Source organism: Calliopsis andreniformis, unplaced genomic scaffold (assembly GCF_051401765.1).
Source record: "Calliopsis andreniformis isolate RMS-2024a unplaced genomic scaffold, iyCalAndr_principal scaffold0048, whole genome shotgun sequence".
NCBI classification, from domain to species: Eukaryota; Metazoa; Arthropoda; class Insecta; order Hymenoptera; family Andrenidae; genus Calliopsis; species Calliopsis andreniformis.
In genome coordinates this window covers 1,097,531-2,171,302 of record NW_027480457.1, presented here as the reverse complement: position 1 = coordinate 2,171,302, position 1,073,772 = coordinate 1,097,531, and the positions used below count along the sequence as shown (strand labels likewise).

General features: G+C 36.2%; 5 protein-coding genes and 1 long non-coding RNA gene across 6 annotated transcripts; 2 read left to right on the top strand and 4 right to left on the bottom strand.

The window, feature by feature from the left end:
* Window positions 1-122,799: 122,799 nt before the first annotated feature.
* Window positions 122,800-623,041, bottom strand: LOC143187506 (opioid-binding protein/cell adhesion molecule homolog). The gene is made up of 6 exons (XM_076391722.1): window positions 622,543-623,041; window positions 322,570-322,739; window positions 273,750-273,960; window positions 272,104-272,215; window positions 270,941-271,119; window positions 122,800-124,196 (listed from the first exon to the last, which is right to left on the bottom strand). The coding sequence occupies exons 1-6, from the start codon at window positions 622,634-622,636 to the stop codon at window positions 124,087-124,089; spliced, it is 876 nt and encodes a 291-aa protein (XP_076247837.1). The 5' UTR covers window positions 622,637-623,041; the 3' UTR covers window positions 122,800-124,086.
* Window positions 623,042-691,714: 68,673 nt separating this feature from the next.
* On the bottom strand, window positions 691,715-692,524 carry LOC143187481 (uncharacterized). The gene has a single exon (XM_076391694.1). It carries the CDS (start codon window positions 692,522-692,524, stop codon window positions 691,715-691,717), a length of 810 nt encoding a protein of 269 aa, XP_076247809.1.
* Window positions 692,525-694,156: 1,632 nt separating this feature from the next.
* LOC143187480 (uncharacterized) lies at window positions 694,157-695,152 on the bottom strand. The gene has a single exon (XM_076391693.1). The coding sequence runs from the start codon at window positions 695,150-695,152 to the stop codon at window positions 694,157-694,159; it is 996 nt and encodes a 331-aa protein (XP_076247808.1).
* Window positions 695,153-729,932: 34,780 nt separating this feature from the next.
* On the top strand, window positions 729,933-730,599 carry LOC143187479 (uncharacterized). The gene is made up of 2 exons (XM_076391692.1): window positions 729,933-730,307; window positions 730,426-730,599. The coding sequence occupies exons 1-2, from the start codon at window positions 729,933-729,935 to the stop codon at window positions 730,597-730,599; spliced, it is 549 nt and encodes a 182-aa protein (XP_076247807.1).
* A 187,399-nt stretch (window positions 730,600-917,998) lies between these two features.
* LOC143187546 (uncharacterized) lies at window positions 917,999-918,774 on the top strand. Its single transcript, XR_013003225.1, has 3 exons — window positions 917,999-918,063; window positions 918,254-918,449; window positions 918,541-918,774. It is a non-coding gene; the product is annotated as an uncharacterized LOC143187546 (long non-coding RNA).
* A 15,797-nt stretch (window positions 918,775-934,571) lies between these two features.
* On the bottom strand, window positions 934,572-939,737 carry LOC143187478 (uncharacterized). The gene has a single exon (XM_076391691.1). It carries the CDS (start codon window positions 939,735-939,737, stop codon window positions 934,572-934,574), a length of 5,166 nt encoding a protein of 1,721 aa, XP_076247806.1.
* Window positions 939,738-1,073,772: the final 134,035 nt, after the last annotated feature.

Sequence of the window (1,073,772 nt, the reverse complement as noted above, 5' to 3'; positions counted from 1 at the left end):
GCTATGATTTGCGAAAGGTATGTAAATTTGAAGATTGCTACAACAGTAAAGCCCTCTATACTCTTCACTTATTTCTCGCGCAGACTCGGAAGGCCCGATTAAAACTAAAACTGAGACCTCTTGTCTCTTTCCCGTCTTTCCCATAGGATCGTAAGGTCTTATGGGGTAAAGCGGATTGAGTGTGTGGACCTCAGCATACTACGACTTCTCGTCTTTGCTAATCCTCCACGCGAGGAAGATTAGAAGGATTAGCAATGTCCACGAATGATTATTTGTACATCTCAATTTATTCTTCTTCTTATTATTGACTATGTTTAATCTATTTCTTGCCATCACTCCACTACTGATACAGTTGTACTCAATTCAAATAAATATATAGATTCCTTTTCAAACATTTGTGAAATCCCATCCGAAAGCATAAAACATCCGAAATCTGCTCCAAGTGCTTAAGGTGCCTAATTATAAATAAGACACGCGAGTACTCACTATTTTAACTTATGGTAAGCTCTGTTACACCTATTCACAAGTTGATTAAATCTGACTATGTTAGTAGTTAAATATTCTAGAAAAAATTACAATTAATTTGCTGCTATCTAACAAAATTCATCATAATTGTACCAATACTTATTGCCTAAATGTTATTTATCCCATCATTGTAGGCTAAAATAGTGGGTACTTTCGTGTCTTATCTAGGATTTCATAAATTTAAATGGGGCAAAATTTTTGAAAAGTTCATTTCTTTCTATGACGGTCTTTGAAAGATTTAAAGGCGTCTTAAGTACTTGATACAAACTTTGAATTTTTAACGTTTTTGGATGGTTTAAGAATATTGTTCTTGAAGGATCTGGCCACGGAATGGGGAATGCTATGCCCTTTTAACAAGAGGACTGCGATGAATTAGCCTAGAATCATCGGTTGGGAACATATTCTCAAAGAATTTCTAACAGAGGGGTTTTAGTTTTGTTGATACTGTTGCGAACACTCGGTAAGCAGCCACGGCCAACTGATGATCGCGAGAAGACGGCAGAAGAGCAAAGAAGATCAACTGCGCTGACAGCTGTCAAGCTATCATAATCGTAATCGTGATCGTGATACATGTACGCGAAACGTACGAAAAAACTATTTTACACAGTTGTAAATAAAGTGTGTTTAAAAAGCGGTTATGTAACGGGCATTTGGCTCGTCCGCGAGATTCGTGATCTGTTGGCACACCTGACTGACCGAAGGTCGCCTTCGGTTGAAGATTCCTTTGCCCTAATAACAAATACGGTAAATTGTCGTACGATTCGTTTTTAATCGTTACAATTGAAGTTCAAACAAGGTGAGCATTGTCGAGCAACGGTTTTGAACTCCAGGCCCGATGTCGAGTGGGGACATCGGAGCCTGAAGGAGAGAGAAAGTGAATCGTATCACATTAGAAAGGTACAAAAGATAATTGGCGAGTGCCGCGTAGCGGCAATATTAGCGTGTTTCGCGTTTTGCGGAAACACACGCGACTTTCGGCAGTAGTCTTACGTCAGTCCTTTCGATAGGTCGTCAAGCATAATCAGCTTAGCCAATTTCACGATTTCAAGTAGTCTGGTCGCCAGACGCTTGAAATCCTACACTTGAAATCCTACAATCACTAGCTATAGCGTGCCCCTGCGATAAGATGCAAAAGCGAAGAGAAGAGGCCCTCTCTTCTCTATCCACTCGCCTATCGACAATTTCTGCCTAGCGACGAAACGTCGATAATATAGTCCATTGCATTACCTTGTGTTACGGCAAGGCATTGCTCTCCCCTCCACATAGGCTCGTGGTCGAAGCCTGGAGTCGGGAAGACAATGATAGAATTAATTTCAACAGGCGGCTCAGGGTCACTCAGCCCCTCACGCGCCTTTCTGGTGGGACAGTGGAGTGAGCTCACGGATATTCCACATACGTGGCAAGTGCGTCCGCGCGCACGGGAAACTTCCGCGGTGGGGGAACCCACCAGAAAGGTGCGTGATGGGCTGAGTGACCCTGAGCTGCCTGTTGAAATTAATTCTACCATAGGTATAGCGTGGTAGCCATACTCTCGCTTACCGGTGCGGTTCCACCGCTATTCTTTTTTTCCAGACGCCAGCTTCGCTGACCGGCCTCATACGGAGCAGAGGGCCACCACTCCACCGAAAGCAGCGAAGCCTGCCACGAGCCAGGGGGCCCCCGCCCTAGAATGTTCAAGGAAACAAATAAACGTCGTACATAAGTCCTTGTCAGGGTCGACTTAAATTTGATTAAGTGTTAAGTTAACTCGTTTCCTTTAAAAACCCTAACTCTCACCTTTTCCGGAACCTGGTTAGATCACTTATTCTAAGCGATTCTAACGAAGTGTATAATGCCGCTCAGTGAAGTGTGCAAGACTCAGGGGGTGGCGAGCCGGACGTCGGCGGCAGAGGCGCATCATTACTGTTTCATCAGTTTTGTGAAAATCCATGGTCTAGTCGGAAAACCGAAGTGTACGCATGCAAATTAAAACAGTGTATTCATGAATTCGTATTTTAGGAATTTTCTGACATTTCTATGAACGAGGACCAGATACCGTTGCTATAAGAGAACTTGGTGAGATAAAATTTAGTGCAGTGCGCAAGTCTTCTAACTGAAAGTGTTTTGTTGTAATGAATTTATTTAATTCTCTTAAGTGTAGTATAAGTCTATTGAAGCCGTCTGGTTTCTTCCTATGAAAAAAGGTCGATAAGAATTGATTCCTCTCGTCTTTGGAGGTTTCTATTGCTCCTTTCTTACGCAAACCTTCGGGACAATGTTTTTGGGTAACTGTACCATCAAACCTAATTTCATAACACCATACTACATCTAATTATGGGCTGCAAGTTCTTTTCAAATAGTCTTAGTCTATCAACGGTACCTACTTCTATTTGTTATTCGTCTTCGACTGTTCCTTGTATGATCTTGTTGTTTTGCTTTTTTACTAAGGCTGCCTGTTCCTAAACACTAAACGTTAACGGAACGGCTTGCCTGAGTTCGAGGGCCCTGTATAGCTGGAGAATGGCTTACATCCCAACGAGTTTCTGGAGTTTAAAGGTTCGTCTGAGTATGGTTTGAATTTGAGTTTTGATTTTTCATATTACGTGACAGATTTTATAGTCTTGGATTCTTTGATTTTTCCTTCAGATTCTCTCCAAGGAACCACTTATCAGTCTTCGGTTTGTTCAGTCTCCTCTTTGTTTTTTTGGGGCGCGTTGGGTACTATAAAAGTCTTCCACGATTCTGATTTGTTGCAGAAAATTTGCAGTATTAGTGAGGCGGCCTTCAGTCTTTGCACGAATTCAATCTTGCCAACTTCGTCTTCTGTTCTTATAATTGCTCATGCAACCGAACCGCTCGTTATTAGAGCGGAACCATCTACTTTCTGTCCATCCTTCACGTAACCATCTTGCTTTTTCATTGCTGTTAAGAGGGTTGTTTCAATTTGTAGGTTTAGGGTTGGAACCTCCAACTCTTCTGGTTTAGAGTATTCTTTCAAGAGTTTGTCTTTAGATTCTTCCCATTTCACCGCACGCCCAGTATTTCCATCTTTGAAGGAAAGTGCATGTACGATAACTACCAACTTACATTGTTCATGGCAATAGAACAATATAAAAAGATTACTTTAATGAAGAGTCTCAATCCAGTGACTTAGAGATTAAAAGCCACGCGTCCATTCAACTTTGCCACCGATGTTTCAAGGATATCGAGTCATATGTATACTGTATCAATGGGTATGTAACTTTCATTTTTTACATGTATAAAATTATCAAGTAACTATGCTTGATATTCTATACACGTCATTAGGGGCCTACAGTCTACCATGGTACAAAAGCTCTTTAAAATCGAAGTAGGACAATTAATAGCCTTTCCTTATCTGGGAAGTTAAAGTTCACAAGAAAGTAACAAAAATGAATAATATTAAATATATGAAATTAGCAACCTCCTGGGAGGAGCCTAAGTATCATGAAATATAAAAATGTTGTTTCAGTTACTACCGAACAGCCGATTTAATATAAAGAAAGGTGTTTAGAACACGCATAGACCTTTGGACCTGTTGTGTGCGCTTAGTATTTACGTGCGCGGCTTGGTCTTTGCTTGTACGCTATCTGATAAAAATTCATTCTTTTCGACCATTTCAAGTGTGTTTTGCAATACGTGTTGCAGATATTTAGATGTACCTTTAAGGATATAACCTTAACACCCCGTATTAGAATCAATGAAGGTGATCTAACGACAATCCAGATTAAGGAGAAAGATGGGTTCAGCCAAAGAAACGTACAAGAATGATTTGTCTGTCCTAAAAAGGACAGACGTTTACTCAATAATTTAGTCCAGAGGGGTGAAAAAGGGATGATCTTTCGTGGCCTCCTTAACGTGTGCGCTCCTTCTGTATTCAGCGTCGTGGACATGTATAACAGAAAATTGGTGGATCCGCACCGATCAAAGTACTCGCTGCGTATAACCCGACTCCAGGCTACTAAAGTGCCTATGTGGAGGGGGACACAGTATCTCGCTGTTTAGCATAACGTATAGCAGCGGACTGTATTATCAACGCCTTTTCGCTGTGAAGAAACCGTCGGCTGACGAGCGTACAGAGGCGAAATGGATTCTTCTCTGCACTGGATGCATTTTATGGCGGATTGTTTCGAACGAAGCACAGCGAGAGCTGTGGTCCGTGAGCAGAGAGTCTCACTAGTATTAGCAGAGCTAGACCCAGTGCCTGATAACTGCGAATTATTTCGCAGAGGCTCTACGCAGAGGTGGTAGAACTTAGACAACGGAGGAGTGTATTACTAGCTCACGTTGACGCTATCTGACGAACGCACCGCTAACCAGAGATCATCCAAGGAGTGATCTCCGGGTGGTTTCAAGACAAATAACAATCTCAGGGAATGAAGATCCCAAAAGTGCATTAATTCGCCAAACTGTCGCTTTTATTGCGACCTGCTTTGACTGCCACACGTACAATATGTGATACTCGAACAGATCGAATGAACTAGGTCGTGAGAGGCAGAGAACGCAACGAGTTAATAATCGGCTCGGAGTCTTCGAGCGATTTGGTGACCATAGAACGCTCAGTGAAGTGTACTGTCGAGCGGATATTTACTGACTGCAGAAAGACTAAGACTAATTAGTTGCTATGCAGCGCTCGCTGTCTTCTCATATTTCTTTCTCTATTTAGTTACATTCTTCTCTGTCTCTCTCTCTCATAATTTAATGTCACAACTCAACGTCGGACCTGAAATTCGAACAGCTGATATCGGTCGTACTTACCCGGTCGAATTTAACTGTATTAACCGAACGGAGTCATACGTCGTTTTTGCCGTGTCTGTTATTGACACAACGGAATCTCCTATTGAGAATGATTTCGGTAGGTCACGTATACTAACCGACAACGGTTTTCGCAGACAAGACAAAAGCCTGATATAGCTCCACTTTTGAATAATCTGTCTTAGCACTCGTGTAAGTGCGGTGATAGTCATCTTCGTATATTATCTTTGACGTTTGAAATTCAAAATTTTATAATTACCTTCACCCGTTCTCATCTTGTAATCGTCGTCAGGGGTCGACGCCGCGTGTGTATGTGTGTATGAGTGCGTGTATAAATGTTCGTGGGTGTATGTGTGTGCGCTCTTCTGAAGCCTCGGGAATGTAAACGCTAACATCTTTGTCGAAGCAAGATGTGTTGTATATCAACATTCAAAATTTGCAAGTTCTTATGTGTCAAAATCAATATAACTAGAGCATGTGCGATCTACACTTCTACCGCAGAATTGTATGCGTCATTACCTGTAATGCTTGCTAACACCTATTGCAAATTGTTCATGGAAACTAAGAGCATTCGTATTTCGTATCATTAGAGACAGCTATAACTGATTTCGGAAAGCGCCTGTAACGCGTTGACGTGTTATACAAGTCGAGATGAGAACCTTTCGGCGTTCAAATTTGGAGCTCGCGCAAAAATTGTAAACAGTGCGCGACACGACGACCGCGTGAGCGGCGATGCCTTATGGCGAGCATGATATCGAATGTTCTCGAAATTAGCGAAAACCTACATGGTTCATTATATTAATTGTAAGAACGATTAGCTGCTGAAAAGTCTAATAAATGCGAAATCCGTCGATAGCTGGATAATTGTAAAACCAAGGGCTAAGATACAGACATAGAACATACGCGACACATTAGGGAGACATTAACGAATAGTGCGACGGCTTTCATGGCGTTATTTCACGTGATTCGCTAGAGCCTCGCATCGATACGGCAAGTGATCTATGTATTGGTGATCCACGAAGGATCCTGCCTGTCCTAACTTCCGTTCTTAAGCAGTCTTCATCAACAAGTCGCGAAGCGCATGACTAGAGCTCGTGGGTTAAATTACTTTAATTCTTCTTTCCTTTTTTTCTTAATTCATTGTTTCATTAAATTCAATTATTTCGATTCACAGAAGTGAATGGACTTATTAACTCACATTAAACAATACAAAACCCATAGTCCAGTTTATAGTGTAATTTATTTAGTGATAGTTCTAATATCTCTGTATGTGTTCTTTTCTCTTTTCTAGCAGTACTACCAGTAATATTTTTCCAAACAAAGGTTTTATAAAGACGTGGCATTATTTGGATATCGATTTGGACCCGTTTAGCCCTTGAATTGGCTTTAGATATGTATTTTTTCTTATATTCATTTCTTCGATTGCATAAATTGCACATATTACTAAATTTGATTTTAATTTGATTTTATTTATGCAAGGATATTGATATTGATTTTGTTACATTAATATGTCCAATTTGTCGAACATGTGTTCGCCATTTGTGCTCGTGTGGCTGGAAGGGCAATAATGCCGCAAGGCATTTTGGATCTTCCTGAACATCCTTGTAGCCATAGCAGGGTAGGGTATAGAAGCACGCGAAACCAAACGTATTTTTATATACAGGGTGTAACAAAAATGTTATAGTTCCTTGAAAGAAGTGATTCAGGGAGTGATTTCAAACAACATTCTCCTTAGCGAAAATGTTACATAAGTCTTCGTTAACAAGTTATTAACAAAAAACAGCAGTTAATGAGAGCACGAGTTTGCCGCTTGAGCGACCGCGGTAGCTTTGGATACGCGCTAGGCGCTACGGTTGTACTCCGAACAAGAAAGTCGGCATGCATCGAAGGAAATAGCATTAGTATGAAAATATTCGTATAACGTATAAACGAAAAAACAATGCAACAAAAAAATGAACGGAGAATTGGAGAATTAACTTTGGAAGTAATCTGTGTTAGATTTAAAAAATAATAATCATTAATGAATTAAATACATTTCACGTGTAGTTTGTAAACCTGTGTCACTGGGTCACTGTACCGATCCAGATCATCGGCCGTCGAAATGGTTTATGCTAGGGTAGAATTTTTCCAAAGAAGCTCCTTGTACCCCGACGTAGTTTAAGTACCTCAGGTCAAAACAATAAAGCCATAAATTACGTATAGGCGTGCTCCGGATCTTTGGTAAGGTGTTTAGACTGGTCATAGCAGCGACAACTCGACACGTGTTGCTAAAAGTTTGTCTTTTAATTTTTTGATGCACGATGTGTCTGTTTTCTGTCTCGAAGCATTGGATACGTAGGCAGTAAAAGAGTGGAGTGAGCGGTTTTGTAAAACTGCTTGATGGTCCGTTCGTTGTGAACTTCTGCAAAGTACGTGTTTTCTTGGCGGATATTGATTTATTCTCTTTCAATCTTGTTGCCGTGGTGGGAGTTAACTCATAATAGCACGATGGGAAACTACGTGGGGGTAGAAGGAGCTTCTCTGGAAAAATTCTAACCTAGCATAAACCATTTCGACGGCCGATAATCAGGATTGGTACAGTGACCCAGTGACACGGGTTTACAAACTACACGTGAATGGTATTTAATTTATTAATGATTATTATTTTTTAAATCTAACGCAGATTACTTCCAACGTTTCTATCTTTAACGTTAATTCTCCAATTCTCCGTTCATTTTTTTGTTTCATTCTGTTTTCGTTTATACGTTATGCGAATAGAAAATTTACGTATTCTTTGTCCTCTCGCATCAAGTAATTATTATTCTTGATTCTTCTTAAACAAAAAAAACTGTATATTCGTGTTTTTACGTTGCACGTAGTTTTCCTCGATTTTAATTAATTATTCATTTCAAGTGATAAACAAAAAAATTGCCGACTTTCTTGTTCGGAGTACAACCATAGCGCTTAGTGTGTACCCAACGCTATCGGGGTCGCTCGAACGGCAAACTCGCGCTCTTATTGGCCGGTGTTTTTCGTTAATAACTCGTTAATGAAGCCTGATCTAACATTTTCGCTAAGGAAAAAGTTGTTTCAAATCAACCCCTGAATCGACCCTTTCAAGGAACTACAACATTTTTGTTACATCCTGTATATATCTTCTTTTTTTGTATTAGGCATTGTACCTTTTTTCTTTTTACTCATCTCTCTAATACTGCGTTTTCTTTATATTTTCTTTTGGTCTGTTAAATTAATTTCAGGATTTACTAAATTTTGAGAATATATATATTTTTGTTATTTACATAAGCACGCGTGCTGTTAATTTAACAAACAGTGCGCGGGTATATACAGGGTGTAACAAAAATGTCGCAGTTCCTTAAAAGGGGTGATTCAGGGGGTGATTTGAAACAACTTTTTCCTTAGCGAAAATGTAAGATGAGGCTTCGTTAACGAGTTATTAATGAAAAACACCGGCCAATGAGAGCGCGAGTTTGCCGTTCGAGCGACTGCGGTAGCGTTGGGTACGCGCTGGGCGCTACGGTTGTACTCCGAACAAGAAAGTCGACATGCGTCGAAGGAAATAGCATTAGTGTGAAAATATTTGCATAACGTATAAACGAAAAAGCAATGCAACAAAAGAAATGAACGGAGAATTGGAGAATTAACGTTGAAGATAGAAACGTTGAAAGTAGTCTGCGTTAGATTTAAAAAATAATAATCATTAATGAATTAAATGCAATTCATCTGTAGTTTGTAAATCTGTGTCACTGGGTCACTGTACCGATACTGGTCATCGACCTCTGGAGTGGTTTATGGCAGGGTAGAATTTTTCTACTAATACTATAATAATACTAATGCTATTTTCTTCGATGTATGACGACTTTCTTGTTCGGAGTACAACTGTAGCATCTAGCGCGCGTACCCAACGCTATCGCGGTCGCTCGGGCGGCAAACTCGCGCTCTCATTGGCCGGTGTTTTTCGTTAATAACTCGTTAACGAAGCCTCATCTTACATTTTCGCTAAGGAAAAAGTTGTTTCAAATCACCCCCTAAATCACCCCTTTTAAGGAACTGCGACATTTTTGTTACACCCTGTATATTGAATTCATTAATTTATTTTTGCAAGTATATTTCCTAACCCATGTACCATTGTTCATGCAGAATAATTAATTAATGAAAGTAATAGGTATACTCGTGTATCGTGTCTGAGCTTTTCCTCTATCTAGAACCGCTCTGCTATTGCGACGACACTACTATTCCACGTAATCTGATTATTAGTGATTAATAAAATAGAGTAGTTGCTCGACTAGTCACTTACACAGAGCGTGAGTACATTAATTTATAAAATACATCTCTGGTGGCTTAATTATCCCGTAAGAAAACTCTAAGTAACTAGCAGGGGAAGAACTCCGCTCATAACAATGGTACAATATCAGTATATTACGTATTGAATGTTTGGATGTTGAATTAAACAAGTGTAACTCGATTTTATTTATCAGTTTTTCATAATTTATTCTTTATTACTTGTTACATATGAAATACTTGATATTTGATTTATCTGCTTATATTACAAAATTTAATTGAAGCCACTTTTACCTCACAATGATAAAAATAAAGTATAACGTGGAATACCTTGCTTTCTGAACATGTAATCGTTAAGTTCATACAAAGTTAGGAAAGAATATTTGTATCAATTTAATAACTGTTTAATGTTGTCATCAATTTGAAATTGCAGTTCAACATTTTTTGAATGCTTACATTCCTAATATCATATTAAACCTTTAAGAAATAATTTCATAGAATAATTGCATCTGCTTCGGTCTACTTCCTTTTCATGTTCAATATACATATGTAAGTTATAATCTCGTGAAAAGTGGCTCGCAATTGAAGCAGTGAAACTATTCCTTAGTAAAGTATATCTATATTATTTTCGAAGTCTGTTGCTTATTATTAGGATTTGACATAAGGGCATGGCTTAACCAATATGCACTATATATGGCGACAAATAACACTGCGTTAACAGCGAAGTACACGTAATTGTTTTGAGTAACATGAAAATATTAATTGAATTCGTAGAAATTAATTGAATTCGAATAAAACTAATTGTAACTATCGAATTTTCTTCTCTAAATATAATTAACAAAGGTCAACGTGTATTCTTGTTTTATATCTTGATCTGTATACATTAAATAGAAAATATTATTCTGTAATTTGTTTTTATTCTTCCATTTTAATTATCTCCTTTTTTAAGCGAATATTTTCTGCATTACATTCATTAAAAATTCAATGTATTCCATAAATTCATTGTTTCAGTACAAAAAAATTTTGCATACATGTAAAGCCCAGAATGTGTAAGTGAAATGTGAATATATGAATAAATTGTGTGACTGAGAAGTGATATGAAAGGTGTTCTTATGGGTGTGAATAGGAGGTTTGAAAAAAAGGTGTAATAAGCAACAGTTGGTTAGTGAATACTTAATGAAAGTGAAACTGTGTAAAGAATTCAAATATATTATTAATTTTATATAACTAAGACAGTTCGCTTGTTCCTTGTCTACTTCTAAAATGCATATTGTACACTTGTTTCCAAAATGGCAACTTAAAGAATACAATGTTCAAATTATAGCCAGAAATCAGTTTAGTATAAAGTATATTTTAATAAATATATTTTTCTGAATTGTCACTTTTGTATGGGATATATAGAATATTAATGTCATTCTATATGTCATTCTGTTTTGTTTCTGTCTTTCAAATTCCTCCAAAATACATGAGAAAAGTTATCACCATTTGCACGATAATTATAAACGTCAAGCTGAAGCCGCCCAACACTTACAAAAAGACAGATTTCCTTCCCTTTAAACGAGTCTGATGATAATAGAAGTAGATGCTTTATCCTTTGAAGAACGTCTGCTGGGTTATTCCATACTCATCGTTCTTCCATTTCTTCGGTCTCATATATTACCTCTCGCAATACTACCTCTTTTAACAATTCTACGTTTTCCTGCCCAGCAGCGTTTTTGTGACATCCCGATTCTTTGCGTACCGCAGCTCTAGTACATTTTTTCTCTACCATTTCTAGTCTAAAATTGCGACTACGATTCAATGTAAAAAATAGCAAAATATTTCCTCGCAATGAGCCGCATAGGTTTCACAAACAGTCTATTATGGGGTGTTGGCATTACCAATGTATATGTAGAACTAATCAGTGAGGACTAACAATCAAAAGTCTTTCTAAAATACTATTTACGGAATTGTAAAAAATTGTCTAAAATGGCTAAAAAAATAATGACATAGATTCTCTAAAAATATTTATTTGCAAATTATCTATAAATCAATAGTATCGCTTATAAAACGCTTTCCTTGGGAAGCAAAAGGAATTTATTCGCGTTTCTAAAAACCGTATTAAAAGTGGAACTGTTGGATGATTAACCTTCTATTAGCTCTGCGTCAGGAATAATGTTTACTAACGTTGCGTTGGTCGACCAACCTGTTGATCCTGAATTAGTAGAAGGATCTTATCTAACCGATAGACGCAACTGGTGTTAGAGTACAAACTAAGTTACTCGTCAATTTTCACCATGAGCAGGTAGTCCAAGTGCATCAACTTTTACTCACTAAAGGGCTAATGATCATCTTCACCCGACCACAATCCGAGTATATAAAGCCCTCTGAAAATTGTGCAAGAGAGATTTCTGTTCCTACTAGTAGACTGTTGCGTCCCTTATGCACCGCAATTTAGGAGTCTATCGGGGTCGTAAGGCCCAATACGTGTGATCCTGGCGATGCACGGGATGCTGGATGACTCAATCGGTTTGATTGAGATCCTCATGGAAAGTGGCAGGTCGTGGATGAGAGAATCGGTTGGTTAACGAATAACAACGATTTAATTACACTTTTACAGATCACGTCGCGTGTTTGAGTATTCGTGTCACGAATGAAAGGTCAATGTCTGGTGTCTGATTGATGTCGGAATAGTGTCTCGCTAGTGTCTCAATAATGTCTCTTATATACTGAATTTTGTTGGCATCGGTCGACCAATCAGGAGCTTGACTAATTTCTATTGGTGCGGGGCTGCTTACATTTTCCGCAGCTAAAAATGGTGGTCAGGGAATTCGCGATCGGTGGAAAAACCCTGACCTAACGGTACGGAACGCGCGGTGTCCTGCGTTTATTGGGGGTGGTCATAAACGCGACGCAGAGTCGAAAGGTGTTCGTTTAGAAAATAATTGCTAAACTTCGATTCTAAGCCGAAACAGATGTGGTGTTTAACTAAAACATGGTCCGATGGTGCGGGTTTTACAATGCTCTTATACGTCTAGAAATCGGTGTACTTTCAACAAAGTCCTTAGGACTGAACATAGACTGTTTAGTTATACTTCCGACTAAGCCTTAGGAACAGGCATTGTGTTAGAAGCGTTACCGTAATAAATTATATTTGTAAAATGTAATCGGTCTTCCGACATAAATTTGGTGTCAGAAGTGGAATACCCGACACTTCACGAAATCACAGTTGCTAAAAAGAATTTTTCCTCACTGTACGTGGATGCCAACTTCAATCGGTTTTGAGTAAAGAAGAAGAAGACATCGTTGAAAATATCAAAGATCCATCGATTTGGGTGTATCAACTGGGACCAAAGGGAACTTCTGCTTTCTGCAGAAGTCCCAGCTCTGTAGAGGATCACAGTTGAAGACGGAAAGAACAAGACTCATTGTAAGTACGCGAGTTCCAATATTTATATATCCGACAAAGGTCCTATGTTCCAAATTCCTTTAAAATATCTCGACACAAGGGAATGCAACTCAAACTCAATTACAAACTCAACAACTGTCTTTGGAGTTATTAATAAAATTATTGCCAAAATCATTTGATAACAATTCCTGTAAACGTCGTTAATTCATGAAACAAGTTGATGCTACGTTTAAACTTGCTACTTCTATTCAAGAACAAATTTTGCTAACATTTGTCAAAAAAAAAAAAAAAAGAAAAAAGAAAGAAAGAATTCTTGGCAAGACAAGAGATCAAATAGATATCCAATGCAAGGTTTAAGTTCGATCAGGTAAAGAAGAAAAGAAAACGTTTCGCAATTCTACCATCACTTAAATAATTTATCATCATGCATTCTTGCAAATGTGTACACAAAGGAAGCAAATAATAATTCATGATAGGACGAACAGCTTTAATAAATGATTTTACTTTAAATATATATATTTTAATTAATTTAATTCTAACCCAGAAGGAAAGGTAGTATTAAGTAGTATTTGTTAAGGACTCATTTTCCTGGCTTGGGAGGTAAGGTAGCACTGGAACTTTTACATTGTGCCAACACATTGATTGTAATAGGACGAAATTTATTCAAATCCTTAAACGATACATTGTTGTGTCTGTATCAACTTGTACGCTGGTATTTTTGTTCTGATAAATTCTGATAATGCAGAAAGCTCTTATACTAAATTCGCGGAATAGGTGGAAGCATGGCGAGCAAATCAGAAGCCTTAAAATTGTGGGTGGTGATCTTGAGTTGTAACTGCTATCGCTCACTTTAACAAGAGAGGGATGGGATAGCTACGGAGGTACCTCAAGGGGGTGACAGACCCTAAAGGTAGCGCGTACAACTGACCGTACTCAACGGGTCTTGCGAAGTCCCCAGGTATATGATGCGTCAATCGCTACTGAGTCGGGATTCTAGAAATGCATGTGTTCGCAATAACCGTAAAACAATGAAGTGATTTCTAGGGTCCCTAATATTGACTTGAAACTAATTAGCATTCTGAAGTATGTGTCCTCAAAAATAGGGAGTTTCATTTGTCCGTATCATAAACCTTCTCATATATTTTCCCCGCGTCGAGCTGCTGTGCGATCGAGGCAGAGATACGTGAAACATCACTGTATCCGCCCTGCAGGTCGCTCGACAAAAGGAAATGTTGTCCGGATGGGTGCTAGGCACTTTCCGTGCCAATTAACGAAACGTTTGGAAAATCCACGGCAACTTGCAGCGCAGGTATGGCGTAAGGAACGGCTAGCTAGTTAGGGGGGACAGATCGTGGGGCGGAAATGCTCGGAGGAAGTTAGTCTTCACGACAAGGCAAGAACGACACGACGTGTGTCTTCCAGAGACGTTTATTGTAATATAATTCGGCCGTCCGGCACGACACGGCAACGGAAGACTCGCTACGAGTGCGCGGCAACACAATATTACGGGGCACGCGTCTGCAACAATCAGTGCGCATGGACTCGTCCGTTATAAGAATACGACGGAAGACGTCCCTGAAAGAAGACACTCCGTGTCCGAAAATCGAGACCAAGACAATGTGTGCAACTTACCGTAATTATCACGCAGATTGCTTCCGAAAAGATCGGCCGCTATTTGTTTCGCATATCGGCAACGAGTGACGGCGTCTGGCATGTGCGCATGCCTGCCCCTCCTTCGCCTATACAGGGTGTAACAAAAATGTTGCAGTTCCTTGAAAGGGGTGATTCAGGGAGTGATTTGAAACAACTTTTTCCTTAGCGAAAATGTAAGATGAGGCTCCGTTAACGAGTTATTAACGAACAACACCGGCCAATGAGAGCGCGAGTTTACCGCCCGAGCGACCGCGGTAGCGTTGAGTACGCGCGCTAGATGCTTCGGTTGTACTCCGACCAAGAAAGAAAATAGCATTACTATGAAAACTGATAGCGACATAATAAATAATACCGAGTCCTTTTTTTGTTTATCACTTGAAGTGAATAATTACTTAAAATCGAGGAAAACTACGTGCAACGTAAAAACACAATTACGTAAATTTCTTATTCGAATAACGTATAAACGAAAAAGCAATACAACAAAAGAATGAAGGGAGTGGAGAACAAACTTCACCTGTAGTTTGTAAACCTGTGTCACTGGGTCACTGTACAGACCTCGGTCATAGACCGTCGAAATGGTTTATACTAGGGTAGAATTTTTTCAAAGAAGCTCCTTCTACCCTCACATAGTTTCCCATCGTGCTATTATGAGTTAACTCCCACCACGGCAACAAGATTGAAAGAGAAAAAATCAATATCCGCCAAGAAAACACGTACTTTGCAGAAGTTCACAACGAACGGACCATCAAGCAGTTTTACAAAACCGCTCACTCCACTCTTTTACTGCCTACGTATCCAATGCTTCGAGACAGAAAACAGACACATCGTGCATCAAAAAATTAAAAGACAAACTTTTAGCAACACGTGTCGAGTTGTCGCTGCTATGACCAGTCTCAACACCTTACCAAAGATCCGGAGCACGCCTGTACGTAATTTATGGCTTTATTGTTTTGACCTGAGGTACTTAAACTACGTCGGGGTACAAGGAGCTTCTTTGGAAAAATTCTACCCTAGCATAAACCATTTCGACGGCCGATGATCAGGATCGGTACAGTGACCCAGTGACACAGGTTTACAAACTACACGTGAAATGTATTTAATTCATTAATGATTATTATTTTTTAAATCTAACGCAGACTACATTCAACGTTTCTATCTTCAACATTAATTCTCCAATTCTCCGTTCATTTTCTTGTTGCATTGCTTTTTCGTTTATACGTTATGTGAATGTTTTCATACTAATACTATTTCCTTCGACGCATGCCGACTTTTTTGTTCGGAGTACAACCGTAGCGTCTAGCGTGCGTACCCAACGCTACCGCGGTCGCTTGGGCGGCAAACTCGCGCTCTCATTGGCTGGTGTCTTTCGTTAATAATTCGTTAACGAAGCCTGATCTTACATTTTCGCTAAGGAAAACGTTGTTTCAAATCACCCCCTGAATCACCCCTTTCAAGGAACTGCAACATTTTTGTTACACCCTGTATTTGCGATACGTCCTACCCCTGCGCAAGCGCGGCAACTCCTTTGTGTACTGGCTATGGATCAGGCCCGTTTGAGAGAAACGGGGCCTCCGGGGCAGGCCGCTCCTCTCCGGTGACGATCCGTATTTTCTCGGTATTGCGGAGGCTTCTCCAGGACTTCCTGTGGTTCCTGTCGCCTGGGCAACAACCTCCGAGTCCACCTCGACCCTCCTCTTTTCCTTGAGCCTTTCAAGAAGGGCAGCGCTGCGGAATAATTCCTGGGCTCATATTCGGCAGATTTGCTGTGGCTCTTCTGGCTCTTTGCGGGAGCGGCATGTCTCTCAACTTCAAGAATGGAGGGGCCTTGTACTATCAGGTGCTGATACGGCGCTTGAATCTAGAAACTGTGCGTCCAGGCGACGAGGACAGCCTCGGGGTCCCTCAGGTCTTTTCCATTCTTCTAGAACGTCGTGTGCGCTCGATACGGAATCACCCGAAATTAGTGGCGATTTTGATTAGCGATATTTTCCTCCAGGAGGTATCTCTCGGCATGTGTTTCGCGAGGGAGTCGTGCGGTCCTTTGCATTAAAAAGTTCACTTAACCGAGGCCGACTATGCACAACATCACAACTCTTCCCCCTCTTCCCCCGACCGCACCCAGCTGCAACCCAGATTATCCTAGTCTCACTTGCCTCCAGGCGTGACTACTGGGTTCCTTTCTGCGGTATAAGATGACACAGTTGACGGCACAAAGTATGGATGAAAACAATTGATGGCATTTTACTTCCGGTTGGGGATCCGCACCTATTTGCAACGGTAGTGCTGGCTACGGCATGGCTACTTAATGTCCTTTTTCTTGCGGAAGTCCTGGCACCAATGTGAGTAATTGAAGGGAGGAGTCAGATTTAGAAATAACCGTGACTTTTTGCGAACGGCACTAAGGTTTATTAATTTTAAGTTCCCTGTGTTCACCTTTGGCTACATCGTATTTGACAAGAATGAAAAAAAAAGAAATGGGAACAACAAAATATTCAGAAAAGGGGAAAAGAACGAAAGGACTGATTTGTGGCTTCTTGGTACCCCTATTGTAATTGCTCCTCAAAGGGAGTCGCCACTATGCTCATCCGAGGCGGCGAGCGACTGCCTAGGCTTATTCTGATATTTCTTCCCCGGCTTCTGGTGCAAATGAAAGGCATGTTTCCGTTCGACCGGTCATCCGGCATTCGGGCAGCTCCAAACTGTTCCTCCAATTTTTCTGCAAATATAAGAAAATATGGTCATCGATTCCGAGCACTGGCGGAGCCCATGTCCACGGTTCCTACATCACTAGCAGATCCTGCGATCGGAGAGTCCTTTCACCTGGGGTTCCGTGCGTACGTTTGGTGGAGTCAGGGTGATTACTCGAGCTCTAGCCGGCGGGATGTTGATCAGGGGCAACAGCGACGGGGCCGGCGAGAACGGCTGGGCAACATCTGGCGGTAATGCCATTATATCTCGAGTCGACCTGCAATCCTCCTTTTTTAGGCGTTCCATCAGGGCGTAAGTAATGAGGGGTCTGGTCGGTGGGGTCGGTGGATCTTCGTGGAAATATCCCGGTAGCAGCGACCCCAGCCGTTTCGGCGAGTTGGCGGTCAGTGGCCCCGCGTGGACCTTTGCTTTTTTCCTTTGACGGATCGACGGGTGTATCATGGGGAGACAGGTACATCCCTCAATATTAATATGTGTCTCCATGGGCTGTGAAGGTGGTGCTACTGTTTTTTGATTTCCTTCTCATTCTACCAAAACGGCTTTAGGCCAGCAATGTGGAGTTTTCTGTCCATTCGTCCCTCCAACGTACTCAGCTTTACTACCACGTCTGAAACTCGCCAAGAAATCCTGTATAGGCCGGAGAATTTATGCGTTAATTTAGCAGCAATGTAATTTGCGACCCGATGACAAAACTCTATTTCTCTTAAGGATTAATTCTTGTACGGCAAATCGGCGCTCGCAACGTTGCAAGTTTCGGCGGCCCGCTCCAAATTCTCCTGTACGATTTCCTTAAATAACTCCAGGTGGATCATCCGTGTCTGCCAGTCACTTATTTTCGTTACGACGAGACCATCGGCTATGGCCTTATTCGTATGTGGTGGAAGCGGTGCCAACCGAAGTTTAAGAAAACAGGGGAGGCATTCAAGGTCGAATGAAAAGGGAAATTGTTGAGGTGTCACTCCCAGTAATCCTTTTCAACGTAGGCGACAACCATAGTTTTTAGAACCGGATTCATGCGTTCCGTGCGATTCGCTTGGGGGTGGTGAGGCAGCATCATCGTGTGGTACACCCCATACGCAGTGGCCAGGTCTTGTAAGGTCTTGTTAACAAACTCAGTACCGTTGTCTGTTAGAACTCTCGGGTTACCCCATCGTAGGAAAACTAGTTCTTCGAGTCTATCGGCAATCAGTTTCTCCGTGGCCCGGCGCACACTGGTACGAAAAGCCTGGAAAACTGGACTGCCTATTTCTGAAAAACTTAAATAGATGTAACATTGACAAATGAAAATTTTTTAAACAAATGAAAAAGTCCAGATAAATTGGCTTAACTCCATTTGAACAAAGACATTGTATTTTTTTGTAAATAATATATATTTTGTCTATTATTATATAACATCTGAAAATAGAAAGACCTTAAGGAGGTATGGTAGTCACGTGACTTTTCGAGATTGCCAGGTCGGTATCTGCTATTACAGTTTTCGTTACAGGAATAGTATTACCCACAGACACGTGGCTGCCTGATGAACGCAAGCACGATTAGTTTGGAAAATTTCCCCCTCTACTGCACACACTACTATACAATGTATGGTACGTGAACTCGACGCTTTGCGACTGACTTCGGATATTTACGGAAAGTAGAGAGAGTGCGAATAAGAGTCTTACTCTCTTACTCTTGAAACGCCATATTCAACTGTTCAAATCCCTGCAAGTGACACGAGCCGCGCACGACGTTTCCGATTGCTGATATATTTTCAGTGATTCATATAGAACCGAATCGTGTGAATGTAGAGGTATTGATCAAACGACACATGTTATTTGCATGTGTATAACTTTTACACATGTCACATTCTAAATACCACTACATTTATATTATTCATTGTTTGCTTACATCGTTGCGATCTATCACAACGATAATTACACAATACGTTTTTAAAATTTTGAAATAACTAAACAATACATGTCTTAACATTTTTTATTTAAAAAATAAAACTCTTCATATTCTAGTGCTGGCCTCTCCCACTTCTGTAACTGCTGCCACGATCCCGCTCAAGGTTCCTGTTGCCATTCTTCCACTTGTGTTGTATGAGCTCTTTCTCTATAATATTGAAAATAAACACAATTATTTATCTATAATATTGAAAATAAACATAATTATTACATTTTTTGTGACTTATAAGAGAAATGTAATTAGTTAGCGTAAAATCACCTATACATCTACGTACCATTTTTATATACTTCAATAACTCTTGTCGTGGCGATACGGCTCACCTGTATCTAGTATTGCCCTCCTTATTTCATATTTTGATCTGCTCGCAAGTCTTGAAGGACATTATTCCCACCAGCAACTAGGCTGAGTACACTGAAAGCTCTAAAGTAGTCAATAAAAACACAATTCATCTTTAATTTGTAAGCACTATATGTACTTGTATGTCATGACTTTCGTAGTATCATTATACACCTGCAGATCGATGGAGATTTGTTTGCAAAATAGATCGCAAAATTGATCTTGACCAGTTTTTCAAAAGTCAAATTTTTTTACTGCATTGTATTCTACTAATCGAGAAGGTAAAAAATGTCAAAGAAACTCAGCTGTCTTGTTGAAGAATGATATTGAAATTCCAATAAATTTTTAACTCAGTTTGAGTTTTCTGACACCCTGTACTTATAGAAGCCAGAAAATTACAGTTGGATGTTATAAAATCTGTAATAAAAATTTAAGCATAGCGAAAATGATTTCTAATGAATTTATCTTCATTAGACTTATGCACCTGTTGCAGAGATTTCGTAATACAATCTAAAAAAGTGCCACTTTCAACATTTTATTTTCAAGATTTTCTATTTCTAGCGCTGGATGTCACGGATACTCCCCACGTAAAGGCACAGGCGCAACCATACATTATGGGAGGGTTACCTAGCGCGGCAGATTACCAGTATTCGATGCTTGGGTCTCAAAAACTAAAATTTCACGAATGTTTGATCTACATTTCTTTAATATTGACTGCAAATGATCAACAACATCGTCAATAATTTCTTATGCTGATGATATTAATTATCCTGTGCGAGTCCCGGCATAGAATAAGAGTCATCCTCTTTCCTATTCCCTATTTATTTTTTAAGTGATTTTAGTCACTTTTTCATTGTATATTAGTCGTATACTGTTGATGTTTCAGCGTACCTATTACTTTAACACAAATCAATGCTTAATCTATTTTCACACGAAAAATCAATTTTAATCAATCAAAGTTATCAAAATCATTGACAAATACGTCCTTTCCAATTCTTCATTTCCCGTTCTTTCGACGACTAGCAGTATTGGATCCTTTTCTAACTCATGAATACTTCGTCGTTTCTGAACAGCATTGGATAAATTTAAAGGCTGATTTAAGAGACCAAAATAAAACGAAAATCAAGAATAACGATTTCGCGTTTGAGGCTTCGTTTGTTAGTCATAAGCCTCTAAAAATCTAGTGGAACGCACTAGAAATGAGCCCGCGCGGAAACTCCGAGCAGTAGTTGCCTGAAGAACAGCATCGCACTGACATAAGAGAGGGAGAAGGTTACTCGCTGTCGAACAGCTGATTAAAAATTTTACGACGTTTGACAAGGCTATAGAATTCAAATTCAGTTAAAATTGATAAATATCATTGAATAACAATAATCTTGTCTATTCGCTGTATAGGCCTCCTCAAAACACTCACTATAAGATAGAAAGGGTTAATATACTACCTTCATGTAAATTGTCTGTTCAGTTCACACATCCACACATCATAATTCTCTTAGCCGTGAATATTGAAAGACTAAACGAAGGCATCGTTGAGTAAAATTAAACCTGCCTATTCTTTACAATCCAGAAGGCAAGACAAAACACACCATGTGAAATTTCGAAATAGAATGTGTTAATGTATCCACTTTCCGATTAATCTTTTGGTCCAAATCCACACACGAAAAGCTGCACACACTACTAGAAGTCTTGATGTAAAATTTGAAGGAAAACCGGACACACAATGGGAATATCGCGAGAAAAGGACTAGATTTGTAGAAAAACTCGGCACGTATCACGAATATTCGCACAAAGGTTCGATGCGAAGGTCTGTCAGAAAACTAACTGCGGCTTCTTGAAAAACTCGTCGAGAATATAGAAAATAGGGTTAGAATAGAATAGAAGTGACAGATGAAGACAAAAAAAGACAGGAAGAGAAAGGAGTCAATAATAAAAGAAAGAAAAGGATAGAAAAGGATTGGAAAGAGCACATGAAGACAGAAAAGAATACAAAGAATAGGTGAAAATATAAGTAAGTATGAATAGAAAGAAATGGAAGTTGTTGGGGCGTTACAATACTGCATACAAAGTTAATAATCTGTAACAAACTTTATTTCAACAGTCTTGTTAATATGAAGTCCCGAGTAATTTCTGTAAGCTAAGTTTATGTGTATATAAATATGTACGTCTGAGGACGCTGTTTTAGGTAACCAGCATAAGATGATAAGTGCGGTAAGATGAATACAACTTTTTATTTTCATTATTGCTAATACATGTTAAATGCTGACTTTCGCTGTTGCCCCATCACAAGTTGTTAGCACAATTACGGTAGAGTAGAGAATTAGAACGAAATTATGATTTTCTATGTATAGTTTATAAACGTTTGACATCGCGAATCAGTGAATAGAAGCTTAGATAAAGGTAAGTCCTGCATGAGCAGTAAATTTTGACATTTATAAAAGTGAATACATATGAATACAAATGAATACATTCGTGTTTATAACACTGCTTTAAGACAAATTTAATGTCTGAATTTTATTTTGGTACATGGATTAAGATGATAGGAATAACATGATAAAATTATCAGCTTATGACATAATGATTCACACGCATTTTACAATTATCCACTACAATGCCATGAAATTAAGTTACATAAACGGACTGGTTTGGTTACAACATATTTTGTTATATGTATAGTAAAATAAAATGCTTTGGTGTGGATGCGATACTACTACGTCTTTAAAATATAATAAGTTGTATGCAGATGCTTCTTTGAAAAATTGGATACACAAAAACAAATTTCAAATTATAGCATTCAATACGATGCGGTGCATTAAAAAATACTTGTTTTATACGACCTATAAATTAATGAAGTAGTTCAACTCGGCGTGGCCAGGCAAGGTATTCTCAGATCATCAATACCATACCTTCTCTCGCAGGCTTTCAGATAATTTGTGAATTTAAAACTCTGACAATATGAGTAGATTTTCATTATGTTGCATTTTAAAATATTTCTAAGGTCATTTATCGACATCAATACCTTGCCTTTCACAGATGTGCAACTAACTCATCAATTTAATTGAAGTGTTAACACATTGCGTTCACTTTCATTAGTTTGCAATTTCTAAATAATTCTTATTCATCGACACCTTAACCTTCTCTGGCCACGCCAAGTTGAACACAGCATTTTAGCTGTGCAAAGTTGTGTCATCTTAAGTGTAGTTGGAAAGCACCGAATCTTACATTACGTTACATAGTGTCGGCTTGGCAGATTGCTGGAAAGCGCCTTTACGTACTTGCAGCTCATTTCGATTTCATATCTTCTTGTGACACAGTACCGACTTTTTCATGTACTTGGTGTAATTTTTTTACTATTTTGAAGTTTTTTGTTAGGATTACTATTACACTGTCTATTATCGATTGGAAATATCAAATTTTCGTGAATATTTCTGCTATGCACAGCAGTATTTTTATGCTGCGTTAACTGTGAGTTTCGCTCGAAATGAATCTGGAGAAAAGTATAATTACAGAACATGATGATTGATAAATACTTCATAAATGAAAGTCGCATTTATAATGTAAGATACTAATCCACATTTCTGTTACATACCTCTTTCTTTATTACACACGTCGTGTAATAAAGTTACTTTATTACATAACTTTATCACCATTGATAATAAAGTGCGTATCTGCATCTGGAGACATCCATTTCCTTATCTTAGCGTATTGTTTAACTGTTTTCGGCATCTTTCCGTCATTACAAATTTTTATCACAATCGTTAGGACGAAATTGCTTGTAGTATAAAGGACTATGCTATGATATTGAAATTTCAAATCAGTGTTTACATAACTCAAGGTCAATTGACCGCAAGTTTCGAGTCAGGCGATAATGATATGTTTTTCAAAGTTATAATATCTGTGGTCGAAGACAAAACGATGTAACTCACATGTTTTCATTCTCGAGATATTAACGTTTCAACTCTTAAACATCAATACTGTATTATAGACTTGCGTCTTATTCAAGTTTTCCTCTCAGAGTAGAAAATTCTTTTAATATGCCGTTCGTCTATTAAAAATACAATTTCTACTCTTCAGACATTAATTCAGTCATAAACGCAAATTTTTTCAAAATGTGAGTTATGTCGTTTCGGCTTACAGCTACAGATATAAGGTGTAGACTTATATATAAAATATGCCACAAGTATGCATTTTACAAAAAATATGCAATATGAAAAAAAATGTATATTTTCGACAAGTTGTCAAAATTTCATAACTTTATTTTCTCCCTAGAAAAGTATGAAATTGCACAAAGATCCGCAGTCTAGAGATTAGAAATGTGTCCCAGTACAGTACTGCCACATTACAAGCACATGTTTCGGTTTCCATGCAAACAAAATACCCATATACAATGGGTCTACATTTTTTATATGTTGTTGTTTTTATGATGCTAACCAGAAGTCTACATAGGCACGACTTCAGAAAATTGCTACTTTTTAAGTTGCAGAATTAGAGAGCGATAAAAGATTTGTGTATAATATTTCAGCGTTTGCCTATATGCGTGCGCGCACGTATATGCCCCTGAAAGCGCTTCGACAGCAACATAGAAAAATAAATCAATGTTAATACTTAAAGCAAATTGAATATTGAAGAAAAGGTACGGTAATTATTTACATTAAGGGCAACCTCACTTATCTTGATGTCGTTGAAATATGTTGTTAAAGACATTATTTTCAGTAATTTTTTCCTGTACATGATATCACTGCTCAGCCTTAATTTCCGAGATATTCGCAAAAACCTATTGCTACTTTTACATTGAAATCTGCCTATACGGAACTCCATGGCCGCTGCTTATCTACTACTTCTATGAACACTTCGCGGTGAATGTACTTCGCCTTAACTTTTTAAGAATCTTAAATTCTGTCCATACATGAGTCCTTATTTAAATAATTACCGAAATACAGAGAGTGTTCCAAAACTGAGAAAAACTTTTTTGATGTCGTGCATTGTTTTTAAGAAAATGGAGTTTGAATTATGGTCGGGTGCAAGCGTGCGGCAGTACAGCTTTGGGTGCTTGTAGGATACACGGGGTAAAGGGAATACTCTCGGTCTGACCATTGTCTCTACGGTATACTAGAAGTTTTCTCCTTTCCCCGTTTATTCTTTAAACGCCTAAAACTGTACTTCAATACAATTGTACTCGGTCAAAATGCAAAGTCAATTCTCTCGAAAACGAAACGCTATGTAAAAAACTTTTATTCCACATTTTTATCTTATGTTTTCACATGGAATATATAAATACCACCCAGTTCTGGGATACCCTGTACTAATAAATATTGTCTTCAGGGAAGTCTAAAACTTCAACGCGTGGGCAGCACCTCTACCTCGTAAAAGGGCCTAGACGAGATCAACCCTCATTAGTCTTCTTTTCCTAATTAAGAGAATATTGAAATACCGCTAATCCGTAAAACGTATGAAAACATCGTGGAACGTGTAAAATAAACATTTCGATAAAGTTCAAATTGTACAGTCTCAGTATGTATTTCAATATTCTTGTACCGGACCGCATCACCGTAGGGTTACAATGCTAGGCATTCCCACTACGGCATGGTACGACCGAATTTCGAATGGAGGGGTTTTACTCTCAGACACCATTTCTTAGGATTCTTATAGTACACTTTCACTGGTTATGGCCGATTTATTAAACGTTGAACAGAGACAGGAGTGACCCGATGGAACTCTAATTTTCATAGGTCATACCCGCGCTTAGTTATAAACGGTCGTCTTAACTCTTTCCCGCTTACGGTAAGATCAGCGAACAGTGGCTGCACCCATTTTATCCATTGGAACCTTTCCCAGTTGCTTGTCTTTCCTAGGGACCCTTGCCATCGGGTAGCTGGTTGCTGAGACGCGTTTGTTGGCACCATTTGCTCCTAACCGAGCATAAACGCGCCTCAGGAGAAGACCCTGAATGTCCTCCCAAGATATGAGCTCTTGCCATCGAGCGATTACACCGAGTCGTGTTACTTGGCACAAGGTTGCTCTGATCGGAGCATTAACACGACTCTGCTATGTTCAACCACTGTCCACGCCCGAAAAACGTCAGGAAGACACGAGCCCCGTTTCCCGACCGTTCCGTCAGTCACCCGTGCCTCTCTCAAAGTAAAAGCCCCTATTCTGACCCCGCGGTGCGCCTTATTCTACTTCCCCTACCCCAGGTCAGACTTCAATAATACTATACAATTATAGGGCTGAACATAACGCAACCATTGGCACAACGCAACGCAGTGTTAATAATAACGACAACAATGATTACATATATATCGTAACAATCTCAGAACTTAACACAAAATATAAACTAATCATAACGATACAGATAATTAACACAAACGAAACTTTTAATAATCACACAAAATATAAACTAATCATAACGATACAGCTAATTAACACAAACGAAACTTGTAATAATCACACAAAATAAAACTAGTCCTTAGACCTCTGTGTCGTCAACAATTCTTCTAATTGGAAAAGAAAGACGGAGCAGAGTTGGCCTGAGCTAGGCCTTTTCACAGGGTGACATAGAATTGAATTTTTTAAACGTTTTTCCAAATTGTTCACTAATCCATTCCATTACACCTAGAGCTTATGCACTTCCAAAGTCACACAAAGAAACACTTTCTTGGAGGTTAATTGTATCCTTTATAGATGGTCCCACTTACAAACTATCCAAATTCCTAACTCGTATCCTTTCTAACATTGTAGGAAAATCTCCATACCACACCATCAATAGTTGGCATTTTGAAATTGGGAACATAAAACTCTCAAATATTTCTTTACGTTTGATTTATTTGGATGTTGTCTCATTGACCACTAATGTCCCCACTGGACTAGCAATACAGGTATTAACCCAACGTTGGGATGAAATCAAACAACACACCACCATTCCACAAAATGAGTTTCAGGAAGCTGTACAGTTTGAACTCGAAGCGAATTTATTCTTATTTAATGGAACCTGTTGTAAGCAGGAATATGGAATAGCCATGGGATCCCCAATATCTTCTGTAACTGCCAACTTAGTAACGGAAGAGTTACTCAAAGTTACCTTTTCAACTCCCCTTTTATAAAAAGTATGTAGACGATGTTATTACTTGTGTAACGTCCCTAAACTGATGCTACGTTGTCCATGAAAGAGCGGCTTTCCAATGGACGAAAAGGTGGGGATTCATGTGGCGTGCGGTTAAGGAGTTAAAATCCAAGGCTTATATCTTTCTTAACAATAATTTATTCAATAATACATATTCTAATCCTAACGTTAATACAATATTGATAACTATTCTAATTTGGTTAAATAAAATCATAAGATAATATGAGGTTATATTATGTGTGATTATCTATATGTGAGGTTATATTGAACGTGATTATAATTATCTATCAATTATCTCGATAACGCAAGAGTTATGCAAATACGATATATATGTCGTTAAACGAGAGTTAGGTTATATGATTATTTATATTATTCGCGGTAGAGGATCCTCTATACAAGGCGAAGTATATTGTGTGTGTCTGCAATAGATCTTGTCTCGTATGCCCTGGTCGCTGCCGAAGTTATAGATGGCTATAACCTAAGAGCGGTCTCAAGGTTTCATGAAACATATAATCTTTGCTTGATTGCCTAAGCATCCGTAAGCCCTTCGTTATCTTTTCTACATCAGTCGCTACCTTAGAGAAAAGACTCTTCAGGAGCGGTCTTAGAAATGCGTCCGACTTAGAATGGCTTCTAGCGCTTGTTGGCAAGCGATTCGTCTGCCTACGGCAAGCACGAACTCTATATTAAAGGAGCATCAATTACTATTTGGTAGAACGGTCGCTACCCCTAAAGGAGCGGTCTCGATCTTTAGTATCTCAGCTACCTCCAAGATGTTGCCCGTACTGCACTTGCTTAGAATCGTCGTAGTGCACCTGTCATAAAGTTACTCAAGATTGAACCTGTAAAGGAGCATCGAATACTCTTGATCTCTGGAAAACGGTCGCTACCCCTAAAGGAGCGGTCTCGATCTCACTGGACGAGTATCTCAGCTGCCTCCCAGATCTTCGTCTATTCGCAACCTGATGCCAGAGAGAAGTGTCTTCCTTCTGCTTTCGCAGCTCCTTTTATACTCGCCAGTCGGAGTTCGCACATGCGCAGTTGTTCTAATTCTAATGGCGCTCTTATTCTAATAGTGGCTGTTTTAATATGAAAACGTACGAAATATGCTCTACTTATATGAGAATGTAATTAAAATCTATAATATATAATGTGTGTCGTAATACAAAAATGTTTATTAGTAATTGGATAACAGAATACGCGCTATTATACAGTTATAAGATAGAAATAGAAAGAGATAGATATGTTTACAATAAGATGGAGAGAGACAGCGATAGTAGAGAGAGATAGAGTGAAATAGGAAGAGACAGAGACAGAGACAGAGACAGAGTCAGAGTCGTGGGGCGTTACACCAGTATACACTTAAAACGAATCATTTCATGAACTGTACATGTACATCCTGCAAACAATTCAGAATAAAACATAATAGTATACTTATTGTCAGAATGTGAGTATGTTTCCTGTGTGTGTGCGTGCGTGCGTGCGTGCGTGCGTGCGTGCGTGCGTGCGTGCGTGCGTGCGTGCGTGCGTGCGTGCGTGCGTGCGTGCGTGCGTGCGTGCGTGCGTGCGTGCGTGCGTGCGTGCGTGCGTGCGTGCGTGCGTGCGTGCGTGCGTGCGTGCGTGCGTGTGTGTGTGTGTGTGTGTTGATGTATGCCAAATGACTGTGTAGGAAGGTCTAGCTATGTGCAAGTGTGAGAGAGAGCATGGAGGCGCAATTATACCAAAAACTATAACACTGTAACAATTGTATAACTCTTTTCTATTAAAACATTTATATTCATTGAAAGGTACAAGCGACTGAGTTATTCGAACACTTATTGGTGTTTATTATTTACAGTTATGTAACTGTGCCCTTGAGCGTTATTTTCTCAATAAGCAAGACTGTATCTAACAATCGTTATCATTTGGTATTCAATTTTTAAGAAATAATCTTTACTTGACTTTGATCGGCTCCCGGTAAGACAAATGTAATTCACCAATCAGGGGTGATGCACCCCTCTGTAAGGGTCGGAGGTAATAAAACCAGTAATTTCATTAGTAAGACCAGTACATCTTTAAAAAACAAGGCTTTTTAAATTAAGAAACAAGGTTTCTTAAATATTTTAAGATTTTTCTTGCAGGTTTCATGTCTTAAATGTGCATTTAAACGATTAGGGGTAGATCCTGACAACAAGGACATTATTCACCCATCCAGATATGCCACAAATTAAATTTATATCAAGTCTGGTAATAATTTTTTAACTAACTTAAGCTATTTCTCATATTTCATCTTATCAACTTCGAATGGTAATTTCACCCCATAAATATGAAAACGGGCAAATGTAAATGTGTGAGAAATATGTAATCAAGCGCGCGAAAGATTACGACTAACTCTATCGAGCTGATTTAGTAACCTGATGTAAGTGTTCTTTTTTTTGATGTTATGACACAAAAAGGAATAATATAAGAATAACAGTTGTCAGCGCGCGCCAGTCAGAGAGAGAGTCAGATGGAGTCAGAGAGAGAGTTAGTACAGTCGTGATTCAAGTACAAATTCGAGTCCGAGTAGAAGAAGTGACATGTTAAAATGAATCTCTGATTGCCATCCACGCGAGAGCTGTAACATTGTAGCAGCGAGGGCGTATAGTAACATTGAACCGAAAACCGCGTAAGAGTCGAAGGTGTGAGCGTACTGGACGAAATCCGAATCCGCCTTCTTAGACAGCGTTGAGTGAATTCGCGAAGTTCGCAATTGAAAAGTGCGTGCAACAAGGAAAACCGCATTGAGAAGTGATCAGAAGCGACCAGAAAGCCGATAACTCACAAGGTGGCAACGTTGAACTGTACTGACAGACCGGACGAGTTGGTATGTAATTCATAACCTTTCTAAATATATGAAATTGTTAAACCCCAAACAGAATCTACCAGCTCACTTTCCCCTCTGTCCTCCTACTACACATAAGATAAAGTTTAATCAAGGTGTGCTTTAGCACTTTAAAAGAGTAAGAACCTTAAAGGTCAATCTCCGTCGCCCGAAACGACCGCCTGTCGAGTTAGGACGTAATATAAGAAAGCACGAATCTCTTATTTTTTGGTCCTGTATAACATATTTGAGAATCAAAACAATCGGAGCCGGACACCTAAAAACCCTTCCTTGTTAGTATAATATTTCTGTATTCCTTCATCTATAATTTACGAGTACACAGAACATAAATAATTAAAATTTAAAGATCTGTTTTCTTTCTCTTTGTTTTGATGGTGATGTGTCCGAATGACAAACTGGAGTGCATACTAAAAAAATGAAGTGCGTACTGAACGTATTGGAACTGGAAATGAATGAATGGAAAGGTGACACGACTAAATCACGTAAGTATCTGTCTTACTATTTACCATTCCCTGAAAAAAGCTTTCAGGATAAAGGTGCACTGTTTCGAGGGGAACGTCTCACCGTGGAATTTTTTTCTCAAGATCACTTTTCTACGAAATTTTAAAGTTATCCATATTTTTTAAAATTTTATCCTATCTGTTCTACATATCCTTATAGAGTGAAGTACGAAATTCAGGATTGGAATCTTCAAAAGATTTATGCGGCACATCGTCTTACACTTACAGTTAGAATCGAAGACATTACTTATACATTCCATTGGCAATTTCCAAGGCTACAGATATTCAAAGTAGTAGCCGTTTGCTTCACAGCATAATTATAAATCCTTTAACTATTTGTTGGAAAAATTTCCTATTTAGTGCAATATTATTGATACACTTGCCTCCACAATTTTTCCTCTCGTACCTTCCACATTAATCTTCTCCATTAGGAAAAATTTAGTGGGGTGAAATCACGGGAACGACATAGCCACACCATAGTTCCGCATCGTCAAATACAAGGGACTGTATTTATAATTCCTAATACTGTTCTTACACACCTCGAGTAATGTACAGAACAGGCATTATTGTAGTACCACATACTTTGTATAAGATTTAATGGGAATTAAGATAAAAAGTGCTAATATTTATGCATGGTTACAAAAGTGTAACTCCATACAGATACAAATATCTGGATACAAAATGATCATAGCGGTATGATTAATAAAATTGTTCAATTTGTTTTTCATGTTGTTTAAAGATATGGAAAAAAATGTAGGATTCCGTTTTTAAAAAATATGGATAACCTTCGTAAAATATGATTTTGAAAGAAAATTCTTTACGCGATTACATGTGCTCTTTGAGAGAATGTAATTTTCTCCTGAGAAGCTTTTTCAACAATAAAGAATACAAACGTTTACATTTAGCTGGTTTATCCAATATAAATCTATTAAATGCGTTACGACGAGTTGCTCGTAGGTGATACATCGATTTATATTTATTATTAGTGCTTTACTCCACTTTTTATATACAAAACTTTAATAATAAGGTAAATTTACAAAGAACATCGTGATTCAAGGAATACATTAATTGAATAATTTTAACGTTTTAATTACAGTTTCTTGTTCTCTCTCAATGGCCTTCCTTTTCACAACGCAGTCTCTGCTGGTGTTATATATGCAAATACCTGGGTGAATTCAATATAATAGTCTTTCTCTTCTTTGGCTTCTCTTTCTTTTCCGAGAGTAGCGGGCTAATGTGAGCGCAGTTAGGCAGCGACGACCCCAATTTGCCTTGCACCCCCGCAAATTCATTAAGCAATCGTGATTTTACCCGTCACCACTTTTACGGCTAGTCCACTTTTACGCTTTTCTGTAAAGCATCTTCCTGATGGTTGTGTAACTACCGTTTTCATCAACCGTGCCACGTGGGTCATTACGATATCATCCTCGTTGAATTTAATTGCCGTCATTTTCTATCCTATCGTACAATGTTTTAAAACTGTTAAAGGCAACTCAGAATAATGCTCTTACTTGATGCGGTATCTTTTAAAGATTAATTAGCTATATTGTTTAATATAAATAATTAAAAGAACTGCAACGGTACAGTCATACTGTTCACTACCATAGTGATTTTCGGTAACCAATACTTTGAATTCCCCATGTTTTCTAGAAATATTCGTAAATAGTAAACTTCAACATTAAAGCAATTGTTAAATATTGGAATTTTACATAAGATGTTAAATGTATTATTGAATTATGAAACATTCTTGATTTTCATTATGGAACAACAACATAAAGTTCCTTGTTACTGTTTCGGAGGAGACATAACTTATGGATAATAGAAATGCAAGAACTTATCCTTTATAATAGAGCAAAAACAAAAGCTCAGCTCAGTTTTATATCGCAAAAATATTACCATGTTCAATATCAAATGTTCACAAATACCTTATGAACATCCGATAACAAATTAAGATAATAATTTTCAATAAAAATGTATTATTTGATTGCACATGTCTTTTAGTAACTAATATGCTTCAAGCATTTTGTAATGTTAATAATCATTTTTTGTTAATATACTGTTAATATGTAGGTTGTTTCTGAACAGCACGACATAACTTTAAGGGGTGATTTTATACACCAAAATAAGAAAGAAATCAAGAATAAGAATTACATGTTTAAAACTCCAATTGTTATAAGCGTTTAAAAATCTGGTGGAAAGCACCAAATCTGAGCCCACGTGATGATCTCGAGAAAATCTCTACCAGACTTTTAATCGGTTTAGAGTTTAGACGTTAAAAAGTGGCATTACATCGAGGTCACATCGCCGGCCGCGAATATGGTTGTCGGCACGTAACTTACGTGACCTACCGAAGTTCTGCTCTCCATATGAAAATCCATTGCATTAATAACAGACACGGCAAAAACGACTTTTGACACTTTTCTGTTATTATAGTTAAATTTGACCGAGTAAATCTGGACGGCAGTTATCAGCTGTTCGAAAGAAACGCTTCAAGTCATGTCGTGACGTCAGAGTACAAGAGAGGGAAATAACATGGTAGAAGAATAGGAAAATAAAAATGGGAAGACAGTGAGCGCTACATAGCAACTAATTAGTGATCCACGCTTTTGCAGAACCACACCTGACAGTTTATTGTCAGTCTTTTGAAGTCTGTCAAGGCTTAAGCATATGACACACAGTTAGCGCATCTTGCCCGTAGCAGATCGTATCACCGACCAGCTCTAGACGAGTTCGAAGTGTTGTAGGTTTGCTAACTGTCTTTCATTCTTTTCTCTCCCGATTTCATCCATTCGACTTAATCGAAATCCATGTAATATAAGTGATCGACAGATGAAGTAGCTCGCATTATCAGACGTTTCAGTTTGGCAATTTATGCATCTTGGAATCGGTAACCTCTCCTTGATTTTTTGAGATTGCTATTCGGTTTGAGAGAAGTCAGAGACCGCTCCTTGGTTGACCACTAGTTAGCGATATGCTCACTAGACATTCTCCCTCAACATGAGATAGTGATATACTCTTCCGTTGACAAGGCTCTGCAATCTCATCTAATAAACCAGCCGTGTGACAAATAGATACACGTTAGTGTGGTGTACGCAAAGTTGTAGAATGTCTTCGTTTGAGGCAATTTACAATAAAGTGCATTCAGTACAACTCGAATTCGTACAATCACTCACCGACAATTTCTTCGCAATGAAGAAATGTCGGTAATACGGTCCACTTCTCTCCCCCTGCGCATTGCAGTGAGACAGCGTTATTGTTGCTTCAAAGTTCTTAAGGCAAAGTATCACTATTTGAAGAGAAGTGTACAGTGATGGGAAAACAAATTTTCAAGATCATTTTTTACGAAATTTCTAGGTCATTAGTATTTTTTTAAACGAAATCTTATATTTTCCTTGGTATCCTTACAAAACATGAAGAAACTAATTCAACGACCGTATTAATCATATCATTTTATTTCTAAATATTTGCATTGGACGTTAGTTTCTTCAAGATTTACAACAGTACCCCACAAATAAAAATCTAATAGAATGAGATTAGATGAACGACATGGTCATTTCACGTTTCCTCATCTGTTGCGAATTCTTAAATGATTTTAATTTTCGGATGCAAAATATCTCATGATAAAATGATTAAAACGATATGGTTAATATTGGTCATTGTGTTTGTTTTCGTATGCTTTATGACGATGCAGGAAAAACATATAAGGTTCTACTTAAACATATACTAACGACTTTAAAATTTCGTAAAAAGAAGACCTTAAAGAATTTTGTTTCTCATCACTGTATGTATACAACTCTTCAAACAGTGGAACTTTGTCTTAAGAATGTTTGAAGTAACGATAAATAACGGAAGGATATTCTGAACATTTTTGGAGGATGGGTTCTACGTATCTAAACATTTAGAGGTCCTGTTTCTCGTAACTCATCCTGTATATTTACTGCTAGTAATAAAAGCATTATACAGTACTCCAGAGATATGGTTTCGTTGCTTGAAATCAATCGCGAGTGTTTATCCCCATTGGGGTTCTAAGAAGGGAAGGTAGACAACTCAGAATTTCAAAAAATTATTAAATTTGATATACAAGTAGTGTTCCCTATAACCCAAAGCTAGTTTTTTTCGTACCGAAAGTCATTTTAAGGAGGTGAAATCAAACCCTAAAATTGTGTTTTTTAGTTTTTGGAATATAACTTTGTAATGGTACCAGATAGAGCAAAACTTTAAGTGTACGAATTGTTCAGTTTTTGTATTTTATTACACTATTGCAAAACATTGTTTCTCATTGTACAATTTTTTTTAAATAAACAAACTTTATACTATTTTATACATAAATATTTAATGGTAGTAGATAAAAAGGACTGTTATATACGAAAACTTTTTAATGTTGAATGATCTAACAAAACATAAAAAAAGAGTTTCTTATTAGCGTATTTGTCATAAATAAAGAATTACCGTTGTACGCATACTACTAGTTTTTTCTATGATATTTCATTCGACATGCAATTCTCAACACAACGTAGCTGTTCTGTATTATGCTGAAAAAAAATTTCAAAAAAGTAAAAAAGTTACGCTAAGTATATAAAAAGGTCCAAAACAAAAAGTGTATCATAAAATAAATATTGCTTCTTCATATAATAACATCTAGAGATTTGCTTTGATGTCCGCCGCCTTGAACTTAAATGCTTGGCGTGGCCATGGTAAAAATTTGCAGTTGGTTATTTAAAAATACGAGTATCACGTCGTCATGAAATACGATACGATACTTTACTTTTCAAAATGTATCCACTTGTCAATTGATTTGAAATTCCATTTACTCAGATATCAAGAAAATATCGGTCAAAAAAGCAAATACTGTTAGCGATTAGTACAAGAGGCGTGAACGCTGAATGCGATATAACTCATGTAGTTAGTTTAATTTTGTTTATTGAAATCGTTAAAAAAAGGAATTTGAATGTGAAAAATTGAAGAACAGATGTATAGCAACAACAGGTTTTGTTGGAGGTCCTCGACAAGTTTTTCAAGAAGTTGCAGTCAGTTTTTCAACGGACCTTCGTTTGTGTCAATATTCATGATACGTGCTGAGTTTTCCTACGGATTCGAGTCTTTCCTCGTGATATTCCCTTTATGTGTGTGGTTTTCCTCCAAATTCTATGCCAAAACGTCTAGTTGTGTTTACAGTTTTTTCGTGTATGGATTTGGACTAGAAGATAAATAGGAGGATGGATACATTAACCCTTTCTACTCCGAAATTTCATAGGGCATATTTTTACTTACCCCCTGGATTGTAAATAGTAGGCAGGTATAATGTTATTCAACGATACCCTCGTATAGTGTTTCAATATTCACAGGTGAGAAAATCGAGATATGTGGATGTGTGAAGTAAACAGAGAGTTTATATGAAAATGGACATATTAACACTATGGATTGCAACGAATAGACAAGATTATTGTTATTCAATGATATTCATCAATTTTAACTGAATTTTGGATACTGCAGCATTGTCGAATGTTGTAACATTTCCGATCAGTGAGTGACCTTTCTTCTAGCTTATGTCACTGTAATACTGCTGTTTAGGCAACCACTGCTCGAGGCTTCTGCACAGGAACATTTCTGATTCTTTCCACTAAATTTTTAGACGTTTATAACTTATAAACGGTGTCTCAAACGCGAAATCGTTATTCTTGATTTTCGACCCTTTTTATCCCGTACTCTTCAGAAACAGCCTGTATAATAGCACTTCGCGTATAATTATATTTCTACATGCAGACAATGAATAATTGACCTTAAAATATTAAATGTTTCTATCTTTAAGGCATTACAATCAGCAAATTATTAATTCTTTTACAAAGCCTCAATAAATCGAAGTTTCGTATGCTCAACCTCTTTTACTTGAAAATTTCGATGAGTCCAAACCTCCATAATTCAAAGATTTTAGTTCTTCCCCTGAATTTCGATTTATCAAAGTTCGACTGTATTTGTTGAGACTACACTATTGCTAAAGTCTTTGTAAAGAGTTAATTAAACTATTGTGCTTGATATTTTCCAATAATTTCAATGCATTTACTTGCCTTAATATCTTAAATTGGTTTTTGTAGGTACTTAATGCACTTTTTATGTGAGTGTAAGATGTAATTGTTTTATTGTAGATTGAACGAGATGGATGTGAATGCGGCTTATTGAGTGCATGGTGTGAAGTTGGCGAGAAAAAATGAGGTGCAGTATGATAGAGACACGCTGTGAGTGAGGATTATATGTGACCGTTATATTACTACGTGTTTATTAAATATTAGTTTCTTAGTAGAACGATGAGATTTGTCTTCCTCCTACATTTCCCTTCCAACAGTATGGTAGCAGAAGTCCATAGTTGAAGTGTTAGGGGTGAGTAGAGCCAAAAAAGAAAAAAAGTGAAAACTGTGGCACGTGCACGTGGAAAATTGAGGTTATGGCGGACACGTGGAACTTGACCGGCGTCGAACCGCTGAATGATGGAAATTATTTTGTTTAGAAAGAAAAAATTGAGAGTATATTGAGGGCCAAAAAACTATGGAAAAAAGTGATTAGTGTGAAGCCATCTACAGAACCTGTGGAAGGTGAAGAAAGTTATGAAGAAAAATTCAAAGCATAGGAGACGTGGGATGACGATAATCATGTCGCTAGAACCATAATGTTAAACACAATGTCCAAAGGACAGGTATTAAAATATTGTCATGAAAAAAGTACGGACAAATTATGGAATCTTGTCAAATGTAACATGGTAGCCGAGACGGTACTGATAAGAGCAAGGGTGTTAAGCGAATTAACAAATTTGCTTATGTACAAAGAAGAGAGCGTGGATGAATTCCTGAATAGGGCAAAAGCCTTGGGAAATTAATGCATACAACTGGGAAAATCTATAGAAGAGTATGAATTAAAAATGTACATTCTGAAAGGGCTTAAAATAGAATTTGACACGAATGTGAGAATATTGGAAAATAAAAGAGATGCAACTATAAATGATAAACAGTATGTGTTAAAGCAGGAAGAAGATAGAAGAGTAAGAAGAAAGGGAAAGAGGGTATAAATAGATCAAGAGGCTGTCAGGAAAACAAAAAATAAAAAATAAAAAGTAAGGTAACCTGTTATAATTGTGGTAAAAGAGAGCATGTGTCCAGTGAATGCCACAAAAAACCGAAATGTTTCAACTGTCAAGGAGTTGGACACATATCAACGGATTGTAGAGAGCACAGAAATTATAGAACTTCACAAGGAAGAGGACGAGAAGGATTTTACCAAATAGGCAGTTCAAGGAGAGATGAATGAGGACATGGAAAAGGAGAAGTAATGATGAGGATGACTGATGAGGCAGTAATGACTGTGAGTGATAGAACATATAAATATAAACAAATAAAACAATAAATAACGAACATGAAGAAGTTAAAGGTATAAATGCAAAAAACATGGTGTGACTATTGGATTCAGGCTCAACGAGCCATATGACATGTGATACAGAAATATTTGACAGACTAGAGAATGACAAGAGGGAAATTACACTAGCAGACAAGGAAGGAAGAAAGCTAGTTTCCAGTGCTATTGGAGAAGTTGTCATGAAATAAGAAGCAATTGAAAACAGGGTGAGATTAAAAAATGTTCTGTGGGTTCCTGATTTGAATACTAACCTGTTATCAGTTGCAAAGCTTACAGATTATGGGTACTGTGTAAAGTTTGACAAACAGGGTGTTGAAATATGTAAAGAAAAAAGAAAGGTACAGGTGACAGCAGTGTGAAGAAGAAATGTGTATTATGTGGAATCAATAGCAAAGGAAAATGAAGTTGTGAAGGTAATAGCGGATGAAGATATTTGGCACCGAAGACTTGGACACATAAATATGAAGGTTATAGATGAAATGGAAAAAGAAGAATTAGTAGTTTGTGTGAAAGAACATAGTAAAATGAATGTGCAGTGTGAGTGTTGCGTTGAAGGAAAGATTGAAAAATACAAAAACAAGCAGAATTTTAGAACTATGACACATGGACTTAATTGGGCCCATTAATCTAAGTTCATAAGAAGGAAAGAGGTATGTGTTCATAATCATTGATGACTATTCTAGAATGTTTTTTGTTGTAATATTGAAGGGAAAAGGAAAAGCAGTTGAAGAATTGAAAAAGCTGATAACATTAGATGAAAATCAATCAGGAAGAAAACTGAAGTCTATATGTTCAGACAATGGAGGCGAATTCATTGAAGAGAATCACAGCAGCGTACATAAAAAATAGAGTAAAATCTGAAGTGCATGGAAAAACCCCATATGAATTGTGGTATAATAGAAAGCCAAACGTGAAGTATATGAAAAGGTTGTGTTGCTTATATATTAAACAAAGAAGGTTTGAAATACAAGTCAGATTCAAAAACACTTCAAGGTATTTTTCTAGGTTATGCAAGGAATAATACATACAGAGTGTACATCCCTGCAACTGGAAAAGTGCGGAATGATTGTGACGTAAATTTGACGAAAATAAGAATTGAGTGGAGCTATTAAATAATAATGGAAGAAAAAAAGATAAAAATAGCAATGATCTGGTAATAGTAGGGTTAGGTATAGAAAAAAAGAGTGAAGAGATTGGACTACACGAAGAGAATGTTGAAGAAACAACAGGAGAAGATGACAGTATCTACGAAGATGCTCATATGGAAAACTTAAACGAAGAAGGTGAAACACAGAATCAAATAGAACCAATAGAAGTTTGTGAACAGGAAACTCAAAATAGATACAGAGGACGACCAAAAGGCACAACCAGTGAGGTTATGAGAGCACGAAGACATCTTGAATGAGAACAAGAGGAACGAGCAGATGCAGGAGAAGTGAGAAGATCCTAGAGACCAAAAAATTGCAATTGTGCAATGTTAATAATAGATGAGGAAATACCAAAGAATGTACGTCAAGCAAAAGAATCAGGTAATTGGACAAAGTGGATGCAAGTAATGGATGAAGAAATTAGATCAATGAATAGACATCAAGTATGGGATGTTGTTGCACGTCCAGAAGGAAAAAGAGTTATAAGTAGCAAATGGTTATACAATATTAAAGAAAATCCTATCACCAAAGAAAAGAGATATAAACCTCGATTGGTAGCAAATGGCAGTGGAGAGCGTCCAGGTTATGACTACACAGAAACATTTTCACCTATAGTTCAAACAGGGACAGTGAGATTGTTACTCAGTATAAGTGCGGAAAACAACAGGAAAATAAAACTGTACCATGTGAGAACAGCGTTTCTGCATGAAGATTTAATCGAAGAGATCTATATGGAATTACCAAAAGGATACGAGACGAATAACGATGTATGCAGGTTGAAGAAAAGTGTGTTTGAACTGAAGTAAACTGGGAGGTGCTGCAATCAATTTCTAACAAAGGTTAGAACATTTTAGAAATGGAAATTGAACAGAGAGAAGGAAAAATTGCAGTGCGCCTGAAGGAATGTATAAGAAAACACTTGGAATTATATGGGATGAAGGATTGCAATACGGCTGTATCGCCAATTGATGTAAATGGAAAAATGGAAAATAACGAAACTAGTTAAGCGTCTGATATTCAAGAGTACCAAGTGCTGATGGGAAGACTAATGTATTTGAGTGTGTACGCGAGACCAGATATTTCGTATGCAGTAAGCTACTTAACCAGAATCCAAAAATGTTACACTTGACAGGATTAAAAAGGATATTTAGGTACTTGAATAAAACTATTGACTACTGTCTAGAAGTGTTAGAAACAAAAATTGTACTAAAGAAATAAAATGTGAAACGGAGATGCGTCGTGGTTTTTTTGCACAGATTCTTGCTTTCTCTAGCTTGCCAATGATTTAGTGAACAGCACACATATGAGTGTATTTTAATTTTACTACAAATAATAATGAGCAATCTGTCATCAGAAATGACAAAATATGTGTCATAGTAACAGGCAGTGATTCGAATTTTATATAATCGATTTTACATAAGCGATAAAGACAGTACGAATTATGACACGCCTGACAAGTTAAAAAGTGACACAAAATGTCTGCCAATGCATATTAAGTGTTACTGCCATACATTAAATTTAATAGCAACCGTACATTTAAAAAAGGCAGTTGAAGTTAGCAATTTTAACGTATCGTACACGCAATTAGTCAATAAGTATTTCCAATTATGGTAAAAATCCTCTTATCCCAAAAAATCAGAAATTAATCTGATAAGTTCGACAATAACAAGATGGAATTCAACATGTAATGCTTTACGAAAAATAAGGTCAGTCAAAAATAAAATTAATGAATTAATTAATGCATTACATATGAATATCCATTTTAATGAAATGGATTAGACAACTATACGTGATTATGTCAAATGTCTTCAGCTTCTTACCACATCACTTGATCGACTTCAAGAAGAAGAGACATATGTGCCCATAATTATGAAAGTGGTCTGAGTCAAAATTTAAAAAAAAAATGAGTTTATCAGTTATTTCACACCACATTATTTTAAACTAAATTTATTCAAGGTAATTTTTACGATATCGTCATAAATGAAGCATTAGATAGTGGTTGTAATTTCAACATTATATGGAATTCATTTAGTGTTAATTATGAAAGTGGTCTAAGTCAAAAATTTAAAGAAATTATATAAACATAACTTGAAAATGGCACGTGGTCATTTCAAAAATGTTTAAATCGCGTAAAATATAATGAAAGAAAATCTAATTTTGATAATTTCTGGAAACTAAAGGATTTTGAAACCCAGAAGCTATATCTGTGTACTACAGTTCATCAACGATTAATAAAACAAAGGCGGCCCAGAACTTTTGAAAGACCTATGAGAAAATGCAGCTACAAGTATTTTCTGTCAAGAAATAATAAGTCAGAAGTGTCGGTTTGCAGGAACTTCAATGGATGAGATTCTTGAAAAATAAACCTTATAAAATGTTCTATAAACCTTCTTTAGATGATTCTAAGTTCCACGTTTTGGATCTTTCGCCTAAAAGAGGAAGACCAAAAATATACGGAAATATTAAATTACTTTCATTATACACCACCACTAGACTAGTGACGGAAGAAAAACATAAAGATATTATGTGTTTACTACCATACATTTCTCCAGTTTTCAGGAACATTTTAAGAATCTTAAAAACTCGAAATGATAAAATGGATTACTTTTTAAAAATAATTAATAAATGTGCACGAATTATTTCATTAAAGTTATTGTTTCAAATAAAACTCATAGTTCTTTATTGCTTTAAGTCATTTATAAGACATTCAGTTCATTTTGAAAATGGTCTAAGTCAATGTAAACTTTAAAAACAACATTTTCGTGCGAAATTCACACAAAATTTCTATCAATCAAGACTATTAAGATTCTAAATAAAAAGGTCGCATAATGTAAAAATATATTTTAATTCATGCTAATGCAATTCATTAAATATCTCGAAACAAGAAATATATGACTTAGACCACTTTCATAATTATGGGCACATATTACGGTTGTCTTATTCCTACATTGTTGAAGCTAAAGCAGAGAATTGAAATATTAGTAGAAAAATATAGTAATTCTGAGAATAAGTTTCCCTTGGTTTTGCTTTACGCATAAAAGAGAAGTTGCATCTTCTCTGCGCTCTATGACCTGTTAGGCGGATTGTCTCGAACGAAGCTCAATGACAATTGTGCTTCGTGAGCCGGGAGAACCATGTTTACTAACTGGGCTAGTCTCAGTAGCTAATAACGGCGGCCTATCTCGCTTATGCCCTACAACACAGCGTCCAGTCCACACATCTATTCGTTACACGGGGGTTTTGTGTGAACGCGGGAGTAGAGCGGCACGGCGGAGGAGTAAAATCTAACTCACGGTAAGTGTACCTTGCGAGTGCGTCGCTAACCAGTGGTCCGTGATATTCCCACGCCGAATAGCAACCGCCAGGAATCAAAGTAACTTATTGATTCCGTTTGTTTTTTGGGGCTTGCTCTTTATAACGCGTTGTGTTTCCTTTGGGGCACGTGCAATATTCAATCTCTTTCTCTATGCGCGCATGCGCGGGGGAATGCGGCACAGGGGAGGCGGCAATTATCGCGCGAAACCTATGAACAATAAAGTTAAAATATCGTCTGAAGGAATTACTTTTCGACCTAAGTGCCTCAATATTTTTTGTACAGGATAAAGAGAGGCGTTCGATGGTGTATAAAAAGTGTAGAACTTCGTAGATGAAAAGTAGAGACGACCTTGAAATATTTGAAACGCTTCCGCTTTCGGAGTAAACACATACGTCGAAACACGCATCATCTAATATTGTTTAAGTTTGTCTGATGAAATTTGTTTCGACCTTTTACAATTTAAGAGCTATAGCCAGACCCAGTTACGTGAAACACATTATATACTAGCCCAGATAATGATGGTATAGATAGATAGTTAAATCCTATCGAGCACATCCAGAACATGTATCGTGTTAAAGATACAGTAATTTTGATAGCAGGTACTAACCAATTAAGAGAAAGAGCACAGGTTTCATTTAAGATCCAGTCAATTGCAGACGTTGATACTTAAATCCAGATGAAACGTAACCTGAAAGACTATTTTTCGCTTGGGCAGTTATTAGTGGCATCGCTGCTTAGAGTTTGTTCAAGAGTTTGGAACTTGTAGTGTAAAGTTCATTGAATATGCAGAAGACAAATTAAAATTGTTGGAGGGCCTCAATTTAACCGAGTTAGACAAAATTCATATGTTGGCATAAGGCACACAGGAACTTATTAACCGTAAATTACTGGTGGATAGTCGTTTTAGCAGATCGACAGATTTCCTTTCCCATGTGCAATTAATCATTGAAGGAGACAATTTTGGAAGAACGCGTCTAATAGTAGAAAACAAGAGTGTCTTAGGAAGGGGTACGATGACTGAAAGAAGAAGACATTGTTTGTTTTACTTGTAAAAAGGAGAGCCATCCAGCAAAGGAATGCAGGGGTGCTGTAAAGTTGAAATGTTTCTCCTGTGAACTACCAGGTCATAAAAGTAACCAGTATGCTGCGAGTAGAGCATCATCTTCAAGAGAGAGGTTTAGATCTTCAGATCTTATGTATATGGTGCCTGCAGTGTATCAGGGTTCAGCGAAAGTAGTGGATCTTGTTTAAATAGATATATATATATATATATTGTATGAAAAAAGAAAGCGCCTCAATTAGAACTATGATAGATTTGGATTTGCTAATCAATCTTATTAAACTTTCGGCATATGGGAAATACTTCGGTAATAGTGAACTTAGAAAGGAATTAAAGAATAAAGAATATTGTAGTGTATATAAGAAACTCTTAAATATTCTAGGTTGGTTTGAAGGTAAGTTAAAGGTCGAAGATGTTGGTAAAATTTTTAATATTAAATTTTATGTTGTTTCTGAAAATGCAATAGACAGCGAGGTACTTTTAGGTCGTTCATTTCTGTTTTACTCTAATCCTAGGTTCAGTTAATTTTAAAACAGTTAAGTTGCGGTATGCTGATTCAACTGAGGTGCGCTAAGGAAATTTTGTCTATTCATGCTGTAATGGAAAATGATAAGTTTGCTTCAGTGGAAGAGAAATTGGAAGTGGAACTACCATATGATGTTAGAGCCAGGGTATTACGGATCTTACACCAAATAGATGAAATGCCAGTAAAAACGATTGAGAATGAGCATCAGGTAAAGATTTACCTTAAAGATACATCTCGGTTTGCTTATCACAATAGAAGAATGTTTTTTACAGAGCAACAAGCTTTACAAAATATTGTCAAAGACTTCAAATCCCGTAATATTGGTAAGCGCAGTACATTTGAATATTGTTCCTCGGTAGTTTGGGTAGAAAAGAAAAATGGCCAGGTTCGTATGTGTCTCGATTTATGCGAATCCTGCGATTGAGGCTAAACCGTTGTATAGTCTGACATAGAAAAATATAAATTTCACTTTCAACGCGAAAAATATGAATTTCACTTTCAATACTCTTAAATCTGAGTTAATTTTACATCTGGTTTTGCGTATCTACAATTCAAAATATCAAACCGAATTACATTGCGGTGCTAGTTCAATGGATATTGGAGCCGCTTTGCTGCAACTGCAATCGGACACTCAGAAATGGCATCCAATAGCATACTTTAATAAGGCTGCAAGTGAGTCTGAAAGAAATTTGCATAGTTTTGTGTTAGAATTGTTGGCAATAGTCTACGTACTTGAAAGATTTCACGTTTATTTACACGGTTTGAAATTTAAAGTAATTATGAACTATAGTGCCCTTTTATAGGCTATGAATAGAATTAAGTTTAACCCAAAGATTGCACATTGGAGTTTCACTTTAGAAACTTATAAGTTAATAATAGAACACTGTTTTAATAAAAGTAATGCATCATGTAGATGTTTTAAGTAGACAGATTACGTTAGTTCCATGAAACTTGAAGGTGAATTAGCCTATAAATAAATGCGAGATTTATATATCTGGGATATGCGTCATTTAATCGAAACAAAAAGTCATAAGTGTTAGAAAAAAATACGTATGCTATAATGGAGACATTTTGATTCCCTTCCATAATTGTTCGTATCAGGGAATATATTGAAAACTGCTTGAATTGTCTCGTGCATTCACTTTCGCCAGATAAAGCGGAGAGTCAAACGCAATTGTCGGAGAAAGATTATTCTCTACTCAGTTCGATTCACTTAGATCACTTTGGTCCTTTAGAAAAGACCACGTACGGATACAAATATATTTTAGTAGCTATAAATGCCTTTACTCGCTTTACGTGGCTTCTTTTATGCAAATAAACTGTTACTAAAGAAACTCAAATATTTGAAATTAATTGTGAACGTGTTTGGTATTCTGAGGAGAGTGGTGACTGATCGTAGTACAGCGTTTGCCGTGGATGAATTTAAGAATTTTGTGTATGAGCCTTGATATTCTACATATAAAGATAACGGTAGCTGTCCCATGGATAAGTAGTATTGTAGAAAGAGTTAATCGTTTTTTGCGTTCAACTTTGGCAAAAAATGCAGCTAATCCGAGTGCCTAGTTCCAGGCATTAGAAAAGATGCAATATATAATTAATAATACATTTCATAAGACTATTCACTCAACTCCCAGTGTTTTGTTCTTAGAATATAAGCAGCGATACATTTCCGATAACGTGTTAGATAACTATTTTAGATTGTTAGAAGAAACGGACCAAAATATTTATAACGAGAAGGAAGAAGCTAAACTTACCGGGATAGACACAAACGAAAAACGCGTGCTTATAATAAGAAGATGTATGATAACCGACACAAAGTTCCTACTCAGTACAAAACGGGGGATCTCGTTATGACTACGTCTCATACCAATACGTCAGGAAAAAATCAAAAGCTGCTATTAAAGTTTAGGAAGCAGGTAATACACTTAAACAGTTACGTGATTACTGATGTATCTGGTTACCAATTTATGCAAAAAGCCTATATGGAAATACTCTCATCGGTTCGATTTAAATCGTGGATACAAATTAACGATGTTAATGAAGTAGATTTAAGCGATATTTTCATGTTTAATCTAGATTAATTTACTATTTTGTATTCGGTATTTTGTTCTCTATACTGAGTATTTTGTACTTGTGTCGTATTCGTGATTATGATAACTAATAATTGATGATTAAGGTCGATGGATGGCTACAGGATCGATCGATACTTCAGGGAGAGAGAGAGATGAACGGCGTCATATGCCGTGCGTGACATGCGATGTACCGAGATACACGTAGAAGAAATAAACTTACAAATATACTTGTTGAACGCTCTCAATCAGCGTGTTTTTATTAAAGCTTGGAAAAGCTTTCAGTATTCTATTTACTTCATTAAATATATGAATAGTCTATACTCTTTTGTACAGCAACTGCTGTTCCATTGAATTAATACAAAAAATATCAATAATCGAGAATAGAATGCGTCGAAAAGCAATTTTTGAATAACTTTTGAAAAGATACTTTGTCTTTATTCTAGCACTAATATTGATTTCTTAGTCCAGACATTATACCCATACTGTCTTCACCAATGTTTGAGATTAAGTCAAAGTTAGGCCAAGGTTTATGTACTAATTAATCAAAGCAAACGCTGCAGCAAGAAAAGGCATTACGCTTCAAAGGATGACATAATATTTAAACGGTCGGCGACTGCGAAATAATGTTGTACTCGGATGCTTTTTGGCACGGCTAATTAATATCTCCCAGAAACATATTTTTGCATTTAGCGATGAGTAATGAAACTAACTTATGTTTCCGACCAAATACAATGTACTAACTGATATTTAAGGTTGAACTTAATCACGTTCTAAGTAGCAAGAATAGAATCGAAATTAACGTGTGTTACGAAGGAGAAATTAACTATGAATTCAATGAAAAGAACATTACAATTTGGGTATGAACAAATCCGTATCAAACTTAGATTAAACATTACATCTGTACGTATGAAAGTCTCAAGTTAGATAATGGTCGATGTTAGTTCTAACTATCATATCATTAATTCATACAAGTTATTCAACTCTCGGACACTGGACCTAAATCACTGTATCATTCGAACTCGGGAGAACGTGAAAACGTTTTTAAAGTATTTGGAAAATTGAAATTGTGAAGAAGTCAGCAAAATCTCCGCATTTGAACACCATTAAAAGATAAAGGACACAGTTTGTCAGAGCTGCGTTTGCTAATGACTGAGAGTTTAAAAAGAAAAATGAGCTAAAATAATGTATTGACTAGGAGAGAACAGAAATATTGACAAAAAAACATAACAAACTACATAAAACTCTAACAAAACAAATAGTTAAAACAAATGGTAATAAAAAATAAAGAAGATTCCAATAGATACAAAAATTTAAATAAGACTGGTAAATTTTCTTAGACAAAGATGCTACCGCTTTCTTACACTAAACAAATGTCAACATTGAAATTTAATTTATTAAAACTTCATGTATATAATGAATTACATTGATGTTATCTACTAAATTAGAATCGAGGAATTGTTCGGAATGCGGGCCTTTCTTAAAATATGCTCTTTTTCTGACTGACACAGTTTTATAATCTACAAATGTATGTATGCATGTCTATAAATTGTCAAAGTTGTAATTGATTTAAAATTGAAAAATTGAATTAAAAAGTTCTGAATTATTGATACTAAAATTAAAAGGTTTCAAATTTAGAATACAACCATATGAAATGATTTCTTATAGATTTAAAAAAAGGACAGGATATGCAATGAATATTTTTCATATAATATAAAAACGGTAGGAATATTGTTCTTTATTCTTTAGAGAATTCTCATTAGAATCTGCTCCTCTAATTACGCTAAAAAGTGCTAAGTTTAAGGGTAAAATGCTTAATATCGTTTCTAGACAAAGATACTTCTACAAAATTACAAAAAAACTATTAAGAGTAAATTTTAACAAACACAAAATTGATTTCTAAATATTTTTTCGCGATTGAGATAACTTTTCATTAATTTAATATCTGTAATGCCATGGAAAAACTTAATATTTTAAAAAAGGCCCCCAAAAACATTTTTTTGACAGCCTATTATTTTTTTCTAAAAGCAAAATAATCGTTTTTTATGTTATTTTATTCTATATTAAAAATTAGAAGAGAAACATATATTATATTATAATCACGGCATTCAGCAAAAGTTCGTTAAATTACTACGCATGATGCTTGCGTGGCTAATAAGCCTAAACGCATTGTAATATGTATGTGTGAAAAACAGTATACTTGTTCTGCGGTTAAGCGGATGATGTAATGACGACCGTCATGTGTGATCAAACGATATTATTTTTCAATTCTTTTATGTATAGTTGTAATGTTCCCTCCGTTTATGTATTTTTGTGAAGCTACAAGTTTATAAACAATAAAAATGAAATTTATAGTATTGTAACAAACTATGCGGATCATTTTACGCGAAATCGGGCACGTTTTGGAGTAAGTTTTTGTAGATTGCTCAAATTTGAATATGTTGTAGTCTTTAACGATATTTAAACGTACCCCAAAGGATTTTTCAAAATTTTGAAAATTGTCGATTTTGCAGCTGTTTGAAGTTAAGTGCTAACTTTTTTTTTAAAAATTATAGCTATTGAAGTAGTAAGCGGATGGAGATGAGCTTTACGGTGCTTATAGAGAAGACATTGAAGTTTGTAAAACAAATTATTTCGATTAAACAAAATTTTTTAAAAATTATTCTTTTTTTTGCAATTACTTTAAACAAATGCAGGCTCTTAAGATAGTGCGCGATTTTAAAAATCTGAAAAAGAACTTTCAAAAGTATGGACATTTTAAAATTGGCTGTGTGAAAATTGTCGAAAGTTGACTCTGCGTCGAGTCGCACCGCCGCGCCACGGCAAGTGCGTCATCACTGGCAGCCTGAACGACTCCAGCGGGCGAACGTGCGTTATTATTTGCGATCAAGGCGGCTTCACCCGACATTATTCTACATTATCTCCGAGTATTTGCAAGGTTTAATACGATCAATAAATATTGGTAACTCAGTCTTTGTCAGCGGTACTTATTGTTAAAAACATACATATAATCATTTAAATCTTAGCTTTCATTTCGAAGATTTTGGTATTAATGCAAAATGGTACTTTTTTGCATCTTCACATGACAAAAATGCATGCGATGGTGTTAGCGGGTCTATGAAACGTCTTGCAACTTCAGCAAGTTTGTAAAGGCCATTAGAAGTCCAGATAATCACACCACAGAAATTGTGCAACTGGGCAACTGCTAATATGAAAAATATAAATTTTACATTCAGTACAGTAGATGAATATAACGAATATTTAGTAGTACAGTAATTTTGCGGACGAGAGCCGCTCTCGAGTCTAGTCGCGACTCTCGTCCGCGACTGGTAGTCGATTCGGCTTCCTTTGCTCTCGGTCGCCGAGATAATTGATACACGACCGGAGGAGCAAAAAAAAGGGTCTCGCTCGACCGTCGATGCGCGAGCTCGATGCCCGCAATCAATGACGTCAGAAAAGACAAGGATAGCATTAGGGATTTAATAGGAAAAATTGAAGTTCCTTATTTGCAAACAGATTTTAACGCAAGTAACGCCAATCGATTCCTTGTGCTCTCCCGATAAAAATGATATCAAATACGACATGATTCCTATTATTTATAATAAAGATATTTAAATAATAAAGGTTGGAACCCTGCGACGGTTACGGAGAATCGTCAAAGTTACTTTTCTATCGGTTCTTTACGAGCTAAAAATGACAGTAAATGAAGATTTGGCTAACAGAATTTATGTATATTATATTTAATCGATGTCGGAAAGAAGATATTGAAAATAAAAAAATAAAAATTTCTAAACATTTAAAACAGAACTTATATACTTTTTGTGTTACGCTTTCATTTTCTTAATAATTTCAGTCATTAAATAATTTAAACACAAAAATATGAGGGAATAATAGGGAGTTAGCCCTACGACGAGAGCCGCGCTCGTCGAATCGACTACCACTCACGGACGAGACTCGCGCTCGGGTCTAGTCGTGCCTTAGAATCGACTACCATTCACGGACGAGAGCGGCGCTCGGGACTGGTCGTGCTTAAAATCGACTACCACTCACGAATGAGAGTCGCACTCGGGTCTGTTTACATAACGCGATGAGCATGACCTTTCGTTCTACAAACCAAGTTTGATGTATCTTTGTTAAAAATAATCGGAATCATGTCATGTTTGACATCATTTTAATCGGGAGAGTAGAAGGAATCGATTGGTGTTACTTGCGTGAAAATCCGTTTGCGAATAAGAAACTTCAATTTTTCCTATTTAAATCCCTAATGCTATCGTTGTTTTTTATGACGTCCTTGTTCTCGAGCGTCGAGCTCGAACGCGATGGTTTCAAGAATTGGTTTCTCGGCGGCACGTATCAAACGAGGTAGTGGGGATAAACCACAGCTCTCGTCCGTGTAGACGAAACGGCTCTCGTCCGCAACATTACTGTATTTTACTATTTGTTTATGCGGGATGAGTTCTTTATTACAGGTGCCTGGGATCGTGGCTGAAATTTGGAACTTTTTCTGACCTGCTGTATACTTGAAGTTAAGTTTGTCTAACAGTTTTAGATTCCAGACCATGTAGTAGTTGTTTATTTTGTTAACCGCTGTATCGAGGTCATTTTGAGCCGTGTCTACTCGTCTCCCGGATACGTAGACCACCGCGTCATCAGCAAAGGCCAGCAATATAGCCGTACTTATACTCGGGACTTGCCTTCTTTTTTTGAATCCAGTGATTCCTCTCATGGGAACAGAATTTTGTGGCGCGCATGCGTGCTTGGGAACCGTTGCAGGATGTTTGCTGTTAATAGGTTTCAATGTTTGGAGCATGTATGTGGTAGCACTTGCGTAGGCGTCGAGGTATCGTCAGTGCATGCGAAGAAGCACGCCGTAGGATGCTATTTGGACGAGGTCCAGATGTTGTATGCATGCGTAGATTAAAGAGTCTTGATGCATATGCGTATACGAGTAGCGCGCTGCTGGCGCAATCGTTTGTATTAGGGAGTTGAGGTTAGGATAGGATTTGGTTAGAGTTTCTAACAATTCTGCCAATTTTATGCTTTGCATATTTTATTCTTAACACTATTAAACATCTTATTATTATTGAAAAAGATTAACAATACACGTAAACGGACAATACAGCGACATACTTGTGTAGCGAGATGTACTTCTACAGGTATTCCAAGCACGGTTTATCGACACCGACGTGAGAATAGATCGTAACATGACTCCTGGGATTAACAGAGATGCAAACGACTATACTATATCACATTAAGGGTACGTTCACCGAAAAAGAACGGTCATCCAGACATTGCTGTCCTAAAGGGGATTATGTAAGACTAGAATATACCAGTGCATTGGAATTGTTTACTGTTTTTTTATACGAATTGTATAGGTAGGTGTTGTGGTAGACATCGTATCTTCTATATCGACATATAACATCAGTCCTTTTTTTCACCTGGTAAAAGTCTCTGTTGTCTCTATTGTTCACTAGAGTCTTTATTCACTCTAGTGAAACGCACGGTGCGTGGTTAAACGCCTCTTGTTCGTAGCATGGGGCAGGAGCCGCTGCTCCTTGCACGCAGTCGAGGGGCGGGATCGCGCTCTCCGATTGATCGGTCGGCTGGGAGTCGCAGCTCCCCGGTTAGGCGGTCGGTTGGGAGTCGCAGCTCCGCTCGGTAGGTGGTGGGGGACGTATGTCCCTACGGCGGCGTCGGCGGATGGGACAGCCACTGCTCCACTCGGTTTTTACAGCTCGCAAGGGACTAGGATCATCGGAATCGGAATCGATTGGTGGTATTACAGGCTACGGCAGCTACGTCACCCGTTGACCTTGGCCGAGGGGCCCGTTGTTCGTGTCCACCGGGCTACACGAAGGTGGAAAACGAAGATCCAAGGTTGGTGACGCGGAGAGAGAACTCTGCCGTCGAGGATTACGGTTATTACCACAAGGAGCGGTTAGACACCACCTCCAAGGGTCCGTTGGATGATTGAGGATAGTCGGTTACAAAAGAGAGAACCAGCTTGTGCGCTATCACGGTGCTCGCTCGCTGTATACACCCTCGGTGGCTGGAACGCTCTGTCTACCGGTGCGGTTTGCCCGCTTTATATTTCTGCGGTGTCGCGGTTTCACTCGCGGGATCGCGAGATTCCGCGGTGGCCGCCTCGTGGCCGCGGTCTGAACTACGTCCACCTGAGGAAGTCTCGAGTGGGAAGTTCGCGGTCTTCCTCTTACTCGTTACATCTCCCCCTTCCTTCCGGGGCCGCGAGCTTCGGGGGATGTACTTAGACTGTCTGTTTTTTTGTTGTTTTTTCTTCTTTCTTTTATTAACATTATTTATTTTATCAAATGTTTATCTTAACTTATCTATTTACATTAACCTTATCTTACCTTATTTCTACTTAGTTTGCTAACTAATATTGATCTTAACCTATGTATTTGCATTGACCTTATTCTGTCTTATCTCTATTTAGCTTATTAATCTAATTCTCAGCAAACTGTTTCTTAGTCTCTTAATGAAGACTCTTGTGCCGGCGAGGGAGATCGTTTCTAGGTGGTTCTTTGCCAATTTGCCCAGATCCAGGCGTACCTCCCTCTCTCCGTGCGGTTGTGCCGCGCCTCGTTTGTTTCGGTGGTGCCCGGGTATTGTCTCCACGCTGGTCTGGGTCCCTGTGTCCATGGTGGCCTGTGCGTTTGTTTGGATGGCTGCGTTGCTGGTGGTGGTCCGTGGGGGTTGGGGTTGTTGGGTTGTCTCGGCGTGTCGGTTTTGTGCAGGGGGGAGGGGCTGGTGTGGTAGCAGTTGCTTGGTTTGTGGGTGGCTGGTCGGTGGCCGGTCGGTCAGTGGCTGGTCGGTCGGTGGCTGGCTGGTCTGCTTCCGGGTGGCGGGCGGCTGGGTCGTCGGCGGCTTTTTGTAGGGTGGCCGCTTGCCCGTTTGCTGCTTGCCCGGATTGTCCCGTGATTGGTGGGCCCTTGGGTTGCCCAGCGACTGCTAGACCGGCGATGGTGGAGGTGGACGACCTTACAGCTGCTGGCCTAGCGGTGGCGGTGGAGCCGTCGATGGGGTTGTCGGCGGTGCCGGCGGTTCTTGGGTCCACGGTTCTGCCGGGATCCCTAGATCCTATTCTTCCAGGAACCTGATCAGTTCCTCAAGGGACTCCTCGGTGCTCTTGTCGGCGGGGGCCACCGCGTCGGCCGCGTGGCTTGTCGGTCGCTGGTCCTGCCTCTTTTCTTGGTGGAGGCCTCATCCTCGGAGGTGGTCCTCCGCTTGTCGGTGTCTCCGATTGTCTCGGCTGGCTCTCCCGGGGTCGATGGCTTGTTGATCTCCCCAACGGGACTGCCTCTAACCTGGTTTCTCTTGTCCGCGTCATCTTGTCTCAGGTCAGCTGCTTGCTTGCTACTGATCCCCGATCCCCCCCCCCCCCCCCCCCCCCCCCCCCCATGAGTGAGTGTAATACAGTGCCTGTGGAAGAATATCCATTTAACCTGTATTTAACATGTGTTAAATAAAGATGCAGTCGTAGTATGTGTGAAGTTGAGATTTAAATTGGAGAGTGTGGTAGAACAGGGAAAGCTTCCAAAAAACCCTGGAAATCATGAAAGAAATATAACATGTACTAGTTATTGAATTAGCATTGAAGGTAGATTTTTCATCATTTTAAGTGGGATTTCTTGGATGTTGAGTTTTTCTATTCTGTTGATCAGAGGATTTTCATGCTGAGTGGAGCAGGATTTTCTAATAAAATCCAAGATGAAGCTGCTGATTTCCGGGATACCTGCCTCGGTATGGAGGTTATCAATGGGCGTGTCAAGTTCCTTATTTAGAATAATTCTGAGGAATTTGTTCTGAACGGATTGTGGTTTCTGCAAGTGTGAAGTGGCAGTAGTGCACCAGGCTTGATGACCGTAAATGATTATAGGTCTAATGCATGTTAAGTACAAAACAATTTTGATCTTTTTGTTAAGAGCGCTGTTGGAGCAAATTAACGGGTAAAGTCTTTTTAGTGCGGGGTACGCTAGTATGGCTCTTTTTGTGATTACAGGTCCCCAAGTGACCTTGCTGTCAAAGGTGATTCCAAGGTATTTAACTTGAGGTTTCCAATTGATGGGTTCTCCCGAAATTGTCACATTAACAGTAGGTTTTTGACGTTTTCTGGAGAAGCAGATGGCTTCTGTTTTTGAGACATTGATTTTTATTTTCCAGTTTTGATAAAATTGCATGAGTTTATCTATGTGTTGTTGCAGGTATTTGGTGGCTTGAGAAAATTTCCAGGAAGAAGCATAAATGACTATCGTCTGCATAGAGGGCGAGTTGAGTGTTATTGTCCACCGGAAGATCATATATATATACAGGGTGTTTCTAAATTCGTGGGAAAACTCGGAGATGTAGGTAGAAGACAAGAAAATAAACCGAAAACTTCATATGCAATATTCTCGGAAACGCTTAGTTTGTTAGTTGTACGCGATTTTATATTTCGTAAAATACCGATGTAACAGTGACCCATCCCCTTTAAGGTTAGTGTCCGGGCTTCGACGAGGCCTCGAGCTTTTAAAGATCTGGGCATTTCTGGGCTTAAGTGAGCTTCTGGCGACTCGCAACGCGTGTAAAGCTTTCTAATTGAAAATACTATTGATATTTATTTACGGGATTAAGGGGTTGCTTTGGCATTTTTAGAAAGTCGAAAATTTTGCTCTCTCATAAAGGGATAGCTTGAATCTTTTTAAATAACGTGGAAAAGATTTCATACTAAAATATTAAAAATGAAATTCGGTTTGAATGCACTGTCATTTCTCAAAATGTTTCAAAATGTATTTTTACATGTAAACTTTTAACGCCACTCCAACTAAAGTATTCGAAAAATGCTATGTGTGAATAATAAGGACTTACCATAGGTTTATAATTGATGTTCGAAATAGCCTCCACCCTCACGCAAACATATCTCTAGACATTTCCGAAAAGATTGCTGAATTTTCAGAAACATTTTGAGAAATGACAGTGCATTCAAACCGAATTTCATTTTTAATATTTTAGTATGAAATCTTTTCCACGTTATTTAGAAAGGTTCATGGTATCCCTTTATGAGAGAGCAAAATTTTCGACTTTCTAAAAATGCCAAAGCAACCCCTTAATCGTAGATAAATTTCAATAGTATTTTCAATTAGAAAGTATGCTTTCCCATTCGATGAAGTGTCTCTCTACACGCGTTGCGAGTCGCCAGAGGCTCACTTAAGCCCAGAAATGCCTAGATCTTTAAAAGCTCGGGGCCTCGTCGAAGCCCGGACACTAACTTTAAAGGGGATGGGTCACTGTTACATCGGTATTTTACGAAATATAAAATCGCGTATAACTAACAAACTAAGCGTTTCCGAGAATATTGCATATGAAATTTTCGGTTTATTTTCTTGTCTTCTACCTACATCTCCGAGTTTTCCCACGAATTTAGAAACACCCTGTATAGATAAATAAGACGGGTCCAAGTATCGAGCCTTGGGGGACGCCCGCAGAGATGGGAAGAGGTTGTAATTGTGTTCCGTTGATTGAGGTAAAGAAGTGCCTGTCGGAAAGATAGCTTGCAATGAGCTTGATGATAATTAGTGAAAATTTAAGGAGGTAGAGCTTGTGAATTAATCCAGCATGCCAGACAGAGTCAAAGGCTTTTTCTATGTCTAGTAAACGCATTTGGACAGATCTGTTTTTGTTTAACTCAAGAGTAATGTCTTCAGAAACTCTTAGTAGTTGATGAATGGTGGAGTGATGCTCCCTAAATCCAAATTGATGGTTTGGAAGGATGCTCCTTTCCTTGATGTGACGATTAAATAGTTTTAGTATTATTTTTTCAAAAACTTTGCCCAGGATATTTAAGAGGCTAATGAGACGATAGCTGCTGGGATCTCGTTTTGGTTTGCTAGGTTTCTTGATGGAAATTACTTTTCTGTTTTTCAGACATTGGGGAAGTAGCAGTTTTGGAATGCTTTTCTGATTATATAGAAGATTTGTACTTGAAGTTTCCGAGGAGTACTTTTTAGTTTTTGTGCAGTGATTTTGTCAGGACCAGGGGCCTTGTTGTTCGGGAGTTTTTTGATGATATTGTGGATATCCAATGGGGTAAGAGAGGGGGAGTGCGGAACTATTTGGGGATTTTTTATGTGTGAGTAATTATTGGAGACTTCAGAGTCAAGAAGGGATGGTAGACTGTGGGCTCTGTCGTGAACCTGTTTATAGTGTTGAGCGAGTAGTTCAGCTTTGTCCTTGTCAGAGTAAATTAGCTGGCTACTGCTGGATTGTAGGATGGGAATGGATTGTGATTTTAGTCCAGTGAGTTTGTAAACTTTCCAGAGGGTGTTGTCACATTTGTGTATGTTAGCTAGTTTGTTTTGCCAGGAGTTGTTCTTAATTTTGAGAATTAACTTTTGAATGTTTGAGGTGAGCAGGTTCTTCACTAGCTTGTAATAGGGGTTACCTGTTTTCTGGTATTTTCTCCTGGTCCTGTTTCTGTCCTTGATGAGCTGGGATAATTGATTGTCCTCAATACCTTTATGCAGATGGTTGGAAGTAGTGGTTGTGGCTTTTTTATAGGCAAAGTTTATCCTGTTCTGGAGTCTTGAGATTTCACTTTCAATTTCCTCATTGGTCCGAATGTCTGGGTTGAGGCTGTAATTGTTGCAGATGGATTTGTAAAGTTTCCAATCGGTGACTTCAGAGCGTCTTCTAATTGAATTTAGTGATGAAGTGAAGACTTCGAGGAGTACAGGAAGGTGATTTGATGAAAGGTCGTCAATAGTGCGGCAATTGTATCTGTATGGGATATTTGTGAGGTAGATGTCAATGTTAGACGGGGTTTTGCCTGGTTCTTTGTGAGTGTACGTGTTGCTATTGATGATGTAGTAAGTTTTGTTCTTCGCATGATTCTTGAGGCAAGATCCATTTCTGTTGCTTGAGGTATTGTTCCAGAGCTGATGCTTGGCGTTAAAGTCTCCACCAATTAGGAAATATTTGGCATTTGTGTGGGAGGTGATGACATCGAGGTCAGCTTGAATGAACTTTATTCTTGGAGGAGAATATCCTGCTCCAACTATAAGAGTGGGGTTTGACTTGACTTTGATAAAGACAGTTTCTATGTTTGGGGTTATCGGTTGATTAACATGTTCATAAGGGATAGAGTTGTAAATGCAGATTGCAACTCCACCTCGTCCTGCAGAGGGTGGGGGCCTGTCAACCCTGAAGAGGTTATAGTTTTTGATGCAACATGGTTCATGAGCTTGTAGCCAAGTTTCTGAGATGAGGGCAACGTCAATGTTGTTAGTTTCTAAGAAGAGCTGGAATTCGTCTATTTTTGGTTTGAGGCTGGTGGCGTTCCACAAAATGAAATTTGAACGGAATTTATTTATATTGAATGTCAAGCTGTTGAATGATTATTATTATGGATTTTACTCTTTCCAGATTGTTGGTACATTTTAGATAATGGGTTTGGATCAATTCCAGGATAGTTAGGAACATATTAAGGTCGGTGGACGAGTTTATGTTGTGAATATTTCCTAACATGTCATTAGGATTTCCTTGAGGTTGGTGGAGATTGTGATTTCTGGTGATAAGTTAGCAGCTGCAGCTTGAGCATAGGTTTGTGCATTTCTAATTTTGGATTCAGTGAACTTGTAAGTAGGGAAGATCTGTTGAGGTGCGGATGGAGGCAGGTTGTTTTTTTGGAAAGGCGTGTCTCTATTCCTTTTTGCTAGAAATGCAGTTAACGCAGAGAATTTACTGTAGTTTGCTGGGTGGGGACCCCTGCAATTTGCACAAGTGGCAGGAGTGTCTTTTGGTTTAGTGCAAGTTCTGGTGTCGTGTGCACCAGCACATTTAACACATTTGAATTGTTTGTTACAATTAGCTCAAGTGTGGCCGTGGGTCTGACATCTGAAGCATTGGATGAATGCTTTACGTGAATCATATTTTTCCCAGTAAACTCTTAGGTTTTCTAGGAATCTGATTTTATTAACTTGCACTAACGTAGTATCTGTCTTGAACGTAACTTTATAAATTGGATACTTGGTGTTTAGAGGGAGTTCTGTGCATTGCAACGGTCCTAAACCAGCTTCTTTTATAGAATTGAGAATTCTAGCTGTTGGGAATTTTAAAAGTCCCTTGACTACCGCTGTGAGAACTTTCTCTGAGCCCAGGAAATAAGTATGAAATTCAACGTTTTCATCTGTACATGTCTTTTTGAACGAGTTGAAATCTTGAGCATTTTGGAAATTTATCCTTAATTTAGAGTTACAGTTTTTGGCCGTGAAGTGTTTGCCGTATTTTTTTTCAAGAACGTCAATGAATTTTATGAAATTGATATTTCCGTGCACATAAATGGGCGGAGGCTTTTCAGCGGGTAGGCTTTGTTTATCAGCATTTGAATTGTGTACTTGAGAGCAACTTGTGGACGGTGCAACAGATGGATTTGAGACCGGTATGTCAAGCGGGGAATCATCAGAGTTGAAACAATCAGAAAAAATGCCAAATCTGTTGGCTATAGGAATATTGAATGAATCCATACCTGTGTTGAGTTTTATCGTATCTAGTGAGTTTGTTCACGAAAGTGACCTTTTATCCCTGGGTTCTATGATTGGGTAAGGGTCACCATCCTCCCTTGACTTTCTTTTATCTGGACCCCACGGTCCAAGCGACCCAGGCTTCGGGGGATCCAGGTTATGTTAAGGTTAGGTGGGGTTCAGGCAGTATTTATCACCAGCGACGAGTGAAATCTCGCCCAAAAGGCGGTCGGGACACTCGAAGTATTCACAGTGTAACGCCCCACGACTCTGTCTTTGTCTCTTCCTATTTCACTCTATCTCTCTCTACTATCGCTGTCTCTCTCCATCTTATTGTAAATATGTCTATCTCTTTCTATTTCTATCTTATTACTGTATATAAGCGCGTATTCTGTTCATCCATTTACTAATAGACATTTTTGTATTACGACACACATTATATATTATAGATTTTAATTACATTCTCATATAAGTATAACATATTTCGTACGTTTTCATATTAAAACAGTCACTATTAGAATAAGAGCGCCATTAGAATTAGAACAACTGCGCATGTGCGAACTCCGACTGGCGGGTATATAAGGAGCTGCGAAAGCAGCAGGAACACACTTCTCTCTGGCATCAGGTTCCGAATAGACGAAGATCTGGGAGGCAGCTGAGATACTCGTCCAGTGAGATCGAGACCGCTCCTTTAGGGGTAGCGACCGTTTTCCAGAGATCAAGAGTATTCGATGCTCCTTTACAGGTTCAATCTTGAGTAACTTTATGACAGGTGCACTACGACGATTCTAAGCAAGTGCAGTACGGGCGACATCTTGGAGGTAGCTGATATACTAAAGATCGAGACCGCTCCTTTAGGGGTAGCGACCGTTCTACCAAATGGTAATTGATGCTGCTTTAATATAGAGTTCGTGCTTGCCGTAAGCAGACGAATCGCTTGCCAACAAGCGCTAGAAGCCATTCCTAGTCGGACGCATTTCTAAGACCGCTCCTGAAGAGTCTTTTCTCCAAGGTAGCGACTGATTTAGAAAAGATAACGAAGGGCTTACGGATGCTTAGGCAATCAAGCAAAGATTATATGTTTCATGAAACCTTGAGACCGCTCTTAGGTTATAGCCACCTATAACTTCGGCAGCGACCAGGGCATACGAGACAAGATCTATTGCACACACACACACACTTACACTGCGTATCGTCTAAAATAGAGGATCCTCTACCGCAATTAATACGGATTAATAATTAATAACAGCATAATTACTCTTGTTCACGAATGTAAAAGCTTAGACACATAACCTAACTTCTATTCACGAATTTTAAGCATAGACACATAACCTAACTCTCGCGTTATCGAGATAAATGATAGAAGTATATCGCATAACGATTACGATCAACATAACCTCGTCTGTACATAATAATTAACCTTATTTGTTCTTATAAATATTTAACGAATTAGAATAGGCGTTAGTATTGTATTTACGTTAGAATTAGATTAGGGTTTTACTGAATAAATTATTGTCAAGAAAGATCTAAGCTTTGGATTTTAACTCCTTAACCGTACGCCACACGAACCCCACTTTTCGTCCATCGGAAAGCCGCTCTTCCATGGACAACGTAGCATCGCTTTAGGGACGTTAGAACAGTTTACACACTAAACTGAAATTCAGTTTAAAAACAAACAAATTACACTTGTAATAACCGACAAGCACACTGAGACGCGAACACGTGGCCCAATCCTCCTATTGGCTTAAGATCCTGTAGATGTGCCTGTATTTTCCCACGCGGACCGTGAGGAAGCGCCACGTTCGCTCCCAGGATTTCCTTGATTGTGTATGGTCGTATGTGGTGGCCATGGAATGGCAAAATGAACAATCGTGAACTATAATATTAGATGTAAAGATAATATATTTACTTACCTATTCGATGTTTAAACTTTAAATCTCCTATTGTTTTACCCTATTTTTTGGAACACGTTCCATTTAGCACAAATTTACTGATCACAATAGCACAAACACTGATAATCAAGCATTGAAACACTATTAATAAATAGCAATTGCTCTATTGTAGTAGACTAAAAAATAAAAACTTCAAATAAAGCATGAAGGAAATCAATGGTCACTTAGACATGCTTTCGATGCCGGTATTAAAACAATTCTGACCTTATTTCAGTTCTGTTAGGCCCATCGCAATATCTAAATCTTTGTAAACGCAGATGTCCAGTTAAAGTCAGTGTTACTTTCTCTATTGTTCTCTTCTTTTCTTGAGAATGTCTCCAGAAGGACACGTAGAATTGGTAACTGGTTACTGTCAACTCTGAGTTTGGAATTTTCAGAAAATTGTGCAAAGAGCTCCAAAAGGCCAGGGCCGTTTCAACAATGACATTGAAGGAATGTCTAAGTGATCTTTAATTTCCTTGTCGTCTTATTTAGAGTTTTTAGTCGTTTTTCTACTAAATTAGTTTATTTATAGATATAGGTATATCTATAGGTATTTATATTTATAGGTATATCTGTAGCACAATATGACAATATAACTATTACTAAGAGTGGTGTAGTGCTATCCGTTATTAGTGTTTCAACTCTTGATCGTTAATATTTAACTATCAGCGTTATTTAGAGGTTTTTCATAATTACTAAATTTGTAACTTTTGTGCTGAATGGAATATGCTCCTGTCACGTCCTGGATTGGTACGTGTTAGCAGGGCATTGATTTGAGGCAGGTCTCAGCGATGGACTGTTGAATAGCGTTATCGCGAAATAAGAATAAAGTTTTAGTGGTAGGCTCGTGCTCCTATGTGTAACTCTACAGAGTCAAATCAATGCTAAATCTTTAATAGTTTTTCGTGACTAAACAATCTGAAAACGATTACATAATAAAAAAAATTAATATTAATTTGTAATGTTATAATCAATTTTGCGGACAGATTTTTTTTGCAAATGTCCACCGATCCAGAGGAGTAGATTCACCCCTGAAATCGACGACCATTAATTTTTTTAGACCCTGTACATCATACATTTTACAGGTTAGCGGTACTTCATTATTCTCCTACTTATGAAAGAAAGATGGATCAGAGCTGATGTGTGCTAGGCCCTTTCACGGTGCAGGAGTAATGCTCACGCGTTGAAGTTTTGCACTTCCCCGAAGGTAATATGTACTAATGATTCGATAATTATTTAAATTTAGAGAATTTAAATTTGACGCTTTCTTAAAAAAATAATATAGACAGATTTCAACATAACAGTATACCGACAGTCTCTTACAAATACCTCAGAAAGTAAAGCTGAACGGCAGTAACAATTATCGGAAAAAGTTACTCAAAATGGTGTCTCGACGACGTATTTCAAGGTCATAAAAATCGATGAGGTAGCCCATATGTAAATAATTGCCGTAAACTGTTATTAATTGCGCGAAAGATCATAGCGGAGAGAATCATCTGGATTCTTATTATATTTATGAACAACCTGGTTAAATGAACACTTGTCTCCTGATAGGTTCGTATAAACGGAGTCATGCTGTATTAAACTTATTCGTATTACACCATTTAAGACGTAATGGAAAGGTAGGAAAAAATGTAATCATAAATTGTTTCTCACAAGTCATTGCTATGTTTTAATTAATCTACGAATTCTGGTACAATTGGGTCCAACGTAAATAATAAATTGATATTGATAATACGTGTATATACATTAAGAGTATCTCGTATCTCGTACTATAACATTCTCGATTAATGTAATTAAATGTACGTTTATTGTTGCTAACAATATCTCGTCACAGTATTGATTAACTTACATTCTTCCAGTCATTTAATCAGCTCGTGTTCGTGTAGGAAACTAGAATGGTCGTGTTTCAAAATGCACCAAGAATTAGCGCGGAAATTATCTCATAATTTACAATAAAAATCCTCAGTAATTCACGATGTATAAAAGACGAAAACAGTATGTGTTGCATAGGTACTATTAAATGGTGAAGTGTGCCTACGTTATAGCATATATGCCGTGTAAAGATCTATTCATACATAGCTATTCACACGTAGCATGACTGTGCCGTGGTCGTAATTTCACTGACGACCAGCCACAGACCGTATTCAGTATTTTCTAGTTAGTAGAATCCAAACAAATAATCAAAATTATACCATTTTTCGTACTATTTTTACTGGAAAAACAGCAGGAATAAATCAGTGACATTTCTGTGAAGATCTAATAAGAAACATAGAAATTAGAATTTTCATTACTATAAGACCTATTACTGTATTTCTCCTTAGGAGTGAAATATTTCGGGCACGGTGAAGTGTGAGGCCCCTCATTGTGCGGCGTTCGATCCGCATACTCGAATGGTCATGAGAGAAAAGGTCTCCTTCAGCTGATTTTAAGAGCCTCCAGTAAAAAAGCAAATATCGTTTGTCAAGAAAACCTAATTTTTATGGCACGGATAAGGTTCGAGCATAGTCGGAAAAGTACAAACTAGTATGAATCGTTCCATACGAAAAGAAGGGAACAATAATTTTACCACTGACACTGAATGCGATTCTACGGTACGAGCACGGATCGGGCACTGATAGAAAAGATACGGTTAAGTGTGAATTGTTCCATTCCAAAGTTAGAGAACGATACTTTTTAGGCTTATCACAAACGGCATTGTGTCGTCACGGTATGATTATATAAGAATTCTTCTTAATAGCGTTGAGGAGCCCACACACGAGTATTATTGACAACAAAATTGTTAATTGAGTCTGATAATAATTTTGTCAATCTACTTCAACCTAAAGGCGTGAATTGCAAGATATCAAAATTTCATCAATATTCGATCGCTATTATTTGAATATTTCTTCCGTGTTGACCGAACAAGGTCAATTATATTGTCAATATAATAAAGTATTCACAATATTATTAATCGTTTGCGGGTTCCTTCAGAAATATTGCATTTATTGATAACACAACGAATGAAGAACAAATGTTTTTTCTCAACACTGATATGATACCAGAAAAGACATTAAAATATTGTCAAAACGATTGCTTGAACTTCTGTTATAACACACCTGAAAAATGAGCGTGCAATTACTTTTCCGAATTTACATTCCTATCGCTTTCAATTTTGTTAAATGATTGTAAATACTTTGATCATAAATTCATTTACGGCAACTATTGGCTCCGTTTCATTAATCTAAATGTACTATATATTATATTTCAGAATCAGCAAAATTTGTGTTGTTCTCTCGAATAGCAAAATTACTAATTCATACTATGGCCGTTACTGTCTCCAGATCAATTATCTTGTTCGGTGGAACAGAATAACGAGTCAATTTTTTATTCTTTTTCCTACCCAAAGGGTAAAATATCATGTTAGTGAAAAAGAGAAAGAACAGGAGGAATTGATCATTTATCGTCTATTTCGAGTTTAAATCTCGTCGACCTCGATGTTTCCTGTAAAAAATATTTGTGACAAGTTTCCTAATTCTGAAACGCAGATGATACCTTTTCAAAACTTGTGACAATCATAAATCTTTTCCGGGTATTATTCAACAGAATTACTTATAACTTGTCATTACAAAATTTTCCATATGGGTGAAACAAAAATGTTGTAGTTTCTTGAAAGGTGTGATTCAGGGAGTAATTTGAAACAACATTTTCCTTAGCGAAAATGTAAGATGAGGCTTCGTTAACGAGTTATTAACGAAAAACACCGGCCAATGAGAGCACGAGTTTGCCGCCCGAGCGACCGCGGTAGCGTTGGGTACGCGCTGGGCGCTACGGTTGTACTCCGAACAAGAAAGTCGGCAGGCGTCGAAGGAAATAGCATTAATATGAAAATATTTGCATAACGTATAAACGAAAAAGCAATGCAACAAAGGAAATGAACGGAGAATTGGAGAATTAACGTTGAAGATAGAAACGTTGAAAGTAGTCTGCGTTAGATTTAAAAAATAATAATCATTAATGAATTAAATGCAATTCCCCTGTAGTTTGTAAACCTGTGTCACTGGGTCACTGTACCGATCTTGGTCATCGACTGTTGAAATTGTTCATGTAGGGTAGAATTTTCCCAAAGAAGCTCTTTGTACTCCCAGGTAGTTTAAGTACCACAGACCTTCTTTTTTCGGACACTCCGAGATCACATTTCTTTCTAAGCCAAAGCAATAAAGTCATAAATTACCTAGACGCGTGCCCCTGATCTCTGCTAAGGTGGTTAGGTTGGTTCTAGCAGCGACAACTCGACACGTGTTGCTAAAAATTCTTCTCTATATTCTTCGAGGACAGAAAAGACTTTCTCTTCTTCGCGGACCTTTTTGGACCGACGCAGGATGGAAAAATTCCACCCTAACATAAACTATTTCGACGGTCGATGACCAGGATCGGTACAGTGACCCAGTGACACAGGTTTACAAACTACAGGTGAAATTTGTTCTCTTCTGCGTTTATTTTTTTGTTGCATTGCTTTTTCGTTCATAAGTTATGCGAATATTTCATACTAATGCTATTTCCTTCGACGCATGCCAACTTTCTTGTTCAGAGTACAACCGTAGCGCCTAGCGCGTACCCAACGCTACTACGGTCGCTCGGGCGGCAAACTCGCGCTCTCATTGGCCGGTGTTTTTCATTAATAACTCTTTAACGATGCCTCATCTAACATTTTCGCTAAGGAAAAAGATATTTCAAATCACCCTCCGAATCACCCCTTTCAAGGAACTACTACATTTTTGTTACACCTTGTATAGAAACTTAAGGATAACCTATCTATGTACATTAATTCCTACTTGCAAACGTACAGGGAAATGTACACGTCTACCCGAACGCGTCTGCACTGGCTGCTATTGGGAATAGGTTGTTCTACCGTTCGTTCTGAGAAACACAAAGATATCCTAGATATGGGCTCATTCGATTCATTCATACTCTTAAAGAAATACGTAGGCTTAATTCTATCAATTGGCACTCTAACATCCTTATCTTTTAGTCTAATTACATGGATTTTAGTCTAATTAATGGAGCTTTTACCGCACCCACACGCAAAAATATATGAAACACGGTAGCTAAATCCTTGTAAATAAAAATTTTCTGATTACAGTGTATTGAACCCGCGATCGGTCGTATTTGTCAAAATTTATTGCAAAGTTGTTTAACAAATTCTACAGGCTTCGTGTTACTTTCAGCTGAATTGGTAAAGAATTCGCCAGGTAAACGAATGGTTTCTCCAAGAATTAACTCAGCGACCGACGCATTTAAATCTTCTCGAAATGCGCGCGTATTCCTAATAATACTATTGGTAGGACGTCGGACCAACTCTCGTCTGCATGGCACTTTATTGCAGCTTTCAATTGACGGTGAAACCGTTCAACTAACGCATTCGCTGCCGGATGATAGAATGTTATCCGCAGGTGCTTAGTGCCTAATAAAACGCTTATACGTTTAAAAAATTGCGATTCGAACTGCCGGCCTTGGTCTGTGGTAACACGTAGAGGGACGCCAAAACGTGTTACCTAACCAGAAATAAACATTCGAGAGACTGTCTCGGTCTCTATAATCTCTGGCGGAAAAACTTCTGGCCAGCGCGTAGAACGGTCTATACATGTTAAGCATTACTTATTCCATCGCGAAATAGGTAACAGCCCTACTAAGTCGATATGCACGTGCTCGAACCTAGTAGATGCCTACGTAAATTTACCGATTGGGCTAATCACATGCCTAACTAGTTTCCCCCGTTGACAGTCAATACACGAACGTGTCTCTGGATGTGCCAGACTATGTATTGACAAAATCGCTTGTCTACGAAAAGACTTTGTTATATACAGTCTAATCCTATCAGATGAGACATCGTAGAATAGTTCAGTCGAATTATCTATCCATTTAACGCGTTTTAATTGTAAACTTGAATCCGACGCTATTAATAACTCTTTCAACTCATCGTCCTTGCTCTGCGATCGAGCTAGTTCCTTATAATCGAGACCCTCAATCACAGATTCAACTCTTCCTCCGTCCAATCCACCGGAGCATTACCTTTAACTTTCTTTCCCGTAAGCAAATTATTCAGAGACCTTTGTACTACTGCAGCATTGAAAATAAAACGTCGATAGAAATTTACCATGTTACGTCCCGGGTACGCTACCGGGGACTATATACTGTATTTATAAGAGGTTTAGGCTATGTATGCCTTCCTCGGGATCGTCGGAATGTTCAGGAATCAGGAATTGGTCAGGCTGTTGTCACTTAACCCCTTACGTATAAGTGTACCAATAGTTTAATTTGTTATATCTCGTTTCGTAGATAAAATGAGATGTTATTACAAGTGTGATGTTATGATTTACAATAATTGATTCACCTTATAACTATGATGGTAGCGAGTAACGAAGACCTAATGGGTCGGCTTTAGGAGACTTACAAAGGTTTTCACTCGCGAGTTTACGTCGACTACGGACGGGCGAAATATTCCTTACTTGAATATTGGTAAAGGAATCGGCGTGAGACAAAGGTTATGGCAAGTTTTAAAGGAGTTGATTGGAATTTTGTTCGAATGGTGGGGCCGAATGACCTATCGCAATTGATGCTTACTCTGGCGAAATCTATTCTTAAAACGCGAATTATATACTAAGTCGGTCATCGACACACGTTTGACACCTGCTCGGTTAGTGTAACGCTGAGGTTGTCAAAATACCAGGTTAACACCATTCCTAACAATCTACATAACTGTTTTATTGTCTTCGGCTTCGGAAAATCTACTATTGATTTGACTTTATCCGGTAAAGGTTTTGTACCTTAAGCATTTACAATATAACCCAAAAATTCTGTCTGACTCGTTGCAAATACACATTTGTTTGAACTTACGATGATACCGTACTTGTTCAGACGCGAAAAGAGCTGTCATAGATGATCTAGATATTCATTCTCATCATTAGATGCGATTAAAATATCATCGAGATACGCATAGCAAAACTCTAAATCTATAAGCACTGTATCTATGAATTGTTGGAAAGTTTGAGCAGCGTTTCTGAGCCCGAACGGCATTACCGTGTACTGAAGCAATCCAAATGGTGTTGTAGTCATGGTTCTTTTCTTATCATCTTCATGAACAGGTATCTCACTATACGTTCGTACTAGGTCTATCGTCGAAAATATTCTCGAAAAATCTTCTGTGTGCGGAATTGGATAATGGTCGGGTATTGTTCGAGAGTTCAAAGCGCGGTAATCGCTGCACGGTCTCCACTCACCATTTTTTTTGGCTACTATATGTAGGGCTGAAGCCCACTGACTCCATGATGGCTGAATGTATCCCTGATTCATTAAACTCTCGAATTCTACCCTTGCTACTTTATACATTTCAGTAGACAACCTACGTGGTTTACAAAATACCGGTGAACCTGCAGTCGTGTTAATATGATGTACAATATCATGCCTTACCGCTCGCTTAACTTCTGGTGGCCTTTTAACTTCTGGAAATTTCTTTAGAAACTGATGAAATAGCGAATCTCCAACGATTGTTTTTACCGATTCCATCTAGTCTGTGGCCCTTCTTCCTGTTACAAACAGTGAAGTAGTCTATTCCAGAAGACGATGACGATGAAAATTCACCAGCAGTCCGAAGAAACTCAGGAAGTTCGCTCCAATTATGGGCTTGGAAACGTCCGTGATGACGAGCTTCCACGTAAATGTGTGGTGAAGACCCAAATTCAGCGACAGCGGCAGCGCCGCAAACATTTCGTATGTTGTTTTCACAAGTCGTCCTTTTATTCGTGTCTTTGGATTGCCACACAGGTACGACCCTGTATCAAGCAGAAACTGCTCTTTCGTTTCCTTATCCATAACGAATAGGTGGCTGGACTTGTGACCGTCACTGACAGCCGCATTCAGTGCCGATTCTTTTCGTTTCCCACTTCTTGTCCCCAGCTGCATGGAGAACGACACTTTGTTGATTTCGTGCCGAGAAGCTGGTGATACCAACATTGGTCCTTACGTGCTGGTGACTTGTTTCGTCCGTTGCTACGGCCACGCGATCGACTTTTCTGTTCACTTCCATACCGTCCACGCGAGCGAGATCTGGTCATCTCCGCAATTTTCAGCTCGAGACTTTCCAATCTCTTCAACAAAGCCTCCGTCATATCGTGTTGTGACACTGTCGCGACTTGCGTTCTTGCCGGATTTTGCAAGATCTGATCCACGATCTCTGCTAATTCTTTTAATAGCAGCGCTTTTAATGGTTGCGCTGTTACGATTGCGCGGGTCATCTCTGGTAGGCGCGACGCCATAGTGTATGCAGAAAATCTTCCGAGACCGTAGTTTCTGCCAAGCTCTTTATGTGACGCAGGAACTGAGGTGGCGTCCGATCCCCGATTTCTTCTTGTTTCAATAGTTGTCGGGTACGTTGACTCTGAGACGCGGAAAGTTTATGAATTAACTCGTGTTTTAGCGTGTCATATTTATTGCTATCCGGAGGATTGGAAAATATATCCTGCACTTCTAGGGCATACCGCGGCTCTAATTGTAACATCATATAATAAAACTTAGTCGTGTCCGCTGTCACGCCGTTCAGAACAAACTGCGCCCCTATCTGATTGAACCAAACCGTCGACTATTCAGGCCAAAACGCGAATTCCTACCCGGTTCACTTCTAAAATTGGTGGAACACTGTCACTAGGTTTCTCCGCGGACGAATTACCGGATGACGCCATGGTAAACCAAACCAAAGTTCACTGATTTCTCAGAAAGAAATAAACTCCCGAACTTACGTAAACGTCGGAGTTACCAATTGTAGATACTTGTGCTAACTGTTCATTTTCTTTTTTATCTGTATAGTGGAAGGTGCTCGAGTCATCTGCTGTTGGTCGTACCTCTTGTTTGCTCGAAAACTGTGCGCGGAAACCGTGTGACCCCTTTTGTTTATTTCGCACGCGAGTGCCGACCAATCAGCCGACTCGTCGACTTACATCCGCACCTTCTACTTTCTTACTCACTAAGCTAAATCTAAGAAAAAGCGCGGGACAACTTGAGGAAAGACACCCCCATGGATATCCCGATGACTCGTCGGAATTTCCTCTACGTCTTCGCTCAACGGCGCGGTTGACGTTGAGGTCCATCGCCGGTCACGCGCTCGCGGACCCAGCACCGTTTGGCTTTTCAGAAATTCAGGGGTTTATGATGCCTGTATTAGCTATTTAGGCCTAAAACGAAACTCGACGACAACATGCTTATAAAAGAGAAAGTATCGAAAATTACTTGCCATTCTTAAAAATAGCTTTCCATAGTTACTGGCGTCCTAAACCCTGTCACCATTTGCACGCCAAATGTTTCCATATGTGTGTGGTGCTGTGCGCTATAATTGTTTTCAAGTACGGTGTATTTCATTTTGTGCACCAAATTTGTACTAATAGTGAATGCAATTTATTATACTAACAGTATACGTAATTTCAGACAAAATAACTTTAGTTTTATACAAATTATGCATAGGTGTAGCACATACTAAAACAGTATGGTGCTATTATATAGGATGTTCCATAACATGTGGGACTCACTTCGGGAGTTAATTGAATGCTATCAGGTGTTTTATTTCCTTAGGAAGGTTATCCGCGAAATCTTCTTCCGTCGAGCTGCCGTGAGCTCGAGGCAAGACGACCTGACAACTTCGCCGCATCCGTCCCGCAAGTCGCTCCACTAAAGGACCGATTGTCCGGATGGGCGCCAGGCACTTTCGTGCCAATTATACGAAATCGAACGACACTATGCGACACTTGCAGAACAAGTACGGCGGCAATCCTCGGCTAGCTCGGCGGAAGAGGAAGGGTCGTGGTCCGGAAACGCAGGAGAATCGGGTCTTCGCGACAAAACAGAAACGAAACGCAGTTTGTCTTCCACAGGCACGGTGAAGGAAGACCACAGGTGGTCGGTGCTGAACAAACACGTGTCCTAACGCTTCGGCACACGCGGACTCGCCCGTTACAATGCTGTCTATCGTAATGACCGGAATAGCGATATAAATCAGAAATTAACTCTCTACAGCAATCTCAAAGACGCCCTGGGGGAAAACCCGAGTCGCGCCCCGCATTAACGGCACTCCGTGCCCGATGATTATGGAACCAAAGTATTTCAAACGGCTTACTCTAATTTCGCACAGCTTTTCCTTTGTCGTTTCGACAACGAGTGAAGACATTCGGCACGCGCGCATGCGACCCCCCTTGATTCGCGGCATGTCCCTCGTCCGCGCAAGCGCTACAGCCCCTCCGCGTACTCGCTCTGGCCCCGCCGCGTATGCGAGGAGCGAGGCCCCGCTCCTCTCCGGTGACGATCCGCATTTGTCCGCCAATGTGGAGACTTCCCCGGGACTTTCTATGGCTCCGGCCGCCTGGGCAACGATCTCCGGGCTTATCTCCACCCTCGCCATCCGTTTGAGCCTCTCGAGAAGCGTGGCGCCGCAGGACCATCTTTCTGGTGGTGGTTATCTTCCTCGGCTCCTTGGTCCACCGCGGAGGCGGCAAGTCCCTCAACTCCGAGGGTGGAGGAACCTTGTACCATCCGGTGTACCTACTGCGCTTGAATCCGGAACTGCACGGCCAGGGGACGGGGACGGCCTCAGGGTCCCTCAGGTCTCTTCTACGGCCCTGAAACGTCGTGCGCGCTCGACACGGAGGCGCTCGACACGGAGGCACCCGAAATTAGCGACGATTCTCAATACGCGATATTTCGCTCAGGAGACGTCTTTTGGCAGGTGTTCGCAAGGGGGCCGTACGGTCCTTCTTCTCGTTAATTGTTACCGACTACGATACCCGCGGACGGCGCTATGCGCAACGTCACAATGCTTAAAAACAATGAAAAGTCATATAAACATGTCCTATCTGTCTTCGTTTACGAGATATATTGAATTTTCTGTTTTAATTACGTTTACAGAAGATGCTCAAAATGACCACCTTATATTTGAACAGAAGCCTCTGGTCGTCTTGTCGTCTGTAACGACCCACGGTCTCATCTCTCACTGGATTCATTACCATCTCACTCTATCCATTACTATCTCTCTCTATCTATTACCATCTGTCTCTATCTCATTGTATTTGTATCCTTCTAATACCTTATTATTATATTACCGCGTATTCTGTCATCTTAATAGTAATTAATATTCTTGTACCTTATTTTTATATCATATATTACAGGTTTCAATTATATTTGAACATAAACACAACGTATGCCGTATGATTTTATTTACGATTAGAATAAGACTGCCCTTAGAAATAAAACATTACGTATGCGCGAACTCCGACTAGGGGGTATATAAGGAGCTGCGAAAGCAGCAAGAGCACACTTCTTCCTGGCATCCGGTTCCGAATAGACGAAGATCTTGAAGGTAGCTGATATACTTGTCCAGTGAGATCGAGACCGCTCCTTTAGAGGTAGCGACCGCTTTCCAGCGTTCAAGAGTATTTGATGCTCCTTTACAGGTTCAGTCTGAAGTAACCTTATGACAGGTGCACTACGACGATTCCTATGAAGTGCAGTACGGGCGACATGTAGGAGGAAGCTGATATACTAATATTTTCAAAGAAGCTCCTTCTACCCTCACATAGTTTCCCATCGTTCTATTATGAGTTAACTTTCACTACGACCACAAGATTGAGAGAGAAAAAAATCAGTATCTGTCAAGAAAACATGTGCTTTGCAGAAGTGCACAACGAGCACCAACAACCAGTTTTACAAAAGTACTCACTCGACTCTTTTACTGCCTACGTATCCAATGCTTCGAGACAGGAAACAGACACATCGTGCATCGGTCCAAAAGGGTCTGCGAAGAAGAGAAAGTCTTTTCTGTACCCGATGAATAAGAAAAAAATGTTTAGCACCATGTGTCGAGTTGTCGTTGCTGGGCCAGTCTAACCACCTTAGCAGAGATCAGGGGCACACGTTTAGGTAATTTATGGCTTTATTGCTTTGGTTCCGAAGGAGACGTGATCTCGGAGTGTCCGAACAAGATAGGTTTGAGTTGTTTAAACAACGTGGGTGTTCAAGGAGCTTCTTTGGAAAAATTCTACCCTACCATAAACCGTTTCGACGGTCGATGACCAGGATCGGTACAGTGACCCAGTGACAGATTTACAAACTACAGATAAATTGCATTTAATTCATTAGTGATTATTATTTTTTAAATCTAACGCAGACTACTTTCAATATTTCTATCTTCAATGTTAGTTCTCCAATTCTCCGTTCATTTTTTTTTGTTGCATTGCTTTTTCGTTTATACGTTATGCAAATATTTTGAAAGTAATGCTATTTCCTTCGACGCATGCCAACTTTCTTGTTCGGACTACAACTGTAACACCTAGGGCGTACCCAACGCTACCGCAGTCGCTCGAACGGCAAACTTGTGCTCTCATTGGCCGGTGTTTTTCTTTAATTACTCGTTAACGAAGCCTCATCTTACATTTTCGCTAAGGAAAAAGTTGTTTCAAATCACCCTTTTTAAGAATCTGCAACATTTTTGTTACATCCTGTATAATCACACCTAATATAACCTCAAATTATCTTATGATTTTATTAATATTTAACCAGATTAGAATAGATATTGTAACAAATCGTGTGTCGTACATAAAACGTTCACAGATAGAGCGGCTTATCTGTGAACAAGGGGTAGGATTCGTGTGGCGTGCGGTTAAGAAATAGGTTTCATAGACTATGATTTCTCTTTTGAAATAAAACAAGAAATCATTTATTGGGCTAAACGTTCTACAATACTAGGATTCTTAATTTTATTCTTATTGTAGTACTATCTTTAGTCCTCAGCGTGGTAGATTCTTATCACCTTACAATTAATACTTATCACTAAACTCTGTAGAGATAGAATATTAATTACTCTTAATTTGAGCAGATGGCAGTGACGATATGTGTCAAGAAAAGGCCAAGGAGCTAGTTGAAGGGCATAATGACTGACCTCGGTGTAGGGGTAGCGTCGTGTTGCGCTTGCGCGTGTAGGAGTCATCGCAGGATATGAGCTCTCTATTGGTTCCGGGTTTTCGGTGCATGCGTCTGGTAGTGTTTGCGCTGGCGTATAGAGAGCGTTGTTTGTTGATTGGCTCGTAGTGTCATCATCCGGTCGTCATCCTGTTGTCAGCGTGTGTTCTATCGCATGCCATAGGATGTCGCTCTGATGACGTACCGATCCTGCGCGCACGCGCGCCGCGTGTCGCTGGCGCGAGGGTTCGATTAAGTATTCGATTGAGGATTCGAGGTTAGGGTTTTCTCTCACTGCCACTGTTCGAATTTTAATTATCGCTTGTTATTTATTAATTATAAAGGGGAAATGTCCTGGGACACCGGACTTCCTCACAGATGAGGTCGCGGCTGCTTGTTACAATATCAATGTTATATTAACGTTAGGATTAGAATAAGTTTTATTGAATAAATTATTATTCAGAGAGATATAAGCCTTGGATTTCAACTCCTTAACCGCACGCCACACGAACCCCCACCTTTTCGTCCGTTGGAAAGCCGCTCTTCCATGGACAGCGTAGCATCGCTTCAGGGACGTTACACATCCATCAACCGGAGAATAACCTAATCTCTCTACCATTTCTGGTGTTTCTTGAATTTTTTGGAAATAGAACCTTGTTCTATTTCCAAAAAACTTCTCTTGTTCTATTCTATTCCGTAGTATTTCAGCAGTTTCAATCGATGTTGCACATACAATAAATTTTAAATGTCCCCACAAATGAAAATTTAATGGATTGAAATCCGGTCAACGAGTAGGCCATGCAATATAATCTCCACGATCAATCCATTTATTTGCAAAATAGCAATAAAATAAAACCACATACGAAGTCTAATATAAACTGGAACTTTCCCCAATATTTCGTGTAAACGCTTGCGCAAAAAAATCAACGTACTTTGATCCTGTTACTTTTCCATCAAGGAAGAGAGATCCAATTAAAAATCTTGCTTACGAACTATTGCGGTCTCCAAATAGAGAGGCCAAACAGAGAGTTTGCTCTGTTTATAAAATTCATTATATCTCATAAATGAAGACAGATAGGACATGCGTTTATGTGACTTCTTTTCAGTGTTTTTAAACATACAATCAATTCCCTAAGGGGGTCCTATATGTTATGAAACACCCTGTATGTATTGCTTATAAAACTTTTTCGGTGTAGGGAGATCCAAAAGTATTAAGGATGTTACCAAAAGCCAGTTTATTGTACTAAAAGAACCTTATACGCTGATCACAGTACAGACCTTCAGCAGATGGTGTTGACGACACAGAGGTCTAAGGACAGGTTTTATTTTGTGTGATTATTACAAGTTTCGTTTGTGTTAATTAGCTGTATCGTTATGATTAGTTTATATTTTGTGTTAAGTTCTGCGATTGTTACGATATATATGTAATCATTGTTGTCGTTATTATTAACACTGCGTTGCGTTGTGCCAATGGTTGCGTTATGTTCAGCCCTATAATTGTATAGTATTATTGAAGTCTGACCTGGGGTAGGGGAAGTAGAATAAGGCGCACCGCGGGGTCAGAATAGGGGCTTTTACTTTGAGAGAGGCACGGGTGACTGACGGAACGGTCGGGAAACGGGGGCTCGTGTCTTCTTGACGTTTTTCGGGCGTGGACAGTGGTTGAACATAGCAGAGTCGTGTTAATGCTCCGATCAGAGCAACCTTGTGCCAAGTAACACGACTCGGTGTAATCGCTCGATGGCAAGAGCTCATATCTTGGGAGGACATTCAGGGTCTTCTCCTGAGGCGCGTTTATGCTCGGTTAGGAGCAAATGGTGCCAACAAACGCGTCTCAGCAACCAGCTACCCGATGGCAAGGGTCCCTAGGAAAGACAAGCAACTGGGAAAGGTTCCAATGGATAAAATGGGTGCAGCCACTGTTCGCTGATCTTACCGTAAGCGGGAAAGAGTTAAGACGACCGTTTATAACTAAGCGCGGGTATGACCTATGAAAATTAGAGTTCCGTCGGGTCACTCCTGTCTCTGTTCAACGTTTAATAAATCGGTCATAACCAGTGAAAGTGTACTATAAGAATCCTAAGAAATGGTGTCTGAGAGTATAACCCCTCCATTCGAAATTCGGTCGTACCATGCCGTAGTGGGAATGCCTGGCATTGTAACCCTACGGTGATGCGGTCCGGTACAGATGGGTTAAGGACGTGCTGAGTCAAAATGAAATTGTACAAAAATTTTTTCGACATACTCGACTCGCCACGCTTCAACATAAAAAGCATTTGACAGAAGAGTTGTCTTTGCTCTTATGAGAAAGATAGCGGGTTAGTCAGAAGACTCCAAAGTGTTTGCGAGAGTCTATAGTAGGCCAATCACCAAAGATTTTGACCAATTTGGGAAAGTAGTTTTCTTTTCCCTTTTTGTTTTGTTTGCCTGTCATGATATAGTTTTTATCTTCGTTAAACGTTACCAGTTAACTACAAAACCAAAGTATAGAGTTAAAAGTGATTGTTTCTTATCAAATAATGAAATTGTTTATTTATCCAAGAGAAAGAAGATCTCAAAATTATCTTTCTTTAAATAATTACATTGTAATCTGGAGAACAAAACACGAAATATAATTTTGCAATCAAACGAACTCACTTAGAAGTGAAATTCGATCGTAATTATATGAAGTGCGTCGTTCGAAATGATTAACTCCTGCCTTTATAATGGTCATTTTTCTTAAGATAAAAAATTATTAACCCCATCCATGTGAAATAATTTTATGGTTAATACTTCAAAACATGAGGGAAAGGGCCGCAGAGGGGGCCACCTTTTGTTTTAGGTTGTTCTCGATGTGACATCTAGTATGCAAAAAGGGAATTACATTTTAATCATTTCGGACAAGATACTTCATATAACTACGATCAAAATTCACATCCAGATACAGGAAAAAGTTGCCCAGAATAATGATATTGACAATACATTTCATAATATTGAAATTAGTGAAAATGTAATCAATTTGTAGGTTGATCTTTAGGTTAAACCTGTCATTTTTTTGGGATTTCTTCTTGTATATTAGTATTTTCTAGTCATTCAGTTCTTTTAAACCATTCATATAGATATTTTTGTAGGTGACCTTAAGGAGAATCAATATCAATGTTAGATTAGTGTGAGTGAAAAAGATTCATTTATGTTAAATATAAAAATGCTCAGTTCCGTATTTGGTCCAACTAGTAAGAAAAAGAAAGATACACGTCTCTAAAGATCATATAAAATTTCCAATATTATTTAGATCGATTTTGATGTTAGTCCTTGTCAAACTTACTCACAAACCATAAAACTTACCAACAGGCGTCCTTATCAAACGAAAATATGATACTATAAAAAAATTTAATGAAGTTGACGTGCAGTATATACTTTGACGCCTTTTATTCTTCTTTTACGGCAAACAACAACTTCATACAGGGTAATTTGAACAGCACGGGAGCAATTTAAGGGCTCATTCTAGAGACAAAAATAATACGAAAAGCAAGAATACCATTTCGCGACTGATGCTTCGTTTATTAGTTATAAGCGTTTAAAAATCTGGTGGAGAGCACTAGAAATAAGCCAGCGCGAAGTCCTCGGGCAATAGTTGCTCGAACAGCAGCATCTAGAGACATGACAGGGTCTTGACGCCAAGTACATGAAAATCGAAAATAGATATATATACAGGGTGTCCCAGCGAACACTGCCAGTGCGTTAATTCCCAAACTATTAGAGATAAAAAAATGGTTCATATAGGATTGCATGGTCCGGAGGGGTCAATGTATTAGCGAAGGTGAATTTTTTATAAGATTATTATTAGATGAGATATGACGGTCAAGTTTGGTCTTTTAAATGGAACTGAGGTGGTTAATCAAGAGACACATAAATGTGGTTAACTAAAAACTGGTTTATTAGCACGATGAAGTGTAAACTACAGCAGTTTGACTCCGACTGTCCTCGCGCCCTCACATCATCCCTTCTTATACCTTACAAACTAGAGATAGTAACAGGAAGAGAGAAGGATGGAAAGAGGGCTGGAAAACGAAGAGGAAAGCGGACAGAACAGAGAGAAAAGTGAAGAAAGTAAAAAGGGGAAAATTGTCCTGAGCCTCGCGCGGATCTGGCCGCCAAATGTAACTGACGATGACCATACCCGTGCCAATCCTTAGGACAGGATGTAGAAAGAATAGGCAGGAAACTTTAAAGCATTAGAAGAAAAGGTTAAGAACAGCGAAAGTCGAAGAGAAAGTCAGAACAGAAAACGGAAATGGAAATTGAGAGAAAATGACAAGGGCGTGGTGGTAGTGCCGAACTGCCACAGAACTATGTATTTTTTTACAGATCAGTTGATAGTGTGTTTCAAAACGAATCCAGTACGTCTAATTTATGTATTTTTTTAAATTAATTTTCGAGATATTGTGCTTATAAGTTTAGTGATTTTCGTCGGAAGCGAACATATATATATGTACATGTCAACTGTCACTGCCGTGTATCTTTACTCGTAAACCGGCTATTCCAACCTAACCTGAAACTTATGTCATTAATATCTCATCGCGCCTCTAATATTTTCTAAATTTAAAGGCATTTTATTTATGTAAACCGCATATTAGCTTTCAATTAAGACCAAATTCAATAAAATCGGTCCACGTATGACAGAGATATCTTAATATAATGTCATGAGTTCTTCAGAAACGCTAGAGAAAATTTTTTTTCTTCATCAGTCCAAAATTTTCGTCAACATAATACGTACACGCGTTGCACGTACTCATTCAGCCAAAAGGAACTAACACATGATGTTTCGTTCGTCGACTCTCGGGCTCATTCGGCAGGGCTCGGCAGCCGTCATTGGAAAGAGAACCTGCCAGGTGTCGAATGACATTTCAGACGCACCGGCATGGAGGTTATCTGTAGTAGAAGGTTACGGAAAACGGAGAAGCATCTTCATTCGCACAAGTTTCTGAAGGTTTTTGTCATGCTTGTGCGAAATATATTGTAACAAAGTGTCACATATGTTACAACCAGAATTCTCAATTAAACATTGTCATTTGATCGTTTTAACTGCTTTCAGTTTGTAGTTAACTAGTTGATAAATTTATCTTCTGTGAATTTTTATTACGTTTGTTGGCATATAAAGCGAAATTCTACGAAAGATTTGTAACGAGTAAGAGGGAGACTGCGAACTCCCTACTCGAGACGGCCTCAGGCGACTTAGTTCACACCGCGGCCGCGAGGCGGCCACCGCGAAATCTCGCGATCCCGCGAGTGAAGTTACGACACCGCGGAAATATAACGCGGGTAAATCGCACCGAGGAACAGAGCGTTCTAGCCACCGAACGTGCACATAGCGAGCGATCGTGTGGAAGCGCGCAAGGTGATTCTCTCTCTTTTGTTCGTAACCGACTGTCCACAGTTCTCGAACGGACCTTGGAGGTGGTGTAACCGCTCCCTGAGGTAACAACCGTAATCCTAGACGGGAGAGTTCTCTCTCTGCGTCTCCAACCTCGGGTTTGTGTGTCCCACTCGTGGTGTAGCCCAGTGGACACAGACAACGGGGACCCCCCCCCCCCCCCACCCACCCCCACCCACCCACCCACCCCACACACACACCCGCCGACGCCGTCGTTGGGACATATGCCCTCCCCTCGTGCATCGAGCGCAGCAGTGGCTCCCAACCGATAGCGGCCGCGTAACCGGTGAGCTATCAAAACTTATTTCCTAGCTTATTCTATCTTACTTTCTATTCTATTTACACTGGTTTACTTAGTTTATTAATCTTATTCTTAAAAAATTATTTCTAAAGCGCTTCATGAATATTCTGGCGCCGGCGTGGGATACTGCCTCCAGCTGGTTCCTTGCCAGCTTATTTAGGTCCAGACGTATTTCCCTTTTGCCGTGCGGCTGGGGTTGGTGTGTTTGGTGTTGCGCCCACTTCTGTCTGGGTTCCCGTGTTGCTGGTATCCCGGGCGTCGGTTTATGTATCGCGGTTTCATTGGGTGCTTGTGTAGTGGGTCTGGATGTCTGCGTTTTTGGTGCTGGTTCCAGGGGGTTGGGGTTACCATGATTGTCCCAGCGTGTAAAGCTTTTTACATGTGTAAATTTACAGTACGTAAATTTAAAGTAATGCTTATTAATACATCTGTTATATCCGGCCTTCACCTGGTCCCCTTTTTCGTTGTCAATAAGCGAGAAATGCTGATGCATTTCACAACATTGATATGCGAGCGATTATAACCGACACGCCGAGCTAATGTAACAGAACAACACGTAAGCGTTTTCCTTTTGGGTATTACGAAGATTGACCCAAAAGGAATATTATAAAGAGCAGGCGAGTTAATCAGTCGAGAGTCTTTTGAGTCCTTCAATCAGGATCAGTCACCCCGGGATTAGTGCGAATCTCTGACCATCGCCGCGATGCGAGAACTATAACATCGTAACAGTGAGGGCGTATCGCGTAGCAACGGTAAATCGCGTAAAGAGTCGAAGGAAATAGCTAAGAATTCCGCGAAATTCGAATCCGCCTCCTTTTTACCGCGTAGAGTAATTACGCGAAGTACGAAGTAGGGAAGTGCGTGAAACAAAGGAACTTGCGACGCGAAGCAACCCCGAGCGACCAGCGACCGGCTACATAGGTGAGGTGACATCCGCGACTTTGTACTCACAATCATAGAAAAAGGAGTTAGTATGTAAACAACGAATTGTCAAATACATATACAATTGTTAAACCCGAACAAGATATACAGTTCACTTTCCTCCCTCTCCTTACATTATTTATAAGAGAAAGTTTACTCAAGGTGTGCTTTAGCACTTTAAAAGAGAAAGAACCCCTAAGGTTGATCTCTGCCGCTCGAGACGACCACCGTCTTGTTAGGACGTAACACATCACTGGCATGCACATTTCTGGAAAAAAACTCCTATTAAATGAATTAACGCATGTCTAAAAATGTTTTCCCAATATTTATTTTTATAATATTCATTCAAAATTATCTGGAGTCATTCCCTATGCAAATTATCTTTGTAAAAAGAAGTGAGATCCTAACAAAAAACTTCAAAAAAGTAAAAAAATTACGCTAAGCACATGAAAAAAGTACCATCAAATACACATAAAACAGGGATTATGAATCACAAAAAAATAAAAGACAATAAACAATATAAAAAAAGATGTGACATCGAAATAAGTTGCAAGTACATAAAGGTGTTTGCCAAGTTTCAAGTGATCTTTGAGACAATGTAAGATTCGGTGTTTTCCAACTACGCTTAAAAGGACACAACTCTACACAGCTAAAATGCTGTGTTCAACTTTACTGAAGGCTTGGGCATACTTTACTTTTTAAAACATATCCACATATTGAAATTGCGTTTATTTAAACATCAAGAAAATACCTCTAGCTCTATCAATTTTTGGTAACACTCACTCAGGAAAGCATAGACTGCTGGTAATTAGTGCAATAGAAGTAAAAGCCGAGTGCGATTAAAATCATGTAGTTAGTTCGATTTTGTTTACAGAAGTCATTAAAGCTAGAAAGTTGAATGTCAAACATTGAAAAACTTTCTTCGCGCATCAACTCGATTTTCGGAGAGCCTAAGCCTTCAGTAAAGCTAAGGGCCTTAGGCGGAAGACCCAGGTATCTAACAACACCAGGTGTTATAGGGAGTTCTCGACGAATTTTTCAAGAAACCGCAGTTCGTTTTTCGACGGACCTTCGCATCGAATGTTTGTGAAAATATTTGTGATACGTGCCGAGATTTCCTACAAATCTAGTCCTTTCTTCGCGATATTCCTGTTGACTTTTAGTAGTGTGTGCAGTTTTTTTGTATGTGGATTTAAACCAGAAGATTAGTTGGAGGGTGGACAAATTAACTCTTTCTACTCCGAAATTTCATACGGCCTGTTTCGACGTGCCCTCTGGATTTTAAGGAGTAGGCAGGTTTAGTGTTATTCAAGAATACCCTCGTATGGTCTTCCAATATTCGCGGATGAGGGAATCGTAATGTGTGGATATGTGTAATGAATAGACAATTTATATGAAGGTGAATACATTAACCATTTCCATCTCATAATTAGTGTTTGGGTTGTCTTATGGATTGCAACCAATAAACAAGATTATTGTTATTGAACGATATTCGTCAATTTGAAATGAATTGTAGATCCTGCAGCCTCGTCAAATGTCATAAAATTTCCGATCATCTGTTGGACGGTGATTGTCCTCTCCCATCTTTCATGTAAGTACGATACTGCTGTTCGGTTAATCATTACTCGAAGCTTCCGCGCGGACACATTTCTGGTACTTTCCACCAGATTTTTAGACGCTTGTAACTAACAAATGGAACCTCAAATGCGAAATGGTTATTTTTGATTTTCGTCTTATTTTGGTCTCTAGAATCGCCCCTTAAATTTATCCCGTGCTGTTCAGAAACACTCTGTATAGCCTTAGGAATATAAAGTTTACAATTTTAATTACTTTGTAACTCATCATATTTCTATTGTTATAATTATTATGGTATTAAGGGGGCAGACTCCTTCGGGGCCTACTTCGAATCGATCGAAGCGCTGTTGCGAAAAAACGGGCATTAGTGAAAACATATAATTTCTACATGCGACATTTGATAATGTGGCATCTAGTGTTATCCTGTTGAATTACAAATGAGAAGTGCGAAGGTATAATTGCCAAATCGCATCGTAGGAAAGTTCTGTCACACTGTTGCCACATCACTTACAATTTTATGCATCAGTAAATCTCTACTGAATACGCCTTGAGCCGATATTTTGCTTCATACGGAATATAGAAAAGGACGGTGCGAGCGAGAAAGAAAGAGTATCACGAATGAAACAATACATATGTGCCCAAAATTATGAAAGTGGTCTAAGAAACAACATTTTCGTATGAGATTCACACAAAATTTCACATTTATAATAAATGTTCATTAATCAAGACTAATTATAATGTTACGTAATATAAAAATATTTTCTAATTTATTTAAATGTAATCCTTTCAATATCCCAAAATAAGAAATATACAATTTAGACCACTTTCATAATTATGGGCATATATATATACTAATATGTGAAATCCTAAAACTTATATATATAGAATAAATAATTCATTAAATTCATGCTATTCATTCAATCATTCATTCATACTTTTTAAGAAATAAACAAACGAAATTATTTTAATTTTTTTTTATTTAAAAATAAAATGTTATGAGTGGTATAATTGTAATCTGTGAAAAGGTATACAAAAATTAGAATTATTTAAAATAAAAATTGAAAACAAAAAAAATTAAAAGCTACCACGAGATTTGAACCAGGCACCTACAGATTATGAGAGAATGCCTAATTCACACTCAACTAAAGTACTTTCTTGTAAAATTAGTGGATTAAACTATAACTTCTGGAACAATTCCAATTGTTTGTTTATAGTAAATAATAACTATTGAAGAATAATGATTTGTAAATCACCTTTACTTGCTACATTTTCATCGATGCAAGGGTCCCTCACACTGAACCTCTCGTACTGTTTGCAACGAGTGCAAGACGTTGCGAGTATTCATTAGTAATGTTATAATTTATACATTTAGTGAACAATAAACATGTATCATAATATAATGACAAAAACATTATAGGGGTATATATTTTTCGTAAAACCACTCGTTTCAGGGACCAATTTCGCACAAAATGCAGTTTAACTAGGAATGTTATTATTTTGTTTATAACGTAAAAATTCAAAATTCTATTTTAGCCGTGTTTTGTGTTTTGGTTCATAGTATTTGCATACAAATTTGCAAAACGATCGATCAGCATGTTGTCAGTGAAAACAACGACAATATACTATATTTTAATATATTTTTTAAATAAATTAATATTTTTAAAAACTATTTACATAGGTGGATTCGTCGTTTAAAAATACACAATCGCCCCATTTATATCATTTTGCTATACGCACTAGTTTTGGAGATATTAAACGAAATATGTTTTCCACCCCCAACTTTGGGGGTGGTTTTCACACCCTTTAGATGAATTAGAAGCAATAAAAAAAATACGTGTCGAATATTTTCGGCTATTCTACAATCCTACAAAGTTTCATCAAAATCGGAGACTTTCACCTCGCGATGTTCCCTTATTAGTAAGAATCAAAATCTCGGCTGGAGTTGGATTCGTTCAAGTTTTCCTGATGGGCAGAATTGTAATATGTACATACATATATGTGGCAACAGCGTGACGAAACTTTCAATACGTTTTGGCAACTAAACCTTTCTTGCGTCTGTATTCGTGTATTCGATGAATACGCCATTCAGCTGTCAAATTCTAGATTACATTTACCGACTGATCTGTATTTTTATCGATGCTGATGGTAATATGACCAAATTGATTGAGATATACCATTAACGCTTCTAACGGCAAATCGTTGAACTATTTTTGTGTCAAAACGGGTGCACAACGAAAATTACGCTTTACGCCTTCAAGAAGTGTTAAATTGAGGAAAATCGCATTTCCACGATATTGTGCTAATTCAAGGAAGGGTGCTCTGGTGTGCTATGAGTGAAAAAACCATTAAATCGTGAGATATTTGCGAAAATGTCACTTCGGCAGCCATCTTGCTAGTTTACAACAGCGTCTGTTTCATGCTTACAGTTTGTAATTTTACAGTTTTCTCAACGTATAGTGTTTATTGGAGTTTAAACGGACCAGAGCACCCTGTAGTGAAGTCTACTCGTGGGTTCTGTACCCGCGAAAAATTCATTTATGCAAGTATCGAGACGTAAAGCGTAATTTGCGAAACCGTTGGTCTCTCTCGCTCATCGCGTATACGTGTATGACTTTCTTTGCTTGTGTGAACGCACGCACACAGCTCAAAACACAAGGAGTCTGCCCCCTTAAGTTGGGTTTCGATGTTAAAAACAAAGCAATAGAAGAAAAGTGTATATGTCAATGTTTGTCCTTAATTTCTGAATGTTGAATATGTTAGTATGTATTATGATTATTGTATGAAAAATCAAAAATTTGTGTGGATAGGAGCAACACTTTCAACCTAGTTATATGCATTCAGAACCATATTAATGATACATGGAAAACTATATGTGAGTAAAGTATGCAGCGCGCTCATTCAGCCATGTAGAACTATAATATTATCTTAACACTTTAACGATCCGCTAGTTTTATGCGTAACTTCCACTGGAAGTCAGTTATTTCTAAGGGTATTTTTTGCCATAACAACTGACAATCAGTTGACGCCACAGTGGAGTCGTCGATCAAAAACTGCTAACAGGTATATAACGCCGCATTGGAGTCACCGGGCAATAGCAGTTGACCATCACATGACGCCGCAGTGGCCTCACCACTCATTAAAGTGTTAAGAAGGAATGTGTTACTTGAATGTCTATCCTTGGGGAGCCATTTTGTATCACTTTCAGAACGTAAATATAATAATTTCAAAGGTATACGTAAAGCAAAGAGTAGCTTTCTTGAAATTATTAACTTTTTCTTAAAAATGCAACCTTTACAATACATAGAACTCTTGACATGAGTCTCCACATCTATTGGCAGCTTAAATACATAATAATTTTATAGCATTGTTTAATGATGCTTTACCGATGTTTCTACTTTATGAAGACAGTATTTCGTTAAAAATCATATATTTACACTGATAACTCCGTAGAGTAATGCTTTTCCATGTCGAAATTACCAGAAATAATTTATATTGTTAATAAAAATACTAAAACCGAGCATCCCATCTTTTATATATTTAAGTACAGTTTATGTACAACATGTCACTTTGTTCCATATTAACAAGCATCGTTCACTTTTGGTAAAGCTTGGTTTTTCTATACAGGTGTCCGACACTGCAGTTAACTGCAGCATCAAACATACACGTTACAAAAACAATGAGAAAACAAAATGCAGTAGAGCATGTGTACATATATGTATATCGGAGAACGTCGTGTGTGGTTGGACGCTGTGGCTATCCTTAAGGTGGAATCTTCTATGTACAATCACCACATGCAACTACAGTCTGATGGTGTTTCTTAATTGAAATTAATATATTTTCATAATCCGAACCAGATATATTACGTACCTTAATTGACTAATGAACTCAAACCTCAGGAAGTGAAATAAATTTTTAAAGTGTATCGTAGTTTATTGTAACAGCTTTTACACAAAGACGCAGAAGATGACGAAGTTCTGTTAGCATTGTTGTAAAAAAACCAAAGAGAAGAAGTAAAAAATATCTAAGAAAGTACGTAGCGAGTGACATTTTCAATTACTATTCTATTGTCTTCTGCGGAAAATGAATTGTCAAGATTATTTTGTGTTTGTCACATGATTTTGCCGTGAAATTGCTACTAATTGCATCGATTTAAATTTGTTGTTCAACGAAGCATTGCGTATGAGATGTGTACTTTCTGAATCTGTCGACAAAATGTCACGTCAGAAATGCGTATTATAATAATATGATGCTCATGCTTTTATTGTCAATGGAGTGTATAACAAACTTCGCATGACTTCTATAATATCTTTCCTCGAATGTCAAGTAATGTATAGTTATATAATTATGAATACTTTGCCATTATTTGCATAAAAGATCTCGTTCCGTTTATTTTTATTTGTGTGATAAGTGTTATTCGCGTCAAAAAATATTTTAGGGATAGGTTGTAGACTTAAATTTTAATAACAATAACAATAGTAATGCATGGTAACAAAATAATAATAATAATAATAAGGACTTTTTCATTAAATTCTAAGAGTTCTTTCACACGACAATACGTGTCCATGTACTTATGCGATACACATTCGAGGATAAAATGTAGTAGACTACTTATGCACGTTACAACATCTACTTTAACCCTCGGACAGTGAACGCTAGGTCAAAAGTGACCTTGAGTTGAATGAAAGTAAAACAGTCCTCTATTCGAGGGTTAATATGTGGTTGAGCGCCAATAATTTATTTCTTTTCAACATGATATACTGGTTTGTTTTAATTGAATACGATTTTTCGACTCCCCATGAAATGCAGTGATTTAGTGCACTAGGTTTTCGAATTTGTCTTAACAAATATTGTCACATTATGAAAAAAAAAGAAGTAGCATTCGATTTAAAAGATTCTCCTAAGACGATCAATTTTCTCTCACTCTTCTACACATAGAAAAGAAATATATATGCCACATAATGTTCCTTTCATAATATTTTCTTTCATAATATCACTTACTTAAAAGATATTTCGTCGTATTTGATTAAAACACACACGCTGTATACGTTGTACTTTAATATACTGTAACACGTTTTTGTTGCTCAATACACATTTGTACAAGTTATAAACTATACAAATTCAATTATACTAGTGTACCAATATTTTCGTTACTCACTGTATGTGTTCCATCAGCCGTCTGAATACAAACAGAATCGGTGGTAGCTAACTAACTGAGAATACTGAAAATCAAAATCGCGATACGATATCTCACGAGATATATAGTATATCTCACGTCTATAAACACTCCTATTAAGTTCTATCTACTCTGATTTAGAATGTTTTGCGAGTGATTATTTGGAATGTGATCTGAAAAGCGTGTTATGAAATCAAAGAACAGATCATTCATTATTATTGATTTTGTTTAAACTAATCAACGATGTGTTTAAACAAGATTGTTTCATAGATAAGTCACCATTCAAAGAAAAAAATAATGAAATACAAACATATTTAAATATTTTCGTTGAAGATTTTATCGGCTCAAACATTCTGTGAATGAAGTTATGGTACGTATTTTCTTGCAAATCTAACAGGAGTCGACATTTGAAGGAAAATAAGTACAAGCTGCAATTGTATGCTACGCTTTGCGCCTGTATCGTATTCTGAGCATCATAACGAATTCAGATGCTGACAATAGCGCGTCGCTACTGACGACGCTTCATGGATGGGTGTCCACTACTTTACTTTCATTGCTCGCTGAACAAAAGCGTATAGCAAGAAACAGTGTTGACTATCTTGTGATAGATGTTTCCAGTAAATTCGAGTACAGAAACTACTAGAAAATCACTAAAACCTGGCGTTATATAAGAACAATTATTTAAACGTGTTTAACTATTTGATTTTAGATATTTCATAGATATTCTCAAATTAATTTATGAATTTGACAAATTCAAAAACAAAGATAATTCAAAATTTTCATACAGACATATAAAAGTACAGTTTTACCATCATCTAACAAAACGTAAACCTCATCCAGTCAGGTATCTTTATATTAAATAATATAAAATCTAGTGTTTAAAACGACAAAGTTTTGCCAAAATATGTTGTATATAAGAATATTTAATTCAGTTTCAGTAATCACACAAGATTCGTTGGCATTAATCTTCTATACTACCTTTATGGATATGAAAAATTATAGTAACGACCGTCGTTATATATCAGTTTAAGTCTTTCTAACAATATAGTATTCAGTGTATTAATGCTCATCTTAGTTAGTAATTTTATTTTAATTACTATCATTTCACTAAACGTTCTTTCCAATTCAGCATTTGAATGAGGCAACATTAACATAGTTAATGCACATTTTTCAAGATTTTCAAATGGATTATTGTTTAGTGTATATTTAAATATTTTTGCTTTTATCCACAGCAATTTAGTATTTGTGATCGTTTTCTGTTTATAATATACAACCGAATTCCACTGATTTTTTATTCTAACAGTTGTATCAAAATCTGGTGCAATAGGAGATTGTTGTGAAGTTCCTGTATGCGATACGGGACATTTTCACGTAACACAAGGGAGCGTGCGGTTCCTAGCTGAAGTGCGAGCGGGCTGTTGTTGGCGAGCGCCGTGCCGAGCGTCAGTTGTTATAGTCAGAAACGAAATAAACCTCGCTGCGTCCTTTCATCGTTGCGTCCAATAAATGTATCTTTATTTCCTTGATATCTTTCTAATTTGGCCACTTCCCCTCTGGATAAAACAAATAAACAACAAAATCATATTCCGTTAACAATATGAAAAGGAATAATCGGTTGTTTATTAATCTTCAATTTTTTAACTGATAATATATTGATTTTCTCTAAGATTTCAAAATTACTTGGTAGTTTCTTCTCTTCTCAATTGGTTAATACTACTAGTCGTAAAATTATATAGATTGAATTGAAATCAGAATGTTTAACAGTAATAATTATTTTACGTTAGGACACAATTGGCATTCCACTGAGCCAGTTTCTTAGAAACACTATTGTCAACTTATAAAAAAATGATGAAACTATTGGAAAACCGACACACTGACTGAACATTATTTATGTATCATTTTCAATATAAAGGATTTCTCTGAACGTATTGAAGTTTTAGTTAACGCATTTTTAAATGGCATATTACCACGTATTCGTCAAATTTGCAAACAAATCACTAAAAATATCATTCAACATTAAAATATTAAATCCATCGTAATAACGCATCGGAAACCACTAGAACTGGCGTAAAACTCACTACGAATAAGTTAACAACACTGGCAAATGATTCTCGTTTAAACTATAGAAATATGGGCTTCTAGCACCCCCACTTTTCCTACAAGGAATTGACGAGATCTCAGGGTGGTGCAAAATTTAAATACATCGCATTAACAACCGAATAAATGAATAACTAATGACAGTTATAAATAATATGAATAGATAATAAATGAATAAATAATAAAATAATGATAATAATAAGGTATCAAAGAACAAATACATACATAATATTTGTGATTCTCATGTACGTCATAATTTTTTATACGAATGTTCATAACTATGAACGAACATAATTGATATTAGTATTTTGAACGTATTTACTAATATGTATTGATATATAAATCTTTGTTGCAATTTGTTGTTAGTTCTGTAATAGGTGAGGTACGTACGACCGACAATAGATTTTGTCACGACATTCAGTTAGGACAAAGCGTAAGAAGCAGGTTCATTAAATTTTGTCGCTGTACGACGTCTAATTAATGCATAGAATAATAGACTTAATGAATTTGAATGGGAGTACGCACACAATCGACGAAACAGTCGGTCGAGAAGGAAAATTCATTGTGTCTATTAAGTCTGACAAAATTGTCATTCACTGATTGTTGGTCGTGTACACTTGACTACAAATTGATTATCTCGTCTCTAACGCGTAATATACATATGTATATACAGTAAGATGCATACAAATACATACATAGTTTTCGTTATTGAAACTTGGCATTTGACATTGCTGTAGTCTTGACAGGCAACGTGAAGTTAGCGCTAGCAGTCCATACTTCTATAGCCAATGATTTCTACATTTAATCACAAGATTTTCGTCGCATACGCGTTTCTGATGTAACAATTTATGGACGGAGGGTTTTACAAACAAAAATGGTGTATTGGAGAACAGCTTAGCATCTTCCTACACAGTATGTAGTGATCGCGTATACGAAATTTCATTTTTGTAATTAACGTGTTTTTATAATGATGTAACAACCGTTATACAACAATACATTATTATGTATTAAATTAACATCGTCCAACGATGAATACTCCTTAGAATCAAAATACGCTATTGATACGCTCACACTCAATTCTTGGAGCTTCTTCTAACACACGGTTGAATCGAAATTGGAGAGATACTCATAATGTGTACATGTATGTACATTTGAAAATAATGGAATATAATGAAATGATATTTGATCGAATCGAGAGCGGAGAGTGAGTGGACCGTAAACGTATCGATAGTGTAGTTCGACTCTTACTCGACTGTTTCTCCTTCAAATCATTCCTTTAATCCACTAATACCTACGTATGTCGCGTCGTGCGTAGTGTTTCAACTTTCTTAAAAATAAAGACGCTAATCTACCATAGCGACTTCTGTAACGCCGCGTGGTATCTGTCGATGGGAACAGGAGTGGGAGAACCCTAAAGGCTCACGAATCCTCATTTGGACAGCATTGCATTAGATACTTAGATTTAAATGGCGTATGATTACTGCCCTAAAGAGTTAAACAGTTACATAAAATATTCATTTGGAATTGTAAAATTTGTTTACAATTGGATTTTTTTGACATTATGAATCTTTTCCTTTTGTTCTGTCATTAAAACTCATCTATTTAGCCTTTGAACATTGCATAGGGATGAAGTTTGATGTTCATTGTCAAACAACTTTAAATGCTAGTACTATTCAATGGATACAACAGATTGGCTTACAATTTGTAATACTTACATAAATAAGGAGAATTAGAGAATTCGATTTTATGTGGTTGAAATTAATAATTAATAATATATAAATATATGTATGTATGAGTTGAATACTTCAATGAAATTTATCTTTTCATCTGTATTAATAAATTACTAATAATATTATACAATATTTCTACATAGTTAATAACAAGATGTACATGTATACCTTAAAAAATAAGAACTTAATTAATAGAGTGCTTGCGGTCCTTTCGCTAATGTGTATTCACTTATTAATGATGATTTATTCATTCGAACGTTTTGGTAACATAGGTTTCAACATAAACATATAGAGAGACACTGATGCGCGATATAAGTGGAAGTAAAGTTGCTCGATGATAAAATAAGTTATGCGGTGAATTCTAGTGATGGACAAACACTTTTTTGTTTCGTACATTTCCAGACTGTTGTACAACATAAATGTTCGAAATGCTTTGAATACTGCCCAAAATTAATAGTTTTTAAGGATATTTAATAACCTTGACAAATATACTATTATGTTTTTGAAGAGTCCAAATATCTCAAAAAAGGTCGTTTGAATTCTTCATATTCTTGAGAGCACCAGTTATACGCACGAAGCCTACTAGTGCTCGCTAAGAAAAATAAAAGGAAAGAATCGAGGAAAATCGATTTGAACAAGCTGTCTAATTATCAATAAATCAAACAAAAGTCGCTCACCTCCAACGAATTAGTTGAATTCATTGAAACCCGATGTGCGCAATCGTAATCACTGTAGACTGTAAATAGTATAAATAAAGTGTTCTTGTGTACAATGGGGTAGTTTAATGTGACGGGTCAGGAACCGCGGATGCGTAGGATTTGGGTGGACCGGAAACCGTGGATGCACGGGTTTCACGATGAGAAGCGGGTGCCACACTGCACTGGTTGCTCGCAATAATTCAGGGTTGGACAAAAATCAGGTGACAACTTTATATTAGTATAAATTGCTAATTACACTATATTTCAATAATTTTGTATCACACACAAGTTCAGAATAAAAAACGAAATTACTTGACAATATTTTTAACACAAAATTGTAAATAATAAAAAGTGAGTTTATTGGTTAAAGATCGAATTTTTTAATATAAATGTATTATATGTGTAACAAAAGTGTAACACAAACATTGAAAATGTGGTCAATCCCTAAAAAGTATAAAAAGAGCAACGAGATTAGATTTGTCAAAATTAATTTAGAAGTTTGAAACAAGCTTATCCATTTCAGATATTCACAAGGGAAATGTTACTCGAGAAAAATCAATTCGAACAAATGAAAATTTCGAGATACTTATAAATTATGGTACTTAGAGTATCATGAAAAATGATAAAATAATGAAGAAAAAAATTATTACAAAATTTTGAAAATTTGATAAACTGAATCCTTTTAAATAATTAAATCAAATTTATTTCATCTATTTACGTATTTTGTTTATTAAAAGTAATAATTACAAATTTTAATGCTCCTTAATCTTTGTCCACCCTGTATTACACACAGTACTATGTACTACGTCAGGGATTAGTAACTATGTGATACTTGATACCATTTTTTGTTTATCATACCAAGCAAATACAAAACGTTCTGATTTTCTTCATCAAGTTAGGAATGAAGATGTATAAAATATTGTAATCAAAATTTCAAAATTTTAAATGAATTCAAAGTATAAAGCAAAATTCCACTTCTACATCTTTTTATGAATGTGAAATAAAATTACAATAATTTCATATCCTTCTAGATGTTAAATTTTGTAGCACCAGTGCTTCTTGGGTCAAGCGCATACAACCGACAGTCGATGAACGACAATTTTATCAATTCTAGAAGACACATAAATTATTTTTCTAAATTTCTTATTATGCGTAGTTTCATTCAAATTCATTATGTTTATTGTAACCGAAAAAATTGTCTCTGACCGATTGTTGGTCGTGTACACCTAACCTAAGAGAGAAAGTAAAGTAAGTGAATATTTATTGTTTATGTTTGTCGTGATAAATTCACTATAAAACAACATCAATACAAAATTAACCCTTTCAGCCTTAACGTCAACTGTAGTCGGTATTCATGTCAAGGTTTTTGGGTTCGAACGCCAATATAGTCGGCGTCCATGTGAAGGTCTGTGAGTCCAGCCGCCAACTATAATCAGCATTCGCGTAATGAACCGTTGAATCTAAAAAAATGGACACTCGCGGTAGATTTCCTAGTACAGGCAAAGCACATTCGCACACTCTAACTCCGGAACGAAAGGGTTAAGAAAATATATTTTATTCCTGCGAGCATAACGATGTAACGTTTATTAAATAAAAACTATAAGGTCTTAAAAGCAGTTGTACAAGTTATTGCATAAAGTTGTACGATAAATACTGGGGACGTAGCAGAAGTCTTGATAATGTATTTCCGGTCTTAACCGTTTTACGCGATCCGCGGTCGATAGGTGCTGCCACCAATATCGTCTTCGACCAATTACCGAGATTACAAATCGCTACATCATCTGTTATTACTCTTGTTACCGTGTTGAGAATGACAACGTGCCCTGATCTTGTAACGTGCGTAATGAACGACAGTATTATTAAAAACTAGTGCCTCTTGTGTCCCGTTCAACATCCACAGCTCTCGTGCTCGCAAGAAGTTCCCATCATAAATTCATTTTAATGAATTAGTGGTTGTTTTCAGTTGTGAAAACATCCGATATAGAAAAAGTATCTTTAATATAATGCTTACATTGTAGAAATATCTTATAACAATAATTTTTTATTTTTCAAATAAAGTGGAATACGTATAAAAAGATAAATTGCTGCAACAAAACTTTTGGAAGTATTATAACGATTTTGTAAAACTTTTCATGAAGAATACACGTAATATTAAAAACACTCTACGTATATACTAAAAAATGTGAAAGAAAGCTGCTTTTAAAATTCTTGGTAGAGAATCTGTAGATTGCATTGCTAACATTCGTGATCCTCAAGGCTTGCGTTGTATGTGTAAGTACCTCTACCATCTTATACAGGGTGGGGCATTGAAAGTGGGAACACCTGAATATGTTCTTTATTTATGTCTATGAAAAACTCTTTAAACAAAGTTGCACTATTTGAAAAGGGCACATGTAGTGGTTGCACTTTTATTTTGTCAAGGTCACTTATTTACGAGAATTTAAGGCCATCGATGGTTATCGAGTGATGGAATATTTGCGAGATCCGCGGTCGATAGGTGCTGCCGCTATTAGCTGATTGTCGAAATTAGTCATTAGTCATGTCACATCAAAAGAAAGAGACTTGTGTGACCACGCGAGAAGACACACGTGCCCCAGAAAACGCGATGCGTATTACTAACCACCGTCTTATATTAACTTGTTCGACTGACACAGCTCTCCTGCTCACATTGGTTTCGTTTTTTTTTTTTTTTTCTATAAGAATATCGAGAAAATTATAAGGTGCGATTTAAAAAAATACTGATGACCTTAAATTCTCATAAAAAAATGACCTTTGAAAAATAGTAGTGCTGCCAATCACACATGTCTCTTCAAAGAGTGTAACTTAGTTCTGAAGAGTATTTTCATAGAAGTGTAAATAAGAAAGATATTCAGATCTTCTCATTTAAATGCCCCACTCTGTATATTTCTGATCCTTGAAAGTCCTTCATAGTTTCAAAGTCCTTCACTGTTGAACAGCATCTCAAAGAGTTTCCAACTGTCATCAAAGCAATTCGAGATATTTAAACTCCACCACTAGTTCACTCGTACATTTATTATATCTGAGGCAATCAACGATGCTGCGATGTCAATAATGAAATTAAAAATATTTACTGCGCGCTTACACCTTTTTTCGGGGGAAAATACGTTTGCTTCTGTTTAGATCTACTATGTTCTCGCAGAACTATAAATCGAAAAACACGTCGAAATCATGTGTCGTAGAATCACTTCGCTTTCCACGCTACACGATGTCTTTCTTAGTACTAATTATTTATTTGATCTACTATACACACACAGATATGTGATGGCTTCGTGAGTCGATCAAAAATCAACAACCTGTGTTCGCGAGCTCGTTTTCAAGCAACTCTTCGATTTCTGTAAATCTTGCTCTGCCTTTTGAGCTTTATGGGGTACTTCGCCTGATAATAAACGAAGTAAGATATTGAAATTGTGAAGTGGAAAGAAAAAGCTGTTTGCCCTAACTTGAGCACTTTCTAAAAGGTATGTGTACATACATTCATACATACAGACTGAATTATACGTTTCACTGGAATGTCGGGGAGATGAAATGCTGAAATGGAGCTTCGATTACTTGAACGATCCCTTATTGAAAGCAGTCTTCTCTTTAATACTTTCATCGAATCGCTGTATACTTAGTCAGTTGTATGCGTACCATATCTATGTTCTAATTTACAATTTGAAAAAAGTTGCTGCGACGTTTTATGTGTAAGATTATAACCTCTGCAAAAAATACAAAACGTTTGTGAGCTTTTGACGTCTTTCTTTGACTATGTATAGGACGATTCTCTCGCTTGAAGATTTAAAAACAGCGCGGCGCCGCCACTGAAATATCCCAGCAAGAAAACCGCGTTCGTATATATACAATCTGCTGATTTTCAGGTAATAAATGCAGTAAGAGCCGCCCCCCACCCCACTTTTCCTATAAGGGACTGGGAAGATCTATCTGGCAAGCATCTACTCATACCTTACCAATCACACTGATTAAAATAACACAAAAGAATATCACAAATACGAAATATTGAAATGGAATTTATATTCATTGAAATCGTAAAATTATTTCACAATAACAACCGAGTAAATGAATAAATAATAACAATGGTATTAATAGTAATATATTAAAGAATGAATAAAAGTAAACAAAAATATGCTTGTAATAAAAAAATTTTCCCACGTTTTAAAAAATTTTCTATTTTTAATTTAAAAAAGACTTATGTATTTAGTTTGTAAACCTCGGTAAAAAACAGAATAAATGATCGAGAATATAATTTATATATGGATTTATTATATTTATTGTATATAAAACAGGAAAGTTATATTCAGTCTTCTAAAAAGTGTTTATTTCATATTACGCTATGTTTTGGTATCGAAGTATATATCTGAAGGTGCGGACCATATAAATTCATTAAATTCAATATCGATTTAGCTTGTAGTATACTATTTTGGAGAAGACTATAAAGAAATCTCGCATTTATAATCTTTGCAATAATATTTGGTGGCAGAAAAATACGTATTAACATATAAATCACATTAACGTGAAGATGAAAAACTTTAATGTCAGTATTCGTGTACATTTTCTTATATATTCTTTTAATTTTGTATCTCGGTGCAGCCGTTAACAAAACAGTATTTATTCATACTTTATGAAGAAAAGAACATTATATTATGCACAATAAATACACGTACTATCTAATTTTCTAAGGAAGAGTCCTGAGATGTGCCAGGCAAACGGCACATGGTCCTACAGGGACCCAACGCTAGATGCGTATTTCGAACTAAGTTGTCAGATCGTGTAGCCTACCAGATCTCTCCTTTTACTCTTTCATTATGGTAGAATTAATTTCAACAGGCGGCTCAGGGTCACTCAGCCCCTCACGCGCCTTTCTGGTGGATTCCCCCACCGTGGCAGTTCCCCGTGCGCGCAGACGCACTTGCCCCGCGTGTGGAATATCCGTGAGCTCACTCCTCTGTCCCAGCAGAAAGGCGCGTGAGGGGCTGAGTGACCCTGAGCCGCCTGTTGAAATTAATTCTACCATAATTGTGTCCTTTCCACTAACTCGATAAACTAGAGTCGCTGATCTATAAATTACCCCATATGTGTCTCCTAGTTACCGCGGTTGTATGTTTTTCCTCCTTTTATACATTTGAAAATTGGATATTGTCTTTGTTGTCACAATGCACGGCAATTACGAGTTAGAGAAGCGACAACATTGTAAATTAGAGACTCCGACCATCGGTAGGGATGATATGAAACCTCTTGGTATCAATCCTAACGAAGATTTAAGGAGACTCGTATCGCACAAACTAGTAATCTTCAAAGGAGTGATTGGAAAAAGTGGAGGTGATTGCTTATCAGTTGAGAATTATTTGCGTCTAAAGCAGAAATAAACAGGAAATAAAAATGTAAAAGAAAACAGAGAAGAGTATAGCGTTTGTATAAATTTGAAGATTTTTGCTGTGTTCCCTGCATTTTGTTTTTATGTATACTTTAAGTCACCTATATATATTTCCGGTTTAATAGCAATATACCATTGTTGTCCGATCACTTGTTTGATGATCACTAACACAAATGAAATAGAGGACAATTCAGGTTCCTTCAACACAAATTTAAAACGGGATAAATAATGTCAAATTATTTCGCACCTGTGTGTAATTCTATGTAATATTGAGTCGTTATCAGAATTCTTTAGGTCGGTAATAAAAATACGGTAAACGTAATCAGTTTGACGTAGGGTGACCTGTAGACAAAGAAATTTGTTCTAACGAGTTAATAAGGGAGGCATAGCTGTATTAAAAGAGAGAGGCAGAGATCCGATGAGCTGCACAATCTGACAACACTGCTTAAAATATACATATAGCGTTAACAGAGTAACCAGATACTGAGACAAAATGACTATCAAATGACGTCATAGAGTAAAGGGCTGCATTGCCTACGATACCTCTTACACTTCCATTCTACGATGTCACTGACAACCATTTTGTCTCCGTATCGAGCTACCCTAAGCGTTAGGTATCCATCGCAAGTAATAAACTAGGTTTGAAATGGGTACCGGGACATAGGGGTGTTGTAGGTAAGGAGAGGGTAGATAAACTAGTCACTATCGAATCAGATAACAGACCGATTCAATCGGAGTCAAGAATAAATTAAAAATTTGGTTACAGAAGAAGAATGGCAAACGTTGGAATGTAGTAATAGACTGCACGATGGCTAGAAGCCTACTACGAATAGATACTGCTCTCGGCAGGTGGAAAAAATGACGAAAATAGACAGGCTCTCAGTAAAAAGAGTTGTGGGCGCCCTTGCCAGACACGAGTCGCTGAAGACATCTATGAAGAAAGTCGAATATAATGAGGACAAGCGACAGTTCTACATACATGAGCATCGAGAAAGGAGAGAAAACCACTGGTCTTCGAGTATCCGAATACCCGACACTGATGCATTTTGAATACTACATTTTGGGAAAGGGCTCATGCAAGTACAAGAGGTCAAGGAATATAGTGTCATGAAAATGATCAAATTCGTAAATAGGATTACCCTAAGAAATTACCTATTGGGGTAATCTGTACTAATAGAAAAGGGAGTCCATCGCTGAGCTCCACAGTATCCCTGAAAATCCTCGCGGGAGGTGAGGGTCCTTGAGCTCAGACACATTCACTTAGTAGACAATGACATACCCTAGTGTGGCCCAGTGGAGAGAAAGTTGGCAGAAGCTTCTTCCTCAAGGGAAGAATAGACAGAGGAAAAAGGAAGTAATTCTGCGCACACATGAAAAGATCAAAATGTGTGTGAGTGCATATAAAAAGTGATTTCAAAGTAGATATGCTTAACCTTACTGTAACCCGCTGAGAATCCATTCAGGTTATGAATCCAACCAAGGTGAGCCTTCGGCTAAACATGACGGTTATGGGACAATCCGTCATTCTGATAATCCTCGAATCCTAGGAACACAGAGGGCGCTACTTTTGAGCCCGTGCATCCGTAGAAAATCAGGAGGCAGGGGACTTAACTCACTATAGCTCAGGAGTAACTCACTATAGGCATACAGGGTATGCCTATAAGTTTGGAGCCTAAAGATTGTCGAATAAAAAAAAAACGCAAAGGGAAGTTACTTTTGAAGACGTGTTAAAAATGTGTTAACGTTTTCAAACGTTCCTTTTAAAAAATGTTATTCTTAATTTTCGAAATATTTTTTCGTGCAGAATTAACCTCTGTTAAGTAGTATTACCCTTTGCAGGACATCCTGTATAATTCGAAAGGCAAAAGGCTAAGATTATTATAGTTTGAAGAGTGGCGGTTTTGGGTTAGTCGGACGTAGAGGGGTAGTCTTATTAAGTTGTAAACAAATGTACAGCGATGAAGCGTCACAGTGTAGTAGGAAAAGAGAAAAAGAGCGCTCAAGAAGGGAAATCACCCAACGACAAACCCCAACTGTTGAGACATAGTCTATATGAGTTTTCCAGTTTCACTCAAAATAAATTGTAGGTGCAATGTTTATTGCATTCGCGACTATGCATGCCCTGATTGGTGTTTGTTGATGACAGTTCCAGTTGGATCTGATTTGTCGGGGTTGAAAAGGAGCAAAGCAGCTAGCACCAAATGCTTGAGTTTTAGTTTTTAGTTTTCTCTTCTTATATAGTACTGTCTTTTCCGTGCGTCTCTTTGTCTGGGCAGTTTTTCCCTTTCTTAGTTTTCTAACGAGGTTTGAGGGAAAAGCGATTTGCTGGTGTTGGATCGTTTAGTCAGATCGAAACCAACGTTTACACAAACACTTTGTATTTTCTATTTGGCGTATACATTTTCTTTTTTGTTTAGTTTATTTAAACGAATGGTTTCATTTACCATAATGCACTCGTATAACATTAAATTGATGTGTGAGGAATCATGCGACCAGTTTTTTAAAAATTTTAATAAACATCGCAGATACAACATTAACTATTAGACAAAACATAGGTGGGCTACGAATAGAACCATATAACGGCGTACCTCGGTGAGCAAGGCCGTGACTGAAAATGGGTCCTGCGACGATAAAAGAAGCAGCCACCACTTCTGAAAGCCGAGTAGAATGGAGTCGGTGGACGGTCGTCAGAGAAGTAAAACCAGTGTTCGATTGACAAAACGGATAAGGCGCACGGGAGCTTGCGAACTAGGTCGAGATTCCTGGACCACAAAGGATCCACAAGGCCTGCTGGGAGTGCCTGAGGCAGCCCTCAGCTATGACTTATAATAATATATAATAGATATCTGCCGTACCGTCAGACACATCTCAGGAATCTTTGGAAAATGGGAAACCATTTTAGATCAATTTAGATACTAACTTACCACGTTTGAACTGTTCACTTCGGAGTAATTTATAAAAGAATGACAGTTCGTTTATGTTCTCAATGTCCTAAATTGTTTACTGAGGGATAATAATCAAGTAATAAAATAATTCGATGAAAAATGAATTGCTTATTAAAAGAAACCAACTCATAATTATATAATCGTTTTCTAACTATTTAGGTAATGCCTAAACTTGATTATGAGTATCAACCTCACCATAAAATAAGATGGGCCAATTATTATTTATATCGCACATGTACTTCAAAAATACAATTCAAAACAATGTGTTTATCGGGAAAAACGAAAAACTATTTGTAAACTTATAAGGAAACATCTTGGAATGCCAATCGCCGATTTTGATGAAATTTGGATAGAAGGTAGTTCTCATGAAAATATTTGACACGTTTTTTTTTACTTCCATGATCCATGTTGAAGAGGTGACACACCTTCAAAGTTAGGGGTATGTAACATCTTTTACCGAATACCTCGAAAATTATTAGCAATAGAGAAACGGTTTACATGACAATTTTGTGTACCCTTTGGTAAGGGATCCAGCCATATAATTTGATTCCATAAAACTCCATTTGTTTAAATAATATATTAAAAAATAACAGTTTTTTTATTATTTCGGTTAAACGTTAATCTGTTTTCTTGCAAATCTATATATAAAAAGTACATACTCAAATATAACATACGGGTAACATGCAATTTTGATTTTTGTGTTCTAAAAAAAAGTTATCGACAGTCAAACATTTCTCGTATTTTCTGGAGGGTCGAGTTCTTGATCACGCATAACCAAATAGGTGATTCACCCTTATAACTTCTAGACAATCGTTGTACGTTCCGCTTAACTCGTTGAGTTCAAATTGATAAAAATGTGGCCGCAAATAGAACAATCCAAGCAGTGTGGTCCACCGCTTCTTAAGACAATTATTAAACCAGAATCCTGGAGGCTCTAAAAGCTGAAAATAATTAATTTAAATTATTCGATAACTTATTCGTGATCTGTCTAAAAAGGTTCTTAGTGTAAAAACCACTTCTGTATCTGTTACTTTTTCGAGGAGTATCGTTATTGTGTAAATTACATCAAATAATTTAAATTATTTTCAGCTTCCAGAAACTCCAGGGTTCGAGAATAAAAACAGCTGTTTTCAGAGCTACCATATCTCTCGAAACATGGAACACCTGGATTGAACTCTTCAGAGAATTAGAATAATTCTGGTTTAATAATTGTCTTAAGAAGCGGTGGACCACACTGCTCGGATTGTTTTATTTGCGACCTCATTTTTATCAATTTAGACTCAACGAGTTATGCGAAATGTACAACGATTATCTAGAAATCATAAGGGTGTATCATCTATTTGGGTATACGTGCTCAAGAATTCGGCTTTTCACAGAATACAAGAAATGTTTGACTGCTGATAACTTCTTTTTATAACACAAAAATCAAAATTCCATTTTGCCAGTATTTTGTATTTGAGTATGTACTTTTCACAGATAGATTTGCTAGAAAATATATTAACATTTAACTGAAATAGTAATAAAAAAATGTTATTTTTAATATATTAGTTAAGCAAATGGAGTTTTATGGAATCAGATTGCATGTCTGGATCTCTTATCAAAAAGTACACAAAATTGTTATTTAGACCATTTTTCTATCGTTAAAGGTCAATCTACACGAGTGATATTTTGACGTATGATTTCGTTGCGATCATATATTTTTCTTTGTTTTCCCAATTACAAATAATGAATGTAGATATGTGATCGTAACGAAATCGTGTGTTAAAATATCGCCCGTGTGTATCGGTCCTAATAGTTTCCAAGATATTCGATAAAACATGTTTCGTACTCCTGACTTTGAGGATAGTTATCAGCCCTTCAACACGGATCATGGCAACTAAAAAAAATATGTGTCAAATATTTTCATGAAAACTATCTTCTCTCCAAATTTCATCAAAATTGGCATTTCGGGATATTCCCTTGTTAGAAAAGATTTAGACAAAATAAATAAAATTAATAAAAAGAATAGAATGATCTGGCATATCTGATTGTATTTGCATATTTCCTGTGAAAATGTAACTTAATATTTGCAGTTAATGATTTTATTCACATTATTTGATATAATTTGTACTAGCTGATTAAAGGAATTCTTTGAACAGACACTCGGAGTTTGAAATTTAATTAATAAATTTTTCCAATAAATAGAGGAGCGTTTATATTGTATCATGGTTATAACTCAAAAATTTCCGTTTTTGAATTGTGGCACTTTTAATTAAATTTGCGATATATTGTCCTAGGTATTCTTTTAATTTAAATTAATACAATAGAAACCGCTGTTTTGGACGCTAAACTTGAAAGAAGAACAAAGAGAATAGTACTAAGCCGCCGGCACCTATTAATTTCACTGGCCCTTTCGTAGGTTGGTCGTTTGTCATTTTCAGACGATAACCACTACTAACTCAGTGCCTCTGTGTGTCGTTTGATCATGAAAATTATTACGGCTATATGTGGAATTGTCATGGAACAAGTAGGACTCATAAAAGACAGTTTTCATCGTGATAACGCTACGATACGTGTGAGTAGCCTTTAAAGTTAGAAACAGACTCATATTGGAGATCAAAAATGACTTTTTTCTGTCAAGGCGGTTGCATGATTTGAACGGTAGTAATAACAATATTGGTAACGCAGTTAATATTTAGGAATTCGTGGAAATGATAACTTACATAATGACTATACATGATGTTTGAGATCTCAAACGACAAACTTTGCCAACATGATTGGGGAATCATTCTGAGTAGAAAATGTTCCGTACAGTATGGGTCGATTCGTTTCCGTTTTCGAAATATAAACAGAAACATTGAGGTTGCTTTTACCATTAATAATGATCTTCTAAACAGTTAGCAGATGCAATCCATGGAAGTACACCTACTTGCCTACATAGAAACAAGAAGTGACTATTTTGAACAATTTATTAAAATCAGTCTAAGCTACAGTCCGACTTTCTAGAGTTGAACTCTGGTGGCCGGGTCCTCTAGCTTGCGGTGTTGTCGTTTCTCTAGCTTATGACTCATACTTCCTCACGCGACGCGCGCCCTGTGGGTGATTGGACTTGATATGGGTTATTGGGCCTTAACCAATTATCTATGAATACTTAGTGGTGGGTTAGTTAGTGGGTCACAGGTCCTTACTTATTTCCTATCTTGTGTCTGTGTTTGTTGTTTTTCCTTTTCAGCGAAGCAACCTAGCGTTATTTCAATGGCGATTGACAAGGGTGTTGAATCCTGTTAGTAATTTAGTTTCATTTAACTTAAACTCAAAATAGGTTAAACAATGTCTTAAACTACCTCGTAACTTCTTGTAGATTCGTACAATATTGAATCGGTATCAGAATTCCTTAGATTGATAAACAAATACGCAAGTAATCAATTTAGCATGGAATGTCTTGCAGATGAAGGAATCTGCTTCATCGAGTCAGTGAGAAAGGCGCACTTGCTCCTAAGGAAAGAGAGATCCGATCAGCTACATAATCTGGCAATGTTGTTTGAAATACGCGTTGAGTTCTTGCCGAGCTGTGTGCCGGTCACCTGCCACATCCAGGGCTCAACTTTGAAAAATCGCACTATAGTATAAATCAGTGTAAAAGATATTTCCAAATAAAGTATCATAATTAGAAATTAAGTTACTTGAATGCTACTATTGTTTATGCTACTTTCCTTTGCATATCTCGAAAACATAGACAAATCGACCCTGTATATCAGCTATTACGTTTCCATAATAATTTTATAGATCAACGTAAATAATAACTGAGTAGTTTAAATAGTAAATAGTAAAAATTTGTTGATTTTGGCACCAAAATAATATAGTAATAGATTTGTAGTGTATGTAGAAATTTGTGTTAAGGAATAACACATCATTGAACTAACTAATTATCCCTCAATTTCAAACTTCCCATTTTCTAACATAGAATTAACATAGCTTTCTTTAGTCTACCCGGCATCTACATGCCACGATAGACGAACAAACGAATGTGCAGTTACGGTAGGTAAATACACAGAACAAAAGAACCTCAACTATGCCACCATTAGGTGTGTTACACGACGCGCCATCTAATCATCACACTTTTCAACTTATTTCTTTAACCGTATAGTAATATTAGGCCAAGAAATTTAAATAAATTATTCTAATACTTATAATGATTATTATCGTATTCGGTAAGAAATGTCAATATCTTATACTGAAAATGTAATTTTTCACTTTTCTGGTACTTTTATCCCTTAAATATTTTCTGCTCTTGAAATTGATACAACTATCTTACTTTGTATTAAAGAATCTATGTTGAAATAAAAATTTAAATGATCATATATGTTCCTTATTATGTTAGTCTAAACATTCTATTGTTTTTGTTATGAAAGCAGTATGGAATATTTTTGTGAATTGTAGCAATTTATGAAAGTATTGCAGTACTGTAAATGATAGGGATCAACTATTTAGTTTTAATGAATAAGTAAAACTACATATGTACTACATATGTATAATGAAAAGGACTGACTTCTTCAAACGAAAATGTTTCTACTACTAAAAAATATGTTCAAGTTATTTGGAGACTATTTGCATTGTAAATTTGTATGCTAAGAGTATGGATAATGATAAGAGACAAAATTATGTTAACATGTATATTTTTTTCAATTTCCTCCTATTTCCGATGAAAGTATCTGCTTTTATAATGTAAATGCGATGTGGTTGGGTTTTTGACAAGCTTGTTTCAGAGGAAGCTAGTACGTCTGTGATGTAAGTTGCGTACAGAAAGAATGTCAAATTGATGGTTTGCGAACCAGTTATGGCCTCTACTTTCCTATTGCGTCCAGGCGAAGATCACTTCTGTACCTAGCCTAGTGGCCTACTATGCAAAACTGGAAACATGGCTCGCAAGAAAACAGAATGGCACCGTTCTTTCTATTTGTTCTTTGAGGAACAAAACTGTGAAAGGGGAAAGCCGGGAGAGTGTGTGAAATAGATCAATGCTAGACGTGAATGTTGGACCTAGAGGAAATCATAATTATAATTTAACAAAATGTAAATACACTGTATTATAGTTATAGGATTTATAAAAGAATAACATGTACAGCTACAGTAATAATTATTGCTGTTTGTACTAAAAGGTATTATGTTTTTGCTGCCATTAATGTATGTCTTACTAATAGTAATAAATAATACGTACACGAATGCGACTAATATGTATCTAGAAATAATGAACAACTTTGGAGTAAAAACTATAAATTAACGATGCACGTCTGCATGCGCGTGTGGGTGGAGTGGTAGGTTGTTCTCGGCATAGCATGCACACAAGCTTCTCTGTGCAAGAGTAGTCGTAAATATGCACTCTATATGACCACTGTTTTGGTCTTTTAAGTGGGCCTAAAGACCTTATGCGAATGCACATTGTACCGTTTATGTGGAAACGGGTTTGCGAACAGACTTGGCCGCGCACCCTGAGACTTCGTCAGCGTGGCGCGATTGCAGCAGTGAAATTCTGCGTCTAGAAAAACTCTTTAATAGATGAATAGAATGATGATATAATTTACTTCGAAGATGGTAAATACGTGTAATGGAATATGAGGTTTTCTTATGCTGTATTAATGTTTTGATAATAGGAGTTTGACTTTTTCATGTCGGAAAGTAGAGTCACTGCTGGATATTTTGGGAGGTAGTAAAAATATTATTACATTTGCATCGGCAAGAATAACATCTCCTCTATGAGTTTGTCCACAGAGAAGGAATCATCTCTGTTTTGCTGATCTATCTTGCAAATTGCTGATCAAGTGTAAGTGTTCTATACAGTTGCTCTGGTATAACATGTTTTTACGGAAATCGAACTAATCAGGCTGTAGTATTTTTACACTGATTGTTACTGGCCGTTGAAGTATAATTTTTTCTGAAACCTTTAGCCTCGTTCAAATTAGTTAAGTTACTTGAGTTTAAGCCACTTATATTCAAGTAGCTTGATGTCAACTTCTGTTCACACAAGTCAAGATACTTGAACTCAAGTGATTTGAAATCAAATATAACTTGAATTCAAACTGTTATACAAAAATAATAAAAATGGCGTCGGAAGAACTTGTGCATACTAATTATTTGGTTATGTATTGTCTAAACAAGACATGCACTTTTAGCAGCTTCTTCAACATTTGCGTGTTTATCGATTTGCTTGAAATTTGTGTACTGTATGATACAGTACACATCAATCAAGGTATATTTTAAGACAAAGAAAAGTTGAAAAGATAACAACTTCATTTGAAGCTTGAAAAGATATTTCATATAACACGTTCACAGAGGTCAAGTTACCCCAGATCACTTGCATTAAAACCTCTTGAATTCAAGTAACTTAACTAATCTGAACGAGACTTTAGATAATGTTGAAGGGAGGGAAATAAATTGATAAAGTCTGGCTCGACGTAGGTCTTCTTTAGGTTTTTGTAACATGATGATGTATGCGGCTTTTCATTGCTTTCAGAACTATTTTAGTCTAAAAACGTCATTGAATACAATTGTTAAGGATATAACTTTAGGAAGAAGGTCTCTGATAATTTTACTATTAATTCGGTAATAATCAGGACTTTTTCCACTATTATTTATCTTCTGTTTATTCCTTTGTTTATTATGAAATTCAGCACATCAGGTATTTTGTCACATGCTTGTGCTCAGTGAGTGGGTTCACTCTTATGAAATGTAGTTGAAGAAGGGTTTTCGTATACCTTGTTCTACAGTTTGATTTCTAGAGGTGTAGTATTTTTTGTTCCTCAGACGGCGTGCTTCGTTTCCAATCACGTATCGAATGAATTGAGAAAGGCCTTCTGTTATTTTATCATAATTTTATATTCTGTTCTTTTATGCTCCATTTTGAAGTTTGTTCAACATGCTTGTTAGTACGATTCATAACACAGTGTCAATTTGTTGCGATAGTTGCTTAATTACGTTTGTTTATTTTTTAAATATACATGTTAACATTTTTGTGGTCTTTGATAATTCAATAATTAATTGTTTGATTTCGTTTATGTCTAAATTGGTGGAGTTATTATTGAGATAGGATTTAACTTAGTATGGTGTTATTATGTAACAGTACCCATCTGTTTGAGCAGAGTTATGATTCCTGGTTACTTCTGCGAATGTCACCCTTTTTGCTTGCAAAAAGTCTGTTCATGAATGTAGAAAACATTTTTTGAACTGAATTTTTCGTTGAATTGAAATTTGCTTTGTTTTTCGAACGTTTTTCGTTTATTTCAAAGGCGGGCTCAAAAGAAGATTATGTTTGTTTCATTTTTTATCTGAAACAGGAAAGCTATATTCAAGAATTCTACCAAAATTGGCATCAAATCATATTACAATGTTATGAAGTGAATCTATTAATTTGTATAAAATTATCCTCTCAGTTATTTCTTAATTGCTAGTAAAAAATGTAACAATTTTTCAGAAACCCCGCAAAGCACTGAATTAAAGACAGACATTAGTCAGTTGAATATCCTGCTTTCGTATTGCAATTATTTATATCACCATTCAACTTTTTTCAATATATCTAAATAGTGTTAAGGGGCTAATATCAGATATTTCAGAGAGGCGACATTACCAACAAACTGATGGAAAAATATGAGTTCCTAGGAGCCAACTTTTCGTCCTTATATGTAAAGATTTTGAGGTAAAAAAGTGTTCATTCAAAAGAGTAAAGTTCAATGGAGCGGAATCTGATCATGATTCAATAAGATTCTAGATTACGAAGATATAAGTGGTAGAAACTGAAATTAAGAGGGAATAACAGTTTGAAAGTTTGAAACTGTTTCAAATTCCTCGTTTTTTTACTATAAAGATATAAAATTGATTAAAAAGGTATACAATTTTTCTTCGGAAATAATCGAAATTATTCTTTAGCGTACCATTACTTCCCTAGGTTTTAGAATGTTGAGAATCCCTGTGGGTACCAAATAGTTATTAATTAACATAACACGCACTGCGCTGAGCCGTCCTTACGCCACTTTCTATTTAAGCAGTTCGGTATTTTGAATAAAGGCCAATACGTTACCAAAACATTTTTTATTATATTAATGGTTAATATCCAATTAGCTTCTTTGTATAAAGTACTTACAGTATTGCCAGATGCTGAGACAGAATGTCTTCCAGTGACGTTGTTCCGATGCACTCAAATACCGTGTAGTATTCCAACTTTTCTACTCTATGACGGTATTAGAAGACATTTTGTTCCGGTATCTGGCAATACTGAATTGTTACCTCAGAGCGAACAAAACAATCAGTTTTGAGTTTTTAGATATGTTAAGGAAAAGATCCTAATTCAATCCATAATGCGCAAAACATGCAGCTTCCGAAAGGTCAACAAATGAAGGAGAAAGAGAAGACTCAAGACTGGCGGCAAAGATCAAAACCCTACCATAGGAGAGGCAAAATTAACAGTTCTATTGTTAATTATTGTTTAATAAATATTTATTTTCATATCTGTGAGATTGTTCTGATTGAAATGACACCAAACATAATACAATTTGAAGCATATATTCCTATTAAAATATAAGACTAAAAAAAACTTATTTGCTTTGTTCTAATCTGCATTTTTTATATTGCCCTTTTTCAATACTAATCATTATTTTTCGATCTTGAAATCCTTATAAAATATGTATTTGAAGTACGTTAAATAAATATGTTAGCGGCAGTACACGTAGCACGGAACATGTTAATACAGCACAATTTTATTTTGTCATTTTCAATATGATGTACAGGTGTCTTTAGGGTCACCATCCAGAAAAAGAAGCACCAGAAAAACTTATGTAACTTCTGAAAATACATTTTAACCCAAATTTTTATCGGAGTAGTTTCAGTTCTTCCAAATAATTAAAACGAAATAAGAAGGAGAGAAAATACCTCAAGCCGTTGAGCTGTAATAAGATAAAGAAAGTGCACGTAATCTACGGCAGTCCAGACGATTATCCTTCCTTAACTATTTCTGCGAATATTTGATATGCATATTAGTTTAAATCCTAAAATCTTTTTAAGAAATGAATTGTATAATTTATTTTGATAATCAATTTTCATAGGAAAACAATTTTTGCTTATACACATTTTTCGTATAATTATTTTGTAAAGACAACTAAGATAGTCATACTTTTTATGAAAAATCATCTTTTCGAATGATTTTTTCGATAAAGCATAGCCAGAAATAGCACTAAAAAACAGGGTATAGTAGTAATTGTAGTACGACCGGATAGGAGGTGGTTCTACGTATACAGATAAGAGATGTTGTAGGTACACAAGGTATAATGTTTTTATCCGATGTTTTGTTTTTGAAAAAGTCGATTTTGGAAATGTATTGGTATGTATTCACGTATATCATTCCATTACTGATATTACATTAATACTGATATGGTTGAAGTAATTAAAAGAGTTTTAGTGTATTATTCGTTCCTTATTTCTTATTATGCACATGTATAAGTACTGTAGAAAATGTTGCCCTCGTTGCTGCATACATAACTCTGCTTGACGAACTAAAAGTGTTTGTAATGGTTTTAACACCCTCTTTACATGTATACAAATAAATGCATGTCTACAAGTAAAGCTCAAGGGGTGTAAAATCTGGTGACCTTGGGAACTAGTATACTTACTTTATCCATAGAATTTGAACATTCATTAACTCGAACATGGACAATCGGTAACGGAATGACACAGTGAAAATACAATTAATATTTTAAGTTTACAGCAATATCCTAATAGTAGGGTTCCCGATTGAAGAACGATACAAAAAAGAGAAAGACGTCTTATAGAAAATGGTTCTTTTCAATCTCAACGGCTCGATTGTAATTAAACGGGTACAGCTATGTATACGACAGCGAGGCAATCAATTTCAGCAATTCTATAATTAGTAATAAATAATGAACGTAACAAAATCTATTTTTTAAACTTTCTTGAGTGCAGTAACTCGTAAATGTCCTCTAAATATTCTTTACAAATACGATAGTTACTATATGTCGGTTGGCGAATCGTATCTTAGCCGAAAGTGCGTATAACACAGAGCAAATGTTCAGGCTTGATTAACTCGAAAACTAAGCCAAATTCGAAAAAATTGTATACTTTTTATTTTTCTTATTTTTTCATAACGAATTACTCCCCGCCGCTTGTACATGTTATTCGGGAACACCCTGCATAATATATATTACTTTTTCTCTTTGAAAAATCATTATAATCAGAAAACCAATTTCTCTTGTTGTTACTAACGTTTTCAAATAAACAAAGCACTTTTTTGTTTTAAGCAAGCATTATCCTGTTTTGGAATATCTGAGTCACAAATAGAGATTTTATTGAAAAAGTAATTGCATCTATAGTCAAGGAGTCGAGACTGAAAGGATTACGGTTACGGTTACGGTCACGGGCAGATCAGAGAGTCGACCAAAGTAACACGACGGGTCACTGTTGGGGTTACGGGTTTCCTCTCAACCGTATGTCCTGACCAGAAGAAACGGTCAGGATTTCTGGTCAATCGGTATTCGTGAACGGTTATAACTGGTCAAAACTTCGGCTAGATCTCCGCTCAGGAACTCTGGTCTAAGTCGTCATTCGTGAGAGGAAGAAACGCTCAGGAGCGTCTTTTCAACGAGCATCGAGTTGATTCCATCAGCTTCGATTCGACATTCTTCAAAAATAGAAATACGGTCAACCAGAATTCACAACGGGAGTATAGCTGTATCTAATTATGTTATGATTACCTTTATGATCGATTATTGGAGTAACCATGATAATTGTAATCAATTATTGATTAACCATTAATAAAATAACTCTGTAATTACATATAATTCTTTTAATCTACAATCATCAATGAACAATTTATATTTTATTAAATACAGTAGATACATAATAAAATGTTTGAAATTAGAATTCAGTACATAAAAGTTAATGGTAGGTATGTAAACTATACTTCTATATCAAGATCATAGTTTTTGTCAGTTTTCACAACATAAAAAACTTATTTGTTCATTTAATTATCTAATAAATATGTATTTTCAAACAGATGTTTACAATATCATTATTGTTATTATATATTATAAAGGAACACCCCGAGTTGTGAATCTTCAATTTTTATGAAACTTGACAATTGCATATTTCTGAACGAAAATGCAACTATGAAAACAGTTTTTTAAAATACCTACTTGTTTGAAAGATATATTAAAAGTAGCATAAATTCGTTGTCTTTTCTTAATAAATGTTAATCGACCTTTTCTATAAGTTGCGAAGTAAACAAATAATGGGAACCTACGAACTCGAAAAGATAGGAAAGAATAGAGGGTTCTAAATTTTCCAATTTTGTACTAGTGTTCAACCATGGAAAATTTTTTTACTTTCTTATATTTATAAAAATCCACAATATTTTAATTCGTCATAGGAGTCGTATTAATGGTACGTAAACAGAGAAAGAAAATGATCATGTATCTTAAAGGGGGATTCACACATAGCTATAACGTGACGGCACGGTGCCGTCTGTAAAGCTAGTTCCACACACATCGCAAATATTCGCAAGTAATGATACTCGTGAGCAAGAATGCCGTCGAGGGTCCCTCGGTCTCCCTACTTTACAGCTGGACCTAATGGAGCATACCTTCGCTGTATCCCCTCTCTTCTTACCAATTCGGGTCTAAGGTCGAGTGGGGAAAATAACTTGTCTAAATAACTTGGTACATATTGTATCTTATATACTATTTCTGTACATAACTTTGTATATATTGTATTATAATACTCCAGTAAATAATTTTATTTATATATAGTATATTACTCCTGTGAATTGTATAATCATAAAATTTGATTTATAGTAGAAGAAATGATTAAGAGTACTATAATAACGTAAGTAAATAATTTTCTAACGCTTTGTCCTGTTTTTTTTATATTTATTTAACATTACAAAGGTGGGTAATTGTTAAGGATTACATCCTCCTCACCAATTTCTTTGAAACTTTGCTGTAGCATGTGGTTTGATACGTAGATTAAGAATCAGAAAGAAATAATTGTCGCTCTCTTTTTGTTTTTGAGATAACAATTTTTATATATTCAATGTTATATTCGAAGATTATTGGTCATACGGTATTGAGTATCTTGAAAGCTATACGCATGCACATCTTACGCATGATCACGGGATGCGGACATATATCATATTTTTGTACATGTTTTAAGCTATTATCTAGAAAAAGGAATCGAAAGAATGATCGGAATAGTTCTAGGTTAGATTTGAAATTGTGGTCGCCGAGATAGCGGCCGCGGTCACCATGTAAAACAACTTCAATCAGTTGCGAAGAGGGGGGTGTAGAGGTATAGCCCTACACGCACACCGGATGCAGAGCCCGATACTACATAGAAAGTGAGGGTTCAACTTTAAAAATAGTGTCTACGCTCGGTGGTCTGCCTTGAAAAAGAGGGATGTTATATTTTTTGCTCACGAAGCACGCTACGGAAAAGCAACTGATTTAAGTACATTGAATGTATTCCACGTCACTCGGTTCTTCGTAACGCGCTTCACGCGCAAAAAGTATGACATCCCCGTTTCCATGATAGACCACCCTGTGTAAACAGTATTTTCAAAGTTGAACTCTTATTTTCCAAGTAATGGGGGTGGGGAGAGGGGACTTGGACAATGCTTCCGATCCCCGGTGTGCGTGGGGGCTGGGCCTCCACACCACGCTTATAGTTTCTAAAGTAAAAATTTAAAAACTTTTTGTGTATGACTCAAAAGCTGAGACTTCCTACATTTGTGAAGCATGAAATAATAGTTTGTTCTTCGCGTCAAGTCATGCCACATTAATTACGCATGCGCGTCAGGTGATGGCGAATAAGCTATGCATGCGCGTCATGCGATGCGTATATGTATAATACCCATGTTACCAGTGCCGTACGTCTAATATCGAGGCGTCCGCAACCATCATTTTCGAACATATAAAAACTTTTATCCCAAGAACGAAAAGAGAGCGACAATTATTTCTTTCAGATTCTTTATCTACACACTAAACAACAGGATACAGCAATGTTTTAAAGAAATTAGTGAGGAGGAAGTAATCCTTAATAATTACCCAAAGGTGATTTCATTTTATTAAAACAACTTGTCATTCAAATTTCTGCACTGAACATCTGATAATCTACCTTTCCTAAACGAACCTAACTAACTGTGCTCCGCTCAAGGGATGATTCCCTGGACGGCACAAGGGCAAGAGGGGTCTCTTGGACTATATTGTGCATGTGGCTGCCGTGGCAAATCGTATGAGAGCCGAAAGTATTTGTCAAACGGTGCGTGTTCTCTTCCTGTTTCACCAATTAGACCTGCATATCTTTCAGGGATTATTTTTTCAACGGAGCACAGTATGTAAGAATACACTTCCCAGGGACTAGAAGGACACGTGTTAGTTTTTCCGACTCGATCTTGGGAAGTATCGATGGTAAGAGTGGGAAGTGAAGGGCTACCCGGCAAGCATAACATGAGAAGTAGGGCGTGGGAATACTTCGACGACAACCCTGCTCGCAAGCAATGTTGCACTGAACACGTGGAAATCTTTATTATTTGTACCCCGTACTCATACTCCTATCATTGGTGAATATTCACAATATGTGTGGAACTGGGAGCTCGGAGATCTTCGTTACTCGCACTCGCACTCGTCCTTCCTCCATTCATTGTAGGTGAATTGTCACAAGGCAAACAAAAATTTTGAAGATTCCACAGAACAACTTGAACTGTTCGCAACGACAGCAATTTATTCATGGTATCTTCTTCGCATCAATATCGATTTGCATGTTTGATTTTCAAACCGTCCCGAGTTTGCTGCGAATTCATTACCGCCAGAGAAAATGATATTGGTCAGTTGGAACCTTTACTTGTCATCATACCCATGAACACATTCCTAGACTGAGAGAGAGCGGCACTAGTTGTTACAAGGCTAAGTTGGAAATCCTTGCGTGTGTTCACGAGTAGTCAATTATCTACACGAAACAGAATGGTGACTCGGTAACTTTCAAGTGCATACGTAAATTACAGAAATAAAATAAGGCATGGAACTATCTAACAAGCAAGTTTCTAAATCTTTTAATTTACTAGAAAAAGACGTGATTTTGTGGAACCTAGAAACTCGTTAGAGCGTACAAGTACGAAGCTATCTGAGTCCACGTATAACTGACAAGGGAAGTTTGGGAAGTGTTAATCGTCGATTTTAATAAAACTTTGTATAATTATTCTATGGTCCTACCTAAGAATTTTGCCATACAAAGTAGCTGCCCATATGCACTTTTAAGGTAGAAACTACCCCTTTAATCCAAATCGCCCTTTTCCTTTCGGTGCTTATAGCTCGCAAAGTATAAGCGCTATAAAAAAATGTTTCATACAAAAGTTTTACTGTTTTTCGAGACCTATAAAATGACTTTAAAAAAGTTTGAAAAAACGCATTGTTTATAAAAATTCAATTTCCCCTCCCCCCTTTTTTCTACCAAAAAATTTTTTTATTTCAGATAAATAAAGAGCTTTTTGTTGTGAATTCAGCATTGTATAGCGATATACAATTATTCCATTTCTTGTATACAAAAACGCTGCATCATTTCTGCGTAGTGTAATATTCGCCGTTATTGGTACGGTAATTGGAAGTAAATATTCAATTATTATATTTTTTATTCTGATTTTCGGGTGTTGCCGTTATTGTTGTTCGTTACAATGCCCCGACAATAATAACAAACCTTATTTTCTGACCTTTGAATGTATTACGACAGTCCGAAACAATTAAATGGTGAAGTCGATAAGAAATTTCTTCTGTTTTTAACATTTTGATATGTTTCAAGCGTGATGTTATTTTTACAAAGCTTGAGCAGGCACTGAAGTATTTGTTTGGAGCTTCTGCACGTAAGCGCTACAAAAGCATGTGTAAATTTAGAAGCAAATGTAAATGTTATTTTCAATTATGTACTAAATAATGTGTACTATAAAGATATATAATAAATAAAAGTGATGTTCGTAACAGTATTATTGGTTAGATAGAGATAGTTATAGTTAGATAGCAATAACGTACCCAATTTTTCTGAATTCTCTTGATATCTGATTATTGAGTACATGACATCCAAGAATGCAGGAATTTGGTAAACACCTCCAATGCACAGCTATTTTCTCCAAATGCATAAATAACCATAGTATATAAGACGGCAACAGTAGCAACGGATTCATTCGCATACATTCGTCTCTACACGTAACTCTCGTGCTCGTCTGTAAAACAGTTCTTCCGGTTGTAATATTCTCGCGTTGTCGATAATAATTTTTTTATAAAAATTCGATTCCTGGAATTTCATTGTGAGTCGTGACAAATACAATATCGTAAGCAGTAGCTCGTCTTTGAGATTATGAGAATACGTGAAACTTCGTTACCCGAGTAACGTAACAAGAAAATCTATTTTTAATTCTTTGAGTTGTCAATTAAATTGAAAAAAACATTAAAACGAGAATTCTTGTAAGCCGGCCGAATGTTTGGCTTGCTATATAAGAGAATTCTCGTGACCCGTAGTCAATGGGTTAACTGATATTGCTATTTTTTCTCCCCTTTTAATTCTTTCTCGTTCATCCAGAGCTGCCAACTACAATGCAAGTTGTACCATTCCATACACAAGTCATATGTATACAAAAAATATATTGCATTACTGGTAGCATTCAAAGGTCAGAAAATCAGGTTTCTTATTATTGTCGGGGCATTGTAACGAACAACGATAACGGCAACACCCGAAAATCAGAATAAAAAATATAATAATTGAATATTTACTTCCAATTACCGTACCAATAACGGCGAATATTACACTACGCAGAAATGATGCAGCGTTTTTGTATACAAGAAATGGAATAATTGTATATCGCTATACAATGCTGAATTCACAACAAAAAGCTCTTTATTTATCTGAAATAAAAAAATTTTTTGGTAGAAAAAAGGGGGGAGGGGAAATTGAATTTTTATAAACAATGCGTTTTTTCAAACTTTTTTAAAGCCATTTTATAGGTCTTGAAAAACAGTAAAACTTTTGTATGAAACATTTTTTTATAGCGCTTATACTTTGCGAGCTATAAGCACCGAAAGGAAAAGGGCGATTTGGATTAAAGGGGTAGTTTCTACCTTAAAAGTGCATATGGGCAGCTACTTTGTATGGCAAAATTCTTAGGTAGGACCATAGAATAATTATACAAAGTTTTATTAAAATCGACGATTAACACTTCCCAAACTTCCCTTGTGAGTACTGTAGGAAACTCAACCCAATATCGATTATATTCGAGCATAATTGCATTCGGGAATACTAACGATGTGTGCGGAATCGGCTCAATAGTGCTAAAAAGCATCGTACTTTTTCCATCAGTACCCGATCCGGTCAGTAGTAAAAATATTGTTCGCTTGTTTTGCTATGGAACGGTTTATACTAGTCCGTATTTTTCCGGTCATGCCCGAACTGTATCTGGTCCGTGGAAGTTAGATTATTTTGGCAAACGATATTTACTTTTCCACTGGAGGCCATTAGAAATCGGTCTCAGGGGACCCCTTTCATCATAACTCTCCGTGTATGCGAGTCGAATATCGCGCGTCGCTCAGTGAGGGACTTCACACCCGAAACACTTCACGTCTAAAGATAAAGACAGCAATGTTGGGGAATAATCACTCTCTGCATTCTTGACGGCTGGCTATATGACGGCTGTATAACGGTTGTATAACGGCTGTATGACGGAGAGTGAGAGAAGAAAAAGCATGTGAGTAAGTTTACATGCATTGTTTTTCCTGTATTTGTATTACGGATGTTAACGAGTGCTACATTTACCTTTATATTTGAGAACACTCTAAATCATATAGCTATTTAGTTTGCTTTTTTCCTTGCTATTTTGTACAATAAACATAGCCTTTAACGGATTATGCACCAAGGCCACATGCTGAACAATAGTGACTATAGGCCTTAAACAATTAAAACAAAGCAGAATTGTTTAAAGTGTTAGTATTTTAAAGTCGAGTGTGCGTCAAGAAAGAGAAGATCCAAATTTTGTAGGAAAATTGCTGAATGCCAATGGATTCCACATCTGAAAATTCAAGGTCAGCTTCATAGCTTGAATAACGAAGTTGGATAACGAAGCAACCACAACAGAGGAGTAGAAGAGGAGGGACGCTCGTGTACAAAGGATAATCGTTTCTGCAATATCAGATCAGGTACTAGTGCACCTTGTTGATTGTTCTGGAAGTGTAGAGATGTGAACTACACTACATAAGATTTACGAGAGACGTAACGAGCAACAAAGCTGTTCACAGATATACACAAAGGTGATACCAACATTACTGCATACATACCTCATCTGTGTAGCATTGTTTATAGACTGAGAGTCTTAGACTGTGAAATAAGGGACATAATGCTCACAACACTTCTAGATAGGTACAAAGTCTTTACCTGTACGTAGGAGTCTACACCCGCTAGAGAAAGAATATTAGACAATTTTACTGCAAGATTGTTTACAGAAGAAAGCAAAAAACAAGAACAAAGCGACCCAATTGCATTCAGAGCAGTTAAAAGAAAATGTTTCCGCTCCAACTCAACGAGGTACTTAGCTGCTGTGTGCAGAGAAAATATACCAAGAGACCGAACGAATAATAAAACAATAAAATGCTTTGTATGTAATAGACCAGGACTCGTAATCAAGGACTGCAAGAACAAGGTGAAAAGGAAGTAACCTAAATATCCAAGTAAACGAATCATCCAGAAAAGGAATGCTATTTTGGAAGGAATAGTCAAGCTAAGGACAAATAGAAAAGTAAAAAAGTAAATTTCTGGGCAAGTACAGAGTCAGACACTGGGACATGAGTGGTTGGTTCGACGTCAACTAATCACATAATAAGCAGTAAAGAGTGTCTTGTAAATTAGACAGGGATTGAGATTAATATAGGTTCAGCAAAGAAAGGTGTTGCAATGGAAGCAAAGGAAGTGGGTGAGGTACATTTTGATAACTACGTACTTAAGAACGTATTCTTCGTTTCTGATCTGCGACAAAATTTGATCTCCGTTGATGCTATCGTACAAAAGGGAGGAAAAGTATGTTTTAAAGAAAGCCGGGTGGTAGTTTCCGTAGGTAATAAGCAAGTATTCGGAGGACGAAGAAGTAAAGAAGGCCTGTATAATGTGAACGATCCAAAAGTGATTAAGAAAATAGAAGCTCTATTGGCAGTGAAACCTCTTAAGGTGGAAGAATAGCATAGAAGGCTTGGGCACCAGAGTTATGGAAAGATGAAAGAACTGGTAGGAAAAGTGATTAGTCTGAATGTAACAAAGAAGGAAATAGACATGGTGAAGGTTTGCGCAATCTGTGCCGAAGCGAAGCAGACAAGGATATCACTCAAGTATTCAACACACCAGGCAAAGAGGGTTCTGGAGATAATCCATACTGGTATTTGTGAATCTATTATATGAATCCTACTGATATTGTGGGGCGAGTACATTGGCCTGAAATTCGAAAGATGGTGCAAGAAAAGATGAATAACTCCAGACTACACACCATCACATACACCCCAGCTTAATGGAAGAGCTAAATGTCTGAACCGAACTCTATTTCAAAAAGGCGAGAGCTATTTCTGCTGAAGAAAAAGTCGGAAAGAGAGTGTAGGGAGAGGCCATTTGTGTGGCTGCATATTTACATAATGGAAGTCTCACGAAACAGATGATCAGAACATCATATGAAATGTGGACTAAAGATAAACCCAATTTAAAAAATCTCATAGTTTTTGGTAGTTTTGGCGAAGATGATGAATCAACTTAAAAAACTTTACATAAAGAAAGGAGAAATATGATAGTGTCATGGAATATCTCATTTGAAAGGTTTAAAGCTGATGATATAGATAGATTAAGATGAAAAGTAGGTCATGAAGTTGAAGAATATGGTGAGAAAGCAGAAGAAAACGATATTAAGAAGAAACAAGAAGAAATCGAAAAAAGTCTAAAAGAAAGTCTGATACAAGCGGATGAAACATTCAGTGAAGAAACTGAAGACATGGTAACGGTTACACCTGGAAGGCAAATAAGGAATGGAAGACCACCCCAAAGATATATGAGTAAGGTGTTTCTATCGTACACTGAAGTCGCCACACGAGATGAAACGGCAAGGAGGCTTGAGGCTGTAGAAAAGAGAAGGAAGCACTGTAGAAGAACAATATCTGGAAGCTTCAAGACAGCAAAGGGGCAGAAGGAAAGAAAATTTTGAACAACTGGTAGGTGTCCAAGATCAAAGATGACGGTCGGTTTAGGGTCAGGTTCGTTGTACGAGGCTGTGAACAAGGAAAGGACGAATAGTTTCTGCTATGATGAAATATATAGCCCAGTTGTTAGTAGTGTTACACTTAGAATTATACTCGCATTGGCGACTGCGAAGAAATACCAAATAGTCAAGTTTAACGTGAAGTTAGATTGTCTACGCGGGGAACTACATGAAGATATCTTTTTGGCCATACCAGAAGGTTATAGATACAGATTACATGTAAACTCAATACATGTAACATACACGTTTGTAAAATTCAATAAAGCCCTGTATGGGCTTAAGCAGACATCTCAGCACTGGAATAAGAAATTCACTGAAATCCTTAGAGTGAAAAGGATGGAGCAATTAGCGTCGAAGAAGTGTGTATTCAAAAGGAGGAACAGCACGTTAATATATAATAGGTGACGATCAGGATGAAATAGATGCTCTGCTCACGGAACTTTATCAAGATTTCGGGATCAAGGTCGATAACGAACCAACTGTCCTTCTTGATATGAGCTGGACCGGGCAGGCAATAGAATGAAGCTCTCACAACAGGAATATGGGGAGCAAACGCTAAGTAAGCTTAGGATGAGCAACTCCAAGCGTGCACTTGCATCAAGAGTTATAAACAACGAGAATGTCATTACGGATGAAATAAGATTGATCGTCCCCGTGTCGTGAAGGGATGAGGAGTGTACTTTATTTAGTAAACAAAAGGAGACCGGATATAAATTATACGGTAAATCGTTGTAGTAGATTTGTTGAGAATCCATTGAATACAAATACTGTAAATGGAAAGGTATTTGAACCTGGACCTGGAGTGGAATATTTCAGAGAGGAACCGCTGAATAAGATGTCTGCATACTATGACGCAGACTATGTTAGTGACCCGAAAACAAGAAAAAGTACTTCTTGTACCGAAACCGAATTTATTGCAGTTGCAGATTGCTGCAAAGAGATTCTGTTTGCGAAGCAAATAATGAAAGAGCCTGAGACAGACTGAAATTTCAATTGAACTTTTCGTTGATAATCAGGATGCAATCTGTATAACCGAAAATAGAACGTTTGATAAAAGATCAAAGCACATTGATGTAAGGTATCATTTTGTACATGAAAAGGTTAAGGAGAATACTGTAAAATTGAAGTATTGCTAGTGTGCGGAACAGCATGCTGATTTATTTACCATGTCTGTAGCTCACAACAAATTTGTAAAGCATAGAGATGTATTAATTTCCTAATGTGTAATCTGAGTTCGATATTTATAAAGCATATATATACATGAATGTATGTGTATGATATAAGTCGCGATTAGGAAAGAGTATTGGGGAATAAACATTCCCTGTACTATCAGCGGTTGGCTGTACGACGGCTGGATAACAGCTATATGACGGAAAGTATGGATGCCAAAGAGTGCTACGTTTACCGTTATATTTAAGAACACTCTAAATCATATGGTTATTTAGTTTGTTTTTTTCTTTTATTATTTTGTACAATGAACATAGGCTTCAACAAGCAATAGGTCTTCTAGTAATGAAAATTCTAATTTCTGTTTTCTATTACATCTTCATAGAAATGTCATAGACCGATTCTTGCTGTTTTTCTGATGAAAATAGTACTAAACATGATATAATTCTGATTATTTTTTTAAATTCTACTAACTCGAAAACACTGAAGAATATGATCCGAATAGGTTTGATCGTCAGTGAAATTACGATCGTGGCATGGTAATGGCACCATCACGGCACGATCACGGCACAGTACGGTTATGGTACGGATATATGTGAATAAAGATACGACAATCGTGGGACCCAAAAATGTAGACGAAATGGGTGAAATGCGATTTCCACGGAACCCGCGAATAAAGAGTTAGTTGACCTTTATTTGGAAAACAACCTATAATTTTTAACCTGATGCTGTAGTTACTTGCAGCCACAAAACTCCACAAAATGTAAGGTTTATTCGTATATCTCATCAGTAAATGTTGATATTAGTAAGTCAATGAGCCATTTATTACTTTGCTCGAGGGTAATATGTAGTAACTAGTACATATGTTGCCGTGCTCGTTGGCAGTAGTAGCTGATTGTCCGTGATTTTGCTTCTGACGTAATGTTTGCTTTCCAACCGTTACCTTCTGAATCACTGATATTATCACTGATATCACTGTGTTGGGCACTCATGTCCTCATCAATTTCCATAGTTTGCTCAGGTGCACTCATGTGTTTTTTTGTATGAGATTTGGTAGTATATCTATTTGCACGTTTTAAGTCTTAACATGATGATTTCATCGGTTTTAACCGATAATTGTACTCTATTGACTTTGTCCAGGGCAAGCTTTTTAATTGTGAAGACACTCCGATGTGAAGTAATTGTCGTGTTACTGTGGCACTACGTGCTACATATGTTGTATTTACTGAGCACACAGATTTGATCACTCGTTAACTTTATACGTTGTTGTCGCGCATCTAAATAGATTGGTTGATTGGGCGAAATTGAATATAACTTTAAGGAAAGTCAATTTGATTTAACCAATGAATGTACATAATACGGAATTCAATTAAAATCTGGAATTCAATTAAAAAACTTCAATCAGGACATATTTAAATTCTGTATTCACTAAAAGTATTTAAGTTTGTAAATTAGCTTTTATTTTACTTGTGTAAAGCGTCAGCTAAATTTGGCTGATCATGCATACATGTATGTATGTATAATACATAACTATTATGCATAACTGTAAAAACAGAATCAATATCTTAGAAAATCAGAGAGTAATTGAAGCTTTTATGAAACAGATTTTAAAATCGTTTATGTATATAACATGCAGTGAAATATCTTATTTGTGTTACGTTTCAGCAATAATTCAAAATCACATCTGAAAATTTAATCTATCAACAAAATTAATTAGAATTGGAAAAATTTTAACTAACACGTCTACATTTGAAATGGTTTTATAAATATTTTGTGTTCCATAAATATATGTAAATACAAACTTTTTCATGTTTTTGCTATTTTCAGCGACGCATTGAGAGCATACGAACAATATACGAGGGTGAGTTGAGTATAAATCGAACTTTTTCTCCTAGGCTATACCAAGTTACTATTTTTCAAATGTATACATGAGTCATTTTTTTACATAGTGTCTACTACCATTTAAGCACTTTTGCGATTGGATGTTATGTTTCTTTATTCCACTGTCGTAAAAAGTAGTGGTACTAGGTCAAAACCAAATGCAGACGAAGTGTTTCGCCTCATTGTCATATTCAAACTATTTTTCTCCTTATGGGGAAACATTTTTGTATCGTATTCCCACCTGTCACGAGGCAAATGTGTGGCCCTACACCTGAGAGTCGAAGCAAGCTAATATGAAGCGACAAAGAGAAGATGAAAGATGTAGAGTGAAGAAAAAAACAAAGTTGTCTGCTGGTGAAGTTCTTGTCGCTGTGTTTTAGGATTACAAAGGGATCGTGTATGTTAATTACTACAAATAAAGTAGAATTACTGCTGCTTGTTTCTACGAACAATTAAATAAAGTCAAGGCAGCCTACCGGTCTAAAGAGTTAAGCGTGTTACTTCTGCATGACAATGCAAAGCTTCATACTACTGCTTTTGGTAAGAAAAAATAACACAAATACACTGGACAACTATTGAACATCCTCTTATAGCCCTCACTTGTCACCAAGTGATTATTATTCTTTCGGTCTACTTATGGAAGCGTTAGGAAGAAAACGGTTTGAAAATGACGACGAAGTGGAACACTTCGTGTGCTTTTGGTTTCGGACACGTTCTGCTACTTTTTACGTCATAGAAATAATGAAACTTGCAACCCGGTGGCAAAAGTGCTTAAATGATAGCGGAAACTACGTCGAAAAATGACTTAAGTCTACATTTGGAAAAGAGTAAGTTAATAAAGAGTATAAAAAATAGTTCGGCTTATATTTAACTTACCCTCGTATCTAAAAAAATTATTATTTTTCATGAGAACAGATCTAGCAATTCTTTTCAAGATTGTACACAATATTAAAATTCATTTCTTCGTTATTATATAATTTATTTAATGTAACCAAATTTTGACAATATTATTAAAATATTGTTTTTATGCAAATAATCAATTGGAACATTTATTATTTACTTTCGACATGTTTAATAGGCTATATCATATTAGAGTGTTGTAGTTATATACACTTAGTGATTAATAGTATTGAAAGTTAATATATTATTTTAATGGAAATTATAGGGTATTTTTCCTAAATTATACAGATGAAACAGTTTCTTTAAGCTAAACACGTGTTACATTGACGTAAATGTGATTGTAGTCAGAGTAATTGTATTTATAAGTGACAATAATTATTGATTCTTTTCATGAAAAATATGATTACCTTGCAACACATATTGTGATACAAATCAGGATGTGTCAAACATAAAATTTTCGAAATTTGATTTATACATTAATACGAGATTTCATACGTTATCCAATTTTAACAAGAAGGATGATATTTTAATGATAAGAATTCTTCATGTCATACATACATCGAAAACTTTTCATTCAAGTGAAAAGCTATCTCGCTGTACGAATTTATCGAAAAGCAAAAGAATAATTGGTACAAGAACAAGTTTCAAGATTGATTTTAAAAATGTCCTTTGGGTATCGTTCAAGTAAAGAGCTTCCTCCACTTGGTCCAGTTCACCGATAAAAAGCGACAGTCGTATTCCTTAAAGGATAGGAGACAGTTGTATTCCCTAAAGGACAGTGGACATTTCCCGTTAAAGTGGAATTTTCTAACGATCATGTCACATTTCTCTACTCTGAAAATCAGTAGCAGGGGACAATAAGAACACGATGTCATCTAAATCGAATGTTGCGATTAATTATGAGTCAAAATTATATAGATCTTTGATTATCACGAACCCTTGCGTTTCAGGGATCGCACAGTTACCAGCTGCATCATACTAAATACCCATTTACATATTTTCAGGTTTTTTCGTTCAACTCTCTGTCTTGTTTTTTCTACAAAATTAAAAAGAACTCACACTCACATATCTACGCACTCTATGTTTCGGTGCTCCATAGCTGCATCTTATCTCAAACGAAACACGCTGTTCGTTATTGCAGGACAGTTCCACTATGTCGTTCCGATCGACTCAGAGTATCTACAGATACAACAAAGAAACCGAGAACATTCATTGCTGTTAAACACACTGCAGATTTAGGTACTATTCCCGATTTAGAGACGTTCCACTAACTAGAATCATCGAGACATTCACGCGAAGCATAAGTAGTCAAGAGTTCAGTGATTACCAGCCTCGGAAGACTGAAATTTTTTTTACTAAAAAGAGTTCTTGGCGATCGCCGACTTTCTTGCTTTCTCTCTGATGATCAGTTAAAGGGAGATCAAACGTGATATATAGGGGCTCGACGTGGTTACTGTTAGTACAGGCGATGCTTTCTTCCTCTCCATCGCTTCGTTTCCTTGCGCCTGCACTGCCGTATGTAATTACGCAAAGGAGAAACGATCTTTGGTTACGTTCTTATTGGAAGGCCTCGCGATCAAGCAGTCACCTTGCGAACGAACCAGCATGTAGCAGCAATAGAAGTAACGCGAGCGTTCTTGTCGCTGCACCGCTATTGCTTGAGTTACCATGTTGCATCGCCGCTGGATGTTCCCCTGTAACACACAATAAGTCACTAATTACTTTGTGAACTGAACAGAAAATCGTACCTTTTAAACAAAACGCTAGACAGAGTTTTATATTTTGAAAAGTGGCAGTAATGGAAAGAGCGGTAGTTACAGACGAAAATATAGCATACCACATTAATATCGCAATTCTAATTGATCGGACGATATAAATAAAATTTACTGCATACATATTTATTCGGTCTGCCTTTGTTGATAAACTTCAACGTTTATATACATTGTACTTAAAAATAAACATTTTAAGAAGATTATTGGAACGAAAGATAGAACTATTGTTTGAAAAATGGAATATATGAAGTAATTACCTAGTTTCATTTGAATTTTAGTATCCGGTACCAAATCCTTTGTCTTTTTATAACATGGTAATTATGGGAGAGTTGCCTCATTGCTGATATTTAAGGGGTGAGGGTAAAGTATAACTCTACCGTCACTCGCATATATTTCATACTGTTTGTTTAGTTACGATAGTTGAGCCAAAACAAGTTTTTTTTTTATTATTTCCGAAGATTTTGCAATTTTTTGAGGTAAACTTGTCACGCGTTGCATTCATAACTATACTTCACGTGCATTTCTACTATCATAGTAATTAAAAGTTTATAGTTTTTCATACTTTAACTTTTGTAATACGTTAAGAGTATTTCGTGGAATATTTCTTTGCCGGAATAAGTTACCTTTTACAAAGCATATAGAAATAGGGAAATGTGGTATTTTAACCGGACGTTTGGAATAGATACTATATTTTTAGTCGAGATAAATTTGACACTTTCAACTAAAGTTAAGTCGTCTGAAATGATGCCTTTAATGTTTGAAACATAAAAACACCAGAAAGTATCTATCTGACGTTCAAAACACCTTCCATGAAATTTGTCGTTCTCTTGCTTAATTTTACAGGCAAAAAACAATTCACAAAAACATTAAAGTCTCCAGAAAATATTATTTTACAAAAAAGATAAATACAAGAAACAATTGCAATTACTATCTTTTTACCAGTTTTTCAAATAAGTAGTTTAAATTACCAAATTTCAATTCAAATTCAAAATTTTTTGAAAGATGCCTTCTATTTTGGAAGTGAGGTGTCTCTCTCACAAAAGACAATTTGTAATTTCATTTCTCTAAAAATGATACGTACTGCAACACTAACTTATTTCCATGAAAATAATAGCACAAGATATCCTACTAATTATACCCATCCTTGGTCAAATTCGTTACGAACTTTAGAAACAGCGTCAATTTTACGGCATCTTTCCTGTATTTAACCTAATTATCATGCATTTCGTTACAAATTTATGACATTTTTAACATTTTACTGTCGAAATTGTTGGCTTTCTCATATAATGCATTACTATGACTCATTCTCGTTTTGAAATTTTCAATCGTTAAGGTACGTGTCCATATGAGAGTTTCTCACCATAGTCGCTCTCAAGAGTAGTGTCAAGTTGTGTGTTCATTTTAGAGCAACTTCGAGGATTTTTACTGCTAGATAGCCGCTAGATTGCTCATTGGAAGCTGATTGTCTGGCAGAACTCTCAGAGCGGTGCCCGCATCAAGGGTAATCGCAGCCTAATATGTTTGCTACGTCCCGCTCCTCACAAGGGTCACAATTGACGCGAATCCACGTCAATTGTAGCGAAGGCGTTAAAATGTTAAGAAAAAATATTCGGAAGATATTGCACTCATTTTTAATAATATTTGTAAATATCTTAATTTTTGTAAGTGTTAGTTATGATAAATACTTAAAACCTAGCCCAGACCTAATACAATGTTGTTTTTAGTTATGCTAGAGTTAGGTTAGATTGCGACAGTTTAGTTTTTTACTAGAGGGTTCTTGATCTTCTAAAGGTTTGCTCATAGGGTGTAGTACAAAAGGAAAGCCATACTAAGAAAACGTATATACCAAAGTTATATCTTTAATAAATACTAAGCATAGTAGTTTTAAGGAAATAATATTAGAGAGTGAATTCTCTTTCCCTATCGGCAACTCGCTCCACGATAGCTTGAATTTGCAAGGATAGGTTAGGGTAAATCTGAACTAGGTCGTTTTCGGCGGAGTCCCTCTCCCGCCTATATATTTCACAAATATTTATCATAATTAACACTTCCTAAAATTAAAACACTATTTTGATAAATACGGACACCTGAAAAATGTTCTGTCTCCAATACTTAATAATTTTTTAATAAACCATGAGCAACGGTTAAAACCTTTTGAAAATTACTCAGAAGAGTGTTCCTAACAACATATGTATGTCAAGATCAAAGTAATCAAGATTGCAGTAAAAAAGTTTTAGTTTGACATTACTGTTTATTGAACACAAACTATGCGAATCTTAGTGAAACTAAATTATGACAACATAATTAATGATTTTTCACAACAAAGGCAAGAGAAATAACTTTCAGTTTTAAAATAATAAACATCCAAATTATTGTTTTTTAAATATTGCCAACATCTAAAAATTTCATAAATTTATTAAATACGATAAATTACCGTCAAGCCTAACTGCTGAGCCATGAACTACACAGAGGTAAGGTTATCTGCTTCTAAGTAGATGTTCTTAATATTGTCACCTCTCTGTCATGGTTAAGCAACTATTTATGTTTGTTCCGGAGCTCGCATTGTCTAAGAGCGACTCGGTTGTTGCAATGCATAAATTAAAGTCAGAATCAACGATGTAAGTCGGTGAAAACTACCTTCCCCTTTTATGCTTGACCTTCCTTCACGTTGCCCTGCATGAGCAACGACGCTATAATACATACGCATAATAAACGTACTTGTCATGCACGTTCATACGTATTGTCTGAGTATTTAGAAGAGCCGTAGTTTGACTTCCTTCTTTACGTAAGATTTTACCTACATAAATTTATTTTCTATCTTTTCTTGTAAGAAAATTGCACGATTGTATAACAGATGAAAATTCTAACGGTAAAATAGTAAGTGAAGAAGAAAGGAAGAAAACAAGAAAAGGAAAGTTACAAGTACAAAGCAATAAGAAAAACACCAACTAGCCTGGTATTACGCACCGAACTAAACTTTGGTACCGATATGTCTCGACAATGTCTCTAGTCGACATACATAAAAGCTAGTAATTCGGGTCGGCTAGTAATTCTTTCCTTAAAGTCATCGTTACCCAAACAACTCGATTAAATGCTATTTATTACTGATTGCATTTTAAATTTTAAATTCTTAACCAACAATCTGCTTAATCACACTAAATTATTAGTGTAAAATTATAATTTCCGCCCTAACCAAAAACTGTTTGTAAAACGACTTTTGATAGTCTGCGATGGAATGTGCTGTTCCAGAAACTCGTGTTCCAAATTGCAGACATAGTTTCAGCAAGTGCGTGACCTGTATGATTCGAATGTGCAAATCGTTTAAGTATGAAAAGAAATTATTGTATGAATTTTACATAATATTGTAAGGAAAAGATGTGTGAAAACCAGGTGAAGGTGGAGACGAAGATAGGATGGACACTCATACACGTACACATGTGTTTGACCGCGCGAATAGCAGAGCCCCAGAGGGCACGTCTCGCAATAAAGTCGATTCTAATTGCGTGCAACAAAAAAGAATGCAGAATAAACAATTTTAGAGCGGACCGCTTTTGAAAGCCTTCGAAAGCACGAAGCTGCGACACTCATTGACGAGAAGACTAGAGGCGCGTGTCGTGAATCCGCGAAATCAGTTAAGCAGAGTTTTCTTAAATATTTCAAGAAGTGGACTCCAATTTTTCGCGACAATTGGTAGTCATCATTATTCGTTTTTTTTTATACTTTATGTAACTTTCATCATAACAATTTGTGCAAATTCTAAATTCTTATAACTATTGTACTAGTTTTATTATCTTCAATTTTAATTTTTGTTATTCGTAGTAATTAACAATTAAGGTGTGCGAGTGTTTCTCTTTCCACAGGTATACCAGGTTGAAAGAGTATACAACTGAAAAATTTAAATTGTACATTACGTCACCGTATCACTGTGTCAGAATTCCGTTTAAAGTAATCTGTCACAGCCAATTTTCCATAGTTGCTATTGTCATTTCTAAATTGTTATTGTATCTCTCATTAATTCTTGTAATTCATTGTTCTAAATTATGATCAGTTTCATGTCAATATTTTGTTTGTCATAGCGTCCAAAATTTAAGTGCTCAGAATATATTAGCTACTTGTTTAAATCTAAACAGATGTCAACCTCTTTTTTATTTCCTTTTTTTAAGCTTCCATTATTAGTAACAATTCAGTTTCGATGAAAGGGCTCGTATGGGATTAGAACTCGACTATCTCAAAGTACCCTTTATCTCTAACAAGGTCTAAAATACTTTTTTACCGTTATTTTGTACCGTTACCCGTGCGCTGAAGAAAAACCGCTTTGACACTTTCACATGTATGGCACGTAATACTGGCAAGACTAAATTTCTATAAAGATAAGCACAAATAATATATTTAATTAATTTTTGAAACAAGAATCCAGATGAACGGCATACGTACAGTACGTGTGTGTTGTGTATGCGTCATAGCCCGCGTGCCTACGGGAGTCAACGTGGAGGGAGGATAAGCGCGAAAGGGAAAGGTGGCCTTCACCGGTCGCGTCGCTGATTCTGACTTTAAACTTTTAGTAAAATACAATTGCTGAATGCAAATAGCAGAAAAGTTTTCGTATAGTAAAGTACTATAAAGCCGACATGAGTATTAACTGGTGTGCACCACGAGGAAGTTGTCGGTCCGATTTTACACATTATGTGAGTATGGTGTGTATCTGTGCACGTATGCGCGCGATTATATGTGTATATATACGCGTGTGCTTATGCACACACTCTCGATGTCCTTAAGAAAGATGAAATACGGTGAGATTCATTGAGGAACTATTCCTCATATGAGAGTATGAGTAGTTTTTTCAAGGTCATCGCGATCCGATCGACTTTTTTTATAATTTTTCTCTCGTTTATACGTCATAATAATGTGATTAGAAAAGATTCCACCAAAATCCGTGAGGGATAGATCTTTCGACAACTTTACCATAGATATAGATTCTCGTTTTCTATATTATTTAAAAGTTAATGACAATACAAGTCAATCAGTTATATATTATCCGCCTTGAATACAAAATATTTGTGTTATTATTATTACTATTTCATTATTGTAATTATGTTTACTATTAACAATTTCATTATTATGGTTTGCTCCTTCATATATTTATAAATATTAATGTATTTGTGGTCATGTATTTAAATTCCGATTATTGCAATTTGCAGTTTCGTTACATAACTTTCTATACATAAATATGTGTATTATCTTTATTGCAATATTAATTATGTTAATTAATTATAATTAATTATATTATTAATTATATTATCTTTTTTAACATTCGTTTTTCATTTTTACTTACATGAAAAGTGCACGTTTGTACAACAGACGAAGATTCCAAATATAAAATAGTAAATGAAGAAAAAGGTAAGAAAATTATAAAAGAAAAGCAGTAAAACTGAATTTTTATAAAGGTAATCGCAACTATTGTATTCGTTTAATTTTTGAAACAGGAATTCAGATAAATAGCGAATAAGTATGGTCTTGATTGTTCATCGTCTCCTTTCATTCCTCCTATTTTATGTGTGTCTCTGAATTTATATACTGAGCGCTCCGGGCGACACCGCGGCATTTCTGTCACGCGTGCATTCTTGCCCGTTAAATACGCCAGGATGGTGCAGAATGCAGGGAAAATCGGCTACCAGGGATAAGCCGACTGAATTGTTCGTGGATGACAAATATAGGAGGTGGTAGCGGTACGGTGTAGCCTCCTGCATGTGCCCGTTATCAATTTGAGAGGGCGGTCGCGTTCCACTTTGCCTTGCCTTTGAACTTTTTGGAGAAATAGTTTGAGAAGCACGCCACTATCGAACAGACAAGGCGGAATTGAGCGTCAGTAAAACCGAGCTTCCGGAGACTTCGATTGAAAGTTATGCAAACGCGCATTTTCGAGGGAATTTTATACTGGAAATTACGAGACTACAGTTATTCGCATTACCATTTTGACATTAGATATTTCAATTTATATTACCGTCCTATGTACGAGATTTTTACGTTCTTAACACAATTTAAAGCAAACTTTGCGTTAAACGCATAAATGGCAGTGAAGTACTTCCAAATTTTCAGTTAACATACAATAGCTGCAGAAAAACTAATGTATAAAAACTACCTACATTCCAATACTATTAATACTATTCTTTTCGTTCTTTAGGAACACATTCTGGAAAAACTATTCAAGATAACACAATCAACGTTTTACTGTTATTGTTAGTAAATTACACCGATATCCTACAATCACGTACAATTCAGAAACTATAAGAAGTAATTCCCAAATTAACTTTTCTTCAAACATTGACCTACAAAACTTTCTTTTCCCTATTTTTATATTAATTGAATTAAAATTATAATAAATCTATCTTCTCGAAAAAAATATTCTTCAGATACCTTTCATGTAGTTACATAAACATACGAATTCTTCACTAACCATAGCAATATCTACTGCATATAATAATTATATAGAAAATATCATTCTAATAAATAATGTAGCTCTCAAGTATATCTGATAGCCGAAATGTAGTTTCACCGATAATAATATTATGTATGGCTATCACTGTAATAGAACTTTAGAATCATGTTAAATGTGATTGTATTATAACTTATAACTTCTAAGCAACAGTTGGAGAAAGAAGGTAACAGATTTTCCAGAAATATATATTATTTTAGAGATTTTACAGAAATATATATAATTGCCTAGTATAGTAGATATTATGAAAAATCTTTGCCGAGTATAAATGTTTGTTTAAAAAATCACTTAATGCTAAAGCGAAGTGCAATTTATTTATGGATATTTTTCATACGAAACGCAAGTTGCATTGATGTGAATAATATGACCCTACTGCTACTAACTGTGAAGTAACGACAAACTGTGAAATAGTATGTATGTATTGTTAAAACGTAACACATTCTCAGTCGCTAATAACTTTATAGTAAAAGTGATATTAATTTTTATAATGAAGAATATTTACAATGATTCAATTCCATAAGTATTAAAAATATTCGTAAATGTAAATTCTTAAGTTTCAAATTGATGCTGAAAATCTGAAAGAAATTCGCTCTAGTATCCATTAATTTTGCGTTAGTTTAGAAGAGTTATTAACGCTACTCTAAATCACAAGATACGTAATTAGTTTATGATTTTAATTATAATGTATAAATACGAAAATTTAATTTACCTGCCATCTCATGCATAAATCACCTGATTTATTAAGTTTGTTATTTCCATAGTAAATAGATGAACATTGTGCCAATGCCAATTCTCGTTCAACCATCAATATAATTTCATTAATTAGATACGTCTGTAATGTTCATGTAATGTTTTATTGCAATGAAATGCGTTCTATTTTGATTATGCATCAAGTTCCATTGTTTGTTTTATTCATGAATGCCCTCCATGTTATTTATACAGGGTGTAACAAATATAGCTTTCGATATTTTATACGGTGGTACGAGAACCAAATTGGAGCACAAAATGTCCTATGACATAGTGTCCAATTTGTCTTCGTTTTGTAATCATAAAGCATAAAAGTTAACACACCTATATACTAAACTATCCATTTAAAGATCCTGCAATTTTGCAAATACATTGAAGAACAGAAATGGGACAAAAAAGTCTTAATATATTTTGTTGTATCTCTTACGGTTTCATTTGTATAAAGTTTTAAAGACACGAAATGCTCGTGGAAAAGATTGTACATACGTACCACATACAGACGAAGTGTAGCCAACAAGACTGTCAGCAGTTAGCTGTTCAAGATGACCCAGTAACCAAGGAAGGAGGGACTGTTCACATTCACAGTGTAGAAGTCCCATTGACGAATTTGTGCTTATATTTGTGTATAACAACAAATCAATTATCAACTGAGAAAATAAATATATTTTACTTGTTACTACTCTGTCTTCCATTTATAAACTGTTAAACTATGCATACGCATTTCTGAGTAGTATTATTTCTAAGTTATATTATAAAATTTTTAAAAATGTCCTTCGAAATATTCGACTTTATCTGTTTTCAAACAATTTTAATTGATAACTAATTTACTAAGTGTTTAGATTAAGTATAAAAAAATTTATGAAATATTACGAAGTATAAGTACCCTGTATTTCTATAAATACTTTTTATGTTGATGCTGAAATAAGTTATTCAGTGTTTGCCAACGTATAATGAAGGAGAATGTTCTTCACTCGAATTATTGATTATTAGCATGTAGAGGAATCTAAAGCTGCATCCTCATTGAAACAACAACTATGAACTTTTTACGGTCTAAGATTTTAATAGTTGTATTATTGTGATTGAAACACTAACTACTTGTATTATTGCAATTCAACGTTTTCTTAGTTTATACTCCTGCTAAAAGTGATTCATAATAATAATGATATCTAATGACTTCTAATTTGAACGAATGCTATGCATTAGTGGCCCGCATTTTCACTTGTACTGTGTAATGGATTTTTCTCGTAAACATTTCTACGATTGAGGTAAATGCATTTCTCAGGAAGAATGCATTTTTCCTTTCCACCTTGTAACAGCTTGGTCTAATTTACGGTGTGTAATTTAACAAACGACCCAGCCGCACAAGAAATACTCATTTTTAGTGAAAACGACCATCAGCATCCTGGAAGAAAAAATAGTCAACTAAAGCTGCAGAATAAAAATGAGTTGCTACCGTTACAGATGGTAGTGATACCAGTAACAATCGTGCACGAATTCTCTTTGAATGCCAGTCAGACCTATTCCTAATTATCTATTAACTCCTTCTGTTTCTCTAATGCAAACAATCCTTCTTAAAGCAATATATCATATTTTTTCTTACTTTTATAACTACAAACTCATATTACAAGTAACTGTTTAGCCTCCCTAAAATATGACCTAAAATTCAGCCAAAATTGATGAATATCGTTGAATAACAATAAACTTGCCTATTCACTGCAATACACAGGGAAACTCAAAATGCATACTATGAGATATAAAGGGTTAATATGTCCACCTTCATGTAAATTGTCCATTCGGTTCACACATCCATACATCACGATACTCCCATCCACGAATATTAAAACACAACACGAGGGTGTCGTTGAATAACACTAAACCCGCCTACTCGTTATAATCCTGAAGTCACGTTAAAACACGCCCTATATAAGATTTTAGAGAAGAAAAAATCAATATGACCCTTCGATTAATCTTTTGGTCTGAGTCCACACTCGAAGATAGTGTTTACACCGTTAGAAGTCCTGGTCTAGAATTCAGGGAATCGAGACCGGCGTTGTGATCGGAATCCTTGGCCGGTTATAACTTTTCAGAAATCAGTAACTCTACTGAAAGATAACTGGAATCCTGACCGTAAAAACGATCAGTAGTTACGAGGTTGAGCGAAAATGCTAACCTATTGAGTTTTGATCAGGAGTCTGTAACCATTTGGCGAGAGACTGATTCTGAGAGGTTTTGAGAGGTAATAAGAGAAACCACCAAGACTTATGCCTCGAGTTGAGGTTTACAATCGATACAGCTGGGCTCTGCCCCTAATATTCGAGCTTGGTGCCTGAAAACAACGAGAAGTTATAGAAGGGAAAAGTGGGGAAGATGAAGTCGAAAAAATGAAGTTCCTTGTTTGCCATCAGATTTTTCCTCATGTAATACCAATCGAACTCTTGTGTTCTCTTGATGAAAATGGTACCGAATACGACATGATTTCGATTGTTATAATAAATATATTTAAAACTTGTTTTATAGAAAGATTTGAAGTAGGACGAGTAAATTCTTCACCTGCAGAAATAAAGTTTTATGTATCGCTGTTATAAATTATCGGAATCATGCCGTGTTTGGTACCATTTTCATCGAGAGAACATAAGGGATCGATTGATGTCACTTGCGTGAACATCTAATACTAAATAACAAATTCGCCTTTCTGCACTTCTCAATCCCTATTCTGATCCTAGTCTTAGCTTGTCTTGTATGGAACCATTGTTCTGGGGCGTAGAGTTCGTTTTCGCAGATTCCCATTATTTACTTACTCCACGGCATAAAAACATGAAGTGGTGGAGATAGTAACAGTCCATAATCGAATCATTATTTCATTTTGAACAAGAATTTTAAAAAAAATAGAAGAAAAGGAAGCAATTTGAACTCGGGACGTTCAGATTACGAGCCAACCACTATTAAGGAAAAGATAAATCTACATTTATTCGGAAAAAAGTAACAAAAATATGGTATTTTTAATATATCTTTTCAACAAACAGATGTTTTAAGCAAGATGTTTATATAATTACATTTGTCGTTCAAAAATATGCAATGGCCAAGGTTCATAAAAATTGAAGATTCGTACTTAAAAGTGCACCTGTGTAATATGTCATAATAATAATGTTATTGTGAATATTTGTTAGAAAATATATATTTACTAGGTAATAAAATGAGCAAATAATCTTTTTATGTAGTGAGAATTGATAAAAACTGATTTTGGTATAGTAGTTGTTACTCTCGCGGAGAGTAACATAAGTTTTCTTAAACAAAATTTTTCTAGTATCCTATCTTAATTTTGATTGCAAAGATTATTACAACTTACTCCTTATTCAAATATTACAACTAAATTACAATTTTATACAAAACAAGACACTAAACTTTAAAAAATCTATACTGTACTGAGCTCTTAGGAACTGAATCGTTACGCATTCTTATTTCGGTGTTTTATATAGCGGTTCCCCCTAATTTAGGCTTGACTCATCATGATATAAACATATTGACGCTAGTGTAATAACCGGCGTCGATTGCGCCGATAATATCGGCGGCATTAAATTCTAGAAATTAGTCATATCGACAATTGTCATTAATATCATTAATAGTATTAGGAATAAAATGGATTTGTACAATTGGCAGCAACCCTGACCTAAAACCATATCCTAACCTCAATTCCCTAATTCCAAAGATCGCGCCAGCGGTGCGCTACATGCTTGCATATAAGCAATAGGACTCTTCCATCCACGCATGCGTAAAACATCAGGACATTGTCCAAGCCACATCCTATGGCGTGCTTCTTCATACGCACTGACGACAGGATGACGATACAACGGACCTATCAGCCGACGAGCTTCTCTGCACGCCTGCGCAAGCGTTATCACACACATGCGCCAAACATCGTAGCATATTAGTAGCGAGTAGCTTACGACGATTCCAGAGCACGCATGCGTAATACAATACCTTTCCTTCGTTGAGGAGAATCGCTGGGTCCCAAGGAAGAAGGCAATCTCTGAATATAAATACTGCGTCGCCTACGGTAGCGACTCCACGTTCAACGTTGAACGATCAAGGTTTGAGGTTCTGATCAAACAGTCGCATTGATTCTAAACCATGCTGAGACAGCTTTAACCAGCTTCTTGATTAACCACGCCAAGGTAGCTTTAACCAACTCCTTGGACTTTCCTTGATCCCTATCGACCATAATCTATCACTGCCATCTGCTCAAATCAGAACTCATAACTGATCTCAAATCGAAAAGTCGATAAGTAAGCAGTTACTAATTACCAACTCAGTTTAGTGAAATACCGATCAGACTGTTGTTCGTTCTTTATACTGACTTAAGAGACTGAATTAATTATAAGTTAGAAATAATCGCGCATTGCTCAGATTTAGATATTAATTGTATAGAACCTAGTTTCAAACAATTTTGTTATATACTAATTTAAGAGAAATCCTAGTCTTTGAAATTCATTTCATAACTGCATGTCACACAAATGTTACTCCTTGTTCACGTACCTATTACGTACCTATTGCGTCTAATAAAATAGAAATTATTGATTTATGATTGTAGATTAAAAAAATTATATATTATTATTGATTTCTTTCAATAGCAGTCTAGACCAGTTTTGATCGGAGAATTGACAGAAGTTTTGACCAGAGTTCTGACCCTACAACACTTGATGTTGTGAGATACCTACCTGGGTCTTCCCTCAAAGGCCCTCACCTTCACTATAGCCTCCCCGGAATTGATAGACGCAGAAAATTTATAAATATTTGGTATCAAAATTCCTTGCTTTGATGAATTTTATAAATAAAATTGCACTAATTATATGAGTTTCAGGTATTTTTCTGATATCTGAATAAACAGAATTTAAAATCAATCAACACACGGATAAATTTTAATAAGTAAAATATCATATCGTATTTGAAGACGATACATTGCTTGCATTTTCAAATTACTACGTGAGAATGTTTACTTCAAAACGCCCTGCATTATAAACTATACGTATATATAAGTATGTATAAGTTTATATATCTCATAATTATGTAGGATATACCCGGAAAGGGAGTGAGTCTACATGAAAAGATAAAGTAAAAGTGTGAAATACAGTTTTTTGACGTACAGTTTTGATTGTTGACTGTCTTTCGGTACGTTAAAAGCATTCTCCTTCTCCCTTTTACCTCTCAAATGCTAAAAATTATACTTCGGTATATTCGTACTCGGTTGAAATTCAAAGTCACTTTCCTCAAAACGTAGTTCGATATCAGACAATTTTATTCTATATTTTGTATTTATTTTTCCATGTAAAGTCATTCCCCTTATGCTTGCACTACAAGTTGTGGTGTATCCTGTGAATCACTCAGGATTATCAAAACAATATTTTACTGCTCTAGATCGGTGGAAACCTGTTAAAGAATGTTTCCGTAAAATTGACTTTGATCTCGAAACTTGAATTGTTTGTACGTCTGGATTAAAATATGTACATACGTACTTGAACTTTGTATGTTTAATGCACGCTTCCAACAATAAATTGATGGCGGTGTTACATCTGGCCTTCACCTGAGCTCCTTTTTCAGTGCTAATCAGTGAGAAATACTGATGCATTTTGAAATAAAAAACTAAGTATGAGAATGATTGCAACTAACTCAATCGAGCTGATTCGATAAACCGATGTGTAAGCATTCTCCTTTTTGATGTTATAACCTAAAAAGAAACAATATAAGAACAACAAGCAACATCGCGCGTCAGAAGTGAAAAAGGAGGATTTGAATCCGGAATTACATAAAGTCAAGGATCAGAGTGAATCTTTGATCACACCCGCGCGAGAGCTGTAACATTGTAACGGCTAGGGCGTATTGTAACATTTAACTGAAAACCGCGTAAGAGTCGTAAGGTATCGCGAGCATACTCCGCGAAATCCGAATCCGCCTCCTTAAACCGCATCGAGTGAATCCGCGAAGTCCGAAATAGGAAAGTGCGTGCGACAAGGAAACCGTGTCGAGAAGCGACCAAAAACGACCAGCGATCCGTTAACTTACAAAGTGACAATGTCGAGATTGTACAGACAGCAAGGAAGAGTTGGTATGTATTCGTAACTTATTAAATATATGAAACTGGCAAATCTAAGCATAGTCTACCCCCCCCCCCCCCCCAGCCCCCAGCCCCTTTCCTTCCACTACACATTTCTAAGATAAGCTTAATCAAGGTATGCTTTACCACTTTAAAAGAGCAAAAACCCTTATGTCGATCTCCGTCGTTCGGGACGGCCGCCGGTCCGAGGCGTTCTACAACACCGTTTTGTTCTAAACAGTACGGTACTGATGTCTGATGATGAATCCCTTCTTTTCTGGAAGGTGAATCCGGTTCAGAATTAACATATTCTCTGCCGTTATTGCTCCTGTAACGCCCCACGACTCTGTCTCTGTCTCTGTCTCTTCCTATTTCACTCTATCTCTCTCTACTATCGCTGTCTCTCTCCATCTTATTGTAAACATATCTATCTCTTTCTATTTCTATCTTATAACTGTATAATAGCGCGTATTCTGTTATCCAATTACTAATAAACATTTTTGTATTACGACACACATTATATATTATAGATTTTAATTACATTCTCATATAAGTATAGCATATTTCGTACGTTTTCATATTAAAACAGCCACTATTAGAATAAGAGCGCCATTAGAATTAGAACAACTGCGCATGTGCGAACTCCGACTGGCGAGTATAAAAGGAGCTGCGAAAGCAGCAGGAAGACACTTCTCTCTGGCATCAGGTTGCGAATAGACGAAGATCTGGGAGGCAGCTGAGATACTCGTCCAGTGAGATCGAGACCGCTCCTTTAGGGGTAGCGACCGTTTTCCAGAGATCAAGAGTATTCGATGCTCCTTTACAGGTTCAATCTTGAGTAACTTTATGACAGGTGCACTACGACGATTCTAAGCAAGTGCAGTACGGGCAACATCTTGGAGGTAGCTGAGATACTAAAGATCGAGACCGCTCCTTTAGGGGTAGCGACCGTTCTACCAAATAGTAATTGATGCTCCTTTAATATAGAGTTCGTGCTTGCCGTAGGCAGACGAATCGCTTGCCAACAAGCGCTAGAAGCCATTCTAAGTCGGACGCATTTCTAAGACCGCTCCTGAAGAGTCTTTTCTCTAAGGTAGCGACTGATGTAGAAAAGATAACGAAGGGCTTACGGATGCTTAGGCAATCAAGCAAAGATTATATGTTTCATGAAACCTTGAGACCGCTCTTTGGTTATAGCCATCTATAACTTCGGCAGCGACCAGGGCATACGAGACAAGATCTATTGCACACACACACACACTTACACTGCGTATCGTCTAATACAGAGGATCCTCTACCGCAATTAATACGGATTAATTAATAACAGCATAATTACTCTTGTACACGAATGTAAAAGCTTAGACACATAACCTAATTTCTATTCACGAATTTTAATCATAGACACATAACCTAACTCTCGCGAAGTATATCGCATAACGATTACGATCAACATAACCTCGTCTGTACATAATAATTAACCTTATTTGTTCTTATAAATATTTAACGAATTAGAATAGGCATTAGTATTGTATTTACGTTAGAATTAGAATAGGGTTTTACTGAATAAATTAATGTCAAGAAAGATCTAAGCTTTGGATTTTAACTCCTTAACCGCACGCCACACGAACCCCACTTTTCGTCCATCGGAAAGCCGCTCTTCCATGGACAACGTAGCATCGCTTTAGGGACGTTACACTCCTAAAGGTTCATATTTTTGTTTCTCTTTCATTTTCAACGCACGTCTTGACCCCTTAGCGCGCTAACAGGCCAAACTGTGCACACTCGAGATAATTCGAGCGTTGTATTTTATGTTACTATAATTTTTCACACTCGAATATAATCGAGAATTGAAAATAACAATGTGAAAGCTAAGAAGAAAAATCGTTTTATTGATATTTATCATTTACATAGGATTGTAAGCTGTAACACTTATTTATTCAAGAATAATATATAACCTTTTTCCATGGAACTGGTACCGCGTTATATGGAAACCGCGCTATAGGAGGGTTGACTGTACTAGTATTATTATTATTTCTGTTGTAAAAGTATAAATAAATATTTTTACTGATAAAAATATGTTTTTTTCGAAATAGCAATTCGAAAAGAAAGATAAAAAGTCGATGTACGTGTAACATTGCAATATTCGGCTCTTTTCTGTAATGCGGATTAAAATCCAAAATTAAAATAAAAATTTTGATTAATTTTCTATTTTTAAAAATTTTTTTGCCAAGACAATGTTCTAAAGTGTGTTTTTTACATTAAAAAAAAATTGAATTTTCTGGCCGTTTTTTTTCAAAAAATCTATGCGTTAAGGGGTTAGAAGTCTTAAAGGCGTATACGTATAACGTCATTTTTGTTCTTTACGAAATAGTCAAAAGTCATATTTGAAAAATCGTCTATTAATATAAAGAAATATTTTACCCCTGAATAACTTTGAAGCTTCACGGGTCCACAAACATTAGCGTGAAGAAGTTTGAGAAAAGTAGTTGCTCGTTCCCGTCCAGTGCTGATAAATGGAGTTCTTATTTGCTTTCCTTTTAAACACTAGTGCAAGAAATTCTGTCTGAATAATCGAATTCAACTCGGTTTGCTAAGCCTTTACGTAGGAGATGCATGCATCTATCATTGAGATGGCCTAACCTTTTATGCCAGAGTTGATGACTACGAGAGGTATCATATATAACTAAAGCACTTTCTAATTTTACATCGAGTTTATGTTAACTATTTTCGACCGAGCTTGTGACTACAGCTTCGGCAGAAATTTTGCAATCATTCTTGTTATAGATTTTGCATTTTGTATTATCAAAGACATTTATAAATCCTTTTCTTGCCAATGTGCTTATAGAAAACAAACTGGTATTCAAATTCGGTACACGAAGGGTGTTAACAATTGTTTTGTTATCGTATTCACCGTTGAGTTTAATGTTTAAAAATTTTCATCGGATTTCTTACATTCCTTAAATAAATCCTTATTCGGTGACATGCTGAGTGGCACGTTAAACCATAAACCAACTTTTACTCCAATTGTTAAATTGTTGGTTCGATTGATTCTTAGAAAACTTGTTTGTGCCATTTGTTTTCTGACTGATTCTTTCTACACTGCGTAATTACATGACCAGATTTGTTGTAGCCAAAGCAACGAACTTGTTTTCTCTGAAAATATTTATTTGTATCTTTTTGATATGACTTTCACATAAATGCTAACTCGTTTGAATTATTGTTAATATAACATTTTATTTCTTCTTGGAGAAGTTCGTTTTTAATCAGGTCGTTGTTATTTGAACGCCCGGGTTATCTAAAGCCATTATCATCGACCTAAATTCGGGTGGAAAACCCACTAAAATTATAACTGTAAGGAGTTTGTCTTCAATTGAGTTTCCTGTATCAGAAAGCATCTCTGACAAACTCAGTGCTTCGGACACGTATTCATTCATACCTTCAAAAGTATTAAAATCTATTTTAAACAAAGTTCTCAATAAATTTAAATAAAGGGCTACTTTAGGTAGCCCTTTGTCTTCATACGCTGTACTTAATCTATTCCAAGCGTCACGAGCGATTAAACAATCTTTGAGATACACATGCCAATATGGCTTTACATTCAAACATATATAGGTTAAGGTCTTTTTTAAGTTGCGAAGTTTCCATAGCATTCACACAGTTCCACAAATTTAAACCCATAAGAGTCATTTTTATGGCAAGCTTCCAGGAGTTAATATTAGAAGACCCATCTAACTTCGGTTTAATATTGGGAATGTTCCTAATTATAAATGTGAAATCAGTTGCTCGTTTTGTCGCCATATTTGACTGTTACAGCGTAAGCAAGTAGAATTTAATCGAATTGATGTGAAAAAGAAAATTCGTATTAAAAACTTCTGTCAAAAAATAATGGGTTACAGAGGGAATTTCACTCAAATATGCTTCTCAATGGAGTATTTATAGAAGTGGTGTGAACTAACTGACTATGTTCAAGCACAGCCGACACCCTTTTCCTTTTTGAATTGAAGAATAACCGTTGTCATGTTTCTTCTTTCTACACAATATATTATGTCTTTATTGATTGCTTCAATTTGTGTGTGGCTGGGTCCATAACCTGATGGATATTAGCAAAGGATGGAAAGCCACTTGTTTTGATTAAAACAATTATATATTACACTCAGATATACAGGTCACGTAACATTTGCACTTCAAATATCTTTGTTGTTTTTAAAGATACGTCCAGTGTCTTAAGGACGAAGTTAAATGGTGCTCATACAATGCTAGAAAAATGCTTCTTCTTTATCATTTTTTTTTTAAAGATATCAAGGTCACCTCCATTTTTTTAAACGGAATCACTCCTTTTTAAACACCTACATTGATAGTCCGTTTCATTAGGAATCCAGTGACCAGTGTTTCATGAATGTTCGAGATGATGGCTGTTTACGTCGATACATTACTGCAAACGGGTCCTGAAGGAATGTTGAACTATGACAAGCATGTCCGAGGTAACATTTGCACATGCTGTGATGATACGCTGATGCTAATCTTCAACTGTTGTTGAAGCATACATCTACTCAGTCTCTTTAGCAGAACCCCACAAAAAGAAATCCGGTGGATTTAAATCAGGCGAACGTGCTGGCCATGAAACAGATTCACTTCGTCCAATCCATCGGTTTTGAAACCTAGAATGCAACATTTCTCCTGCTATTTGTGCATAATAACCAAGATAGCCGTCACGTTGGTACCACATATGACGGTTTTGTAGAGAGACATCTTTCAACAAAATTGGCAGATCTTCTTGCAAAAATTGAGAATATGTTTGTCCTACCATCGTTCCGGTAATAAAGTGTGGCCAGATTACTTTGTCGTTCAAAGTACCACACCATATAATTACACTCCATTATCTTTGGTGGTCAGTTTCTCGAAGCCAGTGCGGATTATCAACAGACCAATAATGGGTGTTCCGTAGATTAATTGAGCTAGAGGATATTTAAAAATATTCAATAACATTAATATGTTATGATATGTTATCTAACACCAAACATATTTGAGGTGCAAACCTTAAGTGACTCATCTTGTATATATATTGTGAATATATACAGGGTGTAACAAAAATGTTGCAGTTCCTTAAAAGGGGTGATTCAAGGGGTGATTTGAAACAACTTTTTCCTTCTTAGCAAAAATGTAAGATGAGGCTTCGTTAACGAGTTATTAACGAAAAACACCGGCCAATGAGAGCACGAGTTTGCCGCCCCAGCGACTGCGGTAACGTTGGGTACGCGCTGGACGCTACGGTTGTACTCCGAACAAGAAAGTCGGCATGCGTCGAAAGAAATAGCATTCGTATGAAAATATTTGCATAACATATAAACGAAAAAGCAATGCAACAAATGAAATGAACGGAGAATTGGAGAATTAACGTTGAAAATAGTCTGCGTTAGATTTAAAAAATAATAATCACTAATGAATTAATCACAATTCAGGTATAAGATGGTATAAGATGACAATTCACAATTCATCTGTTGTTTGTAAATCTGTGTCCGAACAAGGAAGGTCTGAGGTGCTTAAACTACGTGCGGGTACAAGGAGCTTCTTTGAAAAAATTCTACCCTAGCATAAACCATTTCGACGGTCGATGACCAGGATCGGTACAGTGACCCAGTGACACAGGTTTACAAACTACAGATGAAGTTTGTTCTCTTCTCCTTTTATTTTTTTGTTGTATTGCTTTTTCGTTTATACGTTATTCGAATAAGAAATTTACGTAATTGTGTTTTTACGTTGCACGTACTTTTCCTCGATTTTAAGTAATTACTCACTTCAAGTGATAAACAAAAAAAGGACTCGGTATTATTTATTATGTCGCTTTGAGTTTTCATACTAATGCTATTTTCTTCGATGTATGACGACTTTCTTGGTCAGAGTACAACCGTGGCGTCTAGCGCGCGTACCCAACGCTACCGCGGTCGCTCGGGCGGTAAACTCGCGCTCTCATTGGCCGGTGTTTTTCGTTAATAACTCGTTAACGAAGCCTCATCCTGAATTTTCGCTAAGGAAAAAGTTGTTTCATTTTTGTTACACCCTGTATACACGTATATATTCACAAATAAATTTGAACATACACAGCGGCTGTCGAAACGAGAAGGAGGTCCATAACGTAAACTAAACGAATCACGCATTAGAATTATAGTCACGTGATTACATACAACTTATAATACTATTAAAGCAAAAGAGATGTCGCGATCAGTCCAGTTGTGACAGTATGCAGAGGCGGAGGTTTCTAATATTAAAAGGTTAATGCTATGATAATTATAAGCATGGAAAGTAAGACAAAGCGACATTTCAATCCGTTCGTATTTTATAAATAAAATTGCACATCTTAATTATGCATACGCAAAGAAAATTATTCATTTATTTTGAGGACATTTCACATTTTTATATTTATTAACATGGAGTCGGTATCAACATACTTTTCCGATTCCAACTCTCATTCGAGTAATCAGAAATTCCTTCTAAGCTCCGATGCTAGCTCCAACTCTCTGACGCGAGTTTTCTCTCGCGCTTATTGACTGAATAACTCGGATGAAAACGGTAACCTACTATTTGTATCTCATGAGAAGTTTCCTGAAAACAATTGGAGGCAATGAATTTCAGAGGTTTTCTCCTGAGGCACAAATAATACTCACACCCCTACACAGGAACAGAAGGGTGCAAATTGAAGAGAGCCAGCACGGGGCGAAGCTCGAAGGGGTCCGGACCGCAGGCCATAGGTAGGACCAGGTAGAAGGTAGGAGCAATCTCGAGCTAGTGAGTTCAGTACGGGATGACAAGTTACTGACATCTTCTCTTGTCTTACGCAGCCTTGTTCGAAACGTGACCAACCAACGTACTCTTCAACATTCACGCACAAGCAGGTATATCTGCATGAACAGCCATCACGAACGAAGCGTGGACAGCTCGTGACAAAGAGTATGGAGCAACGATGAATAAATCCTTATAACAAAAAATTGAATTGCCTATTCTCTAACAGTAATTATTGAAAGATAAATAGGATGTAAATATGATATCCAAAGAAGGAATACTGGCAATAGTAGATCATAAGGCAGTTGAATATATTGAATTCAAGATTGTTTTGATGACATCATTCTTCCTAGTTTAAAAGATTAATCCATAGGAGAATAATACCATGTTTATTTACAATAGTGCAAAAGATTTTTCAGTCATTCGCATAAACGAGAAATTTGCTATTAGTAACAGCCTTATAGTTATCATTGAAAAAGATTGAACAGCAAAGGTCTAACATGTGATCCTTGAGACACAGCGGAACTAGCCTACACTTTTCTAACATCCTTATTATTAAATTTTATTATGTGGGATCTAGCCGTTACAAAACTTGAGATTTCACAAAGAGGGACCACTAAAGCTGATAGCAGACAGTTTAGAGACAGCATTCTTTGTTGAACTAGTGTGTCGACTTGATGTCTTGTCACAATGGTACGTATAATAGATAAATTGTAATTTATTAAACTGGTTACAATAGAGCAGCCAGCCACAGAATCGTGTTGTTCTTCAGTTTATATATTTTCTAATAGAAATAATAGTATCTTCGAAACTATGTTCTCCAATATCCTTGACGTAAAGTTTTAGGTACTTATCGACCTGCAACTAGAAACCAAATGTCTGTCTCCACTCTGAAGTACAAGAGTAATTAATTTCTATGCTTCAGAAAAGGTATCTGGAGTACGAGATTTGTTATATATAAGCCAAAATATACCAAAGACAATACATTTACAAGTTCCTTGACGTAAGAGGTTGACCAACTTATTCTTCTATCCTTCACAATTAAGGAGTATGGTGTTTCATCATCTCACTTTTATGCTAGTGGATCATTAAATTATCGTTTCATCATATTCCCATGTCCAAACAATTATTAATCACGCATATTAATCCTTGTGCATTGTTTAACTAATTATTATTATATTCATGTTCTTTGGATGGCATGAAGTGAAAAATTCATATTAAACCAAGCAAATAGTTTGCAGACATTTTAGAACTAAAAATTATTAGCAAAGAGTCGATTCGTTCGCATTTATTTAGATTACAGAATTGACAGTTCCATAGTAGGCTACAGCCAGCGTTTAAGAGATATCTAGAACGGGGACAAGACCTCTGTATTTCCACCTCTGGCTAATAGAGACAGCACTTTCGAGGGTTTCCAGTTAAATTGGACACTTTGTATTTCTCCCTACTTTCGGCCATTACGTCGGCCGGGATGTGTCACGACCACGTTACGACAATGCTTTGCCATTATGGATTTTCCTAACCTGGTATATTCTGGTGTCTGACGTAAAAAATTCTAAATAATAATTATTGTATTGTTGCAAGCACCGGGTACGTCAACAGTGCCTGCTACGTTCGCAACAAGAATAAGAAGAAGACGGTAGAAGAATCGATCGAGACAGAATTCTGACAGCTGTCAGAGAGTCCGAACATACGGCCAAAACCGAACTTGAATATAACGAACATTGTGGATAGAACGAAATACGCATAACTGTTGTAAATGAAACCACATGAGCGTAGTAGAGCAAACTATTAAACTAAATAAGCGCGTTAAGTGATGTCGCGGCGTTTGAGAGTCCGTGGTGTGTGCCGCCGGCGGCTCCCCGAAATCGTAACAGTATTACCCGCTCTCTCCTTAGAATCGTGTTGGAAGTCGATGTCGCGGATGCGTGTGTGTATAAATGCGGGTGCATGTGTGCGTGTGTGCGCGCGCGTTTGCGCATGCGTATGTGTGAGCATCATTCTGAAGCCTCGAGAATGTAAACGCTGACATCTTTGTTAAAGCGAGAGGCGTTATACATAACCATTCGAAATTTTCGAGTTCGTATGAGTTAAATGAAATGTAACTAAAACGTATGCGATATACATCTTTGGGCGAATTGTACAGGGTGTATAAAAATTATATGTCACGACCACCATAACGTGATTCTACACCTCATAATCAATGAAGATCTGTTAAAAAAACTTCCCGCAAAATTGTCCTTAACTGACTTTGTTAAGGTTTTAAAGGTCAAATTGTTTTTATGATTGCATCATTTTCTACTCATCGAGAGGATAAAAAGTGTCACAGGAACCATAGTTCGGAACTCAATCGTTCTCTCAAAAAACGATGTTAAATGTTCGATCATTCTTAAACTCACTTTATTCTAATGTTTTCAAAACTTATATGGATAACATGTTATAACGAAGCAATGGGGACCATTAACGTATGGGCAGGAATGACTGAATGAACTACGCCAAATTATACCATGACAGAGGCGTCACTCCATTTACTTCATATATGATATGTCCCTCTTCGAACTCGGCGAATAAGACGTAGACCTGCTCCACACTTTTGTAGCCTACTCGTTCACCAGCTTTGATGCCTCTGGACTTTTTTCCGTTGTTTTTAGTGTTATTGGTCGTCTACAAGTGAATTCAAATATAAGGTGAAAATGTGAAAAAAAAAATAATTTTGCGTAAAAGTAATTTTTTCTGTTCCTTTACCTCTACGATTTCTTTGTCTTCTGTTTCTTCGACGAACCCACAGGATAGCACCGTCTTGATTGATGGATCTTAAAAGTTGTGCTTGTGCGTTATCCTCGATATGGCCACCATTTTGGTCAATGTAATTTCTTATCCTCGCTCCAATATTATTCCTCCATTTTTGACGAATGTTTGGTATGGATCGGAGCTGTTGGAACGCCTGTTACATTCTACGTTTTAGTTCGTGCACATTGCGGATTTCTATGACTGAACGATAAACATGTTTTTTAACTGCTCTTCAAAGAAAAAGATCCAGTGGTGTCAAATCTGGCAAACGAGGAGGCCACAAGTGTGGAATTTCATCCAAAAATTGACGAACTGGTCGGCTGTAATAAGGAGGAGTACCATCATACATAAAGTAAATGGTGCGACACATGTGTCGTGATATAACTTGATATGGTTCATGCAAGAGGCGAGTTCGTAAAAATCGTAGATATGCGGCTCTTGTTAGACGTGGTAAATAAATAGGTCCAATAAAGTTTAATAATGTGTTTTGGGAGAACGATTGAGTTTCGACCTATGGTTCCTTTGACACTTTTTATCCTCTCGATGAGTAGAACATGATGCAATTGTAAGAAAATTTGACCTTTAAAACCTTAAGAAAGTCAGTCAAGGACAATTTTGCGGGAAGTTTGTTTTGGTGAAGATCTTCACCGATCATGAGGTCATAGAATCACGCTATGGTGGTCGTGACATATAATTTGTATACACCTTGTACAGGTCGTTGCCTGCAATGATTGTTAACATCTGTCACGAGTTGCTCATACAAAATAAATGCACCTGTATCTTGTACTAATTGCGACGGCTATGGCTAATTTCGGGAAGTGATTTGTAATGCGTCGACGTGTTATGAAAGTCGAGGAGAGAACCTTTTGACGATAGCGTGAATAGTAATGTCGCATGGTAACACTATTATCGAATGTTCCAGCAAATGGTGAGAACTTACATAGATTGTTACGTTAATTGTAAATTGTAAAATATTGGACGCGAATTGACGGATAATGCGATGGCTTTCGTGACGTTACTTAGTGCGATTCGGTAAGACCTCACATCGATATAGCAGGAAATTCGTGGATTGGTGATCCGCGAAGGATCCTGCCTGTCCTAGTTTCCGTGATTTAGGGCTTTTCGCCGATAAGTCGTGATGTAGACGACGAGAGCTCGTGGGTTCATTTAATCTAATTCAGTTTTCCTTCCTACTTCCTTTCTTTCTTGTTAACTTCATTAGTTTCACTTTTTCATTATTTCAAGCATAGATTCACGGGAGTGAATGGATTCAATAATCCACGTAAAACTACGTTAATCGCGCATATCGTGTAATAGTGTATATAAATCTAAAATCTGTGTGTGCTCTTTTAGCAGTTTTCACAGCATTCAATACCACTATACAGGGTGTTTGAGAAATCGTGATACAACCGGCAAGGTGATGATTCCTCACATAAAATCTAATCGAAAGTAGGGAATATAGTTTTTTCAGATGGGGCTTCTTTTTCGAGAAAATCGAGTTAGAAAATTCATTAGGTACGCGTGTACTTAGACAGAATATCGTTTAGGATATGGTATGGCTTTAATTAATAATTAGTCGTAAATTTCAATAATTGGTTTATTTTAGTAATTTACAAATGTTAAAAATGTCTGCCTTGCTGTTGTAGGCAAATTCTTGGTCGACGAATTAATGAAGCGTGAACCAAAATTAATGCCTTCGATCTTTCAACTTCTTCCAATGCCTGAATGATAGTACTTTTTAATAGGTCGCAATTTTGATTATTTTGGGTATAAATTATTTTTTTCATGTAACTTCATGAATAAAAATCTAAAGGAGTAAGATCTGGCGATCTCAGGCACCGCGCAACAGTTCCACCTCGGCCAATCCAACAGTTTTACCTCTGGCTTAATAAGTTCTTCACAACCCGGGTAAAATGTGGTGGTGCTCCGTCATGTTGAAAAATTAGGTTCTGTCGGGTGGACAGTGGTATATATTCTAACAAACCAGGTAAATCATCCAATAAAAACACACATACGAAACTCCTTTGTTACGAGCCGAAGGCTAGATGGTCTGACCGAGGGTCAGGGTTTTCGGAATATTGTTATTTTTTTGTGGACGAACCAACGGGTAACTTTGCACTCGTTGGGAGCCACCTCACGGATGTGGACGAACCAGTGCGCAACTGCCAACACCGGGAGCCACCTTAGGATTTGGGTAGGTTTTCGTGGACGAACCGACACTCAACTTGGCGAGTATCGGGAGCCACTAGGATGGAATAAAGACTGTGGACGAACCAGCGAGTAACTTTGCACTCGCCAGAAGCCACCGGGACGTGGATGAACTAGTGCGCAACTGCCAACACCGGGAGCCACTTGTAGGTTAGGAAAAGGACCTTCGCAAGGATTGCGAAGATGTTAATATAGCCTCGTAACTTTTAAAATTACAATATATATCTCGAGCGGTAAAGATATATTATTTGTGGGATCGTTTACGCGTTCGCTTCTTATTGGATTTAGGAAAGGTTTTGATTGAACTAAATCCAATTTAACAAACCTTATAAAACTGTATATAATTACACGTTTGAGTTGACTCGAAGGAATACAAGTGTTTATGATTTTACGTGTCGCGGAACTAAGTCCTCTCTCTCTCGATTACGCACAGAGGTATGCGGGGGACGCGTCGTTAAGACTACGTTACAGTGAGTTTTTACGTACTGTACTCAAAGATTTTTGCTTGAAGGAGAACTAATGCTCGATCTTGCTTTCCAGTCTAAGCCACGTACTAACTTCAAAATTGGATTACGAGTGAGCCCGCTAGACCCAGTTTCTTAGCCTTTTTATAGTCAAAAATCTATGGGAAAAATGGTGGGGACTCGGTTGCATCGCAGTTTCCAAGAAAATTGAAAGATATTAATTTTGAAGAAAATCTGTTAATTAGGTGCAACGGAAATGCCTATCGGCCCTTACATGGTGACTTCCAGGCAAAGTCAAAGGTCAACGGAAAGAGCTTTGAATCGAGCCCTTTCATAGTTACTTTACGTAACTCGTCTGGACTCGTAACACCTGTTATATTATCCGGGAGAAAATGCGGTCCGATGATCTGATTGCCGACTTTGTCTGCCCATACGTTGAGTCTCCATCGTTCTTGAAAGTGAATTTCTCTAATAACGTAAGAATGAATGCGTGTTACGTACGTCAAAAACTACATCTCTTGTAAATTTCGATTTATCGGACCACAAAATGTGCGATGTAAACTGTTGATCGGCATCCTTTTGTTGAAGCAACCAATGGCAGAAAGTCATTCGTGGAATGTAGTCACGTTGTTGAACGCGTGTAACGTGACATGAATGCAATCTCTTGTTATGTAAAATGCGGTGAACAATGTAGGAACTAATACTATGTTGAGAGCTAAGATTGCAGATGCTAATTGCAAGATTATCATATGTGTTCTGAAGAGTTCCTTCTTCAACTCTGTTGTATTGAAGCTGATCATGGCCATGATTTTCGTGATGAGATTCAAAGGAGCCGTACTTGATCAGTGTTCGTTCCGTTCTTTGAATTACTGTTGTTTGTAATCGACAACTACGTCAGAAGCATTGCCGTTGCAAGCTCCTAATGCACAGATCATATCCGTGTAGTCACGGTTGGTATACCTCGTCATTACGATAGTTTCAGAAAAATACTAGGAGTTCCGATCTTCAGCTAGTACTTGACCGAAATGACAGCAGGCAAGTTATCATAGGTGTAACGTCCCTAAAGCGATGCTACGTTGCCGGGCTACGTTGGCGGCTTTCCAATGGACGAAAGGTGGGGGTTCTTGTGGTGTGCGGTTAAGGAGTTGAAATCCAAAGCTTAAATCTTTCTTAACAAATTTAATATAAACCTATCCTAATCCTAGCTTTAATACAATAATTTATACCTACTCTAATTTAGTTGAATATTAATAAAAGTATAAGATGGTTATATATTATATGTAATTGTAGAAAAGTAAGGTTAGATTATTAAATATCTATAAAATATTTCAGTAGCGCAAGGGCATACGTCTACGCTTATTAAGTGAGGTTAGGTCAGATAATTAAGCTATCATTAATTATTAATATTTATATTTCGCCGTTGAGGATTTTCTATACGGAGCGCAGAGTAAGTGTATGTGTGTGTCTATATGTGCAAAGGGTCTCGTTTTGTACGCCCTAGTCGCTGCCAAAGTTATCGCTGGCTATAACCTCGGAGCGGTCTCAAGTCATCGGAAAACAATTAACCCTTGCTTGAATTGGCTAAACATCCGTAAGCCTTTCGTTATCCAGGTTATATCAGCTGCTACTCCGGAGAAAATACTTTTTAAAAGCGGTCTAGATATCCGTTAGACTGAGAATGGCTTCTAGCGCTTTTTGACAGGAGATTCGTCTACTTTATGGCAAGTGCGAACTATAACCTTAAAGGAGCATCAATTACTTTATTTGCTAGAATACGGTCGCTACCCCTAGGCGAGCGGTTTCGATCCAACAGGGCTTAGTACGTCAGCTTCCTCCAAGATGTCGCTCACACTGCACTAACTTAGAATCATCGTAGAGGTTACGCAAACCTAAGTTTATAAAGGAGCATCGAATAGTCTTGATCTCTGGGAAACGGTCACTACCTCTACAGGAGTGGTCTCGATCTCTGGATGAGTACCTCAGCTGCTTCTCAGATCCTCGTGTTCTCGCAACTTGATGTCAGAGAGCAGTGTATCTTCTGCTGCTTTGGCAGCTCCTTATATACCCGCCAGTGAAAGTTCGCGCATGCGTAGTGTCTTATTTCTAATGGCGCACTTATCGTAATCGTGAATGAAAACGTACGACAAACGTTATATTTATGTTAAAATAGAATTGAAACCTATAGTATATGACATAAAATAAAGTACAAAAATATGAATTTAGTATTTAACCTAATAGAATATGCGCTAATAATAGGACAATAATAATAGAAAGAGAGAAGAATAAATACGGGGGGGGGGGGGGGGGGGGGGGGGGGGGATAGTTAGTGAGATGAAGTGAGATAGAATGAGATCGTCGTGAGGCGTTGCACAGGTCAAAGAATCTCTACATTGTTTATAAACACAAGCGGCAATGGGAATTACGGGCTAGATCGGGCGAATAAAGTAGGCTTTATCTAAGGGCATGCGTACCTAACGAATTTTTAAACCGATTTTCTCGAAAATGAACCCCTGTATGAAAGGACTTTATTCTATATTTTCGACTCGATTCCATGTGAAGAATTATCCCCTTGTCGGTTGTGCCACAATGTCGCAAACACCTTGTATAGGCATTAAATATGCAACGACTAGGTATTGATTTGGGTACAGTTTTAGAATTTGGTTGGACACGATGTTTGAGATATGACTTAGCTCTCTTCTAGTATCGATTTTTCAATTGTGTTTGTTGCACAAATTACCTAACCTGATTCTGATTTTATTTATATATTGATGTTGATATTGATTTTGGTGTTATTTTGTATGATTTTATATCGATTTTGATATCTAAATTACATGTGGTATCGTCATTTATATGCTCCGCGTGGTTTGAAAACCATCGATATCACTGATCGATATCGTGGATATACCTTGGTATCCTTGCGACCATCTTGACATATAGAATCACGTGAAACGGCGTGATATAAAATTTGTTATCTTCTTTTTATTATTATTATATTTTTTCACACGCTTTTCTTCGTGTTTATATTATCTGTTTAATTTTTGCGCGTGACATTGTATTTAAATAATTTCGTCTGTGTATGAACCGTATTACCTTACAATTACTTGTTTATTTTAAATAATGCGTTTCCCTTGTTGCCCTAATATTATTATCATGTGTTTCTTATCGTTATTCTAGATCTCTGTTAACTCCAATTAGTTAACACATTGCGGACGGGTGACACAAACTTGCGTCGGAATGATGTAATCGTGTAAGTCGGTCGACGCAACTTTGCGTTTTTAACACGTGTTTTGTTTCCACGCGCTATACACTTACCAATTTTGTTACCGCGCTATACACATACCACGTATCAAATGTATGAATGTAGAAGGTAGGTTAAAAGGATATAAATCGTCGGGAGCAGACATTTGAATTATTTAAATACTCCGTTTGCAATGTGTTAATGTATAAATAATTTTTGTTCCAAAATTTTTATAAACCTTTCAGAATTATTTTTTTATTACAACTACATTAAGTCGATCCATTTATTTTTCCATTTTCAATACTATCGTATCGTGCCCCGACAATTTACTTCATTTAGAACAACGGAGTAAGCTCTTCCTGTAACAACTTAGAAACCACTTTGCTTTGGCGACCAGATTACTAGCTCGCGTAATATTGTGAATAGCAGTCGATAAAACATAGAGTAATTGCTCGCTAATCACATCTAAAATTAAAATAATGTTATAAAATACGTTTTGGCTGTGGTCTAGCCAGCCCGTAACAGAACTGCAAGTAACAAGCGGAGTAAACTCCGCTTGTAACACAGGACATGTTTATCAATATTCGATACTTTTCACTGATATTCACTTCAATAATCAAAATGATATTAACTAACTAAGCTATACATATATATAGAAGACATAAAAACAAAACAGGTTAATCTTTTCTTTTCCAATTAGTATTTTAACCAATTTGGACTAACGTCTAGCGTTGTTGTGAAGTTTCCATTTAATTTAGCACTCTTTATGCCCAGAGCCATTAAACGGCAGTGGTGCCTCTGTATTTTCGTGCACTAGTTCAGCACAAAGAATCTCATTAAATTTCAGACCCCCGTAATTTTGAAATCCCTGCTCAGTTAGAACTGAAATTTCTTTCTAGCGAATGAAAAACTTCACTGTTTCTACCAGAACACAACTCGGTCATCTCGAATAAATTTAAAAGATACACGTTGCATCGTTTCGACATACTCCGAGTGTGTCATAAAGAAATGCAATATATGCATCCGAACGTATACTAAAATTTTCTCTCCTTTTTTTCTAAATGTAAAAGAATTCTCACATCATTATGATTTAGAACAATGTAGAACGATGTTTAGCTTTTTGAAATGCACACGAAGTGTTAAAGAGGAGAAGACTGAAATATAAAACACCGATTTTATTGACTGAGTTAAGACATTTCAGAGTAATTGAAAACGTTACGAAATTTCATGTGAAATGTGCTGCATAAATGTACATGTTAAAGCAAGCGTGTAAATAGCAAAGTCACCTGCTGCAGCGTATAAGCAAACTTCTGAATTCTTATGTACCCACCCATTTTGTATGATGTCACAGTCTTCTCGCTAATTATACGTAGAAAGGTGCGAATACACCAAAATTCGCAAACTGTTCGCGAACAGCATAGAAATGAAATTTCCTAGAAATCGTCGTTTCACGTATCTGTTTGCATATTGTTCTTAGTGTTCACAGCAAGATCTAGTAAGGGTGATAAAAATTTTATGGACTATTCGCTAGTGTGGACTCAGCTTAACGTATAATCTGCGACCCACTGACTCTAGGTTTCCTTTCTCTTCTGCATTAATTCGAGACAACACAACAATAACAGCTGACCATACACTAGCATTTTTTGCATGAGGAAAGCATATCATGTTTCCCGTCAATAGCTAGCACATTGTCTGGTTATCACTATCCGCTTTTCGTCGTCTGGTTGAAGATGAATGCTGGTCGATATTACCGACGGGTACAATGCTCGTTATTTACGTCGCCGTGCCAATTTTGTTTTGATACGCGCAATCGGCACGGTACAGTACGAATAGTGCAGCGACGGTGTAGAGAACGAGCATTATACTAGTCGGTCATCAGCCAATACTTGACAACCTGACGATGAAAATTGGATGGTGAAAACTAGACAATGTGTAAAGGTTGATGCCTAGCTAATGTGATCTAGAAATGAGTGTTTCTCTATCTAAGTTTATTACAAATTCACAAATTCATTTTAAACTTCAATTTCGTTACAAAATGTGAATAAACAATTTTGTCATTAACTTACATAAATAATTGAATGTTTGATAATTGTTTAGAATAACGTCCTTCTCACCGACTTTTCTGCGCCTTTGCTATATTGTGTGTTTTAATGTGTAGATTAAGAATCCGCAAGAAAAAATTGTCGCTCCATCCTCGTTTGCGAGATAAAAATATTTAGTTGTATGGAAATAATGGTTGTAGGCACTGCCATATATTAGTAATATAGTACTAGCAGAATCGAAGTCATGAGTATGCACGTCTTGTATAGAACCACGGGATGCGCATGCGTATAATTAAAATTTTGATTTTCCTACATTGTTTCTATATTGGAATAAGAATACCGTAAACAATGGCCACCACGAAATTACCGTTCCGAGATTTTGAGGATATTTTTCAAAGTAAGACATTGACTGATTCTTTAATATGTTAGAAAAATAAAAAAAAAAAGATGTGACTCGTTACGAGGTTCTGAGGTAAGTGCCGTGGGGTTCATCACAGTCCTCTTACTAAAAGGCAAAGCCTTTCCCACTCTTTGCCAGGTCCTCCAGGTACAGAGTCCCTATTCTTTAGCAATATAGCATCGGATTGCTTGCCATCTCTAAATACAATTTCCAAGCATAAACAGTCAATGCAACGACACTTGATAGCTGGGAAACCCAACGTGGTCACCAGCCGTTGTCTGTAGCCAGGACTATTTAGTCCCCATTCTTTTCTAAAAGCCACGTATAGGCTAAGTCCTTATCATAATATATATCATAATATATAATAATAAATATAATATATAAAAAATGTGGTTAGGTGCTCATACGCAGAACATTGAATACTTATGACGAGATGTTCGCAGTAGTGTTCCGCGATATGAATCTCGCGACACACACAGGGTGGGATATTTAATGGAATTTATGTTCAAACGAATATTTCCGCACAGGGAAAGAATTTCGGCGTTTTTTATCCACTGACCATCAAAACAAAGAAAAACAGCGGTGAAAGCAGTGCGAGCATTAGCGCACACAATAGTACCTAAGGCTGTTAAAAAACCAATCAATATGTCACTGTGAAGAATGCTTGCAAAACGGCCCTTTTCAGAGCCATTATATCTAAACGTTTTTCTTTATCTCCTTTTTCAGACTGTAATTTGTTTTGAAGACATTTGATAGTTTTCTTTGACTATTTATATAGTATTGAAAGTATGTAGGTATTTTTCCAATAGTCTATACCGTTTCTTAACTCATTACATCGATAGGATGTTTCTTAATTAATCTCCTTAGAATAGGTATTTTATATAGATAGTTAGCTAGAATATTTGGGTGGTTAAATAGTCTCTGCCTGTACTTTTTGTATGGTTTACTATTACTTCCTCGACCGATTCTATTTTCTGGTCTTTTCTAAGTTCCTCGTTCCTAATATACCATGGAGCATTAACGATAGTTCGGAGTATAATAGATTGTAATGCTTCGACTTTCTTGATATGGCTGCTAACTGCCATGCCCCAGGGATCTATTCCATATATTTAAACTGGTTTTAAAATTGGTTTATTGATTAAGGGTTTATTTTTTATATTTAGTTTAGAATTTCATCCTGTCCGGTAGCTCATGTTTCTTCTTTTGGTTTTAATTTGTTCTATTTTCTTCCCAACGTGATGCTTCCATGCAAGTCTCCTATCAAGATGCATTCCTAAGTATTTGACAACTTCGGTTTATATTATAATTTTATTGTTCTACGATACAGCAAGGCCAGTCTCCTTTCTCAGAGTGAAGGTAATATGCTGGAATTTTTCCTCGTTCACCTTGATTTGCTACTTCTTGAACCACGATTCTAGTGTAGTTAATGTTTGTTGTAACAGTATGTCCGCAGTGTAGAGGGTATATCTGTGGTTGTAAAGCAAAACAAACTATGACATGTTTTCCAAAAATTCCAGTTAAGTCCTTAATTGTCATCTAGAATGTAGAATTTATATTTGTAGAAAGAAGGAAGCGCATTAAAAGAATTATTCCACTGAAATATTAATGAATCAAGTATACATAAGTCCACAAAACAGTATTGAAGTTAAAAACTTTTAACGCCAATGTCTTAAAGACAAAAATACGTGATTCAGGTCGTTTTGTTTTGCAATCACAGGTATAAGAGAGGTCCTAGTACACTTGCTTGTAGAATTCCGGCGTTTTACTGTACAGATTTTTGTGATCATTTTGTAATTTAACAAAAAATGTTCTATTAGTTAAGTGCAATTTTAGAGAAGGTAGTAGTACAATGTTAGGAAATACTTTGAGATTTTGTATAATAAGCGTGCATGCCAGATCTTATCGAACGCTTTTTCAACATCTAGAAACATCGTAGAGCAGTATAACTTATTTTCCAAGCATGTAAGGCTGTTATTGATCAGCCTATGTATTTGTTCTAAGCTAGCGTGCTGGTTTCTGAAGCTAAACTGATGATATGGTATGAATTTTTTCTGAATGATAATGTTTCTCATTCTATTATGTATTGTTCTTTCTAATATTTTTGATAATATCGGTAGTAGTGAAATAGGTCTATAGGAGGGCGCATTATGAGTATCTTTTCCAGATTTATGTAAGATGGTTAATTGTACTATTTTGCGCTGGTTTAAAAAGTAATTACTATTCAATATTGCGTTATAAATAATGGTTAGCATTCGTAGAGCTATTGGTGGTAGTTCCTTGATAATTTTCCTATGCCTGGTGATTTTTTTATCTGAACATTAGCTATAATCCTTTTTACTTCCTTGAGTGTTACTTTGGCAATTTTTTCCTCTTTTTCTTAAGTTGGTAGATAAGTAAAATTTTTTAATTCATCGCTGAAAATTGAACTATCGTCAGGTTAGAAAATTTTATGTAGGTATTCTACAATTACAGTTGCGTTTTTCAGATTTGTCTTAATCCAAGTTTTGTCATCTTTCCTGATCACTGGAATACAGTTTATGGGACGTTTCGTTCTTTTTGTAGCTTTCCATAACGAACAATCTGTATTTTTCAACGGTGACAGTTTGATAACGTAATTGTTGAATTTTTGATTGTTGTATTTCCTTAAAGTTTTTTTTAGCTTCCCACTAGCTGCATTTAGTACTTTTTTGTGAAGTAGTGTTTCTTATTTCTGCCAGGTCTTGTTCAGCTTTCCTTTGTTTTTCATCTTCTACATTATGATGTTAGCACAGTTTCCTAGCTATTGATGTATGTTTAGTGAAGGAGTAGCGTTAGCGAATGCGTGTTTAATAATATCGTAATAAGCGTTTATTGTTGTGTTTTAGCAGTATACTACAATTGAGTGTAATTTCTATTTCCATTTTAAACATATCCCAGTTAGTTCTACTGTTATATAGGGAATATGATGTGAGACTAGGTTTAAGTTTTTGCTTATAACTAATGATAAGTGGTGAATGGTTAGGACTTAAATCTAATGAAGATTCAGCCGAAAGTAGAAATTTATTAATTCTGTTGTTGATAGCAAAGTCTAGTAGATCTGGTGTTTTTTGTGTTGCAAGCCAATAGGTAGGCTTCTCAATTGAAATAACGTCTTAAGAGTGGTGACCTAATACTTATTACAAACACCTACCTCTCGGGTTAATAACTTTAGGTCCATAGTACGAACGTCTTGCATTATAGTCGCTACCAGCTATGAATGATGGCCCAAGAGCTCGAAAGAAGTTTGAATATTCCTGTTGAGTTATTTTAAATTTTGGGGGGACTGTATATTGCTTGGAAATTAATTATTTTATCACTTATTTTAACTATTACTATGGCTGCTTGGACGTAAATGAGACTATTTGTACTGTGTAAGTGGTGTTTGATATTATTTCTAATTATTATTGTTGTACCACCATGGGCTTTACCTGTTAGGTGTTTTGTGCCGTATATTGTGTAAAGAGGGATTTTAACTATGTGTTGATCAGCCAGGTGTGTTTCCAAGAGTAGCATTATATCTATATTGTGAATAGTAAGAAATGGCTTTAACTTTAACACTCCATTAGCATTCCAAATTGCAATTCTAGTTTCTTGACCCACTTTGAGAATTATTGAACATGAATTTTGAGAACATGATTAGCATCGTGCTAATCTCTTGCATTTGTTGTCTTAATAAAGTGGTTTGCTCATTGTAGATACTTATGAACATTTTTCGTAGATTAGATTAGTAGTTGTTTAATATCATCTTTATCTCTTAAGGTGTCATTAGATATGTGTTTATTATTATTCAAATATGTTGGTTTATTTACCTGTATTTGTGAGTTATCTCTAGTTACTTGAGTGTATGTAATTGTGTTGATGTATTGGTTGGTAGGTGTCGTTGCCGTTGGGTTATTCATGGTCAGCTGACTACTGTGAATTAGTATTGTCTTCTGTCTTAGTTTGGGGAATATTTTTGCTGCAATTGTTTCCTTACAATACATCCCTTATAAGTGGCCGGATGATTTTCTTAGCAGTTAAAACAGCTAACATTGTCTGTGTGCCCCTTTATTGGACATGCTGCAGTAAGATGATTTTTTGTACACTTTGCACATCCTGGGGTTTTGTTTCAGTAGTTCATGGTATGGCCGAACTCCTGGCATCTGATGCATTGGAAAATTTCTCTTTTTGCTCTTGGAGGTTCAAACGTGATAATAGCATCTAAAAGTCTGTTTATATTGTAAATATTTCTATTGTTTTCTGCCGGATCAAGGTCGATGAAAGAGTTACGTATGGAGAATATTTTCCGTTACTCTTCCAAATGTTCGAGTCCCTGCCTATTAAAAGAAAACGCCCTAGGACGTTCGTTTTTCGTTATTTCCTTATATGGAAATTTTTAACGAATCCCCACTCATTATTCGGCTTATATAAACCCCAAAATTTTAGACCTAATGGATTCAGAACAGTACTGTCATGTTGACAGTCAAATTCGTCAGAGTTGGTTGCTATTCAGTTAGATCCGGCTAAAGTTCCTTTTCGAGTCTACAGTTTAACCTCATAGAATCCGCAAGTCGGTATAAATTCTATCTGGCAATTTCTGTGACCACTCTGTAAGTCCCTGCAACGCCACTGCGTTAACACTGAGCATTAAAATCATACACTTTACGCGACAACACTACACCATACACCCGTACATAGAGACTGATTTTAGAATATACGAAAGTATTCATTGCAATTTGATTAGATTGCTTTCAAACCTATAATTATCATAAGCGATCCCATTCCAAGTTGACAGATCCCCCATGATACAGCTTAGTCGCTCAAGTTGTATCAATTAATAATTAACAAGTTACGAGGCTTACTAACATTTCCTGCAGCTCTCTGATTCCACAGCAGATTCGTCTGCGTGCCCTTATTTCCAGAGAAAACTGTATCCAACTTAATGGTTCCTCGATTTATTCAAGTTCGTCCATGAAAGTTAACCTATCTAGCAGCTATCTGATATTAGCTTTTATCCAGGTTCGTCTATATATTACCCAACCTCCTTACAGCACCCTGATTTTACATCAGGTTCATCTGTTTGAACTTGCTAACCTTCTTAACAGCACCTCAATTTATTTTGAGTTCGTCTGTGAAACTGATCCTAGTGACTCCCTGATTTCGCATCAGGTGCATTCACGAAACTCACATTCCTACGACTAACTGATCACAGATCAGTTTTGTCCGCAAGCACATCTATCCTCACTGGCCTTTCGCACTACTTGCGTCCCGTCTCACAATAAAAAATAATGGGAGGAATATTTTAGTGTCATGTTTGACGATATTATTTATGGAATATATGTTATGGTTAAGTAACTCCAAATTGTACTTAATTTCTTCCATATTTATTTTAGGATGCATACCTCTGGGTACTACTTTGGAACTTCTATCCTTTTTGAATTGGTATGTGGTAATCGGCATTCCTTTGCTTTATGGTTTGGACGAGATTTCTATAGGTTTCGTGGATATTAGTCTGGATCTTTATTTGATACTTTTGTATTTGCTTTGAAGTGTAATCACTATTGATAACCTGCTCGAGTAGTATTCTAAGGGTTCTATTACTTGAGCTTCTATAAAACTTGGTGGTGATTTTGGTTGTGAAGTTTGCAGTTCTTTATCTTTTACCGTTTCTTCCTTTTCCATCAAGGCTTCGTATGTGCTAGATATTGGGATATCGGTGAGCCATTTGTTTGCCTGTACGTTGATAGTAGTGGCCGATAGGATTTGATTCCCAACGGTCTTTTTCTGTATCGAAATTGCTGTTATCACCGGTTTCAGTGCTCCTGTTTTCGTCAATTAACATGTCCACATCTTGCTCATGTACTCTAATGACTCTTTAATCACTATTTTCACTGCCGTAGTTATCACCACCTTTTTAACTCATTTTTAAGAGAATATTTTTATTATTTTTAGTTGTCATTTTTGCTAATCTGGCCTTGCCTGAGACAGGTCTATTAACTAATAAAGAACCACTGTGTGGAGCAATTGTCACGTGTTAACACCAGGTGTTGAATATTATCTGAATTATTCAACTATTCGCGTTTTGGACTCGCTTTACTAACAATCTATTCGCACGTCTGTACCGCTCGGCTGTTCGGTAGGCAATGGTATTTGTATACAAAGCATAATTTTGAGGATAGCAATTTTGAAAACTGTTTCCTCGTATGTGTAGAAAGTGTATTAGCGTATGCACTGATAAAGCACACATGTACAATAATACTTATTTGAATAGTTCGCAGTATAGAAAATGCACATTAGTTTATGTTCTTGTAAAACAGATATTACACTTAAACTGTTGCTTCTTTCATATATTGGAAACATATAAAGCATGCATGAATGAAAATACTTGCTTTATCAGTGCATAAAGTAATAATGTTTTTATACGTAGCATACTTTTGAAGCTAGTGTTACTGAAACTGTTTGTTTTACGAATACATAAACTGATGACTTTTCTTCATGTTACGAACTAGCAAAGCAAATATCATTAAATATGCTTGCTTTATCAACTTCCATCACACAAAAGAGGCATTCCACTATGTACTCTTAAAGTAATAAGAAGGAATAAATATGCTGGAGTATGTAAACAAGACGAACCGCATACTTTTTGTCCCTACTATAATTGTGGCTCTGAATAGAGCTGACTACTAACAAATAGGTATTTTTAACAACTATTTATCTATATGTGTAGGTAGATTTCTCGATCAATTTCTTTGTGTGTAATTTAAAATTTAGACTACCTTTCCACATGCGATAGCTTTCGAAATAGATATAAAGATATATACGTGTTTTCCACCCTAAACGGTTTTATGTTCCTTTAATATGAATATGAAACGGTACAAGATGTATCAGAAAATGTGGAACATTTTTGTAGTATATGTTCTACATATAAAAAAAAGTTCATATACGATATTTTGTGTTGTGTAAAATAGTGGGCCATTTCTTCCCACAGCTATCCTCTCTAAAGTCTTACTAGGCCCAGAAGTATTCGGATCATTTAAATGATCGACACACAGTCGTAGATCACAGAGAAAATATCACATCGTACACGATACAAAATAGTGTATAACTAAGAAACTAATTGTAAACGTTTTTGAAAATATGAGCTCGTATCTAAAATCTAAGCTTCAAAAATGTTCCATATTTTCTGACACACTCTGTATAAATTGCTAAAGTTTCAAATCTTTTCTTTTAACAGTCTATATTTAGTAATATACCTAAGAAGTTAGGTGATCATACAGTACTATATAAAATACCTAAGAAGAGTAAAACTCTACATATTACTGTCAGAACGACACATACGACAAAGTGCATGAAGCTTCACTAGCATTAGAGCTGAATACTGAAGTACAAACTACTGTTTTAGAACCATTACTCAGGCTGGAAATCACAGGAAAATATTTAGGATTTGCAGAGTGTAGGTAAAGTAACGGAAATTTCGAAGTTTATGTAACGTTCTCTATGTATTGGTCACCGTAGCGTGTCGGCCAACAGTTTCTGCTTCGTTTTAATACAGCTGCATCGATGTACATAATCTTGGTTTCCTTTTGCTGCCAAGTTCGGGGCTCCTATGTATATTGCGGTCGTTGTGTATTCCATGTCGCTTGCGTTGCGGTGTTGTATATATGGTATATACGTCACCTTGCCAGACTCCTTACATGTTACTCACGTATATCGCTTCGAACTATTTATGTAGAGTGGAAGATTATATGTATATGCCAGAAGTTGGTGTTTCTAAATCTTACCAAGATATGAAAGCTCTTCTTGTAATAAATTTTTATGCAATAAAATACAGTAAATGCCCTTTTCAGATCAGTTCTTAACACTCTGCATCAGTGCTTCTCAACCTTTCGACCGTGTGACTCAATATATTTTGCAACGCTAATACAGCCCAAATATTTATAATATAAAATTTTTAAGGATCTGATAGACTGAAATCTCTACATATTATATAAATTAATAAAATTGTGCATATTTAATAGTAACAAAAAGGATAAGTCTAACAATTCCTTGATGAAATCTACGATGAGACCATTTTCAAATTCGTCTAAAATTACTTCATTGGTTCTTTGCTTTGGCAAGGTAGCGTCTATCATTTTGCAATTCATTAAAAAGTTTACATAACCCAATATTGGTTTGCGACCCATCAATTGAGTAATGCGGTTGTAAAGTCTACATAGTATTTAACTAGCTATATGTATTTTTTCATATATATTGTGGTGGCATGCTAAAGGATTTCTATGTGCAAGAAAGGAATACCCCTAAGGCGAAAATAGCACTAGGCCTAAATAATCGAAAGTATAAAATTCTAAGTTCTTTGTTTGATATTGATGCAAGTACTACCAATCGATACCTTATGTTTTTCCGATGAAAATGATACAAAATACAATCCAATTTGAATGATATATAAAGAATTTATATGGAGAAAAGATTTGCAAACTTTTAAGCTAACTTCGTTAAATATTATACGATTTACATACTTTTTGGTGTCATTTTAAGCGGGAGAACAAAAAAAATTCGTCTCTGTTACTCTTGTAACTATACAATGCATGATAACAAGGTTGATATTTTGTGACAAAGTCAAAATCTTCGCCTACGAGGCTCTAAACTCTGAACCCCCCTATTAGGTCTGGGCTCATTAGTGTAAACATTCACTACTACCTGTTGAAAATTGCTACTTTTTGTTAAATGTACAGTAATTATGCAAGAAAAAGACCTCCTCGCCGATTTCAATAACTTTCAAATATGTTTTAGAGGCATAATTTCGAGTAACGTTTTCCTAAGCATGTTACCGCCACTCAGCTTTATTTTCCGAAATATATACAAAGAATCTTAGTAATAAATGTAAGTAAGGTTTGTTGCTAATACTTGAGATTCAAAGGCCAAGCGGTGGCTACCGTGTAGGAAAGTTGTTTAGAATGTTGAGTTGAGTTTTAGAACATATTCCAATTTCATAAGATTCGGTAAAGTAGCCTATTTTCTGCATAATTAACGATAAGTATGATCGAACGAACCACTTATATTCATTCGACAAAAATGGTAGCAAACACGACAAAATTCGAATCATTTTTATTCATTCGTGCCATACCGACTGAATCGTATACTTTACGAAAAGCAAGGTCGAGTCTAGCTGTAGCGTGAAATCTCACGAAGCTCAATTCTTCTACCAAAACTTAAAGATTGCTTATTTTTTCGATCTCCGTCAAAGACAAGTCACACGTATTTACGAACACTACTTTAATGATTAGTTCTTCAACTGAGCGTTATTCACAAGCAGAGGACGTTAAGGTCAACTTCGAGTTTCTAAGTCGGTACTGCAGTTTGATTGTGGATACGAAACCCCATGAGATGTAAGGTCTACTTGTGTATTTCGCTAATAGTTATAGAAATAGTATTATCTACAAACGCGTGACTACCTAGTAAATGTGAGATGAAGCCACTCTATGATTCCCCCTCCACTACACGACTACTACGGAAGCCACATATACGTGAGCATGGATCCTCAGACTACTTCGGATAGTTTCAAGAGAGAAGGCAAATGGTAGCGTTATTCTTTCACTCTTGAAATTTTATTCAACTGTTCAAGTCACCCGCAAGCAGCACAAACCACGAGACACGCGACGTTCAGTATTGCCTAGATATGTTCACCTTCTGACTTACATGCATATTAGAAGGGAACTTTTCGGTAAAACTCCCAGAGATTTTTATAAAATTTTGTGGAATGAGTCTGAAGACCATACGATGACATTCTGTGGAATATCTTGTGTTAACGCGTATTTTTTATGAACAATTAAAACAAGTCTGTAGACATACATTTAAAAGATAATAGATTTCTCAAGCAAGGTGATTGAATAACCATGGATGATAGTTTTTTTCTAAACGACTGATTCTGGATTCGATACCCAAATATTTAAATTATTGCACGTTAAATTACTTAGATAAATACGTATCTAATAAATATATTTGAACTCTTCTCTAGAACGAGTATATATCCCGTGTATATGTATCTATATACATATATATACCTGTATATAAGGTTTCATACAGAATTAGAATTACATACAGGCATTTGAAATTATAATAAACAATTTAACAATGTAATAAGTAATATGAAAAACAACATTTTTGCAACAGTTATTAGAGTTTTAGTTTTGAAAATTGCTCATAAAAGTTCAAATATATTTTTTAGATATGGAAAATTTGTATAAAAGTATTATAGTATTATGCAATTTAAATATTTAAAAAAGAAGAGAAAAGTTCTTTCCGTATTGCATATCGAATCTAAGACTTGCCATTGTTAGAAAAATTATAATCTCCAGTTATCCAACCGCCTTTTTTGAGGATACTACAATCTTCTAACTATACAAAGCAGAATTGGGCAAATTTTATTTAACATAACGAATAAAAAATAACGAATAAATCCATAAAATTTATACACGAATAACGAATGTCAATACAAATTTATTCGTAACCAACAAATAATATTTTATCAAATAAAACTGTTATTCATAATTTGCGAATAAATTTTTGAGCCTTATTCGTTAATTGGAATAACTCCGCCGCGAATTTTTCGGATTACACAGTATTGGCACATGTAAATGTCATTACAAGATTTTTAATAATCCAGTTATTTGAAAGTTTTTTATGTGAATAAATTTTTATTCGAATATAAAATTATCCGTTATTTTTGAATAATTTCATTTTAATCGTTATTCTCATTGGAAGATCCTACGAATAAAAATTTATACGATATGTTATACAAATAAAATTTAGTTCGAATAATGTGTAACTCTGATACAAGGTGTGCGAAGACGCGTAGTCCATACAACCGGGAAAGGGTTGATTTTTTACATGACGTTTCGTGTTCAAGAAAACTGAATTTAATGTTTTGTCTAGTATATGTGCATTTGACTATCTTTTTATTAATAATTGTATTGTTTTACGTTTACATTACACAACGAATTGTTGAAAGTGTTACCGTATTTTGATACTTTAATTTCTTGAATGTCAAGCTATTTATAGTCATACGAAAGAAATGGTGTACACAGAAAGCGCTCTAAATCTTTTGCAGTTTAAAGAAATACTATGAACTTCGTAGAAATTAAAATCAAAACATTAGAGTACCGTAAGATCAGTACGTATTGTGTTGCGTCCCTTATGCACCCCAATTTAGGAGTCTATCGGGGTCGTAAGGCCCAATACGTTTGATCCTGGCGATGCACGGGTCGCTGGATGACTCAATCGGTTTGATTGAGATCCTCATGGAAAGTGGCAGGTCGTGGATGAAAGAATCGATTGGTTAACGAATAACAACGATTTAATTACACTTCTACAGATCACGTCGCGTGTTTGAGTATTCGTGTCACGAATGAATGGTGAATGTCTGATGTCTGATTGATGTCGGAATAGTGTCTCCCTAATGTCTCAATAATGTCTCTTATATACTGATTTTTGTTGGCATCGGTCGACCAATCAGGAGCTTGACTAATTTCTATTGGTGCGGGGCTGCTTACATTTTCCGCAGCTAAAAATGGTGGTCAGGGAATTCGCGATCGGTGGAAAACCCTGACCTAACGGTACGGAACGCGCGGTGTCCTGCGTTTATTGGGGGTGGTCATAAACGCGACGCAGAGTCGAAAGGTGCTCGTTTAGAAAATAATTGCTATGGCTAAACTTCGATTTTAAGCCGAAACAGATGTGGTGTTTAACTAAAAAATGGTCCGATGGTGCGGGTTTTACAATGCTCTTATACGTCTAGAAATCAGTGTACTTTCAACAAAGTCCTTAGGACTGAACATATTGTACGTATCAGTATTGTATACATCAACAAGGATGACACTTTGAATAATTCATTCTCCAATGTAAATGTAAAACAATAAAATTATTATTAATAAAACGATAGTCAAATACACACATATGAGAAAATAAAATTAGCAATGCTAGTGATAAACCGTTAATTGTTGCTAAGCATTAACAATTTCGCTTTATTAATATTAATAATAATAAATGAATGTACGAAATAAATTACCATTTGAATTTACATTAGTCGTTACATTTATTTATTTCAAATTACATAAGTTGTTACAGAAATAAACTCAGAATAACTTTATTAATAATGTAAAGAATGAACCATCTTACTTGATTAATATATAATTAATACAAAACATAAGAACTGAATCATTACATACAATAAATAATGAAAATATTCAGACACTGGAGTGTACGTAGATTTTCTTGTATCTCAATTGTTTATGCATAAAATCAGTTTATTCTTTTTCCATGTAATAAGTCATTTATTAAAGTTATAAAACATATAAATTGTTTTTAAACAATTTTATAAACATTATATACTCATTAATATTATATGAAAAGGTATGTCATTATTCGATTACAAAAATATTTGGACCCTTTCATATTTTTGTAAATTATTCTTTCTAAGTAGTCGTAAATCTGAAAAACGTGTTATGTTTACAAACATTACGAGTATATGATATTATTAAAAGGCGAAGTTGTTTATATTTTCTCAGTTTCAGCTTGTATTTTTATGAAAATGGTCGTCAAGCCAATATTTCATTTAACATTCGGCAACTTGTAATTTTTTATCGTGAAAAAGGCAAGTCATATTGTGAGATCGGAAAAGTATTAAATTTAAGCAAGAGCACAGTCGCTGAAATCATATGGAGATTGAATAATGAAGGTCGCACTGAGTCAATTCCACACTCTGGCCAACCAAAACTTCTAGACAGCAAAGAAAAAATACGAATTACACAAAAAGTTGCAGTAGATCCTTTTTTGAGTGCTCCAAAATTAGCTTTTGAGGTATCTCGGAAATGTAAAAAAATAGGCATCTTCGAGCTTTTCGACGATTGTTAAAAAGAAGCCCTTCATCAACGAAATAAATAGGAAGAAACGAATTCGATTTACTAAGGAATTTGTCTACAAGGAGCAAAAATGGTAGAATGACGTCATTTTTGCATATGAAAATAAATTTAATGTATCGCAATCAGATGGACGAGTAATGGTTTGGAGAAAAGCAAATATTGAATTAAAAGTAAAAAATTTATGAGCAACTTTCAAACACGGTGAAGGTAATGTTCTCGTTTGGAGTTATATTTCGAGTAGTGGCGTAGGCAAATTAGTTTTTATTGATGATATCATGGACAAACGTAAATATTTAAACATATTAAAAGATAATTTGATATCAAGTGCTACCAAAGTGCGCGTTCAAAACAGTTTTAAATTTTACAATAGTACAAAAATAGTACAAGAATTTTTGTTATATAACTGCTGAACAGTGATGCATCCACTTCCTCAGTCTCAGGATCTTAATGTGATAGAGAAATTGTGAAATGAATTAGATCGCAGAATTAGAATAGTACATATAAATTCCGAAAATACACTTTAAAAAAATTACAAGAAGAATGAGAACGTATAAGACCTGATTTTTTGACAAAAATAGTTTCCAATATGCCAAAATCTTTAAGACATTCCTTAAGAGCAAAAGGTCATGCTACAAAATATTAAATCTATTCATACTTTTATCTAGGACATTCAAATTGCCGTTTTTTTAAATGTGTCCAAATATTTTTGTAGCACAAAAATGACGTACCTTTTCAATTATTGTTAATTAAAAAACAGTGTTTATAAAATTGTGAAACAAAATGTATATATATTATAACAATAATAAATTGATTTCATGTATAAACAATTAAAATATAAAGAAATAAATCTATGTATACTCTAGTACCCGAATATTTTCGTTACTCACTATACACATATACATTATGCGCTAGCGCTCTCACAAGATTCAGTCCTGTATATATTGCTGGATTTTCTATGATTCTTTGTATTCTTTCTTCTATTATCGTATCTTTTTTCTTCTTTATTGCTGGTGACTGTTTTTATATGTCGTTTATTATTTCAAATAATTAAATATTATGGTAATCAACTATGCATTGCCAATGTCGGTGCCATGATTCAATAAAGGTTTGCGTTCGCTGAAAACCACTCGCTTCGTTGCCATATACTGACCACGTATCGGGTGGAAAAAGTGGTTGTTGAATTACTAGTCTCCCATTAGATCTTTGTTTAATAGTAGTGTTAATGTAATATTTATTGAACCAAGTAAGGATAGGGCCGACTGCATAGGAGTATAAAGTCTTCATATTGTACGTGTCCTGAATTTCTGCAGGTTATAGGCATGCAAGACACGAAATACTTCGTATTAATTCGCTAAATGATTCAACTGTTCCAGATTTATTTTCTAATACATTCTTTTGTATTTTTCCGTATACTTGTTTGACACAAGTAAAAGAAACATCCCTTTATTTTAGTGGATGGGAAAGTGTATATAAGAACATACAGAAGAACTATAACTAAAACTATAAGAATAGATTCTGGACATAAAGTTATGTCGAATGTAGCAGCTAAACATGAAATTTTTTTCAGTAACAATTTATAGATTTCCTATTTTTTAAATGGCAATAAAGCATAAATTAAATAGTTAAATAATTAAATAGTTTAAAAAAAGTAAAAACCATTTTAAAAAATCCATCCATGAACTATGTCTTCGTTTTGGTAAAGTTTTAATACTGTCGTCTGTAAAAAATAGTACATATTATCTTTCCTAAATCTTTTTTTGTTATCGTAACAGGCGGTTTTCCATTTAAGGTATTGCGTTGATCATCAAACAAATTAATTGTGTCTATGCTGTAAGGTTCTCGGAACTTATTAATCCTTCATTTCCGTAATATTTGTCGCATGATGGCATTGTTGGAAGGAAGATGCGACTGAATGGCTATCTGTGTTTCAGCAATTATATTCCTAATTATTTTACATGGTTTCTTATCCGTAAGTTCAGTTAACTGTTTTACTTTTTTACTAGCTTCTATTACAAAAGATCGAAATGCTTTAAATGCATGATTCTGTTTGGAAGTGTCGTCAGAACGATGATATGCTTTCCATCGATAAGCTTTGTATTCGCTGTTTCATTACAGTTACAGCTGACATCTTTCTTACCTTTTGTTTCGCACGCCTAACAATATAAATTGTCTCTGTTTCTGGATTTATCATGTACAAAGCCACTGATACAAATTTCTGTTTTCTCGCGAATAGAGGAAAGGATTTGAACTTCTTCTTCCACAACATTATGGTTCGATCGAGAATTTATATCGTTCAAAACGTACGCACACAGCACGTCTATACCGCAAAATGATAAAACGAATACTCTACTAAACAGAAATTGACGACTTGTATGTAAACATAGGCGAAACTCAAAAAAATGGAATGACTGTCAGTAAAATGACTGTCGGTAAAGTGATTGCTGAAGAAATGACTGTCTGTGAAATAATTGTCGGGGAATTGACTTTCGTTTCAAACTCCTTTCTGAAGCTGTCCAACACGGTCCTATGCGCCGAGCTCCCCTACTGCTCGTGTCACAACAATGTCTCTCGGAGCAACTTTTCACAGGACTTCTTGTGGCATATGAAGGGTACACGCGGCTCCTGCTGAAGTATTTGTAATGGAGGGGCACGTTAGATATTATAGATAATATATGTACATACAGGGTGTTTCTGAACAGCAAGAGATAAAAAAGGGTGATTCTGGAGACCAAAATAAGATGAAAATCAAGAGTAACGATTTTGTGTTTGAGACTTCGTTTGTTAGTTTTAAGCGTCTAAAAATTTAGTGGAAAGCACCAGAAATGAGCTCGTGTGGCAGCCTCGAACAGTAGTTGCCCGAACAACAGTATGACACCGGCGCAAGGGAGGGGTCAGTTGCTGTCGAACAGCTGATCGGAAATTGTACGACACTCGACAAGACTACTGGAACTAAAATTCAGTCAAAATTGATGAATATCATCGAATAACAATAATCTTGTATATTCGTTGTAATTCACAGGCCAACTCAAAACACTCACTGTGAGATAGAATGTGATTCTCTCATTTGCGAATATTGAAACACCATACGAGAGTATCGTTGAATAACACTGAACCTGCCTATTCTTTACAACCCAGATTACAAGTCAAAACACGAATATCGGTGGTACGTGCCGAGTTTTCCTACAAATCTAGTTCTTTTCTCACGATATTTCCGTCTTGTATGTCGTGAAATTTCCGATCAGCTGTACGACGGTGAATGACCTCTCCCCTCACTTGCGTCGGTGTCATACAGCTGTGCAGGCAACCATTGCTCGAGGCTTCCACACGGACTCATTTCTGGTATTTTCCACCATAGTTTTAGACGCTCATAACTAACAAACGAAGTCTCAAACGTGAAATCGTTATTCTTGATTTTCGTCTTATTTTAGTTTCTATAATCACTCCTTAAGTTTATCCCGTGAAGTTCAGGAGCACCTTGTATGCGCATGATGTATAATTACACGTAAGCAACATTTTGTACAAACGTACCTTCGAGTAGATAAAGAATAAAGTTGTTATTTATATGTATTTCATATATATTCGATATCAATCTGGTCTTTTTAATACGAACAACTCTGTCAGACAAAGATAATGCTTTAAAAATCCGAGGTGTTTGTTGGAAATGGTCAGCGAATATAAAAAATAAGGATGTATAGATTGAAATTTTTATTTCGATTTCCTAATAAAAAGCACAATGGAACATCTACATCTAGATTACTCGTCTGCGCGCGTGCAAAGCTGCTCGCAAGTCTGTCTGACCTCGCTCTTAAGCATTCTTCCCATAAGCGAGTACAGATTCGAACAGCACGAGCACCACGAACAGCACGAATGACCATTCATGCAAAATTAAAGAAGCTGTTTTGTACAGTAACTTTTGTAGGTTTATTTCAGTATTTGTTTCTGTAATTATATACTCGTTCGGTATGAGAGATAATTTAAATTTTTTGAGAGTGTAATTGGAAGGAAATGTTCCCGAATGTAATGAGTTGATTGTTAAATGTAATATATTATATTCTCTTACTGAAAGCTTCCATTTTAATCATAAAACTAATGTTTGTCAGAATAACAAGCCGTTGTTGTCAGAACTTTTTGGACTATCTTTAGTACATAGTATTTTCGCAGCAAAAGTTCAAATAGTCTTCAACAGATCTACTTTCTATTAAATCTGGAATTGTACGCTTTTTGGCCTTGTCAGAATACTTTGAGAAAGGTTTAACTGACCTTCCTGTTTTTAATTCTGTTTCTCTGCTTAGTCCATCCTAAATTATGTTGAGATAATCAGTGCCAAATATTCTTAATATAATTTTTTATGAAAGCCATTCTTAATATCATTGATAAATTCCATCGTATATTCTAGTATATTTTTCGAATGTATTTTTCATTTTAGAATGAATGAATTTAGACATTTCATTAATATCTTCTTTTCTGCTATAAGGATATTCAATTAAATTTAATTTCTCTTCAATAAAGTTTTTTATAGCAGTAATTTGTCTTGAACTGGAACTTCTCCATATTTCCAAGCATTGTCCATACGTAATCAAATGACTTTGGTCTTAGAAAAATTAATTTACTAAATAAAGCTAATCTGCTTTAGGAAAATCATATTATTTTAACATTTAACATACTTGTAATTTGTTAATTGATGACTCATGACGAACGAAAGTAAGAACTAACACAATACATGCAATTAATTATACAAACTAAATAATATATATGTACTATATGGTAATACTACATAAAAATACTGGGTAATAAATACTATACACTAACCATTTAATTGTAAAAGAATTATAAATATCGAATAAATACTATTGATAAAATTAACTCGGAAAAAAGGTACTCTGTTCTGTTTTACATGGAATGTTCTGTGTATGGAACTGAAGGCTTCAGCCGCAATAGAGAAGTTCCAATAATCATTGTACAAACAATGAATATCGAAGAACGAGAGTGCCTTTTGTATGACATAGTAGGCCTTTCGTTGCTCCGCGGAATGTACGAATGGGAACCTTACGCAGTCCGCAGAAGGACTTGACACAGAGCACCTTAATGATTTAGTCGATGATTTCGACTATTTTCTACGTTTTTGAGCAACTTTGATCAGTTAAATTTGATCTGAATGTGAAGTTCAATATACTTCCAATTAATGTACACAAGATCATGGAGGTACATTTTGGTACTTTTTTAAAAATTAAGGCAAGTTTTTAATATTGCAAAATAGTTATTCACTGTTTTGAAAGATTTTATGACACCAAACGCAACTTGTAAAAAACAAATGAATCGGACAAACATTCAGCAAATGGCATGTATTTAAAGAATGCTATCAAAATTAGAATAAATTTGGAACATCATGTTTGGCAATTACTTGAAGAACTCAGTAAAAATTATGAGTATTACTAATATTTATATCCATTTATTAATATTTTCAGATATAATGAGTTATGAATTATAGATTTTAGTTTTTGACTTTTGTTTATGCTTGACACACTATGCGATGTGTGAGAAAAATCAAAGGATGCAAGCTTTTTTTAGTTGTCGTGTTGGTTCGTCAAATATGCTTCTCGAGAGATTTGGCGATCCAACAATTAAGAGACAATAAGTCTAAGTCTAACACGGTCCAATTTGCTACCGTATCCTAATTTAGTCTTTTTCCTGTCGCATGTTTACCCTGGCAGTGCTGAACGAAATTTATGGTCGTCCCTATCCCTTTCTACGTCACGTCGGGCTGAAGATGAAAGGCAAGTCGAATAGAGTACCTACTCCACCGGAATTAAGCTGCGGTCGGTCCCGATGTCCAGTCTTATTTTAAAAAGTTACTGTACTAACATATTACAGTAAGACATCATTAATTGTTCTGTCTACAGAATCAATTTGGAACAGTAGGGTATGGCCATTAATTTCATATATAATCTCTGGACTGGTTCAGAGATTCTAAGTAGAGGTACAAGACGAGGAAAACAAACAGGTGGATAATATTAGCCTCTTATCAAAAGGATGTCTAATAACTAACAGAATATTAATGTAAAACTGGCAATTCAATGCTATTTGTAATTTGTATATGTTTTTTAATGCATTACTGATTTAGATGTATTCGAACATTTGAATACATAGTATCTTTTCAACAAGACCTTGATAACCTAGCTGCCTGGTGCCAAGGTAACAAACTTTATTTAAACATATCTAAATGTTCAATGATCCGTTTCTCACATTCAAAAAATTACTTAACACATAGCTACGTTATAAATGATTATTTGCTGAACTCTAAAACGGAAATACGTGATCTTGGTATCATTTTTTCTTCTGACTTATCTTTTGTTAGTCACATCTTAAATATATCCAGTGCTGCGTTCCATATCCTGGGTTTCATTAATAGAGTCTCTAAGCATTTTAAAAACGTAAATACCATCAAAATTTTGTATTGCTCTTTAGTTCTTTCACGATTAGAATACTGTTCAGCTGTTTATTCACCCCATCGCCGTTATCTTTGCGTTAAAATTGAAAGCGTTCAACCTCAATTTCTGCGTCTGGAATCCAGTAAACTAAATTGTAACATGTCCCGATATGACCATGATTATTCACCTCTACTATCTCGCCTAAATCTACTGTCTCTTGAGCATCGAAGAATACTCTTTGATTTACTTTTTGCTTTTAAAGTTTTAAATAGTGTTTTCACTAGTCCGGATATTTTATCCAAATTCTATCTAAGTATGTCATGGACATCACTGAAACACTATGTATTACTGCGACCTGAATTTCATAAAACAACTTACGTTCATTTTAATAGTCTTAACAGAATATTTATTAATGTCAGTAGATTTTGCAGATTTCTAAATTTTTTCGATTCTCTTGTTATGTTTAGAAACAATGTTATGCGATTGTTAGACTCCTACGACGATTCTGTATCAATTTTTGTCAGTATTGTTGTATATCAATGGGTTTTTTAACCCGTATAAATAAATAAATAAATCCCTAAAAGAGTACTAAACGATCACCCACACAATAAATTCATATCAGTTCATACCATAGACTATAGACGACTGAGGCAGTTTAATTTACCTACCTAAGCTAAGAGTTAATAAAATACATAGAATATAACATTCGGCCACTCAATTCTTTTGTAATGTAATACTTATAGTATACAGAGTAATACCTCTAACGCGACGTACGATTTTTCACTCACTTGTAGCCAGCTGACAACAAAATGTTTCGAACAAAAGTTGCAGGGTATGGAGTGTACAATAAATATCAGGAAAAAAATTTCGGAAACAGTTTGTTTTCATGGCGAAATCAAGGTCACTTTGGGATTTACAAATAGAAACACATATTTTTTTTACTTTTTTGAGAAATATGAGATAGTTAGTTGTTCGTCGTATTTGCAGTAATTAATAGTACTGAAGAATTGCAAGAGAGAATCATCTCAGCATGCAGAGCTGTGAATTTAGCAAGTCTAATTGCAGAATTTGCAACACATTAAAATTTCTGTAAAAGAACTGAATATTGCGTAACGGAAGGCGGAATGCATTTCAAATATATAGTTAAATATAGTGCATTTTTCGTATGTTCTAGTCGTATGTTTACATTTAGTAATCTTAGGTCAATTATGTTTACACTGTCTTAAAGTCAAATACGACTAAGAGCTAAATATTTCACATTTTCACTACTGTAAATCAAGTAATATGTTAGTAAAAATATCATGTAATGTGTGTTTTGAATTCGTCTCAATGTCCTCTAGATATTTGTAAAACCTTCTATTTGTAAACCCAAGGTGTCCTTAATTTCGCCATGAAAACAAATTGTTTTCAAAATTTTTTTACTAATATTTATTGTACACCCCATACCCTGCAACTTTTGTTTTAAAGATTTTTTTGTCAGCTGGCTACAAGTGGGTAAAGAATCGTGCGTCGCGTTAGAGGTAACATCTTGCATACTTTATAATATAACAGTATAGAAGAAAAAATAACGCACACTTCGAAGGTAGAACAGTTAGGTACTAGCTTTTGCAATAGATAAATGTGTGGAACCTAAAGGATTTCATCTAATAATGGCGTTTCGTAGTGCCTTGTATGTCATGAATGCAGACAATTTTCGAAATGTATTGTGATTACATGTGCAATTACACTAAATTACATTTGTCCTGAAACAGAATAGATTTATTTTGGAAACGAAAGATTTATAGATCTATGTAGAGTAGAACATTTGATTGTTTTATCAAGATTGTTGGAAATTATTTCACATACAGGTATCTAAACGAAAAATCTATTCTTGTTGGATACTAATAATCACAACAATGTATTCTCAACTACATCACCAATTTTCAGTCGAATTGCATGTAAATTTGCTTCTATATTATCACAGTAGCTTGGAGTTGGAAGGAGAAACCGTCAATAACAGGCTATAAGGGGTTAATTTAATACAGCAAACATAATGACAGACGCAGCTGTTCGTGGAATCTTATGTACATCGCAGTCAATCTAGCGTAGAATTATTAACACGTAATGTAAAATAAATGTTCAGGGATGATAAAGGTAATGTTTACAATTTTTATTAATATAATTTTCACTCGCGAGTTACTGTGGTCTAGCAAATTTTTGGAATGTGAATTACTTATAGGTACTTTCAGAAAATATTACCTAGGTTCTGAAATACAACCCGTTCACAAATAAAATTTTTAAAATATAGATCGTAAACATCAAAATAGTGAAAAAATTCGTAAATATTTTGGTCTACTATCGTTTAGTTTTATTGTAGCCTTATGTTCTTGGGTGACATCTAAAATGTTTTTCTTTTCCACTGCCATAGGTACACATACGTATACATAAATAAGAACTGACAATCTTGGCGAACATCGTTCATTATGTTTCACTAAGAAATGATACGTATGATTGCCAAGTCATGAAAATAACTAAAGTAAAAAATAGGAATATGAAAGTAAATATAGATTTCAATTTTACAATAGTATGGCCAATTATTTAACTCAATAAATAGATGAACTTTTATACCTTCACCTTTTTGCATTTGTATTCTATCACGAAGATGGGGGTTCTATTGCGATATATATTATATAATAAGAACAGTACTATGAATTAATAATCTCTTTTAGTTTCCCACATATGTGCACCAAACAAAAATGTAAATAATTCAATTTAGTACGCTAATTGTAAAAAAAAAGGTTATGGTACTGCAATTCCTTTTCCTGTAAGAATAACTATGTATAACTACTTTGGTTTGCCTGTACATGACTATTGCAGTTTAATCCTTTATTATTACGTTGGGTACGGAGCCGATTTCGGTATGCTTTCCGTACGGTCGGCAGAGAGAGCTCAGGGCAAGCTAGGGCATGCGGAGTATAGTGGCTCTGGGTTAGTTAGCCGGAGTTTCCCCGGGATAGTTGACCGTCATTATCCCCACCACTTCTTGAAAGTGATTTCACGTATCTTCAGCGTGACGAATTTAAAGTAAATAAGCGTAACCCCCGTAAACGAGACTCTTTAACCATTGTTCCGTCGAGGAACAAGAATACGGTCAATCGAAATGGTCCTTCCTCCGCTCGACGAAGCAATTGTTTGTTTTATTGTTGCCAGATGCGAAAGTCAGAGTCCGTTCGAAATTCTGTCTTTAGATTTCAATAGCTAAGGGTCACGCATCTGGCGACTAGTATAAAACAATTTCGAGCTTTCGTCGAGCGGCAGAAAACAAGCAATAAAACATCTGCGAGACACTCGTGCGGACTCGCCTTGCTAATCCGGAGTCCCGTTATTCATCCTCAACCATGGCTTTCGACCGGGCAGGAAGCAGCCTTCCTCCACCACCGTCAACGGGCCACGGGGCCTTCCGTCACCACCATCGCGGGACCAAGGAAGTGGGGGTGCTGTCCGCCCTTCCAAGGTGATTGAGGGGGATTCTACTGCCCAGATCGATAGCCAATCGATTCGACTGGTCAACGTCCGAAAACGAGTTGACACCCCTACACATGTATCTCGGAGGGGATGAAACCGGAGGAGGAAGCGGACTCCGGAAGCAAACACAGTCGTTGCCTCATAGTCGTTGTCTCATAGTCGTTGTCTCATAGTCGTTGTCTCATAGTCGTTGTTTGAAAGTCGTCGTCTAAAAATCATCGAAGAGAGTCGTCTCAAGTTCGTCTTAAGACAGGCGTCTAAAAATTTACTGTTGTCTGAAACTAATTACTCAAATTTAATTAGGCGAGTAATCTCTGGATCGCGAACACGGCTTACAACCGTGAAGATTTATATCAATTCGCGATGCGACAACCATTATATTAGATTATATTGTATATCGATATCTTACTCGCACTCACTCTTTATTATTCTACTTATTTACCCATTCTGAGACGGACGAGTCAGAAAAAGAACAGTAGACATGAAAGTGGACACACCGAAATAGTTGGTCAGATCTGGACACGAACGATGGCCAACTAACCCTGAGGCATTCTCTTATAACACTCTCAACGCAACCACTCTGCCATATTCTCTCTTATAAGTTTATTTTATAAGTTCGACACTGCTGATCCACAGGGATTAACATGTAAACGAAAAGAACAATGTTAGTCCTTAAGGACCGACGCTGATCAAACAACAAGGTCAATGTCGGTTCATAGGGACTTGTGATGTGGACTTCGCGCGTGTGTATGTGTGTTATATCGTGTGGTTTGGCCGAGTGAGCTGATTGCTTGGTGCAAATGACGAGTGCGAGTATGAAAGTTAAGAGCCTACAAAGAACGTAAGAAAGACTTTAGGAAAGCATGATGTGTATCTGCGTGCGTACGTGCATGGGTGTATATGTGTATGTGAGGCTTGACGAGATTGGTGACTGAGAGCAGAATATGTTGGAAAGCGTTGAAAAGCGCGTCGTGACAAGTTTTGTGATTCCTTGTGAGCATTCTTTAAAAAATATTTTAGTGTTATTATTATTTAAATGTTGTGTGCCTTCAATTCCTGGTAACACTCCGTCTAATATTCTGCAATAGGCTTGACTGCACGTCTCATAGACTGTACGTTTGAAATCTGAAATACTGAATGTGGTAACAATGTAAAACAATAGAAACGATGGTCTACTTAATTTAAAAGCACATAAGAATTATACTAAAGAAGGAAGAAAATGATAAAAATATGAAAGTAATCAAGCTATTAAAGTTAAGAATTCTAATATCGATAAACTGGTTTCCATAGTGAATGAAATAGGTATATGTATCTGTACTTTAAAAGATTGTGTAAATTTAATGTCAATTCCCTTTAAGACTTTCACTTAGAAGTTCATAGCTCTTTATTCTTAGTAGCTCTCTGTTTTAAGTTACAACTCAATTTACCTTTAAACGAGAAACATAAAGTCTACCTTTTTATGTAGTGCGAAAGAGCTCTTTTATTACACGTCTTAAAAAGAATCCAATTTTAAGTGAAATGAGTGTTCTCAATAATAATGAAGCCATTTCTGAATAGTTTATTGTTGGCATATAAATGACCAACAAAGTTCGTGTTGATTGTAGATAGGAAAAGTAAGTACCTATTAGGGAATTAATCCTACAACAGAGACGATTCTGAACTAGAATGTAAGTTAAAAATACAGATCAAAAAAATTTATAGTTACATATTTGAAAAAATAATTCAACATAATTTACTGGAACTATTAGAATAATTTAATGTTTGCATACTTTTAAAGTTTTCGACACACTGCTTTGTAAACTATAAGAATATGTTAAAAGTTCTTTTAGAATAGGTTTCCAATCGATGGTTCTGGGGTGAATGTTGTGAGATTCATCATATCATCATAGACCTCCTACCAAAAAGCCATAGCCTTCCCCACTTCATGGCTAGATCCTCCAGAAATAATAGTATCATTATCAGCAATACGACATTATGCCACTTGCCATCTCTAAACACTCTCTACTCCTCAGTCACCTATCCTGAGGGTCCTATCATAAATTCTTTAGAGGTGGAATAGCCTCGGCTAATTTGAACCTTTGAACATCTTTGGAGATGAGCTGTCACTAACAAATATATTTCACTGAATTATTGCAAAACCTTTATACGTAACACAGAGATTTACCGAATTGATGGTACAAGCCAAAGGGGGAGTGAATCTACATCAAAAAATAACTCTAGAACGTAGAACGAAATTTTTTCATGCGAATTTTTATTTTCGAATAAATCGATGTTAAAAATTTGTTGAGTACGCATACACTTGTATATCATTGTAGTTACGTCTACTAGAAGGACATCAATATGCTACCGACATTGCTGTTCTGATTTATTACATTAGATAATAAGTGATAAATATTTAAATAAAGTTATTATGTGATCAAGAATTTCTTAATTAGGAAGAGTTGTTTGTAATGAAGAGGTTACGGGTAGGGAACACCTCAAACAGATGCTTGCGCTAGAACGTTTGTAAAGAGATATCACCTTAAAAAATGTCTACAGAAGTGTACTACATAGGGTACAATTATGTTAACAAGAAAAATTGATCAATTTCCGGAGTTCGTCCAATTTTTTGATGATCTCATTTCATAGTGGTAGATTCGGAAAAAGGGAATATTGTGTAGTCCGAATGTCTAAAAAAGTGAAATTTCGTATATTTTACCCCCCCCCCCCCCCCCCCCCCCCCGCCCTCCCCCGCCTCCCTCCATCCTACCATTGCTAACAATCGAAATAATAAAGTTTTTATATTGATGATTCCTCCATCGAGTTCATACAATAACATTATATAGCAGATATGTGATACAAAAAACCCATAGGAGAGATAGTCAAGTAAATTCCAATTCCAATGGAATGAAGTAATTCAACGTGTTAGGGGGCAACAGATGATTTAATAATGTGTATCATTTCTAACAAGGAATGTGTAAAACTTGTAAATGTAAAAAACACGATATTAATTTTTCTATATTTGCATCTATAGAGCGTATTTTTGAGCGCACAACATAACCTTAAGGTGTGATTCTAGACACCAAAATAAGATGATGATCAGGAACAACGATTTCGCGTTTGAGGTTTTGTTTGTTAGTTGTAAGCGTTTAAATATCTGGTAGAAATCACTAAAAATGAATCCGCGCTGAGGCTTCGAGCAGTGGTTGTCCGCACGAGTGTGTTTTTAAAGTCAATTTCACTCCACATTTTGACATCAAAAAATTCTGAATGACTGTTCAAATGTTAATAAATATGTAGTAAAAATTCCAAGATACTGTGTTTTCATGGTTCGTCAAAAAAAAATTCCTAAAGAAAACAACAAAAACCAACCGTCACATAAGACGACTCCCTTAAGTTTTTAGTTATTTGTCTATCAAATTAGTTCAAATCTAGTTTATTAGTATTATATGTGTATGTGCAGTATATATGTAGCATAATATAGCATTATTATTTAAAGTGCTATTAAAAGTGGTGCAATGCTATTTGTTATTAGTATTTCAGTGCATGATCGTTAATGTTCTCAGTGTTATTTAGTGTTTCCATTGCTAGTGAATTTGTAATAATTCAGATTAAATTTGTGCTAAATGGAACGTGTTACGAAAAATAAGATAAAACAATAGAAGGTAGGTTTAAATATCAAATTGGTAAGTAAATACAGGGTGGTTGGAAAATCGTACTACAACCGTCCAGAGTGTAATTCTAGGTAAAAAATAAGAAAAAAATGTGGTATACAATTTTTTCATCCGAGGCTTCATTCTCGAGAAAATCGAATTTGAAGTTTGCTCAAGTACGTAATGCGATTTACTTATTGTGTATTCTATTGTAACAACCAGTCGCGACCTCATCTGTGAGGAAATCCAGTGTCGCAGGACATTTCCCCCTTTATAATTAATAAATGATAAGCGATAATTAAATTTGAACAGTGGCAGTGATAGAAAACCCTAACCTCGAATCCTTAATCGAACCCTCGCGTGAGCGACACACGACGCGCGTGCGCACAGGATCGGTACGTCATCACGGCGACATTCTATAGCATGCGATAGAACACACGTTGACGACACGATGACAACCGGATGATGACAGTACGAGCCAATCAACAAACAACGCTCTCTATACGCCGGCGCAAACATTATCAGACGCATGTGCCGAAAACCCGGAACCAATAGAGAGCGCATATCCTGCGATGACTCCTACACGCGCAGGCGCAACACGACGCTACCCCTACACCGAGGTCAGTCATTGGGCCCAAAAGAGGGAGGCAATTTCCCCGTATGAATAGGGCAGCGCCAGCACCAGAAGACAGTAGGAAAATAATAAGAATTAAAATATTAGTTCCCTCCAAAATTCCAAACCACACCAAGGCAGCTTTAACCAGCTCCTTGGCTCTCTCATTCAAGGCAGCTTTAACCAGCTCCTTGGCTCTCTCATTCAAGGCAGCTTTAAACAGCTCCTTAATCCCTTCGGTTTAGGTATCTTGAGCTAGCTCCTAGATCACTACAAACCAAGGCAGCTCTAACCAGCTCCTTGGATCCTCCGAATCGAGGCAGCTTCAATCAGCTCCTCGATTACCGACCAAGGCAACTTCAACCAGCTCCTTGGCCTTTCCTCGACACACATTGACTCCGATCGTCACTGCCATCTGCTCAAATTAAGAGTAATTAATGTTCTGTCTCTACAGACTTTCGTGATAAGTATCAATTCGTAAAATGATAGGAATATATCGCACCGAAGACTAAAGGTAGTACTACAATAAGAATAGAATTAAGAATCTTAGTATTGTACAACATTTAGACTAATAAATGGTTTCATGTATTATTTTAAAAGAGAAATCATAGTCTATGAAACTTATTTCTTAACTGCACGCCACACGAATCCTACTCCCTGTTCACAGGTAAGCCGCTCTATCTGTGGACGTTTTATGTTTTCTATTATCGGTCGTCTTTGCCCGTGCTAGTGTTTCTAAACATTCATAATGATACGATACTGTGGGAAATACCTAGATATTTCGATTTGGAGTTTTTACGTGACACGTTGTCTTCATTGCTGGAAGAAGTACCTCTAGATATCAGAACAATTACACCCCTAGAGTTTTAATTATGGGGACATGCCAAAGAAGAAATGTACACAGAAAATATTCACAACATTTCACAGCTGAAGCAAAAAATTCTTCAACTGTTTGAAGAACTAAAAAATGATAACACATTACAATCCGTTCAGTTATCTTTAATTCGTCGAGCACAGTTATGTATGCAGCAACGAGGAGGACATTTCCAACAGTACTTGTAAAGTAATAAACTAAAATGAAAGTAATTTGATTTTCTCGAAAAGAAAGTCTCGGATGAAAAAATTGAGTACCAAACTTTTTCCTTATCTTTTTCACGTAGAATTATTCCCTGGCCGAGTGTACTATGATTTTCTACCCATCCTGTACATTATCATTACATATAATATTGTAGTTCACGATTGTTAATTTTGCCTTATCATATTGGAAATACTGGTAAGAACGAAAAGTTACTCGGATTAGATTTATTAGATTAGTGCACATTGCTAATTTTCCTGTGTTAGGGTAAATTTGGGGTAGACGTTGTCGCGTAGCACAGTAGTGGTAAGCCCATGCTTCTATTGTTGACTCTACATCGTCAAACCAATCCTTAATCATTTTCCTGAACTATATGGTTTGTTCGGAACATATAGGTCCATTCAAACAATTTCTCTACTCTGCGAACTGAACACGTTCACGCAATAAAAAAATTTACATGAGTTTTTAATGTCATGAACAATTTTGTATAGGGATTTTCTGGGAAATGTCTATCGATCCAGAGGTGTAGATTCACTCTCTAAAGCCAAGAACATTAATATTCTTACACCCTATACAATGTACTCTAAACTAGCAGAGTAGGGTATAATCATCAATCGTTTATTATTGAATAGAATGCAGGTATGCATTTCCAACGTATTGGGGACTTCGTGTAGCATCCACTCTTGCCTTTAACACATTGGGGATGACGTTAGTCCTTATGGACTAACACTGACTTTTCTGTTCTGTCGGCATCCGTTCCCAGTGGCTGACGATATATATTTTAGCTCGTGCTAAGTTCTTTCTCACGGCTAAACGGGAAGTATACTAAAATCGGCTCCATATCGAACGTGTTAAACAAATTGCTTCATCCGTATCAATTGTCGTTGACGGAGGAAGCTACTACAATGTCTTTTAAATGATTCTTCATCCAGTTATACATACAAGTCCTTGGGTAATAATAGGACTCAGGGGGCTAAAATTTTACAGACATTCGTTTCTTAACTATATCTACTAATGTACCAAGTTTAAAAAAAATCAGTAACCATGGTGACACATGTGTGAAGTCTCATGTGAAATAGCTCGTACACAATACAACGACAATTCCAATTTGAAATAATGTACAAATGTTTTCGTTTCTTTCTTTATTTTCTATTCATTTTAGTTTTTACTTTTATTTATTTTCGTTCTTTATTCAAACAACATTTTTATTGTAATTATTAGGTTATCAAGATTATTTGAATTTATTTACATCAGTGAATACAAAATAACTGTTCTTCTGTAACTTAAATGAATATCACGTTTCGAAATTTTATAATGTACCTGAGGGATTGCTTTCAAGTTTCAAATAAACATGCTACAATTACGTATCGAATACTTTTGGCAGAAGAAAAGTTCTTCTGAAGTCACGTCTCAAATTATATTTGCCGTAACTTCAAAATTAGGTTTTTGGGCACATATCCGTGCACCGAATACAAAGTGCGCAATTTTCCTACGCTTCTGCAACCGAGTTAAATTCATGTAATCCAATCAAATCAACACATACAAGCATAGTTCTGTTGTTCCTTCAAAGACATGAGTTCACAAACTATAAAAGACATTCTAAATGAAGAAAATGCAAATGTCAGTGTGACTTACAAAGTCATCAGGAAATCTTAGATATGAATTAATTGAAGAAAACTTTCAAGGAAAAAAGTCATTCAATCACAGTTTTGTATTTTGAAGCATACGTAGCATTTACTTTTTCGAAATTAATAATATGTATAACTGCTTATAGGATAGAATATATTTCCTTTCGTATAATAAACGAAAGATTAGTACAAGCAAAATTATTTTATCACATAGTAATCTCATAGATAAATTTCAAAATGGATAAAATTAATATTTTAGACAAATTTTGCAAGAACTTTACTCTTGTAGCTATAAACCTTTTAATACAAAATAACCAAACACTAACATTGCTTTCTTTCAGCTTCTCTTACAGAAAAAATAGACTTAAAATTAGTGACATACACCTATATGGATGGCCACATACACACTGTGACGTTACGCATAGCGCAATCCTCGGATTTAGTGAATCTGACGACGAAAAGTACCGTACGACTCCCTTGCAAAACATGTGCCAAGAGACGCCTCCTGGAGGAAAATACCGCGATTTCGAATCGCTATTAATTTCGGATGACTTCGTGCCGAGTACGGATGCTTTAGGGCCGTAGTAGTCCCCGTCCCCTGGTCGTATAGTTTCCGGATTCAGGCACCGTATCAACATCGATTACTAAAGGGGCCCTCCACCCTCGGAGCTGACAGACATGCCGCTACCGCGGAGCATCAATGGAACCAGAAGAAATCTACCGAATATGAGCCCAGGAATGGATCCGCGGCGTTGCCCTTCTGGAGTGGCTCCAGAAGAAGGTGAAAGTGGAGGCGAGCCCAGTGGTCGTTACCCAAGCGACAGGAGCCACTAGAATTCCTGAGGAAGCTTCTACGATGTCAAGAAAATACGGATTGTCACCGGAGAGGAGCGACCTGCACCGGGGGGCTCGCTCCTAGCATACGCGCCTGGACCGTAGGCAGTTAGTGGACGTGGTCAGGGGCATGTTGGTATGCTGAGCGTCGCGGGCGCGTGCCTGAATCTGTTACCGAAAATTCACACCGATCTTCCGTTGCCATGTCGTAACGCGCGACCGATTCTCTTATCAGGAGTCTCGGTAGAGACTCGCGCCAAGTACATTCGTATTAGGAATGGTGGAGATGAACTGGCGAGAGGCTCTCGGCGAGACTATCCATACACGAGTGGAGAATAAAGAACGAGGAGATGTTGAAACTTAGAGTTTTTTTAAAAGTACCTTAGGAGATATTTTTCTCATGGAAATTGATTAATTATAACTATGAACCTTCATCTACGTACTGATGCAAGTATTGGAGAAATTAACGTATACATTATCGAAAAAAATAGCATATTAAGCGGCTCGTGTGCCGGCAGACGTCTAGTAAAGTCTAGTAAGATGTCTATGAGAACTGTATTACTAACTGTGTTAAAGGGAGAAAGATAGATTTATGTAATTTTGCGCCAACGAGGAAGAGGCCAAATGCCATTTTTTTTAGTTCTAAATCAATTTAAGATCTCTACTCAAGATCTCTACGTTATTGGCCAATTTCTCTTAAACTATTGGATGAAAAATTATGAAAAAAATCATGGACGCGTTAACTATCGCGACATAAATTATGGAATTTTGTCAGATTTTTTAATTTAGTACCTAAGTTATAGAAAATAAAAATAAGAGAAACAAATTGAAAAATGACGATTTTGTATTGTAGGAACACCAAAATAATAATCATATTAATTCAGCAAATAAATATCACTAATGTTATTGTTTCCAATTTTTTTCACATTCTTCAATTAAAAGCAACACAGTAAAAAAATAAAAAGTAATGTTTCCCTAGTTTCTACAAATTCTATACTACTATTATGCGTAGTAAAACATTAGAAATTGTATAAAAAGGTTTGTTTCCTAAGAAATGTAAAACTAACTCATAAATGCCATGTGTTGCAAAATGTAATCTGTAGAAACTACGTCACCAACGATTTTTATTTCTTTAACTATGGCACACTAAACCTAAAAATGGACAAAGAATTCTAGATAAGAAAGCAAGTAGACATGCAATTGTTATCATTGAAATTCACCCATTCGGAGAAAAATTCACCTGCTGCTTGAGCACTTGCTCCACTCGGTCACGTTGCCGATCCCGGTCGTTGAGAGATAAAGCAGTACTATCGTAGAACCTGTTAATCGCAGGTATACGGCGCCACAGAAATACACTTTACGTTTATAACACTCCGCGGTCAGCAATACTGATCACTTCATTAAAGGAGTACTTAACCTCCTAACCACTGACAACCGCCGAACGCACCGAATTAAAAACCCCACAGTCGTGAATTATTTTGAAACCAGATCGTTCCTACGTTTAAAAACAATGTTGCCTTCAAATGTGGCGGTCTGTTGGGGTACTTTCGACCGCAACTAATACGTCCAATTTTCAATTATGGTCAAATATTTCAGATGTAGAAAAGACCTACCGTAGAATCGTGGTGCCACATTATTAAACGAGATTATTTAAAATCGTTATTAACTACATGCGTACATGCCTCACCTCCCAGCAAACGAAGGTAGACCAGGCAGTTTCGGTAGACCTTATGGGACGTGAAGTATCGAAGAACCTTAAGCGGTAGTTGCTGCGGATATAATGAGGCCGTTCCCACCAAATAAGAATACTAGGGTACTTCCTAGTTATTCAGGACCTAATCACGAAATGGATTAAGTGCCGCCCCCTGCGAAAAGCGACAGGATATCAAGTCGCCGAGTCACTCGAAGAATTAGTGTCTTCAAGGTAGGGTTCTCTGGAAGCTTTAATCACCGATAACGACACAGAGTTCGTGAATAGAATCTTGAAAAACCTAACCAGCCAATACAGAATTTATCATTTAACCACGCCCTGATACCTTCCTCAGGCGAACCCAGTAGAACGCATAAACAGGGTACTAGAAACAATGATAGTATAATATCTCGGGCAGAATTACCGCGAATGCGACAAACACATTATGCAATTTCGATTCGCGTATAATATGACATGCAGCATTTCGATTGATATAGATGGAATGACGGAATGACACAGATGGATACGTTGCAGCTACAGGTTCGAAAAAATCTCGACGTAGCGGTATACCTACAGGTACGGCACTATAACGCATACCGCTGAGATAGGACATTTAAGAAGGGCGAGTTGGTACTTCGACACTAAAGAATTCTATCGTCAGCTGCACAAAACATCACAACAAAATTGGCGCCGAGGTACCACAACCCGGCTAAGGTACGCGACCGTGTAACGCGAACGGTGTACAAGGTTGAGACGTTGGAAGATAAATCGTTTGGTAAGACGCATGTAGTAGATTTAAAGTCATAGAATAATACCGATAACGAGCAAGAAGAAGATAGTTAAAATAGAAATGGATAGCCGAAAAAGTTATCAAGAGCTTAGGGTCTTCGCGTCGCAGTCCACTATGGTCTGGTACTGGGGCCTCATTCGATATACAGGGTGTTCTAGACCACCCGTCCACCTATATTAAAATTGAGGAGACTGATTTTTATTGAAAACTACAAAAATTTTAGTAACTAATTCGAGTACGCTCTACCGAATGGTGATAGTTGTAATTTCCGGTACTAACTGGAAATAGGATTTTCAGACCGGAAGTCGATTTTTTAAATGGGACCTGGTATTTTTTATTACATATTCAGATTGTATGCAAACGAATATAAAAGTTTTATCTCAGACGTTTTTTTCGAAAATGCCTTTATTGGACAGAAAATGAACTACAATGTATGAATTCACATTTTTTAAATCTGTCTGAGACAAAACTTTTATATTCTTTTGCATACAATCTGAATATGTAATAAAAAATACTAGGTCCCATTTAAAAAAACCGACTTCCGGTCTGAAAATTCTATTTCCGGTTAGTACCGGAAAATGCAACTACCACCATTCGATATAGCGTGTTCTCAAATTAGTTATTCAAATTTGTTTAGTTTTCAATAAAAATCACTCCCCTCCATTTTAATAGGAATGGACGGGTGGTTTAGGACACCCTGTATAATCTAAACTTACCAGGAGTTTCCCACAGAGCTCCAGGAGAAGAACTCGATAATATCGGTAGTCGAGTATACCATCAAATGGTAACGTCCTTAAGGCACAACTACGCTGTCAATAGAAAAGCGGCTTCCCATCGACTGAAAAGTGGGGGTTTGTGTGGCGTGCGGTTAAGGAGTTATTACATTCCGTAACGATTCATTTTTTTTTTTTTAATGTCTTTCCCATGAAGAATTGTCGCTGTTGTGACGGTCCGTCGCTACCGGATATCTGCTGTAAGCATAGTATAAGTCACGGGTGTCTCTTGAGTTCTGCAATGGGCTGCCGTTGCAGTCATTTGATATTAACATCAGGTTAAAACGTAAAATACCTGAAGTCCCATAGTGGCTCTTCAATTAATTCAAGTAAAATCCAAAAATAATAGAACTGCTGCTCGAAATAGGTGAATTAACAACGCATAGCGTTCTGGGGTATCCCTCATTGATCGCACCTGTGCCTGCCATTCTTCTAGTCTGCAAGTTCCGGAAAGGATAAATATCCACCGATCAATGGTTAAAAATTATAGCTGTACATTGTAACAAAGCTGAAATATTGCTTTATACTGCATGTATCATTGTATATTTATATATCGTATTAGTCCTGAATGTAAAAATTGTGTGAACGAATGAATGCATCCTAATTGTAATGTGTATGAGCTACATTCACGTGCTGGTTGAAAAGTGTAGAGAGAAGAAAACACACATATATGCACAAACGCTTAATTTCCAATGAACCAGACACACCTCGTGAGAACAACCGCGCCTTGTTGTCAAAATGCCGCAATAATGCAACATCAGATTTTTGGTAACTGGATCAGCCTAGATCGCTCTTGAGGGCTTCAAGCTGCGACACTTTTCGTCGTACAGTCGCGAGGTGCGTAACAAGGTAGTCTGTGGGACCCATATTCCCTTTCTATTTATAAAAATTCAGTTTCTAGCCAAAGTTTATTATGGTAGAATTAATTTCAACAGGCGGCTCAGGGTCACTCAGCCCCTCACGCGCCTATCTGGTGGGTTCCTCCACCGCGGCAGTTCCCCGTGCGCCCAGACGCACTTGCCGCGCGTGTGGAATATCTGTGAGCTCATTCCTCTGTCCCACCAGAAAGGCGAGTGAGGGGCTGAGTGACCCTGAGTCGCCTACTGAAATTAATTCTACCGTAATGCAAAGGACTCATAGTTTCCAAATACAAATTCTTTGTTGTCAAATAGCTTTCCTTTTCTTGATTATTATTATCATCATCAGTTTTCTTTACTTAATTTTTTTAATTTTTACTATTAAAATCCATTTTGGTACTAAATGATATGCCTTAGTTGTTCCACGTATACAAGGCATTATTAACTACAAAGCAAGGATCCATTGGAAATTTATTTATTTGATACTTATTTATCTATTGGAAAGTTATAGATTTATAATCTAAAATAAGAACCAATAGAATTGACAAGTCGCTCATATTATCAGCAATCACTCATTGGTAAATTTTATTTTTTCCCTTTTCTTGCATTTTTGTATTTTATGTTCGAATTGTGCGCATAAATTTGTAATTTTCTCATCAGTCCGTTTTGATCATAGAGCATCCTTGACATCTTAAAGCAAATTTCTGTATATACTAGAATATATTTACATACCTGTATATTGCAACAGCAATACAGTCTATTCACTAATTAACATATCATAAAAGCCTCTACTTTCCTCTGAACAAGCATCCATTATGGGGCCTGTATAGAGCTGGACGAGTACGAACCCAGAAAAATTAGTCTATCCTCAAGGGTGATGTAACTGTTCTGTTGCCTCATTTTTTATAATACTGTTATATTTTCGCCGACCAATCCGACCGCGCTGAGCACGTTACAGAATTGAAATCCAGAGCTTAAATTTTATATTTAAAAAGATTTATTAAATAATAATTTTATTCTAACTTATCTTTAATAATTATAAATTGAATGTTTAATATAATAATCATTAAATTTGAGGTTATGGTAAATAACATAGAAACGCTTGTTTAGATGAACGAGAGTGACGGTTAGGTTATCTACTTTTAATGTTATTCGTGACGAAAGAGAATCCTCGATAGAGACACAGTGTGATAGTGTGTGCGTATGCAGTGAACTTCGTCTCGAATACCTCAGTCGTTGCCAGAAATATAGATGGCCATAACCCTGGAGCGGTTTGAAGACTGCTTAGAACAAGAATCCATACAATAGCCAAAGCATCTACAATAGCATCTACCTCCTATATCGGTCGCTACCTCGAAAGAGCGGACTCAGTGTTATCAGATAGAAAATGGTTAACAGTGCTTGTATGGCAAGTCGTTGCCAAGTTGTTCGTTAGTTTATTGTATGCTATAACCCCTGTGGGAGCGTCGAATACTTTTAATCTTTGTAAAACGATCGCTGCCCGCTAGGGGAGCAGTGTCGATCTACTCCGATTTAGCACTTCAGCTACCACAGACATGTCGCTTGAACTGCCTTACCTAAAGTCGCCTTATAATCTGTCATATAGGTTACGTAAGAGCTTGGATCTAAAAGGAGGTCCAATAACCTTAATCACTGGGAACGGTCGCTGCCTCTAAGTTGCGGTCTCGATCCACTGGATAGGTCTATCAGTTATCTGTGAAGATTTGCACTATTGAAACCTCATGTCAGAGTGGAACGTAACTTCTGCTGTTTTCGCAGCTCCCTAATATACGCCCGATTTGTGGTTAGGGTTTACGCAGTAGTTCGCATTTAATATCGGATTTAGTCGATACGCACGCTTTTGGATTATCAACGTACGAATACCTTAGAATTTGTCTAATCTATAATTACAATAAATAATATTTAATAAAATAAGAAATGAGTGAATATTTACAGGGCTTACGATTATTATTAATATACAAGAAGATAAATAATTAAATAATGATAATAGAAAAAGATGAAAAACCATATGGCGGAAAGAATAGAAATAGAATGAAGTTAGAAAGAGAGAGAATAACAACAAAGGCGTAGAAACTGAGGGACACAAGAAAGGAGGCAGTAGTGTAGCCACAGGGATGTTACAGAAGTAAAAACACGACTTCTCATAAGCGGTACGACGCGAGACTGGAGTTCAAATAATAGGAGCTTTGTAGTACATTCGGTAAAGCGACTATGTGACATCATTAGTTCTGACAAGTGAAGTTCTACTGTATATCTAATGATAGTGTTTTTATAGTTTGCTCCAAGGTTTCACATTATGGTGAGTTTATTTTGTAACCTCATAGGGAGTGGTTGGCACTATAGTCCTCTCCAGCGATGTATTTACTTCCTAATGATTTCAAAAAAGACTGAATATTATTGTATGGTAATTTTGTGCTTTGTGGGAATAATGAACTGCGGCTAAGGTGATGTTGCTATGTGTTGTGCTTATATTTATGACAGTAGTTTGCATGTGTGCTTCTACTGACGTGCACTATAAGTTGTATTTTATATCTTGCTTGATTATAACTTTTGACCCACGGTGTGCTCTACCGATTCGATGCTTAGTATTATGCACATTGTAGAAGGGAATTTTTATTTGATTCTGATCCGTTAAGTGTGTTTCAAACATAAACATTATATCAACTTTATTGTCATGATTTTAGGATCTCCATTATTATTTATTGTTTTTCCATTTTATTTATTTTTTGGGATTATTGACTTAGGAGTTTAGATTGTTTAATGAGCATATTAGTTATTATTTCAGTACTTTTAATCGATATTACTGATAAATTTTTGATTTCTTGATTATCGGTCGTCATGTCAGCTACGGGTTCATTATTACACGTGGAGAGGTTCTATTTGTATACCCTACACAGACTAAAAACTTAAGCGTATGTCCACGTGTTAGTACTGTGTTATTGCTTCGTGAGGGTATTTTTATTTTCATTTACGATGACAGTTGGATTTTGACGGTTTGAATTTTCTATAGGAGTTTTATGTATAAGTCTAGGGAATAGTTTTTTTGGTCTAAGGTCTAAAATTTCAAATTTTGTACTGTTACCGGTGCACTAGAGAAATAAATCAAGTCCTATCGCTCGAACACTCCAACGCGCACGACACATGACACTTCAAATACTATTTATGTTTTAAGGATTGTTAAGTTACTCATTGATAGATTAATATGAGCGGATATGTAATTGTAAGTATTATAATAAACATATGTATTTTTTAATGAGTATTTGCAACCTACTAAGGAAAACTATTATTATCTTCAGTAATATTAAGGAAGTGTGTGTTTTCTATAATTATTATTACAAACTAAATTTATTACCTGAGCTAATATCATCATTACAATTACGCTTGATAAATGTGACGGGTTTATAATTAATTTTAGAACTGTCGAATTTTGATGTACAAATAATGCATGGCATGAAACAATTTATGCAACTTGTTTTAAGTGATTAATCCAATTTTGTCAAGCGGACGGTTATTTCATAGCGTTAATTTGCACACGTCTCCATATTGAAATAATTAATATACGATGCGTGAAATTAGTCGCGTAATTCTATAAATATTGATTTGAATGAAAACTGTTACACACTACAATATTAAAATATCGTATGGAATAAATGTAATCAATTGTTCAGAATTAATATATACATTGTATTCGGATGGAGAAGCGATTACGCTATGGATTATTGACAAGCAATAACTTTTGTATTGATTAACGTGAGTTAATACAAATTTTAAATCTAGCATATACATTTTATACATTCTAGCATATACATTTGATATTTGCGATGACAAAATATCCTGAAGTCCTTCGTATACAGTATAAATAGTATATACATACATATGTCAATTAATTACATAAGAAGAAAAAAAACGGTCACGTTGCATGAACAATTGACAAGTAATATTTGATAATGGTAATACCATTCTGTAATATTTAAGGGGAAACTCTTAAATTAGACCCCCTCGAGTTTTAATAAAGTTCTACAAAATGTCTTTGATGGTAACATGATGATATTCTTAGTATATTTTGCATTAATGCAAACTTTTTATAAAAAATTAAAACATACGGAATAGAAGGTCTAAGTTCAAATCATGTTCATAGAAGTTCCATATATTAATGAATTATTCCAGTACCTCAATATTAATGGGAATGAGCGTTGGTAGATACTGTACTATGTACGTGTGAATTAATTAACATGAGAAACAATATAATCATTATAGTATTGTATATATCAGGTGAAAGCAATTAATACACGTGAAATGAATCATTTTATGTACATTATAATGTCATACTGATACTTCTGCATGAAACGGCCACTTGATTCTAGATTAAAAATTAAATATCGTAAAAGTGCTACTTTTTTACGTGTAAAAATGCAAACTTGCTCGTTTTATTTTAACAGCAAGCAGTTAACATTTCTTTTAAAAGAACAGACTTCGTTTTTCAGAAATGAAAGAAAATTGTAAATGCACAAATATGGGTCTATTTTTTGTATGGGGACTGTAGAACACAGCAGAAAAAGAAAGATTGTCATGTTTTCCTTTGCTCCCTAGCCCTCCCGCCACAGTCGTGAGAAGTACTTTTAATGAAAAAGCTTTTCTACCGCCCGAGGCGGTTGTAAAAAGTTTTTGACGATTCGAGTTTTATCGAATTTGAACGAAAATCGATGATGGGGACACAGTAATTAACAAGTTTAAGATAAAGTTTATTGACGACATGCTTCAGGCTTCAATACCTATCAACTACGTATATTAGTTGAAATATGGAAAGGAGTAACAGACAATTTTCGATACTCGAATCGGTCTGATGTACCATCAAGCAAATAACGTTTCAAGCTTCTTATGCAAATAAAACTGTTGAGAGTATTACGGTGTTCGTTTTTCCTAGTGAAAGATGAAATTGAATCTGCAGGGCGAATAAAATATGCGAGATTTCTATAGAAACCTGACGGCTGGCGTTGTAAATGTTTAATTAAATTTTTCGATAGACGCAGTCCGAACATTTGCATTGTTCTCATGCTCCAACACACTATTTCGAGCTAATTTCGTTCTTTTCAGCCGTGACGTTGCTGAGCATATCTCTAGTATTATTCATATAAATGAATTCTTTGATATTACATGTACTGTGGAAAAATTACATAATAACATCAATATACTTTACAAAAATTAAATAATAAGATGTATCAATATTTTTTAGTTTTTAGTTTCTTAAATTTAATTTTAGTTTCTAATGTTTAGAAAATGTTTTCTCTAATGTTTCTTTAGAAAAATTAAATTTAAATAAAATTCATCAACTTTAAAGTCAGTATAGTCACTATTGTCTGGTGTGGATTGTTTGTTGGATGGATTCATGATTCTGTTTATGATACGGTTTATTTTGTATTTGGAGAATCCAGTTTGTTGTAGACTGGTTGTGATATGTTGTAATTCCTGGGGCAGGTGTTCCTTTTCACTAATGTTTCGACCCCCTGAAGAAGCCAGCTGCAATGCTAGCCAAACATAGGGAAATCTCTTCCTATAGGACAGGGCTTACACCCGAAAGTTTCAACAATGAGAATTGTATGATGGGCCGTGGAAGCCTCAAATTTCTGCATTGTATTGTATCTCTTACGATTTAATTTTTATAAATGTTTAAACACCGAAAATTCTTGCGGAAGAGAACGTCGATAACACACACAGATTTAACGTAAACCAGAAGACTGCCAAAAGTCAGCTGTTCAAGATTGACCCAGTGACCGGCAAGGGGTCTGTTTACAATAGGAGTCCCATTAAAAGACTTGTGTGTTTGAGGGTTTTAACTTGTGTTCATGGCTTTCCGAAAGAAACACGACCTACTCAAGCAACTAAATTCTGTAGATCAACGACTCTTTCAAAGTTTTTATCTCGCCGATATGCACGACTTACTCTTCATTTCAGAGCATAATGCTAACTTCAACGTATTATTACTGCAAAATGAAAGTAGATCGGACATTGTGTTATAGGACATTTTGTAATCCAATTGGAGTCCAATTGCTAGGATTAACACCTCTTAAAGTATTGAAACGTATACATATTATACCCTGTATAAAACTCTTAATACATAATTACCTTTATTATCCTAGAAATAATAGTACATAATGGACAGAGACTGACATCGTATTTAGCGTATGTGATTTATGTAAATATAATGCTTCGAATTATATATTTCGAAAGTGATAGAATTTTAAAAAATTTGTTTTCTAGTGAACATAAAAAGAAATTATAGATTAAGTTAATAAAATTGATGAAAAGAATGAAATTATCTAACAGAACTGATCCTACTCGTTTACTTCGTTTGAAGAAATTACTCGTTACTTGCAATTAACAATTTTGTTCACAGTATTCAAAGTATGTAATTTGTGGTTACTAATTTGAGGAATTGTTTGAACAGACTCTCAGTTTTTAAGGTTCAGTTAGCAAAATTTATCCAATAGGTAGAGGTAATGATCCTCAAGGGAGTGAACAGATATATAAGATAGTGATGATTGCTGATTAGTTGAAAATTATTTACACCTGAGACGGAAATAGACAAAGAAAAAAAATGTGAAAAAAGGAAAATATTGTGTTCTCAAGGGCCTTAAGTGTTCCGCTGTGCTCTATGTGTTTTCTTTTATACAGAGTGTTTCTAAACAGCATAGCATAACTTTAAAAGACGATTCTAGACACCAAAATCAAAAGAAAATCAAGAATAACATTTACCAAATTCATCCTGCATATACTTCACATACATCTTGCATATACTTTGCATATTTACTGCATATCGTACCTCGTAACGGTATAAACTTACGCAGTCTTCTAATAAAGACCTACCTATAATAACAAACTACCTGAACTCAGCCCCACACACTTGCTCACTATTTAAACACTTTTCGCCAGCAGACATCAAAGCAAAGATAAATCTTTTAAACAATAAGAAAGTTCCTGGCTATGATTTAAAAACTGCAAAACTTTTAAAAGAGCCTCTTAAAAAGGCTGTATTTGTTTTTACTTAAATGTACAATGTAGTTATCAGACTGCAGTGATAGAAAAGTTATAAACAATATAGATGAAGTAGAACGCATATGGGGCAAGGTATCGAGAATGTTCGAGATAAAATGAGCATAACTTTCAAACAAGTGCATGAAATACAAAAATTCAAACGTTCTTTGATAACTAATAGTGGATATTTATATCTTATATGTAAAACAAGTAACGTGACCACAACTACTATATGTCAAATAATACAAATACATATGTGTTCTATATTTTAAGTAAATATTTATATTTATGTCAACAAAAAGAAAATATATAACAAATACAAGACAAAATATAAATACGGCGCAAACCACTAATCTCCGAAAAGAATCGACGTGCAAGACTTCAGTTCCCGAAAGGTCATATCAACTAGACTGAAAAAGTGGTCGAAAGTTGTATTCACAGATGAGAGTAAATTTAATCGACTAGGATCTGACGGCAAAATTTATGTAGAATGTCGCATTGGTGAAGAATTTAATGCAAAATGTATTAAGTCGCCTATTAAAGGAGGTGGGGGATTCGTACTCATTTGGGATTGTATGACCATTAATGGCATTGTCCCGATCTATCGTATTCAAGAAACAATGGATCGATTTGTTTATTTAAACATTATTAAAAATATCTTGTTTCTATTTGCTGAAGGAAACTTACCATCAGATTAGATTTATCAGGCTGATAGTGATTCGAAACATACAGCGAAAATTGTCAAACAGCTTGTCCATGAAAAAAAAAGTTATTGTATTAAAACGATTGGCACAAAGTCCGGATTGAAATCTCGAATACTCAATATCTCACCCTATGTACAGTCTACTTCATCTACTTTGTTTATAACTTTTCCATCACTTGTCACACAAATAATTGTGTTTTTATAATGTTTTAGAACTTATAGAATTATACTTTATGAATACTTTTGGTGCCAAAGCGGTCCAAGCAAACCAATAATACCAAGCAAACCACCACAGGATATACTTCCAACAGACCAATACATGTACTGTCCATTTTTTTCATATTGCTAGAAAAGGTAATACTGAAAAGACTGCAGTCAATCATAAACAATGGCAAAAGCATCCCTGTTCATCAATATAGGTATAGGAAAAAGCACCTCACACAGGAGCAAATACAATACATAGAGTAGTTCACGCTATTGAAGAAAGCCTGGAAGACCGTAATGTGTGGTCTACAGCGTTTATCGACATTAATCAGGCTTTCAACGGGATATGACATTCAAATCTATTATATAAACTTAAAACTACCCTGCCACATAACTACTACAAACTTCTTGAATCGTGTCTATCTGAATGTTACTTCAGAATAAAACATAATGAAAGCTGCTCAAGCATAATAAAAATACAAGTTGACTTTTTAAGGCAGCGTCTTAGGGCCTGTTTCACATTAGATATATAGAAATGACTTCCCACAAGTGCAAAATGTTTAAATAGCTACAGATGTGGATGACACGGCCATTAATATATACATAAAAAATTAAGCAAAATCATAAAGTTCCTACAAGAAAACCTAAATGAAATAAACAAGTGGGCACACAAATAGAAAATAAAAATAAATACAAATAAATTAACATACGTAACCTGTGACATGCGAAAATATTCACCAACAAAAGGTTTACAAACCTCAATGGAATCACCTCTACTGCCTGCGCGCGTATCCACACATGAAAATTTGGTCACGCTATTTTATAAAGTCTGTTATTATACGTACCTTCTTTCAAATACTAAATTCAAAATTCACACACAGTTCTACAAGATTGTGTCCTTTTTGAAATACTGAATATTTTACTAGAACTTCTAATTTAATTGTAAAGTGTATGACTTTCTTTGCTTGTGTGAGCGCACGCACACAGCTCAAAACACAAGGAGTCTGCCCCCTTAAGGATAAAACTTAATGTACAAAAGTAATCTACATTGATTGCCAATTGATGGAAAAATTTGTGAGCCAGTAAATAGTATTCAAATGAATTAAGTGTGAATTTGACATATTAGGTTAGCACAATTAATAGTATAAAGAAATATAAAAATAAACTTCGCCTACAGAAAATTCGATAAGGAAACCGACAGTATGTTAGAAAAGAAAAATATGAGAACAGAACGCCCATGCATACAGCAACAATGAACAGCATGCTACTTCTGAAAAAGTGTATAATAACAATAAAATAAGAACAGTTCCGATAGCAACATTGGGAAAAAGGTTAAAGATACGATAAAGATAGAATTCTGGTGACAGCTTGTCTGCTTAGTCAATCTAGGTTCTGCGTAAGTGAGACAATACTGATCAAATTTTTTTATTTTTAATTTTTTAACAATGAAAATTTCACAAATTCGTTCGTGAGATTTTTCTGATTAAAATGATACCAAATACGATATAATTTCGATCATACTTACTTTTTAATAAATACGAATAATTTATTCTGTTTCGATATCACTTCTAATATAACATTGTGAAATTGTTTACAATCGTTTTCTATCCTTCATAGATCCTTCAATTATAGATACATACTAAAAGAAGAAATGATATATGTGCATACAGTATTTTGTCAGTATAAAATAATATGCAGGTACAAACTTGTCTGTCACTTCAGTACATACTCAACACTAATAATATGTTGATATCCTTATATGACATATAGTTATATTTATAATACATTATAGATCGGGTTCATAAACCGATTTTGTACACTTCGAACCGTTTTGGTTTTCGTTTTTGCTATCACTTCTTAGATTCTTCAGCTCAGATGTTACAGCATGTAGAAAGGAAACCAACCAAAGAATTATGAAGAGCGATATGTGTGTAATGAAAAGAATGTTAACATTCATTAAACCAGCAAATATAAATCAAATCATAACATGTTTGGTATCATTTTGATCGAAAAATTCTGCCTAGTGCGATAGTGAAATTTTCATTCACAAGAAGCCAAAAATTAAAAAGGTTATATTTTCTAATCGCGTTTCATTAGTGTTATCTCATTGATGAGCTGGCATTTAAATCTCTTCGGAACCTCGATCCTCTGCTCCTCTCTCCCTTCCAATTACTGTTCTTTTCTGCAAGAAAAGCAAGCCACTAACCTTCATTCCAATGTAACGTGACGCCAAAATTCGTGGTACAGTATTCTTGCGATAGTGGTACCAACTTTGGGACTGGTTCGATCTCACTATAGATCTGTAGAGTGTAGGCACTATGAATGTCGACGTGAGATTACTTCTGAATAAGGGTCGGCGGTTTGCTTTTCTTGCAGAAAATGACACTGATTGAAAGAGAAAGAAGGACTAAGGGTCGAAGTTCCGAAGAGGTTTAAACGCCTACGTATCGAAAGTATAAACTTTTCATTTTTGGTTTTTTGTAAATAAAAATTTCATCGTCATTGTTATGTTCCGAACAGAAAAATTTTTGGATTTCTCCTCTTTTGGCCACTATGTCGGCTAGAATGTGTCACGATTATGCTTTGAGTTTTGGAAATTCGTGATCGGATATATTCCGAGCCTTTCATGTCCAAAATTCAAAGTTTGATTATTGTCTTTATCCGCTCTCTCCTTGGAATCGTCGTCGGGGATTGACGCTGTGTGTGTATGTGTATGTAAGAACGTGTGTGGGTGTTCTGTGTGTGAATGTGTGTGCATTCTTCTGAAGCCTCGAGAATGTAACGCTTACACCTTTGTTAAAGCGAGAAATGGCGTTGTACATCGCCATTCGAAATTTTCGGCTTCTCATGAACCAGAATCAATGCAACTAGAGCGTGCGCGATCTACACCTTTATCGCAAAATGGTACGCGTCGTTGCCTGTAATGCTTGTTAATACCTATTGCAAATTATTCATGGAAACTAAGAGCATTTGTAATTCGCATCACTAAAGACAGCAATAGCTTGTAACGCGTCGACGTGTTATAGAAATGGAGACGAGAATCTTTCGGCGTTCAAATTTGGAGTTCGCGCAAAAACAAAACAGGGCGCGACACGACGATCGCGTGAGCGGTTATGCCTCATGGCGAGTATAATACCGAATGTTCTCGAAAATGGCAAAAATCTACATGGTTTATTATATTAATTGTAAGAGTTTAGCTGCTAAAAATTCTGATAAGTGCGAAATCCGTAGATAAATGGATAATTGTAATATCAGGAGCTAAGATACAGAGAGAGAATACACGCGACACGTTCGGTACAAATTATATATTTGTACCTTGTATTGATTTCTTCGACTGCGTAAGTTGCATATACTACTAAATTTGATTTTCATTTTACGTATGTATGGATATTGATTTTGATTTTGTATTTCTGGATGATTTTGTTATACTGGTATGTCCAATTTGTCGAACATGTGCTTGCCATTTGTGCTCGCGTGGCTGGAAGGGCATTGTTGTATTGGGTATTGTACATTACTTTCTTTTCACTCATCTTTCTGATACTGCGTTTTATTTATATCTTCATTTGGTCTATTAAATTGATTTAAAGGTTTACTAAATTTTGAGAACATATACTTTTGTCATTTTTGTTACTTACATATATGTATATATATAGGGTGTCTCAAATGAGTAGCAGGAGCCGTTAAGGGGGAATTCCTGGGGTGATTCTAACCAACTCTTTCCTTTGCAAAAATGCTTTCTGCATTTTTGTTAACGTAAACGAATTATTAACGAAAAACATCGATCAATTAGAGAGCGCGGATAGCAAGTGCTCGGCCGACCAGTGATGGTGGACAAATCACGCGTAGCGTTTGCTCTCGCCGGGCTCGAGCCTTGTACAAGAAATTTAAGATCTCTACGTTATTGCCCAATTTCTCTTAAACTATTGGATGAAAAATTATGAGGAAAAATCAGGGACAGGTTAGCTTTTGCGACACGAATTATTGTATGCAAGTTTCATACAGTTCAGAAGCAATTATATGATTATGATTATGCGTTATATGTGTTTTGGTAAAAAGTTCGAAGAGGAACAATACAGTCAAACAAAAATGCGGAAACATGCTTATACAATATTGAAAAATAAGTGTTTGTCCGATATCTGACGTTATAGTACAAAATTCATGACATCAAAAAGTACACAGTTCAAATTGTGAAATACATAAATTCTGTAACCCTTTAGAATTTACATTGCTCATATTTAGGTTTTTACTAAAACGTTATTAATTAATTTATTACCTATTCGTTACTATTTAAGTTGCAGGAAATAGATTTACGGACAAAATATTAAAGAATCTTTTTAAATATAATAGAGCGATTGATGGAACAGCTGAAAACAAAATAGTTATTGAAAGTTATTGGCACTGGAAACTAAGTATTTACTGAAATGTTATTTATTAAAATAATTATTAATTCTTTATGTTATGCAAAGCTGTTGGTGAACAAAATTGCAAACAAATTTTATCGAAAAAAAGTTACACGGAACTGATAAAAAAAATAAAGTTAGTCATGAAAATAAAATATCAAGGACACCAAAAACATCAAGAAGCCCATAACTAAAATCTGTGTGCGTGCGTGCGTGCGTGCGTGCGTGCTTGCTTTGTATCTCTTAGACTAGGTTACTGGAATTTCAAGAAAATTGACAAGGTAGCTTCTGTATACGGAGCACTGACAATACCTATGTTTGAAAAAATTTGGTCAAGGAAGAGGGACGATGTGGGGATGTGGCATATTATATTCAAACGTGGTTAAAGTTACAGAATATTTTATCCTATCACACCAGTCGTATATTATGAAAAATGTTATTGGTAAGAAAATTCTTCTCGAATAACCCTACACTCAACCACAAATAAAAAATGCAATCTGATAGTAAACTAACCGGTCAATGTCGGGTATGTAACGCAATCAAGTTGCCAATTTTTTAGTTTTATCTTCGACAATTTCCTTAGAAATTAGTTAAAAACTAATATATGATGCAGAATACCCATAAGAATTTAATAAAAAAGAAAACAGAACAGTTTATCATTTATTAGAAACGTTTTCAATTAAACTACGATTACTGCAAAAAGTTTAATTGCTTGCACATGGTAAATAATAACTGTATAGAGAAAACCAATTTATACACCATTTTTACTTATTATATTTTCATTTAAGCAAGGGCCACTAACACTTTGAACCTCCCAGACTGTTTGCAACGGATGCATGACGTTGTGAGTATTCACTAGTGTGACGACATCTTTTACGCCTGCGCCATTGCCCTAAGGTGATCCACCACTTCCTACGTCACGTAGTTGGGACAGGGTGTCCCACGTAACACTTTTCACGATTTTTCAAGTACTTGCGATAATCTGACAAAAAAAGTTTTAGACAAAAGTTGATTAGTTTTCGATTGTCTATACACTACAATAAAAAAAGGTTCGACAAATTTTTTTTTATTATTATTGTCGGGGGCACCTTCATTTTTTTAAATGGCACTTTGTAGTTTTGATTTAACAGTATTGTAACCTGTATCAAGACGAATTCAATGACCCAGGATATCATGACCTTCGGATGACCTTGAAGGCAAAGAAATGAAAATTTCGACAAAAAATGACAATCTACTTGAATGGGTGATAATAACTTGTGTTTATCATTAAGACTCGAAATTACATTCAAATCAGGAATCTTGACTAAATTAACACAAACGATTTCGTGAACGACTTCACAATACGATTTCATGCGAAGAACTTCGGTTCGACAGTATCGTAAGAGCAACCTTACGAGCAATGCAAACTTACTACATAGAGCAGAATTGTGCCTCCAAGAACATGGACTTCGATTCGAACATTACATGTGACTTTTTCACGAAATTGTTTGTGTTAATTTAGTCAAGATTTCTGATTTGAATGTAATTTCGAGTCTTAATAATAAACACAAGTTATTATCACCCATTCAAGCAGATTGTCATTTTTTTGTTGAAATTTTCATTTCTTTGCCTTCAAGGTCATCCGAAGATCATGATATACTAGGTCGTTGAATTCGTCTTGATACGGGCTACAATACTGTTAAATCAAAACTACAAAGTGTTATTTAAAAAAATAAAGGTGCCCCCGACAATAATAATAAAAAACTATTTTCGATCTTTTTTTTATGTATAGCCAATCGAAAACTAATCCACTTTTGTCTAAAATATTTTTTTGTCAGATTATCGCAAGTACTTGAAAAATCGTGAAAAGTGTTACGTGGGACACCCTGTATATGCTCCTTTCCTACGATAGCTACTCAACTCATGTGTAACCATCTTCATTGCGTTCGTAATATTTACTTAATTACAATTGCCTTCAACTATTAGTTTTATATACTTTTTTTTATACACGTACTGTAGAATTTTAAAATATACGTACTCAGTTTCACCTTTTAAAATATTTTATAATTACAATTAATTTAAGTTATTATTGTAAATATTAGAATAAGAAAGCAACTACTCCGACTTACTGCGCATGCGCGTACATCAATTTTCCAGTATATAAGGAGGTGCTCCAGCCGCATCTCGTACGATGGCAAGAATAACGCTTTGACTATCTCGGAAGCAGTTGATACACTCCCAGCGGTTATTAGAGACCGCTCCGCTTGTGATATGCTCCCGGTGGCTATAGCAACTTAGTGTCCAGAGGATGTAATGTATTTGATGCTCTTTTTGGGATTGATAGCGGGGACGTCCAAATATTTATAAAACTCGGAGTAATAAGTCCGACGAACGCATTCTACAATTGCAAGAGACCACAGACCGTTCCGTTCGAGACAAGGTCTTTGCGGTTATAGCGACTGGAGGCTCCGGCAAGCCAGAATGCGCCTCGAAGATGCTTAGCCGAGCATATATGTTATAACAAGCGTAGACAAGCAGCTTGACGTTGGCGAGAGTAGCACACTGCTCCGTTCGTGACAATGTCCCGACAGTTATAGCGACTAAACGCCATACAGTCCAAAAATCGCTTAGAGATGCTTAACGCACGTAGTCGATTATCTTTCTTATTGTGAAAGAATCAGGAGACCGCTCCTGGGTTATTCTCATAACTGAGGCAGCGACTCAAAATTTGGCAGATCAAGTTCGATATAATCTCTCCAAATCTCGCACCGCCTACGTTATTGACGCCGACGAACACGTCGCGCTAATCGCACTTTGTACATACTCGCGAATAGAATATGACCCGAAATACTACCGAAACAATAATTATTATAAATTCGCAGCATTAATTAATTGTTCTTATATGTTAACCATTAATTAATCATTCCGTAGTAAGGAAACATTCCACTAACGTTTAGGTTACGAATCGATCACAAATTATATCGATACTCGATGTTTAAGTTACGTTATGCACTGCCATGCTTAAATTGTTAGTTAATAATTATTGACTATACCATTTCCTTTTCTTTTAAGGTTCGATAATTTAATTAATGAGTTTGAATAAATTGTTAATGTTAACAGATCCAAGTTGTAGATTTTACTCTTTTGTCACACACGACATGAACTCCCACTATCCTAAATTCGTGAGGAAGCCGCTCTCCTCTCAGAACCTGTTCCTTCCTTTTTGACTAGTGCATTGGGACGTTACACTAGCAATGTTATTATTTATACATTTAGTGAACAATAAACAACATGTATCATAATATAATGATGAAAACATTATATAGACATATCGCCCATGTATTAGAAAAGTGACATAACTCAAGAAGGTATATTTTTCAGGGGAAGCAAAAAACTATTTATCAGTTTAGGAAAAAATTATTTATTAAATACATAATATTGATATAAAGATTAGTTTTACTTAGTGAAAGTTATCTAACTTGAAGAAGTAATCTAAAAATTAAATGATTTTCTTGCTATTACTTAAATAATTTGAAATTTACATACTTTACAAATTTACACTGTTACAACAAATTTTATAATTTGTATCTTTTATTAATAAACTTTTTATAATAAAAAGAGGTATAATGACCAAACTAATTTATAACTGTAATTAAAAAATCACATTTTCTGAGTTGTGTCTCTTTTGAAGTACATATGTGTTATGTTTTTCTCAAAACCACTCATTTCAAGGCTCAATTTCGCCCAAGATGTAATCTAACTGGGATTGTCATTACTTTGTTTATAACATAAAAATTCAAAATTCTATTCCATCTGCGACTAAATCTATCATACAGTACATCTGCCTAATATAAGTATTGAAATAAATTCCAACCACTCTAAAACGCTTTTATTGCTTACCCCGAGTCCAGTAATTATCTTTGAGTTGTATGCCCTCAGTTACGTAACATTAGCAAGTCACTTAAATTTCAGTTGCCAGCTATAAATAACATTCTTGACAATGATAAATTGACGACTGTTGTTCATGTAAACAAAAAGTGAGAGATGCGTTGGCAAAGAAATAATAAGCAGATATGACTTTAATTTCGAGAGTATCGAATATGACTTTCTATTCATAGTAAGTTTCACTAGCGCATAAAACACTTTGTATTCTCAGGAATGAGTTTTGGTTAGAACAATACAAATTCGAAACGGGTGACTGTAGATACCGAAAAAGAAATTCGAAAGGATGATAAAACATTTATCGTACATATGCAGGGCAAAGCAACAACCTTGCCTGTCTCAAATATTTCCGTTGTTTTTAGAGATACGGAACAATATCTGTTTGAAACAAGTATCAAAAACATACTGAAATAATGAATCATTTTAGCTACTACTTTATTATTCTTGTAAAGTAACTTTATTTTATGTAAAAATTTAATGAATAATTATTCTATTTGAATAAATTAACTTCTACAGTAAAACTCCGTTTATATAAACCTATCAGACACAAGCAAAGTTCATGTAATCAGGTCATTTGTACGCTCGCTGAAATATCCCAGAAGGGACTGCAAATATAAGAAATATGTTTGTATAAAAGTTGGTTGATACGAAGGGGAACATAATATGGTGCAACTGTTTTTCATATGAGTGAAGAAGTGGGGGAGATTTAAAAGTCAAATTCAGTTTTTTAAATGGAACCCTACATTTCTTCATTCATAAATGATAGCTCCTTTTACGACAAATTTAACGAAGCACTACTGCTATGTCCCGGTTAATTTCGATATGATCTGCAACATGCCATTCCGAGCGTTGCTCTGAATCCGAGTGACCCCGTAACATGGTATTTTCTCAGAGTCAACAGGTCATTCACCAGCAGATGTCAAATATATTGATAACTGACCTAATATACTTTCGTGTTAGTTAAAATAGATAACGTACATAGAGAAACGAGAGATGCATAACTGTGCTCTTGACGCAACGTTGGTACGTTATTCGAGTTACACCAAAACCATCCTTTTCTAATCAACAAAGTTATACATGTTATTAACCTCGCGACTACAGAACTCGCGATTCGTAGAAGTAGGCATCAATTACGACAGTTCATTCGGCATCTCCGTTCGACCAAATTCCATTCGACCTTTTAAAAGCTGTCGCAACTATCGTCTTTCGCTTTTTGGTAGTCTGAACTCCAGTGCGCGTAATTAGCTCGTCTAGTGCATAGTTTTATTACTCAGTGCTACACAGGACGATAAACGTGTGGTACGAAGGAAGAAGTCTTCTATGTAGGTCTCCTAACGCAGAGCCATCTGAGACCTCCTCCCCGTAGACTAATAGGTAATTAAATCTTGTAATTATATTCCATATCTCAAAAGAGATATAATTGTAATTGCGAACCAATATCTCCGGAACGAGATAATAAATTAAACTACCTGTATTCGTACATATATACTTTTGAATTCGACCAGTCCAACTCCTTCCTGGATCTTCCGACGAATACCGAGAAAGGCATAAAGTGCCTAAACCTCTATTTATACTGTAACTATCCGTGGCAGCGAGGCCGGGACGTAACAGCTGCACAATTATATTTCGTTTTACGAAACGTTGGAAAATTATGTGAAACCGAGAGCTGTGGCCAACACGAATCATTCGCTTCTGGCCAACTAACATTAGTTGGCCCTACCGCTGAAAAAATTAAAAATTATTTTAGTGGTGTAAGAACGTAATAGTGTAATTTTTAGGTGATTTTATTTATATAATGGCATGAAAAGTGACTTTGACTGTTGAGGAAAGAATAAAACTAGTTTTCATTCAAGGAAAGGAATATTTATCCTGTGCAAAAATTTCTGAAAAATTTCACGGTGAACATCCGAATAGGTCTAAACTGGTACCATCAATAATTAGGAAAACTATTCTATTCTGTAATCATACTGAAAGTGTTACAAGGCAAAGTCTTTTAGTGTACTCGACAATAATGAAATAAATGCATTGATTGCGATAACAAATAATCCCGAAACATCTATTTGTACATTGTCTACCAACAGTGGCATTTCAAATGGTACTGTTCATAATTTTTTTTAAAAAGGAATTAGTTTAACGCCTTCAATTCGGCTACAGTACATAAACTTCCTTTGTGAGATTTTAAACTCCGCATTGAATATGCCTTATGGGTTTCCGGGAAATTTGCCGGCAATTCACATTTCGCCCGACAAGTAATGGTGATTTACGAATATATCTTTCACATAAACGGACTAATTCGTTACCACATTTGAGAATGTGGGCTAAAACAATTTTAAAATAGACTGTAAAAGAAATGTTAAATACTGCCAGTCTTTAATAGTATGGTGTGGCATTCATGATAGGGAAATAATTGTACCCTCTTTTTTTTTGGGAAATCTATGAAGGCACAAGTTTCTCTGGAATGTTTGCAATCGAATCTATTCAACGTTTTACATAGCATGCCTTTTCATTTAATCATATGCTGCATTTCTATGGAATTGGTTAAATAGATAGTGCGATAATAAATGGAATCGACGCGCTAGTCACGTAGCATGGCCTTCAAAATCACCAGATTTATCATCGTATGATTTTTCTTAAATAAATGTTGAAAATATTCAGGTATTATTCGGTATTACGTGAATGAATGATAAGATTATGTGCGACAATCACACAGGAAATACTTCAAAATACTGAAGTAGAATTCGTAAGGAGGCCGCAACATGTACTCAGAAAAATAGAGGACACGTTGAAAGAGTACCAAGTACAAATTAATAAACGATTTTAAGTTAAATACATTAGCAAGTAACAGTTGCACCATATCATGTCCCCCTTCATACCAACTAATTTTTGTCGAAACATATTTTATGTATTTGCAAACCCTTCTGGAACATTACAGTGAATCCAGGTAAAATGGACAAACTGTAGAATAGGAATCCTTTTAATTCTTCCCACTACCTATGGTTTCTCATTCAGCTAGCAGGAGTTCCGTTGAAGCAAAATCAAAATCGATCTCACTAAATTCTCTTCCTGCTTATTAGTTGTCCTTAATATCTGCCTAGCGGTTTGGATGCCTGTCTTGTAACTTGTATGTACAGAGTGCTTCTGAATAGCACGACATAACCTTAAGCGATGATTTTAGACACCAAAATAATACGAAAATGAAAAATAACGATTTCTTGTTTGAGGTATTATTTATAAGCGGCTATAAATCAGGTAGAAATCGCCAGAAATGAGCCCACGCGGAGAACAGCTGTATAGTAATGACGCAAGATAGTGGAGAGATCATTCATCGTCAACCAGCTGATCGAAAATTTTGCGAAATTCTACAAGACTACAACAAAATTCAGTTAATATTAATGAATATCATTGAATAACAATAACCTTATTTATTCGTTGGAACCCCTAAGCCAACTCAAAATACTCGCAATGAGATAGAAAGGGTTACTACGTCCACCCTCACGTAAATTGTCTGTTTATTTCACATATCCACATATTACGATTCCCTCATCTGCGAATATTGAAATACCATACAAAGGTATCGTTGAATAACACTAAACCTGCCTACTCGTTACAATACAGAGGGTAAATCACAACACTACCTATAAAGTTTTGGAGTAGGAAGTGTTAATGAGTTCACCCTCTTGTGTATCTCCTGGTCCAAATACACACACAAGAAAACTGCGCACTCCACTAAACGTCTTAGCGTAGCATGTGGAGAAAAACCCCACACAGAACGGGAATATCGCGAGAAAGGAACTGGATTTGTAGGAAAACTCGGTACGAAGGTACACTGTCCGTTGTAATGATGTAAAGAACAACGATTGGGAGATCCGGTTGTTTGTTTATGTAAGACGAGATGTATCTATGTCTTTAACAACTTATACGTCCCTACCTTTGACACCAGCAAAAGTCTGACTTAAATCCCCCTTCATTTCATGTGGGCTATGTACATCATATTTCGATTCCATAAAAATCCCAAACATTGACCGGCAAGAATGGTCGATATGGGTTAAAGCGATTCATCTAGATATTTCTTAATCCCTTGTAGGCCTTGCATTTTCGTTGTCACTTGCATGGCAGAAATTTCTTCTATTGTTTGAAAACGTGACTTTCTGTTTGTTGCTTTCGGGAGAATAGACTTATTCTTTTATGATACATTGCAAACCATTTCGAGGAAGTTATGTTCGAAAATGAGAAATATGTATTGACCTTCCACCGTCCTCTTTACACGATTGTGCTCCCCTCAGGTCAAAAAATGAACAATAAGAAATGCAGAGCCGATAGTCAACCAATAGAATTTATGACAGAACTTCCTAAAAAGCCCTTTTATCACATTCCACGAAATTGCAATATGTCCTCCGACTCTATGCTAAAGAAAACAACGTACCAAAAAAAAAATGTGTTCATAACATACGTGCAATTGCAATTTAACGTTTCTGCATCGATACAACAGTACAATAAACAGTCTCCGAATCGAACACCGGTTGCGCGTAAAATTATGACACACGTGATATGGAACATGCGGGAACATGGACAATTTAATCTGGGCAACATAAACGCAGAGTGACCGCGAACTGCGCATGCTGACTATAAAGAACGAGTTCTATGACTCAAGACGAGTATAAGACACGTTGAACGCGTGCTCGGCATATCACACTCGACAACCTACCGAATTCTAAAGGAAACTGGCCAGCAACCGTTCCATATTTACAAAGTGCAAGCACTGTTGCTTCTCGATATGCCGAGAAGATTGATGTTTTGTCACTGGGTGCCGTGTGCACGGGAACAAGATCTACAAATTTTGAGAAATATTCTGTGAACAGATAAAAGTTGCTACATCAGAACCGGAGCATGCAACAAAAGAACCGAATACATGGGGAATCATGAAAATTCCCACACGCGAAGAAGCCTTTCATTCCAGCATCATTGAACAGTAAACGTATGGAATTTTAGGCACAATCTTTTTACTGCCAAAGCTAACATTTGAAAATTTGCAATTTTTACGGGATAATCTGCCCATTCTGCTAGAAGATATTCCATTGAAGAACCAGCAAACAATGCATTTCCAGCAAGATGAGACTCCAGCATATTTCGGTCAAAGTGTTAGAAGATTTTTAAGAACAACGTACGAAGATAGTTGGATAGGCCGATCGGGACCAATCGCGTGACCACTTCGATCTCCTGACCTCACGCCGTTGGAGTTTTTTTATGGGGTTAGATGCAACAAAAACTGTACGCTGTGGACATTGATAGCGAAGAAATGCTACGAAAGCGCATAGTTAATGGATTCAATGTCCGTCAGAGTAGAAACGGTGTGTGACCGCGTATACTACTTAATAATAAAAATGTGTATTCGGACTGAAAAGGGTGTTCTTGAACATTTATTGTAGTGGCAAGACTATTATTCGAATTAATGCACTCTACAGCAAGACGACGAGAACAAGTGTGTAATTACGAGCGCGAATCTCTGATCGAAAAGACGCATCGAGCTGACAGCAATGTTTTCGAACACTTATTTTAATATGAGTATTTAGTGCGTCATAAAGATTATGTCATTACTTCTGTTGTTAGGCAATAAAATGTAATATGTTTAATTTTCCAGTAAAAACAATTCACGTTCATTTGTGAAAAACTGTATCATATTATGTCTTGTCACTTTGTTTTCCCTCTTTTTGAATACATGAAACAGGGATGCCTTGTTTTACCAACTTCTGCATCTATCATCTAATCGTACAAGAAAGAGTACATATCTTACTTTTTACGAAATGTGGAATCCTCACACTTTGCAATCTACTCACACATTTAATTTAAACATTTTTCGACAGTTATTGCGCTTACGAATCTTTTTTTTTTAATTTACTGTGTTTTAGTGTTATTTTGATATGCATGGAATTTACCGAAGTTTATAGAAATCGTACATTACTACAACCTGCATTACAATCAACATGGTCGACAGCAGAGAGAGTGGGAACCTATACCTACGCATGGCTTTCGTTTGTCAATGCACATAGCTACGGCCGTAGGATCAGCTACCCTAGCATTTAAACTTCGCGCCCGGAAGTAATATTCACCTGCTAATACCTCGGAAATAGAGCTTAAAATTGCAAAATGGTAAAGGATTTTTCGAGTTTTGCATGTTTCGGGTTTTCCCATAATTTTGGAGTACCCTTTACAAATAAATACTAACCAATACATAATGTCGGATTTACTCGTCAGAGTTCGTTTCCGCTGTTTTTAAAACAAAAGATTGTTTACAACCTATAAGACGCATATATCTTTTAAAAGTTGAGATTTTAACGTGAAATTTAAAATAAAGTTCATTATATTCACTTAAATTCTGTTCGTGCTTATTTTCATGCAATTATGTTGTTTTACTTACGCAAAGATAAAAATGCGATAGAAACAGTAAAAAATATGTGACGTTTATCATGATAATACGAATAAATACAAAAATTTTAGCTTGGAGATTTTCGTCTTACCGGTGGCAAACGTTCGGGTAGACCTATCGAAATTGGTAACGACAAAATCTCTAGTCTAATTGAGAATAATTACACTATACTACGCATTATATACACATTGCACATTATACTACGCGAGAAGTTACTGAAACCTAAGAAATATCGAAATCAAGTGTTGGAAACCATTTGTATGAACTCGATATAATTTTGTTACGTATGTGTCACCTACGTAACCTTTTTTAAACCTTATTAAGAGTTGGAATGCACTGGGTGCATAGATAAAGACTCCTTGCGTGCACCTGCTTTATAGAATAGTTTTTCGAAGAATCCTAACGAAGACATTAGGTAACGCTTGTGTACCCACCGCTCTTAAAAACCAAATTTTGGGTATATAAAAGATATATAAAAAACCTGTAAAACTGTTTTAGTCTTTTAATTTTTTAGTCTTTTAGAGCTCTACTCTAAAACACTAATCCTCGGCAGTGCGGCCGAATTCCATTCGCCCTTGACTCGTAACAGTTTCGAAATATGATGTTTGGGTTCCACACAATTTAAACGAAAGAAATTTAATTGCTCGAATTTCGACTTGTGATTTCAGTTTTCAACCTATTTTGGTGCCTCGCGTGTTACGACAGTTCGCTGTATGGTCTGAGAGAACGTGTCTTCACATCCAAACTAACTGCGCGTCTGATCCTCAAAATGTGAGGGTGTAGGGGTGTGAAACTGAGAACGATGGAAAGATTATTAATAAGTTTTGGTTTTGGTTATTCAACACAATAGGTTTCATTTATATTAAATGGTTCTTCTACCTATTTCCATCGTATTCGCTTCAGCAACATCTCTTTTGTAACATGATAACAGATGTCTGTGGTTGGTTCTTCGACGCTTCTATTAAAATTGTACGATTGAGCAAGTCGAGGTCTGAAATGGTCAGTAGATTTGAGTAATTCGGCAGCAGAAAAAAAGATTAGAATACGTAGTCGTGAAACCATACAGAAGATTCGACCACATTTGAATAAATAGAACAGAAGAAAGATGAGTTCATGCTGCAAGTTTTCAGCGGCAGAGGGTACGATAAGTGGAAATTTCGGTTACTGTTAATTTTGGAATTGAAAGAGTGTGATTCTTAAAAGAAGAAAGGCCAGACGGAATTACCGAGAGCAACTGAAAAAAGGAAGAGATAAAAGCTGTTACAAGCCCAGAGGTACAACGGCGCATGACTAAAGATTCAGTTTTGTTAGAGAGTATTAGTCAGGACACGCTTGCTCCGAAAGTACAGAGTTACCGAATTATTTGGAAATCAGACTAACCCATGACAAAGTTGCACACGGTAGTTAAGGATGGAGTGAAGACGTGGACGCATCTGTACCAAGTGTCACAGGTTACCATTAGGAGGTTGGGAACGCGGACTAACCCTTGACAAAATTGTACGCGGGTACCGAGGGTGATTAGTAGGACTCATAACGTAAACAAAAATATTAGATATACCTCGAGCGGTGGAGCATACCTAATTTGTGGTTCTTTTCCTTGGACACTTATTAGAATTAACGTGTTATAAAGAAAATTAAAAAACACTTCCTCTAAAAGAATAACAAATTCCAAAATGAATATATTCTAATTTAACAAGATGCAAAGGACTTTACAACTGTTAATAGTGTAGCAGGTCGCAAAACTGTACGATCTGTTGTTGAAGGTTAAGAATTGATCTTTCTTGATTTTAATGCACTGAGAAATGCGGTAGTCTATTAAACGGTTACAAAGGCCGAACAGTATATAACGTATTATACGGTTTAGAAGTTGCTAAATTGGAACTTGGACCCAATCTCGCAGTTTAAAAGTGAAGTTTTGTCAAGCGTTTGCCTTGTTCGAGGAAATCGTTGTGCATTACCATATGTGACCTACTGAAGGTGTTCTCGGTAGGAGACTCCATTGCGCTAATAACATACACGGCAAAAACGACGTATGACTCTTTTCGTTTATTACAATTAAGGTCGATCGGGTGAATGATCGGTATCAGCTGTTCGAATTTCAGATCCGACGTCCAGTGATGATATCAGATCCGAAGCGGGAGGGGGGCGGGGGGTGAAAAGACAACGAGCGCCGCATAGCGGCTGATTAGTGTACCGCGCTTACGCGCTTACAGCGAATTTTCGCTCGAGAGCTACGCTACATTCAAGGCAATCCCCAATAAAGTGCGTCTAGTGCGGAGAAGAATTTGATTCGCCTTTATACACTCGCCAACCGACGGTTTCTTTACTGCGAAATATCGTTGGTAATACAGTCCACTGCTCTATCTTGCGCTAAACAGCGAGGTAGTGTTTCCCCCTTCACATAGATACGTTTAGTTGCGTGTTATTTATTCGTACTTTGATCGGTGCGGAGCCACCAATTTTCTGTTATAGACGTCCACGACGCTGAAGACAGTAAAGCAGCGCACACGTTCAAGAGGCCACAAAGACCATCCCTTTTTTCACCCGCCTGGATTAAAATTATTCAATAAATGTCTGTTCTGGTCATACTTGAGTATCATTGTTTACCTGGGAAATTATTGTCATACTTGGGAACCATTAGTTATCTCGCTAGAAAAATAAATGCACAGGTGAAGTCAAAATACATAGGACCGTTTCAGGTGTCTTGACGAGCAGGAGTCATCATTCCGTGCCTGGAAGCACTTTTTCTATGACTCGTCAACCCACGTTGAGGGATTAACAGTCTTGTTATTGTGCAGCCTACCAGAAAATTTCAAGAATTTCAGATGCGCTATAGAAACGCGCGATAAACTTCCGTTGGCTGAAGAAGAGAAAACAAAAAAGGTTGCAGAATACCATGCTAGGCGAAAAAAATCCATGGCGGACATATCAAACGCCATGGCCGCAGGCAAATTCGGTGGCTGAAACACGAAACAGAAACAGAAGGATGAATAAATGAACTCCAGAAATGTAGGTCATAAGGCCGCTAACTGTTTATCGAAGAACGATATTCTTTGCGTACAGCACAATTTTCGAATGAATACAACCTATACGTATCGTCCAAAAGGGAAGCACAAGCGGCTCTTAAAACACATCATGGCACGGAAAATATAAATTGGTGTTTCGACAGCAAATGCATCTCTCATATATTCAAGAATGAAGAGGTATTTCAAAACCTTACGAAATAAAACATAGGCGTGTTAAATTGAGCTAGCAGCGCATCTGCTGAAGTTACGGTGAAAGGCAACGTAAACATAATAGCTGCCGTAGATGGAGAAAATAAACATTTAAATTTGATCGAAATTTTACATGTACCCGATTTACAAACAAATTTGATATCAGTTGAAAAGGTTACAGATAAAAGATACCAAATCGTATTTAGAAAGGACTCTGCCCTGGTTGTCGATGAAATGTTCTCAATTCATGGAGAGACGAAATTAATGACTGATCGAGTCAGCGATTTCTACTAAATCCGAGAACGACCATCTATAGAATATAATAACGCATTGAGTCAAAGCCATCAAAATTGGAGGAGTAGCATCAAAGGTTCGGACATTTCAATTACAAGGACCTGCAAGAAATGATACGAAAATGCCCATGTGTAACATATAATCCTGGTAAACTCACTATAGCTCCTGTCCCCAAAATTATCAATAAGGCGTTGAGTGCAAAAACATCTTAATTTGAGTTAAGTTGTTGCGAATTTCATCATAATCTCGTATTTTTCGATTTCTTATGTGTAAATACATGGAGTTCTAGAATAGACTTTTAGGATTTTATTGTCAATTTTCAATTCTTGTCTAATGGCATTAAGTTAACATAATTAACAGTCGCAGTATTGAAGCGTGCTACTATACAAGCAGTATTCAAGCGTGCTACTATAACTGTATTGCCAGTTTGTTTTATTTGATACGTATGATACGTATGTTGTAACTGAAATGAATACACCAAGTAAAAGTACTACGAGTTAACCCAACAGTCTTAGCAAAGGGATAAAAAATGATCGATTAGAGCTGATAAATAGAAAAGAAATAAGAAAAAAAGAAATCGTACACAAGATAAGAGTGGCAAATAAAAATAAAGCAGTTTTTAAAAAAAAATTTAAGTACGTCAATGAATGTTGGGAAATTGCGAAAAAAATTTCCCAGGGACACTCAGAAAGATAAACTCCATAGTTTTTGCAATTAAAGTACTGAAGAAACACAAAACAGTTACTTAATGACTTGCATCGAAAGAGTAAGCATAACATCTTCTTCGGATTCCCCAAAATGAAAAAATCGAGAATTTTCTTGGAAGTATTTTATAAATGAATTACTGTGTTCATATCACATACATTTTTCTGTATGTACTAACCTTTTTTAATTTAAGAAATAAAAATTTTTCATAAAAAATTATATATAAAGTTCTTTGCTTATAATTTATACTATTTTTCAACAAAAATATTCGATAATCGCAAAAACAACTTAAATCTGTTTATATATGTTCTATTATTTAACGGATGCAACTATATCATACGACTGCAGTTTAATCATAATTTATTATCAAGTAATAGAAATACTTGATTTAGTTAGAAAACTTCGTTCATTTTACTTGAGTAACATAAAGTCAATGAATATACAGTTCATTTATCTTTTTCTCTTGCAAACCTAAACTATACTTCGTTCACTGGGAGAACGCAGTTGTCGGTTGACGAGTTTTCGTACCCTTTGCGCAGTTCACGCCTACGCTCATTAGTTATTGGCTCTGTCACTCCCGAGCACATCCCTACCCATGAACCCCTTGTTGGGCCCTTGGAGGTCCTACCATTTCTAAAGAAAGTCACTTCTTCAAGTGTTAGCGCATAAACGGTGTGAAAGAAATTTTGAGCAAGCAAACGATATTCTTTTAGATTTTAGTTTTCTCCGAAAGTATTAATGCGGCTCTGTTAGCAAATAAAAATCTTCTTGAATATCGTCTCTGTCGACCGAAAACGTACTGGTACTAGTGAGAATTCTTACTACGTTGCAATACCATAAACGACCCTACATTTCCCGTGTCATAAACTACCTGGTCGTATCGAACATTTTGTAGGAAACCCAGGAAACAGTTCTACCGTTGCCGTTTCTTTATAATCAAATATGCTGTGGATTCTTATACATTGATATCTCAATAAATATTGTTTCTTAATAGATAGAAACATTTGTTTCATTTGGACACTAGGTATACAGAGTAGAAAGAAGCAAGGCGTGTCCTTTTAGGCTCTTGAATCCTTCACCAATCTCAGTGGAAAAGTCAGTCGGGGCAATGGAAGCCATCTGCGTGAAACGACTGCGTTCTCTCAGTGAACGCAGTATAGGTTAAGTTGTTTTTGTACTCAACACTAGTAGAAAAACGGAATTACTCGAGATAATCCATACGAATCTATGCGGCCCAATGAAGGCCGGGTTAAATGGTGGAACTACATATTTCGTTATTTTTCTCGACGATTGCTCACGATGCGATGGCACAAAATGTGTTTCGTCCGACAAAAATCTGACGTATTCAAAGCATTTCAAGAATATAAACATCGGTTTCAGACGCAAACTGAACCGAAGATGAAGAGTCTTCAGTCAGACAATGGAAAAGAATTTTATAACGCTCACTCCGACCAATTCTTATAGAAAACGGCGACGATTCACGGTTACCAATACGCCAGAACAAAATGGCGTGACCGGACGTAAAAACAGAACTTTAATAAATATAGCAAGATGTGGGCTCTTGCAATCTAAACTTTCACCGTCATTTTGGACAGGAGCCGTTAACACGGCGAATTATATAAGAAATCGATGCCCGACAATGAATTTATACGTACAGACACACTATCAGAAATAGATGGAAAAGACGCCATTCGTAGGATATCTTAAAATATTTGGATGTCACATACTGAAAAAAATTCGATACTCGATCTGAAATGAGATACTTCGTCGGATATACAAAAGCATCAAAGGCCTATCGAGTATGAACGCCGTCAGTAAAAAAAAATTGAAACTATCCTTGATATTCGTTTTTTTCCCAGACGTTCAGCTTCGAACAAGTACCATGAGTTCTTCGATTATGAGACGTCAAGTGAGAGACGTAGAATTCAAGACTCAAGGCAGGTTGATGTTGTTCCAGGCTTTGATGATATTCAAGACGGTGCGATCCAGGTAAACACGCTACGAACCGTAGAATCCCGGTCAAATATGAAGAAGAAGAAACGATCGAGGACGACGACAATGATGATGATAGAGATTACAACGAGGATGACGATAATGAAAATCACAATGAAAGTCCTTCCTCGTTTAGAAGAGGGCCAGGACGTCGTAGGTTGGTACGCACCCGTACAAAGGCAAGACTAAAGAAGATATATGATATGATAAATGTCGAGTCCGTTAACGAAGCTCAAATAGTAAGTGAATACGTCAGTGTGGTTGAAATTTCGCTCGCGCAATCCATTTGCGAATCAGTTGCAGATAAGTAGAAGGAAGCCATCATGGAAGAAGTGAAGTCATTAATCCGCAATACTGATATATACTGGCTACCTGTTCACATTGTTCAATGGCGCAATCAACTGGGAGTTAGAGAATTAAAAGCTCGCTAAGGAAGCAGCGTACAGTAGCGCATTCGTCTATGGAGGCCGAATATATAGTCTTGGCTGACATTGGGAAAGAGGCTGTCTATTTGCGGAGAATAATGGAAGCATTTGGTCTGGAAGACATCGGTGACATTGTTCTGTCTAATGATATTATATCGAGCCTTCTCCTGGTCCTCGTTGTCAATAACCGAGAAATGCTGATGTATTTCGTAATGTACTATGCAAACGATTGCGAACAACTCCGCTGAGCTGATTTGGCAAAATAACATATCATGTAAGCGTCCTCCTTTTTGGGATTATGATTCAAAAAGGAGTACTATAAGAACGAGAACCATCAGCGTAGAAGGAAGAATGTGATTACTGAGTTATACCAAGCAGAGTCAGTCGAAAATCAGAGCGAATCTCTGATTATCACTCACGCGAGAGCTGTTACATCGTAACAACGAGAGCATATTGTAATGGTTAGCACTAAACTGGGTAAGAGTTAAAAGATATCGTGAGTGTACTTCGCAAAGTTCGAATCCGCCTCCTTAGACCGTATCAAAAAGAATACGCTAAGTCCAAAATAGGAAAGTGCCTGTGATAAGAGAATCCACATCGAGAAGTAAACACAGCAACCATAAGCGACTAGCGACGAGCTAAACCAACAAGGTGACGATATTATGACTGTACAGACAGCAAGAAGGAGTTGGTCTGTAACTTGTAACTTGTTAAATATACATGAAACTGTTAACTTACTAGCTCACTTCTCCTCTTTTCTTCTTCGCCTCTTATTCGCTCACTCCCAAGATAAGTTTAATCGATGTGTATTTTAGCACTTCAAAAGAGGAAGAACTCACAAGGTCGATCTCTGCCACTCAAGACGACTGCCCTTCTAATGAAGATGTAACGAAAATGTAATGACGACCAAGGAGCTTTGTAACTAATGGAAAATCCTGTGTTCGACGCAAGATAGAAGCATATCGATGTGAGGCGCCACTTTAATAGAAATCTCATTGAAAATGGAATCCTTAAAATAAGGTATCTTCCAACTGGAATGATAGTAGCGGACATCCTTATCAAGAAGCTAGCAGGTCCTAATCATATCCGCTGCAGCGAATTGCTTGGTATACAGAGGATTGTAAGTTAGTGTGTTGACTCATCAAGAGGAAGTGTTGGAAGATGCGATTCCTGGGTCTGCTACAGCAGCGCCAAATTTCATCCCCCGTCAAGATCTAGTGAATTGTACGTAGATATCACCTCGATCGACATTCCGGACGACTATCGATATCTTTAAGTGTTCCGATGGATGCACCACCTTGTCAAACACAATGCAACACCAGTTCGACTTACAGGCTTCTATATAATATATTAGACTGCTGGCTTCTATCTGTGAGACGCCCCAACTTTTATGTACGAATTTGGTATATATGTAGACTAAAGTTCATGTGCAGCGAAAAGGTGCAAAAGAAGTGCTAAAATTTGATTTATGTATGTATTTATGTTAAATGCCAATTTTTTATAACCTGGTAAAATATTGGACGAAAATAATACTTATTACAACAATATCATTTTTTATAGTAAGCGAAATAAAAGTGATTTTTATTGGAGTGCAAATAACAGTACATGTATATACAATACAATATAAATAATGCAAAACTTTACAGTTCATACAAATTATAATATTAACGAGAAACATTTTCGTCGTTCTGAAGTTCATTATTCAGATCACTGACTTCCTTGTGATGTTGAAGGTATTGTATCTGGCTTTAGTCCGAGCACCTCTGCCCCTGGAGTATTATAAAAATTGGTAGATTTAAAATGTTTTGCACAAATTATACTCCGCGCACTAGAAGTCAGTTTTTTTCGTTCACTGCTGCGATCCGTGCTGACAATAGCAGTGGTTCATTTAACGAAAATTTAAAAGTTTTTCAATGTAAAAAGTTAGGTTTTAAACAAAGTTTAATATAAAAGATATTTGTACAGTTTCAAAATAATATAATACTCACTGGAGGAAACAAATTCAGGAACCTTTAGTTTTTATGCTTCCGCAGTGATCAACTACACGTTTAGTACGGATACTTACACAAATAACTTTTACTACACGCTGATGAAAACTGATGTTGATCGACATTTCAATCAGCTTCAATGTGACCAAGATCAAAATAAGCGCCACGTAAAAAAGTATGCAACATATATTATGTACATATGTATAGGTACCCAGATACCTGTTGTGTATATGTTAGGTACTTATACATTTGCACCTTTTCATCGCGCATGTGCCAATTTATTACATACTTTTTCGGTATATTTGTCTGTAGCTGTATATGGGGAGTTCGCAGTTTAGTGTATTATATAGAAGTTTGTGGTACGATAATGACTGACATGTTTTCTAGCTTTTAGCAAGGTTAAAATATTATATGTATGTTTATTCTATTTTCATTTATAATAAATAATATGTCGTATATCTCGAAGCACATTCTAATAAAATTAAAATAAAATCATTAACAATATACAAATTTATACTATTGTTTTCAGATTCTATCTAATGATAATTAGATAATGAACTGACATTCATTTTTTATAAATTAGGTTACATTTTATTAGTAAACTACTATCTTTATACACGAACAATTATTTTAATGAATAATATTACTAATTGTGTTAAAAAATTGCTAGTATAGGTTATTTTACTAAAGAAAGTAAACCGCTCGATTTTTTAAAACTAGTTATGTATGGGTTAAAATACTAATGCAGAGAAGGATCTGTATTAAGTCGTTCGTGAACATTTTCGCTGGTCACTAAAAAATTGAAAAACAGTTTCAAAATATTTGATATTTTTATGGCGGAAATAACTTTTATTCGTTATAGCAGAACCAGAAACACCTGTTTTATCCGTGTAACTGAACACAGAAATCACTCTCCGTCTTGTTCGTACAGACTAAACAGCGAAAGTTAAATTCTGATGATTTTATTTTAAAGTTTATTTATTTGAATTCCCTTATACACAACAATATATAGTAACAAAAGTATAAAATATTCTAAATTACATAAACAAATGAAATTGCATTTTATAACAAAATAACATAGGCCTACAGTAGTTATAAAATTATGTAAATTAGGTGAATTGTAATAGTCATACTCTATTATCCAAATTTCGCAAGAAGGTGTGATAGGAGAAGAAGGAATTTAAACTATCCTAACTTAAAAATCAGGAGGAAATACAAATTCCATAGAAAATCAAAATTAAATATAGCAAACTTAATAAACCGAGCTAGTTGCTTGATGACGGAAGCAAGGATTGGCAAACGCTAATGGTCAGAGTGTGTGAATACGACTACATATCTGGGAAATTGCTCACCTCATAATACAATTCTGAGAAAAACTATTGCATTCAAACTTGCATTTGTATAGAAGTAAAGCATTTGGAAGAATTCTTGAAGCTTGTCGGAGTTCTAAATAAGTTAAATCCTAAATCTGTTAAAGGTGTCCTAATCAGATACATAGATGTCGGCTACAAAGTATTGTTGTAAGTATTAATAATAGTCAGCAGATACGTGCAGTTTATAGATAATGCAAGTGCAAAATGATGAACTGGCGAGAAACGAAGAAGCTCAAAAAACTGAAAAGAAACGGAGTAACGATACAATGGATAAACACAGTCCTACGAACAGTGAGTCCAATGTTGAAGTTTCAAATGTAGATACGAGAGAGGAGATACCAAGTTCAAACTATCCTTAACGAAAAACGAAAATATCCAAGAAATATAACAATTATGTTGTTTTTGTGAATTGTTCAAATGCTGTTTTAGTTTAAAAAATTGTTTCTAGTTCCTACCGAAAATTCCAATATTACTTTTTGGACAATCCAATACACAGGGTGAGTCACCTAACGCTTGCACCTGAAATATCTTTGTTATTTTTTAAAATATGTCAAATGTCTCAAGGAGAAAGTTGAATAGTTCAATGGAGTTCACACAATGCCAAAAGAATTTTTGTTTTTTTTTTGTCATTTTTTTAGTGTTATCAAGACTAACTCCATTTTTTTAAACAGAACCACACCTTTTTAAACACCTACAATGATAGTCCTTTTCATTAGAAATTCAGCGACTATAATTATTTAAGGTCATTCAAGGTTACAGACAGAGAAAACGTAGAAGGTTTAAAATATGAAAGCAAAATACGTTTACCACGAATGAGACTTGTAAATATATTAAGGTCATACTCAATGTTACTGAATATTTTCAAATATCCTCTAGTCGGTTACGCTGCAATTAATTTACGATCAGTAACAATATTAGTTTCCAAATGCGATTCCGCTCTGTCTTATTCACTGATTGAAAGGTGTGATATGATAACGGTTTACTGTGAATGTAGGCAAAATGCAGTGCAGGCCAGATTGTTTTATGAAGAGAAGTACTCTGACCAAAACACTCTTTATAGGCAGACTTTTATTAATATCTACAAATTATTTAGAAATATTGGAAGTGTAGATAGAAAAAAACGTAAATGCAAAAATCCCGAAACTAATAAAGACATGAAATAAATGTTTTAGCAGTTATAGTTCTCAATCCACATGTGAGTACGAGAAAAATTTCCCGCGAAGCAGACATGAGTCAAAGTAGTGTAATACGAATTCTGGCCTAACAAATTTCATCCATTTTACATATCGCTACATCAAGAACTATACGGAAGTGATTTTCAAAATCAAATCAATTTTCGTCAACGAGGATTGCAGCAAAATCGTTCATTTTTTTCTAATGTTTTGTTTTCGGACGAAGCGACAATTAGTAATCATGGCTCAATTAATCTACGGAATGCCCATTATTGGTCTGTTGATAATCCGCACTGGCTTCGAGAAACTGGCCGCTAAAGACGGTGGAGCGTAAATGGGTGGTGTGGTATTTTAAACGACGAAGTAATTGGGCCACACTTCATTACCGGAACGATGACAGGACAAAAATATTCTCAATTTTTGCAAGAAGATCTGCCAATTTTGTTGGAAGGATGACAAAACCGTCATGGTACGTGGTACTAACATGACAGCTATCCTGTTCATTATGCCCGCGTAGCAAGAGAAACGCTGGATTCTAGGTTTCTAAACCGATGGATTGGACGAGGTGGAACTGTTTCATGGCTAGCACGTTCGCCTTATTTAAATCCACTGGATTTCTTCTTGTGGGGTCTGCTAAAAGATGTAAGAAACACAGGTATTCTGTTTTCATGTTTTAAATCTATCAATTTTCTCCGTCCGGTTAATTCGAAGATATCAAAAAAGCACTGAGCTTCTGATCAGGAAGCTGCCATTCCAACGTTTGGTTTCTGAGATTGCTCAGGATTTCAAGACGGACCTTCGATTCCAGAGCTCTGCTGTTATGGCTTTACAAGAAGCCAGCGAAGCTTACCTGGTCGGTCTTTTTGAAGATACCAACCTCTGTGCAATTCACGCCAAACGTGTGACCATCATGCCTAAAGACATCCAGTTGGCTCGTCGTATTCGTGGAGAGAGGGCTTAAATATACAATCCCTCAACTTCAAACAAACAAAAAACTTCAAACCTTAAACGACCTTGAATAATAATAGTCACTGAATTCGTATTGAAAGAGAGTATCATTGTAGGTGTTTAAAAAAAGGTGGTTCCACTTAAAGAAATGGAGCTGACCTTGATGTCTTTAAAAAAAATGACAAAGAAAAACAAAAATATTTCTAGCATTGTGTGAACTCCATTGAACCATTCAACTTCGTCCTTAGGACACTTGACGTATGTTTAAAAACAACAAAAATAGTCGAGGTGCAAACGTTAGGTAATTCACCTTGTAGATATAGGTGAATCGTATTTTAGCTATGAGTACATATAATTTAATACGAAGCGATTTTTCGAACTTGATAATCTCGAAAACTAAACCGGAAATAAAAAATGTTATTCTTTATATTTTTCTTATTTTTTCATCGAGAATTCCTTTGTATCTTTTATGTAAATATAAAATTGTGATTATAAATGTATTACCTTCAAATGTATTTACCCCACGGGCATTCTTGTCATCAGGGTCTGGGTATGTGGGAATCCTTCTTGATTCGGCAAGTATACCTGACTTGCCGAGTAAAGGTCTAATCACACATACTCGTACTATGACGACACAGTACTGTCAATGCCAGTGCTGAAAAGTATCGTTCCCAATTTTATACTGAAACGGTTTACGGCTGGCCATACTTTATAGAAATATTACCGTTTAATTTCTGGTGTTTTTTATTTTTAAAAAATTTTTTTTATTATAATGAAAATGATACCAAGCATGATATAATTCTGATTTTTTTAAATTAGATATTATGAAAGGAGTATTCGAATTCTGCTCGGTATACAGGGTGTTTCACGTAACTAGATCAGGCTATACCTCTTAAATGATAAGACATAGAAAAAAATGTCATTAGAAGAACTTAAACAGTGTTGGATAATACGTGTTTTGGCGTACGTGCTTACTCCGAACGAGGAAGCATTTCAAAGATGTTAAGGTCGTCCCTATTTTTTTTCTACAAAACTATACATTTTTTTGTCCACCATCGTATGCCTCTCTTTATCCTCTACAAAAAAATATTAAGGCACTTAGATCAAAAATTAATTCGTTCAGACGATATTTTAACTTTATTTTTCTTAGTTCACGTTTGACAATTGCTGCCTTTGTCTCTCTTGCCATTTAAGAGCTATAGTATAGCCCAATTGCGTAAAACACCCTTTATATTCACTAAGGTGACAGGTAATGATGCATTTTTCATGTTAAGCAGTAAGTATCAAACGGAGATTATAAATGTATTACCTCCAGTTAGTTTAAAAGTTGACAATACAAGAAATATTTTTAATTTATTATGTCTGAACTTACCTCTAAAAAATGACCACTCATTTTAAAAACAGTTTTGTAACAACTTGTGTTATACCTACAGAGGAATACGTTTGCCGCTTAAAAAAATATATATTCCTGCAATAAGAGCCCTCTGTCTGGAACGGTAGGTCAGCAAATGGAGCAACAGAGACGTTTGAAAGCTGAAGAGTAGATAGCATCGACATGCCGCGGTGGTCAAAGCATTCGAATATTCAGTGTTTCTTTCATACTGCTTTCAAAAGTTATCAACATACATTGTCACTACTTATATCACAATTCAAAGAGATATTTAAATGTGTTTATTTTACTTGAACACCCTGTATGTTCGTTAATATTCTAATTAAATTTCCTGATGATGAGTATGGGAATGGGAAAAACCCCAAAGCGCTCGCGAGTCCTATAGCCCGATTTTCTAGAGTTGAGCCCTAGCGGTCGAGTCCCATAACTTGTAATGTTGTTGCTTCTCTAGCTCGTGAATAATGATTCTCCCACGCGACGCACGCCCTACTCATTGGGCCTTAACCAATTATCTACGAATACTTAGTCGTCAGTCCTCACAAGTCTTTGCTTATTTTCTATCTTTGTCTGGCGTTTGTCGTCTTTTTTTCTCAACGAGGCCACCTAGCGCTATTTCAATGGTGGTTAACAAGGATTGTCGAATCCCATTGGCGATTTAGGGAAGCTCGTGTCGCACAGACCAAAGAGGGTTAGATAGAGGCGAAAGTTCTGTAGTTCACTTTTGCAGCGCTATCTACTATTTGAGAAACCGAAGTAAGTATTCGAGTTTTATAAGTTGACTTCCCTTCTTGTATTTTTCTTATGCATGCCGACTGAAACCCACGCGTCCCCGCGCCACCCGTGTATGCCATTTGTGATCAAACTACTGTGAGCGGTTGATCATCGCGATATTTTTGGTCTTTTATCCTTAAAAGTATACAAAAGTGCCAAATATATGTATGTCTAGAACTTTACACAATAAAATTTGGCCTTAAACTTTATTGAGAAGCGAATCATCAGATGAGGTACTGAGGATAGGACTGTTTTCGGAGTGCGGAGCAAGGGGACGGATGAATAGTTCGGTTTCCAAAATGTTAGGAGCGCTGCGAAACGAGCCATACTTTTTAACATAGGGCTCTTATGGAACCTTCCGCACTATCTAATCCTCTTTGGCACAGACAAATCGGCTTGATTTAACTCAAATTGAAAACGGGTTAAACAGTGTCTTAAGTTACCTCGCAATTCCATGCAAGCCCGTATAATATTGAATTGTTATCAGAATCTCTTAAATTGATAAAGGAATACGCAAGAAGTAATTAATTTAACATGGGGTGTCTTGCAGATGAAGGAATCTGCTTTATCGAATCAGTGAGAAAGACATACTTGCTCTTAAGAATAAACAGAGAGATGAGACCGAATACACAATCTGACAACGTTCCTTGAAATATGCATCTAGCATTGGGTCCTTGCAGGGCTATGTACAGGACGCTTGGCACGCCCAGAGCTCAACTTTGGAAAATCTCACTGAAGTTGCGAAAGGTAATCGTCGGAAAGGTACAGCGCCAGTACGGTACGGGTAAATCTGAATGATGGTCAGTGAAATTACTAAAACGGAACGGAACGGACACTATGCCGTCATAGTATGACTACGTGGAAATTTTCGCGAGACATGCGAAATTCGAAACTCGACGAGCTAAGGAAAGGTACAGACTCGTAGAATCGAATGCATACAAACTTTCACGAGCCAAGGCAGGCTCGCCAGATCATGCGCTGTGGAAAGGTGCTCTAAAGTAAGAAAAAATATATAGGATGAACGAATAATCGTAATACAACCAGAGAAGGGTTGATTGTACGTAAAAGCGTAAGAAAAAAGTTTAATGCAACATTTTTTCATCGGAGATTTTCTTTTCGAGAGAAAACCAATTTTCAAAATTTGCTAGATATGCGAGCAACTGAGTACAACAAGGAAAGTACGTTGGTCTTCACGATCCCCAGATTTTACACCCATCGACTTTTACTTATTGGAGCATATGAAAGGACAAGTGTGTAAGAAAGGTATTCCAAACATTACACATTTGCGGTAAATTCTAAAAATGTTAAAAAATTATAAAGCGGTAAAACATTATATTTTGTTTAGTTATCTTTAAATCATCGAGTAAATTTATACATACATACAAGAGGAGAACATTTACAACAATACTTTTAAAATAATAGACAATATAAAAAACGAATAATTCTCAGTGCAACTCGGACGGAGACAACCGATAGCGAAATGACATGATAGCTAAGTCGTACTTAGTATCGACCAATTTTTAAAGCGAATCTTCTCAAAAACTGAGACTCAGACAAAAAAATGTTATACAAAATGATTTCACGTAAACTCAAACACTGTCAGGTTATGCTGCGATTTTTCATCTACCCTGTATATCTCTATGCATTTTCTACTAGAGAATGGTATTCAGTGTATGGCAAGGTGTTCAGAGACTTCTAGTTGCCTTCCCCAGGCAGTTTTATTTTGGCTTGGATTTTAAGGGAAGGACCTTGCATACATCATCTTTACAGAACCCAGCCCGACAAAGAAACATTGACTGAAGTGTATGGCTTACAGCTATCACGAGTTCTTCTCGCCGTGCCATAGACGCTGAACTATATACATGTATATCAGATTATAAAGGTAAGTCAGAAACCGTGGTCAGTCTCAAGCGCGATTTTCGTTAGAAGTACTATTGTATATAAATACGTTATGTGTAGTTTCAGTTTTCTTAAGAATAAAGACTAACTTATCATGATGTAATATCACACGTTTTCTTTGACAATGGGTACAGGAATGAGAAAACCTTAAATCAGCATTGGGTGTGTATCTGAGTTCACGTATGTAAGTCACTAAGAGAATCTGTATTTTCACTGCAGCTGACAATATTAACATATTATAATTAAAAATGATTTGAAAATAGCTATATTGAGAAAATTAAGTTTTAATATTTCAGGAGATTAATATTTTATTTTGTGAAACCAGATATAATGAATTAGATGTATTCGAAAATCTTGTGCAATTAGTAGTACAAAATTTATTTTATCTCTCAGGAATTTGTCGAATGAACTATTTTCTCGAAGAATAGCGTTAATATCATTTATTATATTTATATGGAAATTGATTGAACTGTGCATGAAATGAATTTCATCGGTAAACACGTTTTCATGTGCAGAGTCTAAGTAACGAGACATTTATAACAGTTGATAGAAAAAGAGAACCGATTATATGATTCTAATGAAGTTTCGTGTAAGATCTAATTGTAATTGATTAATCGCGGCAAAGCTGTAATGAACTTATCTGTGTTTCGTCGTATTAGTGATTTCATATGACTGCGTACTTGGTTACTAAAAGCCAATCTAGAATGTATGGAAGCAATTACCAAATCAGATATCGCTAATGTTTGTTCATGCCTAATGAAGACAAGTATGTTTCAGTAATCATATGCAAATTCTGTTCATAACTGAACTCAATATTTCTAGATACGCAAAATAGTTTCGTTAATTCGATAATCGGTCGAGTCCTATGTTCTGTTCATATTGGCAATTAATAAAAATTTCATTTGAATTATTAATCAGTCTTTTCAAAAGTAATCACTCCACGACACCGACCTCAAAACATTTTATTTAGTGCATTCTCGTTTTTCTTTTTTGAGTGATTGCTTTCCTAAAAGTCCTGATTATATAGTAGCAGGTCTCTGGTGTAGTGGCATCGTATAATTCCATGAAAGCGGTCTAACCTAAAGCGCGTCGTTCCAAACTGAATGAGAAATAGGCGTACACTGGCAGCGAGAGAGAATTATTCCAAGTTTTTTAAGAGACATCAGTAGGCGGAAGTCGGAGGCGCCCAATAGGTGGTTGCTAATACAATGTACCTAAAATACATTATGAATAAGGCAAAGTTAATGCAGTGACAAGTATTAAACTGAAAAAGGGAAAAAATGAATGTTCAGGAGAGAAGAAAATTCAGTTGAGATACCCAACCCAATTTATCCTCAAGAATGAAGACTGCTAACTAAACGTAGGTTGTGTTAGTAATATAGATGTCCATTAAACTCGGGCATTATTTAAATAAAATATTTAAAAAATGTGTAAACCTTTTTGGAGCTCGTGAATAGGAAAATCGTGTCGGGAAATTATCTGTTTTACACTTTTTCACAAGACAAACCATCTAATTAAACACGTTTATTCAACCTTTACAGCACTGCGAGCTAGCCACCCGAAATAACTTCGCGAGAGCGATCTTGTCACGATTATTCGTTCCCATTTAAAATTCACGATTGTCAGTCAAATCCCGAGTTGTCATTCACTATTTATTCGGTGCACTGCGTGTTTTCTGCAATATCTACTAAAACTCAACAACCTGGTCAATAAGTATGGCAACAAAATTTGTTTTGTGTCTCTTAAAAAAGATGTAAACGATAAACAAACGATCAACAAAAAACGAAATAGGTGAAAATACTTAGCTAAGCAATCAGAAATTATTAAGACGTACGGTTACGAACGAGAACCATTCACAAGCTAGGAAGTCAGCAACATCGGATGTTAAAAGCTACACATTCTAAAGGATTTCGTTCAAAAATTGGACAACATATTTTGTTCACCTACATAGCTGTTTCGTAACGAACAAATCTGCGTTATTATTCTACGTTGATGTCGTTAAACATAATTTACGATCCGCCTACGTTGCTCATGCGGGTGTATCACTGATTACGATTTTACGCCAATTTTTGTTTACCATCGGGACACTGCTGCAATTAATACTTGAGCTCTGTTGTACACGATGTAATTCATTTATGGGTGTGATCAAGTAACAGATAAACTTGTCAGGGAACTCTGCTCATACGCAGCATAAAGCTCTGTATATAGGGTGTAAATAATATACGTGATAATACTTTAAGTGATGGTAGGAGAATTCAAATGGAACATAAAAGGTCGTATGACACAATGTTCGATCTGCCTCCTTTTTACAATAACAATGCCTCAAGGTTAACATAAGTATGTGCTAAATTAATAACACTGTTCAACACGGGTCTGATTTTGTAATCGTGAATAAACATCTCTTATAGATTTCGACGTGCTGATTACGAATCTGTAAACCGTTTTTTTCCAGAACGTACAGTTTCTGAAAAAATCAATTTTGAAGAAAATGACAAATTTTCAACTTTGGGATTTTTTTCTGCTTTTACCGTAGTAGTTATTTAGTTGCTCTTTGCACGAAATGGTTCTGTGGACTCTCTCGAATAAAATAATATAAATAGTTATTAGATTATAAACATCGAAATAGGTTTAAATAACAATTAAAGTGAAAAGGACACCCAAAACGCACCCATTTTTGCTGATATTTTTCACTTTCTTTCAAAAAGTAAGGGTCTAGGAGAAAATTTGACTATACCACGCGATAGAGCAAACCTTTCTACTAAGGAAAGCATCAAGCGAATGTTCAAAATTATTTTTGTTTTCAATATAGAAATAAAATAGTTTGGCGAAACGCGCGGCGGAGACAGTGGTACTCAATGGCAACGGCGCGCGCGGAGGACGCTTCGCCTACCGCCTGCCGTTCAGCGGTCCCTATACGCATTGACGTCATTGAGTACCACTGTCGCCGCCGCGCGTTTCTAAAGTGTTTAAATGCTCTGCTGATAAAGCCTAGGGTTTCCAACCCGGTTGTGGTTATATTACAGATATAGCTGTTAAATGATAAGTCGGAGGAAAAACTGATTTTGGGATCTCGGATATCAGTCACCAAGGAGAGCGGAGTGCCCAACAATGAAAGGAGCTTCACGTAGTCGTCTAGTAAAATAGATGGCAAAGCATTTAGCTAGATTAAGAAATAATTTATTATTTTCACACCAACATTCAAGTCTCAGTAAATCGGATTGTATGAGCAATGAACAGTCAGAATTCACAATGGAGAGATAGTTTTAGATCATCAGCAAACAATAGGAATCTGCAGTGCCAAAAACATGAATATATGTCATGGCCCAAAGTGAGAGCCTTGGGGACACCAGATAGAATTACAAACGTATAAGAACAAGAGTTATTAAATTTGACAATCTAAGTTCTGTCAATTACAAAGTTGTACGGCCATGTTAAAATACTGCCTGATATACCAAGTACCTTTAATTTATGGGGCAGAATAGAATGACATACGGAGTCAAAAGCTTTACAGAAATCAGTGTAAATGGAATTCACTGGGAAACTCATTTCCACAGATTTTGAAAGGTAGAGATAGTAGACTATAAGATTAGTGCAAGTGGTACGACCTGCAAAGACACCATGTTGTTCTGGAATAATAATCTTTTTGCAGAGCAAGGTTATAGTTTTTTTGAAACAATAGAGTCAAGAATTTTTGCAAACACATTTTGTATGCTAAAAGGTCTATAGTTTCAAACATTTGAGACATCACCACACTTGTGAATGGGACATACAGTATTGATTTTCCACTTATCAGGAAACACCCCATTTGAAAGCGATTTATTGAAAATAATTAGTATTCTAGACATGATAAATATACATGATTTAAGAAGTAATGGATATATTCCGTCATTACTCAAGCTAGAATGAGGATTTAGCTCTTTAATACAATTGTAAATTTCACTAATCGTTATACTGGGTCCAATAATATAAAGATAGTAAAATGGTCCATAATACCCGAATCCTCAATATATACAGATATAAAGTAGGTAGCAAACGCATTTCCAATAGAATCGTCATCTTGGAAAATAGTGTCTTCGAAAAACATACATGACGAGCGATTTTCCGATTTTCTCATAGAGTTAGTAAACATCCAAAAGGATTTAGGATTACTAGAAATTTCACACTCGATTCGGTTTACATATTCATTCCAACATGTAGTTAACAAAATCTTACAATCAGAACGTAATTTACAAAGGGAAAGGTAATCAGAATAATTATTTGATCGTCTATATTTAATGTGAGATATTTTTTTAACTCTTATTAGCGAAATTAAGAATTTTGAAAATCATGGAGTGTATGATGAAATAATGATTGGGCCGGATGGAACATAGAAATTGATACAATAGTTCAAATTAAAATAGAGAATGTCAACAATATCATTTACTCACAGATGAGCTAAACAATTATCCCAACCAATGAAATAAACGTAATTGTTAATAGCGCCGAAATCAACCCTCCAAAAGCATTTCTTAGTTGTAACTACAGGAGTGAGAGACTTTTCAACAAATAATGGAATAAGAAATTGAAACGCGGAGTGGTACTTGTCAATGGGAACCAGGTGGACTAAGGCAGGAGAAACATCCAAATTGTTAAAAGATGAAAAAATGAAATCTAAGGTTCTACCTAAACAATTGCGTATGGTATTATTTTGATATAAATTAAACGTGTTAAAATATTTATGAACAATTCTGGCTTGACTGTGCATTGAATAAGGAGGTAAACATATATAGATAAAGTTACTCGCAGAGTTATTAGACCAATGTATATTTGAACGGTTATAATCGCCGGTTAAGAGAAGGTCAGTGCCCTGGGGAAACAACAATAACACCTCTTCAACCGATTCGCAGTAAGATTTAAATAAATACGGGTCACTGGTAGGAAGTAGGTAAACAGAGTCGACGATTAGGCTTTTAAGACGGCAACGGATTTCCATAAAAACTTGTTCAACACACAAAGAGGAAACAGAGATAAAGCGACTACAAGGAGAGTTCTAAACAGCCACAAGTACACCACCACCCATCGAGCATGAACTCGTGTTTCCGTCATGTCTATAAACTTTATAATTTGTTAATCCTCGTTTGGAATCACCAACACTATCACATAACTATGTCTCAACTAATATAATAATATAGAAATGTTCAACTACAAAGGGAACGATGTTGGTTTTCCTTGTTAACAAATTGGTGAAACCGATTTGATCGTACAAATTTAAGAACACCATTAAAGAAACGTGTCGTATGAGAGTTATCACCCGAATTCTGAAGATGGTTCAATTCAGATTTCTGGTTTTTCAAATGAACTTGTTGTTTTAAAGTTCGGTCATCACTAATACAGACTGGACCGTTGTAAATCCTCTTGTTTTTGAGAATGTGTCGAACATTAGCTTGCGAACTCAGGGTAACTTTAAGGGGACGACGATGACCACTCGGTTAGAGCCAACTCTTATTGCTCTTGAAATTTTAACCCCAGCAGGATATCTGTGTGAATATCCTATTGGCAGTGTTCGTGTCAGATTCTTTTGCAAAGTTTTCCGATAATCAGAAGATTCATAGATGAAGAGTTTAATGACGGCTCTTTCAGATTAAAAATCATCACATTAAGCGATTTTCATTCTCTCTCTGCAAGTTCAGCAATAATACCTTTTTTTACCATGGACGAAGCAGTTTCTGCATGCATAGCAGCAAGTTTTTCCTCCAACTCGGTAATACGATGCTCCAATTTAATTAAATTGGCGTCGAAATTCGATTTTATATCATTTATAATGATGGTTTTACTCTCTAAAGCATCTAGTCTAGAAGCAAAAGACTCCTCAAATTGCTGCTTAAATACAAGTTGAATGTAATCTGATAAAAGTGCATCACGTGCATCCAACGGCGACAAGTTTCCAGAAGATTGGGAAACTTGAGAAGGAATGGTTAAGGGAGGACTAAGAGATCGGCAGTCCAGAAATTTACCGTTGGCACTATGATGGCTAGTACGAGATATGCATCCTGCGTGGGCAGTAATATCGCACGAGCCACAGATCGTGTGACCTGTGCCACTAGTTTATCACATCCTTTACAAATAATATACATGGTATAGGTTCCACAAATCGAAAAATCCAAAGGAGAGACGGGTACAACGGAGGTTGACAAGCGGTCCGAAATGACAGTAAGCAGGACAAAACAAAAACAGGTGTGTCAGCTACGACGGCTAACAGTTAAATATATACGTGACGACCATTAGAGCGAGATTCTACACATTTGACTAAATGGAAATCTGTTGAAGGAAGTTACCACAATACCTTGGCTATGACCTTGACTTTGAAATTGAAGGTCCAATTTTTTGGTAATTAATGGAACCATAGATCGAAATTCAACTGTTCTTTTGAAAAATGATGTTAAAGCTTCACTTAAGTCTTAACAGCTAAATATATACGTGACGACCATTAGAGTGAGATTCTACACATTTGACTAAGTGGAAATCTGTTGAAGGAAGTTACCACAATACCTTGGCTATGACCTTGACTTTGAAATTCAAGGTCCAATTTTTTGATTGTTAATGGAACCATAGATCGAAATTCAACTGTTCTCTTGAAAAATGATGTTAAAGCTTCATTTAAGTCTTAAACTGATGCTACTTACAAAATGTTCACATTTGCAATCAGATATAAGGTAAATGGAATAGTACTATTATTTAAACGATAGGAAATTAACGTAGGAAATTAATCGCACGGTATTGTGTAATAATGGAAGATCGTTACGTCTAGCGATTATATCAACAGCTTAGGGATAAATACATAATACTTTGGAGATCAACAAGAATATTACAAGTAATATTATAATAATTTATGTCTGTCGAAGACTAGACTCGCCTTACATCCATTGGCCTAGAAATAAACAAATTCTTGAACTTACACGTGTTAATCCAATAATGGGCTTACGTAGAATAACTAGTCCAGTACGAATCACCCTATGACAGAATCATGAATAATTTGTGAATAAGACTTCTGACCTTACAAAATTTGTTTTGCGTTCAAATAGTTTAAACAAATGACCATGTCGCTCGATGAAGTTTTGCCGCTGAATGTTAAATAAATTGCAAAATGAGTCACGCTTTTGAAAGGTGTATTGATTATAGGCTAAAGGAGCCTATACTGTATTATCAAAATAGCAGGATTTAAGGTTACAGAAATCTTTATGTAATAATTAAAAAATTTAATCAAAGACGCTTCGCTACTGGCATACGAGTTATTCCGCGGCACAGTCGGCACTCCCCTTATGTCATGCACAATGATTTTCCGCCCCACTTTAGTTGATCAGTTTGCTAATTTTTGAATGAATTGCCTGGAACACAACGGATATGACACAGCCCTGCTCTATACTTGCAATCTCCCATTCACAAGATGCGGCAACACTAGACTTTTTTCTTCCGATAACCGTGGAACTGCCTGTAGGTATATAAGCACGTCTGCTTAGGAGTATACATATTTACTTTGTATCGCATTGTAGATGTAAACATTTTAATAATAAAATCGATCTAAGATTTCAATAAAAATTTAATATCATCTTTCAGGTTCGAGTTCCGAATTATTATTATTCGTACACGTACACAGGATGTTTGGCTGCAGGCGAGAGAAAATTTAAGAGGCCATTCTCGACATTAAATTATGACATAAATCAAGAATAATAAAATTGTGATTTCATTTTCGTTTGCTTAAGCCTAAGAAACTAATCACTCTTTAAATTTTATGCCACCTATAGTCGAACTCTGTGTATAAAACTTGAAACCTCGAAAAGTAAAAGAATCTTGAACGTATCGTAAATCCAGTCCTCATCATTAACCTAAATGGTATGTTCGCTAAAAGATGCAATAACTGTACTTTGGAGTTTATAGTACTCTGTTCGAAATGCAAGACACTCGTGCACGTATCTCCAGTCAGAAACCAGGATAGGCTATTCCATTAGAGACGAAGCTTGTACATTCGCGTTTGACCTGAGTTTCCCGTATCGTGCGAAAGGGAGTTGTTTTCTCAATAGTCGCGTAGCAGTTACACCGAAGAATTCTTGGAAGTCCGAATGCAATTAGTGCAATCTCTCACCGATCGTTGCACAGGAAATATCGTGCTTCCCACCGTGCCTATTCCCGTAATTTCGTTTCTTTTCGACTCGTTCTATTGCTTTGCCAACTCACTTAACAGTTACAGCGCCTTTATTCCATGAACTGATGTTAAAGGTGCTCGAAATGTACGTTTTAATGCTATGTTCTAATCGTCGAGAAACGAGGCAATTCCGCTGTCTATAACCAAACGGTTTCCAAGTTAGACAGTTTTAACTGCTAGATTATATAACGCATTAGAACAGATAGAGTGCAATTTATATAAAACGTGTAAAATTATAGCGAAACTGTTTAAGATGACGTTCCGATTAAGTAATTTGTTTTCTGAACATTGGAGGTCTAGCTAAGAAACATTGTGGACTGCTTGGGTGAGCAACTGTGTAAGATTTGCGAATTTTTGGCTCTCATTTTCAAAAGCAGCACAACAGTGACTAATTTGTTTTGGATCAGTTTCAACAATATCGCTTATCGCGTACCTTGTGTACCTTGCTAAGAGGGACTAGTTAAGCAACACAGTACTCTCGATGAATACCTAAAGTCTGGTAATTTATTAGATTTTATAAACATTCTAATATGTTGAATATAAGTTCGCTCATTCATCCACATTTCATATAAGTGCTAAGAAAGCAACGATTTGATTGTTGATGTTGTACAAATTAGTTTACACGGAGGACCACAGTGGTATCAGAAAATCACATTTTGATAATTATGTAAAACAGGGGCCACCTCACCAGCTTTAATGACCTTGAAATATGTTTTGATAGACACGATTGCGAGTAACTTTTTCCTATACGTATTACCACCACTGCTTTACTTTTCGAGGTATTAAAAAAAACTTACCTAAATGTAGATACAAAATCTTTAGTAAAAGGTGAAAAAACGACATGTAATTGAAGAACTCGTAGCAAAAACTTGTCAATTTAAACAAAAACTTATTTTTGTTCAATTGTTTAAGGTTCCTTTTAAAAAAAAATTCATCACAAGCATTCTGCGGTTACGAATTGCGATTATACGTATAGGAAAGAATTGTTCATGCTGTTGAGTTTTATAACATATTTCAGTTTCATCAAAAGCAGTGAGTTGACTTCTTTTCGGCATAATTATCTATATTTTCATTATTAATTGTAAGTAGATACATAAAAGATATGTTCAATGGAAATCAAAGTGCAATAATATTTAATGAAATGGAATTATAATTTTGAATTGCAAACTTGAATTTAAAAGTTATTTTGATTTGTGTGGTTTTATGGAATTGACTTCACCGTGCAGTTGTTCATCTTATTCGCGAATAGCACGTTTGCTTCTCTTCTACGTTGCAGGAGGTAATATTCGGTTATGAAAGTTAAGCTTTTCGATAGTCGGGGTACCATTCCTTCGGCAAAAAATGTGGAATTTACTGTGGCTGTATGCAAAAGAATAATTTCCACGCTAGAGGTCTGTCGTACTAGCACCAAGAACGGATGGATTAAAACTTTCTCATCGGCGTCGTGGATAATTGGTTTAGTTATTGGATCCTCCGGTTGAATCGTGAATTTGCTGACGTAGTATAGCATTGCTTTTCTCGTATTTCGCCATGATGTTTTCGATTTTCATTCGACCATCTCTACCATCTCCTATATCTTTCTCCTCTTTACTTCTTCGATTTGCCATGGAACATCATAGTTAACTCTCCGACTGCCCTTTTATGGAGATTGACGTCTTTATTAGTAGCAGGTAGATATGTTTCAGTCCCATAGCAAACCCTCTAATAACATTGGAGGCATATGAAAATAATCCAAAATATACATATTCGAATATGAATTTTCTTATACTTTTATAACTATTTTTTTAAACATTAATAACTTTTCTCTTTTGATATTAAAAGGATACAAGATTATATGTTTTAAAGAAACTGAAAAAATTTTTCTAATTCATTATGAAAATAGTACAAACGTATCTGGACGTACGAATTTAAATAAAGCGAATGTAAGCATGTTCGATTATTCAGCATATATTATTCTATAGAACTAAGACCATAGAATAAAGTTTCGAATTGATTACAATACATAAGCTTAAGTTGTGCAATCACACGCAAAATAAATTTCGTTTTGATTGAAAAAGGTAAATGGTTTGGCAGAATAAACACTGATAACATGTAACTAAGAATCCATGATTATTGTCAATACTGTATACATTTGGTCATGTTGGGGACATTCGTAGTCTCTGTCATGAATCTTTAGTAGTTATAAATAAATGTAAACGATTAATGTTGTTTAATTAGCAAGAAAGCTAAAAAAGCTATCAGAAACTGAAATATTAATTTACATCAAGACTAGAGTAATTTATCTTTGAAATGTCATTAATTGAATTTGAAAGAATTGATCTTTTTATAAAAGCAAAATAACTCTTTATATACTTTCTTATGACATTCATTTTTCATTTTTTGTTGACAAGCAGAGTTTATTCTGCATTCATTAATCAGTAAAACAAAAGTGAGTATGATGCTGCTTTTCCGTTTTGTTCCTTTGTAGCAAGCAGTTCATACAGAGTACAAGCCATAATTTATGGTAATAACAAAAAGTATAATATCTTGTATAAAATTTACAGAATGACAATGAATATTTTCATTCCTATTCCTGAATCATTGTACATTATGTATGGGGTGTAAAGATAAAAAGTTAACATACGCCAGAGTGCTAATTGTAAAGAACTGTAAAAGGTTTTTCGCTCTTGTTCTTTTCCGTTATACATATTTATACTATTTACAAGAGAAACGGTGGCAAGTAATTGTCTAAGCACCCTGCATAAATAATTATTATTAGTAGTATAATTCATTATAATAACATAAAAATGTTGTAGTGATTTCATCGTATTCTATATCTTTACATCGCATTCTCCTGCCAAAAGGATATTTTAAAATACACTTTAATCTTCGATGCACAAACCACGAGAGACGATCTATGCCGTCAGCACAGTAAATTTTTGTTTCACAAAATTACCTCCGCGGGCAAAGCCAACGCATTAATCTAATGCTTGGGGAATAATAACGTCAAACCAAGTGGAACGTCAGCACACACATACTCATAGACACATACAGATAGAGATAGAGATAGATAGGTAGGTAGACACAGAGAGTGGGAGAGAGAATGGGGGGGGGGATAGAGAGAGAGAGAGAGAGAGAGCACCGCAAATTCGAAATATTGACGACCTAGTAGCGTTATTGGCGTCAATGCCGAATGTAACATTAAACTGCAATTCCTAATGGCTATCACAAACCCATGTCTGTACACCACGTGTATTCGAAACGCCCCATTTAATTGTTTCTTGATCCATTTTAATTTCATGACCTGTGCGTTGAACAATTCCATAGCATTAAAAGATTATCGGTGTCATGCGTTCCTGCAAACTATTGTTTCAATGGACTCACTGGATCAAAACATAGCTTGCATTTTAGACTATCCACTATTAAACACTGTCTGGTTATTTCTGGTGCATGAGCTCTCACTTTCACTGTTGATAGCTATCCAGCGTTTTAGAGTGAACTTGTTTATTCTGCAATTGTGACTATGTGAACCAATTGCAACAATTTCCATTGTGGAATATTAGAAATAAGTAAAATGTGGGATGCACTGTGAACTGAATTTAATTAAACGAATTGTACAGGACGTAAAAATATTAATGGTCGTGGCTTTCAGGGTTGAATCTACACATCTGGATACATGAACATTTGGAAAAGAAACCCGTTAGCAAAATTTTTAAAACGTTGAAAATTAATGATAATTTTTTTATTACGTAATAGTATTCAGACCGTTTAGTAGAGAAAATGTTTGTAAGGAACCATATGCCGCAAACGAACCCTTTAATCAGGAAAAATTATTCAAGATTTGGCATCGGATTGACTGTGCAAAGTCACAAAGCAATCATTTCTTAACTGCTTACACAAGTGTACTATAAATGATGAATAGAATTTTCAACATTGTTTACATTAAGGGTAAAGGATATTTTTTTAAATATTTCTTTGTTTTAGATGGAAAAAGATATTTGTTATGATGCTTGCCGAATTCCTTTGGGATTCAGAGAAACTGAAAATCACTTTGAAATCGCTGGAAAGAAAGAGTTGACAAAGAATTCGCTATAATAATTTTGAAGTCTTTCTTAGAGTATGTTATATTAGCTAATGTACGTAATGTATACTATGAAAGTGGCCACTTAAACATTTTTTAATACAAATAGATTTTCTGATCTGACCTAACTATTTCCATATATAAAGCAGAATCTCTTAGGTAACCCTACTAACAGTTTCACTAATAAACCCAGAATAAAATGTATTCCCTATCTCTTTTCTCCTCTCTTTTGCGCCATCTTTGCTAGCTGTATTGTCATCATTCCTTCGTCCACCTTCACTTCCTCAAAAGCAATAATCCCATCGTAGAGATATTGTGTAGTAAGTCTAGAGATTACATACTTAGTACTTAAGTTCATCAAGCAACAAGTTCCCTTAACTCTGTTTGATGCGTGCTACGTTATTTGCTCTTAACATAATTTGTAGCTATTTACACGAATAATCAAGAGCGGGAATAATCTGTGCGTGAAAGTTTATTTACCATGATTCGATCCAGTATAAAATAACACGAAATTGTAATAAATAAATACATTCAAAGACTACTGATATTTGCAAATGCTTATAAATCAAGAACATCTTTCCTCTGCTAAAAAATGTACTTTTGTACGCCTTGTTGAAAACTAACAAGAAGAATGTTATAGATCAATTACACTTTAACTCGTTATAAGCAATCTGTCTCATTAACAAGCCAAATGAAATATCATATCATTCTTCGAAACAAAAGAAAACATGAGCTTACAATCCAGTTTAGTGACGACATTGGTCTGTTCATACATAAGTGAATTCGAATTTTGTAGAACTTTTCGTTATTTTGTGGACATTAAATAACAAAATAAACTTTTCGAACATTTTTTTCAGCAATGAAGGATTCTTTATTTTAGTAAATAACAAAGAAAAACAAATGTTGACAAGTTACATTACCATTTACGTGAGCGTCAGTTTCAGTTTTAAAACGAAAAACGCCGCGCCCATCATTACGACTTTGCAACATAACTATCGTTTTTATATAGTTTTTTGTACATTTATATAAGTTTACGCTATCGAATATTCATTTCTCTTCAAAAAACTTGCCCTTGGTATTTTATTGTATGGCTTACTACAAAATTCCTTTATACTGAGATCTCGAAATAATCATACATTTTATAGCCACCACAAACTTATTTGCATTTTTTTTTTTAAAGGACATAATATTAAGTACATAATTTTCCAACAATTTTTTCAATATTCTTTTCTTTTTTTCCATTGAAACAGATTACGAAATTAACAAATAATCGTATAATATATGTATTAGAAACTATGGTAAATATTTCAAAACTTTTTTCAAATGTTTTAGAAACCTGGAATAGTGAAAAAGTTAGGCATGGACATAAACGTTCGAGATTGTTTACTGGGCATGAAAAATTATGTTTGCCTATAATACATGTTGGTAACATCTTTACAAACAGCATCAATTACAAATAACTATAAACTTAATCGATCTGACAAAATAGAAATCGTCTAAATATGACCGGAGACTGAATACTTCACAATGAAAAATGCTGCCCTTAAGAATACTATCTTATGTTTTAGACAAGTTATTTTACTGGGAGAGGATGGCCAGATTTCTTAGATTAGTTATTAGTCAATAGAGAAATCATTCTAATTTTCTAAGAGTTTGTACTTCTTCATCTCCTTTAAAGCTTATTAAATCACATTAATATATCGGGGCTTACTTCTTGGATGACGCTCTCTGTAGGTAGTATATGTTAATAGAATCGATATTAGCAAAGGTGGCGCGTGTATCTGATACGAAATAGAGGAGAGGAAGCGGCCATTTTCTTTCTCCTCAGGGGCCCGCGTTGACAGCAGCCATTTGTCGCCAACGAAATACGAGGACCGATTCCGTATTATCGCGGCGTGTTAGCGTCATTCTGCGGCCTTAATTATGCAGCAGGCGTATCTCTCAGCAGACGCGGAAGTTGGCCATTTATTGCTTTCATCGTATTAGAAATGTCTTCTGTTCTTAGTGCTTTTCCTTCTTGCTACAGTGAACAGTTTAACCCCCGGAAGACGAACTCATGTGCATTGACGGCGAACGTCGGGTCAAAATGACCGAGAATTAAATAAGAGATAGTAATTGTTTTTTTCCATTCTCTAAGACGAACGTATCTATTAACCTTATTAACAATCGAAGTTTCGAAGTCATCGCAGCTCATTCTATACTATAATCACTTTTCCTTTCATTAATTTCTCTGCTTCTTATTTTGCGTTCTCCGTTCTTTTGAGTAACAGCTTCATTAATCTGTATTTTTATTTTATTTTGACTTTAGATCGTCTTAATATATTGGCTTTTGGAGCGGCCTTTTGCTTCCGTTAAATTACACTGTGCAAAACATTATGTCACTTCGTTACTATCTTTCACTACGTTCATCTGTCACCTAACTCGTTCTCGGGATCATTGTCTCTCACACAAACTGTCTCCATATAGCGAATCAAACAATAGCCAAACACGAGAGGGATGTGAGGACAGCACTCATGCTGAAAGTCGTGTAAATTGAATAGCTTATCGCTGCAAAGTATTCCCTGTATGAAAATATAAAATATGCTTCTTTCTCCTCTGCTTCTTTCTCCTGTTTTTGTCGAAAATACATGAAGGAATGCAGAAAGTACTGGACAAAAGAGGTGTGACCTTAAGTATTTGTGCAATCTAACTCAGAATCGACGCGCTGAATTTGGGGTTATTATCATCTAATAACGTTAGAACCTTTTCAAACATTTACAGAATGGTTCACATCGATTCTACCGCAATTTATCTTAAATGGAAATGATCTTTTTTAGCTTTTCATTTCAGTTTATTGTGTATGCACCTCGTATGCACCTTCCTATTTTATAAAATATGCCTATGTGTAACGACTACAACTTCCATCGTCATTTGTGGTTAATTGCCGAGAATTTTATAGGATCACACTTTAACCTCCTTTATGTTTAATCCATTTTGCATAAACTTTCAGTTTCCGACTAACCACACGCGCTTATTGACACTCAACAAGCCTATGCTAGGCCAAGCTTAAACCAGTGTTTATAATCGTGCTCTTCAGAGCGTTGAGCGTACACAGTATACATATAACGTGATGTTGCGTTGCTGAAAGTTAAATATTGAAATTGGTTTTACTTAAAAGGTATGGGAAACCGTTAATTTTTGACAGTGAATTTGTATTAGCTTTATTACAGTTTATCACGAATATTTTCTAATATTTATATAACTATAAGAGAATCACGTTTACCATACAATTTGGAATTTACGTTTCATTAGAATCTTATTATTAGTTCTTAAGTGGCACAGTGCCAGTATATGTATACGTATATTTTCTAGTATACATAAAATCGAAGTGTACCAGGCTTATATGAGAAATCTGAAAAACATGGATTCATGATTTATTGCAATAGATTGATGATCCTCGTGGCGTCGATTTGGCGACAGATAAAATTATCGCTTGGTTAGCAACACGGATCCAGCATAATGTACCATACTTTTATATTTTTGAAAATTTCTGTTCATTCATTGTTTTGCAATTTCAAATTAAACATTTAGTAAATTATTGATTTGTATCAACTAGTGATCTCAATACTTTGTACTTTAAATGTATTTCTAGGTATAAAACTGATAATTGATATCCACAGCAACCGAGGAACATGTGTAATTTATAGCAGTGTGCCTCCCGGTTCCTGCAAAAATTTGGCACTGTTTCAAATCGTTGTAAAGTTGACCGAGCCTGCACAGATGTATCGACATTTACTGGCTGGCTGCGATTTCGTTGATAAATTGCACGTATTATTTCTAAGTCGGTATATATGTTTGTTTGTACGATAATAAATATATCAGAGAATTCTACGGCTATAGAAAAGTTCATAGTAATCCCCAAAGGAGAGGATTACTTAAAATCCATTCCAGGGGCGGCTTCAAATTGTCGAAAAATATCGCATTTTATAATGCTTCCCCAAATACAGTCGTTACTGTTTGGGCTAGGTATGCACATAATACAGTGAGGTGATATACGTGGGAATAATCGACTCTGAATAAGGAATAAAATGATTTTTATTCATACGACGTTGTAATGCACGTACAACTCTGCAGGCCGTTCCTTGAGGACGCTTTGTAGCATTTTACCTCACTAATTTTTTGTCCCCAATATTGAGACCTCGAGTTTTTCGTGAAGGAGTGTAACACAGCGTTGGAGAAAAACCAGACGGCCTATACAATTTCTTGCATGGCCTGCTCAAGGGACTGTCAGTAGGGGTGATGTCTTAAGATATTTCTCGAATAGAACTAAGTCTAAGATAGTAATCAATACTATGTATGAATATTTTTAGAGCACATATTTAGGCTAATGGTAACATTAGCGTGAAACAGTACCGTTTTTGAGGAAGTCAATTTGATACGGATTGTGCATTTTCTTAAAGAACTTGATTTGGATAAAAAAGGACGGCAATTGATACATTATAGAACCATATGCCACACGATGGACTCTTATATGCTTCAAAGAAAGGATTCTTTGTGCAACGACTTACGTAAGAAAACAGTCCCATTTTCCTACTGAACAGTAGAATTATTGATTGAACTTGAAAATACACATAAGATGTCGGCTATATGTAAATGAAAATTTAAGGTATGATTATAGACCGCGGTTGTATAGACAGGTCCAGAAATTCTCAAGGTGGGGAGTGTTCACTTATCCATGGGTGCATTTTGGACGCACGTTTTCTATTTTAAAAAATAAAACACAATAACAATAAATACAATTATTGATACTGGGGAGGGAGTGATTCTACATGAAAAAAACAAATCGTAAATAAAGAATAAAATTTTTTCATCTGAGGCTTCGTTGTCAGGAAAATCGACTTTGAATATTCACCGAGTATGCGTGCATTTAACCATGGCTTAGATCAGGCTTCGGAATTAACTGCTCTTTTTGGCCGATTTTTGAAGGCGACGCGTGACGCATTGGGGCGACGACACTTATATCAATAGATTTCCACATCACCCATGAGGTACTGTTGTTGATGCGCTTTCTTTCTTTTTTTTTTTTTTTTTTCAGTGGTATCCCCTGACGCGCGATTCTTGTGGCACGCGCCTGAGGCCTTCCGAGCACTAGGACCGCCGCGGAGAGAAGTGACGTGCGAGTGAGAAAGGAGGCGTCGTCTTCGAAAATCGGCCAAAAAGAGTAGTTCATTCCAAAGCCTGGCTTATATGGATGGATCTCTATACAGACTTTTATTTATGTTTCTACTTCTGTATACTCGTGTTGACATAACCATCTGATTTGACACCCCTTGAATTGTATCTATGGAGTCATGTTAAAATTAAAGTGTATGAGGAGAATATTTTAAACTTTCCCCAATTAAAAGCGAAAATCATTTCGGCGTTTGAAGAATTAAAGATATAGAATACATTAGAATGCATTTATACAAATCTAATTCGGAGAGTACAATTGTCTATGCAGCACAATGGACAACATTTTCAACAATTTTTGTATTAATAAAGTAAAGTAAATTTTTCATTTAAATTCACTCTATATCCAAAAACAGAGATGTGTAACACAACCAATCATGTTGATACTGGTGGTATTTATAAGTGACGTATGACTTATATCGAGATTAATTCATCTAAGCTCTAGATAAATGCACACATACTCCGTGAATATTCAAATTTGATTTTCTCGACAAAAAAGCCTGAAATGAAAAAATTTTATTTTTTATTTTCGATTTGTCTTTTATGTAGAATCACTCCCTCCTCGGTCGTACCACCAAAGCTGGAATACCTTGTATAACCATAAGCTTATAAGTCTACAGATGATAAAACTCACTGTTGAGCACGTTAATCAACAATTAAGATAAGGATAGGTACTTGGTCTAAATTATAGTCTTTGTATGATAGGTAGGTGAATTAAAAAGGTCTACGATAAGGTCCGGTGCAGACAAGAGGTCTATTGCCACTGCAGCAAAATAGGGCGCATGACGTACGAGCGCATATTTCTTGTTTTTCCAATTGAGAATTGGTATTCTCCTTGTTGCAGCGAATTACCGCAGCGGCAAAAAACCACACGTTTGTAGCGGACCCACAAAGCGAGAAGAAAAGGTGGACCCCTCCCACCGTACACAAAACTGTTGTGACGATAAGTAGCAACTTGCATAAATGTGCAGTAGAGGTGCTAGTGAGACACGAGGCTTAATCCACGCCAACCGACATGTAAGTATATAACCACACGTAAATATATGAAAGTAAATATTTGTACAATTAAAAGAATGTATTAATGTGCCCTTCTTATACTCTTATCCTAAGTATAACGTTCTTATAAAATTAGCATTTTACTTAATAGTAAATACTTTCTACACTTTACTCAAACCCCACTTTTTCAACTAAATTTGTGTTAAAAAAACAGATTCGTAATTAAAAATTCACAAAGTCTTCTAGTGAAAACGGGAAAACAGACTTTAGCAATTCCTGTGTAAAATTGTATATTTTCGAAAACTTCAAGTAAATTTACGTATTACACAGGATGGTCCATATATTTCTGTAGATACTTTAGTAGCGTGTACTACAATAAAAATAAGACTAAAATGTTATGTAATAAAGAGTCCATAAATGAAGTTCTCTGATTGTTAGGGAGATTGTTAAAGAGTTATAACAAAAATTATTATTTCTCTGAGTCCAATACAGGGCAAGATGAGATATGTAATTTTAGTGTTTATGTTAAGTAATATAAACATGTAGAGTAGAATAAGTTTACTATTTTTGTAATGCAGGGCCCGTAAGACAATAAACTGTAGGTACCTATGCTCTACCACGAACTTAATTTCAATTTCGATTTACCTTGTATTGAACTGAAACAGTTAACATTACCATATTTTTCAAATTTCATATTTTTGTTACAAGCTCTTAATGAAGGATTTCTGAATTTTTTATTGCATGGCATTTTAGACTTATTTTTCCTTGTAAATAATACTGCCAAAGTATGTACGGAAAATTATGGGTCACCTTGTATAATAAAAATTTTGAAACAAATGTTTCAAAATGATATAAACAGACGCATTAGAGGTGAAAAATATTTATGTAAGTAAACTATTAATATAATTTAAAATTTAGCTGAAACTGCTAATTTCAGATTCCAGTCACTCATATACGTTATATGTACTATTGTGGTATTACATGGTGCCATACATACATATTAGAAACTCTCACTTACAGGACCATGTTTAACTAGAGCATCTAGTGGACTTTGACTGAACTTCCTACTTAAGATCACAGAAGTAGGGGTGAAGTTGGTCTGCCTCTCCTTCTTACACCATGACCGAGCTGAAGGGTAGAGCCGCCACCATCGAAAATGGAGAGTAACAAAAGTGTCCTCTAAAATCAGTTCTTCAATTTTCTCCCACTTCTTATCGAAAATTTTTTATACATGCATTTTATAAAATGTTATTACTATTACTATTTACACGCTTAACTCAAATATGTTATCGAGAATGTAAAATTCCAAAAAATATTAGGAAATACATAGGGCTACTTCACATCAATTCGATGACTTTTCTATCTTGATGAAATTGAAACCTATTGTAGACCAATAGTCGAGAGGGAAGGGGAGTCAAGTCATTATTTCGATAATTTCGATATTATTTAAGGTATACGGATTTTTTCGACAACTACCATCACGTTTGAATTTAAATTCCCAAAACTATTTGCTGAATATGCGTTTGAAATACGCGGGTAATCAACGCGTGGTATGAATGGCATGGAAAAAAGAGAACAAGCCGAGCGTACGCAGTGTGTGCAATTGAGTCTAGGGATGAATTTCCAACTCCAGAAGCCCTCAAAGTAAAGATTAGAGGAAAATGATGTACGTATGCGAACAAACAAAGATAGATTTTGAACAGCAGCTGTACTTCTCATTTTTAAACAAATGGTGGAATCACAAAATGGGAAGATAAACTTAGCGAGTTTTGCAACTATCCCGATCGAAGGAGAAGGTATCATTAGGATTACAACAGAGAATAAAAATGGTCACAGGTCACTTGATTTTCAAGATACTCTATTTGTTCCTGATCTGAGAAACAGTTTGGTCTCAGTGCCCAAAATTACTAATCAAGGCTATGAAGTAACATTTAAGTGAAGGTCAGCAACTGTTGCAGACCAGAAAGGAACGGTCAGATTGAAAACATGCAGAATAGGTGATTTATATTATGTTTAAGAAACAGAAGAACATGTTGCAAATTCTCAAAAATATTCTGACATACGATTATGGCACGATTGATTAGGTCATTTGAATGACAAGGACCTAATAAATGTCACGTTAAAGAGAGAAATGAAGAAGGGAATGATTGTAAGTTATTCTATAAGGACTTGTTGATCTGTGAAGCTTGTATCGAAGACAAGATGACAGCTACCCCGTTTACAAAAGGTAATACTCCATGCAACGAAGTATTTCGCGTGATACATTCTGATGTGGTAGGATCTGAGGGTAACTCCTCAAGAAGGTGCCAGATATATTGTAACGTTTATTGACGATTGCACTATATGGTGCGAGGTATACTTTCTAAAGCAAGAAAGTGGAGTGCTGGAAACGTTCAAAAATTACAGAAAGATGGTTTAAAATCATATTGGAAAACGTATCAGATAATGGTCAGATAACGGTCACAAATTTTGCAGTAATGAGTTTGATAACTTTCTTAAGGAAGGTGGCATAGAAAGAAGACTCATTATAGCACATACACCACAAGAAAGCAGGTTATCAATATCCTTTTGTGCAGAAACAGTAACTACTGCGTTTCATGTGCGGAACCGGTATTCTATTAGTAGTTTAAATTGAACAACACCATATGAGAAATGAACAAGTGAAGAACTAAAACTGAATTATCTTAGAGTATTTAGATCTAAGGTATTTCTTTTAGACAAAAATCCAATTAAAGATAAGTTTGCTGCAAGATAAACAAGAGGGATATTCGTCGGCTATAGGATCATAACTACTAAATTTATAGAAGGATACCATGTGAAAGATTGAACAAAATCTATATGTTGAATCCAGATGTCAAATAACGGATGATAAACATAGGGAAGACGAATCGCATCGTTTCATAAAAATTAGTCTAAATACTACTGATGAAGATTTTCTACCAGAAATACGGGAACAACCTGATTCTACCGCTGAGTTAGATCAGAATGTGCGAGCCAAGGATGTACCAGACAATGCTCGACGACGAGAAACTACGAACCTAAGGGCACCACCAAGTAGACCAAGAATAATAAGAACCGGATGCCGTGGACGTCCTAGAAAGGAGTATCGTGTTAGAATGGATGAAGATTTAATTAATAATGGAACAACGAATAATGAGGCAGATGAAATGGACGGAAATGAGGACGAGGTGTTTGTCAACTATATAGAAGTAGCGCAGATATCTATAAATGAAGCTATGCCATGGATGAGCAAAGCCATGAATGGGAAGAAGCTATGACTGCGGAAGTAACCAGTTTAATCAAACACAATTCGTTAACCATAATTAAAAAAGGAGAAGGTGATAGGTTGATTGGAAGTAGGGTAGTACTAACAAATAGGTATGGACCGAATGGAAAAATTGAACGAAGAAAGGTGAGGATAGTGGTAAAGGATTGTAGCCAGAAATATGGAACGGATTTTCACTATACTTATGCTCTTGTTGCAAGACGGGAGTCAGTCCGAGTTTTGTTAGCTATAGCTGCCCAGATGGGATTGAAGATCAGACAATTTGATGTCACGACAGTTTACTTGAACGGGAATCTGGAAGAACGCATAGTGATGGAAATTTCAACACTATTTAAAGAAACTCTTTCCAGAATTGTACAAAGAGTGGGAGGAGAAACTACTGTGGGAACCAGAGCGCAAAATATGTTGGAGAGCTTGTCAAGAGGGGGAACTGCATGCTTGTCGAATAAAACATTATACGGATTACGACAAGCTGGTCGCCAGTGGTACAAAAGATTGGACGAAAAACTAAGGAGCATGGGACTGGTCACAACGGGTAAAAAGCCATGCATGTATCACGCAAGGAGAGGCGATAACTTACTGCTTCTTGTAATACATGTGGATGACATATTAATTACTTCTCAAGATGATAAATGGGTGACAAAATTTTAAAAAAAACTTCAGGAGGATTTTGAATTAAAGGATATGCGATTGGCAAATTATTGTCTTGGCTTGGAAATTGTTCAACGAGAGGGAGCAATTGCATTATCGCAAAAAGGGATACATAACGGATATTCTCAAATGATCTCAAATGCAGCAATACGTATAATCCAGCCACTACTCTCTCCGTTACTGGAAAGACTTTAAGTCCAACGGAACATGAAGAGGAATAGCAAGATGTCAAAAAGTGGCTTTATCGAGAACTTATTGGTTCTTTAATGAATTTGTCTGGCATCAAGATACAAAAGTGATCAAGTTGGCGTGGAGTGGTCCATGTACTATTGTACAAGTAATATGTACACGAAAGAAATGGCTGCCGTGGTGACAGTATTGACAGGAATAAAGCACTTTAAAATAAAATTTCTCAGTTAAAATACATTTCTGCTTAAAAGAATACTGCGTTTCCATAATATACTCGTCAAAACAAATTAATTGGTCTATAATAAGTTGAATTTCGTGTCCCGTCACTCTGCTAGAAATATATCCAGACCTTTGATATCCAAAACTATACACTTAAGATCTCCATGTACATTTTCAGAGTAGGTCTTTACTTACAACCGATTCACTCACAATAAGTAATTTCTAATATAAGCATTTTCTTCCACTGGGTCCTCACACATGTTTCGCTCATACAAAATAAATTCTATCACTCACATAAGTACTTACGTTTCTGTTTAATGCGATTATTACTCTCTAGCACTGATATTTTTGCAGTTCTTTTGGGATACAGGCTCGCCAGGTCTCCTGGGATAAAGTCTCGTCGTTATCCCCACCACCGAGGGAATAGGGACTCCTCTAAATCAATGAAGCGTAAAATGTGATATAATTCGGCTTACGCGATGCACCTTTGTAAACACTCAAAGACTGGTATATAAAAGATTAAGGAGGTATTTAAAGACCAGGACTAAGAACGAAAAGTTAAAATTTTTAATTTTTGGTTTTATTTTTATGAAAATATTTGTATTATATTACTGTGATTCTTCTGATGAAAGTAAGACCAAACATAACATGATTCAAATAATTTTCTAGTGAGTATTTTAACAACTTCCATTTTTTTTCATTATCGATTCCAATAAAACACAAAACATAATTTTCTGATCATGTAAGTAACTAATATATCAATAAGCTGATGCTAAATGCACGCAGGCCGGGGTCCGAGCAAGGAGCTTATACCGTGAGAAAGAGTGAGAGGGAATAAGCAGGTACAAATGAACCGATACTAAATGCACACAGCCTCAATCCCTCTTACTCTTTCTCATGTTATAGGCTCGTCGTGCATACCTCGAACCATTCATTCTATCTCACTCATTCTCATCATTTCTCAAAATTATCCTTGTCTTCGATCATCGAGTGACGCCTCCGAGGGTCGACACTACCATCTAAACAAATAATCCACTCGAAGTCAAATGACGTGCGAATTTAGTACCCTATCTGGGATAAACGCTCGTGACTGGTACCGTACAACGAATTATTTATATCCCAGGAGTATTGTACTATTTCATGAACAGTGTAAAAATGAATTACTTTTTCCGATTTTTTATGTGTTCGCCAACTTTTCGCTATTTGCTGGTGAGTAATATATACAATTTTTTGAGTTTATGAGGTCGTTTTCTTCAATTCTTACTGTAAGCAACTTGAAAAAATTTATCAAAAACTGTTGACTACAGATATCCACGTGGGTGGTATTCTTAACATCGTGTACGAAAAGTGTAGTAGGTTGGTACTGATTGGCACTTTAATCGTAAATGCCTTAAAAAATCGCAAATTTCCCAATGAATTTCCAATTGGATATCATATTCGGTTTCAAGTGAAGGAACTTCATGAATAATATTAATATTACATTACGACTGATATATTATAATATCAGAGAGTAGAAAGTATTGCTATCGGACAAATTTTAACAACCCCCTACGACCTAGTGTTTTGAATTTCTCACTATCCTTGTGTTTGCGTGTGTATTGGCGTCTACTTTTCCTTATATCGTGGGATTAGACTATTGAAATTTCATGAAATTTCGTATAGCAGCTGCTGCATGTAGGGGACTGATGCTACCAATGTTGCAAAAAGTTTAGTCAAAGGAAAAGGAGAAATGTGGAGGTATGATGGTACCCACATATATAAAATTGTACTCTGCAAAGTTTTTAGCATATTATGGGAAAATACTATTGGTAAATAAGATGCTATTAAATTTTCAGCAAGAACAAAAAGCTTAAGCTTTCATGATAAACTACTGGTCGGTGTTAGGAACATATCACAACAGCGTTTATCATTTTTTTTCCTTGCGTTCTATTAAAATATAATTAAAATTCGAAATCTTAAGAAGAGAAATTTAATTCAGATATTTTGCAATATTTTAGATACGAATTTCTTAAAAATATACTTATTCCGGCACATTAAACATATTTGGAAATTGAAGACACGAAATTTAAGAAACACGAAATTTCGACAACTTTGAAGATTTATACAAGGTGGACCACAAAACGTGATCAGCTTGAAGAGGAACATGTCGAAGTTTAAATGTTCGAGTTTGATGAAACTTTTTTTTAGTCAGGGAAGCTACTAAATATAGCATAAACAATGATTTTTGTAAGTTAATTCCTTGTCATAAAAGTGAAGGTGCACTTCGTACGGTGAAACATGATTGACGTGTAGCATGTACACGTAGCGCCAAAAATGTTTTTAATGGGAGACACACTGTAGCGGCAGAAGTAAGATTAAACGTGATATTTGTTGGGACTATAATATTGGCAGCTTTGGTAGAAGATTAAATTATTGTGCTTAGCGTTTTCCAATTATTTCAATGAATTTGTTTACACTAATATCTTAAATTGAGTTTTTCAAATATTATTGTTAATCAAGCTGATTTTAGCCTACAGGAGAAATGTTACGCGCCTGTTTGAATTAAAGCAACTTATTTAATAATGTAAAGAATAGTTTGATTTAATTTACAAAGTTCCGTAATATATTCTTGAATTAGAAAAAGATCCAATATTGCTAATCATTAAAACAACAGGAATTGAAGAGTTACGAAGTATGCAGTTGTCAATAACTTATTAATTTCGTAAATGGTGGCAAAATGAGTACATGTTTCTTTTACCTTATATGTAAATGAATAAAGCATTAATTTGTGTTAAAGTAATACATATGCTAAAACATTCAAAGTGTACGACTGATTTACAATGGAAAAGTGATTCTTATTACCATGAAAGTAATACATAACTTGTTTAATATTATTATTGTCTTTAAACCTGTACGCAAATAGGAAGGATAATGACTCTTATTCTTTACCAAGGTCCGCACAGAATAATTAATTTTGTTAGATTTGACAATTATTGACGACATTATTGACCGTTTACAGTCGATATTAACACGTTTCGTGCCGCGTGAGGCATGTAACCTCCAAATCCAAGTAATCAAAAATCGGTTAGGCACAAAACGTGTTAAACAAATGTATATTAAATATTGATGAAAATTTGATTTTTAAGAGCGAAGCATTGAGTATTGGTAATCTGCTGAGCCAGGTAGCCCTCGCATAATGCATGGTTGTGCCTGCGTCTTTGAGCCATAGACATCCGGACATGCAGACGTGCGGACATCCAGTCTTAGAGGAGGAAAATCTTGAAAATCACGAGATCTCAGCAACCGATGCACCGATTTTTATGAGACTAGGCTTAATCGAAAAATCGTACCCACATTACATTGCAGTGATACCATTGGATTTTCGATGTGAGCTATGGATCCAATAATATACACGATTAAAGTTTTTCATACGTAAGACTCCAAACAATTTGCACGGTTGTATTATGATATATATTGTTTATTGTTCACTAAACGTATAAATAATAACACTGCTAGTGAATACTTGCAACATCTCTCGCTCGTTGCAAACAGTACAAGAGTTTCAGTATCGGTGACTTCACATGGATGAAAATGTAGCAAATGAAGTTGGTTTATAAATCATTTCTCATCAATAATTATTTATCATTTTTAAACAATTAGGGTTTCGCCCGTAAACATCGTTTCATTAAACATATTTACCAGAATGTCCAACAGCCGCATGTTAATAAGATAATGACTCATAAACTGCAGATCCGAAGTTCGATTGTTACAGTAACATTTTTTTTTTCAATTTTTATGTTAAATAATTCTAATTCTCATATAAAAAATAGGTGAACCTACATATTACTCCAAAGAGATTTGGAACAACTTTTTCTTATACATATTAGAGGCAGTGAGCTTTAGTTTTAAGGTTATAAGCAAAAATATATTTGATACATTAATCGCGAGCGTACTCCGCGAAGTCCGAATCCGCCTCCTTAGGCCACGTCGAGATAATCCGGGGAGTCCGAAATAGGAAAGTGCGTGCAACAAGGAAACCGCGCCGAGAAGCAATCAGTTAACTTAGAAGGTGACAACGTTGAGACTGTACAAACAGCAAGGAGGAGTTAGTATATAATTCGTAATTTATTAAATATATGAAACTGACAAATCTAAGCATCATCTACTAGCCCACTTCTCCTCTTTCCTTCCATTACACACTTCTAAGATAAGTTTAATCAAGGTGTGCTTTAGCACTTTAAAAGAGCAAGAACCCTTAAGGTCGATCTCCGCCGCTCGAGATAACCGCCCGCCTAGTTAAGACGTAACATATGTATAGGAAAAAGTTAGTCAAAATGGTGAACTTAACAATATATCCAAAGATCATCGAAATCGATGGTGGTGTGACTAATCTGCAGGTTCACCAAAACATATTTCCAGTTGTCTTAAATTTTGAAGAAAAAATCGAAAAATATCCTTCCATTCGTGACACCGAATGATTCTGTCTTCAGAATTCAGGGCAGCTCGAAACATTTTTTATATAAGATTGTTTCTCGAATAAAACAATTTCAATCTGTGAAAAGGTATATGAAAATTAGAATTATTTAACATAAAAATTGAGACAAAATAAAAAAATTATTCTCAGATTCGGACCTCGGACCTGCAGTTTATGAGTCAATATCTTATCTCACTCGGTTACTAAGCTGGAATTATTGACTGAAAATGATTTATAAATCAGTTGCTATATTTTCATCTATGCACAAGTTACACTGAAACCATCGAATATGTTCGGTGAACAGTAAACAATATATATCGTAATACAACGCATTATACACAAAGCATTATAAAGATACATGTTTTTCATAAAGCTACTCATTTCAAGGCACAATTTCTCACAAAATGTAGTCTAACTAGGATTGCTATTATTTTCTTTATAGTACAAGAATTCAAAATTCTATTTCATTCATATTTTGTATTTTGGTTCATAGGATCCACATACAAATTTGTAAAAAGGTCGGTCAACATTTGGTCAAGAGAAACAACAAAATTATATTAATTTATAATATATTTTTTAAAGAAATTGATATTTTCAAAAACTCTTTATGCAGGTAGATTCGTCGATAAAAAATATGCAATCGCCCTATGTATACCATTTTGCTAGATGTAATAGTTTTCGAAACATTAAGCCAAATATGTTATTCACCCCCAATTTGAGGGTGATTTTCAACCCTTTCGGACATTTACACTTCGATATGTTCAATTGTTACGTTGTTTTGTTGCTACCAATTCGATTGGAAATTTTGTTGGCTAATATAACATAGTTCAAAAAAAAATTTAAGTCAATTGTACCAAACTTTTCTTCAATCGTTTCTTTCCAAAGTTTTTAAGATCATCTTAAGTTTTTTTGTAGGTGAACCTATAATTTTTTTACACCCATCAGTGCGAACGTCATAGAAAAAACTAAGCAGTCAGTGGACACCATTTTGAATATCGTATCAATTAAAATAAACGATATTTATTAAATGTTTTTTTTTTATTTCGATAAAGAACAAATATTGGTTGTGATGCTTGCCGAATTGATCTCAGCATCTGTTAACAGGTGCATTTAAACAAAAATGATAGGTTTACCTGCAGAAAGCTAAAGGTGACCTCGAAAACTTTTGAAAAAAGGGTTACTTTATTAGTCAACAAAAATTTTCGATCTATACGCTAGCAGCACAATAATCTAAGCTAATCACGTTTTGTGGTCTACTCTATACACCAGTAAGTGATAATGAGCACTATGTTCTGAAATTTCAAGCAGCATTTATCATGAATATAAGAAATGTGCGACACTAGTAAAAAGCTGATGTTTATTTCGAAAATTGCATTATGGCCAATTTTTTACACAGAAATAGCTTTTAAAAAAGTCAAATGCAACAGACCTAACTTACAAGGCTCCTAGTACTTCTTTACAATTTTAAAAGAAACGTAATTTTATTCATTTTTTGAATTACTGTCCAGCCTCCTTCTTCATTGACGCAACGCCGTACCTTGCAACTCACAATGAATAACTTGTAAATGAAAAACATTCACTTCCAGATAAGGCTTCCAATGAATGAGAAATCCTACATTTTCGTATTCGCATTAATAGTCAAATTTCGAAAATATTATAAATCAAAACAGTCGTTATATCCGATGCTGATTTATTATATCGTTACACAAATTATTCGCAACAAATTGTGGTTTAATAGCAGAGGATATTCCGACAAAGATTATATTCAATTTTACTGCTTTCGCGAAAATACCGTTTACAATATACTAAACTACTTTATCAGCAGTTTTATCCTTCGCAGTGACCTCATTTTAAAATTACTTGCCTTTATCACTCTCAGTGGAAGACTGATATTTATCTTGCAACATGAAGTCACTAAGCGTAGATATCTTCTTGAGACGTGGTCTATGATCAATTGTATATTTTAAGAGACAATTATTTTGGAAGTAATCGATTGAAGATCTTATTAAGATTTCAGTAGAAGATTAAAATTGTCACCTCCAATGTACCAGTATCTGACACGCGAAATATTGTGCTTTCTTTCTCACACAAGAAAGCGGTACATTTTCCATGGAAACAATTTCCACCACGGCAGGTTATTTTACGCTGATATTGACGACGTGAAAATACAGTTTGCTCGTTTTGCACGTTGGATACGCACCGTTTGTACTGGAGTCCAATGTTTCGCATGCTGAATAAATCGCTGTTGTAACAATACTCTTTACCAGGCTGTGAAACGGTTAGCGATTTTTCTACATGAAAACTGTCTGAACGAAGTACGGGTGTAGGGTGCTTTTGATTTGTCACTGACCTAGTAAAACTGGTGAACTCGTGATATGATAATTCTTGTCCATAGAACGTTAAAAACAGTGGTACAGAAATAGAAACGTTTATTATCTAAATTACTTAGCACTACGTTCCACTCGCCAGTTTCCTCCTTCCTCTTTTTAAGGAAAACACTTACATAGATTGCTGATAGGATCAGCTCACCACACGAGAATATAGTTTTCAGTATCTTTTAGAAATTTGACTAACAGGAGAACCACCCGAAGTAACAATTTTCAATTTTGATGAAACTTGGCGATTTTGTAGGGTAGCCGAAAATATTCAACACGTATTCTTTTATATCGGCTTAAATTCACGTTAAGGTGGTGAACACCACAGAAATTATATTTCGCCTAATATCTGTGAAGCCATTGGATGTAGAAACATACTTTAAATTAGTCTTTGACTAATTACTTTAAATTAGTTTTTGAACGTCGAATCCATCTACGTAAACAGTTTTTAGAAATATCTATATGTTTAAAACATTCTTGAAATTATTAGTTCTAGAGCAAGCTAAGGATAAACTATGAACGCACTTATTTCCCTTAAAATGTAAAGACTCAAAATTCCAAGATATCCGTATTCTGTATTTTTGTCTATAGTCTTCATATATAAATATGTGAAAAACTTGATTAACATTTTACCCCAAAAATGGTAAACAATAGACCATTTTTCAAAATATTTTTTAAACAAATACATATTGTGAAAATTCGTTTACATGGATGGATTCGAGGTTTAAAAATACAAAATCAACTAATCTAAAATTCTTTCCTACATCCAATTGCTTCTGAGATATTAAGCAAAATATCATTTACGTCCCCAATTTAACGTGGATTGGAACCGACATAAAAAAATACCTATCGTATAAGTTTCATCAAAATTGGGAATTATCACTTTCAGTTGTTCCCTTGTAAGTTCTATTTGAAATAAAATAATCTAGACGTTTGATTTAAGTGAGATGCTTTTTATAATTTTGTGTATGTTCCTATTAAACTGGACACTTATGAACTACTTTTGCTTACTTCTACTGATTCACAATCTCAAATTTTCTCTATCATCGATTATGTTCGGAAATGTAAAAATGTGTACTAATCATTTCATGTGCTGAAACGTGTAACAAACGTCGTCTCGCTTCTTACGTAACTATTATAATTGATAACAAAATTAATAAATAGATTTAAAACCAAACATGTACATTTAGCAACCGTCTATTCACGCATCATTAAGAGCTTTCCCTATTGTAACTCTTTCAAAAGTAGTGAGAACTTCTGGAATTAATTCTACAAACTACAAACTACAAACACTTACTGAATTAGCCTGAATTACCTACAGGACCTAGCTGATAAATGTAGCTAACGTTCAAAATAAGTTATTAATTCTGTTTTCACTTTTCCATACAAACTCCGAATTTATTTAGAATTTTGTAACTGAGGATTTCGATTGTCTTCATTATACCATAATTTAAAAATATAAAATTCTTAGTTAATGTATGTAATTTATGTAAAACGCCTAGCTAACTTATGACTTATCGAATTGATTAGCCAAATAATGAATTATGACCACGTTTGCTCATAGAAGTATATTACCGTTCATAGAAATATTGTATATTAGATCATTTAAGTGTAATTGTCCTACGACATTTCTCACTCAGGTTTATATAATCATGACTAACACAACTTTATTGTGCGTCATGAATATTATAATTGAATCACTTCTTAACTGCAATAAGTACACTACTAACTTGGTCACTAGTTATACTATTTACTCATAAACAGACTGATATTCATCGTCAGCATGAACAACTCAGTATTCATTAGAATTCTAAGAGACACTCAATTGGATTAAACAAACATCTCACGTATGCAGAACGGCTGATTTCGATCTAGGTTACCAGTTAACGTTTTGATAGGGAAGCGATGAAATTGTACACATACCATATAAACCAATTACACATACCAGTACGTTATGAAACGTCAGGAAACTCGTAACTAGAATTCCAGTTCCCGAGTTACAGTGATCGTACGATCTGCATACTATCATGCGTTTTAATCCCTTCCCCGACATTATCCGTGGCATTATTCCGATAGGGAGACTTCCTGGGGAGACTCCAAGTTGAAATGCAAAGAGAGATATTACGTTCTTACATGGGCGCCATTATGTCAAACCATTTCTAACTCCACCTGGCAATGTATAGCCTACGTACAGGCTGAGTTTCCGGTAACTTGCACGATTTACCTCATGATTTACGAACGTTTTTCTCTGGAGTGTCTTCCCATTCTAGGTTTGAATCGATGAATTATTTAAGGTGACTGCAATATCCAGCTAGTCGAAACCGATCTAATTACGGCTACAGTCACGATACCTGTCTACGAAAGACAGAAATGTTATTTTCGCTCTTTAGAATCGAAATATACGAGATGTTTTTCTCTCAACATTATGGTTGAAAACAAAATTCACTCAAAAATTACTGTATGATTAGGGAAATGGCATTTTCTGTTACTGGAATTCATCATCTGTTACTTTACGGTAATTTTTTCAGATTTTGAAATCTGAAAATCTTGTAATCTTGAAAGCTTTCTTTCCGGCTGCACATCTTTAATTATGCGGAGTACAGCCTATATGAACTTTAGTACAAACTAAGTGTGTTGTGAAATCTAGAGAGAACCATAATTTACGATAAAAAAATAAGCAAGATCAAAGATACAGCTAAGGTCACAGAAGATAAATCTAAAAGAAGCATTTAGGCAGTATATAAATCAAGCAACAAAAATGTATTATGCCATTCTGTAGCAGAAGACATAAATGGATACCACAAATGAAAAAAGACGTTCAACTATTCCATATAGTTGAAGAAAAGAGTACACTTGTTTGCTATCCAAATATTGAAATACAATATAAAACAGATGTCATTAAACTTAAATAACGACATTTTTACAAAGATTTCAAATTTGGCTAAATGCTTCAGAATTTTTTATCAGCTTAACCAACAATGACCAATGTTAAATTGATACCTACACAATTGTGGAAAAATTTTCAATGCTTTATAAGAAGAAAATAAATAATTTTTATCTCTTGCAATTGTTCTTTGATAGTTCTTCCATTGAAAATTAATAGAAGACAAAATACAAATGGTTGAAAAATCAATAACTTTGTAGTTACTTCTTTAAATATTTTAGAAAATAGAAGTTTTACAAACAATTGCTTTAGGTAAGCTTTGTTCATATTTTTGCGTAGAATAAGACTTCGAAATAAAAAATATAAGTGGCCATCGAAAAAACTTTGACCTTGAAATCTCGCCCATTTGTTCATCTACAAAAAGGATATTTATAGCATATTTTTTCATATCTGTAGTCTTTACTAAAATATTCGACTGAGTTCAGATTAAACAGACACCCCGTATACAGTAAAACTCCATTTATCGCAACTAATGTTATTGCAGTGCCCGATTAGATAGATATCGAATATATCTAGTTCCTATTATCCAGACAGAAACCGCATGGTGTACTACCTGTACGAATTCGTAGTTCTGCCTCGTATATCTAAACGTTAAAGCAAAAACAAAAGCTAGTAGTAACAATCAAAGTCACTGTTAATCACTAATAACTGGATTAATAATAACTACAAGTAATGTCTTCTTATAATTCAGACCAGAAATGAAGAAAATAGTCTTTAGTATTCATTATCAAGTTGAAATTCTTAAGCATTTAACAATAAATGATTTAACCATAAATGATAATTCAGAAAAAATATTACAATATCAAGCGAGGGGTCTAGTGAAAATCCAACTTGCAGTATGATTAAGAAACTTATATCGTCGACAGAAAACAGTGATTTAGAACACGGAATATACAGGGTGAGTGGAAAATCGTAGTACAACAGGTCAGTGGGCAGTTTTACACAAAAGAATAAGGAAAAATTCCGGTACTCAATTTTTTTATCTGAAGCTTTCTTTTCGAGAAATTCGAATTTCAAGTTTCCTCAACTATCCCCTATCCGGATAGGGGAGTTATATAGAGAGTGGCGACTGGCTCATTTTTATCGAGTCATGAAACTCGTGGTCGTAGTCGACGACTGTACAGGAGCATTAAAGAAAGTGTCCTATCATCATCAACGTTTATAAACACTACCACGGACAGACACAACCGCTAATAGAATACACGATAAGTAAATCACATTGCATAGTTGAGCAAACTTCAAATTCGATTTTATCGAAAACGAAGCTTCGGATGAAAAAATTGTATACCACATTTTTTCCTTAGCTTTTATGTAGAATTACCCTCTGGCCAGTTGTACTACGATTTTCCACTCATCCTGTTTTTGTGGTTTTTGCAACGGCGTGTCATAGGTACATGTATTAGTAAACCGGTTTTATGCGAGAAACCTTTTCAATTAAATGCAAATTTAAAGGGGCACGCTAACTTTAGAAGCAGCAATAGATGTCGGAAATACTCAGAAAAGATATAGAATACGATTTTTAATACTAGAACTATCAAACAAGTCAAAATGACCCGTACAGCTATTTTTAATTGACGATTTATTCTAAGAAAACTTTAGGTTTATTCTCAACTAATACCAAATAAAATTGAAGAAATGTCTATATATTTGTACATGAATTCGACTTTCTCTAATTATGTATTATTTGTGCTCCTATGATTTTGAAACGAATGCATACATTTACTGTTAGCAGTTCTGATGTTAAACACTAAAGGCAAGAAACTTTCAGCAAATGCTAAAAGTGCAGAAAACTGTAAAAACAATACTCCTATACAAACTCCTACTTAAAGAAAATTATTCAGGCGATTGCATGTATAATGCCGATGAATGTGGATTGTATTGGAAATCTTTACTACGAAAAGTACTAGCTCCGCGTACAAAGATTGCTGTTCGAATGCTACTAGGTCGCATTAGCTTCCACCGCAGCAACTGAGATGTTTTAAAGTTTAAAGGTATAGCCAATCCTCTCCTAGTTTATAAACCATAAAAGAATGCATGGATGAATTCTGAACTATTTAAAGAATGGTATCTTATGAATGAAAGTTTGAAAATTATATTTTCTCTTCTAACGTAACCTCTGTACTTGAACGAATAGCTCAAGGTGAGATTAAAGAAATAAAAAGGTTTTACAGAAAAAATCCTTTAAACGTAAAATTTTCTGACTGGCATTGATATCAAAGACAATGAAAGTATTGTATTATTTATAAATAAAAATGACAGTTAAAGATTGTTGTTACATGATATGTATTTGAAATGTAAAGTTGCATTACCAGAAACAAATCGCATAAAGCTTGGAGGAAGCTTTTTCATGGTGAAGAGACAACGTAACCAATTCAACAACAGGTTACGAATAAACTGAAATTTTAGAATTAATGAAGTTATAAGATGCTAGAGCAATATGAATGACAGAGATTTCCATTAGACTAGTTAGATGAGTTAGATTGTAATATACCCGTCTCTGATTATTAATCTAAAATTTCTTGTTAACACAAATATGTATTAATTTCACCTTCTACAAATATGTAGTCATGCTTGTTTTCGGAGATCGAGTCACCATAGTCCAAAACAATGTATCTTCCGCGCCCTTTGAACTTAGCGTCATCAATAATTATCTTAGTTTCTCCTGTAAGTATATTTCCTACCCCTACCACTGTTCCTCCATAAAACCTTTAAATAGCCTAAGCATTTTGACTTCAAGTCAGATTCCGTTAGTAAACTGAACTTAATACACCGTTAAGCAATACTTTGTTAATAAAACCTCTTTTAAAACCCAAACTGGTATTCATTCTCTCTTGTGTCCCTTACAAGATAAAGATGACGAAATAAGTAACATAAAGAATACGAAGAAAGAATTTCTCTCTCTCTTTCTGAAGATGATGAAATACAAAAATTCAATACTCCAACATATACATATTTTATATTTAGGTCTATAGTACGCACATGCAATAGTTTCTAAAATATTAGGCAAGATATGTTTTCCACTCCTAAGTTTGGCGATGGTCTTCACCCCTTTAACATGGATATCAGCAGATAAAAAATATATGTATTGAATATTTTTTATTATTCTAAAAGCTTACTAAGTTTCGTCAAAATTGGACATTTACATTTCGGGTTTTTCTGTTGTAAGTAAAAACTGCTTTATATGCAACGCTGTACTGTAAAAGCCACCTCTACTAAATTATGAACTCTTGGTTAATACTAGATACTCTGTGACTGCTCTCTGAAGATACTTAACTCTCTCACAAAACTTGCTCGTTAGATTCTTAATGGTCTCTCACAACCAACTGACTTGTTTACGACTCTTCCAGTCTTTGATATTCAACTCTTGCATATAGAGTCATACAAGATGAAAAGATTATCCGAAAATAAGTGTAGTTGGCTTTCTGCGAAATAATGATATGTAAATTACTATACAAGCAAATATTTACTTACAAAATTCATAAAGTAAAGTACAGATAGAAAAAAATATGTGTAGCGATTTCCATATTTCACTATTTGTCTTCCATTATTTGAGGTAAGCACACTCTAATATCTCTTGTAAAAGATTAGATAAAGGTAATATTTCGAAAAATAAGGACACATGTTTACAGTTCCACAGAAATTTGTATTATTATATTGAAATTCGTATTTGTAACACAGTAGTTGTTACAATGCAGAACTAAAACTATGCATTTAAAAAAATTGATAAAATTATTTAATAACTTTCAGTTCAAAATAAAAAGGTGTCAATGAGAATATAACTTAATAAACATTTCTAGGTAACATAGATAAAACGGAGTTTGTTTATAGTGAATTAGAATACGGTAATAAGGCAAAATTTGTATTAAATTATACAACATATGTATAACAATATACACTGTTATAAAAATCAAAAGTTGATATTAAAAAGAATAAAATGATGACTGGACAGAAGGTAATCAGATTTTTAATATAAATATATAAGTAAATATCAGTGAAACCTGAGTTTTTAAACTGAATATTCTTTCTTTTTATCATCCTTGAACCTTATAAGTTTACACAGCTTCAGTAGAAGGTACAAATGTTTCAGAAAGAACACATTTAGAATGCATATGACTTCCTTATAATAAATGTAAAAATGAAACCATGATCTTTTCTTCATACATTACACTGAATCCCCATAAAGTTCATACCTACATGGTAAAAATTGTTGAAAGAGAAATAAGGCATAGAAGTTCAACTTATTGGATACCAAATAAGTTCTGTTTCCACACTACAGAAATATTTCTATTTACGCAACTCTTCTATAGGGGTGAAAAGGTAACCGTGCACTACGACCTTTCCCATTTTAGGCGACACACGGCAACGGTATCGAGTTTATTGCCTTTCATGCAGTATACGCCATGCCAGAAGCTGATGACACCAGCACGACGCGGCACGTCGTTTTATGACCTTCACCGTTTATTTTATCTGTGTCCTGACCTACTGTCGTTCCAAGGATTTCGCAAAGCTGGTGCTGCACACTTTTTCAGACTTCGTTTTGCAACTTCTTTTAAAATTACTTGGGTGTCAGCAGAATTGATAAAATTTTTGCTAAAAGCTCTAATGACTTAAAGTTTGAATATTTCAACGAACAGCTTTTGTAGACTTTTTATTAAGAAGCGAGCACAAGAAAAAGGAAAACGGATTTCGATTTTATCGCAGACTAGATCTCAATTTGATTATGCTACTACATTTCGGTTATAAAATGTAACTTGAGCATCGTTTGCTTATTCAAAAGTCCGCCGAATACGAGCTGGTAACTCGATAAAGCCTCATTCAAATTAAGCAAGTTACTTGAATCCAAGTGGTTTGAATTGGGGTCTAATGGACCCCGTTATAATTTTCGTGTCACTCTTGATGAGTTATTATGAGTTCACTTAGAAAATTTAGCTTTCTTCGCCAATATTTTAAACGTAACCTACTATGAACCTTAAGATTACTGTTAAAAAATACATCACATAATTTATTTTATTAATAAATTTCAATAAATAAATAACTGTTCACTTCGAGACATTTTTAACACAAGAATTATGTAAACACAACTGAGATAATTATATTTTTTATGAAAACATTAGTAAAAGTGAAAGAACGGTAAAAATAACATTTGCATTATTTGTACAAAAAAATTTGTTTAGTAATCGAAGAATGACAAGTATTTAAAAAATTTCCTTATACATACTTAATAGAGTTATCTTTTCATTTCATGATTGATATTAGCTTCTACCGCATAAAATTAATGAAATTGTTTGGAAGAACATTAAAAATTTTGTATCATCGTTTCAAATATTAAACGAAGCATATATTTGAATAATCCAAATAATTTTTACCGCATTCATCTGAGACAGAATCTCCTCATAATTTGATACACACAGTTTAACATGAAGAATGTAACATTGTGGTTAAACAAATGGAATTGGCCTTGAAGACTCTGAAGAGCTATTGCTATATTTGTCCTTATAACTAACTGTTTAGAACTGTCGGTGAGAGCTGTTTAAGGTTTGATTTGAGTTTTAAGTGACCTGAATTCAGGGTCATAAAGAAAGATCTACTTCGCCTGAATTCAGGAGAGCTTCTGTGAAGAAGCAAAATATCGTGATCAAGAAAGTTTAGCTTTCACTGTACGGATACAAATTGGACGTTGAAAGGTAGAAATGGACAACTGAGAACTACTTCGTTCCAAAATAAGGGAACCATACTTCTTAACACTGGCAAGAAAAACTTTTAACAGTAAAAATGATAGCAAACACGACATAATTCGGTTCATTTTTATTCATTCGTATCATCCCATCTGAGTGGAATACTTTACGAAAAGTAAAGTTGAGTCGAGCTGTAGCGCGAAACCTCACAAACCTCAATTCTTCAACCAAAATCTAACGAATGCCTATTTTGATCCCCGCCAGAAACAAGTCACACGTATTTACGGACACTATAGTTGTTTTGCCAGCTAACACTACTTCAATGATTAGTTCCTTAACTGACCGTTATGCATGAGCACCGAACGCTAAGAACACTTTCGAATTTCTTAGTTGGTGCAGTTTCACTGTGAACATGAAACCTGCAGACACGTGACTGCCTAATGAATGCGACATAGGACCACTCTATGTGAGCTCCTGTATGTGAGCTCAATGGCTCAGCCCACTTCACACAGCTTCGGAAAATCGAGAGAGAAGGCAAATGTGAGTTTTACTCACTCGCTCTGGAACGCTGTGTTCAACCCTTCATGTAGTTCACAAGCGGCACGAGGCATGCGATTTTTTCAGTAGCCTAGATATGTATTTTTACATTCTGACTTATGTTAGAAGAAGGCTTTTCGGTGAGACTACCAGACATTTTTATGAAATTCGGAGAAATGAGTTTGAAAATCGAATAGTAAGATTCTGTGGAATATTTCCTGCCAATACACATTCTTATGAACAAAAATAATATACAGTATTCTCGCGATAGTGGACCTCTGGAGCTACACGTTAGTGGTACTGGGCCTGTCCCCACTCCTAGCTGGGGGACCTCTTGAAACGGTTGGAATTTTGGTGACATCTTATCTGTGCTAATCTGCGTAAGTGAGACAATACTAATGTATTGATAATTTCGCAAAGAAAGAAAATTTCTGTAAAGAAAATTTCGCAAATTGATTGGTGAAATTTTTCTAATTAAAATGATACCAAATGCAATATAATTTCGATCATATTTACTGTTTAATAAATGCTAATCATTCCGTTTCAATATTACTTGTAATATAATGCACTATGAAGATTTTCACGCTCGTTTTCTATCCTTCATAGATCCTCGAATTACAAGTACATACTAGAAAAAGAAATGATATACCTACATACAGTACTTTATCAGTATAAAATAATATGCAGGTACAAACTTATCTGACACTTCAGTACATACTCAAGATTAATAATATGTTGATATCCTTATGTAACATATAGTTATATTTATAATACTTTATAGATCAGATTTCATAAACCGATTTTATATACTTTGAACCGTTTTGGTTTTAGTTTTCGTTATCACTTAGAGGTTCTTTAGCTCATATGTTACAGCAAGTAAAAATGAAACCAATCATGACATTATTTCGACCATTTGTAAATTATGAAGAACGACGTGTATATAATGCAAAAAATGTTAACATTCATTAAACCGATAAATATAAATCAAATCATAACATGTTTCGTATCGTTTTGATTGGAAAATTCTCTACAGTGTAATAATAAAATTTTGATTCACAAAAAACCAAAAACGACAAAATTTATATTTTTTAATGACGTTACGTTGCTTTTGTTTCACTAATATGTAGGCATTTAAACCTCTTTGGAACCTCGACTCTCTTTCCCTCTCTCTCTTTTAATCACTGTCCTTTTCTGTAAGAAAACCAAATCACCAACCTTCACTCCCATAAAATGTGACCCCAAAATTCGTAGTACCTACGTGATAGTGGGACCGGAGTCCCAAAGTTGGTATCACTATCGCGATAATACTGATCAGAGATTCGAGGCTTTCACGGCCCAGCATCATACAATTCTCATTGTTGAAGTTTTGGGGTGTAAGCCGTGTCCTGTAGAAAGAGATTTCGCGACGTTTTGCTAGCATTGCAGCTGGCTTCTTCAGGGGGTCGAAAGACACACTGAAACTGAAGTGTGTCTGGTACGGTGCACTACTTAAGTGTGGTTCATGCATCACTGAGCACCAATGATAAGGTGTTCCGGTTCATTGGGCACCAATGGTGCTGTTTTTAATTGTACAGTTATACAATTAAAAAAAGTACAAAATAAATCGCACCATAAATAGAATCATGAACCCATCCAACAAACGATTCAAACCAGACATTAGTGACAAACACAATGCCACCTTCGTCCCGCATATAGAGGGCACGACTGACCGCATAAGTAGAATCCTCAAAAAACACAACATAAAGACCATCTTCACTACACATACCAAGATTGGCCAAATGCTCACCTCCCCGAAAAATCCTCAACTACAGCTTTCATCGACTGGAGTATACAAAATACCTTGTTGTGGTAAAGTTTACATTGGCGAAACTGGAAGGAGCGTGAGCACAAGGTTCAAAGAACATGAGCGCTGCACTAGATTGGGATATATACAATCCGCTGTTGCAGAACATAAGAAGGCAACAAGACACAAGACACTCTTCAACAAAACGAAGGTCCTAGCCAAGACGAAAGGCTACTTTCCCCGAAAATACCGGGAAACGTTCGAGATCATGAAGCACCCCAATAACATCAACAGGGATACTGATTACCACCTGAATCCAAGGCCCTCCTCCCAGTTTTTTAATTGTCCAGCTGTACAATTAAAAACGACACCACTGGTGTCCAATGAACCGGAACACCTTATCATTGGTGCTCAGTGATGCATGAACCAGACTTAAATAGTGCACCGTACCAGACACACTTCAGTTTCAGTGTGTCTTTCGGCCCCCTGAAGAAGCCAGCTGCAATGCTAGCGAAACGTCGGGAAATCTCTTCCTATAGGAAACGGCTTACACTTGAAAGCTTCAACAATGAGAATTGTGCGATAATACTATATTCAAATGATAGTAGAAGTCTCAAGGAAGATATTTGGGTGACCTCGGATGGTAATTTCTTTCCAAGTGGTAGGTCTTGGGTTCTCGATACTCAGTGTGGAAAAGAACTTTTCTCCTTTTTCCTTGGCATATTTAAATAGTATTTATCATTATTTCAGAAGTACTGCATTATCATATACAACTTTTCGCTTATAAATATGTATTTAAGAAATATATTTAAACTTTTCTTTAGAATAAGTATAGTGCTCCACTGACTAGAGCCCCAACAGCAATACAGATCTATAGGTACCAAGTCTCGTCTTGAAAGCAGAACACAGTATGTATCACGTACGTGTATATATACATGTGTATAAAGGTTTTATGGAGACTTATATCATTTTAACAAGTGGTAGAAAATGTTTCTCTCATAGCCAAGACAGATTCCGTCGCGAAGGGGTTACATGAATGAAGTTCATTAAGTAAGTCAATGAATTTTGTGTTTGAATTAAAGTCTTATTTAAAAGCAAGACATGAAAGATTAAAAATAAGTTTTGAGTAAAATCGAGTGCAGTAGTACACAATAGTAACGAAAATTTATTTTCTAAAAATTGGAGCGAAACGGCACAAATTCAGCAAGATGTTCCTCTGGTAAAACTTTTCTTATTCTAACTCACCCACCATTGAGTACGTGGACTAGAACACTGGCTGACTCGGCTGTAGATGGGGCACATGTGTAATTTCCAGAATCAGCAGGTAACGCCCTGGAGATTAAAAGACGTGACCGTCGCGTCTGTTTCTCCGTAACGACACTGATGCCTCCTCTTTGACTGTAGTTTATAACGTGATCACCTTTGTACCTGAAACGTAAGTAATTTATGCTCATGGAAAATGTGCAAATTTCTTTTTCAACATTGTATTAAAAAATCACTACTATGCATTTGTACAAGCTTTCTCTTTTCCTTCGATTAAAGCTCTGAATTTCAGTTCAAGACAAAAACAATACTGTTATAGTATATTTTTTAATGAATACAGGGTGTTTCCAAACGTGAAAGACATTTTTGGTGAGTGCGTTCTGCGATTCGAAGACAATGGAAGAAGTTCATATGTACATATATCCGGAAACGTTTAGTTTTTAATTACACACTATTCTATATTACGTCAACCGTTGGCCCATTACTTACTTGCCGCCTTATATAAGTGCATTTACACCTAAGCGGAATAGGAAAGTAGGGAAGGAGTTACAATTGGCTCAGGAGTCACTAATTTCTGGTGGTATATAACGTCACGAAGTAAATTGTCCTTTGCATTGATTTTTGAAAGAAAAAACTTCAGAAGTACAGGTCAGGCACACGTGGCACGATGGATCTACATATTTCGTGCGACATTGTCAAGTAGTATTGTGTAGCAAATCAGTAGTCTCTGTCTATCGTTAAGTGCGACTCTTTCTCATTCGCTCGGTAAAACAGATTCAAGTAATTTTGTTACTAATTTTGAATTTCTTTAAATAAGGATAGAATTATCACTTTTACAAAGATATTTCTGTAAAATGTTAGGTCGTGATTTAGTGTACGAAATTCACGTGGAAGTTAGACTGATGATAGGACAAGTGAGCTAAATGATACGCCGTCTAGGCGAAAGTGCAGTTTAGGTTAGGAAACCATCTCCGATCACCATCTTGTTACGCGTCCATTTTAGTCTGTAATTGAAACCCATGGAGAGCCGTCTCAATGATTCATAGAGAACTTCATTGGTGAAGTTCGTTCGTGTCATGTAGTAAGCGTGCGAATTCGGCATTTATGTGATGGCGTAAATTGAATTCGAGAAAGTCCAATTAAACTCACCAGTAAATGAAGGACGGAGGCTCAGGCGTCTGCAGTACGACGCAGGTTAGATTGATGTCGCTTCCGCTTTTGATGTATAACTCCGAATTACCGTCGATCTTCGCCTTCGACACTGTGAACACAATGACCCCCATATTAGTTCTGTGCTGTTTGAGATGAACGCGAATATATGCAATATCTTACAACCAACATAAGCACTGAGTGGAGGAAATGTTCAGTAGTAACACATGGAAGAGTGTATATGTAAAAACAGTTTTTAATTGAGTAATGTGCTTCTTTTATCATTCCTGAGAGTACTTGGATTACTATGATAGAGGAGTAATACGACTCGATAAATGTTAAATATGATCTATTTTACTTTGTAAAAAGTTATTAAAAAATTATTTACTGTCATATACACGTTTAAATTTGATATTCAATAATTTCTGTTGAAACTTTTTTTTTCAGGATTAATATGTAGAAAGTGTGGATTTCAAACACCCTTTTTAGCCTTTCACTTGACAGCGCATATGGGAAAAAATAACAATGTCTTACATTGGCCGCAAAACATAATCGATTTGACATGGGGTAGTCTATGAATGAAGAAATCTGCTTTATCGAATAAGTGAGAGAGATTCACTCCCTCTTGTGGACCGGAAAAGAAATTCTATCTATTACACAATCTAACAACATTGTTCAGATGTTCTAAACATCGGATAATAATCAGATTCGGAATCAGAGAAGAGAGAATTAAAGTTCAGCAGTACAGTAAGTCAGAGTACATTTAGATTCCCTTCAAATTGTTTTTAGAACCATTTGTTAGAGAGCAAAAAAAAATTCAATAGTCCTATGGAAAAACTTAATAGATACAATATTCAGGGCTATGAGTTACAGAAATCTTTATGTCATTACTCTAATACAACTTGTAAGTGAAAATTGTAATATTCTTATGCTTAAGAGTTTCATTTAAAATAAATTTAAGAAAAGTATTAGTTTTTAACGTTGCTTCCGAGTACGTATATAGAGACTAAATATAGACTCAGTAATGGATATTATTCCATTACATTAGAAAGTAACTTATTTTAAGATCAATCATCTAACAAAACAGAAACTTCAGTATAAGGAAATATTCTATATTAACTTTATTGCCTCATATAAATATTACGCTAAATTCTCGGGTTTATGTTAAATTTGTATTTGGAGGCCAGTGATGTAACTAGAAGGTCAGTCGTGACTATTTTTCCTATTGATTAAAGTCTGCAAGAGCAGTGTTTCCCCACCGCGCTATCTATGACCTGCGCTTTCCTGACTATGTTGTCTCACGGAGTGGAAGCGATGGAAAACAATATTATCAAACAGTTCAGAAAGTGAAATTAACGATTGACTACATATGTTAAACTACAGCTAATATAAATAAACTACAGCGATACGTAAATCATTATTGAAACCTAAGAAGCAAGCCACAGGCAGAACATGTCTTTGGGAAAAACTAATTGTCTTGTTATTTCTTCATTAAATTAGAAATTTAATACACAGAATATCTGTGCAACGTTTACTCTCTCAACGTTGTATGTTTTCTTGAACATAGCAGACTACAGCAGATCCTATTGTAATATATTTTAAGTAATTTAGTCTAAATTATTAAGTCCTAATTATTTATTACTTACCGACAACACTCAAGTTAAAAGCTTGACTAATTTTTGGTTCAGTGGAGACCTGACATTCATATATTCCACTATCCCGAACCTGCGGTGAACTAATTTTTAATGTCCATTCGTCACTCCCGTCGCTATGCAACGATTGAAAACGCTGATCATTTGTATACGTTAAGATTCCCACTGTTAGAATGTGCAAATCCCGTTGTCTGATCCATGAAACCTGTAAGCAGATCAAGATAATTTTTTAAAAAAGTTAGTAGAAAATCAGTACCTATTTATACAACGACATAAACTATTATAATATATATGTATGTACATGCATATGTACATGATAATTAGTAAATGATTGTTGATGACTTAAAAGTATTAGCTGCTGCAATAAGTTTGAAAGTCGTTCATATCCATTGTTCGAATTTAGAAACATATAAGACCATTGTCTTGAAATAGTGACATTATTCGTTATTGATGTTACTTGCGCATCACTGTGCGACATACAGAAATCCGTCAGAATCCAATCAACGATTGTAATCGACGATAAATCAGATTTCTCTCCCCCTCATCTCCCTTGAGCTCCTGCCTGTGACGCGTACATGGTTCTCTATCTACAACAGCCCAGGCGTTTATATTCACGGTGCAAAATCAATGTGGCAACACACGGTGCACTATTATTGCGTATAACAGTTCCCAGTTACTCGTTGCTTTCATTATACTGTCTAAAAACTACATAGAAACTGAAGATGGAAAAAATAAGTTTCAAATGTCTGTTTCTGAAACACTTTTTACCATAGAACTGTCCTACGAGGAGAAAATAGTCTCTGAAATATGTATAAGGACAAATATCAATTTTAAAAATTTGCTCGGACAAACTTTAACTACAGACACAATTGATTTTAACGAATCAAATTTTCGCTGAGTTTTTTCCCGTCATCTGAAATTATTGAGAAATGAGTTAAAGTTAAAATGATATTTATAAGAGTAAATGTTTCATATGTATGTAAGGGGACTGGGAGAGGAGATCTCAATGCAAAAGTAACGTTTCATTGGCTTCGCCGTACAGGTCGAGACGCGACTGACTGCATCCTGGACGCTATCGCGACACGCGTTCTCAAAACATCGTCGATAACGACCGCATGCCCGCATACAATGCACTTACAGTTCGGCCAACAAATATTTGTAACATTGCTGTTTTCTAACGTTACATCGTAAAAAAATTAAAATTCTTTGTTTTCGTATTAGTTACAATATCTTATTAACTATCGTATGTCTATACGTTGAGAAGAAAGAAAACGAAAAAAAGAAAAGGCAAAAATGAAAGAGATTAGTAGTAAATGAGGACGAAGTTACTACAAAAATATTAATAATCTATACAAAGCGAGTCATCTAACGTTTGTACCTCAATTATATTTGTTCTATTTTAAAATATATCAAATGTCTCAAGGAAAAAATTGAATGGTTCAATGGAGTTCATACAATACCAAAAGAATTTTTGTTTTTTTGACATTTTTTTAGAAGCATTAAGGTCAGCTCCATTTTTTTACACGAAACCATCTCTTTTTAAACATCTACAATCGTAGTAACTTTCATTAGGATTTCAGTGACTACAATTATTTAAGGTCATTCAAGGTCACGAACAGAAGAAACATACAAGATTTAAGTCTTGTTTACGAATGAAGTGACATTTAATAATCATGGGTCAATTAATCTACGGAACGCCCATTATTGGTCTGTTGATAATTCAAACTGGCTTCGACCACCAAAGACAATGAAGTGTAAATGTGTGGTGTGGTATTTTGAACGATAAAGTAATCTGGCCACACTTCATTGCCGGAACGATGACAAGACAAAAATATTGTCTATTTTTGCAAGAAGATCTGCCAATTTTGTTGGAAGATGTCTCTTTACAAAGCCGTCATAATACGTGATATCAACGTGACGACTGTCCTGGCCATTATACGCCAATAACAGGAGAAATGTTGCATTCTAGGTTTCAAAACCGATAGATTGGACGAGGTGGAACTGTTTCATGGCTAGCACGTTCGCTTGATTTAAATCCACTGGATTTCTTTTTGTGGGGTCTGCTAAACGATACCGTGTACACGAATGCTCCAACAACAGTTGAAAATATGCATCAGCGTATCAGCACAACATGTGCAAATATCACCTCGGATATACTTGTACAGTTCAATATTCCTTCAGGGCCCGTTTACAGTAATGTATCGATATATACGGTCATCATTTCGAACATTTATGAAACACAGATATTCCGTTTTCATATTTTAAATCTTATACTCTTTCTCTGTCCGTAAGCTTGAATGAGCTTGAATAATTGTAGTCACTGAACTCCTAATGAAAGGAACTATCATTGTAAGTATTTAAAAAGAGGTGGTTCCGTTTGAAAAAATGGAGCTGACCTTGATATCTCTAAAAAAAGTGACAAAAAAGTAAAAATTTGTTTGGCATTGTGTAAGCTCCATTAAACCATTCAACTTTGTATTTGGGACATTTGACGTGTCTTTAAAAATAAAAAAGATATTTGAGGTGTAAATGGTAGGTGACTCACCCTGTACATGTATATAACATGGTCTAGTGATGAAATCATTGGCGAGTCCACAATTTCATTTGGTCAGGGCCCATCACCGTCGAGAGCGATGTGCGAATTATTTGAGATCCTTCTATATCCTGAATTATGTAACAATTATGATGTAAAGTTTCTGTTATTTTATACGAGCCTTTGAATTTGGGGACGATTTCTTTTATTAATCCCGGGAGTCTCGTCATGATTCCTTATCGACATTTAATCGTGTGTTGGATAAGTGGTGCTCGGTTTGCGTCATAGGTTGTAAGTTCGTTCATTTTTCTCTTGACTTACTTGAATGCTTTCGCACGTAATATCCCTAAGCTTATTTATGTTCGGATCATTCTCGGAATAGGTATCAAGATCGGGCCGCAATCGTTCATTATGCGACCTAGTTGATACATGCCGAACAATAACACACTTGGGGTGGTTACTATTAATTTACACATAATGTTGTTTAATTCATATTCTACTTGGTACAAAGCGTGATACCAAGTCTTTGGTTTTGTGGATAATTTAGCATAGGAGTTAGTAAACCATTGTATTATTCCACTTCGCCATTGACCCTGGGCGTTCCTACGGCTATTAATGTTTGCGAAACGTCTTCTTCGCCTAAGAATGTCTTAAACGCGTGAAAAATGACGCAGTTCCTCTATCACTAATAATCCGACGTGGTTTAGTATAGTTCCTGAAGTATTCGAGTAGTATCTACGTTTACTTCTTTCTAGTGGGCCGTAATGGTGTAGGTGCATTGTCTAGAAAGGGAGGTTTTCATTTGAGATACTATGTAAGTAACCTTCTTATCGTCCTTTGATGTTCGAAAATTCTATACATTTGAGACACTTGCGTATATAATTCTTAACTTTATTTCTAGTTTCCGAGAATATTCGGCAGTATACTCGGCAGATCGCCTCTACGACTTTTTCGGTGTCTACGTAGACCAGATCGTCGTGACACGTGTGATCTATCTTTTAACTTGAAAGATTTATCCTCTGAGGTTTATAGATTTTACTCGATTTCAGGCATTTTAGGGTCTTGATCTTGTTTAATTGCCAGCACTTATTCGAACGTTCTGAGTTCTAGTATTAATATACTATGACACCTACTTAACGCATCGATGTGATTTATTTTATTGTTAGGTCGGTGTTCTATTTCGTAATTGTAACTTTAAAAGAACAATACCAGTGGATAAATTTGTGGATTCAAAGACTGCTTAGCCAGTGTAAACTGGAAGCTGTCACAATCCGTAATTATTGTACATTTGACTCCACTTAAATACATGTGGAATCTCTTAATTGCACATACTACCACCAAGCACTCAAGTTCAAAACTGTGCTACTTTGCTTCTTGAATAGTCGACCTTTTGCTGAAATAGAACACGGGCCTTAGAGGACTGCAGGGTTGTTTTTATAATGGAATGACTACGAATTCACTGGTGCTTGCGTCGTAATGGAGTTCTGTTTTCAACTGAGGGTCGTAAACAACTAATATTGGATCTGTCGTTAACAGTTGTTTGAGTGTCTCGGACGCACGATTTTCTTCGAGGCCAAAATGAAAAGTTTCGTTCTTTCTCAGAAGATCATACAATGGCTTCGCTGTGAACGAAAAATTTTTTATGAACAGATGAAAGTAACTCGCTAACCCGACGGATCTTTGTACTTCGCATTTCGTAGGGTGGGATAGTCTAAAATCCACTTTGTGTTTTCTTTACTGGTGTTTTGAGTGCATTGTTAAATGGTGAACTGGTTCATTAACACACTCGATTTTAAAACAAATTTATTGTGCACAACAAAAAACTAAGTAACACGTATGTGAAAACTCAGAAACTGAGGTCGTACAATGACCGGGAGAAAGCCAAAAAAGAGAATAGTATACAAGTTTCTAGTTGATAGTTCGTCTTAATTCTACCTTTCTTCCTGTGCTCTCCCTTCCATGAAAATTCTGTTTTCCCTACTTCAAGACAAATTTTAGTGGAAGGGCGAACACAGGACCAATAGCGAAATTGTTGATTTCGCCCATCTTTCGATATGTAAAGTGGTAGGGAACACGAAACTAAATGCCTGACCTGGGCCTTACTCCAGGCCTCCAAAGTCAGCAAGTCTATCCTGTGCAACTACCCAGGGGTTTACGACACATCAGTTACTATTGAGTGCTAATTTCCAGGAGCGAAAACTAATTGAATCATTTCTTTATTTAATTTTCATCTCTGTATCGTCTGTAATTGTAACCAATTATTCGATGTAGTCTATTTGTAATATTTAGTTTTCGAAGTTTATATCCATGGTACTCTTTGAAAAAGCTTTTTCAATCACGAATTTATGGTCCAATGTGATCGTTACGGAAGGATACAATACGAAATCGCGACCCAGTATCGCGGGATACTAGAAATTTTGTTTTCATTACGATCCTCTCTACATCTATTTGTCTTTCGAAAATTGCTTGAAACGCTAACGGCAACCCATTTAACACGTTTGTGACGGGGCCTGAATTTAGTGTCCTGGCCGTGGGGCGGTGTTGTTTTTCGTACTTTCTCCCATCTGGCAGCGCTAATTCGAAATTATGTATGTATTTATTTTCTCCTTGGTGTTAAACTGAAGACCTCAGAGATGGCGTTTAAGAGGAGAACTATTGTTATTCATCCAAACACTATAGCAAAATAAATATTGTGCTATAATAATTTAGATAATATTTTTGTTCTAAGGTAGTGTTCTGTATATATCTCAATATTTAGTTGCATTTTTGAAGTAATACAACGTTTGTATATGTATTACTAGCAAAGTTACCTGTTCTGAGAATGGGATATGTTTGGTTAAATAATAATTCATTATTCTTGTTGCACGTTTGTTAGATGCGTCATTTTGAACTTGTTCATTATAGATATTATCTTATCTACTAACTTCTAAATTAGAAATCTGCTCAAAAACTCAATTAATTAACTATTTTGTATTTTTAAGCTCTACATGAATACTTACATATTTTCGTCATTTTTCTAAAAAGAAGGGTCTAAAAATCATTAAAATTCTTTTATATATATGATAACCTTAATTCCAAATTGAATTTCAGTCAAAATAATTTCCCATTAGAATATCAAGAAGAAAATTCGACGATTCATCGGATAAATCTGATATATGTTATCGGAGGAAAAAACTACGACTTATCTGTTACACTTCAGATAACAGTACATCTGAGGTAAAATATAGTATTGACAATTCATGCATTACACTTTCGAATTTACATTTGTCTACGAATATAACGTTTCAAGAAGGAGAATGGCAACCAGTTCAGAAAACAGAAACAGATAAAAGTGATAAAACATGAGTGTGGGCAAAATGCGGAGCTTCTAATACAAAATATTAATTGCGATGATCCTTTGGAAATATATAGACTATTTCTGACCGATAAGCATAATTCAACTTATGGTTTAACAAACAAATGAATATGCCATTCAAAGTGGCACTGGTAAAAGAAGCTAAAAGACATCAGAGCTGCTGAGTATCCGTTACAATAAGCGAAATGAAGGCTTTTATTGGTATATTATTAATTATACGGATCATACAAATGCCAGACATTAGGTTAGTTCGTCCGACAGTAACATGCACGGTAATGTCCCTATAAAGAGTGTCATGAAGCGCGATCGTTTCTTGGCCATTTAAAAGTATTTACATTTTTCCGATAATAAAAGATGCAGAATCGAGGAACCCTTAAACAAAATTGAAGACATTATGGAAGAGATTCTTAATACGTTCAAGAGTATAATAAAACCTGGAAAAACCGTAGTACCTGATGGGAGCATGATTTTATGGCGTGAACGCTTACGTTTGCATCAATACGTCAAAGGGAAACGCCATAAATATGGTATAAAATTATGTATATAAGTTGTGTTTACCAAATGGCTACACTTACGATTTAGATGTATATAGCGGAAAGAGTTCAACAACTTCAACAAATGGACATTCATACGATCTTGTGGAAAATCTGATGAATGGCTTATTGTTTGAACACGGAACTCTGTATGCATATAGCTATTATTCCAGTATTCTCTTAGTACAATCACTGTTACAAAAACAAATGTATTTTTGCAGCACAGTGCAGCAAAACCGAAAATTGTTGCCAATAGAAGCAAAGAAAAAACAAAAACGTAGGGAAATTATGGTCATTGAAAATAATTCAGGCATAAAATTTGTCAAGTAGACCGATAAAAGAACAGTTTCCATGTTAACAACACGCAAAAATTATAAGTGTCTACTAATCGAAGGAAAATCTGGAAAACAGGAACCTAATCTCGTTCTTGATTATAATAATGCAAAAAAGGCATTGATTTGTCAGATCAAATGTCATCTTATTAAAAATGGTATAAAACAGATTGTAGTACAGCTGCTTTGCGGTACAGCAGTGGTAAATGCATATTACATACACAAACAATGGTGCAGTCGCCAATTGAGTATTTTGAAATTTAGAGAAATAATTATTGATAAATTATTAGCAGCTGCGAAATGCCAATAAGGCAAGTAAAGCATAAGACTCATCATTTTCTAGACATATATCTGTGCTTTGCGAGAAATGTTCGTAAACGCTGCAAAGAATGCTATAGAAAATTATCTGAACAAGTGGGTGCCTCCACAGCCACAAAAAAAGCTAAGCGTGTTACTTCGTTTTGTCCTCTTTGCGACAGTCAGCCGGTTTTGTGCTTACAATGTTTTAAAGAAATTCACAACAAGTAACAGTTCTCTTATGTATATAAAGATGTAAATAAATTTGTTAATTACAGTAATCAGTTATTTAAATGCTATGACGCGACGATAGTTCATGTATCACCGGTGGCTCAGCCTGCCCGATGAGATAATTATGTATTTAACACCGGTGGCTCATCCCGTCACATGGGACAGACAAAAATGTACCACCGGTGGTACATCCCGTCGCGAACGTGTTAAACCTTTAAAAGAATATTTTTCCGCCGAGACAGGTGCATAATGTTCAGCTGGTACTAGGTTGGATTTGATAAGGCTCACTGGAAATCCCGAATCGATAATTACTAAAATGATATAGGAATTTGTTTGGCCACCGTTAGGCCCTGCCGAAAATTTGATGGGCACCATGAATGCTGCTTCTGGCGAAGTAGGCTGGATTAAGTTGACCCCTTCCTAACCACCGTCGATCCTCTTGTAGTTGCTGTCACTGTTTCCTTCCCAGTCGCCATTGACTTCTTCGCTGTTGCGTTCCGTGGGCAAGCGGCAACTCGATGCAAATGACTTCTACATTGGCAGCAGGATCCCCAATCTTGTTCCGGCTCCGGTCAATCCTTCTGAAAGTGTCCTGTGGTGTTGCAGTTGGAAAACCACAGTTCGGTGCGGCGTTGTATTCGGTTTTCTTGATGGAAAGGTCGTCTGATCTCTCACCTTTCCCGGTTATGCCTCATTCCTTGTATCTCATGCTTTGAGAAGGTCTTCAACATGTTATCGGGCGTTACAAAGCAATGCATTCGTGCTTGATTTCTCATCTCTGGGTCAAGTACACCACCGATAAGCAGATCAACCAATCTCTCTCTGCTCGTACATGCATCTTCGGCCACAGTCAACTTGTCATGAAAGTAATCAATGAAAGATTCATCCTTCTTCCAGGTTCTTGTCTCGAGTCGTTTTCTGCGAGTCAGTTTGCTAGGGCGGTCGTCGAATAAGCGACGCAATTCTTTGAAGATTTTGGAAATGTTGCCTGCCTTCGCCCGAAATCACTTTAGGGCCATTCCCTCTAGGCGCTAATGAATGATGAGTTTTATCGAATTTTGGTCCAAGCCGTATGTTTGGTCGAAGTAGTTCGGCTTGCGTTCGCCAATTGGAAAATTCTTCACCATCGCCTGCAAATTCATTCAATAAGTCCGCGACAGTCTTAATACTGGTGCCTCGAGAGGGAGAATCACTCGTGTCCAACCTCGATGTGAATGAGATTTCTCTTTCCCTGTACACTGACCCCAATTCTCTTTCTAGTAATTCCTTCTCGTGTTGCGATAATTCAAATTCTTTTTGACTGGCGGAGGTTCTTCTACTGTTGCAACTCAGTCATATTCACTCTAACTCGTGACTTCGTCTGGTGGATTTAGCTCGTCGAGCAAGCTGGTAACGTCATTTACGCTTTCCGGTTCAGCTTCTATCAACGGGCAATTAGCTCATTTTTATTTCTACTAGTCATAGTGTTCGTTTCTCTGAGCAAAGCATTCAGTTCTATAATAGTAAAATGGTTTAAAGCGTCTTTTTGTCCACCATGTATTTTGGCAAAAGTTTCCACTATCCACCTACAATTTTGTCTCGACATACTTTTTAATCTCACAGTCACCCTTTTTTAACGAAGCTTCACAAAAGGTACGCACACCAAATAGTATTTGAAAGCCAAAAGGAAACAAGTTTTCACGGATGTGGCACACAAACTTCGCTATCCGTGTTAGACAAAAAGAAATCGGATTTCCGAACATGAGGCACAAGGACATTCATCCCGCTTCTGATTCTATAAGGAGACTGGAAGGAGATTCTTAATGCAAAAATTAACGTTTTATTGGCTTTGCCGTACAAGTCGAAACATAAATGACTCTGTCCTGAATGCTCTGGTGACACGCGTGCTCAAAAAATCGACCATCACGACTGTCACACCGCAACGCAATTCAGTGGAGGCGATGAATTCGTCGGCTAGCACACACACGCACACATGCCTGCATACAATATACTTACACATAAAAACTTATGCCACCTATCTTTCTTCATTTGTAATTCATTCGTGTGCTGTCTAAGATACAAGTGAGAACGCATAAAACTATCGCCGTAATGATTGATAGAGCCACCAAGTCAACTATAGGGTGATTCGCGTAGCTATATCTTTACAGCTATTACAAATAGACAAAAATGGTACAGGACTAAACTACGTGGTATTACATTTTCTACAATTCTATGCCATAGTTACGTATTCTTATGCATTAATACATTCGCAAAGTACAACTGCACCCTTTTTTAGAAAGAGATAATTATTCTTGTATAAAGATAATGGTTCTTGTATTTTTCAGAAAGAGATAGTTGTTCTTGTATAAACCGATTCTTTTAATCATTTTGAGTATTAAAGTATTACGGTAATATAGTCGTGAACTAAATAGTTTCCGACACATTTCAACTGTCTTTGTAATACGTACTTTTAGAAAGCTTCTTATCTCGACGGCAATGTTCATTCTTCCACTCCGTTTCTAAATCAGTATAGCTGCTTGAAAGGTTGCTGACAACATTGAAAAATTTTAAACACTTCTTCGTTCGAAATGTTATATTCGTTAAATTATATATTTCATTTCCACGTATTTTAGTTGTTTCTGTAGCAAAGTGAACTTTCAGGTCTAGAACATTTCGATTTGGTCATGAATGAACTGCATCAAGTGGTACGGTGATGCCGCAATGCCAAGTATATACAGGACGTTGCTGGCACAACCATACATATTTACTGGAGCTTTGCATAAGCAAAGTTTTAATCGTGAATGTCATTGGATCCGCAACTTAGATCTAAAATTGAATGCTATTATCGCAATACAATGTTGGCACGATCATTCTATTAAGCCTAGTCTCATCCAAACGGGTGCATCTATACCTAAAATCTCATTATGATCCCAAAAAGTAGCACTTTTAATACTTCATTTTTAAGATTTTCGTTTCCTGTGTCCGGATGTTTAGATGTCCGTCGTGTAAATGCAAAAGTATGACCATACATTCCGGGAAACGTACCCGGTGCAGCAGATCACTTACGCATTCAGTCGGAATAAGTAAAGCGGTTGGATACTGTCACGACGTCAAGTAGGCATGGCGTAGTGGCCATTAAAGTTGCACCGCTTTACAAGTGCCACCGCTTTTAATTTAACTATCACACGAGAAGTAATCGTCTGTGTTGTTGATTATTGAAGACCGAATTCCCTTTTTTTTACTATAAGTATTAGTAACAATATAACTAACGTTCATGTTCGACAAACAATACTTTTAGCGTGTGCTGCGGTGTTATTGTCCGGAAGAATTGTGCCGATTTTAAAATAAAATAAGAAACCTTATACCTATTTTAATACACTGAATAGCCAACAGAATTACAACATTAACTAAAAATAAGATCTGTTCAATATAAAAGTAATCATAGTCATGATAACTAAATATATTTGAATTCTTATATACATAAAAATTTTAAATAAAACAGAGGAATTCGGTTTTTAAAAAAATTTATTGACCTTGATTTAAGTGTATTTTACCAGCAAATTATAATATAAAAGTGATTTTTTTAAGTCTTTGAAGCTTGATCGTTATTATAAATGTTTCAAACTAGAGTTCTTTCCGTGAAATGTTTTTCAACATTAATTAGTTCGCACCATATACAAGAAGTTGAGTATAATTCCACATCTTTCTGTCGTCACTTCGATTCTAGCTATTGTGTTATGTTTTATGTTTAATTGAAGTTATTATATTTAGAATCTGTAGGTTATTGATATTCATATTATCATTTTATAATTTGTTATTTCGTTTGTTAAATATGTTCAGTTCATATCTTTCTAAGAGATATAACATTATACATATTAGAATTAAAGTTGTCGGCAATCAACACGTGCATACTTCAATCAATTCTATCCGGTATCTTCCGATCCGAACCGGCACAACGCATAGAGTCAGGCTGTTTGGAAATGTTCAAGTCTGTTGGAACATCCGAATACATTGAGCTACCCGACTCTATCCGTCTACCAGATTGTTTCGGACCATCCGAGCATTCGTATGTTGCGGGCACCCAACCAATCTCGTCCGAATTCTTCCGACTCAATCCGATCAATCAGACGTTCGACACATATGACAGTCCGCGACCCCTAACAATAGGTGGATAGTGAGTGGAAGGTACAGCTAAGATGGGGATTATAGCACAAATTACCCACTCAACTTTTGGCTCCTCTCTCTCGTCTAGTAAATCTCTTTTATACGTTCGACAAACTATACAGAACGTAGGACCTGTACGATAAATGTGATTCTTCGGGACCAAATGTGTTATACCTTTGAGATAATACTGTATTACACTTTGAACACTCGAGGTAAGTTTAGTTTAGGTTTATTATAAGCTTATCTCGTTTTTCAATTACGTTCACGTTAAGAAGACAAGGAATTAATCAAGGACACATGAAAAAATGATATACTTGTGTTTATTTTTTAAAGGAAATGACAGATTTAAATCTTACGTACACCTGAGCCCTTATTCAAATAATTACCGAAATATACTTATACACTAATAAATATAGTAATATTTACTAACATATTTCCTTCGAAGAAGTTCAAAACTTCAACGTCTGTGCGAGGAAAATGTTCTGCACCCCACGCCATAAAAGGTCTAATGTAACTCTGATCCATTTTGCTTTCCTAATTAGGAGAATATTGAAATAGCCGGATCATACAATTCGAAATTTAACGAAATGTTCATTTCATACTTTGCAAGAAGCTTCCATACGTTTAATGAATTATCAGTATTTCAGTATTTTTCTAATTGGAAAAAAAGATAGGTCAGAATTGGTCTCTAATTGGCCCTTTTACGGTGAGGGCATACAGGGAGAGAAGCAGATCTCTCCTCACGCATTTCCGTAATTATTTAAATAAAGACTCAAGTATAGGCAGAATTTAAATTTGACATTTTCTTAAAAACATATGTAAAGGTACCTTCACTGCGATCTGTTTGTTAGAAATCGACGATATTTTTTGTTTCCAGACTCTGTGTTAAGTGTCGTGGAGTTCATTACAGTCATTTTCCCGAAAACCATAACCTTCTCCACTCCATAACCAAATCCTCCAGAAACAGAGTCCGTATTCTTTAGCAATACGACATCGGGTTGAGTCGCTTGCCATATCTAGACACACTTTTCAAACATAAACAATCAATGGATCGACACTCGATAGCTGGGAGACCCAACGTCATCATCAACTGTCACCTGCCGCCAGGACTGTTTAGCATCACTTTTTCTCAAACTCTCTTTAAAAATACGTGGTTACTAACATGTTTATAGAAAAAGTAGCTACCCAGTGGTCGTGAAATTACGTTTCGTTGTCAGAAATGAGTACTTATACTCAAATTTCAATGTATGTAACAGTATCAACAATCTTTTGCGAATATCTCGGAAACTAAGTCTTAATGTGGCGGTTCCTTTTTTGTACTGGGTGTAATAAGTATATACTAAAATATGCTGAGGGGTGGTAGGGAAGTCCAAATGGAACACAAGATATCTTATAACATAGTGTCCAATCTGCCTTCATTTTGCAATAATAATGTCTAGAAGTTAACAAACCTATATTTCGAAATAACAATGAAAAAATTCTGTGATTTTGCAGGTACTTTGCGGGGTAGAAATAGAGTAAAAAAGTCATGCAGTTTGCTGTAACTCTTACAGTTTAATTTTTATAAAGGTTTGAAAATCCGAGATATTTCTAGGAAATGGATTTTTATTATTATTGTACAATGGAAGCAGTGTGGACAGTGTGTCATAGGATATTTTATGTTCCATTTGAACTCCCCTACCGCCCCTTAGAATATTTCAACGTATACTTGTTACACCTTACATAATTAATTATCGATTATTTTGTCAAAGTTACAATTCACAATTACCTATATTTTTAATTCTGTTTATATTCAGTTGTAATTGAAAGCGGTAGCATCAAAATTAATTATTTAGATTTTCATTGTTTGTTGATGGTAGACTTCAGTTAGAAATACAATAAAATATACTTAAAAGTTCATAATAATTGATGATTCCGATGCTTTAAACGCGAACTGCAAAATAGGCGCTTTTCTCTATTTTTGTGTATTTATATGTGGTATTGGTCATAATAAAATTAAATGAAATTGTGTCCATTTCTGAACTAAAGATTATTTTTCGTAAGTGAACATTGCGATTAAGGGTGATTATTTGAGAGCAGCATCTAGTCAGAGAAAGGGATGATGTTGTTCCTTGTCCTGAAGTAGTTATAAAGTAATGTTACTATCGGAGAACTACTCTAAAATACAAACCACTTTCATGTTCTGAGCACAAAGATGTTATCATGAATAGAATGATCAAACGATCATTTTTTTTTTCAAAAAAATGAAAAAAAAACCATCAGTTTTTCAACCTAATTACTTTATATAAACAGCAAACACTATTGTGGAAGACAAATAACTTAGAATTATAAAATCGAGAGCAGAAGAACAAAGGAATAAAATGTTAACTGGAAATCAGTTACATTTCTACGGTTCAACAGAAGAAATACAATGTAGGTTTCCGTAACATACAGGCAAAATGTAATAAAATAAATTAAATTAAACAAACTCTATTACATAATAATCCACATTACAGATATCACCAGAACTGAAAAGAATAAGGAAAGAAAGAAACCGATGAAGTGGAGGTCTCAAACTGTCTCTTTGTTGGCCATTTGGAATTCTTTATTTCAGCTCTTATAATATTCTTTACACTAAATTTACAACTTTATCAGGCAACTTTGCTTCCGCCATTTCTTATTTTTCCAAACATAGTCTAAAGACTAAGAAGAACTTTAAGTTTAGCCACATTCAGTATCTCACTTCATTCTTGTTTCAAAAGAAACTGTGAATAATGAACACAGATGAATTTGAAGTAGATACAGTTCTGAGAGTTTTATCTGATAGTAAACTCTTGGTGAGTCTTTTATTGCCTATCTGAAAGTAGACTTACACAAAACGATAAGACAGAAAACATGTATGTCGAGCTATGAAAGTACCTTTTTCCACTATTACGAAAACGAATTTGTTGTACTCTAATAGAAAGCGATGATGAATAAAATGTCGAATTCTTTAAAAAAAATATATTACTTTTTTCATTTTCCTCAACTAATTAATTTTTTGTCTAGTTCTCTTAATTGCTTTTTGTATAGTTTAAGTTACTTTAGTATAAGTTTTATATTTTGTTATAAATCAATTTTTAAACGATTCTTTTTACACAATTTTTTTCATATATATATGAAAAATGTATGAATATATATATATATAAAGAGGTAAAGTTGCTTTGTTTTTTCAGAGTAAACTTTGAAACTACTGAACCGATTTGGAAAATTCTTTCACTGTTTAAAAAGTTATTTCTTTTCGAGTGACATAGGCTGTATCTTGTATATTCGGACCTAGCACCTATACACGTGTCTCGTGTCGCATAATAGATGATTGTCCATTGTGTATCTCAGGACTAACTAGGTATATGTTGCTTTATCTAGAGCTGGGAACACTAAAAATCAGTATATCTTGATACAGTAGGGCCACAAAACAGAAAATATAGTAAATGAGCGCTCATATTAGTCCGTAAATTAAGTGTTTGAATGCAACTCTACATTGGTGAAGATTTTAAACGCGTGTTTACTATGTTTGTGCTAATTTTAAAACATTAAAATATTAAGACATTAAACATTGAGTTTTACTCAATCCACGACATTCACACAAGAAAAGCTACGAACAATAGCTAGTTCTTTATAAATTTAATGTCATTTTTTTAAGTATTTCATTTTAGCATCATTTAACAATCCCTTGTTGGCACATTAGGATATAAACTACTATATTTAAGACTACTGAAAAGATACCATAGCTACATATTTTTCTTAAATTAATAATGTGGTGAATTTGTTCCATCATTTATTTCTTATACTACGTTCAAGGAGTTGCAGGAATAGTACCAGACGAAAACAAAATATTCACGTGTGAAAGCATATACTTTCACACTATACAGACCATTAAACGTTAATTAATTGTTAGTACTTATTAGCAACAGCTTATTTTCGAAAGGTCTTAAAGGCAAATAGCCGAGGCTATTGCACCTTTTGAGGGGTTTACGATAGGGACTCAGGGTGTGTCTCCAAGCAAGAGTGAAAGAAACTAAAAAGTCCTGTCAGCAAGTAATGGTTGGTGAGAACGTTGGACCCTTCTTTTCGATAATTATCGAGTGTCATAGGATTATTTAGAGGAAGAGAATATCTAGGAATGCTAAGTGGCCTGACGACGCAGTGGTTTAGTTCGTCAATCTAGTGGGACAAGATAAAACCTCAATTTTCTCACTTGCCCATTTTATGATATTGAAACTAACATATTGCGACTGGATGTTTGCCAGTCACGAAGTACAGGGTGTTCTAATATCGGTAGTATAATGGGGGCGGGGAGATTCTGTATGAAAAAACAAATGGAAAGTATGGAATAAATTTTTTTCATTTGATACTTCGTTATCGAGAAAATCGACTTTAAATATTCACCGAGTCGATATGTTTATCGATTTAGATTAGATGTTATGGATTTAGAGTGGATTTAAATGAAAATTAAGCATACGTTTTACTCTCTAAACTTACTTAATTAATGCAAAAATTGTTGAGAATGCTGCACATAGTGCTACATACATAACTACACTTTTCGAATTAGACATGTATGAACGTATTCTAATGCATTTTTCGCTTTTAATTGAGGAAGACTTATAATATTTTCTAAAATAAAACTCAAGGGGTGTCAAATCTGGGGACTTCGATGGCCAGTTTATTGGACCACTGTGACTAATTTAAACTTCGTGACTTTCATTTAAAAAATCTTTAACTTTAATAGCTAGAGATATGTTTTCTAATAAATTAGATAAGTCTTTACGTAAAATTTTAAGTATTCTATTTCATTTAAATCATTTGGAAAGAAATAAGGTCCTATGTTTAAAAAAGCGATGATATAACGAGCCTTTATCTCGTCCGCGAAAACCATTTTCTGTTGATATACGTGACCAACCGAAGGTCGCCTTCGGTAGGAGATTCCATTGCGCTAACAACAAACACGGTAAACTTGGAGTATGAATCGTTTTTAGCTATTACAGTTGAAGTCGAACAGGTGAACGACCTGTGTCAGCTGTTCAAATTTCAGGCCCGACGTCGAGTGGGGACGTCGACAGAGACAGAGAGGGAGAAACTGTCGAACATTGAACACAGACAAAATATGATAAGCGAGCGCCGCGTAGCGGCTAATTAGCGTGTTCTGCGTTTTCACGGACATACAGGCGAGTCTCGCAGTCAGTCTTGCACCAGTCCTTCGACAGGTAGCAGGAAATCAGCAGCTTCATAGTCATTTCGAGCCTACTTCGCTAAGAGCAGCTTGGTTTCTCAAAAATGCTCCAAATCCTCGAAACGCTAGAAATCTAGCTGTCTGGTCAGTCTCTTGCGGCCTAATATCTTCGTCTGTTCGACTATCACGTATTATACGTGCGACAGACGAATCAGATAGCAGTAGAGGGATTTTTTGGCGAATTAATGCACTCTTGGAATCGGTAATTGTCACGATTCTCTGAGTTTGCTAATCGTCGTAAAAGCATCGAGACCACTGCTTAGGTGCATTGGTTGACGGGTACATCCGGACAGGGCTAACGTAAATGGATATCACCTCTGCGTTACCCGCGCTCTACCACCTCGTGTAGAACCATCCCTGTGTGACGAATAGATGCACACGGTGAAGTGAACGGTGAGTTGTAGAGCTTCTGGCCGTCACCAGCCTCCGAATCTAGCACCAGCTAGGGACAGTGCGTCTCAAGGCTCGCGAATCCCTGCTTTTGCAGTAATTGGCACGAAGCAAGCCTTATTATAAGGTGCATAAGACGTAGAGAAGAGGTCTCCTCTTCTTTGTGCATTCGCCTATCGACGATTTCTTTAATTGCAAAGGAAAGCCGAACATACAGTCCACTGCACTACCTTCGCGTTACAGGCCAGGTATTGTTGTCAAAGCCTGGAGTTGGGAGTCTTCGGTACAGCGCGAATTTATACTCTCGCTTACCGGTGCGGTTCCACCGCTATCTTCTGTTTTGAGACTCTAGCGTCACTGACCGGCGTCGTCACCAAACGAGAGCCCCATACTCCCCCGACAGGATGAGCGCCCGCGAAGGACTCTGGAGCTCCAGCCACTTAAAGCCTCAAAGAGTTTAAGGAAAATTTTGATAAATAAACGTCGTAATTAAGTCCTTTTTAGGACCGACTTAAACTAAACCAACGTAATAGTTTCTTTACAAACCCTCTCTCTCACACCTTTCCCGAAACCTCGTTAGATCCATTAATATAAGTGATTCTAACATCCTATGATTTCATTCCTATTTATTTTAGCTCAGATATTCACGCTCTATCCTATTTAGAAATGTATTTCTGCGATAATATCTGCATTTTGAGTTGACTACTAAAGCGTATTGCGCACATTGAAAATTCTGTCACGAGTAAGTTTGGTTTCATCGATCCATAAAATAAACGATAAAAATTGTGTATTAGTACAGTAATGTTCAAAGAGCTGAAGGTGCTAGTGCTAACTGTTTATTTGTTTAAATACGTGTACAGTTGAAGGTGCTCGAGTTAACTGCTGTAGGCTGCACCTCGTGTCTCCTCGAAAATCGCACGCGGAAACCGTGCGCCCTCTTTCTCAGTTTCGCGCTCGAGTGCTGATCAATCAGCCAACTTGTCTCTTACATCCGCACCCTCTATTTTCTTACTCACTAAGCTAAACCTAAGAAAAAAGCGCGGAACAACTTGGGGGAAGGCACTCCCATGGAAACCCCGATGACTCATTTGAATTTTCTCTAGGCCCTCGCTTAACGGTGCGATGGACCTCGGGGTCCACCGACGGTTACGCGCTCGCGGACCCAGCACCGTTGGGCCTTTCAGAAATTCAGGGGTTTATGATGTCTGTATTAACTATTGGAGTCTAAAACGAAACTCGACGAAAACATGCTTTTACAAGAGAAAGTAATGAAAATTATTTGACTTTCTTAAAAATAGCTTTCCTTAATTACTCGCGTCCTAAACCCTGTCACCATATGCACGTCAAATGTTTCCATTTGTGCATGCCGATGTATACTAGAGAGCCAATGATAGAAAGATTTTCGTGTGATAAAATCCCGAGGCATTAATCATTGCATTTTCAATGTATAATAAAGATGCGTTATCTTGCAGAATACAGGGTGTAACAAAAATGTTGTAGCTCCTTGAAAGGGGTGATTCAGGAAGTGATTTGAAACAACTTTTTCCTTAGCGAAAATGTTAGATGAGGCTTCGTTAACGAGTTATTAACGAAAAACACCGGCCAATGAGAGCACGAGTTTGCCGCACGAGCGACCGCGATAGCGTTGGGTACGCGCTAGGCGTTACGGTTGTACTCCGAATAAGAAAGTTGGCATGCGTCGAAGGAAATAGCATCAGTACGAAAACATTTGTATAACGTATAAACGAAAAAGCAATGCAACAAAAAAATGAACGGAGAATTGGAGAATTAACGTTGAAGTTATAAACGTTGAAAGTAGTCTGCGTTAGATTTAATTAATAATAATCACTAATGAATTAAATGCAATTCATCTGTAGTTTATAAATCTGTGTCACTGGGCCACTGTACCGATCCTGGTCATGATCCGTCGAAATAGTTTATGGTAGGGTAGAATTTCTCCAACGAAGCTCCTTGTACCCCTACGTAGTTTAAGCACCTCAGACCTTCCTTGTTTAGACAATCCGAGATCACACCTCCTTCGATGCCAAAGCAATAAAGCCATAAATTACCTAAAGGCGTGCCCCTGATTTTTGCTAAAGTGGTTAGACTAGTCCTAGCAGCAACAATTCGACACATGGTTCTATAAATTTGTTTCTTATTTTTCGGGGACGGAAAAGACTTTCTCTTCTTCGCGAACCTTTTTGGACCGATGCACGATGTGTCTGTTTTCTGTCTTGAAGCATTGCATACGTAGGCAGTAAAAGAGTGGAGTGAGCGCTTTTGCAAAACTGCTTGCTGATCCGTTCGTAGCGCACTTCTGCAAAGCACGTGTTTTCTTGGCGAATACTGATTTTTTTCTCTCTCAATCTTGTTGTCGTAGTGGAAGTTAACTTATAATAGAACGATGGGTAACTATGTGAGGGTAGAAGGAGCTTCTTTGAAAAAATTCTACCCTAGCATAAACCATTTCGACGGTCGATGACCAGGATCGGTACAGTGACCCAGTGACACAGGTTTACAAACTACAGGTGAAGTTTGTTCTTTTATCCCTTTATCTTTTTGTTGTATTGCTTTTTCGTTTATACGTTATGCGAATAAGGAATTTACGTATTCCTTGTCCTCTCACATTAAGTAATTATTATTTTTGATTCTCCTTAAACAAAAAAACTGTATTCGTGTTTTTACGTTGCACGTAGTTTTCCTCGATTTTAAGTAATTATTCACTTCAAGTGATAAACCAGAAACGACTCGGTATTATTTATTATGTCGCTTTCAGTTTTCATACTAATGCTATTTCCTTCGATGTATGACGACTTTCTTGTTCGGAGTACAACCGTAGCATCTAGCGCGCGTACCCAACGCTACCGCGGTCGCTCAGGCGGTAAACTCGCGCTCTCATTGGCCGGTATTTTTCGTTAATAACTCGTTAACGAAGCCTCATCTTACATTTTCGCTAAGGAAAAAGTTATTTCAAATCACCCCCTGAATCACCCCTTTCAAGGAACTACAACATTTTTGTTACACCTTGTATAAATTTCGTATGTTTCTACGAAGATTACGAAGTACACTTTCTACGACTTCTTCTTCTGTTTCGTTGCGAATCCGTTGAAGACCACTCTTTCAATTATGCGTCTATCTGGATGATGTCGAATTGGATATCATTCTCTGTCTAGAAGAGCGGCAGAAGGTGCGTTACTGTTATAAACGTCCACTGCATGAATCATGTCCACGTATTCTCGATTCGTATATCTACTCATTGTGAAGAATTGATAGAAACTGTTAGTCAAAATGGAAGATAATAACATACTATGACAAGAATTGAAATTGTGGTAAGTAATTAAGACGTCATATCAACACGTACGTACAGAAGTGTAACGCCCCTCGGCCTACACCATCTCCATCTCACTCTATCATACTCTATCTCTTCCTAACTATCGCCATCTGTCTCTCCCGTTGTATTTATTTTCGTTTTCATTCTATTAATATTGTCTTATTATTTATTAGTTCATATTTTATTAGTTTAAATAGTTAATTCATATTTTTGTAATGTATTATATGTCATATATTATATTTCTTTATTATATTTTAATATAAATATAACGTATTTCCTACGTTTTCATATAAAACATTCACGGTTAGCATAAATGCGCTATTAGAAATAAGACGCTACGCATGCGCGAACTCTGACTGGCAGGTATATAAGGAGCTACGAAAGCAGCAGGAGACGCACTTCTCTCTGGCAATGGATTACGAGAACACGAGGATCTGAGAGGCAGTTGAGGTACTCATCCAGAAATTGAGATTGCTCCTTCAGAGGTAGCGACAGAGATCAAGAATATTCGATGCTCCATTACAGATTTAGGTTTGCGTAATCTCTATGATAAGTGTACTACAACGATTCTAAGCAAATACAGTGCGAGCGACATCTTGGAGGTAGCTGATGTACTAAGCTCTGTTGGATAGAGTCCGCTCTCCTAGGGGTAGCGATCGTTCTTTACTTTCAATTGGTTTTTTCATGTAGAATCATTGGCTCCTCGATTGTATCACCGATGCTGTGACTCTCTGTATATCAAATTACTGTTCTTATTGTGTACAAATCTTAGTAATAATGTCTTAAATTCAGATGGTTGCAACGACATAGTCGCACTAGTGAAATGCGTTCAAATATAGGAAACGTTTAATTACTTTTTCTAGGTGATACAGATTAAAACATACATTTTGGGCATGTGGATAATAACAACGAGAGCATCTAAATATAATATAAAACATTATTATATGTACTTCTACTTTAAATAGAAATATAATGGCTGTGGGTTACTTGGCATAAACTTCCTCGAGATAGTTCGCCATCCCTATCCCCACCACTTCTTGGAAATATTTTCGTCAAGTGTCAACTGACCAAAACTTTACTCATTGTGTTAGTTTGTGTCGGATATCGATATTTCACTCCCACTCGTTCTTTATTACTCTACTCTCTCTTTATTACACACTTTGAAACGTACGACTCGAAGAAAGAAAACACTCGAAAATACCTAGAAGTAGATTTCACGAGATAGTTGGACGGATTTGGTCTCGAATAGGAATGTCGTTCAGGATCCGTCGGTCTCCATACTCCTCAACTGTGTCTGGTGTAGCACGCCTTCGCTCTTCCTCCACTCCTCCCTCCGATACTGTCTGAGACCGCGTGGGGAAAATAACGGGTGTTGGAGCGTGCGACGACGTAACGCGGCAGAGGGCTTGGCTTTTGCTGCTTTTCAAACGCAGTTTAGAGACGTTTAATGTGGAGTACAGTAAAAGTAAAAGTATCAGAGAGTAATTTCTGATTTTTTATGTTACTGCGGGTTTTGTAAAAGTCAGAAATCATGTAAGGTACGTTTTGAATTCTGATTTATTAGCTTGAGTACAGAATATAAATTACTATGAACTATTTTTTAAATTATGCATTTACATACATCGTTGCAGAAGTCACAGTTATAACAAGAAACATCGCCATCGTATGAATGTGCTTGACATACAAGTATGTAGACACAGCTCACACAATTACGGTAGCGGTGTTAGTAATACTGATTAAGTTAAGAAAGTTAAAATCAGATATATATTTGATAGAGTATGTCACAGCAAAAGCTTTCACTCATATCAGCATTATATTCCAATGGTTCAGACGGCATATCCTGATTGTCATTGCAAGAGACTTACACACATGACTTTTAACAGAACAAAAATCGCGGCAATCATAAAGTATGTTCTTAATAAAACATTAATGAAGAAGGATTCAAAAATGTTAAAGAATAAATTCTTCTCCATATTACTGAATGAATAAACAGATCTAGCTGGTGTTAAAGCTCTATGCATCTTAACAAGATACGTGCACGCAGGCAAGATTTAAACTTCCTCGCTAGATTATGTTAGGATTAGGGATGCAACAGCAGAAAGTTTGTATAAATATTTTGAATATTCGCCATATAAACATTAATTGCCTGTTAAAAACGTTATTACAATTGCATCTGGTAATGCAAGCGTTACTTTAAGAAGGAAAATATCTTTTATTCCTTTGCTGTTACGATTTTTCCATATGTCTGCCGTAATATACATCTCCATGCCTCTAATGTGGGTCTTCATAAATAGAACCACACATACAAATTAGTGGGAAAACTGAGACCCGGTTAAATTTGACGATTTTTGGAGACATTGTACAGTACGATAGACTGAACAAAAATATGTGACACTTAGACTTATGGTGAATGGTTACTTAGATAGAGCCTGTTAAATGCAGCGCAACTCTACAGTGAGTGAAACTCATCATTCACTTTCTTACGAGACGAGAAACAAGCAGCATGAGGGGTCGGTGAAATCAGAGAGAAATCAGGGAGTCACTAAGATCAGTTTTACAGACAAACTCAAAATAAATTGAGATGCTGTTGAAAAGGTTGGCAAAATCAAACAGGTGAACCTGATGCAAAATCAGGGTGCTGTAAGGTGGTTGGATAACGTATAGACGAAACTGGTGTTAAAGGTAGCTGTAGGATGCAAACGAATCTGATATAAAATCAGATAGTTGCTGGGTAGTTTAACTTTCGTGGACGAACTCCAATAAATCGAGGAACCACTAGGTTGGATATAGTTGTCTTCGGAAGTAAGAGCATGCGGACTAATCTGATGTGAAATCAAAGAGCCGCAGGAAATGTTAGCAAGCCTCGTAATTTGTTAATTATTAATTCATACAACTTGAGCGACTAAGGTGTATTGTGGGGGATCTGCCAGGTTGGAATAGGATAGCTTATGGTAATTGTAGGTTTGAAAGCAATCTAGTCAAATTGCAATAAATATTTTAGTACATTCTAAAATTAGTCTTTACGTACAAGTGTATCGTGCAGTCTTGTCGCGTGAAGTGTATGATTTTAATTCTCGGTGTTAACGCAGTGGTGATGCGTGGACTTACAGTGTGGTCGTAGGAATTGCCAGATAGAATTTATACCGACTCGCGGATTCTATGATGTTAAACTGTAGACTCGAAAGGAAACTTTAGCTCGGTCCAGTTGAATAGCAACCAACTCTGACGAACTTGACTGTCAACGTGACGGTACTGTTCTGCACCCGTTAGGGCTAAATCTCTGGGTTTATGTAGGCTGAAAAATGGGTAGAGATTCGTTAATTTCCTTAAATGGAACTTTCTATATAAGAAAATTTCTCACGGTTACTACAGCACCGTGGTTGCTACCCAGCTGCTCGGAGTCGCGTTCCCATTAAGATAACGAAAAACGAAAGTACTAGGGCGTTTTCTTTTAACAGGCAGAGATTCGAATATTTGGAAGAGTAACGGAAAATATTTCCCGTACGTTACAACTTTAACCCTTTCGCTACGAGCAGTTTGTCCGCTGTGACACTCTCGTTGAACAAGACTTCACGCCAAAGGTGTATACATTGCGCCAGAGCAGTTGTCAATATCTAAATTTACATTTCATTAAACTGAAATTGTTTAAACAGCTCTTTTCAGAAAAAAATTTACTGGTATTATTCAATTGTATGTAAGAATCAAATAATATCAGAGAAAACATGTGGAACTACAAATTTAAAGACAGATACGGAACTATAGGGTTACAAGATGGTGGCTCACTATCTACAAACTGAAAGGGCCGGAGGAAAGATGAATCATCCACTCGCAGCGTGTAGAAATAATTACAACGCACCGATTTTGATGCATTGGCTAGAAGATTTCTACCATGTGCGCGGCTTCGCCAATATGCCAAAATGGGTGCATCGCAGCTTTCCCTTTCCCTTTAGCAACTTAACACTTCATCAGGAGCTTCACGGAACGGATTATGAAAATCGCGCCCGATTCTGCCAGTGATTCTTGCATCAAAGGTGCAATGATAATTTCTTTTTACAAAAAGTGTTATTCACCGATGAAGCAACGTTTACTAATCGCAGGCAGATTAATCTGAGAATCATGCATTATTGGACACCAGAAAATCCTTACTGGATGAGAGAAGTTGACCACCAACATCAATGGAGCCTTATTGTGTGGTATGGAATACAGGACAATGAATTGATTGGACCACATTTGATTAATGATCGACTATCGGGACGTAACTATGCTTCACTTTTTAAGTGAACTTTTACCATCTTTACAAGAAAATGTACCATTAAATGTCCGTACACAAATCTGATACCAACATAATGGTTGCGTGTTACGCATGCAATGTAAAGAAAGTACTCGATAGAAAATTTTCCAATCAATGGAATGGTCCTGGTGGACAATTTTTGTGGCCTCCACGCTCTCCAGACCTTACTCCTTTAGACTATTTTCTGTGAGGCAAACTAAAATGTATAGTGTATCGTAAACCACTCACAACACCTGAGAATATAAAACATCGTATTCGCGAAGCTTGCATTACACTCGGTGTGGATATGATTCAGATTAAGTTTCTTCAGTAGTTATAGATTGCGTCAATATACTTTGTCAATGGATATCACTTCGAACACTTACACGAGTTGCGCTAAGCAACTAGGTTATTCATGTTAAACATTGTCACGTAAACATATCGCTGTCCTGTGGAAGTGTGTGATAAGGTTGAACATCCAACTTGATATTACGCGAAGAAAATTTTCAAGAAATAAAGTTAAATTACTCGTTGGTTATTAGGTTTAAGACTAATAGAAGTCAATACTTTTTTACTCAGAATTCGAAATGCTTCCATATTTTTGTACAAAAAATATAGTATTCTATTAAAAAAAAAAAAAAAAAAAAATTGACCTTCAAAGCTCTGAAATGCTTACACCTGTGACGTAGTACCAGGGCACGTCACGAAGCCAAACCTTTCCTGACGCTGAAGCGGCTCTTAGTGCACAACATCAGCAGTATTGTACCAAACTAATATCTATTTTTTACTTGTGGAAGTCAAGTTTCAACGGATATCTCGGCGACAGCGATGAGGCCATTGGCAGGAAAGAGCTGGTTGCCCAGCAACGGAGTTAGCAGAGGATATCTCACGGCGGGTTCGTGCATTGAGGAGCAGCTGTGGTACCCGCCGCTCCAGGATCATTCCGCCCGGGGAGTGAGGCGATGCCTCGAGAATAAGAAAAAGGCTGTCGCTACCCGTAGAGCGTAATTAGGAGAGGACGTCGACGTGATGGTGCACCACGCTCACAGGCGACAAGCTGAAACTAGGTGTCCAGCTGACGTTACGTGGGGAAGACACCCTTGCTCCGCGTTTCGTGAGAGAAGTCTCCAAAAAGGAGGCGTAGTGCACAGTCATAGACGCCGCCTTGCTGGCAGAAGGCGACGGAGGAAACACGCAGACTTAGAGGCTCTGCATTTCGGGATCACAGCCGCGAGAAGAGCTCCGAAGGGTGCTACAGGGTGTCTCCTGCGAATCATCGATCAGTATCGATCTGTCGCCGTGATGGATTGATCGCGAAGTCATACGATACATGCGGACCAATCAGAGGAGTGGTAAGAAAGCGCCACGTAGTGGGATCCTGCCGCTAGCTGCGATCTCCTTTTTCTTACGAGGGACGTTACCGAGACAAGTGTTGTAAGAGCTTTTTTATTTCTTCCCTTGTGCATCCGGAATTAGGGATATGTTGTGCAAGAACTGTGTATCGTCGGACTCTTGATGGTCACCTAAGTTTGTGTGACAACAGAAAGGCGATATCGCGTGCGGATTACCTACAGACGGCGGACTACGATGCAAGACAGGTTAGTGGCCACGTGCGAGGTTAAATTATCGAAAAATCTACGCGCACAGGAACACTTTCAGTTTGTGGGATACTGTCAACCATACCCACGGCCACGCAAATGGTTAACTAAGCGCGCCAACAACGTGCATCTCAGCTTCGCTGCGTTTCGCAAAACATCTTGTTAACACGATAGATAAGAACTACTTTACCCGCGACTGTGTGGTCGCGGGACATCTGGCATATAATAAAAATGTAATTAACATCTGTACGTTACTCGCCAAAGTATACCATTTTACTCCACTGAAGAACTGAGTGCTGCCTGGCATTCTCGCCGCGAAAGTACACGAAATCACACAAGCCGTTCCTTACTTTCCGACTGGAAAAATCCGGACTCTCTCCGCAATTAGTAGCTAGTCTGAGCCGTGGTAGAATAACGGGAGGCACGTTTCCACGTTGACATTGAAGGATACCTGACGCCCTTAATAAATTCACAACGTGTGAAACGTGAAGGCCTACTTTGCACGGCCGTTCCGACTTGACCACGGTTCAACTAAACGAGCACGTCACAAAATGCACTACATCCTGTATCCCTTCAAACCATGCAACTTTTGTATACAGAAAATTTTCGTGCAACGCATACTTTGGAAGTTATAGAGGTGTACAGGTTGCGCGAACTACTCACTATAACATCTTCTTTATATAATATATTTAGAAGTTGCAAAAAGTAAACTCTGATCTTTACGAAATTGTTTGAAAAAGATATACATAAGTATACTTTGATTTTTTGTATTCGGTGATAAAATGTCTTATCTTATTACACACAAAGTTTCATCTGCATTATTTAGGAGTTATTTTCATTTTCACGTTGATACACGTTAACGCTGGTCTGCGTGCGACATGCTGCATATACATATATTATCTTAGAAGAATGTATATAACAAAATTAACAAATTGTCTAAAAATGTGCCATTTCACCTGAAAAAAGATCAGCTCTTAAATATAAAGGATCAAAGATCTTCTTCGCATAGCTCTGATAAGTCTTAAATTGTGTACAATCGGGCTCGGTGGTATTTGTACTTGGTACCGACTAAGTTAAGCTGTGGAGGCTCACTTCTTAAAAAGAAGACTATATTTAGATCACAAATTTATTTATACTTCCCGAATTCTGATGACTACTTGGTACATGGTACAGACGAAGCACATCGCGTTCGATAGAGATATATTCGTGGCAAGCCTGGAAAACCTATACGAATCATCAAGTTACTTTGATTCCTGATGATTGCTGTTCGACTTTGGAGCACCAGACACCACACCTTGGACCTTAAGTGGTTAACGGTGCACTTGCCAAGTACTATTAATGTAAGGCAACTTTATACTCGTCCGTGGTACGGGCTCTATTGCTGCGTCCACTATGAACCCCTGTGTGACGAATAGATGCACACGTGTGGGGTGGACACTGTGTTGTAGGGCATAAGCGAGATAGGCTGCCGTTATCAGCCACCGGGACTAGCACTGCTAGTAAGCGTGGTTTTTCCTGCTCGCGAAGCACAGTTTTCACTGCGCTTCGTTGGAGGCAATCCGCCAAACCGGGCATTAAGCGCAGAGAAGAGGCCACCTCCTCTCTGTACGCTGACCAGCCGATAGATTGTTCACTGCATAGAACTGTCGGTAATACAGTCTACTGATGTACCTTGCGTTACGGAGCGAGGTATTGCGTTCCCCTCACAAAAAGCACGACTGCTCGTAGCCTGGAGACGGGTCAGACGACTACAGTGCGAGTTATTCGTGCTTAGATGGTGGCGTCTAACGCCTCAACATTTTGTTCTAGGCGTCAGAGACGTAAGGACAGTTGCCAGACCATTCAACCAGGAGGGCAAGAATAAGCACTCTAACTCCCTTCAGCTTCGTGGAAGAACTTTGATTCAAATAAACGTCTTGAAACGTCTTTGATTCAAATAAACTTTGATTTAAATAAACGTCTAAAAGAATCTAACTAAACATCTAATCCAAGAGAGGCTGATGATATATTTAAAAAAATCCTGAGGTAGGATTAGGCATATGCCCTTGCGTGACACTGCCACAAAAAAAATGCGATGTACTTGTAAGCCTGTACATGTGCGTGCCCCGCCATATAAATGGAGGAAAATAGAGCGTATATATGCGCGCATAGGCATTTATGTGTTAATAGGGCGATCTGCACAAATTATTTTGATTTCGATACTTTCCGGGCATCGTGTAAAACACCTCGTATTGCATAATTCTTGTGACGTATCAACTGTGCGCGTGTCAAATCTCGCGGACGCGTGCATGCACGAACGACCACGTGCTGTCATTATCGATCACATACAATTATACCGAACATTCGGTTGTAAATCTTCCTTGCCGCGTGCTGCCCATACCCTGTAATGAACACCGTAAAAGATACGTGACTTATAGGTATGTCCTTGTCGTGAATGCGTTTTTCCGCCAAGCGAATTCATCTCACGATCTTTCCTCTTCGACGAAATACCAGATCACTGCTCCATACATGTGCTGCAAGCTGCCGTAGGGTATCGCATAATAGGTATCGAAGCAGTACAAATAGTGCGTGCCGCCTATCCGGACTGCAATCTTTTACCGTGCGACTAGCAGGATGTGTCTCGGCGAAGTTACATAAATCCGGCTTCGAATGCACGGCCATTCAACGCAGAAAATTACGTGGTAACATATGTATACCCTTTTTTTAGCAGCCTCGTAAATATCAGAGTTTACATTTTGCGACTTTTGAGTATAAGTCATATAAAGAAAATATTATATATTCTTATTTAAAGTTGCATGTTCTCTAATGATGCGAATTCTACACTCCTGCGTGGCGTGAGACCACCCAGTTAGAAACTGTCCAGCCGAAATGACATCATATGTATCATTTTTATCAGGAGAGCACAAGAATTCAAATGGTGTTCCTTACGTGAAAATCTGATAACAAATAAGAATTTCGACTTAATGCAATTCGTAATCCCTATTCCTATTCTTGTCTTCTATGGACCTATTGTTCTCAGGCGTAGAGTCGAATGTAAAGGTTCCCACTATGTGCTGATTTCGTGACAGAGTATAAAGGAAGTGGTGAGGATAGCAATAGCCCTCAATCGTGAGTCTCGAAACAGCTCTCAATCGAATCATTACTTTATGTGTAACCACCGCACGGCCTTAGTTCCTCAGGTATTAGCAACAAACCCTACTTATAAGTGTCAGTTACACTTACATACACTTGTAAGTGTCACTTATGCTTACTTACACTTGTAAATGTCACTTACACTTACTCACACTTATAAGTAAGGTTTCTTGCATATACAGGGTGTTTTTGAATAATATGTACAACCAGACAGAAAGTGATTCTTTATGAAAAACTAAGAAAAATATAAGAAATAAAACTTGTTCGTTTTCGCCTTACTTAGTTTTCGAGATAATCAAGATTGGAGATTCGCCCCAGATTCTACAAGAAACGTATAACGTCTACAATGTTTGTAAATAATGTCTACAGGATACCTAAAAGTTACTGTATTCCGTAATAAACAAAAGAAATGGATTTTGTTAACTGTTCTACTCTCTGCAGTAATGAAGTAGCAGACAAATTTCCGTTACAGATTCCCAAAGCTCGAATCATATTAACGCATTCCCAATTCGTGTAAGTCAGTATCATAGCAAATTAATGAAATCTACGTGTTTCAACCTAACCTAAGTGTTTACTATTGTAACATTCCATTGCGCTAGGCGAAATGGAAGGAACAGATTTTGAGAGGAGAGCGGCTTTCTTCTAAATTTAGAATAGTGGGAGTTCGTGTGACGTGCGGCAGAAGAGTGAAATCTAAGACTTGGATCTGTTTAACATCAACAGTTTATTGAAACTACGTTAATTAGTTAATTGAACATTCAGAGAAAAGGAAATGGTATAATAGATAATTTATTAACTAACTTGAGCATAGTAATGGTGACGTTTAACTTAACATCGAGTACCGATATGATTTTAACCTAACGTTTGTCGAACATTCCTGTTACGGAATGGCAAAATGAATGCAATAAAAGGATTAATGAACGCCGTGAAATGATAGCAATAATTAAATAATAAATACTAAGGTTATGATTCTACGCTCGAACATGCACAATGTGTGAGTAGCGCGACGTGTTCTATCGGATGTCGGTAATATAGAAGGCACGAGATTTGGAGAGGTTATGTCGAACATCGGTCTTGATCTGACAAATTATGAGTCGCTGTCTCAGTTATGAACATAAGACAGGAGCAGTTTCTCGATCCTTCCAGAGCAAGAAAGATTGTCGACTACATGCGTTAAGCATCTCTAAGTGACTTTTAGTCTGCATTGAGTTTAGTCGCTATTGTGATAGCATCTTGTAAGAGAACATATATAAGCAAACAATATATAGCAGCGAGCTCCATGGGAACTCTATCACGAGTCAGTCAGAATAAAGATCTGGTGCAAATAACTCGGGTGTTAAATTCTTTATTAACGTAACCGTTACATTTTGGCGATCCTGCCAGGATAAGCATTTTCAATGAAAGACTACATGTGCTACCAAGTTGAGTGCTTATCGCGAATCACTCCGAAAAGCTATTGTACCTATTGGGATTTTTCCAAGTCTTGTGCCTGCAGGTCCAACTGTAAGTACACACCTTGACAGTGGTTTAATGCTTCCAACACCGTTGGAGTAGGCGTTGCCTGAACTAACTGAGTGAGTTTAACTCCTGTTTCTCAAAATTACACTACATGTACTTATTGGGAACTTTGTTGGAAAAGAGGAGTAGTACAATTTATAACCAAGGAGGAGTACAGTCAACCAAAAGTGTAAAGCGTCGTAAATTCTGGAGACTGACGTGGAAAAATAATCACAGAAGTTGATTAACATAGTAAACCAACAAAACTATCAAGGTGAGCGAGCTAAATACTGTATGAGGAGAATCATTCTTCATAACCACTAATTCCTTCTCCTCCTCTGATACTGATACAGTCATGTCAAAAAAGAACGAAACTCTTGACGAGATCTCAACGAACTGTAAACTACTGACATTAGAAATAACGAAAGTTAAAGATCACATGTCTAAAAATTTTGAATATTTTATGACGGAAAGTACTAAACGATCCAACGAGATCAAAGAAAATGAGATAAAAAAAATTTATTTGAACTCAATGAGACGTTATTTACTGAGAATGACGTATCAGCAAGTACTGAATTTAGTATATTACGATTGAATCAATTAAGCAAACCATCTCCTGAAGATCTACTTGGTACATCTCAAGGACCGCGTGGACCGCGAAATTATGCGTGGATGAGATGATATATATAAGACAACACAGGACACGTGCGGAGTGGCGAACGCGAATTTGTTTATGGCGGTACCTGGAGCGGGTCCCGGGAGGCATCGGCCGATTCTGGAGGGACGATAACATTCATTCGTAACACGACAGTCGAACCGATAGTGCATTGTATCGCGCTGCCTTTGGTGGAATACAGAGTTTTTGTTTTGGCTAGCACGTTTCCGAGTACTTCTTTCGATTTGCCTTACTTTTCCTTACACATTGGAGTAGAAAACTTTGTAAAACAAATTCATGAGGCTAGGGCTAGGTGTTCTGGATTCCACTTGCTATTATACCTAATGTTAACGAAGAAAATCATCGAAAGAGCTAAACAAGCGATACGCTATTTGCAAATCGTGAGTTACTATTCACTGTTTTATGCATTAAGACAGAACATAAACCCTGAACTTTCCATTAATAATTGTCAAATTAAATTAAATAATATAAAACAACAATTCAATGAGTCAATACAAGTATTTAATATGAAATTCAGGCGATGTTTTAATGAAGTTTAATGCACGATACAGTACAGACACCCACGTGCTACCGCAAGAATATAGCCTTAGGAAACGAGGAAGGAAATGGTCTGCAAATTTATTTAACTAATAAATAAAAACATCTTCATTTAACTAAAAATAGAAACATCTTTGAAAGATAGGCAATCACCGATTCCTAGACCACCTACTAGTAAACCAATGCTCAAGAAACCTGGTCCACTTATTATTTCCAAACAATTACATAAAATATCAGTCCAACAAAAAATTCAGCTGAAATGTGAAAATTGTGGGAAAATAGGTCATATCAAAGAACGATATTTTAATCAAAATGTTTCGAATTCACAAACAGGATAGCTTCCACCTCCAAAAACTGAATGAAATAGAAGAGAATCAGCAGGCAGAAGAAGCGGAATACCAAGAATCAATACCGCCTATGGAAGATTATGACACATTCAAGCCAAGTTACTCGGAATGGCAAGACAAGGAAGACTCTTGGTCACCGGATCAGGAGTAAGCTTAATCAAAGAAGACATTTTAAGGTCAGACTGGGAAAGGATTGATAAAATACATAAATTCTCTATGAGTAATAAGAAAGATTGCAGGTGCTGCAACAAAATATAAGACTGAACCACATAGAGCCCAACTTGCGAGAACTTATAAAAAAAGTAATATTCAGTTACTCCGATATATTTTCATTGAAAGATGACCCCACACCTTCCAGGCGTTTGACTGAACATTGAATAACACTAACCGACGAAAACCCAATAAAAGTGAAATCATACAGACTCCCGGAGTGTCATAAAGACGAAGTAAATATGACAGATTCAAAACATGGTAAAGAAGAATATTATAGAACACAGCAATTCACTATTTAATGCAATATGGTAGACTCAAAGAAATTAGATGCCTCGGATAAGAGAAAATGCAGATTAGTAATTGATTTTAGAAAACTCAATGAAAAGACTGCACAAGACGCGTATCCGTTTCCTAATACAGATGACATTCTATATTACAAAATCCGAATTTGACCAAATCCCTATAGTAGAAAATTCAAAAAAATATACCGCTTCTTGGCCTTTGGAGGATATTTCCACTATTGTAGAATGCCATTTGGCTTGAAAAATTCACCCGCTACCTTTCAAAGAATGATGAACGAAGCATTGAAAAAATTAATCGATAAATATTGCTTCGTTTATATGGATGCCATAATAGTCTTTGACTGAACAACAGAGGAGCACAACAGAAATCTTAGTACAGTATTTCAAAGACAGGTTTAATGTTGCAACCAGCTGAATGTGAATATCTCAAACCAAAAATACCTAGGCTTTTAATAACCAAAAATAGAGCTAAATCTGATTCAGGTAAACTTAAAACTATCCAAATCGTCAAAATTCCCAAACATGTAACTGAAACAAAAGGATTCTTAGGACATTATAGAAAATTTATTAAAAACTACAGGAATCTCTAAACCACTAACCGAACTAAGAAGGAAAAATACACCGTTTCATTAGATGTATAAACAGCAGACAGCTATTGCCACCCGAAAGTAAAAAGTTCGTGAAGAGCCTGTGTTAAAATTTTCAGACGTTGATAAACCGTTTACGTTGGCAACAAACGCCTCCAACGAAAGAACAGGTGTGACACTCCAACAAGGACATCCCTGTTGTTACATATCACGGACATTCATTTCGGCAGAAAGAGCTTAAGCCACTACCGAAAAGGAATTTTGTTAGCCATAGTTTGGACAGTAAAACGACTTAGACAATACTTACGTGGACGAAAATTCGTGATACTGACAGATCACACTGCACTAACTTGGTTGTTTAGCGTAAAAAATACTTCATCACGATTGTTATAATGGTGTCTCCGGCTGGAAGAATACGATTATTCTACAAGATAGAATACGTCAAACACAATTCTGCAGCTGATACCTTTCTAGACGCATTTATCCTTTACAACCAATCCCTTTCACTTCCAACGCTGATGTAGACGAACTCATGCAAATATTAGGAAGGGTCTTTGGAACAAATAGACGAAGCTTCTGAGAACGATGATAGAAGAGAAATAAAAGATGAACTACCCCAGAGAATAGATGAAGATTCTCCGTACACTTTTTACGAAGGTAAGAAATCGAACGAGAACACTAAAGAAATATTAACCAAATCGATGGCACCCAGAATTCACATAGAAATTAATAGCGAGCTATTGCGGACATTTGACAAACGAAACTGATTCATTACAATACGTAATAATAATATAACAACACTCTACCAAATCATTAAAAATTAAATTAGCCGACGAAATGATTCCACTTTAAAAAAAAAAAGTAGTTGAAAACATCTTAACTTTTGTAAGTAACGAAACAAAAGTAGATATTCGTTTTTGTCCAAATCCATATGTGGAATTAACACGAGACAAAATAAATTAGATATTAGCCGAAAATTATAGTACTAATGCGGCCAACACTTAGAGAAAAACAAAACCATAGCCAGAATTACAGAAAAATGTTATTGGAAAAACATGGATGAGGAAATAACAGATTACGTGGAGAAATGCACGACATGTCAGTCTCAGAAATTGATTAGAATCAGACCGACAGAACTACCCACGATTACTGACACCCACTGAACCTGATAACAAAATCGTTATGGATATTTTTAGACCATTAAGAAAAATCAAAAAGAAAAATGTATATATTCTGTCAATACAAGATATGCTGACCAAATACTTAATATTAATACCATTACCAAATCCCAAGGCAGAAAGTGTAATATCTAAACTCGTGTAACGCTATATTTACATATTCTGATCAAATCTGTGAATTAGTGAGTAAATTTGAAAAAGCATTTCAGATTGAACACATTGAAACAACAGCCTTTCACCCTCAGTCGAACAGTAGCCTAAAATAAATGCATGTCATAATAAAATATTTAATAAAAACATAAATGGCAGATAAAAATAACAAATGAGATGAAAACCTTAATATAATTTGCATAGGATACAACACTTCCGTGCACGAAAGTATTAAATTTACACTGTTTGAATCAACATTTGGTCATAAGGCCAACTTACCATCAGCACTAGTTACGACTAGCTCATCGACTGAAGACGAATTCATAAACCTTCGAAAAATCAGATGTATAAAATATATGAATCAGGCTATAGAAAATTTAAAGACAGCTAAATAAAAATATTACACAATACAAATAAAACAATTAATTAGACTACAATCCCTATTAAACGTAGGAGATCAGGTATTATCATCAAGTGACCATACGACAGACAAGCTGACACCAAACTGGCTAAGCTACGCTAAAATCTTTAAAATCGATTCTCTTAATTATACCATTAAGTTCCCCAATACCCAGGAAATAATGGTCGTACACGGAAATAGATTAAAATTACTAAGAGAAGCATTACTTTGTTTCAGACGTTACAGATGATTTCCATTTTGCTCGTACTTATGGTAACCGCTATTTATGTAACACCCAGAAGCAAGTCCGCAATGAAACTTTAGAATCAGTATATATCTATCACAAAATGGAATTTATTATTCTTTATTGACATTATGAAACCAACTGATAATTTATATAATGCTTTTTATGACAAATGTTATTATATGAGTTTGTAACTCCGTTTGCGATGAAAACCTAAAAATCGTGTTGTCTAATAATAAGCTAATTTAAAAGATTTGTGCTGTATCTATATTCAAAATATCAGAAATCTCTTATATGTATATCATTATATAAAGCAGTAACTTTCATAGTAATACCTGAAAATTCCACTACTATAAAAACATTTTGCAATAATTATACCAGTATAGACATTTCTGAAACCTCAACCGTAAACTCAGAAGAAGAATGTATATTAACTACTAGTCAGACAGATACAAATCTATTGTGTTAAACTATACTATAGATGAATTCGACGCAATTTATACTGTGATGAACTACGTACCCACAAAATTGAATCTAAAAATATTAAGGGACTATGGACTTAATTTGGATCAAATAGACAATTTACTAGATAATATCCAAACAAGTAGGCGTAAGTAAATCATTGTAAAAACAACTATAAACATTGTAATGATACTGTTCTCTTGGATTGCCTAGCCTGTGGGGACTCAATAAAATCGGATTAGGCAATTATAACTGAATTCACAGAGTATATCAAAGCGAGAGAGTGTCTTGAACCAACGATTACTGACATGCTTAATGCTAGTACCTTACCAGAAACACCATTACCAATAGATAATCGTTTAATTTTTCCTTATATTAAACGTAACAGAAAACTGCAATTTTCGAGATTAAATCGAAAATAAGAAAAGGGGTTTGATGACACTTAATAAGGGAAGAAGATAGATAAGCGAGCGATATGTAGCAGCAAGCTCCGTGGAAACTCTGTGAGTTATCAACGTAACCGTCACACTATAACTGCGGGGACTTTATCTCGAACAGAGTGGTTTGGAACTCTTACCAACGTCAAATTGCTTGTCTGCGCTTGTTACGGTATGTATGCTCAATTAAACATCTCCGAAACACATTCTAACTTGCCAAAGTCTCCAGTCGCTATAGCTCCAGAAACCTCGTCTCAAACGGAGCGGTCTGTGATCTTTTGCAATTGTCGAATGACTTCCTGAGCCTTATTACTTCTAGTCTATGAATATTTGGACGTCCTCAGAATCAATCCCTAAAGGATCATCAAACCCCTTTAATTCTCTGGGCTTTGAGTCGCTATAGCTACCAGGACCATTTCAAAAGCCGAACGGTCTCTAATAACCATTGAGAGTGTATCAACTGCCTCCAAAATGGTCAAAGCATTATTCTTGACGTCCAAATTTGCTCTCCCTGAGATGCGCCTCGAGCACCACCTTACATACTCGAAAGATTAGAACATGTGCATGCGCAGTAAATCAGAGTAGTCACTATCCTATTCTGATATTTACAATGATAATTTAAATTAACTGTAATTATAAAATATTATAAAAAAATCCGAAGAACAGCATATGTATCTTAAAATTCTACAGTATGTGTAATGAAAAAAGTATATAAAATAATGGCTGAAGGTAATTGTAATTAACTATGTATTATGAATGCAATGAAGAAGGTTATATATGAGTGAAGTAACTAATGTAGAAAAGGAGCGCATTAGGCGAAAGAAAGAGACGCTTATATGCATCGCGTAGAGCGTGGTGGATCACCTTGGGGCAATGATTTAGACACAAGAGGAGTCGTTACACTATGAATCGACGATTCTAATAGCATATCGAAAGTCGTAAAACATTGTTTAAAATACGGTAGACATTATACATCGCTGGGTGAATCGTATCTTAGCCATAAGAGCGTATAATGCGGGGCGAATTTCCAAACTTGATTATCTCGATAACTAAACCAGAAACGAAAAAGTTTTATTTTCTATATTTTTCTTATTTCTTCATAAGGAAACACCTCCAGCTCGCTTGTACATGTTATTCAGGAACACCCTATATTTTAGAAAATAAAGCAAAACGACCATAATACGAATAAGAAAAAGTTACTCAAAATTGTGTCTCTGACAACATATTTCAAAGTTATTGAAATCGGCGAGGTGGTTTCTTTCTTTCACAATTACCGTACGTTTAACAAAAATTAGCGATTTTGAATCAATAGTGGTGAATGTTTATGCTAGTGATCTCAGGTCCAAAGATGTGTCGGGATTCCTCGCCCGTCGAGTAGCAGGCGGGTTTAGAGTTTAGGTCCACGAAGGCGAAGATTTATGACTTTGTCACAAAATATTAACTTTCTTATTATTACTTGTATCCTTATAAAAATAACTAAAATGAATTTCTTTTGCTCTCCTGCGTAAAGTGACACCAAACACTATACAAATTAGATCATTTTTGACGAACTTACCTTAAAATTTTGCAAATATTGTAATATAATTTCCATATAATTTCTTTATAAATCATTCAAATTATATCGTTTTCATCGGAAAAACGTAAGGAATCGATTTGTGGTATTGGCGTTAATATCGAACAAGGAATGTAGAATTTCATACTTTTGACTACTAAAGCCTTGTACTATTTTCGCCTTAGGAGTATTCATTTTTTTACACATAGAAACCATTAAGCAGGTCAAGGGACTGCATTCGAAATTAGTATCTATGCTCACCTAACTAAACCGAGCTGGTCGCCATTTGTATCCATACAGTGAAGGTTAGACTTTCTTGGCCACGATATTTTGCGTCTTTACGGAAGCTCTCCTAAATTCGGGAGAAGGGAATCTTTTTTTACAACTCTGCACTCATAAAGGAACATCTCGAGGTGTAAATATCCGATTTTGATGAACATGTTTGTATCCCGAAGTGTAGTTGTCCAATTTTTATTAAACTCGGTATGTTTGTAAATTAGCCAAAAATATTAGACACGTATTTTTTTGTATCTGCTGGTATCCATGTTAAACGGATGAAAATCACATCAATAGTTGTGGGTGAAAAACATATTTGACTCAATATCTCGAAAATTATTGCGTCTAGCAAAATACTGTACATGGGGCGGTTACATATTTTCCAACAACGAACCCATCCATGTAAACAGTTTTGTTTAAAATGTATATTAAAAAATAGGATATTTTTGTTGCTTTCCTTGACTAAATGGATCTTTTTACAAATTTGTACCTGAATACTATGGACGAAAACACAAAATACGGATAAAATCGAATTTTGAACTTTTATACTATAAATGAAACAATAGCAATCCTAGTTAGACTATAATTTGTGCGAAATTGAGCCTTGAAACGAGTGGCTTTATTAAAAACATATATTTTTATAATGCTTTCATCATTATATTATATTTTAATATATATTGTTTATTGTTCACTAAGCGTATAAATAATAACAACACTAGTGAGTACTCGCAACGTCTCGTGCACGTTGCAAACAGTTCGATGGATTCAGTGTCGTTGACTTTCGCATAGATGAAAACGTAATGAGCGAATATAGGTTATAAAACATTTCTCATCAATAATTATTTACCATAATCAACCACTTGGACTTTCATCTCTAAATATCATTTAATTGAATGAGTTTATAATAATATTCAGTAGCTGAATGCGATGACAATACTGGCTCATAAGCTACAGGTCCCGAGTTTAAGTCTGTCACAATAACTTTTTATTTTTTTGTTCACTTTTCGTGTCAAAGAATTCTAATTTTCATATACCTTTCACAGATTAGAATTATATTGTAATAGAAACACTCTTGTTTAGAAAATTATTTGAGCTGTCCTGGATTTTGAAGACAGAATCATCCGATGTCGTTATATCGATGGAAGGATATTTTTCGATTCTGTCGCCTCCTCAGTTACTACGTGTTCGCACACGGCTACTGAACTTTCTTGTAAATTCGTTTAATTAAACAATGTTTACTCGTGAAACCCTACTTGTTTGAATATGGTAAATAATTATTGATAAGAAATGATTTATAGAATATTTTCACTTGTTATATTTTTATTTATTTGAAAGTCACCGATACTGGACCCATCGATCTGTATGCAACGAGTGCGAGATGTTGCGAGTATTCACTACCGGTGTTATTATTTATACGTTTAGTGAACAATAAACAATACATATCATAATGTAATGAAGAAAGCATTATAAAGATATGTGTCTTTCATAAAACCACTAGGATTGCTATTGTTTTGTTTATAGCGTAAAAGTTCCAAATTTGTTTTTATCCGTATTTTGTGTTTTTATCCATAGTATTCAGTTACAAATTGATATTTTCAAAAACTGTTTTCATAGATGTACACTATTTCACTAAATGCAATAGTTTTCGACATATTACGCCAGATGTTTTTCACCCCAATTTTGAGGGTGGTTTTCACCCCTTGAACATGGATACCAGTAGATACAAAAAAATACGTATTTAATATTTTTTGCTAATCTACAAACATACCGAGTTTAATAAAAATTGGACAACTACACTTCGGGATATTCCCTTGTCAGGTCACTGGGAACTTGGATCAAAACTCTTAACGATTTGCCCATGTAAGTATTTAAAACCCTCGCCTGAGTAGCGACTTTGTTATAAAGTCAAAGATAGCAATAGGGCTTCAGAGTCTTAAAGCTCAATTGTATTTGTTCAATCATAATCTTGCATTTTTCATATTAATCTGGAAGTGTCAAGTTATGAGTAAATTCTGTTTCAGCTGTACACCTGAATTCTTCATGTTTCGTTTAATATTTGAAAGGATAATACAAAACGTTTTATTTGTTTACATTCAGTTTCATTAATTTAACCTGATAGAAGCTAAAGTTAATTACACTGTTCAACACGGGTCTGATTTTGTAAGCGTGAATAAACATTTCTTATAGATTTCGACGTGCTGATTACGAATCTGCAAACCGTTTTTCCCCAGAACGTACAGTTTTTGAAAAAATCAATTTTGAAAAAAATGACAAATTTTCAACTTTGGGATTTTTTTCTGTTTTTACCGTAGTAGTTATTTAGTTGTTCTTTGCACGAAATGATTCTGTGGACTCTCCCGAATAAAATAATATGAATAATTATTAGATTATAAACATCGAAATAGGTTTAAATAACAATTAAAGTGAAAAGGACACCCAAAACGCACCCATTTTTGCTGATATTTTTCACTTTACTTCAAAAAGTAAGGGTCTAAGAGAAAATTTGACTATACCATGCGATAGAGCAAATCTTTCTACTAAGGAAAGCATCAAGCGAATGTCCAAAATTATTTTTGTTTTCAATATAGAAATAAAATAGTTTGGCGAAACGCCCGCCGGAGACAGTGGTACTCAATGACGTCAATGCGTATAGGGACCGCTGAACGGCAGGCGGTAGGCGAGGCGTCCTCCGCGCGCGCCGCTGTCATTGAGTACCACTGTCGCCGCCGCGCGTTTCGCCAAACTCTTTTATTTCTATATTGAAAACAAAAATAATTTTGGACATTCGCCTGATGCCTTCCTTAGTAGAAAGGTTTGCTCTATCGCGTGGTATAGTCAAATTTTCTCCTAGACCCTTACTTTTTGAAATAAAGTGAAAAATATCAGCAAAAATGGGTGCGTTGTGGGTGTCCTTTTCACTTTAATTGTCATTTAAACCTATTTCGATGTTTATAATCTAATAAGTATTTATATTATTTTATTCGGGAGAGTCCACATTTCGTGCAAAGAGCAACTAAATAACTACTACGGTAAAAGCAGAAAAAAATCCCAAAGTTGAAAATCTGTTATTTTCTTCAAAATTGATTTTTTCAAAAACTGTATGTTCTGGGGAAAAACGGTTTGAAAATTCGTAATCAGCACGTCAAAATCTATAAGAAATGTTTATTCACGCTTACAAAATCGAAAAAAAGTCAAAATTTGTTGAACAGTGTTATTAAATAAGAAGATAACTCTGTTAAATATATATGAAGAAATTGTTTGAACACTTGTCATACTTAGAATTACTGTATAATTTCTTTTATACAAAAAATGCAAATGTTATTCCTACCATTTTTTTCATTCTTATTAATATTTTCATAAAAAGTATGATTACATTATGATTATATTATGATTGGAGTTATTTTTGCGTAATTTTTGTATTACAAATTTCTAATTATTTATTTATAGAAATTTATTAATAAAATAAGTTATGTTCGATTCTGCAACTGTTCGTAGCATAAATCGAGTGGGAGATCGATAGTTGCCCAGAATCATACGAGTTAGACGTAGAAGGTCGCAGAATCAGTATTAGGATGAAAGGATAGTCGTGCAGAGTATGAAGCAAAAGACTTAGAATTACTAAAGACACAGTAAATTTTATTCGTGCTTATAGCATATCTCCATTAGCGCGATTGGGGAGAGATCGGCACGGAAACGTTAGTCCAAAGAAATTCGTTCGTGAGAAGTATTGGAAATGCGCATTCGAAACTATTCGAATATAATCTATATTTTGAAAGTAATCCTAATATTCAAAATAGTTTACATTTAAAATGTTTGCGAAAAAGGACAATTTTCTGATTGAATCGATAACGCCAAAGTGACACGAAAATGATAACGATATAATAGAGCCTCGTTTACTTGAGACAGAAAAATACATTGGATCTTAGGTGTACTCCTATACTTCGTTAATGACTGAATTAAAGACTTAGTAGGTAACCATTACACTAATTTATCGACAGAACACTTTGAGGTTTCGAGGTCACTTATGAGTTCTGATTTAGAAAGATGGCAGTAATATTTTGAAAATAGAATTAGAGTTCATAAGGATCTAGAATTGACCAAGGTGTTGGTTAAAAGTGCCTCGGTGGGATAATCAAGGAGCTGGCTAAAACCGCCTCCATACAAAGAAACCAAGGAGGCGGCTAAAGCTGTCTCAATAAGAAATGACCCAGAAGCTGTTTAAAGATGCTTCGATATGAGGAATCCAGGAGCTAGTTAAAGCTGTCTCGGCAAGGTTAAGGCCAGTGAAGACAGGAAGTCACAGGAGTTGTTCGTGATCTTGATCTGGATTGTTATTTATCTGAATCTGAATCTCAACTAATTCATTGCTACTGTATTTGTACCTCGGAATTGACTCTTTCCAACAGACCCAGTGATTCCCCTTATCATAGGAGAAGTGTCATTTGTGTATGCGCGCTCAGGAGCCGTAGCAGGATATTTACTCCTGATAGACCTCAGATGTCTGGCGTAAGCGTTTAAGAAGCTCGTCTCTTAATAGACGAGCATCTGTCGTCGGCATATTCTTTGCATCTGCGAAGAAGCACGCCATAGGACGCAGCTTATTTAAGGTACTGCTGATATACGCATGCGAGTATGGAAGAGTCATGACGCTTATACACATATATGTGTACAGCATGTCGCTAGTACTTTATTGTTTGCATAGGATATTGAATGTCTGTGTACTATACAAATCTTGGTTATGCTTATTTTATTCTTACTGTTAATTAAAACATAATTAACTATAAGGCTTGGCATTTGAATTTAATGGCGTCGAAATAGCCATCAGTTGTTTCACTACGAAGCAATGGAAGAAAAGTCCCAATACAAGTTTTTATTATCAACAGCGTTGAGATAAAAAATGCTTCCAGAGAAGAATGTAAGTAACACACACAGTAGAAGTTTAGACTAAAAGACTTACCGGCAGTCAGCTGTTCAAGATGACCCAGAAACCGTAGAAGTAAGGATTGTTCTACAGTAGGTGTCCAACTAAAGGACTTATATCTATAATATGTTTGTCTCCCCGATATACGTGAGTTACTCTTCGTTTTGAAATATGGTGCTAACTTTAAGGCATTATTACAGCAAAATGAAAGCAGATCGGACACTAAGTATGTTATAGAACATTTGCGCTTCAATTGGGGGCCTTACCACTCCCTAAAATATTTTAACGTGGGTAGGAAATCGTAGTACAACTAGTGAGGGAGTAATTCTACGTAAAAAATAAGGAAAAATTGTGGTATACAATTTCCGAGGCTTCGTGTTTCCGAGAAAATCGAATTTGAAGTCTACTCAATTGCTACCTAACAGTTAATTTCGTTTCATTTGTTGCAAATTATTAAGTTATGGTAAGGTATTCTAATCGAGAGTACATTGACATGTTTGGTTTGGGAGCAGGTGGAGGAAACGCTTTTGCTGCAAGTAGATATTATGCAGAAATTTTCCTAATCGCTGACATCCGGATAGGTGAGCCATGCAAAGGGTGGAGTAAGTGGCAGCTGAAACTGGCTCACTTGTATCGTGTCATGAAAATAGTGGCTGTAGTTTACAATTGTAGAATGGATAAAAAAATTCAATACAAAATTTTTTCTTTATTATTTTATGTAGAATTTTACCCCCCCCCCCCCCCCCCCCCCCCCCCCGCTACCTTTTCTACCCACCCTGTACTTCTAGCGATATATATACAGACCATGGCTCAACTCTGTATTAGTAGTTTCAAATTTCATATCGTTTTGAAAGACGAGTTCGAACAGTATAAGGAATACAATATTTAATAGGAAAGAAATTCCAGAAGTCAAAATTGAACTAGAACTAACAACGCCATATGCGCCAGAGTAAACGGGGCACGCTGAAAGAGTTAAAAAAATGCTGGTGGAGGCTGCATAGATCATGCTCCACGGAAGGAACTTGCTTATTGGTCTATAGACTGAGTCTTTGAATACGGCCTGTTATATTCTGAATAGAACTCCCACAATGTGTCTTAAGAGAATTACGCCTTTTGAACTGTAGACAGCTTAGGAACTAAACCTTTCTCATGTCTCGAATTTTCGGGCCTGTTGTATTGCTCACGTACTCAAACAGTGAAGAGGAAAGTGGGATGAGAAGTTTAAAAAGCGGATTCTAGTAGACTATGGTAGGTACTCCAGACTACAGATCGTATGATCCTAATAGTGGCCTAATAATAATCTCAAGAAACGTTTCAGTTAATGAAAGTGAGCATTCAGCAGCATCTATTGAAAGACAAGCAATTATTTTAATTCTGAAAGATATCTCATTTCACTATTTCAATTCTAGAAGATAACTCATATTACTATTTCAATTTTGAAAGATCTCTCATTTTGCCGTTTCAATTCTAGAAGACGAAGCTTCATTCTAATACATAATATAGAAATAGTCATGGTCAAGCTGTGTAGGAAGTAGAGGCATATGATGCAGCTGAACCGATTGCAACCGAGAAGGATAATGACCCAACCGGTAATTATATAGATTAGGGGAACCACCTCCGATTTCAATGACCTTGGAATATGTTGTCAAGGTCATCATTCTAAACAACTTTTCCCTATACATATACCCGGCGATCTCTTTTAGTTTTCGAGATATTCGCAAAAATGTTTTCAACATTAAAAAGCGTGATCGGAGTTGATCTGGGTTAGGTTCATTAGCGGGCATGGTTTTGGGAAGTGGCGGCAGCCCCTCCCCAAAATAATAGACACGTTCCTACTTGTTTATTCCTTTATATCTTCAGTTATTTTATATGTATCTGCCATTACTTAAAAAAAGCATCCAGTCGTACGTCAAAATAGAATGTTATTTTAAATACAAATTCTGCCAGATAGTGGTTGAAATGATATTCTCTACGACCATACCTAGGAATATTGCCACGAATATCTCTCCATACTCTATTAATATTCTGGGTATGGGCACCTGTGATTGGATCAACGAAATTTTTTGAATGATACACTACAAAATGTTGATATATATCGTTATCAATTTGTTCATATCCTTTCCAACAATCAGTATGGATTAGTGTTTCAGGAGCAATCATTTTTAAAACAAGAGGTAGTAATACTTGTACTCTACGGGACGGAATTGATACTACAAATATCTTTTTTGTGTCACGGTCTATACCACCGAAAATCCATTGTCCCGTAACGAGTCTTCCACGATTATACTTTCGACGTCCAAATTTGGCTTCATCGATTTCTACAATAACTCCATTTCCAACAATTTGAGTTTTATTATTTATTAACCATTCATACATGAGCTAAACAATTATTAATTATTAATCGAATATGCCTTGAAAAAAAAATTGATCCAGTCAACTGCGGTATTTGGTGAAATATTAAGTTCTTTTTGAAGAAGCATCTGACGAGAGGCATTCATCATTAAAACGTAACAAATTATTCGACAAGCTACATCAATGTTTAGACGTGCTTTTGAAAACCAAGTTCCGTAGAGCGCACTAATTTTAAAATTGGACGTTAAACGTGTCCGTTTGCGCTTTCTTGTTTGTTTATAATAATGTGTTATTATAATTATGTGTTATTATAATGTGTATTATAATATAATTCGTGCAATGAAAAAATAATTCTTTTGTATCTAGGTGTTGAATATTTTCACATCGCGGACATTTTATTGTTTTACGAAGAACATTTTTCTCGCATAAACATTGTATTAGATTAGGTCATCATATCGCATCATTAATGCTTAATCACTCTTTTCAATATTAAAACTTTCTTTGCGAATATCTCGAAAACTAAAAGAGATCGCCGGATATATGTATAGGGAAAAGTTGTTCAGAATGATGACTTTGACAATATATTCCAAGGTCATTGAAATCGGAGGTGGCTCCCCTAATCTGTATACCATATCTTACTAGAAAACAAGAAGGTAATCAGGTAGAAATGGATTTTCAATGTAAAGCTGGATTTTAATGGGAAACCTCCCATATACAAAGCAAGCTTCTGTGCTAAAGCTTTCATACTGACCCACGGAATAGATTATGAAGAGGTTTTCGCACCAGTAGCCAGATCGGACACTTTGCAGATCTGTGACCTTAACTACAAAGAAGAACCTTAAATTGAAGTAGTTTCATATTATAGATAGATATTTTAATATTGAAGATCGCTTTTCTTCACACAAAAAAACTCCTTTACTTAAACAATTCAATAGGTCTGATTCAAATCCGATAAGTGTTTCTACAAATCCAAATTTAAGTTCATCCGCGGTGAAAAAGCAAGACCAAAAAGGTTTCTTAAAAGAGGAGATAGTCATATGTCCATTGCATTGGTCACACGACCCGCTATTGCTCAGCTTAGTCGTTAGAGCTTAAGTCGTTCCTGATCCAATTGTAATGAGGAACACTGGCGCTCAATTAAGAGAATTCTTAGGTGTCTAAGACGTATAGCGAACATTGGTATTTAATAGATAATTTGATCGGTTACAGCAACTCTAATTACGAAGGCGATATTAATACGAGACAATCTACCACAGAATATCTGTTCAAAATACCCAGTCAGCGAGTAACTTGGTCATCTAAAAGGCAAGAGCTGGTAATCCTGAGTACGACCGAGGCAGGGTATATCATTTAGGAATAAGACTAAAGTCGTCGTCTACTCTAGTAGTCCTCGACCACTTTTGAATGAGATTGAAAGTTATCGTTAATGCGCTAACCAAAATCAACATAGTCAACCAGAGTGCCTAAAATTAATAAAAAACTAAAGTTTCAAAAACGTAAAAAGCACGTTGACATTCGATTGTAATTTTGTAGAAAAAACAGAAGTAGAAGGAAGTGAAGTTGAATATGACACGAGCACAAAATAGTTAGATAATATTTTAACCAAACCGTTAGTACGTGGTAAATTTAGGGGTCTGTGTTCTAAGATAGGATTATGCACAGTTAAAAGCAAGATAACTCTATGTATAATTTAAGATAAGTATAAGATAAATCCATATACATAAGCACTGAAAAGAGTAGAGTGTTAGAATTATTCGTTTATATGTAGAGTTCTTTCTTCTAGAGGATATGTAACTAGTAAGTAATAGAAACGCCATCTTCATTGAGTATAATTTAAACATTTAATTTCTCCTTTTCTAAGTTGGCAGGTTCACTACATAACGCCTAACCGTTTATTGTTTTTTTGTTTTTATACGTGACACAATACTAGTTAGTCCGTAGCGAACAAAGAACTACGCGTTATCGCTATGTGTTTAATGGTTTTACAACGTTTTCTTTTCTCCCTTCTTTCTGTTTCTAATTAAGTGCCTTAGTACAGCCATGAAGAGTGTGTATGTGCCTGCAAAACCCTTTTATCCTATGGGAGGAAAAAAACTGTTAAAATTAACTGCTTTAATTGTATCCTATTTTGGTCATATACAAAATTGTGAGTGATAGTGCTCGAAGATCAAATTGTTTCACTTTAAACAATTTCAAACTACAGCAAACGTTACAACCGGGCTGTAATCTGGAAATACTGTGTTATATGCTCTTCTTTTGTTATACCAAGTCTGAAAAGAATGCAATAAGAGTCAACCATGGCTATGAGCTTATCATGAAGTCTTTTAATTTGAAGTCATTCGAAACTGCAAGAGTTATTTTTAATTTTTTGTTCATCTTTTTTGATTGATGAGATGAGTACAAGCTATGTTAACATTTTACTCCAGTCTATATGTTAATTAACTGGAGTTAATTAACTCTACTATTCTCTGATCCAATAAATCATATTTGTAATTGCAAATTTATCAGGCAATTCATTAGATTTCTTACAGGCTCTACTGTTTTAAAAAGGAACCTAAAAAACTTGTATATATAATCTTTATAATCTTTCAGCACGTTATGATCCTAAGATAATCACCTTACTTTTTCTTTAACATATTCACGCCGGCGTGTACCACCGGTGGCTCATACTTGAATATCCCATCGGGTGGCGCGTACCACTAGTGGCTCACACCGTCCGATGAAACAAAGCGCTCTTAAAGCAGCCATTCATTGGCAAAAAACTCGAATTACAGCACCAGCGTGAACGTGTTAAACTGTTTTCCTTTCCTCTATCTTCAAAGTAATGCGATTTTGTATCATTTAAATAAATAAATGAATAAATTTTCTATCGTTTTAAAGTAATAAATCTAGTAGTTCTTATGTTATATCTAATTTATTATAAAATCATCTAAATGAACGCATTTTTAAAAAGAATTTCGGAAATGATTGAAGATTCAGTTCACTTAGACGTGTGAATAATTAAGCGTCAAGTTATCTATTTTCACTTTGGCAAGAAAGAGAATCGCCCCCTCCCTCTCACGATCGGGAGCATTGGAATCACGTCTAGGAATCGTGGTGGCAATTGCTAGAAAATCTCCGATCGATGGAACGAAGGGAAAAGTCTAAGTGAAAAGTGTAGGAAATATACCTATCAGGTGGAGCAATCAGACCATTTCATCAGCCAGCTACTCATCCGTGAAACACGATTACCTCCAGCTCTTGCAGTCTTATTACATGGGGTCAAGGCAATAAGGAAACTCGAAACTTACAGCACGATCACCAAGATTGCGCACCCTGCAGTGCAGGTAAGCGGATTGGCCGACGGTCGTCGTGGTCTCCCTTTTCGTCGTGTTGTCGAAGTAAGGCTGGCTAAAGGGTTGTTCCCAGTAGGAAGACGGATGGTGCTCCACCACTGCTCCTCCGCCTTTAACCGCGCACTCTGCCAAAAGCAATAAATACTGTTAAAACGATTTTATCCCCGTGAAAGTAGATAGATGTCATGACTATTTCAATAGTATAATTCTGTCGGTTGGAGGAAACATAAAAATGCTGGAGTGGTCGTAAAACATTTTAAAAAAGACATTTAAATTCTCAAGAAAATGATTGTTATGACAACAGTCGTTCATAAAAAATGTATTATTATTGTTACTTTTACATGTTTATTACCGGGCTTAATTGCCATTTTACATCACGTTAAGTACATACATGAAAGTTTACAGTAACATTGAATGCTTTGTTATCGGATATTAAGTGTTTTTCGATTTGCGACACAAGCTCCTCTGCAGGAATTTATGGTGTTATTGAAAAAATTCAGACGATTGCTTAATAAATTAGCCGTCTTTTTTAAACTAATTACACAGTTTTGATCATCAAGTGAAGTTCGAATTTGATCAATGTGAAACAAGTGAATGTTACACAATGGTCTAGAAAGAACATTGAATTTGATAAGTTCAAGAACATTTCGACATACTATTGAATGATTTAAAATTTGGAGACAAATAACAAGTTCGACATAGTTTGTCTTTGTTTCAGAGTTAACAGCTTTAGCTCATTCATGAAATTGGTTTTTAGAGTCTGTACGCAACAAGTCTTAGGAATTTGTGTTGGACATTTTCCAACATAGCTATATAACATTGTTGTGACATATTCCATATTTGTGAGCCATATTCAAGGTACGGGAGAACAAGCGTTGAATACCATATTTTGAATGTGACGAGGTTTTTAAAATCTACAGAGTGTTGCATCATGAAACCCAGTGCTCTGGAGGTCGAATTCTTTATATGCAAAAAATGTTCCGCAACTGAAAGAGAGCTAGTGAAATAAAATTCAAGAGTGAGGGCGGATGTATGGTTGTCTAATTCAATTTTTATTATTTCACATTCAAAACTCTCATATACGGGTGGTTTAGAATTGATTTTTTCCGTGTAAAGTGTTTCGTATGACATTTCGAAGTATTTAATCTTATCATGTTTATATTACACCACTCTAGAAGTTTATTCAGATCCCTTGTATGCATTCTGTATCACTTAAGGAGGTTACTTTCCCAAAGATTTTCAGGTCATCTGCATATAATAGAAACTTGCAGGAACGGACAGATTTATATACATCGTTAATAAAGAGTATGAATAAAAGAAGATCAAGATGTGATCCCTACGGTACTCGTAAAGTGATCAAAGCTTATAAAAACTATTTAAAACCAAAGAAATGAGCAAATGCTATTAAACGTATACTGTGCAGAAAAGTATTTTCTTTCCCCTTTGGTAGTTTGAGTTTAAACAATTTGCTTTTAACTGGAATTGACTTCGATATTTTGTCTATAACTAATTTAGTTAGAATTTTATTACTCTCTAATTAATTTACTGCAGCGCAAGTACTCTCTAAATATTCTTTCTCGCTGATTCGATCAATGTGATAATGCTTCAATGCTTTCTAAATGACTATTGTGAGAAAACCGACCAACGCCAATGAGCAATGAATGACATCAGTGTAATAGTATTTAGGATGGGATACATGTAAATGTTATTTGCTTGTGTACTGTTGTGTTGTTCGGTTGGTCAGATTTATCACATGTATGAGATCCAGTCTGAACATAGGGTCAAAGGTTACCATTCCTTTTCGTCTTCGACTCATTGTTCCTGGTAAAGGAGATGACCCTTCACTATCCGATAATTAGAGGGTGTCCAATTTAATTGAAAACCCTCAAATCTGACCAGAAGTGGAAATACAGAAGTCTTGTCCCCGTTCTAGATACCTCTTAAACGTTGGTTATAGCCTATTATGGAACTGTCAATTCTGTAATTTAACCCCTTAACACACAGATTGTTTGAAAAAAAAACCGGCCAAAAAAGATCCATTTTTTAAATGTAAAAAGCACACTTTAAAACATTGTCATGGCACAAAAATAAAAAAAAAAAAAATACAAAATTAATCAAAATTTTTATTTTAATTTTGGATTTTGATCCACATTGCAGAAAAGAGCCGAGTATTGTATTTGCTACACGTATATCGACTTTTTTATCTTTCTTTTCGAATTGCTATTTCGAAAAAAACATATTTTTATCAGTAAAAATATTTATTTATACTTTTACAACAGAAATAATAATAATACTAGTACAGTCAACCCTCCTATAGCGCGGTTTCCATATAACGCGGTACCAGTTTCATGGAAGAAGGCTATATTTTATTCTTGCATAAATAAGTGTTATAGCTTACAATCCTATGTAAATGATAAATATCAATAAAACGATTTTTTTTCTTAGCTTTCACATTGTTATTTTCAATTCTCGATTATATTCGAGTGTGAAAAATTATAGTAGTATAAAATACAACGCCGGTCGAATTATCTCGAGTGTGGACAGTTTGGCCTGCTTAGCGCGCTCAAATTAACTCGTGCGTACAAATTAAGGGGTTAAATAAATGTGAACAAATCGAGTTGTAAAAATTGTAAAATGTTAGTAAACTATTTGCTTCGTTTAGTTTGAATTTTTCACTCCTTGTCATCTGTTATGTTAACAAAATTTACATAACAGATGTTATGTAAATTTTTGGTTTCTTTCTTCTTTTGACCACTACGTTAGCTAAGATGTGTCACAATAATGCCTTGCAATTTGAAAATTCCTGATCGGGCATATTCAGAGCCTTTGACGTCCAAAATTCAAAATTGTAATTAATGTCCTACCCACTTTTTGTTTGGAATTATTGTCGAAAGTCGACGCCATGTGTGTGTGTGCGCGCGCGCGCGTGTGTTCCTTCTTTACTTGTTTTCCTAGCATTTCAGAGCAGTTTTTTTTGGCATTGTATACGGCGACTGGCTTTGTTTTGTACTTTGTTTATGACCACGACTTTGGGATTTAATTTGGCGTTTTTGTATTGATTTCTTCAATTGCGTAAGTTGCATAAATTACCAAATTTAATTCTGATTTTATTTATGTATTGATATTGATTTTATATTTGTGAACGATTTTGTTGCTATTATATTTCCAATTTGTTGAATACATGTGGTCGCCTAGGACACTCGCGTGATTGGAAAGATATTCGCGAGGCATTTTGGATTTACCTGAATATTCTTGTCGACACCTTGGCGTATTGAAGCATGTGGAACCGTCTTATAATTTATTCTTCCTTACGCATTATATATTTTGATTCTTGTTCATTTATTAATATCCGAATTTGTTCGTATGATATGATATTTTTTGTTCATCTTGTTCATTTTTCATTTATCATGTATCTTTCTCCTTCTTACTATTTTTGTAATAACTTTTTCTTTCTTAATGTTACACTGTAATAACTAATGTGAATATTGTTGATAATTTCTTTACAATTCATAAATTCTGAGGGTATATTTATCTTTTTTTCCATTACATTAAGTCAACCCATTTATTTTCCAACAACAATATAATTGCAAGCATCCACCACTCGAGAAGTAATCACGTCTAGCAAGGTCCGTATGAGATTAGATGATTTCCTAACCCGTTTACCATTATCCTTTCGGGATAATTAATCAGTAAACGTAATATATATAATCGCGAATCGTGACGGACCTCTTCCTGTACTTAGAAATCGCTTTGTTATTGCGACCACAATAGCATACCGCATAATATTCTTAACAGCGATTGATAAAATAGAGTAACTACTAGATAGTCATACATAGAGGAGCGTGAGTATACTAATATATAAAATACACTCCAGCAATCACTTAGCCACCTCGCCATCAACTGTAAGTAAGACGAACTCCATTCGTAACACGAACTCCATTCATAACACATTCAAAAAATATGAATATAATAATTAGCCCCCGTTGTTCCCGTTCAAGATACCTCTTAAACGCTTGTTGTAGCCTATTGTGGATCTGTCAGTTCTGTAATCTAAGTAAGTGCGAAGAAACTGATTACTTCGTAGTAATTATTTGCATTGCTAGGGCACAAACATTTTGGTTGTAAAATGTTTGTATACTATTTGCTTTGTTCAGTTTGAATTTTTCACTGCATATCACCCAAAGAATACGAATATAATAATAAGTAGTCGAATAATGCAGATCGGTCAATGGGTGTGATTAGTAATCGTTTAGACATGACAATATGATGAAGTGATAATTTAGTGACCCACTAACATAGGAATGAGACGATAAAGCACCATACACCCTAATAGTGAAGGATAGAAGAATAGGTTACTCAACCTGTTACTTTGTCGGTTAAACTGTTCCATCAAGAAGCTTGTAAATTTATTGTATCTCGTATACTTTGGCTTTTTTATAACAAATCTCTCACGTCAGGTATCTTCCTTGAGGCATAGAAGTTGAGTGTTGTTACTCCTGTATTTAAGGATGAGGACAGATTTTTGGTTTCGAGTTATAGGTTCATAAGTAAACGAAACTTAATGTCAAAGATATTGAAGAACATAGTTTTTGATAAATTACCATTTGTATTAAAAAATTTGTTAATCGAAGAATAATACGGTCATATGACAAGTTTCTCTACTGTAATCAGTGTAATGAATTATAGCCATAACGTTACAAACGCTGTTGGGACGAGATATCAAGTCGATGTAGTAAACACTAATTTTCGACAGGTGTTTGTCTCTCACTTCGTATTACTAAAATAAACTATCTGCTGCCAGCTTTAACCCCCCCCCCCCCCCCTCCCCCCGTTGATTGGATTTCAAGTTTTGCAAGGTGTAGATCCCAAATAAAAACATTTAATAGCAAGTACATTAGAAGAATTGTAGTTAGTTCGCGTGTCCCTCAGGAATTACATGTTAGACTTTTACTGTCCAATCTTTTCTACTATCTCCTTGCGTCCCGACACATTCCTCGCCCTCATCAAGTAGATGGCTCGGGTGGAAGCGATAACGTACTATTCATGTCTCACGAGAAGTCCTCTAAAAACAATTAGGGGCAATGCTTTCTATGGGTTTTCTCCTGGGACACGAATAGTACTTACACCCGTCACAGAAAAAGGGGGGTCCAAACCGAAGAGAAAAAGGTCTAAGGGGTCCGGGCCTCGGGCCATAAGTAGGAGTAGGTAGGAGCAACCATAAGCTAGCGTGTCCAGCACACGATGATACGCTACTGTCATCTTCCTTTTCCGTCCGCTCCCTTGCCAAGTGACCCTGTCCGACCGTGGCTAGCACGATCGTTCTTCAACGTCCATGCACAAGCAGAAGTATCTGCACAAACAGCCACTACGAGCGAAATGTGGACTGCTTGTGGCAAAGGGTACGGAGATTGGCGAAGAAATGATGAATGCAAAATTGAATTACCTATTTTCTGATAGTGATTATTAAGAGATAGATACGGACTAAATATAATATTTAAATCAGGAATATTGGCAGAAGTGAATCATAATAAACTCGAATGTACTGAATTTGACATTATTTTCGTAACTACATATTCCCAAGTTTAAGAGAATTATCTGTAGCAGAATGGTGTTATGCTCATTTACAATAACGCAACAGATTTTTAAGTCATCGACGTAAAGATAAAACTTACTATTAATAACAATTCTATAGGTACAGTTGAAAAAGATTGAGCGGCAGAGGTCTAACATATAATCCCTGAGGAACATTCGAAGTAACTACAATTCTTCTAATGTACTTGCTACTAAATTTTATTATTTGGGATCTACCTCTTACAATACTTGAAATCCAATCAAACGGGGGACGCTTAAAGCTGGTAACAGATAGTTTAGATAGTAATACGAAATGAGAGACAAACACCTGTCCAAAATTAGTGTTTACTACATCGACTTGATATCTCGTCCCAACAGCGTTTGTAACGTTAAGACTATAATTCATTACACTGATTACAGTAGAGAAACTTGCCATATGACCGTGTTATTTTTCGATTAACAAATTTTTTAATACAAATGATAATTTATCAAAACCTATGTTCTCCAATATCTTTGACATTAAGTTTCGTTTAGTTATGAAACTATAATTCGAAACCAAAAGTCTGCCTTCATCCTTAAATACAGGAGTAACTACACTCAACTTCTATGCCTCAATGAAGATACCTGACGTGAGGGATTTGTTATAAAAAAGCCAAAGTATAAGAGATACAATAAATTTACAAGCTTCTTGATGGAACAGTTTAACCGACAAAGTAACAGGTTGAGTAACCTATTCTTCTATCCTTCACTATTAGGGAGTATGGTGCTTTATCGTCTCATTCCTATGTTAGTGGGTCACTAAATTATCACTTCTTGTCATGTCCAAACGATTACTAATCATACCCATTGACCGATCTGCATTATTCGACTACTTATTATTATATTCATATTCATTGGGTGATATGCAGTGAAAAATTCAAACCGAACCAAGCAAATAGTATAAAAACATTTTACAACCAAAATTTTTGTGCCCTGGCTATGCAACTAATTACTACAAAGTAATCAACTTCTTCGCACTTATTTAGATTACAGAATTGACAGATCCACAATAGGCTACAACGAGCGTTTAAGAGGTATCTAGAACAAGTACAGAACGTCTGGATTTTCACTTCAGGCCGGCAGGCACGTCAGATTCGAGGGTTTCCAGTTAAATTTTAAACCCTCTATTCTCTAGGTTACTCATCTGCGTACAGCATATCGATTTCTCAGACCATTGCACTCTGACCTGCCTTTTGGAAATTCCAAAGTTTACAACACGTCATTAATATCGAATACGAGCGTATTTCAGTACGGAATAACAAAAGATTATCTCTCTACGGTTTGCGCCTGCGTTCAACGCACACACTATGAAGACAATCGAAATACAAATGCAGTAGTAGATCATATGTATGTTAAAAACCCTCGCGTGTGTTTGAATGGAGACGTAAGCCGCAGCGTTACGTGATGATTCTAGACACTAAAATAAGGCGAAAACCAAGAACAACGATTTATCGTTTAAGGCTTCGTTTGCTAGTTGTAAGCATCTAAACGCCTAGTGGAAAGCACCAGAAATGAGTCCGCGTGGGAGCCTCGAGCAGTGGTTACCCGAACATCAGTATAACACCGACGCAAGGGATGGAAGAGGTCACTAACCGTCAAACAGCTTAATGGAAATTTTACGACACCCGACAAGGCTATAAAATCAATTAATTTTGGATTCAATTAAACTGATGAATTCAGTTGAAATTGTTGAATATCATTAAATAACAATAGTCTTGTCTATTCGTTGCAAACTATAGGCCAACTGAAAACACTTACTGTGAAATAGAAAGGTTAATATATCCAACTTCACGTAAAGTGTCTGTTTACTTCACGAATTTACACATCACAATTCTCTCATCCGCGAATATTGAAGCACCATTCGAGGGTATCATTGAATTGAATGCGAAATTACAATTCGATGAATTGTATTCGAAAAAGATATAAGAAATCCAAATTTGTCGAAAAGGTACGTGTAGGATCACTGCGGAATCGCAGCAGGTTTAGTAATTAATAGTATGACAATCGCTTATGAAGATTTAAAAAGAATTTCGAGGTCAACTCGTTTGAAGATAAACGTCAAATTCAATACAATATCGTAAACCGTTTGTGAACATTGTTCTATGCGAACAAAAAATAAATGTTTTCACCTTTGGGGAAGACCCAAGTATCAAATAACACTAGATGCTGTGGGGGCTCCTCTGCGAATATTCGTGATACGTGTCAAGTTTTCCTACAAATCCAGGCCTTCTCTCGCGACATTTTCCTTGTGTGTGCGGTTTACCTCTAAATTCCACATCAAAACTTCTAGTAGTGTGTGCAGTTTGTAGTAGTGAACCAAATAGCAAGTACGATGCGGGGATGCTGCGTTGCGTGAGGAAGAGGCGCTCCACAAGCGTGAGGGGGGAGGGCCTGGCTGCGTGCGTGCTGAACGCCGGCACTCGTCTCGGCAACAGGGACAATCGACAACGTGCGAATTGTACGGATTATTTTGATCTCGATTTTTCGGACACGGAGTACTGTAGTGCCGGGCGTGATTCAGGTTCCTCCAGGGTCGTCTTTCCGATTAAAACACCGTATATTGTATCGTAAATTAGACGAGTCAATCGCGCATGTTGAGTGTCGCGGACGCGTGCCTATACGATTACGTTATTGACCACTTGTAACATTATCAAACATCTGCAAACGCATCTTCCACTGCCGTGCCTTAGCGGTCTAAAATTATTGTAATAAATATCTGTGGAAAAAATGCACCGTTCAGTTATTGCCTTGCCATGAAGACTAACCTTTCCTAATGTTTCCGACCCACAACCTTTCCTTTCTCGCGAATTAGCCGACCATTCTGCCGTTTCTGCACTGTAAGTTAATCGCAGAATTTTCCGAAGTTATTGTTGGATTGGCACAGAAAGTGGCTGGCACCCATCTAGACGAGAGTCCCTTTGCTTGCAGGACTTGCAGGCCAAGTAGGTAAAGTTACACGTACGCCAGCTCGACGCAGGAACATACGTGACAGTACATATGTATGTGTTTGTAGGTTTATAGAGAATGAAAATAACGTGTCTAATGTTGCCCCCAGCCGCTGAGTCCAACACACACAGTCACAGACAATACGTGAGAAAAGTACAGTAGTTCACATACACACGAAAATATTATATTGTACGTGTTTCGATAAAACACAAAGACAAAAGTAGAAAATAGTAAAAAAAAGTTGAAATATATGTACGTGTTAAATACATATTTACGAATGAAAATTCGCATAATAAATTTACAATGTTTGTAAAATACTGTTATATGCAATTTAAATATTAGAGAAAAAGACAATGTTCTTTCCATACTGGATATCGGACATGGGACATTTCATTTAAAATGAAACTATCACCCGTAACTACCTAAATGCTTTCTTTAAGGATACTATTAACTTCAGAACATATAGAATGTGGCAGCACGTGTTGTACAACTGGAAAGAGGGTGATTGTATATATAAAAATAAACTGAATATAAACAATATAATTTTAATCATAAGATACACTGTTTTGAGAAAAACTGAATCCCAACAAAAACACAAACAAAAAAAGACAAATAAAAATGTGTGCCGAGGCATTTGCAGAAATTGTGATTATTCTGATCTTACATAGTAGCGAAATCGAATAAGGCCAAGTACATTAGCTTCATAGTTTATGTGAATAGTTCAGTGTACGCTCTAAAGTAGTTCAGTGTACGCCGAGGTGAACCCGTACAATATAAGATTGAAATTCAAACTACTTGTGATAAAACCAGTGAGTGAAAATAGATATATTCTGCTCTTCGGTGTAAAACTGGAGAAAATGGCTTCTGCTCACGGAAGCCATCCACCCACAGGCACTGCTTCTCCTCAAGTTTTTACAGTAAACAGTCCCAGTTAAAAAAGTATAGTTCAAGGCGACTGTTCCCCCCAAAAAGAACAAGCCACAGTTATCGAAGCCAAAGATGGGATCTCAATTAAAGACTACGCATTCGCCATTGGAAACGTTACACTTCCAAGAAACATACGATTCATCTCAAGAATTTCCAACGGTAGAATCTGCACCTTCCTAGCCACTAAATAAATAGCTGAAGAAATCACTAATAATTATACAACCATTGTAATAAACGTATTAAACCTAGAAGTTCGACCGCTGATAAGCAAATACAAAAGATTCATCTTATCAAACGTCTACCCAACGATCCCACACACATTACTAGAAAACATCATCGACGGATTAAAGATACATACAGACTCCTCTGTAGCGTTCCTAAGAGCAGGTATGGTAGAAGAAGGTTTGTGCCAGATACTCAGTTTTTGGAGATACGTTTACATTTACCCAGACGGCATTAACAAATTGCCCGAAGTTCTGAAAATAGAACACGAAAACACCACTTATTGGATATACCCATCCACAAAAACACTCAAATTCTTCCTGCGTAAACAAGGGGGGCATTTAGCAAAAAATTGTACAAAATTGTACGTGGAAAATGACAATACCAATTTATTAGACATATTTCCACAAGAAACAATGATTTCAATCACACCAAACCTTCAAAGACAACAACACACTATTGACTCCAACACCCAACTAATACAACACACCAAAAAAACAGACAACACACTTCTCACACCAAACATCACCGACAATAAACCGAAACATATGAAACAAGCAAATAAACGAAGATCCGACATAATCGAAGATTCAAATAGCTTCCTTAACACCGAAGACACAATTAATACAAAAGCAAATCCAGACATATCGAATAAAACTGACAAAATAAAACATCCCAAGAAGAATGTCACCATGAAACCAGAAAAGAACATATTATACACATACTCAACATTAAACTATAATCAATTCAAGAGCTTTCTAGAGAGAACACACATGTTAAGCAACACCAAAGAAATAGCACTTAACTACATAAACAATACTTCAGTTCTTTGCGAATTCATCCACGAGCTACGAACATACATCACAGACAGATGCCTTAAAAATAGACTAACTCGAATCACAAAGAAATTAACAAAAACAGATGACGACAACAGGGACATGGACACACCACTAAACTCTACCCACCCCTCCTCATCTGAGGAATAGTTTAAACATCAACAATCTCCATTCGCCCACCTACTCAATGAACAACAAAATCTTACAATGGAACATTAACGGTTTAAGCGCCCGATTCGAATTTCTCCAACAACTCATAAATAAACATCATCCTACCATCCTGTGCTTCTAAGAAACAAATTTCAGAGGAACTCAATTTATTAAAATGAAGAAGTTTGACATAGTACACAGAAATTGGATCAACACACAAAACGTGAGCGGAGGAGTAGTAATTTAAAAAGGACAGCGTTTAATAGTCATAGACAGTTATGGGGATGCAAAAACACAGATCCGAGAGGTAAACTATTAGAACGATTCTTGCGTGGTTCTGACCAAACACTCTTAACACTAGATTGCCTAAGCAAGTCATTTTGACTGCTTTTGAATTTCAATTAAGAAAATAATGATTTAAATAATGACACAGCTTCTTATAATTTTGTGACTTTTTCTACAACATATAAATGGGTTAATTAATCATTGTTGCCCCCCCCCCCCCCCCCCCCCCCCCCCCCCGTCCTTCACTTCCGGAATATATATGTGTTATACCTATATTGCCGAAAAGCAGTCATTTTGACTGCTTGGAAAAGACCAGTTCGATAACATACAAGTTCATGATAAATTGTCGATTTCGACATATTCTTGATAAGTTGCAGTTGTTCAATAACTAAAGTTATTGTTATTGTTATTGTTATTCGTATTTGTTATTCGAATCTTTATGCCAGGCCTGGCCACGCGCTTTGTTCCCTTTGAACGCGCTGTAACGTCATTCAGATGGGAAGGAGGATCTCTGAGTGTGAAATACATTTTTTTTATTGTTAATACTTATTAATAACTTGTTATATGACTGTAAGTGATATAAAATATATTAAAAATTACTGTTAAACAAATTTCTTTGCGCATTAGTTATTTTTTCACAATGCAGTCATTTTGACTGCTTTCAGGCAATATAGGTATATACTAAGCTCCCGTCTTTCTAGTGTTAAACTCCCTTGAACCTACTCATTTTAACGTCTCCAATGCATCATTTAGTTCCATTGATTTATCGTTCTGCAGTCCAATACTCTCTAACTATTTTGAATGGTCTGTAGATATGGAATTATACAACAGCGATTATTTCCCTATCTTTATTGACATACTAAACAATAAAATCGAAGAAAATATCTATAAACCAAGACGGAAGTTCAAAAAATCGAACTGGCCTGCCTTGAAAAAATCCATTGAACGTAAAAGTTTTGACATAACCAATTTTAAAAACATGGATCAAGTAAATGCCCTACAATATCTAAACAAGCTTGAAAACATAATTCTCGAATCTGCGAACGAAAGCATCCCCAAAACTACAAAGAAAATCAGTGCTAAAAATCTTCCCTGGTGGAACGACAAATGCGAAAAGGTAATCGAAGACAAGAAGCACGCATTCAACGTGTATAAAAGACAAAAAACTCTAGAAAATAAATGCACTTTCCAAAGATTGAGAGTAATAGCTATGAAAACTCTCAAAAATACAAGAAGAACGAGCTGGCTCGATTATGTATCATCCTTCCAAAAACAAACTCCTATTAGCCAAATTTGGAAAAAGATAAATGCAATAATAGGCCTAAATAAATTCACCCAAATCAGTTCAATATATCAATCAGATGGTTCTCTCACCCAAGATACACAAAAAATAGTCAACGAATTTGTCAAAACCTTTTCCTTAAACTCAAGCGATAGAAACTTTAACCCCAACTTCTCCAAGTACAAAGAAAATATCGACAGTTATACTCACAAACAAGTGCAGATTCAAAATCTCAAATTCTAAATAAACCAATCAGTTTATCAGAACTTATAATCACATTAAAGTCCCTTAAAAATTCTAGCCCCGGTCCAGATGAAATCCCAAATATATTGATCAAAAACTTACCAATAGCTGCAATTGAACATCTCCTAAATATTTATAACCCAATCTTTCATTCCAATATTTTTCCTGAAGAATGGAAAGAATCTATAGTCATACCGATACTCAAACCTGGCAAAGACAGATACAAACAGTTACAGACCACTACCTTTATCTTGTTGTCTATGCAAACTATTAGAAGAGATAGTTAACAAAAGACTACAGTGTTTCCTGGAAACAAACAGTTTAATTACCCCATATCAAAACGGATTCAGACAAACACGATCAACTACAAACAGCCTAGCAGATATTAAATCTACAGTGTGTAATACCTTTTCGAGAAACGAACATGCTCTTGCTGTGTGTTTAGATATCGAAAAGGCATTCGACATGGTTTGGAGAAATAGAATCATTAAGATGCCCTCAATTTCATAACAGTAGCAGCCACAAAATCCCACAGCATCACATATAAAACCATATCTCCTAGAAAAATAGACGAAACGTAGAAGACGAAACGATCCTATCCAAAACCCTTAAACATTAGAGTCCGAGAAGTCCTAAATCACCTCCAAATTAAAATGCCCCCACTTCTTCGAAACGAACACTACAAAATACCACCATGGATCCTGCAAGCACCAAATTTCATGTACTAATTTCAATCAACCCAAAATCAGAAAATAAGTCAATACCCATGACCCAACCAAATTCCCCAACTACCAAACTAATAAAATTTGACGATTACACTAAACAAGCATCGAAACAAGCGTCACCGCAGACATATCCATACCTACTCATCAAAGTCAGTTCGATCTTCCAAAACAATACTCCAAATAATCCTGCACTCTCTACGCAATCAGCGAAGCCTTGATCTTCATCAAACAAAATCCTCCGGGAAGATTTCTAATCATAATTTACACAAACTTAGAGTCCATCCTTCCAGAAAACATTATAAATAGAAAACAACATCCTTTAGCACAACGTATTATTAAGACCACCCACGACTTACAGCTAAAGTCTATTGAAGTTATAATAGCAACTTCACCAGACTATCTAAACACTCTCAATAGTCAACTCCCATACTTAAATACTCCAAAAATCAAATTCCAAAGAAACACCCAACAGGCACCTCTTTTCCACAAAGACTTTCAAGCCTTTTTCAAATTCAAACTACAAAACATAAAAAACGATTTTTGGAAAAACGCACCTGCATCCCACATCCACAAGGTACGCACAAGTATCTTCGACAAAAATCCCGCACTTCTTTTCGACAGAAGAGAACAGATCATTCTTACTAGGCTAAGAATCGGGCACACTAAACTAACTCACGCCCATCTCTTGACAAAAGGAAAATCAAACAAATGCCGTTTCTGCGATAACACACTAACCATAGACCATCTTCTCAATTGCAGTAGCATTTCCGATTACAAAACAAAACATAACCTACCCAATGATATTCAGACTTCCTTAAACCATGAAAAGCACTCTAAAAACCTCCTTCTCTTTCTCAAAGATACAAATGTATATCATAAATTATAGCATTGTAAACTACACCCAGCACTTGATATTTACTGTAACACATAATATCAATTCAAGTTACTATTCTATCAAACTTATGCATTCTGTCTGTACCTTAATGTGATATGCGAAACAAGTTCTCATCCTAAGTAAAACTGTATGTACCTCGTTTTGTTAATTCTGTAGTTGTATTACACGTATGTAAACTGCGGTCGCTAATGACTATAAATGGTTGGTGCGACCTTGAAGAAATAAATTTAAAAAAAAGAGAGAAAAAAGAAGTCAGGATTTTTGGTCAACTGAAATTCATAAGCGGTTATAACCGATCAAAACTCCGATCAGTACTCCCGTCAGGACTCCAGTCAGGACTCCGGCCGGGACTCTAGACCGCCTTTCATGAGAAGAAGAAACGGTCATACCAGGAATTTTCTCTCAACCAATATTGAGTTGATTTGGTCAGCTAACATTATTCAGAGATAGAAATTCACTCAAGCTGAATTCACGACCAGAGTTCGATTGTAGCTAATTACATATGTTATAATTACCCCTGTGATCGACTATTGAAGTAATCATGGTAATTGTAATCATTCGTCAATTAACCATTATTGAAATAAATCAGTAATTATAGGTAATTTTTTTAATCTACTATCATAAATGAATAATTTATATTTTATTAAATGCAGTAGGTACATAATAGAATGTTTGAAATGAGAGTTAGGTATATTAAAGTTAAAGGTAAATATGTAAATTACATTTCTATACCAAAATCATAGTTCTTATCAGTCCTTCCACACGAAAAATTATTTTTTCTTTTAATTATCTAATAAATATGTTTTTTCAAAGAAATGTTCATAACATAATTACTGTTATTACATATAATATAGGAACATTGCAAGGTGCGAATCTCCAATTTTTACAAATCTTGGCCATTACGTATTTTTAAACGACAAATGTAACTATATCAACAGTTTTTTTAAAACATCTATTTATTTAAACGATACATTAAGTATTGCACATTGTCGTTTTTTTCTAACTAACTTGCAGAAAAATCCGATAACAAATAAAGAACTTGATTTTTTCGACGTCATCTTTCCTCTGTTGTTTTCGGATATCGAGTTCGAATGTGAGCGGCCTAGCCCAGCCGTTTCGATTATGAGAGTCGACTCCAGGCCCAAGCCCTGACTGTGACTGCTTTTCTCATAACCTCTCAAAACTTCTCGGAATCGGTCTCTCAGCAAGCGCTCACAGACTCCTGATCAAAGCGCAGTCAGTTAGCTTTTTCGGTCAACCTTTTAACTGCTCACGCTTTTACGGTCTGAATTTCGGTCATTTCTCATTACGGTTACTGGTGGCTGAGAGGTTATATCTGGTCAAGAATTCCAGTCACAACTCCAGTCTCGACTCCCTATTTGGCGGGTCCTTTTATGAAAAAAATGTTTCTATCGGGCCTGAACTGCGGGGGGTGGGGCTAGAAGAGACGAGAGGAGCTATAAGGTCTAGCTTCACTGTCACAGGGGTCGCATATTGTTGAGATTTCAGCTATTCTCATTATCAGCTCCTTTGTTATCACTCTACTTATTTAACTGTAATGTGAAAATCGATACATTTTGCAAACTGTACGTAAATTAAATATGATACTGTTCAGAGCTGCTAAACTTGCACTTAGGACAGCACATGGACGAGGAGGGTCGTTCGCTTGCACCAATTGACTTCCCGTTTTCTTACTCATTGTCAGTACCTAGTTGTGACCGCTTCAAGGGATAATACGCTTTGCCTGAAAATACGTGCGACTGGTACCGATTAGATCCGTATACTTTTCAAATGCTAGTTTACCAGCTTTGGACAGTACAGAAATAATTTACTGATAAAAAAATACATTGAGAGTAACACAATTTTTATGTTTTATCGATCAGGATACAAATTTACAAAGTAAATAATATTTTATTAGTTTTGCAGTGTAATAAAAATATGTTTAAATTTTTGATAGAGTAAAACATGTGATCTGTACAGAAGGTAAAGTGATCCTTTGAAACTGTTATGTAAATGTTATATAATTTTTAAAATGGTGAATAATTCAAAAATTGAAATTTGATACAATGAATCAATTTAATTTCTTGTTTCGATAATATTACAATTTTCTGTCAAATACATGGAACACAACAATTCAAAACTAATTATCCACGAGTTAAGTGTTACTTGGATAAACCAAAGTCGTGACTAAAAGTTACGCATAAATACTAGTTAATAAATTATGCATTTTCATTAATAATTTGAAAACTACTTGCTAGTGTAAATGTAGATCCGTTTTTATGAGTAAGAGTTAAAACTTTAAATAATTTAGTTACTGTGTTATTACTGTAAAATTAAGGAATTAATGTTTACTTTCTTCCTTTTTTGTCCGGAACAGTAAACCATAAGAATGGAATTGTATCACCTTCAATATGTATTTTTCATCAGTCAATGCATGCCCGCTTTATATGTTCTATAATACACAATACTTTTGTACCAAATAAGTAGGGAACATCATATTTATTTAGAGAAAATTACTTAAAACTATTAAAAATCTGCTAGTTTTACAACAGTTTAGCTTACAGAATTAAAGTATTACCTAACTTGAAATATAATGTCGGTATGTCAGTTTATGTGTCAAATTAGCGACACTGTCAGCTGTGAATTTACATAGTAGCAGCGCTTGAGCAAGAATTCCGAAACTATGTTTTCAGTAGAGCTGGCACGAGCTTATTCGAAATTTCCTGTCTCCCCTAGATCTAGTTCTGACAGAATCAATGGGAATGTGTGTAAATGTATGATGAGTGTATATTTCGTTTCGTAACAATATAACTCATATAGGTATATTACTCAAATTTGTTCCAAAAACCTACTTATTCTTAATTAACCTATTATGGATTATGATTTCGATGAAAAAGGGCCTGTCAAATATATTTTAGGTTTAATTTTTCAATTTGTGTATAACTCCTAAAGTGATGCTTATCGCGCAGATTTTTTAGAGCACACACTGAACTATTCACATAAACTATAAAGCTAATGTACTTAGCCGTATTTAATTTCGATACTTTGTAAGATCAGAATTTTTGTTGAAATCGGAATAACCACGATTTCTGCGAATGTACTTCGCGCATATTTTTACACTGACAGTGTTTTAACTACTTTTTGCAAAGCTTACTCCCCCTTTTTTTAGTTAACACGAATGTGCTAACATATATATATATATATATATATATATATATATATATATATATATATATATATATATAAATTTGTATAGATATATATACATTTTTTCGAATGCAAAGAATTGCCTATCCGAAACTATTCATTATCTTTTCTCTTAGGTTTTATTTTTGCCACGTCATACAATTTTGCGAAATCATACAAACACATTGCTTCCAGTTTATCCGATCTATTAGGCTAGTAAGTATTCACTACAGACAGACAAAGAATATTCGTGGATTCCGGATGGAGTATTTCGATTTCGTTGACAGTTTTTAATCTGTTACTTCTAACTTTATTTACATTTACTCATTTAATAGTAGTAGACTGGTCTGTAACGTATAACGGTGTACACAATAACGTGTCCGCAGCTTCGAGAGCACCGCATTCTCTCATATTAAGACTTCACAATGCGATATTCCATAATCGAGTTATCAACAATTTCCTTGAATTAAGAATATCAAACGTATCGATTCCGTAGCTTGTTTCCCATTTAGTAGTATATTTAGTACAGTATCAATTCAATAACTTTGACCCTTTTCCGACAAATTGAATGTCCATGTTTCCTTTCCAAGTAGTAAATATCGTCGAATTATAATCGTTAACATTTTCTTCTTTTTGAGTACGAGGTACATTGTATAGTCTTGTTCTAACTCTCAATCATTATCTACCTGTGACCGAAGTTATAACATCTCGAAGAACGAAAAAATCTGTAACTGGATGAGGGAAATCCAATCTGCAGACTTTGATACTTCTTCCTTTGCTCGTTTCTTTACGCAAACAATAATTATTATGCGTGTGCATTTGTATCTTACAGGAAACATATTTAATGATAAACTTCATTACTTCCGCATTATTCGATTCCCCAAAAATCGGAATATCTTTGATCCAAAGTAACAAATTAACATATTCTTCTTGTGATATTTTTGTCGCCGAAAATAATGAGTAATTTCCCCGATAGGATTGTCGGACGAACAAATAAAACTGAGCATGGCATGAAATTTATTATCAATAAATCAAGAAGCTGACACTGGATCTACAGTAACAAGCTAACTAGTTGACGCAGTACGCATCGCAGATCCGTTTATGTTGCGAAGATAATCCCTTAAGTCAATCCATAATTGCTCAAGCGAACTGAAAATTAAGCAGCATGTAAATGGCCCATAATTAAAAGTCATACATTTTACATCGTACCTCAGTTTCTTCCAATGTTACTCACAATTTCGAAGTCACGAAAAAACTGTATTTAGATCGGATTTCAGTTGCTCCTTTGATGTCTGATCTAGATAATCTTCTGCACTATATCGTTCTCATGGATTAACAATGTTTAATTTGTGAAAAATTCTACTCTTAAGGTGACGGATATTCGCATCATTCAACAAATAAAAAAGACACTGTTGATTTAAACGAAATTGATAGTACTTAGACTAATGTTTGAGCTTTATAAATTCAAAGTTCCTCAGGGGTACACATCGATCCTCATTTCATTCATTAAGATCGTAAGGGTATAAATCTGGGGAGCACAAAATATCTAAGCATTTCAATTGATTGTCCATGCACACATCGTGAACTTTTAACATTTGATAACGAGCTAACGATACATAATTTTCTTCACATATCGGATACACGGTATATAGTTCGTAATAACTTTCCAGATCTGTAATTTGTGTCAATACAGCAGAATGTTCCTCGACAGATTTCCCTTTCGCCTCTTCATCCTGTAGAAATTCCGTATCAGAAAGCGGAATGTCTAACAGTGACGTTGAATTCCGTGATAACTTAATTTTCCTATAGAATGGATTCCTACATTTCAGCCAAGACAAAGCTACAAATATTTGTTCAATATCCAGTAAGTCTTGCCATACTATTTTCGACTTTGAAGGAATACCACAAACGAATATATGTAATTTATGATTTGCATTAATAGAATCTATGAGCAAGCATATTCTTTTTACAATCTCTTCCAAAGGTAGCGGCAAATGAAACGTCATATCTTTAACTTTAGAAATCTATTGTTCATGTGCTATATTTTCATTACCAACTGTTTCCATTTTCTGTACTATTTGAAACGCTTTCGCACAAGGTACTTTGTCTACCTTGAGCATATTTAAGATACACGTTGATGGTATTTTATACTCACGAAATTTTTTCAAACAACATTTACAAATGAAATTATTATTCGCATTATGCTCTTTTTTAACATAATTCATTAAGTCCGTCCGAACTTTATCAGCTAGTGAGTTTTTTAATTTTTCTACAGAATATATGTAACGAAGATAATCTTTTATAACATAACCTTCCGCACGATACACAGTCATAAGAAAGAGTATCCATTAATCGTTTAGTTAATCGACGAACTGAATGTTCTGCAATAATTTTATCCTCATTTAAATTAATATCATTGTTCGTACAAAAAAATGTAGCGACTGCTTTTTGCATAGACTCAAACGCGCTTTCCAAAATCGGTAAATCCGCAGTATTTACAGCTTTGTCTAATGTGCACAATTTTTTATTTGACATATACAATTCATAATAAAACTTTCTAGGAGTTCTAACTTTAGAAAAATACTGTGACAGAATGTGTAAGGGCAAAAGCGTCGAACTATGAAACGATGGATTTACATAGGAAATATGTGAATGTCCGAGTTCTTTATTCGAAAGTTCCACTGTAAATTTTCCCAACTTATGAATTGAGATGGGTACTTTCTTTTATATACACATAGAGAAAACCTGAAGAAAATGTTTGTATTTTGTGAATATATCATCATCATTTACTTTATATTCTTCCTCTTTTAACGAGGATTGTTCACTTACGATGGAAAAACATCGACTGCCTGTTCAGTTTCGTTTACTACCACATCTTCACTGAAGTTTATGCATCTGCATGCTGTTTCAAGTGTAACGTCCCTAAAACGATTCTATGCTGTCCATAGAAGAACATTCCAATGAATGCAAGGTGGGAGTTCGTGTGGCACACGTTTAAAGAAATAAAATCCAAGGCTTAGATCTTTCATAAACAGAAACTTGTTCAATAATAAATTCTATTCTAACCTATCATTAATACAATATTAATACCTATTCTAATCAGTCTGAATACTGAATGCGATCATAATAGACAATGAGGTTGTAATATTCGAGATTATTATCTAGATATGCAGAAAGGAGATTATACCGATCGTAATTATTATCTAATTATATAATAATAATAACAATATATAAATATATATTTTTTTTTAATTATATAAATATAGTTATATACATATTGCTTGTTGGCAGATCAGTCGCAGCTTATAGTGAACACAAATTATAACCTTCAAAGAAGCGTCATCTATTCAATCACTCCAGATCCGTCGTCACCCCTAAGTGAGCGATTTCAATCTAACCGGACGCAGTACATCAGCTGCCTCCAAGATGTTTCTCGTACTGCACTCGCTTGGAATCGTCGTAATGCACCTGTCATATAGGTTACGCAAACCTAAACCTGTAAAGTAGCATGAACTACTCTTGATCTGTGGAAACCAGTCGCTACCTCTAAAGGAACGGTCTCGATCCCATTAGATGAGTACCACAACTGTCTCTCAGATTTTCGTGCTGTCACAACCCGGTGCCAGCGAAAAATATCTCCTGCTGCTTTCGCAGTTCCTTATACACGGTGTAACATGTGTACGTTTCAATATTTTAAGGGGTGGTAGAATACTCTAATTGGATTACAAAATATATAATGCCTTAAAGTTAGCACTATGTTTTGAAATAACTCCTACTGTAAACGGTCCCTACTGTGTCCATCACTGGGTCAATCTTGAACAGCTGAATGCCGGCAGTCTTTTAGGTTACAATATATCTGTGTGTGTTACCTATATTCTTTTCTGTAAGCATTCTCTATCCTTAAAGCTTTATAAAAATTAAACCGTAAGAGATATAATACAATGTACATATTAAAAACTATTGTTTTCTGTTGCTCCTCCTTAATATACATACATGCAAAATTACAGAATCCTCCGACTCGTAATATACCATATACATATATATAGATTATGTTTTGAGATATTTTATAATCCCTTTGAGGTTTCTTACGACCCCTTAAAATATTGAAACGTATACATGTTACACCCTGTATACCGGCTAGTTGAGGCTCACGCATGCGCAGTGACTTATTACAAGTGACACATTTATTCTAACTGTGAATGTTTTGGATCAGGCTTGGGAATTAACTGCTCTTTTCGCGGCGACCGTAGTCCTCGGAAAGCCTCAGCCGCGTGCCACAGAATTTATGCGTGACGCATTCGGACGACGACACTTGTATCAATAGATTTCCATGTCACCCACGAAACACTATTGTTGATGCGTTTTTTGTTTATTTTTTTCCGCAATTTTCCAAACTATTAGCGAATGGGCCTACAGGGGATACCACTAACAAAAAAAGAACACATTAACAATTGTTCGATTCGCGGGTAATCGGTATACTCGCTACACTCGTTTTGCCACTCGCCAACTTAATCTTGAGTGGCTGTTTCAAAAGCCGGGTGGACCTCGTCAGTGAAATGTTACAGTGAGTCCGTACGGTGACTAGTTGCGGTGAAATTCAGACGGCTCTGACTTCTTGTCGAAGAATCGAATGTGTCTCTTTTTTTTCCCGGAGTCCGTTCTTCATCACCCTACATCCCCAAAAACGCGCGACCTTTGAGGGCGTCACCGAATTTGCACGACGAAACAAATCGGCACTGATTGGCCTTTGGCCCAAAGAAGTAAGATCTTCCTAGTCACCCTGACGGGGGCAAAGGAACCGCCCCCGATTTCCTCGCGATGAAGGTGGAGGAGACCTCGCCTTCATGTCGAAGGCCGCGAAGATTGGGGAGGAAGAACGAACCCCGGAATAGCGTGGCTCGAGCGGGCCCACGCGCGTATTTTCCGAATATTTTTATGGCCGTATTGTCCCGCTAGTCAGCTCCGATCCTACGAGTCCGAAAAGGATGAGCTGGCGAAGGCACCGATTGCGGGGCAATACGGCCTTCGATGGTTATTAGGGAGGAACACTCCGCTCGAAGAAAGCACGAAATTACTTTATTCGGCCAGATGTGGATTTTTAGAAATATGAATGAATACACAAGGTATTTACAAGAAACTCGGATTCCCACATCTGGCAGCAATAAACGCGATTGCCTCTTCGAACGGAACATGCTCCCCCCGTTGATCAATGAAGTTGATCAATAGGAATCGATATCCCTCATACAACGAAACGCGAATGCTTACATAAACGAATGCATTATGTAGACTTAACGCTAAACTTAAACAAAATAAAGTCTTTAGCTCTGCGGGGTTTGGGTTGCATCGTTCACTGGAAGAGGCGCCAATTGCTTCACGTTACGGCGGTAGACTCCGGTTGCCGTTTGGACCGTCACCGTGCGAATGATCTGATCCTTGCCTGGGTGTATCGCTACGATCCGTCCAAGATTCCACTGCAATGGTGGTAGCTTGTCATCCTTGAGGACGACCATGGTTCCCTCTTTGATCTCGTGCATGCCCTTAGACCATTTATGCCGGACGTTTAAATGGTTCACGTACTCCTTGTACCACCTCGACCAGAAGTCTTGCTTGACCTTCTGAATATGTTGGAAGCTCGATAGTCGATTCGATGGTGTCGAAGTGAGATCGACTTCAGGTAGACTCGTTAAAGAAGTACCAATCAGAAAATGGCCGGGAGAAAGGGCAGTGGGATCGTTAGGATCACAGGACAAAGGAGTTATTGGTCTCGAATTCAGAATTGCCTCGATTTCGGTAACGAATGTGCTGAATTGTTCGTACGTAAACAATTCTTCGCCGACAACGCGTTTCAGATGGTGTTTGAAAGATTTAACCGCTGCTTCCCACAATCCGCCAAAGTGAGGAGACAAGGCTGGCATGAAGTGCCACGAGATTTCTTTGTTGACGAGAAATCGGCGTACCTTTTCGTCTTCACGCAGAGTCTTGAAAAGCGCGCTTAGTTCGTTATTGGCACCCACGAAATTCGTACCGTTGTCTGAATAAATGTTTCGACACATTCCTCGGCGTGCGAAAAATCGCTTGAGCGCAGCGATGAAAGCCTCGGTAGTCATATCGCTAACTACTTCCAGGTGAACGGCCTTCGTTACGAAGCATATGAATACTGCGACGTAGATTTTAATTCGATTGCGATTTCGAAAACGCCTTTCCTTTATGTAGAACGGTCCGCAATAATCTATACCACAATTGTAAAATGGTCGAGTTTCGGTTACCCGAGCGGCAGGTAAATTACCCATAGTATAGTTTACGTTAGGCGGATTGACGCGAAAACACCTTACGCAACGCCGGACGATTTTGCGTGTGTTATTTTTTCCGTCAATGGGCCAATATTTTAATCGGACGTTATACAACGTAGAATTTATACCCGCATGACAATTATCGAGATGCGCCTGACGGATGATTAAATCGGTTACATGGTGATTTTTGGGTAGCAGTATCGGATGCTTCTGGTTGAAATTCAGTTTTGAGTTTTGAAGACGACCTCCAACTCGTAAGATGCCTTTTTCGTCAAGGAAAGGACTCAACGACAGAAGCTTGCTCTTCGCGTGTAGAGCAGTACCCGAACTTAAATTCCGAATGTCGGTTGCGAATGTAGATGCTTGAACCAGTTTAATTATGCAGTCATTTGCCTGGTTAATTTCTTCGACGGTAAGATCGACGTTATTTCGATTTTTGCGACGAAAACGGAAACAATACGCTACGATTCGGCGAAGTTTGTTTATACATGAGAATCGTTGTAAAATCTCTTCACTGTTGACGGTTGATGAAGTGAAACAGGTAATCTTACGCAATTCTGGGACTTCCGATGATGTTTCGAACCGTGACTTCGGCCAGTTAGTTTCGCTGTCGGTAAGCCGTGGTGGTCCGTGACACCACAGTGAATTGTGTGCCAACTGTGATGCTGCGATACCTCTTGATAGTAGATCGGCTGGATTATCGCAAGATCGAATATGTTGCCAAGCGTTGATGTCCGTCTTCGATTGTATGTCTGCGACACGGTTTGCCACAAACGTTTTAAGACTGCTGGGTGATTTTCGTAACCAGCATAAAACTATGGTTGAATCAGACCAAAAAAATACTCGATCGATAGAGTGATTCAACGCTGTACGAACGGAAGCGTACAAGTTGGCTAACAAGAGTGCACCGCAAAGTTCTAAACGCGCAAGGGTTACAGTCTTGAGTGGAGCAACGCGTGATTTTGCGCACAGAAGACGGCATACAACCTGGCCCCGTTCATTGATGGATCGCACGAAGAAGCATGCCCCGTATGCACGTTCGCTTGCGTCGCAAAATCCGTGTAGTTCGATTCTGCGAACTGCGCGTTGCGTTACGTGGCGCTCGAAAACTACATCATTCAGATGCTGCAGCTCCTTCTCGTAGGTGACCCACTCCGTGTAGAAATCCGTTGGAAGCGATTCATCCCAATCTAGCTTTAACTGCCAGAGCCGTTGCATCAAGATTTTTGCGGTAATGGTCACTGGCCCGAGCAAACCTAACGGATCAAAAATCTTTGATATCGCGGATAGAATGGTGCGCTTAGTTGGTCTATTTGTAGGCTGATGATTGACCACGTATCTAATGGAGTCATGACGTGCGTTCCACATGATTCCAAGTGTCTTGATAGCGCTTGAATCCCCCAAAAGTTTAGGGTGTATTTCGTCTTCCGTGAGACCGGATAGGAGGCGTGGTTCGTTTGAAACCCATTGGCGAATGTTTAATCCTCCTCGTTTTAATAATTTGATGATCTCGATCCGAAGCATCAACGCGTCGTCGTACGTATCTGCGCCCGTCAGAAGATCGTCCACGTACAAGTCCTTCCTCAGAATACCGGCTGCTGTCGGGAAGATGTCCTTTTCGTCGTCCGCTAGCTGATGAAGGCACCTGATGGCGAGAAATGGAGCTGATGACAACCCGAACGTCACTGTGTTTAGCTCGAATGTCGCTATTTCGTCACGTTCATCCCTCCATAGTATGCGTTGGTACCGCCGATCTTCTTGACGCACAAGAAACTGTCGATACATTTTCTCGATGTCACCGACTATTACGTATGCGTGCATACGAAATCGTGCCAACAGAGAAAAAACGTCGTCCTGGATCGTAGGGCCGATAAGCTGCGTATCGTTCAGTGATATCCCTGAGCTTGATTTTGCCGAACCATCAAAAACGACGCGAACTTTTGTGGTTGAGCTCGAGGGTTTGACGACTGCGTGGTGAGGCAGGTAAAAGCCGGGTGAGTCGGGCGCCACTACCAGACTCATATGACCGAGTGCACGATATTCCTCGATGACCTTTGAATACTCATGCAATAAATATGGATCGCGGCGAAATTTTTGCTCCAATGATAAGAACCGATTTAAAGCGCGAGAACGGGATTCTCCGAGGTTCTGTTTCTTATCATTGAACGGGAGTGCAACGATGTAGCGTCCGGATGATGCTCGTCGCACGTGATTCACAAAATGTGCCTCGCAATCCTCCTCTTCAGCCGAATGATGCGAAAGGAGTGGACCTTCTTCGATTTCCCAGAAATTTCGCAGATCGAAGTCAACGTTGGCGACGAAAGCCTTCCGTGACCGATGTTGCATCACTGGAACGCTCCCCCCGATGACCCATCCTAATTGCGTCTTCTGGAGGACGAGATCCGAATCACTACGGCGTGATAAGTTTAATTGCCCGATGCTTAAACAAGACAGTGTTGGACCTGTACTTATCAGCATGTCAATGGCGGCTGGCTTGTGGAATTGTGGATCCGCCAATGGTATGTTCGACGGTATCGGAAGTTTTGAACGATCGATTTGTGTATCTGGTAACATTCCCGAAATCCGTGGAATTACAAAAAAATCTAAATTCCGTCGATAGTTAGAAATTCTCGATTTTATTGTCGCGCGCACAAGTTTACTCGTCTTCGTGTTCAATTCGTTTAGCGCTTCGATAGCCACGGTTTGGTTGGTCGTCGGAAGTTGCAGTCTCGTCGCGAAATCTTCTGTTATGAAATTCGCGTTGGAACATGTGTCTAGTAACGTTCGACACTCGAGCGGTTGTTGGTCGCGATTTAAGACGTGGATAATCGCGGTCGTCATTAACCCGTTGGTCGGACCGTCAACGATTAATGCGGTGTTCCTCTGCGCGAGACTTCGCGGACTATCGAAGGCTCGATCAAGTCAAAAATTGTCCTGGCGCGATGACGTCTCCTGATGTAGGCGTGTATTATGAAGCTTATTGCAAACGCGACATTTGCCCGCTTTACATTCCTCGGTACCATGATCGTCTCGAAGGCAATTTAAGCACAAATTAGCCTTGCGCGCGGCTTCGATTCGTTTCTCTATTGTTAATTCTAAGAACGATTTACACTGATACGCTGCATGCTGACCGTTACCGCATATTTTACAAGTGGAAGATTGAGATTTCGCCGGTTGTGTCTTCGTCGGTTGCGTCTTCGTCGGTTGCGTTCTCCTCGATTGCGGATTTACGGTGGTTGCGTAAGTTTGTCGCCGTTTGAGACGCGGAGAGGACGGTGGGGAATTTCGATTCCGGTTCGGTTTCGCTAGCGGTCCGTGATTTTTATATGTCTCGGACTTACAATTCAATGATCGAGTTGCGTATGCTACCGAATCATAATCTTTGCATTGATGCGACGCGTTATGCAAATATTTAAAGATGTCCGAGATCTTCGGTACCTGTGTATCCGACAAGGTACGTTCCCACGTTTTACGGGTTTCTCGAGACATTCGCGAAATTACTATGCTCGCGAGAATGTCGTTTGCAATGTTCTCCCAAGACCGTCCCAATGCTTGTAATGAGCGCACGTGCAATTGCATATAGTTTGCTAAATCCCTGATTGACTCGGAAGAATCGTCTGGCATCATCGGAGTGTCACGTAATAAAGCGGCATGGCGTAAAACAAGGGCGCGCTTGTTATCATAAATATCAATGAGGTGGTTCCAGGCGGCTTCATAGTTGTCTTCACTTATGGTGAAGGCACCGATCGCGGTTTCGGCTCTTCCGGACAAAGACGATCTTAAATAATTGAACTTTTGTATGTTGTTCAGACCAGAATGTGAATGAATCATCGTCATGAACGCGTCCTTAAACGTAACCCAGGTTTCGATGCGCCCATCGAACATCGGTAGGGTTATTTTCGGTAAATTGACTGGAAGAGATGACGATACGGATGGCGCTGGCGAATCACGCGATTTTTCGAGTCCGCGCGTATTACCGAATGACTCTTGCAATTCTATCGCTGACGCAATTACATCATCGTAATGGTCTGTAACTTCTTCGCGTTCGCTCTCGACCTCATCGAAGTTGCCTAACAAACCGAGTTCATCAGTAAGTTCATTGAATTTTGTAAATTGCGTTCGCAGACGCTCGATACGCTCGCGCAATTTAATCCGTTCTTTCGTGGAATCTTGGTATTTCTCGAGGTAATTGCTCATATTCGTAATCTGAGCTTTAAAATATCGGCGTTTTTGCTTAAGACCGCGAATGTGTTGTTCCGTCTTTTCAGAGGCAGTCGACATGATTAGTTCGGAATTGAGACCAGGGAAAGGAAAGATTTATAAAAGGAATCGATTGGCACTACGAAACTGATGAGTCTACCTTTGATCGTTGTCTTGCCTGGTCGTCTTCGGTCTGAACGTTGCCGTTGACTTGGTCCACGCAGAAAACTTGACAGGAGACTGGCTTCCTTGTAGGTGCTCTGTTTATCCTCGGGTGATTGTTGGACAGAGTTCGCTCGTCCACGATGATAATCCACCTTCCTTTGGTCGAATTCCCGTGATACTGTCTGGCTGCTTTGATTGCCACAACACAATTACTGTTTTCCACCAGTTTCACAACACGTTCACTCCGAATAGATCACTGAATCCGGCTCGAAGGACCAAAAAAATGTTCGATTCGCGGGTAATCGGTATACTCGCTACACTCGTTTTGCCACTCGCCAACTTAATCTTGAGTGGCTGTTTCAAAAGCCGGGTGGACCTCGTCAGTGAAATGTTACAGTGAGTCCGTACGGTGACTAGTTGCGGTGAAATTCAGACGGCTCTGACTTCTTGTCGAAGAATCGAATGTGTCTCTTTTTTTTCCCGGAGTCCGTTCTTCATCACCCTACATCCCCAAAAACGCGCGACCTTTGAGGGCGTCACCGAATTTGCACGACGAAACAAATCGGCACTGATTGGCCTTTGGCCCAAAGAAGTAAGATCTTCCTAGTCACCCTGACGGGGGCAAAGGAACCGCCCCCGATTTCCTCGCGATGAAGGTGGAGGAGACCTCGCCTTCATGTCGAAGGCCGCGAAGATTGGGGAGGAAGAACGAACCCCGGAATAGCGTGGCTCGAGCGGGCCCACGCGCGTATTTTCCGAATATTTTTATGGCCGTATTGTCCCGCTAGTCAGCTCCGATCCTACGAGTCCGAAAAGGATGAGCTGGCGAAGGCACCGATTGCGGGGCAATACGGCCTTCGATGGTTATTAGGGAGGAACACTCCGCTCGAAGAAAGCACGAAATTACTTTATTCGGCCAGATGTGGATTTTTAGAAATATGAATGAATACACAAGGTATTTACAAGAAACTCGGATTCCCACATCTGGCAGCAATAAACGCGATTGCCTCTTCGAACGGAACAACAATAGTACCTTATGAGTGATATGGAAATCTATTGATACAAGTATCGTCACCCCAATGCACCATGCGTGATTCCGGGCCTTCCGAGCACTACGATCGCCGCGGAGAGATGTGACGTGCGGTGGAAGGAAGGATACGTCGCCTTTGAAAATCGGTTGAAAGGAGCAATTAATTTCCAAGCTTGTTTTGGATAAAAGATGCATAAAGTATACTATATTTGGGTTAAAATCTAATTGAAATCTATAATACATGCTACAAAGCTAAGTATAAAAATATTAACAGAGAAAGGGTGAGAGGGAGAGAGAGAGAGAGAGAGAGGGAGAGAGGGAGAGAGGGAGAGAGGGAGAGAGAGTGATAAGGGGGGAGATGGAGGGGGGGGGGGGGGGAGAGAGAGATACTTATTGGTATCTGTAATGGCAATCAAACTGTCCCATGTTGCACGACTTTCATTTCCTAAATATTCGTCTACATTTTGTACTCTTCATTCCCTGTGTATTTTCTTATCATCATTTCGAACTGGCATCAATACTTTCCACACTTCTGCAGGTCCATTAATAACACTCTTTACAAGAAAAGGTTGTAATACATGCGTGTCTAATATAGACAGTAAGTGCGATCTCATTCCAAATGTATCGTACCTCATAAAATGCGGATCGTGATCGTAAACCATTGATCGTAAGTCATTGGTATTCACTTGTTGCTGAACTCGAAAATACGTAATTCCCCAATTTTTTAAATCATAAAAGAGAAACAATTTTCTTGAAATCGTAGCATGACCTTTGTGCAATATTTTCAGATTTAATGAGTCATACGTGTAGTATTGTAGTTTTAAGAAACTAGACACAAGTCATAGCCGTAAGGACCCTGCCGAAAGAGAGTCATAAAACAGTCGACAAGGGCTAGGCCCAACGACCAGTTGGGAAACCGTTGGCGACCAGCGGCCCGCTGTGCTGTGTTGGCGTTGGCGAGGGACGAGTATGGTATGAGAGTGTGGTGGAAATGAGTGAAAGCGAAGAAAAGGCTTTTTCCCGATAAGCAAAAGGCAGGGACGGCAGAGATGATGGTGACCTCGTACAAGCCAATTCGATAATTTTATTGCTATTTAGTATTAATAAACTGATTTTAAATATTAATTTCACATATGTAAAAAGCTTTTTCGTATCGTAATAGCTACAAACCAAATAGTTGTATCTATTACCACCGCTATATACAGGATGTTTCTGAACAGAACGAGATAAATTTAAAGGGTGATTCTAGAGACCAAAGTAAGACAAAAATAAAAAATAACGATTTCGAATTTAAAACTTTGTTTGTTAGTTATAAGCGTCTAAAAATCTAATGGAAAGCACTAAAAATGAGCCCACGTGAAGGTCTTGAGCAATGGTTGCCCGAATAGTAGTATGTTACTGACATAAGGGAGAAGAGAGTTGACTCACTGTCGAACAGCTAATCGGAAATTTTACGATCCTCAACAAGGCTATAAGATCCAAAATTCAGTTAAAATTTATGAACATTATTGAATAATAATAGTCTTGCCTATTTGTTGCAATCCATGTTAAATTGTCTGTTCACTTCACACATCCACATGTTACGATACGGTCATCCGCAAATTTTGAAACACCATATGAGCTAAAAACAAGTGTAAAAAACGTCTCCATAGAAATACTTTCACAGACATATGAGGCATAAATTGTATTAGCTGTCTGCACGCCAGAAATTGTTTTGTGCGTATAGCTAGTCGCTACATGACCACCCTCTGATTAATCATCTGGTCCAAATCCATATACAAAAAAAGTGCACACACAACTAAAAGTCTTGGTGTAGAATTTGCAGGAAAACCGCATACACAACGGGAATATCGCGAGAAAAGGACTAGATTTGTAGGAAAACTTGATACGTATGACGAATATTCGCATAAACGTTCGATGCAAAGGTCCGTCGAAAAACTAACTGCAGCTTCTTGAAAAACTAGTTGAAGATCTCCCACAATACCTTTTATGTTAGATACCTGGGTCTTCCCCCAAAGTTCTTAAATGTTTGACATTCAAATTCCTGGTTTCAATGATTGCTGTAAACAAAATTAAACTAACTACATGAGTTAAATCGCGCTTGACATTTACGTCTATTGCACTAATTGCCAGCAGTTTCTGCTTTCTTGAGCAAGTGTTACTAAAAAATTGATACAGATAGAGGTATTTTCTTGATGTTTAAATAATAGAATTTCAAATCAATCAGCACGTGAATATATTTTAAAAAGTAAAGTATCATATCCTTTTTTATGGCGACATGATACTCGTATTTTTAAATCACCAACTGAGAACATTTACTTTCCATTCGCATAAAATAATACTCACAATTAGTTTATGACACTAACCTTCACTTTCAATTGTCTTTGGTAATGTGATAACCTTCGCTGTCGATCTGAAACGGCAGCGCATTTCAAGACTTTTGAAATAGTCCAAGGTATTAATAAATAAATAATAATATATAAATAATAAATAAATAATTTCAAAATAGTAAATTTACGATTTTGTAAAGATTGTTATATTTTCAGACCATCACAATAGCAAGACCTCTTAAGGTTACATTTTAAATTAACAAAATTAAAGAAGTTGTTATCGAACTACAATACATTAATGAAAACTGTTGTGCGCACATCTAAAGTATTATTCTAATTAATTTTTCACTGATTCATACACTGTTTTATGGTGGTAAGTTCCATTACAACAAAATCGACAGACATGAAAAAATGAGACAGTAATCAACGTTTACGTAAATTTACAAAGTTTATTTTTCAGATTCTGAAATGGAAGTGCAAATGGCAGAGATGGCTGCCATACTTTCTACCCCAACATCAGGATCGCAACATTCAGAAGCATTACTGCCATCTCCATCTTCTCATCCAACACCACCACCGACACCGTCAACGGCAGCTCTATTTTCACCACCGCGCCGCCGCCATTGCCGCTAGCTCAACTTTTACCACCGCCACCAACATCCCCACCTCTTCCATCGCCACAGGCACAATCGACGGAACAAGAGAATCGCAAGTATACATTTTAATAAAAAAATATGAGAACATAAAATAGATGAAAATAAATTTAATCCTTACTCTATAGATACGGGTCTTTTAGCTCCTAACATTTTTTAAAAAGCTACATATTTTCTAAGTAAATACGAGTATTGAACCTTTGAAATTGTTTATTTGGACCTCAATTTGGAATGTTTGATTGAAAATATTACATGACTTTTATTTACAGTTTGTTTTAACCCCTATTTACAGAGTGAAATAATTGAAAAGCGTATACAGAGTAAAAGTTAAAAAAACATTACTAATAAACTTGTTTCGAATTACAGAACCAAGCCGCCGCGGCCAAATGGAAGGTCCACGAGGAGTAGGTGGAGGGCGCTCTGTATGTATGTAAGTCGTGAATCTAGAATATAAAAAATAGGTGTGGAGGGAAAGAAAGTGCGCGCGCGGAAGGGATAAGAAATACAATTGGTTATTTCTATTTGTACATACAAATAAAATTTTTATTTTTATTAATAAAAGTCAATTAATAATTGAATGAGTTGTGAATTTTCTGAACAACTCTTTTTCTTATGAAAACAGTCAGTTTTTAAGTGAACAAAGGTAAATCATTCCCATTATCCAACATAGCTTCAACATCTTCTATCATCTTCTTCCCTTGTTCTTGATTCCTTAGTTTGTCTAATACTCAACCAATAAAAGTGAATTTATCTGATTGTGATTGCAACTTGAGAATTTAATTATATAATTTTGTTAAGTCTGTTATTGCACTTACCTGTTTTCAAATAGCAAATACAAAAGACAAATATAATTTTATGGCACAAGAACGCCTCTTTTCTGAAATTCCGGATATTTTACCAAAGCTTCTAGTTTGATTATTAATGAATGCTTTCTTCACAAAAGTATCTAATTTGACTCCCCATAAATGAAAAAACTGATGAGCGCATAAATAATGCTTCAATAAGTCAAACTATAAAATAGACTTAACAAATTAGACTAACAACATATGAAATGTTTTATTATGTTTGTCTAAAGTACATAATCAGAAACAAAACATCCTGATATAAAATCTCCATCTCTATAACCTGTCAAATGTCACGCATGGCAAACGAAAGTCACACTATATTTAGAGTGACCGTAGCAATTTCAGAAGAAACCGGCAATCTATACGCGAACTAAAAATAACATTAGTAGTTTATGAACATTTTTATTTACACAAGTCCAGTAAAATTACATTTATTAATCAGAAATTTCGTGGTATTATTCATACTTGGCGCGAATCTCTGCTAAAACTCTTTGATATGCTACCAATCTCTTCAATCGAACAATGCTGCCACACTCTCTAAGTAATTTAGAACTAAAACAGATCGCATTTGGCGTCTTCCTCGTCCGCGCAGATTTAGATAAATTTATCATTCTCCCTCTAACACAGCTAGCAATCTAGTCATAACAACATCTTCAACATCTAGATTGTACCAAACGCCTGTCAATGTACCAGCCGCTTCATGTGCTATTTTTTCGATAATGCATACACTAATTTCGCTAATGTATGTACATCAGTACATAGGTCAAGGTTCATAGATTTATAATTAATCAATTTCCATAAAGAGAACGTCTTCTAAGAAACGTTTAAAACGCTCAAAATTTCAACATCCTCGTTTTCGTTCCTTCATGTGTGGATAGTCTCGGCAAGAGCCTCTCGCCAGTTCATTCCCAGCATTCATGGTGCGAATATGTATACTTGGCGCGAGTCTCTACTGAGACTCTTGATTTACATCCGTCTGATATATATGTACTTGATTATCTCCGAGCTTCACGCGTATGGAAGAATAAACGGTGCTAATGTCATTATTTTATATACACTTTCCCAGTTGTACCACGCGTCAATGCCAGGTCAGTTTGCTTGTCGAAACATCACAAAAATTCTTATGTATGTATATTTTTCTATTATGCTGTGATATTCCGGGAAACAAGTTATTTCTTTGGGAAAAGTTAAAATCCTACAAAACGGAGACAAAAAGGACACAACAGAACCTTTTAACCTTCTTTAGTAGAAGCAAGAAAAATATTCAGGAAAAAAGTAGTCATGGTACCGAAAGTTGCCAAGTACTAGTGCTTTAAGTTTAGAAGAAACAATGAAAAGAAATATGTTGATATTTCGGAATGTACAGTACAAATGAAAAAGAAAAAATTAAACTTTGTTAGACATTGTAATAAGGAGTATTTAGAACTTGATTTCGCTGTAGCCTCTGGTAGTGAACTTTCTCCACGGCCTTTGTGTCTAGTATGCTCTGAAATTCTGTCAAATGACCCTATGAAACTTTTCAAACTGCCTCGTCATTTGCATTCGAAACATAGAGATTTTACTGATAAGTGACTAAACTTTTTTGAGAGATTACGTGACCAGATGAAAATTCAAAGAGAAAAGCTTCAATTGAAAGAGAAAAGCTGATCGAATTGTCTTTTGATGTCATTCTAATGTCCAGACAAAATACGATCATTCTCTCAATTTTGGATGTTACTCGAAAAAGAATATCCACCTCTGAGTTATAAAGCTATGAAATTGTTGATTATCTTTTCGTCTTTCTATTTCTGCCAAAAGACCTTTTCAGCGAGGTCAGTGATCAAAACCAAACAAAGAAATCGAAAGGATGTTAATGCAGCGCTTCGTTTCTGATAAACGACGCTACAACCACGTATATAATATATAATATAGTTTAACACAGAAACAGCAGCAAATGTCGCACTAATAAAAAATTATAATTTTATAACATTAGATTCAATAAGTAAAATACTGTCTACATTGATTTTTATTTCTTTTTTAGTTATCAGCCGGTCTGCGAAATATTTCTCCTATTATTGCCGATTCGCGAAATATTTTTCCTATTATCGCCGATCCGTAGGTGTATAGAGTTTGAAGAACGCTGCTCTGAATTACATAAAAATGGTTGGATTCCACGGCTGTGAATGATCGATTTTTCTGTATTTTATAACACTCGTATTACTGTATATCAGCCAAATCTTGTTAAAACGTGACTAGACTTCGCTTCATTAAGCTTTCTTCTTTCCAATGAACCCTTTCTCAGCTCAAAATCTTCTCATTTGAGGATAATAAGTGGGTCCCGTAAACCCACATTTTTCCTTAATCTCTTGGCATACTTTGATGAGTCTGGTTCGTACGTTTTTTATAATACCTTCGCTGCCGATTACGCGAAAATGCGTGATGAGGATTTTTCCCAAGTAACCGATCACGCTCCATCGCGTGAGACGTCTATGTTCGCTCAATGGGAGCTTTACGGTTGGCAGTTTAAGGTAGATACTCGTTTCAGATCGGCAGCAAAGGTGATAATATTACGAAAGGAAATTGTACGTGAAGGGGTTAATTCTGTTGGTAATGTCACCTCCCTGCCATATCGGATCGAACCCCGTTAAGAAAGATACTAATAATCGTAAACTAATGTCCCGTTACTGAAAAACAGCAGACGCTCTCTAACCGCGCCGTTAACTGAGCTAACGATTCATGTCATATTTGATTCAGGTAATGGGTTAAATACACGGGTTGGTAGTCTACATATGCGTAAAACCAATTTTATGCATGATTCTAGCATTTAGTAATTCGGACAGAAACCTTAAACCTAATTTCTCAGTCTTAATTTTAATCTGTTTGTAGTAGATACAATTAAATATCTTGGCTACAAGTCCTAATCTTTCCTACTAGTTCCTCTCAGAACTTTCAAATTGAGCAATCGAAACATATTCGACAATAATAAATAAAAAATTAATAATAAAGATACTCAGCCCATGAAATGATCTAAATAATAAGGACAGAGAAAAGAACGTAAAGACAATGGAAAACCCCGGTTATTCAGATTCATTTAAAACTCAAGTATTATTTCACGAAGCAAGAAATTATAATTTTATTTTATTCGAATATTAGTTTTAATAGTTAAATAAATGTTAATTTCACGATGATCTCATTTAGCAGTGAAGTACGTTCGAGCTGAGCGCATTAGCTCTTCATGGAGTAGGTTTCCAACGAAAATACGGAGGTTCAGGTTTCCGAGACGTCGTTAAATCGAAATCGGTCTCGACACTCGAAGCAAGTACCTCGCGTAAAGCGGAAACTTTTTCTGAAATTCAAGTAGCTTATGTCCTCGACCTCTCAACTTGTCTCCCGCTTCCTTGCGAAACACCCGCACAAAAGCTAAAGAAATACTGCTTAAGTATGAGAAGACACGGCTACTTACGTATTACGAGCACCCTTTCCAATCTTTTCCTTCGTCTTCCGTTCTTTTGCTCTACGCAATTCTACGTCTGCTGAATCAAGTTCAAAAGCATCTTTTAACATTTACAGTTAGTTACTCAACATGAGTTTAGTGACTTTTAGTAATATTTCACGTCAATAAGCACAGCAAGGACAAACTTTTAATTTTATAGTATAATGTTCGAAAGCTAAGCAATGAAGTCGTAACTGAATTACAATTTTAATCAAATACCATTGCATTAACTGTACCAATAATAGAAAGTACAACTAAAATAGAAATTATATTTTCTACATTTACTAATTTAGAACTGCTATTAACAAACAACAGTTTCTTTTATCACATTATATGAACACGGATCTTCTTATAACGTACCTATTCTTCAATTAATATCTAGTATAACGATTTCATTTTTATAGCTCATAGAGAATGAATAGTTAATTAGCATAATTTTCTAATCAGTCTTAGTAACACAGTAATGGAAAGTATATATATATATGAATAGTCAACGAATACAATGCTCGCAATAAGTAAGAATTTAATTTATGAGAACTATGCTTCACAGTTAATATGATTAAAGGACTTAAATTCAAAGGGAGGATAAGAACCTTCCGGTGTTTCTTGGGAAGATCATGAATTTTAAAGTAAAACAGTTATAAATATTCATACAGTGTATGCTTTTCATTAGCGTAATGAAATGATCTACAAGGAATTAAGGAAACAAACGAGACTTAGTACTTCATCCCCTGGTTGCACGCCGTACATTCAACAATAATAAGAGAGAGTAGGATTAATGTACAAAACAGAATACACATAATTTTTTTCAACAATGTATCAATAATGATTCAAAGCTAAATACTTCTGTGTACTGACAGATATAGGGTAATACTTTAGTGACACACATTAAGTAATATCACAATAAGTAGTTCTTAGCCAACTGTGCTAATCAAATGAGAGTTCCTTAATAAACGATGAATATAGAAGTGGTATGATACTATGTAAATTATAGTAATAATTTATAATATTATTTGGACTTACTCAGAAAAGCTAAATGTTAATTTAATGGGTCAAGTTTCGGATTAAATGTTGATTCGCACATATCCGTTCGAGCCTTTCCGTTTTCTTCTGAGGCCTGATGCAGATGGGTATCTTTCGTCGCAAAAATGTACGCCTGTCTTTGCTATTTTCTACTACGGCAAAATAAGGAAAAAAGTCGCATGTCTGCCTTAGATCTGAATCAGATGCGTACCGTAACCTGTAGTCTATCCTGACTACAATTTTTTAATATATATCAATTAAATAAGTTTAATGCAAGGGAATAAGATTACAGAATAAGGACACAATTTTTTCTTTCGAATTGATCAAATAATAGACTGAAATATTGTCCATTTTTAAATTACTGTTACCTTGTAAAAGAAAGTTTTAACTTTTTTGGTTAAAGGAAGAAATTAACCTTCCTGAAGTCATTTTCAAATGGTGAATCTTTTGTTTTCACATTTCTAAGTTATGTTTCCAGGCATACATTACGAAACTGATTATGAGAAGCATATAAGAAAGTTTCTGTAAAAAATTGTACTTTCTAAAAGCATTGGAATCGTTTGAATTTTTACAATTTATTGTACAAAATCTATCTTTCCTCTAGCATCTATTTCTTAGTATGGAAACATGTTTGTAAAAATTCAACTTAAGAATGTTAAGGTAAAGTATTCATCCTTCAAAATAACTCTAGAAAGGAATGTGTATGACTTCTTTTCAGGAACTGACAGTAATTAATAGATGGACAACATTTTGGTCTAGTATTTAATCAATTTGTGAGTATTACTAATTTTATTAATACAATAAGTGAGTATTTATTATACAATACGTGAGTTCTAATTTTATTTGTAATTCACGAAAAATTTATTCTCAAAACTCTTGGATTAATCTAAGAAACCTGGTTAATTACAAAAGAAGGCCAATGTCCGGTTTTTAATGGTTCTGGTGATAATTTATATGTGAATGCACTCTGTGTAGATATTAGTGAAAGCTAGAAAATTTTAATGACTAGTATTTCTTAAATGATTTTTAAAATCACCCATAGTAAAAAATAAGAGTAATCGAATTACCGTGAAGAGGTCCACAATTTTATTATGTAAAAGCATTTAGAATAGGTCGGATTGGTATCATACGAAATTGAAATACCTATGTACAGTACAATCCTCCAAAACAGCTACACATTAAGACTGTCCACGGCTGCTTTACGGGAATGGTATACAATCTTCTTTTGCCTCTGGAGGACTGGACATAAATTTTGTTCGGCACTGCCAAGCTACAAGTGCGACAGGAAAAGATAAAATTACGATGGTTTAGCAGGTTATGTCGCATCTGACCTACACGTGTCTCTTAAGTGTTGAATCGCTAAATGTGCTTTCCAAGACATTTAGCGATCCAACCTGTTTGTTAGAGTATCGCTTACATCCTCGAATTTTTCTTGGCTTGAAAAGTGTATAAAACCATTTTACTTTATCTTTGCCTTTCAATGCATCTGTAAAATTACAGAATTCTTTAATTGTTAGTTTAGCATATTGGTATGTTATTTTAAAGGATTACTATTGCAAAATTAAGGCAAACTGGGAACTGTATTATAGTACATTTTACGCTTCAATTTGAATCTGGTACACCTTGTATGAGTTACGTATAGATAACTACATAAACGTCGTACATGTGTGTATGTATATCATCCTTAATGTTAAAACAATTATTATTTATAACTACAATTAATGTTTTAGAATGAATAAAAGGTGCATGACAACGATTTAAATCAGAGCGTGATTTGTAAATGTACTTCTCCGCGCGGGCTGCATACATGCATAGGTATTCAAAGATCAAAGTGAGAAAAAATATCCGAATTCTATCTTTTTCCTGGCATACGATACTTCGGCAGCACCCAAAAAAATGTATGGCTCGTCACTGTAATGACCCTCTCAGTCGACTGACGAGAGGACCCCTATCGAATGGTGGGGATAGTCGCGAGCCTTTTCCGGGACCTAAATTGGACGATTTATGGGACAGTACTGTACCTACGTTTTTCATTACAATTATTAAAAATATTCCGAATTATGTCCTGTTTGGCATCATTTTCGTCAAGAAAACACAAAGAATCTAGTAGTGACACTTTTATAAAGATTTAATGTGAAACATACATAGGTATCTGCATGTTTATTAGAAGATAGCCCACTGCTTCTTTTTATGATCGTCCTCCGTGGCGCGTCATTCAAAGCATTCGGCTCGAGAAACCATTAGGGTCATAAAAGAGGGTCTGTTTCACCCGATTCCAAGTGGCCTTTCGTAGTTCTACGGCAAAAACTAGAAGTATCGTTGCGGACGGAGCAGACAAAGTGCGCACTGCTCCATTTAAAAACAAGGCAACGATATTTCTGCTTACCGGACAGCTGCAGATGGGACGGAAGACAATTGGTGCGCGAATGGAATTACATGTCCATTTTGCCGGACGAACACTGAGCGTCGAATGCGCACCGCGCATTCCATTTAAAAACAAGGGAACGATATGTTTTCCAACGGGACGGGACGGGACAGGCCGAGCGGCAATGGATATGTGCGAATCGACCTTAACTGGGTCCTCATCGATTTCAATGCTTTTGAAACATCTTATAAGGTATGATATTTTGAACAACTTTTTCTTCGGAATTAGTTGACAGTCGGTTTTAGTTTTGGAGGTTTTTATTTATAAAAAGCTTTTGGTGCTATTGATCGAACGAGCGATCGATTCCACCCGTTGCTTTTCCTGTAGGATTGCAGTAGAGGGAGGGAGTCAAAGTGCATTGTTTGTCACACACATTGAAGACCATAACTTTTAACTGAATCAATACATCAAGACGCGACTTGCGCCAAAAAATCAAGCTTTCTACTGATATATAATACATATCTTTTTATATATATTGTACGTGTTTTTCTGTTTTTTTTTCATATGTATAAAATTCATTGAAATCGCACTCTAGAAAAAAACTTTTAACCAAAAACTTAGTATTTGTAGCTTATTTTAGAGCCTTTTAGATGGTATGCGTCAAATCTTTGGGAGATTTTCTGATTTCGGAACATAACGCCAGAGATATATATGTAAAATTGTTTATGACACTGAAAATCGATATTTTCTTATTACGTAATCGGATTCAGATTGCATAGCAGAGAAAATATTTGAAAGGAACCATATGCCGCAAAGGAACCGTTTAGTCAGAGAGAATTGTTAAAGATTTACCATCGGTTTAACTGTGTTGAGTCACACATATGAGGATGAACCTACAACTACTCTGCTACACGGCAACACCTACTCTGAACGTGAAGCCCAGCATAGTGGTGTGCTTAGCCCAATTCAGTACCCGGAAACCTCAACAGTAAGAACTGCATGACTCCGGCCTGTGAAAGTCTTAAATCTCTGATTCGGAGTTGACAGTAACCAGTTATCAATTTTACGTATCCTTCCGGAGACATTAATTTATTTATTTACTTATTTATTTATATATTTACGGCTTTGAACTTCCTTGTATACAATAATACATAGAAACAAAAATATGATACATATTTGTATATAGCTTTTAAACTATATAAATCATAGAACACACGATATTATATTTCATAACAAAACAATAAAATAACAGGCGATTGCAACAGTTATAAAATTATATAAATTACGTGAGTTGTAATAGTCTTACTCTATTATCCAATTTCAGCAAAAAGTTGGGATAGGAGGAAAAGAAGTGTAGTTGTTCTGTATGTAGTTATTATGCGATTAATACACTTAAAGGAACCATATAACGTGCTATAAAACTCCTGGGGTATAATGCTATACTGTTTCCTAGCAGTTAATCTAGGTATAGTTAAATTTATAATATTCATATTATAGTATTCCGAGAGATATAATCATGCTATTAAGAACTTTGTAAGTGAAGACCAGATCTGCTTTAACGCGACGTTCTAGTACCATATGGTTAATTTAAATTGTATTAATGAATAATCAAATAGGAGTTCATAAGTGACGAGAAGTTAAGTGTAAAAATGTGTGTTGAGCTCTTTTCATTATGTGTAATTGGTATTTATAGTAAGGTAACCAAATCAGGGATGCGTACTCGAATTTGGAACGTACTAAAGCAAAATACAAGTAACGCATTGTACTAGTATTTCTGAAATATTTCGCAATTCTACTAATGAAACCAAGAGTTCTACTTGTTTGTACAACCTATTTCTCAAAAGAAATGTTCGTTGAGAAATATATTCCAAGATCGCGTACATTATACATAGACAATAGTAAAGAGTTACCAAGGTCAGTCATGTTTATGTGAAAAACGCATTATCGGGCAATTAAATAATTTAAAAATAACTTATACTGGTTGCATCTATCGTATAGACGATTTAGGTCTCCTTGTATATATGAATGACTATTACGATCAATAATAGTATGAAACAACTTCAAATCGTCAGCAAAAAGTAAAAGGATACAGTACTGAACGAAGATGTAAACGTCAAAAGATGTAAAAACGTAAAGAAGATGTAAACGTCATTTATAGAAAGATTAAAAACTAAGGGTCCAAGATGTGAACCTTGAGGAACACCAGATTTGACATTTATCTTATCCAAAAAATGATTATCGAATTTTACTATTTACGTTCTGTTGAATGAAAGGCTTTTCTAAAGTCGGTATGCATCGAACCAATCTGATAGTCTTTCTCAATATTAGTTACTAGATAATGCTGGTATAACATAAGATTGGTTACAGTCGACCGATTAGCAACTAAACGATATTGGTTAGTAATAATAATGTTTTTACAAATGAAGAATAAATTTTTCGCTATGATATTGTCAGACATCTTGGGAATTACCCTCTGTATGCTAACCGATCTATAATTTTCGGTCCTAGAATTGCAAATTGAATCGGTGTGAGATTTAGATTAGATTGTGTGGAAGATTCAGAAGCTGACGAAACAGTAATATTTTTGAAAGAGAAAAAAATGAGATCCAGGATCTTATCATAAGAATCTCTTATAAAGTATGCTAACAGAGGTCAAAAAAAATAAAGCATACGAGAACAATAGAGAATTACCTATACATCGCGCAAGCAGAAGTGCACGAATAATAAGATTATTTATATTATTATTAAACCACGATATATTTCAGAGGTTATAATAACCTACTAGTATTAGGTCTTGTGGTAGAGATGAATATCTATCCATGGCAGTACGACATTCTTACGAGAATTAGAGGACAATAGAGAAAGTAACCCTAACTTTAACGGGACATCTGCGTTTACAAAGATTGAGATGTTGGGATGGACCTTATAGAACTCAGCTTATGTTAGAATCGTTTTAACACCATTGTTGGAAACACGTGTAACGACCCACGGTCTTCCCTCTTACTCTATCCATTGCTATCTCTCTCTATCTATTACCATCTCTATCTATCTCATTGTATTTGTATCCTTCTAATACCTTATTATTATATTACCGCCTATTCTATTATCTTAATATTAATTAATATTCTTGTACCTTAGTTTTACATCATATATTATAGGTTTCAATTATATTTTAACATAAACACAACGTATGTCGTACGCTTTCATTTACGATTAGAATAAGACCGCCATTAGAAACAAGACATTACGCATGCGCGAACTCCGACTAGCGGGTATATAAAGAGCTGCGAAAGCAGCAAGAGCACACTTCTTCCTGGCATCGGGTTCCGAAAAAACGAAGATCTTGAAGATAGCTAATATACTTGTCCAGTGAGATCGAGACCGCTCCTTTAGAGGTAGCGACCGTTTTCCAGCGACCGTTTTCCAGCGACCAAAAGTATTTGATGCTCCTTTACAGGTTCAGTCTAGAGTAGCCTTATGACAGGTGCACTACGACGATTCCTGTTAAGTGCAGTACGGGCGACATCTTGGAGGAAGCTGATATACTAAAAGATGGAGACCGCTCCTTCAGAGGTAGCGACCGTTCTAGCAAATAGTAATTGATGCTCCTTTCATATAGAGTTCGTGCTCACCGGAAGCAGACGAATCGCCTGCCAACAAGCACTAGAAGCCATTCCTAATCGGACACATTTCTAAGACCGCTCGTGAAGATTCTTTTCTCCAGGGTAGTGACTGATGTAGAAAAGATAACAAAGGGCTTACGGATGCTTAGGCAATTAGGCAAAGATCATATGTTTCATGGAACCTTGTGACCGCTCTGAGGTTATAGCCACTTATAACTTTGGCAGCGTCCAGGGCATACAGAACAGGATCTATTGCAGACACATACACCACACACTGCGCATTGTATAGAGGATCCTCTACCGCGAATAATATCACATAACCTAACTCTCATTCAACAATGTTTAACCCTTGCGTTATCGAGATAACTGATAATTATAATTATGTTCAATATAACCTCACATTTATATAATCACACATAATATTATCTTATGATCTTATTAATATTTAACCAGATTCGAATAGATATCAGAGACTAGATATTGTATTAAGGTTAGGATTAGAATAAGTGATAAAGATTGAGCGACTTATGATGCGGGTTTATGATGTGGACGTGACTTATTCGCTATTTTTGACCATAAATATTTCTTGTCTCTGCACAATTATTGCAGCTGTTTAGTGTCTAACGTTGTAAACAGGAAAAACCCCAAATTCCGAATGGGACACGGAAGCCTTGGGTTTTTCCTGGCGCTCAATAGTAATTAACGTGTTGTAAACCCCTGGGTAGTTGCACAGGATGGACTTGGTGACTTTGGAGGCCTGAAGTAAGGCCCATGGTCAGGCATTTTAGTTTTGCGTTCTCTACCACTTTATTAGAAAAAGTGGGCGGAATCAACAATTTCGCTATTGGTTCTGTGTTCGCCCTTCCACTAAAATTTGTTTTGAAGAAGGGAAAACAGAAGTTTCATGGAAGGAAGAATTAAGACGAATCGTCAACGAGAAAACTTGTACACTCTTCTTTTTCAATTTTTTGGGACTTTTCCCGGTCATCGTACGACCTCCGTTTTCACAAACATGTTAATCAGTTTTTTTTCTGTTGTTCACAATAAATTTGATTTAAAATCGAGTGTGTTAATGAACCAGTTCACCATCTAACAATACACTCAAAACAATAAGTTTTATTGAATAAATTATTGTTAAGAGAGATATAAGCCTTGGATTTCAACTCCTTAACCACACGCCACACGAATCCCCACACCTTTTCGTCCGTTGAAAAGCCGCTCTTCCATGGACAGCGTAGCATCGCTTTAGGGACGTTACATAAGTCTAAGCAACTGTTGATTTCCTTCATGCTTTACTTGAAGTTTCTATTTTTTAGTCTGCCACAGTGGAACAGTGATATTTGTTATTAATGTTTCAGCGCTTGATCATTAATGTTTGTGCTATTGTGATTACTACATTAGTGCTGAATGGAACTTGTTCCGAAAAATAAAATGAAACAACAGGAAATAGAAAATTTAACCACCGAATTGGTAAGTAAATATTGTTATGGGTTGAGCTTCACTTTCAGGGTAGACGTTGCCACGTAACAGAGCTGTAAGCCTATGTTTCTATGTGTGACTCTACACAGTCAAATTTGATGGCAAGTATTTAATCATTTTTACTGATTAAACGGTTCGTGTGCCATATATGGTTCCTTTAAAATATTTTCTCTGCTAAGCAACAATCCGAATACGATTATGTAACAAAAAAATTAATATTAACTTTCAATGTCATAAACAATTTTGAGGACGCGTATTTTACAAATGTCCACCGATCCAGAGGTGTAGATTGACCTCCTAAAGCCGAAACCATTGATATTTGTACTTGCGACTATTTGGTATTTGGGAGTTGAACGTTAGATGGAACAATCTTCTGACGAAGTATAGGAATAGTAGGGTTCGTAAATAGAGATGACTTGTCCGTGATGGGGATCGAAGAAATAAGTAATCGTTAGGGTTTGAATTGGGTAGAAGAATTGAGCTTTATGAGATTTTATGCTACGGTTCGACTTGATCTTGGTTTTCATAAAATATTCAATTCAGACAGTATGATACAAATTATTAAACATGATCCGAATGGTGTCGTGACTGCTATCATTTTTAACGAGTGAATATAAGGATTTCGTTCATTCCTTCATACTTATCACTAATTATGTAGACAATGGGCTACTTCTCTGAATTTTATGAAATTGGAATATGTTCCAAAACTCAACTCAACATTTTCAACAACTTGTCTATACATGTAACCGTTGCTTGGCCTGAGTTCTTGTCTTGTCGATCTTATTGTCAATTCGCATAATTCTTGCATTAAAAGTTTCTCGAAGCAAGTAATTACTTATGTATTGAAATATATTAATAAAATAGGTTATATAATCTATTTTTTAAAAGTAATCATAAGATTCAAAGTAGTTTTAAATATTGGAACAAAAGAGCAAAATTTTCTGACTGAATCGATATCGTCGAGAATAACAAGGAGATGGTATCGGGAATTCAGGACCTCGTTCGCCTGAGACAGAAAAACACATTGGCTGTAAGGTCTACTCCTATACTTCGTCAATGTAGACGAGGTTGAAGAAGGCGAAGTTTAACATGAGTTATGTAAATATATATGCATATCGATTGTAATATAATAAAGAACATTTCACGTTTTCGAATAAGTAAAAGCCGCACAGTGTCGTAATTACGGCTAATTAGCCGGACAAAACTTATGACTTGATGTCGTCAAATCATAATACTTATATAATGTACTCTCTAGACAGTAGGAATACCGATATTTCTCTGTCGGTAATGTCCACAGACCTGTTTTAGCTACAGGGATTCAAATACACTATTAAATAGTGCAATTTACATAATTGGTGATACAAAAGGCTAAAAGTATTATTTAGAGTAAACAGCAGCAATTTACATAATTGGCGGTACAAAAAGCTAAGAGTATTATTTAGAATAAATAGCAACAAACATTAATAAAGTAAGTTATGCACCTACTTTGTGAGAGTCCAAATTAAAAACTTAGAATGGAAACGTATGGCGAAGGTATGTACATTTACCCAAATTAAAACTGTCAATTTTTTATAAAATTGAGGTTAGGATTTGCAATATAAATGAAACTGAAAGGATTCAATAAACACCATTAAACGTGAAAATTTGTCTTTTTAATATTAGGGCAGATTTCAAACTAAATTTTAATATAAATTTTTCTATGTGGAAGTTTGCGAAAGTTAGTAAAAATTATATATTAATATCTTTCAGTGACGCAGATTGCTATATCGCGATCACAGTTTTTCAAAGTTTGGACAAATTCACAAAAAGTCAATCATTTTAACGATTTATATAAATATATTTTGAACAAATCGTGTATAGCAGATTTTCGTGAAGAGGCGGAAAGATCAATTAGAATTAAAATTTCTAATATTTCTAAACGTGTATAAATGATAGATGGGAAAAACGTTGTCGTAAACTGGAAGATTTTCAAAACAAATTTGAAGTATAGCTTGAAGCGGAAGATTTTTTTATTTTTAGTGGTAATTTAAAAAGTGACGTAATGATTCCATCTACTTTGCACGAGACTGGGGCAAAACCTGAGAAATATTTTGAGGAAATTTGCCACAAATTTAAAAGAAAGAGTTCAAAATTTAACAACAAATAATAGTGTTGAAAAACTAACATTTGCTGCACAAGTTAACTATATTACATGAATTGTCAAATTCTCCTCAATGCATTGCGTTAGAAATAAAAGAATTATGACAACAGATAGAAAAATTTCATTCTCAACGTTCAATGAAGGCAGACGAAGCTTAAGCGTTTTACATTAATACAAAGCAAACACATTCTTCATATGATCGCTTACAGGGAAAAGCTATTAGTGTAGGGCACACATTTTGTTCGCCCTATAGTATAGGCTTATACTATAGTATAAGCAATTCTAAGAAGGCACGTTTACGTACACATTATAAAGTAACGGAAACTAGTGCAGAAATATATCTTCAGGAAGCTTTAGACTGTTGAACTTATACAATGTGACTAGCAAGTGAAGAAATTTTGAAAGATAAAAAAAAGTTAAATTTAATTTGCAAATGGGACTGTGATGGAAGTAGCGATCACAGTGTATATAAACAAAACTTTTCTTCAATTGATAATTCTAATTTTGTATTTCTTATATTGTTCATGCCGATAAAAATTGACAATGAAGTTAGTTTTGTATTGGGAAAACTCATCCTGTTCATCAACCCAGTACTGCCGACCAATTAAATGTTTACTTGCTAAGGAATCTACTGAGTTGATAAAAACGGAAGTTGAAGTTGTTAAAAATCAAATTGATCATTTAAGTACAAAACGTTTAGTGGTTCATGGACAAGAAGCAGAAATTAAATACACGTTACTATTAACGATAATTGGTGGAAAAATGTAACGCGATCATGGAAACTACTTCGGCTCTAGAATGTTATATTTGTGGAGCTGCTCTCAAAAAATTAAATGAAGAATCTATTGCAAATAATAATAATATTGATAATTATACTTTCAGTGTATCGGCTTCACATGCCTACATTAGAAGCTTTGAGTGTTTATTACACGTAAGCTACCGCTGGAATATCAGAAAATGGCAAGTGAGAGGCGGAAATCTGATATGAAATTAAGAAAAACTGTAATTCAACATGAATTTAAACAAAGATTGGGACCTATAATAAATATGCTAAAGCCAGGATATAGCTCTACAGATGACGGCAATTCAGTAAGAACATTTTTTAAAATTACGCTACAAGTTAAAAAATTACAAATATTGATAAAGAACTAATTGAAAATTTATATATCATTTTGCAAACGATGTCATTCGGCCATAAGATTAACATAGATAAATTCAGAACTTTCTGCTTAGAAAAGAAGAATGTTTATTTAAAACACTACTCTTGGTATTTTATGCCTGTGACATTGCACAAGCTGCTCCATCATAGCACTGATATAATTTTTAATTGCATCGTACCTGTTGGCAAGCTATTTGAAGAGTCCCAGGAAGCTAGCAATAAAGATTATCGTCAATTTCGAGAAAAGCATACAGAAAAAACATCGCGTATTGCAAAAAAGTGAGGAATTTAGTTTTTTGAATCATGAAGACTAATTTACGTCGTTACATTGTTTATATTTTGTCTTATGTCATTTCTTCAAAAGAGCTGCGAAACGCTCGCGCGGACTTACGGCGCCGCTAGTCCGGGCTCCCATTTCTTCCTGCACAATTTTTGCGACTATCGGCTTGAAAAGACGTTTCATCTACCGCCATCTCAGGGTTATTGGGGTCTTTCCACCACCATCATCGCGGATGGTGTGGGGGGGTCCTTCACCTTCGTCAAGGTGAATCAGAGGGCCCTCCTTCTTCAGGTTGATAACGAATCAATTTTCATTTCTCTTACCACGTCCGAAAATTGATACCTCCATGTTGCTGATGAAGTGAAGGAGGAAATAGACTCCGAAAAACCGTGTCAGACAGTTTTGACCATTTGGAAACGTCACATCGAGTAGAAAGTAACACATTTCGAAACGTCACGTCGAAAAGACATTTTTATTTTCTCTTTATTTTATGTGTAATATTTACAAAAATGCCATAAACACATGACACAATATTCCAAAATTTCGTAGAACGTGTTCTGACTTGCCCCCTGGATTGTAAAGAGTAGACAGAGTCAATATTATTCCACGATATCCTCGTATAGTCTGAATATTCGCGGATGGGAGAATCGTGATATGTGGATGTGTGAAATGAACAGACAATTTACGCGAAAGTGGACATATTTTAACCCTTTCTATCTCATAGTGAGTGTTTTCAGTTGGTCTATAGATTGCAATGAATAGACACGATTATTGTTATTCAATGATATTTAGTAATTTTAACTGAATTTTGGATCCTGTTCGATTAGCTATTCGACGGTGAGTGACCTCTCTCCTCCCTTGCATCAGTGCTCTATTGCTATTCGGGCAACCACTGCACAAGGCCTTCATGCGTGCTCATTTCTGGTGCTTTCCACCAGATTTTTAAACGCTTATAACTAAAAAACGAAAGCTCAAACACAACATCGTTATTCTTAGTTTTTGTCTTATTTTGGCGTCTAGGATCACCCCTTAAAGTTATGCCGAATTGCTATGAAACACCCTGTATAAAAAAATTTGTTGGCGCAAATCGCGTCTCAATATGTTGATCTAGTCAGAAGTTATGTTCCTCAATACATTTCACAAACCGCGCACTTGACTTCCTCCTACAGTCCAGGCAAATCTGTTTCCCATACTTTTGTAGGGTTTTTGAATATAGTTTTTTAATTTAAAGAAACAGTAACAAATATTCTGAACTATAACTATAAGCTATTAAAGCTGGATTACTTTTCACACGATACTGTTTACATAATTCTGTCCCACGGTACTCATTTTACAACTTCCTTCGTATTACGTAGTGTAAATATTGCGTATAACGCAACAATTTACTCGTGGAAACTTTTAGCTTAAATATCAGTAAAACTGAGATTAAAATGTATTTTAGAAATTGTTCCTTGTCTCGCTGTAACGATACCACTGCTTATTATTCCTCAATTTGAAGTTGCAGGGTATTACCCGCTTTGCAATCGCGGTTATAATACGATGTGTAAGGCAATTTCATTTGGAAATGAAAAATTACGGCGTAATTACATTCGCGGTTAATAACCAGATAGTACTTTCCTACTTTTAATCAAACTCTGAATACTTCTATCGTACATACATTTCAGGATTCACACGCATATTGTCATTAGAAAACAAAACTCATCGTACATAGGACATACTTAGAATGTCATTTATCCAAACACTTGCTTATTTAAATACAGTAATTAATGAAAATATTTTATATACTTGAATTTATTTCTTTATATCTCAATTATACGTGAATAAAATAATTTTATTTGATTTATTATCATATAAGACATTTGTATATGCTATCCCAGCTGAAGGATGCCACCTTAATTTCTCCCTAATTTCATTAAAAACATTTAATGAGATGATAAATGTTTATAACACAATTGCATTATTCAATGATTTCAGAAAGTAATACGATGGAAAAACATTTCTTTCGTCGGCACATTGTTTTTTAGTTCCTTTCAAGGTCATCAGTATTTGTTTTATTAAAGACGGGGATTTTTTTCAATTTCTTTTTATAGTGGATGAAGAAATAGATTTGAGTATGCATTAATCGTAACTTTCAGATTACCTTTGTTACGTTATGAACAAATTTGAACAAATTTGTTCGTCAAAATATGCAGCGATGTGATTCAACAATGCATTTGCATTGTGGAGTTTTCCTAGTTAAGCACATATGCAATAGATTTATCGAACGTACAGAAAGTTATTAGATACCAAACTATAAACCTCTTCTTCTTTGGAATTGTCGTCGCCGAGGTGATCCATAGCCTAAACTCTCGTCTTATTGTTCGTATGAGTACTATGTACCACGATAAAATCGTTTACGAATTCTTTTGGCGAATACGTGGCGCGAACCTTCTTGAGTAGAATGAAAAAATTGCGCCATTAAAATTATTATGTGTCAATCGGTTCAGTTTGTTAAACAATAGTAGGTTCATGTGAATAATCGATGTAATAACCAGTACAATTTCGGAATTGTTACGAATGTAATTATAAATTCAACGTAAAATACATATGTAAAGGAGGGACTCTCTTAACAAATGATTATAACATAAGCAGCTTGATAACATCTAAAGTTGTAGAAAATCTGTACCAAGTTCATGCATGTATTTGCGATAAAATGTTGATAGTGCTTTTCTTTCTTAGAATATTGAAAGGAAATGCAATGTTTTCGGCTTATCGATTCTAAATTATACATTCGATGATGCGTATAAAATCAGTATGAAATTGCGAATCATTCGTATTGACGGAAAATTATTAAAAATTAATTAGACAACGCATTGTTTCAACGAAAATGAAGTATATAAAATTATAATTAAAGGTATGAGAGTTTGACGAAATAGTATATGTGTTGAGCTAAAATCGAACATTTATGTACTGCATCGACATTCGTGATTTTTTTGAAATGTATGAATATTAGTTTTCTTTTTGAATAATAAAGTTCTAATTGGCATAAACGTATGAATGTGCACCGCGTGGGAATCTTGGTACCGGGCAGTGAGATGGACACGTAGGTGCACACACTTCTTTCCCTCAGATCTGATCTGACTTGGCCAATGACGGATCGTCAAGCGCCGAAATTTCATCCTCATTAGCTAATGAGAAAGAACAATGCAGCTACGCCTTAATCGGAACGGTCCGACTCAGGACGCTTTTGAACGAGCGAAGCTGTGACACTTTTCAACGAATAATCGCGAGGAATATGTCCATAGGTCCGTGAGTTGCATTAAGCAAGACAATCTTCCGATTATCTTCCACTATGGTTTTTCTTTATTGGTTGATGTTTAATGGCAATAGTAACTATCAGAAGTTATTATTAATCTTGGTTTACCTAACTGAGGATTCTATTCCTTTTAATTCATATTGTATTCGAGAATACTGTCATTGAATTTGAATTTTTTATAATACATGTATACTTACTACCATTGCTCAATCGCATTTCTTTACTTCAATATCGTGTCCTTGAATTCCAATAGGTAGCAAAACGAGTAAAAAATATTTGCTACATACTACAGGATGTAAAATGTATACGTTGAGATATTTTGAGGGATGATAGGCTACCCTAATTGGACCACAAATATCCTATGACATTGTGTCCGATTTGCTTTCATTTTGCAATAATAATGCTTTAAAGTTAACATGTCTATACGGTAAACTAATAGTCGGAAGATTTTATAATTTTGCATATAGATTGGAGGAGAGCAATAAAAGAAAACATTCTTAATAGATTTTGTTATATTTCTTACGGTGTAATTTCTATGAAGCTTCAAAAATCGGAAATGTAACACGCAGATGCAGTATAAACCAAACGACTGTCGCAGTCAGATCTTCAAGATGACCCAGTAACCAAGAAAGCAGGGACCGCTTACACTAGGAGTCCCATTGAAGAACTTATGTCTTTGAGAGACTTAGCACGTGTAAAGGGCCTTTAGAAACAAACACATCCTTCTCAAACAACCGAATGCTCTACGTCAACAGACTCTTTGAATGTGTTTGTCTCATCGATATGCACAAGCTACTCTTTGTATCAAAACATTGTGTTAACTTTAAAGCATTATTACTGCAAAACGAAAGCAGATCGAACAGTGCGCTATGGAACATTTTGTAATTCAATTAGAGTACCTTATTATCACTTAAAATATTTCAATGTATACTTATTACACCTTATACATCGTATCTTGAGTAGACACCCAAACTATCCAAAGTTCTACCCCAGAATAAATTCGGATTAGGTCTAGGCTAGGTTTTTCACGAGTTTGGTGCGAGGTTGTCTGCATTTCTCCCCCACCCACGCCATTTATCTTATACAATTCCATAAAAATAACAATAAGTATTTCTTACTCAATACATAACAATAAGTATTTGTAAGCAATGGTTTTTGTAAGTTAATTTCTTGTCACAAACATAAAGGTATATATCGCAGGGCCAAACATGAGTTTCATGGAACATGTACATAACTTTCATTAAATCTGTCAAAACTAGATCTAGAGGATGCAAGGAATTTCGAATAAGCTTATGCAGACTTGCTAGAAACTTAGTTCTGGAAACCTCGCTCAAGTGTCGTCAGTGTCTAAAACCTTCGGCTGACGGGGCCGCTTATTTGACGTATAAACTGACATAACGTCATTCTATTTCAATTTTGGATCTACTTTAATCCTGTAGCTTAACTGTTGTAAAATTAGCAGATTTCTAATATTTTTAACTAATTTTTTATGAATAAATATAATTTTCCTTACTTATTTGATACAAGTGTATGTAAGTATTTTCTCTTTAATATATTTAAGTTATAGAGTATGTAACGCAGACATGCAATGGTAAGTAGTTTACTGATAAAGAGTAAAAATACACTTTAAAAGCGATATAATTTCACTCTTATGGTTTACTGTTTCACATAGAAATGTAAAAAGTATAAACATTAGTTTCTTAATTTTACAGTAACAAAAGATGAATTCAATTATTTGTAGTTTTAACTATATTAACAAACACAGTAAAAAATACATCTTAACGTGATACAATTTCATTCTTACAGTTTATTCTTCCAGATAGAAATGTAAAAAGTAAATACTATTTTTATAAATTTTGCGATGATTCAAGTATTTTCATTAGCAGTTTAGTCCTGATTAAAATCTTCAAAAACGAAGATGAAACTATTTTATGTCAAAATGGGAAAACGTCTTCGACTACGTTTTATAGGCCAATGTCATTTGATCATGTAAAGGAAAATATTGAAATTGTAAGATTTTTCACATGTAAAATTAAATTTCAAATAAATTCATTCAAATCTTCTAATGAAGATATTATTTCCCCAAATTTTAAGTTGGTATTGAATATTTTAGAAATTATGTGCGAATTACAGTACACTAACTTCTAATTTATTAATCAGAAATATTAGAGTTAAAAATATGTTATTGTTAAAAAAAATATTAAAAAAGAGAATCCCACTCGAGGAAAATATCCAGAAAATATTCAGCTACTCTACACGAGGTAACACTACCGGAATACGGAGACTTTCTTAGTAAACAATCGATTTACATGTTCAATATTACATATGGAATAAAAATGATGTAAATACAAGGAAAAATCAGTAAATATATAAATAAATTCCTACAATAACTAAGTACAGTGTGATCAAGGCGGTGATATTACCGGCAAAGTTAGGCAAAAACAGGGCTTTACACCCTGATACATTTCGTCGTTAAATAGGAAGATTTTGAGCTGGGAAAGGGTCCCTTTTCAAAGAAAACGGTTCAATACAGCGCAGTCTAGTTATAATTTGGTGTAATTTGTTTCCTTTTTTAGTTTTTCTATTGGGATATGTATTTATGAATGAAAATTTGTACAAAACTGCAATATTTGTGAAATAATGTTATATACAATCTAAATATTTTAAGAAAACAAAAAAGTTCTTTCCATACTAGGTACCTAACACAGGATCTATCACTTATAAAAAAATCAGCAACAGCAGCTGCCCAATAGCCTTCATTGAGAATGCTATTATAAATTTCCAACGACATGTGTATAGACTTGTTTTAATTGTTCACAAAAAATACGCATAGAGATATTCCACAAAGTGTCATCAGTCACCCACCCCCAAAATTTCACAAAAATTTGTTCAAGTCTCATCAATAGCAAATTTACGAATAGGCAATCACCTCGGGATTCGTAAGACAGGGTCCCAAAACATGCACGTGTGCATTATTTCACCAGAAATTCCATACATACAACGGTGCAATTGAACAGAACAGTATTAGCAATAACTACCAAAAGTTTCAAGCAAATCGAATGAAAGCTTATTGCATTATTGTTAGCTACTAGCTTTTGATGTGTGGATTATATAACTACATTATTATTGAGATAACTGTGAAACAGATGTCTTTTCAAATACTTGATCAAAATTGTCTTAATTTTAGGCGTATTCAATTTTGCATAAAAATAGATTTCCAATAATTTGTGAGGTTTCGGGCCTTTTGAAAAGTAGATCCGTCATCACTACCCCCTCTTAACAAATCGAAAGATGAAAATATTTGAGCAATTGAACAGATCATGCATGGATCTAAAGGATGGAGCATTAAATGGACTGTCAGACGAGGGAGTTAATCCAACCTGTTACAGGAGGGGAGTAGCGTCCACCATATGCATGAGGGCAACACACAGTGCATACTGCAGCCGAATTTAAGTACTAATACCTGTCGCGTGATTTGATATTTGAAATCGCTTAGTACCGCGTGCCGCCATTATTGTATATTGGTCTCATAAAACGACATCGTGATATACACTGTTTTAGTCTTCATTTGTTTTTATATCGTTCAATTATTGTTTTGGGACACGTAATTGTAGTTTTAGAAATAAAGTAATATACAATGTGAAAAACGAGTGTTATCCGTATAAAAAACACAGTGCAGTATAATCCCTATTAATTTAATACCTCTATGCATTCAGTATCAGTTTTTCCTGGAAAGAGGATTTTTAAAGCTTGAATAATGAGAAATCAAATTTATGTATGTATGTAATTTTATTATTTTCTTTATTACACTTGGATTACAAGGGATCAACGTTCGAGTTTTTAACCTCGTCTCATTTGACCTGTCAAATCATTCTCAAATTTAAAATAACTCCATGATATACCACAGGCGGCACCACTTATCGCCCAGAGACAAATAGCGACGGCAATCACTCCACCCTTTCGTCTATGACTACCCCGCTCACCAGGAAGGCTCCTTTAGATCCATGATTCATACATTAATTATTTGAATTAAAAGGTTCAATTAATGTAGGTAAAGTTTAAAGCAATTTTCTCATAATACCGACACGGAATGAACTATTGTAGATCTCGTGTGGCTATTGTGGTAGTGTTACTTCTGACTGTCAGCGCTAGGCACAGCATTTTCAGGGTATGCAATTAAGCTGATCACCCTGTATATATTTTTTATTATTAGGTGCCGTGCATGTAAAAGTGTCCAAGCCATAGGATTTTTTTACTTTTGCCTTAGAGCACGGGTAACAGAATCCCAGTAAAAAACATATCCCATCAATAAAATTCCTCCCCTTGCATACTTTTATACATATTTAAGTTAACCTGTGAATACCAAATCTTAAACTTTAGTTTTCTAGCATGGATGGGTATTCTAGATAACATTACAATATAATATAGTAAAATTAGGTGTATATTGACACTTTGTAAACAATGTTTCTATATTTTTGTATGTTATTTGATTCAGAACTCGCCAAATCAGAATAAAGTTTTCCTTTTCAAATATATACATATACATACTACTGATTAAAACGTGCATGATTTGCCCCATTCTAAAATCCATACAATATTTATAATATCAGTATGAGTAAAATCAATATAATAGTGATAAGAACATTGTTTTAAAAATATGGTTTTCTAAAATCGCTAACTATTAAAAACAAGTAACATACGACATGTAAAAACACTGCTCACAAAAGGTCAATATCCACCTAATTTTTCTATATAATATTGTACTGTCATCTAGCATACCCATCGGTGCCGGAATCGAGTCTGAAGTGCTAGAAAAATAAAGTTTAAGACTCAATACTCACAGGTTAAGTTAAATACAAATAATAATATATAAAAGGAGCAATTTTATTGTTGGAATATGTTTTTTGTCGCGATTGGATGTGAATACCCCACTGAACGAGGCAATATTCTCAGTCGTGTGCTTACTTGAATATACGCTGTTGCACCGCAGCAACTCTTTAGCGCTGTAACATAGATCCAGCCTATTTTTTTTTAGATTACAGCTGAGCCTTTACTCTTAGCAATGAAAGTAGAAAAAAACTGGGTCGCACTGCATTCTTTTTAAAATAAAAAATGAAAGTAAATATATTTAATAAGCTGTAACTCAAAAAGGTCAATTAAATGAAAATTCACTTTCACACATTTTAACTATGAACGTAGCTTAGTTAATTCCACCAGTTGTCGTTCAATTTCAAAAAACGACGTAGCTGTAAATAATGATTTTAGTTTTCAATGATTTTGAGATTGACGAATTCAAACGCAAGCAGTCGCGTTATAAATTAAGGAAAGCTAAAAGAATTGATCTTAATTGATAGTTATTTATTTAATTACCCATATACATTTTTTAAATAATGGGACTATTTTTTCGAAATGACTTTTCCGTCTTTAGTCTGCGTTTACCCAACTGTGAGACGGTTAAACAGATATTTCGTCATTGAGCGGTGTACCACTTCAACTAGTCCTGTGGCGGAGAGTTGGATAACTACAGAGATAGAGAAGCCCAGCTTATAAGATTCGCGCGCTTTTCACTGGTTCGTATCCACTGTCACACTGTCCTCATTGGAGCTGTCGTCGCACCTTGTATACTTGCAAGAACACGAGTCTTGCTGTAGCCATCTCGCGGCAGCGACGCTGAAGTACACGTTGATCGCGGTGCAGGAGTAGAGATTTCGCGGACTCCCTAATGTATATATTACAGATGATTTCGAAAAGCGACTTGTACCGCGTTGACGTGTTATTAAAGTCGAGCTGAGAACCCTTCAACGCTCAAATGCGGAGCTCGCGCAAAAACTGCAAACAGCGCACGACATGATGACCGCATGAGCAGAAATGTTACATGACGAGAATATTATTGTTATGGATTGTTACGTTAATTATAAAAGCTAGTGACTGTTAAAAATTCTAATGAGCAATAGCATATGCGAAATCTGTAGACAAATGTATAATTTAAAGTTAGAGGCTAAAATCGAGACAGAGAATGCACGCGACATACTAGACGCGAATTGTCGAACGGCACGAAGACTCTGGTAACGTTACCTCGCGCAATTCAGTAGGACCTCACATCAATACGGCAAGTGATCCATCTATTGATAATCTGCGAAGAATTCTGCATGTCCTAGGTTTCGTAATCTAGCACTTTTCTTCGACAAGTCACGAGGTACATGACGAGAAGTAGTGGGTTCAATTATTCTATCTTTCTCTCCTTTGTCTTTTCTTATCCACTTAACAATTATTTCCAATAGTAGTAATTTTGAGCAGAGATTCACTCACAGAGTACGGTGAATCTGGAGTGAATGGACTCAATAATCCACGCTAAATCGCGTATATTGTCAGATAGTGTATTAAGATCTAAACTCTTCGCGTGTGTTCTTTTCTTTCTTTCAGCAGTTCTTTAGCATCTCAGAGTATTTTCTTCAGCTATAGTACACCACGACCAGCTTTATTTTGGATATTGACTTTCGGATTGCGTTTTGGCTTTGTTAAGGAAAGGAAAATACCGACGATCCAATTTTGATTTAGACTTTAATTTCAATTAGAACTTCTTGCTCTCTTCAATTGCGTAAGTTGCACTAATTATCTAATTTGATTCCGATTTTATTTATATATTAATATTGATATCGATTTTGTATTTTTCGAATCATTTTATTGTGATTATATTTCCAATTTATTGAATACATGTGCTCATCTAGGATGTTCACGTGGGTAGAAGGACATTAATGTCGAGAGGCATTTTAGATTTACCTGAATATCCTTGTTGCCATATTGGCGTATAGGAGCATGTGGAACCGTGATACAATATGTTCTTTTTTACGCATCATATATTTTGATCCTTGTCTGTTTATTAATGTCTGAATTTGTGCGTATGGTATGATATTTCTTTTTTTTTTGTATTTTATAAGCGCGAACACCTTACTTCTGTTTATGTTGCTCATTTTCTAGTTATAATGTACTTCTCTTTTTATTACTATTTTTGTAATAATATTTTTCTTTCTTAATGTTACACTGTAACAACAAATGGGAAGATCGTTGGTAATTTCTTTGCTATTCATCGATTCTGAGAATATATTTATCTCTTGTTTTTCCATTAGATTGAACCAACTCATCCATTTTCTAAGTACAGTATAATTGTAAGCGTACATCTCTCGAGAAGGAACCATATGTAGCGGTGTGCTGGTTGATTACCTATAGGGCTTGAAAACTGTTTAATATCGATTTTGATTCTTGAAACAGTTACGAAGAACTTTTATTCTGAGTAACAATAATGAAGAACCGAAATTTCGGACTATATCTGTTTCAGTTACGATTTTACATCAGCACTCATATCGGTTCTATAACTGTTATTTTTTTGATTTTATAACCCTTATTTTTTCGGTTCTATAATTCTTACTTTTTCGGTTCTACCTATATAGGTTCCAAAACAGTTATAGAATCGATTATTTAATTGATTACATTACGGTAAATCGACGGCCTGTGGCCTGCAACGAATAGACGAAACATTGTTATTCAATTATATTCATCAATTTTAACTGAATTTTGGGTTCGGTAGCCTTGTCGAGCGTTCTAAAATTTCCGTTTCGTTGTTCGATGGTGAGTGACCTCTCCGTTTCCTTGTGTCACTGATATACTGTTGTTCGGGCAACCACTGCTCGAGGTCCCCACACAGGTTCATTTCTGGTGATTTCGACCGAATTTTCAAACGTTCATAACTAACAAACTAAGCCTTAAACGTGAAATCGTTGTTCTTGATTTTGATCTCATTTTGGTGTCTAAAATCTCCCCTTAAAGTTACGCTGTGCTATTCAAAAATTCTCTGTATGCACTATTAGACTTTATAATTTCACTAGAGTTCCTTAATTTAATTGAAAAAATGTTAAACTTTCCCTACCTAAAAAAGAAGGAAAATTTAATTATTTTTACAGGGATTGTGATATAAGAAATCAATGCTGAAGAAAAGAAGAAACTTAGAGAAGAAGTCGTTGTTCCTTATATAAAGATCACTATGAATGTTACAAAACAATGGACAAAATACAGGAAAAGGCATTTTAGCCAAAAATGAGAGAAGATATGAAAAAATTTATAAAATATAAATATATATAATTCATAAAATATAAAATTTATAAAATTTACAGGGCTAGCTAAGTAGAAAAAGTAACATACAAAAAGCTAGATCGAAATAGTCACCACCGATACATTACGACAATCAAATAAAGAAACTTTCACTGACTATAGTAGGTCCATTACCACGAACTCAGCAGGGAAACCAGTGTGTTTTAACTATTCAAGATGTTTTCACAAAATTTATAACTGTAATTCCTCTACGTAGCACGGATTCTCGGACTATAAATGCTCTTCTGTTTGATTACACATATTTTTATCATGAAATTATATTAACAAATTCTGGTAGAATCCTCATTATAAGGTTGATAATAGATTTGGAATAAGCCCTTAAAAGGAAACATGTTACAAACTCTGATTTTCAACCCTAGTTTATTGGTAATCTACAACCAGATCACCATTTTATTAAAGAAATGTTAAAGTGTGACATTACCCAACGAATGGGATAGTGCTCCTAAAATAGTCTCATTTTGGACGTAAACCTATTTTACCCAGTTACCTCAGTTTAACAAAATTTAATACATGTCGAGATGCCGCTGAAAATCTTGAAGTTAACCAAGAAAGAATTTTACAATTACGCAGACAAACTTTGCTCCATGTTAAAGAAACACACAAGCGGGCCAAGATCCACACATTGTAAAGACTTATCCAATTTATAGCACAGGCAATCTGATCGTATTGCATAATGTACAAGCAAAAAGCTTGGATTCCCAATATACATGTACGACCTTCTCTAGTAATAAACATTTCTAATGATGTTTATGGAATTATTAATTAAAAATAGACGATATATAACTCGCATCAATCGCATTAAACTGTAATATTAATAATTCAAATCTTCTACATACTCATCTCACTTTTACAGAGAGTGCTTGGATTTTTGATATTTTTAATCGGAATAGTAATTGCACTAAATGAATAACGCGAAATTTTACAGACTATAAACCAAGGAAGCATTTACCTGCATAATCTGAGAGAAACGTTGCTGTATCACAACACGTGGACAACAGTCAATTATGTGCAGGCAGTCAAAACCGAAATAGAAACTGGAATACATTTCTTTTTACAGTCATTTTTCCAGTACCGTAATTCCGAAATACGCAAATTCTGCTTTAATATCTGTAGAGAAACGGTTGGTGACCCAAAGCAAGTGGCCGTTTTGTATTTCTCTCATGCGTCTGTGATCATCAATAAGAGTATCGAAATTCTGAACGTACTTTTCAAATCTCATCTTTTCCAAATCTTCAGATTCACATTTTTGATTGCACGTCTTTTGTTATGTGGAATACGGCCTATATGAATTTTAATACAAATTAAACACCTGTTTAATCATTCAAAGGAGAGAAGGGGCAGAGATGCTCTTCAATAATAAATAAAATTAAATCATAAAAAGAAATTATAATACAAGTACACATTTTGTGAAATGCAACAAGAACTGTAAACTTTCGATAATATAAAAATAATCAAGATTAATTTCATCAACCAGTTCAACAATAAAATCAATTCCGTTTTTTGATTACGCATTCTTTAATATGTATTTCCTATATCTTTAATGGAATATGTACAAGATTTTAACAAAAACTATCTTTGAACATTTATTTTATACATTTTTAAATGATACAAGTGAATCCTTGAAGCTATTTTCGTTTGCCTTGACCACGCTTCTTTGGCATATAATTATAATATATTTAATTTTAATTTATAATAAAAGTACAAATACAGAGATAAATACAGACTATTTAATCTGAATGAAATAATCTTAAATATCTTAATGTAAATAATAAGTTTGTCTTAAGAATGAGTATATAAATTAGGATTAATAAAAATATATATGTAAAGATAAAGTAACTTTTCTTGCTAAGAAAGATATTTTGTTACGACGCTAACTAGGCCACCCAAAATGTATTTTATAAATTAATGTACTTACGCACCTGTATATAAGATTATTGAGCAGTTACTCTACTTTATTAATCGCTGTTGACAATATTATGCAGAATGGTAGTGTGGTCGCAATACTAGAACAATCTTTAGATAGAGAAAGAGCTCGGTCATGATACCCGAGTATATCTATTATGTTTATTGGTTAATTATCCCGAAAGAATAATGGTAAATGGATTAGGAAATTATCTAGTCCTATACGGGCCCCGCTACGTGATTAGTTCTTGAGAGGCGGAAGCTTATAATTGTATTGCAACTGGAAAAATAAATGTCCAAAAGGAAAAAGCCAAATCAATGCTGAGTCGTTATGAGTGTAATTGCCAATGATACTGATGAAATGTACTGCTGAAATGAAAAAAGAAAACGCAAGCAAAGATTCTAGAATTATCACAAATTATGTTACACTATAAACGTGCTTAACATGTTTTACAGGCTTTACGTGAGTTATTGAGCCCATTCACTCCCGTGAATCTACGCTCGAAATAATACAACTAATGAAACTAATAAAGTAAGAAAGGAAGAAAGAAAGAAAAAACATTAAGTTAAAATAAGTTAAATTAACCCATGGGCTCTTGTCAAGCACGTAGCAACTTTTCGACACAGTGCCGAATGGCAGAAGCTAGAACAGGCAGGATCCTCCGCGGATCACCAACACATGGATCACCTGCCGCAAGATAATAATAAATCGCGCAAGATAACGTCACGAGCCTTTACACTATTCGTCAATTCGCGTCCAACATGTCGCGCGTGTTCTCTCTCTCTGTTTCGGCTTCTAATTTTCCAGTCATACTTCTACCTACGGATTTCGCATATGGTATTATACATTAGAATTTTCCATAGTTAATCGCTCTTACAATTACCCTAGCAATCCATATAATTTTCGCTATTTTCTGTAACATTTAATAATATTCTCGCCATGCGGCATGCGGTTATCACGCGGTCGTTGTGTCGCGCGTTTACAGTTTTTGTGCGAGCTACGAATTTGAGCGCCAGAAAGTTCTTATTTCTACTTATATAACAGATGGACGCGTTACAAGTAATTTTCCGAAATCAGCCACAACCGTTTCAATTAGCGCAAGGTACAGGTGCATTTATATTGTATAAGCAATTTGCGAAAGATGTTAACAATCATTGCAGGTAATGATCTGTACAATGCACCCAAAGATGTAGCTCGTATAAGTTCTGGTTACATTCAATTTAACTCATGAGAACCCGCAAATTTCGAATAACGATGTATAACGCCTCTCGCTCTAACCAAGATGTCAGCGTTTACATTCTCGAGACTTCAGAAGAACGCACACATGCCCTCACTCACAAACACTCACACACACTCTCACATACACGCGCATCCGCGATATCGACTTTCGAAGCCGATTTCAATGAGAGAGCGGATAATACAATAATTGTAATTTAGAATTTTGTACCTCAAAGGCCAGAATATGCTAGACTAGGAAAATCCATAATGACGAAGCATTGTCGTGACACATCCCAGCCGACTTAACGGCTGAAAGTAAGAGAATATCGAGAAATTTCTGTTCGGAATGTAACAACAAACGTGTATAAATACAATAATGTAACTGAAACTAATCATATTTAAGCCCATATTTTACTTAACAATGAGGCATACCGCGAGTTAAAGATATGAAACATTTTCCTCTTGTTACTATGGTCGTAATTTACGTAAAAATTACAGTAGAACAACATAACATACATATACTCTCATCACACCCGGATTAAGGGAAGGGTTGGGGAAGGCTATAGCCCCGAGCCTCGCCCTTTAAGGGTCTCCATTTTCTCATATATTAAAGTAAGTTCATGCAAATTCTCTATAAAAAAAATATTTTCGATTTATTAATGGCTTTTTTTTCTCCAAAAGTTACATCTACTGTGAGGCTTCGGTATTTAATTTGGCTCAAGGATTAAGAATAGTTATCCTTTATAAAATTCTCTCAAACGGTAGGAAATATTTTAGTATATAGTGTGGGGAGTTTCGCGTAACGGCGAAGGCCTAGGTAGACGCGGACGGTTTTATGACGGGGACACTTGGAACGCAGATGGTTCGCAGGCGTCCGGTGATGGCCTGCAGAACCGTGCCCCGTGTTACCAGAAGTGAGAAAGAAAGAGAGAAAGAAAAAGAGAGAGAGAAAGTGTGTGCATGGAGACAAGGGTGATTGGAGCCGGAAGAGAAGGCAGAGTAGAGACAAGCGTCGAGAAGAACGGTTCAGCGTAGTTTTGGTGTGGAATCGCGTAGTAGTTAGATTTAGAATACTTAGCTTAAGTTAGTCTAGTTTGTTTCGTGTTAATAAATACATTTACACTGACTTGTTTTCGCTAAACTTTAATTAATCCCACAATAGTAGTGATTCGATTGAGGGCTGAAACTTGAGTCTAACTCGTGTCTAAGCGCGAGTCTAGATCGTGATTGATAGTTTACTCGGCTACCAGAAAAAAGGTCTCGCTCGACTATCAATACTCGAGTTCGATACCCGAAAACAACAGGAAGGCATAAAAGATAAGATATTAGGGCTACGTTTCCCCGAATTGAGAGGGAAGGTAGCACTGGAACTCTTGCATGTATTGTGCCAACACGTTGATTGTATTACAACAATATTTATTTGATTCTTAACACGATACACTGAAACATACTTCTGTTCTGAAACATTCTGGTGGTGCAGGGGGTTTATACTTAAATTTGTAAAATAGGTGGTGGCATGACGGACAACTTAGAGGCCTTAAAATTGTGAATGGTGACCTTCGTTTGTCACTGCTGCCGCCCACCTTAACAGAAGTGGGGTTGAAGTCGCTACGGAGGACCCCAAAGGATTGACAGACCGCAAGGGTAGCGTGTACAGCTAACCGCATCTAACGGGTCTTGCGAATTTCATACGTGTATGATGTGTCTATCATTATTGAGTCGAGACCCTAGAAATACATGTGTTTGCAATAATTGTAAAGCAAGAAAGCGAGTTCTAGAGCCCCTAATATTGACGTGAATCTAATTAGCATTCCCGATTATGTGTTCTCAAAAACGGTAGGTTCCGCTTGTACGTATCGTAAACCTGGTTTTCCCAGGTGTCTTTACATAAGAAAAAAATGAAGTAGAAAAAATGAACTTCCTTATTTGTGTTCTGAATTTCCCGCAATTAACACCAATCGATTTCTTTCTAAAACATAGTTTGCATAAAGGTTTGGGGTTGGACGAATAAGACGTACATTTGTACTAATCAAATTTTATACGTATCGTAATGTGGCATCAGTCCATGTCACAAACCTGAACCTTTTTTGGGGTAGAAACGGCCTTCAGTGCGCACCATCAGGAGTATCATACTGTACTAACATCCATTTTCACATGCGTAAGGGAAGTGTAAATGAATATCTCGATAACAACAATGCAGCCATTGGCAAGAGCGAGTTTGCTGCTCAGTAGCGGAGCCAGCAGAAAATAACTCACGGTGAGTCTTTGGATTAGGAAGCGGCTCAGGTATCCGCCGTTCTAGAATCACTCAGCTTGGGGAGTGAAAACGATATCTCAAAGATAAGGAAGAGGCTATCGTCGAGCAAGTTCGATGGAGAACACCGACGTGCAAGCTGTACCATGGTTGCAGGGAACGCATCGGGTCACGGTGCTCAGTCGTCACCACAAGAGAAGGACCACCTCGCTCCGCATTCCGAAAGCTGTGCCCAAAGAGAAAACCTATGCGCAGCCACATGTGTCAGATCGCTGGCAGGTGGTAGCGGAGGAAACGCAAAGGTTTAGAGGCCTTACATCTCGGGATCGCAACCGTGAGTTGTGCCTGAGAGTGACTCTTGCAAATCATCGAGGCAAACCGATAAGTCGCCATGACCGACTGACCGCGAAATCACGTGGCATTTGCGTACGAATCAGAGAGGTCGTAAGAAAGCGCCGCATAGCGAGATCTTGCCGAGAGCAGCGGCCTCGGCCTTCTTGTTGTGAAGGACACCGGTAAGGCTACATTTGCGGTAAGAGCTTCCTTACTTCTACCGCGTAATCCTGGATTTTCAGATACCTTGTACGCTAATTGCACGTGGCTAGACTTATGGTGGTCGTTTAAGATCGTGTTGTAGAAAGCAAAGCGATTTCGCGTGCGGATTACCTACGGCTTGCGAAGTCGAGTCAGCAGCCACGTGGGATGTCAGGTTATCGGGAGTGTGAGCAAGAATCCCTTCGGCCTCCGGACCATGATAAGTCGTGGCTGTGGCCACATGAGAGGTTATTTCGGAAAGCCGAGAATGTACGTCTCAAGCTCGTCGTGATCCGCTAGCTTTTAACGCGAAACAATTGTTAGTGAGTTTCGAGTATGTCACCCGCGACCGCGTTCTCGCCGTAACAGAACCCAAAATCCCGTACTTACTCTCCGTTTGGAAAGACCTAGCCCTTCGCCACGCATAGTAGCTAGGCCGGACTGCGGCGAAACAACGGGAGGCACACTCTCACGCTACTATCGAAAGAGGCCCGATATCCTTAATAAATTCATGGTGTGAGTGGCGTGTAGGTCGACTGTGGACGATCGTTCACTCTTGACGACCGCTCCATCAAACGGCATTCGAGCATGCATTATCGAAATAACAGCGTATTAAGCGGTCCGTGCGTCGACAGATGTCTATACAGGGTGTTACCAAATAAAAATTGGTGATTTTCATAATTTTCTAATCAGATTATCTCGAAAACTAAGTATTTGTATATTTTTCTTATCTTTTCATAAAGAATCACCTTCAGCCTGTTCGTACATGTTATTCGAAAACACTCTGTACATGATGCATAGTGGAAAATAGCCAAAGAATTAGATATGCTAATGGCAGAAATAAGAAAGGAAAAGATTCGCTTTTGCATATGTATAGAAAACCAGCGAAAAAAGTTTACCCATTCAAAAAGACAAGAAGTGCAACTCAAGATGTTTTGTCACCAAACTGATTTGCTTATGAGGCTGTTGTGTACGGAGAATATTTTCAATTACTGTCACAAATATGCGAGTAAAGGAAAACGTACTAGTACTCTCATCTTTTCGTTATCTTAATGAGAGCGCGACTGTGAGCAGCTGGATAGCAACCATGACGCTGCACCAACCGTGAGAAATTTCCTTGTATGGAAATTCCTAACGAATCCCCTACTTACCTTTCAGCCTATACATACTCCGACGTTTTAGCTCCAATAGATTCAGAACAGTACTATCACGTTGGCAGCCAAGTTCGTCAGAGTTGCTTGCTATTCAATAAAATCGGGCTAAAGTTCTTCTTAGGATTGTATACGGTTTCATTATATTCCGTGTCAAACTGAATGCAACATCTATCACAATAATCTAGGGAAGTGGTATTTCTCTGTTACGTAAAGGTGTGTCTTCGAGCAGCATTAATAAATTTTGGTCTAATTTCTTGAATAAAGTTGAGTTGCAGAAAATTCTACTGTCGCTTATGTGTCCTTGATATACAATGTCGACGAAAATAATAAAAATAATTTGCAGCTACTAATGCAAATAAAAGAATGCTAAACGTTCCTTTATAATTTATAAATTCGGAATTACTGTTGATGGGAGATTGTATAAGGACCTATTTTCCATCCAATGCACCCACGCAGTTTGGAAAATTTCACATATTTTCAACAGTTGTTGCTTTTTCCAATCATTCCTTTTCTGAATAAGGCATCTAGAATAATGTGTTTTAGAGAATGGATGAGGAAACAGAAGAGACTACTAACAGGCCCGACATTAATATACACGTGATATACGTGACTAGCGATACTATAGTAAAAGAAAAAGAAGTTTTAAAAAGGAAATTGATCAGATAACAGCTCAAATGGTATGAAGCAATACCAATACAAATTATAAAAGATGTTTTTGAAGACTCTAACAAAAATGAGATAACCAAAAGGATGAGTGTCGATTATACACAGATCTAGTATGTCAAAGATTGAGAAATTTAGATGAATACTGTAGAGAAATTACAATGAATGAAATTGGTAAAATTATGTTCCGTTTACGAAAACAAACACACTTACGGATAAATTTTTATCAACAACCTTTTTTGCAAAGAAATCCTGAAATATATTACCAATCAGTACATTCAGAAACATCCTTCGCGTCTTTATATGTACACTTACTGTTAGTTCAGACGAATCTAGTCGCATCGTACTCTCAAGTATCAATCAAATGCATTATTGAATCTAAGTGTTTTCGTACCTTTTAATAACATATTCTAACAGAAAATGGCAATTCTAATCAACAAAACTGTAAATTTCCAGGAATTAGAAGATATATTAGCATCAATTAAAGTTAAGATTTCAGATATCCCTATGAATACAGTACCAATTAAACAATATTTAATAACTGAAATGCTCAAAGAGTCAGACATTACAATAGATAAACTTGAAGTCAGAATATCTAAATTAGAGTGGGAAATGCGAACGAAGCATGAGAAGAAACTATGTAAATGTAAAAGATAGTACATGATCAATACGATATTTTGCTACACGTATTGTTGTATGTAATTGTTATATTACGAAACTGTGACCTGTTTAAAGCGTTTAAATGTACTTGTTGGAATATGGAACAATTTTAAATAAAAAGAAATTTGATTTTTTAACTCAACGCACGGAAGAAGTCTGTACGATATCTGATCTCACATGAATATATTCAAAAGTAAATAAAAAACCATAGAAACAAGACAGAACACTTTCTGTATCCTTCGATACTTTCGATACTTGTTTTTGTTCCTTGATTATATAATCTAACAGTACTCCTAATATTTGCATTAGTATTAGTAGTAATGTAAATAATAGACAGCGATTAGAACATAATGTACAATCTCAAGTTACCACAAAAAATAGAAGTACAGATAACGAGAACAGACAACAAATATCAAGTTCTAACATTAGAGTCGTGACGTACGTCAAATTGACTCCTAACACTAGTGGTGATGTACGTCAAATTGACTCCGTATCACTACAATAGCAGTGACTTGACGTCAAATTGACTCTGCATAAGTACTGTGTATGTTTACGTTTTTCTCACTACTTCTTGCGTTTGGGCTTGTGGATAAACCAAAGATCAGTCAAGCCTTGTGTGTTTGCACGCAAAGTGCCAACAATGCATCGAAGGACCAGCTTTGCAGGGTTGGTGCTGTTACCATGATATGCACGTAATGTGTAATGTACGAAACGTACCGACGAAGAAAAATTGAATTAAGTATTGTTCCAATGAAAGTTTATATCTTTCTGCCGTTTGTACAAAATTTGTCGCTTTTTATACCTGCTGGCGAAGCTTCCGAGTACCTAATGGGAAAAAGGAAATTTTCGGTTGCCATCGATTTTCGCGCCTACAAAGTGCAATCGGTAAACCTGTGGCGAAAAAAATATCGGACCTAACCGCTATATTTCTACATCTAATAGAATCTTTTTCTTTCTATCTTTTTCTTATTCTTATTTCTTACCAAATGAAAGCGATTTCCGGCAATGACATCACTACGGCCAAGGTGTACAAGGAGGCCCGCCATAAACATTGGGTCCGGAACAGATAAACGAGGAAAAAGTGCGGCAAGGTCGTGGTGACATTGGAAAAGTCGGCAGGCAACAGACTTTTGTCGATCGTCAGATTGAGGAGGTGTTTCTTTGAAGAAGAAGACTTAATACTTTCCCTACACGTACCATAGTATATAAACGCAAATATGAAAGTGAAAAATATTACTACGACGAGTGAATGTGACATTGAGCCATCTGATATTGATGTAAGTAAAAATTGCTATACTGAAAGTAGTCACGATTCTGAAACAGAAATAGAGGACATATGTTATGACGACGCCTATTTAGAAGCAGAAAATTTCTTTCAATTTGAATCCAGTAAATTTTTTGTCGTTAAAAATAATTTCAAATGGTCTAAAAAGGAAGGAACCTAGTAGAAATATTCGGAATGTAACACATAATATTGTTACGTTCTCAGAAAATTTCGATATGATATGCAACATTCCATTCCGAACATTGTTCTGAACCCTAGTGACCCCGTAATTTGATATTTTGTCAGAGTCAGCAGATCATTCACCGATAGGTGTCGAATGTGTGTTGATGACTGATCTAGTATATATCTCGGGTTTAGAGAATAGTTAGAATTTGAGGAAGTAGGAAGACTAGACTGTGCCCTCACTGGTATTTTATTTGAGGACTATCGTTTTCTAAATTAACAAAAATTATAGATAATTGCTTCACAATTACAGAACATGCGCTGTAAATATCGCAGAGGTAAGCATCAATTACGACAGGTCATTCGGCCCCACCTTTCAGACGAATTCCAATCGAATCCTTTATAACCTGTTGTAACTTTTGCCATTGGTTTGTTCTCTTATGCGAACTCAAGTATCGAATACTAGGCCTCTCGAGTGACATCTTATAAATCTCCTAACGCTGAGCCATTAGGGTCCTTCTCTCTCATAAATTAGTTTTAAGTTAACCAAACACTGTCAACTTTTGTAAACTACATTTTGTATTTCCGAAAAGAAATATAATTGTAGATATTATCTACATTACCTCCGAAACGAGATATAATTAAATAAACTACCTGTACCCTTATACGCATGTATTTAAGTGACGACCAGTTCAACTAATTCCTAATCACGAATACTCTGACGATCCCGAGGAAGGCAGTAGTGGTCTAAACCTCATATATTATACTGTTATTTATCTTCGGCAGCGTGACCGGGATGTAACAATATCTTACGACTGGAGCCCCAACGTGATCTGAAGTATAGGTCAGAAGTCACTGCGAGGGATGCAATAATTTCAGAAGAAATTTTGAATATTACTATTCAGTGGACTAATAAACACTTACTTGCTTGTAGACACATGCGCAAGGAAAAAGATACACCAGAACTAAGCGATACAGATGGTACCGAGCTTCGGGCATTTATATGATGTTTGATATTTACCGCTACGTTCAAAATCAATCGCGAAAGCTATAAATCAATGTTTGCAACTGACGGAACAGGAAGTGAGATATTTAGAATGATAATGCCGCATAAACTAGTGTTACTTTCTGATTTACGATTTGATAATCCTGCTACGAGACAAGAAAAGAAAGCTCACAATCTAGCCGAAATCTTTTGTTTTCATCGAAAATTGTCAAAATATATATTCTATTTGGTCAAACACTCACATTGATGAAATGTTAGTCCCGTTTCGTGGGAGATGTAGATTTACAATATATATACTGAAAAAACCAACAAATATGAACCAAACTTAATGTACCTAACAGATGCAAAAATTAATTATTTGTATAATGTCTATATTTATTGTGGAAAGAATACTAATCTAAACCATCTCAGTCTGTAATACGACTGATCAAACCAATTCATGGTTCAAATCGTATCATCATGGGTGATAATTGGTTTCCCTCGATAGAAGTCGTTAAAGAATTGAAAAGTCAATTTTTGACATATGTTGGTACACTGAATAAACTGAAGCCAGAAATACCAGTGGAATTTCAACCAGCTAAAAAAAAAAAAAAAAAAAAAAAAAAAAGAAAAAAAGGAGAAATTTTATATGGTTTTATGAATTATGTGACAATTTCTCACGTTCCTAAGCGTAATAGAGTTGTGAGACTAGTTAGTTCCATGCATCATAGCAAAGATGATGACGAAGAAAAAAATATTTCAGAAATTATATGCTTTTATAACAAAACAGAATAATGTAGATGAATTAGACAAAATGTGCAACATTTATTCCAGTATTTGTCGTATAAGAAGATGGCCAGTGATTTTATTTTTTAGATTCATTGATATATGTCCAGTAAATTCATATATAGCATATAAATCGTGAAATAAATGATATCCTTATGAACGATATGATTATCTCAAAAAAGTCGCAATGGAGTTATTAACAAATCATGCAAAAAAGAGATATAATAGTTAAAAAATTCCTTAACATATTAGATCTTCTATAAAATGAGTATTTCAAATTTAGAAGCAATCAACAAAATCTAGATATTTCAATCAAAAGACTACAAAAACGAAAAACCTTCTCGATTTGCTCACTGAAGGTAAAGAAAAGAACGTTATATTTGTACAGAAAGTGTGGAGCAGCTGCGTGTTTGGATATTTAGTAAAAATCTACACAATGTGCTATATCAACGACTGAGTTCATTGCTATTCTCCTACTTATTAGATTCTATTGTTTTTTTTATGTACAAGATGTTAAATTAATTTATATTCTGCCAATTATTAATTACGTGTTAAAGTATATTGTTTCACTATTGTTAAGTATCTCAAAATAAAATTCATTATTGTAATTGTATTTACAAAAAATACATTTTGTTTATGAAATATTATAAATATAATAAAATTATCTAGAGAATAACAAATGATAACGTTTTAATATAAGTAGAATATACCTCCATCTAAGGATATGTCAAATTGACGTCATGTCACTACTAGCGATACGGAGTCAATTTGACGTACGTTACGACTATTGATAGTCAATTTGACATCAAGTCACCATTATTGATAGGGAGTCAATTTGACGTCAAGTCACCACTATTGTTAGGGAGTCAATTTGACGTCATGTTACCACCAGTGCTATGAAAATAGTGATCACCACTTGGAAGCTAATGCACATTGCTCACGCGAGAAGAAGGCTAGCGAGGGAGCACAGGGGTCAGGAGGGTCCGTCTAACCTCACCCCTGACCACCATTTGTCTCCGTTGTCGATCTTCGTCTTCTTTCAACCAATATTGATAATACGTGTGATGGTAGGTTGATCTAGTACTCCTAAACTGGAATGAGGATTTAAGCGCCAATTGGACCTGCATTCTTTTGCCTGGACTTCTCGCGTGAGCATTGTACATCGCAAATACATCACTTTCGGTAGGTCGAATAGGTTCTAGAGATGAAAACAAAGAAAAAAGATCTTATGCCCAGATCTACGGAAACGCATAGCTTTTTAGTTACATTCTAGTTTATACTGCGTATAACGGTGGCCCATTTCTTGTTTGCGCGGTATGTTATCCCCTTTAAGTTCTTACTAGGCCCACAGATACATATTCCGTCCCCTTAAATTAGGGATGTACGGTCATAAATTTTGAAGAAAGTGTCACACTATACGCAGTTTAAAATGGCGTATAACTAAAAGACGAAGCGTATTTTTCATAAATAATTACATTTTTATACAACCAGAATGTACGTCTATGTAATCTTTTGAGAATTCAATACAATAATATTCGAAAATACTACAAAAAATGATAATTTAAATACTATAAATACTGATATAAATAACTTGACTGTGAACTTGTATGCAATTTTATATTTTCACGAACACACTTAAAAGAATGGAACTAACATAAAAATCTGCTTTATTTTTCAAATACTGTAATTTGCACTATACTTCTCAGATTTTGCATGTTTTTTAATGGTATATGAACTTTGTAATTTCTTACAAATCTAAAATTTCCATAAATGAAATCATCAAATAGGAAATATAAATAAACATCAGACCGCTGAGTTGGACAACCCATGGTGTCAATCACCTAATGTCAAGACAAACAGTAATTAATATTTATCATCTGTTATTTTATATTATCTGTTATTTAATATTTATCAAGATAATGACCCAAATCATACTCTTCGAATTCTTGCGAAATATGCTTGCAGATTTTTACTTGCATACAATTGAAATCTAGTAAATATGAGTATAAATTTAGTTTTTCAACGTATGGGCTCTCAATGCAAATCGGAATGTCGCGTATATATGACGTTGATTGCTAACGCGTTAATCACAGTATATTGAATAAATTTTCTTAATAATTGTGTCTACAATACAGTACATAGACTGTAATGTGCAATAAGATATAATGCGTATAAAGAATACTGAACACAATCACACATTGTTTTAGGCAAACAGATTTGCAGTGTTAGAAATAAGATACAGGTATTTTAAATAATTGATACATTTTCTACCAGCTAATACTAATATCTTTTCTAGGTAATAATATGGTGATAACACTAAGATTTCTAGCTGACTTCTCTACATTATTATCATATTATTTTATCATCACTATTCTCTGTATCTTATTTAGTAGTATGACACGAATATGTGTATGAACTTAAAAGTGCTTTCTGGGGACTTTTTGTTATTGATGTTGTAACAGTAGTTATTTTACTTTTGTTTAAAACATAATAACAGAGTTCTAATCAGCTAATGCAAAAATAACTAAATAAATAAAAAAGAAGTTCTCTTCGAAATTTCTTTATTAAGTATTACTGGTATCTCCATTATTTTTTCAACTAATAATACCTATAGTTTGCGCTACTTTTTAATTTCTCCGTTGAATTATATGTATATCTGCATATTCAAATACTACTCATGGCCGTAGATTCCGACAGCAGTGTTCACTTCTCTGCAGGCTTCTCAAAGATGTACCCAGCAGCGGTGTTATAAAGCGATAAACTAGAGAAAAAGGGAAAAAAGGCAGGGAACGCTTTTTCTTCGTGGAAAATAAACCAGGTGTCCTAGATTCAATCTCTAAAGGATTAAAACGAATCCCCACGAGCTTGTAAATGCAGGACAGTAAAATTTCATGCGAGCAGAGCAATTGTTTCTAAAGGTTTCGAATTTCTTTTTAGGTAAGGCGACATTGCAAGCGTGATGCTTTCGACTGATGTCATCAAATTCTATAGATGAATGAATGCAATTATAATAAAGCTCTTTTTTCAATGTGAAATTGAAGTAAAAGAATTTTCCCTGCACTAAGCTATGAATGTTTTAAAAATAAGATTTATAGTAAGGGACATATTGATCATAAACTCTTGTTATGAATTAAAATCTTCGTAGCTCAAAAATAATAGACATTCTGCAATCGCACCATAAACTATGCCAATCATAAGGTTTTGTTGATTAGTTAATGTATCGTATCTTCAGTCAGCTACCTTATCACTTCATTTGTGATCAGTTAATCATGTCAGTAAGGTACTTATTTCATTATGATTGGCTTTCATTGTTCAATAATTTTAGTTTAATATTTCATGTTCTATATGAAAATTTTAAAAAATGATTTTCATTCAATACGAAGAGAAAAATAGTTCACGATAGATGAATATAAAAATTTTTTGTGTTTTTCAATATTGCAAGATTCAGTAGGTACAATTGATTTGTTTAAAATATTTATCTACTACTTTGTATTCTTACTAATGTACGAAGTCATGAGAAGATTGGAAAGGTAAAACGATAGTTACACAGACCATCATGGAAAGAACCAGGCGAAGTCGATTAGAAGCTTTAAATACAGTTATTGACGTGTGGAAAGAGAAACGAAGTAATTGGAAATGAAGAAACTCGATTACATTCGACGAACTGTTTTAACGAACTGCGAATCAGCGGCTAAAATGAAGAAAAAGGGCATTGAACGTAGACTACTATTTCAGGTACTTTTAGGCCTGTTTATCAGTAGAAAATGTAGCCATAGTAGCAATATACGTTGAGAATCTAGCTATTTTTACAAAGGATAACGATGTACTAAAAGAGATCGAGTTAATGAGTAATGAGCCTTTGTGAAAATGTAACGAGTTTTTTCTTCTTCCATGATTATTAAATGAAGATATTACTGAAAAGCTGAAGGGTATTTATTTCCAACAAGTCCTAATTGCATTTTTATTTCCATAAAAACGGAGCTTTCAACCCTACCACAATCAATTTACACGAAATTTTATTCATCGCGGGGAATGGCGGATATACGACTGTATTAGTAGTAAATAAGAGGGATGATTTTTCAAGTAATTGCCATCGACCTATGGAACACGTAAACTCCAGGTCTTAAGCGAATAGAGTCCTTCGTCAAACTTTTTCGATTTCTCACGCCAAAGGAAATACTCGATAAACACCAGCATTTTACCGTAATTAAAAGTCGGGTTGGAAAGAGGAGAAGTTTAAAAGAAATGCGCTTAGCAATGAAGAATGTCAGAGGATTTAATTACAAGAAGAAACGCAGACGTTCACAGTACGATAAAGGTGCGTGTAAAGTTTTAATTACACAATGGCCAGGGTTATCAAAGAATATAGAAAACAGTTAAACATAATTTTAAATCAGGCGGTAAATTTGTATTCATAAGTTAAAGACCGACATTTTCATCGTTTATTATAAAAACGTGGAAATGAAATATATATGCTTTGAACTCTTTTTAGCTTCAAACGGCATAAAGGTTTGTTTTTTTTTGAGCTTATTTAAACTCTTGTCTGGTACAGTGAGGTCACGAGACTTGTACTAACTTTAGTTTTCATATTTCCATTTACTAAAAATATAAATAGATTTCAATAAAATTAAAAAGTATATAAAATGTTAAGCACACTCTATTGCAGGATTTATGACAGTCATTTCTAGTAGCAATAATTCTCTACAGGAAACAATTTGGCAAATTAGTTTCGAATCAATCGTAATTATTTACATTTCCTCAAAACATTTTCTCGTTGCTTTTACCAAAATCTAAACATGTCATAAGTTTTATGTGTCATAAGGGATTTCCAAAGAGCAAGGTTACTCTTGACGTTGTGGATAGACTTGATCTGCAAGACAAAATTAAGACTTTGAGAAATTCCATAGGATCATCAGAAAATAGATATATTTTCACGGTCATCATGCATTTCTACTTTAAGGAAGTGCACTAAGGGTGAATTAGGAAAGATGTATCGGGAACCTTGATTTGCTATTTTCATGCAAAGAGATGGCCAATCTGAAGTTCATTGTTGAGAATTGTATCAAAAATAATAACAAATGTTCTTAGCATAAGAACAATGATGCGACATTAGTGACCCCAATTGAATGTTGTTTATCTGCCCAAAGAAGGTATTCAGACAAACGAAATTCTAGTAAAAACCGGCTTCAAAAATCTAAATAAATATTGTCAAATATCTTTGGGCATGCTGCAAATTCAGTTCAACATTATCGACCTTAGTAGCAAAACGTTTTAAAAGCGCTGTTCTATTTTCCTTGTCTGACCATGCACTGGCTTATTCGGCTCGCTACACCAACCATTGGCGTTCTCATTTTTCTCCTATAGCTAAAGGAGAGGCATTAAAGTCGGTTTACAACATGTCGGATCTCCACCTCATTTTGTTAACATAATGCTATAAATTAACGAGTAGTACGATAGCTGTTTCAGTATAATCTATTATAACTATATAATACTATATAATAAACTACATACTATAGTAAAATATACTGAAATAATACTACTATATGTATGATCTATTTTTTGATCTATGAAAGCGTGTCTTCTATTCAATAAATAATCATATCTTACTAGTGATTTACAGAAATAATGTAGAAGTAACAATGTAAATGTATGGTTTTCTAATTGTTTCATACAGACAATAATAAACAACCACATTTTTCCAAAGTAATTCACCTTTTATAAATCAAACCCCAACTTTTCATCGAATATTTTACCGTGGATAAAAAGAAACGATAGAGGTTCCAAGAACTCATGACGAGCACGATAGAAGCATTGTACCGAAAAAAATTAAGATACATATATTTATATTGATATGCATATCGATTGTCTCCTTCTTCTAATCGAAATATATATACTATTTTTTTTATTTACAATCTGAGCCTTCACAACGACATCGTCCACTCAATGGCTTGACATCTTTTTTGTACTAACAATAAATTTTTTAGGTATTTTTCATGCTAAGGTATAACTTATTTAAAAAAATTGATCTATTATGTTTTAAATTATCTCCATAAATAATGAGTTATATTGGACAGTCGAATTTAAAGCACGCTTTTATTTAAAACCATTTTTTGATATTTTTGCCCAAATTCGAAAATATTTTGCACTGCAATTTGTCACATAGATTATGGCAAAATTACGTTGTTCAATAATTCATAAAAGAATCCCCTGACGTTAAAAAATTCATCATAGTTTTAATAATAACTAGAGATTCGAGTTTGATATCGTTCCTCTATTATCAGGGATGTCCTTACTTTAAACAACATACACTTTCTAAAAAAAGATCCATCAAACTATAAATTTTGTGTTTGATCATTTATTGTATTTAACAGTGATTAAGTTGTAAATAGTACTATGTAGTTTCATTTTCTTTCGTTTACTCATTTTTTTACTCATGAAAAAATTCATTAGTCCGTGCAATGTTATAGCATTAATAAAAGAAATTTTCTAGTTAGATTTGTCCTTCTAGAAGGATTTCAATTCGGATTTGGATTTGAAGAATTTGGATTTGTTCTTCTAGAAGAAAAAAGGAAAACAAAAGATACAAAAGTAATTTTTCTCTATTACTTTAGAAACTCTAGTATGTGATATTTGGCACTTAAACGAATAAATGAATAGTTTTAGGTATTAATAATAGAAAATTTGAAGTTCAGGAAAGATAAAAAATATACTTTCAAAAGTGGAGATCAAAATGTGCTCTCATAAAAATCAAATAATTTCTGTTATAACAATACATAATAAAATTGTATGTCCAACACATTCATTCGACATTAAAATATCATTTAATTCACAGGAAATAAGTAAATCTAGAAAGAACTGTACACATTATTAATTTGTCATTTAATATACTCAAAATGTTTGTAATCAACACTTGATTACTACACTTATATTTACTATCGCTATCCTGCACAGATACACGTTTAGAAAATGGAGTACTGTCTCATTTGATTGTTTTAACGATTTCATGAAATGTCACCCTACAACGACTTTGATTATCGAACGTAATAAAATTTCAAGCCAGTCGTTAGCGAGCAATTCCAATATCCCGATAAATTGGTTCCTATGATTGCGTGTGAATTAATTCGCGTAACAAATAAATTCCAGAAACTGTTGCATGTACATACGGACATCAAACTATTAAAATATGTATTTGAACCTGTATATTTCACCCACTGACTAGGATGATAGTATCTGTAATAAAAATCAATAGTCATGTTATCATCCATTTTTGTTATCCAAAATGAACACGGATGCATGATTAGGTATACCTGTAATGACTAATGAGAGAAACAAGATACTTTCTTGAATCTAGAGGAATATACAGGGTGAGTCACGCAACTGTATCACTTGAATTTTCTTTAAACTATGTGTTGCATGAAAAAATAATTTAAACAAATCTTGTTTAGTATCGAGGGTATGCTCCTTTTTGATATGCTTCTCTAGATACCAAACAACTTTCGTTTGAAACATTTTCTCATGCAACAAATAGTTTACAAAAAAAACTTAGGTGATATAACAGCGAGATTCACTCTGTGTGTATTTACACGTCAATTTCCGATGTGACTTCATTCTGATATATGTTATTGAAACAAGACAGTACTTATCTGCTGTACGTATGATCGCTCTACGTTTTCATAAACTCTTGGCAGAAATGTCAATGTCAGGTAGCTTGGCTGAAACGTGACCTGAAAGTATTTTCTAATTTCCATCATATCGATTTAATGTTCGTGATCTTTAAAAGTAGAGCGGTATTTTACTCGCTTATTAAGTTGCTAGCGATTATAAAATATTAATTATCACGTACTAGCCAATTTCCCTCGTTGAATGGAGGTTGGTGAGAGGCAATCCATCAGATCGTAATAACGAGTCCGGTATTTCTAAACTATCTACTGATGACACTCAGGGCGGTCAAAGAGAGCGCTAGACCGATGGAAATGATGATACGAATCTATACCTTCCCGTGTACCTTTCAAGCGATGTAGCTCTGCCGTGCAGTATTGTGTAGGTAAAGAAATAGACAGATTAAGATTGGAAATGGGGGAACGCAAACGGAGGGTCGGACTGTGCTTCGGAGTCATCGATGGCCCAGTCTTCTGAATAGGTTCTGCCCGTAGTATAGGTCCTTTCTTTCAGGAAGTATCGTTTCAACCTTCTGCAGATAAAATCACGTTTACGTTCAATCGCTTCTTTTGGTAGAAGTTCAAGGGAACGAATGCCCGGAACCGTACTACCGGACTTTCACTGTGAAAAGTAAGTTACTGATATTGATTCAACTGATTTTTCTAAATCGTTGTTCGGTTTCAAAAATTAAAAGTTACCACGCTATATTTTCACTGTTTTCAAGTGCATGAAAAAGAAAGATAGACAGGGCAATAGTAGCAGCTGAATTATTAAGGTGTACTATGTAACAACTCGCTTTTAATGTAAGTATTACCAATATCAGCGAAAGATACTCGGAAAAATATTATGACAAAAATGTTATGATCACACATGAAATGCATTTTTTTAATGAATTAAGTGAACAATAAAATTTAAAAGTCAATTGGTGAACTAAAATCTTATTGCCTTTTTATAACAGTAGCAACTAGAAGTACTGTATATGGTTGGTAAGTTGGCAGTTGAGATGACACTTAACTACACTTTTGTCTCCGTTACAAACACCGATCAGTAGATATGACCGATTCGGCGAAATAATGAAAGTTTATGTAGTCTGACTCTATAATTCTGGCCGAACAGGCTAACTTATTTTTCTAAAATCAATTAGGTAAGCATTTCTTTCATTTGCCACCTTGCCAGCTGTATACAGCACAGACTTCTAGTCTACGAAACTTACACAAACGCGATTATCCTGCAAAAGAAGTTTCTACATATTAATGTCTTAGAGGTGATTACTTTTATTTACGATTCTATGTTAAATTGTCTGAACCAGCTAATTCATTTTCCAGCACAACTGCACTATCTGCGTCGTGATTCAGGATTACATAAGTTTAATCCAACTTATAATTGACTGGAAGTTTGCTTGTGGCAGCTCTAATATGTGTGTCTGCATTTGAGTTTTTAACCCCTTTTCTTAACTTTCTCAAACTTGCGTACCTTCTTTTCTCCTTTCACCGTTTTACTCTACAGATCTATACATGTAATTAGTTTCTCAAAATGGTCCAGTTTTTATTTAAACGAATTTTAATGCTGTTTCATTCTCTAACTTTTTATTTGTACATATAGGTAATTCATCTACCCTTTTTCTTAAAGATAACAGGATACCCACCACATTCAATGAACTTTCGGCTCGCAAAGTAATTTGCACTGAATACAAATATATTTGACATATATAAATCAGTATAAGTACCAGAAAAAAAATGTAAACGGTTTACGCAATTTTCCTCATAAAATTCGAAATGCGTCAAAATGACGCGTTTCGTAAACGGAATGTTAATTTAGATTCCACAAGAGAGGGAATGATGGTTTTTCTTTATTAGTTGTGTAAACGGTTGTGGGAGGTTCTTGACGCACATTATGGGTTCAGAGTGGAAGTCGGTGGTGCGATGGTTAGTTTATTTAGAACTAACGGAAAACTGTAATTTATGCGTAGAAGTCAGGCTACATTGAAGGTAGTCGCAAGTGGCGTGCAAATGGTCGGTCAACACGTTTGAGATCGTATGGCCCTTGGTTTAGTTCACTAGGACTGAACAGCCTGTACCCGTTAAAACAAAAATCACATTGTTTAAGTACTAGTTTTCATGAAAGTATTGTTTGTGCATTGGGAATACATAGCCTTCAGAACTATCTAGTTAGATTCGAATTTAATGGACTTCCACTTTCCCTTTTAACATCAAATGAACTTATTGAAAATATTGCTACTGTCACATACATTAACCAATTATTTAGTTATTGATAAATGAACTATAAAACGGAAAATGGGAAATTAATAATAATCCATCATGTAGAACATGAGCTATCGCCATTATTAATTCAGCAGGTAGGTACTGATATCTGCAATGCAATTAGTGCTACAGTAACGATACACATGATTCTAGGGGAAGTACGAGATTAAAACATGTCAAATACAAATTAGCAGTGCTTTAACGAAATAAAACGGAATTGACGGGACTGGCGGAACGTTCGACGAACATCAGCTCGTTAAAATCTTGACAAAATGCGCTTGTCCTGTAGTTTAAACTCAATTGCGTATGTTCAATTCCATTTGCAAAAATTTCCATGAGACTAGGGACAGGGAAAACAAGCCCAATGATTTTATCGTCACTCCATTCAACAGATAAATTTAAGTATTTGACATGAAATTCATTAAAGATGAATACAAAGGAAAGAAGTTAAAAAATACGTTAATACTTTTGTTTAGAATTCGTAGTAGCCGTGCTTATGAACCATTCACGTCTGGTACTGCTATTTTAAAAAAGAGTGAAAATACCAGTTCTTAGATATTAGTAAAGGATTATTTTAGAATAATCTTCTGAAAATTTCTAAATTTTCTCTGCACATAATCGCAATCTAAGCAAGAAATAATATTCATCAGATTGTGTACTCCATAAAACAATTTCATTTTTGTCTGAAACATTGTTTAGTACTATCAAGAATTTATTTTTGAGTAAGCGCGACTACCTAATCCTAGCCTTTTACCGCCCCTTCAACGTTAATGGTGCTTGTTAGAAGCAGTCTACTTAAGTACATTTCTTACTAGTTACTAGGCAGACTGAGTTAGTGGTACCTTTAGGATTTCCTATAAGGGAAAAATTAGGTTCCCTTACATCTAGTTCTTACAGAATTAGTGAAATTTACTGTACAGTACACTGCGTCATTGGCAGGGCGGTTAAATCTGCCATTAATGCAGTCGGCATGCAGTCTTTGTCAAATGTAACACGATTAATAAATACTAAAATTTCTTCTTTTTGTCAATGTCACTAACTATTGGCAACATTTCTGTCATTACCTATTACCATAAATTAAGGTTTACTACCCGAACTGTTTTAGGATCGTAATTCAAAAATCGTGTTTCCGAATTGTATCATTTTGGAATACATATGCGATATGTATAAACAATGAATAAGGAAAAGTGTCTCTTTCATAATTCGCATAGCATCAAAATCAATTATTACTTTATTATATTTTATTGTATTCCTAATTAAAGTCCGGTATTAGTAATTGACAAAAATTTAGTTAGTTAATGTTATTGCTACTGCTTTCGATTACAACTCAATCTGATTTTATTAGAAGATATAATTTTTATTCATAATTGTGATCAAATATCTATTTGTTGAACATGTTCACTGTTAGTAAGCCAATACAAGTGACGTAGCGGTTACTAGTATATTAATAGGGGATTAAATTCATTATGTGGTACAAGAACGAATTAGAACGAAACGCACTTTTCATAAACTGCTATTGTATTTTCAGTAACAAAAAGGGGGGCGTAACCAAAAAGCTGAAGTTCTAGAAACGCTGCCACCTCATCAAATTCGATGATTTTTAGATACGCTGTAGAAATCAACATTTTGAACCACTTATTCCTATACATCATGTATATGTGTCTGTCAGTTGACCTTAGTTTCCAAGAAGTATTAAAAAGTATTTCTAACATCATGTAAGGTAGGTGACCCAAATTTCACCAATACTCTCGAATTCGCCACCCATGAGAAATTCATTAACGCATAATTAAAATTGCAAGTTAACACTAATGTAAAATTTGTAGAGATAATGGACTTCGTTTTACAACATTTTAATCATAATTACAATATACTGGTGAATAATAAACATTTTTGTAAAACGCGACGTGATCGCAACTTATTTATAAAATAAATGACTGCACATTATGTTATACATTTTAGTAAAAGTCAGACCAATTTCCCATCATATCCTATTTGATCCGGATGGAAAAATACTCGTTTCTCGTGGTTTGTTATGATGTTGTTAACAATAAGTACCATTAACAAAGAGTGAGTTAAATATATCTATTAACCGTATCATAAATGGCAACGATTGTATACCGTTTACATTAATGATCGATAAGGTGAGTGTCTCAATACATGAATATTTAAGATGTTAAATGTCTCAGTAAGTGGATAATCTTTTTAGATATTTTTATACACGTTCCGGGACATGAATTATGCTTATGTATCTTAATATACTAAGGTAGGTAACCTCAATTTCGCCGTGCTAGCATTCAAAACGTTATAAAATACTTCTATATTGTATTATATATCTATGGATTATTTCTTTTATATATCTATATATCTATATATCTATATACTATTATGCATTCTATATTATTTCTACAATAAATTATTATCCATAAAAGGGACTTTTAATCATAATTTAAAATAAAATAGTAAAAGCCCACAACTGGTGAAATTGCTATACCTATTGTACGTAATTTTGGTACATAGTAACGGAAAGGGTTACTAACTTGGTTTAAGAGAATTTTCTTTCAGAGTTTACTAATCAAACTGAAAGGATTTTCTGCCCTAGTACTAAATTTGCATACAAAACAAGACGTTTTACTAAACAGAGGGCTTCCTATAAATCATCTTGAACCCCTTATGGCTTACGTGATCCTGTTGCGTTTTACGAAAATGATTATTATTCACCTAGTACATTATAATGTTATGTTACAATGTTCATAAACGAAGTCCATTCTCTTTACAAATCTTACACTAGTGTTAACACGTGATTTTAATTACAAGTTGATGAATTTCTCATGTGTGGTGAATTTGAGAGCACTAACGAAATTGGAGTGACCTACCTTATGTTCGCTAGAATGAAAGCATTAAAATTAAAAAGAAGTAGCATCAGTGTCCAGATACTGGGACATTTACATATCTTAAGGGGGTAAGATAGTCACGTGAGTTTTTTGAGATTGCTAGGTAGGTATTTGCTGTTACAATTTTCGTCACAGAAATAGTATCCCTAACAACCATGTGGCTGTCTAATGAATGTGAAACGGAGCCAAACTGTCATTTTTCCTCCACCAGCCATGCTACTACACAAGCTGCATGTACGTGAGCTCGGCCCCTCGGAGCACTTCGGATTTCTTCGGAAAGTCGAGAGAGATGACGAATGTTAGCCTTACTCGTTTACGCTTCAAACTTTCTATTCAACTGGTCACTTTGTTGTCAAGCGTCATCTTCACCATTATGCTTATATTTTCACTTTCCGACTTAGAAGAAGACTTTTCGCTGAAACTCCTGGAGATTTTTATGAGATTTTGAAGGATAAATCTGAAGATCAAGCGATACTATTCTCTGGCATATCTTGTACCAATATGCATTTTGTATGTACAATTAAAACAAATTTATATACACATGCTTAGGAGATAACAAATTTCTGAAGGAAGGCTATTGGATAGCCGCGGATAATAGTTTTTTTCTAACTGACAGGTACTGGGATCGATGTCTAGTATGGAAAATAAATTTTCTGTTCTTTTTTTAAATATTAAAATTATTTCATATATACTACAATGTTTCAACAAAAATTTTCATTTATAAATACAAATTTAATAGATATATTTGAACTCTTCTCTACAATAAACATAAATTGGATATTTAATATGTACATGTATATTATACATACATGTACATATTACATAGGTATTTATGATCGTAGGTTTTACGATGAATTAAAATTACATATAAGTGTTTGAAACGAACAATAAACAATTTAGCCTATAACAAGTAATACAAGTAACATCTTCACAACAGTTATTAGACTTTTACTTTTCAAAGTTGCTTGTAAAGGTTTAAATGTATTTGTTAAATATGGATTTATGTATAAAAATTTATGTAACAAAATTTAAGTATTTGTGGAATAATGCTATGTGTAATTTAAATATTTAAAAAAAAAGGGATAGGTTATTTTCATACCGTGTATCAAAACTAGGACCTGCGATTATTGAAACAAATCTATCATCCGCCTTTCTTGAGAATGCCATGAATTTTCAATTATACAAGGTAAAATTGGGCAAAGTTCATTTAGAATATAAAAAATAACGAATATATTCATAAATTTTATTCACGAATAACGGATGACAGTACAGTCTAAACCAATAATTTTTTATCGGACGAAACTGTTATTTATAATTCACGAATAAATTCTTGAACCTTATTCATTAATAATAACTCTGAGGCGAATAAATGTTCGAATTAAGCAGTATTGATAAATGTAAATATCACTACTAAAATTTTAATAATTACGTTATTTAAAAGTATTCTATCTGAATAAGTTTTTATTCGAATAAAACATTATCCATTATTTTAGAATAATTTCGTTTTATTCGTAATTCTGATTCAAAGATCCTACGAATAAAAATTTAATCAATATATCATTCAAATAAAATTTAATTCGAATAGTATCTAACTCTGGTACAAGATATGGAAAAACGTGTGGTACATACAACCAGAAAAGAGGTGATTCTACTATCTGTACAAATATGTAAACCGAAAATGAAGAATAACATTTTTTTATAAAATGCTTGGTTTTCGGGAAAATTGAATTTAAATCTTCGTCTAATATGCGTGCACTTGAATATGTAAATTACAGAATGAATTGTTGAAAGTGTCGTCCTTGTTGATGTATACAAATCCTGGTTCTTCGAAGCACAGAGTCATAAAATAATGTTACCGTATTATGATGCTTTAACTCCTCAAACGTTAAGCTATTTATCGTGTCATATAAAGGAAATAGTGTACGCAGAAGGTACTGTAAATCTTCTGCAGTTGAAACAAATAATACAGACTATAGAAATTAAAACGTTACTTTGTGCTTTACATTGTTACTTTGTATAAAATTGCATCTGGAAAATATGCAGGTCTAATTGGTCACAGTAGATAAGCCGTGTCTGATCTTACATGCACTTTCGGTCATAGCGTATTATTGGCCGAAGTGATCATAACTACTGATGAACCGTGAAGTCGATTGGTGCGAGCGAGGGACCCTCTGTCCCCTGTACTGTCGCGGGTGCAAGCTTATCAGATCTGAATCGCAGTTTCGACGACTCCCTATTGTGTTGCTGAAGTTGGCGTTGAAAACACTCGCAAATTTCGAGTAGTGCACATTTCGAAACACTCGAAAATTTTAGTTACTTTTGGCTACTCACACTCATCTCGGAGATACTTGGACGTTGCTACACTAGGAGGTTGTTGTGTTGTTCTTGTCGTCTACGTACACAGTCGACAAGGATGAACGATATTCATTGAATCTCTGCATGAAAATTGGCAGGTACAGTAATGATTCGATTGAGGGCTGTTGCTATCTTCACCGCCTCTGTTCTGTCCCGTGAAGTCAGCAAATAGTAGGAATCTTCAAACTCGAACTCTAAGCCCGAGGACGATCGGTCCATAAAAGATAAGGATAGGAATAGGGATTAAAAAGTGCAGGAAGTCGAATTTCTTATTTATTATCAGTTTTCACATAAAAATGATACCAAGCACTTGATTTGTAAAAAGGAAGGTCTTACTACTCCAAACCAAGCTTTAGATATCTTTGTTATAAATAACCGGTATCATGTCACGTTTCATACCATTTTCATCGAGCGAACATAAGAAATCGATTGATGTTACTTGCGGGAAAATCCTATAGCAAATAAAGAATTAAACTTTTTCCACTTCATCTTTCCCTTGTGTTTTAGGGTTCCCCGTTATTTTCAGACATCAAACTCGAGTGTTGACGGCCAAGTGAGATCTTTTTTTCTGTCTACACATACATTTCTGCGTTGAAAAGCAAAGGCAGTCGGACAAACTACCATTTACGATTTAAACTCACGTCCTGAACCGAGCTGCAGCCTTCAATTGAATCATTACTCTATATCGGCACTTGGAGTACGCATGCCAGTCCGCACTTGACTCTTCGATCCAAAAATAAGAATGAAACCCATGACAATACTACTTTGATCATAAATATTGACTATGCGAATACTTCATTTACAAGCTCTACTTTCAAAAAACATATATGTACACCGTAAGTCACAATGATTTTTTGACAATGAATTACATTGGCAGGGAATTAAGGAGCTAGCTAAAGCTGCCTCGATTTGGAAGAACCAAGGAGGTAGTTAAAGCTGCCTCGGCCAGGAATGACTCATGAGTTAGTTAAAACTGCCTCAGCAAGATACAGATATATAATTTTTTTTTTTTAACTTTTTGACACTTGAAGTGAGCTACACATTTGCAAGACCAAAATATATACATATATTTTCTTATTAAAAATATTTTTTTCCGGAATACGGAAAAAATTTATTCAGATATGTACATTCTTCAAGATTAATAGAAAAAAGTTTAATTACAGTTTTTGAGAGTTCACGAATTAAAAAATTGGAATCGGAAAGGGAAAGACCAAAAACAAAGAATACAATTTCTTCAAAATTTTTGATATTTGTAGCGTATTTCAAATTTGTAAAATAAAACTATTTTTATTTCTTTCGAATTGAACAAATTTTTTTCGAAATACGAAAACAAATTATTTAGATATGCATCCTCCGAAATTATCAAAATTATGATTAAACCCCCTCCCCCCCATAGCACATGGACTTCAGTATATTTCGATATTATCAGAATCCCTGACATGGAGATACAAAAATGACCGAGTTGACATGGAATAGCCAATATGCATGCGTGCATGGAAGAGTCGTTACGCTTATATGCATGTATGTAGCGCGCTGCATCAGCTTCAATTAATTATCATATAGCTAATTTTAAAGTATTCATAGTATAACTTTATTTTTTCAAATTTTTTAATTCTTACCCTAAAAGATACGCTTTTTTTTAGTACTCTTGTTTCTTTTCTGGAAGTATCTGAAAGTTCACTCTCGTGAATCTGTTAGTTCAAAAATTAGAATTTTTTGATAAAAATTTGGTACGGTACTTCGAGTAGGTGTAAAATGTACAATCTTCAAAATGTTGCAAAATTTTTTGAGATATATATAAGTATTGCTGAATATTACAGTATATTCAAACTCAACAAAATCCGAGATAATATTTCAAAAAATGCTCAATTTTTTATGGAATGATCCTATATTGTGGTTAAACAAATCTTGATACAGATCATTATTTCCTTTTGCATTTGTATGCTATTTTATTGATACTACTTCGAGTGCTCATGACATAATGTCATGACCTGTTTCGCTTACCTTTCAGTTTCAATTACATACTACTTTCTACAAATCTGTTATTATGATAAGATACACAATATTCGAGAATACGTGGACCTGCTTCGCGCATTAAAAGAATGTGCTGATAACTAGAGTGCGGAAGTTTATGCAAATGGATACTTTAGAGAAATGAATTAAACAAATGAGACTTTCAAAAATATGTTTTTTTCTTATTTTGCATATATTGCATATTACATGCATGTTATACATCCTACATATATTTTGCATATCCTGCATATACCTTGTATATGTTGCATGTACCTTGCATATCCTTCGTATACTTTGCATATCTCACATATTTTTCATATATTTTGCATACATAGATATTTATAAATTAATTTCAGTAATTGTCAAAACTTGCTCAATTTTGTCATAGTAAATTAACACGTTCACTGCCAATAACATAACTGTTGAGTTACGGCACACGCATTCTTACCACGAGTCGGTAGCTCAACTGTCAACACAAGAACATATATTCTTTTATATTATTGGCCTCTAGGTATAGTTCTAAAATTCTGATCAGCAGTTAACATGTTAAATAACTATGCCTTTGTAATGGCGACAAAGTTTCGCCGAGACATCAGGAATCAACGCCGCTCTTCTATAGTTGGTGGCTACCATTGCGACATCAAAGAGAAATAACAATCTTTTGTACGTAAGTTAATACATACGTAAGTTAATACATATGTGTACAGAACATTATACGAATTCTCTAGTCCCTAAGCAAGTGTGTATTTACCAAATTCATCCTGTATATACTTCGCATAGATTTTGCATATACTCTGTATATTTTCTGCATAAACTTCCGCAGTTTATTGATAACACATTTCCCGCAGCTCCTTTGTACAGTGAATGATATCCAAAGAGTCGCGATTAAAGGAGTAGGACGAACTATTGGTGTAACCCTTTTTGGTCATTGTACGATTATGAATTACATCGTAAGCGATTAATTCGTAAGGATATAAAAGAAGAGAACGTGAAAATTGTGTTGTTTAATCCTCAAATAAGTCCGGAGATTATTTTTTTACAGTGTCATGTTCGTAGATCGACAGTTCACCGTATACTACATAGTAATGACAGACATTCCTACACAGGATCGAATATGATCCTTATCACGTATTCAGAGTGCAGGGACTTATATATCGTGCTTTTATCCCACAAATGGCTTTCTACCACTAGTTTCTTGAACAATACTGTGATTCATATTTTCTAGGCCACAGTTTGTCGGCCGACGAAGCGAAATTTATCCGTGATAGAATTTTCAACGCACGCAATATTGGCAGTCATTCAAAAGTCAACACATTATTGTAGAATTTCAATTTCAAGAAAAACGGAGTACAAATATCTGATTAGAAATAACTGGAAATGAAATTATAGGCTCACTTTTTTAAAAATAATTTAAATGGAGCAATGTATCTAAAGTTCTTATGCGATAACGTACCCATCTAGGGACTGTATGTCTGACCAACAGAAGAAACTTAATTTTTCAGTATGACAAAGCCCCAGCGCATTCTGGGCAAATTACCAATTTGCTGAACGAGTAACACAAATATTGAATTGGGCGTAGCGGTACAGTAAGGCCCGCTGCAGGCAAGCGTTTCTTTGTCGTCGAGGCAATTCACCGCCGTGCGTTGTAGCAACAAGGATAATCCCCAGTTTTGAATCGTACAAAACAAGGAAAACATACGAACGCGGCAACCAAGCGGCACATTTGCGGCAAGTTGTACCGGCGAAACATAATTTGCGTTCTTTTGAAAATACGCAAACATGCCGCCAAGTTGCCGCATTCGGATGTTTTCTTTTATTATATTTTCCACAATTGAAAATTGGTAATTGACCTTGTCACAATTACACACTGCAAAAAGAAACGATGGTGAGAAAACGCTCATCTACACCGAGCCTAACTTGGCCATCATGATCGTCGGAGTTGTCACCTCATGATTTTTATTTATAGGGTTTTCTTAAAACAAAAATTTTTAATTAGGTAATTTTAATTAGAAACTTTCATAAATTAGTAAAGCGGATTGGTTTGGCATTTGAAGAATTAAAGATGCAAAAATTCATCGAAAAATCTGTATCATAACTTAATTCAAAAAGCACAATTATGTATGCAACATCATCTTCTTTATCGAGTAGTTGCATTTTTCGGCTTTGCCAGAAGAAGTAATTAATTTCACCGTTCTGTCAGAAAAAAATCACATTTAGATATTTACGAAGAAAACTGGTACATTACTATATCAGGAAAGACAATACATTTTGAATGTTGTGGCAAAAGACTTATTAATAAGTAGTTATTTAAAAAATCATTTACAATTATAGTGCGCAGTATTATTTTTATAACAAACGTCCGAAGTATGCCCTACGCCAACGTATTATTAGTTTTCTTTACAAAAGATGATAACACGCTTGATTTCGTATCAACTCATACGAATGTGTTTCTTTTTCTTGGAGGAAAACCAAAAGTGATATTTTGAATCACATCAAATACTAATACCGTATTTTTCTTCGTAAGACACATTTCAACGTTTTGTATTTCAACATTTCATCTTTTGTAATGCACATCGATAAAATAGATACGAAGACCATTTTTGGCATTGAAATTTTAGTTTGTGACTCTAGTTAAACACCTCTTACCTATCTGAACCACTGTCGAGTGTCAGTCCAGTTGTAGGTATAGACGAATGTCTAAACAAATTACAGCTATTATAAAATCCTTATGTGTATCCAACAATTCTTTTTATAATTAGTAAAGTATATATTTACAGTATTTAAAGTTTTTTACTTGAGCTTTAGGTGTTTAGACAGATGAAATAAATTTTGTAACGTAAGTTGTTTATTGTACTATCATCTATAACGTGTAGAATTAAGTTCAGATTAGTATTGTATATTTATTACAAAATACACAATAAATTAATCCATTGTGCCGTAGCAGTAGATATTCGCTATGTACTTTTATACGTATAAACGTGAACTCCTGTTAATGGCTCCTATTATTATACAAAAGGACTTAGTTGTATGAATCTAATTGTTCTCCAATAGATTCATACAAATGGAGTTTTACTGGACGTACACGTGTATTTAAGTTTTCATATTTCATTTCAGTCGATCACACCGTAAGTGACGAGGGAGCGATCAATGTGTAACGAATAAAATCTGATCAATGTATCTATAACCAGAATTTACTCTGTCATACTAAAAACAATGTTAAAGTTGAACTATTTATTTGAAACACTATTTTCTTTTATTTCATTGTAATACGTATTTTAAAATAGTATTTGCATGAGTTTTTATTATTATATAGTTACTATATAATTATTATATTAAATAGAATTTTATTTACAGTATGCTATTACTGCCGAAGAAATACAAATATTTATTCATAATTATCTATTTCAAATACCTATCTATCTTTCGCAGCTCTGGAAACATCTTGTCTCGAAAATTCACGTTGCAATGAACGTGATCCATCTTCAATCCTAAATCATTTTCTTGAAGAGATGTCGTCATTAACGAAATCTCACTTAGTCTCGGTGAAAACAGTTTAATAACATTATTTCACTTTAGAGAGAAGAGACACGTAGACGTAGGGTGCGCTTCAGTCATGCAGTAATTTAGCAAATCAGCCACGCGTTAACGAGGAACTCCGATGAAATCAAATTAGAAGCGAAATATCATATTTTGTCACTAATTGACCAAGTTTATGTTCGCACGTACGTTTCCTTAAAAGTTTCGTAATGCGACGTGAGCAACGACCAGCATGTTTCGAAGCGGCAGTTTCTTTAACGACTTGCTCCAACCTCCCTCACTCCTTCTGTGTGCGCGCTTGCGTATAGGGTTTAACTCGTTCAAAACTTTGTAATTAATTTTTATAAAAATTCCACGAGTTAACTTTCTACTTGCAATATCACTTTTCGGCGGAGTATCGATCGTTTACAGGATAATCACATTACGAGTTTTTCACCTAACTTTTATCCTCCTACTTGAATTGAGGAGAATCGTTTCACCGTTAATTGCTTCCCTCGTTCTAGATAAACGATTTTACACTGAAAAATCCATTAATGAAATTTTCATGATGTAAGATTGTACTTATTCGAATGATGGAGTTTCGATTAAACAGTGACAGGAATGAACTGGCTGAAATTGTTTTACTAGATATGCCGTGTTATGACTATTTTGTCGTTATTATGTTTCCATTGTTTCCAGTATTTACATAAAATGATTGGAAAATACTATAACGTGTGTTTTACTTTTAATGTTTTGTATATTTTTCTATATTCTCTACTTTTTTACATACTTGACTGAATTTTAATTAAATATATACAGATGCGAAACGTAATAATAAAAATAAAATCTATTTTATCTTTTGCAACCAATACATATCGTATTAAGTAATCCTTTGGCAAAAGAATTTACTTTTTACGTAACAGGAAAGTTTACGCATCCTTTTAACATTGCTTTGTTGATTTGGTAGTTCGTTTAAAATGCTGAATTCAGTTCAACAACCTTCCATCGAATTCTGAGGACGAAAAGATTTCACATCATCATATTACTCTTCTTTCTCATCAAACAAAAACTCCAAATGTTTTTAACGACTTATCTTAATATCGTCCAAATTCCTCGATTATGACTAAACTTTTTCATGAAACGGGCGTTACCCGGAGTGTAAGAAATGGAACTGAAGTCAAGTAATGTATCTTCGGCAGCTGCTGCATTAAGCAAAGAAAGTGTCACAAAGACGTGGCTGCACGTTATTCTGATACTTTTGCTTGAAAAATGTAGAAAAGTGTATTCAATTCAAGCGGGTATAAATATCAAAATATAAAACTTGAGAGTTCTTAAACTTTCATGACTCATAAAGAAATAAATCCAAGGCTCCAGAAAGTACGGGTATAGTGTTAATAAATTGCAGGCGTGGTTGTTACTTAATAAGAGACATTACATTAGGCGGACAAATTCTAATTGGATGAAAACTATAGTTTAAATGGAATTAAGATTTCAATAATAGTAAAATATTACCCTTTTTTCTCTTCACAAGTAAATCGACAATTTAATTTAATTCAAGTGTTCCACGTTCAAACGACACTTTTACGTTAAATGTCACTTTTACCTCCTCCGTATTTAACGACTTGCTGAAAGTCGAAAGTCATTTCCCTCGATCTATAGACTATAAACGAGTAAGTCTAAAATTAAGAATAGGATTTTTGGATTCTACTTGTCGAATATTATTACGGGACAAAAAAGGTTCAATAATTTCGGGTCTCCCGAAGGAAAGTTTACCCTAGATCTATTCAAAGCGAGATTAGAAAAAAATTCGAACAGGAAAATTTTGTGTTGTTTAATAAGCTCTAATATTCTACTATACGACTTACTTAGTGCAAAGTGCAATTGTACTTTTTGTTAAATTGAGATTCTACAATTCTCTTTGCATACGCTAGTTCTTCTTGTCAGTTTATATGTTAAGGATTGTTAGATAGGAAAGCCATTTATAGGCCTTTTTAAAAAAATATATTTCACGTAAGAAGAAGATTCATAAGTATATAATGTAAACGCAGGAGATATACAAACGAAGTTGATTGAGACATGTCCAAACTGGTTCTGACTGTCTTCGTTTCCGGGTCTTTATTATACTAATTGCCTTTCTTTAGCTGGCTGACGTGGTTATAAATTTGGTTGTTTAGCTTTCGGTTTGCCTTGACAAAGTATCATAAGGTAATATTGTTAAAACGTTAACAATTGAGTTGTGCAATGCGCATTGCACGTGTCTAAGCATGTATTTAGACTCCGTCCAAAAAGGTTCGTCGTGAATGCAAACAGAACTGAGAACATCCTAAGAGGATAGATGAATGAAGAAGATGTGCTGCAGAGTTAGAAGATTCCAGGGATCAGGCGAAGCTAACCGAAAATTCTCGAAAGAGTGCTTAGGCTGTATTCGTGGCGAACAGCTAGAGATAATTTGGACAGGTGCATGCAGTGCGCAGCACCTCGTCAGTATATAGAATCGCCTGCCGACTGTTAATTCCATTTATGTACCCTCTCTGAATGTTTTCAGTTTTGTTCGCATACGAGGCGAACCTATCTATCTTAAAGTATGATTAAACACGTACAATGCACATTACAAAACTAACTTGAAACGGCCGAAAAAGGTCAAATTTCATGAGGTGACACTATAAAAAGATTCCAAACATCTTTCTTTAGTTAGTTGAGCTGGCTGCTGGCTAGTAGTCGAAACAAGGTGTCCACATGTCATACTACTTACGCTATCCCTAGGAGGTTGCTAACATCATGTATCTTTATTCTTTCATTCATTCTATCGTTCTTATGAACTTGAATTTCTTTGAGCATTTTGTTTTGATGCACATATGAGGTGTGGCAATTAAATAACGAGACTGGTGCGAGAAATGTGATTTATTACAAATAAAGTTATATTTAACTTTTATCCCTTTCAACATACTCTCCTCCCCTATCTACAGCATAGCTACAGCATTGTTTTAAACAATGGAAGACACGTATGCAGCGGTGTATAGATAGCGGAGGAGAGTATATTGAAGGGGATAAAAGTTAAATGTAACTTTATTTGCAATAAATCACATTTCTCACACCAATCTCGTTATTTAATTGCCACACCTCCTACACCAGGCGAAAAAATGGTGCGTAATTTATGATATAGCAAACTTGGAAAACGATATTTATTATTGTCAACACGTCTTCAGGTAGAATTAACTGTATCTCATTAATTTAAAATATAGCACATCAGCCAATATATTTGATCTAAAAGTTGTGATGTTACATTATAGATAATTATAAACACGGTAAAATGGAAATAAAATATATTTCCGGAGTATTGAATAGCAAAAGTATTTCGAAGTGGTTGATAAGTAAATGCGTACACATGCAAGAATTGAACAAGAATTGCTGAAGACAAATTTATTTTCCAGCAAGATAAAACCGCGGTCCATACAGCGAAAGCTCCAAAGCATTATTTCTTTGCGAAAAAAATTCGTGTTTCAAATTGGTTAGCGACATCTCTTAATTTGAAAGTCTTGGGCGGAAATTCGAGTGGCGCATTGCATTAATGTAGACGGGACTTTGACTCGACACGGCTTTGCGCGTGTTCGTGCACGTGGTCATGCGCGGTGTTGCACGCGTTTAGTCTGTCTAGCTGGCAACCGAGCATTACTAAACCTATAAAGTAATCAGTGTCACTTACTTATTGATTTACATAACAACTGTTATATTGTACTGACAATAATTTGTACTGATTCGCGTTTTCGTTTTTTCTTTTCTTTATCATCTACGATATAAAGTAACGCACCATTCACTCAGTACTTTCGTCGTGATCATTTACCTAACACAGGTGAACTGCTGTAAAACATTTTGTTTACTAACAGAAATTCAAACTAAGTAGAATAAGTGGCGTTGTTTTAAACTGTTGGCTTTGCTAATTATTTTTCCGTACATTTAATGGCAAACTCTGGAAAATGACGCTTGCATCACACGAAAATCCATTGCAGAAACTCAATAAACTATCTAACGCAATTCGCTTGAAATTTCGCCCGAACAAGTTTCGGTAGAGCTGCTTATCGAAGCACAAATTCGTGATAACGGGATATTAACGATTAACATGCAAATTACTATGGATGTACGCAATTTCGAGAGAAATTAGAACAAAAGACATGTATTACGAGTGTGAAAAAAATGCGTATTCATATTTATGCTTGTATTTCCTTCGCTATAAAATGAAACTCTCATTAGTATACAACAAGATTTGAATAAAAAGCTAAAGAATCTTTTCTTTGAACTTGAACGCATTGAAAATGAATGAAATACCTAAACAGAATAGAATGCACAAACCGTTCGAAGATATGCTCTGCACTTCGGATATGAACAAGCAGTGGATAATACATTATCCAGAAGAACAAATAAATACGTTTTTAATTTATGGAGACCATAGAAACTGCTGGTCATAGAAATGGACCCTTCAATGTACTCAAGGATCATCTGCGCGTTACGCAGTTACACGCCACTGAGACTCTACCTTAAACAATCATGGCATAAGTTAATATTCCTCGTACAACTTTTATTAATGCCATACTCTTGGCGCAACGAAGTTGTATTTCTTAGGGTCTTAGAAGCTTATGATGTACTTAACAACTTCATTCCTAGAAAGTGTCACGTGTCTTTAGTATGCGTCTTGCAACACTCAGAACTTTCATTCAAGTATAAAAACAATTAATTAATAGTGTCTTACTAATCCCTTATAAGTAGCAGTAACAAGGTTTTACCCGCAGCATTTAATAAGGGCTTCCAAATATGCGTGAAAATAGATTTCTGAGGTTGTCTCTTATATCTCATATATGTAAATATTAATAAAATTCTTTATTTGCTGCCATTACATCTTGATGATATTTGCATACATTTCTACTATTCTTTGCAATATGGTAGCTCCATTTGGTCACAAATTACATTATTGTATCACTAAATGTCTAAGAAACGTAATAAGGTAAATTGGATCAAATAATTTATACATAAGAATCAATTGTGCGATATAATTAGATATCGAACGTTTACGCAAATTCATATTTTTATAAACATACTTATAGAAATGGAACTTAATTAAAACTTCGTTTCACCCTTCAAGATCATAAAATGTACATAACTCCTGATGTTTTGTATATTTTTGCATGTTATGTGAATTCTGTACATTTTTTTTTTCGTACTAAAATTTTTTATGAATACATAAATGCCCACAGTCTAATCAAAATATTTTACTGTTCATACTATACAGCTAGAACAATAACATTTAGTAAAATCATTGTAAATTTTATGTTTAGAACTTCTATTACACTCTGTCAAAAATAAGCATGTGTCTGGATATATTTGACCGGAAGTCCGTAGATACTCGTATAAAGATTTCTTCATACAATATATTGTTAATTAAATTTACTTACTAACTCACTTCAGGCGAATTCAATTTCTTTCACAATTAAAATAACTATGAATAGGGTAGCGGACATAAAAGAAATTCAACTGACAGTTCTGTGTTATTTCAGAACGTAAGTCTGTATGGTAGGGAAGAAGTGAAATGATATCGGACAGATCAACAGGACTTTCAAGCGAAGTCGGTGCGGTAGGAAAGAATCTAAAGAAAACTTGTACCGATAAGTAACGAAGTTTTATTCTTCACCGACATTAATTAGATTTCGTCTGACGTATAGAAACTAACAATAAGTCTGTTCTAGTGTCGTTTATCTGCTTTATATAGACACAGATTCCTTTTTCTTCAACTGAGTTCGTTGAACACTGATAGTGACAATGGCAGATTTAAATTAAGCTCCCTTTACTGAACTTCCTTTGAGCCACATTACTCATTAAGACATATTTCCAATTTATACATTAAGTATTAAGTTAACATTGTATTACAATCGAGAAGCTCGTAACAAAAATAACATTTCTCAAGTTTTATTTGTTTGCAGGAGAATAAAAAATATTGTATAATGTTTAACTGCTCCTGAATAAATTTAAGTTCTGCTAGCAAAATAGTCATAATATTACACATACTATGTAATTCTCTATTTTAATGGTACTTCTAATTCTAGTCACTAGAATGTATTCTTGCAGAAAAAAATCCATAAATAACTTTCTGAAGTAACTTTTAGTTCTCTACATGTTAAGCAATCATATAAAATAATTTTATACATAGTACGAGCTTTAAAATATTTCGTAATGTTTTATAATCTATTAATCTCACTACAGATGTTGTGAAGTGAAAGACAATTGCGCTTAATGCTTGGGACAATATGCCTATTACGAATTTTCAAATAGGTTCGATAAAATTTGTTCATTTGTAATAAGAACTACCAAGTAATGAATTTCAATTTTAAAACGCTGTGTTAATTGACAATTTCATTTCTCTAATTTGGCTCAAAGTTATTATCGAGTACTTCATAAGCGGTCACTTTTCTCATATTTTCTAATAAATAAGTAAATGTATATACCGCGATGTTTTCATACATAGTAATATCAATTTTTAAATAAATAAATTTTCTCTCGTTTATGTAATTGCTTTTAGCTTTCAGTACACACAGAATGAGACCGAAAGTTTTGGACAAGTGGGCAATCGATACTCGTTTATTGGGAACAAAAATCGCTAGTATCGACATGTGCTTTGAAGCTAAAGTAAAAGGTAATGAAAAATTTGCCCTACCCTCCGTGTTCCACCATATTATTGGGTCGTGTTTTTCATCAGTTAAATTACATTTCAAATACTCGTAAATTATATTTCTTTGTTTATTAAAAGTGTGAATGTAATATACACGTGTGGCTCCATTAATTCATGGTATATATATAAATACAAATTTAAATTTCTCAAAATTTATGACTTTTTAAATACTTACCGTCTTAATTCTGATTTTATTTTAGAATTCGGGCCAGAGGTGCCAAATAAACATGTAGATAGATAGAAGTGTGAAAGAAGAGTGGATTTCCATAATCGTTTAGAAGGAGGTTTTCGATTTGAATGTAATTTAGAGTATGTTTATTAGGATGTTGTTCTAATGTATTGCAAAGTGATGTGTGCTGATCATCCAGTTTAAGTTCGTCATATACAGATACATATACGTCATATATGTACATGTATAGTTAAAGGTCTAACACTTCTTGAGCAGATTCTTTAATAAGTTTTAAATCATTGGTGTTTTCACTGTAGTTGAACGGACATACTTAATTTAATTCCACACCGAAGAGGTTAATATTGATTTTAGTATAAGAACTTTCTCTTGGATGTTTATGGAGTTTTGAGGATGATGCAATTAATCGTGGTCATTTGACACTTAATATAGGCTGGATAGATACCAGAAAAGAAAGTGTACTTTCGTGGTTGGTTATCTGAATATTTACTTTCTTTACCGTATCATCTAGGTGTAACGAAAGAAGATTTCTGGCTTAGTCTTTAGCTAAATGCTCTTATTCTTGAAATATAAAAGAACTGACAAGTTGATCGCTAGAAAAAAATATCCAGTACAGTGTGTTCTCGTATTTCGTCTGTAATGACTGTGGTATTAGGTCAAATTCTTCTGGAACGACAAAAATTTGTCTCCTAAAGCTTAACATGTGCTCGTATTCTGGTTTTAAAAGATACTCTCTTAAACATATAATGTATGATACAGAATTGATTCCTCATTTCTTGAGTTCGCCTATAATTTCGTAAAGACTTGGAAATTGTACATTTGAAATTATTACGCTTTCGTACTTATCGATGAGCATTCTGATTGTATAGTCGAAGTTCTTGGCTCGTTGTTCATGTTGTTCAGTTCGTTCATTGCTGTTTGTCTGTCAGTGAAGTATATATAGACACACTGGTTAGATATTCGAGACGCGAAGGTGATTTTCTGTGGGTTTACATTCGTTTCCAATGCAAGTACGCCTATGTGTCATTTACAAAAGATATTTCTTCAGTCGTATCAATAACAACAGATTCGTCTTTTTCACGGAAAATTGACTTTTTAGGCTGCTTTGGTGTAACTTTTGTTCAACAACGTTGACGAAGTAGAAGACACATTATTTACAAATTCACTCTTAATTACAGGAGACTACATCATTACTGAAGCTCGCTATACAGGGTAAGTCACCTAACGTTTGCATCCCAAATATCTTTGTTGTTTTTTAAAATTCGTCAAAAGTCTTAAGGAGAAATTCATTGAATGGTTCAATGGAGCTCGTACAATATCAAAAAAATTTTTGTTTTTTGTCATTCTTTTTTTTAGAGATATCAAGGTCAGCTCCATTTTTTTAAATGGAATCACCCTTTTTTAAACACTTACAATGATAGTCCCTTTCATTATGAATTCAGTAACTATAATTATTCAAAGTCATTCAAAATCACGGACAGAGAAAATGTCACGATACGTGGTGCTAACATGATGGTTGTCCTGCTTATTATGCACGAGTAGCAAGCGAAACGTTGGATTCTAGGTTTCCAAACCGATGGATTGGACGAAGTGGAACTGTGGCTAGTACGTTCACCTGATTTAAATCCACTGGATTTCTTTTTGTGGGGTCTGTTAAAAGAGACCGTGTATATGAATGCTCCAACAACAGTTGAAGATATGCATCAGCGTATCATCACAGCATGTGCAAATATCACCTCGGATATACTTGTCACAGTTCAACATTCCTTCAGAGTCCGTTTACAGCAATGTATCGACGTAAACGGTCATCATTTCGAACATTTATAAAACACAGGTATTCCATTTTCATATGTTAAATCTTATACGTTTTCTTTATCCGTGACCTTGAATAATAATAGTCACTGAATTCCTAATGAAAGGGAATATCATGATAAGTGTTTAAAAAGAGGCGGTTCCGTTTAAAAAAATGGGAGTGACCTAAGTATCTCTAAAAAAATGACAAAGAAAAACAAAAATTATTTTGGCATTGTATGAGCTCCATTGATCCATTCAACTTCGTCCTTAAGACATTTGACGTATCATTAAAAACAACAAAGATATTTGAGGTGCAACGTTAGGTGAATCGCCCTGTACATTATGTAGTTATGGAAATTATTTAGATGAGAAACAGACGAGTAGGACTTTAGAATTTTACTTCACCAATTAACATTGAGATAACGATAATATTTGAAACACGCAGTACTAACCGTCTGCGTCGACATACTGTCAGAAGCGAACTCTGTTATGATATTCTTAAATGTTAGTATTCTCATAATATTATTTTACTAAAATATTAGTGTCTCATATTACGTACTATAAATTACTACCATATTATTTTCAAAAATTCATTTCAAAATTAAATACACCGTAAAATTTCACTGATATTTTGAATCTACAGTTAATATAGAATAAATTACATTTTCTTTATTTTTTACAAAATTAGAAAATAAATGGAGGCAAATTTCGTTTTAATATGTATGTACATATAAAAACTTTGTATTGTAACCTAAACGAAAAACGTTCATATAGCAAACGAACAATAGTATATAACAGCAGTTGTTATGGTAAAGTATTATTATCTCCCTCACAGTAAATTTCCAATAATTGTTAAAGATGTCAGAATTTACAAGTTACAAAATTGTTGGAAACGAATATCTTGGAAATATATATCACTGTGTCTGAATAATTTTTTGCATTGTGGAAATATCGCTAATTGAGAACAATATTTTATTAGTAACTACAGAGATCCGATACAATGTCTGATACAGTATCGATAAAACAGTCACCTATTTCAAGACCTCCTTGCATCAATTCAATCAAGGTTCTGAGAAAGTTGCACTACACTTCCACACATATACACTACTGAATAAATATCCTCTAACTCACAACGAACCACAGGCCTGAAAAACTAGCTTTACTATTCAAATTAAGATTAGACCTCATACCAAATACATCGAGTGTTTTTCTAGTATCTAGAAAAGCAATCCCCTAGTGTTAATTTAATAGAAGATATCGAAACAGTCTGTTCCAAGCAACCATTCAAATATAACACTATGTCCTATTTGTAGATATTAAAATTATTTAAATGTAGAGTCATTTCGAGGTCGGTTCCTCGTCTACAAAATCCATTGTCTATTGCCATACATGACCTACCGAAAGTGTAACTTCGACAGGTGGTCCTGATGCTAAGAACAGACAGGGCAAAAACGACTGTTTGAGTTTTTGTGATATTATGGTTAAATCTCGATCCAATAAACACGACTTGTATCAGCAATTCGAAAAGAAAACTTGAGATCAACGCTGTAACGTCGAAGTACAAAAGAGAGAAAACGTTGTTACAATAGAGAAAGAGATATGAGAAGACAGCTAGCGCCGCGTAGCGACTAATTAATCATCTGCGCTTTCACGGAGACACATCTGCTCATCTTTCGACAGTTTGCGAGCAGAAGTGATCAGTAGCACCTGGTTGGAGCAGATCGGTTACCAGCTTGCCTGAGACAAAATAGGACCGCTTTTCTGTCACTGTTTACACTTTTTTCTAATGCGATCTGGTCCTTCAACTTGTTCGAAAGCCACATACTTCACGCGTTCGTTAATCGCAGCAACTCGCAGAAACTGATATGCAAGTTGTGTGAATTTGTGCATCTCGAAATTGGTGATCCCATCTTAATTCTTTGAGATTGCTATTCGACTTGGAGCAATCAAAGACCAACTCCTTGGTTGACCACTTAGCTGTGCATTCACAAGACACGTTCAATGTGAGCTAGTGTTTCACTCCTCCGTTGACAAGGCACTGCATTCTCGTTTCGTAGGCCATCAGTGTGACAAGTAGATACACACTTGTGTGGTGAACGAAGAGTTGTAAGACGTTAGTGAGATAAGCCACTGTTATCAATCACCGGGACTAGCTTTGCTAGTAACTGTGGTTTTCGGCGCTCACGAATCACAGTTAACACTGTGCTTCGTTCGAGGCAATCCTCACTCGAGTGCATCCAGTGCAAAGACGATTCAAACTCGAATTTGTACGAATCGTCCGCCGACTGCTTCTTCGCTACGAAGAAGTGTTGGCAATACAGTTTGCTTCTCTACCCTGTGTATCAGAGTGAGGCAGTGTTCCCCCTCCACACAGGTACGGTGGCGTAGCCAGGTGTCAGTGTGTCAACACAAGACAACATACGAAACTTGTTCATAAAATAATCGGTGATGTTTCACCGACCTTCTGTTGCAGACAGGGATGCTATAGAATGTGCGATTTGAACCCCTCACATTTCATACACCCGTGACTCTCCACAAGTTCATGCTTCCCATTTCCCTGACACGGCAACGTAGGGGAAGTGAGAAAACTCTGACTTAGAAATTGGTGGGGACGTATTGTCGTGATAACTGCTGTTGCATTGGTACAGACTTATTTCAAACTGTGCACTATAACCTCAATAATTATTAATCAATGAATGTTTACAAGGTTTTAATAAATAATGAAGTATAAAGAGCATAAAATTGAACTCGAATACGTTTGATATTAATTTGTTTGAAATAGTTTTTGCTAAATATTGTAATGTTTAATTGAAGCGTATGGATATGAATCTATATCAGAAAGATGTGAAAAGATTTTTCTTCTTTAGTAACACAAATAAAAACGAAAGGCAGAAGTAGATTAAGAACTCAGATGGTCAGTGCATTAACTACAATCAAATTGCATTTAAAAAGTGTAGGTAAAAGTTATGCACGTTATAATCTACCTCCTGAAATGTTACAATTATTCAATTCTAAGATGTATGCTAAGAATCCCATACTCAAAGAGCTTAATGATGTTCTGATTCCAAATGAAATGGGTTCAAGTGATAGCGAATACAATGATACCGAACATGAACAAAATGGAAACTATTGTATAAGTTTTCATGTATAAATGTATATATTATGCTCATACTTTTTACGTATAAACGGAAATATTGTACCTATATTTGTTGTAATAAATGTAGTGTACTTATGTTGTTATTTAGTTTTTATTCACATGTGTTAGGTACATATATCTTGTAATCACTTTCATATTCATACACCTCAATTAAACGTTACAATAACTAGTAAAAACAGTTTGAAGTAAACCAATATCACGCGTATTTGCGTTCAAATTTATATTCTTTATATTTCACTATCTACTAGAAACACGTAAACATTAATTGGTTAGTAGTTGTCAAGGCTGGGTGATGTAGTACTGTAGCAGCAACCAACACGACAATACGTCCCCACCAATTTCCAAGTAGGAATTTTCTCATTTCCCCCTCTGCTGCCGTGCCAGGTAAGTGAGGAGGATGAGCTTGTCGAGAGTGATGATGGTATGAGGTATAAAGGTGGTCCAATTCGCACATTACATAGAAACCCTGGTTCTAGACGACCCAGACGCTAGCAGGACCTCGCCGCCAACTAGAGGGTATGCACGGTCGCCCGTCTGTTCCTTTTTTTGGGTTTTTTAAAAAATGAACGTCTGCCATTTTAAAGACAGGGAAATGCGTATCAGTTGTACGATTTTTGATTTATTAGTCCTTTCTCCCTAATCCAAGACGTCATTAGAACACCTTCAATGCTTCTAACAAAAATATTCTTTTCAATTTACAAATCGATCTACTTTTATATATCGTAAATCTAGATAGAACTGTTACAGATTGACCTTACTACGCTAATGTAGTTCACTACCATTAATCCTTGTTCTGAGTCTACATCGAGTTCTATATATTACAATTAGGAATGGTATTAATGATTTTGAATGGATTGCGTAGCATTAATCATTCAAAGTGAAAGTAAATGACTAAACGTCTGGCATGATAAAAAGATTCTTCCTGCAGATAAAGCATTGTTACACTTCAGTTCTATCATGAACGTCTCCGGCCTCCTTGCTTTGCGTTCCAATGAAATTAAATCACTGTTTTATCTTAACTCTCGATAAATTACACAATTAATTAGCCAAGCAATTAACCTGGAATCAGATGGTGTACGAATTTAGGAAGGTGTAAATCTTAGTCGTGCGTGAGCGGGAACCATAAGACGTGCTAGCTCGAAAAAAAGGCAATTACCTTTCCAAGAACGACGAAGGGGCTCCGCGCTTCGTGTAAGAACGGGTTTATGATCAAGAAGTACTTTATAGATAGGAGGGAGAGGGCTGTTCAACCCCTTTCAGCGAATATAGATGGGGCCAAGATTCGAGTATATCGACGAAGATTAACGATCAAAACCACTATTAGGACGACATAGAAGAATGATCCTAACTTTGGAAGTCGACTTTCGACTCTTACCTCTTTACTGAGATTGAAAGAGTAGACCTCAAACGTGATGAAAGTGATGAAGCAACAATTAGCAATAATGTTAAAATGATATCTAAAACCTATCTGAAATACTGAACTAATTCAACGCTTATGGGCTATTCTACACTAACTCGATCACGTTGATACTTCGATGTCGGAGCTTTTTATGACATTAAAGTATATTGTAGTCCATGTGCAATTAAAGGCGGGTTATATCATCATCTTGATAATTTCGAAATCATTTAAGAAATACAGGCTTCTAAAATTTACAGTTTTCGCCGATCTTTACGACAACTGCCTTCACGTTTGAATTTATATCTCCGAAACTATTAAACATACAAAATATAGCTTTTTTCCTACTAATCTTGAAGGATGTATATATCTAAATAAGAGGTATAATTAAAAACTATAATTAAAAAATTGAAATCGAAAGGAGAAAAACTAGAGAATGCGGACATATTTTCTTCAAATTTGTTAATACTTGAACCAGGGTTCAAATTTGCAAAACAAACATATTCTTTTCTATTGAAACAATTTTTTGAAGCGCGAAATAGCATGTAATTCAAAATACGATATTCGAAATACGATACTCGAAATACGATACTCGAAATACGATACTCGAAATACGATACTCGAAATACGATACTCGAAATAAAATAGCATGTACCGAAACAACTAGGCGTTTTCAGACATACGCACATTTAAACTGTTTTTCGTTATCATTGTATTTACAACATATCCTCCAAAAGTGTCTCACGCGTTGTTTATTTTTTACGGGATTTGAACCAGCGTTTTACGCAATACAAAGTAGTGTATAACTAAAAATCAAAGCGTTTCTGGACATACATATGTGCATATGGACCTTTTCATTGTCGTCGTGTCTAAAATATCCCTAAAAATGTCCCACATGTTTATAAACACTCTGTATAATTGATAATTATTGGGAGTAGACTCAGCATTCAATAACCTTGAACTATATTGTCGGGGGTAACATTTTGTACATATGATCACCGGTCGCCTTTCCTTTCCGAAGTATTTGAAAAAAATTGTTGGTACTATTACATTAAATTTTGCTCATACTACAAAACCGTTATACGCACAACTTGCTTTATATTGGATTTGCAATGACTAAGTTTTGCTAACGCTACCCATTGAGTCCTAAACATCCAATCTTAACGTAGGCCTGCCTGTTGGATGTTTATTGTACAGTATTACAAATTCAGTATAAACTAAACTTAATGGAGGTATTAATTTTTGACCGCCGACATTAAGATGTAAGGCATCATAAAATGGGATGGATAAAATCGGGGGGGGTAGATGTTTGGTGCATGGATAACATTGGGTGATGTGCGTGGTAACAGTGAATAGTCTTAATACATCTTATAATTTGGGCAGTTCGAGCAAAGTTTGAAGTAAGGAGGTTGTGAGACAGTTAATTTTGTCATTGTAATTTCAGTTTTACATTCCATTTTAATATTAAGGACTACATACCTAATAAGTGCTATATAATTTTGTATACTTCTTATTTCTTTCTACCAAATTTCTAGGCATTCTTCCTATTGTCATGTGTGTAAGAGCTTTAGACAAGTTGACAGAATAGTATCACCCAGTTGGCACTCATAAGTAACGGGATATATTTCTTGGGTAAACCTTATTAAACAACCCTTATAGTTGAGCAGCATTCTATTAGTTTTATACCATGGCTCAAAGTGAAAAAGATAAAGTTGGAATAAGCTGCAATCAATAATACATTTTAACACAAGAATAAAGAAAGTAGAAGATAGACGGCAATGATGTGAACTCATAAACACTAAAACTTGCAACAATAGAAACAAGATACGGAGCGGTTATTAGAGTATTAGCACAACTTGCTTCCAATGAAGAAACTAACGAGCCACGACAACGTTGGGTTACAAACTGTTAAGATCGATGATTTAGCTATTTAGATGTTACACGGCACCTTATCAAATGCCTTTTTGAAATTGGCATTACTAATTAAATGGTCGATTTTTGTAAGAAAATAATAATATACTGTGTTAGTGTCTTATAAATGTATTTTCATTGGACTTATGTAAATAAAAATGTTTATAAACTACTAATATTTCTTCTGAAGTTGCTGGGATCTTTCTAAACGTAGTGTGACTTTCGTTTGCCGCGCGTGACGTTTAACAAGTTATAGAGGTCGAGATTATGTATCTGGGTTTTCTATTTGTGACTCTGCATTTCGGACGAAAGTAATAAAATACTTTATATGTTTTTAGTCTAATGTACTAAGTTTAATCTATAGCTTGATTTATGTAGGTATTATTTATTGACTCATCAGTTTTTCCATTTACTGATAGTCAAAGTAGAAATTTTTATAAAGCAAGCATCACTGCATTAGAAGTTTCGGTAAAATATCTGGAATTTCAAAAAAGAGGCAGTGTTGTGTAATATAATTCAGTGTGAATTTTAAATTTGGTATTTGAAAATAGATAAGTGCAATAACAGACTATGTAACATAGTACAGCTACATTCTCATGTCGCAATCGCACTATTAAAGCTAATGTGTTTGTTTTTTAGTAAAATTCACTTTTATTGATCGCGTATAAGATAAACTAAATAATCAAGAGCAAAGGAAAAACACAAAAAATGTTGAAGCTATGTTGGATAATGGGAATTATGCTACTTACTATCGTTCACTTGAGAACTGGCTGTTTTCATAACAAAAGGACTTTACAATTTTGAAAAAAATAATTATTACTGCATTCAGTTTCGGAATTTTTAAAAGGGAACTTTTAATGTCGATTTACTTCAGGTTTTCAATTTGATAATGTGGATGGTGTAATGACTGTCTATGATATTTTATTTGTAAGCTGTTGACTGTGATGATTATAAAGAATATACATTGTATATTATCATTAGACTGCATATCGTTATACATTTATGGGAAATTTCTGTACGCAAAAAAGAACAGAATTTATAAAATACTGAAAAAATGTTGAAATTATCGAAAGATAAAAATATTTCATAATATTTGTAGGGTGAAACAAACCTTTAATTAGGTTTCATTTCTTTAATTTTCGTTTATTAGTCTGTATTTAAGAGTCAATCTAACACAACTTCTTTCTTGTTATTTTTTTGGTCAACAAAAAAACAAATGCAATTATCTGTTTCTGGACAGAGCATTTGAGGTAGTTTACAGTACTAAATCTCCTCTGGTTATAACATAATTTAAATGACTTGTAATAAGAGATAACATATTAAAAATTATTAAGTCAAAGTATGATATATGAAATACCTGTGTAAATAAATAATCACAACAAATTTATATATAAATATGTATTTATATTGAAAGTTGGGTATTCAGGGTTGGTGGAAAATCATAATATAACCGGCCAGGGAGCAATTTTACGTAATAAAAAGAGGAAAAAATTTGGTATTCAATTTTTTCATCCAATGCGTTGTGTTCGAGAAAATTAAATTTGAAGTTTATTACTTTTACTTTATTTTATTACTTTACAAGTACTGTTGGAAATGTCCTCTTCGTTGCTGCACACATGACTATGCTCGATGAATTAAAGATAACTCATCGGATTGTAACGTATTATAATTTTTGTAGTTTTTCAAACACTCGAAGAATTTTTCATTTTAGCTGTGCAATGTTGTGAATATTTTCTTTATACACTCCTGCTTTGACATGCCCCCATAAGTAAAATTCCAGGGGTGTGGGGTTCAAAGACCTTGGAGGCAATGTATCTTACCGTCACGACCTATCTATCACGTATACTTTTCATTTAAGAAATTTAAAATTAGTCTCGTGAAATGTGGCGGGGCAGCGTCATGATAAAAACTAATTCTAGTTTTGATATCGAGAGGTACTCCTAACAATGAAGAGGATGTATTATGTAAAAACTCTAAATCAAACTGTCTGGGTATTTCCTACAGTATCCTATTATGATTAATGCTTATAAGTAGTAGCACAGACAAAGACAATCGCTAATAGAATGCACGATAAGTAAATCTCATTGCGTAGTTGGGAAAACTTCAAACTTGCATTTCTGGAAAACGAAACCACAGATGGAAAAATTGTATACCACATTTTTTCCTTATTTTTTTATGTATAATTATCCCCTGGCTGGTTGTACTACGATTTTCCATTCACTCTGTATACGCGTATATTTTATTCGCGTTAATTAAAAAAAAAGGGTAAACGTTGCAAAAAGTAGTTAAATCACCTTGCAAAAAGCAGTTAAATAACAAGCTAGTTCGGAACAACTTTTTCAAATTATTTTTGTAAATATTGTTGCAAATCGAAATATGCTCCGATCACACACGTAACACATATAACAAACGCATTATTCCATAAGCATACGTGAAACGTATGGCTTCTTAGCATTATATGTATAACATAAGTAAATATAACCCAAATTATATCATGTTTGGTGTCATTTTAATCGAACAAATTTTACGAATATGTAAAACGTTTGCAGGTCCAGACAGTCCCGCGCTGTGCGCCTCAAATGCTGCCTACGCACTCCTTCAGGAATTTTCAAGTACTTTGAGGATAAAAATTTTAAAAATTAATAATAATAGTAATAATAATAACTGAAGAAGAAGGAAAAACTACATGACAGAAATAAAGTTTCTACGTAGAACCATGAGTCATTTCCACTGAGTGAACTTTAGCTTGAAAACTGACTACAAAAAATAAAGAAAAGGGTATAAGTCCCAAGGACTACCCCGTCATGTACCTTGCGATTATACGATAAGAGTGTCGTAGCTTCAAGCCCTCGAGAGCGCCCTAGGCTGAGTCAGTTACGAAAAAGCTTACACTGCATTATTGTAGCTCCTTGACACATACGCCTCATACACATTATAGTTTCTATCTTTGCATTCACGCACTTTTACATTAATTTACGTAATAGTGATTCCATCGTAGAAAAGCTCTTGTTCTTTTATATTAAAAAAAATTTTAATCGTTACGGTACGTAACAGTTTACTGATGATCATAATGTAAATGTTCAGCAACCTATTCACTTTTTGTTTACATGTGAAAAATATCTTCCAACCTTAGTTATATCTCTCAATACAATTTCTAATGTGGTACTTATTTTGATATTTGTAATTACTTAAATTCAATCAGCTAGGATGATGCTTTAAAAGATTTAGATCTTGACATAGCTATTCAGCTACTATGTTATCAAGCGGCACGGTAGTGCTGCGACGCCAAATACGACGTCTGCGACGTTTGGAGTTTTGCGTATGAAAAACTTTAATCGTGTATATCATTGGATCTGTAGCTCAGATCTAAAATTCAATGTTATTATCGCAATAGAATGTGGGTACGATTTTTCGATTAAGCTCAGTTTCGTTAAAATCGATGAATCTGCTGTTGAGATCTCGTACTGCGATCCAGAAAAGTATCATTTTCAACATTTTATTTTCAAGATTATCTTCTGTAAGATTGGAGGTCCGAACGTCCGCATGTCCGGATGCCCATCGCGTAAAGGCGCAGACGCAACCATACATTATCTGAAAGGTACCTAGTACGGCAGATAACCAGTACTCGATGCTTAGGTCTTACAAATTAAAATTTCATCAATTTTTAATCCACGTTTCTTTAACATCGACTGTAAACGATCAGTAATGTACTCAGTAATTTTTAATACTGATGATATTAATTATCCTGTGTGGGCCTCGGAAAAGAACAAGAGTCGTTCTCCTTTCTACTTTCGTACAAGCTTATAGAGAATGATAATATTAAACAAAATATGTATTACTTTCATGGCAATAAGAATCATTTTTCCATTGTAAATCAGTCATATACCTTCACTGTTTTAGCATATGTATTATTTTAACACAGATCAATTCTTAATCCATTTACACATAAGGAAAAACAAAAATGTACTTACTTTCCAGCTGTTTATAAAATTAAGAAGTCATTGACAACTGCAGACTTTACACTTCTTCAATTCCTCTTCTTGTAATGACTAGCAACATTAGATCCTTTTCTCATTCAAAAATATATCACGGAACTTCATAAATCAAATTAAACAATTCCTTATATTACTAAATAAGTTGCTTTAATTCAAAAAGTTGCGTAGCATTTCTTCTTTAGGCTAAAATCAGCTTGATTAATAATAATCAGAACTTCATTCAATGTCAGAAAAAGGCGTGAAATGAAGTTCCCCTCAAAATATCTCAAAAAAGTAACCAAAGGTACGCCAAGTATATGCGGTCCCTCGAAAAATCTACTCTGTAGAATCTAATCTCCCATAAAACATCAATCATTTGAAAAAACCAGTTTATTAGGGCAAACAAATCCATTGAAATCATTAGAGAATGTCAAGCGGAAGAATTTAATCTTTTACAAAAACATTACTAATATTGTAGTCCCAACAAATATCACTTTTAATCTTATTTTTACCGCCACTGTGTGTCTCCCTTGAAAAATATTTTTGACGCTACTTGTACATTTTACACCAACATTGTGTTCCGTCCTATGAAGTATGTCTTCATCAACTTATAAAAATTATTGCTTATGCTACAGTTAGTAGCTTCCTGGACTAAAAAATACTTCGTGGGCCTTTTCATAATGAAATTCAATTGTAATAAACACAGAAGAAGAAGACATTATTAATAATTTACACAAACCAATCTATTACAGATATAAGCAAACAGATATTTTACGTGGTTTTGTAGTCAACGTCTTTAAATTTATATTAACCGTTTATACATGCTCTATGTGTGCATCGAGGATGCACATGTCAATGCGATAGTTCACTTGATTTCACCTTGACTATTATCAGTGTTACAAGAAGACTGTGTTGTCATTATTATGACTGAACTTCTCTACAAAAGAGCCCACCAAGTATTTTTTAGTCAAGAAAGTTACTAACTGTAGCACAAGCAATGATTTTTTAAGTTCATTCTTTATCATAAAAATGAAGGGATACTTCATAGGGTGAAGGATGATTTTCGCGTAACATGTGCAAATAGCGCCAAAAATATTTTTAATGGGAAACACGCTGTAGCGGCAGAAATAAGATTAAAGGTGATATTTGTTGTGACTACAATATTGACAATGTTTTGGTAGAAGATTAAATTCTTCCGCTTGGCGTTCTCCAATGATTTCAATAGATATGTTTGTCCTAATATCTTAAATTGCTTTTTTCAAATGATTGATGTTTTATGGCAGATTGGATTCTCTGGGGTAGATTTTTCAAGGGACCACATATACTTGATGTGCCTTTGTTTACCTTTTTGAGACATTTTGGGGGGGATTTCACGTCTTTTTGTGACATTGAACAAAGTTCTATTACTAATCAAGCTGATTTTAGCCTAAAAGAGAAATGCTATGCAACTTTTTGAATTAAAGCAACTTGTTTAACAATTAGTGTTTCTAAATATCCAAGATTGTTTTCTTCGGAATTAATAAAATTAGTTCATAAAAACGAAAGAAGAAAAAGAAAATGGTTCTTTGAAACTATAAATGTCGTAATCCGTATGAGAACTCCCCGTATTTCGCTGAACTACGGTCTAAGTGCAAATCGTTATGGAAAAAATAATTTGGTAGTTTTGTTCAGTATACTGAGTGGCAAGTTTATGATAGTGGAAATATCAAATCCTTCTGGAACTTTATCAGCAATAGACGTCAAATGCACAGGTTGCCAAACAGTAAGCGCAATTATTTTTATAATTGGTTAGCTCTGTTCTTTTACTCTAGTGAATTGCCTACTTGAAAGTTTATTCACATATAGCCGTATCGTGGTCGTACTGTGCCATGACCGTGCTGCGACCGTGATTTTGCTGACGACCAGACATATCCGGAACGTATTCTTCAGTATTTTCTAATTGGTAAAATCCGGAAAAATAATCAGAATTATATCATGTTTGGTACCGTTTGCATAAGAAGAACAATAGGAATCGATCGGAGGAATTTCTGAAGAAGCAAAGGAATTAGAATTTTCATTACTAGAAGATCTATTATTGCCTTTATCCTTAGGAGTGAAGTGTTTCGTGTGTGAAGCTCCTCGTTGTGCGCCATTCGACCCGCATACTCGAAGGATTAAAAGGATTTCAAGAGGCCTTCAGGGAAAAAGCAAATATCGTTTGCCAAGACAACCGAACTTTCACGGTTCGGGCCCGGATCGGGCACTGACAGAAAAAGTACAGCCAAGTGTGAATAGCTTCATTCCATAGCTAGAGAACGATGTTCTTTTGCACTGTCACAGGCGGCACTGTGCCGTCACAGTACGGCTATGCGTGAATCCTCCCGTACTTGGCGTATCTTCGACGACCGTGGTACAGCCTTTCCATCAGATTTCTTTTATGTGTCTATTCGATGGGTAACGACAACTGTTTCCTTCCAAATTGTGGCACTGTTGTCACTCCCCGGGCTGAGTGATGTGAAGCGACGGGTAACCCCCCTCCCCACGAGCGGCCATGAGAACTCAAATTGTTAGCAGCGACGCTGGGGAGTCACATTGCTTGTCGCCAAAGGTCTCATCGCTGTCTCCGTGATTGCCGTTGAAGATACACCCACGCCTGTAACCTGACTCCATTAGATCGCACTGCTGCTCCCGGTAGTGTGCGATATAGGTCGTTGGTGTCCTAGCGTTAGTCCGTTGATGACTGACATTCCTGCCACGTCACAGTATGCATGTATGGGTTATTCCACGCCAAAGCGATCAAGTTGATCCGTCAATGACTGGGATTTTGTTTAAAATGATAAATGATGGTGTTCCTATGACAATAGAGGGAGTGTAAGTCATTATTTTGCTGAATTCAGATTTGCTTAAAAAACACAAGCTTTTAAATTTCATGATATTTGCCTATTTTCGTGAAAATGGACTGTATTTAAGACTTTTTGTCTCACAAGTTATTTATTGTATTTAGGTACTTTAATTTTTGGTTTAATTCTTTCGTAATTTTTGACGAGATATCTCGCGATCCGATACCGACAGTTTAACGCTTCTGACGGAATATCTCGTGACCGGATATCTACTGTATAAAGTGAGATTCGCACGTATTCGTTGCCGTCTGGTCCGTCCTATCCCGCTGATAAAAATATCGTTGCTTTGTTTTCTGCAGCAGGTCAGAATCATTCCGTTCTGTTCCGTAGCCATCTGGGAGAGCTAAAAGCCTATTCAGACCTACCCATTCGACACCATCCCACAAGTGGGGCAAAATTCGAATCTACCTAATAAAAATTCATAACTTTGGTCACTTCCTATCACTTCAGTTTTACTTTTTTTATGTTCATAAATTCCTATAGATCACTGAATAAAATGTCATTGACCGTTGAAAATTATTTACATAGGTTAAAATATACACTGAAGTTTGTAATCATTATCAATTTTCGTAATAGTACTGAATAGTTGAATTTTCTCCTTTTAATAAGTGATAATATTAGCATTGAATGATACTGCTTTTCATCGATTTTATGTAAGAGAATTCTGAAGACTCAAGCATACAATAATTTTCAGTAACGGGTATGATTAAAATGATATTTGTGTTTCCATTGCATAATTAACATCTAAAGTAACATAGAGCATTGTAAAGTCAAGCTTACTGTCAGCACATTTGATTAAAATAATTTACAAATATTAAACTATTAAAAAAAAATCGTGCAATGATCTTTTTGCTGTCATAAAGAGTCAACACAAGGTTTCCACTACCCTAAATTCAATTTCCTCAAAAATACTTTTATAATACCAGTTAAGTGGAAAAATGGTAATCTTTAAAAAATTAGTCATCAATTCTGCAGTGCTTTTAACTCACAAAAAGAGATTGCGATCTGAACGAGCGCTTTTTGAATGAAACATGAGTCCAAGTGTGGATACCAATGAACGCAAACAAACTGTAGATTATTAGCCATATTTGGCTAGCCATTAAAAAAAAAATGACTAAACTTGTAGATATGAACGCCAGAGGCTCGTAATCCAGATATCGCCAGTTCATCCTGGTCCGATCGAATCCTGGTTCATCCAGAAATATTTTGTTTACTGTTTTCAACTTTTTAATTTTTCCTCCACTTAAAATATAGATAGCTCTAAAAGGTTTTATTAAATTTTATATCCAGATTGCAAGTCCGTGATATTGATGTTTAAATGTTTGAAGTCATTTTTTATAAAAAACCAAAAGTAGTGCCATTATAAGTAAGAGTCGACATCTACAATTTTCGTACGATTATAAATGACATTATTTACGTAACTATGAAGCTAGTTTATTTGGTTTTTATGCTTCATATAAATACTATAGAACTGTAGAAATATAATCAGCTAATCGTTACAACTAAATAAATTTAATGAAAAGAGGAAAGACCACAGTATATAATTTTTAAAAGATGTTGAGACACCAACCGGTGATCGTTTTCAGAACAAGAATATCTTTATTATTTTTAATTTAAGAAACCTTTTTTGCAATTCGTGAACAATTTATTCTGAGAGATCTAATTTTCGTAATTACAACAAAAAGAAATGGCCGAAGTTCGGTTTTCGAATATTTACGAAGACAAAAATTCATTTATGAACGCATTTTCCCTATAGATCAATCAAAGTTGCAAACTTTGTGGGTTTGTATTTTTTAAATAATTTTAAAATTAAACAACTCATGCTTGAACCTCTCTCTCCTAACTACTTGTGAACAGCAACGTGTTTCAATATCATTAAAATATCTAACATTGAAAAGCAAAAGTGATTAAGTTGGCGTAGAAAAACCCATAATTATATTATGTTAAAGTGATCACAATTGATATATTTTTAAACAATATTAAGGATGCCATTCGTTCGAATATGTGTGAACTATAGTTTTTAATCATTTTCTTTAAATTACCAATATTAAAAAGTGAAAAAAGTATTGCATCTAAAAAATATTATTTGCAGTAAGTAGACAGTAAAAAAATTACTCATCACAGGAAAAGTTGAAAAAAGTAGTACATTTTCACAACATTCACAAAACAATACAGATATCGGCGATTGTTATGTTTTGAAGCTTTATAATCGGGTAATAACCGTACTTAGAAGGAAGTTCCCGAGCGTTACTATTTAATTTGAGTGTAGCAAATTCTGAGTTGCCTTAGTGTAAATTAACAATTCCTATTTGGGAATTAAAGACACTCAGGTCAACGAAGTTTATAACACTGAACCCTTGGTACTATATGCCACCAACACTGCACAAGATTTTGATTCACAGATCTTCTATTGCGAAAAAAAAAACAAATTTTATCGACCGGGTGTTACACAGAAAAGTCCTAGAAACCTGCCACAAACTTTGCAAGCTGTACAGAAGGGGTTTTAATCAGAAGATAACAAGGACAAAAACAAACGAGGATACCATCCAAAGATTGCTATTGTACTCCGATCCATATATTACACATTCCGACATTGATGACAATATAAGCTTGGACAGCAGAAATAGATCACTAAAGGGATAAACATATACGTGATAAAAATATGAAGTAATTAGCATCTTTTACATCAAAACACATTCATACTTCTTAATATTTTAATAAAGGGTCTGTGTTCCAAAAAATCACTTTTGGTTTCTGAAGAAGGTGTTTATTTTTTCTAGTTGTCACATAGGCGTCTACAAGTCAACTCTCTTCCAGTCTTTTTTTTTCTCTTCCACGAAAGCGCGCCGAACCTCTCCATTCATTCCCATTGGCCAATGCCTCACGCTCCTTGACCAATGGGAAAATTCCTTCTCGGTCGCGCCCTCTATTTCCACCGCCGTGACGGTGACCTCGTGTCACGACCTCGTGGAGAACGGGCTACTGGCCTAATTTGGCAACGCAGCGGAATTTCCTAGAGGCCCGAGTCGCTTGACCACATGGCCCGCACGTTGTCATTCTCGCAATGCTTAGGCCCCTCGGAAATTCAGGACTTTATGACACCCGCCGTAACTATTGAGGCCCAAAAATAAATGTCTTGAACAAAAGGAAACATGCATTGTTTGAAACAGCTAACGGAACTATCTTCTCAAAAATAGCTTTCTTTATGCACGTGTCTAAAAATCCTACCAACCATCTGCACGCCAAATGTTCTTATTTGTACGTACTACTGACCGCTATAATACATTTATTAGTATTTGCAATAACATACTTGAAATTCGCGATTTACTAAACATAATAATGCGACACTTTTCGCAGAAACAGTAAAAAAACGATAATTCGATAATAATAATTTTCAAAAATGTTTTAAAAGTAAAAGAACTACATTTATTCCTTTTTCTTTTTGAACATTTAATTGTATGCGAAAATAGAATATTATCAGTTTTCAGAAGAATAACTTAATTATAATGCTAATGGCTGTAATAATATATCTTTTATCTTTGAATTTTAAATTCTCTATAATATAACTGAATTATGTATCTCGAGACCCATAGGACTGTAACTTCTTGCTGAATTTCATATTTTATCGTGCATGCTTTCGCCATTTTGTTTTTTGTAACTTCGATTTTAGATTCGTAATTACTGATCTCGAAAATCTCTATTTGACAATTTTCATACCAATCAAATGACGCTTTGATATTTTGACCAGCTTTTTTGCGATTTTTACCACTGTGTGTCACCTAACCGAAAAGGTCAGTGTCGATCCACAGAACTGACGAAGCAGCCAACGTGTTGATACAATTTGCATCAATCCTACGAATGGTCTTATTCTGTAGAAAATGTTTCAAAAGATACAACACTTTTTTCGAATTTTTAAAAATACGATTTGAAGGCCACATTTATAAAACATAAATTTGTTTTTAATTGTCAACGTTGTGAAAACAATTTTTCATTAAGAAAAAATTTTAATGGGAAAAATCAATCTTTCTCAATCAAAGCAAAAATAAATAATTTTTGAGGTAAAAATTTTTAAGTACAACCCATTTTCACGAAAATCTTAAAATTTGAAACCTAGCATTTTTTAAACAAATTCGAAACCAGTGAAATGATGACTGCTTGTCATCAGCTACTATTACCTTCGTTCGTTTTTCTTGTAAAAGCTGAATTTTACATTTGTAGAATGTTGAGAATTTAGGTTCAAGGTGTGCATCCACACAATTTTTTATTTTGTCAAGTTTTCGAAATAATTGCTCCGTGAGACTGCGTTCTATCTATTAAAATTTATTCTAATTACGAGGTGTTGTATCTGGAGAATAGGTTGAATGAGGAAGAACTCCCCATTTTAACTTAAAAATCGGAAAGACACAAATTCTGTACTGATTCAAAATTTCACTTTCGATCAAAATGTGTGAAACCCGCTCTCCTTTCTTTTATACTTTTCCCAATTCTTTTAACCTATTTTACAGCGCAATTTCTTATTGAACAAAAACTTTTTTGGAAATTTTTACTATTTCAATTTATTACTATTTAAATACTGAATAAGTTTTGGTCGCACAAAAATCGTGACAGCCGTTGCAATGAAGATTCTATATAAATAGATACTTCTCTTTGTAATATTGTAGTTATATACACAAGTGATACAAAAGAGAATAGTAGTATGTACTTCAAATATAGAAAGAACGAAATGAATAGAACTACAAACATTTTTGATACCAGAACAGAAATGTTGAGACTCACAATTCGCGCCCTACGTGTTCCGACCTCCAGCAGTCCCCCGTTCGAGACGCTAGTGTCGCTCGCTTTTGTGTTTTGTTAGTTTTAACCTCAAAAAATTTTTTCCGTGGTCCTCGCCGTGTGTATTGTACACGACGCGATGCGAGACGTCGTTATATAGAACGTGTTCTTCTCGACACCAAATAATCCGCTCTAATAAGAAATAATGAAAATGTAATTATAATCATAAGTACATATTCGTTCGCTAATTATGTATATACAGGGTATCCCAGATAAAGTGCTACAAAGTGATATTTCCGAAACCACTGCTCATTTAGAATGCCCTGTATTGTGTACTATACATTGCAGAAACTAAAGACCAAGTTAATCTCTTCTTTAATACACTCAGATCTTTTTAATTTTTGGTATGTTTTATTTATTCTAGTTCTAGTATCATGACATGCATACACGTGATAAAATTCATTTCACTCGACCGTGTTTTTTGAACATGGATGGCCAATTATCCATCAAATAGGATTAGAAATTTTAACCGTAACTCATTAAGCTAACAAGTTTTCATTTTTTGAATCCTTTCATTCCTAGTTCTGTATGAGATGTAATATGACTTTCAAGAAACAGTGCGCCACATTTGCGAATTAATGAGGTACTTCAAAGCAGTGTCAGTTTACATCATTTTGCATTATTACTGCTCCCATATAAAAGTAAATATAGCCGCTGAGTTCTAGATTGAAAATCTTTCAGCATTTTCTACATTAAAATACGGAAATTATTTCCGTTTTCATATGAAAATGGATAATGTTTGTACGAAATGATTAAGACATTTCAGAAAAGCGACCCATAAGTCAAAATGGCGAATTGTGTAAATCGCGTCAAGTGTTTAATTTTTTCAATATATTGGTATTTTTGAATTGAAGGTTTCGGACAAAAGATCATAAGCCACATTGAATAGAAATCGGGAAAATCGATTCTAAAGATTTTCGTTAAATATAATAAATAATTGTGTTTAAGATTACAATAAAAAAATGGCTGCAGTTCACTTGTAATACAATTTTTTAACGAGTTTTGTGAAAAGACTGGTGTTTAAGACTTTTTTGAATCAATAAGATATGTATATTCTTCGGATGCAATAAGGTTGTATAATACAATACCACTTATTACTAGTAAAATATTTTAATTTTTTTTATTACAAATCATAAGTAATTAGCAATTAAAGTATAAGTAGTAGACTTCTCTTTTTCTCTTTGGTTATTACATTTTCTGATATTCTGAAATAAAAATAACATAATATTAATTGAAATAAAATAACATAATAATAACAATAAAGGTTACAATTCACAATATTCTTTACTCACCGATAATTTTGCCTTGATGAATAATTATTCATGATATTGTTGTTAGTACAAGTCTTTATCATGTGTAATTTAAGTGTAATTGATATCTTTTTCATAAATAAATTCGTAAATAACATTTTTTCTAGCCTTTGTTCCATGTGGGTGACAGTTTTTTTAAAATGTGGCTTACACAGGATATAACATGTATACGTTTCAATGTTTGAAGGGGTAGTAGGATACTCCAATTGGATCACAAAATATCCTATAACGTAGTGACCGATCTGCTCCGTTTTGCAGCAATAATGCCTTAAAATTTAGCACTATGTTCTGAAACGAAGAGTAGCTCGTGTATATCGGTGAGACAAACACATTGAAAAAGGCTGTTGATCTAAAGAGTTCGGTTGTTTGAAAAGGTTGTGTTTATTTCGAAAGGTTCTGAACATGTGTTAAGACCCTCATAGACACAAGTTCTTCAATGAGACTTCTATTGTAAACGGTCTCTACTCCGTCGATCACTGGGTCAATCTTCAATAGCTGACTGCCAGTAGGGTCATTCCACGCGAAATCGGGCACGTTTCGGAGCAAGTTCTTGTAATTTGCTCAAATTTGAATATGTTGTAGTCTTTAACGATATTTAAACGTACCCTAAAGGATTTTTCAAAATTTTGAAAATTGTCGATTTTACAGCTGTTTGAAGTTAAGCGTTACCTTTTTTTTAAAAAATTATAGCTATTGAACTAGTAAGCGGATGGAGATGAGCTTTACGGTGCTTATAGAGAAAACATTGAAGTTTGTAAAAGAAATTATTTCATTTAAAAAAACTTGTTTTTTAATCATCTTTTTTGCAATTATTTTAAACAAATGCAGGTTTTTAAGATGATGCGCGATTTTAAAAATCTGAAAAAAAAGGAGAATATAGTTTGATCCTTTCCCTTGATGGACAAACTTTCAAAAAGATGGACATTTTAAAATTGGCCCTGTGAAAATTGCCGAAAGTTGACGCTGCGTCGAGTCGCACTGCTGTGGCGGGCGTGTCATCGCTGGCAGCCTACTCGGCTCCAGCGGGCGAACGTGCGTTATTATTTAGAATCAAGTCGACTTCACCCAACATTACTCTACATTATCTCCGAGCATTTGCAAGGTTTAATGCAATCAATAAATATTGGTAACTCAATCTTCGTCTTATTTTTGAAAACATAAATATAATCTCTTAAATCCTAGCTTTCATTTCGAAGATTTTGGTATTAATGCAGAATGGCACTTTTTTGCAACTTCACATGGCAAAAATGAATGTGAACTTGTCAATAAGTATCATTGACAAAGAGTGAGTTACCAATATTTGCCGCCTTGGTCGCAAATAATAACGCGCGTTCGTTCGCTGGAGTCGAGTAGGCTGCCAGCGACGACGCGCCCGCCACAGCAGTGCGACTCGACGCAGCGTCAACTTTCGGCAATTTTCACAGGGCCAATTTTAAAATGTCCATCTTTTTGAAAGTTTGTCCATCAAGGGGAAGGATCAAACTATATTCTCCTTCTTTTTCAGATTTTCAAAATCGCGCATGATCTTAAAAACCTGCATTTGTTTAAAATAATTGCAGAAAAGATGATTAAAAAACAAGTTTTTTTAAATGAAATAATTTCTTTTACAAACTTCAATGTTTTCTCTATAAGCACCGTAAAGCTCATCTCCATCCGCTTACTAGTTCAATAGCTATAATTTTTTAAAAAAAAGGTAACGCTTAACTTCAAACAGCTGTAAAATCGACAATTTTCAAAATTTTGAAAAATCCTTTAGGGTACGTTTAAATATCGTTAAAGACTACAACATATTCAAATTTGAGCAAATTACAAGAACTTGCTCCGAAACGTGCCCGATTTCGCGTGGAATGACCCAGTAGTCTTTTGTGTTACACTACATGTGTGTGTGTTACCTACATTTTTTCTGCAAGCATTTTTTATCTTTAAAGCTAATACGTATGTACGATTATAAAATCCTCCGACTCGTAGTTTACCGTATAAACATGTTAACTTTAAAGGAATATTACTGCAAAACGGAAGCAAATCGGATACTATATTATGGGACACTTTGTACCCCATTAGAGGTCTCCTACCACCCTTTAAAATATTTCAACATATGATTGCTACACCTTGTGTAAAATAGTAATGTAGTACCTATTTTAATTTAAATAAACTGTGATTTCAAAAGAACTGACTTTCTTGAAAAAAGAAAATTACGCTAGATTAATTTGGCGTATAATAGCTTATATCAGTACAATATGTGCAGTATAGTGAAGTCAACTCCAATGACTTTGACCTTGACATGTATATGGTCTAAAGACCATCTTTTTAAATAACCTTCAAAAGGTTTGAGCAAAAAAAATGCTATCAATATTATGCAGTTTTCCGACATTATACATGGTGCTCTCGACTTCAGGTGCTAAAAATGTTAAGGCGTGATTCTACATATCAGAATAGGATGAAAATAAAGAATGGTCGAATTGCGTTTGAGGCTTCATCTCGAAGTTATTAGCTGTTCAAAGAAATGCACGTGACATATGTGTGACTAGACTTATGCTATTGTTTCATTCTTCTAACATTGTTGCACTTGAACTGGATAATACACGCCGGAAATAAAAACACGACTTCAAGAAAGAAACTCTTTAGGTGCATTTCAGATGCATATTCAACAATTAATAACTCAGAAATGAATGTTCGAACATTGTTTCCTTATTCTTAACTTTTTGCATAAATTAATCCTCGCCAAGCAAATACAGAGCCTGGCTAAATACGTATTTGTGAACAGTCAAACGTCGACTGTCGTCTTGATTTAAACACCTCACCCTTTACTCTTCTACTTCAACTATAGAACCATAAGACAAAGTCTGTTTATTAGAGAGAGAGAAAATGGCAGTTCGTGGTCAGTATCCATTTTAAACGATATATTTTACAATGACAAAATTTATATTTTCAAATTATATTTTATAGTGATAAATGTTCAAAGCATATCTGTAATGTCAACAGAATAGATGAAAGAGGTACTTCGTACGTGCATTATAGTGAAAACCAATAAATGTTGTGTTTATACTTCATAAATGCATAGTAATTATACAGCTTTGGGAATTCAACTCCGATGATCTTGACATTGACATATCTTATGACGGACACTTTCTTGAATAATCTTCAGGAAAGTTTTAGTTGTCGTTTCATGTTTACTAAAATGTTATGAATTATTAAACACAACACATTCCAAGCGACTATACTTACCAAAATAATGGTGTTGTAATTTTTGTAAGTCTTAATTATAGTAAATATTTATGAAATACGTTGCCGCATCACATGCATCCTCTTCTCGAAAAACAACTAGCCCAGACGTAACTTAACCTATCCTTGTGTGAAATTAAGCTCTCTTATCTTGAATTATCGTAAATTATTTATCTTATCTTATCTTAAATTATCTTATATTATCTTAACTCGAAGTAGGTCAGGATTAGGTCTGGACTAGGTTTTTCGGCAGTAGGGCAATGAGAAGATACGTGTATCATAGATATTTACTGCCTATACGTACACGTTAACCGATTTCATTGATTTCTTTACTTACTCTGGCCTAACGTAATCTTATCCGCCGATTAAACTTTTAAACAGTTTATAATTCAGTATTATATTAACTCAATAAAGACGATAACCAATATTTAATCCCGAAATAATTATACTTGCAATATATTCGGCATCACTAGCGCTGACCCTGGATCCAGCCTATCATATTATCACTATTATTCTCTGTCGGCTGCCCCACTATTGCTTTCGGTGGAAGTGGCGAGAGCCTCCAGGCCAAACCATAAGCTACGAATGAAGGAAGTAAGATAGAAACATGGTTACTGTTTACACCACGACTGTTTGATTTTACGTGTATCCGCAGCGATCGAACTGTTAGCAACCCAGTTAAACTTACGTGACTAATTCAAAATTACTTCCGATGGACTCTATATGTGTAAAGTGAGTTAGACTGAACATCATATTGGAAAACTAAAAACTTGACTTTTTTTATATCTATCGATAGTATTTAACGATTAGAATTCAAAAATATCAGTTGTAACTTTAGAAATTCATAATGTCACAAGTTATACGTCTTTATAGATGCGTATTATATGACTTATTTTAATGCCATGTTGGCTATGTTCGATGTTCATGGGTTCAGTCGGTAAGAAAATTTATAGTTTTACCGTTCATAACCTAGAATTGAAGTTTGCTCACGGTTAGGTGCGAGCCGGGTTTTTTTCGAAGCCCAGGTATTAAGGTTTTAAACACATAAAAAATTATAAAAATAATATAAAAATAAAGAATTATATGCAAAATATAAAAAATTATAATATTGATTGCTAGGAAAATGAAAAACGTTGTTTAGAAATAGAGTAATCGAGTTAGTCAAGCGTCAACTCTCGAGTCAATTAGTGAGCGGTACATTGTGTAACGAGTTATCTCATTTGTACCGAATGTGATTTAGATTACCTTTGTCCACTGGGTCAACTTAGACCCACTGGATCCTTATAGGGTGCTCGATCGACAGGGGTATGTTTTATCTGTTAGTAGGCATTTCACGAATCTTTTGTGCACAGCGGTTAACACTAACGTCATTGAAGTTTTATCCTCTTTACGGCTATTGAGGAACTAAAAAGTTTACCCGTTATATACACTGCTTGTTAACCACCGCAACGTATTTATAGAAACAGTAGATAAGCGACGATTATGGGCTTTTCCATACGCAGTATAAACAAAATACAGTTTCTGCACAATATCTCGAAATATAACGTCGACCGCGGATTTAATCTCCGGGAAATTTAGAAAAAATATCGTTCTTTATATCATATTTAAAAATCATCGAAATCAGCGAGGGTGTAATACTGCAACTAGTTCATTTGAATTTGGATTACAGGTGATAAAGGTACTTATACGCAGAAAATCGAATCAAGTTGGAGTCCGGCAAAGGATTGTATACGTGAAAGAGCTCGGTTCCACGATGAAGATTTTGCTGATCGGATTTGCGAATTTTTATGACGATATTCATTTAATACCATCCTAATAGATACAGTTAAACGGAATTATGTTCTTAGATAATAAAGAAAATTATGAACGCAATTTATACCTTAACCTACGCCATCATAGTAAAAACATAACTTTCTTTGCCAACTGAGTCCCGCGGATATCGATCAAAGCCAATATGAAGTAAATAAACCGTAGAATATGCATCTCTAGAGACATATAACTTTTGATGCTATGAATTTCTAAAGTTAAAATTGATATTTTTTAATTCTGTTCGTCAAATCCTATCAATAGGTATCAAAAACAAGTTTAATTGTTTGATTATCGAACGGAAGAATCAGGATCTTCCTGGTCACTTCGCATTGAAGGTGGAGGAAGTAGCCGGTCACCCTTTGCAGTGGTAGGGGAAGTCACTCTGTGACGGTGGTGGGAAACCTCTTCCTGTAATCGAAAATCCGCAGAAAATTCGGAAAGAAAGAAACGGTACTCTGGATTAGCACCTACAGTTTCCTGTGAATGTTTCACACATGTCCAGCTTCTGGCCATATTGCCTCGCAAGTCAATAAAAGAAGTCAGCTTTCAAACCAAGAGTTGTCTCGCGTACCATACTGACCAGGGGACTACTGCCTGGCCTCTTACTTGTTATGACAGGAAGAAGCAGTCCGCTCGACGAAAACACGAAAATTACTTTATATAGGAAATTGCCAGAGCTAGAATTTCTAAGTGACAACGATTTTAAGAGAAATATTCTTACATCTGATAGTAATAAAATAAACTGATTGCTTCGCTGAACATAACTGGTACTGGTCTATTGGTCATGCAGCTATCAATTAAAATAATGAATTTCAGTTAGCTTACGTTTATAGTTCAGTTCTGACGTAGATGACCTAATCCATACCTGACCTAGTATTATTAAAAGAATATTTGGGTAGCATATTCTATATTTTCGTTCTTTGAATTCGGTACTAGTGCAAATAGCTGCCTTGCTGCTACGGAAGCATTTTTATTTAACCTTAACCAATACATAGATACTCATTCACGAAAAGGAACAGAATCTACATTTTAGATCATCTTTCACTAAATTGGTTTTCATTGAGACTCAGAAAAATTGCGTTCGCCACATTGTAAGGCTTTCTGTGGTTATAACGCTGAATAAGAATAATAACTGACATCGTTTGCACCTAGGATGGGCCAGTCAAGAGGAAAATGGGACCGCCTAAATTAGAACACCTGTAAGTGATAAGCACAAAGCCATCAAAGATGTCATTAATGACACATGGCATCATGCAGTCGATTGCATCACAGGATTCGGCAGTCTTCGGCAGCTGTGAGACAATGGCCGACCTGTCCCTCTGCGTTTTGTGTTATGACCGTATTTGGTACACGATATATACAATTTCTTGCTCATTTAATAGCATTATTATATCACTGCTCTGGATTATATATATGATATTAATATATATATATTATATATATTACAGACTCTCGAAGTGAAGTAGATTTAATTGTAAGTATAATTTAAACATTGATTATTTTGTATGTATCTTGATGAGTTTCTTGTGTTGTGTTTGTTTTTAAAGTTGGACAAATCTAATTTTACCGGTCACATTTTTCGATAGTTGTCAATTATTGATACTTTATCAATAGCTTTACTTCTACACTCTCACCGATGTTCTACTATGTAGCGGATAATTCATCTGTGGAACGTAGAAAGATAAGTTGTCAAAAGTTAACAGCAATCGACAAAGGTGATCGGCTAAACCAGAGTTATCAAACTGTACATTAAGTGACACCACCGTGCAACGGTCATGCTTACAATAAATTTTGTACATAGCTAAGTAGAATCGGTGCTGCTTTCTAATGCTCCCAAACAAATATATTTATTACAGAAATATAAGATTCTACTCTGCACTACTGAAAAATAAATGAAAACTGATGGATCAAAAAGATAACACATTACTCTTGAAATAGCTCACAGTTATGGAAAAATATTTTCGATAAATCATTTCCATTTTTATTTTATGTAACTCGTATTAAATATTTTATTACAGCCTTATATATTGTTTTGGCTCCCTCTTTTATACACCTTTACGCTTTTTAAAAAATTATGTATTACTTTACAATAACAATTTACCAAATGTGTAATTTTAGAAACAGAACAATTTTTTTCTATAAATTTTGAATTGTTGATGTTTTATAAATGTTCAATCTTTTACCATAACACATTTACCAACAACAGTTTTAGGGTATACAGAAAAACACAATTTTTTATTTAAATCACGCGTTCCCGTTGTTTTGTTCCAATGATACAGCGTGATATACATGCTGCATCTGGTCCATTTCTCGCGTGTCAAAACTGTTTACGATTGACGCGTGCACCTCTCGTCGACACTTTTCCAATGGATCTATGATGGATGCACATTTCCGGCTTTTTTCCATCCTCCTGCCGCGGGATCGTCAAGTAAATTGAACAATGATCGATTACGCGATGTGAAAAATGAAGGATCGACGCGTCTAATTATCAATACGTGGAAGCAAACTTAGCGTCGATATCGTGTATTTCAGGGGAAAAAGCGATATCAACAGAGGGTGGGAAATAGGAAAATAATTGTTTACCTTCGAAGAAATTTTGTTGACATCCGCAAAATGCGTTAATGAATCTGTCAAGCAGCACGAAAAATTCATGTTCAGTAATTCCGTTAGAAAGTTATTTCAGTGCTTATGCTTTCCCACGAACTAGTGCTTCGCCTTTTGCTAAAATGACCAATTTGAACTAACTAAGTAGGACTTCCGATCTATGACCTACTTCTTATTTAATGTAACCATAACCAACAAAAGAGCTTGGATCTTTTTTCCTTCAGGGATGTGAACTTATATTTTTGTAAATCTTTCACTCGTAAAAAAAATGAAACTATTTTATCATTAAATATCAATATCAAAAAGCTTGTCAGTATTTTGAATTTGATTTTATTAATTAATAAAAGAGAAGAAGTCACTTTGAAACGTGAAGCTTGGGATTTGCGCACAGGAGGAACTTCACAAGTGCTATCCTTATTTTTTAGTGTGCATACTTTTATTACGTTTAAAGTACCTTGACGTCGCAAAGCCTATTCCTGCCTGCATAAATTGCTGCACTCAGGGAACATCTAGAGTATTCCATCAGACACAACTTTAGACTAATCATGATTAGTTTTTACACGTTCACGCGACGCGTCATTCTATGACATATCCGCGGGAACAGATAATGGGAAGGCCAATGCTGTACAATGGGAAGTCTGAAGTTAGCGAAGAGTCATTGGAGAAGCTCACGACGGAATTGTTACATTGGGCAACACCAATGGTGTCTGATCTGTTCAAGATTACTCTGCCGAGGAAGTAAAACCGAAGCCCCCGAGATTAAGGGAGGCTTTCACACTTGAAAAAGCCTATTCAGGAACGAGACAACCGATAAGTTTCTGTGGCTCCGCCATAGTAACTAGGAGACGAATCGAGAAGCGGCGAACCGGATGTCGCGCAAGGAGTCCTCATCTCTCTCGATTTCGCTTTCCGGGACATAGAATGTGCACAAAATACGCTTAACACTCCGTTTACGGGGCGCGTCATTTTGACGCATTTCAAATCTTATGAGGAAAACTGTGTAAACTGTTTACATTTTTTTCTGACACTTATACTGATTTTTATCCATTCAACGAGACAAATATATGTATATCCAAATTCATTTCTTTCAAAACCTTCTAATTTTGACATTCCCTGTGTAGTATACCTATTTCTACAGATATGTGTCAATTTGACGCAATAGTAAAATAAGCATTGATACTAGTAGATTGGCTTCACTCAGTAAAACACTACTGCAGTAATAAATCTAAATGTAATAAAACGGTTAATTCTTGAAGAAAGTAACTGTCAAAAGTAAAATAAACAGTAAGATGAGCGACGATATTTTGAGAACCCGATACCTCAAATCTAATAGGAGAGACCCGACAGCACTGTTTCCGTAAATATAATAAGTTTAAAATAAATAGTTCAATATTTCATTTCATGTTTTATTTATCAGTTTCGTGTTTAAGTTAATAGTATATAATTATGTTGTTTTTTGAAGAAAATGTATGCTTTTGTTTGTGCGTCAAGTTGACGCATATCCGTAGAGATGTGTATATGAGAAACGTCCATAAACGGAGCGTTCATTCCAGGCTTCGCGTCACAACGATGGCAGACGGCAGCAAGGAAGACCAGAATTTGCTGCAAACGTCGTTTCAAGATTACAGCAGTACGAACAACGCTCGATAGTGACAGAATGATAGCCGCCCAATTATCATCGAGAACTCAGCAACAATTACCACAAATTGACTGCAATTCGTCATCCCATGTGAGAACCAATTGGATGAATTGGAAGAAAGAGTATTCAGAGAATATGATTACAGGGCAAAATGACTTGAGTCACATGTTTTCGTTTTCGAGATACTGACGTTTAAAGTTTTCAGCTTCAGTACTGTCTCATGAACTTATGTCCTCCTCTATCCTTATTTTTAAGTGAAAAAATTCTTTAAAACTTTTTTCTTTTTTTTTTTTTAAAGATACAAATTTTATATTGTTGATCTAAATTACAGGCTTAACTCGAATTTCTTGAAAACGAGTCATAAATGATTTTGTAGAGGTGTGTGGGATTCCGACACTTCGAAATCGGAATAGAGCGGAGAACTTCGAGCGAGATCGAGCAGGGTACCGAAACAGTATGGGAGCTCGAGCCTTAGAATCCTGATTACCTTATATAAAGTATCTATCAGTACGTGCCATTTGAAATAACTGTTAAAAAAAGCGTAAAATATATATTTTATAGCTTTTTATGTAGAATAATATAAGACGACAAATTTTTTATTAAATTTTTCAAGGTTTTTTTGAAGGTTACTTTATTTTTCTTTATTGAATTGCTCTATATTCGTTTAGTTGCAATAAAAGAGCGTAAAAAACAAATTCAAATCACTACTTGTGAGTAACCTCGCCGTGACCTTGAAGTGATCTTCAAGTGACCTTCCAAGCTTTAAAAAAGAAGTTTTATTGCAGCGAACGAGGATGGGTATTTCTGTCCTTTTATTTACTTTGTCTACAGAATGTGTTCAAATTTTTTTCCTTCGGCTGCTAAACATTGACGTAGTCTTCTTGGAAATGATCTTTTCACAGTAAAAGCAATCATTTATTTTGGTACAGCTACACATTCAGCCCGAATTCGCATCTTCATGATTTCAAAAGTAGTCGATGTTGGACTGTAAACACTACTTTTTAAATGCCCCTATAAGAAATAGTCTAACGATGCAAAGACCGGTGATGTCGCAGGTCAATTTATGGGTCCACTATTATGGTCCAATTTAGATACATGTTATTTAGTAATTCAATTATTGAGCATTTTCATACTCGTACTATTCATTTGTAATAGGGCGATAGTATTTAGAGTAACATTATAGACTCTTACTTTGTGTAATTTATAAAATTATTTTATTATTTCATTTTTATGTATTTACATACAGGACGTATCCATTAGTGTACATAAGTTTAATATACAGTAGGGGTACAGTTTGATATAGAAAATTAACTCCCGAGCTCTCGAGGCGACTGGAGATCCCACGAGCGTCAGAATCTGGAGTAGTCGTACTTCTTCGGTATCCCACCCGATCTCGCCCGAAATTCTTTGTCTAGTCCCGAACGTCGGAATCTCGAAACATTGATCCCTATATCATTTTTTCTTAGAATTACAATCACAAATACTGGATTTCTCAACGAATCAGAAGCGTGGTAACTGTTTCCTTCTGACTTTTCTGACCTTTCTGACTTTTCTGATTTTTCTGACTTTTTCGACTTCTTCCTTTTACGTCCCGATATATCTAGCCCTTCTTTGTGGACACTTCTATGGAGTTCGGGGCGTGGAGAAGGCACAAGATACACTTTTCACGCTCATATCTTCAATATCTGGAGCTCAAGTTACAATAAACTAAATAAAGAGAAGCGTGACAATTAAATTACACGATCGTCTGAAACAAATATGTCTCGGACTTCGAGAGTATCGTCGCAACCTTTAATTAGAACAATGCCACGACAACTCATTGATAATAGATGAAAACGTCGAAAAGACTAATGAATACTAATACATGTACAGATTTAACTAATTGCTTAAGGTCATTAAGATAAAAATCCCAGCACGACGTTTTGATACTGTACTGTTTTAGCATTCCATTTTTTTTAGCGGTATTTGCTTTGTGTTCGCTCCTACCTCACTGTTTGTAAAGCTGAGTGCGCAAACAGTAGGAAAAAAAATAAAGATGACAGGCTAACGAAAGGAACATTTGTGGGAAAAACGTGAAAATGTAAACAGAGGAGTGACAGAGAGAAGTAAACAGGTTTGATTGGCTGTATAGAGAAAACTAGAGTATGCTTCGTGGTGACATATATATTTGGAAGTTTTGGTAGCTCTGTCTGCATGACATGCAGGAGTATGAAATAAAACTTCGTAAAAGACAGCTATTTCTACCGTCAATCATAATCATGGAAGTGGCCTTGAATAGTCATTTGATCACGAGTTTACAATAGTTACAAAAAAATTCTTATATTTGTATCCGTTTAATGTTTCCAACGCTTGTTCCTCAAGTTATTCAGAATTTTGGTTTTGAAAATGAACACTCATGTACGTGTTACGAGTCCAGACGAGTTACGTAAAGTAACTATGAAAGGGCTCGATTCAAAGCTCCCTCCGTTGACCTTTGACTTTGCCTGGAAGTCACCATGTAAGGGCCGATAGGCATTTCCGTTGCACCCAATTAACAGATTTTCTTCGAAATTAATATCTCTCAATTTTCTTGGAAACTCTGCGATGCAACCGACTCCCCACCATTTTTCCCTATAGATTTTTGACTATAAAAAGGCTAAGAAACTCGGTCTAGGGGGCTCACTCGTAATCCAGTTTTGAAGTTAGTACGTGGCTTAGACCGGAAAGCAAGATCGAGCATTAGTTCTCCTTCAAGCAAAAATCTTTGAGTACAGTATGTAAAAAACCTCACTGTAACGTAGTCTTAACGACGCGTCCCCCGCATACCTCTGTGCGTAATCGAGAGAGAGAGAGGACTTAGTTCCGCGACACGTAAAATCATAAACACTTGTATTCCTTCGAGTCAACTCAAACGTGTAATTATATACAGTTTTATAAGGTTTGTTAAATTGGATTTAGTTCAATCAAAACCTTTCCTAAATCCAATAAGAAGCGAACGCGTAAACGATCCCACAAATAATATATCTTTACCGCTCGAGATATATATTGTAAATTTAAAAGTTACGAGGCTATATTAACATCTTCGCAATCCTTGCGAAGGTCCTTTTCCTAACCTACAAGTGGCTCCCGGTGTTGGCAGTTGCGCACTGGTTCGTCCACGTCCCGGTGGCTCCTGGCAAGTGCAAAGTTACTCGCTGGTTCGTCCACAGTCTTTATTCCATCCTAGTGGCTCCCGATACTCGCCAAGTTGAGTGTCGGTTCGTCCACGAAAACCTACCCAAATCCTAACGTGGCTCCCGGTGTTGGCAGTTGCGCACTGGTTCGTCCACATCCGTGAGGTGGCTCCCAACGAGTGCAAAGTTACCCGTTGGTTCGTCCACGAAAAAATAACAATATTCCAAAAACCCTGACCCTCGGTCAGACCATCTAGCCCTCGGCTCGTAACATACGGAACAACTCAAATTATCTCATTCTCATTTCATCATCTTATCTAGGCACACTATCCTTCGTTGGTGTTCTAAATTAAGATTGTTCTAATGCTCTCAAAGATTGAGATTATTATGGTACATAACAAGGGCTCTCATTACGTACCGAACAGGAAAATTTTTAGTATTTATTTTTTTGGCCATTACGTCGACTGGAATATGTTACGACAATGCCTTGTATTTTGGAAATTCCTGATCAGCATGTTCCGGGCTTTTGGACGTCCAAGAAAAAATTAAGAAGCCTTGGGAATGTAAACGCAAACCATTTGTTAGAACAAGAAGCGTTGTACACTGACATTCAAAATTGCGGGTTCTCATGAACTGGAATCAATGTGATAGGAGCGTGTGGGATCTACACGTTTATCGCCAATGTGTGCGAATCGTTGCGTGCAATGCTTGTTAATACCGATAGGGAGTCGTCCGCGAACACCGAGTGCAATTGCATCTTGCATTATCTGGAACAGCTGTAGTCGATTTCGGGAAGCCTCTTGTAACGTGTGGACGTGTTATAAAAATCAAAATGAGAACCTTTCGGCGTTCAAATTTGGAGCTAGCGCAAAAACTATAAACATCCCGCGACACGACGACCGCGTGAGCGGCGAAGCCTCGTAGCGTACGTACTATCGAAACTTCTCGATAATGGCGGAAACCTGAAAGGTTTATTGCATTACTTATAAGAGCGATTAACAGCTGAAAAATTCTAATAAGAGCGAAATCCGTGGATGAATGAATAATTGTAAATCCGGCAGCCAAAATACAGAGAATGAACACATGCAATATATCGATGGCTCCCGTACGCTGCCTCACCTGATTCGTCAGGACCTTTCATGGATGCGGTAGAAGATCAATGTATTGGTGATCCACGAAGGATCCTGCCTATCCTAATTTCCGTGATCGATCACTCTTCGTCGACAAGTCGCGAGGAGCGTGACGGGAGCCCGCTGGTTAATTATATTCTCTTTCTTTCTTTCTTTCTTTCCTCAACTATTAATTGTTTCGAGTATAGATTCACGGGAGTGAATGGACTCAATCGACCACGTAAAACTCTGTAATTCGTTCGCGTAAAATCATAGTTCAATTTAAAATTTAAACCTCTAAACAAAATCCGCGTGTGTGTTCTCTTTCTTTTCAATACTAGCAGCATCATTCGATAACCCGGAGCATTTAATATATGACGACCTGGCACTGATTTGGCAAGTTCTTTTTTTGGACCCGATTTGGCTTCATTTGGATTTTTGTTTCTTAATATTCGACGATTGACCGCAGACTCGCTCTTACATTGATTTCTTCAATTGCATAAGTCGCACAGATTATTTTATTTGAGTTCGATTTTATTGATTTTTGTTATTGATTGCTTTGTATTCTGATTGTTTTCTGATTTATTAACATGTGCTCGCCTTGTGCGCTCAGGTGGCCAGAGGGGCATTAGTGTCGCAAGGCATTCTGGAGTATAGCATTTCGCGAGAGTGAGATATATCGGACTTTGTAAATTTTCTTTCATTCATTTTTTTTTTTATTATTTATATTAACGTTCCGAAGACTGTATTATTCTTGTTTTTGTTTCTTGCTCATCTATTTGATGCTACGAAACCATTATACAGTTCTATTTCTTTAAAAACTGAATTTTTATATTGGCTGAAATTTCAGAATATATCTTTTTGTTAATTTGTTACAAACATTTATATTGAGTTGTTTATTTTACTTTTCCAAATGCAATACTAGTAAAAGCCTCCACCTCTCTGGGAAAATTAGTCACGCGTAGCAGGGCCCGTATGGGACTAGATGATTTCCTAACCCATTTACCATTATCCTTCTTGGATAATTAATTAACGTAAATTTAGATATACTCGTGTATCGTAGCCGAGCTTCTCTTCCAAAACCGCTCTGTTGTCCCGACTGCACTACCATTTCGCGCTGTCTCAGCATAGTCAATTCATAGACGGAGGAGTGGCTCGGACCGAGCACTTATAGGAGTGTACTAATTTATAAAGAAAATCCATCCCGTAGTAGAAGCTAGTGGGCTGGCTGTGTATGTAACGAACGGGATTGCGGCTCTGTTCGTAACAGAACTGGTGGCATACGAACGAACAGGATTATGAGCTCCGTCCGTAACAGAACTGGTGGCAGCGTAGGGATAGGAGATTTTTCCGCCAAATTCATCGTGTCTAGCGTGATTCCTTTTCTATGGAGAGGCTAGTATTGTAATTGGAAATATTTTGGAAAATTTATATTTTTGTTTATTATTGCATTTGTTTGGTTGTTCAAATTACATCTGATTCTGTTTGAGCAATCAAGTAAGTGCTATTTTCTTCCAGCAATTACTTTTACTTTATTATATTATTTATGTTATTTACTTTGATACGTTTATTTTGCTGAATTTATGATTCTTATTATACATATTCATGTTATATTCATAGCGCTCAGGAATTTTCATTCGATTTTTTATTTGTACTTTATTATCTACATATTCCTATATTTCGATATATATTGTGTTATATTATTATTCGCATTACCATTGATTTGATTTGTATGACTTATTACTGATTTGATTTATTCACATTGTTTGTATTGTGTTAATATTTGATATTCTGTTCTATATTGCATTTCATCTGATTTTATATACGGTTCACAATGTCGCCTCCAAATCCAAACCCCATCGGTAACGTGGAAAATAATAATACTTTAAACGCGAGTAATGCTATGATGACTTCTATGGCTGAGTATTTCATTTTACAACATGGTATCTTGAATATTCCGTTCTTCGACGGGAAAAATATTCCTTTAAAAAACTTTTTACAAGATGTGCAAAATGGCTCAGTATTCGTTCCTCCTGCGTTAGAATCTTCATTTTTAAGAGCAGTACAGGGTAAATTACAAGGAGTTGCTACAAACAGTACCTGGGGTAAAACGTTTAACAGTGTAAATGAATTAATTAAACATTTAAAATTTAGATTCGCTTCAGATAAAACCTATCCGCATTGTCATCACGAGATAGAAAATATTAGGATGAAGAGCGGTGAAACAGTAAATGATTTTTAAGATCGATTGAATATATTATTAAATGGCGCAAAATCTGCACTAGAAGATAAATAGGGTGAGAATTCAGGACAAATGTTAGAACCCGTCAAGGAAGTAGCATTGGAAGCATTCATTCGAGGCTTGCCAGATGCAATTGCTAGAGTAATAGACATGCGTGATTCGAAAGATTTGAATGAGGCTTTAAAATTTGCAACTAGAACTGAGACTAGGATTATATTAGGAATAACACCATCGGGAGAAACTTCGCGTGTAACGTTTGCAGAAGATAATCAACCATCAACTTTTCAACTAATGTCTCCATTTTCTTCAAACTCTAATTATTGTAACATGTCGAGTCATTATCATAATTACCCGGTTACGAGACGCGAAGAGGATCGATCTCGATCACCCTCTCCTAGTTCCGCGAGAAACTCATAGCGAAGGCAGGATTCTCCTTCTAGTTACGTGAGCTCATCGCATAATCACCCAAATTATGCGAATCCTCCAAATTATCCAAATATCCCTAATATGAATCCGAATCACCATAGTCAGCCATACTACCCTCCATATCCTATGTATCCTCCTATGTTCTTTCCTCCAAATTATCCACCGATTGTACCAATGTACAATCCAGAAACATACAGCCGTCGATCATCAAACTCATCTACTCCTACATGTAGTAGACCATCATCACCGTATCCTAACAAACCTAATCAACCAATAGAATATTATTTTTTAAACTCCCTACCGACTCGTCGAACGTCGGTGACGACGAGTCACTTTCCAACGGAGCGTCGCACAACAGTAAAGAAATAGGAACAAATTCAATAGTTCTTCCAGAAAACATGAATCTCCTGCTGTTAAAATGTTCGCGGTAGAGTTGCAATCAGGTTTTGCACATTTCCTAGTGGATACAGGAGCGGACATTAACATAATTAAATTAGATGCATTACACGAGGATGTTAAAATAGCACTTGATGAATCAGCAATACTCACAGGCATTACCCCGGATAAATTAGAAACTTTGGGTATCACAATCATTACATTACAAAATAATCCAGTTAGGTTTCATGTAATAAAAACACCGTTTCCATTAAATGGTGATGATATATTAGGAAAAGAATTTTTAAGACAGGAGCGAGCAGAAATTTCTTTTGCCCATAACACCTTAGTTACTCAATCAGATTCCATTAGACTCATGCATTCAATTCATAGACAGAGGAGTGGCTCGGACCGAACACTTATAGGAATGTACTAATTTATAAAGAAAATCCATCCCGTAGTAGAAGCTAGGGGGGTGGTTGTGTATGTAACAAACGGGATTGCGGCTTTGTTCGTAACAGAACTGGTGGCATACAAACGAACAGGGTTACGAGTTCCGTCCGTAACATCCTGTAGGAAGAAATTTTATTTCATATTATTGAAAAATTTATACCTAAAGACTCAGCTTCTTCTCCTTTGTACTACTACTTCAAAAATGTACATTACAATCAATTTCAATTTTCGTTAAAAAATAGAACTATTTACTGAAAGATATTGTATTTTTCAAATATGTAACTTAAAAAAATGATTGTTGAGGTTACGTATCTGTGTATACGCCATGTTCGGACATAAAACTGTTTTTTTTGTTGAGAGGATCGGTAACCTCTTAAGGATATTATGTCTTCTTGAAAGACTCAAAGTGACTTGAGTACGATAAAGAAACATCAACACTATAAAAAAAGATGATTCATTAATTTGGAAATTTTGAGTCCATCTTGCATATCAATTTTTTAATACTGATTAATTAGAAAACATATTGTCTTCTTTTTCTCTAATAGCTGTTACTATAACTTATTGATATCATTCATAATCGTGTAAGTTAACGTTATTTACAATTTTGTAAAAATTGTTGAAAGACTATGCTCTCAGATATCGATTTGAGAATAAGCATGGCAACATGATATTTCAAAAATGTGTAAAACAAATTTTTATCGATGTGTAAACATTCAGAAAGTAGTAGAAATATTTCTTATATCACTGAACTATTTAATATACTTCGATTTATACTACACTTGATGTTAGCATTAGAAAAGTATTATTGAACTACATGTAGGTAAGAGTAACATTTTAATACTGTTAGCGAATGATGGCTACAGGCTTTAAGGGGAGACCCTATGGTCGAAAACTTTGAATAAATGTGTGATCATAACTTTATAATATTTGTTGAATCGTACCGGGTAGGGAGCATCACAAAGGACGTTCGTATTTATTAAAATATGAACTTTACGTTATTTGTTTTTATGGTTTAGCACTTTGTAAAAGTATCCAAAAAGAACAATCGATGAACATATGCATTACAAACAAACATTTTTTAATTTAACGACAGCTTACATGGAACGTAAAGAACACACATGGCCAGCAAAAGCAGAAGGAAAGAACGGAAGAATGCCGGTTGTGAAAAGCAAAACAAACTAGCTGAAAATAATAATTTCAAAAGAAACATTTACTTTTTAAAAATGATGTGCAATTCAACAAATACACACATAAAAAAAGATTAAACAATATTTTCGTTGTGATTTTTTATTTGTATATTGCATATTACTATAATATTGCATATTTTATTTGTATATTACTTGTAGGTCATTTTCATTTCACACCTTCTCTTATATGTGTATTGTTGGGTTGCACAAGATTTTGAAAAAAAGTGTTTCCTTTCTAATTATTAATTTGATCTTATCTTTTGTGATTCTTATAAGGAAGCAAGATTTATTGTACGGTACTTTTTTCATCTTGGACTTTTCCATGTACTTAATTTTCTTACCGTTTTGAGGTTTGAAGTTTTTTTTACATGAAGAATACCTTCAAATAATTCTTTACAATATAAATTACAAGGATTCACCATCATTACAATTTTCAATACGCATGTTATTATTCTTTTCTATAAATTAACCAATGTTGAAGAAGAGAAATATAAGAAGGGGAGAAGGGAAGGAACAGGATGAAAATAAAAAAAACTTGTAATCTTGTAAAATAAAAGAAACAAACTTATAATTTTGTAAAATGTAAATGAAAACAATTTATAACAAAGTTTATTTCTTGTTTCCAATATATGTATAGATGGTGAATAGTAGGGGTAGTGGTACGAATTGTGTTGTTCTTCCTACAACACGAAATATTTACAATGTAATACTGTAAAAACACAGGATATTTCAAATACTGACAACTTACCTTATTTGACAAGTGACAGGTTATCTTATAAGTACATTCTACAATGATGGGCAAGGAGCCTCACCGAATGATCCCGAGAGCCATTGAACGAAACAATATGTATTGGTTTCTCTTGCCTGAATGTGTGCGCGTAATGTGTATTCGTATTATATCGGACAAATTTTAAATGGAAATGAAGAAAACGAAGAAAATGAAAAATAAGAATCTTTACATTTTCGTGTGATTCATGAAACGATATTTCGATCGGTGTTATATGTAGACCAATTTGAGGGAAACTGGTCTCATTCGGAAACTTATATTCGGTTTGTATAGCGAAAGAGCCTTCAAATTTAGAATATTTGCAAGTATGTTGAAATATTGATGAAATAAGTTTCGAGTAAGGTTGAAATAGACGGATTTTGGGATAAAAGACGCGCAGCAGTGATCGACTCATGTATTTGGCATTGAGATGTTATTCTTGATAGTGCCTTAATGTCTTATGGATAACGTCTTATGCAGGCTATATTGACAATTATCTTACTTTTGTTCATAACCTACAAATGCGATCATTTGATCTTTTCTAGAATACAGTAATTGTCGGTTGCACAAATAAATTTCTTTGAAACAATTTTATTCTTTATAATAATTCAGGCGCTACTGTCGGGACCTCGACTGCTTTGGATCGATCTGCTAAAATGTTGAATCGTATTTTAGAACTTGTTACTTCAAATTACTGAGATTTCGATCACTTTCGCAATCAATCATTAAAGGAGAATCGACCACCTTTTATCCTTTGGGAATCTAGTCGCTTCCACCGAGACCTCATTCTCAGCGAAGCAGTCTATGATATCCACTGGGAGTGAATCAGCTGACGTAAAGGAACTAGTTTCCAATCAAGTACTAATTTTTAATCAATTCATGAAATAAACCGCGTTTTCAAGTTTATGCAAGTTATCCTGAAAATATATGTGTAAGTTAGTACACTTGTAGAAAGCCTTTGTTAGACGCTATCCCTTAGTGATCAAAAAGCTTTATCAGCAACGTTTTATATTTATTAGCCGTGTTCAGTTTTGCAACACTCAGGTGTATGGTATTCGTTCGCATCTGTTTTAGATTACCATTGTAACCTATGAATTTAGCTTAGGCCGCTTGTGGCGTGCCTAAAATGTTTACTAGAACAGAGGTACAGCAAGACAGAAGGACTTGAAGCTAATAAACTGAAAAAATTTTGAAAAAGGGAAGATTTGACCAAAAAAAGTAAAAAAAATGTAATATTTTTTATACGTATTATTCAAGGTATATTTAAAATATGGAATGTATTAAATATAAAGCAAGTATTATAGTATAAATTATAAAAATCTAATTGTCTTTTCGAAAATATTAAATAAATAACGTTTAACAAAGTGCATATTTCATGATTTTCATTAAATATTTGTATTAATATTCATACTAGTGTACACAATCAAACATTAGGTTTATAGGTAGTATACACAATCAAAAATGAACTTCCATGTAAGTGACCAGAAATTAGTTTTATATGTTCAAAATTTATTTCCCATCTATTTTAGATGATCAAAAACTACTTCTCTTACGTTACGGTAGCTTCGACCAAGTCAAAGCGTTATTTCTAACATTTGAATTTGATCTCTCCTCAGAAACTGCTTCTATACCTACCTGATTTACACCTACAATATGTACAAAATGAAAGAAATACGCACAACTATCAACAAGGAGTAATTATAATTCACTTATGTCATATGTATGCATGAAACGAAAAGAGGTAGATGTGCTTACACAGAAATGGTAGAGACGGTATGTTGCGAAAAACAGACATAGCAGAGGAACGGGCGACACAGAGTATGAGGGATCAACAAGGACACAGCAATGGGGGCGTTAAAGTATAAATTCTGCTGTGTCCACGTAGCTCTCTTGATTGAGAGCTAGTTGAATTAGCTTTGTGCGAGGTAGGTAGTAAAGTGAGTGTTTAACCGTCGGTTGTCACTCTGGGCCGAAACAACCCAATCAATAATAAAAAGAAAAAACTGCGGTACTGTTTCTGCCGATAAATTTTGTTGTGTACATAGTTACATCACTTTTTCGTTAAAAAATATCTCTTTTCCAATACATCTAATACATTTTTTTTATGTGTCCACTAAAAACCTATTTTCTATTCTTAAACTATACGACATTTTAATAGCATAATTCTCAATTTTTACCTACATCGATTAAAATTTGAAGAAGATACAATTTTTTCCACAAAATTGTTGTTGGATGACTAGCTTTAGGCCTAATTCAGAAAGGACAAATATGATAATATATTCCGTTCAAAATAGCTTAGGACATACTTTCCGAATCGGAGTCTGAATCACAGTTCATACAGAGAAATTGTAAGAAAAGGATTTTGTATTCGAAGCTTCTCTCAACTATACATCTTACTCGTCGTTATTTTAACTGTTGTAATACATTACCCATTGTAATACATTATTTAAAGTTCAGATAACTAGACATTACGTAATTTAAAACATAACTTGCGTATTTTAATACTTGCGGACTCCTAACATAATTTTGGTGTCAGAAGTGAGATAGTCCACCACTCACATTATCTAGTGATAAAACGGAACACTTTTTCCGTACTGAGTGTGAGAGATCAATTTTAATTAACGAGATTGGACCAACGACGAAGAAGAATAACCATGGCTTGGTTGGAATATTAGGCAAGGAAAACTATTAGCGGTCATGAAACTGTACGTACGAGAAAGTACATCGCGAGTACCATTCGAGTGAGTACCATACATTTCCTTTCAACAATATTGAAATCCAAATCCTTCAATCTCTACATTTCGTAAATCTTTAAAAAAAGAAAACAAAAAATAAGGAATATCGGAGACACAACAGTGCCTGAATCACAAACTCCTTTACTTAAATTTTTAATTAAGTTTATATCAGAAAATTTCGATGGCGATGTCAAGGAAACCACGCGACGCTATGTAGGCCGATATGATGTGATAGTGGCACTGTTTATAAGAAAGTTCAAATACTACGAGTGACGTATGTGTTGGCGAAACAATGGGATGATTAGAAGGGGAAGCAGACGAGTGAAGGTCCCCTACGGTGAACAGTGCTGACTTATGAGTAGACTAGCGATGATACACGATATCACTTTAAACAGATTCATGTATCGTCCACATCTGCAAATTCCACAAATGTTACCGTATGGAAATTTTCAAACCATTGGTGAAGTTTTCACAGCAGTTGTAGACGAAGAAAAAGCTTTATGTTTGAATTATAACATAATAGTAATTCTTTTAAGAAATGCAACATTTATTTTAAAACCAGTCATTCTACCAATTAGTGTCACAGTAAACTTTTAAAGTTCTAAACACATCCAAAACTCTTTAAATTATATTCCTAATCAAAGATTCAATCACAGTTAATCTCATTTTTAGAGTCCTAATTATAATTAACCTTCAACAAGTCAGAGATTAAGTGAAAATAACCATTTATGAAACAATGTAATTATTGCAAACGTCCTGGATATTTAATAAATGAATGCAGCAACCAAGGACTTTAACCAAAACTACTGCTTGTACCCATGAAATCAGAACAATTTGTCAACAACGTAATGTCAAAAGTTAAATATATCCAGAAATTCATAAACAAGTTGATAAGCAAATTGGGAAAATGTTACAACATGGTATAATTTATCCTCTGGCTGCGTATAGCGCCTATAAGCGCTCGTCGAGAGTCATCGCTGTGTGCGAATAACGCACATAGGCAATACGATATCATTCGAGACGCGTCACAATCAAAGGGTTAAACCTTCTAGAAGTCCTTAGTCAAGTACTCTTTGGATAGCTCCAACTCAACTATAAACAGTTTATGGCTATAGGTCATGTTTATCTGCTACTTAATACAGAAGGTATATTAGATCAACTGGGTCACGTGAATTATTTTACCGCATTAGATCTTGCAAACGGTTCCCATCAGATTTCAATGAATTTCAATGATACGCCAAAAATAGCATTTTCCATTCCACATAGGATTTTAAATTTACTAGAATGCTATTTGGCCTTAGAAATGCTTCAGCACAGTTTGAACGAATGATGAATAATGTTTTAATTGACTTAGATTATAAACAGTGTTTTATGTTTATAAATGACATCATGTTTATAAATAATATTATCTTATACGGATCGGATTTAGAAAATCATAATAGAAAATTAAAAAATGTTTCTTTCAGATTCAGTGAGAATAATTTAAAATTAGTCAGATAAATACGAGCTTCTTAAAAAATCTTGTGAATATTTAAGTTACATAATTTCTGATTCCAAAAAAGTGGAAGCTATTAATAGTATATATCAATATCATATCAATATTATATCAAATTTTTTAACAATCGCGAAACTCTTATCTTTCTTGTTGCAGAAAGATGCGTTGTTTTGGTTTCAAGAATAAGAGGAAGCTTTTAAGATGTTAAAACAACAACTAACAGAAGCACACTTTCAGTACTCAGATTTTTCAAGTCCTTTTGCATTAAGCTGTGACACATCAAATGTTGATGCTGTATTGTCTCAAATTAAAGATGGTAAAGATTTACCTGTTTCAACTACTTGCGAGCATCAGAGAAAATAAGCTTTTATCTACTATAAACTCAGTAGAGCATTTCAGATCGTGCTCGTTCGGACGGACGTTTAGTATCTATAATGAGCATAGACCTTTAGAATGGCTATTTAATTGCAAAAATTCTTCTTTGAAATTAGTTAGATGGCGATTACGTTCAAATGAGTGTCAATACAAAATTGAACATAAACCTTATAGAACAAACTCTAATGCAGATGGTCTTTCTCAACTTCTATTAAAGGAAAAACAATTAGTACATATCAAGATTTTATAAATTGTGAAAATAGTGAATTATGAAATGAAGTCGTAACGTATGAAAAACAAATGAACCCTTTAACAGAAATTAAAGATCCATTAGTATTACTTTAGTCACAAGATCTTGATGAAAGTAACCAATACTCTGATTTTGTAGTTTCAAATTTTGATGTGTTTAATGTTGAAGTTAGTATTAATGGTGTGTAAGAATTTGTAAATAAAGATATATATGTATATTTGCTTTTTTTAGAATAAAAAAAACTTTCTTAACAATCGAAAATCTAAAATCATTTATACGTAATGAATAACTTACTCTAGTTCTTCTACAAAAACTATTAATATCATAGTACCTTTATTTTGTAAAATGCTGACATTTATTTTTCTTCAAAATGAAATTAAACTTTTTACTAAGCTTAGAATTGCTCCTAAAACGCGGTAACATATTGATTAAATTTTAAAGGAAAACCATGATCGTAAAATGTCGGGACATTGTAGATTTCATAAGACTTATTTTAGAATTAAGGAATGCCATTCATATCAATTAAGTAAAACAAATTTCAGGCTAGCTAAACAGCCAATGTAAATCATAACCACTGCGGAGAAACCGTTCGATAGGTTAATTATTAATGTAGGAGGTCCATTACCATTGACAGAACAAGGAAATAGATTTATGTTGACAGTTTAAATCGATCTCACCAAGCAATTCCAAACCATATAGCCTTAACAGTATCAAAATTTTTAACGAAACTTCTTATGCATTTTAATATCCGTAAAACATTTCTATCTGATCAAAGTTCAGATTTCATATTCGAGTTAATAACAAATTTAAGCAATTTTTCTAAAACTAACCATATAACCACTATTTCTTATAATCTCCAGACAAATGGAGCGCTTGAAATATACTATTTGACACTTGAAACAGTACCTTAAACACTATGTTAAACCAAATCACTCTGGGATGAGTACATCCAGTTTGTGGCATTCAGTTATAATATATCAATTTATAAATAATCGACAAAGTATATTCATTATGAACTCGCTTTTGACAACAAACCTTACCATCATCAATCGCACAAGAACCAAAATGTCGTTATACATAGGATGACTACATTCGATCATTATAACATAAACTCAACACCTCTTTCGAAATAGCTACGAATAAAATTTTGGATTCAGAAACAAAAAGTAAAGTGTATTATGATAGAAAAAATAATCTCATTAGTTTTAAAGTAAATGATCTCGTTTGTATACATCAAGTCAAATCAAGACAAAAATCCTTATAAAATAACACGCATTTATCATTATCAAACTGTCCCGATGTTCGTTGCGTTAAAGCGCAGGCACGACTATACATTATGGGAGAAGTAGTCAATAAGACATGGATAGGACACTCGAGGATACTCGGCGCGATAAATCATTCGCTCATTCTGTCGGAGCAGGTTCAACGGTTCAATAGCGTCGCAATGCCAACAAGGTATACAGTAGTCATAGGTCACTAGAGTTGCACGACCTTACAATTGTCACAGTTTTTAATTTAATTTCCACGCAAGAAGCAGTTATCTGAGTTAAACTTCATTTTGTGAAAAAATTTTCGGCTTCTTTTTGTACCTATCAACAGTATTTAACTCTAGGAATGTATTGTATCAATAATTATACCTCCTTAAAAATGCATATCGCGTATTTAAATATCGCGTAAATTAAATTCATCATTTTCTTTATTACTTAAAAGCATAATGTCATTTAATTGCATCCATTAAGGATGACATTGAGTCAATGTTATTTTTTCAACAACAACATTGTCATAATCTTCTCTGTTTTCCACAACAATCATTCGGCAGTCTTTCGATACTGTATCCACTATGCCGAGTACAAAGTACTCTTCCACCCTGCTACCGCGGTTATATTTTCGTCTACAGAATTTCGTTTCGCATAAAATTTAATAATTATTAAGAATGTGAGTCACCTCACTGACTTCGACGTTTCTTAAGTATGTAGTAGAAATCACCATTTTCAACAGCGTTTTCCCTTCATACGATGGTATTATAAATACCATTAAAATGCGATGGTACTATCGTAATATAGGATTCGTACAATCCTTCGATTATGCTTAGTCTCATCGAAAACGGTACACCTGTTGCTGAGATCTCGTGATGCGATCTAGAAAAGTGCCACTTTCAACATTTTATTTTCAAGATTTTCGTTTTCTAGGCCTGGATGTCCGCACGTCTGCTTGTCCGGATTTCCATCGCGTAAAGGCGCAGGCGCAATCATAAAGTATGGGAGGGGTGTCTGGCGCAGATTACCAGTGCTGAATGCTTCGCTCTTAAAAATTAATATTTCATCAATATTTAATCCACATTTCTTTAATATCGACTGCAAATAATCAATAGTATCGTCAATAATTTTCAATACTGGTGATGTTAATTATCCATTCTCTTTCCTACTTGTATACAGGTATAAAGAGAATAATAATATTAAACAAATTATGTATTACTTTCATGGCAATAATGATCACTTTTTCATTGTAAACTAGTCGTATATTTTCCACATTTCTGCGTATGTATAACTTTAATACTAATCAATGCTTAATCCATTTACACATAAGGAAAAAGATAAATGCTGCAACCTTTTATGCAATTAATAAGTTATTGACAACTGTGGTCTTTGTAACTTTTTAATTCCCGTTCCTTTGATGACTAGCAACATTGGATCTTTTTCTCGTTCAAAAATATATTATGGAACTTTAGGAATCAAATTAAACATTTCATCGCATTATTAAATAAGTTGCTTTAATTAAAAAAAGTGCAACACATTCCTTCTTTAGCCTAAAATTGCTTAACAATCGACATAAGGCATTAAAAATATTTTTGGTGCTACCTGCATACGAAAGACGAAAATCATGTTTCAAAAGACGAACATCAAATCCAATTTAATATCATAAACCGATTGTGAACATTGTTTTATGCAAAGAGAAAGTAAAAATTCGCAGTTGATTATTCAAAGATACGAGTATTATGTCGTCATGAAATAGGATATTTTGCTTTTGAAAATATATCTACGTGTTGATTGACTTGAAATTCCGTTGATTTAAACACAAGAGAAATGTCTTTACCTCTATGAATTTTTGGTAAGACTCGCTAAGGAAAGGAGACTGCTGGTAATTAGTGCAAGAGGCGTCAACGCCGAGCGCAATTTAACTCGTGTAGTTAGTTTAATTATGTTTACAGAAATCATTAAAGCAAGGAATTTGAATGTCAAACATTGAAGAACTTTCTTCGCATATCGACTCGGTTTTCGGAGAGCCTACAAGTAAAGTTAAGTGTCTTTGGGGAACGAACCAGATATGTAACAATACCAGGTGTTGTGTGAAGGTCCTCGACGAAATTTTCAAGAAGCTACAGTTTGTTTTTCGACGGACCTCCGCATCGAATGTGTTTGAATATTCGTGATACGTGACGAGTTTTCCTACAAATCTAGTTCTTCTTCTAAATTCTACGCCAAGACTTCCAGTAGTCTATACAGTTTTTTCGTGTAAATTTGGACCAGAATATTAATCGGAGGGTGTGTGAAATAAACAGACAATTTACGAGTAGGTGAACATATTAACCCTTTTTATTTTATAGTGAGTGTTCTGAGTTGACCTATGAATTGTAACGAATAGACAAAATTATTGTTATTCATTAATATTCATCAATTTGAAGCCTTGTCGAACATCGTAAATTTCTAATCAGTTTGACGTTGAGAGACCTTTCTCCACCCTTCCGACAGTGCCATATTGCTGTTCGACCAATCACTGCTCAAGGCTTCCGGGCGAATTCATTTCTGGTGCTTTCCACCAGATTTTCAGACGTTCATAACTAACAGACAGAGCATCAAACGTGAAACCGTTATTCTTGATTTCCGTCTTATTTCGCTGTCTAAAATTACCTCTTAACGTTTTGCCAAGCTGTTCTGAAATACTCTGTATATTCAAAGTTATTTTATTTAAAATGTATAAAATTCCTTATAAACTGTATCGTCAACAGCGTTGTCAGAAAGTGATTCATCGACAACTGGTAATTCATCTGTACAAGGTGTTAACCGAGGTGTTGTCAAAATCATCGTGGACACATTAAATGAGTTTTCTGGTGAAAGGGAGGATTTTTCTAACCAGAAGTTACAAGCCGAATTATTAAAACAAACATATGGATTGGACAAAAATTCAATGAAATTGATTATCCTTTAACGTCTACGTGGAAAAGCATTAAATTGGTTCCGCGCAAAGTCCGGCAACATCGCCCTTTCGGTTGAAGAAATATTTGAAGAACTGCGTCGTTTATCCGATAATCGGCCGAATAAATTAGCTCGAAAGAGACATTTAGAGATGTGTACGTGGCAGAAATGTGAATCCTTTATGGATTATTACCATGAGAAATTGACGTTAGCAGAAAATGTGTGCGCAGCTCAAGAATTGGTCGACCTTATTATAGATGGTGTGTCCGATACAGAGTTAAGGAATCAAGCACGAATGCATTGTTTTGAAACACCAAGTCAAATTTTAAAAGCGTTCTCGAAGCTGAGCCTACTGAATTCAAAAGGACAGAGAGAATCTGTCAGGGTACGAGAGTGGGACAGTAGGAGACCATTTAGTCAGGTTCGTGATCACCCAGGAAACTCAGCTTTGTGCTGAAGCGAACCACGCTATTACAATTGCAACACACTAGGACATCAGATGAAGGATTGCCGGAACCAGAAAAGAGAATGGGGAGTCTGCTTCAAGTGTGGAAATCGATAGCATAAGAGCAACATTTGTCCGCAGAATAGGATGGTCCAAAGTTCAAAAGGAATCGAGGCGACAATCACCACGAGCCTGGTGCAGCTGACTTCTCCCGACACAGCTTTTATGGTACCGGTCAAGTTCTCTACAGCCGACATGGGCGGTACAGTGACGGAATATATTATTTCTGCGATTATTGACTCTAGTTCTCCCGTTAGTTCAGTTAAGTTTAGTTTATTACCGATCGAGCTTTGTGTGCGTACTTCTTCAAAACATAATAATTTTAAAGGGTTAAATGATTTTGGAAACTTTGTTATACAAGCAAATGTGGACGGTGTTAATGTTAAAATAGAATTTTGTAGTAGGTCCGGATAAAACAATGCCTTACGCAGCAATATTGGGTTGCGATTTTATTTTAAATCCAAACATAAAGGTTACGATGGGCCGTAAATTTCAAATTGAAAAAGTCTCAAAAGATTTAGTCAATATAAGTTTCGAGAAACAAATTTTACAGATAGAATATGTAGAATCTGATACTGTTAATGATAAATTAAGTATTAATCCAGACTTTCCAGAAATAGCACAACAAAACCAAAAATAAGTTGTAGAAGAATACATAACAAATAGTAATGTTTTAGAAATGCCCACTGAAATAGAAATGGAAATAAAACTTAAGACAGAAAATTCAAATAGTTTTCGCCCGCGAAGACTAGCGTTTAGTGATAAAGAGAAACTTAGGGTAATATTAGATGATTTATTAGAGAAGGGGATAATCTGTCCAAGTAACTCTCCTTTTGCAAGTCCGATTGTGTTAGTATGCAAAAAGATTGGAGAGATCAGGTTATTTGTAGATTTTCGAGTTAAATAAAATTACTTTTCAAGCGAATTTTCCTACATCTGTGATAGACGATCAGCTCGATGAGTTACGAAATAAAAAGTATTTTTCAAAATTAGACTTACGTAATGGATTTCATCATGTAAAAATGGGTGAAACTTCTATAAAATACACGTCTTTCGTAACACCATTAGGATAATTCGAATATACTAGGATACCATTTGGCCTAACAAGTTCACCCCGTATTTTTCAATGGTATATCAGCGATATTTTTAAAACTTTAATTAGAGAAAATAAACTTCTATTATATACAGATGATATTTTAGTGGCGATGTCCACTATAAAAGAACATTTACAGATTTTGCGTGAAGTTTTCCAGTTAGCAAGTTTATATTAGTTACAGTTTCGGTGGGATAAGTGTTCCTTTTTGTACACTCAAATTATATATTTAGGATACAGTAAAGGAAATATAGAATCGGTTTTGAATTATCCTACTCTACGAAATATAAAAGAAAGTACATCGTTTTGTCTCGACAGCTAGTTGCTTTCGTTGTTTTATAAAAAATTTCTCTATCATAGCAAAATCTTTGTATAACTTGGCGAAGAAAGATGTAGCATTTCGTTTTGGTCCTGAAGAGAATAAAGCATATGAAATTTTGAAAAAATGTTTAGCAGCTTAACCAGTGTTAGCAACTCTCGACCCTCGTCTCAAGACTGAGCTTCATTGTGATGCAAGTGCGAGCGGATTCGAAGCTACCTTGTTGCAAAAACAACCAAATGATTTATTGCGTCCTGTATTTTACTTTAGCAAAAAGACAACGGTCCAGGAATGAAAATACCATAGTTTCAAATTTGAAATTGTATCTGTCATTTATGTAATTAAAAGGTTTCATATTTATTTATTTGGAATTCATTTTAAAATAATTACAGATTATGCTAGTTTTCGTCTTACTTCTAGTAAACAAACAGTTAATCCACGAATTTACCGTTGGGCGTTATTTTTAGAAAATTATGATTACAAAATATAACATAGATCAAATAGCAAAATGAACTATGTTGCCGCGTTGTGTAGATGTCATAGTGTTTTAATATTAGAAGTTAATACTTTCGAACAGGTGTTATCCATTAAATAAAATCAGGATCCGAAAATTCGCGCGATTCGAAAAAAATTAGGAACATCCGATAACAAGTTTTTTGAACTAAGAGATGGTTTAGTCTATAAGAAAATAAAAACGAAGAAGCTATTGTTTTATGTACCAGACAGTTTAGAAATGAATGTTATTAAGTCATGTCATGATGATTTAGGTCACATTGGAACTGAACAAGTAGTAGAGTTAATCACCAGAATTTATTGGTTTCCAGAAATTAGAAGTAAAGTTAAGACGTATATCAAAAACTGTCTTAGATGTATTGAATTTTCGTCTATTGAAGGATAAGTTACCGTTCCAAACATTACACATTGATTATTACGATCCACTTGAAGGAAGCGGTCAAGGTTATAAGTTTATTCTATCGGTAATAGATGCATTTATGAAGCTCATTAAACTGTATCAATGTAAGTCAACAAAGTCGGAAGAAGTTATAAAACACCTTCGGGACTATTCTCATAATTATAGTAAGCCACGGCGAATTATTAGTGATCGAGAAACCTTATTTACATTGCATACATTTAAAGAGTTTTTAAAGGGAGAATTTATATCACATACAGTAGTAGCTGTAGGAACACCTAGAACTAATGGTCAGGTGGAAAGGTATAATCGGATGCTTACACCGATGCTGGCCAAATTGTGTGAAGCTTCAAAGAATTTGTGCCGTGTTTTAGAACAAGTAGAATACGCATTAAATAATACTATATGTAAATCTACGGCGATTAGCCCTAGTAAGTTACTTTTTGGAATAAACCAATTAGGTCATGTTAATGATAGATTACAGATTATTTTCGATTCCTATTCTGAGGAGGATCGAAATTTAGACAAAATTAGAGTGATAGCGTGCGAAATTAATAAACAAAGCCGGGCAAGAAAAGAGAAAATTTATAATCAACGACATAAAGCAAGTACTTCATACAAATTAGGCGATTATGTTATGATTCGGAATCATGATGTAACACCTGGCATTAATAAAAAACTTATTACCAAATTTAAGGGATCGTACGAGATAACCAAAGTATTAGATTACGATCGTTATGTAGTTCAAGATGTAGAAGGGTTTCAATTAACGCCTACACCGTTTTCAACGGTAATGGGTCCAGATCAGATGAAACCGTGGATTGGGACGCACAGAAATTGTGAACAATTATTCTTCATAAACACGTAAAGTTTTCACATTTTACATTTACTTATTATTTTATGTTAGTTATACTGTGTGGAAAATTATATAATTGTATGTTTATGTATGTGTATCCTGTATTTAAAACTTGTTTAATGTTTAGTTTTATATGGAAAATGAGTTCGATATGTTAGTGAAATTTGCATATTATTCTGCGTATTTGATTTCTGGTGTGATATAGGCTAATAATAAGTGTATTGTTCGTATGGGAAAGATATGGTATGTAAGAAACGAACATTCAAGTTAATTATTTATGACCGAGGACGGTCATGAAGTCAGGGCGGCCGAAACTGAAAGCGTAAGATGAGGAGTTAATAGATGATTGAGCGAGGCTCCGAGGAGTCTGGCTTTTGTATATTTTAGCTGGAGAGCGTGGCTAATTGGATGGACCGAATACGAGCACGCGTTGCATATGCTTTTTGGCGACACGTCGTCAAAGGTTCAGTCTTAGCCTGTCCACGTCTTAGAAAAGAACGAAATATATTGTTAAATAGTTAAATTGTGTTTTGTCACTGCAATCCAACCTACATCTTAAAATCTCAGATTTTGGGTCTCGGCTTTTGAGAATGGTGGGGGTCACTCAGTAAGAGATAAATCAGGCCCCTAACCGCTCACAGGCCCCTAATTCTTCAGGATTGCCTCAAATTATTGCAAATGTATTATAGAAGCAGCATTATGCCTTTGATAGAAAATCAATTATATTCATTACTTGAAACTTTTTCGTTTTATGGGAGAAGTTACAGGTACATTTTATATTCCGCGTAATTCATTTAAATTTTAATTAAAAATCTTTAACCATTCCGAACATTCATTGATTACATCAAGATCTTCACTATTTGCGTTTTTGGAAAACTGAAAATGATCTGAATGAATTTTACTGGTATAAAGTATTTTTCAATTTTATTGATGAAATGAAAGAAGCATAATGAGAAAATACTTTTGTAATTTAATCATACCTATCACCGTGAATATTCTTGTATATCATATTAGTCATAATGAGTCAATTAAAAATGGATATGGCAGATTCGGATATGGCAGGGAGGTGACATTACCGACAAAATTTGGGAAAAATATGGATTTACGAAAACTAACTTTTTCTCTCGAAATATATACATACATTATTTAATCAGAAATTTCGTACATGCAACTTAAAAGAATAGTATTAGCAACAATTGTCAACAATTTCAAGCAGATCGGACGAAACCTTATTGAGTTATAGTTAGATTTTAATAACTAAAGTGTGGATTTTATAGCTATATTATTATCGCAGTAAATGTGGAACAGATGTCCTTTCAAATACTTCATCCAAATATTCTTAATTATATATGGAATTTAATTTTGCATAAAAATAAAATGTATATTCTGCATAATTTATTTATTTTAATGGAGTTTCCAAAATTTGTGTTCTCTCGGGCCTCTTGAAGACTAGATTTACCACTGCCCGCTTTTAACAAATCACAAAATGAAAATATTTGAGCAATTGAAACGTACCGTTTGCAGGCAATTTGAACAGTTGAAGCTCAATATTTTAGGAACGACAGAGCATAGGGTCACATTTGCCTTCTCCCTTAACTTTTCGTAGCTATCGAAGCGTCGAGTTCACGTACACGTGACTCGTGTAGTAGTATGTGTAGTGGAAGGAGAAGTTTTCTAAGTCGCGTTGCCAATTTGGAATCATAGTATCTTCATCTCGCCTTTATTAGATCACTAGGTGTCTGTAGATAATACTATTCCTATAACGAAAACTGTAACTGTTAGAATATTCAAAGTGCCCACGTGTATTCTGTTGCTGACTGCGCGTGTGGCGCGCTCTCTGTTCTGTACTTTGTTTGTGCATGCTCTCGAGCATGCTTTCGTCAACCAAATTATATATTATGTCCACAAAAGTGTTGTTAACGTATTATTATTATACCGTGGTATTCTTATACCTGCCTTACCGGAATAAAATCCCCACAGTAACAGTGGATGCTGACATGTTGATCTCGATAAGTCACGTGACTACACTACGCCTTTAAGCAAAACTGTGCGCGAGACAAAGTCTCCTTTCCGCTACGAACAATCAACCAACTTTGGGCATGTAAAAGCTATGTAAAAAACATTTTCCGGCAAAAAGATGAAAACCACAGTGATGAGGAATGCAGAGGAGTAGGTGAGTGTAACGAGGAACAACTTGGCCCACAGGAAACTGAGCGTTGATGTATCAAAGATAATTGAATCTTAAGATCGCTACAATGGTAAAGTCCTCTTTACTCCTCTCCCGTAGGATTGAGAGACTCGGTTGATACTAAAACTGAGACTCTTTGTCCCTCGTCCGTCTCTCACACAAGATCGCAAGGTCAAATAACGAACTGAGTTCGTGGAACACACCATACTACTACTCCTTGTCTTTGAGACGCTACTCCTTTACGCGAGAAAGATCAGAAGAACTAGCGATATATAAGATTGCTTCATCGTAATTTGTTCTTATTGTTATTTTTGACCAACCTATTTAACCTATTTCTTGCCGTCACCGCATTACTAATACATTCTTCCTCAATTTAAATACACGTATAGATATCTTTACAAAAATTTGCCCCCCCCCCCCCCCCCCCCCCCCCGACAAATCAAAAATGCAAAATTTGCACCAAGTACATAAAGACCTAGGGTAGTCACGAGATTGCTTTTGCATTTTCTTTTGCACGTTTTTACTTTCCGAGATTACTTGATCGGTATCTGCTGTTACACTTTTCGTTACAGGAATAGTATTACCACGTGGTTGCCTAATGAATGCTAGACGGAGCCACGCAATGTTTCCCCTTCTATTACACATATTACTGTACGAGCCGCATGTACGTGAGCTTGTCGACAAAATTAAGAGAGAAAGCGAGTGTTAGCTTTACTCTCTCACACTTAAAATACTGTGTTCAACTGTTCAAGTCGTCGGTAAACGGCAAGAGTCATGAACCACACAATCGTCACGATTGCCCTGATGTTTTGACTTTTCGACTTATGTTAGAAGGGGACTTTTTGGTGAAGCTTAGTGGTTTTTATGACTTTTGGGGGATGAGTTTGAAGATCAAACGATGACATTGTATAAAATATTTTATACCAATACGCATTTTTGATAAACAATTAAAACAAATTTATAGATATATGTTTAGAAGATACTAGATTTCTCGAGGAAGACGGTTGAATAACAGCACATGATAATTTCTTTTTAAGTGGTAAATCCTGAATTCGATATCTAGTATGGAAAGTGAATTTTATCTGTTTGTTTTTAAATATGTAAATTATTGCACGTAAAGTTACTTCATAAATGCTATAATTTTTGTATACAAATTTTCATTGATATATACGTCTCTGATCAAAATATTTGAACTCTTCTCTACAATGAGTACATATCGTGAGTATATGTATATGCATATATGTATACGTGTATATGTATGTAGGTTTCACGGAAAATTAATGTTGTGATGAGGTTTTAAACAAGAGTAAAACTTGTGGTTTACAAGAATGTATATATTTACTTTAGGAACATTTGTTACAAACAAAGAAATAGTCAAAAGAGGCTTGCAATGAATCTGAATTGTGCAACACGCACAATCCACGAGCGTGTTTATGGGGCAAAGAGAAAAAACGGAGAAGAGAGTACCAACCTTACGTAATATAGGAATATAAAAAAAAAACGAATGAAAATTCTCCATCTTTCATAACATCCCCTCCTTTTTATGTTCATTAGAGATCTAAAGTACTCAAATCTATACCTTGGATGTGACTTTGCGTAGATATAAGCTAATTGTAATTTAGTTTATACGTATTTTAAAGAATTGTCCTTATTTGTTTTGCTCGTTTCTGAGCTGTTTCATCCTTTAGCATTTTTAAAGAACTTTGGTTGTCTACACAAAATACAATGGGTTCAACTATTAAATACAGTGGCTCCCTAACCCCTCCAGTAGCTTCCTCAAATGCATTATTTCTTTGACCGCTTCAGTAGCAGCAGCATCTCCAGCTTCTGTTCAATAGACAGAGTAACTATGGACTGTCTACGAGAGCGGCAACAGATTGGACTATTTCCTAAATACATTTCAAAACCTGAAGTAGACTTTCAACTTCTTGTATCACCTACAAAATCTAAGTCAGTATAACACATGATACATTTTTATTTTACCTTGGAGTTGAACCATAAACCCATTTGTTTCGTTCCTTTTAAGTATCTAAAAATACGCGCAACTCCCTCCCAATGAGAGCATCTTGGGTCTTGCATATATCTGCCAAGAGTGTGAGTAGCGAAGGCTATATCTATCCTTGTTACCATGGATAAAGATAATAAAGAGTCTACTGCTTCCTTATAGAGATCGTTAAACAAAGGGCTGTTCTCATCGTTCACATCAAACGTAGGTCCACGTGTACAAACTTCCTTGCAGTTTTTCATTTTCAATTTTTCTAAAATTCTAGTTATATATTTCCCTTGATTCACAAGTATTTCCCCTGTAGATTTTAATTTTATTTTCATTTCCGGGTACGTGGTCACTTTTTATTCTTTTACCTCAAACTTAATTTTTAGATGTTTAAGCAATTCTTGGATTTCAGATTCAGTTTCCGCTGCAATTAACCTATCGTCGACATATATTGTCACAAAGAAATTCTTGTCATTGTTTGTGAATATATATGGATTCGATTCCAGTTATTTTAGACCAAATTCTTCCAGTGCTGTGACTAATTTTTAATTTCAGTTTCTCGGTGCTTGTTTCAATCTATAAAATCATATTTTAAGTAGACACACGCTGTTTGTCCCATCTTCATATCCAGGCGGCTTCAGCATATAGATCTGTTCCTCCAAATGGTCACTCAAGAAGGTCTTTTTAATATCAAATTGACCCAATTTCAGTCCATTCGTTGCAGCAATACCTAACACCAGTCTAATTGATTTAAGATTTAAACCGTATCGTTGGAGTACGTTGGATATTATATAGAAGCCGAATTTATCGACTGATAGATCGATAAATTACTGTCCAAATCGCGACATTTTACAAAGGATTAAGTAAGAATGTATGTATGCTTCTTGTGTATTGTGGTGAGTCATGCGTGAGGAAACAGTTGCTACTCTGATTGTAACAACTCGTGTGTATAGACTTCTGTTAGTCGAATGCTTAGCAAAGTGTATCGCAGTAAACTCGAAATATATAGACAGTTAAAGTGACGTACATCCCTGCGTGATCAATTATCCAACAGACTAAATGTTTCCAAATGGTCTATTTCTTTCTTCTGACAGCATCCTTCAACTACCAATTTAGCTTCATATTGATTACTTGACTTCATTCTAAATACCCATCTGTATGCTAGTGCTATTTTATCCGATAGAAGTTATCATTTCCCAAGTTTCGCTTTTTAGCAACGCATTCACTTCATCGTCTATAGCTTGTTTTCAGCTATTGCTAAAAAGTGCCTCATCCATACTTACACCTTCTTCTGAAACAGAGAGACCTAAACAGTAGTTATCTCAGTCAACATTGCAGGAGGTTTAATAGCTGCTTTGTTTCTCAGCTGTCTCCCAAAGGTCCTTTATTCAGGAACCATTGCACTCAATTCCTCATCTGACTCTTCGCTTGCAGTAGCACCCTCTGGTAACTAATAAGTGTCACTCCACACTTCATTATATCACTTTCTTCTTGAACTGTGACTTCTTCATGGTAGTGTTCAACTATTGCTGCACCAACAAACCTGTTATTTTTCTTTGACTAAATTTGTATTTTCTCCTTCCATTTGAAAAATTACTTCTCTTAAGGTTTCCACTTTGTCTTCCTTTGGAAAATATACTTTGTAACCTTTGGCCCCTTTTGCGTATCCTACAAATATTCCTTCTTTACTCTTCATATTCCACTTTTTTCTTATTTGTTTCAGTATATGGGCATAAACTTTAGTGCCAAATATTTTAAAATAACTTATTTTTGATTCTTTTTTAAAATACAGTTCATATGAACTCTTCTTGTATACAGAACTTATTCCAGTTCTGTTCAAAACATAATTTACTGTACTTATAGCTTCCACTCAAAACTTCTTTTCTAATTGTTTTTCATATAACAACGCTCTTCCTTCTTCAATTGAAGTTCGCATATGGCCTTCTGCAGAACCATTTTGTTGAGGTGTATACGGTACTGAATACTGTGATTTTATTTCACATTTGCTTGGCACTTCTTTTACTTCACTATTTTTTAATTCAAGCCCACTGTTTAATCTTACTGCCTTTACCTTTTCTCCTGTTTTAAGTTTGAATCTTGGAATGTAATCTTTCAGACTTTCCGTTACTTCAGTCTTGTTTTTAAGAAAGTATAATGTTCTATAAATAATGTGTGTAGTCATCCTTTAGAAGGAGAAAGTATTTTGAACCTCCCAACGACAGAATTTCCATTCGGCCACACAAATCCATGTGTATTAGCTTTCTTGGCTTGAACATTCTGGTACCAGGTGGGTAGAAAGGTTGTCTATGATGTTTTATATAAATGCACGACTCACACTGAAACCTCTCATAGTTCTGAACTTTAATATTATGGTTGGATAATCCTTGCAATGTACTTGATTTTGATGAAATAACCTTTTATGCCAGTTTTTAAACTTACCACATTTTAATTGACTGTAATTTATATACACATTTGCTTTCCTTCTAGTAATTACTTTGGAAAAGCCTCCCATTATTAATAATCAAAACAGTCTCGTTCTCTTTCATTATTGCACATTTTTCTTTTGTCGTATCAATAATATATCCTTTTTCCGTGATTTTGCTTTCGGGCAGCAGATTACTTGTCAGCTGCGGTACGTATAAAACTTTTTCAAACGTGTTTCCAATCCATTCTCGATTCTCATTTGAAGTTTCCATTACTACATTACCTTTTCCTATTGTCTTTATTTTATGTCCATCTCCTAGAGTGATATACTGTGAACGAGGTAGTTCCTTATATGATTTGAACCACTCTTTCCCTCCAGTTATATGTTGCTTGGCCTCACTATCAATGAACCAGTCAAAGATATTCGTAATAATATGATTATTTTAATTATGTGAAACAAAGACATGGCGATAGGTTGGCAGGTGATATTGTCAACTTGCTTCGATTTGATGGGTTTTTCCTTTTTAAACCAACATTCTCGTTCTCAGTGACCTCTTCTTTTACACTGTCTACATAAATCCTTTCGTTCGCTGTCTAGAGTTTTCTCGAACTGCTTTGTTTATTGTGCTTCTACGCCATGACGGCCTCCGTTATGACTGCGACATTTACATCTCTGCCATGCAGTCTTTGCTCTTCTGTCAGTAGTCTACCAGTCAACGAGTTTAATGTTTTCTTAGCTGAACTGCCTCATGTAGAAGGAAAATGTTTAAATTTTTCGGGCAATGTAGATAGGATCTTATGACTCAGCATATTTTCACTGATTTCTTCTCCACATAGCTTTAGGTCGCTTCTAAGATGTTCTAAATCACTAATATGTTTTGCTATGCCCTCGTTCTTATAGCTGTAGGCGTAGAATTGCTGTTGCAAGGAGTGGCGGTTTGGAATAACTGTTTTTCCAAACACAGCTTCCAAGCGCGTCCAGATTTCACTAGATGTGCTATATGCTCACAAATACGTTATTGCCTTCTCGTTTATAGTAGTAATTATTGCTTTTTGAGCTGTGAGATCCTTTTGTTCCCAAATGAGTTTTTGTGCTAGCTCATTCGGTTTTATTTCTGATCCGTTTACTACACCATAAATGTCGGCTATTTTTAATAAAATAATATTTTGAAATTTCCATACCGGATAATTAGATCCGTCCGCATCCAGGCACACTGTTTTTCTTATTTCGGTCATTTCAGACATATTCGTAGCTCTTTAACTTGTATTTCCCTTCAATCGACAATTTTGTAATCACGTGCTTTGTGTTAAGATTAACTTCACTTTTTGCCTTTTCCTATATAGCAAGATTCTGGGCTCACAACCTGTTGTTATGAGGTTTTAAACAAAAGTAAAACTTGTGGTTTACAAGAATATATATATTGACTTTAGGAACATTTGTTACAAACAAGAAAATAGTCAAAAGAGGCTTAAAATGAATCTGAACTATACAACACGCACGACCCCACGAGCGTGTAAGTGGGACAAGGAGAAAAAACGGAGGAAAGAGTACTAATCTTACGCAGTATAGGAACATAAAAATAAAACGAATCAAAATTTGTCATCTTTCTTAACAATTAGAAATACGTATAGGTATATAAAATTAACAATAAACAATTTAGCTGTGTAACAAGTAATACAAGTAACAACATCTTCACACAGTTACTACAGTTCTATGTTTTGAAGTTCCTTGAAAAAGTTCAAATATATCAGTTACATGTGGATTTATAAATGGAAATTTTTATCAAAAAATTATGTTACTTGCGAAATAATGTTACATCCAATTAAAATATTTAAAAAGAAGTTCTTTCCATACTATATATCAAACCTAGGACCTGTTATTAGTAGAAAATAATTATTATACGTAGATATTCAACCGCCTTCCTTGAGGATATCATGAACTTCTAACTATAACAAAGCAATGTTGGGTATATTTTATTTAGAATAAGGGATACAAAACAATGAATAAATTCATAACATTTTTTTATACGACACTTAGTTTACGGAAAAATTTAATTTAAAGATTCGTCTAGTATGCATGCACTTAACTATCTTTTGTTTAATAATTGTGTAGTTTTATATTTACAATACAGAATGAACTGTTGGAAGTGCCATCCTAGTTGATGTATACAAATCCTTGTTCTTTGAATTACAGAGTCATAGAATGATGTTACCATACTATGACGCTTTAATTTTTCGAATGCTAAGCTATTTATCAAGTCATGCGAAAGAATGAATGTACACAAGAAGGACTCTAAATATTCTGCAGCCAGAAGAAATAATACAGGCTTTATAGAAATTAAAACATTAGAGCACCGTAATATCAGTACGAGGTTCTCTAATTCAAAGAGCAAGGAAATGTAATGTAATACAATTCTTACTAAATGTGTTATCACTGTGTTAAGCTTGACAAGAAGCTTGCGATTTTGTAGTGGAAGGAATTCTTACTTCATTATAAGCCAAGTTCTAATCATACAGATTACAATGTGTCTTCCGCGTTATACTTCGTTTACAAATCTGACAACCCTAAAGTACCGAGTCTTGTCACTCTGTCACTCTGTCTGCAACTGTGTCACTCAGTACAGGGTAACAGCCAGTCGGAATGCACCGCCTTTAACTCAAGCCACCTAGCGCAGATGCAACGCACGTGTTTGCTAGATATAAAAAACTCCGGAGCAATGGCAGCAGTAACCCTCTCAAATCGGTATGGGGTTTATGGTATGTCATTTAGCTATTGAAGCCAGAAAGAAACTCCAAATTCTCCCTTTCTTAAGAGATTTGGAGTTCTTATGGTAATAAACGAAATTACCGAAATCAAATACTAAACGCGAACAAAATCATATCCTCAAAAATAGCTACAGGTCACGCCCACATCGTAAACCCACGGCAAGAAATACTGAATTATTTTTAAGAAAGTGCCTATCGTAACGTTGGCACTGTTTATTTTTCTGTACGCATACCAGACGAATGTTTAAATTTAATTTTCTCAGAAATTAAGCAATTATAAAAAAATTGCATTTTTTATTATAAAAAATACGTATTGGCAGGAGATATTCTACAGGATATCATCATTTGATCTTTAGACTCATCTCATAACAATTCATATAAATTTTTGGGCATCTTATCCAAGATCTCATTCGACCCGGAAAGTGAAAATATATGTAATATTCAAAACCCTGCGTCTGGCTCGAGTCACTTGCCGTTGACTTGGACCTTGGATTTACAGTGAGTGTAAAACGTATTCGTATAGAAGTCAATTTGAACAAAAACTTTGCAGAACTTGTTTTATTACAAAAATATACATACATATTCTTAGAAATTTGTGGAATAATGGTCATTAATATTTATATTTAATACGAAGATATTAACAAATTTCCAAAAATTAGCGCAAAATTTACGTGTAATAAGTATTTGTATAGTCCTTGATTCGTAACATTCTACATAGAACAATTAGAAGGTAATCTATGATATGTAGACATACTAGCATGAGTATGTCTGGAGACGCTGTCGGTATAGGTACTATCTTAAATTCAAACATTATCAAGTGTAAAATGGGACGAAAACGCAAGCAAACCTCTGAAGAAGAAAGGAAAATTGTTATAAATTTGCATAATAAGTGTAAAATATTGAGTGAAATTTCTAAAGTTTCACATAGACCGAGGTCCACGATTCAAGGAATTATTGACAAATATGGCGATCGAAAAACTGTAAAAAGTAATCCAAGATACGTATGTAAACGAATAGCAAATGAGTACACCGGCCGATTGATAATTCGAAAAATAAAGCAAAATTCAAAAATAAGTGCGGTAAAGATCATAGCTGAACTTGAAAATGACCTGAACATACATTAATACAGTGTGTAATTTTTTACGGAATAGAGGATACCAGAGCAGAATAGCTCGTAAGAAATATTTCGTACATGAAATTAATAGAAAGAAACGATTGCAATTCGCGAAAGAGTACGTTAATGTTTTTGTGGAGTACTGGAACCGTATTATATTTACTGATAAGAGTAAATATAATATATTTGAGTCAGATGGACGATGTACCTTATGGCGGAAAAAAATATGGAGCATGAAAAGAAAAATTTGAAGCCGATCATACAGCAAGGAGGAGGATCGGTCACAGTTTGATGCTGCATGAGTGCGAGCGAAGTTGGATGCCTCCATTTTATCGATGGTCTCATGGATCACAGAATGTACATCGATATTCTAAAAGAGCATCTGCAGGTTAGTATAAATAAATTGGAGTTACAGGGCAATTCTATACGTAGTTTTGCAAGATAATGATCCGAAGCATAATGCTCATAATACATGCCACTCGATCCTATATAATGTGCCGCAGCAATTAAAAATCCCTTCACAGCCTTCAGATATAAATGTGCACTTATGGAGTCATCTTGAAGAAAAAATTGGAGACCATCACATTTCTTCGAAATAAGATTTCAAAAATGCACTTTTAAAACAATGAATTTTTAAAGAAAATTCATTTTCTTTCATAATTTTCTTTAAAAATTATGAACTTTTAAAGCAAAATTTCCAGTACTATAACTAAAAATTTAGTAAATTCGGTACTACTTAAAACGATTATACAATCTAAAGGGAATCCCAATAGATATTAAAATAGCAAATAGATTGATTTTTGTTATGTTTATATACAACAATTTATACTTTTTGTTGTAAAATTAGAAGCGTACGAATACGTACTTATTAGGCGTATATGTTACGCCAATTTCTGGAAATTCGTTAATATTTTCATAATAAATATAAATAAATAAGTTTTTATTAATGACATTTGTTTTAGAGATTTCTAAGAATATGTATGTGTGTTTTTGATAATACATTTTTGTGATAAACAAAGTTCCACAAAGTTTTTGTTCAAGTTGATTACTGTACGAATACTTTTTACACTCACTGTAAGTATTTCAAGTTTCTTTTTGAAACTGTCCAAAGCGGCCCGAAGCGCCAAGTTCATCTACTGTTCGAACCTCAACAATGTCATTCGAAATGACATTTCACAGAAATTCTTGTAGGACATGAACGATACACCAGGCTCATACGGTAGTGTATGTAGCGGAGGGGCAAATTTTCAATAACGCGCGTGTCAAATCTGGGCATCACGGGCCATCTGATTAGGCGCCGCCTAGTGTGCACCAATCGAATTTAGCTTGTCACTTTTTCATTCTGTTCTATTCCTAATCTGGCAAAAAGTACTGCCGAAACGCCACTACACTTTACGCGCTACAATTTCGCGCAAAACTTCCTCCAAACTACCTAAAAATGCTTTGATTTCATGGCCGTGAATTTGTTGATTTTTGCTTTACTATGAATACTCGTATTATTGAATATCAGTAGAATCTGATTAAATTACAACCAGAGCGCACTCAACTAAACCTTCTTCTATCGAATAAGTCGTTTCTCCGCTCAAAATCTTCTAATATAAGGACGAAAAGTGTAATGGCGTAAACATCTGTCTTTGCATAATTTTGTCAGTAATGTTGCCACATTGAAATGTCTGAACCTAGGCCCTTAAAATGTCTTTAAACCAGCGATGCTTAGGAAGAGTATCCGCGGGCGCCTAGTAATGCCCCGGATTGCTCGCTAACGGCCTAGCCCAAGCAGCTCCCCCACTCCTTGATGAACTGCCTTAAAGCAGCTTTGACGTGTGGGCGAAATTGTTTTGGTGATCAAGGAGTAAAGATGGACATTCTTAAATTATAAGCTGTTTCATATAAATTAAGAAAGGAGCAAATACGTGTTTATCGCTCAGCAGCTTATACAGGAATGCGGAACGTATACACAAGGATAAGCGTTACTGATCTCTTTTAAATATAGGTGTTACTTAGTTCACCTCCTTATTAGTTGCCGTCCCATTTAAATTACATGTTTGAAATTAATACGTAGTGCAATTATCCGTTGAATCTATGTTCAATGTTTCGCTTTTATACTTGAGGAAATATACGAAAATATATTGAACTCCTGACCAACTAGATTTATTAATTGGTCTATACAGGTCAACATGTAATAGTTTTAAGAAATCTTTTGCTCTTTCTCTCCCTTGGCCATTAAAAGGCTTTCTAGCCTGCTTCTCTTCTATACACGCGATACATAGCTATCTTTCTTCAACTGAATAATTTACTCCCATCGTTAAACTTTTTCGCAACAAAACCGTGCTTTTATCATTTAAATATCCTAGTCGTCTATGGCAAATTTCTTGACTCTGAGAATTATTTATTGCGAAATATCTAACCTCTACAAGTCATTCTTATTGGTTCCTGTGACGACTGGTTCACCTTTTATTTTTACTTCAGTTTTTGGATACATTTCGCATTTTTTATTATAGAAGACGGTTTTTAAAGACGGTTATATATCCGTTGTTTGTTAGAGAGCTCACAGATAATAAGTACTCAAATTTGGTACATTTGATATAGTTACCATTTGTGGCTAACCTTTCAGTTGCATGCAGACTTTTTCGGTTCCCGTTATTGAAAGCGTTGAATCGTTTGCTACGGTTCTGCTTCATCCGAAATCTTGCTCGTATTCCTGGATCCAATCTTGTTTTCGAGTCATATAAGTTGTTGTTCCAAAGTCGATATACCATTCCTCTTCTCTTGAATTCGACGTCAGTGTACAAAACATGCTCCAATTTTTATTTCTAAAATCTTTAGAAATTCTTAAATTTTTTGATTCACATTCTAGTTGTACCTTTCTACACTGAGCTAAAGTGTGGCCCAGTACATTACACCTAAAACATCTTATTTTCTTTTTGTATGATTTGTTACCATAGCGTGTATTCTCAAATCTTGTCGCATATGCAACTTCCCTCGATGTAGAATAAGGTGGCAGCCATTTTATTCCTCTTGAAGAAACTTGTTTTTCACCAGATCAGTGGTGAGTTCTGCACTGGAATTGACCAACGCCATTACCATTAACTGATATTCCGATGGAAAGCCTGACAAAATTATTACGGCCTAGAGCTTGTGTATGGGGTTCCCTATGTCCGCAGATTTCTGGGATAGAGACAAGGCTTCTGAAACATAATTATTCATATTGTTATGTTCATTGTAGTCCACTTTTTACGTGTGCTCTTATCAAGTTTAAGATTCGGGGATGGTCTTTATCTTCGTCAGTTTTGGCAAAGATTAACTACATTTCTTTGGCAGTATTTGCTTGCTTTAAGTACACGTAACAGTGTGATGTTACATTTAGACATATTACGCTGACGCCTTTTGGTCCTTCTTCCGACGTATTGTGGCAGAATATTTGACGGTCACATTTTCACCAAAGATCCATTCCAATTAACGTCATTTTTATAGCAAATTTCCATGAAGAACAGTTATTGGATCCATCTAGTTTAGGCTGAATCATAGGTATACTGCCTAACAAGTTAACGAGACGTAGAAACGTCTAGGAAAAGATTTACCGTTGGACAAATTTGTACAAGGTAAGAAAGAATATTAATGATTTGTTTCGTTTTATCTCAAGTAATTGGATTGGTGGTAATAATGAGTGTTACACTTACGATACCTTCGTTTCGCTGATATGTGTCTACACGTCAACTTCGACCGTTGATTCTTTGAAATTTGAATTGCGTCTCTTTTTCTTACAAACTTTTCACTCCAATACCTTCTGGACCTTTAACCCTTTGTTGCCGGAATTAGTTTGAGGATTAAGAAGTAAAGATGAACACTCTTAAATTATGAGCCGTTTAATATAAATTACAAAAAGAGTAAACACGTGTTTATTGCTCGACGGCTTATATAGGAATATTACAGTATCATGTAATATAATACTTCCTAAGAAAAGGCGTTATTATATGAGAGATATTGCTTTTCAATTCGGTATTCCGTTACTTCATTTCCTTTATGGAATATTTCCTGGCTTTACACCAATATAGAGCTTTAATTTGGATGAAGAACTCAAATGGGAAAATTGCAACCCAGATGGAGCGCTTTTCGGCGTGACCGCAGTTAAATTACAGGCGTTGGTGAGTATTAAAAATATGCAGAATATTAGGGGTCTCTCGTTAGCTGTTTTTATAAAAAATGGCTTTGAACATTTATTTATTAGTTAAAATATCAAAGAAACGAAGTTTCCGACATGAATCGATGTAGCTACAAGTATAAGGCTTGAATCTCGTAATTCTGTGATTGGAAGTTCAAAAGCTCATTTAGAGCGATTAAGTTTTATTTACTTTTTCAAGCCCATTTGTATACTTCTTCTTTCTCTTTATTCATCAGTGCATAAACAAATACATAAGATTTAAGAAATATAGACTAGGATTGAAAAAATAAATAAAAAAAAATCACTCTAGAGGTGGTGTAAGACTCAAGATCTCCGGATTATGAAATTTGGACTCAGCATGCCTAGTAAATTCCTTGTCTAGAGAGCAAGGCGAACATCCTGCAAGTTCCACACCTCCTTTGTAGCTAAAGGTAGCTTGCCCTTTCGGCAAGGAATTTACCGGACACACTGCTCGTACCTTTTACTCGCAATTACACCGATTCATGTTGGAACCTCCGTTTCCCTGATACTTCAACCAATGAGTAAATATTTAAAGCCATTTTTTATAAAAACAGTTGACAGAAACCCCCTAGTATTTTACATATTTTTAATATTCATCAACGTCTATAATTTGTCTGTGGCCCACCCATAAAGCACTCGTCCAGGTCGAAATTTTCCCTTATCAGACGTACTTAATGTCTAACACAATAATAGTTTCATTGGTGAATCATGTATTTAAAGACGAATATTAAACGCAAGTAATCCCAAAAACTGATGTAACAGTATCTCTCATAAAGTATTATTGAAGGTTAATCATAAAATATCAGGTTTACACATTACAACGAAATTTTACGACGAAACGAAACGAGTTCTCCTTCTTATTGTTAGTAATTCCACTTCTAATTTAATCAGTTGCATCAGTATGACAGTTGCAGTCACTTACAAATTACATACCTATCTCTTTGAATTTTCGGTCTGGAAAGAGTTGTCCTCCAACGCAATTGCGGAGGCAGAAATAAAAAGGAAAAAGAACGGAAAATCAACGAATGAGAGAAAGAGAAGCAGTCAATGAAAAGGGAGAAGATCAGAAGGAAGAGAATGAAAAGATTCAGGACCGTGCTACTCTCGCTAGATAATGTAGAAACGCTTTGACTAACGAACCACGAGTTTCGAAGGTACTCATACACAAAAGTGTTTCTGTACATGTACGTTCGTAACGTATTACGATGCTACTTGGAAATCCACGACGACCCGTTGAGCTTTTCTGCCCAATCTTTGCACAGAGAGTCAAAAGAACTTTAAAATTTCAGAAAGTGTTACCAAATTTAATCTTTTTTGATGTTTAGGATCTTATCATTAGACTGCGGAAGTTTACGCAAATGTATATTTCAGAGAAATGAATTAAAATGAGACTTTGGTAGAAACATGTTTTATGAACCGCGAATTTCAAAAATGTTTTTTTTTATATTGCATATCCTGCATATACTTTCTACATATTACACGTACCTAGAATATCCTGCACGTACTTTGCATATCTTGCATATACTTTGCATATCCTGCATATATCGTGCAAATTTTTCATATATCTTGCATACATAGATATTTATAAATTAACTCAAATGATTGTCAAAATTTACTCAAACCCGTCATAGTAATTTAACACATTCATTGCCGATAACACAAATGTTAACACAAAAATATGCATTCTTTGATGTTATTAGACTCTGGATATAGTTCTAAGATTCTCACCGGCAGTTAACGTGTTAAATAGCTATGCCTTTGTAGTGCCAATAAAGTTTCGCCGCGACGTCAGGAATTGGTGTCTGTGTGGTCGGCGGCTGCAATTGCCACATCAAAGAGAAATAGCAATCTTCTGAGAATGCACGTTAATAGATATGTATATATATTTTTATAATAGTTTATATGATGTATATGTAATGTTAAACACATTGACTAAACACAATTACACGAATTCTCTAGTCCCTAAGCAAGTGTGTATTTACCAAATTCATCTTGCATATGCTTCGCATACATCTTGCATATACTCTGCATAATTACTGCATATCGTAATGGCATATACTTCCGCAGTTTACTAATAACATCACATCAAAGTACGATATAATAATATAATATGAACTAATTTAATATTATAACAATTATATGGATCCTTCTTCCACAAATCAAGGAAATTGGAGTAATTGAATAATAAATATGCTAGAAATACGCAACACAGTGTATACCCTGTTCTATGAACATATTTAGTGTTCTTGTCTTTTATAGGAGACTATGGTTTTGAAAGAAAAACTCTTCAATTGAAAATTAATATTGAATTTGATGGTGCACTTTAATACAATCTACTTATTTAAATTTAAGTCTCCGGGCTGGCAATAATCAATTTTACGATGATAGTATTACTTACTACTATTACTGTGATAAAGTTTCTGATAGAGAATTTGCATTTGCGATTTACATTACAGCCACAATATTTCTATGCATTTCATTAACACTGAAGTGCATTCTGAATCGTACAATCGATCTTGATGGCTGTTAGCGCATTTCCAACGTATAGGACTCATAACAATGAATATATTATAGCAATTCAAAAGATATACTGTTGTATCTTATAAATGTTTCCTTCCATGATCGGTTAGTGAATGAAGTTTCCCAGTGTACGAATACTAACTTTTCCAACGACTCCATGTATTATTTATCGTGTCTTACTATTCAGAGACTTGGTTATGTAAATAAGAGTATCTTAAATTTTAAACGTCTGATCGTTGCCGTATTACTGATTCGATGAAGCTGAAAATATAAAAAGTAAAAGTAGATGAACAACCGTATTTACGGTGGAGGGAAATTTAAAAATGTTTGCACTAGGCATTTCAATACTGTTGGTATATATGTATGAATATTACAGGATGCTAATATTTCCAACCATTACATACATGCAGGATGATCAATTTAACTGAAAACCCTCCGAGTGTTGGCAACATTTATTATAAATGCTGTTAACATTGTAAGTACTGCCGACACTCATTAAGGAATTAGCAGTTAAACTGATCCCTCTATTACGTACGGGGAATATTCTCAGTTACTCTCCCAAGTATTCAAATCTCTGCCTGTTTAAAGAAACGCTCTAACACTCCCGTTTTTACGATTATCTTAATGGTAATGTGACTCCAAGCAGCTGGATAGCAACCACGACACTGTACTGACCGACAGAAATTTCCCTACATGAAAAGTTTTAACTAATTGCCACTCATTTTTCAGCCTATACAAATCCCGAGACTTTAGCTTTAACGGGTTCAGAACAGTACCGTCACGTTGACAGTCAAGTTCCTCAGAATTGGTTGCTATTCAGTTAGATCGGGCTAAAGTCCCTTTTCGAGTCTACAGTTTAACATCATAAAATCCGCGAGATGGCCTAAATTCTATTTGGCAATCTCTACGACCACTCTTTAAGTCCCCACATTGGCAGTGCGTCAACACCGAGCATTAAAATTATACGCTTCATGCGACAATGCTACACTATACATTTATAATGCAAAAACTGATTTTAGAATATACTAAAGTATTCGTTGCAATTTGATTAGATTATTTTCAAACTCACAATTACTTTAAGCGAACGCATTCAAATGTGACAAATCCTCCACGAAACAACTTAGCCGCTCAAGTTGTACTCATTAATAATTAACATGTTACGAAGTTTAACAACATTTTATATGGCTCTCTGATTCTACATCAAATTCGTCCGCATGCCCTTACTTCCAAAGGAAACTGTATCCAACCTAGTGGCTCCTCGATTTATTCGAATTCGTCCACGAAAGTTAACCTACCCAGCAGCTATTTGATTTTACTACAACTACCTGATTTCACCAGATTTGTCTGTACATTATACGACCTCTTTACGGCACTCTGATTTTGCATCAGGTTTATCTGATGAACTCGTCAACCTTCTCAACAGAACCTCAATTTATTTGGAATTCGTCTGTGAAACTCATCCTAGTGACTCCCTGATTTTATATCAGATGCGTTCACGAAACTTACCTTTGTGCGGCTAACTGATGGCAGGTCAGTTTCTTCCAACTAACATCTGAATTACTATAATCTTTGGAAATATATCTATCCTTCCCAGCCTCTCGCACTGCTCGCTTCCCGTCTCGTAACATCCCATTACAAGGTGTTCATTTGAAAAGTTTACATCAAAATATTATGAAAATAACATATTTCTGGAAAAAATGGAAAATACAAAAGTTTCATGATTTTAAGGGAGAAATACAGCTATCCTGTTTATTTTCTTTTTGTTAAACGCTTTTAATGTTATTTGAAGGTGAATCTTCTTGTTTTAGAAAGAAATGTATAGTTTTCTTTACATATAGTTATTTTATGGGGAAAAATGAGAAATTTTTCTATAAAACATTTTTCAACCCACTTCGTATTAAAAAAATAGTTAATAAAATAAAATATTTTGACGGTTTCCCTACTTCCACGTAGTAAAGGATGGAAAATTAACACATACAAACGAATCTTGTGTATTTTCCTGTTGACTAAATGATTAGTCAGATATAATTAGAGACTAAATAATCATGGACTAAATGAATGATAATTACATTTTTTACGCGACTCTTTAAAATAAACAAAGAATTGCACAAGTTGCTTACGTGTCCAAAATATAAAGAAAACATCGAAACAATAGTCTATTACTTACGATACAAAACAGATTACACGGTCATAATTTCGCATAATGTTCATAGGATGTTTTCAGAATGATTCTTTATGTATTAAAGAACGTTCGGCGTTCGTAAGAAAGTGTAATTGTTAATTTAATTTCACACAGGAACAGAAATATAAATAAGTTTTGTTTCTATGGCTTAATTTTATATCGTTTGCTTCGAAAGTATCGAAACCGAACAAATCTTTTATTTTAATGAATATTTTTTCAACATGAAGTCTGATAAAAAAATGTCCTATACGAGACTTTCGTTTTTTCCTCGTAGAATATGAACTGCAGAAAATATATTTCTATTTAAAACAATGAAGTTCACCGACAAATAAACTTGAAAAGTTCAATAAATAATAAATAAATGTGCCAGTTGTATTTCCTCCTTGAAGTCGAGGAACATTTGTATACCATTATTTCCGAAAGTGCATTGGTTTTGAGATATTTTAATGTAAACTTTTCAAATGAATATCCTGTATATCATTACTATACATATAGCAATAAATTTTTCCTGATTATATGAAGTTAATACCATTGATCAAAATCGTACGAAAAGGGTTAATTTACTCTTATGGTACAAAATTTTGATAAACACTATAGAAGTGTAATAAAGAAGCACAACTTTATTGAAGTCATACAGGGTGTCTCACGTAACACGTTTCACGACTGTAAAGACATCTGACAAGACCAAGTTTACGACATGGACAAAAGGAAGTTGCTACTTTTTGGGGCATATAATTAGTTTCACGTAAATATTAGGAGTCTTAGACATCGCTTCATTACTTTACGGTGAATGTGAACACTATATCGATAGACGCATCATAAACCTCAAGAATTAGCGAGACTCCTTAAGCGTGGTCAGTTCTACGCGCTCTACCCTTGGGGTCTCTCACCTCCTTGGGGTTCACCGTAGCGGCCTCAACTATACTCTTATTAAGATGGATGGAAGCAGTGACAATTCAAGATCACCACCTACAATTTCGAGGTCTCTGATTTGCCCATCATGTCTCTACCTATTTTGCAAATTTAAGTATAAGAACTCTCTGCACCGTCATAATATTTTAGAACAAAGTTGCAGTGCTACTTTACCTCCCAATCCGAGGAAACATGGCCTTAACAATGACTTTTGAAGTACTTCCGATAATTTGACAAAAAAATGTTTCAATTAAAAATTTATCAATCTTTGATTGGCTATACAGAATAACAGAAAAGTTTCAAAAAATTTTGTTTCGATAAAAGATCAAGGTCACCCTCATTTTTTTAAATGACGCTTAATATTTTTGAGTTAATAGTATTGTAGCTCGTGTTAAGACGAATTCAATGACCTGGTGTATCATGACCTTCGAATGACCTTGAAGGCAGAGAAATGGAAATTTCGATAAAAAATGATGGTTTGTTTGAATAAGTGATAAGGACTTATGTTTATTATTAAAATTCAAAGTTACATTCAATTCAGGAACCTTGAGTACATGAACGGACACAACTTCGTGAAAAATTCACAGCAAATTTTCGAATTGAAATACATTTTTTTGTAGGCACAATTCCACTCTACGTAGTAAGATTATGTTGGTTACTCTTACGATACTGTCGTGGCGAACTTCTTCGCATGTTGTACGGAAAGAAAAAATGCTAACATGTGATAGCTTAGTTATTACATCAATTCTCGTGTCTAGTCTTGACTTGTCACGAAAGCAAATCATAGTTTAATATTAGTTTATCGAAAATATATTCTAACAGTGAAACGATTGATATGTGGCTAATATGTGACGAATGTAAAAGAAATGCACGTGAAATAGCAAACCTATATACAGCCAGATATCTAGAGAGACACTATGCATCTGCACAAACATTTTGTAATATTCAAAAAACTTTTTAAATTATTATTGAAGAATTTATAAAGAAAAAAGAAATAAACGATCCAGAATTACAACCAAAGGCAATGCTGTCACTGTTTTAGCAACTTCCATTCGTGCAATTAGTGCTCACAGTGGTTTACTGAAAAGTTCCGTTTATAGGATTGGAAAAAAGAATAATTATTATCATCCGTACAAAATGAGCAAAGTACAATATTTACGCGAAACTGATTCACAGCGTCGCCTTCATTTTATAGCTTAGTTAGTGGTTCCATACGAAGATAATCCTAAGATATTAAACTACATTCTATGGATGGATGAACGCGAATTTTCTAATAATGGTATTGTTACATCCGGCCTTCACCTGGTCCCCTTTTCCGTTGTCAATAAGCGAGAAATGCTGATGCATTTCACAACATTGTTATGCGAGCGAGTATAACCGACACCGCCGAGCTGATATAAGAAAATAACAGATAAGCGTTTTCCTTTTGGGTATTACGAAGAATGACCCAAAAGGAATATTATAAAGAGCAGGCGAGCCAATCGATCGCGAGTCTTTTTTTTGCAGTCATTTAGAGTCGTTAGAGTCCTGTAAATCAGGCTCAGCCACCCCGAGATCAGAGCGAATCTCTGACCATCGCCGCGACGCGAGAATTGTAACATCGTAACAGTGAGGGCGTAACGCGTAGCAACGGTAAATAGCGTAAAGAGTCGAGGGGAATAGTTAAGAATTCCGCGCAGTTCGAATCCGCCATCTCTTGACCGCGTAGAGTGACTCAGCGAAGTACAAAGTAGAGAAGTGCGTGAGACGAAGGAACTAGCAACGCGAAGCAACCCCGAGCGACCAGCGACCGGCTACACAGGCGAGGTGGCGTCCGCGACTTTATACTCACAAACCTAAGAAGAAGGGGTTGGTATGTAAATAACGAACCACCAAATACATTTACAATTGTTAAACCCAAACAAGCGATACAGTTCACTTTCCATCCTCCCCTTCCCTTATTTATAAGAGAAAGTTTACTCAAGGTGTGCTTTAGCACTTTAAAAGAGCAAGAACCCCTAAGGTTGATCTCCGCCGCTCGAGATGACCGCCGTCTAGTTAGGACGTAACAGTATAATCAAGATAAATATCATTTCTGGTCTAAAAGCAATTATCACTGGTTCAGAGAACATAATTTTCAACAGAAAATTTTCGTGAATGTTTGGTGTGGAGTATTACACGGTCACGTAATTGGACCTTAGTTTTATAAACACAATTTAATATCTCAAACTTATTTAAATTTTCTTTCCACGCATCTTCAACCATTGACGCAAAGGTTTCCAGATAATATTCCGCAGCATATTTATTTCCAGCAAGACGGTTACCCACCTCATGATGTTCGAATCGTTCATAACTGTTTAACACATTTCGTGCCGAGAAAAAACAGACGCACCATCTCAAAATTACTAACCATGCAGTTCGTCGTTAACTGAATACAGATGTCTTACGCGATACCGCGTGAACAGCAATTTACAGAGTTTTAGGCGTGTACCAAAAACTGTACACGTGGCACGGAGCGTGTTAAATTTAAAGTTTAGAGAACATTGGTTGGACACTTATGGCTCTATTGCTTAGCCACCATGACCCCCTTAGTTGTTACCACTTAATTTTTTTCTGTGGGATCATCTACAGTCAATACTTTATGCTGTTTCAATACAAAATATGGAAAATTTAAAGCAGCGAATCCGTACAGCATGCGAAGAAGTTTGCCATGACAATATCGTAAGAGCAATCAATACAAACTTACTATGTAAGGTGAAATTATGCCTACAGAAAAATGGATTGGAATTCGAACATTTCAAAGCTATCCGAAAGTCATGGTATACCAGGTCCTTGAATTCGTTTTAATACGAGCTACAATACTATTAAGCCAAAAATATAAAGTACCATTTTATAAAATGAAGGTGATCTTGACTTTTTATTGAAAACAAATTTTTGAAGTTTCTTTTGTTGCAATTTGTAGCTAAATGAAAACTGATCAATTTTTGTTTAAAATATTTTCTATCAGATTATCAAAAGTACTTGGAAAATCGTGAACAGTGTTATGTGAGCAACTTGTATAAAAATGAAAATCGTTGAAGAGATGATCATCTGTTTCTTTAAAAGGTTCCTGGTGCCTGGGGTCTCTATTTTATGATATTGATGCTTCTCTGATTCGTAAATGTATTTCTCACACGGGACGCGCGCCCTATTCAATGGGTCTTACCCAATTACTGTAGTAACCCGTTAGATTGACACAAGTTAGGACTGACATGTGGCACAGTCAAACTATCAAACCCGTAGAGCCTACCCCCAGGGGTCTACTGTCAAGGATTGCTTGAATCCGAGTTAGCCTTACCACTAAATCATGAGCGACACAATAAACTTTTTTTGTGATGATGGGTTACTCACTTAAAATAATTCGACTGAGCTCGTGTTTGAACTATTTTCTATTAGCAACACCTTGCCAATATAATATAAATTTTCCTATTCACATAAAATGGAAACTATAAATATTTCATTTGCCATAAGTGGCTCAGCATTCGACTCATTATATTTCGAATATCAAAGATCTCAAATTTGGACCAATCCCAAAGAGTTACATTCCTGTAAATCTAACGAAACACCATTGTATCTACGAATTATATTATACATGTATATACAAATTATATATATATATATATATATAATTAATAATATATATATATATATATTATTATTAATTAAATAAATAAATAAATATAATTAATAATATATATATATATATATATTATTAATAATATATTATATTAATAATATATTAATAATATATTATATTAATAATATATATATATTAATATATATATATATATATATATATATATATATATATATATATATATTATTAATTATATTTATTAATATAAATAAAAAAAATATATATATTATTCATTATATTTATTAAAATAAATAAAAAATATATATATATTTTTTTTTGCTGGAGGTTAAACAAAATCTGACGCTCAAAGAAAATTCGTTTTGCGCACTTATACTGCGATTTTCTAAAGTTGAGAACTGGCAACCGTAGCTTCTAACTTGCGATGTTGTTGCTTCTCTTGTACGTAAATGGTACTTCTCCTACAGGATGGGCGCCCTTTAGACTTGATTAAGGGTCAAAGAGTTTTAACCAATTATCTAGCAATACTTAGTCGTGAGTATTTATTAGTGCTTAATTATTCCTTATCTTTGCCGCTATTTCCTAGCACTATATCTAGCGCTATTTCAATGAAAATTGACACGAATGACGAAATATATTGGCTATTTAGGGAGACTCGTGTCGTACAGAAAAAATAACAGATAACTCGGCTTTATTCAATTCAAACTTAAATCACACTAAGCAGTGTCAAACTATCTCACAACTTAGAATCCCTTAGATTGTTAAAGAAACACGAAAAAAGTAATCAATTTAGTATGAGGTGACCTACACATGAAGAAATCTGCTTTATCAGGGCAATGAAGAAGATGCACTTGCTCTTAATGATAGAAAGAGAGATCTAATGTGAGATGAGCTGGATATCTCTAACAAAAGAGGTTCGGACAGAAGAATATGAAGTGAGCGAAAGAGCTTCAACAGTGGCAAAGAACAAAATAGGATGGTTGATAAACATACAAAATACACTCCAGCTTATTATTTAACTTACTCTTTTCATAGCCTTTATTTATATACAGAGTCTAACATACATACATTTTAATATTTTAAGGGGCGGTAGGGTACTCTAATTGGATCTCAGAATGTCCCATAGTACAATGCTTGATTTGTTAATAATGCTTTAATTTAAGACCCTCGGAGGACCGATTCTGGGTCAGATTTAATCTGTGCATTTTGTGTATACACTGTACAAATGACAAATCAAAATAATCTATTTAAAACCAATGGATTAGACGAGGTGGAACTGTTTCATGACCAGCACGTTCGCCTGATTCAAATCCACTGGATTTCCTCCTGCAGGGTCTGTTAAAAGATCTAGAGACGCGGTAGCGTCTCAACACAAAGTACATGAAAGAAAAGTACATCATTACGACCAAAGACCCTCTACATCGATCGATATCTATACATATGTCAACTGTCGCTGCCGCGTATTTTTTACTCGTAAACCGACTATTCCAACCTTACCTGAAACTTATTTCTTTAATATCTCATCGCGCCTGTAATATTTTTTAAATTTCAAGGTATTTTTCTTATGCAAATCGCATATAAGCTTTCGATTAAGACCAAATTCAATAAAATCGGTTCACGTACGACCGAGATATCGTAATATCATGTCACGGGTCATTCCGAAATGATAAGATTTTTCTTTTGATTCTTTTTCAGTCCAAAATTTTCATCAACATAATACGTATACGCGTTACACGCACACATTTAGCCTAAACGAACTAACACATGATGTTTCATTCGTCGACTCTCGGGATCATTCTGCAGGGCTCGGCGGCCATTATTGGAAAGATAACCTACCAAGTCTCAAATGAAATTTCGGACGCACAGGCTTAGATGTTATCTGTAGTAGAAGATTATAGAACGGAGAATTGATTGTTTTAACTGCTTTTAGTTTGTAGTTAACTAACTGATAAAGTTTTCAGGAGATCGTTTTCCTTTTGACATCCTTACACTTCACATTTCAGTAACTATCGATTTATCGAAATTCTTCATTACGCTTGTTGTCATATAAAGCGAAATTATATGAAAGGTTTTTACACGTTTAAATTTACAGTACGTAAATTTAAAGTAATGCTTATTAATGCATCACTTGTATGCACACTTCTGGAAAAAACGCCTATTGAATGAATTACCGTATATCTAAACATATTTTTCCAAAATTTCATCTCAATATTTCAACAATTTAGGTAATTTATAATATTCATTCAAAATTATCTGAAGTCATTCCCTGTGCAAATTATCTTTGTAAGAAGAAGTGAGATTCTAACAAAAAATTTCAAAAAAGTAAAAAAATTACGCGAAGTACACGGAAAAGTCGAGGATGAAAAAAGTACCATCAAATACATATAAAAAAAAGATTATGAATTGTAAAAAAAATAGAAGAGAAATAAACAATATAAAAAGATGTGAAATCGAAATGAGCTGCAAGTACAAAACGGTGTTTGCCATGTTTCAAATGACATTTTAAATACAGTGTAAGATTCGGTGTTTTCCAACACCTTTATGTACTTCCAGCTCACTTCGGTTTCACATCTTTTTTTATATTGTTTACTATCTCCTATTTTTTTGTAATTCATAATCTTTTTTTTTATATGTATTTGATAGTATTTTTTTTCATCCTCGACTTTTTCATGTACTTCGCGTAATTTTTTTATTTTCTTGTAGTTTTTGAATACCGTGTACATGAATGTTCTAACAACAGTTGAAGATATGCATCAGTGTATCATCATAACATGTACACAATATCACCTCGGATATACTTGTCACACTCCAACATTCCTTCAGAGCTCATTTACAGCAATGTATCGAAGTAAACGGCCATCATTTCGAACATTTATGAAACATAGATATTCCGTTTTCACATTTTAAATCTTATACACTTTCCCTGTTCGTAACCTTGAATGACCTTGAACAATAGTTACTGCATTCCTAGTGAAAGGGACTATCATCGTAAGTGTTTAAAAAGAGGTAGTTCCATTAAAAAACCAACAAAGGTGATCTTGATATCTCTAAAAATAGTGACAAAAGAATAAAAATTTTGTTAGCATTGTGTGAGCTCCATTGAACCATTCAACTTCGTCCTTCAGACATTTGACGTGTCTTTGAAAATGTTGAGAACCCGGCGAGTGAAATACTCCGATAATATTATAATAAATATATTTCGGGACTTGCACGGATTTACAGTTACTAGGACTTAAACTCGAACACGTCTGAGTACACCGTAGGTATAGGATTACAGATGAGAACTGTCTTAACTAACTGATCAGTTTGGAATGAGACCTTTACAATTTCACGACTTCTTATATAAGTGTCTTGCGGTGGGGAAAAGGATCACCCTAGCCCTTAGTTACATGATGACTAATTCAGTTTTCTCCAGGAGTTTGGACTCTGATATTGTCAGTCAATACAGGGCTGACGCAATTGTTTTGGACCCGATCGCAGTTATCTCTTAAGTGAGTCAGTAATACTAAATAGTTACCTAAGTTGGTCATCCAACAAAAACAACAAAGATGTTTGAGACGCAAACGTTAAGTGGCTCACCATGTACATGTTATTATTATTATTGTTATGTTGAGTTGCCGCAGTGTTTGTGTTCCATTGAGTTCTATGATTAATTATATTGTTAATGTTTGAACAAAGTATGTCCATTCGTTAAGCAGGAGACAGAGTAAGAGTAGTAGAATATAACGCGTCGCGGGGCCCAGAGTAAGGAGTAGTGTGAAGGGATGGGTGGCTGGCGGGGCGATCTGGAAAGCAAGGTTCAGAACCCTTGTTGGAATTCGAAGGTGGGCTGTGGTCGAACATTACAAACTCGTGTCAATGCTCCAAATAGAGCAACTTTTTGCCATGTAACACAGCTCGGTAAATTCACTCGATGCAGCGTCGCAACTTTTGGTGCTAATTAGACAAAACTACTTTTTTTTATGTTTATTAATACATAGTGTCATAAATAAAAATGAATATACATATGTTTCCTTTTATTTGCTCTGCATTATCTGTTTTTTTTTCTTTTTTTAATATATATAAAAATTGTAGTATATAAAGCCACAACAAATTTAGAAACATCCCACTATACATTTCGAGAAAATTTTCCTCCGACGAAATATCTAATGGTCGTAGTATCTAAACTTTTACTTACCGCCAAAGACGATATAGCCAATTCACTCAACGGATCGGAACTATGTACCTGCCATAACAACGTTGTTATCGATACGCATTGTAACATGCCTTGCACTATCGCATTTACATAACAAGACATTTTATCCAGATTCAAAAATCCACGTACATTCCACTTTATACCCGTTATCAATGTTCTTTTCCTTAAAAAACCTTTTTCAGACGTAAAATCGCGTTACTCGTAGCTCACGTAAGACTCGCAACTTTGTATCTTCGGTTTTTCATAACTCTCATAACTGGTAAATTAGATTTATAATTTCGTCTTATCCGATTATTCTCCAAAATTGCCGGTTTATTGGCGTGTTTACAACGTGAGGATGGAAATTAATCAGATGAAGACTATTAAACGAGGTAACGCGAGAAAGCGTAACGTAAACCTGCCCGCAACTAAAAACGCTGTTTCCAACATCCACAATAGCATTATCGAGACTAAGTTCTTGACTCTTATGAATAGTAATCCTATAACTAAGCGATACGGAAAACTGTTTTCGAAATATAAGAGCCGTATCCATTATCTCAAATTTCACGGTAATCCTTTCGATCGTACATTCCGATTCCGAAGGTAGAACAATTTTTATCTATTCAACGTTGTTCGTATCATCAATACATCTGGAAACAGACGACACCACGCCAATAGTGCCATTAATAAGACCTTTGATAACGTTGATGTTTCGTCTGATCATCGACTTACTCCAATTTTGACAAATATATGCCTAGAAAGCCAAGCCATACAAAAAGTGTCCTCGTCAATTTTAGCCAACAGTCGTGATACTTTTCGTTTGGAATAAGATACACAGTCTACCACATATTCAGCTTCAAATACAATTTCGTCCGACGAAATTGTATCAATGTATGTAATTATTGTCTTAAGCATTTCTGTATTTAAAATATCGCACATGTGACGGGTAGGTAATAAACAAACCGTATCGAACAGCATTTTTCTTTACAAAATCGCACAATTCTTTCAAACGACCGGTACAATTCTTCTCTGTCTGGACATCAAACATTTCGTATCCGAGTCTAGCAATGCATCAACGCGAATTCTAGAAAGTATTTCAGGATATCGTGTATCAGACTATTGTCGCACATTTATAGCTAATTCATCATGTTGTGTCCCGTGCACCGCAATTCTCTTACAGAATTTCGTGGAGTTGTAAGGCCCACTGCACTCTTGCTACGATGTAAGAGTCGCTGGATTGTATTAATTTGTAGATACAATCCTCGTTGAAATGGCAGGAAAGATTGAAATAAATGACTGTTGATATAACACGAACAACAATTTAATATCACTTTAATTTAAGCACATAACAACGATGGAAACGATGCAAAAATACAATATGATCGTGGTACATTTGTACTTGTTCTCGTCACGAAAATTGCTCAGAAAAATCTGCTCGGTCAGTGTCTGTCAGGGTTTTATAAATGTTAGTTGGTCGTGATTGGCTGTTTGGTGATAGTGGTGGTGGATGAAATGTTATTTCATTAGTCTTCGTATTTTTAAATGGGTGGTCTTATTAACTGCGGTATGTTGGTGGGAGTTTATTTATAACAAATTTCTTTCCTTGGAATCGTGTTTGGAAATACAATGGTTCATGATGGGCATTGTCACTTCGAATCGGTCCGTCGCATTTGGTGTCCTGATTGTACGGTACGTCAGGTCAAGAGTTATGATCGTCAAACAATTACCATCCGGTATGTCGAAGAGGTCGCTCGTAACTAAATGAAAGTATTGTGAAGATCTTAGTATTGTACCATTAGCACGACTTATGAGGTCATCTGCGGATTAAAATTTTAGTTTCTTTAACTGTTGGATGTGGCAATGAAGCTCGTTTTGTCTTAAACAGCACATTGGGTATAGATTTAAATTTATAAAATATTGACAGTCGCATTTTATATGGCTAGAAATCCTTGATCTTTTGAGTCAGTCCTCGGGACTGGGCACATCATAAGCAAACAAAGTCTCCAAACGAATAGACCCTAAAGAACCAAGGATTCTTTCGACCTTCTCTTTCGCCAATTGCACGAAAATCGTTTTTGACTTGCATACGCACATCACTTACTATTACTATAACTGTAAATATATCTTATAATATATATGCGAGTATATGTGAATATGACTGTTATTATGAGTGTGGTATTTCTAGTTCATTAAGAAAATTTTAATAAGTGTGTAAACGTTGATTATTATTTTATTTTTTTAGAACTATAACTTACATAGTTACAAATTATACTTATGCAGTTATAGTTATAAGTACAAGAAGCTTCTAATTTCATTATTGATTTAATTAATGATCTCGAGTAAAAAATATCAATTAATTTCTTAGAAAATGCATTCATAGAATCATGAAATTATTTATTTGTAATGATTAACACATATAAAGATCTAAAAGTGTTATAGGGAATCATTTTTTTGTATGTTGTTTTTTCGAATAAAGCTTTTTTATGCAAATTTTCTAATTAATAATTTCTGTTTCTGTTAAAATATTGGACAACCATGATGTAAGTATAATTATAAATATACAACTATAACTATAACTTATGATATAAAAAAGTAAATACAAAATTTAATAGTATAAAAATTCCAAAACTGAATCCAATAATAATCCTTCAGAAGCGTAAACTTCTTTTTTTATGAGAACACAGACATTTCTCAAGTCAACGATGCTAACGTCGTTCCTATTATCCAATATAACTTCAACATTTTGTATTATCTTCCTCCCTTACTCTTGATTATTATGTTCATCTAATAGTTGACCAAAAGAAATAAATTTAACTGAAAAACAAACCATTAGCTTTGATATAGTAATTGCGACATGAGAATTTAGTTATACCATTTTATAAAGTCTGTTATTGCATTTACCTGTTTTCACTTACTAAATTCAAAATTCACATACAATTTCACAGGATTGCATCCGTTTCGAAATACTGGATATTTCACCGAAGCTTCGAATTTGATTATTAATTGGTGTTTGATTTACAAAAGTTTCTACTTCAACTATCTACACATATAAAAACTGATGAGCGTATAAATAATGCCTACTTCTAAATAACTGAAACTATGAAATAAATTTATAACAAATTAAACTAAAAACATATAAAGTAATTTATTACTTTCATTTAAAATACACAGTTAGAAACAAAAAACCCAGATATGTCACCTTTATCTCTTCAAGCTGTCAAACGTCATGTACGGCAAACGAAAGTCATATCACATTTAATATGGTCACAATAATTTGAGGAGACACCGGCAATCGGTACACGACTACTAAAAGTAACATTAGTAGTTTATAAACATTGTTATTTACGCAAGTCCAAGAAAAATGCATATTATTAAGAAGTTTCGTGGTCTAATACATACTTGGCGCCAATTTCTGTGTAGTCTTCTGATGTGTTACTAATCACTTCAATTGAACAATGCCACCGCACTCTTAAATTGATTTAAAACTATAAAAATCGCATTTGACATCTTCCTCGTTCACGCAAATTTACATAAATCTATCTTTCTCCCTTTAACACAGCTAGCAATATAGTTCTCACAGACATTTTACGAGACTTTATTAGACGTCTGCCGACACACAATTAGCCGCTATGCTATGTTTCCGATAATGCATACACTAATTTAGCTAATACTCGCATCAATACGTAGATCAAGATTCATAGAGTTATAATTAATTAATCTTCATGAAAAAAACATCTTCTAAGGTACTTGTAAAAACGCTCGAAGTTTCAACATTTCCTCTTTCTTCACTCGTGTATAGATAGTTTCGGTGAGAGCCTCTCGCCAGTTCACCACTCGTAGTGCGAATGTACTTGGCGTGAGTTTCTACCGAGACTCCTGATTTTTGGAATCATCGTGCTCGAGCTCGACACCCCAGAACAAAAACGGCATAAAGACAAGGATAGCATTAGGGATTAAGAGTAGGAAAAATTCAAGTTTCTTAATTGCAAACGGATTTTCACGCAAGTAACACTAATCGATTCTTTGTACTCTACTGATGAAAACGATACCAAATACGATATGATTGCGGTTATTTATAGCAAAGATACATAAAACTTGGTTTGTAGAAGGAAAGGTCAAACTCGTCTTCGCATAGAATGCGACGAAAAGTGCTCCAATTTACTAATTCTAATTAATTATTCACTGTTTTGCTTAAACAAATAGTTTTCGAAAATGAAATAAGTTAAGAGCTGTTATATTTTCAAGAACTATTTGGAATACGTAGCAAGTACGAGATGTATAGTAGTAAATATCCGGGTTGAAGTTGGTAGACTATTCTTTTTTATTAAAATTTATTTAGAATCTAACGATCCTTACTTACAGAAAGAAAATCGAGCCAATTTTGAATAAAAATATTAATACATATATATGTACGTTTTACATTAGTGTATGCTTACATATGTAAAATAATGGATGAATGGTACGTGGTGAATTAGTAAATCGGAGCTCGGACGAGTAAGCTTTTCCTTTCTGTAAATTAAGTTAATAACTATATTTATTATAAATAATCGAAATCATATTCTGTTTGATATCATTTTCATCGGGAAAACACAAGGAATCGATTGGTGTTACTTACGTGAAAATCCGTTTGCAAATAAGAAACTTCAATTCTGCCTAATCTTAATCCCTAATGCTATCCTTTTCTTTTTTATGACGTCATTGATTTCGAGCGTCGAGCTCGAGCATCCACGATCTAGCGATACCCCTTTTTTTACTTCTGCTGTCGTGTACCAATTATCTCCGCGGCCGAGAGCAAAAGAAGCCGAATCGGCTGCCAGTCACGATAGAGGCTCATGCCCAGACCCGACCGTGGTTCTCAATCGAGCAACTACTTAACTTTTTCCCCTAAGCGATTATATGAAGAATATGTTTGCTTTGTATTAATGTAAAACGCTCTAGCTTCGCCTGCCTTCATTTTACGTTGAGTATGAAATTTTTCCATCTGTGTCGTAATTCTTTTTTTCTTTGGTCGTAATATAGTCGTTGCGTTACGTTCGCCTGAAGCATACAATGAAACTTGTGCAACAAACATGAATTTTTCAACGGAATTATTTGCGGTTAAAAATTGAATTCTTCTTTGCTTAGACTTGTGGCAAATTTTCTCGAAATATTTCTGAGGTCTTCCCCCAGTCCTATGCGAAACAAATGGGACCATTAGGTCACTTTTTAAATTGCCACTAAAAATAATAAAATCTGCCGCCAGAAGCTGTAATTCAAATTAATTTCAAAAAAGTCTTCCAGTTTGCGACATTTCTCCTATCTATTATTTATACGTTTAGAAATATTAGAAATGTTAATTCTAACTCATCTTTCTGCCTCTTCTCGAAAATTTGCTTTACACGATTTGTTCAAAATACATTCGGAGCAAATTATAAAGGGCAATAGACAAATGTCTCCAAAAATATTGATTATAGGCAAAAATGTTTCAGATGAAAATTGTTCACCTCCGAAGGGAATATCATATGGTGAGACTTATTCTTGCTGGTGGACAAGCAAAGGTGAGGTGAAGGGTGTGACGTTGCGCATAGCGCCGTCCCTGGGTTTAGTGAATTTAGTGAAATTAATGACGACAAGAAGGACCGTACGACGGTTCAGGGCCGTGTAAGGAACCAGAGGAACCTCGAGGCAGTCCCCGTCCCCCGGCCGTGCAGTTTCCGAATTCAAGCGCAGTATCAGCACCGGATGGTACATGGGTCCTCCACCCTCGGAGTTGAGGGACTTGACACCTTCGCGGGAGACCAGAGGAGCCAGAAGAAATCTACAGACAAGAGTATCAGCGAATAATTAGGGTAAGCTGCACAGATTACTTTGGTCTCAATTATCAAGTACGGTGTACCGTAGAGCTAGGCGCGATTCGGGTTTCCTCTAAGACGGTCTCGAATGTTGCCGTATCGTATAATTCGTCTCAATTGTTCTCGCGTAATTCCAGTGTCATTACGACCGACGCAAACTTTGTAACGAGCGAGTTCACGCGTGCCGATTGTCGCGGGCACGTGTCTGTTTCTATTGTCAAAAATCTGCACGAATTTCCGTTGCCGTGCCGTAAGCGCAGCCAATAATTATTGTCGAATAAACACCTGTGGAAGATACACGCCGTGTCATTATAGCCTTACCATGAAGGCTAGGTTCCGACCTAGCGATTCCGATCCACGGCTTTTCCTCTCTCCGTCCGAGCTAGTCGAGGCTTCCGCCGTACCTGCGCTGCAAAGGTCGCGTCTTTTCTGAATTTTCTTGTACTCGACACGAAATTGCCTGGCGACCATCTGGATGACTGTCCTCTTTGCCGAGCGACTTGCAGAGCGGATACAGGGAGGATTATCAGGCACCCCTGCCTCGAGTTCACTGCAGTTCGACGCGGGGAAAACACCTGATAAAGTCACGACCATTTTTTCAAATGGAACCATACTTTTATTGTTTGTTAGGATTGTAGCTTATTTTCAGACGAATTTCAAAACTGTCTACAGAAGGTCATTCATGGTGATACTTGCAGGAAAATGCCTAATGTGATTGAAATAAATGTATTGATAATTTAACGTACTTGCGATTTGTTTGTACTTTAGTAAGCGTCCAAAATCATTACCTAACGCTTCAATGTACTTAACAGTTCTTTGTTGAAATGATTGTCTAACCTTGCGTTAGAAAATTGGTAGTTAACGAATGCTCGAGTAGGTCATGTGCTTTTCGTCAACGCGCTTTCTGTATTAACAGCCAAGTGGGGTACCTCTAGGGGTACCATAAACACAGAAAAGAGCGATACTGACGAAGGCGTCCTCACGGCTAAAAGTTAGTCAAAACATCATTCTTGTACAAGCAGCTGTCGTGTCTGGCAAATACGACGAATAAAGACGAGTATCGTTTTTACTGTATAAACGCCTGCGAATTCATTTCGTTTGACCGCTCATCATGCTGATCCTGATTTACCCTTACACTTGCGCAACATTTCAATGTTTATCTTAGCATAAGCTTCGCGTATTCTGCCTTTCATGTTTTCATATGTCGTATACTTAATGAATGTTACGCAATCTTTAATGCAACACCATAGGAAGTAGTCGAGTGATGTTAAAATCGGCGAATTGGGAGGCCAGTCTACAGGACCTCCTCGACCTACCCACCTTTCTTGAATGACCTTCTGTAGATAGTTTTCAAATTCGTTTCAAAATAAGCTACAATACATTTGAAAAAATGGTCGTGACCTTCACCTCACTTTTGCGCATCCACCGGGAAAAATAAAAATCCCACTACAGAGTACTTTATATGGTGAGTATTAATTTTTTACGAAATCAAGTCATAGGTTTTGTCCAGTTAATTAGCCGTAATTGCGACACTGTGCGAATGCAAAAACTCATGTCTCAGGAGGACAATCAGAGCCCTCTCCTGAGATGCGTTTATGTTCGGCTGGAAGCAGATTTGTGCTAACAATCACACCTCGGCAACCAATTACCTAATGGCAAGGGTACTTAGAAAACAACTAGAGAAAGCTTCCAGTGGACATAATTTGAAGTAACCACCGTCCACCGATATTACGGGATGCAGAATAGATTCAAGATGTTCGTTTATAACTGTACATGGGTATGACCAATGTGAGTCAGGGTTCCGTCAATCTGCCCATCTCTCCCTAACATTTACTAAACCCAGTATAACAACTGAAAGTGTAATGGATCATTTTTAAGGAATGGTGTCTGTGAGAATCGCACCCGGGAATGCCTGGAGAGGCATGGTGAAGCTATGGTGAGGCGGTTCAGTACACAAGGAGTTTACACTTTTGAAGGATTATTTCCTTATTCAGTTTCGGGATTTTTCAAAGGGATCTTTTAATGTCGATTTACTTCAAGTGTTTTAATGTGGTTGGATAATGTGGATAGTGGAATGACTGTATATGACATTTTACTTGCAATCCAATTGACTGTACTAATTATAAAGAAAATATATTCTATATTACTACTAGACTGCAAATGTTTATGCATTTAAAATTTCAGTATGCAAAAAAAGGCATAATCTTTGAACATATTATAGAATACGATATTTTGAATAATTTTTTCTTATAAACAAGATGTCTCATTTAAGTTGATACTGTAAAAAATATCGTAGATTAATGATTTAAAAAAAGAACAAGCTCAAACAAATTTTTTATTATCTTGAGCGGGGATTCAAATACACGCCGCTCGACGCCGCTCGACGAAAGCACAAAATTGTTCTATGAATTGCCAGATGTGGAATTTTCGAAAGAACGACTGAATAGACAAATTGTCTGAAAGAATCTCGAATTCTCACATCTGGCAACAACAAACAACGATTGCTTCGTCGAACGGAACACATAACTTGCCAAAAATCGAAAAGAAACCCACGGTGTAAACTCGACACAGTAAGCTGCGAAATTACTAAAGAAAGACTGGAACCAAAACTCAGAATATTCAACAGAGAACAAACACCCTCAACCAACTTTATGTAAGTATACACAAGTATATATATAGATACACACATGTAACCATATTTTATTATAATTGTATGTTAGTCTCATTACATTATACGGTAACCTACATATTATAATCACGTATGTATGAGAAATAAGAGGGTCACACGGTACCGGGTATGAGGCAAGTATCCCGGGCACAACAATTAAAATCAGTGTACATAGTAAGACGCGTGATACAACTGCGAAAGGCGTCTACATATAAAGATAAACCAAAAATGATGACCATTAGACATATATAAAGCCCGAAAATAGTGAGGTACACATATACTAGACGAATCTTTATATTTAATTTTTCCAAAAACTATGTGCCCTATAAAAAAGATTGCATTCTTTGTTTTCGGTTTATTTGTATATTAAATTTCATCGTCTTCGCGGTTCTATCGCACACCTTGCCACATCGTATATGTTCAGTAGTAGTATCTTCAAAACAAGCCATTAGGTAAGTTACGGATCATAATTTCGTTATAAATAATACGTTCCAGGTTCGCTACCCAGTATGAAAAGAACTATTTTTTTCAAATGTTTAAATTGTATATAACAGTATTTCACAAACATTGTAATTTCTTCATACAAATTTTCGTTTATAAATACATATCTAACACATAAGGTACATACATTTGTACCTTTCTCTGCTTTTTTCTGTGTATTTTGTCGAGGAATTTCTACTGCCTAGGGCTTAGATGGAACGTCGAAACATGCACAAGGTTTTCGTGTGTATGTAATCTATAACATTTGTTTTCTCAGATGTTGTGTACGTTGGCCGCAGCCGTTGGCCGCAATGTTAGACAAGTTAATTTAGTTCTCTGTAAATACATATACATGTATAGGTATATGTAATATTGTATGTAAAATTTGTGTACAAAAATTGCAGTATTTATGAAATAATATTATATACAATTTAAATATTAAAAAAAAAAGAACAGGAAAGTTCTATACTGCGTATGGAACGCAGGATCTGTGACTAAGTATATGTGTACAGACTTGTTAAAAGTGTCCATAAGAAATACACTTAGACCTATTTCTCAGAATGTCACCATTTCATCTCTAGACTCATCCTTTAAAAGTGCATAAAAATCTCTGGGGATCGCATCAGTAGAGGATTTACACATAGGCGGCCGCCTCGGGATTTGTAAGACAGAGACCCTCATATAACAATAAAAATATAGTACATGAATTCACCGTAAATTCTGTACATGCAAATGAACAGAATAGTATTAATATTCACTAACGAAGGCAATTAATTCTGAATGGTTTTGCTATCCTCTTATTTTTCCATGTGTATGGGATCTGCTGTATTTTTTTTCTTATACATATGTTATGGGCGGTTATTAACAAACAAACAAACAAAACGCACACGTTATTTTAATTTTCTGCGAATATATATACGTACGTATATGTATGCATATGTATCTACACAATTAGTACTTGTACCAAACATACAAAATTATTTTAAATAACTCGTTCAGTTCATTTTTACCTTTTTTACGTTTTATTATTTCTCACATTCCTAAAACACCCAATATAAATGTAGTTATTATGGTTATTTAATTAATGATAATGAAAACGAAATGCATTACTTCGTCGTGCCGTATCTCGTGTTGTCACATGTGCTAAGGCTTAATGACGCGCGCCGATGCGTCGCCCACTCCTGAATTCCTACCAACGACTCCATGTTTGTTTTCTCTCAACTGTCTACCACATCACAGAACAGTGACGTCATGAAAATTCTCTACACGTAGAGGATAGTCTGGCAAGCCTGATCGTGACACAGTCGACATAGTGGACAAAAAGGTAATGAAGCCAAAAATTTTCCTGTTCGGAAAGTAACACCGTGATCGTATCGGTCGCTGATTTTGAGAAATGATTTGTCAGAAGCAGAGTCAGTACTTAAGGACCTAAGTTAGTCATGTGACTTTTCGAGATCACTTCGCTAGTATCTGGTGTTATAGTTTTCGTTACAGGAATAGTATTACCTACAAACATGTGGCTATCTAATGAATGCGAGATGGAACCACTCTGTGACTCCCGTTCTACTACACATACTACTGTACGAGCCGCATGTACGTAAGCTAGACCCATCGGCCACTTCGGATAGCTTCGAAAAGTCGGGAGGAAAGATACATGTTAGCCTTACTCTTCTGCTACGTTCCGGTCAAATCATACCTTAATATGTATAACATTTCAACAGAAGTATTGCTTCAAACCGAGTGTCCCTGTAACCTGGTATTTTGACAACCTCAGCATTATACCAACCGAGCAGGTGTCAAACGTGTGTCGATGGCCCACTTAGTATATAATTCACGTTTTCAGAATAGATTTCGCCAGAGTAAGCATCAATTGTGGCAGGTCGTTCGGCCCCACCATTCGAATAAAATTCCAATCAACTCCTTTAAAACCTGTGGTAACCTTTGTTTCACGCCGATTCCTTTACCAAAATTCAAGTAAAGAATATTTCGCCCGTCCGTAGTCAGTGTCACGCGACGTAAAACCGCGAGTGAAAACCTTTGTAAGTCTTCTAACGCCGAGCCATTAGGTCTTCGTTACTCGCTACCGTCATAGTTATAAGGTAAATCAAATATTGTAAATCATATTCGTAATAACGTATCATTTCTATCACCGAAACAAGATATAATAAATTAAACTATTGTTACTCGTATAACTAAGGGGTTAAGTGACAAGGGCCTGACCAATTCCCGATTCCCGAACATTCCGACGATCCCGAGGAAGGCATACATAGCATAAATCTCTTATAAGTACTGTATTTAGTCCCCGGTAGCGTACCCGGAACGTAACATTTCACTCTTGAAACGCTGTAGTCAGCTGTTCAAGTCGCCGGCAGGTGGCGCGAGCCATGAACTACGCGCCTTCACGATTGTTCTTATACTTTCACTTTTCGACTTATGTTAGAAGGGGACTTTTCGGTGAAATTACCAGTATTTTTAATGACATATTAAGGAACGAGATTGAAGATTAAACGATGACATTTTATAAAATATTTTGTGTCAATACGTATTTTTTTATGAACAATTAAAACAAGTCTATAAACATAAGTTTAAAAGATAATAGATTTCTCAAGAGAGGCGGTTGGATAACCACAGATGATAGTTTCTTCCTAAGTGGCAAATTCTGGATTCGATACTTAGCATGTAAAATCAATTTTCTCTTTTCATTAAATATTTAAATTATTGTACCCGAGGTTATTTCATAATTACTATAATCTTTTTATACGAAATTTAAATTATAAATACGCATCTAGTAAATATATTTGAACTCTTTTCCATAATAAGTACTTATATATCTCGTGTATATATACGTGCACTGCGACGTGATGGTTGCGTCCAGCCGTAGACGACCACAATCGACCGTGTAAATTAACCACGTATGTTCCTCACGCCTTTGATTAATTTGAGGCGTCAAGTATCGAAAATACCAGTCCGAGAAGTGTGTGTCCCGAAAGTGTCCGCTGGTTGAAACGCATAAGACGAATAGTGAAGAAGCGGATGTGAATTTTGGGTTCTTCACGGCGAGAATGCCAGTTAGCACACACTTTCGTCTGGTATAACATAAAATATATTTTTGCGAATATCGTTTACACTATTAGAGGAAGCTGTTACACGCGATATTCGCGCGACACTTAAACCAGCAGAGGAGATAACCCCAAGGCGATATTGGCGACCGGTTTCGCGACACAATGGGTTTGGTCGTTTGATTATCGAGACGTTTACTGAACTGGGAGGCCCCGTGAGTGCTTACCTCGATGTTATCGTCCCGAAATCCCATGCACGAAGATGGACGAGGCTTCTGCGCTCGTCAGCATTATTGCTACTGTAACGTCCTACGTTCTGCTGTTTCTCTATCCCACTCTATCTTACTTTATCTTACTCTATCTTACTCTATCTCTCTCTATCTACCGCCATCTTTCTCCAACTCGTTAAATTTATTTCCCTCTCTTTCTACTAATATTGTATTATTATTTATTATTGCGTATTCTACTAGTTTAAATACTTATTAATATTTTTGTACTTCGTTTTATATCATGTATTATAGATTTTAATTATACTTCAACGTAAGTATAACGTATGCTAGAGTTTCGGGCAAATAAGATTTATGGCAAGACACTTCAAAGTATGTGACAGAAGCTTTTTTGCACCAGATGTGCAATTAGACATAGGAAAGGTTTCAAGTAAGACTTTGTTATACATAAACACAATCGCACCGAAGGACGCCTCGGCCTCGGAACCTAACGGTATCCACGGGAGCAAGTCCTCACTTGTTAAAAACCTGGAAAATTACCCAGCGTTGCTAATGCGTCGTTCACCCCTAACCTCACCCTGTCGCGAGACTCTGTTCTCTTTCCAAAGGTACTACGCCAAAGGCATAATGGAAGGGTCGACACTACGTTTTAAAAACTCAAGAACTTCGCAGAAATGGGTAAAGAAAAGAAACTGATAGTATATAATATAGAAACTCACAGATAGATATAGATTAGTCGATCAGTAATAACAAACACAAGCTTAAATCATAGTACTATCACACAAACACTCACACCATACACACGTTACATTCAACCACGATCTATGAGAAACAGTTTTTTTTGGCACGCTAACCACGTGTCGATCATCGTTCATATCATCATGGTCCCAAGCCGCTTCATCCTGGTTGGTCCTCCGAGTTAATTCATAGACGGCATAGCGTGCATGTATTCAATGTTAACCACACCCTAACAACGTATTTCGTACGTTCTTCACCTAAAACATTCACGGTTAGAATAAGTGCGCCATCAGAAATAAGTCACTGCGCATGCGCGAATTCCAACTGGTGAGTATATAAGAAGCTGTGAAAGCAGCAGGAGGCACACTTCTCTGTGGCATCAGGTTCCGAGAGGCAGCTAAGGTACTCATCCAGTAAGATCGAGACCGCTCTTTTAGAGATACCGATCGTTTCCCAGAGATCGAGAGTATTCGATGCTTCTTTACAAACTTAGGTTTCCGGAACCTTGATGACAAGTGCATTACGACGATTCTGAGCAAGTACAGTACGAGCGAGATCTTAGAGGCAGCTGCTGCACTAAGCCTTGTTGGATTGAGACCGCTCCCCTAAAGATAGCGACCGTTCTAACAAATATAGTAATTGATGCTTCTTTAAGGTTGTAGTTCATATTTATCGTAACCAGACGAATCGCCTGTCAAAAAGGATTAGAAGCCATTCCCAGTCTGACAGATATTAAGACCGTCTCTGAAGAGTACTTTCTCAAGGGTAGCGGCTGACATAACCGAGATAACGAAAGGCTTAGGAATGGTTAGATAATTCCAGCAAGGGTTAATTGTTTCATGAAGACTTGAGACCGCTCCGAGGTTGTAGCCATCTATAGCTTTGGCAGCGATCAAGGCATACGAAACAAGATCCATTGCATATGTATACACGTACACTCACACTGCGCCTCGTATAAAGGATCTTCTACCACAAATTGTATAAATTAGTATATCTATAATTAGTAATAGCGTAATCAAATAACCTAACCCTCGTTCAGTGACGTATAAAGCATAGACGTATAGTCTTTTCGTTACGGAGATAATTGATAGATAGATAATACATTAGATGACTAACATGATCAAGATAACCTCACTTTTATATAATTACGTATAATATAACCCTATGCTCCTTTATAATCTCATTAATATTCAACTAGATTAGAATAGGTATTAATATCGTATTAATGTTAGGACTAGAAGAGGGTTTTTATTAAATGAATTTTCGTTAAGAAAGATCTAAGCCTTGGATTTCAACTCCTTAACTGCACGCCAACGAACCCCCATCTTTCGTGCAATGGAAAGCCGCTCTTCCATAGACAGCGTAGCATCGTTTTAGAGACGTGACTCTAGAGACCTGACTAGAGATCGCACTCTTTCCGCGGAAAGCAGTCAGTTTTGTCACGTTACAACATGTATACACGTATGAGTATGTAGGTTTCACGGAGAATTAGAATTACATATTGGTGATTGCATTTAACAATAAACAATTTAGCCATGTAGTAAGTAATACAAGTAACATCTTTACAACAGTTACTACAGTTTTATTTTTTGAAGCTGCTTAAAAAAGTTCAAATATATCAGTTATATATGTATTTATAAATGAAAATTTCTATAAAAAATTATGTCATTTGTGAAATAATGTTACATGCAATATAAATATTTAAAAAAAAGTTCTTTCTATACTGTATATCGAACATAGGACCTATCATTATTAGAAAATAACTGTTATATCTAGATATTCAACTGCCTTCTTTGAGGCAGTAAAGTTTATTAACGAATAACGGATAACAGTACAGATTTATTCGTAACTGACGAATAATTTTGTATTGAATAGAACTGTTATTCATAATTTACAAATAAATTTTTAAACTTTATTCGTTAATAACTCCACATGTAAATATTATTACAAAATGTATAATACTTTATTTGAGAAGTTATTTGAAAGTTTTCTATTTGAATAAGTCATTATTTGAATAAAAAATTATCTGTTGCTTTTGAATAATTTCGTTTTATTTGTAATTCTCATTGGAATATCCTACGAATACAAATTTATTCGATATGTTATTCAAATAAAATTTAATTTGTTCAACTGTGATACAAGGTGTGGGATGATGCGCGGTATAAACAATCAGAGAGGAGGCGATTCTGCTACCTGTACAAATATGTAAACCGAAAATACGGAATGAAATTTTTTATATAACACTTAGTATTCAAAAAAATTGAATTTAAGGATTCGTTTACGATGCGTGCAGTTGACTATCTTTTTATTAATAATTGTACTGTTTTACATTTACATTAAAGAATAAATTATTGAAAGTGCCCTCTTTGTTGGAGTATACAAACCCTTATTCGTCGAATCACAGCCACAGAACAATGTTACCGTCTTATGATGCTTTAATTTCTCTATTTAATCGAATCATACGATGAAAATAGCGTACTCAATTGCACCTTAGGTGAACATTAATTTTGTATACAGTATTTTGACCTACACAAAGGTATCTGTATGCTAAAAAAGCTAGAAAAAAATTATATGGAAAATGATTTGCACGATATTAAGGTAATTTTATTAGAAATAGTCCGATTTACGTAGCATTTAACTCATAATATTTTATAATGTAGTCATAAAGTTTCGCTTAAGATACCCGAGAGCCATGTGCAGCTTAACGCCGACAGGCGAAGGATCCTAAGAAATATCTTCTTAGAAGATATTTACACTGCATACATATACACCATATCAGAAAGCTTTAAATTTTATTAAATTAATAAATTACTAAAAATAGTAGCAACAAATCCCTTTTATTTTGTATCACGTTGTCCGAATGATCTCAGTATCGCCCGATAATGAAAGTTGGAATTGCTCGTGAACTCGCTTGCCTGTAACAGATCTGGTTTTAAAGTAGGGTCATGTGTGAATGTAAAGACTGCTATAACTAAAAACACGCTTGTGATGAATGTAAAAGGCCCAACGGCGATCGACTAGAACCTTGAATATACATAATCTTGTATTCTGCCTACATATATTTGCACAGTTTATTGTAATATTCCAAGATGTATGAAATATACTTAATACTTATATATTAAATATATTATATTTATAATATATAATATATTATAATGTAATATAATTATATATTATAATGTAATATAATATAATATTACATAATATAATATATTTAATATAATATAATATATTAATATATTATAATATAATATATTTATAATATTATATTATAATTATTATATTATAAATAAAAGAATTGATAATTATTAGGAATAAGGACTTCAGCACCAATCTCAATGATTTTGAAATATGTCGCCAACGAAATATTTTGAACAACTTTTTCCTTTATGTGTAATTGCTGGTCGTCTTTAGTTTCCGAGATATTTGCAACAATTGATAATGGTACTACTTTACTGTATTCTGCCCATATGTGTATATCTGTAAGACAGTTACAGACATGGCCTTGTTTATATTAGATTTACAATACCCGAGGGATATCTTAATTCTTCAAAGTTCAATTTGGAAAAACTAGAAGAATCGTCACGTATTGCAAGACTATAAGAGACAAATTTCTGAAAAAATAAGAACTAGAAACTAGTTTTTCCTCCATGAATTCTGTCAGGAGTTATAAAATTGTATGCAAATTAATGGCTATCATTTTCAATACATGTAAGGCGAATAATATAAAAGGACTCCAAACTAATTCCGCTCTCAATTATTTTATTGTAACATTCAGATAATAGCTACAGGAATCTTTAAACGTTCCGACTCGGCTGCTCTGGACTAAGTGTCTCGCGCTTAGAATATTCCGCACTTAAATACTACACGAAAAGAAAGATAGCGATAGTAGAAAAAACGAGGAAAGAAAACGGAAAGGAGAGAAAACTGAAGAGAAAGTTGAAGGAAAAGAAACAGTCCTTATGGTCACCCTGGTCTGGTCGCCAAATGTGCTTGATGATGACCAGGCCCGGACGAACCCTTGAGAGCGGAGAAGTCGATAGAAAAGACAGGAAATCGTAAATAGCTAAGGAAAACTAGAAAAGACAAAATTACGAGAACTAAAGACAAATATACGCTACACGACTTCATTGAAGCAAGGGCGAGTTGGCTGTTACACACGCCACACATGTTACAGTAAATTTCTTTGATTAATTTCTCTGTCGTAATTATTTTACAATTTGCATCAACTACTTAACGAATTCTTGTGCTCAAGATCACGTGAAGAGTATAAAATTAATGGTTGGTTGCATTTTGTTTATCCCAGCTATCATGTCGCGACGATAAGGATATATATTTCTATTTCAAACAGTTTCGATGAGGTATATTCCCAGCAAAGTAACAGATCGCGAAATTCAACTTATTATACACTAATCGATTCGCTTTGGTGTGTATATTACAGAAATAAGACAGTTCTTTTTAGCTGAGATGTATTTTAACGGAGAAATTTTATTGCAAAGTCTTTATATAGCTGTCACTACTCTCAGTACAGAAACCATTTTCCTTGTGTACTTACATATCAGTCACGCGCATGAGTGGTATGATGTTTTATATCTTTATTGATACAAGTTAAAGTGAGAGATCGATACATCGAACGACTTAAGTATGCGAGGTTGGTTCCATTTGAATTTGTATCAATTGTAGGTTCAATCTGAGGTGGATTAAGGTTAGGTCTGGACTAGGTTCTTTTTAGCAGGAAGAAGTTTGCCGCCCCTCCCCACTACAATGGTGTTGACTTAACTTGATCTACAAATTCTAATATCACATCACTGTATCGATCACTGTTATCGATAAATATATCATTCACCGTAGTTAAGCATGCAAGAAAAATGGCGATCATGTTGACAGCTTATTTCAATATTTTATGTAAAAGTTTCAACAAACGACTTTACTAATAAGTAAAGGAGATGTCATTAAATATGTTTACTTTAATCAAAAACATGTATATTCACTTACGTTTGTGCATTAAACGAGCACGCGCATGAGTTATATGCACAGGAGAAAGATGGCTACTGCACATGCGCGCGACTGATAAGCACACAAGGAAGATGACTACCGTACTGAGAGTAGTGACAACTAAATGAAAACTTTGCAATAAAATTTCTCCACTAAAATAAATTTCTCCTAAAAAAACTCTTTTGTTTCCGTCAAAAGGAAATAACGCGTTTCGTACGCTTTTTGTATGCATCAAAAGGAATCGATTGGTGTCTAACAAGTTGAATTTCGCGACCCGTTGCGAATGTTCCCTTCAATGATTTGCAAATCTTAAGGAATGTGACTTTGAGGACAAATTTTTGTACACTTATTGCTCCGAACCAAGTAATATTTTACTCTGACATTTTTTCTTGTCATAAAAAATGAGTGAAGTATTTCAGATGTTTATGTTAGATAGTGTACGACCTTAATACTAATTAAACCTTCACTTGAATTTTGTAGATTGGTTAAATCCTTTATTACAATTATTTAGTAAATAGGGTGTAACATGTATACGTTTCAATATTTTAAGGGGTGATAGGATACCTCAAGCGTATCACAAAGTGTCCTAGAACATAATGTCCGAATCGCTTTCGTTTTGCAGTAATAAAAGCCTTTAAGTTAGCACTATGTTCTGAAACGAAAAGTAGCTCACGCAAATCGGCCAGACAAACACGCTGAATGTTGTGTCGATTTAGAGAATTCGGTTGCTTGAGAAGGTCGTGTTTATTTCGGAAGGCCCTGAACACTTGTTAAGACCCTCATAGACACAAGTTCTTACACGGGACTCCTATTGTAAACGGTTTCTGCTCTGTCGGTTACTCGGTCAAGCTTGAACAGCTGACTGCTGATAATTTTCTTTTCCGCATGCATTTTCGATCTCTAAAGCTGTGTAAAAATTAAACTGTAAGAGATATAACAAAATGTATTAAGACCTCTTCCTTCTATTGCTCCTTCCTAATATATCTGCACAATTACAAAATCCTTCGATTCGTAGTTTACCGTATAGACATGTTAACTTTCAAGCATTATTTCTGCAAAATGGAAACAGATTGAACACTATGTTATGCAACATTTTGTAACCTATTTGAAGTACCCTACCACCCCTTAAAATATTGAAATGTACACACGTTACGACCTGTATACTGGTACATCTTTGACATCGGCACTCATGATCGTTTATGCGGCACGCACTAGACCAGTGATGCTCAAGTACCCACAAGACGAGCGCGAGCGGCCGAAAATGCCCGGAAATCGTTCACGTACAAGGAGTGGGGGAGCCGTTCGGGCTAGACCGCTCGGGCTAAGTCGCTCGTGGCCGTTTTCGGGCATTGCCAGGTTCCCGCGGGCACTTTTCTCGTGCATCACTATACTAAACACACGTTATGAAAGTATAGAACAAAGGAATATACGGGCTGGTCGCGTCAAAACCAGAGCCATCTCCGGACTAGAACTAATCATTAACTTAAATAGGATACCGTGTTTGAAAACTCACAGTCATATCAATCACTAAAGAAGGCAAGTACATCTTACTCTGAGGATCAGTCACTGCAAATTAATCCACGAACACTTAATATTCAAAAATCAACCTAAGACGTATGTACATTCATTATAAAATGTCCGTATTACGATTAAATACATTTTCCTTGAATGTCTGTTTTTTGAATTAAGCCGTAATAAATTCGACATTTTACAAAATCTTCAAGTAATGAACACAAAATATCCGAAACAATTTCTTTTGTAACCTACATATTAAATATGATCGTAAATTCGCTAGAGCAACGAGTAATAGGAATGTAAATATGCTATAATACAAGAAGGATTTTATAACGAATTTATACATTTTGGTTTAAATTCAATTTGTATAAATCCTAGTCCTTAATAACTACTGAAGTTAATGTGACTTTAAATAAATCAACCAAAATTATGCAAGAAGAAAAAATATAGTAATACGCTGCATTATAATCATTAGCGAGAAGGGATCGGAACGAAAGAATAGAGAATCCGAGATAAATAAAAAATGAAAATAAAAGAAACGGATGTAGACTACGCCTTAGGCAGTCAAAGTCCTACAGTTTCTTCATTCATTCAACATGAAAATTATTTCCACTCTTAATTTTTTTGCTCTTTATGTTCGAGATATTTGACAAACACGAAAAATGAATTTACATGGTGACGTTGTTTCACGCAAAACTACACGCAAATGTTTCGTTATATTAAGAAGCTCGTCTCACGATTGTCATCGAACAACCAACTTCATTCCGTGAGAACCAACCCCTCGTTTCTCACCTATTGATTTACATGCGAAGCATGTTTTAATTTCTTTAGATCATAATAGTCGACTCGTCGATAACAACACTCAATTGTTTCAAAGAGCAAAAGATATAGCAAAACGATATGTCCTTTTTTTCGGAATAAGTAAAAATTGTGACAATATTAATAGTAAAAGCTTAATATGAGATCCATGAAATTATATCTGCAAGTAGAACAGTTTTCTTTACTTCATTTCTGATTCTGCTCTATATAAATCGGATAAGAAATATAAATTTAAATGAAAATATAAATAAAACTTTTAGTCTGTTATAAACAAAATAATCTTTCTGTAATTTCATATCACTAATAATTCAAATCACAAGTAATCTGGAGCACTAAAATACATATTTTTTTATAAAATTTTATTAGTTTATTCCATCATACCGCAGCTAAAGTCCGAAGAATCTTCAGACTCTTAAGAAAAATTTGTAGACGAGGACGAACCTCATATAAAATCAGGGATCCTCTGAGGATAGATGTGCTTGTGGACGAAACTGATCTTTGATGAGTGAGCTGCACGAGTGTATTTCCTGAACCTACCTGATGTGAATCATAGAGTTACTAGGATCAGTTTCACAGACGAACTCAGAATAAATTGAAGTGCTGTTGAGGAGATTGACAAGTTTTAACAGACGAACCTAGTGCAAAATCAGGGTGCTCTAAGGACCTTGGATAACGTACAGACGAACATAGTGTTACAGATAGCTGTAAGATGCAGACGAATCTGATGTAAAATCAAATTTCTGCTGGATAGGTTAACTTTTGTGGACGAACTCCAATAAATCGAGGAGCCACTAGGTTGAATACAGTTGTCTTTGGAAGGAAGGATATACGGACGAATCTGATGTGGAACCAGAGAGCCGCAGGAAATGTTAGTAAGCCTCGTAATTTCCTAATTAGTAATGGAGACAACTTGATTGCCTAAGCTATATCGTGGGAGATTTGTCAACTTCGAATGGAATCGCTGAAGGTAATTGTCGATTTGAAAGCAATCTAGTCAAATTCCAATGAATACTTTCGAAATATATTCGAAAATCCATCTTTACGTACAGGTATATGATGTAGTATTGTCCCCTAAAGTGTATAATTTTAATTTCGATGTTAACGCACTGACAATGTAGGGACTTACTGAGTGGTCTTAGAAATTGCCAGACAGAATTTATGCCGACTCGCGGATTCTATGAGGTTAAACTGTAGACTCGAAAGGGAACTTTAGCCCGATCTAACTGAATAGCAAGCAACTCTGATGAACTTGATTGTCAACGTGACGGCACTGTTCTGAACCCGTTAGGGCTAAAATCTCGGGATTTATATAGGCGAAGAATGAGTGGGGATTCGTTAGAAATTTCTGACGGTTGGTATATCATCGTGATTGCTATCCAGCTGCTCGGAGTCGCGCTCCCATTAAAATAAATAAAAGAAACGGAAGTGTTAGAGTGTTTTCTTTTAACAGGCAGAGATTCGAATATTTGGGAGAGTATCGGAAAACGTTCTTCGCACATAACACTCTTAATATTTAGCGCTCCCAAAAGAAATTTCCGAAGAAATAGTCATTAATATCATATCTATACCGACATTATAACGTACATGTATATTAAAACATCGTAACGCAGTTTAACTCTATACTATTTTAATATATATCAAATAAAATGATAATATTTGTTCGATAATATTAATATTCATAGTATAGTGCGGTAATATTTAATAGAAGGTAGGAGTAGTGGTAATAACGTTTTCATTGTGCGAACCAGCCATTTTATTCTAATGGTTGATCGATCTTCGTTCAATTATTCTATTATCTAACAGAATGCCGGCAATATTCCATTAACTGGATAACTATCTATTAATCTCCGAGCTATTAATTGAGAATACGTTATACGTTTAATAATAGTGCTAAACGAATAATTAATAGCAAAGAAAGCACATCACAGAGTAGTATGGTGACTACTGAATTTGTAGTAATGATGATAGACACTATACTGGTCTTAAACTAAACTTATTCTAACATTTAAAACAGCATTTATGCTCTCTACACTTATTCTAACTTACATTATACACAGAATAACTGTTATTAGTGGGTCGATGACCGCCTAGCTAATCGACTGACTATCAATGTACAGCGTGTCGGTATATATATTTATCGCTTTTTTCAAAACATCACTTCGGGAGCGTTCTTAATACTTTAATGGCCGGCTAGTTCTACGTGTAGCATCCGTCGGGGGCCGGCTAATTATAAGTCGGTTATAAGTTATAATAGCTGTCACCGGCTAAAACTGTTGACAATCATGTGACGCCACAGTTACCGGTCAATAACAGTTGATCATCACATGACCATCAGGATTGCCGTCGGAGCGTTCCCACAATTATCTTACTCCTCATGCTGTATCTGCCGGGCGTCCCATCGCTTCCCCTCACTCTTGCCACCGATACTTTCCAAGACCGAGTAGGAGAAGCTACCGCGTGCCCTTCTAATCCCTCAGAAGTGTATTTGTGCGTAAGTTATTGTCTGCATTTCGAAAGAAGATTCCTTAGGTGTGCCAACCGACCCGCGCTCGGGTTGGAAGAGACTCAAGGGTTCTCTCTTTCTGCTTTTAAGAGCAAGTTGATCTCTCTCACAGATTCAATAAAGCAGATTTCTCTATCTGCAGATAACTTAATGTAATGACGCCCATGTGAATTGACTATTAGTTACCTTTTCGAAAAATGCAAGGAATTCTGATTATAATGCAATATTATATGCACTCAGATGAATTCTAGTGCATATTATAGTATTGTATGTGATAAAAATATATTCATCTTATCTAACAGTTATTTAAATCTACATAGTTTACAGTTTCTCCCTATCTCAGGAATTCTTCTACTTCCATATTATATTCTTATTTACTATTTGTTACCTGTAGTTTCTTTTTTATTTCTGAAACAAGATACCAAACCACTGAGGATGTGTTATTTATATTAATTTAATTCTTAAGCATTGTTTAAGTGTACATACAAATATTTGCAGGATACGTATTTCTATTGTATAGAATAGCATAACTCGAACTTGGAAGACACCATGTCTTCCGTACGACACGAGCCTAAATTACTTATAGAATTCGACACTTTTCCCAGCGGCCATGGAAAAGACGTTGAAGGTGCCTATGGAAAAGAGAAAATGATATACGCCAGGCAAAGACAGGAAATAGGTAAGGTCCCACAACTAAGCAGTCGTAAGTAATTGGTTAGGTCCCATTGAGAAAGGTACGTGCCGCGTGGGAGAAATACCACTCACAAATCAAGAAAGTGGCAACACCGCAAGTTAGAGGCTCTGGTCACTAGGGATCTTCTTTCGAAATACAGACAGTAGGTTTGTTAGGGAAAGGTAAGCTATGAGATGTTGTTCAATACAGAAATTTGCATGACAATCTGATTTAATCAATACTCTCGTACGTTATTATAATACTCTTAATGATTTTTTGTGTCATAAATGAAATGTTATGGTTATAAAATTTGCAAAAATAATATACTATGTATGAATATGGTTATTTACAGAAATATTATAATACAATATGTACAAAGTTATTTACGAAAGTATTATAATACAACATGTACCATCTTTTCTACAATATATTTATATTGTTTATTTCTACAATATATACAAGGAAAGTAGCAAGGAAAATATTAAATAAATTTGTTCAATGCATATAAATTGCGGTTATTATTAGTTTTCCCCAGTTACAAGTAGTTTTAACTGAGAACGGATTTTAATGATGAGGGTGTTTCATTAATGCTACTGATCGATTGTACAAAGAAGAAACCTGGTGGTCGAACCTTCAACTTGCGATGTTATTGTTTCTCTAGTTCGTGAATGGCATTTCTCTCACGAGATGCGTGTCCTATTCAATGTGTCTTAAAAAATTATTTACGAATACTTAGTTGTGGATTCTTACTAATTCTTAATTATTCTCTGTCTTTGTTTAGCGTTTGTTGTTATACCTTTCCAGTAAGACTACTTAGCGCTATTTCAGTGGTGGTTGACATGAGTATGGAATCCTGTGTGTAATTTAGGGAGGCCTGAACCGCGCAAAGAAACAATTGATAGCTCAACGTATCTACTTATTTTATATTATTTACGTGTTACAGAAATTTAAAATAATACTATACAAGCAAATACATACTTCAAAATCTGAAATATGTGTAAGGAATAGATCTCGGATTCCTTAAGCTTTACAAAAATGAAAACATCAGAGATACTACAAAATTAACCCTTCGTTGTCACCTTTTCATACCTTTAGTCAGCATATTGGGCCCATGTTGTTCGTGATTACTGTTTTTATTCTTTTAAACTTTCAAAAAATCTATAAAAACTCTAGAATATTTATGGAAATCTGTATTTTAATGTACCACTGTTATTTAAGTAAAATGTTTATAGGATTAATTATGGAAAAATAAAAGTTCAGTGTATCTACGAAGGACTGAGACGTTTTCACTCTATTTCTGATTCTTAATTTAGCATATAGATGCGTTAACTTCAAGGCGTTATTATTCGAGAGAAAATGGAGGCAAATTTTATATTATGTCATAAGACATTTTGTGTTCCATTTCAGCTTTATTCAGCCTATTGTTATACGTGAAGGTATAACTTCGGTAGAAGAGTTCGTTGTGCTACGAATAGACGCGGCAAAGACGACTGTTTGAATTTTTCTCATATTACGGTTAAAATTTGATCGGATAAACACGACCTGTATCAACGCTTCGAAAAGAATGTTCGAGGTCACATTCTGACGTCAGAGTGCGAGAAAGAGAGAGAGAGAGAGAGAGAGAGAGAGAGAGAGAGAGAGAGAGAGAAATAATGCTGTAACGGAATAGAGAAAAAGATATAGGAAGACAGTGAGCGCCGCATGGCGACTAATTAGACATCCGCGTTTTCGCGGAGACATACCTGCTCGAATCTCGACAGTTAGCGAACAGAAGTCAATAGTAGAACCTCAACCGGAATGAATCGGCTACAGAGGATACAGGAGCGCTGTTCTGTCACTACATTCTATTCTTTTCTAATGCAAATTGCTCCATTCTACTTGATCAAAATACACGTAATATACGTCTTCGATAGTGAAAGCGGCTCGCCCTAATTGACGTTAAATTTTAGCGAATTTTGAAATCAGCGATTTCACCTTGATCCTTTAAAATTCCCATTTGACTTAAGAGCCATCGAAGACCATTCCTTGGTTGACCACCAGTTAGCAGTGCTAACCAGCGCGTGCGTGCTTTGTTCGATATAATCCTCAATAAAGCGTATTCAGTATAGATGTTTGGACTTTGCGAGCCTTGTTTTGCGAATTTTTTACTTTTTTTTGTATCGCATCACGCGATCGAGACGCACCCGTTTACCGGCTTACGTCGTTTGATTCCATCAACCGATTTCGGGGCGTTTGCGGCGGCTGCGGACCACGAGCGCGACACGCTCGTCAATCAATCGATCAAAAGCGTTTGGAGGTCGATGACGCACGTAGTTATTATGCGCAATTATGCGCAACAAATGTGTTCAACCGAACAAAGTCAGTGTGAACTCTCACATCGGTTCAATAAAGGAGAGTTTTACCAACCATATCATCGCTCAATCAATTGATCGCATTATCCAAATCCTAGTCGGCACACCACGTGCAAAACCAACAACCCTGGAAAATTGGAATTTCGTCTCAGGAAAACAACAAAAAAGAGTCTAATTCGTACCTGTAGAACCGCCAGCTGACAGTTTCTTCGCTACGAAGAAACTGCTAAAACAGACAGTTTCGTAGTACAGGAGTCGGTGTTAATACGAGAATATATACGAATTGTTCGCATAATCGATACGGTTCCAACGACATTGTGTTTCAAACATTCAAGACGTTATGAGGACCAACACTACACAAGAGTGTAGACGCGGAGGAGTCCCCCCTTCTGCCCCTTTTTCGGACTGGAATTTTAAAATAAATTCAGAGCGGAAATTTTTTCCGCGAATCACAATAAACCATTATATTGTATATATGTATCTCTTAAGCAAGAAATCATTCAGTTTCAGACTTTTCGCTGAGGGTCGCTTTGATTGCAGATGTTAGGTCAATTGGTCAAACAGTTTGATTTAGACGAGCATTCACGTCGAGCGCCTTTCATGCTATTCTTAGAGATTCGTTTTCTTCGATTTCTCCCATAACTTTTTGGGTATCCGAATTTGAGCGTGGCCGTACGCACACAAATGATGGACCTCATTCAAGACGTCGAAAAACGGCTACCACACCAAAAATTGTAGATGAAATCTATAACGTACACTTGCAGATCGCCGAATAAAAGCAGTTGAAATTAATGAAGCCGTGCACATTTCTTATGAACGAATAGATCATATTTTACATAGTGAATTGTGTTTAAAAAAATTTTCTGGTAGGTGGGTATTACATTTGCTCAATCGAGAGCAGAAACGCATTCCAATTTAAACTTCTTTCTAATATTTGGAAGTGTTTAAGAGGAAGCCATCATAATTTTAAGAGACAATTCATTTCCATGAATATATATATATATATATATATATATATATATATTTATTGTTGCCATTCGTTGTACACTTCTGTAAAGCACGTGTTTTGTTGGCGAATACTGATTTCTCTCTCTCTCAATCTTGTCGTAGTGAGAGTTAACTCATAATAGAACGATGGGAAACTACGTGAGGGTAGAAGAAGCTTCTTTGGAGAAATTCTATCCTACTATGAACCATTCCGACGGTCACTGACCAAGATTAGTACAGTGACCCAGTGACACAGACTTACAAACTACAAGTGAATTGTATTTAATTCATTAAAGATTATTATTTTTTAAATTTAACGCAGATTACTTTCAACGTTTTTATCTTCAACGTTAATTTTTCAATTATTCTCCAATTCTCCGTTCATTTTTTTGTTGCATTGCTTTTTCGTTTGTACGTTATGCGAGTAGGAAATTTACGTATTCCTTGTCCTTTCACATTAAGTAATTATTATTCTTGATTCTCCTTAAACAAAAAAACTGTATATTCGTGTTTCTACGTTGGAAGTAGTTTTCCTCGATTTTAATTAAGTATTCACTTCAAGTGATAAACAAAGAAAGGTCTCGGTATTATTTGTTATGGCGCTTTCAGTTTTCATACTAATGCTACTTTCTTCGATGCATGCCGACTTTCTTGTTCAGAGTACAACCGTAGCGCTTAGCGCATACCCAACACTACCGCGGTCACTCGGGCGGCAACCTCGCGCTCTCATTGACCGGTGTTTTTCGTTAATAACTCGATAACCAAGCCTCGTCTAACATTTTCATTAAGGAAAAAATTGTTTCAAATTAACCCCTGAATCACCCATTTCAAGGAACTACAACATTTTTGTTACACCCTGTACGTGTACATATATGCATCAATACAAATTTTCATTTCATTTCTAATTGATAATATGATTTCTACAATAAAAAAATCACTAGTTTCTGTAAATGGTGGAGACATTTTGTACAATTAACTATCATTACTAACAATAAGAACGATTATAACTCTATTCGATATACTAGAAGCAATATAGGTGACAGGCGAACGCAAACTGAGGTAACGTCCATGGAGATACGTAATTGTCTAATGTTGGTGTCAGTCAATGTTATTGTCTATAAAGACTGTTGCCGGGCAAAGTTATTGAGCAATTCTGGAATTGACGAATTATTGGCGGTCAAAACAATGTCAGGGAAGTATATGTCGATAATTTCAGTGGGACTCTCGAAAGTCCGAGTCGGTTTCGAGCCTTGAGGAATAATATGGGCAAGAAAAGGTCCCTTCCATTGAGATACTTTTAACCAGTTAGCTGTGTTTGACTATATTCGTCATGCAGAAATGGCAGTATTCTGTATCATGACGACTATATCCGTCATGCGTAAAATTTAGTTACTATTTGCTATTTAAGTTGTAATTTTATATAAAACTAAAATATATTCGTAAATTTCAATATATTTAGAATCTTTGGAGGTCAAAATGAAATAAAACAAACTAATAAAAAGTATAAATAATTTGCACTGATTGGAACTGCTTATCAGTTTGTATAACCAATTTATACTTGTGCGAAAAGTGTCAGAAAGAATAGTGGTATTGGTGTTCGACGTGTAAAGTGCCACTATGCGTCGTTCCTGGCTTTGGTGAATACCACTCGACAACAGCAGTTTGAATTTTTAACTTTTATAGATATTTGATTTTTCCTAAGTTTTTCGTTTATTATGTATATAGTATATGTTTACGTTAAGTGAATGAGTAAATATTAGTAACAAAATTAATCATTTTATAAAATAAAGCCGTCTTTTTGATCGAATATTTTAACAGCGTCACTCACTCTGTGTTTGACGACTATACCCGTCATCGTTTGATTCTCGTGACACACATAGGCGCGAGCTCTGAAGAAAAGTCGCCACAGCTGACTGATTATCGCGCTGGATAGGGAGTGGATTTCGGCCAGCAAAAGGACTCAGCGAGAGTTAGAATATATAATATCAGACCTTAGCAGCGTTGTCAGAAAAAGTCACTGAATCTCCGTTTGAAGAAGTGAAGGAATCTAGGGTGGTGGAGCAGCTTCCACCGCTCTGCTCCGTGCGGTGAAATAGGAGGAGCAACACCGTGTACCGGACACCCGTTGCTTCTCAGTGTGGAAGTAGCGGAGCGGAGCGGTGGAGGCTGCCCCACCGAGATAGAAACTTCTCGGTGGAAGCTTCTCCCACTCCTTCAAACGGAGACTCACTGACTTTTTCTGCCAACGTTGGTCCTAGAAACCGAGATCGACCGAGCAGAAAGATCAGTATTGATCTATAGACACCGACGCCGTCCACCATAAGCCAGTTTACATGTACGGGTTTTCTGATAGTTTTGGAATATAGACTTCAAACACGTAGGCCGAAACTGTCAGTGTGCATGCTCGGTCTGAAGACGCGCAAGGAACACAGTCTTCACTTCAATGTTTGGATTGCAGCTTTTGCAGGCTTTAGAGAAATTCATCGAAATTTATAGGACAGGTTTGCAGTGTTGAATATTTTTGAATTTCGCGCTAGGAGCGTACACTCTAAACTGACGCTCCAGCATGAAGCTTTGGAGCGACGTGCTAAAACCGACAGATTGGAATGTCCGTGTAAACGGGCCTAATGTGTCAAAACTCGGCGCGGTCAAGCGGGCACGCGCGAGTCAGCTACCATGAGGGAGAGGTTTTCCAGACGAAATATTTCGTCATACACGAACTACTACTGCAATGGACATGACGACATTTTTCATCATAATATAACTATGAAAAAAAAGTCCCCATTGCCAAACGAGTTGAACAAAAATTTATTCCCCGGTTAACAGGTTGATTAACAGGATGATTAAAGAAGGAAAACGCTTCGTATCTTAAAATCGGGTATCCGTAGTTCAGGATTAATGCAGTCCCTCTCCCTCAAGACACTGATCAATCATCCCCAAAAACTATTCCACACTTTGCCAGAAGAGATGACTATCTGCGAACATTTGAGAACACAAAATTGATTCAACAATCGGCTGAAATCGATCAACCACTTGCCCAAAACATTCGCTTATCTTTCGGAACAACGTTCGAAAATATAGCTCAGCATTCAGAACTTTACTTGTATTTTTACTCTACTCACTTTACTCATACGAGATTTATTTACTATAATATTTTGAATTAATCACTCAAATTTAACTAGGCACGTTGACAATTTGTGATCGCCGTGAATGCGCAAACCTAACTCAATCAATCTCCGTGCGAACAATGATTGACACTGTTTCTTATTCCTCTGTTAAACAATTTTTTCATGTATCTATAGTGTTTATTATTTTTTACTAATTAATCATTACTTTGGTTTTCTAACGAATTTCTAATCTGATCAAATAGTCCTACGAAATCGAAATACATGTTTCTTCGGTTTATCTTGTAATGGTTAGACAAGTATATGTAATAAATTAAGATGTTCGTTATTTTGGTTACATAATAATTCAATAAATTTTGTTTATAGATTGCACTGTAATAATATATGTCATACTTTTTTATAATATTCTATGTAAATATTTAAAAAATGTTTTACAAGAATTTCGCCTACATCACGAATTTATGTTACAAAACTAAAATAACGATCAACCGGCACGGTAGTGCCGTGCAGCCAAGTATATGCGAGGCATAGCTGATACAACTGTACATATTTACTGTAATTTAGCGCATGGAAAACTTTAATTGGGAATATTATTGGATCCGTAATTCAGATCTAAAATTCAGTGGTATTATCGCAATATAATGTTGGTACGATGTTTCCATCAAACCTAATCTCGTTAAAATCTTTGCATCCGTTGCTGAGATCTCGTGATACGATCCAGAAAAGTGCCACTTTTAATATTTCATTCTTAAGATTTCCTTCTCCTGGATTCAAATATGTCCGCATGTCCAGACGCCGTTGTGTGAAGACGCAGGGCGACCATATATTATGGAAAATGTACCCGGTGTGGCAGATTACTCACTTACGCATTCTGTTGGAGTAAGTTATGCGTCCCGCTTAAGTATTGCGACGCCAAGTGGTAGTTCATATAGTAGTTGAGAAGAATCGGAATAGCTAGACGCACACTTTGATAAGACAATATAATTAAACTTTAAACAAATATGATGTTACAATGTGCGTCCAGCTGTTATAAACGACATGTGTTCCGACTCTTCTAAGAACACGAAACGATACGTCAGGCAACTCGATTCCGATTTTTGAAAAAAGAACGTCGCGACAACGACATGGTGCGTGAAGATGAATGCCGAGGTGAATGCCGAGGTGAATGCGTGTCGAGCGTCGAATACGTGAATAACGAAACTGAATTCTCTAATTATTCTTTGTAGTCATAAATACTCGAATATTTGACAAACAGTTTGTGAGTGCTAGTGGTGAAATTATGTTTTTGTACACAGTGATTAAGAATATGAGTGTGACAAATGCGGAATTAACGTGTTGTCGTTATGTCTGATTCTTCCGAAATATTCGTGTAAACTTCCTGTGGTTCTCTTGTAAGTTTTTCGCGTGTGTAGATTGGACATAAAATGAATGGGGAGATGAACACATTAATTTTTTCTATTACAAAATCTCATAGGGAATGTTTCGATTTGCCTTATGAATTGTTGGCAGTAGGCAGATTTATTATTACTCAACAATATTCTTCGATTTTCTACAAAGTGCATCGCAGAATCATCTAGCCGAGACAAGTGTCGTCGAATTTTGTTGCTTTATCAGGTCTCTATCAAGTCATTCGTTGTTTCAATAGCAATGATCACAACTGCAATTCGATCATCTGTCATTTGCCGATCAATATGATCAATATGATCAATATTGTAGGACAGTTTACCTGATTACAGGCGGATTTACCGAATTTTTAATTGCTTACAAATAGTTAACGAAACCCTAAACACCAAATTATCATTCTTGATTTTCATTTTATTTTAACCTCTAGTACCGCATCTTAAATTTTTTCCTACCTGTAGACGAACACGCTGTTATACGTTGCTATATGTTACAGTTGTTCGTCTTTATCTTCCGAGATATTTGCAAACATATCTTTAATATTACATGTTGTACTTTCAAGATTTAAAATGATTTTAATTGGCCGAATTTATATTTTCAGTAGCAATACAAATGAGATCACAACAGAAAGACATCTATCAAGTAGGAACACTAGTAGCTTGGTAACTCATAAGTGTTGTTTCTGTTCACTTCGATTGTAATATAATAAAGTGTAAAATGAAGTTGTACGAATTGTTAAACATATATAACAACTGGAGCGACTTGGTAGATTTTTTAGTTAGTCGAAAAGTTATTCATAGTAGTATGAAGTACGTGAGATGTGAAAGAAAAATGAAATATGTCCGAGAAACCTTAATGTGTCGATGCCGTAAAATAATCCATGGGGGAACAAAACAAGAAACGTGTTAAAAATAATTGTCACGTTTCAGTACGTATTTTCAACAAATTTGTCGATTTATAGCTTATCACTTAATGGTTAGACCACCGTTACAACATTTTCTGCAAATACAGTAGTTTACTGGGCTAATTCCTGTCGCGAATTGTGCATTTTGCATATAAAAAAGTATTCTAAGCAGACTAGCGGCGGAAATGAAATAGAAATAGACAAAGCTAAAATAAGCAAAAAAGAATTCCATAAAGCACGGCTTATTGGAGGATATTTTAAGCGTTCAAGCAAAACATTATTTATTGAATCACTTGGTTATAGAAGCTCAGAAAAATTACTTACTGTTATTCATAAGTGGACTATGGCTGAGAGCACTATTATGTTGGATTGTTGGAAATCCTATAATTGTTTAAATGATGAGGGATATCGGCACATAACTGTGAATCACGAAATAAACTTTGTTGATCCTGATTCTGAATTTGGCTCATACTCAAAATATTGAACGCGCTTTGCACAAAACCCAGACTGATATAAATAGTTTTGGAACTCGAAAAAGACATGATTATGTATTGTAGCACAATTTTTGTTTTGTCGGAAATGTGATTATAATACAATATTCTCTCGATAAATGTGAAAGTTTTATCCTCACCACTAAGATAACTAACTTTCGAACCAGTGAAGCGATTAATGCAGCCGTAGTGGCGGCACAAAGATTCGACTGCCGAATAGTGTAAATAGGTTCCAGGAGCGAATAGCCGCGTACACGGTAAAAGCTTTTTATTTTTGGTTCTTTTTGCAGGCAATTTGTGCTAACGCATTCCTGATATTTTTTTGACAGAAATGATATCAAATACGATATAATTATATTTACTTATAAAATCATAATTATTATCTTTTACTATTGCTGTTAATAAATCACAAACACAGAAGTTGTTAATAAAGTTTAAAATAATATTACATCTGGAACGTATGTAATGTGATGTAAAATTCGTGTCTTCTACACGATGAATGTAAATGTAAAAAAGAAATTGTAGCTTTCTCACCGACAATCGTGTCGTGAGCTTGAGAAATGCGACACAAGCAGAGAGCTTAATCTTAATAGTATAAATTTATGTTCTTGAAACGACTATGGCGACGTTTTCAATGTGCGTAGAGAAAATTTTGACTGTCAAGACATTGAGCAGACCATGCAATAAAGCATTGCTGTCTACCAGCTTTTTTCTGTGTTGTATCACACTTCCCCCCAAAAAATTAAAATTCACAATATGTACATACGAGGCAAAGAAACCTTTAGCAAAACTTTAACAATAAGAATTACCCTTGTGAAACAACGTATCGAGTCGTTATTGTACGAGCATCGTTTCTGTAAAAGCTACAGATCTTTCTAAGTAGAAACTATTTTGTTCTATAGCTATACAAACGCATTATTCCCCACTTATATCACCTCACATCTGGTTATGGAATGAGGAAGGCGTACGTAAAACGTATGATTGCTTAGCATTATCTGTATAACATAAGTAAATATAACCCAAATTTTATTGTGTGTGGTATTATTTTAATCAGAAAAATGTCCCGAATATGATAAAAAAACTGCGTAAAAAAAGAACCACAAATAAAAAATTTGTACTCTTGCATTAGTATGTAGTCGACTACCTGTCTCTTTCTACGTTCGGCAAACTATGAAGAATATGAAATACCTATGCGATAAATGTGACTCTCCGGCCCCGAAGATTTTACATTTATCGAGAGAATACTGTACTCGCATAAATACGTTTTTAAATATAATGGCTTAAATGTTCCCCATTGATAATGATAATAACGAATAATAAAAGTGTAAATCAATTGTAAGCATTATTTTTCATTACTTTTCAGTTCAAAACTTCAACGCGTGGCTGGGAAGGAGCTCTTTAATATTAGGAAAATATTGAGATATTGCTAACCCATGAAACGTATATAAACATCATGGTAAGTATTAAATACATGTTTCGTTGAAGGTTGAATTGTATGTAATTAAAATAAGAAGTTATATTTTAGTGTACTGTAGTAGCCGAGAACGATGGATCCATAAAAGGCAAGGATAAGAATAGGGATTAAAAAGTGCGGGAAATCGATTTTCTTATTTGTTTTCAAATGTTCATAAAAATGATACCAAACACGACAGGATTCCTATTATTTGTAACAAAGATATATAAAACTTGATTTGTGGAAAGGAAGGTCTTACTTGTCCTACCCCAAACCTTTCTACAAACTACGGTTTAGATATATTTGTTATAAATAATTAGAATCATGTTGCGTTTGGTATTATTTCCATCAAGGGAACATAAGGAATGCATTTGTGTTACTTGCAGAAAAATCTGATAGGAAATAAGCACCGTGAATTTCTTCCACTTCATTATTCTATTATCTTTTAGGCTCTCCTGTTGTTTTCGGACGATTGAGTGTTGACGATTGTTTTTTGCCTAAACATACATCTCTGCACCCAAAAGCCAAGGCAGCCAAATAGATTACCACTTACGGTTTAAGTTCACGTCCAGGCCTAAAATTCCATGGTATTATTACAATATAATGTTGATATGGCCCAATCTTATCAAAATCGGTTCATCTGCTATTGAAATCTCCTGATGCGATTTAAAAATGTGCTACTTTTAACATTTTAGAATTTCTTAAACCTAATTCTCCACTTCTGAACATGCTTCGTTTGGCTAGCGGGTTCGTATATTATAGGAATGTTAGACATATATTATATATTACATTATATCGAATGAAAATTAAATTGAAATGTTTATTGCAGGTAAATCTGAATAAAACTAACGATGCATTTCATAAATATATGTTTCGATGCATTTTTATATATTCCCATAGGACATATATACAAGGTGTCCCAGCGTCGGTGGTACAAACGGGGAGGGGGGAAATTCTATGTGAAAAAACAAATCGAAAGTAAAGAATAACATTTCTTCATTCGAGACTTTGTTGTGGGGAAAATTGGCTTTGAATATTCACCGAGTACGCGTACACTTAATTATGGCTTAAATAGATTTTTATTTGTTTCCACTTCTGTACAGTCGTGTTGACATGACCTCCTAAGCACGTACCACAATTTCATTTGTCGTCTTAGTATGTTATTATATTTGGTTTTGACTAACAGTTTCTATCAATTCTTCGTAATGAGCAGATATACAAATTGAAAATACATGGATATGATTCATGCTTTAAATGCGTATAATAAATACGCATCTGCCATGGCTCGTTTGCACAGAGAATGATATACCTGGTTGTACCACCAATGCTGGGACACTCTGTATAATTAATGCACTTGCTGTAAAGCAAATTGATCCAATGGTTCACATACAGCTATAGTCTATACACTTTTCCTTCGTTTTTTATAGATTCATCTATCATTCTAGGGTACGTGTCCAAATGAGAGTGTCTCACGATACATAATCGCTCTGAAGTGTACTCTCAAGTTGTGTATCCATTTGAAATCAACTTCAAGCATTTTTACTGTTAGACAGACGCTGGATTGGTAGAGTCATATGTATATGAGAGTCGATCTATTGTAATTCGGTAAAAATTCAATTTATAGTAGAAACAACACGTTAAACAACTATCTGCTGAATCGATAATAACTGAAGGCAGTGTTTACATATTTTTTTATTTTCGACCCCCTATTCAGCTCCTACATATATGAATAAACCGATTCAGTTTTGACTGAATGAACTTTTACTGTTACATTCATTCATTCACACTACGGACGAATCCATCATTTGACAACTCAACCGTTTTATCGTCATGTGCAATGCTACATAGACTTTATATGTGTATACATGGTAAAATCACCGATTTGGTTACTTTTTGACATTCTATTTTGTTAAAGAGTTTGCGAAATTAATAACTTTACTGAAATAAAAACTCACTACATAAGATAAAAAATTAGATACATGTAAAGATAAAAATTTAGAAGAAACCACATGGAGGAAATATATTAACATAATTATGTGAACGCTGCCTTGTGATCAATTCGGTTAAATTACCACATCAGTCAAAAAACTGTATCGTCTGAACTAACTATATAAAGTCCTCCAGAGTGAAAGCTATTGCGAGATACTCTCGGGAGTACTTTTAGACTGTGTATACATTATCAGACACTGCATTGAGGATAACTGAGAGTTACTATCCAGGATGGATAGACTACGTGAAAGTACTGTTGAAAGCAACTCACGATAGTTTTCACTCAGGTAAATACGCACCCGTATGATGATTAATTGTTAAGGGGGCCGCACGTGATGTAATTTTGTCAATTCGTTTCAATTTTTTTTAGGCTAAATACGATTAATATTATTGACAATGTATCGGTCCATTTAATTTACAGAAAAAGAAGTTGAACGCATGCTGTGAATAATATAATATCCCTATAGCTAAGCTACAAGGTTTGGATTTTAACTTCTTAACTGCGAGCCCTCTCCTTTCGTCCATCGGAAGCCGATGGACAATTTACTCATTCATAAATCCCATTCTAACATATCATTAATACAATATTACAGTATAATCTGAATACCTAATGAGACTTATTGTCTAACACCTAACTATAGAACGAGATTATAATGAAATGTAAAATTAAAATACAGAGGACGCTTTATGTTTAGCTGAACAAGACTTAAGTTATAGTAAAGATTACCGGACTTTAATCAGGAATACGTTAATTATACAATCTGCGTTATGTAGATGTGCATGTATGCTGGAACAATGGATCTCCTCTCGTATGCCTCAGTTACTGCCAAAGCGATAGATGGCTATAACCTCAGAACGGTTTAGAGTCTTCGTGAAACAATAGCCTTTGCTTGGTTGTCTTAGCACCTGTCAGCTTTACGTTGTCCTTTATTAGTTCTTGCTACCTTCAAGAAAATACTCTTCAGGGACGGTCTCAATATTTCGTCAGACATGAAATAGCTTCTAGCGCTTACTTGACAAGCGATTCGTCTGCTTATAGCAGTTATGAACTATAATCTCTAAGGAAGCATTGTTTACTTCTAATTACTGTAGAACGGTCACTACCCGCTACGGAAGCGGTCTTGATTCTTCTGGATTACTTGATGCCACTGTAACTTGATGCCAGGGAAAAGTGTCTCCTGCTGCTCCTGCAGCTTTTTATATGTCCGCTAGTCGAAGATAGTATGAAACCTGTTGTCCGGTAAAGTCATGAGGTAAGAAGGGAACTTTCGAATGGAGTGAGGACTCCTAGCAATCGCTGGTTGATGGAGCAATCATCTTTGCACTCGTAAAATTCCCTTTTTGCTTCATGAAGTCACCGATCAGCAGGCATCATACCAACCCTGCGGCCAATTGGAGTTCGTGCATGCACGGAGGCTTAATACTAATAGTCCACTGATTCTAACAGTGCATGTTTTAAATAAGGCATGAAATACCTAACGTTTTATAAAAAATACAAATAAAGAATACTATATGGATGTAATAAAATGTACAAAAATAATGCTGGGGTTTACAATTAGTTACATAACGTGTAATATTAATAATATAATGCTTAATAGAAAGGGATGGATATACATATGTGAGGTTAGAAAGAAATACGGACAATATTAGGGCACGGACAGTGGCGATGGTGTAGGAAATGGCGGGCCTAGAAAGGCGTCAGCAACGTAGACTGCAGGGGGCATTACAGTAGTGTCAACAGTACCAATTTTGATATCAAATATAGAGCTTTGCTACGTAGTTAATTTCTAATGGTGTACTTATTCTAAGTTTACATGTTTCCGATAAATAATGCACGATAGGCGCCCTATTTCACCTGAACTGTAATTAAAATATCAAGAGGTGCGATAGTGTATCGACGCCATGTACATGAATCGATTATTGCCGCGTTGTCTTCTGTCCGAAAACTGGGTATTCTATACTCTAAATAGAGGGTGTCCCAAAACTGATGATACAAAAGGAAAGAAGGTGATTCTACATGAAGGAATAAATCGAAAATATAGAATAAAATTTTTTGAAATCGTGCTTACACACGACAAGGGGAACACTCTCAGTCTGACCATTGACTATCTCTACGTTATACCGAAATCATTCCTCTTTGCTCATATACCCCACAAACGCCTAAAACTTAGTTCGGTGCACTTGTACTCGATTTAAATTCAAAGTCAATTATCTCTAAAACGAAATGCGGTATCAACAATTTTTATTCTACATTTTCGACTTATTTTTTCACGTAGAATCACCACTTTCCGCTTGTGCAGAAATGATATAAACCGCATATGAACTTTCGAGTCAGACCAATTTCAACCAAACTGGTCTACGTATGACAGAGATATCTTAATATTATTTCATGGGTTACACGAAAACACCAAGTTTTCACTCCAGTTTTCCAACACTTTTTTTCTTCTTTGCATTCGTTTAAAATTTTGTTAAACAATACGTATGCACGTTATACTCGCACATTCAGACGAAAGGAACTACCACATGTTTCGTTTGTTGACTCTCGGGATTATTTGGTGGGCCTCGTTGCCTGTTATTGTAGAAAGAATGTATATACATATAAATATTACGAGACGGGAGGCGAACACCGCGAGAGGCCGGTGAGAATAGATATATTTACAAAGAATATGGTGGTTGAAGTGTTAGTTGGTACAATGGTTAAAATTGATGCAAGATCAGTGCGCTGTTGGGATTATTGCAGACGAGGACAAACCTGATATAACATCAGGGAGCCTGTTAGGATAGATGTGCTTGCAGATGAAACTAATCTATGATTATTGAGCTACAGGAGTGTGAGATTGGTGAACGCACCTGATGCCTAATCAGGGAGTCATTAGGATTAGCTTCATAGACGAACTCAAAATAAATTGAAGCGCTGTTAAGGAGGTTGGCAAGTTCAAACAGACGAAGCTGATGCAAAACCAGGATGCTGTAAGGGGGTTGGATAACGTACAGACGAATCTGGTGTTACAGGTAGCCCTAGGATGCAGACGAATCTGATATAAAATCTGACAGCTGCTGGATAGGTTAACTTTCGTTGTTGAACAGGAATAAATCGGGGAGCCACTAGGCTGGATACAGTTTTCTTTGAAAGTAAGGGCATGCTCTCTGATATGAAATTAGAGAGCAGCAAGAAATGGTAGTAAGCCTCGTAACTTGTTAATTATTAATTGATACAACTTGAGCGGCTAGACTGTATCATAGGCGATCTGTCAACTTCGAATGGGTTCGCTTATGGTAATTATAGATTTGGAAGCAATCTAGTCAAATTGCAATGAATACTTTTGTATATTCTAAAATCAATCTTTACGTACAGGTGTATGGTTATGTAAAGTGTTGTGTGGTTATGTAAAGTGTATGATTTTAAATGCTCGGCGTTAACGCACTGGCGATGCGGGGATTTACAGAGTGGTCGTAAAGATTACCAGATAGAATTTATGTCGACTTATGGATTCCATGAGGTTAAACTGTAGACTCGAACGGGAACTTTAGTCCGATCTAATTGAATAGCAACCAACTCTGACGAACTTGACTGTCAACGAGACGATATGTTCTGAACCCATTAGGGCTAAAATTTTGGGCTTATATAGGCCGAAAAATGTGTGGGATTTCGTTAGAAATTTCCATACAAGGAAATTTCTCAGGATTACTACAGCGTCGTGGTTGCTATCTAGCTGTTCGGAATCGCGCTCCCATTAAGATAACGAGAAAAACGAAAGTGCTAAGGCGTTTTCTTTTAACAGGCAAAGACTCGAATATTTGGGAGAGTAACGGAAGATATTCCCTGTATGTAACACATATAAGATGACCTGTCAATTGTCCAGTAAGATAAGTTGACAAAGTTTGAATTGGCAGGTGCTTGTACACCATTAAACAGTTTCTAATTTATAATTAAATTATGTATTTTGTAAAATAGGAAATTCAACTCAGTTAAAAGCCAAAGTGTCAATCAATCTATTAGATCATAACCTATCAAATGTCAAATAAGGTAAATTGTAAAAATTTTAAATGTTACGTGTTTTCGTACCATTCCTTATTTCTACCTAAACTGTGTATTTTATCATTTTATAGAAAATTCAACTCGATTGAAAGCTTCTTTCTAAATCGTCACACATTATTGTACTGTTAAACTACAACCAACACAGTCTTAATCACAAGATAAATTGCCAAAATTTGAATTGCCACATATTTTTACTATCAATGTGTTTCTAACTTATAACTAAATTGTGTGTTTTATGAATTTATAGGAAATTGAAATCAATTGAAAGACAAAGTGTCAAGCGATCTATCTTACCAAGTGCCAAATGTCCCGTGTTTTTATACCATTACACTATAAATATTTCTTGGCAAGTAAATTCATTGATATCGTTGAAAAACGCCAAGTACAATAATTTAATCGTTTATAAAAAACATTATCAATATTGTAGCCCAACAAATATCATTTTTAATTCTATTTCTACTCATACAGTGCATTTACCACAAATAATATTTTTGATCCTACTGTTACGGGCAGAGTTCACTTCACCGCCACAATTTGGTTTTGTGACGTGCCGTGCGTGCGTATGTGTCCAAGACATTAAATTTTTATCCTTATCGCACGGGCAATAGTACAAAAGAATTTAGAAAACCTTATCGAAAGATATGGGGTAGAATTTGGGATTGTCGACGTTCTAGTCCCATACGGGTCTTTCTCAGTGATTATATCAATACTTGGAGGAAGCGTTATAAATTAATTTGCTATTGGACAACATATTCAAATGAATAACTGATATATAAAGGCAATGAAATAATACATTATCAAAATCAAGTTCAAGTTAATAAATAATACATAAGAATATAAATCAAATATTCAAATTACAAATAACAAAAGAAAAGTATATATTTATATAATGAATTTCAAAAGGAAACATTGGAATTTGGGAGATTGAAAAGAATACGAGTAACAAAACTTCCCTTAGTTAAATAATATGTTCGCGATTACAAATAAAAAGTCACAAATACAAGCAAATCATATAATATAATCGCGGTAAGCAAAAATGAATCAAAATTACAAAGTGACAGTCGAAGCACGTATTCATTATTACTATATATGGGCTAAGGTGATCGTAAGGAAGTCAGGTAAATCCACAATGTCAACGAGTAATATCAATGTACTTCAGACTAGGCAGTGTATACAAGACACGCACGTGCTCACAAAATTGGAAATCAAAGTTAACAAACCAATACCAAATCAAATAAAAATCACATACAAAATAAATATCACGCAATATTTAAATAATAAAAATGTCTCACTTAATCAAAGAAATCGATGTTAGAATGTAAAATTGTATAGTCAAAAATCTCTATGTCACTGGTCGTATAATGTAGGAGGCCAGGATAACGCTTACTGGAAGATGAAAAAAGTGTACACACATGACAATTTTAGAACGATTTATAAGTGAGATTGCTAATTTACGTAGTTTTGCGTCAAACTCTTGAATCTATTCACTCCTGGCCCACTGCACTTTTGTGTGAATCTACGGTCGAAAAGAAATATTGCGAATAATGATTGTAAGAGCAAAATATTAGAACCAGGAAAGAAAAGAACAGCTAGTCCACGGGCTCTCGTCATGTACCTTACGACTTATCGACAATGCTTATTTCAATACACTCCGCGACAAAAAGATAGCACATTACATGATTTTCTTTATTTTTGAAAATGTAACTAAATAATGAAAGCTCTTATACTACTTATAGTCAATAGTAAATTCCACGAATACTGACGAAATACTTTGTTTTTATTTACTGAATCAGCTTAAAGGGGTATGATGAAACATGTCATGGTAGCGATATTGCCAACAAAATTGGGCAAAAACATGGGTTTAAGAGAATCGACTTTCCGTCCTTATATGAGAAGATTTTAAATTGGGAAAGGGTTCATTCGAAAGAAAAAAGTTTAATGCAGCGCGGTCTGGTGATATTTAATAATACGAGTGTTACAAATTATAGCAAAAATCGACCATTTGAAGTCGTTAAATTTAAGCATTTTTATGTAATTTACAGAGTGCTTTGAACGAAATCATCCAGACGCGCTGCATTGAACTTTTTTTTTCGAATGATCCCTTTTTCAGCTCAAAATCGTTTTAAACAAGGATCAAAAGTCGATTCCCGTAAACCCATGCCTTAGTAATCCTTTTTGCTGCGTTATCGAAAAAACAGAATAAAACATGGGACAAATTTAGTTGGACATATATGAACGAGGCGGCGCTTAATTAAGAGGGCTTCCGATGTGGAATCGAAATCTATGATACTCAAATCGGCAACAAGAGATACCAACATGAGTCATTACGCACACCACCGCATGATACGCGTATATATGAGTTGGGCGCTTGGGGCCACTACGGAGAGCTTCGGAAAGTCAAAAGAGAAGGCGAACGTGAAGTGAACTTCACTCTCTCGCTCTTGAAACTGAAACGTTGTCCACGTCGCGGAAGAGCGGCATAACCCACGCGCGATGTTTTCGAAAGTCTAAATATCTTCACTTTCAACTTAAAATTCAAAGAAAACTCTGCGGTGTGATCCTCAGGGGGTTGTATGAAACTTTGCAGGATGAATTTAAAAATAAAACGATGATATTTTATGGAATATCCCGTGCCAATGCGTACTTCTTATTAATAATTAAAATCATTCTATATACAGGCTGTAGTAGAACACGTGGTACAACTGCGAAAAGCATCAACATGTGAACATAAACCGAAAATAATGACCACTATACATATATGAAGTCTGGAAATAGTGAGGTCCACATATAGCAGACGAATCGTTAAATTTAATGTTCAGGAAAATTAAGTACCTTATTAAAAGAATTGTATTCTTTGATTTAGGTTTATTTATATATATATATATATATATATATATAGAATCATCCTCTTCCCGGTTATAACACACGCCTTGTCATATGTTCAGAAGTTAATAATATCCTCAAAATGAGCGGTTGGGTAGCTGTGTGTGATAGTTCCTTTATAAGTAATACGTCTCAGGTTCGAAACCCAGTATGGAAAGAACTCTTTTTTTTTAAATATTTCAATTGTATGTAACAGTATTTTACAAATATTGTACTCTTTTAATACAAGTTTTCGTTTATAGATACATACCTAACACATAGGTACATACGTTTGAACTTCCTTCAGCGTTTTGCTTTATATTTTGTCGAGGGATTTCCACTGCCTCGGGCCTAAATGCAGCGTGTAACGGCCTCTCCTACGCCTGCTTCATTGCCCTGGGGTGATTCACTACTTCCTACGCCATATGCATAGCCATCTCTTTTTCTTTTCGCCTAATGTGCTCCTTTTCTACGATAGCAACTTCACTCATGTATAACCCTCTTCATTGCGTTCATAATATTTCATTAACTACAATCGATTTTATCTATTAGTTGTATATACATTTTTCATCGCATGTATTATAGAATTTTAAGATATATGTACTCAATTTCACATCTTTTATAATATTTTATAATTACGATTAATTTATTTCATTAATGTAAATATTAGAATAGGATAGTGACTGTTTCGACTTAAATCGCATGCGCGTGCTTCAATTTTCAAGCATATAAGGACGTGCTCCAGTCGCATCTCACAGAGAGAGAACACATTTGGACGGCAAGAATAACGCACTGACTATCTCAGTGGCAGCTGATACATTCCCAGAGATTAGTAGAGATCGCTCCGCTTATGACATGGTCTCGGCGGCAATAGCAACTCAATGCCAAGAGGATTAAAGGTGTTTGATGCTCCTTTTGGGATTGATAGCGAGGGTGTCCAAACGTACAAAAACTCGGGGTAATAAGCCCGACGAACACATTTTGCATTGCAAAAGATCACAGACCGCTCCGTTCGAGACAAGGCCTCTGCGGCTATAAACTGGAGACCTACATCTGGAGACTCCAGCAAGCCAGAATACGACTCGAAGATGTTTAACACGTTAAATGCTCAGCTTGTTTTACTTGCCGTTTTGTTCACGCCATAGACAGCCGTCAAGCGGACCACTGCGGGCTGTCTGCCGATAGACGAGCCAGGGTATAAACAGATGGGTCTGGTAACGTAGCGTGGCTTGAGGACAGGAGCCTGTCTTCGTACGTTTTCCTCTCTACTTACAGATGAGCTGAACTCGAAGGCCTGACTTTTCCCAGGCTAGTTTTGGATTCGTATCCTGAGTTCGCTCATAGTCCCCTCTGCTTGACAGAAGATAAGAAAACGAAATGCAAGGCCTAATGACATCCGAACGCCTAACGAATCCTCAGTTACACATAAGTCGTAGTCCAGTTTCGTTCATTTCAAAACTTTTCACGAAGTTTTTTGTTGACCAAAAATTATGAATTTTGTTGGCCTGAAAATGGATGAGTCAGCAAGTAATATATCATGTGAACAAATTTCGTTGCTTAGACGTCGTCATCGTCGTGTATTGCGCACGTCCGAAAATGATAGTTCATTAGAGAATAAGCGTATGAACAATAATACAACAGGTGATCAAGAATGGTTCGATCCAAAAAGGAATCAACCTAACATTGCAGTAAAAGAACTGCAAAATTGTCTCAATATGGTACACTTTTACGCGGTACTGGTCACGGAAGAAATGCTTCAGCGGATAAGTGATCAAACAAATATGTATAAAGGGGAAAAACGATCAAGTACTTCAATGCATACAGATCGGTGAGCCCCTATGAATAAAGACGAAACAAAGCGCTTATTTGGGCTCATTATCTGGATGGGATTGGTCAAATATTCATGCATAACTTTATACTGGACCAGGGATCCTATATACTATCATCCATTACCACACAAAGTAATGAGCAGGAACCGATTCGAGATCGTTTTGAGGGTGCTTCATTTTACAAACAATGAAACAGCGGATGTCACCAACCGTTTGTGGAAAATCCAGCCAATTATCGAGGAATTGAACGAAAATTTTTAAAAGTATTATCATCCAACAGACTTAATTTGTATTGGCGAATCAATGATCCCATTTCGTGGACGAATTATATTGCGACAGTACATGTAGCGGAAGAGACACAGATATGGAACAAAAATTTTCAAACTCAGCTGCGGTCTCGGATATATGAACATACAGCTTTCGCGTCTACAGTGGCAAAACTTTCAACGAAGTGAATACGGCGCCAACGAATATAGTTATGAAATTATGCGAAGATATATTCCACAAAGACCATACACTTTGCACCGACAACTAGTACACTAATGTAAATTTGGCCAAAAAACTCATCGAAAAAGATACCCATTTGATTGGTACCCTCCGAAATAACCGCAAAGATAGTCCGAAAAACGTGGTGTCCAAAAACAGGAACGGGGAGAAAGTGCCGCACAAGAGAGTGAAGAAAGGATCACAATTTTAAAATGGACAGAAAAGCGTGACATTCTGTTACTTTCTACCAAACATTTGATAGAAATGGAAATCGTTCGAACAAAGACAAAAATCGTAAATAAGCCGAACATGGTTATAGACTATAATACGGAAAAAAAGTCTATTGACCTGTCAGATCAAATGGTTGCATACAACAACCCTTTACGGAAATCAATAAAATGGTACCGAAAATTAGGTTTCGAACTTCTACTGAACACTGCCGTTGTGAATTCGTTCTTTATACAGGGTGTCCCAAAAATGTTGGAGTTCCTTAAAAGAGGTGATTCGGGGGTTGATTTGAAACAACTTTTTCCTTAGCGAAAATGTTCTTCGAGGCTTCGTTAACGAGATATTAATAGAAAACTCCGACCAATCAGAGCGCGAGTATGCCGGTGGAGCGCCCGCGGTAGAGTAGGCTACGCGCTATGCGGCCGCGCTCGTACGCGAACAAGCGAGTCAGCACCAGTGGTGGGAAATCGCGAACTTCGGAGTCGATTGTCTCGAAAACGGTGCGAAATATCGAAAAATGTTACTCTTGCTTTTTTACTTGTTATGGGTAAAGGAGTCGAAAAGGAAGAGTAGCACTTTCCGATATCTCGCTCCGTTGGAGAGATATCGTCGACAAGAAGTCATAGCCTGCGTTAAATTTAAAAAATACTGATTACCGACAAATTGAATAAAACTCACACTTTCGGTAATTCCTTTCCTTCCTTTTTAGAAACCTGTGCTGCTAGGTCACTGTGCCGAGCCGGAACATCTGCGGACGAAATGGTTGTATGGTAGTTCAGCGCCCTGTGCACAGCTGATCGCAGGTATACGCCACCACCCGAAATAAAGGGTCGCGACGTCAAGTGTATTCGAGTTATTGCTGTATCGAAGATGTATTCACTTCACTGCACGACCACCAACACTGATCAAGCGATACAATCACTGAATTTATTTTTAATGGAACTTGTTGTTCTTACGTTGTAACATCCCGTAGTACTCTTGAGGAGTAAACATGTCTTCACAGAGGCTTTCCGACTGACTAACAAGATTTTTTCGAAGGAGTTTCCTCTTCCTCCAAGTAGTGTCTCGTAATTTCATTATGAGGTATCCCCACCAAGACAACAGGATTCACGTAGGAAGATATCAGCATTTTTTGGAAACATGTGCGTTGCAGAAAGGCCAAGAACGGACCATCCTGACAGAAAAATAATTTTCACCCCATTCACGATGCTTGACCGTTACGATACGCTCCGACCGTTTCTGCCGGCGCTTGCACAGGGTTTTAGCCACTATGCTCGGACAAGGTCAAGCATCGTGAATGGGGTGAAAATTATTTTTCTGTTCCTCTTCTCTACGGGCCCTTTCGTCCCGATACACGTGCAGTCTCTGTTTTCTATCTCGAAGCAATGAATGGGTACGTTCGCAGTGAAAAGACGGAGCGCACGCTTTCGTGAAACGTGAGGATGGTCCGTTCTTGGCCCTTCTGCAACGCACATGTTTTCAAAAAATGCTGATTTCTTCCTACGTGAATCCTGTTGTCCTGGTGGGGATACCTCACAATGAAATTACGAGACACTACTTGGAGGAAGAGGAAACTCCTTCGAAAAAATCTTGTTAGTCAGTCGGAAAGCCTCTGTGAAGACATGTTTACTCCTCAAGAGTACTACGGGATGTTCTGGGTGTATGTGGAGAACAACGGAGACGCTAATGCTTCCGTTGAAGCATATCAACGACCGGGTCCGCATTTAATGAATTAACAACAATCGGCCACTTTCGGGGCCACCAATTCTTTTTACAACGTGGGAACAACAAGTTCCATTAAAAATAAATTCAGTGATTGTATCGCTTGATCAATGTTGGTGGTCGTGCAGTGAAGTGAATACATCTTCGATACAGCAATAACTCGGATACACTTGACGTCGCGACCCTTTATTTCGGGTGGTGGCGTATACCTGCGATCAGCTGTGCACAGGGCGTTGAACTACCATACAACCATTTCGTCCGCAGATGTTCCGGCTCGGCACAGTGACCTAGCAGCACAGGTTTCTAAAAAGGAAGGAAAGGAATTACCGAAAGTGTGAGTTTTATTCAATTTGTCGGTAATCAGTATTTTTTAAATTTAACGCAGGCTATGACTTCTTGTCGACGATATCTCTCCAACGGAGCGAGATATCGAAAAGTGCTACTCTTCCTTTTCGACTCCTTTACCCATAACAAGTAAAAAAGCAAGAGTAACATTTTTCGATATTTCGCACCATTTTCGAGACAATCGACTCCGAATTTCGCGATTTCCCACCACTGGTGCTGACTCGCTTGTTCGCGTACGAGCGCGGCCGCATAGCGCGTAGCCTACTCTACCGCGGGCGCTCCACCGGCATACTCGCGCTCTGATTGGTCGGAGTTTTCTATTAATATCTCGTTAACGAAGCCTCGAAGAACATTTTCGCTAAGGAAAAAGTTGTTTCAAATCAACCCCCGAATCACCCCTTTTAAGGAACACCAACATTTTTGCGACACCCTGTATATCAAGAATCAGCAAGCCAGAGGCGTATATCACAACATGTCGCAAAAAATTGATTGAGGCACTTATGCAGAAGTACGAACACACGTACAAAACCTCGGCATCACATGGAAAAAAAGGAAGGCAGTGTGCATAAAGTTAGGAGATACTGCACCGCATGTTATAATACAAATTCACAAATGTTAGGTTTAAAGATGGTGAAAAATTTAACGCAAGACTACAACCTTCTGTAATTAATATACCAACAAACCTCACCTTTGTTCACCTTATTTTAATACATTATATTAATGTTTTTAAGTATTATATTCTTCTCCTTAAAGCATTGACCAAATAAAAACCGATGCCACCTAAATTAAATCTTCAGTCTCACAAGTACGCAAGGACCGATACGTGCGCCAGAATAACATGAAAGAAAAGTCTGCGGATGGTCCGTGCGGACCGGCGAGGCGTAAACAGAAAGTCTAGCGCCGGACCGTCGGGACCGGCGTGGCGTTTAACGTGTTAACCGAGCATTCATGTCGTAACAAGCGCAGATAAGCAACTTAACGTTGGGGTCATACCACGCGAAATCGGGCACGTTTCGGAGCAAGTTCTTGTAATTTGCTCAAATTTGAATACGATGTAGTCTTTAACGATATTTAAACGTACCTCAAAGAATTTTTCAAAATTTTGAAAATTGTCGATTTTACCGCTGTTTGAAGTTAAGTGCTACCTTTTTTTTTTAAATTATAGCTATTGAACTAGTAAGCGGATGGAGATGAGCCTTACGGTGCTTATAGAGAAGACATTGAAGTTTGTAAAAAAAATTATTTCATTAAAAAAATTGTTTTTTAATCATCTTTTTTGCAATTATTTTAAACAAATGCAACCTAACCCATGAACCCCTTGTTGGGCCCTTGGAGGTCCTACCATTTCTAAAGAAAGTCACTTCTTCAAGTGTTAGCGCATAAACGGTGTGAAAGAAATTTTGAGCAAGCAAACGATATTCTTTTAGATTTTAGTTTTCTCCGAAAGTATTAATGCGGCTCTGTTAGCAAATAAAAATCTTCTTGAATATCGTCTCTGTCGACCGAAAACGTACTGGTACTAGTCAGAATTCTTGCTACGTTGCAATACCATAAACGACCCTAGATTTTTCCCGTGTCATAAACTATCTGGTCGCATCGAACATTTTGTAGGAAACCCAGGAAACAGTTCTACCGTTGCCGTTTCTTTATAATCAAATAAGCTGTGGATACTTATACATTGATATCTCAATAAATATTGTTTCTTACTAGATAGAAACATTTGTTTCATTTGGACACTAGGTATACAGAGTAGAAAGAAGCAAGGCGTGTCCTTTCAGGCTCTTGAATCCTTCACCAATGTCAGTGGAAAAGTCAGTCGGGGCAATGGTAGCCATCTGCGTGAAACGACTGCGTTCTCTCAGTGAACGCAGTATAGAATACGACTCGAAACATCACCGAACAATCATTATTGTTAATTCACATCGCTAATTGATTATTCTTACATGTTATTAACCATCAGGACACATCCTGCTAATGTTTAAATTAAGAATCGATCACAAGTTATATCGATGCTCAATGTTCAAGTTACGTCACGCACTACTGTGCTCAAGTCAGTTAATAATTATTGATATCATTTCGTTTTCTTTTAATGTTCAATTATTTAATAAGCTTAAATAAATTATTAATGTTATGTTAATGTTAATGTTAAACAGATCTAAGTCGTAGATTTTGCTCTTTTACCGTACGCCACACGAACTCTCACTACCCTAAATTCGTGAGGAAGCCCCTCTCTTCTCCAAACCTGTTCCTTCCTTTTCGCCTAGTTCATTGGAACGTTGCAACCATCTAAACACGCACAACGTTTTCATGGATATGTAATCTACTGCATTCGTTTTCTCAAATGTTGTGTGTGTTGGACGTAGCGGTTAGCCACAATGTCCGACACGTTAATTTAATTCTCTGTAAATACATGCAGATGTAATATTATATGTAAAATTTCTATACAAAAATTGCAGTATTTGTGGAATAATATTATATACAATTTAAATATTAAAAAAAAAAAAAAAAAAACAGGGAAGTTCTTTTTATACTGCGTATCCACCACAGGATCTGTGACATAGAGAGAAATCATCATCCACAGCTACCCAATAGCCTTGAGAATATTATTAATTTCTAAGTATATGTATACAGACTTGCTATAATTGTCCACAAAAAGTAGATATAAATTTATTCCTCAGAATGTCATCGTTTGATCCCTTACAAGATCATAAAAATCTTTGGGGATCGCATCAGTAGCGGATTTACGCACAGGCGGCCGCCTCGGGATCCGTAAGACAGGGACTTTCATACAACAATAAAAATATAGCACATCAATTAACCGGAATTTCTATACATGCAAATGAACAGAATAGTATTAGCATCCACTAACGAAAATAATTAATTCTCAGTGGTTTTGTTATCCCTTTTTCCTCATTGTTCTACTTTCGTTCTTTCCGCATTTGTTAATCTCTCAGAGTCAGATGAATTTTAGGTAGCATTTCTACTTGATATTTTCATGACTTTTGTGACAGATAAATTCAATCCATGTAGAAAAGACTCCGTAATGTTGGTATCAGTTGAATAGTGTTTCTTATAAGTCGCGTTTCCAATTTGGAATCGTAGAGTGATTTCATTAGATAGCCCCGTCTCTGTAGGTAATACCATTCCTATAACAAAAATTGTAATAGCAGATACCGATCTGTCAATCTCGAAAAGTCACAAAACTACCGTACCTCTTTAAGCCGAAAACGTAAACATTATTATTGACCGCTACAAAATAATGATAACACACATTCAAAGTTTTGCGCCTTCAGTTAATGCAAAGTCGTCAAATTGTTTAAACGTGCAAATATTGAACATTGGAGTAAGAAGTTAAATGAGTGCAAAAAAGAAACAATCAAGCATTGTCGCTAGGAAAAGTTTTCTATTGGACAAATTGCGAAACTCTTAATTCATAGTCGCAAAGTGATATATGAGCCCATAATTATGAAAGTGGTCTAAGTCAAAATTTAAAAAGAAATGAGTTTATTAGTTATTTTACACCACATTATTTTAAACTAAATTAGTTCAATGTAATTTTTATGATATTGTCAGAAATGAACCATTAGATAGTAGTTGTAATTTCATCATTATATGGAATTCATTTAGTGTTAATTATGAAAGTGGCCAAAGTCAAAAATTCAAAGAAATTATATAAACATAACCTTGAAATGGCACGTGGCCATTAAAGTAGCATTTACATGGATGAAAATTGCTCAGTCATCAAATAATAATATTGAAACGATAGACCACAAATGTTTGGTATCTGGTCATTCCTTTCTACCGAATGACCGTGATTTTGGGTTGATAGAAATGAAAATAAAAAAAGCAAACTACTTATACAACCCTGAGCATTATTATGAATTTATAGAAAAGTGTAGAAGAAGAAATACAATTTCGGTAAAACGAATGTCGCAGCCGGATTTTATTTCAACGAAACCACTATAAGAGTCAATAACAAGAAGAGTGAAAAATACCGCGGGCAAATCTGTCTCTTGGCTGCAAATTCAATGGATGAGATTCTTGAAAAATGAACCTTATAAAATGTTCTATAATACTTCTTTAGATGATTCTAAATTCCACATTTTGGATTTTTCACCTAAGAAAGGAAGACCAAAAATATATGGAAATATTAAATTATTTCCATTATACACCACCACTAGACCAGTAACGGAAGAAAAACATAAAGACATTATGTGTTTACTAACTTACTACCATACATCCCGCCAGTTTTTCAGGAACATTTTAGGAATCTTAAAAACTCATAATGATAAGAATGAAATACTTTTTAAAAATAATTAATAAATGTTCATGAATTACTTCATTAAAATTATTGTTTCTAATCAAACTCGTAGTTTTTTATTACTTTAAGTCATTTATAGGACATTCAGTTAATTTTGAAAATGGTCTGAGTCAATTCAAACTTTAAAAACAACATTTTCGTATGAAATTCACACAAAATTTTATATTCGTAATAAGTTTCCATTAATCAAGACTAATAAAATTCTAAATTAAAATGTTGCATAATATAAAAATATTTTTCAAGTTATTCAAATGCAATTCATTAAATATCTTGAAACAAGAAATATATGACTTAGACCACTTTCATAATTATGGGCGCATATAATTTTTTAAACTACGTCAATGGATATGGCAAGAAGAAAAATTCAGGATACCTAAAAGCAACTTTTAATCGTCAGTGACGTGCAATTTTAAGAATTCCGTTGAATTTTGCGACTACTGCTACAGAAATTGCAGCAGAAGTTGGTGTAAATACTAATGTACATAACGCACAAGGTGCAATAAAAAATTGCAAATACATAAAAGACCCAAAATTAATGCGTAAACCACCGCTTACAAAACAGCATAAAGAATTACGGTTACAGTTTGCTAAAAAATATATAAATTGGAAGAAAAAATAGCGAAATGTAATATTTAGCGACGAAAAAAAATCCACACTAGATGGACCGGATGGGTATCGATCTTATTTTCACGATTTGCTGAAAGTAGAACACATTTTAAGTCATCAGCAAGCAAATGGTGGAAAAGTCATAATCTGGGCTGAAATTGGCTACTATGCAAACACTAATATTAAGTTTGTAAATGACAAAATGAACAGCTCAAGTTATATTAGTCTAGTTGATGAACAGTTGAAGACACATGCTGTAAAAATTGCAGGTACAAGGTTTATTTTTTAGCAACATATTTTGAATGTTCATACAGCAAAGCGCATGAAATAATACTTCGTAGAGCAAAATATTTAAGTTTTACTATGGCCAGAGCCAGGTCGCCAGATCTTAACATTATTGAAAATAGTTGTTCACGATTATCGAAAGCAGCATATGCTACAGGAAGGCAATTCCAGACGGTTCAGGAATCGAAAAATTGCATCGAACGAAATTGGATACCTTTACGTCAAAGATTTATTAAAAAATTATTAAAATCACTAGCGAGCCGATTGTTAGCAGTTATAGAAGCTAAAGGGAGAGCGACAAAGTATTAAAGTAATATATTACTACAAATATTAAATTTTTGAAGGAAATGTACTATCTTTTTGTTGCACCGATTTTTCTTTATGTTTTAATATCGTTAAATACAGCTTTCCTTTTATATAATAAATATCCTAAAACATGTTTGTATAATCTGTTGTCATTACAAGACAGTACCAATACCTAATTCAATACAAAATATTTTCCTGGACTGTATGTCGTGCGTGTTTTTCGCAATTTTCTGTAGTAGATTATTAATTTCTAATATGCGTACATATATCGCGGTTCCTATTGCTCCTTGAAATTATCAACCGTTAATAATTATTATAAATATCATAAATATTATAATAATTCGTATAATTGTCCATTTCACGGGAAACCTTCAGCGTTTTTGTCGCACGATATTGTGTTGCACGCTGTGTACAGTTTTTATGTGAGTTCTCATTTTGACTTTTAGAACACCGATATTATCAATATTTGTGCCATGGCATAATTTGACGTAGTTCCTTCAAAACTCGAGATTATAGAAAATGCAGATACGTTGCACTTGTTAATCGCATGGGCAAATTAATAAGACGAATCTAAATCTAAATAAACAAATTAATAAGACAATTTCTAATGATTTCAGCCCATACGTTGATGAAGAAACGTTCTTGATTAAATTGTTCGACCATTGCATAAAGATTTCTGTAAACCCAAATCCTCGCATTTTGAGGATTAAGAATGTTGTAGCTTGAAAAACTGCATTGAATGGAATTGATTGTATAAGACCATACAATTATATCCATCTTCCCTCCGAATTATTCATCGCATTGTCGAGTTTCCTCTATCCGTCAATATATAAAGTTGATCTGTGCCTCAATGTAGAAATATGTCGCAATACTAATTATTGATTACTAAGTTGTCGATCTATTCGTTAAAAAAGCGTTGAGTTAGAATTTCTTCTGAACGCAGTGATTTTCTATTACCTTTAACAAAAGCTTTCTATGTTTCTCGAACATAAAGAGTAGTTTCCTTTAGCGTGATGCATGCAACTATTCAATCCATATTTCACTATATTCTATATTTTGCTGTAAAATGTATACAAATTAAATAAAGTAATTTCAAATGTTATTGAAATTTTAATAGCATTTTTTGTCGTTCCTTTTGCAACTGTATTTTGAAATCATAAACAAGTTCAACCCTGAAGAAATCGGTCAAAAACAATTTTGCCTTCACTTTTTTGACAGATCTGCACCACTCCGAAGGTATACGATCACACTGTGGCGGTCACAACTTATAATGCTGAAACACCCGGTGCATTCCGAATGATATGTTATAATGATATTCATTTTAGATTACTTAAAAGAAGTTATTAAAGAAGCATCCAATCAAATAATAAATTTTTGTAAAAAATTCTTATTCTAGTATTTTCAACATATTTATACAATATGTACAGACATTAGGTCACTGCTCAGGAAATCATATCTATATGGCGGTATCACTTTCGAAATATGTTGCTACTAAAGATACTTTCACCTATGCTAAAATTTCCTACAAGTAGTCATTTAACCATTCTACTCTACAAAAGCAACCCGTGACCTAACTTGACAATCGCCACGTCTCAGGCAGTGTCTGCTAGGAAGCCTTAATGAGTAATGTAACTATACCAGACTCAGATGAAGGATGAGGAGTCCGAGGAAACAATCTAGATTATCAGTCATACGAATACCTGTAGCGAAGAGGTCTACGATTTAATTTTACAGTTTAGTTTTTACACAGTTTTAAAGATCAAAAATGCTTGTGGAGAAGAACGTAGATAACACACAGATGTATAAGCCAAAAGACTACGAATAGTCAGCTGTTCAAAATTGACTTAGTAATCTACAGATCAGGGACCGTTTACAATAAGAGTCCCATTGAAGAATTTGTGGCTATAATGCTCTTGATACGTGTTCAGGGTTTTCTGAAGCAAACACAATCTTCTCAAGCAACCGAATTCTCTAGGCCAGCGAACTATTCCAATGTGTTTGTCTCACCAATATACACGAGCTACTCTTCGTTTCAGAACATAGTGCTAACTTTAAGGGGATAGAAGAGTCACGCGATTTTCGGTTTGTATCTGCTGTTACAGCTGCTTAATGAATGCGAGATGGAGCCACACTGTGATTTCCCAGAACTGGACACACTATTGCACGACCCGCATGTACGTGAGCTCGGCCCCTCGGACCACTTCGGATAACTTCGGAAAATCGGAAGAGAAGGCGAATGTTAGTCTTACTCTCTCACTCTTGAAACTTTGCATTCAACTTACAAGTCGTCGGCAAAGGGTAGGAACCATGAGCTATGCGACTTTGACGATTGCCCTTACATTTTTACTTTTAGACTGATGTTAGAAAGGGGCTTTTCGATGAAACTCCCAGTATTGTTTATGACATATTGAAATACGAGTTTGAAGATCAAACGATAACACTCTATAGAACATCTGGTACCAATACGCACTTTTTATGAAACGGTCCAAACCGACGGGCTCACCTTCTGTTTGAGCCTCGCAATGTCGCTCGAAACGATATTTCACGGAACTTCATGTGGGACATGAACGATACACGCGGTTCGTACGATAATATGTGAAGTGGAGGGGCGAAGTCTTAATAACTCGCGTGCCAAATCTGGGTATCACGGGCCTCCAGATTAGTGCTGCCTTGTGTGTACCAGCCGAACTAAGCTTGTCACTTTTTTACTCTGTTTTATCCCTGACCTGGAAAACAGCACTGCCGAAGTGCCATTACACTTTTTGTTCTGATGGTAGAAGGAGGAAGGTTCACTCGGGTATGCTCTGGTCATGATTTCGCTCAAAACATTTTGTGTTTACCTAAAATTGCTTTGATTTCATAGCTGTGAATTTGTCGATTTTTGCTTTACTTTGAACACTCATATTGCTGAATATCAGTAGAACCTGGATAAATCATTTTTAGAGTGTACTGGATTCAATCTTTTTCTATCGAGTGAGCCTATTCCCAGCTGAAAATCTCCTAATATAAGGACGAAAAGTGTAATGGCGTAAACTTCTGTTTTTGCCTAATTTTGTCGATAATGTCACCGCCCTGACATATCTGAGTTTTCCCCCTTAAGGTATTATTACTGCAAAACGGAAGCAGATCGGGCACTATGTTACAGGACATTTTGTGATTCAATTGGTGTATCCTACCACCCCTTAGAATATTGAAACGTATACATGTTACATTCTATATAGAGAAATGTATACATGTTACATTCTTATACTTCCATATTAGGTCTTGGTAGAGAAAAATACTTGTGAAAATAGGAAAGAATTCAAATTATATGAATTAAAATGCATCAGAATTAAAAACGGATCAGAGACTGTCTGTGCTAAAGCCTTGCACCCACACATTCAAGCATGCTTCTCGATTAATACAAAATAAAACTATTTGTTATTTCTCTAATTATCAGTTTTATTAGTATTAATTTGATTATAGCGTAAATAGCTTAAGCAAAGACAGGCCAACTTTAAATGGGACACCCTATCAATACTGAGGTCGGTATTGTTATTGTGTCCTCAGTTACTTGTCACTTGACAACAATTACTACTACAGCAAAAACGCGAACCCAGGAGTAAGATCTGTATAAACAAATGTATAGTACCAAAAGTTTTTTGTTAATATCTGGGAAACCATAGCTAATATTTCATACTTTGAATCTAGCCCCCATCCCTTACCTCATTTTTATTTATAGAAATAAACGGCGATCACACAATGACGTATACACTACCTGGAATGCATACGTATAGGGAAAATTTAGTATATGTATAGTACCGAAAACTTTTTATTAATATCTTGCAAACTCATAAATTCTCGAAGCTAAAATTTTATATTTTGGGCTCATCCCCTGTTTTCCCCCTCTCTCTAAGCTTCGTGTTGACAGACCACCGGTATCATTCTGAAGAATGTCCAAACTTAATTGCAAGTAAAAATATAACTAGGGCCGCCGGAAGGGCAAAATAGATATCGCGTCAAAAAATAAAAATGGAAATTTTCATAAATGTCAGCTTAAAAAAGATTAAGCTACAAAATATTACAGTTAATAAACTGTACAAGCACCTTATCAGAATATTAAGTAACAAATAAAAATAAATAAAACGTCAAGCAACTGGTACCTTTCTGTACCATTAAACTTGAATTAAAAGATAATGATAACAGCATATTACACAGGATGGTTTTTCATCTTACATGCACATCCTAATAGCTTCGTTATTTCTGCTAATATGAAAAAATGTGTCAAAGCAGTTTTATTGGATTTAAAGTTGAGAATATTATGATCCATGTTTCTTTCTCTGAAGGTCATTCTTTTCCGAGTTTTAAAGGTGCTCATCATTTTTTTTGCACGTCAACGTGTATTTTTTATGATGCAGCTTTATAATACATATCAAGACGAATTCAACGAACTATGATATTATAACCTTTAAATTGAAAATGTAGAAAAACTCTACATTTTGGTTTTCGGTAAGCAAGAAATTTTATTACTTTATTGTTATTTTAATTATTTTAAATTTACTCTAGAATAAGGGTTCAAAATGGTGTCCATTGGCTTCGAGATATTTTTGGGCACGGGAAAACTTTTGATGACATGGTCAATCATTGTCAAAAGAATACTATTTACAAGCAGATAAAACTTTTTCCTTTACGTTTTTTGGTGTTATAACGTGATTTTTTCATTCAAGAACGGAGTTTCTCATTCATTTACAGGTCATATTGTCATAGTTCGTTAAATTCGTCTCAATGTGCACTATAAAGCTGCATCATAAAAAGTACATGTTAATGTGCAAAAAAATGAGTACGACCTTCAAAACTCGGAAAAAAATGACCCTGAGAGAAAGAAACATGGTTCATAATATTCCTAGCTACAAACCAAACAAATTGATCCTGGTACACTTTTTCGTATCGACAAAAACAACGAACATAATAAGATGTACAAGTTAAAAGAAACATCCTGTATAACAGAGGAATTTAATAGTACAGTCATTAAACGTAATCAAATTTACATCGCTTCAACTGAAGGGCGACATACTGCAGTGCTATTGCTGTTGAACATATGCACATAAGAAAAGTTAGTATAATAGGCTACCAGCTTGTGTTAAATGTGCAGGAAACCACCTAACGACGCTATGCACACGAGATGGTAAAGTAGAAACTGTGAAGTGCTGCAATTATCAAGGGAATCACCCCACAAGTTACAAAGGTTGTGTAGTCCATAAACCGCTATAACAAAAGTTATTTCCTCCCTAACGAAAAGAATTATACGATTTCTAGAAACATAATATACTCTTATCGTGCAATGCAGCATTTACATCGGTACCGTAATTATGATCAACTTTTGAATATAATTAAACGAAGCACCAACATTCAAAGGAAGTTACAAAATTAAAACGAGCTTCAATCCGATCGATAAAAAATACAGAACCTATAATCAATATGCACACAATACAAATCACATTGGTACAATAACAACACCAACAAATAACTTTCATGACAGAACTCCCAATTAAAATCGTTCACAACAACACACGCGATATCGATATTATATCAATACCTAATAAGGGTCGAAGAGGGTATTATCCGACTTATTATATGTTATAGAAAAAGTATCATTAATACTGCTGTCGACTAGTAAACCTACATACTGATCAACAGCAGCTGAAAAACATAAAGCTTGGAATTAAGCTCTGTTTACATATCTGTGTACAGGGAGAATTTATTCATTACCGGAAACTTAAGGTTTTCTTGAAGTAAATAAGTGTGGATGTTTGACTCTTTTTGCTCTGCACTAACTTCAAGTTAACGCTACAAGAATATAATATAAAAGAAACAAACAAAATAAGCAACATTATCATAATATTAACTTAACTTAATTTTAAACTTTGATGTACAATTTTAAAAGATCGTTGAGTATTCTCTATTATCAGACACAGCAAAGATTAGTGATATAACATATGAGAGGTTCAAAATAATTTGCAGTGGTCACATATGCAATCATCTGAACGCTTCGAAATATCGGCACATACTTCCTGAGCCTATTTTATTAAACAAAATACTTTCTTTTTCAAAAAAATCTTCGTTTGTAATAACCAATCCATTGTACAAATCATTCTACTGTCTGATTTTGGCACTACCGAAGTATGCATATAAATATTGTACTGTTCCCCCAAAATGTCCAGTCCAGTCATTATTTAGCAGTCATTCGACACTTGTCAGTCGTCACGGTCAGTCGCTTTCGAGGTCATTTTGCGATCGAGTTGGTTATAGTGTGCCGATATTGTTCCAACGCGGGTGTATGGAACCGAAGTATTCTGTGCCACTCCACGCGTGTGTCGATTCAGTCCATAACTGCTGATGTTGCTGGAGTTAGGGGTCTAAAAAGTGGATGGTTTCCAGCCCCAACGGGTAAGTTCTGTTGGCTTAGAGATGCCTGTGGTGGTGTGCGGCTTCACCTGGCTCTTTACTGGGAAATAATTAATCAACTATCTCCGGTGGTGGCCGGAGCTGGACCCCCCACGAGCCCATGCCTATCCTCAATTAGTTTCCTATCCAGAAGAGGACTCCTGCAAATGCAAGGTTGACAATCAGATACGTGAACGACCACACCACGGATACCGTCTCAGCGGCCGCCCTAACCGACTCTGTGACCGTCACCCCAAGTAATTTAAATTCAAATCAAATCTCGCATTCATTTATAGTCGGCTATTCCGGGGAGCTCCTCCCACGGCCCGCTTTCTATTAAATATCTCGCCGATAAGCATGTCCAAACCAGATTTAATTCAATCTAGACACAGTCGGTAAAAAATCTGAAACGAAGTGGCTCATCGCCAGACAACGTGCGAGGCTCGTGACGAGGCGGCCGAGAATTGGGATCACCAGAGACCTCTTTTCCCACACAGTTTCGACGACGTCGGCGCCACTGACAGTACTGCACGTGTCGATCTCGAAAATCACTAAGAAGATGGCGCGCGGAGTGCAGAACGAGATTCCAGATGGTAAACCCAAATTATCTCACAGCTCATTAGACGGTGAGATGGATGTATGTCCAAACATCCTGGTGAGCAACCAATTCAGTATCCGGGACTGCTTGAAGGTAGCCTCGAGCGTCACACAACTATTAAAGGAAACCTGGTGGGTACCACGGAGAGATAATTCCGGAATACTAACATTCATACTGCCACTCACGTGACTAATCCTAAGCAATCTTTTGTTAACGACACAGCTGGAAAAGCGGAGCCCATTGCAGATAAATTAAGAACAATAGAACCTTTCCTCGTTTTCATCTCAAATTTTAACGCGTAATTCTTCAAGATAAGATACTTAGGATCTAAAGTTCATCTCCATTCCTTTGATAGTAATAATTTTAAACTGGCCCGTCGAAAACTATTGAGCAAAAGCAAAGAATGTCATACTTTCTCAGTCAACACTAAAAAGACTCTCGTGGTTGTGCTTCAGGAACTTCCGAGAATTTTCGGACGAAATAAAAAATCATGGTCTGGCATCGAAAGCATGCATTCCCCTAGTCATTAGAAAAGAAACAAATGCCAATAAACAATGTATTTTGAAAATGTTTATTCCAAACGAAACCACCAGAAATCATGTTAAATAAATCTACTACATATTCTGTCTTAGGGTATATTAGAAGAAATTCCAAAATAATAAATCTTATATGCAGTGCTGCCAATGTCAGGCCTTCAATCACTCTCGGCAAATTGCAACAATCGGACTCGGGACATCAATTACATTAAATAACGTAACTTCGCAGAAAACACCACAATATGTAAATAATTGTTATTATAAAACGACGTATCATTTAATCGCATAGTCTTGCATTGGTATGTTAACCCACAAATAATTAACTTTGAGAAACCGAGCGTTTTATATTTTTTACTAAAGTAACCTGTTCTAGCATTTTTTTATTATAATTATCAATACTGTTCATTAAAATGATTATTTACCTATAAAGAGGTAATTAGTTGCTTAAAATACGAGACTTACTGAATTATCTAATTATGATTAAATAGGATCTGAAAATAGTAATATACATACGTATATTATTTATTTAAACTTGCTAATAATACAAAAAATATTAAAGAATTACAAATTCTAATTATACTCAAAATTACGCATAGAACGTAAGTGCAAAATAACAATTGTTCAATAAGATAATTTGTAAAAATAATTTTAGGCTTCAAACATTTTTATTGAAGTACTTATTGGTAAAAATATCGTTAATTAGTAATCATAATAATCGCCAATATACAACAAGGTTCAACTAGGCCTAGAAATATAGCAGCCCTTTAAATGAGTGGCGTATCTTGAATCTTAAAGAAACTATCACACTGTAGGCAATGTAAATAGCGTATAACTAAAAAATTAATCGTTTTGAGACGCACAATGTGCACATGAATTTTTTTCTTGTCTTCTTATTTAGAATCCTCATTTTTTTAATTAATTTGTAGACATGATGGGGCATCTGAAACAGATCACCTAAATAACTCGTTTGCTGTTGATGATAAGAAAAATGGATCAAATTACAGTTATTTGGTTTAGTGGAAGATATACTTTGATGTTAATAGATTTTTTCATAGGTGAAGTTATAAAGGAGATATTAAGGTCAATTTCATTTTTTTTATTGGAATGATATGTTTCTTTATTTATATGTTGTGTACGAGATTTGTCATATCCTGGCTCTTGTTAGCTTAGCGTATTGTTAGAATCGGAAGTTTTCTAAGTGGTCATAAATTTAGATAAGAGTGCAGGGTTGTTGGACAACTGCACCTCAGATGTCGAAGGAACACATATTAAAAAGCGCAATTTCTGTGATGATGTCCAGAAATTTGTTAGTTTAATTTCTCCTTCTCCGTAAAGATTTCCAACTGCATGTACTATTATTGTCATTGCCTACCCTTATTAAGACTTCACCAATAAAAGGTCTTTAGCCCATCCGCCTACAACGTTTTGAACCAATAGTTTTTAATTAGAGTACAGCTTTGCTTAAGTTTTACGTAACGACGTCAGATCTCTTTCGAACTCTATCGAGAAAGCATCAGCCAAGCGTCTTCTTATACTTATAATAAAGTTTTGTTTAAAAACTAACTAGTTGTATAAAATTAATTTGACATACAACCGCGTACATATCGTACGCAACATTACATTCTGATAGAGCCCTTTAAGACAACTACTACGATTATAATTAGAAGTCATTCAATGTCACTCAAGGTCAACTGCAATGAAAAATAAATTGTTTCAACACTGTTCAAACACTTTCATGTTTTCTCTGGTTGTAAGTACATATCTATCGCCTTGCAATCACTAATAAAAGTCACAGAACATAAACAAACATGCAATCACACTATACGCTTATTTACAGGGTGTCCTCTAATAAGCGTGCAATACTTCAAGAACTGATTCAGAACTTAAAAATAATACAAACAGTTAATTTAAACATATGCCTCATTTGACTTCATTTACGAGATATGCAAGAATACTTGAAATTCCTAATGTGCACAAGGCCTGTTATAAGTGGTGAAATATTCTGACACAAAATTGAACGAATTCGGAGAATATCAATACGTATTGGATGAACAGTCACATTAGTGGCGAGACGTTTCCAAGTATGCATTGAAATGCAAGGTAGCATCTCCTATAAAGGTAATCACATACTAATGTCAGAACATAAAACTCGTTATATCTCGTAAACGAGGTCAAATAGAACATACGTTTATATGAACTTTTCTCATTACTTTTAGATGTAGAATCAGTCCCTAAAGTGTTGCCTGCTTATTACGGAACACCCCATATATCCACGAATCTATATTCACTTTTTAAAAATACATTATACTAAAGCGAAGAAAGTACCGGAGTATTGATATTTAAGTATCAACATTTTCAATTATGTATCGATGTTCAAGGTTGCCATTGTGAACACTAGTTGAAAGTATCCGAAAAGTGTTGAAACAATTTCTTTTCTAATATACTCGACCTTCAATTACAGTCATAGGATTTGTCTTAAAACGCTCTATTCAAAAGTAAAACATATCATTCTATTGAAAAAAATGAAGTTAGGCTTGATATCTCCTTTAGACATTTTACAAATAGACGGTTGGTTTTAGTATCCGTTATACTCGCAAAAAATTGTAATAGTTACTGCTATTGCATTGAAATCTGATTATACATGTACATCCATGGAAATGTATGCCGACTTTATGTGAGAAATGCATTTTTCGGCGCATGGTTAATATTGGCCTAAGGGAAGTTTAAATTCCGAAATTTGGGACAGTTAATTTTAATCGTTGTAATTTCATTTTCGTATTCCACGAGCCCTACATTCTCTCACACACCATTCAGTGTTAACCACGTACTAAAAATTCCACACGTACTACTCACGAGGGAAATGCTAGTACTGATCTTCACCGATTTTAATGAAATTTGACAAGATTATAGATCCACATGTGCATAAATTGTAACAGAAATTATAACCATAGATGACCAGCCAGTTATAAATAAAATAAATGTAAAGTTTGTAAAAACCACTTAGTTAGCTATACTCCAATAACAAAGTGGCAGCAATTGTGGCATAATGGCCGACGTGGAAATGTTTTGTAGGAAATGTGTATATACATATATTCCAAGGTGTAAGAAAAATATTAACCACTATATACATAGAGTATTATATTTTCACTAAGAGTAATATGAAGTACTAGAATGACTACAGCAATTTTCACAATTGCTGTTGCTTCAGCCGCTCTATTACTCGAGTATATCTGACTAATTGTAACTAGTTTTGGAAACTTTACAATTATTTTGTTTATAATTAGCTGATCATCTACGACTGTAATTTCGGTTACGATTATTGTACATGTGGATCTATAATCCTGGCAAATTTCATTAAAATCGATGAGGATCAGTACAGACACTTGCCTCGTCAGTGTTAATCATGTATACAACATCCCACGCGTAACACTCAGTGTTAACCACGTACCCAATAATATTTTTTGCGAATACCTGAAAAATAATGCCGACCACTGGATACATATACAGAAAAAAATTGATCAAGATGGTACTTTCTATAAAATATTTAAAAATCATTAAAATCGATGAGGATATACCTTTTCGACCATGTTTACGATAAAATTCCAATAGAAACACCAGAAAATATCAATAATTATGTGAAATACTTAACATAAATAACTGAAGAAGCAGCTTAGTCAACTAGCAGCACCAACACTAAGAGCCACTTTACGTTTTACTAAAAGTAAAAATTTCGTTCTCTGGCATACAATTAATAAACGTTGGAGTATCACTACGAAGTGTACTGCGACCCATATTTTACACTTTATACACAGCAAATATCTTAACAGTTCTTGCTTCCAGGATGAAAGAATAGTGTCAGTGATACGTCCCAGAGAGGATAGAGATAAAGTGGAGGTTTTAAAATACGCACTGTTAGTCGTTAGAGTTTATAACCGTGAGTGGTCAATAAGACAAGCAGAAAGCACAATTCACTGATGCAGTATCGTATAAATTATCCAGACGCAGTACAGTTATACGACGAAATTGTCGTTACAGAACGAAATTGATTGCAGCGTGATAACGTGTGCTCACATTTAATCGTCTCAGCGCAGCATTCTGACTCCTCAATTTTTGTTCGACGAGCGAAGCAATCGTTAGCATCTGAGTTCGCGATCATGTAGATCGTCGCAATGCTTGAAAAACCATAATAGGTCGTCGTTACAACGATCTCGCAGGAATATACATAGGTATGAAGATAACGATAAAATCGTTAAAACAGCTACCGTGACTGATTTCTGATTTCTTATTCATGTTGCTTGCATAAACAATACTAAATAGCACAGTATATTATATTTGAAGACAACACGAGAATTCTAGTATGTATAGGTGAAGATCCACTTCAAGTTACTAAGGTCTGACGAAACTACATAAGCTTACTAGAGAATGGTTGATAGAGCGAAGCATAATGGTAAAACATAGTAAGTGCAAGGACATTATCTTTACCATTTTTGAAAGAAAAACTCCAACAATCGCACTCCATAATAATGAAATTCACAAATACGAGTGGTCAATTAGCTCGGGCTCACTAACACTCGAAACTAACTTGGGAACAACATATTCACAAAAATATTAGAAAACAACTTGATACCTTATTTATTAAATTATTGTATGTAGAAAAGTTAATATCACGAGATAAAACATTTTACAGCTCAATATTCAATACAGCAAAGTTTATTCATTTGAATGAACATTATTTTCGATATTCGTTTTATATTTTGATAGTCATCTCAAATTTCAATGGAAATTCGATCGATATCATTTGTAACCAGATATTTAATATTAGCTACTGTATTTATTCTCAGTTCTTTGTTGAACGAATGAATAGAAAGTATTTGTGCATTGACAGAATCTGAAAGAAAAAGAACGTAACTGAGCTCGATGGTTGATAACAAAGCGGTAAGTTCATTAATATCGATCGTTATCTGGAGAGATGTCCCGCAGGTAGTGAAGATGCATTTGGCGTAACAGTGCACATTCGCCAGATGTTCGGTATGAAATGTTAATGAATTCGAAGTTTCTCGATGTTTGAAGCTAGCTTGAATGAAATTGCGTCATGGAATAATCTATCCACCGCAGCAATTCGAAACTTGGATGTCTCGAGATCTTAAGTTCTCTGTGCGCGAACTTCGGATTACACTTTGGTCGGAAGTGTAATCGACTTGAATTTCACGGCATGATGCTCATACTAGAATTCGAAGAGACCAGCTTGACTTTCTTATCTCTTCAAAAGGACGTATATTCTTTACAAAGCTCTGATATTTTATTACTACGAATCTGCGATGCCTTGTTTCTACTATTTGAACATGATCGCATCGTTTTTTAATTTCTAATAATCAGTTTATATAGTTGAAATATATTCTCACTATTGAAATAGTTCTCACTACTTAATAAAGATTGAGGGATTGATAGGATTTATGATGCTGATGTGACTTTTTAGCTATTTTTGAGTTTAAGAATTTCGTCTCTGCATAATTATTGCAGCTGCTTAGCATTTAATGTTATAAACAGGAAAACTCCAAATCCCGAACAGGACACGGAACCTTTGGCTTTTTTCCTGGGATTCAATAGCAACTGACGTGTCGTAAACCCCCTGGTTGGGCGCACGTGAAAGTCCTAGCAACTCTTCGACTCCTGGGGTAAGGCCCAGGTCATGTACACATTGGTTCACGTTTCCCCCACCGTTCAATGTATCGAAGAGTGGTCGGAATGTAAACTATTTCGTCATTGGTCCTCTATTCTTCCTTGCACTGAAATTCGCTTACAAGAAGGAGAAACAGAGGTTTCGTTGAAAGAAGGCACAAAACAAAAAGGGAGAATGAAACCAACTTTAGAAAACGCACTTTTCTCTTGTTTCTTTCTGCTCTTGTCCGGTCTTCGTTTACGACTATCAGTAATCTCTTAAGTAATTGTTATTGTAGATTTTTAAGTGTTTTTCACAATAAACTTATATTAGAATCGAGTGGATTAATTGAATCGGCATACCCCTTAACAATACACTCAAAACACTATTGAGAACATTTACATACTCATAGATTATAAAATGGATGTCAGAACTATCAGGCCGTTAAAACAATAAACTTCTTTGTTAAGACGATCATAATTATGTGACATCTGGTAGATCAGGTTTACGATGCAGACGAGCTGGGCCTGCTGCTTTTGAGAAGGTACACTATTTAATTTATTTGTAATTATTAGTTCATTTACCTTAAGAATTAAGGACCCTAGGAGTCGCTTCATTGTTTATGATTTTGACGAACACGTGCGCTTTGGTGTTTCGAGTCCTTACTCAATAGCAATTGACGCATCGTGAACCTCAAACTCGAGCGCGTTCTGTTAACCCATTACTCTCGGGTCTTTCGCTTCTTGGGCCTTTCCGGGGTGATGTCACCCCACGGAACTTAGCCACCGCACCTGAATTATTCCTACTCGCTGTCAACAACGGTTTCCCATGGCTCCTATTTGCTAATATTCCCTCCGCCCTCTGAAGGCATTTTTGAATAAAGAAAGGTTTATCAAAATAAAGTTTAGATACAATTTAGACTTCATGGGTATCTCTGGTCCTTCGAAAGAAACTTTAACCGGCACACCACGTGCAAAACTCAAGAAAGCCAGAACGATCTAATGATCAACCACTGATCTAAACACCTTCAAGATATCTAGAATATCTACCGTTATATTAAACATAATTGAATAACGTTTTCTAATAAGTAGATGTTAAAATGTATGATAATATACGGTGTGTGGTCTATCTCAGAATGTGTAAATATCTTGAAAAATATGAACGATACAGGAATATGTTTCAAACGAAAGATGTAGGGTGGTACGAAGGGGACATATGAGGATAATATGTACTTGATCTTAAATGACCTTAAAAAGCTCTATGAAGATCACGTTTAAATTTTTTAATGGAATTCTGTATTTTTTATTAGATATTTCTGTAACTAACATTAAAACATTATAAACAGGATATTACCTTTTAAATATTACCTACCCCTGTATTTTGCGCAAGTTAATATTCAGATATCGACTTTCAAATTTAAAATGCTGCCGGCATTTGCGTTACTCAAAATGTACACTGCGGAGAGGTTGCTTGATTGGTCTTTGTACATTATCGTGGCTCTAACAATAACTGATTCTGTATTTGGATGCATGCATGTGTGTATGTGTGTGTATGTGTGTCAATATAGTGCTACTAAATTCTATCCCATAAATTTGGTTCTCACTTTTACTTTAACATATTTCCTATTAAAAATATAGATCATTCAATTCTTAAATATTCCTGTTCCACATTTTTGAGCATTTCCACTGTTATTGTTTCATATGCATTTGTAATTTTTGCTCGTAGTTGATTCACTCCGTTCACGGGCGTATCTACTAAAATCATTTTGTTCGAAAACAATTAGAAAGAAAAAGATCGTACGCCAAAAAGGTCTGGTGATCTTGGAGGTCACTTGATTAGACCGCTATAGTTAATCTTTGTTATTAAAATTAATATTTAACCAGTTTCGCATTCATGTAGCATGGTAGGCTGGTTGTTCGAATGTTATGAATGTATGAATGTTATGAAAGTATTGAAAGTATGTTATGAAAGTGCTTTTCCTCATTGATTCTAATCTTCTATTTGCTAGACCATTGTTCTACTGTAAAGAGACTTTTTGGGAGCATTGAGGAAGCAGTTTCAAGTTCTTTGTGCATAGCAAGAATTGCAGTATTGTCAGTGAAAGTTAAAAGTGTTGTAGTTGGTGTGGTGATTATGCCAGCGTTATATAGGGTGTAAAGTATGGGCCCAGAAACAGTCCCTTGCGGGACTTCTGCGTTTATGTTATGCAATTTGGATTGATCGTCTTGAGATTGGACAAGGAACCTATTGGTTACGTATAATTTGAATATGTGATACTATGGTGTTGGGAAGTTTGTTGCAGTTTTAAATAATAATCGTAATATCGAATGTTTTTTCCACATCTAAGAATATAACTGAACAATGTAATTTGTTTACAGAGAGTGTAATAATGTTATTTATTAGTCTGTGTATTTGATGAATTGTGGCGTGTTTTTGTTACAAAACTCAAATTAGTGGTCCGGTAGCACTCTTCTTTTTTAGATAATGGTTTTCATTCTTTTCAGGATTATTCGTTCCAGTATTTTGGAAAGGATCGGGAGCAGTGACGTGTGAATCATTACCAGGTTTTTGCAACATTTCTATCTTTGTCATTTTCCACTGACTTGAAAAATATTTTATTCTGAGTACTGCGTTACATGTAACGGTCAGCATTCTTAGGGCTTTTAAAGGGAGTTGCTTAATTATTTTGCCGTTAATTTGGTCTAAACCAGGAGATTTTCTTGTATGCATCTTTGATATGATACTTCTTGCATCTTCTAATGTTACTCCAGGAATTACCTCCCTCGTTGAACTTCGTAGTTCAGGGAATACAGTACATCATCTATATTAAGATGGTTGGTTTCATCTGCAAAAGTATCAGTTATCTCTTAGCTTGACTTGGCTCATGTTCCATCGATTATTCTAATAGCTAGAATACCTGTTGTGGAACGTTTCATTCTTTTCATGGCCTTCCGGATCGACTAGTTAATGTCTTCTATAGTTCTTACTTCTGTGATATATTTGTTGAACCTTTGATTCAACTTTTGAACTCTAGTAAAGTTGCTTTCAATTCGTTGTTGGCTGAGTTGAGTAATTTTTTGTTGTATGGAGTGTTTTGCCTTTATCAGTTCTTTTCTAATTTTCTTTTGTTTTTGATCAGCTCGATTATAAAGTTGGGATCGGGGTCTATTTGATGACTTATCTTGGGGTTTATTTTTGGAGTTGCATATGCGGCAGCATTGAGGATTATTTCACGTATCTTGTCTATTGCAGTATCCATTTGTTCGGTTTCTTTTTTAATGATATTTTACAGTCTAAGGTACTTTCTATCTTGTCTCTAAACAGATCCCAGTTAGCCTTACTGTTATAGAGGAAATGTAGAGTTTGAATACTTTCCGGTTTCTGTATGTATTCGATGACAGGTGAGTAATCGGAGCTTAAGTCCAAACATGATTTTGCGGACAACTGTAATTTATTGATGCCTTTGACAACAGCTAAGTCAAGAAGATTAGGAGTTTTGCCTTTTGCTACAGGCCAATAAGTAGGTTCTCTTATTAATACGATGTTCAAAGATAGCTCATGTAAGATATATCCTAAGATTCTACCTCGGGGGTTGGTAACTTTGAATCCCCAATAGGGATTCTTTGCAGCATAGTCGCTTCCAGCAAAAAATAATGAACCGAGAGTGTAAAAGAAGTTTACGGAATCTTGTTTTGTTACTCTGAACTTTGATGAGTTATAAATAGCTACGAAGTTTATTGTTTTGTTATTTATTTTGACTATAATCGTGGTTGCCCGAAAATGATTAAGATTTATTGTGCCATGCACATGATGTTTTATTTTGTTTTTAATGATTACCGCTGTTCCACTGTGTGCTTTACCTGATGGATTATCGGTACTATAAATTGTATATAATGGTATTTTGATGTAATGCTTGTCTGTCATGTGTGTTTTGGGGATTAGTATTATGTCAATATTATTTAGGGTAAGAATTGATTTTATCTCTAATGTTCATTTGGTTAACTCATTGGTGTTCCATATTGCTTTTTAATTTTATGGTCCATTTTTGGGATTAGTGTAATTTATACATACATAATAGTGTAGTTTAGTGTAGAGTAATTCTGTATTCTTTGTACATTGAATAAATAGTTCTTTGATATCGTTGTTATTGGTTGTGATATTCGTAGGCCTGTGATTTTTACTTACTTCTAAAGGCGTATTTATCTGGTTGGGTGATATACCTCTTGTCATCTGTGAGTATGTTAGTGTGTTGTGTTTGTTGACGTGATCAGCTGTCGTTAAGACCCTGTTAGTTGTTTGACTGCGGAGATCTTGTAGTGTTTTGGTTCTTAGCTTGGGGAATATTTTTCGCTGAATGATTTCGCTGGATGATTACCTTGGCAATTGTAGCATTTAACTTTGTCTGTGCGGCCTTTTATTGGATAATTTGTGGTTAGATGGTTTTGCACATTTTTTGCAGGCTGGTGTTTTGTTGCGGTAATTTTTGGTGTGACCAAATTCTTGACATCTAATGTACTGGAGGATATCTCTTTTTGGCCTTGGCGGTTCGAATGAGACCACTGTATTTAGGAGTCTATTTACTTTGTACATTTTCTTGTTCATGCCATTGGGTTCAAGTTAGAGTTTCTTTGTATCGTATTTGAGTATGTTGTTTACAGAACGTTCTTTGAAGTTCTTTTGCTCTAGTCCGATTTTAATATCCTATTCGTTTGTTTTTGGGTGCAGTCCTCTTAGCACCACCTTGTAACTTCTGTCGTTTTTAAATTGGTACGTAAGTTAGTTGGCGTTTTTTGTTTTTCATTAATTTTATTGATTTACAAAGTCATGTAAAATACCTTGCTTCTAAAACATAGATGAAATAAGACAAAAGCATATCAAATTATATTTACAGGGTGTTTCTTGGAATATGACCTAATATTTCGTTTGAAAATTTAAGATAATCTAAATCGATTATTCTTTGTCCGTATACTTCATATACACCTACACTCGAATACATGATGTTATGCCAGATGGTACAACCCCTTATCATATCAAACACGTATCGAATGTATCCATAAAGTATACGGACAGAGCATAAGCTGTTTACGTTATTCTAAATTTGCAAATCAAGAATTAGAAAACCCATCATATTTACCGGACTTGAACCCATGTGACTATTTTGTTTAGAGTTATTTAAAGGACAAAGTTTACAAAAGCAGTCGAGGAACAAAGTAAGAGTTGCAAAAAGCAATAAGTAACACTTTCAATAGAATAAAAATATCTCTTATAGAAAGCGTTTTTGAGCCATTTACAAAAAGAATTGAATTTTTTCTGATAAACGGAGGCGATCATTTTGAAAATATATTCATCAGTATATGTTACAAATGTCTAATATTTAATAAATAAGAAGAAGTTGTTCTATTGCTTTGCTATTGCTCTATTCATTTGTTCAACCTATAAACACCCTCTATAATAGGAAAGTTTATAAAGCATTTACCTATGAAAATGAAACACTTCATTTTGAAAATTTTGTAATGATGTGAAATACTTCATTTTCATTACAAATCTAATTAAAACAAAATTGAATGCTTTATCTATTGTTGAATGACTAAACTATTAGTTCTGATTAATATGGTACGCAGCATTTTTGGAACAGTCCAAAACAAGATAGATTAGAAAGTTTTTGCACAACTTTTCAAATGAAAGTGCAAACTCGTATGTTCAACTGGTGACTAATGTTAGCTAAGAACTGAGGTCTTCATCTCACCAAAGGTCTCACCCAAAACTGCGTATACAGGGGGTTTCCAAACATACGTGGTAACATACCACACAGACAAGTACTGGGCTGCGTTTTACGCGATACAAAATAGCTTTTGCGCAGTGGTAAAATTGTAAACAATGAGGTTCTACCGAAGTGTGAAGCATTATTGCTAAGTTAAAGATAGCATGTAACTAGAAAGATTAAGTGTTTCCAAGACTGTGTGTACACGAACTTTTTTTATTATTTTTGTGCCTACAACTTACCTTCAAGAGTGTCCCACATGCTTCGAAACAGTCTATATATGCACTCGGAAAATCTATACAACTGATTCTATACTCACATTCAGAGCTTTCCTCGAAACACATATACTTACTTATTATATTTGATCGTTATACCCATTGAAAATACATTACTTAGTTAAAAGTACAAATTGTATTTTCATTCAACTTTCGTTACCTTTCATGAGTATTAAACACATTTACTTCGTAACAACATTCAAACTTCAACTTTTCCACATTGAACATTTACACTAACAAACTCATTGAATATAATATTTTGAGAAAAAAGAAATAGAAATAATAAAATACGAGCTTTTGTCGAGATATTCTTTGCTATTCTGGATAACATGATGTAGCTGTGATTGTAAGATAAAATGACCTAAGTCGCATGGTTTTCTTTTCGAGATATTCCTATCGAGGTGAAATTTTCAACTTCAGTACTGTCTTATGAATTGCAATGTGTCCTTTTGAAACCTTATTTTTAAGTGAAAAAATTCTTGTAGCACCCTTTCTTCCGTGTGAAAGTTTGCGTAAATTCTACATTCCAGATCTGAAATAAGACCATAACTTGAATTTAATGAAAATGGGACATAGATAATTTTGCCTTACAGCCACAGGTATTAGTGTTTCCGTTTTTAAGAAAGCTCAAACACTGCGAACAATGTATGTGTTGGTGGATTAACAAAATAATTGGAATGGGGGGTAGGCAAGTAAGGAGGGTGGCCAAATAAAGTATTAAAAGTTTCTTTTATCCAAAAACACTGCAGATGTCAACAACAATTTGTTTCGATTGCGTAGGACAGGTGGGTTGTACCATCATTTGACGTGTAATACATTTTTCTGGGGCAACTGCCAAGAAAACAAAAGGAAACATTCTCATTCTTTCGCATTAAATGGCTTACCTAATTTTTTTTACTCCGATAACTTATGGACTTCAGACACATATTTTCACAATTACTATTAATAAAATTATCCTATTCGTTTCATTTATCTGCCAATTTGTTTGAAATTTTAAAACATTTTCAAGTACCTAGATATCTGAAAAGAAGCAGTCGTTTAATAAGACGTACATTAAATGAAATGATCTATCTGCTCTGCTTTTTCATTCGTTAAACTGGAATCCATATTTCTGCAACGTCAGGTATCTATGTACCCTTAAAACGTTGCTGCATTTGGGACATGACCAAGTACTTTAGTACTCTTATATCTTTTTGATTACTAAAACATGCTTTCCGGAGAAGATCTCGGAAGGAATATTTACTTCTTCGTCCAATGTCAAGATTTTATTACTATTAATTAATTGTTTCTGAGCAGGACTACCTGTAAGAAATGATATTACACTTTAAACTAAAACAACTTATTTAATTTTCTAAACTGAATAATGCGGACAAGTTCTAATAAATCTGTTTGTATATGTTTACAGCAAACATACAATAAACGCAAAGAAGCATTATTCTATGTTATACAGTATAATATACGGATAATAATAATTGAAAAACTTTTCAAAAACATACGCATTATTACAAATAACAGCAGAAAAAACGAAAGTACAGCTTATTCTTATATCCTAAAGACTTCGGACATCTTATAAACATACAATACAAAATTAAAATAAGAAATTTTTATGAAAATATATTACTTACAAGGGAACTATCCGAAGTGATAATCTCCAAGTTTGATACATCTTTGTAGGTTGGCAGAGAAGCCAAAAATATTCGACACGTATTTTTTTATATCTGCTATATTCGATATTAATAATGTTGTTAGTTAAAGAACTCTTTTATTCAATAACGTGGTTGAAATGTTAACAACTATTTTTTATTAATGAGTAATGTCGTTTCTTATTCCATTGTTAGGTCATTTTTCTTTAATGTTTATTCTTAGTTTTTACTAATTCTAGGGTCCAACTGATGTCATAAGAATAGTCATATTCTTATAAAGAAATATTATCTATATTTTATAACATAAATGTACTCAAATATTCTTGCAAAATCAAAATACGCTTTTCGTCAGTTTATCATCTAATACTCAGATATAAATAACAGTTCATAAACAAGTAACAAGAATAAGTCTATGGATTTATTATGTAGCAAAACAAACATTTTTTAATTTATTACAGTCAGTTATCTGACCAGTAGAAAATAAACCGAAGAAAAATACGTATTGATTTCGCAAGGATACTACGCATTTATATTATAAATCTGAAATAACATTTGTTTTGCAAGAGTACGATTATTCCTTTAGAATGAATTGGATAGGAGGGCTGGTAAACAATAATAAATATTATAGAAATGTGATAAAGTCGACTAAGAGAGGTCGTCCAATAGGAAGCAGCGTTCATCAGTAACAAAAAGTAATTGGTAATATTCCAAACTTTTTAATATACATTATTGAATAACAAAGGCTTCCAGCCGAATAATAAAGTTTTGTAAACCATTGCTATTTTAATTTTTTTTTGATATGTTCATAGAATTATATTTTTGTGAGATAAAAATGAATTACTCTTTCGTTTTTGTTCTATTATTTAATTCCTGGTCTGTAACCTGAGTCGCTTACAAGTCAAACCAGTTTTGTTTCTGAATTTTCTATTGTCTTGTTTAAAACAATTAAGATAACACATATCTAACAACAAAAACTATTCAATTCTTTTTTTGTGGATCTCTACTGGACTTTTTAAAACACAAAAACGCAAAAAAAACGACTACAGAGACCTAGTTTGCAAACGACATTACTGAAATATAAGGTTACAGACGGAGGGTTAATAATCTGTATGTTATAAATGAAAACTTTTTGCAATTTAGTCGACCATAAATTACACTGTGTAACATAAAACATGGTGCATTGTATGTTAAATATATATTTAGAACACTACAGTCACATTATGGCAGTGTTCGAATACTATTTACACTAACTAAAATAGCTGCCCTGCTTCTATATGACGATCTGCAGATCTGTAGTCTTATTTTCAAGATGTTTCATATTTTATCCAGAACTCCAGTATTGTTAAACGAATGGTGTTCATCATATACGAGCAGGGACACAGGCACGTTTGTTAACGATTATTGAAGAGAACGGATCTGATCTGTCTAATGGATGCGGAACAGAATTAAGATGAACATCAAATTTCAGCCAAGATAAAATAAAAATTTACAATCAACTATTTTAAAAAAGAATTTTCTCGATTTTCAGAAAGTTTTGATATCACTTACACCGATACACAAATTATGAACTCGAATAATATTTGACTTCAGAATGTAAACAAAGCCAGGTCAGTTATTATACGTGTACATCTATAAATACGCAGACTATAAATAATTTTATTTAAAATGTGAAAAATGTCGATTTCTTAATTAGTAAAATTTTAATCTAACTTGTCAAGGGAGCGAATGAGTTGCAGCATGTGGTTCCTTCGAGACTTTTGTTCCTCCTAGTAAGTAGAATATGATGCAATCATAAAATTTGATCTTAAGAAAGTCGGTTAAGCACAATTTTATGGGTGGAATTTTTGGTAGATCTTTACCGATCCAGAGGTATAGGATCACACGATGGAGATCACGACATATAATTTATGGCACCCTACACGTGCACTTATATTTCTGTGACCATAAGTCAACCTACCAAGCAACGTAAGACTATATAAGCTCCAATGTCGCAATTTCACGCCTTCGAAATGGATGTATCGATCTCGTTATCTTTCACGGAGATCGTTTTCCCAATAAAGGACATTTCATTCTGGCTAAAGTAATCGAACTGACCTCTTTTTTTGCTGGAACGACGACCAAGTTCCCATTCTTTGGTCCAATGTATCCTTACAAACGCAAGAGGATTTCGCGACCTCAGCAGCTTTTATTGGAAAACTGTTACCTAACCTCACATGCTCAACGAAAGTTTACGTTACGAGTATCGATTTCGCTAGAATATTGCAAACGCGAGTTGTTTACTTTACATATATTAAATAAACACTACCTCTAGAATTACATATATCACAGCTGATTTAATAAAATGCACTCATGTGTGAGACGTTAAAAACATTTTGCGCGTACGAAAAGCTAAAAAATCCTCGAGTACGACGATATTAGGTATTAGGACGTATTGACGAAATGGATTCACCAATCCGCGGCGTTGATCATAACAATTAGAAATTGTGCTGAGGCGACCATCGCCAGGAGGGTGCATTTCATTGCTTGAACCTCTAAATGATTAAATGCCTATTCAGACTTCTCCGCCCGGTACCGTCCGGATTCCATCTAGCACCGTCCTATCTGACTGTTTCGATATGGATATCAATTCTGCAGTGCTTTAAATTCAGTCAGCCGAGTCATAGTATAAGAATTTGCAAAAAAAGAACACTTTCTAGAGGCGTATGAGTATCCGAAATTTCAGGTTCAGGGCGGATCGAGAAATTTTCTCGATCTCCCCCAACCCGGAGATCGGGATAGGTTCCGAAAATTCATAAAGCTGAAGTCGATTCGAGTCGATCTGGAATCCCGAACGTTCGTAAAGATTGGGTACGCAAAACTGATATCGCGTCGCGCCGAGTCAGGTTAAATCAAAATTAGGTATTCCTGAGCATCCCTGGAAAGAAAAAATACGCTATATGAAATTTCGGAGTAGAAAGAATTAATGTGTCCTCCATTTGATTAATCTTCTTGTTCAAAACCCACACACGAACAAGATGCACATACAGTAGTTCTCGTAAGAAGTCTTGGCGTAGAATTTGGTGGAAAACCACACACGCATCGATAATAACGTGAAAAAGGACCAGATTTATAGGAAGACTCGGCAAGTATCACGAATATTAGCACCAACGTTCGATGCGATAGTCTGTCGAAAAACAAACTGCGGCTTCTTGAAAATCTCGTCAAGGACCCCCCGTAAAATCTGGTGTTGTTAGATATCTGGGACCAGGGTTGCCATCCATTAGTCGCGCCCCACTTGCCCCACTCTTCCCACTGACGCTGAGGCGTACTGTGTGAGAAATGCTAACGGGTGTTCCGAAAGAACCGTATACTTCTGCTAGCTGATTTGTTTAGAAAGGGTCGCGTAGCACTAAAGAACATCCGTTAGGTTACCTACCTACTCCCAGGCAGAAGAGTGGGGCAACCGCAGGTAGGCTCTGCAGCACAACTAGGGCGAGGGACGGAAAGGTAAGGGAACTGGCGCGACTAACGGATGGCAACCCTGCCTGGTACTTCCTCCAAAGTCCCTTAACCTTTATTGAAGGCTTAGACTCTTCGAAAACCGAGTTGACGCGCGAAGAAAGTTCTTCAATGTTGTCACTGAAATTCCTCGCTTTAATAATTTCTGTAAACAAAATGAAGCTAACAACATGAGTCAAATCGCGATCGACGTTGACGCCTAGTGCACTAATCGCCAGCAGTCTTTGCTTTCTTGACCGAGGGTTACCAAAAATAGATAGAAGTATTTTCTTGATATTTAAATAAACGGAATTTTAAATCAATCAACACATGGATACAGTTTAAAAAGTAAAATGTCATATGCCCTTTTGCCCTTTTCGACGTTGCTCATTTTCTTACATAATGTATATGAGTTATGTACAATTATTTGCTACAGGTAATGTTCTCTTTTAAGTAGTCCACTTTATAAAATGTTTTAAAATTTAAGTGATTATTGTCTGATTTTCTAAAGCTGAGCCCTGAGGTATACCAGATGGTTGGCACGTAACCCAACGGGGACCTAACGTCAGATGCATATTTCGAGGAATGTTGTCAGATTGTGTAACCGATTGAATGTCTCGTTCTATGCTTAAGAATAAATACATCTTTGTCACTGACTCAATAATCTACATTCTTTCATTTACAAGTTACCTCATGTTGAATTGATTACTTTTTTCACATATCTTCACCAATGAACGAGAACCTGATACTGATTCAATATCATATGGATCTGTACGAAGTTGCAAGTTCGTTTAAGACACTGTTTAAACTGTTTTGAATTTGAGTTAAATGAAGCGGAATTGTCCACTGTTTTTTCTATGCGATACAGGTCTAAACTAACTCGCCAATAGAATTCGACATCTATGCCGACCGCCATTAAAATAAGGCTAGCTGACCCCGCTGAAAAGGAAAGACGACATACGCCAGACAAAGATAGTGAGAAAACAAGGACCTGTGAGGACTGCCGACTAATTATAAGTATTCGTAGATAACTGATTGTGACCTATTGAATGGACGTGCATCACATGGGAAAAGTACTATTCGTGTCGAATGAGAAGTCTCTTGAAACGCATTAGGGATAATGCACTCTATGGGAAAATCGGACTATATTACAGTGAAGCTGTGCTATTATTATACAGGGTGTTTCTAAATTCGTGGAAAAACTCAGAGATGTAGGTAAAAGACAAGAAAATAAACCGAAAACTTCCTATGTAATATTCTCGGAAATGCTTAGTTTGTTACTTATACGCGGTTTTTTATTTCATAGAATAGCGATGTAACAGTGACTCATCCCCTTTAAGATCAGTGTCCAGGCTTCGACCAGGCCTCGAGCTTTTAAAGGACTAGGCATCTCTGGGCCCAAGTGAGCCTCTGGCGACTCGCAACGCGTGTCGAGAGATACTTCATCGAATGGGAAAGCATACTTTCTAATTCAAAATACTATTGATATTTATCTACAATTTAGGGGTTGCTTTGGCATTTTTAGAAAGACGAAAATTTTGCTTTCTCATAGAGGGATAGCTTAAACCTAGTCCTTTAAAAGCTCGAGGCCTCGTAAAGCCCGGACACTGACCTTAAAGGGGACAAGCCACTGTTACATCGGTATTTTACGAAATATAAAACCATGTATAACTAATAAACTAAGTGTTTCCGAGAATATTGCATACGAAGTTTTCGGTTCATTTTCTTTTCTTCTACCTACATCTCCGAGTTTTCCCACGAATTTAGAAACACCCTGTATATAGAATTTTTGGATTGATTGCATGTTGGTAATATTTTTCAGCATTCTTGGTGGAAGTATAATTATCTTGAAATTCATTTTAATTTTTGTGACGGATTTGTTCTTAATATTTTCAAAGAAATCGTTGGTACAGTTTGTAAAGTTGGTATTCTTAAATTTCACATTGAATTGTTCGCTATATGAGTAGAGTGTATAATAAACATAGTGATTGATGTAACAGCGATATCGTGCAAACATGATTTGAACATATTAATCCTCTTATATACAAAGAGCTTAAAAAATTTTAAACTACGTTTAAATATATACTTGCAGCTCATTCTGATATCACACATTCTTTATACGTGTATTTTTGAGTCATTGTTGGGATACTTTTGTCTTGGACTTTTTTATATACGTCACGAAATTTTTTTTACTTTTCTGAAGGTTTCTTTATTATCATTGTTTTATAACAAAAGTCTTAAAAATATCAATTTCAAATGTTAAAATGTTGAGATGCTAAGGTTGGGTTTGGGAGTATGCAAGCTGTAATGACGATAAAGGCATTTGTAATTTATGTGACGAAGAATCTGGTATTGAATTATCATGTGCGGATAACTAGTGCCATCAGTAGACATTTTAAGTACATTCGTAATATGAAACCTACCAGCACTAATATTCAACCAAAAGGTACCTCATCGAATGTCAATGGTAAGTACCAACATTATCTACCATAATACAGGCCGTTTCAGTAATAAAGGTGTAATCAAAGAAGTTGTGCATCTACATGCGTAAAAAATTATGCCGAGAAGAAACAGTAAAAGAATCAAGTTTTAAAATTGATCAGTAATTAATCGTATTCACACGTTTCTAGCAAATGTACAAAACATTATTCTCTATTTTTGACGTTGAAGGGATATCATGAGTAGTAAAGATTAATATTAATTCTGCAGAAACGATTGTGAGTGTGAAAGACAGCATCGAGAATTAAGGTGCGGCAGAAAATGTAGTTTCTGAGAATTCGCAGCCGTCAAGAAAACGACAAAGGTTATCTATTGTATCATGTCAAGCTGCAAACAGTCGTTTGTATAACCCTGTAAAAGCGGAGAAAATACATCAGGTTCTAGCAAAATTAATTGCAAAGAACCAGCTGCCAGTTCGTTTCTGTGCATCCGACAGCTTGCAGGAGTTTATGATAACAATATAGCCAAATTATAAAACATGTAAGGAACATGCAATGAAAAGACGGCTGTCAAATAATAGCTCTTAAAAGTACAGCCGTAACGAAGATGAAAGAGCAGCCAAATGTTACTAAAGACGTAGCGTGCACTTCCGATTGCTGGTCATCACTAGCACAAGATACATACATTACAGTAACTGTACATATTATTAATTCTAATTGGAATACAGATAGCTTTGTTTTATGTACATATGAAATGGCAGAACGCCATACCCCTCAAAATATCGCCAATGAACTGAGGGAAATGCTCACAGAATGGGGAATTACAGAGAAAGTGGTAGCGATAGTAACAGACAATGCCAAAAATATGATGAATGCCATTCCATTGCTATCCGAAAACAATATGAATATGAATATTGCTAGCGTAACGTGTGCACAACATAGCCTGCAATTAGCTATAAATAATGCATTAAAAGAAGATAATGCCCAAATTTTAGTGCGACATTGCAGTAAAATAGATCCGTTCAAAACCATATGAGCAAATACATTTAAGTGGTAAGAACTTTAGATAAGATTAGGTCCATGAATAATCGTGGTCAAAAAGTGACATAGGGCTACCCAGTTTACGTAAAGCCAAACGCAAGAACTTGTGTTAAATGCTTTCAATTTCAGTGCACAGATAGCGATGGTATAGTGACCAAACAACTGAACAATATTCCATGTTGAACAGTTTATTGAAAAACCGATGTACCACATCAAATGTCATCACCGACAATTGTTCTGTCTCTTGTTCTATTGTCTTGTCTTCTGCTGCTCTGTTGAATATTTTACAACCGCTACAAGCAATGACAACAGTTTTTTGTGGAGTAAGTCGATCTCCTCTCTCAATAGTAAGACTATTAACCAAAAAAGTGATCAAGGAGAATATACATTTAAGTGATGATGATACGGGTTTACATACATTCAAAGAAGCTCTTATTTCGGAAATGATGAAACGTTTTAAATTACGATTGAACCAAAATGACACCATTCCATTAAGCCACATATTCTGTTCCCTTGAACCATGATATCAAAATCTGAAGCATAGAACATTCTACATCAGAGATTCCTACAAAAATAAAATGTTTATTTAATTTACCTACATACGTAGTAGATAGAAAAATCTGGCTCTTCAATTTTTATATGGTGAAAACACTGACAATAATGATGTCAGTACTGAATTTGAGACATGGCCGAACCACAATTACGTTTCGACTTTTAGACCCACTCGAATGGTAGAAGACTACTGTAACGCGCCACGGCCTGCTCTATTTCCATCTCGCTCTATCTCACTCTATCTTTCTCTATCTATCGCCATCTTTCTCCACCTCATTCTATTTATTTCGCTCTCTTTCTATTAATATTTTCCTATCACATATTATTGCATATTCTATTATTTTTGTACTTTGTCACATATTGTGTATTATAGGTTTCTTCGTCTATTATAGGTTGCCTTCATCTAAAACATTCACGGTTAGAATAAGTGCTCCATTGAAAAGCAGTCACTGCGCATGTGCGGGCACCAACTGGCGGGTATATAAAGAACTTCGAAAGCAGCAGGAGACACTTCTTTCTGGCATCGGGTTACGGAAACACGAAGACCTGAGAGACAGCTAAGATACTCATCCAGTGAGATCGAGGCCGCTCCTTTAGAGGTAGCGACCGTTTTTCAGAGATCGAGAGTATTCAATGCTCCGTTACAGATTCAGGTTTGCGTAACCTTTATGACAAATATACTACGGCGATTCTAAGCGATTGCACTACGAGCGACATCTTGGATGCAGCTGATGTACTGAGCCCTGTTCGATTGTGACCGCTCCCCTAGGGATAGTAGCCGTTCTACCGAATATAGTAATTAATGATCCTTTAAGGTTATAGTTCACACTAGTCGTGAGCAGACGAATTGTCTGTTAAAAAGCGCTAGAAGCCGTTCCCAGTCTGACAGATATTAAGATCGTCCCTGAAGATTATTTTCTCAAGCATAGCAATTGATATAACCGAGATAACAAAAGGCTTATGGATGTTTAAATAATTCATGTAAGGAGCAATTGTTTCACGTAGACTTGAGACCGCTTCAAGGTTATAACCACCTATAACTGTGGCAGCGACCGAGGCATAGGAGAGAAGATTCATTGCACACATGCACTCACACTGCGTCTCGTATCAACGGCATAGAGTATAGAGGATCCTCTACCGCGAATATTATATAATTAGTATATATAATTATATAATAATAATTAGTAATAGCGTAATCACATAACCTAAACTTCCGTTCCACGAAATATAAAGCGTGGATGTATAACACTTGTGTTACTGTGATAATTGATAGATAGATATATATTAGATGATAATCACGATCAACATAACTTCACTTTTATATAATTACGTATAATATAACCTCACATTCCTTTATGATCTCATTAATATTCGACTAGATTAGAATAGCTATTAATATTGTATTGATGTTAGGATAAGAATAGGCTTTTTCTCTTGAATACATTTTTGTTAAGAAAGATCTAAGCCTTGGATTTGAACTCCTTAACCGCACGCCACATGAACCCCCACCTTACGGTGGGACAACGTAGTATCGTTTTAGGGATATTTTTCAACTTGTCAAAAAATACTTAACGAGTTCAGTAATCTCGCTAATGTCAGAATGATATTTCGACATTAAAAAAAAAAGAAATCGTTTGCTCCCTGAAACTGTAAACACCTTCGTTCTTTTACATGAAAATAAACGATTAATAGATTAAACTGTGTTAGGCAAAATTATGACGTTCCTTACTTTCATCTGTAATCTACTAAATTATGTGACGCAAATCATTTACACAAAATTTAGACATTCAGATATTTAGTTAAAAAATAAATTACGAATATGTCAGTACATATACGTAAAACTGTACCTACATTTTCATGCACATGTACCCACGTATTTTAGTACCCGTGTATTCCAGTACCCGTGCACATATGTATTTCAATGCTCATGTACCCGTGTACTCGTGTAACCGTATATTACACCATTCACGGGTGATACACGTATATATTAACTACATGTGTACACGCGTATTTTAGGTACACGTGTAAAGGGGATCTGTGGTATGAACTAGAGTGTACAAAGCAAATAGCAAGGTGATATATGAAATAAGAAATATTACTTCTAAACAGTTGAAGGAAGAGCTCAGTAGTCATAAGAATTACTGGAAGATGAAACCGGCTGTAACTGGAAAACAAAGTCAAAATGGAGTCCGATAATTAATCGGACATACGATTATGTGAACTTTTTTTATTCTAGTGGACGAAATTCACCCCTTAAGTTACGCCCACATATTTTGGAACACTCTTTATACAGGTACAAAATGAGCTTAAAATAGAATTTTAATTTTTGCATTATAAAAATGTTATTACTCTTGATCTTTTTTTTTATATTTTATGCAAGGCAGAGTCCGTCACTTCATATAATCAAACATATCTATAGTACACTTTTACCATTTGTAGGTAACTACTAATTATCAAACTATTAGAAATTGAAAAACAACATAAAAAAGACAGATGAAAATAAGAAAATAATATTTAAAAGATGGAACAATTAGCTAACAGTAGTCGATGGGAGGGAATAACAGAATTTCCCGCAATCATAGTCAAAGAATAATAGCGTAAATCCTAGCTTCTCGATTAAAATCCAAATTGCTCGTACCGCGCCTCCGAAAAAAAACGTCAGTCTGAATAATCGCCGTACAGATCTAGCTTCCTCTAGCTCCATTGCTTCTCCCTCAGCAGCTGTTCTACTCTACTCGTTTCCCGATATCTCCATACCTTTTTTCTCTTTTTTGTTCCCCTGGAACCGCGGGATATGGATGCGGCGAACGTTTCAGACCCTGTACAAACGGGTTCGTACAATACAGACGAAAAGAAATAGATTTTCCACCTAACGAGACGGAAATCAACAAATAGCAATGTGAGGTCGTGCGTGCAGGTGGCTCACTGCCAACAACACATGATAAAACACAAGCAGCGCTAGGTTTTTCTGTCAACGGCGTTGCACAGCGGCTGTGCTAAACGAAACGCTCCTTGTCATTTTCACTGTACGTTCGCGCGTGAGAAAGTAATTGCGGATTTAACGGGAGGGGAGACATTCCTTTTCCGTCGACGAACCCGAGTATCTTGATGCGCGCATTCCTTTTGCCTTGCAATCTCAGAAAGGTTCGAAATTATGTACAATGGTTCGCAAAAGTATCCTGGTTTCAAACAGCAGATATCTTGAAGAGGACAACACAAGCCATCGTTTTCATAATTTTTGCAAACAAATTTTAGATATCTGTTAAAGAAACATTTATTTTTCTAGTTGAATTAGGCCTTATTTTCACATCGCACGCCATGCAATAATATCGCGTTCGATATGTCGTAATATATGCTATGCAAAGCTGAGAATTCTGAAGTTTTTGCATTGAACTGCGATGGTCTTTTGCAAACTGAAATTCACAATGTCGATGTTTTTCGCATATCAAATTTATCGTTTATGTTGTGCTACTCTTCCCATTCGATTAAATTCTCTTAAATGATGTTAACCTACAATTGTCACACTGGATCAAATTAACCCAGAGTTTGATTTTAGTTTCAACTATTGTGTCATTTTTGGCGATTACGCTGCCAGGAACGCGTATGTATTTGGCAATTGTCAAAATTAAGTGTAGGGTCATTCTGTCCCATGTGTGACAAAGTCATATTTCTTGTTAGAATCAAAGTGATAGAATTTTTGTTGAATAGGTTTATAATACGGCTGCTCAAAGAACTCTGTTATCTTCGAGCTGAACATACTTCGGTGTTTTTTATTAGCTATTGCAGGAAAGGGAAGAAGCTAGGCACTTAATTCTCAGTTGTCGCTCTAAGACCCTTCACCCAATGTGTGATATACGCTGTACCATCTGTATTCAACGGTGGGAAATATTTAAAATTTTAGAAATCACTCTGAATAAGTAAACATAAAAAACTGTTGTTCCGATGTTTTGAGTAGCGTTTGTTCTGATAAATTTTGTTATATATTATAATTACGCAGTTTTTCTCGTTCAAAAACTACCGCTCTTGACTACGCCAAATACATATCTTTTTTAAAACGTGCACTAGAAAACTGTTTCTTTTTTAATTACTATGTCATAACAGCATTACTCTGAATTTTCAGCAACGCAGGTTGAAGTATATAAAAGTTACAATTTTTTTTCACGGAAGAGTGTGTTTTCCTAATTAACGATCTTGCAAATATTTTTTGAACATGCTATTACCTCATTTCTTAATTTTTTTTCATTAGAACATATTCTACAATATTCAAATTGTATTTCAAACGTTTTTCGATTTAATATCACTTTTATTTTTTAAGTGGTAGTTATTTGAAAATTTAACTGAGTCTGGGTAATGCAGTGTGTTTCGTAGTGTAAGTGTGACAACGGAGAGTTAAACAATTCATTCACTAATTATGTTGTCAAAATATGGTAGTTGCTCCCTGTGAATATCAACCACTGTCATAAAGCTATTACCTTCAGGCAACCGATAAATTAATCGGTCTGTTCAACTATCGGTTTTACATGGATTTTGCTTCTGGAAAATTTCTAGATTTCTACAAATGTTAATATAATATGTACTACTGGAACAAGCTTTTATAAATGTTCTCACTTAACGAGAAGTAATGCGATATGTCAATTCTTACTGTTGAAGGAATTGCACTTGGTATCGTTACTCTGACGTCATATTTGTTCCCGACTGATGATTAATGCGCTTGATTTAGGTTTCCATACTGTAAACAGTAAAGCCTCTCACAGACCAATGCGAATTTTTTGCAGCAGCAACGGCGAATTTTTTGTGGCATCCTCTTCGGACCAATAGCAATTCGTGTACCTGTTATCTTAATTTCTCGCGAATTCGCTGCCACAGTAAAAAGTTTGCGTTGACCTGTGAGATCCCCAAAGACGTGAATAAACTAACGAGAATTGACTCTGAGGTCCAAAAACTGTGATAAGTGCATACAATAAATGGATGTTAATAGTCTTCCTATATACTTACATATCTCAATAAGATAAAACATTTTTAAACTTATAACATCAAAATTATTTGGAGCATATGAAACAGAACAGTAGCATGCACCTCAGATCGAGATAAAATCACTAAAAGCATATGATGGAAACAACAATTCTTCTCTTTCTATTTCATAAATAAGAAGACAGCTAATATACGTATAAAATGTCCAATGATTGTATCCTAGTCGGTAGCAGCCTATACAATACAATAGAAATATATTGAAGTAACTTGTACATGCTGTGAGTACCGTAATAGAAACAATAAAAATGTAATTATTCTTATGCTCATGAATTTATGTCCACCATACTTCACAATGATATACTGTACGTATACAGGCCATTCTACACTAACTCGATCACTTTTGTAGCTCCAGATAGGGAATTTTGATGATATTGAAGCATATCAATAGGGATCATCATTTTGATAATTTAAAAATTATTTAAGAGATACAAGCCCCTAAAGGTAACAGTTTTTGCCGATTTTTATGATAACTGCCTTTACGTTTAAATTTATATTTTCAAAACTATTAAAGATGCAAAATTTAACTTTTTTGTATTAATTTTTAAGAATGTACATATTTGCATAAATTTTTTTCATATTCCGAAAAAGAGTTTTCCAATAAACAAGAATATATGTTCAGTTTAAATATTAATAAATGCTCAGTTTAAATGTTCCTAACTGCACATTTAAGTCACTTATAAATAATAAATGGCACAGAAAATACTGCAAATACAAGCTATATTTGCAACATTAATCAATTCAAAGATGCACTTCGAAATTTTCATACGTTAATGTGGCAGACATTTGGCTCCGCAAATCATCGCTAGTTATGTTATTTTTGTTGAATTCAACGGACAATTACCAGCGTATATTATAACATCGTCATGAAAATATCATGAGACTATTAAATTTTCTTAGAATAACTTGTTCCAGTACAGAATTTTTCATGAAACGCGAACAAACTTTGCAGACATTCAAAATTCCAAAATATTTATATTTTATGCTGTAATGTGGCCGCCTATCTCTATTTCTTATAAATATGTACTCGGAGTCATACTTGTTTTCGAGAAACAAGTCACCATAGTCCTAAGCAATGTGTCAGTGCGCCCTATGAACTTAGCGTCATCGATAAGCCTTAGATTTATCCTGTAAGTACATTTCCCATCCCTACTACTGTTCTGCTCGCAATCCTTAAATAGCCTCAACATTTTACTTTAGGGCAGATTCCGTCAAGAGACCGAATAGTATACGTTAAGAGCAGTATTTGTGAATAAACCTCTTTTAGAAACCCAAATTGGTGTAAGTTCTTGCTTGTGTCCATTACAGTGCTTTGATTTATAGTACTCAAGCGTAAATTTATTAAAGAAGCGATCAGTATTTTGATCCAGAACATTAACAAGACCATCATTCTTCAATATATTTTTTGAACATATAGGTATTTTAAAAAACAATTTACACAGACTAATTTGTCGTTTAGAAAAACATAATCGCCCAATTTACACTTTTCGTCAATGTCAAACAGTTCCTTAGATATTAGGCGAAATGTTTTCTACCTCCAACTTTGTGGGTTGGTTTCACTCCTTTAATATGGACTCTAGCAGATAAAAAAATACATGCAGAGTATCTTTGGCTACTCTACAAACCTGCCAAAGATCAAAATCGGACATATATCTACATTTCGGGTTGTTCCCTTGTGAGTTGTACTGTATTAATTTTAATCCGCCATTTCTTGGCGTAAGTTCGGACCATGTTACAAATATCGCTCTGGCAAGTATAAGTTGCCTACTAATCTACTGCATACAAGCTTTTGCTCAACACATTGCCAAGCTTCAAATGTTTTCCGTTATCAATGGAGATTTGTAAAATAGAAATTATTATAAAATTCTGTATAACACTAAAGTTTCTTAAATTGTTATAGTAGATTACTTATTATTAATAAGTATTAATAAGTATTACTTATTATGTTATTAACTTATTATTAAATTGTTATAATGGAATATGAACATGTTCTACACAACGAAAGAAGAAAAGGTTCAAAAGGGACTACATGCTAGAAATGTGTTGTTGGAAACTTACTACACTTTAACAGTACAATATATTTCACTAATGTTTTTAAAATAATATCGATTGCAACTAAATATTAGGCTAATCGAACCGACAAAACATCCGGAAAATGTGGATGATGAGCAATTCTGATTATGTATAAATTTGTACCTTGAAATTAAAAGTATGATGATGTGTAACTTGTTTCAAACGATAGTATGTACCTCACCGATGGTGGCAAGCGTCAAATGGATTCAACCGCGAACTTGGAAATAATATCAAAATTTATTTCAACGACATACAATCGAATGAAATTCTGGAGCATGGCCATGTGTTGGTTCCTGCATAGTCTGCACGTGAATCGGTCGTTCTGCTATTTCTGCAACTTCCGTGGCCGAAGCGATAAAACATAAAAGTTGTATGCCATCTCCACGGTTGTACATACTATTGCATAAGTGTCAACAAGTTGTTCGAAAAATGCAGCCATGGCTGATCTGAGACAGAAACACATTCGGCCAGCGCAAGAACTTTCGCGCATAAACTTTACTGCGAAGACACTCCCACAAAGTTACTCGGGCTCCCTCGAATTGCTTCCGTGAATAGTTCGGAAGATATGACGAACTGGACGTATATTTCGGTGAATATATGATTCGTCTCTGTTTCTGGGAGACGATTTGTCATGCATAAACTTTTAATCCTGTTTAATGCCTCAAATGCATTCATTAAAACTTCGTTGTCTCTTTTTACCACTTTTAATGCTCGGTTGAATCGCATTCACATAGTTACTATTCATATAGCTACACGAAACAAAAGCTTGAATATTTTTCTGGGAAGACAAAGAGAATCTAGATAACAGAACTTACAATTGAGATGAACCGTTTCTTTATTTGAATGAAGAAGACAGTTACATATTACCGCGAGTCTTTCTTGTGGCCTTTCTCTCTTATTTGTACATTTCTATTCGTATAAAATTGATTTGTGCATGACAATTGCAACCTGATAAAGTTGACACGTGCGATCTTGCAATGAAGTGCGCATGCACGCTATTGACGTGTCAGAGATGGAACAAGGAAATATTCAGCAGCGTTGTATAACCACATTTTGTGTTAAACTTCAAGACAACGCCACAAAAACATTCAACGAGTTGAAGTGGGCGTATGGAGATCAAGTTTTATCCAGGACATGCACTTCTAGGTGACAAGGTATTTTTGAATAGTTATGAGCCTGTGAAAGATGAACCCTGTTCTGAAAGATTCTGCAGTGTAAAAATTGACAAAAATGTAAGAAAAGATAATCATATTTAATCAGATTCCACCGACATGACATTCAGCAGTGAGAATGATTGGTACTGAATCTAATTTAAATCAAGTTTAAATTAAGGTTCCTACTGTTTTCCACATTTTGACCCTTAATTTAGGCACGTGAAAATTTGTGTAATATTGGTTCCGAGAAACTTGTACGAAAATTAGTTTTTCGTACATATATTATTTATATCAAACATAAAAACGTACCTCAAGAGACGCCATCTTAGGGAACATCCAAAGCATTGTGACTGATTAACTAGAAAGAGTTACACCAGAAAGGTTCCAATACTGTTTTTAAAAATGAGAATATCTTCTTCAGCGATGTGTTACCTTCTAAAGCTCAACGCAGAGAGTAAAATTACTCTTTGTCATTATTACTTATTTGGTGAATAATTTTTTTCTAAACTTATCAACAGATTTTTACTTTCCCTGAAAAATATATTTTTTTAAGTTATGCCACTTTTGAAATACATGTACGATATGTCTGCGTCTTTCAGAGTTACATGCTACTATGTAATAACACAAACGGTTTAACTTATCTGTTAACTAACAAATTAAATTTTAAGAGTTAGTATTTATATTTTAAAAAACACAAGTGTACTCTTCTGAATTTTGCAGCAATAATTCTGTTCCTTTAGATTCTGTGTCCATTCCGTATTCCAGTTCGTGTGAATTATTTTCAATTCAATCTTGGTTTATATTGTCTGCAATAAAAGTATTTTCTGTCCGATGTGAAATGCTTTTCCGTTTATAAACGCTCTGTATAGCAGAGAAGATCGTCTATATTCCTTTTTCTAGTGTATGTAAGTCGTTATTTACACTCGATCCAGAATAATCCTTCCCTTTCAGTGTACGCGAATCATGGCGAGGTACGCCCACGCAGCGTGAAAATCGATTTACCAGGCGTTGATCTGCTCGAATAATCGAGCAAGGAATCGACGTCGCACAATGGAAATGTTTATATGCCAGAGATGGTTCGAAAGCACTACCGCATTTACGCCAGCAATTTTTCTGGCGTGTCGAATTACGAGAAAATAAGAGAAGCTGTGAAAAAGAGAAATTCATGAACGTGGAATATTTATACGTTATCTTATTTGTACTGACTTTAGTCTGATAACTTCAGTTAGTAATTTGCCGTTTTGACGTAATTTGACGTTTAATGATGGTTCTTATTGCACAACATTACACTGTAAGTATATCGGATATAATATTTTATCGGTATTTCTTTAAAAACTATCTGCAGGAAACTGACAAGGGAAGTGGGAAAAGTGTTAAGATAAAAGCTACTTCTTTCAATTAGATTTATCAAACAATAAAAGATTTATCAATTTTTTAAACATCCCAAAAAAGTGATAAATGATAAAAATAATGATTTTTTTAGAATTCATTCTTGAGCGTGAAACCTCAGTGGCGGTTGAAATGAATATGGAACAGCATAATCCACTTTTTTAAATATGAATACGATCTCTGTTGGCTGAACTGTAGTTTTCGGAAGCAATATTCTTGTAACATTTATTAAGGATTAATGTGTAAAATCTAGGGAAAGAGTAGAATAATTTGTGTTTTTAATTACACACAGTAAGCATATCGCTAATCCAGTGCAACAATGATACAACTGCAAAAAAGTAGTTTTCCAGGAGACGAAAAGAATCAATTTCACTTAGTAAGATTTGTAATTAAATAATGGAGAAAATGTTTTATTAACATTCTCTAGTTTATTTTAAGTTTGTTTAGTCACAAATGATACTGGCAAACTTTATTCCTAAATTCACCCCTTGCGTGCAGATGTGTCATTGTTGTTATGAAATTAAAAACTGGTATTCAACACTTATGCTGTAAATAATATTATATGTAGGTGAAATAATGAAAACAGCGTGATACATTAACAAGCAAGTGTTATTGTGTAAAGATGAAATATTCAACAAACGGAATTGAAAAAAGTATCAATAAAATTCTGGAATAATGTTCTGGACGTTGAAAACACATAGGTACATTAAAATCAATTAATAATAAAATCAATTTCTAAATTTGCAACGCAACTAATACTTACGTTGTTATTACTGCGAACTGCAATAACTAATGTTTCAATAATAACGTTATTCTCATCTAATGGTCAAGAATGTTCGGAAAACGATGAAACTTTTATAATGAAAAGATATTTCTGAGATAAGTGACATATTTACTAGATACTACCAGGTACAACATTACTGCACCGGATCGGCAATATATCCTAGCGGGATGTTGTGCTGTACATATCTTACTAAATTCGGATACAAATTATTGTTCTTTTTCATTTTGCCAGAATATGATAATCCTAATGCCAAGAAAAACGACAGAGGTGATACGACACGTTAATGCATACGTATGCCATAGAGAACGAAGCTCCAAAAGATTTCGTACACTCTAATATACAAGTGCAATTTACAGTCCTGAAACCGAAATTGCTTTTAGACTCAGGAACTTATCTATTTTAATCTCAAATTGAGTAAAAGGTATTCATAGAATGTAATTAAATTAGAACCGAAATGAATTTTTCATTCTCTTCTATTCTTATAAAATACATTAAATTTATTTTGGTTTCCATTTGAGATCAAAATTATTATTACGGTTTCTTCATTTTGAGACCAATATAAGGAAACTAAATAATTTGGATCACTATGATAAGAAGCTTTTCAAAAACGAATTTCGGTGATAACATGCGTGTTTTGTGTGTGCGTACGTGTGTTCACACATGCGTGTATGTAAATAAATACAACAAAGTTTTGGTTCCTTGGATAATGATCACCTAGATGTAAATTGAAAATACATAACAGTCAACGAATTAATTACGTAGTAAATAAAACATGCATAAAAAACCTTAACAAACTTGCTTTATAAACAATCTATCGCCCGCAATATTTCTTACATTTTTTCATTCGTCGTGAGTACAGTCGTAAGGTCGCTTCGAGTCTCACTGTACAGTTTACGTTTACCAACTAAAGTTTCAAGAATGTGTTGGAAGACTGTATTTGTTCACATTTGTAATTTTATAGAACCCATATGCTCTCAACTCACAGCTCTTTTTACATTTTTTAAATTCCAAGTCTTCTCTTCTCCTTCAAGTACTTCCCACTTTCTCCACATAAGTACTTCTCTTTCAATGTTATATTTAGTTGATTATGAAGTTTATGTATTCGACTGTATTTTCGGAGACACAGAATTCTATTTTGATAATATTAATATGAAACCAACATAGATTTTCCTTATCTTTCATAAGACCTGTCTAGAACCCATATTTCGATTTTTAAAATCAGAACGATATGTAAGAATAGTAAACACAAGTTTTAAAACGGTGTCATAGAGAAACTCTAATATAAATATGGTTTCATTGACAAGTTATAATAAAACCAAAATGAATGTCGGTTTTAAGATCGAATACCGTCCATGCTCTAATGTACTATCATAAAAATCCGCAATAAGTATAGCTGTTTGTAACTGAACAGTAAAGTAATTCCTTACGCAGTATAGCATTGTAATTCTATTACAGTTACTGAGAAACATGGTAAAGACATTCATTATATATTTCTCAAAATTTACAAGGAAGGTTCTCGTCCGAGGGAGGATAATGTCGCGCCGGAAGTCTCCTGTGGCCTCTCCGTCTATTTCTCGGAGGGTGATAAAACAATTTGCAGCTCCACAGACTTACGGGAAAACACGAAGATGCGTGGATACAGAAAATTCCACGGTGAATGAATAGCGTGCACACAAATATACACACCTCGTGCACTGTAGGTATAAGATACACCGCGAGAAGAACAGAAACACTGGCTCAAGGTGTAACCAAAGACAGGGACGAAAGAAAATGCCCTTTTAAAAGAGGTCAGAGAACCTACGGATGTTTCGGGATTGCAGCCATTCTTCAGTCACAATAAGAGACAGGAGGGACTTGCGATGCGATGCATTCGCCACGATGCACTATTGATCCCAAAAGTGGTGAAAATGTAGTTTCATCTACAAATGGTATCTGCGATACGCTATTCGTGCTATTCTGGGATTTGTGGAAAAAGGAAAAGAAAAATTTATGTACTACCCAGATGTAGAGTTTCGTATAGATTTGTATATGACTGAGTTTTTGCCGTTTATAGAAGTCTTGCTTCTCTTTCAATACATCTAGGTACAAAACTACGAAAGTTTGAATTTGTTTGAAGAGAAATGCTTGATTGATGCTGGCAAATATTGCATAGTAAAACTTGATCTGGAGCAACGTTCAAGTTGCCTAGTGTACATGCAAAAATAAGACAGTAATTTTTAATTATTGATTAGCTTAAAATTGGGCTGTGCTCTATCGTTTCTTTACCCTTCTTATTATCTACAAGCGTTCGGCCAATTCCTCATTTCGCCATTTCTTCTGCTGTACGATTTTTACGTATTTTCTATGTGATTTCTATGAATTTTGATTTTTGCCATTATCTTCTCTCCCTGCTTGAAAGCATTATCGTGCTTCTCATCTACTAATAGCATCGACAGCGGTCACATAAGTTTCTCAGGGGACCCCCAAACTTGGAAATTTGATATTAGTGATCTTAAAGGAGCCGTCCCATCCCATTTCTAGCAGGTAAGATCGCTAGCTTAAAATTGGACTAATAAATTGTTTAAAAAGGTGAATATGTTGGTTGTTAGCTCCATTTATCGAACAGAATAAATATTAACAAAATTAGAAATCATGAATACCATGATCCGATGGGAGACCTTTCCTTGTTTAAAAAAAAAGAAAGGAAACGAAATTTAGGTAGAGAAAGTTAAGACGTTTGAGAAAAAACTATGCTTTTAAACCGGTTGAATTTTCATTCGAAATAGAAGAATTTCGAAACGTCGTAGTGCCAGTCATATGAAGCACGCTGTATATAAATCTGTTCTCAAGGTACGCTATTGACCTCAAATACCTCGAAATGGCTTGAGGCTCTAGTTACGTCTGTGAACTACATCTTTGATACACTATTCGCTTTATACCGAAGCTGTACGAAAAGAAGAAACGGAATTTATACGATTTTAAAGTATGTATACATTATTCTTTATGGGTTTATATAGTATGATTTTTCAGCATGTTCGTTGAACTAGCAGTCTTGCCAAAATTTAGAACTTCTGGGGGTGACTAATCGATATGTGGGAATGGTATATTTTATTTTAACTGTTTTGCACTTATTACTTTTTTTTAGAACAATTTAGCACAATTACAATTGATTAGTTGTTATTAATAGTAATTGAGTTTTGACTTTGGATAGGATTCAAATTAACATAATAATTCTAACGAACTGTTATTTTTTTCTTCTTTCATTGAACATTATGTTCATACATGTATGTTCGTTGTACCTTGATTTGTCTCTGTCATTCTCAATAATCGCGCAACGTTATAGTCACGGCTTCAAAAGTATAACCATTAGTAAGCGCCCTTTAACAGTGGCCCTTCCGCGGTATATCCATTAGCAGAGGCCAAAGAGAAAATGCACTACTACGCCTCCCTCTTTTCTCCCGCTTTTTTCATTCTTTCTTTTCTTTCTGACAGCATGTCTTCACCTTCTATATGTACACGTGTAACGCGCGTTGCAGCATTAAATAATCGACCTCCTAGCTTCGAGGAGGCAATCATATGTTGGTTATATATATTATTATAAACCTAAAAATATATTCAAACTATTTTTCGGAAGAAACAGTTTGGCAGATACATTAATTTGAATATTCTGAAAAGGTACTAAAACGGTATAGTTCGCTTTCAGGGTCTTACTTTGTCATTGTATTCATACAGCAACTGTTTCTAAGGGTAGGGAGGTAGGAAACACATATTGCAAGAGAAGAGAGGTGCCATTTTGACGCTTGTAAAAATAAGTAACGATTTTAGAATTTTTGTTCATTTTGTTCAAAAATTTAGACACAACACTATGAATGTAAATTTCAATTTTATCCCCTAATTCTTTTAAAATGAACATGTTATAAAATTGCAAAGTTGTTTCCTGCTCCAAAAATCTTTCACGCTTCAGGGTGGTGAAGTACTCTCCATAATATGCGAATTTCCTATCTCTTTATCTTTAAAAATATCCCATATTAATGAATAATAAAACAATTACTGTATGCGCACAATGTCAAGAAAAAGAAAGTGAACGCTGCTCGACTCAACACGTCACCTCTAGTCAGCCGGACATTAGTACCATTTCGTAACATTGAAATTAATGTATCTCCTAAACTAATGATTTTTCCAAAAAATAATTTAATACTTTTGTATAAGGAATAAGAAGATGTATCGAATATTATACTAAACGATGTATGGTGTCGTTAAAAGAAATTAAATTCGCCCATTGTTTTAAAATAAAAAGGTACGTTTCAGAAATTTCAATTATTGTAATTTATTGGTTACAAAATACCAATCAATTTTATGTGTCAATTTCTCCTATCAATTTATTTGAAGCGGTCAAACAATCATGGATTGCGTTACTCTGTATACCCAATAGCTTAAAACTAAACAAACAAACGGTACCCATTACACAGGTACTTGAAGTGTTTCATTAATAACGTCCATTATTCGTTCCACTAAAAAATTTACATTTTTTATAGCATCTTGTACATCGATCTACATAGGTGCTTCCATTGATTTCATTACGTCATTTATTTCGTGTTTCATAGTCTTTGTGGATACATTTTTAAATCGTTTCCATTTTTATTGTCAAAGCTTTATCTAGGAAAAGTTACTTAGCTTCGCCTAATGCAATTATTACCATAAGCTCCGCAACTAATTGCCAAATAATTAATAATTAACCAAATAATTAATCTCATAGTACGTATTAGTTAATTTTCCGTAGCTTTATTGCGTCTCTCCTCAAAGAGAGAAAAACGCCGTTATCTTGCAATTATCTTCTGCAACAGACTTCACCAAATATTCATCTAGCACTCCTGAAGCCTTAGGAAAGCCATTTCCACGAATGTTGCATCGGCATCCGAACTGGGTCAGGAAATTCACGAGAATATTTTATGAATCGTAGCTATTTTTCAATTGCGATATGAAATACCGTTGCACATGACTATTCGCTGTGACGTACTTCTCCAGTGTCCACTGTGATCATTTCAATAAAGAATGCAGTAGTCGAGATGGCATCGAAATGTCTCGTGAAGAAGCTGCAATGCAGCGAAACTGTATATGGTGTGACAAATTATTTCCTTAAAAAATGTCAGAGATTGAAATATAAATTCTTGATTAAAACTTATTTTTCGTATAACACGCTCGACTAACGTGAGAATCCACTTTATGATGAAAAAATTAGATATAACTAAAATTATTCTGAAATTATTCTATACAAAGATGACGGAAATTCGTTGAAAAATCATATAAGTAATTGAACTCAATTACGCTTCCATCTACACAACTGAAAATTAGTGTCTTGATACTTGGTCATAATTTCTTAAAAGCTTAAATTATATTTGAAAAAATAATTCATACAGTTCTTGGATATTCTCGATCTCTTTCTCTTTCTCCCTCAAATAACTGCAAACTGTAAATGATGTGTTACGTGTATATCTTTAGAAAAGAACGTTGATTATTCTTACTGAATATTTGAAGTTTACAGATTAATATTACCTTCATTGTACAAATTATACCAGATAAGCTATTAGGTTTCTCTTATACGTACGCTGCCAATTTCTCTAACTGCTGTCGTTTTCACTTTTAAGCACAAAACAATCATAACTACTTTTATTTAGACGTAAAACCAACCGTATTCAAGGCTCAATAAGCTAAACTCTTGACCGGATTTTGATTGGAACTCCAAAACTGGTTCCACATCTATAATTAATGTGTGCAGATTACGTCAACAAGTTTCGTGAAAGTAGAGTTTCATAGTGGTAGGCAACCTCCAGCTTCAACGTCCCGTACAATTAAAGCAGCGTGACGAATCTGATTAGAAAATTCATTCCCCCTGCTTATCCTTAATCGATAGCCTATGTACCTACTGGCTGATTTTCAATGGAGCCATTGCTGGTTAAATTGGCTCCGCTCGACTGACATATATGTAATGATTTCTGTTCTTTTACGGTTCATTTGATGAAACGATTTATTGGTTAGTAGAAAATTAGCTTGTAATTCACGTAAAATATGGAGTTTCATAACTGTTATGTCTTGCATATAGACACGTAAAAACTATTTTATACTTTTGATTTCGTTTTAAATGAAAATATTTCCAAAGGAATTAAAAGAACTTCGAAAATTGAACCACAGGAGACGAATTGCCTGTAAAGAAATTGGTACAAACTATTTTTCAACTATAAAAGTAAAAACTACACAGAGAAAAATATAAAACAGAACTGAAAGAAATAGAGGAAATTTATGTATACTGCTATGCAGATAAATTCCTGGTAGAACGTATTCCATTTCTAAATCATTCCGACAAATAGGTACTTTGTCCTGAAGAGAGTGGATCCCAACTGTTGACAAAGGAACAAGTTCGTCGATGGCCGTACAGGTTTTATCGAACGCATTGTTAACAGTCGTAGAGGCACAAGTGCTATTACATAAGTTTTGGATCCTCGGCTATTTGCTCGGGTCAAGTGGGAAGAAGAAGTCATTGATAGGGCAAGTTGCATTACAAACACATAATTCTCGTTTCAAACTGGGTGAAGGAAACAAAACTCTTTTACAGTCCAGAACAGGAAGGACATTTTTCCCTCGCTTATTCGCACGATTTTTTTTCTTCTATCCTCAAAGATGATGTATCTTATAAAAAGTCTTACAAGAAGAGTTAAGCAAAAAAGTTTGAAACAGTATTTTACAAAAGAATTAAAGTACTTGTTTTTTCATAATATCACGGTAACTAGATGATTAATTTGAATGAATTTCAGCTTATTTAATTAAAAGAATTTGTATTGTAGTAAAGGAATAGACTACAACATCGATAATAACTCTGTGGTTACAAGTGGCAACAACGTAACTCACATGCTTTTACTGACGAGATATTTGAATGTACGTCATACATATGTATATTACTAGTCGAAATTCAATGACATTCTTCATTACACAATTTTAGTAAAAAAAATGAAACTGTCAAATTATTTCAGGTTATCACAATTTATTATAGTACAGCCAAATTAACATAGGTACATGAAGAACTAAATTAAAATTGATTTAATTTAAACGATCTAAGTTTCAATTGGGCTAAATGAAATATAACTGTTTTATAATAACCATGATATAATTAGGAAACTTAAGCACTCATGTTAAAACGAGAAATCAGATTCAACGTCCATTTGAACATTTCTTTTCTTCTTTCCTTTTCCTGCGAGTAAAACGTACTGTGTGAATATTAACTAAATTTTATGTAACTGAAATTATTATTTAATTCTTAGTCGGAGTAGCGAAAGGATTATATTTGAATTTTAATATAACGCTCGTAGATCGTTGCATATGCATATACTTTCAGTCTACATAAGAACTGTAATATATGACTGATTTTATCACCAGCAGCGATGTCGCTCCGTATTTAATTTTATGAACTCGCTGAATAAATGACAATGAATAACCTATCCGTAACTCTTATTCCCTAAATAATAGTTATTTCAAAAATGTTTTAAAGAGTAATGGACTAAAAGGAGAATTATGTTATTTCATTTAAAATTATCTTATGTTATTTCATTTGGAATTATGTTATTTCATTTTAAGTAATTGATTTTTATATGTTATAATATTATTTACATATATACATGCGTTGTTAAACATTTTCCATTTATATTGAACGCATTCATTTTTAGGAACTAATATGTACATCTATGAACATATAATGAATTCCCTGCTATTATAAAATACAGTTTCCAAAATTATCAGAGCAAAAATCAGTTTTCTCATTGATACAAAACGTTGAAATGAAAGATGAAATTAGTATTTAATTTTCATATTAAATTTGAATTCGTTCACATTTTAATAGGTATAATTCAATAAAAATGGAATCCTGAACCTACTATATTTAATTTATCGTATTATCAGATATTATCGTTATTTATAAGACTAGTTCTAGGAATTTTCTGAGAATTATAATAAAGGTAATCGAAAATCTTCGTGTAATCTCGATATAACGGCTTAATATTAGTACAGTGCGAAGTATCTAAACTCTTAACTCATAACGATTCTGGTCATGCACACTTCGTAACGAGAATGGCCAAGTTAATAACTTCGGACGTGTCTTGGAAACCGTGAAACCGATTTCGGGACCACTGCTCTTTCGTACAAGCCTGCAATTTTTTCTCTACAACGGAAACTGCTATACACGGGCTGTTATACAGGCTGTTACCTGTACATATATACAACGACAGTTAGCTATTTAACTCTTTTACGCTCGATGTTGCGTATATGCAACACTGGTCTTCGAACAGTATTAAACTTTAAGTTTAAACACTTAAGTTTAAGTCTTTAAGACTTAAAATCTTCAAATATTACATGGAACTTATTTAGGCTACTATTATTAATCAATGGTAAAAAGAAAACTTTTAAACAATCCGTACTTGAAAGGATTAAGATCGTTTCGTAATTTTTGGAAATAAATAAGATTTATATTTCCTACAAAATTATTTTTCACATATTAGGTTCGGAGATACAGTAATAGCAGATTTGCTGACCGCAAATCTTCTAGAATAGCTGGCTGTCGCTATTCCCACCAGTATTTGGAACTGATTTCGCAGAGTGTCCCAAACATGTTTGTTTTCGCAACCTACCGAGTTGAGGATCTCGCTATCTCGTGTCAGATATCGATATCTCACTTGCACTCATTCTTTATTGTTCTACCTAACCCACACTTACACTAAGGCGAGCGACCTGAAAAAACAAAACACTCGGGAATTCCTGAAAGTAGACTTCAAGATACGTGGTCAGATCTGACCACGATGACCAACTAACCCGTCAGTATTGTAATGCACATTGAATATTCTATAACATAACTGTATGTATATAGTATACCTAACATGATACTAACGTCATTTTATTTTGAACTATTATATTATGAATATTTTGAGCATTTACTATTGTGTCATGTTAGTGAAACGGAGTGGCCAATTATATAAGGTACCGACTATTTGCAAATTAGAAATTTTTGCTAAAGCACGATAAATTGAGAAATACGAACAAACGTACAATGTCAGTCACTAGACATGGGTAGTGGAAGAAATATTATACCTATGCAAAGATTTGAAATAAAATTCTTAAGTAGTGAAGGATATTCGTTTTCTGCCATTGCCAAATGAGTAAATATTTCTAAACTAGAATATATTCAAGCTGTATAATTTATTTTAAATACAGGTACAGTATTCAGCGTACCAAAAAAAAAAACGAAAAATTCACGAAACAACAATTCGTGAAGATCGAATTTTTTCCGCATTTCTGAATCTAACTGTTATAAAGATGCTGAGCAAGCTCGCAATGGTGCTGGAATTGAAACTAACAATAGAATCAGTATTCAAAGTATTACAAAGCAATAGACTAGATAGCTCGCACGAAACGCTTAATTTCTCCACATCAGAGAAAACTATGTTTGAAATTCACTAAGGAGCATCAGCATTGCACTACGAAAGATTGAGTAACAGCTGCATTTACGAGTGAATTTGAATTTCACTTACTTACCTACCTACTTAGGTGAATTTCAATTAGAAAAATTGTCTGCACAGAATTTTGCATGAAAATTCCATATTAATAAACTACTAGTAATAAATGCTACATGTACGAAGGAAAATAATAATAAATTTGGTCTGTTTTTGAAATGAAAAATGTATAAGTTCTGAATATAAAATATAAGTTGAATGTTCATTATTTTCATTAAATTAATGGAGTTATGAATTAATATCCGTGTATAAGCATATCAAATGAAGTTTTGTTATCATTTGCAAACGCTTAAATGCCAAATGATTGACTTTTACAACACGAATTGATAATAAATAACCTTAAACATACGATTTTGAACATGAATTCAATTGAGATGTTACGGATTCATGTACAGAAACGTATTAAATATAGAAAATCCACGAAATAAACTTTATACCTTTATTGAAGATGGATGAATTCCAGCTGGTCGTTGTCGACAATTAATTGAATAAACGCCACATTGCATCGTTACGAGAAAATTAATCGTAAGAAAGTAATAACAACGTAATAACGCGTTCTTAATACTATCGGGGTTCTTCTTTTTATGTATTACATCTATATATAATTTATATAACTTATATAATTTTATAGTGATGTACTTGGTTTCAAGTAGCTGTCCGCCGTTGAAATAGAATGGTATAACAAAATATTAAAAATGTCTATAATTTATCAGTTCAAAATAAAGTCACATTTAGAATTTAATATGTAAAAAGTAATGCGTAGAACACCATTATCGTATTAAATTGTAAAGCAGTTTTATATAGCTAGCCGTCACTGTGCAAGGTATAAAAATATTAATGGTCTCAACTTTAGGGGGTAAATCTACACCTCTGGATAGGTGAACATTTACAAAAGAACCCACCCGCAAAATTGTTTATAACACTGAAAATTAATGTTAATTTATTATTATTACGTAATTGTATTCAAATCGTTTAATAGAGAAAATGTTTGAATACAATCATATGCTGCAAACGAACCGATTAGTCAGGACAAATTGTTAAAAACTTGCCGTCGATTTGACTGTATAGGACAGGGAATTGAAATCGACTCCTCCTTGTTATTATGGACATATATTTATCAGTGATAACTTCTATCAACAAAGTAGCATGCATTGCGTGCTCACACATCAATGTCACTTCAATTGCATGACTTTTTATGATCTTTTTAAAGCCTTTGAAATCATTCTCTCTATGTATGTAAATGTGGCTCGATATTTCTCACATAATTTAGTGATCGACATGTATCACACTTCAACTTTTGAACTAAAATTTTTGAAACATGTCTCGGCACGAAAATATTACGAATCAAGAAGGTAGATTCGGTGATGGCAAGACGGCAACATGGCCGACAAAATTAGACAAAAGCATGGATTTACGAGAATACATTTTCCGTTCTTATATTAGAAGATTTTGAGCTGAGAAAGGGGTCATTCAATAGAGGAAGGTTGAATGGAATGCGCTGAAACAACAACATCCCTATGTTGTGGAACTCGGAATGAATAGTAACCAGTTACGAATACCGTATCCTTTTTTCAAATACGCTTGCAATGATAGGAACGGGCAATAGAGAAAGTAATCGTAACCCTACCCCACCGTCTTCGCTTACTAATGCGCAGATGTTGGAACGGCCTTGCACAATGCAGAAGAGTATTTCGGAGTAAACGGAACAAAGCTGTTCTTATTATTCACTATCGTATTTTTTGTGTGTAACATAAAAAAGAAATAATCCTGGCTTGGGACGTTACTCCCTTTGTTTAAATCAGGATTCGAAATAAAAGTCAGAGAATCGAAATCGAAATAATTACGGTTATGGTTACAGTACCGATCCATGAAAAATAGAAATATTATTTTCGGTTTTCATAACCGAAATGTACGAGATGCTTCTCTCTCAATATTACGCTTCAAACCGAAATTCACTCAAGAATTATAGTTACGGTAACAGTCTGTATGATAAGAGTGTTACGAGATGGGACGCGAGCAGCGCGAGAGACTGTCGAGGATAGGAATATTTCCAAAGAATGTAGTGGTGATGTGTTAGTTAGTACAACGGACGAAACTGATACGAAATCAGTTAGCCGTTGGGATTATTGTAGGCGAGGACGAATCTGATGTAAAATCAGGGAGTCTCTGAGGATAGTGTGCTTGCGGACGAAACTGTGTGACTTTTGTGAACGTACCTGATGCGAAATTAGGGAGTCACTAGGATCACTAGGGAGTCACTAGGAGTTTTACAGAAGAACTCAAATTAAATTGAGGTGCTGTTAAGGAGGTTGGCGAATTCAACAGACGAACCTGATGCGAAATTATGTAAAGAAGGTGGATAAGGTACAGGCGAACCTGGTGTTACAGGTAGCTATAGAATACAGACGAAACTGATCTAAAATCAGTTAGCTGCAGGATAAGTTAGCTTTCGTGGACGAACTCGAATAAATCGAGGAGCAACTAAGTGAAATACAGTTTTCTTTAGAAGTAGGGGTATGCGGACGAATCTGATGTAAAACCAGAGAGTCGCAGGAAATGTTAGTTAGCCTCGTAACCTTCTAAATTACTAATTGATCCAACTTGAGCGGCTAAGCTGTATCGTGGTGGATCTGTCAACTTCGAATGGGATCGCTTAAGGTAATCATAGGTTTGAAAGCAATCTAAGCAAATTATTATAAATACTTGAATATATTCTAAAATCAATCTTTATGTACAAGTGTACAGTGTAGTGTTGTCGCGTGAAGTGTATGATTTTAATGCACGGTGATAACGCATTGGCGATGCGGGAACTTACAGAGTGGTCGTAGAAATTGCCAGATAGATTTATGCCGACTCGTGGATTCTATGAGGTTAAAACGTAGACTCGAAAGGGAACTTTAGCCCGATCTAACCTAATAGCAACTAACTCTGACGAATTTGACTATCAACGTGACAGTACTGTTCTGAACTCGTTAGGGCTAAAATCTCTGGGTTTATATAGGCCATAAAATGAGTGGGGATCCGCTAAAAAGTTCCATATAAGGAAATTTCTCAGAGTTCATACAATGTCGTGGTTGCTACCCAGCTGCTCGGAATCGCGCTTCCATTAACATAACGAAAACACGATAGTGCTAGGGCGTTTTTTCTTAACAGGCAGAGACTCGAATATTTGGGAGAACATTCGGAAAATATTCTCCGTACGTAACAAGAGAAATGGCACTTTCTGTTACTCGTATACATCATCGGATACTTTACGGTCATTTTTCCGGCATCGCTATTCCGGAGGATCGAAATTCTGCTTCTAATATCTGAACAGTAATCTTAAGAGATTTCATTGTCCGATACACATGTTTTGTTAAAACTTTTCAACTATTCGAAGGGTGGTAGGCACTTTTCAATAATATAGGAAATTAAAGAACAAAATACCCATTTTGTGAAATGTGATGAAGACTACATATAACTAGTGATGTAAAAAATAATTCAGATCAAAATGCGCGAAACGTCACAACAGATGGACTTTTCATAATGTACAGCTTAATACTTTTTCATGTTTCTTGAATATAATTCATGTTATGCGCGTGGAAAAAGCAGCATGCAAAAATTTATTTAACGTGGTTTAAAATAGTATAAGTGAATCCTTGACACTGATTTTGTTCATAGTTCTTGCTAATGTTTTATTAGCATACGATTAACAGTTGCTCAATTGTAATTTTTAATAAAAGTAGGTATGTAAATAAAAATAAAAGCAGATCCTAAATAAAAATTAAATCTTTAATTTGAATAAGAAGTATGAAGTAGTCATAGAGCTAAATAAAGTATACGCAAATTAAGGTAAATAAGATATAAGCATAAAATGATTAGTTTTCAAAGTAAATATGATAATACAATTGGAATCTAATAATTTCTGAGGCAATCATTGTTTTACTTAACAACGCGACGCATCAGAAGTCAACTTATAGTCCTCAATTAGGAAGTATATATCCATGTAAGACCAACTTAAACGATTCTGGCTGCTCCCCCTCCCGATGGCTCGAATGCAAGAAATAGATGGATAGTATTGATGCGGCAAGAGTCGCCTAACAATAAGTTAGATACCCATTACAATATGGGAGGAAATGCAATTGACACTAAACTGTACGAGCTGTTTTTAATGCAATACAAGGAAAGGGGAGGATGAACCGCAACAATAACGCAAACAAAACGCAAATTGTTTTATTACCCCTTACCCTGAAAGGAGCGACCTTCGAACTATTGCCGACCAAATGTGCTAGCAATTAAATGTAGGAATTATTGTTCCTCAATAATAATGCTCTCATACCCACAAAATGGACATCGAAAAAATTCAGAATCCTCCCTTTCTGATGAAGTTCTTAAAGATGTGAAGTTAAGTATTTCCAAACACATTTATAACGTATTCCCAACCATATTTATAATAAATAAATTAATTCTATTTGAATTGGAAAGCCCTTTTATGATTACACTTACATTAAGATAAATGTTAAAAAAGTATAAACTAAAATAAATGTTTCTTCTTTGTGGCCTTCATTATTATTTGTACCGAAAGTTATAGTTCTCGCTGCATTTCATAAAATGGGCATATTGTGTTTGAATTTCATGTGTTATTCAAAAATGCCTAACCCCTTCGACTGGTTGAAACCATTTCTAAGACATTTCATTTATAGATACTAAAATACATATAGACTGTACTCAACATAACGAAAGATATATAACTGAAAGTGAAACCTCTCAAGATTGCGGTACATTTAAAATACGGTCACAGATATTACAGTGTATAGACATTAGATGTAGAATTACGGTACCGGAAAGATGACTGTAAAGAAACCAATGATCTATTCCGATATCTGTTTCTGTTTCGACTCTTTAGTTTCGGTACCCTCACAATATGGTCACAGACTTGCCAGAGAAATACAAAACGGTCAGCCGTTTTGGGTCACCAGCCGTTCCTTTACAGGTATTAAAGCAGCATTTCAGTACTGGAAAAATGACCGTAACGAAACCGATAATGTATTCCGGTTTCAACTCCCTAGTGTAGAGTCATGCATAGGAGCAGAGGCCTACCGCTACTCTGCTACGCGGTAACGTCTACCCTGAACGTGTGAGGCCCAGCATAGTGGTGTACGTACTCCAATGCAGGAGGCCTAGTAAGGTGCATTGAGTTAATAGCTCCAATCGGAGTAACTTTTTTTTCTTTCCAATATTTCCAATATGATATGGCAAAATCAACAATCGTAAACTGTCATATTCTATGTAATGATAACATATTTACTTAACTATTCGATGTTTAAACTTTCTATCTCCTATTGTTTTATTCTATTTTTTAGAACACGTTCCATTCAATACAAATTTAGTGATCACAGTAGCACAAACACTAATGATCAAGTATTGAAACGCTAATAACAAGTACCACTGCTCCACTGTAGGAGACTAAAAGATAAAATCTTTAAATAAGGCATGAAGGAAATCAACGATTGCTTAGACGTGTTTTCAATGTCGGTGTTAAAATGATTCTCATCAGACCTGTGTTCTGTAAGGCCCATCCCAACGTCTGAATCTTATGTACTCTTATGAGCATATGTACAATTAAAATCAGAGTTACTTTCCCTATTGTCCTTCGTTTCTCTTAAGAATGTCTCCGGAAGAACACGCAAAATTGGTAACTGGTTACTGTTATTAACTCCGAGTTCGGAATTTTCGGAAAATTGTACGAAGAGCTCCGAAAGGTCAGAATCGTTTTAACAGCGACACCAACAGCATGTCTAAGCGACAATTGATTTACTTGCCGTCTTATTTAATGTTTTTAGTTTTCTATATATTAAATTAGTTTAAATCTTCTTTATTAGTATTATATGTAGCATAATATGACAGTTATTACTGTGGCATGTAGGTTCCTTTCCAACATTTTCTCTGCTAAACGATCGGAATACGATTTCGGAATAAAAAGAATTAATTTTAATTTTCAATGTTATAGACATTTTGAAGACAGGTTTTTTTACGAATGCCCACCGATCCAGAGGTGTAGATTCATCTTCTAAAGCCGTGACTATTAATACTTTTACAGCCTGTACATACAGGTTTAAATTGCTAGAACACTTAATGATAAAAATCTCAAAATGTCGGGCTGGGTTCCTTAAATTAATAGCTAGAGTTACAAATAACATCAGGAGAGGAGAACGAATTTTACACTATTCGTGTATTTTTGATAAATGTTTATACTCAAACGTCTTGTTACATAGTTTTTATTGCTGAAACACAAAATCAAACCATACTTCATATTAGGGTACAGTTTAATTTCTCTTGCATTTTGGTTATTCGATCTGAATTTATTAACTGATTAAAAGGAAATGAAAAGAATAATTGGAAGTTTCGTTAAAGAAGACACATTGATAGATGAAAACATAAAAGTGAAATTGGAAGAATGTTTTGAGAACATGTGACATGCGATATTGTCATATGAAACACGTAAAGTTTCATTAAAACATTTTGGCAATCTTAATCCTTTTAGTGCTCAACAACATTTCGTCGGTAGCACCATTACAATTTCTTCGGTCGGCATTAAGAGTTGAATTTTCTCATGTGACTGATTATCAAATTTTAGCAATTCCTTTAATTACTTGTCCATTTCATGCAAACTTTCATTACTACAAAATTTGTGCTTTTTTGATTGATTTCATTACAGAAATAATTTTTAGTTAACATGGTCAGGAAACCATAACCATAGAAACTTTTGGCCTAACATGTTATACGAGATACACAGATGCAAGGAGTACAGGTCACTTAAATTAAATTTACATATGTACATATCATAATAATTACATTAACTCGTTCAATTAGGTTGTGTATTGTTCCAAACTTTATTTAACTACTACAATACTGAACACTTATTATTAAAGACTCCATAATACTTAAAGCTGTATCTGACGTGAATGGACCTAAAAACTTCACCAGACTCAAACGCAGATTAGGAAAATCGTGGGAGATTATGATAAATACTTGCTATCATAGATACAATTTAGTATGATCACAGGCCTGCACGATATGCGTCCTTGTGAGCTGATACCTCCGTTTAGTTAGCGCGAAAGCGTTCTATCACGTTTAGTGGAAAGTTCAACTACGTTCGTCTACCGATGTCCGAAGGCTACGATAATTTTAGGGCTCGTTTGCATAATTCCATTGACCATTCACGTGAATCACTTTGATAAGCCCAATAGCAATAGTTTACACTGTATCCGTTCATGTGTTTCGCTGGATGTGTACCTTAGTATACATGTATGCATGTAGGTAGCTTCCACTTGGTGGTCTATTCTGTTAAGTGCATCTAAGTAACTGGACTTTTCACTACCGAGAGTAAGTTTATTAAATAAAAATCGAATAATAACATAATTCTGTCGAATCAATTAAAGTTTTCAGACCAAGCCATAAGCTTCTCAATTATTGCAAAAACGTTACTGAATACTTTTCTTACAAATTTGTATCATCTTTATGTATACTACTATAAACTGGAACATGACTTGCGCTTTGCGTTTATTTTATGCTGCATTCTAATTTGAGAAGGACAACTGTATTTTTGTAATACTATATATATATTTCTGGGCTAATTAATTGATTGAAATAGGGTAGAAAATTTTAATAAATGAACAATTAGTAATAAACCCATTGTGTTACATTAGCTTATGCGCCACCATCTGAAGATGCTGTATCTAGTTTAGAACGTACTTTGTACTATAATTTATCTAGATCATTTTCTAGAGACTGGGAAGTCCCTGTAACATATTAACGAGCAATTAGTTGTAAGAAACTTTCAGTATATTACTTTGACTAGGTTCTAAATAATACCCTCATTATCACACTATTATAACCTAGAAGGACCGTTGTTTCATGAAAACATGTTTATGAAACATTTTTATAAATTTCGAATAAAGTAATGATTTAGAAAAGTGAACATTTGAAAAGAAAACCTTATGTTTTTTGTAATAATTTGTATTTATACCAATAATTGAAGTTCCTATCTTTAATACTAAATCACTTTCTTTGAATTAATCTTAGTCTTCAAGAAAATGTACTTGGATGAAGTGTGCCAAACTTATACCAACATTTGGAACTTTTTACATAATAATTTCTTTCTTATTTGAAAGGTTTTATTGTAAATTAAATCGAAAAAGCTTCTGCTAGTTCACATATACTAAAAGCCTGAATCATAACAGAAAAATTCTATTGCTAAAACTTTGTATATGTACGACACTATTGAAAACTGTGATTTTTGATCGATTGCTTTTTAAATTTTGGACCACTACATACTATAGATTTAGTATCTACCACGAATCAAGATACTTCGCTATAGAGGTCTATCTACTCATAGCCGTACCGTCACCGTATCGTGCCGTTATCATGCCATGACTGGGATTTCACTGTCAACCAAACCTATCCGGAAGTATTTTCTAGAGTTTTCGTAAAAATAATCAGAATTATATCACGTTTGAAATCATTTTCTTCAGAAAGACAACAGGTATAGATCGGTAACATTTCTGTGAAGATCTAATAAGAAACATTTTTATTACTAAAAAATGTATTGCTTTCTGTGTCCTTAGGAGTGAAGTGTTTCAGATCTGAGACCCTTCGTAGTGCTGCGTTCGACGCGCGTACTCGAAGGATCACGAAAAAAGGGTTCCCTTTGGGCGATTTCAAGAAGTCTTCACTGAAAAACTAAAAAGCCTTTGCCAAGAAAATCTAACTTTCACGGTAAGGATACATTTCAGGCACGGCCAACAAAATACGGATTAGTATGAACCTTTCTATTCCAAAACAAGGGAATGACATTTTTACCACTTTAATTGAGCACGATTTCACGGTACGGGGTCGGTTGAGCACTGACGGAAAAAATATGGCCATGTGTGAATCACTCCGTTCTATCCTTTATTTTTTTATCCACTTTTTAGTTAGATTTTGTGTGTCGAATAGACAATCGATGTCCCGCTGTTGAGAACATAGGAAGAAGGGCCTGCTGCACCAAAGAGTGTCGAGCCGGAAGCAGTGGTGGTGGATGTGGGAGGAAACGGCAGATTGGAGGAAAGAGAAAATCCGTTCCCTGTTTGAAAACGGCCCGACTTTAGAGAACGTTACTTTTTAGCACTGTCATGGACGGTACTATGCCATCACGGTACGGTTACATGTGAATCCTTCTTAATTCTTAGCCCTAACATACCAATATAAGATTATTCAGCGTCCTCAATAGTATTGCCTCAAGACGATTAATTCTACACTTTTATATTTCTAACTCTTTAAATTTTCAGATATTCATCAAATCTTTGTTGTGTTATGAAACGAGACGCGAACAGCGTAAGAGGCCGGTGAGGATAGATATATTTTCAAAGAATATAGTGGTTGAAGTGTTAGTTGATATAACCAATGAAAGTGATTCGAAATCAGTGAGTCGTTGGGATTGTTGTAGACGAGGACGAACCTGATGTAAAATCAGGGAGCCTCTGAGGATAGATATGCTTGCGAACGAAACTGATCTGTGATCAGTGAGCCGCAAGAGTGTGAGTTTCGTGAACGGACCTGATGCGAAATCAGGGAGTCACTAGGATCAGTGATAGAGACGAACTCAAAATAAATTGAGGTGTTGTTGACAAGGATTGCAGATTCAAACAGACGAACCTGATGCAAAAACAGGGTGCTGTAAAGAGGTCGAATAATGTACAGACGGACCTGGTGTTACAGGTAGCTGTAGAAAACAGACGAATCTGATGTGGAATCAGATAGCTGCTGGATAGGTTAACTTCAATAGACGAACTCTAATAAATCGAGGAGCCACTAGGTCGGATACAATTTCCTTTGGAAGTAAAGGCATGCGGACGAATCTGAGGTGGAATCAGATAGTCACAGGAAATGTTAGTAAGCCTCATAACTTGGTAATTATAAATTGATACAACTTGATTGGCTAAGTTGTATCGTGGGGGATCTCTCAACTTCGAATGGGATCGCTTATGCTAATTATAGGGTTAAAAGCAATCTAGTCAAGTTGCAACGAATACTTTAGTATATTCTAAAATCAGTCTTTACGTATAGGTGTGCAGTGTAGTGTTGTCGCGTAAAATATATAATTTTAATGCTCAGTGTTAACGCACTGGCGATGCAGGGACTTACAGAGTGGTCGTAGAAATTGCCAGATAGAATTGATGCCGACTCGCGGGTTCTATAAGGTTCAATTATAGACTCGGAAGGGAACTTTAGACCGATCTAACTGAACAGCAACCAACTCTGACAAACTTGACTATCAACCTGACGGTACTATTTTGAACCCGTTAGGGCTAAAATCTTGGGATTTATATAGACCGAAGAATGAGTGAGGATTCGTTAGAAATTTCCACATAAGAAAATTTCTCACAGTTTGTACAATGTCGTGGTTGCTACCCAGATGCTCGGAGTCGTCCTCACATTAACATAACGAAAAACGAAAGTGCCAGGTCATTTTCTTTTAGCAGGCAGAGACTCGAATATTTGGGAGAGTAACGGAAAATATTTTCCGTACGTGATAATTTAGAAATTTCCTGACCCAATGCCTTTGACCATCATGAATGTATCCGTCATTTTTAGAAGTAAAGAAAAACATTATTTGCGAAAACTGTACGTTATATAGGAAGTCCCGTAAGATACAAGGGAAGTCTTGTTATAAATAGAGGGCTTTCGGAAATTTCGAAACTACATGTATTTTTTTAAATGACATGCTCTTTTCTATTCCTAGTAAGAAAACAAGTGTTCAGACGTTTTTAACGACTTTTGATACAAAATTATTTGATAACAAATAATTTAGTAAGATCAAGAAACTTACGTTATAAGAGGTGTTTTAAGAGACCATTCGCACCGATGCAACGTTGCAATCTTTAGATTTCTGAAGTCTGTTGAACACGTGCTATCGTTTCCAGATTGAATGTAATGCATGCTTTAATAAATCTTCCTATTTCGTAGAGCTATTAGCTGTTTCTGGTACACGAAAAACAATCGAGTTTTCACAAAAAAGTCAAGTGGTGTTATGTTAGACGAACGATCGGATCACAAAATTTGTCCGCTGTGAATTTTCACGGTAATGATTTCTCAGTGGACTTCATCCATGTAATAAAACAATTATATACCGTTAACGTTCAGGTTTTGTCCGCAGCCTGGTCAAATTTGAAAAATGTCTTTGTCTGAAAGATAAGATATCATCTTACACAGACACGCGATATTTAGGCAGAGTCTAAAATCGAAATTTATAAAGAACACTCTACATTTTAGAAACAACATCAGAGAATACATAAACAAAAATTTACCAAAAATTAACCATTTATAATAAAACAAATACAAATAGAAATTGTTTTAGAAAGGAAGTTAGAAAAGTAGAAAATTCTAAAAGATCAAGTACGAAACCGACGAAGTTTGCGTACCACAACTGTGGTACTTTGATGTATTCACAATGAATCAAAATATTCCCACTGAGACTGTTAATGAACATTTGCACTTTTAATCCATAAGATCTTGACCGTAGAGATAAGGTCATCAATTTGAAAACATCTTATTAATTCATACAGAAAAGACTCATTTATGGCTCTTATAATTCAGATAACTGTTAATACAGGAACAAAATACGAAGCAAAAACTCTTTAGAGCATGTATTACAATCAATCTGGAACGTGGTAACATGCAGACATAGTTCCAGCACTTCACGATTGCAACTTTAATCGATGCAAATGTCTATCGCTTCAAATATATCTTATAACGTAAGTTATGTTGCTCTTCCTAATTATTCATGATCAAATAATCTTGTATTAGAAGTCGTTGAAATCATCTAATCACCCGCTATTTTACTAGGCATAGAAAAGTATAGTACATAATATACTAAGGATAGCATATATTGAAATCTCTAAAAGATGTCTACTTGAAATGATAAATAAAAAAGTACTACAAGCACGTTACGAACCCCTGCGTACTACACAACTTGTGTCAAGTTCTTTTCTAAACGGCTCTGATTGTATATGAGCTTCCCTTGTTATGGTAACGGCTAAAGTTCCCTAACGCTGCATACTAGCATGCGTGTAGATCAAACAATGCAGCATATTTGTATTAAGGAATACGGTATCGGCAGCTTGTGTCAACCTAAATAGGTGCAAGACGTAGCGAGATTACTTGGCAAACGCTTGTAATAATTGCATGGAAATAAGGTTGCAGGCGTTTCAGCCGTACATGGGATTTAATAACGCACCAATGGTTCCGGGTTTAATTTTGACATTCTCCGATGGAGTTGAACGAGGTATGCTCTAAATCCACAATATCCGTCCCCGTTGGTGGCCGAACATGGCATAATAACATCAGTTACTACAACTTCAATAGAACGCCGCAACGTCCTTGTGGTACGCCTCCCACTCTCAACAGCGAACTTGAGCTTGGCGAATTGGGTTCTCGTCTAACAATCAACCACATTTCACAAACGTGTAACGCATTCACGTGTACACACGGTCGTGGGACAGCATCCTTTGGGGTATCGGGATATTGCAGTATCGATTTTTCGATAAGCTCACTACTGATACTTCTGCATCCCTGTATACTCGATTTAAAAGCTTTATCAAAAGTATTGCAATTGTTACGCCTAATTATCATTCGGGAAAATATTGAAAATGATTAATTAATTACAGTTAATGACAAAACCGTGTCGGTATTTGAATACGTAACGACGCAAAGTTATATTTACACCTTGAAAAAAGCTACTTTAAACTTTAAATTATTCTTTATACTATAAGCAAGTTCAAATAAAGAAACATTAATAATATATACATACACCCTACTCTTTTTAGTTCCTATCTAATGATAATTAGATAATTAATTAAACGAACTGGATTACATTTTACTTGCAACCTTTACAACTAAACTGAACAACATTCATCTGAAATATTTTTGCGTATAGTTTTTGAAGATATTGTTCTGTAACGTTTTATAATTTCCACCCTGTATATTGATGTGGACAAGCAGTATTTTCAAAATCTAATATGACAAGGTAAGCTACTCTGTTTTTACATTCTTTCAATTTGAACTAATTTCTTGCCTTTAAGATCACTTCAGAGTCAAAGTATTGTAGTCGTTGAACTCGTCTCGATGTTGACCACAACATCGAATTATAAAAAGCATATATTAATGTGCAAAAAAGTGGCGGCGACCTTGAAAAAGCTGTTAATATAACATAGGTCGAACTGTTTTTTATTATTGTCAGATGTACGGTTGAAAACCATACATACCCGTCTTTGTCATTTTTCGTTACCTTTATTAGTAACGGAAATACTTTACATGTTCGATTCAAAAGAGACACCCTGTACATGTTATTTGAGAAAGCATGTAAAACGCTGAATTGCTGAAAATTAGTTATTTGTACGGTAACACACCAATGCAGAACAGGGTCCAAATAGGGTACTATCTATAAAAAGCTATTTCATGTACTATAGAGTTACGAGATGCTGGGTCACTACCTACAAATTGAAACAGCCAGGAGGAAAGAGGAATTGTTCACTGGCATCGTGAAGAAATAATTGCGACGCGCCGATTTTGACGTACTGGCTAGAAGACTTTTACGACGTGACCAGCTTTGCTAGAAGACTATTACCACGTAACCGAGTTTCCCAGAACTCTTCTAGCCTGTATGTCAAAATCGGCATGTCGCAATTATTTCTTCACAATGCCAGTGGACAATTGCTCTTTCCTCCAGACCGATTCACTTTATAGGTAGTGAGCCAACATTTCGTAACTCTATAGTACGTACTTTTATAAGCAATTTAACATGATCTAAGCTCACAAAAATAAGAAAAATGAAAAGCTCTCTCTAGGGACGTTATCTTGAAACTCTGGATATCATCCAAAATGTTGCGATAGAACAATTCTCAGTGATCTCCGTTAAGATTTTCAACACTATTTCTAGGAGTGGAAACAACATTTGCGGTGTTCTCCGCAAGTAGAGTTGCTTTTGCGAGTTAGCGTCACTGGTGATGAGTTGCTTTCCAAAGAAACTATTTACATCAGATAACCTTGATTTGTAGATGAGTTACAAAGTACATATATTAAGATATACATTCATTTAGTTTGCTTGGACTATATTCTATACTCTATACTAACGATATTATTACAATGTTCCATTTATTTTGTCCAGCTTCATGTTATATGAATGTTGATCATTCAATCATCTTGAACAATATGTAATCATAACTGAAGAAGAAACGTTAAACGTTAAACTGCCCAATTAATTTCTATTTGACTAGTTCAACTTAATCGGAATGTACGAATCTATTTAAAGGTAATTATAGTTTCAAGTTAATGGTAAGTTCGATTTGAATGCACGAACTTTGTAAATGATTAATTTTAATATTTATGTCTGCTCTAAAATTTGTTCAATTGTTGGAATCTTGATTCGATTTCTATAATTTAAACGATTGCGAACCGATTCAAAGCTTGGTTCGATTGTTGGAACCCTGGTTCGATTGTCGGAACCTTGATCTGATTATTAGAATCTAGATATTTCATTCAACTCGAATGTATGAATTTCGATATATCCATTCTATTTGAATGTAAAAATCTTTAAAACTGTTTGCTTATTCGAATGATCGAATATATTATGAACCTTGTTTGTAACTGTATGAACGATTGACAGAAATCATGATGGCACCGTTTTAGCTGCTACGATGCAGAAAAGATTCGTTTCACTAACTTTTCTCAAATCCTCGTATTTCTTTCGTAACCCCCATAGAAGATATTGTTATTGAATGGGAGAGAGAGAGAGAGAGAGAGAGAGAGAGAGAGTTTGAGCATTTCTAAATTCTATTGGTTGATTTCTTCTCGAGAAAATAAGGAACCTCCTCTCGGTTAATAAACTGGTAGAGGAGGAAACCTTATTCTCAGAAAAATGCAAGCAAGTCGTATGAAGCGAAGGTGGAACGTGTCGAAAATTAAGATGTTACGCTCTGTAATGAATCTACGGGGAGTCAAGCGTGTGACTCAAGTCCGTTTCTCGTCTCGTTTAGCTGCAGCCCAAATGTCTAGATGAATCGATAGTTTATGCCGGGGAAACATATCGTCGTCAGCTAACATCCCTTTTCTATTCTTTGAATGAGAAAATCTTCAGAAACCTTTGAAAATTCGTATCTGTTTAGTATAAGCAACTCGAAAAATTTGACTTGAATGTTTGAAAGCACTAGAAGGAAATCCGCTTCTTTTTTTATTTTCCTTTTGGCCAAAATCATCGTATCGTTGGAGGAAACAAAAGATATTAAAAACCAAATGTTATAGATATGAAAATGTAACGTAGTGTCAGGATTATAAAATTAAATTTCTGGAAGTGAGTTATATTAACATGTTTTTAAAACTAACAAAATTATAATGTCAGAGAATGTGGATTTATTTGACGCAATACGATGTTACAAAACTTTATGTTCTGTGAAATAACTTAATCCATAAATCATACTAAATATTCACTCGTGTGTCGCTTTAGATTACCATAATGATGTGAAAATCTGTCTAGAATATGTGAAAGTTTTATACAGCTCACCACAAGGATTAATTACCCACTCAAAGCGACATGGTATCGCAAAAGGGATAGTCACTTGTTTCTCGCTGATGTTATTATCCAGTTACTTATAACAGTAATCATCGTTTATTTCAGCTTAAACATTTTCATTTTCACAACGCAACATTTTAAACTCGTCCTATGGGAGTCAGCTGTTGCAATCGAACTGACAAAAAGCAGTTTTAGGTTGAGAAAAACAATCGAACGTACGACAAAATTAAAGCAAATTGAACATAACTTTCAACTTAAATTTCTGAGTTCAAAGTTACTTCAAAGATACAGTGTACTAAGGTAAATGTCCCATTATTTAAACGCTTAAGATGTCAAATATCCCAGTAACTAAACAACCTAAAACTGTATGTCCTGATACTTTAATTATGAGGTCCCAGAAACTGAGGATACTACTTTATGACACTAGTTTTCACTTTCAATTAGGTTACCTGATACTTTAATTATGAGGTCCCAGAAACTGAGGATACTACTTTATGACACTAGTTTTCACTTTCAATTAGATTACCTAATACATTAGAATTTAAATCTAAACTTGAATAAAATTGATGTCAGTGTTTAGGTATTGGAACATGATCAACTATTGGGACATTTATCTTAATCTACAACGAAATAACAAGGTACTAAAAAATCACTCGCAAAAATGTGGAGTCTATCTTTGTATCTTTATGGTGTACATATTTATAATGAAGATAGTAAATGAAAAATTAATTTATATATCAATTAGAATAATAATTGAATCTTTGTCTTCCGAGTATTCTGCTGGTATCTATTTACAAAAAGCTAAATAATTTCATTCTACTAGTCTTAGTTTAGCTGGCACGTAGCGAAAGGTGGGATGGTCAGTATATAACAGGAAGATTAATTTCGTGAGTTGAAAATGGCTCTACTAAGTCAGTTACCGGTAGGTACATATATGAGGCGTTACTTAAAAATGTAATTTTCAGAGGCGATCTTAAGAGGGTATATCTCGATGGAATTTCCAGACACCTTACCCTCTGACCTAGACTACAGATAGCACAGATAGTAGCTCCTTGAAGACTAAAGAAGAATGAAGAAAATTTGTTCTGCTAATTCAGACAACGTTTATTCTCCCTAATTTAACAGCTTGCTAGGAAAGCAAAATAAAGTGTTAGTCATAGAGCTCGGATAATTGAGTGTGGAATTTTTTCAGTACGCTGCAGTATCTTACTATCGCGATATTGCCAATACAATCACTTTGTGACTTAATTAAAATATACCAGATCAATGAGGAATAATTTCAATGCCTGGTGTCCCTGTTGTACTCAAATCTCATCATACGCCCTTAATTAGAAACACATTTTCATTAGGAGATATCTATAACAATTGAAAATTCTGAATATCCTATTCTTAAGCTTTAAATCAACTAATAATTCTCATCCTTAATTGCGTTTGTACGACGGCCGATCAATTATTACCGTTTAATTATTTTTAAATAGCGTTTATTACTAGCCTTTCATAATAAATACAGCAAATGAGCTTTTAACATAATATAATAAAATTAAGAATGCTGTTCAAAGAAACAAAACCCATGGTTGTAGGGTTGTCTTTTTTGTTAGGGATTACAGTAGGGTTAACCTGAGCCCACATGGGCAAAATACTTTCTACTAGTACCAAAAGGGAAGGAAAATATTCACTGATTGCCAGAAGTGATTCGTTTCTATTTGACATGCTCCTAAAAATGTATTATTAACTAGAAAATTTTTTTATAAAATGTTTTCAATCATTTACGAGTCAATCAATTCTTGCCCAATTCTCCTATAAATTTCACTCTGAAGCTTCAAACGTGATTGGATATTTTTACCCCAATCCAATCACAATATTGTGTTTCTGTCGATAAAAGAGAGTTACGCAAAGGCACTACCCAATATGTACCTAGAAGTAGTCCGTTTGTACTACATTAAAATTGGGAATTATGTTAAATTCGAACAATTCCACTCATAACGTTATATTAAATGCAAATAGCTATATTTAAATTAAAGAGAAGTTCATTTCGTCAAACTGTGCAGCCGCTCACGTTATGATATTATCTTCCTTATGTTACTATTATATTATTAGATGATATGCATTTGAAATACATATTTAAAGTATTACCTTCAAATTTTTTATTTTATACTTTAAATTATTAAAATAAAAATACTTTATTGGATGAAATTGTACTAAATTATCATTTAAAGTAGAATCTAAAATTTGTAGGATTACGAACAAGCTTATAAACTCTCATAAACTTCGAAGTGGATTATATAGAGTGTCCTATAGTTTTTCGTTCAAAATTCGCCAGCGTGTTCTATTAACAAAACTAAAGCTAAAACGATGCTTAACTCTCCGTACATGAATTTTTCAAAGCAAATAATGCACATACAATGACTATTTAGTTTTCAAAAAAAGTATGAAGAATTTTTAATCAAATTTTCTGAAACAGCAAACTTCATTTTATTTCTTATCTTTTATGATCTAGGTTGTTTAAGTTTAACTTATGATTGACGTTAGTTGAATAAAGTCAGCTTATAGTTTCCCAGTAAAGCTCTATCCCTGTGATGCAGGCCCTCACTTGATGTCACGCAAGTGATCTCAAAAATGAGTTTTCCTACGGTTGTGTGTATACTACTCTAAATATCATAATTAAGAGAGATAGAAGCTTACCAGTTTGGCGCGAAAAGAATGTGATTAGCGGAAGTACGATATGTAGCCATCTTCCACAATGGTTCTTCATGCTGCTACTCTTATTCCCTTGCATTTTCTGTATTTATCCTTCGTCAAAGAAGCACGCTGTTGATGAATGCGACACGCCTCGATTTTATCAGTTACTCACAAAACTCAGAGGAGGCTAAGACAGAATACACCGATTACTGTCATGATGTTCGGTGGGATTATGCTTTGATCACGTACACACTGCACTTTGGTACCGGAGCTAGCTGCAACTGCACTTTCCACTCAATCTAGACACATTAATTGTATTCCCTTTAATTGTCTTGCATTAGATTTTTCACACACCACAGACACATTTCACATTGAAGCAATGACGAGTATGCTTCCATACGTTTGAATAGTAATTGACACGCATCAGCGGCAGCTAACACAGATTTTACAAAACTGCCTTCAACAGCTGTGACAATATGATTCGAACCTGACAATGGTGATTATTTTGTTCGTGAAAGATATGAATCGTGCTGGACCAAAATTTATACTAGCGCGTCGACTTATCGAATTCATTTGTAAGGTATTGTTGACAGTACTAATAATTTCAATCCTCCGGAGATTTAATTACCGCGGCAGTAGCTACTCCTGGTATTTAATCATTCAGATTCAATATATTCCCTGATTACAATTCACTTCGACCATAATTTGCAACTACTTTTTGTCCTTTTGCTTGCAGGAATTGATTTGTCACTTTTCATTAAATTGTATAAGAAGATATATTCCAATGCTCAAAGTTCAGGCGAAAGTCGTTAATAAGTTCACAATGACATTCTTCTATGATTTATCATGCACAGATTGGAATATATCCAAGGAAAGGTATCTCTGATGGAGTATCTTCGATTGTTCTTACTTATAGCTTTTACACCGAGCGTTTACACACCGATACGAATGAAACACCAACACGAAGTCTTTCTGTCTGTTTGTTTAACTCAAATTTCTGAGGGAGATTATGCACTTATGTCTCTCAGTTTACTTAATAATTACTTAACAGTTGTCACGGAACACATTGATCAAATCCTAATTCACTACTCCAATTTTGATGATTCATAGAAGACTGCAATTGAAGTTAAACTATCGGATTTCGATGATCTACTGCAGTTGTTTATAACCTGAAACAAAAGAGAAACATAATTTTACTAAACATGAAATCACTTTACAAGGTATAAAATGGAAATATAGTTACATAGTATACATAGTATGTATGTATAGCAGTTCAAGCGTTTTTTTATTATACTTTTATGACTACTTTATAATAATCACAAAGGTTTACGAAATGGAAGGAATAGTTTTACTTTTTTCAATGAAAGTAGAAATTTTCCATTATTTCTAAAAATACTAGACTATTCGCTGATACGTCGTTAAAATATATTAGAAATTTTTCTTACATCGACATATAAACCAATTTTACTAAAAATTTCATTCATGAGTCAGAAAAGTTACTTCGATGTAGACACTTAATGTTTGATACGTCGTTAAATTATGATTCTGAAATATTACGGAAGGAAAAATATATGTATAAATGCTGAGAAAAGATTTCTAACAAATAAGTTCTTCTGTATGCTGTAGGAAAGTATCTTTTCAGTTTAGTAACTACCTTTGCTTTGTCGATCAGAACCTTATATCCAGTACAATAACATTTTGTAAGAAACTGGATCTGTTTAAATTTGTACACTTTCCTATCCATTTCTTAGTGAATAAGCATCTTTATAGAAATTTAAAATGACTCCAGGAAGATTTGTGTACAAATTCTGTTCATGAAATTACAGTAATTGAAAGATTGACAATATTTGGCCATGGTGTTTGAATATTTCGTGACCTACTATACATATATTTGCAAAACTAGGAGGAGTGTGAACACACGAATTAAAAAATACAAACATCGCCCATGATTGGAATATATTTAACCAACTCTTTCAGAACATTAAAAGATAATACAAGAGAACATAAAGTTCTCTTCGCTGAAGCAAAGGCGGTTGCTAAATCAAAAGGATACTTTTTACACCAAAATTTCATTTGGAGTTTCCTCCTCCCACTTTTCTAATTGCCTAGCTGACTAATTCAAGGGATTTTTGAATAATGAACAATGAACTGGAATATGAACAGGTACACTTAAATAGTGGACTGTATTATGCCGGGGTAAGAACTACATTATACGACGCCTTGAGAGCCTCGCATCTCTGATATCTCGCACACTTACGTACAGTATTCTTGAATTGGAATTTAGAAGAAGAAGGAAATTGACTAATTTTCTAATAAAAATGTAGCAGAAACTAATTGGCCGTGGAATTGAACGTCCTCGTACACTTCAGTACAAGATCGTTAATATCACTGTCCATGTCAGAGATACCACAGCAACGAGGAAACTAGATCGTCGCTCTGGAATTGCTCCGTAGAAGAACAATTAAGCCTAACATGCTTCATCGCTGGCAGTTTCCATTCAAAGGATGAAAGCTTAGTCGCAGAATGTACCAGTACAACATGAGAATACCAGTGATTGAGAGAGGCTGGACAGAGCGCTTAAACAAATCTCGACAGTTAGGGGTTTGGTACAAATCCTGAGATAGTTAAGGCGTCTTAAGCGTCTTGTATGTATTCGTCCAATTCTGGAGGAACGAGATGTAATTGGGTCTTTCTATCCCCATTGGCCACGCGACCCTTAGTTTGAATTTCTAGAGATATGCTAGCGTCGTCTAGCAGGTGCGTCAATAAGTTCTCGAGATTAAAGTAGCCTTGAGAATCACACCTATAACTCGGGTAGTTTAAAATTGACCTAAGAAGCGATTATAGCTTACTTCAGTGGACGGATAAAGGCTATGGTTACAATGGATGCGTTTCGTGACAAATTATCACTCTGATGAATACGTCAGAAAAATCAAATAAACGATTTCTTATAAAAACGGTTACACTACGTTCCGTTCGTCAGATATGCTATAAATCCGTGAGAGCATATTGATCATGTAAATAGACGTGCAAATTTTATTTCTCTATGTAGTATGTCGATCAAGTGTCGGAAATCGAGCAACGGATTGCAATATTCCAGACAAATGAATTCATAGAAGAATAGGTATACTGCACAGATTTTATGCCTTCAATTGTACACGTGTTGACAAGAACAAATTCACAGTTCAAATGAGAGCTTGCTCAAATTAGCATGAGAAAATCGATGTTTGTGGGATATAAAAGATGAAACATATTATAATAGAGATATGTCCCGAATAAAATGGAATAAACTTAGGGAAGAAATGGACATCAATAGTATATTATTTAATTTTGTATAATATGAGTACTTTTAATTCATTGTTTTGAAAAAATAGTTAATATAAAAACAGAAGGAGATTGTTTAACACTGCATTCAAGTATGTCTTTATCAAATGTAGGAATACTTTCCTTATCAATAATAATGTTATGTAGTAAACAAACACATTTGACTATAACATCTGCGATTTCTGGATACACCCGAATTATAGTTTTCAAAACATTTAATTTAGTAACCATAATGTCAAATGCAACATTCAATGCGTCGCCGTGCTTCTGAAAGTCGATAGTTAAAACTTTATTCCTCGTTTGTGAGATCTGATCTACATAAAGATAACAATAATAATAATAATAATATTCATACTAATAGTAATTACTTTATCGCAACAACATGGTTTAGCACCTTACATTAAATAGGGTTTTAATAAATATAGTTTTAACGGGTATGCTTCGTCTCCTACGAATACGAAAGGAACCAAAACTTGTGTTAAAGAAAGATAGTCATCAATTGTTATATTGAAAGTATTTGTTTCTAGTCTTTTACATGTATATGCTTGATACAACTAATAACAGAACCATTGTTCTGTTTGCCATACGTACTCACGTCGAAAACAGTAAATTCATAACTTATGTCGACCGTACCTTTTAATATAATATACAGAGTGTTCATCCATAAATATCCAAACAAATATCTCGTAAATGGTTGAAGTTACGAAAACGTTCTATAAGAAAAATTTACATGACTTTAAGACAGCTATAAAGTGCATGAAAATCTCGTGACCTTTCTGAGTTATGAAGGTTAACTTCAGTTTTTCAAATAGTTGTGTATAATTTTGTTTGCATACATAGTTAGTACAGGTCAATTACAACCAAAATGATGTCTTGTTAAAAATTGCTACTATGCATCGTTTGAAAGATAATAGGCATCCTAAATAATGTAGTAGTAATTGGTACTGTATCTTCGACTTAAGTTTGAAATGTTAATGAACTTAAGAAGGGAAACAAATAATATCTTATTGTTTACATTAAACACAATGTGTATAAAACTGCATTCGAAAATGAAGAGGATTTATGATATAAAATTACTGGAGCTGTTGAAAGCATTACAACTGAAATATTGCAGGAAACAATGAGAAATATTATAAAACGTATTGAATGTTGCATTGATCACGCTGGTCAAAATTTCGAACAATTTATGCAATAATAAAAAATGTATAACAAGGTACTGCTTGTTTACCTTCTTAAGTTCATTAACATTTCAAACTTAATTCGAAGATACAGCACCAATTACTACTCCATCATTTAAGTTGTCGATTATCTTCTAAACGATACATAATAGCAATTTTTAACAAGACATCATTTTGATTGCAATTGACCTTTACTATGTATGCAAACAAAATTATACATAACTATTTGAAAAATTGAAGTTGACCTTCATAACTCGGAAAGGTCACGAATAAAATAAAATAACTTAAAATGACTTAAAGCCATGTAAATTTATTGAACTTTTTCGCAACTTTAACAATTTACGAAATATTTGCTTGGACATTTATGGACGGAAATCCCGTATATAAGGGTGTTTCAAAACTGATGGTATAGGCGAAAATGTGGTAATTCTACATGAAAAAATAAGACGAAAATATACGATAAACTTTCTTGATATCGAGCTTCATTTTGAAGAAAATTCATTTGGAATTATGGCCAGGTACAAGCGCACGGAACTACAGTTTTGCGTACTTGAAGGGTACACGGGGTAAGGGGAACACTCTCGGTCTGACCACTGATTGTCTCTACGGTACGGGTCATTCCACGCGAAATCGGGCACGTTTCGGAGCAAGTTCTTGTAATTTGCTCAAATTTGAATATGTTGTAGTCTTTAACGATATTTAAACGTACCCCAAAGGATTTTCCAAAATTTTTAAAATTGTCGATTTTACAGCTGTTTGAAGTTAAGTGCTACATTTTTTTAAAAAAATTATAGCTATTGAACTAGTAAGCGGATGGAGATGAGCTTTACGGTGCTTATAGAGAAAATATTGAAGTTTCTAAAAAAAATTATTCCATTTAAAAAAAAATGTTTTTTAATCATCTTTTTTGCAATTATTTTAAACAAATGCAGGTTTTTAAGATGATGCGCGATTTTAAAAATCTGAAAAAAAAGGAGAATATAGTTTGATCCTTCCCCTTGATGGACAAACTTTCAAAAAGATGGACATTTTAAAATTGGCCCTGTGAAAATTGCCGAAAGTTGACGCTGCGTCGAGTCGCACTGCTGTGGCGGACGCGTCGTCGCTGGCAGCCTACTCGACTCCAGCAGGCGAACGTGCGTTATTATTTGCGATCAAGACGGCAAATATTGGTAACTCACTCTTTGTCAATGATGCTTATTGACAAGTTCACATTCATTTTTGCCATGTGAAGTTGCAAAAAAGTGCCATTCTGCATTAATACCAAAATCTTCGAAATGAAAGCTAGGATTTAAGAGATTATATTTATGTTTCCAAGAATAAGACGAAGATTGAGTTACCAATATTTATTGATTGCATTAAACCTTGCAAATGCTCGGAGATAATGTAGAATAATGTTGGGTGAAGTCGCCTTGATTGCAAATAATAACGCACGTTCGCCCGCTTGAGTCGAGTAGGCTGCCAGCGACGACGCGTCCGCCACAGCAGTGCGACTCGACGCAGCGTCAACTTTCGGCAATTTTCACAGGGCCAATTTTAAAATGTCCATCTTTTTGAAAGTTTGTCCATCAAGGGGAAGGATCAAACTATATTCTTCTTTTTTTTCAGATTTTTAAAATCGCGCATCATCTTAAAAACCTGCATTTGTTTAAAATAATTGCAAAAAAGATGATTAAAAAACATTTTTTTTTAAATGGAATAATTTTTTTTAGAAACTACAATATTTTCTCTATAAGCACCGTAAAGCTCATCTCCATCCGCTTACTAGTTCAATAGCTATAATTTTTTTAAAAAAATGTAGCACTTAACTTCAAACAGCTGTAAAATCGACAATTTTAAAAATTTTGAAAAATCCTTTGGGGTACGTTTAAATATGGTTAAAGACTACAACATATTCAAATTTGAGCAAATTACAAGAACTTGCTCCGAAACGTGCGCGATTTCGCGTGGAATGACCCGTACGCTAGAAGCATTCTTCTTCCTCGTTTACCCCTCAAATGTTTATAGCTGTATTTCGATAGACTTGTACTCGGTCAAAATTTTCTTCGAAAGTTAATTTTCTCAAAAATAAAGCATGACATCAAAAATTGTTATTCTACATCTTCGTCTTACTTTTTTAATGTAGAATCACTGGTTTTCCGTTTGTACCACCAGTTCTGGAAAATCCTATACCTTGCAATACAATAAACAAATATTGTTTATAACTGTAATAGAAAGATAATTTAGAAAATGTCAGTGTGTAAAATAGTCGTGTACAATTTTTTTTTAAATCAGTTTTTACAGGTACAGGCATGTAATTTTTATGGAAATAATTCCATATTAAAAAAATCGTAAAATATCTTTCAGAATTCAGTATGAGAGATTCAATATGAAGAACTAATTATCCAAATAATATTCCCACTGACAGAAATGTGTAATAAACGTACATCCTTTACCTAGTAAAATCACTTACTATTTTTACATGCTAATTTTGTTTATATTATATTTAGTTGAGGTTGTCAAAAATAAAGAGACAGCTTTTTCTGACAAATTTTGGAAAGAATTCAACAAAATTCCGAAGAAAAGGTTTGGCGATAAAGGCGGCATGGAAACGGAATCGTTATAGTCTTACACTAAAGCTATGATGTTTTTGCAAGACCACTTAAAACCAAGGAAGTTGTGAGCAGTGTTCCTTCTACAATGGAAAGACAAATTTCTAAGGAAAATATAACAAATGATACAGCAGAGATACCAAGTAGAAAACGAAAGAAATTATATATCTTATAAAACCTTTTACAAATTGAAAAGAGCAAGTTTGAAGAGTTTGAAAAATCCAAACATTGGACAATCGATATAGTGATTCCGATTATCATTACTTTATGAGTCTTCTGTTGTTATTTAAAAATTTATCAGACAGCAAGAAGTTATTGGTATGAATGAAATAATTGTAATGAAGAGAATATACAAAGTAGGCAATTCTATAAACATCAATTAAACAGAAAATTACACTTTTCCTTCATACAATTTATTCAATTATTAAATATTTTAATTTCATGAAATATACCTTTTCACCTTAATGTGATAACGTCTTTCCTCTGTCGAAATACAAGAACGAAAATTGGAGTATTTTGAGATATGTATTTTAATTTCATTTAATATACATGATATATAGAATGTCCAATATTAGGTGCCGTCCGGTGCTAAGAGAATTTCCCTTATACCTAAGTTTAAATGATAGACTTTCTAAGAAATAAACAGACTAGGTAATCACTTTTTCTAAAAATTACAACAGACTAATGTTTCATGAAACGTTACAATCTTTTGTGACTGCATACATACTTCTGAAGAACATTTTGTATTTAGATGTTCATCAGAATGATAGAATGTCAGATCAACGCACAAATCACGTTTGTTCGATAAACATTTCGGTCTTATTCGTCAAAATGATAGTTAAGCATACAGGAAGCAGTGATTTTATAAATTAGTCGAAAAAACTTAACTTAGGTTCATTGCCTTTTCTTTTCATTTAAAGTATAAGAATTTTTATAAAAATAGTTTTTTAACATGGGAAAGTGGAGTAAATACGGACGCGGGATAATCGCGAACGCAGCTATTTCGATTTGTTAGAAAAAGAAAGCAGATCTGTTTTAACCGAAAATTGACAGGTCTGAACATGTCCAATGGCAGACAACAAGTAGTAGAGAAAAGCAGTACACAGAGGTCAAGATAAATGCAACTGAAACTTTCCGTCACTTTTCATATTATTCTTCGATGGGTTAATGTTTCATGTAGCTTCTGTAGTGGGGGTAATACAATTAAGATTTGTATAAGTGTAGTAAATACGACTCAAACTAGATTTCAGTATTAATGAATTTTCTGTTTCACATTTCGAACTTCTAAAATAAATGATGTTTTATTGTTATTAAATCGTGGGGTAATATAAATGGATTGGAAGGGGCAATCACGAACGTTCGCTATTACTCTCACGGACGTCTCTTACGTACATCAATATACTCTTTTGCGTATTTTAAGAATTTGCTTAATTGTTTTCTGATATCGCAGAATTATACAAGGAAAACAGAAACGAAGGAGGATCGTGTGTTATAATTGTAATTTGTGAGCACATGACAATTGCAGTGATGGTGAAAGCACTTCTAGAAGGTTTCTATGCGAGTTCGGTAATAATTAGATGCGATTATCAACTTGTACGAGATTATTCCACGTAGTGTTCGTGATTACCCCACAGCAATCGGATAATTACTGAACCAAAGGTTTTGTTATTTTATTAAAGTGTATTTTATTTTTAAATTCTATCGATATTGAGTATTGTAGCTTATAAATAATCAGTTTAACTATAATCATAATACCACAAATAAATTTATTTCTTACTCAGCTTTCGTTTTATTTCAATTTTTGCTTAAATATTCACAATTACCCCACTCTCCCTCACTTCGCGAAAATCTTAACACGTTTCCGACAATATAATCCACAGTTGACACACTACGCATTTACATACATATTTTAACGCTTCGCCTTGAACATACTGATTAAGTACGTAATCAAATAGAGAAAAATTGATATGTATTATGAAAAGAGTTTGATTAACAAGTGAAAACAGAAAACAATAGTTGTGCAATGACATTGAATTACTTTTGAACTCTCTTATAATGAAGTAGTGTACTTAGTAGTTGACGTAAAATTAACGTGAACAATACCATTGTACAATTTTAGGCAAACATTTTATGCCAAGAATCCCGCAGTAATAAAGGATGATAGGTACATATAAAAGTAACCCAATGCGTCGTTGGTAAAACGCGTGGCGCTTTTCCTTCTTTCGCCGTGGAACAAGGGTAGTAAAACTAATCCACAGTCGTCCGATACAGAATCTGCACCGCCTTGTTTTGTTGCTTAGTTGCTACCATACCGTTTTATTCCGTGGTGTATTTCAATCGTTGAATTTTACGTCCTTGTTCAATTTAGAAAACAAACAATGCATTTATCCGGGGTATTTTCAATCTACTGTTCTTGCCGAATAAAAGTGTTAACATTTTAAAAGCTGAACTTAGTTTTACGTATAAAGATGAAATGTTCACGTTCGTACCCTTTTTATTAAAATGTCTTAATATCCTAACATTCTATTATTTGAAAGTTATGTTATCCGAACATTTTTAATCGAATGTCTTTTACGTTTGTCTTTAATAGTTTTAACGAAAGTCTTTTAAGGTCTAATTCTATAGATGTTTTCTTCACAAAAGGTACATAATGCGTTTCTAACAGCTTCCGAGATTTTCAATAAAAATATAACATTGAGGTCTGGTTTTGATTCTCCAACATACATAGTGTTGCTAAAAATTCTATATTTCACATTTTTATGAGAATTATTTATTATTAATAATGTACCAAATCGGTGATTGTCACTTCGGGATATCCCTTTGTCAGTTTAGTATTTAAAATATCTAAAAGAGTTTAAAACTATGCAAAAGTTACTTAAGTGGTAGACGCTAGTTTTAATACTTATTATTCTAGAAACAATGATGAGAAAGAATGAAAATTTTAACAATACAAAAGATATTGAAAATTAGAAACCGAATAAAAGAAATTCACTAGTTCCCACCTTACTGACGACACTGAACAAGGCTGCAAGCCTGTTAATTATCACGAGAATTCCTCTGTTAGAGGATGGTCGAGGCGATGGGAAGTCTATTCGAGAGGAAATTACTGAAGCTTCGATCACGAGGAAAATGGTCTTTCATCGACGTATTAATTCGACGGTTACGTGGTAGCGTTCTGCCAGCTAAGCAATCGTAACGTGGCCGGTCCCTCAGTACCTACGCGTACTTTGGATTTCTTGAGGTCGAAGAACAGCGCGAAACGTTTACATAACGCAGCACGAGAATGAACACGGAAATTGCATCGTTAGCTGTGTCTACGTAAGGTTAAATACATACAGGGTACATTTTCATTAGTTTGAACAATGGCACGATTTGTTGAGCAATATAACATGGACTGGAGCTCACAATGCAATTAAAAATTAAATGTCAGTTGTCAGCGAGAAACGATGGAGAATTCATTTCTAGAATTTGGTTTAAGACATTTTGTCCGAAGAGGTAAAACCTTACAAAGACTGAACGGATTGACGAGAATATTGCAATTTCCAGACGCCCTAATAGTGCTAAATGTATTACACATATGCATCTTCTGAAGACTGTGAATAAAAGTACTAGATATAAGGAAAGTGATAACAATAATTTTTACTAATATTATTAATTATACTATTTCGTTACCAACGTAATGGTAGTTGAAGTACAAGTGGAAGATTTTAAAATATTCAAGCCTCTAAAATAACCTAACAAAAATAACAATCAAATATTTTGTAACTGAATTGGATAATTATAAATTACAGGAGAAAGAGTTAAAAAGTTTCAAATTGTAGCAATAAATAGGTAATTAGGTAAATGTATTCTGACATGTAGCTATGTTTTACATCTCAGTAGAATTTCAAAGTTAAATTAAGTAAATTACAGTACACCTGCAGAAAAGTATCAGTTATACACATGACATTCCACATAATTACCATTTTCTGATAAAGTTATAATAATGTGAAACATCGTCTACAATCATATAAGTATAAAATTCTAACATCTACATACAATTACTCACGAAGTTTTTTACAAATGATTATTACTTTCATATGTTTAAATTCAAAGAATATTTTTAATATTTTTCGTATTGAAATTAGCTAAACCAAATGAAAGTTGAACGTAATAACTGAAAACGGTATAGAAAACAAATGAAAATACACCAAGAAAAGTCTTTACAATTAATTGGCGTTCTAAATGCATATGTATAACAAATTCGTGAGCCACTGGTATCGCACAAATCATAGCATAACATAGTTTAAATTACAAAATTACAGAGAGATGAAATTAATGACAAAAATCTATGTCAGAATCCATTTCCTTTATGAATTTCAAAAAGATCCATAATTCAATCCTACAAATGAAATTTCGGATTTATTTTTCACTTTGTTCGTGTAGTTCCTTTTTTTACCTATTTTATTCCGTATGGAACGTGAAAGATGCTTCAAATTAAACCAAGTTACCGATAGTTTAAAATAGCTCTTCTTTATGGTAAATTGCAGTCAATGCTATACTGTAAACTGTTACAAGTAAAAAAGAAGTAACAAATGGAGAATTTCTGCGATCGTAGTTTTCAATTAATAAATTTAGTCCGTTAATTATACATCAATTACAATCTCAATAAGAAGGTATTCATTTCATTTTCAATAACATGTTATAGTCTTCTAAACACACTCATTTACAAAATTTGATCAAACTCGGAAGTATGTTTCAGACTAACATCCGCCTGTCGTATCATTTATGAATTTTCAATTAACGAAATGTACAACTAAGGCACGCGGATTGAATCATCATGCACAAGCGGGGAATGAAGAAAAATTCTTAAGAGAGTTTCACATTGAGTTAATTGTAGTCAGGGGCAGAATTCAATGAACATTCGACTGTCGCAGGACGAAGGTTCTAATTTAATAATTCTTGTTAATTATTTTTTTCTCATATGTTTCAATAAATTTGAGAAACAAGTTTATAATGTAATTCACTTTACTTTGAACAGGAAAATTTACAGATACAAAACGAACAAAATAATGCAGATATCCTTTTTCGAACGTGGTCAAGGGTGTACTAAATGCTTTCAATTCCAGTCAATATTAATATGACCGGAAACCGGAAAGAACTTCTGTTATAAATCCGAGAACTAGTCATCTACAATTTTCAAGAAGGTTTTAACTATACAAACATTACGAAAAAGTAATATATTCCCAAGAGTGTTGCAGCAAAAGTTTGAACCACAATATAAAGGAATAAATATCTCAAAAGGACACAACTAGTTTGGAGAAGATTAAGTGAAGTTCTTGGACAAAAACTCATCCTAACAGATTACGAAACACAGCGGAGGTTTCATTAGAATATGAAGCTGTTTTTCCTGGTGCCGAGTTGGAAATTTGATGTTACTTAATGGAATTGACAGTGCTAGTCGATGTATTGAAGTAAAAATTTCGAACAATTGATAGAGGAAACAGGTATCACTAACCAATTTGTCTTTCAACAAAACAACATTTCAATATACAGTCAAAAAAGCTATAGCCTATTCTAAAATAGAACTTTTGGATTGGCTTTTGCAAAGTCCAAATCTAAACCTCATGAAAAACTTATAGTCGCTACTCGATAAAGAAGTACCCACTATCAATAAATCAAATAAAACAGCAGTCTTTGATACTTCAAAACACTTCAGAAGCGTATAGCGAAAAGTACGATTGAATACTTAGCAGACATTATTCTCAGACGACTGAAAGCTATATTTAAAGCCACAAAAAGAAATCAAAAATATTAAAACAAGATAAAATGTATGAATAGAAAAAAAGATGAAGGTGTCCACCCAATTTTGTCTGTACGTAGGTATTGTTTTCTTCGTGTTTAGTTTTTAATTCGTGTTATTCAGAAGAAACCATGTTATTTGATAAAACTACTATCAAAATTTACTGTGGAATACAAAAACGATGATACAATAAGGAAAAACAAGAAGTTAATTAGCGAATATTCACCGAAGTTTGCCCCGAATTGTAAGTTGATGTTAGACATCGGAATTGACAAAATGATACATTACATACACAATGATACACTACTTTTGAAATGAAATTAACTGATTTCTAAATAAAAAGAAATAGTTTGAAACATGTTCGGCATCGATTAGAGGAAAAATAGATAACGTGTTTTAAAATACTTAATTGAATGATGTGTTTAGTGTCACTTAACAACGTAGCACTAGGTTACAGGTTCACACGCGATGTAAAAAATCTTGTGTAGCACTATGAGCTTGGTCGCTTTATCGTCACACTTGATTAATCCTAAATACCGATGGATCAGGCTGTTTCACTTTACACTTAATCGCACAAACGACACGTCGCACAAAATCATCAGAACCACGTAGAGCTGGTAACTGATGCGATGGATGGGGGATAGGCCATTTACCGTGAAAAGTACGTCACCGGTGCACTGTGCATTACACGATCCCATCTAATCTGACAAGCTCAAAAAGGGAACGGCGTTACAGGAGATTGGTCTGTCGTGCCGTGCAACTGCTTCATTTTACAACCGACTTCTAAGAGATTTCCTCGAGAAATTTCCCCTTCCACCAAGTCATTTTAACGGTATTGAAAAGATATGACTAAACTACTTCTTCCCAACTTTCTTCGTCACTGTTAACATTTTGATATTCACATTTCCTGTACTTTGTAGTTATAATGTTTATCTTTCAACATTGTAATTTTTCTTTTCCCTTTGATGCACTTTTCTAAATCATAGTTGTGTCTTCAATGTGTACAGCGGCATCGTGACGTAGTTACAACTACTTTGCATCTCTTTATGAACTGTTTTTTGAAAACTTGACAGTAGGTACCTAACATTTTCTTCCTTTTCGACAATCTCTACATCTCTTATCTCTTTTATTTGACTGGAGATTTTTACCGAATGGTATAAACAGTATTTTGAGCATTAATCCAGCCACGAAAAAACCAACAATAGTATGTAGATAAGCAAAGTAAGACTTCGAATACACGGGTCCCAATCATTCAGTCTTATTTATTCAGTAACAATAGCTTGTCGCAAAAAATTAAATTAACCGTAAAATGTGCCTCAGCTTGATCAAATTATAGAAAAAAAACACAATACTTAAGTAAATACGCAAGCGCATAATTTTTGTCTCACATCGATTAACTACGTACACGATTCTCACCATAATTATCGAAAAAGTTGGTTTCTGATAAACTCCAAGTGTAAACAGCTTCCATATTATTATAAAGATAAATAATTTCTATTTAAATTAGAGTTGTTATAATTATGTTCTATTTATTCTTCCTCTATTCTGATTTCATTTTATTTTTTATAATTTGACGTTGTATAAATTAATAGCATTTTATCAAATGTGTAAGAAATATTCACAAATCAAAAGCTCAAAGAAAGTTTAATCAAACTCTAAAAGATATTTCATGTAGGTATTTTATATTTAATTACCTTAAAAGTTATTTACACACTAATTAAGTGATATTTGTATCGATTTTCCCGTCAAAGTAAATTATGAAAACGTGAAAATCCGTTGCACCTGCTTGATGGTTTATTAAGAATTCAGTTACAAGAGTCGGGTAATGAACGTTAGAGATCCATTATAAATTAGATATTACACGAAAGCAACACATTTTTTAGTTTATTAGTTTCGAAATACGTTAATTACTTTTAATTTTTTATATATATTTCTCTCTTCGCGCATATTTGGCATATCAATTTATCTTTCTCTAACATCTGTGACAAGAGTACAAATTGAGAAAATATTGTTAACAATTCATACACTGACACGCAAAAGTGTAAGATCTATAGGATACAATGAAACAATTGTTATTATTCGATTACATGCCCACAGATCAAATTAAATCAGTACTATATAAAAATATTTCTGTTCATTTATTGCGATATCAAAAAATTTGCAATTGTCATGGAAGTAAAAATTACAAAAAAAGGAGAAATACAAATCCAACTTTCCTACTTAGCTTGTTAGACAATTTTTACAAATGTATTTGCATGTATATTATTTTATTCATACTTCACTTTCATTTAAACAATGTAGTTATTCATTAATAACTACTACTTTTCTACAGGATCTTTTATTTGCAATAAAAGTAATTGAAAATCATGGAAAACTAAATGAAATCAGTTTCGAATTATTCTGAATTAAAATTGATTTCAGTGTTATTTCAACTGTTTGTTTGTGTTCATATCAATTATGGTCTTAATCACGTAAGCTTTTCCTTCATGAAAATTGTGAAAACATTTTAAGGGAAAAAAGCAATAAGATGAAAATATGTAAGATATTTTTACATTCTGCCGTTTGCTTGATTCTTTGGAAGATTTAAAAGATTCTTACTTTTCTAGCTTAGATCTGAAATGTTTTGAAATTGTTGCAATTTCAAGTAACACAAGTAGTAAATGAGAAAGAGATTGAAATCGAAAGAAATGAAACGGAACTAATCTTTTCCTCTTCGTCCTCAAAAATTAGGTTGGTTCAATCTACTTATCTTTTCACTAAAATTCAATTACAAACACACTCATCTGCTCGTTATTTCGTTTCTATTTTCACGATTCAATTTCCCTGTATCACTACGGTTGAAATTGAAGTCTAAAAAGCATCAGTTTAAGTAAAATGAGATTTAAGGAGCGTAGTCACTAAGCATTAAGCCCGTCACCCACTAGAAATAGATCCATTACACTGTAAATCCTCTGAGCCTGTCACGTCGATCCTACCGCAAACAAATGTTATTGAGTGAGGTTCCGAATTTGCCTCCCTGGTAGGACAAGTTTCTCGTTGAACCAGACTCAAAGTATGTCGTGGCTTTGCTGGGTCGTTATAAAGGTCCGTATCATCTTAGGACGCGACGGGAACGTCGTTGGGGTGTAATTACTGGTTAATAGGAACATATGCTCTCTTGCACGCATTTAAACCGCTGCAAACACGATTAACGAGTAACGTTTCAATCTGTTTTACGATCTCGCTGGCTACCCTCCCCGCCACACTTCGTCCACCACGTGGTGGTGAAAGAGTATCGACGAGAATATGGCGACAGTAGGTATTTTTCACAACAAAACTACCGAGTATTCGTCACTTGGCTGCTTACAGGTGAGTAAACGTCGATGATGGCCATATCGTACTCCCATTTACGAGTGAACTTCGACCGCGATAAAACGTCGGATTATCCTCGCGTAGCGGCCTGTCCGCGACTGGGAGAGCTCGAGGAGCAACCCCATCCATGTTTCTCAGCTTGGCCGCTAGACAGCGTTACCTCCGTTGCTAGAATCTAGCCCCCTGCCCCGTACCAGCTTCACCCTTCTCTGCTACAATCAGCCCCCTCTGTCTTCCACATAACCCTCTATCCGTCATTCCGTAGCTGTAGCTGTATAACAAAAACACTACTCTGTCTGTCTCGTGGTCGCCACGTTGTTAGCCTCTTGAAGCTGCGCTCTTGTTCGATAGATATGTACCTTAACATCTTGTTTTATTATGTACAGACAATCTCAGTCGTTCAGATCTCGATAACTCGCGTTCCACTTGATTCAAGATCAATTTAAAGCAACGTCCGTTTGAATGCGCAACGCCGACTGTTCCGTGTCGACACGTTACATTGCACCTGTTCGTATAGTCGTGCAATTGAGGTATGATGGACGAGTTAGCGAATACCAAAGAATACGAAAGAAATTCTTCATGTATGTGTGTTGAGAATGAAAAATCTATTTATAAAATCAAGTTTCAAATACGAACATATTTTCTCTACTATTTTTCAGATTATGAGCTTTGTCCGTCTTTAGCAGTTATTTTTGTTAAATATTCGTTTATTGTTGAGAGAGCTACAAACCCTCTAATTAGGCAACGGAGTATTCAGAGACTCTTTTGGCTTTTCAATGCCAAGCGAAATTTCAAAATGACTAACAGTGTTGCCCTGGATTTTTCTCAACCCCGAAAATACGTTTATTATACTCGCACCGGTTCACCTAAAGCTCGAAGGCAGTGAATCAGCGTTGGTCATAGATAGAAATTATATTAACCTCTTAAGGCTTGAACTGTGAGTTGCTAATACAAAAAATACAAATTTCTTATATTCTAAATTCTACTATAGGGGTAAGAAATAGGGATTCGTATCGAATGTTATACAGCAAGCTTAATACGTAAGTATTTTTATAGAATCACAAACAATTAAAAAATGAAATAACGTAAATGTTCTTAAAGCAAGCTGTTTAAATTGTCGAATTGTTTAAAAAATTATAATTTACACTTATTAATCAGAATACGTATTCTCGGAAAATAGCAAAAACGTGTTATTTGATACTTCAAACAATAATAATTATAAAATTATTGCAACTAGATGTGTTATTTCTTTAGAAATCGTATAATTGTAAAGCAGCCTAGGAACATGTCACTGAACTGTAATTAATATGCTTTATCAACTTCAAATTATTCTGTTCCTTGTAGAAACATATGTTATACTTGTATCTATTTCTCTGATTTAACCTTCAAGAAGGTCATAGTAAATATAGAATATGTAATTTTTTCTTTAATTTTAGCTTTGTTTACTATGATTGGAATAGGAAACATGTGGACATTTATGGATATAGGACATTTGACACTCGTTTCGTAGGTAATAAACCATTTGTATCACCTTTAGGGAAGTTAATCGTAGGTCTTTGAAAACAGATGTTTTAGTATACAGTAAAGGAAACAACGAACCGTCTTGAAACCGCGTAAGTATATTGACACTTAAAATATGCATTAAAAAAGTATGCTTGAAGTTCGCACGAATCAAAGCTAACAAATTATTTTATAGTGATCAAATAATGTTAATCCCAGTTATCTTAGTTCGATGAGCTGAAAATAAAAAATTTATTCGAGGAATGGAGATAATTTTTATCTTCGTAAAATTCTCATTTTGAGTGTCAAATAATTTTTTCACCATAACTCGTATCATTATTGGACGATTTATTTGACTTCAACAAATTTTTTAAGCGCACTGAAGTGTAACTTCGTCCACTAATGAAAATTTGAATGTTCATCATTTTTCTACTAGTGAATTGATGAATTTTAAGAGATACCGATTTAAAAATATAGTTCAAAATAATTATCGGCACAAGATATATGATTGTTAAAACTGTTTCTCCTTCTGTTTCTCCTTCTAATAAATTATAATAATGATAATAGAGTAATTTACGCTTGGTGAGATTACTAACAAGTTGTTTTAAATTAATAATTTTTCCAAGTATACATACTCAAAAATAACTTGAGGAACTGGTCTAAATACGGATTAACATTTTTATTTCAGGATCTATTATCGAACCTGTTAAAGATTTGTAAACTGTTACACATGAATGTATATCTATAAAATATTAACTTTTGAGGCATAAATGAAAAGTGTGGTTTCATTTTTGAAAGTATGGTCTAAATATGAGCCACTCATAAAAAAATCTAAAAAGAAAGTGAATTGTTCTTTTTTTCATATTGAAATACTTAAAAACATGTTGAAAATGTTGATACAAGTAAATTTAAGTTCTGATGATCTCTCTTCAATAGTTACAAATATATGTATATTTCTTTTCCAACGCCTGCACAAACATTATGTGCTCATAAACAATACTGAAAACACTTTATCCAAACTTTAACTTCCCTGTCTTTAAAGAAATACATCTTCGCCGTTGGGTACTCCTTTTAATGAATTTCGAGGTGATAGTCCATATTTAGACCATTTGCTCAACGTCGCTTAGACCGGCGTCAGCCATTACTACACAAGAAATTACGTTAAAACAAGCTTTTAATATCAGTAATATATTACTCTTATTAAATTAACTCTTACTTCAACAGATTATTCTTCGAAAATTAAAATAAGCATACCGGTAAAAACTTTCACGATCGTGAAATTCGTAATAATGGGCCTTTTTGCCACGGAGCAAATTAATGCAACAAATGGGGGATACTATTTCTTCCGTAAAACTTGTTTCGTTTTTCAATCGAAGTTTTACACCGTTCTCGATAACAAGGACATAATATAACCCTAAACTCCAACTAGTCACGCCTCGTCTAATTTTGTTGTACAGTTATTTTAATTTTTAAAGTACAAGTAATGATATTGATGCGTCCACAGTTTCACTATTAACTTATAGTTTGGTATTCCCTCCTGCGATTTATGGAAAAATTAACTGCTATTTTTTTAATAATTTAACTTTGATGTTAGTTGGACAATCTGTGGACCGCATACAGACTAATATCGTCTCTCATTCGGTTATTTCAAATATTCCTGCAAAAATTATTGCTGATTTCACTATTATCAAAATTCATAATGATTTTCATTGCAAACAAATGGGTATTATCTTCTCCATGTAACGGAATTTTCAAGTGCGTAAGCGTTCATTGTTCTTCATGAATAAATAATATTTTAACAGGTTACCTTCCACTCAAATTTTATATGCATGTTTTATTCTGAGCGCTATAATATAATTTAGCCATATCAACATCAGTCACGGACGACCACTAGCTTTATTACAAAATGTAGAGTTCATGAAAATAATGACGATACTGATTTTTCGAACAACTTTAACCAGTTCACTATGGAACTCTGTTATTATTAATATTCTTTTGTATTATTTGTGATATTATTATAATATTTCGTGTAATATTGTATTTATTACTTTATGCACTGCTTTCTATTATTCGAAATATTATTCGGCATTATTTCATGTATCAGTGTATATCATTCTCCATTATTACATCATTTATTATTTTGCTTCATTTATGTATCATTTATATTGTATAACAGTAAATGTTGCTTACAGCAATAGGTATGTACATAATGTACAATTAAAAGAGTCATAAAACAGTTTCAGAATCTTCGTTTTTTGTATGTAAATAATTAAGTTTTTGCTTTACATTTCTCGAATTTATAAAGAAAATAATTAAAGGAACGTATAAGCGTTATTAAATTAACTTTTTCTAAAGGAATTAAATACTTACAAGATGATATATATTTTTTGGGGTCAAATAGTCAGTTTCGTATACTATGCAACGCGTAGTGCCCTCCAATCCGAATTGGCACTTAAAACAAAATTCGGTAAAAATTGTAGCCGATGATATTTTCGATTCTATTGTTTTTTTTCTATTAGTTTTTTTTATGATCTTTCCGTTTCTCAAGTACCTTCAGATCACTGAGCAGATTAAGAGACTGCATACTAACAAGAAGTACTCGGTAAGTGTCCTCTCCGATTTTTTCGATTTCATATATTGTAGTACTCAAAAATCTAAACAACATGTATATTTTATATTTACCAATATTCTGATTAAATGGGTGAAACCTGCCATCAAAAATTTGACACGTGACAACAATAATTGAAATTTTTAATAAACAATATTTTCATGGAATATTTTTCGTCGGAGATAACCTACTATAAAAATTCAATTTTACGAAGAGGTTTGTTTTTTAAGGGTAAACTATTTCCATGGTGAATCTTTTTCATCCAAATAAAAAATTGATTTGAAACGTTTTAAAGTAATAATACCTAATTACTGTCTACAGAGATGAAAAATTAAATGATATTTTATGTGTTGTTAGAAAATAACTTTTTCCTGGGGTAAGCTATCTCTGCAACGTCAGAAGTCAAATTGCTAGAGAATATTATGTTCCTTCTTTTTCATGTCTTTAAAATGTTCATTTATTCTTCATTAAACTCGCAAACTTTGATGCAAATTTTAGATCGTTATTAAATACAGGGTGTCCCAAACTAAGTGCGGGAGCCGGAAATGGGAGATTCCTAGGGTGATTCTAAACAACATTTTCTTTTGCAAAAATATCCTCCGAAGCTTTGTTAACGAGTTATTAACGAAAAACCTCGACCAATCAGAGAGCACGAATAGCGAGCGCTCGGCCGACCAGCGACAGGTCACAAGCTACGCGGAGCGTCTGCTACTCACCGTGCTCGAGGCTTGTACAAGAACCTCAAGACCTTTACACGTTATTGCCAAATTTCTCCTAAAGTATTCGATGAAAAATTATGAAAAAAATAATTTATCATCCTATACTTTAGGAGAAATTTGGCAATAACGTGTAAAGGTCTTGAGGTTCTTGTACAAGCCTCGAGCACGGTGAGTAGCAGACGCTCCGCGTAGCTTGTGCCCTGTCGCTGGTCGGCCGAGCGCTCGCAATTCGCGCTCTCTGATTGGTCGGTGTTTTTCGTTAATAACTTGTTAACAAAACTTCGGAGGACATTTTTGCAAAGGAAAATGTTTAGAATCACCCCAGGAATCTCCCATTTTCGGCTCCCGCACTTAGTTTGGGACACCCTGTATATATATGTATATATGCAGTAGTATACAGTATACAGAATAAAAATTATTATTGTATTGTGTTTCAAACCAATTTTTTATGCAGAGAAGAAAAATTTATCATGACAGTAGTTTCCCTTTAAAAAGTAAATCTGTTCGAAGAATTAGAATTCTGCAGTCAGTTCTCTACGGCAAAAAATATTCTACTCATACACATTAACAATTCAAAAGAATTGAGTATTTTTATGAAAAATTCGAACTATTCTTGTTATACACCAAATCTTTGAGGATCAATTTCGCCCCTTTAAACCAAATATTCGTGGGTATAAGAAGGCACGTGTTATGTAGTATTTTGAGTACTACAACATATGTGAAATCGAAAAATACCGAAGGGGGATATTTACCTAGTGTTTCTTGTAAGTTATATAAAATCTTCGGTGCTACATATGGAAGAAGCGTTTGCCAAGCATAGGTATTATTCCTATCAAAGTTTCTAAACTAATTTTTCGATACAAACAAAGGGAAATGTATAGTATTTAATCCTCTTTTATGATACACTCTTCTGCTTTGATAAAATTACACCAAAAGTGTGAACTATCTAGCTTTAAATTTCATTTTCAGGAAAACGCTACATCCAATTCAAGATTAAAGGCCTTCACAGGCCAACGCAAATTTTCTGCAGCAGCAGCGAATTTTTCGTGACATCCTTTTCGGAGCGAAAATTCGCGTTGGTCTGTGGAAGGTTGAACAAATAAAAAATTACAGTAATTATTTAGATAAGGATATACCGATAATCAATGGCCTTGAAATATACTGTCAAAATCAACATACTGAATAAATTTTCCCTATACATGTCTTATTGATCGTGCCGATCAGCTACAGTTTCTGAGGTACGTAGACATTTACAAAAATGTATTCCATCCTATATGTATATTGTATTTTGCCGTTTTCAACATAAATGTTATTTGAGGTGATCTACAGTCACACACCATATAGTTGTAGTATCTATTTGAATTTGTGGTTAACACTGGCTGGTGTGTAGTGGAATATTGAAAGCATGCTTAACACCGAATGGTGTGTGAGGAATTTCAGGTGAGTGATTAATACTAGCTGACGTTAATGCCTACTTCTAATTTCGCTGGTCCAAGCGAAGTTTGAACTAGGAAGGTTAGGATGACAATTAATTTCTATCCTAGTTTCGATCTCTGAAGAGATGTTTGATATTGCATTTTAATAGCAAAATCTTTTGTGAGTATCTCAGAAATTAACGCTGAGGGACGGATGGTAACAACGTAATATAAAAATAAAGTCTTTCAAGATGATAATCTTAACAGCATATTTCAAAGTCATTGAAATCGACGAAGTGCGCTTTTAAAAATAATTACCGAAATGGCAAACATCGTTTTAAAAAATGCTGTGTATCGTGAAGTACAGTCAAATGAATTTCTATAATTGATGACAACTGTATTCACACGATAATTAGTTGACGATAGTTCGGAATTGCATAGATTTTAATTGTGTACCAAAATTTTTACCAAAATATTAAGAACTGAGCTAGACGTTAATTGCATTGCTGTATTACACCACGCATTTTCAACAATGAAATGGAAACATGTACGACCTTTCCCTCTGTTCTCTTTTGAGAAAACACGAACAACTGTGAACTTTACGTTAATTAGATTGCCGTATTACTCTCGCTCTGTATTCTAAGAAATGGAATGAAGGAAACAAATGGAACTGATTCTGTTTCGATTTTATCGTTATGAATGGCTCATACATAAATCTTATAGAAAGATTTTAATTCCTTTCAATAATTACATTTTCTTGAATATATTTTAGAAGTTAGCAATTTGTATCTATCATGAACTACACAATTCAACAACAAAAATGTAATATTGGTATTTATAATGCCTGTTTCGAAAATAAATATTATGAATTATTCGCTGCATCAGTATTTGATAGTAGCGGCGTACGTTAGAATAATATTCTAGGTTTCGAGCCAAATTTGAATATAGAATATCAATGTTGAATTTACTATGCGTGATATCGCCGAAGGCAGGAAGAGCGCATTCAACGAGAACAATCTTTCAGAGGCGAAGTGCCCCTTCACAGAATATTTTTTTCGATATTGAATCGGAAACAGAATGCATAATGCATTAGGTGAAAATATTTTATGGCTCAAGTTGTTACGGATACGTCTTACTGCCGTTTAAAAGGACGATCGCATCCAAATAAGAAAAGAGAAATAAAATGCATTGCTAGAAATATTATTATTACATGTGTAAACTTTGATACTCACAGATAGTTTAAACATTATAAACTACTAAGGGAACTATTATTGTACATAATCAGTGTAAACTACTTTATAGAGTTCCTTTATTGTTCGTAGAAGGTTTTCATATGTTTGTAGATACGTTTTACGATTCCAAAATTCATTCAAAAGTACACTGGACGATGGATAATTTGAAAACTGATACAAAATCTTCAGAAAGTATGCTTAACACTCACGTTAGGATTATTTCAATCGCAATGGCCCTACGTCGTTATTTTATCATTTTTAAAAAAATTAATTTTTGGTATATGTTTACTGTTATATATCAGCACTTCAAGATGAGCATTATTTTACTCTGAACATTTCATGTTTGCAAGTAGTACCTAATCGTATTTGTGTCTTGCCAATCACCGCGTCGCTTCTCGCAGATTTAAATTTAGTTGGAGATTAACATATCTCAATGATAATCACGTTTTACGACTTTAGTCTATTCAAAAATTGCTACATTATATAAAGTTCTGAAAATTGTAAGAATTGCAATATTTCTTGAAATTCATTGTAAGCTCTACGTAGTTGATAATTGAAATAGTTACCTAACTTCAGCATTCTCTGCAATAATTTTACCTCAAGAATCACTTGCAGAAAATTTACGGACAGTTAAAGGATACGAATAAAAAAGATTCTGCAGAAACTCGCTCCTCAATTGACCTTCTTCGAGGCTACTCCTGATTGCTCTATATCTTAGTTTTCAGTTGAATCTTAATCTCGAATTTTCTACTATATAATCTACACATATAGTACCAATAAATGTTAACCAAGTTGTATTTCATCCCCATTGTAGATACTTAGCTGTAATATTTGTGAAAATCATGCAAATCGGAATATTTGAGGTTTTGTAGAAGAAAAAGAATCAAGGCCGGACGATGATTTGACCGGTTCTAATAACCATAATGACTTTTGTTTTTTTGTCGATCGTCTATTCCGTCGATCGTATAGGTAATAATCAATAAAATTGTCGTTCGCTGATTATCGATCATGGGCGTCTGCTTTAAGTGTTAGGCTTGAAACTTGAAACTGAGTCGATCGATTAAGTAGCATCTGCTGTACTATGGAACGAACAATTAAATTTGAGACACTTTCAGTTGACATCACATCTTTTTAACGATGAAACTGCTAAACTATGCTTAAATGTCGGTGACTAAAGATATGTAACAGCAAGAAATGTATTCAACACGAGTTGTAGTTTATTCTTTCTTGAAACAGGTCCATTTTATCCCATGTGTCTGTAATTGCCATTATATTTTAATTTCCACGAATTTCTGAGATTGTAAGAAGCGACGTGTCAATCGTTACAACACAAATATGATAACTTTGTACGAATAGAGATAATCAGAGTGAAATAATACTTGTCTTGAAGTGCTGACATATAAGAATAAACCTAATAGAACATTTTGCAGACATAGCAGTGGTAATTGTGTAATTGTGCTCATTGTGTCAACAAACGTAACAGGAATTTTGTTTTAATTGAAAACGTGATAATGTGCTGAATATTGGAATCCTTGTAAAGGTGATTCTCAGATTTGCCAGTCTTTGGACTTTACTCCTCATTTAGAGATGCAAGCATGTCAATAGATTTGTGATCGAATATCACTTAAAAATGTGTCAATGCACGTGAAGGACACACTGGGTTCGTGCATGTACGTTAACAAATTTATAGCGGTGAAACGGTGCGTTTCTGGCACATAGTTTATTTTCACTTCTTCTCTGTCGGCGAGTAGAATATAGCCATGCAAAAATTTAACAACTTTTTTTTCATTGTTATAAACAATTTTCAGGAACTCCTTTTTCAAATATTCATCGATCCAAAGGGATCTACTTTTACCCTTAAAAGCCGCGACCATTACTTTTCGTATACCTTATAGATATGCTTTGTGTAGATATGCTCTAATCACATATATAAGGAATGAAATAATTTTTTGATGTTATCAATAATTTTCTTTTAGTGTTTTCAAGTTGTAATAAAAATATTTCTTGCGCGTGTGCTTACGTATGTGTGCTTTTCCTTTTCTTATTCTTCAGTCAGATCATTTTTAGTGTATCGCTGATCATTACTTATCAATTGTATTAATGAAATTTTGTTAATGAATATTTATAATTAAAATTGAAAAGTATGATCAGGGACCATTGCAACATCACCAATTGGTGTAAAAATTAACGTTACGACCAACCTTACCTGATACAAAACTACCACACATGATACATACATATTTCTGAGATTAGACAGGACAACAGGTCAGAGAAAGGACAGGATATAAAGAAAAACAAGGGTAAGAATAAAACAAATATATGTCACGTACATAAAGAAAGAAATGTAGAATATAAATTAATTGTTTTTCGATATTGCCGAATTTCGGATTCCTTTTAAAATAAATAATTGTACGTTGTTTATTTCTTTTCGTTTTTTGCCTATCTAAATGTAATAAATACAATGCTTTTTTGCTTCGCAATATGTTAGGTCAGTGCATAGAATAGTGCAATGTCTTCATCTACGTTATCATTTTTTTTCAAGAACGAATGACACAATATCATCATTCATTATTTCATAATCATGATTATTCTTGTTTATTTCTAACCTTTTCTGAATATCGTCGTTATTATAATTTTCGAATTCAGGTATATTGCATACCAAATCTTTCAATTCATGGTTGGTTTCAATTTCGCTCATTTTGTCGTCTATGTTACGAGACGGAATGCGAACAGTGCGAGAACCCAGTGAGAATAGACATATTTATTATGTCAATATAGTAAGTGACATGTTAGTTGGTACACGTCAAAATCGTTAAGACGATTTGAATTAGTAAACATAGTTTGTATAAGCAACCACAGTTAAGATATATGTATAATTACTAAGAGAAATAGCACTAACGTTTCTATGTTGGATGAAAGTCAATCCATTGGTATTTCATATTTTCGATATAATTTTTTAATAAAGCATTTTTTAATCTATGTTTATACGAGATTTTTTTCTTATTTTCCCTCGTAGAATATACTGCTGCCGTTTGGCTGAAGAAACCTGGGACATTCTGTATAATATCAGTAATGTCGGATTCACACAATCGGTTTCTTCTTGATAAGATTTAATAGAAGAGAGAAATGTATGTTTAAACCGATCCGTAAAAGTAATAGTATTATTCAACCACTTTTCGCGAAATATATGTAGTATGCAAATCTTTCGAATTCACATTTTTTAAATATCTTGGTTTTTTCGCTTTTCCTATGACTGTCAAAGGAATTTTATAACTTCTAGGCGCATTTGCATATATCACAACTATGATATACTGTCTACTGATTTTCTGTCACGATGTTGTAGTTTCTAAAGATGCAAATGTTATAGGGGGTAATGATTTCCAAAAAATACTGGGTCTTTACAATTATAAATATGATCTAAAACGTAATCTTTCTCTTTTATATGGTCACTACACATTTGAACAACTTCCTTAGCTACAAAACAGTTAGCACATAATTTTCCTCCTATGGCTTCTAGTTCATGTATTCCATGTTTGCGTTTGAATCGTTTCAATCAACCATAAGAAGTATTAAAATTACTATTATCTTCTATCTTTACATTTAGTTTAATTGCGTTTATGTAAAATCCATTCGCACATGATTTGATCTAACTTATCATTACTTGCTGATTTATAACTGCTACCGTGACGATTATTAACTTTATTATTCACCTTATTTTGAATTTGATTCATTGCATTTAATTCCTGTAATAGCATAGACCTTCCGACATTATAATCTGTCGCCCAATTACTTTCTTTCGCTTTCGCTCTTTTTTCAAATGTTTAATAATAATTAGTTTATCTTATAATTGTAAGACAACTCTCTTTCTGTTAGCACTCATAATGTAAATCGAATCTGTATAGGTTGTTCCTCCTAACGGTATGCGTTAATGTAACGATAAAATGTTTCAAATAAAAGTTATTCAACACTTTGATGAGAATAAAGTGCAATAATATAAATCTTGGTAAATTTTGTGTTCGATATACAAGTTCTTACACTAGAAATCAACATTTCTAAGTGATGAAAAATCCACTTTGAATACGCAAGCATAATTTTCAAGTAAAAATAAGCATTAATGTTTGGTGTGACATATTAAGTGAGAAACTAATCGGAGCGCATTTTTTTAAATGAAAACCTTAATTTTTACTGATATCTTAATTTTCTGCGTGAACAACTTCTGATTATAAGAGGGCGAGATCAGTGCTTTGGAGAGAGACCCAGGCGGCCGACGTCATGCAGCGAGCGTGAAATGCGACATAGCGAGATACGTGTAGAAATAGATTTATACATACACTCGTTAAACGTTTTCAATTAGTGTATTTTCATTAAAGCTTGAAAAAGTTTTCAGCTTCAAAAGTAGGACAGCCCAAAAGTTTGCGTAAAAGTAAAACTAAACAATCGATTTAAGGTTAGGTGACTCGTGGTTTGTTAGTACCTAGTTACACGTATAATAAACGTCAATAGTTGAAAAATACTACTATGCCTATTTGTCGCAATAATTGGCTAGCGTGGGTTTGGTACTCGAACGGCGAGTAAATAACGTAACGAACAACGAAAAGTCTCAAGAACCCTTGCATCATGATGAAGATGGTAGATCTAACGGTGCTGAAATGCATAGTGTTGTATCAGACCATTATGTTGTAAGAGAATTTACTGAACTGAAGAAGTGGATTGCTTCCTCAAATAAATCCGTAATTGACAACATGTCATCCATGGTAGGGGCCGCGATTGACTCACAAGGAAACATCCCGAAACCGGAAATTCAAAAAATTGTGCAACGTCGGGTATATCTAGAGCATGCGTAGGTATGTATTACGCAATTTTTTTTGCTGCCCAAATTCACTGTAAGGGGTTGAAACTACCCTTCGAAGGTTTCGAACTATTTTTCGATTTTATTTTATAACTCGTGAACTATGCGAGATAGGATTAAGCTTTTGAGACAAAAGTTATTTCTTCCGATTATATCTACCAAATGGTAAAATATTAATCACTTGTTTAAACAATTAGAAACAAGTTATAAGCAAAAATGTTGATAACTTTTAATAAAATTCGTTTTTCACGTGCAAACTTAATCGGTGGTAGAAGTAATTATGAAGAAGCATAATTCATGTTTTTTTCATACGTATATAGCCTGTACAGTATTGATAAACTCTGTTTCTCGACTATCACAGAACATTTAACAACGCCGTATATCAAATGTAAGCTGCGGGGTCAACCATGTTCATCTAGCATGTATTAGAAAACAGTACATAACACATAGATAGAAATAAGATTTAAGATATCCACCTCGTTGTTCCATATGCGGCAATCGTGCCATCATACGATTGTACGTGGTGTAACCAATTTCTATACTTTAAACACTTCTTCGAAGAATTTCATCATCATGAAGAATAATACATCCACGCCGAATCTCATTAATGTAAAAGTTCAATATTGAAATAATTGCCATATTACTGTAATTCTTATGTCTATTTTAATATTGTAATTTTTTGCGTGCATCTATTTGAATTATAGAATTTGTCCGAACTGCCATAATCAATTATATTTTCAAGAATCAAATGCCAGAGTGAAACCTACCCACGCGTACGGCACTTAACAGTTTATATTGTATTTATGAGTGCTGCGTGGTCGCCGGGGGGAAGCGAGGAAGAAGGTGCCGCCTCAGTCGGGCGCCGTGTTCGTTGTAGCGAACGAAGGGAGTCAGTTAAATCTCGGTTGCGAATAGTCCTTTATTGTAGTTCGTGGAACGGGCGGCGTGAGGCCGGATGCCTCTCGTGCGGAACGCGGAGTCGGAGCTCTTGCTCCTTCTACGCGGTCGGGTGGGGAGTCGCGCTGCCCGCTTAGTCGCTCGGGTCGGAAGTCATAGCTCCCCGGCTAGATGGTCGCTGTCGGTTGGGAGCCGTTGCTCCCTTCGGTACGCGGTGGGGGGAAGTCCCTAACGGCGGTGTCGGTGGGTGTTGGGAGCTTCTGCTCTACTCAGCATCTATAATACGCAGGGGACTAGCATCATCGGGATCGGAGTCTGTGAGTGGCGTTACACAGGCCACGGCGGTTACGCCACCCGTTGACTTTGACCGAAAGGTCCGTTGCCTATGTCTACCTGGCTACGCCACGGCTGAGACACAGAGACCCAAGGTTGGTGACGCGGAGAGATAACTTTCCCGTCGAGGATCACAGCTACTACCACAAGGAGCGGTTAAGACACCACCACCAAGGGTCTGTTGGTGGACTGAGGATAGTCGGTTACAAAAAGAGAGAATCAGCTTGAGCTTTATCAGGGGATCGCTCGCTGTGTACAAGCTCGGTGGCTGGAACCCTCTCTCTCTTGGTCCGGTTTGCCTGCTTTATATTCCCGCGGTGTTGCGATTTCACTCGCGGGATCGCGAGATTCAGCGGTGGCCGCCTCACGGCCGCGGTCTGAACTATGTCCGCCTGAGGCGGCCTCGAGTGGGGAGTTCGCCGTCTGCCTTTTACTCGTTACAGCTATACTTACCTCAAAACGTTTATTCAATGCCAACATCATTTCATGTGTTTAGTGCAAAAATAAGAAGAACGTTTGATAAAAAAAAAAGTTTTAATAATGTTTAAAAAGCGGTTATATAACGAGCATTTGGGTCGTTCGCGAGATTCGTGATCTGTTGGTATACGTGACCGACCGAAGGTATCCTTCGGTTCGATATTCCGTTGTCCTAGCAGAAGAACACGGTCCTTTGTCGTATGACTCGTTTTTATCGTTTCCATTGAAGTTCAAACAAGGTGAGCATTGTCGAGTAACGTTTTGAACTCCAGGCCCGATGTCGAGTGGGGACCACGGAGCCTGAAGGAGAGAGAGAGTAAATCGTATCACATTAGAACGATACAAAAGATAATGGGGAAGCGCCGCATAGTGGCAAAAATTGGCATGTTTCCCGCTTTGCAGAGACACACGCGGCTCTCACCCCAGTCGTCTTTCGGCAGTCAAGCTTGCGACAGTCAGTTCGACAGATCGTCAAGCCCATATCAGCATAGCCAGTTCCAAGATTTTAAGTAGTTTGGTTACCAGACACTTGAAATCTCACTCGCTTCACAGCTGAAACGTTGTCTCCTGCGACTAGGAAACTGCTCTGTTCGATTAATACGTATTATACGTACGACAGAGCACCTAGTTCGTCAAAAGGTGACAATTTAGCGAGATTTGCACTCTTGGAATCGGGGGCTGCCCTGATTCTCTGGGTTTCGTCTTCGTCGAGGAGCAACAAAGGCCGCTGCCTGGTTGATCCCTGAGAGACGGGTTACAACAGAGAGAGCTAACGTACGTGCCTATCACCTCTGCGTTACTCGCGCTCGGCCACCCCGTTTAGAAGCAACCCCCGTGTGACGAATAGAAGCACACGGTGAGGTGAACGGAGTCGTGGAGCCTCTGGCCGTCCTCAGCCTCCAGGACTAGCAATCGCTAGTTATAGCGTGTCCCCCCGCTCGCGAATCCCCGCATTTGTCGGGATTCGTACGAGGCGAGCCGTTCTATAAGGTGCAAGGTGAAGAGAAGAGCCCCCCCCCCCCCCCCCCCCCCCTCTCCAGCCACTCACTCACCGACTTCTTCGTTACAGAAGAAGAGTCCATAATACAGTCCATTACATTACCTTCTCGTTACAGGCAAGGTATTACTATCCCCTCCACATAGGCTCGTGATCGAAGCCTGGAGTCGGGAATCTTCGGTACAGTTTGATTTACACTCTCGCTTACCGCCGCGGTTCCGCCGCTATTTCTCGTTTTCAGACGCCAACGTCACTGACCGGGAAAACGCCGGAGTCGCTAAGACCTCCAGGCCCTCCGCTCCACCTCCAGCCATAGGAGCTCGACGCCGAGGACCAAGGAGCCCGACGCCGAGGACCGGAGCAGCCCCCAGCCCCCAGCCCCCGCAAACATTCAAAAAATAAAGGTCGTTACTAAGCCCTTCTAAGGGCGGACTAGAAATTGAATTTGTGTACCTGTTTCTTTCTTTATACCCTCACTCTCACCTTATCCGGACCTCCGTTAGATCACTTATTTTATGCAATTCTAACAAATAACAATAAGCTAAATATAACAGAATCTTTCTTTTCCTTTATTCCTAGTTGATTTGTTTTTCTACTGCGTAATGTTGTATTTTCTAATATATTTTCGAAGAATAATGCTCTTCACACATCTGTAATACAATATTACAGTTTAATAAGGTACAATGGTATCCAGAATTTGTACGGCTTTTGTACAATTGTACAAGGGTATCCAGAATATGTCGAGGAACTATGGGAGCATAAGGGCCGGAAGGGTCTTCTTGATGCCTGGTTGTTCATTGTACTCACCATGGTGCTTCGACGAACTGGGTACCGGGTCGAAAACCCCGATGGAACTGATGTTCTCCTACATCTGGGTGGTTAGCAGGTTCCCTATGGGATACTCACCCCTTCCGGCTTTGGCTGGATGGATGCTGGTCTTGGGCGTTCTCCCGGGTTCCCACCGGGAGGACTGGACTCGTAAGAACCCACTCCGCCCGGTGAGCCCAGGGGTGAGCCACCCACGGCTGGTGTCTGTCTGGTGTCTGCTGGCTGGTGGCGCTCCGATGGTGCGTTACTGTAGGTACTTACCTGTGACACTTACCTGGTGCGGTGAACTTCGGTGAAGTTGGGGGCCCAACTGGTCCAAATGCTCTCGCTCCACCTCCTCGTGGTGTCCTTGGGTTTCTGTTGTGAGTCATTCGGCTGGTGGTCCTGGTCCTGGGCTGGGTCCTTCGGGTCCTGGTCCTGATCGTGGGCCGTCTGGGTTCTGGTCTGTGTCCTCTGGTCTGTGGTACCTGCAACAGAAAGCGAACGGAGTGAGAGGTAAACGCCTAAAGCCAAGGTTCCTAGCGGGTGCCGAAGGCTGCATGGCCGGTGTGGCGTAAGAGAGCCTGGTTCCAAGTTCGCTACCACACACGCGCGCACACACACACACAACACACGCGCAAGGGACGCGTCTCTCTCATTCATCATGGTTTGGGTGCCACCACAAGACACCCATCCAATGAGATGGATAATAAGGAAGGCCTCGGAAAAATGTCGCTGCCTGGGGATCGCCCGGGCGTCCGTGTTGTCGGTGGCACGCGCGACAGTATGCAAGCCGACGGCAGTAGTCTGAACAGGTGGGACTCTGTCAACAAAATAGCTACCGCCGATGTCATTAGAGCGGACACTATGTCCCCGAAGTTCAACGTGGGGGAACCCGCTGTGATTCGTGACGGAAAATGGCCTAACAACAAGTATTCACACCACACGAGGCACTTAAAAGATCCAGCCCATTGTCTAAGGGAAAACAGTACCAGTCATCTGCCCATGATACGGAAATATCGACGGGGTTGAGCGACTATGAACCTGACAAGGACAATACGGATGGCGATGTCTACCAGACGCCAAGGGGAGTAATTAAAACAAGGACACCGGTTGTGATGGATCCGCCCACAGCTTCGAAAAGTGAGAAGTTATCACTAAAAGATGATAAGAAGAGTACCAAGTTTCTGAGTCCAGGGCTCGGCGAGTTCCAAAAGAGTAGTCTTGAGGATGATTCCGATTTCTTCTTGGAGGGCATCGAAAGGGCCATCAAAACATTGGCAAGTGCCTGGAAACGTGCCACAGAAGTGGAAGAATTTTGTAATTCAAGTAAGAACGTTCGCCAGGACATCCAACAAAAAACAAGGGACCAGTCTATTCTCATGACGTGCTTGAAGAACATTTTAAATAACGTGAGAGCCGTGTGAGAGCTGGAAATCCGCGAGAAAAAGAAAGAGATATGTACACTGGTACCGCCTAGGAGGAAAGAGACTAGAGAAACGGCATCGGAGGTCACCCTACCTGGCATAAAATTAACAGGACCCAGGATATTATGGGATGTCATTACCCGTTTTACGCATACATCGGGAGAATTCGAGGCAGCTGTAAAGAGGAATACTCCATTGAAGAAAGTAAAAACCCCCGCGGATAGAAAGGACGCGAAAAAGAAGGAGCGGTCCCCAGGTGAGGGTGAGGATTTACCGGGAAAAAGAAAGAGAGGTTTTCTCCGAGGGATAGGTAAAGAAGTCGAGGGGGAGACAGGTGCAATGCCTTGTACAACCTAGACAGACCAAAATAAAGAGGAAACGGCAAAGAGCACTGTAAGTAGTGGTGCACGGTCCGATAACAGACAGTGGAGGACAGTGGTCAGGAAAAGAAGAGTCGGTCGTCCAGGGCCTACAACAGAGACTCCCTCTGACACTGATATAGAGAAACGCGCGATCAGAGGAAAAGGCCAGATAAAGATGGAACCCGCGCCGCTAAAGAAAAACAGACGGCTAAAAAGGAACAGGCCAGAAGCGGTGCTGGTTAAGGTATCTGAAGGCAAAACCTATACAGATTTGTTTAGGCAAATTGCCAGTGGGTCTAAAGAAAAACTTAGCGGGATCAAAACGGTATGTAAGTCTCGTGCCGGTGACCTCGTTATAGAAATGACCGCTAAAGCCGACGCAGTGCAAATGAGGAACGTAGTGTGTACTACCATCGGGGAATCGCATCAGGTGCGGGCGCTCCAGCGAAGGCTTACCCTGGAAATTAGGGACATTGATCCGATCTCCACTAAAGAGGAGATTGCGCAGGACTTAGAAGAATGTTATAAGATCCCGGATGTAACGATGATGAATATTAATACCATTAATTTTAACTGTCACGATTTTGGCCATATGTCCTATGGATGCCGAGCCCAAATTAAGGGATATGAGATTTGCAGAAGATGCGGAAATGGAGACCACAACATTAAGACAGGTAATGCTGTGGCTAGATGCATCCTGTGAGTTAGAAAAGGCATACATGAAACCAGATGCGGACATATGGCAGGCTCTCTTTCATGCCCACAATATAAGGAGCACGTTAAAGCTCTGCTGGAAGGTCGTAATACAGTTTCCAGCCGCTGAAATTGTTACAATGTAACGTAAACCACTGCAGAATGTCACAAGATCTTTTTGATACAGACTGCGATGGAGATGAAGGTGGACGTTGTGCTTGTTGCAGAATCACTATACAATCTGGATCCCTGGTTGGTAAGCAGCTGAAACTTGGCAGCCCTATGGGTGTCTGGAAGAAACGGCGTCTTCGAAAACCGGGACCAACGTTTTAGCGCTGACGATTATGCAGGGACGGTGCTGAGAGGCATCACCGTTATAAGTACTTATGTGTCCCCGAACATAGGAATTGAAGAGTTTGTGGCCCGAATACAGTGCATAGCTTCGGCATGTGGATTTTCCGGACAGAGGGTTGTTGTAGCGGGAGATTTTAACACCAAGTCCCCGGCATGGGGTTCGAAAAAGCTAGATGAACGCGTGGTCATCCTCGCAGAAACCCTCTGGCAGACAAATTTACACCCGATTTTGAGTAGAGGTGGCCATACCTTTGAGAGGAGGGTACAGAGGTCCAAGATTGACTTCGCGGTTAGAGATGCCGTGACAATTGCTATGATCACTGAGAGTACCGTGTTAAATATCTACACAGTATCTGATCACGTGTCTGTTGCACGTTGTTAGGGAGGTGGCTCCGAGGATAAAAGTAGGGTTCCCTGTCACCTGGAACGTAAAGACGCTGGATACCTCTAAACTTAAAAAGGCTTTTGATGCTGACACTAAGAACATTAACGATCAAGTTCTTACACTAGAAGCAATTAATAGTGTGTTCCCAGCTATACAAAAAGCATGCGAGGCATCAATGAGGAGGAGATCAGACCGGCTTTTCCTCAAGCCACCTAATGGGTGGTGGAATAGCACTATAGCCAAACAAAGAAAGAAAGTGGAGACGCCTTTCTTGGGACGCCTTGAACTACGCAGAAAAGTAGGGCGAGAGGTGCCACGGATATTGAAATTAGGATGGCAGATTATAAGATTGCACGGACAATATCAAAAAAGGAGATCGCCAAAGGGAAGGCAATCGCCTGGGAAGAGCATTGTTCTACCATAGAGGCCGACTTATGGGGGAAATCATACAAGCTGGCCATGAAATATGTCAAGGGCAAGTCATCTACTCCGTGTCTGTCCAAAGAAATGACAACGAAGATCCTGGAGAAACTTTTCCCTAGGGAACGAGAGAGCGAAGATCATAACGTGATCAATGTAAATAGTAGAGTAAGGAATGCGATCACTGTAAATAGCGGTGTAACTAGTGAAATAAGAAATAGAATAAGTTTTAATACCGAGAATTTCGAATGGACAACGGACTACTCATGGCCGAGAATAACACAGTGGGAACTGCGTGAGGCTACTAAGAAGCTGCACCCAGTGAAGGCTCCCGGAAATTATGGGGTCTCAGGTTTTGTAATTAAAGGACTGGCAAACCATGCGCCGAAAATATTTATTGCCTTGATGAACGGATGTCTACGTGAGGGCATTTTCTCGCAGCCATGGAAAAAAACGAGGGTGGTATTGATACATAAAGAGGGCAAAGATCAGTCCACACCGGAAGCATATCGGCCATTATGCATAATCGATGCCGGTGCGAAGTTATTTGAATATGTGCTTAGAGAAAGTCTCTTAAAATCTATGGGTCCAGATGGCTTTTCCGAGAACCAGTATGGTTTTACGCAGGCCGTTGAGGAAATAAAAGTAGCAGCAAATGTGGCAGCTACCAAGCAAAGATACGCGTTCTTGATCACCTTGGATATCAGAAACGCCTTCAATTCCATAAGATGGGAAGCCATCCATAATGAATTAAAGAAGAGACAGGTACCGACTTACTTAAGGGGCATAATGAATAGTTATTTTAGCGACAGATATATCGTTTATTATAGGAAGAGGATAGGTAAAGCAGATAGTGAGGTATGTTGGTACGGTTGTGGAAAAAAAGATGATCCTGAGTATACATATTTTTACTGTAACAAATGGATTGAAGAAAGAGAAGAAATGATAAAGCAGGCAAAGATTGAGGTATGAAACGCAGACAATATGATGAAAGAGATGCTACAAAGCGAAACGAAATAGAAACATATAGAAGGATACGTGAAAAACATATTAAAAGCGAAAGAGAAGCACGAAAGAGAACTAGAAAAGAGTAGGAAGAGACTCCAGCGAAATTAAAATCTAAATTTAAATCCAAATCTAAACAAATAAATAAGATAGAGGAAATTCAGATAGAGTAGTATAGTAGTAGAACAAAGAGCGGATTAAATAACAGGAGAAGTTGAAATTACAAGTAAACTAAACCATACGCTGCCAATTGTACATAATAAAATTTTATTTATTTATTTATTTTATTTATTTAAATTAAACTGTAAATAATAGTAAATTTTGACTGTAAATGCTTTAAATGTTTTAAATGTCTATAAATTGACGTCCTTCCTTAGTGTTGTGTTGTTTTTAGATGTCTGACTGTAAACTAATTTATTATTTGACTAAATTGTACATATTTTCGAAACCATAGACTATTTACTAGGCAGCGCATTTAGAGGAAAGAAAGAGAAGTATCGAATGAAATTTGATCTACTAGAAAAGATAGAGGAATAAAAGGTCCTGAGGCCCCGGTAACAGTACCCGCGAAATAACAGAATTGACTTTTAATACCGCGGGTACATACTACATCGGGGAGGGGTGGTTGGTGTGGCAAAAAAAAAAAAAAAAAAAACAAACGAGGGGATGATAACGAGAGAGATCTCCACGCTCCATACACGGATGGCTCCATGAGGTGAGTCTGACATTATCTAAGGAGGAAACTGAAATCATTTCTCTAAATAAGAAACGGATACCGCAAACCTTTCCCCTACAGATCCTTGAACACAAGCAAGGGCTCAGGGAGACCGTAAATTACCTAGGGATCACTATTGACCCACAGCGCAACTTTAGGAAACACATAACCAGGGTCACAAATAAGGCTGTACGGATAATGTCAGCTCTCACACGAATAATGGGAAACTGTCTAAATAAATCGCAGAAGAGTAAGAGGTTATATTACCTGATTATGGAAGCGGTGATACTGTATGGGTGTCCAACCTGGACTGGCGCAATCCAAGAAGGCAGAATGCTATGATGCTGAGAAGGGCACAACGTATAGGTCTGAATAGAGTGGTTAGGGTCTATAGAACGGTTTCTGGTGATGCACTGTGCGTCCTAGCCGGTACACTCCCATTATCCTTGAAAATAATGGAGAGGAACGTGGTGTACAAGTCGTTAGTAAAGCGCAAAGTGAGAGGCAGTGTACGTACCAGGGGGACATGCCATGACGAAGGTGACCTAAGTGGAGAAGCATTACTTACCAGTTAGATGACAAATCCAGACGTGGAAGGAGATGAGTGGATCCGTGATGAGGACGACCACGATGACCAGCTGGAGCAGGACAACATCCGGAAGCGAAACCAAGGAAAGAAAGAAAAAATAAGAGTCCTTCTCAATCTGGAGCGGCGCTCTCCTAGAGTCGTGGGGTGAGGCGTGGGTTTTTGGGGGCGGGTCTCCGGGAGCGGGGGCCAGGGGCGTAGCCTTTCCGGAGAGAGGGTTTTCTTCCTGTCGATCCAGGAGCGCTCTCCTGGAGTCATGCAGGTGAATTTTGGGGCGCGGGGGACGGTTGATGTGGTTTTGGGGTGGGGGTTTGGGGTTTTGAGTCGCGGGGGCGGGGCGTGGGCTCTTCGGGGCGAGGAGCTACACAGGTTATATACGTATGGGAAAAAAAACATGGATTATCCTTCTTCATAATTATTTGTACCACCGATTAAGTTTCTACATAGAAAACTAATTTCATTAAAAGTTATCAACATTTTTGTTTATAACTTTTCTAATTGTTTAAATAATTGATCAATATTTTACCATTTGGTAGCTGGAATAGAAAGAAATAACTTTTGTTTGAAAATTTTCTTCCTATCTCGCATAGTTCTCGAGTTATAAAGTAAAATCGAAAAACAGCCAAATTTTCGAAGTGTAGTTTCAACATCTTAGAGTGAATTTGGGCAGCAAAAAAATTGCGTAATACATACCTACACATGCTCTATATATACCCGAAGTTGTATAATTTTTTGAATTTCCGGGTTCGGGATGTTTCCTTGTCAGCTACATAGCCTTCGATTGAAAGAAATGAGAGGATCATGACATCGGTAGTGTCGCAATGTTCTGTGAGTCTGCTAGATCCGCTGTTATAAGTCAGCCTTCACCAGATATCAGTTCATGCATGACCTCAGATGATTTACATTGGAGAAAGGTACATACTATCATCAGCCAAATATTAATATATACTGGCAGAGATAATGATAGTTAGATAAATGGTTAAGTCGTATTGAGCACATCCAAAACATGTAACAGGTTAACGATGGAGTAATTTTGGTGACAGCTACTAACCAATTAAGAGAAAGACTGCAGGATTGTTTTAAGATGTAGTCAATTGCAAACATTGATACTTAGAATAAAATGAAACGTAACCTGAAAAACTATTTTTGGATTCGGGAACCATTAATGGTATCGCTGCTTAGAGTTTCTTCAAGAGTTTGAAACATATTTCGTCAGATAATTGTACGTCCAAACGACCCTAAATATTTGGCTTTTGCGACACACAATAGTTAATATGAGCTCACGAAACTGCCGTTTAGATATTGTGAGGCTCCAGCCTGAGTTCCAGAAGCGTATATTTTAAATAATAGATGTCTTTATTAACATCTTGTGTATAGTGATTGAGTTAATATAATTTTTCCCTCAATTATTACAAATCCTTTTATTTAAAGTATCGTGTCACAAGATGCAGCTCTCTACGGATCGCCAAGAAAAATTGGCTCTTCCACTCCTCGTCGACAAACGTGCAAACCTATAAAAGTAACTGAAGGGGAAGGAAAAGAGAGAAAGGTAAGAAAAGGAAGTCGAAGGTGCAATAGACGAAAAACAGATTCGAGAAAGAAGTTGGAAACGGAGAAGACGGTAATAAATATGAAGACTGAGTTGTACGCGCAGGCCTGGTGCAGAATGGTCAACCAGGTCCCAGTGAGGCCTTGGAAAGCAGTAATAAACATCGGAAAGTGCAAAGAAAGCTAAAAGAAGAATATCCGCTAAATTTCGTATCAGTCTGGTTATCAAATGTTCATCACACGAACTAGGCTCGCTCTCAGCCGTGATAAATTCTCGAAAACGTTCGCAAACACACCAGCAAACATCTCGCATTCCAACATTGATAAAGGCATAGCCCTCTAACCATATGCCTAATATTAGTCGAAAATTCTCTGGTTTCTGATGGGAAACACATGTGATTGGCTTATGGTCCGTGAAAATTGTGAATTTGCGACTTTCCACCATGTGCTTAAAATACTTAATTGCTACCTATATTGCTCAAAGGTTTCTATCATAAGCACCGTAGTTTTTTTCTGTAGGGGTAAGCCTTTTTGAGAAGAAACCTAGTAGCTCCCATCTATTGTCCGCGTGCTGTTGTAAAATGGCTACGACGATGGTCGTATAAGCCCTGGGTATAAACCCTCTGTAAAAGTTCATGATACCCAGGAACTGCCTGAGTTGTTTCGCTACAGCAGGTTGCGGATAATTTAAAATTACCCGTACTTTATTGTCCAGCGGTTGCGTACCGCTTTCGATCATCAAATAACACAGAAACTGCACGTTCGCTTTGCCAAACACGCATTTCCCAGGATTGACCATCACTCCGTGTAGTTTAAGCTTATCAAATAGCGCTTTCAAGTGTTGGAGGTGTTTCTCTTCAGATTCTGACACCACTATAATATCGTCTATATAGACATATACAAAGTCCAATCCGCGAAGCACCTCATTTATGAAACGCTAAAATCTCTGTACTGCATTACACAGTCCAAAAGGCATAACCGGAAATTTGAACAATTCGAAAGGGGTCGTTAAAACCATCTTACAAACATCCTCAGTTGTCACGAGGATTTGATTATACGCGCGCACTAAATCGATCGTGGAAAGCATTTTCTTTGTGGACAAAGGTTACGCGAAATCCTTAATATGTTTCACTCACTGGGTACCTATCTGGCAATATTCGCGCATTAAGCGTCCCATGATCACCGTATGGTCTCCACTCACGCGGTTCCTTTTTCGGCAGTCCATGCAAAGGAGACGACCAACTACTTTCCGACGGCCTAGCAATTCCGAGCTTGATCATTGTTTCGAACTCCTGTTTTGCAGCCTTCAGTCGATCAGGTGCCACATGTCATGGCTTACAGGTAACCGGCTGACCTGGAGTTGTCCGGATATAGCGCGCCGTCGAATGCTTCTTCAGGACCGAAATCCTCTCTGGGCTTAGTGATTTCCACGTACTTCCACAGGAGTTCTAGACACACAGAACTGTCCGAAACTGTTTTTACATACGGAATTGATTCCGCACTCTTACTTACCGGCTGTCCAGTGTGACGTTGCGCGTAGCGCCGTCCCCGGGTTTCACAGTCGATAATATCATTTAGAAGAAGGACCGTACGGCCCCCTTGCGAACACCTGCCGAGAGACGTCTCCTGGGGGAAAAGTCGCGTCTTAAGGATAGTTGATAATTTCGGGTGCTTCCGTGCCGAGCGCGCACGACGTTTCAGGGCCGTAGAAGATACCTGAGGGACCCTGAGGCCGTCCCCGTCCCCTGGCCGCGCAGTTCCAGATCCAGGCGCAGTAAGGACACCGGATGTACCAATGGCCCTCCACCCTCGGAGTTGAGGGACTTGCCGCTTCCGCGGTGGACCAAAAGGCCAAGGAAGGAAATCACCATCAGACAAATGGTCCCGCGGCGCTGCCCTTCTAAGGAGGCCAACACGGAAGGCGAGGGTGGAGGCGAGCCAGGAGATCGTCGCCCAGGCGGCCATGGCCACAGAAAGTCCTGAGGGAGTCTCCATACTAGCGGACAAATGCGGAACGCCACCGGAGAGGAGCGGGGCCTCGCTCCTCATGTACGCGCCTGGGCCAAAGTGAGTACGCGGCGGGGCTGTAGCGCTTGCGCGGGGTAGGGACGTGCCGCGAATCGAGGGGGGTCGCATGCGCGCGTGCCGGGTATCGTCACTCGTTGTCGAACCTGTGCGTAGACCAGCGATATTGGGGTAAGCCACTTGACTACTTTGGTCTTATCATATTTTGGGCACGGAGTGCCGATAGTGCGAGGCGCGACTCGGGTTTTCCCCCAGGGCGTCTTTAGTGCCGCGATAACATTTTCGCGTTTGATTATCGTGCTAGTTCGACTAGATTTGTAATAGACGAGTCCACGCGTGCCGAAGCGTCGGCCACGTGCCTGTAACACCGACCACCTGTGGTCTTCCTTCACCGTGCCGTCTGCACGGTGCCGTCGTTGTAATAAACATCTGTGGGAGACAATTCGAGTTAGATTTATTATCGCCGTAGCCCGCTTTTCCTGCGTTCCCGAACCGCGACCCGTCCTCTTCGACGAGCTAGCCGAGGAAAGCCGCAGTTCCCGTTCTGCAAGTGCCGCGTAGTGTTACGGAATTTCACGAAATCGGTACGAAAGTACCTGGCGCCCATCCAGTCAATCGGTTCATTAGTAAAGCGGCTTGCAGGGCGGACACGGCGAAGTTGTCAGGGCGTCCTGCCTCGAGCTTCTTGCCGCTCGACGCAGGGGGATTCCACGGAAATTATTCCGTAGGAAAAAATCAACCTGATACCAGATAGTGGCAAAGACGTAACATTATCCAACAATCGACGATTACGTATATCCACTAAAATTCCATTGTGATATTAAGTCCACCTCGATTATTGGCTTTGATACCTTGGCCACAACAAATCTCAATATGAACACTCGACACAATCTCAAATCTAATGTTAACGTGATCATACCGTACATCAATATTTCCGGCCCGTTCATCGTTCAAGGCACATATCGTAAATTTTGACGTGGATCATGGGTCATCGATCTCGGATAAACGTTGAGGTTGGGTCATGTATCGACCAAAAATTGTGTCTTTGTTTCACTACTGGACACGAACAGACAGCGCATCATCAGGCAAGAATCGTCAGCCATCATTAACGACTCGTTAACTCGTGAAACTCCTGACTCGTTTCTCGCCAAGTAATTCCAATGGCATGACGGAACACACTTGTATACACAAGCCCCCCAACGCCACTGATAAAAACACTTCCTTTGACTCTCTTCGGCACGTCCTCCGGTACACGAATGCTGCTGCGAACGCTGAAGAGAAGGTGACCTTGGTCGGTATTCCCACTCAAAGCGTGAAGATCGTTCATCACTAATCAATTCTTGCCGAATCGCTGCAATGTCATGGTAGAACAACACAGTGAGTTGCGTCATTTTTAAATTAAGTACGGTGTAACGAATAAGAGGGAGGCCACGAACTCGCCACACGAAAACACCTCATGCGTACTTAGTTCACGCTAAAGCCGCAAGGTGGCCACCGCGAGACCCGCCATCTCGCTAGTAAAGTTACTATACCTCGGAGATATAAGGCGCGCGAGCTGCACGAATAAGAGAGCGTTCCATCCGCCAAACGTATATGCATGACCGCCTAATAGGGAGGAATCCTTCTAAAGTACACACGCTGGTCCTCTCTCTTTCTCTCTTTTTGTAAGACCATCTGGATCTCAGTCTCCTCCAACGGACACCTTGGAGCAGGTGTATCTGTGCTGCCAGACTGAGGACGCAAATCTTGAGAATTACCCCCTCCACTACGTATACTAACAGGAGGACCGCGTATCTGTGACCTCGGCGCTTCGGACAGCTTCGGGCAGCTTCTGGAGGTCGAGAGAGAAGATGGATCGTGATGCGCACTCTCTCATTCTTTGAAATGCTTAAATCCCAATAGCTAGCAAGCGACAAGCGGCACGCACCTTGCGCGAGCTTTCCGATTGCTCAGATATTTTCAGTTTCCAACTTAGAAAAGTATTCTAATGAAAAAAAAATTTCGAAAATTTTTTTCTGCAGAAAAACTCACTTTAAGACCCCCTGATTACGTTTTAACTAATAAAAAAAGGGCTTTTTTTAAAAAACCGCATATGTTTATGAACCCAATTGCATTGAAACGACTGAATGAATTTCAATGAAACTTTATATGTAAATTTTATATTCACATCTCAAGATCTTATTAGATTTAGAGCAAAATCAATGCATGGATTATGATATATGCATGGATTAGAAGACTCTGCTCTTATCGAATTAACCCTTTCTCATTCAGAATTAATTGCACTTCAGAATTCAAGATTATCACAAAATAAATAATCTGATACTGAAAATTCGTCAAATGTATTAGAATAAGCGTCCACTCTTAGCCAGTAACGTGCACGCTATCACAGCCTTTAATATAAAATATTTCTTAAAGAAGTTTTTTAATACATTTTTTGATAACTGTATCAATTTATGATTGGAATCAACTTTATGTCTGAGTTGATCTCGCAGCTATTATAAAATAACGTACACACTACCGCTCGATGAAAACCGCGTGAAGGTGGTGGTTTCTTTCATCGGGAGGGAAATGTAAAAAATTGTTTGTGATCGGAAACATGTAATATAATGTACATCAAAGTAAAAGAGAAAATGAAACGGAAAAGTTAAACAATTCTTTACATTTCCAAAGAATAGAAAGAAGAGTTTACTATATTATATATGATGGAATTTCGAGATGATTGTTACATGTAAATTTATTATATAACTAATATATGTAAATTTATATCTACAATTATCTGGAAGTTCTGTCTATAAATACTATTTACAACAAGCGAGCATATTTACAGCGAGAAAGCGTATTATATTTACAGCATGCAAGCATATCTAAAGCAGGGAAAGAATAAAAATTATGTGAAGCAAGTCAGAAAGCTATTTACATGTTAGCGATGTCCAAAAAATAAATTAAATTAGAGGAATATAAATGAAATTAAATATAAAAATAAAAGTGATACTATTCTGGACATCGCTAAGTCGCGTCAAAGGACGAAGAGGGAGTATCCGCGAGCCCTCGTCATGTACGGCATATAATCGTAATTTACAGTTCTGTTTCTTAACAAAACGAGAATACAAAGTCTCAGAGAACATGAGAGATAGATGTTTGTCATCTATCTTCATGGACTGAGGTTTGTCCCCCTTTGCCCTTAATGCCGATTTTACTACGTAAAGGACATTGACGGAAGTCGAACTAAGTTTATTACGTTTCTTAGTCTTTATGTCCGGCAACATGGAAAACGATTTTTCGGCATCGGCATTCGAATTGGGGAGCGATCTAATTGAATTTACTAATCTACATAAACATGGATATTTACTAAAGCCCTGATCATTTGAGGTTAACAAAATCGTTACTCAAACTGTTGGAATCGCTTAAAATAAGGGATCCAACGCAGGTCCGGATGAGGTGAGATGAAGGGAATTCGAAAGAAACGAAAACACAAGTTTTATATTTTGTCGGCCCTGAAAAGGGCTTTTAAGCGACGTTTATTTAGACTTTGTCTTGTCTTGGGGGCTGGGTGCTGCTCCGGTCCTCGTCGGCTCGGGTGGTCGTCGGCGGATCGGAGGGCCTTGTTGGTGGTGACGCCGGTGCTCCCCTTAGCGACGTTGGCGTCTGAAAAAGAGAGATAGCGGCGGAACCGCGGCGGTAAGCAAGAGTGGAAGTCTAGCTATACCAAAGATTCCCAACTCCAGGCTGCGCTCGCGAGCCTATTTGGAGGGGATAGCAATACCTTGCCTGTAACGCAAAGGTAATGCAGTGGACTGTATTATCGACTCTTCTTCTGGCGCGAAGAAGAAGTCGATGAACGAGTGGCTTGAGAGGAGGAGGGACCTCTTCTCTTCGCCTTGCACCTTTTGGAAAGGTTCGTTCCGTACGAATCCACGTAATTTAGGGATTCGTGAGCGGAGGGACACGCTATAACCAGCGAATTGCTGGTCCTGGAGGCTGAGGACGGCCAGAGGCTCCGCGACTCCGTTCACCTTACCGTGTGCTTCTATTCGTCACACGGGGGTTGCTACTAAACGGGGTGGCAGAGCACGAGTAACGCAGAGGTGATAGGCACGTACGTTATCTCTCTCTGTTGTAACCCGTCTCTCAGGGATCCAACAGGCAGCGGCCTTTGTTGCTCCGAGACGAAACGAGACTCAGAGAATCAGGGCAGGCCCCGATTCCAAGAGTGCAAATCTCGATCAATTGTCTCCTAAAACAAACCAGGTGCTCTTTCGTACGTATTATACGTACGAATCGAGCAGAGTTTCCTAGTCTGTCGGCGACAGAGGTTCAGCTTTTGAGAGCTAGTGAGATTTCAAGTGTCTGGTAACCAAACTACTTGAAATCTGGAAACTGGCGAGCTGAGATGCGCTTGACGAACGGTCGCACTGACTGCGTCAAGCTTGATTGTCGTAAGACGACTGGGGCGAGAGCCGCGCGTGTCTCCGCGAAGCGGAAGACGTGCCAAATTTTACCACTACGCGGCGCTCACAAATTATCTTTTGTCTCGTGCTAATGTAGTACGATGTACTCTCTCTCTCCTTCAGGCTCCGATGTCCCCACTCGACATCGAGCCTGGAGTTCAAAACCGTTGCTCGACAACGCTTACTTTGTTTGATCTTTAATTTTGACGACAAAAACAAGTCATACGACAGCTGATCGTGTTTTGCTGCTAGGACAACGTATGCTCCGACCGAAGGCCACCTTCGGTCGGTCACGTATACCAACAAATTACGAATCTCGCGGACAAGCCAAATGCCCGTTATATAACCGCTTTTTAAACACAAACAAATTTCTAATTGGTGCCAATTTGTCTGTTGATCATCATTCGTCTCTAGTACGGGTTTCATCAAATCTTACAGCTCTAAGTAAAAATTTAAATCTGCGTATGGACATACAAGTACGAAAAAATTCTATTCCAAAACCATCGTTCAACCATAAATCCTCTAAATTCATACGAGAAGCTTTCAAAACACCTGCCATGTACAGTAATCCGAGAACAGTTCTTATTTCTTCTCGATTTGTATCATTAGCATCTCTCGCACGCGAGCAATTAGTACGATTGCTTTCAATCCATATATTTGTAAAACCAGCAATATCATTGAGCATCTGTTCTGTAAAGAATATATCCCATCCTTCCATTGGATCGTTGATATGATTGGCACTTCTCGTTACTTGCGATAAACGAGTTCTTAGTATATTTTGGGATCCATTTCTCCTATTTTGTACTGGAGATTGAGCATTCCAAATACACTCAGCAGAAGAATTAAAGGATTACCTCTACGAAGCCGAAAAATGGAGCCAAAATCAAATAGCCATAACTTTGGCAAAAATGGTCATATCGATAATATCAAAAAGTCGTTTGAAAGCGTGAAATCTCTACTTTTCTGTACTGGTTTCAGATTTTGGCTTTGTTGTTTTGTGGCAAAGTTATAACGATATACACGGCAGTTTAAACTTTTTTTTAAATTTCGACCAACTTTCTAATTCTACATGGGGCGTAAAAACTTTTTTAAACACATTGCATTTATACCGGTCGAAAGCAACTTCTTTCCAGTGTAAAATAAGCGTTTGCTAAATATTATACGATTTTTTCTAATAAAGTTATTCAACTTTAAAGCAGAAACCGTCTCTTTGACTTTAATTGCTGCTCAAAAGCGATAGAATCATCGTAGAACGTAGATAGAAAAAGTAGTAGAAAGGTTGAGCTTTCCTCTTCAAGATGCATTGTTTACTTTAGCAGTTTAGTTAATATTTCGGTACATTAGATTTTTTCGAAGATATGCTTAAAGATGCTACAATTTCCACTTTTTCTTTAACTCGTTGTATCTCGACAACAACTGATCGCAGCATCATGATCTTCAACTCATTTTAAAACAGAGGGCCTGCCGATTTGATTGAGCCCTGAATGAGCCTGCTGTGACCATTTTTTCCATATCTCCTTTATGTGTAAAGTTCCGCTCTGGGTTCAGCGGTTGTGTGACTATCTCAAACCCACTACCGCCGGCGTTAGCGTCACCCAAGGTATACAACGTGTGGAGGTTGCACGGTCGGATTTATACCTCACTCGCGCACGTGTTGCGCATGTGTCGCGTGTGCGTCGCATGTGTCGCGTGTGCGTCGCGTGTGTCTGGGTGTGTGCGTGTGTGTGAGTACGTACATGTGTGTGCGCGTGTTTCGCACGTTGTTTTAAATTTTAATAACGTGTGTTACCACGTTGATTTTTTATTACATCTTGCAAACACTGTTTCATGTCAATACAGCGACCTATTAAACATTGTGGTATTCTGCGCCATATTTGCTGTAATACTGCAGCTAATTGGTGTATATTTGTGGGACAAGGATTAAATAGTCGCAATCGACGACCAAAAATGTCCCAAACATGCTCGATTGGATTCAAGTCTGGGCTTACATGTGACACTAATTGTTATGTTTCAAAAAAATGCTATTGTTTCTAAAAAATTGTTGGGTGCACTGTGAGGAATGACTTCAAGCATTGTCCTGCATTAAAATAAATCGCCTTCCAATTCTCGTACGCATCGAAAGAACATGTTGTTCGAGTATGCCCGACACGTACCGTTGAAAATTTAATCCAGGAGGAGGTACAATAACTAAAGGTGTTTGGATAAATCTAGATACACCAGTCCAAACCATTACCGAGCCGCCATGATAAGCAGCAACGGGCGCTATACAATTTTTGTTATACCTTTCTCTACGACGGCGCCATACACGCACGTGTCTATCGTCATTGTACAAGCAAAATCTTGATTCGTCTGTAAACAAAACATTTGTACATTGTCTCCGTGTCCATCGTATATAACGATGGGCATAAGCTAACCGCTGCCGTTTGTGGCATATGTTCAGTATTGGAACGCGTACTGGACGACGTGAACGCAAACCAAACTCCCTGAGTTGATTTCTGACAGTTTGAACAGAAATTACACAACGCAATCTACGATTACTGGCTATATTTCTTGCAGTTTTATTAGGTTTTTGATTAACCTGCCTTACAATGTTTCTGTCAGTTCTCGCGGAAGTTTTACATTTGCGACCCTGTCCGCGTCGTCCACAGAACGAGCCAGTCTGCTGAAATCGAGACCATATCCTACTTATGACAGACTGGCTTATGCCTATTTCCCGAGCAATCTGCCGTTGAGTGCAACTATTTTTTATACAAGTAATGACATGCAGTACTTCTATTTGATTAAGCTGATGCCGTGGCATTTTAAGGAGTGTAGTGCTCTAATTTCCCCAATCCTAAAACCCTATGACCACGCTGTGCGTGGTCGCCGGGGGGAGCGAGGAAGAAGGTGCCGCCTCAGTCGGGCGCCGGGTTCGTGTAGCAAATGAAGGGGGTCAGCTATATTTCGGTTTTAAACAGTCCTTTATTGTTCTCTAGTTACGCGCGGCGGGAGAGGCCGGATGCCCCTCGTATACGATTCGGAGTGGGAGCCGCTGCTCCTTCTCGGCGAGTGGGGAGTCCCACTTGGTCGCTCACGTTGGGAGTCGTAGCTCTCCGGTTAGTCGGCGTCGGTAGGTTGGGAACCGCTGTTCCCTACGGTATGCGTTAGAGAGGATTTGGTATCCCCAACGGCGGTGTCGGCGGACGTTGGGAGCCGCTACTCCACGTTGTGCTTACAGTACGCTGGGGAGTAGGATCATCGGGATTCCACGGACCTGTCTGGTTGTCCAGATGGGAGGGGAGGTGAACCCCTACGTGGCGCGTCCCCAGGTGGCGGATAGGGGAAGCCTCGGGCCCGGGTCGGTGGGCATGACCGAGAGGTCGTGTCTCCCGCGTCCCGGAACCGGGGTCGGGGCGAAAGCCCCCGCAGACCAAAAACAGTGTGTGTGTGTGTGTGTGTGTGTGTGTGTGTGTGTGTGTGTGTGTGCGTGTGTGCGTGCGTGCGTGCGTGCGTGCGTGCGTGCGTGCGTGCGTGCGTGCGTGCGTGCGTGCGTGCGTGCGTGGGTGCGTGCGTGCGTGCGTGCGTGCGTGCGTGCGTGCGTGCGTGCGTGCGTGCGTGCGTGCGTGCGTGCGTGCGTGCGTGCGTGTGTGAAGCCGCATCCGAAACGTGGAAAAAACGCTCCCCAGGTACTGACTGGAGACTATGTCGGGGTTGAAGCGAGCTTAACTGGGCGCAGGTATGGAGGATTACCTGGTCAGTATATCCTCATACCCCGTGCGACGGGGGGCAAACTGTCGCGCCGTCCAGCCTGAAGTTAGGGTACGGGGCCCTTCGGATGGGTACCCGCCCTTTCGATAGGGGTGACGTTAAACCTTTTGCATCTTATATGGCGCGGGCCTATCCCGTCATATTTATTCGTAGAGTCACCTGGTGCCAATAGGGTTGACCACCCGACAAGCCGCTTCTCGGTTTTGGCATCCATATTTAGGGCTTCTCTTACCCGGGGAAGTACCCCCACCGCGGTGGGGGTCCCATGATGGGCGAACCGGAGGAAATTAATATCTGCCGCAATGTACAAAAACAATGAAACATTAGGGATGGAAGGGGAGTCGCAAGGCGACTTGAACAGACGGCGCAGCTCGTCGCTGGGAAATATCCCTGTGGCGAAGGACAGCGCGACAAAGGAGCAGGGAGGCAGCACATCCTCGGATGGAGGACTACAGGAGTGGGTCGAGAGGGTTCGTTCCTCTAGGCCCATCTCGGAAGCCGGAATGGACAGGTCTGCAGCGGCAGAAGAAGCGGCTAATGCAGATGACAGTGCCTCCAGAGACGTGCTCGCCGCCGAACGGCTCAGTTGGACCCTGAGGCAGTACCTGGGTCCGAACTGGAGCAGCGCCGACGCAGGCGGGAGTGGGCAGAGAGAAACAGAGGACGTGGGCAGGGAGGCGATGTCCCAGACTTCCTCCGGCGACGAAGGTAGCGTGTCCTCAAACCGGTCCGCGATGTCCCTGAGATCCGTAGCATCGACCGGCAGTCGCAAAAGGCAACTGCCCTCAGCGGCTGCCGAGGGTGTGGGACGAGAGGACAAAAGAAAGAAGAAGAAACAGGATACCCTGCCCCCTGTCGACTCCCTTAAATGGGAGATGATGGGGCAGGATACTGGCTCTTTGGGCGGGATGATCAGCCAGCAGCTGTCGGAGGTGGAAAGGGTTGCGTCGGATTCAGGCAACCTGAAGGGGACATTTGTCCGCAAGCTGAAGATGGCAGCCCGCATTATAAGCGTGGCAGCTGTAGAAATACAGCAGCGGACAGTTGCCACCTCCAGTCAGAAAGCGCTCGAAGAGCAGAATGCCCGGCTGGAGGCAGAAATGCGGACAATGCGCGCAGAAATAGAGAAACTGCGCCAGGAAAGGGAGTCGTCCCCTAAGGACAGGAGGAACTCAACCCCCAGGGACCAAAGGAGGGCGACGCTAAGGGACGAGGAGCTCATGCCTCCGCCTCCGCTGCCACCCCCGGCGAGAACCACCAGCGCCCCACCTAAAACGACCTCGGGTCATGACTCCCATGTGGAGGCCTTGTGGTCGAATATGGAGGCGCTGGTGGAGGAAAAGTTCCGGGGGTTGAGGGCGGAGATAGTGCTCCTCGCCCACAAGAGCACCCTCCCAACAGACAAGAGGGAGGGGCCAATACGGGTGCAGAAGTCACAGGCGCCGTCGGTGACGATACAACCCCAAACTGTGTTGGGAGAAACCCCAACACAGCGGAGGAGAAGAAGAAGGAAGGAGGCAAGAGCGAGGGCTCTGGCTTCAGCCGGTGAGGGACGGAAGCGACCCACTGGGGCAGTCGAACGAGCGACACCGGTGACGACGAACCCCGGTGTGAGTACGCCCTCCCCCCAAGCCCGTTGCTGACAGGCGGGCACCGACGGCGCATGGGGTGGGCGAGAGGCGGATTACTGGTCCTGAGGCCACCACCATGCCGCGGTCACAGGCAGGGAAGTCTCAGGGTCAGGCAACGGTCGGGAAAGGTGTGAGCCGGGAGCCGACGTGGACTGAGGTTCTCGGGCGGAGGCGCGGGACGGCGGATCGGGCCACTACCGCGCACAAGCCGCAACGACCACACCGGGATGGACAAAGGAGCTCGAATGAGCCGAAGGGGGCCTACAAAGCTCCCCCCTTAAGCGCCACCCAGGGCCAAAGAGGGAAGGGAAAGCCCCCGCGTGCGCCGGCAAAGCCCCCAAAAACGGCAGCCATTGCGCTGACGGTGATGGAAGGGTCCGGCGCGGATCTCGGTGATGCCATGAGGGTGGCCAGGGCCAACATTAAGTTGGCCGACCTCGGCATCACCGAGGTCAAGACAAAGCGGGCGATTACTGGCGGGCTAATCCTGGAAATCCCAGGCCTGGAAGGACCTGCCAGAGCGGATGCTCTGGCGAACAGGCTCCGGGCGGTCCTGGATGGCAAAGGGGTGAAGGTTGCCCGGCCCCAGAAGTCCGCGGAGCTGCGTGTGGCGGGATTGGACGATTCCATCACCCCGCAAGACATCGCGGACGCTGTCGCGGCGCAGGGCGGGTGTGCGGGGGGGGGGGGGGGGGGGGGGGGCATAAAGATGGGCCCTATCCGCCGCTCGCCCTCAGCTTTGGGAACGGTGTGGCTGAGCTGTCCACTCACGGCTGCCCGCGGTCTGATAGCTGCGGATAGACTGCGGGTTGGCTGGACATCGGCCCGGATCGAAGTGCTGGCTCCCCGTCCGCTGCAGTGTTTCCGCTGTTTGGAGACGGGACATGTACACCAGCGGTGCACTTCGGCGGAGGACAGAAGAGGCCGTTGCTTTAAGTGCGGAGCCCAGGAGCACCGGGCGGTTGAATGTGGCGCAACCTCCCCTAAGTGTCCGCTTTGTTTGGACCTGGGGAGGCTGTCGGGGCACCGACTAGGGGGGCCGGGCTGTGCCCCCTCCTCAAAGCGCCGGCGGGGTAACAAAGCCCACCCCGAAGGGACGGCGAGCCAGAAAGAGCGGAGAGGGGGTACCGCTACCGTTATGGCGAACAAGTCGGAGCCCCCCGAAATAACCACGAGGGAAGGCAGGGACGAGGATACCGCAGAGGGAGCTGGGTCCTCTGCAAAGCCCCAACCCCGAACAAGGGGGAATAAGGATGGCCTGGAGGAGGCCATGGAAATGGCGTAGAAATGGCTACCCTCCTCCAGGCTAATCTTAGGCGCTCCCGCAGGGCTCAGGACCTTCTGATCCACAACCTGCGGGAGCGTAAAGTGGGATTGGCTGTCGTCACCGAGCCGTATAATATCCCCGACCTCCCAGACTGGGTCGGGTGTCCGTGCGGCTCGGTGGCGATTACGTGGTCGTGGCCGCCCGCATCGCCTCCAGTAACCGTGCTTGAAACGGTCGAGGGATGCGTGGCGGTCCAATGGTCGGACGTCGCGGTGGTGGGCGGATATGTGTCGCCCAACTGTGGCCTCGCCTCCTATGAGGCATACCTGGGCGGGATGGCAGCGTGCATCAGAAGATGCATGCCCCGCCCGGTAATCGTCCTGGGGGACTTTAGTGCCCATGCTACGGCGTGGGGCAGCCCCAGGACGAGCCGTAAGGGCGAGGTCCTAATGGATTGGGCGGCCGGGCTGGACCTTCGGTTGGTTAACCGGGGTCGGCAACACACGTTCGTTGGGCCGCAGGGGGTGTCCATCATAGACCTGACGTGGGCAACCCCCTCTGGCCTGCAGCGTGTGTCTGGGTGGAGAGTGGCAACAGAAGTGGCGACCCTCAGCGATCATCTCTATATAACAATGGAGGTGGGGGTCGCCGCTGCTACCTCCACCCGGAGTGATGGGCCCCGGTGCCACGGGGGCCGGCGGGCCCGCCCGCCGCCGCAATGGTCCATGAAGAGGCTGAATTGCAGCCTCTTGGAAGCGGCCGCTCATGCGGCGGCCTGGCCGCAGACACCGGCTGGGCCGGTCGACGACGTCGAGGGAGAAATGGCCTGGCTCAGCAGGGCTATAAAGGCGGTGTGTGACACCGCCATGCCCAGAGCCGGGCCACCCTCGCGTCCGGGCGCGGCGTACTGGTGGTCGCAGGAAATGGACGAGTTACGCGTGGCGTACGTCCGCTCGCGGCGCCGGTGCACCCGCGCCCGTCGACGTAGGCGGGCTGAACCCGGGCAGGTGGCGCGCTTGTATGAAGAATATAGCGCGATGCACAGAAAACTCCAGCGCGCCATCCGGGACGCCAAAGCCCGGGCATGGAAGGAACTCCTCGCGTAATTAAACAGGGATCCGTGGGGGCGCCCATATAAACTCGTGATGGGTAAGTTGCGAGCATGGGCGCCACCCACAACGGAGACCTTGGATCCCGCACTCCTGGAGCGGGTGGTTCAGACCCTGTTTCCCGGAATAGGCCGGGAGCAGGAGACCGCCCGCTCCGAAAACTCGGAGCCACCTATTGAGTGCTCCGTGATGGAGATGGGGGTAACCCACGAGGAGTTGGCCGGGGCACTGCGCCGTCGCGGGTCACGCAACGTTGCGCCTGGCCCCGACGGTGTCCCCGGCCGCGTATTGTCCCGGGCAATGGGCGTCCTAAGCTCGAAGTTCGTGCGACTGCTGAGCGGCTGCCTCCGCATGGGGGAATTCCCCCTAGTATGGAAACAGGCGCGGATGGTCCTCCTAAGAAAGGACGGACGGCCCGCGGACACGCCTTCGGCATATAGGCCGGTGTGCTTGCTCGACGAGGCGGGAAAGCTTTTTGAGACAATCATAGCTGCCCGCCTCTCGAGCCACCTGTCGACGGTGGGACCGGGATTGTCCTCCAGCCAGTTTGGCTTCCGGGAGGGACTTTCGACCATAGACGCCATCATGCGCGTCAGGTCCCTCTCGGAGGAGGCCGTCTCCAGGGATGGAGTGGCGTTGGCGGTATCGTTGGATATTGTCAACGCCTTTAACATCCTTCCCTGGAGCAGGGTACTGGGGGCTCTCCGTCATATGCGAGTGCCCCCGTACCTGAGACGGACTGTCCGGTCCTACCTAAATGACAGGTGGATACAATACACCGGCCGGGATGGAAAACATTGCCGAAGGAGGGTCGTGCGCGGTGTTCCGCAGGGGTCCGTGCTGGGTCCCCTGCTTTGGGTCATCGCGTACGACCACGTGCTGCGGGCCCGCCTCCCCGCCGACGTCGGGCTGGCGTGTTACGCGGACGACACGTTAGTGCTGGTCGGCGGGGTGGGCTATGGGAGGGCCATCCGCCTTGCTGAGATGGCGGTGGCTGTCGTTGTCGCGGCGATCCGTGAGTCGGGCCATGAGGTAGCGCCCCACAAATGCGAGGCCATGTGGTTTTATGACCAACCTCGCCGTGGGGCGCCCCCCCGCCCGGCTTGCGGACCAGGGTGGGTGATGCTTTCGTCGAGGTGAAGGAACAGATGAAATATCTGGGCCTGACCCTCGACAGCCAATGGCGCTTCGTCGAACATTTCGGCCGCTTGGCCCCCCGTGTGGAGAGAGCGTCGACCGCATTAGGCCGCCTCCTCCCCAATATAGGGGGGCCTGAGGAAGGTGTTCGCCGCCTCTACGTCGGGGTGGTGCGGTCAATGATCCTCTACGGGGCCCCTGTCTGGGCCCCGGACCTGATGGCCAGAAAACGCAGCATTGCAATGCTGCGGCGCCTTTACCGGCGGCTGGCCATCAGAGGGGGTACCGCACCATCTCGTACGAGGCGGCGACGGCCCTGGCTGGTCTTCCTGCCCTGGAGCTCCTGGCGCAGCAATACCGGACGATATACGTCCGGCTGCGGGGACTCCGGAATAGTGGGAGGCCACCAGAGGCAGAAGCGGTCGAACGGACGAGGCGTCTTGCCCGGCGTGCCCTACACATTGAGTGGACCCGCCAGCTGCAGGCTGGCGCGGCCGCCAAAAGGGCCGTCGGGGCTGTCCTGCCACATTTCGAAAAGTGGCGGGACAGAGCATACGGAGGGCTCACCTACCGAATGACGCAGGTGCTCTCCGGACATGGCTGTTTCGGGGAGTATCTGTGTCGAATTGGGAAGGAAGCGACAGCGACATGCCACCATTGTGGGGAGGAACAGGACACGGCGCAGCACACGCTGGAAGTCTGCCCGGCGTGGGCAGCAGAGCGCCGTGTCCTGAAACAGGGGGTGGGACACGACCTCTCGCTGCAAGCCGTAGTTGCAGCTATGGTGACTGCCGAGAGGCCGTGGAAAGCAATGGCCTCCTTCTGCGAGCGAGTTATGCTACAGAAGGAGGCCGCGGAGCGGGATAGGGAGCGGCACTCCCATCCCGCCCGCAGGGGAAGGGCCAGGGCCGGGCCAGGGCCGGGCCACGCAGTAAGGCACCCTGGACGCGGGTAACTGGTAGCGCAGCAATGGCCCGACCCCGGCCCGACACACTGACGGGGCCTCAGGCCCCCGAGGGTCTGGCTCGCTGCGGGTCATTGCGGGGTCGCAGGCGGCTTGCGTTGGGGCCCAAGTCGCCATTGCACAGCGACCCTGGGGGGGGGGGGGGGGGGCATGTAGTGTGGCCACTACATGTCGCCGAAGTTAGATGTGCCGCAAGGGAGGGGGGGTTTTACCCCTCCCGGGATGCGCTTCGGCACGGTTAGGGGGGTACTGGAAGTGTTCTTCAGAGTTCCCACAGTGCCCCCCGACACGCCTTAGGTTGGCCACCGTGGAGTTTTAGTCGGTAAAAGTCCGACACTACCCCGAGCCCTCCCCAAGGGTTCGGGGTGTCCTATGAGGATTTCTCCACGTTAAAAAAAAAAAAAAAAAAAAAGAAAAAAAGGATCATTGGGATTGGAATCTGAGGTTGGCGCTACAGGCCACGGCGGCTACGCCACCCGTTGACCATGGGCCGAAGAGTCCTTTGCCTGTGTCCACCGGGCTACGCCACGGGTGATGCACAGAGACCCGAGGTTGGTGACGCGGAGAGGTAACTCTCCCGTCGAGGATCACGGTTATTACCACAAGGAGCGGTTGGGACACCACCTCCAAGGGCCCGTTGGAGGACTGCGGACAGTCTATTACAAAAGAGAGAACCAGCTCGTGTGCTCGTTGCGGTATCGCTCGCTGTAGGCACGCTCGGTAACTGGAACGCTCTGCCGCCTGGTACGGCCTGCCCGCCTTTTATTCTCGCGGTGTCGCGATTTCACTCGCGAGATCGCGAGACTCCGCGGTTGCCGCCTGGCGGCCGCGGCGCGAACCAGAGCGGCCTCGAGTGGGGAGTTCGCGGCCTTCCTCTTACTCGTTACAACCCGACCTCTGTGAATCGTATATGTGCTTACATAGTATACATTAGGAAGCGTGGCGTCGGATGGATTCGGCACACTTCCGGATATTTTCGACATGCACGACGGTGGGTGGGGGATACGAAACAAGAGAACTCGCCTGAACGGTAGGACGGCGCGGCAGATTAACGCAGTAGCCACATTTTATGCGAGGCGGTAAATTTAACCATAAAGGACAAAAGGAAAAAATAGTCACAGGAGGTTCATTCATGACTTAATCAAATCGGCAGACCCTCTGTTTTAAAATGAGCTTAAGATCATGATGCTGCGATCAGAAGTTGTCGAGATACAACGAGTTAAAGAAAAAATAGAAATTGTAGTATTTTCAAGCATATTTTCGAAAAAAATTAGTGTATTGAAATGTTATTTAAATTGCTAAAGTAAACAATGCATGTTCAGAAGGAAAGTTCAAACTTTCTACTGCTTTCTTTATCTACGTTCTACGATGATTCCATTGCATTTGAGCAGCAATTAAATTCAAAGAGACGATTTCTGCTTTAAAGTTGAATAACTTTATTAAACAAAATCGTACAACATTCAGTAAACACTTATTTTACACGGAAAAGAAGTCGCTTTTGACTGGTATAAATGCAATGTGCCTAAAAAATATTTTGCGCTGCATAGAGTATTAGATTAAACTGATGTTTATATCACTATAACTTTGCCACGAAACTGTTGGAATATGGAACAATTTTAAATAAAAAGAAATTTGATTTTTTAACTCAACGCACGGAAGAAGTCTGTACGATATCTGATCTCACATGAATATATTCAAAAGTAAATAAAAAACCATAGAAACAAGACAGAACACTTTCTGTATCCTTCGATACTTTCGATACTTGTTTTTGTTCCTTGATTATATAATCTAACAGGCCCCCTCAAAAACAAGTCGGTGCTGTTCATATTAATTGTACATTAATAAGTCTAATAAGTGTACTACGAGTATTACCGTACAGACTGTCTACCTTGTGTTTTATTTTGACTCTAATTCTGGGAACAAAATACAAATGGTCCAACATTCGTTGCAAGCGAATGGGGAAACCCAGAAAAACCCATCCAGACCATACAAACTATATACAAAATAATAATAATTTTTATGCTTATATTAATCTTATTATTCTAATCCCATTTTTGCTCTAAATTCCAAATATTTGCTTGCTGGCAACGGCTTCGTTAAAGCATCTGCTAGTTGATCACCTGTAGGAATATATTCAAGTTTTATTACATTCTTTTCAACTTGTTCTCTTGAAAAGTGGTATTTTATGTCTATATGTTTTGAACGCTTATGGCTACTTGGAATACTCGCAATATTAATGCAACCCATATTGTCTTCGTAAATTATTATTGGATCAAAGACATTTATATTAATACTGATTGCCAAGGATTTTAACCATAATGCCTCTCTCACAGCTTCAAAAAGAGCCATGTACTCTGCTTCTGTGGACGAGACAGCCACTGATGTTTGCCTTTTCGTATTCCAGCAGATTGTACATTGTTCATATAACTTAAATAAATATCCCGTTGCGCTCTTACGATCTGTATTTTCATTACCTCCCCAATCAGAATCGACATATCCACTAAATAGATTTTTATAATCAGTTTTAGCATATGTTAATTTAATATCAGCAGACCCTTTAAGATACCTCAGAACCCTTTTAAGATTTTGCCACAGTTCTCTGTTATTTTTACTTGAGTATCGACTTAAAATATTTACTGCTATGCTTAAATCGGGTCTCGTACAAATCATTATATACATCAAGCATCCAATTAAATTACGACAAGGTGCATTATATTCTTCTTCTGAATTCAAAGCTATATGATCTAATACACTTGGAAGAGGTGTACTTACGGGTTTGCAATCTAACATATTAAATTTCATAAGTACAGTCTTAATATATGCACTTTGATCCAATGTTACTTGTCCATTAGTTCTTTCCACTTTTATTCCAAGAAATAACTTAATTTCATTTAAATCTGTCATGCAAAATCTATTTTTCAAATAATTTTTGAAATTTTGCATTGTCTCAGATTCAGTAGTCATAATCACTAGATCATCCACATATAGTACCACATATATATTCTTTAATATATTCTTTCCATCTAATATATAAATACAACGATCCGCTGATGAATTTCGGAAACCTTTCTCTAAAAGAGCTTTTTCGAACATCTCAAACCAGCATCTGGCTGATTGCTTGAGACCATACAAAGCTTTATTTAATTTACACACTTGATTATTACTATCACATTTAACACCTTCGGGAATTCGCATATAAATTTCTTCCCTTAAAATACCATTTAAAAATGCCGTCTTAACATCCATTAGATGCACTAGCAAATTATGCTGATTAGAAAAAGCCATAAGAAATCTAAAGCTTGACATTCTAGCTACAGGTGCAAATGTTTCATTATAATCTTCTAAATATTTCTGACTGAAACCACGGGTCACTAATCGAGCTTTGTATTTTAACGGATTTCCGAATTCATCATTTTTGATCGTGAATACCCATTTACAATCAACAATGTTCTTATTCTTTGGCTTCGATACCAAATCCCAAGTTTTATTTATGACTAACGAGTTTATTTCATCGGCAATAGCTTGTTCCCACTTAGTTCTGTCATCTCTAGTTTTAATTTCATCAAATGAGTTGGGTATTTTGCAAACTATCGATTGAGCGCACAAAAGATAATCATCGTCATTATTAAATTCATTATATGACATAGGAGACCGTCGCTTAATCCTATCACTCCTTCTAGGTTCTATACTATCTTTTAATTCTACCACTTGATTATTTTCTGGTCCCGATGCTCCTGTTACATCTGTTTTAGTTACAGATTTACTTTTCTCTTGATCTACCATTACTTTAATTCTCGGCTCTATCATATCTGATTTATTGTTATCAGATGTTTTTTCTTTTTAACACATCTGATTTTTGATTATCAGATTTATTTACTTCACACTGTATATCTATTGATTTCGGCACTTCACGAGATGCATCAGTTTCACATAAACCACGTATTAAACCTATTCCCTTTATTACCGGCCGAGATTCTAAGTAATTAATTTCATCAACTATTACATCTCTTACTATCTCAAATTTCCCATTTTCTACGTTCCACACTTTGTATCCATTTGGTGTAAACCCTACCAATAGACATTTATAAGACTTTTCGTCAAATTTCGATTTCCTAACTTTATCATGCACATACACTGTGGAACCAAACACTTTTAAATACTTCAATTTGGGCCTTTTATTATGCCACAATTCAAATGGGGTTTTATTAACATTAAGAGCTTTCGATGGGGTTAAATTAATTAAATATGTAGCAGTTAAAACTGCTTCTCCCCAGAACTCTTTTCCTAAACCTGCACCGTTTATTATTGCACGTGCTTTTTCAGTTATAGTTCTATTCATGCGTTCTGCAACACCATTTAACTGAGGAGTTCGCGGAACCGTTAAGTGATAGCTTATACCCTTTTGTATACAATAATTTTTCATCTCATTAGATAAATATTCCTTGCCATTATCACAGTATAAATTGACAATCTTTAAATTAAAACGTGCTTCACTTTTAGCAACGTAATCCTTAAAGATTGTAAAAACATCTGATTTATTTTCAAGTAAATACGTCACACAATAATGCGTAAATTCATCTATGAAAGTTATAAAATACTTTTTATCATTAATTGTAGAAGGAGTGATCGGCCCACAAACGTCTGTGTGAACAATAAACAATGGCTGCCTAATGTGACTTTTACCTTTTGCCTTTTTAAATGACAATTGTGTTTGTTTTTCTTTAATACAAGCTTCACATATATTTTCGTCTGGAATTACTTTTTCAAGATACGTCACATCCTCCACCATCTGCTTATTCTTCAACTGTAAAAATTTTGCCTTTCCTATATGGCCTAAGCGCCTATGCCATAATTCATAATTATTAACTATCTTATTAGAAATATAAGAATTAAGTGAATTTACTCCTTTTTTGATGACATCAAAATCTATAAATATTAAATTATTTGAAGGCTTACCAATCATCATCATTTTACCGTTTTTGATTATTTCGACGCCCCTCTCATTGAAAGTTATACTCATTCCTTTTTGCTGCAATTTTCTAACAGATAGTAAGTTGTACGGCACGTCCGGGCAGTACAATACGTCCTCCAAAACGCCTTCAATTCCCATATTGGTGGTCACTGGTATCTGCCCCTTCTTCGATGCATTTATATATTCTTCATTCTTCGCTATCGAAATCCTGATGGGTGGATCAAGTATGGTCATATTTGAAAATACATTATCTTCTTTGACTATATGATCCGATGCTCTAGAATCCAGGATAAATGTTAATTTTTCGGCTTTCATGACCTGGTACTCTCCGGTCATAAAGGCATATCCCGACACGTCGTCGCTTGTAACAGCTTGCGTCGTCTGAATTGTATGTATATTTTGATTTTTGTTTCTTTGTTCTGCTCTATATTGGAGCCTCTTCTTATAGTAATAACACTCTTTAATCTTGTGTCCTGTTCTTCCACACTGATGACATTTTCCGGTAAAAGATTGTCTATTTGGCTTGAATGTATTTCCTCTTCTAATGTTACCTCTTCTATTACTTCCTCTTTTAAAGCGTGTACTTCCAAAATTATGTGGTCTTTGTTTTTCCACTTCAGCTTGGAGTACTTTCGTGCTGGTATCGAAATTTTCACTTTTAATTTTCGTTTCATGATCCAACAGTCTCTTTTTAACTATGTCAAGTGCAATTCTCGCTTCTGTCATCATCGTCTCAATGACAGTTGACGCCGTATCATATACTTCGGGCAAACTAGATAACAAAATTGAAATAGTTTCGTTTTCCCGCACAGTCACACCCGCAGCTGATAAATCTGTGACTAAATCGTCAAACACTTCGAAATGATCTTTCAACGAACTGTCACTTTTCATTTTCAATCTTAAGAGGTTTTTCCTAATGGATAATTCCGTAGCCGTACTTTGACTCTCATACACTGAATCTAAACTTAATATTATTGATTTTGCTGTACTTCCTGGAGTGTCATACTTCAAATGCGTATCAGATAAATATTGCACAATAGTGCATTTGGCAATGCGTTCCGCTTTCGACCATACTGCGGTGACAGGAACTGGTGGTTGCACGTCAAGAACTTTTAATACATCGAGCTCATATAATAAATTACGAACTCTATGCTTCCACGCTTTGTATTTCGTACCACTGAATTGCTGAATGTTTCTCCTGTCTTTGGACATCTCCATCGTCACGCAGTTTAAAGTATTTTACACTTAATTGATTAAAGAAAAAACACTAAACTAATTAACACGCGATACACTTAATTATTATAGAATGAATTCTGGGCCCATAACCTGTTGGAATATGGAACAATTTTCAATAAAAAGAAATTTGATTTTTTAACTCAACGCACGGAAGAAGTCTGTACGATATCTGATCTCACATGAATATATTCAAAAGTAAATAAAAAACCATAGAAACAAGACAGAACACTTTCTGTATCCTTCGATACTTTCGATACTTGTTTTTGTTCCTTGATTATATAATCTAACAGAAACAATAAAACCAGAATCTGAAATCAGTATAATATTAAATATAGAAGGAATTACAGTACAAATTGTTTTGTCTGTTGTGTGAACAGAAAACAATAAATTTTTGATTCCTAATTAAACTTAACACTCACAATATATGATACGATAGATGCGCGCGTTACAAGATGCTCTTTTGAATGTCGGGAGTAAAATAGGTTGTACAGTTCTGTCTCTGTATATACGCGAGATATACGATATATACGATATTTCGACTGTGCGACGACTACAGAAGAAGTAGTGGGGAGGGCTTCGCGCGTAAAGAAAATCTAAAAACGCGTGCAATTTGAAAGACAACTCTGTATATGTATTCGTATACACGTGAGTTTTTCAAACAATGAAACATGGTTCAATCTAAAGTAAATTAATAAAGAGGAAGGTAGATAGTGTCACATAGCCTTACAGGTTGACAATCTATAGTTATTTAACGAAATGTCTGGCATTCGAAGGAAACCTCCGTTCGCGCCCTCTCGCGGGTTAACCGACTGACTTCTTTCATTCGCTGTACGAACCCAGCGCCCGACTCAGACCCCCTCCACCCGTTTCCAATTTCTATGTTGGGTTATGTTCTCACAGCGTCTCACAGTGGAACGAGTAGGCATAATATCCGGACATGCCAATGATGTAGACTTTAGTTTTAGAAATTTGCCTATTTATTAATCATATTACGTGAACTAACCAGTATAGACAATAATGCAACTTTTAAATTAAATGTAAATTTATTTATACAATAAATATTGACATAATTATGTTCTACTAAATATTACTGAAAAGATGTGTGAATAAAATGTCAATATTCGTCATCTGTTAGGTCTAGAAGTTCTACTGCTTCAGGAAGTAAATCTTGTTTTATTGACTTGGTTAATTTTGGTCGAAGAGTCGAATTACTGGATCTGAACTTATAAGTAAATTATGTAAAATATCTTCATGTGTGGATTTCTGACTGCACTTTCTTGAGTTGTGTTCTCGGAAGTTTCTGAATTTTTTATTACGGGATTCTTGGGTTTCCTCTGACAGTTGCCCTATAGGAACTATTACATTTTCAATCATTTTTTCTCCATGAATTAAAATCTTGTGGACATTAACTGGCATATAACACCATGGATAATAATGTACGAATAATTCTGCGGTTTCCTTAGCATAGTGGCCAAATGTTTTCGCATCAACTTCTTATCCAGATGAAATAGTTTGAAGAATGACTGAAAATCTTTATATTATGTTTTCATTAATACCAGTTATTTCGGCTGTTGTTTTGAGATCTTTGAAAAAACCTTTCTCCCTGTTTAACTTTATTTACAATTAATCCTACTTCGGACCGAAATTTTGCTTCAACCAATTTTTTTTTAGCTTGTAATTATTTATATTCTGGAGTGGAAGCGGGCCATTTTTTAAACAACGTATTATAACATAGATGTAAAAGGCATTCGAAAAAAACGAATTTTGGCATGTAATGGTGATAAGCCAAAAGTGTAATGTTCCTCTTTTCATACATTCCTATTAAAGGTTTAATTCATCTATTAAGGTTTAAATCATTCATAGCTTTCGGTGTTGCACCGCAGATATAACATGTCATAGAGGAACGCGTTTCAGTCAATATGTTGCAAATTTTTCTGTCAACCGTAGTCATAACTAACTGGTGAATAATTTCCTTGAATTAATTTCTGTAGGAGTTAATAGCGAGATCTCCTGATTGACACGTTCGACTTTCGTACGACTGACTTAAGGTGTTTCTTTGCAAAAGCGGAATTTTATGGATCTACAGAAGGAAGTAGAGTAAGGTTTTGGGTTCTGCCAAAATAATGGTGTTGCGGCACACGGCAGGTAAAGCGGTTGCCTGCGTTTCCGATCATTCTACGCCAAAATTACCCAGAGGGCACGCGTGACGGATCGGTTCCCTTCTCCGGCAACTACCGATATCGGTGCGTCTTTTAACGAGTACAGTCACTTATGTAGTCAGCGTGCGTTACCACAGCCGTTTGGAGAACACTGTATTCATCGATTAAATTGGTTTATTTTCTTTCTTTTTACAACACGCGTCTACATCTTTTACCGCCACTTCTTGGGAAAGTCCAATTTCCTTAGTCTTAGCTCAAACAAATGGGTCGAACAATTTACTTGGGACCAATGTGGATATAAATATTGCAGAATTGTCGCAGATATCATCTTCATGCTAAAATGTTTATTTATACACACTTTGGCTCGAAGCTCCATCACATTCCCATTTTGTAGTTAACACTAATTTATTATCAGAAGTTGGTTTATTTGATTGTATCGTAGCTAATATTCTCTTCACTGTGTGATCTAGCAAATCTTGTAATTTTATTGATGCTTCTCTTTCGGCGATATAAATTGATTCACGTTCTGTGTAACAGCCCAATTTAGCTTTTTGAATTGTGAAAAATGACGGGTATGGATTTGTTCCTACTTCAATCGAAAAATCTCTTAATACTGTATACTGTGATTTGGAAAGATCCATGACCGTCATTGTTAGCTTTGCTTATAATAAGGGAACTAACGGGGTCCGGATAAGGCGTGAGAGATAGGGTATTGCAAAGAAATCTCACGCTGTTTATTTATATTTTGTCTGTCCTGAGAAGAGTTAAACGACCTTTATTCAATTTTTAAAAAGGTTCAAAATTGGTGATTCTCTCTGATTCTCTCTGATGTGGACGTCGGTCAGCGACGCTGGCGTCTGAAAAAAGGAAATAGCGGTGGAATCACACCGGTAAGCGAGAGTATAACATTTGCGCTATACCTAGTCTTTCCGACTCCAGGCTTCGTGGCCGAGCCTATGTGGAGGGGAGAGCAGTGCCTTACCGTAACACAAGGTAATGCAGTGGACTGTATGACTTTCTTTCGCAAGGAAGGGATCGTCAGTAGGCGAGTCGATAGAGAGGAGGGGGCCTCTCCTCTTCGCTTTTTGCACCTTATAGTAAGGCCTGCTTGTGCCACGCTGTAGCATGGTCGCCGGGGGGAGCGAGGAAGGAGGTGCCGCCTCAGTCGGGCGTCGGGTTCGTTGTAGCGAATGAAGGAAGTCAGTTAAATCTCGGTCGAGGACAGTCTTTATTGAGGTTCGTGCAACACGCGGGGTGAGGCCAAACGCCTTTCGTTCGCAACGCGGTGTAAGAGCCGCTGCTCCTTGTACGCAGCCGGGTAAGGAGTCGCGCTCCCTCCTTGGTCGGTCGGACCGGGGTCGTAGCTCCCCGGTTAGACGGTCGCTGCCGGTTGAGAGCCGCTGCTCCTTTCGGTACATGGGGGGTATGTCCCAACGGCGGTGTCAGCGGGTGTTGGGAGTTGCTGCTCCACTCGATGTTTACAGTTCGTAGGGGAGTAGGATCATCGGGATCGGAGTCGATGAGTGGCACTACAGGCTACGGCTACGCCACCCGTTTACCTTGGCCGAGGGCTCCGTTGTCTGTGTCCATCGGACTATGCCACGAGTGGGACACAGAGAACCGAGGTTGGTGACACGGAAAGAGAACTCTCTCGTCTAGGATCACGGTTATTACCACAAGGAGCGGTTTACATCACCTCCAAGGGTCCGAGGACAGTCGGTTACAACAAAAAGAGAGAACCAGCTTGTGCGTATTCACGGGATTGCTCTCTATGTGCACGGTCGGTGGCTGGAACGCTCTCCCTCCCGGTGTGGTTTGCCCGCTTTATATTTCCGCGGTGTTGCAGCTTCACTCGCGAGATCGCGAGTTTCCGTGGTGGCCCGATTCGGGAAAACTCCAAACTATAAAAAGCTTTCCGACGCCGAAATCATAAAAAAATTTTCAACAATTCCTTGGGTTAACCGGATATTATCGACGCTTCATTCCGAATTATTTGATTCAGTTACTCGGAAAAGGAATTCAATTTAAGTGGACTGAGGAACAACAAAGAAGTTTCGAAACATTACGAAATGAGTTGTGTAAAAGACCAATTCTGCAATATGCAGATTTCGATCAACCCTTCATCATCACCACAGACGCTTCAGATTTCACAATAGGTGCTGTTTTAAGCCAAGGAAAAGTAGGAGAAGATTTGCCGATAACTTACGCTTCACGCAGTCTGAATTCCGCCAAAAAGAATTATTCAGCAACAGAGAAAGAATGCTTAGGAATGGTATATGCTGTGCAATCTTTCAGACCATATGTTTGCGGCAGCAAATTCACATTGGTCACAGATCACCGACTATTAGTTTGGCTCCACTCTGTTAAAGATTTAACCTCGCGCTTGGTCAAATAGAAATTAAAACTTTCGAAGTACGAGTATGAAGTAGTACATAAAGCGGGAAAACAAATAAAAACGCTGATGCTTTATCTCATAATCCAGTAGTCTGTTTGCCATTGATTCTGAGGTATGAGGACAAAGACTTCAAGATACAAATACCTAAACCAACAGCCTCAAGATCTGATAACATTGGACAACGCATTCGGGAATTGCGAAGAGATCGTGAAATCCGACCCAGCTACGAAGAGCTTAGTTACAGCTCAGAAGAGTTCCAAAAAAAAAGAATATACCAGTCAGACGCAGCAATATACAAAGAGACAAAATTCATCAAGATCCTTTGCGCAGAAGATTGACAACTTCTAATTGTTCAAACAGCACAATATCAGGAAACCTTTTGGCATATTCTACACGTATTTCGGATCAATTATTGGAAAATCATGGAAATTCAACTCAGGAAGATACAACAATAACCGCTGATTTGATTTCATCATTTCCGCAAGCAGCCTTAGAAGAATCGAATGAATTAAACTTGCCAGCACCATTCACTCCAACCATCGTCAATCCGCCAATGTCACTTCAACGCCATCCGTTTCACAACATACACCATTGATACAATCACAAAGTTCAAACCTGAACTTAATTTCCAATACCATACTTCCGGATTATGAATCTTCATTTCTAGAATACAGCACTTCTTCGGAAGAAGAATCATTAGATTCGTCAATAAATCAACCAATACCACAAATTCCAGAAAATAATATTACTCAAACATCACCTGAAGAAACCAGAAAACAACTGATTGAATAGGCACACAGCAGTTTACTTGGAGGACATAAAGGTGTTACCAAAACACTTAACCGTTTGAAACGCTAATACCAATGGCAAGGTATGAGGAAAGATAATGCAGAAGTTGTCAAGAGCAAAAGCTAGTCAGAGCAAAAAGTCGGCAACCCATGATCATCACAGACACACCTTTGGAACACTTCTATAAACTTGCTTTGGGAACAGTCGGACCGCTTCCGGAAGCACCTAGTGGAAACCGTTACATCTTGACAATAAAAGACAGTCTCATCAAATATTGTATTGCTGTTCCTATTCCAAACATTCGAGCCTCTACAATAGCAGACGCATTTTCAAGACGCTTTATTGCAATTTTTGGAGCACCCCGCGCGATATTAACAGACAAAGAAACAAGCTTTCTGAGCAGGGTGATGAAATACCTCGTTGAGATTTTTAAGATTAAACAAATAACCACATCAGGATATAGACCTCAGACCAACGGATCACTGGAAAGAAGTCACCTGGTACTCACAGAATATCTAAAACATTACATGGATTCACATGAAGAATGGGACCTCTACATTTCATTCGCCGTCCTTTCCTACAATACCACCGTACATGGAGCTACCAATTTTACACCACACGAATTAATTTTCGGAAACCTAGCGAGATTACCAAATGCCTTTCCACCCGGACAACAATTAGCCACATATGGATCATACCTGTCGGATCTCATTACGAAAATGACACAAATAAGAATTCAAGCAGCTAATAGCCTGAACCAGTCTAAAGAAAGATCAAAACGATATTATGATCGGCGAGGCATACGGAATACGAGAATTCAAACCAGGAGAATACGTTTATGTTTAAAAAGAGCCGACAACGAGCAAATTCGATCCACACTACGTGGGTCCCTACAAAATAATAGATACGTCTGACAAGAACAACGTAGTTTTGAGCAGAAATGATCAGAGCACGATCATTAAACATCAAGATAAATTAAAGCATGCTTACCTCCCTGATGACCTCGACGACGCGAGATAAAATTATTAGAAAACCCAAAACCGGACTCCGGAAAGTAGCATTAAACGACTGCATACACCCACACATACACCGCAATAGGACCAGTAGAATCAACCGTTTAACTCGTGAGTAGGTTTTCATCCATTTGTTCTTGTATGTATGACTCCCAGGCAGGTGAATGCATCGTAACTCTACATTCTGGGTTGTAAGTCCTCGAAGTCTCTGTTCGCTTCCGTGTCGTGCTCCCTTTATCCATTTTTCGTGTCAGAAGGATCATGCTGATTGGCTTTCTTACGAACGCTAATTTTCCAATCAGAGTTGCCCTTGGTATCGCACCCGCCCTTCCTTACGTCCGTAGCGCGATTTTTCCTAGGAGAGGGAGGGCGATACTTGATGTACGCGAGAGAACCTCGAAAGTCCGGTGACGCCGGGGTTTTTCCGTCCAGGTTGACCCTCAAAGCCCAAGTATAGTTAGATGATCGCAGTCGAAACACCCTTCGGGAAAACACAGTTTATGACATGGTTTTAGCTACTGAGAACGAAGCGAAAATTAAAGATTCTAAATCCATTGTACGAAAAGGTAAACTACTATTGCTGGCAATATTAAAATGTTAAACTCAAAAATAGCTTTCCGTCGCGAACCGTCATAAAGTAATTTTCGGAATCTTCGTACAACGTGTTCCTCAGAACGGAACATGCTCCCCCAGTTGATGGACATTGTCGAACAAGATTCGCTGATATCTTAACCGATTAACAAGGTTTGACTTCGTCCGGGAATGTCTTCTTCATCGCTAACCGGAAGTAGTGCTAGCTGCTTGACGTTGCGCCGATAGGTGCCCTGGTTGGTCCGCACGGTGACCGCTCGGATGAGGTTGTCCAGTCCTAGGTGCACCTTGTCTCCTCGTCCGAGATGCCATTGTAATGGCGGTAGATGATCATCCTTTAAGATGACAAGAGACCCCTCCTTGATCTCGTGCGAGCCACTGGTCCACTTCTTCCGCACGTTCAGCTGATGGATGTACTCCTTGTGCCACCTGGTCCAGAAATCCTGTTTCACCTTTTGTATATGTTGCCAATTTGACAACCGGTTGCAGGGAGTGGTGCTGAAATCAGTCTTGGACATGCTCGTTATGGAAGTACCAATCAGGAAGTGGGCAGGGGTTAATGCAGAAGGATCGTTAGGATCTGACGATAGCGGTGTAAGTAGACGTGAGTTCAAAATCGCCTCGATTTCGATTGCGAAAGTATTAAATTGCTCGAATGTGAATAATTCCTCGCCGACCAGCCGTTTCATGTGATGCTTGAATGATTTCACCGCTGCTTCCCACAGACCGCCGAAGTTTGGTGAAAAGGCAGGTATGAAGTGCCAGGAAATTTCCTTGTCCGCGAGGAAATGTTGCATCCTTCCGCCTCTTTGCATCGTCTGGTAAATGTCGTTCAGCTCGTTGTTAGCACTCACGAAATTAGTACCGTTGTCCAAGTATATGATTCGGCAGATTCCTTTTCGCGCGATGAAGCGTTTGAACGCAGCGATAAACGCTTCAGTTGTCATGTCACCGACAACTTCGAGGTGGACTGCCTTTGTCGCGAAACATATAAACACTGCGACATAGATTTTTAAACGCGCACGATTCCGATAGCGCTTCTTTTTTATATAAAACGGTCCGCAGTAATCGACGCCGCAGTTATGAAAGGGCCGGCATTCCGAGACGCGTGCCGCAGGTAAGGTGCGCATCACGTAGTTTATGGCCGGTGGATTTACGCGAAGGCACCTGACACATTGACGAATGATCCGCTTGATCTGGTTTTTGCCGTCAATGGGCCAGTATCATTGTCTAACATTGGACAATGTTGTATTGATACCTGCATAATGCCCTTCTAAATGAGCATGACGCGGGATTAAATCCGTTACGTGATTATTTTTTGGAAGCAGAATCGGATGCTTCTGTGCGAACGGTATTTTTGCGTTTTGTAACCGACCGCCGACGCGAAATATCCCGCTATCGTCCAGATATAACGGCTGTAGTGAAAGGAGGTTACTCTTCGCACGCAACTCGGAGCCGTTCGTTAGATTACGAATCTCTTGCGCAAAAGCGGAAGCTTCGACGAGCTTCAAGATTCGTTCGTTAGCACACTGGATTTCTTCGGCCGTTAACGGGCCTACGTGACGATACTCCTTCCTGAATCGAAAGCAATACGCGATGATTCTTCTCAACTTCGCGATACTGGAATATCGATCGAGCATTTTATCGGTTCAAATGATTGTAGTCACGAAACAGGCACGTGAACGGGTTTCTGGAACTCCGGCACGGAGATGAAACCTTCATGTCGGCCAATCAGCGATGTCATTGGCGAGCCATCTTGGACCGTGACGTCAGATGTAGTCGTTCACGAAGGCCGCTGGTGATTGTCCTCTTGATATCAGGTCCGCTGCATTGTCCAATGATGTGACGTGGTGAGCTACGCGATTAGCTACGAACGTTTTCAGCGTGCATGATTCCCTGTTCAACCAGTTCAAAACGATGGTCGAGTCGGACCAAAATCGTACGGTATCGAATTCTCGTAGGTTGATTTCTCGAACGGTCGAAAACAATGATGCGAGAAGGGTTGCTCCGCATAGTTCTAGTCTCGTGAGACTGACGACCTTCAAGAGTGCGACGCGAGATTTCGCACATAGCAGCTTCATTTTTACTTCACCGCTTTCGTCGCACGACCGAACATATAGGCACGCTCCGTACGCCCGTTCACTCACATCACAAAACCCATGTAACTCTACTGGGCGAATCGCGCGTTGGCAGACATGGCGTTCGAAAGATGTCTGCTTCAACAATTGCAACTCTTTCAGGTATGTAATCCACTCGGTGTGTATGTTGGCAGGTAGGGATTCGTCCTAAGCCAGTTGCAATTGCCACAGCTGCTGCATAAGGATTTTTGCAGTTACAACCACGGGTGCCAGCAAACCTAACGGATCGTATATCTTTGCAATCGTAGACAAGATCGTTCGCTTCGTTACTCTTGTCTTGATATTTGGATTTATCGAGTAAACGATTCGATCGGTGCGCGCGTGCCACGAGACGCCGAAAGTCTTGACCGTCTCATCCCCGAAGTACTTCGCGTGGATCTGCTCTTCTGGAAGTCCGGTCAGAAGTTATGGCTTGTTCGAGGACCACTGCCGAATGTTCAGTCAACCGAGATTGAGTAGGTTGATCGTTTGATCTCGTAAATTTACTGCGTTTTCGAACGTGCCGGCGGCGGTCAGTAAATCATCGACGTAAAGATCGCGTCCCAGAACGCTCGATGCAGCTGGAGCGTTATCCCTTTCGTCGGTCTCTAGCTGGTGAATGCTCCGGATGGCAAGGAACGGTGCGGCAGACAAACCGAACGTGACGGTGTTCAGTTCGTATGTTTTGATTCTGCCATCGTCGTCTCGCCACAGTATTCGTTGATACAGACGATCTTCTGTTTTTACGAGAAATTGTCGATACATCTTCTCGATGTCTCCGGTCAAAACGTAGACTTGCATTCTGAATCTTATCAGGAGCGCGAAGATGTCTTGAATCGTTGGTCCAGTTAGAAGCGTGTCGTTTAATGATAGTCCGTTGCTCGATTTCGCGGATCCATCGAACACGACGCGAACCTTCGTTGTGGTGCTCTTCGGTTTTATGACAGCATGGTGAAACAGGTAGAATCCCTCCGAATCGCGTGGTTCTACCTCACTCAGGTGTCCTAGCTCGAGATATTCCTTGATGATCTTGGAATATTCGCATTTTAATTCTGGATTTCGGTTGAATTTACGTCCGACGAAAAGAAGGCGATTCAAAGCGCGTGATCGTGATTTGCCAATTTGCGTCTTCTTCCCGTCAAATGGCAGCGCGACGATATAACGACCGGTTTTATTTCGCGTGACGTGGTCCTGGAAATGTTGTTCGCACTCCCGTTCTTCGGCCGAATAGCGTCGCGTCTGAGGGCCCCCTTCCAACTCCCAGAATATTTGCAATTCAAAATTAGGGGTGGTGAGTAACGTCCGGTGTCCTCTTGAAGTTGCCGGTGTTGAGACACTCCCACCGATGATCCATCCAAACTGAGTTTTTTGAAGGACCAGATCGGGTCCACTGCGAGGAGAGAGTCTGTGCTGGCCAATGCTGAGCGTCGATAATGCAGGGCCGGTACCGATTAGCATGTCCACCTTCGCCGGTCGATGAAATTGTGAATCCGCGAGTTTGATGTTTGCCGGTATCAGAATCTATGAACGGTCGATTTGAACATCCAGTGTCGATCCAGCAATTCGCGGAATGGCAAAGAACGTTAAAACCCTCTTATAATTTGAGATCCGTGACTTGATGGTAGTTGAGACCAGTTTCTTCGAAACTGTGTTTAACTGGTTCAACGCCTCAATCGTCGTCGTGTTCTCCTTAGTCGGAAGCCGTAATTTCGTTGCCAAGTCGTCGGTTATAAAATTCGCACTCGAACACGTGTCGATTAGGGTCCTACATTTGATCGCATTTCGCTCCCGATCAAACACTTCGACAATCGCGGTAGCCATCAATTCGGTTGTGGGCCAATTGGCGACGGACTTCGCGACCCTTCGCGGTTCTAGTTTCCGGGATTCCGGCTGAAGTCACGATGATGTTTCCGGATGCGATTCCTGGTGCAGCTTCGAGTTGTGACGCTGGTTACAAACGCGGCACCCTCTGGCCTTACAATCCTCCGTAGGATGATTAGATTGTAAGCAATTGAGGCATAGGTGTGCTTTGCGTGCGATCTCGATACGACGCGGTACCGTGAGTTCGAAAATCCTAGGGCACTGGTACACCGGGTGTGCTCCTTCACAGACCGGGCATTTCGATTCGGTGTGTCCCGCTCTTTTCGCTGATCCTTGCGACGGCGGTGTGGATCGACGTTGAGCGCGCAGAGATGTCTCCGACTACGAAGGCGCATTTCGCGAGGTATTCGTTACGTAAACTTGGCGTTTTTGCGGCTGCGGCGCTTGACTACGTTGATGATTCGTCTAATTTCACGTTGGTGTCGATCGAGTTTTACCGACGGAGTCACTATACGATGACGCATGCGTTTTTACCGTCTCGTAGTCCTTCGATTAGTTGGACGCGTTATGTAAAAAGATCGTCAATCTTTGGCACCTCGGCATCCGATAAGGTGCGTTCCCATGATTTCCTTGTGTCAATCGCCATTTTCGAAATGGGAACGCTCGCTAGGAGGTCGTTGGCGATGTCCTCTGGTGATCGATCGAGAGCTTGCAACTACCTAAGATGCAGCTGCATATGGTTTGCCAGATCGCGATCGACTCTGATGAGTCATCTGGCATCGCGGGGGTATCGCACAAGAGAGATGCGTGTCGCAATACAAGCGCGCGTTTATTATCATACATTTCGTTTAAATGTTTCCATGCGGCTTCGTAATTGTCGTCCGTAATGCTGAAGGCCCCGATCGCGGTTTCGGCTTTTCCGGACAGCGATAAACGTAGGTAATGTAGTTTCTGGATTTTACTTAATACAGGTTGCGTGTGAATTAAGGTGTGAAACGCATCCTTGAACGTAATCCACGTTTCGAGGCGGCCGTCGAATTTCGGTAAATCGATCTTCGGCAAATTGACCGATAGCGCGTACGGTGACGATGGCGACGTCGTAGAATTATTGCTCGCGGGTGGAGGATGCGTTCCGCGCATTTCTGTTTTTCAAGCAGTACGGCCGCTGTGGCCATAACGTCGTCGTAATGATCTACGGTCGTTTGGCGTTCGCTTTCCGCTTCCTCAAAGGATTCCAGTAGACTCTATTCGTCTTGGATGCGATTGAAAATGGCGAATTGGTTACGTATCCGTTCGATTCGATCCCGCAATTTGGCGCGTTCCCTTGGAGAATCCACGTATGATTTGACCAAGTTACCAAACATTGTGAGCTGACCTTTGAAAGACTGTCGCTTGTGTTTCAAGTCACGAATACGCGCGACGGAGTGATCGGATGTGCTGGGGGGATCGGTTGTCATTTTTTAAGAGCGCGGCGGATTGAAAGAAGTGGAAGGAAAGTTTTGTATAGGGACTGATTGGCAAATCTCAAATAACGAGCCTATCTTTCACTTGATTTCACGATGTCGATAAGAACCGTCCGCTGTCCTGGATGAGTGAGCTCCAGTGGATGGTCACTGCTGTTCTCCAATTGATGTCCTCGGAGGCTCGTCTCGTCCTAGTTGGCTCCTTTGATCGCACGATAATTGGATCCGGGCGTGGCACTATAATCTGTTCGTGCACTACACTCCGTCTATCGTGGGTTTGTAAATGGCACTATAGTTGTCCGTAGATCGCGGATCCGGCTCGAAGGACCATACAAAATGTTGACGAACCGAATGATGTCCATAACAACGCGTTATGTCGCGAATTTAATGTTGAAATAACTGATTCTAATTCGATCACTAACGCTAGATAGAGGGACGAAAAAACTAAGTCGCAAAACTCTCGGTTGTAAGTCCCCCGAAGACTCTGTTCGCTCCCGTGTCGTGCTCCCTTTTCGATTCTTCGTGTCAGAAGGATCATGCTGATTGGCTTTCTTACGAACGCTAATTTTCCAATCAGAGTTGCCCTTGGTATCGCACCCGCCCTTCCTTACGTCCGTAGCGCGATTTTTCCTAGGAGAGGGAGGGCGATACTTGATGTACGCGAGAGAACCTCGAAAGTCCGGTGACGCCGGGGTTTTTCCGTCCAGGTTGACCCTCAAAGCCCAAGTACAGTTAGATGATCGCAGTCGAAACACCCTTCGGGAAAACACAGTTTATGACATGGTTTTAGCTACTGAGAACGAAGCGAAAATTAAAGATTCTAAATCCATTGTACGAAAAGGTAAACTATTATTGCTGGCAATATTAAAATGTTAAACTCAAAAATAGCTTTCCGTCGCGAACCGTCATAAACTAAGTTTCTAAATCCTCGTACAACGTACGGAACACGGCTCGTAACACACCATAGCCAAAAAAAACTCACAAACCGATTTTTTCGCCGTTTCTTTGGCGTAAGATTAACTTATACGTCGAATTTTCATACATTTTTTAAAAGACAAGTGTTCTGTGTAATGTTTAATGCTCTTGCATTCAGGGAAATAATCAAACTTGTCTGATAAAACCTATGTTGAGCGCTGTATATTTTCAGGTATCGATGCTACATTCCCAGCAGCGTGAGTGGTGCATCGATAAAATGTCCATGTGCTTAACCTCTGCATACTTTTTGACCGCAGTTTCAAGCTCCTCTCTGGGCTCATTATTTTTGATAGTTATTATTATATTTTTTTTCAATTCCTAACCATCTAATAATGATCAAGATTTACTTTTTAATGTTTTTTGTGAATATTTCAAAATATTTCAATCTAGAATATCTATAGAAATAATTTTGGAGTGCTTTTCACGGTCCGCTTTTCTTATCATGTACATTGTCACATAAATTATGAACGAATTGCAAACGAAATTGTGTATTTTGCAGGTATTTCTAGTATTCTTTTAAATTAATCTGTCTCCCTCCCTTTCTCTCTCTTCGAAATAATATATATTGTGGGTGTTTATCACAGCTTCAGCATCTAACAAAAAAGTGTGTAAGAATCATTCCACTCTGGATCTACTAACCCACTCTCAATCAATAACACTTTTTCATCAAATTCATATTCTTAAGTACCTGTTTGATTGTTCGTTACTTATTTGTGGAAGAAGTATTATTCTTCGATGGAAGCTACGGGAAGGTAATGGGCTTTTATGGGATAAGTGTTAGTTTCAAAAGATAACCCTGATGGTTGCTTTCAAAATGAGTTTTCTGAACATTTTTTAAGCGATAGGATAAGAAAAACTGCGCAAAAACATGTTTATCTTTGTTCAGCCTTTACTACTCTCCTAATCGAGATAAAGGATTCAAACTTTGCACAAAATTTTTTTTTGTGGATAAGTTATCAAATGCTCCATTGGAACTTGAATATGGTTTTGACTTCCTTATCCGATTATTCCCTTTAGTGATGACAATAGCACAAATACTAATGAACGAGCACTGAAATACTAATAACAAATACCATTGCTCCACTGAAGTAGACTAAAAAATAGAAACTTCAAATAAGGCATGAAGGAAATTAACGGTCGCTTAGACGTGTTTCCGACGTCGGTGTTAAAACAAGTCTTATCTGACCTGAGTTCTGTAAGTCTGAATCTTTGTAAACGCAGATGTCTCGTTAAAGTCAGAGTTACTTTCTTTATTGTCCTCCCCTTTTCTTAAGAATGTTTCCAGAAGCACATGCAAAATTGGTAACTGGTTACTATCAATTCCGAATTCGGAATTTTTGGAAAATAGTACGAAGAGCTCCAAAAGATCAGAGTCGTTTTAATAATGACACCGAAAGCATGTTTAAGAGAAATGTGCAAGAATCGAAAATTTTGAGACGAGACAAGACAACATTTTTTTCAAGATCAAGACGAGATATCGAAAATGTATTACCACTCGAGAATTCTGAGATTCTCGAATATATTCTAAATTCTTTAAAATTTCGAGAATCTCGAATATATATAAAATTCTTAAAAACTTCGCGAATTTCGATATCTCAGCATGTTTGAAAACCTTCAGCTTTTCTGGGCTTTTATTGGCTCTAATTAACTCATCAATAATTACGAAAATGCTATGTTTCGTTACTTAAACTTTTTATGGAGAATTTGTTTCACACAATATCAAATCTGGTACTTTTTTTAAGTAATCTGTTCAATGTCATGTAATATAAATAGAATTTCATCCTACAATCACTTCTTGTAGTAATTTGATTAAAAAAAATCTGAATAACTGTTTTGTAAAGAATGTTACTACGGAAACAAGAACATATGTTTATGACAATTCAGTAGCTAGAAATATAAAATTTGCTGCATGTTCTAAAATGTTCCCAAAGAACACCAACTTATAGAAACATTTTATCCACACTAAAGGAGCATAATCCGAAAAATAAATGTTGTTGCTTTGAACGAAAACAAGCAAAAAACTGCGAGATTTGTTGTTGGCAACAGTATAAGAACGTTGTATAAAATTAATGTTTCCAGTGCATTACACAAAATAATTTGTGTAATCGTCTTCCAAAGTTTCGTCCACAGCTAACCCCGAGAATAGCAATGTGACCTTTTAAAGTATTACATCCTACGCAATATAAAATAGTATACAACTAAAGAAGTAGGCGTTTTCAAACATACATGCACATCAATTTTTTTCATTGCTTTCGTGTCTAGTATCTATCTTTCAAAAATGTCTAACATGTTTAGAACCACCCTGAATAAAAGGAAAAATTCTCAAAATGTCGATCTGATAAGCATATTTTTAGGTCGTTCAAGTCAGTAAGGACGTAACATATTGACAGATTAACCAATTATTACTGCGCAACTTTTTTTTTGGTTTTCAGACTCTATTTAGTAACCATACTCTCCAGAAAAACATGCGACAAACATTGATCGTTTAAGCCGTTCAGAATAAAATAAAAACTTCTCCGAGTTCTTTCGAGCTACGCGGTTTTTCGATTCGATGCTTTATTGAGTATTCGGATTGAATTTACTTTCCAAACAAGTATCACTTGGCTTGCTCTTCCCGCGTATTATAAAACAACTAGCGCAGAACGGGATAAGTCGCTAGAAATGTTCACAGATCGACTAGACACACATAGTGTCATTGACGAGGAATTTTCTACAATATTTTTCCCTTTCAATGTTATACAGTCAGAGAAGTGGGACCGTATACAGATCTTTTTGTTTCACAGTATATACTCTTACCTAGCATTCTGTTCTTGTTACTATGTATTAACATACATACTTATGTCACTGTGCAAAGTATATTTTACAATTCTTTACATAAGATACTCTATAATATTAGGTTAGGTCATCTGAAATGTCGATTTTCATGTATTCTTCTAATTGACGTTCGTGTCTGCATTCAGTTGTTTTTTATATCAAATTTATTGTATTAAACATTACTAGTATGAGTTTATGTATATTTATGCGTACTTTTTTAACTGATATCTATAAGCGAAGAATATACCAAAGCACAAACGTTTCACTTACATATATCTTATACTGGTAAATATTTACTTTTGAGGAGGCTGCTCGGATGACTTTGACCTTGATATGTGTAGTCAAGGACACTCTTCCGAATAACCTGCAGAAGGTTCTCGCCCTCGCTCGTTATTCCTTAAAAAAGTATTATTTTAGAAAAGAAAATTTCGAAGCGAATATCGTGGGCCCAGGTTAGGTCTGAGTTAGGGTAGTGGGTTTAGGACAAAGCGCCTTGTTCCGCCTACACGCTAAAGTATTTTATAAATTTTTACCGTAATTAACACTTACAAAAATTGAAACACCATTTCGGTAAATATGGTTGCTCGTAAAATGTACAATTGTTAATAATTAGTGACTTATAAATGGTTAAAAACCTATAAAACGGAAAATAAAAGAACGTTTTTAGTTTAACTAGACTAATTCTGTGATGGAAAATGTATGATAAAAAACTCAATATTGGGATGTATATCTTATGAAGGAAGTATTATTAAAGTTTTCTATTCTATAAGTTAAATTATATTAAATTATTTTGCATGTATATATTTAACTACGTTTATGTTACTATTTAAAAACGTGAAAGTACACTTAACTTTAATGATAGCTTGTGAAATACAAAAAATGTATAACTATAGTGAATGATCCAGTATTTAGACAGTTCAATCTGTGGAGCCCAGTGTTCCGATTCGGCATTATAGCAAACTAACATATATTATTAATAATATTGGCTTAAGAGTAAGGTGAGATTTCTTAATAAAACAGGTAACAATACCAAATTTTTACGACTTGAAAACCAACCCAGACTTCAAACGCACCGAGCAAATTATAATTACCAGAATTAGATCTGGACATACAAAGTTAACACATGTACACCTACTTGAAAACAAATCTCCTCCTATATGCGATATTTGCAACACAAGGTTAACAATAAACCATATAATCACAGAATGTCCCCACTACAACGAAGAACGAAGAAAACACGGTCTAAGTGACAACATAAACAATATTCATACATCACTACCCTTTCAACGAAGCATACTCAACTTCTGCAATGACATCAAGATATCCAATAGATTATAAACAGACTATTTACTGACAATTGATATAGTCGCTAATAACCTTGTAGTTGATGCGACTCTAAATACTATATAAAAAAAAAAAAAAAAAAAATACTATATTAAGAGTAGTATAAACTAGTAAGTGTGAAAATTAATGTTTTCTTGAAAACGTAAGAAGTTTGCTCACAAAGAACAGTAAAATATAGTGGGTAAAATATTTGAGCAATTGAATAAAATACTTTTCTAATGAATTAAACGAATATTCAACGTAATAATTATTATTATATGCTTTACTGTCCGAATACTGGGACTTTTCCAGTTATTAGCTGTTTTACCTTATATACGTACATACTACAGTTTGTCCTTTTTGTACACATATAGTCTGACATACTAGAAACATAGTTCTGGAAACCTCTAGTTCTGGGAACCATGCAGGCGTATAGCACAGCGTTCGAAAAGGCAGTTTTGGGTTGTGGTTCGTCTTGGTGTAGACATTTGAAAACGCATTCACCATTAAAGTATCCCTACTACACAGGGTGTTTCCAAACGACACAGGATACAGGATAAAGTAAAGTGAAAATCAAGAATAACAATTACATGTTGCAGGCTTCATTAGTTAGATACAAACGTTTAAAACTTTGGTAGAAATTACCAGACATTAAGTCGCACCGTGACTTTGAGCAGTGGTTTCCAGCACAGCAGTATGGCCCTAACGCAAGGAAGAGATCAGCTGATTGAAAGTATTATGACACTCGACATGACCACAGGATCAAAACTACAGTCAAAATTGGTGAATATCATTGAATAATTATAAACCTATCTACTCATTACAATCCAAAAAGTAATTAAAACACTCCTTACGAGATGTTCGATTAGAAAGGTCTAATGTGTCTACTCTACGATTCATCTTCTTATCGAACTTCATTCAAAACCTGTGTTACATCCGGATATTCCCCTGGTCACCCTGGACATCCTTTTTTCTGTCGTCAGTATACGAAAAATACTGATGCATTTCGAAATGCCTAATTAAAGAATCTATGAAGCGTTGTGACCGACCGATAATATGTGGAATGCACTAGACGTATAGATAAACACCCCTACCCGCTTCCTATCTGTTTTATATAACAGTTTTCAGAGAAACCTAACGTCGTTAGATAACGCCTATGTCTCCACCATTTTGAATATCCATATTTTGGGTATACAAACGGCTGGAGATCAGGCTCAGAGAGCTCAGATCTAGTGTAGTACAAGAACGTCACACTGTTCGTTCTTTTATTGGGCGATCGGGTTTTAGTCCCTTTTGGATCACTACTATTTACCATATAGTATGTATTAGCTGCTGTTAGATATTATATAACTGTACTATGGAATCTTCGCATTTCTTAGAGCATCAAAACCGAGAATGACTTAACTTTGTGAAATATTCTCACTTAGAAACAGTTGTAAACGTTCTCAAATCTTTTGTAGGAATATATTTTTGTTCTGATACTCAAATCACGAGTTATTTTAATCTAATCTAAAGCCTACATCAAGGATCCTAATTAAATCCGAACCCAGAAACAGTACATCCTTACCGCTCGGAGTGTGTTGCTATAAATTGTTAAGTTGCGAGTTAACTAATTCATATACGGGTTTATCTGCTATTAACATGACTCTAATTAATACCACTCTTCGGCAGCGCGGCAAAAGTTCCACTCACTCTTCCCGGCTCGTAACAATCCCTGACGAATAGTATAAAAATAACGAATGACAGCGCGCAGATAAATTTTCAGTTTTATTCACGAGTCGAGTCACGCTACGGGTCAGAGCAAACGCCTGATCGTCATCCGTGCGAGATGACGATTAGCACGAAGCCATGTAAACTCGAAAAGTACCTCTAATGTACTCCGCGAACTCGACATCCGTCTCCTTAGAACGCATTGACAGGATCCGCGAAGTCCGAAGCAAGAAAAATATGTACGACACGAGAAACCGCGTTGAGAATCGAACACAGGTATCATAAACGTCTGGCGACCTGCTAAACCGACCAGGTGATACAGAAAAATTCTGTACAAATTGGTCGTAAAAATGAAATTGTGCAGATAGAGGAAGCTAAAATGGGTTACTAAAATAATGGGTTATTAACGTTCAATAAAATATTTTGTATATATCATATGAAAAATTTTTCTTAAAGAACGACTTAGTGTAGAACAACCGATTTTTGATGGCTTCGAACGGTCAAACAAGCGACTATTTATTGAATTAGTTGCTAGTCGAAATTCTGAAACGTTATTTATCGCTATTCGTAAATGGATTAAGCTTGGTCGCAGTATAATATCAGACTGTTTGAAAGCGTACAACTACCTAAACAAGAAGGGATATTGATATCTAATCGTTAATCATAAAGTGAACTTTGTTAATCCTCAGTTTGGTGTACACTAAGACTTTTAATATTGTTCGGATTTACAAGTATCCAACTATTGAGTATCCGATTCCCGAGCATTCGATTTTCAAGTATTCGGATTCAGGTATCTGGATATCCTAAGTTCGATTCTAATAATTCGGATATTCGATCTCGGATCCGAGTATTCGGGTATCCGGATCTAGATTCTTTCTCTTTATTATATTTCGTATTCCCCTAACATGCGAGTTCATGAAATACTCATTATAAGAGCCATTTCATATTATTCGGCTTTACCATCCGGTTTTCTTCATAAAATTAAAAAATGAATAATGCTGGCCGACTTTCGATCGGTATAATGCTTATTTTCTTCATGGCTGTGTCGATTAGATATATCGAAACAATTCAAAACAAAATCGGCATGGCTGCATAGAGAATAAATATTATACCGATCGATAATGGGCCAGCATTTATTTTTCAATTTTAAGACGAAAATCGAACGGCGAAAACCGAATAATAAGGAATTGCTCTTGAAATAAATACTTCGAGAACTTGGATATTCGGGGAGAAGGAGTTATAAATAAGAGAAAAAATCTAGATCCCGGTACACGAATACTCGAATCTAACTTTGGATATTCGGATACTCAGATCCGGATTTCGAATTTAAGTTAGAGTATTTCGGGTACTCGGATATTCAGATAGTAAGGGATCTAGTGTACACACACAAAATATTAAATACATGTGGTGTGAAACCACTGCCAATATTCCATGTTTCGAAATTCAGAAATATCATTATATCAGCTATTTAGCGGAATTTTTGTTTGATAACCACATTGATGCTTTTTTTGATAATAATGAATAATAAAACATTAAATAAATAATAATTGTCTCTTTTTTTCACTATTCTAAGGTAAAATTTATATCAAAGTGATGAACCATAGTTTTTCATGAATTGCAATGCAATTCTTTTTTTGCTTGCCGCTTATCTGTCTGTTTACGTTAGCGGTCCGCTGAAATATAATGATCTGATTGGAGTTCATCAGGGTTAGATTTTTTAGTGGGGAGGCTTTTGAGAAGGGGCGGTAGCCTTATACAATTACCAAAAACTCTACACACAACAGGAATATCGTGATAAAAGCATTGCATTTGTAGAAAAACTCGGCATGTGTCACAAACATTCGATGCAAAAATCCGTCGAAAAACTAACTGTGGCTTCTTAAAAATCTTGTCGACCACTCCTTACAATGCCTGGTCCTTTTAACTGCCTGTGTCTTTCACCAAGTTTTTTTTCTAAAAACCACGTTGATACGCGAAGAGATTTTTCCCGTGTTTTATATACACATTTCTTGCATTAATGATTCGAATGAACAAAATTAAATTAATTGCATGAGTTTTCCATTTCCTATTTCCGTTTTCTATTCTGACTTTCTCTTCGACTTTAGCTGTTCTTAACCTTTCCTTCTTTTGTATAAAACTAATCACTTATAATTGACTTGAATACTATACGCTGAACAAGGATGATAACATACATGTATAACCGTAGAGAGGATATACATAGAAAAGAACACTACTATTGAAATAAAGATAACCGTCTAACGGTGTACGTTATGATGTGTATCTGAATGATATTCAGCAAGAACGTTGCACTAACAATTTCTTCTATATAATGTTCTCTGTTTGTATTCAGTAACCTAATGTTAAGTATGTCTATTGTTCCGTTGAAGAACAAAGATGGACAATCGGCACGGTCCTTCCGCCGCTCGAAGAAGCAATCGTTTATTTTATTGTTGTCAGATGCGAGAGAGTCCGCATGTGGCGATCTTAGTTATAAAACAATTTTGTGCTTTCGTCGAACGGCGGAATGCAGGTCAAAGCATCTGCAAGCCACTCGCGAGAACTCGCCTTTACTAATCCAAAGTCCCGTTAATTCCTCCTCAATTTGCACGGCCTTCGACCGGAGGTGCAGGCTTCCTCCACCACCGTCACAGTATCACCGAGGCATTTCGCCACCATCGTCGTGGGACCAAGGAAGTGGGGGTGCTTTCCATCCTTCCGTGGTGAGGCAGGGGGATCCTCCTTCCCGGCTCGATGGCCAATCGATTTGAATTTGTCAACCCGAAATCGAGTTGACACCATGTATTCGTAATTCGAAGGGGATAAAAATTGACAATGAGGTGGAAGCGGACTCCAGAAGTAAAAACAATTGCTTTCGAACCGTCATAGAAATACCAACGAGAGATCGAATCGTCCCGGGTATTTAACAAATTGGAAAGGCGTTCATTTCCAGTTTCCTTTTAATCAATTGATCAAAATTAATTTGGCAAGCAATCTTACGCATCGCGAACACGGTACGTCGACGCGAGTGTTACCAAAAATTGATACAGGTAGAGATATTTTCTTAATGTTTAAATAAACGAAATTTCAAATCAATCAACACGTGAATATATATTAAAGAGTAAAATATCATTTCCTATTTCATGATGACATGATACTCGTACTTTTAAATCGCCAACTGCGAATATTTACTTTCTGTTCTCATAAAACAATATTTATAATTGGTTTATGATATTAAATTGAATTTGACATTCATCTTCAAACGAGTTGACTGCAAATTGTTTTTGAATCTCTATAAGCAAGTGTTATATTATTATTTCCTGAGTGTGCTGCGGTTCTGTGGTGACCCTAAAAGCATTCAATGGATCACGTCTGAAATTTAAAAAGATTTGTGTTGAAAAGCGAACTGTTGCTTATTACTAGAAGGTTTGAACATAGTAGTATTGACCTTATATTGTGTTCTTTTTTTAATACAAAGAACAATCAAACTATCTGCTTTGAGTAGTGAAGTCAAATGAACTATCTACGATACTACTTGAAACAGTTGAAAACGTAGAAAAACTGTATCCTGACCGATTTGAATGACGTTGAAATTAACGTTGTCAAAGTCATCACGCCGAATAACTTTTTCCTGTACACCTGGTATACAGCATAACGATATCTACAATATTTTGACCACTTCAAATAACCTGACAGAAGAAGTTGATCCATGAAATTGATTTGTCGCCAATAAAGTACAACAATTCAAATTTCCGAAATATTCTCTTTTTATTAAAAAAGATAGGTTATCTTAATGTTTTTCAAATGGTATTACATATTTTTTAATACATTATTCGATGTATCTCATTATTTCTGTTAAAAAAGTAATAAACTACTTTTTCACAAGAACTATTAGTTTCGCAGATATATTAACTTAAATATTCCAAAATAGTACCAGTATCCGGCTGACTAAACATGGCGTTGCATTAAGATGGGTAACGTTCACTTTCATTGTCTTACCTTGTCATTGTATTCAGAAAACAAATTTATTCTCAACGCTCATACGTTCAGTCTGTCGGTCACTAGTACCATTTCGCAATATTCAAATTAATATATATCCTAAACTAATACCTTCTTATGAGGAATAACGAGATCCATCGAATAATGCATTTCAAAATATCCTAGAATTGTTGGTACAAGCGGAAAAGGAGTGATTTTACATGAAAAAATAATACGAAAATATAGAATAACCATTTTTTAATTCAGGCTTCGTTTTCGAAAACATTGACTTTCAATTTTGACCAAGTACAGGGTACAAGTGTAAAAACAGTCAGTGGTCAGACTGAAAGTGTTCCTCTTACGCTGTGTACACTTCAAGTACGCAAAACCGTACTTTCGTATGCTTACGTCCGACCATGATTGCAATTCAACTTTCTCGAAAGTGAAATATGATATCAAAAATTTTTATTGCCTTTATGAATCACCGCCTTTCTGCTTGTACCATCAATTGGGACACTCTGTATAGTCCCATTAATAAAATTAAGATGACCCATTGTGTTTTGTTTAATAATAACATATTTCGGAAATTTAAATTATTGTAGCTTATTGGCGACAGAATACCAATTAATTTCATATATCAGTATCGGAAATACTGTTACGCTGTACACTCATATGTGTATGTGTTACGTTCTGGTTAATTGCGACATCATAATTTCGCATAACATTTCGACACGAGCGTTGCTCGGAATCCCAGTGTCCGTGTAACCTGATATTTTGGCAGAATCAGCAGTTCAGTCACTGTAAAGGTGTCAAATGTGTGTTGATGGCTGATCTAGAATATATTTCGCGTTTTATAGAATAGATAGTTTACGAGGAAGTAGGAAGACTAGACTATACCCTCGCAGATACTTTACTTGAGGACATCAAAACTATCGTTTTCCAAATTAATCATAATTATAGATAATAGCTTCGCATTTACAGAACACGTGCTGTAAATATCGCAGGGGTAAGCATCAATTACGACAGGTCATTCGGCCCCACCATTCAGACAAATTCCAATCAAATCCTTCATAAACTGTTGTAACTTTCGTCTTGGCGTTTATTTGAACTCAAGTATCGAGTACTAATCCTGTTGAGTGCACGGTTGTGACTTGTTAGTAGCCCACACGACGTGAGAACTGTGAAACGAGAAGAAGAGACATTTTTATCATTCTCCTAACGCAGAGCCATTAGGGTCCTTCTTCCTCTTAAGTTAGTTTTAAGGTAAATAAACATAGTCAACTTTTCTATACTATATTTTGTATCTCCGAAAAAAGATATCGTTTAACTTAAACTATATTTGTTATCTCCGAAAAGAGATAAAATTGTAATAACATGTCTACACTAGCTCCGAAAAGAGATATAATTAAATAAATTAGCTGTTTCCTTATATGTATGTACTTAAGTGACGACCAGTCCAACATATTCCTAATCACGAATACTCCGACGATCCCGAGGAAGGCAATAGTAGTCTAAACCTCATATATTATACTGTTATTTATCCCCAGCAGCGTGGTCGGGACGTAACATATGTATATCAGACAGTCGGTGTTACTTTCCAAGATATTAACAAAAATATATCCAATACCGGTCGAATTCGAATTAGATTAGAGTCGGATTTAACAACCTTTACCTTGATGTATATTGTCAAGGACCCTCTCCTAAGTAACCCTCAAAAGATTTTAACTGTCGATTATTGTACGTTAAAAAGTTATTGATAATAAACGTTTTAAAAATGTAACACTTGTTTTCAATCTAATTGTAGATCTGATCCTTCGGATATAAAATATAAATCTATAATATGTAAAGTATAAAATTATAATAAATAAAATATAAAACATCCCTTTGGCGACCTCAATTACAATAATTAAAGTTGTAGTAATAGATCTTAATGGTAAGTATGGCCTAATATTTCTAACGTCGGTTATTATAACTTTGGTTATATATAACTTTGGTCACCGGAGGAATATTTTATGCTTTATTTTGAATGTCCATTCTTGGTATGTTTCAAATTATGTACCAAAAAGGTACTCAAAGAGTTTCAATATTATTCTAAAAGTAAGTTGCGATATCATTCTAAAAGTAAGTTACACCACCGGTTGTCCAGAAGTAGTTAAAAAACTAGAAAAGTTTTTTCGATACCGACTTGGGTGACTTGTACGGCATGAACAATAGAAATAAATTTTGCAACATACAGACTCACATATTTCTTCTTAACATATCATTATTGCTGTTTAAATGATGAAATATTATTCTTTATAATTGACAATTCCATGGTATACTTTCAGAATTTTTTAAAAATTTAGATTTTATGACTCATCGCCGTAATAAAACATGAATTTCCTAATCATCTGAATCTCGTGGATACTGAAGCCAAATATGACATTACAATAAACTGTATAATATGCACATTTAAAGACATATAACTTGATACTATGAACTTTTAAAGTTAAAACTAATATTTTTGAATTCCACTCGTCAGATAGAGGTACATCAAGAACTCAAATTTTTGATCCTCCAAGAGAAAGTTCAGTCCTAAAATCATTTAACCAAAGATATTGGTTTTTATACTAGAACATTTTAATTTGTCTTATAATAGTTCCGGTCTTTAGTATGTGCAAATTGTTTACTACCTTTGTTAGGAATTTCTAGCGGTAAAGTATATGACACGATTGCTTAAGGAATCTACTTTTTTGAGGTGTTTAAATGTGCAGTCATTTCGAGGTCAATCCCTCGTCCGCGAGGTCCGTTGTCTATAGCCGTACATGACTTACTGAAAGTTTAACTTTGACAGGTAGTCCGGATGTGCTAAGAATAGACACGGCAAAAACAACTGTTTAAGTTTTTGTGGTATTACGGTTCAATCTCAACCGGATAAACACGAATGGTATCAACTGTTTGAAAAGAACGCCTGAGGTCGCGCTGTGATGTCAGAGTATCAGAGAGAGAGAGAAAGTGCTGGAACAATAAAGAAAGAGATATGGCAAGGCAGCGAGCGCCGCGTAGCGGCTAATTAGTGATTCGCGCCTACGCCGAGACACACCTGCCCGTCGTTCTGTTCTGTCGCTAGCATCCCTGTCTCTCGCGACCTGATACATTCGAATTGTTCGAACTACACGTTCTTTTGTACAACAGTTAAATCAGCTTGCAATTGAATGACGGTTTTTTGGACGAATCGATACACTTTGAAAATCAATGACGACACCTTGATTCTTTGAGACTGCTATTCGGCTTTGGAACACCAGATACCAGTCCTTGGTTGACCACTGGTTAGCGGTGCACTTACCAGAAAACGTCAATGTGAGCTAGTCTTAGACTCTTCCGATGTACGAGCTCTACCACCTCGTCTAGGAGCAACCACCGTGTAACGAATAGATGCATACATATGAGATAGTCGCAGACTCGTAGAACATCTGTGACATAGGCCGCTGCTGTCAGTCATCGGAACTAGCTCCGCTAGTAAACGTGGTTCTCACCGCTCGCGAATCACAGCTCTCGCTGCGCTTCGTTCGAGGCAATCCACCATAAAGTGCATCCAGTGCAGAGAAGAGTCCACCTCGTCTCTGCACGCTCGCCAGTCAACGGTTTGTTCACTGACAAGAATCATAGGTAATACAGTCCACTGCTCTACTTTGCGCTTTGCAGCGAGGTATTGCTTCCCCCTCCTAAACGGCACGATTGTTCGCAATCTGAAGTCGGGTGATATGACAACGGTGCAATTTATTCGTACTTTAAACGGTGCGGTTCCGCCGACTTTCTGTTTTAGGCGTCAGAGAAAGCGAAAATTTTTGACTCAATAAACGTCTGTCCTTTTAAGGACAGACGAAAGGAATTGTTCGTGTACATCCCTTTTGGGTAAACCCACCTCTCTACCTAATCCAGATCGACGTTAGAACTCCTTTAACGAATTTAACAAGATGTCTTGAATTATGTTTATTGTTAAAGTGTAGAGAGGCAAGACTTTAACACGTTCCGTGCTCAAGTTTTGAAGTAGCGAAATTGTTGGAAAAGTGTTGTCCGCTGTTGAGCGGTGGTACCGCTTAATGCTCGGTCAATAGTTTTCCAAGGTCACCAATTATCCTCGATATATGTAAAAGAGGGTCCTTTCTGCATGAATCTTGTGTTCTCGCTCTCATTTGTAACAAGGCCGTCAAACTCACGGTGTAGTGCGTGCGATCACTTGGAAAATACGCGGGACTGTGTGGTTTTGGGTTTCCGTGCGTTCGTACGGGAAGTACTGCGAAAGCCAATGACCACTGATCGAATCTTTAACATTCGCTCAGACCAGGGCTGTCTAACTTCTTCCCCGCCGGTACAGTTTGGCCTCCACCATCAGTCAGCCGGTTCTCCCACTAGCTAGCAGTTTAGCTAACGTAGGAGCAGGAGCTATGTATAGAGCTCTCTCTCATTCAAGAAAGAGTAATGCCACTTCTTCGGCCTTATTCTGTTGTAAAGTGTAAGTCAAATATGCATGGTGGGGGTCGTTCAACGGTGCAGGCAAGTCGGAGAAGGAGCTACGTGCGGCCCGCGCGTCACAAGTTAGATAGTCCTGGTTAGACAGTGACGTTACTTCTTATAGTCTACGATTCATATTTAAGTGTCGCACGAAAACAAATGCCAGGAATTTGTGTTCAATATATAATAATTTGCAGCATGGGAAGCTTGCTAACCTTTCTTACTTTTGAACGAAAATATCTATAGAAGGTGGTCATAGCTTAGCTTCATCAACTAACTGGAATTTATCTACCCTTAAACGTTCGAATAGTTCCCATAAAGCTCTTGATGGAATGAAGTTTCGTTCAAATTTTCATTAACACTATCCGAGAAAAGAAATTACTGCAAAAGTTTCTGCAAGTTTTACTGTGACTGGCCACGAGAAGCAAGCTGCGCAGTGCGCGACCGGAGACAGCAGCTATCGCGTTTCCTCTTCGAAACACTCGTCTTCATGCATTTGTCTTCATTTCTTGCGCCACTCTAACCGGTACACGTAGCTATGATTTAAGACCGCAGTTCCGCGACGGGTTACGAAAAAAAAAGAAAGGAAGAAGAAGAAGGCGACGACGATGGCGACGGCAAAGATGAGCTGATGGTCTCACATTGCGTTGCCTCTAAGATTAGCGTTTTCGTGCCTGTGTACCACGTTCCAGGGAGGACTACCATTAGCGATAATTAGACTATCGCGTGACAAGGAATTCGTGCGAAGGGTCTTGATAGCCTGCAAATCGCCTCACTCCGGTTCGATAATGCTGTTCAACACGCGTTTTGTCACATGAACATTTTATGATAGGCTTTATATGAGCTGAGCTACGCGAGGTATTAAAACTTATTATTTTTCCAACTCTTAACTCTGTCTTAATATTGTGAATATTGATTACGTAATTAGTACAAGGGCCCAAGAACACACACTAAAACTGTGAACGTTTTTTAGTGTCTTATAATAATTTATCAGTGTTACTTCCGATTAAGTGTATATTTCAATCATTAAAAGTTATTACATTTGAACATTGTATTCTGTTCAATTATGTGTTTGTATAACTTTATCAATGTTATTGTTCATATAACATATCAGAGACAAATTAAAACAAACTAATATGCAATTAAGGGCTTAATATATAAGCTGTTCAACAACAGGTGTTAGAAACTTTTAGTGGTGATTAGACATGATAAAATAGAATAAAAATTAAGGTATCGAAATTGTATTTGAGACTGGGCGTAGCAGAAACTCGTAATGTGTTTCTAGTAAACTTGGTATTACTACTTCTTTTGGTAGTTACGAGCAGATGTATCTTGTGTAATTGAAAATTGTGGATGACAAAATGCGAGAACAAAGTCACAGTGTTTCAACTTAAACCACGAAACAATTGCCGCGGATGGCTGAGTAACGGAAAATCGATGGATGTGTTTGAATTCGGACCACTTTCATTATTCAGAGAGCTCGTACGTGGTCATCCGCTGCTTTCTAGCAAAGTTACGTGTAAATCGCTGCAAACCATTGGCACGAGTCGTTTCTCCTTATTCTGTTTGCACTTAAAGCAGAAATCAAATTATTCTCCAGATCCATTTTCCGAGTACTTAATGTACATACCTTCGTATAAAAAAAATAGGATAAAATTAATTTTCCCCTAACTATTATTTCGTTAAGAATAGTTCGTTGTAGAAAGAATGTACGACGTATAGAAATTGTTATGCGTAGGAAGATTAAATCAGTAGTAAATTAGGGTTACTTTCTCCATTATCTTTCCTGTCTTTTTTTTACATTTCATAACATGACTCTGTTTCTAAAGAGCTTAAGCAGACCAGAATAATTTATTCTGTATTCTTGAAACGTAGCTGTCTAAACGATAATTTCCATAAATTAATTCAATTTTAGTGTAAAGTTAACCCGTATAGGATAGCGTATAGCGAAGCATAGGAAACACATATAGAAGGAAAAATATGTAAAAATATATAAAACTTTATGAAATTTTATAACTTTTGGGGAGTAAGTATGGTCAATTACATCCTTCTAATCTTACAATCATACGTCTGTTTCGTCAGGTCACTTTCCCGATTTGCTCATAGTAAATTCTAGTGTTATTATATTTACAATACTAGTTATTGTATCTTTTTGTTGTTTGCTTTTAATATTTTTGTCAATAAAAAATTCACCCTCATAGGTATAGGAAACCAAAGTGTTTCCAACCTTTGTGGTGGAGAAAGACTGAGAACATCGTCTTCAATTTCATTTCACCAATAACTGCAAAAACTTCTCTTTTCTCAACTACTGTTAAGAGAAACTATATATCATGTTGTTCATCTCTGAAGTATTTATATTAATATATTTGGAAACTGGTGCAAAGTATCATCATAGTATGGTGCAAAGGAATAGCCGGGATACAGAAATTTAGAATGATATAAAAAAAAGCTAACTATTAAAATTGGGAATCAAATTAAAAGAAACTGAAATTGTGACTTTCATAGTGAAATCACTTTTCACAGGTTATAAATAGGGGATATCGGCGCAAGGCGGCTATTCAAACAAAAGTAAGTGTACTTTTTAGACTTTTTATACAAAAAACTGCTTTAACAAAGTAATTCTATATATTTTAGAAACATAAATATGTACACAACAAATTTTGTTGTTCCTCTTACTTTAAAAACTTAGTTTGTGTGCAAAATGACCATTTCATTTCGACTATTTGGTAAGATCGTTGACACATTACGGTAAGATGGTTCTATTCATTTAATAAATACAATCCTGGCATGTGCATCAATCAACCCTTCGACATTTCATCCGAAATAAAGTAGTTTGTGGAATGCTGTACTTTTATAAAGTATTAACATGTTTCATGTCGTGTAACATAATTAATAAAGCATATTGTGACCAAATTCGTCTACTTTATTGCTTGACACACTATCTACGGCTCGTAGTTAACAGTATCGCTACTAATTTTTTTCCCCGCAAATAATGCGTTAATATACTTTCGTGGTATTATAGTGGATAACTGTAGAATATACAAATTATAAAGCGAGTGTGTGATGGCATAATAAGATGACTAGTGCACCATCTTACGCCATACAGGTTATATGGATGAATAATATCAAAACAAATTGAAATATTGAATTTCTTTTAAATCACTATGCGATATTTTTTCTACGCTTGTATAAATGCTAACATTAATTGTCCATAAAAAGTTCACCTTTATAAAACAAATACTAATCGATCAATAATCTTGTGATTCCATCTTTCCATGTCATTTTCATTTCTCCTTCATCTTAAGTTTTGGCAACACGTGATAATAAGTGGTTCTTCGTATTTTAACGTTTTATTGAAATAGTATATTAAAAGTAAGCTTGTAGGGTCTGTTTCAATTACGTATCCTTTTGTTCTCACTTTATAAAACTCTTTGACTTTTTTCCTATTGTATTCAATAGATATAGACCTTATAGGAATGTATAAAAATTGTTATGATTATAAGTCAGATTAGTATGTAGAACATGTTCATGAGAAATACCGTTAGTAGGGATAAAAGTTGTTACTTTTGTATCGATTATAACTTGCGACTTTCTTTCATCTTCTTTACTTTAACGGATATATTATTTTAATTGAATTTATTATGGAAAGAAATTGTTATATCACATTTCCTAAATTCTACAGACCAGCAGTTTTGAAATTTGAAACAGAACATTGCAACATAACAAAAACGAGTCATGTAATCAGTGTAGTCAACGTTTTTCAATACAATTATTAGAAACTATTTAATAACTTTGAGTTTTTCCCTGATTTATCAAATTATTATCCTGTTTCGCATAGGCTTGTCAACTTGTTTCCCTGTATATTCATTGTGAAAATAGTTCATATCTTGACATGCAATACAAATATACTTTCTTTTGACTACCATACAACATAAAAAGTAACAGAAAATCGACAAGAATGGACTTATTAAATTCTTAAACGTGATCTTCAAGTACGGCATTAATGTTTACAGAATGTCGAACATTCGTAAAAAAAAAAAAAAAAAAAAAATAACAAATTGTCGGCTGACTTCTTAAAGATCTATGTTAAATTTATATTTATATTTATACCTATTTTTACCTTCGGAATAAGTAGAAATGCCTTTCAAAAGCATTCTTTCTATCATTTAATTTAATTTTCAAACTTAAGTAGGATACTATCGTCGTCCCTAGCTCATATTATCCTATGTTACTTTTCTAGGAACGTCCCTAGGGGTAGGGACAAAAGTAACAAATGACATATTTTAAAGAAAGGTTTATTTTAAAAAATTGGTGTAATATGTTGTTAGTTTTTTGGTTCGATTATGTTGTTTACTATCGTAGACTTAAAGCCCTGCGTAACCTTTTTGAAAATCCTATGAAACTTAGAAGTTACAGAGTCGAAAACCCAAATTGTTACGTTTATCCCTGGTTTCCCCTACATTTCCGTGAAGTACTGTAGACATAGATAAAATATTATCAGCCTTTATTTTAAAAGGTGTAAGTCAACTTATGGCTGCATTCATAGGTGTTAATTTAACGTTTATATTGTTTTTCCCCATTTAAATTTGACATAGTAAGAGGGTAGTACAGTCTAATAAATCCTGTTCCGCTGATCACATTTGTCAATTGTTTTAAATTATTGATATCTTATCAATTGTTTTACCTCCACTCTCACAGATATTCTATTGCGTAGCGGATAGTGCACCTGTGAAAATGTAAAATTGTCGGAAATTAACGATAATTGACATAAGTGACTGACAGAGCTCAATTTTGTCGAACAGGGTTGATATTAATCTTTAACAAATTCTGATACAGAAATAAGGCACAGGCGGAAAATAACTCTGACTTATTATATTGTTTTTGCAACTGAAATATAGTATACTATTAAAAATGTGATAGGTATATAATGTGTCCTTATGCGTTGTAACTGCAAGTGGTCTGTAATTTAGTGATCCATTACAGTAGACTTTATAATAACAATATTTGTTAAATTCTGCGAGCATGAACGCTCAAGTCACAATATTTAAATGGTGCTCGAGTATTTCCATGTAAACAAGTGAGTAATCGTTTTGCGATAGTAGAATACTTGAAAAGTTTCCTGACTGAGTAAACGAGGGGGAAGTTATTAATCTCATGGTCAGTGAGAGGTGGAAGTAATACCTCTTACTGTGCGCCATGTTAATGTGCGCATAGAAGAAGAAACGAAGAGATAAAAAGAATAGAAGAAAGAAATCAGTGGAAAAACCGAAGCTCACATGGAAAATTCATACATTTCGTGCCTGTGTAGTCGACCACTTTACCGCTGTACGCCACCCCCCACCCCGCTCCTCGCCCTCTTTTTTCTCTTTCTCGGTCCTCTCGATCGATAAGGGCTTCAGTTTACCGGGACACTCTTATCCAGCAGCTGCATGCATGACATCAAGTCGTAAATAATAACCCCTCTTAAAAAAAGGATTACCCTGATATACCAGACGGAGGAGACTGATAATTAAAACAGACGGCACCTCTATTACTCGACGCTGTTAACGATGCTCGAAAAATAACAACTGACCGATATTTGGCATTATTGATTGTTTTCAAAAATTTTTTCATTTTTGTCAACTATTTGATTGCTTCCTTAGATGTGATCATTGTCTATATACATATGATTATAGATATTCAAAGAAATTGTTATAGGAAACTACTAAATAACATCTGAAACAACTAGACTCATTATAAGCCTATTTATAACTATTGTTCGTAGGTTTACAATTAGTTCATTGCTTTCATCAGTTGCTTTAGAATTTTATCCAAGTACGGCTCAGATAGAAAGGTAAGTGTCAAATTATACTTACCTCAAAATAGACACGGTCAAGGCAATACGGGGTACTTCTGAACGACACGGCATAACTTTAGTCACTTTTTGTATCAGTGCTGAAAAGTATCGTTCCCTAGTTTTGTAATGGAGCAGTTCACACTTTGCCGTGCTTTTCTTTCAGTGCCCAATCAGTGCCCAATCAGTACTCAATCAGTCCCGTACCGTGAAATCGCATTCACACATGCTAGTGCAGTGCCGTCAGTACCAGTGGTAAAAATATCATTCGCTTGTTTTGTGATGGAACGATCCTCACTAAGTTGTATTTTGCCGGTAGTGCTCGAACCGTATCCATACTGTGAAAGTTACGTATTCTTGGTAAGCAATATCTGCTTCTTCACTGAAGACACCTCGAAATCGATAGAAGGGGACTTTTTCTATATGACCCTTCAGCATGCTGGTCGAATGCCTTATAGCGACGGGCCTCACACCCAAAACACTTCAGTCCTAAAGACAAGGACAACAGTAGATCATCTAGTAATGAGAATTTTGATTTCTATGTTTCTTATTAAATCTTTACAGAAATATCACCGATCAATTTCTACTGTTTTTCTGATGAAAACGATACCAAACATGATATAATTCTGATTATTTTTAATAATTATCATGAAAAATGTATTTGAATTCTGCATCATACATGATCACTAGAGTGTCCCTCAGCTATAGATTATGAAAATGTTTTGCTCAATCTTTTTATTTTCACCTTCTAAAATGGTATGAATGTATAATGAAGTAACATATTTAAAAGATAAGTTCGATCGGATAACAGGAAAACAATGTCCCCAGCGCCCTACATTCATTTTATAAATCAATTAGTTTGGATTCAACACAATATTGCATTTTTCATATTAAGATGCAAGTATCACACGGTCATTATAAATGTATTAACTTTAGTTTTTATAAAAGTTCATAAATAAAAGTTCATAATACAATAAATGTTTGTAATTTATTATGTCTGAGTTTTCTTCTAAAAAATTACCCTTTTTTTAAAAGTAATATTTTCGATACCTACAGATACATCTAAACAGTTTTCTAAAATGTTGTATTATACCTACAGAGAAATACGTTTGTTTCTTGAAAAAAAATATCTTCCCGCAATAAAATATCTGCGTTTGCAACCGTATATCAGCAGATAGAACGGCAGGAGCATTTGAAAGTTGAACAGTAGATGTCCACGTACGACGGCAGTTGAAACCTTCGAACATTCAGTGATACTTTCATACCGCTTTTGGAGACTATCAGTACACACTGTGAATACCTATATTAAAATTCGAAGAGATATTTAAGTGGATTTATTTCACTAAAATAACCTGTATGTTATTAATATTATAATTAGATTCCCCTGATGATGAGAACGGGAGTGGACAATACCCTCAAAGGGTTCGCGAGTCCTCGTTTCGATAACACTGATGCAGGTGGGAAGGGTGGTCGTCAGAAACGCACGACACGGTCACGGTACGGCTATGTGGGAATCAGCTACAAGGGGTGATCCTAGATACCAAAATAAGACAAAAATCAAGAATAACGATTTCGCCTTTGAGGTTTTCTTTCTTAGTTATAAGCATTTAAAAATCTGGTGAAAAGAATCAGAAATGAGCCCACGCGGAGACCCCGAGTAGTGATCACACGAGCAACAGAATGGCATTGAGAACAGAGATCACTCAACATCGAACAGCTGATCCGAAGTATTACAACACTCGCTGAAGGCTACAGGATCCGAAATTCAGTTAAAATTTTGAATATCATAGAATAACAATAATCTTGTCTATTTGTTGCAATCCGTAGGCCAATTCAAAACACGCACTATGAGATAGAAAGGTTTAACATGTCCACTTTTGTGTAAATTGTCTGTTTACTTAACATATCCAAACACCACGATTCTTTCATTCGCGAATATTGAACCACTGTACGAGGATACCGTTGAGTAATACTAAACCTGCCCTCTCTTTACAATCCAGAGGGCAAGTCAAGACACGCCCTCGGAAATTTTGGATTAGAAAGGGTTAGTGTGTCTATCTTCCGATTAATCTTCTGGTCAAAATCCACACACGAAAAAACTGCAGACACAACTCAAAGTCTTGGCGTAAAATTTCAAGGAAAATCGCCCACACAACAGGAACATCGCGAGAAAAGAGCTAGATTTGTAGGCAAACTCGTTACATATCACGAATATTCGCACAAACGTTCAATGTGACGATTCGTCGAAAAACTAACTACTTCTTGAAAAACTCGTCATGGATCCCCCAGAGCACCTGGTGTTGTTAGATAACTGGGACTTCCCCCAAAAACCCTTAGCTTAACTGAAGACTTAGGCCCTCCGAAAACCGAATTGAAAGTTCTTCAATTTGTTTGAGATTCAAATTCCCGGCTTTAACGGTTTCTTTAAACAAAATTAAATTAACTACATGAGTTAATCGCACTCGTCGTTTACGCCTACTGCACTAATGACCAGCGGTTTTTGCTTTCCTGAGCGAGTGTTACCGTAACTTGATACAAGTAAAGATATTTTCTTGATGTTTAAGTAAACGGAATTTCAAATCAATCAATACGTGAATACATTTTAAAAAGTAAAATATCATTTCCTATTTCATGACGACATGATACTCGTATTTTTAAATAGCCAACTGCGAATATTTACTTTTTGTTCCCATAAAACAATGTTCATAATCGGTTTATGGTATTAAACTAAATTTAACATTCATCTTTAAACGAGTTGACTGCAAATTGTTTTTGAATTTCTATAAGCAATTGTCATATTATTATCTCCTGAGTGTGCTGCGGTTCTGTGGTGATCCTACAGGTAACTCTTGGAGGAATTTGGATTTCTTACATCTTGTTCGAATACAGTTTCGAAATTGAAGATTTAAAGAAGTTGTCGGTCGAGGGTATTCTTGGAGGACTGACACTCAAAGTTTAGGTCGCAAGATTCGCAAAGGCAGGCAGTCGTCAGCATACAAAACTTTTCGCCGATCATCTCTCCACGCATTACCTGTGTGTTGTGATGTGCATACAATCATCACACGGGGTGCGTTATTCAAGGGATACCTGGTTACTTGAACGGTGACTGCAAATTCATAACACACTCAGAAGAGTGTGATGTCTACGGCAATCGTTTATGAAGATTCAAAAAGAATTTCTAAGTGGACTCGTTTGAAAATTAACTTTAAATTCATTTCACGTTCACGTTTTTTGACGAGTTTGACTCGTACACTTTATTTAATGCGTTCGCTCTCGATGTAATGCTTTGTACAGTATTGTCCCGTAAAACGGCCGAGTTTCAGGCCCCGGAAGAGGCTCGCGACTATCTCTATCACTCTATGGGGATAGTCCTCTAAGGTCCTCTCATCGAACGACCGAGAGGGTCTTTACAGCGACGAGCTATAAGTTTTTCTGAATGCTACCAAAATATTGTATGCAAGGAAAAAGACAGAATTATGATATTTTTTTTTCACTTTGACCTTTAAATACCTATGCATGTGCAAAACCCACGCGCAGAAGTACATTTACAAATCACGCTCCGATTTAAATTACTGCCATGTACCTTTTATTCATTTTAAAACATTAGTTGTAGTTACAATTACTAATTATTTTAACATTAAGGATAATATATAGATACTTATGTACGATGTCTATACAGTTACCTGTACGTAACTTATACAACGTGTAAGAAGTAACATAACCTTCAATATTTTAAGAGGTGATAGGAGATCCAAATTGAAGCGTAAAATGTATTATAACGTAGTGTCCAGTTTATCTTAATTTTGCGGTAGTAATGTCTTAAAATAACATATTGTAACCGTTCTTTCTTCGACTTGTCTACTCTATGGGTAATTGCGCCGTTACATATCACGTTGTTAATATTTATTCGACATGAAATGCTACGTGTGGTTCGGGCCTCCAGTCCCCGGATAGCGGCGAGGGAAAGTTTCCTTTGAAATAACTAGACTGAGCTTTCCTTGGAAAGTTCAACAATGCGGATATCTTCTTGAGTAAATGTGTAAAACAAAAGAAATCAAAAATTACACAATGAGACGTTTGTACATTCCAATTCACGAGCTGCTTACCCGCTTTTCGTAACATACCATATCTCTTTCTCTCTCTCCCTCTCTGATTCTTATTTCCTAAATTAAAATAGCGTTTACCAGGGGATGGGACGATCACCAAGCTCGCTGAGCTCATTGACTCGCTATGTAAAATAGAGCGACGTTCTACAGAAGGGCTTACAGACGTATCTGCAGCATCATGAAGCAAGAGATCTCCTGGGAGGACACACTCTTATGGGGCTCCGTCAGAGTACCTCGTTCAGAGATGGCAACAGTTGCCGTTTCCTTCGATCCCTTCCAGGATCTCGTAGCAGAGTACTACCGACATGGTCGGTACACTGAAGAGCAAGAGAGCTCGAGGGAGAACACACGCGGGGCTCCTTTTGAGTACCTTGCTCTGTCGTGCACGAGCACCGTAATCACTCACACCTCTTTCACGTATTAATTAAAATAGGAAGTTAAAATACTTGATGAGCATCCCGGAGCTGTCCAACATGGACGACAACCACAACGATGCAGGTTCCGTCGTCCCCGACGCGCGAGCACCCAATCCGATTGAGATTCGCTCACCGAGATTACTTGTTACTCAACATTGGAGATGTCACGATTTCAAAGACTTATTTCAGATGAAATGCAACGGTCGAAAGAATATGCTACTAATTTGCTGCCATAGTGAAAGAATAACTTGTGAATTTAATGACTGTTACGACATCGCTCACAGAGAATCTGAATGGAACAGTGCTCGGGAGCGGCTTGTTCCGGCGACTCCCCGGCATGAGGCGCCCACGCGTTGAAGACGATAAAGGGTGCTTGACTCTATCGTCGAGTCGGCTTGACTCCTTGAAACGTGTTACCTATCGTCCACAGACTCCTTTGGAGAGCGTCTGCACGTAGAGTGCTCGATCCTGAGCTCGCATCGACCTCCTTCGATCGCGATCGAGAGGAGATTGATGCGCGCGCATTCGAGCTATGGAAGAAGACGTACGCCACCATCACACGTACAATTGAATTCCCCGTGATCGTGCGATGACTATGTGCCACACATACAGGGTGTCCCAAAATTATGGGAAAAGTCGAAACATGCAAGTTTATTATGAAAAAATAAATAGAAAGGTCCTTTACCGTTTTTTAATCCGAGGCTCCGTTTCCAAGATATAATCAGTTAAAAATTGGACGCACGACCCATAAGAATCACACGTAGATACACGTTTAGTCATATTGTACAATCGACCGCACTAATTTGAATGCACTTTCGTGAGGTTTCATTTGCCTTTTGTCTTATTTTTATGTTATTATTATGTTCATAATAAATGTTCAAATACGTCCCTATTACTTTCGACACATGTACGACATCGTTTTATTAGCGACTGACGGACACGTTCGCACACTCTGTCTGCCCTAACTCTGTCGAAGGCACTAATTATCTTTTGCCGTAGAGCGTCTTTACTCTCTACTGACGTCGAATAAACTTTTTGTTTAATAAATCCCCATAAAAGAACATCAAGTGGCGTGAGGTCGGGAGACAGAGGTGGCCAAGAAATTGGCGGGACTAATTGGTTGTATTTTCTTTCGAGAGAAAGGACCTTCCGTCTGTGTAGTCGGCGGTGCAGGAAGATACTCTTCTTTCTTGCTGTTTAAAAAGCGGTTATTGAACGGGCATTTGGCTCGTCCGCGAGATTCGTGATCTGTTGGTATACATGAGCCTTCAAGCTTTCGGTTGGAGAATCCGTTGTCCTAGCAACAACACACGGTCAGTTGTCGTATGACTCGTTTTTATTTTTAAAATTGAAGTTGAAACAAAGTAAGCATTGTCGAGCAACGGTTTTGAACTCCAGGACCGATGTCGAGTGGAGACATCGGAGCCTGAAGGAGAGAGAGAGTACATCGTATTACAATAGAACGAAACAAAAGATAATTGGTGAGCGCCGCGTACTGGTAAAATTTAGCACGTTCCCCGCTTTGCGGAGACACACGCGGCTCTCGCCCCAGTCGTCTTACGACAGTCTAGCTTGCGACAGTCAGTGCAACCGATCGTCAAGCACCTATCAGCTTAGCCAGTCTCAAGATTTTAAGTTGTTTGGTTGCCAGACACTTGAAATCTCACTCGCTTTCATAGCTGAAATGTTGTCTCCTGCAACTAGGAAGCTGCTCTGCTCGATTCATACGTATAATACGTACGACAGAGCACCTAGTCCGTCTAAGGTGACAATTTAGCGAGATTTGCGCTCTTGGAATCGGGGGCTGCCCTGATTCTCTGAGTTTCGTCTTCGTCTAGGAGCAACAAAGGCCGCTGCCTGGTTGATCCCTGAGAGACGGGTTACAACGGAGAGAGCTAACGTACGTGCCTATCACCTCTGCGTTACTCGCGCTCTGCCACCCCGTTTAGAAGCAACCCCCGTGTGACGAATAGAAGCACACGGTGAGGTGAACGGAGTCGCGGAGCCTCTGGCCGTACTCAGCCTCCAGGACTAGCAATCGCTAGTTAGAGCGTGTCCTCCCGCTCGCGAATCCCTAAGTTATCGGGATTCGTTCGAAACGAGCCTTTCTATAAGGTGCATGGTGAAGAGAAGAGGACCCCCCTCCTCTCCAGCCACTAGCTTATCGACTTCTTCTTCGCACTAGAAGAAGAGTCGATAATACAGTCCACTGCATTACCTTCGTGTTACAGGCAAGGTATTGCTATCCCCTCCTCATAGGCTCGTGATCGAAGCCTAGAGTCGGGAATCTTCGGTACAGCTTGATTTACACTCTCACTTACCGCCGCGGTTCCGGCGCTATTTCTCTTTTTCAGACGCCAACGTCGCTGAAGATTTCGAGCCGGCGTCTACACCACACCAAGGGCCCTCCGATCCACCGCCGACCACAGGAGCCGCCGAGGACCGGAGCAGCCTCCAGTCCCCCATAGACACAAAAATATTCAATAAACGTCGCTACATAGCCCTTTTAAGGGCCGACCAAAAATTGAATTTGTGTACCTGTTTCTTTATTATACCCTCACTCTTACCTTATCCGGACCTCCGTTAGATCACTTATTTTAAGCGATTCTAACACTTGCCAATGAAGATAAGGAAAACGAACCGTCTTTTTTGCCAAAGCTGTTAGGGTGATCAACTAGAGCCTCCCTCGAAGATGACGGATTATGATCGTATTGTTGCACGAGTCAGCAATGGATAATGGTACTTGTCGATTAGAAAGTTGTCATACGTATTACCCGCCGACGCAGCAGGGTACAGATCATTTCATTGTCAGAATATAAACAACTACTTAAGAAAGACATGACTTGATTGGTCTTAAGAAAAACAACAAACAGGTGGCTTGTGAAAAAAAGTTTTCGACAAAGACTTCGCTAGAATTACAGTAATGTACCGAATGAAATATTGCCGTCCTCTGAAGCTGAATAGGACCAAACAATACAAAAACCCTCGAATTCATTGGTATTTAATTTATTTAACTACACCGTACCAAATCGAAAAATTTAAAAATGTTCATGATACTAGTAATAATAATATGTTCCATTATTTACTGTAGAAATATGATTCTAGTTTCGCGATTGCTTCAATATGGAATTGCCATTTTGTAGCGTCCTTTTGCGTTTTTTATTATTTACGAATTAGATTTTCATTAAAAAATATTAAAAATTTCAGAAAATATCTATCAGTATCTAAAATGTTTCTAACTTTCCTCGAATTTCTCCATGTAATATGTTACCAGAAATTGGATAAGAATGTGGATTTTTATTCTTACCTCTGATCTCTAAAGGAGAATTTAGAAATCTACAACAATTTATTGCGAAAATAAGTTTCTTTACTCACACGCAAGTGGAATATGAAGTTATATTTACACTAATGTAACGATCTGACTTCATCGGACATAGGATGTTCACGGATAAAGCGGCTTGCCCGTGAACTGGGACTCGTGTGGCGTGCGGTTAAGAAATAAATTTCACAGACTAGGATTTCTTTTAGATTGATGAATAACAAAATTCATTCACTAAATCTATACAGTTGACGGTTAAACTTAAGGTAACTAGTCATAATATTACTACTAATTCAGTCTTTTAGATCAAAAGGAACAATAGTCTGTTGAGTATTTTCACTAATTGATTAGGTAATTACCACTACTTATTTACCGACCGAATATCTTTCGATTTAAGACGACTTATAAGGTCTGGTTCGGCAGACGACAGTGTTGGATTATGATCGATAAGGATCGAGGATGTACCAAGGAGCTGGTTAAGGCTATCTTGGTCGGTAATCAAGGAGCTGGTCAAAGCTGCTTGGATGTGAAGGATTCAAGGAAATGATTAAAGTTGCCTCGGAGTTGTAATTAAGGAGCCGGTTAAAGCTGCTTTAATCTGAAGGAACCAAGGAGCTGGTTAAAGCTGCCTCGATCGGAAGAAACCAGGAGCTGGTTAAAACTGCCTCGGAGAGGTTTAGGATGAGTGTGATTGTGTGTTCTTCAGAAACTCGAACTCCAAAACAGGACCCTTTGCTGTGACTGGCGTCGCCGTATCTATCCTCGGAAATTGCCTCCTTTCTTTGGAGCTAGTGATTCCCTTCAGCAGAGGAGAAGTGTTGCGTTGCGCATGCGTGGATGGGAACCGCTGCAGGATACTTACTCCTATTCGCGCATGCGTTTCGAGAGACTCGTTTGCTGATAGGCCCGCGGTGTTACCATCCCATTGCTATCCTATTGTCAGCGCGTGCGGCGAAGCACACCATGGAATGTTGCTCGGATAAGGCACCATCCTGGTGTTGTGCGTATGCGTGGGTGACAGGTCCTATTGGTTGTGCGCATGCGTGTTGCGCGTCGCTGGCGCGATCGTTTGAATTTAGGGAATTGAAGTTAGGATATGGTTCTAGGTTAGGGTTATTGTCACCTAGGCATATCTATTCTAATACTTCTTTCATTTTTACGTTACAATCGAAATGGTGTAATTAATTAAGTTGTTAAAATCGTCGTAGGTTGTTATACTAAAGTAACAGCAAGAAACATTTTGCGCCTGTTATGTAAACATAACGAAAACATAGGACACTTTTGGAGAACAGGCTGTAGACACAAAGCAATGAAAAGTTTAAATATACAAGGGTGTAACAAAAAAGTCGCAATTCCTTGAAAGGGGTGATTCAGGGGGTGATTTGAAACAACTCTTTCCTTAGCGAAAATGTTAGTTGAGGCTTCGTTAACAAGTTATTAACGAAAAACACCGACCAATGAGAGCGCGAGTTTGCCGCTGGAGCGGCCGCGGTAGAGTTGGGTACGCACTAGGCGCTACGGTTGTACTCCGAACAAGAAAATCGGCATGCATCAAAGGAAATAGCATTAATATAAAAACTGAAAGCGATATAACAAATAATACCGACTCCTTTTTTTATTTATTATTTGAAGTGAATAATTAATTGAAATCGAGGAAAACTACGTGCAATGTAAAAACACGAATACACAAATGTTTTGTTTAAGGAGAATCGAGAATAATAATTACTTGATGTGAGAGAACAAGGAATACGTAAATTTTATATTCGCATAACAATGAAAAAGCAATGCAAGAAAAAAATGAACGGAAAATCGATTTAAAAAATAATACTGATTAATAAATTAAATGCAATTCACCTGTAGTTTGTAAAGCTGTGTTACTGGGTCACTGTACCGATCCTGGTACAGTGGACCGTCGAAATGGTTTATGGCAGGGTAGCGTCTAGTCCACAGCTGATCTTAGGTATACGACCACCACTGAGAGTGAAGGGTCGCAACGTCAGGTGCGTTCGGGTTAGTACACCGAATGCGTATTATTTACTTCACTGCACAGCCACTAATCACTTGTCACGACCTTTTTATGTTTGTTGCATGGAACGAATTGTTCCTACGTTATAGGAATTGGTGGCCCCGAAAGGGGCCGATTGTTTTCAATGCAATAAATGTTCCACGTAGCCACCGTCAGTGTCGATGCACGTTTGAGCACGCACAACTATTTGGCGCTGAACGTTTTTAAGCATTTGTGGCGAGATCTTAGCCAATGCGCCGTGGATACGTGCAATTACCTGTTCAGGCGTCTCCACTGGCTGACGGTACACCTCATTCTGAAATGATTATCGTAAAACAAATGCAAAATGAAAGTAAAAAAATAATTATAACAGAAATAAGTAAAACAGAAATAAGTTAAACAAGTAAAAGGGATAAATAAGTGAATTAAATTACCTTTAGGTAGCCCCAGAAGAAAAAATCCAGCGGATTCATGTCTGGTGAGCGTGGGGGCCACGCAACAGGACCGCCGCGGCCGATCCACCTGTCCTGGAAGGCTTGGTTTAAATAGGCGCGGACATTTTGGCTATAATGTGCAGGAGCACCGTCATGCTGGTAGAACATGTTCTGTCGAATCTCATATGGAATATCATCCATGAGATCCGGCAGAACATGTTCTAAGAAAATTTTATATTTTGGGCCGTCCAGCCTGTCAGGCAGAATGTACGGACCAACGAGGAAATCGCCACAAATGCCGGCCCACAGATTGATCGACCAGCGGACTTGTGCTGTTCGTGGACGAAGTGCTCGCGGATTCTCGTCACTCCACATATGCAGATTATGGGAGTTGAAGCACCCATCCCTTGTAAACAGGGCTTCATCTGTCCATAAAATGCATTTGCAGAATGACGGATTTCGCGTCACTTCTGCCAACAGCCACCTAGAATAATGAAGCCGCTGGTGGTAGTCTTCTGGATGTAAATGTTGCACCCGTACATATCTGTACGGATGCAGCAAGTGCTCCCTCAGAATTCGGTGCACCGTCATGTGGCTGACACTAGAAGAAAATACAGAAACATCAATTATTAGATAAAACTTTCCTTCCTTAATTAAGAGTTACTGCATTTATCTTGTTTTGTGACTTACTTTAAGCGGCGGCTCAAATCGCGTACACTGACGGTGGCATCTTCTTTAACTGCATCTAGGACACGGTCTGTAGTTGCAAGGCTCCGGCTGGACCTCGGCCTTCCAACTTCGCTGCCATGCGTTTCTGTCCTACCCGTAGAAAATAGCCGTGTCGCTAATCGACGCAGTGTTCCAGCGTCAGGTGTTCTAATATTAGGGAACTCCTCTGCAAGAGCTCTTATTGTAGCTGTTCCATCCCTGTTATTTTGGGCATAATCCCAAAACATAGAATAATACTCTTGAGAACTGTACATGACAAACCTGTGATGCTTGTAATTCTGAGCTTGTAATGCTTAGACTGACAGAATTTTTCCAAAGAAGCTCCTTCTACCCCCACATAGTTTCCCATCGTTCTATTAGGAGTTAACCCCCACTACGACAAGAAGTTTGAGAGAGAGAAAAATCAGTATTCCCCGAAAAAGCACGTGCTTTGCAGAAGTGCATAACGAACAGACCATCAAGCAGTTTTACAAAAGCGCTCACTCCACTCTTTTACTGTCTACGTATCCAATGCTTCGAGACAGAAAACAGACACATCGTACATCGGTCCAAAAGGGTCCGCGAAGAAGAGAAAGTCTTTTCCGTTCCCGAAGAATAAGAGAAAAATTTTTAGCAACACGTGTCGAGTTGTCGCTGCTAACCGAGACACGGGGCACGTGTTTAGGTAATTTATGGCATCATTGCTTTGGCTTCGAAGGAGACAACGGACTTGGAGTGTCCGAAAATGGCAGGTCTGGCATGCTTAGACTGGTCCTAGCAGCGACAACTCGACACATGCCCTGTTTACAAGGGATGGGTGCTTCAACTCCCATAATCTGCATATGTGGAGTGACGAGAATCCGCGAGCACTTCGTCCACGAACAGCACAAGTCCGCTGGTCGATCAATCTGTGGGCCGGCATTTGTGGCGATTTCCTCGTTGGTCCGTACATTCTGCCTGACAGGCTGGACGGCCCAAAATATAAAATTTTCTTAGAACATGTTCTGCCGGATCTCATGGATGATATTCCATATGAGATTCGACAGAACATGTTCTACCAGCATGACGGTGCTCCTGCACATTATAGCCAAAATGTCCGCGCCTATTTAAACCAAGCCTTCCAGGACAGGTGGATCGGCCGCGGCGGTCCTGTTGCGTGGCCCCCACGCTCACCAGACATGAATCCGCTGGATTTTTTCTTCTGGGGCTACCTAAAGGTAATTTAATTCACTTATTTATCCCTTTTACTTGTTTAACTTATTTCTGTTTTACTTATTTCTGTTATAATTATTTTTTTACTTTCATTTTGCATTTGTTTTACGATAATCATTTCAGAATGAGGTGTACCGTCAGCCAGTGGAGACGCCTGAACAGGTAATTGCACGTATCCACGGCGCATTGGCTAAGATCTCGCCACAAATGCTTAAAAACGTTCAGCGCCAAATAGTTGTGCGTGCTCAAACGTGCATCGACACTGACGGTGGCTACGTGGAACATTTATTGCATTGAAAACAATCGGCCCCTTTCGGGGCCACCAATTCCTATAACGTAGGAACAATTCGTTCCATGCAACAAACATAAAAAGGTCGTGACAAGTGATTAGTGGCTGTGCAGTGAAGTAAATAATACGCATTCGGTGTACTAACCCGAACGCACCTGACGTTGCGACCCTTCACTCTCAGTGGTGGTCGTATACCTAAGATCAGCTGTGGACTAGACGCTATCCTGCCATAAACCATTTCGACGGTCCACTGTACCAGGATCGGTACAGTGACCCAGTAACACAGCTTTACAAACTACAGGTGAATTGCATTTAATTTATTAATCAGTATTATTTTTTAAATCGATTTTCCGTTCATTTTTTTCTTGCATTGCTTTTTCATTGTTATGCGAATATAAAATTTACGTATTCCTTGTTCTCTCACATCAAGTAATTATTATTCTCGATTCTCCTTAAACAAAACATTTGTGTATTCGTGTTTTTACATTGCACGTAGTTTTCCTCGATTTCAATTAATTATTCACTTCAAATAATAAATAAAAAAAGGAGTCGGTATTATTTGTTATATCGCTTTCAGTTTTTATATTAATGCTATTTCCTTTGATGCATGCCGATTTTCTTGTTCGGAGTACAACCGTAGCGCCTAGTGCGTACCCAACTCTACCGCGGCCGCTCCAGCGGCAAACTCGCGCTCTCATTGGTCGGTGTTTTTCGTTAATAACTTGTTAACGAAGCCTCATCTAACATTTTCGCTAAGGAAAGAGTTGTTTCAAATCACCCCCTGAATCACCCCTTTCAAGGAACTGCGACATTTTTGTTACACCCTGTATATATGCCTCAAAATGCACAGTTTTTTAGTTATAGGCTATAAACAATTAAAGGCGACAAAATGTCCCTCGTGGTTGCTTCAGTGTAGACGTAGTTTAAACGTAACTCACTGTCAGTGATGCTGAACTAATTCCTTAATTGAATGTAAAGAGTAAATGCACTTATCTTAGTTACGACCTCTTATTGGTGGTACAACTATTTTCGGCAAATGCACTTTAAATTCATTTGTAAGATTCCCCATGTCTAAAATAACGTCAGCAACAGAAATACACGTTATACGGTGACTCTCGCGACAATAGGTACCAAGCGGCCCGGTAGTGCCGCGAAGCCAAGTATATGTGGAGCGTATCTGGTACTAGTGTGTACATTGTTTGATAAAATTCAATGGACTTGTCGCACTATAATGTGGGTACGATTTTTCGATTAAGCTTAATCTCATCAAAATAGGTTCATTTGATGCTGAGATTTCATGGTGATATTTTGAAAACTGTAACTGTTAACATCATTTTTCAAGATTTTCTTTTCCATAGTATGTACGGATGTCCGAATGTTCGTCGCGCACAAGCGCAAACGCGATCATAGACACATTATGAGAGGGGTATTCGGTGCGACATGGAAGAGATACCCGGAACGGTAAATCACTCGCTCATTCCGTCAGAGCAGGTCAAGCGGTCTGATAGTGCAATGACGCCAAGTAGGCGTACTATAGTAGTTATTAGATCTGCACCACATCAGAAGTGCCACCGCATTTAATTTAATCGTCACACAAGAAGCGATCATCTGTATCATTCGTTACTATAAGAATCGAACTCTTCCTTTTTTTGTTTTAAATGTTGACAGCAATATAGTTGTTTTCGTATTCAACAAACAATATTTTTAGTGTGTGCTACAAATTTACTTTTCAGAGCGTCTGTATCGATTTTGAAGTAAAATAAGAAGCCTTATACGTATTTCAATGTATTATAGTGGTTAATAGGATTATGACACTAGCTAAAAATAAAATCTGTTGAATATGAAAGTAATTACAGTCCTGATAACTAAATACATCTAAATTGTTGTAAATAACAACATTTTAAGTAAAACAGGGAAATTCAGCCTTTAATAGCTAATAACACAGACGATTATTTCTTATGTCAGTCAAACCAGTCGTTACTTAGCGGTCGTGGAGAGCACATCGTGTTTATTGTGTACATGTCAACATACGAGCGACCTTTGCCACTGCGTGTCTTGTTGGCTGTTACTCTTAAATTGTGCAAACAAGTCACCCACAAATTTTTGTGTAAATTCCTGAAAGCTGTCTTGCTAAAGCTTCAAACTTAAATTATATCAGCAATCGACATCGCCGAGTGTACTTTGTCCCAGTTATTGCTTCCTCTTTGTTATGGCCTCTCCGGCACTGAAATGCAAGGGATGCAAACGCGTAGTGGTTAACCCAGACAGCTGTTCCGACCGTAATATTATATCTGAGGCTATGATATTATATCCTTGGCATAACGGACTACTGATCAACTGTAAAGCCTCACTCACATCTAGCGACAGGCATCACCGCGGCCTGGGTCGGTACTGTTTGAGTCTTCTATGATGATTCTGACTGAGTTCAAAACAGCTATAAATATGGAATTAACTGACTTTCGAACGGATATTCTGGATAGCATTCAATCCGAGGTGAGATGACTTCGCTAGTATAAATAATGGATTAACAATTTTTGAAGACAGGATTTCTTTTTCTACATCCAACACTCAGATATATAATGTTGATGATATTTTGGTGGAGATTAACAAAAGAAAACGGAAATCGGAAAACTTAATTATTTTTGACTTGTTACAAAAATCCGACGTCAACTCTAAGGAAAGAAAGTAGACCAAATATTAGGCATCCTATATAGTATTATACCTGGCAATTATAATGAAATCAATGTCTCCCGGCTGGGGAAACCGAGTTGTAAGTCTCTTACACCAGTGAGGGTCACGTGTAATTCTGCCTGTTAAAATCGCTCAATACAGGGATCTAACGGGGTCCGGAATAGGTTGTAGCGATCAGGTAAATCAAGGAAGGTATACGCCGCCAATTTTTTTTCGTCTGTCCTTAAAAGGACAGACCTTTTATTGAAAATTAACCCAATGGGGGAAGAGGGGGCAGTCTGCGGCTGGATTTTTGCCGCTCCTGGTCCTCCATTGGTTACCTCCGGAGTCCTGGTCAGCAACGCTGGCGTCTGGAACAAGGAGGGATCGGCAAAGTCCAAACAGTTAGCTTTCGACTATATCGAGCTGAACTGTGAACTCCTGACTCCAAGTCTCAACGACGAGCCTATGTGGAGGGGAGAGCAGTACCTTGTCGTAACGCTAAGGTAGTGCAGCGGACTGTATTACCGACGATTCTTTGAACTGAAGAAATCGTCGGTCGGCGAATGTACAGAGAAGAGGAATCCTCCTTTTCTCTGTTTAATTTGCCTTCCAAGAAGGCTTGTCTCGTACGAATCTCGGCTTTCTGCTGAGATTCGCGAGCTCGAGATACACTATAACTAGCTGCTGCTAGCCTTGGTGGCTGATAATGGCCAGAGGTTCTATCACTCACCGTTCACCACAACGTGTGCATGTATTCGTCACACGTGGACTACTACTAAACGGGTGGCAGATCGCGGGTAACGCAGAGATGTCACACTTACGTTAACCCTCTTTGTTTTATTGCTAATTATCAAGGCACAACCAAGCAGTGGTCTATGGTTGCTCCTCTGACGAATAGCAAACTCAGGAAATTGGAGTAACCACCGATTCCAAGAGTACGGTTAATCGCCTGTAATAATGCGGCACTGGGAAGTCGATGCTCTATCGCACGTATCCTACGTGATAATCGACTCCGGAAATTTCACGAGTTGCAAAGAACAGACACAGTTCAGAAGGCGTCGCGAGTTCAGGAATCTGGTGCTCAAATTTCTTAACTCGGTTGACTCTTCTATAATCGCTGAAACTTTGCGACCTATCGGTGGAAGACTGACTCCGACTGACGAGCTCGAGTCGCTTCGTGAAAGCGCGGATCATTGTCTGTCTGCGTCTAGTGTTCCGATTTTACTCTCTCTCTCTTTCAGGCTCCGATATCCCTACTCGACATCGGGCGTGAGATTCGAACAGCTGATCGCAATCGCTCACATATTCGATCGTTGACTGTATTAGCTGAAAAACGAGTCGCAATTCGAATATACCGTGTCTGTTGTTGGCGCAACTGAATCTTCTATCGAAGTCGACCTTCGGTCGGTCACGTATGCTAACAGACTACGGTTTTCGCGGACGAGACGAAGACTCGAAATATAGCCGCTTTTTAAATAGGCTGGCAATACAAATATATTCGTTAATAATGAACAATTTTTTATTCAAGTACAAAATCAACCACTATTTTCGAATAATTTCGTTTTATTCGTAATTCTGATTCGAGGACCTCACGATTAAGGCTTCATTCGAAACGTTATTCAAATAAGGTTTAATTTAAATAATATCCAACTCTGATACAAGGTGTGGTACGACGTGCGGTACATACAAACACGAAGGAGGTAATTGTACTACCTGTAGAAATATGAAAATTAAAAATAAAGAATAAAATGTTTTTATAAGACACTGTGTTAGAATCTATTAAGGTTCTCTAGCGACGATCCAGATTAGGGGAAAGATGGGTTAAACCAAAGAGACGTACAACTTCAATTCTCTTTGTCTGTCTTGATAAGGACAGATGTTTATTAAATAAAATTTTCTAAAAAGGACTGAAGGGGGTTTTCCCGGTGGGGTGTTTATTTATACGCTAAACCACACCGTTTAGCGTATAAATAAATCGCACTTGGCCTCCAGTAACCTGATTCCAGGGTACGAAAACCGTGACTATTATAATAGGGAAACACTGCCTCACTACTATGCGCAAGGTACAGTAACGGACTATATTACCGCCGTTTCTTCGTAGTGATGAAACCGCCGGTTGGTGAACGTACAGAAACGAGTCGAACTCTTCTCTGCCCTGGATTGTTTCAAACGAAGCACAGCGAAACCTGTGGTTCGTGAGCAATGATAACCACGGTTACTTGCAAAATTTGTCCCGGTGACTGACAGCAGCAGCTTGTTTCATTGATGCTCTACGATTCTACGTCCACTTTACCCGTGTGTATCTATTCGTCACACGAGTCTTGCTTGTAGACGAGGTGGTATACATTGGAGGAGTATTCAACTAACTCACGTTAACGTTGTCTGATGAGTGTATCATTAATCAATGGTGAAACAGAGAATGGTTTCTGGTTGTTCCCAAGACAAATAGCAATCTCGGAGAATCAAAGTGAAATCACTGATTCCAAAAGTGCAAGAATTCGTCAAAGAATCGTCACTTAAATTGCGAGTTGCTTCAACTGTCGAACGTAACTAGGTGGTATTCGAACAGATCGAACGGACCAGGTCGCGAGAGACAACAAAACCAGTGAAAGTATGGCGGTTTGAAGAATTTGAGCGGTTGGGAAGCTAAACTGCTTTCGGCGAAGTGTTATTTCGAACGTCTGGTTGCTGAATGCCATGGACGTCAAGCTCCCATGTTAAACGTTGAACCTACGTTTGCAGCGTCGCGTACCGATTCGGGGATAAATAAGATGTATAAATATGTGAACGGGCGTATGTGAGTGTATACATATATACGCGCTGGGTACTTAATTTATAGAGAAGGCATACCAGGGAAAGTGCGAACGCAATTTAAAAAATTAACATTTCAATTTTTTAAACGACAAAAGTCTTTTGAATTATATTTACATTTTACCTGGTATACCTCCTAAATTATATAAATACAATGAAAACAAAAAGAATACTTAATGATAAAACATACAATATATTTACATAAACTACCACTTTTTAATTATCTTGTAATAAAAGTATACATATATAAAAGCGTATGTATTAGTTAAGCAAAATATTAGTAGAAAAATTATTATTATTTTCCCTTAGTTCTTCGAATTGCTTACTGGGTTAAACAGCTGATATCAATGGAATCTGAAAAATATTAAAGTTATAGTATGGCAGCTTACGTATAAGTGTAATTTACTACAGGTTTTGCATTCAAAATTCAACTTTTACAAAGCAAGTCCAGTATTTTGCCAATCAAATTGCTTTAAATCATTTTTTCTTAAACATTAGTAATAAAAATAAAATGGGATGTAAATTTATTTTTAAGGAAGTTAAAATATGTTTATGATATAACGATACATACTGCGACGTGACCGTCCCGCTGAGCCGTATTCGGGTTAGAATGGGCGTGCAGGATCCGGCCACTACGCGTCCCACACCTCGATTTTTCCGTGGGCGTCAGATGTCTTGCGATACCGGCGTGGAACGCGTCTCCTGTTTTCCGACTCACAGCCCAGGTTAGCTCTTTGCGCGGAGAGGGGCGAGGTTCTTTCGTGCGTAGGGTGAGGAACGTATCTGGGGTTTCTGCTTTTTACGGCAAGAACGCCAGTCAAAACACGGTTTTCTGATGTAATAAGAGATTTATTTTAGCGAGAAACGTACAAGCTTCGGTCGAGATGGTTACACGCACAGTTACGCGACACGTGGTCGCAGGCAGTTACCCGTTTCCCGGCTACGACGATCGCGTTACAATGATTTTCGAGCGGTGACGAGGCTGAAACGCACGTTCGGCACGCGTAAGAGATCCGCCCGCGTGGTTGCTGTTACAACGAGATTATACCAGCAAGCCGAAGATGTACCCGAACGCGACAACCGTTCGCTACGCCGCTAAGCCGCGGGCTCGCTGTTCGGTCGAGCCCTCAGGCTTCGAGAAACCCATATGCGAAGGCTTTCTTCCCGTTACACGGCCTGCACGATCACCAGGAGTCGGCCCTCTCAAGATTTCGCGTTCGAATCGAGCTATTCCGAATTAACCGGGGAGAACAATGGAGGAAGACTTAGACCTGCGACCTGGTCGGCGTCTCGTACAAGAAGAAAGCCGAGACGCTTCCCCCACCGTGCCCCGATTGGCTCGATCGTATCGCGCGACCTCGTGACCAATAACACTGTTCAACAAATTTCGACTTTTTTTCGATTTTGTAAACGTGAATAAACATTTATTATAGATTTCAACATGCTGATTACGAATCTGCAAACCGTTTTGTTCCAGAACGTACAGTTTTTGAAAAAATCAATTTTGAAAAAAATGACAAATTTTCAACTTTGGGATTTTTCTGTGCTTTTGCCGTAGTAGTTATTTAGTTGCTCTTTGCACGAAATGATTCTGTGAACTCTCCCGAATAAAATAATATAAATAGTTATTAGATTATAAACATCGAAATAGGTTTAAATAACAATTAAAATGAAAAGGACACCCAAAACGCACGCATTTTTGCTGATATTTTTCACTTTCTTTCAAAAAGTAAGGGTCTAGGAGAAAATTTGACTATACCACGCGATAGAGCTAACCTTTCTACTAAGGAAGGCATCAGGCGAATGTCCAAAATTACTTTTGTTTTCAATATAGAAATAAAATAGTTTGACGAAACGCGCGCCGGAGACAGAGGTACTCAATGACGTCAATGTGTATAGGGTCCGCGGAACGGCAGGCGATAGGTCAGGCGTCCACCGGCGCGCGCCGCCGTCATTGAGTACCACTGTCGCCGCCGCGCGTTTCGCCAAACTATTTTATTTCTATATTGAAAACAAAAATAATTTTGAACATTCGCTTGATGCTTTCCTTAGTAGAAAGGTTTGCTCTATCGCGTGGTATGGTCACATTTTCTCCTAGACCCTTACTTTTTGAAATAAAGTGAAAAATATCAGCAAAAATGGGTGCGTTTTAGGTGTCCTTTTTACTTTAATTGTTATTTAAACCTATTTCGATGTTTATAATCTAATAAATATTTATATTATTTTATTCGGGAGAGTCCACAGAATCATTTCATGCAAAGAGTAACTAAATAACTACTACGGCAAAAGCACAGAAAAATCCCAAAGTTGAAAATTTGTCATTTTTTTTAAAATTGATTTTTTCAAAAACTGTACGTTCTGGAAAAAAACGGTTTGCAGATTCGTAATCAGGACGTCGAAATCTATGGGAAATGTTTATTCACGCTTACAAAATCAGACCCGTGTTGAACAGTGTAATTATTGGTGCCGTTCGAATGAAGATTGTTGATTGGCAGGGACTACCTGAGTCCCCCCGGAACTCTTCTTGCGGCAAGGATCCGAGACGCAGTATTAGACGTCGCATTTCCGGGGTCCGCTGCCATCATCTGCCCGCGAGATGACTCCCGTAGGAACGTTCCTGCGTCTCTTCGGTAAAGACTTCTCCCCGGAATGCGGGGGGAGGTGGCCAACCTTGCGCGCGTCGACTGGTTCCCATCCATCGGTGCATCCTCCTACAACCGTGGTGCAGCCCTCCCATCGTGCGTCCTCCCTGAGTTGGCTCGATGGACCCTGACAGCCTCCCAGTTTAGGCGTCGCGTCACTCGCCGGGTGGAGTGACTCTGGAGCGGCTGGTACACTGGCCGCTCCCCGATTTCGAAGATCCGCCGCAAGAGACCGTGCCGGTGTCTCCGTTGTTGTCTCGCACCTGTCTCCTGCCAATGCTCGCATCTAGGTCGCCGAGATAACCATGGTAACTTGAGCGTGAAAAATATGTAGGTAACGCATTAGATTCCTGATGGTGCGCACTAAAGGCCTCTTTTGCCCCGGGCAGGGTTCGGCTTTGTGACTGCCACCTGTGCCATATCACAATACAAGAATAGTAAAAGTACTATTTTAATAATAATTATATTTTAGTGCCACCTTATTTTGAAAAACATTCAAAGGCAAACAGTTGATGCTATTCCACCCTCAATGAGTTTACGGTAGGAATATAAAGGGAAAGTATACTCTTGCGTTGCCTAAATAGCCTTAATGGTCTGTACATTTGGTAAATATACAGACAGCCTGCTAAATTATAGTTTGCAAGTATTAGAATATTTGGAGACGTTAATCAACTTGATTTACATTGTTTAAAGAATAGGGACTTTGTTCCTGAAATATTTGGCCATATAATGGAAAAAGCAATACCTTTTTGCAAGATTACGATTAACCTCATAATATTTGTATTTGAATCATCACTGTGGAGTATTTTTACAGACTTGATTTGTAAGGAGTTGAATTTGGTGCGCAAAACCTGTATTAACATACATATATTAATGAAGAGTAGGTACTTATTGCAATTATGCTAAACGTGTACCTATGCACTTTAAAATGATTTTCAAAAGGTTTGTCGCAAATATTTCATTGCTGTATATCTTCGCTCAATACAACTGGCTTTTCGTATGCCGCTTTTCATTTTATGTAATGTGACGTTGCGCATAGCGCCGTCCCCGTTTTGTGAAATTACGCGAAGTTAGTGAAAAGAAGGACCGTACAGCTCCCTTGCGGAACACATGCCGAGAGACACCTCCTGGGGCAAAACATCGTGAATTTGGAATCGCCGCTAATTTCGGGTGCCTCCGTGCCCAGCGCGCACGACATTTCAGGACCGTAGAGGAAACCTGGGGAGTCCCCTGAGGCCGTCCCCGTCCCCTGGCCGTGCAGTTTCCAGATTCAGGCGCCGTATCTACACCGCATGGTACAGGGGCCCTCCACCCTCGGACTTCAGAGACTTGCCGCTTCTGCGGAAGACCAGGGAGCCGAAGAAAAATCTGCCCACAGCGAGCTAAGGGATGGTCCCTCGGTACTACCCTTCTACAACGGCTCAAGCGGAGGGCGAGGGTGGAGGCGAGCCCGGAGATCGTTGCCCAGGCGGCAAGAGCCATAGGAAGTCCTGGGAAAGTGTCCACGATGCCGAGGAAATGCGGATCGTCGCCAGAGAGGAGCGGGGCCCCGCTCCTCGCATATGCGCCTAAACCATAGCGAGTACGCTGAGTGGCTGTCGCGCATGCGCGGGGGAGAAACATGCCGCGAATTGGGAGGGTCACATGCGCGCGTGCCGAGCGTTGTCACTCGTTATCGATACGATGGAAGCGAACGACTGCGGAAAATCAGGGTAAGCTGCACAGATTATGTTGGTCCCTAATTACCGGGCACGAAGTACCGTTAGTGCTAGGCGCGATTAGGGTTTCCTCCTAGGCGTCTCCGATATCGCGAAATTGTGTATTTTGTAGAAGTATCGCTTATTCCGGTGTCACTACGACCGACACGGATTTTGTAACGGGCGAGTCCGCGTGTGCCGAGATTGTAAGACACGTGTTTGCTTCTAGTACCGACCGTCTGCGCGGTCAATTACTTTGTAAAATAAACATCTGTGGAAGATACTCGACGTTTCATTTTGCCTTGCCGTGAAGGCGATTCCTCTGCGTGTCCGAACAACGACCTTTCCTCTTCCGCCGAATTAGTCGAGGTTTTCCGCCGTACCTGCCTTGTAAGAATCGCGTAGCGTTGTTGATTTCATTATAATTGGCACAAAAGTGCCTGGCGCCTATCTGGATACTCGTGCTTTCTGTCTAGTGCCTTGCAGAGTGGATACAGCAAAGTTATCAGACTGTCCTGCCTCGAGCTCACGGCAGCTCGACGCAGGAAAATCTCTCGTCAACAATCTTACCGAAAGAAGACACCTGATAGTAACGTGTTCTATTGTTGATGCTGTCGAAAAAACTTTTAAGAGGCTCTATACAAGTCCTCTGAACTTCAATTTTTGTACTTCTCGTTTTACTTTTTCTAAAAAAAGATAGGTTTCATGTCTACTTTCACAATTGAACATGACCTACGTTATTCACCGCAGTTTCTAAATTACCAAATTTAATTTCTGGCTGTTCTTGATTTTTCTCTGATATTTTCCAGGCTTGTAACTCGCGTCTGCTTGATTTCAATATTTAATGGATTTCCAACGATTTTTCAGTAAATGTTCCCGGACATGTTTGCGCATAAACTTTTTTCATTGCTTTGTGTCTAGAACCTATTCTGCAAAAAAATCCCGCAACTTCTGATACGCCGTGTATGTACGGTCGTGCCAGCTATGCTTCGTACATACTTGAAGTCACGCCATTACCAGGTAATTACCACATTACGTGGTAAGTTGCCGTGGATTTTCCGAGCATGTTAATTGGCACGGAAAGTGCTTGGCGTCCATCCGGACAACAGTCCCTTCTACCGAGTAACTTATAAGACGGATACGGTGAAGTTTCACGTATCCTTGTCTTGAGTACATGGCAGCTCGAAGCGGGAAAAATACGTGATGATTGTAGGATATAAATCGGCAGAGATAAGTCAATGAATTAAATGACTGAGAAAAATGCAAGAGGAGTGTATTTCGGCTATTTCTATTACAAAGACAAGGATCGCAGACGTCGTAGAGTGAGAGAAAAATATCCTAATTTGTTTCCTATTACAAAGGTGCTGCCGCGACCGTATCGAGCGAAATTTATTACTTGTACCTATCAACGCGGCAGCAAACTATAATCAAAATGATGAGGATAGCGACGCGCTTGTGTCAAGAGCTGAAAAGCTTACTTGTATCGAGGCAATACTGTGTGTATCACTGTCTCACCCTATTTCTGTATTCATTTCACGCTGAGGTGACATTCGCATAGACTATGATACGATAGGTTAATTATGACATATGTTTATGTGTGGAGTTATATCGGGGTGATTCGCTCATCCACAAAATCCGTTGTCTATTGCCATAGTGCCCTACTAAAGCTGTAATCTCGATAGGAGATTCCATTGCGTCACTCAGAATTCCCTCTAACAGGCATGGTTTCTTAGTAAGAAGCCTGTGTGAACACAAAGACACATTTGAATTGTTCGTATTATAATCGGTGCGGCTCCACCGACGTTGCGTTTCAGATGTCAGAGACGTTGAGGGTCTGACTCGAAGGGTTGTAATAGAATCCCTATTCCTATTAAAATTTCTATCAAATTAAACGTCTGTCCTTTTCATGATAGGGAATGTACCAATTGTACGATTCTTTGGTTTACTACTCTTTTCTCCCATAATCCGAGTCGACGTTAGAGAACCTTCATCGCTTCTAAAATTTTCTATGACAATCTTCGAAAGGTCTAAAGGCAGTTTAAGTACTTCACGCAAACTGTACATTTTTAATGTTTTTGGGGGAAATTTCACAAATTTTTTTAATGTTATCTGTGTATCTACTTAAATTAAGTAATAATGTAGCATTAGGGGAGTGACGGCAAGAAATTGGTTAAATATAGTTAACAATAGGAAGAAGAATAAGCTAACAACGAAGAGTTTTTAGGTGTCCGCCTCCGATTATTTTGGTTTTCAGATATGTTATAGAGGACCAAACAATGAGAGATGCGTGTTCTATTATAGTGGCCCGTTTTCATATTTTTGGGGTGAAACTACCACTTGAAATTGATAAGATGAAATACAAGAAATAGCTTAAATTAGTCAAAAAATTATTATCAGGCTTGATATCAATTTAATTTTTGGCATATCTGGGTGGGTGAATAATGTCCCTGTTGACAGCCACTCTTATCATGGGGTAAACTACCCCTAATCATTTAACTCCGCATTTAATACTTGAAACATGTAAGAAGATTTCTAAAATCTTTAAGAAACCTTGGATTTTATGCTAATAAATTATTGCATGATAACAAATTACTGGTTCTATTACTTCCAACCCTTACTGTGGAGTACACCACCCCTGATTCGTGAACTATATTTGCCTTACGACGAGCCGATCAAATTCAAGTAGAGATTTTTTCTTAAAAATCAAGTTCTGCTTAAGTACTTCACTAATAAAAATAATATTATTTTTTAAAATTATATTAAATTAGTGTTAAAAATGTAAGTTGAAATTAAAATACCCTAAGAAATAAAAAAGTGTGAAAAAATCAAGTGTCTGTATGATGACACTTGTTTTTGTCCGTACGGAATAGATTGTAACGTGCGTAGCGCGGTCGCGTTTGTCGGCGGAATGTTTTCTGCTCAAACGCAACGCGCGTTAACAGTACATTCGACAATGAAGTAGAGCAGTTACATCCCCCTCGATTATAGATTAATCATTGTGGGTTTGTTTTCGTCTAGTCCTACACAAGCCCTGTAGTGTATGCTTGTTCGAGGAAGGGTGGAGGCTTGTTTGAAGGTCTGATTATTAAATATACTGTATTGCGTTTACAATATTAAGATAGGTAATATATTCCGATGATAAACACATTTTAAAAGAACATTAAACAGGAAAGTCAAGTAAAACAAAATTATAAAAGAATTACAATCATAAAAGAAATGAAAAGAATGTACAATGAGGGACTCACCAATCTACTGGTTACTTCTTATACAAATTTTATATATTTCCTTGAATTACTTTATCCGATTTTTATCCGATCTTTATCCGATTTCCAAAAAGCTGAAGTACTATAGACCGGATATACCTAGAAAACTGCACACACACACATACGCACACACACGATTAAAGATATTATTACTATATTATTAAGCCGAATACTATATTATTGGATATTAAGAAATAATCAGGAAAAAGAAAAACTATTTAAATTCTAAAACTATTTGAAACTTTAAAACTATTTGAGATTTTACGTGCGGTTATGAGTCTATTCATTACCGGCTCACTGCACTTTTGAGTGAATCTCTGCTCGAAACTATTGAGAGAAAACTGATAGAAAACAGGATAATCAGCCCACGGGCCCCTCGTTGTGTACCTCACGACTTGTCAACGAAGAATGTCAAGGGTTAGAGCACTCGGGCGGGACCCAGGCTGGGCTAGCTACCAAAAGGATGATGCTGCATTATTGTAACTTGACGGCAAGTCGCGGTCGCTCTCACGAGGCTCGCCTGAAATCACGCGTGTGTGCATGGTATATGTGTTCTTTTGACTTCTGCACTCCTCAACCAGTAGGTTTGGTGATGCTCTCAACCATTCTAAATTTTGAGTCCGCATTCTTACATACTCGTATTCATTCGCACAATAGTAATTCCGGATATATGTATATAAAAATATGTATATGTATAGAATATAAAATTAAGAGGATAATAATACAAAGGTGAACATTATAATTTTACCAATAAGGCAGTATGTCGGCAAGGATTTGAGAAATATTCGCAAAACTATTGTTCATGTGGAAATAACGGGAACGAATGCAATCAACAAGGGATTCCCCATAACACTGTGTGTTGTTGATACATCCGTTGTGAATGGTAATTTTATTATTATTAATTTTATTGGAGAACCACTGGGTGTCCAAAGATTGTACGTATTAACCGGACGTTAATATCGGGTTGCTGCAACGGCAGCTCGTTGCAGGATTCGGGAGACGTTTGCGACTTACTTTACGCTAACGTCAAATATCGGGTGGCGACCAACCGTCGCGACGACGATAGTTCCTCGTGGGAAAGGAAAAGAAAAAAAAAAGAAATTTTAATCGTTACTGAACGTAACAAGATATAGCCAACTGGATACCTTTTATTTTTGAAACGTTATCAAATTACGCGTTATTTGTGACAAGACGTTATTCTCTTCCTCAAAAACGCGTTCTCTAGTCACAGCCAAGTATTTTACGTGTTAATAAAAGTAATTTTGCTATTCCGGTAATTAAAAATGATTATTAATCCGATAAACGTACTGAATTTGAATTACTATTTTTTAATTGATAAATACTTTTTTTTAATATCTCAGTTATAAGAATGCCTAAAAAATTAGGCCACTGATAAAGGATGAAGAAAGAATTTTAAGTGGAAGTGGTTAATTGTTAACCACTGATTGAACTGATCTAGTCATCGCATGAGGATCACATACAAATATGTATTATTTAGTCGGACTCCTGATGTGGATGGACACTGTGTTTATAGCTACTATGTTGGTAATCCATCTTTATTTTTGATTCAGTAAATACTAAAAAGGTAAATAATAATCATGAAGTGTTCTTAAAAAGATTATATCCATTTTATAATATTAACGAAAAAACTGTTCGATTTTCAACAGTTTAACAGAAAGTTAAAATTTTTTGGACTGTGTTGTATTTGCTATAGCCTTTGCCACCGCCTTTCACATACGTCCAGACAAGGTCAATTGCAGAAAATCATACAAAAATATGTTATCATTTACCTAATATGTACAAAACCCATTTCCCCCAAAATATTGCACGTACTTCTGAACAAACACTTCTTTCCTTACAGGTGACACAGGCATGATGTTTAAAAGCAGCGGAGGGATGCCATTCGGTATAGAAGTAAAAAATTTGGTAAGATTTATGATACACAACATCAAGAAATACAGAAAAATTCATAGTAATAATACAGATTGTAAAATAGATTGTAATAAAATAGATTGTAAATAAATGAAAGTAAAATCTGCTCTAAGAAACCCATTGTCAACCGTCTGCGACACCAGATCTGCCCCAAGCGATACAAAGTCAACAGTTTGTGACATCAAATGGGTTTTAAGTGATTCTTTGCTATTTCATAATAGAGATAATTTACGAAAGGGGCATCGCATGTATCGTGAGTGTAATAAGGAAAAGATACAGCCGAGAGAGGAAAAGTATTATCAACGGAATAAGAGATACTGGGCATAGTACAAGAGTATTATGAACGTAACAAGAAAATTATACAACAAAGGAGAAGAAAGCGTTATGATCAGGAACGTTCCTTAAAAATATAGCGTATTAGAAATTATTATATAAATCCTGACGAGAAAGAACAGATTGGTAATCGTTATTATTATGAATGTATTGTTTCTTTAAACATTAAATGCAAAATACGTAATGCGGATAGGCTTGTAGTAAAATGTGAACATTCTTTCAATTGTGAGAATGTTTCTAAAGATTTTAAAGCTTACTTTAATGATGCCAATATTATTCGTATGTAGAATACTGCTGAGAATTATATAAAAAAGATTACCATAAACATCCATGCTGGAACAGCAGGCAAAGAAATTCTTTAAATGGTGTCACCATGTTAGAAGTAAATATATGCATGATATTAATAAAATCCTTAATTTATTAAGGAAGAAAGCAGAAATCTAGATTACTCAAGTATCTACCATTGATACGAACGTTGATACTAAATGCTATGTTCTCTGCAGCGAATCTAAACATATATTTGAATCGGAAGTCTATTTTGCGGACATTTCTTACAACGTTTTAATGTTTAAAGATCCTATTATAATAAATGAAAATGACCAATCTCTGAATATTTTTCATTAACAAAAAACAGCAATGAAGGAAAATCAATAACGTCCTAAGTTTGTAGGGATCTGTGCAAAAAAGAATGTGTTATTCTTGATCAATATCAACGATTACTAATAGCTATTATTCAGCGTAGGTTTCTGATAAATCTGGAAAACCTAATACAAAATTTTGGACCGTGTATAACTAGTCACTCTAATATTTTGCGCGATCATTTGCATGTTTGTTATATTAAACCTGAAATTTGCCGTTCCAAATTCCAAATTTGCCAATGTTAATACAGTAGGTAAAGGCATTTCAGTGTGTGCAAATAATAGGTACGGTTGCAAACATGAAAAATGCGCCACAAGAAAAAATAATTCAAAAAGTAAGAGAAAGAACTTTCCATTTACCATTGTCGTCGAAGAAACTTTAAAAAAGATATGTCGAGCAACTATTACGATAAGTCCTCATCATAAAATGTATATATTAGTTCTAGGAATTCCAACAAAATGAAAAATAGTTTCGGAAAACTTGGTAAATGTTAAAAAAGTATTTGACATACTAACATAGTTTAAGGAATATAATCCATTTTATCCACAAATCATTTTGCGAATTTGTACAATCAGTTGTTAGCGGACGAACTAGAAGATGTGCAATAGAATATCGATGAAAGTGATGAAGAAACATACAGTATTCCTAACTGAAATCACTACTTGTGATTCTATTATGAACAGTTTACAGTATATCCGATATATGAGAAGAGAATAAATGCAATATCAATTAATATCTATCAAATGTTACGTGGCGTGGCTGTTTCTACGGACAATCGAGACAAACAGTTGAACCTTTTCTACCTTCTCGATATATTTTCTTACGGCCGTTATGAAATTCAATACGCCCTTTTAATTTCATTATGTCCAGATTAATGTCAAAACGTTCACATTTTCGTCTAAATATGCAATACACTTTTTCCTATTGAGCAATACAAACATGCGGTAAATTAGTAACGAAATGTACAGGGTGAGTCATCTAACGTTTGCACCTCAAATGTCTTTGTTGTTTTTAAAGATACGTCAACTGTCTTAAGGACGAAGGTGAATGGTTTAACGGAGCTCATACAATGCCAAAAAAATTGTTATTTCTTTATCATGTTTTTAGAGATATCAAAGTCATTTCCATTTTTTAAAATGGAACCACATCTTTTTAAACACCTATAATGATAGTCCCTTTCATCAGGAATTCAGTGACTATTATTATTCAAGGTCATTCAAAGTCACGGACAGAGGAAACGTATAAGATTTAAAATATGAAAACAGAATACCTCTGTTTCATAAATGTTCGAAGTGATGGCCGTTTACGTCGATACATTGCTGTAAACGAGCTCTGAAGAAATGTTGAACTGTGACAAGTATATCCGAGGTGATATTTGCACATGCTGTGATGATACGCTGATTCAAATCTTCAACTGTTGTTGGAGCATTAGAGTACACGGTCTCTTTTAGCAGACCCCGCAAAAAAATCCAGTGAATTTAAATCAGGCGAATGTGCTGGCCATGAAACAGTTCAATCCATCCTCGTTCAATCCATCGATTTGGAAACCTAGAATCTAACATTTCGCTTCCTATTCGTGAGTATGGGCCTGCTATGTGATTTCTAACATTAAATTCTGCTGAGTGGTTATGGTCAGACTTAGCACAATATATAAAAGAAGTTAATCCTACTCTTCCCTGGATGCGATCAGTAAGCGGCTTTGTTGTATCCGACTCAGTCGCTACAGCTAGATTTATACAAAACAAATTCCTTGCTATGTTGGATTTCATTCGTTCACCTGAAAATCCTATAAATAAAGTGAAACACTTCTTTTTAAGGTGTAAGTATCAAAGTCGAGGTTTGCTGCATTGTCACTTGATGATATGGATCGAAAATGCGCCAATAAGGACAGACCTCCAACGAAGAAGGAAGTTTCACTAAAGAGCACGTAATTTTGGCACGTAAATTATACCGCTAAGATTGAAAGTAGTTACGGCGTCGGAACGTTCGATATTCTCAATTCCACTAAATCGTTTTTGCTTGTAGAAAATTGCCTTACGTACGCTAATAGAGAATATGAAGCAATTGAATTTGCTAATCTTCTTCTAGGAATTCCTTTAGATTGTACGGACTGTAATACCACATTCAGATGGTTAAATACTAACCAATTCAGAAGTAGAAAAATGAAGACTAATCAAGCTATTCAACCACTCAATCCCGAATCTACAGCTATTTTATGGATATTAATTGACAATTACTATATAAGTAGACCCGTGATTTTGGAGTACCTTAATTTTTACGATTTTGCAGAGTATTACAATATATTCAAATGTAAATCTTCGGGTGATTGCTTCATGTTTATAGATGAAGGTACTGTTACGAGCGAAGTTCGTCCCACGCTCGTTACTTACAGTTTTGTTACGGGATGGTTAGGCCACTCGAGTTAGGCCACTGAGTATTAATATACTTACGCTTTGTGTAAGTGACTACTAGAGCAACTACTCTGTTTTATCAAGAAACAACCAAGAATCGATCTATATATTGCGTAAGAAAGAACAAAATTCAAAACTGTAACACGGTTCCACGTGCTTCTACACGTCAAGGTGGCGACAAGGACATTCAGGTACATCCAAAATGCTTCGCGGCATTAATGTCCTTCCAACTATGTGAGCGCACAAGGCGAGCACATGCATTCAACAAATTGGAAATATAATCGCAACAAAATCAACTAGAATACGATATCAATATCGATATCAATATCAATAGAAATAAAATCAAAATCAAATTAGGTAATTTGTGCAACTTATTCCGTTGAAGAAATGAATATAACAAATTGCCAAATTAGAATCCAAAATGAATTTCTAAATCAGAGTCTGGTCGTTATACATATAAATTGCCTGATAGAGTGCTGTAGATACGGTAAATACTGCGGATACTGCTGGAATAGAGGAGAGAAATACGGACGGAAATATTAGAGATATTGAAAATTTGAATGCACTATTGACACTATTACGTAGTTACGGCTTCACTTGACTTATTGAGTTTATTCGCTACCGTGAATCTGCACTCGAAAAATAAATAGAAATAGCGAAACTAATGGAATAAGCAAGGAGGAAAAAAAGAGAAAGTAAATTGAGTTAATCCACGAGCTCTCATTACGCATCTCGTGACTTGTCGACAAAGAGTGCTTGAGAACGAAAGCTAGGACAGGCAGGATCCTTCGCGGATCACTAATTTCATAGATTACCTGCTGTATCGATGTGAGGTTCTAGCGAATCGCGCGAGGTAACGTAACAAGAGCCGTCACGCTATTCGTTAACTTGTATCTAATGTGTCGCGTGTGATCTCTCTCTATATCTTAGCTCCTGATTTTACAATTGTCCATCTATCTACAGATTTCGCACTCATTAGAATTTCCAGTAGCTAAACGTTCTTATAATTAATATAATAAACCATGTAGGTTTTCACCATTTTCGAGAACATTCGATATCATGCTCGTCATGAGGCATCACCGCTCACGCGGTCGTTACACGCGCGCTGGTTACAGAAACGTTCTCATCTCGACTTCTATGACAGCTCGACGAGTTACAAGGCGCTTCTTGAAATTAGCTACAGCTGTCTCAAATGATGCGAGTTACGAATACGCTTAGTTTCCATGAACAATTTCCAATAGATGTTAACAAGCATTACAGGTAACGACACGTACAATTCTGTAATAAATATGTAGATTGCACATGCTCTAGTTACATTGATTCTGGCTCATGAGAACCCACAAATTTCGAATGTCCAGAATGTAGTGACCAAAAGAGGAATATTCAAAAAATTGTTCTGTTCCAAAAGTAACAGTACTGTTTCGTACTTAAAAAAATAAGCACATGGCTACATCATTAATCATTATACATATGATGCTAGTATTCAACCTGAAAAAAATTACTATTCCTTGTTTTTACTTTTCAATACCATAAATGTATTTAAACGAATTGAAGATAAATTGCAATACGAATGTGGAAGCGTTTCATAAAATAAAATCGGAACTTATTGCAGCTTTGCAGTGCCCTGAAGGGGTGGTAGATATTCGCAATCTGCTGGGTCATATGAACGAGCTAATTCATGAACACACACATAACAGCCCATCCGATCGTAAAATGTATTCTTCTGAGGATAATTATTTAGATTGCCATTCGCTTGAAGCAGAAAGGGTGATGCGAAAATTTAGAGATGTCAGGGATAATATTGGGAATCTAGACATTAGCAGAATGATTACTGAATTAAATAGCGATCAACAACGAATTTTTGAAAAAGTTGCAAATATCATTGGAGCGACTGACTCCAATACGGTACTATGCCTTTATGTAGGCGGTGAAGGTGGTACGGGTAAAAGTTTCCTCATCAAAGTTATTCGCTGTTGGAATAACAGGTATTAAATAAAGACGCTATAACTGCTCCAACCGAGATATCAACATTTAATCCATGGCATTACAATACATCGGTTATAGGTTTATAATACACAATTATCAACACTGTGTAATAAGTTAAAGAATACAGTACTTATATTTTCATCATAGATGAAATATCGATGGTTTCCAGTATAACACTTATGTACATACACTTGCGGTTACCGGAAATATTCGACACTACTGACAGTGCCAACGGATGGTTTGGTAAAAAATACATCCTCTTCTTCGATGACTTGCTACAGCTGCCACCAGTTCATGAAAAATCAGTGTTCGTTACTATATCGAAAAGTAAACATGAAAAGCACGTTGGCTCGTTGAATTTACTTAATTTATGGATAGATTTACTCATTTATGACGAATTGACTATTAACGTGATACTCTTAGATATTTTTACGCATTCAAATAGGCAAACATTGAAAACGAGGAAAATACCATTTCTATCTTCAAACGTAGACGGAGTATTAGAGAAATTATGTATTTACATCAACTGTCTGCCCTTTGATGCAGTATATCTTTTACCAATTTGTTATTTGTGTGACGTACTCAATATAGTAATGATTAAAAAGCTGTAGGGCCATGAAATATAGGTAAAATAAGACCTTGGAGAAGTATGAAAAGGATAGTTTTCGAATAACTGGTTTGCATACAATTATTACTGTAAAAATAGGTGCAAAAGTTATGTTACGGCGTAATATTGATGTTACGATTTATAAATGTTAAGGTTTGAGCTTAAAAATTCGATTCATTGTGTGCATGTCTGAAACTCATTACTTTAAAGTGACTGCAATGATCAATTGAAACTTTTGGCAGAAGCTTATATGAGTAATAATAATGTTCCACTAAGTTCTTTCGAGGCGAGACATTTATGCAGAATACTCAACAAAACGCATCAAAATTCCTTCTCGCTTTAATCCAATATGGCCAGTAATTGAAACTGATAACAGAGCATTAGTTATCGTGTACTATCTGGTGTGTAACTTGCAATCATGCGATATTTAGTCAGGACAGGAATTATATGAATCTCAAAAAGATTGTTTCGATGACGTTGTCACAATGGCGCGCATTCGGTAATGCATGCACTAATTGTCGACCTAATAGGATGTTTAATCTTATGTTAATTCAGTTAGCGCTGCTTTCTGTCCTCGTGCAGAACATTTGTATAATTGATAAGCATAGCATTAAAGCTGTTCCTACTACATCATTGGAAATAGCTTTAAAGACATATAATGTTGATAGTGCTGTACTTCACCATAGTGAATTTGTGCATGCAGGACAATATATTTGTTTCTCAAGGCAAAAGAATTCTATATAAATACATCCTGATGATAGTAACATACGTCAAAAGGGTTGGCCAAGAAACGCCAAAGACGCTTATATGTTTGCCTTAGAAAGTACAGTTAAATCAATAAGTGAAACAAGAATTCCGTTATTTCCCTTGTACGTTAAGGCGACCTGACGTACTTTAAAGTCAATGCGATACACTTTTCAGTTATGTATGGGAATACTGAAATAAAATTAATGATTTTCCTACTATCTACGTATTACTAGCAAAAATAAGTAAAATTCCCTTAAAAAGACATTTAAAATGTTAAAACACCAAGTAGTTAACTCTGATGCCCCCACCCCTCCTTTCCTCCATGAAAGGTCCCAAAAGGTATTAAACCGGCAAAAAATATTCCCAGTAACATGAGTTAATTTGACTTGAAGAAAGTTCTGAAATCGAAGGTAATTAACCTGTTTATATAAGGTGTTCCAAAATTCAGCAGAATATAAAGTAGGAGCAAGCAGCACACTTCATTGTCGGTCAAGTGGATCTCTTTGTTACTTAAATATCGATGTTTCAAAACAGTTTTCAAGTGAAGAGTACTCAGAGTTTTAAATACATATGTACTACCTCAACACACGACAGCAGCTATGTCTGTTTACTGGTGAGCTTACGTAAGTATGGAATACTTGGTGAGCCTTTTTCTAAAGCACCTACTACTAATAAAACGTTCCACTTAAAATATTTTTATTCGAATAATAACTACTAGCAGTAGTAACAGGCAATAGAGACCAATTTGATAAAAGAATGATACAAAATAAAATGAGCAACGTATATTGTACATTTTCAAGCGTGTATGTCATAACAGAAAAGGTTTGTTATCTCACAATTTTTGACAACATATAAACAGTGCAACCAAATTTTGTCTCCATTACATACGTTGCTATTACTGTTACAAGGAATTATGTTATCATTATTATTGCAATTACGAGTCAAGGTATCGGACTCGTTGTTATATAACGACAGAATTTCCTTAGAAAAAGGGCCATCACGTATTTTGTACTCAAGTAAACTCACCGATAAGCAAATATAACTGCTGCCGCGTGTTGAGTTAGTATGCATGTATTTAAAACTATGAGCACACTTGTTATATAGTGAGATAGTAAATACATAGAATTGTGAAATACAATTTTAATTTTATAATATACTTTAATAAATTTAAATAATGTTATAGATCATGGAGTACCAAAGATATATCGAAGTATTAGTTTTATTTCACAATTTTCAGATTAGTAATTTAAAATAAAGTAATTGAAGGGAAGCAAAATATATTTTAACGGTTACAAACATAGAAGCCCATTTTGAAATTTCTCCAATTAATATGGAAAAATTAAAAAAGAGAAAAATGTCTATAACTCTGTACAAAGCAACAACACAAGGTATATATTAAATATATCGGTTCGTAAGTTCGGATATTTATTTAGAATGATGCCGGTTAATACTATATTTCAAATTATTTAGACACTAGTTATAATTCAGAGCGTGTTTACAATAAGTACAATTAAATCAGTCATTGATTTGTATATGAATGTATGTCTTTTAATTTATCTCTATCTTGACTTATTAAAGTTAGTTTACCTAAATTTCAATACAGAAGATGAAGTATTTTCCTTTTTATTAACTACAGTTGGAAGTCAGAATCTGTTTTAAGCTAACAGTTTTTGACATAAATATGTAGATTATTATTTTTGTTTTGTAGACAATTACGAGCTGCATGAAAAAATGTTACAAAAAATATATTACTCCATTTACAAAAATTAACTTTACCATCATATGACCTTTATTCATATACTTACAAAAAATTAATTCTGTGAAAGTATGTCTCTCCTGTAGCAATTCAACTTGTGCTTAAAACATTTTTCAGTTCATGTTGAATATGCACAATAAAGGATATGGATTCTTTCGGTATCATTCAAGTTTATAAACAAATATGAGAAATGTATAGCATTGTATATATAATGCTGGCCTAACATACTATATTTAACGAGTTTGTTTTTGTTAAAGACGCCGAACTGCGATTTTCCATTTTCGCCGTATTGGGAGATTCACCAAAAGAGAGTAATGTTTGCCAATATGCTGTTTCAAAACAAGGGAATGCTGTCGCACCAATACTGGATCTAATGCAACATGTGTTCCTGAATGTGTTCATTACAATTTAGTGGTACTCCAGATGCTGAAGAAGATAATGAAGAAAATAAAAATTCTAAACATGTATACGTTCTCACTGAAAATATATTGCTTGCATTTGTATAGATAACGTATGTAATACTTTGCCTGCAGTAATATCGCATATATATATTATAGAGGACTGTTTATTCTATCAGATTCAAAATCTTGTGTGAAATATTTAGAGAGAAACATGTTAAAATACGACTGGCTTAATCTGCAGATGTTTGGGGAGATTTTACAAATTTTTGTGAAGATATCTTTTGTGATTTATTTAAATTGAGTTGGTATGTAACAGTAGTGGAGTGACTGCAAGAAATTGGTTAAACATAGTTAGTAATAGCAGTAAGAACAAATTTAGGTGGAATAATCCGTTATAGATATTGCCAATCCTTCTGATCTTTTTGCCGGCTGCACTCACCTACTCCTCTATATGTATGTCCCGTCACTGTCATTTTCACCTTTTTACAGAAGAATGTTTTTTTTACATAGTTTCACACATGCCCAAAGTTGACCGATTGTTTCTAACGGAAGAAAGACTTCCTCACACGCACTTTTACTTAATTACTTGATGCGAGACTCTACCGAGTCTCCTGATTAGGAAATGTAATAACGAAATACGTGAACTTTGAATTTTTAATGTTTTGGGGGGGATATACGTATTGCATTTACGCCATCTTTACAACCCATTAAAGTACTCTCGATGGCAAATCAATATAAACTAAGAATTTTCTGTTTAAGGTATTGTTAGGAACACTAAGAATAATATCTATACTAAAAATAAGTGAAATCAGCAGTGTAAAAGGGAATCAACAAAAATTTTTGAGGTTTGCATTACATAAAATTTGAAAGCTAATGGATTTTACTGATCATCATTATACCCCAATTTTAGGTACCCTTAATACGTATTCGCTTATTACCGGAAGAAACGTTAAAGACCTATCTTTTCTTATCAAAATTTTAAGGGGTGATATCGATTCTTCCTTGTTGTTAAGTAAGTTAGACATTCATATTCTGTCAAGGATAATGAGAAATAGTAATTTATTTCACAATAACAATGTACGTTCAGAATTTGGGTACCCGTGACCCTCTGCATAGAATTATAAATACTACGAATAACACTTCTAACAACTTGAACCTTTTCATTGATAATGTTGACTCAATTGAGCGTAAACAACACAGAATCCTATAAGCGAATAAAACACACGCCTGAATCTGTCTAACTCGATACTGGTGTATATACTAATTTATAAATCCTGTATAATTCTTGTTCGTATTGGGCTTGGCACGTTAATAAATAATAATAATAGTAATCTTGATTCCCGTCCACATACGGTTTCTGAACCCTTTATTTACATGTGTGCCCACTGTTGCAGGATACCCGAGAATATATATGTTAAATGCCACACATGTAGTCAGTTTTTGGGAAAGTATGGTGAATGGTGTAAATTCGGAAGTAGGTGAAATCAAATAAGCAATGCAACAAAGCGCAAAACCGCATGTAATTTCTGAATATTGAAATTCTATTTTATTCGAAACCAAGCGAAATATTGAGAAATGCTTTTGGAAAATTATGAGATATATCAAAAACAGTAATTGTGCAAAACATGGACTAGATTAGTGGACGGGGGGGGGGGGGGGGGGGGGGGGGGGGCTATTGCAACACTTCCATTGATTACATAATTTTAGAGTCTGTTATTGCAGTTACCTGTTTTCAAATATCAAAATCAATATTCATATACAGTTGCACAAGATTGCCTCCATTTTGAAATATTGGATATTTTACCAAAGCTTTTGACTTAATTGTTAATCGATGCTTATTTAACAAAAATTTCTACTTTGATTGGCAATTAATAAAAAAACTTGTAAGGCAATAAATAATATTTACATAATTAGAATTATGAAATGAGCTTGACAAGTTAGTGTAGATATGAGGGTTATTGCAGGGGTTCGTATACGCGCTGCTTGGGATCTGCCGGTCCAGGTTGGGGCCTGGTTTGTCGGGGTTAAGAGGGAGGAAAGCAGCTAGCACCAAATACTTGAGTTTCGCTTTTAGCTTTCTTTTCTTACATGATACTGTCGCTTTCGTGCGCCTCTTTGTGTGGGAATTTGTTCCCACTATTAGTTTTCTGACAAGGTTTGGGGGAATAGCAGTTTGCTGAGGTTGGACCACTTCGTCAGATCTAAGCCAGCTTTTAAACAAATACTTTCTATTGTATTAACCAAATATATTATATTTTTGTATTATTGAGATTATTTAAATGAATTAGTTTTTTAATTCTAATAAACACTGCGGATACAATATGCAACGAATTTGAGAGAAGAGTAACGCTATTTAAACTTGGCTGTTCTTCAAGTTTATGAAATTTTATGTAAACTGAAGTTTAATTATTCGCAGCTCTTTCTTTCAGTATTTTGGAAAAATGAGATTGTAGTATAGAAAGTGCTAAGTAAATAATAATTCGATTATTTAATTTATAGTAAGATATTGACTCAACTTATCATATTATTAGAAAAATATTCAAGGTCGATTTTATCAGAGAGTTGGTTCTAATAATGATACTATAAATTACAATTTCCATTAACTGAACCTCGATTATTGATAACGTGAGATATTCACATTATGGATTTTTGATGTAGTAACAATAAAAATTCAGTAGGACATTGATGGATACTTAAACAATTATTTAATAGTAGTCTGCCAGAGATTAGGAAACTAGCTATCAAATGGGTGCTTCAGGTTTGTATTCACCTCCTGTATTTCGGATAATCAAGGTTCTACAGTAACGTATTTTCGTTATGACAATCGCGTAATGAAATTTTAAAATGTATATTAGCAGTCAGAGCACCGCTTGAGAGTAAGAATAACAAGGTTCGAGCACTGAGAAAGAAGTTGGCGCCAGCGTTATCCATTAAGACCTTTTCATCGCCAAGAAAGAATATTTCAATGTACCTGTGACCTAGTCTAGGAAGTCATGAAGATGTTTCAACGCTTTTCCACTTGCCTGATGAATGTGATACGTTCAGAACTGTTTTGTATGTAATAATTATCTCAGCCAAAGAGCACAGTATTCTGGAGAAAATGGGTGGAGTGAGAAGACAAACAAGGTCTTAAATTTATCGCACAAAACTACCCTGTTTGTTATGACCGCTTGAAGGAGCTTTCCATACTTCATTTGCATAATCTGAAACACCAATAGAATTTCTACTTCTCTTTAAACTTTCATAACGAAATGCGTTCACAGCACGCACAGAATATATCAGTAAAAGGCTTCAGCAGCTTGTCAAGTGCTAAAACTGTTGATCGCCGTAGCTAATTAAAAGGCTTCAAAGAAGCAGTGAGATAGAAAATGACCATTGAATGAATTTTTTGAACATATCAGATATTAGATATTACAAAAAGCGCCATTTATATTGGTTCCTCCAAAGGAGAAGGTTCAGAATTTTTAGGGTTGATAGTATGTACTTATCAAGTAAAGAAACACATCCTAATAAATATAAGTCAAACTATAAATATTTTCAAATATATAATCAACTGGTTGTTTCAATTAAAACACGCGATCTTTACGTCTCAGGAGCTATAACAGTAAACTATCTGTCTCTCCACTTTATACACAGAATTATGTCATTCTAAGACGACGCCAAAGAAATACTAGTTACATATGATTCATGAACGCTTACATAGAGCTAATATCAAATTTTCACAGTGCGGTTAGAAGGACATCGTGTTATTCCAGGTACAAAATGGCAGAAATGTATTTTATTTATAAATTTTCATTTAAAACTGTCAATAGACGAATTATACACGTAATATAAAAATTTGATGTGGAAAGATATCCGAATTACAAGCTACCGTCTCATACACGATTTGAAAAACTTCATCAACGACTTCGTGAAACTATTTTTTTCTTTTTAATACTATATCGGAATTCAGGACAATTTACGTTGATTTCGACTGTTAATAAGAAAATCCGCCCCTTTAATTGAGTTAAAAAATCAAAGAATATGCAGTAAATAAAATAGTTTCGGCATTAGCGGGACTTTACTGTGTCCATATCAGATTCATTGAATGAATGCACGTTGCCGCTCCGCTAGATTATTCAGTAGAGATTCTGGTCCTGCACTTGTATTTATTACCTTTCGAAAATTCTAGGAATATTCGATGAGCATTCGATATGAAACTATGAAGTTAACCACATTTTTGTCTTTTGTGAAAAACGAATACTAAAAATAAAATAATTACATGAACCAAAGATGAAAATGGTAGATCATAGACTTGAAATAATGTATTAGTGACGTTTTAATTGAAAAATTTAACTGTTTTGAAGCTATGTCAGTTTTACAAATTTGTGTCAGAAAGTGGAGTGGTAACAAGAATCAGAATTTGAAAAGGTAATACCTCTTAATAAATAGTTTTATTTATTTTCACATTTTATATTTTAACATTGAAACAAGTTTCTTCATATTTGTAATAATAACATGTAATATTTTAAGATTATTTAAACCAAAAATTATCCAAAAATTTGAAACCAGAAGAAATTTAAGAAATATTTGAAAATGAAAAAAAATAAGAAACAATGAAAAAATAAATAATTATATGCACTTTCTGTTGAAAAATATTATTATTAATTAATGAAATTTAGAATAAATTTGATACTTAAGGGGTTACATCTACCTAGATGGGTAAAAAAAATCAAGTTTTTGTTTTTCACATAGTTGGAAAGCTTCAGATTTCAAGAATATATCTTGTAAATTTCATATCGATATTTTAAAAATTAATGAAGTTAAACAGTCTAGACCGACACAGGATTTCGCAGTCGAGCACTACTAACCGGCGCGCAGCGTACCGCGAGTAGATAGCCACTTGATTGGGATTTCCCATAGAAAAGCCGCTACATTTTCACTTTGATTTTCATTAGTTTTTTGCAGCAATGAGGAGGTTCGTCTTGGGGTATAGAAATATTTGTATACTATCGAAAATTAGTACCAAAACATACGAAGTTAAGGCTAGAAAAAACTTCGCTACATGTTCAGTCTGCTATTCCTTCCGTATTGTGAAAATGAGTGAAACGAAGTTTCTTAAAATTATGCCGTCGAAAACGAAAATTTCTCACAAAGCTAGAGCTTCTAGAAATATGGGAAAAGACCGTTCAAGAAAGAGGAAGCATCCAATAGATTCTTTCGGAAAAGAAGCGGTAGAAAAAGCATTCATTACTACATCTGCAAAAAAGCTTCGAAGTGCGATAGGTGACGATGTTTCAATAAATGAAACTATATCCTATGTTATATTAAACTTTACTACTATGTGTTTTGTGATAAGTGAACATGTAAAATGCGACCATTATGAAAATGACGTGCACTTTAATCGTACGGATGTGCGTGGCCTTGATATCAAAATTAATGTTAAGTGTAAGTCGGGTTCAACAGTAAGTATTCTGTAAGTATTATGACATAAACCGCCGATTCCTAGAGATATTATTGAAGGTATACAGCCAATTTTTCAGAAACCTTCGAATGAAAATTTATTAGCGAAGTATATCGGTAGATACATACAGCCATGAAGAGAAAACGAAGCGATTGGTGTGTTCCTGATTTGAATGTAATTTGGAGTCTTAATAATAAACACAAGTTATTATTACCTATTGAAGCAGATTGTCAATTTTTGTCGAAATTTTCGTTTCTTTGCCTTTAAGGTCATCTGAAGGTCATGATATGCTAGGTCGTTGAATTCGTCTTGATACGGGCTACAATACTGTTAAGTCAAAACAATACTGTTAACTACAATACTGTTAAGTAATAAAAAAAATTTTCGAACTTTTTTTATTGCAATGTATAGCCAATCGAAAACTGATCAACTTTTGTCTGAAATATTTTTTTGTCAGATTATCGCAAGTACTTAAAAAATCGTGAAAAGTGTTACGTGGGACACGCTGTATAATTACTCTAAATTATAATATAATAGTGAAGAAAATTTGATTGACAATGATTAATGATTATAATAACAATGATATGAATCTATATAATAATTAAAGAATTAGAGAATCTAATGATATACGTCGCTATCAGAATATGATAATTAAAGAAATCGTAAAAATAATTATAATAATTAAGGTATTCGATAGTCTAACAATGATAATAATTAAAGAATTGTATAATCTAACGATGATCAGACTTACGATTTAATTCGTAGTACAAGAAACCTCGATTTAAATGCTTTAGTATCAGGTACGCAATTAATTATTTAGTATTTCTGTCTAACCTTCCTCAAGGCTTTTATCCTAACCTCTTCCGGAGTTTCGGTCGCTGGCTTTTAGGAAATAACCTATCAGGAGCGGTCTCAAAATTCCTCGACATACCGAATCGGTTCTTAGTGCTTGTTGGATAGCGTGAATAGTTTGCTACACTGTGGGAACGGTTAACCTCAAAGGGAGCATCAAGTATCCTTTTCACCTATTCGGAACAGTCACTGCCTACTAAAGGATCGGTCTTATTCTTAGAAGATGGCAAATTAGCTGCCTCAAAGATATTCATTTTCATAGCTTATGCTCAAAGTCGAAGGTTACGATTTCGTGATCCGATAGGTTAGTGACGCGAGCCCTTAACCTCCAGAGAAGCATCAACTACCACTGTCCTCGCTGGGTAACAGTCGCTGCCTACTAGAGGAGCGGTCTTATTACCACTGTCGCAGTGATGCTAAAATTGTGTGACGTGGGACAAACGGCTTATCCCCACTATAACCTATCATTGTCCCCCATTGTACTTGCACCGTTCTTCACACCAACGTACTCGGCTCCTATCTGCGTGCGCTATTTGCTCGTCGCATTCCGTCGAAAATTCACATTATCGAAGTTCGAGAACCTGGCTCGCAAATAGGGAGATAGTCATCGAATCCCGGTGCGGCGATTTTACTTGTTTTCCTTTTTTTTTTTTTCAATTATTCGCGTTATAGGAAACCGTGACAATTAGGATTGTGTCTTCTGTCTTTCTACTTTTATTCACTTATCCAAATGTGTCGACGGAAAGACGAGAATACTTCGTCGATGGGAATATTCAGAAGTTCGTAAAAGCATGCAATGTTAATTGTCTAAAAGCCTGCGGACGCCACAAATTTGTGTATAGATGTTCCCTCGACATGGAAGCTAAATGCCTATCATCGACAGTCATGATGAGACTATTCTCGTTTCTAGCATTTGGGGATTTGCGCTCTACACAAATAGAAAATATCCTTTCAGACTGGGCATTGAAGTGTGGCAGACATACGACAATATTGAATACCTATTTCAGGATAGGATAATGATGATCTTCTTGGGAATTCTTTTCCTTGCAGATGTCCATCCACATATCGTCGTAAAACATTTTGCCTTCGGGATGTGGTCATTCTGTTTGTAAAGACTCGACATTAAAGGATGCTAATAATTTATGATACATGCGCTCATTCACACATTGACACATTTTAGTTCTTCCCGAAACGGTACGCGGCGCTGCAAACGTAACTTCAAGTTTGAACTTGGAAGCTTGGCCTCTTTAGCTTACTGTACATTCCATGATTCTGACATCATTACTCTGTCGCTTGCGCGGCTTCTTTTATACTCGAAATTCTAAGAATATGCCTACGTAGTGTTTCGCAACTTAAGCTATATTATTCTGTTTTTTGCACCGTTAATATAAATTACTACGATATGGCTTCATTTTTATAATGATTTATATTAGAAACATAGTAAAATATAGTATTAATATTGCCCGCAACGAAGAACAAGAAGATGATCCATGAAGACGTCTTCGAAGATCGATCAAGCGGAGTTGCCTGACAGCTGTCAAAGAGAACACATTAAGTCGTAACGAAAATTGAGATATAAAAAGACGTTATAACTTACATTATAAATAAAATAGTTTACTGAAGTAGTGTAACCATAATTATATCACTACGATGGACGCGAGCACGCGACGCGTGCAAAATGTGTAACATTTGTAACATTGGTGTCAGAAGTGGGATTCAGACCCCTTCTGTACACACGCGCGAGGAGACGGCCGGCGTGGCATCCCCCAACGAAGGATAGGGGACGGCCGACGTAGCATCCCCCAACGTGGAACAAGGGACTGCCGACGCGGCATCCCATTACGAGAGAGAAAGAGCGGTATTCCGAAGAATGCTGGTCAGCTTTCAGCGAGCGCTTTCTGAACTGATTGAAGAACAAACTCGATGGATAGAGAGCCTGGTCGCGGACCGGACGGTACGAGAAATCACCGAGAGTTTTATCAGCTTAACGAGTACCGAGACCCGTGACGTGGTGGGGGAGAGACGCGCGGCAACCGCGCAGAGGGAGGCAGTTGTAAACATTCCACTAGTAAATGGTAGTTCTAGCGTGCCTCCTCTGGTTGCCCCGGGACCCTCGTCCGCCGCGACCTTTGCTCCGTCAATCGCTCTGCCTTTGCTCGGTGCAGGAAGTGAACACCGCGTGTCCCTGAGCTTGTGATACTCAGTAAAGCCAAAAACATGAGAAAGAGTCCTGGGAGAAATACAGGGTACAGTTTGAAATTGTATTGCGAGCAAATGTCTGGAATGGGGCGGGGAAGGCACTGTCAAATTATGAAATTTTGATTTCGGCCTTGGAGCTCCGTTACAGAGCTAAAAAGTCAACAAATTTGAAATATGTCCTTTTCCAAAATTGCTGGCAGCGTAGGGGGGAGTCGCTCTCGTCTCTGGCTGGAGAAGTGGAGAAACTGGAGTGTGCCGCGTTTTCGGATTGCCTTGCAGAAACGCGGGACACACTAGCGACCTCTCAATGTATCACGGTCCTAGAAAGGGACAATATTAGGAGGCCGTTGTGCATTAACGGCTTCACGACGTTGGCGGCCGTTGTTGCTCTTGCCCTCGAAATGGATGCCGTGGGGGCGCTGTTGCGAGACGAGGCGTGACGGGCTGCGCCCGAGAACACAGGATGGGACCAAGAGAGAGGGAGAGAGTTTAAACCCTCCGCGCGTTTTGAGTTTCAGCGACGGAGTGATCCCAAGAAAGAAGAGCCACTACGTTGGAATATGACGCGACTGATAAAGAAGATAGAAGACGATCAGAATGCCTGTTGGGCCCGTTACCAACATGGGCACCTGAGAAGAAATTTCCCCGAAGCCAAAAAGAGAAAACTACAGGAAAACATTAAGAGGATAGTGTAGCAGGCCAGTATTGGGCCTCATCATTATAGCCCCCGCCGATGAGGGATTACAACGTTCTGATCCGTAGTGCGAAGAGGACGTGTAGATGCGGTGATTTGCGGGTGAATCATGAATCCTGAGAGGATGATGGAAGCGGTCCCTGGTTCGAAACACGGACGAACGAAGGTGGAGGGAACGTCGCTGCGAATCCCGTAGGACTGGACGCCCGCCTCAGTAAGACGTCTGGAGCCAGGTCTTGCACTCCTGATACGACGCAGAGAAGAAAGGGCGTCACTTGCACCCGCGGGATACTGGGCACCTTTCTCCGGACACAATCACGTCAAATGTCACCGCCGAAATGCGCAAAAAAACCGGACTAGCTATACAACGTCATCTACGCAAAAGAGCAGGAGTTCAAGGGCACCACCGGATCGTCCTCACCCAAAAAAAGGTGCACCATCGAAGAACACTTGGGTGAGTCATCGTTCTCTACACTTCATCTTGATCCATTGTCCAGGGGCGCAACGGCTACCAACGTGTGCCGTTCGGGGTCCGCTGTGCTGGCCAGCCGACAGCCATTGCGCGGTTCATTTCTCGTCTTCGTTCAGCGAAGACTCGAGTGCTGCTTCCCACACCGGAGAAATCCCGGGAGGACATGCCTCCGGGGCCGATTTCTGGATTTGCGGCGCACTTACAGATCTATATAAAGATCCCCATGCTATACGAAGAATGATGATTCCTCGTTGGGAACAAGGAGGTGTACCCGACGAGGTTGCTTCGTCGCTAGAAACCGTAAGAGGCAGGAACCGAGAAACCTTCGAGAAAGAAGGATGCAAGTCACAAGAAGCAAGAGGAGGAGTGAGGAACCGAAGAAGAAAACTCCTACGGTAGAAGAACCAGGTCCAGGTTTTAGCGTGATTTTCCTTAGGACAAAGGGCGAATGCCAAGGTGGTATCTGTCTGGAAAGATCACGCATGCATTAGCTATGTATACCTCGTTTTCCAAACTGGAGCTTCCGCGGGAGTGCTGCCCGGCCGTTCCAGAGGACAGAACTTGACGTGGTCGGGACGCCCGCTCTTGAAAGAGGGGAGTAGTGTTGCGAGCACGGGCTACATGGACATTGCCTGCTGTGCTCGCAACAAAGAACAAAAAGACGGTCGAAGAAGACGTCTTAGAAGATCGATCAAGCGTAGTTGTCTGACAGCTATCAAAGAGAATACGTCAAGTCGCAACGAAAATAGAGATATAAAAAAAATGTTGTAAATTACATTACAAATAAAATAGTTTAGTGAAGTTGTGTAACTGTAATTATGTCACCGTGACGGACGCGAGGTACGTAACATTCGTAACAATAATTTATAATTAAGTCTAGGCAAATAGAAGAAAGGGTAGCGTCTATTAGATGAAGAAATTGAAAGTAGGGTAAGAATACAATAGAAGTGACAGATGAAGACAGAAAAGAAGAAGTGGGGAAAAAAGTCTGTCCTAGAAGAAAGAAGAGGATAGAAAAGAATAGGAAAAAACAGATGAAGTTGGAAAAGAATAGGAAGAAACAGATGAAGTTGGAAAAGAATAGGAAAAAACAGATGAAGTTGGAAAAGAATACAAAGAGTGGATAAAGATAGTAATAGGTAGGAAAAAAGAAATGGATGTGGTCGGGACGTTACACGATTGTAAATATTGCATCAAGTATTGCCGTTTATCTATTTAACGAAGTTGCAGCAACTTATAAGCAGATTATAGATGCAACAAAGATTAAAGTCGGAAGGGAGTTGTGGGGGAGGGAGGGAGAGAGCACTCCCTGTCCAAAAATCAAGATCAAGGTAATTTGTGCAGCTTACCCTAATTAACGCAGATTGTCTTACTGAAAAACGTAGGCAGCGTTCGTTTTCGCAAGTCGGCAACTAGTGTAGACGTTCGGCACGTGCATATGCGACCCCTCCGATTCGCGGCACGTCGCTCCCCATGCAAGCGCGGCAGCCTTTCGGCCTACTTGTTATGATTCAGACGCACATGCGAGAAGCGTGGCTCCCGCTTCTCCCCGGCGACGATCCGCATTTTCTCGACATCGTGGAGGCTTTCTCAGGACTTTGGTTAATGTCGCCTGAGCAATGATCTCCGGACTCGCTTGCACCCGCGCTGTCTTCCTAAGCCTCTCCAGAAGGGTAGTGCCGCGCAACCGTTCCTGAATTCGTGTTCGGCAAATTTCTCATGGCTTCTTTGATCCTACGCGGCAGCGGCAAGTTCGTCAACTCCGAGGATGAAGGGCCCTTGTATCATCCGGTACTGATGGGGCGCCTGAATCCAGAAACTGTGTGGCCAGAGAATGGGAATGGCCTCGGAGTCTCTCAGGTCCCTCCTACGGTTCTGAAACGTCGTGCACGCTCCGCACAGTGTCATCCGAAATTGCAACGAAAACGTGCGTCAAAATATCGCTCGTATGCATCAGGCCTAATAGTTTTCTTAAGACACTCAATCGTTGTAACATTATACAGGTGGAACTCCACCTTGTACCGCCCTCTTGTAATTATTTTAAAGGTGCCTCATTCAGACTCATAGATAATTGTCCTTGTAGGAATCATTCCTTTCTGGATGTCGAATGAAACATAAATATAGTAATGAGTCGTGTCTACATGTACCATAGAATGTAAAATGCAACATTAAATTAATGATTCTAAATAACAACAATTGTATTACTAAAGCAGTACATACCTTCTGTAATATCTGTATGAATTTTTTGTATAATTCTTTTTCACAAATCAGTATACATGTTTGGCACTAATTCTCTTGAAAATTTTCTTTGAAACGATATTTTGTGGTGAAGCTTAGTGTTTAAAAGCGGTAATATTTCGAGTCCTTGTCTCGTCGGCGAAAACCGTTGTCTATTAGCATACATGATCGACTGAAGGTCGCCTTCGGTAGAAGATTCAGTTGCGCTGACAACAGACACGGTACATTCGATGTGTGACTCGTTTTTCAGCTATCACAGTTGACGTTCGAACAGGTGAGCGATTTCGATCAGCTGTTCGAATCTCAGACCCGATGTCGAGTGGGGATATTGGAACATGAAGGAGAAAGAGAAAGTGAAATCGTAACACATTAGACACAGACAGACCATGATAAGCGAGCGCCAAGTAGCGGTTTTTCGGGTGTTCCGCGCTTTCGCGGAGATACTCGAATTCGAAAGTCAGTCTTGCACCAATCGCTCGATATGTTGCAAGGAATTTAGCCATATTAGAACAACCTAACGAGTTTAAGAAGTTTGGTCACCAGACTCTTGAACTCTCAACGCCTTCTAAAGCTGAGTGTCCGTCTGCTGCGACTCGTGGAATTACTCTGATTGGCTAACACGTGGGATATGTATTACAGAGTATCGAGAATGCAGTTTAGTGACAATATTTAGGCGATTAACTGTACTCCTGGAATCGGTGGTTTTTCTGATTCCCTGAGTTTGCTATTCGTCAGCGGAGCAATCTGCTTGGCCGAGACCTGATAATTGGTAGTAAAACAGAGGGTTAACGTAAGTGAGGCACCTCTGCGTTATCCGCGACCTGTCACTACGTTTAGCAGCAGCCCACGTGTGACTAATAGATGCACACATTGTGGTGAACGGCGCGTGATAGAGCCGCTGGCCGTTATTAGCCACCAAGACTAGCCGCTGCTAGCTCTAATGCGTTTCAAGCTCACAAATCTCAGCGAAAGCCGAAATTCGCCAACCGATGATGTCTTCAGCGCAAAGAAACGTCGGTAATACAGTCCACTGCACTACCTTAGCGTTACAGCAAGGTACTGCCCTCCCCTCCACATAGACTCGTCGTTGAGGCCTGGAATCGAGAGCTCACAGTTCAGTTCGAAATATTCGATAGCTAACTGGTGGGGTTGCGTCAACACTTCCCAGCGCCATCGTTGCTGACCGGCATATTCAAAAGAGGAGGGCCATCTGCACCGAGGACTAGGAAGGGCCCTGGGTCACCAGAGGACCGTCCACCTTCCCCTTCTTCTGGGAACAGTATTCAATAAAACGTCTGTCCTTTTCAGAGTAGACCAAAAATTAAATTAACAGCGTACTTTCTCTACGATGCCCGATTTCTAATACTTCATCTGGACCCCTTTAGATCCTTGTATTCAGCGATTTTAACACTTAGCAATATTAATTACTCTTCGAAAGTCCTCATTTACTACTATATTATACTATAATATATTTTCTACTACATTATAGGGCTGCAGATCTATATCTAGCATATGAACTATAGCCTTACTTAAATTCTTTGATTTTATACAGTTTTCTCGTAAACAAGAAATATTTTTTTTGGTTTTGTTTTCCGTTCTTTTATATTTGTTTCCACATTTGGATGGAAATATGTTTTTCACATATCGTGACAAACCAGTGGTATTACCTATTTCTGCTTCAAATTCTTAACCACAGTGAAAACACTTAGCTTTATTTTTATCTATTTTATCAAAATGTTTCCACATTAAGCTTTTCTTTTTATTCCCTCTTGCCGCAAAATTTTGTGGATTTTCAATTGCAGCATTTAAGATTACACTTTTACTATCACTGGACATTTTCGAACTTTCGTCGAAATATAATGATTTGCAATTTAAATGATTTTAATAAAATCACATAAATATTAGTCTATGTCTGAGCTATACGATGTACTCGAGCATACTGCGTTCTTTCTATAAGACATAACAACAAAAACTACTTAAGAAAACGAGTTGCAAGAAGTGTATATTTCTAGAAAAACCAGTAGGTAATGATTTCTTAGAATTTTCTTTGTTTACAGTGACAAAGACTGCGACAACTGTTTAGAAAAGCTCTAAGAAAGTGGTCGCTGCTTTTCTATAAAACAACGACTTCTTACATATCGCCAGCTAAACTGAAATAAAGATTTAGATCCTCGAAATTTTTGAAAATTTCGATATTGTAAAGAAACGTCTCGTTATAAACATCGAGATCTTGATATTTTCGAGATCTGGCACATCTTTATCCTGCATTCATAACTCGAAATTAGAGTTTTTGTGAGTTAACAGACCAATGTATAACAGGGTTCAGTAATCGCCCCAATGATCACTTGAATTAACACCTTTGATTTTTCTGTGAAGCGTGATATTTCGTAATCATGGAGCTTGCGACGACATTCAATCTGGTCATCATTATTTGCAAATATATTTTCAGTTTGCAATTTATATTATCAGAGATTTTTTGGCGAAGGTCTGGCACATCATGTAATCAATGAAATACTTTTAACGATTGAATGCTTCTTATTTGTTGACCTGAATTACATATCAAATCTTTCACCAGTTCCAAAGACAAAAATCAAAGCCCAGTGATCGTGGAGTAATGGCTATTGGGTGAGCGCATGCTCTAGCGCGATCGTCGTGGCCACTGTCACGCCCAAAGGGTAAAATAAACGTAACTCCGTACAATTTTAATGTTCTCGCAAGGAAATCTTTTACTAATCTGCTGGTTTACAGTGAGGTTTGGGGCCTTATATTAGGTTTGCTGCGTTGTAGAAAGTTTCCCCTCCTTTTGCACAGGGTCCAAGGGCTACTTTTACTCAGAGGGATGATTCAGGGCTTATCGAATCTTCGGATAAGCCCTGTGTTGTCGGTGAGGTGAATCATAGAGAGTCATCGAGTCGTCACATTCCCCTCTCCTTAGACTTTCGTTGCTCCGAAACGAATTCGCCCAAGTCTGCGTGGTATAGGTAGAGGTTGGTGTTCATCTTCGTCTTCCTCTATGCATTCATGTTGTTGAAGACTCGTATAGGTTGTCGGCTGTATTGCCACTGGAGTTGGTGATGTTCGTTCTGTTTCTACTATGGCGTTGGAATTGTTATTAAAGCAGTTTTTGCAAAACAGCATGATGTTTTCAGGATTAGTGCATTTACAAAGTTTGAGTATCGTGTATAATGTTATTACTTCTAGGGAAACGTATCCTAATATCTGGAATGTCTTTGGGTTACAATTTGATTTAGCTGGTTGTACATTTGGTCTAAGTCCGCTTTGTAATTGTTGAAAGTATTTACCGTTAATGGAACTTGGTGCATCTTTTCTTCTAGGATGGTCAATTGTTCAAGAGAAAAGTTTATCTCTACCGGTTTGAGTTTTGCTTCAAAGGTAAGGTTTTTAATGGATCCATCAATTTTCATTATAGTATTGTACGTGGTGACAATGCAATCTTTGTCCGAAGTTAATAGTGCAGGTTGCTCAAGATGTATAATTTGTTTAACGTCGCAAAGTGTCTCTAAATCTATAGGTCTTTCTGGAATCAATAAGTATCTTCCTGAGCTTTCTAAGGGTATGTGAATTAGGTCGTTAATCTTGAATATTGCTGTAGAACATTGATTTTGTTTATGAAATGTTTTGAGTATGTCGCTTTCAGAGGTGTTGCTATGTAAGAGTACTATGTTTGGTCGTGTCCGCTTACAAATAGGTATAAGTGTGTTTAATTTACATTTAGTGTGTATATATTCTAGATCTACGGGTATGTATTCGTGTAATGTTTGTAAAATAATGTTGGAATCTAATATTATCGTTGTAAATACATTGCCTATTTTCCTCGGTATTGGGTAGTATTTCTTTATTTTCCATTCTGTTTCTTCTATCAACGGTATTTTGACGTGATAAAATATTTTTGTTTTGTAAGTGAATATTGTAATCTCACTAACGCTAATCAGAGTTTGAATATTTTCTTCTTTTGGTTCTATTGCCGAGTGTAAGTGGTTTTCCTTTACCAAATTAGCGTAGCCTTGCAAAAATATTTCATTTGTCAGTATATCTGGATGAACTATTCCCTGTTTTCCTAATAATAATGCGGTAATGAGTGTATCTATTTGTTCTGTGCAACTGAGGAGAAATGTGTCTAGTGTTATAATTTGTGTAAGGATTTGATTAGAATAGGTTAATTTAGTGAATATCTCCTGTTTAGTATTGTTGCGAGCACCGGGTACATCTCCATGGCCTGCAACGCTCGCAACGAGGAATAGGAGGACATTCGAGGAGCAACTGTCAGACAGAATTCTGACAGCTGTCAGGCAGTGAACAAGACGAGTCCAATATACGAATCGTTTACCTTATATTTGAGCTTAATAATACTGCGTATAGTTAATAATTGTAAATAAACAGATTGTGATACAGTGTAAGCTTAATTCCGATGCCGCGACGCGTTAGAGATTACGGTGCGGGCGAGGAGCCGCCGGTGGCTCCATAAACGTAACAGTATTTTCTAGATTGTAACTTAATATAGTTTTTATGATTTGGGTCTGATTTTGTACAATGTGTGTGATTCGGTTCTGTTGATTGAAAAGTTTATCGATATTTTCGTTGACTAATAACAAATCACTTTCGTCTAATGTTCCAAACAATGTTTTAGAGATGCTTCCTACGAAATTTAGTAAACCTCGTTTCGTTCTCATGTGCAATAGTGTTTTCAGATGAATTATTTTGTTTTCCAGCTGTTGCAGTCTACTCGAAAGGCTTTTTGTTTCTAATCTCTGATCGCAATCAATTGCTGCGCAAAATTTTATAAGTTTATTAATATGGTCTCGCGTTTCCTTTCCTATTCCTACATATGGCTGTACGTCTACACCTACCACTAGTTTTACTTCGGTATAATACATATATACACTTTGCAACTCTTTTAAAAATATGTTAGTGTTATTTAAGGGGGTTATGCTTATGCCTATAGTCTTACAAACTAAAATCAATGATGTTAGTGCCTGGATCAGCATTCTGAAACAAATTATTTTGATCTATATAATTTTAGTCTATTCCCATGGACCTTATATTCCTTATTTTGGTTGGGAAATTTACAAATGTAATATGGATTTATAACCTTAGTTATAATAGCTGGGCCTATCCATTCTGAATCTAATTTGTTTCTTTTATGATCGTTATGAATTAGGACTCTATCACTTTCGTTAAAAAGACATTGGAGACGTATCTTCCTGTCTTGATCTTTTTTATATCTTGCTTTATTTTTATTTATTATGTTTTTAGCTGTCTCTAAATAATTCTCATGTCTTTTTTTCCATAACTGAAATAATTCTTCTCTGCTGAGCGTACTCGTGGCGGAGATGGCACTAGGCATATTTGCTTTATGTCCAAAAGTTAACTCGAAAGAGGTATGACCTGTTCCTTCATGAATAGAGGTACTATACCCCAAGCAAATCAGATTCATTATTTCATCCCATTCGCTTTGTTTATCGGCGGTACATGTTCTAATTAAATCTTTAACAGTGGCATGAGTACGTTCAAGTGCACCATTACTTTGCGGATGAAAGCTAGTAGTCTTAATATGCTTTATCTTAAATGCTTCTTCAAATTTCTGCATAAGTTCAGAGACGAAATTCGTACCTTGGTCTGTTAAAATTTGTTTCGGTGAAGAGAATATATAAATATAATGTTCCAGTAACCCGTTAATAATTGAACCTGCTCGTTGGTCTTTAAGTGGAATCAAAACTAAATATTTTGTCAAAACATCTTGAATTGAAAGAATGAATTGGTTACCTTTGGTTGTCATCGGCAGAGGACCAAAGATATCCATTGATATTTTATCGTTAGGTTCGGTAGGAGTATTTGGTATTACTGCCGATTCTCAATGTCTTACTCTGGTTAATTTTTCTCTTTGACATGTTTCACAATTCGAAATAAGCTCATGAACGTCCTTTCTTATATTGGGCCAATAATATCTTTCCTTTATCCTTTCAATAGTTCTATTCTCTCCAAAGTGTTGAGATGAGTTTGCATTATGATTTTCCTTAAGGATTTGATCTTTTACTTCAGGAGTGATTTCAATTATTGGGGTTTTGGAGAAGGTATAGGTTTTATCGGGATTTCTGTTGGCTATAAATTGTATAATGGATTCTATCTTGAAAATTTCGTTTTCTGAGAATGCCTGAGTGTTGATGCCTAAGTGTGGATTTTCTGTGGCTAGCGTCTCTATTTGCTCTAATAGTTCCTGTTCATTACTAAAGTTTAATCTCGTTTTATCTAATTGTTTATTTGTCTCGCGGTTTGGTTTCTCTCTGTAGTTTGGAGGGATTTTAAGATCGCATAAGAATAATAAATAATCGTCATAGTGCAGTATGGAGGAGGGTGGAGATTCTGGTTCGGTATCTGGTGGGTCTAGTTGGGCCGTTTCAGTTGGGTTAGATTGAGGTGTCTCTATTATGTCTTGCGCTAGATTGTATAGTTCGTCCGGTGTCATATCTTCTAGAGGTTTGTCGGTCACGGTTTTGTGTATTCTGGAGAGTGCGTCAGCTGCTAGATTGTCGTTGCCTTTGTGATATTCTATTTCATAATCACACTCTTCCAATCTGAGTCTCCATCTAATCAATCGCGAGGATGGATCTTTAACGTTTTGAAGCCATTTCAAAGCCTGGTGATCTGTTCTAATTCTAAATCTTCTGCCTAATAAATATTGCCTAAGTCTTTGAATTGCCCAAACTATTGCTAAGAGTTCTTTTTCTGTCGTTGTATAATGTGTCTCTGCTGAGTTTAACGTCCTAGAAATGTAGCAACATGGGCGTCCGTCTTGCGATAGTATCGCACCTAGTCCTTCGTTAGAGGCGTCTGTGGTTAATGTAAATTCTTTAGTAAAATCTGGGTATTTCAACAAAGGTTCTTCACATAATTTTGTTTTTAGTTCGTCGAAAGCTATCTGTTGTCTGTCTGTCCAGTGAAATGGTGTGTCCTTCTTTGTGAGTTCAGTTAATGGTTTAGCTATTTTTGCAAAATTTTTTATGAATTTCCTGTAATAACCTGCTAGTCCCAAGAATGATTTTATTTCTGTAGGGCTCCTGGGTAGTCTAAACTCTTTTACTGCTTTAATTTTTTCCGGATTTGGTTTTATACCGTCTTTTGATATCACATGTCCTAGATATTCTAATTCGGGTTTATAAAATTCACACTTATCTGGCTGAAGCTTAAGTCCCAATTCTGAAAGTCTTTGTAATACTATGACTAGATTCCTGTTATGTTCTTGAATTGTTTGTCCAAAAATAATAATATCGTCTAAGTAAACAAAGCAGTATTTCCCTATTAACCCTTTTAAAGCTTTATCCATCATACGTTGGAAGGTTGCAGGAGCATTTTTTAGTCCAAATGGCATTCGGTTATAGTGGAAGTGTCCCTCGGGAGTAGAAAATGCGGTGTATTTCTTAGAGTTAGGGTGCATCGGAATTTGGTGGAAGCCTGAAGACAGGTCTAATGCGGAATAGAATTTTGCGTTTCCTAATTGTGAAAGGATTGTTTCTATGTCAGGCAAAGGGTATGCGTCTTGGTCAGTAATTTCGTTAAGTTTTCTAAAATCTATAACTATCCTCCATTTCTTTTTACCTGATGCGTCAATCTTCTTAGGGACTACCCAAACAGGTGCGTTATAGGGTGAGTCTGAGGGTTCAATAATTTCTTTGTCTAACATTTCGTCTATCTGTCTTTCTATTTCTCGTCTGTGACATTCAGGAGGTTTGTAGGATTTGATATTAATAGGTTTTTGGGATTTTAATTCGATTTCGTGAGAGGTTAGATCGGTACGAGGAAGAGGGTCTGTTTCTAATGCAAATGCATCTATATAGTTAATAATAATTTTCTCTATCACTGATTTGTAGTTTGGCTCAATGTGTGATGTACGTAGTTTTGACAAAACTGTATTGATCCTACTTAGTTTTTTCTCCTCTGTATCAATTTCAATCTGATTAGTACAAATCTTGTCTCTACCTGTATTGATGAAGCAAACCCGGGTTAGATTTTGGCCCACGTATGCTTCCTTGATCGTACTCTCGCTTGGTTCAAGGTCTAGTTCGGTGTATAGGTTGACTTTGTTTTTACCTAAAAATAAATGACTGTTGTTAATCATATAATCGTATTTTTGAAGGAACGGCAGGCCTAATATACCATCTTCGGGTAAAGGAAAGGAATTCGATACAATATGGAATACGTGATTCTCGTTTAAGATATTGAAGGCAACTGTTTCGTTGCATACATGCTTGTCACTCCCCGTTAATATCGTTCGAGTGTTATGGTCCCGTGGGAGATTTGAGTCTACCTTTTTTTCTTTAATTAAATTTACACTCGTGCCAGTATCTAAGAGAAGTCGAGCGGGTCCATCTCTGATCCCTCTGAATGTGGCTCGTACGTATTGGAGTCTTCCTGGTATGTTGTGGATTCTTGCTGTTCCTCGATCTCGTCCTCTTCTCCCGGAATCGTATAGTTTACTCTGGGTGGTATTTTCCCTTGATGGGTTGCCCGAAAATTTGTGCAATTAGGTGCTATGTGTCCGGCCTGTCCGCACTTGAAACACTTAGATGGTGACACTGGTGGAAGTGAACTCTGTCTCGTTGCTAGTGGTCTTGAAAACTGATTGCTGGGCCGGGCTGATAATGGGGTAGGTCTTTGTTCCATGTTGTTCCGTCGAACTGGTAGAGGGTTGTTTACTCGTGGCGGTAGGTGAGTCATTGTTTGTGCGGGTCGCCTCGAATCGCGTAGCCAGTTTTCCATTTCTATCGCTAGGTTTTGCGCCTGTTCTAGAATTTCTGGTTGTGCTGGCACTATCATTACTCCTATCTCCTTTCGTAGATTCATTGTATACGTAGATATCGCTGCATCTTCCTCTTCTTCGATCGCAATTTTCCTACTACTTGGTCGTGGGTATTTATATTGGATGGCGTATTTTAATTCGTTCAGGGCTTGTCTGAACCGAACATTGAAATTTACGACTGATTCTGTCTGTCCCTGCCTTGTACCTTGCAAACGCGTTCTGCTACTATTCACAGTGCTTGGTGAAGTTACATATGTTCGCAATGTTTCAAACAGATCTTCGTAGCTATCTATTTTTAAGTATCTTATTGCACGTTCAGCTTGGTCCATTATTCGTTCAGCGATAATTAACCTTAACAACATATATTTGTCGGAACAAAGGGACCTTGCGTATCGCACGTCGGAGATGAAGTCTTCTACCCCTAAATCGTCGCGTCCGCGTAGCGTTCTAATAATTCTGATTACTTGGGTGGGTTTTTGTCCTAACTCGTTATTTGACCCTTTACTTTGGTTGCTTCCGTTGCCGTGTCGTTCCTCTTCTTCGTTAGAGGTGCCTTCTAGATCGTCCTGATGGGTCGCGGCCCGTTTCTTATTTCTTGTTTCTTTTAGCCTAGATGATTCGCTTTCTTCTGTTAGTACAGTTGCGTTTAAAGCCTTGGCTAAATCTATAATTTCTTGTCGTCTATTCCTATTTTCTTCTTCAAATAATTTCATGTGGTCAGCTAATGCCTTGGTCATTGTGCTGACAGCATGTCTAATTTCGTCAATAGACCGTTCCATTGTTAATTTTTCTATAATTTCCTTCTGCTCTGTGATCGCCTTTTTGTATACGGGAATAGGGCCCTCGTCAGAACTGGTGGTGGGTTTAGGATTTCTGTACGTAGTGAATGCCGTACTTGCCTTATTCGTTGATACTGCGTTACGTCTTAGAAGTGGCACTCGTAGTCCTTCCTTGGATTGATCCTCCTTAGATGATGTCCAATGGAATTTCCTCTGACACTTGGTTCGTTGATACCTCTTTATGTCTCAGAAGTGGCACTCGTAGTCCTTCCTTGGATTGATCTTCCGTAGAGGATGTCCAATGGAATTTCTTCTGACACTGACTGATGGTATCCTGGCAGGATCGCCACAAATGTCACGCCCAAAGGATAAAATAAACGTAACTCCGTACAATTTTAATGTTCTCGCAAGGAAATCTTTTACTAATCTGCTGGTTTACAGTGAGGTTTGGGGCCTTATATTAGGTTTGCTGCGTTGTAGAAAGTTTCCCCTCCTTTTGCACAGGGTCCAAGGGCTACTTTTACTCAGAGGGATGATTCAGGGCTTATCGAATCTTCTGATAAGTTGTCGGTGAGGTGAATCATAGAGAGTCATCGAGTCGTCACACCACGAATGGCCGCTGCGAACAATTCCAAGATGGCCGCCTGCGGAGAGACACGTGCTGTTGATACTCCCTAGCATAATGTAAATAATCTTTAATAGATAGTTTAGAGTAACAGGAGTTTGTTCATTACGAAACCCGAGCCCCGAGTCCCGATGTCATACGAACCTAGCAATGGCCCATCCAACATAAGTCAAGTATATTATCTAAAAATTGTCGAACCAGTCTGCCTGGGTTCTATGATTCTTTTAACACATTTATTAAATTAAGAAGTGTTTAACAATACAGAACCAACACTCTTAAAAACTTACAATTTTTAAATTCACAAATGTTTACATTTCTTTTCATTATCAGTTATTGCTGCACAAGATTCCAAGACTAATCTTAGCATTGTCTTATCTTGTCTCGAATTTCAAGATAATAACAAAACAAGTCTACTTTATGCAATATACAAGACAGTACAAGATAAAGTCATCAATAATCTTGGCCTAGACAATATTTTTTATAATAATTTAGGTCTTTGCTTCATTTTAGGAAATATATAATATTATGTATTCATATATACCTAAAATTACGTATAAAAACATTTGTATACCTAAGTTAATTACAAATAGTAAAATTTAACAAAATTTTTTAGAATTTATTTAGAAACAATTGTTATTTATTTGTATATAAGTTAATTTTCAATTGTAAGTTCTATGCTGTTTATGTATATTGTTACGTTCCGGTTAAACCATACCTTAATATCGTATAACATTTCAACAGAAGTATTGCTTCAAACCGAGTGTCCCTGTAACCTGGTATTTTGACAACCTCAGCATTACACCAACCGTGCAGGTGTCAAACGTATGTCGATGACCGACTTACTATATAATTCGCGTTTTAAGAATGGATTACGCCAGAGTAAGCATCAATTGCGGCAGGTTATTCGACCCCACCATTCGAACAAAATTCTAAGCAACTCCTTTAAAACCTGCCGTAACCTTTGTCTCACGCCGATTCCTTTACCAAAATTCAAGTAAGAAATATTTCGCCCGTCTATAGTCAGTGTCACGCCACTTAAAACCGCGAGTGAAAACCTTTGTAGGTTTCCTAACATCGAGCCAACAGGTCTTCGTTACTCGCTACCGTCATAGTTATAAGGTAAATCAATTATTGTAAATCATATTTGTAATAACGTATCATTTTTATCTTCGAAAGGAGATATAATAAATTGAACTATTAGTACACATATACGTAAGGGGTTAAGTGACAACAGCCTGACCAATTCCTGATTCCCGAACATTCCGACGATCCCGAGGAAGGCATACATGGCCTAAACCTTATATAAATACTGTATTTAGTCCTCGGTAGCGTACCCGGGACGTAACGATACAAACCCATTAATTGTTTTCATTCTTAACTGGGAAAATTATTGTGACATTAATTATTCTACACTAAAAAAATTATACTTAATATACAGTATAAATTTTTATTAAACAATATATTACACTTACAAAACGAGAATTCAAAAATATACAAGAAAAATGTATTTTTTAAATTATAAGTAAAATTTCGTTCAGGAGTTTGTCAGATATCGTATCAATAGTTAAGAATTATTATTAATTGAATCTAATACAAAAAAAATCTTGGCCCAAATAACTTTATGTAAATTAACACAGGGCATAAATGTGCGTTAGATATGCAATATATCTACTAATAAGGACTTATCCTTATTCATGTCAAATTTAAGACCTAATATATTACTGTTTTTCATTTTAATTTTTTTGTGATGTTCTATTGTTTACATGTTTTTTGTAATGAAAATACATTTGATACGTAAGCACAGCCGATTCTAATAGTAGTCATGTTGAACGATAAACAACAACATTGCGAGAGCCCGATTTTGCACTTGATAGAAAAAATATGCAGCATTGTGTGTCTGTTTGTCCAGTGTAAATTCGGATTCTCGCATTGGTACTGTTTTTCGTTCAGTATGGATAGTATTAGAGTCGGCTGTGACGTACACATGGCGTTAGATGTACTTCCTTCTTCGCTGTTGTTTCCTGTCATTTTCTTCTTACACTTTTACTACTCCTACCGTAGATTGTATTATAATTTAAAGAATTAAATTAAAACCTTGTGTGACGTTTATTCTAAAAAGACGTTCACGTTCTTAACTTTATCCGCTTGCTACTTATTTTGTGCTTGTTATATTTATATATAATTATAAAAAATAAATTATAAATTAAATAATTAGTTTGGTATTTTTTGAAATTAGCTTAACTAATTATATCTTAAATTGTATATAATATGAAGACAACACCAAGACAATACAAGATTCTTTCAATCAAGACCTAGACAATATATAAATTTTCAAGACTTTTCAAGAACAAGACAATATTCTTACAAATATGATCTTGTCTTGACTTTCGTGCAGCTAGTACTAATCATCATGTTCCAAAAGAACGGTAGAGTTCTAACCCACAGTTCTTTTCACACGTTTGTCACCGTAACGAGTAGATCACGATGAAATACCAGAAAGTTTGATCGTAAATTTCGGAGACAAGATAAATTTTGCGAGATTCTTTTTTTAACAGATTACCAATCCAGAAGTGTAGAATCCAACGATGATAGCTTCGAGGAAACATTTTTGTACATCTTGCACGTCTCGGTTGGGATCGTTACATTTTTATAACATTGTCAGTTCTCGGAAAACAAATTCACTTTCCCTACTTTTTGGATACACCTTCTAAAATTCTCCCTATGAATTCTGTATGGCTTGATGAGTCAAATTATTTTGCCATATTGAGACATGTCAACGCGTACACCTAGGCAGGCAAATTAGAATAAGAATGTTCGGCTCTACGATCGATGAGAAGAAAGTCGACGATCAACGACAATAGGTTCATTGAGTATTTGTATAATCACGTGTTCCAGTGGGAGTAAAAACTAACGAAGAAACGGAATATCCGAAATCCTAAAAGAGAGACGACCGTTCCCAAGGAAATTAGTAAAATCGAGGAAATAATTATAGAAATTGACATAATTACGATATGAACATGTATATCCTGTATTAGAGGAATTCAAATTTTATAAAATTATCATTTTTTTACGGTTGTATTTGTGGCCAGTTGTAGTTTTATAAATCAACTAAAAAAGATTCGTTACGATTTTTTTATAAAAACCTATATGCAAAATCGTTTATAATGTTTATATTTGAATACTTTCGAGTAGAATATGTACAGTGATCCTCGAAGTTGATCACATAATAGCATAGTTCCTAATTTTCTTGAAGTACAGCTTTCTTAGAATAGTTAATGCTCCAACAAAGTCACCTAGGTTATATGTTTACATTTCCCCTTGACGCTGAAATATAAAGTTAGTTGATCTGGTCCTTCAGATTTAGCAAGTAGTGTCCGAATTGTTGCTTAGTGCACTTAGCACTAGATTGCCTAAGCAAGTCATTTTGACTGCTTTTGAATTTCAATTAAGAAAATAATGATTTAAATAATGACACAGCTTCTTATAATTTTGTGACTTTTTCTACAACATATAAATGGGTTAATTAATCATTGTTGTTGCCCCCCCCCCCCCCCGTCCTTCACTTCCGGAATATATATGTGTTATACCTATATTGCCGAAAAGCAGTCATTTTGACTGCTTGGAAAAGACCAGTTCGGCTCTGGATTGGAATAACATGATAACATACAAGTTCATGATAAATTGTCGATTTCGACATATTCTTGATAAGTTGCAGTTGTTCAATAACTAAAGTTATTGTTATTGTTATTGTTATTCGTACTTGTTATTCGAATCTTTATGCCAGGCCTGGCCACGCGCTTTGTTCCCTTTGAACGCGCTGTAACGTCATTCAGATGGGAAGGAGGATCTCTGAGTGTGAAATACATTTTTTTTATTGTTAATACTTATTAATAACTTGTTATATGACTGTAAGTGATATAAAATATATTAAAAATTACTGTTAAACAAATTTCTTTGCGCATTAGTTATTTTTTCACAATGCAGTCATTTTGACTGCTTTCAGGCAATATAGGTATATACTAAGCTCCCGTCTTTCTAGTGTTAATCGATTTTGTGAGTTTAAATCTTCAAAGTGTAAAAATATTTTTTTGGTTCCGATTAATTTTTTTCTTCACGTATTGTACACTAGATTATTCAACTGTAGTCAGTAAGTAATATATACGCACCAACTGTGTAATGGTTCATACGATATTATTTTTTTAAAATTTTGTATAGTGAAACCAGTCGTTAAAAATGTCGTGCGAGAGATCACAAAGGAATTTAAGTCAGGTATTTCACATAGAACACTAGCAAATAAATATCAATGTTCCGTAGGAATGATTAGCAATATTAGAAAAAAATATGCAGAGAATGTGGTGAAGAATAAAGCTGGCCATAAGCCGAAACTTTCCGGCACTATTAAGCGTAGTATAATCCGTTCTATAAGGTCAAGAGAAGTAGATAATGCTGTACAAAGAAAACATTTGATAACATAGACATTAGTGCTGAAAGAATTCGGAGAGCATTACGACAAGCCAGTATGAAGGGAAGAGCCAAAGTTTAAAAACCACTCTTAACAGAACGGCACATGAAATTTCGTTTAAAATTTGCCAAACACTACGTGAACTTTTCTTTACAAGACTGGGAACGCGTAATTTGGTCGAGTGAGACTAAAATAAACAGGTTTGGGTCTGATGGAGAAGCATGGATCTGGAAAGAACAAACTGAAAAGTTAAGCTGGTGGTTTGTTCTTACCACAATAAAATTTGGAGGAGGAAACATTATGATATGGGGTTGCATGACTGCCTTAGGTGTAGGTCTTGTTCATTGTATAGATGGAAGGATGACGGGAAAGGATTATGTAAATATTTGAAACACCTCCTTGGTAGGAAGTATACAAAAGCTGCTACTAAATATAAGGGACACCATTTTCCAACATGATAACAATCCTAAATATACGGCTTGGATTACTAAATCATGGCTCCAAAGTAAAGAGTTTAATGTTTTAGAATGGTCACCTCAGTCACCAAACCTAAACCCAATCGAAAATTTTTGGAGCCAATTAAAGAAAAACATTGCCGATTTCCATGAAACGAATTGCAACTTGTTTTTATTATAGGAAAATGTTTTAAAAACATGGAATGAAATTACAACTGAACAATGTAAAAAACTCGTTGAAAATATGGTCAGGAGAATTAAAACTGTTTTGGACGCCAAAAACGCATATACAAAATATTGAAACTATTTGATGATTAGTCACGTTACTGATGAAATTCAGTATTCTGTTCATTGTTTAATTATTGTTCCAATATATAATATTTCCGATATGTTCTGTATTTTTTCTTATTAAGATAACAACTTAAATTATTGATCAAATGCATTCTCAGGAATCTATAATTGGTCACTACATTTTGATTAAATAAAAAGTATGACGAAGGAAAGCATTTGATCAATTTCGTGAGTCACTATGGATACCTTGTAATATAAATAAGCAATGAAATTTAGAAAGTAAATAATCCAACATAAACGAACCCATTCAAACAGAATTAATCCTTTATTTCTACAAGTAATCAGTAAGTCAAATAGCATTTCTAGTAATAAATACTCAACGCCGGTATCACAATGCCCATGATCCTTTCTAGCAACTTGCAAGCGTGAAGGAACGTTTCTTATTCCGACGTCACGGGTGAACATCCGTGATAGGCTAGGAAAATTAGATTCATGCCTAGAAGCAACATTGCGACAGCTACTTGCATATTGGATTATACGTCGTCCTTAGACACGACACATTATTCGCTCTTCCTTCTTTCCTTCCAGACAAGTAAGATTCCCATATATTAAACTGACGAAATATTGCGTCTGACAAATAATTTGGTAAACTTAGCGGATGAAAGCGGTTGGTATAAAACGATAGTTCTAGGCACTGAGGGTCTTGATTTGTCACATAAATACGTTAATGTAAATTCACGACACATAAAAAGGTGCCACGCAACTTGGATTTTCCTACGTTGTTATACGTATGACCAGTTACTTCTATTCGCTGATCGCTATCGACAGTGCAAACGATGATACCCAATTGAAGGTCGTCGTAAACGGCAATCGTGTCGACGTTATGTATGATCGCAACGTGTCTGCTTTGCGAACGGTCGAAAGAATAGTGGAATGGAAATAGCAAAGTCAGACTGAAATGAAAAAAAGACACCAGTCGGAGCTGTCGCGTCATTTTGTTGATTGGAACGTTTTGCTTCCACTCCTCGGGGCAGATTGCAGGTCTCGACATTATGACAAAAAAACTGACATACGTTTCGTTTGTTGTGCTACAGATACTGGCGTTGAGTTTCGTTTCACCATGAAAGGGGTGAGAATTGTTATCGATTGGGTACTTGGGTACGAACTCGGGATTTGATGCTCTCTAAAATCATAATAAAAACTTGTGAGATTGAGATTCTTATTGGATATAAAAGGATTTCTACGCATACACTCTGGGACAAAAAGATAGCACATTTCTTTCAAAAATCTAATATTTGTAGTAACATATTAATTTAATATTTTGTTCTTTATTTGAATTTAGATTTAAATAATTTTTTAATAAATTTTTGATATAAAGATATCCAATTTCGTTCGATACAACTTTTCAATTCCTGGACAGTTTGAAATTGCCTTCCTTCAGCATATACTGCTTTCAATAATTGTGATCAACAATCTTCAATGATGTTGAGGTCTGGTGACTTGGCTTTGGCCATAGTAAAACTCGAATATTTTGCACTGCGAATTATTGTTTCACGTGCTTTTTGCTGTATCAACAGCCAAATTATCTTGCTGAAAAATAAGCTTTGTACCTACAATTTTTACAGCATATGTCTTCAAGTGTTCATCGATTAGGTTAATATAACTTGATCTGTTTATTTTCCCACTTACAAACTTAATATTAGCGTTTGCATAGTAGCTAATTCCAGCCCATACCATGACTCCTCCACCACTTGCTTGTCGGTGACTTAAAATGTGTTGTTCTTTCAGCAAATCGTGAAAATAAGATCGATACTTCATGCTGTTTTGTAAGCGGTGGTTTATGCATTAATTTCGGCCATTTTATCGTATTTACAATTCTTTATTACACGTTACACATTACATACATTAGGCCTTACACCAACTTCTGTTGCAATTTCTCTAGTAATAATCGCACGATTCGATGCAATTCTTAAAATTGCACGTCGCTGACGATCAGATATCACTTTTGATATCACTTTCAACTTTTTCGTAGTATTTTAAGAAATTATATATCACTTTGCGACTACGATTTAAGAGTTTCATAACTTGTCCAATAGAAAACTTTCCTGGCGACAATTCTTGATTGTTACTTCTTCACAGTCGTTTAACTTCTTACTGCGACCCATTATTATGAAATTCATAATATTTTCGTACTGGAATTCGCGTTAACTGAAGGCGCAAAATTTTGAATGTGTGCTATCATTATGTTACAGCAGTCAGTAATAATGTTTACATTTTCGGCTTAAGCTGATTCAGTAAATAAAAACAAAGTATTTCATCAGCATTCGTGGAATCTACTGCTGATTACAAATTAATACATAGTACAAGAGCTTTTATTACTTAATTATATTTGCAAAAATTAACAATTCACTGAATTATATTAAGTTAGTGTAATGTAACGTGGCTTATAAATGATGCTTCTTTTACCTTCGACCTCAGAAGTAGTAAAACTATTTTGTTCATATTATAAACCCTCGTCTGTTTACCAATGATCATAATCAATTTTCTAAAAATGAATAATTTCTCTTATAAAATTTGTTAAATGATCATAGCGCACGAACTACTTTGTACACTAGGGAGATCATATCATAAGTTAAAATTACCACATGGTACGGTAGCTCATAAAAAAAGATCGGTTACACAAAAAAAGAGTGCCGCAATATCCGTACAGAGATTCTACTCTACCTTATACTTCCATCCTTATTCACTTATCTTAGAGAGCACTTGATGGTAATGTCACAAAAACTCTTGTCTCTTTTTTACCTAGCTTCTAGAAATTACTCTTTAATGACGATAGCGTCGGTTAGCTTGGCAGTGAACGCTTAAAACCGTCTTTATGACAATGTGCTTGGCAAACTTAGTTCGAACTAGCGTCGTTATTTCATCGAAAGCCTTCGCCGATCAGGCTTTAACTTAGTGCTAAAGAACACCTATTTTCCAAAACAACTAAAATTGACGGCCAAACAAAACACCAGACCAAAATAGCTTGTCAGAACTTAGCATTTTCTATTTTGGGGTGAGAAGCGAGATATTTAAGAAAAATCTCTTTCTACCAATATTATTTCTTCATAATATGTTAAAAACTTGATAGAGTACAATTTTCTGTAACTTCAACATTGACACCAACATTGAAAACGTCGAAATATTCAAAATACCGTGAGGAAGAAAGGACATCATAATTTCGCCGAGAGAAACATTTTCTCTCTGTTATATTGTAATAGTTGGAAAAATAAAAAATTTAAAAACACACACACAATTATATTAGTAATTTTATTGGTTCTAAAGGTTTAAATTGTTTATTTTCCTAAAGCCTGTCAAATTAGTAACATCAATAAAAATGATATAATGTTAAAAAATTTTACCCATAATATTATTACTCGTGGATCGTTTTGCTAAAACCTAAAGATAAATGGTATTTACTTCAGCTACAATTCCCTACACATGAGTGTCTTGTATTCAAAAGATACAAGTATACGAGCATGTGTACATGTTCAGAGCAGACTTTTAATACTTCTTGAATTTCAAGTGAACGACAATGAAAAGAACTTATTAACGACGGTATATGTAATTGAAGCGATAAATTTTATTGGACGAGCGTAATTTCCCTCCAAAAAGCACAGAATTCGATTTAATAAGATTTCATCTGCCTTTTCTGAGGGCGAGTCTCTCTTAAGCACCATGTTCGTGTGTTAACAGTCGAGTGTTAGTAGCTCTCTTAATTTCACCGTAGCACGGTTCACGGCTGGTCATTTCCCAAACAACGAATCTTGTTGAAATTATCGTCTCGCTTGATATTATCACCGAGAGTCCAAAGGATCTTAGCCGGACCAGCACTAATTACTTGTTTCGTCGTGCTTTTCCATTTAGCTTTGCCGTGTTTTCACTGGATTTAATGTTCCAGTGACTGCATTTCCACCAGCACGTAACTTTATGAAGCACGAAAGCATCATCCTGCTTCTCATTGTCAACGAAGGATCACCGTGACCATTGCTCTCCATGTATGTTTACTAAGGCGCAAGAAACTTGTGAATTGCCATTAATAAAGCACGGTCAACGAGCTTCGTAGAGATATTGCTAGCGTAACAGTAAAGCAGAAGGAGAGAAATAGGTAGAGAGAAGAAAATGTAGAGGGACTAGCATTAGTTAATTAGGTTGGGCAGGAGGCGTGACGTCATAATTATTGCAACGTAGCTCCCGCTACCATGTCTGCTTGCCTGCCCGCCTGCCTGGCTGCCTACAGGTCTGCTTGCCTGCCACAACAAAGTTATTAATTGCTTCCTACCATTCCAAACTAGGCAAACCCTCGTGTTCACGACTACTGTGTTTCAGTTATGTAACATCCACGTGCATGCCTATCTAATAGCTCTGCTATTCATCATTGTATTCTATCGCTTCTGTAAGTACTCATCCGGTAGACAGGCTATCATTGACTAACTTTATGTAGACAGAAAAACGTTTTATGTTTTAGAAGTGAAGTATATTGCTGAAATTGAAATCTGAAACGTCTCTTTTGTGGAAGAAATTGTTCTTTTTAAAGCTTACTAATGGCAAAATTGTTATGATTACTCTTTATGATGTACCTTATACTTTCAATGAAGAGGCGACTCTTAACCAAAAACTTAAGCAGAATTAAAGAGCAACATATATATATGTATAAATATATGGGTTCTATAACAAAGGATTAATAAAATACAGAATTATTAATTTTATGTAGGTTAGCTCTACATGATGTTAACTGCACGAAGCTATTCTAAAGTTGAAATGCCAAAGGACAGCATGGAAAATAGTTCACTCCTACCAACATTGAAACCAGTAAATATAGTAAATGAATGCGTGCGTCAGTAAATCAAAATGGGGAGTTCGACAACTACGTATATGTGATACAAGCTTTGTATTTGAATATGAGTGTTAAACTCGTGGTAATTACTTAATGAATTCAATTAAATTAACTATTTTAGATCACTATTATATTCAATTGACTAGCTTTACAGTAACGTCAGGTAATGACTTTATATTTTGTGATTAGAACCATATGAGGTCTTATGCATCTGCGATGGCATTCCCTCTACCTCTTTATTAAAGACCTTTACAAATTCGCTTGCTCACGGCAGTTCACAAAAGTAACCGCTTAACGATTCCTTCTCAAGTACATCCACCCCACCGTTCCGCCCTTCATATGCCTCTTCCTTTCTGTCTTCCAGTGTAATCACAATCAGTAGGAGTCCATTTTCTCAAAAGTGAAGCACGATTTCAAAAAATGTTATTCTAGATACAGGAAAACGTTGTACGTAACAATGTGTTCTATTGTTCACTCGCTTCTTCTGTTCTTCCGCAGATTCTTTTTCAACTGCCTTCCTTCTTACATCTCCTGTCTTCATGGTCTCAGCGCACGAATTCTCTCCCCCTCTCTCTCACTGTGTTCCGTCTCTATAATTTTACATACAACAGCACACTCCATCACACACACGCATATTAATCTTACATTGATAAATTTGAAATCTCGTAAAGAAATGACACTGAAAACATTTTCTTCTGTAGTTATCCGGGGTGATATTTGGTCCCGAAACCAACATTCAATTTTATTTTGGTATTTAATTCGGTCTTTCTTTAAAATGCCGTTTTAAAAATGTTAGTTACTGGCTTTACAGAGCGGTCTCATTTCGAAATGTTTTTCGGTTTTTAACTGGTCTTTTAAAAAATAACAAAATTAAATTTCAGTTTTATAAATGTTCTCAAAATAGATGTTGTTTGGTCCTCAAGCCGAAATTCTTTTTAAATTCGGAAACATATTTATTTTGATACCATTTAAATAAAAGGATAATGAAGACTGACAAAATACAGTTCTTTACATACCGGATGTAACGTATACATTTTATTATTTTAGGGAGTGGTAGAATTTCTCAATTGAATAACAAAATGTCTTATAATATACTGTACAATCTGTTTTCGTTTTTCGGTAATAAGGTCTTAAAATTAGCACTATGTTCTGAAATAAAGAGTAGCTCGTACATTTCGGCGAAACAAACACATTGAAAGAGTTCGTTGACCTGGAAAACTCGGTTACTTGAGAAGGTTGTATTTGTTTTGGAAGGCCCTGAACACATGTTAAAACCTTCATAGACACAAGTCCTTCAAGGGAACTCCTATTGTAAGTGATCCTGAGGAACCGAATATCATCTCTGCTAATAATTTTGATCTCACATAAAAACCCAAAATAAATTCGAGGTGCTTAATGAAAGCATAAATAATACCAAATATATATATTATAATATAGAATATTATACCAAAAGTATATACGTAATATATATAGCGGTCGTTCGGGCGGCAAACTCGCGCTCTCATTGGCCGGTGTTTTTCGTTAATAACTCGTTAACGAAGCCTCATCTTACATTTTCGCTAAGGAAAAAGTTGTTTCAAATCACCCCTTTTAAGGAACTGCGACATTTTTGTTACACCCTGTATAGTGCGTAGCAGAAGTGCCCCGAGCGGCAGTTGTTTTTACCGATTATTGCTTTTGTGCGAGCAAATTGACGCGCCATGCGTCCAATCGTTTGTTACATATAATTTGTACTTAACTACTTCATATAGTGTGTATTACTTTAGTTGTTTAAACATAAAGTCCACTAAAGCTTAACAGAATAGATACTAATAGGTCCGGAAGGTCCGTGTATTAAAATTTTATGCACAGAAGGAAGCACATAAAACCAAGGACACAATTACACAAACAATTTTACAGTAACTGTATAGAAATTTTTTAAATTTTTAAGTCAATTAAATCAACACTGATTCCTAGAGAAACTGCATATAAATTAATTGTAATTAAATATATCGGAGAACATAGTAACATTTCATTGTAGGTAAGATTTCTAATCCAAAATTTTATGACTAAAACATTTAAAGTAATTTACCGGTGATTTCAGCTGATTTTAAATTATTCTAAAGAGACCTTCGAGCCGTATTCCTGTCATTAGAGGATCCTAAGCCAGAAGCTATGGAAAATGTACTCGAAGGTCCATACTTGTTTGGAACTTTTCTTAAATCAATTTCTTTTGATTCATCGTTAAGTCTTGGGTTCCATCCTTAGCCTGTTCCTGAAATTACAATTATATATTTATATTAATTATGCTTGTCCGAATTTATTATCTTATGCAAAAGTGTACAGAATCATTTTGTAGATACATTTTCAAGTAAATTCTTTTAAAAATAGGTACTGGCAATCTGTAGGATGCATGCAATAAACAATCGAACAAATGTATATAAGTGTGCAGTATTGGCAAACTAATAGCTAATTCATTTTCTTCTTTTGTAATTAGATTTTCTGTTATTCATTTGCCATACTGTCGTTCCGCAGGTATTGCACGTCATTGATGAAATTCTTGATAAGGCACTAGCAACCTAAAGAAACAGTATTCATAATTATTAGAAATATGTCTAGGTACACACAAAGATATTTAAACATCTTTGCCATAATTATCTAAAAACTATTAGTAAATCTATAAATTAGTAAACTAATTTTTTTTGCGAGTATAGAATACATAAAATATATATTTTCTAGTAGACAAATTATTTCTTATTTTCTCATCAATCATTGATCGTTTCAAATTAAAATTTATTTTGTAATTATTTTGCAAATATGGACAAAGAGCGGATATCTGATTTTCCAATATGATTTTTTCTGCTCTCTTTAATCCATTGCATCCTCAACGGACAACTAAACTGTGTAGACGAAGGCCTAAGATTTTCTCACAATACTTTATCGCTCAAAACTTTAATTAATCCCAATGATACAAAACAGTTTATGAGCAAAAATTGAACATCTAATGTTATTCTTTGTTATTCTTCAACTGCATGTACAGTGAATGTCCAGAGCTTCCATCAAATCTAAGTTTGCCATAAAAAAGCAAATTGTTTTCTGAATCACAAGTATGGTTTACAAGTGATTGAAGTAGTACCTCACGTATTGCTTGTGTAATTCTAATATTATTGGGATAACAAGACTTTTTTATCTCGTACACGTTATTGTGCGACGCGACGACTATACTTTGGAATTGCAACGCTTAGCTCCTTTGTCTAAATCTGTATAATGTCCCTTTGAAAAATTGTTTCTCACTATCATACATAATGCTTTTTCCGGCGTGTAGAGTTGGCAACAATTTAAATTTTTTGATGCCTTCCTTATATTTAATATTTTCGCTGTACAATCCGACGAGTTATTAATAATTTCCATAACGAGCTTAGCTGCTGACCCATTGCTAAATTTTCTCAAAGTCATAGAGGTAGCAATAGCTAATATTTTCACTTCATTGTAATTTTTCAAATTTTGGGTTTTCCTTCTTTGGCTGTGAGTACTGTAATCAGCAAATAGATTGGTTTCTCACTTAATTTTTGCACTTACTAAATATTATAATTAATTATTAATAATATATATTTCTTACATATGTTTAATACAAATCGTACAATTTTTTGCAAACTAATAACTAATAATTTTATATTTCAAACGAATATGTATGAACTAATCAATTCATATATAGTAGAATAGCAAAATTAAAACTGTAATAAAAAAAATGTGAGAAAAAAATACAGACCACTTATATTTTGGTTCTGTGAAATAATTATTGGTAACTCAATAACTGTATTTAGCCAGTTTGCATTTGCAACTAGCAACCGTTCTATTGATCGGGAACTTTTCTTCCGCCTTTTATGTACTCAACAAAGAAATATGAATCAAACTTTTTTGGAAATTGTCTGTTACGTATTGGCAAACTATGTTTGATTTTGTAAAAATTTTATAATGTATTTTTTACGTGTGTTGTATGATTTGGAATGCATTTCTTGAAATTTTTCGTGTAGTTGTAAGCGAGATATAGGGAACATATTAACCGTAAATATGTATACCTAATATATAACTTATAAACTATCTTAAACTTATATGTATACGCTTATGTTTAATACAGCTGTATAAAAATAAAATTATGATACATCAATTAAACTTTATATACCGTTTATTATGTACCATAATAAATGTTGTACATACAAGTTAAATAAAAGTATGGTAACACCAACGCAATAAGTATAAAAACTTAGATACTAGAAAACTTTCTTGAATGTTCTCTCTTGTCTGCAGACGATTATGAACTGTATTGAAGACTCTTTGGTCCCATGCACTCATTAGCAACTCAAGTATCAAAGAAAACCATGGCGCATCGCATTTTGCACCAGTCCTCTATTGACGCAAGCAAACGTCCCTCGTGGATTACATTTTAAATGAGAAAATTCCCGAACGCAATCTTTCTGTTTATATATAGATATAGCTACAACACGTTGGCACTTTATCGTTGTAGCTATTAGAAAATGTCATTAGAAAGATAAACAATTTAAGGGTTAGAATAGTCTCGTGACTTTCCAAGATTGATAGATCGGTATCTGTTGTTACAGTTTTCCTTACAGGAAAGATCACCTACAGACACGCAGTTGTCTAATAAACGCAAGATGGAGACACTCTATGATTCCAAGTTGGAAACGTGACTTACAGGGGAAGTTTGCGAAGTGTTAATCGCCGATTTTAATGAAACTTTGTACAATTATTCTACGGTCCTACGTAAGAATTTTGCCGTACAAGGTAGCTTCCCATACACACTTTTAAGGGAGAAACTACCCCTTTAATCCAAATCGCCTTTTTCCTTTCAGTGCTTATAGCTCGCAAAGTATAAGCGCTATAAAAAAATGTTTCTGTTAGATTATATAATCAAGGAACAAAAACAAGTATCGAAGGATACAGAAAGTGTTCTGTCTTGTTTCTATGGTATTTTATTTACTTTTGGATATATTCATGTGGGATCTGATATCGTACAGACTTCTTCCGTGCGTTGTGTTAAAATTAAATTTCTTCTTATTTTAAATCGTTATCCATATTCCAACAGGTTATGGGCCCAGAATTCATTCTATAATAATTAAGTGTATCGCGTGTTAATTAGTTTAGTGTTTTTTAATCAATTAAGTGTAAAATACTTTAAACTGCGTGACGATGGAGATGCCCAAAGACAGGAGAAACATTCAGCAATTCAGTGGTACGAAATACAATGCGTGGAAGCATAGAGTTCGTAATTTATTATATGAGCTCGATGTATTAAAAGTTCTTCACGAGCAACCACCGGTTCCTGTCACCGCAGTATGGTCGAAGGCGGAACGCATTGCCAAATGCACTGTTGTACAATATTTACCCGATACGCATTTGAGATATGACACTCCGGGAAGTACAGCAAAATCAATTATATTAAGTTTAGACTCAGTGTATGAGAGTCAAAGTACGGCTACGGAATTATCCATTAGGAAAAAGCTATTAAGATTGAAAATGAAAAGTGACAGTTCGTTGAAAGATCATTTCGAAGTGTTTGACGATTTAGTCACAGATTTATCAGCTGCGGGTGTGACTGTGCGGGAAAACGAAATTATTTCAATTTTGTTATCTAGTTTGCCCGAAGTATATGATACGGTGTCAACTGTCATTGAGACGATGATGACAGAAGCGAGAATTACACTTGACATAGTTAAAAAGAGACTGTTGGATCATGAGACGAAAATTAAGAGTGAAAAGTTGGATACCAACGCGAAAATACTCCAAGCTGAAGTGGAAAATCAAAGACCACATAATTTTGGAAGTACACGCTTTAAAAGAGGAAGTAATAGAAGAGGTAACATTAGAAGAGGAAATGCATTCAAGCCGAATAGACAATCTTTTACCGGAAAATGTCATCAGTGTGGAAGAACAGGACACAAGATTAAAGAGTGTTATTACTATAAGAAGAGGCTCCAATATAGAGCAGAACAAAGAAACAAAAATCAAAATATACATACAATTCAGACGACGCAAGCTGTTACAAGCGACAACGTGTCGGGATATGCGTTTATGACCGGAGACTACCAGGTCATGAAAACCGGAAAATTAACATTTATCCTGGATTCTGGCGCATCGGATCATATAGTCAAAGAAGATAATGTATTTTCAAATATGACCATACTTGATCCACCCATCAGGATTTCGATAGCGAAGAATGGAGAATATATAACTGCATCGAAGTAGGGACAGATACCTGTGACTACCAATATGGGAATTGAAGGCGTTTTGGAGGACGTATTGTACTGCCCGGACGTGCCGTACAACTTACTATCCGTTAGAAAGTTGCAGCAAAAAGGAATGAGTATAACTTTCAATGAGAGGGGCGTCGAAATAATCAAAAACGGTAAAATGATGATGATTGGTAAGCCTTCAAATAATTTAATATCTATAGATTTTGATGTCATCGAAAAAGGAGTAAATTCACTTAATTCTTATATTTCTAATAAGATAGTTAATAATTATGAATTATGGCATAGGCGCTTAGGGCATATAGGAAAGGCAAAATTTTTACAGTTGAAGAATAAGCAGATGGTGGAGGATGTGACGTATCTTGAAAAAGTAATTCCAGACGATAATATATGTGAAGCTTGTATTAAAGGAAAACAAGCACAATTGCCATTCGAAAAGGCAAAAGATAAAAGTCACATTAGGCAGCCATTGTTTATTGTTCACACAGACGTTTGTGGACCAATTACTCCTCCTACAATTAATGATAAAAAGTATTTTATAACTTTCATAGATGAATTTACGCATTATTGTGTGACGTATTTACTTGAAAATAAATCAGATGTTCTTACAATCTTTAAGGATTACGTTGCTAAAAGTGAAGCACGTTTTAATTTAAAGATTGTCAATTTATACTGTGATAATGGCAAGGAATATTTATCTAATGAGATGAAAAATTATTGTATACAAAAGGGTATAAGCTATCAGTTAACGGTTCCGCGAACTCCTCAGTTAAATGGTATTGCAGAACGCATGAATAGAACTATAACTGAAAAAGCACGTGCGATGATAAACGGTGCAGGTTTTGGAAAAGAGTTCTGGGGAGAAGTAGTTTTAACTGCTACATATTTAATTAATTTAACCCCATCGAAAGCTCTTAATGTTAATAAAACCCCATTTGAATTGTGGCATAATAAAAGGCCCAAATTGAAGTATTTAAAAGTGTTTGGTTCCACAGTGTATGTGCATGATAAAGTTAGGAAATTGAAATTTGACGAAAAGTCTTATAAATGTCTATTGGTAGGGTTTACACCAAATGGATACAAAGTGTGGAACGTAGAAAATTGGAAATTTGAAATAGTAAGAGATGTAATAGTTGATGAAATTAATTACTTAGAATCTCGGCCGGTAATAAAGGGAATAGGTTTAAAACGTGGTTTATGTGAAACTGATGCATCTCGTGAAGTGCCGAAATCGGTAGATATACAGTGTGAAGTAAATAAATCTGATAATCAAAAATCAGATGTGTTAAAAAGAAAAAAATCTGATAACAATAAATCAGATATGATAGAGCCGAGAATTAAAGTAATGGTAGATCAAGAGAAAAGTAAATCTGTAACTGAAACAGATGTAACAGGAGTATCGGGACCAGAAAATAATCAAGTGGTAGAATTAAAAGATAGTATAGAACCTAGAAGGAGTGATAGGATTAAGCGACGGTCTCCTATGTCATATAATGAATTTAATGATAACGATGATTATCTTTTGTGCGCTCAATCGATAGTTTGCAAAATACCCAACTCATTTGATGAAATTAAAACTAGAGATGACAGAACTAAGTGGGAACAAGCTATTGCCGATGAAATAAACTCGTTAGTCATAAATAAAACTTGGGATTTGGTATCGAAGCCAAAGAATAAGAACATTGTTGATTGTAAATGGGTATTCACGATCAAAAATGATGAATTCGGAAATCCGTTAAAATACAAGGCTCGATTAGTAGCCCGTGGTTTCAGTCAGAAATATTTAGAAGATTATAATGAAACATTTGCACCTGTAGCTAGAATGTCAAGCTTTAGATTTCTTATGGCTTTTGCTAATCAGCATAATTTGCTAGTGCATCAAATGGATGTTAAGACGGCATTTTTAAATGGTATTTTAAGGGAAGAAATTTATATGCGAATTCCCGAAGGTGTTAAATGTGATAGTAACAATCAAGTGTGTAAATTGAATAAAGCTTTGTATGGTCTCAAGCAATCAGCCAGATGCTGGTTTCAGATGTTCGAAAAAGCTCTTCTAGAGAAAGGTTTCCGAAATTCATCAGCGGATCGTTGTATTTATATATTAGATAGAAAGAATATATTAAAGAATATATATGTGGTACTATATGTGGATGATCTAGTGATTATGACTGCTGAATCTGAGACAATGCAAAATTTCAAAAATTATTTGAAAAATAGATTTTGCATGACATATTTAAATGAAATTAAGTTATTTCTTGGAATACAAGTGAGAAGAACTAATGGACAAGTAACATTAGATCAAAGTGCATATATTAAGACTGTTCTTATGAAATTTAATATGTTAGATTGCAAACCTGTAAGTACACCTCTTCCAAGTGTATTAGATCATATAGCTTTGAATTCAGAAGAAGAATATAATGCACCTTGTCGTAATTTAATTGGATGCTTGATGTATATAATGATTTGTACGAGACCCGATGTAAGTATAGCGGTAAATATTTTAAGTTGATATTCAAGTAAAAATAACAGAGAACTGTGGCAAAACCTTAAAAGGGTTCTGAGTTATCTTAAAGGGTCTGCTGATATTAAATTAACATACGTTAAAACTGATTATAAAAATCTATTTAGTGGATATGTCGAATCTGATTGGGGAGGTAATGAAAATACAGATCGTAAGAGCACAACGGGATATTTATTTAAGATATATGAACAATGTACAATCTGCTGGAATACGAAAAGGCAAACATCAGTGGCTGTCTCGTCCACAGAAGCAGAGTATATGGCTCTTTTTAAAGCTGTGAGAGAGGCATTATGGTTAAAATCCTTGGCAATCAGTATTAATATAAGTGTCTTTGATCCAATAATAATTTACGAAGACAATATGGGTTGTATTAATATTGCGAGTAATCCAAGTAGTCATAAGCGTTCAAAACATATAGACATAAAATACCACTTTTCAAGAGAACAAGTTGAAAAGAATGTAATAAAACTTGAATATATTCCTATAGGTGATCAACTAGCAGATGCTTTAACGAAGCCGTTGCCAGCAAGCAAATATTTGGAATTTAGAGCAAAAATGGGATTAGAATAATAAGAAACATAAAAATTATTATTATTTTGTGTATAGTTTGTATGGTCTGGATGGGTTTTTCTGGGTTTCCCCATTCCCTTGTAACGAATGTTGGACCATTTGTGTTTTCTTCCCAGAATTAGAGTCAAAATAAAACATAAGGTAGACAGTCTGTACGGTAATACTCGTAGTACACTTATTAGTGTACAATTAGTATGAACAGCACCGACTTGTTTTTGTGGGGGCCTTTTAGATTATATAATCAAGGAACAAAAACAAGTATCGAAGGATACAGAAAGTGTTCTGTCTTGTTTCTATGGTATTTTATTTACTTTTGGATATATTCATGTGGAATCTGATATCGTACAGACTTCTTCCGTGTGTTGTATTAAAATTAAATTTCTTTTTATTTTAAATCGTTATCCCATATTCCAAATTATTCCCATGTTTCATACAAAAGTTTTACTGTTTTTCAAGACCTATAAAATGGCTTTAAAAAAATTTTGAAAAAACGAATTGTTTATAAAAATTCAATTCTCCCCCCCCCCCCTTTTTCTAACAAAAAATGTTTTTATTTCAGATAAATAAAGAGCTTTTTGCCGTGAATTCAGCATTGTATAGCAATATACAATTATTCCGTTTCTTGTATACAAAAACGCTGCATCATTTCTGCGTAGTGTAATATTCGCCGTTATTGGTACGGTAATTGGAAGTAAATATTCAATTATTATATTTTTTATTCTGATTTTCGGGTGTTGCCGTTATCGTTGTTCGTTACAATGCCCCGACAATAATAACAAACCTTATTTTCTGACCTTTGGATTCTTGGAATGGACATTGCCCAAATCACGCGCAACAGCTTTGTCCTCATGATAAGGAAGTAATTACTCTTACAATAAAAAGACAACAGGGCAGTTACAACCTTTAGATGTTCTTGGTTTTCGAATTTTGAAGAATTTCGTAAAAACTTTATCTGACCACATAATATTGCGTAATTACGACGTCAATTTGCACCAGAGAAATAACATTATAAAGTTACAATCTCTTACTAACAATCAGCTGTCTTCGCCTAGATTTCATAATATGTTTAAACATTCATGATTTAAAAGTAGATACCTCGAAAATCGCTCAGATCGTTACGAGAATCCTGTTGATTATTATTTCGGGAAACAAGATATCGAAATTCGTAGGTATCACATATGCGGAGAAATTGCAATTTTTCGTTGTGCTTGGTGTAAAACATACTTCTGTTTTAAACATGTTTACGAAGAGTATCATTATTGTGAAAATTACGTACAATAAATACATGAATAAATTAACAGAATATAATGTCGGATTGTATTGTGGAATCCTATTTCGTTATTGTAGACGGCGAGATCGAATTACTACACTACTGTCACTCCCTGATTGTATGTTCTTTAATTTTGAAATAAATAAAAATTATAAAAAATCGTGGGTAAAATTAACACATTGCGTACAGCACTCTGCTTGCTTAACGCGGTTCCAGGGCCAGCACATTTTTTTTCTCATTTGTTATTAGAATACGTGAAACTTCGTTATCCTAGTAACGTAACAATAAAATCTATTTTTAATTCTTTGAGTTGTCGACTAAATCGAAAAAAACATTAAAACGAGAATTCTCGTAAGCCGGCCCCCACGTTCGGCTTGCTATGTACGAGAATTCTCGTGACCCATACTCAATGTGTTAACTGATATTGCTATTTTTTCTCCCCTTTTAATTCTTTCTCGTTCATCCAGAGCTGCCAACTACAATACAAGTGGTGCCATTCGATACACAAGTCATATGTATACAAAAACTATATTGCATTACAGGTAGCATTCAAAGACCAGAAAATAAGGTTTGTTATTATTGTCGGGGCATTGTAACGAACGATAAGACGTTTAAAGAGACAGAAGGCCTAGCAAAGTACATTGACCTAATGCCGGAATAGAGTAACTTTCTTTACTTTTCACTACTCGACGTATGATCTGTTAAAACTAGTAATCTAGAATTATAAGATTATATGTAACTATAATATATTTACTCACTCGTTCGATGCATAAATTATCTTCTGCGCTTTACCCACAGGACACTGCCGTTTTCATTAATATCCCTTAGTAGTCTCGCCTGGCCATCGGCTTCAATATGTCCACCACCACAATTTACACAGTTTTGAAGACGATGTTTCAAATTCCGACGCACTTTATTAAATATATCGTCTTTAAAACACACAACTATACATAAAAAAAAAACACAAAAAAAATTTTACTAACTAGTCCTAAATACTACTAGTAATAATAATTGTAATAATAATAATAAAGGAAATAAGAAAAAAGATGATAAATATAATGCACAAGCAAACGAAATGGTAAGCGCTTCGAGGTGTTGGCTGTCTTGTTGTCAAACCAATTCTGACTTTCCCGAGCTCTTTCCATGGTTTTCGAAAACCCTCACAAGATGCAGCTAACCTTCTGCACAATGAAAGAAACGCATTGCAATTGGTTAGACAAAGCTACGGAAATAGTCGAAAGAATCAATCACAAGAAGAACTCGGCTAAGAACAAAATTTATGGCATTCGTATGCTATAGTGCTTTCCTAGCTGAAATTTGGAGTTAACAGTGACCAGATACAAGTGTTGCATATCCTTCTTCCAGAGACATCCTTAAGGATTGGAGAGGACAATAGAGAAAGTAACCGTGACTCCAACTCAGCTTTATACCTACCGCTGTTCCAATGCTGGGTAAAAAGACACATGTGTTACAAAAAGTTTTTCGTTCGCACTTGTAATCTCATTATAGACAGATACATTAACATGCGGTATGCACTAAGCCTGTGTTAAGACAGGCTTTAGTTTCACTATTATTCTACAATGCCTTACTTTTCTCCCACGTGTCTAGTATCTGGTCTAATCATGTATCTATTTATAATGAGATTACAAGAGAATATAATCTTTGTATAAGGTACTTAGTTTTCAGGAAAATTGAATTTAAAGATTCTTCTGATATATGTGTGTTATGTTCTAACTCAGGGTTTCTCAACCTTTTCATAGCGCGGGAGTATTCGAGATTGCAAAAAATAGTGGCGGGCGCAATCGGATTTGGAAAAAAATAAATAAAAAGAAAGTATTATATCCTTTACTATACATACATTTTGTACCATATATTTACTATAACATATTATATAGTTATTATAAAAGTCGAATTAGTGCGATCTTTGACACTGCATTTCATTTGTTAATTTCTTACAGTTTGGAATGTAAGATGATAATCCCAATTGTAAACAATTATTAAGGTTGGCATTAGTAAGTTGAGATCTTATTTTTGATTTTATAATAGTCATGGTGGGAAATAAAGATTTGCACAAATATGTGGAACCAAAACAGGATTGATTTTGCAGGCTCCTTTTATCAAAAGATTATACTTATTATGGTCATCTATATTCCAAAAGTTTTCATCCGTATCGTAAGATTTTAATGTGATGTTTCTTTAATTTTAAAATGCAATTATTTTCTTTAATTTAATTTCTCTTCATTGTTTCAACACTTTGCCGCGGGCGCATGTAAATAGCTCCGCGGGCGCGTGTGCTCCTGTGGGCATGAGGTTGAGAAACTCTGGCCTAACTAGACGGGCGGTCGTCTCGAGCGGCGGAGATCGACCTTAAGAGTTCTTCCTCTTTCAAAGTGCTAAAGAGCACTTTTCCTCTATTAAACTGAGAGAGGGGAAGTGAGCTGATAGATTATGCTTACATTTGTCAGTTTCAATATTTAATAGGTTACAAATTATGTATCAACTCCTCTTTACTACCTGTACAGTCTCAGCGTTGTCACCTTATAAGCTTTACTGATCGCTAGTCGATCGTGGTTGCTTCTTGACGCAGTTTTCTTATTGCACGCACTTTCCTATTTCGGACTTAGCGGATTCTGTCGACGCAGTCTAAGGAGGCGGATTCGGACTTCGTGAAGTCCGCTTGCGATATATCCTACGATTCTTACGCGATTTTCTTCTAAACGTTCTTCTCACTCTGATTCTTGACTGGTTCTATATGTATAATCCCAAATTCAATTTTCTTCACGCGTTGTCGGGTCTTGTTCTTATATTATTCTTTTTTGAGTCATAACATCCAAAAAGAGGACACTTACACATCGATTTGCCGAATCAGCTTGGCTAAGTTGGTTGCAATCATTCGCATACTTAGTTACATATTTTGAAATGCATCAGCACTTCTCGTTGATTGACATCGAAAAAGGGGACCAGGTGAAGGCCGGATGTAACGTGTATATTTGACTATTCCTGGGCTTCATACATATGTGAAAGAATAAGCGGTCCTAATATCATTATTTTATACATATATGCCTACTCGGTTATACCACACATCCTGCTACAGTCTGTATATAGATTTGTTTTAATCGTTAACAAGAAATACGCATTAGCACAATATATTTCCCAAAACGTCATCGTTTAATTTCTAAATTCGTCCCTCAGAATTTCATACAACTCTTTGAGGATCACATCGAAGAGTCTCCTCCTAATTGTAAGTTGGAAAGTGAAAATATTTGGATAATCCAAAAGATCGAACGTGCCTTTTGTCGCTTGCTCACGACTTGAATAGCGTTTGAGTTTTAAGAGCGAGAGAGTATGCTTCATTTTAAATTCTTCTTCTCTTTTCACTTTCCGAAACCTTCTGAAATACCGAGTTCACGTACACGTGACTGGTTCGGTAGTATACGTAATCGAGGGGGAAATTTTCAGTAATGCACGTCGTCAATTTGAGTGTCACAGATTCCAATTCCACATCAGCAGCCTTTCTAATTAGACGCTGCCTCGTTTGCACAAGCTCAACTAAACTTGTCACATATTTCAATTTGTTTTATCGATAACTCGGCAAAAAGTAATGCTGAGACATGGGTTTACGGAAGTTAACTTTTCATCCCTATATCAGAAACTTTTAAGCTCAGAAAGGGTTCATCCGAAAGAAAAAAGTCTAATGGAGCGTAACTCTGGTCAGGATTTAACGAGATTCTGCTGATATTTAGTAATACGAGTGTTATAAAGTAGAGAAAAATCGATCGTTGACAGTTGTGGAATCCAAGCAATTTTATGTAATTTAGACAGTGTTCTGAACGAACTCATGACCAGAATGTGTTCCTTTGAACTTTCTTCTTTCGAATGAACCCTTTCTCAGCCCAAAATTTTCTGATATAAGGGTAAAAAGTTAGCTCCCGTAAACTTATATTTTCCCCAAAGTTTGTCGGTAATGTCACCTCTCTGCCGTATCCGGGTATACCCTCCATTACATATGTACGTATACATTTTTTTTTTCGTCAAGTTTCACAGTTATTTTAGTATTTAAACAATTTCCAGAAAATGTTCAGTTAAACAATGCTAAAACTCTTTTTTGTCAAAATATTATTTAATCTAAAATTTAATTAAATATGTAACGTAGATGGACATAAATATAACATGTATTTCATAGCGTAAACTCGTTGCTCAGGTCTCGGACCGCGTGGAGTTAGCATCGGCTTATATTTTCTTTCTTATTCACTTCCATTCTTTCTCATGGCATAGGGTCGCTGCCCGAGCCTCGGTCCGGTGCGTTTAGCTTTGGTTTTTTGATATATTAGTTACTTACATGATTAGAGGACTATTTTTTATGTTTTATTAGAATCGATATTGAAAGAAAATGAAAGCTGTTAAAATACTCACTTGAAAATTATTCGAATAATGTCGTGTTTGGTCTTATTTTCATAGGAAAAACCGCAGTAATATAATGCAAATATTTTCATAAAAATAAAACCAAAAATTAAAAACTTTGACTTTTAATTTTTAGGTCTAATCTTTAAATACCTTCTTAATCTTTTAAATATCAGTTTTCGACTATTTATAAAGGAGCATCGCGCGAGCCGAATCGTGTCACATTTTACGCATCTTTGATTCCGTGGGGTCCACCTTTCCCCTGGTAGTGGGGATGGCGACGGGAGATCTGGCGAGTCTATATGCCGGGAATACTGTAAATCTAATTCGAGTAGCATTTCTTTTTTCCCAATATTTTCAATATTATATGGCAGTGTTAACAATCATGAACTACAATATTAAACGTAATGAAAACATATTTATTTACGTATTCGATGTTTAAACTCGATGTTAAATTCAATGTTTCTATCTCCTATTGTTTTATCCTATCTTTTGAAACACGTTACATTCAACACAAATTTGGTCTTAACTGTTACAAGTTTACTAATAATGAAAACCTTCTGTTAAGACGATCATAATTGTGTGACATCTGGTAGACTAGGTTTACGATACGGAAGAATTGGGCTTGCTATTTTTGAGGAAATACACTGTCAGTTTATTGGTAATCATTTGTTAATTTGAATTGAGGAGTAAAGACCCTAGAAATCGCTTCATCGTTTTATGAGTCTGGAGAACACATGTACTTTAGGGTCCCGAGTCTCTGCTCAATAGCAATTGACGTATCGTAAACATAAAACCCGAGCGTCTTCCGTTAGCGCGCTACCCTCGGGGTCCATCACCCCTTGGGCCTTTCCGGGGTGATGTCACCCTACGGAGTCTAGCCACTACCCCCACGCGCTGTCGATGAAGGCTTCCCTCCCATGTCTGGGGTGGGAGTTTTGGAGCATAACCTACCCCAGAGAGGCCTCCCTCTAAGGAGTTACGAGGATTCCTATCTGTAAATATTTTCTCCTCCCTCTAACTCAATTCTGTATAAAGTAAGATTCATCAAAATAAAAATTAGGTACAACTTAGAATTCATCGGTATCTCTGGTCCTTCGAGCTAAACCTTAATCGGCACACCACGTGCAAAATTCAACAAAACCAGAAAGACCTATTGATCAACCGCTGGTCTAAACACCCTCTGGATAACACTTATAGTCAAATCTTAATGATCAAGCACTGAAACACTAATAACAGATAGCACCGCACCACTCTTAACAGTAGTTTTAATAAGAATAACCGTCACATTCTGCTACATATATGGTGGTAATTATAAAGCTTTACAGACGAATATCTCCAAAAATATTGGTTATACGCAAAAATGTTTCAGATGAAAGTTGTTTAGCACCGATGGGAATATCATATGGTAGGACTTTTATTTTTTCTGGTGGACGCACGAAGGTGAGGTGAAGATCACGACCATTTTTTCAAATGGAACCATAGTTTTATTTTTTGCTAGTATTGTAGCTTATTTTAAGCCGAATTTGAAAATCTACAGAAGGTCATTCATGGTCAAATTTACAGGGAAATACTGAGAAGGTGATTGAAACAAATGTATTGATAATTTAATGTAATTGTATTGTATTTGTACTTTAGTAAGTCTTCAAAATGATTACCTGTTTGAATATCTGAAAAAAATGTCTAAAACATTTTTGTGTATAATCAATATTTTTGGAGATAATCGTCTATAACACTTTATAATTTTCACCCTGTATATATATTAATACATGTTCTATACACCAAATTCAACTTTTTGCACATCAAGTTTGTAAGAATACTCCAAAGTGACAGTTCAAGGGTAAATGTAATGTAGGATGGTGGACACATTTAGTGTTAAGTTAAGAATAATAATTTACAATTGGGTCTCGGCGATGCGTTGAAAGCCTACAGGCTCAGCGAATTGTAAAAAGGGCAATCAATCACTGCTGTTTTGTTGTTATCTCATTGCGCTGGCTGTGGCGTATCGTTACGTTGCATTTTATGTCTTGTAATATTCTTATGCTGTAAATACACTGCCTCATTTTTAATCTCGATTGAACTAACGCTGGTTTTCCACATCCAGATCTTTCAGGAATAAAGACCCTATTCTTTAAGCAATGTAAACCAAGTAGATTGACGTCTCCAAATATTCTTATAACTGTAAACTATCGCTCAGTAGGTTGTCTGTACATTTACCAGATGTATAGACCATTAAGGCTATTCAATCACTGCAAGAGTATATTTTCCCGTTAAGTTCCTACCGTGAACACATTAAGGGTGGGATAGTATCCACCGTCTGCCTTTGAAAGTCTTTCAAAATAAATTGTCACTAGCATGTAATTATTATTAAAGAAGTACTTTTACTATTTTTGTATGTTTTTTTATATTACAAACATATTTTCACTTCCTTAGAAATAAATTCATATCCGATTTTAATTTTATTACTAATGTTTAAAAAAAAATGACTTAAAACAATTTGATTTGCAAATGGTCGAATTTCCTGTGCAAAACATTGAATTTGGAATACAAAACCTGTATGTAACATGTAATAAATTACATTAACACATAAACTACCATACTACAAGTTTAATATTTTCCAGATTCTATTGATGTTAGCTATTAAACGCAGTAAGTAGACAGAAGAACTAAAGGAAAATAATATTTTTCTACTAATATTTTACTTAATTAATAAATACTGTTACGTTCTGTAACGATTAAAAATTTTTTTTTCTCTCTTTTCCTTTCCCACGAGGAACTATCGTCGTCGCAACGGTTGGTCGCCACCCGATATTTGGCGTTAGCATAAAGTAAGTTGCGAACGTCTCTCGAATCCTGCAACGAGCTGCCGTTGCAGCAACCCGATATTAACGTCCGGTTAATACGTACAATCTTTGGACGTCCAGTGGTTCTCCAATAAAATTAATAATAATAAAATTACCATTCACAACGGATGCATCAACAACACACAGTGTTATGGGGAATCCCTTGTTGATTGCATTCGTTCCCGTTATTTCCACATGAACAATAGTTTTGCGAATATTTCTCAAATCCTTGCCGACATACTGCCTTATTGGTAAAATTATAATGTTCACCTTTGTATTATTATCCTCTTAATTTTATATTCTATACATATACATATTTTTATATACATATATCCGGAATTACTATTGTGCGAATGAATGCGAGTATGTAAGAATGTGGACTCAAAATTTAGAATGGTTGAGAGCATCACCAAACCTACTGGTTGAGCAGTGCAGAAATCAAAAGAATACATATACCATGCACACACGCGTGATTTCAGGCGAGCCTCGTGAAAGCGACCGCGACTTGCCGTCAATTTACAATAATGCAGCATCAGCTTTTTGGTAGCTAGCCCAGCCTGGGTCCCGCCCGAGTGCTCCAGGCCTCGACACTCTTCGTTGACAAGTCGTGAGGTACGCGACGAGGGGCCCGTGGGCTAATTATCCTGTTTTCTATCAGTTTTCTCTCAATAGTTTCGAGCAGAGATTCACTCAAAGGTGCAGTGAGCCGGTAGTGAATAGACTCATAGCCGCACGTAAAATCTCAAATAGTTTTAAAGTTTCAAATAGTTTTAGAATTTAAATAGTTTTTCTTTTTCTTGATTATTTCTTAATATCCAATAATATAGTATTCGGCTTAATAAGATAGTAGTAATATCTTTAATTGTATGTATGTATGTGTGTGTGTGCAGTTTTCCAGGTATATCCGGTCTATAGTACTCCAGGTTATTGGAAATCGGATAAAGATCGGATAAAGTAATTGAAGGAAGTACATAAAATTTGTATAAGAAGTAACCAGTAGATTGGTGAGTCCCTCATTGTACATTCTTTTCATTTCTTTTATGATTGTAATTCTTTTATATTTTTGTTTTACTTGACTTTCCTGTTCAATGTTCTTTTAAAATGTGTTTATCATCGGAATATATTACCTATATTAATATTGCAAACGCAATACAGTATATTTAATAACACTGTTCGAGAAATTTTGACTTTTTTTCGATTTTGTAAACGTGAATAAACATTTCTTATAGATTTCGACGTGCTGATTACGAATCTGCAAGCCGTTTTTTCCAGAACGTATAGTTTTTGAAAAAATCAATTTTGAAAAAAATGACAAATTCTCAACTTTGGGATTTTTTCTGCATTTACCATAGTAGTTATTTAGTTGCTCTTTGCACGAAATGATTCTGTGGACTCTCCCGAATAAAATAATATAAATAGTTATTAGATTATAAACATCGAAATAGGTTTAAATAACAATTAAAGTGAAAAGGACACCCAAAACGCACCCATTTTTGCTGATACTTTTCACTTTATTTCAAAAAGTAAGGGTCTAGGAGAAAATTTGACTATACCACGCGATAGAGAAAACCTTTCCACTAAGGAAAGTATCAGGCGAATGTTCAAAATTATTTTTGTTTTCAATATAGAAATAAAATAGTTTGGCGAAACGCGCGGCGGAGACAGTGGTACTCGATGACAGCGGCGCGCGCGGAGGACGCTTCGCCTACCGCCTGCCGTTCAGCGGTCCCTATACGCATTGACGTCATTGAGTACCACTGTCGCCGCCGCGCGTTTCGCCAAACTATTTTATTTCTATATTGAAAACAAAAATAATTTTGAACATTCGCTTGATGCTTTCCTTAGTAGAAAGGTTTGCTCTATCGCGTGGTATAGTCAAATTTTCTCCTAGACCCTTACTTTTTGAAATAAAGTGAAAAGTATCAGCAAAAATGGGTGCGTTTTGGGTGTCCTTTTCACTTTAATTGTTATTTAAACCTATTTCGATGTTTATAATCTAATAACTATTTATATTATTTTATTCGGAAGAGTCCACAGAATCATTTCGTGCAAAGAGCAACTAAATAACTACTACGGTAAAAGCAGAAAAAAATCCCAAAGTTGAGAATTTGTCATTTTTTTCAAAATTGATTTTTTCAAAAACTGTACGTTCTGGAAAACAACGGTTTGCAGATTCGTAATCAGCACGTCGAAATCTATAGGAAATGTTTATTCACGTTTACAAAAGCAGACCCGTGTTGAACAGTGTAATCAGACCTTCAAACAAGCCTCCATTCTTCCTCGAACAAGCATACACTACAGGGCCTGTATAGGACTAGACGAAAACGAACCCGCAATAATTAATCTATAATCGAGGGCGAAGTAACTGCTCTACTTCATTGGCGAATGTACAGTTAACGCGCGTAGCGTTTGAGCAGAAAACATTCCGCCGACCAACGCGACCGCGCTACGCACGTTACAATACGTTTCTATGGGTGTATACTTTTATTATAAGATAATCAAAAAGTGGTAGTTTATGTAAATATGCTGTGTGTTTTATCACTAATTATACTTTTTGTTTTAATTGTATTAAATAATTTAAAATGTATACCAAGTAATGTGCAAAAGTAATTTAAAAGACTTTTGTCATTTCAAAATTTGAAGTGAAAATTTCTTAAATTGCGCGTGTACTTTGGTTAGTATGTCTTCTTTATAAATTGAGTGCCCAATGCGTATAGATGTATACACACACATATACCCGTTTACACATTTATATATTTTAATTCTCGCCGAATCGGTACGCGGCGCTGCAAACGTAGGTTCCATTTTTAATATAGGAACTTAGCCTTCCGACCAAGTCCAGCTAGGTCAGGACATTGTCACAAACGGAGTGGTCTGCCACTCTCACCAACGTCAAGTTGCTTGCCTTCGCTTCTTAGAACATGTATGATCGATTAAGTATCTTCGCCACGCATTCCGGCTTGCCAGAGCCTCCAGTCCCTATAGCCACAGAGACCTTATCTCGAATGGAGCGGTCTGTGGTCTTTTGCAATTGTAGAATGCGTTCATCAGGCTTATTACTCCGAGTATATGAATATTTGGACGCCCTCGCTATCAATCCCAAAAGAAGCATCAAACACCTCTGTGTATTGAATCGCTATAGCCACCGGAACCATGTTACGAGCAGAGCGGTCTCTAGTAACAACTGGGAGTGTATCAACTACCTCCGAGATAATCAAAGCGACCTTCTTGTCGTCAGAATCTATTCTCTATAAGAGATCCGGCTGGAACGTCTCCTTATGCACTTGAACAATTGGAGTACGCGCATGCGCAGTAAGTCAGAACAGTCGCTATCCTATTCCAATATTTACAATAATAACTTAAATTAACTGCAATTAAGAAATATTATAAAGGGGTGAATGAATCTAAGTCCGCACATCTTAAAATTCTACAATATGTGTAATGAAAAGAGTATATAAAGCTAGTAACTGAATGCAATTATAATTAACTAAATATTATGAACGCAATGAAGAGGTTTGTACATGAGTGGAGTAGCTATCGTAGAAAAGAAGCGTATTAGGCGCAAAGAAGAGACGGTTATATACATACGTAGCGTGGGAAGTGGTGGATCACCTTATGAGGGGTCGTCTTAAAGTTAAATACGACGAAAAGCTAAATATTTCACATTTCCACTACTGTAAATCGAGTAACGTATTGTAATAACATATTAAAATATATACTATAATGGAGTAATATGTTAGTAAAAATATCATGTAATATGTGTTTTGAATTCGTCTGGATGTCCTCTACAATATGGTAAAAACGGTATTCTGAGGTGATATACGTGGGAATAATCGATTCCGAATAGGGAATAAAATGATTTTTATTCGCATGACGTCGTAATACACGTACAACTCTGCACGTCGTCCCTTGAGGACGCTTCCTAGCATTCTGCCTTACTAATGCTTTATCCCCAATATTGGGACTTCGAGTTTTCCGTGGAGCAGTGTGACGCAGTGTTGGAAGAAAGCAAAATTGGTCCGCACACTTTATTGCATAGCCTGCTCATGGACCTAAAGGCCAACTCGATGTTGCCGACTAGCCAAAGGTTCTTCTATGCCCATCCGATGCATCACCACATATTGATCTCAAGTTGATCTTGATTTCATCAGGAAAGCAAACTATTTTGGAAAATTTTTTTACTGATATTTATTGTACACTCCATACCTTGCAATTTGTGTTGTAACCTTTTTTTTGTCAGGTGGCTGCAAATGGGAGAAAAATCATTCGTTGCGTTAAAGGTAATATCCTGTATATAAAAGGGACGACAAATTTCTTTTCCACCGCGGGTCACTCTCCTACGGTTTACGGGTAACGGACGGGTCCGGGGGCAACCAGTTTGTCACCTCTGTTGAAGTAAATTTTGGGTGGGCATGTACCCAACGTTTTGAGTTCGGGTATTTTCCCCAGGTTTGAGTCGGGATCCGACAGTTCGTGATACTCGTAACACCCGACTTGTTACATTCGAGTGCCCGAAGTCGAAATCGGGTCGGGTAATCCTCTGGTCGGATTGGGAACTAGAAAATTTATAATATTCGGATAAACGTTTCTCATTTGGGACGAAGAGGCAGGTATGGACAGCCGAGCTACTGTGACCAGTGCACCACTGTACGTCACAAAGCCATACCTTTCCTGGAGCAGGAGCAGTCTTTGGAGCGCACCGTCAGGAATATTACACAATACTAACATCCACTTTTACAAGCATAAGCCAAGCGTCTATGAATATCTCGGCCTGAGCGATGAAGTCATTGGCAAGAAAGGGTTAGCTGTTCAGCAATGGAGTTAGCACAGGATATCTTACGGCGGGTTTTTCGATTAGGGGAGCAGCTTAGGTACTCGCCGCTTCAGGATCACTCCGCCTGGAAAGTAAGGCGATGCCCCTAGAATAAGGAAGAGGCTGTTATTGCCTGTCGAGCAGACTCAGGGAAGGAGGGTTCAAGGAAGGAGGAAAGCGTAAAAGCGAACCACAGACGTCGCATCCCTGACAGATGACGGCGGAGGAAACCAGTAGGGTTAGAGGACCTGCATCTCGGAATCACAGACGTAAAAAAATCTCCAGGAGGGGTGGTAGGGTGGCTCTTGCTAGTCATCGATCGATATCGATACGTCGCCATGATGGATTGGCCGCGAAATCACGCGACACGCGCAGTTCAATTAAGGTAGTGATGGTACCCTAGTGCGGTAACGATGCGGTGGTGAAGGCTACCATAAGTCGTACCTGCGGCCTCGCGAGCGATTATTTGGATACGCCGAAAACGTGTCTCTTATCTTTGTCGCAATCCACCTAATAACTTTGTAACGCGACCATTAATCACAAATAACGAGTACCTCATTCGCGACCATGCTGTTGTAGGTCGTCTTGCGTGTACTTAGAGCGTTCAAGAAAACCTGTGTGTTACTTGCAAAATATATAATCTTTTATCTGACAGAAAAACCGAGCATTGACTGCCGTCCTCGCCGTAAAGGAACCTGAATTTCTATAATCGTTCCTTACTCTCCGTCTGAAAAAGTTTAGCCCTTCTCCGCGTTTATTAGCTAGTTCAAAATGCGGTAAAATAACGACAGGCACACTTCCGCACTGTTATCGATAGATAGTTGGCGCACCTTTATAAATTCACGGCGTGAGGAGCGTGAAGGCCAACTCTGCATGGCCGTTCTTGCTTGACCATGGCTCAGGTGAATGGTCACGTCGCACTACACATGCCAAGATGTTTCGTATTTACTTTAATTCCATCGAACAGATTTACAATTAATTAACCTTCCCAATACGATGCGAAAGTCACTAGTGACTTGCTGTTATGAGTTAGAAATGACGCTGGCTCCGCTGGCTTCGGAGCACTAGTGTCAGGTTTAAAGGAAAAATTACATTTCCTATATTAAGCTTCTTAATAGAGAGATTAGAGAAAAAGATATAGTTAAAAAATATTATTATATCCTTATTTTTGAGTAACGGGGTTAATCCAAGTCTAAGAAATATATAGGGTGAGTCATCTAACGTTTGCACCTCAAATATCTTTGTTATTTTTAAAGATACGTCAAATGTCTCAAGAACGAAGTTGAACGGCTCAATGGAGCTTACACAATGTAAGAAAGGTTTTGTTATTTTTTTAGAGCTATCAAGGTCATCTCCATTTTCTTAAATGGAACCACCTCTTTGTAAACACCTACAATAATAGTAGGCAAAATGCAGTGCAGGCCCGATTGCTTTATGAAAAGAGCTATCCTGACCGAAACACTCCTTCTAAGCATACTTTTATTAATATCTACAAATTATTCAGAAGTATTGGAAGTGTAGATATAAGAGTGTACACGCAAGAAACCCGCGACTAATAAAGACACGTTTACAGGCTTTCTGTGTCTGTGACTTTGAATGACCTTGATTAATAATAGTCACTGAATTACTGATGAAAGGGACTATCATTGTAAGTGTTTAAAAAGAGGTGGTTCAATTAAAAAAATGTAGGTCATTTCGATATTTCTAAGAAAAATGGCAAAATAATGCAAATTTTTTGGTCTATTGAACCAGTCAGTGAACCATTCAACTTTGTCCACAAGATATTTGACCTATTTTTAAAAACAACAAAGATATTTGAGATGCAAACGTTAGGTGCCTCACCCTACATAATTATAATTCTAAAAAAATGACTTATCTAGCTACAGAAATCGTAGAATTATTTTTGTTTGTAGTTATAAATATCTTGTTGTTACTTGTGTAACGTCCCTAAAGCGATGCTACGTTGTCCATGGAAGAGCGGCTTTCCGATGGACGAAAAGTGGGGTTCGTGTGGCGTGCGGTTAAGGAGTTAAAATCCAAAGCTTAGATCTTTCTTGACAATAATTTATTCAGTAAACCCCTATTCTAATTCTAACGTAAATACAATACTAATGCCTATTCTAATTCGTTAACTATTTATAAGGTTAATTATTATGTACAGACGAGGTTATGTTGATCGTAATCGTTATGCGATATACTTCTATCATTTATCTCGATAACGCGAGAGTTAGGTTATGTGTCTATGCTTAAAATTCCTGAATAGAAGTTAGGTTATGTGTCTAAGCTTTTACATTCGTGAACAAGAGTAATTATGCTGTTATTAATTATTAATCCGTATTAATTGCGGTAGAGGATCCTCTATTTTAGACGACACGCAGTGTAAGTGTGTGTGTGTGTGCAATAGATCTTGTCTCGTATGCCCTGGTCGCTGCCAAAGTTATAGGTGGCTATAATCTAAGAGCGGTCTCAAGGTTTCATGAAACATATAATCTTTGCTTGATTGCCTAAGCATCCGTAAGCCCTTCGTTATCTTTTCTACATCAGTCGCTACCTTGGAGAAAAGACTCTTCAGGAGCGGTCTTAGAAATGCGTCCGACTAGGAATGGCTTCTAGCGCTTGTTGGCAAGCGATTCGTCTGCTTACGGCAAGCACGAACTCTATATTAAAGGAGCATCAATTACTATTTGGTAGAACGGTCGCTACCCCTAAAGGAGCGGTCTCGATCTTTAGTATATCAGCTACCTCCAAGATGTCGCCCGTACTGCACTTGCTTAGAATCGTCGTAGTGCACCTGTCATAAAGTTACTCAAGATTGAACCTGTAAAGGAGCATCGAATACTCTTGATCTCTGGAAAACGGTCGCTACCCCTAAAGGAGCGGTCTCGATCTCACTGGACGAGTATCTCAGCTGCCTCCCAGATCTTCGTCTATTCGGAACCTGATGCCAGAGAGAAGTGTGTTCCTGCTGCTTTCGCAGCTCCTTTTATACCCGCCAGTCGGAGTTCGCACATGCGCAGTTGTTCTAATTCTAATGGCGCTCTTATTCTAATAGTGACTGTTTTAATATGAAAACGTACAAAATATGTTATACTTATATGAGAATGTAATTAAAATCTATAATATATAATGTGTGTCGTAATACAAAAATGTTTATTAGTAAATGGATAACAGAATACGCGCTTGTATACAGTAATAAGATAGAAATAGAAAGAGATAGACATGTTTACAATAAGATGGAGAGAGACAGCGATAGTAGAGAGAGATAGAGTGAAATAGGAAGAGACAGAGACAGAGACAGAGACAGAGATAGAGACAGAGTCGTGGGGCGTTACACTTGTATTGAACAACTTCAGAGTAAAAACTACAAACTGGCGATGCGCATCTGCATGCGCTTGTGTGCCAGATGACAGTTTATTTTTAGCATAGCGTGCATACGAGCCCGTGTGATCACTATTTCGACCCTTCCAAGTGGACTTAAGGACTGTGCGAAAGCATGCATTGCGCCAATGGTAACCGGTCTGTAAACAAAGCTGTACGCACAACCCAAGAAATCATCTGTGCAAAGCATTTGCGGCAAAAAATCCCTGTGTTTATACTTCTGTAACAACCAGCCGCGACCTCATCTGTGAGGAAATCCGGTGTTGTAGGACATTTTTCTTTTTGCAATTAATAAATCATAAGTGATAATTAGATTCGAACAATGGCAGTGATAGAAAACCCTAACATCGAATCCTTAATCGAATCCTTAATCGAACCCTCGCGCCAGAGCCACGCGGCGCGCGTGCGCACACACAACGGAACGCTTCCCATTACGCGTGCGCACAGGATCATTACATCACCAGCGCGACATCCTATGGCATGCGATAGAACACACGTTGACGACAGGATGACGACCGGGTGATGACAGTACGAACCATACAACAAGCAACGCTCTCTATACGTCGGCGCAAACACTACCAGACGCATGCGCCAAAAACCCGGAACCAATAGGGAGCGCATATCCTGCGACGACTCCTACACGCGCAAGCGCAACACGAAGCTACCCCTACACCGAGGTCAGTCATTGGGCCCAAAAGAGGAAGGCAATTTCCCCGTATAAATAGGGCAGCGCCAGCACCAGCAGGACAAGAAGATAACAAGAATTAAAAATCTAGTTCTCTCTAAATTCCAAACCACCCCAAGGCAGCTTCAACCAGCTCCTTGGCTCTCTCACTCAAGGCAGCTTCAATCAGCTCCTTGGCTCTCTCATTCAAGGCAGCTTCGACTAGTTCCTTGATTCCCTCGTTCAAGGCAGCTTTAAACAGCTCTTTGATTCCTTCGGTCTAAGTAGCTTTTGCTAGTTCCTAGATCACTCCTAGCTGAGGCAGCTCTAACAAACTCCTTGAATCCTCCGAATCGAGGCAACTTCAACTATCTCCTTGGCCTTTCTTCGATACACATTGACTCTGATTGTCACTGCCATCTGCTCAGATTAAAAGTAATTAATATTCTGTCTATACAGAATCTCGCGATAAGTATCAGTTCGTAAAGTGGTAGGAATCTATCGCACCAAAGACTAAAGGTAGAATTACTATAAGAATAGAATTGAGTATCTTAGTATTGTAAAACATTTAGGCTAATAAATGATTTCATGTTTTATTTAAAAAGAGGAATCATAGTCTATGAAACTTATTTCTTAACCGCACGACACACGAATCCTACTCCCTGTTCACAAGTAAGCCGCTCTATCTGTGAACGTTTTATGTACAACGACATACGATTCGTTACACTTCTTAAGATATTGGTCGTAAAATACACATATATGTCATTAGAACGGAACCAATGTTTTGTTAAAATATAAGAGTTTTGTAAGTTGCGACGCCTAGCGTAACGTATCGAAAGTGTGCAAGAGAAAGGGTGTGCGTGTAGAGAGGGAGAAAAAAACAAAAGAACATATTTTATTCTGTTCTACCGTAAATTCAGTCTTCGATATACTGCTCTGTGTTACATTATACATGTGATTATGGCAAAAAGAAAAGCAAATACAGAAAATTTTTCAGAAGATAGCAGTAACGATATCAGTGATAGTGAAACTAAAAGTATGTACACTTTCTTAGAAGGATCTGATAGCACTTTTTCTGTTGAAGATAGTGAAAGCCACAATGAGGGAGAAAACAAAGAATCATGCAATAATTCATAAACAATTAGTGGTACATCACATCCACCTTTTCCATTTATTGGAAACTCGGGAGTCCAAATATCTGTACTTACAAAAGATACAATAATAGACATTGTTGAGTCCTTCTATACCGATGAACTGATTGATATGATTGTTATTCAAACCAATGCGAATAATGGTTATTACGTATACATGTATACGCTATCGGCGGAAAATTGCTGCCACTCAGGTGTAGACTTGCACTAGTGAACCGTGCCGCTCAAAGGTTTAAAAAATGAAGCGCGACAAGGCAGCCAAATCGCAAAAATGATGGAGGAATCTCCTCTTTACTTTCGCAATTTGGCCATTTTATCGTATTTCACTTTTTATAGATATAGCTAATGTTCGGCATTAGGTGCCATCCGGTGCTAGAGGAATTCCTCCTATGTAGTAATCCTAAGTCGTAAGAAGTTCGGTCTTTGTTCACAGCAAACAGCCTAATAGGGATCAATTGACGATTTGCATTTGTCTTTGATTGCTAAGGAATTTATGCGTCTCTAACTCTGTGCTACAATGAACGACCTTATATGGCACATCGTCCAAGTCGTGTCATATGAAATGCTATCATAAAATGAATGAAAATAATATAAAGTTCCATTTAAAAAAAAATAGTTCGGTTCTGAATATCCCCCCATTACATAACCTACAAAAAATCGTTTATGTCATATAATGTCCCCCTACGTATCAACAATTTGTGTAAGAACATTTTGTATTAGTCAAGTTGTTTACGAAGTACTCCGAAAATCGTTCAGAAAGCTCCATCGTTTTCGGTTAAAGGAAACGTTGTTTGCAAGTTATAAAATAAAATTAAAAAATAACCGAATTTTAAAGGAGTAATTTGAAGAACTCGAAATAGATTTCGGCAGCAAAAGAAATTGCACTCTACATATCTACGTATGTTGTACATGTTTAAAGTTTCATAATTTTTTGGATTACCGGATGCTGGAAAACATTCCTTAGTACCGTTATTGTGTTTAAATATATTGATAGTAATAATATATACTGTAGAGCTAATTCAGACTGTATGAATGCAAATTTCACGAAATATAATTTTGTAATAGTTTGTTCGAAAACCTTAAAAGAGAAAAATGTTGACATAACACCAACCATTTATTAATATGGCAGTCGCGCTTTTGTTATTGCAAAATGCAAGAACTTTTATACCTGTATGTAGGTAGCTTTTCCCAAAATTTCTTGGATTGAAAGATGATTTTTCCTTATGTAGTTCTATCTCTTAAGTGATCTTCGTTTACTAGATAAATGAAATGTAATAAATGACAAGAAATTGAAATGAAATTAAATACTGAAATATTGTTTATGATTATATGCATAAGATAAAAACACATTTATGTACTTTCTATAATAAATGAGTATCAAACTAGTTTTACTGAAATGGGGGTGGATCTGATATCTCCTGCTTTATATTATAAAGGAATAATACTGCATTCACCGTACGATCGCAGGAGATTAAATCTATTCTAGTTGGCTTATGATCAGAGAAATTCCATATACGAGAATGCGCATATTGGAATTCGCATTATTGCGTAAAATTTAATATGTCCTGTGGCGGAGGTTTATAGAAAATGAATGAAAGTCGATCTATGGAACATATAAAACGTCTGCATTGCCATATACAGGGTGTTTCCTAGCATGTGGAACATTTCTAAATGATGAATTCTAGACAATGAGTCTAGAGTAGAAAGTCGAGAGTAGACTCTAGAATCAAGATAATAGAAAAAGATCATGTGCGCATACCTATGTCTGGAAACAATCAGTTTCTTAATCATATACTATTATTGTATCATACAAAAAGCTGTCCCAGGATGCGTAGAAGATAATAAAAATATGAAACCCTTTTGAAATGTAGGTTTTAGACACAAAAACAACGAAAAAGGTTCAAATGCAAATATGCACAGAAACGTTCAGTTTCCTAGTTATAATGTATTTTGTATCGTGTAAAGCGCTAGACCATTACAGTAAACATTGGATAACTGCTTGAATCTATCTACGGTGTAACTGCCTGGTATCCATCCGCACCACTGAGGGGCGACCCCTCTTGCGATGCCACGAAAAGTCAACAGCGAAGTAGGCACACAACAAGGTAACCATATCCGAGTTTGCGTATCAGCGAGATAGTACTAATGCAAGGATAAAATTTCTATGTCTTTGTCTTTCTTTGAAACGAAATTTTTATATATAATTTGGATAATATTTACTTATTTAGTAGGTGAAGCGAAGAGTCATTATCACTCATTAAATACGTAAATATGCTCCAAATTATTTGATGTTTGGTCTGTTCCTATCAGAAGAACCTCAAAAATATGATTGTAAAAGTTTTACTAAAACATTGTCAGAATTAAAGAAATTTTATCATTGCATTAGTATTATACTAATGATGTTTCCTTTACATCACCCTCACTATCTACCCTCTTTCTCTTTCACCCACTATCCATTTCCACGTTCAAAATACTCCAAAAGGAAACTCGGGCTCTTGTCTTGAGTTGAATCAGGGGAAAGAATCTGTACCTCCGCTCGATAACTGCCTGCTGCCGGTCCCGAAGTTCAGGCAATTATCCGACGGTTACTGTACTTACACGTAAGGTGTGCTATCCCCTTTAAAGTCTCCTAAGCGCAGATGTATTCCTATTCTCTAAATGAAGATCACGTGATCATAAATTTTAACGAAAGTATCATATCATTAAAAATATAAAGTAGCATATAACTAAACAGCTAGTACTTTCCAGGTATATGTACATATAACGTTTACACAGACTAAAACAAAAACGTTGTAGATCCTTGAAAGGAGTGACTCAGGGGGTGATTTGAAACAATTTTTTCCTTAGTGAAAATGTTAGATGAGGCTGCGTTAACAAATTATTAACGAAAAACATCAGCCAATGAGAGCGCGAGTTTGCCGCCCGAGCGACCGCGGTAGCATTGGGTACGCGCGCTAGACGCTACGGTTGTACTCCGAATAAGAAAGTCGGCATGCATCGACGGAAATAACATTAGTATGAAAACTGAAAGCAACATAACAAATAACATCTAGTCCTTTTTTGTTTATCACTTGAAGTAAATAATTAACCAAAATCGAAGAGAACTACGTGCAACGTAAAAACATGAATACACAGTTTTTTTGTTTAAGGAGAATCAAGAATAATAATTGCTTGATGTTAGAGGACAAGGAATACGTAAATTTCCTATTCGCATAACGTATAAACGAAAAAGCAATGCAACAAAAAAATGGACGGAGAATTGGAGAATTAACGTTGAAGGTAAAAACGTTGACAGTAGTCTGCGTTAGATTTAAAAAATAATCATCATGAATGAATTATATGCAATTCATTTGTAGGTTGTAAACCTGTGTCACTGGGTCAACATTTTATGGGCGGTCGCACACGGCCACCGGTCACCGTCTACTATCATACTGAAATTCGTTCCGATAGTTTTTAATAAATTAATTAATTTATTTCAATTTGCATGTTATTCAAATGTTCAATTTTTGAAGCCTTCAGAGTAACATGTTAAAAAATAATTAATTATTAATGTATTAAGTTTTAGATATTTATTAAAAACAGTTATGTCTGTGTTAAATTTTGTTAGTGACTTTGACAGGAGTGCAGATGAGGAAGTAGTTCTTTCGTATTATCTTGTGAAACTACGAAAAAAGGGGAGTGTCGGTATCAAAGAATTTTTTGCAAGTCGAAGAACATTTGGAGAATTTTACGCTCTAACATCTTTTCTTCAAAGAGATAAAGTTAAATTTCAGTAATACTTTAGAATGCAAAGAAACACCTACAATATTTTAATTGAAAAAGTTAAGCTTTTATTTAGTACTAACCGTAAATCTAGTATCAGTTTTGAAGAAAGATTAGCAGTTACATTAAAGTATACTAAAGCATACATTTACAAATAAATAAAGCAGTTACATTTTTGAAATGATTAAATTTGTAAATATAAAGATAAGTATAAATATTAGGCTTCTTATTTTAAGTATCTTGCTATAGAAGAATTTTACTGATCAGCATCATTCCGTCAAAATTATCCATAATTGCATTCGTATAATTATTAATAAAATGCTTGAGTTAATTTGTAATGCTCTTAGTGAACAGTATATAAAATTTCCTAATAAAAAAAAATTTGAGGAGATTGCACAAGAATTTTTCCAGAAGAAAAATTGTTTAATTGTATAGGCTGCATTAACCGCAAACATATCTATCTAAGGAAATCTTACAATTGCGGTTCCTTATACTACAATTACAAACAGTTCCATTCCATCGTACTTTTCGTTATAGTAGATTCAAATTATAAGTTCATTCTGATTGAGGTGGGAAGCGATGAAAAAAATAGTAACGGCGGCATATTTGAACATTCTAATTTTGGAAAATTGTTTAATAATAACAAATTAAATTTACCAAATGATAAACCAATTGAGGATAGCGGAAAATCCATGTCATTTATTTTTATCTGCGGTGAAACTTTTCCTCTTTCAAAGAATTTATTAAAACCTTATCCAAGAAGAGATTTAGGCGAAGTAAAAAGAAGATTCAATTATCGCTTATCATACACACGTCAATTATGGAGTGTTCTTTGGGTTTATTAACTTCGAAATTTCGTATTTTTGAAACTTCAATAGCAATATTTCTCATTATGGTGAATAAAGTGGTAAATGCTGCTTGTGCTTTACATAATTTTATATTAACCGAAGAAGAATTACCACAAAAAAATTTCGTTAGACCGCGAGAATTTGATTTTATTCCGGCAAGAAGAATAATCAATCTACCGAGCATGCTAGGTGTATTAGAAATAAATATGTTAATTATTTTTATAATTCCCATTCATAAATAAAAAAGTTAAGAAATTTAATATTGCAAACATATTTCTTATTTAAACATAAATTAAAATAGTTAATATAATAATACTGATAATTATAACATAATTTATTTAGAATTGGATTTTTTTAATTTACTTTGAATTGTAGTCAAAATTGCGATTTTAACTTCTACTAAATTTTCAGGTGATAGACGCATATATATATATATATATATATATATATATATATATATATATATATATAGATGATAAACGCAGTTTTTGATTTTAAATATTTAATTATTGCGACATTTACTTTTGCTTTTGTTATTTTTTTTTTTTTAAATTCGTTACTGTTGTCACGTTCTAAGTCTTGCGTACTGCTAGTGTTTAGCGTATTATGCTATTGTGTATTAAATTTAATTTTTCATCTACTTCAATATTCTGTAGCTACGTTCGCGAAACTATCACTTATTTCTAATGAATCCTTATCCAAATCTTCTAATCTAAATTTTTTGAAAATATTTATACGGATATTAGACTACCTCAATTATTAATGGCTCAATAAAATAACGATACAAAGAAAAGGAATTGCATACAGAAGTACATAGATAAAATGTAATCTCAATGAATTTCAGTTAAAAAATTTAATTACATTATGCTAGACTGCTAGACCAAGTACATCTTTCTGTATTATGTGGTTTCAGACATTTTAATGACTCAAAATATATCCAGGGAGAAGTCTATATTCATTATGTCTACTTCTACAACTAGTTCTTAGTGTTTGCTACTTCCTTTTGCATGCAGCAACTAAATAATATTAGTTTAAAATAATAATAGTTTTAAAAAATATTAATTGGTCATAACTTTCTTATTAATGAACCTTAATATGTACCTGATTTGTTATGAAAATTTTTAGCTATTTTTCTCCAAATTTGATCTAATTTAATTAAATTGTAATAGCCACTTCTAGATTGATCGTATATATCTGGATTCTCGCGTACCAAATTTATAAGCAAATCAATTTGGCTGTGAGTCCATAGACCATCCATTTTTTTTAAATATAACTTGAAAAACTTGGAAAAGTTTGAAAAAACCTGAAGAAGTTCGAAGAAACTTTTACGAATTCTATAATTGTACAATGCGTTTTCACTACGGAGATTAAACATTTGAACAAATGACATTCAAATTGAAATTAAGGGGGCAGACTCCTTGTGTTTTGATCTGTGTGCGTGCGCTCACACAAGCAAAGAAAGTCATACACGTATACGCGATGAGCGAGAGAGACAAACGGTTTCGCAAATTACGCTTTACGTCTCGATACTTGCATAAATGAATTTTTCGCGGGTACAGAACCCACGAGTAGACTTCACTACAGGGTGCTCTGGTCCATTTAAACTCCAATAAACACTATACGTTGAGAAAACTGTAAAATTACAAACTGTAAGCATGAAACAGACGCTGTTGTAAACTAGCAAGATGGCTGCCGAAGTGACATTTTTGCAAATATCTCACGATTTAATGGTTTTTTCACTCATAGCACACCAGAGCACCCTTCCTTGAATTAGCACAATATCGTGGAAATGCGATTTTTCTCAATTTAACACTTCTTGAAGGCGTAAAGCGTAATTTTCGTTGTGCACCCGTTTTGACACAAAAATAGTTCAACGATTTGCCGTTAGAAGCGTTAATGGTATATCTCAATCAATTTGGTCATATTACCATCAGCATCGATAAAAATACAGATCAGTCGGTAAATGTAATCTAGAATTTGACAGCTGAATGGCGTGTTCATCAAATACACGAATGCAGACGCAAGAAAGGCTTAGTTGCCAAAACGTATTGAAAGTTTGGTCACGCTGTTGCCACATATATGTATGTACATATTACAATTCTGCCCATCAGGAAAACTTGAACGAATCCAACTCCAGCCGAGATTTTGATTCTTACTAATAAGGAAACATCGCGAGGTGAAAGTCTCCGATTTTGATGAAACTTTGTAGGATTGTAGAATAGCCGAAAATATTCGACACGTATTTTTTTTTATTGCTTCTAATTCATCTAAAGGGTATGAAAACCACCCCCAAAGTTGGGGGTGGAAAACATATTTCGTTTAATATCTCCAAAACTAGTGCGTACAGCAAAATGATATACATGGGGCGATTGTGTATTTTTGAACGACGAATCCACCTGTGTAAATAGTTTTTAAAAATATCAATTTATTTAAAAAATATATTAAAAAATAGTATATTGTCGTTGTTTTCACTGACAACATGCTGATCGATCGTTTTGCAAATTTGTATGCAAATACTATGAACCAAAACACAAAATACGGCTAAAATAGAATTTTGAATTTTTACGTTATAAACAAAATAATAGCATTCCTAGTTAAACTGCATTTTGTGCGAAATTGGACCCTGAAACGAGTGGTTTTACGAAAAATATATACCCCTATAATGTTTTTGTCATTATATTATGATACATGTTGTTTATTGTTCACTAAATGTATAAATTATAACATTGCTAATGAATACTCGCAACGTCTTGCACTCGTTGCAAACAGTACGAGAGGTTCAGTGTGAGTGACCCTTGCATCGATGAAAATGTAGCAAGTAAAGGTGATTTACAAATCATTATTCATCAATAGTTATTACTTACTATAAACAAACAATTGGAATTGTACCAGAAGTTATAGTTTAATCCACTAACTTTACACGAAAGTATCTTAGTTGAGTGTGAATTAGGCATTCCCTCATAATCTGTAGGTGCCTGGTTCGAATCTCGTAATAGCTTTTAATTTTTTTTTTGTTTTCAATTTTTATTTTAAATAATTCTAATTTTTGTATACCTTTTCACAGATTACAATTATACCACTCATAACATTTTTATTTTTAAATAAAAAAAATTAAAATAATTTCGTTTGTTTATTTCTTAAAAAGTATGAATGAATGATTGAATGAATAGCATGAATTTAATGAATTATTTATTCTATATATATAAGTTTTAGGATTTCACATATTAATATATATATATGCCCATAATTATGAAAGTGGTCTAAATTGTATATTTCTTATTTTGGGATATTGAAAGGATTACATTTGAATAAATTAGAAAATATTTCTATATTACGTAACATTATAATTAGTCTTGATTAATGAACATTTATTATAAATGTGAAATTTTGTGTGAATCTCATACGAAAATGTTGTTTCTTAGACCACTTTCATAATTTTGGGCACATATGTATTGTTTCATTCGTGATACTCTTTCTTTGTCGCTCGCACCGTGCTTTTCTATATTCGTATGAAGCAAAATATCAGCTCAAGGCGTATTCAGTAGAGATTTACTGATGCATAAAATTGTAATTGATGTGGCAACAGCGTGACAGAACTTTCCTACGATGCGATTTGGCAATTATACCTTTGCACTTCTCATTTGTAATTCAACAGGATAACGCTAGATGCCACATTATCAAATGTCGCATGTATAAATTATATATTTTCACTAATGCCCGTTTTTTCGCAACAGCGCTTCGATCGATTCGGAGTAGGCCCCGAAGGAGTCTGCCCCCTTAATACTAAAATGACGATTGGCAACAGCCTTCGTTCAAAAACCTTGTGACATTTTAACGTCAATTTCAACTGATATGGCACTTGATTTTGACGTTTAGTAGGTATATTAAGAATTATAAACTATTCGAATACAATTAACGATGGTTGGTGGTAGTCAATGGTCGCCATATGACCACAGCTATCCCATGTAAAAATGTATAAACATATATTTTAGCCAAATATTCAGATTTATGTAAAAAAAAACATAATATATAGCAAACGCAAACCAAAATACACAATAATGTTATTTGCAAATTATCTATGATGACTTATTTTTTTAGATATAATGGAAGTATTAAAGCTGTCATTTGTATGTGCGAAATTCGGTTGGTAGCTGTCGCTGATTATTTGCATTTTATAAAAGGGCTCGTTAGAATCTATAAGATTGGACAGAAAACTATTAAACTGTAAACTTTGGGGGCTTGTATTTTTTAAATAATTTTGAAATTACATTTCAATATTATCAAAATCCGTGACATTGGAGTACAAAAGTGATCGAATTAGCGTGAAATGGCCCTTACACGAATTTTACATTAAATGATTTGGTATAACTACACCTTAAATTTATATTATGGCAAATTTTACATTATAAACACTAATCGCATTAATATTAGATAATTAAGTGAAATTGGTTAATGCTTACTACAAATGGCATCGAAAGTTCTGAAAATTAAACTTTAGGTTTAGCTTCTTCACCTTCGAGTGTGATTGCGATAGATCACCGCTGTCAAGAAAAAAGCCACTAATTCATTGTCGTAAATACCACATGTGCCACTTTCTGGCGTAACCGATTTCATAATAACTCACTGTACGTGAATTCATGTGACTGCTTGCGTCAATAAGAATTACCGATTTTTGCACCCATGAAACATTAACGATTCCTTCTATGAGTTTGTTCGCTTCTGAATGTTGTGACAGGAACACGCTTGTAATCTCGTATTGTTTCTTATAATTTCATTACCGATCTCGGTTACCAACACTCTTGTTTAATTTAAGAATTTTATAGTTAAAACAATTAGTAACTGATTGTATGTCTTAAATTAAATTAGATTTAGATTTATTTCTAGATTTTATTTTTCGATGTTAAAGTAAAACATCATTTCGTATTTGTTTTTGTCACTATTTTTTTTGTTATATATTTAAGATGGGCTACACTTCTAAGATTCCTTTTGTTCTGTTCTCTAAGGTCCGCTGCAGACGAACGTTTTTTTGTCGCCACAGCGCGTTGTAGCAACAAGGACAGTTCCTAATTTTCAAGTTTTGTGGGAAAAAAGGAAAGACAAACGAACACGGCAACTTGATGACACGTTTGTATATTTTCAGAAGATTGCAGATTATGTTTCGCCACTTTGCGTGAATTTGCCGCTTCAACTTGTCGCAAACGTATCGCAAAATTGTCGCGTTCGTAAGTCTCTCCTTATTTTTTACAATTGAGAATTTGGAATTGTCCTTGCTGCTATATAGCGCTGCAACAAATCGCTACGGCGGCAAAAAAATGTTCGTTTGCAGCGGGCTTTACATTACATTTTTGTTTAAATCTATCATTATTTGTAAGAAATTGATAAACCTACGATAACTACTTATAGAGAAGCGTCATATCTAAATTATGGTGAATTACTTCACTTCTTGGAGCAATTAATTCAATAAAAATATTATATAACGGAAAGACGGGCAGAAGATGGTACAGACTTTCTTAAAACTAAGGAGATGAACCCAACCTTTAAAAGAGAAACTCCGTAGAAAAAAGAACTACCCAAACCCGTCAGAAGAATAATAATTTATGAACAGCGAAGGGAAGTTTCAATCGATTTATTGAGTGCTCTAGGATAAAAAGCATCTGCAGCTTCATTGGATATTCAAAGTTTTTTCTCGAGTCCCTCAATTGTTTACGGCATTGGCAACAATTATTGTTTCGTATAAAAGGTTATGACAAGATCCTAATAGTTTTCAAATAATTTTTCTGCCAGATCGATTGTCTGATTCCTTCGTCTAAGTTATGATTAAATTTCACAAGCGGTGCGGGAAACGAGTGAGGCGATGAGATTCCTTATCGGACAAATTTGCCTAGACGAAGAGAAATCAGAGAATTCTAAAAATAGCGAGAGCTTCGAAAAGATGAAAACTTCTGTACACACGTTTTCTTCGCTTTGTCCCCGTTCTCATCCTCGCGATCTACTTATCACACTTCGTCACGGAAACAATTTAATACAAATGCTTTTAGCGGTAAACGAACATTATATGCTGGCATTTCGCGAGACATGAAGAGAAAGAAAATTCTAGTTATTCATGAGTAAGACTGGGTTTGTTGAGCGAAATTTCGATCCATATTACGTTGCGTGCGCTATGTATTCTTTACTTTAGCGATCCTGCAAACTAGACTCGCTACGTTTTGTATATCGTTCTATTATTTCTTTGTGCTGGTTAATGGAGCTTATGAAAAGATTCAGTTATAACAACAGTTGAGTACTATTGATTTGTATTTAAAATTTTTGAGCTGTTTAATTTTTAGTACGAGGCGTTGCCATTATATAATGCATTTACTGATAAATCAATAAACTGCAGACGAAAAATTTGATAGAAAGAATCTTACTATACAGGGCGATTCATAAATGGCAATTTCAGGGCAAATTTAAATAATGAAATAAGTAAAAAACGTCATATGAGCAGATATCATGCGTATCATAATTGTCAAATTAGAAATAATTGAAGAAAATGTTCCGAGTGCACGCCATGTGCCTTAATACATGTTCCTGTACGCCTTAATATTGCGTTTCACACTAGCTCGAAAATACCAAATGCGTAGAGAGGAACTGAGGTAGACAGTCTCTTGGGATCATCCTTCTTTTCAGTTCGATGAAATAGACTAGTTACGTTACCGGTGCTTCGTTTCATTTTCTTCGCACAGTGAGAAAATTCATCAATAACACCTTCACAAACTGATGGAAGGTGAGGTAGACCCACCGACAACAACCACTTTATCTTAGACCATCACATGTTTGCTTTTAAAGTCAGTTACAATCGATTATGTATTGAACGTAATATATTCGCGGCCACGAGTACACTCGTCATAACATATGAAGCGACAGTGCATGGCGTGCGAGAACAAACTATGTCTGAGAAGCGGGCTAGCGAATGTGTTAACAATATGCACGATCTGCGTAAAAGGATATAAAATAGACTTCAAACTATTGGAATAGTACCTGAACTTTTCAAGCGAATGCGGTACTCGATGCCAAGGCGTGCAGTAATGTGTTTTGAAACACGAGACGGACACTGAACGTTTTTTTCAACTATTCATAACTCAAAAACCTCAAGTATCTAGGGTGTACAGACAGTAATATGTATACATTTTAATATTTTAAGGGGTGGTAGAGGATATCAAAAGGGTTACAAAATGTGCCATTATATAGTGCTCGAGCTACTTCTGTTTTACAGTAATAATGCTTCAGAGTTAATATATCTATACGGAAAAACAGTAGTCGCAGATTTTTGTAATTTTGAATATACAGGCTGACCCAAACATAGTGCGGGAGCTGTTAAGGGCGGATTCCTGGGATGATTCTAAACAACTTTTTCCTTTGCATAAATATCCCCTGAAGCTTTGTTGACGAGTTGTTAACGAAAAACATCGACCAATCATAGAGTATGTATAGCGAGCGCTAGGCCAACATGGTCTTTAAACGTACGAACGATCTCAATCCAAAACTATCCACGACCTTAGGGTTTTTAATTCGGCGCATTCCGCGGGTTTCAATGGTTAGGAGGATCAAGTACTCCTTTAATGAAGTGATCAGTATTGCTGACCGCGGAGTGTTATAAACGTAAGGTGTATTTCTGTGGCGCTGTACACCTGTGATTAGCAGGACATACGCTACCACTACTTTATCTCTCGAGGACCGAGATCGGCAGCATGACCCAGTGGAGAAAGTGTTCAAGCAGCAAATAAATTCTTCTCCGGATGGGTGAATTTCAACGATAACAATTGCATCTCTACTTATTCCCTTATCTAGAATTTTTTGGCCATTTTTTGGTGTAATGCGCCATAGTTAAAGAAATAAAAATCGCTGGTTACATAGTTTTTACTGATTACATTTTGCAACATATGGCATTTCCGAAATAATTTCACCTTTCTTAGGAAACAAGCATTTTGACAAGATTTCCAATGTTTTAATACCCATAACAATAGTGTAGAATCCGTAGAATCTGCGGAAAAATTGCTTTTTTTTTTTTACTGTAGTGTATCAAATTGAAAAATGTGAAAAAATTAAGAACAGTAGTATTAGTGATATTTATCTACTGAATTAATATGATTATTATTCCGGTATTAGTACAATACGAAATCGACATTTTTCACTTTTTTCCTCGCCGTTTATGTTGTACAACTTGGGTAATTAATTTAAAAATCTGACAAAATACCATAATTTGTGTCGCGATAGCTAGCGTGTTCCTGATATGTTTCATAATTTTTCATCCAATAGTTTAAGAGAAATTTAAGGGCAAATTTAAGAGAATTTTAAGAGAAGTTTAGAGAAGTTTAAGAGAAAGAGAAAAAAAAAAGGTACGTAATTAAAACAGAATCTACAAGCTTACTAATAATTAACATACTATGTAATTAATTAATACTATTTCAATAGAACATTAAAATACGAAGAACTGCGTACTATAACGTGTTGTTAAAAACTAAAGTGGGCTGGAGATGAAAGTGATATATAAAAATGGAAGCGCAAGATTATTGATCGATTGGTATCTGTTTTATAACATTTGTTACATTCGCCTCGTGTTACGTTTGTCCTTGGTCTCTCCTGTAGCTTGAGAGAAGTGCATATACCATTATTGGGTAGATATCTTGTGTTAGGGGTCTTCCATCTGTATGTCATCTTATACTGAACGGAGTATATTTTTTCGCTAACTACGGGATTTTTACCCACATACAATTGCGAGACAATTTAAAATAAAAGTGAAAAAAATTTTGTAGCTGACCATCGCACCATAGTTATGTGTCGCCTAATAGCTTTGAAGGACCACTCAAGTTTGCTAATTTGTGATCGTTGATTCTAATAACTAATGATTTTAGTGTCTAGAGTCTGATCCCTCTCCTAAACTATTTATCGTTTTGTCTTATTTGAAAAGTTCTCTCTGATCTCTGTTTGATCTAACATCTGAATTTTGACAGACTGCTTCCTTGTCTTACTAAATCTATGAAGTTTCATTGCTTCTGAAGCTAGCGACTGATTGGTTAATTTTGGTATGAGTAAATTAACCAATCAGTAGGACACAGGTCATTATTTTAGCTCTTCCCTGTTGTCTTTATCGTACTTTTGTTGAAGAGAACGGAATTAACAAAAACAAAGAGAATTAAGAAAAACTTTTTTTCAATATGTTTTTTAACATTTATTTTTGTTATCTATTTTAGAATTCGTATGGCTTAATAATAATTGAAATAAGTTTGTTATCTGAAAATTTTTAAATCTTAAAATCACCTTCAAATATGCAAAACTCAATTGTTAGTATTTAAAAGGAGCGTTTAAGTGCTTACTTTATTAAAACTTTCAACTCAAAAAGCATTTAGAGATACAGCCACAATGGTAATGAATACCACTATATTTTATTAAGCTATCCATTGAATGTAAATAGTCGAATATTCGTCGCACGCTATTGAATATAAAAATTCGAACATTCGTTTCAAAAACACTTTGATTGCAGTTCGATACGACTTAGAAAACACTCTTGATAGAATTAATTTTCCATAGAAACGTGGAAAACTGTAATTTTTTTTCAGAATAGAGCCACTTGTTTCGAATCTGAGTGATTACATTGTGAAATCATAAGCTGAGTTTTTCCCAACGGATCGGTAAGTTCCTTCTACTGTCACTGCTTTATTTCGCCGCATTTTCTACTCTCAGTTGAAAGTTCCAGTTTATTTTTCGTGATGGAGAAGGTATTAATGGCGCTTTGCCGTTACGATAGTTCGCAAGAGCAATAAGACCGTCGAGTTGCATCGGCCCTCGACGATTGCTTCATTTCCGTAAAGAGGCAGCCTATCTCTGCTTCCGCCTCCATCGAAGCCTGTTGGCTGTGTGTACGTACATACATCGATCCCGTCGGTTACGCGCACTTTTCTACGTCGTGTTAAAATCGTTTTCCGAGACGTGCCAGTTTCCTCATCCTATCAAGGCCTGAAGAGTACACTTGGTTTCATTTCCATCTATTTGGCACGTGCACTTTATAGAGTGTATAATAAATGACGAATTATCAAATCTCGCAAAAGAATTATAGTTGTAATTCTGACTAGGAACCGTGAATCTATTGACCTTGAGGATGCAAGAATGTTATCATCATCGACTTTCAAAGAGAGAAAATGTATACTTTCGCAATCTCAAATAAAACTATAAAATAGACAATGTATACTGAGTGTTCTAGAATATGTCACAAACAGAAAAATAGTCATTTGTCCTGAAAAAGTAAGTCAAAAAACTTTTTCTTTGGCCTTGACATATGTTGTCAAGGTCATCCTCCTGAGTGATCTCCAGAAGGTTTAAACTGTCGCTCGTCATTTGTTAAAAAGTTATTAACGAAATAATTTTCATAAATGTGCTAGTTATTGTAGCCATTTCTATAGATTTCCAACACTCGTTAGATCTAAGTCAGACGTGGATTAAATATTTTCGAACTCCAAATTAGGTCGGGGTAGATTTGTATTTGGGGGGTGTAGGGGGCGAAGCCCCCCAGTCGTCCATATGACTGAATAATTACTGATTATTACATATCAGTGTATATATGTGTGAGTGAGCGTTACATACATAGTTTCGATTGAGCTACGCCTTAGATAAATAAACATAGCAAGAACCCATGTATCCGAATGTGACCCATGTACATATGTACGTATAAACAGATTACAGTATAGTAGCGGTCAGTGTATACATCGGTGCTTTACTTGCAAGTCTCGTGAGTTTCTGAATTTTTCAATATGCATCTGCATGAATTTATAAGTTTGACACACAATTTCGATTCCTTGTGAAACTTTTTGTGTGAGAAGAAAGTGGTTACACTTTCACAGAAACTTTCAGTGGTTACACTTAAAGTGATTACGTTAGGTATAAAGATATTACATGTCCAAGATACAAAAATGTGCTAGTACTATCCAACAGTGCCGAAAATCGTTTATTTCATTGCACAAATACATATTCTAAAGTTGTAAAAGGTCGTAAGCGAAGAAGAGTGACATGTAATTTTAAAATGGGTGCACTTCACGGGACATGATTTGAGAAAGTACATATGAATATCGCAAAAATATGTCGTTTCATTACCTATTTCCTATTGTTACAACCACCAGGAGAGCTATGTGTAATAAATGAATTAGAATTAACTTATAGAGATGTAGTTGATTGGACAAATTTCTGTCGAGAAGTATGTAGTGTATACCATAGATACCATTTTATGTAATTCATTTATATTTGCTCTTAAGTAATGGTATTCGTTTGTTCGTTAAATTAATTTTAGTTACTTCAACAATGGATTTTAACTAAATAAGGGTCAATTGGTGGGCCGGGAAAAATTGTTGAAGTAGATAAGGCTAAAATAGGCAAAAAAAAATATAATACAGGACGCACACTATGAGGACAATCGGTTTTTGGTGGTATTGAGCGTAACACCAAAAAAGTCTTTGTTTTGCCAGTACTAGACTGAACTACTGAAACACTGCTACCGATCATTCGAAAACATATTGTTGTCAGTTCTATTATTTATACGGACAATTGGCGTGCATATACTGATCTGACCAATGAAAATTATACACATAAAACAGTGAACCATTCGACTAATTTTGTTGATCCTCAAACAGAAGTTCATACACAAAATACTGAAAGATTGTGGAGGGTCTTTACAGCAACCTTTCTTCGCTACGGCATACGTGACTATGATTACACTAACTATATCACCGACTTTTTATTTAAAAAGGTGTACAATTTTGATGAACGCATTCATGCTTTTTTCGAAATAAAGAATTCTATGTATCCATTAAACCGTTTAAATACTGAATAAAATTTTCATTTTGAAGTTTCTAAAATTGATTAAAAATATTGCAGTATTTTATTTTCATTGGTGACCTAACTCCGACCATTTAAATACTAAATAAAATTCTCATTTTGAAGTTGTTAAAATTGATTAACAATATTGCACTATTTTATTCCCATTGATGACCTAAACCAGACCATTTAAATACTGAATAAAATTCTCATTTTGAAGCTGTTAAAATTGATTAAAAATACTGCAGTATTTTATTACCATTGGTGATTGGAGGGCTTCGCCCCCAGACCTCGCAAATACAAATCTAACCGCGACCTAATTTGGAGTTCGAAAACATTTAATCAACGCCTAACTTGGACCTAACGAGTGTTGGAAATCTGTAGAAATGGCTAACATAAGTAGCATATTAATGAAAATTATTTTGTTAATAACTGTTTAACTAAAAAGGAGCGACGCGTAAAACCTTCAGAAAGCCACTCAGGAGGATGACCTTGACAACATATGTCAAGGTCTACGTCATCGGAGCTGTTTCCCCTAAACGTAATATTTACCTTGAAAACTATTATAATATCAATTTCAGTTTTTGTAATAGTTGTAACGAACTAAAATAATGTTTCAGTTTCAGTAAGAATTCTGGTACGGGCTATTCCACTCCAACTTGATCACTTTTGTATCTCGATGTTACGGATTTTGGTGATATTGAAACATATTGTAGTCCACGTGTAGTTATGTCGGTGGTTGGGGGGGAGGGGGGGTAAAGTTATCATTTTAATAATTCCGAAATTATTTAAAAAATATAAATTTATGGTTGAAAGTTTACCTTAAAGTTTACAGTTTTTGCCACTTTTTATGATAAGTGTCTTCACGATGGAATTTATATCTCCGTAACTATTAAAGATACAAAATGTAGCTATTCTTCTATTAGTCTTAAAGGATATACATATCCAAATAAAATTTTTCGTATTCCAAAACAGATTTTTTCAATACAAAAACAATATAAACGTGTTCTTGTTTTAAAGAAATATGTCCGTATTTTCTGGTCTTTAACCTTTTAATTTCAATTTTTCAATTTGTGGGCGCTCGAAAACTAATCAGGGCATGTCAGCAAATGTCACGGTGTGCCCGGATTCAGGTAGGTGCTAACAATTAAATTCCACTGTCAAGTTTGTTGGCGTATCCTAATTACAGTTTTTGAGTATCCGCAAATTACGAAATTGGAATTCAAAAGAAAAAGACTAGAGTGTATGGACATACCTTTTTTGTTTAAATTTTTTCACCCTTGATGCAGATATAAAATTTGTAAAGTAAAAGTATTTTTATTTTTTTTATCAAAAAACTTTTCGGAATATAAGGAAAATTTATTCAAACATGTACATCCTTCAAAAATAATAAAAACATCCTTCAAAAATAATAAAAAAGCTGTATTTTGTATCTTGAATATTTTCGGAGATATAAATTCAAATGTGAAGGCAGTTGTCATCAAATCAGTAGAAACTGCAACCTTCGGGGGCTTGTATTTCTTAAATAATTTCGAAATTATCAAAATAGTAGCTTAACTCTTGCTTAATTGCACATGGACTACAATATATTTCAATATCATCGAAATCTCTGACATTTAAGTACAAAAGTGATCGTACTGGTGTGGAATGGACCATAAGCTAATGGGCTACAAACGATATCTCAGATATACAAGGTGTTTCTGAACAGCAAGGAATAAAATTAAGGGGTGATACTGAAAACCAAAATAGGACGAAGGTCAAGAGCAACGATTTCGGATTTGAGGCTTCGTTTGTCAGTTATGAGCATCTAAAAACTGATAGAAAGCACCAGCAATGAGCCCATTTAGAGGCCTCAAGCAGTGGTTCTTCGAACAGCAATAGCGCACTGACGTAAGGGAGGGAATAGGTCACTCACCGTCGAACAGCTATACTCCGTTTCACGAGAGAAAGGACTCGTTTCGCGCAGCCTGTCGCCATTGCCCCGACTGACTTCTCCACAGGAGTTCGTGAAGATCCCCAATAACAGAAAAGGCTCCTCCTTATCTCTATCCTGCTCTCTATACATGGTGTCATACATGTAACAGATTTGGTACATTTGCGTACAGGCGTTGATCGCAATTGCTTAACAATTCTACTTGAATACATTGCGCCATCTCTCACTACTCACCAATCCCGTAATACACACACATACGTGCACTCGATGTATCCAGTTATTTATAAACAAAATTGTTGCATGAATAACAAAAACTGTTTTTATTTCAATATTTTCAATTAACCAGGGTTGTATTTAAATTTTCGTAATGACTACCTTACAAACTCTCTCCCTCTCTCTCACAAACATATATGCATTCATACATACAAACACACGCATACTCGTTTGCACGCACACACTTATTCACATTCACTGTCGATTAACGGCTCTTCTTCGCTGTCCCCGTTTTCTTCCTCGCTTTCCTCTGCAATCAAGTCTTCCGTAATTTCATCAACTTCCCAAAATTGACTTTCCACTTCTTCAGTATGTTTTATAAAATTTTTCCAAGTGTCTGGGTCTATTTGATTCATTCCTGTTACTGCCAGTTGTTTTACATTTTGTAATTTATAACTTGTGTTATTTAGCCGAATGTAGGTTTTCATTAGGGACCATGTCATTTCAATAGGATTTAGTTCGCAATGATAAGGCGGTAACCTTAACACGATTTTATTGTTTTCTTTGGCGTATTCGTCAATAATAAGGTTTGAATACTGTAGTTTTATTCTATTTACAATTTCCATTAATTCAATTTTTAAAGAATTTTCCGGAACAGCTTCTCCTTTTGAGTGCAACCATTCTACAATATTTGATTTCGTCCAACTCTTTGTTGGGCACTTTTCTTCTTTTGCCGAATGGTATGTTACATTATCCATTACGATTACGCAATTTTTTTCCAATTTTTGTAAACCTCCCTTAAACCAGTCACAAAAATGCTCGCTATTTATTTCATCGTGATAATCGGCGCTGTTTCTCTTCGATTCGAAGCATAGTAAGCCTCCAGGTACAAACACATCTGTTGAGCCGATGTGGAGGATTATCAAACGTTTTCCTTTACCTGTGGGGTCGGGAATACCCGGGGACAGTTGGTTACTTCGCGCCTGGTTTGCCGGTACAACTGTCGTGTCCTGCCAAACCTTTTTGCAGCACTCGCCTGCATTTACCCATGTTTCGTCCAAATAGTATATTTTTCTAGCTTCTTCTCCATATTTACGAATTTGTTTTAAGTAATTTCGACGCCATAAAATAATATCGTTTCGCTCTGTTAACGCATTATTTCTCTTTCGCGCTTTATATCTAGAGTTCAAATTTTGTAAAATTCGATATAAAGTGGTGCGAGAGTAATTTGGAAGCTCTGAATCGTTATTAATACCTACTAAATTTTTTTTAAGTGTTGGACCTCTTTCCGAAACCAAAAATCATGGATTTTTCTTCTTATTGCCATCTTTGTAATTTCATCGGTGAGTTCGAAGATCGTGGTCCTCTTCTTCTTCTTATTCGGTGAATTAACTTTTCTCTCTTTTTTATAAGTGGCGATTGTTCGAACAATGGTATTCCTGCCTATTCCGGCTTCCACCACTATTCCTTCATGAGCGCCTCGTATTTCATTTCCGGATTTTTTTCCTTTTTTGCCGTATATAGACAAATCAGCATCTTTTTTTGCCCACTTCCAACACACTATGAACAGTTTTTGAACAAAAATTAAACTCTAAAGCTTTATGAAATATGTGACACTTAAAAAAAAAAAAAACCGAAAAATTAACTTACCTTTCCTTTAGGATTTTTTATACCGATTGCATCTGACAAATTTGATAATCTATCCATTTCGATTGTCAAGTGATATTATTAGTGAAAAATTATATAAAATGATTATAGAATGAAAATTATATAGAATTATTATAGTGAAAAACGAAAAATGAAATTAAATGATAAGACAGTAATACTAAATTAAACGCACATAGTAAAAAACATTAATAAAATAACACACGAAACACTTATTCCAAAAAATTTAATTCTAAAAAAACACAAAGCACGAATATGTATAATAATAATACTGTAGCATACTAATAATAATATAATATAGAACACAAATATAAACACTTAGCTAAGAAAAAAATACAAAAAATAGAAAAATATAAACGAATATCGTCTGTCAATTTAAAACTTCTTTCACGCCCTATCCGTCGCTAACGCTCAAAGAACTAACTTTCCGTAAAAATAATAAAATCCTAAGGGCCCAGCAGGGGGTGCGTGGGTAGGGATGTGCTCTGAGGAAATAGCACCAAAATAACTAATGAGGGTAAGCGTCAACTGCGCAAGACATGCGAAAACTGGTCAACAGGCGAGTCCTTTCTCTCGTGGAACGGGCTTTAATCGGAAATTTTACGACATTCGAGTAGACTGCAGGATCCAAAATTCATTTAAAATTGATGAATATCATTGAACAACAATAACTTTGTGTATTCGTTGGAATCTAAGACCAACTTAAAACACTCATATGAGATAAAAAGAGTTAATATGTCTACCTTCGTATGTATTGTCCGTTCACTTTACATCTCCATACATCACGATTCCCTCGTCCGCGAATATTGAAATGTCATGCGAGGGTATCTTTGAATAACACTAAACCTGCCTGCTCTTTACAATCCCAAGGGCAATTCAAAACGCTCTATGAAATTTTGCTTTAGAAAGGGTTAATGTGTCCACCCTCCGATTAATCTTCTGGTCTAAATTCACACATAAAAAAGCAGCATACACTACTAGAAGTCTTGACGTAGAAGTTGGAGGAAACGGTACACACAATAGAAATACCGAGAGAAAAGAACCAAATTTGTAGAAAAACTCGTCATGTATCACGAATATTTGCACAAACGTTCAACGCGAAGGTCCGTCGCAAGACTAACTGTGGCTTCTACAAGAACTCGTCAAGAACCCCCGACAATACCTGACGTTGTTAGATACTTGAGTCTTCCCCCAAAGGCCTTCAGTTTTACTGAAGGCATAGGCTCCCTGAAAATTGTGTCGATGCGCGTAGAAAGTTCTTCAATGTTTGACATTCAAATTCCTGGCTTTAATGATTCCTATGAACAAAATTAAACTAACTATATGACGTGAATCGCGCTCAGCGTTTACGCCTATTGCATAAATCGCCAGCAGTCTTTGCTTTCCTAACCGAGTGTTACCGAAAATTGATAGAAGTAGAAGTATTTTCTCAATTTTTAAATAAACGGAATCTCAAATCAATCAACACGTGGATACGGTTTAGAATGTAAAATATCATATTCTATTTCACGATGACATGATACTCGTAATTTTAAGTAACCAACTACAAATATTTACTTTCTGTTTGTATAAAACAGAAACTTTTGAGCAAGACAGAGTTTTGGAGCACCCTGTACAAACACGTCAATTATCTTTGATTTCAGTACTTTCTTCATATCAAGCGGTCTCATGTCTTCGAAGATGTTTTTATAGATTTAATGCTTTCTGTGACCTTTTCTTGGGGGGGGAGGGAGGGGGGGGGGGGGGGGGGGATCATAGTCATCACAGGTTAAGGTTTACTTTGTGAATTATGGTGACTGGTCCATTAGAAAACCTGCGGGAGATGCATATAATAACTGGATAACACAATGTATCCCTCAATTACTATCAATACTTTATTCGTACATCGTGACACAAAATACCGTTCTTGACTAAACGTCAAGAGACAAGTGAGTGAGTGACTGCCTGCTGATCCCTCGTCGCTGAACACACTAACCTTTAGAACTAACTGGAAGGGGAAAGAACACAGAGAGAAAGGAGAGAGAAGAAAGTCGAGGGTATAATAGACGAAAAACAGATTTGAGAAAGAAATTAAAATCGGCGGAAGAAAGTAATAAAAGGGAAAGTTGAGTGGTCTGCTCGATCCTGGCGCAGAACGGTCAACCAGAACCCAACGACGCCTTGGAAAATAACCATAAACATAGGAAAGCACACAAAAAATTAAGAAAAGACTATCCCCTAAATTTCTGGTCTGGTTCGTATGGGAAGACGTATATTATCAAACCAAGTGTCCTTTGTGACGTTACGCATAGCATCGTCCCAGGGTTCAGCGAATTTCATGAAATCAGTGATAAGAAGGACCGTACGGCTCACTTGCGGAACACGTGCCGGGAGATGCCCGCTGGAGGAAAATATCGTAAATTCGAATCGCTGCTAATTTCGGGTGCCTCCGTGCCGAGCTCGCACGACGTTTCAGTGCCATAGAAGACACCTGAAGGACCCCGAGGCTGTCCCCGTCCCCCGGCCGTGCAGTTTCCCGATTCAGGCGCCATATCAACACCGGATGGTACAGGGGCCCTCCACCCCCAGAGTTGAGGGACTTGCCGCTTCCGCGGAGGACCAGAAGAGCCGAAAGAAATCTGCGGAATATAAGCCTAGGGATGGTCCTGCGGCGCTGCCCTTCTGCAGTGGCTCAAGAGAAAGGCGAGGGTGGAGGCGAGCCTCGAGATCGTTGCTCAGGTGGCCGGAGCCACAGGAAGTCCTGGCGAAGTCTCCGCGATGCCGAAGAAAGGCGGATCGTTACTGGAGAGGAGCGGCCTGCCCCGGGGGCCCAGCATACGCGCTTAAACCATAGCGAGTACGTGGGGCTGTAACGCTTATCGCGAATCGGGCGGGTCGCGGTTTTAATGTCTGTCAGACTGAGAACCGCTTCTAGCGCTTGTTGACAGGCGATTCGTTCGCTTTATCACAAGTGTGAACTATAACCTTAGAGGAGCATCAATTACTATATTTTCCAGAACAACGATCACTATCTCTAAAGGAGCGGTCTCGATCTCTGGATCAGTACCTCAGTTGCCTCTCAGATGCTCGTGTTCTCGCAACTTGATGCCAGAGAGAAGTGTATCTCCTGCTACTTTCGCAGCTCCTTACATACGCACTAGTTGGAGTTCGTGCATGCGTAGTCTTTTATTTCTAATAAGATGTCTCGTATTCTAGCAAAATCGGATTTATGATCATATTAATTCAGTACATAAATATTAGTAATACCATTGTGCAACATTTTTTTTTACATTTTTTAACTCGATACGCAATAGTAAAAAAATAAAAAGCAATGTTTCGTTTGTTCCCACGGAATGTACATTATTTTACTGTGTATCAAAACATTGAAAATTGTACAAAAATACTTATTTCATAAGAACTAAACGAAAATTGGACGTATTAGTTTCTGTAATTGGTAAAAAGTACGAAAACATTGGTTTTTATTTTTTTATTTATGACGGACCAAAGCAAAAGTTTTTAAATAAATCGAAGTTAATAATATGACTCCCTCATTCGATTGTACCCTTTATTGGATGGTGAGTAAGTAGAGATGTAATTACTATCGGTAAAACTCACCCATTCGGAGAGGAATTCACCTGCTGCTTAAACACTTGCTCCACTGGGTCACTCTGCCGATCCTGGTCGTTGGGGCATGATGCACAGGTAGCGCACAGCACAAGATCTGCTGATCGCAGGTATGTAACACGACAGGAAGCCACCTTGCATTTATAGCACTTCGCGGTCATTAACACTGATCACTTCACCAAACGAATACTTGACCTTTTAACGACCGACAATCGTGGAACGCACCGAATTAAAAACCCTACGGTCATGGATTATTTTGTAATGTTTTGCGACGCGACATCCGTGGCATTCTGTAAATAAAAACAAGATGTTACACAGTTCGGCGGCGAAATTACGATCGATACTGACGATTTTTTCCGAATTTTCTTTTCTCATGCCCTCGCAACCCTCCAGCGCGACTTTTCGGAGTGTAGCTTCGTCGAAATACTCGAATTTGATTTGTTAGTTGACACCAACGAGGTTGGATTTTCCTTGGTTACTTTTTTTAGTGGAGGTGGTAGTCTCTTCGTCAGATCAAAAAAGTCGCAAGCAAATTCATGGGGGAAAGCAAAGGCGTTTATGATCACTGGTATTGCTCTGCATATTCGAAGGAGCCATCGGTAGGCGAGACGAAGGCCGTAAAAAAAGTGTTATATAATGGTATTAGTAATATTTATGTACTGAATTAATATGATCATAAATCCGGTTTTGCTACAATACTAAATCGGCATTTTTAAACTCTTTTTTTTGTTTTTTATTTTTATTAAATCTGAAGAAGATTCCATAATATGTGTCGGGATAACGAACGTGTCTCTGATTTTCTTCATAATTTCCCATCTAGTAGTTTAAGAGAAGTTGGGCAATAACGTAGAGATCTTGAGTTTCTTGTACAGATGTTTTTCGTTAATAACTGGTTAACAAAGCTTCAGAGAGCATTTTTGCAAAGGAAAAGGTTATATAGAATCGCTCCAGGAATGTCCCTTTACTGGCTCCGCCACCTTGTGTAGGACACCCTGTATGCGACTATATGTGAGTATGGCTGTCATTGCAGTGTGACTGGTGTTGTGGTATTTCTATTTCATTAAGAAAATTTAGTAAATTTATAAATGTTGATTATTATTTTATCTACTTATAACTATAATTCATATAGTTATAAGTTATACTTATACAGTTATAAGTTACAGTTATAACAACAAGAAGCAAAAATATCAATTAATTTCTTAGAAAACATATTCACAGAATCATGAAATTATTTATTTGTAATGATTAACACATGTAAAGATTTAAAAGTATTATACGGAATCATTTTTTCTTATATTTTGTTTCATCAAGTAAAGTTTTTTAGATAAATTTTCTAATTGATAGTTTGTGTTTCTTTTAAAATGTTCGAGAAGTATGATATAATTATAACTATGTAACTATAACTATAACTTATTATATAGAAAAGTAAATAAAAAATTCAATGGTATAAAAATTCCAAAACTGGGTGCAATAATAATCTTTCAAAAGCGTGAACTCCTTTTTTTATGAGAACACAGCCATTTCTCAAGTCAACGATGCTAACATTGTTCCTTTTATCCACTAGAACTTCAACATCTATTATCTTTTTCCCTTTCTCTTGATTATTAAGTTTATCTAATAATCGACCAATAGAAATAAAAATTGAAAGAGAAATCATTAGCTTTGATATCGTGACTGCGACATGAGAGTTTAGTTATACTATTCTATAAAGTCTGTTATTGCACTTACCTGTTTTCACATACCAACTTCAAAATTCACACACAACTTCACAAGATTGCCTCCGTTTTGAAATACCGAATATTTCACCGAAACTTCTAACTTGATTATTAATTGGTGCTTGATTTACAACAATTCCTACTTCAACTATCTATATATGTAAAAACTGATGAGCCCATAAATAATGTCCATGCTTATATAACTGAATCTATGAAATAAATTTATAACAAATTAAACTAAAAATATATAAAGTACTTTCTTACTTTCATTTAAAATACGCAGTTAAAGATAAAATAACCCAGCTACATAACCTCTATCCTCTACAAGTTGTTAAACATCATGCACGGCAAACGAAAGTCATATCACATTCAAAATGATCACTGTTCGGTTCGCGGTTAATCGTTTTACTCGCGACACTCGTCTTGCCACTCGACAAATTAATCGTGAGTGGCTGTTTCAAATTCCGGATGGACCTCGACAGTGAAATGTTGTAGTGAAAAACAATGAGTCCGCACGACGATTCTAGATGCGGTGAAGTTCAGACGGCTCTGACTTCTTTCCTTGCATTCTTATCCAAGACTCGAATGCATCTCCTTCAGTTTTTTCGGAGTCCGTTCTTCATCACCTTACATCCCCCAAAACGTGCGACTTTAAGGGCGTCACCGATTTTGTACGACGAAAACAAACCGGCATTGATTGGCCTTTGACCCAAAGAAGGAAGATCTTCCTAGTCATCCTGACGAGGGCAAAGAAACCGCCCTGATTTGCTCGCGAAGAAGGTGGAGGATACCTCTCCTTCAGGTCGAAGGCCGCGAAAATTGGGGAGGAAGAACGAACCCCGGAATAGCGTGGCTCAAGCGGGCCAATACGCGTATTTTCCGAATGTTTTTATGGCCGTATTGTCCCGCGAGTCAGCGTCAATCCTCTGAATCCGAAGAGGATGAGCTGGCGAAGGCACCGATTGCGGGGCAATACGGCCCTCGATGGTTGTTAGAGAGGAACACTCCGTTCGAAGAAAGCACGAAATTACTTTATTCTGCCAGATATGGAATTTTTGAAAGTACGGATGAATACACAAGGTATTTAAAAGAAACTCGGATTCCCACATTTGGCAGCAATAAACTCGATTGCCTCTTCGAACGGAACAATCACAGCAATTCCAGAAGAAACCGACAATCGGTACGTGACTGCTAAAAATAACATTAGCAGTTTATAAACATTTTTATTTACGCAAGTCCAATAAAAATGCATTTTTGAACCAGAAATTTCGTGATATAATGCATACTTGGCGTGAATTTCTCCGTAGACTTCTGATGCGTTGCTAATCTCTTCAATTGAACAATGCTGCGACACTCGTAAATTGATTTAGAACTACAAAAATCGCATTTGGCATCCTCATCGTTCGCGCAAATTTACATAAATCTATCATTCTGCCTCTAACACAGCTAGTAATATGGTTCTCTCAGACATCTTACTAAACTTTACTAGACGTCTGCTTAATATGTTACTTAAGCTAGCCGCTTATTATGTTACTTTTTCGATAATGCATACACTAATTTCGCTAATACTCGCATCAATACGTAGATGAAGGTTATGATTAATTAATTTTCATGAAAAAAATATCTTCTAAGGCACGTGTAAAAAAGCTCGAACTTTTAACATTTCTTCTTTCTTCACTCGTGTATAGATAGTCTCGGCGAGAGCCTCTCGCCAGTTCATCCTCACCACTCGTGGTGCGAATGTACTTGGCGCGAGTCTCCACCGAGACTTCTGAGTTTAGAGAACACGGTATTTGTATCTGCAATGACTAAAACGAATCACTAACTGAAGTGCTCTTACTTCTATTTAATTCTTTCATTCCATTTTATTAGATATTTATGTACTTTTTACTTGCATTAATGTGCAAAGTTAATGTAAACCAATAACTTTCTATAGTTATTATTTACATTTAACTTTTATGTACTATTCAAGTAAGTTTCATATCGGAATCTTAATACATTTAAATCTGTTGGATAAAAAACATAATACACATTGTCATACGGAGTTATACTGACTCAGCTGTCCACCATTCATTCTGTGCGATGCGTATTTTCCGCTTTACCCAATGGAATTCGGTACCCTGTGCACTACTATGACAACGATATTGGTCAAGCCCTTTGAAACAGAGTAGGACTAAGAATCGATAAAGACAAGGAATAGACGAGACTCCATCGCTCAGCTGTCGAAGGATATCAGTTAAGACGTAAAGAGTAGGGAAACGTACCGCGTGGGAGAAGTGCTAGAAATGAACCGAAAACACGGCAACATCGGAAATAAGCCGCTCCCAGCTTTGGTCTCTTCTTTCGAAACTCAAACTATAAATGCATGGAGTGCAAAACATTTTAAACATTTGTGCAAAACATTTTAAATCTACCAGTTTTTATAATACTCCAGGAGTGAAAGTGAACCGACTAAAGTTAGATACAGTCCCTTCAGAAAACTTATCTAAGGACACACCACAGACTTTAACGCCATACCTTCGGTTGTCTTCTTTAAAGGAACCAAATGAATGGAAACTCGAAACCTTAGAATGCAAAAGGTCAAACTCTGCCAAAGATACGTCTAATTTCAATAACAATCTTTATTGATATATATTATAAATATATTATACATACAAATGTATCAAACAGTATTTATTACATATATGGTTAGAGCAGGTGTGCATGTTTCAACATCACAAGGAAGTCAGTGATTTGAATAATACACTTCAAAACGATGAAAATATTTGAGGTTAACATTATAATTTGCATGAATATTTTTATTGTATTGTATACACATGAATTATTATTTGCACTCCAATAAAGCCAATTTATTTCTTTTAAAATAAAAAATGATATTATTAATAATAAGTATTACTTTCATCCAATATTTTACTATGTTATAAAAAATTGACTTCTATCATAAATACATATTTGAATGGACGTTCAAATTTTAGCGCTTCTTTTACACCTTTTCGCAGTACATGCGCTTTTCTGGATACAGGGTGTCCAACGCAACTGGAACAGGCTATACCTCCTAAACAGTTGGGAATAGAAGAAGGTGTTATAAGTAAAAGTTAAATGGTATTAGACGGTGCATAATATGCAACTAATTTTATGCACTTTAGTGGATTGGTGCATCAGATAAATGCAACTGCACCTTTGTTTAAAATGGAAACCTATGTTTTTGACTGCACCAATCGATGCAGTTTCTTATGCTCTAATAAAAGTACTAACATACACATGTCCTAAACTTATTCGTTAGGAACTTATCCAAGCTAAAATTTCTCTGAATTATTTCGATCTTTCAGCAAGTGTTCGGAAGTACCTACGTTACAACAAGTGTTCAAACGGTTCTTTATTGCAGTCCAAACATTTTTCCATCCGCTTCTTGACATTGTGCAACACATTCCTGATGTTCCTATTCTTAATTTTGGATATTTCTTGCTGAATGCGTTATCGGAGCTCCTCACGATTAGTAATGGGGTGCGAATACACCCTATCTTTTGCAAATCCCCATAAAAAGAACTCGAGGGGTGTGAGGTCTGGTAATCGCGGTGGCCATAATATCGGCCCTTGTGTACCAATCCATTTCGCTCTATAAGTTTTATTTAAATGTCTGACAACTATCTGTTAATTGTGTACTGTAGCACCATCTTGTTGAAAGTACCTCATCTATTACCATTCACTTAGAGGAATCTCTGTATCATGTAAGAAAACTGGTAGGACAGATTCCAGAAAGTTTAGGTACCTGTGACCGGTCAATGTTCCGTTAATAAATGTGGACCGATAATTCATTTGTCAACAATTCTACACCAAATATTTACGCTGTACCGTATTTGATTGTTAGTGTTCCTCCTGAGGCGTGGATTTTCAATTCATTCAACGAAATTCAACGAATTTTTATGGAATCAATTTTAAAGTGTCCGTACTTTTGAAAAGCAGGCCGTACTTTTAAAAAGTTGCCCGTAAAGAGAACAAATAGGGCTATATTCCCTTTTTTCCAAATTTTCAAATATTTCCCCACTACAAGAAAGTCGCATTTGTTTAAAATAATTGCAAGAATCATAGTTAAAAATAGCTTTTTTTTAAATGAAATAATTTTTTATTTAGTACTTCAATGTCTCTACTATGAGGATACACGAGCTGATTTTCGTGTTGTTATTAGTTCAAGAGCTATGTATTTTTGAAAAAAAGTTAGCACTCTACTTTAAGCAGCTGTACAATTTGTAATTTCAGAAATTATGAAAAACCCTTTGACACATGATTAAACATCGTTAAAGACTATAACATATTTAAATTTGCAGAAGATCTGAGACGTTACTCTGAAAAGTGTCCGGTTTCGTATGGAATGATCCATATGCAAGTGAAATGAATAAAACTTTGAATAAAAGTTTATTAATGATTAAAATTATCAACAGTGCGCAGGAGTTTAAAAAATATGAATTACTGCTTTTTCCTGTCAATGAGATTATTATTGTCTAAAGACTGATTATTATTGTCTTTAATTTCGAAAAAGCGACGCGAAGAGCACTAGATGAAGTCATATCGGTTAAAGAATTTAGAGTATCAGATTTAATATTTTTCATTGTGGAAAAAGCAGATTCGCAAATATAGGTAGATCCGAACATGGAAGACATTTCTAAGTTGAAATTGTGTGGGTTGGTATATATTTGAATAAGCACCAACTTGAAAGAGTTTGCTCCTCTCCCCTTTCTTGACATAAGAAATGGATCAGTTTGTAAATTGCACAATTCTAATTGTAACTCTAAATCCTGATCCGTTATCTCAGCTGTCAAGGGATTTGCAAACAATTAGATGCTTTTATTTGAAATTTCGAAATCTCTAAGACGCGTATTAAATTCATGCAAAATATAAAGAACATCTTCGCGAAAAACCGAAAAATGAATATGTACATGTTCTTTTTGAAGTATTAAGCAAGAAAGAAAATGAGACCGTGATGCTTTTTCAAGTTGGGCAGCACAAAGTTCCAATTTAGAAGTTTTGAGCAAATTGAACAATATTTCGTCTTTTTACCTTGCAAATGTAAATTTAAGTTTTACAGGGCGCGAAGCCATCTCCATCACAAACACTGATGCACATAGAAATTTGGGACTCTGCAACTGTTATTCAAAAGAAATTGTGTCTACTGCAATTTACTCAAGAAGAAAAATAACTTATAATTTTCTGACTGCAAAAAGCCATTATAGATATTTTGCAGCGCACAACCACCGAACTTCAGAATGTAAAATTAAGTCATCAAAATCTGCATTGTTTTCTATTAGAAATGCTTGCAGTTTAGGATGAGTAAGCAAGCGATTTCCTCCTCTAACAATATTTGTAACTTTAATTACAATTTTCATGACATGCAGTGAAGCGTATGTGGGAGCGCGCGCTAACCGGGGAGAGTTAGTGGGGTTCGGCAGAAGTGGGGGATAAGCAACCATATTTATACTGTAGTAGGTGGCCGAGGATAGAGATCGGTTTAAGAACAAAACACGTGGTTAACCTCTCTAAAGATTTATTTCAACTGCTGCACGTGGTGCGAACGGTGTGACTCTGTCCGGACTAACTTCAGGCGTCTACCGATTGTTTTCCTACTTCCGGTACTACGCTAGTCAACTATAATACCTAGCACCTAGACCGGGCAGGGCATTCAGTAAATGTACTCAGAACTGAGAAGTAAACTAAAAATAAACGACTTATACCCCAAATTGTGTCCTTATTATTCGAGTGCAAGGATAGCACAGCGTAAAACAATTAATAGAAGTTTTTTTCAGCAGTTCAATCAAGCCATTTTATTTTCTATTTACAGACAGCGGTTCATCGATAACAATATATGTACATTTCTCGAAACTTATAAATTTGGAAACTTTCGCCTACAAAGCGTTAAATATCTATCTATGTATACCTTTCATAGTATTATGCAATGGTACGGAAACAAGTAACTCTTCGTTTATAAAAAAATTACTTTGTACCGTACGAATAAAAATTGCCAACTGGTTAATATCGTTAATATTATACATACTTTCATCCAAACACAGTGTGAAGTAAACACAGTTTTGAATCGAAGTACGTAATTTTTTAACTAAAAAATGATTAATTTTGACAGTTCGTCTGGAAACCGTCTGGTGGGAGAGAAGAATGGTTAGAAACTGTTTGGCCAAATTATTATTATTAAAAACGTATGTCATACAAATTGAACACTTTTTTATAAACCTACCATCACTATAAGATTTTCTCGCGCGTCCAATTTCTAAACTAATTGTGTACGATACAACAAGGCTTTGCTTATTACGATTTTTTACGAAATTCCGAAAGCAACGCTTCTCTTTCCTTTACCGAAACATTCTTATAAGTCGCTTTATGCCTCAAAGTATAATGCCGCGAGAGATTAAATACCACATCAATGGAAATTATGATCATAAATGATACACTTTGCAGTATTTTCAGGAGTTCGGATAGCTAAAAATTGAATTTCATTCTCTGTATCATCACAGAGGCTAACTTATGACATGGTTGCTTTGGACATCGTACTTAGAAGTAGAAATTACTGAAAACTGATAAATGGAAACATGCATAGTAGAAGAAGAAATAGGAGTTGAAGAAAAAAAGGATCTAAAAAAACGTAACAGAAACGTACACTAAATATAAATATAAATGGAGAAACAGTATACGAAAGCGAAAGTAAAAGCCTTAAAGGTAGTACGATAGAAAATAAGCGAAAAAGAAAGATATAAATAAATGTAATAAAACAGAAAAATAATAAAATATATCTACCCTCAAAAAACATTAAAAGGGTAAAAGCACATCAAGTATATGCGATCCCTTGAAAAAACTACTCTACAGAAACCAATTTTCCACTAAGCGTCAATCGTTGAAGAAAAAAACAGTTTAAGGTATTAGGAAAAACAAATCCATCGAAATCATTGGAAAACGCCCAGGGCAAGAATTTAATCTTCTACCAAAACATTGCCAATATTGTAATCGTAACTGTCTAATATTTTGTATCGATTGTTTATTCGTCATCTTTTTACACTATTTTTCAATTTTGTTTTACACTATTGCACGTTTCTGCTATAAATGTGTGGTTCGAACGGCGTGCGTGCGTTTCGATGGCTCGATCGTCATGGCGGTCGCTCTCGATCGCCTCAGCCGATTGGGTGGACGGAGTAGCTCGAACGTCTGCGAGACTGAGAGTAGGGGACCCGCGACGGATCGAGCCTAAATCGCGTTGTGCATTGCTTCCTTCTTCGAGCGCTCTATCGAGTCACTCGATAGTACAGTACAAGAAACTCAAGATCTCTACGTTATTGCCTAATTTCTGTTAAACTATTGGATGAAAAGTTATGAAAAAATCAGGGACATGTTAGCTATCGCGACAGAAATTATGGAATTTCTTCAGATTTTCAAATTAATTATCCAAGCTGTAAAAAATAAAAACGAGAGAAAAAATTGAAAAATGCCGATTTTGTATTGTAGCAATACCGGAAAAATAATCATATTAATTTAGCAGGTTAATATCACTAATACCACTGGTCTCAATTTTTTCATATTTTTCAATTTGATACACTACAGTAAAAAAATAAAAAGCAATGTTTCCGTAGTTTCTACGGATTCTACACTATTGCTATGCATATTAAAACATTGGAAATCGTGTTAAAATGTTAATTTCCTAACAAATGTAAAACTAACTCGTAAATTCCATGTGTTACAAAATCTAATCTGTAAAAACTACGTAACTAGCGATTTTTATTTCATTAATTATGGCGCACTAAAGCAAAAAATGGCCAAAAAAATTCTAAATATGGAAGTAAGTAGACATGCAATTGTTATTGTTGAAATTCATCCATTCGGAGAAGACTTCACCTGCTACCAGAACACTTGCTCCACTGGGTCACGCTGTTGATCCTGGTTGTTGAGAAATAAAGCAGTGGTTGCGTACGACCTGCTAATCACAGGTATACGGCGCCACAGAAATACACCTTACGTACATAACACTCCGCGGTGTAAAATTAAAATATTTAAAAACGTAGCGAAATTCGTGATGATTTAAACGGGCATCGGATGGTCACTATGTGTGCACAGTATTAAAATACATGCCAGTCGCAGATCTCTGACATCAAAGTAACTGAAGAATGAGAATACAATTGATGTATTTTCCTCTCATTGACGAGTTTGTCTGTGCGAGACATCCGTTGATCAAATGTTTAACGTCGAGGAACTCTTCCTAATTTGTATTTTTACGACGAGAACTTTCATATTTCTGCTGTTCCAATGAGTCGAAAGATCTGTAGGGGTAATTGCGACGCGGCTCTCGCGGCTTTCGGTCTCGGGTACCGTTGGCTCCTTCGAACTTGCAGGGCAATACCTGTGATCATAAGCGGCCACATCTGCGAGATACTCGTTACTTGGAAGACCCTCCCTCGGTCATGCCAAGTGACGAATCAAATTTGAGTACTTTAACAAAGTGACACCCCGAAGAAGTCGCACTCAGAACGATGCGAGGTCAGGAGGAAGGATAATTCGGAAAAAATCGTCAGTATCGATCATGATTTCCGCCATTGAAGGGTGCAATCTCTTCGTTTTTGTTACGGCGAAGTGCCGAGAAAACGCGGAAGTCGCGGAACGGTTGTACTGTGAAAAGTTCCCAAATTGGCTGCCGCGAATCACCGATTTCTTTCGCCGTATGGCGAATCGATGTACGTGACATAAGCTGCCAATTCGAGTAAGTATAATTAATCAATTAATACCTATAATATTTGTAATACTAATTCTTTTTGTTTTATTTTACTATTAATTATGTTTCCTTCTCTATCTTCGTACTGTTTAAATTTATTTAGTCTTTGCGAGCTCTGTTTTGTAATTTTTTTACTTTTTTTTTTGTATCGCATCGCGCGACCGAGACGCAGCCGTTACCGATCTACGTCGTTCGAGCCCATCGGTCAGTTTCGAGGCGCTTCGGCCGTTTTCGGGGCTGTGGACCGGGAGTACGACACGCTCGTCAATCAATCGATCAAGAGCGTTTGGTGATCGATGACGCACGTAGTTACTATGCACAATTATGCGTAACAAATGTGTTCAACCGAACAAAGTCAGTGTGCACTCCTACATCGAATCAATAAAGGAGAGTTTTACCAACCACGTCATCGCTCAATCAATTGATCACAGTATCCAAATTCTAGTCGGTACATCACGTGCAAAGCGAACAATCCTGAGAAATTGAAATTTCGTCTCGGAAAAACACAATTTATAGCTTCTTATAGTTACGGGTTAGTTTTACATTTGTTAGAAAATTAACATTTTGGCAAGATTTCCAATGTTTTAATTCACGTAACAATAGTGTAGAATCCGTAAAAACTACAGAAACATTGCTTTCTACTTCTTTACTGTGGTGTACCAAATTGAAAAATTTCAAAAAAATTGAGGACAATAGTATTAGTGATATTAATCTGCTGAATTAATATGATTATATTTTCAGTATTGCTACAATACGAAATCGGCATTTTCAATTTTTTCTCTCGTTTTTTATTTTTTACAGCTTGAGTAATTAATTGAAAGATCTGAAAACATTCCATAATTTGTGTCGCGATAGCTAACGCGTCCCAGATTTTTTCATAATTTTTCACCCAATAGTGTAAGAGAAATTGGGCAATAACGTAAAGCTCTTGAATTTTTTGTACAATGCTCGAGCACAAAGAGAGCAAACGCTACGTGTAGCTTGTTCATCGTCGCTGGCCAGCCAAGCGCGTGCTATTCGCGCTCTCTGATTGGTCGATGTTTTTCAGTAATAACTAGTGAAGAAAGCTTCAGAGAACATTTTTGTAAAGGAAAAAGTTGGTTAGAATCACTCCAGGAATCCCCTCTTAGTGGCTTCCGCACTTTGTTTGGTTTACCTTCTATGTACATGAATATCTGCATATTTATTAGAAGATAACTTACTGTTTCTTTTTGTCAAGGTTAGAAAAAAGGGTTGCTTCTACTGATTTGAAGGGGATTTCCACGGGTCTTTAGCAGAAAGCAGAAGTATCGTTACTTATGATATTTAATGTCCCTGACGGCACTGAACGGAATCGGACGGTACGAAAGAGATGAAGTAGGAATTAGTCTATTCAAAAACAAGAGAACGATATTTCTACTTACCGGACACCACCGAATGGAATACGAGAGAAAAGTGATGTGCATTTCGAATTATCCGACATTTCGTTGAAATGATTTTTACCTATCGGACGGTATTAGACGGTAAGAACACAGCCAGATATGTGTAAATAGACCTTTAAATGAGTGACGCACGCTCATGAATCTTAAAGAAAAAATCACACCGTGCGCAATATAGAATAACGTATAATTGAAAATGAAACGCTTCTGGACATATATGTAACCGAACCGTTTTCATTGTCTTCGTGTCTGAAATCTACCTTCTAAAAGTGTCCCATATGTTTAGCATCATTCTATATTATTACACGTTTCATCAACAACGCGTACTGTAGGGAACATAATTTTATACATAAATCTAACGTAGATTTTTTTGTATTGTTTTCCGTTATTTATAAAAATCGTGTGTCATCTTGCACTCAATGTGCGCCTAAACTTATTTTTAAATTTTTAACAGTATCCAGCATCGGTAATTCGATACTATTTAAAGTATAATTATCAACTAAATTGTTTACTTTTCGACTAATTGTAAGCCTTAAAATACGACAGTTCTTTAAGTTAAGAGATAACATTGAAAGTATAGCACTCATAACTCTGCCTAAAGCTATTTTGTATTAGCTGGTCACTTATAAAACTATTACTGAAGTGGAAAATCTTTCAATTATCCGTAGATTCTAAAAACCTAGCATAACGAAAAACTCTAGAGATATTGACAGATTGAAGGAACACCTCTGCCGCCTTTGCCACCGTTCCGTGATACTTCTTTCCAGCTCCGCAGTGTACATATTGATCTCAATCCTATTACAGTAAAAAATGCAGAGGAAACTCTTCTGCATATAAATTACAATGTTATTTTACTACTTACGTTTTAAGCTACTTTACTTTGCACTTTTAGCCTATGCTTCAGAACTAACATATGATTCACATTTCTCGTAACAGAATGTTCCAAAAAAAATGGAAATTGTCTTCATGAAAGGGTGGAATGGTACAGGCACCTTAAACTGTATCGAACATTAGAGCAAAGCGGTTGTGAAAGTGACGTCTCTATAAGGATCGGGGTGGTGTAGTTGGACGGAAAATGAAAAAAAGGCAATGGTGGTTTCCTTGAAAGTAGAAAACAGTGGTTCAGCTGTGATGCTGATGCTCATCGTTGGAAGGGAAACATAGTCGAGGCGACTGGTAAGGAGGAAGAAAGGATAAAGGGTGGGTTATGCGGTAGAAAACGACACGCTATCAAGCGAAAACACTCCGCTGTCTAACGGCAGCCACGGTGGGCTGAGTAGAGCTGCGGAAAATACAGTGCATCATCAACAGATAAGCTGCTTAGCCCTCATCTTATACGAGTACTGTTCAGATCCCCCAGTTCCCTGTTGCCATTCTTCTTTTTTCTCTTTCGTTATTTCGCCTCGGCTTCTTCTTTCCTCTGGCGTTATCTCTCGTGACGGTCCATCGCCACCCAGAATATTGTACCTGACAATATATTGCGTCAAATAAATGCCAGGAATGACGGCGCCGATACTTCCAATCGGAAAAGGAGCAAGCTGTAATGTCTGCATTAAGGCTGGTTATATTGTTACCAATGAAACATAACTGGAAGTTCAGCTCAGTTGGAAGCTTCGATTAGAAACTTCTTTCCGTCTCAGTGTCTACGTAAATAGCTTGTTATTGTACTAATGTATTCCCATCATGAGCAGACGTAAAAATTCACGCAAGAACATATTGGAAATGTATTATGTCGATCTCCTAACCAGCAATCTGTTATTCAGTTTTTGTTTTGCAGTAGAGCGTCGATTATCCGAACTAATAGGGAGGCAACATGTTCGAATAATCGATTTTTCAGATAATTAGTCTGGAAGAACTAAATCTGAGAATATGTCATAATGTGTCTGAAAATAAAATATTTTCATATATAAATGATTATTACATGAAAGAGTCCATAAAGGTAAAAATATGGCATATAAATTAATCGTTTTTAGATATTCCCGAATTTCGGATTCTTTTTAAACTAAATAATGGTATATTATCTAGATCTTCTTGTTTTTTTGCCCACTTTAATGCAATATTTAATGCATACTTCGCTTCGTAACGTGTTGGAACAGTGCATAGAATAGTGCCTCCGAAGAATCTTCATCTGTGTTACCATTTTTTTTACAAGAACGGATGACACAGTATCATCATCATTCATTATTTTCAAATCCACTGTATTAATTGACGTGTTTTCTCATGCTTCGTCTAACATATAAATGCAATCTTTCAAATTAATAAAACTGTAAGGTTTCCATAATACTATTAACGACAAACAGCAAACGTCGTAACAAATTGTTGCGACTTACTCAATAATTGATTAGTCTATGAATTGAATCACCGATGTAATGGGTGCTAAAAAAAAGATGCTCTCCAATTTCACTTTCAATTTTTAAAAGTTCACTCATGGTAGAATGTGCTGGGGCATTATCGAATATTAGAAATATCGAACACACACAATTATTTTCTTCTTGATACAATTGAATAGAAGAGAGAAATATATGTTTAAACTAATCCCTAGAAGTCATAGTATTCATCTAAACATTTTTTTGATAAATATGTGATAAGCAAATTTTTCAAATTCACATTTTTGAAGCATCTCTTCCTATGATTGTTAAAGATACTTTATGAATTCCAGACGCCTTTGCATATACCATAAGTGTGATACGCTGTTTACTGACTTTATTTCCCGGTTCATTAGTTTTTAAATTTGATGCGTTGATGCTTTACGATTTCCAAAAAATACAGATGTTGTCACAATTATAAATATAATCCAAGCTGTAACGTTTATCTTTTACAAACTCACTAAGCATTCGAATAAATTACTTAGTCGGAGAACAGTTAGCAGATAACATTTCTTCTACAACTTCTAGTTATGTATTCCACAACCAGAAGAAGCCTTAAAATAACTAGTATCTTCTATCTGTATATTTACTTATTCGAAATAGAAAGTACGAGATCTAAAATATAAACATTCTAGTATGTGTTTTATACTGTGTTCCGATAATCGGTTGTTCGGATGAGCAACATTCAGATAATCGAAGTTTCGGATAAACGACACTCGGATAATCGACGTTCTATTGTATTGCAATATCGCTTTCTCAATTTCGTCGAATATTGTAGTTTTTTCATTTTTATTTAACTTAGAACGATTAGTTTAAATACTTTTCCATTTCTTCTCTCTTCTTTCATACGTACATACGAATTCTGCATAATCCGTCGGAACAATAATTATTTCTTATTTCTAATAATTGATTTTGTCGACATTATTGAAATAATTTCTAGTTTATATCTGAAAAGTTCTTTGAATTGATTCCAAGATTTCTAAATGTAAGTAATAAAATTTGTACAATGACTAAAGTGTACTAAACTGTTTTATAATCGCAACTCTTTCAAGTTACTTCACCATTGAAATATATGTGCGTTATCTAAGAAATCATTGCTAAAAATATTAACGTTACTTTGAGACCTTGATTACTAAAAGATTTTGTCTTAGAAATAAAGTTTGTTCCTTCCTCAAAAGACGAGCAGTAGTAAACTGTAGTTCTATTTGCCAGCAAGCCTGATTAATCGAAACAGCAGTAAACACAACGGGATTGCCATTAACATGCGTATACGTTTGATCTGTTCACAGGTTTCCCGCTCTCTGGCTTTGGCGGGTAAACACATTTACATGGTCCGCTACGAAGGAGTTAATGATAATATAAGTTCGCGTCTGACAACCGCAAACCCTAGGTTGCACCCCCATAAGTGTTGAACAGGGAATTAGGTTATTTGTGTTTGTATCTACAGCAACAACCCAAAAGCTGCGTTCAATTTATGAATATTACGTAATGCGTCCGTACAACTGTGCTGCACGTAATTCTGCTAATGTTTTATTCAAAACGTCAACACGGTTAAGTCGATGCACAAATTCGATACAAACCATTGTTCAATAGAACTTTACTAATTAAATATCCCGATATAGTTGGGAGGCAGCTACAGTCTTCCCATTCGGAAATAAAATATGAAATGAAATAGTAATTGTTTATTCTATGTTTCATTGCGACATATTAGGTTGATACATATGAAATGTTATATTTTCAAAGTTTTAAACAGGTAAGCTAATATCATACATTCAATTTTGTCTGACCATCAATTTTTATAATTCACGTTAAAGAATAAAACAGTTGTTCAATGTACGTATTATTTGAATGTTATCCAAATTTATAATAAGGCTACCAAAAATAATCAGAATATACTTAAGAGAGAATTCCAATTGCAAAATTTTAAAGTAAAAGTACCGATTTATTGAGAAAATAATCATATTATTAATACACATAATTGGCGCTGCTCGTATTATTAATGCATAATTGAATTGATATCTAATTTTATATTTATTTTATTTCCGTCATATTTATGCTATTGTGCTTCATATTCAGAAGTATAATCTGAAAATTATATGTAAGTTATTTTAATTTACAAAACAGTTGCATCATATAAAACCATAAAAAGCCACAACATTGTATGCAGACCGTACACTTTTCATAGAACAATAATTATTACGTATATATTTTCGAAGTAGCATACCTATACAATTATTATGTTGTACTTTTAGAAGGTCTAGCTACCAAATTGTTTTCGGAAATGACAGATACCTTGATTCAGCTCGTAAATTTAGCTACATTGAAAGTCCAGGTTGCAATAGAAGAGAAAGACGGATAACAGGAGAAGGAGGGGGAGACATGAGGTAGCGTCACCAGGGCGGAATTTTGTGCCGCGCCGTGGAATACTCAGGAGCATTGAAATGCTCTCATTTGACGTGCAACATCCTCAAAGGCTCGCATTATGAGTACTACGATCTTTTCACGGACACAGTAAGAGATATCTCATAGAAATGTTCGCGTCTATTTACCACGGACAGAGGGGTTACGAAGGAAGAGGTGAGGAAAGGGGAATGAGGTGGAGCAGACTGAAAGAGACCAAGGGAACTAGCCTCTGCAAACGTCGAGTGGATAACCCGGGGGAAACTCGAGAGGTTCGGTCGCCTTTTCCGTAGAGCGTGCCTTCTTGAGACCCGTTAATAGTACTCCTGGAAAGATCTTCCATCTTGCTACTCGATCTTCGCTAGGTGAAAGATGTCCACACTCCGGAAATGCTTTTCGTACTTCCTTCTGAAGTAGGTCGTGCGCTAACCGTCCAGAGCAATGTATTGACTTCTTTCTTTACAGGATAGAGTTTAACAAGTACCCACCTTGTGTTTAGGAAATGGAATTTAACGGGTACTCAACAGCAGTTGTACCTAACTTTCAGTCTTCAACTTTCCTTAACATAAAATTTTAAAACTAACTACGGATAACATTAACCCTCTAACCGTAGTTAAGTTTTATAATTTATTACAGAACTGCCAATTACTTTTATTCATTATTTCAATTCATTATACGCTTTATTCTGAGCTATGGTTCAGAGCCATGTGGCTATGAGCTATGACTTTGCTATGGCTAGCAAACTCAGATGGAAGAAGTGGAACACGTTTTTTGTAGAATCGACGCGGCGTGACCTCGTATAAAAACCGATGGCTGACTACGAAAAAATATATTTTATGTTAAAAGTGATCAATTTGTTGAAAAAAAGATACTCTCTTAATCATTTTCTTTATAAACTTGAAATATTTAAAACAAAAACTTAATTATTTCGATTAAAAAAGGAAAACAAAAATTCTGAATATGTCTTATGACTGTCTCAATTTTGCATTATACAGTATTTTGTACATGTATAATACAATTATTTCACATGAGATTTATAATTGTAAAATATAAATAATACATGAAATTATGCAAAACAATATATGATATGATAGAGAATGATACCTACGTAATGGTACATGAAGTAGTACAGAATAATGTATCATACAATAGAAAATAAGACACAAAGTAATACATAATGCAAAATCTAACAACTGTAATACAAAAGAGTACTATAAATAATAAAGGCGTATCTAGAGCGGTCCGCAGACAGTCCGCTAACTTCAAAGTTATATTACTAATAAAGTAGCAGAAAATAGCAGCTATTTTTGCATAAATCAAAAGAGTGAAGATCAAACTATGAGCTGACGGTAAAATTTTTACGTGAACGCATCAATATCACTACTTACACATTAAAAACTAAAATAACTGCATAAATAAATGGTTATTTTTAAGTTCGTATACTCGGAAAAATAGTAAGAAAGGTTGTATCTTCCTCTACAGAACCCACAAAAGGTGAATTAATCCAATATTATTATCGTAATTCATTAGAAGGAGAAACATGAATCGCTACACAGTATTCTTTAAGTCGGTACAGATTACAGACTTTTATGTAAAACTTACCTTACCTAAACAATTTTTGTAGGCAAATAATATTCCAAATTAGGATCCTCAAGGTTTTAAAAAGAAAATGACACTAAAAATTTAATAATCGGACATGATTGATTTTCCGATTCTTTTGCGGTCAGACAGTCGTTTTCGTACACTGTGTGGCGTAGTGGCTGGAGGATTAATGGTGTCAAAAGAAACAGAGAGATGAGAGTATATATTTTAATCTTATGATAGCATTTCAAAAGTAACATATTACCTGTCATAAATTATAATTGCAACAAATAGTTACTTTAATGCTCTCTAAATTTTCAATATACCTAATTTGATTGTATAGGTAATAATATATTTTATTAACTATATTATTTTAAATAGTAAGATATTTTTTGGGATCCAAAGTGTTACTTACACCAAAAAATGAAAAGGTGTCATTCTAAGGATAAATTTAACTCCATAGTTATATTTTCAGATTAGACACGGATGTGGAACAGCAGTAGTCCATCGCAGACATTTTAACACTTTGTAATACTTCATGTGAAGCATATGTTTTATAATACCTGTATTATAAAACGTGTATATTAATATCATATATCATCCATTATATTGAATCGGTCATTGAAAATCTAAGCTCAAATTAGTTATTAGCAATCGGAGAAATCCCCTGAAGCAAGTTCTCTGATTTCCAGAGGGACATAAAGATTTGTACATCGAAACCTGTGGATTAACGCGTGAATGAATTTTAACTTACTGGATCTTTCATATCTTAGAAACTAATTGTTAGCTCAACTTAAGAATTTGTCATCATTGTCATCATTAATATTTGGAACAAAATTGAGTTTAAAAATTGTGGAACTCGAAACACGCGATTTATAGGATTATTTTTGATGTTGATTATTCATATTCGTTTTCCTCTTATACATAATATCTATCAAATCTTGAAATGTGCTTTAACCCTTGTACGGCAAATCATTTAGATAGTAAACGGGGTTTAATTAATCATGACAAATTTAACTTTTGTTATTTTGCTTTCGATTGCAAAACAGGATTTAATTGAAGACTTGCGTTATGTTAGATATAAATTGTTTCTAATTTTTCATTTTTACAGGTAATGCAAAATTATTGTATGCACATATGCATGTAATTGTTCGTTTTCCTTATTCATTTTTGAAATTCAATATTTACTTGCTGGATGATTTGTTACGCTATTTAATTTACTCTTCTACACCTGAATGCTGATTAGTGTATTCTCCTGATGCATGATTCCTATTATCTCTTCCACAATTCCTAATGGCTAAGACTGACTATTCGCGACATAAATATAAATATTATATAGGTCAAAACGGGCCCAAAGTTCTGTAGATGAGAGTTAACCTTTAACATGACAAGTGAAATGTAATTAAATACATTCACACGGGAACATCCCGAAGTGTAAATGTTCTATTTTGATGAAACTTGGCATGCTTGTAAACTAATCAAAAATATTGGAAACATATTTTGTTTTATTTGCTGGTATCTGTGTTAAAAGGGTGAAAGCCACCCTCAAATTTGAGAGTGGAAAATATATTTGGCTTAATATCTCAAAAACTATTGTGTGTAGCGAAATGGTGTAAACGGAACGATTGCATATTTTTCAACGATGAATCCACCTGTATAAACAGTTTTTGAAAATATCAGTTTGTTTAAAAAATATATTAAAAACAATACATTTTTATTCTTTTCCTTGACGAAATGTTGATAAAATAAAATAAAAAATGTAGATGAAATAGAATTCCGAGCTTTTACACTATAAACAAAATAATAGCAATCCTAGTTAGACTACATTTTGTCGGAAATTGAACCCTGAAATGAGTGGCTTTATGAAAAATATATATCTTTATAATGCTTTCATCATTACATTATGCTATACATATACTGATTGTTGTTCACCAAATGTATAAATAGTAACACCGCTAGTGCAGACTCGCAATGTCTCGTGCTTGTCCCAAACTTTTTGATGAGGTCAGTGGCGGTGAGTTTCTCAGGTGAAGGTGGTTTATAAATTATTTCTCATCAATAATTAATTACCATATTTAAACAATTAAAGTATACCCAATAAACGAAGTTTTTGTCAATTTTTATGTTAAATAATTCTAATTGTTATATACTTTTTTATAGGTGAGAATTGTTTCGTAATAGAAATCAGTCTTTTTTAAAAACATTTCAAGCTATCTCGAAGATTGGTGACAGAATCAAAAAATATTATTCCATCCATATAGACATCGGATCATTCTTATGATGAATAATTTTTAAACAAGATTGTTTCTATTACAAAACAATTCTCATCTATGAAAAGATAGATAACAGTTAGAATTATTTAACGTAAAAATTGGAAAAAAATCTGATCGTCTGATTTGAACCTGGAACCTGCAGGTTATGAATTCGTACCTTATCGTATTCGGTTACTGTACGTTATTATAAATACGTTCAATTACATCACATTAACAAGGGACACTTTAAATGTTTGTTGACGAAATGATTTATAAACCATCTTTATTTGCTACATTTTCATCTATGCGAAACTCACCAACACTCATCCCATCGAACTGTTTGGCACAAGCACGAGACGTTGCGAATCTCCACTAACGATGTTACTATTTATACATTTAGTGAATAACAGACAATATATGTATATCATAATATAATGATGGAAGCATTATGAAGATATATGTTTTTCATAAAGCCACTTGTTTCAGGGCACAATTTACGACAAAATGTAGTGTAACTAGGATTGTTATTATTTTGTTTATAGCGTAAAAACTCAGAATCCTATTTCACCTACATTTGTTGCTTTGGTTCATAATGTTTATATACAAATTTGTAAAACGATTGATTAACATTTCGTCAAGGAAAACAATAAAAATATATTGTTTTTAATATATTTTTTAAACAGATTGATATTTTCAAAAACTGTTTATACAGGTGAATTGATCGTTAAAAAATATGCAACCGACCCGTTTACACCATTTCGCTACACGCAATAGTTTACGAGGTATTAAGCCAACGTATTTTCTACTCTCAACTTTGAGGGTGGCTTTCACACCTTTAACATGGATACCAGTAGATAAAATAAAATATATTTCTATTATTTTGGGCTAGTTTACAAGCATACCAAGTTTCATTAATGATCTGTTGCCAGTATCTTATACGATTCTGATGGACCCTGTTAACGAAAGGTTCTTAACAACAAATAATTTGATTTTGACATAAACGAATATGGGACGCCAACACCATCTCTGATTTAGTAAAAAGTTCCACACAATTGTATTGTACTTGGAGTTTGTGAAAATTCGACCCATCATGTTAAGAGCTAAATATTTTATATTGATAGAAAATGAAACAAGCGGCACGACGGAAACTGTAACAAAAAAACTAATGAAAACAATTTCGACAATTCAGTTGTAAATTTAATAACGATAAACGAGATCAATTGGAAACAAATGATTAACAGAAAATTCAGTATAATTCGACAAATAAATCATAATAAGTTTCGTATTTCTAGAAAAATGTATTTGCCGATACAAACAATGACAAGTTATCGTATCAAAGTCATGCTTCCGTTTTGCGCAACATAAAAGCGTTACTGGTATAAAGAACGGTTTGAAATAAAACGTGACACATGCATTGTTATAATTTCGTTTTAATTGCATTTTCTACCTCAGTGAATAGCCGGGATGCTGCTTTGTTCTCATTTCGTAGTATTACGCGACAGTGCCAGCGGTTGCACACACGTGTGTGCTCCTCGTTAATACCGCCTGTTTTCGTACAGAATACAGTCTTTTTCGAGTACCATCTAGACAGGCTTATCATAATTCGTTTTGCGGATGGGTTCATTATTGCGGGATCGCTGTTCAATTGATTGGAAAATTGCAGCATCAGATTGATTGTACAACATGTAACATGTATACGTTTCAATATTTTAAGGGATGATAGGAGACCTAAAATATGTCACAAAATATCCCATAGCATAGTGCCCGATCTGCTTCCGTTTTACAATAATAATGCATCAAAGTTAACACGTCTATGCGTTAAACTACGAGTAGAAGGACTCTGTAATTTTGCAGATATATCATGAAGGAGCAATAGAAGAAAGAAGTCTTAATACATTCTGTTGTATTTTTGGCTGTTTAATTTTTATAAAGGTTTAAAGACCGAAAATACTTGCGAGAAAAATATAGGTAATACACACACAGATATAGTGTAAACTAAAAGATTACCAGTAGTTAGCTGCTCAAGATTGACAGAGTGATCGTCAGAGCAATAAGAGTCCCATTGGACTCATGTTTATAAGAGTGTCGACACGTGTTCAGGGCCTTCCGAAACAAACACAATCTCCTCAAGCAGCCCAATTCTCTAGGTCAAAGGACACTTTCAATACCTTTGTCACCGATAGACACGAGCTACTCTTCGTTTTAGAACACAGAGTTAATTTTAAGGCATTATTATTGCAAAACGGAAACAGATCGGACACTATATTATACCACATTTCGCTCTCGATACCATGAAATTACGTTTCTATTTGAGAGCAACTTCGAAAATTTTTACCAATAGATAGATGCTAGGTTGCTCGCTGAGAACTTATTGTTCGGCAGAACTATCAAAGTCGTATCCATTTGAGAGTTAGCTCTCTGTAGTTCAGTAGACCTTCATTTATAATAGATAAAATTTATTGAACCGATTCGCGAAGAAAATATGAAATTGAGGAAAGCTACTTTCGTTTATGAACGCCTAATGATAACACTATCTCCTAGCTTCAGATAGTGAATTACATCAGTCAAATGATTTAAAATAAAGATAAGTAAAGATATGTGTGCATTTGGGAGTACAGTTACTATTTATCTTAATTTGTAAATGAATAGTACTGCAGACTTCAATATTTTGTTCATACAACTAAATATACCATTGAAATGATAGTGCAAGAAGTATCTTGGATTATTTACAATACTTTACAAGATAAACATATGAAGTTGAAGTACATGTATTCACTAAAATTTGTTGAGGGTTTGTAAATGGAAAAACACAAACTTTAATATAAACTTTGTTTGAAGTCGTAATTAATATGCGGTAGAGCTTTTGCATTATTATCCTTATTTCTGTATTCTATGTCTTTTGTATCTTACAATGTTGACTTTTCTTCATAAATTGTAATTAAGTCAATTTCACTTTTTATTCAAGCTCTTTTACTCGACATTTCTTTGAACTCTCACGAGAGTACTTTCAGCATTTTGAAACAGTTTCGTATTCAGATAGCAGCTCTCCGGGAACAGTATAATATTATATCCATTTGCGAACAAGTCACAACCCATCGATTCTCAGACAGTTGAATAACGCTCTAGGACAGTTACTCTTTAAGACAGCGTTCACTTGTGAGAAATACTTTCGAAAATAACTCACGATAATTTTACTCTCAGGTGGATACGTACCTCTAAAATTATTTACGTGTATGACAGACAATTTTGATTACGTGAACACAAAAAGCAGGAAATCAAGACCGAAAGAACCACAGTTACAGTCACGGTCAGGTCAGTGAGTCGACCAAAATAACAGGGGTCGCTTTCGAGGTTATTGAGATGTTTGAGCGATTACGACTTTTCTCTAAACTGTATATCCTGGCTAGAAACAATGGTCAGGATTTCTGGTCAATCGAAATTCGTGAGCGGTTATAACCGATCAGAACTCTGATCAAAACTCCAGTCAGGACTCCGGTCAGGACTTCGGTCAGGACTCTGGTCAGGACTGCTGTCTAGACTACCTTTCGTGAGGGGAAGAAACGGTTAAGTTAGAAGTTTCTTCTCAACCAGCAATTGTTTGGTCAGCTGACATTCTTCAAAGATAAAAATTCGCTCAACCAGAATTTATGAATAGAGTTCAGCTGTATCTAGTTATCTTATGATTACTTCTGTCATCGATTATTGAAATAAATCAGTAACTATAGATCATCTCTTTAGTCTATAATCACGAATGAATAATTTATATTTTATCTAATAAATATGTTATTAAATATGTTTTAACTATATTGACACGCGCAGTAAGAAATATATTACTAAAGTGATACAATTTCATTCTTACAGCGTATTCTTTCGGATAGAAATGTAAAGGGTAAATACTACTTTTATAAGTTTTGCGGTAGAGTAAATGCATATTCATAAAAAATTAGTTAGAAACGTTAGAAATCTGCTGATTTTACAACAGCTGAGCTACGGAATTAAAGAAAACCTAAGTTGATGTAGAATGTCGGTATGTCAGTTTATACGTCAAATAAGCGGCCGTGCCAGCCGTGGATTTAAACCCTGGCGCCGCCTGAGCGAGGTTTCCAGAACTATGTTTTTAGCATATCGGCATAAGCTTATTCGAAATTCCTTGCATCCTCTAAATCTAGTTCTGACAGAATCAATGGAACTGTGTGTATGTGAGTTCGGGCTCTTGGATCACTTCGGATAGCTTCGGCAAGTCGAGAGAGGAGGTGAATGTTAACCTTGCCCTCTCACTCTCGAAACGCAGTATTCAACTATTCAAGTCTCCGACAAGCGGAATAAGCAACAAGCAACGCGACTGTCACGATTGGTGCCCTCATTATTTTCATTTACCGGTTTATGTTAGAAGGGGACTTTCCGGTGAAACTTCCAGAGATTTTTATGAAATTTTGAGAGATGAGTCTGGAGATCATACGATGATATTTTATGGAGTGACACATGCCAATACGCATTTTCTGTGAACAGTTAAAATAAGTCTATAGACATAAGTTTGGTAGACAGTAGATTTTTCAAGGAAGACAATTGAAGAATCACGGATGATACTTTCTTTCTAAGTGACAGATCCTGAGTTAGATACACAGCATGGAAAATAAATTTCCTCTTGTCTTTGTAAATGTTTAAATTATTGTACGTAAAATTATTTTATAAATACTGTAATTTTTACTCGAATTTTCATTTACAAATGCATATCTAATAAATATATTTGAATTCTTCTCTAGAATGAGTACATATCGCATGTGTATGTATGTAGATTCATATATACATGTATGCGTACATAGGTTTTACGGAGAATTATATTTACATATAGGTGTTTGAAATTAGCAGCAAACAATTTAGCAATGTAACAAATAATATAAGCAACGATATTTTTGGAACAGTTATTACAGGTTTATTTTTGGAAGCTGTTTGTAAAAGTATAAATATATTTTTTAGATATGAATTTATGACTAAGAATTGTACAAGAAAATTATAGCGTTTGTAAAAAATGTTATCTGGAATTTAAATATTTAAAAAAAGTGAGAAGTTTTTTCCGTACTGTGTGTCGAATTTAAGACTTGTCATTGTTAGAGAAAAATTATAATCTGCAGTTTTCCTACCCCCTTTGAAGATACTACGAACTTCTAACCATATAAAGTAGAGCTGTGCCAATTTTATTTAGAATAAGGAATAAAAATTAAAGAATAAATTTATAAAATTTATTCGCGAATAACGGATGACAAAACAAATGCATTTGTAACTAACGAATAATTTTCTATTCGAATAAAAACTCGACTGCTATTTTCGAATAATTTCGTTCTATTCGTAATTCTTATTCGAAGATCCTACAAAACAAAAATTTATTCGAAATGTTATTCAAATAATGTCTAACTTTAATCTAAGGTGTAGGAGAATACGTGGTACATAAATCAGGAAGGAAGTGATTCTATTATCTGTGGAGATATGTAAACCGAAAATATAGAATAAGTTTATAAGATGCGTAGTTTTCGGGAAAATTAAATTTAAAGATTTATTTGACCATATTTTTATTAATAATTGTATTGTTTTACATTTATATTGCAGAATGTTTTGTTGAAAGTACCATCCTCGTTAATGTATACAGATCCTTGTTTTTCGAATTACAGAGACAAAGAATGATTTCTCTGTGATATAGATCAGAGGATGATACCATATTATATTGTAATGCTTTCGAGTTATACGAAAGAAATAATGTACACAGAAAGCACTCTAAATGTTCTGCAGTTACAAGAAATAATACAGGCTCTATAGAAATTAAAACATCACAACAACGTGAGATCAGTACGCGGTTTTCTGATTCGAAGAGCAAGAACTTGTATACATCAACAAGGATGGCACTTTCAACAATTCATTCTGTAATGTAAATGGTAAATGTAAAGCAATACAATTCTTAATAAATGTATTATCAGTACTTATCATTACATTGGCACTGCTTATTTTTCAGTACGCGTACCAGACGAACATTTAAATTTAATTTTCTCAGAAACTTATTACCTTATAAAAAAATTACATTCTTTATTTTCGGTTTATTGTCGGGAGATTTTTCGTGAGCAGAAATGTCTACAGCCTGCAAGCAAATCGTACTCACAGCCACATGAGAGGTTATTTTACCGAACCGAGAACGTGCGTCTCAGCCTCGTCGCGATCCGCGTAAAAACTTTGTAGCGCGACCCGCGAACGAGTAACCAGTATTTCATACGCGACCACGCGGTCGCGGAACATCTCGCGTGCATTGAGAGTGTCAGACATCTGTACGTTATTCGCCAAATATACTATTTCTTATCTTACAAAAAAATCGAGTATTAACTGACATTCTTGCCGTGAAAGAACCCGAGGTCTCATAACCATTCTTTACTGGCCACCTGAAAAAAACCCAGCCCCACTCTGCGTTTAGCAGCTAGTTCGGGCCGCAGTAGAATAACGGGAGACACGCTTTTACGCTGGTATCGGAAAATACCTGGCGCCTTGTAATAAATTCCCGGAGAAAGAAACGTGAAAGTCAATTTTGCACGACCGTTCAGTCTTGACCACGGCTCAGCCGAATGGTCACGTTGCAAGTCTTATAGATGCTGCTTCAGATAACTGTCTTGAAACAAAAATAAAATCATGTATGTGTCATTACATATGGACAATGTAATGAGCACTATTATCTGTATTTCGAGAGAAGATCCCTGACGCGTGCCATACGACCGAGCTGGGCTCGGAAAGGACCTAACGCTAGATGCGTGTTTCCCGCAACTTTGTCAGATTGGGCGAGAGCAAGTTCGCCTCTCTCACAGATTCGATAAAGCAGATTTTTCTATCTGCAGGTAACTCAATGTAATGGCACTCAAGCGAAAACGACTATTTATTCACTTTTTCTATGCAAGGAATTTTGATCACAATGCAATATTAAATGAAGTAGAAAGAATTCTATTCTATTCTAATTCTCACTAGAGATGAATTCTAGTGCATACTATACCACTGTATGTGATAAGAATACATTTATTTTATCCAACACTTATTTAAATCTGCATATTCTGCAGTCTCTCCCTACTTCAGGGATTCTTCTACTTCCATATTATCTTCTTATTTACTATTTACTACGTTTTGTTTCTTTTTTTATTGCTGAAACATGATACAAATCACTAATAGCATGTTATTTATATTAATTTAGTTCTTAAGCATTAATTGAATAACTGTTACATACAAGTATTTGCAGGATATGTATTTCCATTGCATAGAATAGCATAACTCGAACTGCCTCACGACACGACGTTTTTCGACTTGTCCGTCATTTCTTCCGCCCGACATAGGCTTTATTAAATTATCAATAGAATTCGACACTTTTCTCGGCGGCCATGGAAAAGACGTTGAGCCATAACTAATCAGTCGTAGGTAATTGGTTAAGACCCATTGAGAAGGTCGCGTGTTGCACGAGAGAAATATCACTCACAAGTCAAGGAAGCGGCAATACCGCGAATTAAAGCCTCCGGCTATCAGGAATTTCCTTTCGAAATACTGACAGTAATAATTCTAAGCGAAAGGTTTTACTTACATAACTAAAATGTTGATAACATTTACATATTTATTATTCTAGTTGAAAATATAGTAAGAACAACACTTAGATATCTAGAGAAAAAAGATTTAATGAGTACGACATTTAAAACAGTTCATCTAAATAACTCGTTTGCTTTTCACAATAGAAAAAGAAGTGTTAAACGAAAGTTGCTTAATTTTAAGGAATCCATGATCTCATGCTAATAATTTTATTATGGATGGAGCGATACAGGACATATGAAGGTCAAACCTGGTTTTCTACTTCGAAACTTTCGTACGCTATATGACGGGTACCTGATTTCGCGGATCATCTTTAATTACATCTATTTTGGTCAAGTTAATAAACAATTAACAACGTATATTATAACACTCTGATGAAAATATCATAAGACTGTAGGTTTATTAAAAAAATAATGTAAAGAACAAGGAATTTGAATTCTATAACGTTCGCACTTTGTGACCGTTTCTTCGCAACTCCCCGAAATATTGTCCTCTGTCGCCTGATTCCTAATTACGGCGGACACATATACACACACACACACACACAACGCCTTTCCAGCGGTTTGCCTCGCGTGTTTACTCGGCGTCGCGCGAATTCGGCGATACCTCGCGACCACATACGTGTTTGCACACACACACATTGGGATTCGTCCATCCTACAAGACTTAAATATTCTTGAAATAACCGGTTCCAGTATACAATTTTACACAAAACGCGGATAAAGTTTGAATGCAATTATTTCTTTTTCATTGCTAAAATTTAAAATTCCAAAATATCTGTATTTTGCATTTAGGTCAATAGTACCCACATATAAACTTATGAAAAAATTGAAAAATACGTTATTTTTCAATATATTTTTTAAATAAATAAGTCTTTTTAAAAACTGCTTACGCAGTTACATATTTTGTCTCTCTCGAATAGTTTCTGAGATATGAGCAAAGTATATTTTTCACCCCCAACTGAGGGGATGGTTTTCACCCCTTTAACATGAATACCAGCAGATAGAAAGAATGTTTTTGACTAATCTACTAATCTGCCAAGCTCGGTTGTAAATACACTTCAGGATATACAATGGTATCCTTTTAGTGCAATCAAATACTCGGTCCAATGGAATGAAAGAATGGTCTACTACAAAAAAACGTTAAACAAATTTGTTTTAAACTTTCTGGGTCCTTATGTGTCAGTCAGTGAGCAGTAGAAAGGCTCTTGTTTACTTTTGATGAAAAGTTCTTTCAATTTTTTTCCACGCCACCCCTTAGAGTAATTCCAATTGATAAAAAAAAATTTATGTAAAGTTTGAACTTGATCGGATAAGGGGAAAACGTGCCCCTGGACCCTTGAAGGTTCAAATAATCATTTTCAAGCACACAAATTCTATCCGCTTAATTTTTAATTACATCAAAAAATATGTTAAACGAAAGTTGTAGGTTTAGATAAGAAACACGTTTTATGTTCTATGACTTTTTTCGTGCAAGAAACGATTTTCGAAAAAAATAAAAGAAACTGCAAAATATAACTTTATTTTTTTCTTTTTAATGTTGAGAATATAAGTGTGCCTCGAACATCTCTTATTTACGAGTATAAAGACCAGAAGAAATTTAATAATCAATAGATGGTTTATTCACAGAGCTCGAAAACGCGTTCGTGAAGAAAGGGCGGCTGTCATTAAAGAACAATTTAAGGGAAATGAATTGCAAACTGTCGTCGTACACTGGGATGGTAAACTACTTCTAGCTTTAACAGGTAAAGAGACGGTGGACAGACTTCCTGTAATTATTTCTAGTGGGGATACTCAGCAACTTGGTGTACTCGTTTTGGAATTTGGAATTAGAAAAGAGCAGGCACCTGCTGTTTCTGAATCGCTTTATAATTGGGGTCTCCAAGACCATATAAAAGCATTACCGTTTGATACGTCAGCGGCAAATACCGACCGTTCGAATGATGCATGCATTTTAATAAAGAAAATTTTAAGCAAAACACTTTTAAAAGTACATTAAGGGACCAACAATCTCGAGAAGATTACAGAGAATTTCTCGAATTGGCAATGATATTTCTTGGAGAATCGCCACCTCGGGGAATATCCTTTCGTACTTCGGGAGCTATTCATAATGCGAAATGGATGACAAAAGTTATTAATTCTTTAAAAATGTTTCTATTCCGTTCCGAATTCCAATTAATACCTGAAGAGGAAAACGCAATTTTTAACATTTGCATTTTTATCGTTAACATATACACGTTGAAGCATGGTTCTGTGCGCCTTCGGCTACTAAAGCACCGTATCTAAATTTAAAAATTTTGTATAAGCTATTCCAATATCAAATTGTCGATCGCGCTATTTCTCATGTTGCATTACAAAAGCTTCGAAATCATTTGTGGGATTTAAGTCCGGAAGTCGGAGCACTAGCATTTTTTGATTCCAGTTTGTCATTTGAATCAAAACAAAGTTAATGCTTTAAGCTGCGAATCTAATTCTTCAAAACCAATTGTAAAGCGAATACAAATACAGATAGATCAAATTCCTGAAAATTTTTGAAAAGGGAATTGAACAATTTGTTTCTTGTGAAACAAGAGCATTTTTTAAACGATTTGAATTAGACGATCAATTCCTTCTAACGGAATCATCATCTTGGTCTAAAAACAAAGGTTTTATTAAAAATTTAGAATTAGTAAATAAACTGCGGGTTGTCAATGATACTGCAGAAAGGGGTCTTCAATTAATGGAAGACTGTAATGAATTATTTATAAAAAGTGAGAAATAAAACCAATATATTCTTCAAATGGTAAATGATTACCGTCAGAAGTTTCCAGATTGTAAAAAACGTACTTTATCCCGTAACTAACAATTGTACATAATTACATACAAATAAACTATTTACTTTTTAGATCTTTATAACTAGGAAATGTTCGAGGTACATTTGTATTTTCAAAAAAGAAAAGGAAATAAATAAAGTACTATAAGTTATATTTTCATTTTTTCTATTTTTTTCGAAAATCGTTTCTCGCATGAAAAGAAGTCAGAGAACATAAAACATGCTTTTTATCTAGATCTACAATTTTCGTTTAACATATTTTTTTATAGAATTAAAAACAAAATAGATATGATGGAAAAATCCAGTTTGTGTGCTTTAAAATATTTATTGAACCCTCAAGGATCCAGGGGCATGTTTTTCCCTTATCCAATTGAGAACAAAATTTATACAAAATTCTTTTTTATTAATTGGAACTATTCAAGGGGGTGCTACGAAAAAAATTCAAGTCAGAAATAAGAGCCACCCTAGTAAATACTTTATATAGATGTTATGCATCCATCGAACGGTTTATATTTCACTATGGATGGTTTATTTTAAGTAAAATAGCAGAAGATCTTACTATTCTGTCGATGATATGCGCAAAGCGTTTACGTGCTTACACTGACGTTTTTATCCGATCTAAATGAATATTTGTGTGACTACTACGCGCGTCTCGCCTTTAAGGAAGCTGTTCGAGCCCTGTAAAAAAACACAAGACCTCAACGTTATTGTCCAATTTCTCTTAAACTACTGGATGAAAAATTATGATAAATATCAGGGACACGATAGCGATCGCGACACAAATTATGGAATTTTGCCAGATTTTTAAATTAATTACCCAAGTTGTACAACATAAAAGGCGAGGAAAAAAGTGAAAAATGTCGATTTCGTATTGTACTAATACCGGAATAATAATCATATTCATTCAGTAGATAAATATCACTAATACTACTGTTCTCAATTTTTTCACATTTTTCAATTTGATACACTACAGTAAAAGAAAAGAAAAAAAAAACAAAAAGCAATGTTTCCGCAGATTCTACGGATTCTACGCTATTGTTATGCGTATTAAAACATTGGGAATTGTGTCAGAATCTTGTTTCCTAAGAAAGGTGAAATTATTCTGTAAATGTTATATGTAGTAAAATGTAATCCGTAGAAACTATGTAACCATTTTTTATTTCTATTTCTTTTTATTTCTATTTCGATTTTTATTTCTTTAATTATGGTGCACTAAACCTAAAAATGGCCAAAAAGTTCTAGGTAAGAAAACAAGTCGACATACAATTGTTATCGTTGAAACTCATCCACTCGGAGAAGAATTCACCTGCTGCTTGAACACATGCTCCACTGGGTCCAACTGGGTCACGTTGCCGATCCCAGTCCGTGAGGAATAAAGCAGTGGTAGCGTAGGACCTGCTGATTGCAGATATACGGCACCACAGAAATACACCTTACGTACATAACACTCCGCGGTTACCAATACCGATCACTTCATTAAAGGAGTTGTTGATCTCCTAACCATTGACAACCGCGAAACGCACCGAATTAAAAACCCCACGGTCGTGGATTATTTTCGAACGAGATCGTTCCCAAGTTTAAAAACAATGTGGTCCTGAAATGTAATAGTCGGTTCAGGTATTTTTCGCGGTATATCCTTTCCGTGGCTTTCGCGGTGCCTTGGCGCTCCGCGACAAAAGGAAAGAACAGGTTATACCCTTCGACAGCGAAAACCATGATCGATACTGATGATTTTTTCTGAAGTCTCTTTCCTCCTGCCCTCGCATCGTTCTAGGTGCGACTTCAGAGGGGCGTCACTTCGTCAAAATATTCAAATTCGATTTGTCAGTTGGCATGACCGGCTGTCTCGCGCAGACGAACTCAACGATGGGAGGAAAATATACATCATATTATACATCAATTGCATTCTCATTCTGTAGTTACTTCGATGTCAGAGTCCTACGACCGGTATGCATTGTATTATGGTGCATTTGAGATCTAGTACGGAGATCTTGAATCTCTTCTACAAGGATCGAGCACGGCGAGAGCAAACGCTACGCATAGCTTTTGCACCATCACTAGTCGGCCGAACGCTTACTATCTGTGCTCTCTGATTGGTCGATGTTTTTCATTAATAACTCGTCAACAAAGCTTCAGAGGACATTTTTGCAAAGGAAAAAGTTGTTTAGAATCATCCCAGGTATCCGCCTTTAACGGCTCCCGCACTTTGTTTGGGACACCCTGTATGTACAGGGCGTTTCCGAGAATTCCAGACAGTGATATATTTCGTTGGAAGTTGAAGCTGTGTAAAAAGTGTTCTTACAAAAGTTACTTCATATAAGAGGACACATTATAGGGTAATAACAGCTTTTTTTGGATATAATGTTGATGGAGTCTTTAGGGTGAAGTTGATTTTTTTGAGCGGGAACGTATATTTTGTTGTTCATATTATGATACCTGGTTTTAAGACGAATTCGATGGTATACCATTTTATATCATTTTTTCCTGTAGACTATAAGTTTAGAGCAATTGAATTCGCGACGGTCGGAAACGCGTGTGTCACAAGTCGATCACAATTATGAATCTCCTGCATAATTTGTCGTTATTTGAAACAACAAGTTTTTCAGACACCTGTTGAAGATGTTGACAAATTACGCAGGAGAATCACAATCGCATGCGATACAATGTACATACCTGTGCGAAACGGATATTAAGTATAAGATTTAGTATGAGACCTAATTTAAACTTCATGAATGAAAGCAAAAATTGAGTTTCATAACAATGATCTGGCATGTGAAGAGAGCAGAGTTATGTGAGATCTAACCGTCTGCAACTAACTTGTGATACCGTCCACCTTCGACCGTCGCGAATTCTATCGTTCTTATCTTATGATCTATTAGAAAGAATGATATAAAATGGTAAATCATTGCATTCGTCTCAAAACAATCTATTATAATATGAATCAAAAAATATATAGTCCCCTTTAAAAAGATCAACTTGACCTTAAAAACTCCTCTACCATCCATAAAAGAAAACTGTTAATACCCCATAATGTGTTCTTTCATATCAAATAACTTTTGTAAGAACACTTTTTTCTAAGCTTCAACTGCTTACGAGATATTTCATTGTTTCGAGTTCTCGGAAATGCTCTGTATGTATGAAAATACAAGTCTAGCGTACCTGCACATTAGTAGTGAAAGATAATAAACGAATTCACATAGTTTACCGATATATGCTGCAGTACTTTTCTTAATGATCCTTCTGCCAGATTTGAATAACAGAACGTAATTTCCATGCGTTTGGTTCCCCAAATATCTGGTTTATTCTAATACTTCCTTGCTCCTTCAATTCCGAGTACTCAAAGAATGCATAAAATATTAAGCGTCGCAACATTTTCGCGATAGTGTCTTGTGGTAGTCAACTAGCCAGCTTGCTGGCTGGTGAATGAGCACATCGTTGAAGTTTGGCGTACATTTTCTAGCGACACTGAATAGCCGTGAGAACTGTACGGTGTTCGATGAAATATTTATCATTTCCATGAATCCCGTGGGTATCTTCTCCATTTACGTTCTGAAACGATCAAAGGCATATTCTGTTGAAGCGTACAAAGAATATTGGATTTCAGTATTTTCGGATCCTGATTTAATTGTACTCCACGTACGCTTATTGCTTTACGGTAATGATTTTCTCTCTGATCTTGTTTTCTTGCTCGTAATTAACGATAAATTGAATTCGCCGAAATACGTATATGAATTAATATAGAACTTCATGTTAACGAATCCAAAGTATGAAATTAAAATAAAATTCAGCATTTTCTTGTTATTTACAATTTCTATATTCTAGAGTTTTTAATTGATCTATGTACATAAGTACGTTATTCGATATTAAGATTCACAGTACATTAAATTTTATGTATCTATTCTTGTAGTACAAAACAGTATAGATACAGGAACGTTAGAAAACAGGGTGAGAAACATTATAGACTGATTATATTTTAACAATATAAAACAGATTATTTCGTCTAATTTGATCTTATATAGGACGTCCCATGGTGATACGTACGAAAAAGTGGTGATTCCATATGAAAAAAGAAGTCGAAAATATAAAATACAATTTTTTGATATCATATTTCGTTTGCTGTACTGAAGTACAGTTAAGCATGTGAAGGATAAATGGAGTAAAGGCAGTGCGTCTAGTTTATCGTAGAGATAGTCCGTGGTCAACCGTGTGTATTTTTCTTACCTAGTTTACCCTTCAAGTAACTTCTATATGCGTGTACCCTATCGTAATTCAAACACAATTTTCTCGAAAATAATGAACGATATTAAACACATTTTATTCTAAACTTCCGACTCATTTTTTCATATAGAGTAATTATTTTTCTGCTTGTACCACTAGTTCTGGAACATCTTGTATGTCTCATTTGTGTTTGATGCTAGGAAATACTTTAGACAAGAGTTGAATGGTTTCAAGGAGGAAATAATTGATATCACTAGTTATTGAGAAGAGATTCACTTAGCATATCAAATGTTTACGGTGTGGATTTACAAGCGCAGCTCGTTCTTTAAAAAAAATACAAAATATTAGTTTATTTGTAGTTTTATTTGTAGTTACTTCACTAATTTTAGTAGCATCTAGGCAAATATAGAAGCTCTACTTTTAGAAACGAATCCAGGATATTTATTTTGACCTAATTGCTGATATTGATTCAAATCGTTTAGTTGCATTAAACGCATTAGGTGTAAACATAGAATTTTGGGACATCCTTATTATTTCTATTTCATCATTAATTAGATGTGTTTACATTTAAAGCACGGGAAATATATGTAGTGATTTCTACCCTAGACATCACATTTAGCCAATTTCGTGTGTTCTTAGAGGAAAGATCCAACTACCTGGAGAATATTTCCGTAAAGCCGAACCGTAAAGTTGGTCCTTATCGGTAGATGTAGCTACAACTTCTTCTCTAATTTGGAATTCGTCTCTTCGATATAATTAACAATTCAATTTATCGAACATGAATATAAAATTTTTATTAGCCAAGGTACGTACTAACGGAAAATAGATTTACATTTAAATCCAGCATGTGTAAAACGTTAGAGACGACTTTTGATTTGGACTAACTTTTAATATCCACAGGCCACATCCGCTTCAGGAAGCCAAAAAAATTTTGTTGTTTGCAATCATTATGTTCAGTTCTAGATTTTTGGAATAATTTTGTATCCAATCTCTATTAGGAGTTATATGATAAGTTGCTCCTGAATGAATATACCACTCTTGATTACATATCTTGGCGTTCAAAGCAGCTAATAAGTTCTAACTTTTGTCTTGCTGATTCTTTAGGATGAACCTTGAAGATTTTCGATTTTCTGCTGAAGACCTAGATCAAGTGGTACGGCAGTGTCGCGACGTTAAGTATATGCGGGGCGTAGCAGGCACGATCGTACACATGTATTGGAGTTTTGCATGTAGAAAACATTAATCGTGAATATCATTGGAGCTACAACTCAGATCTAAAATTCAATGGTATTATTGCAATGTAATGGTATGATCTTTCAATTAAGTGTAGTCTCATCCAAATCGATGCATCTATTGCTGAGATTCCGTTATGCGTTTCAGAAAAGTGCCTCTTCTAACATTTCATTTTCAAGATTTTCTTCTCTTGTGTCCGAATGTCCGGATGTCAATCGCACAAAGGCGTTGGTACGACCATACAATATGGGAGTGGTACTGGTTGCGGCAGATCACCCACTCATTCGGTCGGAGCAGATAAAACGTTCCAATAGTGTTGTGACACCAAGTAGGTATTCATAGAGACCCTCTAATAAGAGTTATTAAATGACGTACGTCTAAGTTAAGTCGACTCCATGTTCGATCTAAAACTATGCCGCGGAATTCGAATTCCAAATTCATTTTAACTCGTTCACGTTTTTTGACGAGCTTGACTCGTACATTTTGTATAATGTCTTCACAGTTGATCAACGCCAACACATAAAGAGACTTTTCTGAAAATAACCGATCACGTACCACTGCGTGATAGATCCACGTGTAGTTAACAGGAACTTTGCGGTTGGCAGTTTGGAATACTCTGTCGTTTCAGATCGGCAGCGAAGATCATCACATTACCGAAGATAATTGAAGGCAAAGGTTAGTGTCATAAACCACTTGTGCACATTGTTTTATGCAAACAGAAAGTAAATATTCGCAGTTGGTTATTTAAAGATGCGAGTGTCATGCCATGAAATAGGATATGATATTTTACTTTTTAAAATGTATTCATGTGTTGATTGATTTTAAATTTCGTTTATTTAACCATCAAGAAAATACCCCTACCTCTAACAATTCTTAGTAACACTCAGTCAGGAAAGCATAAACTGGAAATCATTAATGCCAGGAATTTTGTAGGTTAAAATTCCAGGTAAAATAGTAGGTTAAATTCGGTTTTCGGAGAGCCTAAACTTTGTAAAGCCAAGGGTCTTTGGAGGAAGACTCAGGTATCTAACAACACCAGGCGTTATCAAGTAATAAATGCTAATGGTAATTGAATACATTATTAAGTGAGTGCATATTAGATTTATAGATGTACCTTCGATCTATGTAACAGTTTTTACAAAAAAAAATTTAATTGCACTGAAATATCCCGTCCACGCTCTTGTAATACAAACTGTATATGGCAAGATAAAAAAATATAAATAAGTAATAAATGATTACATAATATTAGTAGAAAGAAAGGGGGAGGGAAGGTGGGAGGGAGGGGGACAGAAAACGTTACACTGTTCATATGATGCTACTTATGAGTGACATACGACTTCTATCGAGGTTTATCTTCAAAGCTATACTTGAATGCACGCATATTCGGTGGATATTCAAAGTTGACTTTCTCGACAACAAGACCTCTAATAGAAAAATTTTATTCATCATTTTCGATTTGTTTTGCCATGCTGAATCACCACCTCTCTAGTTGTCCAGTGATGCTGGAGCACCCTACGTACATCATAATCATATACGTATTGGTTTCGATAATAATCGTACCAATCAGTTCATCCATATGGAAGGATTCACTTTTTATAATTCTATCTTTTGTAAGTGTAGATACTTGGACCTTTAACTTTCCAATGAATGAAAAAGGTGGACGTGGTGTACCACTAAATGTTCACAAATTATTGCATGATTTTTCGTTTTTTCCCTCATTGTGGCTTTCACTATCTTCGATAGAAAAGGTACTATCAGATTCTTCTGAGGAAGTGTATATGCTTTCAGTTACACTGTTACTGATACTGTTGCTGCTATCTTTTAAAGAACTTTCTGTATTTGCTTTTCTTTTTTCCATAATCACAAATATAATGTAACACTAGTCACTACAATAATGTAATTACTAGAACTGTATATCGAAGATTGAATTTACGGTAGAACAGAAGAAAATATGTATATAAGTTAAAACTAGTTGGTTGGTATGATGTACCAACTCAAGGTCTGACACAATAAAGTCTCGTAAATAAACAGATCTGATATAAACATTGAGATATACAAGGAATTCTATAATCCGTATATGTACGTCATTGCCGTTGTAAACGGACTGTGACGATGACGTACAAATACGATATAAACACTCAAGGGGTTGAGCAAATGATAAAAATACGAATAGTACGTTATTGCGTCCCAGTCTCGCTGCTAGGAATAGTTACAATATAAATAGAGGTTTAAGTACTTTCTGCCTTCCTCAGTATTTGTCGGAAGATTCACATAGGAGTTGGTCTGGTCGAATTTAAAAAAATATATGCATATATATTGTATATACGGATATGAATACTTTAGTTTATTATCTTGTGTCGGAGATATTAGTTCGCAGTTACAATTATCTCTTTTGCGATTATCGTCTTTTGGGACACTGACTAACAAAACTGTGCATTAGACGGGTTGATTACGTATACTGGAGTTCAGAATAGTTAAAAAGTTAAAAAGCATTTCGAAAGTTTTTAAAGGATCAAATAGAGGGACCGAATGAACTGTCACAATTAATGCTTACCTTTGCAAATTGCGAGTTCTGTAGTCGCGAGGTAACTAACAGCTATAATTTTGATATTTGAGAAAATAATGGTTTTGGTCTAACTCAAGTAATGTACCGTTACATTGCGTCGCGAATACAGCTTTTTCCCTCTCGTCTTCCTGTTTACATTATTTATTATAACATGAAAATGTATTAAGTTGGCTATCAACACATTTGACACCTGCTGGTGAAGGTTCTGCTGATTCTGACAAAATACTAAGGTACGGGGTCACTCAGATTCAGAGCCACAGTCGGACTAGGATTTGTAATGAGTTTTGGCTGTACATTAGTATCGTGTATATGTTCACTATACACTTTAAATACTGAGGTACGAATATTATTTATAATCTTTTGTTTTGGTATAAGTATACCGTCATAACCATTTTGAATTATCTTTTGCCGACAGGTGACGTTACATTTTCCTCGTTATCTTTGCTTCACTCGGTTTGTGAATTTCCTATAGACGCATTATACACAAGTCGCATCTGGTTGTATATATGGTTTAAGGCTGCACCAATCAAAACTTAAGATACCGTTTCGTAATTTTGACAGAGGTCCTTCCTAAAATATGAAGCCTTATACATATTTTAATGTACTGTAGTAGCCAATAAAATTGCAAAACTAAAAATAAGATTTATCGAATATGAAAATTATTAATCTTGATAATTAAATATATGTAATTGTTATAAACATCAACATGTTGAATAAAACAAGAAACTCAAGAATAACGATATCGCGTGTCAGTTATAAGCGTTTAAAAATCTGATGGAACCCACCAGAAATCAGCACGCGGGGAGACCTCGAGCAATAATTACCCGAACAGCAGTATTGCATTGCCGTAAGGAAGGGGAGAGATCACTCACTATCGAACACCAGATCGAAAATTTCACGACACTCGACATTGCTACACGAAGCAAAATTCGATGTTAAAACTGATGAACATTATTCAATGACAATAATCTTGTCACATACAAAATGGTTCATATTCGGCAGTTGGCATAAATTCTATTTGACAATTTCTACGATCACACTGTAAGTCACCGCATCGCCAGTGTGTTAACACCAAGCATTAAAATCATACACTTTACGCTACAGCACTACACTATACATCTGTACGTAACACTGATTTTAGAATATACTAAAGCATTCATTGCAATTCGACTAGATATTGCTTTCAAACCTATAATTACTGTAAGCGATCCCATTCAAAGTTAACAGATCCCCCACGATATAGCTTAGCCAGTCAAGTTGTATCGATTAATAATTGACAAGTTACGAGGCTTACTAACTTTTCTTGCGGCTCTCTGATTCCACATCAGATTCGTCCGCATACTCTTACTTGCAAAGAAAACTGTATCCAACCTAGTGGCTCATCGATTTATTCAAGTTCGTTCACGAAAATTAACCTATCCAGCAACTATCTGATTTTACATTAGATTCATCTGCTTCCTATATCTACCTGTAACAGGAGGTTCGTGTGTACGTTATCCAACCTTCTCACAAGCACCCTGATCTCGCACCAGTTTCATCCGTTGTGCGAAGGTCCGTTGAACAACTAACTGCGGCTCCTTGAAAACTCGTCTAGCATCCTCTACAACACCTGGTGCTGTTACATACTTAAGTCTTCCCCCAAAGGCCCGTAGCTTTACTGAAGGTTTAGGCACTCCGAAAACCGAGTCTGTGCGGGAAGAAAGTTCTTCAGTGTTTGACATTCAAACTCCTGGCTTTAGTGATTTCTGTGAATAAAATAAACTAACTACATGACTCAAATCGCGCTCAACGTTTAATGTACTATTGTACTATTCGTCAGCAGTCTTTATTTTTCTAACCGAGTTACTAAAAATTCATAAAGGTGGAGTTATTTTCTTGATGTTTTAATAAACGAAATTTCAAATAAATCAATACGTGGCTATATTTTAAGGAGTTAAATATCGTATCTTATTTCATGACGACATAATACTCGTATTTTTAAGTTACCAACTGCGAATATTCACTTTCTGTTCAGATAAAACAATATTCATAGTTGATTTATGATATTAAATTGAATTTGGGATTCATCTTCAACTGAGTTCATTCCGAAATTCTTTTTGAACTTTAATAAGCAGTTGCAATACCATTACTTCCTGACCGTGATGTAGTTCTGCGGTGACCGTACAGGTAAATCTTAAATGAATTTGCATTTCTTATATTTTTTTAAAATGCAGCTTTAAAATGAAAGTACAGATTTTGCGTTGTCAGTTAGGGATATTCTTTGAGAGTTGCCGCTAAAAACCTGGCCATGAAATTCGCAAAGCCAATTAGTCGCCAGTACACGAAACGTGTTCGCTGCTCGTCTCAACCGTGACATGAAGTCGGACGACAGTAGATGCTTGGATCACGAATCACCTGTGTGCTGCCTTGTGAATAGCATCCCGAGGGGGCCGCCGTCATAGGGATACCTGGTTATCTGTACGATCACTGGAAATCTACAACACGCTCAAAAATCTATGACCCCCACAAAATCTTAAGAAGGTAAACAGAAACACGTCAAGTATATGCTTTCCTTTAAGAAATGTATCTTATAGATTCCAATCTCTCAGAAAGCATCAGTTGCTTGGAAAAAGAAACAATTCAAGGTATTAGTGTAACGGTCTGAGTCTCGTCTTGAGTAGAATTCGTGTGGCGTACAGTTAAGAAATGAATTTCACAGACTATGATTTCTCTTGAATTAAAATACAACAAGATTTATTAATCTAAAGAACATACAAAGTTAGGAATACTTAATACTACTCTTATAACTATGTCAGTTTTATGGTCTGGTAAAATATAAAATAGTTCAGTACTGTATCAATGAATGAGTTAGTAATACACTTCCTTATCGACCAAATATATACAAGATTTAATCTGAGCAGATGGCAGTAATGAATTATGGTCGTATGGAGTAAGGATAAAGCTACCTTGGCGAGGAATGATCCAGGAGCTGTCTAAAGCTGCTTAATACTTAGCTCGGTATGATTTGAATTCAGTGGGTTCTGGTCTGGAGAGAACTGCTCTGCTCTCGACATCGAACTCGAAATCAGAATGGAACTGCTCACTGGTGACGCCGTTTTTATCTTCGAGAGTTGTCTCCTTTTTTTGGGCCTAGTGACTCCCCTCAGTGCAGGGGAAGTGTTGAAGTGCGCGATCGTGCTCGAAGACTGTCGCAGGATACTTGCTTCCAATTGGCTGTGATGTTCTGGCACATGCGTATGAAGGTACTTGCGCAGGCTTACTGAAAGCCTCGCTTACTGATAGGTTGACGGTGTCTTTATCCGATCGTTATCCAGTCGTCAGCGTGTACTACGAGGCACCCCATAGAACGTCGCTTCGATGATGTTCTGATTTTGTGCGTATGTGTGTAGAGAGGAGTCCTACTGTTTATGCGCGTGCGCGTTGCGCGTCGCTAGCGTGATCACTTGAATTATAATAGCGTGATCATGTGGTTGTAGGTTGGGATCATTGCCACTGTACAGATTTCAGTATAACTTGTTTATTATTAATGTTTCCAGTAAAAATTGTTTTTTCTTTTTTAAATTCAATTAATTCAATGAGTTCGTATTCAATGGCGAAGTCGTCGTTGATTGGTACGTTAGGACAAACAAATCGATTGAAGTTACTAGAAAACGCCAAATGCAATAATTTAAGCTTCTACAAAAACATTGCCAATATTGTAGTTCCAACAAATATCACTTTTAACTTTATTTTTGCCATTACAGTGTATCTCCCATTAAAAACATATGGGTGTTGTTTCTTGCGCAAGTTAAGCGAGAAACAGAAAGTCCAAGTGCAATGCCGAATGCAAGGCGCGCACGCAAGTTTAGGCATCTCCTATTGTTAAGGACATCGAAACACAAACCAGCCGAGACACTCCGACTCTTCAAAACATCTGCGCGCCATTCGTCCTAAGGATTAAAACACACACACGCACTTATGTCTATACTAAATACAAATTTCACACTTTGCTAACTATTGCAAACAATTATGAAGAAGATATGATAAATGTGTAAAACATTAAATATGAAATACAATATAAATAAAACTAATACTTTTAATTATATAACCGTACACATTACATATACGCATTACATATACGCATTACACGTATACGAACGTATACGGAATATGAAACATATTACATGCACGTTATAGATTTTCCTCTTTTCTAGAAAAAGTAAATTTTTTAAAGAAAGAAGGTAATTAAATTCTAATAAATTTAATGATTTACCAAATCTGTAGGAACATGGGCTGATTTCAATGTTTGCATGTACTATGCGAGCTTTTCCGTTAACAAACATTCTTATATTATGATTGTCTAGTATTTCAACTATTCTATAAAATCCAGAATAACTTTCAGATAATTTTCCTTTTTAGGTTCCTTTAATAAAAGTACCGAATCATTTACTTGAAATTCCTGCGGGTTAAGTTTTCGACCATAATATAATTTCGATTTTTCCTTAAAAGCAATTAAATTTTTAAGCGCTAAAAGTCTTATATCATATACAGTTTGAATGAAATCAGTTAAATAGTCCCAATATGTTTGCAAAGTACTTTGTTCATACGGTTCAGTAGACGGTTGTCGTGCAATCTTTCCAAATACCAACTCATAGGGAGTGAAACCAGTACCCTCATGCATACTAGTATTATAAGAAAATATTGCTAACTCTGAAAATTCATCCCATTCATATCGGCTGTCTTCATATTGCTTAATATATTCAATTAAAACAGCATGGCACCGCTCAAGCGATCTATTAGATTGAGAATGAGAGGCTGTTGTTGAATAATGAGTTTCGCAGAAATACTTAGATAAATTTTTTAATAATAAACTAGTAAAATTCGGGCCTCTGTCGGTTAGTATCGCTTTGGGTGGTCCAAAAATACTAAAAAAAATTTTAATGAGGGCTCTGGCTACACTTATTACGATCGCAGATTTCATGGGTATCGCGAAGGAAAACTTTGTTAGATTATTTCGTAGGGTAAACAGGTACTCGTTAACGTTTGTTGACCTTGGTAAAGGGTCCACCATATCCATGGATACCTTCTCGAAAGCTGTATTCGGTGTATCAGTAATTACCATCGGCTATATGGTCTTATCGCGTGTAACCTTTTTCAGTTGACACCTAATGCAATTTCGAACGAAGTTTTGAACAACAACTTTGAGGTTTTCCCAATAGAATCGTTGCCTGATGAGATTGTATGTGTTGGTTATGCCCTTGTGACATCCCACAGCTGAACAATGCGCTTCCTCAGTAATTGTTTTTCGTCGATGGTTCTCTGGTTCTTCTAGTGTTCTATGGTAAACTATTATTTTATTTATATTTATATATTTATATACGCTGATTTTTTCTTTCACTGCACAATAATGTCAAATTTCGTGCCAAGTTATTCCATCTATTTCTTTAATTTTTGCTAAAGTTTCCAACGGATAGTCGCATATTTATTTATTTAAGTCTTCAAAGGTTTTTAGCAATATTTCCCTTTTAATTTTATCTTCTTTTGTTAATTTGCAAATTATTGCTATATGGGATTTTGTACCTTTTTTATTGAAAAAAGCATTTTCTATCTGTGTATCATTTAATTTTGGAACTTCTCCTAGAGATGCAAACTGCTGTGCCCCACCACCTATTGGTTCATCCTTGGTTGTAAGAAAATATAGCGAATTATCTTTTTTCACATGGAGTTTATCCTGTTGGTTTAAAACAATATTTCGAGGGAATTGAGTTCCCCTTGTGTCCCAAAATTCTTGCTCTTTTATTCGATTGTCAAAATCATCAATATCTCCATCGCTTTCACTGCTATTCGTATCTTCCTCTTCAGATTCGAAAAGATCTCCTATAAGTATTTGATTCATTTCTTTTGGTCTAATGGCTTTTCTAAATGACAAATTTACATTGTCTGATGTTAATGATGCTGTAACAGTGGGACAGTTACGAGTGTGAACTTTTTACCATAAACGTATTGTCAAAAATGCTGAACACAGTATACGATGGCTAATAATTCTTTTTCTATTATCGGGTAATTTATTTCGGCGCTGTTTAATACTCGAGATGTATACCCAATGAGTTTATCCTTCCCTATTAGACGTTGACCCAATATACCGCCTATTGCAAAATCAGATGCATCGGTTGTTAGTGGAAACGGTTTGTTAAAATCGGGATACTGAAAAACAGGTTCCTCACATAACTTATTACGTAAAATTTCAGAATCTTCTTGATGCCTTTCCGTCCCTTGAAATGATTCATCTTTTTTCAATAAACTTGCCAACAGCTTCGAGATTCTAAAAAAATGTTGGATAAATCAGCGATTATAACCCGCAAGGCCAAGAAATTGTTTTACCCCTTTTGAATTTTTTGGAATCGGAAAATTTTGTACAGCTTCCATCTTTGCTGGATCAGGTCGAACATCGTCTGCACTAATAATAATATGACCTAAGTAACAAACTTCTTTGCGCAGACTCACATTTTAATTTGGCTTGCCGCAATCTTTCCATTAATTTACGAAATTTAATTTCATGCTAGCGTAAAGAACTTGAATACAACCCAATATCATCTATGTAGACAAACATATCATTCCTTTTCAAACCATCTAAAACTCTATCCATTACCGTTTGAAAAGTTGCTGGGGAATTCTTCAAACCGAACAGTATTCTTTTAAACTCAAAGTGGTCATGCGGCGTTGTAAATGCAGTTTTATGACTATCTTTAGGGTGCATACGAATCTGATAAAAACTTAATGCTAAATGAAGAATGTAAAAGTATTTAGCACCTCCTAACTAATCAAGAATTTCCGTTATGTCGAGTAGAGGATAGGCATCACTTATAATTTTTTCATTTAAAGCTCTGAAATCTAAAACCATTCTCCAACATTTATTACTTTGACTATCTGGCTTGTTAGGAACTCTCCAAATTGGAGTATTATAAGGAGACTCTGACGCTTTAATTATTCCAGATTTTAGTAATTCATCTACCTGTTTTCGTATTTCATCTTTATGTATTAGTGGAAAATGGTATTGTCTTCTATTTATTGGTTGATCGTCAGTCGTTGGTATACAGTGTCTGCCTTTCCTTGTACGACTTTTACTAATGTATTACCAAGATATATCCCGTCAATTCCTTATACTTTTAACGGTGGAATATATCCCCGTTTAATTTCTGAGTTTTTTATGATGACATAAACCATGTTCTTGATCTTGCCAGAGTTACAATATGTTCCTGTTCTCCAAAAGAATATGAATCTGATTTTACTTCTAAACATTTACTTTCATAATTCATACGAGTCTTATGACTGTATAAGAAAATCCAACCCTATAATACCTTCTTGTGTAATAGGAAAATTATTATTTACTATATGAAAACATTCACTTTACCCTAAAATCCGTAAAATTACTTACCCTTTCGTAAATACAGGTTGTGTAGTAATTCCAGTAAGACGAAGGATTTCTTTATCATTTATTTTAACTATCAGATCCAACGAACGTTATTTTAAAAGATTTAGACCAGATCCGCTGTCTATCATGAAATTAGAAGAAGAAACTAAATCATTACTATTAATTCTAATAATTGGTACATAATCAATTTGCGTAATATTCACTTGAGTGTGTCGGATTGGGTTGCTGGTATCGGATGAGCTGAACGCACTGTCGATTTTCCACGAGGGGCGTTCATGCCCGTGGAATCTCGCGAGTTTCGCGAATTATTAAAAGAAGTAAATCTAGCATCTCGTAACATTGTACAGGGTGTCTTTTTTAATTGCAAATGGTGGAATATCTCGGAAAAACCTGAAGATATCGAAAAAGTGTTTTTACAAAGGGTGTTTGGAATAGAGGGGGCCATTATGTGGTGAAAATAGTTTTCCCCCCAGTAAGTGGGGGAGATATCAAAACTATGTTCACTTTTTTAAATGAAATTCGTTAGTTTTTTATTCATAGTATGTTAGCGTTTGCTGAAACGAATTCAACGAGGTGCCACACTATGGCAATTCATTTTATAGAAAGTTGTAAAATGGTGGAAAATTAGAGAGACAGGTCAGTCTGTACCCGGTACTGCACGCCTTCAGCCAAGTAAGTTTCGTATGGTAATGCTGCTGGAGTAGTTCTTCTTCTGCGAATAAATTAATACACGGAGGTATTTTAGTATACTATCAAGATGCAGGCACGGTTTTGGTGTATCATGAATTAATGACGCTTGCTTACACTTACTGATGTGTTATATATGAAATTGAAGTCTATTCTAATTAAATTTTCCTTCAACATGTTCTCCATCATTGAAAATACAATTTTGTAGGCGTGTCATGATTCAATATTCACTTTACTAATGCTTACTTTCTCCTATTTTCCTTGGATTAATTATAAGTTGTTAATAATTGTTGTTATACATCAAGAATTGTTATATATTATTATACTTTACTATGTTCTTAAATTAAATTGTTATAAAAATTAAACCAAATCGTAATAATTTATGTCCACAATGCGAAAAATGGAATAAGATAACCTAAATTGCGAAACACTGCGCAGGCGTATTCTTAGAATTTCAAGTATAAAACGAGTCGCACAAGCGACGGAGAATAGATATATTTCCTGGCAATCGTGGTGTTAGCACAAAGACCTTGAAGGCTGCTGATATAATCGCCTAGTGGTAATAAAGCAGCTCCTCTAGATGGCAGCGACTATCATCGAGCGACACAAGGGTAGTTGATGCTCGTTTGGAGGTTAGGCATAAGCAATGAAAAGGAGTATCTCGGAGGCAGCTGGTTTGCCATCCTCTAGAAATAAGACCGCTTCTCTACCAGACAGCCACTGTTCGGAACAGGAAAAAAAGGTAGGTGATACTCCTTTTGAGGTTAACCGTTCACACACTGTAGCAGACGAATCCAAGTGGTCAACAAGCACCAAGAAGCAATTCGATATCTCGAGGAGTTTTGAAACCGCTCCTGAAAGGTTATTTCCTAAAGGCAGCGACAGAAACTCCGGTAGAGGTTAGAAGAAAAGCCTCGGGAAGTTTAGAAAACTGATTAATATTGTAATAAATTGCGAATGAGATAACAAAGGGTTTAGTTATATACCTAAATAATTATACTTATCATTATTATCTTAAACTCTTCCAATTATCAGTTGTTAATAGTCATAATAACCATGAATTGCTCTATGCGTAAAATAAATCGTATTATTGTTATGCAAACTTGCTCTACTATTATACGCCATATATGTAGTAGTCGGCGACGATTTCGCCAATAATCTAAAACTCCAGAAAAAAACAGTTATATAGATAATTTTCATTGGTAGCATTAAGAAGAAAATAAGTACTGTAATAGATATGTACAGTTGGCAGTAACCCTAACTTAAAACCATATCCTAACATCAATTTTCTAATTCAAACGATCTTACCAGCATTACTTGCGCACAAGTAATAGAACTCTTATATCCACGCATACGTACAACATTAGGACATCATTTAAGCAAGATTCTTTGGTGTGCTTCTTCGCACGCGCTGACGACAGGATGGCGACGCGACAGACTTCTCGGTACGCCTGCGCGAGTGCTATCACATACATGCTCCAAGACTTCGGAACTTATTAGAAGCGAATATCCTACGACGGTTCCTGAGCATGCATGAACAATATAACACTTCTCCTTCGCTGAGTGAAATCACTGGGTCCAAAGAAAGAGGCCACCTCCGAGGATAAATATGGTATCGCCACCGACAGTAGGGCGTTCTGGAGTTCGTGGTTCTGAAGATCATACAGTTCCACTGATCCTAACCCACTCCTAGGCAACTTTAACCAGCTCCTTGGTTCCTCTTCAACGAGGCAGCTTTAACCAGCTCCTTGATTACCTATCGAGGCAGCTTTAACCAGCTCCTTGATTACCTATCGAAGCAACTTTAACCAGCTCTTTGACCTATCCTCGGTCCCTATCGACCATAATCCGACACTGGAAACTGTCCCATTCAGATCTCATAAATAATCTTAAGCCAAAAAGTATTTGATCGGTAAAGAAGCAGTGCTAGTTGCCAACTCAGTGAAAGTATATAATAGACTGTTGTTCCTTTTTTGCTATTGATCTAAAAGCTGTGTCGGGAATATCGCGTGAAATAAATGAAGTCCGTTTTTGAATCAATTCATTTAAGAACTTTATTCTGGGATACTTTAATGCTGGAAAAATGTGGTGTGCTTAAGAGGAGCTGCAGAGACGTGAACTCTGTGACCGAGAATCTAAGACTCACTGCCAAGGGGCCTTTTAGGATTTTACTCCTCCAGTTTGAAAAGTCAATGAGAAAACAGGGACTGGCAAATATGTCTGTTTTCTATCACTACGGTACGGTACAATATGGGCCCAGCCAGGCTCAGGGTTGGCACGGGTTTTACAACGAGGGAAAACGCCGAGGACACGAAACGCCGCGATTCCGCAGTCTCTAAGAACTTTTGCGTCCTAAAGTCCCTATTCTGGCAGTGCTTGAGTTTATGCACCGAACCTAGGTGGCCACGTTTGAAAAGCAACTGTTAGTTGGTAAACGACACATTTGGAAAACTTTCTCCTCTCTGCAACTCCTTTACTATAAGAAAATAAGAGAAAGAAAATATGTCTCTTCGTTACGGACGTAACAGCTGAATTAACGATAATATTAGAATTAATTATCTAAAGTTTATCCATTATCTGTATAGGCTTTAGTCTAATAAATTTTGTTATATATTAATTTAAGAAAGACCCTAGTCTATGAAATTTATTTCTTAACCGTGCGCCACACAAATCTTACTCCCTGTTCCCAGGTAAGCCGCTCTATCTGTGAACATTCTATATACGACGAAATCAGATCTTTACAGTAGTATAAACAATATCTTTAATATGACCATACAACAAAAATCTAATGATGACAAATCGGGGGATCTTGCAGGTCATTTTATAGGTCTGTATGTTCCAATTCATTTATTGTCACATTGAACATGATATGTAGTCTTATCAATATAACATACTCATGTAACGACCTAGCCCGTCGTACATGGAATGTTCACAGAATAGAGCAGCTTACCAGTGAACAGCGAGTAGGATTCGCGTGGCGTGCGGTTAAGAAATGAATTTCATAGACTAGGATTTCTCTTATATTAATATCCCAATACAAAAAATTCAAAAATGTAAAAAACATTACATCAAATATATAAAAAAGTTCAAAAAGAAAATATTACAATGTTTATTATGTAATCTATTCATATCGCAAACATTTTTATGTGGAGTTTATGTAGATGTAACATCTAAAGGTTTGCTTTGATATTCGCCGCTTGGAAGTTAAATGCTTGGTGCGGTCAGACAAGGGCAAGATGTCTACGAATGGTCTTAATTATTAAAAGATACAAAATAATGAAAGTGTTTTCGTATTGTCAAAGTTTCAAACTGACAAATTATCTTACAACCTGTAAAGGCAAGGTATGAGTATCGATGAATGATCCTAGAATACCTTGCCTGGCCACGCATAGCATTTGACTTCCAAGTGGTGGACAACGTAGCAACACTGTAGGTGTCACATTCATGTACACTTCACACTGAAATTTTTGCGACATGAGTAGATTGCATAGCAAATATAGCGATTGATGTAACAACGATACCGTGAAGATTTAATTTTAACATATTAATCTTTTTATATACAAAAAGCTTAAAAAGTTTGAATCTATGTTGAAATGTACCTGTAGCTCATGCGTGTATTTTTGGGTTACTATAGGGATATTTTCGTTTTGGACTTTTCATGTAATTGGGATAATTGTTTTACTTTTTTGTATTTATTTATTCGAACTTGCTAGTAGTACAAGGAATATTAAAGAGTTACGGATTCTAACTACACATATAATTACACTCGAAATTACGCATAGAACACAATTACAAAATAACAATTGTTCGATAAGACAGTTCGTAAAAATGATTATAGGCTTCAAAAATTTTAAAAATTCTTATTAAAATATTTATTAGTAAAAATATCATTAATTATGCTATTATTAATAATACTGTACGGATAATTTGAAACACGATTTTTCATGGGTTAGCACACTAATGCAGAATTCCTTATATAATTCAATATTTATTTATGTTCAATAACAGGCTTCAGTAACTATAAGAGCGGTACACCAATAAATAAAGAAGACATGAAAGTATGTGTTCGGTTTCTTGAAGTAATTTATTTTCTATCGCAGTTGACTTTGAATAACTTTAAATGGTCTTCAGCTCTAGGCCATTATATTCGTCTTGAAACACTCAATTAAAATGTAATGAAAAAATCGTATAGCTGCATTTAAATGAGGCGGGGTTGACATCTAGATATTATCCAAGCTTCCACCTATAAAATAATTATTTACACCAGATTCTATATCTGTCAAAATCGATTAAGTTTTTTCTCACACTTTTCTTTCTATTGTGAAAAGCATGCAATTTATTTAAATGACCAGTTTGAGATGCCTCATCCTATATATTTTAAGAGGTTCTATTAAATTTAATAAAAGTTTTCACGTTTATGAGACAAAGACTGCAATCCAATTTGCGACGATTCATTTTAATCCGAAACAAGTGCATACTGACGACTATCTCGTTCCATGTTTAGCTTTTAGGTTTTCGAGTAATTTTGTTAGCCTAACGCCAAGGCGTTATTGGCTTAATTTACATAAACACGAAGGCATGAAAGAAATGCTGGGATATTGCGCGTCGACCACAGACAAAGCATCGCACCTATAGCTAACAGAGGTAACTCAAATGTAAATGAAAATGTGACGTTTTATAAATTGGATACCTAAAGTTTTGATGAATTCTCTGAGCAAACAGTACGATTTAGTGAAAAAGTTGTACACATTTGTCTTGTTTATTTAAGCTAAAGTAACGTTTATACTGTCGGTTTAATCAAGTACGTATAAATACATACTTTCGCATTTGCACATGCAATTATATTTTACTAGTCAAATTGAATTTTCTGGAGCATTTTTGATAACGTTTGTTCTCTCTCGTGGCATGGTTTTTATCTTTACGCGTATTTAACACGACAATTTCAATATTATATTAAGAGGGTAGATCAGGATATGTCAGGACAGCGATATTACCGACAAAATAAGGTGAAAACAGGTGTTTACGTCCTGATACTTTTCGTCGTTATATTTCGTCGAAAAGGATTCATTCAAAAGAAAAAGGTTCAATGCAGTGCGGTTGGTAAGTATTTTTATGTAATTTAAAGTTTGTCTTGATCGAAATCATGAACAGATCGTGCTGCATTACAGTTTTGTTTTTTGTTTTGAAAAGGGTCAGGGCGTAAACCCATGCTTTAGTATTGTTTTTTGCTAGGTTATTATACCCAAATTTAGTTGGGCTTGTGTGAACCAGGCGACGTCTAATTAAAAAGGCCGCCGATGTGGAATCGGAATCTGTGATACTCAAATTAGCAATATGCGTTATTGTACGTGAACACTGTACTGTTCGGAAAATTAAAAGAGAAGGCGAATGTAAATTGAAGATTGTCCGCGCGCGATCTTTTGAATTGCTCAAATATTTTCCCTTTCCAACTTACAATTAGAAGAGAACTGTGATTTAATAACTTAACAGGGCTAGTTAATATTAACTGAATAATAGACTTTATTATAAAAAATATAAAGATGATGCAATTGTACAAAACGCACATGGTTTTCTTTTCTTTTGTTCTCTGACTCTCACATTAACGTAACATAAGAATTGTTCTTTAGCTCAAACAATATCATGAGAATCTTTGCTTTTTTATCATTTATTTTTTTAAAGATATTAAGACCATTGATTTCAGTATCCTTTTTTTTCAAACGGAACTATCTCTATTTAAACACTTACAATGATAGTCCCTTTCATTAGGAATTCAGTGACTATTATTATTCAAGGTCATTCATGGTCGCGGACATATCAAAATGTATAAACGTGTCTTCATTAGTCACTGGTTTCTTGTGTTTAAGCTTTCTTATATCTATACTTCCAGTACTTCTGAATAATTTGTAGATATCACTAAAAGTCAGCTTAAAAGGAGTGTTCCAGTCAGGGTGCCTCTCTTTATAAAGCAATAGGACTAGGCGCTACATTTTGCCTATTGATAAAGATTGAGGGATTGATGAGGTTTATGATGCGGACATGACTTATTCGCTATTTTTGAGTATAAGAATTTCGTCTCTGCACAATTATTCCAACTGTTTAGTATTTAACGTCGTAAACAGGAAAAATTCCAAATCCCAGACAGGATACGGAACCCTTGATGTTTTTCCTGGCACTCAATAGCAATTTACGTGTCGTAAACCCTCTGGGTAGTTGCACGTGGAAGTCCTGGCGACTCTTGGAGGTCCGGGATGAGGCCCAAGTCATGTATTTGAATTCTGTATTCCCCTACCGCTCTATGTACCGAGGAGTGCGCGCGGTATGGGCTGTTTCGGTATTGGTCCTCTGTTTTTCCTTGTGTAACGAACCGTGCGTCGTAGTACATAAAACGTACAGATAGAGATAGAGCGGCCTACCTGTGAACAGGGAGTAGGATTCGTGTCACGTGCGGTTAAGAAATAAGTTTCATAGACTATGATTCCTCTTTTAAAATAAAATACCAAATGATTTATTAACCTAAATGTTTTACACTACTAAGGTACTTAATTCTATTCTTATAATCATACAAACTTCAGTCTTCTGATGAGATAGGTTCTTAATATATGAACTGATATTTGCCGCGAGGTTCTATATCGACGGAATATTAATTACTTATAATTTGAACAGATGGCAGTGATGATCAGTGTCAATGCGGATCAAGAAAAGGCCAAGGAAATGGTTAAAGCTGCCTCGGAATGATAATCAAGGAGCTCGTTAAAGCTGCCTCAATTTGGAGAAACCCAGGAGCTGGCCAAAACTGCCTCGGTTAAGAGTAATCCAGGAGCTGGCTAAAGCTGTCTAGATCGAAAGAATCAAGGAGGTGGTTAAAGTTGCTTCGGTATAGATTTGGAAGTTAAAGAGAACTGCGCTCCGTACTACTACTTCTGTCACTCTCTGACTCTCCCTATATCTCCGTCTCTCTTGCTGGTGCTGGCGTTGCTCTATTTATACGAGCAATTTGCCTTCCTCTTTTGGGTCAAATGACTACCCTCGATGTAGGGGTAGCGTCGTGTTGCGCCTGCGTGTTCATTGCAGGATACGCGCTCCAATTGGTTCCGAAGTTTTGGCGCATGTGTCTGGTGGTGTTTGCGCAGGCGTCTAGGGAGCGTTGCTTGTTGATTGACTCGTGTTGTCATCATCCAGTCGTCATCCTGTCGTCATTGCGTGTTCCATCGCACGCCACAGGATGTCGCTCTGGTGACGTACTGATTTTGTGCTCATGTGTAATGGGAAGCGTTCCGTGTGTGCGCACGCGCGTTGCGTGTCGCTCGCGCGAGGATTCGGTTTAAAGATTTGAGGTTAGGGTTATGAGTTAGGGCAGGCTTCGGAATTAACTGCTCTTTTCGGCCGATTTTCGAAGGCGACGCCTCCTTTCTCCCTCGCACGTAACTTCTCTCCGCGGCGGCCGAAGTGCTCGGAAAGCCTCAGGCGCGTGCCACAAGAATCGCGCGTCAGGGGATACCACTGACAAAACAAAAACGCATCAACAATAGTACCTCATGGGTGATGTGGAAATCTATTGATACACTGCGTATCAAAAGTTTAGACGCACCCTATTTTTTAAATAAAAACACAGGTCCTTATGAATCTTTCATTGATCCTTTTGTCGAATGTTTATAATACTTCGAAAAATTATGATTACAACTAAAAACATTGAAATTTGGTACTACAGGAAAGCATTTTTAGCTTAAACGTGCAAAATGGACGTATCAAAAGTTTAAACGCACTTTCTTTTTTGTTGTTTACAACTTCATATTGTAATCTAATGGCTGTATTAATTATCGGAATGAATATGGTTCAGTATGAAGCGAGTCAACATGAAAAAAGCTGTAAAATTTAATTGTTAGGTAACGAAAACAAAAGCATGGAGTAAATAAATACAGTTAACCAGCAAAAATTTAGTGATTGGCATGTGTGATTTGTTGTTCTTTATTATTTATTGTTACTGTTACTGTATTATTATTGCTATTATTATTATTAGTTAGTTATTTACTAGTGCTATTATTATTACTGTACATTATTGGTTATTACCGCTACAATGGGAAAATCTAGTACCTTAACGGATTTGATTTACTGGTCTCTTTAGGATTAAATGTATCAAAAATGACAATTTAGAGAGTTCTCAATCAGAACTCCAATATTGTTCGTGCAAAAATGACAAACTGTCCAAATTTGAAGCAGGAACATAAAAATTGTCGCCTTGTTTTCGCGAAGGATCATATGACGTGGACTAACGAATGGGACAATGTAATATTACAAGCTATATTTTGTATTTTGGTAAGAAATGTATGAACGTATGTACGTTTTAGGTGATCTGGAGTGATGAAAAGAAATTTAATCTAGATGGACCAGACGGATTCAATTCATACTGGCGAGATTTGAGGAAGGAGCCGAAGTATTTTTCGAAGCGTAATTTCGAAGGCGGTTCGTGTATGATTTGGACTAGCTTTAGTGCGTTCGGCACCACAGCAATTGCGTTCGTTTCACCGAAAATGAACAGCATTGGATATCAGTCAGTGCTTAAAGACAATTTGCTACCCTATATCCGCCGTTTTCCAAGCATTAAATTCGTTTTCCAACAAGACAATGCTTCCGTTCATACAAGTAGAGGCACAAAGTAGCTCGAAGAGCAAAATCTTGATGTTATGTCCTGGCCATCTCGTTCACCGGACTTAAATCCGATAGAGAATTTATGGGGAATCCTCATTCGCGATGTTTATGCAGATTGTCGCCAATACAGTTCAGTTGATGAACTCAGAAATGGCATTATGACAGCATGGGCGAGAATCAAGCCCGAAACCATAAAAAATTTAATCGTCAGCATGCCAAACCGATTTTTTTTAACAATACAGGGTTCTGGTAGTTATACAAAATACTAGTCGTTATGTAAAATTGTAAAATTTGTCGAATAAATAAGCTTTGTTAAGTGCGTCTAAACTTTTGACACGACCGTTTTCCACCTTCAGACAAAAAATACTATCTTGTAGTGCCAAATTTAAAAATCTCTAGTGGTAATCATAGTTTTTCAAGGTATTGTAAACTGTCGACAAAAAAAAATTAATCGAAGACTCATCGGGGTTGCGTTTTTGTTAAAAAAATAGAGTGCGTTTAAACTTTTGATACGCAGTGTATAAGTGTCGTCGCCCAAATGCGCTTCGCGCGATTTTTGTGGCACGTGCCTGAGGCCTTCCGAGCACTAGGGCCGCCGCGGAGAGAAGTGACATGCGAGGGAGAAAGGAGGCGTCGCCTTCGAAAATCGACCGAAAAGAGCAGTTAATTCCGAAGCCTGCACTAGTTCAAAGAATGATGCTGAACGTAAAGTTACATAACTTCAGCAAATACAAATATTTTTTTATACAAATTTTAATGTATTGAGGTAAATACTAACACGTTCCGTGTTCAAGTGTTTGGAGTAGCGAAATTCTCGGAAAAGTTTTGTTCGCTCTACAGTGGAGGCACCACTTGACGCTCCGTCAATAGTTTTCCAAGGTCACTAGTTTTCCTTGATACATATATCGACGTAACATAGGACGTGTTAATAAAAAAAAATAGTATGCGTAGTTTTTCTAGTATTAATTTCCAAAGTTAGCATTAGTTTTGAGCGACTTACAGAAACCGCTTAATAAGAATATCATTTAAGGTGGTAGGGTAGTTACGTGACTTTTCCAAATTGCCAGATCAGTATCTGCTGTTACAATTTTCGTTTCAGAAATAGTGCTACCGACGTGGTTCCCTAATGAGTGCAAGTTGCAGCCACACTGTAATTCTGCCTCCATTACACATACTACTGCATGAATCGCATATACATAACTTCGAAACATATACATAACTCTCACTCTTGAATCACTGTATTCAACTGTTCAAGTCACTGGCAAGTAGTACGGGGTATAAGCCACGAATCATGCGACCTTCACGTTTGCCGTTATATTTTCATTTTTCGACTTATGTTAAAACGGGATTTTTCGATAAAACTAACAGAGGTTTTTATGAAATTTTGAGGAATCAGTTTGAAGATTAATCAATAATGTTCTGTGCAATATCTTGTACCGATACGCATTTGTTATGTACAATTAAAACAAGTCTGTATACATATGCTTAGGAAATAATAGAATTTTCAAGGAAAACCATTGGATAAATGCGGATGATAGTTTCTTTCTAACAAGGATGGGTTTTTAGGTGTTCGCCTCCGATTGTTTTAGTTCCCAGATATATTACAGTGGAGCAAAAAATAAGAGATACGTGCTTCTTTATATTGACCCGTCTTCATATTTTTTGGGTGAACGTAATACTCAAAGTTGATAAGATGAAATATGAGAAATAGCTCAAGTTAGTTAAAAAATTACTATCAGACTTGATATAAATTTAATTTGTGACATATCTGGGTGGACAAATAATGTCCTTCCTGTCAGTCACACTTATCGCAGGAGAAACTACTCCTAATCGCTTAAATGCACATTGAAGGCTTGAAACCTGCAAGAAGATTCTTAAAATCTTTAAGAAACCTTTGACATTATACTAATAAATTATTGCACAGCAACAATATAACATGGTTTTATTGCCTCCGACTCCTACTGAGGGATGCACCACCCTTGATTGGTGAACTACATTTGTCTTACTATAAGCTGATGATATTCAAGTCATGATTATTTCTCGAAAATTGAATTTCAAATGATAACAATTGTTAGATGCAATCTTGCTTATTGAGAAAGTAACCCTCAATAGCACAGTTACATAACTGTAAACAATAAACACCAATAAGTATTCTATTATATGTTTTATTCTGAATTGTTTGGAGGATGTACACATACAGTTCACAAAATGATTCATTTTGAGTGTATAGTGGAAATCTTGTGGCTCATATTTGTCACAGAAGTGGTACTTGTGATAAAAATGTTTAAAACAAAAAGCTTTTTTACACCACGAGCATCGAACTATCGGTTTAGTATCACAGAGTGCACAATTTCTATGCGTATTCTGTTCGAAAGCAAAATCTACAGGATTCTCAAAATCTCCTAATTTATTTTCTGGTATCCACTTTTATAGCAAGCATACTGAAATAGATTTTTGTACCTTGGTGAGGACAACTGATTGTGTACAAGCGATTGTAATTTAATAATATTGTTTCTTAAATGATGATTAACGTCGTCGTCGTGTAACAGTACATCATCGGAGAACCGCCTAACATAATTCTTCCACGCCCTAAATCTGTAAACATCTAACGGCTAGATTCGTCCAATGATTCGTCCTTTAGAATTGTCCCAACTGTAATTTCTTTGCCGACTGGTTTTCGATCATGTACATCTTGTTGATAGTGTCCATACACTTCAGGAGTCTAGTGCAACGTCTCTAAAGCGATGCTACGTTGACCATGGAAGAGCGGATTTCCAATGGACAAAAGTTGAGGATTCTTGTGGTGTGCGGTTAAGGAGTTGAAATCCAAATCTTAGATCTTTCTTAACAAAATTTATTTAATAAAAACCTATTTTAATTCTAACATTAATACAATAATTAATACATACTCTAATTTAGTTGAATATTAATGGAAGTTATAAACTGGTTATACATTATATGTAATTGTACAAAAGTGAGGTTAGATTATTAGATATCTATCAAACATTTCACTAGTGCAAGGGTATACGTCTACGCTTATTAAGTAAGGGTAGGTTAGATAATTAAGCTATTATTAATTATTAATATGCATATTTCGCTGTTGAGGATCCTCTATACGGAGCGCAGGGTAAGTATATGTGTATCTATATGTACAAAAGGTCTAGTTTCGTATGCCCTGTTCGCTGCAACAGCTATAGCTGGCTATAACCTCGGAGCGGTCTCATGTCTGCGGGAAACAAGTAGCCCTTGCTTGAATTGACTAACCATCCGTAAGCCTCTCGTTATCTAGGTTTGTCAGTCGCTACTCTACAGAAAATACTCTTCAGGAGCGGTCTGAATATCCGTTAGACTGAGAACGGCTTCTAGCGCTTGTTGAGAGGCGATTCATCTGCTTTATGACAAGTGCGAACCATAACCTTAAAGGAGCATCAATTACTTTTATTTGCTAGAACGGTCGCTGCCCCTAGGAGAACGGTCTCGCTTCAACAGGGCTTATTACGTCAGCTACCTCCAAGATGTCGCTCATACTGCACTTAAAATCGTCTTGCTGCACCTGTCATACAGGTTACGCAAACGTTTGTAAAGGAGCATCGAATAGTCTTGATCTCAGAAAAAACGGTCGTTACCTCTAAAGGAGCGGTCTTGATTTGTGCATGAGTACCTCAACTGCCTCTCAGATCCTCGTGTTCTTGCAACTCGATGCCAGAGAGAAATGTGTCTCTTGCTGTTCTTGCAGCTCCTTATATACCCACCAGTTCGCGCATGCGTAGTGTCTTATTTCTAATGGCGCACTTACTCTAATCGTGAATGAAAACGTACGACATACGTTATATTTATATTAAAATATAATTAAAACCTATAGTATACGACAATAAAATAAAGTACAATCACGTGAATTTAGTATTTAACATAATAGAACATGCGCTAATAAATAATAGGACGATATTAACAGAAAAAGAAAAGAATAAATAGAAGGAGAGAAAGAGAGAGATGGCGATAGTTGGAGAGAGAGTATAGGGTTATCGTTGAATCGGCAGCCCTACTCTGCCCTTGTTCGTCTTGAGTGATCAGTGCGTATGGGAAACGTATAGAGAAACTAAGTCAAGTAATCAGTATCACATTTATTGCTCCTCTCGACGCACTTACAACGGTAGCTGAGCACGCTCTCTCCTAACTCGCGTAACGCGCGCATGCGCATCTCCTTTTCCCCCCCACTCCCCAATCTGGGGGTACGGAACGCTGATCCCCACAAGAGAGAGTAAGATAGAGTGAGATGACAACGGAGTAGACCGTGAGGCGTTACACCAGTAAGAACACATTTGTGGTTCCAGTTTTAGGAAAAAATACCTCTTCCAACCATATTTTGAAATGAGCTGCAATATTAAAATAGCATCGCGTTAACTATGTATATGTTAATCATCAATAAAAGATATCTTAATTAAGATAATTTCGAAATACTTTATTACCTGAAGTGAGTTTCTCAGATTTTGATGCAGTCACATACACGTTCATCGGTTTAAATAATATTTTCTGAACTATTGGTTTAAATTGTACGCTTACATCCTATCAGACCATAAAGAGGAGCGACAAGAATGTTCCATCAGCAGTTACATCCGGCCTTCACCTGGTCCCCTCTTTCGGTGTCAATCAGCGAGAAATGCTGATGCATTTCGAAATATGTAACTGAGTTTGCGGACGATTGCAATCAATTCAATCGAGCTGAACTTATGGCTCAAAAAGGAATAATATAACAGGAACCAACAGCGTGAAAAAGAAGTTGAATCCGGAATTATACAGAGTCAAGGATCAGAGTGAATCTCTAATCATCATCCGCGTGCGAGCTGTAACATGTGCGTATTGTAACGTTTAACCGAAAATCGCGTAAGAGTCGTAAGGTATCGTAAGCGTACTCCGCGAAGTCCGAATCCGCCTCCTTAGATGCCGACGAGAGAATCCGCGAAGTCCGAAATAGAAAAGTGCGTGCAACAAGGAAACCGCGTCAAGAAGCGATTACGAACGACCAGCGATTAGTTATCCTTCAAGCTAACGACGTTGAGATTGTACTGACAGAAAGAAGGAGTTAGTATGTAATTCGTAAGTTATTAAATATATAAAACTGGCAAACCTAAGCATAATCTATCAGCTCACTTGCCCCCTTTCCTTCCACTACACATTTATGAGATAAATTTGGTCAAGGCGTGCTTTGGCACTTTAAAAGAGCAAGAATCCTAAACGTTGATTTCCGCTGCTCGAGATGATCGCTCATCTAGTTAGGACGTAACAAAATAACTGGTGTCAGAAGTGGGATATTCTACCAAAAAGGAAAACTGTTTCTTCCTTTCTTTCATTTCAAGTTGCTCGTAACTTGACTAAACTTTCTCTACCGTGTACCCTTTGTTAACAACATGTCGCTTTCACGATCACCACCAGCAGTCCTTTCGCTCGGTCCTTCAGATACTCCGCCAAGACGAGTCCTTAACACAATACATAACATAGTACGGTCCCTTAAGATGACTGGCATAGAAATATGGCGTGACAAGGAACGGGTCTACAGAGTGTTAGAGAGTATACCGCGGTTTGATCTAAAATATATTTCAATGGAAAATTTCGTAGCAGCAGTACGCGGCGCATTATACGGTATCCCTCACGGGTACGAAAACCGTTTCAAGGCGGGTCTTTTATAGAAACTATCAGACATGCATCAGATATACCCGTAGGTGCAGTACTAAGTCAGGAAAAAATAGGTGAAAATCCGCCGATTGCGTATATCTCTTAGGCGCTGAATTCGAGCTAACAAAATTACTTAACGACCGAAAAGGAATGTTTTATCATCATATACACAGTAAAACACTTTCAAACATATATTTGCGGAAGAAAATTTTCTCTAGTAACTGGCCACCGACCTCTGTAGTGATTATTTTCAATCAAAGACTTGGTATTCCGATTAGCACGTTGGCGAATTCTACTTGCTGACCATGATTACGAAATTATCTATAAACAAGACCGCATTAACGCGAATGCGGACGTACTGTCCCGAAATCTACTGGCACACGCTTTTCCAATGATTGCTAATGACACAGCAAACGAAACCGTCCTAAGGATTGGGCAAAGGGTCAGGATGCACCGAGAATAACAATCTAGGCCGAACTATGAGGAACCTTCTTCCTTCATTGATGATCTACACGAAAACTATGACGCTCCTAACAATGATGAATCACCCCTTTTGAAAACTACTACAGAACAAAGGACAATTCTACAGCTTTAGATGCCGATGAACAGAGCATTCCTGAATTCATCATCATTGTGGAAGATACATCTCAGAAAAACCATCGATGTAGTGTACACTTGCCTACAGAGGCACCTGTCGAAAACATTCTAAGACAAAATTCCCAGAGCAAAACTAGCGGAACCAAGAAGCGAGTATCATGGGTCATTCCTTCTGTCGAAGATCTGGACGACGTACAACAATCGACTAGACTTATCCCCTTGACGAAGATAACGAAAGAGAAGGCACAATCGACCGCACCCGCCGAATCAATCATCGAAGATACATTTATATATTCCTAGCAACCATCGCGTACATCAATTAATCCTGTAGAAACAGCCGAAAAACTCAATTCCTCAAGAAAATTATGCGAAGTGACCATATCGAAGGTACACTCCAGCTGTACTAATCGCAGTTTCAGACGATTATGTTCACTTTATTCTTGCAGATCGAGTACATATAAGCACCATTTGAGAAGTACCATTCGAGATACTAACAAGGGAAGTTCGGTGAGTGTTAATCGCCGATTTTAGTGAAACTTTGTACAATTATTCTATGGTCCTACCTAAAAATTTTGCCATACAAAGTAGCTGCCTATACGCGTCTTCAAGGGAGAAACTACCCCTTTAATTCAAGTCGCCTTTTTCATTTCGGTGCTTATAGCTCACAAAGTATAGGCGCTATAAAACAATGTCGCATACAAAAGTTTTACTGGTTTTCAAGATCTATAAGATGGCTGTAAACAAATTTTGAAAAAACAGTGGTAAAATTGAATTTTTATAAATAATTCCTTTTTTTCAAAATTTTTTTAAAGCCATCTTATAGGTCTTGAAAAACAGTAAAACTTTTGTATGTGAAATGATAACGGACAAAAGTTAGCGAAACATTAGGATAAATTGAAACGTGCGCATACAAAAATCAAGCCGACTAAACTCAATCAGAAGTTGAACGTACCAAAACATATTGCTCAACCACGCATTTCTGAGAATTGCTCATGTAAATCTCACAATTCAGTAAACGCTGAAGATAGACACAGCGATTCTCCATACTTTCTTCGTTTCTTTTTTTTTTTTAATAATATTTCCAACCTTAATTACAGGTAGCTATAACAGGAAAATTTTTGTAACAAATAACTTACAAAATTTCTAAATTATAACAGGCCCACTACAACTAATTTTGTTGGTAACCTCTTGTATTACTGCAGTCAGTATACCGATCGATGGGGACTACGAAATAACCCTGCTGAAAGCCAATCCTAGAATATATTTAGAAGATCTGTGACCATTACGCGTCTTTCACACATTCTGGAAAATTGTAATCACGTTAGATATATCTGATTTATTAACCGCACGACTTGATCTAAGTCATCAACTCGAAAAAGTAAAGGCACAATGTAGAACAAGCAGTTGGGAGCCTTGTCAACTATACACTCAAAATAGATCTAGAACGATCGAAAACCGATCAGCACCAAAAGCGAAGTGCGACGTTGGGATTCAGTGGCACAATAAGTCGAGTTCTCTTTGGCACCTTAAGCGAGGAGGACGCCCAATACTATAATCAGGAAATAGATAAGATTTATAGAGATCAAAAGAAGTTGTCAGAATTATTGTTGAACCAAACCCATATCGTTCGATCGGAATTTCGGAAAATTTATAACAAATTTGTCTAAAATCGCAACTTTTTTTAAAATCGCAAATGCTCTAAACTCTAAACACTTGAATGAAAGAAATAACCTCATGACTGGTTAAATTAGACGAACAACAATTTAAAGTGGACTTAGAATTGACAGCCACTGCTTGGGCCTACCAGATAGTTAGGCACGTGGACTAGTACCTGACGGCCCTGATCTTATTAACTGATGCAATAATCTTTACAAAGTTGGGAGCATTGCACCCCGCTATATTAACACGTAATCAGCTAATACCATCATGCGAGCGAATTTCGAAACCGACTTACGTATTCGACATTCCTTTATTAGACAAAATCCTGTTTGATCTGTACCAACTTCACCCATGTCCCTCACTCCAAACCATATCACACAATGTAAGCGTTCCTATCTACATTGAATTCCAAACGAACTACCTACCCATAAACCAAAAATGGTAATTCCGGAAGTTCGTGGATTGGATATGTACCAAATTAACTTCAATTTGCAAACACAATAATAAAATAGTTTATTTTTAAACAAAGTTCAAATTCAAACAATACGTTTACAAAAAATAGACCGAAGATTCGATAACCCAATAAATTCGAACGTTCTAAATATTCAGAAATCCGTTAGAGTTCGAGCGATTCGATCGTTTTTAAGATCCTGCCTCATTGTCAACCAAAAACCGTCGACGTCGCCTCCTATTTATCCTCCAAATCGCATGTAGGAGGAAAACGAGAAAAGTGGGACTTAGAGTTGTCCAATTACAGCACAAGACACTTTTCTAATAAACCACGCCTACAACTCTCACGGTTTTTGTCCTGTCGACAGGACCTCCAAACCTTGCGTGGAGTTTTCAAGTCCCGGAAATCGGCCATAAATTCTAAGTCCCTCTTTCCTGGCGTGTGGGCCTCGATGCGTCAATTGCTGTTGAGGAGATTTGGCTGGACAACGTCAAAAAGGAAAGTTCGTACCATTCTGTCGCCAGTTCCAAGTGATAAAGAAAACATACAATGCGTAACAAATCGACTTCCTCAAAAACGACACTGTTCTATGTCGACCACATCGCCACCCACTTGAGTCCTTAACAAAAAATATGAAGAATGTTTCCTGCCAAACGAAATGTACGTCAGCCAATGCAAAAAGAACAGCTGAATATTCATCTGTGAAACCACACTCCCATTTTGGAATTTGGAAATAACGTCTAGCTGCGAGACAGAATTGCTAACTCAACCACAAGATATCAAGTGGAGAAGATGGAGCGTCCACGCCTTGTCCACCAGCCCAGTCTTCATAAGAAAACTAAAAGCTGAAAACACCTAGATCTTCTGTGTAGATATAGCAAGAAGATCTTCGGTTACGATCTAATGGAAATTGTCAAACAACGATAGATGGAATAAGACTCATAGTCTCAGAATCCTTCACAGAATACCAAAACACTACTTTTAGGTCATCACTAGGAATCAATATCTCACACACAATATCTTATTATTATCATAGCGTTTGTTTTGTGTCGTTGGATTAATCAACGACCACGAAGCGGCATCATAAAACCTCCTCATTCAAAATGGAACTCACCTTTTGAGCTCAGGCACAGCGTTGCCATCCGTTAGTCGCGCTAGTCCCCTTACCTTGCTGCGGAGCCTGCCCCACTCTTCTCACTGACGCTGAGGCGTACCGCGTGGGCAATGCTAAGGGGTGTTCCGAAAGAACCGTATATTTATGCTAGCTAAAGCCGTCCGTGTGGGCGCGTAGCACAAAAGCACTCCCATTAGGTTCCCTACCTGCTCCCAGGCAAAAAAGTGGGACAACCGATGGCAGGCTCCACAACACAGCCAGGGCGAGGGACCAAAAGGTAAGGAAACTGGCGCGACTAACCGATAGCAACGCTGCTCAGATATACACCAGCAACTGGGAAATTAATATTACCACCCATTCCTTTAACTATAACTCCTTTCCCAAACGATCTACCCGCTATAGAACCCGCTATAGCAATATACTAAAAAACGCAGCGTTTTGTACGTACATCCGATAGGGTGCCCCACTCTGAAATTTGAGGTCAAAACTTAGAATGTAGTCATACCACGAGCAAGCCGTAGCATCAATCATAATTCAAATCAAGTACGCGTCATTACAATCATAGTATAACCACGTCATGGCACCACCAACGTTCAACAACACCACAATCCCGGAGGGAACCCTGGCAGGAAGGATTTTGCCACCATCACTCAGGGCTCTATTTTTCAGAAGACATTATTTCTGGATCACCACGGCAGTTATGCACAACGAAAGAACGAAAGTATCATTGTGCAAAACTTGTTGCCTGGTGAAATACCTGCTAAACACAGGTGTAGGAACTGTGGGAGAGGGGGAGGGGGAGGAGGAGAGGGAGAGGGAGAGGGAGAGGAAGAGAGCGAGAGGGGTTGGGGGCGGAAGGGACGGGAGAGAGTTTTCACATTTTGTACAACTAAGTGATCGTAGCTCCTTGAAAATCGTCAAGATTGTGAGCATACCCTTAACAGAGTTACCATACACTGACAACGAAAATTACTACATATTATTCCCCTGTAAGATTTTTTTAATAGATAAGGTCTTATTTTTCTCTTAAACAGATCTAAATTTATTACGACTAGCCTCCAATACTCATTAACCTAATCACATTTCAATCACCTGTATAGAACTAAATTACCAAGGACTCCCAAATTTGTCTACCCCTTACCCTTCAGGTGAGATTATTTTTTTATACTCAACAAAAATTATTTGTACTGGTACCCGTACACTGGGACCATACTCTTACCGCTCAGGTCTACACCCGTGCACGATGCGTAACAAATTTCATATGATTTTTTAAAAACAATACTATTTTTATCAATGAAGTACTTATGCAGAACTTGATTTTGAAGAGAAACTGTTTACAGTAATGTTACGGACGAGAGCCGCTCTCGGGTCTGGTCGCGTCTCTCGTCCGTGACTGGTAGTCGATTCAGCTTCCTTTGCTCTCGGTCGCCGAGGTAATTGGTACACGATCGGAGAAGCAAAAAAAAGGGTCTCGCTCGACCGTCGATGCTCGAGCTCGATGCCCGAAATCAATGACGTCAGAAAAGACAAGGATAGCATTAGGGATTTAATAGGAAAAATTGAAGTTCCTTATTTGCAAATAGATTCTCACGCAAGTAACACCAATCGATTCCTTGTGCTGTCCCGATAAAAATGATATCAAATACGACATGATTCCTATTATTTATAATAAAGATATTTAAATAATAAAGGTTGGAACCCTGCGGCGGTTACGAAGAATCGTCAAAGTTACTTTTCTATCAGTTCTTTACGAGCTAAAAATGACAGTAAATGAAGATTTGGCTAACAGAATTTATGTATATTATATTTAATCGATGTCGGAAAGAAGATATTGAAAATAAAAAAATAAAAATTTCTAAACATTTAAAACGGAACTTATATACTTTTTGTGTTACGTTTTCATTTTCTTAATAATTTCAGTCATTAAATAATTAAACACAAAAATCTGAGGGAATAATAGGGAGTTAGTGAATTGGAGAACTTTTCGTAGCATTCTAACATGCTACGACGAGAGCCGCGCTCGTCGAATCGACTACCACTCACGGACGAGAGCCGCACTCGGGTGTAGTCGTGCCTTAGAATCGACTACCACTCACGGACGAGAGCCGCGTCCGAGTCTGTTTACATAACGCGATGAGCATGACCTTTCGTTCTACAAACCAAGTCTTATGTATCTTTGTTAAAAATAGCCGGAATCATGTCGTGTTTGACATCAGTTTAATTGGGAGAGCACAAGGAATCGATTGGTGTTACTTGCGTGAAAATCCGTTTGCGAATAAGAAATTTCAATTTTTCCTATTTAAATCCCTAATGGTATCGTTGTTTTTTATGATGTCCTTGTTCTCGGGCGTCGAGCTCGAACGCGATGGTTCCAAGAATTGGTTTCTCGGCGGCACGTATCAAACGAGGTAGTGGGGATAAACCAGAGCTCTCGTCCGTGTAGACGAAACGGCTCTCGTCCGCAACATTACTGTACTTATATTTGATCGGCTCGTAGTAAGACAAACGTAGTTCACCAATCAGAGGTGGTGCACCTCTCAGTTAGGGTAAAAGGTAATAGAAGCAGTAATTTGTTACCATGCAATAATTTATTAGACTATTTGTGAAATAATGTGTAAATGGAATTTACACATTAAAAAAAGAGAAAAGTTCTTTTCAGACTGTGTATCGAACCTTGAACCTGTCATTATTAGAAAACAACTACCATCTACAGATTTCAACTGTCTTTCTTAAGGGTACTATGAACTTCTAACTATACACGGCAAGGTTGTGTAAATTTTGTTGAAAGTAAGGGATAAACAATGACGAATAAATTTATAAAATTTATTCAGGGATAACGGATGAGAGTGCAGATTTATTCGTAACTAACGAATAATCTCTTGACCAATAAAACTATTATTCATAATTCGCGGATAAACTTTTGGACCTTATTCGTTAATAATTCCTCGGTGACTAAATTTCTGGACTAAGCAGTATTAGCACATGTAAATATCATTACAAAATTTGTGACAATTAAGTTACTTGGAAGTTTTCTACCCGAATGAGTTTTTATTCAAATACAAATTTATCTGTTATTTCAGAATAATTTCGTTTTATTCGTATTTCTTATTTGAAGATGATAGGAACAAAAATTTATTCAAAATATTATTCAAATAAAATTTAGTTCGAATGATGTCCAACTCTGATACAAGGTGTGGGAGGATTCGTAGTCCATACAACTGGAAAGAAAGTAATTATACTACCTGTAGAAATAAGTAAACCGAAAATAAAGGATAACATTTTTTTAAAGACATTTAGTTTTCGGAAAAATTGAATTTAGACATTTTTCTAGTATGCTTGCACCTGACTATCTTTTTATTAATAATTGTATTGTTTTACACTTACATTACAGAGCGAACTGTTGAAAGTACCATTTTTGTTGATGCATATAAATCCTTGTTCATTGAATCACAGCCTTATAAAATGATATTACCCTATGATGATATTTTAATTTCTCGAACGGGTCATTCCATGTGACATAGGATACTTTTTGTAGTAATGGTTCGGATCTTATTCAAATGTGGATATGTTATAGTCTTTAGCGATGTTTAAACTTGTGTTAAAAGGTTTTTCAGAATTTCTGAAACTATAAATTTTACGTCTGCTTAAAGCAGAATGCTACGTTTTTTCAAAAATTCATAGCTTCTAAACTAATAACAGCACGAGAATCAGCTTGTGCATCCTTGTAATAGAGACATTAAATAAAATACTTGATTATTTAACTGAATAAAAATTATTTCATTTTCGAAAAAGTTGTTTTTACCTATTTTTTTGAAATTGTTCTAAACAAATTCGATCTTTTTTGTAGTGAGGAAATATATAAAAGTCTGGAAAAAATGAGAACATAACCCCATTTGACCTCTTTACGAACAACTTTTGAAAAGTACGGACACTTTAAAATTGGCTATGAAAGTTCGTTGAAGTTCACGCTGCGTCGAAATTCACGGGTGCAGCGCGTGGTATACCTGCTACAGCTGCCTGATCACTGATACGGAGCGAGAGGGACTCGACCGTACCGAGACGGCGACGACGTGCTGCATCCGTGAAATACGTGCGTCGAAACGCAGCGTTAACTTCAACGAATTTTCGTACAGCCAATTTTAGAGTGCCGTATTTTTGAAAAGCTGTTTGTAAAGAGAAGGAATGAACCTATATTCTTAGTTTTTTCTAGATTTTTAAATATTCCCCCACTACAAAAAAATCGCATTTGTTTAAAACAATTGCAAAGAAATATAGTTAAAAACAACTTTTTTGCAGAAAATAGTTTTTATTCAGTACGTCAATATCTTTACGAAAAGCTGATTTTCGTACTGTTATTAGTACAGGAACTATGAAATTTTGGCAGAATATTAGTATTCTGCTCAAGTAGCTGTAAAAGCCATAATTTTTGAAATTTTGAAAAACCCTTTAACATACGTTTAAACATCGATAAAAACCAAAACTTATTAAAATTTGAATAAGAACAGAGACGTTACTCCAAAAACTGTCTGATTTCGCATGGAATGACCCGAACGCTAAACTATTTATCGAGTCGCACGGAAGAAATATAAAACGTAGAAAGCAGTCTAAATCTTCTACAGTTGGAAAAATTAATACAGACTTCTTAGAAATTAAAACATCAAAGTACCGTAACATGAATACGCAATTCTCTAATTCGAAGAGCAAGAATTTGTATGCATCAACAAGGATGGCACTTTCAGCAATTCATTCTGTGATGTAAATGTAAAACAGTAATTAATAATTAATAAATATATTATCAGTACTTATTATGACGTTGGCACTCCTTATATTTCCGTACGCATTCCAGACTCTTTAAATTTCATTATCTCAAAAACTAAGCATCTTAAAAAACATTGTATTCTTTATTTCCGATTTATTGTTACATGTGAGGTAAATAATATGAAAGGACTCCAACTAATTCCGTTCTCAATTATTTTATTGTGTCACTCAGATAATAGCTACAGGAATCTTTAAACGTTCCGACTCACTTTCTCCGGACTGTGTCCTGCGCTTAGAATATTCCACACTTAAATACTATACGAAAAGAAAAATAGCGATAGTAGAAAAAACGAAGAAGAAAAATGGAAGGAGAGAAAACTGGAGAGAAAGTTGAAGGAAAAGAAACAATCCTTAAGGTCGCCCTGGTCTGATCGCCAAATGTGTTTGATGATGACCAGGTCCGGACGAACCCTTGAGAGCGAAAAAGTCGAAAGAAAAGACAGGAAATCATAAATAACTAAGGAAAACTAAAAAAGAGAAAGCTAAGAAAACTAAAGACAAATATACTAACAACGAATTCATTGAAGCAAGGGCGAGTTGCCATGTAATACACGCCACACATGTAAAATCGCACCTTCTCGATTGTATCATCTTGTATATGAACTTGTTTTAATTTAATTGTTCATAAAATGCGCGTTGGTACGAAATATTCTACAGAATGTTATCATTCAATGTTTAGACTAACTCCTCATAATTTCATAAAAATCTGTGAGCATCTCATCGAAGAGTCTCCTTCCGAGTTGGAAAGTGAAAATATCTGGAATACCAATAATATCGCGTCAGGCTCATGCCACTTGTCAGTAACTTGGACCTAAGCATTTCAAGCAGAGACCAAAAATAATAGTTATCCTGAAAATTTTTATGAAAAAAGTCATCAACAAAAACTGGTTTTTAACTTCAGTTGAGAATAATAATACGAAAGGCTGCAGCAAACTTTTCAAACAAGGACATTATACAATAAATTTCTTTCATCGTCGATAACTGTTATCGATGAGAGAAATTTATTTCGGTTGCTTATAACAGTTATCGATGAGGGAAATTTATTTCGATCACTCATAGTTCTTATCGATGAGGGAAATTTATTTGGATCACACATAGCAGTTATTGACGAGGAACAACTTTTTCGGTTGCATTCCAACAACCAAACTACTATTATCCATTATTATTTGTATTATTATTTATTTATGATCGGGATAAACCCTTTATTATAAACCAATAAATAAAATTCTAGCATAAACAAAATACAAAGGAAATTTCGTAATAAATATTTTATTTATTTTTTCCATACTGAAGGGTATGTCCCGTTTTTAAGTAAATGATAATAAAAAAATGATAAATAATCATAATTTGGTTGGTGGAATGCAACCGAAAAAATTATCCCTTGTTAATAACTGTTATGAGCGATTGATATGAATTTCTCTCATCAATAACTGTTACACAGAAACCAAAATAAATGTCTCTCATTGATAAGCCAGCGGCAATTAAACAAATTTTGGTTATTCACAATTATTATTTGTAATTAAAAACGTTTTACTCGAGAAAATAATTGTTGCCCTATGCCTTTTTTCATATTAGTTATAACTGCTGGTGTCTCTGCTTTCAAGCGTCTTTCCGAACTTCCGAAGTGGTTCAGAGCGATTCAAAGCGATTCAAAGAGGTCCAAAGCACCGAGCTTGCCTGATGTTCATGCTTTAACGAAGTCTCTCGGAACAACTTTTCAAGGATCTCCTTGCGGGACATGAACGATTCCAATAAAAAAGCTTCAAAAAAGTAAAAAAATGTTGCCAAGTACATGAAAAAGTCTAAGAAGAAAATATTCCAACAGTAACCCAAGTGATGACCGTCATTTGATGTGAAGTGATGTCCGGTGGCTAGGCAAGGTATTCTGCAGTATTCTAAGATCATTCATCATCACCCATAACTTGCCTCCCACGGACTTTCATATAATTTGTCAATTTTAGACTTTCACAATATGAGTACACTTTTATTATTTTACGCCTTTAAATAAATCCAAGACCATTCGTCGACACCCATACCTTACCTCTAGAAGTTGTCAGATAATAGTAATAGTAATTTGTCAATTTAAAACTTTGATAATATGAAAACACTTTCATTCCTTTTGTATCTTTAAGTAATTAAGACCATTCATGGAGACCATGGCCTTGCCTGGCCACACCAAATATTTAACTTCCAGGCGGCGGTCATCACTTGGGTTACTGTTATGATATTTTCATTGTGGAGTTTTTTATGTACTTAACGTAATTTTTTCACTTTTTTGAAGTTTTTCTTACTGGAATCTGGATGGCATTAAAAATTACAAGTTCCCGCCATCATTATAATTGAAAATGCGCAGGTTTTGACTTTTCTCTGAAGATTAACCAATACTAAAATCTGTTGGAAAAGTACGAGAAAGAGAGAATAAAAAGAACAGGAGGAAAATAATTTTGTAAAAGCCCAAGTTTATATTCTTATAAAATGTAAATACAAAATTTATAACAAAGTTTATTTCCTGTTTGTTTGTATTTAATACAAAACGTGGCTATCTCTTTTTAAATTCAATATAATTTGTGTACACGTTAAATAGTAAAGATACTGGTCCGAATTATTGTGTTGTCGTATCTACAACAAGAAACATTTATAGTGTAATAGTGCAAAAAGAACACACGACATTTTAAATGCTGACAACTTATCGTATTTGACGCATGGAAGTTTATGATTCAGTGAGTAGATTAATTGACACTGTGCTTTTCAATTAAGTTCAATTTCCTATAAATTCATAAAATATGCAATTTTGTTATAAATTAGAAAAGAGTTTAATAGTATAAAAACATGTAGTAATTTAAATTTTGGCAACTTATCTTGTGATTGAGGCTGTTATGGTTGCAGTTCAACAGTACAATGATATGTGGCAGTTAAAAATTTGACACCTTGACTTTTAATTCATTTGTATTTCCTCTAAAACAGTTTTCTTCCTATAAATAGTTTGATGGTACATAAAGACGTAATAATTCAAATTTTGATAAGTTACCTTGTTTAACACTTGGCAGATTACTATATACATTATACAATGACTGGCAATTAACCTTGTCAAAAGATCCCGAGAATCAACAAATGAAACATGTGTTAGTTCTTTTTGTCTGAATCTGCGCGTATAATAAGTATACGTATATCATGTCAAAAACTCGGACGAATTTTCAGGATGAAAGAAGAATAAGAATCTTGAAATTTTCATGTGATTCATGAGACAATATTACGATATCTCTGACATACGCAGACCAATTTGATTGCGATTGGTCACATTCGAAAGATTATATTCGGCTTAAACTACAAAAGTCGCTTTTTATCTAGAGAATATTGCAAACCTGTCGAGATATTAATGAAATAAGTTTCAGGTAAAGTTGAGATGCTCGGTTTTCGGGAAAACGATATGCGGCAGCAATCGACTTATATACTTAGTTTAAAAAAAATACCTGTCAGCGACAGTTCATATACTTGGCGTAGAGACGCAACCACATTTTTTGATGCATGCAACTTTTAATATACAGGGTGTTTCTGAGCAACATAGGATAAATTTAAGGGATGATTCTAGAGACTAATATAATATGCAAATCAAGAATAATCATTTCGCGTTTGAGGCTTTGTTTATTAGTTATAAGCATCTAAAAATCTGGCGGAAAGCACAAAAAGTAAATCCGCGCGAAGGCATCGAGCAGTGGTTGCCCGAATAGCAGTATCCCACTTGCGTATCATGTAAGTGAGAGGAGATATGACTCGCCGTCCAGCAACTGATCAAAAACTTTATGGCTACAGGATCCAAAATTCAGCTAAAATTCATGAATATCATTGAACAACAATAATCTTGTTTATCCGTTGCAATAGATAGGCTAACTTAAAATGCTCACTTTCTGACCATTGTTCTATGCGTACAGAAAGAAAATATTCGCATTTGGTTATATGAAAATACCAGTTTTACGTCGTAATGAAATTGGATACGGTATTTTACTTTCTAAAATGTATCTACGTGTTGACTGATTTGAAAATCCGTTTATTTAAACATTGAGAAAATACCTCTACTTCTATTAATTTTTGGTGACACTCGCTCTGTAAAACATAGACTCTTGGGAATTAGTGCAATACACGTAAACGTCGAGCGCGATTTAACTCATGTAATTAGTTTAATTTTGTTTAGAAAAATCATTAAAGCCAGAAATTTAAATGTTAAACAGTGAAGATTTTTCATAGCGGATCGACTCAGTTTTTGAAGAGCATAAGCTTTTACTAATGCTTCTGGGAAGTCCCAGGTATCTAATAGCACCAGGTATTGTGGGGGATCCTCGGCGAGTTTTTCAAGAAGCCACAGTTAGTTTTTCGACAGATCTTCGCATTAAACATTTGTACGCATACTCGTGATACGTGTCGAGTTTTGCTACAAATCTAGTGCTTTCCTCGCAATATTCCTGTTGTGTGCGCGGTTTTCCTCCAAATACCACGCCAAGACGTCTAGTTGTGTGTGCAGTTTTTTCGTGTGTAGATTTGGACCAGAAGATTAATCTCAAGGTGGACACATTAATCCTTTTTACTCCGAAATTGAATAGAACGTGTTTTGACTTGTTCTCTGAATCATAAAAAGTAGGGTAGGTTTAGTGTTATTCAGCGATACCCTCGTATAGTGTTTCAATATTTACGGATGATATTCATCAATTTTAACTGAATTTTGGATCCTGTGGCCTTGACGAGTGTCGTAAAATTTTCGATCAGTTGTTTGAGCGTGAGTGATCTCCCCTCCCTTACGTCAGTGCGAAATTACTTTTCGGGCAAGCACTGCTCAAGGCCTTCACGGGAGCTCATTTCTGGTGCTTTCCACTAGATTTTTAGACGCTCATAACTAACAAATGAAGCCTGAAACGCGAAATCATTATTCTTGATGTTTGTCTTATTTCGGTCTCTAGAAACATTCCTTAAATTTATCCCATGGTGTCCAGAAACACTCTGTATAGAAAGTGTCTGATTTTAATCTATAAAAGACAAATACTAATTATCTGCTTATTCGCTCTGTAAAAAATATTTTCGGTACGTATTGCATAGTTTCACGGAAAATATTAGATAATATTTGTAATTACACAGTTTTTCTGTAATTGAATTTGTAAAAAGTATCTGAAGATTTTTTTTTAATAATGAAATCATATGATTCGTGTTCTAACGAAAAATCGTTACTTCACGAGAAATTTAACTGCAAATATTGCAAAGTGATGATCACATGGATACTTATACTTCTTTCACACAGCAATGCGGAAATCATGATTCAAGTATGCGATTCGCGTCCGACGATTGTTTCATATATTGATCCTTGAATTACGACTCACGTCTATGTTTTTCTTTGCTCGCCCAATTACAAACAACGAAGACGGACATATAATATCAATAAGACCGCGCGTCAATATATCGCTTAATTCTTCATACCTTTCTGACGACTTTAGAGAAAAATGTTTCGAGCAAATGTTAGTCAATTTTAAATGGGTTTATAAATACGATACTAAAAATTTCCAATAAATTTTTTTCAAGAGAAACCCGAGTTGACCTTGATTATTTTACACAAGATCATATACTTTTCATTTCATATCGTTGTAACTGTTGTGATTTTGGACTCAGAGTACATACCCTTTTTGTATAATTTCGTAGTAAAGGAATTCGTAATAAAGGAATCGTAGATTTGTTTCTCGGTTATCATATACTCGTTTACTCTTGTTCATGACGCACGCGTTTTTGACTGAAGAATTTTCTGAGAAAATGGATGAAATTGAAGTACTATCTATTTGTCTTCTACATAAAAAAAATAATAAAGAAGTTGAAAGTGAATAAAAAATATTGAACTTTCCACGTATTATTTGAAGAATTTCAAAGCAATTCGAATAAATTTAAAAAATTTTTTTCGCGTGTCGAAGAACTTCTTAATAATATACAACATTCAATAACAAAAAACACAACAAATATGCATACCAGTATATCAGCAAGATAGAAATTATCGGTAACATTGAGGTATGTATGTATGAATATGTCTGACTATTCTACAAATATGCTATAATACCGAAATTTTGTAAACATGATCAAGTAATTATAACATCTTCGAGTAATAGACATACTCTGACATAAAATTTTTACACGTCAAGAAATAAATATTATTGTATATAGATAAAATAATGAATGAAAGCAACAATAATACAATTTAATCCTTTTTACATTTGATTTTTTCCTCCACATATACTGAAGAAATGAATTTTGCCAGTTTTTTAAAATCCACGCTATCATTTTTTCTATGTTTGCCATTCGCATCGATTTTTTAAGTAAGCCGTTGCTGACGGTCGACCGATTGAAAATAGACGAAATTTGCATCGCGATTCTGTAATTGTGTAAGCGCTGCCATTTATTTCTGTGTTTCGTCATTCACATCGATCTAAAGAAAGCCACTGGTGATCAATCGATCGAGAATACACAAAATTCGTATCCCGATTTTATATTTCATGGGAATCGTCATGTGAATGGTTTTTGAATTACATATACGGTAGGTATCCATCATACGTGAATCACAATTCGCGAATCGCCTTGTAAGAGAGCTCTTACTGCTCTGAAGTGATATAAGGTAGTACTGACTTTTACAAATTTTTCAATAAAATACGTAAAATAATACTGTAATTGCCGGTGTCAACTGGAAAAGTGTAGATAAGTGTGTAGGCCTGGGTTACGGGAGTAACTAGCGGCAACTTTAGTCTCTGATCTGATTGTTTAAAGAGGCCTAAGTTTTTATATAGTAAAATAAATTTCCATTAATACTTATGAAAAAAATTATTTACGATCTATTGATGGTTTTCTCATGAGTTACATTTACTGTGGAGCTTTAGAGTTTATTTTAGCCCACCTCAAGGATTGAAAATAGTTATCCTTTATAATTTATAATATCTTTTTAAGAAGTAGGGGTTACCTTGGCATAATATGCCTCCTTCCGTTGTCCAGACCTGACTCTTAGAAATCTTAATTCGGCTCTGCAAGTTTCGTAATACGACTTGGCAATATTTGCAATTAAATGTCTTGTAAACTAACGATTTTTCGATACAAATAGTGTAATACTTTTTCGTAGGAAAGAATGAGCTGAATCGTCAAAAATCACGTTAAAAGTACGTCAAAAATAATACGATTCTATTTAAAAAAAAGTTGGCCTTCACATGCTCTCTACATGTTCACCTACAATAAAAACTAATTACATCATTTTATGTTTCTCTTGCAATTATTCAATTCCAATCAGAAACATTTTTGATAAAGCGTGTAGCTAACGAGTAATTTTCGTTTACAGACTAAAATCGAGTACTCTGTACATACAGGGTATACTAAAAAATGTAGGACATTTTTGCAGGATAGGTTTAATAGACGTAGACAATGAAAAAAGTTGACGCGTACATGTGCCAGGAAACGCTTAGCTATACGCTATTTTGTGTTATTGAAAATTCTGACTGAAATTTCGTAAAAAGTGAAAAAAAAAGTGACACACTTTTGGAGAATAGATTCTAAACACAAGAACGATGAAAAGAGATCAAATGCACATATGCCCAAAAACACATTGTTTTTTTAGTGATACCTTCTTTTACAGTGCGTAAAACGTTCGCCCATTTCTTGCCTGCAGACTGTTATGAGAGGTGCACAGCCTTAGATTTTGAAAAAATGTATCACACATTACGCAATATAAATTTACGTACGTATGACTAGAAAGCTAAGCGTTTCCGAATATATGTGCGCATAAACTTCTTTTATTGTATTCGTGTTTAGAATCTGCCTCCCAAAAATGTCTCGAATTTTCTGATACACCTTGTATACAGCATGTAACAAATATAGACCTCGATATTTTAAGAGGTGGTAGGGAATTCAAATTGGAGCACGAAGTATCCTATGATATCCTTCTGTCCTGATCTGCTTTCACTTTACAGTACATATGTAAGTACCTATATGCTGAATACTCAATCAAAAAATTCTACAATTTTACAGATGCATTGAAGAGCAATAATATAGCAAAAATAGTTTGAATACACTATATTGTGTCTGTTACCATCTAACTTTTATAAAGCTTAAAAAATCCGCGAATTATTTCCTACAAACGTCTCAAATTTTTAAACCGTAAAAAATACAACAAAATGTATTAAGATGTTTTTGCTCTAATTTTGCCCTTTAATGCATTTGCAAACTTGTGATATCCTTTTGTTGAATTAATTCGTTTTGATACGGCGATTGCGACATAAAAATTTAGTTATATGATTCTATAAAGCCTGTTAGTGCATTTACTCGTTTTCAATTATCCAATTCAGAATGCGCATACAATTTCACAAGATTGCCTCCGTTTTGAAATGCCGGATATTTTACCAAAACTTCTAATTTAATTGTCAATTGATGTTTACTTCACAAAACTTTCTACTTTCACTGTCAATTAATGGAAAAACTAATGGGCCAATAAATAATACCTAAATGAATAGAATTATAAAATGGACTTGATAAACTAAATTAAAAACTTATAAAGTATTTTATTACCTTTGTCCAAAATACACAATCAGTAATAGGAAAGTAGGAAAACCTCTACCTCTACTCTAGCTGTCATACGACGCGAACAGCGAACAAGTTACACTACATTCAGAAAGATCACAGTCATTTTAGAAGACATCGGCAATCAGCACGCTAGAATTGAATAAAGCTTTAGTAGCTTATAAACATTTTTTATTTACACAAGATCATTAAAACTGCGTTTATTAACAAGAAATTTCGCGCTGCTGTGGCTGCGGGTTCGTTGATCGGAATTTCCCCGGAATAATTGTCGCTATCAACGGCCCATCACTTTTTGAAAGCGCCTTGTTCAAGTTCGACAATATGTGTGACCTCCTTGAATAAGACACTTTACTCATTGTGTTAGCTTATATCGTATATCGATGTCTCACTCGCACTTATTCCTTATTACTTTATCTATTTACTCATTCTAAGACGAACAAGTCGGAGAGAGAACACACTCGGGAATTCCTCGAAATAGAACCCTCGAAATAGTTGGTCACATCTAGTCTCGAATTATGATTAACTAACGCGGAACTACTGTATTATTCATATCAAACACTCTTACCAATGTCACTTTAATTGAGTAGTACCAACTGCCACCATAGTCTCAATGAAAAACCTCATAGAAGATCTCAGCATCATCCAAACTCACGTTTAGCGGTACTTCGATCATCCTCGTTCTAATAATGACACTATAAAAGTGAGCAGACATGGTACTAGACATCTGTCGCCCCACAGGCCGTTTAATACGCTGTTTTTACGATAATGCATGCACGAATTTCGTTGGTATTTGCATTAATACATAAAAGAAAGTTCGTAGGATTATAAGTAACCTATTTCGAGAAAGAAAACGTCTTCTAACAAACTTTTAGAACGCTTAAAGTTTCAACGTGCTCTTATCTGTTTTCTCGTGTATAGATAGTCTCGGTGAGTTTCTCGCCAGTTCGTCCCCACCATCCATGTCGCGATCAGGGTTGCTATATAAAGTACGATTTGGACCCCCGCCCTACTTCATACTCTCGTGAATCTCTAGGAGCTCAGCCTGACCATTTTCCTGGCATAGCAGCAGTGGGGGATGTTAGAAAACTCCTTGGAAATTGGTGAGGACGTGTCATCGTGTCGGCTGCTGCTGCGCGCTGCTGTAGACTTATGTCAAACACTATAACCTTAATAACTATTAACCAATTACTGTTTACATGTATTCAAAATAATATTTATTTAAATGTATTTAATTTAATGTATTTAAAATAATTTTTGTTATTTATTGGAACGCTTCATTGAATCGAACAGATATAGTGATTACAAAATATGTAATGTCACGTGGCTCAACGTCAGCGTCTGTAATCATGTGATGGCGTTCGCGGCGACGTAGCGTCCTCCCCACTTCAGCCCACCAGCTTCGAAGAGAGTTCCCTAACCGTCCCCTACTGCTACCGTGCCAGGGAAGTGGGGAAAATGAGCTTGCAGAGAGTCACGGGGGTATGAGGTACGGGAAGTCCAAATCATACTTTCTATAGCATCCCTGGTTGCAACTGTACTTAGCTTAGGTCTCTACCGAGATTCCTGATGGTTTATAGGTGTCGCCAGCTATCTCACGGTTTCCTAGCTGCGCACTTAAACTGCAGCGAAATACATTTAAAATAGTCGGGATAGAAATTTGCTCCTAACAAAACTGTGACCTGGACTTCTGTTAGGCAAGGCTGTAATATCATTAAGGACACACAGACTCCGAAGTACAAGTAATAGAAAAAAGTTATAGTTTTACGTTGTACACAAAACATTAAAATTTCTTTATTATCACTTCTAGGAGATTTTATTTTAACCTGATATATTGGTTTCATTGCATTAAAATCCTACAAAAATCATTATACGCCGAAGTGTCACAGCAGAGCAAATGCGCCTCAAGTGCGAGAGAAAAGCTGCGTAACATGCATCTGAGATAGACGTCGCATATGTACACGTAAACATCTGTGTATGCGAAAGGAAGCTGAGTCGCTCGATTTCCCTTCCTTCTCCTAAAGCGTTAGGGAAGGCGTTTCTAACGGAAAAGGAGGTCGAAGTAGGTTGGAGGAGGAGGACTACTCTGTTTGCTAATTACTCGACGTCGGCACATTTGCATCCACGTTCCCACTAGTCTCCGACAGGCGGTGTTAACCTTCTCATTAAACGTAATTGTTTGCAATAATTTGATGCAACCTGTCTCCCTCCTGCTGTTACGACTAGGCAACTTCTCCTAAGCGTCTTCAGTCTGGTAGTATGCTTACTGTTGCACCGTATAACAGTCTGTCTTTTCGCACTTAGTTTCTTTACTCCTACGCACTCCGCTCTCGTATTTACGTTCGTTAGATACAGTCTGAGTACATTAGAATTGTGAACGCAGGACATCAGAGTTGGACAAATTTTATTGCGAATAACGAATACAAATCCCAAATTTATTCAAGAATAACGAATAATGATTTTATTTCATAAAAAATCATTCATTATTCACCAATAAATACCAACCAATAAAAATCAGCAACCGAATAAATTCGTAAATGATTTATTCGACTGTAATTTTATTCGATATTAGACTTGATTGAACGACGAATAAATGTAACACCCGTCATCTATCGATGGAAGACCATAGCTGTGTGCAAAATTCTGTGCAGTGTTATATGTGAAACCATAGAGATAAGAAAAGTGTAAGAGTGTGAGAGAGTCTAAAAGTGAGAGAGGAGGGGTAGAGTTTACACGTCATGCTGCACGCGGCGCTGAAGCGAAGACGCCCTTATATCGTGTTATACGAAAAAGTGAAAGTAAAATAAATTTTCCATCATCATCATTTATGACGGAACTGTTAACGCTTAATTTTAAACAATTAAAACGATATTTTTATATTTTAATTCGCAACATTAACAATAAGTTAATATGTACAGGGTGAACATCGTAATAGTATCAATGTTTTTTGAACTTTTAAATTGATTTCGAGCAAATAATGTTTCAACCTGCTATAGAATGAAACTACTAAATTTAACTTTTTAGAAATTTTTAAATAAAACTATTCATGTTTAAAAGAAACATATGTTCCATGTTGCTCTAAACAATATCTTATCCCATGAAAAATAAACGTTTGGGGATTTAAGTACACATATGTGTATATTATATGTGCATATAACAGTCAGTAGCGTTTTGTAATATTAACACTGAAATAATATATGTAAAAAATATTTGGATGTATTTAAAACGAAATACTTTGAAATTCCTAAATTTTATAATTTCTTAACTGCTAAAAACAAATGTATTCGACATTATGTAGTACCAAATTATTTTCAACAGTTCAAACATCATCGTTACTGTTACGATATTCACTATCTGCATTTACAGCAAAGCAGCTATTGTACATGTATTGTAATTATTCTGAAATGAGTTTCTAATCGTATAAGTATCAGAAAAAATTATTGTTCAGGCAACGTGATATAATGTTATCTAATTTACTTCAGGTTATCGTATTTGGGAAAGATTTGAAAATTACTTATGCATTATTTGAAATAAATAATTTTCTTGTCGGTATTCAAATAATTTGTAATTTATATTGGAAAGTTCTTTGAATAAATTGTACAATTTCAAAGATTAATTAGTAAAATGTTTATAATGGGTAGAAATGTATTTGTCAAACTGATTCGTAGATGTAACTCGAAAATCACATTCTTTCAGTTGAGTCAATAATATCAATAAATAATGAATATTTCATTTAATATTAGTGAGCTCTTGTTTGAAATATTTTCCCCGTAACAACCGATTTACAGACTACACTTGCATGTTATGTAGCTAGTGATACTTATCTACATACCTACTCTTTATAAAATCATTTATTTAAAAATTTTAACTTATTGGTTGCGTTGTAAGGCAATGAGAACCTCTTAAACTACAGTTGGCCTTTAAAGATCTCCTTCTGTGGTGAATTTGGCAATCCCAAGAACAATGGCCTATTAGATTGTGAATTAAAAAACAATTGCTAACGATACAGTTAATTGCGAACGGAACTCCGTTACGCAATCGGGAGTCATTCACGTTGGACATTTGACGCATTGTCGGATTGTCTAAGTCTAAATCATGTCTAAGCTATCTATTGTCTTTAGTTTCGAGTTCTGTGTTTTGAGTTCCCTGCCCTGTGCTTTGAGTTTTGAGTTCCGTGCTGTGTGTTTTCCTATTTGATCAAATCTCCTTCTCCTATTTTTGTTTTTATCCATTTGTATTTTACTATATATTTTTATATTTTTCGTCTTCTTTATTTATTTTATATTTATTTGTTCCCCTTTTCCCCGTATTATATATTTTCCTTTTTCTTTCGTACCTTATTTATATTTATTTATTTATATTATATATTCCTTCTTCTCTTATATCATTCTTTTTTATTTTCCTTCGTCCCTTACGTTTATATTGTATGTTTTCCCCAATAGAAAATTCTATTTTGACAGAAAAAACAGTCGTTTCTTTGGTTAATAGTTCTAATCCTAATACATACTTCTACATCTAATATGTCTAATATATTCAATATGTTAATGCTTCCTCTATCTCATCAAATTGTATATTAGATGGCACATCTTTTTATGTCATTCTCAAAAAATTAACCACTACTTCAGTGAAGACTGTGTACAATAAATGCAAACCTAAGTATGTACAGGTGAAGAGATGATTAAACTCCACATAAAATTTACTTTCTCATTTGAAAAGGCGGCATGGTGCTGTAGGATCAGAAGAATATATATACAGGGTGTAACAAAAATGTCGCAGTTCCTTCAAAGGGGTGATTCAGGGGGTGATTTGAAACAACTTTTTCCTTAGCGAAAATGTAAGATGAGGCTTCGTTAACAAGTTATTAACGAAAAACACCGGCCAATGAGAGCGCGAGTTTACCGCCCGAGCGACCGCGGTAGCGTTGGGTACGCGCGCTAGATGCTACAATTGTACTCCGAACAAGAAAGTCGTCATACATCGAAGAAAATAGCATTAGTATGAAAACTGAAAGCGACATAATAAATAATACCGAGTCCTTTTTTTGTGTATCACTTGAAGTGAATAATTACTTAAAATCGAGGAAAACTACGTGCAACGTAAAAACACGAATATGTAAATTTCTTATTCGCATAACGTATAAACGAAAAAGCAATACAACGAAAAATAAAGGAAGAAGAGGACAAACTTCACCTGTAGTTTGTAAACCTGTGTCACTGGGTCACTGTACCGATCCTGGTCATCGACCGTCGAAATGGTTTACGCTAGGGCACGCGTTTAGGTAATTTATGGCTTTATTGCTTTGGTTTCGAAGGAAACATGATCTCGGAGTGTCCGAACAAGGAAGGTCTGAGGTGCTTAAACTACGTGGGGGGTACAAGGAGTTTCTTTGGAAAAATTCTACCCAAACCTAACCCAAACCATTTCGACGGTCGATGACCAGTATCGGTACAGTGACCCAGTGGCACAGATTTACAAACTATAGATGAATTGCATTTAATTCATTAATGATTATTATTTTTTAAATCTAACGCAGACTACTTTCAACGTTTCTATCTTCAACGTTAATTCTCCAAGTCTCCGTTCATTTCTTTTGTTGCATTGCGTTTTCGTTTATACGTTATGCAAATATTTTCATACGAATGCTATTTCCTTCGACGCATACCGACTTTCTTGTTCGGAGTACAACCGGAGTACAGCGCGTACCCAACGCTACCGCAGTCGCTCGGACGGCAAACTCGTGCTCTCATTGGCCGGTGTTTTTCGTTAATAACTCGTTAACGAAGCCTCATCTTACATTTTCGCTAAGGAAAAAGTTGTTTTAAATCACCCCCTGAATCACCCCTTTTAAGGAACTGCGACATTTTTGTTACACCCTGTATATTAAGGGCCTAGGGTAGTCATGTGACTTTACGAGATTTCTTGGTCGGTATCTGCCGTTACAGTTTTCTTTACAGAAATGAAATTATCCACAGACATGTGGCTGCCTAATGAATGCGAGATGGAGCCACACTGTGATTTCCCCTCCACTATACACACTACTATACGAGTCGTATGTACGTGAATTCGGCCCTTCGGATCACCTCGAATAGCTTCGGAAAGACGAGAGAGAAGGCAAATGTCATATCTCACTCTCGTGTTTCTAAAACGCTATTATGGTTTGCTGCAAGTCACTCGCAAGCGGCATTGAGCGGCACGAGTCACTCCTGAAATATTTCGAGTGTAAACTCTGATTTGATCTGCAAAAGTAAATCGGTTTAATAAAAATTACTTTTCGAATTTATATAACTTGAATGTAAAAGATGATATACTTACAAGTTTTACACATTCTACGTTCTTGATACCAGCCTTTAATAACAATTAAAACAAGTTCATGATGATTTCCTATTAATTTATTTACAAACAATAAGAGTAAACGAATTTTAGTTATCTCTTTCTATATGTGGCGAATTATTTCCAATTCGTTTTTCCTTCCGGTTTGGTCTGGGTTAGGTCTGGGTTAGATCTGGGTATATACAAAATAAGAGGAGACGTTGCTAAAAATACATTAATTTAATATATTTATAATCATCAGAATCACTGTTGCCGCTGCGACCCCGACCGCGGCTTCTGCCGTACTTCCATTTCCGGACTTTCTTTTTAAAATCCCAGAACTGTAATATGAAAAATAGACACATGTTATTCATAAAATTTACTTCGTTCCTGAACAAAAAATGAATAGATAAATTACTTAGCGCTTTAGCGTAAGATCGCCTATGATCTACGTACGTTTTGTCGTCATGCCTCCTCTACAGCTAGCGCCGACGCCGACGCCGACACCAACGCCGACTCCGACGCCGACGCCGGAGTCGGTACAAGCTTTAGAGGAGGCATGACGACAAAAGGTACGTAGATCATAGGCGATCTTATGCCAGAGCGCTAAGTAATTTATCTATTCATTTTTTGTTCAAGAACGAAGTAAACTTTGTGAATAACATGTGTCCATGTTTCATATTATAACTTCGGGACTTTAAAAAGAAAATCCGCAAACGGAAGTATTGGAGAAGCCGCAGTCGGGGTCGCGGCAGCAACCGCGGTCCTGGCCTGGGGGGAAGAGGTGGGAACGGGGGGAAAGATTTAATTATAAATTATTACAATTAAAAAGTAAATATATTAAATTAATGTATTTTTAGCAATGTCTCCTTTTATTTTGTATATACCCAGACCTAACCCAGACCTAAAAACATATAAATATTATAAACAATCTATATTCTTTATTTTTAGTTTATTATTGTATGTAGAATCGTTCATTCTCGATTGTATCAGCTTGATTGATCTTTAAACTCATCTCTCAAAATTTCATAAAAATTTTTGAAGATCTTACCGAAGAATCTCCTTCCGAGTCGAAACGTGAAAATATCTATAATATCAAAAAACTGCGCATGCCGCGTTGCGTTTGCCGGTGACTTGGACCTAAGCGTTTCAAGCTTCTTTCCGAATCGTTCCGAAGCCGCCCGAAGCGGTTCGAACCGCCGAGCTTACTTTCTGTTCGAACCTTACAATGTCACTCGGAATGACTTTTCAAAGGACTTCTTGTGGGACATGAATGAAACACGCAGCTCGTATAGTTGCACGTGTAGTGGTGTGTCAAATTCTCGAAACTCGCGTGCCAACTCAGGGCAGCACGGGCCTCTTGATTAGGCGCTGCCTGGTGTGTTCAAGCGGAACTAAACTTGTCAGTTTTTTACTTTGTTTTATCTCTAACCTGGCAAAAAGCACTGCCAAATCGCGCTGACGCTTTACGTCCTTATTATTGGAAGGTTCTGAGCTGGAAAAGGGCTCATTCGATAGAGGAAGGTTCAATCTAGCCCGCGCTGGTCTTGATTTCGCACAGAACAATCTCTAAATTAGCTAAAAATGCTTAGATTTCATGGCTGTGAATTTGTGGATTTTTGCTTTACTTTGAACACTCATATTACCGAACATCAGCAGAATCTGATTAAGTAATGACCAGCGCGGGCTAGATTGAACCTTCCTCTATCGAATGAGTCCTTTTCCATCTTAAAATCTTTCAATATAAAGACGTAAAGCGTCAGCGCGATTTGGCAGTGCTTTTTGCCAGGTTAGAGATAAAACAGAGTAAAAAACTGACAAGTTTAGTTCCGCTTGAACACACCAGGCAGCGCCTAATCAAGAGGCCCGTGCTGCCCTGAGTTGGCACACGAGTTTCGAGAATTTGACACACAACTACACGTGCAACTATACGAGCTGCGTGTTTCATTCATGTCCCACAAGAAGTCCTTTGAAAAGTCATTCCGAGTGACATTGTAAGGTTCGAACAGAAAGTAAGCTCGGCGGTTCGAACCGCTTCGGGCGGCTTCGGAAAGATTCGGAAAGAAGCTTGAAACGCTTAGGTCCAAGTCACCGGCAAACGCAACGCGGCACGCGCAGTTTTTTGATATTATAGATATTTTCACGTTTCGACTCGGAAGGAGATTCTTCGGTGAGATCTTCAAAAATTTTTATGAAATTTTGAGGGATGAGTTTAAAGATCAAACGATGACATTCTCTGTGTATTTTGTATGAAAAATTAAATTAAAACAAGTTTATGTACAAGCTGATACAATCGAGAAAGAGCGATTCTACATGCAATAATAAACTAAAAATAAAGAATATAAATTGTTTATAATATTTATATGTTCTTAAGTCTGGGTTAGGTCTGGGTTAGATCTGGATATATACAAAATAAAAGGAGACATTGCTAAAAATACATTAATTTAATATGTTTACTTTTTAATTATAATAATTTTTAATTAAATTTTTCCCCCCGTTCCCGCCTCTTCCCCCAGGGCCAGGTTCGCAGTTGCTGCCGCGACCCTGACTGCGGCTTCTCCTATACTTCCACTTGCGGATTTTCTTTTTAAAGTCCCAAAATTATAATATGAAAAATAGACACATGTTATTCACGAAATTTACTTCGTTCTTGAACAAAAAATGAATAGATAAATTACTGAGCGCTTTAGCATAAGACCGCCTATGATCTACGTATCTTTTGTCGTCATGCCTCCTCTAAAGCTTGCACCGACTCCGACGCCGACGCCGGAGTCGGCGTTGGTGTGGGCGTCGGGCGTCGGCGTCGGCGTCGGCGCTAGCTTTAGAGGAGGCATGACGACAAAAGATACGTAGATCGTAGGCGATCTTATGCTAAAGCGCTAAGTAATTTATCTATTCATTTTTTGTTCAAGAACGAAGCAAATTTCGTAAATAACATGTGTCTATTTTTCATATTACAGTTCTGGGATTTTAAAAAGAAAGTCCGTAAATGGAAGTATGGGAGAAGCCGCAGTCGGGGTCGCAGCGGCAACCGAGATTCTGATGATTATTATAAATATATTAAATTAATGTATTTTTAGCAACGTCTCCTCTTATTTTGTATATACCCAGAGCTAACCCTGACCTAACCCAGACCAAACCGGAAGGAGAAACGAATTGGAAATAATTCGCCACATATACAAAGTGATAACTAAAATTCGTTTACTGTTATTGTTTGTAAGTAAATTAATATGAAATCATCATGAACTTGTTTTAATTGTTTTTTAAAGGCTGGTATTAAGAACGTAGAAAATGTAAAACTTGTAAGTATATCATCTTTTACATTCAAGTTACATAAACTCGAAAAGTAATTTTTATTAAACTGATTTAGTTTTGCAGATAAACCAGAGTTTCCACTCGAAATATTTTACGAGTGACTCGTGCCGCTCAATGCCGCTTGCGGGCGACTTGGACCAAACCACAATAGCGTTTTAGAAACGCGAGAGCTGTGCTGCCAGACTGAGGACGCAAATCTTGAGAATTACCCCCTCCACTACGCATACTAACGCACGGGCCGCGTACCGCGAGCTCGGCACTTCGGGCAGCTTTGAATAGCTTCGGACAACTTCGGGCAGTTTCGAGAGGTCGAGAGAGAAGGTGGATCGTGATGCGCACTCTCTCATTCTTTGAAATGTTTAAATCCCAATCGCTAGCAAGCGGCAAGCGGCACGCACCTTGCGCGAGCTTTCCGATTGCCTGGATATTTTCAGTGTCCAACTTAGAAAAGTATTCTAATGAAAAAAAATTTCAAAAATTTTTTCTGCAGAAAAACTCATTTTAAGACCCCCTGATTACGTTTTAACTAATAAAAAGAGAGCTTTTTTTTAAAAACCGCATATGTTTATTAACCGAATTGCATTCAAACGACTGAATGAATTTCAATGAAACTTTATATCTAAATTTTATATTCACATCTCAAGATCTTATTAGATTTAGAGCAAAATCGATGCATGGATTATTGTTGGAATGGGTAAAGGGATTGTTTTCTTAAAGCAGTAAAAGGGGCGGAGATCCTGGCAGGGACCGAAAGCGACAACCGTAGTCAGTCCGAGAGAATTAGACAACCAGTGCGGATCGCAAAGCTTCCAGCATTCTCCTTCTCATACAATATTCTTTTTAAACATAATGATTACTAATTATACTGATCCACGGATACACTGCGTGTATAGATTAAGAAGGAATAATCACATAATAAACAGTGTGTTATACGTGTGTGTTTTATTTTCTTAACCATTAAGAAAGAAATTTCTAACAATTATGATACTTACCTCTTATAATTATATTTATATTACACATATATTTTTTACTATTAGGTGAGAAGATAAAGATTTTCATTTGTAAAGTTAACGTAACGCGATTTAGTCTGGAAAACACTGCTCTTATCGTATTAACCCTTTCTAGTTCAGAATTAATTGCACTTCAAAATTCAAGATTATCACAAAATAAATACTCTGATACTGAAAATTCGTCAAATGTAATAGACTAAGAGTCCACTCTTGACCAGTAACGTGCACGTTGTCACAACCTTCAATATAAAATATTTATATTGGTAATTATTTAAAATAAGAGCCTCCTCACCGATTTCTTTGAATCTTTTTTATATCATGTATCTTCAGACGTGGAGTAATTTTTCTAAATGAAATTATTGTCGCTCTCTTCTCGTTTTCGAGATAAAAATTTTTATATGCTTGAAAATTATGGTGGCAGGCCGAGGGTAGGTAGCAAAAAGGGAGTTCGAGTTGGGTTAGAGCTAGGGCCAGTGAAAGATATGTTTCGAGTTGGTTAGAGCTAGGGCCAGGAAAAAAGATGTTTCGGGTTGGTTAGAGCTAGGGCCAGGAAAAGAGATATTTCGAGCTGGTTAGAGCTAGGACCGGGAAAAGAGATATTTGGAGTTGGTTAGAGCTAGGATCGGGAAAAGAGATACTTTGAGTTGTGTTACGTCCCCGTAACTTTTGACAGTAGTTACTAGAGCCTATATATATATATATATATATATATATACAATTTTATTTCCGGTTCGATTCCAAAAGGTCTTAACGGAAACATTCTCGCGAGACCGAATTCGAATTCTTTCGTGGCCCTAGCTCTAACCCAACTCAAAGTATTTCTTTACCCGGTCCTAGCTGTAACCAACCTAGCTCTAAACAAGCAGTGTGTTCCAGACTAAATCGCGTTACGTTAACTTTACAAATGAAAATCTTTATCTTCCCACCTAATAGTAAAAAATATATGTGTAATATAAATATAATTATAAGAGGTAAGTATCATAATCCATGCATCGATTTTGCTCTAAATCTAATAAGATCTTGAGATGTGAATACAAAATTTAGATATAAAGTTTTATTGAAATTCATTCAGTCGTTTGAATGCAATTGGGTTAAGAAACATATGCGGTTTTTAAAAAAAAGCTCTTTTTTTATTAGTTAAAACGTAATCAGGGGGTCTTAAAATGAGTTTTTCTGCAGAAAAAATTTTTGAAATTTTTTTTCATTAGAATACTTTTCTAAGTTGGACACTGAAAATATCCAGGCAATCGGAAAGCTCACGCAAGGTGCGTGCCGCTTGCCGCTTGCTAGCGATTGGGATGTAAACATTTCAAAGAATGAGAGAGTGCGTATCACGATCCACCTTCTCTCTCGACCTCTCGAAACTGCCCGAAGTTGTCCGAAGCTATTCAAAGCTGCCCGAAGTGCCGAGCTCACGGATACGCGGCCCGTGCGTTAGTATGCGTAGTGGAGGGGGTAATTCTCAAGATTTGCGTCCTCAGTCTGGCAGCACAGCGCGAGAGTAAGATTTGACATTCGCCTTCTCTCTCGTCTTTCCGAAGCTATCCGAAGTGATCCGAAGGGCCGATTCACGTACATACGGCTCGTGTAGTAGTGTGTATAGTGGAGGGGGAATCATAGTGTGGCTCCATCTCGCATTCATTAGGCAGCCACATGTCTGTGGATAATTTTATTTCTGTAAAGAAAACTGTAACGGCAGATACCGACCAAGAAATCTCGTAAAGTCACGTGACTACCTTAAGCCCTTAAGTATAAGCGAAGAGATCGAGAACATCACGAGTAATGTTAATTAGTAGTATTAGTACGGCTGATATAAATTTACTTAAAAAACCGTCAAGGCCAATGTATCAGAATTATGCAAGAAAGTTTTGACAATTACTTAGCGAAATATGCTATTAATGCAATGATCCCCTTACGAATGATGAGTGATCCATATTTTCGGAAATCATTTGAACATTTAAATGTTGCAGATATATCTATCATTCATTAAAAATTTGGAAAAGCGGATATAATACTCATAAATATATGTATTCCTATCTCTATAATAGTCATATGTATAGTATTTACTGTAGATTACGGTATAAATATGCCTAACAGAAGAAACCCTAGTCGCCAAATAAAAAAATATGTTTGATACGAATACTGTCGATATTAAAACTAATTTAAAAGAGGTAAAATTCGTTTGTACGACAGCTGATGTATGGTCAGAGAAAAGAAAAGCTTTCCTGGGCGTGACAGTACATTGGATTGAAACAGATACGTTTAGAAGAAAATCAGTAGCCTTAAGCCTTGGTTTCTATTACTGAGATCGTTACGGCAAAGGGACGGAATAGTTCGTGGACGATCTCACCAACACCAATTGTACAGTATTGTCTGTGAAGGGTTCGTATTTCATTTTGATACCGATGATTCTGTTTACCGACGCAACTGTTGCCGCAACGACGGAAAAAACAAGCGTCAATTTTATTTTCTTCCAAAATGATGATCGCAGTGATACCAATTATGTACGTTACATATATATGCATGCACGCAGGAGTTTTATTTGCTGTTTACAATTAAATCCACTAATTCTATATTTTGTTATTTGATGATATTTGAATGCCAACTTTGTAAGTGTGTCCAATTATTGAGTTAAAATATCTTAAACTATCTTTAAATATAAATAACGCTTTTGCTTGAACTGGCGTAACATATTTTTATTGAATACAAGAGGTTGAATTAAAATTCCTCTTTTCCACCAAGAAAATATCATATTACTTATGAAAAAATACTATTGTAGGAGACGTTTTCTTTTAATAATTGAAAATCTGCAATATTGACCCTGACAAATCTCATAAAATCTTTCTTTAACGACCTATACACATCCGTCTACAGGAAATCTAATGTCACTAGCTTATATCCTGCTCGAAACCATTTAATTCTTGTCAAGATCATTTTTTTATGCAGCAAATGAACGAATAATTTTCATTTATTGACTAAAATTTAATACCCTGTATATTCATGAATTTTTTTTCACGACATACATACATCAAACTTTTGCTGCTACTTTGTTAGTATCAGTAATAGGATTTAATCCTCGCTAAAGGTTCATTATGACAGAACACAACTGTTCCAATTCTTAAAAATTCAGAATCAGTACGAGATTGAATGCTATTCTGTGCCCCTTTAATATTTTTTATAGAGAGGGAGGCATTCAAAGGGTGAGGACACTTGTCACGAGTGTAAACTTCTGCTCAAGTATCGACGGTATCGTGGGTCCCATCTGTTTAAAGGAAGACAAAATCTCGTGCTTATTCACTTGCACTGTGTGAATAAATTGTCCTACTGTGACAATCTGAGATCGCTGGAATCAACATGGTTTGGTACGGACTGAACGGAGTCTACGGATCATCGTTTCGAAATTCGACACGTATACTATTGTAATGTCAATGTCCATGAGTTCGTCCAGGACCTTTCCGTCCGCCACCATCGAGTATTGCGTGACCATTTCTTATATAAACCAAGTTCACGGTCCCAAAACACTTGTTTTGTATCGACATCATCGACAATGGTTTCCGTTCTATGTTAACGGAATGTTCCGTGACGATCTCGTTATAGAAATCGAGGCTTTAGCTTGTACGAGATTTGCAAATAATAATAATTATAAAAGTACAGGTTGAATTACTTACTCAATTACACTACAGCATGAGTTACAGTTACATGTTAATAAAACAAATTCACTACTTTTTTGAGCAAAATTACAAATTTACAACGCGGAACTTGAACGAACTGAAAAACTGTTATCTATCTCTTACACCTGAATGATTCAAGGAGAGGATAAAAAATGTATGACCTTCCTGACTTTTTTTTCTTAGAATGTAAATGTTATTTTACTGGTGTTTCGTTAATAGGTTTTGATATACATTTAGCTGCAATAAATAATTCTTTTTGCCTTTTCTAAAAAGCCAATTTTAGTAGTATTGTTATTGTTATTTCCATATACCTTAGAAAATCATATATTTATTCAACTTCATTCGTTGCTAAAATAATATAAAAAGCAATGAAAGGTTATGTTGGTTAGCATAACCTGGCATATCTAGCCTACGTAGGTGTAAAATAAGTAAATAGATGATATTCAATTATAATAACCCATCTATAGCCTTGCTGTATATAAATATATATATTTATAATATTTATATTTGCAATATACATGTGTTTCTGATAGTACATACTGAAGGGTTATGTTTACAACCTGTCAAGTCGTATAGCCTAGAGATCTAATAATACTTGATATTATTGCGAGTATATGGACATTGTCTGCTGTGCTCGGAACGAAGAGTAAGAGGACGGTTGAAGTAGTTGTTTTCAGAATCGATCAGAAGAGTTTTATAACAGCTGTCACAGTGACAGGGCGTCAAACGAGATATACCTATGATCAAAACGTTACAAAAGTTTGTAAATAAAGTTGTAATATACCATGTAAAACCTCTATTATGTCGGTTCGCAAATTGTGATATCGCGAACTGATTACTTTTAATTATTTCATTATTGCAACAAATAATAAAATGTATTATTATTAAAGTGATATTTTTTTATCAAATAAAATTTTTATGATCTGTGAGGTTCCGCATAGCGCCGTCCCCGTTTTGGCAAATTACGCGAAGTTACTGATAAGAAGGACCGTACTGCCCCCTTTGCGGAACACATGCCGAGAGACGCCTCCTGGAGGGAAGTATCGTAAATTTGAATCGTCACTAATTTCGGGTGCCTCTGTGCCAAGCGCGCACGACGTTTCAGGGCCGTAGAGAAAACCTGAGGGACCCTGAGGCCATCCCCGTCCCGTGCAGTTTCCGAATTTAGACGCCGTAGCTACACCGGATGGTACAGGGACCCTCCACCCTCAGAGTTCAAGGACTTGCCACCTCTGCGGAGGACCAGCGAGCCAAAGGAAAATCTGCACACAGCGAGCTAAAGGATGATCCCGCGGTGCCGCCCTTTTACAATGGCTCAAGAGGAAGGCGAGTGTGGAGGCGAGCCTGGAGATAGTTGCCCAGGCGGCCGAAGCCATAAGAAGTCCTGGGGAAGTCTCCGCGATGCGAAGAAATACGGATCGTCGCCGGAGAGGAACGGCCTGCCCCGGGGACCCCGCTCCTCTCATACGTGCCTGAACCATAGCGAGTACGCCAAGGGGCTGTCGCACTTGCGTGGGGGAGGAACGTGCCGCGAATCAGGGGGGTCGCATGCGCGCGTGCCGAGCGTCGTCACTCGTTGCCGACACGCGACTTTGAGCGAACTCAGCTACGAGTTATCAGCGAATTTAGGGTAAGCTGCATAGATTACCTTTAGTTTAATTATCGGGCACGGAGTGTCGTTGGTGTTAGGCTCCAGAGCGTCTCCGATATTGCGGTATTGTGTACTTTGTCATCTGTGTATTCTTCCGTTACCGTGCCGTCTGCACGGTCCAATATTTTGTACAATATACACCTGTGTAAGATACTCACCGTTTCATCTTTGCCTTACCGTGAAGGCTAGATTCCTCTGCGCGTCCGAACCACGACCTTTCCTCTCCCGTCGAGCTAGTCAAAGTTTTTCGCCGTACCTGCACAACAAGGGTCGTGTATCGTTGTCGATACGCGAAAAGTGCTTTGCACCCATCTGGACAATCGTCCTTTCTGTCAAGCAACTTGCAGGGTGGATACGGCGAAGTTATCAGGCTGTCCTGCCTTGAGCTCACGGCAGCTCGACGCAAGAAAAAGTCTTGTCCAACACCGTATCGATAAAAATTAGCCTGATAGATCTTAGAAAAAATATTGTTTGCGTTATTTATACTTATGAGCCGCGTGTAGTCATCTTTGTTTCTTTAAGTGCTTACATATGTAAGTTATGCCAGGTTATACCTGTCAATGTAACGTTTCACAATACCTTTCATTGCTGCTTTTTATATTTTAGCAAAAGACGAAGTTTAAAAGATAAATGATTTAATCGGATATGGGGAAATAGCAATGACAATATTATTGAAATTGCCTACGATTTCCATATTTGCCAAAGTATATTTTATATGAATAAAAGATTCTGTAATTCGTCTGAAATTTCGTATTATATTTTATATTGGCATCTTGTTAGGGTTGGAAAATTGACCCTTTAATATATGCACGCTGTGCCGTCTATGAATCTCGTCGAAGGACCACCCAAGATGAAACGGCTTGGGACCGTGATAATAAACACGTGGTTGATGTAACTAACAAACTATTTATTATAGATTAGAATTGAGTGTACCGTGTGTATGTGTGTGTTTGTGCGAACAATTATATGTTTGAACTTGTGCTTTTAATTTCTAATTGACTAAGTATCTGAGACTCTATCTCTATCTCAGACTTTCTATCTATGCTGTTAGGTTTCTTCTGCCTTTTTTCTGCCAAATTCTTGCGTTTTTAAGACATCGTGTCATCCCTTCCATTACGCCCTTGGCATGGTACCTTTGGAAGGGGAACAGAGTCTTTCGACAGGGTGCAGTAGGGTGCATGACGCATTGGCAACACTGGGTATTTTCCAGGTTTTTCCAAGCGATGACTCGCTGCCGCGGATACCGTTAAGTTCGAAGCCGTGTCGTCCTTCGGTTCGGCAATGTTTATGACAGGGTCTTGCTTAAAACTTTCCATAGGGTAGTTGTACATCTGGCAAAAAACTAAATCTGAGAAAAACTAAATTTGTCACGTACCGCGCGATTGCTGTAAATTACCCTGCCATAAACCTTACTTGCCCGAAACTCTAACATGCCGCCCCCCTTGAACACGCGATGCGCGTTCAACATCCTAAACTATGCTACAGAACTACATTACAAATTAAAGAGAAAATACAATATATCTATATTGAATAAATACTATGTTGGTATTCTAGTTGCTATGTCTACATAGTTTTTCTAACTCTAATTTTAACTATAATAATGTGTATGTGTTGTTTACAGTGATCTGAACATATATTTACATTTGGTTACACAGTTACTCGGAATCTTCATGATTTTGCATCGGTAATATGCAAATCTTTGCTGTTGGTCTCTTATATATACCAGTAGCGGTTCTTACAGTAACCACTCGTGATATCCCATCCTTGCCCTGATGTAGTTCTGTTATTCTGCCTAATGACCAACGTAAGGGAGGTAAATTGTCTTCTTTTATTACCACCAGGCTGCCTTTCCTTAATTGTTGATTAGAAGAGGTCTTCCATTTGTGTCGTTGCTGGAGATGATGCAGGTATTCTTTGTGCCAGCGCTGCCAGAAATGCTGAAACATTTGCTGTACCAATTGGTATCGGTTCAGCCTATTTAATTTGATATCCGTTACGTCTTGATCTGGCAAGGCGCAGGGAGCAGTGCCAATTAAAAAATGTCCGGGAGTCAAAGGATTCACATCGTGTGGATCGGAAGAACTTGGGCTGAGGGGACGTGAATTCAAACAGGATTCTATTTGTGTCAATAGCGTGTATAATTCTTCATATGTAAGCCTTTGTTCTCCTATGACACGGTTCAAATGGTACTTGGTTAGACGAACGGCACTTTCCCAAAGACCACCAAAATGTGGTGCTTGAGGAGGATTGAAATGCCACTGAATTTGGTGTTCGCTTAGAAATTTGGCAATCTGTGAATTGTGCCTCTCACACTTAATCAGTTTGTCTAATTCTGTAAATCTATTCTTGGCTCCTACGAAGTTTGTTCCGTTGTCGGAAACAATACTCTGACAGAAACCTCGGCGAGCAACGAAACGGTTGAGGCATTTCATGAACGCGTCTGTGCTGAGGTCGGTCGCTAGCTCAATATGCGTTGCCTTTGTAGCAAAACATACAAAAATGCACGCGTACGATTTTACTGAAACCCTACTACGGGTGCGATCCTTCGTTGTAAATGGACCTGCGTAGTCAACACCACAGGTCAAGAATGGACGGCCAGGTGTCACCCGGGCCGCAGGTAATTGACCCATGGAGCATTCTATTCCTCGCGGTTTGACTCTAAAACACCTCACGCAGGATCTCAGTATTCTTTTTACATTTTGACAGCAATGTAATGGCCAAAAACGTTCGCGGAGCGATGCAACTACATGCTGACATCCTGCATGAAGCAACCTGATATGCTCGTTTTTAATAATCAAATCTGTTAACACGTGTTTTGCCGGCAACACGATAGGATGCTTCTTACTATATGCAATACTCGCGTTATTTAATCTGCCACCTACCCTGATAAGTCCTGAATTATCCAAGAATGGCGAGAGTGATAGTAATGAGCTCTGTTTGGGTACCATGTGATCTTTTCTCAATGCTTCTATTTCATTATTAAATATTTCTCTCTGTGCGAGCCGAATTAATTGTTTTTGAGCTACCTGTAATTCTGTGGCTGTTAAAATTGTGTTTTGGGTTTTTGTGCTAATTAATTTCCCTCCCATTTTTCCTCGAACATTACTTACAAACCGAAGACAATAGGCTGTTATTCTCAATAAACGCGTGTAATTGGAATACCTAAAAAATAATTCGTTTGCGTTAGAAGCTACCGTGGCCGCCATTACTAATTTCTTCCTTTCGTCGGGAACTTCGACTGCCTCTTCTACCGATTGCGGCCAGTGGTCTGATTCCGCTGTTAGCCATGAAGGACCCAACCACCACAAGTCATTATTAATCAAAGCTCTCGGATTACTGCCGCGAGATATCAAATCCGCGGGATTGTCTTCAGAGTGTACGTGCGACCAGCTACTTGGTTCTGTCAATGCCTGAATTTGCGTAACTCTATTTGCTACAAATGTTTTCCATCTGTTTGAGTTGCCGCGGATCCATGCAAGTGTGATTGTTGAATCACACCAATATCTTTCTATTCTAATCGGAACGCGAAGTGCTGTTCTGACTTTGTTCATAAGGTTCGCAAGTAGTAATGCTCCGCATAATTCTAATCTTGGCAACGATACTGTTTTCAACGGAGCGACTCTAGATTTTGAACATAAAAGCTTAGTCCTCCATTTACCTGCACCGGTGTTTGATCTCAGGTAAACGCACGCCCCGTACGCCCGTTCGGACGCGTCAGCGAACCCATGTAATTCTATTTTATTTGCTGCATCGAGTGCACGCCGAGGAATTTTTAATTCAATGAGATGTGATAATTCCTTTCTATATTCTGTCCATTGAGTGCATAACTCTTGAGATAATGATTCATCCCACCCTGTTTTTGTTTGCCACAACTGTTGCATTATTAGCTTCGCCCGAGTAATAACAGGACCAACCAAACCTAGAGGGTCGAAAATTTGGGAAATTTCCGATAATATCGAACGTTTTGTTATTCTTTTGCGTGTTGATGGAGTGATTTTAAAATACAATTCGTCCTTCACCGAAGACCAATGCAATCCAAGAACCTTAGATTCATGATCCGCGCTCAACCTTTTTTCCTTTGACTCGAGAGTGTGTTGTAAAAATTCTGGGCAATTTGTAGACCATTTCCTTAATTGCAAACCAGCTCTTTGTAAAATGTTCGACAACTTTTCCTGTGTTTCTCGTAACTCTGATACTGTGTCCAAACCCGTTAGCAAGTCATCAACGTAGAAATCGTTGATGATTATTCTACTAACAGCTGGAGATTCTGACTGGCTTCTTAATCCTATTTCTTTCAATACGCGGGTGGCTAGAAAGGGAGCTGAAGCTGTGCCGTACGTCACAGTATTTAATTCGAATGTTTCTAATGCGAGGTTTGGACTTTTACGCCATAAAATTCTTTGAAAACGTCGCTGGGAAGGTTCTATTAAAATTTGCCGATACATCTTTTCTACATCTGCTGACAATACATATCTGTGCGTTCGAAATCGTAAAAGGATTGTTGTTAAATCACTCTGTACTGTCGGGCCGATCTTTTGAGTGTCGTTCAATGAGATGCCCGTGCTTGATTTAGCCGAACCATCAAATACGACACGAAGTTTCGTTGTCGTACTATCCTCTTTGGTAACGGCATGGTGAGGAAGATAAAAGGATGCAGCTACCTCTTCTGTTACTGGGTTTGAGATCCGCGACATATGTCCCAATGACTCATATTCGTTCATAAAATCTACGTACTGTTCACGCAACTGTGGTTGTTTAAGTAATTTTCGTTCTAAAGCTTTAAATCTATTCTCTGCCTGCTGTCGCGATGTCCCTAGTTTCTGTATTTGATCATTGAACGGTATATGAACTACATATCTCCCCTTGTCAGTTTGATGCACCGTCGCTTGAAATAATGCTTCGCACTCATCTGCTTCTAGACTAGATTCTACGTTCACTTCCTCAATTTTCCAAAATCTCTCCATCTGACTATGTAACTCTTGATTTGTAACAAGATGGCATCGTTGAATCTTATCATTAATGGGCCAACTAATTGATCCCCCTAATACCCACCCTAGCTGCGTTTTCTGCCAGAGTAATTCGCTACCTGCTTTGTGTTGACCGACGCAAAGTAATTGCCAAAACAAACCGGCGCCTATTAGCACATCAATTGACCGGGATTTGTCGAAATCGGGATCTGCTAACACAATATGCGATGGTATGCAAGTTGTACTTCTATTCAGCACTATGTTTGGCATATCTTGTGTTATAGTATCAATTGCTAAACATGAAATGTTAGCTCTAAAATTGTTCACCTTTGATCCTATTTTTACGTGAACCCTATCTCTAATTGCGTTTGGTCGTCCGCCTAAACCTGATACCTGGACTTCTGTGGGCTCGAATTTTATCCCCAACCTTTTACATAGCTTGTACGTAATAAAATTTGACTGCGATCCCGAATCTAATAACGCGCGACACTGTGTCCGTTGTCCTTGTCTATCTTCTATGTAAATAACTGCCGTGGATAATACACTTTGTTCAACAATGCTTCGATCTGAATTCGTGACGCAAGAGATGGTCGTATTGGTTTCCGACAGTCGTGGTTCTTCCGTAATGGCCGTATTTGAACGCGGGATTAGTATGCGATGCAACAATATGTGGTGTTTTTTGCCGCACAAGTCACAATGTTTACGTGTACAAGCCTGCACACGGTGACCTGGTTGCAAACAATTGTAACATCTATTGGATGTTTGTACTATCTGAGTTTTGCCCTCAATGGACAGTCCTTTGAATTTGTCACATCTAAACAAAGGATGTGCGGAACCGCATGATGGACAGGCACTCGCTGTGCTTGCCACGTGGGTAGTTACACGAAATGGTTTGCGACTACCTGAAGATCCTGCTAGATTTTCAGCCCTTGTTGCGGCTACCTGAGTCGGTAAAGCTATATTCTCTAAATATGAGGACCGTTCCTCTAAAAATGCGGCAAATTTTTTAAATGTAATCTTTTCTGAACCTGTGGCCCCTTTTTCCCATTCCTTTAATGAAACTACATCTAACTTCCTACTTAAAATTGGAACAATGATACTATCCCAAGAATCAACGGGTTCGTTTAACGATCGTAAAGCTGCTAAATGGTTTCTGGTATCGTCTACTAATTCTCGAAGCGCAGTTGGGGATTGTTTTTGTATGACGGGCATATCTAAAATCGCTGTTACATGATGTTTTCTAAGTGCTGCTGAGTTTTCATACCGTGACTTTAACGCGTCCCATGCAAGATGGTAATTCGCGTCGGACACTCCCAGTGATTGAATCACTCGTGCGGCTGAGCCCTTCAATGCAGAATTCAAGTAGTGGAATTTTTGCACATCAGATAACTCGCTCTCATGAACTAGGCTAGTGAATGTGTCTCTGAATCTGATCCATCCACTGTAATTGCCGTCAAATGACGGTAGCTGTATTGTCGGCAATTTTACTGAGGGAGGAGAATTGGTGGATACAGGAGACGATACTTGCGCTGCGACCTGATTTACTACTGTATTCGTTCCCTGCGCGCGTTCTATATGTGACTCTATTTCTGCTATTAAATTAAAATAAGTTTCTTCAAATGTATCTCTATCAGCTGCGTGAGATGCTTCTAAGTCTGTTCCCTCAGTTGCACGCTCGATTTGACCTTGAAGCGTGTTGTAACCGTTATATAACCATAAATTTGCCTCTAACCGTTTTTGCAACGCCTTTACAGACACTGTTTGCGCGGATTCATGAAAGTACCTGCTCAGTCTAGTCAACGCGGCCTTTATAGTGCCGCGTTCGGCAATCAATTTTTTAAGATCGGCTTCCATTATACGCTATGACACAAATAGGAAAGGGAATTAGAGCTTACGTGACAGGAACGGACGTAATCCAATGACACTACTTTAAGTGTGCGTTCTGAATCTGGGACTGCCGATTGACTGCATCAGCTGCTGGGCTGCTGCGGGTTGATCTGTCTTCTGCTGGGATGTTGACTTCAATCGTGGTGTCAATCCTTGGCACTGATATCTCCAAATTTTCTCTTTGTGCAGATTGCTACTATGTTTCACACAAGTTCTTTGTACTGTTCACAGACTGTTCGTATCACAATACACTTGCACTCTGATCTCTGTAACACCACGTGTCACTAAAAATCCGTTGGATGTATTCAATGCTGCTCTGCTAAACTGCGGCTGAATCGGTTGCTGCTCCAATCCGATCCAAATCCACGATGCTGTATCCGGCTCGAAGGACCAATGTTAGGGTTGGAAAATTGACCCTTTAATATATGCACGCTGTGCCGTCTATGAATCTCGTCGAAGGACCACCCAAGATGAAACGGCTTGGGACCGTGATAATAAACACGTGGTTGATGTAACTAACAAACTATTTATTATAGATTAGAATTGAGTGTACCGTGTGTATGTGTGTGTTTGTGCGAACAATTATATGTTTGAACTTGTGCTTTTAATTTCTAATTGACTAAGTATCTGAGACTCTATCTCTATCTCAGACTTTCTATCTATGCTGTTAGGTTTCTTCTGCCTTTTTTCTGCCAAATTCTTGCGTTTTTAAGACATCGTGTCATCCCTTCCATTACGCCCTTGGCATGGTACCTTTGGAAGGGGAACAGAGTCTTTCGACAGGGTGCAGTAGGGTGCATGACGCATTGGCAACACTGGGTATTTTCCAGGTTTTTCCAAGCGATGACTCGCTGCCGCGGATACCGTTAAGTTCGAAGCCGTGTCGTCCTTCGGTTCGGCAATGTTTATGACAGGGTCTTGCTTAAAACTTTCCATAGGGTAGTTGTACATCTGGCAAAAAACTAAATCTGAGAAAAACTAAATTTGTCACGTACCGCGCGATTGCTGTAAATTACCCTGCCATAAACCTTACTTGCCCGAAACTCTAACACATCTTAATTGATAAATTTAATTTGGCATGTAAATGAGGAACGTATCAAACTGAAACTATTCATAAATAGTGGACATAACATATTCAAATTAATGCGATGTAACGACCCACGGTCTTCCCTCTCACTCTATTTATTACTATCTCTCTCTACCTATTACCATCTCTCTCTATATTTGTATCCTTCTAATACCTTATTATATTACCGCGTATTCTATTATCTTAATACTAATTAATATTTTTGTACCTTATTTTTATATCATATATTATAAGTTCCAATTATATTTTAACATAAACACAACGTATATCGTACGTTTTCATTTACGATTAGAAGAAGACCACCATTAGAAAGTAAGACATTACGCATGCGCGAACTCCGACTACCGGGTATATAAGGAGCTGCGGAAGCAGCAAGAGACACATTTCCTCCTGGCATCGGGTTCCGAATAGACGAAGATCTTGAAGGTAGCTGATATACTCGTCCAGTGAGATCGAGGCCGCTCCTTTAGAGGTAGCAACCGCTTTTTCCAGAGATCAAGGGCATTTGATGCTCCTCTACAGGTTCAGTCTGAAGTAATCTTATGACAGGTGCACTACGACGATTCCTGCTAAGTGCAGTACGGGCGACATCTTGGAGGAAGCTGATTTACTGAAAGATCGAGACCGCACCTTTAGAGGTAGCGACCGTACTAGCAAATAGTAGTTGATGCTCCTTTAATATAGAGTTCCTGCTCGCCAGAAGCAGACAAATCGCCTGTCAACAAGCATTAGAAGCCATTCTGATATCCGTTATATTTATTAATATATTGTTGCGAGCATCCGGTCTTGAAGGAGGGGAGCAATGTTGCGAGCACCCGGTACACAGCCACGGCCAACTGGTGCTCGCGAGAAGAAGAATCGAAAATCGAGAGAGAATCGAAAAAAATCGATTACGGTGACAGCTGTCAAGCTGTCAGTCAAGACCGCGATTGCGAACGAACTACATGTACGCGAAACTAACGGCCAAACGACTGTATCCAAGTGTAAATAAAGTGTGTACAAAGTTCAAATGCCCCGTGCTGTTCCTCGAGCGACGGTGGGCCGCCGCCGGCCGACCCACCGTCGCAACAATATTTATATTAATAAATTAACATTATTAATTAATTATAATATTAATAAATAGCCATTATATTTATATTTAAATATAATTGAAACCTATAGTATATGACATAAAATAAAGTAAAAAAATATGAATTTGGAGAGGGGGGGCGAGGGGGGTGAAGGAGAGGGAGAGAGAGTTACACTAGTAAAGCATTAGTTGCTTTTACGAACTGTCGATAATTCACAACAAAGAAGAAATGTAAACATGTGATGGCTTAGCTATTAAGGTAGTTGATGACTGGAACTTAAGACAGTTTTTCTGTTTGGTCTTAACTTGTTAAAAAAGCAAATCGTAGTTTAACATTAACTTGTACAAAATATATTCTAACAATGAAAGGGGATATGTTGCTATTACTTGGCGAATGTAAAAGCACACATTTGCGTTCATTTAGTCAAGGTTTCTGAATTGAATGTAATTTCGAGTTTTAATAATAAATACAAATTATTGTCAGCCATTTAAGCAGACTGTCAGTTTTTGTTCAAATTTTCATTCCTTTACCTTCAAAGTCATTCAAAGGTCATAGCATACTAGATCGTTAAATTCGTTTTAATACAAGCTGTAATACTGCTAAGTCAAAAATACAATGTGCCATTTAAAAAAATGTAGGTGGCCTTGACAACAACAATAAAAAACATTTTCGAACTTTTTTTATTGCAATGTATAGGCAATCGGAAACTGATCAACTTTTATTTACAATATTTTTTTGTCAGATTATCGAAAGTACTTAAAAAATCGTGAAAAGTGTTTATGAAAAAGTATTTATGAAAGTGTCACGGGACACCCTGTTTGTGTCGGGGATAGTCTTTTGGAATACATCAGATGAATAGTAATTTCAGAGTGTATAACGAAGGTAAATTTTGAACTAAATTAAATAACCTTGACCAACCTTCAAAAATCAAAACATTATAGGTCACTCAATTCACCCTGAAATGCACCTTCTTACATAAAAAAATATACAGTTCCATTAAAAAAAAAAAAAAAAAAAAACATTTGTACAACACTCATTTTTTATAAGAATATATCTCTATAATATATCTCTATAATCACGAATTATTTCAATTTAACCAAAACCCGACATTAACGATCAAACATTATCCGTACCCACAAGTGCATAATACATCTTTACCGCTCGGAGTGTATTGTTATGAATAATAAGTTCCGAGTCAATTAACATTTCTGTGGATCCCTGTGTTAACTATACACAGAATTGTCCACACATCTCTTCCTACAGCTCCCCGTGTTAGTCATAAACGGATTTGTTCACACCAACCATCCTGCTGCTCACCGTGTTAGCCATACACGGATTTTTAGTTACTAACATACTATCAATACTTAATACCAATCCTGCTTAATATCAATCCTCGGCAGCGTGGTTGAATTTCTACTCGCCGTTACTGCTTGTCACAAACTGATGACAGCGGTGAGATCCAACACAGGATTTGTCGGCATAATCCACCTTAATAATTTTGGTGTAGTCGTTTTTGGATTTTGATCTTGTCTCGTGTGTTTTGATCGTGATTCGAGTTTTCCAATACTAAGACTGGGACCAGAGTACTTGGAAAAGATTTATGTTAGGGGTAGGACAATCACGCTTATTAACAGAGAAAAGCATTTACTTCCAGGGTGCGTTGACCACTCTGACAGGTATTCAAAATACAACAATTAAGCATTAATTTCAACGAGACCTAACAATCACTATATGCGAGTTTTGTAGCGAACGTCTGTTTGAGACGCAATTAATTTTTAGTTGTGGTAAGTGCTCTCTTCGAGCACTGTGAGAAAGGTGCAATTAATAATTAGAACCTCGTAAAATTCTAAGAAATAATTCTTTTTAAAAATTAGAGCCTTATAAAGTTGTAAGAACAAACCTTAAATTTAACAATTAGAACCCTGTGAAATTCTAAGAGGAATTATTCATTTTTTATCATGTAAGGGCTTTTAAAGCTCTAAGAAGATGTTATTAGTTAACCATTAGAACACCATAAACTTCTAAGAGAAATTATAATAATTAGGACCTTGTATAGTTCTAAGAAAGTAAATTTTTGTTTGAAACGTTAGAACATTCTAGTAAATCATGCCTCAAGGACAAGGTTCGGCTGATGTTATAGCTAGTTTGACTTTATCGATGGCTAGTTCTACGCATAGTCAAATAGTTCGCAAAATGAAGGAAAATATGTTAGAAAACTTTCTTGAGGGATCACTGGAACGCGTTGTGTGAAGAATTGCGACGCTGAATAAAAGATGGATATATTAGAAGAAGCGTATCAGACAGTTCTTCAAATTGCTCGGCGGCCTAGAAATCGATGACAATTGAGGAATGATCGTTTGCCTGTGTGCGAATATGAAGAAAGAAGATAGAAGCAGAGAACCAAATCGCGAACGAAGTTATAGTCGCGATCAGTCCATTCTCTGTCATCCTCTCCATCGCGTTATCATCGTTGCTACCATAAAGATTACAGATTCCGATTCTGGACGTGTATTCAAAATACACATATACAAGTCAAATTAACATATCAGTGTTTGAAGTTTGTAGTGCTTAGTACACAGATACACATGTATCGAAATACATGAACTGTACTGCACGGATATTCGGATCCAGATCTACAGGGGTACATGGATCCTGAAATACTTATGTATTTTCAATATACGTGAAACAGTCTTCAGTGTATACGTTGTGACATACATATATAGGGTGTTCCATATAACACTTTTTACGATTTTTCAAGTACTTGCAACAATCTGAGAAAAAAATGTTTTAAACAAAGTTGATCAATTCCCGATTGACTATACAGTGCAACAAAAGATTTCAAAAAAATTTTTTTTCGATAAAAGATGAAGGTTGGCTTCAATCTTTTAAATGGCGCTTTATATTTTTGACCTAATAGTATTGTAGGTCGTATTAAGCCGAATTCAACGACCTAATATACCATGACCTTCGGATGACCTTGAAGGCAAAAAATGAACATTTCAACCAGAAATGATAATCAGCTTGAATGGATGATAATAACTTGTGTTTATTATTAAAATTCGAAATTACATTCAATTCAGAAACCTTGAGTAAATGAACGGAAACGATTTCATGAAAACTTCGCACCAAAAGTACGAATTAAAATCCATTTTGTTGTAGGCAGAATTCCGCTCTACGTAATAAGTTTGTAATGGTTGCTTTTACGATGCTGTCGATACTCTTACGATTTGTTGGTTTAAATGTTCCATACTTTGTATTGGAACAGCATAGACTATTGACTATAGATGACCCCATAGAAAAACATTAAGTGGTGGCAAATGAGGGGTTCGTGGTGGCCAAGCAATAAGGTCATAAGTGTCCAACCAATGTTCTCCAAACTTTAAGTTTAAGTAGTTATGAACGATTCGAGCATTATGATGAGGTGGGCAAGCGTCTTGCTGAAAATAAATACGCTGCTGAATATTATCCGGAAACCCTAACATCAATATTTGAAGATGCGTGAAAAGAAAATTTAAATAAATTTAAGATGTTAAATTATTTTCATAAGAATAAGATTCAATTAGATGACCGTGTACTAGTCCATAACAAACATTTACTACAATTTTCTGTTGAAAATTATGTTCTTTGTACCAGCGAAGATTGTCTTTAGATCAGGTATAATGATTGTGACGGTTATTTATACCATTATTAGAAAATGTGCATTCATTCATTCATAGAATGTAGCTTAATATTTCAGGACCGTCTTCGATTCCGCTCTTGGTATCGTGTGTGTATTTTCTGGCGGTTATTCTCGCGGTTATATCTCGTTATTCTCGACTATTCTCGCTTTGAGTACCGATTCTTATCTTTCGTGTTTGATTTATGTGACGTTCCCATAATCTACCATTGTCTAATGCAATTTTGTAATGCAATTTTGGTATGCAATTTTCCTAGCCTGTGTTTGATTACCCCGAAGCATCACTTTTTTGTACCGGAATAATTTCGCCCTTGCACTCTCTCTCCCTCCTTGAGACAACGTACTTTCTTATCTTCACTCACACGTGTATTGGTAATTTGTGTAGGAGGAAAAATTAAATCTAAACGAGTTCTGATTTTCCTACAAAGCATTCTTTCCGCAGATGATTCATTCGTATTCGCATGCACTGTAGTTCTGTAGTGTAACAATAACTTTTGTAACACAATTTGTATATCATCGTATATCGTTTCTTTTTGTTCTAAATTCTTTTTTATGTCTACTTTTAAAATCTGTACAAAATATTCTGTCTGTTCGTTCACCGCAGGATTGTAAGGCGCTGTAAATTTTGGCATAACTCCATTTACTTAAAAAAAAAAAAAAAATTCCTGGGAACAAAAATTTGAATCATTATCCATCACCATTACTCGTGGAATACGAAATGTACTAAAAATTTCCCTGCACTTTTCAATTGCTGTTTTTGCTGACGTGTTCTTAATTATTCGGACTTCAGGCCATTTGGAAAATGAGTCAATTAAAACGAAAAGGTAATGGTTCAAGAATGGACCTGCATAATCAATATGTATTCTGATGAAAACTGTCGTGATAGCTTCCCAGCAATGTATGTCTACGTTCGGCGAGTTAGTTCTGTTATTTTTACAATATGTATAATTTTTCGACATATTTTCTGTGTCATAATCAATACCTGACTACGAACATATTCCACGCGCTAATGTTTTATTCTAATTACACCGAAATGTCCTGCAAGTAATTCATTGAGTATTCTATCTCGTAATTGTTTTAGGATAACCACCTTAATATTGCACATAATTACGTCGTGTTGGAGATTAAAAGCCGTCTGATTAATATTGAACCACTCACGTGCCGACAATCTTTATCACTTTGTAAAGCTACTTTGATTTTGTGTAACTCTGCATTGCGAATAACTGCTCTTGGAATTTCATTTGCTGTAACTGGCAATGTTACTTATACTGCCTGATTCGTGAATATCTATGATGTCATATTAAGATTTCGCTTCCATCTGTATCGGTATATCCGACAACCTATCAGCATTACTGTGAAATTTTATGTTTATATATTTAATGTCGAACGAAAATCCTTGTAAAAGTAGCGCGTAATGTTGCATTCTCATAGCACTGTATGCTAGTAATGCTTTCGTAGGTGAAAAAGTTTGTACTAAAGATTGGTGTCTGTGTACAATGTAAAATGATTCCCGTAAAGGTGCTGATGGAACTTGTTCATCATAAAAATTATTGCACAGGCTTCTTTATCAATCTGTAAATATACATATCGCCGTTGGATTTGCGTTAACGTTTGTGACGCGTACTGTAATACGCGCCCTGCTCCGTCAGAATATTTGTGTGAGTATTGCCCCAACGCCATATGCACTTGCGTCAGTAGCTACAATTAACGGTAATTTGGAATCGAAATGAGCTAAGACCTTATCGTTTTTGTATTGCTTCTTCGCGTCTAAAAATGCTCTCTCAGACTCTTTTGTCCATCTGAATGGAACACGATCGCTTAATAATTTGTACTATGAAAACAACAAGGAATTTAAATTTTCTATAAATCTGCCATAATAATTTACAAAACCAATGAACGCTCGTAATTCTGTGGTATTTCGTGGTCGAGACATTTTTTCGGTAGCATCCATTTTCGCTTTCATTTTATGAATACCATTCTTATCAATCCTGTACCCGCAGTATTTTATTGCATCTCTGAAAAATTCCGACTTTTCCATGTTAATTTGTATATTTGCTTCACCTAACCTAGTTAATACCTGATCTAATCGCCGTAAATATATCTGATCGATAGGTGCTATTATTTTAATGTCATCGAGAAACACTATTACACCCGAAATGTCCTTCAGGCAGTTTTCGATTTGACGTTGCCAAATTGCTGGTGCATTTGCGATACCGTACAGCAGTCTTGTACATCGATACAGCCCTTTATTCGTATTCAACGTGAGCAACTCGCGATCTTCTGGATGAATGTCCATTCGCAAATAAGCCTTCTGCAAGTTAATTTTTGAAAACTTCACACAATCGTTGGAAGTAGATGCTTGTCGATGACTAAATGTTTATTTAAAGTGACGCTGAAATAGCGGCAGGCACAATGGGTGTAACCTATTTGGACGCGTTTACTTTTTCAAGTATTTCGTCTTATTTCAACTTATTAATTTCTTTTTCTACTAACGGTATTAAACGAAACGGTACTGATCTGGCTTTTAGGAAAACTGGTTTTGTATTTTCTTTTAATGTAAATTTTGCCTGGATCCTGCGGATTTCTGTACATTTTGGATCTAATTTTTCATGACATTTATGTAAAATTTGTTCTAATTTATTATTTTGTGTTATAGACACGTACATGACTGTTTCTCCTAGTGGAATTTTTAATTGCCGAATCCATTCGTGCCCTAGCAACGGTTTTCGATTTATATTACAAATGTATATATTTAATTTCTTTATAATATCCCTGTACTGAAGTTGAATACTGTGCATTCCTATTATATCTACGACGGATTTGGAAAAAGTTTGTAATTTAAGTGTAATGTAGTGTAAACCTTTGTGCGGAAATAATTTCTCACTCGTTTGCTTGCTCATAATTGTTACCACAGCTCCGCTGTCGACCTCGAATTGTACCGGTTTGTTATCTATCGCAACAGTTATTGTAGGGTTCTCGATGTTCAATGTGCTCCACGAGAAGAATTTCTTCCAACTGTTTTCTCTCTGCTTTCGCTCTTTTACAAACTTTGGCTAGATGTCACGCCGTTCCGCAATTATAACAACGTATGCTGCGATCAAGATTACAGTTCGTCGTTTGTATGCAACTCCTTCGTTGCTGCCGCTCGCCGTTGGAATTCTATCTTCTTCGGTGTCGATTTCTTCGATGGTAGACTGTTTTCCTTTGAATATTTTGTACCCTTCGTTTTGTGCGCTGTATTAGTGTAGTCCACCCTGGCGACGCCCGATTGTAGCTGCGGGGCGTCTTTTTCGGACAATACCATCAACATGGCGATCTGTACCGCTTTGTCGAAATTCAATTCTTTAGTTTCTAATAAACGTGCTTGTGCTCGTTTACTTGCCAAACCGAAAACAAATTAATGCCACATAGCCGTTTTTAAGTTACCAAAATTGCAGTTTATACTTAGTTTGTGTAATGCGGCTATACAGTTCTGTATCGGTTCAACTTCTGCTTGCTTTCATAGGTGGAAACGATCATTTTCAGCAATTTCCAATGGTGTAGGTACGTACAACTCTTTTAGTTTGGTCGTAAGCTCTACGTATTGCTGTTGGTATGGATCGGCTGCTGACATTTTGTCATAAATCATATCAAATGCTGCAGTCCCGATGTAGTGCAATGAATAAGCCACCTTTTTTTGCTGTGATATCTTGAATACAGTTATCGCTCCCTCGAATCGCTGCAGCCATCGCTTCTGGTCAAAGGTTTCTATGCTGGACGTGCCATGTAATATTACTTCCGAAATTTTTATATGTTTTGTCTTGTTCGTGTATCACATTTACCGGTCATGGTAACTATTTGTCACATACTTTTCTTTTATTTTCACTGTACATTTTTACTGTCTCAATCCCATCCTCGTCGCCAATTCTTTGTTGTGTATGTAGGAGACAAGTAAACAACTCGTGTCTAGTAATCACTACGATTTATTATAATGGTGATATGTCAAGTTGGAGGCCGGAGACGCAATTGCCGCGCGTTACAACGGGTATCCCAGCTGCTCGCTATTCAGTTGTTTTTTATAACTTCACAAACCTTTGCACGCCTCTTCTAACATCAATATTCCTGAATTGAATATCATTTCAAGTCTTAATAATAAATACAAGTTATTAATGCCCATCCAATCTAATTGAATCAAGGTCGTCCGAAGGTTATGGTATACTAGGTCGTTGAATTTGTGTTGATATAAACTACAATACTATTAAGTCAAAACTATAAAGTGCCATTTAAAAAAATGAAAATGGCCTTAACGTTTTATCGAAAAAGAACATTTTCGGAATTTTTGTATTGCACTATATAGCCAATCAAAAACTGATCAGCTTTTGTTTAAAATATTTTTCTGTCAGATTATCGCGAGTACTTGAAAAATCGAAAAAGTATTGAGCGAGACACTGTACATACCATGGGGGACGCGATCTCTACATTTTCGTGTACGACGGCACCACGACTAGTATATCGGACACCCGTTGTCTCTGAAGCTGCCCCACCATCCTACCTCTCTACCTTCCCCTCCTCCTGCAAATGAAGATTCAGTAACTTTTTCTAGCAACGTTGGTAATAGCATGAGGCATACTATAAAGTGTAGTATAAGATAGGCTAATAAATCGTACTTGTCACAAAGCTTCGCCTCATTCATCCGTCACCGCGGACTTGACATACCGACCAAGTCGGTACACATAGTCCTATTGATTTTGTCAAAACTAAATCTAGAGGATGCAGGGAATTTAGAATAATCTTGCTAGAAACATAATTCTGGAAACCTCGCTCAGGCGCCACCAGTGTCTACATCCACAGCTGGCGGGGCCGTGTATTTGACATACAAACTGACATACCGACATTCTATTTCAACTTAGGTTCTACTTCAATTCTAATGTTTTTACTTAATTTTTTATGAATAAATATAATTTCCCTTGTTTATTTAGCACAAGTGTATTTAAATATTTTCTCTTTAATAAGTTTAAATAAAAAAATTTAATTAGTTTTAAAAAAATATTTAAAAAATACTCTTTAAAAGTGATACAATTCCATTCTTATAGTTTATTGTTTCAGATAGAAACGTAGAAAGTGTATACGATCTGACTTCGTCGTACATAAAATGTTTACAGATAAAACGGCTTATTTGTGAACAGGAAGTAGGATTCGTATGGCGTGTACTTAAGAAATAAATTTCATAGAGTAGGATTTCTCTTAAATTAATTTGTAACAAAATTTATGAAACTAAAGTCTATACAAGTAATAGCTAAACTTAAGATAACTAATTTTAGTCTTATAACTAATTCAGTCTTTTAAGTCAATATCGAAAAAAGAACAATAGTCTGATAAGTACTTTCACTAAACTGAGTTGGTAACTGACACTGCTTAGTTATCGACCGAATACTTTTTGGTTTGAGATTACTTATGAGATTTGATTTCGGCAGATGACAATGATGAGTTATGGTCAATAGGGATCGAGAATAAGCCAAGGAACAGGTTAAAGCTGCCTTCGTCGGTAATCAAGGAGCTGGCTAATGCTTCCTCGATCACAAGGAACTAAAGTGTCGATTAAAGCTGCCTCGGAGTGATTTAGGATTAGTAGGGCTGTTTGATCTTTAGAACTTCGAACTCCAGAACGAACTGTTGTCGCTGGCGACGCCGTATTTAAACTCGGTGGTTGCCTCCTTCCTTTGGACCCAGTGATTCCTCTCAACAGAGGAGTGTTGTACTGTGCATGCGTACTCGGGAATCGTCGCAGAATACTTGCTCCAAAATAGGCTCTAATGGCTTGGCATATGCGTGTGATATCGCTTAAGCAGACGTACAGAGAAGCTCTTCTGTTGATAGGTTCCTTTCATATCGTCGAAATTATCGACGAAATTGTCGCTAGTTGTTACTAAAGTATAAATATTAATTTCTTACTTTTACAGTAATAAAAGACCAATTGAACTATTTGAAGTTTTAACTATATTGACACACACAGTAAAAGATACATTCTTAAAGTGCTACAATTCCATTCTTTCCAGATAGAGTAGAAGGTAAATACTGTTTTTATAAGTTTCGCAATTGAGTAAAAGTATAATGTTCAGTATTCAATTTTTAATACAATAAAATATTTGAACTGCACAAAAGACAAATTGGTCCTTTGGAATTGTTATACAAATGTTACATAATTTTAAAAATATTGAATAATTCAAAGATTTAAGTATAATACAGTAGGTCAATTTAATTTCTTGCTTCGATAATATTAAGATTGTTATTACAAATGCGCTTGCAAGTACGTGGAACATAATCATCCAAAAATAATTATCCATGAGATATACGCCACCTGGAAAACCCAAAGTCACGACATAAAATTATGTATAAATACTAGTAAATAAGTTAAAGATTTTTATTAATAATTTGAAGAGTACTTACTGATGTGGTTGTAGTCCTCTTCTTATGTGCAGCAAGCCCTGTACATGTAACAGTTACAGGACTGTAGTGGCTTCCCTACCAGGTAGATTTTATTACTATAAAATTAAGGAAATAATATTTATACTTTCTACATTTCTGTCTGAAACAATAAACCATAAGAATGGAATTATATCACTTTTAAAGAGTATCTTTTACTGTGTATCAATAAACTACTTCCCATTGCATCACTGTGTTACAGTACTGCCTCGATAGGAGTAAAATTTCAGCTCTCGATACAACCGTGTCGCTATCTCTACCACTTTGATTGTAGTTTGCCGCAACGGTGATAGGTACAGGCAATAAATTTCGCTCGACACGGTTGCGGCAGCACTTGGGTAATAGGAGACAAATTAGGATATTTTTTTCTCACTCTACAACGCCTGTGGTCCTTATCTTTGCGATTTAAATGGCGGAAATACGTTTCCCTTTCATTATTCTTACTCATTCAATTCATTTATTTACATCCCTCGATTTATATCGAACAATATAATAATTACTTTTTGTTCCTATACAAATATTTATTACTATAAATATAAATTAATAATTATTTTAATTTTTAAGGGTAATTCTGAGGTAGGTATTGAAAACGAAATATAATGCTACTTGGAATGTTCATCACAGTATTGATTTAATGAAGACATAGTGCAGGAAAAATGTATACTGTTCCGAAAATAGGATTTAATGGTGTATGCATTAAATATTTACTTTTTCTATTATCAGTATTTATTCAAATTCGGTATGTTTTTCATAAATTAAACCAAATTATACTACCAAAGTATGTATTGAAGTATTAACGGGAAGTTTATTGTTCATACCGCCTAATTCACACATATAGATCTTTTATCGTCTCTCGATTTCAATATTAACAATAATATTTGGAAATTCTTAATTATTCATTTTGTGATCTACGTACATATATATTTACGTATACAACTGATTCTTATTAATAGTTAGATAGTTTATCCTTAGGTCTAAAGAGGGTACACGGAATCCTAATTGATCCTAAATGTTTAGCAGTATGTAGCTATGTAATAGCTACAGGATGTCCCATAACTAGTGGTACGAGTAGACAGTGATTGTACATGTAAAAATAAATATTAACTTTATTTAAGATTTAGATAGAGCAATACTTTGTATTCATCTTTCACGAGAAAAGTGTACTACTTAATTTGTGAAATATATACCAAATTTGAATACATAAATATTAAAATGAAAAAGAAAGAAGGAATACTTAATGTATACTTGAAACCTGCTTTAAAAACTATTTTTTCCTAGACAAGTTTTCCTTCAGTTATATATTTTTTAGTTTCCCATAATTGTCCTTAAATACTAGAAAAATTATAGTTGTGGGGGTAGAAATAAGTAAATATTTGGTGCTTTTAACGTGTTACGCGCCGTGCGCGAGTGTGGGCCCGAGCGGTATTAGTCTAGTCCTGACGCACGGGTAACGGGTAACATTTTTGTTAACTATAAAAGGAACCGTACCTAAAGGGTAAGGGGTAGGAAAATTTGGATCCCTCGGTAATCTAGTCCTATACAGGTCCCTTTCATCGAAATCTGATTAGATTGATGGATATTGGAGGCTAGTCGTAATAACTTAGATTCGTTGAAAGAGAAATAGTATCTACTAACACAAAACTTTACAGTGAAATGGTTTATACTTTTGCGTTAGTCTGTGGTAGCTCCAATAAGGATGTCCCCACAATCTTGACGATTATCAAGAAAACTACCATCACTTAGCTGTTCCCAAATTGACATTGAAATTAATAAAGATATGTGGAACTAAATATTCAACTCAGCAAACAATAATTTGCATAAAATTCGAATTTGGAGTTTGATTTCCTTTCTCTCTCTCTCTTTTTCTCTTTCTTTCTTTCTTTGTCTTTGTTCGTCGTTCCTGCTGCAGAAAAAGGAAATTAGCACTGTTCACACCACATCACTTACCAAGATCGACAATTTAGTATACTACAATGAATAATTAAAATAAATTCTAATACGTAAAAAATATACAGGGTGTAACAAAAATGTCGCAGTTCCTTAAAAGGGGTGATTCAGGGGGTGATTTGAAACAACTTTTTCCTTAGCGAAAATGTAACATGAGGCTTCGTTAACGAGTTATTTACGAAAAACACCGGCCAATGAGAGCGCGAGTTTGCCGCCCGAGCGACTGCGGTAGCGTTGGGTACGCGCGCTAGATGCTACGGTTGTACTCCGAACAAGAAAGTCGTCATACATCGAAGAAAATAGCATTAGTACGAAAACTGAAAGCGACATAATAAATAATACCGAGTCCTTTTTTTGTGTATCACTTGAAGCGAATAATTACTTAAAATCGAGGAAAACTACGTGCAACGTAAAAACACGAATATGTAAATTTCTTATTCGCATAACGTATAAACGAAAAAGCAATACAACGAAAAATAAAGGAAGAAGAGGACAAACTTAACCTGTAGTTTGTAAACCTGTGTCACTGGGTCACTGTACCGATCCTGGTCATCGACCGTCGAAATGGTTTATGCTAGGGCACGCGTTTAGGTAATTTATGGCTTTATTGCTTTGGTTTCGAAGGAGACATGATCTCGGAGTGTCCGAACAAGGAAGGTCTGAGGTGCTTAAACTACGTGGGGGTACAAGGAGCTTCCATGGAAAAATTCTACCCTACCATAAACCATTTCGATGGTCGATGACCAGTATCGGTACAGTGACCCAGTGACACAGATTTACAAACTACAGATGAATTGCATTTAATTCATTAATGATTATTATTTTTTAAATCTATCGCAGACTACTTTCAACGTTTCTATCTTCAACGTTAATTCTCCAAGTCTCCGTTCATTTCTTTTGTTGCATTGCTTTTTCGTTTATACGTTATGCGAATATTTTCATACGAATGCTATTTCCTTCGACGCATGCCGACTTTCTTGTTCGGAGTACAACCGTAGCGCCCAGCGCGTACCCAACGCTACCGCAGTCGCTCGGACGGCAAAGTCTTGCTCTCATTGGCCGGTGTTTTTCATTAATAACTCGTTAACGAAGCTTCATCTTACATTTTCGCTAAGGAAAAAGTTGTTTCAAATCACCCCCTGAATCACCCCTTTTAAGGAACTGCGACATTTTTGTTACACCCTGTATACGTACGATGCAAAGAATTAACACAAAGACAATGTAAATAAAGTTAATGATATTAGCAGAAATTCTTTTACAACGGAATCAAGTCCTTTTCCTAACTTTAACACAAAGTCTAGAAAAACTCTGGCTCTAATATAATTCCGTGGACCCTAGACACGCACCTTGTGACTTTTCATCGTAGAGTGTCGTAGGTTCGCGCCTTCGGAAGCGTCCAGAGTGGGTCCCCTCCGGCTTTACTGTTGAATCTTCTAAATAAGGCAGTAGTGTGTGTGAATCTATGTGCTAATTTCCCTATCTCATTCCTTTTAACTCTCTCTCACGTTCTTACACTCTCGCTCTCCTACAATCCGCGCTTGAAATCGAACTCTATGGCTTGCATATGGTATTCGCTGTTTTTGTACCGCTCCTGACTAGGGACATTCCCACACGGCTAACGTAACCAGAAGACACTACGCGTACAAAAATTTAATCTACTGTAAATCTAATCTACTGGTTAATCTACTGTCTGACCGTAAGGCTATTCATATTACGACGACGATTCCAAGGTAAAAGGGATTTTGTAATTAATCTGCAACAGCACTTGATTTAGGGATAAACCCACAATAAATGCATGTACTATCAAGGAACTTTATTGCAGAACAATAAAAAAATATTAAAATTTTGTTCAGAACGTAACAAACAAAAACCCTCACAGATTTCTTTTGCGTGTGAGAACGTTTACAATAAGTGTATGTTCACACGAAGCGGACGGTTTTCTGACTCCGTAACGACTGACTAGTCGCCAATTTTCGAGGGCTATTTTATTTCCCTCTAGGCAGGGACAGGTCCAGTCCTGGCGACTGCCTTCACACTCGGGAAAAGCCGATACAGGTATATAACGGACAAAATATTTCGATGACTCAGTGAACATCTGATTACCAAAAGTGGCCAGCACAAACTCTCCCCAAATCTTGGGGCAACCTCTCTTTACCTGCCGCACAGCTACGTGAAGTACTGTAGAGCGTAGTAACCACAAGGCCGCTACATAGTAAAGTAATTATTATATAATTATACATATCTACAGGGAGTCCCAAACTAAGTGCGGGAGCCGGAAATGGGAAATTCCTGGGGTGATTCTAAACAACATTTTCCTTTGCAAAAATGTCCTCCGAAGCTTTGTTAACAAGTTATTAACAAAAAACCCTGACCAATCAGAGAGCACGAATAGCGAGCGCTCGGCCGACCAGCGACAGGTCACAAGCTACGCAGAGCGTCTGCTACTCACCCTGCTCGAGACTTGTACAAGAAACTCAAGAACTTTACACGTTATTGCCAAATTTCTCCTGACGTATTGGATAAAAAATTATGAATAAAATTAGGGACACGCTAACTATCGCGACACATATTGTGGAATTTTTTCAGATTTTTAAATTATTAGCCAAGTTGTAGACAAAAAAGAGACAATGTTAGTGTCGATTTCTCATAAACTATTGCACAACACATTATGAAAAAAATTAGGAACACCTTACTTATCGTGACAAATGTTGTGGAATTTTCTCAGATTTTTAAATTAATTAACAAAATTGTAAAACACAAAAAACGAGAGACAAGAAGGATATTGACCAATTTTGTTAAAACTGTTGGCGGAAAAATTATAACAAAAAATGCTGCAACATGTTAGCTATCGCGACAAATATTTTGAAATTTTTTCAGATTTTTGAAACAATTAACAAAGTTGTAAAAAATAAAAAACAAGAAGAAAGAATTTTAAAATGCCGATTTAGTAAAGTAATGCTATAGTAAAAAAAATAAAAAGCAATGTTTTCGTAGTTTCTACGGGTTGTACATTATTTTACTGTTTATCAAAATATTCATAACTGTACAATAATACTTATTTCATCATGAATGAACGGAAATTGGAGGTATTAGTTGCTGTGATCGGTAAAAAGTACGGAAACATTGATTTTTAGTTTTTTAATTGTGACGGACCAAGGCAAAACATGTTTAAATAAATTGAAATTAATAATATGAATCTAGTAATACGAGTAATTACTATCGGTAAAACTCACCCATTCGGAGAGGAATTCACCTGCTGCTTGAACACTTGCTCCATTAGGTCGTTGTGCCGATCTCGATCATTGGGAGATGATGCCCAGGTAGCGCTGATCGCTGGTATCCAAGACCACAAGAAGACACCTTGCATTTACAACACTACGCGGTCATTAACACTGATCACTTCACTAAACGAGCACTTGACCTTTTAATCACCAACAATCGACTATTTTGAAACGTTCTGCGGCATTCCGTAAATAAAAACAAGATGTTACACACTTCAGCGGCGAAATTACGATCGATACTGGCGATTTTTTCCGAAGACTCTTTCCTCATGCCCTCGCATCCGTCCAGCGCGACTTGTCGCGGTGTAGCTTCGTCGAAATACTCGAATTTGATTTGTTAGTTGACACCAACGAGGATGGATCTTCCTCGGTTACTTTTTTTAGTGGAGGTGGTAGTCTCTTCTTTGGGTCGAAAAAGTCGCAAGCAAATTCGTAGGGAAAAGCGAAGGCCGTAACGAGTGTCTCGCAGATGTGGCCGTTTATGATCACAGGTATTGCCCTGCAAGTTCAAATGAGCCATCGGTACCCGAGACTGAAGACCGTAAGGGTTGCGTCGCGTTTACCATGGAAGTCCTTTCGATGCATTCGGACGGATGAAATATGGAATTGTCCGTTATTAAAACGCCAGTTGGGGTAAGCTTCTGAACGTTAAACATTTGGTCAACGGATGCCTCGCATAGACAGACAAACTCGTTGATGAGGAAAAAATACGGCAATTGTATTCTCATTCTTGCATGCATTTTATTACGGCACACACACACAGTGATCATCCGATGTTTGTTTCTCTCTTCCCCAATTTTCGTAAACCTTTTCGACCTATAGGGGAGGTTTACCCATCTATTAAAGATTTGACGGATCTTTTACATGCACGTAAATGCATTTAGGTACATGTAAAATCAGGACCTCCTTTATAAACCACTTGGAAATTCAATTTAATACAATGGCAATACTTTATTTCCGGCGGAATATTTCAACGAATATCTGTTTATTTTTTCGATTTTGTTTCATAAAAATATTTTTAAAGATAGCAGGGCAAACAATAAGAATAAATGTACGGTCATTACATGTGCAGCGTGATAAAAAGCAGGGCTCGGTCGCAAGACGCAGGCATCGAAATAGTTAAAGGGATTCGAATACAATTGATGTATTTAACCCCCGATGCAGCCACGAATTAGTCCCTGCCAGACATTCGTTGACCAAATGTTTAAGGGCAAAAGAGTTTCTCCAACTCGCTTTTTAACAACAGGCAATTCCATATTTCATCCGTCCGAATGCACCGAAAGGACTTTCACGGTAAGCGCGACGCGACCCTCGCGGCCTTCGGTCTCGGGTACGGATAGCTCCTTCGAACGCAAGGCAATACCTGTGATCATAAACGGCCACATCTGCGAGACAGTCGTTACGGTCTCCTACGCTAATCCGATATGCCTTTGCTTTTCCCCATGAATTTACTTGCGACTTTTTCGACTCGAAGGAGAGACTACCACCTCTACTAACAAAAGTAACCGAGGAAGATCCAACCTCGTTGGTGTCAACTAGCAAATCAAATTCGAGTATTTCGACGAAGCTACACCCCGAGAAGACGCGCTGGAGGGATGCGAGGGCATGAGGAAAGAGCCTTCGGAAAAAATCGGCAGTATCGATCATAATTTCGCCGCCGAACTGTGTAACATCTTGTTTTCATTTACGGAATGCCGCAGAACGTTTCAAAATAATCGGTTGTCGGCCATTAAAAGGTCAAGTGCTCGTTTAGTGAAGTAATCAGTGTTAGTGACCGCGAAGTGTTGTAAATTCAAAGTGGCTTCTTTTGCTGTTGTACCTGCGATCAGCGCTACCTGGGCATCATCGCTCAGTGATCGGGATCGGCACAGTGACCCAATGGAGCAAGTGTTCAGGCAGCAGGTGAATTCTTCTCCGAATGGGTGAGTTTTACCGATAGTAATTACTCCTATTACTATAGTCATATTATTAATCTCAATTCACTTAAACATTTTTTGATTTGGTCCGTCGTAATTAAAAAAATAAAAATCAATGTTTCCATCAATGTTTTTTACCGATTGCAGCAACTAATACGTCCAACTTTTGTTCATTCATTATATAATAAGTATTCTTGTATAGTTTTCAATGTTCTAATACACAGTAAAATAACGTACAATCCGTAGGAACTACGAAAACATTGCTTTTTATTTTTTTTACTATGGCATTACTTTAATAAATCGGCATTTTAAAATTCGTTCTTCCCGTTTTTTATTTTTTACAACTTGGATAATTAATTTAAAAATCTCAAAAAAGTCTATAATATATGTCTCAATAGTGGACGTGGTCCTAATTTTTTTCATAATTTTTCATCCAATAGTTTAGGAGAAATTGAGCATTGACGTAAACATTTTGAGTTTCTTGTACAAGCCTCGGCACGGTGAATAGCAGACGCTCCGCGTAGCTTGTGCCCTGTCGCTGGTCGGCCGAGCGCTCGCTATTCGCACTCTCTGATTGGTCGGGGTTTTTCATTAATAACTCGTTAACAAAGCTTCCGAGGATATTTTTGCAAAGGAAAATGTTGTTTAGAATTACCCCAGGAATCTCCCCTTTTCGGCTCCGCCATTTATGTGGGACACCCTATATGTATACTAACTGTAGCATAAGCAATGATGTTTGTAAGCTCATTCCTTGTGAATGCGCACATCGTAGGTTGAAATGTAAATTTCATGTAATATATGCAAATAGCATCAGAAATATTTTTGATGAGAGACGCACTGTAGAGGTAGAAATAAGATTGAAAGTGATATTTGTTGGGACTACAACATTGTCAATGTTTTGGTAAACGGTTAAGTTATTGTATTTGACGTTTTCCAATAATTTCAATGCATCAGTTTGCCGTAATACCTTCAATTGTTTTTTGCAAGTCATTGATTTTTTCTATTGGATTCGTTCCCGAAAGGTTGATTTTTGTAGGATACGCATATATAGTGCTCAAGCGAGAAGAAGGCTAAGCAAAAAAATACGTGTTTGATTGGCGTGCAGGTTCCCACTCGAGTTTAGAAGTCCCACATATTAATCAGCCGCCACATGTATTGTCCGTATTGGTAGGCAGAATTTAGAATGAGTCTTAGAAGAAGTTCTTCTTAGGAAGAAGCTAGACGGATGCCTCTAGACCATTGTGCTGTCCCTCTAAACTTCTCGTGTGAGCGTTGTACTTGACGTGCCTTTTTTATAAGGGCACGACGTGCCCTTGACGTGCCCTTGACGTGCCGTTTTGTTGCATTGAATAAAAGCTTGATTATTGATAATTAAACTGATTACAGTCTATGGGAAAAACGCCGTACATATTTTTGAATTAAATCAACTTATTTAATAATATAACGAATTATTAAATTGATGCAACGTTATGGTGGTCGAAACGAAGGGAATTAAAGAGTTGCGAAGTATCAAGATGTCAATAATTTCTTAATTTCATAAATGGCTATAAAGTAAGTACACTTTCTTTTTTTCTTTATTTATAAATGCCGTGAGCGTTAACTTGTGTTAAAGTAATACACATATTGAAACACTGAAAGCATATGATGGGTTTACAGGGGAAAAGTGTATAAATAGTATACATAAGTTACAATACATAGTTTGTTTAATATTATTAAAAGATTCGTTATGGTCGTGTAATGTCTTATTCTGCTTAAGCCTGTACACGAGTAAGAAGAAGGACTTCTTCTATTTTGTATCGGAGCCCGTACAGGATCAATAATATAACCAGTATCGGAAGTAGTGGCCATTGAAATTGCACCACTTTACAAGTGTCGATTCTTTTGGTTTTACTGTTACACGATAAATTATCGTCTGTGTTATTGATTATTAAATACCGAATTCCTCTGTTTTACTTAAAATTTGTATATGTATAACAATTTAGATATATTTGGTTATCATAATTATAACTACTTTCACATTCAAAAGATCTTACTTTTAGCTCGTCTTCTAATTCTATTGTCCACACGAGTGCAGTAAAATATGTATGAGGGTCTTTATTTTATTTGAAAATCCGTACAAACTTTCAGGACAATAACATTGCAGTACGCGCTAAAAACATTATTTATTGAATATGAAAATACATAATTACAAACTTGATGACTAAATAAATATATTTACATTGTTAAAGACATGAAAATTTTAAATAAACTCAGAAAATTCAATCTAATGACCAATGACTCACGATTACTTCTCATATGACAGTTGCTTTAAAACCGTTGACGCTTGCAACGTGGTGCAATTCCAATGTGCACTACTATGTACCTACTTACTTGGCGTAGTAATACTATCATATCCCTTAACCTGCTCTAATTAAATAAGTGAGTAGTCTGTCGCGCCGTGTATCCCACGTATAATGTATAGTTGCGCTTGCGCCTTTACACGAAGCACATCCGGACATCTGGACCCAAGAGAAGAGATCTTGAAAATTAAATATTAAAAGTGGCACTTTTCTGAATTGCATAACAAGATTTCAATAACAGATGCACCAATTTTTATGAAATTTTGATGAAACATTATATTGGGATAATACAACTGAATTTTATATCTGAGTTACGGATTGGATGATACCTCGCGATTAAAGTTTTCCATACACAAAACTCCAATAAATATGTACGGTCGTTCTGGTTACGCCCCACATATACTAAACGTCACGGCACCGCCATACCGCTTGATGTTTCGATTTAAATAGACATCTAGTAACAGTAATTCGTGTTCAAATTGGTAAAATAGGAAATAGGAAAAGTGGGGTTATGTCACGAAAAGTCGATTGGTTGGATCACTATGTGATATCCGGGAAAACTAAATGTCGTTTATGACCAGTGTTGCCTGAAAAAGTAACTGAATCTTCGTTTGAAGAAGGGAGGGAAGATAGGATGGTGGGATAACTTCCACTGCTCCACTGTGGGAGAAGCAACGCCGTGTTCCGGCCACCCGCTACTTCCTCCACTTCTTCAAACAGAGATTCAGTGACTTTTCTAGCAACGCTGTTGACAACGATACTTTTACTTTCTGCCAGAAAACCTCTTAAAATAGGGCGAAGCAGGCTCTTTTTATAAGATCCTGGTGGGTTCTTCAGTCGAGCATTTTGAACGACACAGTAGAGTAGGTAGACTGGAGACCATTATAAAAAGAAGCAATAGGCTGTCTTCTAATGAACGTGCAAATGTCTGTTCATATTTTTCATTAGACCTTTATGAATGCATCACCAATAGATTCTTGGCGTTTTTCTGATGAATATGATACCTAATATGACATTATTCGGAATACTGTTAATGATCATAATGAAAAGAGTAGTAGTATCAATTCCGTACGATAGTTACACGACTGACTGCGGTGATGATGCGTATCAAAGAAATGTAGCGGAATGAGTGATTGAACAGATACTTACAGAGGTAAAGATGTATGATAGACTTGGAGTTTAGGAAACGCCTCCAAAGAGACGTACATACAGTTTTGTCAAAGCTTTCAGTATGCGAAAAAACCTACGTGCATTTCGGGACATCTAGTCAACAGTCGTAACAAGACGTCTGTTGCGAAATTGATGTAGAATATCCATGAGCTGACTGTTGTAAGATTTTCTACTGCCACAACTATATTTACAAGGGGACCGTTCTCTCAATTGTGAACATTTGTACATAATATCACCTTGTCTACGGATGATGCCATCTGCCATCAAATTCAATGCTGTTATCTATAACGGATGACGCTATTTGGCGTTAAATTGAATACTATGATTCGTTGCCGATGTCGCCGTTAGGCGTCATATAAATGTTGTGTGCAGTAAACGCCATATTTTACCCCATTTGCAGTTAAGGCGTTAGTGTTCGCAGAAGTGCTAATATAAGCTTAATTACTGTAATTTTAATATTTAAACAATATGAGATTGGAAAAGTGGAATATAAACTCGGGAACAACATCTACGCAGGATGCACAAAGTAATAGTGGTATTAACACGAAAAGTGAGAATATTAATGAGAATCAATATTTGAGGAGAATTAAGAGAAGCATGCGCAATAAATCGAAAATTATTTTGGACAGCTCTGACGAAACAGAAAAAGTGCCCTTTCCCTCTCCCTCTCCCTCCCCCCCACCCCCTCTCTCTCTCTTTCTCTAACTTTATTCCGTTTCTATTCCTTCCGTCATATGTTCTTTCACTTTTTCCTATCATTATTTACGCGTTTATTTCCCTGTATATTAATAACTGTATGACTTGTAAATATTTATATACTTCTCATTTTATTATATATTATGTATTTTAATTGTAGACAAATTCTAAAGTGTTTCTGTGTTATTAACCTAAAAGTTAATACAAACCGAACGTTAACAGTTAATCGAACTACTGCGCAAATCCTAACCCCAATTGGGTATGTACAAGAAGCTGCGAAAGCAGCAGGCGAATCATTCCACTTACCTGCCATATAAGCCCTGTGAACCATTCCCTACGTAACAAAACCTCGAAATCGGTCTTTCGAGGTAGCGACTGGTATATGAGGATAACGAAGGGCCTGTAGATGTTTTGGCATTTGCATGGACTTTTGTTGTGAGGAGTCTTCAGATCGCTCTAGAGTTATAGTCATCTATATTTTTGGCAGCAACTGAGGGATTCGGGACAAAATCCACTGCTCACGTGCATACTGTATTGCATAAATTCTCGACCGAGGATCCTCTTGCGTCACGAATAGTATTATATGTAGAGAATCAAACCTCAACTCTCGTCCAGCAAAACATAAGCGCTTATTTGTTATCCATCATAACCTCAAATTCAATTACTATTGTACAAAATATTAAATATATAGTTGTTAAAGATAAGCTAGAATAAGATTATTATTTACTTAGTTTACTTTAGTTGCTTTTATTGCTGATGTCATTTATATTATTTATTTTTTACTGCCTTCAGCCCCCCCACCCCCTACCCCCACCCCACCCCACCCTTCCCTGCATCCCCCAGCCTCCACCCCTCTCCTCCCCTCCCCTCCCATTTCCTCTTCTCTCTCCGCCCCTCCGCCCCCCTCGCCCCTCACCATTCTCTCGTCATGTCATTTGTTTGTGACTTCTCCCTTTCACATTCATTCCTTCACTCTCTCCCTCTCATTCTTTCACCAGCTTGTTCATCTACCAGCGGTACATGATCCGATTCTACCCTTTCTTCTATCTCCATTTTGTTTAAATAATCTCTCGTTTTCTCATCAGTAATTATATAATTTATTACTGAATTTCCTCTGTGCCCTATAGACGTGTACTCTCCCTCTTCATCTCCTGTCATTCTACCATTTATGATTTCTATTCCCACCCCTTCTAGTTTATCTAGTAATTTCTTTCCTTTAGAATATATTACCTTATCTTTTGATCTTCTTGCTCCTATTTCTTCTATACTTTCTTTTTCTATATGACCTCCCTTCTCCCCAGTTCTTGCGTTAAAATCACCCCCTATTATAATCTTTTTTTCCCTTCCTTTATTTCACCACTTTTTTAAGACTCTCAATTTCTCTTTTATATCTTTGTTTACGTAAACTCCAATTATTCTCCATTTCACTCGATCTATCTATATGTTTTTCCTTATTATTCCTTCTTTTTCCCCTTCCTTTGTCCGTCCTGCTCTTTTATACAAGAGATCCTTCCTACTCTCTAACAACAAGGTGTCCTTCGTCGTGTTTTTTTCAAAACCTCTTGTTACTTATTGAATATTCCATTAATAACCTTTTGACAATTTTTTCTTAATTGCTTTCCACTCTTTCTTTTTCACCTACGTTCCTAGGAGCATAATTACATTCCATGTTGCTAAATCTGTCGAAAATTGCTCATCTTTTCCCATCACTTCTTTCCTCTCCGTTTCTCTTCTCCTACATTCTTCACATCTTTTTCCCTTTCCTCCCCTTTATCTCTTCCTTCTATTCTAATGTCATATACTCTTTCTCTTTCTGTTTGTTTCCCGATCTTTCTTTCTTTATCCATATCTTCATATATCGTAATGTCGCTCTTCCGTCTTTCGCCTTTTCCTTCTGTACTATTTGTCTCAGTTCTCCCTATACCTTCTTTTGCATCCACATCAGATCATTTTCCAGCCTCGCTCTTCTCCCTACTAATTTCTTTTCCCCTTCCATTATTTTTCTTTTTTACTCCATAGCCTAACTTTACTATTACCCATTCTCCTTCTGCCTTCCTTTTCTTTCCTCCCTCTCTTATTTCCTCTACCTTTATCTTTTCTATCATTAACCCCAATGTTCTCTGTGCTTCCTCTCTACCGTTGCTTCCCTCCTTTATCTCTATTCCTTTTATTCTAATATTTCTTCTCGATTTGCTCTCTTTCTTTTCCTATAACAGCTCTATTTCCTTCATCCTCCTTTCTAGATACTTTCCTTATTCCTTTTCTCATCTCCAGCTACCATATCTACCACTTTCTCGAGTTATTCTACGTTATCTCCTTCTGATTCTATTACTTTTATCCTTTACCCCATTTCTTTCAAGTCTTTCTCCTATTCTTCCTTCATTTTTTGTACCTCCTGTCCTTTCTCTTCTTTCTCTGTTTCTTTATCTCTTTTTTCACGTTTGTTTTTTTGCATTCCAATTTTATTTTTCTTACTTTATCTTTCATTTCGTTATTTTCCTTAGCCCACATTTCCTTTATGTTTACAATCTCCTATTTTATTTCTTCTTTTTTTCTATTCTGTTCTTTTTTTTTATCTCTATCCACCCACTAGTTTTACCCTCACAGTCCACTACCCTCGTTCACTCTTTCAACTCTATCTATCACACCCTATGTTAATTTGAATTTCGCCGTCGCACTATAGTCCTCCCTTAATCACCACCGGAAACGGAAGTCCATAATTATGATTTAATAAACCATTGTTAACATAAAATCTAAGCTTTGGATTTTAACTTCTTAACCGCACGCCGCAAGAACCCGTACCTTTCAGTGGATATAAAGTCGCTCTTCCATTGACAGCGTTGTTTTGCCGTAGGGACGTTATAGAAGCCAAAACATGGTGCAAAATAAGTTGATGCCTCAATAGTGGCAATAAAACATTTTTTTGTTTTACAAAGTGTAATAGGAAAAGTTAGAAAAACTAAAAACTAAATGTCAGAAAACTAAAATGTCAGAAAAACTAAATGTCAGAAAAACTACCCGAAAGTACGTTCCTTGTACAAGGTTCTGGGGTAAGTGCCGTGGGGTTTATCACAGTCTTCTTACCAAAAGGCATAGCCTTCCCCACTCCGTGGCCAGATCCTTTAGGAACAATATTCCTATTCTTTAGCAATGCGGTGTCGGCCGCTTGCTTTCTCTAAACACTCGCTCCTCTTCCAAACAGTCACAAAACAGTCGATAGCTGAGAGGCCCAACGTAGCCATCAACCATCGGTCGCCAACGGGACTGTTTAGTCTCATGCACCCACAATCAGCCACACGTAGGACTAAGACCCTCTCATAAATCCCTCAACGACACGTCCTCGTTTGGCTAACCGTCCCAAACTATCTTAAAAATACGTTGACGCTAACATATAGAATACTATACAATTCACAAGACGCACGTATTCCGATATAAATTCGTGATGACACTCCGGCACGGGCTATTTTCATACTGCGGAAAAATGCTAAGCAAAGGGTAAGGAAAAGTCGTTCAGGATTGCATATCTTATAGATGCTTGGTAATAACGCTAAATTGTCCAGATATCTAATACAAATAGTAAAAAATCTTTATAACATTGTTGGTTTAAGAAAGCATACACATTTAAAAATATTAAAGCCAGTCTAATCTTTGTAAACGTCGTAAGAAAGTAATACACTTTCATATTCTCTTTTCGCTGTAGTAAAAAGTAGATTTAAATACGTACATTAATTGTCAATGTTTTTGCATTTGTGAGACAATAATTTATAAATAATTAAATAATATATTTATATAAATACGTCAATTAAGTATAATATTGCCAGAAGATAAGAGTGCCGTGTGCGTATAGGGACCGCTGAACGGCAGGCGACAGGCGAGGCGTCCTCTGCGCGCGCCGCCGTCATTGAGTACCACTGTCGCCGCCGCGCGTTTCGCCAAACTAATTTATTTCTATATTGAAAACAAAAATAATTTTGGACATTCGCCTGATGCTTTCCTTAGTAGAAATGTTTGCTCTATCGCGTGCTATAGTCAAATTTTCCCCTAGACCCTTACTTTTTGAAATAAAGTGAAAAATATCAGCAAAAATGGGTGCGTTTTGGGTGTCCTTTTCACTTTAATTGTTATTTAAACCTATTTCGATGTTTATAATCTAATAACTATTTATATTATTTTATTCAGGAGAGTCTACAGAATCATTTCGTGCAAAGAGCAACTAAATAACTGTTACGGTAAAAGCACAAGAAAATCCCAAAGTTGAAAATTTGTCATTTTTTTCAAAATTGATTTTCTCAAAAACTGTACGTTCTGGGGAAAAACGGTTTGCAGATTCGTAATCAGCACGTCGAAATCTATAAGAAATGTTTATTCACGTTTACAAAATCAGACCCCTGTTGAACAGTGTTATTGGTCAGCATCTGCGCATAGAAATGAAAAAGAGGGCGTACGGTTCTCCGCGGGTAGTTTTCGTGAAAGCACGAGGTGCAAGTGAGTAGGTAGTTTTAAACATGACGCTCGGCAGATGAAAATAAAAACGATTAAAAATAAATACTTTTCGGCATGTACATTTTCTTCTCGTATTAGCAGCCAAAAATTAATGTTATAATCCCGTCGATAAGGTAATAGAACTATGGGTTTCTCGATGCCAACTTGTTCACTTTTGATTTTTAATGTTAAATGTTTTGACACTATTGAAACATGTTGTGGCATACGTATAATTAGGGGCGAGAGATTAAAGTATGAGTTTTATAATTTCGAAACTATTTAAAAAACACAAACTCACAAAATTTACACCATTCATTTATATGGACGGAGATTGGGTTTATAAATGCATTTGTACCTTTGCAACCATTAGAAAGCCGAACTTTGGTCTTTTGTTTTATTTTAATCATGAAGATTAGGTCGCTCACAATAAATTTGTCATGTATTGCAAAAAAATTTTTTAAGTAAAAATATTGAAAATGCTTTTGTTTTAAAATTTTGATTTGATTACCGGTTAACGTCTCAAACATTTTTTTAAATGATGTGCTTATTCTGTGGTCGTTCTCTTGTCCACTATATTTGCTTAAGTATTGTATAAGTGAACGCACCCCGCGATTCATTATAACCGATAGCTGATCATACTAGTGCAACCCACATTATTTCTATGAAGTTTAAAAGCAAAATGAATTAGTTTTATAGCCACGTGAAGAATGTCATTTATAACCGTAGATTTGAGAAATGTTACAAGTCTACTCATACTTATAATAGCAATTATTTTGCAATTTTGTAAAAAATGACTTTGAACATCTAGACGTAAACGCTGCAAAGTTGTAATCCGGACATAAAATTTAATAAAACTACTGTATAACTTTTAGTGTTCTCTATATTATGCTTTTAAATGAAGGAAAAACTGGAAATTAGAAACAGTAAAAAGAGAATATTCTTCGATCAACCGGGATACGAAGTAACGACCGCGGCGTTGATATGTAAATGTTTAAAATTATTTTTTATCAAAATGGCTGTCCAGTTACGGCTAATATTCTACAATTAATTTATACACATTGATGTCTAGACTTTGACTCATGCCTCATCCAAACAGCGCTTGTCCAGATCGCAATCTCTCCTTGTGAGTTAGAAACACTGCAAAATTGTTACCTATACTGAAACTGTCGGACACGAACGGTGCTGGATGGTGCTGGATGGATAGATCTAAGTAGGCTGCAACACTCATAATTTGTAGCCTTGCTACATACATAGAGTAAATATACCTAATACTGGACATTATATGTGTCCATATAAAATAATACGCAACAAAACGACCAAACTCCAGAAGTAAAGAGGAGATATATCCTGCTATCACTTTTGTAGTTTGGTTGCATTATTGCATTTCATTTTCTAAAGATATAGCTACTGTCCAGTATTAGATATATGTATGTATCCTAGCTAACAATACTAATATTCTAAAAACTGTTTACATGTTCCTATGCTCACTCTATGATTTGTTTGCAACCAACGACTACACAGACTTGGTGAAATATAAACAGGAGCCAATGTGGCGTTAAGTTTTACATGTGCATAACTTTCGTTACTTGCCACAGAAATATCCTCAGTGGGAGGAAAAACCGTTTACCAATTGGAGCCCGCAGTACTCCCTCGTGTATGATCCATTTCGTATAGTTTTGTGCTCACCTCCTGCCATTAAACGCAAGGGGGAAGCCGCTATCGACGGCCCATTGGGGTGAGGTCGCTACGGAAAGGCCCAAGAGAGCGAAGGATTGGAAGGATCGCGTAGTAGCACACCACGCTCAGTCTTTAGGTTTACAATACGTCAATCGTTATATTACACGTGTCGCCGATGACCGTAAAATAATAAAGCAATTTCTAGGGTTCTTAATCCTGCAGGTAAATTAACGAAAATTTGAAATACATAAACTAATATTGTATCTTCTTCAAAAATAGCAGACTCGGTTCGTTCGCATCGTAAAACTAGTCTGCCAAATGTCTAACAATAATCGTTATCGTTTTAATACTTTTTAATGGATGAATTTTTAGGGTTAAGAGTGATATTTTTGAACTCATCTCGTCGAATACTGTAAGAATATATAAAAAAAATAGTCAATAATTATGTATGCACCAAAATAAAATCTAGTTCAATTAAATTTTATGTATCCTGTTTTGTCCAATTTTTCCCTACTTGTTACTAAATTATAATTCTATATTCTTTTCAAATAACAAATCATTTTGTTGCTTAAAAAAATAATATCTTCCAGTACTTATTGCACTGGTCAATTCTGCAGAAAAGTCATAGTAAATGCATGCAATATAATTTTTCTTCCAATTGTACCTTTACTTGTTATCGTTGCACGAGGAAATATCTAGTCAATTATGGACATAGAAAAGTTTTCACTTGCTTTGTACCTCATAAACCGTTTTTATCAATTCTAGACAATGTAACCGTAGCCCTATAAAAACAAATGTTATAGGATGCAATAAAATAATGAGGTTTATAATACCGTTTAGGAATCACATATATCAGATCCTAGAGCCCTTTCGTCATGAATACTTAAGATATTTTCTATAGTTTCATTCCATTGGTAATCTCAAAGAATGAGACTTATTTTCCTGCCGGAACGGCTAATTGCATTACTGTGGAAAACTAGAAAAATATTTTATGAGTAGACATAGGAAAAATGAATGTCCTGCACTGGCTCTCTGAAGCCTCTCCTGCAACAATTCTACGTCAAGTCTGTGTTAGATCCCTTATCTCATAATTAGGAAAGATTGGAGTTAGATTACGTAATTAAACGAAAATAAAATGTAACTATTTCCTTTATTACAAAAAAAAATTGTAATATTTTATCATAACGATCATATATGATTTAGTAACAGAAACGTCAGGGTGTCTCAATAATTCTGTTACAAGGCGATATTCCCTTTTATCCTTATGTCGAATTATCAAATGTAATCGTTTTGAACATTTAGTATAATAAATTTTTCATTCTTATAATTTGTGACGTGTCACCAGTGCACGTCACAAAGCCGAACCTTTCTTAGGGCAGAAGCGGCCTTTAATGTGCACCATCAGCAGTCTAATACGATACTAACAGCTATTTTTACGTACAAACGCGCGTCTAGCGACAACGGATATTCTCGGTGACCATGATGACGACATTTACAGGAGACAGTTGGCTGTCCAGCATCGGAACCAGCAAAGGTTATCTTACGGCGGATCTTTGGTGTAAAGCTTTGGGGAGTGGTTCAAATACCACCCGTTACATTCACTCCGCCCGGCGAGTGCAGCGATGCTCCGAGGTTGGGAGAGGCTGTCGTAGTCCATCGAGTCGACTCAAGCAGAACGCTTGATGGGAGGACTGTACCACGATTGCACGGGGACGCACTGTGTCATGGGAATCAGCCGACGTCACGCGCCGAGGGCCACCTCGTTCTGCTTTCTGGGAGAAAAGTCCCTAACGGAGAGGCATAATGGCGCAAGCCATTGGCACCACATCGTTGACAGATGGCGGCGAAAGAAATCCGCTGGTTTTGGAGGCCCTGCAGTGCCGTAAGAAGAGCCGGCGGGGGTGTTCATCAGATGAGTTTCTGCCGATCATCGTGGAATATTGATTTGTTGAATTAACGAATTCCAGGCGAGTCGGGAAAACGTGACGACCGCGCCTCCTCGTTTTGCATCCCGAAATATCGCTGATCGTCAAAGCGACCGATGAGTTCGACACACATAGGCATAATCCGTTTTGCAAAATAGATCGCAACAGTACCAGAGCTAAATAGTGCTTGAATAAAAAGTAGTAAAGTTTACGGTGAGTTCCAGCTCTTTAACCTTGCCAATGACCCCAGAATCCTATCTCCTTCACATCTAAGATCGGTGGCAACAGAAACATCTGTGTAACGCGTACCTCGTAGTGAGTAACGAGTACCTTGCCTGCGATTACGTGTCGCGGGCCAACCCGCGTGTGAAAGTGCGGGCCAGCCACTGTACGTTACTCGCTTAAATATATCATTTACGATATCATTACGAACGAGCACATCGCAAGTTATTTAGTATTCACGTTCGTCCCTACAAATTTTTTAATTCTTTGCGCTCAAAATCATCTGAAGGTCAATGTAACGTAAGTCGTTGCATTCGTTTAAACATCAGCTATTACGGGGTAATAATAAAAATACGTAATCCCGTTTAAAAAACATCGATGACATTGGAATCTTGAAACATATGACCTTGAAAAAAATTGACTTTCCCCATAACATGTGCCCTTCCAAACCAAACATATTGTTCCTTAAACATTTCCGACTATCAGTAAAGGAGATATCGCCTTTATTAGAGCTAGGGTAAAGGAATAGGTTCCTTTTTGGACATAATAAAGATATTTAATGAATAGTTCGTCAGTATCTATACACCGCAGCAAGATCAAAAATACGCAACGAAATAGTAGTGAACAGTGATGAAGCACTATAACGAGAGAAGATGATACAAAAAGTAAGTCGCTTTCTGGCGATGACGCATATACATTACACGATGCGAGCACAGCTAATACTCGCTCTTACAGCCTTGTAATAGAGTTACTAAAAATGTTCCTTATTAAAGGAAATGTTCAAACGGTTGCGTTTATGTAGCACATTACACAAACACTTCTAATGGCAGTATAATTTAATTAAATAATTAACAATCATTATACAAAATGTTTAGAATCTGATAGAAAGGCGTTTAAACGTTTCCTTTAATAAAATTATTTTTTCAAGCTATTTCGTGAAGTTGTGAAGTATTCATATTTGGGCCGTGTTACCCTAGTCCATTTCTACGCAATATAACAACAAGATTCCATATGTACAAGAAAAAGGGTAGTCGTTTAAAGAAACGACCGTGACTTTCATATGACCTTTACCTGTTCACCTAGAGAAAAACTAATTATACCACTTTATGCTTCCCTTGAAACCATTATTTTTGCTTTTCTCCAATCTTTTTTTCTAACTTCAACCAAAAACTAGATATGGCTTGTTACAGTTGTGTGCAGTACTCTGTATAGATAAAAAGTAATTTTACTTCTGCCCTTCTTTTTATATCATGTATTGTAATTAAGAAAGCGTTCTGTGACCAAACACGTTTGTTTGGCTTTTTAACGTAACCTCATAACATTACTAGGAATAACTGCAAGATGCAAATGATTAATACATGGTAAGATAAGAAGTTCACCATCTTATCTCAAGTAAGTTCTGTGGATCAATAATATGAAAATGAAATTAAAATATCCAATTTATTTCCATATTAAAGAACTATGAGATATTTTATTCCACACTTTCCTAACCGCCTGAATTTACTGTGCATGCAACATTTATCTCTGTTTAAGCTTCTAATCACTAATTTAGGATATCAAATTTTTATTAGCTAGAGCCATGAAATCGTAATTTCATTCTAGTTTTCTATTGCATAATCTAAAATCTGCTTTATCGTACTAAACTATATTACCGACTTATATGTAAGAGTGGTGTGATAAAAACAGTTTGCATGATTAATAATAGAAACAAATGTGATATTCATCAACATGCCTTGACCTTCCTTACATATCAGTCGAGTATCAGTTCGAATATCAAAACAAAGATACACACTGATATATTCATTGCAAGGAAAGATACGGCCGAGAGAATAAGTTATATAGAATATTGTATGTCATTAGACATGTATTCCTTTCGTGCATCTGCTCTTTACCTCTTTACAGTATTAGTTGAGCTCATTCGGAAGCAGGTTTTGAAATTTCGGTCACTGAAAATTATCTCACAAATTAATATTACTTCTGTCTAGTCGGCAAGGATGATGTAGTATCCTGCTGCTTAAAACCTCGTTGCAGCTATTACCAACAGCGGCATATTTAGGACATGCACAGAGTGATGCACCTAAAATAGGCCACCTGAATAACTCACTTGCTTGTTATAATAGAAAAAAAGAGGTGGGAAAAAAGAGGAGATATAAAAGTCACATTCGTTTTTTTAAATGGGATGATATAGGTTTTTATTTATATTCTGATAGAGCCTTTCCAGACAAATACAATGACATATAAATGAAGATCAATCAAGGTTACACAAGTTCAACTGCAGACATCTTACTAATGTACTTATTGGTGTACTCACTGCTATAACAAGTGTTCAAAATGATGGCCCTGATAAAGCGTGCCGATACGGAAAATGCTGCACGCCAAATTTCATTCAGATCAATCACAATGCAAACTCTTCTTATACCCTACATCATGTACCACATTGACTATCGTATGTTTAATGGAACATCTTCTAATAATAGTGGAAAAATTTCTGTTAAAATCTAGACATACTCGCGACTATTTAATGTCCTATCGATAAAGTAAAGACCAATTGTTTTATTATCGAAAATTCCGGCTCAGATGTTTATCGATCACGGTCTCTGCCTGTCCATTTCTTTCAACCAATGTAGAATTTCTGTTGATCATTAGTGTATACTGTGAAAATTTATTTGGCCATGGTTTATAAATGTAGCTTCGTCAGTAAATAAGATTTTTAAGATAAACATATTATCCTTTTATAGTAGTCGTAGTGCCCATTCACAATTGTGCACAATTTTGAAAATCACTACCACGTAACCTTTGATGCAGTGACATATGGTAGGGATGAAATTTGTAGGAATAAAGTATTCACAAAATGCTACGTTGACTAACGCCACTCTCACGTACAAGCTGTTTTATACTGATACGTGGGTTTAATGCTATAGCAACTAAAATGTTTGTTGCAGTTCTGTCATTAGTTGCTTTCTTGACTAGATTACGTGTTTTATTATCCACGCTTCCTGTTTTTTGAAAAGTTTTTATTATGTTTGAGAAAACAAAACACGAGATATGAATACGATCGGGAAATCATCTGCATACAAACGCACTGATTCTTTCATTATTTGGCGGCATTCACCATAAATGAAAATCATACCGACTTTCTCCCCTTTTGCGTAACGCATATCGCAAGACATGTATTTTGATTAATAGATAAATTCGAACTAACTAATACGCACAGATAATGTTACGTGTGATTGAATGTTTATTTACATTCAGCGATATGCTTGAATGATTACAAGGGTGATATCAACAATTCACCAACAAGAAGAGAAGACGTGTGACTTAAACATAGTAGTGGCTTGAAACAATCTATTTTCTATTATAGTTGACTTAGTGGAACCTGAGTAACCTTCGCTTGTAGGGCATATATATTGCCGTCGCATTATGTGCCTCTCGAAATAAACAACTTTTGCCTGAAACTTCTTTTTTATTATTACAAGCAAGCGAGTTATTTAGGTGGCCTGTTTTAGATGCCTCACCTTGTACAAATCTTTCATTGACTTAATATGTTAGGATTCTAAGGTCGTAAAAATCAATTGTCTTGTGTGGTCCATAAGTAGCTGTACTAGTTGAACATTATGTGTTTTTTCTTAAATAGAAGGATATGAACGTTAACAATGCAAGTTCATTAATTATTACAGCATCTTTACAAAGTGCTTATTGCAATATTTTTAACTAAAGTTTAGAACAAGCAATGTTACTTAAAACAGATTAAAGATGACCAGCGAAGAAATTGAGATAACTGAGAATTTGTACATGCAGCACAGCGGAACATTCTCGTGAAAGGACGCCTTTAGTAAAATTCAAGGGATCGTATTGGTATGTTCTTGTTTCCATCTAACACGTGCACACATGACTGCCTGCGTTTCAGCCTGAAGCACCTACTCTGGGAATGAAATCGACAAGTGAGTGAGTCAGGGCTCAAGGATGCGGAAACAGCGACTACGTACCTGCTTGTTAAAGAGTAACGTCGCGAGTCCCGCTGTTCCCACAGGAGTACCCCAGAATTCATCCTTCGTCATGGTCTTTTTCTCACCGCCACCGCCTAAAACTCAAAGAGCAGAAGGAGAACTAGCGGCACTCAAGCATGCTCTGGGACCCATATATGCGTTCGATCTTCCACGGCTTTGCGTTTTTCTTCCGTTAGCGTTCTGTTGACAGTTTAAGTGGCACTACAGCCACAGTCGCGCGAATAAATGCGGGAATACGCGACTACTTCGTAAATTCTCCTCATAGACTTCTGTTTGGAGATTTCCCGTTACCACGACCTGAAGCGAATGATGGCGAAAGACGGCGTGGTTCTATTGACGAAATGAACAAAATAGTAATCTGTGACACTAGCGTCCGAGATTCGTTATTGTAAACAAAGTACACTACAATCTCGATTATCTGAATCAATTGCAGCGCACTAAATTCCATTATATATAAATGCAATGACGTTTGAAAGTTTTTCATCACTGTCTATGAGTTTATTGTTTTAGACAAAGAAACTTTGCTAAACAATATAAACGCCCCTGACATATATATGTGTTGATTACTGTTACAACAGAAGTATATTGTCATTATTATTACTGAATTTCTTTACAAATGGGCTCACCAAGTATTCCTTATTAGGAAAGTTTTTGAACCCGAATATACAAAAAGTTCTGGAACTTGGCACACAAGTAGTATAGGTCCTCAATAACACAAAACTATTTTTCGTTTGTGCTAATATTCACTTTGACATACTTTTTAGTTTTTTTTTAGCATAACTTTGCAATGGTCGATGATAGGACAAAACTTTCCATGGATAAATTGTTCAGTCTTTTATGCTCTATCGCTCTATACAAAAATGATTTTCACCGTGTGACTTCTTTAAATAAAGAAATTTTTTAATTTTTGTACACAAAAAGTTTTCATTTGGAACGATCTAACGAAATATAAAATACAAAAATCCTTTGTTAGCGTACCTATCATAAACAAGTAATTACCGTTAAACGCATACGACTATGTTTTTCTTCGATTCTTCATTCTATTTATATTTTTCAACGCAAAGTAGATATTTTCTATCATTTTGCAACGTCCAGTATCTATTCCATACAAAAAAAAGAATTATTACGCGTGTGTATGAAACATTTTGCAACAACTCTTCTTCACACATAATTAATTGGAACTATCATAATTGCACTCTCCTAAATATCAAATATTGGTTTATTTATTCCATATTTCGTGACGCTACACTCCATTCCTATATACAGGGTGTAACATATATACGTTTCAATATTTTATGTAGGACTAAGAGACCTCAAATGGATCACAAAATGTCTTAGATCATAATGTCCGATCTACTTCCATTCTACAGTAATAGTGCTTCAAAGTTAATGTGTCTGTATGGTACACTAAGTGTCGAAGGATTTTGTAATTTTGCAGATATATTAAGGAGATGTAATAGAAAACAAAAGTCTTAATATACTTTATTATATCTCTGATGATTTAATTTTTATAAAGCTTTAAAGATTAAAAATACTTACGAAAAAGAACGTAGATAATACACACGGATGTCGTGTAAACCGAAAGACTGCAGCAGTTAGCCATTCAAGATAGGCCCAGTAATCAACAGAGGAGAAACTGTTTACAATAGAAGACCTATTGAAGAACTTATGTTTATGAGGGTCTTAACACGTGTTTGGGATCTTGCGAAATAAACACAACTTTTTCAAGCAACTGAATTCTCAAGGTCAACGGACTCTTTCAACGTGTTTGTCTCATTGATGTGCAGAAGCTACTCTTCGTTTTAGAACATAGTGCTAACTTAAAGGCATTATTATTGCAAAACGAAAGCAGATCGGACACTACGTTATAGGACATTTTGTGATCCAATTTGAATATCCTACCACTCTTTGAAATATTGAAACATATACATGTTACACCCTGTTTATATACACACCTATACTTCTTGAAATTTTATTTTATTAAGCCGGTTTGTACAGCTCACGCAATTACATGAATTGATCTACAGAATTATAAGCTATCACGTTGATTACAGAACTTTTTACTGGTTTGCTTGCTCACTTTATACAATTATATATAGAAAAAACATTAACTTACAAATGAGAGATATGTATGTATATTATATTGAACTTAAAGTATACGTGTATTTATATATGTAGAAACGGAGTGTAGCGTCACGAAATATGTAATAAATAAATCAATATTTCATATTTAGGAGAGTGCAATTATTATCGTTTCGAAAAATCATCTGTGAAGACGCGTTGCTGCAAAATGTTTTATGCACACGTGTAATACATTGCTTTTTAATAAATTCGTTTTGTATGGAATAGATATTGGACGTTACAATATGATACAAAATTAATTAATAGTTTGTGACAAATACGCTAACAAAAAATATTTATATTTTATGTTACGTCAGATCGTTCCAAATAAAAACTTTTTAAAGCTTTTTAAAAAACTTTAGTAAAAACATACAAAAATTACACGACGAGGAACATTTTTTATAGGCTGGTATAGCATAGAAAACTGAACAATTTATCCATTAAAAGTTTTGTCCTATCACCGATAATTACGAAGTTATATACAGAAAACTAAAAAACGAAAAGATTTAGGGGTTGATTTCACTCCCTTAAAGTGAATATTAGCACGAACGAAAAATAGTTTTGTGTTATTGGCAACTACACTACTTATGTGCCAAATTTCAGAATTTTTTGAATATTCAGGTTCAAAACTTTCCCGTGTTAGTCAAGTAAGCTACTAACTGTAGCATGAGCAATGATGTTTGTAAGTTGATTTCTTATGATAAAAGTGGAGGTGTACACTATGGGGTGAAACATGACTTTCATGTGGTATCTGCAGGTAGCATTACAAACATTTTTAATGAAACACACACTGTAGCGGTAGACATAAGATTGAGAGTGATATTTTTTTGGAACGCAATATTAGCAATGTGTGGTTAAAAGATGAAATTATTGCACTTGATGTTTTCGAATGATTTCCATGGATGTGTTAGCCTTAATATCTTAAATCGTTTTTTTTTACAAATGATTGCTCTTTGTAGGGGATTGATTCCTGTAGTGAACCCCTTTTTGTGTCATTGAATAAAAGCTTGGTTATTTTTCATCAAGCTGGTTTTAGCCTGAAGGAAAATCACTACACATTTTTTTGAATTAAATCAAGTCATTTCATAATATAATGAATTATTTAATTTGGTGCATTAAGTACCGTAATATTTTTTTAAATGAGGAAAGTATCTAACGTTATTAATTATCAAATGAAAGAAAATGAAAGAGTCGCAAAGTACGAAGTTATCAATAGCTTATTAATTTCTGAAATGGTTGTACAATAGGTTTCTTTTTCTTTTTCTTTATGTGTAAATGCTGTGACCGTTAATTTGTATTAAGGTAATGCACATATTGAATTAATGAAAGTACACGACAGGTTTATAATGGAAACGTGATTATTTCTACTTCCTGTTTGAGGGGTTGTGACAAGTCTTCGTACTCTATCTGATTTCTAACTATTATTGCTATTTCTCCTTCAAAGGAGAATGTAGGATCAGCACTAATTATTTGATATCCTGAGATTCAAATTTGTTCATGGGGTTTTAGCCAGGTTTCGGATATGAGGGCTATGTTTATGTTTTGTTTTCGTAAAAAGAGCTGGAGCTCATTGGTTTTATTTTTTATACTAGTGGCACTTCGCAATAAGAGCTTTTTAGGGAAATTCTTGGACGAAAATTTTAGCAATATATATGATTGCTTTAACTTTTTCGAATGAGATTTTGCAAGGCAGGTAATGTGTTTCTATTAACTCTATTCGGAGAAAGGTGTCAAATCCACCTGAATGAAACAAACAATTGATTATACGCTGCACCAAAAGTCGATACACTCTTTATTACATGCAATAAGAGAAAATCCTTCCTAGAGACAATAAAAGATACAGGAAATCTACAAATCGACGAATTGTGTAATGCTAAAATACATTGCGTAAAACTAATAGCGTCAGTAATAGCTATAGATACCGTCAGTATCAGCTATAGATACCGTCACTGTCGGACAAAACAACAAACTTTACACATTCAGTGTTCTTGAACACTATGGTAAACGTAAAAAAATCAATAAGTTTAAAAGACAACATAAACTTTACAGAAATTCTGAAAGAAACAGATAAATATACACAGGAGCTAGAATTAAGTAGTAGAAATGAAGACCTAAGCCAAACTGAAATTGAATTAAGAACAATAATTGAGAAAGCTAAAGAAACCGGCAAAACAGATAACATATACATAGACTTTCTATCCTAAGAAACTAGTCATGTATACAGGATCCTCGATAGACCCAATATTAGTTACATTAGCATTTTGCTGCAAATTTTCACTATTTAATAGGCTATTATCGATAGTAAATCTTTTGAAACATTACTAAACGAAATAAATTACGAACACAATCGACAGAGACAAGAAAGTATACCTACAGCAAAGTCTTGTCGAAGTACCGACATCTCAAATTGGAAAGTTCAAATTCAGTACACAGAACTGAAATAATACCTATGCAAACGCTTCATTATCAAAGATAAAACAATATCGTAACTCACACACATCGCGTTACACATGTATCGTCATTGTATTAATCCTTAAAATAGAAATCTTTAATTCATATAGAATATGTACTACGTATAAATTTCTATTATATTATATATTATTGTTGTACTGCACTATGTACTTGTACTTTGTATGTTATACTCTTATTATTTATTACTTTTAACCTTTTCACTTTTGTAGCTAAATGTACATAATGATAATAATAAAAACAGTGCATCTTTATATTTAACAACAGATACTAATTCATAAGTAATAACGAAATAAGTATAAACAAAAAATATGTACATATGATATATATTACTTTCACTAAAGTTTCAACGTGTAAGTTCCAAGGTTCCCAGAATTATAATCACAATACTCATCACAACTTGAATGAGAATACCATAATAGAAACGATAATAATACAGTAGAAAGCAAAACTATGTTTGTACTAGATACATACACATACACGGCCTTAAACCATACTTCACTTAATTTATTTATCCTCATTAATAAACGCAAATATACAGTCAGAATAACAAACAATTGCGTTTTTTAGATAAAAACATAATATTAACAGGGATGTTACATATTATAATATTGAAACTAATCTATCTAAAGCTGATTCCTGTGCATTCATTAGTTCAGGAAATATGAATTTTTAAGATAAAGATAATTACATAAAAATGATACCGTACTATCTTGAAACATCAGTAAATATGTACAAAAAATGTCGAGCTTTTGATCTATAATTATTCAACAAATTTTTACCTAATTTTTTACCTAATCGCCTAAACATAATGCCCCCGAGTGGAAATACTTAATGAATTCTGAATCCACCACCGGTTAATTTCTACAGTATTTTTTTCTAAACGTGTGTCATCAATAAATTGCTTTCGATTGTCAGCAGCTTGTACTTCCTAAGCCCATTCTAGCTTCACAAAGTGAAACTGTAGCCCGTGTTGGTCAGCGGAAGCGAAATCAGCAGGTCGTGTCGAAAGTTCAGCAAACGTGTGCGCCGGAGGCACCGTCGAGTATCTGATACCGCAGCCGTAATTTCTCGGTACCGTGTTGTGCATGTGCGTGTATTGTAATGGACTCGAACTCATGGTCTCTATCTCAAAGTTCGGCCAATTCGATACGCCTTTGAATGGACTAATCGCGCTTTATAATGACTATTCATATATTTGTCACCTTAATAATTTGCATCTTTTAACCCTTTTATGACGACGTATTTTCACCTACATAAGTACTGTGCAAATAGAAATGAAAATCATCTCACAAAGGCAAGTGGTTTCATTTTCTATTCATGTGCCACTTTCTACTCGTTTAGATTAGTTCTATAACAAAATAATTTTAAAGCACTTGAACATTAATGTAAGTGCTACATTAGTCTTTGAGGATAAACAGAATGCAGTATAAGCAATGAGAAAATTTTTAAATTTGAAGAAAATTTTATAGCTCTGTTGTGGCTTTCAAATGCTTCAGGGGGGCATTCAGCTGAAAACCAAGTACTAGTAATTTTCTAGACAAAGTTTTGAAAATATACATTTTTTACGCTGAATCAAATTATACAGAAAGTAATTCTCCAACTTCCATTTTTTAAATAACAATCACATTTTTTTGTGACAAAATTATCGAACTGATGAATCCATACAGAGTTTTCTTTAATATCATGTACACAAACCACAGTACAAATTTCAACTTCAAAACTTCATTTTTGTTCGAGTTATTTTAATTTTAACCACTAGAAGTGTATATATTCACAGGGAATAACTAAAACCCACCTGCTCTGTATGTTGGTACTTCTTCTTCATATAAAATCTGTTCCCTTTGTAATTTTGTGGTTCGTATAATCTTCCGTACGCGCTTTTATCTTGCCAATGCTTTTTCCTCATATCTATGTAATCGTTTCCTGTGATGTTATTCAAGAATGATCAGTGAAGATTTATTTATTGGAATTGTATCGTCTTGAAATGAATACAATATGGTTTTGCTGCCTTCACCCTTCATTCTATTCAGTAATAACTTCTACGATTGAAGATTCAACGAGGTATTTCGATGAGAAAATATCCTTTGGGCATTTACGCTATATCTACTATGCAAACTTTTATTAATGTTCGGTGTAAGACATTATGCACAATACTGAAGTAGTTTTTCATCGCTCAGCCTATTATGAATGGGTACAATTTTATCGAATGCTGGTTCTTTGATAGGTGTCCCCGCATTTTCGCCATGAGGACCAGGTTTTTTCCTTTTGCTAGAGTTGATTGATAGAACGATCAAGAATATTTACCACATGGACTATAATTATGCTGCGATTTAGTGTCCGTCGAAACAGCATGATATATACTAGCAAATATCGCAGTTTTCGTAGTCATTGTATTGCCTTTGTTTCGTAATATGGATTTCTTATAATAATCTGCAAATTTCTTAATAGTGCCTTTTTTTAGTGTAGCTTGCCCTCTACCTCCTAAAGTTACACTCTTCGCACCTTCCTGTTTTACTAGGTCATTCAAAGCTCTTCATAATCTTTAATTTACATGATTCACACGTTCCTGTTTTTCAATTTTTACATCTTCTCCATATACATGTAAACTATTCAAATATAGCTCAGTTTTGTTGTCGCCGTCAGAAATAAAAATCGTGAATCGTATTCCGTACTCTTTTGATCTTTACCATATCTCTGCTGCTGCGTGCATTTTCATTGCATTAGATGAAGCTGTGTGATATTTTTGGCAAACAGGCTTATGGTCTTCCATCTAAATCGAAAATTCCCGTGAATTTTCACGTAAATCGCGTTTTATGTATGTGCAACTCTGACAATATTTTAATATCACTGCGCAGTCGAGAACGTATCCAGTCAGTAAATCAATTATGCAACCTACTTCATATTTTGACGTGTGGTTACGAGTGAGCCAAGATCCATCATAACCGATAAATATTTCAGTAAGAGAAGTAGTATTATTTCCATACAACCTGTCACACTTTTTCTTTACTACCTATCGTATCCTTTGTCAATTTTCCAAACAAGTTTTGATGGAAGAATATATCAAAGTTGTGGAATATATATGATACATTGATCAGGAAATGTATTTTATATCCATAATTAAATTAAATTTTTCTACAGCTGAGTATCCCTTACCAATACTTGCAAATGCTTTACAAATATAACATTTGATACGATAAATTGAAGTGTTCATTTGTTCATTATAAGTTGCAGGCGAATTGACTGTAAAATTTTTTACACTTTCAAAGCCACTTGTTTCATAAAACTTGCACTTCAAAACAATTTTGTGAACCACTTCATACATCTTTTATTAAAAAAATGCGAGATCAGAAGAAGTGACAAAATTGACTAGGGTGTGACGTCACTTCTTGTTAATAGCGTGGGACCCACTTCCGTTACAAGCCCTTGTGAAATATGTCCGAAAAATATATGTGCGTACTTGGAGTCATCTGTATGGTTCATAAACATATTAAACATTGAATGTTTAATTGTTGTTTGTGCAACAAAGAGTGAACCCTATACAGTGATGGAAAATAAATGGTTTTATTTGAACTTATTTCTATTGAAATTCACAAGTTCTAACATTTTTTCACCCAATTGTATTTTCAAGGTAATTTAGTCACATTCGGTACACTTTATACGCGAATAAAAAGTGTTGAGGTTCAACATAGCAATAACTGCATATCGAATTTGTTCCGAAGCACAGGAATATGTAGACCTCATAATTTCTGATAATACTTACAACCTTGTATTCATGTTTGAATTTTGAGGAACAAAACTTGTATCAGTAGCAGGGCCCCGTATGTTACTAAAATTTCGTGAAATGAAATTGTTATTGCTGTCTGTTGCAGTATATTGTTTTTCTCGATAATATTACCATCGCTTCTTTTGTTTCATACGATTTATTTCATTATTCTTCTTCAGTCTACTTATTTTCAGGATCGAACAGTTTGTAAACTATAGGAATTATAGAAGTACACTTCATTCACTGAAAGATCTCCTACCAATTGTAATTACACGCAGTTATATGTTTTCTATACGCTACGTTGATGTTTATATATTACGCTTATGTTTACGTTGTACAGATCAAAGCCAGACAGTAGAGCCAGCAATTAATGTTACAATTAAAATAACATGAACAAAGATGAAGTTTTAAAGCTGAAATTTTTGCTGTGGTTTGTGTATATGATATTGAAAAAAATTCTGTATGGATTTTTCAATTGAGGGAATCAACCAGAAAGAATATTACGTACTTCTAGTTGGTTCGCTCCTTTGTAGGATTTTTATATGAATTCTGGAGAAATTTAGTTTGTCTCTGATAGCTCCTTATTTCTCTAAATCAAGTCTCGCATAATTCAACCTTTAGAACACAATTGTAATAAATAAAATACTGTATGGAATATTTTATAAATTCCACATATATGGCTTGAAAATGTTGTAAAATAAGATATGGACTACTAATATTAATTTTATTAAAAAGATACTTTAAACTATGTTGTCACATAGTGTTCTCAACAATTTTTATATATCGTAATGCTAGTTCTCTGCATTCTCGTTGCTTTTATTACTTTTTTCATCCCGGAAACACATTACAGACACTTTAAGATAGCGTCTAGTCACATCCACTCAAAAAGTTTAGGTGATCAAACATCTTCTGTTTACGCTATTGTAACAACCAACCGCGACCTCATCTGTGAGGAAATCCAGTGTCGCAGGACATTTCCCCTTTTATAATTAATAAATGACAAGCGATAATTAAATTCGAACAGTGGCAGTGATAGAAAACCCTAACCTCGAATCCTTAATCGAACCCTCGCGCCAGCGACATGCGGCGCGCGTGCGCACACACAACGGAACGCTTCTCATTACGCGTGCGCACAGGATCGGTACGTCATCACGGCGACATCCTATGGCATGCGATAGAACACATGTTGACGACAGGATGACGACAGGATGACGACAGGATGACGACCGGATGATGACAGTACGAGCCAATCAACAAACAACGCTCTTTATACGCCGGCGCAAACACTACCAGATGCATGCGCCGAAAACTCGGAACCAATAGAGAGCGCATATCCTGCGATGACTCCTACACGCGCAGGCGCAACACGACGCTACTCCTACACCGAGATCAGTCATTGGGCCCAAAAGAGGGAGGCAATTTCCTCGTATAAATAGAGAAGACAGTGGAAAATAATAAGAATTAAAATATTAGTTCCCTCCAAAATTCCAAACCACATCAAGGCAGCTTCAACCAGCTCCTTAGCTCTCTCATTCAAGGCAGCTTTAAACAGCTCCTTGATCTCCTCGTTCAAGGCAACTCTAAACAGCTCCTTGATCCCTTCGGTCCAGGTAGCTTTAGCCAGTTCCTAGGTCACTACAAACCATGGCAGCTCTAACCAGCTCCTTGGATCCTCAGAGTCGAGGCAGCTTCAATCAGCTCCTCGATTACCGACCGAGGCAGCTTCAACTAGCTCCTTGGCCTTTCCTCGACCCACATCGTCACTGCCATCTGCTCAAATTAAGAATAATTAATATTCTGTCTCTACAGACTTTCGTAATAAGTATCAATTCGTAAAGTGATACGAATCTATCACGTATAATATGTCAACCCCTTTTCATAGGCCGAAAGACAATAAAATAAACGTTTGCTTCTACATTACAATAGTTTGTGTTTAAGTTTATAGTACACACATGCAAATTTATGAAAAAATCGATTAATATTTGATACGAAAAATCAACAAAAACATGTCATCTCCCAATATATCTTTTAAATAAACAGATGCTTTCAAAAACTGTTTACGTAATCTGATTCGTCATTTGAAAACACGTACTCCCCAACTGACATTGTTTACTTATGTCGAATAGTTTCTGAGATATAAGCAAAATGTTTTCAGAATAATATTAACATTCATAATAATAAAAATGCAATTCCATGGCAAAAAACTGAAGGGATTTGCTCTTCCCGCGCTTCGACTAATGACAACTGAGTTGCGAGAATCGATTGTCACTATCGATTGATCCATTCTTTTTCTTTCGGCAATCACGTGCGCGACCAATGTATTCGGCAACGGAAGCTGTGTCATTTGTATTTGTATCTTTTTAGTTTATAGTATGTAACAAACAACCTATTCTTAAATTAACAATAAATATACAGAGTTCTAAAACAAGGTCGGTGGTCTGTTTTCTCTTACAAAAAGTATGACTTTAAGAAAAATTTGTTCCATGTTACAATATTTTCCACTTCTGTTGGATATACAAACGCACATTTTATTGTCCATGCGTGCATGTTCAAAAATAAAATAAGAAATGAGGCTATGCTGCTGCACTCTCCTGTCTACGTACTTATTATTATTGTGTGTTAAAACCATGTTCATGCACGTGCGTCTCACGTGCTCCGTTTTTTTTTCTTTGTAACATATATTAAATTTATTTACTCATGACTTATATCATCATTATATTATTCAAGTAAATAACCAAAAATTTCGAACCAAACAATACTTTCCTCTGACATTTGTTTCTATCACACACAATGAATAAAATATTTAAGATGCCTAAGTTAGATGGAATACCCTCTATACCAGTGTTGGTTATACAGTGTATTTTAGCTGAAAGTATTGGAAATAATTTCGATAATTATTGAAAAAGTTTTGTTTAAATAAAATAGTATTTGAAGATTTATTTTACATCTATTACGATACTTAGGCTGATGTATTGTAAGCAGTTGATTATGAAGTCAACATGAACAGTAATTAATTTGTATTTGAGAGACAGCGGACTCCTCACTCGCGCACCGCGAGTAGTGTAGTAATTGACCGCCGCAGCCGCGAGGCGGCTACCGCGATACTCGCGCTCTCACAAGTTAACTTGCGACATCACAAGAATATATAGGTCGCTTCCCATTGCTGTAACGGGCTCGTTCGGTCAGACAATCACGAGAACACGTAGGAGCAGCTCCACTACTGAACAGAACTCTACTCGTTGTTACATACAACTCGGCCAAATATAAACAGTACAGACATTTGTCCGGTAAAAGTTAATTAATCGAAAATTCTAGAGAAAAAGTTACCGCCCAAGGGCAAACTGCCTCTGGGCAGAGTTCTCAACTCAAAGGACGCTTCCGGCCTGTATAAGGCAAAGAAGGCAAAATTTACGGATCCGACGACGATCGCACTGAAGGCATTCAGGAGCCAGTTTGAGTTTATGAGGGCCTCAACTCCAAAGGATTTGGTTATGGAGACCATACGGAACACACCAAAACAAGTTACTATAAATGATATGAAGGAACAGCCTAAGTTTAATATAATCTTCCTTCCGCCTCGGGGATCAAACTAATCAATACACAAAACAGAGCCTCATCCACCAATATGGAATATGAAAACATTCCGAACATTGCAACACACAACCGATTTGACATATTGAATTCCTTCATCACTCCGACTTCTGTCACTCCCGAGAACACCAACCTCATTCGTCAGACAGTTAGCTAGATACTAAAGGAGAAAAACCTCCCCCTATCTACGTGAAAAACTTTGATGGAGACATCGTGAAATTATCCAAGTCACTAGAGTCAAATTACGGAAAAGAATTTAATCTCGAATTTCTGGATAATCAGGTTAGAATCCAACTAACAAAGATCGACGACTTCACTAACCTGAAACAAAAATTGATTGCAGGAAGCACACCTTTTCACACTTTCACATTAAACTCTCAGAAACATTCAACTGTTGTGCTGAAGGGTCTGGCTAAAGTTCCTATTGATACCCTAAAGGAAGAAATTGTAAAATACGGTCTAACACCTACTCACGTTTCCGTCCTCAGGCCAGCCAAAAACACCTCTGTCTACTGCTCATACAAAATCTCACTTCCCATGGGAACATCTCACAATGAAATAAATAAAATCAGATACATTTTCTACACCAGAGTGTACTGGGAAATATTCAACTCAAAAAAGTCGTACGCCCAATGTTTTAGATGTCAGTCCTTTGGACACTCCTCGGCTAACTGTAACTTGTCCCCAAAGTGTGTAAAGTGTGCAGGTAATCATCTTACCAAGGAATGCACGAAAGTCCCAGAGACCCCCCCCCCCAGTATGCTCCAATTGCTCAGGTAACCACACAGCTAATTACTCCAAGTGTCCTGCCCTTGAGAAATACCTAACTCGAAGAAATGGTAAAGGAGGACAACGTGTGCAAGGGTTAGAAGCCCCAGCCATAAATTAAGAAAACTTTCCAACCCTTCCTGAAACTAAACATTACATGCCACCCTCTTCAATGGCTATGTATAAACTACCAGTCTCATACAAAGAAGTACTCCACCCTTCTTCAATTGGATCTTCACCAGCTACTCCTGGCACCAACTCCATCATGGAAACCTTCAACGTGTGCAAAGAAATTAACAATATCTGCAATATGGACGCTCTTCTCAATGCAGCCAAACTGCTTCTTTCTAAGTTAAAAAATTGCAGCTCCAACGCTGAAAAACTCATGGCATTTTTTGAAGTGGCTCAGACTCTCGACTAATGTCAGCTCTTCCTAACTTCTTACTCTGGAACGCTGGTTCTCTAAACAAAAAAAGGAACGAACTTATGCTTGTGCTACAGAATAATGAAATTCATATAGCTCTCATAACCGAGACTTGGCTCAACCCAAATACTGACTTCTCCATACCTGGCTATAAGGTTGCAAGGAAAGACAGAGGAACCAACTCAAGGGGCGGAGTGGCAATACTGATCCACAACTCTCTCTCTTTTACCACCATCTCAAATCCATATCTGGACACTAACTCGTCCTTTGAGAGCATCTTCATCAAGTGCTCACATCCATCCATTTACATAGGGGTGGTATACAATCCGCCTAATAATAATTTAAGCTCTGCAGATCTTGATGCATTCACTGGGATAGGATCCCCATTCATAATTGGCGGTGACTTCAACGCGAGGCACACGTCCTGGCGAAACTGCTCCAATAATAAAAGTGGTATTACACTTTACAATCACGCCAATAGAGGTCCCTATTAAATTATCGCTCCACAAAAGTTCACCTTTCAAAATGCACCTACACAAAATCCGTCTACACTGGATATCTTCTAGGTTCATCATAAAAAATACACTGAGTGTGAAGTCAAGGATGACTTTACAACGCAACATAGGCCAGTTGTCCTACGGCCCACTGAAAACGCAATGAGCCCTCCTGGATGGACTAGAAACACGGACTGGGAAAAATACAATCTGATTACTAACAATTACAAACTCCAGACTCATCTCACCACAGTAATCGACATAGACAACTGCATCACCAATTTTAACAAATTTATCAACACCTCTGCTAGAAAGGCCTCGGAAGCCATTCCCACCAACGATGGCATATCCATGGACTCCCTATGAACGACATACATTCGCCGGAAGGGAAAAGCCAGGAAAAACTGGCAGAAGACTGGTAATTTATATTTTCATTCAGTCATGAAGTTATACTCCAACGAAATTCTAAAGCGAATTTCTAACATCCGCTCTGAAAAATGGAACTCCCATCTCAAATCTCTGGATAAGGCTGATCCAACCTTCTGGAGAGCCTACAAAGTTTTAACTCACACTCCCACAATTATTCCACCCCTCAACGTAAACGAAGCACTCACTCCGGGCGACAGAGAGAGAGAGCAGACGCCCTGGCAACCTCCTTCGCGGCACCCATTCCCAGCAATTCATGCTCGCAGTCACCTCACGAGCAGGAAGTCCAGGAATTCATGGATTCGGTCAAATCTGACACCATCGATAAACCACTAGAAATCTTCCAAGTGAAATTCAACGAGATCTGCGCTGCAATCAAAAGACTCCCTGCCAACAAAGCACCTGGACCAGAGGGCATCACTGCCAAAATGCTACAGTTCGCCTCTAAAAAGATTATTCTACAAATATACTACTTATTTCGAGCCTCAGTCACCCTCTCATATTTTCCAAACTCTTGGAAAATAGCAAGAGTGATACCCATTCCAAAGCCTGGGAAACCCAAAAACGAAACAGATAGCTATAGACCAATCAGCTTACTGCCGATCTTGGGCAAAGTCTTCGAGAAGTGCATCCTCAACTTAATGAATCAACACATTCAGGACAAAAATATACTCATTAACGAACAATTTGGTTTTATATCTGGACACGCCACGATCCATCAACTCATACGAGTTGCTTCGGCCATAACTCACGAACTCAATGTTGGCAGACTGGCTGCCATGGTCCTTCTGGATCTCACAAAAGCATTTGATTCTGTCTGACACGACGCCCTTATCTACAAACTAAACAAATGTGGATTCCCTATGGTTATAATTAAACTTCTTCACTCTTACCTAACTCAAAGAGGGATTTTTGTCTCCATCCATGGCAAGAGATCCGGCACGTACACCCTCACATCAGGAGTCCCACAGGGTTCCACACTGGGATCTTTATTGTTCTCACTCTTCATAAATGACATCCTAAGAACGTTCGGCTTCCTGTTGTCATTGTATGCTGATGATACAGCCTTAACCGCGTTCTCATGGAAAACCACAGCATTATTGTCGAAGATACAAGCATATCTCAATGACATCCTGGATTATTTTACCTCCTGGAAACTTACAGTAAACCCCTCCAAAACCCAGGCAATCTTCTTTAATTCAATAGGGGCTCCTCCTCCGGCCGATACACTCAAGATTGGAAACAACAGCATTGCGTGGTCATCAGAAGTCAAATATCTCGGAATTATCTTTGATAAAAGATGCTCCTGGCAGCCTGCAATCAACGACAGAGTCAAAAAAACCAGAAAAGCAGCTGCAGCAATCAAAAAATATCTCGCTCCATCTTCACGACTTAATCTAAAACTCAGGATTCACAAAACCTGTACACGTCCAGTCCTTCTTTATGGACATCAGATCTGGGCATGCTCCGCCAAAACCAGTCTTAAAAACATACATTACACCCAAGGAAAAATCCTGAGAATGATCACAGGAAAGTCTAACACATATTCAACAACACAGCTACACAAGGACACTGACACGGAGCCCGTACTGAACCACATCAGAAGATCCATTAACAAATACTCAGTCAAAAACCATCAAAACCCGCTAGTCAAGATCACTGGCACGTACGATTTACATCGTATTCCATACAAAGTTAAATACCCTTTTCCCCTCATGATGAGAACATAACCTATCAAGCACTTCATATTGACCTCAATTTTATAACTCCCTAACAATCTCACACTCCCTAATGCTACTCACTCTTTGATTAAACAATACTCGGGTTTTTGAACATTTTTCCCGGCTTCAACTTAAAGCATTCACTACTAGGACATCAAGACGGTAATCCCATACCAATCAGCTACTGACTGCTGGTAAGGGGGCGCTGCAGTTCCCAGGAACGGCACAACACACTTAAGGAACACGTCACAAAAAAAAAAAAAGCTGTAACGGGCTCGTTCGGTCATAAATTGTGCGTGCTCGGCGAATTTTGTTCGAAAAGACGTTCCCACTAGGCGAGCATAGGTGCATGGTCGCTTTGGGTCTGCCGGGCTCGTTTGGTGATTAAGCAGATCATGGTGCAGGCTCGCTGGGTACTTCAGACCCTCCTGCTCGTAGAGTTGACACTTTCAAGTGGACGGCGATCGCGCTCGCGACCCGAGCTTACAGTAATGGGAAGTGTTTAAAATACATTTAAATTTCGAAGCATTGTTTCGTCCGCGAGAATCACAGTACGTTAACGTGCTGTGACCGACCGAAGGTCGCCTTCGGTAGGAAATTCAGTTGCGTTGACAATAAACTCGGTACATTCGAATTGCGACTCGTTTTTCATCCGATGCGGTTGAAGTTCGAACAGGTGAGCGATTACGATCAGCTGTTTGAATCTCAGGCCCGATAACGAGTGGGGGTATCGGAGCCTGACAAAGAGAGAGAGCAAAATCGGTACATTAGACAAAGAGAGACAATGATAAGCGAGCGCCGCGTAGCGGATTTTCGGGGACTCCGCGATTTTCGCGGAGCGTCTCGCGCTCGCATGTCGAAGTCAGTCTTGCACCGAACGCTCGCACGGTAGCAAGGAACAGCATTTATAGAAGAGTCTGCTGAGTTAGGAAATTTGGGCACCAAGTTCCTTAGCTCGTGACGCCTTCTACGCTGTATTATCGCACTACAGCTCGCCATAGCTCCCTTCGAGAACCACGTATTACACGTGCGAAGGAAAAGCGATTGTTTAGTCGCGATAAATTTAAAAGACGAGTAACTGCGCTCTTGGAATCGGTGGCTACCTCGATTCCCTGAGCTTGCTATTCGTCGGAGGAGCAATCAAGACCTCTTCTTGGTTGAGCCCCGATATTGGCACCAACAGAGAGGGTAAACGTAAGTGTATCACCTCTGCGTTGCCCGCGTTGTATCACCCGTTTAGCAGCAGCCCGCGTACGACGAATAGATGCGTACGTTGCGGTGAACGGTGAGTGCTACAACCTCTGGCCTTTATCCGCCGCCAAGGCTAGCTAAAGCTAGTACCGAGGGTCGAACGCTCGCGAATCTCGGCTTACAACCGTGATTCGCACGAGGCAAGCCTTCTTGGAAGGCAGGTTGAGCAGAGACAAGGAGGATCCCTCCTCTCTGCACACTCGTCTGCCGACGCCTTCTTCAGAGCGAAGAAACGTCGGTATTACAGTCCGCTACATTACCTTAACGATTCGTCAAGGTACTGCTCCCCCCTCCACGTAGGCTCGTTTCGAAGCCTGGAGTCGGGAAGACAACGGTTTGGCTTGAAAGCAATACGCTCGCTGACCAGTGCGGTTTCGCCGCTCTTTTCTTTTCCAGACGCCAGCGTCGCTAAGGGACACCGGCCGGCGTCAGTCCAAGGGACCCTTCCCCAAGATTTTGGTCGAAGACCCCCCAACCAAAGTATTTCAATAAACGTCGTATTTAAGCCCTTTTTAGGGCCGACTCAAATTTGATTAAGTGTACAATTTTTTTCTTGACACCCTTCTCTCAACCACCCAATCCGGACCCCGTTAGATCCCTGCATTTTCAGCGATTCTAACAGGAAGCGACCTTAAGATGTTGTGAGAGAGCCAACCGACATAGTGTACCAGCAGCACAATGTTGTTAATAATAGGTGAATTTATGTAAGGTAAATATTTCGGGTTACCTTGGGATCGTCGACAACTCATTTCACCGACACGATTTGACCGACATTAACTTTCGTGGACACTATGTTTTCATTGACACGGTCAATTAAGTTTATTCGTTCCACTGACATAATCATTGCATTTCAAATGACATATAAGCTTGGCTTAAAAAATAATTAACTTAATCCTCAAGCAGAGTGTGGGCTCGGGCAGCGACGACGGCCCTCCACTACCAGGAAAGTAAGTGTTCAACTTGAAAAATACTGTCTACGCTCGGTGGTTTGCCATGGAAAATGGGATGTCATATTTTTATATATTTAGGCTAACATCTAGATCTAGAATATAGAATCGAAAGAATAATCGGAATAGGTCTGGGTCAGATTTGAAATTATGGCTGTCGATAAAGTACACATGATATAGCAAAGTTACAAAAAGATCGGCGAGGAAAATGTTATTCTAAACTATTACCATAAAGAGAATTACGAAGCGTTGTTAATTATATCAAAGCTTTTATTGTTACTTTATTAATAAAAAAATTAATTAACTATGATTAAACATACTCTATTAGGTACGCACAAACGAACAGAAATCTAACAAAAATATGAATAAACAGAACGAATGCTACGAATGTGTATATCTAAACTAGGAAACATAATGAAATTGTACAACAATAATGACGCAAATATAAAGTAATGAAATTAAAGCGATATATTTTGTGCTAAGACCTTTAAAAGATCCATATCACTGTACATTTCTCGGCTCTCTAGTATCTTTTTAATACGTTCTTCTCTTAAACGATCTTTCCTTTTTTACTTCGGCAGTGTTTCACCTCGTATCGTATTCTGTATTAAATTTTCTACAACTGCTTGTTCTTTTTGAATTTCCATAATCATTTGATATAAACCAATTTTATGGTGATTTAACATAGATTGCCATCGTCGATGCCAAGCTTCGACATTATTTTATGTACGTGGAAAATCGTGTACATAATTGTCATAAACAGACCATGCTTCTTCTGGGAGAAGTGGAAGACGAATAGATACTTTTCCATTAGACTTACGTATTACCCTACTCCAACGAATTGTGTGTCGTTGTACATAAAACTTTCACAGATAGAGAGGCTTACCCGTGAACAGGGAGTAGGATTCGTGTGGCGTGCGGTTAAGAAATAAGTTTCATAGACTACGATTTCTCTTTTAAAATAAAACATGAAATCATTTATTAGCCTAAACGTTTTACAATACTAAGATACTTAATTCTATTCTTATAGTAATACTACTTTTAGTCTTTGGTGCGATAAATTCCTACAACTTTACGAACTGACACTTATCGCGAAATTCTGTATAGACAGAATATTAATTACTTTTAATTTGAGATGATGGCAGTGACGATCAGAGTCAATGTGTATCAAGGAAAGGCCAAGGAGCTAGTTGAAGCTGCCTTGGTCGGTAATCAAGGAGCTAATCGAAGCTGCCTCGATTCGGAGGATCCAAGTAGTTGGTTAGAGCTGCGTCAGTTAGGAGTGATGTAGGAGCTAGCTAAAGCTGTCTTGATGATGATTTGGAATTTGGAGAAAACTAGATTTTTAATTCTTGTTATCTTCTGCTCTTCTGGTGCGGGCGCTGTCCTATTTATCCGGGAAATTGTCTCCCTCTTTTGGGCCCAATGACTGATCTCGGTGTAGGGATAGCATCGTGTTGCGCCTGCGCTTGTAGGAGTCATCGCAGGATATGCGCTCTCTGTTAGTTCCGAGTTTTTGGCGCATGCGTCTGGTAGTGTTTGCGCCGGCGTATAGAGAGCGTTGCTTGCTGATTGGCTCCTACTGACATCATCCGGTCGTCATCCTGTCATCAACGTGTGTTCTATCGCACGCCATAGGATGTCGTTGTGGTGACGTACTGATCCTATGCGCACGCGTGATGGGAAGCGCTTCGTTGCGTGTGCGCACGCGCGTCGCGCGTCGCTGGTGCAAGGGTTCGATTAAGGATTCGAGGTTAGGGTTATGGGTTAGGGGGTTTATATCACTGCCACTGTTCGAATCTAATTATCACTTATCATTTATTAATTGCAAAAGGAAAAATGAACTGCAACACCGGATTTTCTCAGATGAGATCGCGGCTGGTTGTTACACTACGGTAAACATAATATTTGCCAAACCATTCTATAAATGCTGTATGTTCAAGTGGGAATAATTGTTTTAACTTACTGAATGCAGTTGCACAGAATTTGTGTCACGAGAAGACTAAATGTTTCATCCGAACTATATTTTTTTACCAATCCACTACTTTGAATTTTTCTGTAAATATTTTGAGACAATTGGAATTGTGTGCAATGCTTTTAGTTTTGTATGAGGAAATATAGATTCTATCGCATTCATTGAACTATGTTCGAAGTCTGTCAAAATAAATGTCGGGTTCAGAATAATTCCTAATTCTTCAGCTAGACGATTAATTTCATTGAATAGCAATGTATATATTTCCTTTTTTGAAGTTAATAAGGCATAAGCTAGCGGAATGATCGCAGTTTCCTTATTTCCATGTATTGTGTATAATTGTTTGAAGAGCGATGCACCGGCTAAAATCTTTATATTATCCTCCGTCGTAAAATCTTTCTTACAATTTTGACAAAAGGTTTACCATCCAATGTTCTGGTAAAATTTTCTGGTAAATCAATTTCGTCAATACTCTTTGGTTCTATAGGCTTATTTTTCTTTCTGGCACATAATACTTGCTGCTTTAACGCTCCATCCATAGGAAGGTATGGTTGAATGGATTTTTCAGTATTTGAAATTACATTTCTGACAATAGTGCAGGGTTTTTCGTTAGTAATTAATGCTAATTTTTTTATTGTATTGCAACATTTTGTAACTCCTACACGTGATGGTTCTGGAGCGTGATTATGCTTTGAAGAATCGTGATAACGAATTACATGTTGATCATGTATATACAGGGTGTCCCACATAAGGTGGCGGAGCCGAAAAGGGGAGATTCCTGGGGTGATTCTGAACACCCTTTTCCTTTGCAAAAATGTTCTCTGAAGCTTTGTTAACGAATTATTAACGAAAAACATCAACCAATCAGAGAGCGCCTATAGCGGACGGACGGCCGTCCAGTGACATGGCATAAGCTATGTGTAGCGTTCACTACGTGCTGTGCCCGAGTCTTGTACAAGAAACTCAATATCTCTACCTTACTGTTCAATTTCTCTTAACCTATTAGATGGAAAATTATGAAAAAAATCAGGAACACGTTAGCTATCGCAACACATATTATAGAATTTTTTCAGATTTTTAAATTAATTATCCAAGTTGTAAAGAATAAAAAACGAGTAAAAAGAATTTAAAAATGATGATTTAGTAAAGTAATGCCATAGTAAAAAAAAAAAAGTAATGTTTTCGTAGTTCCTGCGGATTGTACGTTATTTTACTGGGTATCAAAACATTGAAAATTGTACAAAAATACTTATTCCATAAGGAATGAACGAAAGTTGAACGTATTAGTTGCTGGAATCGTTAAAAAGTACGGACACGTCAGTTTTCATTTTTTTAATTATGGCGCACCGAATAATAATTAATAATAATAATAATTATTATCGGTAAAACTTACCCATTCGGAGAAGAATTTGCTTGCGACTTGTACACTTGTTCCACCGGGTCACTGCAGCGATTCCGGTCGTTGAGGGATGATGCTCGGTAACGTACAGCACAAGGTCTGCTGATCGCAGGTATACTACACCGCACGGAGCCACCTTGCATTTATGACACTCCGCGCTCACTAACACTGATCACTTCAACAAACAAGCATTTGACCTCTTAACGACCGACAACCGCGGAACACACCGAATTAAATACCAGAATTTTAATCTGGAACGATATCGTTCCTACGTTTAAAAAATTTGTGGCCCTGAAAAGGTCCGATTGATTGTTAGAGCAAGTGCTCGAATTGGCCTCCTTCGGCCTCTTGAAGGGCGCGGAGGCGACGCATCATATTGTTATGAACGTTTCCCACAGTTTCCATGGAAATGTTGGCCACCGCCGCGTGGATTTTCGCCACCAGGTCTTCGGGGGTCTGTACCGGCCGACGATACACTGAATTTTGTGGTTAATTTTATGGAAGTGGTAGTTTCTCCTTCGCAAACAAATTCATTGGGAATACTAAAGACATATCGGATTAGAGTAGGAGACGGCAACGAATGTCTCGCAGATGTGGCCGTTTATGATTACAGGTATTGGCCTACAAGTTCAGCGATACCACGAAGCCGAACGTCGCGGGGGTTGTGTCGCGCTTACCGTTCAAGTCCTTCCGATGCATTCGGACGAATGAAACATGGAACTGCTCGTCGTAAAAGTAGCAATTGGGGAAAGTTTCCGGACCTTAAATTGGGTCAATGAATGTCTGCTAGAGATCAGCTCGTCGCAACGCCGAGGGATAAGTACATCAATTGTATTCTAATCCCTTTAACTGATTCAATGTCTGCGTTCTGCGAACGGGCCTTGCTTTTTATAACGCTGCGCATGTAGTGATCATACATTTATTCTCGTATTGTTACTAAATAAACCCTCCAATTTATTATTTGTCTTTGCTCTGTTACCTTCCAAAATATTTTTATTGAACAAAATTGAAAAAATAGGCACATATTCCCTGAATTATTCCAAAGGAAAAAAAAATATGGATCAACTTTTCTTGTAGGAAGGATAGGAAAATGATACGGAAAAATCTTATATTTAATTTAAACGGCAAAACCAGATAACTGGTTTGCCATTGTATTGACATTTCATGTATGATGTACCTAAATGCGTTTGCATACACGTAAAAGATCCGCCAAATCTTTAGTATCCAGGAAAGCCTGCCCTATAGCTCGAGGAAGTTTGCGAAAATTGGGAAAGAGAGAAGCATACATTGGATGATCACTATGTGTGCACCGTAATAAACTGCATGCCGGTCGCAGGACTCTGACATTGAAGTAACTAAGGAATGAGAATACAATTGATGTATTTTTCCTTCATCGACAAGTTTGTCTATCTTGTTTCTTTTGTATTATATTGTAAAACAGCAGCAGCACATCTTCCTGTGTACGATCCTCCCTCACCGAAATTTAATCTTTTTCCACTCGTGTATTTCGCTATAATTCCATTACAGCTTTCAACAGCATTATTGTTGCTATTGTACAGCAAACTTTCTGCATGTGCTAATAATGGTCGAAGTACTTCTCTTATTTGTTTATATACTCCAATCTTCATTAATTCAGGAACGATGTTTTTTTCATCTTTTTTAATTGTTCCATCGCAGAAGTAACGCAGTTTTGAACATTCTGCGTGATCACCGAAAACGTGGCTTGGCACGTTCTGCATGTCACCATATAAATTTTTTATTTTCTCGGCGATTGTTTCATTTTGATTATATCTGTATTCTGTGGCTTTTACAATGTCTGCACGCATCCGCCGAATACTGCTTTCCACGACTCGTCTCAGTGGGCCAGATGGTGTCTTTTTTGCAATCTCTTTCATTTTTTTGCAAAAATTCCGTAATAAATGATTCGTGCATTCAATTTTTTTTTACACGAATCTGGGCTTTGTACGGATCTGCATCTATAATTTTTTTATATACGCTGCTGTCCCCATCAGCAATTAGCGTTGAATATACGAGTCCACGTTTTTCTAAGCTTGTCTTGAAACCTTCGACTATAGCATCGCTTTCCATAGCCGTTGATGCTTGATTTGTGCTCCAGTTCTTGAAGCACGCGTGTTTTCGATGCTCTACCTTCTTCTTCGCAGCAGTCCGACAAATTTTGCATATTTTATTTCTCACGCCAGTAAATAAAACTTTCTTCGTGTGATATCCAATTATCACACCGACTCCAGACATGGAGTCGTACGTTCCAGTGCGGTACGATCTCTTCATCCAGCTTCCGTCGGCCACAACGGGGATGTGAGGAATCCCCGACTTGGGAAGAACGTCGCCTCTTTCAATAGCCAAGCGTTTTTCTTCCTCAGCCGCTGCTATCATCTCTTCTTCTGCGGCAACAATGAGGGAATTTACTATTTCATCGTGATGTTTTCTAAACTGTTTCTTGGACATACAGGGTATGTTCATTGCTGCAAGAAACTCCTCCATTTGGGTATAACCGCCACCGTTCAAAAATGTTCCCGCAACAGACCGTTTCTTGCCGGTTATTTTTAGATATCTGATTCCACAGTCTTCTCTATTTCTTGCATGGTCGCCAATTTTTTGAAATTCGGTAAAGACATGCTGCATGTCTACGATGCTCAAGCCACTCGGAAGAGACGATTGTTCTTCAGGCTCGTTCATAACTGCTTCCTGCGTGACGAATGTATCTTTCTCGGAGATTGTACTTTCTAAATCTATTCCTTCTTGTCTACTTTCTGCTTCTTGCATTTCCACAGGCAATTCTTCTGATATTTCGGTCAAACTCGCCATTTCAATTTCGGAGATTGACGATTTCTCTACACGTTCCTGAATATATTCTTCGGGACTTTTACTTATATCCTCAGTAAAATTGTAACCCTGTAAAATTTGTATTGCGTTTTCCTTTTTTAGAAGGGCCAAGCGATATCTCCTTTCACGCCATATTTTTCTTTTTGAAAATCTTTTTCTAGATAACGGTAATTTTTTAGTGTAATTTCTTTTCACACTCAAACAGTCTTGCTCACAACGATTATCCGCTTCTTCGTGGATTTCTTCATCAAACACATTTTTTCCAACACTCATTCTCACACTTTTTAAAACACTTCAAAACACACTTTAATTCGCTTCAATGCACTTCACTTCAATGCACTTCAATTGAATAAACTGTTTTTTTTTCAAAACTTGGAAATGGATTGAATAATCCAATCCGTTTGGTGTTTTGAAACAAACTGTCTATAAAACATAAAATGCGAACCTTTTGTTATTGAAATATGGTACCGCATCGAGTGGGGAGCAGAGGAATGTAGAGGTGCTTTTTGGTAAGACGACTGATATTCTTAGTACGGGCAGAGTCGTTATAATATATTGTTTATAATTTCGTTATGAAAACCACTGTTGAAGAATCGGTCGATAAAATCGAAATGACGATCGTCGCACGTGTGATGCACGGACATGAACGCTCGACCGTTACTCGCAAAGCAACATTTGCAGAACACACAACGTAAGTACCCTCACATTTACTATACCTGTCTTTTCTATTATAATAATATCATAATTCATTAAAAGCATGTCCAGGGAAAATGCATTTGTGTCTCTTTTTACACGATTCACATTTTTATGGATTTTTTAACACATTTTCTGTCGGCGATTAGTAACCAGAGATCGGAGACGGCGGCATTACACGTGTAAAAAAGAGACCCAAATGTATACATAAATGTATACTTTATAAACGAGAATTCTTTTGTCGAATAAAGATAATTTCTTTCGTGGAGTTCCGTCTTGTGAATACAGTAATCTATTTATCTTTATGTATAATCTTAGTCGACGATTTATTTAACCTCACATAATTTTCGATTGCGTGCCGAGGAATCGGGGACTTGCACCTTACAATGTAACATTGTCCAATGACGAACATTTTAACATTTTTACAGTCATTTTCAGAAACAAATTTTTAACAATTTCCTAATACTATTTTCAAAATGATACGATCAAAATGATGTGCAAGACAGTCTCCGACTCCTCGTCACGCACACGAAAATTATGTGAGATTAAATAAATCGTCAACAAAGATCATACATAAAGATAAATAGATTATTCTATTGTCAAGACGGAACTCCACGAAAGAAATTATCTTTATTCGACAATATTTCGAAAATTTATTTGATTTGTTTTCAGATGGAAATAGAAAACTTAGAAACTGTTCCCTCTCCCGCTCCTGTTCCAGCTCCCGCTCCTGCTCCCTCCACCGCTCCTGCTCCCTCCACCGCTCCTGCTCCGTCCACCGCTCCTGCTCCCTCCTCCGCTCCTGCTCCCGCTCCAAATATAAATACAGAAATAGCGAAATACAAAAAAAAAGTAAGTGGATACATAAATAATATAATCACATTTTATAATGAATCGCAAATAATGTAATAATTGCGTTTATTTCTTCCATTGCAGATAAAAGATTTGAAAAAGGCGATGTATGGAGGCCGTGGTGGTGGCCGTGGCCGTGGCCGTGGTCGTGGTCGCGGTCGCAACCGGGGGCACAGGGGCAAAAGAGGGGGGAGGGGGCGTTATCAAAATATTTTTATTTTTAAATAAAAAAGTATTAAAATAATTTCGTTTGTTTATTTCTTATGAATGTGAAATTTTGTGTAAATCTCATACGACAATGTTTTTAACACGTTGACTGCCACGCGCGTTTACAGTGAAATCCCCGTCAGGCCACGCGTACCGCTATACGGAGCGTATTCCGATATTTAAAAAATGCGAATCGTTTATTGTCCCGAGAACAGCTCCCCACCCCGTTTGTTTGCATGGTATGATGCTCGGTCATTTATTTTCGCTACTTCGCACTTGTTTCTTATTTCGGTATTGTATAGGATCAGTTTGACTCTTTGCCGAGTAACGAGCGGTATAACTGAAAATCTCTACCCTAATAATTCGTTGAAATGTCGAAAAGGAAAAGGGAAAACTTATTTGTTCGAGAGTCAAATTGCAGTGAACAAGAAAGCTCTTACGAGGTTTACACGAATTCAAATAGCAGCGATGAGGAAGAAATCAGATTTCCTAGAAATAGAAATGTAAATAGAATTGCATCATCTGATTCCGATTCGGATATTGATGAGTGCAATGGTAGTGATACTGAGTGTAATGAAGATTCCATTGATGAGATTTTACAAGAATTGATCATTGATGAAGACAGGAGGACTGATGATACCGAGGAAAATACAATTCAATTTGGCGAATGGAATGAATTTAGTGGTCGGCGGAAGTCATTTTCTTTTTCCGAGACGGGCGGCCTCATTAGACAATTACCAGGTGATGTTCATCCATATGATGTGTTTGCGCTGTTCGTCGATGACGAAATAATAGACTTACTGGTATCAGAAACAAATAGATACGCGGAACAAAAGCTAAATAAATCTGACCTACCACCGTGTTCACGGATGCATAAGTGGAAACCCACTAATCCCGAAGAAATAAACAAATTCTTGGGACTGATTTTATATATGGGAGTTGTAAAAGTAAACCCCATTGCCAATTATTGGTCGAAAAGCCCACTATATAATTTTCAATTACCGCGTACTATAATGTCACGAAATAGATTTGAGTTACTATTGAGTAACTTTCATTTTGCCAATAATGAGTCCATTGCCCGTAACGATCGACTTGGAAAAATACGTCCACTTTTCGACAAACTGGAGGGAAAGTATCAGGAAATATTCACGCCTGGAGAACATATTGTTATTGATGAAACGTTGATTCCATGGCGCGGAAGACTCATTTTCAGACAATATATACCAAACAAAGCGCACAAGTACGGAATCAAATTATTTAAATTATGCTCAGACACGTGGTATACATGGGCGATGAAAATTTACTCTGGTAAATCGGCTGATGGTATTAGAGAAACGGGATTGGCACATAATGTATGTCTTGAGCTTGCAGAAAAACTTTTCCACCAAGGACGCACATTGTATATTGATAATTTTTACACCAGTTATGAGTTAGCAATATCATGCCTAAACCGCAAAACCCATGTCGTGGGAACACTTAGGAATAACAAAAAATTCCTTCCAAAAGATATTCTTCATTGCAAACTGAGAAAAGGAGAGATGGTATCCAAAGAAGATGATAACGGGATTGTGGTACTCAAATGGAGAGATACAAGGGACGTAAGAATTTTATCCACAAAACACGCTCCTATCATGGTCCCAATTGCGAAAAAAAATCGTAGCATTCGGACTATTTCTCCAAGTGAACAGATACCTGCAACACTCAAACCACTAGCTGTTGTCGAATATAATACAGGAAAGTGTGGCATAGATTATTCCGACCAAATGGTTTCCTATGCCACTACAATTAGAAAAGGAATCAAGTGGTACCGAAAGCTTGGCATTCAATTGCTTCTGGGAATTTCTGTTGTAAACGCCTTGACGGTTTACAAAACTGCAACGAAGAAAGATGTAAATATTAGAAGATTTAGGGAAATATTAGCTTCAAAATTATTTGGGTTGTCTGATAGCACAACAAGTCCATGTTCTCGTCGAAGACAGCACCATATCGCCGTTCGAAAAAGTGATTCCGGAGGAAGTATTAGACGCGCATGCAAACAGTGTTATGCAGATAGAAGTCGTCAAATGGGCAGATCAAGAACACGAGATAATGTAAAGAAAACAACAACTTATTGTCCAAGTTGTCCCAACCAACCCCAGCTTTGTATAGAATGTTTCAAAGCTTGGCATTCTCCATAATTTTCTTAATAAACCATTTTCAATTAAATTCATATTTATAAATATAGTTTATATTAAATAATATTCAATAGATTTGTTACTTATTCTGCGAAATATCTTTCCAAACACATACGAATGATCTGCGCAAGTAGTCAAATAAGCGTCACCCCAATACGGGTGACGCGGCCCGATCCGAAACTTGACTGTCACCCGAATACGGGTGACGCGGCAGTCAACGTGTTAAAGTTTGAATTATCTTACAATTAGACCACTTTCATAATTAAGGGCACATATGTATTGTCTCATTCGTAATACTCTTTCTTTCTCGCTTGCACCGTCCTTTTCTATATTCCGTATGAAGCAAAATATCGGCTCAAGTCATATTCAGTAGAGATTTACTGATGCATAAAATTGTAATTGATGTGGCAACAGCGTGACAGAACTTTCCTACGATGCGATTTGGCAATTATACCTTCGCACTTCTCATTTGTAATTCAACAGGATAACGCTAGATGCCACATTATCAAATGTCTCATGTATGAATTATATGTTTTCACTAATGCCCGTTTCTTCGCAACAGCGCTTCGATCGATTCGGAGTAGGCCCCGTAGGAGTCTGCCCCCTTAAAGTAATTGATGAGCAATTAAAGAGCAATTTTTGGATCTATCGGTCAGTCATGCATTTTTGGAGGACAGAGGACGGTCGATTACCAAAAAAGAGACAACCAACTTGTGCGCTATCACGGGAATGCTCGCTGTGTGTACGCTCGGTGTCTGGAACGCTTTTACTCCCGGTATGGTTTGCCCGCTTTATATTTCCGCGGTGTGACAACTTCACTCGCGGGATCGCGAGATTCCGCGCTGGCCGCCTTGCGACCGCGGTATGAACTACGTCCGCCTGTGGCGGTCTCGAGTGGGGAGTTAGCGGTATCCCTCTCACTCGTTACAGCTATATAATTCGAGAACTATTGGATATACCAACTTGACTTACAGGGCTTTTTTGTAAATAATTGTGTGCCTTGCAAAACTGTGTACTTCATTTTTCTGTCAAAAATTTTGTAGTTACTGAAAAATACTGTCGAAGGAAAGAAAAGAAATTACCTCATGTATTTGAAATGGAAAATCGTATTTTTCGATGAGCCAAGTCTGTAATAGCGATAAAAATTTTTGTCTTGCACAAAAATTTTGGTTTGATCATTTACTATCAATTTTTCAATCAGCACTTGAAAAAAAAACATTGTTTTAAAATGACACCCTAAGGTACATATTAGTTGAAATATTATGAAGAAACAAAATATGAATCGTACCTTCTTCACAGGATGGAAAGGAAAACGATACGAGAAAATAATTTATTTAAAATCTATATTTAAAAGCAAAACCTAATAAAGATTTTGCCATTACACCGAATTTAATTTTCAAGTAGTCCATAAAGGCGATCTTGATTTTACGTGTACCTTAATAAGTGCATTGACATGTATGTAATATATTCGTGTAATCATTAATAGAACATTTACGAGCGTTCGACTACATTTTCGAAAAATTCTAAGAAAATATTTGGCTACCAAATGCGGTGCACAAGAAACTGTTCATCGTTAACTTTCTTTAAGACTTTTTTCTTGGTCATGGATTCCTCTTTTATCTCCTTCAGTGTGGTTAGGTGATGTAGAGGAGGTCAGGAGCCATGTTATCCCTTTCTCTATTCCTTATTTGGGCTGAATACTGTCACGGGACCTACCAATTAAATTTCAGCCAAATCTTTCACACTTGTTCAAATTTTTACCCGTGTGTTAAGAAACCTCTACCGTGGAGTCGAGGGTAAAAAGAGCAGTGTGAAAATTTCGCCGATAATAATTGCATGTCTACTTATACCATTATCTAGAACTTTTTAGCCATTTTTTCGTTTAGTGCGCCATAGTTGAAGAAATAAAAATCGCTGGATACGTAGTTTTTACGGATTATATTTTGCAAGATATGGCATTTATGGATTAGTTTTACCTTTCTTAGGAAACAAACATTTTGATATGATTTCTAAAGTTTTATTACGCATAACAATAGTATAAAATCCGTAGAAACTACGGAAACATTGGTTTTTATTTTGTAGCGGCTTTGCCGTTGCTACTCCCTGCAGTATTGTGCGGAGCGATTAGGCAGGTAAAGCGGGTTTTCCCCAATATTTCGAACCCACATCTGGTAGCCAGACTTGGACGAAGTCAGCGAGGGTTTTTCCGCTGGTCACTTGAAAAGAGTTTCCTACGCGTAGACTAAGGGCAAATAAATAGCCTGTGAAAAGGAGCGACTGGGCCATTGACCGACTCGCTCCGCAACCGTGCGCTTCGCGAGGAACCTTGTACGTGTCACACCCGAACAATAAATTAGTACGTGGGTTTAGTAAAAATCGCTACTTATTCATTTACCCACAATTTGTTTACTGTAGTGTATTAAATTGAAAAATGTGAAAGAATTGAGGACGTTAGTATTCGTGATATTTATCTGCTAAATTAATACGATTATTGTTCCGGTATTGTTACAATACAAAATCAGCGTTTGAATTGTTGTGCTTGTTTTTTATTTTTTACAACGTGGGTAATTAGTTTAATAATCCGATAAAATTCTATAATTTGTGTCGCAATAGCTAATGTGTCCCTGATTTTTTTCATAATTCTTCATCCAATATTATAAAAGAAATTGGGCAATAACATAGAGATCTTTAGTTTCTTGAACAAGGCTCCAGCACGGCGAGAGCAAACGCTACGCATAGCTTTTGCACCATCACTGGTCGGCCGAGCGCTCGTTATCCGCGCTCTCTGATTGGTCGATGTTTTTCGTTAATAACTCGTTAACAAAGCTTGAGAGGACATTTTTGTAAAGAAAAAGAGTTAGTTGGAATCACCCCAGGAACTCCCCCTGGACGGCTCCTGCACTTTGTTTGGGACGCCCTATACATTGTTTATCATTCGCTAAACGTATAAATAATGACACCACCAAATGAATATTCAAAACGTATTCATTACATGTAATTCGATGGGACTTCGACGTAGATGAAAATGTATCAAGTTAATATGGTTTATAAATCATTTCTAGTCAATAATTGTTTACTATATTCAAATAATTAAAATTTCACCAATAAACATCGTTTAATTGAACGAATTTACAAAGAAGTTCAGTAGCCGAATGCTATAAGGTAGTGAGTGAGGAAGAGACAGAATCGGAAAGTATCCTTTCACATGTATAACGACATTGGATGATTACGTCTTCAAAATTCAGAATAGACTGAAACATTTTTTAAACAAAATTGTGTTTATTACAAAACAATGCTAACTTTGAAAAGGTAAATGAAAATTTGAATTATTTAACATAAAAATTGGAAAAAAAGATAAAATAGTTATCGTGTGACTCGAACCGTCTGGACCTGCAATTTATGACTTATCGGACTCGGCTAATGAACTCTCTGGTACAGTTATTCAATTAAACAATATTTATTGACGAAAGTAACTGTTTGAATATAGCAAATAACTATTGATAAGAAACCATCTTCATTTACATACCGTCTTCACTTACTACATTTTTACCTATGCGAAAGTCACCGATACTCAACCAATCGAACTGTTTGTAACGAGTGCGAGTTGTGAGTATTCACTAGCGGTATTATGTATACGTTTAGTGAACAGTAAACAGTATATATATATATCATAATATAATTATAACAGCATTATAAAAATACATGGTTTTCATTAAGCCACTCGTTTCAGTGCTCAGTTTCGCACAAAACGTACTTTAACTAGGATTGCTATTAAATTGTTTATAGTGTAAAAATTCAAAACCATTTTATCCGTATTTTATGTTATGGTTCATAGTACTCATATATAAATTTGTAAAAAGATTGATCAACATTTAGTCGAGGAAAACAACCAAAGTATGTTATTTTTTGATGTATTTTTTAGACAAATTGATATTTTCAAAAACTGTTTATATTAATGGATTCACTGTTGAAAAATATGCAATCGGACCATTTACATCATTTCGCTAGACGCAATACTTTTCAAGATATTATACAAAATATGTTTTCCACCCCACTTTGGGGGCGGTTTTTAACCCTTTAGCATGGATACCATCAGATAAAAAAATTTGTATACAAGTTTCATATAAATCGGACATTTACACTTCGGAATGCTCTCTTGTAAGATTATAAACCTAATAAAACCGTAATTAAAAGATAACTATTACAGAACAGCGATAATGATATGAAAACACGGAGTTATTCAGAAAACTATATACTGCCATCGCTAACGACAGTAGACAATTGGAGTTTAATTTAAATACTCAATTGAGAGCAAAGGTAAAAAACATTGCGGCCGCACTGCTCGACAGCTGATTGAAGACTATAATAATATAGCATATTATTTAAATCTTAAATTTCATGAAATCAAAATGACAATACAGAATAGGTTAAATATTAATACTTGTTCCATTAGATAGGAACATGTGAAATGACCTTATATCACATTGTACTTTAAGATGGATGAAAATGATTTGCATAGGAACTCTATCAGCACAAAATTTCAAGTTGTTACGTGGTAACATAGGTTAGATATCAGTATTAAACAGTGCGAATGAATTTTTCTCCCTGATGTGAACCCTAACAAAATTGTCCAATAGCAAAATACGAATCCTGAACTACGCCACCGAAATCCACTTACTGGGCTTAAACGAGACCGTGGAGGCTTTTAAAATGACATTTATGTCGAAAGAAGGTCGGATTCAGGCAATGAAACAAGCGACTTGATATTACCTGGCCGATATTGCACAGGTTATTGCGTGTGCGGTTAAAGTAAAACGGGAATACTCACGTTCCCCTGCCACTAGGAAAGTGTTGGCTGCTTATGTACCTCAGCTTACTGTCGACCAGAAAAATGTACAGCAGTACTTAAATGGAACTTTCGAAGGTTCCTTACGCTAGTCCATAAATATCTTTGTCAAAAGCCAACCTCCCGTTGTGTTAGATGGTTAAGATCTTATTCTTTTCTTTAGTAACATATGAAATAATAATTATTTGATTTCCTTTTCGCTATGTAAAAATTATCAGAAACATGAAAGCACGATTTTTCATTTGTGACTAATGACAAACGTGTACATATTTTATTTGTATGAACAAATGGTACATGTATTATATTTTACTTTAAGATGTTTTGTTAGCTATATTCTTATGGTTCATTATAAAGAGCGGTATGTAAATGTAACACGGTTAAAGATAATTTATATAGGTATTTATTGACTATTCATTTTCTGTCTTGTTCGAGAAGTGAAATTTTAAAAAATTACACTAATTCTAAGCACAGAAAAAATGGTAAAAATATTAATGAACTTGTACAAAATGTGTCGTCCAGCCCATAGATGTACCGATATCGGTTTGCGAGATAATATGTACCTTTCTTGTGATATAGAATCAGGAGATATACAGCCAAGTTACTTACGGGTTTACGAATATTTTGAAATCAATAAGTGACCTAAAGGCCATTACATTCTTCAATTCGTACGTTCTTAAAATAACATTTGATAGTAACCATTTTCCTTCAGATATATAAATAGATTCCTTAGAGGAATGTTTAATTCTCAGAGAAAAACAATTATACTGCTGTAGTTTATGATACCTACTGGTTTTACGATCTATGATATATAATTTATATTATAATTACTGTAGGAAACAGTCTGAAGGTCTTATTTTTAAGATATTGTTTCAAATGGTATTCTTCATACCTTATCACGAATTCTTTCTTTTTACAATAGATACAGTAGTGGTATGTATAGGTACATTTTTATATTTCAAAAAGATACTATTTTTGCAACAGTGAAGATATAATACATACATCACGTAGTACAAGACGTAAACGTGTCGTTAAAATGCCATTAGAGGTGCGAGATCGCGTATGGCGTTGATTATGATCGTAAATAACAATCGGTCGTGGTATCGACGTTAACCCCATGTCATGTATGATGCATGTATGTAAGCACACATTGCAGTAGATTCTCCGGATGGTCAGCTAGAAGCGTAAGAGAGATTATCTATCAATCATATTCATCTACCAATACAAACTACCGTTGGCGTATAGACATGCTTGCAACTGTTTCGGCCTCTGTCTTGCTTTCAGCTACAGTTTATTCCTGCATCAGGCTACACCGCAGGCAGACGATGGCTTTGACAGACTGAATTTTATTAACACATGAACAACATGGCGTTGTAACAGCATCGGCAGGAGGCTTAGTTTCATGGTTACCCGATCTCCTCGAAATTCATTTTGACGACGTTCCATGATGGACATCAAGTGCAATTTATAATGAAGCCAGACAAGGTACCGTTAATGTCCGAATCAGGTGAATCGAACTCACGTGCTGGAAAATGAAGCGATTTTATCAGTGTTTTAAAAACTGATATTTCTTAATGCGTACAAGATTTGTTATTACTTATGACCAATGCAGGAAAACTCATTATAAACTTTCGGTCTGCTAAAAACTTTTTATTACCGATTTCTGAGGTTTCTGTATCACGATTTCAGAAACATCCTGTGCATTCATATTCGATCAAAGTACAAACGCATCATTATTTTTTTTTTGAGTCTGAAACGTGATATGAAAAACTTTATTGTATATTCCGCTTCGATATTATATTTTCAAATATCTTATACTTCCGCAAGTAAATATATTATTGTAAGACATCGTCTATCTCTGTAAAATGTTAGCTTTCGGCAGTATGCACCACTCAGCTACAGAATTGCGAATTAATGCGATACGTCGTGATGCTCAAGTAGAAAAAGATAAGAAGCTGAAGAAGCTCGAATCTTTCTCGCATTAGAAAACATCGTCTTACTAACGAGTGTACTTAATTTCGCGTTGCGGGAACTTCCGCTGACACGAGATTAAAAATATTCAGAGACATGTAAACTATACCATAATTTCTGTCCTTGTGCATAATTTAGTCTGTGCAAACAATTCTATTATTTTACTATAATGAGTACGAAAAATAGAATTTTTCTAATTAAACTTATGCTTAATGAAATGTTCAAGCTGTTTTATTATACACGAACAAGATTTCTATTAAACTTGTATGTTACATATTGTGTTCTATTTCGCAAAAGAAGAAATGTCCTGTTTACGTCGTATATATTGTGCATAAAATTTAACAATTTTATGAAACAGAGATATTCAAAATACGTTTAAGTTACACTAATTTTGCATAAAGAATACAGATCGCGTATTTCTTTAATTTGTTCGACAATGGCTATGTAAAGAAAAAAAATAAGAAGATCACCAAGAAATCATTTAGCGTAACCCTATCTTATAAATCTCTTGGTTCTTGTAATTTGTAATCTTAAAGCTGTCATGCTTTCACAACTCGAATAAATTTTCCTACTATAAAAAGATATTTTTACATTCTACGAGTACCAAGTACTCGGCGAGGCGAATTATATTATATTATTATGCTTATCCACACGGCAAATTTTTAATAGCCGGTCGCTTTTAATGGACTGTTTGACGACGTTGACTGGTTTATTATGAACAGATGGGAAAGCCCTTGGACGAACGTGTTGCATTTTACTCAACGATGCATTCACTGTGAAATATTTCATACCTTGTTACAGCTTTAATTGAATCTCGCTTCTATTTGAAGAGGAAATAAATTTATGATACCATTATTCTCAACACTATTAATTATACTATACTTTTATTATATTAATTTCACGTTGTTACCAAATTTATAAATATTTACAAGTTTGGTAATAAATATTTTACACAGAATAGTTAAAATAATTTATGTAAAATATTTAAAATATTCATATGTATATTATAACATATCGTTGCATTTACAGCGTGTTTTGAAATTACATGTTGCGACTATCAGAATGGTATTCTATGTCTCAACGTTGATGGAGATTTGGTAAGGAACTTTTCCGCAGAGTTGATTTTCATTTTGAAACTCAAAGTCAAAGAAAGATAGTACGGAATTGCCAAAATCTGTCGCTCCGGCACCTAAAATATTCATACAATACAATTCTATAAACTCCAAAACATTAGAAAACAAATACAATTACTTTCGCGGTAAGTGATGGGAAAGATATAGTAAAATATATGTATGAAAAACGAGTGTCAGAAATATTAATTAGCTATCATAGTAATCAGTTAGTTAAAATGACGGATAACGATGTATTTATTCGAAGAATTGTATTTTATAACTTACGTGATGACAAAGTAGCAATTGTCTCATCAAAACGTGCGTCTAGCTTTTCCAACTCTCGTAAGGGGGCGAATTCCTTGTGTTTTGAGGTGTGAACGCGCTCACACAAGCAAAAAGAGTCATACACGTACACCCGATGAGCGAGAGAGACAAACAGTTTCACAAATTACGCCTTACCTCTCGACACTTGCAGAAATGAATTTTTTGAAATTAAGTTTTGGCGTGGTTCGCTTAAACTCCAATAAACACTATACGTTGAGAAAACTGTAAGATTACAAATTGTAAGCATGAAACAGACGCTGTTGTAAACTAGCAAGATGGCTGCCGAAGTGACATTTTGTAAATATCTCACGATTTAATGGTTTTTTCATTCATAGCACAACAGACCATCCTTCCTTCAATTAGCACAATATCGTGGAAATGCGATTTTCCTCAATTTAACACTTCTTGAAGGCGTAATATTCGTTGGACACCAGTTTTGACAGAAAAATAGTTCAACGATTTGCCGTTAGAAGCGTCGATGGATATCTCAACCAATTTGGTCATATTACCATCAGCATCGATGAAAATACAGATCAGTCGGTAAATGTAATCAAGAATTTGACAGCTGAATAGCGTATTCATCCAATACACGAATACAGACGCAAGAAAGGCTTAGTTGCCAAAACGTATTGAAAGTTTGGTCACGCTGTTGCCACATATATGTATGTACATATTACAATTCTGTCCATCGGAAAACTCGAACAAATCAAGCTCCAACCGAAATTCTGATTCTTACTAATAAGGGAACACCGCGAGATGAAAATCTCCGATTTTTATGAAACTTTGTAGGCTTGCAGAATAGTCGAATATATTCGACACGTATTACTTTTATCGGTTCTAATTTATGTAAAGAGAATGAAAATCACCCCCAAAGTTGGGGGTGGAAAGTATATTTCGTTTAATATCTCGAAAACTAGTGGGTGTAGCAAAATCGTATAAATTGGGCGATTGTGTATTTTGGAACGACGACTCCACCTATGCAGTTTTAAAAAATATCAATTTGTTTAAAAAATATATTAAAAAATAGTATATTGTCGTTGCTTTCACTGACTACATGCTGATCGATCGTTTTGCAAATTTGTATGCAAATACTATGAACCAAAGCACAAAATACGGCTAAAATATAATTTTGAATTTTTGCGTTATAAACAAAATAATAGCATTCCTAGTTAGACTACATTTTGTGCGAAATGGGGCCCTAAAACGAGTGGTTTTACGAAAAACATATATAATGTTTTTGTCATTATATTATGATACATATTGTTTATTGTTCACTAAATGTATAAATAATAACAATGCTAATGAATACTCGCAACGTCTTGCACTCGTTGCAAGCAGTATGAGAGGTTGAGTGGGAGTGACCCTTGCATTGATGAAAATGTAGCAAGTAAAGATGGTTTACAAATCATTGTCCTTCAATAGTTATTATCTACTATATACGAACAATTGGAATTGTTCCTAAATTATAGTTTAATCCACTAATTTTACGTGAGCTTTACTTAGCTGAATGAGAATTAGGCATTTACTCATAATTTGCAGGTGCCGGGTTCGAATCTCTTGGTAGCTTTTTATTTTTTCTTTCAATTTTTATTTCAAATAATTCAAATTTTCGTATAGCTTTTCACAGATTACAATTGGACCACTAAACTCAATTCACCAATTTATTACTGGTATCAATTTTGTCAGTTCGAAGGTCATTTACTACCATATAGTATATTATGAGTATCCAAAAAGTAGTAAATGGGGACGACATTATACAAAACATTATAAGGACATATGTTTTTCGTAAAACCACTCGTTTCAGGACCCAATTTCACACAAATTGTAGTCTAACGGGGAATGTTATTATTTTGTTTATAAAAAAATTTGTAAAAATTCAAGATTATATTTTAGCCGTATTTTGTGTTTTGGTTCATAGCATTTGCATACAAATTTGCAAAACGACCGATTAGCATGTAGTTAACCCTTAAATGCGGAACATCTCGAGTTTAAACAAAAAATCATGTAAATTGTTTAAACGCTAAAAATAATTGGCGAGCATAATTGGTTTAAAGGTTTTATTAGAAGTTTAAACTGATTAATTTTAATAAGGTACTTTTAGTCTGCAATTCATTTGGCATCAGCCTTTTGATTTTAGAAGGCATTTCATGGGTGATTCATATGTGCAACAATTTACATTAAAGGATTAAAAAGTATGAATGAATGAACAAATTGTGTAAATTTAATGAATTGTTTATTCTATATATAAAAGTTTTACGCTTTAACGCATTAGTATGTATCTGCCGATAATTATGAAAGTAGTCTAAGTCATATATTTCTTATTTTGGGATATTGAAAGGATTACATTTAAATAAATTATCAAATATTTCTATATTACGTAACATTGTAATTTAGAATTTTATTAGTCTTGATTAATCAAAATTTATTATGAATTTGATATTTTGTTCGAATCTCATACGAAAATGTTGTTTTTAAAGTTTGCATTGACTTAGAGCACTTTCATAATTATGGGCACATATGTATTGTTTGTTTCATTCGTAATACTCTTCCTTTCTCGCTCGCACTATCCTTTTTTATATTTCGTATGAAGCAAAATATTGGCTCAAGGCGTATTCTGTAGAGATTTACTGATGGATAAAATTGTAATTGATATGGTAACAACGTGACAGAACTTTCTTACGATGCGATTTGGCAATTATACCTTCACACTTCTGATTTGTAATTCAACAAGATAATGTTAGATGCCATATTATCAAATGTCTCATGTACAAATTATATATTTTCACTAATACCCGTTTCTTCGCAACAGCGCTTTAATCGATTTTGTAGTAGGCCCCGAAAGAGTCTGCCCACTTAAGGACACGAGACGATGCGTCAGGCGACTTCATTCCGATTTTCGAGGAAAGAAAAATGTCGCGACGCATGAAGTCGAATGCCGAGGGAAGTAGTTTATGTCGAGCGTGGAATACATGATAACCAAACCGAATTCTCTAATTATTTTTTGTAGCTGTAACGAACCCTGCGTCGTAGTACATAAAACGTTCATAGATAGAGTGGCTTACCTGTGAACAGGGAGTAGGATTCGTGTGGCGTGCGGTTAAGAAATAAGCTTCATAGACTATCATTTCTCTTTTAAAATAAACCACGAAATGATTTATTAACCTAAATGTTCTACACTTCTAAGGTACTTAATTCTATTCTTATAATCATACAAACTTCAGTCTCTTGATGACATAGATTCTTAGTAATCTATGAACTTGAACTGATAATTGTCGCGAGGTTCTACATCGACGGAATATTAGTGACTTATAATATGAGTAGATAGCAGTGATGATCAATGTCAATGTGGATCAAGAAAAGGCCAAGGATCTGGTTAAAGCTGCCTTGGTCAGTAATCAAGGAGCTGGTAAAAGCTGCCTCGATTCGGAGGATCCAAGGAGCTGGTTAAAGCTGCCTCGGAGTGGTAATCAAGGAGCTATTTAAAACTGCCTCGATTTGGAGGAACCAAGGTGCTGGTTAAAGCTGCCTCGATTAGGAGTGATCCAGGAGCTGGCTACAGCCGCCTAGATCGAAGGAACCAAGGAGCTGGTTAAAGCTGCCTCGGTATGGATTTGGAAGTTGAGGTTGAAATTCGGAGAAGGAGAACTGCTCTGCGTACTACTACTTTTGCCACTGGCATCGTCTGCTGGCGCCACCATATTTATACGGGAAAATTGCCTCGCCCTCTTGGGCTCAATGACTGCCCTGGATGTAGGGGTAGCGTCGTCTTGCGCCTGCGTGTTCAGGAGTCATTGCAGGATATGCGCTCCCAATTGGTTCCGAGGTTTTTGCGCATGCGTCTGGTGGTGTTTGCGCATGCGTATAGAGAGCGTTGCTTGTTGATTGGTTCATGCTGTCATCATCCGGTCGTCACCCTGTCGTCAATGCGCGTTCCATCGCACGCCATAGGATGTCGCGTTGGTGACGTTTTGTGCGCATGCAAAATGGGAAGCGTCCTGTTGCGTGTCGCTGGCGCGAGGATTCGGTTTAAGGGTTTGAGGTTAGGGTTATGATTTAGGGGTTTAGATCACTGCCACTGTTCAGATCTAATTATCACTTACTATTTATTAAAGAAGAGATTGTCGTTTTTGTTAGAACTCGATTTCTTCGTAGGCAAAATCGCAGCTGGTGGTTACATAGCTATAAATATTCTAATATTCGACAAACAGTTTATGAGAGCTAGTGATTGGTGAAATTATGCTTGTGTTCACAGTTATAAGGAATATGAGTTTTACAAATACGCAATTAGTCGGATATGCATTTGTGTTGACATTGTGTGTGATTCTCTCAAAATATTCTTATAAACTTCCTGTAGTTCTCTTCTACACTTCTAGTGTGTCTGAAATATCTGAATTGGACAGAAAATGAATGGAAAGTGGCACACATTAATCTTTCTATTCCCAACTCGCATAGGGAATGTTTCGATTTGCCTTATGGATTGTTGGGAGTAGACAAGTCTGAGACAAGTATCGTCGAGTTTTACTGCTTCCTATCAGGTAAGTCATTCGTTGCTTCAGTTTCAGTAGGAATGCTCAGCATTGCGATTCGATCAGCTGTCATTTATCGCGATCCCGATGCGATCGATATTATGAGACAGCTTGCCTGACCACAGGCGAATTTCACAACATTTTTAATTGCTTACAAGTAATTAATGAAGCCCTGAACACGAAATGGTCATTCTTAATTTTCGTCTTATTTTGACCTCTAAAATCGCATTTTAAAATTTCTCATACCTGTAGCCAAACACCCTGCATATGTACAGAATATCTGTGTACTTATTATTAGATAGGAATTAAAACGGGATGTCGTTAGAGATGTGCAAAACCCCGAAAATGTCGGGTCCTGCCAAGACGAGAAACTTTTTCGGGATCACAACGAGTGCTCGAAAATTTCGGGATTCCCAGTAAAGTCGGGATTCTCGAAAGAATGGTAATTCGCGATGGATTTGGTATTCTCGAGCGCGTTGCCCTTTCTGAAAATCCGATTAACATTCCGAAATTCACTTTAATGGGATCTACCTGGATTTCGAATATTCAATTTGTCATGCTTTTTCGAAAACTACATTATAAAATTCATTTCTACTTCATAAATTTATTAATATGTATATATATGTTAATCTTACTAAATATGTGGTTCGTAAATTATATATATGTATAATCTTACAAAACTTGATAGATACAGTGGAAACAATGAAACAATGTACCGAATGTGTAATGGTAGCAAATACAGTATTTTATTCTAAATTAGCATGTAGAAAAACTAATTTTCCTACATTTTCTATATACAGGGTGATCCAAACCAAGTACGGGAGCCGGAAATGGGAGATTCCAGGGGTGATTCTAGACAACATATTCCTTTGCAAAAATATCTTCCGAAGCTTTGTTAACGAGTTATTAACGAAAAACCCGGACCAATCAGAGAGCGCGAATAGCGAGCGTTCGGCCGACCAGCAACAGGGTACAAGCTACGCGAAGCGTCTGCCGTTCACCGTACTCGAGGCTTGTACAAGAAACTCCAAATGTTTACGTCAATGCTCAACTTCTCCTGAACTATCGGATGAAAAATTGTGAAAAAATCAGGGCCACGTTAACTATTGAGACATATATTATAGATTTTTTTCAGATTTTTAAATCAATTATCTAAGTAGTAAAAAATAAAAAACGAGGAAGAAGCATTTAAAAATGTCGATTTAGTACAGTAATGCCATAGTAAAACAAAAAAAGTAATGTCTTCGTAGTTCCTACGGATTGTACGTTATTTTACTGTGTGTCAAAACATTGAAAACTGTATAAGAATACTTATTGCATAATGAATGAACGAAAATTTGACGTATTAGTTGCTGTAATCGGTAGAAAGTACGGAAACAATGATTTCTATTTGTTTAATTATGACGGACCAAAGCAAAAAATGTTTAAATAAATTGAGACTAATACATAATGTGACTCTAGTAATACGAGTCATTACTATCGGTAAAACTCACCCATTCGGAGAGGAATTCACCTGCTGCTTGAATACTTGCTCCATCGGGTCATTGTGCCGATCCCGATCCCGATCATTAGGGATCGCAGGTACAACACCACAAGAAGCCCCCTTGCATTTACAACACTTCGCGGTTACTAACATTGATCACATCACCAAACGAGCACTTGACCTTTTAATGGCCGACAACTGATTATTTTGAAACGTTCTGCGGCATTCCGTAAATGAAAACAAGATGTTACACAGTTCGGCGGCGAAATTATGATCGATACTGCCGATTTTTTCCGAAGGCTCTTTCCTCATGCCCTCGCATCCCTCCAGCGCGACTTCTCGGGGTGTAGCTTCGTCGAAATACTCGAATTTGATTTGCTAGTTGACACCAACGAGGTTGGATCTTCCTCGGTTACTTTTTTTAATGGAGGTGATAGTCTCTTCTTCGGGTCGAAAAAGTCGCAAGCAAATTCATGGGGAAAAGCAAAGGCATATCGGATTAGTGTAGGAAACCGTAACGAGTGTCTCGCAGATGTGGCCGTTTATGATCACAGGTGTTGCCTTGCCTACTTCGAAGGAGCCGTCCGTACCCGAGACCGAAGGCCGCGAGGGTCGCGTCGCGCTTATCATGGAAGTCCCTTCGATGCATTCGGACGAATGAAATATGGAATTGCCTGTTGTTAAAAAGCGAGTTGGGGAAACTTTTTGCCCTTAAAGATTTGGTCAACGAATGTCTGGCAGAGACTAACTCGTCGGCGCAACGGGGGTTAAATACATCAATTGTATTCAAATCTTTAACTATTTTGATGTCTGTGTCCTGTGACCCAGCCTTGCTTTTCATGACGCTGCACATGTAGTGACCGTACACTTATTCTTATTGTTTGCCCTGCTACCTTTCAAAATATTTTTATGAAACGAAATCGAAAAAATAAACAGATGTTTGTTGAAATATTTCGAAGGAAAGAAAGTATGGATCAAATTTTCTTATGGGAAGGATAGGAAAATGATACGGAAAAGTAACTTATCTTATATTTTGTATTTAAACGGCAAAACCAGATAAACGGTTTGCCATTGTATTGAATTTAATTTTCAAGCGGTCAAAAGACTGTTTCTTGTACTGACTTTTGTCGTATGAAGTAAACGTGCAATCTTGAAAACTCCTTGTGTTTTTATTCGAAGTAATTCCCTGATTTCGTCTTACAATTATTACCATCTTTAAATCTATACCTATGTAGGAAGGAAGATAACCCTATTATGTCCTGGTCACACTGCCAGGTATAAATAACAGTATAATATATGAGGTTTAGACTACTATTGCTTTCCTTGGAATTTGTTGGACTGGTCGTCATTGAAGTACATACGTATAAGGGTACAGGTAATTTATTGATATTTCTTTTCGAAGATAGTGTAGATAAAATATTATAATTTCACCTCTTTTCGGAAGTAACAAATATAATTTAAGTTATCACGATAATGTAAAGAATAGTTGATTATGTGTGGTAACCTTAAAATTAACTTACGAAGGAGAAGAATCCTAATCGCTCGGCGTTAGGAGACTTATAAAAATGTCTCTTCTTCTCGTTCCACAGTTTTCACGTCACGTGGGGCACTGACTAACAACCGTACACTAGACGGTGTTAGTATGCGATATTTGAGTACAAAAGAACACCAAGCTATTATATGAAACGCGAAATATATACTAGGTCAGCCATCAACACACATTTAACACTTACACAGTGACTGACCTGCTGATTCTACCATAATATCAGGTTACACGGACACTTGGATTCCGAGCAACGCTCGTGTTGAAATGTTATGCGAAATTATGCTGTCATAATTAACCGGAACGTAACAGATGCACCGATTTTGATAAGACTAAGCTTAATCAAAATATTGTACAAACATTATATTAAGATAATACCATTGAATATTAGAACGGAATTACCGATCAAATTGCATTCACGATTAAATGTACTATGTGCAAAGTTCCAGTAGATATGTACAGGTGCCGATGATTTTGATTTGACTGATATAAGAAATAAACGTCTGTCTTATTAGCTATTAAAGGCCGAATTCCCCAGTTTTACTTAAAATTGTGGTATGTATAGGAATTTAGATGTATTTAGATATCAGGATTATAACTACCTTCATATTCAACTGATCTCATTTTTATCTAGTGTTGTAATTCTATTAGTGATTACACTACAATAAGGTACGTATAAGACTTCTTATTTTACTTCAAAATCGGTACAGACGTTCCGAAAAATAAAACTGCAGCACACTCCAAAACTATTATTTATTGAATACGAAAGTAATTATATTGTCATCAAAATTTAAAGTAAAAAAAAGAGGTATTTGGTCCTTAGTGAGCAATGACACAGATGATTACTTCACGTGTAATAATTAAATTAAATGCAGTGGCATTTGCGAGGTAGTGCAATTGTAGTGACCACTACAGTATGCCTACTTGACGTCTCGACGCTATCGGACAGCTTAACCTGCCCCGATGGAATGGGTGAGTGATCTACCGCGCGGAGTATCCCTCCCATGTCGTACCGAATACCCTTCCCATAGTGTATAGTCGTACCTGCGCTTTTAGGTGATGAACATCCGGAACCAGGAGAAGAAAATCTTGAAAATTAAATATTAGAAGTGGTACACTCCTGGATCGCATCACGAGATATCAGCAAAAGATACACTGATTTTGTTGAGATTAGGCTTAATTTAATTTAGCAAATAATAAAAGTACATAATTCGAGTAAATATTGATAGTGATAAATTTTTTAATAATACCATTATTACTCTAATGGTTTGAAGAAATTAATGCAACATAGAACATTCAAAAATAATTTTATTAGTACATGAAAAATATACATATTATCGGTGCATATTGCGATGAGTCAGATTGAAACACTCAAGGCAAAGAAAAGATGAATCAACGCAATCGGAACAATATATCACCACTTTTTTAGTAGAACTCTTTGCTCCAGTTCTTCCTAGCTGCTTTGAATTTTTTTTATAGCACACCATACAAAATCGCCTTACATTTTGTGCATTTCCCGGTATTTTTTTTAATACATGGCGAGGTCTTCTCCGTACGCAATTTATTGGAGAAATACAATAATTATCGGAGCATTTCATTAGATACATTGCTAATTTCATTCTAAAATCAGAAATTCCAATATTTTTTCAAGTCGTGTTGTTACAAAATAAAGGACAATCGTAAAAATTGTCTACAGCGCCGTGGGGGTTACCGGTGACCCCGAGCACGAAAAATGCTTGAAGCATGATTTTATAACTCACTTTATTTGCTGCAAATAATATTTGAACATAATATGCGTCGCATAATGCAAAATTCACGTTGGCGCCTTGGGCAAACCATGGGAAATGCGCCTGGCAGTCAACGTGTTAATTGAAGGATTCTATCAACACTATATTTCAATAATACCATTGAATTTTAGATCTAAGTTATGGATCTAATGAATTTAATGACATTTACGACTAATACTTTCTATATGCAAAACTCCAATAACTATGTACGATCGCACCGACTGCGTCCCGCATATAACTTGGTGTCGCGACAGTATATATTACACGTTTATTATTCTTACTGATTACACATTTTGTTTAGTGTAACATAAACATAACTTTAGTACTCAACTTTCTTTCCCAAGTTAAATAGTGACAGTATTCACATTAAACCTTAAAATTCTCAGTCCCGTGGTCCCAGTCATTGTCAAACGATATGATTGACAGAGAACAGAGAAATATACACAGGGGCCTGACAAAAATGTGTAACTATTGTATATATGTATAAATGTATATAGAGATATAAACAATAACTTGCGTTATTTAAATAAGGTAAGGCTATTTTTCAGTTAGAGATATAACAGTTGCCTTGCATCATGGCTATAATTTAGCCTTGTGTAACACCCTTAAGGGGGCAGACTCCTTCGGGGCCTACTCCGAATCGATCGAAGCGCTGTTGCGAAAAAACGGGCATTAGTGAAAACATATAATTTATACATGAGACATTTGATAATATGGCATCTAACATTATCTTGTTGAATTACAAATCAGAAGTGTGAAGGTATAATTGCCAAATCGCATCATAAGAAAGTTCTGTCACGTTGTTACCATATCAATTACAATTTTATCCATCAGTAAATCTCTACTGAATACGCCTTGAGCCAATATTTTACTTCATACGGAATATAGAAAAGGATGGTGCGAGCGAGAAAGGAAGAGTATTACGAATGAAACAAACAATACATATGTGCCCATAATTATGAAAGTGCTCTAAGTCAATGCAAACTTTAAAAACAACATTTTCGTATGAGATTCACACAAAATTTCACATTTATAATAAATTTTCATTAATCAAGACTAATTATAATGTTACGTAATATAGAAATATTTTCTAATTAATTCAAATGTAATCCTTTCAATATCCCAAAATAAGAAATATACAATTTAGACCACTTTCATAATTATGGGCATATATATATATACTAATATGTGAAATCCTAAAACTTATATATATAGAATAAATAATTCATTAAATTCATGCTATTCATTCATTCATTCATTCATACTTTTTAAGAAATAAACAAACGAAATTATTTTAATTTTTTTTTATTTAAAAATAAAAATGTTATGAGTGGTATAATTGTAATCTGTGAAAAGGTATACAAAAATTAGAATTATTTAAAATAAAAATTGAAAACAAAAAAAAATTAAAAGCTACCACGAGATTCGAACCAGGCACCTACAGCTTATGAGGGAATGCCTAATTCACACTCAACTAAGATACTTTCGTGTAAAATTAGTTGATTAAACTATAACTTCTGGAACAATTCCAATTGTTTGTTTATAGTAAATAATAGCTATTGAAGAATAATGATTTGTAAATCACATTTACTTGCTACATTTTCATCGATACAAGGGTAACTCACACTGAACCTCTCGTACTGTTTGCAACGAGTGCAAGACGTTGCGAGTATTCATTAGCAATGTTATAATTTATACATTTAGTGAACAATAAACAACATGTATCATAATATAATGACAAAAACATTATAGGAGTATATATTTTTCGTAAAACCACTCGTTTCAGGGCCCAATTTCGCACAAAATGCAGTTTAACTAGGAATGTTATTATTTTGTTCATAACGTAAAAATTCAGAATTCTATTTTAGCCGTGTTTTGTGTTTTGGTTCATAGTATTTGCATACAAATTTGCAAAACGATCGATCAGCATGTTGTCAGTGAAAACAACGACAATATACTATTTTTCAATATATTTTTTAAATAAATTGATATTTTTAAAAACTATTTACATAGGTGCATTCGTCGTTCAAAAATACACAATCGCCCCATTTATATCATTTTGCTATACGCACTAGTTTTGGAGGTATTAAACGAAATATGTGGTATTAAATATGTGGTTTGGAGGTATTAAACTACCTTCAGTTGCTACATTTTTATCTATGCGAGATTCATTGACACTGAATCCATCGAATTGTTTGCAACAAGTACGAGACGTTGTGAGTATTCACTAGCGGCGTTATTATTTATACGTTTAGTGAACAATAAACAATATATATCGTAATATAATGATGACAGCATTATAAAGATATATGTTTTTCATAAAGTCATTTGGTTCAGAGCTCAATTTCACACAAAATGTACTCAAACTAGAACTGCTATTATTTTCTTCATAGTGTAAAAATTCAAAATTTTATTTTATCCATCTTTTATGTTTTGGTCCATAGTATTCACATACGAATTTGTAAAAAGATCGGTTAACGTTTAGTCAAGGAAAATAACAAAAATGTATTGTTTTTAATATATTTTTGAAACAAATTGATATTTTTGAAAACTGTTTATACAGGTGGATTCATCGTTGAAAAATATGCAATCATCCCGTTTACACCATTTCGCTACACACAATAGTTTTCGAGATATTAAGCTAAATATATATTCCACCCTCAATTTTAGGCGTGGTTTTCGCTCCTTCAACGTGTATACCAGCAGATTAGAAAGATACGTGTCTAATATTTTTGACTAATCTACAAACATGCCAAGTTTCATTGAAATCAGACATTTACACTTCGGGATGTTTCTTGTAAGTATCAATTACGACAGTTCACTCGGCTTTACCATTTCGAATAAATTCCAATCAAATTTTTTTCAAACTGCTGCAGCTTTTGCGTTTGATTGTCTTCTGAACTTAAGTACGAAGTACCGAGGCTGCCGGTAGCACAGTGTTAGTGAACATAAGTAGTGCCCCACAAGACGTAGAATCGCTGAGAGCCTTAATGAAACTGAAACGTTGTATGTATCTAAATGTCAAGTTATTCGGATTCATCTTTCTTACAAGCTAGTTCATAAGATAAAACAGATATTCATAAACCATTAAACTATGTATACTATTTCCGAAAAGAGATATCTTATAGATAAATTATAGATACTACCTCCGAACAGAAATAGATTATAATAAACTATGTAAATTCCCTTATGTATCCCTTATGTATATAAATCGCATATATTTAATGACGATTAGTCCAAATAACTCCTAGTCTATAAGCTGAACAAGACAAAGAGTACTTAATGCAATAGGAGCAATCTACAGACGAACCATCGACAATGACGTTATTCCGATTTTTAATCTACAATGACATTATTTTAAATTTTAAAAAATTGGCTAATACATATAATCAGAAAAAGATGTTCTTGCTTAACATTGTATATGGTAACAGATTAAGATATATCAGAAATGACCAACTAGCTTTTTAATAATTAATTGAATTTTATTGCATTTAATGGTAGTCTCAATGTTCACCAAATAACAAAAAAGATATATTCGTCACAAGAGCTTGTTATGAAATCCTTGAGCTACTTCTCTCAAATGAATGGTTGCACCCACTTCAAATCAAGAACTATAAACTGTCCACCAATTAATAGACAAAGAATAAACAAATGTGTATCTACTCCAATTCAGAAATTGTTTCTAGTTCAATTATTTTCATTTTTGTTTCCTTTTAAAGTTTAATTATTGTTATTTTTGTTTGTTTCTTCAAGTTTAATAATTTTAATTAACGTTGATTGTGAAGACTAGTGGTATATGATATGATAATTTATGTTATAAAATATGAAAAAACATTTATCTTTGGAAATAAAAGGTGCTAATTACAATTGCTTACCTAAAATTTTTACTGAAATCTCAGTCCTTTATCATCTCCTTTGTCATGTTTTAAGCTCATAACAATTCATAAAAATAATAAACAATATAGACAGAAGCATTGCTAAATAATTCTAATTTTATGACAATCACGCATACCTGCAGTTACGAGCCTCCTTACGATATCCGCTATTAGTATTGCAACTTCCACCATAGACGTTACAAGTGCGACACTAAGTACATTGTCGATACTACTACAACCATGATATATACTACACTTGAGTTTTTCTAGTTATGATCTTGGTGAAATTGTAAACTACTGGTGTATAACGTTTATACACGTAATGCTATTGATACAATTTATTGCACGTATATACTATATTTTGTATGTATATATATCGGCAGTATATATGAGTTTAGTTAAAAATACAAGCTTTTTAATGGGATAATTTTCCACTCCATCTACGTGGTATTTCGATAATTGAAAATGCTTTGCTTTCGAAGGATTAACCAACACGATCTATAAAACTATACGTACACGGGAAGAAGAACGTAAATCTAGCAATCCAATGAACGTTTGGAACGCCCAACATTTTAGCAAAGGTATCAGTGTTAATGGCGACTACATTTCCTGATGTAACTTGAATACGCCTTAAAACGCCCTACACCACTAGGGAGAGCTTAGTTCTAATGGTCTGGACCTTATGTTATACACGTTTCCTATTTTTCACTTGAAACAAGTATCTCCTCTATGATATCCAACGTGCAGCTATGTCAGAGAAAAAGAAGACGGAAAGAAGATTCAAACTGAAAATTTTTAATTCTGAAATCAAGAAAAGACTTCTGTCTGAAGAGAAAATAGACTGTTAAAAAATCTCCTAACTAAAAAAATGGATTAGAAAGGTGCGAAAGAAATAAGAATTTTTCTCGTTGCCCTTACTATTATGACAATGCAAGAAAGAAAACTAAGAAACAAAAAAAAGGATTAATTTATGCTGTAGAGCATCAATTTGATTTCTGAGAACAGATTTGATGCTAGAAAGTGTAAAAAAAATATTTTTCTTCTATTGTAACGAACATGAATAAAAAAAGGTTTCGTCAGTTACATACGTTTGAAGTTTAAAAGAACATGCTTTGTAGTACTTTGTTTCATAAGAATCAATAAAAAGTAATAACTAATATGTAATTATAGGTATGAATTCTGCATGAAGTACAATGAAAATAAGTACTAAATTTGATACTGTAAGTGAATTTCTCGGCAAAGTATTAAATATAAATAGAAGAATTGATTCAGAAGAACGTTCCAGCTTGTCAAAACAAGATTATTAAGTGGCATCAATAAAGATTACTTCATAGATTCAAACCCAGTATAATTTCTCAATCTTCATTTAGTATTAAGCGTAGTTGTGCGGGTAATAGTGACGCTTTACTATAATAAGGAGAGTTTGTCCTAAATTTGTGTTTATTTATGAACTAATCTTTTTTTATGCTAGTCTAATAATCTTGTTTTGAAAACCTGGAACGTTCTTCTGAATCAATTTTTCTATTTACATCCAATACTTCGCCGAGGAACTTACTTACGTAGATAATAAAAGTCAATTTTTCGTCAAAAGGATCGACTTTAGGATCTACGTTAATTAGACGTTTTCTACCTTCCTCGGTGAATTCCTTAAGTTCTTAAGATCTGAAACCCTTTCTTTAACACCCTGTAGATTGTCTATTTCTTCTATTTTTTTCGTTACGATAAGAGCTTAGTCAACGCTTATTTGTAAATAACTATCTTATAAATATACAGGGTATACAGCGTAACGTTATCCACGATTTTTTGACGCTTCAAATAACTTGGCAGGAAAAGTTGACACATGAAATTGATTGATATTTTGTTGCCAATAAACTACAGCAATTTGTTTAAATGGCTCCTTACATTTTTTAGTACACCAATACACGCACCTCGTTATTCTGTATAAAAAAATTGGGAATCCAGTTGCGATACTTTCCCCACATGGGACAAGTAGCTTACTATCAAAACGTAACATTTTTATTTTTTGTGGTGAGGAGAGGGTGCACTTGAGAAAAATCTTTTTGCCAATAACACTTGTACATAATGTACTAATAGCATGATAGAACAGAATTTTCTGTAACTGAAATCACGTTTGAAATATTATACACCATACCCCCACATCTGCTATCTGCTTTGACCAAATTTTTTGAAACGTAACTAGCATCAGTGTTCCGTGTACGAAACAACCATGTCAATCTTCATGAAATTTCAATAACCCAGTCCAGAGATATACGGCAAAATAGAAGTCAACATACGAATGTGTTCAGGTAAATCCCCTCTCCCTCTTGACTAAATCTTTTGTAACTCTAATGGCATCAATGTCTCATATACAGAAACCACCACACTATTGAATGCACTTCGTTATTCCTCACAAAAAATATTTAACCATTTTTCAAAAATGTCATTAGTTTGGGAGATAAATTAATTTGAATATTTCGAAATAGTATTAACGTCGGCCTGACTTCAGTTCACCTAGTGTGGACGGCATTCACTTTCATTGTTTTACTTTGTCATTGTATTCATATAGCAACTTTTTTTATTATAAATTAGTACTTTTTATTATAAATATTTTATTTATAATAAAAATTTTATTTTATTATAAATATAATACGTTTTATTATAAATTAGTTCTAAAGATAAGGAAGTAGTAAATTTGTATATTATGGGGGAGGGAGACACCACTCTGAAGCGTGAAAGGTTTCGGGAGCGGGGAATAACTTTACCATTTTGTAATATTTTTTACTTCGAAAAAATTGAAAGATAATACTGAAATTTACATTTATATTATTGTCTCGGGAAGACTGTAATCAAATTTGAACAAACTTACTAAACTTGTTATTTATCTTCCTACGCTTCAGAGTGATGCCCTAGGTGGTGGTTCGAGCTCCTCTACTACCCCTTAAAATATTTCAACATATACTTGTTACACCCTGTACATGTATCCAACGGTTCTACGTGTTTCTGTACGCCAAGGTGGCAACAAGGACATTCGGATGAAACTAAGTATCGGGCCACATTAATGTCCTTCCGACCACGCGAGCGCACAAGGCAAACACGTGTATAATAAATTGGAAATTAAGAGAAAATCAGTATAAAATCAATGCAAAAATAATATCAAAATCCAAGCAATGAAATATATAATAACAAAAGAAACTCACACATTTAAAGAAATCAATACACCGATCCAAATCGTATTCCAAAATCGTTCTCCAAAAAAAAGCCAATAATCGTTACAATTGTTGGTAAATAAGTGTATTCTACGTTAATATGGATAAGTGGTTACGGAGAAACGGTGGAAAAATTTGAAAATTCAGATAGCGTGTCTGAATTCGCATACAGAGAAAAACAGAGTTTCACGAACAATTTTCAATTGTTTGTGTTTAACAAATTTCATGTCGATGGACATCAGACTTGAAAATTCAGAATGGATCTCATTCTATGATCTCAAAGTCTGTATGAACATATTATAACCCATATAAAACCACATTAAAAAATCAGAAAAAGAATACAAAATAACAACAGACTGATTGGAAATATTTATCTACATTAGTTCGATTTCCATCTGTCGACCGTGTTTGAAAATACAGCATTGATATGTATGAAAAATTGATCATACTACTTTTACGTTCCGAGCAGAACATTTTTTGAATTTCTCCTCTTTTGGCCACTTCGTCGGCTGGGATGTTTCACGATAATGCTTTGCATTTTGGAAACTCTTAATTGGGCATATTCTGAGCCTTCGACGTCCAAAATTCAAAACTGAATTACTGTCTTTACTCGCTCTTTCCTTGGAATCGTAGGCGAGAGTCGATATCGTATGCGTGGGAGCGTATGTAAGTGCCCGTGTGTGTATGTGTGTGCGTTCTTCTGGAGCCTTGAGAATGTAAACGCAAATATCTTTGTCAAAGCCAGAAGCATTATACATCAACATTCAAAATTTGCAGCTTCTCATAACTCAGAATCAATGTCACAATATCGTGTGCAATCTACACTTTTATCGCAAAATTGTACGTGTTGTTGCCTGTAATGCTTGTTGGCACTTATTACAAATTGTTCATGCAAACTAAGCGAATTCATATCTCGCATCATTTGACATAGCTACAACTGATTCCTGGAAGAGCCTTGTTAAGACACACATTTTGAATATGTTTGTATTTTCTTAGTTTACGAAACTGCAAGACCTGCGTAGGGCAATAAAAATCTGGCGACCATCACGGTCAGGGTTATTAGCATAGATACTTCGGTGGCTTGCAGATTTTGTCAGTTTTGACGGTTCGACCCCCTCTCTATTACTATTTCCCACCTCTACCAAATGTAATGGCTTGGAAGCTTTCCTTGTAAGAGAAAAGTCGAAGAAGGCTCAGAACAGCTTAGAAAGTCAAACATACAACACTTTTTCAATAAACGAATTGTACATTTCTCCGAAAACTAGTTTATATAACTAACCCATCCACACAAGGTTAAGTCGGAGTGTGTGATTACACGTAAAGTCTCGTACCACGAAGTTACGTGTACAAACAAGCCTTGTAACGCGTCGACGTGGTATAGAAGACGAGATGGGAACCTTGAAGCGTTCAAATTTTGGAGCTCTCGCAAAAACTGTATACAGCATGCGACACGACGACCGTGTAAGCGGCGATGCCTCATGGCAAGCATAATATCGAATGTTCTCGAAAATGGCAAAAACCGACATGGTCTATTATATTAATTGTAAGAGCGATTACCTACTGAAAATTCTAATAAGTGCGATATCCGTAAAAAGTACAAATTACCTAACGGCTGCCGTGGCGATACCCGCGCGATTTCCTAGGACCTGACATAGATACGGCAGGTGATCTATGCATTGGTGATCCGTGAAGGATCTTGTCTTAATTTCCGTTATCAAGCACTCTTCGTCGACACGTCGCGAGGTGTGTGACGAGAGCCCGTGGGTTAAATTGCTTTAATTTTTTTTTCTTTCTTTCACTATTTCATTAAATTCTATTATTTCAAGTATAGATTCACGGCAGTACATGGACTCATTAACTCACGTTAAACAATCTAAACACATAGTTTAGTTTATAGTCTTATTTATTTAGTGATAGTTCTGATATCTCTGTGTGTGTCTTTTTTCTCTTCTAGCGGTACTACCAGTGATATTTTTCCGAACAGAGGCTTTATAACGACTTGGCATTATTTAGATATCGATTTGGACACGTTTAGGCCTTGAATTGATTTTCTATATATTTTTTTTCATACTGATTTCTTCGATTGCATAAGTTCCACATATTACTAAATTTGATTTTGATTTTACTTATGTATGGATATTGATTTTGACTTTGTATTTCCGACTGATTTCTTTATATTGATATGTCCAATGTATCGACCATCTGCTCGCCTTTTGTGCTCGCGTAACTGGAAGGGTATTAATGTCACAAGGCATTTCAGGATCTTCTTGAATGTTCTTATAGTTACAATACGGCATAGAAGCAAACGAGACCAAACGTACCATTATATATATTTTCTTTTTTTGTATTCGATATTGTACTTCGATACTTCTCTTTCATTTTACTCGTCTTTCTAATATTGCGTCTTCCTTATATTTTTTTTTGTTCTGTTAAATTGATTTCAACATTTGTTAAATTTTGAGGTTAAATTTTATATATATATATTTATAGGAAATATATATTTATAGTAAAAAGTAACAAAAATATATAACCTCAAAATTTAACAAATGTTGAAATATATATATATATATATTAATTATAGTATATTAATTTACTTTCCAAGTACAATATAATCCTAAGTCTCCACCTGTCAAAAAGTAATTACGTGTAGAGGGACCTGTATGGGACTAGATGATTTTCTAACTCACTTACGATTTATCCTTTCTGGATAATTAATTAGTAAAAATAATAGATATACTCGTGTATCGTGACCGAACTTTTATTCTATCTAGAAACCGCTCTGTTATTACGACCACATTATCATTCCACATAATCTCATTATTAGCGACTGATAAAACAGAGTAGTTGCTCGATTACTCTTAATTTACTCTAATACTAGAGTACTCTAAAATAATAAAACTAAGGTCACCTTGAAATCTCAGAAACACGTTCACCTAGCAAAAATTTGTGACCATTATAAGATGTCCCCTTCAAAACAGGGTAACTTTCATTTAAAACATTTTTTTAGATGAATGACAGTTTAAGAGATAATTGAGTGCGAAACTTCAGATAGGACAAACTGTATAAATTAAAACAGAGCGAGGGTCGCTTATCGATGTGCTCAGTACATTCAGCCTCTCAAGACGGGTGAAAAATGTCACGCAGGCGACACATATGTAACAATACACGTAATATGTACTGATTTTAGAGAATAATTCAAATATGTATTGGTAGATATGTATTTATAAATAAAAATTTGTATAAAACAGTTGCAATTTTTTTAAGATCATGTTATACATAATATAACAATTTTAGAAAGACAAAAAGTGTATTCTATACTGAGTATCAAGCGCAAGATTTGTCATATGGAAAGAAAGTATCATCTATAGCTACCCAACTACCTTCACTGAAAATACCATTAATTTCTAAATTATGTATCTAGACTTGTTTTAATTTTTCATAAAAAATACGTGTATACATATTCCACAAAATATCATCACCCTTAGACTCATCCCTTAAAATTTGATAAAAATCTTTGGGGATCTCATCAGTAGTGAATTTATAGAATACTTAAGAATAGTATTAGCAATCACTACCGAGAATTTCAAGCAAATAGGATGAAAGTTTACTGAGTTATTGTTAGCGTTTAACGCTTAGAATGTGGATGATTTACTAGCTACATTACTATTGTGATAAATGTGAAATAGGTGTTTTCAAATACTTGATCCAAATATTTTTAATTTTATGTGTTTATGTTTTGAATCAAATTAAAACAATACATATTCTACATAATTTATTTATTTTAATAAAACTACAAAAATGTGTGGCCTCTTGAAACCTAGATCAGTGCCCTCTTTTAACAAATCGAAAAATGAAAATTTCAACAAAACCACTGTTAGTGTAAAAACATTCACCAACTACATTTACAAATCTTGTGTATATTTTGATCTTATAAAGTATCGAAATCAAATAAGGCTCTTGGCTAATATACTTATATTAGCGAATAGTTTAGTATACGTTTTAAAAAGTTTCTAAAATAAGCATCACTTTAGGAGTCATATATAAATTGAAACTCTAAACCTACAATATACTTAGTTGGCTCCTTTTCATTGGAATCATAATTAGTAATAGTCGTATTATTCAAAAGCAAATCTTTGAACAAGTTTTCCATAGTATTTGTGTATTAGTTATATTTTTGTAGAAAGAAGCATGTACACCGATCATACACGTAATATGTTTATTCGAAGTTTAGTATGCAAAAAGTTTTGGTTTCTATTTAACAATCAAGTAAGTTAAAATCCCAAAACATACACATTAATGGCCGATTTGCACATACCTGTTGCCGTCCGGTTCATTCCATCCCATCCCATCATTGAAAGAAATATCGTTCTCCTGTTTCTAAATGTAACAGTTTACACTTGGTCTGTTCCTTCCTATAGCCGCCCGGATAAGCTAAATATCGTTAGCAATAATACTTTAGCTTTCTGCAGCAGATCCATAGAAGACCTCTTGAAATCAGGCGAAACAGACTCGTTTTTATGATTCTGAGGATTTCTCAAGTCGAATGTCTTGAAAGATGTACCAGGAGAAACCATTATAAAAAAAGCAGTGTGTTCCGTCGAGGAACAAGAATAGGGACAATCGACACGGTCTTTCCTCCGCTCGACGAAGCAATCGTTTATTTTATTATTGTCAGATGCGAAAGTCAGAGTTTGTCCAAAATTCTGTCTCTTATATTTTCGATAGCTTAAGGTCTCCCACCTGATGACTAGTATAAAACAACTTCGGGCTTTCATCGATCAGCGGAAAATAAGTCATAAAACACCTGCGAGACACTCGTGCGGACTCGCCTTGCTAATCCGGAGTCCCGTTATTCCTCTTTAACATGGTTTTCGACCGGGCAGGAAGCAGCCTTCCTCCACCACCGTCACCGAGCCACGGGTTCTTCCGTCACCATCGTCGCGGGACCAAGGAAGTGGGGGTGCCTTCTACCCTTCCAAGATGACTCAGGGGGATGCTCTTTCCCGGATCGATGGCCAGTCGATTCGAAATGTCAACGTCCGAAATCAAGTTGAGACCCCCGTATGTGTATCTCGGAGGGGATGAAACCTGAGGAGGAAGCGGACTCCGGAAACAAAGAAATAGTCGTCCTTCCAAATCATCAAAGGCAATGGTTTCTTTTTCAAATCGTTGAAACACAGTTAAACGAATCGTCGAAATAACTAATAGTTTTCGGACTGTCAAATTTTAAACAATTACTCAAATTTAATTGGGCGAGTAATTTCCGGATCGCGAACACGGCTTCCAACCGTGAAGATTTAAATCAATTCGCGGTGCGACACAGTGAGCTATCTTCTAATAAACATGTAAATATTTATATATTGCGACGTGCTGGTTCGGTAGCGCCGCGGTTAAGCCCGAACGGTCGAGCAAAGAAAGTCTCCACGCTTTGTATAGCTTGAATTTGTAAAGGATGTCAGGTATCTGTCGATACCGGCGTGAAAGCTTGCCTCCCTGTTTCCTACCGTGGTTTGGACTAGCGACTACTGTGGAGAGAGGCTGGGTTTTACCAGGCGGAAAGTGAGGAACGGTTATGAGACGTCGGACTCTTTATGGCAAGAACGCCAGTCAATACTCGGCCTTTCTGGTTTAAATAAAATGATATATTTAAGCGAGTAACATATAGTGGCTGGTTCGCATTTTTTACACGTGGGTTGGTCCGCGACACGTGGTCGCAGGCGAGGTACTCGTTACTCGATATGGCGTTAGCGTTACAAAGGTATTTCGAATCGTGACGAGGTTAAAATTCACGTTGTCGACATGTTTAGATAACCTTTCACGTGGCCATGGGTACAATTGCTCGCAGCCTGCAGGCTGAAAGTACATCCGTTCGCCAGAACCGTTCGTTATCCTAACCTTGTACGTGGCCGCTGACGCGACTCGCTTCGTAGACCGCAAGCCGAAGATAATCCGCACACGATGGCTTTTCTTCTGCCACACGGTCTGTGGCGACTATCAGAAGTCGGTCTGTACGCAATGTCGCATTTAAAATTTTGGGTTCTGGATACACAAGGGAAAACTAGGGAAACTCTTACCGCTGGTGGCCTCGTCGGTGTCCAGTACAAGAAGAAGGACGAGATCGCTGCTAGATCTGGGTATGTGAGCCGCTCCCCATATCTGAAGATCCGCCATAAGATAATCTCTGCTGACTTCGATGTTGGGTGCCAAATGTCTCTTGCCAATATCTTCATCGTGGTCGCCGAGATATCCATTATCGCTTGGCGTGCTTGTACGTAAAAATACATAGATGTTCAGTCGCGATCGAGCAACCAATGAGTTAAGACGTTTAGTGTTGCCGTTCGCGAGTGCCAAATCACAGAGTGACAGTTGCAGTGAATCACAAATAGTAGTGTTTGTATCATGTTGGTGTAGTGCCTTGAGACCGACCGATGCCATACGCATAGGCCAGTAACTGAAAGCAAGATGGAATTCCAAAAAAACAGTCAATCAAAACTCTTCGGTACAGGGGGCTCGTACCAGTCAACGCAATAGAAAAAAATCTAGAATGCATCAGACCTACTGAACCAGAAAAATCCCACGCAAATACTACAACAAATGAAAATACACCTACCAAAGACCAAGCCATCATTCTCCAAACGGTGGACGGCATAAGTATCATGGAATACGCTTGTATAATTGGAAAAATAGTTGGCCCTAAAGCAATAAGGTATATCTCGAAAATTTCAAGTGGTAAAATCTGCATGTATTTAGACAAAAGGGAAACCGTTACCTTCCTAACCGCCCATTACAAATCAATAACAATAAACAATAATGAAAAAATTAAGATAAGATCACTGGTACAATTAGCATAGCGAATTATCCTCTTAAAAATTTTTTCTATTGTTACGAACGTTTCAAATTTCGATCTCGCGTTCGTCGCGGGGACATTATTACGGTTACACTAATTACTGAACATTTACAATAATAAAGGAATTTCCAACGCTTTTACATTACAATTCTCGTTTGGCTCGACTTGGTCTCTCTGGCAGCTGTCAGACAACTCTGTTTAATCGATCTTCTTCGAAACGTCTTTTTCGACCGTCTTCTTGTTTCTCGGTGCGAGCACAGCAGGCAATGTCCATGTACCCGGTGCTCGCAACACTATAATACCTAATATGGAAATCGAAAAGGAATTCAAAAGGAATAACGTGCAATTATGCTCGAAAATCACTTCCCTAAAAGCAGAAATGTCTGACCCTGAATACTCACACATCTTGAGTTTCAGGAGGCAACTCTATATAAACCCAGAGGATATAAAAAAACACCAGGCCCTTTTGTAATGTCCATGGAAGACACACCTTACCGAATCTTCACAACAACAGACAAATTAAACTGCTTCATATGCAAGAAGGAGAGAAGCACTGCCAAACAATGCCTCGATAGTACACAAGCAAATGAAACCGAAAACGCGAATACAGAGAAACACAAATACACAGACAATACGAAATCTAACGGCACAGCCGTCGATAAATGAAGAAATCTCAATGGATATCAATCGAATAAAAAGATCTGATTTACCGACAATCAATACCGGAACAAAAAGACCACTTCCCATAATTCAGAAACCACACATGAAAACGAAACCTCAAATAAAGAAACATTCGTATATCTAGTAACAACTACAAACAAAGAAAAAAAATCATAAGAGTAAAAAATACGCCCTAATTCTCCTGCCCCAATCAGCAAGAAACTACAAGAAATGCTCAGCCCAGCCAAAGGCGATATCGAAAACCCTGATAATAATTACGTACTTAACTACTCCCAACTAAAAACCTTTTTCGAGAACTCCTTTGAAACAGCCAACACCACCGAAATAGCAAAGCATTACAGAGGAAATATACCAGCACTAATAAATATAATGTAAAAAATTTACCCTCTCTTAGTCATACGTAGCATTAAAAATAGACTGGACAGGTAATGCAAAAAACTCACGCAACAAACACCTGACGAACCTGGATCTTCGACCACAGATACAGACACCGACATAGACATTGTTACGTACGGAGAATATTTTTCGGTTATTCTTCCAAATATTCCTTACATGGAAATTTCTAACGAACCCCCACTCATTTTTCGGCCTATGTAAACCCAGAGATTTTAACCCTAACGGGTTCAGAACCGTACCGTCACGTTAATAGTCAAGTTCGTCAGAATTGGTTGCTATTCATTTAGATCGGGCTAAAGTTCCCTTTCGAGTCTACGTTTAACCTCATAGAATCCGCGAGTCGGCATAAATTCTATCTGGCAATACCTACGACCACTCTGTAAGTCCCCGCATCGCCAGTGCGTTAACACCGTGCATTAAATTCATATACAATACGCGACAACACTACACTGTACATTTGTACGTAAAGACTGAATTTAGAATATATATTCAAGTATATATAGTAATTTGTTTAGATTACTTTCAACCCTATAATTACCTTAAGCGATCCCATTCGAAGTTGACAGATCCACCACGATACAGCTTAGCCACTCAAGTTGTATCAATTAGTAATTTAAAAGGTTACGAGGCTTACTAACATTTCCTGCGGTTCTCTGATTTTACATTAGACTTGTCCGCATATTCCTACTTCCAAAGAAAACTGCATTTAACCTAGTGGCTCCTCGATTTATTCGAGTTCCTCCACGAAAGCTAACCTATGCTGTAGCTAACTGATTTTATATCAGTTTCGTCTACTTCCTACAGCCACCTGATACCAGGTTCGTTTGTACATTATCCAAGTTCCTTACAGCACCCGGATTTCGCATCAGGCTCGTCTGTTTGAATTCGTCAACCTCCTTAACAGCTCAATTTTAATTTGAGTTCGTCTGTAAAACTAATCCTTGTGACTCCCTGATTTCGCATCAGGTACGTTCACAAAACTCACTCTCCTGCGGCTCACTGATCACAGATCAGTTTCGTTCGTAAGCACACCTATCTTCAGAGGCTCCCTGATTTTACATCAGGTTCGTCCTCGCCTACAATAAATCCAACGGCTAACTGATTTCGCATCAGTTTCGTCCGTTGTACCAACTATATTATTCTTTGGAAATATTCCTATCCTCGACGGTCTCTCACGCTGCTCGCTTCCCGTTTCGTTACAACATCAACACACCATAACTAATTAATAACCACCAAATAAGCCAAACAAATAAACAACTCAAATAAACACACGAAAACTATCATTCAGTAGAATATCAACGGATTCTACACCCACTACGATCAACTACAGATTATACTAAAACAATACAACCGTGAAATACTATGTATACAAGAAACAAACTTCAAGAGAAACCACCCACCGACTGTGAGAGAGTATGAAATTTTTACAAAAACCAGAGAGAACGAAAACCACGCCAGCGAAGGAGTAGTCATCGCGATTTCTAACAAGTACAACGCTACAGAAATACCCCTAAACACCAACATAGAAATAATAGCAATAAAAACCTCCCTACCGAACAAATTACACAACTACAATATACAAGGTGTCCCAAAATTATGGTAAAAGCGGAAACATGCATATTTTTGGCGACAAAAAAAAAATCGAAAAGTCCTTTACCGTTTTGAGGTTCGAGATTCCGTTTCCGAGATATAAGTAGTTGAAGTTTGAGAAGTCGACTTCCCGGGCGCGCAGTTTAAATCCAAGACGTCGGAGCTGAATGATATTCAGCTCCGCGGTTTTGCGACTAAACGCACGTGTGCCTAACACGAGCTATAAGACTATTTATTTATACAGATATTTGATATAATCATACTTCGACTTAATCATTTTTAGTATGTTACTTCTTGATAACTTTTATGTTGTCATATTTTTTACTACAAGTCGCTTGAGTTACGTTACAACTGAGAAAGATGCAATACGGTAAACTAGTTCAAATAGTTTGTTTAGAAATAGATAGCCGAATTTGTTTTCCTGCCGTCTTGAAAAATAACAAGAAAGATCTTAAGTCAAATTGAATCGATCAGATATGTCAGAGCGGCGACATTACCGACAAAATTAGGCAAAAACAGGGGTTTACGGCCTGACACTTTTCGTCCTTATATGAGATGATTTTAAACTGGGAATGGATTCATTCGAAAGAAAACAGTTCAATGCAGCGCAGTCAACTCGCGATTTAACGAAATTCTACCGATATTTAGTAATACGAGTATTGTAAAGTAGAGCAAAAATCTACCATTGACAGCTATGGAAATTTAAGCATTTTTATGTAATTTAGGGAGTGTTTTGAACGAAATCGTGAGTTGACTGCGCTGCGTTGTACTTTTTTCTATCGAATGAACCCTTTCCCAGTACAAAATGTTCTCATATAAGGACGAAAAGTGTCAGGCCGTAAAACCATACAACAGTATTGCTTTTGGCTGGGTTATCGATAAAACAGAGCAAAAAATGTGACAAATTTAGTTGAGCATTTGCAAACCAGGCGACGCCTAATTTGAAAGGCTGCCGATGTGGAATCGGAATCTGTGATACCCAAATTGGCGATCGAGTTACTGAAAATTTCCCCCTCCACTACACACACCACCTTAGGAATCGCGTGTACGTGAGCTCGGCGCTTCGGGCCACTCCGGCCATATTCGAAAAGTCAAAAGAGAACGCAAGTGCAAAGTGAACCTTACTCTCTCGCTCTTTAAATACTGTCCAAGTTGCCGACAAACGACACAAATCGCGCGGGATATTTTCATTTGCCCAGACATATTTACGAAAGCCCGAGAAGACAAGAATACGAAGCCCGTCTTTTGCTGTCATGCAGGTTCAAATCTGTGACGTTTTTATTTCATACATAATTTTTTTTAGCTTTTTAACTTTAGAATTCCTCGCTTCGTATATTATTTCATTTATAAAATACTGTAGAAAATATAATTCATATTTTAGCCACACAGATAGCCATAAAACACAGTTGCATCGTTCTCATTTTTTTGCAACCAGTCTTTTATGGAATGAAATAATAATTTGAGTCATAATAATATAAAATTAAATTTATATAAAGATTGGAATTGTATATTAAAATTACTTGTAGAATAAAAAAAAAGTTGCAGGTTTGAACGGGATCCGAACTCGATCAATGGTAAAGACATAGATGACAGGTATAGGATCCGTGCATCTTGACGTTCATCATTTCATGACGGTTACGAGGTGAGATTGTGAGATCCTATACACGTCTGATGTCGCAGTCAGATTATGTATAATGAAGAAATAAATGCAGTAGATCACATGTATATTCAAAACAGTCGTGTGCGTTTGGATACACCACCAGACATGCATAGGGAATTGAAATATCTCAGTACTGTCGATTATCTGTTGCGATTTCGAGTAACACTCGGTCATGTTCGGCTCGTGTCGCATATCGCATCGCTCGCTCCTAACCTAGCGCGTTACCACTTATGTATACGTACAGAGTGTCCCGCGTAACACACAAAAAAAGAACACAAAATTAAAAAAGTGTTTACATGTCATTTGCATGGTATAAGGGGGAAAATTTATTGCCTATAACAAATTATCTTTTAGATTATTATTTTCAAAGATATGATAATCAAGTTTAGTTTTTTAAATAGAACTATATACTTTTTTTCAAATCATTTTGTAGTGCGTTTCAAGATAAATTTAACGACATAGAAATTATGTATCTGTTTTCAAATGGTTTTCGAGATATTGGATACGAAAGTTTAGTGTTTTTCAGCACAGGAAAACCTGCTCGAGTAGAGAGCACCGCAGGAAATCTCGCCTACGCGTCAAGTGCCACATGCCATATATTATTCCTTGAAATCAATACGGGAGGGTCTGCTGCAGAAACAGTAGGCCCAAATTCTGGAAATGGTTTTCCTGTGAACCTGACTATCATATCTTTGAAAATAATAATTTGAAAGATAATTTCATCTAGCCAATAGATTTTTTCCTGTATATGTGTAGATACAGTAATGTTGCCGACGAGAGCTGTTTCGTCTACACGGACGAGAGCCGCGGTCTATCCCCACTACCTCGTATGATGTGTGCCTCCGTGTAACCAATTCTTGGAACCATCGCGTACGAGCTCGATACCCCAATGACTTTACAAAAGACAAGTATAGCATTAGGGATTAAGAATAGGAAAAGTTGAAGTTTCTTATTCGTAAACAGATTTTCACGCACGTAACACCAGTAAATTCCTTGTGCTCTCCCGATGAAAACGATATTAAACACGAAAGGATTCCGATTATTTATAACATACATAAAACTTGATTTATAGAAAGAAAGGTCACGCTCATTTACGTATACAGTAATGTTACAGACGAGAGCCGTGCTCGGGTCTCGTAACGGCTCTTGTTCGTGCGAACGAAACGGCCCTCGATCGTATTATTACTGTATTTAGAATCCAACGATCCTAATCCAGACCTAACTCAAAATATACATACACACATACATATATATATTAATATTTCTATTTAAAATTGGTTTGAGTTTCATTAGTATCTACTTATATATGTAAAATAATATATACTTCTATATTATATATTCTATGTATATATAAAAAGTATGAATAATATCTAGCGAAATAATAAATCGGAAAACGGACAAGTAAGCTCTTTCTACAAATTAAGTTATTAAGTATCTTTATTATAAATAATCGGAATCATGTCGTATGTGATATCATTTTCTTCGGAAGAGCACAAGGAATCGATTGGTGTTACTTACGTGAAAATCCGTTTGCAAATAAGAAACTTCAATTTTTCCTATTCTTAATCCCTAATGCTATACTTGTCTTTAGTAACGTCATTGATTTCGGGCATCGAGCTTGAGCATAGACGGTCGAGCGAAACCCTTTTTTTTGCTTCTTCGGTCGTGCATCAATTATCTTGGCGACCGAGAGTAAAGGAAGCCAAATCGACTACCAGTCACGGACAAGTGTCGCGACCAGACCCAAGTGCGGTTCTCGTCCGTAACATTAGTGTATATGTATACGTATACTTATGTACACGCACACATATGCGTGATCTTCATATTAATATAATAACGATATTTGGAAAAAGTGTCTATCTCGAGAAAGGCATCGACGTGGGCAAACAATGAATAATATGAATGTAGTGGTATTTAGAATGTGACACTTGTAAAAGTTATACACATACAAATAACATGTGTCGTTTGATAAATACCACTACATTCACACGATTCAGTGCTATATTGTATCACAGAAAATATCTTAGCAATCGGAAACATCGCGCGTGGCTCGTGCCGCTTGCAGGGATTAGAACAGTTGAATATGGCGTTTCAAGACTGAGAGAGTAAGACTCATATTCGCACTCTCTCTACTTTCCGCAAATGTCCGAAGTCGGTCGCGAAGCGTCGAGTTCACGTACACATAGCTCGTATAGTAGTGTGTGCAGTAGAGGGGGAAATTTTCTAAGCTACCTCCCGAATTCGAAATCATAGAAAGGCTCCATCTTGCGTTCATCAAGCAGCCACGTGTCTGTGGATAATACTATTTCTGTAACGAAAACTGTAATAGCAGATACCGACCTGGCAATTTCGAAATGTCACGTGACTACCGTACCCCCTTAAATACAAACTTATAATCCAAATCCTTACTTTTAATTCATTAGTAAAGAAGAAGAGAAACAGAAACAAAAGAAAATATTCCGTTTGTTATTGTTACGTTCCGGGTAGAAAAATTGTTAGCTTCCTTCTCCTTATGGCTACAGCGTTGGCTAGTATGTGTCACGATAATGCTTTGCATTTTGGAAATTCCTGATCGGGCATATTCCGTGCCTTTGACATTCAAAATTGGAAATATTGATCATTGATTTTATCCGCTCTCTCTTTTTGGAGTCATCGAAGTGTGTGCATATGAGAACGTGTGTGAGTGTTCATTAGTATGTGTGTGCGCGCGTGTTTTTCTGAAGCCTCGAGAATATAAACGCTGATATCTTTGCCAAAGCGAGAAGGGTTATACATTCACACTCGAATTGTGCGTAATCTGCAGAATCAACATAACCACAGCGTGTGCGATCTACATTTTTATTACGAATTGTACAGTCGTTGCCTGCAATGTTTGTTAGCATTCGTTGCAAATTATTCATAGAAATTAAGCACATCTGGTATCTAGTATTATTTGAGACGCTTATAATTAATTTGGAGAAACAATCTGTAATACATCGATGAGCTCTGATATTTGGAATGAGAACCTTTTGATGCTCAGTTCTGTATTCATAAAAAGACCGTACACAGCGCGCGACCAAGTATGGCGCGCGACGAAGAATAATGTACGTTTTCCGTAAAAACGCGAAAAACCCGTGTGGGTTGTTACATCAGTTGTAATTTTAACACATTTAAAACTTTATATACTTCCTTCGCCCGTTATAAGTTGGAATACTACTTTGTTATCTGATCACCCTATCATATGAATCATTTCAAGGAACTTGAGGGAGCACAACACATAGTTTTATGCTTAATTGCTTATAAACTGGGTCATCCGATGTCTATTCTGCCATTTTGTCGCAAATCAATTTATTGACACTGAAACACCGTCGCATTATTCTTGACCTACAATTTGCGTATAAAGTTTCAAATGGTGTAATCTTATGTCCCATTATTTTATCCTTACTTCAAATTAATGCGTCATCTGTAGCTTCTAGACACTATATGCTACTTATGCAAGAATACCGTAGAACATTCTATGGCAAATTTAACTGCATTAATCACTTATGTATATATGTTTATATGTTTATATGTCACCAAACAGATTTTGTAATTCTTTAGATTTCTTTTCATCGTCTGCTCACGACAGACAAAATCTCTTTAGATTAGTTCCGTCTTATGAGGTGTTTATGCAATTATTCATTATGCCAAGAGCTTGTACCTGTAAATAAAATAAAAATTAAGAAATAAACAATTATAAGAACAGTTAATAGTTGATAAATTAAAGGAGCGATAGAAAATGCGAAATTCATCTATAAATGAATAATTCTAAAACTGAGAGCAGAAGTAGCGAGAAGGAACACAGGCGACATCCTGGATACAAATTGATGAATGACGCGAAGGCTCTCGTGGTGTTACCTCGCGCAATTCGCTGGGACCTCGCATCGATACGGCTGGTGATCTATGTATTGGCGATCCGCGAAGAATCCTGCCTGTTCATTGATAAGTCGTGATGTACGCGATGAGAACCCATGGATTCAATTATTTTATTTATCTTTCCTTTGTCTCTTTTTATTCACTAGTTATTTCCAATAGTATTAATTTCAAGCAGATACTCACTCATAGAGTACGGTATGCCGGGAATAAATAGACTCAGTAATCCACGGTAAACTACGCTAAATTACGTAATTAATCAAATAGTTGAGAAAAATTCGAAAATCCGCTTGTGAGCTTCCTTTTTTGTTAGTTTTACTATCATTTTAGAGTATTTTTTCTTGACATTCTAAACGATAACTGGTTTTGACTGGACTTTGGATTTCGGGGTTTGATTTGGCCTTTTTGTATTGATTTCTTCAATTGCGTAAGTTGCACATTACCTAATTTGATTTTGATTTTATTTATGTATTGATGCTGATTTTGATTTTATATTTTTAGTTGATTTTGTTGCGACTATATTTCCAATTTGTTGAACACATGTGCTTGCTTTGTACGTTCACGTGGTCGGAAGGGCATTTATATCGCGAGACGTTTAGGATACACTTGAATGTCCTTGTCGCAACCTTGGCGTATAGGAGCATGCGAAACCGTGCTACAAGTTTGTTCTTTCTTACGTATCATGTATTTCGATTCTTGTTTGTTCATTAATATCTGAATTTTTGCGCGTAATATATTACTTCTTTGCATTTTATAAACGCGAACAACTTGCTTTTATTTACATTGCTCATTTTTCATTTGTAATGTACCTTTTTCTAGTATTATTTTTGTAATAACATTTTTCTATCTTACTGTTATACTGCAACAACTGATGTAAGTTTTGTTACTAACTTCTTTGCAACTCATAAATTCGAATACACTTATCTTTTGTTTTTCCATTAAATTGAGTTAACTCATTTATTTTCTAAGTACAATATAATTGCAAACCTCCACCTCTCGAGAAGTAATCACGTGTAGAGGGACCCGTATGGAACTAGATGATTCCCTAATCCATTTACTCTTATCCTTTTGGGATAATTAATCAATAAACATAATAAATATAGTCACATATCGTGACCGAGCTCTTCTACCTAGAAACGGCTTCTCCTACGCCTGCGCCATTGCTTTAAGGTGATTCACCACTTCCTACGTCATGTCTATAACCATCTCTTTTTTTGGCCTAATGCGATTTTTTTTGCGTTTGTAATATTTAATTAATTACAATTGACTTCAACTTTTAGTTTTACATACTTTTTTCATTGTAGAATATTTAGATATACGTACTCAGTTTCACACCTTATATAATATTTCATAATTATGATTAATTTACGTCATTATTGTAAATATTAGTATAGGATAACGACTGCCCTGACTTACTACGCATGCGCGTACTTCTACGTATTATTAGTATTAGGGAAGAGATTTTATTATGGCTCGATGACTACTCCATTCATTATGTCAGATATGCCCCATGGCTCACACTTAGGACGCTACTTTTTATTGTCTTTGTTAATGCTTTACCTAGTGTCTTTAAGCATTTTCTTTTCTTTACGCCGATGATTTTAAGCTTTTTAGAATTATAAGAAGTTACAATGACGCTATTATTTTGCAAGAAGACATTAATAAACTTTCAGTTTGGTGTTCCATTAACAAACCACCTAAATTTAGATAAGTGCCATGTAACAGATACATCGCACATTGAGAAAATACTGTTGTTCCCCTGTACTATGGATAATTCATCCCTATCTATAATTGGTAGTGTGAAAGACCTTGGGATTTCCTATGGCAATAAACTGTCCTTTGAGGAACATATAATTGCGATTATGATCAATGCCAACAAAACGTTGTAGTTCACCTTACGTACGTGTAAAGATTTCAGAAACTCTTTTTTACTCTAGGCTCTCTATTGTACCTTAGTAATCCCTCATTTGGAATATACTAATGTTATATACATAGATGCATTATCCAACCAAGTTCATTAGTCAAACAGAACGGCCGCAGCATAAATTTCTTCGTTTCGTATCTGGGTTATTATGGTGTAAAATTCTAAAACTTGATCATAACTACGATCTCATACTATGCCGCTTGAAGATGTTAACACTTGAAACTAGGAGAAAAAATGTCGACCTTCTTCTTTTATTTAAACTTATTAATAATTTTCTTGACAGTCCTCCTCTTGCAACTGGTAGATTTTAATGTCTACCCACGCTTCTTACGAAATACTCCGACATTTCGTGTTGACTTTTTCAAAAGTAACCTGAAACATCATGATCCACTGACCAAAACTTGTATTTTTGCAAACTGCGTAACTCATAAATTAAACTTTTTTCTGGTTCCTTGAAAGCCTTTAGACGTACCATTATTAGGTATACACTTACACAAGTACTTCTTATGTAAAGTACGTCTCGTTTTTATTGTACGGTCATTAGTAATAATGTTAAGTCCGTTCCCTATGACAATTCTTATTAAAAATAATTCTTTTTGTTATATTTAATGGGCATTGCGTGCTCGTCTATTCTCATTTAAAAAACATGAAAAAAATAACACACACGATTGAGTAGTAAAACAGAAGAATACGCTGCTATATCTAATATCACGAAAGATGAGTCATAAGGAGGAGATTCTACTATAACTAATCAAATCTATATTCATTCTAAATAACAATTTTTTTGCATTATCTAAGTCACAATCTCAAAGAAAAAAAGAGAGATAAAGTATACCTATCTGACTAAAGTTTTTACATGTTCTAAACAACTTATTTCAGGAAACTAATCACAAAGCATCACATTTTAATGTCATGCAATTTTAATGTTTTATAAGTTACGAATTAAATGTATTGCCAACGAAAATTTCTTGATTAATCTCATTATAATTGCTATCGCAACGACAGCTTTCTACACTATTTTCCTTACAGTATGATCAAAGTTTTCGTACGCCAGAAATCGATGTAAGAAAGACAAAGCGGGGTCACCCAGACTGAAAACAAGATGGAAAGCTTAGTTATTAGTACGTCACGATTAATCGCTTCAGTTAGTTCGGGTATAACTAAACTTCTCAAGAATTTCACTTAGACTCGAAGGCAAAGTAATGTGTTACCAATTCCCACAATAGGAGTCTGTCTGTTCAATGGAACTTTGGACGTATATATACGTATATACACATATCAAGGAAAATACTTGTGTTGTTAAAAAATTATTTAGCATTTTCTAATTCTCTACGCTGTCTTCTTTTTTTGTAATCTACTAAATCTTCTTGACATTTTTACACAATTTTGGAGTTCCCGGAGGTAAAAATATTACTGGACTTGAGATAAAATACACTGGATGCCAACCGCTCACTACTTGATAATAATGTTAATGCAAAAGGTACAACAAATTTAATCATATTTTATCACATAAAACACTATATTCATGAATCTCTGTCAGTCAAGATACTGGGACGTTACGGTGAAAAATAATCCCTTCCGCGATATTATAATTATTAGAACATCATATATATTTCTTCTATAAGCACAAACATGTTCAATAAGATAATATTCAACCACATTTTATTTGATAAATGAGGATTCATTATATAGCAGCAAGTAAGACAAAGATGTTTCATGACTCACATATGTAGACATTTTTGTGATTATATTAGTATATTTATAAAGTTCAAAGGCGCAAAAATAAGAGTAGAAAATGTAACTGGCATCCATAAGTAACGGATCATTTTATACACTCTTGTCCACTTTATATGTCCCGCGACTTATGGTCAGGAGTGTACAATTTAACAAATCTAGCTTTGCCGGTCACATTTGTAGATTCTTATCAATTATTGATATCTTATCAATTGTTTCACTTCTATATTTTCATAGATGTTTTACTGTGTAGCGGATACTTCATACATGATAATGTAGAAATAAAGCTATCGATAAATTGTCAAAAGTTAACAGCAATCGGCAAAGATGACCAGCAAAATTAGATTTGTCAAAATGTACATGCATTTCACTTTGTAAATTTTCAACTAATCCAAACATAATATACTGAAATTCAGCACTGTGGTAGTAGTAATGTGAACAGGCACTCGAAATTTATTCGATTGCTTTGCAGGCGTCGATCAATCGACGAGGGTACAATGAAACGAATCTCCTGCAGACACGGGAAAATTTAGAGTGGTAAATTTTCGATCCAGCCTACCACCGCGCACCACTCGAGCATAGGGTTTGCGGGTATTTGCTCCATGAACGTCCCACTCATATATTTTACGGCTAGCCGCAGTAACTAACAATTCCTAGTTTGCGGGCCGCCACTATATTTTCGTCAGCTCATTCCCCCAAGGTACTTGGGAGCCACCGATTTATTACTGCGTTCCTGTGCGCTTTACCTTTGCGCTGTCAGGATGCCTAGGATTCTAAGTTAAGGATGAAATCGAATGGGCATCGATTAGTCAACATGGCATATTAATCGTATACCATATGTACTTGAAGAATATATAGATAGAATATATAGATAATATTTAAACAGGAAACATGTAATTATACGCAGTTTTGTGATAATCATATTCAGAAATATGGAGTAAAATTTGATTTTTAGGAATTATTGCTTCCCAAGTTTACTTCCTTGACAGGTAATATATTAAACGCGTATTTTAGACGTACTGTATACCTTAAACGAACGTTAGTTTAGAAATATTTAGTAATTTGACTAGCCAAAACATAATATCCTTCAGTTCTTAAACATTTTATTTCTATCCTCTTCTCAGACTAAATATTTCTTTGACGGCTCATGTTTACTGACAAACAGAATTTATTTATACTGGATGTTTCAAATAAAAAATGTTATGGATACCATAGGTTGATTCTTCTTCGTTCTTCAGGTGTGGAAGGTGTACTGATATAAACCACGAGTAATCGGATGTATTCAAGCTATTCAACTTTTAAGAAGTAATTATTTATTTGTAACTACTCTATTATTTTCCACATTAATTTAAATATAGTTATTTTTTGTTCTATACAAGTCTAAGTTCACTTTTTTCTAGATTTAGAGAAAAAATGCTAATATTATGTTAAAAATTTCCAGAAAATATTTTCTTCTAGAAAAAAACCAGGGTGACTTTGACTTTTTTAAATGGTACCATATATTTTTGATTTCATATTGCTGTAGCTGACGTTAACACGGATTCAACGACCTACTATATCATGACTGTGATGTGATCTTGGATTCAGAAATATGCCGCAGATCCACGGAATCGTTAACATGGAAAATAATTTTGGGTGGATTAAATTACATGTTTAGCCGGAAAAATTAGCATTAACATTTATTTTTTCAGTGATAAAAAAATTTGTGCAGTAATATGATACACTCAAATTACAATAGGTGTTACAAATGTAATCCATTTTCTTGAAAACGCAGTTCAGATCGCTAAAGAAACTTGCATGGTACACTTTACTAATTTTGTAAGTATTACAGCGTAACTACTGCAAGTGTACTTCGCCAATGTGAACTGTGTTTACAAGAAAATGGATCACAGTTTAAACACGTATTGTAATTTAAATATATCGCGTTAGCACACAAATTTTTTTGATTTTTATACTATTTATACGTCTTTGTAAAGTATTAAATAATAAGTAATATTGCAGTTTTATTGAAAAACTAAATTGTAGGGCTAATTTTTTCAGCTGAAAGTTCAATATTTTAAACATGTATTCAACAATTATGTTGATCTACAGTGTATTTCCCAATCCAAGAACACTTGAATGACATGATATCGTAGGTCACTGAATTCATCATGACATCAGTTGCAATAATATGGAATCAAAAATATATGATATCATTTAAGAAATTAAGTTTAACTCGGTTATCTTTTTGAAAAAAAAGAAAAAAACGTTTTTTGGAAATTTATAATATTGTAATTTGTAGCGGATTGGAAACTGACTAAGTTTTACTGGAAATACTTTTTTCTATAATTATCAGAAGAGTTTGAAGCATCATGGCAACCCTGTAAATCGACATTATAGACTGACATAAAATGATGATAAAGTAATGAAAAGATATAAATAATATGATGATAAAGTAATGAAAAGATATAAATAATATGATGATAGAGTAATGAAAAGATATAAATAATATGATGATAAAGTAATGAAAAGATATAAATAATATGAAATAATTAGAATAATTTTAATAATATGAAAAAAATTAACTTTGACTGCCAACGTACAGGTTTTAATACCAACCAAACCTACCGTTACCTTCCCTTCACCTCGGCACCCCTACCAAGTCACGACCCTGTCTGAAACGTGGCTAGACCGATCGCTTTTCAATATTCACACATAAGCAGCTGTATCTGCACGAACGGCTACCGCAAGCGAAGCGTGAGCCGTTCATGGCAAAAAGTACGGTGGAGAAACTATGAATGAATTCAAGTGTTTATAAAACTGAATTGACTATTATCTGATAGTAATTATTAAAAAATACATAAGAGGTAAATACGATATCCATAACAAAAATGCTTGCAACAGTCGATCATGAGACACTTGGATATATTGAACCTAAGATTGCTTCCATGGCTTCATTTTTCTAAGTTCAAGAGAATAATCTGTAGCAGAATGGTGTCATGTTCATTTATAATAGCACAAAAGATTTTTATGCCGTTCTCATAAAAAGGAAACTTGCTATTATTAACAATCTTACAGAAATATTAAAAAGTAAAGGTCTACCATGTGATCTTTGATGGACACACCAATCAAGAAAAATTCTTCTGGTGTACTTATTACTAAATTCTACCATTTGAAATCTAACCGTTACAAAACTTGAGATTCAATCACAGAGCAGACCATTACAGCTGATAAGAGATAGTTCAGAAAATAATATAAGAAATAATAAACGTCTGCCTCGATTGCCTGTGTAATGTAACAGCTGTAACTTATTAAACTGGTTACAGTAGAGCGATCAGCTACAAAACTGTGTCGTTCTTCAGTTCATACATTTTTTAATAAAAATGACAATTTATGAGAAACTAAATTCTCTAATTCCTTGATGTAAGTTTTTAATTACTTATCAACATATGAATGGAAACCAAATGTTTGTTTGCACCCCTCAATACAGAAGTAACAAAAATTAACTTCCATGCGACAGGGAAGATGCATAACGTGAAGGATTTGTTATAAATAAACCGAAGTATACGCAAAACAATGACATTTATTGGTTTCATGATATTGTAGCAATACAAAATAACAGGTTGGATAACCTATTCTTTTGTTTTTTATAATTAAATAATATGGTATTTAATTATCTCATTCGTATGCTAGTGGGTCATTATATTATTATTGCATCACACTGCATTGTTCAAACGTCTATTAACCACACAAATCGATGCATTCATGCAGTATTGATTTGAGTTAAAAACTTAAATTAACAAACGGTTTGACATAGACAAAATTCAAAATAATTTTGTCATATTACCGACACGGAAAGGACTACTGTAGACCTCTTGAGGCTTTTGCCGTAGCGTCACTTCGATTTCTCACCGTTAGGAGCAGCACTTTCAGGGTTTTCGTTTAAGCTGATCTCCTTATACATAAGTTCAGCCCCGCGAACGACTTTGAATAGCTTCGTAAAGTCGAGAGAGAAGACAAATGTGAGTCTTACTCTTATTACTTTTAAGCTGTATTCAACTGTTCAAGTCGCCCGGAAGCGGATCGAGCCACATAACCTTCACTATTGCCCAGATATTTTCACTTTACGATTTATATTAGAAGTAGACATTCGGGTGAAACTGGCAGAGATTTTTATGAAGTTTTGAGGAATGAGTCTGAAGACCATACGATGACATTCTGTGAAATATCTGGCATCATGTATCTGCAGATGTTGGCGCTTAATGTTATTCAATCAGGACACCATATATAAAAACTGGATATCATTGTTTTTAATGTTATCGAGCGTAAAGTTCAATGGAGGCAAAGAGACGAGACGCGATTAGAATTCTGTGATCTGTATCATAAAGTCGTGTAGTCACTTAAAGACAATGTTATAAAGAATAATTAGAACCATACAGACGTTATCTTATTCGATAAACGCGACATCAGAAGTGGGATACGAATTACTTAAAATGAGTGTATCAGCAGAAGCTTCCAAAATGAATAGTGTTATTTTTGATAGTGTAATGTCCCTAAAACGATGCTACGTTTTCCATGGAAGAGCGGCATTCCAATGCACGAAAAGGTGAGGGTTCGTGTGGCGTGCGGTTAACGAGTTGAAATCCAAGGCTTATATCTTTCTTAACAATAATTTATTCAACAAATACTTATTCTAATCTTAACTTTAATACAATATTGATATCTATTCTAATCTAGTTCATCTAGTTAAATATTAATAAAATCATAAGATATGAGGTTATACAGGGTGTAACAAAAATGTCGCAGTTCCTTAAAAGGGGTGATTCAGGGGGTGATTCAGGGGGTGATTTGAAACAACTTTTTCCTTAGCGAAAATGTAAGATGAGGCTTCGTTAACGAGTTATTAACGAAAAACACCGGCCAATAAGAGCGCGAGTTTGCCGCCCGAGCGACCGCGGTAGCGTTGGGTACGCGCGCTAGATGCTACGGTTGTACCCCGAACAAGAAAGTCGTCATACATCGAAGAAAATAGCATTATAATGAAAACTAAAAGCGACATAATAAATAATACCGAGTCCTTTTTTTATTTATCACTTGAAGTGAATAATTACTTAAAATCGAGGAAAACTACGTGCAACGTAAAAACACGAATATGTAAATTTCTTATTCGCATAACGTATAAACAAAAGAGCAATACAACAAAAAATAAAGGAAGAGGAGAACAAACTTCATCTGTAGTCTGTAAACCTGTGTCACTGGGTCACTGTACCGATCCAGGTCATCGACCGTCGAAATGGTTTATGCTAGGGCACGCGTTTAGGTAATTTATGGCTTTATTGCTTTGGTTTCGAAGGTGACATGATCTCGGAGTGTCCGAACAAGGAAGGTCTGTGGTGCTTAAACTACGTGGGAGGTACAAGGAGCTTCTTTGGAAAAATTCTACCCTACCATGAACCATTTCGACGGTCGATGACCAGGATCGGTACAGTGACCCAGTGACACAGATTTAGAAACTACAGATGAATTGCATTTAATTCATTAATGATTATTATTTTTTAAATCTAACGCAGACTACTTTCAACGTTTCTATCTTCAACGTTAATTCTCCAATTCTCCGTTCATTTCTTTTATTGCATTGCTTATCCGTTTATACGTTATGCAAATATTTTCATACGAATGCTATTTCCTTCGACGCATGCCGACTTTCTTGTTCGGAATACAACAGTAGCGCCCAGCGCGTACCCAACGCTACCGCAGTCGCTCGGACGGCAAACTCGTGCTCTCATTGGCCGGTGTTTTTCATTAATAACTCGTTAACGAAGCCTCATTTTACATTTTCGCTAAGGAAAAAGTTGTTTCAAATCACCCCTTGAATCACCCCTTTTAAGGAACTGCGACATTTTTGTTACACCCTGTATTATGAGGTTATATTGTGTGTGATTATATGAATGTGAAGTTATATTGAACGTGATTATAATTATTTATCTCGATAACGCAAGAGTTATGATATATATCGTTGAACGAGAGTTAGACTAGGTGTTATTATTCGCGGTAGAGGATCCTCTATACAAGGCGCAGTGTGTTGTGTATGCGTCTGCAACAGATCTTGTCTCGTATGCTCTGGTCGCTGCCAAAGTTATAGGTGGCTATAACCTCAGAGCGGTCTCAAGGTTCCATAAAACATATAATCTTTGCCTAATTGCCTAAGCATCCGTAAGCCCTTCGTTATCTTTTCTACATCAGTCGCTACCCTGGAGAAAAGACTCTTCAGGAGCGGTCTTAGAAATGTATCGGACTAGGAATGGCTTTTAGCGCTTCTTGGCAGGCGATTCGTCTGCTTCCGGCGAACATGAACTCTATATCAAAGGAGCATCAACTACTATTTGGTAGAAAGGTCGCTTACTTCTAAGGGAGCGGTCTCGATCTTTTAGTATATCAGCTTCCTCCAAGATGTCGCCCGTACTGCACTTAACAGGAATCGTCGTAGTGCACCTGTCATAAGGTTACTTCAGACTGAACCAGTAAAGGAGCTTCAAATACCCTTGATCTCTGGAAAACGGTCGCTACCTCTAAAGGAGCGGTCTCAATCTCACTGGACGAGTATCTCAGCTGCCTTCAAGATCTTCGTCTGTTCGGAACCCGATGCCAGGGAGAAGTGTATCTCCTGCTGCTTTCCCAGCTCCTTATATACCCGCTAGTCGAAGGTCGCGCATGCGTAATGTCTTACTTTCTAATGGCGGTCTTATTCTAATCGTAAATGAAAACGTATGGTATACATTGTGTTTACGTTAATATTTAATTGGAACTTATAATATATGATATAAAAATAAGGTACAAAAATATTAATTAGTATTAAGATAATAGAATACACAGTAATATAATAATAAGATGTTAGAAGGATACAAATATAGAGAGAGTTGATAATAGATAGAGAGAGATAGTGATAGGTAGAGAGAGATAGTAATAGATAGAGTGCGATAGAAATGGATAGAGTGAGAGGGAAGACCGTGGGTCGTTACACTATTGTATGCAGTCCCTGCTGTGTCGACCACTGGGTCAATCTTGAACAGCTGACTGCTGGTAGCCTTTCTCACTACATCTGTGTGTTACCTACGTTCTTTTCCGTAATCATTTTTGATCTTTGAAGTATTATAAATATTAAACCGTAAACGATACAATAAAATATATTAAGACTTCTGTCTTCTACTGCTCCTCCTTAATATATCTACAAACTTACAAAATCTTTAGACTCATTTTGCCGTAGTGACATGTTAAGGGGGCAGACTCCTTCGGGGCCTACTCCGAATCGATCGAAGCGCTGTTGCGAAAAAACGGGCATTAGTGAAAATATATAATTTATACATGCGACATTTGATAATGTGGCATCTAGCGTTATCCTGTTGAATTACAAATGAGAAGTGCAAAGGTATAATTGCCAAATCGCATCGTAGGAAAGTTCTGTCACGCTGTTGCCACATCAATTACAATTTTATGCATCAGTAAATCTCTACTGAATACGCCTTGAGCCGATATTTTGCTTCATACGAATATAGAAAAGGACGGTGCGAGCGACAAAGAAAGAGTATCACGAATGAAACAATACATATGTGCCCAAAATTATGAAAGTGGTCTAAGAAACAACATTTTCGTATGAGATTCACACAAAATTTCACATTTATAATAAATGTTCATTAATCAAGACTAATTATAATGTTACGTAATATAGAAATATTTTCTAATTTATTCAAATGTAATCCTTTCAATATCCCAAAATAAGAAATATACAATTTAGACCACTTTCATAATTATGGGCATATATATATACTAATATGTGAAATCCTAAAACTTATATATATAGAATAAATAATTCATTAAATTCATGCTATTCATTCAATCATTCATTCATACTTTTTAAGAAATAAACAAACGAAATTATTTTAATTTTTTTTATTTAAAAATAAAAATGTTATGAGAGGTATAATTGTAATCTGTGAAAAGGTATACAAAAATTAGAATTATTTAAAATAAAAATTGATAACAAAAAAAAAATTAAAAGCTATTACGAGATTCGAACCAGGCACCTACAGATTATGAGGGAATGCCTAATTCACACTGAACTAAGATACTTTCGTGTAAAATTAGTGGATTAAACTATAACTTTTGGAACAATTCCAATTGTTTGTTTATAGTAAATAATAACTATTGAAGAATAATGATTTGTAAATCACCTTTACTTGCTACATTTTCATCGATGCAAGGGTCACTCACACTGAACCTCTCGTACTGTTTGCAACGAGTGCAAGACGTTGCGAGTATTCATTAGCAATGTTATAATTTATACATTTAGTGAACAATAAACAACATGTATCATAATATAATGACAAAAACATTATAGGGGTATATATTTTTCGTAAAACCACTCGTTTCAGGGTCCAATTTCGCACAAAATGCAGTTTAACTAGGAATGCTATTATTTTGTTTATAACGTAAAAATTCAAAATTCTATTTTAGCCGTATTTTGTGTTTTGGTTCATAGTATTTGCATACAAATTTGTAAAACGATCGATCAGCATGTTGTCAGTGAAAACAACGACAATATACTATTTTTTAATATATTTTTTAAATAAATTGATATTTTTAAAAACTATTTACACAGGTGGATTCGTCGTTCAAAAATACACAATCGCCCCATGTATATCATTTTGCTGTACGCACTAGTTTTGGAGATATTAAACGAAATATGTTTTCCACCCCCAACTTTGGGGGTGGTTTTCATACCCTTTAGATGAATTAGAAGCAATAAAAAAAATACGTGTCGAATATTTTCGGCTATTCTACAATCCTACAAAGTTTCATCAAAATCGGAGACTCTCACCTCGCGATGTTTCCTTATTAGTAAGAATCAAAATCTCGGCTGGAGTTGGATTCGTTCAAGTTTTCCTGATGGGCAGAATTGTAATATGTACATACATATCTGTGGCAACAGCGTGACCAAACTTTCAATACGTTTTGGCAACTAAGCCTTTCTTGCGTCTGTATTCGTGTATTCGATGAATACGCCATTCAGCTGTCAAATTCTAGATTACATTTACCGACTGATCTGTATTTTTATCGATGCTGATGGTAATATGACCAAATTGATTAAGATATACCATTAACGCTTCTAACGGCAAATCGTTGAACTATTTTTGTGTCAAAACGGGTGCACAACGAAAATTACGCTTTACGCCTTCATGAAGTGTTAAATTGAGAAAAATCGTATTTCCACGATATTGTGCTAATTCAAGGAAGGGTGCTCTGGTGTGCTATGAGTGAAAAAACCATTAAATCGTGAGATATTTGCAAAAATGTCACTTCGGCAGCCATCTTGCTAGTTTACAACAGCGTCTGTTTCATGCTTACAGTTTGTAATTTTACAGTTTTCTCAACGTATAGTGTTTATTGGAGTTTCAATGGACCAGAGCACCCTGTAGTGAAGTCTACTCGTGGGTTCTGTACCCGCGAAAAATTCATTTATGCAAGTATCGAGACGTAAAGCGTAATTTGCGAAACCGTTTGTCTCTCTCGCTCATCGCATATACGTGTATGACTTTCTTTGCTTGTGTGAGCGCACGCACACAGCTCAAAACACAAGGAGTCTGCCCCCTTAATCCGAAGTGTTATTACTGCAAAACAGAAACAAATCGGATACTATGTTACGGGACATTTTGTAATCCATTTGAGGTAACCCCTTAAAGTACTGAAATGCATACATGTTGCACCCTATACATATACATGCATATATACATGTATGTTTATGTAGGTTTATGGAGAATTAGAATTATATATAGGTATTTGAAACTAAGGATAAACAATTTAGCAATGTAAGAAGTACTGTAGTAACCAGCCACGACCTCATCTGTGAGGAAGTCCGGTGTCGCAAGACATTTTCCCTTTATAATTAATAAATAACAAGCGATAATCAAAATTCGAACAGTGGCAGTGAGAGAAATCCCTAACCTCGAATCCTCAATCGAATCCTCAATCGAATCCTTAATCGAACCCTCGCGCCAGCGACACGCGGCGCGCGTGCGCACAGGATCGGTACGTCATCAGGGCGACATCCTATGGCATGCGATGGAACACACGCTGACGATGGGATGACGACCGGATGATGACAGTACGAGCCAATCAACAAACAACGCTCTCTGTACGCCGGCGCAAACACCACCAGACGCATGCGCCGAAAACCCGGAACCAATAGAGAACGCATATCCTGCGATGACTCTTACACGCGCAGGCGCAACACGACGCTACCCGTACACCGAGGTCAGTCATTGGGCCCAAAAGGGGGAAGCAATTTCCCTGTATAAATAGGGCAGCGCCAGCCCCAGTGGGGAGTCTTCTTCAAAATTAATAAGTGCTAAAAATAATAAGTGTTAAAAATAATAAGTGTTAAAATACTAGTCCTTCCCAAAATTCCGAACCTCATTAAGACAGCTTTAACCAGCTTCTTGGATCCTCTGAATCGAGGCAGCTTCGATCAGCTCCTCGATTAGCGACCGAGGCAGCTTCAACTAGCTCCTTTGCCTTTCCTTGACACATATCGTCACTGCCATCTGCTTAAATTAAGAGTAATTACTATTCTATCTCTTCATATTTTACTGATAAGTATTAATTGTAAAGTGATAAGAATCTACCACGCTGAGGACTAAAGGTAGTACTACAATAAGAATAAAATTAAGAATCTTAGTATTGTAGAACATTTAGCCAATAAATGATTTCATGTTATATTTCAAAAGAGAAATCATAGTCTGTGGAACTTATTTCTTAACTGCACACCACACGAATCCTACCCCTTGTTCACAAGTAAGCCGCTCTATCTGTGAACGTTTTATGTACAACGCACGATCCGTTACAGTACTATAAGCAATAATATTTTCGTAATAGTTATTACAGTTTTATTTTTAGAAGTTGCTTGTAAGAATTTAAATATATTTTCTAGATGTGGATTTATGGATAAAAATGTGTATAAAAAAATTATAGCATTTGTGAAATAATGTTATATACACTTTCAATATTTAAAAAAGAAGAAAAATTTGTCCATAGTGTATGTTCAATCTGGACCTGTCATTGTAACAAAGAACTACAATCCGCGGTTATCCAACTGCCTCCCTTGAGAATACTATGAACTTCAAACTCTACAAAGCAGAGTTAGGCAAATTTCAGTTAGAATAAGGAATAAAGGTTTTGTATAAAAATTTCCTATACTGGCTTCTTCTGGAGCTCCATAAGCATTGCACTTAAATCCTTCACTTTTTATTTTGTTTATTAATGACCTTGTTTTCGTTTTCCGTCACTCATTATTCCTTCTCTATGATGATGATGTCAAGATCTTTGAATCGGTTACATGCATCGGTGACTGTTACTTCCTGCAACTTAACCTTTGTCAGATTCGAATTGTGATGCATGAAGAATGGAATGCTTCTCAATCTAAATAAATGTCACGCACTGAAATCATCTCGGCATAAAAATCCTATTATGTACGAACATGTACTCAGCAACACTGCTTTGTTTTGTATTTCGGAGATTCGTGACTTAAAAGATTCGTTCAATTTACACCTAGATTTCTTACCTCATTATCAACGTATTAGATGTTGTACTACTAGCTTTAGAAACGTAAACAGTCTTAAGACTGTATTTTTCACTTATACGATCTCGTCTAGAATATACTTCTATCCTCTAGTTACCGTATATTATTAAACATAGAGTGCTTCTTGAGGGGGTTCAGCACAGATTCCTGGGGCTCGTCTCGGTTAAGGCCAGAATCCGGAAGTCATTTAATGATCATAATTACAAACCAATTATGATTCTACTGAACATACTGAACAGGACGGCTAACGATATGCTTTTTTTTTTTTAATTAATCGATAACGTCAAACACTGTCCGTATCTACTAGAAAAGATTAACTTTTAGATACCATCGAAGCCGCTTAGATCTATGCGAATCATTCTCCCTAACCGTTACAAATCAAGTTATATTTTTCTGACCCTATCAGTCGTGTTTGCTCGGATGTCAATGCATTTTGTAATCGGATAAATTTCTTTTCCGGAACCGTATTAGCATTCAGAAATTTAATCAACCAGCTACTATAATACTTCAACAGGCGACGTCCGCTACCTACATTTTATTTTCGGCCTATGTTTCGTATTTATTTACAATTGTACACTAATGAGGATTCTCGTATATTTACATAAAATTAAAAATCAATTCATAAAATTTATTCGCGAATAACGGATTACGATACAGATTTATTCGTAACTAACAAATAACTTTTCATTCGAATAAATACCGACCACTACTTCCGAATAATTTCGTTTTATTCGTAATTCTCATTGGAAGTTTCTACGAAACAAAATTTATTCAAAATGTTATACAAACAAATTTTAATTTAGATAATTTACAACTCTAATACAAGGTGTGAGAGACTTGATGGTACATATAACCGAGAAGAAGGTGATTTTACTACCTGTAACAATGTGTAATCCGAAAATGAAGAATAAAATTTTTCTGTAAGATAATTAGTTATCCGAAAAATTCAATTTAAAGATTCGTCTAGTATTCGTGCATTTGTTTATCTTGTTATTAATAATTGTATTGCTTTATATTTACATTACTGTAACAACCAGCTGTGATTTTGCCTACGAAGAAATCGAGTTCTAACCAAAAGGGCAATCTCTTCTTTAATAAATAATGAGTGATAACTAAATCTGAACAGTGGCAATGATCTAAACCCCTAACTCAGGCTTCGGAATTAACTGCTCTTTTCGGCCGATTCTCGAAGGCGACACCTCCTTTCTCCCTCGCACGTCACTTCTCTCCGCGGCAGCCCTAGTGCTCGGAAGGCCTCAGGCGCGTGCCACAAAAATCGCGCGTGGCGCATTTGGGCAACGACACTTATATCAATAGATTTCCACATCACCCATGAGGTACCATTATTGATGCGTTTTTGTTTTGTCAGTGGTATCCCCTGACGCGCGATTCTTGTGGCACGCGCCTGAGGCCTTCCGAGCACTAGGGCCGCCGCGGAGAGAAGTGACGTGCGAGGGAGAAAGGAGGCGTCGCCTTCGAAAATCGGCCGAAAAGAGCAGTTAATTCCGAAGCCTGCCCTAACTCATAACCCTAACCTCAAATCCTTAGATTGAATCCTCGCGCCAGCGACACGCAACACGCGTGCACACACACAACAGGATGCTTCCCATTATGCATGCCCACAAAATCAGTACGTCACCGAAACGACACCCTATGACGCGCGATGGAACACGCATTGACGACACGATGACAATCAAGCAGCGACATCGCAAACCCATCGGCGAACGATACCCTCAATAGGCCTGCGCGAGCACCACCAGACGCATGCGTCAAAACCTCGGAACAAATTGCGAGCGCGTATCCTGCGATCACTCGTAAACACGCAGGCGCAACACGACGCTACCTCTACATCGAGGGTAATCATCGAGCCCAAAAGAGGGAGTTAATTTTCTGGTATAAATAAGACAGCGCCAGCACCAGCAGGAACAGATTGAACGAAGACAGTTCGGCAGAGTGCGGTGCAGTTCTCTTTCTCCGAATTCCAACTTCAACTCCCAAATCCATACCGAGGCAGCTTTAACCAGCTCCTTGGCCTTTCCTTGATCCATATCGACATTTGATCATCACTGCCATCTGCTAGGATGACAGATCATTAATATTCCGTCGATACAGAAACTCGCGACAATTACCAATTCACATATTAATAAGAATCTCTTTCGTTAAAAGACTGAAGTTTACATAGTTGTAAGAATAGAAATAAGAGAATAAATAAAGAATAGAATAGAATAGAAATAATTTTCAGAATAGAAATTTCTTTTGTCTTGGTAAAAGTTTTTGCTTAATTTTTGTTTCAAAATCCTATGCGATATATTATTTTAAATCCGATTATTAGATACGATTATTATTTTAAATTTTGAAAATATTATTTTCGTTTTGTTCAAAATGAAATATGATACAGTCCATGTGATATTACGAGGGGATTAGGTCATTTTTCCAACTTCGAATTTTTTTAAAAAATACAGAACTTTGAATTTTACGATTTTTACCCCTTTAAAATATTTTATCTGGAAACTATTTACTGGATTCAGGTTGTTTAACTTTTATTTTGATTAGGAAGAATTGTCCTTACTAATGAAATCTTTTTGGTTAAAGAAAGTTTTTACGACGTTGAAAAAGAAAAATAAAAACTTGTTTTTGAAATACAGCCTCGAAGTCGTGTTTTTAGAAACTCGAAAAAATATTATCGTATTCTCTGGAATATTTTCTGTAAAATAAGCCCATCCTTAAGATGGTGCAAGGAATAGTAAAATCACAGGAAACTTTTGAATGTAACCGTGCACTCTCCGATTTAGGCAATCCAGCTACGCGCTCCAGTATCAATTTCGGCATTCCAGTCAACTTCTATTTCTTAAATAGGAACATTTTCTATTTCAGAAGCCTATTCTACGTGGAAATAGGAACACTTTCTATGTAAAGCAGTTGTGTGTACGACCTCCATTTTTTACGATGTTCCTAGTAACAATTATTAATTTTATAGGAAATTTTTAAGTTAAAGTAATTTTTAATTTGAAAACTATGTATCCTAAAAAAATGACGAGATGTACAAATTTTTTATTTTCTTCTCATACTGTTTAAAAAATAAAAGTTGCTCTTAGAATGACCTCAAAACTGCCCACGTATTAAAGATGCCATTTTAATCCTCCTTAGTATCATGGAAGACGTGTTGCAGTTTTTTTTTTTTTATTTTTACCAGTGTTTACAAGATATTCCGACCTATCAATTTAAGTGAGATACCCTGTATACAGTAATGTTGCGGACGAGAGCCGTTTCGTCTACACGGACGAGAGCCGTGGTTTATCCCCACTACCTCGTTTGATACGTGCCGCCGAGAAACCAATTCTTGGAACCATCGCGTTCGAGCTCGACGCCCGAGAACAAGGACGTCATAAAAAACAACGATAGCATTAGGGATTTAAATAGGAAAAATTGAAGTTTCTTATTCGCAAACGGATTTTCACGCAAGTAACACCAATCGATTCCTTGTGCTCTCCCGATTAAAATGATGTCAAACACGACATGATTCCGATTATTTTTAACAAAGATACATAAAACTTGGTTTGTAGAATGAAAGGTCATGCTCGTAAACAGACCCGGGCGCGACTCTCGTCCGTGAGTGGTAGTCGATTTTAAGCACGACCAGTCCCGAGTACTGCTCTCGTCCGTGAATGGTAGTCGATTCTAAGGCACGACTAGACCCGAGCGCGACTCTCGCTCGCGAGTGGTAGTCGATTCCACGAACGCGGCTCTCGTCGTAGGGCTAACTCCCTATTATGTATTCCCTCATATTTTTGTGTTTAATTATTTAATGACTGAAATTATTAAGAAAATGAAAGCGTAATACAAAAAGTATGTATATAAGTTCCGTTTTAAATGTTTAGAAATTTTTATTTTTTTATTTTTAATATCTTCTTTTCGACATCGATTAAATATAATATACATAAATTCTGTTTATGTCATTTTTAGCTCGTAAAGAACTGATAGAAAAGTAACTTTGACGATTCTCCGTAACCGTCGCAGGGTTCCAACGTTTATTATTTAAATATCTTTATTATAAATAATAGGAATCATGTCGTATTTGATATCATTTTTATCGGGAGAGCACAAGGAATCGATTGGTGTTACTTGCGTGAAAATCTGTTTGCAAATAAGGAACTTCAATTTTTCCTATTAAATTGTCTTTTCTGACGTCATTGATTTCGGGCATCGAGCTCGAGCGAGACCCTTTTTTTTGCTTCTCCGGTCGTGTACCAATTATCTCGGCGACCGAGAGCAAAGGAAGCCGAATCGACTACCAGTCGCGGACGAGAGCCGCGACCAGACCCGAGAGCGGCTCTCGTCCGCAACATTACTGTATTTCGATCCATCAAAGATTAATTGTATTTCAGCTCTCATACAAAATTAGAAAATGTATGTATAGAAAGAAAAAGGAGGGCGAGGTGGTGAGTGTACAGGTGGAAAATAATACAAAACAAAGTATTCTTCTCTTTTCCTATTTCTACAGTACCGGGGACTCATTATTTATTTTGATCGCAGAAACCATGGCATATTGATTACTAATAACTTTCACTGATTCCAACTGACCACCGGATGAGACAATACCCTCCTGATCATAAATCCTGTTTGTCCCTTTAACTCGGAATCAAAGTCACGAACAGGCACTTCTAAAACTCACGAATAAATCCAGAATACTAAATGAAAAAGGCGATGCTAGGACAATCCTTCGATTCGTCAAACTATTGGTTTTCCTTCCTTTTCTTCCTCAACATGTCCAAGCAGGCTTGCAAACGATTCTGCTTGTAAGCAGGCGAATAATGTAGACGTATCGTAATAGGAATGGTAGATCTGTTTCTCTTAAAACTATATTGGATGGGCTATTTATTTTAAATCCTAAAGTTAGTTTGAGAGCCATCAGCTAAGTTCTCTTTATTTTATTCCTTTAATTTTCTCTTAAATTCTCTCTATTTTATTCCTTTAAATATTCATTGTTTTTAAAGCTTATTTATATGTGTGCCGTAATTTAATTATTTTTTGTCTAAATGTAATCCTACAAATTTTACATTGTTGGCGTTATGTATTAAGTGATTTTTTTTTAGATAAATCTATTCCTATAGCTCCCAAATTAACTCCAGCTTTCAGTACTGACTGTTCCATTAACGACTTAGCTTTTTCTATAGATCCATGTCGCACATACATAACAATTTATCTGCATATTGCAAAATTTGAATTTCCTTTGATATACCGCTTAATACTTCCATTACATATAATGTATGTAACAAAGGACTTAAGACTCCACCTTGTAGGGGGTCTTTATAAATTATTCGTAAGCTATTAATAGTCCGAATATTGGCCTTTTCACTGCACATCCTTTTTATAATAAAATTTAATATTCTGTGAAGAATTCCTATTTCTACTAATATATTTATTAATATATCACATTTAACATTATCAAATGTTGCACTTATGTCTAAGAACACTGCTGCGTTATTCTGTTTATGGTCCATTCCTGTCTTTAAAACCTGAATTACTTGGTAGTAGGATATTGTTATGCTCAAACCACTATTGTAGATCATTATTAATCATGCGATCTATCCTCTTGCACATATATGAAGGTTGAGCGATCACTGTATAGCAGCGTTCTTCAATCTTTTTATAGCTGCGGACTGGCAAAAATAGGAGAAATATTTCGCGGACTAGCTGGTGACTAACAAGGGAACATCGCGAAGTGTAAATTTTCGATTTTAATGAAGCTTGGCAGGATTGTACAGTAGCTGAAAATATTTGATATGTAATTTTTCTGTCAGCTCTAATTCAGGTTAAAGGGATAAAAACTATCCCCAAAGTTGAAGGTGGAAAACATATTTGTTTAATATCTCGAAAATTATTGCATCTAGCGAAATAGTCTACACGGGATGATAGATTTTTCAACGATGAATCTACCTATATAAATAGTTTTTGAAAATATCATATATCATATCATAATATCAAATATTAAATTTAGTTAGATTTTGATTTGGAAATTTTGTTTAAAGCTTATTTAAAAAAATATTTTTGGACCCTTGTCAGAATGTTACAAGGAAGTTCGGAAACGATTTTATTCCAACACGGATTAACTGACTCCGAAAATGATTAGAATAATGAAAATGTAAATAATTTTACCTTATACAAAAGAAGAAAAAATATATATAGTATCTCAGAATCAGAATCAGAGATGATTGAAGAACCCAATAAGAACCACTATCATATATGGACGTCAAAGAAATTTATCCTCGAAGTACATAAATTTTCATAATTTCTCCTATTAATTCAAGTAGTTCCGACACCTCATCTTGTTTATCTTCTCTTAATTCCAAATGCACTTTGGGGTGTTACGTTCTGAACAGGAAAATTTTCGAATTTCTCGTCTTTTGACCATTACGTTGACTGGGATGTGTCACGATAATGCTTTGCATTTTGGAAATTTCCGGTCGGGCATATTCCTAGTCCAAAATTAAAAATTTTATAATTGTCTTCACCCGCTCTCTCCTTGGAATCGTCGTCGGAGATCGACGCCATGTATGTATGTGTATATATGAGAGCATGCGTGAATGCATGTGTGCGTATGTGTGTGCGTTCTTCTGAAGCCTCGAGAATGTAAACGCTAACATCTTTGTCAAAGCAAGAAGCGTTGTACATCGACATTCTAAATATGCGGGTTCTCATGAGCCAGAATCAATGTAACTAGAGCGTGTGCGGTCTACACCTTTATCGCAGAATTGTACGCGTCGTTGCCTCTAATGCTTATTAACACCTATTGCAAATTGTTTATGGAAACTGAGAGCATTCGTATTTCGCATCATTAGAGACAGCTATAGCTGATTTCAGAAAGCATCTTGTAACGCGTCGACGTGTTATAGAAGTCGAGATGAGAACCTTTCGGCGTTCAAATTTGGAGCTAGCGCAAAAACAAAATAGGGCGCGACACGACGATCGCGTGAGCGGGTATGCCACATGGCGAGCATAATGTCGAATATTCTCGAAAATGTCGAAAACCTACATGGTTTACCGTATTAATTGTAAGAGCGATTAGTTGCTGAAAATTTTAATCAGTGCGAAATCTGTAGATAGTTGCATAATTGTAAAATTATAAAATCAAAAGCTAATCCATTTATCACTACCCTTCTGGATAATTAATTAATAAGTATACTAATATACTCGTGCATCGTAACCGAGATTTCCTTTTATCTAAAGACCGCTGTGCTATTGCGACCACGCTACCATTTCACATAATATTGCTATTAGCGACAGACAAACAGAGTAGTTGTTGAGTTAGTCACTTATAAAGAGCGTAAGTATATTAGTTTATAAAATATATTTCAGCTGGCCTAGCCAATCCGTAACAAAAATCGTAACTGACGGCAGCGAAGTTCGTAACCCTCGCGCACGTAACAGGGGCTTATTTGCTGTTTTGATGTCCAAAAATTATCTGCTATTGTTCCTTTAACTTGTCTTCCTTCGTGTATACTTCTTAAATTAAAAAACTGTATCTTGTTGGTAATACCAATATCTTGATTACTTGGAGCCCTCTGTGCTTGCACTAAACGTTGCTGCCTTTTTCTACTTTTTTCGATCCAATTTAACTTGCTCCTATATGCACTGCATATTGTAGCGTTCGCAAGATGATTTTCATTGCAGTTGACACATTTTGCAGGTTCGTTTCTTGACTTGGTGCATTCCCAAGTCAAATGTCTTCCAGTACATTTATCACAGACTGGGTCTGCAAAACAATTTGTTACTCAGTGACCCCACTCCTGACACCTATGATATTGAGTTAATCTTCGCTTCACTATATAATTTTCCCACTTTATCTTTGTGCAATATAAATATTTTATATTTGCTTATAAGAATTTTAAGTTTATTATCACTGGTACTGTCATCATGTATAGTGGCCTCGTTGTTCCCTTCATTTTAGCCATTTGCTCAATGTTCATCCCTTTGTCTTTCAATTTCCTCTTGGAAATCTTCTGTTTCTATTTAATCACGTAAACCTGTGATTACATAATCTCTGTTTTTATCTTCCATCATACTGTATGTTTGGAACCTTAATTCTTTTTCAGCCCATACTTTCTTCACATTTATACCGGGTGGAAATTATACAACGTTGCATACAAATATCTCCAAAACTTTTTATTACACGCAAAAATGTTTCAAATGAAAATTGTTCAGCACCAAGGGGAATATTATGTGCTGGGACTTTTATTTTTATTTTTTTGTTTTATTTTGTCAAATAAAATTATATTTATATTTTTTGCTGGTATTGGAGCTTATTTTAAGACGAATTTGAAAACTATCTACAGATATTTAAGGTCAAACTTGCAGAGAAATGCCGGAAAAGTGATTGAAATAAATACATTGATAATTTAACGTAATTGCGTTGTAGTAGGGAAAGATACTAAGGAACTAGGCGTTAGGATACTCACAAAGACGTCCCTTCTTCTCGTTCTACAGCTTTCAACCAAAGTCAAAAGCTACAACAGTTTATAAGGATTTGATTGGGATTTGCCTAAATGGTGGGGCTGAAAGAACTGTTGCAACTGATGCTTACCTCTAGGATATTTACAGCGCGTGCTTCGTAATCACAAAGCTATATCGTGTATAATTTTGATTACTTTAGAAAACAATAATTTTGGTACTCACAAGTAAAGTAACATCGAGGGCATGGTCTAGTCTTCCCTACTTCGTCGCAAACTATCTATTCTATAAAACAAACTATATACTAGGTTAGTCATCAACACCCATTTGACACCTGTACGGCAAATTAACTACTAATTCTGACAAAATACCAGGTTACAGGGACACTCGATTTCAGAACTTTAGCAATGGAATGTTGCATACCATATCGAAATTTACCGAACCGTAACACTTATGAATTTATTTACTGCCTCAAAAGCTGACGGTTAGTTTAAACTGAAAATTGACCCTCAGATCCAGGACCAACTGTGGTTGAAATCACCGTATTAGTCCCAGCTTAACCTGTTATCGCTAGAGTAATTGTCTTTTTTGGTGTACATATAAATATACCCTTGCATACGCAGCAGCAGCTGAAGAGCGTGAATACAAAAGGAGAATGCAAACAAAGAGAAAAGAATTGTTGAATTATTTCGAAAATTCTATGTTCAAGTTTTAAAATATCACTTTTGTTCTGCCTTATTCACAAAAGTATCTATAACTGATTCAGAATTGTCCGGTTAAATAAGAAGTTTTGTACTTGATCCTATTTATATTATAGCAATGTACTTGATCCTATTTATATTATAACTATGCTGTACGGATTTTTACATACATGTAGGTACTGTTATTTTCAAACAAATAATACAAAACGAAAAAGAATGCAAACACTTTTTGCAAGGAGCACCTGTCATTTTAACTTGTAGCAAATGACAAGTATCTGCATTCAACGACCGCGTAGAAATGCAAATGTGCATTAAAGATAGCTACGTGCCGGATGGAAGAGGAATCTAAATGACTGGTGAAATTTTGATGTGACCGGTAACACTTAAACAGCTCGAAGTACGATAGCTGGGTCGTTCATCATGCTGATAGTGCAGCAAAGAATACGAGCAAAACGAGCATGGTACAGTGTCGTTAGGCAAATAGAACTTTCTCCCTTCTCGACAAAGTGAGAAAAACGCAAAGAATATATAAACGTATACACAGCGTTATAGAATATTCGCGCAGAGAATGCTATAGTTGCGTGATCAACGGCATTACGTATCTGTCTATCGCACATGGCGATCCACAGTTTGTTATCTTCTACAACACCGATAATGTAAATATTCAGTTATGTAGTTCCCTTAACATTTAATACAATTCTTATAATTTCACATTGCGAAACAACGTTCTATATTTTTCTACTAAAGTTACAGTCGCAAAGAAAACTGAATGAACATTTGCCTATTTTATGTGGAAGCTAATTCACTGATTTTTCTTAATCAATTTGTTGTTCTCTGTCTTATACATAATAGCTTACGTATTCATCAGCAAATTGTGATAATTTTTTTGGACCTTAATTTTTTTCATATATTATAACTTTTTACTTTAATCTCAAGTGCTTTACTTTTAAGAATACATTCCACTTATTATTAGTATGGTTTCTTATTTTTCATTCTATATTCTCACAAATGTTCTCAACTATCAAGAAATGGAGTTTTGTTTGATCTGCTTGTAATGAGCAATATAATCCTACCCCTTTTCACAGGTAAGCCGTTCTGTCTATGGATGTTTTATGTACTACGAGGCACGGTTCGTTACAATACAGTAAATATATGGTTTATTTTTGATTTTCAAGTTTCTATATCCCGTTCAACTCTGGTTTAAGATTAGTAATGTCAAAATTAGAACATACCTGACCTGAATATGAGTTCTCTTCATCTAAATCTTGAGACCATAACAAGACAATTGGATCACTAATTTTTTCAAGATGTTTACTTTCTGTATCGTAATATATAGTATCATTATTGCTATAGTGAAATTTAATAAAGTCTTGATAACTTTGATCTTGTGTAACAGTTAAATTTACTGTATTTTCAGGAATTAGTCCAGAAAGATCATCAGCATTGGAATTAATACACCCTGGTTTATATTTTATGGTATATTCATATTCCTCAAGTCTAAGTCTCCACCTGACTAATTTCGAAGATGGATTTGTACAATTAAACAACCACTGAAGTGGTCGATAATCAACAGAATTAACAACTGCAAGTAATTCTTTTTCCGTTGTAGAGTAATTTTGCTCAGACTTGTTCAAAGTACGAGAGTAATAAGCAACCAGAAGATCCCGATCGTTTGTTATTTGTGATAGTACACCGCCTATTCTGATATTCGAAGCATCGGTAGTTAAAATGAATTCCTTTGAAAAATGAGGATACTGTAAAATAGGTTTTTTCACTAATTTGTCTTTAAGATCTAAAAATTAATTTTCTTGTTGTTCCGTCCAATTAAAAGTTACATCCTTAAATTGAAAAATTTGAAATAAACTTTCTGTAATATGCTGTCGTTCCTAGAAACATCTTAATCTCTTTTATATTTCGCGGTCGAGGTACTTTAAGAATACTATTTATTTTATCTGGATTTGGCTTTATACCTCTATCGGATATTACATGATCTAAATATTGACAAGTATTTTTCATTTTTTTTCATCATCTTTTTTCACTTATTCGGTTGCAATTTTAAATTATTTTCTCTAAGTCTGGAGAAAATGTTTTTTAATTTACGATTAGGATTTTTTATTGAGGAACCGTAGAGTATGACATCATCGAGATAAACGAAACATTGGACATTATTTAAACCAGTGAGGACATTATTCATCATACGTCGAAAACAAGCTGGAGCATTTTTTAGACCGAATGGCATACGGGTGAATTCGTAATGTCCATTTGGCGTTGAATATGTTGTCTTTGAAGCATGTTTCAAATCCACGGGGATTTGATGAAATCCACTTGCTAAATCTAGAGTGGCACAATATTGCGCATGCCCCAATTGGTCAAGAATATTCTCAATGTTTGGGAGTGGATACGAATCGCTTATTGTTTTCTCGTTCAATTTCCTATAATCAATGACAATTTGCCATTTTCTTTCACCGGATACGTCTAATTTTTTTGGAACAACCCACAGGGGACTGGACCATGGACTGACTGAGGGTTTAATTATTCCCTGATCTAACATTTTTCTATTTATCTACCTCAGTTTTATGTATTTGTGGATAACGATAATTTTTTGATTGAATAGGTGTTTCCTCAGTAACAGGAATACTATGTGAAGCTGCAGTAGTTCGAGTAAGTAAATCAATAGGTAAATGAAATATATCATTAAATTCTTCACAATTTTTCGTAACAGACTTTTTTTCTTCAGCATTAAAATGCTCAAGTCTAAGATTTTTGTTCAATGTAATTAATCTGTTTTCTTTATTATTTTCCCGATTCTCTGCTAAACTGTAGGTATAAGAATATTTAGGAATAGGTTCAATAAGAACTTCAGGGATTGATATCATCTGGGTTTCGACTGAAGTATTAAGAATTGTTACGAAGGCTTTATTTTCTTCATGTACTTTCACGATTGCATTAGGCATCACAAGAGAAATTGTTTTGGTGATATTATGCCTTCTTGTATATTTAGAGGATTTATTAATTTGATTGGAACTATAATTCCTGTGCGAGGATTAAGTCTAATTGTAGAGACAGAGTTTTGTGGTGAATTATGACTTAAAGGTATTGAAAATGGTACAAATGTTAACGAAATAGTACATGTTGCATAATCAATTTTAGCATTATAAGTTTGAAAAAAATCGTCTCTCAATAAGCCATCAAATGGGATATTAGTAACAGTGTTAGGAATTTGAAAACTTCCAAGAATTTGTTTGTTACAAACTTCTAATGTTAATTTTATTTTTCCAAGATTTTGAATGGGAGTATTTGGTGCAATGCTATTTAATACAGTTGGATTGTCATTGTTTATTGTAAAATTTGTTATACTACTGGCTTTAATTAAAGACACTACTGCTCTAGTATCAATTAAAAATTTTTAAACTCTATCACTACTGCCTGAATTAAGTGATTCGAATAACACATAAAGTTGATCATTAGAAGTCAATAAAGTTGATGAATTTAGGATAATCTCATTGCATTGAATTCCATCTTCTGCTGTAATTGGAGCATTTGGTAGCTCCTGAGCATTGGGAAAATTTGAAGGTTGAGACAGTTCGTATCTAATCTGAGTTGAAAGTGAACTATTTTGAATACTCGAAGTAGGAACGGTTTGATTACGTCTACTAAATGAATTTATATCTTGATGATATGTAATTGTTCCGTTTGTTCCGATTTTGTTAGTATTGATTAGTACAATCAGAATTTTGTCTCGAATTATTAAATTGTCGCGTTCTGCATTCTTTTATAACGTGTCCAAATTTCTTACAATATCGACATTATTTTTGTTCACTAGTAAAATTAGTTGAATTTGGTTGATTAAAATTGATAGATCGAGTAGAAGAAGGTATTCTATTGTTAAAAGACTTATTCTGATTTTTATCGCATTCGTTTGTTCTATGATTTGTTTTAAAACAATTTCTACATTTTCAGATAGGCAGCTGATCGTATTTTAAGCGTAGTGCGTTTTCTTCCGTTATTGCCGCTGCAAGAGCACAATTGATATTTTCAAAATCACGATACCTCATCGTTTGGGATATTTGCGGATGCGAATGGTGAATAAAGCGATTTAATGTCATGTCATTAATCGTTGCTAATCGTTCTACTAATGTATTGTCGTTTATATTCAATGCATGAATCGATGCAAGAATTCGTGACGTTAAATCCTCTAAACGTTGATAAAATTGCGAAATATTTTCATTTCTGTCTTGTCTTATTGAATTCATCTCTTCCATTAACTGATCGAATGATTTTTTATCATGATAAAGACTTAATAAAAGATCAGAGATATCTGACCACGTCGTAAGATTACAATGGATGTCAATTTGATCCCTTGCTTTACCAATGATACTTTTTTTACGGAAACTAATAGAATTTGTTGCTAAGATGGAGTAGCTAGTTCACATGCAGCATCGACTTGCTTTATGAATTGCCTCAATGTATAAGGACTGCCATCAAATGAAGTTGGTAATAATTTTATTAGTAATTGTAAGGAAAGTGATTCGAATTGTGCCGTATTTGCCCGAATTTTCTCTTGTCAGAAATTAGAATATCTAGACGTCATTACTTACAGTAGCACACGTTTCTCTCCCTTGGAATGATGATTTCCGTTGACGTTGCATTGTTGAGTACGTCAATTGATGATGGAAATTAATGATACTTCTCCACAAATTTAGCCGAATTGTGGTTTGTCAGCTATGTCTGCGATACTGTTTTCTTCGTTGATTCAACTTTGTCAATTGAAATTGACAATTCACTATCAGTACGGAAGCAGTTTTCCGTCTATAACTGAATACGTGAAATGATGAACTATTCCACTTTTGACACCAAATTTTTATGTTGAACACCCGATCGACTGCATAATATAAGGTCTGCTAATTAACTATATAGCAATGTATATTTCAGAAAGGTTACAACAGTTAAAGACTCGCAAGCTAGACTGACAAAGGTTCGGAGTGCAGAAGAGTACAAGTGAGAATACCTCCTTTTTGGCTGTACAGACATATATAAAGAGTTTGGGTTTTGGTGGGGAATAGATATATGAACCTTTGATTCTAGACAAAAAACGACATGACTAAGATTTTTTTAGACATACTCAGTTGCTTTGAACAGTTCTAAAAAACAATCCTTATCGGAATGGGACTCTTCCGTGAGTCAAACGTAAGATTAGATAGTTCCCAACACTGTGTATACAGGGTGTCCCAGATAAGCTGGCGGAGCCGAAAATGGGAGATTCCTGGGATGATTCTAAACACCCTTTTCCTTTGCAAAAATGTTCTCTGAAGCTTTGTTAACGAGTTATTAATGAAAAACATCGACCAATCAGAGAGCGCCTATAGCGGACGGACGGCTGTGCAGTGACAGGGCACAAGCTACGCGTAGCGTTCACTACTTGCTGTGCTCGAATCCTGTACAAGAAACTCAAGATGTCTACGTTATTGCTCAATTTCTCTTAATCTATTACACGGAAAATTATAAAAAAATCAGGAACATGTTAGCTATCGCGACACAAATTATACAATTTTTTCCGATTTTTAAATTAATTATTCAAGTTGTAAAAAATAAAAAACGAGGAAAAAGTATTTAAAAATGTCAATTTAGTAAAGTAATACCATAGTAAAACAAAAAAAGTAATGTTTTCGTAGTTCCTACAGATTGTACGTTATTTTACTGTGTGTCAAAGCATTGAAAACTGTATAAAAATACTTATTTCGGTAATTATTGACAATTACTTACTCCTCACTGA

What these genes read in the sequence shown, in the direction of transcription:
- LOC143187506 (XM_076391722.1), bottom strand. Translation starts at nt 622,636, where the DNA reads ATGCAAGGGAATAAGAGTAGCAGCATGAAGAACCATTGTGGAAGATGG. An exon ending in TTTTAACTTGAGTGTTGTCG is followed by an intron (nt 272,216 to 273,749) that starts GTAAGTAATAAA and finishes TTGTGTTCACAG; the next exon opens with TGTCGAAGGCGAAGATCGAC. An exon ending in TCTAGTCCACGTACTCAATG is followed by an intron (nt 124,197 to 270,940) that starts GTGGGTGAGTTA and finishes TGTGTGTTACAG; the next exon opens with GGGAACATCCAGCGGCGATG.
- LOC143187481 (XM_076391694.1), bottom strand. Translation starts at nt 692,524, where the DNA reads ATGACAACTGAAGCGTTTATCGCTGCGTTCAAACGCTTCATCGCGCGA.
- LOC143187480 (XM_076391693.1), bottom strand. Translation starts at nt 695,152, where the DNA reads ATGCTAATCGGTACCGGCCCTGCATTATCGACGCTCAGCATTGGCCAG.
- LOC143187479 (XM_076391692.1), top strand. Translation starts at nt 729,933, where the DNA reads ATGTGGAGTGACGAGAATCCGCGAGCACTTCGTCCACGAACAGCACAA. An exon ending in TCTTCTGGGGCTACCTAAAG is followed by an intron (nt 730,308 to 730,425) that starts GTAATTTAATTC and finishes TAATCATTTCAG; the next exon opens with AATGAGGTGTACCGTCAGCC.
- LOC143187478 (XM_076391691.1), bottom strand. Translation starts at nt 939,737, where the DNA reads ATGGAAGCCGATCTTAAAAAATTGATTGCCGAACGCGGCACTATAAAG.